The following is a 1,100,000-nucleotide window of genomic DNA, read 5'->3' on the forward strand; positions in this document are numbered from 1 at the left end:
AAGGTGGCATTTGCTCATCTGTAACGACGTGGGCTTTGGAACTGGAGTGTAACGGTTCAAGTTGTGCACATTGAATACATCTAAATAATGATTTAATTGCTGGAGTCAATATGCAGGTCTACTGTAGGTTTAAAACGTGAACATAGTGCGGCACGGTGATCGACTAGTTCGCACGTCCGCCTCACAGTGCAGAGGTTGTGGGTTCAACTGGCTGCCAACCAGTTCAGGGTGCCCAAAGTCATCTGGGAGAGACTCCAGCACGCCGCTGACCTTCGTGAAAAAAAAAAAAGTCTCAATGGAGTGACGGAATCACGAACTGGCTAGCAGGTGAATAACGAAAGTTATGCAACCTCTACTGAGCCCTGGAACGGATGATTTCCATATTCATTAGTCTCTATTGTGAATGTTGTCCGAATCTACCATTGTCCTCAGAGGTTTTACTGTACAAGTAGTTTTTGGTATGATGAAAAAAAAGTCGTGTTTGAACACTGTGAAGAATCCAGAAAGCAGTTCGAAAAAGTCTGTGTATGTTACGGGTTACACTGCACTGAGCCCTGGTTTGTAATGCCAAACCACACGAGGAGGACGAACAAGAAGGGTGGGGGACCAGCGATGATGGTTGCAGTAACACCGACTTGAAGACTTGCGTTTCCACCAAAAAGGTTGGCTGTCTCAAACATGCTTTTGCCATTTGGCTTTCATAAACTGGAACAAAATACTTGCTTGTGTGAAAACAAGGTATTAAAACTCCGATGTGTTTCTTCTTATGGCAGTTGGCCTACTGACGCTAATAGGATGAGCTGCTTTGAGTTGTCTGTCTGGCTGGTATATGTGCAGCAAGGCAGCAGCTTTCGGAACAAATTGTGCCATGCGTCCGAGTATAGAATTTGCAGCGTTATTTTGGCTGCTTCGAGCAGTTATGCCTCACGTGTAAGAAAGAAAATCTTGGCTATGCTCTCGCATAACACACATGCCAGCAAACATACACACACCGGCACATACACACAGACACACACCATTGAACCATTCTTGGCTGGTACAGACATGCGACATACAGCACAGTTTGGTAAATGTCTGTCTCTGCAGCTTAGCGAGAAAGAGAACACTGTGTGAATGTGTGTTTACATCTCAACTCCAATGCTGTGAACTTCATTTCGCAGTAGCCAGATGGAGATTTAGCATGTGAACACGCACTCCACAGCGATGAAAATACACCTAGCGAAAGGGACTAAAAACAGAGTCAGTACACTGATCAGGTCTGAAGGCGAGCATCTTCTACATTTCCACGTCTGCTTGAGTAACAGCTCAATATAATCTTATGATAATTGCAGTTTTTCACTGGATCTAGTAGAAGTTCAGATCTGCATCAAACACACGTACTATTTAGTTACGTAACAGCTTGTAACGTCAAACGTTCCTGACCCCATCCCAGCTAAGTATGATTTTGGAATTGCATTGGACAACACACACAGCACAGACAGCGCCCCCAGGCTTGAACAGGCCCTGTATAATTATGGCCAGCCACATGTCCCACCACCACCTTTATTTATAGGGTTACAAACACACTGGGGCTTACTGGGTGCTTTTCCGGCACATTCCAGCATATTTGAACTGTTCAGTAGGTGGGGTGTCTGTTCGCATACTGTTTGTGATATTTGGGGTTACAGTGTGTGAGACAGGTTTTGATTTTATTCCCCAGAAATGCCTTAGAAGTTCTCTCTCTATGAACAGCTGTGCTTGTGTCCTCCTTTCTTGGCTTTGGGGATTTCTGATCGGAATGGAGAGCAACTCACCACAGGCTAACTTATCCAGACAGAACTCATGAAAAAAACACAAAGTCTTGGTTTGGTCAGAATCAATATGGAAGGACAACCTCTGGCCACAAACCTCTGAGGACAGCGGACCCATAAGTCCGGTAGCCTTCAGGCATCACTCACAGTAGGCCAAGCCAGCCGTCACCTTGGAGATGCAGCAGAGCGGAAGCGAAGAGACATGGGAGTTAACACGAAGTGAAAAGAGGAAATATAAAGACTTGGATCAGTGTCGACAGACAGACGAACAAAAGCCAGCTCATCGAACAGGATTACTTGGTAAGGACAGTGGAGTCAGGTGTAAACAGCCACTAAATCAGATATTATTTGCTGAATTCATAATAATAATTCAACACCTTTGTATCAGATGAGAGAATTCGAAACTGTTGGCAAATGGCTAATTTACAAAGTCAACAGGAGACAAATCAACAAAATTAGGAATGCGGATTAATTGATGAAAGGTACATAATGGCAAAAGGCTGTATCATTAGTCGCATTCTTTTTCGATACAGTGAGTGCTTTTGGTCCCATGAAGCTTAAATGCAAAAAGAAAGGACTTCTCTCATTGTTGCAGGAACAAAAACAAATTGTTCAGCAGCATTTTGTAAAAGCACACCAAAATCCTGTTTACTATATTGTATCTGTACATCATACGGTACATCAATCGATAAAGTTCCTCAACAATCAATACAAATGTCCATTTCATACCAGTTGCGTCTTGACCGTGAGCTGAGTGATGTTTTGTTGTCTGTTCCAGTGCTACCAAACATTTCTCCTTTGTTCACTGCTCTCCATGCCATGCAGGCTACAGTATATAGGTAGTTTCAGGGCTCAAGGGTTGGACTGTTTTATCTGACAGTTTAATCTTTCGCTGCCCCTTGCAGGTTGGGAGGTTTGGAGCTGATTGCAAGTTGCCTGTTGGAGTGCCTGTTTGAGTGAATGTGGCATTCGCCTCTGAGTTGACACGACACACATAAGAGTCTTTAAATTGAGGAGGCTTGATTACCCACTATCTTTAACTCAAGGGACAGGATCAAAACGTAAAAGTCCATTTCTTTTTTCCTTAACTACACGGACTGATGATGGACGATGGATTTCTGATTTTAACATGAGAGGACAGATGGACAAGGATGCCTGAGTTGTGGATGAAGAACGGAGGACAGGGACAGACCGGCAGAATTTGGTGCCCACCTCTGATAATATTTATAGATACTTACGTATATACTACATCTGGACCAGATTTGATATGACTGGTAAAATAATTGTGATGGTGAAGCTGATATAATTACCTGGAATATTTTTGTATGACTTTTCACCAAAGATACTGACAACTGATGTGAGGTGCAGTAATGAGATCTGGTACCCTTTTCCAGTGTTACTCTGACAGCATTTCCAGCCCTCAGCTTTACTTTTTGAGCCAATTGAGCACATCTGCTTCACAAGTGAGGGAAACATAAATGTACAGGATATCCTGTTGTAATTGAAACTCCTGCTTGAATGAAAGAGAAAAAACTCAGTGTAGGAGGGGGTGCTCATGTGTAATGCCTGCCGGTGGAAGCATGACACACGGTGGTGCTCTGGCAAAGGGCTGCTCAAGAACACAAGAGTAGGTCGTGTGTGTGTGTGTGTGTTTGCCTGCATGTGAGTGATGTGGTGGAGAGGGCAGAGGACTCATATTGAGTGCAGGTGCGTCTGGCGTAAGATGGGGATGGAGTTATAAAATGTGAACAGCAAAAGCTAGTGTATGTATTTGTCCTGTACACAACACATGCATTTCTAATTCATCTCACATTGACTAAATACAAGAACACTGACCCCATTACACCCACGGGAACTGGGATTCCGTTTCGAGTCATTCAACATATGTGACGTCAAAAGTCTGCGTGGGCAAGTTTTTTTTCCAGACCAAAGTCCAGCTTTGTTTTATGCAACCATCATTTCCATCTGCATTTAGTTTGTCTGACTCAAATGCAGAATAATATGTTTCCAACAAAGATGTTTGTTTGTAAACAAATACAAGTAAAATGTTTCATCTTACAACAAATAAAAGTAAAATGTTTCATCTTACTGTCAATGTTACTGTCTTGGAGCTCATAATGTTCAAGTATGACATCATCATTTTTATCTTTTGTTGAAATACATGAATAAGAGATCAATCCTGTTCTTGGAAAAAAAAAGAAACTAAAAAAAATCTCTGTCAAATTTATATTTGTAATTCATATTTTAGCTGTACTGCATCAACATATACTAACTTCTTGCTTTTTGATTTTTTTTTTTAAGAATAACTGTCTTGTTAGAAGTGTAAATGCAGGGCTCGAGACTGTGACCCAAATAGAAACATATGCGACTGTTTTGCATCCTGTGTAAGAATTTTAACTAGTCTTTTTTTTGTGTAAGTGCATGTTCATATACTCTGTATATGTATGAATATTTTGGTTGAAAATCACCCTCTTTTTCATCCTTCCATAGTTTCTGCATTTGTACACACGTACAAAGACAACACACAGTTCCATCTATACTGCAATTTATCTTAGAATTGAAATTAGTATGTGTCCCATGCAGCATTTGGTCCATGCATCCCTGTCAAGAAACTGTCTTTTTAATCTTTGATTTTTTTTCCACGTTTGAAATAAACGAAACGAAATCTACATAGGGACCTCTTGAAACCAAAAAGAAGCAAAGCGATGGAAAGGAATACTGGCGCTCCTTGGAATAGGCATCCAATGCTGTGGTTGTTGTTTGCAGCTGCTGCATGCGGAATTGGCATATTTACTGAATGTTCAGTCTAAGAAGACTGTAGAGCGGTGATTAAAATCGCCGCTGCCCCCAACATATCATTTATGATCATTGGAGACACCGCTGTCTCCACAATAGCGTTTGAGATCAAGGGGTATACTTAGATTTTGGGATTATGATGCCCAACAGATGATATGATCTCACAGAGCAATATGATAAGGCTGACCCACTCTACTATACAAGTAAAGCATGGAAACACATGGATGTCTGTTGTTTTTGTTGTCTTTTAAAATTGTCTTTTGTTTGCTACTAGTTTTTGCATGTTACAATCACAGTAAAATATATATTTTTAAAATATATTTAAAAAATATATTTTTATATCTTAATTTTAACTCAAAATATATTATCACGTGCTGGAAAACAACAACATATCAACCTGTGACCATACTATGTGCTGGTGTAAAAAGTAGCACTGAATTGACAGATTGATAGTGAATTGCTGCCACTTTTATAATGTCTCGTCTAGATTTAATTCTTCTTTTTGCATGAGAACATTTTCAAAAATATAAGAATCAATTAATTCCCTTTCATGTACCCCTGCATCAGGTCTACAAACACTATAGTCACAGAAACCTCTCTTCATCCATACAGTATGGTGTAGTATTTGAATTTAATGTTGCTGCTTGAATATCACCTCACTTTCCTCGCCAATGCACAGAAAATATCGTACAACACAAGACTTTAACATCTTAGAAATAGGAACCCATCCGAAATTCATCAACGGAGCAGAGAATCGAGGACAAAGCTTGGAAGCCTTTCCTCAATGGTTGTGAAATTTTGAGGTAATTTGGGGAGAGGAAAAGGGGCAGAAAGATAGACAGAGCGCAGAGGGACTAAAACTAGCGAATAACTGTCAGGAGGCAGCCTGTCTCCTTCAATGCTAGGTGTTTGTGCTGACAAACGCACAAAGGCAACTACACGGAGGTGCACGCATCGACCGGTGCATGCACAAACATGTGATGCTCTTTGTCTCTTTCCAGACGTGCAAACTGTCAGAATTGAACCTTTGATATATGCGCACTAGTCATTTGGCAAAGAGCGATTAACGATGCACCCTCAAACTCAAGTATCAGTGACAATATCTCACATCTATCCATCACTGCATGTTGGCTTGCAAAACTGGGAACAGATTCCTTAACCAGCAGGAGGATGAGAAAATACCCAAAGAGGGGTCACTTCGGTCAAGCCTCTGCTGGTGAGAGTGTGTGTGTTGTTCTGTGTGTATGTGTGCGTGTGCGTGTGTGTGTGTGTGTGTGTGTGTGTGTGTGTGTGTGTGTGTGTGTGTGTGTGTGTGTGTGTGTGTGAAATGAAGAAAGAGACAGAGCGAGGGTAGGTAGGTTTATTGCCCAATTCTACAGAGACACTCAGACCAATGTCAATATTGACTGTCAACCACCCGTGAGCTTGGACGACATTACAGACTTCTGTGGGTTCTGGTGTAACTCGGGGGAGGGAAGCTATGGACAAATTAAAATCTCACTATCATCACACATTTGCCCATACACACACACACACGTGAAGCACATATGGAGCGGATTCCGTCTGGAGGGAATCAGTGAGGATGAGGTGACCTTACAGTGAACCTGAGGTCAATTTGTAGCCACTAAAACTTCTGCGAGGAACAGCTGTGTGCCAACAGCAATAGTCAATCCAAACAAACCAGACAGCAGTGCATGTCAGTGCTACTCAAGGGGAACTATGCTATGGCTATACACTAAACAGTCCAGAGTTGGGTTCCACTTGCCTGGTCAGTTCCAGCTGAAACTGTCCATTGCACATCCGCTGCTGTGATCTGTGGGATCTTTTCATATAAAATTCCAGAGGATTCAGTGAAAAAGGCTAGTTCAGACTAAACAAGTGGTCTGCCTGCAGTCCCGTGGGGATCCGCATGACAGAACAGCGATGGAGCACATACAAATGCGGGTACATTTTGGATTTGTCTAAAGAATCAGTCCCCTCAAGTCAAGCGTGTCCCCACTGAATTTGTTTACAAGGCGCAGCAGTGTGGACATTTTGCCCGGTGTTTATGTCTTTCCGTACATCTTAAAGATATATAAAGTGAGGGAAAAAATACACTAGGCATAGAGTGAGAAGGTGGGGGTGCAGGAAGAAGCGTCGCGATCATCTTGGAGGGACTCCTCCTTTGTTCCGATACATTAATCTGCTTTTCGCTCCTTCCCCAACTCCATCTTTTGATCCGCTCTTGGATCATCCCCTTGATGATTCACTAACAGCAAAAGAAATTAAATACATCAGATTGACGAATATCCCCCTCCTCCCCATCTTTTTGCCACCCTTGCCTGCCTGCTCATCTCCCGCCTCCCCGAGGCTTCCGTTCTTCAATAGATAAGCAGCCAATGCGTTCCTTATCGCTCCGCTCTCCATCTCTATCCATTTCCCCTCTTCCTCTCCGCATGGCTCACTGTGCTGACTTTAATCCCAGCCTTGCGGTGGATGCGTGTCAGAGATGTAACTCCATTGTTTAACATGCTCCTCTGAGCTCCCCCACCCCAAACTCTGTCACTCGTGGGACCACATGCATATTCATCAGTTCCTAAAAACAAAAGGCAGATCACACTGTTTGTCATATACAGCAAGCGCCGCTATTCAATTCTCTTTCCTCTTTGCTGCTTCTGGTGGATTAGTGAATGTTTAACACATCTCAGACAAATAAATCCCAACTGTAGGCATTCAATCAAAAAAAAAACAATCTGCAGTTTTGCTAACATGCAGGAAAATCTCCTTAGTTGCCCTCACACGAGAAGACTGGGAAGGCTGGGAAAGAGCGCGGTGTATCGGCCAATACAAAAAAAAAAAGTGGCTTTTCAAAGTGGTGTGAGATTTGCAAAGAAAATCCGGAGGTCAAAAACTGACAATAGGATCAGATAAGCCCATCCATCCATCGATTTTCTATACCGCTTATCCTCATTAAAGTTGCGGGTGAGCTGGAGCCCATCTCAGATGACTTTGAGCGTACACGTCTACACGCTCGACTTGTCGCCAGTCAACCGACAGACATAAAAGACTAATATGCATTCAATCTCACATCCACACCTATGAACAGTTTTGAGAAAAAACAAGCGCTGCCAGTCAAGAAGAATGTTGAAATAATAATTTAATCTTGCCTTTATGTACAATAGAGGTTTTATGATGGCAATTTTTTGGCCCTCGAATAGATTCTTTTCATCTGTTACTTGCTATGGGAATTTATCATTGTGTTTAACTTAAGACAGCCACAATACTGGAGAGGGTTATGCAAAGTGACACACGGCTGCGTCAAACTGTAGGCTATTCATGCGTAGGTAAGTTTGTGCCATGAGTAAGAGTCGATCCCTAGGTTCTTCTGCAGTCTTCAGGGTGTTATCCAGGATGCACTGGCGCAAAGCTCCAGGTTCCAGGCTCCAGGGCCAGACAGATGTAAACACAACTTGACCGCACTCAGAGAAGCAGCGCGAGCCTGCCCCCACCTTCCAGATACACATCTAAGGAAGCCACATTGTGGGCCAGGGGACAGCCAGTTCTGAACTTGGCTGCAGGCATCGGGCATCATGGGAGGAAGGAGGGGAGTGAAGCTGGGAGCCAGGAAAAAAAAGAGGCCAAGAGAGCATGAGGTGAGAGTTGTTGGAGCAATTCACATTTCTAGTAAAAAAAAAAAAGTCCAAATGATTATTTAAATTTAAATGTGCAATTCCGAATTGAAGCACACGCAACCACTTGTGCTGTTGGGTGGGATCTGTTTGGATATTTTCTCCGACGCCCTGCCGTAACAGATTTGTTGGGCTCCTCAGCAACTGTTTGATTAATGTGTCAGGACAAATATGGGTCAAAATGAAGCATCCAACACAGTGGATGCTTCTTGCTTGTTCTTCTTTCTTCTTTTTCATTCCCTTTGTGCTTTCTTCGTTTCAAAGCTGGTCTCAGCGGGCCTCCGTGGCTCTGCTGCACCACAGGTTGTGCGCGCTTCAGTGTGTGTGTGTGTGCGCCTGTGATGCGATGTGACAAGCGCCTTCATCCTCTCCTCAGACACCGCATTCCCCAACGCTCCGCCACCAGCTCGGTGTGGCGGGCTTTTCATCTTTCCTCTACCCGTTACTTCCTTCTTCTTCTTCCTCTCCCATTTCTTCTCTCCACACGCTCCTCTTCTTGTCGCTCTCACAGGTGGAAGAAAGGCAGAGACGAAGGAATGAAAGGGACACGATCCTAATTAGAGGGGGGAGGCTGAGACAAAAGTGAGGGGGATAACGAAGGGAAGCCACGATAACACATGTAAAACACAAAGCCTTAATCTTAGAGAGCGTTTGGAGGGATCGCTCTTTTCGCTCCCTCAACAGTGATGCCAGAGAACACGAGGGGATAGGATGTCATTATGAGCACACAGTTGACAGACACCCTGTCACTCTGTGTGTGTGTCTGCGTGCGTGCGTAATATAAAAAATTAATTAAATAACTATTCAATTTTAATGAATTCCACAAACAAGACACTTACAAAAAAATTGGACTTAAATAAATGTTTGAAAACAAACTATAAAATATTAAGTTCAAATGTTTTGTGGGGGAAAAGTACCTGAGAACTCCAACAGTTCAAATGCAGATTTTGTTATGGTGATTTTTTTTTTCTGAATTAACTAAAATGATGTATTTTTCTTTTTGTTGTTTTTGTTGTTAATATTATATATGGTTCAAGGTTCATAATTATTGATTTGGAGCATTCTATGATAATATATATTAAGGTCAATCTAAGAGGTCTTTCAAAGAGGTCATAGAGATCCTTTGATTGTGAAACCAAACAGTGCCAAACAATACTATATAATAGAATATATAATAATATGATCGGTATTGTAAAAACAAAAAACAAAAGTAAAAAAAACAAAAAACAAAGGGTGACAAACAAGTCACATTGATTGCAGCGAGTCCGTCATCAATCATTGCTGCAGAGAATCTGCAGACCTTATTCCTAAACATATGGCATTTGTCAATCCCTGCAAATAAATGTTTAATTTGGATGAGTTTTCCTTCATGGTTGTTTGAATTTGCGGGGTTAGGAACTCTAGCGACAATAAATGTCATGATTGGGATTCTGCTACAGGCATGGCTCTGTTTATTTGTCTTTTATATGGCGCTTGTCGGCTTTTTAATTTGACTTTTTTAGTTTGAACATTTAATCCCGCAATTATTTCGCATATCACCACAGTAGAAGGAGCCCACATAATACCAATGGTATGCATACCACACTTTGAGAATCACTCATTTTAGTGTATCCAATAAATACAGATATGATTTTTAATGTTTTAGTGCAGCTCTGTGGGAGTTGCCCCAGGTTTGCCAGTAGGCATTCCAAAGCACAAGAGAAAACATCAATTACACAACCTTATTGGGAACTTTCCAGCACTGTCGACACTTTACTTTGCATGTAGATTCCGACTCTAGCGCCTGTATCTGTATGTGCTCCATGCTTTCGTGGCACGGTTGCTGCACCTCCGTTGAGCGTCTGGAACATCTGTTGGTACAATGTGTCTTTTCTTTACTTGCCACTGCTGTGAAACTCCATGACTGTAAGCCGATACAATGGAAATGCAGCTGTGTCTGCTGCTCAAATTGGGATGTCAGTACCTTTGTGGTAAAACCAGGACACATTTTTACTGATGAAGTAAAGTTAATTGTGCCTTTTGCCACGATCACTTAATATGACATTCCTGCATGTCTGCTGAGATCATCATGATGACTTGAATAATCTCATGAGATATAGTAAATAAAAAGCAAGCCTTTTATTTTTTTTGGGGTGGGCGGGGTGTTAAAATAGTCATTTGCATTAGAATGACTTTAAAATGTAAACTATTGGCATTTATGGGAACAATGTTTGGAGGGAGGATATTTCCTGGATCCATGGCCATCTTGATGCCATCCACGTCTTCAAAACCGGTCCGCTTGATGACTTTCTTGATCATGGGAAAGAGGCATAAAAATATCATACAGAACCCCGGGAGCTTGCTCCCGTAAAGTGATGCTCTTCTTGGCCAGGAACTGTCGGATGCTCAGGGCATTTTTAGCGGACAGGTTGTCTTGGTGAAGCAGCCATGAGCTGTTGCGCGACAACTTCTGCCTCCCTTTGCAGACATGCTTGTTGATTGTTGGCCTACATTGAAGGTGAAAACTCAGATTTTAGTTTAGGATTAAAATACATCTTGGGTGACGCACATTTTACACCACAGAAAATGACAAACTAAATCTTACAAAGATTGTGAAGTGTTCACTGTTTTATTCCTGTAGGTGTATTTAGATATCCCAATATTTCTCTTATGTATGTAGCATGCTCAAATTCTTGCAACAAAGTTTGGATTGTATGAGTCACTTGTAAAATGAAAATTAAAGCAAAGGATAAGCTCCAAACGCATATTTCCACTGTGTCTTCCCTTAGGTGATGCAGACAAATGTCTTGTTTGTTCACCACTGAATGGCCATCATTCAAGGGAGGGTGCATGCCAAAACAAACACTCACACACAAACGCTCAGGGGAGAAGAATATTATTTTCCTGTATGAAGTAGGTAGCAAGAATATGACAAACCAAAATCATAACTGTTGCCCAGGGTTGGTCAAGGAAAGGAAAGACAGCTGTGTGACTGTGAATCATTGTCACAGACAGACAGACAAACAGACAGACAGACAGGCAGGCAGGCAGACAGACAGACAGACAGACAGACAGACAGACAGACAGATAGATAGATAGATAGATAGATAGATAGATAGATAGATAGATAGATAGATAGATAGATAGATAGATAGATAGATAGATAGATAGATAGATAGATAGATAGATAGATAGATAGATAGTATGCTTGAGAATGTCACCAAGCAGATTCCTTGTCCTCTATTAATGACAGCCACTAATCCCTTGATGTGATTAGCCCTCTCTCACTCTTTATCCCCATGCTCCTTCCATCCTTAAAGACTCCTCTTATTCACGTGCCTTCCATGGCAGAGCTCAGCTGCTCCAATCCCCTAAACTGATCCAAGACTTCCACTGTGTTCTGCTGCCAAGCTGATGGAGATCTTCCAGTTTGACGATTTTCCATAGCGGAACTCGCCTCTGGGCAGGTGTATAAAAAGCAATGGCGTTAGCTGAGAGGATGCAAACAAATTTAAAGAGATTAGGAGCCATGTTCAAAGCGCTGACACTTAATGCTCTCTGAATGAGAGGTGACATGTGATATGAATCGTACAAGCTGTGTGGTTCAGGAGGTTCAAACGTTTATTGAAATGTCTGCGAGCACGCAGGATTATGAGAATGCAAAGAGATGCAGCAACCGAGCCATTATAGTTATTTCTGTCCCCAATGACAGGTTGCCAAATGATTTTTCTCCTCTATTTGATAAACTCACTAGATCAACGTGAACTCTGGCGGGTTTCTATGGAAACTTCTCAGGAAGGTTAAAATTTGCCGCTCGACTCAAGATGTGCTCAATAATAACCATGCGATAAATGTGATTAAGGCTGTCAATCTAAATATTGCATTCTGCATTCAACGGCACTTTGTGAGATGGGTTTGCTCGAACAAGAGGAAAGATTCACAACACAAAAACAAGTTTAAACACAAGTGCTTAAATCGGCAATGACAATTCGACCAAAATATACCCAAATAAACGTTTTGGGTTAGTTTGCCATTGTTACATGGGATCTGGGAATATGCCTTCACGTTTCAGCTCAGTCAGCAGGCATTTAATGGGTCACTTCTCACCAAGCGTGCTTTATGTCACCAGAGATACTGGTCATTTACAATCAACTAAAATGATCATATTATACGTATGTATGTATTTTTAGCTTTGGAAAGAATAATCTTCCCACGTTCGCTTTCACGATATTGTGTTCCAAATGAATGAGTGTATTCTAATCCGGAATTTGTTCCACAGAGGAAAATAATCATACAGAAAACAAGAATACAGTGTAGGTATTTCACAACCAGACAAATTTCAAACCTATGCACCCCACAGATGCCTTGATAAAGTGACAACACTGCTCTTGGTTTATTTGGTCTACTTGTCGTCTCCATGGTAACTGTTACCGTATGTCTGACCTTCAAACATGAGCACTGCCTTCCATCTCACCCAGGTGGGGTAATCGGATCACAACACACACGCAAATGCAATGTCAGATCTTGTCACAAATGACGTCCTTGGAGGTGATTTTTAGACTGCTTTTCCATGGCACTCGTCTCCATTTTTTTTTTTTTGAAACTCTGTTACTCTGCTCTTACTGTGACTTACTCTCACTTGCACATTGACAAGCTATGGCTCTAATAGGATGAAATGTTCCCTTTGAGCTGTCTCAGTCAGTGGGGGGGGGCTTGGCAAGACTTGAATCAATTAGTGCTTCTTTCATCACCAAAGGAGCCAATGGCTGCTCATGCTTTGACAAACTGCATCCGTATCTCGTCACATTTTGGTTCCACCTCACCTCCTATTTATTTTCAGCGCTGCTGCTGTCATCTGTTCTATGAAGGGCCAACATCTGGCAGCTCCATGCATTCATCGTGGTCTGCAGACCAGCCCCTCCTGTGGAGCTCAGTCTTTGGTGTGTGTGGTACCGTTCAGTCTCCACTTCCTGAGTGCTGGTGCATTGATGTGGCCAGAAAGTTGGTGTATGATTTATTGCAGTACTAACATTACGTTGGTTGCTAATGCTGCCATTGTTCTGGCCATACGCACACTCTACCTCCTTCGTCAATCTCCCACCTGTGGTGTTATGCTGCAGCCCTTATCCAGCATCGTTGACGCTGCATTACCTGATTATGTATACGGTAACTCCGCAAAAAAGCCACAGTTATAGGGTTGCCACGTGCTTCTTGAGCAAAGTTGAACCATGTCCTAAGCTAACGACACAAATGTATTGATATTGAGATGAGTTTTCAATTCAATGGGGTTTCCGTCGTCTCAGATGTAAATTTGCATCCATTGTGTGTTCTCATCGTTCCAATTAGCAAACTAGTAATGGAACTAAAATAATCATTTTATATCAAAGGTTGGTACCATCCTCATACACGGCATGAGGGGATTTATTTAACTCGCCTTGCCAAATGTTATACGCTGTAATAATGTAAATTCTCGCTGTGAAAATGTCATGGCAGTTTGATATATTTATGACATTTTCACATATTTATTGAATTATACATGAATGTTACAAGTACTTGTTTATTATATTCATTTGTATTGATTGAAAACATTTAGGTTTGACATTTAAAGATGAATATGAGACAAGAATTCAGCATTTTTAAGGAAATACCTCTTTTTTATTTGAACCCAGTACTATTTCATCTGAGAAAAAATCTTGGATCCTATGACTGGCAGGTTTTTGTTGTCCTATTAATTTGATCATAAATAAATCTGAGTGCATATACTTAGTTTCAGATTTGGGTTTTTCCTGTGAGGACATGTTTACTGGTTAGAACCGTAACCAATATGGAAACCTGAAAGTTTTCTACTGATACAAAAAAAAAGTAAGAATAATTAGCTAGCTGAGAGAAGATGGAAAATCAATCAGAGCCATAGCCCTAAAATCAGCCAAACAACAATTTGGAAAGTGCTTCAGAAGAAAGAAGCCTCTGTGCGCAAAGTAAGAGTTTCTGGGAAGGTCTCACTAAACATCATTGAAAACTAAAGTTGTGCTTCCATTCCAGATGACAATACGTGGAAATAAAGATTGAAAAGCTCATTTGTCCTATATTAGTATTTTTATGTCGAATGTTTTTCATCTAAATAAAAAATAAAGGAATTGGACAGTTTTGATCAAATCAATAAAGACCACATCTCATGATGACCTAAAACTTGTGCATATTTCTGGTATTTGCTTTTGACAGCTGAGCAAATTAAAAAAATGATTAACTTCTTGGATCATAACATGGTGATAAAAATCATTTTCATGTTGTTAATTGTTGACATGACCACGGTGTTGGTTTCTTGTGTCGTATACTAGGGGAAGCACGCGGAGATTCTAGGTACACAAAAAATATACATCATAGATATTTTTTATATGCGTGAACAATCAAAGAAAGCTCATCAGTCATATAACCATTCCCACCCACATCTACCACTGACTATTTTTTTTTCTTATTCAAGAGCCACGGAGAGCAATTAACAATGTTTGAAGAGACAAATGAAAGCAGAGTTGTTGACAAAAAAGTCCGTTGTTGATGCAAAAGCACTGTGGTGGTTAAAAGAAAAGAAGCAGCATCTTACAGATTTCAGTCACACTCTACAATCTACATTTACTTTACTTTGTTATACAAGCAAGATTTACATCGTCAACTGTATCTGTCCTGGAGGGATAATATAAGATGCTTCTTTACCCATGAATCTCGATCTTCTTCCAGATATAGTCATGTACAAATATTGTGCCATGTGGTAAGAGCAGAAAAACGGTACTTGCAATCACTCCCATGTTCCCTCATTGTTGGGTGATCCTGGCAGACTACTACCCCAAATCTCCCACATATCAAATTCTCTCCTCCAATTTAGAGATTTATCAGACAGATGGATGGAAATCGAGTTTGGCTACAGTAGCTCCTCAAGAGGATGGTACACTGATGATGGCTGAGACGCAACGCACTTTATTGTGGGGCCCTAACGCCCTCTTCTGGCACTTGGATACAGCAAGAGAGCAGTTTATGTCAGTAACAGGCAGACACGCAAATGATCATTTTAAATCGAGAAGCATTTGTGCACATGATTGTAAGCCTTTGACCCCAATGATCACATACAAAATCTGTCCAAATGCATTAGTTTTTAATGACACCTTCTCATACGTTTCACAGTCAGCAGTTTCAAAATGTAAGCATATCAAGAAAATTCTTTGTGCATATCAAGACAATTCTTTGTGTGTTTCATATAAAATGCCATATTTCAGTGATACCTTCGTCACTGCAGTTGAAAGTTTACAATTCACACTTTATTGAGCTTATACAACAGACAAAATCATTTCAACAAAAAACAAACCTGTATTTTTTTTCTGACACTGACAAAATGTCTCTTTTGGTCTATTACTGTATTTCATGTTGACATGGTTTAAAGGAGCATGTCTCACAGCTCCTGCATGGACTCAGAGCCTCTATAAAGTATTGCTCCGCGGCTCAACCATCTGTGGAGGAGAACGCATAAGTCAAACTTGCCTTTGGGAATGCATGTAGTGACAAGGATGCAGACACTCACAGGCTAAAGTTGCCTTTTTTCACTTTTATCCCTGTGAGGGCACACATGGTGGACAGTTAAGCAAAAGGAGCTTGAGTGATCTGAAGCATCACTCTCACTTACGTCTCAGGTACCATGTTGTCACTAAGGCAACAATCAACAACAACACCAGCACAAGTGGAACAACGATGGCAGCAAGGTGACCACTTCCACCTTCCTCAGAGCTCGTCTAGAAGACAAATGTTTCAAGAAAAATATCGGTTCTTCACTTATTTGTGTCCTCTAGAGGGCACTGCAATGCCGTGCTGTTAAACTTGGTTTTAGTTGGACAAGAAACAAATGATTAAAATTTTGACTCGGACTGGTATACAGCCATACATTGGTCTGGAAACTTCCCAATGCTCCAGATGGCCACCCAGTGTAAAAATTAAACATGCTTAGTCATACTTACTGCGGCATGAGTATTAATGGTTGCGGTTGTGGAGAAAACATCCTGCTGATGATCTGCAAGCCGCAAAGGAAATTACAGAGCATATTATGGGATTGAAGTTGCTATGAATTAACGTCATGCATTTTTTTTATTTTCGCATGGAAAAGTTACCAAAAAAAATTACTTGTCATGGGAACTATTTGCATTTGACATTTACATTCATGTGAGGATTTTGATACAGTAAATGGTTTTAACATTTCCCCTCACAATTGTACTATTTTTTGTTACGCTCCAGTGTGGCCCGCTCGGCATGAAGAGATTGACAATAAAGCAGACTTTGACTTTTTGACTTTGAAATTGATTTTCTACGGAAGAGGTCAGTTTTTGCATGATTCAGTCAAACTAAAAAGGGAATGATAGGTTTTTTTTATTATGAAAGGTTTTTTTTATTATGAAAGAGAAACTCTTATTCCACATGGGTATTAGATAACATTGTAGGAAAATGTCACACCGTCACCTGTATCTCCAGTAGTGAAGGTGAGGATGTTGCTGGCTTTACTCGTTCCCAGACTGCTCTTGGCAAGCATACGGATGTTGTACGTGGAGGGGTTTATCTCGATAATGGTGGCCTCTGTCTGATTTGGGCTGAAGTCCACTACTGTCTTTTTAAAATCCCACGAGCCTGTGGTTGTTGGAACAGAAGTCAATTTTGAAATCAATGGACAAAAACAGTCAATATTTATTTTATTGAGATTGTTTGCGTAATTTTACTGATTATACTGTTTCTTACCATTCAATGCTTTATACTCAAGCAAATACCCGGTAATTGGGGCGTCTCCCTCATACCCAGGAGTCCAAGAGAGAGAAACTGTGTTGTCTCTCACCTCCTTCAACTCAACAACAGGGGGATCTGGAGGCACTGAGAAAGACACAGGTGCCCAAAAGCATATTTTAACTTGAGTTACATTACTCTGGATCATCATGAATTCTATTTCCTGCCATAGCGGCAAATGCTGTACTTGAGGAAAAACCTGTAGGACTTTGTTCCCATGCTGTACTGGCAATAAACACATCTGGAGTTGTGACATCTGTGAACAGAAAATAAGCAGGAGCGACAAAAAAAGAAAGATACTTATGCCGTGCTTGGAATTACTTGTAAAGTTTAACCATCTGATATTTTTGCATCACAATACATAAATACAAGATGATTTACTATGGACATAATTGTTACATTAATAATAGTGTTTTAAAAAGAATAGACTAATTTACTTTACCATTACAATTTTCCTTTTTGGTTGACAAAGGAAAAATTGTGCTGCCATTTTCTTTTTCATTTTTAATTGTTGTTTGTTTCTTTGTTTGTTTGTTTGTTTGTTTGTTTGTTTTCCTATCTGAGTATGTGTTATTTGTACCTGAGATGAATCTTGTGGTGTCTACCATTGGCCATGTACTGGTGAAGAGCGTGTTGATTGTTGCCTGGGTGGAAGTTTGGAGAGCTGAAATAAACAAATACACACACACACACACACACACACACACACACGCACGCGCACACGCACACACTTGTGTACAGTGCTGTACATGTATATTCTTTGAATTAATTCTATAATAACTCACTCTCAGCCAAAGTGGAGCATAGGGGCGCACTGGAGGCCGGTCCTATTCCTGCGTTGGTCTCGGCCTGTATGAGGACGCCATACTTGGTGGAAGGCCTCAATCCACTCAGTATGAGGCTCTCTTGTGGCCGTGTAGCCGTGACACTCTGGCGCTGCCACCATTTGAAATGTCTACCAACAGGGTCGTACTCTCTGTAGCTGATGCGGTAACTTCGAATAACTCCATTTCTCAGGTCGGCTCTAGGGGGCTATATTGTTAACACAACCATAATCGTTATTAACAAGTTTCTATGTTAAAAGTCCTTCCAGAGTGAAAATAAATGTCATCTAAATTTGACACGGAATAGTGTATTGATAAAAACAATTCAAATATGAGTTAGCAAGTACTGTATGTAAAATGAGGCTTTAAAATTGGGAAAAATTACACTGTTGTCTCTGCTTTCAAATGCATGTCCGCTAAAGATGTGAAACTGCCTTGCTGAAAAATCTATGCTACTCGGGCTTATCATTTTCATCGTGCTTTCATGTTACACGTTACAGCGATGGAAAAATATCCCCCGATATGTTTAGGAGTTTATTTTTGATTAAATATTTTATTTATAAATGATGACAACTAGAACAAAAAGTAAGAAAGTTAAACCAACACGTGATTTTGTAACCCCCAAAATGTATGTATATACTTTCAAAACAGGTAGTTTCATTTTGTTGACGATAAATCAATCACATTATCAACTAACAATGTGAACATTCTCAAAGAATAAAATAAGCAAATAAATATTTTTTAAAAAGTACTAAAATATAAAGAACAGAGACTGGTTTGTCATTTAAAAATAGTGATGAGTGATTGTACCACTCTAAATAACCTGCTTGATTTTTTTTTTCTTGACATAAAACCACCTTTTTTTGTTGAGGGATTTTGGTATGGTCTTGGATAAACTGTCAAAAGTAACTTTACCTTCCAAGACACTCTGATGCTTGTAGACGAGAACGCTTGTAGACGCATGTCTAAGGGTGGGCCATCTGGTGCTGAGCAGCAAAGAAACGAAAGCAGAACAGTCATAAAATAGAAGAAAATCTCAGTTGAATAAACCCAAAATATTACTACTTTATAACTTTTTACTTTACCTCCTTCCTCTGTGATGACTGTGAGAACATTGCTGGTATCACTCGTGCCCTGACTGTTGATCGCAAACATGCGAAGGTTGTAATTCTTAGCCGGCTGCAAGTCCACCAGAGTGACCTCGGTCAGGTTTGGATTTGACATGTGAGTTGTCACTGCAGCATCCCATTGATCTGTTTGACATGCCCCCCCCGCATGTGAAACTAGACACTGTCCTAACAATATTTCGAGATATGCTCCGGAGATTTGTAGTACCCTCTTTGCTCTTGAGGTCAATCCTATAGGACGTGATGGGTCTTCCACCGTCAAACACATGAGACCAGCGGACGGTGACAGTTCTGTCCCTGACCTCCCGCATCTCCACCATTAGAGAATCAGGCCGTGCTAAAAGGTAGAATTGCTATTAGGTATGCAGTCACAATGAAGGTGGTGTTATTTCAGCTTGTGATGAGCGACACAGTGCACACGTTTCCTGACCAAAGTGCTCCTCAAGCATGGTTGGGAAGTCAAGGGTGGGAAGAAACTGAGGACAAATACTTCATCATTGTACATTTTCCTTCATCTTTACTGTAATAGTGAATTTTCTATGTTTTATTTTTACTCCCTAAAATTGAAAACACTTATCTGTGGCCTACACATCATATCATACAAAATATTTAAAATATTTTTATTTTTTGTACTTAAATCTGTCAGTACTTTTTTTTTTTTTTACTTGGGTAAAAGAGTTAAACCATTGTGTATTTCATATGTGGTTATAGGTCTTCTTTGAGTTTTTTCTTGCCCGTCCGTGATGTTAAGACCAGATGATGTCATTGATGTTTGTGACATGCGAAGCCCTTTGAGACTCTTTTGTGATCAAGGTTTATATAAATAAATGTAACTTGAACAACGACTTTGACTAGAACAGTACCTTTGTGCTTGTATCAGAATATTTTTTTACACAAGCAACTGTATATTATTTATATAGAGCGTGAGTACTTTTGCCACCTCACCTCACAATACAAAATATAATCCTGGATCTCACCTGGTACCACCGTCAAGGTCATCTGATGTTTGCGGTCATTGAACCAGCCTGGGATTTCCACACGGCAGCCGTACACACCCGAGTCGCTCTCCACAAGCTGTCTGATTGTCAGCGACACGTCGCCCTCCACAATATTACCCATGAGTAAGTAGCGCTCGGATAGTCTGCTGGTTACCAATGATCCGTCCGTCTTGATGACTTCGTTGGCACAGCCCCTGTTAGGGATTGGCCCTCGACCCCAGCACACTGACAGTTTGCCATAATAGCGAGCATCGTACTTGCACGTCAAGGTAACCTCTGCCCCAACTTGAACCTCCAAGCAGTATACTCTGCACTCTGCAAAGGCAAAAAAAAGACATTGAAACACCAATACACACCAATACTGACGGACCTTTCAACTCTCTTACCTAGAAGCAGGCAGAGGATACAAAACAAATGGAAGTATCTACTAACAAAATAAGTCATGGTAACGTCAGCTGAGGAACTTCATTCACCTGCTGCTGGGCATCAAACTGGATCACAGAGAGGTTGCAGATTTGACAAGTTTCCACGTCACATGATGGGGTCCATGATGTGCTCACACAAACAGTTCTGCAGGCCAAATAGATGTGCAAGATGTCTGCTTCCTACTTTGCGGTTTTGGTTCCTTCCCTTTCAAGTGACAAGCAGTTTCACTGTGATGAATAGACGGAACTGAGTTCATCAACAAACTTTAGAACAGCATCAGTCATCAGTGGTAACAAATTAAGCATTCCCAACTCAGAAATCAGTCAATCTTGAAATATGAGTTACAAATTTCAGCAATGCATTACTGCTCCATGGGCAGTAATCCATCTCGAAAAGGCCAGTTGACACCTTCTGGAAATTATAAATGAAAGTCTATTTTGGAATAAGAATGTTTGACTTCAATTTTGCACAAACACAGGAAACATAATGTTCCAGATCACCCTTTCAAAAACACCCCTTTTATAGTATTGGAAGAAAAAGGGTGAGATTGTTGCTTTAAAAAAAAAAAGAAAACTTCCATTCATTTTTTTTCACTACCCTACTCTTTGGGGTCACAGTGTTATGTGACAGAATGATGTTTAACCTTAAGTAGACATGAGACGGGATAGAAAAATGAGAAATAAACCGAAATAGGAACGTGCATGCAAGCAGACACTTCCAATACAGCCTGTTGGCTCTAAGTAGTGTCTGCCTATTCTACCTTCGGCCAAGTCAGTAAACGCACATGAACAGATAGCCATCATCGAGCTGCCTCAGGCAAGAGATGCCCGCCAAACATCGACATCTTGCTTTGTCGCTAGCGAAGTAATAATACAATAGAAGAGGGGAGAGAAACTGAGTCAACTTTTTCCCACTCAAACAGGAGTACTTGTGGTTATATATAAAACTAAATACATTTTGTGCGTGCAATGGCATATTACTTTTCAAACACACAAGGAGCTGGCGACTTCTGACATCAGGCAAGAGGCAGACTTTACTCCAGACTGGTTGCCTGTCAACCACAGGGCACGTTAAGAGACAGACAACATTCCCATCTCAAATTCACAAAGTGGAAATTGAACTTGCTGTCTGCATGCGAGTCAGGCGAGTTATAACTATTACAGTATCAGCAACGCTAATCAATCTGATCCAAATAGAGAGTGTTGTTCAGGGGCAAACAGCTGAGTGTGAATTTTGGTCAGCTGGAACTTTAGTAACCTCGCTATAGCATTCTCTCTTCCCAAAAGCAACAGCCATAACAAGCACAAATGCATTAGTAAGACTTCTCGCCACCAGTCGTTGCAGGGTAACGAGAAGTCATTGAGTGGGATTTCTCTCCCAAATGGCTCCGACAACAACTACGCTTTGCGGAGACATATGTAGGCTAAATGAGATGATGAGAAAAAACAATCGAGAGAAGAGGTGTGGTTTATTGTCTGTTTAATGAAGACATTTCAGCCCCCACAGCAAACCTCTCATGTTTGCTATAAAAGGGAGATGATCTGCATCCGTCATTAATAGCGAATAATTCACGGTTTATGGGAAAATCATGAGAAATCATATAACTTTATTGTGCAAATGACACTGGAATGACTCAGCACAAATTGCTGAATGAAGCAGTGATTACTGAATTTAACTGAAAGGAATAAAAACAATATTAAGGTAACTTAATACAGTACATATTTACTGTATATGTCATTAATAAAGCGGCGTAAGTACAGTAGGAAGTTCCACAGGAGTTCATGCAAGGACTTGTGTTACAAAAGATTTATTTCAAATCCACACTACGGTTTTTCCCCGGTTAAGTACCGTAATTTTCGGACTATAAGTCGCGGTTTTTTTCATAGTTTGGGTGGGGGGGCGACTTATACTCAGGAGCGACTTATATGTGGTTTTTTTTTTTTCAAAAAATTTCAAAAAAAAAATTTCAAAAAAAAAAAAATGAAACCGCGATAAACGAACCGCAATGTAGCAAGGGATTACTGTAATTTGAATTTCAAGTGACGACAGCAGCGCGAAACCATCTGCGTCACTCCAATTCATTAAATCCATCAATCGTCCTTTGTCAACAATGCGTGCGCGCCGCTGACGGCTTTTGCACTTAAAAATATTCCACAGGCCCATATAACGATATATAAATTATATATCAAATAACTATTATATAAGCAATAATGTTATCAAACCATCTGTGCACTCTAAATCATTAAATCCATCGATCAAATTCCTCGTCCTTTGTCAACATCGCCGCGCGTGCGCCCTGACGCCAGCCTCGTCGTTATTCCACAGATTTACTATATAACTATATTGTAGCGTTAACAAAGTTCAAGGAAAGACGTGGGTTTGGTAAACGGCTCTTTATTTAACAAAACAAACTTACAGGCGTGTGGCGGCGTGGACGTCCAGCCACGGAAGTGGACGAGAGCTCCATACGATAGGACCGGGCGTGCGTAGAAGCCATGACCGAGCCCCATGCACCGTCCTCGGACAGCCACCCGGCTGAGCGCCGGGCCTCGACTTCCATCCACGGAGCTGAAAGGCAGCTCGGTAGAGTAGGACCGGGCGTGCGTAAAAGCATTGTCCGAGCACCATCCACCGTCCCTGGACAGCCACCCGGCCGAGCGCCGGCGCCCGACTTCAATCCACGAAAGTGAAAGAAAGCTGGACGAGTGACGCGCGACGTCGCGCTGCTGACGTCAGCAGCGCGACGCGACGTCGCGGTCGCGCGTCAGCAGCGCGACGGTTGTTTACATAAAGGACAAAGATCGACTCGTCCAGCTTTCTTTCACTTTCGTGGATTGAAGTCGGGCGCCGGCGCACGCGCGGCGATGTTGACAAAGGACGAGGAATTTGATCGATGGATTTAATGATTTAGAGTGCACAGATGGTTTGATAACATTATTGCTTATATAATAGTTATTTGATATATAATTTATATATCGTTATATGGGCCTGTGGAATATTTTTAAGTGCAAGAGCCGTCAGCGGCGCGCACGCATTGTTGACAAAGGACGATTGATGGATTTAATGAATTGGAGTGACACAGATGGTTTTATTAACGTGTTATTTATGTAATAGTTTTTTGAATAACTCTGAATTTTACGTCAGGGCCGTTCTCAGCTCTTAGTTTGTGTTTATGTCACGTTAGCATAGCTATCGTTTAGCCTGTTGTTGCTCGTTCATGACTGTTCTTGGTGTTGGATTTTGTCGAATAAATTGCCCCCCAAAATGCGACTTATACTCCGGAGCGACTTATATATGTTTTTTTTCACTTTTTTGGGCATTTTATGGCTGGTGCGACTTATACTCCGGTGCGACTTATAGTCCGAAAATTACGGTAATCCCCAAGGAGTCTTAATGGACTTTCCCAGCTTTCTCCCAATGCCTCATCTTCATGCAGTCCTCCATTCTTCTAGGAGATTTCTGAGTCCTGTTGTCACGGCCATCTAACGTCGTCCACGTGAATGTGGTAAATATAAAAAAAAAAAATTATACTGATCCAGGTCAGGTGAGTAGGAAGTTTTACAACATGGCGACGTTTTGCTTGGCCAGTGTCGGACGCTCAGGGCAATTTGAGCAGATGTGATGTCATGGTCAAGCAGCCACGAATTGTTGGGCCGCTCTTGTCTCTTCAGCTGAAGAGAATGCCACGGGCTCTTTTTGCTGTCTGGTTAAAAGTCTGGCCCACAATCAAGGAAGAAACTCATAGTTTTGTAGTTGGTAAAATGTAGCGTATGCCAGTCCTGGCACTTTTCTGTCACACATTACATCTTACCTTACATACCTTAGATTAAAATGTTGTCTATGTAAACAGTAATTACAGCAAGGGCACTGAAGAGCAAAAGCAAGTGAATTCAGATAATTTCATACACATTCTCCATCGTTGAGGTTGTTCGGGGTTTAAGTGGACGAGGTCGTTTCTCTGCTGTGAGAAAATAAACACGGGAATTTGTCAGGTCAGTTTAATGAGCTGAACTTCATCTGAAAGACAGCATACCATTCACAAGATACTTACAGGCAATAAAGATTGTGATTATAAGCACAGTAAGGGAAACAATTGCTGCTATTCTGCAAATGTTACCTGCTCCTTGGAACGCTACGAGTGTATCCTGCAATTGAAAGTAAACCTCATCATTGGAGGAAACAGTAAAAAGCAATTCATTGCAGTAAACCTGTACACTTGTACCATCTATGCTCACCAATTGCGCAATGTTTTTGTGTCCTTGTAAAGATTAAAAATCTTCAGTTGTAAGGGAGTGTATGATGTGCGCTACAATATTTAGCCTCCTTGATGTTGATATATGTATATATATATATATATCAGTAGGGTAAAACTAACCTGTCTCACGACGGTCTAATCCCAGCACACGTTCCCTATATAGTATATATATATATATATATATATATATATGTGTGTGTGTGTGTGTGTGTGTGTGTGTGTGTGTGTGTGTGTGTGTGTGTGTGTGTGTGTGTGTGTGTGTGTTATACTGTACTGGTGAAGAGCGTGTTGATTGTTGCCTGGATGGAAGTTTGGAGAGCTGAAATAAACAAATACACACACACACACGCACACACACACACGCACACCATTTGTAGTAATCAAAGTCAAAGTCAAAGTCTGCTTTATTGTCAATTTCTTCACATGCCAAGACACACAAAGAAATCGAAATTACGTTCCCACTATCCCACGGTGACAAGACATAGTACACAATACGAAAAAAAATAAAAACAAGAAGGCACAAACAATGAATAAATAAGAGTGATGAATAAATAATAAATAAACAAATAACATAATAAATAAGAGGAGCAAAAATGGAGTATGTGTGCATACAGCAGACAGTCAGAATAGAGCGCAAAAGTACAGGATGCTACGCAGAAGGGGGGAGAGAGTTCAGGATCCTAACAGCCTGGAGTATGAAGCTGTTGGTGAGTCTGTTAGGGAAATGAGCACATTTTGTCCACTGCTAGAGTAAGGATGACGGCAAGAATGATGAAGCAGCAGAAAATGCTTCAATGGGAAAAAGCCACATGTTCACCTTCTTCTATGGCCAAGTATATGTGGACTTTATAGTCATTGAACCACCCTGGCAGTTCGACACTGCAGCTATACACCCCACCATCGCCGGGTTGAGCATTCAGGATGGTCAGGGACACGTCTCCATCACTGAGGCGGCCCAGCAGCTGGTATCTAGATTTGCTGATGAAGGGCTCTACCCCATCTGTGGCGTAGACAATGCTGTTTGAGCATCCTAAAATAGAGAGCTCTCCTTGACCCCAACAGAAGCTCAACAGTCCATGAGCTTGGGCGTCGTAGGTACAGGGCGACGTGACATTTTGTCCAACGTAACCACTGAGTTTGAGGGCGTCGGCGCAAACTGCAAAGGATGAGCACAGATCTAAAATGTGAACCCCTCACAATGCACCCACTCGGAGCTACAAAAAGAACCAAATATTGACTTACCTTGGCTCAGGACGGACAGGAATAAATAACAGATACCACGCATGTGTAGGCTTTTCTATCTCAACTGTACACTGAAATGAGAAGACCTATCTTCCCCCACACAACGGCATAACGTCTCGTGCATTTTTAACTTCCCTTTCGTGACATTAAGGAAGGAAAACCTGTAGACTTAGATAAGTCTTTGACTTCTCTTTAGATCAACGATAAAGAAAGGTAGTATCGTTCAATTCAAATAAAGCAAAGAACCTGGCAGATATTTTTGTTGGGGTTTTTTGGGGAGGGGGAGCCTTGATCACTACTGTTGATTTCCCATGTAAAAAGTACAAATAAAGCTATTGACTTAAAGACAGAAAAGTTAGCAACGATACATAGTATAGATTAAATTCAATTTCAAATGTTTTCTCTTCGCAAGAAATAAATTATAATAGTGGTAATTTAGAAATCATATGAGAATGTATTGGATTCAGTTAAAATATTTTGTCTTAACAAGAACAAAAATGTATCCCTGTTTACATTTTCACAAAAGTTTTTTTTTTACTTGTTTTTCTTTAGTAATATTAACAACCCCATTGCTTTAATCTGTGTTTTCTTTGCTGATGTTTCAGGGTTAGCATGAATTTTTCTGTTTACTCTGAACTTCCTTCCTTGGATTTCTCTCCTTGCCTCCAAGCTGCAGACCAGAAAACTCTGAGTTTAAAATGACCCAACAGTAAATGGAGGGAAATAAAGCAATCAGATATTCATGTGAAAGCAATTTAAAATTAGGTCTTGGTCCTTATTGAAATGTGTCTAGGGACTTCTGAATGTGGACAAGAAAATGTGTACAGAAGTCAACTTTTACCTCAGGGAGCCTTTGGCCTCATGCTTTTAATAAACGACTTGTGCTTCGTGATCTGACATTGTTTAAGAGTCCATAGAAGTTCAAAAAAAAAAAAAAGTAGGGCCAGATCCCAATGTCACCCTGTCACTGGATTAACAATTGCTTGTTTCTTTGCAGAAGGAAACGATCAGTGGTGTCTCAATTTAACCTCCAACCTCTGCTGTGAACTTTGCTCTAATTGGAGGGGAGTTTTGTTTACGTTTATTTCCTGTCCAGTGCAAAATTTGAGCCGCTGTTAGGCCACTATAAAGATAATTTTTTAAAGTTGGATTCAGTGGTATAAAAGTGCTCCCAAGCCAAAGTGTCTCACCAATCAATGCCTGAGCAACTTCTGCTGATTTCTGACAAAACAGGGAGCAAACATAGAAGAAGAAGTGAGACTCCAAAGGTCAGAGTCTGAGTTTATTTTTGCATTGGAGAAGGTGGAGTCGTGCGCTTCCGCATTCAGGCGAATACGTAAAGCTTGCTGAATTCACTTTATAAAGTCTGCAAAGGTGAGGAAAGGAAAAAAAAAAAGATATTGTGAACATGCTGAGCTGCCAACGACTTTCTTCAATAAGCAGTTCTCCACGTTGGTCGGCTGGAAAAATGCCCAAACATCCTGCCAAAAGGATTGTCACTTGCCTTCACTTGAACCACACGCACTTATCATACCACACATCAGGACAACCTTGAATAGCATAACATTGTTTAATGGGACACTTAAGATGTGCTTGACCCAACATTTCTATATATTGTGATGTCAACACAGGAAAAAGTTCATTGTTCTGAGCACCCCAAATGGCTAACAGCAGACACTTCCCCAAATTAAATATTTAGACCTACTAACAATAGAGACGTCACAGGAGAACCCTTTAAAGCACAACGGAAAAAATCCCATAATTTATTATTGAAAATTTCAAGGACTTAACAAATATTATGGTTTGCTCATCTTGATCTGCCTGCCCGCTACCCTCCTGTGAAGGATGGCACAATCGTCAGTTGGATTAGTCGCTTTCTAAAGAAACCACCAGAAGCGACTTACTCTGACTTCTGAATCATTCGTTCTTTGTTATTTTGCCTGATGTGACGGCAGGTTAATCGCATTGCAGTACATGCTATTGAAAACAATTCAAAAAGCCACATTGCATGTGTGTGTGTGTTCGTGTGTGTATGTATGCGTGTGTGTTTGTGTGTGTGCACACATGTATACAGCACAAGCCCTTTCCAGACTTCTTGCTTCCCAGTCATCCCTCCAGGGATTGTGTTAGAATATCTCCCTATTTGCTCCTATTAATATCCCTCTGGGGAATACCAGAACACTTGGGGAGTTTGGGAGCGGAAACACCTCACTCCTGGAAAAGAGAGCTGGATAAGGCTGGGAAAAAAAACTGGACTGAGACTGAATGCAAGGAAAATAATACTTTGGGAAGACTTGTTCACTCTTTATGTGGATTTCGATGTCCAAGCTGAATATTGTCAGTGTCATGTGAGATTTTTTGTTATTTATACTTAGTTCTTTTAGTCTGAAAGATGGTCAGAGATGGTTCAGGGGGGTAAAACACTTACTCATGGTACCAGTGTTAAGCAAAGAGGACCTTTTGTGACGTCTAACGTTGAATGGTTGTTCAATACCAGAATTCCACCAAATCAATTGCCGAAGAAAAAAAAAATAATCAGGCACATGCCTTTTATTTCTTACAAAAACCTCTGGAGATGTCGTATTCAGCCATCATAGCCCGCACCTCTGGAAAATTTGGCATCAAGACTGCTGAAATTGTTGATATTACTAAAAGGAGGCTCAAGACTAAGATGGTAGCTTAGTGTTTAACTGATTCTTTTTTTTTTTTTTTTTTATTAATTTTGATACAGTATTGTCTCGGTTCACATATTTATTCATTTAACTCAGCATTTTTTATTCCTTTTATCTACTCACCAATTTATTCATACATCAGGTTTAGTCATTTATATCTGCATTTCCTTTACCGTCTCTCCTATCATCCTAGGATAAAAAGATAATAACTCCAGTGTCACCTCATTGGAGCCTCCACATTGACACGAGTGTTTGGTTCGCCTCTGGGGATGTCAGCCTGCGGATTCCCTGGACTGCACATTGTGTGGAGTTTCCCCATGTCTACCCAGGCTGGGTGGTCTCTGTGGCAACATCTCCTGTGGTTGCAGACTGCGGCACCTCTCAATGTGGATTGCTTCCCCTCGATAGATTTACGCACCTGGATCATCTCTGTCGTTCCATTGTCTCTAGTCTACACTGTGACTTACACTGTGACTACATTGTGTGTGTTTGGAGATGGGAGGGCTGGATTTACATGTATTGGTATTTCTGTTCATTAATGTGTCCAAATAATTGCCCATTAATTTGATGATTAGTTGTCAAACAATAGATCAACTTTGACACTTCTAATTAGAGGACTATTTTATCCTCCAAATATAGTATATCAATTGTCATTCACAATCATCAAATTTACTTTCACTGTTGAATTGATGTTTTAAAATGTTGGTAACAAACAACCTCGTGCGATTATTGTAACATTTATTCATCAAAGAAAATCACCAAGTACTATGATGATGCAGCAGGTATATGACTGCGCTTGTGTTTTTGTTGACTTTGTTTTAATAATAATTGGTTAGGATTTGACTATTGCTGCTCTTGCCTGGTAGCAGGTGTTTTATATATCATGGTCAAGGTTGGGTGCTTGTGTCACCCCTCAGGGGCTACAAAAGCTTTTGGCTTGGATCGAGACACCAGTGTGGTGTTTGACTGTTTTTAGGTTGGTAAGCCATTTTTGTTGGGTTTATGATGTTGCCATTTTCAGCTTCATGCTGGTTTGGGTTGGTTTTGGCAAGGTGAATCACAAAGCTTGATTTGATATTTTTGTCTACCTCTGGCCATTTCTGCTGGTGTGCTGTTGTGCCATGTTGTAATTGTAAGACCTGTGGCGTTTTCCGCCTGGCGTGTGCTTTTGTTTAATAATTCTATCCACCTCAGGCATTTTTGCCGGCATGGTGTTTTGCTTCGGTGTACTGGACTCACTGTGTCTTTTTTGTTCAATAATTATAACCTCCGGCATTTTCTGCTGATGTGTGGTTTAACTTTGATACATTGAACCATGTGTGTCACTTTCTGCCCAGTGTGAAGTTTTGACTTAATAATTGGCCACCTCTGGCTTTTTCTGTCGGATTGGATTTTTTGGGGGGGCCAGGGGGTATATATTTTTTTTCCATTGCAAAATTTAAAGATTATCAAAAAGCTACTTAAAAACTGCTTTAGTGGTAAAAATGATAGTGATTTATTGATGTATTTATTGTTTATAATAGAAATAACAGCTTTGATTACTTTTCAGGAATAATTGTGTTTGATCTTCGAAGTTCCTCTGTAATATTCAATGTATTCACGTGAGTACAATTTTATGCAGTCACTCTCTTGTACGGACAACATTCGCAAAGATAAACATGTCCTGATCTGAAAAGTCGAGGAATATATTCATTCTGACCTGACACTGATCCGAATCCTGCTCTCATTCTGCTGGGAAAAGAAGTTCACTTATGTCTTACTTGTGCAACCACCCCTGCATTATAGGGACAGAGGGATGCTAAGAAAACACAACATGAGGAGAATACCACTGGGAGGAAAATATCGTCACTAATAGCTGAGCTTTACGGCTCCAAGCTTCATGAAACTGAGGAGGGAACGATGAGAGATAAACAGCGACATAATCGGGGTCAAAGAAGTTAATCAAGAGCAGGTTAGAGGTTTAATTCCTCCAGGCTATTATCTTATCCTCCCGGAGCTTCTGTCAGACTGTTTTTTCCTGTCGACGAAGCCCGGCCTCAATACAGCGAATCTCAACAAGTCTGGAATCTGTGGCACCAGAAAGAGCACGAGTCAAGGTTCATGAGAAAATGGATGTTTGTCTGCATTTCAGCACATATGCAGGTCAATTAAGTTGTGTATAAAGGAACAGCTTATATGCGGTCTGATTTACGATTCACATCCACTTAACTTACAGGCACACTCCTCCAGGTCTGCAAGAAGTGGATTGGTGTATTACACATGCGAGACAAAGGAGTGTGTTGGAAACGCCTATCTTTGGCAGACTTCCATATTAGTGTGCCGTCAGACGGACTGAGCAGTTAGTCGTATTTGACCCCGGCTGGGGACAAATACACGGACGGATGTAAAACCACTTCCAGGTATCCATAGTCCGTCGATTTTTGTAACTTTCTCGTCCCTCACTCGTTGGCAGCAAAATGGGTATACGTCTGGTATGAACAGACAAAACCCTGGGACGGGATGCCCACCTCTGTGAAATAGCACAATTAGGTTATGAATCGCATGGAAACAGTGAAAAAAAAATACATGGACTTGAATATTCTACCAACGCAATCAGGCCTCTGATAAAAAGATTGATGTTGCATCCAATCCAAGATATAAATTGGCAAAAAAGAGTCGAGCACCTGTGACAGTCTCATCCTAAGAAAAGCTTGTTTTGGTAATTCAATGTTGTCCGTGTTTGATTGAGCACAGTTATTTTCTTTTCCAATACTGGAACTTTTGTAACTTTCTCATGTTTTAGTAAGTGTCAGCAGCATCACGGTCAGGGTCAGAGCTGGAATCTGTAGTCAGACCAATTTACTTTAGGAATGGCAGGAATTTCTATATACACACGAACACATTGACCACTGAGCTACTCCATCAAAAGGAACGGAAGGAAACTTGCTGTGTGCACAGGAGACCCAGTGGCGAGCAGTTGAGAGGAAGCCAAGTTGGTGGAAAAAAAACTCACCTGGAAGGTCAATTGTTGCATTCCTCTGGGAAGTTTGTGCTTATTAGGTGTATCTCTCAGTGTACACTGTTTGTGTTTCAAATGTAGTCTAGTCTGAAGCAGAAAAAGGATGTTAAACATTTCTAATGATGTTTTGCTTTCTGAACTACAGTGGAATCTCAATATTGAACCTCCAAAAGGTCACACTTGTAAGAAACAAAAGTACTTTACACAGTCTGAGGCCAAACTTGTTTTTTAATGAGCCTTTTAGAAAGTAGTCAATTTTACTTCTACTTCTACCACTACTACTAAATTGTTAACTATAGACAAAAACAATGGTGCCTGAAGGAACAATCAATTACCGTATTTTCCGCCCTAAAAGGCGCACCGGATTATAAGGCGCACCTTCAATGAACGGCCCATTTTAAAACTTTGTCCATATATAAGGCGCACCGGATTATAAGGCGCATAAAATAGAAGCTATACTGCAACAAACTGAGGTTGACTAGGGTTGCGGTATGCATCCACTAGCCAATAACCAACGAGCCCTCTGTAAACAATCGCGTTTCTCAAACGATCTCCTATAAAATGATCGGAACTGACTAAAGTTCGATCTAACGCATTGGTACTACTTACCTATGTTTCCCTTCCATATCGATCCGTAGATTTACTCGAAACATTAACAGAGCAGCCTATTTTGATATGAAATAGCCTGGTACGTATAGCAGCTATCGTTATAGCAGTGGTTCCCAAACTTTTGCAGGCTGGCGCCCCCTTTGGCTCCCCAGTGAATTCCTAGCGCCCCCCCCACCCCCAAGGCATTTATATAAATAAATAATACATTTATATAAATAAATAATACATTTATAATATCATTACCATTACGTTGAATTAGTGGGAGCACTGAGTTTGTTTCTCAGAAACGAGCCGGTCCCATCTAGACGTAATCGGAGACAATGACACCCGAAGTGATTTAAGGTTTGTCTTTTATTGCAGGATGCTTGGTCTCCATGTGTTGAAGCAGTTTTGAATGCTTCACTGCCTGGTTAGTTAGCCTGTCGCCACATATTAGCTTTGCGGGCTCGACTAGGGAAACATGTCACGTGACCGGGACGAGTGTCTTGAACTGAATTAATTGATCGTCGATAAAAAAAAAAATTCTGTGCGGCTTGGCGGCCCGGTACCAAGTGACCCACGGACCGGTACCGGTCCGCGGCCCGGTGGTTGGGGACCACTGCCCTAACCAGCTCAACACAACACAACCCCAATTTCATGTTGACTTGAACTCAAGATGATGTTGACCGCCAGAATGCAGTTTTTATTATAAGATAAAATTCTGAACATTACAAGCTTGAAATTACAAACCTGAGCTTTTGCTTTTGTAGTCTATGCTGTCGGATCTGACTGGGCCAGAGCGGCGTGTTGTGTACAAATCGACTGCCGCCCCCCTACCGCCCCCCTACCGCCCCTTTCTTCCTCACCGCCCCCCCAGATCTTTCCACCGCCCCCAGGGGGGCGGTACCGCCCACTTTGGGAACCACTGCGTTATAGCATTAGCCATCCGCAAAGTCCCACGAGCCTCAGCTCGCAATCTCCCATGAGCCTCAGCAAAGTGTAAACAATTGCGTTTCTCAAACGATCTCCTATAAAATGATCGGAACTGACTAAAGTTCGATCTAACACATTGGTACTGCTTACCTATGTTTCCCTTCCATATCAATCCGTAAATTTACTCGAAACATTAACGGAGCAGCCTATTTTGAAATGAAATAGCCTCGCGGGTACAACAGCTATTCGGTGACGCCCCCTGACTACAGTTACCGTAATGTTGGGAAGCGATGCGACCTTGTAATTTACTAGTCGTACTAAAACGTACTGAAACATTTTGGCAGAGCACTGTGTACAACCAGTATGGATCAACAAATTCATCAATTGATCCATATATAAGGCGCACTGGACTATAAGGCGCACTGTCGGCTTTTGAGAAAATTTTAGGTTTTTAGGTGCGCCTTTTAGGGCGGAAAATACGGTACATTCCAACAAGCAACTTGGCTATAGTCAGCTGGTATCCGTTTCAGATACCAGTGGCTCTGAGCAGGATACGCACACGGTAGAAATAATTGATTCTATTATAATATAGAATAATTGACATGATATTTGAATGATACGCAAGTTATTCATGCTCCTGCATTTCATTGGGCAACATTTCCTGTTTAATAGCCTCCATGGTATGGGTCCCATATCTGGTAAATGGGTAGATTGCAATGGGTCTGTTGCAGCAAAAAGGAAAGGCGTGGTAACAAGTAGGCTACAGAAATCATGACTGCCAGTTACAATGGTGACCACTGAATATACTATATATAGGAATATATAGGAATGTATATAGAGTGTCTGAAGTCTCAAATGCATCCTCTCTCTAGCAAGACAAAATGAGAAATACACTACGTTTGATCGATGTTTAGTTTTGTTAACATCGTTTGATCATCGATCATCGTTGAGACAACAAGTTGGTGGTATTTGGCTGGTAAGAATGTTTGTGCTCTGCCGTGTGAAAACAACTTCTATGGACGACGATCAATCCCAACCCTGTATCTTAATAATAATAAAGACTTACAAAAAGATTAATATCCAAGTCTGTTTTGTGTGTTGCTACCATGGGTTGGGAAATAACATCAACCCACTCTACTTTTATAAAGGAGTCTCCCAAAGACAAACGTATATGTATTATTAATGTTATAGTTAATGCAGTTTATCATCATAACATCAGCGTTGCAGTCAGTGGACAGTGCAGTTTGATCTACTGAGCAACCTCTAAAGATGAATACCACATGCAGCTCAATGAAAAATCTATGGAATAATAGACCTTAGAGTTACACAAACATGACCTCCGCGTTACTCGCAACACCTCGGAAAATCTTGTGCGACTTATAAACAATTATCTCAACCATAGTGGTTCGCAGAATTTTTTTTCGGCTGACCCTGTAAATAACGATGGCAGCCTCAAGTCAGTTTGGTCTCTTATGCAAGTTATCTAGACAGTCTTTGTCCAGGCTGCTCAATATTGTTTAAAAGATAACAACAGACAAATGACACCACAGGTTGAACCGATTGCGCTCAAGGACCCCGCCCCCCTTGCCATATATCCATAACTGTTTCATGTTAATCATTAAAGATTGGGTATATATTTTTATAGTTTTACAGCAGTTTCCTTTCCACATTTAAAGATACAGCCGTTAATAATATAAAGATGCTACCAGAGGAAATTCTGTATATAAAATATATCAAGCAGGAATGTTTTGTGGGCAATCTTAGAGGTTAGAATATTTTATTCTTAAACTCGTTACCTTGTTTGTGAGAACCCAAATATCATGAGCAAAAATGGGGAACTAATTCTACCAATTCAGTTGAAATGTCTGTCAAGCATAAATCCCATGTTAACAGAATGGGACTTTAAATGGTAATGTTTGTGTTGTTTACAGGATGAATACCCTGCTTTAGCTATTTAAAAATGAACATATCTAAATTGGTATTTCAATGGAAAAGATCGTAAAGAATATTTTTAGTCTTACAAAGTAATTTAGAAGTTGTCTCTTCGCCCATGAGCAAAGGGTATGTTGATTAGACCTTTGTTCAGACTCTCCCCCCTTTGGCACATGGCTTTCAAGTAAACATGAAGATTTTCTGGCACAGAAATGGATGGCCAATCAGTGAAATGACTCCCATTATGAAACGCTGACCTCTCTTAATGCAATTGTGCTCCCTGATGTGGACGGAACATGGAAATACTTGTAGAAAACTCACTGCCGTCTCCTTGGAGATACGCTGGCATCAACCGAGCAGCTCGCTTGATTCCACGGCTCCAAGTTCTCACAGACGCATTTTGCATTACAATGAGGCAAACGAACAAAAGCAACAACAGTTATGTGCCGTTTGAGAAATCAAGCCAAAGTTTCAGGAAGCAACACCTTGCAGATGTTGCTCATCGTGAGGAACAATAATTGCACGCGGCAGAGAGGTGGAGACAGTGACGGATGATCTTGAGCTTCTATTGTAGGGATGTTTGCTTTGGCTGAGCTACGTGGATGTGAACAGTGTTTGTGCTGCGGGGCTGCAGTAAGCCTTTGCTTATCATCATTGACATAAGTTTCTGCTCAGAGCGGTTTAGATACTAACGTCTTTGAACTGGAAGGTCACTAGATGTCCTTTGAAATGAAAGCCGGCACACCCATAATGTACTTTGTGCATTTCAGTAGCTTGCTGTGCTGCGCTAAAGAGCCTTAAGGCCTACTAAAAGAATCATCATTATCACTGCCATTTTTGAATGAGGCTATTAAAACAGAGCAGATGCAACATTGTAATTTGTCATTGATGGAGGAAGGAATATTTGAATGACAGACGTGTGAAGCATGGGAATGGGAATGGAATTGTAATTTTAATAAACTGAAATCCTAAAATGGCAGTCCAGTCTTCCATGTAGCTATAGCAGGATTTGTGGTGCTCTCCTTTTCTCTCAGCACAGAGGTGGTGATGGGGGCCTTATTTTTTTCAACTTGATACTGTTTGTTGACCATGTGTGGTCTGACCTTGACATATGTTGTTCAGTGTTTTCAAAAGGGGAAAAGTGGTATGCTTGTTTGCTCCATGCAGTCACTAAAAATGTCTTCGGTTGAAATAAAGGACACGCAGATGCTGTGAATCTTTGAACTTTTTACAACCTTAACTCATTCACTGCCAGGCATTTCAGTTATTTTGACACACAGAATGTGATATGTGAAGCACTTATTACAGATGCAGCTGTTGTAAAATGTGCTATATAAATAAAGTTGTATTGTGTTATGTTGTGTTGTATTGTATTGTATTGTATTGTATTGTATTGTATTGTATTGTATTGTATTGTTCAACCTTAGCAGAGATCTGCGCTCCACCAAGTTCCATTGTAAAAAAACGTTTTTTTAGATTAAGAGATGGGGAAAAATGAGGCGATACCGTCGGTGTATCCTGTTACCGCTACAGATCACCACAACAGGGAGTCCGTGTCTTAATGATGTAGTTGTGAATATGAATAATAAAGTACTGTATCAATGGAAAAGAATGATAAAGTCTGAGAAGAGCTCCGCTACACTGACTATCGCTTCTCCACATATTCATTGTGATGACATTAATTAAAACAGAGCGAAGATAGCGGTTCTGCTCCCACATGGCCTGCTAATATCCATTATGAGTGTGAGTATGTCTTCTGGCGGTGCATGTGTGTGTGTTTTCCACAAAGGAGGGCATCAGAGAAAGATGTGTCATTAAGTCTGAAACCAGCCACAGACCAAATTGCCAATTTCTACAGCACCAAAAAATCTATACGCTTACAATTCAGTTTGAAAAACCTTTCTGGGTTGACCTAACAGTTAAAACTTCAACAATATATCTAAAAAAAATAAAGGGAGTGATGAGGAACCCCTCTCCCCAAAAGGCACCCATGCTGTCTTCACACCTGACAAAACAAAGCAAGTGCTGCTCGAGTCACCAGAAACAAAACAAGGTGGGTGTGAAATAGTGTGGGATGAGAATGAGACAGCTGCCAACATGAAGAAGACAAGCGAGCGCAGCTGCAGATTCACTGACAGAAAGTTTGCTGCACATCACCTCCTCGATTGGTATTGTATTGACATTTCATTACAAACTGGGTCTTCATTTCACCTACAATGGCCTCATTAGGCTCCGTAATCACTGAACGGTTCACTTAGTTTGGAAACAATTGCAGCATCACTACTGGGGAGAGATGCAGTGCATCAAATCCTTTGAAGACCTCATTGACAATGGATATAGACAACTGAAAAGTTAAGGCAAGGCAAGGCAGGGCAGTTTTATTTATATAGCACATTTCATACACGAGGTAACTTAATGTGTGTCACAGAACCAAAAGTACCTCAAAGCTTTTGCAAACAAACAACGAAAGACATCCAAAGGCAAAGCAGTTACAAAACAAACAAAATTAGCTTCGTAAAAATGATCAAAAGAATATCCATCGACAACAATTAAACACATTTACATGCAAAATATTTCAAGGGATTTAAAAAACAAGGAAAGAAATAAAAATTGCCTTTTAAAATGACTGACAGTGAAATTGATTTTAATGCTTTGAAGACAAATGAAAACTCAGCATTTCAAGATTAAAATTGTTGATTCCAGTAGCTCACACGTTCCACTTTTGTCCACTTACTGCTATCTACTTATGTGTAAAAATGTTTTACGATCATGCAGTGGTGTTGGTCAAGATATACTGTATGTGCTTGGAATGTTATATCCATGTGGGAATGGCAATCCGAGAAGACGAACAGTGATTGATTGCTCGTGTAATGAATTTTCCTTTAATCACCTTTTAACAATGTTTGCTTTTCCCCTCTGAAGTTTAGGTGACCCACTGGTAACAAGCATTGAAGGGTTGTACTACTCACAGCCAAGTTAAACTTAACCTCTGACCGTCTTGTATGCCCCCCCCCCCGCCCGTGCTCTTAGTCAAATAAGAAATCTATAAAGCTTGCGACCTCATGCTATTTTATTTCTTTGATGCCTAACATATGTATGTACGCCAATGTCCTGCATTCACTTCCCATGTTATGAAATCAATTTGATGAATATTGCAAGCGATCCTTTCAATATTTTGTTTTTGATGAGCCCACCTTGGTGTCTACCTTGAATCATAATTGATGAAATAACATGTATTTCTAATATGCTGTATATCAGTATATATGCAGGAGGATAGGCACATTTACTTCCAATGATCGTTTTATGATATGATTATCTCTTGGGGGCTTGGAACTCACATTCTGTACACGCAGGGTACTGGGTTAAGCTAGCATGCAGCAAGCTGTTTCTGAATGGTACCAGGTTCATGAGCAAGATTTCTCTTGCCTTATGTAGCTACAATACTTGCAGAACCTTCTGTGACCTTGTGTTGCTCAGCTAAATGAGAGATGTAGAAAGACCAAAAAATAAATCAAAAATACAGCCTGCTGGTGTCCCGGTGTTCCCCATCTATCACTGCTGCTTGAAGGCTTGAGAGACAGATGGTCAACTCTAAATGCCCCACCTAAGTATTAAAACAATACATTCAAAGATACAAAAAAATAATTCTATTTAATTTGTTATTTGAAAGTGTATAAATCAGAAAATGTCATGTACGGTGTTACAATAGACTGGATCTGTTGGTGCAGCAGGACCAATGTGCAATATCATTTAGATGGCGATTTGGGAATCAATAAGTGGTGTACTGGCAGAGACTCTATGGGATGGAGAACACAAATACATTTTGGATAGGGCTACTAATAAGATGGAGGATAAGTTGTTGTTTGTGGATACAGGAGGTTTTGACAGACTTGGGCAACGCATTTAGAGATGAACCTAGTAAGACTCAGATGTGTTTTAAGTCTTTTACTGCATTGTTTAAAAAATAAAACACTGGCAGTTTTAAGTCTGATTGCTATCTTCTGCCACATTACTTTCTAAGACAAAAGGGAAAACTAAATAGGCAATTAAAATTTCACTCACTAATTGCCATAATTAATTAAGATGTGGAGCTGTAGTGAGTCATGTGAATGATAACTCATTTGTGCACAAAATGTTTGTCGATATGCGTGTTAGTTTCTTGCTAGTTGAAATGTCGATGAAAATGCAATTTCCTTTGTGAGCGGGCTTTTGATTAGTATTTATGTTCAAATGCTGTTCTTTACAGAGAAAGCTTACCTACATGGGATTCAGAATTGTGAGAAAAGTACACATATGAAGTCAAAAACATTGGTTTTTGCTTGTTCTTTGACTTTGTGTTTTGTTTTTCCCCATCACTTCCTAAAAGAAGCATCAGCATAAGAACAGAGCACTATACAATTTGTAATTTCCCCTTATATCCATAGACCAGCATTTCGAAATAAATTGCATTCGACCTTCAAGTTTCCCCTTACTGAATATAGTAAATTTTGGTCAAGCTTCCCCAGTTTAAAATGTCACCAGCTATTGATGCATATATCTAAGGGGAGGTACAGTTCCGTCTCTTTTCACATGGGAAACGTTTTTTTTTCTCTGCATGCATTATGAGGAAAGAGCAAACTTTTTTAATGACCTCTTGCATACCAGAATGTACATGAAAAGGCCAAGTGGTCAAAAGCCCGAGGGCCACTTTTTAAAAAGCATACAAAAAAAAACCTCTGGTGTCTGAGTGCATATTCAGATTCTCAACAGGTTGTAATGCCGTTCAATCCATCTGCGCTCTCAAGTGATTCTTTCATAAATTACCGTGAAGCAGAGAGCATCCAATGTCAGACTGGTAAGAATGTAATCTTCTAAGTCAAGCTTGGAATGGTATTCCTTGGTGATTTGATCGTTTGTGCCTGCAATGCTTGCTCGCCGCAATATCGCCAGGGGGAAATGTTTCTGAATGAACCAGAACATGGACTGTTGCAGCCTTGTCAAGATATCCACAAGTCCGTTTGATAGTCTGAGCAAAGATGCTTAACACGCTGAAGAATTTCCGCAGTTTGTGGCCGCACGCTATTCCAGTATTGCTTGCCCCTAAGGGAGGTAAGGCCACTATATTCTTTGGGAGGTGTTTTAATCGTCGGAGAAACGCATAAGGAGGTTAAAAAACTTGAAATGTGAACTGCTTACTATTTAAAAGCACCTTCTGGTACATAGAAAGCAGATAACTTGCAAAGCAATGAGTATCAAAAAGTGCCAGTGAGCTCGGCAAGCCATGTCTCAGATTATGATCAAGGGGGCAAAAAGTTATCAGGCTTCACTAATAGAAGCCAAGCAGGAAAAGCTTAACAACGAGCTGCAGTTAATTTGATGCTCTACTTAGTTAAGTCAAGCAGAGCAGCCAAGTCAACCAAGACGAAACTTTTAGAGATTCAAAATCAGGATCGTTTTACGGTGATGACACTATGAAGGATCTAAGAATTATTCATGATCGAAAACACTTATGTATGTAATTGCTTGTTGTATATAAATAAAAAATTTATTTCTGGAGTGACTGCCCACCTACCAAGTGTGTATTCAGTATTTATTAAGTTTACTTGAATTTGAACTAAACTAATGAATGTATTGTGAATAAATGAAAACTCTCTTTGGTTTATATTTGTTTATAAAGCTTTACTGGCTTTAATGGGCCCTAACTTATTTTGTGGTCCTCTACAAAAATACTTCACGTCCTCGATCTTTCTTGCTGGACTATCTCATGGTCCACAACAATTCTCATGATGAAAATATCTCCCTTCTCTAAGAGACTTGGCAAGAGAATCATGTGTTTGGCCTTATTTGGGACTTATTTACAAACTTCCATGCAAAGTTTATTTTGACTCATGTACTTTCTCCCATTTGGAATGTCCTCCAAAGATTCCGATGATTATTTTATACTGTTCATACCCAAGTGAAATTCAAAGCCGTGCGCTTCTGCACCACATATTCACTTACAAATCAATGGCATTTGATCCTTCGAGCACATTTGTACAATCTGCATGTTCCGTTGCCAGTTATCGACCTCCCAGTATGAGAACCCACTTCATATCCATGCTCACTGAAGACCAAGGCGAGGAGATTTATCACGGGGGCAGAAACATATGAGCCTATAAATGAAACATCTATCTTTGGAAAGGTAGCACAGCTCTTGTCAGGTCATGTGACAAAGACCTTTTAGATGGGAGATATCCGATCACAGCAATCTACCTTTTCAGACAAAAATATCTAACATTTGGTGGTTTGGAAAAAACATTTGGAACACCTAAACATGAGAAAAAATCACAAGGGTTTATTAGTCTACAACTGCATTTTATTCATTTTGTTTAAGAATTAGAGCCAGTGTTTGATTTGATGTACCTTCTTTTCTAGTGTATGTTTTTCAAGGTTCACTTTGGCTGTTTGATTGCGTTTAAGTGCCACCTAATCTATGTAATCCACCTTAAATTATGATTTTTTTTCAGAACGCCTTACCCAAATAAATCTATGCTGACATAATGACGGCAAGATTAATTTATGTACTAGCTGTTTGTTGAAGCAACAGTGCTTAACACCATTCAAAGCTACACAGTTTGTCCTCCTGTACAAGTAGAAACATTGTATTTTCCTTTTCTGTCTGCCTCGTGAATGCCTCATATAGTGTTTTGTGGTTTAACCTGAGGTGTTTCACAAGGTTTGTTGTGTTGCCACAACTCCGTATCGTTTTTGCATAAACATCACAAACAGCGTCGCGGCATTTTTAAGCTGAAATAGAGCCAGTCATGACTCCTCTTTACGCTCTGCCATAATACCTCCGCTATCAGACAAAGTCACATTGAGCCTGACTGACTGTGCAGCGTGGGTTTTTACGCCTAACATAGCGGAAGAAAAAGTAGTTCACACCCTCTGTGCATCATTTGCACAAGAGCTTATTTTGCCGAGTGTTCCTCTCAATGATATATTTCACATTAGGGCTTGATAGATTTGAGTATCAACATTTTGATTTGAGAATCAATTTTTGAGCGTAAAGATCTGCCATTGGAGGTCTCGATATTTCAGTATCGATGCTCACACCAGTATTAGTTTTAAGGTTTTTATTGGGGGTAGGCCTTTAGGTATTTATTTTGATCCATTAATTTAATATTTTTTTCAGGCTGGTGTTCTTCAGGGTGGTTTGTGAGCTGGAACCTATCCCTAGGCAAGAGGCGGTGAACACTACGTTGTGGTTCAGAAAGTTCAAATGGTCTCAGCAGTCAATTCTTCAGGACATTTGATAACTGATGGATGGATGAACGAACGGACCGACTGACTGGCAGACACCACTGAAGATGGTTGAGGACAACCAGAACAAACTTGCGACAGCCAACCAGCCTAACATACTAGTGGCGGCGGATAAATATCAGAAGACAGCATTCGTGATAGATGTAACAATCCTGAGTGATAAAAAAATGTGGAAGGTAAAGGCAACAGTGGTGCCAGTAGTGATCGGAGCACAGTGGTAGTACACCACGTGGTTGCAACAGATACCAGGAACAACACCTGACATCACCATGCAGGCACAATATTGGGAACTGCTAAGATCCAGTGCAGAAGAGTGAAGTTCTCAGGCCTCTCGTAGAAGATTTGAGCATGCATAGAAACATTTCTATACTATTAATAATATTTTTTTTACCCCCCCCCCCCTTAATGCAAATAAATCCATTATATGTGGATTCCTAGCCCCTGCAAATAACAGTGCTCCTTTGTAGTCACATTTCTATGAGTACAACAATCACCAGCAAGTTATGGTGAACAAAGTTAGCTTCATGATCTCCAGACTGAGTTCAGTTAAATGACACAGGATGTTCCAGCTTCTTGGGATTCGATGGAAAACTGCTGTAGAGGCAATGACCTTTCACTTGAACAAACACCATCTAGACCACAGCTGTTTTGTATTTTTAACAGAGGGTGGGGTGAAATCAACGGATATTTTTAAATGAAAATAAATAGAAACATACAGTTTATACTGAACGCTTTGCCCTCAAAGTTGTTCAACAGTTTGGATACAACAGCTGATTGGAATCCTCCAAAATATCTTAACGGAAAATTTGACAGCTTTGTTTGATGTGTTGCTAATATTGTACAATTTTACAACAACTTCAATGTCTCTCTCGGCTGAATGATATTTTATTTGATTTTATTTTGAGATCATTTCAAAACAGTTAGGGTCATCTTATTTCCGTAGGTTTTAGTAATGGAATTTCAAAAGTTTTTCCAAGTTATGTCATCACAAATTCTACTAAATGTGCATTTAATCAGGACGTGCAACATTTTGCAGGAATATAAAATGTAATATTTGGCCATGATCCAGCATGCTTATTAGCCAGTCCAAATTTTTACTTCTTGGTCTTGGTCATTAAATTTGTCTGCCGTTATTAAAATAATATTTTACAAACTTGCATTACATACTAAAAGCTCTTTTCCCTTACGGGAAAATAAATCAACACGTAAAAATAAATCTAGCAAACTGGCCCAGGGCCAGGTGCTGTATACCAAAGTTTGGGAGGTTTAGAAAATGAAATCAGATGAATCTGCTCATTACAGCAAACTACTACATCAACCAATACAAATCCTCCATCCATCCATTTTCTGAACCGCTTAGTCCCCACGGGGGTCGCGGGAGTGCTGGAGCCTATCCCAGCCGTCATCGGGCAGTAGGCGGGGGACACCCTGAACCGGTTGCCAGCCGATCGCAGGGCACACAGAGACAAACAACCATTTGCACTCGCACTCACACCTAGGGACAATTTGGAGTCTTCAATCGGCCTACCAAGCATGTTTTTGGGATGTGGGAGGAAACCGGAGTGCCCGGAGAAAACCCACGCGGGCCCGGGGAGAACATGCAAACTCCACACAGGGAGGGCCGGAGGTGGAATCGAACCCGCACCCTCCTAACTGTGAGGCGGGCGTGCTACCCAGTGCGCCACCGAGCCGCCCCAATACAAATCCTAAATATGAAAATCGAATCAGCAAAGGTAGTATAAAACAAGATTTGACTCACTGTCAAAACGTATGGGGATGACCGCATTTGTTTCACTGAGCTTTTCAAACTTGGGACCCTCCTGACTGCTTCGACTGAACAACCAGTGCTCCCATGCAATCACACCAGAATGTGTATGATAGAAAATGATAAGATGTATTTCTGAACGCACAGGCCCATGCTTAAATTCACCTACGACACAAGTACGGTGCATTTCATTCAACATTTCTCCTGTTAATCTTCTCAATGGTCCATGGCAAAAAAGGAAGCATATGAAAGTATTCTCATGTAGCATGCAGGAAGCTTTTTTGGGTGCCATCAACTCAACTTTTAGAGGAACAAAGAAAACTGAAACACTGTAATTTATCTCATTACTTCTAATGCTAGCAATGCCAGCCCCATTTGTTCCACGTCTGTCCTGAATCATGCACACAATGAACACAGACGCGAAGCTACAGACTTATGATTGCCGCTGCATTGAAAAAGAAATTTGCCTTCTACGAGTATATCTATTTTTTCAGGCTGGAAAGTATTTGGACTAAACAGAAAACACATTTCATGACAGAAACACAACCCGGATGTTTAAGTCACGATTGTCACTGTCCTCAAACATCCTCAGAAACAATCAACTAATGACTGGGTCTCTCTGCACTGCAGAGAAGTCCACTTAGCAGCATTGTGTTGAGCTCACTGGGCTCAAGCCAGGCCGCCCACAGCCACAAAATTCACCTCTGTCAAAACCTCCTAGCTCATCACCCAACTACACTCTCACACTGCTACCTTGTCTAAACAAGCTGCCCTAACATATTGATTGTGCAGAAGTGATCCTCCTAGGCAAGGCCAGCCAAAGAGCTTGATTTATCAAATGTAAGTGATGAATCACAACCATAATTGGGTCCAACGCCAACATAAATATTGATAATGAAAGAGCTAGACTTGCATTTCTGTTAAGGGAGATGTCACCATGTTGCCAGCTGACCATTTCTATTTGGTCATGTAATGTAACCCCCACATGACATGTTACTATACTCAAATAGTCATTGCCAGCCTGGCTGCTGTGGCACACGATTGTACTGTGAGGGATCATCCAGGGCGCCACAGGAAATCTCACATAGCTTGTCCAAAAGTTATGATTGATTACAAATTCAGTACAGTTTGGCTTCAACTTATGAAATATGTAAGAGTATTTAAGTTATTCAAGAGTTAGATACTGAGTACAGATTCTGAGTGCAAAGTGGCTCCTGTGCGAATATAATGTATGATGTGACTGAGCAAAACTGGGCAACTTGACATTTGATGTAATTGCTTATCCCAAATGAACGGAGTCAACTTGCTTGAAATTTAGTAGGTACTCGACTCGACTTGCTTTTGCCACAAAAAATAGAGACTTCCTTGAAGGCTAAGAGTGGACACTTGCAAGAGTGACTTGCAAATTATATGACTTACACCCACCGCTGGCCATAATTATTCAGTTTCCTGTTGCATCCTCACAGCAGAACGATAGCGTGTACACTATAAATGGCAGCGATGTGATCACTTTGTCCTGTAAGGTTCACCGACTGCAAATGTGTGAGAAGAAGGAACCCGTCAGCTATTTATAGCTAAATTGCACACACTCACTGAATTAGCTTTATTACTTGTGCTGAACATATGGTTTAAAGGTCTAAGAGATGCTCTAACTGCTCTCCTTTAACCTTTCACAGCAAAAAAAAACAAAAAAAAACATGTATCCATGGAGGATGAAACCAAAAAGGGTCAATGAACAGCATCTGGAAAAGACTCAAACAAATGTTTGCTTTATATCATGGGGAGCCACTTAGCGCTAAAATAAAACTTCACTTACTCAAGTTAGAGAGACAGTCAGTGGTTCAAAAAATATATTTTCTCATATTCCAAGAAAAAAAAAAGACAAGCTTGAAGCTACTGTGAATAAGTTCACATCCCTGACAACTTGGATATTTGAACACACGTGTTTACAACTGCATTGCATTATTTACACTCAATCCATTAAGCACTTATTGCGATAAAAAGAAAAAAAGAAATGTCCTCACTGCTTCTGCTTGACAATGCCCTGAACGTCTGACAAGCGCACTCATATAGGTAAACTTCAGGATCTCCCCTTGCAGATGCTGTGATGGTCATGCAAGTGGAGACCCCCTTGAACCGGTCTGCTCTCTGTCACCAAATAGTTAGTATGTCCGCCAACGGTACACCAGCTCAATTGGCCAAACGCCCAGTGAGGTGCAATGTTGTCCCAAACATGTTAACTAGACTTTTTACAACAACCACTCTAGCGCCTTTTTACAACACTTGAGCACCAAGTCTTGTCTGACTTTTAAAGAATATTTTTGCATTCTTTTGCCATTTGTTTTATTTTCATGTAAATACACAGTATGCAATAACTAAAAATGAACCAAAGCTGACAAAATTAGGGTCAGTTTCTGAGGGATTCTGTCAAAGGATTTAAGGAATCCAATATTGCACAGAAGTTTAATTGCATAAGCTACAACCTTCTGCCAATTGTAAGAGAACCTCCACCCATCTTTACGACACAGATAAATTCATGGATAATCAAGCTTCAACAATGTGATCACTTAAAGCCCTAATATTTAAATGCTGTTGTTTAATCCAATCCGTTTATCATTACCTTTACTTGCATGACACTAATGTGTGTTAAAATGTAAACACAACATTGTCTTTACACTTAATTTAAAAGAAATAAAATATGACAGTAAGAGTCTGAGCTCTGGAACAAACTTGCAGTAAAAGATTTATTAGCACTTATACAGACTCTAAATGTGTCTGTTTTCAAGTTGTTCTAGTTTAAAAAGATGACGGGTGTCCCACACTCTTCCTGTTTTGTATTTGGTTTCAGCTATGATTTGGCAAACTAATGGCCATTAGCAGTGACAGGCAGCTGAAGCTTTGCCGTTGTTATAGGCGTCCTTGCCCATGGCGTTACAATTGATTTTTGAGCAGCCTTTTCCTTTCTTTTCTTCCTTTATCTCCAACCAATTTCAAGCTTCTGCTTTTTGAAAAATCACAACTGAATATTTTATTGAAAACATCCTAGTGCCTAAAGTCTTAATCTAATTAATGATTCTTTTTATGCTTTAGGCTATGCAATGATTTTATTTGCCTTCTTATAATGTAACACCTTGAATTGCCTTGTGTATGACTTATGTTCTGTAATTAAAGTTATATAATAAATCTAACTTAGTTTAGTTTCACATCTTACGACACACTGAGTGATTGAAAACAAGATGAAAAAATGGAAAATATGATAGGGCTTCCACTAATTACAACTACCTACATTCATCATAATGGTGAGTAGTATCTTTAGTCATCATTTGACTTGGGCTCAACTTTCTTGACGACAAAATATCTTTGATTGTGTGGCAGATCATCAGGTGTGCCAATGGAAATGATCCATTCCCATTTTATTGGTCAAGTCAATTCAATTTATCTAGCCCTTAGTAATCACAAACACATCTCAAAGGGCTTCACATGGCCACAGTTGACAATTATTCTCAACATCCCCTGATCTTAACTCCAAGGAGGGCAAGGAAAAACGTACAAAACCCCAACTGGGGAAAAATGAGAAACCTTGAGAAGGGACCGCAGATGGGATGATCCCCCTTCCAGGATGACCAGGTTGCATCAGATGCAGAGTGGGCAATATTGAACACACAATATAAAATCAATCCAAAGTAAAGTAATGCGGATGTCCATGGTCAAATGAATGAAGAGCTGCAGAATGATGCTCTCAGTCATCATGACAGTGCCTGCGAGGAGGTGGTCCGCCTCAGATCTCGTCCAGGTTAAGTGGTGTGGAATACAGACAGCCATTTTCACTTTGGGTGTCACCGAGCCCCCCTCCCCAGCCAGGTTAGACAAATAATTTATATTTATTTACTTTGTTCAGCTACAGGGCGTGTAGTGGCAGTCGGATATGTTTTAAATGTTATTCCTTCACAGCACAAGAAAACTGTGTATCTAATTTTTGTTGGTGGTGTGCTTGGAGACTTTTTTCATACTGCACGATGGCACTTAATAAAGGGTCAACAAAGTTGAGGAATATTAAGTCTTTATTTCCGTGATAGTGTTTATGCAACGGCCCGAAACGGGTAGATACACACATGGACACAAATTACAATCCTATTGGAGGACGCGCAATGGGGGTGCGCAAATCGGGCATGGGGGGGGACTTCACTAAATAGCCTTCAAAGTCTCCTCGAACGCACGGTGTTCTGCATCATCATCCTGTGGTGCTATGTTGGGTGAGTGGGTGACATGCTCCCCCCGGCCCCCACCGCACTTGTCCACCGAGCAGCAGGACTGCAGCAGAAGAGGAACGACGCTTCACGCGAGCATTTCAACTATGCAAGTTGGGTGAGTTGCAGTGAGCCACGCCGGACATGTGAAGCCTGCTATGGAGGAGCCGTTCGGTCAAAATGAGCGTGAGCACTGACAATGTCACGACTTCATGGGGAAATGAGAGCTCCGGGGGCAACCACACAGAGCCCGCCGAAGTGGAGCTCAGCCGGGCCATCCCGCTCGGCTTGGTGCTTGGGGCTTTCATCGTGTTCGCCATCGCGGGCAACATCCTCGTCATCCTCTCGGTGGTGTGCAACAGGCACCTGCGCACCCCGACCAACTACTTCATCATCAACTTGGCGATTGCCGACCTGCTGCTGGGCACCACGGTGCTGCCGGTGTCGGCCACCCTGGAGATCCTCGACTGCTGGGTGTTCGGGAGGATCTTTTGTGACATTTGGGCGGCGGTGGACGTGCTGTGTTGCACCGCGTCCATCATGAGCCTGTGCGTCATCTCCATCGACCGCTACATCGGCGTGAGTCACCCGCTACAGTACCCGGGCATCGTGACGGAAAAGCGGGCACTGCTGGCCATGCTCGGAGTGTGGGTGTTGTCCCTGGTCATCTCCATCGGACCCCTGCTCGGCTGGAAGCAGCCGCCTTCGCCGGACGACACCGTGTGCCTCATCACCGAAGAGCCCTTTTACGCGCTGTTCTCCTCCCTCGGCTCCTTCTACATTCCTCTGGTGGTCATTCTGGCCATGTACTGCCGGGTGTATATCGTGGCCAAACGCACCACCAAGAACTTGGAGGCCGGGGTCATGCGCGAAAGGATGAACTCCGGCGAGCTCACCTTGAGGGTCCACAAGGGCTCTCAGGTGCACGACGAGCCGGGAGCTTGCGTCGGCAAGGGCCGCGGACATCAAGCCAGAAGCTCCCTCGCGGTCAAACTGCTCAAGTTCTCTCGGGAGAAGAAGGCGGCCAAAACTTTGGGAGTTGTGGTGGGCATGTTTACACTTTGTTGGCTGCCCTTTTTCCTCGCCCTCCCCATAGGTAAGTTATTGTCGTCAAACTTGCTTGCTTGCTTTTTCTCTGCCGTTTATGCCAAGACTGCAAAAAACATACTATAGCCTTTTTTTTCTTTGTCTTGCAGCATCCATTTTCATATCTTTATGTGTGCCTCATCGGGCAAAAATAACGTGAAACTTTTTTACGTGCATGTCTAAGTTCTTTGACGTGTGCGTGCGTGCGTGCGTGTGCGCGCGGATGTGTGCGTGCGTGAACGCGTTTTCGTTTCATAATGTGTGCGCGTGCGTGTGTGCGTGGATTTGATGGGATGAGAAAGTTTTTTGTGAGATTGATGAGGGGTTTGGGTTATGTGTGAGAGGTTGTCATAAGAAAACGTTTTGGTGAGCATGAAATTTATTGTTGAGTGTGAGTGGTGTTGGAGTGAATGTGAGAGGGTTTTAGTAATATACTATTCGGGGGGGTGAGTGAGGACTAGCATGCAGTCATGGTGTTTTTGAGGTTTCTGTGTGTGAATGTTTTTTGTCAGAGTGATATGTTCTTTGATCAGTGTGAGCTTTACTTCTGGGTGTGAGAGTTTGTTAGAAAAGTTTGTGAGGGTGTGAGATAGGGTTTTTGGTGCAAGTGTGAGTTTTTTGCTGAGAGCGCAATGGTTTATTTTGCTGTGAATGAAAGTTTTATGTGTGGGGATGTTTTTTTTTTTAGGTGTGTGAGGTTCGCTTTGGTATATCACCACTGTTTAGTCAATGCACTGCAGCAATTTGAAATTGTTGCAATGAACAATATAATGAATACAGCTAAGAGAGTCCCTTGTCTTATTACATTCCCACTTAGCAACATTCTTCGTTCACAGGAGTTTGACAAATTTTCACGGTTTATTTAAGTCAACACTTCCAGTACTCCTTGAGCCTTTTAGTAGCGGGAATTCAGAAAATGCAAGGAAATAACTCGGCAGTCTGCCATGTGGACTCCCACTGGTTAAATCAAACAGATGCACTTTTGAACAAAGCTCTCGGATGCTGCTGACAAATGGAGTGTCCAGAAATCTATGATCTCTAAAAGGTCTTGTAAAATATTGGACATCATTTTAAGTAGGAATATCTGACTATCAATCCATCCATCCTTCTCAGTCAAATGAAAGTAATGTAGGCTTCATGTTGAAAAACACAACAAATTTATGAAACTTCGTATAGCTTATAGAACAAATTTCACAAAGCTTCCCAACTGATCAACATGCCCACTGACTATAACAATTTCTTTTTTTAAATGTCCAAATGGGCTTTCCAGTTGGTGTAATTTTTGAAGTTCTCGAAAATGCATTTTACACACTTTTGTTTAACTGTAACACACAAATGTATTTCCATTACTAGTGAATATTGTTCTTCACTAAATTAAAATTCAACCAACATCAAACTTACACATTGTCCAATAATAAACTTGGTTTTAACACATTTCATTGTTTGAGATCATTTGAGCAAGAATATGTAAGACTATGAAATGATAAATGATTCTGAAAAAAAAAATACTGTATACTGACAACTTTTGGCACTTTAGTGGCTCGGGAATCAAACAACTCAGAAATGCAACTAGAATTATAAGTTAGCAATTTAGAACATTTTATATATGAATAAATATGTTATTTTGAAACTTTCTAATTTCACATCCCAAAAGCTGAGATTTCCCAATAAACTTTATATTTACTGTATTAAGCGTAACCGACTTTATTTGGCTAGAAATACACAGACAAGTTCCCACACTGCATCCAGGCAAACAGTAAAATATGAGAACACTGATATGGTGGACACAGGACATTTAAAGCCAATGTCAGCTCATATGCACCTTCAGTTTATTTCAATTCAATTATTTCAATTGATATTTCACTACGACCAAGTGGACATGTTAAGATCGACGACCTCCTAATATAACGTAAACTATGAGAGTTTTAATGCACTGGCTTGAGCAAATGTTTGGTTACTTGTAATGAGAACACCAAACGCCCTTCGTTCTGAGATTGACATATGCCTGCTTTGAGAGTAAGTACGTGCACAAGTAAGACATTTACTAAATTTCTTAACGCGTCATCTTATAGCTTATTGCCACTTGTGTCAGTTCTAGCTATATTCACCCATTCAACAAGTACAAGTCGATGTAAATGTTTGCCAGGAGATGAATCGTGCACTCCACAAAATCAGGGTAAAAAGCATTCCAAGGCTGAAGATTATGTAAGATCAGGTCATTGACCTAATGTCGCACTGTATTATATTGGTAAATGCGCAAACTGCATCAGTGTGTGTGTGGACAGTGAGTCTTCCTCAAGTTTGAGAAAACAGTATCCCACAGCAGGGATTGCTTCGCCGTTATTCACTGTCAGAAGCAAAAAGCAAGAGACAATTACTCGAGTTGTTATATAAAGAGGGAAGAGACTTCGCGGAGCACACAGTTAAGGAACAAGTGGGTGCTGTTTGTGTAACAAGCTGACAGACCAACTGCCAAAAAAACATCCGAGGGCATTTCTGGGCACCATCTCTGGCGGAGCATACTGATTCAGTGTGATGGGACATCACACAACTTGACTTCGTGACCACTTTTAACTTGCATGAAATTGAGCTTTACCAAAAAAAAAAAAAAAGAAAATGCAGCTCATTCAGCTGTTGTGGAGTTAGTGATACAGAAACGTTCCATTTCAAATAAAACTATGAAGAAAAATGGCTCAAATGTGTTTTTATATATATATATATATACACACAAGGTAGGTATGTAGGTAGATAGATTTAATGTACTGCAGACAACTCTGGTTTTTTTTTCTATTTGACTTAGCTGTTAATATAAATCTTGAACTTTTAGACACTCGAAGTTAAAAGTAGCCCATTATCAGATTTTGAATCAGTGCAATGTTTTTTACACCTACTATAAGCTGTGGCAAAATGTGTTCTGCAAATGTTAGTATTTAAAAAAAAAATAAATTTAAGGGAGTGCTATTCAAGGCAGGTTTCCTGAAACTAGACACACCCATTTAGCCTCAAATTTTGTAATGAATACTCACAAAGCAGTCATTTGTCACGGAATGAGTGGAGCTGGGTGACCAAATGCAGCTTGGACCAGGGTTTAATGAGGGAAAAGGTAGTTGGAAGGGAGGATGAGGGGAACAAACCAACAGAACCGGCAAACTAACATAACTTAACGGAGGCAGAGTGACAGGGGTAACCGACAGACCAAATTGCAGAGAAACTAACCAAACAGAAAGACGAGACAAAACGACGAGAAACAAGACGACAGCCGAGACTACAGACAAGAACAATCCAAAAGGGGAGTGAGAGGCAGACAGGACTTAAATACACGACAGGTAACGAGAGGTAGGTGAGAATGATCACACCAATCATGGGCACACAGGAGGGGAGGGGCGACGCCAACAGAAACCATGGCAAACATATACACATAATAACATAAGTGTGAAGGCCTTTGCCTTCACACTAATAAAACGACCGGGGACGAGTCGTGACATCATTGCTGTAACAAAGGCAATTAATGCTACAAAATGAGAACACGTGAAAATCTAGAAAAGCTGACTTTGTTCTAATTCACAAGAATTCAACCACTCTTTCGATCATCAAAATTCATCAAATTCACATGAAACACTGCATGGCGCAATAATCCGCGCGTTATCACTGGAAGACAAATGCATAAACAGTTTAGTTAATTCTGCCCCAGCTGGAAAAAAACCTCTACTAATAAATTGTTTTGAACATGCTTACATTTTCTTTCAATGAGCTGTGTCATACTCATTAGCGGTAGAGGAATCATTAGTCCTCAGGGAATACATGTGTTACTTCACGGCACATCATGCCCGCAAGCTCTTTAACACCCCAAACAGGCACTAATGTCCTGTGAAAGGCTTGCATTTAATGGTGCAAGCAGCGCGCTTCTGAATGTGACAGAAACAGTTGAACGTGTGAATCAATTTTATCTGTGCGAAAGCATTTTTAGAAGAAATATTATTTGCATCTGTGTTCGCGCGTTGCTGTGTGCACCAAGGATTATCAGAAGTGTGTCTAGGAGCAAAGCGAAAAGCTGTGTTACAAAGCAGTGGAGAGTAAAATTGGCCACGGGTCATGGGGCTGCACGCTTGATAAAACAGGTTACTGGGATGTTAAAACCAATTTTCCATAAATGTCATCATGTTGATGTTTTTGGAGAGCAGCCTAGAAGAGCAAAACGAGTTCTGTCCCTTTAGATTAGGATGGGTTATTTGTAATTAGGGCATGCTTATGAAACAGCTTCCAAGTTCAGTACAAGCAGCTTTGGATGTACAGTGCCCATTAAAACTATTCATCCTTCTTTAAACTTTTTCAAATGTCTTCTCTCACAGCTGTATGCTTTTGTGCTACTCATTGTTTACTATGATTGTGTAGAATATCAACAGGCCCTTATTTATCATTTAATCAATGTTGGTATATGGCTGTGCCATAACAAAATATAGGAAAAGTAAAGTGCACTGTATAATGGCCATTCTCACTGGGTCAACCAGTTCTGTCATGATGTATTGTGAAAAGAAAAAATATAGATCAATTGTACTACAAGAAGACTAATAATTATATAGGAGTGATACATCCTATAGGAAAAAGAAAAAAAGCTGAAATAAAATGGATAGAAATTTATAAAATGATTGCTTGCAGGATTACACCTTGGGCTCTATTTTCCTAGACAGTGCAGCTAGACACAAGATGGCGCGTCCTAATGTTCGTTCCAGCTGTTTAGAAAGTTCTTTCCAGAAAGTCATTCAAACTTTACGCCTGCTGGAACGCCGTCTGGAAGCTCGCTAAGGTTTAAGGGGGTATCGCCATCTAAGAAGGCTGAGTTTGTATTCGTTATGGTAGTGGATAGGTAGCTATTTGAAGGTCTGAAGAATAATTGTTTTTTGTTGTTGATGTCTTTTTAAATGACATTTCATTGACCCTCAAGCTATCTCGAATACCCCGAGTCTGAATTTGAGAGTCACTCCATTTGGAAGAGTGGCCAACACAGTGCAACACTCCTAAAGTTGAGCAATTTGTAAAGTCTCAAAGTTTAAATCCGTCAAAGGAATAACCCATGGGCCCTATTTCCATGCCCAGCGCAAGTCTGGTGCAAAGTCTAATCTAACTGTGTGCATGAGTGGATTTGGCTTTTTTTATATATTTTCCTAGACTTTGCACAGGGAGAATTTATTTGTCTGTTTTGTTCATTTGTTCATTTGTCTGTTTGCTCGATCATTTGTTGATTTCCAAAAGATGGACAAGCATCAACAAGAAGAACTATAAGCGAGAGCAACTTTACACAAAGGAATTCATGTTGAGTAAGCTGACATAAGTGATAACTGGCATCACCATACACATAGTAATAATATTTGCTATTGCACAATAACATTACAGTAAATGCTTGACTCGAGAGAGGTGCACCAAAGAGCTTTATACAAAAAATTAACAACAAACACTTTATGTGTAGGCCCCAATTAATTTGGCTTAGGTTCAAATTAATCAATGCATTAGCAACTCCTCTACTGAGGTCAAGCATTCATTTTCATTTGATAGTAAAATTGCAACGCAATTACCCAGACAGTTATTTTATGAAGTCTGTAACAGCTTAAATGAAAGAACCCATTACATTTGGGGCCTGTGCCAGACATTTTCATTCACTACACAGTAAATCCAACAAACATTTTGGCAGAGGTCTGCATTTACTCATCGTAAATGTAGAGCACTATGAAGCCAGAACACAGTTGCTTTGGTACATTTCTCAGATCAAATTTGAAATTTGCAGAACAGCAGGTGTTTCTCAAAACAATTTGTACAAATAGAAAAAATATCATGGGTACCCTGCAAAACCCATTGTTGTTCTCAAAATCCTTACAAATCCTTCTCAAAAGTAAATAAACATGTCAGTGCTATCAGAGTGAGAAGTCATTGTTTTCGGATAACTGAGTCAAAATGCTTAGTCATGTCCTCATCATAGTGTCCTCTGGATGTATGTTGTGGTCCAAGTTAAGTTTTGATGATAAAGCTGTGATTGTTTTATTTGTACTTTGCCTTTACAGTTAGCAACAGACCACTTTTGTCAAAATGGATGAGCTCCTCAGCTCAAATCAAATTGTTTCATTGGCACCAAAATACTACCAGATGGAGCATAATACAGCAAATATGTGAGTTTTTCAGCAAATAATTGAGGCTAGGTTACACCCCCCCCCCAAAATATCCAAGAATAGGCAAATTCTTGAATGCCAAACCTTGACTATGCGGTGGTTCACTGAACTGTATATTTGCACCTTCTGCTATCTAGTGGAAGAGCATTGTTCTGCATGCTATACATGCAGAGGCGTAGCCAGGAATTTTTCCAGTAGGGGCGCACGCCCACAGGAAAAAAAATCGAACATCACCCACGCCGTTCGCTGATCGCTAAAACAACGTCCGGGAGGCAAACGGTGAATGGATAACATCGCGCACATAGAATAGCGCAAGCACATTCGCACAAGACCGAAAGAAAAAAACGGCATGAAAATGAAGAATCGAAAAAGCTCGATTTTTTTTTTTTTTTTCCAACCGGGGCGCAGGGAGCCCTAACCGGGGCGCCGCCCCGGCTCGCCCCGGCTTGGCTACGCCTCTGTATACATGTAGTAAATAAATTTTCAGGCCAATTAAGGAAACATTTCCTGTGGCCTTCCTGTTTCTCATGTCACATTGTTGTTCTGATTCGGTGCTCTAGTGTTTCGTCCAAACAAGACTCCGGATGTAATCTGTGTAATGTTAACTATGTACTGTCTCTGTGTCAATGCTGCCATCTATGGGCTAGGAAAAAAGTTACATCAGCTTGACTTGGACACAGGCCCCAATTGCTCAAGACAGAATTTATGCAATGGAAGCTAGATGTAAAACATTTAGAATGTCTGCGTCAGGTGAGATACTCTCAGTAAAGCATTGCCAGCAGATGGAAATGAACACTTTAAATAAGGACACTTTTGTGAGGAAGATTAAATCAAGGACAATGAGGCCATGGCATTAAAATGCAATGGGCCACACATGCACTCTAATAGGATGCAGCCCATGAAATTATACACTGTGTGCAGGTCCAGCAATATTTGGACTTGTAACATTTTTCTCTTTTTTTTTTTCTTGACACGCCACAGAGTTAGTTTTAATTTGACTTTAACTTAAGACATTCCAGAAAAAGGATATAATGTTCAAAGCATTATCCCCTTTTTTTTCCATACTAAACTAAATGTCGCAAGCTACCAAGCAAAAAGGTCACATAAAATACACAGGTCCGTTTTTTTACACTGTGTTTTCCATTGGAAGAACTTTTCATGGTTCGGTCTGTACATCGCTCACATTGATGTACGTTACAAAGATAGCGTGAGTTACGGCACATGCTGTGGCATCTGTATGAAATGACATCTTTTGCTCTGTGTTTTATTGCGCAGGCTCTTTCAATGCGAACCTGCGCCCACCTGACGTCCTCTTCAAGGTGATCTTCTGGTTGGGCTACTTCAACAGTTGCCTAAATCCCATCATTTACCCTTGCTATAGCCGTGAGTTTAAAGTGGCCTTCATTCGCATCCTGCGGTGCCAGTGTCATCAGCGCAAACGTCCCAGGTGGAGTTCATATAATTACCGTTCCTCAACGTTCAGCTCGTCCGGACATTCACGCAAAGGCTCCAATGATCAACCCCCCGGCTGCTTGAACGGCAGTCAGCGTACCTTGCCGTCCTCGGCCAGCCCGAGCCCCAGCTACCTCAGCAAGGGTCTACCATCGTGTCCCGAGGGCGAGGCATTGTACACCTGGACTGCAACTCCCTCTCCCAAGATACTGCCTGGCAGCAACACAGATTGCCAGCAAGGTTGTCTCATCACAGCTGTTAAGGGAGGAGAAGTCGGGGAAGAGCCGACTATTGGAGTTTTTTCTTTCTCCTTTGGTAAGGAAAAAGATAAGGGAGGAGTTGTAAAAGATCGTACGGTGCCATCTTACGATGTGTGACTGCATCCACTGTAGATGATGTTTATTTATCTGTCTTTGAAAGGGAATGGTTCTCTCTGGCCTACACAAGATGTTCTAGCTGCTGCGATTTGTTTACTGTATATTTGGGGAGTATTGACACAATCAAGGACACGAGACAAGAGAGGAGGCTCGAGAAAATTAAAAAATAATCGGTTACAAGTTCCACTTCTTATTTGTAAAGCATGAATGTGACCTGACTGATGTACAGTAAAATGTGGAGAAATGTATTCATTTCAGGATTTTGATTTGTTCATGTAATGTTGTGGAGTTAAAATATAACATGGTTTGTGCAATTGTGTACCTCATTCAAACAATTGATGTAAGAAACACGATATTACTCTGCAAACACATGCCGTATTTTCCGGACTATAAGGCGCACCTTCAATGAATGGCCCATTTTAAAACTTTGTCCTTATATAAGGCGCACCGGACTATAAGGCGCACCATTAATGCATCATGTCAGATTTTTAATCCAAATAAAATCATTCTCCAGTTTATCTTTTTTATTTCAACTTCAGACGCAGCGAATTACTTTATAATCACAAAATAATGATCCATAGTTTTTTTGATTCATGATTCATAGTCTTCAGCGGGCCACTTATGATTGATTTCATGACACAATGCTTCGGGCCAGTTTAAATTTAGGAATCTGGTCCATATATAAGGCGCACCGGACTATAAGGCGCACTGTCAGCTTTTGAGAAAATGTTAAGTTTTTAGGTGCGCCTTATAGTCCGGAAAATACGGTAAATACTATTACAGGCTGTCACTGTATGTCATAGATATGACCCTCGGTATATACAACACACCCCTTATGAGTTGCGTGTCCATGGCAACACTAAGCTAGGAGGGGCAAAGACAGCCGCGCATTGCACTCCTTGTGTGAACGAAAAGAAAAGCAAATTTGGTCCACTAAAACTTGTTACAAAACCTTTAAATAATCAGACTGAAAACAAAGAGTAGTAACTATTTTGTAGCAAAGTATTATACTATATCTAAAATGCCAAATTTATTATTGACCTTGATTCTTGTCAGCCTGTACTTGTTTTAAGAAACATTGCCAACTCGCATTTCCCTGTGTGGACGTGGCAGTTCAAATGTCAGATCAGACCTTCCTGTCTGGGATTTGTACGGTATGTTCATGACATGAATGTGTGTCACTAAGGCGTTCACAAAAAACAATGCTGTCATGTCTTTTATAGTTTAAGGTTGTGAGAAACATCTAAAATGACTCATATAATGACTCAATGTCTCACAGATACATATATATATTTCAAAGTAATATTATCATAATCAAAGGAACATTGCAGAAAGCAATGGAATTTGTGATTGATTTGGTTTCTCCTTTTGTATGGAGTAGTCCTGTGCTTAATAATAAAGCAGAAAGTGTTGTATCAAGCCAAACAGGAGTGACGGAAAGTGGTGGCAGTTCGTGGTGTACCTCGCCTCTCACCAAATTGGCATAGATCCCTTCACACACAACCCGAATGAGAACAAGCGCTTGAGGACATGGAACACATACGTGTATTTAGGTACCATGTTGATCCATTTAGTTTACACTAATTCAAAGTACTATGCCTTCACCAAGTAGGTGTGGGTAGTCCGTAAATTGTCCTCGATTTCAGTCCATAATAAAAAAAAACATTAATAATGGATGGAAAATGATTAACAACAATATGTGACTAGGAATTTTCAAAATTCCCCCAAACACCAATAGGAGAATGTTTTTGCTGGAACCTGTGCAATTGTGGTGGAAGCAAAAACAACTGTCAGGACTGCTTATAGTTCCCAACATGGAACTGTTACCACTGTCCAAGATTACACACGACGAGGACACTTTTGCATTTTTAAGATCCCCACATTCCCACCCGTAAGGTACAACAGTATGTTTTTACAGGAACTCTGTGCACACAAACCATGTAGCACCTGGACGAAGTATTGTGTCTTCTGCAGGCTCCTATGCAAAAGTAATCAAATTTCAAGATGAACGAATGAAATTAGGGTACTTATGTCGGGTTAAAAATGAGATTAATTGTAATTAGTAATCTGGTGAATGGCATAAGGATTGGTGTTTGGATGTGGCCAAATATCTCCATTGGGCAGCTCTGTGGTGTGTTCAGCACCCTGTGCCATCATTTCCAAGGTCAGCGTAGCGGGAGCGAGCATATCCCTCATGCGGTACGACTGAGTGAGGCGACGAAACGACGAAGCATCTGAGAGCGAGAGTTCGTCATTGTCGTAGAGGTCTTCCGTGAGGTCCTTGTGCTCTCTGCTCGATGCTTTCAGCTCATCGTGCAGATCTGACACAAGTTCTTTCACGTCTTTCACCAATGTGGAGCGTACTCCAAAGAGACAGAGCAGGAAAACCAGACCGGCACAGATCCCGGAGACGAAATACAGAGCCACTCGCTCAGGCACACCTGAAAAGGAAAGCAGGTATATCACAAATTACTGTTGACTACATGCAACTGTAAAATGAAATAAATAAGGAAGTGAACCACCAAAATGGAACCCAGTTTGGTCTGAACGTAAATACCTGCAGATGTTGCTGCACCACTGAGATTTTGAATTAGGTTTTTTTTCCCCAAGCGTCTTAATATCTCATTCATATGACATGCTTTTGCAACATGCCCCAAGGATCATGAATTAGAGCACATTCCCTGACCTCTGGTGGTGGACATGCCTTATCAAAATGAACCACTGCTCAGCCCACACGCTTCCACGGAGACAGTTCCCAAGGCTTTCCAGAAACCCAATAATTTTTGTATAAACAATTGAAAGGTCAGTGTTTCTTAACATAATATACTACAATGGTGTGATAATACACATAGGATCCTCAGGAATCAATTTTAATTGTAACATTTATCATAAAAACACATCATCCTTTTATATTTGCTGTTGAATTATCACAAGGGATGGTGTATGACTGGATTATTTAATTATATTAACAAGTTAATATCAGATTTAAGTAGCGCCTTCTGAGGGTCACATCTTGATAATGAATCATCAATTTAATAATACTGTCACCCCCATTCCCCGACACACACACGGCAAAAATCAGAGTCCTAAAAAATTAAACATTTGTTTACCTCTGTTAGAAACTTGGTGAGCAAGCCACATACAGTAAAATGTGATGTTGAATCAGTCCCTAGTTTTTCATAAACAGCATACTAAATCAGATACCGAGAACACCACCTGATATGATAAATCAGTGCACATACCCAACATTTTTTCTACCATCTCCAGAAAGTTGGTTAGTAGCACATTTTGAGGCCTGTAGGTGGGGCCAGTGTACCATCCACCTGCAGGTGAAAAGGGGCCTAGGCTCAGACGCCAATCAAAGTGTGTGCTTCCAAAAACTTGAATGCAGCAGTGTAGTAGTGGTATAGCAGTTTACACTCACCATGTGTGTAGTCTGAAATCATGAAAGGATCTGTTCTGCCTCTTCCGACGTTTTCCAAAAGATACCTGGGCACTAGATAGATAAATAATCTGTTTAGTCATGTGCTGTGAGAAAAAGGTTGGAAAACACTGATCCATAAACACTTTATGTCTTGGTGGAGGTAAAGCATCATGTGCAAGTATCAGTGACAAAAAGCATGCATTAAATGACAGTTGGCTTCTCACCACAAGTGTAGGACACTCGCAGGTGTTTCCTGGTGTCGGGGAAACACGGGTCCCCAAAGGTTTGAGTGTCAACCAGCACTGAACAGTTTGCTCGACCGTGACATCGACGAGAAACCCTCCTCAGAGCGGATGCCGACAAACACTCTGAAATGCACAATTGTAGCGCTTTCACCAGTAGTTCGAAGTTTAAGTCAAGTCAGCCGAATATCAGAAGCATGAATCCACATTCATGACTTAAATGTTTCAAGAAAGTTGTATTATGTTTATTCCAGACTCTATTCTCTTCATTTGGTAGCATTTCTGTTCGCACACCACAGATTTCCACCGTAAGAGAAGTTAAACAATGATCTCTGGTTCGTCGACGATACTATTAACACCGCTCGCTTTGTTGCACTGCAAGTGTTGCTGACCCATGTCCACCAATGAACCCCCTCCCTGAGGACAAAGTGGGCTTCCATGTAGCAGGTGTCCAAAGGTGGCTGAGTAGATGGCCAGCACGGTGTCATTTTTGCACGCCAGCCTCAAGCGTTCATTCTCACACACCAGTCTCGTTCGGTGGTGCACTGAAATTACAGAAAGACACAGAGATTTCACGTAAAATCATTTGTACTATTACTTGTGTATTTGAAACAATCGCATTGCTTTAAGTTTGCTTAACTCAATGCTAACAATGATGCAAAATGCCAAGCAATGGCATCAGTGTCAGGGTGTTATAAGTCTTTAACATATTTAAACACAAATGATGGAGCAACACATATAGTAAGACATAACAATACTCACAGGCATATATTCTATATCCTCTGTGAAAAATTGTCGAATATTGCAGCAGCTTACTGGACAGCTGTGATTTTGTCCACGAACTTGTATATTTGTATCGGTATTATACCGCCCCCAGGTGGCCAAGGTGTGCACACAATGAGGAGCATCACATTATCAATTGAATTAATGCAGAAAATATTCCTAAGAGTATTTGAGTTTGCCAACTCGCCAGACAACGTTCCACTCATCCTCTCCATTTTCTACTTACCTGGTCTGCACTTGTAGTACACTAAAAGGTACTTGCTGGTGAATGGGCAGGGGTCATGCCCAAACACGGGGCCAAGCACAGGAATTTGACAGGACCGCTCATCCTGACACTCTGCCAGCACTTTCTACATCAAAAAACACAACACAAAATACAATCATTTTCCCATAACAGCAAATGTGCCTCATTACCACAACATTCACCTTGATAGCGACCGGAGAAGAACACTCTACGTCCTCGGTTAGATTTGTCTTCTGGCTGGGACACAAATAGTGTTGAGGAACGCGGCGTCCAAAGAAGGCTGATAAGACGGCCACAGACGTCCTGGCGGGACACTCAATGGTGAGTGTGTCTCCTTCGCAAGCATGGGCCGTGTGGTTCTTCAGAACATTGTGGAGATAAACTATATACAGAATGTTGTATGACATAAGTACAGAATGTTAGTGCTCACTTCAGTAAAAATAATATTCGGGTTTTACTTAGGTTTGTGTCAATTATGCAATTTATTGCATGAATCAGTTATTTACTATGAAAAACAAAAACACAATTTTTAAATCCCAGTCGCCAAATGGGTGGAGGTGTCTCGTTGGGTGGAGCACTGAGATTTATTGGAACACACATGTAAGTATGCGCAACAAGGTGTGCGTACATGTGTGTGTGTGTGTGTGTGTGTGTGTGTGTGTGTGTGTGTGTGTGTGTGTGTGTGTGTGTGTGTGTGTGTGTGTGTGTGTGTGTGTGTGTGTGTGTGTGCGTGCGTGTGCGTGTGTGCGTGTGCGTGTGTGTGTATTTTGGGTTGTACCAGGCACAAGCTCACAATGAACTATTATTCGGCGTCCCACAGCATGCAAACACACACACGCACACACGCACACACACACAAACACACAATGCAACTTCTTCCACAAATAGACATATCACACCAATGCTCACAATACAATCACATAAAGGTGAGTCATACCAAACAAAAGTAGGCTACAATTGTATTACTTTGGGAGAGCAAAGTCCACATTCGTCTCTCCTGTTTAAACTCTACTTCTTTGTAAGTTACTGATTAAACTTTCATCCACATTTTATGCTTGTGTGTTAAATTGGGGTGTGCGGGTGTGTGTGTGAAAATATGACCAAGTGAAATGAGAATGATGATTTTATGTAAAATGAATGTATATTATATTAACTAAGAATTTCTGACCCCATATGGTTGTTGTGTGGCCACTTGGTTAATATATATAATCTACGGTGCATTGGAGTTTTCTGCAAAATGGAATTTAAAAATAGCAATAACAAACTGTTATTGTTGAACAATAACAACATTTTATATCAAAGGATAAGAAAAAATAGGGCCAGTCATACAAATTCCCTCCCCAATAATTTTTGCAATGTTATAACAAAAAAAAAAGGTTAACTCTGATTCTGCTTATCCCTGCATAAATTACATCCATTTTCTGCTTTCAACTTGTCAAACAATATACGGCCATAAGAGTACTTACAAGAGAAATCAGGGGCTGAATGGGCAGTGTTGATCCTCAAAGCCAAAAAACAGAGAAACCAGCCGAACCTCCTTAGCGCTGTCATTGTGCTCTCTTTTGTCGTAATCTCGTCTTGCATTTCTATTAATGGCCCTGCAGGGAGATCAGTGGGTCAATGACGCCATTGTTTTTTTCGTAAGGTCACTTTTAACTGAGAATTTAGCATTAGGAATGAAAACTTGCAGCACATACAGATACAACTCCTGATTGTGCTTTATGGATTAACAGAAGTGATGAGATACTATACTTCTATAATCACCTTAGATATGTTAAGATAATAAATTAAGATGAGATAAAGATAATGAATTACCTAAACAGCTCAATGCCTAATGCAGACACAATTTATTCCAAGCATTATCTATATTGTTCTTTAGGATGTGTTGGCAACTGGAGTTTTTCTCTGCTAACTTTGAGTGAGAGATACAGATATTCTGTTGTTGCTCTCGTACACTTTTGTTTTTCGTTGTCATGGTGCTAATTCCGTTATTTGTCAGACAATTTAGTTTTATCTTGGGTGCAGGGTTTATTTTTTTCTTCATGGTAAAAATCCAGTTTCTCTTGTTGCCAACATAGAAGGTTCTGTTTGCCGAGATAAGGCATTTTTTTCAGGATGTTACTTCCAGTTGCTGTGTGTGCGCAGCAGAGATATGTGTGTGCCTCTGAACCAGAGAGGACCTTCCTATCATTTGGTCTAAGAGAGAGAAAGGGGCGGGAGTGAAAGGTCATTTGGCGAGCTCCCGTATTTCCCGTTTCTCCACTGTTTCCAGGAAGACTGGAAATTCCGACTGGCTGAATATCCTTACAGCAATGCCAAAATCAGCACTTTTCGTTTACAATTTGTTTTGCTTTTCTTCCTCAAGCACGTTGTTGCCATCATAACCAAACACTTGACATGCTGTACATTTGAATGGAATCATTTGTCACACAGTCGCTAATAAACACTCCCTGCATGGCAGCAGAGTAGGCATCATATTGATGGCTTATCTTTTCATTCAATATTTGCGGCAGGCCCTCATTATTGGACAAGTGAATTCCATTCTCTGTTACGTAACTCATAACTCTGTTACGAAGGGTCAAATTCTACTCGTCTAGCTGTCCTAGAGCGGCATCATCCAGATAGCAGAAATCCTCCCTTCGAGTTCTGGCAGTGGATCATTCATTAATTTAAAGGATTTCTTACGAATTTCAATGTGATATATCCATATTTGTCACGCTCCCACAACATGATAAAAACTCCTCAAATCATTAGTGAGGCAGATAAGCATAACTTAGTTAGCACTGGGTATTATTTAGTGTGTTTTGTTTTCTTCAAATTCCTTGTAATGGGAGGAAGTGTTGAAGAAGGGAGTTTTGAATCCCATTTCCTCCATTTCTACAAAGTACAGTAAATCCCAAAAATGAGTATGCCTCCCCATACAGTTTCCATTAATGTAGTTCTATTGTAAAGGCACTGCCAGGCGATTCAATCATTGCAGAATGACATTTACTCATTTTGTCAGAATTTTTAAAAAGAAAAAAATAACGAGTATATATCATTATGCTTTTTTGTGGTTAAATTTAGATTACTATTTGAGCCCAATCTAACTCTCTTTAGGTTGGTAAATCCCCAAAATAGAAATGTGTTATGTTACTTTATGTTGAAATAAATAAATAAAGAAAGAAAGAAATAACAGTGAGATAAATGAGAATAAATACAAGGCTGCTTGGATTGAAGAAGTGTGTTCAAGGCAGTCAAATGACTACAGCCTTTAGTTAGATTATTCCTCTTTGGCACAAATAATTACATACTAAGTGACTTGAGGTACCCCGTTGTAATCTTTTAGAACTGTATTCAAATAATAATTCAAGTAAAGTTTTTATTGAAGTTTCATGTGTAATACATTTTAATGGAAATATTATTCCAGTAGTTCTTTATTTTCCTATACATCTGTGCATAATGATAATACACATGCTTTTTGGGAATAAAACTTCCTCCTCCACTGAGCATACTACGCTGTATTTTAATATTGGTCAATATAGTGACACTTGGGAGGTTAAAACGACACATATTTTTTAGGTGGTATTTGAAAACATTGGCAAACCTCTGCTTGACACACAATATTTCTTGTCTCCTCCTCATGTCCAATGATTTGTATTAAATGGTGAAATTATTCTACCCCATTCCGCCCTTACATGTCTCATCGTATTGGAATGTGAGTTGACCACAATAAAATGTGTGTTTTGAGTCACAGCTTTATCAACTCCTCGGTATTGCAATATGTGCATAAGTGGCTATTTTAAGCCGTCCTCGAAGATTTTATATGAGCGCGTACCCCGCCCCTTCTCTGGGTCCTCCCCCTCCACTGACTTGTCAAGTGTGTTAAGGGAGATATATCCTCCAAACAACCAGCAGCCCTGAGGTGGCTCACACTCTTTTGACATATTTGCTTCCTCCTCTTTTTGCTCTGCTCTTTTGATTCATTTTTAAGGCTGATTCAACTTTGACGGGATCAAAAACCTTGCTTTTGGGGACAGCATGGCATTGCGACAAGATTCAGACAAGGAGCCGAGCATTGAGTTATTTGTTAAGGTCAGTATTTTCATTTTTGATTACAATTCCAACATTTGAAAAAAAATATTTTTAGGTTCCACATGTTTTGTTTTTGTTTGGGAGAAAAGCTGTCTGCCAATAAGGAGATACTATTACTTTAAAAACGAAAAAGGCCAGGAACAGAATCAATATAATCAATCAAAGGATAACTCCTTTTGATTTGTTTGCATGCACACTTGATGTTTTCATGTTTGTATTCATCAGCTGAGCGGTGGCTTTTTTTTTTTTTTTTTTTATCAGAGAACAGGCACAGTCTTATCATGACCCAAGTGTTCAGAGAGCATGCTGTGTGATGACGACTGCATGGCCCCCAAAGCCTTATGCAGGCACACCCACCCAACCATGCACATGTAGTCAAGAAAATGGGTCCTTGTTTCTTAACAAACATCCATTTTCTATACCACCTAGTCTTTCTACAGTCACGGGATGCCTGGGCTTGGGTGGAGTACATCCCCAGTAGGTTGTTCCTCCCCAAAAAAAAACAGCTAAAAAATGCCCAGGAGTTGTGAAATGTGCTTTCTTGGCTATGTGAGAGGAAAGGGAGGGACTGATGTTTTCTGGCTTTATTTGCCATTAGCAGAGTTATGGCGTGTCTTGAGAGTCTCGGCTTTTTAAAACACGACACAGGCACACACCCCTCCAGATAGTAAAATTGGGTACAGGGTTATGAAGGGTTTATAAATACAAACATACAACCATACATACAACCATACAACCAGCTCAGTGGCCTAGTGGTAGAGTGTCCGCCCTGAGACTGGAAGGTTGTGGGTTCAAACCCCGGCCGGGTCATACCAAAGACTATAAAAATGGGACCCATTGCCTCCCTGCTTGGCACTCAGCATTAAGGGTTGGAATTGGGGGGTTAGATCACCAACTGATTCCCGAGCGCGGCACCGCTGCTGCTCACTGCTCCCCTCTCCCCCAGGGGATGGATTAAAATCACACGGGGATGGGTTAAATGCAGAGGACAAATTTCACCACACCCAGGTGTGTGTGTGACGATCATTGGGACTTTAATCTTTTAATCTTTAACCATACATACAACCATACAACCATACATACATACAACCATACATACATACATACATACATACATATAGTACATACACAGCCAGGTATTTGAAATTGAAAAACAATATGTATTAAATCAATGTATGACACGCTCTACTCTCTGAAATTATTTCACTGCATTTTCTACACTCGTAATAATTTTGAAAACTTTAATCAACTCCCCAAATCATAGAACACATCAGGTCTACAACAGTATTTTTTCACTTTCTAATTCATTCTGCAAACCCGACTGAGCCCCCCAGTAGGTTTGGTGCCTGGTCCCTGCTTTAAATAGCCTGTGTTGTCACGTTGTGAGCACATGTTCACATCTTCCGCCGCAACACAATGCCTGCGTCCCACCTTCCAGCAAACACCCCACCCTACATGTGCCTTGGAAAGTTCACAAGCAGGAAAGAAATTAGTTTCGTTTTTCTTTGTGTGTACGGCAGGCCGGCCATGACGGTGAAAACGTGGGCAACTGCCCCTTCTGCCAGAGGCTCTTCATGGTGTTATGGCTGAAAGGAGTCAAGTTCACCGTGACCACTGTTGATATGAGAAAGTAAGCACTTCTCTTCCTGTCAACGTTATGTCGTCAAAGACCCTCTATGTATCAAGAAAGAGGAAATGGGATGTTGTTTGTTTTACACCCTCAGAACACTTCACACCATCAACATGTATAAGAGGTCTTACTAACATTGTGCAAGTTTTATTATTAGTGGTGGAAAAACAGGATCAGGAAGCCTGGAATGGATGCTGATAATTGAGGGTTTCAGAACACATAACGTGTCCTAGTCATAAGGAGGCTACTCCAAATTTAGAGACAGGGATATTTTGTTTTTTTGTTATTATTTTTTAATACACCAAAAACCAATAAGTTGTTTTGACAAATGTTGGTGTCTTTACTTTAGGAAGCCCGAGGAGCTGAAAGACCTGGCCCCCGGCACCAACCCGCCTTTCCTGCTCTTCAACGGCACCCTCAAAACAGACTTTATCAAAATCGAGGAGTTTCTCGAGCAAATGCTGGACCCTCCCAGGTAATCTACTCGACCATTTGATGATGTCCAATAGATGAGTTCTGGGCAGCATGATGTACCAGTGGTTAGCATGTCTGCCTTACAGTTCTGAGATTCAGGGTTCAAATGTCAGATACATCCTTCTTGTGCTAAGTTAGTACATTCTCCGCCTGCTTCTGTAGCAATTCCAAATACACTCATTTCAGGCTTCTCTAAAATGGCTGTCGGAGGGAATATGAGTGTGAATGGTTATTTGTATCTGCGATAGTGCACCCTAGATTTATATGCTTTATAGGCTTCTAATGATTTATAGGCCTTCAGTTTATCTTTGGAGGTACGTAGGTGTAAATGTCTGGCCATTGCACGATGGGCAGTCCTGTGAGTGAGGGCGTAGGAGTCAGTATATAACGTCACATCAATCAGAGTCAACTTTTTAAAGTAACATTGACAGTCGTGGAGAGTAAGTTTACTCACATATTCACTCAAATGGACGCTTTTGGATGGCGTCCATTCCTACGTAAACAACCTGTTGAAATGTGCTCAACGGCATTTTCAAGCGAGCGCTGTGGACCTTTTTGCCTCCAGCTAAGCTGCACCGATGTCAAGTTGTTTACAAACTTTGAAGGGGCCTATATTGAAGAACAGCATTAATGTTCAAAGTATTTTTATATACATTAGACCTAGTACGCTACTTTAGTTTAATGTTGTTCATTATGGTGGAACTTGGAGCACTCAGTATTTTTTTGGATGGTACTATGGTGTAAATGTTTTTTTTGAGAGCTTGTTATGTTATGTTGTTATTTTTTGGTTTGAAAAACAAGGCGATCTCAAATCACCAGGAAGAGAAAACGTTGAATAGGAAAGTTGATGAGTGCGCTGGATTCAACAAGTAGTGTTCATACCATTATTATCGTTGGAAAGATATCTCTTTTGGTATATTTCTCAATTACATTGTTCCTAATGAAGTGTCCCACAATGAGTGCATGAAACAATAAATGAGAAACGTGTTGAAAGAAAAATGTCCTCCCTTTGCAGGTATCCTCACCTCAGCCCTCTAAACAAAGAGTCCTTTAACGTGGGTGCTGACATTTTTGCAAAGTTTTCCGCCTTCATCAAGAACACACCAAACAATGCCTGTGAGTCGAAGTTGAGTTGAAGTTTGATGTTGTAGAGATGAAAAAAATCCAAACAAAACTCTATGTTTGAACTTACAGTTCAGGAGAAAAATCTGCTGCGGGAGTTTAAGCGTCTGGACGATTATCTAAACTCTCCCCTACCCGAGGAAATCGACCACAACTCAAGAGAGACCGTCAGTGTATCCAAGAGGAAATTTCTGGACGGGGATCGCCTCACTTTAGCCGACTGCAACCTCCTCCCCAAACTGCACGTCATCAGGGTGAGACAGTCAGTTGGAAAAATAAGGAGATTCGAGATGTGTACCTGTACTAAGCAAACAAAATAAATGTTGCTTTATATCTGAAATATTAAAAATATTTTTGGCAAGCTATGCGGTTTATAATTTGATATATAATGTATTAGTCCCTAGTTTAGTAAAATTGCGTTTCAAAACTCCCCATCAAAGACAAAAATCTGCGAAGCAGCAACCGCCCATACCACACATACTCTATTCATAATATCAGTACAAATTATGCATGTGAATAGCAGTTAATGTTTTTGTCCAGTGGGATCCTCACGTTCTACACTGTAGTATCTGTGACTTTGAATGTGTGTGGTTTCAAAAAATGGGGCCTGGTCTGTTGACTGATAAAGAAGTCAGTGATGAAAGTCTAGAGTAGACCATGTGGGTTCAAGGTTTGGGTTGGCTGTTAAATGGCTAATTGTTAGCATGGCTACGTGTTGAGTTATATGCTTATCACATATTTCTTTTATTACTCTATGTTCAATAAAAGGGAATTGTAAGTGCATCAACAGTTTTGTTAAAAGGGCTAACAATGTTTACTTTACTGTAGACATGCAGTTGTGTAACATATACAAAATATAGTACATTGCACTTCAACTTTTTTTAAGTTGTTCTGTCTTCTATACCCCAGCTCCTGTGAGTATTGCTCCATGATGCTGTAATAACGGCTCTGTGTGGGAAAGATGACCGCCATGAAATCCCTGCAAAATAGTGAAGAATCCATGATAGAAAATTAAACGTGAGATTTAGAAATCTGCAATATTGTGAACAAGTGATATGGCGAGAGAAGACTGTACAATTTACAATTATCAATGGGATTATCATGGCCTTGGTCAAAATTATGTGCATGGGAAATGGAAATTAAAATGTGTATTACGGCTCAGTATGTGGGTTGAGCGTGTTGTATTTTTTTTAATGATCTTTTCTTTTAATCCAGGTTGCCTCCAAGAAGTACTGCAGCTTTGACATCCCGGCCCAGTTCACGGGTGTGTGGCGATACCTGCACAACGCCTACGAGCGGGAGGAGTTCAAACAGACGTGCCCGGCTGAAATCGAAATTGAGAAGGCTTACTTTGGAGTGGCCAGTAAGAGGAAATAAAATGGTCATGCATCATCTGTAGAGGGTGCTATGTGGTGCCAAAGATATTACAGCCATCAGTTATCTTAAGACAGGGATGGGGAACCTTTTGGGGTTTTTTTTGTTTTGGGGCTTTGTAAAACAGTTTCTAGAATCACCGTGTTTGGCTCATGTGCCGCTAATTTCTCACCACTGTCTTAAGATCTCAAATCACAGTACATACATGCTTCTTTTATTGCTTCTGACTGTTCAAGTCACCTACGAGACTAATTGTGCAATTGACTGTTTACTTTAGTTTGTGTTTATAGTGTACATACGGACAGTATATTTTCAATGATTATTAGTAACAGCAGCCCCCTTCAAAACTGTTCTTTTTTTATGCAGAAAATCTTCTATTCCTGTCTGTTTTATTCTGTACTAACATAATTGACATGATGGAAATGTACCACATTCATAAAAAAATAAAACAATCAAAGCGTGATTGTTACCGTAAATCTTACATTGTTCGACTATTGTGAAGTGCTCACACCTTGCCTTTTTTTTCCATTAGACAATTTTTACTCTGTTTACACTTGCTAAAGACTTTTCACCTTTCGTGCCCTCCCGTGCCTGCGTGGGTTTCCTCCGGGTGCTCCGGTTCCCCAAGTCCGACCAGAAAGAAGAGACACATTCTCATTGTGGAGGGCTTTCTGCCTTAGACTTACCCTTTGACCAATGTGTTGAACCAGGGGTTCTTTATTTCCACTTTTTGGCAGTGAGTCATAGAATAACGTGTTCCTCACTTCTGAAAAGGTAAGCCAGTGAACAGCCAACCGCTAACCTAAGTATACAACAATTTACCATTAACACTTATCTTCATTGACTCTGCCTGGCCGCACATTTGAAACCCCCATGCAATCAAAGTCACAAATATTGTAGTGTTGGAAGTGTAAAAGGCAACCTCAAGTGGACAACATCAATAGCATCTCACATTTATTTTCTGTTGTTTACCAATGCAAAATCAATTGCTCAATTAAGCCATAGGATAATCGATGGGTGATTGACCGATTCTAACAAATAAATATAAATGAATAAACTGATAGCTGCAGCTTTAGTAGAGATATCACAATTAATATAGACAACACTTGTCTAATACTTTATTCAGTCACAGAAAAGAAAATGTTATAACTTTAAAAAATAGATTTTCTTCATTCACTTGTGGAAGGTGTCTTGTGGTGGTGTCATCGCTGTTATTTAATTAGTCACGCAGTACTTCCAGAAACATGCTGTTAAAGACACACAGAATTAGTCAAGGCAATTGGAACAAGGAAATGTTGCTTGTATTTGAACAAACACTACCAAACAATGGTACTTAATGCCCTGATCATCACTACGGAATTGTCCTTATCTTAAGAATTTTGTCCGTGATGATACTGATGTATTTGACCGATTTTGAACTAAAAGTATACAGTTTATTGAAATTAAGGCTGTTCTGTGGTACTGTCTGCTAAAAAGAAATACTGTTGCAGAAAGAAGCGTGTCAGAAAAGACAATTTGCATGCAGATAAACGTCTGCATTGCTGAGTCAGCTCATTGTTATTCATTGCATCAGTCATGGTTGTGAAATATTTGAAAAATAGTTTTCCCTTCCATCTTAGGATGCTGCCTCGTGACTTGACCTCAGATAAGCGGAAGAAAATGGATGGATGGCTGAAAGAAAGGAAGAGGGTGGCCAAAAAAACCATCTAGACTGTCGTGAGTAAATCATGGCAGAATTATCCAAGAGGAGGGGTGAACAGAGGTGAGAGGAAAACAGTTTGTATCAAAATTATGAAAGAAAACAAAAGGTTTCTCCACCCTGAGTGTGCATACCGAACAACAGCACGTATTTCCAGTCCCCCATTAATTTTTATACAACAATATTTAACTATAATTACACCGGTCAACATTTTTTTAGGAATTTCTTTTAACCAAAGATGCAAGAAAACTTCTAGATGTTTTTTCTCTAGCACAGCAGGTTTTCACAACATAATAATAATAATATACGAACAATGATATAAAATGTAATATAATACTATATTTAGTAGTAATATTTATGAACTAAGAGATAGGTTAAGAGTTGGAACAGCAAACCCCATACATCGTATAGACAGATATGTTTATCACTACACCACTATTCTTCCTTTTGATCCAAGTTACCAAATATGGTAAAGTACTACACCTAAATAAAATGGAATAGTTTTGGCTCACCTCTTTTGTTGGTTTTGGGCAAGCCTTGCGCCGACCTCGCAAAAGCTTGAGAGCGAAGCTTGTCGGCTGCGGCCAGCTTCAAAACCACTGCCTTAAGACCTTCAATCTTCACGAACGAACACATACAAATATGATGGACACATGCGAGGAAAGTTTTATTTATTTAACATATACACAGATTTACCATGTCAGCATAGTTATCCCGCAGTGTTGAATCCTCTGGGCCTTCAACCAAAAACAGGATATTACACATTAATGTTTCATTGCCTCAACTGCTGATGTCTGCAATTAAATGCAATTAAAATGGTGCAGACGAATACAGTATACATTCAACTACCTTTGTTCCAGGATTGTCTTTGCTCATTGTGCTGCATCAATAAAGGATACAGATTATTCACCTCCATTTGTTCCCCTTCTGTATTGTAAGAGGCATTGTCTGACACAAGCTTCTGAAGAAAATCTGAGCAGAAATACAATTCATATTAGACAGAAACACAATTCATATCACATATCTTATACAGGAAACCAAAAATGTGGCATGCTTGTTCAGCCATTAAAATTGCATCAAGCCACTTCCAATACTGTAGAAAAAAATATTTAAGCCTTTTTATGGCATTGATTTGTGGAAAAAGATGTAAAAGAGATAAAATACCAAAGCCTTAAACTGAAAAGGAAAAGCTATAACAAAGAGTGCACAATAGTTTTTTCAAGCTAAAATAAAATTAAATACCATTCAATTGAAAACGAATAAAAAAATGAAGACAAAAAGTGAGCAGACAAAATAAAAGGTTTCAAAGTGTCAAAAAGAGAATAGTTTTATTTTTTCGATAAAATAAAGGGGAATAAGTTTCTAATTTCTCCTTTTTAATAGTGATGTATTCACTTATTATAGCATATAAAGGCAAAAGGTAGCTTTTACATGGAGAGGTCAACAAGAAAATAAAGATTTTTCGAGATTTTAGCAGGTCAAAAAAAAAAAAAAAAATCAACAATGAGAAATTGATCTTACTTGACTGTGTGTCCAGGTTGGAGTCAGGATAGAGAGGTAGTGCATGTGTCCATCTTGTAACAAGGAGGTAAAGTACAGCTAGAAGCAGCATGGTGACTTTGTCTGCAGTTGGCCAAGTTGCTACCAGCTTGGCAAAGAACTTCACTTATATATCCGCACGCCAGACATCCATCACAAGTGATCAATACATTATCATCAGAGCCAGCATTGCACCTTAATGGATTTTGGCGTCATAGACACCATTTAGGGGAAGCCTGTCAAGTCAGCTGCGGACTATCTGTGCTTGTTCAGGGGAGCCTAACAAATGTTTGCCCTTCCTCACTAATAACGCATGGCTGTCTGGCAAACCCGCCATGCTTTATGTGCCCCAAGTCCACATCTAGTGTCCTCAAAAGCATCATCGCTCACTCAAGTCTGATGTTTTTGAGCCACACCGCTGCCAAACTGACGTCATCGCAAGATCAGACGTCATTTTCTGTTAAATGACCCAACCAACAATTGTCTACTTCAGCAAATAAGTCAATTAAGGCAGGGCTAGGATTTCAATCAGGCCAGCTAGGATTTGTTGTTACAGTAGGATTTTACATCAGGGTTTCAAACCAGGGTTAAGGTTGAAAAAAAGGTTTGAAATGAAAATAAAGTTAGGGTTTTGAATCCGGTTTGGGATTTGTGTGTGTGGTTTTATATATATATATTATTTATAATTGACATGCTCCTTTTTTGTTTTCTTCTTGTGAGTATAGCTCGTTTTTTGTTTGTTTGTTTGTTTGTTTGTTTGTTTGTTTGTTTGTTTGTTTGTTTGTTTTATGGATCTATATTCCCTCTAATACATATATATACACAAAATATGAATTTGTAAAATGCCTTAATTCAGGAATATACTGTGAAAAATGTGGAAAAAATTTTGATTTTTCAGAATGTTGATTGGATGATCAAAATGTTTTGAATTTCAAATTGGAAAATGTGAATGTGTAATGTTGAATGTGCCACTGGAAATAAATAGTGACTTCGGTATTGAAGGGTGTTGAATTTTTGGAAAAAATCGTGATTTTATTTTCACACACCTATCAATATATTTTTTAATATGTTGGATAAAGTTATAGATTTGAATGACGTGCGTGCGCTATGACATCATAAATCACGTGTCAAGCCAGACCTTCAGCAATCACACGTGACCCGAGAGGCGGAAGTGAGTAAAATGGGGAGGCGCACATATTAAATCTACAAGTGGCTGCAACATTCCTGGCCATTGTTGCCAGTCTCGGCAATCTGGAGAGGTCAGACTTGATAGACCAGTCTGAGAAACGTCAGGTGTAGCCGTGTTGTCGCTTTTGCTGGACGTATAGTAAGGCATCGTAAGTTGTTTACGTTGACAGTCTGCTAACTGTTAGCTTCTGGGCTACGGGGATTTGGCGTTTCTAAATTGTGCATTTATATTTTCAAACAAACAACAATGGCTCATTTAAACGTTTATAGTAAATATCCGACCCTGACTGAGCTGTGAAAATCTACGTCAATACTTAAATGCGTTTTGTAACAGTCGTTGTGTAGCACCTTAAGATATTTAAAGCTGCTTTATCTAATTTGTCCACGCTAAGAGGACGACGTGACAAATCCCCTTTTACACTAGGGACATGAAAACCCCCCACCTTTTTTCTCTCTCCCAATATGACACGTGAAACTGGAGAGAGTTGGAATAAACGAACTACAACTGGTTAAAATTTGTCAATAAGAACTAAGGAACTTATGACATACATTCAATCACTGGTTTATAGTGGGAGTTTACTGTATCAGTTTTTCCAGTGACTAGCTGGTGAAAGAAAAATAAACGGGCAAATTCACTAATCGTGAACCACAATTATGCAGGGGGATTACTATACACCAAGCTTTCAGTGAGCTCCACCCATTACAGCAAGGTAGCATGTTTTATTTGGTGATAGAGAAGGGAAATCTGCAGGATCGCGACCCTCGAAGACCAGAGTTTGATACATGTCTTATAATTAAACGTGTGAAACTACCCACTCAGTCTTCTTGTTCTTCTTCCGCAGTCCTTTCGAGATGTGGTCCGAAGGAGGCTCATTTGTCAAAGGGGTGGCTCTAGGAGGCGTCTTCTACCTGTTGCTCTCGCTCTTGGGTGATTTCAGCCCAAGTTCCGAGCCTGTCTCGGAGTACCATCACCACCATCACGTCCAGGCGCAGAGTAACGATAAACTGAAGCAACTCTCTGAGTCCCAGATGCAGGAGTTGAAAGATCAAGTCCGTGTCTATTGTGTCATCATGGTCCAGCCGAAGATTCTGGTCTATTGGGCCGCTGCCGTGGGCACCTGGAGCAAACACTGTGACAAAGCCGTCTTTTACACCTCTGAGTCATCCAAGGCCCTCGAGGCGGTCGACCTGCACGAAACAGATGGTTGGGCGAGGTTCTGTAAAGCTATGAAGCATGCTTACGAGAACGCCGGGAACCTGCGCTGGTTCTTTGTGGCGCAGCCCACAACCTTCGCCATCATCGAGAACCTCAAGTACCTGCTGCTCACCAAGGACCCCAGCGAGCCCTTCTACATGGGTAACGCCATGAGGTCCGGGGAATTGGAGTACGTCGCGTATGAGAGCGGCATCGTACTCAGCTATGAGGCTCTGAAAAGGTTTGTACGCGCGCTGGACGACAGCGACAAGTGTCCCATCCAGGTGAACCGGCTGTGGAAGCTGAGCGAAGACAAGCAGCTGGCCGTCTGCCTCAAATACATGGGCGTGTTTGCCGAACACGGCGAGGATGCCCAAGGCATGGGCCTGTTCAACGGTAAGAGTGTGGATGCACTGATAAAGGACAGCATGAAGAACAACCCCCAAAACGTGGTGGAAAGCTGCTGCCCCGACTTGGCTGTAACATACAACGGCATGACCCCAAACGAGATGCAGGTGATGATGTATGGCGTCTACCGGCTTCGTCCATATGGCCATGATTTCCACGACTTGCTCATGTTTGATCCGCCAGAAGGTTCGGACAATGACTAACACCCACTGGGTGCACCTGGCTTTTTTTATACCAGCCGCTTGAGTGGGAAGATGACTTTCAACTGGATCTTCACTGGTTGACATCTTGTTTTTGCCAGTTTTGTACCTTTTGCATCCTGTGGCGTAGATAAAAATGGGCAGTGGTCACTGACTGTCGTTGAAAGCAAAGCTGGGAACTGTTAATGTGACACGGTTGACCTGGAAATGTCATATCGTTGAATAACGTTTTTTTTTTTTTAATCAGATTGTCTTTGTGCGGTCCTTTAGCTGCATTACACAGACACAACAACTTGAGATACGAAACCGATTTTAAAGTCTGCTCTAGATTTACAATGTAAGGGAAGGGTACGCTGTAAAAAAAAAAATCACTTGCATGACTGAGGAACCTAATGCACTTAATCCAACCTGCCATGCAATTTTGAAAAAAAACCAGTTAAAAAAAAATCTTTTTTTTTTTTATGTTAATGGGGTTTTATGAAAAAAGATGTAATTGTTAAAAGCTTGAAGATTCACTGTACCAATTACAGAGTGAATTTGGCAGTGTGCAAATCAAATGATTGTACAATATATGAATAACCTGCACTTGACACTGACAAGAAATGTGAATAAAATAACATGGAAGTGGGTTCCATGTCCTGTCAATGATTAAGAAAATTACATTCAAAACCATTAACAATCTTCAGTGGCTGCATTGTAATCATTGTGGCCAATTCTCCATCTCTGAAGTGCTTGTGTTTTGTATTTTACGGCTTTTGCTCAAATTAAGCTTTAAGTTCAAATAAGTGAGGTCAATTTGACATCAGAACAGTGTTAACATTGCCAAATTTGAACGATAAAAGGTCTTTGAAATGTTCTCCTGAGTTACGTGTGTCAGCTAAATCTCCATTTCACTCAACTATTTTATCAAATCTGGATCATATATCTTTCTTATGCCTACCGTACACATACGGCCGGCCTCCTGTGGCCAGACATTGTCCCACCGGGTCGTCACTGGGCTCCTCCGTGCAGCAACAAGATCATCTTGAACGTGCGGTCCGCACTCAGGTGGTCAAGTTGCGCGTGCCCTAAAGTGGCAATTTTCACAAACAAGCCAATGGGAAATTTTTTGTGGCGCAGGCATAGCTAACTGCATGTTGCAATTGCATCGTTGAACTGCTGATCCAAAAGGCGATCAAGTTCTTATATAGTGAGGGAGGTTGTCTCATGCCAAGGCCAAAGTATATTGTTACTGGGCCCACTTTTGGTCACATAAAATAATACAGGACAACTGTAATGGTCGAAAATGCTAAAACCGTACCTCCAGAATTTAGTACTACAGTACATAGTTCACTCGTCTTGGCTTGTTTTTACCAATTAATCTTGAGTTCAAACATATAATTTAGAAATAAAGCTTTGAATTCACTTGACAGGGTCTTTGAAATAAGATGTTTATGCATTTTAGAGTAGAGCTGGCAAACCATAAGGGTCGGATGATTTGGATGACGTCTCAGTCATTGTGCAAACATCCTGTTTCACATCTAACAGATGCAGTGAGAAGAGACGAGTTCAAATGGAGAGATTTCTTTTAATTGGTGCACAATGATGAACTGGTTCAAAGCCTTAAGTCGGTGGAAACAGCTGCTAAGTATTCATTTTGGCAGGAAGCTTGAGTGGTGAATTATTTATACGTTTTCATGTGCCACAGTCCGTCGTTCAGATAGTGAACATTCTCGATGCCAATGCCCTTGTTGACTTTTTCTCTGTTAGAAAAGACAAATGATAGTTGTCATCAGTGTCATGACTGTCTACAGCTTTGATGAATGCACTTTGATGCTTACATGCTCTCTGCAGACAACTTCATGACGCCAACGCACAGTGCGTGTTGTTTGCCTTCTGCCATAATGGCCTACAAATTCTTGTTAAGGACAACATGCGCTGCAAAAAAAGTCACTTTGAAGGTAAATTTTGTTTTCAATGTTTGGTCTTATTTTAGGAGAGGAGACCTAGTTGCACTTCTTTGGAATAAACATTGTTATAATTTAAGTTAAGTTAAAATTGAAGTCACTGACAATAACGAAACAATATTACATATTCTCAGTACAGGTACTTGTGCGCAGTTTGTCAGATGAAAAGCAGAAATGATCAGCAAGGCAAGCAGTGTACGATGTGTCTACTGGCAGAACACTGACAAAACGATGGCGACGCTCTGATTGGCATTTGCATCTAACAGCAGAGTCTAAAATATTTGTCTAGTTCAGCATTTACTCACTATATAGGCTATACAACATGATTGTTTACTGATGGATTGGAATTTTGTTGCAGTATTGATACCAAAGTATGTAACGCAGGCATATAAGCAAAGTCCTAATTTAGATATTGTGACAAGTTGACAACACTATGTACAAATAGAGACTTCCTGCCCTAATACACACCTCTTACAGTTGAGTAAATAAATGCTCCCACCCACTGCATGAGCAGATATGGCAAAGTATTTATGTAAGGTGGCGAACCCCATGCAAACCTAAAATAGATAAGGATACAACTACTGTGTCTGATTCAGCCGGGTAGAGTTTGGCGCCCGGTGACGTCAGTCCAGGACACATGATGTTGGCGCCACTTAGGACATATTTGATGGCACCTTTGTCTACTTGCTGGTGAGGAAGAATAAAGGGATCTGTGAGGAGATAAGAAGGCTTGTTACCAGAAATGAATTTAATACATCATCTAGGACTGGAAAATGTGTCCTTAACAATAAAATGTTTTTTTTCCCCATCAAAACAATCATGCTTTTCTCCAGTGCTTTCAGAAAATGCAAGTAACAATGACATTATTGAAAACGTGTTTTTCCCCCACAAATGTATTTCTACAGGACTTGTGTGGAAGACATTCCCTTTAACATTTATTATTTTTATAGGCTTGAATGTTGCCTGGCCAGAAGGAATTACTTGTGTGGATAAAGGATGTGGTCAACCACTTTTGGTTATCTTGTTAGCATGGTTTTAAAAAGTCACGGTTTCAAAAGAACCAAAACTTTCCATCTGTGCTTAGGGGTGTTTTTCTTTTCTTTTTACAAATATTATGGAATCTAAACGTCTTACATTTATGCAACAGTCTCAGGGTGGGATAAAAGGGGCCTTCTCGCTGTCTGAAGAAGAGCAACTCTCCGTTCACGGTCAAGATTTCAATATGTTCATGACTGAAAGGTGAATAACAGAGATGAGTTGACAGATTCAGTACTCAGAAATCCAAAGGATGTAAATGAGAAAAATCGTACCATCGCACTATTTTGACAGGGTCCTTCTTTGGCATGATGTGATTGAGCCATATCTCGATGTCAGGAAACTGATCCACTAGCTGGTTCTTTATCCCTTTGATGACGGATGTTTTTAACTGTATACAGTTTGACACATTCTCCTTCTCGTCAAATCTGAAGCGGGGATCACAAGAGTTTTTGTTCGAAACGAGCACAAGACAATCCAGCAATCGTGGACAACGGCAAACAATATCCCTTAGCTTACAAGACCTTTGTAGCGTCGTCCAAATATATATATATTTATTTTTTTAATAAATGTAATATGTAAGGAACGGCTATGAAAAACGACAAGAAAACACCTGCCACCCAAGCCTAGTTTGCTAGGTCTGCTAGCGTTAGCCCTCTTATCAAAATAGGCACGTACTTTTTGAACATCGTTGTTGGTCGTCTTTCCTTGCGTTCCCTGAGTGGGTCAAAGTCTTGTTTTCCACTCACTGAAACAGATATGGTATTTGAAACGCAAGTAGGGAACACTATTATTAAAAAATAATGTCAAGTTTAAGCAACTTGCACGCTTATTTTTGCGACGACCGAAAAGCAGTGCAACGACTTGCGTTATTTTTACGACAGTTCCCCCACATAAACCAACGCGGTGGAGCAGCTCGGGTCACCACCATACCATGCCTTTATGACGGCCATGTTAGCAGGGGCGAATTTCCCATGAAAGGAAATGAATGAACACTGTCAAAAGGTCGTAACTTGCAAATTTCTCAACCAATTTTTAGGACCTTCACTTGCGTGTCAACTCCAGTACAGAACATTTGGCAAAAAGTATATTAAAAAAAATAAACAATCGTTTACCTTTGGACTGTTATTCCTGGTTTCTACCATCCATCCATCCATCCATCCATCCATCCATCCATCCATCCATCCATCAAATCAACTTAAAAACGTTGAGTTGCGACCCTTGTGACGATAAGCGCTTGTAGTGGGTCGATGGATAAGTTAAGAGAACTCCATCGTAAACAGTGGCCTATTTAAGTGTCAAATGGCGCCACCTTGTGGGTAAAACACCCAACAGGGGGTGGAACACGTTGGTGCAAAAAGTACTTTTGTACAAAGTACTTCCGGTCGGGTCACTGAGTAGTTTTTCTTAGCCGTTTTTCTCATTGTTACCAGTGGCTTCTTTACTCCTGCGTGAAACCACTCGTCTCCCACCTTTAGTCCTTTCATAGGTGTTCTTTTTGACGGGCTCCTTTTGTCAGGTGTTGTTCGTCGGAGGACTCGACAACGCGTTTCAAGACGAGAAGAGGAAGCAATAGGCCACCATCTTTCTTTCGGATGCCAGCAGCAATAACAAGAAAGAGAGCAGGCTAGCTGCTAGTGGATCTTGTACCGGGACAATTTATACTCTCCTATCTTTCTCCTCCGCGGGATAAGGAAAGCAAGCTGAGGACGGATTCGTGTGGAGCTCTAGATACGGCCGTCAACGTTGAGCTCGTCCTTCTCGCTTGCTTTGGGAAGTTTCTGATCACAAGACTGGCTGCTAAGATTTAGTATTCCCCGTTCTTTCATGTTTCCAACAGGTTTATCTTCCCCTAACCCCCCACCACCGCCAACCCAAGAGGCAAGAGCAGAGGCTACTAATGTCAAAAACGACAGTGGCAACATTATATCTTCGAAGAAGAGGAAAATAAACGGCTCCGAGAGGGAAGAGACCAGCGACACCATCTCCCCTTCGCCTCCCAAGACCCTCACTTCCTCCTCGTCCTCCTCCTCGTCGCCGGTGCACATCCAGAAGAAGTTGCGCTTCGAGGACTCCGTGGACTTCATTGGGCTGGATGTGAAAATGGCCGAGGAGGCTGCTGCTGCTTCGTGCTCCAACAACAAAAGCAAAGCTGTGCTCCTGGCCGCCGGCGTGGGGGGCCACCATGCCAACGGACTGACCAAGAGCGTGGCGAGCTCCGGGACCTTCTCCAACAGCAAGCCCGGCGCCGCCAAGAAGCTAGTCATCAAGAATTTCAAAGGTACTCCTAAATAACAGAAATTATAATGCCACCCTGCACACCATTTGCGCAAAAATAAAACAAAAATAGGGATCAAGACTAACGCCTTCTTGGAAAGGATTTTAAAAATACTTACATATGCCACAAGATGGCGACAAAACAAGAGATGATCATAAAGCATCAACACCGTGTCCCTGTCTGAATACTCGAACTTCCACCCAGCGATGCTCCCCTATCATTGCCAGCATTTGCAGATGAAATAAAGACACTACAGCTGTGTAAGAGCAGTTCTGCAATTACATTAACCTTTATCCACCTTATTCCCCAAGGCTCTGTTATGGAAGCAAATATATGTGTGACGTTCCATAAGACACTGGAAGTAGGAGGGAGCCATTTGTTTTACAGTGGCTTTCGTTGCATGGATCGGATTGTTTGAAGTCAGCAATCATAATTTCCCACACCATTTAAAAAGTGTCTTGCACAGCTTTGGAACTTGTTACACGAATGTTTCAAAACCTGTCATGTTTTGAACTTGCGCTCCGGACGAGGAGAGTATGTTGTTGTGATAATTGGTTATAGTGATACCAGCGCCTACCTCTGGGTGAGGCGCATTGAAGAATTAAGCCGCAATCCCATTTAGCAGCGAATAATTGCAAATGTTGTATTCTCGTCAGGTTCCTTCAAGGTTGCAAATGTTCACCACACGGTCGGCCGACGTTTGCCTTTTACTCGCTTGTCACAAAGGAATTTTGAATTTCCCCACTCAGTGACAATCTTTTTTTTTTTATAAATTCCTTACCTGGATGTCAATGAAGCGATGGGATGGATTCTAGGCTATAGGATTTTTTTTTGTAAATGTCATGCGATCGACCAGTAGTAGCTTACTTTGGTGACGCCCTTGACCACGGTTGCTGTAATGCTGAAAGCGATGCGACCTTGTAATTTACTAGTCGTACTGAAACGCACTGAAACATTTTGGCAGAGCGCTGTGTACAACTAGTATGGAATCAACAAATTCATCAATTGATCCATACATAAGGCGCTCTGCATTATAAGGCGCACTGTGTTTTTTTTTGGAGTAAATTATAAGCTTTTAAGTGCTCCCTATAGCGTGGAAAATACGGTAGTCATGCCTGGAGAGTGAGACACGAAGGTGACGTAATTGAAAGGTGGCACACAAGTTCACGTTTTGGACACTACATGAATGTATCAGGCGAGCTAACCCAATACCCCACAAATCAAAATAATATAGTCAATAGTGGGTTACGTCATACGGAAGACGTTTTTATTTCGCACTACAACATATACTGTTATATCCCACAGGTCTAAATGACTATTCAGTCTTTAAATTATTCAGCTCAACAAGCCACCTACACCTGAGGCACATCAGTATTAGCCTAAATCACATACAAGCACCAAGTTAAACGGGTGTGACATCACACATGGTCAAACAATACTAGTTGTTTGTACACAGTTAGTTTAGTGTCAAATTTGGTAATATATGTCTCATTGGACCTGCGACCATCTTGAGGATAAGCGGTTCAGAAAATGTTGGCATTACAATCCTGTGTTGTTCTGCACCCAGAAAAGCCCAAGTTGCCAGAGAACTACACACAGGAAACATGGCAGAAGCTGAAGGAGGCAGTGGAGGCCATTCAGAACAGCACATCCATCAAGTACAACCTGGAGGAGCTGTACCAGGTAGCGTGTCCTACCTTACCACGCATCGCTTTCTCATCTTTTCCCTCTGCCTAAACTTCACATGCTCCTCTTAACCTTTCTGCAGGCTGTTGAGAATCTGTGCTCCCACAAAATCTCTGCCAAGCTTTACAAACAGCTGAGGGCCGTGTGTGAAGATCACATCAAGGCCCAGATTGATCAATTCAGAGAATATCCTTTTTTTATTATTATATTTTCCGTGAGGCAGGTCTGTTAAATTCCGTCATAAATATACGTTTGCCTTAACATCGTTCTCACGGGTGCCCTGGACAGTGTCCTCTTCCTGAAGAAAATAGACAAGTGCTGGCAGGATCACTGCAGACAAATGGTAGGTTTTAATGCTTTTGGGTGTTTTGTACTTGCTTTCATGGGTATTGTCATAACATTGAATTCAATTGCAGTAGGTAGAACACAACTGTTTTCCTATCAGAAATATCACTAGTGTTGTGTTGCACCAAGTACCAATACTAATACCTTATCGTAAATTTTAGGCGACAAAAATAATGTGATACCTTAATTTCTAGAAGTTTTATTTGTTTTTTTTAATGAGTGTGTATATAAAAGGATTTGGTTTATTTTTTGGAATGGCGGGATGCAAAATTGCTTAATGTATTTTAATCTGAATTTTCTTTTCTCCACAGATAATGATCAGGGGTATATTTTTATTTTTGGACCGTACCTATGTTTTACAAAACTCTATGCTGCCATCAATTTGGTGAGTTATCTCCAACCTATTCTTTTCTATAAACCTCCAATGAATTTCTTGCTCATAAGCCTGCTCATCTTGCGCAGGGACATGGGTCTGGAGCTCTTTAGGTTCTACATTATCAGCGACCTGAAGGTCCAGAGTAAAACTATCGATGGCATTCTGCTCCTCATCGAAAGGGAGCGTAACGGCGAGGCGATAGACCGCAGTCTGCTGAGAAGCCTATTGAGCATGCTCTCGGACTTGCAGGTAAGTCAACTGTATAGCAATATTATACTGATGGCTCCCCTCTTTCCACCTGTTGACGGATGACTTAATTGAAAATGCTCTAATTCCAACAGATTTATCAAGACTCCTTTGAGCAGCGTTTTCTGGAGGAGACAAATCGCCTGTATGCTGCAGAAGGCCAGAGACTGATGCAGGAGCGAGAGGTGAGCTATGCGATTATATTGTCGTCAGTATGAAGAACTATTCAAATATGACACTAAACTGTCTTTCTTTTTAAAATTTGTGGCCAGGATATTTATTTACCGTGGTGCAAATGGGCTGAGGGGGGGGGCTTCTACTGGGGCAGGATTACCTTATATCAAAATTATTGTTGAATAGTAATACACGTTACCAGTACATTTCAAATTATGTCAAGAGAAAATGCAACAAAATATGAAGGAATACTCTTCAAAATACTTCATTCAGTCTTTTACCACAGAAAATCGCTCTAGTAGACCACAAGAGTATTCTATTAAAAGTTGTAGTGATTATTTATAATATGAGATTCATCGTAGCTCATAGCTTGGCATTATCATCATCAATTGTCTTTTCTAGTTAGTTGAAAGAAATTGCAAGCATTTCCTTCATAAACACCCCTGCTTTATATGGTGTGTTAAACATTCATAGAATACTCATTTAAATTCACAGTTTTCAAAAAGATTATTGTAGTACATCAATAGACAATTTTGTTAAAACTAATCATTTTGTTAATGGTTCAATTGTTATTTTAGATTTAACCACATCATTGTCATTTTTAATTTTCTTTCCTCATTTGTTGAAAAAAAATCATATAAAATCACATCGCAGCAAACCTATGTGATGGTCATTTTGACTCGCGTCAACAAAGATGGTTCCCTGCCTTGTTGACAGCTATTCAGTAAATCTCACTGCCTGCCTTGCCACCATATGCTTACAGGTACCCGAGTATTTGCACCATGTCAACAAACGCTTGGAAGAGGAGGCAGACCGAGTCATTACCTATTTAGACCAGAGCACACAGTGAGCGTTCCACTTCACTTTGTCTGTTCATTCTGATTAAATAAATAAAAATAAAAAATATGTCTAATTATTGCTTCTTTGCATTGTAGAAAACCTCTTATTGCCACAGTGGAGAAGCAGCTGCTAGGCGAACATCTCACAGCAACTCTGCAGAAAGGTAAGCAGTCGCTGGAATGGGAAAACAATTACATGCCCCAATAGAGTACACCAGAAACAAATAATTTAAAATAAGAGCTTATTCAGTTTATCATTGAAGAGGTTAGACAACCCAAGGTCATGATATTTGGCACAGAGGGGGGTCCCAAACATAAATGCCTCACCAAACCCTGTATTGGGTTGGGTGATTAATTGATTTTATTTTAAGGTCATATCTCCCAGCTCTACTATTTAAAATTATTGTGACATTTTCCATCACACCACCCACACTAGATGGAGCCTTCATTTTGACTGAATGTGAATTTTTGCTCCAGGGCTGACACACCTGCTGGATGAAAATAGGATTCAGGATCTGTCTCTCCTCTATCAGCTCTTCAGCAGAGTGCGAAGTGGCGTTCAAGTCCTCCTGCAACACTGGATAGAGTACATAAAGGTACATGTAGTGGGAGACGCTAGTTTCTTTGTTTTGAAAGTTTGAATCTCACAATGTGCTCCAAACACATTCTGCAGGCGTTCGGGAGCACAATTGTGATTAACCCTGAAAAAGACAAAACAATGGTGCAAGAGTTGCTAGACTTCAAAGACAAGGTGGACCATATCATCGATGTGTGCTTTATGAAAAATGAAAAGTTTGTGAACGCCATGAAGGAGGCTTTCGAAACATTCATCAACAAGCGGCCAAATAAGCCCGCAGAGCTCATAGGTGAGATAATCTGCATAACTGAAGTCTTAAATGTCTTCTTCTAGTGTCTAAATGTAATTTATATTTCCAGCCAAACATGTGGATTCTAAACTGCGAGCTGGAAACAAAGAGGCAACAGATGAAGAATTGGAAAAGATGTTGGACAAGATAATGATTATATTTAGATTTATCTATGGTAATAATTAACAAGGTTTATAACAGTGGTGTTGTGTCCCCTTTGTGGTCATGGCTGAGTATATATTTTGCTTTTGCTCTCTTTTAGGTAAAGATGTTTTTGAGGCCTTTTACAAGAAGGATCTGGCCAAGAGGTTACTTGTCGGAAAAAGTGCTTCTGTGGATGCTGAGAAGTCAATGTTGTCCAAATTAAAACATGGTAAAAAAAAATAAAAATAAAGCAAATGTTAAATGAAGTATTGAAAAAAGAGGAGGTTTGTATGATTTGATTGACTGTATGTTTTCATTTTAGAGTGTGGGGCAGCATTCACCAGCAAACTAGAGGGGATGTTCAAAGATATGGAGCTTTCGAAAGACATTATGGTGCAGTTCAAACAGGTATGAATGCACAAAAAATCCGTTGTTTCCTGTAGCTAATTAGCTGCAGTGCCCATTTTCAGAGAAAAGTGACAGGAAACGAATAGGTCAGATGGGTTCAGATGAGTGTTGCACACTGCAGATGTGTCACAAATACTACGTCATATCGACGTACAAAAGAGGCCCCGGTTGAATTTGAAAATGTCGCATATGTATCAAAATTGAGCTGCAGTGTGAGCACAGCCTAATCTGCAAAACGGCTGTTGGCAGGGAGTTGACAGCCAAAGTGATGCTAGACAGCCATCCCTCTATTTTCTGTAGCACTTCTCTTCATTAGGATCACTGGTGAACTTGACACAATGTCAGCTGACTTTGTGTTCGAGGACTGGGGTACACACTGGGTTGGTCAGCAGCCAATCGCAGGGCACGTATATGTAGATACATACATTCACAACAGAGTTAGAGTTTTCAATGAACCTAGCTTGCATGTTTTTTATGAAGTGGGAAAAGCTGGATTGCCCCAGAGCAAACAGCCAGAAGATGTGTCCTCAGCTTCCTCCCAACCACCCGCAAGAAGAATACTTGACCAAAGCATGTTCATCTCCTGCCATGTCGTATGTCTTTCAGTATATGCAGTGCCAAAACATCCCCGGTAACATCGAACTGACTGTGAACATCCTCACGATGGGCTACTGGCCCACTTACATCCCCATGGAAGTGCATCTTCCTGCGGAGGTTAGCAAATATTTATATAATAGCTGTTACATAACTTGGCGCGTATGTAATAAATGCGTTGTCCTGAAATGCTGCTATTATCTGCGTCCAGATGGTGCGCCTGCAAGAAATCTTCAAGACCTTCTACCTGGGCAAACACAGCGGCAGAAAACTGCAGTGGCAGTCGACGCTTGGCCACTGTGTCTTAAAAGCTGAATTTAAAGAGGTGGGTACTTACTTTTTAGAGTACCACAAAGATCGAACAACAATAAGCCACTGCCTTTCTTCCCTCAACTTCAACCCCTGCCAAAGTCCATTCATCTTCTATTTTTTTTTGAGGGGGTCGTAAATACTTTTGCTGCATTACTACGACATAATGAAATAGAGTGGATGCGACTGTGTAACAAGTTAGCTCATTAGTTGAGTTTAGCTAGCCGCCACAGCAAGGATTTACTATTTGAAACACAAAAAGTCACAAGAACTGACCAGGATTTTAGCTTTGGCCACAATGCGACGTATGATTCGAGTTCGGGTAATTCCTTTCAAACCAAAAACAAACGTCACAATTTCATCCCATCAAATGGGCAGATGTCTGTCTTGTGTGCTTAAACAAGGAAATGGGAATATGCAGAGGAGTTTCTTGCCACATCGTTTTAAAAACACCAACATCTGTCAGTCATTCATGTAACAGTGACATCATAGCTCTGCTTGGCCTGCGTTTTAGAGGCACCTCAGAGGAGGTTCTGCAAAGCCGTTCCATTGTTAGTCCATCGCTCCCAAAAAATGTCAAAAGTGACCACTGAGGGCGGAGCAAGAACTTTTTGCTGTGGGACTAGTGCAATAGAAAAGACCAAATTCTCCGCTAGTCTGATGAACTTCCTCGTGTGGTTGTATCAACTGTAATGTGTTTCTCACACCAGGGCAAGAAGGAGCTGCAGGTGTCACTTTTCCAAACTCTAGTGCTGCTGATGTTCAATGAAGGGGAGGAATTCACCCTGGAGGAGATTAAACTGGCGACAGGAATAGGTACGCTTGGTATAGCCAACCTCCCATTGCCACGTCGCTGTCATTGAGCACAACTGATCCCAGGTGTCATGTGGTCTACAGAAGACGGTGAGCTGCGTCGCACTCTGCAGTCACTGGCATGTGGCAAAGCGCGTGTCCTCACCAAAATCCCAAAAAGCAAAGATGTGGAAGATGGGGATAAGTTCTCCTGCAATGATGAATTCAAACACAGGCTTTTCCGCATCAAAATAAATCAGATCCAGATGAAAGAGACGGTACAGCTTTTGGGTCTCACGCTCACAGTGTCCTCACCGGGCATGTCAAGAGTGAACTTGCAAATTTTTGTGTTGCTTCAGGTGGAGGAGCAGGCCAGCACCACGGAGAGGGTCTTCCAGGATCGACAGTATCAGATTGATGCCGCCATCGTGCGCATCATGAAGATGAGAAAAACTCTGAGCCATAACCTTCTCATGTCAGAGGTGTACAACCAGCTCAAGTTCCCCGTCAAGGTGATGAAGCCTTTTAGCTTTGAGGAAGAATGCTGCAAAGCAAACAGTAGTGCTTTTGTGGTTCGTATGCACAAAATGATTTCACTGATTGTTCAGTTATCAGTAGCTTGCTGTTGGTCAATACTGAACATTCCAGTTTTTGTTATTCCTCCAGTCAGTCAGTCCGTCCACTTTTGCACCGTGCTTTATTTACAGCCAATCCATCTTATTTAGGTGCATCGATACAATCAATTGAGATCCAACACAGAGGGATCTTGCTTTATAATTGAGTTCCATTACAACAGCGCAACGTAATCCAAATTTGTAAGCAACAAGGCATGCACTTTAGACTATGAGTAAATTTCACTTCTACTTGGGGAACCCCTTTCTCTGATTGTCTGACAGGTTTAACTTAAAAATGCCCGGCAATTTCTTGAGCACACCAAGATTTGGCAACATCAATGTGTGAGGGGGAAAAACATTAACTATGGTCTTGATTCTTTCGGTTCCTGTAATAGTTTTGGACAGGGTAATCCAAAGGTAGGAAGTTCCTAATGACTTGTATGTGGGTTTTGGCAACTTTTGAGTTGTGTTTCCAAGTGAAAATATATAGAAATGTAACAAAAATGGAAAGCACTGAGTGCACTGTTAGTCCTCTGGGGGAAATCAGTACTGGCAAAAATGTTGATGCCTATGAAATTGATCAATGACAGACTCATTGAGCAGGGGGGTATTCCAGAAAGCAGGTAAAATACGTATGTTAAGGTTGAAATCAGGGAATCTTCGTGTTTCTCGTTCCAAGAAGAGAGGTAAATGAAACTTCGAGTCACTTACCATAGCAACTGACACGGTGAAGCTAACCTGATCCCTAGCATGTTTTCTATAAGAAACCCCAAGATATGGCGTACCCATTTGAAAGAAATCTGTACTGCGTTGCGTGGCGAGAGGCTCTTCAGACCTTTCCTGGATGTGCTTTCAATCCCAGGGGAGTTTTTGTTGGAGTGGTATCGTTTCACACACGTATCCATCATTTGTATCAACAGCATTCTCTCAACTTACTGTATATCAAATATAACAATGACTATGACAAATGATAGCCGACCCCCGACTGTTAGTTGTAAGGAAACTAATGTAATGACTCAAACGACATGAAGGACAAGACATTTCGCAAACAAAATGATACAAACAGATGTTTGAATCCTTCCATCGTGGCCTCAATGGTGAAATGGCCTGTTTTCGTCCAGATTTCCATCAAACTTACTTGACATATGTGCCAGCCCTGGACATGTTTTGGTTACATCATCAATAAACAACAATCAGAAATAAACACCACTTGCCATCCCACTTAACAGAACTCATTTGGACTGACACACGAAACAGTATAGAGTCTATTTGGCAGTGGGTATTTCACATTAGGACCACCACTACAGCGACAATGGTAAACACATTTACACGAGTCCCTCAAGCTCTTCCACTGCAGTGTACTTAGGTTGTGTAATACATTTCATATTTGCGCATACATTAACTGTGGCTCAAATCCTGTTCCTCCTCTCTGCTTCTCCATGCAGCCTGCTGACCTAAAGAAGAGGATAGAGTCTCTCATCGACAGAGACTATATGGAGCGTGACAAGGAGAATCCCAACCAGTACAACTATGTGGCTTAGAGAACAAACAAATAAAATTGAACAGTGAGAGAGAAAGAGGTACAGATGGTCATGAGTGATCCTCCGCCTCTATGAACCTTTTTGCCCCAGTGGATGTTAATATGTCATTGTCAAGCCAGCTACCGGCGAGCAGAATGGATTCCGCTCCACAGGATGTTCGTCAGGGGGTCCAAGATTCTGTGGACTGCGCCTGCATCAAGAATTTTGTCCATACTTCTCAGTGCCTCTGAGCTCACTGGACAAAGGATGCACACATAGACACGTTGCTGGGTTTTTTTTTCTTTTCCGTTTTTTTTTTTCTTTCAAGCGACAGAAAATATTTATTTTCAAACTTAAGATTCCTTGTCCACACATGCTCTTTGTTAGAGTCACTTTGTCCAATTATTTTCTTTAGTTTGGGGGGAACAGTTGGGGGTTCAGCACCTTGTAAATGCCGATCAGCCCCTATCAAATATGAGACTATTGGGCTACTTTACTCGGTGACTGTGTCAAATTCAAGTTGTCAAAACTGACACAAGACAGAAAAAAAGGAGCACTTCAATTTTCATGCTATATTTTGTATTTTTGTTTAGTACAGTCCTTGGCTAGCCGACACGACATTTTAACCTGCTTCCAGTCCACTGGCTCCCCCACCCCCAGTTTAAATGCCAAAAGCACATTTCATCGTCATTTTCAGCCTCTCACATTTTTTCCTCTTCGCCATGTTACGCACTAAAGAGTTCTGTTGGGCTTGCAGGAAGTGATGAGTGTTTTGGCGTACAACATGAAAGAATAAACTTCTTTGTACAAACATGTTAGGTTCTTTGCTTAAGATTAAAATTACTTTCATGTAGAGGTTTGCAGTACTTCATTCGATTGCATGGTTGGAATTGATTGTGCAGAGACTGAAGAATTTGGGTTTGTGTGTTTTGGGGAATGCTTTTCATAACAGTCTTTTTGAGGTTTTGTTTTTGGAATCTGATGAAAGTTCCCCAGCCTTGTTTTAAAATGACAAAAGTGCAGTGAAAAATCCCTGACAGAGGCAATTATGGGAGGAAGTCCACACCTCCTGCCCCTGTGACCTGTGGCCTCGTCATATGACTTTATATGTGACGTACAATCGTGCATTTCCTCATACTGACGGCAGTGCGTTCGCCAAGTCCCAAGTTCGGCACCGACTGCTCGGCTCTTGTTTTATTCACCGCCAAACAGCAGGACATCATGTTTCAATACGGCACGTTTGCGCTTTTCTTCGTATTTGGATTTGGTAAGTTTCGTTAATTTGATGTGCGTTTAGTAATGAAATTGCGGTAGATCGCAAACATAATATGCGACGTGCTGCCAACTCCTGGATCGAGTGTCGGCCTGGTGCTTTATTGAAACCGTGATGAACCATTTATTTCGCCACACACATTTTCAAACATTTATCTCTGCAAAACCTAAAAAACAAGTAACAATCAAATGGCGAATGCGTCAACTCAGCTGACGTATTTAGCTGTAGCGCTAATTACGTCAACAACATTGCTACTCGAGTATCGCCTAGTGTTACATCTTTTCGCCATTTCGCGTGAAGCCAAATTTACTTGCCCTGGTGTATTAACACGTTCATTTTGTATGGGCAAGGCAACACTAGTTTCTAGCCAAACTATACTGTGACTGCAATGGTGAAATCTAGCTTTGCTGGTGTCACTTCGGTAGCGTCACAGTAGCGTAATGGCTGGCTAACGCTAGTTTTGTAAGCTAAAGTTAATGATTAAACCCCAGCTTGTCTAACCCACCCTCAGCTTCGAGTATGAGCCTCCCCGGAGGCAACAATGCAAAACGCACAACAGTCTTTTTATTATTATTATTATTATTATTATTATTATTACTGTGCGTGAAGTAAAATATAACATCGTGCTCGTTTGTTAGCATGTTGGTGTTTAAATGGGGCAGCGACCTCATGAAGCGCTAACTGGCGAGAAAGTTACGTTAATTTTTGCAGTACAGACTCCAAAAAGATAATATTTCGCTTGGAAAAATGGTTCAAATGTTTGCTTTCATTGTATAAAACGTATTTTTGTCGCGGTGAAGCTAATCTAGAACAGCATGTTCATTTTGGGTTCTCCTCGCTCGCTGACGCCTATTTTCTTACCATTTAGCGTTATTTATCTTTACGTAATCCTTAGAATAGTCACGTCGATAAATAGGAGTGTGTTGGACTTTCTGCCACAGTTCCCCGTGTTGCTAGCTGTTTTGACCGATTTTGCAAAACCCACCTCTGTTCTGTGATAATACAAACAAAATCGACCCAAAAGATTAGCGTCTCTTCTTTCACCAGAATATTTTTTCTACTCTTTCCCTTTAGTAATCAGTAGTAGAACATGGGTTGGTCTCACCAAAAACACCCGTTTCTGACCCAAAAGTGGTGAAAATGAACTTTTTATGAAAATAAATGTCAACCTGAGCATTGATTTCTATGCTAATATTTTTGCTTTTGGATTAGGTTTAGGGTTAAGCGTAACCTTGGGCTTGCTACTGGTGGATTCTGTTCAAAGTTGTGTTACTGCAAAGCAAAACATTTAAATAAAATAACATTTCTTCCAATAATGGTCAAGGGGCATTTTATTCACTCAACTGAGGGAGCTCAAGGCATACCTTTCTGATTGATTATAGATGTAGTTAGTTTGGTGAATCTTGTAAGGCACGACTGTAAATGTAGGGAAATTAGTGACATGCGTTTCTATTTCTCTTTACAGTGTCCCATCTGTCACTTGGGGCTGAGGTGAAGGTCATGGACAAGGATGACAAGTTGTGTCTTTACGCCAATGTCACGGTCAACTTCTCTGTGTTGTATGCGACGCCAGAGAACGAGGTAAGTTTCTAATCTCAAAGATGCCATTTTCTACTCTTGTTGCATAGCAACTCTCAAAAATGATGAGGTGTGTACTCCCCAAGATTCTTGCTTGTCAGCGTTTCACTTGTGTTTTCCTGGTGCACATCCTGTCACATGCACTGGTGAATTATTGGGCTCCAGCTGAAAGAACTGTAGGATTGCTGTTACCGTTGAACCTCTAAATTGGAACTCAATCAGTTTTGTGACACTGAATACAAAATGCTGTTTGTAAATAAAAAGGTGAAATGTCAAGTTTAAAAAAAAAAAAAGAATCCCCAAACTGCCTGGCCTTATTTGCCAATGTACATGACCAGTCTCCTCACCCCATACCAGTGAGAATGAGAGAAAATAAGTACTAGAAAATAAGATAGACTAACTGTATGTCTGATAATTACATAGAGGTTGCAAACTTGGCACATTGTCGTTTTTATGTTGTAACTATTGTTTCTTTTCACAGCAGTCACAGAGTCAGTGGCTCGGCCAAACTCTGTTGACCACATGCAAAGATTTGTCATTGTAATTTATGAATGCATGTTTAACATTTAGGATTATTGGCACTGACCATTTTTTTGGAGCAGATCAGGGAGGGCAAAAAGCAATTTTAACACAAACCATACAACAGGATCATTTGCTCAGGATAATAGTCTAAAGACCTCTAACAATTGGCCTTTGCTGACTTGGATCAGGAAGAGGAAAAATGCTCAAATTGTTGATTTTTGATAAGTGTGTACCCCGCTTTACTATTTATGCTACTTCTCGCCACAGCGTGAGCTAGCCACGTTTGAGCTTCCCTCCGAAGTCACGTCTACCGGAAGCAAATGCAGCAACACGACTTCAACCCTGAAGCTCAACTTCGGAGCGGGACACTCCTGGAGCGTGAACTTCACTGTCAACGGGACCACATACCAGGCGGCTTCCATCACGTTTACCTACAACCTCAGTGACTCCACCATCTTCCCTAAATCTGCATTGAACGGTAATGTCGCCAATACACAAAGATGCATGCTGGACACCTTGAGCAGTTGGGTGTTAGCAAATTAGCGTGTTAGCAAATTAGCAACATGCCGCGTTTAGTGCAGGCTTGTTAATGACTCAAGCGCTCTATGGTGAGTGCAATTGACACACAGGAGGAACAAGAATCTAACAAACAGGTGACGTTTGGAAAGTGAACACAGATAACAGGGTTTTCTGATGTGAAAACACAAAAAAACAAATAAGACAAAGACACATTTCAGAACTTCAAAAAGTAAGGATAAAATAATGTGCAATATGCCCATTCCTCTTGTACACCCTAAATCAAATTGCCTCTTGGTCTTTGTCAGAGCCCATCAGCAGGAGACGGTTTCAAACAGGGTTAGCACAGTTGCCTCAGGGTTCTGGAGTTCCAATCTGGGCTTTGATCTTCTTTTGTACATGGTCTCCTCATGGTTGCTTGGGTTCTCGCCAATTATTTTGGTGTCTTCACACATCTAGAAACACGCATGATGGGTGTACTGACGACCCTTGCCCAAACATAACTGGGCTGCAGTAGACCCACGTATATAAAATAGAAAATGGATGGGTGTCATGTAATCATAGTCAGATTAGATGAATGAACCACGTGAAAGCTAATGATGGTTATTATTTCCTTGTGGACACTTGCAACAAGATGGCAAAAAGGCTATGACAGATAGTTTAAATGACAAAAATGTTTTTGTGTGCACATGAAACCTCAGAGATGAACCTATTGTTTTTGTTTTGTTTGTTTTTTGTTTTTTTAAATAAACCAACTGGAAGGAAAGCCTCATGGCTGCATAAGGCTTCACCTGGCCATCACTACAGGTGGCCCTTGGCCCTGTCTACCTGACAGACCAAATCTCCCAGAGAAAATGGCTCGTAGTGATGGACTGCGACACGTTCCGGCTTACTGTTTGCACATATTGGGGATACTCTGTGACCGTAGACTCTTTGTCAACCGAGGCTCCCCTTTTGTTTGTATGCAAGCAATTAAAAAGTCGATTTTTCATCATACGTCTCCTCCTTCTGCCTTCAGACACCCTCTCTGTGGATGTAAGGCCTCAAATCACCGACGTAAGCATGGACACCTGCTACTCCTGCATGAGTGAAGAGACCATCAGGTCCGACTCAGTCAACCAGACCCTGTGGAACGTGCTCATCCAGGCGTTCATCAGCAACGGCACACAAAGCAAAAACCGTAAGGGTGGGCTCAGCCTAATGTCAAAAGACATTCTCTTACGGACTGCACCTCCCTCTCTTCGCAGTGACCACCTGTTCGGCCGACCTGCCCACCACGCCCACTGCCTCTCCCACCACAGTGGCTCCAGTGACGAACACCACCACCATTACGCCCACTCCGCCAACAACCCCTGCCCCAACCCTCCCCACACCCACCACTGGGAGGTTCAACATCAAACCTGATGAGAACAGCACAGCGTGTCTGATGGCAAACTTCGCCTTGCGGATTGGCCTTGAGCTCGGCGAGGTGTGTGTGAGCCCCCCCCAACACTTAGTTTTCGAGATAGAATGTAGCCACTCTGATTTTTTTTGTCCTTTCTGCTTTAGAAGTATCAAGAGATGAACTTGGATCCCAACGGGACCACCGCGTCTGGATCGTGTGGCGTCAACACTAGTGAGCTGGTGTTGGTATCTAACACCTTGACTATCGTGCTCACTTTCACCAATGTAAGTTCTCTTGCGGTATTGTGTCTGGTTTTGTGCCTCTTTGAGGCATCCTAGATTCACAAGGAAGCAACGGACTAAAGCTGTAAAGCAAAAGAGCCTTATGGACTATTTTTAACATGAAAATTAAGAACAACTTTTGGAATTACTTTACAATCATGAACATGTGCAATGTTTTCAGGTAATTTAACAACTCGACATTACAAGTTACAGTTTATGGACGGTGTCTGTTACAGAGATAAAAAAAAAAATATATTTTCATTTCAAATAAAGTTTCTTATGTACACGTGTAGTAGTTCTTTTTTTTTTTTTTTTATGACTTTGTTTTATTGTTCGGCGAACGTGGTCTTGCTGTAATAATAAGATTTCTATTAGTTTTGTGTTTCAATGTTTGAGTCCAAAACGATTTTTGTAAAGACTTTTAATTTTTGATAATTATAGTTTATTCATTTTCATGTTATTGATGTTATTCTCCAAATGCATATTCAGCTCTGGTTTTAGTTATTAGTGTTGGTGTACCTAATGGAGTGTCTGAGCGCTCTGTGTCAGTAGGATGTATGTTTATGGGGTATATGTGCGTTCTTGTCTTTGATCCGACTATTTTTTTCTGACAGGACACCAAAAAATTCCACCTACAGGCTGTGAATGTCACCGCAAACCTGAGTTCTGGTAAGCCAAGTAGTTTTGTTTTCCTCAAACGCATTGAACACATTCTCCAAGCAGGAGGAGGCTAATATCGTGTTGTTGTGTGTCTGCTTTAAGGTGTGGTTTTCTCTGAGGCAAACAGTAGCTTGAGTCTGTGGGAAGCAGCGGTGGGCAGCTCGTACATGTGCAACAAGGAGCAGAACTACACCATCACCAGCAAGCTCACCATCTTCACCTTCAACCTACAAGTGCAGCCTTTTGCTGTGAAGAAGGGCGTCTTCAGTACAGGTACTCTCTCTCACCTAACACTCGTTAAAGCAGCGTTTACAAGTGGATTATTGTTCAAGTCTGCCGTTAATCTTTAACATGAGAAGCTACCCATTCTGCTAGAAAACATAACCACTTCTAAACTTATGGGTTTGTTTTTTGTTTTGTTTTTTAGTTTGTGAGAAAATTCTTTTGTTTCGAACAACATTTTTTGACATATTGCTGCTTGCGTGAAGTGAAAACAAAAACAGCAGCAGTAGCCGATCCACTTTACGCCATATATTGAACAGTCAAGCTTAAAAAAAAAAGTGAACATCCACAAAGAGCTAGAGTAAGCCTAGATCCAGATATCCACACTAAAGATGAACCAAAAGACCATCTCAAGACACCCCCCCCCCCCTCCTCCTCCTCCTCCTTCTCCATTATAGTGCCATGACACATTGCGACTGTCACTTGGGGGCAAAAATTGGAATTGTTACTTGATCGTTGCAATGTAATTCCAGCCTTAGTGTTCTGTGACCCAGGGGAAGTCGGTTCACTTTCATTAACGATACAAGCAGAGATGGGGATCAAAACAAAAATGGTACCTTCTGCTTCGTGGGAAAGCATTTATAGCCTGTAGAGAGCATGATGAGTTAAGTAGAAACAGGGCAGAAATGTGTGGTTGACTGCCTTTCTTTTCATCTGCAGCCCATGAGTGTCCATTGGACGACACCAGCATCTTAATCCCAATCATTGTCGGCGCTGCTCTGGCTGGCTTGATTCTCATTGTAGTGATCGCATACGTGATTGGTCGGAGAAAGACCTATGTTGGATATCAGACGCTTTGAGAAGCCACTTTGCAAATCAGTCACAAAATATGACAGAGGGTCCCCCCAAGCCTGGTCCTTGTATTCATGTGCAATGAACTTGATTGGCTCTTGACAATTCAAACCCTTTTCATTGAAATCAGAAATGTGCAAAGTTGTTTTGAGGGTTAAACATGCACACTGAGCATTTCTGAGAGTTTGCTGAGACAATAATGTGGTAGTTTTTCTTCAAGGACCAAACTTGTCTGTTCCCTGTGTTTATGTTCTTCTGTTTTCCATTTTTTTTGTTTTTGTGAAAGAGCAAATGCAAAGTTGTTTAGCCCCGTTCACTAGTTCAATACAAAACATACAACTCTATGTATATTATATAAAATCAATAAAAATATCTTTCCAATGCCTTTTTAATTTCTATATTAGAAGTCATTTTGTTTCCTTTGGTCAATTTGGGGGTGACATTCTGTTTTCCCCAATATTGAACTTTATTGAGATGCACCTGTGTAATGCAATTTAGCAATGCTGTGGGACTATTCAGCTCACCGTGACAATTTTGCATTTGCTCTGCCGACACTCCACGTTTTCTTGATTTCATCGCTTGCACATTTCTTACTTTTACTTTGATTTATTTTCATTTGTATTTTTCATTCCAATCATCCAGGGGTGGGGAACCTATGCCATGTGGTCTGTATATTGCCTGCCATGAAATTCCACAAACAAATCCTCAGAGGAACTGTTGGAGAAAAAAAGCTTCAAATCATAAGTAATTAATTTCAAAAAGGTTCCCCACCCCTACTATGATTTATTTCATTGATGCAGAATATTTTCTCAGGATTCAGATGCAAACCCTTCACCCAAGTGCAGAAAATGTTAGTTTAGCGAAATCCTTCACTAAGGAGTGAAGGTGCGCTCCACTCGCATCGCATAGAAAAGAAGCTTTAGCCAATGTTTGCCCCTGCAGAGCGGGGAAAAAACATTAGATTACACAATTGTGAAAGACCTTTATATTCCCAGACCAAGAAAGAGGTTAGAATGTGTCAAGCGTTTTCTGCTCAAAGGGTCTGTCACACTTGGCACGAGTCAGAGAAATCAATCGGAAGTGTCTTTTCTGCCGTAATTGTTTGTGATATTTGGTGAAAAGGGATGGTATTGTTTCATTTGAGGATGTTTGAATGCACTAAAATGCTCTTTTACGTCTATTTGTGTTTGGAAATTGTTCCGTGATTATTATGTATTGTGATCCAGGCTCTGAAGGCTGCAGGGGCCCCAAAATTAATGTGTAACACCATCATGTGTCATTGGTGGTCTCGGAATAATCTGAACAGGAGGTACAGATAGACAGAAGCTTTCCATGACCGCCTTGTTGGGCCATAATGGTGTGAAAGGTGCTCAGCGCCACCCTCACCTTGACTTTGTGTGATGTTTAGTTTTCCCCCAACTTGCACCGCAGCCAGCTCAGAGCCTCAGGATAACAGTACTGTGTTTCATTTCTTTTTCTATTGTAATGATAACAAGCCAGTGTAGTGTGACTCATTTATGCGGAGGAGAATTAGGGCCTTGCTGAAAAGAAAATACAAGAATAAAGTCGCCAAAAAAGCTGTAACAGTGACAGTTTTTTTAAAGCAGAGTCGTAAAGTGATGAATACAACTGGAAAGTTGGGTTAAAGTTTAAGAAAAAGTTATAATATTTTGAGAAAGTTTTAATAGTCCATATTTTAAAAGTCATTAAAGCCTTAAGCCGTATGGTATGGAAAACAAACATCATTTTTTGGGGGGTCAGATCGCAATTGTTTTCATTAAAATTTGGGGTATCACATTACTTTTGCTCCTGCATTATAACTTAATGTTCATAGAATTACATGTTTCTCCTCAGAGAATTATGACTTCTCATAAATTATTCACTCTTATTCCAACTTTCATCTTAAGTTAACTTTGAGTCAAAGCTAAAACTTCTCCTCATAGTATCACGACCACTCATTCATTGCTCTCGCCTAGTATTACATCTTTTTGCCATTTCTTGTTAAATTGCAGTTTACAGTTTTAATAAATCATGTTTTTCCCCTCATAGTGATACTACCCCCCCCCCCCCCACACACACACACGTATATTATAAATAGTTACAGATTTCACCATAATTCTTTAACTATATTCTAATTGGATTTAAATCTTTTCAGCATGGCCCAAATACGGCTTTGTATGTTCCGACTAAAGCAGCAATTGTTTTGTTTTTTTGTTTTGTTTAATTTGCACCGTAACTTTGCTTCCCCCAGGATTGTGTGTGAGTGTTTAAACAGTTGCAGTGTGGTTACTCTCAGCTTTATGCCATAGAGAATAGTGCCTTGCTCAGTGCAAGCATTGGCTTCCATGACTTAAGCCTACATCAGGTTTATTTTTTCTTCCCACCATCTCGCAAGTTCATCAAAAGGGAATCTGTCTGTATAACGTTCTTTGTTTTGCGCTCACATCCTGAATTATGCAGTGTCAAACTTGATCGTTTTAGTATTCTGGAGGTTTATGGAAATAAAAGTGTGCTGCTGTTCTAGCCCTTCTGAGTAAATGTTTTTTGGGAGGGGGTGGGGGGGACCAGAGAGCCCACCTTTTTATACTAACCCATTCTTCACTCCCTTAATCCCCACTATTCTATGAAGACATTAACCTCTTCTCTCTTCACTTTCATCTAGCTGAGGAATGCCAGACTGACTCGGAGAGCTTCATTGTTCCCATAGCTGTTGGTGTTGCCCTGCTTGTTCTCATTCTTATTGTTCTGCTGGCCTACTTCATCGGAAGAAAGAGAAACATGGCCAGTGGTTACGAGTCCTTCTAGAATCGTCTTTTTCTTTTCTTTTTTAATTATGATTGAGAGGGAGGTGGGTGTTTTGTAATCAAGAGAATCACCCGCGTACCTCCGCACCTGAATTAGCACCACTGTTTGGTGCTAGCTTTTCTTCTTAAAACGCACTTTTCTTTCTTGCTAATGGACCATTTGACATTAGGGATTATACCACTTGTGGGGAACAAAACCAACTACATTAGCAGATTTTTGTGTTGAATCTTGTCATAGAACAGTCATTTTGTGGCTTTGTTATTGAGGGAATATTTGTCGTCCCCTTGATTCCATAAATTAATTTGATTGCTCCTAAAATTTGAACGATTATCTTGTGGCTATAAAAAAAGAAACTAGCGAAGGACTATATTTTGGTCACAATTGTCATAAATACTCCTTCCCTCGTGAAAGTTTAGACACTTCATTGTGAAAACGTTCCCAAACATTTATGGTCTTGATTTTCACTTATCACATTGTTGATTCTTTGTGGAAATCTGGTCAGGTTCGACTGTGTGAAACGTCTAACCATGCTGAGGATGTTTTATCATTCCTACTTTTCTCTTTTTCTTTCCCACAAAGCTTTCCCCCCAATTAACCACCAGTGCTAACCTTACTCTCTCTTGTGTGTGTGTGTGTGTGTGTCTGTGCTTCCTTGTATGCCACTTAGCCGAGGAGTGCTTCCTGGACTCTGATTTGAGCTTTTTGGTGCCTATCGCGGTGGGCGTGGCCCTCAGCTTCCTAATCGTCCTTGTCCTTCTCTCTTACCTGATTGGCCGGAGGAAGAGTCGTACTGGCTACCAGTCTGTGTAAAGCTCACCCCCTCAATCAATCCCCAAAGTTCTTTTTCTAGCCTTCCCCTTCAAAAGTAACATTTAGCTTATGCCCTTGTGTATCCCAGCTACCTCCACACTGGTTGTCTCTTCCTCCTTTGCCAATGACTGACACAGCCAAAACATTTCAAAATGCATTGTTTGACTCAAGACTGCATGTCTACTTACACTCCCAAACTGAGAGGGTCAGTACCCTCTCTGCCCTTTACAATATTATACATGTGAATGATTAATCGCTTGTCCAGAATGAAATCATTTTCGCTGTCGAATGACTTGAATGTACAAGCAAACTATAGCCCCATGACTTGTATGCCAGATAATTATTTTTTTCTAAATGCACACCAAATTAAAATGAACTCTTGAAAGAGAAGGCACACTAAACATTTTACCAGCCCTGCAATCACATTTTGGACAAAAGATGTGACAAAGAATGAATACTTGTATTTTGTGCTTAAATCTCAACATAAATATTTTCTTAATTTAATGCATCAATTCTTCAATTACAGACACTGCATTGCAATGTAGTCGATCACGAACCTTCCACCACACAGTTTTGTGCCTTTCCGTTAGCCACCATTCAGTTGCTTTGCTTGACAACAAAGTTATGTGATGATGATTATGACCTTGTCTTAACAAGTGTGTGTGGTGGAGCTAGGGGGACGTATTAAATAAATGAAACTTTGTTTCTTGTTTTGTAGTACTGTTGTATGTTGTTTTTTTTCTTTTGTGGCCTGAGATCATGTGACTGAAAATCAGAGATTGCCAGACTGCTCAGTTGATAAGCTGTTATCCAACCTCATCAAAGTACATGAGATGGAGAAGAATAATTAAGGACAAATAAAGGAATACCTTAGGGCTTGAAAGTTGAAAATATGGACCGAAACACTATAAGGGTTAAGATACGGAGACAATACTTCCAGTTCCCACACTATTAAAAACAGGAATTATATGAAACAAATATCAATGAAATAATTTGCATTTTGGTTATCTTCATGAAAAACTGATTTGCTAGTTTATTTACATCCATCCATCTTCTGAACCGCTTGTCCTCACAACGAGGATGGTGGGTGTGCTGAAGCCTATCCCAGCTGACTTCGGGCAGTAGGCGAGGGATTCCCAGAACTAATCGCAGAGCACACAGAGACAAACTCTCACACTGACGGGCAATTTGGAGTGATTTGTCCTACCATCCATGGTTAGGGGATGTGGGAGGAAACCCACGCAAGCGCGGCAAGAACATGCAAATTCCACACAGGAAGGAATCGAACCCGCATCCTCAGAACTGTGAGGCGGACGTGTTAAGTGTTCACCATGCCGCCAGTATATATACAGTACTCTAAATATTTACCATAAATATTGCTTCTTTAATTTGGTGCATGCATGAGCACTACCACCTATTGGCACAGGATGGCAGTAGCTGCTAGAAAAGAGGGGAAGCGTTGGAAACACCTCTCAATATCTTGCATTGCAGTTCTACCCTTTTTCAAATTTAAAAATATCAACTATCAGAGAATAATTTTAATGTTTTCAAACAAACTATATTGATAACAATATTCCTATCAATCAACCATATATTTTCATCAAAATCAAAAGTTTTTTTTTTAAATTAAAGTACAAATTCCAGATTATGCACAGCAGTATTATACTTAAAGGTTGCAACGTACTGAAAATACTCATTTATTGAATTTTAATAGGTATGGAAGATAGATAGATAGATAGATAGATAGATAGATACCAAACAAATTCTATCAAAATTTAGTATTTTAGTACATATGTATGTATGTGTTTACATAGTTATAAATATAGTTATCGATATAAATAATATGTATAATAATAGCAGCTGTCCAACTCAGTGAATCTGCTTCTTGCCTCATGGCACAGTGTTTCCTGAGCAACTCCACTGTTTGCTCTCTACACCTACACACACTGCCTTAATGACAACGCTGCCCTGACCTGAAGGCCTAATTAAAGACAGTGACACATAGACAGATGGGCATTAAAACACATACGCACTTTCCAGCAAAGTGAGCCTGGGTTACTGACTGAAAAATAGAACAAAATTAAATAAAGTTATATGAGCCGGTAACCTTGTTGTCACCCGTCATGCTTTTATTGAATTTAGAGAGAACACTGCAAGGGGTTTTCAGTGCCTTTTGGTCATAAGATTGTCAGAAGAAATATAGTTTTTCATCTAGTCAATGTGTAAATTGTATTTATGCTCCTTCCCTTCCTTAATAAATGTCCCTGAAGGCATCACAACTAATGTCAATTGATTGAAGCTCATATTTGCAATTTGACTCAAGACATTTTGGAGCTCCTCGAACAGTACAGAAAAGATATAGACAATGCCACAAACCCCCCCTCACAGCATACAGTGATGCCCTGAGAAAGTTTAATTTGTTCCGTGAACATGCTTGTAACTCAAATCCATTCTATTTCAAATTATCTTTCCTCATTTAAATGAATGAAAATGCCTTAAATATCTTTCAGCCTCTCAAAAATATTTGGAATGAGTTTCACACATTGCACACTTAAATAATTTGTTTTTACAGATTCCGCCGTTTCTGCAATTTTGCACAATATCCATTGAATTAAATCTTCAAAAATGTAGCAAAAAAATTATTGATGTGGATTACATTATGTCATTGCTATATTGTTATCAAACATAGCCTACTATTTCCCATTTAAAACCTACAGTATTACAAACAAAATGTGTTTTTTGGGGGATGGGAGTTAATGGGAGGATTTTACTCATTTCAATGGGAAAGGATGATGGGAGTGTTACGAGCATGGTCACGAACGAATTAAGCTCATCGCTGTTATTAAATGATGTACTGTACCTCAAAATAATGATCTGCCCTTATATACATTTTTTAGCGGGGATTGATAGGTGAGATGTAAACACACCTCGGAGTGACGCAAGCAAGGTGGCTGATTATCAGTCAACCTTTGTATGTGTTAACATGAGGTGGGAGGGCGGGGCTGAGTGGTAGGACAAGTGCACAGAGCGAGACGGTAGGAAAGTCTTACCAGGTTTACAAGGCTCACACCGCTTCACATATTGCAATATCTGGACTGTGGCTGTTTCTCCTCCAACATGGATCTGCTGTCTTAAAAAAGAACAATATTTCCTACTCCGACTACGCAGACCGTCATGGGATTTTCTGGAACAAGATAGACTCCTTCAGCATGCTGGACTTTTCACCCCATCTCATAATTCAGCGCTTCTTACTGTCCTTGTGGTTGGTGAACACTTGGCACCGAGCGACTGGCTCTATTGGCGATGGCAGACAGATGTGGCAGATGCCCAAGCCGGTCGCTATCAGTCTAGAACAATCCTTTCTTCATGATACGTTCCCCGCAGGGTTCCTCTGGGGGTCTGGGACATCCGCTTTCCAGACCGAAGGATCGTGGGACAAGGATGGAAAGGGGGCATCCATCTGGGACCATTTCACCCAATCCAAGACGGACAATGTGGCCAGTGACAGCTATGTCCACTGGGAAGATGATGTGCAGGCACTTGAGTATCTGGGGGTGACATCGTACTCTTTCTCCCTCTCGTGGCCTAGACTGTTCCCTGGGAATGCAACAGGTCCTCCCTGTCAACCTGCTGTGGAGCACTACAACCGTCTCATAAACAGGCTGGTGGAAAAGAAAATTGAGCCCATTGTCACCATCCATCATTGGGATCTGCCGCTGGTCCTGCAGGAGGCGTATGGAGGATGGAAAAATGACACACTTATTGAACTGTTTGGGAACTATGCTGCCTTTTGCTTCCGGACATTTGGGGATCGTGTCAGGTACTGGCTTACGATGCATAACCCGTACTTGGTAGCTGTGCAGGGGTACGGCGTGGGGCTGCATGCCCCTGGGGAAACTGGAGGACTTGCTGCCTCTTTTATTGTGGCCCACAATTTGATCAGGGTAAGTAAGTCTTTCATCATGTGTACTTTGCTGCAAATGAGTTATTTTCATCTTTTGTTCCCTTAATTAGTCAGTAAAAAAAAAAGCACCAACTTGCTGACGTCTATTTATTTGTCAGATATTTTTTGGTCAATAAACAGATCATTTTATGAGATATGGAGGTCTAAAGTCCGCCATGTCCGTACAGTGTGTGACAGGAAGTCATGGAGATATGCCTCGATAATAATCACTCATGTTTTTGTCATTTAAAGCGCTGGACAGATGGTGTGTGTTGACACTCATATGAGAAAGAGATCATTATAGTGTTAGGTCAAGTGTATGATTACCATGTCTGTTGCTCCGGTCATACAGCCGTCCCTCAATATCTCACGGTTATCTTTTTGCAGATTCAGTGCATCAGCAATTGTTCACTATTTTACAGTAACACATTTTCCACACAAAAGCCAGGAGGAAAGAGTCCAAAAAGACTGAAAATGTCTAACGTTTTGGAGCATTTCACACTTAATAAAAGAAACTAATTGCCCTTCTATGGTAAAGTAAACATCCTTAGTGAGATGAATTGTGCACGTTTTGTCTTTTTTTTTTCGGAGGGGTGAAAGAGATGCTGGAATGGACTAATGACTTTTCTCCTGTGGAAAATAGTTTCCTTTTTCTAGCTAACAGGGAATGTGACCTATTTTCCACACTCCCTTCATTTCAATGGTCAAAGATGATTTGAAGTGTAAGTGTTTTAGTGTTGTCACGGAACGAATTAATCTCATATCCCAGGGCACCACGGTTTTTGTACTTCATCACTTCTTACTACTGAAAATGATTGATGAATTAGTAATGTTGTTTTTTCTGGGATTACCAGGCACACGCCAAAGCCTGGCACATCTACGATACCCACTACCGCCCAGAGCAGAAGGGTAAAGTGTCCATTGTTTTGGGCTCCCACTGGGTTGAACCTCAAAAAGGCCAACCCGTAGCCACCGGTGTCGATCTTTGTCAACAGTCAATGGATGCTGTTCTTGGTTGGTTCGCCAGTCCCATTTTAGGTAATGGAGATTATCCGGCTTCTTTGAAAAACAAGCACGGGGGCCTCCTGCCCACATTTACTACCAAGGAGAAGCTGTGGGTGAACAACACAGCTGACTTTTTTGCCCTGTCCTTCGGGCCAAACAACCTCCGTCTGGGCCGCACCCTGCCCCACTTTGGCCAGGTTGTGTCACCAGATCTTAGGCGCGTTCTGGGTTGGATAAAGCTGGAGTACGGGGACTTGCAAGTTCTGGTAGCTGAGGGTGGATGGTTCTCTGAAGCTAGTGTGGGAAGAGAGGACACAGTGGCCATTTACTTGATGAAGAGATTTATCAACCATGTATTACAAGGTACAGTGTTGAAATATATATGATTGAAACAAAATTATCTTTATTCATAAAGCTGTTATGAAAATAGATTTTACTGTTTTAATTGTAAAAATTTAATTGTATCTGAATATCAACAAAAGCTCAATATAAACCTGTTTATTATTATCATTATTGTTATCAATGTTATCATTATTATTGTTATTATTATTATTAGTAGTACTAGTAGTAGTAGTAGTAGTAGTAGTGCTATGTTTTGTGTTCCAGCTGGCCGGTTGGATAGGGTTCGGTTGCTAGGCTACACTGCGTGGTCACTGGTAGACAGCTTTGAATGGAACTACAACTACTCAGTCCGCCGGGGCCTTTTCTATGTTGACTTCACTCATCCTAATCGAACCAAGACGCCCAAAACCAGTGCTCAGTACTACAGGCGGGTTATTGCTGACAATGGATTCCCCCAAGTGGAACCCTCCAGAGAAGTTGAAGGCAGTTTCCCCTGTGATTTTCACTGGGGTATTGCTGACTCCACCTTGCAGGTAAATGCATTCAGGCAAAATGGATCCAAACAAATGCAACCATCCATTTTTCTCTCTCTCTCCTTTGTTAGGCCCGCTTTTACCCCTTCTCCCCCCAATTTAAAGATCCCAATGTGTACAGCTGGAACTGGACAGGCGATGGATCATTCCGTGCAATCCCAGGAGTACAGCTTCATACTAATCGTTCCCAGTGCACAGACTATCTGGCCATCCGCAGTCATCTCTACCTGTTTGCATCTACTGGGGCAACACACTACCGCTTTGCTCTAAACTGGTCTCTGATTCTACCACATGGAGACCTTTCTAGTGTTAATGTGGAAGCACTAAGGTAAAAAAACTCCTTATTTGAAAATACTCATTTTAAAACCCTAACCCACATCACCAATCTGAGACCAGTGGTGCAAATCATGGGTGCTTCGACTTTTTCTGTTGAGTTTACATGTCCCCCCCCCCCCCCTTCCCATGTTTGCATATTTTTTCAATGGGCAGTACAGCTCTCACCTACTCAGTGAAGACTCTTGGGTGTGAATGTGAAAATGAATGTGCCATGTGATCGACTGGCGACCGGTCCAGTATGTACATTGCCTCTCGCTGGGCACCTACTTTGAAATAGGGGGTTACTTATCAGTCACCCTGTATTTTGTGCTAATGAAGAGCCAAACTATATAACGGCATTCATACGTTAAAAGTGATAGCGGGCTTTGGGGTTAAATTTCCGGATGAACTTAAAATGCCCTATAACGACAGGCGAGGTTACAACCGAGATACGGTGGTGCTGAAAGACTCACAACAAAAGCATAAATGGGAACTTGATTGGAAATGTTCCTTTATCAATTTGTGGAAATTCAACCTGTTGGACATAATATATATGATGAGAGCTCACTCTACTAAACAATAACCAAAGATATGAATAGGTAGGCATGACATGCTCCTTTTCCGCTGCATACCTACCGCAATGCTAAGCTAATGTTAATGCTTTCAATTACATGTAATGAAACCATTGCACCTGCTAACATGGTTGCCATGCATGTCCATGCATTTCCATTGACTGCTGTTTCGGCACCACGTGAGCGTGCTCTCTATTATATCTGTGACAACAAAAGCATAATCCAGCACCAGTAAAAAAACAACCTCTTCTGGAACTGGCAGACTTTGACAACTATTGTTTGAAGGGGCTTTTTAGAGAACTGCACTCTATTTTCTGTCTGTTAAATCTGGAATCTGTTGGTTCAGACTAGAGTTTGCACTGTAACCTTTGTGAATTTTGCTGTTCAGCTTCTTCTTAGTGAGCAGCAATTTGTTTAAAATGTATGAAACAATTCAACAATTGGACATGTGTGTACTAAATCTTAGAGGTCAAATTAAGTGTAGCTGAAAAGTGTATAGTTCATAGAGGTTCATCCAGAAGTTTCACCCAAAAGTTGAATGAAGATCTCTCACTTTTTGTGAGTAGAAAGTTCTTTGTTGTTCCTTGTTCTTTGTTGTTCTTTCAAGCCAAATCCAAATTAACCTGCTCTTTATTTTAACACTGTTTGAAAGGTACTACCGCTGCGTCCTCACCGAGCTGAAGAAACTGGACCTGGAGGCTTTGGTTATCCTCTATTACCCGACCCACAAAGCTCCACATCTGGGCTTGCCCGGTGCCCTGCATGCCTCTGGGGGTTGGCTCAACTACAGCACAGTGGAGGCCTTTCAAGAATATGCATCTCTGTGCTACCAGGAGCTGGGTTCCTGGGTCCGTTACTGGATCACAGTGAATGAGCCTAACAGACTCACAGATATTTATTCCAATGCGAATGAGCGACACCAGGCTGCCCATAACCTCCTTTTGGCTCACGCGAAAGCCTGGCGGCTCCATGAGCTAAAGTACTCTCGTCAGCAGGGAGCTATGGTGTCACTGGCGCTTCACGCTGACTGGGCTGAGCCCGCAAACCCCTTCCTCCTACAGTCACATGGAGCGGCAGTTAAGAGATTCCTTCTTTTTGAACTTGCTTACTTTCTGGACCCGTTGCTGGGGACTGGAGATGAGGAGAAGCAGGGCAAAGAGGACTACCCACTAGAAATAAAGGCTTACCTGAAGGAGAGAGCCTGGCCACGGAGCCAACAGACATCTCCTCTTCCTACTTTTACCAAAACTGAAAGGGAAGAACTCAAAGGTGCATTGAGTTTCATTGCGTTGAATCATTTCACCACACGCTTGGTCTCTCCTTTTCCAAATAATGTACAGAAGAACCACCCTGGCAACCATGACTTTCTTATCCTGTCTGATCCCACCTGGCCCTCCTCCAGACAGGGCCAAGCGCTTGTCCCTTGGGGACTGCGAAAGATCCTGAACTGGGTGACTGAGCGATACGGAAGGGCTCGGCCTATCATTATCACAGCAAGTGGGATTGATGACCAGGCTCCTGTACAGGATACCATGAGGCAGCACTATCTAAAAAGTTACCTGCAGGAGGCTCTTAAAGGTCAGCCTTTTGTTTTTATTAGGATGAGTACAATACGCGTTGACTTTTTAAGCATTTCTTAGTGCTGATTCTCTCCAAAGAATACATTTTATTTGCTACTCACAGTTGAAGGTTACTGTAAAACCATCACATAAAGAAAAATGGGAAATGTCAACATACTATACATCACTCAGAGCCATACAGTATTATGTTCACCCATTGATTCTTAAAGTATGGCACCGAGCTCCTTCTAGTGGTATGCAAAAAAATCACTGCTCATGTATACTTGCATTGTGTTTAAAATTTTAAGTTCAAAACCATTGCATTTCATTTTTAAAAATGTTTTGTTTTTAATTATTTGGGTATACACATTTTTTATTTTATTACTTTTTTATTTGCACTATCCGTTTAACTAAATCCTTACATATGTAGAGTTGTATTTCCTATATTTAGGTGTCGTGTAGTAGTTTGAGAACCACTTCTCTATGAAGTGTGTTTTCCTCTGCCAGAAGTAATGTTCATTTTCACTCCTGTGTAAGGTACTATCAGCATGGATTAGAATGATGTTGACGCCCAGGCAAAGCTCGACAAGCAATATAGATTTTATGACTATATTGCCGCCTCCTATAAACTCCCAAGGAACCATAAAGATGATAAAAAAAAAAAAGTGGGAGGGCAGAGAAACAATGGAGCGATGAATTAGATTAGGTTTTATACCTCGCCCTTTGTGGCCATTTGCTCACCTACACTGCACCAGCAAACATGAGTAGATTTACATCCAAAAGACACACCGATGGTTAATTGGCGATAAATTAATATCTCTGCTTCTCTTCATGTTTCTTCAGCACGCCAGTTGGATGCAGTCAACCTGCGGGGCTTCTATGTGTGGAAACTGCAGGATGATCATGGACCTCAGTATGGTCTTTTCAGCTCACCCCACCAACAATCCAAAGAAAAGGCCTCCGTTGACTTCTACAGACAAATCATCACCCGGAGCGGGTTCCCCAAAGACGCCACGTTGCACAAATGCCGCTCGAATAAGGTCCAGCCAGTGTGTAACTTATGCGTGTGGCTGTCCAAGAACAAGGCGCTGACGGTCTTTGGCTGCTGCTTCATAATCACAGCTGTCATCTTCATTGCACTGGTCATCTCCACTGTTATCACCAGAAGAAAGTACATAAAGGGGCGGAGGAGTGCAGTGAGCATGATGAGCAGGAGAAGAAGACGAAGGATTCAGTGATGTGCTCGTGTAAGCCTGCTGTCAAGTGTTAAACACAGGACAGACTCATGTTGGTGTAGGTGTTTTAAAATTCACAATTTACTGTTTTCAGGGGTACCTGGACCCCCAAAAGTTGAGAACTCCTGAATTCGTGTACATACAGTTAATAGAGCAAATTATTCAAAATATATTTCAAGTATTTGTTCAAATAATGAAATATATTCTGCATATTGTATTAAAGATAAAAATACCGCTGGCCACTCAAAATTCTAGGATGGTGGCTCTGAAACCCAAGATGTCTGTTTCAAAATGTATTTTCCTCTTTATAACTCAGAATACATTGATTTTAAGGTACATGTACAAAAGTTGAATGTGAAGTTTGATATTGTGAATATTTTGTTACCCAGTGTATGTCTGTATATAATTACAGTTCCTGAGCTATACTAGCATAGACAGTTTTGAAAACTCAAATCAAGTATCATTGATCAATGTTATTTTGTGAATTTGCTAATAGCAAAATGTTATTTATTTTCCAAAACCTGTTATTTTTTTCTGTATGATTAATGTACAATTCAAAGATCAAGATGGCATCCAGATGGCATCCAAGGTCGCTACCATGAACTTGAAGTCATAAAATCTTCATAACTATGAAACATGAGTTTATGCCAGGTGGCCTACACGATTTTAGTTTATGAATCCAATGGGGCACACTGGTGACATCACTGCTGTTTATCTCAGCTTGGGCTTCAGTCAGTTGCTCTAGAAATGACTAAAGCTTTGTTATATGTTGGTATAGTTTAGTTTCGTACCCTATATGATGCCTGGCGGCCCCGTGTCCATTAGCTCATAAGCCGTACTAGTTGTCAGGCAGTCAGTAGGCCTCAAGCTAGATAGTCGCACCTGAATTGACAGGTTGTCCCGGTCTGGGAGAGCCCAGCCAAGTGTACCTGGGCTTCAGAACATCTGGATCCACACTGCATGTTTGTAAAAACGCACAGTTGTATAGATGTTGTCAAAAAGAAAGAACCGACTAAGCCATACATCACCAAACTCATTTGATCCTTGAAAATGATAGCTAGCTATGCCACCAGTGCCGCTGAACACTATCAGATGTTTGTTTATATGTATCAAGATGCGATAATGTCGCCCCCTGGCGGAACTAATCAGCTCTTTTCATTGATAGTATGTATAGTTAGTTCCCAGCCAACATTTCCATCTGGGCCCCATGTGGGTTTTCACATGGGCATATGGGCATGGGTTTCATCTGGTTTTGCTCCTGGGTTCCACCAGGGGCACACCTGTTTTGGCCCACCCACTTGGTTTTATATGGGTTTCCAACTGGGTCTTAAGTGGATTACAAATGGGCAATTTTATGTCTGAACCACCTATGCCCAATGTGAATTTGACTATATGGGCTTGAACTGGGGATCTTAATGGTCCTTGTGTGGGTTCCAACCGGACAAATTATTTGCAACAAACGTAGGCCCCATTTGTATTTGCCCGTTTAGTGCTCCATGTGAAGAAGAAGAAGAAGAAGAAGAAGACGAAAAATCCATAAGTATACGGAACATATATAAGCCATGAGTGTTGTTGTTGTTGTAATACTTGGGTTACCTTAATTAACTGCTCAAAAAATATTGGAAAACAACAACAAACAAACAAACTCCCCACCAGTCAGACTATATGACACATCTTTTGCATGATGTGTCGTTGACTGTTTAGGTTTGCCTATGGCGTACTGCATTATGTTTGTACATTGAATGAAGATTCGTATCTTTTAAAATAAATTATTATTATTATTATTATTGCTAAACAAAACAATAAAACGTCACAACGTAATTAACCAATGACAGGAGACGTCGAGGATGCCAGTGTGCGTCACATGGCTCGCTCTCAGCTAGCCTTCATGCAGTTTGCCATTAATATGTTTCCGTTGCTTCCAACCTTTCAAGTCTTACCCGTTTGATGGTAGCTCACGCGCGAGCACACGGTTTCACGAATTCAAACGCCACGCGGATCATCGGACCGTCAGCCCGGTTCGCTCCAGGAGCATAACGTAGCAGCGGTTGCTTTGGAGGTTGTTCCCTACAAAGCTGTGTGTTCCAGTGGGCACAAGCTAACGTCCGTTTGTCAGGCCCGGACAGACAGCGGCGAGGAGGCCCCAAACCGCACTGGGAAACCGGGTGGAAAGCCATGGCTAACATCGCAGTTCAGAGGATAAAACGGGAATTCAAGGAGGTGCTCAAAAGCGAAGAGGTAAGTTTGACGCGTTTGCATGTTTGATACTTCTTACATTTCTTTGTCTTGGCCAGCTATGATGGGAAGAACGCCAGTGACGCGTCGCTGCTTCAGCTGTCAGCTAGCCTCCAGATAGCTAGCTGCAGCTAACCTGCGAGCCGCCGTTGAGCTTCACAAAAGTAGCTCTTGGCCGCTGTTATTTAGCCCAAGTGGACATCTTGGCGACTCAGACGCTGTTTTAAAACCTAAATAAGTCCATTTCAAGAGACAAATTCAGCCGTATTTTACGTGGCGTTGTTGAGCTAGCGCACTCTCGCCTTATGGTAACTGCTAGCTCAGCTAGCCATCAAAGATAGTTCGACAAAGTCCTGTGTCATTCACTCAGTTACGGTTCGTTTCTGATAAGTATCTTTATTTGTGAGGCCGGGGTTCACAACAAGTTGGGGGGATCACTTGAAAGAACTGTTGCTCGTGGTGCGGGATGTCATCTTTATGCTGCATAGGCAGGTTTGTGTTTTGACAGCAAGCTCAATTAACGCTTTCCAGCCTGCCTGTCTCGCTCACTACTTTGATGGTTCTTCACCGTTTCAGACCAGCAAAAACCAGATTAAGGTGGATCTGGTGGACGAGAACTTCACAGAACTTAAAGGAGAGATAGCTGGGCCACCTGACACACCGTATGAAGGTGAGAGGCCTATGGAGACTTCATGGAGATTGCTTCCATTATAGCCAAAAACTTGTATTCTTCAACAGGCCTTGCTAAATATCACTTCACTTTAAAGTGGCCCTGTATGATCAATAAAGCACCCCGGTTTTTACAATTCCCACAGTGTCTGAACAAAAAAAGACTTTATCCGAATACAACACAGTTTTAGAAAATTAAACCAAAATTTATTTTTTATTTATTTGTGAGTGTCTCAAAATAATCACACTGAATTTTCAGTTACATTTTCAGGAACATACCACCTGATGTTATAAGGTGAGAAGCCTCTCAAGACTTAGCTGCTGCTAACACATCAGTCTTGCTTCCATTAAAGCCATTAACTTCATTCTTCACAAGGCCTCGCAAAATCACACTCCACTTCAAAATGGTCCTGTATGTTTATTAAAACAATTTAGAAATCTGCAATACTCAATTCAGACCAGAGTGTCTGCTAAGCTTTAACTGTTCACAAAATACGTCTAAAATGCTTAATGACAACTTCCAAGAGAAAAATTTGACTCAAATTAGATACTTTTTAAATACAGTAGTACCTTGACTTTCAAGTTTAATTAATTCTGTGACCAAGCTTGTAAACTAATTTACTCAAATCAATTTTCTCCATTAAAGTCAATGAAATTCATTACTCCATTCCAACCCAACAAAAACAAGTTTTTTGATCATGAAAAATAGCAGTGTCGAATGTAAACTAAATAAAACAAAATATGAAAAAATTAATTGGTTTTATAAAGTGTAAATTGTGTTCAACTAAACCATGAAGAGATTTTAACATTGTGCAATGACAACTATAAATTGAAATCGATCAATTGTCAATAACAAGCTTCAGGATTAAGATGGGTGCCTCAAAATCTACAGGTGGTTTGCACAACAATAAACAAACCTGCCTCAAGCATATTGTGTTAAAAATTGAGGTCAGGATCAGTTACAAAATATGCAAATCTGTTCTTAAATATAATAATGTATAATAAATCTAAAAAGGTGTTTGCGAAAGCTATTTAATGAACATTCTGAATCCTCGCGTCATAAAATGTGAGAATGTAAAACCTGAGATCCTTTGAAAAGGTTGCTGCAAATGGGCATTTAATGAAGCACTTGAAATGACACAACGGTTCTGTGCCTGAGGTTATTGATCTAGCAAATAAATCATAAACTTTTTCCATGTAGCCCCTGCAATAGGTGTCCTACTTTTGTTTAGAAAATTGAACAAGAAAGTGTGTTCTTCATTTCTTTAACTAAAAACAACTGTAGAAAATGAATGTCTCGCCACTTTCACTCAATGCGTGCACGCACCCACGCAGGGATACAATATTTTTCAGGAGTGACTATTTTGGCAAAACACCGGCGTAGTTGTCATGCGATATTTCTCGGGTGGAAGATAAGGGAGCTCAAGCGCATTGGTCGGTCGCTACATCTTGGTCAGTGGTGAGGAGGAGGACAGAGAACCCTCATGCGGCATAGTCGACCAAAGATTGGTTCGCCGAAAAATAGCTTGAAGTTTTGGAATGGCCGGCCAACTCCCCTGACTTCACCATTGGGCTATGGTCAAGCGAGAAATTTGCGACAAAGTCGATTAGGCTGGACCAACTCAAGCAGAACATCACTGCCTGGGAAGCTGTGAGTGCGGAAACTTGTGACAAGCTAGTCAAATTGATGCTGTGACAAGCTAGTCAAATTGACTTCAGGCAGTCATTCAAGCTAAGGGTGCAGCCACAAAATACTGAGAGATTATTGTAATTAGAATAAAAATTCTCCATTATTCTAATTCAATGCACTTTTTGGCACTTCAGGGCCTTTTGGAAAGCCCAGCTGAGCACCTCTTATGTTTTTTACATGTGAGTTCTGTGATTAATCTGACAAGTAGGGCATGCACGATGAATACCTGACTGCAGAAAAAATGCATTAAAAGTTGTAACAACTGCAACTTTGCAGATTGGAATTCATTGACCAGTAGGGAAAGCAGGTTACAGCTATCGGTGGGCTCCCTTGCATACTACTACAATGTAATGTATACAAGTCAAGACCCTGCAGTTTTCTACTGTGAATTTACAAGTTGCAGCTGTCTGCAAGGCCAAGAAGGCATCTATCTACATGTGATTGGGTGGGTCTTGTGTTTGGAGGTGCAGCAAGTTGAAAAAAAAAAATAAAAAAAACGTTAATTAATTGCCAACTAGATTATCATCACTTTAGGATTGACTACAGAACAATCTGATGTTGCTGGGCTGCTAATGTACGTTGGGAAAAGCGCCTACTGCCTGACCTCTCGTTGATGAATGAAAATGCCCTCATCATCTGTTAATGATCTTTTTCCTTTCTTCAGGGGGTAGATACCAACTAGAAATTAAAATTCCAGAGACATATCCTTTCAATCCACCCAAGGTACTTTGGTGTTAATTATTGATCATGTAATCATTGCTTTCTAAATAGTTGCTACATTTACAAATGATGTGTAACTGGGTGGTTTTTTCTTTTTCTTTTGTTTGATACAGGTACGGTTTATCACAAATATCTGGCATCCCAACATCAGTTCAGTCACAGGTGCAATATGTTTGGACATTCTCAAAGACCAGTGGTGAGTCTGTTTTTGCAACAGTGTCACACATTGTCTACACCAGTCATGCACGGTTGGCCATATCGGGGCAGCGGGACATTTTTATTGGCAATCGGGATTGTCCAAAAGTAACTGTTTATAGGGCATTGCTTTTAGCGTCTTTAATAAATTCAAGGCGAAGACTGTTAAAGTAGCTGCTGCTTTCTTCAATTTTTCTGCATGTAGTGGTGGAAACGTTGGTCTAAATTAAAGCCTTTGGTTGGACACGGCAATAACTGTTACTCGCTCTCTTCAGTAATGTAAGCACAACCACTGTGAATTTACACTTGTACCTTAATTTTGAATGTATTGTCAAACTGCTTGAATCTGCTTGTTTAGAAACTTTGGTCAATGCTTAGATTATGACAGCATGTCTGAATATAACTGCACTATGTTTTCAGTTTCAACCCACATTCTTTTCACTCCTACTTGAATTTTTTTCTTTTTTTTTCTTTCTTGTGGTCTGTAATTTACCAAAGCTTTAATGTACCAGAAATCTATAGAAAAGTGAACTTGAAGTTGTTTTAATTTGACCGTCGGAATGTCATCGCTTGAATCGTTGATGTTTTTGGGGAGATAAAACAACCAGGAGCAGTTTTCAACATTGCTGTCCAAAGAAAAGATTACCGTATTTTCCGCCCTAAAAGGCGCACCGGGTTATAAGGCGCACCTTCAATGAACGGCCCATTTTAAAACTTTGTCCATATATAAGGCGCACCGGCTTATAAGGCGCATAAAATAGAAGCTATACTGCATCAAACTGAGGTTGACTAGGGTTGCGGTATGCATCCACTAGCCAATAACCAACGAGCCCTCTATAAACAATCGCGTTTCTCAAACGATCTCCTATAAAATGATCAGAACTGACTAAAGTTCGATCTAACGCATTGGTACTACTTACCTATGTTTCCCTTCCATATCGATCCGTAGATTTACTCGAAACATTAACAGAGCAGCCTATTTTGACATGAAATAGCCTGGTACGTATAGCAGCTATCGCAATAGCATTAGCCATCCGCAAAGTCTCACGAGCCTCAGCGAAGTGTAAACAATCGCGTTTCTCAAACGATCTCCTATAAAATGATCGGAACTGACTAAAGTTCGATCCAACGCATTGGTACTACTTACCTATGTTTCCCTTCCATATCGATCCGTAGATTTACTCGAAACATTAACAGAGCAGCCTATTTTGACATGAAATAGCCTGGTACGTATAGCAGCTATCGCAATAGCATTAGCCATCCGCAAAGTCTCACGAGCCTCACCTCGCAATCTCCCATGAGCCTCAGCAAAGTGTAAACAATCGCGTTTCTCAAACGATCTCCTATAAAATGATCGGAACTGACTAAAGTTCGATCCAACGCATTGGTACTACTTACCTATGTTTCCCTTCCATATCGATCCGTAGATTTACTCGAAACATTAACAGAGCAGCCTATTTTGACATGAAATAGCCTGGTACGTATAGCAGCTATCGCAATAGCATTAGCCATCCGCAAAGTCTCACGAGCCTCACCTCGCAATCTCCCATGAGCCTCAGCAAAGTGTAAACAATCGCGTTTCTCAAACGATCTCCTATAAAATGATCGGAACTGACTAAAGTTCGATCTAACGCATTGGTACTACTTACCTATGTTTCCCTTCCATATCGATCCGTAGATTTACTCGAAACATTAACAGAGCAGCCTATTTTGACATGAAATAGCCTGGTACGTATAGCAGCTATCGCAATAGCATTAGCCATCCGCAAAGTCTCACGAGCCTCACCTCGCAATCTCCCATGAGCCTCAGCAAAGTGTAAACAATCGCGTTTCTCAAACGATCTCCTATAAAATGATCGGAACTGACTAAAGTTCGATCCAACGCATTTGTACTACTTACCTATGTTTCCCTTCCATATCGATCCGTAGATTTACTCGAAACATTAACAGAGCAGCCTATTTTGACATGAAATAGCCTGGTACGTATAGCAGCTATTGCAATAGCATTAGCCATCCGCAAAGTCTCACGAGCCTCACCTCGCAATCTCCCATGAGCCTCAGCAAAGTGTAAACAATCGCGTTTCTCAAACGATCTCCTATAAAATGATCGGAACTGACTAAAGTTCGATCCAACGCATTGGTACTACTTACCTATGTTTCCCTTCCATATCGATCCGTAGATTTACTCGAAACATTAACAGAGCAGCCTATTTTGACATGAAATAGCCTGGTACGTATAGCAGCTATCGCAATAGCATTAGCCATCCGCAAAGTCTCACGAGCCTCACCTCGCAATCTCCCATGAGCCTCAGCAAAGTGTAAACAATCGCGTTTCTCAAACGATCTCCTATAAAATGATCGGAACTGACTAAAGTTCGATCTAACGCATTGGTACTACTTACCTATGTTTCCCTTCCATATCGATCCGTAGATTTACTCGAAACATTAACAGAGCAGCCTATTTTGACATGAAATAGCCTGGTACGTATAGCAGCTATCGCAATAGCATTAGCCATCCGCAAAGTCTCACGAGCCTCACCTCGCAATCTCCCATGAGCCTCAGCAAAGTGTAAACAATCGCGTTTCTCAAACGATCTCCTATAAAATGATCGGAAACTGACTAAAGTTCGATCCAACGCATTTGTACTACTTACCTATGTTTCCCTTCCATATCGATCCGTAGATTTACTCGAAACATTAACAGAGCAGCCTATTTTGACATGAAATAGCCTGGTACGTATAGCAGCTATCGCAATAGCATTAGCCATCCGCAAAGTCTCACGAGCCTCACCTCGCAATCTCCATGAGCCTCAGCAAAGTGTAAACAATCGCGTTTCTCAAACGATCTCCTATAAAATGATCGGAACTGACTAAAGTTCGATCTAACGCATTGGTACTACTTACCTATGTTTCCCTTCCATATCGATCCGTAGATTTACTCGAAACATTAACAGAGCAGCCTATTTTGACAGGAAATAGCCTCGCGGGTACAACAGCTATTCGGTGACGCCCCCTGACTACAGTTGCCGTAATGCTGGGAAGCGATGCGACCTTGTAATTTATTAGTCGTACTAAAACGTACTGAAACATTTTGGCAGAGCACTGTGTACAACCAGTATGGATCAACAAATTCATCAGTTGATCCATATATAAGGCGCACTGGCCTATAAGGCGCACTGTCGGCTTTTGAGAAAATTTTAGGTTTTTAGGTGCGCCTTTTAGGGCGGAAAATACGGTAATAAAAAAATAAAAAAATCTGGGAATAGATTCATTACCCAAGTACATTTTTGTTTTGGTATAATTTCCAAAAGAAAATGTCAAGATGCTTTTCATTGAAAAGGAACAGTTAGTATATGCGATATGATCGAAACAATGAGCTTGCATGTTTATTTTTCAGGGCGGCGGCCATGACCCTGAGGACAGTCCTCTTGTCACTACAAGCTTTATTGGCAGCTGCAGAACCAGACGATCCACAGGATGCAGTGGTAGCCAATCAGGTCGGCGAGTGTACATGCTTCCACAATTTGTTCTTTCTTTTATGAATGTTAAAAGTATTTTTAAGGGGATGAAATCGAGCAAAGTATTGCATTGGATGGACTTTGATTACAATCATTTATCATTTACCATAGAAGCATTTGCAGCTGTCTTGCAATGTTCAAACATTCAATTTTTTCACAATTAGTTTGTGAGATGAGATTATTAGAGTTAAATACTGATTAAGTTGTTTCAGTTCACAAGACCTGTTGAAGTGTGCCAAGTTGAAAATACAAGAAAAAGGAAGGAAAGTCAATGTAGCCAATGAGCTGCAGCAAGTATTGTTTGTCTGGAAATAGAAATGTACTAACCGTGTTAACCATTTTTAAGGTACATGTAATTACACCTTTTTAAAAATCCATCTGTGTGACCTTCCTTTGCAAATACATCGCTATAACATGGAGACCCACGGCTATTAAAGCACCGCGGTAGATATATCTTCATATTTAAATTTATGGCTAAATGTAGCTGTTGCGGCTTTGTATGTGTGCTTTGTAGTCCAGAAAATACAGTACCACAGCTCAGTTGTGTTTTAACTTTTAAGTGCAATATGCATTTACATTTTATCTTTTAGAGCTGATATGTTGATGAGAGCTATGCAGGTTTTTTTTTTTTTTTTTTTTTTTTTTTTTAAACGTAAAAACTCCGAGAACTACTTGTCTTTAAACAATAGAAGTTTTCACCAGTGCCACATTTGAGCCCCTTTTGTGGAAATGCTTGTTTTTTCACAGTACAAGCAAAACCCAGAGATGTTCAAACAGACAGCGAGGCTCTGGTCTCACGTCTACGCTGGCGCTCCCGTCTCCAGTCCGGAGTACACACGTAAAATAGAGGAACTCTGTGCCATGGGCTTTGAAAGAGTAAGCATCACGCGTTCACATTTTTAACAGTACCTCCTATATTGGTTCTCATTTCTCCTGTGCGTTTTCTTCTCCAGAATGCAGTAATAGTGGCCTTGTCGTCAAAATCTTGGGATGTGGAGACGGCGACGGAGCTACTAATCAGTAACTGAATCTTGATGACAACTTTGAAATCTTCCTCATTTGCCCCCCCCCCCCCTCCTCACACACCCACCTGTTACCGCCATCTCTTGGCATCTATTCCTGCGTCGCACCTTCTGTTTCACAGTGGACACTGCCCCACCCGCACTCCCCACTCTCCTCTGCTGTCACACACTCCAATCAGTTGCTTGGCAAGTACGCATTGCTGGCCCCCTTGAAGGTCATTCAACATTTCGGTGAACACTTAGGTCCCCGCCCCGCAACCTGGCTGCCACGTCTCTAACCCGATACAAGTATTCGTCACCTATGCAGGCATTCACATTCAGTTTTGCAAAACCTTTTTTCGAAGAGAGTCAAACCATTCAGACAGACTCTTGCACTCCCGGACTTCCAAGTAAACCAAATGTCATTTTAGAATGTTGACTTTGACAACCCATATTCAATATGCCCCACTAATGGCAATTAGTGAGGTTAGCCTATATGTAAATAAATTCCACAAATCCAATTTCATTGTCAGGACAAGAAGGCAGGAATATGTGGCAGTAATAATGACACAGACGTAAACAAGGATGATACCTTCTTTTAGATACCACATCGATTCACTGCGCCTTCTGTGTCATAATCGTTTGACACGGTCTCATACACATCTGTGGCAGGTTTATGTAATTCCACCAAAACACATTTACAGTGTAATTACGCTCTTATTTTCTTTGCTCTCTCAAACAGTCTGACCCCCCCCCCCCCCCCCCCCCCTCCAAGCTGGTTCATTACTTGATTAAAAAAACCACTTCTCACGACATTTAAAAACGAAAGAAGGAAGAAAAAATAAAACGCTTTTTTTTTTTTAAATTTGGTTTTGGCCTTTAACAGGAATATATTTGGATTCTTGTTTTTAAAAACCTAGATGAAACTTGTCAACTGCAACCTCCAAAGTAAAAGAAAACGCGCAAGTATTGCGTCACCTTGACAATGCCAATGAATAAATGTCAAAAGATTCATCTGTAAATAAAGATTAAGTCTGTGTAAATTAACAATTTGTCTTCGTGTGTATTCTCTTGATACGTTTTGTTGTAATGAATTTCCTGGATGAATGTTCGGTGGATATTAGTATTAAAAAAACAAATCCACTTCAGAAATAGAACTGTCGCAGCAAGGGAATTGTTTATCTGTTTAGTAATAGAAGTCAAATCAACTATAAAATGAAAAATGTGCAGAAGTGATAAATGATTTAAGATGATTAGCGTGCCTCTTACAGTGCTAATGTATATACACTTGTTTTCCTTTGCCATTGTTATCCTTGGGTCCAAACTAATTTTTAGTACATTTAGGGCCGTAACAATCATCTATCATGAAATACAGATTACCTTATACACAGGCTGCTAATGAACAGGGTAACAGATGGTATGCCTCCTAGCATGGTGTACCTCTTAGATCGGCTCCAGTAAACCCTGGCTTTATTTCAAAACCCAGCAGCAGCACAAGAGCGCCTAGCCACTTATTAGCTGCAAAGCACCTCAAACGACAACAAAATTTGCACTCGTGAAAATGACTCAGCGTTCCACTCTTCCCATGAGACAAAAGCTCTTGTCATTTCATTTCTACTACTGGTATATACTTAACAAGAAAGCTACACTTGCACAATTTAATAAGTACCAATGCAATTCCTATGCTGCCTTAAAATAAACACGAGAGATCACTAATGACACTGATTTGAATGTTTTATCTCACAGGAGAAATGTTGCGATGGTCCTCAACTTTAAAATTTCAATTTTACTACGTAACCGTTAGGCCAGTAATGGGCTTTAAATTCAGGATCAACTTAAAATGCACCTACCCTTTGATGTTGCTAATTAAAGTAAGCAACCTCAATAAGGTTACAGGGTCTTAGCCGCTGACTACCAAACTGCAATTAGACAATGTGTGACTGGTTTCATTGTCCTCATATTTACCTGCACAACTTGATCTGTGCTCATGTTTTCAGCATCGTGCTGTCAAGATGCCCGCTAGGTGAATCAGCCGTGCGCGGCCAAGTTGTTACTGGTGGGCATACTGTTTCTCTCAGCCTGCTGCTGCTGAGTTACATGATAGCTCCAGTGTCACTGTCAGTGTCGACTGTGCGGCCTCCACCAGCAGAGCACTGGGCCAGCTCTGGCCCTACTCAAGGTTCTGAGGTGGGATCGATCATCATCCATTGTTGGAATATCTTCACGTGAGGAATCATGTAAACCACAGGCGTCTTCTTTTTTTGTTGTTGATTTTTAAGTTTTTATTTTTCATCACACCTGGACAAGATGATCCAAATAATCTGCCTGGCCATGCTTCTCCCTTCGGGTAAGACCTGGAACAGTTATTTGACGTGCTCTTGCTTGAGACTCGCATCTTTAAAATTTACAGTTTTTTTTTTTTTTTACTTATAGCGTGTTTGGGGTTGATCTGTCCAAGACATTAATTAAAGATGATGTCGTCTTTGTGCCTGTAGTGGTTCATTCAGCTCAGGGTCACTATGCCCAGAAGCTACTCAATGATTTGATGGAGAACTATACTAGTTCCCTGCGGCCCGTGGAGGACACAGACCGAGCACTGAACGTCACTTTACAGATCACGCTCTCGCAGATCAAGGATATGGTGAGTCCTGCCTGTTTCAAACACTATCATCATTGCAGCATCTAACTATAACCTACATTTTAGTAACCAAAGAGATTTTTTTTTAACCTAATTAAAAAGCATAACCTAGTAGGGGTACATACAACATGTTATAGAGAAAATCTGGGGGGTGACTTCCCCCTTAAAGACACTCTAAAGCAGTGGTTCTTAACCTGGGTTCGATCAAACCCTAGGGGTTTGGTGAGTTGGTCTCAGGGGTTCGACAGAGACTCCACTGAGGAGGTCTGAACAAACCTGATTTATCGTGTAAATTCTGATTTGCCAGTATGTAATTTCTTGTGAGTTCATGCATTGTGTTGGTTTTGTTCGTTGAACAAGGTGATGTTCATGCACGGCTCATTTTGTGCACCACTAACGAGGGCTTTGGTGAATGCGCATTGGTACCTCCAACAAGGTTAAGAACCATTGCTCTAAAGTGAATACGTAGATGTGCTGCTAAATGTATTTTACGTGTGTTTTTACCATTTCAGTTTTCCTGATTTTTGGGGCATGGCTAAAAAGTGATGAACTTCAGCATCGGGTGTAGCGTCAAATTTTCAGCAGCCTCGTAGTTTTGGGCATTCAGCAGACATGCATGCTGCATTTGGAAATGGCTTGATTTTTTACAGAAGATTAAAGGTTGTTATTTTTTTTCCGGATTATTCAGATTTGGCATTGTTCAACACCCTTCTTAGTTGCGTGTCAAATTTGGAAGGCATTTTTTTCATTTTACAAGTACTTTATAGAGCCAAAGTTGAAAATTTAAAAATTCAGACATAAATCCATACCCTTGCAAAGTTTTATTACACTCACATTAACACATCTGAAATTGTTCCATAAAAAGTAGCCAGGTGGACATAAACGGCCATTATAGAGCCTAGAGGCTTAATGTAGTTGAATGAAAAACCTGGCTCTTTAAGTACCAGGCCAGGCCTGCTCTAAGCTGGATCAGATTCCGGTTCAGGTCTACTCGGTAAGTCTGCACTGAACAACCACTTGTTTGTTGTGTACGCGTGTGTGTGTGTGTGTGTGTGTGCGTGTGTGTGTGTGCGTGTGTGCGTGCGTGCGTGCGTGCGTGCGTGTGTGTGCGTGCGTGCGTTTGTGTGTGTGCGCTGGAGGACTGAAAAGCTATACTACTACTATAGTTGTACTACAACCCACATCAGGGAAGAATGATAGCAAAAGTGTTTTAAAGTGTGCTGTGCACTACTCGTGCTTTCAGGATGAGAGGAATCAGGTGTTGATCGCATATCTGTGGATAAGACAGAGGTGGCACGACGCTTACCTGAAGTGGAATAAGGAAGACTACGACGGATTGGAGATCATCCACATCCCCAGCAACCTTGTGTGGAGACCTGACCTCGTCCTCTATAACAAGTATGCCCGTACGTCACTCACACGCTGATGACTCTGATCCGATGCAGTTATTGTTTTCTTTTTTGTCAAACAATGTCCTTCCTGTCACATGGCTGTCTTTTCAATTGTCCAATAGATACTGTATATACATGATTGAACTAATTAGCCGACTAGTCTTTGAGATGATTTTTACCACTCATCTTGACATTTAATGCTTAAAGTCAAGTAATTGCCGTTTACGTGATTTTTGTATCTTTTGATTGTGATTGAAGCACATATTTATCAAAATTATTAAAAAAATCATGAATGATTTCACTCTCATTTGTATGGTAGCATTAAGATAGTAGAGACTGTGGAGCTATTTTAATCACACGACATTGTAATCTTTCTTGTTTGGTTTTGACAGTAATTTTCAGCTGAGAATGGCACAAAACAGCTTGAAGCCTCTTTGCTTTTGTTCAAGAATATTTGACCAATGTTAGCTGCTGGTTGTGAGGCGCTGTCTTCAGAAACAAATCTCTGAACTTACTCAACAAGATTTTTAATGACAATTTTGACTTCCAATTTAACCGTTTGTGTCGGAAACAAAGATGTTAACCTCCAAAAAGTGTTACGTTTTGTAGGATTTTCCAGAAGAGGAGCAAGTGGTGACAATGGGCGACTAGATGTTCTCAAGGTTTTTTGCTGCTTTTTCTCCGCTCGTCTAGAGCTGATGATGCCTTGTCTGGGCCCATGGACACTAATGTGAAGTTGCGCTACAATGGAGAGATCACCTGGGACGCTCCCGCCATCACCAAGAGCTCCTGCGTGGTGGACGTCTCATACTTTCCCTTCGACAGCCAGGAATGTAACCTGACCTTTGGATCCTGGACCTACAATGGAAACCAGGTACGAATGGAAATGAAAATATCAGCAAGATATGTGCTTCCTTTTAACCGTCTCATCCCTGCCCCACGTTGCAGGTGGACATTTTCATGGGCATGGACAGCGGTGACCTGTCCGACTTTGTAGAAAATGTGGAGTGGGAGTGCCACGGCATGCCGGCCACAAAGAACGTCATCATGTACGGCTGCTGCTCCGACCCGTACCCGGACATCACCTACACTGTGCTGCTGCAGCGCCGCTCTTCCTTCTACATCTTCAATCTCCTCCTTCCATGCTTTCTCATCTCCTTTTTGGCTCCTCTTGGATTCTACCTGCCTGCCGACTCTGGGGAGAAGGTTTCCCTGGGGGTAACAGTGCTTCTGGCTCTCACCGTGTTTCAGCTCATGGTGGCTGAGAGTATGCCTCCCTCAGAGAGTGTGCCTCTTATAGGTAAGGGATGTCTCATTTTTGGTTTTTACCTTTAATAATGATTCAAGATTTGTTTCGATGATCGTTCATACTTATTGCCTGAGAGAACGATTGTTAGAGAGACAGCCGGCCGGACGGATAGATGAATATACTGAGACTCAAAATTCATTTTCAATCACGAGGGAAATTGTGTAAAACCACTTGTGTGTGTGTGTGTGTGTGTGTGTGTGTGTGTGTGTGTGTGTGTGTGTGTGTGCGCGTACGTGTGTGTTACTTAGGCAAGTACTATATTGCCACCATGACAATGGTCACAGCCTCCACAGCTCTCACCATCTTCATCATGAATATCCACTTTTGCGGTCCCGAGGCCAAACCGGTTCCACACTGGGCAAAGGTCCTCATCATTGACTACATGTCTAAGATCTTCTGTGTGTACGAGGTGGGCGAGAACTGCGCCTCCTCCCCATCCTCGTCTTTTTCATCGCCTCACTCGGCTCAGGATGACGTCAGTCGCCAGTGCCTCACATCGCATATTGGAGCAAATGGCCAAGTGGGATGTCACAGTAGTCGAGAAAAGCGACTGGGTCAAAACAACCCCAAGCCTCAGACCCCGACACCACAAGAACGTCCTAAAATAAAAACTCAACACCACATCACAAGGGCAGAGAGGAGCCTCTTTTCGACCTTTCCACTTGGGAAGTACGAATGCTCAAATAGCAAGATTTCGGCAAGGGACTCTAAAGACGATCAAAAGGTTCCATGTTGCCAGAGTGACAAAAATCCACCCTGCTGCCCTGAAGACAAAAAAACACCAGTTCAAGTCCCTACGGTAACATTTGGTCCCTGTGTGTTTTGTCGTCATAGCAACGGCACCCCAGGTGGGGACGCTAAATTGGTGCGTAACGTAGAGTACATTGCAAATTGTTTCCGAGAGCAGAGGGCCACATGCGCCAAGGGAGCCGAGTGGAAGAAGATTGCTAAAGTGATGGACAGGTTCTTCATGTGGATCTTCTTCATCATGGTCTTTCTTATGAGCATCCTTGTCATTGGAAAAGCCCCATGACCAATACTGCCACTCTATTTTGAAATTGCTCAGTTCTTCTGGCTTCAATAAAAACCGTACAGTGATCTGGGTCACAACATCTGAGCCCTACCACAAATAGCAAAACTCTGCAATTACTTGAAGAGCTTTTAAGAAGATTTGAAAAAAATCACATGGGTCTGTTGTACTACACTTAATGATGCATTTAAAACCAGATCTTGAACTTAAAGCTCAATATTAAAAACTTTGTTCTGTCCAAACTGTCTGCGCACTTTCCAACTACTCAAACATGTACCTGATTGTTGACTGTTGAAAGTGCTGCCTGACTCCTTGTCATGCACAACTTGGATTTACCGCTACAGCACTTCCCCAACCTTTGAATACACATACAAGGATCTGCTGTTCACCTGCATTCACCACAGTGAAATCAGAGATGCCCATGCCTCTCAAAAAACAGTCCAACTACACACTCAGGATTAGCTGAACCCCTCCTCCTCTTTTCAACATCACCCAGTGAATTGTTTATGAGCATGCTTTGTTTGTAGCACAGCCTGGGCACTGGAGAATGTAAGGTAATACTCAGCATTAATTATGCAACAAAGTCTGACACCCTGTCCGCCAAAATAGCATGCTTGTTAAAATGAGTACATACCATACAATGTTGGGCATGTTGGGTGGTTTTGATTAGAAAGGAGTTTCATGCATTCTCTACATCTTTATGATGAACAGTCTGTTCATAAAAAAAATCGCAGATATTCCTCAGCAGCACCGAATAAAATGTTTCCATGTTCCAATCCACTTAAAACGACTTTAGCAACCTGGACTAAGTTACTGTTTATAAATGCAAGTTATGTATCATAAAATGGGTATTTGAATTCATTTGTTTGACATATTTGCTTATAATAGCATTTATTATTATAACAGTATTAGCATCAATAATGATAAATAAAACATTCATTGTACTTATACAGCATCCTCATTGGCCAGGATGCCTGGCAAAAACAAAGAGTTGCTAGTTAATCCTTGTTTTACAATTGGCAGTCAGGCTTGATGCAAACACCAACCCAAAAACCAATTTGGTGACCATAACATAAATAGATAGCAGAGGATGGTTTCGATCCATCGACCTCTGGGTTATGGGCCCAGCACGCTTCCGCTGCGCCACTCTGCTGTGTCGTATTGTGAATGGTAATCATAATCTAAATCTACATACAGTCTTTTCTGTTCAACAGCAGAGGGCGCTACAACGCCATGTACAGTGTCATTCTGCTGGTGGCTCGAGTACCCGAGGGCATTGAGTTTGAAGCTGGGTCTGACAACAGTGATGCATCAGTATAATAAACCACATAATCTCTTCATTTCGGGTATTCGGAATCACTCTCGTACTGTGGCCTAATGGAATATCCGTTTTTGATAGATAGATAGATAGATAGATAGATAGATAGATAGATAGATAGATAGATAGATAGATAGATAGATAGATAGATAGATAGATAGATAGATAGATAGATAGATAGATAGATAGATAGATAGATAGTACTTGTTTGCCAAGATGACAAGATGAATCGATCCAAATTCTTACATATATTTTAAAACTTTTTTATTCTAGATTTTTGCTGCAAAATACCAGACACCCATAGTACGAGTATTCAAGTAAGCAAGTCGTGCAGTGCAGAATGTTTAAAAGGGGGCGCCTGAGCCCACAGCGTCACATGGGCCCCAAATAACCTAGCTGCGACCCTGATTCCTGATCCGGTTGTTTCTCCCCAGAAGTTTGGAAAAACCTTGTGGACACCATCTGCTGTATTCGATTAAGGTTTGCCATTACTTCTCATTTACTTCGATATGCGTGGTAACCGCTAACAAGTTAGAGCGTCCTTCATAAAAGTGCGAATGCACAGATTCAATATTCATTCTTGCCCCGACTCGACGCGACTTTCAGCTGTTGGTTTCCATGGAGACTGTTGCGCGTCAATTTAGGAAAGGCAAACTTTCCTTTACATTTCCGGATTTCATGTATTCTGTCAACGACGGTAGAAACGGAGATTATAGTAAATTTCAGGGGTAGCCGTCACTTTATTTGTTTTCACTGTCGTGAACAAGGGAAACAAATTCGTGTAATAATTTCACAGATACGTATGTTTTTGATGCTGTTGAGTACATTAGTCCCAATTATAATAATTTGTTTCTAACTTTATTTCTTCGTTATTTGTTTTAATTTTTTTTATTTGTTGATATTTTATCAATTATCCTTTAAATATTCGCTTTAAATAATATCCCCCAGAAACCATCTTTGAGTCTCTTAATGTATTCATTTCAATAGATTACCTACATATGTCAGTGGCGTTTAGTCCAGTCAGAACAATTAAATGCACTTCCTCAAGCCATAGATAGGCCCATGGATTCATCATTATTATATCATATGTATGTAAAATATGTGCTTTGGCTCAATAAAGGGAAACACTATTCTGTTGTGATTTCAGATGTCTGAGCAAACACAAAAAGAGACCATCATGACAAAAGTCAACAAAAGTCAAATCGCTCCCAAATGGGAAACAAAGAATCCTGTTTCCCAACATGCTGGTGTGTCAAAGCCCCACATTGGTGACTCTCAGTCCCCCCTGAACCTTCTAAATACCAGCCAAAGTCAATCTGCTTTCCCGGACAGTGTTTACCTGCTGGCATCTGTCATCTTCCAAAACAGCCACCATGAGAAGCCTGCATGCCGCCAGCTGGTGAAGTATGGCGAAGGGAGGGGGCTTCCTTTGCCACAAGTCAAAGATGAGATGCTACGTCCTGCTTATGAACTGGCCTTCAATACACTGAGATGTAAGTGACTATTACCAAGAGTTGCTTTGCTTATAAATGCACATTTGAGTAAGCTTCAACAAAACCTTACTGACTTTTTCGTAAAGACTAGAATAAAAAAGGATGAAAAATAGAAAAGGAATATTCACCATCTTGTGTGATCTTGGTGCCAAGCAATTATGTTGGACTGAGTTGAGGATCTTCATGATGCAGCTATGGATGGTTGGCAATTATAAACCCTTTTAGAGGGACATCAAACGTTGACATATTCTTCACTATGTATTTGATGTAGGTCTCTGCTCCTATTCCCCACAATTATCAGGGGTTTCATTGTAGCATGTAATCAACACTGTCTAATAAAGGGTAGCTAGCTACACGTGCACTTTTGACTGAGAAAGTAAAAATTAATATTGATTTTGATTACATGTTGTCTTTGAATTACCCAAAGTGTGTGTGAGGATATCAATTTGACAAGTAGAATTAATTGGATGCAGCTAAATGGGTAGACAGCAAGAAGGAGGGGAAAATGCTCTAATCACCAGGGAGAATTTCCATCAGACGTTTCAGATCAATTTGTCTCATGGTGTGTTATCTGCAGAGGGTGGGGTCTTGCTGGCCCAAGTCACACTGGTGTGTAATCGCCATGGCGATAAAGGTGAGGCAGCGAGGGGGGCTGGAATCGATTAAAGTGTTTGTAGTAGATGGAGAGGTCATGCAGGTCTCGGGAACACCCTCAGAGCCATGAATGATTTGGTTCCATTTTGCTATCCATCCACTGAACCAGGATATCCATTAATGCAGATTATAGCTGTGCATCTATCATCAGACTACCCACCAGCAATGAATGATGTATGAACACACTAAAGATCTCAAAAGTATTTTGTATTTAATCACCATATCTTATTCATAAGCTTAATCTATTTGTGCAGTGTGTTGGTAGTACAATGTTCTTCTCGTTTTGCTCATGAAACATTTATGGAAATGAAAATAGGCTCATTCGTAAACTGCAATGAGTTCTATGAAACAAACATAGACAAGATATACTGTAGTGAGGAGGAGCCGCTCTTCTCTTTTAAAATGCATGTATACTATGACCTGGATACAGTGAGAGCGCAAGGATTTGAAGCCAATTTGATTAATTGTGCATCCCGTGATACACCCAGGAGGATTTTCCAATGGTTTGTACCGGAATGAGGCTTCCTTGTAAATCAGGTACAAGCCATGAGAGATTGCAAACCTGCATCATTCATCAACTCATTCTTAAATATGGAGCCATTTGATTGACATAGGTACACCGTGTGGACTAATATGAAGAGGCACAGCTCTTCAATTCAACAACCAAGTGTTTGGACTGCTTTGCCTTCATCTTAGATTTTGGATCATTCGGTGCCTCCATTATGGAGATGACCATTTTCTGTTCTGACACAACGAGGACGTGGTACTGGTATAATATATGTGCCAGCACTAGTCAAAAGAGGGTACAGTACCATGCTTACTATTGCTTTTCTGGAGCAAGAATGAAACCGAATCGTATTAGAATTTGGATTCGAATTCATCAACGCAAGGGGGCTGCAGAGAGCGATTGATTTTGCAGGCGCTATTCTACTGGTCTGTCCCCATGTTGTCCATTGTTTTTTCTCAAGCACAATTTTAAAGTGTTGAAAATAGCTTGAAAGCAATTCTCTTGGCGCTCTTGAATGCTCCACTTTCATTCCCAGTCACTTTCTACCAACAAAGCACAGTACCTCAAATTGGCCCCACACATACTTCAAATAACAAAGATGTAATACTTCCTTGATATCGATTAAATCTCACTTTGTTTATTTGTTGAAAACACTTTATGCCTACTTAAGGGGGCTCAACCACCCCCATTTAATGATTTACATTTTACAGCAAATAAAAAAAAAAAAACGCAATTCATATTGACATTTTTTTGATAGCACACTGCGTGGCCGCATTTATCGCACATACCAGAAACTTACACTGCATGCATGGATTTTTTTTTCAGGGTATGGAAGAGATGAAGTGGATGAGCAATTGTTATTTGGTGTGTTCTTTGAAAAAGACACTCTCAATCACAATCTTGTAGAAAGTACTCTGTGTGAAGTTGTGAACTAGTTTCAAGTTTAACTTCTTTTACGTGTAATAGCAGCATTCTCAGTGCTTCTGTCAATGCACTAATCATTGATTGCTTGGCTTTATTGTGGTTGATTTAAAAACAAAAGGGGTGAGCATAGTTCTTAACTTGGAGTAAAAAACAAACAAAAAAAAAACGCTTCTTCAGCAAAATAATAAAATGCCAATGAGCTCAGGTATTGATCTGTAATTAGATGTCTTATTTGCTCCAAAGAAAAAAGGAGCCCAGTAATCTCGGATTTAGAAGAATCTGTCACTGAGACTGTACGGTCGATAGGTGACAGTCTCTTTGTGTTCGATTTGACAACTGTTAACAGCCAAGCATTCCTATTAACCGTCTTGTACCACGTGTATCAGCGATTACCTAGGGTAATCTTGAGGCAGTCAAAAAGGTACAAGTCATGTATATGTGTATTTTGATGGGACAGTTGGGATGGTGTTCATGGGGGAATTTGAAACATATCCTCAAACTGTGTTTCCACCATGTTTGCATAGGTTCCCACAGAAACATGCACCTGCGGGACTTTAAGTGGTCTTAGGGGTAGCTGGAAAGAGTAAAACAGCAAAAAGATTGATCATACCTACTAAGCATAAGGAAGAGAAGTCATGTAATGGCTAGAGGGTCCCCTGAAACAGGCAAAAGGCTTGCACCTGCAAGAACAAATACCTGCAATGTAGCAAAAAAGAAACTTTCCCTCTTCTCAGAGATGAATTGAAGGATTCATGAATGTGAGGCTGGCTATACATTTTTTAAAGATCTGTATCTTATAATTTGATATAGACAAGTATTATGAGGGTCAAATTGATTCAGAACTATACTCTGAACTGAAAATGGAAAGTATGTAAGGTCTATTAGCCATCTCATTCATGTGTAGGGATGTAGGTGACCTTGTCTTTTGCCATTACTCTCCCACTTCTTTCCTCACTAGCTTCATTCTATTCATTTCTTCCACCCCTCTGCGTATTTCTGCTCAGAACTGTCACATGACTGCGGCTGCCGTATTGCGACTGGAGACGCTCTTTAGACTACTTTGTGTCTGGCTAGATTTAGAGCATGCAGAGAAAAGAGACTTTTTTTGTGTGTGTCCTTGACCACAACCAGCGTAACAGGCGCCACATAGTATGCCTCAGCAAACATTCAGTAGCACAGATTGAGTTCTCTAAAAAGTGTAAAGCCAGCGGCGGCACCGTAGCCCACTGGTTAGCAAGTCTGGCTGCCAACTGATTCAGGGTGCCCCCCCGCCTGCTGCCCGATGACCACTGGGATAGGCTCCAGCATGCCCGCGACCCCCGTGGGGACAAGCAGTACAAATAATGAATGGATGGAGTTGCACTTTAGAAGTGGAGATAATAATGGATCATTTATTGCAGGTTGCTTTTTTTGGTTGCTCTTCATGTGCAGTCAGGTGTAACGACGTGGAGAGTAGCCAGATGTAGAGATTTAGTTTGAGCACATCTGTCACAAGTTGGTGGTCCATGCAAACTTCTCCAGCCAGAGAAGAATGTGTAAATCTTTCATTTGTAAATGATAAAAAGATGAATGTATTTTTTTTTTTTGTATTTTCCCTCAACCTCTTGTGTGATAACAGCATGTTCCCCCTCCACCCCTCACCCCCAAGCATGATGACTCCCCATCGCATCAGTGTGCATTTATTGGTTATATCCCACAAGCTCATCTGTGCAGTAATGCTTACTGCTGTAAATTGCAATGTCTCCCCAATGGCGACTTCCATTAGGGGCAGGAGGTGCTTTTATTTGTTGGCCATATATATAATATTTAATACAGAACAGTGATTTAGTTATCGTATAAACCTTCCTCATAAAGCTGTTTTAGGAGTATCATATTTTTTCAAATAGTAGCCTCTATTCCAATGATTATCAAAGTGTGGTACATGTACTCACTCATGCTCCTTAAGAGATGTGAAGCAGTACTAATCTATATTTAGCACTGTAAACAAATAAATCTAGTTATGGCTGTTATGTTGGTAGGTTGACATCATCGTAATGAAGTGTTACCAAAACACCACGTTGCGGGAGTTAGTTTTATTGCAAATCAAAAATAAGCAATAAACTCACCTGTGGAGCAGAAATGTTGCTTACTCGGTGTGTCTTCTGAATCCTCAATTGTCCGAGGCCTCTTCACTTTGCTACTTTTTGCTTGTCTCTTGCGCAGTTGTTAACCAATGAAGGATGTGAATTTAACGGAGGTTGATATTCCGCCATGTTTTAGCAAAGTTCATGATGTAAATATTTGACACCTTGTCGGTCATATCTTCTCTCTGTGATTGATTAACCTTCCTCACGTGTGGTTTAGGTTTATTAGTTATATATTTAGTAAATTTTATCAGATCATTACACTCACTACACTGTTACAATAATGTTATAGTGACTTTTCTAAAAAAATATATATATATAGTATATATAGTAAGTGATTTTTTTGGGGGGGCTCCCCTTTAAGCACAGTGTTGATGTTCAAACTATACATTAAATATGAATTTTAGGAGTAAAAAACCTCTGCTATCTTTTTAATGAACACTTAGGTCAACTATGCTAGTGTATTTTATTGATGGTGTTTATTATGGTCCTTGATGCAAAAAGTTTGAAAACTGCTGCTTTACTCTATTTTGGGTGGATTTTGTGTAAATAATGAATTAACAATAACTTTACACAAAGACTAGTGGTTTTTATTGTGATGTTTGAATATACATCCCATTGCATTTTTCACCTACACTTAATAGAATATATTTTTTGCTGTATCTGCATGTGACATGCATGTAATTGATGTCACATGTATTGTATGTTACATTAGCACACCCTCTGTCCAAAGACGAACAACAACCCATTCTATTTTAATCCAAAGATTACAAAAATAAAGTCTTCGAACTAATGAGTAGTAGGTTTTCTGATTAAACTGCTATGCAGTATCATCAATGTGTTTTGAAGAACTTTAATTTTGCCATCAGGGTGTGTGATTTTTCAAAGCAACCCACCACAAATGAAGAACAAATCAATAAATGGAAATAAATGAGGCGAATGAAGAATCCGATTAAGTCTAATTAAGATCCAAATAAGTGTTTAATCACAGGAAATGAAGCCTAGTCTAATTGAATTGTGTGTACTAATTAAATTTTGAGAATTTGTCTTCAGGAGCCTGCATTGCACTTGTTCTTTTGCCACTCCTTTTGTAGACATACTGTCTTTCAGTATATAGAGTCTGCCATTCATCTGTTGTTCATATTTCGCAAGATGATAATGTGACTTTTGTCTATCTCAGTCTGAAGAGAAAACAACCAAGATTTATTTAGCCTTAATAACAAGACTTTGACATACTTAATATTGCTGGAAAATCACAGACAAAACGACAATAACCAAATTCCTCATCCTTGCATTCCTGCATACTGAAAGTGGCTGCATTGATAACCTGTCATGTCAACATGTAATATAATCAATTACAAAAAAATGTGTATAGTGTGCATTTCTTCCAAATGTTGATTATTGATGCATTCTTCACCTTGTAGTCAAACAGTGAATTTTACAATTATGATAGTTAGATTAAATATTACATAAAACATTAGATACCACCAGTGTTTTATTTTTCATCATTTTATTCAGACCTTGCAGCATTACACCTCATTATTCATTACAAAATGCCTTAGAATGTCTTCTGCTCATCTAAAACAAGATTACATGCAGTACATTATTATTCATATGATGAACTTTGATTTTCATAAAACATTAGATAATCATGATTATTGTCAATTGATATTTAAGGGATGGACGCACACTGAGATCGATGTTTGGTGATAGGCTACATCATAATGCTTTGATTCTTGAAGTAAGGTCACGAGGGGTTAGTGGGCTCCCTCTGCTTGTACTATATGAAACAATCACTGAATAAAATTTTCATATTGTGCATGATAAAATGTCTTAAACATGAATTTTTGAAATGTGTCTGTTTTCAAAGATTTATTCAACTTTCATTGGCAATAGATTTTTATCTAATCATTATTTTAATACAGTTTCAATATGTTTTTCATGTAAGTACAGTGTAAATATTCAAATTGTGCACAATTATACAGCGGCTTAAAATATTGAATTCTTAATAACACTTGGGTCTACTACATTATTGCATCACATTTATTATAATCCACTAAAGTTAATTGCATGTAAAAATCGGTGCACTTTTTTTTGCACAGATCAAGAACTACTGGAGGATGTCATAACTGACGGTGGCGTTTTCATCTCTCACCCAATAGTAAGTGACCTTTTCCACTGACAACTTTTGCACACAGATGGAGTGTAGCGCACTAAGCACAAAAAATTATAACCTTTTATTTCACTATGAAAAACCAACCAGTTTTCTAGTTTGCCCTATTTTTCCCTATGTGTAGCATTCTTAATTTCACAGTCTCACTCTCAACCAAGGCTTTACACAGCTCTGTCCTATATTCATGTCCTGCTGTTCACCCTGCACACACTGTTTGTTCTGATCTCCAGCCTCTAATCACTTACAGTGATATTGATGTATTGCATTCATGTGCTCCTCTTATCCACCCACAAAGGAGTTTGAGTCTTTTATGTCCTCTGTCTGTCTTGACTGAGTCTGCTCTTTCACATTATTTGAAAATGACATACACTTCCTCAAGGCAATGCCATATTTGGGCAAAGAGGCTGAGATTTTGGAAAGAAGAGTTCAGGACACAATTAATTTATTTACATAACGGACATGCAAAAGTCCTAAATCTCAAATGCTTCACAAAGAGTTAGAGTCTTAAATATTATATAAATTGTGTGTCTTCATTGAATTTCAACCTGATCCGCGAACTGATATTTTTTTTCATTTTTTACTTAGTTTCAAGGTAAGCGACTGCACATGTTGCCTGAATGTACCAATCTGCATGGAAAGTGACGCATCGCCTTTTTGAGCTGAACTATTAATATTAATGTCCTGATGAAATCAAATTTCTCTCATATGTATTGGGTATTTAAAGTGATTCGTTCTTTGTTCAGTTCATATGACTTCAACCAGTAGGTGTCGGTGATGCGCATTGAAGCTGGTGCCACCTCGCCGTAAAACAAAACGAAGAAGAAAATGACGTAACTTCCCGTTCACGAACGAGTCGTGTATTGCATTTCCCGTTCACCAACTGAACGGAGCTGTGAGTGAACGAGTCAGTGATTTGCATTTCCAGTTCATCGCGAGAACGGATCAGTGAGGGAACGAATCCTGACTTTCCCGTTCGCGAACGAGTTAATGGGTCAACTGCCTTCCCGTGCATCAATGGATCAGTCAGTGAACGTGTTGCGTCCCCTGGCGTGAACTATGGAAGCCAGAATGTAGATTTACGATTTGCCAAGGAAAGAAAGACGGACTCACTGAAACACCACTTCTTTTATGCACGTTTTCTCCAAGCTAACGGCTAACTTTATTGCATAAAGGATGCGCCGTTATGCAACAACGGGGAGATTATGTTTCTCTTTGGGTAATCTTGATTGTATAACACTTATAGTAGTTTTTAAATAACGTGTATGCATATATACGCCTAAATATTGTTATCCAATATATCTACTGCAATTTCACATTAGATTGCTGGTTTGAAATGTACTTTTATTATCATTATTATTATTATTATTTTAATAAACATTAAAACCTGTTAAAACTTGTCTGGTGTTTTACTCCTTGTTTTTATTTTTATTTTAATAAACATTAAAACCTGTTAAAACTTGTCTGATGTTTGACTCCTTGTTTTTATTTTTTGGGCATGAAAACAAAAATCAGACATTTGGTTAACTGCTTTATATGACAATATGTATGTGTTTTACGTTGTGTAACATGTGTTGGTGTCCCCCAAAATAAAGACCAAGTAATCAAATACACATTCTTGACATGTACAAAAAATGCATAAAGTTATTAGGTACACCTGAAAATGGTGGTGTACCTAATGGAGTGTCCGTGTGACGTCACAGATCAACCAGCCAATCAGAAAGTGGGGGTGAGGGCGGGTGTGGCACTTTTCACTTAAACCAGGGGTGTCGACCTCCAGCCCTCGAGGGGCCGCGTTCCAATATGTTTTCCAAGTTACCCTCGTTAAACACCAGCGTGAAAAGATTTTGGTCATTTTCACGTTCTGCAGGAGCTAAAACTTTTCACGCAGGTGCACTTATCGAGGGAATCTTGGAAAACATGTTGGAATGCGGCCCCGAGGACTAGAGCTTGACACCTGTGACCTTTGACCATGATATTTCCCTAATAAAGTGGCCTGTTATTAGGTACACTTGAAAATGGCGGTGTACCTAATGGAGTGTCCGTGTGATTCCCTCGTTAAGTGCACCTGCGTGAAAAGTTTTAGCTCCTGAGGAACGTGAAAGTGACCAAAAACTTTTCACGCAGGTGCGCTTAACGAGGGTCACTTGGAAAACATGTTGGAACGCGGCCCCGAGGACTAGAGCTTGACACCTGTGACCTTTGACCATGATATTTCCCTAATAAAGTGGCCTGTTATTAGGTCCACTTGAAAATCGCGGTGTACCTAATGGAGTGTCCAAGTGACATCACAGATCAACCAGCCAATCAGAAAGTGGGGGTGAGGGCGGGTGTGGCACTTTTCACTTAAACCAGGGGTGTCAACCTCCAGTCCTCGAGGGGCCGCGTTCCAATATGTTTTCCAAGTTACCCTCGTTAACACACCTGCGAGAAAAGATTTTGGTCATTTTCACGTTCTGCAGAGCTAAAACTTTTCACGCAGGTGCACTTAACGAGGGAATCTTGGAAAACATGTTGGAATGCGGCCCGAGGACTAGAGCTTGACACCTGTGACCTTTGACCATGATATTTCCCTAATAAAGTGGCCTGTTATTAGGTACACTTGAAAATGGCGGTGAACCTAATGGATTGTCCAAGTGACGTCACAGATCAACCAGCCAATCAGAAAGTGGGGGTGGGGGCGGGTGTGGCACTTTTCACTTAAACCAGGGGTGTCGACCTCCAGTCCTCGAGGGGCCGCGTTCCAATATGTTTTTCAAGTTACCCTCGTTAAACACACCTGCGTGAAAAGATTTTGTTCATTTTCACGTTCTGCAGAGCTAAAACTTTTCACGCAGGTGCATTTAACGAGGGAATCTTGGAAAACATGTTGGAATGCGGCCCGAGGACTAGAGCTTGACACCTGTGACCTTTGACCATGATATTTCCCTAATAAAGTGACCTGTTATTAGGTACACTTGAAAATTTCATGACATACATGCTTGAAAATACACATAAATACTTGCATTTGTTTGCATATGCATACAAAGCGAGGTTCCAATTCTAAAAGCACGTTCAGGTAAATGTTCACTCCTGGGATCGAACCAAGCTCTAACCCAGCGAGAGCGCATGTCACAAACCAGTCGGCTATATCGCACTTGCAGCTGTTTCCCGTCTGCACTCTTTTGTACTAGTGATGTGCATTCCAGTTCTCAAATGAACTGAACCTTTAGAATCGGTTCACTCAAAAGATTTGTTCAAAAGAATTGTTCACCGAATCGTTCGCTACACTTTCTTATTCATTTATTTATTTTCTTACCTCGTGTAGTGTACCTATTGACGTGTCCATGAGGTGTACCTAATCACAGGCCACTTCATTAGGGAAAAAGCTAAAGTGAAAGTGAAAAGTGCCACACCCGCCCTCACCCCCACCTCCTGATTGGCTGTTGGATCTGTGACGTCATTCACACACTCTGACACACTCTATTAGGTACACCGCCATTTTCAGGTTCGTTCGCGAAGACTCACGAGTGAGTGACAGAGCGTTGCTGTTATGCCAGCCGACACACGTTATGCCGACATTGATGTTTTAATTTTGTATTTGTTGGATTGTAGTGGAGTTTGCATGTTCTCCCCGGGCCCGCGTGGGTTTTCTCCGGGCACTCCGGTTTCCTCCCACATCCCAAAAACATGCTTGGTGGGCCGATTGAAGACTCCAAATTGTCCCTAGGTGTGAGTGTGAGTGCAAATGGTTGTTTGTCTCTGTGTGCCCTGCGATTGGCTGGCAACCGGTTCAGGGTGTCCCCCGCCTGCTGCCCGATGACGGCTGGGATAGGCTCCGGCACTCCCGCGACCCCCGTGGGGACTAAGCGGTTCAGAAAATGGATGGATGGATGGATGGATTGTAGTTGATGGTGTTATTATACCAAATGTGTTTGAATAAAAGGTTGGAAAATAATACGTTATGCCGACATTTGTTATTTTGGGGGACACCAACTCATATAACAACGTAAAACACATATTGTCATACAAAGCAGTTAACCAAATGTCTGATTTTTATGTTTTAATTGGCGAATATAAAAACAAGGAATAAAACACCAGACAAGTTTTAACATAAATGTTTATTTAAAAAAAAAAAATAATAATAATAAAAGTACATTTCAAACCAGCAATCTAATGTGAAATTGCAGTAGATATATTGGATAACAATATTTAGGCGTATAGATGCATACACGTTATTTAAAAACTACTATAAGTGTTATAAAATCAAGATTACCCAAAGAGAAGCATAATCTCCCCGTTGTTGCATAACGGCGCATCCCTTATGCAATAAAGTTAGCCGTTAGCTTGGAGAAAACGTGCATAAAAGAAGTGGTGTTTCAGTGAGTGCTTCTTTCTTTCCTTGGCAAATCGTAAATCTACATTCTGGTTTACATAGTTCACGCCAGGAGACGCAACACGTTCCCTCACTGATCCCTTCTCGCGATGAACTGGAAATGCAAATCACTCACTCACTGACTCGTTCACTCACAGCTCCGTTCAGTTGGTAAACGGGGAATGCAATACACGACTCATTTGTGAACGGGAAGTTACGTTATTTTCTTCTTCGTTTTGTTTTACGGCGATGTGGCACCAGCTTCAATGCGCATCACCGACACCTACTGGTTGAAGTGATATGAACTGAACAAACAACGAATCACTTTAGGAAGTGATTTGTTCACTCTCGTTCACTGAAGAAAGTCGTTATTTTGAAGGAATCGTTCACTCACGAGCCAACTCTAAATGTCATGCGTTGAGCTTTTTTTTTTTCCCCAGCACACACATGAACATCCAGCCGCTAGTAGCCAACCCATCGCTACTTCTGCTGTTTGAAGGAAAAAAAAGACGTATACCCTGGAGGAGATTGTCATGAAGTTACTTTTTACACCGCTCGTAAAAGATGCCTGGCGAAGATGAAGGGTTGTTCTGTTCTGAAAACTTGGCTAGTAATAAAACACACGCAGATGTGTAGTGAGCCAGAAAAGGGCAACATAGACAAGATGTGTTGGATGATGGGGTTGTCATGAATTTTGATGATGGTCTAGTTAAGAAGCAAACATACAACAATATATTATATGGGTCTGTCTGGATTTGGAGGACTGTCTCCCCATCAAATTTCAAGCAGTCCGTGCACAAAATACAGAAACAAATGTGTAAACAATGCTTCTCACAAGACAAAATAAAACTATAGATTTGGTAAAAGCGAATATTGTAGCTATTGCGCACCCCCTAACATGGCCTTTAAGTTACGCACCTCATACAACAGATAAAATGAGTTCAAAACCAGTTTTATTTTGTATGAATTCCTTATGTCTCTCTTGTAAAAAATCATCTTGTTTAATCACATACATATTTGAAATAATAATAGGTGGTCACTCTCACCATACATGCGGTTTCTAAAACCTTGTTAGCCAGCTAATGAGAAAGTGACAAAAAAAGTGAGCTACATGACTCAGCTGAAATGACATCACCAAGCTAGTAATTGTTCTCACCATGGTGAACCGCTGACATCACGCAATGTCCTTTTGGATGAAAGGGCAGGAACTCAAAAAAATCCCTAAATTTAGTAAGTCCTCAGTTCAATATTTTCATTTCTTGTCAGGGTAACATTCATCGGTCTCAATACTTTTGCCCATATTGTGATGCGTGAGCACACAAACACTTTCACGCCTTGTGAATTGCTCTTGTGTTTTGCGGTGCAGATTGTTACTCTGCATCCTTCGAGTAAGACAGTAAAGCTCAGCCGCAATGAGACACGCTTTAGAAGTAGCTCCCATCTTCTTTTACCCTGATGGCGTCTATAAAGTTCAACCTTGATGGAGACAGGACGCAACGGTGGAATCAGACTGGCGGGTAAAAGTGCATCAGTGTACTTGGAGTGGGGGTGGAAAGGGAGACTAAAGACGATATAGATAGTTTGGGTTGTAAAAGAGCCTCTGGCATTCTGGATCACAATGTGGGGACTAAATTAACCCTAAATCCTGGGGAGAATTGAAAGAGCCTGAAGGACAAAGGGGGAATCGAGGGACTGAGCAGGAATAGACCCACGCGCAGTGTGAAATGAGCCAGATGAAACATTAATCTAAAACGATGTTCCATTATATGTCCTTGAACTCATGTGAAAATACGTTTTAATTATGTTACCAAATTCAGACTGATGTGCAACTTTGGGTGTTTAGTGTTATTTCATGTCATTTAAATACCAACATGGTGATTATACTGCTAGACATGCAATGCACCTGCTAATATCGAAAAGCCTTTGGTTTTCTGCTTGAAAGTGGAATAAAACATGTCAGGAAAAGCCTACTAGACTAGCCGAACTTCATTGTTAAAGGCTACATTAATGGAAGAAAACAAGTTTTAAAATATTTGATCTTGTTTTCATTTTTCTGTCCAACAAAAAGCTGGAATTTAAGCAGGCATGTGTGGACTTTAATTTTTTTCAAGGCCACTGTAAGTGCATTTTGACACTTGACAAAAACAGATCTGACACTCTAGAACTATAAATAAATAACACCTTATTCAAACATGAGGATGTTATATTTCTACATCGAAAAAAATAAATGATTAAAATAAGTGACAGAACTGGCCTATCTTGTTTTGTCCTGTTGCTGAGGTGACTAAACATAGCCGGTGTTTACTGGGAAACTTTTACGTTAGAGGGGATACTGTTGTCCAGCAACGTAATGACTTGGAATTTTCCCACAGTGAAAGACTTAAACTTGGTAAAGGCCAAGTGATACTTGATGTACAAAAAGTATTTTATTGGTGTTTTATTGCTTGGTGCTTTGGAGAAATGCAATGATGTGACTTAATGTACAATGGTTTATTTCAGTCTGTCTGAAGGACTCTACTACTAATACATAGGTACCAATTCAAGTATTATATTAGTATTATACACACTAGGTTGAGCACAAAATATTAATATGGAAAGGCATATAAGACATTGCTGTCTTTTGTAATGAATTGTCAGCAATGCAGCAGTTGGAAAGGAGTTTGTCTTTTAATTTTAGAGGGCAATGCTCCATGGATGCTGCAGGTGTCACTCCCCACTTGAAATATGCAAATCTAGAATTATATTACACATAGTAAATCTAGAATTTTGGAGCTATAATTACAGTGGGAAGTGGAGATCCTCTAGCCAATTGTGTGCCCACGTCTTGGGTAATGCATTCACCACTATGAGGCCATTGCCAAGTTGGTGATTTGAGCTTCCAGCATATACAAACATGATATTGTGCCCCTTAAAGTGGCCAGAGGTCTCCAGACATACTCATGCTTTATTCATTTGCTCCTCTCACAAAATAACAGCATGTGTTACTTTTTGTCCTGCAGCCAGATGATCAGATGAGCCTTTTTGCCGTCATGCTCTATGACTTCCAGGACAGGAAGTTCTTCCAGAAGGATAACAGGATTGAAGACTCCATACAGGAAGTCAGAGACGTGGAGAGCTATCTCATCAGGTAGGGGAAGAAGATTGAGTTAAATTGCAACTCATCTGACTTTGGGCAGGCGGAAAAGGTCACAAACCATTTGCAGGGCACATTGATAAATTCCAATGTTGATTTGTCAATTTTCAAGATGAACAATAGTGAGGAAAAAAATCACTCTTGAACTGTATACTGAATGTTGTTTTCAGGTCTAAAACAAAGCTAGAAGCCTCACTAGCCCGATACAGAATCAAACATGACCTTTCATCTCTTGACTGCATTCTCCCTGAGAGTGTGAAGGTGAAGCAGGAGCGATCCAACAGGCTGCCACTTTATGCATGGGTCAATGCACTGAGGAGCAGGTCAGCACACATGTGCACACATACACTCATAGGGTACTTTTACACACTCCTGCACACACACTTGATGAGATGAGTATTAGTGCACCATGTAACTCTCCTTTTTTCACTGCATGCAGACTTTTCAGTTTGGTAGTGCTTCCTTATATTTTATTGCCCGGGAGGCCAGCTGACACCCAATTAAACTGTGTGTGTCTGTCTGTGTGTGTTTGTGTGTGCGTGTGTGCACCTAGGTAAGTGAGTGTATACGGTTGTGTTACAATATACAAAGGTGTCTTTTGGACAGGGCTGATTCACTCAGGTGTAAATCGTGCCACTGAGGGACATTCAATCAGCAACTACCCTCCACCAGCTCTGAGACTGGAAAGGTCACACCTGGGATGTGTGCCAGCGTGTGTGTGTGTGTGTGTGTGTGTGTGTGTGTGTGTGTGTGTGTGTGTGTGAGAATGTTGTGTGTCTCCGAATATTTTGACAGCGCATAAGACAGATATAAAGTCCTTTGAAAAGGCCATACAGCATTTCTATTGTCTTATATATCACTCCAGAATTAGAGGACAATTTAGACACCAACATTTTCGAAAAGTGTATGGTGGCAGTGGACTTATCTCAACTCACCTCTCACAACAAGCAGCAGTTTGGCAGCTTGTAAACAATTCGTCTTAGAAGAAGCTTCAAGTTTTTTAAAATAATAGAGAATTACTCGCAGTCTGTTTAAAACATGCTAATAAACATTTGAAAACATGCTAAAAAATAGTATATATAGATACAGTACAATACATATTTAGTTATAGCACAGCACTTATAGCTGAGGTTTTAAGCAAAGGATGTTTGAACACAAATGCTGGAGCAACACATGTAGATAGATATAACAATACTCATATATTCTTTATCCAGTTTGAAAAATGACTAATATTGCTACTGCATATTGAGTTACTGCTACCCAGTGCAACCGTTCACAAATTTTGTTGTGGTTGTTTTTTTGTTTGTTCGTGTGTGTGTGTGTGTGTGTGGGGGGGTGTTCCTCCAACTGCTGAATGTGTATTCTCTCTTCCGCCACCGTCTACAATTTGCTTTCAGTCTGGATGAGATCCAAAGTGTGCTGATGAGAGCGGGCCTCTCCCAAATGAATTCAGTCAGGCAGTTGGAAGGGCAGACCTTCTGCCAGGATCCTGACTGTGAGGATTTGCTGGTATTCCCCGCTCGAACGAAAGCAAGGCTGGATTCCACCACGCTGCTTCATAACCGCAAACTCATCATTCAGGTTTAATGGAAGCACACACGCACACACGCACACACACACACACACACACACAAACACACACACACAGAGTGGCATCGCTGTCCTCTGATATTTATAGCTTATGTCTCAAACTGATTACAAAGCGGCATGCAATCCCTCATGCCAACCAAGATGAGTTTGCCCGGAAACTACTGTAATATTTCACATCACTTCCTCACATCATATCATGCTTCTATTTGAGCCATAACAAATCTCCTGTCACATGTGTGTGTTTCATAACAATACAGTTGCTTCAGTTCCAACATTTATCAATTTCTCTACTGAAGAAAAAAAGAATCACAGCTCCTTGTTGATTATCCTGTGATGATTTGGTCCTCCAATTTTGGAATGACCCTCTATAAAAGCCCGACTCTCTTTCTCGGTTTGAATTTCACTGCAATGCAGTTTTCCTGTTTGTTTGTTTTACCTTTACAGGCTACGACCACGAACCCGGTTTCTTGTTCATGTCTCGTTTGTCTATTTGTTTGTTGCAGGATAAATCTTGCAGCCTGGCCTCGAACATGGCAGTCTCCCTGCTACCACACGATGGGGACATCCTCATCGTGGGCAGATTCTCTGGCCTCACTGTCTCCCACATGGCCTCACTCATTAAGGAGAAACATAAAGTCAATGGCGACAAGTCCACAGTCCTTGCTTGTGTCAGTGGTCTTACGGACGCTCAGAGGGAAGCGATGCAGCAAGTCATCGTCCACATGAACTGCAAGAGTAAGCATGACCATAGATCTCTTGCTCGTCGTTAGAGCTACATCTTCAATTTTGATGATCAAATTATTCTTACCAAAAGCATGTTGGCTTCTTGATTACCTGACTCGCTGCTGTCATTATTGTGTTATTAAGTCCATTAAGACCATTCTTGGACTTTGATGACGTTCATTCATCATGCACATAAGGTTACATTCAAAATAGGCTATCATTAAATTAGGGACTTTGATGTCTTTTACATTAGGGAAGTCATGAGCACAATTTTAGGTTTATTCGTGCAGTATCATTGTTCAACAACAATGAGATTTCATCATAAATCACAGCAATTAAGTCTAATGAAATGAAGTTGGGGAAAAAAAAGTCCAAAACATTGTTCTCCCTAGATATTGCACATTGGCAGAAATATACTGTATATTTAAAAATATTATATTATTGTGTTAAATGCAATTTGCTACTGCCATATACTAAAATATGATTGAAACTCTTAATTTGAGCTTTCAATGGCCAATGGTCCAAACTCTATCCCTGTATGTTATTTAGATGTGAAGCTGATAAACGAGGGGTTCCAGTCTCTCACCAGTGGTGACAAGCGTCTTGCAAAAGTGCGTCTTATCCTGTTGACTCCCAACTGCTCCTTGTCTGCAGTCAGCAATCCACTTGAATTCATACTGCAAGAGAACAGAGGTACGTTTTGAGTGTGCAGGTTGTCTTTCTAAACCAGATCACATTGAACTGAACAAGTAATTTGGTGTTTCTTATATTTAGACGCCGTCTTGCTGCAGGACTTGTCCCAGAATTCTGTGGCCCAGAGCAGGCTGGAAGCTCTGATAGCACAGCAGAGGGAAGATATTGATCATGCATTAAAGTGTGAGTGTCGTAAACCTCTTGTTATCATGCTGAGACACACACACTGACACAAAAGCACCACATGCATGAGCTCTGTGTGGAGCCTGGCTCACCTCTCTGACTGAGTGCCTAATTATCTAATCTTATACTAATAGAACACGCATATGCTGTCCCTGGGAGATTGTCTGTCCTTAATTGGATATGCTAATGTTGGTCAACATACGTACATGCACACTTGACATTGCACAATCCAAGAGCCGACACAAGAGCTGCATCAAAAATATTTGCTCGTGTGATGCTGTGCGGGAGGTATTGATTTAACAACACGTTTGTTATTCTAGTTGTTGGGTATTAGTATTAGCTCAGAAAGTTCATTCAGCTTGCAAAAAGAAACCTTTTAGGGCACAATTTCATTGTATTTTGCTGTGATTCTGTAGCCTGGCAAGACTGACTCAACGCTGTACCACCGCGGCCCGACTCCACTCAAAATGAACCGACAAATAAAAATTCGTTTAGTTGCTGCGATGTATCGTTTGTGCGCAATGTCACAAAGTGGCGAGCGAGAGACACTATATTGTTTTTTAATTCAACATTAAACTCAGTTTTAAATACCTAGAAACATATAGTCATTAAAACCCCAGCTGCCGACCACAGTGGAAGCATTTATTTCAACATTTAGCATTTTTTTTTCTTCGACACCACATCTGTTCTTCGCTGATTGGTTGAAATCATGTTAAGAGGTACAAGATGAGGCCAGAAAGGGCAGAGTTTCTTTCAACGCATAACAAATATGACTATTTGATTTTTTTTTAAATTTCAAACTCTTCTTTTAAAATAATGCAAACACACCCGTCATACTTTCATTGCTGTGAAGTCATTCTACCTTGCATCCCCTAATTGGACTAATGTGGAAAAATAATGGATGCTGTTTTTGTATTTTTATAGTTCCCAAAGTTTTAGCGGTTGTTTACGCAACCTGTTCCTCATACCCTCAGGAGAATGAGGAGGTTGTGACCAGAGCTATCGAGCAGGCCAATGTGATGGCGCAGCAGGAATGGCGGCTCGGAAAAAACGAGTTGAGGTTAGTCTCAGTTCGTGAGCAGACTCTCTGCATTTGTTGTCGTCTCTCTCTCCTTCAGAGTGTGTTTGTTCTGCTGTCAGTATTGCCTCCCTCCAGGTAGACTTCTGTCGAAATCTCAGAACACCTCCAGTATAAACTGAAAGGTGCAACTTCATGCTTTTAAAATGCTGTGAAAAGGGTAGACTACAAATCTCCAGTCAGACTATTATTTTTTTAGAATATGATTACATGCATATACAGTTTATATTTTGAATTGCATTCGCAGAATATATTCTTTCTGGAAGACTGACTGTGATTAAGGGCTTAGCACTCTTTTAGCGAGAAATGCCAAAGGTTACATTGAATAAAACAAAACTTTTCTTTTTATGATCGATTCAACTGACTTCCTACAAACAAACATTACTGCAGAAAAGAACAGATTCTTATGCTAGACAGTACTTTTAACCGACTGCATCTTCGTGCCATGTGCGTTGAATACAAAGCCATCAGAGCATTTATTTTTACATACTATATCCTTGATCCATTTTCAGGTTCATGTAGCTACTAGTTCATAGGACACACTTGGTCCTTACTGGTACGGCAATTTCTTTCTTTCTTTCTTTCTTTCTTTCTTTCTTTCTTTCTTTCTTTCTTTCTTTCTTTCTTTCTTTCTTTCTTTCTTTCTTTCTTTCTTTCTTTCTTTCTTTCTTTCTTTCTTTCTTTCTTGTAGCGTAGTGCTGTGTTGCTTTATTGCAGTATAAAACTCATATTTTTACCTTTTACTTCTCCTGTCTTTGTGTTTACTTCAAAGCCAAGCCCTGAATTGTTCTCCAGACCATGCAGGAGGTCGTGAAATGCAAAAAGAAAGCAACTGTTTCTTCAGGGTGGAGCCCTCTGAGCTGAGTAATGGCTGCTTCCTGGCTATTCTCATCAGAGATGTGAAAATAAAGGTGAAGGTCTTTCAGAATAAAATAGGATGCCTTTGGTTCCTAAATGATGAGATTGAAATCATCTCGTTCTCATGTCCAAACACATATGTATCATATAACATATGTTGAAATAAGAATATGTACAACAGAATGTTTTAAAGGGCACGTGGAAGAAAAATGTGTTCTGCTTTTCACCCTTGTATAAGAACTGTGCACCATAACTTTGCTCAATAAGAACGTCTTTGTCATAATGATTACACTGAAGCAAAACACGATAGATGGACTCACAAAACTAGTAGCGATGTTGCATTGGCTGTAACCCTGAAAGCAATATATATTTGCACACAAATGGTGCAGCAACACATTTATGCCCTTCTCAGACGACACGACTTTTTTATCATTCCAGACGGTTGCGCTGTCAGACTACAACATAAATACAATCGTATGTCTTGACCGGGAGATATGTTACACTACATGTCAGTCACCAACCAGACCCCGTCAGATTGTCGCGTGCTTCCTGTAAAGAAAGGTGGATGATTACTGCTGAGAAGTGATGGAAAGAAATGAATCAAAGGCTTTGTCCCAGTGGCTCTATGTAGCACAGTCACGTACGTATGTGGGGATAGGAGGAGGCAATGAGAAAAGTGGGAGTTAGGGAAGTTGAAGGATGTCTTTGAGTTGATAGCTGAGACATTAATGCGAGATGTTTTTAAAAGATTGCTGTGATTCATTTTGAGTTTCTGAAAATGAGATAAAGCTTTAGTTTGATCAACAAAGGTAATTGGGAGTTTGCCTAATAAAATCGCTCGCAAACATCTTGTTTAAGCCAAAATTGATTTCTGCGTATATACGTATGTTTTATGATGAACTGACTCAAACTGCGCATTGGGCAGCCGTTGAAGTCTTTTTGTTATGATGCTTATATTTGAACAAATCTCAACAGCTCAGGCTGTCGATTGTGCTCACGTGGGACCTCATTCCGTTGTATGCTATCCTTTAATGAAAATTAGGGGTAGGGATAGGAATTAGGAGTCAGGGTTAGGGTTCTGAAGTAAGATTTTAAAACTAACGTTTGGGTTTTGTAGTAGGGTTCAAAACTAGGGTTAAAGTTTTCAAACAATGGTTAGGGTTTTAAAGTAGGTTTTCAAATTAAAATGAGGGTTTCAACTAAGGTTAAGGTCGGGACTAGTGGTTAAGGTTAGAAGGGGTTGGGGTTAGGGATGAGGCCTGGGTTGTGGTTAGGGTTCGGTGTTAGGGGTTTAGGGTTGGGGTTGGTTAGGTTTAGGGTGTGGCAGTAGTTGGTGAAAGTGCAACATCAAGCCTCATCTCATGTATTATTCTCCTCTTCCTATTCTGCAACATTACACATGTTTATGACTTATTCCTTCTAATTAGCAAATGTACTTCAGATTCAAGTACCTCCATCTTCTGGAAGCTGCTTTACCCCCCACTGGCGCTCTGTTGCACTGAAGCACAATCTCCTTGTGGACCGTCTATCATTTTTTATTCTTCCATAGATAGGAATGAAAAGATAATCAATCCCTTGTAGTGGTGCCTGAAACAGAGACCCCACAACCACACACATACACACACGCACGCACGCACGCGCACACACACGCACATGCACCTGCAATAAACTCAGCTAATCAAAAGTTATTGTGGCCCTCTGAAAAGTGCCATAAAAATAGCAATTATCTAAGTGTTTGACTGCTGTCTGGCTTACATGGGCTGTCATGGATGCGACCATTTAAGTTCTTTATGGGCCTTCCAAACAGTCAGGAACAATAAAGACAGGGGAGATTTTCTTGGGAATGTGGAGCAAATCTTGACCTAAAGGTCTCTTGTCTTGGTTACAATATGCTAATTTTACTTGTTTTCCCACTTGTTTTCTTCATAATTTAAGAGTGTAACATTTTACATTCGGGGTGAGTTCAGGCTGTGTTGGAGAAAGTGAGCGATTTACCGAGGTTGGTGGAGATGGAGGGGAAAGAAAAAAATTATGGGGGTGAGGAGGAAGAAGAAAGTAAGACAAGGGAGAGTATCTGTTGAATAATTCAATGTCCCCTGTCTGAATGAGTTAGCATCAATGAAGTTCACGGCACCAAACACGGGAGAACCTCTAGACCTGCTTTACCTGTAGGCCCTTGGCTACATCCTCACATAAACGCATGCAAATACAGTATTGCATGCACATGCACAGTATAGACAAACATACATGTTTACCCAGCACTTTCGATATCGTGCACAAACTGTTACATGCTTGCATGTCAGCTCAAGCACTTAAAAACAAAAAGCGGCAAGTCTCTGCGGTGCATGTCGTGAATTATTCAAGTGTTGAGGGAAGCGGTGTGAGCTGCTGATGAGACTGCAGGTGACCAGCAGCAAGGACACGGAGGCACCTCCCACGGCTGTCACTTTGCGGAAGGGCTCCTTTGATAATGTATATTTAGTGTGACAATTACATACTGTAGTTGCCGGCATGGATCTGATAATTCTTCTTGTTGTATTACTCTAAATGCTAATTGAAATAGTTTCAAGATAACATCAAACAAAACTGCACTCTCGCCTCACTGGACACATTAGATGCAAAGGGTTACACTCTCAAAAGTCATAGTCACTACTAGAGAGGTATTCATTTAACAATGTTAATTATTTAGAATTTGTTATGACGGCTGCCAACTCTAATTGTAACAACAAACTTCTAGAATGTTTGACATCTTAGACTTGGCATTGTTTTTTTAAATTATTTTGCCCATAGCTCGCTAATTGACATCAAAGAAGGGTTGCAAAATTGCGAGATGCAAAAAAAGGAAAAATAACCGCTATTTCTGGTTTATGCCCAAAACGTATCATTTTCTTACTGTTTTTCTTTTAATAGTCTTCTCAACCCGAGAGTGTGGCAAAAGAGGGATCACAGGCTGTGCAGGCCAAGGTGTCTGCCAATCGCAAATCTGAGCGTGTCAAGTCCAACCAGCCAACCAGAAAGAAGCAACGTGGACAAGCTATCAGACCAATCAAAGTGACCTTTGTTAAAAAAACAGAGCACCAAGTTTCTGAAAAAAAGCGACACTTACCACAGGGTAATATTTATGATTGGAGTTATCTTTTCTTTTTTTTTTTTTAAGGAATGAAGCAGTGGGGATAATAAATAATCAAATTCTACAATGTTCAGCATTTGGATTTCTAGTAGTCCACCTAGTTCTTCTTAATTCCTTCTCATTCTTTAAAATAATAGTGTTTTTTTTAAATCTTTTATAAGAGGGGAAATAAAAGTCAGCAGCAAAATAGTTGCAAAAGTGTGCATATCTTATAAATGGTTGATGTGTCTGTGTGCAGAATAACCCAATCACATTCAAACTTGGGTTACGTATATGGGAATCACCACACACCTGCCACCATTTCAAGCCCGCACTCCCAATCAATTTCAGCAGTGATTTTACTGACATTTTTATGCATTGACACTTTTAGGAATATGGCCAACTCCTCAAAATTCGACCTTAGTTTGATCGGATAATAACACATCTTGCCCTATGCGTTTTCTAGTGTGTTTTTGCAGAAAACAAGGTTAAATGTTTTTACCATAATTCCAAAAGTTATGTTTGACGCAACACATTGCTGCTAATTGCCAAAAGAACACTATAACTACAGTGAAGCATGGTAGTGGTAAGGCTTTGGAAGGAGTTGGGAACAGTCAGTGATAAGTGTAAAACTTTCTGTTTCTGTTAGAGAGGGAACAAAATGTCAGGAAAAGCCTACTAGAACATCTGACCTTTATTCAAATGGAGTTAACTAGGGACACCTTAAATGGTGGTAAGTTTGTGTTGGCTCCAATTTAACCAGTTGGACTTCGACTTATCTAAATGCTTTTCTGACAAAAAACATAATTTCCACAAGATTCACCAATATGTTTTCTTTTGGTTTTCCAGGAACTCCGCCCAAACCACGCTTAGAGACATCACAGAACTCCATTTCGGACTCTCACTGCACCTTAGAAAACTCCAACTCAGGCACCCCCAATCCAAAAAAGAATCCCAAAATCCACATCATTACCCCAGCTTTCAACACTGTGACTTCCACATCCAAACCGCGTCCGGTGCCTCCTCTTATCACCCCGGCGAAATTTGCAGTCCGTCTCCAGAAGGTCCAGCAATTGGTGCTGAAACCCGCTGTTATTGTCCTGCCTCCTCAGCATCTTCCCCAGTCACCTCTTCCTCAACTCCCCATGTGGAGGACCCCGGCACCGACGTTACCCTCCTCTCGAGCCTTGGGAAGTTTTCCCAAAGACACGCTGCTCAAACATAAGATGCGGTTTTATGTGTAATATTATAGTTTTCTTCTGAACGGTCAAACTCCAATGGTGACTCTTATGGCACAATTTCTACAACTATTAATATCTATCGCAAAACCACTCGCAAAGTTTGGAAAACTCTAAGCACACACACTGCTTCGCACTGACTTGGCAATTTTGTAACACACACTTTGAGTGGCCAAAACTCTTTTTGCAGACGACTCACTACTTGGACTCAATTTTCAAACGATCAACACAATCCTTGCAAAGCGAGACACATGTTGCTGCTGGTGCTATTCTTTTTTTTTTTTTACGCTATTCTGCAACCGGCTGGCCACACTTTCACAGGAGAAAACTATTTTAGATAATTAGTTCACTTTGCAATCAGCCTATGCAGTAGAAATAAGACACAGGTAAGATGGGGGACAAAGAAGGGAAGGTAGAGTGCGATTTAGAGAAGACTGGAGAGACTTTTCGAAATTGGGTTAAAGTTTTTTAAAAAAAAAGTTGCAAAAAAAAGCCCATTGGTAACCACGGAGAAATCCCTAAGAACCTTCTCCAACCTGTTTCTAAAACATCCAAAACATGTGACATCACTGTCAGCTGACTGGCTGAGAGATGTACGTAGGTGCGATGCGGCAAGAAACTCCACTGCACACACCCATTTCCTGGTTTGAAGCAAATAGGAGCTAAGCGGAGTTCATCTCATCGGCCATTTTTAAATGTAGTCTGAGTTTTAGACCAGTTTTGAATGCCGTTGTTAGTTTTTAGCACATTTAGTCAACCTTATCCCAATAAGAAGTTGACTATAAGAATTTTGGTCCTTATCTTAGTCTAAAATGAAAACAAATATTTATCTAGTTTTAGTCAACGAAATCTATCAACGTTTTAGTCAAGTTTTATTCAGGACAATCATTTTACCCTTTTATATATTTTTTTGTCAGCAGACATTGAACATTTTATTTTCAAGTTCATACATGTATTACATTCATGAAATTGTTGGTTAAAGTTATTTTGGATTTATCTGTGGTGTATTATTTTAGTTTATTTTATCTAGATGGGTTGTTCTAGCTTGCATCCATGTGTAGCTGCACAGATGAATTGCGTTAACTATAGTTCACTTACAGCGCCTACAATATTTATTCATTTTCATTTCTGTTCTTTGAAACTTTGTAGCGGACAGCAACTTTGTACTACTACAACTAACCCATTATGCAAACAAACATCTTTGAAGAGTTAACACGTAAAAATGAATAAATATTGCTACGAACGAAAAGAACAGAATCTTTGTACTGGACAGCAACTTTGTACTCCACCTTTTGAGCTCAGTTCAGTAACAATCAAATGATAATTTCCAATATTCTATCTCCTATTTAACAGAATTCTGTGCTGGTGAAGTTGTATAATTGAGTGAATTGTGCAAGATTTTTTAGCTCAGTTCAGTGACAATCAAATGATTCTCTCCAATATTTCCAGGATTTTGTTTTCTACTATGTGAACTGAGTTTGTATGAATTACCCTAGTTAATTCCCATTCATATTTTTATGGCATGAATGTACTTATTTTCTTATCTGTTTGCACCCATTGGCTGGGTCATGTCAAAGCAACTATAATGCACATGTATACAAGAGTCTGCAGTTCATTCCTTTCTTTTGCCAATGCATTTTTATTTTCACAACAGAAAACATTTACACTGTCAATGATGACTGAACCTGAAATGAAATACAGCGTTATTCCTCTCCCGTGGTTGTTGATTTTGTGTAAGTTTGGACCGCATTCGCAGTTTGTGAGTCGAGTGCAGGTGCCTGCGCGCTGGTCTTTTAAAAGCAGTGAGTGAGCTCACACATTTTGCTGTCAGTATGGAAAACCGTTTGAGCATTTCTTTGATGTCCTTGTTATTCAGCTCAAGGTCCGTGTAGTAGGATGTTCTTTATGAATGCTAGATGTTAACTATTAGAATTTAATGAATCACTACTAGTACCAGTACCACACAGATGCCAAGTGTGCAATCTCTGACATCTGAATGTTGCAAGTACTATTAGTGACACTTTAAAATTCTAGCTACTTATACTACTCGGGATTTAATTAGCTAATCACACTAGCAGATCAACTATGTTTCTCGTAAGGCAACATCCTACACTTGTTCACATCCGTGTGCTACTAAAGTAACAGAATTTCCAGAACTGGCAAACTAGCACTACTAGTGACGTCACAAAATTGCACGAGTTCGTGTGTGGTCCTTCATTAGTAGCACACAAATGTCAGGTAGTACACCGTTTTGCCTTTCTAGTAACGAGTATCAAGAAACTTAAAATGAATATCAAATATGTGCTCAAAGAGCTCGATAGCTTGCTGTCCTCACTAGTCAGACATTTCAGCACAAAAGTAGAACAACTAGGGTATACTCGGAGAACAACTGTTTGCCCACCACATATTTTTGCACACTAGTATGACAAATTTGACAAACTAGTGGGACAGCTACAGTCAAACCTGAAATCATTCATACCTCCAGGATGTGACTTGACTGTTGGCCTATCCTTGTTGCAAATAGTCAAGTACCTCTATCTAGTCTGAGGTACTTGAGGGCTTGAAACGACTACTAGACATTTTGGTACTACTAGTAGTGTCCAGGATGCTACTAGTGTGTTACACATGCCTGCCAATTGGGTCTCGTAAAGATACTACAGTAGCACTGCACAGTACCTTATGAGTAAGGCTTAAATGCAGACCACTGGTCCAAAAGTGGCAGCAATAATGGAGAAAACGTCATTCAACTTGGGTGCTGAATTGTATTACTAGTGGAGACAAAGAGCATACTGGTACATGGATATTCAGCTATTGGATACTTGTTCAGACGACTTTGCATAGCTATGTGTATTAACTTGCATGTGTTTTTTATTAGAGAAGGGAGGTGACGGACAGAGAACGCAAGGGTATTTTACATCCGACTAAATACAGTGGTGCCGCGATAGGAGCTGTTATTCGAATGATTTTTTTGGGGGGGGGGTGGGGAGGTGCTTGACTGTTTGCCTAGTCCTGTTGCAAATAGACTCGAGAGAGTTACTCCCCGTAATTATTTATACCCCTTCAGGCTTGACTGTATGCGGTGGTGATATTACGCTTTTAGCAATGGATATATGAACACAAATAGCGCAGTAACACATGCAGTTAGACAATATGCAAATACTCACAGGCATGTATTCTTTATCCTCTGCGAGAATGAAAACAAATTATTACGACATTCGTGTTGCACTTGTAATTGTGAAACAATTCATTTGTGCACGACTGGATGTATTATACAGCCCCCGGTGGCCAATTTGTACACTCCACTATGTTTGAAAAATGATGTATAAGCTTTTTATATTCTGGTTTTATTTTATTTAATTATACACTTTTGAAGATTTCAATACAACTGAGTCTTAATTCCCCCTTTTTAGATTAAAATAGTTTTTTTTTTTGCTGTGTGGAGAATGATGATTTGATAGTTTTGAATAACACATGTTGTTACAGTTAAACTCGTATCTCAAGGCACCACTGTCAATGAAAAGATCTGCCCTCTCTTGAACTCAGGTATAAATATTTTGTGTGTATGAATAAAGGTTCCTGAGGACATAGCAACATTTCGACTGCTAGCAATGTGACATTCTTTATTTTCAACTCAATATATGGAGATTATTTTCAGAGTAATTCCTATAAAACAACATTAAAAATGGGGCGTGGCTGGGAGCCATAGCAAGGAGTTTATTTTTTTGTGCCTATGTTCATCCATTTACAGTCACATGGAGGTGACTTGTGCTGACAGCATCTACTTGATGTGTTTCCACCACTGGTGAATACTCTGAATCGCATCAACATAAAACCATCAAGGTAACATGCATAATCGAAAACTCGCGTCTCTCATCACTCCCTCTTTTGTGCTTGAAATTATACTACTCACCACTACCTTTCCCATTGTAATTACTTATTCATTACACTCACTTCACACAATCAATGGAATATTCCTGACCCTATTTCAGCTATCCCTCCCTCATATAATGCTTGGAGTCATTTAAATGGCATTTAGTGGGCAGCTGCAATTGCAGGAAGGTTATCTGGTGACAGACACCAAGAGGCGTAGGTGGCTCCGCCTTTCACTCAAATGCTGATTGAGCGTGAATATAAAATGATTCCATGAATCAGTTCTGAGCAGCATCGTGACGAGAACACCCCCCCCTCGAAAGCCAAATAAGTGAGCAAGTCAAAGTTGAACCAACTGTTCCTTTTCAATTAAAAACACTTTTTATCATCTGGCACACTTGACCATCGTTTTCTCATCGTTTTCTTTCTTTTTTTTGGTGTTGACCAGTGTGGTGGTCACTAACATATATGTACATCACTGGTTACCATGGCTGTGAAGCTGTGCATTGTTTGGTTGTGGGGAGGTGCCGTGCTCACTGGTGAGGGTCATTGCTGAGGGAGTTCTGATGGCGGTTTCTTGGCTTTTAGAGTGTCTATGAGAGACTGGACACTGCGCTTCACGCTGGTGCTTACTCGGCGGCTCACAGAGTCGGCGGCGGGTGAGGACGAGCAGCCGGCCCGCTGCGAGGGCGGCCGCGCCACCAGACACTTCTGATACCGCAACTGAAAGAAAAGAAGAGATACTTTATGTAAGCAAGAGCAATAAAATTGTACAAAAAGCACAATGGGCATGTTTAAATATTAACAACAAATATTTATTTTATAGTCGAGGAGACTTTGGCTGGTTGGGCATTAGTGTGGCGCTCAATATCAGCCTAGATATCAACCTATTTTGCAGTATTGGAAATTTTTTTTCTTCTAATATATATTATTGGTCTGATAATTATCATGTATCCCTAATATGTACATTTCTTTCCAATAGGTCTGCCCTTTGCTGGTTATGTTGATTTAATAAAATGGATAAACTACAAATTGTGGCAGTAGGTTAAAGTTTCCAAAATAGTGAGATAACATGAGTTGTAAAGTATAAAAATTCTTTGAGAATTTGCTAGTGATTTATAGAATAAAGAGTCAAGTAAAGGTTTCCTTATTCATAAATGGTGCCAATACATCGCACTATCCAGGAAAACATCACAGCATCCAGGAAAACTAACTAAATTTCAAAATACAGTCAAAAATTGTTGACTTGAATTGGTTAAGTGAATTCAGAATTGTATTGTTAGTTCAAGAAAAAAAATTAGTTGACCAAATATTAACAGATTTCAATGAAGAAGCAATTCGGAAGATGAATGAATGAAAACGTATGCATACACAATATATGCATACACAATACTGTCAATGTTTCTGCTTTGTATGCATTTTTTGGTTCTTCAAATTGGTTAATGGTTCAAAGACATGAATCTGATTTTACCACACATGCTGCCTGCACTGCTTCAGACACACATCCAGCATTGGGGTCACACCAGAACACATGGCATTGGAAGTGTTGGTTTCCCGTGTCCATGATGAAGGCAAATGTGTGGACGTCCCGCCCGACTCCCATGAAGGATAAGAAACGGACCCGACACTCCACCAATGCCTCTTCTTCCTCCTCCTGAACAAGAAATCATGATAAGAATTCAACTCATCTCTTCTAGATAGCATTGAATCCGGACCTGCCTAACAGTTAACAGAATTACTGCTGAACATAATACTGTATAATCCAAAGCATGCCTTTTCTTTGATAACAGCCAGAGTGGTGTCAGCAATGCTCAGAATGACAGGTGTCCAGTCCTCCTTGCCTGTGGAGGACACCAGACTGTCAATGGCTCCATTTATGATGTCCATACCTGGGGAGAGAATACACACAAGAGAGCATGAAGCAGGAGATGATGACGACGGGAGGAATTTATTGCCTATCAGAAGGGAGCCGTTTGATTTTAAGAGCAGGCTCATATGTACCTATGGGTCGATTCACTGACGTCACACCCAGATAGAAGACGTGGAACTTCTGTACCAGCTCAGTCTTTGGCATAGGAAATTCTGAACAGTGGAAAACACACCAAAACAAAAACCACGTTTTTACAAACAACAAATAACTTCTAACAGTGGTCCTGACGATTTAATAATTGGATCAAACTAAAGAAATAAAAAGGCTTGTGGATATTTGCATAATTTTGGGAGCCGCTGGCATGATTAGGGCTGGATGTTTTCTGGGTGGAAGTCCTGCCGGGTTTGCTTGGATGGAGGCTTGCAGGCAGAACATATTGCGCAAAGATGCCGGTACCGGCATAAGCATCGACATCAGCAAGGGAGTTCAATTAAGTTCATACGCCGCCCACAGGACCTCATTTTAGTGCTTTTTCTTCTGCGCACAGTCACTTGTTATAAACAGGTTCACACGTTGCCGTTTTTCATAATGAGCTTTGGCCGATTTATTTGGCCGGTATTTTAAGTGGGGGATTCCAGAGAGTGGAAATTCATCATGAGCTCACCTGGGTGACGGCTAAAGACGGACTACGGCAAATCTGTCTAGATTAATGTCTTCTACGTGGATTCACCTCATCAGAGTGCACTCACACAGACATTTCCTCGTACCATTTCCATTGGCACTTTCAGGAAACCATTATCGTTTTTTCTTTACTCTTGAATGCACAGTGAGGGCAAACAGAGGATAGCGATTTTTTCTCCTGATATCAGCAGCAGTCCCACCTAAGCCACCTATGCCGAGACCCACTGCACAAAAACATTGATGGAGAACCATCCATCGAATTTCTATACCGCTTATTCAGTTCCGGGTCAGAGGGATCTGGGGCCCGTCCCACCTGCTATTGGGCGAAAGACGGCGTGCACTTTGGAATGGTCACCAGTCAATCACAAGGCTCACATAGCGGCAGACAACAGTTCACACTGGTGGTACACAATTATGGTGTATGAACCACCATCAAGAATTTGGGATGGAGAACCAGTAGAGCAGTGCTGCCCAACCGTTTTTCATCCACGGCACACCTTTTCATTGGAAAAAATCTCAAGGCACACCACCAACAAAATCTGGTGTAAAAAATTATATTACAACGAAAGACGGTGTGAAAGTGCTATATAAATAAAGTCCTATTCCTCTTTGTGTGGAAGAATTTAATAAAAATAAATAATTTAATAAATAAATATTTTTAAAATTGTATTTCTTTTTTTAATAAAAGTGACAAAAGTGTTTTTTTAAAAAGATTTTAGACAGTGTAGGGAATAGACTATTGAAATGATTGTGATTAAAATCCAAAAGAATCAACATGACTTTGTTTACTGTTCTCAACTACCTCCATAAATATTGCGACAACAAGGTCACATTTAAAGACGCTCTGCTGTTTTGCCAACAGCTGAGTCAAGGTGTCACAATTTGACTGTGTATTTTATGTTGGTGAAAATTAACAATCCAGGTTCTCCGGTTGAACTACATTGGAATACCAGTCAGTCCGCGAACGCACCACGGCCGTCAGAGCGTCACAGCAGCAAACAGAATATGTGCCGATGCACCACAATCAGACCGACACAGCATGCAATCTCAAGATATTAAGTTGCACTTTGGGACGTGGAAGAATGCTGTAAGACAAAACAAGAAATCTAGCATTTGGCCAACAATTGCCTTTTCACATGGGCGCACTACAAAAGGATAAAAGTGTTTGCGTGTGTACTTGGAAGTGTGTTTATATGAGTGTGCACACCTTGTAGGGGCACATCAGAGCCAGTCTGGGAGGAACTGCCAGCTGCAGCCTTGGCACTTTTCCTTTCAGCCATAATCTAGACAATAGAGAGGGGTAAAAGAAAAAACGGAATTATAGGCGAGAGGAGCAAAACAAAACACAGGCATAACACACAATGAGAGGGAGAAAAAAACAGAGGCAATTAGAGAAGACAATAAAAAGTGAGGCAAATGAGACATTTTGTTTGTTTTTGTGTCACTATGCCTAAAACAGTGTATTTGGCTTAAGCGATTGAAGAAAGTAAGTGGGTCTATAGTGATGCCTTGATTTAGGAGATTAATTCATATCATGACCACACAATATTCGTATCTGAAATAAAAAAACAGCACCATGCAGGAATGTACGTAAAAAAAACACACTATTAACAAATAAACAGAATGTAAAGAACTATACAGTTCACGCATCATGATTTCATGCATTAATTACATTTTTTTTCTCCCCCCACAAATATTAAATTAATTCTTGTGAGCAAATTGTCTATCTATGTGTGTTATCGTACAGTTTGTCCAAATGTCCATCGCTTAAAGGCTTAAAACTACAACATCAATGCAAATCAGCCCATCAATTGCGTTCAGGATTGTGCTTTACTTCCGTCTTGCAAAGTTTTGTTGTGTTTTATCCAACTATTTTTTTTGAATGATTTTTCTCGTAAACTAAAAACAGAATGGGCAGTAAATACCTTAGAGAAAGCACTCTTTGAAGAATTATTCACTATCTGCCAAACTGTTGTTTTTTTGTGTGGTTGTGATTGTAAAAATAAATTGCTCACAACTCAAGACAAAAAATTTATTTCTGTACTTCTGTACTATAAATCTTACTTTAGCTTCATCATTGCCATTTGAGGGTTTTCATTTTGAATATACAATCACATGACCAGTAAACTCAATTTATTCTGTCTGAAGAAGCTCAGTTATTATTCAGCCTTTGATAATTTTTGGATGCTAATTTCAGCAGAGGAATAATGGCAGTGTCACATTCCATCACTCACTGAATGTTTGTAGAATTCTGAATTTAACTGTGTGAAAAGATGCAATCTGTTTTCCTCCTTCCACTTGGCTGCCTTTCTGCTGCAGTGCTCACACTCTTTTAAAGTGCATCAGAGAGTGTGCTGTTTGCATGCCAGCACTGCTCTCACTTTGTATGCATGACACCCTCTATTAATTACAAGTGTCGTTAATCAAAGTGCGTGTGGTCGGTCTGCATCACATCTAGCTGGGGAACGTGTGAAAATAAACATAAAGGACACACACGGCAGAAAGCAGTAGGATAAAAGGCATACAAAATGTTATGCACTATTTTTTTTTTTTCTATAAACTTGCACTGTTTTCCAGGATCATCAAAATCCTGCGCTGATCCCCACATGAGATTACAAGTAGGTAGGTAGGTAGGTGGGTGGGTTTTTTGACTGAGTGAGTGAGTGAGTGAGTGAGTGAGTGAGTGAGTGAGTGAGTGAGTGAGTGAGTGAGTGAGTGAGTGAGTGAGTAAATCCGAGGTTGGCATTGGCAGTGTCTGAATTAACTTATTCACATTAGTCATCCATGATACATAGTACAATAATGATATTTGATAATGGTGTTTTTACACTGTTCTGTGCAATACACCTCAAAGGACCCCCCCCCCCCCCCCACACACACACACACTATTTGGTTCATAAGAGCATTCGTGCAATAAATACTGCACTTTCACGCCATCTTCTTAAACTTTTCTGAGGACAGTCTTCAGCCTAACAACATTCCTATGCCTTCTGAACACTAAACAGGGTGACATGCTACGTGCTGATTGAGAAGATCTGTCGTTGCAGAGAATAAGCATCATTGTTGGCCTTAAGACACACTGGAGGTCAAGCATTAGAATGGTTAAACGGCTCATGTTTGCGAGCATTGCTAGCTACACATAAAGGGCTGAATAAAATAAAACACTCATTTCAACACAACCACCACCACAGTGTGAAAGCTTGGCAGTGTCTGTGAACTGGTAGTGGCACCCACCTTGGAGCAGATTTCGTGAAGACTTGTGGCGATGGCTGCGGCGGGCGTATCACATCGAAACACGTGACACTTGAGCACTCGCGTGTTCTTGTCCCTTGCCACATAGGCAAAGTCCCTGAGGACACATGAACCATGCAAATGATCACATGGCCAAACCATGACATCCTCACTACTGTGGAGTAAAAATGTAAGCTAACCATTCATATGACACTTATAAGGTGTGGGGTTAGGGATTAAAAAACATTTGCGCCAATGTGACATGATTCACATTGAACATTTACATTCAGGGATTCTTTTGTGTAACACTAGAGGGAGCCCGCGCACTTACCTAGAGAATCAGTGTTCTATTTTAGATAACACTGGCCATTGACTGCTCAAATCGTGACTGAAAAGCCAGCCAATGACAGTACAGCTTCTAAATGTAGCCCTCCGCCCAAAAAAAAAAGAAAATTGGAGGGAAAAAAGTGAAGTGAAAGAATGCTGACTGATGTAATGGAATCCTGGAAAAAAAGAATCCTCAAGATCCCAGCCAAGGGAAAAGAAGATATCGTAAATAGGCCTTTAATGTCTGAAACTCATTTATAAGCCTGCATACGGTTCCATTTATCTTCTTTATGGTGAGAACAAAACGTCCAGAGTGAAGTTAACAAGTTACAAAGAGTGCACAACGTGAAGGAAGACGATGAATAAACATCAAATGCAATGCAGGCTAAAGATTTTTTTTTTGTTTGAGGAAAAAACTCCTTGGCATTATTGGCTCCTTTAGGAGTTGTTGTTGTTTTCTATATGATCCATTTCATTTGAACAGCACTATGATGACTGCTGCCTCTCCCTCAAGCCTGCAGGTATTACTTCTTGTAGAACTGCTTTGGGACATTAATGCATATTGAGATGAAATGCTTCACCTAGAGGGTGTTTAGCTTTGCGGCAATATTTGGATTAATGGCCAATTTATATTCCACTTTTCATTCACCCTTTGCTTCTTGGATGTGCTCAGCCTACATCTCCCATACCAATTCCTGGAACTGACTGTTAAGATCCCCACTTTAAATCTATTTATCCCATCCTCTTTAAGAGTGTGTACATCCCCCTGATCTTCTATCACCTCTTTTTTTTTTAAACAACGTCAACAACTTTTTAAAAAACAAAAAACATAATTTGCAAGGTCTTATTACTGCAGTTTGCATCATGAGTTTAATAAAAAAAAAAGAGGTTGCTCCAGTTCTTTTCACTAGGTACAAGTGAAAATTAATTACTAAAACTCACTGTGAACAAGCAACATTTTGCACCTTTTTAAATCAATTTGAGTGTATACAAATCAATTTTGAATTAACCAATCAAAATGTTGATACCAACACTGTAAGGCAGTAGAACCATGTGATTTAACAGCCACAATAATAGTGAGATGGGGCTTAACGCGGAATTTCAAAGAGCTGTATTTTAGAGAGCACCTTATTTTGTGTTTCGGAAAAGAATAGGACAGTGCACTTCTTCGATAGAATATGTAATAATTTGTCTGCACCTAAAAACTCATCTAAGGCCTCAAATACAAAACATCTTCACCGATGATGTATTTGCTGCCTTCAGCAACAAAAAAACTGCTCTGTTTTTTGAGTCCGTAATGATGGAGATGTACTGGCAATACCCTACGGTGGCTGTAATTCCTCCGACTCAAGCGAGCTATTTTTGTAAAACCTCATAAATTTAAGGTGTGGGAAGAGGAAACGTTATAATAAATGTGTAATCTTCTGCTATTGCAGTGCCAATGTGCTTCTTGTAAATTCACCTATTTGTGGATCTTTTTTGGGGGCAAATGGTCTGCCTAGTCACTGTTTTTGCGCTCTTTCTGAAACACCCTGAAATGCCACATAATGATTCCAAAGCCTTTGTAATATAAAAGTAGGGCTTTGGGGTCATCAAGTGGTATTTTGGTGTCAAGGAACTATAAGGTGAGGGAAGAAACTTTTAACAGACAGTCCAAAGGCTATACACATTTAGTCATGGTGTGATTGACGAAAAGCAAAGAGAAAAGTACATTGTAGGTCGGGGAGGGCACATGATTTTTATTTTAGGGCATGGGTGTACATAACGCAGGAGAAAAATGACACATTCTCCTCACTAATGAATGAGAGAAGTTGCAAAACAAATAAGTCGGAGGACTCCTGTCATGACACAAATCCTGTTTCCAGCCAAAGCTGAAAAACAAGTAAATGCAAAGATGGGCACCTGAATGTCATCGGTAGAAATTGAATCAATTGGTCCACAAGTCGACCAATTCGTCAAGTCGAGGTCCGCATCAATGTTTAACTCTTAAAGTCGACTAATGACTTATTTTGAGCATCTCCCAGCGGAAAGGCGATGCAGTCCAAAAGTATGAAAATAAGCTGTTGGTGGAAGATAATTAGCTCGATTAGCTTCAGCTAGTTTAATCACCGCTAGTCTTAAGCTATTCACACCAGTAAGATCACAGAAGGGGCGTAAATACAAAAAAATCTTGTCATTCAAGTCATCTGATACATTTTCCAAACCATCATCTGCACAAATGGAGCAGTCACAGCCAGTGCTCATCATAAAAAGCTTTGTGTTTATGAGTGCATTACCCAAGCTATGATACTGCTTAATTGTGCTCATACAGGCAGGGTCGATAACACTCCTCGCCTGTGGCCAAAGGAAATAATGTGATGTGTGGATGTAGCCACTGGGCCCGGTTTGAGAACGTTTGAGCAGCGGGCCAACGAGGAGAATTAGCCACTTTTCTGCTTCCACTACAAATGGTTTGTTTATGACCTCACTATAGGCTCTCATGGGGAGAGAAACAAAAGGCATTCCTTTTTCTTGATAGCCCGTGGCCACACTGGCTTGCTGCTAGTTTTTAGACTTTCAGTCGTTGTCGCAATCGTGACACGAGGAATCGCTTCGACAGCTCGTGGATGTAGTAGCAGTGCATAGAGGTACTGTGCTCGTAGAAATGATCCGATACTGTACGCAACAATACCACAACACCAGCCTGACGTATCTGTACCTTCCGGGTTGTACCAGATGGACACAGACTTTTTCCTCATGTTATCATATGTTATTGTAAAATGTGTTGTATTTGAGTAAAACATATGCCATGATTATATATTTATTCTATTTATATTTATGCCATGATTATATATTTATATTATGAAGGTGTGTCTTTTTGAACAGAAATTGACGAAAATAAAACATTTTCATCACCATTACATAACGTTATGGTATTATCAAGTATCAGTACGCCTGTTTGGTATTGGTGGGTACGCAAATGAATCCCTTGTAAAATTGTTTGTTGTAAATAAGATCATGTGGTTCCACAAGCAACCCCTAAAAAAAATTCAAACCAATCGGTTGCCAACCCACAATTGTGGCAAAAATGAAGATACACAATCACACTCGAGTAAAACAGGAAAAATTAGAATTACCTTTCTCTGGTTCCCGGGAAGCAGAGGGATGTGAAGATGAGAGAATGTGCAGCAAGAATGAGGAAGGTAAGAATGAAGGTGGGGTTGCAAATGAGGAAAAAGGGAAGGGAAAACAAGAGCACAGGGAAAGAAGCAACGTTATTACATTCCATCAAAGATCGACATCAGGTGTTGGATTATGTGGATGCGTGTAATCATTGTTCATTCTCATTCTCATTGTTCTTTGTTTACAAGAACATATCACATCAAACAAACGGTCTACTTGTTCATTTTGGCTGTCCCACCTTGTCACTCACTATTCCTACCATGCATGTTTTTGGAACATGGGAGGAAACCAGAGTACCTGGAGGAAACCCCCTCCAGGAATGGGGAGACCAAAACTTCAGAATAATAATTTGAGTCTTGCTGCCTGCTACATTTGGTGGTTGCCATCTCACGCGCACACAAATACATGCACACACACATGCGTGCATGTTTTGCTCCCAACCTCCACAACGTCTCTTTAAACACTTAATTTCAATCAGAAACTTCACATCACACTGCACAGCAACTCCTCCAACAAAAACAAAACCTTGTCAGATTGTCCTTGATTTACTTAGCACAAAGGACCATCTCTGAATCTCAATGCAAATTGTTTCATGTATTCCAAAGCCACAGGCAACCAAGAGTGCTTTGCATAGAATTGATGACAAAAATGATGACAGGTAGCAGAGAAGACTAAACTTCAAACAAAGCAAGCAAAGAAAACAAACAAACCGAAAGCAACCAAAACAATGCATGAGATATTTCTGTTGATCCTAAAGAAATGTTGAAATGAGTGTGATATTTGTATGGCGAGAAGTTATGCTTGGAGGAAAAGATTGAATCACTGGTAAAGTACCTTAAGCATTTGTTGCCATTAAGTACAACTCTTATTTTGTCAAGCTGCTATTTAGCACTTTTGGGGCGTGCTAACCTAAAAGCTAAGAGCAAACGTAATGCAATAAATGCCATTTCCCCCCCCCATCTTATTTCAATTCAATCCAAGTCTGTTCTGACGAGCATATACTATACATTTACAGTGTTAGTGTTTTCAGCCAAGGATCACTCAGTTTGGTGAGAAGTAACTAGAGTTAGCCAGTTTTGGAAGCCTAAGTAAATCACTGTGAATTTCGTGTGACGTTCATACTCACATCCACGCACACTTTATGACCTGATTCCAAGGATTTGGCAAGGAAAGGAAGGCTAAAAGGGAGAAAAAAAGAGGCGTGGGGGGCTAGAAGAGAGGGGTAACACACGCTGGGAGGCACACGACACCCACATGTCAACACTCGTCATATTCCGTTGCATATTTTACAGCATCGGCATAAGGGGGCGATGGAAAGGGAGGGGGCCGAGAGGGAGAAGAGATGAATTGTGGGTGGGCGTGAAAGAGCGAGTAAGATGATGTCCTGCTGTTCTCCCTGCACTTGATCGTTTTACATCACACTGATTTGGAAAGTATGTGCAGGATTGACATATGTGCATGTTCGTGTGTGCAACTTCAGTGAAATGTCACCTCAATAAATGGCCTCTATTCATGTTTATTCTATTCATGGCTGTGTGTTTATGTGTTTGTGTGTAATAAAGAGAGTGTGGGAGAGAGCAGGGATTTGAGTAAGTGATTCCAAAGCTTGCTCACAGTGTAGCCCTGTGTCCTAATTAGCTCAGCGGCATGTGCAGTAATGCAAGATTCATGCACAGCATCCACTCACTGTATGTGCACTTGACCTCATAGTGCACAGGCAGGTTCTATAAGGTGGGTCCTTTCAACACTAAAAGTAAGAAATATTCTATCTGACATATATTGTATATCTACCTGTTTGGTGATGCCTATGTTGATAGTTTGGGAACTGAACCATAATGTATGATTGTTTTTCAGACAGAAACCATAAAAACAAATATATAGCTCTGGTTGCACCTTGGTGCCATGGAAACGTACCGAAAAGAGTTGAGGAGCTTCAGTGAGACAAAAGTAGTCATTTGATGCTGTCCTGTGTAGGGATGGGAATTGATACAATTTTTACCATTCCGATTCCATTTTTGATTCCGGTTAATGATTTAATTCATTGCATGTTGACAAGGGTAGACGACGGGGGGAACAAATGCCCACAATCCCATAGCGGATAACCCCAATGTGGCTGTCAGAAACATATGTAGCCTAAAAGCGAGACCCCCAGACAACCATCCTGGTGTGTACATTGCTATGTGACCAGCATCACTTCTCATTGCTGCCCTCTCAAGCCAGGAGGAGCAAGAATTTTATCTGCGAAAGATTTATTGGTTGGAGGAGCGATGGGGAAGATCTATAGCGGGAGCACAATGAATAATCTGTCAGGAAGACACGTATTACAACCAGGTGAGCTAAACCATGCCTAATGTGGGCAATAAAGAGACAGCAGCGACACTGAAGGAAGAGGCAATGGCTTGGTTTCATCACAGTCCATGATGACCCTTCAAGGAGTCAGGCTTTGTGGGAGGTTGAGTGGACATGTCCCCACGACCAAGCAGCGAGTGGACAAGTGGCTGTGATGGATTGTGGAAGGCCAGAAGGATGGAGGAGTGATGAGGGAGGTTGGTGTGTGAGAGGGTAGGGAGTGGGGGGAGGCCATCAATCACCGTGGCGTCTATCCAATGTGTCTGGGCGTTCAGGGTTGTGGCCCAGAGGGCCATCAGATGAGTCTTGCATATTAATTAAGGTTAAAGGGGCCGTGCCATCAGCAAACGAGATGGGCGCTGCCAAAAGTTAAAAAATGCAAACCCATTGACATAAACGGAGATGATAGCTTGAGCCTTAAAATATTAATGACCCTCAAGGGCTCCTTGTTTTCTTTCTTTTATTATGTGCAACAAAGGTCGGCTAGCTTTGGACAGGATGTCCAGCCTATGATAAATATCAATGAAAGGTGCATGCTTGTAGCCATTATAAAACAAGAGCTGGATCAAATATCAAATAATCTGCCTTTACAAAGAGAATAAAGAGCTGTACATTGGCAATAGTTCATTGTAGTAAGTGATGTGGAACTGTACAAAATTATTGAGAAGTGTTTGTAATTCTGTGGTGCCTCAAGATACCAGTTTAATTTCTTTTCCCTCAAAAATTCTCGAGAGGATTTTGAAATGAATAAAAATGCCATTAATCTCTTCCAGCCTCCTCAAAAGATATTAGTTAAAGGCACAACAACGAAAAGGGACTCCCGCTCCCCAGCCCCTCCCTTCCTTGCTACTCTTCTGTCATAAATCTTTACTCTCATTTTGCTCTTCACTTTTTTCCATCAGTCACAACCCCATCCTCAATTGCCTGTCAGAAAAAAAGACATGCACAATAAACACAGAATCTATCACGCATAAACCAGCATGTTGTGCACTTCATATAGAATATAAGATGTTTGAAATAAAGTGGTAAAATATTACATTTCTGGCACTTTGAACCACCCCGCAGCACATCCACACGTTAATCGTGTTTTCTGCATCCTCCCGCCAATCCCTCTTTAGCTTACTCCATCCTTCTCTCTTCTTTGCATTTTATCTTAACTCCCCCAAAACATCTGCTCAGCATCAGTCTGCATCCTCACACCTGACTGATAGCCGGGAAGCGAGCAACCCAGCTGTGTATGAAGTCAAAGCCGTAGCAAAGAGGCGAGCAGGCAGAGAAGGTGACAAATAAAAGGGGGACTAATGACAGTGTTCATTAATAAAGGAGAGGTAAGATACTTACACAGGCAGACATGCTGGCCATGTCACAAAATAGTTCCTCGCCTTGTTAACTCCATTGCCGCTGTGACATTGCGATAGAGCTCCCGTGTCGCTTGTTCCTCAACGGTGACGCTTTCACTGTCTCTCCCCCTCTTCTTTTTTCTCTTTAATCCTTAAGAGCTCTTTTCCTCCTCGCTCACTCCTCCAACCTTCTATTCCCACAACTAGGACTACACCTCTGTCTCAAGAGTCACTCGATGTGAGGAGGGAGGCATCTCCAAGCTAAGAGTCAGCACCTGCTCCCCCCTAGAGTCGCTCTTATCTTTCCCTTTTGCCTCTCCTACAGAAAGTGTTAAAAATGGGAAGGCTTGCACAAAGGCGTGAGAAGCAGCGGGAGGAAGACGCTGACTGAGCTGAGCAGCCAATGACACGAGAGGGAGGCAAAATGAGAGCTGGAGACAAAGAGTGGGAAGACCAAGCCCAAAATAAGGGATGGAGGAAGTATATGGAAAACACTCAGTTAACATGGGCGCACACCTTAAAGAGTGCTCTAGTTTTAAACTAAGGAATTCATCAACTCAAGCCCATGTGCACACAGACACACACACACACAATAACGTTTGCACATGCAGCAAGGGGCATGCAGATACTCAAGACTTGCTGAGTGCTCCAGATTTAGCTACATGATTTCATCGAGGGACCAACAACCCCCCGTCTGTGCCCCTCTGCCCCGCCCAACTTAAGATGGATGTGGGGCTCATTCATTTTGAATCAAGCTGGACCAAGAAAGCAACATTCACATTAGTGAGAACACTCCTCAGTAGGAAGCAAGCGATGCACGTTCATAAACATTTCAGTAAAAAAAAAAAAGGAAATATATCATTTATTTTTTGTGGACCGGTGTCCAATAAGGTTTCTGTAGATTAGCTACAACGTTGATCTAACTTTAGATCTGCCAGTATGTGTTATGGTGGTAATGATTAAAATAATAACAAGGGATGAGGGAGACATGGAAAAAAGGCAGGACAGCGGCCCTCAAGAACCGGAGATGCCTTAGCTACACTATGACCAAGGTTAGTACATTTCATTTATTGCCATCTCCTGAATTACTTAGCCAGTCCCTCAATGATTATGTTAACAATGTCTGACTTTCCACCACGCCTATCTTTGAATTAATTTACCAGTTGAAAAGGAAATAACAGCTGGCGTTGGGTGTGAATTGGTCTACAGAGAAGCTACCAAAAAGCGACTAAAAATAAGAAACAGGCTTAAGACACTTTGACCTCTCAGCCACAACGCTCTCCTTTCCTACTCTTCAGAAAAATTAACTTTCTCTTCCGAAAACCTGTCAAGACATTATCCCAAATCTATTTTCAGAGAAGAAAATGAATGAATACTCAAGGAACACTCTGGAAATTTATTTCAAAGCATATATTATAGAGGAAAGAAAAGTATCTCAAACACTCTCTTGAAGCATAGGCTTTGGCTCTGCTGCCCTCTAGTGACAGTCTAAAGGTAAGACGCACAAAAAGCACAAGACTATAAATAAGGGAAATTTAAAAAAAAGCCTTGCTTCAAATGACGTTCCGAGATACTTTAATCGTAGGAAAAATGATGCAAACAAAAAGAAGCTTAAAAAATTTCATCATTGATGAACAAAATGGTATCTGAGTGAGGCAAAGAGAAAGTGAAGTTGCGATAAAAACAAGAGCAGAACAAGCCCTGCCTTCTTACTCCCGTAACACACAATATCCATTACTGCTGAGAGACACAGTGAACGTTTCTCTACCCTCTGAGACATAAGAGGTATAAGGGGCTTTTCAAACTACGGCTAGAATTTCACACAACAGCCTTCACACAACAGGTATCATTATTGATCCAGTGGTATGATTTAAAATCTGTCAGTATCACACCTCACTAGTACAGAACTGCATTGCTTCTTAATATTACTCGTCATTAAAACTGCAGCAATGCATAGAAGAGGGATAGAAAATTCTAGGTATTAATCTGGTAACACTGAAATCTATCAATATCCATACAATCCTTGGTGAAAAAGCGATAAGCTCAGTTTTTCTTGGAAGCAAGTTCTGCCACGCTGAACACGTTTGAAAAGTGCACAGTTGTCTTTGTATTACTGCTTTGATTTGACATTCTTACATCAAGCTACCCCCGCAGAAAAAAAAATCCTACCACAGGTATGGACAGACAGCTACAGTAGGTAGTTAATGGAAATCCATCCAAGCCAGGCTCATGTCACACTGTTTGAGACCAGGAGATTGATGGTCATTTCCATGTGGACTGGAAATATTGAACAGTGAGGATCATTATGTTGTTGTGAATGCAGTTAGTGCAAATGTCCACAGAAAATGATGCAATATTACTAATTGTAATGAGCTTTCCATTTCCTACAGGGTGTATGCATTTTAGTGTTTACTTTTTTTCTTTTCGTATCACATCAAATCACGCAAGCAGCGATCAAATAGCCAATCATGCTCTCCAAAAAGCTTTAAAGCATATTCTACGGCATTTCAAATACCTGTCATGGTCACGGCCGACTCCCCATACACGGATGCTGCTGATTGGCTGAGAGTGCAGAAGGCTTTGATCATCTGGGTCAACCAGAGTCAACATGCGGTCTTGAAGCACCAGCAGCATTCCTTTACCCTTTGGGAGCAGAAAAAAAACATGAGCTTACCACATGATCATTATTTGTGGTTGATGTTTTTTTTTGTTGTACAAGCAAATTGCTATTGTCAATTATTTTGATAATGTTGGTTGTAATAATAATGATTTAGAAAATGATAACAAAAATTATAAACATAAATGGAACAACTCCTCTGCACACAAAATATTCCCTCTTTTATTATCTTGCATAGTGTCCATACTGAAGAGGGGGAGATGCTCGCTCATGATGACTCAGTATTTTATGCTACAACAGCTTTCTAATTGGTGTTTTTCAAGACAACAACATAAAAAAAAGGGTTAAGAGAATTTTTCCACCTAAAAATACCCAATCAAGATTTTAACTACCTCGCTGCCTTTCGCTATTACAGCAATTACCTTTTTACGTCAGGTTTTTATTCACAGAAGCTGAAAAAAATAACAAGCCTATTTTGACAAAGTAAGGTTTAGAAAGCACTGTGAAAGTGCAATAAAAATCTACTTAATAAGAGTAACAAAATATTTGTATTTCTTGACATTCTACACTCAAACAGTGCATGATATTATCCCTGCACTTAGATAATGACAAAAGTAACTGACCTCTCCCCAGACGCCGGCTGAGTCTCGGATATCCCTTCTGCAGTAAGACAGTTGTCTTATGCAGTGATGGACGGCCACGCTGCTCCTCCCCTCACACAAGTCCTGTTCTGCCATCTCCACCCAGCCCAGGGACCGGACTGGAAATGACTAGGAGAAACACATAAATCATGGATTATTTTTGTTTTGTTCAAAATCACAGTTCTCTCTTTTTTTTTTTTTTTTACTGTGTAGTGTTTCACATAGCCTTTAGTCATAAAATAAAATTAATGAGATGTAATTCTTTGTTGAAACATCAGGAAAATATAATTGTGCACAAAACAGAACCTACTGGCTACACCATTAGATGACATCCATTATCTTTTATTGTTTACAGTTATGGAATTTGACTCTTTCCCAGTCTCTTGCAATCAATCTTCAACATAGACCAAAGTGGAACTTTCTATTTAGAATACTGAATTTGTCAGCAAATCTTAGGCAGCAATTTACATTGAAAAAGTCCTCCAGAAAACATTGTTGACACACAGATTTGCCGTTCTGATGGCACTGACACAAATATTGACTTTTAAGAGATGTAATGTACTTAATGCTTTTCAAGTTTCAATTGTAATCTGAGAAATGTATGGAAACATAGTAAGATGCAAATCCTTCACTTAGTCTTTGTAGAGTTACAAAATTTAATTGCGAAACGATATCAACCACATTTAAGGCTTTAATACGTACTGTATTATGGATAATATATTTCGGCTTACCATTGCTTCTGGATCCGGGAAAGTATTGTCGAGGTCCACCGTTTCCAGTGGAGCTGGAGGGCTGCAGAAAAGTGAGACATTAAAAGCTTGATGCAGTGGTTCTCAAGCTTTTTCCAATAAGTACCACCTAAAAAAATACTTAGCTCTCCAAGTACCACCATGGTGGTCTACATTAAATTACAGCATAGTAGACCTTAGTGTTAATCAAAAATGAAACTGAGGTCTTATTTATTATATTTGTTAAATATTATTGGAAATTACTGTTATCTTATCAACCATTGGAACATTATCACAATGCTTAAATATAGGTAAATAAAAAACGGTACTTTACTCATTTGAAATGGATTGCGCAATTTCCACCTAAAATATTTTTCTTAAAAAAAAGTTCATAAAGATTGGCAGCAAACTTGAAAGATAGATAAAACTGAACCGCATTTTTTCACACACCACACTTGGAGACTTGGAGTGCATTGTATGTTAAATGAGCGATTGTAATTGGTGAGAGAACATCACGCATATCTGGTACTACACAAGGAGTTAATTAGTGTGCTTTACTTGAGTTTGAGGGAAGCATAGCGGAGGGTGGCCCCTTCAAATGCCTTCAGACTGGGGTCAGGATAGATTGGATAGTCCTTCAGATCCTACAATGTACAAACGGTGAGAGAGTGAATTAGTAATAGCTTCACACTTTAATTACTTTATGGTTAGACTAGATTTGTCACTCATTTTTATTATAAATGACTCCATTAGTTACCACAGTATTTACATTTGTTCAATGTGCAATTGGACAAAAATTGAGGCGGGCAAGGTGAGTTCCCCCCACCCCTCTTCACCAGCCAGCTATTTAATCAATAAATGGTTTAATAATATATTTGATCACATTGAAGATATGGGAACAAATCAAATTTGGTTTAGCATTCATAACAGAGGAAGAAACACTTGTTGATACAGGTTGCGTTTTCTTATTATCTTAATCTTAGATACACAGATATACCTGATTCAAACATTATGCAATATGAGATTTAGTTTAATTTAGACACAACAGAACATACACAGAATGTGGAAGATGCTGTGACGGGGCCAAAAAGGAATCTGACAGCTGACTATATACGTGATTTTTAACAAAAGAGGGGGAAATGAAAGGCTTACATTGACTGTGCAGGTGGTGCTTTTGAGATTCTGTGCAGAAGGGATGACATCATTGGAGAGGGTGGAGGTGAGGGAGGTTGGGGAGGAGCCAGAAGGGGAGGGGACCGGCTCCACTGAACTGTCTGAGATGAGACTGCTGGGGCGCTGTGGCAGACAGGAGCGAGGGGGACAGACCACCAACATTAACGGCTTGATCAAAATAGTATAGTGATAGCCTTATTGCTTATGGTTCACTACTAGTAGACTCGCCAACACTTAGACTTGACCTCCCTGCAATGATGATTATAGCTTGAGGTTGATAAATCCTCAAGCACATGTTTTGCCACATGGACGCCATGCTGAAATCAATAAGTGGTGGGTTCGTGCAGCAAACTAGCAGCAGTGCATACATGTGGGAAAAATGAGACCAAAATATGCAAGTCTATCCTCAAATAGGACAAAAGCACACCCATCTGAAAAGAAACCTGCTAATGCTAGCTGATGAGCCGCCCTTTGAACTCCCGTGTCAAGACACCACAGTATCCATACTGTACGTGAGCATCATCTCACCTCATTGGGTGGCTGTAGCGAGTCCTGCGTCTCCTGTCGTGGTTTGTTCTCAGTCTCATTTGAGGCAACAGGTCGGTGGTACTGAGTGGTGCCGGTGGGGACATGCCAGAAATATACCTCCGCCGAATCTGAGATCTCCTGCCAGCCTGGGGGCAGATCCCCCTCGCCCCAAACATCTGCTAATGGAGCAAAACAAACATACAGTATAAAGATTGGGTGCATATCATTCATAAATGCTGTGCGAGTGTGTATGTGTGTGTCTGCACAGGAAGGAGGACGGGGGATCATTAAAGCTTCAGTTGCCATAGCAACTCTTTCCTCATCCCTTAAAGCAGTGCCCCTTAGGCAATACCCTCTGTTCATTCTGTTCCAGCTCTCCTACCTTTCCCCCTTCATATTTTCTGTTTCTTATGCTTTTGCATTTCCATTTGCGTCCTATGCCACACTTAAATCTGCAATCTCCTAGCCTTTCGTGCATGCTAATCATTCTATGCGACATAAGGCGGCACGCGGTGGCCTTAAAGCTTCCCGCAGTATTGCCTAAGGTGGGGCTTTTGGTACATTTCCAGAAAGATCCATTTTTATGAGAGAGCTGGAAGGAGGCGTAGACTGTGATTGAAGAAGGATGCAATAAAGTGGCAGTTAAAGGTTAAGATGAGCGAGGATTAATAAAGATGTTGTATGCAAAGGGAGGAGTGGACACTCCAAACAAGCAGGATCAAATAAGCATTTGAATATGTTTGTATACCTGTGAAGAAAGATTAAAACAATAATTATGACTTTAATTTGAAGCAAATGTTTCTATTTTATTCAAGTGGGGCATGGGAAGCTGACCAGCTATTTGATGTATCACCTTTAACAGAAGCTGTGATAGAGCAGTGTTTTAAAATAAAGTTGAAGAATGTGAAATTGCTCTTCCATCCTTTGATTTTTCTGTATGCAGCCCCTGGAGGAAATATGTGAGGACCCCCTTGTACTAAAGACAAACCCGATGTTAACAAACCTGTCTCCTGTGGACTTTGAGGAGAGGGTGACTCCTGGGACAGAGTGGTCCAGCTGGAGTCTTCATCCTCCGACGGAGTTTCGGGTGTCAGATCCATTCTTAAACTCACTTTGGGGAGCCCAAGCTCTGGTTGGGGATCGGGCAGGATAAGGGCCGCCCGGTTCCTTGTCGGGGTGTTCCTCTCACTGGACCTGGGCTGCTTCGGGGAGGATGGTGGGTACTGTTGCAGGAACTGGTTTTCATTGTTGGGGTGTAGTTCTACTTTGATCACCCTGGGCTGGGAGCTCCTCTGAGGCTTTGCGGGACTTCTCGGACTTCCCTGAACCTGGATGCAGTGCTCCTCTCTGATGTGGGCTGCAGCCTGGTGGATTTCCGGTACCCACTCTGGGCTATTAGTGGATGAAGAAGAGGAAGAGCAAAGCGGTACTTCCACCACTACCGGTAAGAGAGGCTGTCTTGCAGTTGGTGATTTGTCGTCCTCCTCTTCATCCTCTTCCTCTACTAGTGGCACCGCCTCTTCTTTGTCCTCCTGACAGGAGCCTTTGCCGCTGGGCTTCTCTTCCTTCTGACTGTCTCTCTCTTTGACTGGGCTGACCTGCTCTTTCTCCGGCAAAGACAGCTGCTTGTCGTTCTCCTTGTTTCCCCAGCTCAGGTCCCAAACCTTGTCGTGGTACTCCAAGAAGCTTTTTGTCCGTCTTCGGAAGGGGGGCGGCTGGGAGTTGTCTTTCTCAAACTCGGCCCAGTTAGAGTTGATGTTGTCTGTGGGTACATTGTGAATTTTGCCCTCTGTATTTGCTCTGCTCAGCTCCAGCTGCTGACTCTCAGCACGTCTCTGCATGTTGGCCCCATTCTTGGCTAGTTTAGGGTTAGCTGTATTGAAGAGTGATGAGGAGGAGGAAGAGGAGTATAGGGCAGAACTGGATGAGGACTTAGTGGGAAGGCCCCTGCCCCTGCTAGCAGTTTGATTCTTAGATGACAAGTTATCACTTGTGCCCACCACACTACGCATGCTTGTCATTGAGTATCGCTGGTGGCTCTTGGGCAAGGTGGCCGAACCTCCACCTTCTGAGCCAGCGGACTCCTTGATGACGTCACGTCCGAGCAGCTGGTTGTAAGAGGAGCGCAGGCTGAGCGAGGTGGGAGGTGTGGCGGATGGGCCGCTGCGGTTGGCCAGACCCACATTGGAGGGCGAGGAGCCAGAGCGGGAGAGGGGAGGGGTTTGTACTGACATCATGGCCGACTGGAATCGCGCTGACCTGTTGGGAGAGGACCAACAAAGGGGACTAAATAGTCACACACACACATGCTATAGATAGATAACCAGAAGGTACAATTTCTGAACAGGTTGTGAGTGAATGCTGATGAGAAGAAATGAAATGCTTCAGAATTAACTCAATTGTTGAAAATGGATAGAATTTGTGACTTCAAGTTGGAATGGTTGGATTCAGTCAAGAATTGTGGAATAGGGATGTCAACCTAAACATATTGCTACTAATTTGGGGAATTTTATGGTGAGCATGTGAGAATTTGGGGAAATGGTTCATGAAATGACATTCATGTGCTGAATATTTTGCAGTTGGAATTGTTTGAGTAATAGGTGAAAAATGTGGAAGGGGGAGGTTAATATCTTTGGGGATTTTGTGTGAAATTTTATAAATTTGAGTCAAGAATGATGATGAAAATGGTACACTACAATTACTAAAATAGTTCAAATGTGATACGACAAGCAATAAGCGCTGAGCAAACAATCAGCAAACGAAAACATAATGACATTCAGATTTGAAATCTAATTGGTCAAAGAACCAATCCCATTGCTAATGGCTAACACTCTTGATTTTGAAGACCCTGGGCAGATCAGCTTGACTTGGCAATACATACGTACAGAATGAAATCTGAAAGCAAGACAATAGACTGTTGGGAAAAATGAACACATTTCCATGGAACAAATATTGAATTTGTTGTGCTGCCCACCACTTATACAATACAATACTTCGACATCTGCAGAGGCGGAGTGATCTGTAAGGCATCAACCAGCTAGGGGGCTGGGAAGGCCAATTATTTTCAGGGATGTTTTTATGATTCTCAGGAGAACTCCTCAGTCTGCTGCTAAACAGTCAAACTGTGACACGCTTTGTCAGAGTGGTGGAGGGAGACAAGTTGTTACATAAAGAGGATGATTGGTAAAGGTTTTTTATGACTTATTATTTGGTCTTGATTTTGTTTGATCAGACCAGAAAGCGAACAATTTTATGTGAAATGTCCACCTGCTACTTTAGTAACATGTACTTCATCCCAGCCTGGATTTGAACCTACAACCTCAGACCTGACTTTATCTATTAAGATGACTAATTAACAAGCGGTGCATTGCAATGCTTATAGAGTCTTACATATATGAGCAATTGTAGGACACCACTGTTCTGAATGTGGTGTTGCAGTTCTCCAGTCTCTATGCATACTCTTAAATAGAACTGCTTTTTCACATGCTGATCTCAGCCAAGATGGATGCTTTAAATTTCTTTCATCTGCTCCCATTGACCATAAATCTCTCTCAGGTAAAGTTGACGCAGTGAGTTGCTTTTATCAACACACATGTGCGTCATTTGAGTTTCTTTCTCCAGCCTCAAAGCCCTTTTAGACGCACTTTCGATGTTGAGGTGTTAAGACATCAAATCATCTGCATGAGAGAGCATTCAACCCATGGGGGCATGGTGACCTAGTCCCGCCACGAATACCCCAAAATGGGTTGTAATTCTCTATAGATGCCACAAGATGGTGGCAAAGCACTACTTTAGCCAAAATGAAGCTCTCAATCAACTTAAAACTGTTTCCTTGGCACCGAGATGTCACCAGATAACACTAAAGCAATAACAGTTTTGCTTTGAGCAAGCTCATCACAAAAAAAAGGTACAATTGCAATGGCAACACTCAAATATGCGTGCCGTGTACCAAACAGATGGCAGATGGATGGACGGCAATCCATGAGTGGTTTGCGAAGTAAAGTGTCAAGTTATACTGGCGCTAAGACCAGGTACAGCCATACTGTGACATACTTAACCCTAACTTTTTTGAGCCAAAATTTAAGTTACACGCGAGCCGAAAAAGGAGAGCTACAGTCACCGATGCACTTTCAGTAGTGTATCGTTAAATACCTTATGAAAACACTTGCAAGAAGCATGCAGCAGCTTTCTTACATTTGCTTGAATTATTTTTCATTGTTTTTATATTTATCTTTCCTGTGAACCTCACATGTTTTGTGTGTATATTGAATATTATATTAAATATGTATCCGAGGTGTTTTCCCAAAATGCATTTCAATGGGCATCGATTTTATGCATATTTTTGCTACTTGTGGCCCAACTTGGTCGGGGCAAACTATTAAATGGTAAAACTTGATTTAACGGGGCAAACTATTAAAGGCTAAAATGGTAAATGTGTGCTTGGTCACAGAACAAATGAAACTCGCAAGTAAGGGTGTCATTAATCTGCCTATCTAATGTCATGTGACTGCATATGCCCATGGAAAGATGACTACCGTAATTTTCGGACTATAAGTCGCACCGGAGTATAAGTCGCACCAGCCATAAAATGCCCAAAAAAGTGAAAAAAAAACATATATATGTATATAAATCGCTCCTGAGTATAAGTCGCCCCCCCACCCAAACTATGAAAAAAAAACGCGACTTATAGTCCGAAAATTACGGTACATTCACGCACAGTTACTGCACTTATGTCATTTCAGACATTCTAGAAGCATGGAAAACACACACACTGCAGATTTTAGAGCAAGACAACATCTTGGGAATTGAACAAGCAGAGAGGTCGAAGAGCTAACAATTCTTAAAGTGTGCACTTTGTCCATGCGGGGCCCTCCTCCCTCCCATCTTGTTGGCTGGCCATGGAACCAGACAACAACATTGTGTTTGTGCTGATTGTGCACTTAGACACACAACAGGTACCTGCATTGAACCATTCAGTCAGATCAGTGAGTCAGCTAGCTTTTCGTCTATCCTGCATGGCTTGTGTGACAACAAACACATCATACTTATCCCATGTTTTAGTGAGACAAAAGGTCAGACATTTGCCTAGGGGCCCCAAGTTGAAGGGGGCCCAGAGAGACTGCTTGGCCCTTGGCCCATATCAATAACAAAACAATGGCACTGCTCTAGCAATGACAAGGAATTCTCTGCATGGAGCCCCTTAATAGCTGGTGGCTAGTCGTCGCCAATTGTCGACTGGAATTGGTGCATATCGACAACCCAACTGCAAACTTCTTTGGAAACTGCAACAACACGTCGAGATTTGTAAATCTCCCGAATGGGCCCACCCTGAAGTAGTGCTGTTGTCAAATGCAGCATAACTTTGTTGCTCTTTTTACTTTTTTAATGTAGTGGTGTTTTTATCTCGGGCCCAACTGGTATGGATTTTAGGCTGATGCCGATTTTGATATTTGAGAGAATAAAATTCTGATAATCAATTAAAATGTAAGATAATTGATTACAAATATTTGTAACGAATATTTTTTTTGTTCATTACCACAAATTATGATATGAATTTTATTGTTTTACAGTGCTTTCTCCTTTAGTATTTAACTTTACAACAGAGAGAAAACTCATTAATAATTGGTCATTTTTCTGCCGATTTGGGGGTGCTCAATGTCATTCTCCTTGTCTTATGTTGTAATGGGTTCATCTGTAAGGGGGAAAAATTTGTAAAACGTGCTTTCAAAAGAACTAATATTGGATTTCAGATTAAGCGGCCGGGCCCAATTTTTAGAATTCGGACAATTTTGCACTTCCATTAATCCAGTTTCTTTACCCGCCTATCTTTATGAGGGTTGCAACTGAGCTGCAGTCTATCCCCGCTGTCTGAACTAAACCCTGAACTAGTTGCCAGCCAATCACAGAGCACATATAGACCACCAACCACTTACATTCATACCTGAGATTATCGAATATCTTCATTGAACCAACAAAAAGGTAGGTCGGAGCCTAGATTCGAGCCTGCAACATTAGAACTGTGAGACAGATGGTACTAAACACTCAGACACCGTGCCAGCCCACATTTTGCACGTAGTTATCTCTATGATGTACTACTACATGAAGTAGACTTCTAACATGAGTAGTCAATTTATTCATTTTATATGTACATTATTGAGTAAAATATATATCTTTGCTTACCCAACACGACTGATTATAGCAGTAAAAGGCTTTATCGGCCTGTGTTAAAACTCACCTCATATAGTACGTATGTACTCGCTTTCCCCTAAACAATGCATGACTTAATTAAGTCCAACAAAGTGGAATGGAGAGAGGAGGAGGACAGTTATTAGAGGAGGAAGTGAAGAGCATGACGAGGCATTTCGCTGGACAGTCGGCTGTAATAGCTAAGCCACTGCCCCCACAAACCCTCCAGGGAGAGGTCATTCATACAGGAAGCAAGCAACAAGTATGAGCATAAAAGCGGCATTGGGCTGCTCCTTAATTTTTTTTCTGCGGCATATGCAACACACTGATGATGTCACCTTTAATATAAGCTAATATGCAGTTGGTGCTTTTGGATACATTTTGCTTGCAGCAAATTGATTACCTCATTTCAACATTTCGTATTATGCTATGTATTATTTTGGATTCTGTTATGTCTTCCTTGCTACATTGCACACTGCATTTAGGTTCAACTATTTCAAATTGTAAGTTGTGTCTCTCAATGCAAACACGGTCCTGTTACTAATTCTTTAGCCAGCCAAGGAAGAAAAAAGTGAGCAATGTGACTCAGCAGACATGACATCATCAAGCTAATTGCTCCACCAATGGGTAGACCAAAGGTAAGTCCTATCTTATAGTTTTTGTATTCTTCATTGTTTTCAGTCAATAATTAACTATTTAATTTTATAGAATGTATTTAGCAATAGCTTGAGCATCTGTGGCAAACACAGCAAACTTCACAATACCAAATAAATTATGTTGTTAAAGAATATATACCAATCATAGTTGAGCTGCTGTTGGACAAATTGAATTATGATATTTGATCAACTTTTTTCTTGAATAGATGTAAAATCTAAAAAAAAAAAGGTCTGTTTTTCAAACATGATCTTCTCTTTTCAAGGTATTGCCAATATGTTCATCCGACTGTCAAAAAGGCGATCTTGAAATGCAACCAACCGCCTTAAAGCGTTCACACTGACCATCAGTCCATATTGAAATCTGGGTGAATATTCAAAGGTCTTCTCGTAGCAGCAGACCCAATTTTCACAAGTCACAATATTGTAAATGCAACAGATGAGTGTCCGGGTAGCGGAGATTAATCAGCTGGAGAGAGTCAATGATGTCATGGGTGGAGTGTTTTCCATCCCTTCGCCTCGCGCCGCCTTCCTCATCCCAAACTCCCATTGCAAGTGACAGAAATAAGCGGTATTGAAGCTACAGCTCGTCATATCATGAAATCAAAAGACGCAATGTTGTCGATAGATGAACAGACGCAGTAAATCTTTCCAAATCCGGTGCATCCACCACCCACTTGCATGGTGCGCATCCCGAGACCAACAACATAGTTACCTCTTAGCTCAGCCTCCACCGGTCTTGCGTGTCTTCCACCCCCACGATACGACACGAGCAGTGCCTGCAGCCACGCAATGTCTTTTTAAGAGCCAGTCCGCCCCTATCTGCAGATGGCCTCCCGCATCACCAGCCCTTCCCGGCTCAAGATCGCTGATCCTGCTCGGCAGGGTGTCCAGGTTGCGCTTTCTCTCTGCGCCACGAAGTCCCGAAGTGGCGAGCGGTGCTACTCAAGCCCAGTAAAAGGGGCAGCCAATCAGAGCCGTGGACGACCACAGGAGGAGGAAGTCGAGGAGGCGAGAGTGGCCGCCATTGAACAAGTCAGGTGGGTTTTTTTTCTTTTTTTTTTTTGCAAACCAGGTAATGACGTAACTCCATCTATGCCACAAGTATCAAACTCAAGGCCCGGGGGCCAGATACGGCCCGCCACATCAGTTTATGTGGCCCGCCAAGACAAATTGTGCAAAGAAATTTGTGTCATTACTAGAATTGCTAATTCTCTTCACTTTTACTAATATATTTTTAAAAAAATATTTGACCAGTTTTTACTCATCTGATTTGAAAAGGAGTTATTTGTCAGTTTGTTTTGTAGCTTTAACTGTATATAATATGAGGTGCTCATACATTTATTTGGGTTGACAATCATAATGGCCCTCCGAAAGAAGCTATGACTACAATGCGGCCCGTGAAAAAAATGTTTAACACCCCTGATCTATGCCCTACCTCACACCGGAAGACGTGAATGCGTTACATACTGCATAAGATGGATCTGCTACCATTTGTATTAATATTTTATAAAGTATTTCTTGCTAATTTCCGGTAAGATGCAAGTCAAGACGTCCGCCAGCATCATTAGGTGCACCTTTCTGGAACTGTATAGAGGTGCCAAACTACACTCAGACCAAGTAAACTCGCAAATTTAAATTACAGACTATATCTGTACCTGGCCAAAGGGCAAATATAATCTAGCAACGCCTAAGAGTTGAATACCTCTGTGAGAGTCATTTAAATATTAGAGAGTTTACATTTGAAACATTTTTTTAAATTCAAGAAATAGATGTTTTTTACTGGGGCACAAAATGAGCCGTGCATGAACATCACCTGTTCAAAGAACAAAACCAACAGAATGCATGAACTCACAACAAATTACATACTGGCAAATCAGAATTTACACAATAAATCAGGTTTGTTCGGACCTCCTCAGTGGAGACTGTCGAACCCCTGAGACCAACTCACCGAACCCCTAGGGTTCGATCGAACCCAGATTAATTTGGGACATAAGAGTGCAAAGCGCAAATAAAATGACAAAAAGGTAATTTGTGGTTCAATGCCAATGAGAGCACTACAACTTCTCAAATTCCTGAATGCTCTCACAGGATAATTTATTGTTGCCGTTTGACAAGAAAGGGCGAGTGGGGATGCTCGTCGCGCGACGTGTTTACATCGTCTTCAGAAACACATCGCATTTTGATGATGCTCGAGTCGTGTGACTGTTTGCAGTCGGGGTTGCCATATCCTTTTCCCCCCTGTCTATTTAAGCCTTGTTTACAGTGTGTTTAGCATGGTTTTATTTTGAAGTCTAAGAAGAGAAAACCTGGCATCCTTGAAATAAATGAACTGCCGTTCAAAACCATTCATTGGCCCCGGAATGAACGCGTTCACGAAGCAAAAATGCACTACGTTCAGTTTCCATTCGTCCAAATTATGAACGAGTTTATGAACTTTCGTTTATTGAAGGCGTTCAGGTACAACACTGAATACTACACACACTGATTTTCACCATCCTGCATGTATACATGTAACACTCTAGTGAAAATGCACACATGCATTTGTTGAGCACCCATCATAGGTGTTATGTAGAACTACAGATTGATAGACTGCTGAGATAGGCTCCAGTGTATATTGTTTACGAGTGCTCGTATCGGAGATTTTGGATGTAGCCCAATATCATCCTGAATTGTTTTGTGGGCTGATAGCGGATCGATAGCCAATATCAATATTGCAATCGGATAACCGTAGTTTGCATTTCAAACTACAGTATGCACGTGTGCAACCATAATAAAACCATAATATATCAGAACAGATAATATATTTTTGTGCTGCACTTGGCAGTTAGCCAACCCCTACCATCCACTGGTAGGATTTTCCCTCCAAATCTTGTGGATGAAGATGAAGAGCGGGACAAGAGAGCATTGGGGTCATATCTATGCTCCCGGTGCTCCAGCAGTAAGGCAGGAAGGGAAGGGTGCCAGAAGGGCTTGTGTCAACACGCACGTCGTCGGCCAGAGAGGACATCGGTGGCTGAAGATCGCGGTCGAACACAGAAAAGCATGGCAAAGAACGGATGGAGCGCAACACTGCAGAAGATACAATAAAGTCAGTAATTTAATCAAAAGACACACAACATGCACTTTCACTCACCGTCCGTTTCAATGGGAGATGCCAGTGAAAGCTGAGCCTGCTTGTTGCCTGCTTGAGCCGCTCGTTTGTACAATTCAATTGCTTTTCTCAGGCTTTGAGGGACCCCAAAGCCGCTTTCATAGCACTGGCCCAAAAGGAGCAGAGCAGTATTATCCTAAACACAAGGAAGGAATAAATATCCCAGGTCATATAAAGGAGCTTCACGATCAATTAACACATATCTGCTGTGGTAACTTATAAATATATTAATATAGTTATTTGACTATACAAAATATTAATATCTACAGCAGTATTTCTAAACACTTCTGTTGAATTTTTTAGTCATATCTGTATATTTCTGTTTGAATTGCATGCAAAGACACTAACGTTGATACACAAGTCAAAAGCCCTTTTTTGCATTTTTGAAAATGAAGTCAAACAATACATTAAAACCTCACTCTACAAATGGAAAAAGCACTAAAACCTTTGATCAAAGTGTGCTGTTTTTTGTAATACAATAATTTGTCATTTTGCCACTGATTGTACCCTCTGGCAACTGTGCTTCTATGTTGTGTTTTTGTGTTTATCTAAGCTAATATGGAGAATATTATAACTCTCGCACAGTTCTGAATTTTACATTTTGTGGTAACAGCTGGTTTCTTTCTGGATACATATTGATGCTAGCATTGAAACACCTTTTCATTTCATTGAAACACCTTTTCATTTCATTTAGAATTCAAACGATCTATCCTCCAAGTACTCGCGCAGATGGAAAAGTAAAGTTCTTAATAAAAAATCAAGAACCCTAAGAAGGCTGTAAGCATAAAGAAGGTTGCTCACATTGCTCTCGGCTGCCATCTGCAGATAATGCACTGACTTGCTGGCATCTCTCACTGGCTCCCAGGAGTACACAGACGCTAGGCATAACTGAGCCTGAAAGAAAGGAATTGAGGTAAAAAAAAAAAAAAGAAACAATATTGGGGAAAGAAAAGTAACATTGATTTGTGATGATGATTCCCACCTTTGTCAGACCTGCTGCAGCAGCCTTCTCGAGGAGGCTGATGGCTGTGTTCAACTTTTCTTCACTCTCGTACCCGCTCCTGGTCAGGAACAGTTTTGCGCATCGGTACTGTGCCTGTTTGTGACCCGCCGCTGCTGCCCGCCAATAGTAATGGGATGCCTACAGGACGGAACAGGAGAAAAAGGAGACTTGAGACAACTAAGAAAGCAAGAACTTAAATTACTACATTGTGGTAGAGTGTGAGCTTTTTACATGTCTTCAAGTGGCTCTCAAACATTTTGTACTGTGTACCACCTAAAAAAAGTTTGTAAAAATCAAATGTAAATGTATTGAACTTAAAAAATAAATACAACAGAAGTGTATTCAGCCAGTGATTTTGCTCTGGGATTGAGTGGCAGGATGCACCCTGCCTCTCACCCAGAGTGTGCTGGGATAGATTCCAGCTCACACATGACCCTAATGAGGAAAAGCAATATAGAAAATAAACCTTCTCCTTGTCCTTGCGAACTCCTCTCCCCTTCTCGTAACAGACGCCAGTGTTAAACAGAGCCTTGCTGTAGCCCTGTTGAGCTGCCGCCAAGAAACACGTGAAAGCTTCCTCGTCGTTTCCACTTTTGACTCTTTGAAGGCCTGTGGTGAAAATTGAAACAGAAATTTAGGTGAAAACAACAAACACACAGATATTGCAAAAAAACTACCATGGGAAGAATGTTGTGTAAAATAAATACATTTTGGTTATGAAAGAAAGCTGGCTCAGTGAGTAACAAGTAGTTGAGGAGATGTAATTGATACCAATAATGTTTAGGATTATTGGGACGCTGCTGTCTGCTACTTTTTCGAGGTTCTGTGCTGCTTCTGCCAATTTCTCGTCTGCGCCTTCAAACATTGACTGAAAACCAAATCACATTTAGTCACATTCGCACAACGGCAGCTATAAATAAAGATTAATTCAATGAGGTCACATTGTAAACCTTGTCACGAACATCATCCGTCATCTCTGTGCCGTCTTTCTTGAAAACATTCTCCTGCGGGCAGGAGGCAGACAAGTAGGCGTCACCTACAGGAGAGCGGGAAAAAAGAAACATTTGTTCCGATTTTGCTATTTAAAGCGAAGTTTGTCAGTCTAAATAACTTTTGAACATTAATGTCAAATTAATTCACAAAGGTCACATTAAAATTTATAGAGCTCCTGTCTGCGATTCAGTATTTGTGAATTCTCCTATTCATGGATTTTTGGGGGGAACCTATTCTTTGTTAATTGTTTGAAAACTGTTTTTGCTGTTTTTAGGGTTAGGCCAAAGCCTTGTGTATAAAAGTATTGGCTCAATCTCTGTGCCAAGTAACAAAGCTGAAGTGAAGGGAGGATCGTCGTGTCTTCAACAAATAGACCCGTCGAATAGGAAAGTAATTATTTGCTGCCATCAAAAGGCTCCCATTAGCGATTATAAACTACTGAACACACCTTGTAAAGGCGAATCATGGCCCAACACATCCTGATGGCCTGAGCTGGTGGCGTTAGAAGTCAGGCAGCTCTGCTCACTGGAACTGTTTGCCGCTGCATCACGTCCAACACTGTTGCTGCTACTGCTCTGATCCAAGGACTGATTGTGCAGACACAACACACTCTTTCTTTGTAGGACCACTTCATTCCTTGAAACTGAAGACCAGCCCGAAATGAAATAATTCAAAATAAAATTTAGAAAAAATAGGCCGTGGTAAGTTTGATAAGATTTTCAGGAGAGGAAATTGAACTTGCAAACATGCAGTGCTCACAAGTATCCAGCAGGAGGCGGTAACCACATTTCTGCAAAGTGTGTGGTGTCTTCCACACTCCAGAAGTTGGACTTGGCTCAGTACATGAAGAGAAACTGGAGTGGATCCTCCTGCAGATCTGCATGAACAGCACTGCCGTCGCACCCTGTGAATGAACAGGTGCTCTCATCAGTAACGTAAGTGGTGGATCGTTGAATGTGCTACAAATGACAAATTAAAGTGAACACGCCAAGCGTCACCAAACAGCAGCTTTTTACTGTAGTGGAAAGCCTGATCACTTGTTATTTCAAGGTTCAATCGAACCAAAATGCATTTCTGTTCTCATTTTATTTACTTGTGACAAATGCATCCACCCTGACTTCATTAACATGCAGAAAACAATGGTAGGGTCCACGTCACCATCTGCTCTGTATATAATTTCGGGACTATAAACCGCACGAGCTAAAATTAGGGGAAAATTTAGGTTTTGTTCCATATATAAGCCGCACCGGACTATAAACCGCACGTGCCCGCAAGTTATTTACAAAGAAAGACGGTACACAGAAAGCCTTTTTAAAGTTTTAACAACGTAACTTAACATTTGTTTACAAACACTGCCTGCCTCTAGTTCTTATGTTAAGAGCCAAATCAACTGCCTTTAACTTAAAAGCGGCATCATGTGCATTTCTTTTGTCCCCCACAAAGAGGGTTTGTGTATAAAAGCTTCCTTTCTTCAGTAATGTCTGTCTTGATCTCGTTCTGTCTCTTCTTTATATGAATTATACGGCACTATTTGCCTGGCGGATGGACATGCGGTCAACACACCACTCTTCTCCCCAGTGACCGTGTCACATATCCCACCGCCCAGCAAAGCGGTGCAGCACAACAGCGGTCCACAGCCTTTTTACGAGTGTATAAGTGTATTCGTCATGACAAAAATTACGGGAAAAATCCATAGATAAGCAGCTCCGGACTATAAAACGTAGGGTTCAAAATTTGAGAAAAAAGTCGCGGCTTAGAGTCTCGAAATCATGATAAATATGATCAAGAAAATAAGAACAATAAGTGTTTTTGTCAGAACTGTGGACAGTCAAACTGGTGCTCGCTATGTTTTTTGTTTACATGAGTGGAATGCTTTCAGGTCTTGAAGTGGGTTATTTCAACTTCCGTGCAATCTGGATTGCAGCATTTTGATTTATTTGTGGTGAAATACCGTAAGTGAGAAGTAACATTGAGAGGTACTGTAGGAACGACTTCAAAGGTATATCTTGAATTTTAGGACGATATCAGAAAGTCTGCTTTCTTTGAAATAATAATAAAAAAAGTAAATTAAGATTATTCGGAGTCACATACTCCTATAAAGAGTAAGACATACCCATCCGACAGCATCGAGAGCGGTGTAACGAGGCAGCTTGGTGGAATTGAATTTAAAGGCCCGCTGTTTCTTATTCCTCTCGCCATCCTCTTCTTTATGGGAGCTGGAAAAACATCAAGGCAAAAGAGAGAAAAAAAAGCACTTTGTAAGGGCAAAATATTTGTGATGTAATTCTACCCAAGGACAAACTAGCGTTAAACTGCAAAATGCAATTTTGTAGTAATACTAGTACTTCTGAGCTGTAACGCTGTGGAATTAATTGAATTGGTGAACTGATGAATGCAGGATAAAATTCAACATTTGAATCAGGCAAGCATTGCAGAAGGAGACGAATGTGTAAAACATCTAATTGTGAACGAAAATTGAAAACTTCAAGTTCTAACATGGCTTCTTATGATCGAAAATATACCTGCTGTCAGAGGTGTTTATAGAGGTGGAGAGAACAGTGGAGGTGTTGATGACCTCATCTTCCACATGGTGATTCTGGGGGAGACGCAATGGGGTGCTGGTGTGGTATCGATGCAGCACTGCAAAGACACCAGCAGGAAACATTCATCACAAGCACACAAACCAATGTTTTCCAATTCCACTGCTAATGAATTTTGGGAGGTAGTCAAAGAATCCATTCATTGGTTGTATTGTTTATGGAGTTCTGAGCAATTTATTTGAAGCAGCAAAGTTTATTGTGCAATTGAGTATCCATTGTAAAGTGTTAAAATTAATACCACAAAATCACAAAACTTGACTCAAATGAAGAGAACATTTTCTTAATCAATCAATAAGTTTGGGTAATATGGAATAATATGGAATTCAATATAAGCATTTACACTTAAATGTTCAAGTGTTTCTCTTATGTCTTCATAAGCATTAAAAGAAAATACAGAATGGCTGACCTGTCACGTATTAAGTTTAACAAAGAAACATATGAATGGATGTATAAATCCAAGCTCTTTATCAAACAAAAAAGTACAGGTACAGATTTATTGACAGCAAAGCTTTGCTTATTATATTTAGGCCACTTTAATAAAAACGTCATAAATTACGGCAAAGAAAAACTCAATTCTAATTCTGAATATTGTCAGGATGAACTAGGATGACCAGACGTCCTCTTTTTCCTGGACACGTCCTACTTTTGAGACCTACAAAAATGTCCGGGGGGAATTTCAAAATCGTCAGGGTTTTTGTTCGACTGCCTCAAACATAATACATGTACAGTACATTGTCAATAGAATTGAACTCCAATTCCCGGTTTATCTGTACGTTCGCAAATAAGGCAGGAAATAGGGTTGTGCTAGCTAGTCTACATTGAGTGTTTACAAGCAATGCCGAAACGAAAATGCACGTTCAGGGAGGAGCTTGTCATGTACTTGCGTGTCTGTGGCAAATGAAAGTGCCAACGACCTACAGGCACACACAATACTTAGTGTAACACTAAAAAATGTCAGTGTAATTATATTTTTGACAGTGTAAATATGTTTTTGTTATTGTGCATATGTTGTTTTGCGTTATTCGGGCCAATAAATGCAATTGCTATATAGACACCATGTCACTTGTTCATAACGTTACACCGATGAACCCCCGCCCCCTTTTCAGAAACCCAAATCTGGTCACCCAAGATGAACACACACAAAAAATGTTAAGGTTAACATTAGAAAACACCTAAGTAGCGTTTACAGTGATCAAAATAAACATGAGGCCAGATGTCGGCGTCACTCAAGAAGTTTCCATGGTGCTCTTGACTTTCGTTTTACCTCTCCATGCGAGCCCTTTCACCCGCCACATAATTCTTCTTCTATTCCACGGCAACTTCCATCAACGAATAATTAGCATCTTCCCATTTCTCAAACTCCAAGCAGAAGTGTTACCTCTTTAATCGGATGTTACAACGACGTACCGCACTCAAAGTCATGAGTGCCGTACGGTGAGGAGCAACCCGGAAGTGGTTGACATGACGCAATCGAAAACGTCTGAGTGGTACAACAGCGCTACCCTGTGGTGAACGATTTAAATGAGCGGTAGACAGACCCTGGGTTTTAGTTTTGGATTTTGAACATATATGACACCTCCAGAGCGAAACGGGAGTGAGGTGCTATGTCGCCTTGAATCCAGGGTAAACTTTGAATAGCTTTATGACAAGTTGTCACGGTGACCGTCCTTGAGTCTTTCACCTAACCCATTTATTTATTGAGGCAAAAAAATAAAAGCACGGGCATCTCATTCTAACAAATAAAGATTCCTCATACACCTACACTAACTTCCCAAATTACATTGTGGGCGTCATCTTTTTTATACCATGCATGACAGGGTGAGGTATTTGTTTTTCACGTGTTTACCTAATGTGGCACAGATCCGCACAATAAGACGTCCCGAATAAATAAAGCGTGACGTTCAAGCACTGCAAGGATTTGTTCTCAAGAATACAAGTAAAAATTGAATTGCCATCATAAATGAAGAAAACATAATATTTTACAATTTTTTATTTCTTTATTGAAATTGAAGATATAAAATTATATTTTCATTAATTTTCGTTAAATAATTACTATTGTACATACCGATGTTTCAAGCATTACAGAATCAACCAAAAATATTTTGGTAGTTACCAATTTATTTATAAACCTTATATTGGATAGCGATCTAAGCTAAACCCAGTGCACGAGTGCGAGTAAAAACTGATGTTGAAACCTCTTTGAAACTTCATACAGTCCACTCGATGTAAGGGGAAAATTGGCAGATGTCGCAGAACCCCTCAGGATCAGGAAAGCGTGATTATTTTGTTAGCTGTGAGCTCTCATGTGAGGATGCTTTCAACGTGTGCGCGCGCGCGTGTGTGAGCGTGTGTACCCTTGCGTGTGCACCCTTGTGTGTGCATGCGTGCGTGTGTGAGTCCTTGACTTGTGGAACACTGATGTAGAGATTACTGACGATTTATTAGATTGTTGTGTGTGTGTTTGTGTGTGTGTAAAGCCCCTCGGCTAGAGAAGATATGACCTGTGCTGACCGACTGCCCTCGATTACACATCCCAGTCAATGCATTGTTGGGCCTCACACCACTCAGAGAGAGAGAGAGAGAGGTTAAATTTGTGAACTCATGGGGTGGGGGGATTTAAGGGGGGTGTCACTAGCCCCCCCCCCCCCATTTTTTTTTTCTTTCCTCATGCTCCCCTCGTCTCCTTGGTCACATACACACATCCTCACGCTCACACACATACACAGACGAGGGCTTTAGTCCTGCTATGGCCAACACCACCAGCCCCGAGGAGAGCTCTCCCACCCAGGGCGCCGTAGCACCACCGGAGCCTGAACTGGAAACTAGCGTAGAACCCGACTCAGCAGCAAAGCCTGAGCCCAGCGAGGCCTGTTGTGACAGAGAGGATGAGGAAGAGGAGGAAGAAACAGAGCCGAGGCAGGAGAATGCTGGAGGTCAGAGTGTGGATCCGGAGTGGGTGGAGGAGAGGTTCAGGATCAATAGGAAGAAGTTGGAGACCATGTTGTATGGTGAGTCAACACACATAAGATCATTTAATATTTTGGACTCTATGCTGACTCTATGCAGTATTACGTATTTCAATATATGACTCATCGTTTCTCTAAATTTTTGTTTTGACTCACAAGCAAACATTTTTGATTCAAGCACTGTCTGAGGGAAATGAACTCAAATCAATTCACCTCACAACAAGCAGCACTTAGGGAGATCGTGAACAATTCTTCAAAAGTTGTTTATTTCCAGTCCCAGTTTAAATCAAACTAAACATAAAACAAACCGACTCAGTGGGAAACGCCATAAACGGGCTCACGAGTATCATCATTTTCTTGGGGTTATAATTCTTTTGGCAATGAAAATTTAAAAACAAAGGGTGGAGCCACAAGTGTAGACAGATTGATACCAAAAGCCATATTTTCTTTAGCCTATGCGAAGAATGACTAACTGCAGCTTACTGAGTTGTAACCACTGTCTCCATGTACAGTGGCTGGACTACGAATTGATGCCCTTCAAAATGCAATGGGGAAAAAATTCACACAAAATCCTTAAAAAAAATCATTTTTTTTTAAAAAATATACGGAAATGGTGAATATCCACTGTGTATTGCCCCCAGGTGGCCAAGGCATGCGCACCACATGAAGCAGCACAATGTCCTTAAAGTAAAAGAAAATATATTTTTTAATTCTATTGAATTGTGTTTATTAATTGCATTTAATGATAAAAATCAGTAGCATCCAATTTGAGACCATGGCCCTCAGTCAGGTGCCGTGCTGTCTTCGGGTCAGCGATGAGAGCTTGCCCTACGTTCAAGTATCTTGGGGCCTTGACCGAAGAGTGGAACAAAAGATCGACAGATCAACAGTAACGCAGACTTTGTATAAGTCCATCGTGGTGAAGGAGATGAGCCAAAGGTGACGCTCTCAATCGGATCTATTCTCCTTCACAACCTCATCTATGATCACAAATTGTGACTCATGACCGAAAGTACAAGATCCATGCAGAGATTCTGTCGACATAAATTTTTGCCACAGGGTGCCGGGGCTCTCCCTTTGAGACAGCGTTTGGTCACCCGTAGGGAATCAGACTGCTGCTCCTCTGTTTTGAAAAGAACCAGAGGAGATGCTTCAGGCATCTGATTAGGATGCCTCCAAGACATCTCCCTGGTGAGGTGGTCCACCAGGAGATGGCCCCGGGAAAGACTCGAGACACACTGGAGAGACGACTACTGTCTTGGCTAACCTGGGAACGCCCCGGTGAAAGCTGGAAGAATTGGCTGCTGCCCCTGCGCCCCAACCCTGGATAAGCATTAGAGAATTGATGGATGGATGGACATTTTGAACTCATAACAAGAACTGATGTTAGTTAAAACGTTGATACAAAAGGAAAAACGACAGACTGTCGTGCCTGGTCAAAAATAGCCATAAAGAACACTGAACAAGGCTTGAGGGTTAATGGAAGGTGATTTTTCATTGTGGCCAGCCTAAATGCTTGCCTCTCAAGGCCTCCTGCTTGTTGCCACCATCCATGCAGTAAAATCATGTATTATCATGAATGATTAATGACAGCCTATGGGTGATACTTTCATAAGTCTTATTGCTATTATCATGCCTGTCTGGGATGAGGAGGTAACAGCCGTCGTTAGTTATCGCAGCCTGGCAGCTTTATGACAAATGCCTCCACTGTGTCACTGTGGAGACTCATTGTGTCACCACTGCACATGCTGTACGTGCTCACGATGGTGGGAAGTAGCCAAATACAAGCAGTCAAGAATCTGCACTTAAGTATTTACTTGCTAAACGACTTTTTACTTTTACTCGCTACATTTGAAAACAGATATCGGTATGTTTGATTTCTTTGTTTGTCAGGAATTATTTTGTTTGCAGGAAGTTTTTTTATTGTGCCAAGTTGCCAATAGGTGTATTGTACAGTATATAAGTCAGGGGTGTCAAACAATTTTTTTTCGCGGGCCGCATTGTAGTCATAGCTTCTTTCGGAGGGCCATTATGACTGTCAACCCAAATAAATGTATGAGCACCTCATTTTATATACACTAAAAGCTACAAAACAAACTAACAAATAACTCGTTTTCAAATCAGATGAGAAGAAAATGGTCAAATATAAAAAAAAAGATATTAAAAGTGAAGACAATTTGCAATTCTACTCATGACACGAATTTGAAGCACAATTTGTCTTCGCGGGCCACATAAAATGATGTGGCGGGCCGTATCTGGCCCCTGGGCCTTGAGTTTGACACCTGTGATATTAGTGAAAGTCAAAATGCATCATTACTTTTTACATTTCAAGTACACTACAGAGTCTGTGCTTTTGAACTTTTGTAAGAACAGGATTTGAATCAATTCTTTCACCAGTCTTTTTTACACAATTATCTATACTCCTACTTAAGAACAGTCGACTGTTCTTTTGTCCGTTGACACACTAATTCTGCTGTGATACTTTATGGTGTATGAATAGCCTCAGTCAGGCTGTAAATAGTCTATCTCGTCAAATTCCACTCTCTTTGACCATGAGGTACTTGAGTGGATTTTTCTCCTCAATACTTCTCTGTTTTGTATCCGTGAACTAATTTTTGTGGTCGAGTGGGAGGTCTTTGCGTCACTAAATGTCAACAACGTCAGTAGCCATTTCCAAGCTCATGTGTGTGTCCCCCCCCCCCCCCCATCTTTGCCACCTTCTCTCTCCACCCTATACTATTCTCTCCCCATTCCTCAGCTCTAGCCAGGGTTACCCTGAGTGATGGAGGTGGGAGGGGCAGTCTAAGAACTACCCCCCAACCTTGTAAATGTCACCGTGGAGCCATGGCCTTTTAAAATTCTTTTTATTCCAAGCAATTTCTCCTTCCTTTTGTGCCAGTTGCTTAGCTAATATCAACATTTGAAAGTTGTCAACATTGTTTAATGCTGATCACACAAAAGTTAAAGTTTGGAGAGTTGGAGGACAGTCTGACAGGACTCATTTGAAAGGGGACCAAAAAAAAGCAAACTGTAAATATTCTCAAAAGTATACAGTATGTACAGTTGACTTTTTTTTGTCATGCATTATTTAAACGGTATTGTAAGTGAAGTGATAGAAAAAAAAACTGCTACAATGCAGCAGTGATTCAAAGGATCATCTATTTGATTGCACAACTTGATTCATTGCAGCACTTGTACTTTCTCGATTTCTTTACAATGGTGAGGCGGCTCTTTGCTGATTCTGGAAAGAGGGGACTGCAGTGATTTATACCCTCCTTTTTATTTTCATTTATTTTCACTGTGTTCATTACAGCACCAAGAGCTGGAGATGCTATGACTGGCGAGGAGTTTTTTGAGAAAGTAAGTCCAAGACCAAATTTGCCACATTTAATTAAGAAGGCAAAACTAATGAAAGTTTCCTCCTCAGTAGACAGCGGCCATTGCTAACATCGGTGCATAAAGCTTCTCTATGAGAAATCCCGCGATAACATGTTTTCTTGGTATAATGATTACAATCTTTGAAATGCAAATGAGACTTGCTATTCATAGAATCTGTACGTGCTACATATATTCTGGAAGCATACAGTGACAGATGGCTTCCCCCCTCTTTGCAGCTCTTTCACTCTCCATTGTTTTGGCCTTCACAGGTGATGAAAGAAACTGACACTCAGGTGAAATGGCCTTCCAAGTTGAAGATTGGAGCCAAGTCAAAGAAAGGTGGAAGATTTGTAGTGTCACTCACATCCTATAATTAGCTCCATTTAGTTGTTCCCTGCTACTGTTTATATCAATCGCTTGGCAGTCAAACTACATTGTACAATCTTACTAAGCTGTTTCCTCTTGCAGACCCACATGTGAAGGTGGAAGGGAAGAAAGCCAATGTTCTGGAAGCCAAAAAGAAGATTCTAGAAGTTCTAGAAACAAGGGTACTCATTGCAATGTTAAAACGGTTATTATATTTAGTACATCAGTGGCAATATAAAATGAAGTCTTGATTACATACTCAGGTAAATAAGGTCACCCTCAAAATGGACGTGGCCTACACGGAGCATTCCCATGTAATCGGCAAAGGTGGCGGAAACATCAAGAAGGTGATGGAAGCCACTTCCTGCCACATCCATTTCCCAGACTCCAACCGCCACAATGCTACAGGGGAGAAAAGCAACCAGGTGTGCTTATAAAACCAAAGGGAGCAATTAAGACAGACAATTAAGAACCTTTATAAAAGAAAACAAGTGCAAAACGTTTTTCCACTTTATGACTATACCAGGTGTCGATTGCTGGACCCATCGAGGGAGTGGAAGAGGCCAGGAGGAGGATTAGAGTGAGTGGTTTATTTAGTGTCGGGCTGTACATTTGGCACCTGGGCTTTCAGTGGAATCTTACCGCTTAAGCCACTAGTAGCACCACTAACATGACACAGTTTGAGAAACTGTCCATACTATACAAGAATGGTCAATACCGCTTGTCCCCACGGGGGTCGCGGGCTTGCTGGAGCCTATCCCAGCAGTCATCGGGCAGTAGGCAGGGGGACACCCCGAACCAGCCGATCGCAGGGCACACAGAGACGAACAACCATCCGCACTCGTACTCACACCTATGGGCAATTTGGAGTGCTCAATCGGCCTACCAAGCATGTTTTTGGGATGTGGGAGGAAACCGGAGTGCCTGGAGAAAACCCACGCGGGCACACGGAGAACATGCAAACTCCACACAGGGAGGGTTGGAGGTGGAATCGAACCGGACATGCTAACCAGTGTGCCAAGCCGCATTATGCGGGCAACATTCGTGCCATAATTACTCAATTTAGAATTTTTATCTTGAATTTTCTATATTTTTCCGCAATGTACTGAAGCTGCGATAAATGAACCGCGATGTAGCGAGGGATTACTGTATACAGTTGTGCCAATTTCAGTGTTTGTCAAAAGGGTCTGTTTATCTGACATCATCTCATCCTCTTCTCTTCCTTTTTACATGCTAGGATTTGCAGCCACTGACTTTGACTTTTGACCTGCCGGTCAGCTTGGCTCCTCAGCCTGTGCCAGATGCCGGCTCACCTCTCATCCAGCAGGTGGTGCAGACGTTGGGGGTGAGCGTGAGCTTCAGAGCCATCCCACCACAGCCTCAGGCGCAGCCTGCCTTCTTTGGTAGCTGCTGCACCGTGTGGGGCCTGCAGGGCAACGCCTCTGCAGTCAAGGTCAGCGCGCCATGAGCGTCAGAAAGCATCGGTGAGCGCCCACGAGCTGCAACCACAGACAAGTGTTTCCATGTATGACACGGCAGAAGGCAACCTGCATTCTGATGGAGCTGCTTGTCGGATCAGAGGTGACAGGGAGCGTGGTGACCAGCCAGCTTGACGTCACCTCACAGCAGCATCTCTTCTTGCTGGGGCAGAACGGAGCTCACTTCCTGAGCGTTATGCATCACACTCAAACCCAAATCATTCTACCGGACCTCAGCGCACCCCAGAACCTCCCCTCACTGATCATACAGGGCAGCCCGGATGGAGTGTGTCTGGCCCGGCAGCAGCTCATGGTAAGTTTTCTTTTGCTCTCTGAAAAAATGAAAATCAACAGTCAAAGTATGAGTTGCAGCATAACAACACAGCCTGTATGGCACTAACTGAGCCAAGTCCTATTTCCATCCTCAAAATATCACATTTTGTGCATTGTTTTGTATTCTTTCTCTGTACTTCTCTTCCAGACTTTTGCATAGCACACTGGTTTCACACTCTGGAACACAAAGACTTATGGTAGCACAAACATAAACAAATAAACTTTGAAATTCTTGGATAAGTTGGTGAAGGGTTCAACTGAGGATGGAGAACATACAAGAGGCATATAGAGTGGCACAAATGCTCCAGGAGCAATTTGAAATATATTGTATTCTCTACTCCATGTTTGTGCCTCCTCCAGATACTTGGCAGTCTAACAAAGGACGACAGCACAGAAGTATACACAAAAGTCTAAAAAATAAGCATAGAGTGACGTTAACACTAAAACAGCAGAATAGTGGCAAAATACAATACTGCATTGACATAAACAGTTAATCATTTGCCAGTGAGTCGTTAGTATCACTACCGTGGTGTCATTGTCACACAGTAAGGACATTTAACCTAAAAAAAATACACCAGCATCAGTGTGATGAGGACCAATATAGAAACCGCAGCAAACATTCTGAAAAAGAAGATGCTCAATTGGTGTCATATTACGATAATGATACCCTTATCAAGTTTTACACATGGCCAAGAATGACATTATAAATGCTTTATTAGTACTATGACAAAAAACTTTCCAATTACTCGTCACACTTTTTTCAGGAAACTATGTATTTGTGTCATTTGTGTGTGTGTGTGTGTGTGTACACGTAGGACTGTCTGCCTGTGTGCTTGATGTTTGACATGCGGGAAGATGTGGAGGCAGATCCTTGTGCGCTGGCTCAGATGATGCAAAACCTTGGAGTCTTCATTAGTGTCAAACCCAAAGTAAAGCAGACCAACAAGGTAGCACAATGTTAACCCAGTTCAGTTGTGCATCGTTCTCTTGTGTTACCTCTTACAATTACCAACAAACCTCTTACATTTTACATTTTGCAGTCAGTTGTGGTGAAAGGTCTCGAAAGGAACATCCAATGTCTTTATGAGGCCCGTCGGCTGTTGTTGGGTTTGGATTCTTGTGACTCCACCAAGGTAACCAAGGTGGCACCTGACCCCGTTCTGGCTGGCAATGAGTTGACCAGCTATTGGCTCAACATGTTACTCCAGCAGCTGCGTCTCTCGGAAAACGGTGAGATTTTGCGCACACTGTAAGGAGTGAGGACACAAAAGTTTTGAAAATACTTTGATTTTGTCATCCAGCTTTTCTTTGCCACTGTCTGCTCTTTGGGATTTTACAATCGATGACAATTGACATTGACAAATATATACACTTAATTAAAATCCCTAGTACTTATAAAAAGTGTAGAAAAGAGAAATGAGAAAAAAAACATAGAAGGTGACAAGTACAGTTCTACATAATTTCACTAAAACTACAAGCATCATAATAAACATGTTTTTAAATCAATACATTTCTGGCAATATCTTTCAAAACAGAACAATATAGACTACTGTATTTGGGTCGATGGATGCAACTCTTGTGCTTTATCTCATTACATTGTAGAAGTAGCGATAATAATTGTGGCCAATAATTTCTGGACAGACTGACATTTTAATGAAATATCATTTTCAAATAGCTGTGTTCTCTTATGTTCAACAGGCCCTGTCCCTGCACCTGCATTCGTTCCGGAGGTTCTAAGTAGTATGAAGGCTCGCCCATCACCACCACCAGGACTACCCGCTCCCACTGAGGAAGGGAGGACAGGACTGAAGGGAACAGACAGTCGTCCATTGGAGAAGGTGCTTAATAGCTTTGACAATTGGAAGAAAAGAACATCCATTAAGTCAAGATGTCCTTTCTATTTAGATCCTAGAAAATGATGACCAGTCTGGCCAATCAGATGATGAGAGCTCAAAGGAGATGGTGATGATGATGTCATCCGAGGATGCAATGAACATCCCCAGCGGACCCAGGGTGACAAAGATGGGTCGGAGAGGGAGTTTGCAGGGTCCCGAGATAAACAAAGTTTTCCACCAAGCCAGACGCCACTCTACAGGGCAGGCGTTTACGTGCAGGTGAGGGTCAAGACAATTCAAATCCTGAAATTGAATCTTTATAATAATTAGCATGTTCACTCCCTTTGCTCAGTTATTTAATTTATTGATCCATCCATCCATCCATCCATCCATCCATCCATCCATCCATCCATCCATCCATCCATCCATCCATCCATCCATCCATCCATCCATCCATCCATCCATCCATCCATCCATCCATCCATCCATCCATCCATCCATCCATCCATCCATCCATCCATCCATATAGTATAATACGGAACAGATGTGTGCAAATCCTAAATGCTGCGATTACGATTTCCTTTGTACTTGGTTTTGTCGTGTTCTGCGCGGTTTAATTTGCTTCCACACAGCCACCCAAGTTAATCTTGTGTATGTGTTATCTCCTGAACACAAGGATGCTGAATGCAGAAATGGAGCGAGGGAGGATGGAGCGGAGGAACAGCCTAAGGAAAGACGTGACAATGTCTCGGGATGTTTACGCAGACGTCTCAGAATTGGAGGTGCAAAATAACACACATGACTTGCTTTTCACTCTTCCAATGTACATGACAGCCGTGCAAATTAATGCTCGAGTGGACACAACTGCAGCAAACTCATTTTCAAGAAGTACAAGTATAGAAGGAAGACATGCTTTAACGTTTTTGCATTTTTACCAGCATGTCTTACTTTCTGATTGATTTCTGGGCCCTTTTGAGATCTTTTGTGTAATCCCTCACACTCCAAAGTCGAGCAAAAGTATTAACGGCGCATGCAGGATGTGGTGTAAGTATTGGTATAAATGAGGTTTAACCTGCCTGCACTCAGAGGATGGAAAAGCGTTTCAATTCCATGCATTATTTACCTGCTTTATATCCTGTTTGTGGTCTGTAGGTTTATGACTATGAGAAGAAGAAATTGCTGGCAACCAGAGGTTAGTGCCTCTAAATGTTTCATTCCTGTTCCTGTCTTGTACTGTGGCTTCTGGTGCTAAGCAAAGAGTGCAAACCAAAGCCCATTTTACAGTTGATCTGTGACCCACCGTATTCCGCGGATGCACCGTAAAGTCAAACGGCTTTTAATATATACGCACGCACACACACACACACACACACACACACACACACACACACACACACACACACACACACACACACACACACACACACACACACACACACACACACACACACACACACACACACACACACACACACACACACACACACACACACACGGTGCCCCAGTGAAGATCTGTAGTAAAATGGGTCAAAATTTCCCTCAGTGTTGCCTTTATTATGGGATTATGAATTTGCTGTTTGAATGGGCCAACTGGGGCAAACTCACACATTTCACGACATAAACGTACACCCTCTTGGCTGTGTGCTGTTACAGGTTTGACACACCTCTCAGTTTCTGCTTGTTTTTGTGCTGTGTCTCAATTTCAACAATTTGAGCTTGATTTAATATGCCAAAGACTGGCAACAAGAAGTACCGCTCCCAATGAATTATTTAATACCTGAGCCTACTTTGTCCATTCCATGAATTTCGGAAGTAGAGCTTGAACAACCGCAATGATAGACAGACTGCATTGACTTGTTTTGCCATGGCTAGTCTCCCACAGCTATTTACAGCTGCCCATCAAATGCTATTTCACTGATTTGTCTTCAAACAACTTCATATTGAATGAGTCTGCCTAAAGTGTGTGTAAGATAGAGCTACTCACACTCTGCTCTGTTTAGCACAGATAGTAGTGTAAAAACCCAAGTATTGATTCAATGCATATACTACATCTGTAAAAGTAAGTACAACAATATAGACTGAAATATACTTAACGTTACTTACATACAATAAGAGTTTTGACAACTTCCCACAAAATAGTTTCCGTCTTTTATTACCGTAATTTTCGGACTATAAGTCGCACCGGAGTATAAGTCGCACCAGCCATAAAATGCCCAAAAAAGTGAAAAAAAACCATATATATGTATATAAGTCGCTCCTGAGTATAAGTCGCCCCCCCACCCAAACTATGAAAAAAACCCGCGACTTATAGTCCGAAAATTACGGTAGTTTGCATGGAACTCAATTGCATTGAAAAAACAATCCCTAGACTCTAAGCTTTGCCACATGCTAAATTCTGACAGACTAATTAGGACTGAGCTGACACCAAGTCTTGTAGAGCAAAACAAAACATGACAAACAAATAAATAATAAACAATAAAATAATAATAAATAATAAAATAATAATAAATCATAAAATAAAATGTATGCTTTTGCTCACATACATTTCCCCTAACCATGTTCGTTACTTATCAACGTAAAGTAACATTCCAGGAAATTGTTCATTGACCTTATCCCTATACTGGAAGCACAAGGCGGAAAAATCATCAAATCTGTCCAGAATACGAGGCACACAGTACCTTACTGATGCGGAACACTCTCCAGATGGGAGCACCTGCGGGTGACTCAACTAGTCAAGCAGCAAATGACGACCAAAATGACTACAATTGGGAATGATCTGGTGATGAGGATAATCTTACTAATGGATGTGATTACAACAATGCCTTGTCACAATGGATATTGTGCCTGTTAGGGCTACCTAAAGTGACAAAATATTGGAATTCAAAAACTCCCCAGCCAAAATCCATAAATGACATTAAATAATACTATTAATTCAGTAAAATCAGAACATGAATATCAATTTAGTACCATTCTAAACCAGTGGCTCTCAAATGTTGAATATCACCTATTGTGAAAAATAGTTAGAAGGCATGACCGTTGATCAAAAATGAAGCAGAGATTTTATTCATAAAAGGTATCTATTATATATTTTTAAGCTACTGTAAAATTGTGCACAATTCGAACATTAATCGTGTACTTAAACATAGGAAAGCAAAATAAACTTACATGGTTCAATTAAAACGTTTTGCACAAAAACGTTGCATTAAATAATGTCACACAAAAAAATTTAGTCACAAAGTCTAAAAAGTGTCTTTTATTTTATTACTACCTAAATCATATTCTGCTAAGATACTTCTACTTTGACTTACCCAAGTGAGACTGCTTTCTGTGTTGTCTCCTTCCAGCAATGCAGAGAAAGCCAGTGGTCACTGAAGTCCGGACACCCACGGACACTTGGAGCGGTCTGGGCTTTTCAAAGTCCATGCCAGCAGAAGCTGTGAAGGAGCTGCGGAACATCAGCCGTCGCAGCTACAAACCCTACTTGAGCACAAGCAGCAGCCAGGTACAAATCAGCAATTAGCCAGCTTAACACGAGCGGCTCTCACTAGTTTTTCAACAAATGATACCTAAGTACTGTTTTTAAAGTTTCCCTGAGGTATTTTTGTTGTTGTTGTGTCTCTCAAACTGTTTGACAAACGGTTTTGTTTATACGTGGTGAACAAAAGGAACTTGAATGCTTGTCGCCTGATTGCACCACTTTGGTCAGCAGGAACAATAATAACAGCAAGTTTTTTAAGTGTTTCCCTGCTAAGGTACATATTACATTCATAAAAGCTGACATCATTTAAAAGTGAAGTGAATATATATACACTACCGTTCAAAAGTTTGGGGTCACAAAATAGTTTGGGTGACCCCAAACTTTTGAACGGTAGTGTATATATTTATTTAGATAATTATTTATAGATTATATATATAATCTTCTGTGTAAAAAATCTTATAATATATATGTATACTTATATTCATAGATTATATATAATCTTATACAAATATAAGATATAATTTATCATATTTAATTCATAATATTTTATTATAATAATATTTACACTACCGTTCAAAAGTTTGGGGTCACCCAAACAATTTTGTGACCCCAAACTTTTGAACGGTAGTGTATATATATATATATATATATATGTATATATAATAGTGATAGTAATATAATAATTTGACAGTGAAATTTACTCATTGCATCATTGCAGTCATGGGCCAATCAGAGCGGGGCAGCGTCTCAAGGGAGTAATTCGGACAACTGGAGGGACAGACGGGGATCTCAGCCCGCCTCCTCATCTTCCTCCTCCTCCTCTTCTTCTCCATCCTCCCCACCACCGACATCCTCCTCATCCTCCTTCCACTTCCCCACGTTCACATCCAACAGAAACAGAAATGACAAACCCCGTGAGTCCCAGTCGGTTCTTTTAGAAGTAGGAATTGGACAACGAAAGATATTAAGGTATGGCCCTGTTGCCTACAGCCGAGGGCTTTCCGGGTTGCAACTACTTTGACGACGTGTGCTCATCAAGGAGGGCATCCACCTGCAGTCAACGTAGCCCCTCCCCCCAGATGATGGACGACCTTCCGGAGCTCCTCAGCCAATTGGGATTGATGAAGTACATTGATGTGTTGGAGCAACAGGAGGTAAACAAAAAATAAAAGGAAAACAGGCTTTGTGTTTAGCGGTCCACTCATTAATATATTAGTTTTCATCTTTTGAGAATTTTAGTTTAGTGTTAATTTTTTATTATATGGTGTATTTGCTGAGTGCAAGATTAAACAAAAGGTCACTATGATATTGTGTAATAAAGTAAAGTAAGCTACAATTCTCAAACGGATGTTTGAACTTCTTCCATAAGGACAAACAGCAGTACTGAAATAAATACATTTAAAATGAACCCTGAATTTTTTTCTATTATTACTTAGTTTTATAAACATCAGATATAGTTCCAATTATTTTTTTGAACAACTGCATTTTCACATGTATCTTATTTCATGAACAAAACAAAAAAATTATAATCTGTATAATTGCAGTTTTACTTTTTTTTGTGACAATCTTGGTGTTCTTGATCAACTACCAGACGCTTTTATTAACTATAACAACCTTGGTGTTCTTCTAGATCGACTACCAGACGTTCCTGACATTGTCTGATGATGATCTGAAGGAAGTGGGCGTGTCCACATTTGGAGCCAGACGCAAGATGCTGTTGGCCATCTCAGGTAATGTCATAGCTAGATTTTTCATCACTGATGTGACCCTTCTTCAACACTAAAACCAAATAATCTTGTTCAGACCTGAACAAGAGCAAGAGGAGACCTTCAGACACATCCAGTGTAAAGTCTGGATACCTGGAAGGCGGCGCCAGCGGTAGACTGCCACGTATTTCGGACATGGAAGTTGCTGCCCTCAGTAACCGCTGGTGAAAGCATCTTTTAGCCCACTATGAGTTCGTCAGTTGAGGAACTGAAGCTCTAACATATCGTTTCACTTAAGTCAGAAACAACAAGAACAAAATAAAAATAAAAAAACGTAGTAATGTATGCCTTCCATCGACAGCCAAATTCCAAAGCCTTTTCTATAAAAATCAAGACAAGGAGGTCTTCTCTTCGAAGTGTTATGTTTTGTTTTGAGGGAAAAGTCAAACATTACATTACATTCATGATACTAGCTCTTCTGTGAGTTTCTTGTGTGCCTTTCTTTTTGCAAAATTATATTAATGGTCTCATTACCCACTACCTTTATTCAAATGTAAATAGACCCTGCCCCCAAATGACACTGTACTCTGATACAAAATAAAACCATGATGCTAAAGGTGTTTCCTGTAATCTGAATCGGTGCATGCAGAAAAATAGATGGGGTGCAACGTAATATAAAAACTACTGTGTGGAGTTTAGAAGTTCTTCCTGGCCGGACCTGTGAGAGTGTACCAGTAAGGGGTGTACCCCGCCTACTACTAACCCTAACCCTAAAACAGCTGAGATAGGCTCTACCAGGCCCACATGTCTTGTGAGGATTAGCGGTTTGGAAAACTGATGGACGTACATTTTAAAATCCCACTGCTTTTACTTTTAGTCCTGAAATATAGAATTTCAGTATAAGAAAACAATGACAAGTTCCACCAGATGGCACTGGCGTCACTCTGTAGCAAGTCACATTTGCGTTGCATGAATAACTTTTATGAACAATTACAATAGAATTAGAGCTCCCGGCATGGAAGATGGCGCTGATGGTAACAAATGCATTTGCAACAAATAGATAAGACTAATGGAAAGTACAATTATAGGTGTGAAACTCCTTTTAATTTGGTTGGCTCATTTGACACTTTCAATTGAATTTATCATCACTGCAACTGCACACGACTCATTTCCTGTTCAGTTCATTTACTGAGGGGCCCCTGCACAATTTGATGCTGTCATGGGAAAGCCGTCTAACTGGCAGAGCGTTAAATGAAAACAGTGTGAGCACTTTCTAAATGAGGGAGGGGTTAGGGTTAGCACTTGGATGCAAATGATCCACAGCAGGGTTCACATGCTCCAAGCAGGTTGAGCATGAAAGGGTCCGTGAGTAGAAGTGGTGGGCTGTGACAGATTAGTGAGGGATCATCCCCACTCATTACGACGTCTATGCCAATTTTTCTGGAAAGTTTCAGTGATGAACCTTCAATCTGGTCCGTGGGGCACACGAGTGCTCACTGCTTTGAATTCTGCCAGGTAGCTAATTGCGCTCCCCAAGTGGCCGCACGTTCCAATCGGTCTTTGATTATGCAGCCAGTGTGAGTGTTAAGTGAAAATACTGCAGTACATTTTGGAAAGTGGCCATTTTGTCTCATGGCCAGTGGCCATTTTGTCTCATGGCCAGTGGCCGTGACATCCTGCAAGTACAGTGGTGCCTTGAGTTACGAATTTGATTCCTAGCATGCACACTCAAAACTCAAACTCAAAACAAAAAAATTAGGATCACCTGCACTGAAATGAATGGAAATGCCATTAATCCATTCCAGCCCCCCAAATGGGCAATGTGTTTTCTAATGACAAAGTTAACACTGTAAAATAATATACATTATCAAATATACCATTCTGAAATGTAAGTATAACAATTATTTGCCACATTGTTGATGACACTAAATTGCGTGAGTAGTTCGTGTATGTGTCCTGTGATTCTATGGTGACTAGCTTCCGAAGTCAGCTGGGATAAGCGCCAGTTACCCACAACCCAAATGAGGATCGGCACAAAAAAACCCCCAGTGAATCATGCAAATGAATTGGAAGGTATGATTTTTTTTTTTTTTTTTTACATCAATTTCCGATTTGCTGACAAAACTCAAAGCAGTGTTTTCCGATTATCGAGATGCAGCGCACTCTGAATTGACATTATTGAAGTGAGTCATAAACACGGCCTACATAAAGTACAGACGGATGCCACATCTAAGGAGCAAAACATCAAAAAAGACATGATGACGACTGCCAGTAAAAGAAATCCTGACAATTTGCCGGCATCTCCAGTCATTAGTCTGTATGATGCTCTGTGGCATGACAACAAAGCAATACAGATGGAATTTTCCCTTAGTGATCAGACTGCAAAGCAGATTAAAAAAAAATAGAGTAAACATGACCTGCAGGGTGGCTAACAGCAGAAATACAAAGTTAGCACTTATATCACAAACAGTGGGATTTGTATTAAACAGAGCCAGTTAATGGCCAATGGATGAAATAGAATAAAACGGGGATAGAAAATGATGGACGGAAAAATTGCTTGGCATACATGGCGTTAGACTGGACTGGTTTTAGCATGAGTTAAAAAAACAACAACTAAATGCGAAGACTATCAAAAGGGCTCCTGCGGCCTTTTTTGTATGTGACCCTCAGTGCATCTAGTTTAGACAACACTGCAGCAGAGCTTTCAAATTATACTGTCATAAAAGATATTTGTCTCACAATACAATTTTGGTGTTATCTTTCAGCACACTGTGTTCGTAGCAATTATTTTATATAAGTGACACTTCCAGCCAAATGCAGGTCTTCACTAGGGAGCCTTTTTGGAAAAACTAAAAGTAACCAATAAAGGGGGTGAAATAGGGGAAAAGAGGCCCTAAGGATAACGAACTGATTGAAGTGAGTGGGAGAGCCGAGGGACATAATGAACACATTATGGATAAAAGTGAGGGCCCAGTGTGTGATGAACACATCGTTTTGTAGCTGATATTGCGTTGGGAGTAAAAATAAACCAATTCCATCTCCTTCAGTCACATTAAGATGTTGAATTAGCAAAGCTGGAAGAAAGACTTTTTTTTTGGCATCTGCTTGTGGAGTGGGATTTTTCAAAACTGTGGGATCAGCTGTCCCATTTAGCAAGCCATATCACACCCAATTGGCTTTAGTAATCTTTTGGGTTTTGTGATTAGAGCCCCCGTAAAATGTATCCCCTGTTAATTATAATCTCATTGTAGTAGTGTGGGGTTAAGAAAGCAGACCCTCCTCTTGCCTCTCTCCTTTATATTGTGTTATCACTTGGACGAAAGACAAAGCCAGACGTCCGAGGTTTGGGGTGAATTGCATCTCTTCAATGAGATATGAATGATTAGACTTTTTTTTCTGGAGATAAGAGTGCTTGTTTGGCAGATTTCTTGCATTGGTTTTTGAGCATTCTTGCCATTTGCCATACACTGGCCAGCGGTCGATATTATTCATCTGAAGCAGCGGAGCTCAGTAAGAATGTAAACTGTACATTGTCACTGGCCACTTTTAGTCATCCTTCTCCTCGCTACATGGGATTTCTTAGTAGGAAGCAAGTTTTCACCTCAACTGCCTTTCCCCCCACTAGCTAATCTGTAACTGTCAGAGGACTAGCGGCAACAACAAAACACCATCTTATCCGAGTTCGCAAACTCTAAACGCATTATAATTATGACCAATCTAACGAGTGAACGAACTACGACACATTTCTGCACAGCACTAGTGGAGATGTATATTTGAACAAGGAAGGACATTCATTTATGTGAAGACACGGATCACACAGACAGCAGTAATGTTCAAAAGACACCCAAAGTGCAACTTTACTTAAATTGTCAAACTAACAAAGAAACGTTCACTTGGTCGACATGGTGTTGGGAGGCAGAACACAGCCTCTTCTCTGCTCCCACGACTTCCTCCCAGCTCAGGGGCAGCACCTTCCTTAGTGTCCATGCACAGTCTCAGCAGCCCTAGCTCACCTACTGGCATAATAACAAATTGCTGTCATGACACTTTGCTTACGTCCACTGTTATCGCTCTGCAATGCAACTTCCTACCTCCTGAGATTGGGAGAAGAACAAAAAATAAAGGACACTAGACAGCATCAACATAGCAACATAGTATTGTAGCAGCCAAATAGGCGTCACGTTCTGTTTTGAGCCAAGCCAGGTAAATCTCTCTTTTACAGGAACACGATGAGAAACATGCAACAACAACGACGACACATTAAATCTCATTGCTACCTGCTCTTTCTGGGACATTCAAGATCAACAGTTGAATAATTTATAATCTTCCGAGAAATAAAAGAGGGAGCGAGTAAGAGGGAGCCGTCTCGGAACGTGTGGATTTGCAGGAATATCAATGAACATGAACAGTATGGAAGAATATTGTAAGAATGTACAGCGGGGACTGCTCTGTCCATATTTACATCCAAGTTATTGGCTTTTGTATTTGGGGCAAACAGAGCGAGGCCATTGTGATAAGACAAACGTTTGAACATGTTAATAATTGCATGTTTGCGGGACAGAGCAGAAAAGAAGGAGGCTTGAGCTTGATCTGCATTGAGGGACTGCTAAAATGGAACTGGCTTTCCGTTTCCTCTCTGTCTTGAGAGAGACATTAGAAAAGAAAGAATGAGGTCTGCCGGCGAGAGAGAGTCGGATGAGGAACGAAGTTTAAAGGAGCGAGTTCAGCTAAAAGATGGACTGCTGCCACGGCCGCTGGAAGAGACGCTGGAATGGCTTCAAATCTGTGCTGGACTTTTCCCGGTTGGCCGATGACAGTGTCAGAACCGAAGAGGGGGGGGGGGGGCGTAGCTACCAAACGTAGCCCATCTCGTCATCCTTGTCATCTTCCTCGTCGTCGTCGTCTTCTGTGATTTCCCGGGGGTGGATCCGACCCCGTCTCTTCTTCTGTCGAGCCTGCGTGGCTTCTTCCTCTTGGTCACCGAGGAGGATGACTGCACCACCGCTGCCAAAATCTCCCGATGTCTCCTGGTCCTCATCTATAACGAATATGGCAAACAAATGCCACTCATATGTATTGGCAGCGCCCCACCAGATGTTGCTGTTCCACCTACCGGCTTTATATTTAATGTAGAGCAGTAATTTGAAATTGAAATGAATATTATACGTGACAAACTATCACAATTTGGTGTTGCTTCTGTTGTTGTCCATCTGCTCAATGGACAAGCGAGATGCTTTCCTTCCAGTGCTTTCTTTTATTTACAGATCGGTACACCACACATCAGAAAAACAAAGTTAAAATGAAGTAAAGATGAAGATCAGATCAAGATATACTAAAACTTATTTCACTTGATGAGTGAGCAAGATTTCAGCTTTGTTCAATCTTTCTGTAGGTTTGCTCTGTCTTCTACATTGTCTTAAGATTCAGCACTGATGTCTCTTTGCTTTGAGTCCTGAAGCATCTCTTCTAAAGATTTAGGAGAACTAGTTTCTTCCTGGAACCTCTAAGCCCAATTTGATGACACTATATCATCATCATTTGCTAGTGGAGATTACCTAAGTGTGCATGTCACTGACACCCACCCACGCTCGGGCGTCAACACAGTTGGGTAAAAAATAACCCAAAATGGGATAGGTTTGTTAAAGAAAAACAAACCAAAAACAATCTGGACGTGCTTAATTTAGCCAAGACACGTATTTTAGGTTTAAAAAAAAAAATCTCACGGCACACCACCAAATACAGATATCACAAAAAGTGGACACGTCAATGATAGATAATTATTTTAAATATTTTTGATGACCTAACAGAAGCACAATTAGCGCGCCACAGCACACGGGTTGAGCATCACTTCTCTATATTTCACTTTTTCATCTTGGTTGGGTGTTGAATGCATTCCCCCTGATAAGCAGCAGTTAACTGTTGCGCTTTTTAGAGGGGTGTTTCCGTTCCTGCCCTCAGCTCCTGTCACGGTGTGGCTGGGATGTGCAATTTTTTCACTGTCCGACAAACTCCCTTGCAACCAGTGGCCAGGACAATTAATCTTAGCAATTGTTTGTTTACATTGCTGTGCATACTTGATGGTCAAAAAATGTTCAGCTTCGTAGTGAATAATAAATGGTTTTGTGTGTGGGATTTCACACTTCCGTGTATGTAACCTCTGACGCTGTCAACATATTTCAAAACACACAAAAGAATGCTCAGAAAATCTGCAGCTGTTTCATAACATTGTGCTTGACACACATTTTGATGATGAACAAATGCTTTTGAGTCGACATTTAATCCTACGCACATACAGTATAAAATGCATTACCTGACAGCTCCACAAATTTACACAGAGCTCAATTTCAAAAAGCCTTTTCACAGGCTGGATTTAGAGAAAATGCATTGCGGCTGACTGAGTGGCACATATTGTTTATAAATCAGCTCGTGCTTGTGCCACTGAGCTGAAAGCAACCGCACTGCTACCTATTAGTTTAATGCAGGGTGAGGTCACACTCTTGAATTGACTTATTTTTTTGGTGTGGTTTTGTGGTTTGGCATTTAAATTTGAGAACCTGATGTTGAACATCCCAAAGGTTGTGTGTGTAAATAAATAACAAGTGATGCAATGACCAAGTGGGATATATTTAAGCCACCCAAGGATTTAAGCAGGTATAATTTGAAGGTCAAAAATGGAGGGATGTGTAGGTATAAGAAAGAATTGTGGTATTTGATTGGCAGTTGAGCGGGGCATTGCTTTAACACATTCAGCGGCCACGGCCATCGTTTGGGAGCAGAGAGAACGGGTTGATTTTTCATGAGTTAAAAGCCTATTTTTACATACATCACTTAAACTAAACACTCTTTTTTTGTGGGGAGTCAAATTTAGAAGACAATTTAATGTGGGATGTGTGAGAACATATTTTTCTTCATATACTGTATATCAAGGGAGGTATCCATTGTTGTTCGGATTCTACCGCTTCTTCATATTAACCGGACTGAAAGCGTTGACATTTGCACTTTGCTGACAAGTGTGACAAATTTTCCTACTTGACTTGCACAGCGTTGGTGTTTTATCAAAGTTGCATCCGTATGCGTAATATCAGAAGTAGACACAATCCGACAACCAACTGACCCGAGGATCTCTTACTATTGCTTTCCGAAACAACTGCTGATGCATAAAAATAATAGAAGACTGTTGGGGCTAGGTTGAATACCATTTATGAATCCCCTTATCAGAAACCATACCAAGTTAGAGACACAGCAGTCCATTACGAAAGTGCTTACTGTGAGAGAAGCTGGATGGGCAACACCATAACCAAAAATCTTAAATTTGTTCGCTTGTTGTGTGTGTGTGTGTGTGCATGTCGTTGTCTTACCGCAGTTTGGATTGCCTTGCTTTCTGGAGCCGGCGATCTCATTACCATACTTGTCCACGCACCAACACTGTCCGGTGCTGCCACGACACTGGGTCGGTTTAAAGTAGCCCTCCTCAGTGCAACGCGGAATATAGGAACCTGCAGGTAGACCACAAAATATATGGGGCAGATTCAGGGACACACAAGAGGAAGGCCATTTGGAGAAAAGGTGTAGAAAGAGACCGGCTGATAGATGTCGAAGTGCTTTTATTCACAGTTGGAGATGGCCGAGCAATTACTACCGAGAGGCTTGCAGGACAACAGCCATACATCCTGTTTAAAGGCAGGCGGTCGGGTTCAATAACGCACACGCTTCACACATAAGCACGAGAACACAAAACAAACACTCGGCCAGACTCATTTTTCAAACTGTTGTTGTTAGCAATGTGTGCAGCTGGGACAGATGGCACTAAATGAAACCTGTTCTCTGGAGAATTTAGTAGGAAACTCCACAAAAATGTCAGCACTAAAATGTCTTGCAGTCTGACAGGACCTGTCTTTGTCCTGTACCAGTTTCACCGCAAAAATGGATCCCAAATAGCAGCGGCTAAGTTGCATGTTTACCCGTCACGCTAAAAGACTGCACGTGCTGTTGGGGGGAAGTGTAAAACTGGTGGAGACGGGGTGTTTTTGTGCTGATGGTTTTCACCATACTACATTTGAATGAGGCCCACAGTAGTACTCAAGGCAATACTGTGGCCAGTCAGCAGTAACAGCTCTCAATGTAACTGACCTATCAGGCTCTTTCTTCGACTTGGATTCTGGATCCTGCTCTTCTCAGCTTGGCAAGGCGAACCTACACACAAAGATAGTCATCAATCTTTTTATCCTCTGCAATCATCACCTCAATTTATTATTGTTTTCACCACTTAAAAATGTTTTTGTTCATGCAATTCCAAAGATGCGCTGATGGTAACAACATGCTTTCAATATTTAGCTAGATAGATACAGTAGACTGAATCGTTGTGCCACTTGCATTTTTGTTGAGTATAATTGTGCCATTTTATTTTGATTTGATGTTCCAGTCAACAGTCAAAGTGCACCACAAAGTGTGAGCCAATAGGAGGTGATTGTGAGTTGAGCAATTTAACTCTACAGACATCTAATGAAGAGAAGGGTGTGACTTTTTGACATTTTAATTGACTGCAGCAGTGGCTCTAATTGGAATGTTAAAACGTGTTAGACAGCTATTAAGCAAACATTATTACACTGCTTGCAAGGAAGTCAAAATGCTTTGCTCTTTGCGGCATTCCGCTTGTGCTTCAGACATAGAACGGAGAAATTTGTCAAATATTTTTTGCTGGCTGCGCAAGAACGCTTCCTGGGCAACATCACAAGAGAGTCGGCATTGATGTTAAGCGAAATGCAGTGTGAGCATTTTGTTACTTAAGTCACTGGTCTGATCATTGTGTGAGAATTGACGAGTCCGCAATGCCTTTTAAATGCAGCAGATTTTTATATGACCAATTATCCTTCCAAACGTACTCCCTCCACGCTCACCCTCGGGCTTCTGGAAGCAGTAGCACCACTCGTTGTTGGACAGCTTGCCGTCCTTGAAGGAGTCACATGAGTTAAAGAGGGGCTTCATGCACAGCTCGTACTTGTCCATGTAGATGGCGCTCAGTTCGGAATCATCCAGCAGGAGGTCAAAGTTCATGTCTAGTTTGTTGAACATCCATCCCAGAGAGTCTTTGCAGATGGGTAAGATGCTTGTGTCAAAGTCTAAAAAGTCAAAGCGGAGACAGGACTCAAGTGAACGCTAGAGTGTGTAATTGTGTGTGTGTGTGTTTGTGTGAGTGCAGCTTGGCTGACTCGAAACATGTTGACGCAAGAGAGAACAGCACAAAGTCACTGTCAACATCACTACCATCTCTCGTGAGGATCAAAGTGCTGCTGTGCTGCACAGAAAGGGGCCACACACACTTCAGAGGGCCGATGTACTCACGTCCGGTGGCTGACTCTGAGCCGTCAGTGGATTTGAGGTCTCTGTTGGCATCGAGGTGGAGAACTCCAAACCAGTCCTTGAGTCTGGCAGCCAGACTGTGGAGCTGTGTGTCAGTGCACACTACACAAACATACACACATGAAGACTTATGAATCCAAAGTGTATTTCAGGTAACGCAGGTTCACTTGACCAAACCCATAGAAAACGTGAGCCAATTCGGGAGCAGGGGTATGAGAAGGTGAAGACACCAGCACTGAACAAATGTCATAAAATATCTTTGTAAACGTGCTGGTTGATCTGGTGCACATTGATGGGAGAAACTCAGGGTTTGAAATACATTTTAAGTGACATCAGTCCTGGAGGTTTTCTGACACATCACATACATTGAAGGGATTTGCGATAGACAACAATGGACACTGTTGTGTTGGGTGTGCACATAACGTTATCCAAGGAGAGTTTGTCGGCAGAGAGTAGCTACCAGACAGTTAGCTTAGACTAGGTTCTTGTATTTCTAGCATTACTTCTTCATATTTTGTAGCTGAGTAGATGCCTTGTATGATTGGTTATTTGGGATGTGCTGTGTTGGTCAGCTCAAGAAAACACATGCATTTTTTTCCTGTCACTTTTAGAGGCTCTTACGTTCTGTTAAAAAGTTAACAAGAGTACCAGACTTGAGTGTATCCAACCTGAAACATTCCAGATGACCAATTCACCACCCAAGTCAAAGTGACACCTACCTGTGCGTATGAAAAAAGATTTCACCACGTCCTTGATTTCTACCATGTGCAGCAGAGAACAAATACTTCCATTCAGTTGAAAATGATCCGCCTTCACCTTCGAAATACAACTGTGCAGAGAAGTCATCTCGTTGCTTTTATCTAACTCAGAGCACATCAAATATTGCTTTATTACTTCTTTCTGAAGTACGTCTTTTTTCTTCATTGTCTTCCATCCCTTCAGTGAAACATTGGACTTTCGACATTGCTCTCAAATTTCCCGTGACAGACTTGTTCAATTCCCGTCTTTATCACCCAACTGCACTGTGCATTTTCTGAGCTTCCCATATTCATCAGAGCTTCATCACACCGATTTATATTATACACCGACTTTTCCTGTGACTTAGAAAACCCACTTTGATATTCCGGTCTCCTGTTTCTTTTGCTCACCTAAATTGGTTTGAGAGCTTCATTTGCCATCTCTCCCCTAACACATCCCCTTATAAACTCCAAAGATAAGTGCTACTGTGTCTCGCTTTGATATCCACTCACCCTGTCCTCCACCTCCTTTTCACACCTTTTCATCTTTTGATTTGACTTCTAAGACCGCTCCGGCTCTCCATCTCATGCTTTCCAGTCTCATGCACTTTGCACTACAACAGGAGAGTCGATGGTCCCTGATTTCTCCTTCACTTGCTATGATCTCAATTGCTTCTGACAGAGCAGTCACTGTCAAATATTCGACAAGCAGTTTTGGGCTAGAGAATGTGTCAAAAAGAAAGCTGGAAATAAATACCTCACAACAGATGACTTGTTTTCTGGCTCTCTTAGGGGTTTCTGGGAACCAATACCTTTGTAGTGGTCTATCTAACCATGTGCATTACCCTATTTTTCGGATTATAAATCGCTCTGGAGTATAAATCGAGCCAGCCATAAAATGCATAATAAAGAAAAAAACGTATATAAGTTGCACCGGAGTATCAGTCGCATTTTTGGGGGAAATTTATTTGATAAAATCCAACACTAACAACAGATACATATGACATCTTGAAAAGTGCTTGACGTAACATATTAGGAGTTATTCAAATAACTATAGTATAAATAACATGCTAACAAGTTTATCAAACCATCCGTTTCCACTCCAAATCATTAAATCCAACAAAATCTTCATCCTCTGTGTCACTTATAAACAATAGTGATACGGAAGTAGAAGATGCAGCGCTTCCTCTTCTACATGGCTTACGTCAGTTGCAGTTTTAATTATTCCACAGGCCTAGAGCACCCTCATGCGGTTCAGTGTGAAAATAACATGTGAAATTATATAATGTGTTCATAATTTCACACATAAATCATGAACTATGAAAAAAACTGCAATTTATAGTCCGGAAAATACGGTACATGATTTGTTTTATGTCAAGGGTTCGCAAACCTTTTCTGCCATGACACAGATTTTACATTTTGTTCTGCTTCAAGCCTATGAAAGTATATTCTATGGATAACAGAAAGACAGAATAACTGATTATCACCAATTATTAGTGGGGATTTGGGTGAAAATGGACTGCACTAAATATTCTGCTCGAGACTATACTGGTATGAAAACAGAATATTTAGAAATGATCCAATCCCTGAATTGCAACATTATCATGAATGAAAAGTAAATCAAAAGGATCAAACCACAACCCAACACATGATTTTTAAGATTAGGATACCATTCATTTATTCTAAATTGGCTTCAAAATACCTTGTGAAACTGACTCTTTTAGTTCAATTGTTTTGTGTTCATTCCAGCAGCATGAGGAGTAAAATTTCTAAAGAACACAACAGATGCTAATTTATTGGAAGAGACATAAACCAATAAAATCTGTGCCTGCTTAATGATCGATGAAATAATGTTATTTTATTCTCTGCTAGGCTCTTAACAAATCATCTGGAACCTGTTTTGGGTACCAGCCAAATTTTCTGGGGAAGGCTGGACTATCAAAATCACCATCTCTGTTTTTCTTCATTTTTAAAGTGTTTGATGCAGTTTGTTTGGTCAAGACTCTCAAGTTTTCCCTCACCAAGCGCATCTTTGTGCACTGCCACACAGTCACAGTGCATTAGAAAAGGACCTTCTCTTTATTCTCCAAAAGCTTCAATAAATTCAGAAGGAACTAAGGGGAGCTCAACCTCTTATTGATAAATCACATGGGTAAATATTATTTTTTGTATATAGTTGAAGAGAAAATCTCTAAAACGTTAAAGATGAAAGGAGAGTGCTGGAGGAAAGATAATCAGATGGCGCAGTGAATGTGCAACGTGAAGTGACACTTAAGTTATGAGGGGCTAGGAGCTACTATAGTTGGGTCAGTTTCATTAAAGAAGAAACAACAGCATGCTGGATTTAGTTTGCCCTTCATCACCACAGTCTCACAGACGGTGAGGTGAGTAGACTCAGATAATGATCAGTTTTACGCTGTTAGAAACATCCAATAGTCTTCCTTGCAGTAATATAACGGCGAGCTATTTATCAGTAAAATTGAACCACATTATTGTCGTAAGTATCGTACAAACAGTCTAGTAGGTGCCTTGTTTATAGGGATGACAAATAAACCTTACGTTGGGCTGTTTTGATGAGGTACTTTTGTCTCGGCTTTATCAGTTAGAACAAGTTGTTTATTCGTATAAAGAAACAACGAATAAAATAGAAGACTGGAAACTATCAACCTCTGTTTTTACAGTGGGATTCTCACGTAGCTTTACACAAACATGTAATGTTTACCTTCTTTTTCCATTCATTGTTGTGCAATTGAATAATTCAAATTGTTACTATTATGGAAACTATGAAAAGTAAATAATTTACTTTAATCATTCCAAGTATGTTCTGTATTGGTATAGAATACTGTAAGAACATTCAACTTAACACAATGTTGCAACATGAGAAAGCATGGTTAAGTAGGCTTGTGGAGACCAGAGGTATCCAAGTTCAACAGGCTGAAAGTCAACAAGTCAAGTAGATTTGATTTTGTTTTTTAGGAATACTTTAATTCTTGTTGTGGACTGTGGAGATTACAGAAAACGAATAAAACATTTTTTATGATGATCAAACAAAGCCACCAAAATGTGAAGTCCTTTGTCAGGAGCATACATTTTAAACAGTACGTTAGACTGCTCATCTTGATAATGGTGATTATGCGCCAAAATATACACAGTAGACCCCCACTAAGTCGCAGTTTGGCAAACATGAATTCATCTATTTGTAGATTTTTTTTCCCGGTACAATATTTAAAAAAAAAAAAAAACTTTACAATGTATTTTTTTGGGGGCAATCCTAGTTTTTCTACTGATAACGCTTAATCTATTTCTTGATCTTATTAAATTACTCTTTTTTTTAATGTAAAAAAAAAAAAAAAATCAACATAGAACTTGTCTACCAAGCAGAGTGTTGACATTTCATGGAAAGTTCTCTTGGCAGGACCACTTAACCAGTGGATCCAGTCTGACAGAACACAGTAGTGTATCATGAGTTAATGAAGAGCTCATTAAGGTCTGCTGGAGATTTCATTACAGATAGTCCCTGTAATTAAGGTAAATAGCTTATGCTAAAGAGACGTTATAATTAAGGATGCCCAGTTGAACTAAGTGAACAATCATGTAACCATTTTAGGGTTGTACCTATGACAATGCATGAATAATACATGAAATTAAAAGAACTGAGGAAACTAAATGTAGAAGGGTATGTAAGGGTATCCATATAGCTTGATCGTATTTGCTTAAGGTGTTATCAAAACAAATTACAGTGTCATTTTATTGTACACCACATCTGAATTTCTGCATATAAAATGTGTAACCAGCATTAAAACAGCGGTAAAACTATTTTCAGGTTCAGTGTGAATGCAGTTTGGTTTGCACGATCACATTTTTATGCTTCCAAATACCTAAGTTCAAACTACTGAATCTTATCATCGGAACAGAATCTGGCACACAAATCCACACACACCTTTAGTGCCAACTCCATCTGTTTACCATTCTGGGCCACTGATCTGATGTGAGATGCTATCAGGTTGGGTGACAACACACACCCGCATGCACAAGCGTGACACTTATACTGGCAGAGTCAGCAAGAAATAAAAAAATGTGACATTGAGATGAGAGACCTTAGTGAGGACTGCATTTAAAAAGCCAACTTACTGTGAGAGTGAAAGGAAGAGACCCAGACAAGTAAATTGATTCTGTTCACAGGGCCAAACTCTTTGCAAACCAAACACGTACGTATATACACTTGAACCCTGCTGTTCCTGATTATTCCTTTGCAAAAATGTGGACAAAAACCAAATCATATTAAAAACTGACGCAGTATTCTCCACAGGAAACACACTAATTTAAATAAAATTGTGATGTGAAATAATGAGTCATGACCAATAAAATGCATAAATAAACATTTACCTTTTCTGAAGACTACTCATGGTGTATAACAGATGCCAAAGAGGGAGCAGCGGTTATTATCTGGAAATGGATCTTTCCATTTGTACTTGGCTGTAAGGTTCTTTTGTGAACTCTAGTCTGCTCCATTGTCTTTATCAAAGGCCCAGTCAGCAAATAGAACGTTCTTTGGCCCCATGGTGGTTTGTTTAACAGGCACACTCACAAAAAAGCACAAAAACAATTTCTAAATATTTCTGATGCATCCACAGGGTGACAATAACCCCCTCAAAATACACTTAAGTTACATGTGCAGAGGTAATTTTTGTATGGAGATAGTGCCTACGCCACCTGCCACCCAGCCGGTAACTTTCCTCGATGTCAATCGTTCTCAGCCACGCCCATGTAATCAAACTGTTCACCGGCAACCGTTTATGCTTGTTGAAGGCGCTACTTAAACCCTGAGCTCCCAGCAATCTCCGTCATTTTGTCAGTGATGCTATCCTTATGCTTCCTGTGCTCGGTCTGACTGACTCCCGTTGTCAAGCTTGTCCGTGCACTGACCCGACTAACCCTGAAAGCCGCCCGTCCTGACCATTTGCCTGTCCTCGACCACGCTCTGAATGCCGCCCATCCTAACCCTCTGCCCGTCCCCGACCACGCTTTGAACGTCGCCCATCCTGACCACTTGCTTGTCCTCGACCACAATTACACGCTGCGTCCTGCCCGAACAGGAGATCCCGGGGACGACCCAGGACGCGCTGGACGAAGTGGCTGGGGAGAGGGAAGTTTGGGCATCCCTCCTAAAGCTGCTGCCCCAGCGACCTGACCCTGGATAAGTGGTAGAAGATGGATGGATAGACACTATAATACTTTGCTATTACTAATACAAAGGTATGCATAAACAGATGTTCTACTGTATATAAATAATTATGTAATTTACACACATTGTATATTATTCTCTTTATTTCAGAGTATTTCTCTTGGCCGGACTGCTTACACTAAGGACATGTGGTATCTATCCATCCATTTTCGGTACCGCTTGTCCCCACTGGTGTCACGGGCATGCTGGAGCCTATCCCAGCAGTCATCGGGTGGGGGACACCATGAATTGGTTGCCAGCCGATCGCAGGGCACACAGAGACAAACAACCATCTGCACTCACACCTATTTTGAGTGTTCAATCCGCCTATTTGGGAATGTGGGAGGAAACCGGAGTACCCGGAGAAAACCCGCGCAGGCATGGGGAGAACATGCAAACTCCACAAAGGGAGCGCCGGAGCTGGAATCAAACACGCACCCTCTGAACTGTGAGGTCGACATGCTAACCAGTGCTACACCGTGCCGCCCAGGACATTTATGTTAGACTTGTATTTTGTCCAATTTGATTTCTGCCTCTGTGCAGTCCTGTCATTTGAATATACCCAGGGGCTTCAGAATGAGTTGTGTTGGCATTAAAATGAGGATTCAACGTGATGAAAGCACGTCTTCACACTCAAACACTGTAGACGTGCCCGTTGAACGTGTTGAAACCATGCCATGCTCAGCTGTCAATCAAATCACATTGCGTCTAGCAACTGTCTTATGCTTACACAAATATACAGAAATATGTGAAAATATACCTGCTTAAAGCCTCCTGGGGTTGGAATATATTCCATGCCTCAGGGCTCTACACGTGATGTGCAAGTTGCGCCGGCTGGTGAACTAAGTAACTAAGCTAACAATTGTGCCTGATAACAAATGATCCTCAACGTGTGCCACGAAGCACCACTTTAGCAAAAAATGAAATAAATCAGTAAAGCAATGGTGAAAAAATATGTTTAGATCTGTAACATATAGTACAACAAAATGTATTTAAAAGAATTGACAGTCTTCATGATCAGATTTCAAATTTGTTTTCTGAGGGCCAGCTAACGGGCAGAAAAAAAAACATTAGCGTTTTTCTGTCCTTCAACTAGTTACTCAGAGCAAGCCAAATTTGACTAACAGAACCCATCTGATGGCATCTCCACACATCCGCACATTTAGTCATCAGCATATCTGGCGAGAACAATGCATTTTATTTAAGCCGTTTACGTTTGTCTCATTTTATTAGATAAAAATTGATTCGGATCTGCCCCAGATGGTTTGCTGCATACTGATATTGCGTTTTCACATAGTATTGATGGTTTCTATTATAGGAACGTTATAGTGGTGGCTTTAAGAGTGGGTAGGTGGATGAAGTCAGGTAAGTACCCACTGAAGGCCCAAGCACCAGATGCATGGCTCGCCACTGTGAGGGGGCTAAGACAAATGATGGATATGTGGATGAAGAAAGTAAGAATCCTCCTCATCACCATTCCACTACTCCCACATAGAGAAGGGAAGAATTTTCTAACAACAACAATCCATCCTTTATTGTACTGCACCACTTTAGATTGCATTTCTCCCTCAGAATCTCTCCATCTATCAGACAAAATCCTATTTTTGTGACAAACAACAAGACACACAGACTCACTCCATCACTGGTCGCTGTAGCTGTCAGAGAAATTGTGTAGTGGGGGGAATATAAATAGGGGGAGGGGAGAGGAAAAAGCAATGGAAATGTTCACAGGCTATTTTGAGGGATCACCATAAAAGGTGCTTGAGCTCAATAATTACTGGAAAAAACTCAAGTGAATTCAAGTATAGCTCCTAGCTCTTCCCATGTGCCCATCCATTAATTCGACCATGTAATCAAATTCAAAAGGAGAGATGGTTTGACAAGCAAAATATGGAGTGCACTCACCAGTCTTGTCAGTTTTCAATGGTGTTTTGCTAAGTACTTGTCCAGGCAAACACGGACACTGTCCATCACATTTCACTGAGATCATCTTTCCGGCAAGGCAGCTCTGGAACTCCAGTTTACACTGGAAAATGATTCAAAGACAACTCAATTAATTGCAGTTAAAAATGAATCTCATGTGGCAAAGGAAACAGAAGGGAAACAAAACATTATGGATGGTAAACAGATTCCTTATATGCGGTTTTCGAATAATATTTTTACTAACACACACAAAAAAACATTTCTTAGGAACACTATTTCTTTTTAAGTGCATAAGCACAAAACAAGCTCATTTCGGTTGGTTGCTCACGCATCCTTAAATGCTGCAATCCACATTTTGCTGACAAAGGCTTTACGGAAGTGATGTAAGTTTAGCTGACAGGTATGACGTAAACTCACTGAAAGTAATCTCCAGTATGCAAGGATAAAACTTGGTGGAAGCTGATTAAGAAGAAACTTTGCTATAATAATAATAATAAATTATATTTATAACGCACTTTACATTCGGGGGAATCTCAAAGTGCTACATGGCAGATCAAAAACAAGAAAACAAAACAAGGACAAGTTTAAAACAACTGGACGACAACCAAGATATGAGAGAAATTACGGAAATGCTAAGGTAAAGAGGTGAGTTTTAAGTCCAGTTTTGAAAGAGTCAGTGGATTGGGGTGCTCTTAGGTGGTTGGGGAGGGAGTTCCACAGTGTAGGGGCTGTATGGCAGAAGGCCCGGTCGCCCATGGTGCGCAGCTTGGTTTTCGGAACGTGGAGAAGGTGTGAATTGGATGAGCGGAGGCTTCGGGTGGCAGGTTTTGGGGCAAGGAGTTCTTTGAGGTATGGGGGAGCATGTCCGAGGATACAATGGTGAGTGAGGAGGGCGATCTTATAATCAATTCGGAATTTGATGGGGAGCCAGTGCAGAGAACGGAGGATGGGTGTGATGTGATTGCTTTTCCGCACCCTCATCAGGATCCTAGCAGCGCTGTTTTGAATGTACTGAAGCCTCTGGAGGCTCTTGCTAGGGATCCCGATGAGGAGTGCGTTACAATAGTCTAGCCTTGAGGAGACAAAGGCGTGGACAAGTTTCTCAGCATCCGTCAGGGTAAGTGTGGGGCGGAGTTTGGAAATATTTCTGAGGTGGAAGAAGGAGTTTTGCAGATGTATTTTATGTGTGACTCAAGGTTGAGTTGAGGGTCCAGTTTCACACCCAGGTTGGTGACAGTGGCTGAGAGGGGAATAGTGAGACCGGCGAATAAGATGCTTGTTATTGGGCAGGTATGGATCTGATGGGGAGTGCCAATTAACATGGCTTGGGTTTTGTCACTGTTAACTTGCAGGAAGCTGAGATTCATCCACGCCTTTATCTCCTCCAGACACAGGGAGAGGATGGATGAGGGAGATGGAGAAGGCTGGGTTATGGAGGGCGGGGGGTCAAGTTTGAGGTATAGCTGGGTGTCGTCCGCATAACAATGATATGAGATGCCGAACTTCCTGATTATATTGCCGAGGGGTAGTATGTAGAGAGTGAAGAGGGTAGGACCGAGTACAGATCCCTGGGGGACACCGGAGGTGACAGTGTGAGTGTCGGATTTTTTCCCCCCCAGGGAAACGTACTCGGTCCGGTTCAAGAGGTAGGACTGAAGCCAGGTTAGAGCAGTGCCAGAGAATCCAGTGGAGTGAAGTTGGTTAAGGAGGATATTGTGGTGGACAGTGTCAAATGCAGCGGACAGATCCAACAGGATGAGAAGTGACGGGGAGCCTGCATCGGCAGCCATGAGAAGGTCGTTGGTGACCCTAACAAGTGCTGTTTCAGTGCTGTGGCCAGAGCGAAACCCGGATTGAAATTTCTCAGCGATGTTATTGCGGGTGAGATGAGTGTGAAGTTGGGCAGCTACCACTTTTTCCAGAACCTTGGAGAGGAACGGGAGGTTAGATATTGGTCTGTAGTTGGCAAGGTTGTCCGGGTCAAGTGAGGGTTTTTTGAGCAGGGGGGTAATAATGGCAGTCTTCAATGCAGGGGGTACAGAGCCAGACTGGAGTGAGAGGTTGATGACATTGGTTATTAGGGGACTAATGGCTGAGGTTTGTTGTTTAATGAGGGCTGTGGGGAAAGGGTCCAGGGCACATGTGGAGGGTTTCATCTTTTTGATGATGTCTTCTACCTCCGACTGCAAGATAGGGGAGAAGCAGCGGAGAGGCTGGACTGTCCCGGGTGGAAGGAAGGGGGGAGGAGGTGAAGTGGTGGGGCAAGAAGAGGAGAGGAGCTGGGTGCGGATGTTGTCAACCTTAGCGGTAAAGAAGGTCATAAAGTTATTGGACACTACCTCTGAGGATTCTGTTGGCGTGGTGGGCTATGAGGAGTACTCATTCATCTTGTGGCAGAAGCGGCCATTAAGAAGCCATACAGAAACGACCATTAGATGCCAAGATGCCCAGTGACACTCTATTCTTCTTAGCTGCAGCACACACCGTAATGCGAGATGGTTTTCTTCGGAAAGTAATTGGAGAGAAAATATATCTCGTTGTAGGTGTGTCAGCAGTAAGTAATTCCTATTTCTCCTAAGATGAATGACATTTGAGATGGGTTATGTAAATTGTTTTTGTGTTTCATAATGAGGATCATGACTCCGCATTGCAAGTTATGCCTACAACAACAACAACAAAAAAACGAGAACCTTGGCCATTACTTTACAATAGATTATTATCCAAATCATATTTAATAGGATTTTGTCATGATTTTCTAGAAAAGTTATATTTTCTGTGTGCTTTAGAAGAGGGTGCAGTAATGATCGCATAATTCTGTCCGTGGAAATCCATCCACCCATCCATCTATTGGATCTTGTTGTTTTATATTAAGAATATAACCAGAATTGCGTTCTTTCACCTTCGTAATATTGCAAAGATACGTCCGATCCTCTCGACCGGTGATGCAGAAACTATTATACATGCGTTCGTCACGTCGCGCCTGGACTACTGTAATGTACTATTCTCTGGTCTTCCTAAGTCCCGCATCAAAAGTCTACAGTTAGTACAAAATGCTGCTGCAAGGCTGCTCTCACGGACAAGAAAATTTGATCACATTACCCCAATATTAGCCAACTTACATTGGCTCCCGGTCCATTTAAGATGTGACTTCAAGGTTCTTCTATTAACCTATAAATCACTGCATGGCTTAGCGCCTTCGTATCTCGTCGACCAAGTTGTTCCTTATGTTCCGTCTCGTAACCTTCGTTCGCAAAACGCTACCCTTTTAGCGACACCGAGGGCCAAGAAAGTGTCTGCAGGGTCTAGAGCATTTTCTATCCGGGCTCCAGAGCTTTGGAATGCCCTCCCAATGGATATTAGGACTGCTACCTCAGTAGAAACATTTAAGACACGTTTAAAGACACATTTCTATGACATGGCCTTTAACTAACTTGTAGTGGCCGATTCGGCCGGAGTTTGTTTTGTTTTCTCTCCCCCCCCTCCCCGGCCGGGGAGGTGGTTAGGTGGCACCCAAGCTGACAGCGGCTATCTGGATTCCTGTGGGCCAATTCAGGTTGGGGGAACTGCAGCTCAACCTCCACAGCCAGGATAGTAGAGGGCTCCTCCGGCAGCCCTTCGCTCTGACTTGGACATCCACTTTTGATTTTCATATTATGTATTATTTGTGCCCTCTCTGCATCCATTACAACCTGGTGATCCTGAAAGGGGGATCCTTCCATCTGTGGTCCCTTCTCAAGGTTTCTCATTTTCCCCGGGCAGGGGTTTTGAGTTTTTCCTTGCCCTTTTGGGAGCTTAAGATCAGGGGATGCTTTGAGAATAATTGTCAATTTTTGTCTATGTGAAGCCCTTTGAGACTGCTTGTGATTTAGGGCTATACAAATAAACTTGACTTGACTTGACTTGACTATATTGTGTATCTATCCTATTTGTCTTTGCCTGGACCTCGGGTTTGTAATTAAAGTTGATTGATTGTTTTTACTCTCATAAAATCATCTTTATGAAGGGGTACATTTTAAATTATTGAGTATTTTTAATAATCAATATTTGGGGCTTTGCTCTGCTGCTGGTATGTGTTTTGTTGGAAAAAGAATCCAGAGAGCCCCACCTTAAATGACATTTGTTGATAAAAAATTCTCTGTACTGCTGTCAAAATATTGAATTAGCTGCCTGGAGAGGTAGAGAGTAAGCGAGAATGTCCAGGAAAAGGATGGATGACCTCCCCCAGTCACAGTCTGCACACAGAGACACCCCATGAATCTTTATAGTTGTCACTCTCCAGGGGTTAATGTGGTTTTAATGAAACTGTGTTTTAGCACCTGAGTCATACGAGTAAAAATAGAGGAGAGGAGTAATGGACTTCATTGAGGTCTCTCCGGAGATGCGAAGAATGTTTTAGTATGATGCAGAGTGTGTGTGTGAGTGCGTTTAATGAGTGGGGCATGTAATGTAATAATATGGCACGGATTAGACTGTGACAAAGGAGTTCAAGGCTAAGAAGTGTATGTTGGGCTATGAGAACCCATAAGTCCGTGTGCTAACTGACTGAACCATTCCGGCTCAATTGCCACAGAGAGAACAGGTATTTTGATGTCCTTCTCCTCCTTATTTCCATTCCTCCTTCAATACTCCAGTTCTTCAGCAAACAATTCAAGCTATCTTTGTTAGTAAAACAAGTAAGACACCTGGTTCACTAAAAACCAGCCTCCACTGCACTCACACACTTTTGTAGGTAGACTCGAGGTAAATAGTAAATGGTCTTTGACGTTTTCCCATCTGTTAAGGCCCTCAAAGCACTTCACACTGACTTTCTCATTCACTTACTGATGACGCTGCATCTGGAACAACTTGGGGTTCAGTATCATGCTCAAGGATACTTCACAACGAACAGGGATCAAACTCCCAACCTTCCTTCCCTCAGGTCACACTGCGTTCAAAGATCGCTCACAGAATAGGACGTCTCAAAATGACTGAGAAAAAGCTCATTTGATGCACCAGATATCATTGACAACTACTTGAGCACATTATAGAAGGGACTTGAATCATTTTATAATACGTATATTTAAAATTAGAAAAAACATGTCACCTCTGCAGCATTTAACAGTTTACTTTGTCAAAAGAACTGGCATGACAAAAGTATTCAGAACTACTACAATGTAAGTGGTGTACCCCCCTCCCCTCTCTGCACAGTATGCAGCTTATTCGATTTAAGTGCAAAAGACTGAAGGTTTTGCATAAAGCACCGCATGTTACAACTATAGGCGACATAATTGGATACAAAAAGTATGGATGGATGTCAGCGAACCCACTTACAGCTGGAAGAATAAAAGGTACTGCAATTACTCCTCGCTATATTTTTTTTGACAGATTCATTCTTCACACTCAGTTCTACTTACTTTACCTGTTCATATATGTTTATATTTCTATAACTTTGCTGCCATGGCAGTGTTACTTGCAGCCACATGTAGGTGAGAATAGACTTCAGGACCAAGGTGGCTGGTTGTAACTAGCTAAGGATCAGAAGGCTTTGCCCAAGACAGCTCACATTCTGGACATGGACTACATTGATATTCGGACAAGAAAGAAGTAGGATTTAGAAGGAAAGAAGATGAGTTTCCAAACTGTGTTGAAATCTAATCAACTACATGTCCATATATTATTATATATAATTGAAACATCATAAATATTTAATTCACCACTTACAGTTAAGCTAAAAGATGATGGGGTAAAAGAAAGGAAAAAAAAAGACGAACATGGGAATTTTACCTTCGATGAGTAGGTGTGTCCATCAGAGCCACACACGGGATTTGAACGGAGTGACGAGCACACTTTGCAGTTCTCGTGAGTGCTTGCTTCAAGCCTGTGCTTGTGGCCCACGCTGCCTTTCCGGGCTTTCACACTACGTGACCAGAAAAATCAACAATGTTATTGTAAAGAAAAACGAATGCTGTACAGTACAGGCAGTTATAAAATTCCAAGTTGAGAAGGTATTCCTGCCAAGCATCTCTTCAATTTGCCCAAACTGGGTGAACGAAAGCCAGATGGTATCGATGAATACATCAAATAACAGCTGCATGAAATGTATTGCCTTTGATATTTATTTTAACATGATTAAGTGGATACAAAAGCGTTCATTTCCACATTCTACATAATTTACCATTTACTAATTGTTATATTAAGTCTGCGATTGGGCATGTGCAAGTACCTCAGAGTATTAACCACTAATATAGGAATATGGTCTTGATGCAGCATTTAACTGTGTTCAGTTATATTACTTGATGATTACTTGATATTAACTCACAGATCACATATTTGCAGTTGAAGACTATTCCAATAAGAAAAAGCAGTTGTTGCAATGCAAAAAGCCCTGCCATGGCCAACAGCTGGTTTGGCAAGCATACCGCAATGCTTTTAGTTATTTTTGCAGGTAAATCTAGTGTAATAAAATAATGGCCGGAAATTTGGGTTGAAAAAACAAAAGTACGGGGTTGTGCCTCACAGCTCCATCCATCAATCATTAATTTACACAGTAGAATAGAAACGCCAACGTACTGTACAAGTTCACAAACTACTACGTGAATAAAACACTGTAGACAGATATAGAAATAAGGTTTACGTTTGGCACAGGGCACGAGTCAGTTCGTCCAAAATATAGGCTGCATGTTGGCGGCTCGGGACTTTTCAATCTGAAAATACTTTTCACACGATTTATTGTTCTGTGTCAATAATCCGTGCAACACACTGCTAACTAGGTGAGATTGTAAAGTTAATGGCCCCTTAACTCTGAGAATACAGGGTACTGTTGATTAGTTGTTTGGCGTCATCTTGGTCTCAAATAATATTGAAATGTGGCCAGCATGTTGAAACAAACACCAGATCTAATACAACCAGGAAATATTTGACTTGTGGTTCAAAAACCTGTTGTGAATTTTGCTGTTCAGAGAACAGCAAGTTGAGCAAACACTGAACAACAGTTGGAAATGTGCATCAAAAAGTTAGATAGTCAAATTAGGTAGCAAAGATTATAGCGCACTTTAATCCCAGTCTGAAAATTCGCCCGGAAGCTTTTTTGTGTAGTGTACAGACATTAAAATTGCAGTTTATTTTCCATAATGAAGCTGAGGTTTAATAACTAACTGTGTGCTTTGTAAGGCAAAAGGGAAAAACTTTAGCCACTGTAACAAGCAGGCCCCTGTAGCTAGTGGGCAGCAAGTTCACATATCGTAGTGCTTAGAATTTCCTCGGCAAATTCTGAGCAGCGAGGAAAACAGGCAGGCTGGGTGACATTTTGGTGGCGGCACAGTTGAACAACAAAAGCCCTTAGTATATTGTAAAAATACTAAGGGCATTTGTTTCTTTGGTTATATCTGACGATCCTGGGAGAGGTTAAAATTCTGCTGCGTTTGCACCATGCATTTTTGCTGTATGATATTCATGTACAGCTTAATTAGTTAATTTTGATGTCCATTAGCCAGAGGCTGAGCTGCATTCTATTTGTATACTGAATAGTGGGTGGCAGTTAACTTTATCTTGTCAAAAATGTATTTGTACATAAAATAGCTGCACGAAGTCAAAGTTGACCACCCCTGAGATAGCTCAATATCCCCTGTTTTATCCTTTATTTACAGTACATACGTCCAAATTTTAAACAAAAACCCAAGAGGCCAAAAGTGGTATTAAACCTAACAGTGCCATTTCAGTCAGCATGAGGTGGGACTCTGAGAAGCCATCAGCTCAAATAAAATCCTCAACGGTATGCATAAAGCACCAAAGTTACTGTACCCGAAATTACGAAATTAGAAACTCATGAAAACTATTTAAAGCAGGCTGAAATTATTTTATGGTCCGTGGCATAAGAGAGTGATGTGTTAGCAAAATCCAGATTGCATTGGAATCATTTGATGCATTAAGCGGTAAATTGGATGTGTTATTAGTTCAATATAAGGGGGAAGGATCAAAACAAATTGATTTAGAAGCTAATGACTTGGAAGCTAATGAGAAATCAATTATAACCAATGACACGAAGCAGTAACAAAAAATTACTTTCAGATGTGGTTTAGGGATCATGACTTTTTTAAGATGAAACATTTTGGAAGAAAAGAATTAAAATTGGGATCATTGCAAGGTTGAAAGCACAAACAAATTAGAGCCGATGGTGCCTTGACTGAGTGCACAGAGTCTACAAATAAGTGTATTGTTTGACAAAAAAATAATTGGTTTTGCAAATATGTTTAAGCATTTCATTGAAGCAGAGAGGCGTAATTTTGTAGCGTTTTCTTATCCTGCTATCTGCATAGTGTCGTGGAACAGTGACTTGTAAGCAGCTTTCATAACCCGACTGTGCATAATAGGCCATGAAGCAATTCCTTACCTGTGAGTTGGCTGCTTGTGATTGCTGCATATGGCTGTTTGGTAGTCATGGCTGACGCATACCTTATGAGGAGGGCAGCGCACTTTCAGACATGGGTCCTTAGTGGTGTCAGAACCTTGAGAAAAATTGAGAAAATGAAAGCCTGCACAAGTCCTTGCCATGTTACTGGTAGCATCATATAAAAACGAATGTCTTTGTCTTCATTAGGAGGATAATAGCTTGTATTTGAGACCCAGCTGGCATCTGATGAGATCCAACTATTTTTCTGACCTGATCCCACAATACAGCATTATTTACAAGCTACTTCATCAGCATTAATGTCGAAGACAGCCAAGTGATGATGATGGTTTTACCCTCCAAGTGATGATGATGGTTTTACCCTCAGTAAAATTGTCATGCAAAACCACCAAGTACTTGTGTCTGTCAAAGGACATTTGATGGCTTTCTGTATCTGAACCCACGTGGTGAGATAATCTCGTAATATATCGCACCATATGTTGTACCCAAGCTTGTTCCGTACACTCTGCAAAACATACACTGACACAAAACCACATTACATATCATGGTGTCTTTACACCACTTGGTTGTTTGGAAATGTCCTCACCTCCATCTATCAGTGTCTGGCAAAAAGTCATCTTATATCACTTCACTTCAAAATGGCTTTATCAGCACAGGGGAGTGACAGACGAATGTAGCAAAAAGGGCAAGAAGAGTTAAGAGGATGAGAAGGCAGACATATCGGGGGAAATGAAGTTTGTATCCAGCTAACAGATGACTGAAGGACAATTAAGGATTAGTGTGTGACCTCTGCTCAGAAACAAATTGGAAATTAAGACAAAGCCATACAAATGAGGGATTTTATCTCAGTCACACAATATACTCACACTTAACACATCATACGTACACAATGACTCAGTCAGAACTCTTCCCGGAACACCAAAGCATGTTAGACTTTATAGTGTTGTAGAAAGCGCATGTGCACTTGGCATAAAAACTGGCCCTTCTTGATTGTTGTGCCAAGGCGGGTCTAGTTTTTTGTTTCTGGGAATTTGGCAGACCGCACTGCGCCATGCTCGGTGGTCCTGCAGCCCGAGGGCATTGCTTTTTCCACGAACCCTGCACACGTGATGATTTGGTAACTGAAAGTGACTAGATCGTAGAACAGCTCGGAGCAGGTCTAAGTTGTTGCGCAGTTGTTGTACTGCATTGAAGCCGCAAATGTTCACAAAATGTTTGCCAATTTTTGTCATGTCCGTGCCAGAGCACGCTCGGCCGGCAACCTCCCTCAGCCACACTCCTTCGTTACCGTAATGTCTGTAACCTGCTCCCTCTTGTTGTCTGATGTATTTAAACCCTGACCGTGTTTTCTCCTTGTCGGTGTCCACTGTTGTCTCCTGTTGTCTCCTGTCTGTGTCTGCGCCGAGTGTTCCTGTCCTGCTCGTCCGGTTTCCCCCGGTCTTGTGCGGAGGCTCACGGTCAGATTCTGTTCCGTGTCCGAGTGGACTTCTGTTTGCCTGTCTGCTGGCCATGAGTCTCTATCCCGCCTGTGTCTTTGTTTGCCCACCTCCCTTCCCTTCAATAAACCCTGGTCCAAGCTGCATTTGGTCGCCTTGCTCAGCTCATTCATAACCAATTTTTGTGAAGAGTTTTAGTGATTTTTGTGGTCACAGGAGAATTTTGAACTTTTGAAATTTCCTTGCGACAAGAAAAGTACAGGCGAATGTCTACCAAACACCCGGCGGCCGTTTGGTGAACATTTGCAACCTTGAAAGAAAGCAACATCTGCTGCCTTCGAAAACACACAATTGTTCGCTGCTCAGTGGGATAGGGGCTTTGTAAATGTACTTGGCGCGCCTTGATCTTCAGCATGGACTCTAGCGAGTCTGTGCTTCCACAATCTCAAAGATTGTACGTCTCTCTTGTTCTGAATTTAAAGGAAATGAGGGGAGACGCGTCCTTTGGCCATGAAACAAGTGCTTACTCCCACAATGATGAAAACATACCTTCTACCTCTGCCCCTCATCGAAAATACCAAAAGAAAGAAAACTTTAGCCATGCGCACGTTGCACAAGTTGTGCCTTAACTTTAAATAAAGTGACAGGAGCTATGGTTAATACCCTGTGAGTATCACTTACTTGTGACTCCTGGTTAACGAGCTAGGCAGTCATTTGTCACGTTTACAGCACACTATAACAAATGATTGGCAGTTGCAGTTGGCCTATATGTGTGAAAGACACACTGCTGCAAACTTGAATACAATGTTACACCCTGCTCCGGAGGACTGGGGATAAAATATTACGGACATTGTTATCCTCGCAACACGCTTGCTGTGCACAGCTGGAAAATCTAATACACAAGTTGTTTAGCTCACTCAACCTTGATTCTCATCATGCACTAATGTTGCATGTCTTGTGGGCACATTTCTTGTTTTTCTATTTTATTTTCGAAAGCCAAGCCAAAAGAAAAAAAACATTATCAAAGACTTGGACTATAGTTAACTTTCTTTTTCTTTTTACTGTTGTGAATTGTACTTGATGGCTTTTCTTTTGATTTCTTTTGAAAACAACATCACAGCCTTGGACTACAGTTTACATGTATTTGTTCTTACTTTTGAAACTTGTACTTGATGGCTAACTTCTGCCTTACTTTTGATTTTTAATTTCTATTTTCCCAATATGTAAAACATTGTAGAAGTTCATCACGTAATAATGACCCAAAATGTAATAAGTTTGCCCTTTTTCATGTTAAAGACCCTAATTGACCAATAACATAAGTCCTGTAACGGAATAACATTTGGCTAATACCGTGATAATTTATTACATCATTGACAAGAGGACGGCACAATGGCGCATGTTAGCCTCACAGTTCGGAGGTGCAGAATTCCATTCCGGCCTTCCTGTGTGGAGTTTCATGCTCTCCCCGTACCCGCGTGTTTCTTTTCGGGTTACTCCGGTTTCCCCCCACACTCCAAAGACATGCATGGTAAGCCGATTCACCACTCCAAAATTGTCCCAAAGTGTGATTGTGAGCGTGAATCGTTGTTTGTCTATGTGCGCCCTGCGATTGGGTGGGGACCAGTTCAGGGTGAAACCCGCCTATCGCCCATAGACTTATCAGATAGGCTCCAGCGCACCCGCGCTCGTCATGAGGACAAGCGGTACACGAGATGAACGAATGAATGATTGACTGTTTTTTACGCTATTGCCTGCTTTCTGGTCTGGTCCTTTCAGGAGGAAGAAACAATGCACCAATGGAGGGATGGGGCTTCTAAACTCGAGTCGGAAAATTGCGAGTCAGTCAGAAGAATACTTCGAAGACATCCTCAAAATCAACCGATATGCCTTCCCACAAGGAAGCAGAGTCTGGAAGCTCTGAGGCGGGCTCTTCTATCTAAGAGGTTGATGTCACTAATAAGCTCCTCCTTGAATTCCAACTGGATGAAAACAAACAGACCATACAGTCATGAGATGATATTCAGTGCTTCTATGGCATCCAATTAACACAGTTTTTAAAACTTAGTACACAAGGTCACAGCTTCTCATATCAGCCTGAAGGCAGTGGACCACTTAACTGATTTTATGTGACAGTGGTTTTGCATCTTTGTGCTGATTTTCATGAGAGCAGGCTAAAAACATGACAATTTATTGTGTAGAAAAGAAAAATCATTAATATTCAAGCCAGAACTGAACAGCATCATTAAAACTCTGCAACACTTCAAACAGGACTTTGAGAATAAAAATATGCAATATAAGCTGTAAACTTTTACTACAATTGCAACTGGCAGTTAATTCTACTGAAACATTAGTCACTTGGTATGTTTCTGTTGCCGATGGAGTCAGGCTTAATAAAACATGGGAATGACCTTTGGGGGCAAGAATGGAGACTATTGATTGGAATGTGCACTCCAACATAAGAGACTACATTGCTGACAAGACCTGTCAGACACTGGAGGGTGACCTCCACGTAATTGCTACACAGGTGGACTTGGGTCAACAATGTATTTTTGGCTTATGTGTGCACAATGTTTTTTTTTCAACCTGCAATCCAGTGTTGCCTCTCATGAGCTACTACTCTTCAAAGCATCATGGACTCAAGTTTAAAATTAAATAAACAAGAGCTCAAACAAACATTCCCAGAGGACAAATCCATGGCTGTTGTTAGAAACGCAGGGATCACTTATAGGCCTTGTCTAATTAAAAAGGGCTTTCTTCTATTTTACCTGGGGGGAAGGGGTTACTACTGAAGGAAACAAGACAAACAGATGATGGGGATATAAAATAGCCTCCACTCCCCGTATTGTCAATACTCCTCGGGGTTTTGCTGTTTGGCCTGTAAGAGGCACTGGAGCAAAGGATGATGGAAAGATGAAAACCCAGAGAGTGGGCCTCTGGGAGGATGCAGGAACAGAACGGCTTCATCACGCAGAAAATTAATTATTGAAAACACGAGCAAATCATATTGTTGTGGATGTAAGTGAAGAACGGAGAAGATAATGCTTTAGCTTGGATATCAGTGGAAAATTTACACAGGGGAGAAGAGGGAAAACAATCTGGGTGAAAATGGCTGATTCACAATATTCATCACCTCTACACTACCAATAGAAAACGCAAACAAACATAATATTGTGAAAATGTCTGTATGCAGGGCAGCCGGAATTTCTTGCTGGCAGCAAAGTATTTTTTTAGATGAGCACTAAATTCAAGGCTTTGAAGGCAGCTTCAAAGTGGAATAGCGTGATGGATTAATTTCAGGTTGAAGTTGTTTATTGTCATGGTTCATGCAAACATAACAAAACATGTATGACTCAATTTGGGTGTACAAGCAATCAATATTATATTCATTGATTGGCTTGCTTGGAGGGAAGGCAAACAAGGAGGAAAAGTCTCAAAAATCAGCATGACTGTCAATCATGTGGGACTACTGAGTACCTGTTGGTGTTCGGTTTCAGTGTTTTGTTTTTAGTCTACAATTATTATTATGATTACTATAAATCTTATTGCCTTTTTTGTGAAGGAACTGCAGGCAGACCTTCATGGACATATTATTTAAATTTGACTGTGTAGATCACAGGTCTGTAAAGTGGACACTTGGAGACCACCCAATCATTTGTGCCCTTTATTGTATCCATGTAAATAAGAAGATAAGGGAGGTTCATTTTGGCTTTCTCTTGGAAGTATCTACCAAGTTCTTATTGTTCACAAATAACAGTTGTTTGGTTTGTTAAAAAAATGAACAGTTTTAGATAATCTGATCAAATAAAACTGTGATGCACACAATCTAATAATATCATAACCAGGCACAAGACCTTCTTTGCTGTACTACACATTTAAATAAGGACTATTTGGAAATTTAATTTAAACTTGTTTAAAAAAAAATCCATTATTTCTTTATCAGTAGGTGACTTATTGTATACATAGACTACGTACTGCAAGCATTATAATAATTTCTGACATTTGCAAACCAACATCTTTATATTTGTGCTGATTAGTGGCTGTGAATATGCAGAAGAAAAAACAGTCACAGGCAGAACAATGTTGCAGACGCTCTTAGTTGACGATTTATCTTTTCTATAAGCTCTTGATACTAAGATTACGCAATGTTGACATGCATCTTATCTCAGTGAATTATACTAAAACATGTAATTGCTTTTTTCTAATTACCCTTTCAGCAGAATACAATGTGTACAATTAAATTGTAATTTCAATTTGCATTTTGATTTGTTTCGTGTTCAGTTCCCCATTTGCCAACTCTGTTGTATGCAAAGCAGCTGTCTGGAGCCTTGTAGTAAAGTTAGTGCAGCATAGAAAGAGGTCTCATTAATGGATATCTGTTACAAAACGTTACACAATAGAAAAATCAGTAAACCATTGAGTAGCATAAAGTTAATAAACATCACTTATTACAGGTTTTGTCACTATTTGAATTCTCTTCTCATTTGTGTTTCCATATCACTTAAACGTGATTTAAAAACCTATCCCTTCTGTAGCAGCAGCATACATGTGCATGCAATCATATATAATGTTAAGTGCCAACTAGGTTACAATCAAAAGAAGCACACTTCCTAAGTATCCTACAATATATGTACTGTCTGTATGCAGAAGTTGAGCTGCATCCAAAATTCAATCATTCGGTTGGACCGCCATTCATTTAATTTATTAAAGGAATTTAGACGTTCATCCCCCATCGGTGAAAGCGACACTACAGATGACTGCAGTTTACTCCGTTTAAGTTGTCTCGTCAAGCTCTGCAAAATTGCAAACATCAGAACTGACAGGTGGTCCAACTGGGAAGATTTATATTATCGCATTTACCCCTTAATTTTAGATGAGACATTTAATGTTTTTCGACTCTAATGACGTTAGTGCTGAAGCTAACCCTAGAAATAGCTCCATGTTCCTCAAGGGGATGTCTTTGATAATTCTGCGCGCATTAGCCATGCTTCTATCTGCAGGAGACGACAAACTGTGCGCTTGGTTATCTCTCTGTTCCATACTGACATGTCTGAATTCTACCTGAGACAGAGAGCAGAAAGCAATTGCACCAAACATGGCTGGATTACACTCACAGTTTTATGGGAACAGAACAGTTGAAGCACATTGTAAATTATGTTTCCTACATACTGCTGCACCTTTCAATCAAAGCTTCATCACTAATTAATTAAGGTACTAAAACGGTGGAGTTTATTGCCAATAACACATAGATCATACAATGGTGTGTTTGAATACTTGACTGTTGTGTGGTCAACTCATCTGATGGTATGCCACATATAGTAAATTCATTACCTTAGAGCTAAAGCTGCTTCGTGACAAGACGTATGGTGAGGAAAACCCACCTGGACCTGATTAAAGCAATCTCTCAAACTCACCATCCTGTAAAATCTTCTTGCCGGAACCAATGTGGATTTTGGTCCCTGAGTGTCCATATCTTCCAGGCTTAGTATCGCGCTCTAAAACCACATCACAAAAATAAAAGTCAATATTGCTGAAACAAAGAGCATCTAGTCTAGAATGTATCGCACTAGTAATGCAGTCTGTTTTAACTTTTTAATTAAGAACATTCCGCTGAGAATGATGTTGCAGTGATACCCAGAACCAATGTGCAGTAGTCCAGTGTACTGTGCGCACGGCTTACAAGATCAGATGGAGTCAAGTACTTATTACCAGTGGCGAGTCATTTGCATCTTATCAGCAACTGCGGATTTATTCTCACTTAGTATTTGTTACCTAATATGGTACAGGATGTTGCATCGTGTGTGGAAATACACAACTAGGGCTGCCACAAATGATTACACGCCAAATAGGCTAACATGTAAATCGCAGCACAACATACCAGAAAGCAGCCACACTGATCTAACCATCATTAGGTTACAGTTTGAATTTATTAAGACATGCGCACATCATAAATAAGGGCAAGATAATAGTGCTTTGAACTTTGATTAAACTTTGCATCTGATATCAGCATTCCTGACATATTTTATACATGGTTGTACAACCTATATTTTAAGGCAAAAAAAATCCCCATCCACATCCAAGTGTTTGACTTGTTTTTAAAAGCGCTCTATAAATTAAATGTGTTATTATTATCATTGCTTTTATTATTGTATGTGTATCATTATGAAGATATCAAGTATACAGTTTTTGGTTATTGACCTAAACAAAAACAATTTCTAATTCCGACACAAAGCATCCAGATGGTATCAGAATGGTTACAAATATTTCTAAATGTCTGCTGTAACAAGGTCAATTAAACAGCATCTGTGCCAGAAGGTTTTTTCTAAGAGCAACAGAATGTAATTGCTGCTGGCACAACAATGTACCAAAAAACAGAAACCTTTTATTTTCTGATGCTTTTTCAGTTTAAGACCCAAATTACAAATTGGGTTTATCAATATAATCCAAACATAAAAAGCTTAAGGCAAGGCAAGAAAGCTCAAGGCAAGGCAAGAATGAGTGTAAGATTCTCTCAAACACAAAATAAATTTATTTTTATTTCCCCCCAAAAAAGCAAACAAGACAGTTGGTAATCAAATCTAAATGAACAAATGTCCAAAAAACAAACAAACCAGACAAAAACAGATCCAACAATGAACCAACAAAGACTGAAAGAAACCAACAAGCGAAATAACGAGATAGTGAGGAACATGTGGAAAAAACACAAGTGGCTGAGAGAGCTGATTGGTAGACATATGGTTGACAAGAACAAGTATGAAAAAAAAAAAGAAACTAACAAGAAAGACAAGACACAAACCAAATGAAAACAAGATATACATAACAGGAAACAAAATTGCATAAAATCCAGACAAGAAAACACAGATCATGACACAAACAGGCTGACTAAAAGCAGAAGTACAATGAGTTTATTTGTAGTGACGTGGGAAATGTTACTGTATGCTTCATATGTTTTGCATGGATTTAATCAATGTCTTTGTGTTCGATTGGATGAAACCACCTTTTCAGTGTCGGTGTGAAAATGAGATTGAATTATTTTCTGACTCTCAGGGTTAAATTTGCCAATCCCTTAGTCAGCTGGAATAGATTCCAGTTCCCCATGCTGGGATAGCTTTGTGAGAGAAATGATGGATGGATGGATGGATGGATGGATGGATGGATGGATGGATGGATGGATGGATGGATGGATGGATGGATGGATGGATGGATGGACGGACGGACGGACGAATGGATGGATGTGTGGTTGGGTGACAGATGCGTGGATGACTAAAAGCAAGCTATTTTGTAATATTTTGTGTGTCAGCAAGCCAATTATTCAGTATCATTTTCATTCTTCTCTCTTTCCCCAGGCCTTGTATTATTTTATCTCTTGAGGTCTTGTCATTATAGGAAAGCTCTCTGGTCTTTTCTGTTGGCTTTGCTGTATATTTTTCCAATGTTAATTTCTTAATCATTGCCACTGTCACTAACAACATGCTGTTAACCAGCCTGCTGGGCTGCTGCAAAGACGGCAGGCATTGACGGTCATCATTAAGATGATCACTTGAGTCTAGTGGCTGTGGTGAACAATAGGGAATTTGTGGCAAAACACACACGCGCACACACACGCGCGCGCACACGCACACACACACACACACACACACACACACACACACACACACACACACACACACACACACACACACACACACACACACACACACACACACACACACACACACACACACACACACACACACACACACACACAATAGCATCAGGTAATTCAAAGTTTTATTTTGCTTTGAATTTGAAGCTAGTTTTGTCTGTTTTTCACAACTGGAGCTGCAGCCCTAATGACCGACTTTACCCACTGAGACTCAGCAGAGTCAGCACCCAATCATTCAATCTTTATCTCAATTTCTCTTGCACATTCTGTGCACTTATCGCACGTTTTTGTGAGGTTTTGCTTTCAGTTTTTTTGGCTTTCCCTTTATCTGAATTAGCAATATCCATTCTCAGACTGAGTTTCTTTCATTTCTGCGTTTCAGAAAACTATCATTTCCAAGAATGATTCGGTTTCTCTGTGTGTAATTGATAGTTTTGGGTACATACAACCCAACTCCACACTTGCACATTTACCCTCCTGAAAGAGCAAGATAAGAGGGTATTGAGTCGTTTTTATGATGTGGCCAACAAGCCATTAAAATCAGAGTAGTAAACAGTGCCTGTAGAGCAAAGTATAATACCTATGCACATGACATAAAAAACATTCTTATTCCAGCTCACACTCTGTTCTTTAACAACGGCACGGAATGCTCATTATCTGTTATCCTATGTCTTTTCTTATCAGTATCACACTAATTCTTTTCGCCCCGTCTGCTGTAGATCAAAGATGGTTATGCCAGAATGTATTGTATTATGAAGCAGACAGAGAGTTCGAGCAGGTCGACTGCAGGCAGAAGACCTGATTAAAAATAGAAGCAGACAGATAGTATATATTCAGAGAGACAGTAGGTTAATGAATCAGAGAAATAGCTGATGAAATCTAAACCGAGAATGGTGGGAAAGGAAAATGTCATGTTCAATCAAGCTGACTGGCAAATTGGGAGCTGCAATGCTTTGTCATTTGTGCCAAACTGGAGTGGCAACACAAAGGACTTACTTATTAGGTGCCAAAATGTGAACAGGGGTATGACTCACTCACAAGTGAATGGTGTGGTTAACACCTGAAAACTGACCTTGGATGAACTTTTTTGTGTATTTAAACTAGCCCCTCTCCTGTTTGTCTCCATTGTGTCCTCAAGAAGTCTCTCAGTGCCAGTTTGACTCTCCTTTGCCTTTCTGCACTGGCTGTGATAATGGCTCACTGCTATTTGCAATCCTCCCTTTGACTCCCATCCCCAGATAATGCATTGCAATCACAAACTCGCAAATCTGTTGGGCAAGCTGATATAAAAGAACCGAGAATGCAGCAGCCTAGAATACTGATTTTGGTATTTGTCTTGTTCACAGTACAATGCTTATCTCCTGCCAAGGACTCTTCCAAACCTCTTGTCCATGTATCCGGCTTGAAGGCCTTTTCAGGGCAACTCTCTAAAGATTGCAGATGGGATGGAGCAGAAAACAAAGGAGAGAGTGGCAATAAAAAAGAATGAAGTTACTCAAAACAAAAAGCCAAATACTACATCAGAAACAAGAAGAACAAGCCACTGCTAGTAATTTTTCTCTGCACACCGTTCACAAAGAAGGGATAACATGTGTGATCTACTTGCTATCATGGCAACAGCCAACAGATTTCCATTTCGGCGAGTGAGTGATGAAGATGGTGTGCATTCTGCCGCATTTGATGGGCAAATGGAATGGATATCGTGGAACAGAGTGCTGCAGTTGGTCACAGGTGGTACGGGCAAAGGCTGCAATAACTGCGTTCCTGGGAGCATATGGGCACCTACAGAACAAGATGTCTACTGAATAGCATTAGTATGGCTTTTTGTTTTCATGCAGCACAAAATATAGGATGACCCATCGCCATCGTAGCTGTCAAACAGTCTACAATGGCCTCCAGCATTATTGTCATTCTAAGTCACAATGATTCATAACATTCTCTGCTATTGATGAGTATGAATTCTTTTTTTAAATGAGTATGAATTATTTTATAAAAGAGAAATTCAAATTAAAGATTCATATAAATGGTTGGGATTATATACAATGCCTTGACACGTTGATGATGTTTGGAGAATATCAGCTATGTCAAGCAAAACACAAGGTGGTATTGACCTACATTTCCTCTCATCGTAAGGTGAGATACTCCGCAAACCAGGATAAGTGGTATATACCACGGATGGATGGTATTCATCTTTTTGAGAAAGCTCTTTTGTCGTGACTACATGTACTGTTTCTAAATGCAATTAGAAAAGAAGTTAAGCACAATTAAGAACATTTTATTTGCCTACAGTGGATGTCACTGCTTACAATTAAGTCCCACCAACAGGTCAACTGATTTCATTCATTAGATTTTAACAAGAGATGCATTAATCACCGAGTGATTCATCAAGAGACTAGATTTTCCTCCATCAACCTTGCAGCTACTGATTAGTCTCCAAGGGCGACAAGTGATTCATTAGTCAATCTCAGATCAGCAGGTGGTGAATGATACCAGTATCCTTTAAGGTGTATTGATCTGTGGTCACACTTGACATTTTAATTTGAATTATATAATTTGACCACATGCCCACACACATACTCAAACGGAACTGAGTGCAGAGGGATGAACTGAATCTAGAACAGTGAGAGTGGATGTCGATGCATTTCTAAAGATAACATCGCTATAATCCAGGGCACAGAAAAATGACTTCACTATTCAGTTCGCTATGAGATAAAAGAAAGCTTAGTTCCTTTATACTTTAGATAACCAATTTTCTGAATTAACCTCGCAGCAATCGTGGCAATGTAAGATTTGAGCTTTAGTTATTGATCCAGCCAGAAGCAAGGGTTATTCTAAGATGCTATGAATTTGTACGTACAGTATTTATTTATTTGAACACATTTTATTTGAAAACAAAACTTTGAGGTTCTTCAACAGGGTGGATTAAGAGATAAGTGAAACGTGTTGGACAGTACAGAATGGTATCATAGGCCTATACAACTTGTGATAGAAAATGTCTTATCGCTGTCTGGCAGAATTCTCGTACTGTCAAATGACAACTTTTCAGGAAATTAAAAAAAAAACATGGCTTCATTCAACTCGTGTTATACCGTATATTGCCATCATATAATATTGAACTCTTAAATCAACACACCTCCCGAAAATATTATCAAATCGGTAATTTAATATGGGAAAAAAATTCACAGTATTTAATGTTGGCATTGGGCCACCACCATGCAAAAGGGCTTTTAAAATGTCGCAAAAGCAAACACCCACCCCACTTTATCATCACAAACTTAAACCAATGGTCTGCTAAGGATGGAGCATTTTTCACCTAAAAACTCTGCATGTATTTTTTGATCAGGAAAATATTATTTTGCATTTTTAATTGTCGACATTTATTATAGGTCACATTAAAGGTTGAGAGGGTTTGGAATGATTCATACTGGCGTCATTTTTATAAAATCCTGGCATTTGAACAGGGACTTTGATATTCACAGCAGATTGTGAACATTTCAGCTGCTAGGAAACAAATACAAGCTGATGCTTTGATTTACTGCTGATTTGGACTATTCACCAAGATTTTTGACAAGGTGCCTCTGTTGAGCATGAGGACGCCAACATTTTGCAAATTGTACGTTTTATCACAAAGGCGTTTATGCTCTCAGCGGCTGTGGGTTGGCAGGGAAAATTGCCCCACACCAGCTGGGTGAAAATTAACTTCATGAGAAGCAATACAGGCCCAGAAATGCACCAATTGTTCCCAAATTGTCAGATTGATTTTCTTTATTCACTTGCTGTCTAATAGTTCTCCTGTCCATTGCTCTCCGGAAGACTGTTTGCATGGTGAAATTGTCAGTGTGCCAGTAACAGAGCAGTTGGCTATATGTAGCAACGAAGCCATTAGCGCTGCAGGAGAATGGACAAAAAAATCAAATGAGATTGAGGAGCATTTTTTTGGCATGTTGGTATAGAATTTTGTTTTATCCTCTCAGTAAAAAGCTTATTTATATTTCTAATATGTAAAATAAAATTGCAGTTGCCACATGGACAATACATCACAAGCTACCAAGAAATGTTAGTCGTGCAAAACAGCATTCATATTTTTTATGTTTCACTGCATATACGCTCCTCTGGGTTCTGACTGAGAACAATTGCAAAAGGCAGTGAAAAATACTCAATGGTTGATAATTTTGGGACAGTTTTTTTTAAGATGGTGCCATAGTGGCAGACGTCTTCAAAAGCTCTTCAAGCGCTCTGTTGTTTTTGTCAATTGTGTTTTGTTTTGTGTGTTTTTTTTTCTTTCTAAAGTGTGGATCCTTTGTGGACTTTTCCAGCGGTTTGACTGTGACATTCTTTGAGCGAGTGACATCTGTGCTTGATGATTGTGACTTCTCAGCAGCATGTGTGTGGCACCACTGATTTTGATGGAGGGGATGTCTGAGCAATTTGACTGTTGCCACTTGACGGCCATGGGATGTTTGTGTTTTTTGCACCTGTGTTGGGCAGCATTTTTCATGGCCACGTTTTGTTCGGCGGATGCGTCAGCTCTGTTGGAAGGTCTGCAAACGCGGCTAAAGCATGGCTGGTTGGAGTTGAGGATGACGACAGTTAAGCGGCACGTGCGATACGGAGCGTAGATGTCTGCCCTGAACTATCTTGGTATGTGTTTAATTTCTTGCTCCCTGGTTACAAGAATAAAACTAGATTGATTTTTTTCTCTTGTTTCTCTGAGAATCTTCCGTAATTGTAGAATTTACAAAGATTTAATACTATTCTTATTTGGTACCTTATTTCAAAAAGTCTGCGTCTTTCCCTTATTGTGTTGATCGTACATACCAACTAAGTTCGGTTATGCATCTTAAAGAGGGAGCAATCCAATCAGTCCTGTGTGGTTTTGTCACAGAGAATGAGCAAGTGTCTGAAATAAGTGAGTCTCGTGAAAACTTACTCAATGTCTAAGAGCATTACTCACTCCTGATTGATATCGCAGACTTGACTGTGCTGCAAATGTAAGCTTGTAAGCGCCACATAACTGAATCAGCTTTTGCTGCTGGCACGCACAAGCACACATGACGCACACTTTCAGTCCTGAGTTTCTTAATTGCATTTTGTAAACGCCACCGGAGTGGCATGACAGTTGATGCTTAAATAAACTAGGCCCCAGGTTGATTAAGACCCTTCAAACATCGACCAAATATAATCTGTCAAACGGCCGATATTTGCTATTGTTTTTACCGTTATGCACGCTTACCATCTTCAGCAAGCATACACAAGTAACACTGGTCTGATTACTGGTTTCACTGAAATCTATTATATTAGGGACAGTAGGATTAAAAAAAAATGTCTGAGACAACTACAGTATATTTGAAATGGCTACAAATATATTTTATCATCCTTGATTATATATTCAATTTATATGAAAGACTCACCTTGGTCGAGAGACCTGGCAGGGGCCCAGCTTTTGAAGTAGTCATCCTGAATGAAAACACAACATGAAAACTTGTTAGAACACAGTTTTGAGCATGTCACTAGAATATTGCCCTCCAGCAAAGTGTTTTTACTTCTTACTGAACAAATATTGGAGCATTCAAATCAATATCAAATCAAATCAAACGCTTTTTTCCCACTCATTTGTATATTTACACTTTTCAATATGCTACCATAGAAGCAGCCCGAAGTTGTTTCAGACCGCTTTACCAACCCGAACACGCAGACATGATGGCATCTGCATCCAAAGCAGACACTGAAGCAGAGGTATGTGTCAAGTCTATGTCGGTGAGACAAAGTGCATCAGACAGAGAAAACTTTGCCCGAGTTTGAAAGTAGCATCTCTATCTTTGTCTCCATTTACAGGGAAGAGGACAACGAAATTAAGTAAAGTGGAAATGACATAAAACCTTTGAGTCTTCCTACTTCAGTGGTAGCCTCATTTCTCTTTTCTTTGTTTTATACCTATCACTCAGATTTACAAATGAATTGTTCATGCCTATCAAATACTAGGATAACAGAAGGCTTTCAAACTATAGATAAATAAGGGGGAATTTAAAAAACAATACATTTAAGCCCTGCTTGTGACGTTTTATCTGTGTTTATTTATTTGTACTTAATAATAATAATAATAATAATAATAAAGTAGGATTTTATAGTGAAGCACTGCAATCAGAGCAAAATATTACATATTATCAGGGTTCCAGTGCTTGAAAAAAAGAAATTGGGATAAAAATGAGATATGACTGAATGGAAAACAAAGTGTTTTTTTCTGCACTGCTTCTGCTCCTGTAACACCTTTTCTGAAAGTAACCATGAAGTCAGCAAACTCTTTTTTTTTTTTGGAGTACAGTTGCCCAGGATTACAGGATTATGCCTGGATTCATTTGTCATTTTTAATGCCTTTAAGGGTTTTATTTAAATAAGATGCAACTTGCAGAGGTTCACACTGACCAGGGAAAGATTAAAGTCTGTGAAGATGCAATAAAATAATTGTTGAGATTTGTCGGAGCAGTTGGAAATTTCTTGATTGTAAAGTCCATCGATTTTATAGCCTGGCAGTCAAGCAATGTTTTTATAACTCTGAGAAAGTATTACCTTTCTGCTCCACAAATTTGACACCTTTTAGAATGAAATGAGCCAGGCTTCGACATCATTTCAAATGTTGTCTGACCTTGCTAATGCAGTTGATGAGTAAATCTCATCACGTCCCCAAAATGTTATGATCCAAACCGCTCAAGTCAGGCATAGTGAAATGTTAGCTCCATTAATAACTAACACTCACTATAGATTAGGCAAATATGTGTCTGACCGAAAGCTGATGATCCTTCATAAAAAAGGCTAAATGTTGATTAACATTATCCTTGAAGCAGAACAATTATACCCATGTTTGAAGCTGAGGCTGTTTTGGCCTCAAATGACCAAATTGGCTCTCCAACCCGACAGCAATGCCTTATAGTAGGCTACAGTAAGACTGTAGGCTGTGCTGTGTTTCAACATACTTATGAATTAAGATCTTCCAAAAATAATAGACCAACTTACCTCTGCTTCCTTTAAATGATTGCAGCAGAACAGATGGGAGAGAGAAAAGAAAAAGAAAGGTCAGTGATAATGGCAGAGGTAGTGATGTCTATCTGATATAGGACTTGTTCTGGGTATTGCATTCGACAAGAGATTCATCTAACATGAATCAGAGGGTGATGGAATAATAAAAGGACTCCGACTTGGACACACTTGCACTCATAACCTTATTTTATATGGCATGCAATTTGAACTGCAATCATAGATGCTTAGAGAAGAGAGCAGCACAAAGACAAAGATGCAGAAAACAAACTTGGCGAGTAAGACAGGGTCACTATGCCTTCTTCTAGACTGATGGTTTTATCCATATGGATATGAGTCATTGGTTCATCATTCGCTAGAATGCAAAACTGTCATCACGACAGACTTAGTAGGTTTTTAGTCGTGTTTCTCTTGGGACCCAGATCTCGACATAAATATGATGTTCCAGTTCAAATCCGTTGTCCTGCCAAAAATTGTTAAAATTTACAGAAGTATGTTGCCAATTTTGGTGATGGTGCTCATATGATGTCAGTGATGATGACAAATGGCTAGATAGTGCTTGGCTTGATGGGGTTCAGACACATATGTGAAACTACTATCTGATCATGTGAAATAGATTATTTTGTTTTTAAGATATAAGCTTGTGAGAAGACTGCATCAGAAAAAAAACGAGTCGTGCTGTTTTCATGTTGTTTTCCTCTTCCACAACTGTGTCTGTCTCTACCGCAATCGTTGCAAGTTCTCTTAAAATATTCAGTCACAAGGATGGCCTTTCATTTTCCCATGACCGCTATCAATATTTCAATGTACCCATCTAAAAAACATTAAATGGCCATCGCACTCGCCATTACACAATCTCAACGCAGGCAAAAACCTGAAAGTGAGAACAAGGGGAAAGTAGTACCCTGTTATGAAAGTAGACTGATATAGATGCTTCTGGAATTTGAAAGCATAGCTCCCAATAAAGGAGCTCATTTTGACAAATGTTCATTTAAAGTTTTTCAATTCATCTGTGGCATTATTTTGGTAATGATATAAATGCATCTCTGTGTTTCAATTAAAAGTCTATTTAAAATGCAATGCAGCATCTGTTGTCTGAAATGAGGACTCCGTTGTAAAAATCTACATGGTGTATTTTATTCAGCAGTGCCGCTACTGTAATTATGACTAATTGACTGCATGGTTAAGTCCAAGCCCTTGTTCAACAAAGTGTGCAATTCCATTAGATATTGAAATCACTTCAGATGTAAGAAAACTACCTGGTGAGAAACTATGTGAGCACCTCTTGTAATATGTCTTCTAAAGCCCAATTGACATAGTCTGACTAAGAGTCTCAAATGTCTGTGCCAAAATTATACAATAGCAAATAAAGAAGTATTCAGTTACAATGGCATGGGTTCATGGTAGCACTTAGGTATAAAGGAAGACAGTTCAATCAATAAACTGTAACTACCTCGGTCTATAAGTGACACTCTTCTTCATGATTTGGCTAGTCCTGTGACTTTTACTCAAGTGTGACTCGTCTAGATCAAAAATTGAATAAAATCCCTGGTCCCCAATAGTGTTAATGCTCTGTGCATTACTGCTACTTTCTTTCCACCGGCGGTAATGCGCCAAAAGGCTCTGCCAACTGACAAAAGACAATAAAAGAAGAAACCTAAGGAGCATTTGAATAATGGTGTGAATTTTCACGGCCAGATTGAAGCAGTGCGCGCTCGGAGCATAAAGTATCTGCAAATGCAACCACGTATAGGATCAGCGGTTTTGGAGGGAGAGTCAGAGTTCTACTAGTCTACCGTTGGCTTACGTTTTTGCTTTTTCTTCTTCTAGGTGATGCATTTTTTGGCTGGTGCAACATACCCTGGAGCGGCATAAACTGTAGTCCGAAAAATACGATAACTAACTATAAATGATGATAAAACAAAGACAAACATTTACTATAACCAGACAAACAAGCTAGCTAGGCAGTCTCAATTGGGCTGAAGTTTACTAAGACCCTTCATTTGTTGCCGTACGTGACGGAGTCAGAGAGCAGCAGCACATTACCGACGGAGGCATTGATACAGTGCCGAGATATGCTTCATTGACCGTAGTGCTTAACAGTCTATTTAATGCTCATAGACTTCTGAGCATATCACTTAAGGAAGGCTGTTTGCCTCCACTCGACACATTCGCAATCAAATCCTAACATACAGTACGTCACGTATATTGAGATCCTCATTCAGGTGACAACACTCTTATAAGGGTCTGAAAATTATGTTTTGATGATTGATATCTCACGTCTACTCAAAACTCCATTGAAATCACCACATATTTGTGCACATTCCTATAATAGAGCTTGTCATTACCTACTACGTACTTATGGTCTGAGTTCTTTTGAATGTCAGATTCTCCTGTTTTGAGCTGCCACTTTGAGTTAGTGTGATTTTCTTACAAATTCCTATTAATATTTTTGACATTGTGAATATTTAGGAGTGGAACCGTTCACAAAATCCACGGTTTGGTTGGTATGGTCACAGTTTTCATTTCAGGTTTGCATTTTAATTCTGTTTATTTACTAAATGACTAATAAAAAAAAAATTGCGGGGATTCAAAGTTTCACAGATGAGCTGATATGTTAGTCTTGTTGCCGTTATACGCATATGTTGCTCGCACACTGTCGCACTTTGGTTAACAACTCTCTACAGCCGTCATCATACCACAAAGTGATCTTATACAGCAGACCAAATGTACAAGATAAAGACGCTGACACAACTCTCGTCATATGTGCAAATGTGCTTTTCTTAAAAAGGAAAGCATACGCACACATTTCTCACCAACACCCATCTGCATTGAGAAAGTGCAAGGTGAGCGTCTCCTCGGTACGTCCCAAGGCATTAGCAGCGCATCACAATTAATCCACACAACAGAGAGCAGTGCCAGTTAAAAGATGTTCTCAATCATTTAACATTTACAATAATATGAATTTAGAGTTCATCCACCCATACTCTGTACCATTTATCCTCACACGGGTCATGGCCGTGCTGGAGCCTATCACAGCTGAATTTGAAGGAGAGATGAGGACAATCTATGTACGGTAAGCACAGAGATAAAATACAAACTCTACACAGGGAAGGTTGAATCTTGGATTTAAACCCAAGACCCCCGAACAGAACATTCGTAGACGGTCCATCTTGATTTTCATGTCGATGCCAGCCTCATTTGGTCTTTTGGGGAAATTGGTCTGCCCTGTGTCATGTTCTGTGGAAGTTTCTTTCGACACCTGACAATTTAGTGGCATAAAGTCATCTGAACATTAAGCCTTCTGGAACCACATCTAACTATTGCCGCAAGATAAATAGATCACTTATATGTGCGGAATGTCATTGTATTACATTCATAAATATGACAGCAGTGTGCATCAAATCCTCCGAATCATTGTAGAAATTAATTCATTTAATCCATTATTATTGTTGTAATTTTAAATATATTTTACAAAGTAAACCCCTGGCCATTGCACAGCTATGAGTTATTTTTTTTATAGTATTATTTCAAATTATCCTTTATTTAACCAGGTTGGATCACATTTAGATAAAGAACCTCTTTTTCAAGAGAAACCTGGTCAAGATAGGACCAGACCACACTGCTGAAGCCTCAAACATTCCATTACCTCCCAGAATCCCACCTCACATCATGTGCTCTACAGGGCCATCATTATATGATATGAAAGCTGTCCAGCCTCCCCCGAAAGACTCTGCGACGCATAGTGATTACAGTCAGCAAAATCACTGGTGGCCTCCCACACGGATATTTGCAACATCCTCAGAGCCATCACTTTTTCTGGTGATACCTACCACCCCTTACACTCTCACTTCAAACTCCTCTTCAGGAAGAAGGTACTGAGCCTCCAGGCCCATTCCACAACAAACAGCTTCATAAATCAGGCTGTCAAGATGCTAAACTCTGTCGAGTACCTTCCCACTCTTCTTCCTGCTGCTAGACTGCAACCCATCCCCAACATTACATTTGTATATTCATAATCTTCTTTCGCACAAAAAAAAAAATCATTGGCATAACTGAATTATCTCCTGCTGTTGGGCCAAGACTTCCCATACTTTCCATACCCTAACCCTAGTTTTAAACCCTACTTTGAAACTCTAACTGTAGTTTGAAACCGTAACCCAAGTTTTAAACCCTACTTTGAAACTCTCACCCTCCTATGAAACCCTACTTTGAAACCCTAACCTTAGTTTGAAACCCTAGTTTGAAACCCTAACCCTATTTTCAAACCCTAGTAATAGTTTGAAACCCTAACCCTAGTTTGAAACTAGCATCAGTGGAAGTACAAAACGTTTGTGCAAGAGAAATGTATTTTTTAGCTCTGAGCTATCGTGAAAAGACAATAAAAATCTTTGAATCAAGAATCTGATTCTAACAGAAAAATATAATGTAAAATCCCACAAAAATATAACAATATAAGAAACTGCTTTTTTTAAACATAGTAAGCTATGGGGTGTGCTCTTCAAGTTGAATAAAAGCCTGTTAGACGCGACAGTACTGAAAGGGCATATAAGATCATGCCACACAATCATAATCTTTAATAAGGAGGGAAAATGGATGGATGGTTTAATGTGGAAACTCATTAATTATAACATTCTTTGCAGATTACTTTGCACAGACATTTTATAGTGTGACTTTGAAGGCATTACATAGAGTTGTCATTATTGCTGCTAGTCATGAGCATGTGGAGTATAAATAAAGATTTTAGCAAAGATTAGAGTCTGAGTCTTACCCTTCAATACTCTGTCAATATGGAAGCAACTGTTCCAAGTACAAAAATGTTTGCGAAGCAAGGATTCTCAAGGACATTTGAATATGGTTTGGTCTACTGTAAACTTTCATATTCCAGCCCTATAATAATAAGTAACAAACCCTTAATACAAACGAAAAAACATCCAGCAACACATAAATGTCTGCTTATCAGTGATTTCATGTGATAATGGCATGTTTTCACCCAGCGAAGCAACAAGGAATTTGATCACACTGACAATATTACAAACGTAGAATCGATTCAGAACTCTAACAGAATTGGGACGAGGTGTGCAAATAGGAAATGCTGATATGGTGGGTCCAGAGGAGTCAAGTTTCAGGCTTGACACAAAGTACTGTATGCATCACAACAGTCGCCGTTGTCTTGCATCTTTGTCCGATTCTAGGAAGCCAGCTCATTGTGTAAGAGTGTGACAAATATAAAGGTGGCTCGTTGCCAGAGGCAAAAGGACTACCATGTTGCTGGCTGTTCCCGGAATTCTGAGGTCAATCTGTAATTGCCTCCAGCGTTATCAATTGGGAAAAAAAACGGCATGTCAAGAGATTACTTGACAGACTAAAGACCTGTTGCCTGCTACCCTTGCTCATAGGGGGGGGGAATTGTGTTTTAGCTAGTGGACTGTGACAACTGTCCTTGATTTTCATATCTGCGAGGTGTGCTCTTTCAGCAAGTACTGTATGTAGCCCTTAAGACAGAAGATGATGAATGGATTCTGCTGCTCCTGGTGCCACTGTTAACAGCCCCAGTTCCTGCAATGCTGCAATAACCTCCACTTTGTGTGAAAAATAAAGCTGTAGCAGTCTCCTTTCACTGCTTGTAAAATATAAATACATAAAAATCAGATTCCAGGTTCCTTTTCACTAACTCTTATGTTTCTGGCAGGTGGCAAACCATTATCATGGATAAACATGATGTAGATGCATGAAAAATAAATGTATTCTTAAAACCCACTGGTTTTGGTGGTAATATGCCAACATTATCTTTTATCAAACATCATACTCCCTGGATGTATGACTGCACATTGTTCTTTTTCTATTTGCTTTTTGGGTAATTTTTTGGGTCTTTCAGGTTAATATCAAAGCCTCATCAATCTATTGGGACTATTATAGCATATCACCATCAATCAGTACTAACTTGCTACGTGAAGATTCTGTCGCTCTGCTTCTGTGTGTGCAGGAGATTTTTCACCACACTCATTCAGCTGCAGCAGAGAACAGCACCGAGATGAGAGAAACTGCATTTTTTTTTTAAATAAACCATGTTAAACTGTGACTTTGTAAAATAATCTAACACTACACTTCAGTGCCCCATGATAAAGACCAAAACAAACTGTTAGTATGTGTGAAGGAGCGCATTCTAGTTTTTTCTTTTTAATATATTTGTGAAATAAAGCAATATATGCAATTGTTAATTTCCATGTCCACCGTTGTCTCCCTTATAGATCTGCAGCATGTTTACTAATGCTGTGCACACATAATTTCCGAAATTAAATAAAATTTGCCCTATTGGAGAAGTGCTCCATCATGCATTGCTTCAAACATTTTAAAAAGTCAGATACTCACTTATTTGAAAATGTATTTTTTTTCTTTCAAAATGGCTTCCATTAAGTAGAATCTCACATTACATTGTGCCCAAAGGTAGACACATGTTAGTGTTGCAAAATAATGATAAATAGTCTTCGCGGTGAAAGCTGGATGGGTTATCATTAGGGGTGTAAATCGCGGGTTTTGTCACGATACGATATCATATCGATACAAAGGACCACGATACGATTATTGCCGATATCTTAAAGCCTGCTGTGATTCATTCACGATACATCACGATATAGTGCTCCACGATCAATATTTTTCTTTTTATTTATTTTTTTTAAATAAAAAATATAGAACAATATCCTGATTTATAACAATTCATACGCAAAATCAACAAGGTACTGCAAACTCTTTATTTAGGAAATTACAAGAGTATTGTAGTATACAAAGTGCTTATTTTAACACTGAACTTTATCGAATTCCTATATTTTTTCTCATATAAGTAAAGAAAAATGAATATTCTTTCTTTTTTTGTAATACCATTAACTTTAAAGTGCATTACTGAACTATTTATTTACAATAATTTTAATTGTCCGTTGAGCCATCTTTTCTTTGGAATCCAAAGTGCTTCCAAACGAATGACTTGAAGCCCAAAGGGGAGCGAATTTCCTCGTCTTCTTGGACACTAGCCATAGCACCAGCCCAGGAGCCGCGTAGTTGTCGGCTCCCCTTTCACGTGCCTGCTCTGCTCACAACACAGCACGCCGCGTACTGCTCCCGGAAAGAGGAAGCAAGCAACAATGAACTGGATTTCAAAATAAAGTCGCGTCTAATGTCCGAGGTCAAACACGGCGATATAAATCGATGTTTACGTTTAGCATCGATGCCAATAAATCGTAGAGCATTATATCGATTAATCGATGTGTATCGATGAATCGTTACACCCCTAGTTATCATGCATGCTTCTTCTTGAGCGCCATAGATATACAATATATAGTGTTTGTGTTTGGCTCAGTTCATTATAACTCATTGAATTCTTTCACGATTTTGATGCAGATTGGGTTGTTGCAAGCATCAAACATGCAGCTCTGGTACAAGCCATAAGTGTCATATTATAATCGGGGCTTTAACAAAGAGACCAATGCAGGATCCCTCTAAAGGTTCTATGTATTGATATTTGTGCAACCGGCCGCCGACCTAAATCGTACGTGTTAGTTTTAGGTTAAAATAACATACTTTAATCTCCATGATCTCTCGCCATACACTGGCCAACGTCATTCAATTAGTTATTTAGCGATAGCAAAGCGGAGCCTGTCTTTGCTCGCTTCGGCAGTATTCAAAAAGTTACCAAATACCCTTTGATGACTGTCGTACCTGCGTGCCAGGATGTCAGTGAAATAACTAAAGGAAAAAGCATTGAAAGGCAGTGGTTAGCTAGGCTTTACTACTTCATTGACTTCTTTGTTTCAGTCTGTTGACAGCTGCCAAGTTGGCATTGGAAATAAAAATCTGTTCTCAATGGCCTTACCTAGATAGTTTTAAGACAAATATATATATAGATGTGTTTCAGACAGATTGTGTAGTTGTCTTCAAATTTGAAAAAATTGCAGCATAATTGTTATTCACATATAGTATGACTCCTTTGTATACTCTGAAGTGTTTACGATCTTATCCAGCAGTGTCCCTCAGCTCCAGTGAGCATCCCACTGTGATCATGCCACCATGGCTACGGGCAAAGAGGTAAGCCAATCAAACAGACTTTCTTATCCAACTGCCCCAATGGGGAAACAAGGAAAGTTCTCAGGAGGATGAAGAGACAAATATGCTTTCTGCTCTGCAAGTGTGTTAGTCTTCTCTGTTTAATTCTCCTCTTTGCTCCACTAGTTTTTGCACATTTATCCTAGCTTAGTGTGTCTGCAATGGTTTCTTGTCCAATCTAATGCATCTGTTCTTCAATTCCCTTTCTACTTACTAGTCCTAATTTGCCTTTATTTTGATCTGACATTTTCTAATAACCTTTTTCTTATAATCTTGTTTGTTTACTGACTGACGCAAGCAGGCTGTTCACAGCAGCTCTGCAGAAAGATCACCGCATGTGTTTACTTGTTTATACACTTAAAGGTCACATTAGAGAAAAATAAAATGAATGCATGCAAAATTTTAAAATCAAGTCCACTGAACATTGTGTAAATGAGAATCAAAATTTCTGATGCTTGGAAAGGATGTTGTTATTGGATTCTGCAAGTTTTCTCTATGTGAGCTTTTTCTGGAAAATCTAGCTATAATCACATTTTGACTATACTGTGACTTCCATTTCACTGGTCCGTCAGTAAAACTATTGTTATATTGCAGGAGCCGACATTGTTCTTTATTGTCACATTGGTGGCCATGTTGGTGGAGAAATGTTCATGAGTAAAAACTATATTACCTACTCATAAAAAGGCCGTGGTCTAAAAAAGACTTAACATTTGGGGACATTTTGTCGTTAAATGTTATTATACTCAAACTTCTAAACTATGCTCATCCTAATATTTCTTTTTACAATGAAGTGCAAAACATTAAAAGCTGATGAATGAGCGGATGTAGAGGGTTTGGTATCTAACACTGCATTAGATCTGATTAATGTAAGTAGAGTAGCTCAAATAATCATTCACCTCGAGAGGTAATTTCATACCCTCCTATGGGAATTAAAAATGCTTACTCAGTGGCAGAGACTGAGACAAAAGGTGGAAATGTTGCTGATGTAGAAAATAAGAGGTAAATGAGTTGTAAAGACAAATTTGGAATCTGGATTAGCAGTGAGAATAAAAGAAGCGAGGAAGGCATAGTGAAACACATTAGTTGTCGATTTAAGAAATGGCGGTGCCTCAAATTGATTTCAAACAAAATAAATAAAAAAAACTAAAACAAAACAAAACACCCTGCTAAACAATTTCTTATTTGAATAGACCAGCCGTTATTCCATATTAGTTTGCATCGTAGTGAATGTCTATTGAATTTGCTGTAATTAACATTATAATGAAGTTACTAGGCAGGCTAAATGCATGGTCAGAGAGAGAACTCACTATCCAAATGGATATACAGTGGACAGTCGAAGCATTAAGCATGCAGAGATTTTGTAAAAAAATAAAAGATACGGCACTCCATTTGCACAGATGCTTCAGAATAAAATACAGGTTCATGCCAGTATCTCAAAATTAACGTCTGTACTGTATTGCCCGAACCACATGGTGCCAACATGAATTCAGCAAAATAAAACCAAACCTAGTCTTATTAGAAATAAATGCTATTAGACTGCTTGTCTTGTCCTCTATTCAAATATCTCCCACTTTTCCTTGTTCATGTTCACCTTTCTACAAACAAACAACTCTAGCTCTCTAACAAGTCCAAAAGGGGATTAGTGTTTCCAGCTCGGTGATCTTGACACTGATCGGTTGAGGTGTGCTTGCTCTCCACTGATCATACATTCCAGAAATACCTTGATTGCAACCCCATGCTAGTGACTATACTAGAGATAGGGTTATTTGAAAAGAAATATTTCCAAGTTAACAAAAACAAAATATAATTTAATGAGCCCTCCAGGGAAAAGCCCCCCTGATGCTTCCTGTGGTCCAATGAAGCCTCATTTTCCACTTTAGAGGTGATACAAGAATCCCTGATCATATGAAGTCTATTCTTTTGTGCAGTCGATTTAGTGATGATGTACAGTGCAGTCGGAGAGCATTAGGCTAGTCATATTTCTTTTGGCCCTGCACAATGGATTTGAAAGGGCACAATGACCGTGAGGTGGGTGTTGACTTTCAGTCTAACTTTAATGGAGATCACATCTACACTAGTATTTGTAGGAGTCTTGCAACCACGGCTATTAAAATGTTGCAACAGCAAGGGCATGCAGTATAGGTCACAGAACTCTCTATGTACTATTCTCTTATAGCTTGTTGGTCCCAACAGTATTTCGGGGGTAATACATCAATTTAAAAAAAACTGTGTATTTTTGTTTTTTCCAGAATAATAAAGTGCGCCTTTACTCCACAAACCTTGAAAATTGAAGTCTATATTTATTTATCGTGTTAAGCCTTTTAAGTGATCTGTCATAATATCATGAAGTCACTGATCGATCAATGTCATCACTGACCAACTCCACAAAAAAAAAACATTACAGCTGCAGTGTTTCCCACATACACATTTGGCCCCAATTGAATTTTGGCCACTACTAAAAGACTTATGGCATAACCTGTTAATATGCAACTATTGTAATAACGTTCAATGTTGCACAGAAAGCTGCTTGGCTGCTTGTGTGATCCTTGTGTGAGTCTGTTGATTGATACCAGTACTGATTGCAATACTCCAACGTGAGTGAATGAGCTCTTCGAATTTTAATTTTTGTGTTCACACAAACTTCCACAGTGACAGTGTGATACTCTTGAAATACTGCATATACAGACAAGTTTGTGCTCTAAACTGCGATGTCGGAGCATAAACACAGGCTGTATCATGAAAGACTTTATTTGGGATGTGAGATTCGCTGCGTAATTCCAAACAATCATCACCGTCATAACAGTTATGGCTGCCATAATTGTCTATATTACCATACAGCAGACACCAACAATGATTATCAAGCTGGCGAGTAGAAAAATAAAAATTCTAAAAATTACAAAAACAATTTCATATTATTTTATATTATATATATATATGTGTATGTATAGAGTGCGAGAGAGAGAGCGCAAGAGTGAGACACAGAGAGAGAGAGAGAGAGAGAGAAAAGAGGCCAGCGATGTTTTTTTTGTTAAAGCCCTGATTATAAAATGACACGTGGCTTGTCTCATAGATGGATGGATATTTGATGCTCGTTCAATGGTTTTTAATGAACGAAGCCAAACAAAAACACTGCATGGCTGTCATATAGCTATGATTTTTGACACCTTATTCTGGTTTGCCTTCTTGATTTTCCTCTTCATCTTCTTTACGGCAGCCGCAAACACCATTTATCTCCATTTTGCCACATTGTGTGCATTAATAACCGACCCAGTTTCTCCCACTGGCCACAATGGAAAGTGAGATTCTACCGAGTTAAGCCATTTGGACCGACTCGTTAGAACATAATGGCAGTAATTTGTCTCCAGATTATGTATAATTTCAATACATTCATACATTTAAAAAAAAATTTTTTTAAATTTTGGGCAATTTATGGTCTGAAGAAAAAGTTGTCGTGAACATCCTTAGTAAAAACTGCCATTGTATTTAACTTTTTCTGGTATTGTTGGGAAGCCTAAAAACTGGATCCATGGATTAGTGTCATGATTTGTATGCATTTCTGTTGTTCAGCTGCATATTTTTCACATTGGGGTAAAAAATGTCTCCACTGTTTCCTTTCTCTTAAGAAAATGCTCGAGTATAAGTGTTTGTTCCATCTTCCATTGCTTTGACCTAAATTGAAACACTTTCCAACTTAAAACACACATCGGTATTCTGTATGTTTATCAGGACGAGACTTTTGGGCCGTACTGCCCAGCCCTAAACAATAGGTGGGCATAGTAATGGGAAATTAGTCATTAAGGTGATAGGTAACAAAAACTAATAAAGAAAGAAATTATAGAAGAGAAATGACATCACCGTTGGAATGATTCAAGATTCAAGAGATGTAACACACACACACACACATATGTACACACACACACACATGGAGTCAGGTATACCACAGGACAATCTGCATTATGTTTAATTGCTATTCATCATGATCCCTGCACGTAGCTGTTGATTGGCATTCCGTTTGAGGGTCAACATCAATGCTGGGTTTGTTTTGTCTGAGTGTGGCTGGTTCATTTATATCTCTAATGACTTTGCTCGCTCTTCACACATGATAGAAATATCAGAGCTGTCATTGTCTGAACTCATTCTTGCTGTTTCTACTCTCTAATCTTGAATCTTATTCTCATCAAGCCAGGCCGGATGTCTGTTAGATCCATTCGTATCCAGCACATGTACTAATCACAATCACTTCTTATCAACTCATCGTCTGCATCTTCCTCCTAACCTTGACCTCTGTGATCATGGTAAATCTTCCTCTGATATGAAGTAACTGTTAACAAGGATTAGCACAGAGTCTTGTTCCTTTCTGGCCATATTTCTTCCTCAAAAACAACATAATTCAAAATAGTTTACTGGATTCCTTTAATCATTTTCAATGCGCTGGAGATTTCTTAACACAAATGCATTTAATACCATCTCCCAAGAAATGCATCTTTATTTGATAACACATATATTGTTCGGACTGAGTGAGTCTGTGTCTGCTCATCATTTTCTGTGTTTTTGTTTTTGAAAGATGAAAGCGTTCCTTGCTTTCACACCTGTCAACGTTTTTTTCTATGAATGTGTCACGGTTGTTTCAGTCCAAATTCCAAAATAGAAGGCCATTGTGTTTTTAACGAGCAGAGTATTGTGTGTAGAGCGCAAGAGAGGTTCTTGATTGTATTGTACATCTTTGGGACCTCCAAGGTTGCACCAGCAAGCAGGCATATAAACACCTTTACAAAGCTGACAAGTCATTCGGGCAGCGTCTCATATCATGTCTGTAAGCATAACCTATGAAAAAAATGTCCTAGCAAACACAGGGAGTTAAAAAAAAGCAATTTTCACATCAAGGCCTGCTGTTCCTTGGCATGAACTCACTTTTGACCATTCTCCTACACAGCCGATGAACAGCAAAATTTGAACCAAGACAGACCTTTCCTCTACTCATTGACAAATATTAAATGCTGCCACACACGCAGGCACGCACGCACACATACACACACGCACGCACACACACATACACACACGCACGCACGCACGCATGCATATACACGCACGCACACACACACACACACACACACACACACACACACACACACACACACACACACACACACACACACACACACACACACACACACACACACACACACACACACACACACACACACACACACACACACACACACACACACACACACACACACACACACACACACACACACACACACACACACACACACACACACACACACACACACACACACACACACACACACACACACACACACACACACACACACACACACACACACACACACACACACACACACACACACACACACACACACACACACACACACACACACACACACACACACACACACACACACACACACACACACACACACACACACACACACACACACACACACACACACAGGTCTGGGGTTCATTAAAATGTGATAGAGGCTGGAGCTGACTCAGCTTCCTTTTAATTAAAAGTGTCAAACAATCCATGTGGCACCATCAAACATGCATAAATGTATTTTCATACCCATCTTAATTCATCTTTCCTTCCCATCAACTCGAGACTGACATTCTCATAATCAATATCCCTTTATTCATCCCACAGACATGATTGGCCATTTGGCTTCATTATTCTTGAAGTCTTCACACTGCATACTGCTCAATCACCGAGCCTTTCTGCTGTCAGAGACTGAGGAGGAAGATGGGGAAGGGAATGCTTGACCTCTAATGCAAAGAAGTAGATATGGATTCAGGATCAGGTCCCTTCTTTGCTTCTAGGGCTTTTAAGATTTGTGCAAATGTGCCATAATCCATGAATAGGTGCTAACAAACATGCTTGCAACATCGTAAGAGTATGACAGATGGTTTGCTGTTAGTGGCAAAAATGATTAATGTAATCAGATTCAGTGTAACATCTGCCAATAAAAAAGCAACCAAATTTGTTATCTGTTATTGGTTGTGTTTTCAAAAATTGAAACGGTTTCCAGGTGCTGCTAGCGATCACTAATTTGAGCAATCACTGTCCCTCCGTTTGGCTTTAACGTAATTGTGCTTCAGTGATTCTAGCTAACTAGAAATCATGAAGCTGGTCCTAGCCAATGCGGGTTTATTTGCATCACTAATAGGAACAAAAGAGAACCCCACTTTCTACTTTCGGCCACGACACAGTAATCCTGGTTAAGGCAAGCCATTTAAAATTCAAAAGAAAAATAGAACAAAAATCGCATGTTTTTTTTCCTCGCTGCACTGTGTATTACTAGCCGCTGTGCTATTTTCACGTTTTTGCATAGTTTGTCTTCTTTGTGCCATTCATTTCTTCAAGCCATTCTCTCCAGTACGTTTATTTCTCAGTCACGCATCAGCTGTGAGCTTTATTAATTCCTTGTGACCTCCATCTTTCCCTTTTTATTTTTGCTGCACATTGAAGATCTGCGGCATTGAGAGACTTGCTTTCTACACCTGCTTACACTGCAAACTCAAGGATGGCTGTAATCCAGTGACTGCTTGAGAGGAACGTCAGATTCCTACCTTTTTGTGGCAGTGATGAAAAAAAACATTTACACGAACTATTCTGTTTGTGATATGCATATTCCATAGGCCATTATCTCGATATTGGTATTTGTTCGATAAATTGTGCAGCCCTACAACTAAGTATCGAAGTTCACATTTGTTTAGCAAGTCTCCCTGTAAATATATTTATAGATCATTTTGAATGGTACCATTTCACCAGACAAAAATGAAAAATGTAGGCCATGTTTTTATAGTCTGCAGACATCTTCACTGCTGTAATTTAAAATAAATACATTTTAAATAGTCTTTTGAGTGGGAGGTTTTGGGAAGAAACAGTATACTGAAAGCTTGACTTTCTCCTCAAGCTAATCCACTCTGACTACACTACCCAGAGGGCAATTGGTTTACCTGCCAGCATTCTCACCGTAAGGTCTTTGACTTTTCATGCAGTATTCATAACAAGCCTGGAGGGCTCAACAATTATTTACAATTCACAAACAACCCAACAGTTTGTCTATTAAAACACAAGTGTACATCAGGGACACGTCTCGCTGCAGACGCTTACAAAATGACATCGTGGGGAAGTCAAGGCAGTGAATGCTACCAGGAAGAGATTTTTGTGTCAATCTCCCGCCATGGCCTTCTCTCTTTTGCATCCTATCACTCTCAGGAGCATGTGAGCTGCAGTGGCAGAAAACTCGTGAATTATTGAAGCAGACAAGACAGCTCTCACACCCGCACAGCCTGACACACACAAATAGTAAGTGTATCCGTGTTCTCGGGGGAGGAGAGGTTCGATAATGACCAATTCAGTCTGACATGATTTTAGAGACCATAAACATCAAAGTGAAAGGGTGAAAGACAGAGAGAGCGGAATTCTTGTCAGTGATCGAATAGAGACAGTGACAAGTGTGAAAAAGAGAAATAGATGACCCATGATTCATTTCACACTCAGGTTCGGCAAAACCGCTTTCAGAAGTGAGCAAAGCTGAAGAACACTCTTGGAAAAATAAATTCACTCAATGAGTGATAGACATTACACAATTTAATCCCATTAACCATCTAATGTTTGGATACTCTTGCAGGGATTCTAATGGGCAAAAGCAGTATAGATGGCATGACGCTAAGCAGAAGTCGACCTATACCAACATAATATGCAGCACAATAAAGCGCAAGATAACACCTCATTCATTACATGATGGAGAGAGGATGACAATACTGGCGTAGAGCGTGGCCGAGACTGATTGCAAGAAACCGAGGGGGAATAGAATGATTATTGTGCAGAACAAAATGAACAGCACTGATCAATCACACTGTGATCTACTTTAATTTAATGTTGCACGGCACGCATTAGTGTTGCATATGCGTTTTGCTAGGGGATGTTTCCGAGCAAACACTATATCTCAAATCAGCAGCCATTAAAACGTTTGATGGAGATACATTCTGCGACACCTACAACGGGTGGAAATTCAAGAACCTACAGAGTTGATCCCTTTCTAAATAAGAATTGCCAATTGTGTGCAATTGATTGTTAAGTAATTGTGTCTTCAATCAACTGAGACAAAAATTGACTTTGCTACGTGGCTTCAATCATTTCATAGAGGTGCTGTTGATTCAGTCTTGTCAAGTGTAAAGGTTAAGAAAAAAATGAAATCAACAATATGAAGCTGAACTAATCTTATGCTGAACTCTTCTACGGTATCTCATGCAGGCAGCATTATTCTGATCAATGTGAAAACAGAATATTGCGAGATTCTCTCATGACATTAAAACTTTAGGAAAACAAAATTGTCAAGGTCATTGTCTGCCAAGCATTTTATCAAAGTCCTCACTCCTATTATCATTATACTATCATAGTTACAGACGCATCTTGACGAGGCCAGTACAAATGTACAAATCTAAATCGATCAAGCCTTCTTACCACATCAAGCTTTCTTTGTGCGTCAGGTTAAATCCTTCCCCTAAGGACAGGTTTAACACGATAAATAAATATTCAAGTCTGAATGTGTACTCTGCCACATTCACAGCAACTTAACTTAATTGGAAATTTCCTTTTCATATGGGATGGTGCATGCACATTTTGAGCGAGCATCCTTGATCGGTTTCATTCATTGACGCATATGCATGTGCCCACTCCTTGCATTTTGGAGTGGGCGCTTATCTATTCATTCAGTTATAAATAATATTACGTACATATGGTGGCAAAACACAAAACCACGAGGTCTCCAACTGTCAAGGCATCTCTAGCGGACAATGCAAAAAATAATTGACAGTGCGGGTAAACGTGAGTGGATCACTCTGATCACTCTAGTAATATAACAGGTAGGTTGTACTTAAATATCACTCTTATCATTGCCATCACGCCGAAAAACTCCATCAATGCATTAAACGTTAATAACTACAAACATCTAAACAATGTGGGATTTCTATCAATCTTAAAGAGCTGACATATAATGAAAAAAATGAAGGGGGAAAATCACCTTGCTAGTTTACTTGAACCCTGACCTTTTACATTTTAATCATTCAGTTGTGGTCTACATGAAGTGGAACAGCAATGCTTTTGTCTGAATTCTTTGTTGTTATAGTATCATCGGCCCCTCTTTTACCCCTGTCCTAAGGGGCGTCTGAGAGCAAGTAGTTTTGGTGCAGTCTGTTTAAATGCAAATAAGATGCTTCCCAACCCGCCCCCTCCATGCCGCAATGTGTGCGCCTCCACTCTGGTCGGACATAGTTGTAGTTTGTTAGCAGAGGTACAATTATTTTGCGGCGCACAAACTTTTTTGATTGATTAAAAGACGTCAACATTAGAAGACTTGTCTATCCAACCGTACATGTTCGAGCCAAATCAGACCCAGAGCGAGAGCAACAGTGAAGACGTCCAACCTGCAAAACTGCGATTTCAGATGAACGTATCACAATGGTGTGTTATCCCTATTCACTTGACCCGAGGAATAAAGATGGCGGATTTGCGAAACCGTTTGGCCACACCCATTACCTTGTCTGTGACGTAATTGTTCAAAATACGTAATAGGTAATGGATAAAATTGAACAGATTAAAAAATATCCCCCAAACGGATTATAAAAGTATCTCTGCAGCACCTGGAGGGATTAGATTACGTTTTTCTACAATCCTGGAGACTCCAAGTGCACAATAAAATGTATAGAAAAGCTCAAAAAGTGGATTTTTCATGAGATGACTACTTCAATTACAGTCAATGGTCTGTTTGGTCACTAATGTTATAATTCATAATCAAAAATTGCTGGGTTTCCTTTCTTCATCCTTTTTACCAGGAGTTTGTTGCAATTATTTGTGGTTGGGATAACGAATTTTAAATATAATATTGATTACGATGTGAAAGCCACCAATTTAAATGCATATATAGTTTCTCTATGTGAAGGTGTAAGAAAGATGCTAGACAAAGGTGCATCTATTTTTCCAGGTCAAAGTGTATCAAGAGGAGTCTTCCGATAAGGAAAAATCCTTGAAACTGCAGTAAGGTTTGTGGAGTGGAGTATGTTTTCTCCATCATGGTAAATTTTTAAACAAAACCAAATCAGAAATCATGCCCTGAAAACAATCAGCTGTCAGGCAGGAGCCAAGCTCAACTTGATGCCAAACCCCCACAGAGGTAGGGAACATTTTTTAGGAGAAGCCATGACAAAGCGGACTGAAACACAACAAAGAATTTATGGTGGATTGCATTCTGCTGCCATGCTCTTTTTGTTCATCTGCTCAATCCGCACAGTATGCATGGGCGTGACATGAAAGCTTCTCACACTCGCTTCTCCTTTCCATTCACTTTCTCGCTTTCCAAACGAAGCTGGCAAACCTTTGTTTTGTCTCTCTCGCTCACACATTTATCTTCACCGTAGGAGACGGTGACCCTAGCCTGGCCTCTGACCGAACTGCCTTCCATTCTCTTAGCGTGTTGCTGCATTTCACACTCTTATTGATTACATCGTGGCTCACGTCAGGATAACCGAATCCTATAATTTATCTGATCAATCTCGTTGGAAGCCTAAGGGTGTGCGTGCGTGCCTGGGTCCGTGTGTGTGTGTGTGTGTGTGTGTGTGTGTGTGTGTGTGTGTGTGTGTGTGTGTGTGTGTGTTGTGGAACACATGCAGAGACAGCAGCTGGAGAGACACATGCACATGCCCAGCCAGTCCCTGTAAAATGGGATCAACAGGGACACTGCGCAATATTTACCCAGTTCTCCACTGAAGATTGGATGTGCAATTTCTCGTTTGCGATCGATAGCTCGACGAGGGACGTTGAGGGTGGGCACACATAAGGGGGCGGAAGCAATGAGAGAGGGGGTTTATTTTGAAGGGCAGTCTTTCATTAGGAATTAGTGGAGTATAAAACGAGAGGGTAAGGAAGAGCTGCGTGAGAGTGGAGATGAAATACTATGTGTGGAAAAAAATGGAAGCAGCTTAACAGGAGAAAAAGAAACGGTGGACAGCATGGGTTGGAGATAAGAGAGAGTGACAGGTGTTCAGCCAAGACTTGGCTTAATTGAAGGAAATGACTAAGAAGTGTTTCCTCAGAGGGGGCTATGCTTGTGAAGGTGACTCGCAGGTTCGATAAATCAGCTTCTCTCAATCGCACCCAGGCCCTCCCCCCTTGCTGTAAAACTGGAACACACAGGGGTGCCCATACGGATAGGACAGAAATTGACATTTAAAAGCAGAAGCAGCAAATGCCTTCCCAGTACAGTGTTTTGGATATTCACCAAAGCCCATCTCCTCTTTCAATGAACGGTGCAAAAAAAAGTGACAAATAGCTCATCCAGCAACATTGAAATGAAAATAAAGGTGTCACTCTAGAGTCTAGCAACCTATCTTCTATGTACACAAAACGCACATGCAAACACAATCATGTCTTCACTATGACTGGCACCCCAAGAGTGTCGAGTAAGACTAATAAATGTGAATAATATGTATGAAAGATAACAACCTTGAAAAAATACCTGGAACAGAAAGTACATTGGTCCTATACAACTCTCAAATCTCAACAAAAATACGGTCTAAAAGTTACACAGAAAATAATAAATGATGAAAATAAAAAAAAATTGGCCACACGTTTTAGCATTAACACATTCATGCTTTCTGTGTTCTGCGAGTGGCTGTCCACGATGTCAGCTGGGATAGGCTCCAGCTCACTCATGACCCTTTTGAGGACAAGCGCTAAAGGAAATGGATGGATGGATGGATGGATGGATGGATGGATGGATGGATGGATGGATGGATGGATGGATGGATGGATGGATGGATGGATGGATGGATGGATGGATGGATGGATGGATGGATGGATGGATGGATGGATGGATGCCCAATAATAGCTTGACAAGTGGAACAAGATTATTTGACTGGAACGCCTTAGTATTCCAATGACCAGCGCTTAATTGCGATGATTCATATTCGTATTAGATGATTAAAATCGGTGGTTTCAATCACTGAGCTGAATCAAGCATTCAAACCAATTATTTTGAAAAAACAAAGAAGATTCATCAGCATCGTAACTCCAGACAACACACCAGTGCCTCCTTGTGTTATCTTTACTCACGTTTGGGTCCGACCCTCGTTCAAAATGTGCTGATGGAGGTGATAACAGCAAGTTGAAGCAAAACTCAGTCCAAGGAAGCGCTGCATACTAATTTGACTAAAGTCCCTGCAGCAATCCTCGTAAAAAAATAAAGTGGTGATTGTGACCGAGTGGATATTATGTTGGCAGTGGCATCAAAGTAGCTGTGATTTGGCCAATTAGCCCAAATGTAGAAAGCAAACAAGGGTTTTAGAAACTTCACTGCATACGTAGTTTCCACAAACATAAAATGAAACACTAACAATCCTAAAGAAGAGAGCGAGAGAGACTGACTGCGATGGATCACTTCAGCTCGTATATAAATAATAATGCTCATGTGTTATATCTATAATATACAATACCTCCATTGTCGCTTTGCTAAATGGGGCAAGACAGGTGTATGAATGTCTGAATCTGGTACCAAACATTTTGAAGATATTTTTAGAGTGGGGAGACTACATTAGCATGAGCACTTCAAATAATGCCAATAGTCACAACCATCTACGATCTTCAACAACCTTTTCACTCTATATACAATATATAGTGCGAGTAAAACACGGAACACTATAAGCAGTATACTTCTATTCATAAATTTTTGACCAATCATCAACAAACACTATTTTTTTAAAGACTACACCTAGCTTGCTATGAGTCGCTCAATTAAACTGATATATTTTTACATTTTAAGGATTATTTATGTATGTACATATATGTCCGTATACAGACATAATTTTGACAAGTTTCTGATGCAAGATAGAAAATGAGACCAAGCAAAATAATTTGAACACTTACTGTTAACGTAACCAACAAAATGTACAAACTGTGTTTTTAAAAATCTTTGCTAGAGGTTAGAAAATATAAACAACCGAAATAATGTGGTCACCAGGGCTCCACACTGACCCAAGATGCCTCACTTTGCTCCTAAAGTTTTAGACTGCAAATTGAGAAAGTATTTTTTTCATCTACTTTCAATGGTGCCCAGTAAATCATTTTTTTTATTATTATTACTATTCTTGAATATTTTTTTGCTACTGACAAACGTCTGCTCCAGATGGCATTTCATTTATTAGTTACATAGTGAAAAACTAGAGGGAACATTTACTCTAAGTCCACTATGTGTAGTATGCCCCTAAAATGTTTTACTTGTGCCTATAAATTTTAAGGTTAGGAGCCACTGTGCTCCGAGTGAAAATTTTTAATTAAAATTCAAAACAATAAAATTGTCTGGAGGCCTGCTGTTACACACCCTCATAATAACTGGGATTGTGTCCAAAATATACTAATCACACTCAAAATCAAGACAAATTGGAGTCAGAAGACACTGTTCAATTGTTTTAGTCGGCTTTTCCAGACTTGTTTTCTTTCTTTGTAACAGAAGCCAGTTTTTGTACTAAAAGTAATTGCTGTTTCAAAGTGTTCATAATTTCGTCCGCTTTGTGTAAGGCCTCTGTTACAGCTAAGGGAAAAGTCTCATTTTTATATATGATAAAAAAGCCAGCATTTTGTGTCGACTTTTTACAGCCACAGTATGTGACTTTGTTTGATATGTTGCTCCAACTGCAATGTTCAACTGATTTTCTCTTCTGTCTTACAGATGATGGGGGAAGAATCGTGAAAACATGATGGGCTTGACATCACTGTCACAGACCTCTCGATTCAATCAAAAAGCACCTGTCTTCCATGATGTTGTTCTTTGTGGAGTTATACTGCTTGTCCAATGCATCGCTCATCTGTATTCATTGACTGCAATGGGAATTATACCTTTAAATGTACGTAGGTTCAAAATGAAACCAGGGAAGGAAGATGAAATTAGTATTTGAGCAGAAGATAAAGAGCTTAAAGCAAACATTTTTGAACCGTAAATGCAAATAAAGTCTCTCTATATTTAGATTATTTTCCACTACATTGGAGCTGGACTATGTAGAATATAAATAACCGGATGAATGAATAAAAACGTTTTTGTTTTTTAAGCTAAACCACCTAGCTCTGCCTATTTCGGTGAGTCCCCTGCCAACAAATGGACACTCATGCATATGCAGGGAGGGACCAAGTAGCTCATCAGCAGGGATGTAGAGTGGAACATGGCAGGCAGGGCAGAGCAGAAAAGAGGGGGCGAAACAGAGGAGGGCAGGGCAGATAGGAACCAGACAGTGTCATGGTTGAGGAAGCAAGGGGTCATTCTCTGCTCCAAAGACAAGAAGGAAAATGTGAAAACGAAAGGCACACAGGAAGTAATCTGGAGTTCATGACTTCAAGAGAAATGAGCGGAGGATGAAATAGAGCTGATTGACACACATCAAGAAAGATATGAAATTATTCCTGTGAATGACAAACAAAAGGGGTTTTGAAATGAAAACAACTTGATGACGAAGTAAGAACAAACTGCTGTTGTATTTGTGTGGAAAAATTATTGATTCTCTAGTGCACAATGATGTCACTGTAAACCATTCTGAAAAGAAAAATTAATTTTAATAATTGATTAATAAATAGCGAAATGTGCAATTGAAGTGCATACCATCGACAATAGATTGGCCTTGGGTAATTGGAGTCACTCTAGTACTTGAGCAAAATACAAAGACAGGAACTGGATTGAAATAATGCTAAGTGAGCTGGTTTAAAATGTAACATTCTACAGCTAATCCATGCTAATCCATGCTGTCGTTAATAATCTTTTGTGTTTAATCACGAGACATTTGCAAACGTCTGCTTTTACTTTGGAAACCAAAAACCGCATCATTAACTGAATCCGTTTCAAACCGTTTGGTGAGTGCATTAGTCCCTCTTGTGTGATTTTGTTTAATTATAAAGTTATTTTATCACGAAACAATACCAAGGAAACAGTAAATGGAGGAAAATAGCTTTCTTTTATGCAGCTATCCATCCATCCATCCATCCATCCATCCATCCATTTAATTCTGTTGAGTAAATTCAGACATCTCGCAGTTCAGTGCATCCAAAAGACACATACATATGCTAAAACATATAATAAGTACAGTACATAAATAGGAATGACCACATAAGGCAGACAGACAGTAAACTAGAGGCATTGATATTCAGTAATAGTATTGAATTGCAGCCCTCTGAAGCATCATCAAATTGAGAGGTATTGAGAGATAAATGCAAAACTATCTTGAATAGCCATTCAGGGAAGTATAAAATAATAGCCCGTTGATCATGTAAGAGTAGTGTAGTGCAAACTCTTGAAATTATGTCTAGAGGGTTTGCACACAGGTGGTGCACTGGTTAGCACGTCCGCCTCACAGTTAGGAGGGTGCGGGTTCGATTCCACCTCCGACCCTTCCTGTGTGGAGTTTGCATGTCCTCCCCGTGCCCGCGTGGGCTTTCTCCGGGCACTCCGGTTACCTCCCACATCCCAAAAACATGCTTGGTAGGCCGATTGAGCACTCTAAATTGCCCCTAGATGTGAGTGCGGATTGTTGTGCTGTGTGATTGGCTGGCAACCAATTCAGGGTGTCACCCGCCTACTGCCCGATCACCTCTGGGATAGGCTCCAGCACCCCTGCGACCCCCGAGGGGACAAAGCGGTACAGAAAATAGATGGATGGGTTTGCACACATGCAGCCTTGTGGATGAATGACAAGCACGCCTGCCTCACAAGCTTCCTATATGGAGTTTGTGTTGTCCCCTGCCTGCTAACGTTTTCCCCGGGAACTCTTGTTTCCTCCCAAATTCCAAAAACATGCACGTGACGGTCATTGAAGACTCCAAATTGTCATTGAGCGTGATTGTGAGTGTGAAAGGTTGTTTTGCGATAGGCTGGTGACCAGTTTGGGATGCACTCCGCCTCTCGCCCAAAATCAGCTGGGACAGGCTCTAGTACACTCTAACCCTCATGAGAATAAGCGTTGTAGAATAAGAATGGCTGGGTTTGCACGCTTGCAAGTTAATCATCAAAATGTAGTGAACTAGCTAGGGTATTTAAAGTCTGTACTTTGTCTTCTGTGGAGAACAAGTTGAGATTGCAGTCCTTGCATTTTGACCATTACATTTGCACTGCAATTAAACTGCACCACTTCTTGTTGCTAAGCCATAAATTGTCTACCTTTTAGAAAGACCTAACTGCTCCTCAACACAAATGGTCTCTTTTCACAGGGCTGTCTTTTTGTCAAAAGAACACAAGGCACCGTGATAGAGGTTTCCTTTATGCGGGGAGAAATCAACACAAAATGATACACAGGTAAGCATGTCTGCATCTACTGTATGTGGTGTGTCGAACCATAACATAAACAGGTCACAGCTTCTCACATCTTTCATAGACTATCCCCACCATTACTACCCTCCGCAGACAGTTTGCAGATAATGAATTTCAGTCACATATGTAGAGCATTTAAATACACACACACACATACACGCCACGCCGTAAGTGAAAGGCTCCTCAATGAACGTAAGACGAAGTCTCATCCTCACATCACAGCTCAACTGGATGAGGACGAACAGCTCTAATAAGGCCAAAGGTAGCTTACGCTTTGCTGAAATCTCTTGAGAAAAGGGTAGCAGGCTGTATGCTGTTACTACTGAAGCATCATGCATAATAAGGCAAGACATTATTCTGCTGACACCAATGATTGCACAGCTGGTAAGACTAAAGAGGGTTTCCATTATTATTGCAGTTTGGGAATGTTGAATTAAAAAAATAGATGGCGTTCATTTATTGGTTAAAGCTTATAAATGACGGAATGTAATTGTACACCTATCCTTGCATCTGTTGCCATGAAGAGTCAACAATATCTGCTAACGTTAGTTTTTCAGATTTTTATATTCATGTTAAAGGTGCTTATTGGCACTCCTAGTCGAAGTTATGTTAATTCAAACTCAAACAAAGACAATGATGTGTTGTATTATACCGTATTGGCCCGAATATAAGATGGTGTATTTTGCATTGAAATAAGACTGAAAGTGGGGATCGTCTTACATTCGGGGTCTAGACATTATACCCATTCACAACGCAAGATGGCGCAAGATATCTTTAAAGTGATTGCTGAACTCAACTCCCCAGGCCAAAGCGAACCCCTGTCACGAAGAATAAAAATAAAAATAGCAGTAGCACGAAGAAGAAAAATAAAGAACTGCGGTAAGAAAGAAAAGAGAAGAAAACAAGAGAAGAGATAACAGAAAATAGAGAAACGTAGTGACAATCTGGAGAAAAGTGGGTCTCTCGAATATATTGTTATAATCATTTGTTTCAGATGTACTGTAATTATTTTCTGCATAAAAATTAAATTTGGTGTTCAGAAAGTCTTTTTTCCAAACTTGAGTCTTGAAAAAGAAGGGGTCGTCTTATAATCAGGGTCGTCTTATATTTGCGCCAATACGGTACTTGTGACTTTTGAAACTGTTCATTTTATAAACGTTTTACAGTCAGGAACTAGAAATTAAAACATTAGCAGCAAATTGCCATTAACTGCAGGTAATTTCAAGCAAAAGAAAAACTACCGGTAGTATCTGTGTTTGATTTCGGTGACTATACTCAAGAAATGAGCACTCTGGTATCGGTCTGAAAAGTAATTGCTATTGAACATCCCTAACAAAAATTCCAAGCGTCAAACTACATTGATGTAGAGTTCTTTGATGCTGAAAAGTCTTGACCAAAGTCACACAAACAAGTGATCAGAGACCATCCTGCTGCTCTCTACAAGGTTGATGGTGCCTGATAGCACACATACGGTACAGGGTTTATGAAGGACATAGTGAGACGCACACAACCCCCCCCCCCCCCCCCCCCCCCCACACACACACACAATCTAATTACTTGTCCCTTTTGGTGAGATTTAGAAGCTCCCAAGAAACTCACATCTCTGTATCTGTTCCAGGATCTGTCCTTGGAGTGTTGGCCGACGGTACTCAGCCGCTTGTCGTTGGCGGTGCCAGACACCGCAGAGTGTGTGCTCAGCATTAGAGCCACAACAGCGAGCAGATAGAAGAACATCTTCTGGAAACCAAAGGATTAAAGAAAAGGACATAATAAGATGCACTAAAGTGTTGAGTGGTGACAAGGAGGGAGTTGAGCCCGAGCATTCAAGTGGGATACAACACTTTCCACACAAACACACGCACAGTGGCATATATCGCTCCAAATGGCACGGTGGAATATAAACGCAGATGAAGCAAGCGCCGCTTATTTCGGGAGGATGGCGCGTGTCATCATATGTGTGCTCTCTTTTTAAATCGGATTACAAACAACGTAGAGTTGTGGCGTTAAAGCGATTAACTCACCTTGCTCGGCTACTTTAGACTCCAAAGATTTTTTTTTTTTTAACAATCTCGACAATTCATTCGCTTTTTTTCTATCGGCTTCTCTAAGCCCAAATCGAACAATGTGCGACTCTTCACTGTTGTTGGTACATTATGCAAACAAAAGCCCGCAAAACAAAGCTTCACTTACTTGCGATCGTTCGGTGGTTTCACAATCCCAACCCAGGTCGAAATAAGTCCAAGTTGCGACCGCACCTGTGCAATGCAAACACCTCTGTCACACTGCAGGCTACAAGAAGAGTGAATGGACTTGCTGGAGGTTTCTCCTGTCACAAGACACCGCCCCCCTCGCTCTCTCTCTCCTCGCTTTATCATCCTCCACCTACCTCTCTCTACCACTCTCTCTCGCTTTCTGCCCACCCTTGGAGTGAAGCAGTGGCGTACAATGAATGGGGGCCCAAGGAAAAGCCAGTCATAGGGCCCTCGTTATCCGCACTTATATACCGTATTGGCCCGAATATAAGACGACCCTGATTATAAGACAACCCCCACTTTTTCAAGACTCAAGTTTGAAAAAAAGACTTTTTGAACACCAAATTTCATTTTTAAACAGAAAATGATTACAGTACATCTGAAACAAATGATTATAACAATATATTCGAGAGAAAAAGCACGTTATTTTGCCTTATTCAAATCATGCAAAAACTGTATCACATCTTAATATCTGAACATATGTAAACTAAAGTGCAATCACATTTGTAAATGAATGGCTTCTGGTTTTTGAAATGTAAATAAACCTACTGTTTCTCCATTTTCTGTTATCTCTTCTCTTATTTTCTTCTCTTTTCTTTCTTACCGGTGACAGAGGTTCGCTTTGGCCTGGGGAGTTAAGTTCAGCATTAGTTTTAAAGATATTTGGCGCCATCTAGCGTTGTGAATGGGTATAATGTCTAGACCCCGAATTCAAGACAACCCCCACTTTCTCAGTCTTATTTCAATGCAAAAAGACACTGTCTTATATTCGGGCCAATACGGTAAATCCATTTTCGCTTCCAATGGTGCACTTTAACATGTTTTCATGCTTTTGAAATCAGTTACAGTTATCTGACAGTTTCAGTTACAAGTCAGACAACCAGTTGTTTCCTCTGCCCAGTGAGCATTATTTATCACAAAATAATTTTTAATTACAAAGAGTCTCCTGTTATAAAACTCCTCGCAAGATGAATGCAGCCCTACTTTGTTACAGGCAACGTGCAAACTATGTCTTCGTTGACATATTCATATTTTTGGAGGCAACGGGACTAAAACGTAAGACGCAAGAGGTGCTTCGTGATGTTTTCTGAGTTATTGCCATATTTAGCTGAATTGAAATACTGCCGTGATTAATTATGACGCAAGACCTGAGCAACTGCAATGTCATTTTCAGTCGACGGCAAGTGGCAGAAAAGCTGACCCTGAGATGTATGAAAACAGGTGTATATTTCCTGTTTATGTCATATTCCACAAACAAAACATTAAACAGAACATCCATCCATTGTGTTTTAAATATTTGAGCTGCACAGAACATATTATTACAAAGAAAAATTGGGGTGGACATCAAGGTCGAAGGTTGCCCTTCTCATTAGGTCTTATAGTAGAAATGCAACATTTATTTTTCTATTAGTGGATCTCCAGTCCATTGCTGTGCAACACATTCATGAATAGCTGCAGGGAAAAAAATAACATTTCTCATTAGGTCTTGTAGTAGAAATGTAAAAATATTTATTTCTATTAATGAATCTACAGTCCATTGCTGTGCGACACATTCATTGCATTGAAAATATAACATTTCTTTGTGTTTCTAAAAATACATCTGGTTTTTTTTTTCTGTCAGGTCCTTTATTTTTCTTAAAACAATGGACACAAGAAAAAAACCTCTCATTCTTCTCCACGGTATGCATGGCATTGATTTTTCAGCAGGAGGATTTTTTTCATGTTCACCCTAAAGTGTTGACACGATTTGCTCGCCATGATGTTCTGGTTGTCCAAACACAAATTTCAAATCAGTCATGCTCATCCTACCTTTTTCCACCAGCTAATCGTGTGAAAACTCTGAGTAGACAATTGTATAACAAAAGACAAATGGAAGCTGAGCCATAGAAGTAGGGCGCTTATTATTGGGGTATGTGTTTAAATATTTAATCTGTGGCTCTCTGATTTGACTCTCTGTGGGGGAACTGGCAACACTTCATCCTTTCTCTTTGACGCGCTTGGATTTGTGCTTTGCTGCGTCTGCTGACACAGACATGATGATGTGGGAGCAGACACAAGAGGCAACTTCTAGCTATGTGCTGAAGATGGAGTACGTTTAATTGACCATTTTGGGTGCACGGGGTGCCAGCAGTTGGGTACAACGGCTTATCTCATGAAGTTTCAAATCAAATGTTTTCTACGACATCACACTTCTCTTTTGCATTGATCACTCTTTTGGAAAGCATTTGGTCGGAATAATGTTGTGGTTGCAAATAGTGAAAAGATGGTTTTCCTGTATCTATTGTAGTACCTCTCGTCTTGCTCTGGGAAACTTGCTATGCAAATACAAAGGTTGTTTTTTATTGCATATAGAAAAGAGCCAATGGTAAAATTGATGTGTCACCCGAAATGCATTTTGACCTTTTCATCGGTGAGGAACTAAAACGCTTTTTGCTATGAGATTGTTGCATTATTTCACATTATAGCCTGCCGTGGATCCAAAGTAAAAGTTAATAAAAAATCAAACAGGTGACACAGTTGAACAGACTGAAAATACTGTGGAGTTCCACATTATCACCTTGACTCTTGTCATTTGATGAAAGGTAATAACATCTTGCTACAAGGGAATTATAACATTAAAGGAGGAGTGCATGTGTGAACAGACAATGATCTTAATCAACTGAATGCAAAGAACTGCAGAGGATTTAGACCCAAGGCTACCGGAAGTATGTTGTATTACGTATATATCTTAAGATTATAGAGTTGTTCGACTTATTTCCAGAGCATCTCTTGCATAATTATGTGGAGCTAAGCATTTTTAAATGTAAAGTATTAAGGAAATAAATTCACAGCTGTACTCTGTACATTACGCAATCTCACTTGTCAGATCACCTGAGAACAACTTTAATCATGAGCCTTCTTGATGTTATCTGCCTGCCAGTGCAAATTTGTTAACACTGTCTGCAGTAACCATGCATAAAGAAAAGCAAGTATGAAACTCACCAGCAGATCACATCAATGTTAACATAGTAGATGTTGACTCTCATCAGTTCTTCATAGATGAATTCAATAACAGCGAATTAAAGGAATGCCAATAATGTCAAGCTAATGTTTTTTTTTTTAAATATTGGAAATAAACACCTTGCAATTTGTAAACCTCGTGTGATGCATCACAGCCTTTCGAATGTGACGGCGCCGTGACAGTTCCGAAATTCATCCAGCATTGAGGTGTAATGATGCAAGCAAATGGTGCAGACTGGGAGCAGTCAGTGGGGCCGAAACACCACAATTTGTCACGTCACCTGACAAAACCCCAAGCTTATATTTTCCCTTTTGATAAGTGGAATAAACCTCATGAAAGTGGATGGGCTGGGGTAAATCAAAGATATTTTTGGCTCATAAAATAAAATATACAAACAAGCCGCGAACCCTGTAAAGTTGTGCTCAGATACTATAACAACATTTTAAAACAATTCTGTATAGGAGATCCGCAGAAACGCAGTGACAATTCCAGCAGCAGTCTGATAATATATTCGGCTGTTGGCATTTTGTCGAGGATCTAAAGAGCCTTGAGTGTTTGTGGAGATATCCCAGAAGAGAAGGCAATAAAGCAGAGTAGTGTTCTAAACTCTAAATGGCACAGGGAGATGATCTTCTGAGACCAACTACCTGTTTGCAGAGAACATAATACAAATGTGCTGCAATGCAGGGTAAAGCGCTGAGGCTTTCCCGCAGGCTAGCTGTAAATATGTAGCATCCAAGGTCACCAAAGTTTTTTCACTCAGGCAATAAGATGGTCTTCTCTCCGGAGTTTGTCTCTGACAAACTGTAGTGATAACTTTATGCCGTCTATACTCAGAAGACACGTAAATTAATGCACAGTGGTGTTTTTCGAAATACGACATGGTTTGGCCGATTTTGGCTTGGACTTGGAAGCAAAAAATTTAAATACAAGTGCAGTGAACACAACTACACTTGCTCAACAACAATCAGCAGTTTGGAAGATAGGGAACAATTGTTTAAAAAAAAAAAAAAGCTTACTGGCAATTTAACCTTTCAGCAAAGAGTGTGACTTTAAAACTTTGAATCCACTAGGTTAATGCTAACACATCATGCGAAACACCATAAACAGGCTAACAAATAGCATCCGAATTTTAGTGTTAGAACAATGGATTGAGCTGTAATTAAATGTGGCACTGTTAGTAGTAAAAATGTTAAAAACAGGACAGCATCTCTAAATCCGACATGGTAGTTGACGATTTAATAGTATGACGAGGCTTAAGTGAAGCATTTCAGTTGTCATAACGATAAGCAATAAAACATTTCTATAGTGTTTGGATTTGTGGATCAGACAACCGGGCGACAGGAGAGAAGTGAAAAGCTCCGGACTCTAAAGGATGAATTGACCATGGTTAGTGTTCAGGGAGAACCACAAACACAACAAGAAAAAAAGACCAGTGTGACTGTCACACTAGTTGGGCCACCAGCTGCCGGCTCTGGAGAGAGGAAATTGATTACTCTTATCAAGTGTTTCTCAAAGGATAATAGAAGCAGCGGAAGCCAATTACGCTTTCAGGGATCAACTTTAAAAACTGGCTGATCCCTTTTGTTTTACTATGTGTGAACTTTGCCACAAGAACTATGTGCTGAGATTAGCATTTGCAGTTTTGCATGTAATCACAGTATTTCAGGTGCAGTTTTTGGTAACTTATACATACATGTCAAGCAAACATCTTTCTGCCCACGTGAGTGCAGATATAGAAAGGTGAGAAGACTATGAATAGACTGGTTTAATACAGTCAGAGTGATGCCTCAAACCTTCGCTTTTCTTCCTGAGATAAATCACTCTTTCCTTCAAGCATCAGGCTCTGACAGCCACTGACAGCCAATTAAAAGACTTTTCCCAGTCAGCATGTATTTTCTTTCCATTACTTGGCACAGACTGGAATAATCACAGAAGAATTCATGATGAACGCTGTATCATACCAGCCAATCTGCAAAACAAATTCCTTGCATGCCTAATAAAAATGAATAAATATTGCAGTGAAGGAGCTTTTAACATTCAACCAGCACTTCTTGATTGTTTAAATTAACCAAGACACATGGTTTATTTAGCATTCAAAATAACATTATACTTTTTACATACATAACATCAAACATTTCCACATTCATGTAAAATATCAACATCATCATCATCATCATCGGTTTAAAGTCCACTTTCCAGGCGCCGCTGGGTTGGACTGGATTCTCAATATGGCTTTCTTCCACCGGGGACGGTCCATGGCCATCTCGTGGTTGAGAGTGCCTATACTGAGAACATTTTTGGAGCAAAACCTTTTACAGACGGATGCCCTTCCTGACACCAACCCAAGGGGAAATTGATTTTCTGTAGGGGTTGACTCCCTTAGCCCATTCCTCTCCCGAGGAGCCCACTGGACAGTGGTACTATTTAACCCATAGTTGGGGGCTGGTTCGTGGGCACCAGGGCGTGTCCACACACCGGTGGGCCTGCGTGCCGCACGTCTAGGGGCCAAACCTCCTCCGAGTCCCTTGTAGTTTAGCCTGGGTCCGTGTTGTACCCAGTTACCATGTGTCGCCGCGTGGAGGCACTACATAGGGTTTGCTGTTAGAGGCTATGTACTGGCAGGGAGAGACTTACGCACTCGGCTCTCCCGTTCGCATACTGCTAGCCAGCGGTGAGGGTTGACAGTGAGAAGTGACATGCACTGGGCACTCCACCAACACTCCACCAACACTCCACCAACACACGAGACGCATCATAACAACCCAACTTGGTCTTATAAAGTCAGACACACTTATGAAGTCAGACACACTATGAAGTCAGACACACTATGAAGTCAGACATACTATGAAGTCAGACACATGTAAAATATCAACACTAAATAATAATTGATAATATTACACACAAAGAAAGAAAAAAACCCTATCGGGGTGGTCGGAAGTAGAAGATATTTTGCTGTTTAACTGCATTTTGCAGCAATAGTGAGGAAAGTGGGGGCCCTGGGGGGCAGGGAGGGGGTAATCCAAGTCAGGATGCAGGAGATGCTTTGTGTTGCCAAATCACGCTTGAGCCCTGCAGCATACAGGAAACCACACAGGAAACTCAATTGCCTCCACTCCTTGCCCGCAAGCGTGCGAGATTGATATTCTGGCACATTTCTGCTCAGCATATACGCTACGTAAACAAGTTATACTAATATGATAAATAATCTGTATTCCGCTCAGACAATCAGATCTGTTTTTCCCAACATACAGAATACATGGCACCTAAACATATTAATTGAATTGTTAATTATTTAGTGTATATTTACATAGTACATAGTGCACCAATCTCCACTGGGTTTGAAGTATTACAAATTCCTCAGAAACAAATACCTATACTGCCATCGTCTTATATTCTATGCAGGTGGTCTAACATTTGTTTTTCTTTCCCATTATTTTACATCTGCAAGTTTGTTCTTCTCATCTCTCCTTCCTCTACTCTAAAGTTCACATAAATAAATTACCTCCGCAGTTGCTTATTTACGCTCCTATACACGGCCTGTTCCTCTCTTGGTCCCAGCAGTTTGAAATTAATAGCACCCCCCTGATGCAACAGTTTCGGAATGCAATTAAGGGCACGCACACTCAAGGTCCAAGTGCTGTGTTGTGTGCTGAAGCCTGCTTGCCCCAAACATGGATGAAAGTCAGCGCAAAGGAGAGAAACTCAGAACACTAATGCAATTTTTCTAATGTGCCTTATTTCCAGTCACTGGGTGTCATCTAATCTGGCTGCACGCAATCTGCGGCATGCATCGATTATATGTCACATCTTCTTGTGCGTGTTGTGCTCAGCAAGCTTAAAGCATCCTGTGCCAGAACGAAGGAAGTCAACCACGTCTGAGCAAGGTAGAGAGAGCCAGTCAGTTAATTAAGACTATGTATAGAGAGAATGCTTGAACACGGTAAATTGCCAGTGAACATATGGGTGTACAATTTGGAAGATTAACCAAAAACATATCACACAGTGAGTGTTGTACCTGAACGAAAGTTCATGAACTCATTCACATTTTGGACGAACGTGAACTGAACATAGCACATTTTTGCTTCGTGAACGTTTTCGTGATCGCGTTCATCCTTGGGCCTATGAATGGTTTTGAACGGCAGTTCTTTTTGTTCAAGGATACCAGGTTTCTCTTCTTAGACTTCAACATCAAACCACGCTAAACACTCCATAAACAAGGATTAATCAGACGGGGAAAGACGATTTGGCAACACCGCCAGAAACCTCATCAAAATGCAACGTGTGCTTGGACAAGCGTTGAACCATGAATGAGATTGTTTTTTGTTGTTTTAGTCATTTATTTGGGCTTTGCACACTTTGCAGTTTAATGTCCCAAATTCTAACATTTTTTGGGTTCTTTGGGCAAACAAGTTAAGAAATAATATATATAGTCACTAAAAATGAAAAGTTAGTTAAAGAAGCCATCATTTTTGCTTTGCACATTGAATACTTCATTTGTGCATCCTTTGTTTCCTATCTCAGTCTGGCACCTACAGCAGTTTGTGTTTGCACATTCTGGACCACAGTTATGTTTTTGTTTCAATTCATTAAAGAAAAAGACAATTCAAGATTTTTTCTCTTGTATTTGAGATTGTAGGGTGATAGCAGTTCCCGGATACGAGTGTGAATGAAATGTGTGAAAACAATGATAAAATGCCAGTATGCCAGAGGGTAACAGCTCGCAGCAACTTCATTTTTTGATTGGGAAAGAAAAGAACTATCTATTTTTTTAACCATAAACTTAGTTCATAAAATTTTACCGAATTAGTTCATTTGTGATCTGAACTTTCAACTAGTTTGAGTAGAAAATGAACTTTCTCAACACTGCACACGGACAAAAAAAGAGGTGAGTTCATAGAAGAACATGCAAAAGAATAAAAGATTGCCTAAAAGGTAGAACGAGGTTTTTGTTAAGTTTCACCCTGAACTCATTTCTGTCACCCTTATTGCCTATGGAAAAAAAAAAATGTTGAAATACTATCAAACCAGCAGCTTGCAACGAATTGTGGCGACCTTCAAGATTCCAATAATTTCATTTTAATACACACTGCTGCGATCAAGTCTGAGTCCATCACAATGTCAAAGACTCCCAAAACAAGTAGTATCTGAACCCTGCGACTTTGAGAATATTTTGGACCAAGATATAATAAACAAGTGTTTGTAAAATCACAGAATTAATTAAGTTATATTTATGTCCATTCCAACTGTTGTTTAAGTAGAGAAAAGAAGGAGACGAATGCTTGACAAACAAAGAGAAAATACATAAATAGATCCTGGCTCGGTGAAGAGAGGAGTCTAGGAGGATTTGTTATGCTCTATGAATTATCTATGGATTAGCCAGATTTGGAAGCAGTGATAAACCCTACCTGGGGCGCTGGCTTAGATACTCCCTATTCTCTCCTCGCTTATTGAGAAAATAATTTATCAAACAAATATGCACACAAGCTGTGAAATCCACTCCAGCACCTTCTGTTTCTATATAAGAATTTAATTAGAAAGTAAATAGAATTTTTAAGGATGAGGAAACATAGCTGGTTTACAACTTGAAACTAATATCAAAGAGATGAAAAAGACAATCCATAGCAGTACCTGTAAGCATACAATGCCAATGTGATATATGCAGTTTCATATAATTGAAACCAGACATTTTGATGTTTCTGGATGAAATATTTTTCTTCATTTTTGCTTTAAAAGTGCACTAGCAAGTAGAGCATGATTACATGCATGAGCCTGCTGGTCATTTGGCGATACGGGTCAAATGGTGGTGGTATTGAAAGCTAAACAGGCAGGCAGGCTGGGGTGGGGGAATTTTGTTGCCTAGATTCATAATTATTTGTAGATTGGGGGTGATTCAAGCATGAAAAAATATCATGTGTAAATTAGTAATAATATTGGATTTGACCCATCCTTGAGCATTCTTATGTTTTAGCAGATTCAGAAAAAGACACACACGCACAAGACAGCATCGATTTATTATATATTGTTGAAAGAGACAGTCAAGGCGATGCCCAAATGCGCAGCAAGTGCGTCCGTTGGCATGGTAATGAACATGCAGAATCAATAGTTTGGCATTCTGACCACGTCTTGCTCTTTACGTTCACAACTTGACTCATGTCTTAAATCTGCAACTATAAAAGGCTGCTGTTTACAACCACCTTTGTGTTGTGTGTATGTGTGTGTGTGTGTCTGTGTGTGTGTGTGTGTGTGTGTGTGTGTGTGTGTGTGTGTGTGCGTACGTACATGCGTGCGTGTGTGTGTGTGAGTGTGTGTGTGTGTGTGTGTGTGAGTGAGTGTGTGTGTGCACGCGCGCAATTAGCCTGTGTTCTGTAATAATAAAGTTTTTTACATGCAACATGATTGCACTTCTTTTCATTTGGGTTCAACCCTATTCAGGGGGTTGTCAAGGTGAATCATCTTCTTTCAAGTCTCCCTGCTGTTTGCATCTTCTGCTCCAACTGAAACTAGAGTAATTCTTCCCTCACCACATCCAATCTATAAAATCCATTTCCCGTAACCTTATGATATACTATTTTCTTTGACATGTCGCTCATCTGTACATGTCCAAACATTCTAAATCTGGCCTATGTAACTTTGTCTTCAAAATTTCCAGTTCGTGCTGTCCTGTTGATAAACTCATTTATTATTGTGTCCATCATTATTACTCCAAAAAATCTCTTTGCCTACTGCTTTCTGGTCAATCTCAAAACCATACAACATCATTACCGTCCTGAAATCCTTTCCTTACACTTTAGCTGGTGCTTTTTTTGCCCATGGCATTTTGTGCCGCTGATTCCATCTTGCCTGTCATTCCTTGTTTCTCCAGTGCATACCTGCACCTGTTCCATACTCTCAACGCGAATCAGTGTCATCTGCAAACATCATAGTCCCAGGTATCTCTTTCTGACTACATTTCTTAATCTCTCTGTCACCATAGCAAACAGAAGGAACTTAAAGCCCATCCTTCATGCTGTCTGTCCTGCCTCCATCTTCTTCTATCATCATCTCCTAGACTCGTCCAACTTACCTCACTGGCACTCATTTTCATTCCATACAATATCAGTGCTCCTCCCTTGCTTCTCTGAGATTAATCAATAAGACACAAGGCAGAGTCTTCTAACCTGAACTTAAAATATGCAAATATGTAACCTGTGGTGTTCACTGTAGGCATGAAGAGATAGGGTTGCCCACAAATCACTTCTTGTCTCAACCTTGTCTTCAATACTGCTTCTCAATTTTTTCTTGTATAGATAGTTGACTTAACCCCTCTGTAATTGTTACGCACATCACCGTTGTTCTTAAAAATTGGCACCAGCACGCCTTTTCTCCACTTTTCAGGCATTTGCTCATTCAAATGAACAATCTTGTCCTTTAAATCCATGGCCATCACCCTTGCGCACTTCTATACCTCCACCAATATGCCGTCAGGACAAACAGGCTTTCAACCCTCCATCATTTTCCTTACTTCATCCTGTCTAGTCTCGACTACCTCCTCTCTTGTTCTCCTTCATCTTTCCTCATTCAGAGTTCCTCAGAGTTCTCCTTCTGTTTTTTCACATCATGTTTTTGTCACTTATCAATACATTTCCATCTCTATCCTTGACCGACAAAACCCTGCTGCAAGCCCTTCCCAGGTGATTGCTCTGCCTTGCCAAACATTCCTTTGTGTGTTCCTTGTACATCTCGAAACACATTTTTTCGCTGAACTTTTCCACCGCTACCTTTACCTCTCCTTCTATTCCTTTCTGAACGCTTTCCTGAATTTCCTTCTTCCCAGATGATACACCAATCACCTTTCTACCCGTTTCCCTAGTCACTGTTGCCGAGCATCGAACCAACCAAGTTCCCTTACAACCTAGGACTTCTCTCGGCTTCTTCTTAAAATCTACCTTTCTTAATGTTCCTCATTTCATCCTCTGCTCTTACTCTCACCTTCACAGTTATCTTACACGTTACCATTATAGAATATAGTCCAACTGTGCGCACCTGCTTCCACCCTTGTGTCGCTGTGCTCGTGGCAGTCATTTCCTTCCTCATCACAGAATCCATCAGTATGTGTCCTTCAAAATCCCTTTCTCTTACACACTAAACCTTCCCTCATCAATTTAGCAACATGCCCATTGAGGTCTGCTGAAATCACCACTCTGTCCCCTCTAGGAAAGCACATTCCAGGCATTCTCCTTCTCTTCCTACTCAAAGCCCACCAGTGCAGCATAATCAATGACAACAATTATCAACACCCCATCAATTTCTACCTTCAGAATCATCCTGCTGTCTGATAGTTCCACAGTATTCACTTGGATAATATTTTGCAACATGCTTGCACTAACTTTGCCATACACACTAAGTGGCAACCTCTGCTTCCGGCTCCGGTGATTTCACTGGTCATTCATAAGCCATACGAATTGGACCACTTGATTAACAAATACACAAATCAGCACAAAAGTAATAAATCCTTGAGGCACCTAAATTGTAGGCATGAACTTACAATGAATGACTTTGAGGGCTTTTCTACATGCTGTCTGTGTATTGCTGGCATGGAGACAATCCCTAGTCTACCTGTGCTCACTCAATCAAGCGCCTAGTAAAAGAAAATGTTTTTCAATTTGGGCCCACCTGCCTGAAGGCACGCGCCCATTCCGTGCACCACAAGCATCACACACACAATGAATGGGCTGATCGACTGCATACTGAGCTGTGCAAAGTGTTTCTTACTGCCATTCTACTACTCCGAGAGAGGCCGATCTCATCTGATCTTGGAAAGGGCCATTACGGTGCAAAGGCTACAAATAAACAGCTGGTGGGCCATATTGAATACGTCTGAGATAGATTGAGGTTGTTTGATTTAGCTGTTTTTGAGCGCTCGCTAATAAGATGTAATTCTTATATCTTTAATTCTTATCAAGGTACAAATAATATGCATGCATAAATATAAAATGAAACAGCTATCATTTCCCCCATATAACTTCAGAGCAGCATAATTCTGTATAGAGACCATTTTGCTCACGTCAATATCCTGTTGGAAATTTGATCATGTCACCAAGTAATAATTAGACACGAGGATGATTGCAATGACACATTTGTTGACACTAGTTTCCCAAATGATCTATTTTTTGTTTGTTTTAAACTTACAAATGAAATTCAATAGCATTTTTTGCAGTGTGATTTATAACACAACACAAATTTATTTATTTTTTAAAAACGTTTTAATTTCTACAATTTAGAATATAACATTAAAAACGTAATATTATTATATATTATTATTATATGGCGGCTCGGTGGCGCACTGGGTAGCACGTCCGCCTCACAGTTAGGAGGGTGCGGGTTCGATTCCACCTCCGGCCCTCCCTGTGTGGGGTTTGCATGTTCTCCCCGGGCCCGCGTGGGTTTTCTCCGGGCACTCCGGTTTCCTCCCACATCCCAAAAACATGCTTGGTAGGCCGATTGAAGACTCCAAATTGTCCCTAGGTGTGAGTGCGAGTGCAAATGGTTGTTTGTCTCTGTGTGCCCTGCGATTGGCTGGCAACTGGTTCGGGGGGGCCCCCGCCTACTGCCCGATGACGGCTGGGATAGGCTCCAGCACACCCGCGACCCCCGTGGGGACTAAGCGGTTCAGAAAATGGATGGATGGATTATTATTATATAGTTTCAATTCCTGATATGCATTGGTCTCTTAGTAATGTAGTTCCCAGTTTCAGTCTCTCTACTGTCTATTATTTTAATAGCTTACCAATTCAGCGCATAGGGGAGATGAACATTACCGTAGTTCATGTTTGACCAGCTATGGCTGTGCATCATGAGGCTGCTTTGGCACTCTGCATCATAGCAGAGAGGTGGGCGCCAAATAAACGTCATGCATGATTTTAAAAAATAACTTTTCTGTCAAAAAACTAATGTAACCCTCACCTGAAAATTGCTTCTCTATTGTCATTCATACAAATTGCACCGCTTTGCATCTGAATCGATATTAGCATTTCTATTTCTAAGAGGTAATAGGTAAATCCATGTCCAGAAAGTAAAAGCCTGTCACTATTTGGCATTTTGGCATTATTCCTCAACTGCCATGTAAATGGAGGTCATTTTATACTCACTTTTTTTTTCAAATGCAGACCAGTGACATTAAAAAAATGCAGTGTGCAAAAGTATATCTAAATAAATCCTGTGGAGTCTCTTTTATACATTTTATGTTTACTTTGGAAAGTAAATATGACTGCTGTTTTATTTCATTTTTAATATTTACTTTGCATAAATCCAACATTAACTCCTTAAGGAGAGAGAAGATGGCTATTTGTAAGCATAAGTATACAAAAGAACGTCATGAATTGGGGCATGTGACAAGCTATGAACTATTCAGTACCGTAGTTTACTTTAGATAATCAGTGTAGCGCATTTTACTGTTTTAAATAATAACGTAACTGGCACATTTCTCTTTTTTTGTACTACACATCACACACAGTCTGCTGTTCTTTTTCCCTTCAACTCCGTAACATCTTTTTTCTCTTCCCCAGTCCCAGTTTCTTGATTGGATTTTCTATGTCATTCCCGTCACTCTCCCTCAGAATATTTTATCCATTCTGCGGCTGCCACAGGACAAGCTCGGCAAATTTGAATGGAACCCTCTGCATCTAGAACTGAGTAGTCAAGAATTTTGGGAATGTGTCTGTGGGTCTCAGAAGGTTCAGCGTTTTCAACTTGACTGGAGATTACGCTTTACAAGCTTTTCAATGCTTTGGGATTCACACACTCTTGTTATGTGGATTAGCATGAGGGGGGGATCTGTTTTTATCCTTCATAATGCTAATTACAAACTCTACACACAAACACACACACACACACACGCACGGACACACGCACGCCCACACGCACACACACATAAACGCACACACACAAGTTCTCAATCCTCTCGACGAACGTATGTTCAAAACAGAACGGCTGGCATGCAGTCATGATAAACTCCTTTCACTCATTAGAGAGTTGAGGGTGCTCTTGAACTATAGCACATCCTATCAGACCAGAGTACACAGTAAATAACTAGTGAAGTTCAAACCAAGTAATGCAAAGGGCATTGTGGGAAAAAAAAACCCAACAACTTTACGTTCCCAAGAAATTAATGTGGCTCTCTTTGGCCTATTCTGTACCCCTCCATCAAGTTCTTATAAAAAAAGCAGCATTTGCACAATTCTGCTGGAAGACAAACAAACAAACCAACAGATGCGAGGAAAACACAACCTCGCTCACGGAGGTAACAACATGAATTGTTTATAATCCCCACGGGGAAATTTGGCTCATTGTTTCTGCTTCACTCAACAGCTCAGAGGGAGGCAGAGGAGAGAACAACATTAATATGGGAAATACTTTGTGTTTTGTTCTACTCCTGCCAATCTTTCTGAAACACACTCTCACACAAAGATTATTTTTGCTCTTTTCAAAACGCTTGTAAAGGGAAGTCAATAAGTATTTTAACTTTGGATTGTAAAGGATTAGAAGTATATATATTCAGATATGAAATAAAAACCGTGTGTGTGTGGGGGGGGTCAATAGGGAACCCAAGTAATCAAATCCACAGTTTTTTTCCCCACCATTATTCAATTTGACAATTTTCTAGCTGGTGAATTTAATATTAGAGTCACGCGAATGACATACGCTACTACAAATACACCAGAAGTGTTGTAACTTATTTTATTTGTGCGGCTTTCCGCGGCCCAGTACTGGTGTCCAATGAAGAAATTGTGATCACTCCCTTGAGTCATTTCCACCTCCCACTTGAATGGAGGAGAGGGGTGTGTGGTCATATTCCTAATTAAAAGCGGACCTTTCCGAAGGCATTAGTTATTATTCCAAAATGAATGAATAAAATGGAAAATGATAGCTTTTTTTCATTTTCCTGATCAAAATATAGTACATAAACTGGGCTAGTTAGCAAAAATGGAAAAATCATCGCTTTTGTGTCCCTTTAATATAAATCCCAGTGCATATTTCTAGGCAGGACACACTTATGAAATGATTGCAAACTGTATTTAAAGAGATGGAGAGATACTCATAATAATGCGCCTCAGTGAACAGTTGCCTTATCCATCTGTCCATCTACTAGTGCGCCAAGGTGGCCAAAGTGGGCATACCAGAAGGAGCAGCACAGTGGCCATTAAATTTGTGCACTGTGGCAAAAATTATTGAATTAATTTTGAATTTCTATTAAAGTAAGTGACTAAGGTGATGGAATTATTTTTTAATGCAAGGGACGAGACAGTAAAAATCCTAATGAGCAACTCAATTCATGTCATTCACATTCACATTTAAGCATGCGACACCAAGAAGGAAACACAGACCAGCTAAACACTAAAATGACAGTAAATCATTGAGAATCCCTGTCAATAGCTGTCACCTACAAATCTTGCTGAAGAGCCTCAATCACATCTTTTACACTTCTTCTGTTGGGTTGTGTAAGATGGCATAAAAAGAAGCACTGTCCAAAAGTACAACATCAATATTAAAAAAACATGAAAATCCATATCAATCTACAGGCGCAGCAAAGTGTGCTTTTGATTGCAATTTTACAGGTCAAAACGCATTTCTGTTGTGCCTCCTCTGGGCTTCTCTTTCTTTTGTAGTCAATACAAGAATGATTTTCAGCTCTTTCACCTCCCACACACATCATGTGAAACATGCGCAATGTGCATTCAAATTATAGCGGGCCGCATGGCAGCATCCAGCAGGGAGGATGCACTGTGACTCACCTCGACCCTCATGAGAGAGCACAATGAAGTAGGCTACCTCATTGATACACACACACACACACACACACACACAATACATACCGCATTCTTTGAGCAAATGCTTTCTTATTGAACTTCTCGTCCAGAATCTGTCCTTCCTTATTTCCCTAACAAACAATGTAACTCCCTCCAGCACTGCTCCCTGGCCACTGAGCAAGATAAAGCAGAGAGGATAAAACAAACGACTGCAAGCACAATCATTTGTGGGTCTAATGTTTCTATAATTGTGAACATGTGTGTGGGTGTGTGTGTGTGTGTGCGTGTGCGTGTGTGCATGTGTGTGTAATGTACTGCAGAATTTTTTTTTAAATCAAATGGTGACAGGTATATTCGCAATTTACTTCAGCATTCACACTTTTGAAATCACATGTTGATTGTGCAACTACATGAGAATATAAGCGGTTGATTTTGTACTCCATGTCTGTTCCATGAAGAAAATAACCCCTTTGATTGAGTTGCTGGCTGCAAGTGCTGCTGTTGTTTATTTATTTTTAAATGCATTGTGTATGTAATTAATTGTCGTCGTCAAGAAAAATTTGGAAAATACAAATGGAATTGTTTGGTACAAAAACAAAATCAAGTCACTGGATTTTGATCGCAGTACATTTGACAGTATTGAAATTTTAAAATTCCACACCCATACACAATTCTAGAAAGAGCTGCAAATATTAAACTACTCACGTAGCTTACATCAGGCAGGATGTCAAAATAAATATTTGTAAAAAAAAAAATTTGGATTTTCTCTGCATACTCCTTTCCTTCCGTGTTCCCAAAACGTGCATGTTAGGTTAAGTGAAGACTCTAAATTGTTGTTGCAAATGTGGGAATGATTTCTTGTTTTGTTTGTTTGTCTTTATGTGTCCTGCAATCGCCTCAGGCCAAGGTGTACATCTCTCACCTGCAGCACACTTGCAGCCCTAAAAAGGTATAAGCAGACTAAAAAAAATGGATGAATGGAAAATAAGTGTCCATTTGTAATATAACAACCGTATCAAACGTTTCAACGTGAGGATGATAAAATGCCTTTTCTAGCACAAGGTATCAAAACCATATTTTAACTTCAAAAGCAAAAAAGGTTCAGATGAAAAATACAGTTTAGATGGGAAAATCCAATTACAGAAGGACTCAAAGTGAAATAATGAAAATCTAAATGGGTTATGTAAATTCTAAATGGATGGAGACATACACACACACACATGCTCACACGCACACACACACGCGCACACACACGCACGCACACACACTCTCATTTTCCATATTCTGGTTTAAAGCCATCATTTTCCTCCTGTCATATAACGCTGCTAATGCTGCTTAATGTCATCTGTTGACAAAAGTGCGGCACTCTTTTACATCCTCAACCCGTTAAATTAGCTGTCTGCAAATCTGAAGGAAGAGAGACCAGGGAGATAAATGTCAGCAGAAGAGGAAAAAGAAAGAGCAGAGATTGGTGAGTGAGACAGGACAAAGGCTGCAAGATAGTCAGTGGGAAAAGGTTTGGCACTGCTATACCACCAAAAGAGTAGATGATGGAGATGAGACGACAGGAGATTGATGGCTCACGCGGAGGTTGAATGAATGTCAGTTGGACTGCCGAGCCTCCAGAGAGACACCAGAGAGATATTAATGCAATTTGGGAATTTAAAGGTCAAGGTTGTCTAAAATGAAGCTGATAAAACAAATCTAGGACCATCTTTGCCTCCATTTGAAGTAGCAGCCAGCTTGTCATTTTAGCTTGGTCCTGTGAGGCTCGTTAGTACCTGACTTAAGTGACGGACATTCATAGTTTTCACACACAGACACGTCAAGAAGACTCTCTGACCTGCTTTACTTATTCTGTTTTCGACTTTGACCCTCTCATAAGAAGACTTTGGCATCCCTGTGATCACCCTCTTGCCCCCAAGTTCACATGCAAACCTCTGTGGGTCTCATTTGACAGTCTGCTCCTTTCCCCACATGAAACTGAGGCAACCTGTTCTCATGAGGATTTAGTATCAAAAGTTACATGAAGGACATCCCTTTTTTTTATGGTTTTATGTGAGAAGTAAATGTACTTGAATAATTTCAAAGAGATCTGGAAGTTTAAAGATGTCTTTGTGGTTGTCACATTACGACGTGTGAAGCGCTTTGTTACAGCTGCACCTGCTGTAAAATGCGCTATTGAAACAAAGTTGTATTGTATTGTATTGTATTGTTTTATATTGTATAAACGATTTTACCTCAACACATTACAGTCAGTCAAAGGAAAAAAAACATAGCTTACCATAGCAATTAGTATGTGCTTTTATTAAATAATTTGATTACATCAACAGTGCTGACACCAAACTGTATCTACATTCTTGATTTTTTGTTGTATATTTTCGTGTAAAACAAGGACGAGAACAAAGGGGTTAGCTCTGCTTGAAGTTGCAAGTTATGGCTCAGGGCCTTCAATTTGGGGTGTGTATACTCTCGAAGAAATCTAGCTGCTCCCACATTCCAGAAAATATGCATGTTTGGTTTGTGACCACTAAGTTGTCCATAGGTGTGAATATGAGAAAGAGTGCTCTACATGTGCCGTGTGAAGGGCTGGCAGGCACCCAAAGTCGGACAGGATCGGCTCCAGCTTAGCTGCGACCTTAATGAGGTTAAGTGGTGTAGAACATTGATGGCTGAAACTTCATCTGGACATAAACTTATCATGACACTAACGTACATCCCAATTTACATGACAAAGAAACAAATGGTAATATCTGTTAAATCAATTATTATAGTTTAAATCTGCTGCCCCTTTTCTTTAAAACTGATCATATATTTTTAATTGTTGATTTAATTGCGATTTGAGCAATGTTCTGATGCACTTGTCCCTATTTTCAAGGATTTGTTATTCACCTTAGATGATCTGCAGCCAGGAGTGTCTGATTGCATTGTTTCTAAGTGTATGGGAGTATGAAGCCGAGTAAATGAGGAAGTTTGTTTTCCAAACCTTTGTTTGTGGCCGTTTGAAATGAATGTGATTCTTTGTCAGAGGCAGTGAACAGAGACAAAGAAGTTAGATGTGTTTTGTGTTTGTGAATGTGCTTGTGGGTCCGTGCGCTTGTGAATGCTTGTGTACACCTGCCCGATCATTATATAACAATGTGAGTGGCAGCTGCTGGGAGACAGAAGTATTGATCCAACGAATGCAAGTTGTCGATTCGGACCCCGCCGGGTTGATGAGGTAATTGGCAAGTTTGTAGCTCTGTGTATAGGATTGGACGGAAAAAAGAAGAATGGGATTTTGCTTTATTTGGTTATTTAACCATTTTGGTAACTGCCTCATTTTTTATATTTTTTGAATCAAAAGTGAATGCTGCATGTTCTTTTATATGCTTTTATTTGCCTTTATTTTATACCATAATTCTCTCTTGGTAGTACCCACACTGAATTCTCATCATGACTGGCAAAGGTTTTTGATTGAATTCTGTCAAAACCCAAATTACATGGCAGCATGGGATGTCATTCCAGTAATATAAAAAAAATAAACTATCCCTCACCACATAACTACTAAAACAAAACAGAGTGTCATCATCATCTTCACCATCATCACAGAAATAAAAAAAAATAAAAAATAAATTGAAAAGTAGCCGTAACTGTCTGATAAACAATCACAATGGTCAGTTCTGATAACACGTTTTTTTAAGTGGAAGTTTTTAGGTCTGCTCATAAAAAATGTGTCTGCCTTCCAGACCAAATCTGAAAGATGGCTTCACAACAAAGGAGCCTGATTATTAAAGGGTCTGCTTCACATTCTATTTTAAATGCACAAATTCAGTATATAAGAATTTTGGGAGCCTCGTGAATTAATGAGGTCAGTAAAAACACTTCAAGGTATTGTCTCTATACAGCATTTACTGTATCACTATTATTATAAGATGAGGTTAAAGACGTTAAATTTATTTCTAATATAGGGAGTCAGTGCAGTGTGGCTAGCTTTTTATAAATAGGATTTTCTTTTTCTCCTCGTTCTTGTCAGCACTCGATTAGCTGGTGACTCAAAATCTGAGTCTTTACGGTCTCCCGGGGTGCTCTCTATGAGAAAGTTCCAATAAACCCGCTTCGATGTCACAATAGCATTTCGTACTTTATTCAGAATTATTGAGTGGGAAAAAATTACGATATTTTTCTGATGTTGCACAAGTGAAAACAATGCTTGAGTTGAATGATAAATCCTGAGAAAAGATTTTACCAGGATTCTTTACGATTCTGCTGCAGGCCAGCGCAAAGCAATCTCGAACATCTCTGCCAATGGCGGCCTTGATTGCCTCTCAGGCCCTGGGAGCCAAGGACAACAATTTAAATTTTAAGAAAGAATAAAGTTGCCTGTTCTAAAATTCTTGGTATCTTTAAAGCATGCCTGAAATTTGGATTAGGGATTTATTTCATCATCTTTTATCGATTAAACGAAGTTCACTCTAATCTGCCTAACAAATGAAAGGTAGCAGTGTTTTGTTGTGGTTCCATGACCAACCAGTGTGAGGCACCATGGGGCATCAAGACCGGGGAAAAAATCAAATAAGAAGAAAAAAAGTAGTAAAAGTAGCAAAGGGCTAACACGTGTCTGATAATTTAAAAAAACAATTTGAATTAGATTGGGACATGGTCAGTTGTTTGAACCAATGAAAAATCATCCGTCCGGCATCAACCACTATTTTCTGAAAGGGGTTCTCCCAAATTTTTACATACAAGCCCATGTTTTGCTCATTGTGCTTCAGTCTATCCTTGACGATGCTCACGAATTATTTCTGCTTTTGAGAATATTTCTGAGCAGACTCCAGCCTCTTTTATTATCTGGTACTTATGTTGACTTAAAATGAATAGTACATGAAAGAATACGGAATGTGAAAAAGGGAGAAAATATGCAGTTAATCAAATTCGTCATTGGTGTTGGACCAGAGAGAGACGTCGTGGCTGAATCACTGTTCATCTTAATTATGTTTGATGAAGTTGGATTCAGGGCTCTTGGGTACTTCCACTCAAACTACTTCAATAATCCAAACCTGGAATTAATATTAAAGTGGAACTAAGACGTCTATAGCCCAACGCCTGATTAATTATTCAACAGAATTTTAATGTCGTATACATATTTTCTCACTTGTTTTACTGATTAGAATCTCTCAAGGGGAACATAAATGAATAGCGAAAAAAGGAAAATCTGAAGTGGCCCTCATTCCTTTTTGTCCAGGTTTTGTCTGCATATGCTCTAAGCAAAGACTACAGAAGAATACATTGTTTTATTTTGCAGCAGCCGTGTTCTAGATTTTTTGCATGTGGATGAGGTGACCAACAATGTCCCTACCTTTTCTCCACCTAAAGAAACAACAAACACTTTTATTTTAATTGAAATGTTGTGACACACGCAATATGAATCAAGCCAGGAAGAAATAAAGACAGAAAGGCAGAACCATAAAGCATTTGAGCAGGCGGCTGATTTATACATGCATCCCATGCCACAACAAAAGCCTCAAATTCATACCCAGAGCGGTTGTGGCTGAAAGCATTTACGCTGCACCAATTTTGTATTTGCCTAGGATCATGTTTCAACCTCTCAGCTGTGCAGTATTGTACATTTCTGCTGTTGTTGTTTTTAATATAGTTATTAAACCACATTTTCAAATCAGTGTGTTAATTGGAAAAAGCATTTCCTAAAGTACAGTGTGTCTCGATGTGTTAAATAATTTTCTATTCATCCTATGTGTTAATATATGCAGCACAGTGGAGTACATAATTTGCTTTAGTCTCCTGCAAGGTTAACCTTTCTATATTTTAACATTCATCCGGAGGCATCCTGGCCCAAGTAAAGGAGTTCATCATTTGTATAACAATGGAAGATGAGACAACACACATGAGAGAATATATTGCATTGTAATAAAACAAATAAAAAGACTGAAGAAGGTTGAATGTGTGACTTGTTAAGCTATTGCAGTCTGTCAAGTACGTTATTTGTATTACGAAAGAATAAGATTATAAGACTTATGCTGTATTACTGGGAATAAAAAGATAAATACTTAATTAATATAGAAGCAATGACATTTAAAATGGTTAAAATTCTTAGACATTTATTTTGTTATTATTCTAACATTTTCTTCACAAGATGTAAGTTGTGTTTATGTGTTACATTGAATATTAAGACATTGTAAGCTAAACAATATTTTTTCTTATTGAACAGAAATGTTATTTTAAAAAGAATTTAATGTGCAACTATTGTATAATTTTATTTTTGCTATTTTTCTTTGCAATGTACTGTATATTGCTGATTAACACACAAGTAAAAACTGTTAAGGAAACAACATTCACGATCTTCGTATTTCTCCGTTTTCAGCCAATTCAGGTTGTGACAAATGCAATTTCTTATGACATTGTCAATTATTTTTGCTGGTCTCTTTGCATTTAGAAATGTGGTAATCTAGGATTCCCGCATTATGTTTGCAAGGTTAACCTTTCAATATTTCAACATCCATCCAGTTGCATCACACCGGCTTCATTAAAAGCGAGCCCAAATGACGTACAAGGACTTCATAAGTTTTATTATATGATAGAGACGCTGAGACAAACACGTGAGAACATTCTGAAATGCAATTCAAAAATGTGGATATTGAAGACAGATTAATGTACATTCTTAGGTATATTTATATATTTTTATTTTACATATACTCATTATTATTGTATATCTTGACAAATTTTTTCTTGTCTGCTTTAGATATGGAAATGTGGCAATTGAGAATTAACATATCGGTCAGAAAAGTTTCTCTCCGGCTCATTGCAGCAAGAAGGCATTTGAAAGTTGCTATTTGCAGAGGTATGTTTGAATGGAAGGCCCACAACGTGTGACCTTTTGAGTTAATTGAGTCCACGATGAAAAGTAAATCAGATGTGAGTGCATAATATGACAAATAGACATATTTTTATTCCAACGGAATTGAACTGACCTATACATAGAATAACATAGAGACACATAGCTATGAAAATTAACATTGTGTGTTTCTATGAAGTGGTGAGATTATTATGTATTAAATATGTAATGTCCGAAAAGTTAGATTTGGAATTTTGAAAAGAAAATGGAAACTGTGAGACCAATATTTAAAGTAAGAAAGGGAAAATAGAGAGGCAAGGCATGTTAGAATTACAGAGAACAAGCGAAAAAAGCAGCATCTGGTTTAAGCTGCCTCCGCCTGCCAAGTCCCGATATCCTGACTATACAGAAGCCTTTGCTGTCTTGTTCTTGCAGCTGTGCATGTGAAGAACAAAGCTTGATGTCTCGGCTTGGTGGTTCTCAGGATTCCTTCCAGTTATTGTCGGTCTTTATTTCCAGCTGAGAGACTTTTATGTTTCTATTCCATCAGCTTTGAGCAAGGATGTGTTTGTCTGAAGCCCACATCACAAACTGATGGTGGCACCTGACTACTTGTGTAGTTATAAAGTATGCATAGGATGGACAATGAAGATGTCATAGTTATCGTAGTGAAGGCCTAAAAGATTTTAAGTCTAAGTGTCTATCACTCAGCATGAAGGGTTGGAATTGGGGGGTTAGATCACCAAATGATTCCCGAGCGCGGCACCGCTGCTGCTCACTGCTCCCCTCTCCCCCAGGGGATGGATCAAAATCACACGGGGATGGGTTAAATGCAGAGGACAAATTTCACCACAACCAGATGTGTGTGTGACGATCATTGGGACTTTAACTTTAACTTTTAACTTTAAGTAGGGCTGCATGATAATGGAAAAACATGCAATATGGTGCATGCTTGATGAATATAGCAATATTGATATTGTGGCAATATTTAATATGCGCCTAATGGAATGACGGATTTTTTTTTTCATGCGGCAAAATAATTAAGGTTAATGCATTCTTAGTTAATTAGTTGTAGTTAGCGTACATTTTCTATTATTGGATGGTGATGCACATTTAACTTTGTGATTGACTGGTCAAATTCAGATAAAAGTGTGTGTGTGTGTGTGTGTGTGTGTGTGTGTGTGTGTGTGTGTGTGTGTGTGTGTGTGTGTGTGTGTGTGTGTGTGTGTGTGTGTGTGTGCGTGTGTGCAGCCTGGAGTATGAAGCTGTTGGTGAGTTGGTGTTGGTAAACGGTTGTTTATGTGTAAATTGTCTGCTTCACTTGATCTATTTTAGAGTGCCAGGGATTAATAAGCCTGCATTTATTTCATCATAACATCAACATAATACAATAAATATAAAGTTAAATGAAAACTCTTGAGGTGGATCTCAAAGGGCCTTTTTGATGATAGTGACTCAGTTAGCAAAAATAGAAGAAACTATGGAGGTGGGTCTCGCTTGTGACTGTAACAGCTTCTATTCTTTAGGGGATGCTTAATAGAATATTTTGGAGTCTGTGTGTGGAAGTTTTTTTTTTTTTTATTCCATACAACAGTTAGAAGAAGAGTTGTCACTGATGTGGAGTTGAGAGAGAGCTTCAGTCAGTTGCTCTTCTAGTTCATCTTAAATGTGTTGGGTGGGCTGACTTTAGGGTCCCCAGTTTCCTCTTAACCAAACTCGCTCAAGTATTCATTTATGGACCCGGTTTTGTGCAGGCTGCAAAAAACAAACAGTTGGTTGGATTGAATTGTCTTGGTTAGTCAGACCCATAATTCAAATCAAAGTGGAACAAAGGGGGCTAAATCCAGCTTCTGATTAATTTATTCATTCATTTATTGATTAACAACTCTGTCCAAACACCATATAATGTGTCAAAATAGCTGAGTGTTTCATCTAGCCATGATGATGAGGTAAAATATTATATCAATATTCAATGTTAGTGTTTGTTATTTAATGAGGACTTGCAGTCCCATTGATGACAAAGCCATTGCCCACATAGTAAATAAAATTTTGTTGTTGGCATTCTAGATAGGGTCTAGAATCTCCTTTTGAAAAATGTGTTCGCTCACAGGTGAATTTATTATACCACAAATTATGGATTTAAATTCAGAATACTTTAAACCTACTTTCACATATGACATCATAAACTTGGTTAAAAAGAGGATTAACCTTAAAGGAAAACAAAAGGCCATAGTAGGTCCTGCCTCACTCCATTTGCACCGTAATTTAGCACACAAACAAACACCCTTTGTCACCCTTGCCCAGGGACAACGTCAGGTGATTAACACAAAGAGGAGGTAAAAAGATTCAGGCTTGTGTTAAGTCGGCGAAATGGACAACGGAAAATCAATTCAAACACGAGGGCTAATATGCAGTACATTTCCCACTGTGTGTGTGTGTGTGTGTGCGTGTGTGTGTGTGTGTGTGTGCGTGCGTGTGTGTGTGTGTGAGTGTTGTCACACGCTCTACTCGCTGCACAAACAAAAAGTGAAATGCATGAATAAGCTACCGGGTAACGAAGGAACCCAGCACTCCCACCACAGAGGGATCAATTAATTTCTGTAGACCAACAGCAACTAATCAATAGCTGCCTGAGAAAATGGAGGGATACACACACTCAACACCTTTGAGGACAGATAAAGGTTATAGTACCACCTGACCGCTGCAATTACTTATTGGCTCATTTGCGTGAAAACTACATTGAAATAAAATAATTCAAATTTGGTTGCATGTTGTACTCTATGGCACATGTTTACTGACAAATAATGATTTGATCTGTCAGACTGCTAATGCCTAATGAGAATCACATCAGGCTTGAGAACGCCTGCACATGAGGTTCTGCAGTTCAAAAAGAGTGAGTGGGCATCTAACAACACACAAATACCCATTGCACACTGCCCTCTATTTCGTGTTTTTTTTTTCCCTTTTTTGCCACCTGGTTGCAAAACAGTAATTTCTGGAAGGAAATGGAATGTTGTTGAAACCATTCATCTTGGCAGCCAATCCCTCTTACTTGCATAGGTCGGTGGTTCCACAGATCACCACATCCGTCAACTGTAGAAAATACGCAGTTTTTGCATTTGGAAAGGAAATCAAGAATACAGAGCACAATCTTATTCCAACACTGCCAGAAAACAATCAACATTCACACAGATGGACAGAAACTAAAATAGCAACAAAATAGCATGTGGCAGTAGTTGGGGATGCCATTTAGTTGGCCACCCCTGGTATGAACCATAAGTGCTGTTGATTTAGTCTCAACTACTTTGTGGAAGGGAAGTGAATATTGACTTTACATAGATATGTGTAAAGTCTTCCTCCAAAATGACCATTGAAGTGTATGTAGTGTCCACTAAAGGGAAGTGAGTACCGTATTTTCCGGACTATAAGTCGCTCGGGAGTACAAGTCGCACCAGCCATAAAATGCATAATAAAGAAGAAAAAGACATATGTAAGTCGCACTGGAGTATGAGTCACATTTTGGGGGGAAATATGTTTGATAAAATCCAACACCAAGAACAGACATGTCATCTTGAAAGGCAATTTAAAATAAAATAGAATTGAGGCAACAACAGGCTGTATAATTGTACGGTATGCTAACGTTACATGACACTAACAACAAACTGAAAACGTTCCTGGTATGTTAACATAACATATTAAGAGTTATTCAGATAACTGTAGCGTAAATAACATGCTAACAAGTTTATCAAACCATCCGTGTCAATCCAAATCACAAAATCCAATGAAATCTTCATCCTTGGTGTCACTTTTAAACAACTCCGCTAACTCCGGAGGTAGAAGATGCACTGCTTTTTCTTCATGAGAGGTAGCATAGGTGATTTGTGTCAGTCTCAGTGTTAAGGCCTTTCAGAGACCAGTTAAAATCTGTTCAAAAAGCTATCAAATATTAGGAACAAGTTAATTATATGATACGAAAAATGATTTCATTTGCATCAAATTACCTCTGTGGCACCACCCAGGGAAATTTACTGATTCTGTCTTGAGATCAGTCCCATCATCTTCCACTTAACTGAGAAAATGAATAACAATAATCAATTGAAGTAAATGGAAATTAAGACACGTCTTTATAGACAAGAAGCTTGAACGATCGCATTTCATTTTCCTATCAGAAAAACCTGGCATTTCGGGTGTGGAGACTTTTTATATTACACTATTATACCTTTAATTTGAAGACTTTTAGTACAGGTATGCTCCCTAGCTGTAAAAGCCAATTGCCAAGGTTCTATACATACAAATATGTTTGCATGTAACACTCCAGTCAGTCTGTGCTTCAATTTGGAGATGCTGATGCCCATTTACTTTATTTACTGCTCCAACCTCCAAGCCAGTGTCCTCTCTGATTATCTTCATGTGGATCGTCGTGGCCTGCAGATAGCTAAATTACTGCTGATCTATCAGACATTAGTGGGACCCAGCAGCAGATGGGTTGCTGTGAAAGAGCTGGCTGGCTCCAGACACATTGAATAAGACTCATAAAAATACAGCGAATAGAAAGTAAACACATTCAGTATGACAAAGCCAATGATGGTTGTGATGTTACGTCAGTAATACAGTGGTGCCCTGTTCATAGGGTGACCTCATAAAAGTCACGAAGAGCCTTAAATAACTAATTGAAAGAGAAAACCTTAAAGAAACCCCTACCCCAGATGTCTTAGTCTTTGCTCCAACAGTTCTTCTTCCTGGACTTTTCCAAGGTTGGGATGAATCCTCCACGCCATTTGTAGTTCCTGCCAACAGACTTGCATTATCTTTGGGATTATCCTTTTTCTAATCTGTTTGTTTGTCTGTTTTGTCCTTCATCCTCCTAAATGTGACCCAGTAATCGAAGTCAGTGCAACATCTTGAAGGACACCTCAAAGGTTTCTGTCAATTAACAATGATGCACGTCGAACCTTTTAGCATGTAATGGAAAGACTGAGGTCCAATCAATCAGATTGTGACTTTGCAAATGCTTTCATAGGTGCAACTTTTGGTCCAATGATTAAAAATCCCTAACCCTAACCCAACTACCAGTGTGCTGTAGTAGTAATTTTGCTTTAAATAAATAATGAGGCTATTGCTCCTTTAAGTTTGGGATGTTAGAGTCTCAATGGAGCAAAATTGTCATGAGGACTGTAGGGTCACAGTTTTGAGACATTCTGTGAACTTAAAAATCCATTAAAATCCAAATTTCAACATCTAATTGTCATACTATCATAATGTTCCTTTTTATGTTTTACATTGCATTTGAAGTATCATTTAAACAGACAGGGCCATCATCATTTAACTCCTTAGACGCTGCAGGCTTTGTAAGCATATTATTCCCTTGCTGATGGCTCCCATAATGGCATTGGAAATATGTGAGTTGCAAAATTGCCGTCCGGCAAGAATTGTGCTGTCCTAGACTGTAGTCCTGCCCATGTTCAAGAAGCTTTATGGCTTTCACACTGCAATTTTCACTTCTGTTTACTGAGCATCATAATCTGGTTAAACAACCTGAAGTTTGTACAACAAAAGCTTTGTCATTTCTTGAAGCATGCCGATTCCCTGTGCAGCCCTTCCAAAAGATTTTTCCTGGTTTTGCGTGAACACCTCTCTGTGTTTTCATCGCTGGTGGAAGTAGCAGGCCTTCCGCTGCGTGGTTTGCCAAGGACAGATCCGGTTTCCAGAAAACATGGATGCCATAAATAGGGTAAATCGTACAATGTATTGAAGCAGGCTGACATACGTATGGCTTCTCACACTAACTGAACTGCAGTCGGGGACATACAACAATTTTTGACAGGTGGCAATTTTGCCGCTGTTCCAATGTCAATTGAATGTTTCCAAAAACTGCAAAATCCATCAAATAATGACCACCTCATTTCTGTCCAAAAGATACCGCAGTCGCAATAGATAAAAGGAAGTGAACAGTGACTCTTGGGACACCTCGTCTATCTCCACCAATGCCTAAAAAACACCCAACTGCACTCGAGTCTGGGGGCAATGTATATGCTGACAATGTGCGATTATTACCTCCAGAAAGATAAAGTTAGTGCCTCGTGCAACTTTTGGGTCTATAAATGTCTTTTAGAATGTTTGTATCCTTTCCCCAGCATTAATTTGCATGCCTCAAAAGTTTGTCCCGTGAAGCAAAGAAAATCCATGAATTAAGAAGTTGGCTGGGGTGGCCCGCTGGCAAAAAGATGGCCAGCGTCAGGAAAAGAAAATCAAAGATCCACATCAATTAGAGTTCCCAAATGTTCCAAGTATTGATGAGTGTTAATCTGACCTGCTGCAACTTTTTAATTAATGCTCACAGCAGCACAGCAGGAGACACAAGACATGGTGGCGTCCACTCCACTTGGGTATTGCTTATAGTTGGTTACCACTACAAAGTCAAATATAGTGTTAATTTTTCCTTTTCATCTAGTCTATGTTCCCGAATAAGTAGCATGAGTACGAGTAAGTACTGTAAGTTTGTTTGTTCTCATTTATTCGGACCAACTCCAGACGTATTGAGCATGTCTGTTTTATTAATGCGGCAAAACAAACAATACTCCAATAGACATCTTTGGGTTGTAGTAATGAGAGAGATAGGGTGCTGCCATAGGCGGACAATTGAAAATCTTCACATTTTTGAGAGACCTTTTTTTCTCTTCAAACTCATTTTCTGTCTTATTCCAAATGAGAGAAAGTACAAACACTCAATTTGTTCAGTTTGACTAAGTTGTCAAACCAGACACATTGTTGTACAGTTCAATTTTACACTTTGATGGGCAGATTAAACACATACAAAAAAGGCAAATACAAGTGTTTTATGTATTACAGAATGTATTGTCATCATGGCTTGTTCGTAATGTGTAATTGTAATCTGTGTTCTTCTATGCCCCTGTTCTCTTCATTGTTACTGTTAATATTTGAGATTTTTGGCTTTTTTTCCATGAACTCAAATCTCCCACCATGTGCCTATTGTCTCAGACAGTATGTCAGAGACACTAAGCTGTAGCACAACAACAAAAAGTTGTGTGTGCGTGTGTCTGTGTGTGTGTCTGTGTGTCTGTCTGTCTGTCTGCCCATGTGCTCAGGTGCACATGAGAGTTGCTGACTCTATAAAGTGCACTGATGTGTAATGGTTGCCACCTCTGTGGGACAAAACCGCACACACATACAATACTTGTGTACATTGGTCCACCCATTCACTCATGTGCACACGCACGCACACACACAAAACAACACAAAACAACACAAAACAACACACAAGCTAATTGACAAGTTTGTTACTGTCACCTTGTAGTTTGGGCTGGTGGTGCCTCTGTCACGTGCAGGCGTCACCAGCCAGCCAGCCGGCCGCTCTCATTGACGTCAAGTGTACACAGCAACGCCCACACAATCAAGTAATCACCTGCACTTGTCTCTGCTCATTAGTGGACGCTATTTAAACCGCGAGAACTCGGCAAGCATCGTCAGGTAGTCCGTGATGCCCGTCCGAAGATCACGGCGGTTTGCCTGTCTGGCTCCTGTTGCCAACGCTGTCCGTGTACTGACCCGTCTAGCCCTGCTCACCGCCTGCCCTGACCTGTTTGCCCTGTTTTTGACTGCGCATCTGCACGCCCCAAACCACGATTATGTGCTACTCCCTGCTGTACGCTCGCTCAGTTGCTTGTCTCACAGGTTGGTTCTTGCCATCCGCCCGTCAGCCACTTGGTGGATGCTGACCAGTCGCAGCGCTGCCACTTCCACCCGTCAGCTACGAGCCAGCTACTCCACCACCCCAGTCAAGCCCAAATTCCAGGTCTCCACTTCCGCTTTTCCTCATTTCAATAAAGTGTACCTCATGCCCCATTTGGTTCTCCTGTCTCGTCTGTCAGGCGCTTGATATTGGATTCCTAAAAAGCATTCGGTCTGTTATCCAGCTAGCGAGATAGAAGTTGTTTTGTTATTCAGTGAAAAAATATGCAAATTTCTACTTGTCCTGGAAGCAATGGCCTTTTCTGTCAACTTTCCATTTCTTTGCTACATTCTCTGTTTTAGAAATGGGCGTCACACAAGGGTCATGCAACGGGGGTTTCTGTACGACATCCAAAATGACTGAAATGTATTCAGAGAGGCAGAGTGCGCTCGAAGCATATTTCCGAAAGGACCCGAGGGCGCGCCTCCGAGTCTGCTCCCATCGTCTGGTAAAATATATATATATATAATTCTTTGGGCATAATTCTTACTGTGGTCAATAGTGCTGACGGGGCACACATTATAAATGTTATGCATGAGGCTTCAGGCTGGTGGAAACGCAGGAACTCAGGGCACATCTAGTCCCCCTGGCCTGACTTTGGACACGTCTAATTTATTCGATCATTTTGTAAACTTGCGAACAGTCAGTCAAGACAGTCATGGTTTATGTATTCAGTGGCTGCCTGATGCCCTCACTCACAAATCTATTAATCCTGGGGCAAATTTGTACCATCTATGAAGAGAAAACATGTACACGGGGAGCAATCAAAGTAGAAGAGCAGCTCCTGCACAAGAATGAATAAGAGTGTTGAAATATTGGGAAAGAAAAGACAAGAATAAATGCCTCCTATTTTCATTCTTCATACAGAATGTTTTACTCCACTGCTCCCACTCTCCCTTTTCATGTCCTCTCTTTTACCTCACTACTGGAGGGGATTTTCTGTTCTGCCAGGTATCTCGATCTACACTTCAAATTGCCAAGATTGATTAAAATTGTGCCATCCCGTTCGCCGCATGCAACACCTTAACCATGACTGGTTAAGTTTAGACCTTGGAAATAGTCCAAGCACAACAAGAAAAAGGGACCAAAGTCTGAGCAGGTCGAGTCAAAAAGAGTTTTCTTGACTCGCAATTGAGGCATTTGTTTACTAAGAAGCAAAAATGTATGTTTTAGTATGCCACAACTCTGTACTTTATTTAAAAAACAAGCAAAAATACTTGTGATGCTGAAGTTGTACCAGGAAATGATTATGACTCTGTGGACCTAATTACACTGGCACAATTACAGGTGAGATGTATCATTGCTTTTTGCATAATTTGTATTTCGGGCAAACATGATCATGCAAATGTTTTGGACGATGTGGAGGTTTTGCTTAAGGTATTGAGGTGCTATTTCCATTCCCTAGCTATTGGTGCCGTTGCTTCTGGTAAATGTTTTGTTGTGTAATCAAATGTGGAAATAACATTATTGATATGGGCAGTTATGTTGTTTCCATAACTACACACCAGCTTCCTTTTTTTCGTGTATGAACGTTGTTCTAAAGTTATAACTTGCATTGCGTTGCATTGCCTTGCAATGCCTTGCATTACGTTGCATTGCATTGTTGTTTTGTGACAGCATTGCAGTTCGAGATCCCTTTTAAGAAGTACATTCTGGTTGTGAGCATTGCCAAATACATGGCACGGGTTCAGCTCCTTCCCACAGGAAGGCATGGACCATCGGATGAATTTAGATTCTATTCCCCAATCTTCCATGAGGTATTATTCCACATAGGCCAAATTTGGAATATTATTGTAGATTTCAGACATTTGGTGTTGTCTATAAAATTACAGGTTGCAGCCAAATAGAAAAGTCCATTGCTGCCAAACTCACTGTAGAGATTTTCTGGACCGCAACGTTTTGCACCCCCCCCCCCTCTCTTTGGTAGTATTTGGCCTTGGTAGAAAATATCCTTATTTATTGAAGTTTGTGTTTGATCCATAAATCCATCCATCCATGTTTCCATAAACATAGGTTATAATCAACTGTGATGCTTTTGAAGGTTTCACCCTATATGATGTTGAATGACTGTGTGCCTCACAGGGACAGTCTCACTCAGCTCGCCCAGTCTCATCACCACTTTGTACGAATTAGATTAGGTTAGATTACGTTGGATTTAATGTAATTGTCATTGAAAGTACATGCACAATTTCTACTCATGTGCATGGTAATTATATCATTGCAAATAGAGTTATGGCTGAGTGTCAGCATGTCAGAAACAAGCACATGAACCAGTGCACATGCAATGGACGCTTTTGTTTTGCATTCATTTTGTGCTAATGTGTATGATGACTATAATATTGTTGATATTATGATTAGAACGACATAAAACTGCTCATTCTATGACGCATAATTGTCCTTCAGCAGTGAATACAAGGGAGAACATTTGGAAACCTGGCAAAGAAACCTTGGGCAAATACATTGATGACAAAAATCTCCCAATTTTTTACAACCCAATTTTGGCAGGTATGATACTCCCACAATTGTCCAAGATTACTTTTTTTGTATAATCTGTGTCACAGGTAGGAGGAGTGAGGGGAAGAAAAGACAAATGGGCACATCTTAATTTGAGATAGGTCTTCGCAGACATTACAATGAAAATATAATGATATGTCACCCAGGAGATGTGTCAAAGTCAGTGTTTTGTTGAATCACAGGAGACAAGATCAAATGTGAGAGATGTGCGATACGACGAAAGATCACAGGATTCCCTGTTCGCATTTCCGTCTCGTGCTTGCCTGGGTTTTTTACAGGTGCTCTGGCTTTCTCCCACTTTAACAAAAAAAAAACACACATGTTACATTACTCTAAATTGTCCATTTATATAAAAGTAAGTGTTGGCTTTGACGAAATGTAGCCAGGGACTGGCTGTCGACCCGTCCAGGGTGTGAAACCTCATCTCGCCCAAATTAATCTGGGATAGTCTCCAAGAGAACCGATAGCCCAAATGATGACAGGTGCAATAGAAAATGCATGGATGGGTCCGCTTGCTAGTGCATGAACACTTTCTGTGTTGCAGCAGAGCAAATGGTTACACAAACTCCCACTGCATTTATTAATAATCTAGACTAGATCAAAGCACTTTACATCAAAACAAACATCATTCAACATTTACACATGTGCCTTTGCAAGAAGCTATTTCAATGAGAAAGAGGAGGAGGGAAAGGAGGTGGAACGAGAAGAGTTCTCTTCCCCACCAGCCTTTTATTGCGTACATAATCTAAATTATTATACTAAAACTGGGAAATAGGATTACTCGCCCCCACTACACTAAAGTAAGTTTCACTTTGCATCAAAAGTCACTTGCTGATTTATTTAAAATCATATTTAATAATAAAAAGGCTAAACTTGTCCCTACACTTTTCAAATATAAGGGTCCACTGTATACTAATGTGTATGTTAGTAATAAACATTTTTAACATGCCATCGCTGTGACATGACATGACAAACCCCTTGTGACCAAATACTGTCAGTTTTCTTTTTCCCCCCTCACAAATACAGTCAAATGGTCTGTGGCCATCTTGTCTGTTATTTACATGCATTAACAAAATTAAAGTGTTGAAAAAAAAAATTGAGAACATATGTAGCAAGTCTCTTGGACTGCCAAATTTCCCTACGAGTGTCGCAAAGTCTGGGCCCCATTTTGGTAGACTGGCAAAACAACACGGTTATGCCCAATTCCACCCATAAAAAATACCAAAAGCATAAAACTCCACTCATGCGCACAGTAATCTCTGAACAAAAATAGGGGACACTCTTTCATATGGCATTATGTCACCTCAAGAGTGAAAGTCCGAATGTGTTTTAGGCAATAATGAACAAAAATAGCTTGAGTGAGCCCGTTTTGTCAAAAGTACATCCGTGCAAAAGGAACTAGTCTCACACCAAGGTAGGTTTGCACGGATTTATTTCTGCCTATTACATAAGTAGCCAGCTCCTCATTTTATTTATTGCAACACTCATGCCGCTTAGTCCTTTGAAAAGGAGTTTGGGAGGATAATGTAACCACAGTCGTTTGCATTTGAAGGCTTTTTGTCACGTTGGGTGGTTGCTATGAGCACAGAATTTGATGTGGGCTGTCAGTAGTTTATTCCATTTTAATCCTTGACACTAAATGGGTCGTTTGTTTTAAACGAGTGATTGTTTGTTGATGTCGTTGTGCATTTGACAGCAATTAAGCTATGTACCAATCAGAACAATGTGGTGGTTGGTACCTCAAGCAAGATGGCTTTTTTTGATGAACTGCCCAAGGAAAAAAAGTGATTTCTCAGATTCCGCAAAGAAAAAAAATGATTAACAAAGTAGATCCATTAAAGTAAATGAGTATTTGACTGATTTAATAATCGACACACAGTCAATCTAACGGAATAGTTTACAACAGTTACAGCATAAGAAGAAACACACAAGCAACAACAGATAACAAGACATCCAAATGAGTAAATCACAGTGTATTGATGAAGAACAATACGCTTGAAGTAAAGAAAAGATGTGCTAGCTCCTCCTTTTAGCTCCTCTCTTGTGGTCCCCATTGAATGTACAGCTAATCGAGTAGTTGGCTCATCACCAAGCCCTATTAGAGTGGTGAAATGGGAAGAAATGGACTATTATGTCATCCCAGTATTGCATTTGCTGCAAATCCCCCACACCGTTTGCCATTTCTTCCCGGTATTTCGTCTTATCTCGCCCTCATTAGTGCCTCCTCCCATCTCATCCGAGCAAATGTATGCATTCAATTATAGCAACTGCTGCTGCTTTATCAGCGTGCCTTTCCCTCAACACAAAATGAACACAAACAATGAGAAAGTTTCTTTTTTGTATTTTCTATTTGGCTGCACAACTCTTGTTGTTACAGTTAACACATTATAGGTCATTCAAATGCCTTATTTATAAGTGCGCGGATACATTTTTCATTACTATTATTTTTCTTCCTTTGATTGGTCGGGCTATCTATCCATCTATCCATCTATCTATCCATCCATCCATCCAACTATCTATCTTCTGTCTACGTGTCTGTCTGTCTGTCTGTCTGTCTGTCTATCTGTCTATATATCTATTTATTTGCACTGTTACTTTTTATAGTGGTTGTGTTTCAAACCATTTATTTATTGTTGCCTCAAGCCTGTTTCCCAAAATGAATACGGTTTTGTGGTGCTGGTGTTTTTGTGTGTTATATGACCAGCTCAAATCTATATTCATATTTTAAGCAGAACTATAGGCTAATATTTAGCATAACTAGTGAATTTAAAACAAGGAGGAACTGCCTGCCAATCACAAAGCCTGAAACATGAGTACTTTATGGAATCCTGGTGAGCACTTGTAGTGGTAACACACTTCAAAGGCAGCATTAGCTTTTTGAGTATCAATTGTTGGTCGTGACATTCTTGTGCCGGCCGTTTTCAAAACTTCTTTCCCTTTTGTCTCTGAATTCATCTGGTGTTCTGGTGTTTACTATACAATTAGTTGGAACAATTATAGTGCTTGAAACTTGAAAGCCTCTCTGCTTTTATCTGTATCCTATTTATGTTGCAACTTTAATTGCTTTTCTCACCCACCCGTGTTTCTTATTGTGAATAGTATTCTTGGCAAGGTAGGTAATTCATTAAGCAAGTGGTAATTTCTTTACGATGGCTTCTCTACTGGTTGCTGTGTAGTGCAGTGTTGAGACACTGAATATAGCCACTGGCCTCTGTCGTCTCTTTTTCCCTCATTATAATGATTCTTCCTTTGTTCTCCTTTGTACATCTTTTCTGTATGTTGGTCTACTTTTGAGTTTCATACCGCTATTGTTTCCTTTTTAGCTCTTTGCAAATTCTCTTTTTTATGCAGCCTGTTGTACGACTTCTGACATTCGAAGCTCATTGCTCACAAATGGCATTCCCTTAATTACTGCATGATTAATAGAGAAGCCAAGTAGAGCCTATTCTCTGGAGAATTTTCTATGATCTCTGCGAAGAAATAATCTGGGGAAAAAAATGATCATTTCACATTTAGATGTCATGCGAAAGTCATAAAAATAATCTTTACGTTTCTCCAGTCCATCGCCTCTTCAGCAGGTAAAATATAGAGTAAGTCCGGAAATTGAATTGGCCTGTCTAAAACTATCCACTATTTATCTTGATCTACTCCTTTGTTGTCTTGACTCTGTATTTGGGATCATTATCTTGGCATGATGAAGGATATCTTAGTGTGTTTGGGTGCATCTATCTTTAAGACAGACGAAAGACATCAATATATTGATCGAATGAGGATGAATGTGCTCCTCCTAGAAGAAGCCATTTAAACCCAAGCCATCGCATTACTTTCACTGAGCTCTAGGGATGAGCTTGCATGTTTGGGATTGTGAACAGGCCTTTTCCGGATTGAAGCTTCAGCCTTTCTATCAGTTTGATAAACGTTGACCTTTGTCTCAGCAGTCCATATAATTTCTCCTCACAATTTTTAGGTGCTATTTTGTCAATTGTGTAACATAGAGGTATGAATGTAAATCAGGGATAACATTTTGATCTCTCCTATGTTAGGACTGTTTTGTCAAGTGTGTTTTAGCCTTCAGGTCGATGTAGAATCCTCCCCAGCAACAGCAATACTTGACTCATTACCACCTGGCACACTCTCCGGGAAAAAGAGGAAGTGTGAAAGAGAGGAGTGGACGTAAAACGGGCCACAATTTAGATGTCAGGTGATGAGGCACGGCGAGAGACTAGTCGCATACCAGTTTGGGGTTAAATGAATGCACAAGTGTAGAAAATAAGCCTGAAGTAAGTTAAGTAGTTACGTATATCTTATCGTCCTAAAGAAGACTTTGTAAATGAAGAAACATAGGGGTTTACAGTAAAGAACCGTAGTTGCTTTTTTGTTGTTTATCTCAGACAGTTCAGGTCAAGCTGAGGGGATAAGGGAAACTTTCTGTCAGCTAACGTGCTCACACATTGTCGAGTGTGAAGTGTGTGGAAAAAAAAACATGACAGGCAGTTCTGAGGTCAGCCTGGGTTGTATCTCACAGACAGAGCTCACCCTGCGGGTGGTTAAACCAGACATTTGCTGAACTCCCATCAGATCATCCAAGCATAATTTCTCTGCCACTGCTCCTCTCGACTGAGCCCGGACGAGGAGCGAGGATTTACATAATCGCTGAAGAGTTATGAATGGTAGCTTTTGTGCCAGAGGCCGATACCAGAGGCCGATACCAGAGGCCGATACCAGATCATCATTATGAGGTAGCAGTGTCCACAGGCATATCCTGGCGGAAATAGAAGCTGAGGGAGGAAAGACAGGCAACTGCCTTTCAAACACACTACCTTTCAAACAAGTTCTCTCGGGTTATTAAAAGCACTGTTTTGGGGGGGACTGGAATTCTGATTAAACTTGAATTTTTGAGAAATTGCTTCTAACCTTAACCCTGACCTCCTCCATACAGAAGCACAAAGACGCAAGTGAAATATGGTAATAACTTCAATTTAGTCCAGAAGGCTGGCATTTACATTTATTTTATCAGTATTTGAAAAACTTTATAAACATCATGGTTACTTCAGAGCTTTGAGCCTATATAAGTCTGTTTAGCTTTTTTCTGCTCTCATGTTAATCAAGTGAAAGGAGCCAAAGGAAGAATTAAATAGAAGTCAGTGTTTCATTATCACAGCTGGTCCAGAAGAGCTCATGCTGGCACAGAGACCAAGTCAGTGTGAATGAAACGAGGAAAGTTAACAAACTGAAGAGAAGAACAAAACAAAAGAAACTGCTTCAATCTGTTTTGAGCGTAAGGTGCAGTGTGAAAACTGCACATAAAATGTATTTTGCAGGGCGATCACAAGATACCCAATTAAAATGACAAATATCACCTTTTACTTGGATCGTAAAGCAAACGACTCTTGAATATATTTCATGAACTGATAAAATGGTCAAATATAAAAGACAGCATGCAGGTTTTGTCATTGAATACCTGATTATAATAGAAAAAATCTTTATCTGGTCTCTTCTTCCGAGTGTGCATAATATCAATCACATGAATTTATATTATATTATATTATATTATATTATGTTAAAAACATGATAGCAAGGAGAGATACGGTGATCTAAATTGAGCTAAGAATTCAGCGAGTGTGAATCTCATTCAATTTTTCTGCCAAAAAGATGTTGTTCCTTTTTCTTTTTTTTTCTTGTTTGTATTCATTTTTAAAAATAAGAAAGTACAATACTTTATGTAATTTGTTTCTGCTGGAGGCTGTTGATTGTGTCATCATTTAGAGCAGGGGTCCCCGCCCTTTTTGAAAGTGAGAGCTACTTCTTGGATAGAGATTACGGTAACGCCAAGGGCTATCAGTTTGAAAGAAAAATGAATGAAATGACCTTTTACTTATCTTACAAAATGAATTATCTGTGTGAAGACACTGATCATGATTTAATGTGTTAGAAAACAGATGTACAACACTTCCTAGGAATCTCTCCAAGTGTTTACATTTTCAAATGATCATCTATGCGACTTGGAAATCACAATTTCCCATCTCTGGTGAGCTCCTTTTAGAACAAGCCCAAAGGCTATTTGCGTGCGCCTTTGGGGGCTGCCTGATGCCTGCGGCCATCATGTTGGTGACCCCTGATTTAGAGGCTCCACTTGAACCCATGACTATACATCTCTGCCGACTGATGGACTTTCAACTCTGCTGAGTTTAATTAGCACCATTGGTCAGCAGGGTGTGTATGTGTGTGTGTGTGTGTGTGTGTGTGTGTGTGTGTGTGTGTGTGTGTGTGTGTGTGTGTGTGTGTGTGTGTGTGTGTGTGTGTGTGTGTGTGTGTGTGTGTGTGTGAGAGAGATGTGTTCAGGTACACCCACTTGGCATCCATGTGTGACTCGACCACAATGTGGGGGACCTGATGATAAGCTGACATGACAGAAGCAAATAATGTCTGCTCCCGTTATCTTCTCTTTCCCCTCGGCCCTGCAGGAACCTTTTAAAGGGCCAAACACTGATACACATGCACAGAGATGCACATATGTACAGTATGCCGTAGATGTGAGCCGTGTACCAACTGCACACATATGTATGCCCATGTTACATGATGTTGCACAATCCAAAATTCTAAAAATGAGTACTCTGGACTAGTTTTGCAACACTGAAATTACCCGAATAGTATACAATTGCACTTGAAGCACCATTGTTTTGTGGCCAAGCGCTGCATTCAAGATTTCTGAGAGATCTCAAAATGTTTGTTTATATATGAGTATATATATATATATATATATATATATATATATATACTATGAAAAAATAATTTTGTTCTGTACTTGTAACTGCCTTGCTAGTGGATTTTGTTTCATATATATATATATATATATATATATATATATATATATATATATATATAATATATGAGTTGCTACGGAAGCCCGACAGGCATGAAGTAATTCAACAGATCGCATCGTATTCGTGACAAAGTAAGTTATTTTGGCCTTTTTTCCATCTAGTATTTTATTTGACGACTTTATTTAATTTCATCGTGTTCGTTTTATTCATACAGTTCATTTTAATCAGTAGTTAACTGTGGAACTTGGTTGGTTCTTGCGCAGGTGTGTGTGTAATCAAATGCCGGTGTTGAGGTAGGAACGATGTATTATAAATTAACTACTACCAACAATTGTAATAATATGGAGAGTGTAATAATAAACAACTTTATTAAATGATACGATAAACTATTGTCGTACTAATATTGGTAGTATTGTAATAAATGTTCTCGTTCGCGCGAGGCTTAGCGCGAACTTAGCATACGGGGCAGCACGAGCTTCGCCTACCATACTTCACGATTTTTTTTCCAACCCGCTTTACAAATGTATGGAAATGGTGTGCACTGTTAGAACGGTTTATAGACCTGCTCCTAAATATGGTAAACCTTAAAGGTATGTCTCGTGAAAAATGTGTTTATCTCGTCTGTTTGGAAATATGCTTCGTTTTTAATTGGTTGATATTCATACAGTATTTTGGTATCTTTGACTGCCCAAAAGTGTTGATAACCAGCTGGAATATTAATATTGAAGTGTTGATAACCAGCTGGAATATTAATATTGTCATATTGTGGCCGAGTTTAACTGTGAATACTAGGTTTTGGCTCTATGGCAATGCGCAGGTGTGTGTAATCAAATGCCGGCTGTCTCCATTTTAAATAGCGTTGAAACGCATGAGGTAAGAACGATGTATTATGAGTTAACTACTACCAAATATCGTAATAATATGGAGGGTGTAATAATAAACAACATTATTAAATGATACGATAAACTATTGTCGTACTAATATTGGTAGCATTGTAGTAAATGTTCTCGTTCGCGCGAGGTTTAGCGCGAACTTAGCATACGGGGCAGTGCGAGCTTGTAGCTTAGCCTACCATACTTCACGATTTTTGTTTTTTCTGAACCGCTTTTCAAATGTATGGAAATGGTGTGTGAGAACGGTTTTCAGACTTCCCCCTAAATATGGTAAACCTTAAAGGTATGTCTCGTGAAAAATGTGTTTATCTCGTATGTTTGAAAATATGATGTGCATTGTTGCTTCGTTTTCAATTTGTTGATATTCATATTATATATTCTATGATATTCGGTATTTTGGTGTCTTTGACTGCCCAAAAGTGTTGATAACCAGCTGGAATATTAATATTGTCATATTGTGGCAGAGTTTAACTGTGAATACTAGGTTTTGGTTCTATCGTAATGCGCAGGTGTGTGTAATCAAATGCCGGCTGTCTCCATTTTAAATAGCGTTGAAACGTATGAGGTAAGAACGATGTATTATGAGTTAACTACTACCAAATATCGTAATAATATGGATAGTGTAATAATAAACAACATTATTAAATGATACGTTAAAATATTGTTGTCCTAATGTTGGTGGCATTGTAGTAAATGTTCTCGTTCGCGTGTTGATAAAAGTGTTGATAAAAGTGTTGATAACCAGCTGGAATATTATTATTGCCATATCGTGACCGAGTTTGACGGTTTAAGCATTTTAGAGAAGTAATGTTAATCTAATTTAATATTATTATGTTGTTGTATACCAGGGGTCGGCAACCCAAAATGTTCAAAGAGCCATATTGACCCCAAAACCCCCCGAAACATACCTGTCTGGAGCCGCAAAAATCTACCGTTTTTTTCCATGTATAATGCGCAAAATTTAACTAATTTATTGTCCTAAAATCTGGGGTGCGCATTATACATGGGTACAAAAAAAAAAAAAAGAAATATATATATATTTTTTATTTTTTTTTTATTTTTTTTTTTATCCGGATATGATACGGAGGCCGCCATTACAGATGCGCTTTCTTCTCTGCTGTTCACTTCAAACACGCTCCATACGAACACAATGCTCTCGTATCAGACGCTTGCTCGATCACCTGCTCGTTTGCTGTCACAATGTACCCTACACAAATCCGAAACATTTCTTCGCTATCGAGTTTGCTAGCGCATGCGCAGTGATACTGACCGGCAGAATAACATCCGGTTGTTCCCAAAGATGATCTTTTTTCTGAAATAATTTTACGTTTACGGACTTAAGTAGGAGTCAAAGTTTGGGTGCGTATTATACATGGGTACAAGCTTTTTTCCAGCATCAACATGCCATTTTTAGGGTGCGTATTATACATGGGGGCGCATTATACATGGAAAAAAACGGTAAAAGCTTTTTATAAGGCAACATATACTGTCAATACATGAGCTGTATGCTTACTATTAAAAGAAGTAAGTCGGCTTCAAATAGAAAGCAACAAAGCGATGCAAAACGTCGCCCCTGGATAGCCAGCGGACTTTGTTGTGGAGCAGGAGATCAAGGGTTGGAATTGGGGGGGTTAGTTCACCAAATGATTCCCAAGCGCGGCACCGCTGCTGCTCACTGCTCCCCTCTCCCCCAGGGGCTGGATCAAAATCACACGGGGATGGGTTAAATGCAGAGGACACATTTCACCACACCTAGATGTGTGTGTGACGATCATTGGGACTTTAACTTAACTTTAACTTTACAGATCATGTTTTAACTACGGATATATACTTTCATAAAATCTTTTCTTTTTACTTTTACTTTTAACTAATGCTAACAAACCTAGATCAATGTTGAAGTCATTATAACTCCAATATAACACCAACATTTGAACATAAACTTTGCAGCAACACATGTAGGCAGAAAATATAACAATACTCACGGGCATATTTTATGTATACTAAAAACTGATTGAAGCTTAGTGGCTCAACTCTTTGTATTATACTAAAGCATGAAATCATGATGTACAAACTGTTTTTCTGTAATTATTAACATGCATTTCAATTATGCTATTACTGTGGGTTTTTATCAGTAAAAAAACCAAACAAAATAAACTATTTTTCCTCTGTCATTTTTTTTTAGGGGACTGCGCTAATTGCATTTGCCTTCATTTCAATCGCACACTGTAAGTTCCATGTGTGTTCATTTGGAGTTCCGAATATTACGTCAGCCATTATGATCTGAAGACTTGAGGAGAACAGCAAACAAGTAAGTCATTATCACTAATTTACAAAGGTTACACTTTACGACAAGTATTTTAGCATTTCCCAGATGTTTGAGTTTTGTCTGAGCCTAATGCTAACATACAATGCTAACAAACCTAGATCAATGTTGCAGTCGTTATAACTCCAATATAACACCAATATTTGAACACAAACTTGCAGCAACACTTGTAGGCAGAAAATATAACAATACTCACGGGCATATTTTATGTATACTAAAAACTGATTGAAGCTTAGTGGCTCAACTCTTTGTATTATACTAAAGCAAGAAATCATGATGTACAAACTGTTTTTCTGTAAATATTTACATTCCTTTAAATTATGCTATTACTGTAGGTTTTTATAAAGTACAAAACAAACAAAATAAACTTTTTCTTTTGTCGTTTTTTTAGGGGGCTGCGCAAATTGCATTCATTTCTATGGTGTACTGTAAGTTCCATGTGTGTTCATTTGGAGTTACGAAAATTACGTCAGCCATTATGATCTGAATACTTGAGAACAGCAAACAAGTAAGTCATTATCACTCATTTACAAAAGTCACACTTTACGACAAGTATTTTTGCATCTCCCGGATGTTTTAGTTTTGTCTGAGCTTAATGCTAACATACAATGCTAACAAACCTAGATCAATGTTGCAGTCGTTATAACACCAATATTTGAACACAAACTTTGCAGCAACACTTCTAAGCAGAAAATACAACAATACTCACGTGCATACACTACCGTTCAAAAGTTTGGGGTCACAAAATTGTTTGGGTGACCCCAAACTTTTGAACGGTAGTGTATATATTTATTTAGATAATTATTTATAGATTATATATATAATCTTCTGTGTAAAAAATCTTATAATATATATGTATACTTATATTCATAGATTTTTTATAATCTTATACAAATATAAGATATAATTTATAATATTTAATTCATAATATTTTATTATAATAATATTTACACTACCGTTCAAAAGGTTGGGGTCACCCAAACAATTTTGTGACCCCAAACTTTTGAACGGTAGTGTATATTATGTATTCTTAAAACTGATCGAAGCTTAGTGGCTCAACTATTTTGGTGGTTGCAAACCACCCAATACAGATTTGACACAGTATGTGTAGAAAATGTGATGAATGCAAAGGTTGGTTAGCTTGATGCTAACGCATTATGGAAAACACCATCGACAGACTAGCACAGCACAACTAGTATCAGTCTTTTGTTCGTGGGTATGTCATGTGCCTGCATCTGGTTGAAACTGCCCTGCCCTGCCCTGCCCTGTCCTGCCCTGCTCTGTCCTGCCCTGCCCTGCCCTCCCCTCTCACCGGCCTGTGCCTGGGTAAAGCTATGACTTCATGCCTGCCCTCCTGACCTACGCTTGGATGAGACCATGACTGCCATGACCTGGATGATGCCATGATTCCCTGCCTGCCTAGCACCCGTCTCTTCTTTTATTTTTCTCATGTTGTCTTCCATCCACTGGCACCCCATAAAACAGCGCATACATTTCAAGATCCTTGTCACCACATAAAAGGCCCTAAACAATCTTGACCCCCCCGCCCCACCTGTCTGAACTCCTGCATCGCTATACCCCCACCCGCCGACTCCGCTCTGCTGACGCCAGCCTGCTCACCCCAACTACCTTGACCAAATACCGGACCATTGGGGATAGAGCCTTTGCCATTGCTGCCCCCACTTTCTGGAACTCTCTCCCCCTGACCATTCGTAATGCTGACTCCCTGCACTCCTTCAAGCACCATCTCAAGACCCACATCTTCAACTCTGCACATGACACCTAACTCTTTGTGTGTGTGTGTGTGTGTGTGTGTGTGTGTGTATGTGTGCGGGGTTAAGCGTGAATTTTCTATGTAAAGCGGCTTTTAGTGTTTAGAAAAGCGCTATATATAACCGATCTATTATTATTATTATTATTAAAAATAGATAAATGGATTAGTAAATATATAAGTAAATAGATAAAATAGATAAGTATATAGAAGTAGATAAGTAAATGGATAAAAATGGATACGTAAATACATAAAAATAAATAAAATAGATGAGTAAATATATAAAAATAGATGAGTAAATAGATTAAAAATGGATAAGTAAATAGATTAAAAATAGAAAAGTAAATAGATTAAAAATAGAAAAGTAAATAGATTAAAAATAGAAAAGTAAATAGATTAAAAATAGAAAAGTAAATAGATTAAAAATAGAAAAGTAAATAGATTAAAAATAGAAAAGTAAATAGATTAAAAATAGAAAAGTAAATAGATTAAAAATAGAAAAGTAAATAGATTAAAAATAGAAAAGTAAATAGATTAAAAATAGAAAAGTAAATAGATTAAAATAGAAAAGTAAATAGATTAAAAATAGAAAAGTAAATAGATTAAAAATAGAAAAGTAAATAGATTAAAAATAGAAAAGTAAATAGATTAAAAATAGAAAAGTAAATAGATTAAAAATAGAAAAGTAAATAGATTAAAAATAGAAAAGTAAATAGATTAAAAATAGAAAAGTAAATAGATTAAAAATAGATAAAATAGATAAGTAAATAGATAAAATAGATAAGTAAATAGATAAAATAGATAAGTAAATAGATAAAATAGATAAGTAAATAGATAAAATAGATAAGTAAATAGATAAAATAGATAAGTAAATAGATAAAATAGATAAGTAAATAGATAAAATAGATAAGTAAATAGATAAAATAGATAAGTAAATAGATAAAATAGATAAGTAAATAGATAAAATAGATAAGTAAATAGATAAAATAGAAAAGTAAATAGATAAAATAGATAAGTAAATAGATAAAATAGATAAGTAAATAGATAAAATAGATAAGTAAATAGATAAAATAGATAAGTAAATAGATAAAATAGATAAGTAAATAGATAAAATAGATAAGTAAATAGATAAAATAGATAAGTAAATAGATAAAATAGATAAAATAAATAAGTAAGTAAATAAGTGCCACTAGTAGCGGTAGAGACAAAACACATGATTAGGTGCCACGCATGTTGTAGAGTCTGACAGCAGTGGGAATGAAGGATCTGCCGGGACCACCTTGAATGTGTCTGGACGACGCCGGGACCTCTTTGGATGCGCCTTGGAGGCACCTTGGATGCGCCTTAGATGTGCCTTTGATGCACCTTGGATGCACCTTGGATGCACCTTGGATGCGCTTGGACGACGTCGGGACCGCCTTGAATACGCCTGAATGGATGGGCCTTGTCGACGCCGGGACTGCCTTGGATGCGCCTGGAAGACGCCGGGACCGCCTTAGATGCGCCTAGACGACGGCAGGACTGCCTTAGATGCACCTTGCATGCGCCTTGCATGCTTCTGGACGACGCCGGGACCATCTTGGATGCACCTGGACGACGCCGGGACCGACTTGGATGCGACTGGACGACGCCTGGACGACGCCGGGACCGCCTCGCATTCGCCTTGGATGCACCTTGGCTGCGCTTTGCATGCTCCTGGACAACGCCAGGACCGCCTTGGATGCGCCTGGATGACGCCGGGACCGCCTTGCATGCGACTGGACGCTGGGACCGCCTTGTTTAAGCCTGGACGACGCCGGGACCGCCTTGGATGCGACTTGGATGCACCTGGACGATGCCGGGACCGCCTTGTTTACGCCTGGACGACGCCGGGACCGCCTTAGATGAGCCTTGGATGCGCCTTGGATGTGCCTTGCATGCTCCTGGACGACGCCGGGACCGCCTTGGATGCGTCTTGGATGCACTTGGACGACATTGGGACCGCCTTGGATGCGCACGGATGACGCCAGGACAGCCATTGTTGCGACTTGGATGCGCCTTGGATGAGCCTCGGATGTGCCTGAACGACACCAGGACCACCTTGGATGCGCATGGACGATGCCGGGACCGCCTTGGATGCACCTTGGATGTGCCTTGAATGCGCTTTCACTGCGCCTGGATTACCCCCGGACCGCCTTGGATGCGCCTTGGATGCGCCTTGGATGTGCCTTGGATGCTTCTGGACGACGCCGGGTCCATCTTGGATGCGCCTTGGATGCGCCTTGGATGCGCCTTGGATGCGCCTCGGATGCGCCTCGGATGCGCCTTGGACGCGCCTTGACGACGCCGTGACTGGCTTGGATGTGCCTGGTTGACATCGGAACTGCCTTGGATGCGCCAGGACAATGCTGGGACCGCCTTGGATGCGCCTGGACGACAGCGGGACTACCTTGATTGCGCCTTGGATGCGCCTTGGATGCTCTGGGACGACGCCGGGACAGCTTTGGATGCACCGGACGATGGCCTTGGACTGCCTTACATGCGCCTGGACGCTGGAACCGCCTTGGATGTGCCTTGAATGCACCTGGACGACGCTGGGACTGCCTTAGGTGTGCCTGGACGACGCCGGGACTGCCTTGGATACGCCTGGACGACGCTGGGACCACCTTGTTTGAGCCTGGACAACGCCGGGACCGCCTTGGATGCGCTTTGGATGCGCTTTGGATGCGCTTTGGATGCGCTTTGGATGCGCTTTGGATGCGCTTTGGATGCGCTTTGGATGCGCTTTGGATGCGCTTTGGATGCGCATTGGATGCGCATTGGATGCGCATTGGATGCGCATTGGATGCGCATTGGATGCGCATTGGATGCGCATTGGATGCGCATTGGATGCGCATTGGATGCGCATTGGATGCGCATTGGATGCGCATTGGATGCGCATTGGATGCGCATTGGATGCACCTGGACGACGCCGGGACCGCCTTGGATTCGCCAGGACGCTGGGACCGCCTTGTTTGTGCCTGGACGACGCCGGGACCGCCTTGGATGCACCTGGATGACGCTAGGACCGCCTTGTTTGCGCCTGGACGACGCCGGGACTGCCTTGGATTCGCCTGGACGCTGGGACCGCCTTGTTTGTGCCTGGACGACGCCGGGACTGCCTTGGATGAACCTTGGATGCACCTGGACCGATATGCCTTGGATGTGTTTTGGATGCGCCTGCACAACGCCAGGACCACCTTGGATGTGCCTGGACGACGCTGGGACCGCCTTCAATACGCCTTGAATGCGCCTGTACGACGCCGGGACCGCATTGGATGGGCCTTGGATGCGCCCAGGATGCGCCTAGGATGCGCCTAGGATGCGCCAAGACGACGCCAAGACTGCATTGAATGTGCCTTGGATGCGCTTGGACGCCGCCAGGATCACCTTGGATATGCCTGGATGATGCCGGGACTGCCTTGGCTGCGCCTGGACAACGCTGGGACTGCCTTGGATGCACCTTGGATGCGCCATGGATGCGCCTTGGATGCGCCTGGACGATGCCAGGATCACCTTGGATGCACTTAGACGACTTCGGGACCGCCTTGGATACGCCTGGACGACGCTGGGACCATCTTGAATGCACCTGGTTGACGCCGGGACTGCCTTGTATGCGCCTCGACGACGCCGGGACCGCCTTGGAAGCGCCTTGGAAGCGCCTTGGAAGCGCCTTGGAAGCGCCTTGGAAGCGCCTTGGAAGCGCCTTGGAAGCGCCTTGGAAGCGCCTTGGAAGCGCCTTGGAAGCGCCTTGGAAGCGCCTTGGAAGCGCCTTGATGACAGCGGGACCGCCTTGGATGCGCCTTGGATGCGCCTTGGATGACGCTAGGATCGCCTTGGATGCGCCTGGGTGACGCCGGGACCGCCTTGCATGCGCCTGGACTCTGGGACAGCCTTGTTTGCGCCTCGGCGACGCCGGGACTGCCTTAGATGCACCTGGACGACGCCAGGACCGCCTTGGATTCGCCTGGACTCTGGGACAGCCTTGTTTGCGCCTCGGCGACGCCGGGACTGCCTTAGATGCGCCTGGACGACGCCAGGACCGCCTTGGATTCGCCTGGACGCCAGGACGGTCTTGTTTGCGCCTGGATGACGCCGGGACCGCCTTGGATGCGCCTTGGATGCACCTGGACGACGCTGGGACCGCCTTGGATGCGCCTGGTCGACACCAGGTCTGCCTTGGATGTGCCTGGGATGCGCCTGGACGACGCCAGGACCACCTTGGATGCGCCTGGACAACGCCGGGACCGACTTTGATCCGCATGGACGATGTCGGGACCGCCTTAGATGCTCCTGGGCGACGCCGGGACTGCTTTGGATGCTTCAGGACGACGCCAGGACCGCCTTGCATGCGCCTGGAAGCTGGGATTGCCTTGCTTGCGTCTGGACGACGCTGGGACCGCCTTGGACGACGCTGGGATCGCCTTGGATTTGCCTGGACGCTGGGACCACTTTGTTTGTGCCTGGACGACGCCTGGACCGCCTTGGATGTACCTGGACGACGCAGGGACCGCCTTGGATGCGCCTGAACGACGCCGGGACTGCCTTGGATGCGCCTTGGATGCCCTTTGGATGCACCTGGATGACGCTGGGACCGCCTCGGATGCGCCTGGATGACGCTGGCACTGCCTTGGATGCGCCTTGGATGCTCCTGGACAACACCGGGACCGCCTTGGATTCGCCTGGACGCTGGGACTGCAATGTTTGTGCCTGGATGACGCCGTGAACGCCTTAGATGTGCCTTGGATGCGCCCAGATCATGCCAGGACCACCTTGGATGTGCCTGGATGACATCGGGACCGTCTTGGATGCGCCTGGATGACGCCGGGACCGCCTTTCATGCGCCTGAACGCTGGGACCGCCTTGTTTCTGCCTGGATGACGCTGGGACCGCATTGGATGCGCCTTGGATGCCTTTAGATGCACCTGGACGACGCAGGGACCGCCTTGCATGCGCCTGGACGCTGGGACTGCCTTGTTTGTGTCTGGACGACGCTGGGACCGCCTTGGATGCGCCTTGGATTCATCTGGACGACGCCGGGAACGCCTTAGATTCGCCTGTCCGCTGGGACCGCCTTGTTTTTGTGCCTGGACGACGCCGGGACCGCCTTGGATGCTCCTTGGATGCGCCTTGTATGCGCCTGGAAGACGCTGCGACCGCCTTGTTTGCGCCTGGGCAACGCCGGGACCGCCTTGGTTGTGCCTGCACGCCGCTGGGACCGCCTTGGATGTGCCTTGGCTGCGCCTTGGATGAGCCTGGACAACGCTCGGACCGCCTTGTTTATGGCTGGACGACGCCGGGACCGCCTTGGATGTGCCTTGGATGTGCCTTGGATGCTCCTTGGATGCTCCTGGACGACGCCGGGACCGCCTTGGGTGCGCCGGACAACGCCTGGACCGCCTTGCATGCGCCTGGACGCTGGGACCGCCTTGTTTGCGTCTGGACGACGCCTTGGATGCGCCTTGGATGCGCCTTGGATGCGCCTGGACGACGCTGGGACTGCCTTGGATGCGCCTGGATGACCCTGAGACTGCCTTGGATGCGCCTTGCATGCTCCTGGACGACGCCGGGACAACTTTGGATGCGCCTGGACGACGCCGGGACCTTCTTGCATGCGCCTGGACGACGCCGGACCGCCTTGGATTCGCCTGGACGCTGGGACTGCACTGTTTGTACCTGGACGACGCTTTGACCGCCTTGGATGCGCCTTGGATGCGCCTTGGATGCGCCTTGGATGCGCCTTGGATGCGCCTTGGATGCGCCTTGGATGCGCCAGGACGACGCTGGGACTGCCTTGGATGCGCCTGGTCGACGCTGGGACTGCCTTGGATGTACCTTGGATGCACCTTGGATGGAGGAGGCCGGGACCGCCTTGGATGCGCCTGGTTGACAAAGGGACTGCCTTGGATGCGCCTGGACGACGCCGGGACCGCCTTGGCTGCGCCTTGGCTGCGCGTGGACGCTGGGATCGCCTTGTTTGCGCCTGGACGACGACAGGACCGCCTTGGATGGGCCTTGGATGCGCCTTGGATGCGCCTGGACGACGGCGGGACCACTTTGGATGCGCCTGGACGACGGCGGGACCGCCTTGGATGCGCCTGGACGACGGCGGGACCGCCTTGGATTCCGCTTGGATGCGCCTTGGATGCGCCTGGATGACGCCCGGACCACCTTAGATGCGCCTTGGATGCGCCTTCGATGCACCTCGGATGCGCCTGGACGACGCCGGGACCGGCTTGGATGCGCCTGGACGACGCCTTGGATGCACCTGGACAACGGTGGGACCGCCTTGGACACGCCTTGGACGCGCCTTGATGCGCCTTGGATGGTCCTGGACGATGCCGTCTTGGGTGCGCCTGACGACGCTGGGACCGCCTTGCATGCGCCTGGACGCCGGGACCGCCTATTTAGCGCCTGGACGATGCCGGGACCGTCTTATGTGCGCCTTGGATGCGCCCTGGATGTGCCAGGATGACGCCAGGACTGCCTCGGATGTGCCTGGACGACACCGGGACCGCCTCCCTGCCTGGCCCACTCTTGGACGAGACCACGACCGCTTTGGATGCACCAGGACGACGCCGGGACCGCCTTGCATGCGCCTGGACGCTGGGAACGCCTTGCTTGCGCCTGGACGACGTCAGGACTGCCTTGGACGCACCTGGACGATGCCGGGACCGCCTTGGATTCGCCTGGACGCTGGGACTGCATTGTTTTTGCCTGGATGAAGCCGTGACCGGCTCGGATGCTCCTTGGATGCACCTGGCCGATGCTGGGACTGCCGTGGATGCACCTGGACGACTCCGGGACCGGCTTGGATGCGCCTGAATGACGCCGGGACCGCCTTGGATGCGCTGGTTGATATCGGGACTGCCCTGGGTGCGCCTGGACGACGGTGAGACCGCCTTGAATGCACCTTGGATGCTCTTGGACGACGCCGGGACCGCCTTGGGTGCGCCGGACGACGCTGGGACCGCCTTGCATGCGCCTGGACGCCGGGACCGCCTATTTAGCGCCTGGACGACGCCGGGACCGCCTTATGTGCGCCTTGGATGTGCCAGGATGACGCCAGGACTGCCTCGGATGCGCCTGGATGACACCGGGACCGCCTGCCTGCCTGCCTGGCCCACTCTTGGATGAGACCATGACCGTCTACATGCCTTCCTGCTTGGCCTGCACCTGGATGAAGACGACTGCCTGGCCTGCATCGGGATGAAGTCATGACTGCCGGCCTGACCTGCACCTGGATGAAGCCGGGACTTCCTGCCTTCCTGCCCGCCCGGCCTAAACCTGTATGAAGCCATGACTGCTTGCCCTGCTGGCCTGCGCCTGGATGATTACGTCAGCCATTATGATCTGAATACTTGAGTAGAACAGCAAACAAGTAAGTCAATATCACTCATTTACAAAGGTCAAACTTTACAAGTATTTTAGCATCTCCTGGATGTTCTAGTTTTGTCTGAGCCTAATGCTAACATATAATGCTAACTAACCTAGACCAATGTTGCAGTCGCTATAGCTCCAATATAACACCAACATTTGAACATAAACTTTGCAGCAACACATGTAGGCAGTAAATATAGCAATACTCATAGGCATATATTATGTATACTAAAAACTGAGAGAAGCTAGTGGCTCAACTCTTTGTATCATACTGAAGCATGAAATCATGATGTACAAACTGTTTTTCTGCAATTCTTTACATTCTTTTCAATCATGCTATTACTGTAGATTATTATGAAGCAAAAAACAAAAAAAAAGTTCTTCTTTCGTCATTGCTTTTTTTAGGGGGCTGCGCCAATTGCATTTGCCTTCATTTCAATGGTGTACTGTAAATTCCATGTGTGTTCATTTGGACTTCCGAAAATTACGTCAGCCATTATGATCTGAATACTTGAGGAGAACAGCAAACAAGTAAGTTATCATCACTCATTTACAGAGGTCACACTTACCGACAAGTATTTTAGCATCTCCCGGATGTTTTAGTTTTGTTTGAGCTTCATGCTAACATACAATGCTAACAAACGTAGATCAATGTTGCAGTTGTTATAGCTCCAATATTTGAACACAAACTTTGCAGCAACACTTGGAGGCAGAAAATATAACAATACTCACAGGCATATATTATGTATACTAAAAACTGAGAGAAGCTTAGTGGCTCAACTCTTTGTATTATACTGAAGCATGAAATCATGATTTACAAACTGTTTTTCTGTAATTCTTTACGTTCTTTCCAATTATGCTATTACTGTGGGTTTTTATCAATTAAAAACAAACACATTTTTCCTTTGTCATTTTTCTTTTAGGGGGCTGCGCTAATTGCATTTGCCTTCATTTCAATGGCGTACTGTAAGTTCCATGTGTGTTCATTTGGAGTTCCGAATATTACGTCAGCCATTATGATCTGAAGACTTGAGGAGAATAGCAAACAAGTAAGTCATTATCACTAATTTACAAAGGTTACACTTTACAACAAGTATTTTAGCATCTTCCAGATGTTTTAGTTTTGTTTGAGCCTAATGCTAACCTACAATGCTAACAAACCTAGATCAATGTTGCAGTCGTTATATCTCCAGTATAACACCAATATTTGAACACTAACTTGCAGCAACACTTGTAGGCAGAAAATATAACAATACTCATGGGCATATTTTATGTATACTAAAAACTGATTGAAGCTTAGTGGCTCAACTCTTTGTATTATACTAAAGCATGAAATCATGATGGACAAACTGTTTTTCTGTAATTATTTACATTCTTTTCAATTATACTATTACTGTAGGTTTTTATAAAGTAAAAAACAAGCAAAATAAACGTATTCTTTTGTCATTGTTTTTTTTAGGGGGCTGCGCAAATTGCATTCATTTCTATGGTGTACTGTAAGTTCCATGTGTGTTCATTTGGAGTTACGAAAATTACGTCAGCCCTTATGATCTGAATACTTCAGAACAGCAAACAAGTAAGTCATTATCACTCATTTGCAAAGGTCACTCTTTACGACAAGTATTCTTGCATCTCCCGGTGGTTTTAGTTTTGTCTGAGCTTAATGCTAACATACAATGCTAACAAACAGATCAATGTTGCAGTCGTTATAACACCAATATTTGAACACAAACCTTGCAGCAACACTTCTAAGCAGAAAATACAACAATACTTACGTGCATATATTATGTATTCTTAAAACTGATTGAAGCTTAGTGGCTCAACTATTTTGGTGGTTGCAAACCACCCAATACAGATTTGACACAGTATGTGTAGAAAATGTGATGAATGCAAAGGTTGGTTAGCTTGATGCTAACGCATTATGGAAAACACCATCGACAGACTAGCACAGCACAACTAGTATCAGTCTTTTGTTCGTGGCTGTCATGTGCCTGCATCTGTTTGAAACTGCCCTGCCCTGTCCTGCCCTGCCCTGTCATGCCCTGCCCTGCCCTGCCCTGCCCTGCCCTGCCCTGCCCTCTCACCGGCCTGTGCCTGGGTAAAGCTATGACTTCATGCCTGCCCTCCTGACCTACGCTTGGATGAGACCATGACTGCCATGACCTGGATGATGCCATGATTCCCTGCCTGCCTAGCACCCGTCTCTTCTTTTATTTTTCTCATGTTGTCTTCCATCCACTGGCTCCCCATAAAACAGCGCATACATTTCAAGATCCTTGTCACCACATAAAAGGCCCTAAACAACCTTGACCCCCCCGCCCCACCTGTCTGAACTCCTGCATCGCTATACCCCCACCCGCCGACTCCGCTCTGCTGACGCCAGCCTGCTCACCCCAACTACCTTGACCAAATACCGGACCATTGGGGATAGAGCCTTTGCCATTGCTGCCCCCACTTTCTGCAACTCTCTCCCCCTGACCATTCGTAATGCTGACTCCCTGCACTCCTTCAAGCACCATCTCAAGACCCACATCTTCAACTCTGCACATGACACCTAACTCTTTGTGTGTGTGGACGACGCCGGGACCATCTTGGATGCACCTGGACGACGCCGGGACCGACTTGGATGCGACTGGATGACGCCTGGACGACGCCGGAACCGCCTCGCATTCGCCTTGGATGCACCTTGGATGCGCTTTGCATGCTCCTGGACAACGCCAGGACCGCCTTGGATGCGCCTGGATGACGCCGGGACCGCCTTGCATGCGACTGGACGCTGGGACCGCCTTGTTTAAGCCTGGACGACGCCGGGACCGCCTTGGATGCGCATGGATGACGCCAGGACAGCCATTGTTGCGACTTGGATGCCTGGACGACGCCGGGACTGACTTTGATCCGCCTGGACGACGCTGGGACCGCCTTGTTTGAGCCTGGACAACGCCGGGACCGCCTTGGATGCGCTTTGGATGCGCATTGGATGCACCTGGACGACGCTGGGACCGCCTTGTTTGAGCCTTGGATGCGCCTGGGTGACGCCAGGACCACCTTGGATGTGCCTGGACGACGCTGGGACCGCCTTCAATACGCCTTGAATGCGCCTGTACGACGCCGGGACCGCATTGGATGGGCCTTGGATGCGCCTTGGATGCGCCCAGGATGCGCCTAGGATGCGCCTAGGATGCGCCAAGACGACGCCAAGACTGCCTTGGATGTGCCTTGGATGCTCCTGGACGACGCCAGGACCGCCTTGGATGCGCCTGGATGACGCCGGGACCGCCTTGCATGCGACTGGACGCTGGGACCGCCTTGTTTAAGCCTGGACGACGCCGGGACCGCCTTGGATGCGACTTGGATGCACCTGGACGATGCCGGGACCGCCTTGTTTACGCCTGGACGACGCCGGGACCGCCTTAGATGCGCCTTCGATGTGCCTTGCATGCTCCTGGACGACGCCGGGACCACCTTGGATGCGTCTTGGATGCAGTTGGACGACATTGGGACCGCCTTGGATGCGCATGGATGACGCCAGGACAGCCATTGTTGCGACTTGGATGCGCCTTGGATGAGCCTCGGATGCGCCTGAACGCTGGCCTTGGATTCGCCTGGACGCTGGGACTGCAATGTTTGTGCCTGGATGACGCCGTGAACGCCTTAGATGTGCCTTGGATGCTCCCAGATCATGCCAGGACCACCTTGGATGCGCCTGGACGACGTCGGGACCGTCTTGGATGCGCCTGGATGACGCCTGGACCGCCTTTCATGCGCCTGAACGCTGGGACCGCCTTGTTTCTGCCTGGACGACGCTGGGACCGCATTGGATGCGCCTTGGATGCCTTTGGATGCACCTGGACGACGCAGGGACCGCCTTGCATGCGCCTGGACGCTGGGACTGCCTTGTTTGCATCTGGACAACGCTGGGACCGTCTTGGATGCGCCTGGATGACGCCGGGACCGCCTTTCATGCGCCTGAACGCTGGGACCGCCTTGTTTCTGCCTGGACGACGCTGGGACCGCATTGGATGCGCCTTGGATGCCTTTGGATGCGCCTGGACGACGCCGGGACCGCCTTGGAAGCGCCTTGGAAGCGCCTTGGAAGCGCCTTGGAAGCGCCTTGGAAGCGCCTTGGAAGCGCCTTGGAAGCGCCTGGATGACAGCGGGACCGCCTTGGATGCGCCTTGGATGCGCCTTGGATGCGCCTTGGATGCGCCTTGGATGCGCCTTGGACGCTGGGACTGCAATGTTTGTGCCTGGATGACGCCGTGAACACCTTAGATGTGCCTTGGATGCGCCCAGATCATGCCAGGACCACCTTGGATGTGCCTGGACGACGCTGGGACCGCCTTCAATACGCCTTGAATGCGCCTGTACGACGCCGGGACCGCATTGGATGGGCCTTGGATGCGCCTTGGATGCGCCCAGGATGCGCCAAGACGACGCCAAGACTGCCTTGGATGTGCCTTGGATGCGCCTTGGATGCTCTGGGACGACGCCGGGACAGCTTTGGATGCACCGGACGATGGCCTTGGACTGCCTTACATGCGCCTGGACGCTGGAACCGCCTTAGATGTTCCTTGAATGCACCTGGACGACGCTGGGACTGCCTTAGGTGTGCCTGGACGACGCCGGGACTGCCTTGGATACGCCTGGACGACGCTGGGACCGCCTTGGCTGCGCCTGGACAACGCTGGGACTGCCTTGGATGCACCTTGGATGCGCCATGGATGCGCCTTGGATGCGCCTGGACGACGCCAGGATCACCTTGGATGCACTTGGACGACTTCGGGACCGCCTTGGATCCGCCTGGACGACGCTGGGACCATCTTGAATGCACCTGGTTGACGCCGGGACTGCCTTGGATGCGCCTGGACGACGCCAGGATCACCTTGGAAGCGCCTTGGAAGCGCCTTGGAAGCGCCTTGGAAGCGCCTTGGAAGCGCCTTGGAAGCGCCTTGGAAGCGCCTTGGAAGCGCCTTGGAAGCGCCTGGACCGATATGCCTTGGATGTGTTTTGGATGCGCCTGCACAACGCCAGGACCACCTTGGATGTGCCTGGACGACGCTGGGACCGCCTTCAATACGCCTTGAATGCGCCTGTACGACGCCGGGACCGCATTGGATGGGCCTTGGATGCGCCCAGGATGCGCCTAGGATGCGCCTAGGATGCGCCAAGACGACGCCAAGACTACCTTGGATGTGCCTTGGATGCTCCTGGACGACGCCAGGACCGCCTTGGATGCGCCTGGACGACGCCGGGACCGCCTTGCATGCGACTGGACGCTGGGACCGCCTTGTTTAAGCCTGGACGACGCCGGGACCGCCTTGTTTGTGCCTGGACGACGCCGGGACTGCCTTGGATACGCCTGGACGACGCTGGGACCGCCTTGGCTGCGCCTGGACAACGCTGGGACTGCCTTGGATTCGCCTGGAGGCTGGGACCGCCTTGTTTGTGCCTGGACGACGCCGGGACTGCCTTGGATGAACCTTGGATGCACCTGGACCGATATGCCTTGGATGCGCCCAGGATGCGCCTAGGATGCGCCTAGGATTCGCCAAGACGACGCCAAGACTGCCTTGGATGTGCCTTGGATGCGCTTGGACGCCGCCAGGATCACCTTGGATATTCCTGGATGATGCCGGGACTGCCTTGGCTGCGCCTGGACAACGCTGGGACTGCCTTGGATGCACCTTGGATGCGCCATGGATGCGTTTTGGATGCGCCTGGACGACGCCAGGATCACCTTGGATGCACTTGGACGACTTCGGGACCGCCTTGGATACGCCTGGACGACGCTGGGACCATCTTGAATGCACCTGGTTGACGCCGGGACTGCCTTGTATGCGCCTGGACGACGCCGGGACCGCCTTAGATGCACCTGGACGACGCCAGGACCGCCTTGGATTCGCCTGGACGCCAGGACGGTCTTGTTTGCGCCTTGGATGCGCCTTGGATGCACCTGGATGACGCTGGGACCGCCTCGGATGCGCCTGGATGACGCTGGCACTGCCTTGGATGCGCCTTGGATGCTCCTGGACAACGCCGGGACCGCCTTGGATTCGCCTGGACGCTGGGACTGCAATGTTTGTGCCTGGATGACGCCGTGAACGCCTTAGATGTGCCTTGGATGCGCCCAGATCATGCCAGGACCACCTTGGATGTGCCTGGACGACGCTGGGACCGCCTTCAATACGCCTTGAATGCGCCTGTACGACGCCGGGACCGCATTGGATGGGCCTTGGATGCGCCTTGGATGCGCCCAGGATGCGCCAAGACGACGCCAAGACTGCCTTGGATGTGCCTTGGATGCGCCTTGGATGCCCTGGGACGACGCCGGGACAGCTTTGGATGCACCGGACGATGGCCTTGGACTGCCTTACATGCGCCTGGACGCTGGAACCGCCTTAGATGTGCCTTGAATGCACCTGGACAATGCTGGGACTGCCTTAGGTGTGCCTGGACGACGCCGGGACTGCCTTGGATACGCCTGGACGACGCTGGGACCGCCTTGGCTGCGCCTGGACAACGCTGGGACTGCCTTGGATGCACCTTGGATGCGCCATGGATGCGCCTTGGATGCGCCTGGACGACGCCAGGATCACCTTGGATGCACTTGGACGACTTCGGGACCGCCTTGGATACGCCTGGACGACGCTGGGACCATCTTGAATGCACCTGGTTGACGCCGGGACTGCCTTGGAAGCGCCTTGGAAGCGCCTGGACCGATATGCCTTGGATGTGTTTTGGATGCGCCTGCACAACGCCAGGACCACCTTGGATGTGCCTGGACGACGCTGGGACCGCCTTCAATACGCCTTGAATGCGCCTGTACGACGCCGGGACCGCATTGGATGGGCCTTGGATGCGCCTTGGATGCGCCCAGGATGCGCATAGGATGCGCCTAGGATGTGCCAAGACGACGCCAAGACTGCCTTGGATGTGCCTTGGATGCTCCTGGACGACGCCAGGACCGCCTTGGATGCGCCTGGATGACGCCGGTACCGCCTTGCATGCGACTGGACGCTGGGACCGCCTTGTTTAAGCCTGGACGACGCCGGGACCGCCTTGGATGCGACTTGGATGCACCTGGACGATGCCGGGACCGCCTTGTTTACGCCTGGACGACGCCGGGACCGCCTTAGATGCGCCTTGGATGTGCCTTGCATGCTCCTGGACGACGCCGGGACCGCCTTGGATGCGTCTTGGATGCACTTGGACGACATTGGGACCGCCTTGGATGCGCATGGATGACGCCAGGACAGCCATTGTTGCGACTTGGATGCGCCTTGGATGAGCCTCGGATGTGCCTGAACGCTGGCCTTGGATTCGCCTGGACGCTGGGACTGCAATGTTTGTGCCTGGATGACGCCGTGAACGCCGGGACCGCCTTTCATGCGCCTGAACGCTGGGACCGCCTTGTTTCTGCCTGGACGACGCTGGGACCGCATTGGATGCGCCTTGGATGCCTTTGGATGCACCTGGACGACGCAGGGACCGCCTTGCATGCGCCTGGACGCTGGGACTGCCTTGTTTGCGTCTGGACAACGCTGGGACCGCCGGGAACGCCTTAGAATCGCCTGTCCGCTGGGACCGCCTTGTTTTTGTGCCTGGACGACGCCGGGACCGCCTTGGATGCTCCTTGGATGCTCCTTGGATGCTCCTTGGATGCGCCTTGGATTCGCCTGGACGCTGGGACTGCACTGTTTGTACCTGATGCGCATGGATGACGCCAGGACAGCCATTGTTGCGACTTGGATGCGCCTTGGATGCGCCTTGGATGCGCCTTATGTGCTCCTGGACGACGCCGCCATGGATGCGCCTGGACGCTGGGACCGCCTTGTTTGCGCCTGGATGACGCCGGGACCGCCTTGGATGCGCCTTGGATGAACCTTGGACCAGCCTGGACGACGCCGGGACCGCCTTGGATGTGCCTGGACGACACTGGGACTGCCTTGGATGCGCCTTGGATGTGCCAGGACCACCTTGGATGCGCCTGGACGACGCCGGGACCGCCTTGCATGAGCCTTGGAGGCGCCTTGGATGCGCCTTGAATGCGCTTTGGATGCGCCTAGACGACGCCGGGACCGCCTTGGATGCGCCTTGGATGTGCTTTGGATGCGCCTTGGATGTGCCTTGGATGCGCCTGGATGACGCCGGGACCGCCTTGGATGCGCCTGGTTGACGTCGGGACTGCCTTGGATAAGCCTGGACGACGCCTGTACCGCCTTGGATGCGCCTGGACGATGGCAGGACCGCCTTGGATGCGCCTTGGATGCTCCGGGACGACGCCAGGACCGCCTTGGATGCGCTGGACGACGCCGGGACCGATGCGCTTGGATGTTGGAACCGCCTTTTTTGTGCCTGGACGACGCCAGGACCACCTTGTAGGCGCCTTGGATGGGCCTTGGATGCACCTGGACGACGCCGGGAAAACCTTGGATGCGCCTGGACGACTCCGGGACCGCCTTGGATGCGCCTGGTTGACGCAGGGACTGCCTTGGATGCGCCTGGACGACGCTGGGACCGTCTTGAATGCGCCTTGGATGCACCTTGGATGCGCCTTGCAAGCTCCGAGACGACGCCGGGACCGCCTTGGATGCGCCTGGATGTTGCCGGGACCGCCTTGCATGCGCCTGGATGCTGGGACCGCTTATGCCTGGATGACGCCGGGACAACCTTGGATGCGCCTTGGATGCGCCTGGACGACGCCGGGATTGCCTTGGATGCGCCTTGGATGCGCCTTGGATGCGCCTTGGATGCGCCTTGGATGCGCCTTGGATGCGCCTGGACGACGCCAGGACCACCTTGGATGTGCCTGGACGACGCCGGGACAGGCCTTGGATGCACCTTGCATGCGCCTTGGATGTGCCACGGATGTGCCTTGGATGCGCTTTGGATGCGCATGGGTGGCACCGGGACAACGCCGGGACCGCCTTGGATGCGTCGGACGACGCCGAGACCACCTTGCATGCGCCTAGATGCTGGAACCGCCTTGTTTGCGCCTGGACGACACTGTGACCGCCTTGGATTTGCCTGGACGCTGGGACCACCTTGTTTGTGCCTGGACGATGCCAGGACTGCCTTGGATGTGCCTTGGGTGCGCCTGGACAACGCCAGCGCCACCTTTGATGCGCCTGGACGACGCCGGGACCGCCTTGGAATCGCCTGGACGACGCCGGGACCGCCTTGGATGTGCCTTGGATGGGCCTTGGATGGGCCTTGGATGCACCCGGATGTGCATTGGATGCACCTTTGATGTGCCTGGACGACGTTGGGACTGGCTTGGCTGCGCCTGGACGACTCCGGGCCTGCCTTGGATGCGCCTGGTTGATGTCGGGACTGCCTTGGTTGCGCCTGGACGATGCCGGGACCGCCTTGGATGCACCTGGATGACGCTGGGACGCGCCTTGGATGCGCCTTGGATGCGCCTTGGATGCGCCAGGACCGCCTTGGATGCACCTGGACAACAGCAGGACCAATGATCCCTCTAAGCTGCGCGCGTGCGCAATCGCGCACTGCCCGCACATTCTCAGCGCACAAGAAAATCTATCCAGCGCATAAACAACATCCCACATCACCCCCCCCCCTAACCCTAACCCTAATGCACCGCCTTGGATGCACCTGGACGACGCTGTGACCGCCTTGGATGCGCCTAGACGACGCAGGGACTGACTTGGATGTGCCTTGGGTGCGCCTGGCCCACGCCAGGACCACCTTGGATGCGCCTGGACGACGCCGGGACCGCCGAGGATGCGACTTGGATGCGCCTTGGATGCACCCGGATGTGCATTGGATGCGCCTGGACCACGCTGGGACTGACTTGGATGCGCCTGGACGAATCCGGGCCTGCCTTGGATGCACCTGGTTGGTGTCGGGACTGCCTTGGTTGCACCTGGACGACGCTGGGACCGCCTTGGATGCACCTGGACGACGCAGGGACCGCCTTGGATGTGCTTTGGATGCGCCTTGGATGCACCAGGACTGCCTTGGATGCGCCTGGACAACAGCAGGACCGACTAGGATGCGCCTGGATGACACCGGGACCGCCTTGGATGTGCCTTGGATGCTCTTGGACGCCGCCAGGAGCGCCTTGAATGTGCCTGGATGACGCCGGGACTGCCTTGGATGCACCTGGACAATGCCGGGACCGCCTTGGATGCGCCTGGACGACGCCGGGACTGCCTTGGATGCGCCTTGGATGCGCCTGGACGACGCCGGGATCACCTTTGATGTGTCTGGTAGACCCCGGGACTGACTTGGATGAACCTGGACGACGCTTGGACCGTCTTGGATGCGCCTTGGATGCGCCTTGGATGCGCCTTGGATGCACCTTGGATGCGCCTTGGATGCTCCTAGGATGCTCCTGGACGACGCCGGGACTGCCTTGCATGCACCTGGACGCTGGGATCGCCTTGTTAGCGCCTGGACGACGCCGGGACCGCCTTGGATGTGCTTTGGATGCACCTGGACGACGCCGGGACCGCCTTGGATGCGCCTGGAGGACGCTGGGACTCCGTTGGATGCGCCTTGGATGCGACTCGGATGCAACTGGACGACGCCGGACCGCCTTGGACTTGCCTGGACGCTGGGACTGCCTTGTTTATGCCTGGAGGACGCCGGGACCACCTTGGATGCGCCTTGGATGCGCCTGGACGACGCCGGGACTGCCTTGACTGCGCCTTGGATGTGCCTTGGATGCGCCTTGTTTGCGCCTTGGATGCTCCTGGACGACGCCGGGACCGCCTTGGGTGCGCCAGACGACGCCGGGACCGCCTTGCATGCGCCTGAATGCCGGAACCGTTTTGTTAGCGCCTGGACGACGCCGGGGCCACCTCATGTGCGCCTTGGATGCACCTGGACAATGCCGGGACCGCCTCAGGTGCGCCTGGACGACACCGGGACTGCCTTGGATGCGCCTTGGATGCACCTTGGGTGCGCTTTGGATGCGCCTGGACGATGCCAGGACCATCTTGAATGTGCCTGGATGACGCCGGGACCACCTTCTATGCGCCTTGGATGCGCCTGGACAACGCTGGGACTGCCTTGGACGCACCTTAAATGCGCCTTGGACACGCCTTGGATGCGCCTTGGATGCTTCTGGACGACGCCGGGACCGCCTTGGATCTATGGGTGCGCGTCGAATGTGCCTCGGATGCTTCTGGACGACGCCGGGACCGCCTTGAATGCGCCTGGACGCTGGAACTGCCTTGTTTGCGCCTGGATGACGCTGGGACCGCCTTGGATGCGACTATAATGCACCTGGACGACGCCGGGACCCCCTTTGATGCGCCTGGACGACCCCGGTACTGCATTGGTTGCGCCTTGGATGCGCTTTCAATGCGCCTGCACAACGCCAGGACCACCTTGGATGCGCCTGGACGGCGCAGGGACTGCCTTGGATTCGCTTTGGATGCACCTGGACGACGCCGGGCCTCCCTTGGATGCGCCTGGATGATGCCTGAACCGCCTTGGATGCGCCTGGTTGACGCCAGGACTACCTTGGATGCGCCTGGACCGCTGTGGATGTGCCTGGACGACGTTGGGACCGCCTTAGATGCTCCTGGACGACGCCGGGACCGCCTTGGATACGCCTGAATGACGCCGGGACCGCCTTGCTTGCGCCTGGATGTTGGGACCGCCTTGTTTGCGCCTGGACGATGCCGGGACTGCCTTGGAGGCGCTTTGGATGCACTTGGACAACGCTGGGACCGCCCTAGGTGTGCCTGGACAACGCCGGGACTGCATTGGTTGCGCCTTGAATGCGCTTAGGGTGTGCCTGCACAACGCCAGGACCACCTTGGATGTGCCTGAACGAAGCAGGGACCGCCTTGGATGCGACTTGGATGTGCCTGGAGACGCCGTGACTGCCTTGGATGCGCCTTGAATTCCCTTTGGATGCGCCTGCACGATGTCAGGACCACTTTGGATGTGCATGGACGACGCTGGGACCACCTTAGATGCGCCTTGGATGCGCCTGGATGACGCCGGGACCGCCTTTGATGGGCCTTGAATGCGCCTTGTTTGCGCCTGGACGATGCCGGGACCTCCATGGAGGAACCTTGTATGAACCTGGATGACGCCGGGACCGCCTTGGATTTGCCTGGACGCTGGGACCGCCTTGTTTGTGCCTGGACAACACCGGGATTGCCTTGGATGCGCCTTGGATGCACCTGGACGGATGCGCCTTGGATGTAATTTGGATGTGCCTGGACGACGCCGGGACCGCCTTCGATGCACCTGGACAATGCCGGGACCGCCTTGGATGGGCCTTGCATTCGCCTTGCATTCGCCTTGGATGCGCCTGGATGACGCTGGGACCGCCTTGGATGGGCCTGGAGGACACCGGGACCACCTTGGATGCGCCTGGTTGGCGACACGACTGCCTTAAATGCGCCTGGACCACCTTGGATGCGCCTTGGATGCGCCTTGGATGCGCCTTGGATGCGCCTTGGATGCGCCTTGGATGCTCCTGGACAACGGCGGGACCGCCTTGGATGCTCCAGGACGCCTGGATGATGCCATGACCGCCTTGCACGAGCCTGGACGCTGGGATCTTCTTGTTTGGGCCTGGACGACGGCGGGACCGCCTTGGATGCGCCTGGATGACACCGGGACTGACTTGGATGCGCCTGGACGATGCTGGGACCGCCTTGGATGTGCCTTGGATGTGCCTTGGTGGTGCCTTGGCTGTGCTTTGGATGAGCATGGACGGAAGCCGGGGCCGTGTTGGATGCGCCTGGACGACGCTGGGACCGCCTTGGATGCGCCTGGATGACGCCGGGCCTGCCTTGGATGTGCCTCGGATGCGCCTTCGGTCCGCCTTGGATACGCCTGACGGCGCCCTGACCGCCTTGGGTGCGCCTGGACGATGCCGGGACTGCCTTGGATGCGCCTTGAATGCTCTTGGACGACGCCGGGACTACTTTGGATGTGCCTGGACCACGCTGAACCACCATGAATGCGCCTGGAAAATGCCACGACAGCCTTGGGTGCGCGTGGATGGCGCTGGAACTTTCTTGGATGCGCTGGGACCGCCCTGGATTCGCCTTAAATGCGTCTGGACGACGGCAGGACCGCCTTTGATGCTCCTTGGATGCGCCTAGGATGCGCCTGGACAACGCCGGGACCACCTTGGATGCGCCCTGGATGCGCCTTGAATGCGCCTTGAATGCGCTGTGGATGTGCCTGGACAATGCCGGGACTGCTTTGGGTGCGCCTCGACGACGCCGGGGCCGCATTAGTTGCGCCTGGACAATGTTGGTACCTCCGTGAGTTGTCACAATACCGTGGTGGAGGGGTTGTGTGTCCCAATGATCCTAGGAGCCATGTTGTCTGGGGCTTCATGCCCCTGGTAGGGTCACCCATGGCAAAAGGGTCCTAGGTGAGGGGCCACACAAAGCACGGCTCAAAAAACCCCGTATGATGAGAAATATATATGGACTCAGATTTCCCTCGCCGGGACGCGCGTCACCGGGCCCCCCCTGGAGCCAGGCCTTGAGGTGGGGCTCGAAGGTGAGCGTCTGGTGGCCGGGCCTTCGTCCATGGGGCCCGGCCGGGCACAGCCCGAAAAGGAAACGTGGGTCCCCCTTCCCATGGGCTCACCACCTGTGGGAGGGGCCAAAGGGGTTGGGTGCAATGTAAGCTGGGCGGCAGCCTTGGCAGTCTGATCCCCGGCTGCAGAAGCTGGCTCTTGGGACATGGAATGTCACCTCTCTGGCTTGAAAGGAGCCCGAGCTGGTGTGCGAGGCAGAAAAGGTCCGACTACACGTGGTCAGACTTGTCTCCACACACAGTTTGGGTTCCAGTGCAAACCCCCTCGAGAGGGACTGGACTCTCTTCCACTCTGGAGTTGTCCACGGTGAGAGGCGTCGAGCAGGGGTGGGTAGACTTATTGCCCCCCAGCTGGGCGCCTGCACATTGGGGCTCACCCCGGTGAACGATAGGGTAGCCTCCTTCCGCCTTCGGGTGGGGGATGGGTCCTGACTGGTGTTTGTGTCTATGCACCAAACAGCAGCTCAGCGTACCCACCCTTTTTTGAATTCCTTGGAAGAAGTGCTGGAGAGCGCTCCTTCTGGGGACTCCATCGTTCTACTGGGTGACTTCAATGTTCCTGTGGGCAATGACAGTGAAACCTGGAAGGGCGTGATTGAGAGGAACGGCCTCCCCGATTTGAACCCAAGTGCTGTTATATTATTGGACTTTTGTGCTCGACACGGATTGTCAATTATGAACACCATGTTCAAACAAGAGTGTCCATGTGTGCACTTGGCACCAGGACACCCTAGGCCGCAGATCGATGATCGACTTTGTAGTGGTGTCATCAGATTTGCGGTCGCATGTTTTGGACACTCGGGTGAAGAGAGGGGCGGAGCTGTCAACTGATCACCACCTAGTGGTGGGTTGGCTCCGATGGTGGGTAAAGATGCCGATCCGACCTGGCAGGCCCAAATGTACTGTGAGGGTCTGCAGGGAACGTATGGCAGGATCCCCTGTCAAGCTGAAGGAGTCCTATCGGGCCGTTTTGGCCTGCGGGACTCCGGAGGCAGCCGACAGGTACTGGATGGCTTTGGCGGTTGCTGAGGCAAAAACCCGGGCGTGGGAGGAGTTTGGCAAGGCCAAGGAGAACGACATGGCTTTGAGGAAATTCTGGTCCACGATCCGGTGTCTCAGGAAGGGGAAGCAGTCCGCCGTCAAGACTGTTTACATTGGAGATGGCGCGCTGCTGCCCTTGACTCGGGACGTCGTGAGTCGGTGGGGAGAATAATTTGAAGACCTCTTCAATTTCACCGACACACCTTCCATTGTTGAAGCAGGGCCTGGAGACTTTGAGGCGGACTCTCCAATCTCTGAGGTCGAAGTCACTGAGGTAGTTGAAAAACTCCTCGGGGGCAAGGCCCCAGGGGTGGATGAGATCTGCCCAGAGTTTTTAAATGCTCTGGATGTTGTGGGGCTGTCATGGCTGACACGCCTCTGCAACATTGCGTGGACATCGGGGACGGTGCCTCTGGATTGGCAGACTGGGGTGGTGATTCTCCTCTTTAAGGGGAACCGGAGGGTGTGTTCCAATTACAGGGGAATCACACTCCTCAGCCTCCCTGGTAAGGTCTATTCAGGGGTGCTGGAGAGGAGGGTCCGTCGGGAGGTCGAACTTCGGATTCAGGAGGAGCAGTGTGGCTTTCGTGTTCTGGCTGTGGAACAGTGGACCAGCTCTACACGCTCGGCAAGATCCTCGAGGGGGCATGGGAGTTTGCTCAACCAGTCCACATGTGTTTTGTGGACTTGGAGAAGGCGTTTGACTGTGTCCCTCAGGAGGTTCTTTGGAGGGTGCTTCGGGAGTACGGGTTGCCGAGCCAACTGATAAGGGCGGTTCGGTCCCTGTATCACCGATGCCAGAGTTTGGTCTGCATTTCCGGCAGTAAGTCGGATTCGTTCCCAGCGAGGGTTGGACTCCGCCAAGGCTGCCCTTCTTCACCGATTCTGTTCCTAACTTTTATGGACAGAATTTTTAGGCGCAGCCAAGGCGTTCAGGGTGTCCGGTTTGGGGACCTCAGCATTGCTTCTCTGCTTTTTGCAGACGATGTGGTGCTGGTGGCTTCTTCAAGCAGTGATCTCCAGCTCTCACTGGAGCAGTTTGCAGCCAAGCAGTCAGGATGAGGGTCAGCACCTCCATATTCGAGTCCATGCTCATCGGTCGGAAAAGGGTGGAATGCCCTCTCCGGATCAGGGATGAGAGCCTGCCCCAAGTGGAGGAGTTGAAGTATCTTGGGTTCTTGTGAGGGCAGGATGGAGCGTGAGATCGACAGGCGGATCAAAGCAGCATCAGCAGTAATGCGGACTCTGTACCGGTCCGTCGTGGTGAAGAGAGAGCTGAGCCAAAAGGCAAAGCGCTCAATTTACCAGTCAATCTACGCTCACTGGGGAGGTGTTCCGGCAATGTCCCACCAGTAAGAGACCCCGTGGATGACCCAGGATGCGCTGGAGAGACTGTGTCTCTCAGCTGGCCTGGGAACACCTTGGGATCCCCCGGAATGAATGAATGAACCCTTTTTTGAATTCCTTGGAAGAAGTGCTGGAGAGCGCTCCTTCTAGGGACTCCATCGGTCTACTGGGTGACTTTAATGCTCATGTGGGCAATGACAGTGAGACCTGGAAGGGCGTGATTGAGAGGAACGGCCTCCCCGATTTGAACCCGAGTGGTGTTATATTATTGGACTTCTGTGCTCGACACGGATTCTCAATTATGAACACCATGTTCGAACATAAGGGTGTCCATGTGTGCACTTGGCACCAGGACACCCTAGGCCGCAGATCAATGATCAACTTTGTAGTGGTGTCATCGGATTTGCGGCCGCATGTTTTGGACACTCGGGTGAAGAGAGGGGCGGAGCTGTCAACTGATCACCACCTAGTGGTGGGTTGGCTCCGATGGTGGGTAAAGATGCCGGTCCGACCTGGCAGGCCCAAATGTACTGTGAGGGTCTGCAGGGAACGTCTGGCAGAATCCCCTGTCAAGCTGAAAAAGGAGTCCTATCGGGCCGTTTTGGCATGCGGGACTCCGGAGCCAGCCGAAAGGTACTGGATGGCTGTAGATGTGGATGGCTTCAGCGGTTGCTGAGGCAAAAACCCGGGCGTGGGAGGAGTTTGGCAAGGCCAAGGAGAACGACATGGCTTTGAGGAAATTCTGGTCCACCATCCGGCGTCTCAGGAAGGGGAAGCAGTGCGCCGTCAACACTGTTTACAGTGGAGATGGCGCGCTGCTGCCCTCGACTCGGGACGTCGTGAGTCGGTGGGGAGAATACTTTGAAGACCTCTTCAATTTCACCGACACGCCTTCCATTGTTGAAGCAGGGCCTGGAGACTTTGAGGCGGACTCTCCAATCTCTGAGGTCGAAGTCACTGAGGTAGTTGAAAAACTCCTCGGGGGCAAGGCCCCAGGGGTGGATGAGATCTGCCCAGAGTTTTTAAATGCTCTGGATGTTGTGGGGCTGTCATGGCTGATACGCCTCTGCAACATTGCGTGGACATCGGGGACGGTGCCTCTGGATTGGCAGACTGGGGTGGTGATTCTCCTCTTTAAGAAGGGGAACCGGAGGGTGTGTTCCAATTACAGGGGAATCACAACTCCTCAGCCTCCCTGGTAAGGTCTATTCAGGGGTGCTGGAGAGGAGGGTCCGTCGGGAGGTCGAACTTCGGATTCAGGAGGAGCAGTGTGGCTTTCGTGTTCTGGCTGTGGAACAGTGGACCAGCTCTACACGCTCGGCAAGATCCTCGAGGGGCATGGGAGTTTGCTCAACCAGTCCACATGTGTTTTGTGGACTTGGAGAAGGCGTTTGACTGTGTCCCTCAGGAGGTTCTTTGGAGGGTGCTTCGGGAGCCTTCTTCACCGATTCTGTTCCTAACTTTTATGGACAGAATTTTTAGGCGCAGCCAAGGCGTTGAGGGTGTCCGGTTTGGGGACCTCAGCATTGCTTCTCTGCTTTTGCAGAGGATGTGGTGCTGGTGGCTTCTTCAAGCAGTGATCTCCAGCTCTCACTGGAGCAGTTCGCAGCCAAGCGGTCAGGATGAGGGTCAGCACCTCCATATTCAAGTCCATGCTCATCGGTCGGAAAAGGGTGGAATGCCCTCTCCGGATCAGGTATAAGATCCTGCCCCAAGTGGAGGAGTTGAAGTATCTTTGGTTCTTGTGAGGGCAGGATGGAGCGTGAGATTGACAGGCGTATCAAAGCAGCATCAGCAGTAATGCGGACTCTGTACCGGTCCGTCGTGGTGAAGAGAGAGCTGAGCCAAAAGGCGAAGTTCTCAATTTACCAGTCAATCTACGCTCCCTGGGGAGGTGTTCCGGGAATGTCCCACCAGTAAGAGACCCCGTGGATGACCCAGGATGCGCTGGAGAGACTGTGTCTCTCAGCTGGCCTGGGAAAACCTTGGGATCCCCCGGGATGAATGAATGAAGTGGCTGTGGAGAGGGAAGTCTGGGAGTCCCTCCTAAAGCTGCTGCCCCCGCAACCCGACTCTGGATAAGTGGAAGAAGATGATGAAGATGTCGGGACCGCCTTGGATGCGCCTGGATGACGTTTGGAGCGCCTTGGATGTGCCAGGACCACCTTGGATGCGCCTGGACGACGTCGGGACTGCCTTGGATGCGCCTGGGCGACGCCGGGGCCGCCTTGGTTGCGCCTGGATGATGCCGGTGCCGCCTTGGATGCGCCTGGAAGACGCCGGGACCGCCTTGGTTGCACCTGGAAGACACCAGGACCGTCTTGGATGCGCCTGGACGATGCCGGGACCGCCTTGGGTGCGCCTGGACGATGCCAGGATCGCCTTGGATGCGCCTTGGATGCACCTTGAATGTGCCTTGTATGCGCCTGGACGACATCAGGACTGCCTTGAATGCGCTTTGAATGTGCCTTGGATGCGCAGGGACGACGCTGGGACCGCCCGTGGTGTACCTCGACAACGCCAGGACCGCCTTGGGTAAGCCTGGACGACGCCGGGACTGCCTTGCATGCACCGGGGCCGCCTTGGATGTGCCTGGATGACGCTGGGACTGCCTTGGATGCGCTGGGACCGCCTTGGAAGCACCTGGACGACGTCAGGACCACCTTGAATGCGCCTGGACGATGCCGGGACCGCCTTGGTTGCACCTGGTAGAGGCCGGAACTGCTTTGGACGCGCCTGGACTACACCACAACTGCCTCAAATGCGCCTTGATGACGCCAGGACTTGGATGCGCTTGGACAACGCCAGGCCTGCCTGCCTGCCTGCCTGCCTGCCTGCCTGCCTGCCTGCCTGCCTGCCTGCCTGCCTGTCTGCCTGCCTGCCTGCCTGCCTGTCTGCCCGCCCTCCTGCCTACCTGTCTACCTGCCTGCCTGCCTACCTGCCTGCCTTCCTGCCTGCCTGCCTTGGATGTGCCTGCCTCCCTTCCTGCCTGCCTGCCTATGATTCGCCTGCCTGCCTGCCTGCCTGCCTGCCTGCCCGCCCGCCCGCCCGCCCGCCCGCCTTTGATTTGCCTGCCTGCCCGCCCTCAAGCTGTACACTTAGATGAGACCGCGACCGCCTACCTGCCTTCCTGCCTTCCTGCTTGGCTTGCTCTTTCATGAAGACGACTGCCTGGCCTGCATCGGGATGAAGTCATGACTGCCTGCCTCAGCCATTATGATCTGAAAACTTGATCAGAACAGCAAACAAGTAAGTCATTATCACTCAAAGGTCACACTTTACAACAAGTATTTTAGCATCTCCCGGATGTTTTAGTTTTGTCTGAGCTTAATGCTAACATACTATGCTAAGAAACCTAGATCATTGTTGCAGTCATTATAATTCCAATAAAAAAGAAACATGTTGCAGTAGTCAGAAAAAAGTTGATGCTGATGTGAATTGATGCTCATTGAGTGTGTATGTGTGTGTGTGCGTGTCTGTGTGCACGTGCGTGTGTGCGCGTGCTTGTGTGTGTGTGCGTGTGTCAAAGTCAAAGTCTGCTTTATTGTCAATTTCTTCACATGCCAAGACACACAAAGAAATCGAAATAACGTTCCCACTATCCCACAGTGACAAGACATAGTACACAATATACATACAAGTAAACAACACAAAAAAATAAAAACAAGAAAGCACAAACAATGAATAAATAAGAGTGATGAATAAATAATAAATAAACAAATAACACAATAAATAAGAGGAGCAAAAATGGAGCAAGTGTGCATACAGCAGACAGTCAGAATATAGCGCAAAAGTACAGGACGCTACGCAGAAGGGGGGAGAGAGTTCAGGATCCTAACAGCCTGGAGAATGAAGCTCTTGGTGAGTCTGGTGTGTGTGTGTGTGCGTGCGTGCGTGTTTGTTTAGCTTAACATGTTAAAATGTGTACTGTATTTATATGAGTTTGTGTAGTGGAAAATAGAGGAATTATTTCATTTGATATGTTCTTCTTCCAGTCATTAATTTAAAAAAAAGTAAACACTAGGACTTTTAAATGCAGGTTAAAAAGTATGCCCCCTCTTTTAAAGCATTATTAAAATCATTTTTCCTTAAAATCCTGTTCTTGCACTGTAAGTGTTTTTAGTATTTTTTTGCAAGCTACTTCATATGTTTTTATTTTACTTTGAAATGAAATATACTTAACTCTCTGTGAATGTTTTTTTTTTTACCTTTAATTATATAAAGCATATTGCGTTGAGTATGAAATGTGTTATATAAATCATGTCGCCTTGCCTGGTCTTGTCTAGGAATGAAAAGGTAATGAAATTCAAGATACAAAAAACAATCATGACTAACAATGTCACAATTGTCGGTATATTCGCAATATTACAAACCCTCAAGCTTGTTGCTATGCATGTATTTTGGATTCTGATTTCTGGTTTTGTTCAGAATGCAGGATGAGAAATAAATTGAATTAAAATTAAATGAATGAATTGAAATGAAAGTGAGTGCTCAGACCAAACGAGAAGACACACATACACTAATGGAGAGAAGAGATAGTATTTGCCCTGTGTCTGTGTAAAGGGAGAGTATTAATGGCTTTGGAGGATAAGTTTTAGAGAGAAAAGTCTCTTCTTGATAAGAAACCGTAAATTTGACAATGTACTAGAAGATGTGCCGAGATGACAGAAATAAAAGGAATTCGGGGAACAAGGAAAAGGGACAACTTTCCTAAAGCTCAATTTATCATTCTGGCAGTCTGGAAACAAAGCGTGACATTGCCGCAGCGCTACAACATTATTTTGTTCTTGCACTCCTGCCAACTCACTTTTCGCTCCATTTCAGTTTAATGCTGCGACCAGATCCTCAGGAGTGTAAAATAACTAGTAAAAAAGATCCACTAGTGCTCAACTAAATAGCTCTGCTGGTGCATAAATATAGAAGCTTGATGAATTAGGATGTTACATCAATCACTTTTGCTTGTTAAGGCCCAAAGCCTTAAGTCAGGCATGAGAACACGTCCCTCTAAGTGTTCTCCTTTTCTCAGCATCACCTGATCCAGTTTGAGTATGAGTGTTTAGAGCATGTATTGTGCCGCAGATATTTCTCCTTTTGGTGTTTTATAGTCAAGGGCATCTAATGGATTGAGATTTTAGAATAGCAAGAATAGAATGTGCTCTTCATCGAGCACAATATGCAGTAATAGTCAACTGCAGTCGATCCAAATCATGCCTGAAGTCTTTTAGCCACTTTTCTCAATTGGCAAAAGTAATATCACAGTAAAAGAGTTCAGTTACAGAGCGGTAAGTGGCAGCATTTATGCAGTGCCTTTCCACCTGAACTGCGCTAAAAGTGCTTTATACTGTTCCTTCATCTAAGCGTTTACACACTCACTCACTCGTGATGGCGTCTGTCAGCCACACCGCCAACTTGTTCATCAGGAGCTATTAAGGATTTAGGGGCAAATATGTTTGAGTCAGAAAAGGTGCGCTGCTGCACATTTTTCTCCTTTTTTGTAAATTCTACACTTCCAACTGCAGACTGGGGTAACGTCAAGCATACCTAGTTTTGCCCATGCTGACTTGCTATTGGGCTTTGAAGGCAAACATTTATAATCAATTTTTAAATAGTCACACCTTGTCATATTTTTTGTTCACAGTGAGCATCTTTTAGCCTGAAGGTAGAATGGCCTCACTTCAGTATCTCTGTATGTCAACTTTGTTAACATCAGAGATGGTCTGACCTCCTGCGGCAAATTTCAGAGACAATGTTCAACATGGTATCTGTCTGCTGTCCCTTCGAGCAACATGGTAGTCTGTGGCTTATTGACATTCCACTGCTTTGGGGTGAGCGCGGATGTTGTACATGCCTGAGGTCGACTAAGTTAAGGAATATTAATGAAATTTTTGTTGCAAGTATCAATCTCTAGAGTGCATTTGTCAGACTGCATCCTTAAAAACAATCAGAATTCTAACACAGATGTCAATCCTTGTGTATGTTTGTGAGACATAGTATATTGCAACGGAACAGGTTGCTGCATCTCTGGCAGGATAGATCGAGTTTGCCACTCTATGGCTGCATGAATGGCAGGCGTCCGTGACTTGGAGCTACTTGACTGATCAGTGAGCGTCTGCAACACGCAGCTCCATCGCTGTCTGGTAAGAAAAAATAATCCATAAAACACAAATTTTTGCCCCGGCAGCGGCATTGGTTTCAACCAGTTAGCTGCTGGGGGCTTAGCTGCCAGGGCTGACTGCTTAACAAAACTTTACTGTCGCTAAATGAATAAAAAATTCATATGCATTTCTTATCTTGTCCAATTCAACCTGTAAAAAATGATCAGCTCAATATTCATGATTTTGTCCAAGGTGATAATATTTTTTTCCTTACAGAAATGCTTAACTCTTTGGAGCCTGGCTACAATTGACAACACACAATGGTAAGGAACACAAGATAATGTGTTGCATGTTCTCCCCATGCCTGCGTGGGTTTTCTCCGGGCACTCCTGTTTCCTCCCACATCCCCAAAGTAAGCATGGTAGGCTGATTGAGCATTCCAAATTGCCCGTAGGTGTGCGTGCGAGTGCAGATGGTTGTTTGTCTCTGTGTGCCTTGCGATTGGCTGGCAACCGGTTCAGGATGTCCTCCGCATACTGCCCGATGACTGCTGCGATAGGCTGCAGCCCGCCCGCGACCCCCCTGGGGACAAGCTCTACAGAAAATGGATGGATGGATGGATGGATGGATGGATGGATGGATGGATGGATGGATGGATGGATGGATGGATGGATGGACGGGTGGTTGGGTGGGTGACAGATGCGTGGATGACTGAAAGCAAACTAATATGAAAATTGTAATATTTTGTGTGTCAGCAAGCCAATTATTATTGTTTTGCTCTGTTCGTCCCACGGTCAAGTGTCAAATATTGACCATACGAAGTCCACAAAATGTGAAGGAAAACGAGAAAGGTTATTTCTATTATGTAGTCTCTCAAATGAATCCATGTAGCCTATTTTAAGCAGCACAGAATCAACCTTCATTGTTTCCAGCATTTGTTTAGCTCTGTTGTTTCAACAACTGAGATTGAGTGCCAATATTAGCTGTCTGCAGGGATAACATTGTGCAATTGTTTCAGTGAGATGGCAGCCATTCAAATGCTGTAAATACTGACAACAGATGTCCTCATTGCTGGCATTGCTGTTTTAAACTGTCAACCTTCGTGTAATGAAAGGGTTAGCAGACCCATCTGGAGACCAAGCATCCTTGAGAAAGACATCCAGCATTCTCCAACAGACCAAGGCAATCAAATTAAAGTGGGGGCAAAGTCATGAGATAATAGCATATTTATATGAGTTCAGCTGTATTTTCGGAAAGGCAAGTGATCCTGTTTTATAGTCACGAAACGAGTCCATTAATACACTTAAACTTTGACTTATTGTGCATGCAACCATGAACAAAGATAATTAGTAGCAATGATTTTCTTTCTTTCTTTTTTTTTGCTGGTGGAATTCAAGGTCATTGTCCTCATTACCATCCTTGTCTTTAGCTTGTGATTACTAACAAATTGGGCAAACGAAAAGAGTACCAGTGAGAACAACTGAAGCAAATGTCATCTCACTGGGATCCTCAATATTTTTTCTTTTGGGTTCTAGATTTTTGTTTAAATTATGGATTATTGCAGACATTTTAGATTTATTTGCAACTTCTTTGATTATGGAACTAATAATTCAATGCAAACCTATGAACAGGCACCTCTGGAAAGTACTACAATCAAGTGCAACACTTCAAGAATGATTAAATTAAGTTAAAGTTAAAGTTAAAGTGATTACAGGAAATTATAACAGTAAATTGTAATCCCACTTCAAGAATTGATGACAGTAAATTATAATCCTGGACCAATGCTAAATTTGACTAAAAAGTAGCAGTAATGTTGGAAACCAAATAAATGACCATTATTTTTGGAATAGTCCAGATAACTGATTTACGAATAAAACTTTATATAATGAGTACTGTTTTTATTAACAGTCTCTTTTTTTATGATGGCTACGTTACCTGGGTTACACAAGGCCATTGTTTCTTTTCATAATGTTGAACTGAACAAAAAATCCAATTTCATTATTATGCTTGTGAAATACGCACCCAGATGCAGTGTGCTGACGTTTTAGTAATTATTCTCATATCTCCTGTAATCGACAGTAATTGCCTCTCTCTGCGAGACCTCAACCTTTCCAACAAAGAAACTTAGAAAAGAAAAATGGCAAATGAAGCGATGATGAGTATGAATTGCCGGAAGTGTTATGTATTTTCCAAGCTGGAGCATACATGTAAGTATAATTTTCAAAGTTTAGTTCTACAAGGTATAGATGCTAATTATACTCGCTTTCTTCTTTTTGTCACTGCATGTTTGAGTTAGTCTGAATGTAGCAAACATTTCGCAGCTTGAGCTAAATGTATAAGTGATACAGCACCACGTGACTGTTTGGATTACTTTCATTCCCAATTACTTCTGAGAGTTAACTAACAAAAAGTCCACTTACCTGTTAATAAAAGTGTGTGGACTTTGAGTCTGTAAGCAGTCCTTTCATCTCGTTAAGATTAAGTGAGCGTTTTTTAACTTGAGTAATTAGGGGCTCTGCAGCATATGTTGGCTAAAACAACACCGTACTCTGTTAGAATATTAGCAATACAGGACCTTGTAACATTTGTATCGAGTTCATAGAAATAAAACACTGTATATTATTAATTTGTTCATCTTCCAAACCGCTTATTCTCACGAGGGCCTGAGGTGTGCTGGAGCATATCCCAGCAGGCTTTGGGCATTTTTTTTTCTCCAACCTTTAGTCTCATATCCACTGTTTAGTTTTACAGGCCTTTTCACATCTGCTGCCAACAGCACGCATAATCTGTTGGAGTGAGTGAACCTTCAATTTAGCATCCACTCTTTGGGATCTTAGTAAAAGATCCCAATGTTAGAAAATCAAACAGGCCCATTAGCAGCATTCACAATCTGTTAGAGCCAAGTTGCAATTTGTCCTGAAAGCACAACTTCAACCCATTAAAAGTCGAGTGCTTCAAACTCTGCAATTTAGCTCTGTAAATCAAAGGTCAACCAGCATCTCCACAAGCGCGGTGCCATTGCACATGTCACTACATGGAGGATGTAATTCTTATGTCTTCTTATGTTCTTATACTTTCCACTTCATCTATTTTGATCCACGTCCCCATTTGCCGCCTTTTATCTCCTTTTAATTGTCTTCCATATCCTCCCTGCCTCATGAAACAATCTCTGTATTGATTCGTGGTCACTCTCACAGAGCTGCCTTCGAGCCAGTGTATTATTTTCTTTGCCATCTAGCATCTTCACAATGGAGATCTTGTTCTCCACATTGAAGAGACTGCGCCCCCATTAAGTGGAGCTCATTGCTCCTCAGTGCTCTCAAACGATCGTCTCTCCTCATCTGTTCATCCTCCAGTTAAGTGGAGCGGCTCTAGTTAGAGCCCCTCAGCTGCTGTCATCTCCCACTCAGCCTCTTTCCAATTTATTGTTAATGTTGCATTAAAACGTTGTGTCAAAGACATATTAACCCAAAGAGACACACGACCAATGCCTAAATGTTACCTCAGGATTTATTTCACCATGCAACTGATTTCACCATGCAGCTGTTTTTAGTCGAAAGCCCATTTATTACTTTCCTGTGCATTCTGGCACACACCAGTGACAAAGTATCATGAAAAGCATGACATGCCAGTTAGTGAAAGAGGATATCCAAGTCCCGGGTGCCCCCCCTCCCTCATCCTTAGAGACATGCATTAATTCACTATGCTCGTCAATGCTGGTGGTTCTCTCTAGAGTTTTACTTAGAAAGATTAGCGGAGGTGACAGGAAAGGAAGTGATGTGAATCCAAATGTGAGAAAATAAATCTCAGAGGTGAAAGAAAGGCGAGAATAGCGGTGCTGCGTCTCGTCACTACAACATCGCTCGTCCTCAACGCTTTGGAGGATTTGTTTACACAACCATTCTGGAAAGAAAAGACAAATTGGATTACTTTTTTTCCACACCAAGCAATCTTACAACATGCTCATGTCGCTTTAGAGTGAAGCTATAAAATTGCAATTTGTCGGAGTTGTCAATTTGCTTTGTTGCACATTCACCCAAAGAAGGGAAAACAGTGTTAGTTTAAGAGTTGTTGTACATTGTTAGCGATACCGTTGGTGCCAGCACTAACAATAGCAAATTGAGGCAGTTTGTATTCTTTGAAAACATTGTACAAGATTGAAAGTACCTGGCTTGAGTTGGCATCGGGGGAATGCTATAAAATAGGGCGAGTTGTCAGGGGAATGTAGTCGTTTGGACCCCATCCACTGCATTTCTGGGGGTTCTTTTCAGGTAGCGGTCAAACTTTTCAGGTAAAAGTCTTCTACTTTATTGTTCCATCTTAGAGCATGATCTCTCTTCACTGCATTTAATATAGCACAAGATGGCCCTAGTATGTGAATTAAAAGGCCAAATCTGTATGTCAGGCGTTAATAGGCACATCAGGCCTGTCAGCTACATTTTGGGATTCCAATAGTAAAGGAACAAACTCATCAGGTTTCAAATATTCTAATATTTTGTTTTATTTCAAGGATAAGGCAGACCTTTTTCCTCTATCTCATTCATGGCTCTCTCTCACTCACCCATTGTATTGTACGACAAAGCAAGATATTTGTGGTTGGGTCAGACAATAACTGCCTTTTTATGTGTGTGTACTTGACCTTTCATTTCATTTCAATCATTATTTTTCAATGTTCATTTATTTTTAAACCCATTATTAAATTCAATAAGGTTCATCCTTTATGCAACAGAAGTTGTTTCATTTGTCTTTCCTACAGCTGACTTAAATATACAGACTTTAGTCATAACATCGGCACAAATTCATTTCAACATTCATTCCCTCGAATTCATTCCCACTATTAAGTCCTTGCTAATGCATTGAATCTCATAGACATGCACTATTCATTCAGAACTGTCTTGAAAGCTGCTACTACTTTTACTAACACTGTTTTCTTGTAGATAGGCGGATGGAGAGAGGGCTGGATAGATGGGTTGAATTTTTTCTATATTCTATACTTTTATATGATTTATAGCTGAGGCAGAAGAACATTGTTGATGTCAGATTCCTGACTGACAAATGCCAAGCGGCAACTGAAATACTGCTCGACAGCGCCTGGCACCTGGTAAAGTGACGTGAATGCAAATTAGTCAGTTAAAAAAATAGCTTCCTTTTTAAGGATACTGAGAAGATCCTTCCTTTTCCAAACTTAACTGTGTCATCACTCAGGTTCATCTTTGTTCATAAAACCTTTTTTTCTTTTTTAGCCTTGTCAATACTTTTTTTATGCAAATGTTATATTTCCTATTTCTTTGGCAGTTTACATTTTATAGTGGGTCATCTGCACTTTTGCTTATGTTCACAACTGTCACTCATGTCTTTCAGGTTGTTGCTGCAGCTCTCAAAATGTTTGTTGTCAACGGCTGTTGGTTTCCTTGGTTTACATTTTCAACCTGTCACTATGCACACCAGAGACTTATTTCTCCTCGATGGTCTCAAAATGTAAGTGTATGCAATGCAAAAAAGGTTTGTGTGACAAATAGTTAAAATTAAAGTTGAATTGGTGTGTGTGCGTGCGTGCGATGGGAAACTAATAAATACTTACTAAATTGTACTGGGTGTGCAACTGTTTGACCACTTCCAATAAAAAAAGGACCTCGAAGTTGAATGATTCTGCTGCAGTTTTATCATGACTGAGTGCTTCTGATCAGTGTACCTAATTCGGCCACTTTATAGTGATCTTGACAGAAGTCTTGCGAGACTTGCATAATTTTATTGAAAGTGTTCACCCAAATTCTAATTGCTTGGCTTTAAACCACATTTCCCTCCTCTTGGTTGGAATCAGGCTTTGTGTTAAAAGCAAATCCTCAAATGTTTCCTTTCCATTTACAAATCTAGCAACAACATTCATCACAACCTTGAGATCAGCATATTTTTTATGTTTTCAATTGGCTTGCCTTTTCGCTCATTTCCCACTAAATCTTTTCAAGGATCCTTTTTTTTTCTCCAATTAACAGCCTCTAAACAAGCACAGCGATGTGTACAGTCACACAGTCTCACAACAGGTGAGATCGCATGGCTGGGCCGTTAATTGTAAAAACATTAGGGGGCTGTAGGTCAGAAAAGGCATTAGAATGGCTTTGTTTAAAGAAAGCATGCACATTTGAAGTGAGGATAGAATTATGAGAAAAATACCTCGAGTTTCATAAGGAGTCAACTGTTTCAGGCAGTTTTACTAGGTATGTTTTCTCCCCTGGGGGTCAAATGCAATGAGAAGAAGGAGTAAGAGAAATGCAACCACACATGTAAAAAAGAGAGAGAGAATGAATAATAACGGCTTAAGATAGAGTGCACTGCTCTGTTATTATTGACGAGCATCTGACTGACAGCAAAAGGTGAGAAACTGGGATTAGACCAACGTGGGAAGTAATAACACAGCAATGGAAAATGGCAAAATCAGAGACAAGCTGAAATGGTTTGACAAGAGGGGTGAGTAGATGAGTCAACAGAGGAAGCTGGGGCCCAGATTTATTCAGGTTTGTATTTGTAAAAGTCCAAACTAGCCATGGAGCCACTTGAGCCTGGGGTAGAATCATATTCAGGAGGCAAGGGAAGATAATGTTGTGCTGGTGGGATCCTGCTCTTTTTCTGTGTGTGCGTGTGTGTCAGACCCACGGATATAAAGAAGGCTCTCAAATGTTATCCGTCCACGCTCGCCGTGGGGGCTGTTACGCAGACAAAAATACTGCGGCGTCTCAGAAGAAATGTCAACCTGTCTGTGCAGGAAGATGATGTTGCTTCCAGACTTCACCACAGCCTTCCACATGCGTTTGTGGATTTGTGGACACACAAATACCCATTTTCTTTGTATATCTTTGCACATTTGTGCAGTTTAAGTACAACCTAAGATTTTTTCCCAATTTTTTAAATGGTTCTCTTCGTACTTATAAATAGCACATGCATTGATAGAATTGATTTTAAAATCCTTCTCCTTCTATACAAAGCCCTCAACGGGCAGGGACCAAGCTACATTGCAAACTCTCTTGTTAGCTATATACCTCCAAGAACCCTGCGATCATCTGCTGCTGGTTTATTGGAGGCTCCCAGCAACAGCAGAAAGAAGATCGGTGATGCAGCCTTTGTTAATTACGCCCCCAAACTATGGAACACACTGCCAATAGGTATCAGGGAGGCCAGGTCGCTAGATATTTTCAAAACAAAACTTAAAACTCATTTCTTTACCCGAGCATTTAACTAATTACGTTTTGTAAATTTCATTTTAAGCCTAATTTTATCTTTATTTTATTTTTTACCTTTTCTTAAAGATATATTCTTTATTTTATTAAAGCGTGCTCCTATTTTAAACTCACTTTATTAATTGTGTATGCATACATTAATGTTTTGTTTTTATGTATTCATGTTTTTCTTTCATTGTTGTAAAGCGCTTTGAGCTGCATTTCTTGTATGAAAGGTGCTATACAAATAAAATGTATTATTATTATTATTATTATTATGCATAGCCGTTTTAAATTAAATGCTGTTACTATATACTCGTAAAGTTAAAAGATTTGTCTCATATCCAAACATTCTCGGGCCATCTATTATTCGCTCTGCTTTGCAAATAATGTATTTAAAATAATGTATTCTTCCAATATACACAGTGTTGATGGTGCATTGCTTCCACCTGCAATGCCAAAGTTTTTGGCTCGGTAACTACAAAAGCTGCGTTCTGCTCGGCTTGCAGGTGCCCAACAGCTGCACCCGGAGTCCCACAGCTCCGTCGGCCGACTCAATAATGCAGGCACGGAAGGAACATGGCCAGCCTCTCTTGGGACGTGAGTGAAGTTCTGCAGCAGCTGGCGGTTGAAACACCTTCCCACATGTTCCTTGCACACCCTCACAACTGCTAGAGCCCACGCATCATTAGGAGGTTGTCGGTTGACATGTCTTCACCCAAGTGTCCAACACATAACACAACCACAAAGTCAATCATCAACCTGACCTGTGACCTGTGGTGTCCTGGTTGATCAGAGGGCCTGTTCTCAACCACGTTCTTCCATGTCTCATAGTCATTGTCCATGTCAGTGTTGAAGTCTTCCAGAACGAGGAGGAGCGTTCTATAGCACTGACTCCAAGGACTCCAGAAATGGTGGGCACTCTAAACTTCTGTTTGATGTATATGCGCAATCAACATTGGGGCCTCCCCCACGGACACCACCAAAGGCAGATAAAGCCTACCCTCTCATCCACTGAGAGATAACATCCAATAAATATGCCCACACCTGCTCCGCACCTCTCCCCGTGGGCAACTCCAGAGTGGAGGAGAGCCCAAGCCTTCTCGGGAGGCCAGGTAATAAAGTCCAAGCTGTGTTTGGAGGTGAGTGTGCCTATGTATAGTTGGAACTTCTCTGCCTTTCACACCAGCTCATGAAGATCACTTTTGAAACCTGAAACGCTCCTTTGAAACCTTGACTGTGATGTTATGACAGCTGTCTCTGCGGCACAGTGGTTTACATTATTGGCTTGTGACATGGGCCCTCTGGGATGGAAGGACATTATCAGACCTGAGCTTTTATTTCAAATTCGCAACCACGTGTAAAAATGGGGACGCTGCTTCGGAGCCAAACTCACCTGTTAAACCCAAGTTTCAAATTTTATTTTTAATGTCAAGGTTACATATTCTGACATTTGAATGTTTCTTTAAACTCCATTTTAAAGGTGTCAATGATTTTTTTTTTTTGCTGCAGGTGACCCTGCCATGGGCATAAAGCTCCAGACAACTGAGCTCCTTGGATCAATGGACAAGAAAACCACGGTAAGGTGACAGCTGAAGGAGTCAATTTTTTTATGATTATATTTCATTTTTATTTTCATTTGTTTGACTCTTTCAAGGTGACTCTTGAAAGGTGACTCCATTTGGGAGGTTTCCGCTTGGAATTTCCCCATCTAGGACAAGTAAATTGTCTAGATATAAAATCTATCGCCCTCTATTGATGAACTGCCCCTGGTACACAGTGCAGGTCTATCATCGGGATGATCTATTGGTAGAAAATATATTGAGACACAAATATGGACATTTGTGTGTAATACTGTAAATATACAACTGCATGTATATTTGTACTCTAGGTACACTATAGAAAGTAATAGGACACAAGTAAATAAAAAATGAGTGCACATGTACAGTGGATTTATAAAGTCTACATAACGCTTGTTCAACTGAGGTGTCAGAGATATAAATTATAAGTCCTGTCATATCCCAGTTGAAAGAGTAATACTTGCGCATTACACATGTTAATTTTGGTGGGCATTGGGTAAGTTAAATACCTGGCTTAGGCTGATACAAAATGCTCAGAAGGTGAGTTTTACAAAAGTATATCAATAAAATTATGCTTCATAGACTTCACATTCCAATGTTTACGCTTAAATCTGCTGAGTTGAAAATTGGACCCACCCAGGAAATTGTGTACATTTCGCCCAACTTTTGTTTTTGCAAAAAAAAAAACCGGGTTGTTTTGTTCCATTTCAACCCAAATTGGATTGTTCTTAACCCAACATTTTAAAGGGTGTGTCTGAAAATGTGTGTTACAGCATGTGACTAGGGGTGCAAATTGGATTTGGGTTCAATATGTCCCCACAATTTATTCATACTCACCCAGGTGCCTCGAATTACACTATTTTCACTAACCATAACCCTAAACAGTAGCTCGAGGCAAGCCGAGAAACGCACCAATTACAGAGAGCATTCAAACTTTAACGGAATGGGCGATAAATGTGTGGAGTCGAGTAGAGAGGATAAGTGTAAATTAGTGAAAATATAGTTGAATAAATTAGTTTGTTGACAACTTCTCAGAATCCATGTATTTTTATTTCCACCTATGCACTAATTAAGAATTTTTGCACTTCCTGTTTTCAAGAAATTGTTTTCTGACTAGACTGCCTGCTGAGCAAATTAATGAATTTGGCTTTTGACTTGGGAATGAGTTTTAAGGCAGACTATGTAATAGGGTTCTATACACGTGATAAACTGAAACAGTATCCGCCATGGATTTTAGTTTTAGACTCTTAATACTAGGACATGCGCATTTAGGGGCATACTCTAAGGATTAGCGCCTCTAGACGGTGCAACATCATATTGCGTGTTTTGATTTGACTAACTCCTGTGCTGAGCCGGGAACTCCCGAATGGTGGAGCAGCTGCTGACTCGTGCTTGGAGTTTGTCTGAAAGCGCTCACAACAACTGGTTTCATTGTAATTACAATGGCGTGTTAGATTTTGAATAATTTGTCTTTATTTCATATGCCTGTCGTGAAATCCATAATAGTGCCACTTGTGCTAGGCAACGCTTAAACACATAGCCCAAGATCTACAAATAAGTCAATCAAATGACAGCTTGCAACGCACACACGAAAAATCGAGCACTGGAAACTCAAGTATATGTGTTGTCTTCCTTTAAGGAGTCGGATGGATCAGGCTCCGCGTAACCCTGAACATGATAAGTAGAATAGAAAATGGAGTGACCGATGATGTTGACCTGGGTTATTTTTTTCCAATTCATGTTTTTGGACAAGAGAAAAACACGCGCAGCAAAGGCTGATCTTCTGTTTGTGGTCATTAGTCAATCACATGCTATCTATCACCTTGTCATGTCAAGTTGAAGGTCGTCTAGTTAACCAAGTGGGTGGGATCATCAGTGTCACTCTGCTTTCCATTGGACAGCCGGACAGAGACTTGATTGATGGGCAGAAGTGGTCCACGTTGCTTCCTGTCATATTGATGAATGCTTTATTTTTTGACAAGGACACACATATAAGACACATTTCCTTGAGTAACAGGAAGGACAGCCGTTTCTCTTCTGATTAGGCATATACAGTAGTACACACTACTGTTGTGAAAACGGATTTACAATAGCATTAACTGAAACCGTATTAGACTTTTGTAAGTCACATAACTTATGGTACCAACATGTCAGCTGTGAAGAGATGCTGCAACTCAACGAGCATTCTAACATTTTGCAATTTATGGACACGCAAAGTCGGGCGAGAGCTTTCTCATGACCCTGATACGTGCGACGGAAAATAGATGAGATAGATCATTTTTGGTTTTGTCAGTCATAACATTGCAACTGTTGCATTATTCTTTCATCGCTAAACATTGTAGATTGAAATATAGTATTATTTTCAATCACGGTTATTAAAATATACACATTATGCAATAAAAAATTAAAATATTCAAATTCAAATAAGAAAACTATCATAGTTCATGCTGAGAATTGTCACTCAATTAACACAGTGTGTCACAGAGATGTACAATGAAAGATGTTCTCTGACAATGACAGTAGAATCTCACTATTTATAGTTGGTGAATATATTTTTTTTTACATTCCTCATACACTAGGAAAAAAGCGTTCCACTTAAGATCCTATGAAATCCAAAGATTCATGTTTTGAACACAAGTGACGCTAAAGGGGCATCTGTCAGTTGCAGATTTGAGTAGGGATGCTCCTAAAATAAACTAAATTAGCTAAATCAAATGCTTTGGGGAGCAGAGACAGACAGATGGGTAGATGACAGCTGTATTTTGGATGCACATTAGTGAAAGATTATGAAGCATTCCAGCAAATTAATTTAGCAAGTTGAAAACCTGCTCACAGAGAAGATTCTGGTGCTAACATCATCATCCTCTTGTTGCTATTAACTCATTGGTAGAGAGCAGTGGTTAGCCAGAAAAAAGCATTTTCTGTTGGACTAAACATTTAGAAAGAAGTCCAACCAAATGGATCATGTTATGATTCTTTGTTTTGTTACTGACTGTCCAGTTTTAGTACCTGAGCCAGGTGGATGGGCGGGGCCTCCAGTACACACACAAGTGCTCCCTTGTTTTAATAAAAATGTACTGCTTGTTCTTATTGTGTTCTGGCTCTGCTTGGGGTTCAACATTCTGGGCACACGATCGTGACGGGATTATGTAAAGTTTAAATTCTCTGTAGTGTAGTGCAACTTTGTCTTCAAATTTTGCCTTGGTATTTCATAAAAAAAATCATAAAAACATGAAATACTTCCAGCCTTCAACTCTTGACATTATCGAGCAGACAGGAAAGTGGAGGAGAATAAAAATGAGATTTTCAGCAGGAGAGAGAAACACTATGGTTGTGCTGTCACAGATTTTTCATTTTTGTTTTAGTTTGCCACATCTATGGGCAATTTGGAGTGTTCAATCAGCCTCCCATGCATGTTTTTGGGAAGTGGGAGGAAACCGGAGTCCCCAGAGAAAACCCACGCAGGCACTGGGAGAACATGCAAACTCCACACAAGGAGGGCCTGAGGTGGAATCGAACCTGCACCCTCTGAACTGTGAGGCGGACATGCTAACCAGTGCTTCACTGTGCCGCATCCAATAAAAACATTTATCGATAAATAAACAACTAAAAATACATGTGCATGAATGTGAATCCATCAGCTGTACAGTTTTGTTGTTGTTTCTCTCTGTAGATGTGCTTGTGGAAGACAGAACAAAAAAATCTCTGAGTTGCATTGTCGAAGCTTCAATATTTAATGCAGTCATTACCGCAGAGCTACACACAACAACACACACACTGGCGCACCCGAATTCTCTCCTTAAGGTAAAGGGGCCGTCCCTAGGCGGTCGTTACGCTGAACCATAACTCGGACTTGACGGGTTACGTATTGTGCAACTGCAGATTACAAATTCGGTCTATGCCATGTGACATTCATTACACTCTTGTGCTTGAACATAAATATTGTATTTAGACTGCTGTATTGATATTACATAAAATAATCTGTTGTGGAAAACACCAACCAGCAGACATGAATTGTCCTTTGACAACTGCATTTGGTACACTATGTTCATGTTTACAAGTCGGTCTGTCACATGAAGCCAGGGATTCTCAATTATTTTTTGGTAGAAGGGCAAGTTTGCGGTGTTAAAACTGTCAGGATATAGTGTACAATAGGATCAGCATTAAAAGTGCAGCATTTGAAATGGAGTTAAGTTTCGTTTTACATCCACATTTTTTCAAAGTTTAACTTGAGAAACCATATTTAATATTCTGAATTTTTGAGAGCAGCAGAGCAGAGTTTTTCCTCTGTTCCTTGTTTTATTTAGGTCATTCCCTTCACTGTGCTCGTATCCATGGATGGCAAATGCATCATTCATTTTGATGACATCCTAAAATGTAATCCTAAATTACAGTCTTCCCTAGCTAGGCTTTAAACGTAGCAGCATGAAATACAGATACAACTGTAATTTATTTGTTTTGAGAGGGGAAACAGCTAGGAGCAATAAAGCAAGGACATGAGAAAAAAAAGAAACTTGACAGTTTTATTTCCTTGTAATTATTACAAAGGGTTTGAATGATTGTGTCAAAGTCTTGGACATGTTTTTGAGATGAGCACACTTAAATATTGATGGAGTTTTAGTGAAGGAAAGGTCACATCTTAGACTGGCTGAATGAGCCAATGGCAAGAATGTAACATGATTGAAATGTGAACAAAATCTCACACTTGTGTTGGAACGATAAAACTTATTTTAAGATGCTATGCCATCAAATAATCATCACAGATCCCGAAATGTTTAGATTATGACTGACTTGTTTTTTGTTTTTGTTTGTTTTGTATGTAGAGTTGCAACGTGAATGTATTGTAGGTCGTTAGAGTGCAAAAAGATTAATGTGTTGAGTTTTATTCATTTTGCTCCAATAAACACGCATAATTTGGTCATGCAAGTTGGCTACGGAGAAGCAAATGAGGTCGTGGTAAATTTTTGAAATATGATATCCAATTAGTGTTGAGGTTTAAAGTTAAGGTTCCAAGTTATGATTTTCTAGTCAGTTTGATTTTCCGCAGTTTAAATCGCTTCTCTTCATGAATTCACAGTGGCAATCGAGCAATCTTAGCATGATTAGAATATCTAATTCGAGTATTTGATGCATTCCTTTAAACATAATATAACATTAGCCCTTTTCCCAAAACGTATTTGTTGAGACAAAATTATTTTAGATAAAGTCTGCAAGTGTCTCATTTATGCTAAACGTTTCAAACCACTACCACGAAAAGTGAAGCCCATAAACAGGGATGGCAGAAGACTTTTTGACAGGATGAAAACATTTTTTTTTTTTTTTTTTGCAGATTCATATCGTCAGATTTATCACAAACATACATTTTCATGTTCCAAGACACGACGTCCTGGTCATAATTTCTTTGCTCCACACGCAACAAGGTATGAACTATAAACTCCATGTGTCACACGCGGCTGTCCTTGTGCCGTGCCTGCCAGGTATGACAGACTGTAGCAATCTGTGATTGCCGAAGGCTGCCATAGCTGCCATGAAAATGTCAACCGTGTATCAATATTTACTTCACTTTCTATTAAGAGCAAGGTGAAAAATTGACTGTCTCTTAAACAATGTCACATGCAAGGACGCAATAAAGCGACTTTTCAGCAGGTGTGAATCTGACTTAAAATGTCCCCTTTTCGCTGCATGAGGCTCAATGCATTGTTGTTTGTTAGCTTGTGTCTTTTGTCCAATCTGGTTTACCAAAGTGCTCATGATACTACAGTAATTTGAAGTGGAGCACTGACATCAACCAACACCAACCAAGTTTAGCTGAGACTCGTCTGTACTGTGCAGTGGAAAATTGGCATTCGAGATGCCTATTTTTTTAAAGCAGGGTCAGAAATAGTTGATCCTAACATAAGCATGTTTAACAAAGGGATCCGTCAAAATATCTGAGCCATAACAAATACTCAATAAGCCACCTTCCGATAAGACCCTAGAAAAGGTGGACTACTGAACTCTGTGTACAGCGAAGCGGCATTCTGGAATCATAGTACCCGTGAATCTTAGTTTTACACGCTTCAATTCCACATGACTTTCTGTCTCACGCGGTTTGGTCATGGACCCCGTAGTAAATACATTTTCAAGTAGTATTTCAAATGGATGATATAAAAATCATACAAAGCTAAATGACTGGCGCACGAATCATAGCACTAGTGAGCTGATGAATTTCCGTGACCAATTTAAAGGCGTTTGATAAACATGCCTTTCTAAGAAAAAAAAACTTTGTATACAACACGCATTCGGGGTTAATGCGATTCCCAAATTCTGGACCTAAAGTCCACTTAAATCGAGATTTAGGTGTATTATGAAATCACAACGCAATCAAAGGGGAGTGTCAAGTGTGAAAATTCACAAACCATTTCTACAATCCAGACATTCACCATTTACATCCTCCTACAGAATAGTGATCTGTAAAAAGGTTTAGAAATCCAGGCCTGTAAAATGTGTTTTAGGCAGGCTTGATTCTTGGGATGTCTTGTTTTATGGTGGGTCACAAAAGAAAGTTAAATTAAGCTTTGGGGACTTTTAAGCCTTGAAACCCTGCATAGCTTATTTTTATTGTGTCCATCATAAAGTTTCATGACATGTTATCCAATCTTTCAATTCAGAATGGATGATTAAATCGTTTTGTGATTACTCTTTTGCTGTTTCATAATATGCATTATTTTCTGGCCAGCCTCAAAGGAGCCTGACAGCGTTTTGAGTCGCAGATAACAGCTGAGCTGTCAAGTAGGAACATTTCAGCAAACGGGTTCTTGTATGATTTTCCGCCTTGCAGATTTATGGCGTTGTGTCTTTAATGCATTATCTGGAAACCACAGACATATTGTCACTATCTCAGCCAGTCCAGAGGAGCGTCAAACTGGCACAGGCATTTAGGCTGGTAATCAACTGAAGGAAATGCTCCTCTAAATGATGTAATTGTCTGTCATTGGTAATTGCTGAGCTACACTGTGTTGACTTGGGTCATCAATCAGCCAAGGGTTTGTATTGGACTCGGGTGAAATAGTTTTAGTTGGCATCCAGGTATCAGATTTTATCACCTGTCAGTTTTGCTGCGAGCAGAGAAACCACAAAATATTACAGACTAATTGCAAATCAGTTTGGTGACATCATTTCCATAACAAATTGATGTTGCTTGATTTGTTGATTTATTTAGAGCTTATACTAGACATCAGGTAAAGGCCAACGGAATGCACTTCATCTGATGTTGCTTGGATTCATTACATCTGTCAACAACACATTTTAATCAGTGATGGCTTTACGTATGCCTATATGTCATTTGATACTGAACTAAAAATTGTATTTGCATTTTTTCTAGCACATCGGGTTTTTGAGATGTTTTCATTTTTATAAGAGCTATGAGAGCTATAAAACCTTGCGCAATATGTTTTTTGCCATAAATTCTAATTCAACATGTATATATCATACATTATATATGCATACGTATATTTATTTAAATGATATTTATGTGCTAGAGAATTTTTTTTGACAGATTTGGAATCAGAGCAAAATATTCATCTGGAAAAATTTACTTGCCTGTCTGATTTGAAGGTTTTGAAAGATCAGTTTGTTATATTTGAGCTTTGCAGGAAATTATTTAAGGCACGTTAAAGACACTGTCCGCAGAACAAGTTCAAACTAAAACTCAGAGGAAGTAGTATCATCTGTTTTTTACCTGCACCTCACGTGCATATTTTATATTGCGATTATATATATAAAGCTTTGAATTATTTATAAATAATAAAATATGGTCCCTACTTTGCATAGTTTTGTCTATCCAGGGGGTTCCGGAACGTAGCCTCCATGGTAAACAAGGAATACTATATATGGCCTTGAGCAAGCCAGTCATCTATTAGTGCTCAAAACAAGAGCTGGTGTAAAAGTTCATCCACATCTAATCTCTCAGTCACACACATGTCAGCAACATGGGCAACCCACAGAGGAATTAACTGACAGCAAGTGTGAAGGCATCGGGGGATTTTCATTCAGCTTCTGTGGTGTGTTCTGAGGCAAGCCTCAAAGCCCTTTCTGGTCCCTGGAGAAAAAAACTAGCCTGAGGCCAAACTGGCATCCAGTCAAGCTGTTGTGCTTTAATTAAGAAAAAAATAAAATCAGCATTTGTTTACTAAATTTAATTTGCCTGCAAAAAGATGCTCCACAAAATTAGGAAGTTGCTCCTCAAATGAAGTAATTGAAGAGTAAAAGTGTCCAGCAAAGAAAGAAATATATACTATATTTTGAAGCCTAATTGTTAGTTAATCCCCCTTGTCAACCATTGTATGTATCTTTTTCCATCATACTTTACTGATGTTCACTATACAGGTATTGACTTTGTATTTACAGATTTGAAGAGGTGGGCACTTTACCAGTTTTTGATTTCCATCCTCGTCCGTCCGGCCTTATTCATAATATAATCGTACCTCCGATTAATGAAATCGCTAATAAGTTTAACAAGTACTTTGTGGACATTGGTCAAAAATTAGCTGGAGAAATCACTGGTACTAAAAGTTCTGACTATTCTTTAATAGATAGGAAAAGCAACTCTATGTTTCTTTCAGATGTAAATGAGAAGGGAGTTATCAACATTGTTTTCAAATGTAAGCCAAAACTGTCTAGTGATTGTGATGAAATTGATATGAAAACTGTAAAATGGGTGATTGAGGGTATTGCCAAGCCTTTAACGGTACATCTTTAATTTATCATTTATGTCTGGCAAATTCCCTCATGAGATGAAAAAGCAAAAGTAATTCCACTTTACAAAAACTTAATCTTTTCAAAAATATTAATAAAATTATTTGATGCCAGACTTGAGTCATTCGTGCAAAAATACAACATATTAACAGATAGCCAATATGGTTTCAGGAATAATGATTCGACTTCCATGGCAATAATTGACACAGTAGAGGAGATAACAAGCTCCATTGACAGTAACAAACACACTGCCGGAATATTCATTGATTTAAAAAAAGCTTTTGACACCATAGATCCCAATGTTTTAGCCAATAAACTGGAACATTATGGTATTAGAGGATTTGCTCCGAACTGGGTCAAAAGTTACATAAGTAACAAACAGCAGTTTGTGAAAATAGGTCAATACACATCTTCATGTTTAAACATTCCCTGTGGTGTCCCCCAGGGATTGGGTTTGAGCCCCAAACTGTTTAATCTTTACATCAATGCTCAAAGTGATGCAAAACTGTTTGCCTAAAAATATTCAAAAGGATTTTCACCTACAAAACAGTGATTACAAACTAAGGGATAATGACAGCAAATTTACTCTACCCAAACACAAATTAACAAGGAAAAGCTTTTGTATCTCCATTGCAGGTGCAGGTTAAATTTTGGAACAATCTGAGTCAAAACCTAAAACAATGCTGAAGTATGGTGATGTTTAAAAAGAAATCTTAAGAATTGACACTTGTGAGCTACAAACACTAGGAAATTACATAATTTAATGGAATTTTTTTCTTCCTTTCTATTCATGTGAAAGTCACGGACAATAATAGGTCAAGTAACAACTCTGTTACAGGTAACTAAAAATTGTATTTATTTTTTTGTCTTAAATTGGATAGGGGGTGGGATTAAATAAATCCTACTTCTACCCACTCCTTTTCGGACAAGTAAACTCTGCCCATTTTGTGCAGTATATTGTATTCTGTTTGTACCTAGCATTTATACAAAGTCATAATTTAAATGATTTTGACCTTGTTTTTGTTTTTTATTTTATTTTTCTTCATTTGATTGATTGATGTATAGTTTACATGTTAGAAATAAATAAATTCATTCATTCATTCATCATCCAACCTCATCATTTGAAAAGGGCCTGTGTCAAAAAAAAAAAGAAGTCATATTCCAACAGATGAGAAATCCATTTTGATTCAAAAGGTGACGTGCATAAATTAGATAGTATCCAGTGGCTGCCAGAGCTTTACAAATCTTCACATTCACTGATGTTATCTGCTCCTGCTCGCGGTTGTCGCACGTCGTCAACAGGGGAAGCCCAGCGGCTCAACAAGACGCATCCCACAGGTGTCACACAGCAGTCTTTATTTGGCACTCCTTTTCATCTTGCTTCTTACACTGGACTCAATATTCTTTCATTTGTTCTTATTTGCTCCACGTTCACACACGGCATTCCTGTCTTTTCATGCTCTCACGGTACTTGTATGGTCTTTCTGCAGGTTTCCTCCGGCTTCATCCCGAAGTCAAGGAACAGATTAATTGAAGTCCATGGTGTGAAAGTGAGTGTGAGTCCAGGGTGCAACCCGTCTCTTACCCAAAGTCAGCTGGGAGAGACTCCATCTCACCTGTATACCTAACGAGGGTAAGTGGTATAGAACAAGATGGATGATGTTCTTGTAGCTGTTTGTCTGGGTTAATTGACGGTAATGCTGTAATTCATCTTTGTGACATTCATGGCTATCATTCTGAAAATCAAAACCCATACAATGTAATCTACCAGTATTTGGTATAATACTGTGATATTCCAAAGTGAACACAAAGTTCAAAACAGTGTGAGAAAAGACTGTGAAGAAAGTCTGAATGATCTCTTCATTGTGACCACACTTGTTTGAAATGTATCGACCTTTCCCATCTAACAGTAGCTTCCTCACTCTTAGTTGTCATTCTGGAGAGACTCTTTTCGCATCGACTCTCATACAGCTCTCCCAACCTTTCCAGTCATCTTCTATCCTCTTGTCAGCATCATTACATCTATCTTCTCTTCACATTTTTGTCGCTCAGTCAGGCGCTTACTTCAATTCATAGCTTTCCACACTTATTTTACTTTCGCCCGCTTTCCAGACAGACTTTATTGTCCAGTCCAATGAAATAAAGGGGATTCTGACTGACCATTATCTGTTATAGAACTGTACGATATTTTACGAGAAGTTAACATTTTCATCATTTTCTCTCATTTCCCAAAAGTGATCTCATAGATTACACTGAGGCGCAATAAAAGTTAACTGGTAAAACAACAACAATGACATCAACAAAACATTTCATTATCATCCATAATGTTTTCTATCATCAAACAAGTTTAAATAGTCAAAGTCAAGACATGTAAGCACAAAATGCAGTTTTTAAATGAAGATTTTCATTCATGCGAGGAGGAAAAATTTCAAACATGGTCTTGCGGGAAGAAGTGACTGTCCCCGAAAACTAATAACTGGTTGGTCGACCCTGAGCAGCACAGACCGAAATCAGTCATTTCCTTTTACTGGCAATGAGTCTTTCATATCTCTGTGGGCATAATTTGACCCACTCTTCCTTGCAGAATTGCTTTAATTCAGCACCACAGGGGAGCTTTCAAGCATGGAACGCCTTTTAAAATGTATGCCACTGCATTTCAATCAGATTCAAGTCTGTACTTCGACTGGGTCACTTCAATATTTTCTTTTTTTTATAAGCCACTCAGAAGTTGACTTGCTGCTGTTTTTGATGAAGAACCCAAATGCGAGGTGGCTTGGGGTCACAAACTGATCAACAAACAATGCTCTCTTGGTATTTTCTGGTAAAAAAAAAAAAAAAAAGGAGAATGCACAGTTCCACTAATCACAGTTCCTGAAGTAGAAAAGCAGCCCCAAACCATTACACTGCCACTATCATGTTTGACTGATGGTATGATGCTCTATCTATGAATCAACATGTTACATTTATGCAAATGCGACGAGACACATACTTTCCAAAAATGTTCAACTTTCATTTTGTAAATCCATAGAATGTTCTCCCAAAAGTCCGGGAATTATTCAGAAGTGCCTTTATGATGTTCTTCTTTGTCGTCAGTGATTTCTACCTTGGAACTCGGTCATAGATGTCATTTTTGCTCAGTCGCTTTGTCATTGTTGCGTCATGAACAATGACATTAACTGAGACAAGGGAGGCCAGCAGGTCTTTTGACATCCTCGGTCCCTTTGATATATCAAAGGCCCCCAAAATTATATTGGGCCTGGTGTGACTCAGTGGTGCTTTCATACATGGCAGCCAGTCATAGATGTCTGTGGATTTTTACATAAACAAAGATGAGCAGAGTACATTTAAAACCCATAAATCAATCATTCAGTTTTCTTTTAGTATTAGATGTTTATTTTCCAAATAAATGTCATTCTTGAGACATTCCACTCGAGGGCCATCTAAGCACTGTCGAACTTTGATCACTCCCATCATCCTTCAAATTGGGCTCGATTCACCAGATACGCCTCTGTCTTCCTTTAACACGCTGTATTAAATCCACTGAACTGATAATGCCCTTTCAGTAGTAGATTTGATTAATGCAACTCCAAGAAAATCAATTTTCCACCATCTTTCTCAGCTGTTTCATCTCTTTTCCTCATCTTACTTGGCCTATCCATCTATCTTCACGATTGTCATGGTGGTGACTCTGATCTAATCTGTCTTGAAGCTGTGCAGAAGGAGTGGTGGCATGGATTACCGCATAACCCAAACTAATCAGTGTAAAATCTTTATTTCCCTGAAGAATGACATGTACTGTAAGACTTCTGCCCCACAAAAACCAATACTTCGAATGAGGCGATACTTATCAACAATGCATTGTTGTCATTAATAAATCATTAATACCCCCTCAAATAAAACACAAGTGATTTAATTAACAGTTGTTATGACTAATGATGAAACATACATTTGACTATTCTTATGTTTTCCTCATCAAGTTTCATGTAGACATGAATCCATTGAAAAGCATCAGTAAGGATCTGATCAACACAGATATTGAACGTTTCACATTCTTTCATTCTGTGCACTTATAGCTTTACATTCTTACATGTTTAAAAAAAAAGCAAAACAATAACAAACTGAACAGATGAGTATAGTGTGAGTCTGTGATACTTAAAAGAAAACTCAACTGATCCCATTAATTTAGGTTAAACCCAAATACAGTGCATCATTCAAGTGACGAAATTCTCCAGCTTCTGAGTTGAAGTTACGTACGGTCTTAATTCAACTTGTTGATGAACTACAAGTGTGCATAATTGTGTGGACATGAAGCATAGCTGCCCTAGCCCTCAAAAAGACCTCATTTATATTTATGACAGTCTTGAGTCTCCATTCCTGATTAATCCACTTAATATTAGAATGCACATCCGTAAATCTCCTCCGAGCCTTGAGACAGTGTAGTGTAGAGCGAGTATGTGATCTGAATGCAAACTCTGATTTCCAAAGTGAAAAGCGTGTACCCAAAGAGCTCTCCTACTCCGAATCTCACGTCGTCTCACTTGCCTCTTGGATAACGAGCACATGACTGCCCCACACCTTCAATCATATCTTCAAGTACATCCCAATATGACTGATTTAAGTCCTAAGCATGCCTTTGAAGTACTGATGATGATGATCCTCTTTTTTACTATGAGAGACAGACACAGTGAGTCACAGATTAGCAAGTCAGCAGAGAGTAAATGCTGCCTAATTCCCTTGGAGGATCTGAAAGGTTTCTTCATCCTTGTTGAGAGTTGCACTGCTTGACATGAAGAGCTGCTTGTGTCGGGACATTTCACAATCAACAAAATGATGAAAGAGGTGTCTGGTCAAATACGTGTTGACAAGGTTTAGTGTGTTTGTGTCATTCCTACCCACTATGGGGTATTATAAAAGGCTGTACGCGGAGGCAAAGAGACCTAGACTTGCAGAGGAGCGAAAATCCGCAAATAATTGATACCCACCCTAAAAGGGGTTTGTAATACCATATAGATGCCACAAGATGGTGGCAAAGCGTTTGAATCAAAGAGGACCTTCTAGAATGTACACGATTGCAAAAAATATAGATAAGTACTTTTGAAAAAAAATATATGAATATGCAAATTACTGAATGTCATACAGTGAATATGCATATACAATGTATACAATCTATCAGTGAAAGTGAGGGTTATTCACTTTATCAATTCTGTGTTTTATATCTTACATTCCAATTCATCTATACAAGAGTGTGTCCTTGAATACCCCAGTCAGCTCCGAGTCCAACCTTCACTCTCCCCTCGCTCTGCTGAGTGAGGACTACTTAAGCAGATGGCCAGAGGTGGGAAAAATAGAACTGAATGAACCTCGAGGCAGCTGCTTCCAGTCACATGCTCGATAACGCTTCCATGTGCATTGACACACACACACGCACACACACACGAGGAACATGTGTTTCTCTGGGAAAAGTGTCTGTGTTGAATCACCCCAACGTCCGTAGATGTGACAAAAATGTGGGTGTTGAGACCTTCAACAAGAGAATTGTGGGTGTTGAAACACCCGCAGCCTCCGATGTTGTGACATCCTTGCTGTTAGCAAAAAGCTTTCTTTTAGGACAACCCTCTGCAATCGAGCATGTGCCATCATTTCCAAGCGACAGATTATCACAGCTCTAATGGCCGACAGATGGTGATAAATTGGCTCCAATACTAATGCTACAAAATGTTGCAGGGAGTCATTTTCACAAAATCTTTTCTGACATTGCACTCATGAAGTAGCAAACCTCGCAAATTCTGACAGAAATTCAATATGCTCTCTCTTTTCATGAGATTTGAGAATATGACTGAGGCAAATTTGAGAATGTTACTTTATACAATGCTCAACAAATGGCAACGTGATACATTGTAATTCAATGTATCATACAAAAGAATACAATTCAGAACAGTTTTCGCTGTAACAAAGCACTTTACAACAACCTATAACATAAAATAACAATACAACAGCAAATATCACGTTAAACACTGGCAATAATACAAACATAACAACTACCCTCCATATGCCTTGTTTTTTGAACCGGTTATATAGCTAAAAAAGGAGAGATTCAAAGTCTCCTTTCACCAGAGGAACAAAAATGGCAACTACAGTCTGAAAAGTAAACAATTTGGTTGTCATATGCCATGACAAGCTTGTGCAATTGTGTAAATAGATCTGCTTTCATGAGGTGCCGTTATGAATAATTTCGTCAGACACGTTAATCTGCTGAATGATGCTGGCATCTAGTGGTGTACTGGCAATTTGCACCAGTGCCAGAATTTAGTTCACTGATAGTATAGCTTAGATTACCGATTGATTGCTCTACTGTGCACTCTTCAAATATTGCACTCAACACATCCTCAAAATAGTTTGTTGGATTAGTCCCCTTAATAATTAGATAGGTGACTTGAGCTTGGCAATTGTGTGTCTGTGACCTTTCCTCCTGGCTTGGCATCCTCTTATCTATGACAGTCTTGGAACGCTTATTAGTTGATTTCAGTTGAGGCCATAGAGCTATACATAGTCACATGGGCGAGGCAGAGTTGCCTCCCTTGTAGATGGGCGGCCAAAAGGAGGAATCCTGGAGGTGGGTCTTGACCTTCGTCGGCAATCTCACAGAAAAGGCTCCAGGGCCGTGTCTCGACCTTTGTGGCATCCATTAAATAGTTCAACTGAGAACATGCAGTCCTCTGATAGTTACTATTTACATAGTCAGTATTAAAGATAAAAGAACTAGGTGAAAGATTCCCCCAGAATAAAGAAAAGAACAAGCTCTTTTTAAAACTAGGGTCAGGGTTTCAAACTAGGGTTAGGGCTTCAAACTAGGGTTTCAAACTAGGGTTAGGGATTCAAACTAGGGTTTAAACGTATTGGGGACATCAAAATATGCTTCGTGGGGTTTTTGTACTCAACAAATGCGAGAAAATCTAAAAAATTTGTAATGACGATTACAAATATTCCATTATTACTGTACTGTTTGGACATATCTTCTCATCGGTGGTAGGAAGCAAGCACAAATACTTGATTACTCGATTTTAATAGAAGATGTGGATCAGGACTTATACTTTTACCGGGATGTTTAGTGTCTACTTTTACTTGGGCTCAGGGTCAGAGTACTTTTGCGACATTAACAGTTGGGAGTTCAAAGCTTGGTCCAAGTAACACTGGTGGTACGCAGGCCCCCTCTAGTGGTACATAAAGAGCCGCTGGATTACGTTTAGAAAACGCCTTACATTTTCATCAGATAAATCTTTATTGGCCAAGTATGGAAAAACAATCAATGATTTTGTGCCTGGTAGTTTAAGCAACACAAGTATTACATTAACAAGCAGACCCAGACCCACACTTGAACCTAGTGGGGATAAGTGGTACAGAAAATAGATTGACGGATGGACAAAAATTGAGATTTTGTGTAAACCAGGGGTGACAAACTCTTTTTTTTTTGCGGGCCACATTGTAGTCATAGCTTCTTTCGGAGGGCCATTATGACTGTCAACCCAAATAAATGTATGAGCACCTCATATACAGTAAAAGCTACTAAACAAACTGACAAATAACTCGTTTTCAAATCAGACGAGTAAAAACTGGTCAAATATTAAAAAAAAAAAAGATATTATTAAAAGTGAAGACAATTTGCAATTCTAGTAATGACACACGAATTTGATGCACAATTTGACTTCGCGGGCCACATAAAATGATGTGGCGGGCCGTATCTGGCCCCCGGGCCTTGAGTTTGACACCTGTGGTGTAAACTATTAAAGCATGTTGTAGGAGACAATGACCATCCTTGGTCACTTGAGTGTCCAGTGGCGTATGATAGTGATCACAACAATGCAAATATGTGGAGAGCTGAAGATACAATAATGAATATGATAACACTGTTCACAATTTGGCACAAATGGCCAATTAATTAATGTGGCTTCAACATTCTCAAATACTATTCAAGAACCTCTTCTCACAACTCATACAACAATATCTTGCTTTGAATGTCTTTTCTTACATTGATAGCTTGGTTTGACAAATAAAAGAGATTATGTTGTATACCTGTTGTACAATATAATATTATATTCTATTCTAAAGGTGCGAAATATCTAAGTGGCCCCTGCATCTTTTGATTTTTCTGTACGTGGTCCTTGGAAGATAAAGTTTAAGATCTCCCATTTCAAACGCACCAAACCTTTGACTACATATCCCACAAGCAACTGCGAAATGCGCTTTCCTCTCTATGACGCGAGTGACCACGAGTCATCCAATGGTTGCTTCGAGTGTGATGATTGACGCACAGGTCACATGCTACCATTGGTTTCTATGCGGTTTCCAGGAAGTGAACGCCGCCACTTGGAACCACCTCCTACATGTGAGCTCAGTCGGCGGCACCACGCGCAGCGTGCGGAGGAGAGAAACCGGCGGAAAGGCAACGTCATCCCTCGGACCACCGACTCGACGTAGAGTAGAAAACAGCAAGCGGAGCGGCGTTGTCCGAGGCAGGTACGGTATTTATTGTTATTTCTGATGTTTTGATCACAAGACCGCAGTTGCTATCGAGAAGAACGTGGCGAAAGTAGGTCGAATTAGGTAAGAATCGGGTGGACTTTAGGGCCTGGCAGACTGTAGGCCCGTTAGCTCTCCGCGCACTTTACTGAGAGAGACAACCCGAGTAGAAGCTCTCGTCTGCGGTCTGTCGGAGCGTCAATACTGGCCAAGTGCCTTAAAGGACACCCCACCATTCATTTGGCGAGGTACCCATCTGTAATTGTGTGCCAACCTTTTTGACTGCTATTCCATCATATTTACTTCCCTTTCCTTGAATTTTAGGTGCTGAACAACTACAGCAGAAAGATGGCGGACGACCCCAGCGCGGCGGATAGAAACGTGGAGATATGGAAAATCAAGAAGCTGATCAAAAGTTTGGAAGCTGCCCGTGGGTAAGGATGCGATGTCGTGTGGTCTGTCCGTGCGTGGGCCCTTGACAGTGACTTAATACGGCGCCACCCGGCTGAGGTTATTGTTGGAAGCGTAACCGGTCGATACTGCTGGACATCAGCGAAGAAGGGCCGACTTTGGGAGTGGTTAGCTTAGCATTTCTAGCTTTCTGTCGCTGTGGCTGCTAGCCTGCTACTGAATGGGTGCTGTCGTCGCATTTTGCTGGCCTGATTAAAAAAATAAAAAGACGATTGTGACTACGTGGCCACTGCGACGTCTTGCTTTGCCCATTTTAACACACATTGGGTAAATAAAGCGCGTCCTACCCGGTAGACAGACTAAATCGCGATGCGAAAGACATCCGTTATAAACGTCATCTCTGGAGTGAGGCCGCCATGGGTGTCTTTAGCGAGATGGCTAGTTGCTGAAATTGAGAGGTCGGCAATCTTCCAGTCAGTCTATTAGTCACCCGAATTACTTGATTTATATTTCTCATCGAGTGACTTTAAGCGGGGAACTGTCCTAAATACCTGCCTCATTATATGGCACTAGTTTCAATGTAACCTAATTGTTTCAACATGGTCAAAGATGACCGAATCGCTCCTGTAATGGTTGAACTTTTGGACAATTTATAATCGAAGGTGTTCCGTCCTCCACCTCAACCAGTGGCCATTTTCCCCTTTAGTAACCCTGCTTGTTGCCACCTGCCACTGAGTGCTGTGTCAGCCTGCTCTTGTCCCTCTTGTGAGGCCAGTTCATGGAGCGATCATAATGTGGGAGAGCTAGAACTAGTACTCACCCCTGTGCGCCTAAAGTCTCGACCCCACGCTGCTCTTTACTATGGTGCACTGTAGAAGTGCCTGTCTATTATATTTCCTAAAAACACAAATTATAATTATCATATTCATAGTGTGGTACAATTGAGCACCCTAACAGTGTTGTTCAAATAGTGTACTGTGGTGCCTGAGATGAAGTGAACACTCTAAATCTCAAATGATCTTTCCCCACTGAAATGAATGGGAATGCTATTATTCTTTAGCAGCCCGCTCCAATAAAACTATTTGTTTTTCATCTTTTTAAGAAGTAAAATGCACTCTCCATCATGTCTCCGGTACTTTTTAAAACATACAGTATAACGTGAATAACTTGCAAAGCATAAAACTAAGGATGAACCAAAAATTCAGTAACCGAATTTTCTCTTTTGACCTTTGCCACAGAAACATCAGCGCTTAACAACGTTTTGATGACACAAGCAAAAACCTTTAATTCCATCACTCTAGTTAAGCTGAGAAGAAAAAAAGGTAATACTAAGATCCTTGTCACTCTGCCGAGGCTGCTCACAGTTCACCTGGGCTAGCGTTAAATGCGCCAATGGCCCGCTAAACTAAGTGGAAGTGGGCTGTGGGAATTGAGCCCAAAATCCCCTTCCGGCTGTAGTCATTGAGCAATAAGCAATAAGACTGGCTGGCCTTTGAAGACCACCTCTCCAGTGGCTATAAAAGCATGCATTATAGCACAGCAACATCGATGCTCCTTTTGCTATGGTGTTTTGCATTGTGCATAAGCAATATCAAATAGGTATGTTGCATTTGGTTAAATACACAACAATTAAGGCTTATGTTTTTTTTTTTCCAGTAAACCTGAACTGGGATTGACAAACATCTTAAAGCAAGAATTTGGGCTGCTTTTGATTGTTTGGTGTCTGCCAAAATACTAAATTTTGGTTACCAACGTAAGACAAGACAAAAAAAACCAGCTCCTCATATGTGGAAAAACCAGAGTCAGGTCACTCATAAGTCACAGTACGATGATATAAAAACAGTAATGGCCTTCTCTTTTTTTTTTAGTAATGGCACCAGTATGATCTCGCTGATCATCCCACCCAAGGACCAGATTTCCAGAGTGGCCAAGATGTTGGCAGATGAGTTTGGCACCGCTTCCAATATCAAGAGTCGAGTCAACAGACTCTCCGTACTTGGGGCCATCACCTCTGTACAGCAAAGACTAAAGCTCTATAACAAGGGTAGGTCAAACACATCTAATAGAAATACATTTCCAATGTTCTAAAATAAAAGGGATTTCAAAATCAAAAATGGGTTGTTTAACCCAATGGAAACACTTTCTTAAAATAAAAATATCCCACTATTTATTGGGTGAAATGATTGTATTGCTCAACAGTAGAGAATGTTACGATCTATATACATCTGAAAACTGCACGTTTTTTGTTTTATTGTTCTTCTCAGTGCCACCAAATGGCTTAGTAGTGTATTGCGGCACCATTGTTACGGACGAAGGGAAGGAGAAAAAAGTTAATATCGACTTTGAGCCTTTTAAGCCAATCAACACCTCCCTGTACCTCTGTGACAACAAGTTCCATACTGAGGTGGGTATTTTTACTTTTGTATAGAATGGATTTACATAAGTTTGAATGTGTGCACATTCCCAGAAGTGAGTGTCGTCCGCCCAGCCCTGACTTTCTGTCCCTGACCCACATGGGCCTGGCCTGTCCCTCTTCAGCGAGCGCCATTTGGAATTGAGAACATAATTTCCATGTCGCATACAGGCACCGCTCAAGCAGACGCGTAGCCAAATAGAAAAGGAACAACAGACACACGTGCACAGCGTAATGAAAAACAATATGGGACACATGTCATTGTGCTCTGTTAAGAAAAAAGAAAACAATTTTGTTTTCATTTTTCTTTACTTGGCTTCATGTCAGGTGTGCAGCACCTGCGTTTGAGGTGGTACCAGTAAGTCTGTTCTCGACAGCGTTTGGCTGACTTGGACAGGCTCGGGTGAAGCTGAAATAGGGACGGAAAACTCAGGGACGGAGGACGATGTCCACCTCTGATCATTCCATTTTGTCTCATGCTCTCCATCCTTTCCTTTTTAACGTAGGCATTGACAGCCCTGCTCTCAGATGACAGTAAGTTTGGCTTTATTGTGATTGACGGTAGTGGGGCGCTGTTTGGCACACTGCAGGGAAACACCAGGGAGGTGCTGCACAAGTTCACTGTGGATCTTCCTAAGAAGCACGGTATTATACCACAATACTCGCACACCCAATTTTTAGATTTGTTAAATCCCATCAAGGGCTTCATTAGTTGTAGTCATTTCATGAATGAGGCTAAAATATAGTCTAAACCTTTCTCTTCTTTGTTTTAGGCAGAGGAGGACAGTCGGCTTTGCGTTTTGCCCGTCTTAGAATGGAGAAGAGGCACAACTATGTGAGGAAAGTGGCTGAAACGGCTGTCCAGCTCTTTGTGTCCAACGACAAAGTCAATGTGGCAGGAATGGTTTTGGCTGGTTCTGCGGACTTCAAGACTGAGCTCAGCCAGTCTGACATGTTTGACCCAGTAAGTATGTGCTCTAATCATCTGAAGTATGTTACGTTTTGCTTGCTTGATTTTCTTCAGTTGAGGGATGTTGACACAGTTTGTTATAGGTCACTTGATAATAAGATGTCTGGGGAGGGTGGACTTAATGCTTCAATTACTTTAACTTCAGAATGTTGTTTATTTTCCCATGTAGACTTTAACGCATGCTCATACATATTTCCCTATTTTAGTTAATCACTTATGTTTGGTGTCTTACTTAAGCACTATCAAAAGAGCTGGAGTCATATTGATATACATTACATCACAACTTCAAGTGTGATATTGCTTGTCTACAACAGTTATAGCAGCGCTATTTATTAGTTAACAAATAAGCCACAGCAAAATTGAGTTCAGCAGCAAAAAAATCAAACTCTGAGGGAGCATGTTGGATTTGTCCACTTCACTGCAGGTCATGTAACGCTATCATGCGATTTAGCAGGTGCTCCATGATGATCAAAATTTACGTTAAGTAGTTTGAAAATGCAAACTAAAACAAATTAAAACCAATTGACGTTGTGACTGCATTCATTCGTTGCATTAGCATGTTAGCTGAATATCCGCTTCAGTTTGTACGCTTAAATATGTCATTTAATGAGATGAGCACACCTAACCCTTATCCAATCAAATTGCTTGATCCAAACTAACTGTTGCATAAGTAGCAATATACACACAAGTGATAAATTGATTGATTTAATGAATTGATTTTGACATTGTCGCTCTGTTTTTAACCACTGGACATTTCTGTTTTAGAGGTTACAGGCCAAAGTTCTGAAGTTAGTGGATATCTCCTACGGTGGAGAAAATGGCTTCAACCAGGCCATTGAGCTCTCAGCAGAAGTTCTCTCCAATGTCAAGTTCATCCAAGAAAAGAAACTAATAGGTAGGTTGTTTTATTAGCATGGTGGCACAACTTTCAGAGTGTTCATCAAGAGAAGTGCCTGTGAAATTTGCCTGATCCTCCTCATTCTCAAAAAGCATTACCTCTCGTTTGTGGTGCTCCAGGACGTTACTTTGATGAGATCAGTCAGGACACTGGGAAGTACTGCTTTGGTGTGGAGGACACACTGAAAGCCTTGGAGATGGGAGCGGTGGAGATCCTCATAGTCTACGAGAACTTAGACACCATGCGTTACATTTTACGTGTGCATGGGGCCGAGAGCAACGGCGCTGAGAATGGTACACATAGACCACATGCGCCAGAAGTCACCTGAATGTGAACCGCGCAGCCTCACGCTCAATGTGGTTTCTGTGATTCTCAGATGAGAAGACTTTGTATTTAACGCCAGAGCAAGAGAAAGACAAATCTCATTTCACAGACAAAGAGGTGAGGACTGCACACGCTGAAGTAAGTGGCGTTGAGTTAAACTGCTCAATCCTTCTGATTTGACGTTGACAGACGGGGCAAGAGCACGAACTGATCGAGAGCATGCCACTGTTAGAGTGGTTTGCCAACAATTACAAGAAATTTGGAGCCACGCTGGAAATAGTCACAGACAAGAGCCAAGAAGGATCTCAGTTTGTCAAGGGCTTTGGAGGCATCGGGGGTGAGCACTTTCGAGTCACAGCAGAGCAGTCAAACCTCCCGATACATTAAAAGGTTATGTGTACGCCAAATGTAGACGTATGCAAAAATGTATATTATGAACAAAAAGCCAGTTGTAAACTGGCATTGTCGTTTAATTAACAGTACTTGTGTTATTTAAATGTTATGGCAATGACACACTGGACAACTCACATTAGTGGGTGATGCATTGTCATCTTTGTGACCCTCCCAGGTATCTTGCGGTACAGGGTGGACTTCCAGGGCATGGAGTACCAAGGAGAGGACGACGAGTTCTTTGATTTGGATGACTACTAGGTAGTCGGGGACTGATATATTGGGAGAGAAAAAACAAAGGAATGAAGAATTAAGGAAAGAAAAATGCCACCTCTCTTGCAGCAAGTGAGGGGCTCAACTGTGTTGACCACGTAATGACAGCCAACTTCCAATTTACTTGTTGAATACACAACCTTGCACATACATTTCATCTGTACACACATCCAAGTACATCACACAGGCTGAAGAGGAGTGAAATTGTCTTTCATCCAGAGAGGGAAAAAAGCCTTTCCTGAATAAATCCCTGCCTTATAGAGTGCTGGTTCCTTCCCCTAGTTGGATTGGACGCAACTCATTTTTGTTCCTTTTTGCCCCGTTTCCCTCCATTTTGAATGAACACAACAGCAAGTTCCCAGTGTTTGCTGCCCTCAACCCATTTGGAAGGTGAACATTTGACTCTGATACGATATACATGTAGATGTAAAAAAAAAAAAAGAAGTATTTTCCTTTTCTCCCATCCCTCTGTCCTCCCCTCTATGCTTAATCATTTTTTTCTTTTCATTTTGTACTGGCAACTGCTGCTGTTGTATTTTATGAGAGTGGGGGATTTTTTTTAACCTGGGTTTCTGTAGAGAAAGGGGGACAACGTATTAAAATTTGAACTGCTGAAAACCATCGCTACCTCCTCATCTCCTGTGCTCTCAAACCTCTTCTGTTTGCCTGACCATCTTTTCGGAGAAGCCTGAAGATTTCTGTTTCCCAGTTGCCAGATGTGTTGTATGTACGTATGAGTGCACAGTTACTCCGTTTCGTCGTCGTCATTATCCAACTTTGTTAAAAGTGAATCAGTGTTTCCAAAATTCCAACAGCAGAAATCAAAGTTTTGGAAATGTTTCTTGTTTGACTTGCTTTACTACACCAACATTAAATCCCTCCTATTTTTGACTATCAACCCCAACATATATTCCACCAGTAAGGTGTTTGTATTTCAAGTGGCTTATGCGATTTTGTACCAATTTTTAAAATGTTGTAATTCCTCTTAAATTGTCAAAGAACAAATATTTTTTCGCAACGGTGTAGCAAAAATGTCAAAGTGGAAAAAAAACATCCTAATTTTTAAATGCTGAGGGAAAATATGCACTTACCAATATACTTTACTGATACACATCTAGGCCTTTACAGTCATCTGAAAATGGCACAATGGAATTGAGAGAAATATTAATGTAAGCGTTTTTATATTGATCAACCACATAGTAAAAGACTGAAGTAGAAGTCATTAAATGACCTAACATCCTCACAATAACCAATGTGGATGATTGATTTTGCATTAGCCGGTTCCTCTTCAGGATAGCAACAGCATCTTGAGCAAATGCCCTTTTGTTTTGGGGGAGTCACCGGGGAAAGCCTTAGTAGCGCGCTAAGCCAATGATCAGCCGGTAAATTCGTGTTACCACGCCCCGCTAGGAAGAAATGGTCCTATCGGCGCTTTGGCTCGACGCATGGGCGTTCCCTCCCTACCCCCCCCTTTCAGAGCGTCGGAGCCAATACTGTGGGCTCGAGCAAAGCGAATGACGTCTCTGCATTTGCGGGCCGCCGACGCAGGGTTGGGTTTCCATTTTCAGAGCGAGTTTCGGGGGGGGATCGTCAACATGGATCCGGAGATGGAGGACAAAACGTTGGATCTGATGGTAAGCTGTGTTTCAATAAGGCATCGCGGACACACGAGGTGTTGTCCGAGTCGTATTGCAGAAGCGTTACTCGCCGATTTGAAAGGAAGAACAAACCGAGGGTGTTTGTCTGGAGAGGTTGAGGAGAAAAGTGGGGACCGGGAATCTAAGGGAGGGCCTGAAATTTGCGATACATTTTTACTATTATTGCAGTTTACTAGGGTTACTATTTCTATAATTTGTACTAGTTGTCGGGTGGTTGTGAACAACATAGAGATTCGATCACCGGTTGGCAATTGGTGTTTTCTTCCGACGTTTTCGCGCAGCCGTCGGCCGAAGACAGCTGAGGTTTCTCGGGGTAGTGTTCACTGCGGTGACGCTGCGCCACTATAACTGGGCCCTGTCTGGGCATTAGCAATCCAGCTAGCACTGGATACCACTAAAATGTACGCTTCTGTTTACATATTTGTCGTGTGTTGGAAGCCCTCCCGGCAAAAGATATGTGGACGTGTCCAGTAGTTTCCCAGGCGCGTGGGAATATTGCTAAAATGATCCGAAAGTGGAGCATGGCTGTTTATATTTGTGAAGTGCGTAGAAGGAAGTGCACTGCTTTTTCATTCATCTAGCATTACGGTTAGCGAGGCTCCAAGTTGCTATGTAACTAGCTAGCTAGGTCTACTTGACATTCCTTCCCATATCAAAATAGACATTCGGTTGAGACAGGAGTAGCCGTTTGGCTTAGTAAACAGAGACAATCAACTACCATTCTAAATGTAGTTTCCTGCAATGGGGCTTATTCACTATTTGTTTAGCTTGTGTATTTTTATTTATGCCAGACGATTGCCTGTCTTTAGAAGCTAGGCTGCTAGGGTAGCGTTAGCCCAACAAAGCTATTGCTACAACTGTACTGATTGAAACGAAAGGATTTCTAAAGTTATGATACCTCTTTTTGACTGTTACTACATAGTCGGTGTATCTAAGTTCCATTTGTTCCACTGGTTTGTTTAGCTACGCGGAGTTGAAACGGGAGACGAAAAACCTAACAGATGATCTGTTCATGGAGGTTCCATCATAACAGAAAGTAATATTTACTATGAAGTCACATGTAATGTACTTTGGGGTCAGCGCTACAGCATCTTTACACTACCTTTGCCTGTGCACGATTATCATTGCTGATATGACCACAATTACTGGTCAGGACAGTGGGTGGACTACCCTCTAAAAGTATTGGTGAGTAGCAACAGGTTCAACCAACACAAACTGTTAACACTTGAGAAACGAACATGCTAATGTGCACATTTACAGTTAGATCCTACAAAACTGATGCTGAACTAGTATGTTGTTTATATCAAAGTTTAAAAGTGCTGCTCAATACTTAAATTTAAGTACTGTTTAAAAGTTGTGCTGAACTAGTCTGGTATTTATCTAAAAGTTTAAAGTACAGTTAGAACCTAAGACCTGGCTACAGTTTACATTTGGTAACCTTGCGCTATTGGACTATTTTATTATGTTACTGTACATATTTTCAATTGAACAGGACCAGGACTTTGACCATTGTGTGCTTCCTTCAGGGTTAGGTGTTTTGTTTTTGTTTAATATATTTTCCTGTACTTATTGTCACGGCATTGGTAACCACTTATGGCAGGACAATTGATGGGAATGAAAATAATTGGCCAGCTAGTCACAATGCCCCTCCCTCTCTTCTACACACCCACTCCCAGTTCACATCTAATATTGCTTTTGTGAGTATCTGTCAGTATGGGTGTGCGCTCTTGTGCTCACTGTGCAATGTGTGTGTCGCTCTAATACTGGTTTCCCCCCCCTCACTATTCCCCCCAATTCCCTCTCTACTCTTTTCCTCACCTTTGATGGACACACACTCACAACCTCTTGATTCCCAACTTAACACAATTTATTTATTCATTCATTTTTGTTGCATTTTGACACATCTATTCCACATGAACCCCTGACCAAATGCATCCACGCGTCGATTGATTGATCCAACCACCCATCCATCCTTCCATCCTTCCGTTCACTCACATCCTCGGTTTCCGCCTTTCATCTTCCCTCAACATCCCTTCCTCCCTTCTCTTTTCCTTTACTTCACATCTATTTCTCTCTTGCTCTTTCTCTTTCACCCTCCGTCCACTTGGGTCTTCTCCTCCCCCCCTTCCCTCCCTCTCTCTTTCTCACACAGTGCTCTGTGCCTCGCTCTCTCTGGCTGGGCTGCTCCTCGGTGGCTGAGAGTTTGTGTGCACTCAGGTGCCTGCAGAGCATCCCCTCCACCCGGGCTCACAACCAGGTTCTGCCTCTCTCCTCTTAATTCTGCTGCTCTTCTTCTACCTAAAGCCCCCCCCCCCCCCCCCCTTGCCATCTCCTTTTACTTTTCTTTCAACATGACTTCTAAGCATCCATGTAAACCCTCATGTCACCTGCCAACCTCCTTACCTAACGTTTGTTATACTTTTCTCCACATTTGAAGCGCACTACTCTCAGGTCCCTCCCCCGGTGCGCTGCTTGCCTCTCTCTGCCGGAAACGAGCATATAGCATCCCAAAGTGTAATTGACCACAAATATAATCAAGCAGAGCTGGTCACAGTCACTGTCCTCTGTGATTAAGACATTAGCATCAGGCCGTCTTCGACTGGCCATTTCCTTATTGCACATTCAAGTGAAAAGAAACAGACACCTTTATTCTTCTGCCTGGAGGTGTGAGGGCCAAGGTGGGGAGGGTCTTCTTTCAAGCCCTGAGAGACTATTTAATGCTTGCTTGCCTGCTTGCCTGCCTGGTCAAATGTAGCCTGTCTTTTCCTTCCTTCTGTTCTGCTCTGCATGATCATCAACACCAGCAAGCCCATCTTGGCTTCTCTAACCCTTTCGCTTTGGTCTTGGGACTGGACATTTTTCTTTTATGTAAATAAGGAAAGGACATTATTATTTGGTCAGATTTATGTTGATTATGTGGAACCGATTGATGATTAGTCATGTCTTTAAGCAGTTGAGGCAACATGGAGTGTACTAATTGGATGAAACCATAAGAGATGCTGTAATTTTCACGTTATCCAGTTTGCGGTTTAAAGAACATGTTAGCTATGGAAAGTTCATCTACATTCGCACGGACCACCGCTATGACACAATTCTTTTGGGAACTTTGATTCTTTTCAACCCAATATTGTCAGGAGTTCATATAATTCAGAGAGATGAACTCTCTTCCCTTTAAATTTAACATTTAACAACAACAGTAATCAATACTGAGGTTTAAACTGACTAATGTGTTCACAATGACGATTATAGCAAGAAGTCGATGAATCGCCAATCGTGTATTTTAGCAGGAACAAGACAGATGCCCCGCTGAAATTGACAGGTGGATGGTCGCCCTGACAAACCAGCAGCAATGCCTCAAGCCTATTGAGGTATTTTACTAAATAAATTATACCGGTTGCCCGTTCACTTGTAAAACATGCAAGTGTATTTTCAAATAAAACCACAAGTGCTGTGAACGGCCATCTGAAAATAATTCTGCCAACGCAAGCTGACAAGCAACTACACTCCTGTAACAGTTGACACACAGCAAGCTCATCTTCTTCCTACTGGTCGCCCACCTCACAATTGACCCATTCAATTAAACATCAGACTCGGACACCTTCATGGTCTCACAGACAGCTTGATTGTAGAAAAGTCTAGCAACAGACCATAAAGCAGCTGCAAAGTTGTAACTGTACAATATTTCTGGACATTTCCTTGTCAGAAAAGAAGCTACATTTGTAATCTGTAGCGAGTACCGACCATTCAGTTTTGTCAATATGTGAATTGTTAGTTCCAACTTGTCTGCGAGGCCATGAGGCTGTTTGAATATGATTGGATATGAATGTAATTGGATTAATAAATCAGGGGCGGAGAAAGTGAGTGTGCGAACTTGTTTTTAAGAAAACGCAGCGAGTTGACAACTGGGAAAAAAATCAATGACATCATTGGCTAATTGATGTCGACTGTGTAGCCATCACCTGAGTGTCGACAACAGCAACAAAAATCTGTAGTCACTCAACCCTTAATGGATTATTTACCTGTTTGTCGAACTCGATTAAGGACACTTTTGTCTCATGCCCATACCTGTAATGAACACGCGGCATATTTGGCCAGTGATAATCTGGGTTTCCGTAAGAAATATTGATTTGGATCAAGGAATTAGACTACTTTTCAAGATAGGAATTTAAAAGTTTTTTAAAAGCGTCAAGAGGAGCTTTTATTTTTTCCACATTCAAACAGGCATGTTTGTGTGTACAATTGTATCACTGGGCCTTTGCTTCAACAGTGAAGGTGCCTCCTTCAGTTGTGATTGAATCAAAGAGCGCATTCTTTCAAAGAATAATCAGTGTATGATTGAGGGGCTTGAAGGTGTGAAGCGGACAGTTGCAAGCTGGTAAATATCACTCAGCGTCTTTTGTTTTGATGAATTTATAGTGACGTTGGGTCAAATAATATTTAACCCAATTTGTGTACTTAATCTCCGTTAATCACTCGTAGGGAAACCAGTAATTTCTCTTTGCAATCTAATGAAAAAGGAGTTACATAGGATCTTATATTTATGTATAATCAATACGGCTATGAAAAAAAGTCGAGCAATTTGGTTTCTTGATTTCTGATACCAGATACCGATACCAGAATTTCAATAGTTGGTACCAATACCTGTGATTTTCCACAATTCTCGATACTAATTCGGTACCACAGTAAAAAACAACAAAACAACAGAATCCACTTACTATTAAAATCACTAATTTATTTAAAACTGCTCAAACCGTATAGTAAACTATATAAATTAAAAAAGAGCAGCAGTGGCATGGAGCCTTCAAGTCACACATCTATAAAAACACATTGTTTTTTTCAAATCATCTATAATTGCTCCGGTTGCATCCATCTTGAATGCAAAATAATTCCACACGACTCTTTGAGCGACCTGGCTTCTCAACAAGCCGGCATGTTGGACTTCCACTCCCACTTGCTGACGCCATTGTTATGAAAGACCAACGTTTTCTTCTTCTTCAGCGCCGCTGACTGCTGCTCCGTGCTGCTCGCATGCGTACGCTGCCCCCATCAGTTACAGCAAGAATCGACACAGCTTGCCCAGTGAAAAGTTAAATATTCGGTTCTGACGGTACCACAAAAAACAGGTATCGACATATTTTTTTGTGTGTTGGTACCGAATTGGTACTTGAAGTATCGGTTCTTGTGACAACCCTAAATTCGGAGTCTTCAAATTTTAGTCGTAAAAATGAAAAAATCATTGGTGTGATGGTTGCGCTGTTTATATGCTTTGTCATGCATGCAAAGGCTTGGCGTTTGGCATTCTTTAAGTGACCGTAATCAGATCAGTGTTGGTGTATTTGAAGCGTCCTGTTATCGATTCAGTCTTGATATCAAGACCAATGAATGTGATGACATTTGTCCCCCAATATTGGTCCAGTGGTTATCTGTCCAATATTTACCGTGCATCCCTTGTAGAATTGATTCAGTCGACACAGAATCAAACTCCTCCTGTGGCTAGCTCAGTCCCCAGATTGTAACGCCATTGAAAACAAATGGAGTGAGCTTAAGAGGCGCATGCAGAGGAGATGATCCAGGTCTTTGGATGGTTTTGAGAGATTGCGCAAAGACGAATGATCAGAGATATCTTTCTGTATTCCCCTTGTGAAACATGATAGCAGAAGATTAGTTGCAGTTTTGTTGGCAAAAGGACGTTGTACAAACTATTACCATCATGGGTGATAATAATTGTGGCACACATGATTTGATGTAAAAGAACCATTTCTTAATGTGAATTTTCTTTCCTCCCACTGAATAAATGGACTTGAATGAAAGGTTGAATATTTCCTCTTTGTATTGTTTTAATTTTAGTAAATGAATTTATTGGACACTAAAGAACACATCTTAACCGGGGGTGCCAGTAATTATGGAGGGCAGTGTAGCTTTAATTGTTTTGATGATATGCAGCAGGGAGAGGCTCCAGCATACCTGCAACCCTTGTGAGGATGAGTCGTTTAGATAGTAGAATGATGGATGTGAGTTTCTCTTCATTTGTGAATCGTCGCATGAAAAACATGTATGCCCATTATTTGGTCATTTTTTAAAATTTTCATATTAATGGGAGGTGTCCAGAAAATGGAAATTGCATAAAAAAATGAAATTCAATATTTTCTTGGAATCATTGTGCCCTGATCAAGTTCACTTTCCACAAAAATCTGAACCAAACAGTGTTAAAGCATAGAAAATGCAACTTTGCAAGCAATTGACTTATTCACTACATTACACAGTTAAACATGCCTAAACTGAAAACTAGAAATAAGTTATCTTACTTTACATCACATCATCAGGGAGGAGTGGCCTATAAGCTTAAACACATAAAGGATATTAAATATCAGTAATGTTATATGTCTGTTTCCACAATTGTCTTAGATTTTGATCTTGACTTCTGGAGTTCGCACAAGTTTCAAACTGACTGAGTAGACCTTTTTTTTTTTTTTTTTAACAATTTTAGCTTTGCTAACAGACCAAAGAAACTATTCATAAACAGTAAAAGTAAAATGAATGTGTCTGAAACTGAAATCGTGCCATGTTTCTCGGTAAGAAAATACAGTTTTCTGCTCTGCACAATTTGATTTTGAGAAGTAATAACTACTTGACCTTTTGTTTTTTATGGGTATTGTACAGTTACGTAAATAGATCTAAATACAGTAGAAGACCAAGTTGTGCCCAATGTAGATGAGGGTTTTCCAAAAATGTATATCACCATCTGATTTTAATTTCTCTAACATAGTGCAGAAGCCTGTAACAGCCAACATTATGTTTAATTTACTGTTGTGGTCCTTTGTGGCCGATACCCGTTTCAAAAGTGAGTTTGTTGTGGTGTTTGGGATCTCCGCTCTGTGCATGTGTGTGTGTGCGCGTATGTATATGTATGTACATACTATGTGCACCCAAGTCTCAGGAATTGACGGCTACCCCCCTTGGCTGTTTTTGTGGCATTTCTTTGTCCACACCGCTATCCTGGCTCAACACACTGCTCTTAGCAAACTGATGACTGAGAGAAAATAATGCACTTACACACGTTTAATCAATTTTGTCACCAACAGAATACATCGGGGATGGAGTCACAGAATCTAGTGGATGACCTGTCGCCAAAGAAGAACACAGTTCTCAAGGTATCTCTCAGTGCCATGATCCGTATGTGTTGTGTGCGTTAAATTTGAAACGGCGCCGTCACGTTCATACCTGACTAGTGTGGTGTAGTTAAAATTAGAAAATGTTCTTTACTACCACTGTCACAATTTTAAACCCATCTTTTTAATATGTACTATAAGCAGTTCACATGATGGATGTTTTTCTATTGACTAGAAGAACCATATATTTTTTGTCTTATCCAAAACAAGTTACTGAGTTCAAACATAGAATGGCACCTCTAATGTTGACCATTGGCATTTCCAATACCAACTAATGCAGAATTAGTCATTTCAGTGTTAAATGTCCCTAAAACTGAGGTTAATTGTTCAAGATCTTGCATCAAAGTCTAGTAAAAACAATCTGCTGTATGATGAATGAGCTTACATTAAAAAATTCCTCTCTTTGAAACATGATTCAAACAGTACAACTCAGAAAACATTTGTTCGTTCGTTTGTTTGCTCGTTCATTCATGCATATACTCACCTTTAGCTTTGCTGACGCAATTTGTAATCAATGCATGGGGTTGGAAGGCAAGAATCTTCCATTTAAAGCCTGATGCATCCACAAATATTTTATTTCAATCAACATGCAAACCTATTTTTGAAATGTGGGATTGTGGCAGAAGAAGCACATTTTCTTCGTCTGACTGCCACCAAGTGAGTCAATACACGACTGCCACCAAATGAGTCAATACACAAGTGAACAAAGACAATATTACGCAACAAAGACCATCCGTATGAACCCGCGTCCAATGCATGCCTGCTGGACGAGAGGCCTGGTCCTAATGTCTGCTACTAGATGTCGATTTATTTCCATGTGTTGTAAGATGACCTTGAGTGACAGATACCTACAAATAACAGGTGATTTGTGAGTATTTTTCTTTTGTAATGATTTCCTAAAAATCAGGGAGTTTTCAGACATGACTCAAAACTGGAGAGATTCGCTGTTTCAGAGTTACTGTAAAAGTGCCTTTCATAGATGAGGGGCAACATGGCGGATGACTCTGGGCCCAAGTGGAGAAACAGGCTTACTGTAAGGTGAGCCTGGAGGAAGAAGAACGGAGTGAATTGGATGGAATGTAGGAGTGGACGAGGGCACATCTGTGCCTATACGTAACTGATTGTGTGTGGCTTTAAAAGGCGCGGTCTGACCTGTTGAGGGGTGTGGGAGTCAGTGAATGACACTACATTCAACTGGCTTTTAACTGGCTAAATCGTTAACCGCTCTGCGTTGAGTGACAAGGGATCAGTTGTGGCAAATGGCAGGTTCTGTGTGAATATGTGCTTGTTTATCTTGTTAGGATTTTTCAACAGTTGTGTAACTTTGGGACAGTTGTTCTTCGCCATAGGCAGATTGCACGCTAGCTTCTTTTGTGTAAATTGATTCCACCTTTGGACGTACTGTCTTTTATGCACTAATCGCTGTATATTTCTGGGAAAAAAAATAGATATAAAAAAAATATGCAGCAATATAGCAAATAATTTGCGATATAAAAACAGCGATCCAGTGAAGTAGCATGAAGTGAACCACGATACAATTGGACTATGACAGGAACCATGGTGCTACGTTGCATCCCCGACACTAATTGTAGGAAAATATTCTGTGCTAGCTTTAGCTGTAAACCTATCTGGTAATCACATTTTGTTTGAAATTTCTCATGATAACATCTTGTATTATGGTGAATGACTTAGTACATGGTATGCAGTCATTTCAAAACTCCTTGATCCTCTAATTCTGATAAGTTGGTTTCTTGTTCGACTACTATTGTATTCCACATCATGGAAATATTTAAGACGTGTAGCAATTACAATTGTCAGCCTTGGCCATTTTCCAGGAAGATGGATAAATCATACTCAACACACCGCAGAATAATTAAGGTTAGGATCATCTTTAGAGCCATCCAAAAATTGGGCCTTAGCAGATTTTCTTTGGAAGGGAGGTATTGGGCAGACATGACTTCAGAATTTCTAATGTACACAGTTATTGAATATTGAATGATGTGGGCTATTCTGAACCAATATCACTCAAATTTATTCTTTCCTTCACAGCTTAGTAATGGTCCTGTTGTGGGGTCCCGCAAGCGCCCGTCAGAGGGGAACTACGAGAAAGAGAAGGAACACTGCATCGCCCTGTTTGACCAGTGGTCAGAGGCTGACCAGGTGGAGTTTGTTGAGCGTCTCATCTCCCGAATGTGCCACTACCAACATGGCCACATTAACTCCTACCTCAAACCCATGCTACAGAGAGACTTTATCACAGCACTACCAGGTACGAGAACCAGAACCATTGTCCTGTACAGCGAGCAAACCACAAATGTGCGGTGCTTACACGGCTGGAGCTTTAGGATGTGTTGAGCGAGATCAATTGCTCCCTCTTGGGGCGGCACAAAATTAGGCGGAGGCGGCCGCCTCCCAATTTTGAACACAGGGAAACCTCTGATATATGGCTGCAGCCATTGAATATTTTGGTATTTGGAAATCCTGCTGAAAATTCTATTGAATAATTGAGTGTTCAGATTAAAAAAAAAATATTTTATTTTAATCATTTTATTTTTGCTTGAGTGAATAACAATTACACTGGTCAACAAACAAAAAATCTACATTTTTTAAATCAGAGATGCAAATATTTTTGTAGATGACAAATTTTCCCTTGTTTTTTTTATTCAATCTATCAGGTTTTGTTAATGATGATAATATTAATAATAACAATAATATTAATATTGGCTGCCAACTGCTTCAGGGTGTTAAACAATTTTTTTGTTTTCCCTGGTCCTTATTGAACAGTTAAATAAAAAATGGGGAAAAACAAATAATTACCGCTATTGACTGGAATTAAATACTTAAACTGTGATACATTTTCAGCCCAACCGTAGTTGCAAGTTGAAATAATGCAAAAATATTTCTCTCTCACTTTCCAATATATAATAATATATGTATGTAATCCCCTTTCTCCCTTCTTCTTCAGCCCAAGGCTTAGATCACATAGCAGAAAACATCTTGTCTTTCCTGGATGCACGTTCGCTTTGTGCAGCAGAGCTGGTGTGTAAAGAATGGCAGAGGGTCATTTCTGAGGGCATGCTGTGGAAGAAGCTCATAGAACGTATGGTCCGCACTGATCCACTATGGAAAGGACTGTCCGAAAGACATCAGTGGTGAGAATGGGCCCCTTCGTAATGTACCGCAGTTAATATTACCACAAATACTTAAAATAAAACTAGATTGTTTGTCTTATAGCATTTGTTATTTACATTAATAGAGGGGTAGACTATATTACTGTTGTATTATTGTTATTATTAGGATTGCATGAAATAATAACCATTCATTTTCTCACAGGGAGAAATATCTGTTCAAAAATCGCACATCTGAAGTCCCGCCCAACTCTTATTATCACTCCCTTTATCCCAAAATCATCCAAGACATAGAGGTAAGTGAATTCAAAAGCAAAGGACAAAAGTCAATGTGTATATGGTACACTTGATACAAGTCTTTCTGTTCGTTCCGTATTGTTTTGTTCTCGATATAGCACGTTACTCTGTCTTTGTACTTGCTCTAACCAAAAGGGCTTTTCTTTTGTCAGTTTTGCTGGTTTTCGTTCCACTTTTATCCCTGAGAAATATTTTTCTCATTGTCTTTTTTTTTTCTTCCAGACAATTGAGGCTAACTGGCGGTGTGGAAGACACAATTTGCAAAGGATTCAATGCCGCTCAGAAAATAGTAAAGGGGTTTATTGTCTCCAGTATGATGACGACAAGATCATCAGTGGCCTTAGGGACAATTCCATCAAGGTTTGTGTGCATGCTTGTATGAAGGATTTTAATGTTATTTGCCACGGATTTGCTTTTAAATCTGCAGGTTTAGATTTAGATCATAATGTTTTGATGTACAGAGTTGAGTTTCTCTGTCGCGGCATGACTGTTGCATCAGTCGTGAATTAAAAAAAATAAATAAAAATCAGCTAATAACATCTAATGTATTGCACAGCACTGTATTCCAAGCCCTTATCGGACTGAGCAGCGAACAATTGCAAGTGTTTTTTTGAAGCCAGCTAATTTTGCGTTCGCGTCGGGGTTCGTTCGAGGTCGCAAATGTTCACCAAACGTCCGCCAGACATTTGCCAACAGATTTGGTGTTTTTGCTTGTCTCAAGGATATTTTGAACATGTTAAAAAGTCCCTTGCAACCAAAACAGTACAGGAGAATGCCTGCTGAACAACTGCCTACCGGTTAGTGAGCATTTCTGACCTTGAACGACCCTGTTGAGAACGCAACCTTCGCTGCGTTCTAAAACATTTGCAGTTGCTCACTGGTCAGTGGGATAGGAGCTTAAGAAACCTGCATTTCAGTTTCGAGAACTTATCTTGTTTCTAAGGAAACTAGATTGTCTCACTATGGACAAATATACAATCTTGAACTCATGTAGAATCAGTTCTGCACAAGCAAATCACCTCACTCAGTAATATTAGCTAATATAATAAATATGTTGACATTAACACACAGGCAAACAAATATCTGCACGAGCAAGTTGTGTTTTTCATAAAACTTTGGCATTTACACACAATAATAAATGTTGGAGAATACAGACCAATTATTGTAGCAAAGTCGACTACAGCGGTCGCTGCAATGGGAGAGTAGGAACATGCTTTCACTTTGGGATGGGACAAATGGGCAGTCCTGCTGCAGATAGAAAACACCTATGAATGAAACATCACAACACAACCATTCCACCAGATGGCTCCAAAGTATTATTTTTTCATTGCTTTGGCCCAAACTCAAAAACAGCAAATATATGAGACTTTCAGAGAATAAGGACTGGTTTCCCTAAATGAATCTGCGACTCCCGAACTGCAAATATGGTAGTTGTATTACTTAGGGTGTATTCAGACCAGAAAAGTCCTTTAGTCCGCTTGTTTGGTCCAGACCAAACGCGGACTTAATTTTTTTTGTTTGGTGCGGATCCTATACAGACTGTACATTTTGCAAGCGAAGTATATTTTGTAAACACATCCACGCTTGTGACGATCTGTGCTCCCATTGGGAAAAGCAATGACCAGGGCGCCGCACAGAGCACAGACCCGGAAATGGAGGAAAACATGCGAGTCCTACGTGCTGCATTCTTGCTCTGCATATTTGTGCTGTTGGTTGGGATTTACACTGTTTGTATTCACACCTGAAGCGAAGCGCACCAGAGTTTGTTTGGAAGCGAACCGAGACCACTTTTAAAAGTGGATCCGGTTCTTTATTTCGCACAAGGATGCGTTTGCGTGTATTCACACCTGCATAAGAGGTCTGGACCAGCGTCAGAATTGAACCCTGGTCCTTTTAAAGTGGACCAAACAGTCAGGTCTGAATACACCCTGAAATGACACAAACCACGTAGTCTATTTTATTTTTCAGGATGAAAAACCTTTTTTTTTTTATTAAAAAAAAACAGTGAACATCTGCCTCACTGAAGCCAAACCATGACAGTAAAACCAAAACTTCTGATCCGGGTGTGATAGGAACGTCCTTATTATTGACAGAATCTAATGTCACTTTGGTACATCGGACGATAAGCTTTTTAATACATACACCGATTTCCTTCTATTTCAAGTGTAGTCAACGTACATTTGTGTTTTTTTTTTCTGCTACACCTGCAATTTTCAAGAAAGCTACCTGCAGACAGTGAGACAGCAAACTGGTGAATTATAGGCTAAAAGAACTTAACTCCATGCAGTTGTGTGTCCCACAACCTATCTGTCTGACTCGTGATGAGAGGAAGAGAAGGTGATGAAGAGCAGCAGCGGGATAGTGTGAGAGAAGCAGCTTTGTCATCTTATTGTTGTACAGGAGGCTGGCGTGGACCCAGGGACGTTCTAAATTATTCTCCAAGCGGACACGTTCTGCTCGCCTCAGCAGTGGGGAAATGAGGCGTGAACAGAACATGAGCATCACAATGACAAATGGCGTTTCTTTGCATGACCTATATCTGTGCCTATTCTAAAATCACACATTTATTCTGCTCCTTGTATGTCCTTGTGTGTTACTTCTACCTGCAGATATGGGATAAACAGTCGCTGGAGTGTCTGAAGATTCTGACTGGTCACACAGGTTCAGTGTTATGCCTCCAGTATGACGAGAGGGTCATCGTCACTGGGTCATCGGACTCAACTGTTAGGTAGGAAACTTGTGTTTTTCGAATAATGTCATTTGCACGATATTTTCTCGGGAGTTAAAAAAAGAAGAGCAATTATTCTCTTGAGTTTCTGATCTGGTCTATGAACAGTCACAATCAATGCCATGTTTTGCCATTTTCGTACCAAACCGCTCAAATTTTACACAAAAGTATAGCTGTGCCTTTTCCTAATCAATACCATGGTCAATATAGATGGGATAACAGACGGCGCATATGCTAACACTCAACTAGCCGCTCGGCCAACTCGACTGATTGCACTCCTGATGTCAACTTGGTCACACCCCTTAAAGGGAACACTAATTTCCTACAGTGTGTGTAATTTTCAGCTCAATTGCACTTCATATACAGTCTTAATACACAAGGAGTTTGTTTCTTTACATTCTCTGTTTGTATGTTTATGTATGTCATAATTCACATGTCCTGAGTGTTGTTGGTCACCTAAATGTTGAACAGAGGCTGTGATGTACCGAATACCTTGTTTGGCACGCTCAAACATGGCGAATAAAAACTCTTGAATCTTGAATCTTATATTTTACAGTACAGTGCTGTTTTGCTTTTATAATTGTTTTTTTTTCTCTTTTTTTCTTTCTTCTCTCTCTCTCTCTCTCTCTCTCTCTCTCTCTCTCTCTCTCTCTCTCTCTCTCTCTCTCTCTCTCTCTCTCTCTCTCTCTCTCTCTCTCTCTCTCTCTCTCTCTCTCTCTCTCTCTCTCTCTCTCTCTCTCTCTCTCTCTCTCTCTCTCTCTCTCTCTCTCTCTCTCTCTCTCTCTCTCTCTCTCTCTCTCTCTCTCTCTCTCTCTCTCTCTCTCTCTCTCTCTCTCTCTCTCTCTCTCTTTGGGAGTACCGGTACAGCTTAATGGCATTTCAATTCATTTCAATGGGAATTTAATGTAAGAGTAAAGAGTTATCACCTTGGACATGGAACAAATTACACTCATGAATCAAGACACCACTCACATTTTGACATGGTGACATTTTCAAAATAAGAATCCAATGCTGTCTTTTCTCTTCTGGCTCCCCATCTATTCTGTATTCCCTGTATAGTGTCCAGGGAGAACGGGACTATTGTACTCATTTCTTAACAAGCAGCAATGTTTTGCATTCTTTGAGTGTGTTTTCCTTGTGTCTGCTCCCATTTCACTATGTCCATCTCCTTTGCTTGGCAGGGTGTGGGAGGTGACGACGGGCGAGGTACTCAACACGCTGATCCACCACAACGAGGCCGTGCTTCATTTACGCTTCGCCAACGGCCTCATGGTCACTTGTTCCAAAGACCGCTCGATCGCTGTGTGGGACATGGCCTCGCCAACCGACATTAGCTTACGGCGTGTCCTCGTTGGACATCGGGCGGCCGTCAACGTGGTCGACTTTGACGACAAATATATTGTATCAGCCTCAGGGGACCGCACCATCAAGGTAATGATGTGAATATATGGAATTTTCATTTACAGCGTTGCCTCAGGGTAGTGTTAATTGAATGCTATTTACCTAATAACATTAGAGCAGACGTCCTTTTTATCTTTACATTCATCTGTCAAAGCTGGCCTGACGTGGCTCTTTCATTAAAAGTCAAACCAGAAATACACTCACAACATTGTTGTAGAATTGCTTGAGTGCAAACAAAAACTGAAAAATGTCATCCATTCATTATATTTCACATTAATCATCTCTTGACTTGTGCTAATTGCTTGACTGAAAACAAACACTGAAAAATGTCATCCATTCAATATATTTTACATTAATCATCTCTTGACTTGTGCAGGTATGGAGCACCAGCACCTGTGAATTTGTTCGCACGCTTAACGGCCACAAGCGGGGCATTGCCTGTCTACAGTACCGGGATCGACTGGTTGTCAGCGGCTCATCGGATAACACAATTAGGTACATTTGATACTGTCAGACTACAACAGGTGTATTTCCTCCATAAAAAAATGATGTGCTTTGATGAATAATGACCTGCCCATCCTGGTTTAAATGTTAGCAGACAATTTGAATTGCAGTTGAACAAATTTGATGAAACGTTTTGCGCAAAACAAAGACACAAATGTAATCCTGCTGGCTCATTACCATTGAAAGTGATGAAGCAATTTTGTGATCTTTCAGGCTAACATACACGATAGGGATATAATATCGTCTCATAATTCAATTTAATTACAATTAAGAGCAATATAATTCGATCGCCGGTTGTTGATGCATCTTGAATTGATGCAGATGTTTTATAGCATGATAGGGGTTTCACAAAAGTCGTTTAGAGTATTTTAATACTTTCAATTTGGTTGAAGACAAAGTTTGAAAAAGTTCTCCTAGGCCATCTCAGATCTCGATAAATCTTTCACAAAGGCTGTTTTGTACAGACAAAAGAAATTAAGATCTCCGGGGGATTTTTTTCGTAAATAATATATAATAGCATTTGACAGAAGTGACTTCTCTTTAAAACTATGGTAGTGCTGAGATCCTGTTTTGCCATATAAAAGTGTATAATCCCTGTTGCAGGTTATGGGACATTGAATGTGGGGCATGTTTGCGAGTGCTGGAAGGTCATGAAGAACTGGTTCGTTGCATACGCTTTGATAACAAGAGGATTGTCAGTGGTGCCTATGATGGGTAAGACTCAACTTCAACAAGCACTCTGCTTCTGCTTTCCTATGTAGATCCCACTAATTGTGTCTTATGTTGTGGCATGTTTTGCTCTGTAGTAAAATCAAAGTATGGGACTTGCAAGCAGCCTTGGACCCACGAGCCCCTGCAAGCACACTATGCCTGCGTACTCTAGTGGTGAGTGTTCGCACATGAGGCATGTAAATATCCATATTGTTTGGTTTCTGCTAAAGATCTGTAGAGTGTTCCCTGGAAACATTATGTCAAAGCCACTGACAGTCAGTCTGATGATTGCATTTCAGCTCTGAGTGAAATGGCTTGAGGGTAGTCAGCTTTCCCTACACACACACACGTGAAGATTTTTGGTTAGGTATAATAATTACGATGGTTGGCCCTGACTCACATACATCTCAGATATAAGGATCATTTTAAACCACAGGATTGTCGGGCCCTTTTCATTCTTGAGAATGGGAACAAATTGTGTCTAACCAATCCGATCATCTGTACACGACCTTTGTTGTGTTTTGTTGTGGTATTTTTTGCTCACCATTGAGAGCTGGTGCAGCGTGACACATTTAAAATAGGGCTCTTTGCACCGTTGCGGGCGTGAACACAGCCGACTCATTCTCACTGTCTTTTTCTGATTAATATTGCATTTTTGGAAATTAAATTAAGCAAACAAAGCCACTCATTTCCATCCATCTCATGGGGCTGTCATTATGCCTTGTACTGACACTTGCTGTTGACTGAAAATGAATTTACGATGCCTAAGGGCTCAGCTTGCGAGCTTCCCATGACCAAGCCCAGGAAACAGGTGAGCTGTGACCTCACCACCCGAGCCTTTAGGCACCATGGTGTCATTTTCAATTGACAGCGAGTGTAGCACTAGGAGAAATGTCAGACCTCTGAGATTAAATAAAACAGGTGGATTATTCTCCTTAATTCATCTTTCACAAACATGATATCAATCAGAATACCATGCTTAGACTGGTGGGGGCGCAACGAACATACTATTGTGATTTTTTTTTTTTAACCTCTGCTTTGAGCCCCGCCAGCAGGTTGAGGTGCACAAAGTACATTTATAAGGAACGACAAGCTACTTAGCGAAGCTTGCCATAGGGAGAGCCCAGAAATGGTCTTTTATAGATTGCCTTCCATGCCCAATTATACGTGTCATTGAATGAACCAGCCCCAATTACACTGATTGTAATGACAACTTGCGTGGCAGTAGCCTTCGTTGCTATCAGAGCGTAATTTGCAGTTGCCAAAAGAAATGTGTCTGTGTCCTAATAGGATCTCCACACATGCGGACAATGCAAGTTACCGATGCTGGTATGCGTACCGATGAAACCATATTGTGACAGTTCTTTCAAGGGTACTTCTAATTTCTATTTGTAGGAGCATTCTGGCCGCGTGTTCCGTCTGCAGTTTGATGAGTTCCAGATTATCAGCAGCTCACACGACGACACCATTCTGATCTGGGACTTTTTGAACGTCTCGACCAATGGCCAGTCAGAGGGACGATCTCCTTCCCGCACCTACACTTACATTTCTAGATAGCAGGTACGCAAGCACACGTGCTAACGGATGACTGAGTCTGGTCTCAAAGAAGTCCTGTATTCCAGTCTGTCTTCAAGATGTGTTTTTATGCTGATTTGGGGAAAACATGCGTAAATGTGCCTTCAACACTGTGTGCTCAGCTTTAAGTTTCTGGCCTCAGAAGACCTCTCCGCACGACTTCTAGTAAATATGATTTTTTTTCAGCTGTGTAGAGTTACTGCCAACTTAAATGCTGATTCCTTTCAAGTGTCTCAAATGTTCCATGTTTCCATACAATTGTGCCCGTCAATGAATAATTCCAGAGTGTACGCTTCACTCTCCGCGCATCTGGTCCTGCCGGGCGTGAGCAGCTTTTTCCATCCGTGCTCACTGTTAGAAATCAGGAGCAATATGGGAATGTTCACGCATCTGTTGGGATGTCAGGTGACTTTCTGTCGTCACATGCGTCCATTTATATTAATAACTGGTTTACTCTACTGTTAAGAATTCTGTGAAATTGAGACAAAATGGAATGCACTTCCTAGTGGCAACAAGCAAAGGCGCTAACTAGTTTGCGGTCTTAAGAACATGACATTGTGGGAAGATAACGTATCCGGACAGCAGCGAGTGCTTACACACTGCACTTAGATTTTGTGTCACCCACCGCAAGATAGAATGCAGCACAGCCAAGGGACAGCGAGGATTTGGCGCAAGTGTGTCCATAACTGCTGCAAATAGCGAAAATGGACGAGTAACTAACAACACCCCCACCCTGAAAAACATTGAATTGTAATTGCCTATAGATGCCACAAGATGTCGGCAAGGGACTACTTTTGTCTTAATGACGCTTCTTAATGCACTTCAAGTGGTGTCTTGGTGCCAAAGCAACATTTCCTGAATAGAAAGAAAACGTGAAAATTACTCTACTTCCTGGTAATAATTGAATCTAGCTTCTAAAAAAATTGCCAGCCATGAATCTCAAAACGCAAAAATATGAGGCTTCACTGTATTCCTATTTTCCTCCATGAAACTTAAGTCAAATCTTTTTGTTGGTATTCACGGAAAATCAGTTCAGGAATTACTCCTCAATGCATTGCCTGTAAAAACAGAAAATTGCGGCTTCACATCCTGCAGATGATAGCCATTTGTACACATTGTTTGTAAACTCAGCAGGTGTTTATGCCCACCAAGTAGACCGTAGCTGTGTTTTTCTTTCCCCCAGGTGGCTCCATCCACCGCACCCTGTCTTGTTGGAGCCCCGGGCTGATTCAGCTGATTGGTACATCAATCATGGAACGGAGCCCATCTCTTCTCCTTCCTCTTCGTCATCTCTCTGTCCACCTCCTAGCCTGCTCGCACCTTCTTCCCGTCCGTTCCGCCCAGCTTTGAACGGACATCTAAACGTGTGCCCATTTTCTACCAGCGGCACTGAGGATGCCGGGCAATAGAACCAACGCCACTTTCTCCAGGAAGCTCACCTTCTACTAATTTATCTTTTGTAAACTAATGACAGTATTAACAGACGTTATGAGTCACAAGTTCCCTTCTCTCCCAAAATCTATGAATTTTCTGCTCCTCAGTTTCCACGCCCTGCCAAAAGAGGCTCTACAGATAAGGAATTGCTTATAGTTCTATTTATATATTACATATACGTACATGCAAATGCACACAGAGTGGCACAGCTGGGCAGAGGATGGCCGGAGCTGTGATGCAGGAGAAAGAGACTCTTTACTCAGCTCCAGGAAAAGGAGGGAAGGATGGGAAAAATATGGAGGGAGTGCTTTAGGGTGAGGCGTGCGCGCGCGTGCATTCACCCCTCCCCTCTCACTCGCTCCTCAGAGTTTCTCACTCGACTTTATCCATCCCTTCCTGCTTCGTGATCCCACCCCTCCAATCCCCCAGAAATGCACACTAGCTTGGAATATGGCGGCACACGCAGAAGCGAGTGTGCACGCTTCCGTATGTGGACTTGGCAGAACAGAGCAAAGGCGTCAGACATGCATGTGAGGTTATCGCGGATGCAGCATCCTGGCACACCTCAGCAATTTTTTTTCTCTCTAACTCTTATTTTCTTACTGTTTTTTTTATAAATGTTATTTTCTAATTTTATTTCAGTATGTTTTGGTTCTTAGTACAAAATTCATACTAGTCCTCTACCCTTTTTTTGCTGTCTTTCGTCTTTCTTCTAACCTCACATGGTTTTTTTGTCTCTTCCTCTCACTCCATGTTTGAGCTTGCTTTGGTTACGAGAGAAGCTGGAATTCATTCAAATTTAGTTGTAAACAGACGTGTCTTGTTAAAAATTGTGTTGTATATTAAAATGATTTTTTAAAGAAGAAAAAGACCTTATTGTGAATAAAGTACTTGACAGTGAGTGTTGAGCCAACTGTAACATGGATGAGGGTCTATAATGTGTGTTTGTGTGGGAAAGTGTGGGCAGATTTGCTCTTTGCCGCCTCTCCATTTGCACATACAGGATGAAATAAAAATTGATTTCTTTTCTAGTTGAGAGAAGATGAATACATTTTTTCATCTCACAGATTTCCGAAATTATGCTGAAGCTGAGGTGAAAAGGTTTCCGTTTGAATCATGAACTTAAACTAATTGAGCAGCAAGGTAGTGGCCCAATTGGTCAAGTAACCACTGGACAATCTAAGGAACTTCCGGGTAACACTGGAGTTGTTGTGGGAATAGTATTTTGGAAATATACTAGTAAAAGCGCTGGTTCTGTTGTGTGAGATGTATCTGAACATGCTGATGCGTTGCCACAATATTTTATATTTGGACCTCTGTCAATACTTGTGCAATCTGATGAGTGCATTTTTTCCAAGTCACTGTTAAAATTGTGTAAAAAAAAAGACGGGAATTTTTCAATCATACTCCCTGATGACTGCTGGGATAGGCTCCACACCTCTGACCCCCGTGGGGACAGAAATGGATGGATATTTTCATGTTTTTTAAGCCAAGAAGTATTTGTATTCCGGAAACTTTTTCATTTGGGACATACAGTGTTTGGTACTTGTGTTGGAAATAACCAAATACATCAGTCGATGTCTATGATGTGAGACAATGCAGGCATATCTCATTGTTCTCAATGATTTATTTAGAATGCTTTCAGTTAATGCTGAATTAGAGCGAAATGCTTCCTAAATATACACACGGCAAATCTGATTGATTTGTATTTGTCGCACAACCTTTTTATGAGCTTATGTCACAATCTCGTGTTTTCCAAATTTCAAGTGAATAATTCCTTTAATCGTCCCACACAGGGGTAATTCCATTATGCAGCTATCGTAATTTAAGATAACTAAAAGGAACCTGAAGTTAAAAAATGGCGAGAAGGTTTAAAAAATTTAATATACAGTAATCCCTCGTTTATCGCGGATAATCAGTTAAAAAACCAGCCGCGATAAGTGAAATCCGCGAAGTACGGTCACCAACAAGAAGTACCGGGCAGGCTAACGAGTTAGTGGAAGGAGGCTAATTCGTGATCGTGCCAACACGCGAAAACGGACTTCTAAAGGAATGTAAACGAACATTTGGAGCAATACTACATTGTCCTATAGGTTAGACACGTTTCCCCAATTTAGAAGTTTTATTTTGACTTTTAAATGTTTTTTAATCTGGGAAAAAAAATCTGCGATGTAGTGAAGCCGCGATAAACGAAACGCGAAGTACCGAGGGATCACTGTACACGAATCATATCAAAGAATCTCATAGGTTGATGGCAGTATTGGCAGTTATGTTCTATTTGAACAGTTTGATAAATATAGCAGGAAGGAGTGAGCTGCGATATCTTTCATTTTCATGCCAACGCTACCTATATTTATTCCATGTTTTTGCACAAAAGACACGGGGCTGATTAGAATGTTAAGAAAATGTCCACTAGATGGCAATATTGGATCACTTAATTCCCACAGTGAGGCCAAAAACAACCTGTTACAGTAGGCCACACACACACCATCTTGTATAACTTAGAGAAGAATGCATGTTTGAATAAATACAAGAGTACGCGTGAAGCAAGACTGCTCCGTAAGAAAGTGGCTGCGTTATCGTATGATGGAGGGTGCGGTTTGTTGTGGAGCGTAGTTTAGGTCTTTGTTTATACTGAAGAATGTTTCATATTGTGGAAAATACGTTACGTGGAGGCTATCACGTGCTTGGTATATGATGCCCGTCTATGGGTGTGTGTGCTTCCGCTGGGTCGGTGGGATTTTGGCCCATAATTCCCGCAGCTCTCAGGTCACTGCTCCGTTCTCACACACATATTTGACATTCCTTCCTCGACGCGATTACCATACACCTTCCACTCTTGGGTTTGGCTACGCAAAATATTTCCATCATTCCCCACGTGCAGCTGGAACAATGTTCCAGTAATGAACAAATCGGCCCACCGGCACCCCTGACTTGCTCTTCTTTATCCCACACCCTCATTGCCCTCCCGCTTCAACACCAATTCCTGTTGCTTTGCAAATAGGAATCCTCTGGCACGACCCCTTTCCCCCCTGAGTCAGCTGTTTGTGTCTGCCAGCATGATTGGGTCATTTGGCAGCAGCATCTCTTCAATGACCTCCCGCTATGATATGGAAGGAAGGGGAGGGTAATGAGAGATAGATGAGAAGAGAAGCAACACAATAGGGCGTGTTTTCCTTACCGGGTGCTTCACACTGCAGGGAGAAACCCAACACGTGACTGAGTGAGCAATATGGTTTCCGAATGAGATAGAGATCATCGGACGAAAACAGAAAAATTGCAGAATATAACAATAATGCTAATATTAATAACAAGAATCTTTATAATAATGGTAATTATTATAACCGTTTGAGCATTTATTAGATATCCTCGATATCCGTCTTAAGATCCATTAACTAGAACACTTTTTATTCCTAGGAAAACTGTCGTACTAGTAAAACAATTAACTACATGTCACAAGTTGAGGGGAAAATATGCGCTTGTTGACAACTGTCCTGCTAGTAGTAGAACTAGTATTGACTACCATTGGCAAATTTCACTACTTCACAGCCAGGGCCTCACTAGCATTACGGGACTAAACTACAATGTGCAGATGTCAATGAGTATGCCAAAGCTGTCCCTTGAGTATGCAGAGATTTGTTTGTTTGGGGGTATCACAACTTTAGTCTCATAGTATTTTGACTTCATTCTCTGAGTGTTCTTACATAATTCTTTTTAGTTCGGCCTTTCCATTCAGATTTCATGTATAGTCATTTGGATCTCTACTCATTACTGTGCATCTCCTAGATCCAAGGACAGCACACTAATTAAGTGCAGGGGTTATTGAGGCCACAGACCCTGCATATGTGTGCATTCATGCTTCTTTCTCTTCCACAATGTTTTTGTTGTTCTCATGTGGGATTTTTAATGGCTCGGACACATCAATATATTCTCTATGTAATTGCCCTTTGTGGTGTGTCAGTGTCATGTGGGAACAAATCATTTCAGAGACGCATTAAATGGTTCTGTAAGGTTTACTGAGTCAAGAAAGACTGCTGCACACATAGCTGAAATAAATAAATGAAATAATTTTATCATAATAATTATACTAACCATCGTAGAATGATTGCTTATTTAGTGTTTCTGTTTTCTTTTTATATATATATAATATATATATATAGCTTTCAATAAATTGTTCCCTTTAATATTTTGTTCTCCTGGGCGTATGCATGAGACTTTGGTTTATTCCATTGAATGTCCTGGTAGCAGCATTCTGTATCCACGGTATCGCACAGGAGCATCATCCCCTGAGGGTCGTTTCTATAGTGATGCTTAAAGAGAAGGCACCTCCCCTTGTGTGCTCCCCCTCTGTGCTCTTCATCGCCCCTCTGCACCTCCGAGCAGAGGGTGCTGCGTCCTCTGTGGTCATGGTAAAAAGGGTGGAGTCCTGAAGAAGGCCCTCGGTTGTCTTTGGTTGCTCACTGGTTTGGTGTTCTGTGGTTGGCTGGTTGTTTTGAGTACATTTGTTCTATACATTCCAGTTGCTCCATGCCGTTGGAGTCTCCAGAGTCCCCGCGTGAACTAGCTTTCCTCATGCTTGTTGATGCACTCACAGAAACGTGCATTCATTTCTTCATTTTTCCTCTTACAGACATGCATGCATGTATGACGTGAGTCTGTCACCCCGTTTCCTCACGAATCAATACATCCATCAATCACTCTCACAGGTTCCCACCAAGCTTGCAGTGAGAGGAATAAGTGCGTCACATGTCAACAGTCCATTATTGGTCCTTGATCTGTGCAGATCATTCCATCCCTTTGTCCACATTGCAGTCTTTTCCCTTTAGACTGAGCACCCACTCACCCTTGTCCTCTCTCTGTATGGGCCAGTTGTAATTCCATTCTAGATATTGTCCAGCTGGTCCACAGCAGGAGATGTAAAAAGGCCATGTGTTTTTTTTTTTTTTGTGTGTGGTTTTGGAATAAAGGCCTTTGTGGAGCCATGGACTTTGGACTCTTTTGGCTGCCCTTCAGGTATTCTGTCAATAGTTCTGGTCTGTGAAGGGAAGTAGACCAGGCTATATCGCTTCCAGTGATGGACCACCGAGGATCCAGTTGGTCCCAGAAAGGGGGGAAAAAGGAATGATCTAAAACGATGGGGCTGTAGTGGCAAAAAGGTTGGTGTAAAGATAAACCCCATTAATGATTCATCAAATTTCCTAGTCAATGTTTGTCCCAACAAAGCAAGTTGTTCAGTGGAATGCGAATGTTTTTTGATTGACCGGTTCAGCCATTGGCAGGCTCAGGTCAAGGTTTTTGGCCAAGCAACTCGAGTCTGGGTGTTAGCTGCCATTAGCGGGGTCCAGTAGCACGCACCCGCTTGCCTCTCTTGCTGATGGTGGTGAATCGAAATGGTGTGGTGAGGTCAGGTTGCTCCCCAGGCGGGAAACGCTTCATGAAGTGAACATCCTGCTGGTTGGGGAGCGTGTGGGGACCGCGGCGAGGGCGCCCTCTTTTTGTGAAACCCACATACCAGCCCGTGTAGCGTGCTGACATCAGAGCCGTGTAGTGGTTTTCCAGAACCTTTTCCACGAAGACACAGTCGGCACTTCTGTTACTGGCCTTCTGAGGAAGAGGAAGCACAAGCACCCACATGTGCAGAAAAGAGAAACAAAGAGAGGCTGGTCAGGACAGTGGATCACAATCATTTTCTTCTGGGCATGTTGATGTGCCCGGAATTCATTCTTACCTTTCCTACCAGCTTGCCCCGGCGGTTCATGCACAGGTAAAAGTTGGTTTCTTTTCCCCGGATTCTCACCTGGCTACCAAAGGTGTCTGCCTCCACTACGAGCTGGGCTTGTGAAGGGACAGACAGAAGGAAAGACAGACGTTAGAGCCAAATAAAACAAAAAAAGGCAATGCTTTGGTGTCAACAGAATCTCTTTATCTGCCATTTCATTCCATTTTATTGTCAAATCATACAGAATAAAAAGCCACTTCCATCCACACAGCTGCTTTCTAATGGCTGACTACATCCTTTAAATTTTTTGTGTCACTGATGCTGGACAATTCCTTCTGGCACACACATACAGTTCAATCCATTTTTGTCTGTGCTTCCGTGATCAAAAGACAACCAAAATGAGTGATCCGTACTGAGACCTCGTTGATGGCCCACACAATTTTTCTATGGCATCAATGAAACCTTCCGTGTCTTCTATGTCTCTAGACGAACAGATGGTTTTAAGATAAGCGGTTCATGTAGTTGAGACGCTGCTGCCCACAAACTAGCCTCATAAAAATCCAAACAGATAACACTGGTGCTTTTGAGCATCGAGAGAAAAGCAATAGAAGATTTGGTCTCTCTCGTAGTACTTGTACACATACAATACATACGTACGTACGTATGTTCATCCTTGCGGGCAATATCACTTCCCATCCTCAAAGAGTGCTTGAGCCTGGTTAAAAATAAAGCCCTAAAATGGTTCCTACATGACCGTAGTCAACAAAGGGGTCAAGAGAAATCAATAAAGCCTTCCCTCTTAAACCCCCCCCAATATCCCTTCAGCTCTCTTGCATCGCTGTGCATGAATCAGACACAAGACAGCGATTTCTTCGTCTTTGGAATGCTTTTGGAAACATTTACAGAAGGCAATGTTTTGCTCGGGGTGGAATGTTATTAACTTGTTTGTGAATTGAGATTCAATACAAGCCACCAAAGGAGCAAATAAAGAGACATGACCTCCTGGCTTCCTACTGCCCATCGATTCTGCGTGTAGTTTAAGAATGGGTTTAGCCATAATTACATTCAAGGTGGAGAGGAAGATGGAATGGGGGATGGACACTGGGAGCGTTAAAGCATGGAAGTGGAAAGAAAAGGGGGGAGGCAGCGAAAAGACGCCTGCTGTTTTAAATCCAGAGGAGACAACAGCTAGGATGAGAAATCAATGCGCAGATCGATGAAGAAGATGAGTTTCTAACATCAGATTTGACACAGCCTACCAGCCTTCTCCTCTCACTAACGTAAAACCTTTCTTTTTTTTGACTCAAACACCTTCCTTCTCCCATTCTCTTTCTGTCCTTCTGTCCATTTGTGAGTCATTGAGTCAGCAATCAGTCGGTGAGGTCTAAAAGACATCGTGTGATGCCCTTGTGCCAAAGCCTGGGGAGGCTTGCACAGCTGCCGCCTACATCTGTTTGTGCATTCACTTGTTTAACCACCACGTGTGTGTGTGTGTGTGTGCGTCTTACCATATTTGTCTCCATCTTCTCCCTTGGCGCTGATTCGGCGCCCCAGCACTTGGACATGTTTGCCGCTGGTGCGACTGTAGAGCTGGTAAACCCGATGGTGTCGTCGACTCATGGTGTCTCGCACCTGTGTCTGGTTCTCTACATGCACACTGAAGTTGACCCCATCCACACCGAGCACCTGTTGGAAACATGTGCCCATGCAGAAAAGTTTGAGAAAGTGCACCTCCATCAAAATACAACTCGTCTTCATTGTTGTAAAAATTCCTCATTGTCATGCATCTCACCTGTAATGGATTGCACATCACCAGCAACATCTGGATACATCTGGAAATCGTTGAAACAGAGCAATCGTTAAAAAAAAACAAAAAAAACATTGACAGCTGGGAGAGTCAAGCATGACGCCGTCAGTCATTCCCATTCCCTTCGCCCTTGCCCCGCAGTTCCAACAGCTCTTTGCCTTATTGGCCAATTGCTCACATTGCTAGCTGGCACAGTAGCTTGACACACAGACAGACAGATGTCCAGGCATCAGTAGACGGGCAACACCCATGGCCCTGTTTATAGTTACGCTACCCGACTTCTTTCCGAGCAAACCCAAAGTTCCGACGGGGCCATGTCAAAGTCTGGCCTCCAAATGACCCGACTGGACCGTACAAACATACCGAGACAAATAGAATATGTTTTGCATGGGACATCTGAGGGAATGAGTCGGTTTATTTGGCTGAGGTGGATATGTAGACAGCTGGGCTGGAATACAGGTGCACACCGGCCTGTGATGTGGTTTTGGCCAGAAGTGGATTGTGGCACCAATTAGGTATGCTATGACTAAGTGAGAACATGAGCTACCAAATGTGTGGAAACATCATTTCTAGAGGAATAATTATGGTGATGGACAAGTCATGTGTGTCATCACACTGCTTATTTATGTTACTACTGAGCATGCACCTGAATTTTGGATTATTTGAGAGTCCAAACAGAAGCAGCTGGTTCTCTTTTTCCAATTAAAATATCCTCTAGCTCTATCTAATATTAAACCACAAACCTTGGAGCTATCGTTTGTTATGTCAAGCTCGAGATTGGGATTGTGCAAAATCAGTCCTTGAGCTACTCTGCATTAGTGACTTGATGACTTTCAGAACCAAGCATGGAAGGTGAAAAGCAATTCGACCAATCTCGTCTTTCTTCACTTCATCTCTGCAAGCCTCTTGCGTCTCCATTCCACTCTGTGTCTGACTTGTTGCCCTCCCTATCGCTCCTGCACCTCTTTCTCTCCCGCCTATCATTTTCCTGCCTCACAGTTTATGTTTGGGGTTAGTGAGGTGACTCCTCCGCACTGTCATGGGCATGCACACAGATGTGTGTATACAGGAGGAGCAAGCAGCTGACAGCTGGGCTGAAGCAAAGACATGTGCGCTATTTCTGAGACTGGGAGATTGAGATGGAGAGACCGGCTCAATAGGACACAAAGGGGTCGAGAGAAGGTGATGCAAGAATAAATTGCCAGGGAATGTTGATGGCAAGGAATACAAAAAGGTGAGGGATAAAATCAGATGTTTGTGTGCGCGGGCCAAGAGTGGGATCATAAAAGGTTGCATCTCTCAGGAGGAATAAAAACTGAAGAGACAGTATAACCACAGAGTGTGGTCTGGTCTGGCGTGCGAATGAGACAAAAAGATAAATAATGGGAAAGAAAGGGGAAGAGGTTACAAGTCATGCACATCATAACACAAGTCACCACCAGCTCCTGACTCTGGCAAATGTACCTCATCGCATACTCTTGCCTCATTCCCCTCCTTTTTTTTTGTTTTTTTGAAACACATGGCTGCTTAAGGGCCACCGTCACTCGTTGGCTCTAGTGATGGACATAATAATAGATTGACAGATTCATTGATTGTTAATATTATGAAATGGACTACTTGGCAATAACCATCGACTCAATTTGTGGTCTTAGAAAGAGCAACGTGACTTTAGCCAGGTCAACGTAAAAATACTTGTGGCCTTGGAAAAAGTGCAAAATTTGATCTTAGAGCCCATTTATTTGCACTTTAGAGTACGTTGGGATAGATAGCACATGAAGGACAGCAGGCCTCATCAATGAATCCAAAACAAATTTAATTTGTTTTGTTTGCAGAAGATGTTTCACGTTGAATCCAAAGGGCTCTGGCTTTCTAAACCCACTTGCCTTCAGCTCACCCTTTGTGGATTACCATGACCTGGATGGCTGAGAAATTACACAGACATATTGTATCCCCATTTCTGACAGCGCATACTTTGCTGTGTTGACTCTTCAGTCATTCTAATAGACGCAGACGTCCAGGGCAATGCTGTGTTGGCCCTCACATTTTACCTCCACCGCCAAAAACCCTGAGCCCCTGTGCCTTGTGAGGACTCTCAGCTGTTAAAACACCACGGCCGCACTGCCGTTGAGGACACTGGAGGAAAAGTGCCTCGACACTGGATTCCCCGCTCCCACAAAAACCACAGACACTCCGTGTTGTGCCAGCCACGGAGCGAACGCGAAAGGAAAGAGGGGACCGGTCAGGGGTGGGGGAGGGATGAGAAAAGGACAGAATAGGAGCAAAAAAAAAAAAAAAAAAAAGGTCGGGCAGAGCGGAGGTATGGGGGGGAGAGGGAAAGCCCGGTGCGCAGTGGCTGTCTGCCAAAACAAGCAAAAGCTCTGACATCATAAACCTGCGTCCTCGCAGATGCACCAGGATAACACTGCGGTCGGACGAACGAACCTCAGCGCGACCGAGCGAGCGCGGGTGCAAAGAGGGCGCGATGGGCCTGCTGGGACTCAGCATACAGAACAGCGGTTTTAGCTGTGTGTAGTCGTGGTTAGAGCGGTAGGCCGACACTGCATCAGCGGGCCTCGGCACGTTGGATGTTAGTCTGTGGGCCTCTGCGGCGGTGGTGAGGCAAGTGGGTGTGTGAGTGGTATCAGCAGGAACAGGCCCGACTGCGGAACAATAGTTAGAGAAAGCCTCAAAGTGGAGCTGCGGCTTTTAAGAGAGTAGCAACAGGTTGCTGCGGTTAGGACTTTTTCCCTTTGCATGCCAGACTTTGATACAATGGGAGAAACTGCATTTTCTGGGCGGAGGGAATAAATCCATAAATGTCTGCGGTAAAGCGATAGGCAAGAAGGAAATGAACGGCTCGATGATTGGCTTTGGTCGACCTTAACTAAAACCAGCAGACTAAACAGTCGGTCTGCTCGTCCTCAGATACTGCCAGGGGCGCCGTCATTCGTCAGTTATTAATTCAAAGTTTTATCTCAACAAGCATCTCTGGAAAAAATGGTGAACATGCAAGACGAGGAGACAGATGTAGGCAGTTAGGTGGGTAAAACGCAGACAGCGGGGGATGCAGGCAGGGAGGAGAAGATCGGGCAGCGGCGCCGAAACACGCCCTGTCCAGGTTGCGCGAGGAATGAGAAGTATCTGACGATGGCTGCCATGTGGGAGAAGGAGAGCCGATGCAAGAAAAGAAAAATAAATCCCTCTCGGCTTTTAACAAGACACACCTCGAATGGGCAAGCAACAGCCCCCCGAGTATGCATCCTCCCTCACATTTGCTTTTGGCACTTTATCATGTTCCTATCCCACTAGATAAAGTCAGCGTTACTTGACTCGAAAATATTTTCAGTCGGAAAAAAAACTGGAGATGGGAAAACGGCCTTCCGAGCCAGTTTCGGCCATCCCTGAAGTAAGTGTAGATGGTGATGGAGATGTTTATGGCAGCTTTTATGAGTAACACAGCCCCGAGTGTGACCTAGTGCCCCCGAACTGTCAGCCAATCAAAACAGGACTTTCCTTGCATGTTTTCCACGGGGACTGATGAGGAGTGATGTAATCATTTGACACTGCAATCCCTCCATCATCTTCATGCGTTACTCGACTCATTTGAAAGTAGTTTAAACACAAGGGGGAGACTGAGCGGAGAGGTCTGATTACTGCAAGATAAAGACATTTGAAAGGGAGACTTACAAGACGGTCAGCGTGGAAAGAAGGGACCACATCGCTTCCCCCCTCCACTATGGAACTTGGCCCAGAGTCAGACTCCTCGCTCGGCCTGAGCCAGTCCGACAGCCCGGAGAGTTTCCCTCAGTGGTTGAAATCCGGTGGATGTTAGGCAGAGTCAAAGAGTGAGCGGCCACTCCAGTTGGCATCGGCGATGGCGTGGCCCGGTTCCCACAGCGTGGATAATAAATCTGCGGCCGTGGGTAAACTGGTGTTTGAGGCTGGAGGAGTCGTGCCACTGTGACCGCAGGGCAACCTCGAACAGCTGTCCACGCCGGGGGATAGTGGGCGGGGGCGCAAAGTGGTGAGCCAAAGATAAATCGCGCTCCCGACGAAGGACAGAACAGGTGAAATCGCGCGATCGATTTAGGGACTGTCAAACTCCGAAAAACCGGTGACCCTGCAGCAGCCCCGGCCCACGATGCGCGCGCGTAATCTTAGGCGTAATCCAACCGACCGGCGCGTAAGAGGAAATGTGCAGTACGCTGGAGAAGGCGGTAGACGGTGGATTCGTTCCGAGATGACAGCAGCAAATGAGCTTCAGTCCCGGCTGAGTAGGTCCAGTAACTGTTGGGGGTTCCTGGCTACGTGAGAAGGATGCTCGCGCACACAGCAGGTGGGGGACGGAGGCTCTGCGGGCGCAGGGTGATGCAAGGCGCCTTCGGTCATGTCGGCTCCCCCGCGATGCCTCCGCTGGTCTGACGCTCCAGTAACACAACAGTGTCCGTCACAAATGTCGATAATGTCCTGGAGCGGTCCAGCTCCGAGTAGTGTGCAGACGGGACGAGACTAAGGAGGGAGGGGGTAACTGGACAGGATGGGAGCAGCTGTGACTGGGTGGCGGACTCAGGGAGGAAATGACAGCCGCACTTTGCACCTGATTTTCCCGACTTGCCCGCCGCCCTCAGCCGCTGGTTGCCGCCTGGCTGCAGTACTTCTCCCTGCGCCTCCTCGACACAATACCAGCCAAAACACAGCTCGATGACATCACCTCCAAAATGTTTGAAGGGGAAAATGCAATTCGATCGTTTTATTTATTTTTTTAAACCTAGAAAGTTAAAGCTGTTCCTACGAAGAGCGGAGACGGGTGGGGGGGAGCACGAGTCTCTCCGCTCCGAGAGAGAGAAAAAACAGCTCCGCGTTGCAAGAGAGGGGTCGAGCTCGCCAGGTTGGTGGAGAAATAAAAAGTTGAACACTGCAAAGGTTTACCCAAAATCACACTGACAGATCCACTCGCCGTCCAAAACCTGCAGCGCCACTCTTCTTTTTCTTCTTCTTTTCCTTCTTTTACTGCCCCCCTCTTTCATTCAAAAGGCAAAAATGAGCCCAGTTGTGTGGTTTGATCCACTTTGCTGCTATTATGCAGATGTTTCTCGCTTTTAAAAAACGCCAGACTCTATGCATAAACAGCTCTCGTTCAGGGGGCTGCACGGTAGAGGCACGTCGGCAGGCACAGACCTCACTCTAAGAAAACCAGAACAAGATTTTAACAGACGCGGATCAATCCTCCCTCCCTTCCTCCCTCCTCGCCTCTCCTCTCGCCCTCTCGCCCCCTCCCTCTCTCTCTCTCTCTCTCTCTCTCTCTCTCTCTCTCTCTCTCTCTCTCTCTCTCTCGCACATTACACATTTGGTTCAAATTGAAATGTGTCACTCGCAACGCCATGCTGACTGTACTGCAGGACAAGAAATGACATTCTCAACAGGTGAGGAACACAAGAAGAACTTTATGACCTCTGCTGTTTCCATTGTTGTTTGAACAGTTCACGGAAAAGAATCCATAAAACTGTGGAATGTTGGAGAGTGGCCCAAGGAAGAAGAATTTGGTGAATCTAGCAATATAATGGCCCAAATTAGTATTGTTTGGCCTTGGTGAATATAAATTGGGTGGGTGAATTTCTGACTGTATGCACGAATGCAAATATGATGCATGGATGGTTGGATGAGTGACTGACTCGTAAGGACTATGTACAGCAATTCTTTCTGACCTCAACAAAGTGGAAAATTGGACTGAAGGACACTGTCTCGAACAGTCAGTAAACATCTGTTTTAAAATCAACCGCTTGGCCCACATTGCCCGCATATGCCACGATCCCCCAGTTGTCAGTCCCCCACCCGCAGCCGCCGCCCCAGCCCGTCAATGTGCATTCAAATGATGCATTGTGACTCCCCTTTTCTTAACTTTTAAGTGAAACCTTAAGAGGGGAAATGAAACGGACAATGAAAGACAGTCGGGAGGGCGGTATGTAAGCAAGGACATGGATCCAAAAGGAACATTTTTCAGGGATTTCTGCAGAAACGCCCGCTCTGCGCTCCCCCGAAAAAAACTCCCTCTCACCGCTGCAGAACCGCAGACAGTCAGCCAAGCCAACACAACACTCCTGCCATACCTTTCAATGACATACGCGCACGCACACACGCAAGCCCATGCATGCACGCACGCACACACGCACACAGACTAGAATTAGAGCGAGTGTGGTGGGAAAGGGGTTAGCCTCACACACTAGGGACAGTTATGTTGGCTCAATGAAGGCCTATTCTTTTCATCATTGTACTTTTAAATCATACACACATGCACACTGGTTTGTGCTCGAGGACAGGCTTCAGCTGGGACGGACGGGCACTGGGGTGCTGCGGTCGAATGCCTTTCCAGTCATGCTCCGCGGAAAAGCCTCTGGCCTCCTTTCTTACCACTGGCTCGCTCTGTGTCTTTGCACCTGTGTTTGGGTGCTTTCTCGCCTGCTCGCCACATCGCTGCAAGGGACATGAGCGTAAATGTTGTGGAGAGGGATTTGAACCACATTGTGGTGACGAGGTATGAGTCCGTCTGGTACGGTTAAGACCAGATGGAAGGATTCAAGAAAAAGCACTAAATAATGATAATTAGAAGGTTGCAGAAGTACAGTTGATTGGTTTAATTAGAAGACTGAATTCCATCAAGTGCTACTTTTCGCTTCAGATCGTCACGTTACAGTCTCTAACAATGAACCGTTATCTACTTTGACTGCAAATATTTAGGCCGAATTATAACTGCATCGAAAGTAGCAGATGACTTAAGTAAAAAGTGGAAAAACAGCAAACCCCTTATGCTGTCATTAAACACAGTTAAAACAAGGAACAAATCAACACAGCAACCTTTCCAAAATCCAGATGATTTATAATGAAGTGAAGCAGACAACTGTTCAAAAGACATTCGCTAAAACACCCATAAACACTCTTTTACTCCATCACAATGGAAATGTGTCTTGCACATTAGTCATTTCTATAACTTCTGCAACTGCTAGCAGAGCCATAAAATCACATTGGTCTCTTATTTTCATCGAGAGCGCATCTGCAGCTGGGCACAAATGCCGGTGGAGCCTGGTTTTGGGTCGCTGGTCGTGTTGACTGGTCTCTGCCGTGGTGGGTGTGCCGGCGCAGCAGATGGAGTGTCATTTGAAATGTGCCTGATCAAGTGACAATTTGGTGGCAGAAAATTGATCGTGCCATGTCTAAGGGCCAGCACAGGGTAGACTGCTGCTCTTTCAAAGGGAATGGGAGGAACCATTTTGAACCACTTTTGAGCAAACTCAAAACGTAATTTGGTGCATAAGCAAAATATGACGAGATTTAGGTTGTCGTCGTTACCAATGCTGTTGTTGTGTGTTTGTATTTGACTTTATTGCCCTCTTCCGCCTCATTCTCTTCAGAAGTTATGTGGTGGGAATGAAAATCCAGCTCTCCTTTTATTTCGAAAACATTTGTTTACATTTCAACCTTTCAGCACAAATGCACTCAGTAAATGTATTCAGTAGATATTGGCTTACTTTCTAGTACACACCCAATTCCAAAAAGTAATCTTAAATTCAGCGATAAGACAGATCGGAAGCCAATTCTGTGTTCCCTTCTCTGTCATATATCTCATTCCCTCCCTTTTTTGCCTTCACTATCTGTCCCTTTCATCTGACCTGCCATTTTATCTGCTCTTTCTGTGCTTGCTTCTCTGTTTGCAGCCTGATTATTGATTGCTCATGTCTTTGCCTGTGCAGCTACTTCCTATCGATCTTTGGTTAAGACACACGCAGACACCATCATGTATTCACACAGGCCATAACATCCATGGAGGACCAGTTGTCATTTGCCATGCTTTTTGCCCCCAAACCCTCACACATATCACACGTACGCACACACACACACACGCGCACACATGCGCACACATGCGCACACACACACACACACACACACACACACACACACACACACACACACACACACACACACACACACACACACACACACACACGCACACACACACAAGTGACAAATAACGACAGTGATGAGAACATACATTTTGGCATCAATAGACTTGGCATTGATGGACATTATCCCTTTGTGGGACTCTCTGGTCTCATTAAAGTAAATGTGTGTGAGAGAGAGTGCGAGAGATGTATTGGGTCAGTAACTGCTATACTATGTCTGTACGTGGCGCTCTTTTCAGGCTTCTTCATCCAGGGAGCCTGGTCAATATGGCCATTCTGTCTCGCAATTAACATCGATCAGCACTCGTCAATACCTTTAGCACCCAGACAAAGGGCTGAGATGCATTGTGTGTGCATGCCCTTTCTTTATCACAGTCAAGCATTTCCCCAAACGGCACTCTCATTATATGAGGGCTTTCTGGCTTGACCCCAAGGTCGTGACGGAGAAGGAGTGAGTTGTGCTGGACTTGAGGCTGCAAGCTGGCTGTTGATGCTCTAAGATGAGTAAAGAGTAAGTCAAGTTTGTATAAGCTGTCGTTTATCAAAGACAATTTGATGATGTGTCAGTCATCATCTGGAACGACTGCTATGGCCTATAATATCGTATGTCCTCTACGTATTTTGATGAGGAGGAAAGCCTGGCTTGTGGCTTTGATTAATACCTGCAGACCCTTATCCGTCTTGGGCTAACATCTCAACATCATACGTTGAGCTGTTAGCCCAATATTGGTTTCTGGGATTGATATTGCTGCTCTGTTAAAATACTGGCCAAGTTTAAACCATTCCCCAATGTGTAAATGTACGAGACACTTATAAAGACCCTTTGAAATTTGGGGCCCCACTGCAAAGTGGAGGAATGACTACAATGTGGCGCGCTTTGAAACGAGAACCTGTTTGCCACTCGTTTGCACGTGCGAGATGATACAGCTAATGGAGAGCAGGAGTTACAGTGATTAGCAGAGAGACGCTTGTGTGATCGAGAGGAGCGGTTGAGATAAAGAGAAAGGCAAAATATTGTTTTTATTAGCTGTTATGTTGGTGGTGCACCGCCAGCTCTTCTCTCTGCCGTAGCAAGATGAATCTGATTAATACCGTTTGCTCTCAGTTCTGTCCTGAAATCCATTGCAGCTGTTGTCGCTATTCATAGCCTAACTCCGGGCTCCAGAGTAACATTGATTTGACATTTTCAAGTGTAGGGATTTGATTCTCTTGGGGATGCTTCATGTTATCTTTTCCGTTTCAAGCGCTGGTTTCGCAGAGTGAAACCACAACACTCATCATCGTTCATCAGGTTACACCTGCCGTCGCAGCGATGGTTTTGCTCAGGTTCTCTTTCACTTGAGCCACAGTAAGACTGAAAAATGATCAGATTTATAGTTGTTCATTTATAGATGTGGCTGATGTTTGCCAAAACATATGCTCCTACAAAACATCTGTTGAAATAATACGTAGATAAGCCACGTTTAAAACACAGGCCTGATTTGAAATTAACGCTGGAGAAGTCAGTATTATGGGGTGGTGTTCATCAAAATAAGAATCCCCCTTGTATCGTTCATCAGATTGTTCTCAGAAATTTAGATGAAAATTCTTATTGTTTAGGATGCAGTTTTTGGAGCCTGAAAATGCAAACATTTAAAAGTTGTCTTCCAAGCGGAATGGTTCAGTGTGTTCAGTTTGCAGCTATTGCATTTTAAAGGGTCCCAAAATATCCCAGGTCTTTCAAATTTCATGTTTTTGGGGTACTGGTGTAGATGATAGAGCTTTCTTTTATCCATCAAGTAGCAGTGGATGCAAATAGTCTACTTTCAACTTCAGTTTTTTTTTATCTGCAATATTTTGTCGAGATCAGGCTTTTACTGGAAAACAAAAAAGCGTCAGGAAAATCCGATTAGAACAGCTAAAATTGATTTAATCAAATGCACTTGAAATGCTGGCAGATGTGCGCTGAGGCATATTAAACATGAATTAGGAATGTGATTTGTTAATTCTGAACACAACCACAGCCCCAATTTTAAGAAGGTCTGCGGATTTCTGCAAAACATTACGTCTGCTTTTTGTTTTAATCTCAAAATATGTATTTTTTTCAGCGGAGTTGCAGAGGTTATAGGTCACATTAGTGTAATTTTTTTCCAATGATTTATCATGATCTTATTTTTAAAAAACACAGAAACCTGGCACTTGAACAGGGGTGTGTAGACTTTTTACATCCAACATATACAAGTTATCATGCTGCTATGATGTCATACTTCTTATGTAGCTGGTGCATTATTTCTCCATTCAAACAAAATTCATCAACTGTGGAGACAGAGGATGTGAGCGCGTTTGCGTGTTTAACTTTCTATTTCACACATATGCATAAAAAAAAAATGCAATTAGGATTATATTAAGACTGCACTGTTACTACGTAGTTCCATTACTTTGGCAAGGTTATTCAAAATATGCCTTTGAATAAAATCTGGGTGTATGCATGGGTGAATATTGGTTTGTTTATGATATATTATTCCAATTACTGGTGTGGCATTCATATTACAGAAATTAAGGACACTAAGATTGACAATGCTGTGGAGACACTTGATTGTCATTTTGCCAGTGTACGCTCACAGAGATCCATTTAAAGACATTTCAACCAGTGTACTTGAAGACAACCCATCTGAGCACAAGGGGAATGTGCAAACTCCACACAGAGAGGTACGGACTGAGATTTTAAAACCAGAACCTTCTTGCTGACAGTGCCTAAGCTCCAAATTGACGAGAAATACAACCGAGATTTTCGTGGAACAAAGGCAGCTGTGTGCTGTCTGACCTTGATTAACACGCGTTGGATTGCACACTCTCGAATGATGTACTAGTTAATTGCTTTTGACCAATGAGCTTGTGTATGAATATGCAATGTTCAGCTGTGTGGCGTGCTGCTATTGTGTCAACTGACACAAGTGTATGCCGACTGGTTCAACAAGGGTGTGTGCTATGAACTGTGTGTGTGTGTGTGTGTGTGTGTGTGTGTGTGTGTGTGTGTGTGTGTGTGTGTGTGTGTGTGTGTGTGTGTGTGTGTGTGTGTGCGTGCGTGCGTGCGTGCGTGCGTGTGTGTGTGCGCGTGTATATGAGTTGCTGGATTTTATTTGTGTTGTTCAGAATCCATCAACGCCCTCTATGCAGCTGTGCAACGTGTTGGACATCACAACTTGTTTTTGTATTTTTTAACCTCATTTTTATGTTTAAGTGTCCAACAATTAAATCATCTCATTTTATTCTTCCTGGACGTTCAGGGAGGGGACAAGATGTTTCATCATTATTACAATAAACTATCAATCAGTATTCAATATTAATCTTGCCACAGTTCAATAAAAAACGTTTTCTCCAAACACTTTAACACAACTAATAATTGGTTAATTTTCATAGTAGAGTGTGTTAACTACTTGGCAAAGCGCCAACAACGTTTGAGTGGGGACGTAAAAATAAACAACTGAAATAATACGGTTGCACAAGTTTTGCATACACTCTCATAACTGGCTGGAGGTCAGAATTAGCACCTGCCACCATTTAAAGTGAATTCAAATGTTCTAGACAGCTTTACCTGAATATTTTTTTAATTTCTACTTGAAGTCTGCAACACCAGTACCAAAACTAATATGGTGGCAGATTTTGATTCAAAACCCAGTGTGGGCCACCTGCTCACCATTATTCCAGTCATTCATTTTCATCCATCCCCCAAAAAGATTATTACTCTTTTCAATCGTGTTGTACAAGTTATAGACCACAATAATGATGGATTATTTTTAAATGATTTGCCTTTGTCAATTATTTTTCACACAGTTGGCTCTTGAGCTGAAAACGTTTTGAAAAATGTATATTTTTTTCCTTCTAAAATCTACTATTATCATTGACAATATATTGTAATTAAATTATCTTGGGAATTACTCAGTGATTCCAATCTTGACTCTCTTTATTGTCATCTTTACCTGGAACAATCTTCTTCACTCCCATTGATATTTCTTTTCCCTGCACCCTTAGTGTTTCTTTTCCTCCCTCATCTCTACCTGCTTAATTCTTCCACTGTCAAGCTCTCATTCAACATGTCTCATTCAGGTTTTTCCTCTTCTCGCTGCCCTTTGGCTTTGCCACTGGGCAAAGGAGGAAGTGTAATGTTTATGAAAAAAAGCCCTTTAATGTGCTATGTAATTACCCTGGCAGGAACTCCCATCATTACTCACGCCAATAAAGCACCTTGGAGTTGACATGTCAGAGTGGGAGAGCAAGAGGCTACACACCCCCTGCCATTAATCTCTCCACTCGTTCCTCGTGTTTTCCCCATCTACCTTAGCTCATCTTTTGCTTCTTTCATTTTTTCCATCTACAGGTCCTTCCTCAGCATCGCCTCCTTCACCTTTGCTAAATGAACATGCTTGAAGGAAGAGAGAAAGTGATTGAAAAATAACACTTTAGTGTGAGTAAAGAAGGATACATGAAACAGTCAACTACAGTGCAGCTCAGTGGTGCGTTTCTCAAAGAAGTGCAAAATATACTATATACATGAGCAATTAACCGAAGTGCACCCACAGAGGTTAGTTTTCTGGTCACTCTACGGCCCACTCAGAATGCAAAGAACCTTTCACAGGCCTTCTTAATGCTGTGCGATAGTCATTTGGACCTTTTACAGTACATTCCCTTTCTTCCTCTGCCCTGGCTGAATCCTCATTTGTAAGACAAATATTATAACAAATTAAGCAGCAAAACAATGGGTGGGTGCCTGACTGACGTCAGCCTGCATTTCATTAGAAATTGCTAGCCTAACACTTTCCATATGGGGAGGCCTGCAGGGTAGCCCCCTGCTACCCTGCATCCTCAGCCGAGTCTTGCATGGCCCAACTCGGTAACCATGGTTTGCCCGGACTCACGTTTCAGAAAGGCCGGATCCGCCTCCCCAAAGTTAAATAAATGAATAAATAAATAAATAAAATGACACCTCGTCACTTGACACCTTCTCCCATCATGATGTAACCTTTTATTCTGTTCTTGGGAGCCTCTCTCCCTTTCGCTTCTTTTTCTCTTTGTCTTCTAATTTTGACACACCTCAGAAAATAGTTAAGAACATTGTCGAATTTGAACAATTATAAAATAAAAAAAAAAGACAAATATATAAATTAAGGCCTTTAAATCTCGAAAAATCAAGCCAGTGTTTCCTTTCGCTGTTAGTGTGTCCACTGAATATGCGAAACCACTACCTGCAGAAGCGCTAGTAGTCAAACGGTAACAGGCTTCTGGGGCTCCTCTTGGCCTGCAGACAGGCGGCAGGCTTGTGAATGGGGAACTGACTTGGTAATTGAAATAACGACACCAAGATGTGTTATAAAATTTGGTATCCATGGAAAATGGATTTTCAGGTTGTTGGTATTGTTACTAAGATAACTGCTGTAGTGGTAGAGCAAAGGCAACTAAATAACCCACAATTGCGCTGAATAACCATCAAAAACGAATAAAAGCTCAAGATCTAATGTAATTGTGGAGGTGTGGACAAGGTTTTTATAGTTAACGAAAACTAAGGAAATAACTCAAACTAAAATTAAAGAAAAAAACAAAATAACGTAAAAAAACAAAAGCTAAATGAAATTAAAAACGAACTATAATGAAAAATACAAAACTATTATAACATCGGGGGGACTCATGCTGTTTGCCCAAGACCATCACAGGTAAACAAGCTAGCGTTCGAAGGCGCTCATTTACCAGCTCAGTTGATTGGAAGCACTTATGGCTAAAGCAAAAACGTGGCACGGTCTTCACGTTCTGGACCAGGATTTGACACCTCTGCAGCACAGCTATCAGGTTTTTCATGTTTTCGGCAATTCATCAAAGATAGATACTGTATTCAGAAACCTTTCTCTGAATTCACTTTACAATGTCTTTATTATTTTCTACATTCTTTTGCTTTCTCTCATGTCCTTTAAACTTCTTTTTGCCCTATGCTGAGGTTTTCATTTCTAATCTCTTGGCACTCTTGTCTGCCCGCAGTCATTCATGTCCAGGTGAGGCCCGCCCACAAGAAAGTTTCAGCTCGAATTATGGATGACACTTCGGCACGCTCACTCCCGGCCGGGTCTGGTGCAGATGAAACGATTGACAGTAATATACAAGACGTGACAGTTTTAGGGAGAGCAAAGGTTGTGGAAAGTGCAGCGTTACTTTTTAGCACATGACAGGATTTTGGATTCAGGTTGTTGTGTTGTATAGGGGCGTCGGATTTGTGGAAGAGTGGCAGGGTCTAGGGTAAGTTTCCTGTGGTAGAAATAAGACACGTGGTGGATCAGTGGAATGTGACAGGACAGGAAGAGAGTCAGGAGAGAGACGAGTTGCAAATGAGAGCAAACTCCAAATTCCTCCTCAAGGAGGAAAACATTGAATTCCTACATGTGAGCAACGTCTGTTCATGCTTCTCTGACCTTTTGCGTCTTTGCAAGCATGTGGCCTTTTTATGGTCCATGCTGTGTAATGTATATGGTTCGCAGTGCACATCACAATTTGAGTCGTCGGGTGCTGGTAGCTGTCCCTCATTGCTGCTCTGCTCCCTCAGGGCTCTGCTGTTGGCATTCCTTCCACAGCTGTGATTCGATTCTGTTTGACTATGTAAATATCTGCAATTCAACATCGCACATCCCCATGAATTATGAATTTGAAGAAAAGTGGGCATAAATCTGAGCATAAACAAGGTGGTGACGGGAGGTCATGGGTTCAGTCCCACTTTCCTTCATGTCGCCACTAAGGTGCCTTTGTAGAAGCATAAATTCCTTCCCGAATAAATAATGGTTGGAAAAAAAAAGGTTGAAAGATCTCACCTCTGAGCTGTCGTACCTCCGTCATACTTGGAGATCGCTGATTCTTCCAATGTGAAGGCTGCTGTTTGGCCTCTGGGTCGTAGCCATCGATTAAACTCTAGATGCTGTTGATGTCCATCCATAGCTTGCATATTAAGATTCCCGCCACACTATGACATAGCGCCACTGTCATTTAAGAATAAGCACGAGGCAATGAGAAAGCAGCATCACGGACAAGTGGAACCTCCAAAATTGGAGACAGTCCAATCAGTGAGGTGAACGTTCCAATTTTAGTTTTCCAACATATTTGAAGATAACTTCTGAGAATGTAACAAGACAGAGAACTATGTAGTCCTGAATTATTGAGATAGTATGACAGTGTTTTTCAGCATTTTCGTTTTGACACATTTTAGTATAAGGCACATAGTGGGACGGCAGGCGTGGTGGAAAGGAACAAGTGCAGCGTTGCATCGCCACATATTATGTGATAATGAGAATTTAATCCATCACAACACCGGCCAACGTCTGAACACTTGTGTGGCTGTAAGCGCTATCATAGCGCTTGTCACAATATGACATATGGAAATATTGGCACTGGCAGAGCTAAAAGGGGGCCTCGGATCTATTACCCCCTTGATATGCTTGGAGCCCCAGAGACATGCACAGTGCTCCCACCATTTTTATATGATCAGTTGTTTTTATCTGATTTGGTCTGTAGAAATATGTCTTTATGTGAAAACAGACCACGGCACGAAAAAGCTTAGGGGTCACTGTACTGTACTGAATAAGGTGGGTATAAATCAATGAATCGACTACAACTCAACTGACTTTTCATCCAAACTCTAATATATACAATGATGATGGGAATACAAAAAATTCATTTCAAATTTATTCATGACCCGACAGTCATCACTTGACGTCATTGAGTGTTTTCAATTCTTTTTGAAAATAAAATTAACTTCGAAAGACTTGACTGTGATTGATTAGCTTTTGGAGAGTTGCAGGATTTCAGAATTAGTGACTCTACAATATAATCACAAATGCACATATGCAAGTGATCACAAAAATAGATGTAAATGAGTCAAGATGTCAATTGCATAACATAACACCACTGTGCCTGGATGGAATGTAATTTATAGCTCGCACTTGCCACATACACATTAGTGTGGAATCTTTTCTCACGAGACTTTCATATGAAAGAGATTTCACTGTAGATGGTGAAAGAATGAAAAAAATATTGTGAGAACAAGATGCCCCACCCTAGTTCGTCTTTTGTCCTGGTTTATCCGGCATCTTCCTACAGCCCAAAAATGTGCAATATATGTTAAGTTTATGGAAGACTAAATTAGTAGTCCTCAACCACCAGTGGCCATTTAGTACTTGGCTGCAGAGTTAGATGAAAATAAATAGTGGCGATTGCTCAGAGACTGCAAGGGATGGTCAGCGTCCACTAAAATTGGACTCTGGGGGTCTATGGGTTAGTGGGCTGGCCTGAACGGTCACTTTCTGCATGATGTTTGGATAATCTGTCTGAGGCGGAGCTGAACTTTCCCTCATTTGAATGACCAGTTGCCGCCCCTCCTATAAGGGGTTCAATGCCACATGTATCTGAATGGAACCGTTCAATATAGTGGTCACGGTTTGGTGTGCACTGTGAAAAATGACACACTTTTGTAATTGGCGAGCTTGTTTTAGCAACTCTATGGGCTCTTGAGTTCACAATAAGATCAGCAGAAAATGGAAAAAGAATCCTATGGTAATGGGTCCAAGGGTAACTGTCCTCTTCACTAAAAGTATAAGTACATGTGCTCATTGAGTAATTTTAGCAGACCATTGGAATATAAATGTATACACCTAAATCTCGATTTTACGTGGACTTTGGCGTTCAGAATTTGTGAATCATGTTAATCCCGAAAGCGCGTTGTATCGAAAGTCGTTTTCTTAGAAAGGCAAGTTTTGTCAGGGTCCACAGGGGGCAGCCGTGAGCAGAGTGGCGGAGGACCCACAGGTGTGGCTGATCCCCACAGGTGTGGCTGATCAGGCTCGTTAGGGGAAGGCTTTTAAGGAGCATGCTGCCAGCGACTCGTCGCCTGAGTGTCAGCCTATGTGATCTCCTCTACGGCTGTGCCTCTAGCAATTATCAAGTCAACCCTACTCGTCTACGCTGTGTCTCCTGAGTCTCCGGTCTGCCCGTTCGGTCTTTGCCTTGTTTTCCACGAACTATGACTCCTTGTTGTTGCCTTCCTGCTCTTGGATCCCCCTCCACGGACCTCTGACCGGCTCCACTCTGCTCAGACCGAACCGCTCATGCTCCACCATCACAGCTCCAATTCCGTACCCCTGGCTCGGACCCTCCAGCGCTATTGCTACCTCACTCCCTTCAATAAAAACTCCACATTCATCTTGGACTCGTGAGTTAGGTTCTGCATGTGGGTCAAACAATCGCTACAACCTTGACAAGTTTTTAGGCAGCCTAAGTGGTCCTTTGTTATGTTAATTTAGGTCAGGCATGTTGGGCAGCCGAAGGGGTCTTTTTGCCATCCGGAACTATTCTCTATACACATCGAAGTCTGTTGACATTTTATTGAAAGAGAAGCAATACGCAGATGACAATATCAAGTGGATTGAGTCAGTCATTTTGATGCTTTGTGACTACTTATTCTACTACTGTCTGACCACGCTCTTTGACTTCTGAGTAACTGTGTGGGTGAGGTGCTCCTGCGAACTTCCCCCTTTCCGAATCACAAACAATCCTAGCTTTCCGAAACACTGTGATAAAGCAGTCCTAAAAATAAAACAGCCTGACTTATTATCAAACGCCTTTAAATTGGTCACGGAAATTCATCAGATCAATAGCCCGAAGGTTTATGCGCTAGTCATTTAGCCTCGTATGGTACTTATATCATCCATTTAAAATGACTTCAAAATGTATTTACGAGGGAAAAAAAATGGGGTCCATAACCAAACCGTCCATGACCAAAAGCAGTCATAAAGTTCAAACAGCATGACTTCTTATCAAACGCCTTTGAATTGGTCACGGAAATTCATCAAATCACTAGCACTAAGCCCCTATCCCATTCTGGAGAAAACAATTGTGAGTGTTTACGAGGGCAGTGAACGTTGCGTTCTCTACAGGGTTTGTTCAAGGTCACAAATGTCCGCCAAACAGTCGCCAGACATTCGCCTGTACTTCTCTTGTCGCAAGGGAATTCTGAACATGTTTGCACAAGTAGAAATGGGCATAAGGGGCGTTTGTACCATTGTGCACTGTTGTGGAATGGTATGTAGCCGACTCACGGCCAGCCTTAGTGGCTCTATTCATTTACATTAAAATCAGGGTGATGTGGGCAATTGGAGACAAATGGTCATTTACTTGTATAGTGCTTTTCCACCTGTTAAGGCACTCAAAGCGTTTCACACTTCATTTCGATTCACCTACAGCATCAGGCACAACTGGGGGTTCAGTATCAAGGTTACTTTGAAATGGTCACAATGGCTGGGGATTGAGCCCCGAACGTCTGGGTTGGGAGATGACCATGCTACCACTGACCCATGCCATCCCCATGTGTATGTTTGTGAGCACCGCCTCCCCATAGTTGTGCTGCATGGTCAGAGGACTGCTATTTAAATATTTTTAGGATGGTAATTGTTATAATTCATTGAATTGATTGATCCACAGGATTGACACACACCGTTGTCATGTTTTTGAATGAATTATATCTACCATAAAGGTCTGCAGAGTGCCAAATCTGTCAACTTGTGCCTCAATCAAATGCACCAAAATCACATTACACCTCCTGCGCCACCATTTAGACCTGCTTTTAGTTTGTCTAAAATTTGGACTGCCTTTTCTTGCTTAACTGGCAAGTGCGCTGAAGAAGTAATAGAAAACCCCCTCGGTCTGCCAAAATGCCGAGCGACATTATCGCCTGTGGATCAATTTCACAAACAAGATACACTGGACTTGTTACAGCTTTAGTTAAACATAATACAGTTGATGTTTAAAACATGAAAACTATGCCCTTCTTCCTCCTAGCAGTGGAACATTGAGTTTAGACTAAATCATTCTACTTGGAAGCTCCGTATGTAAACGTCCTTATTGTCTTATTGCGTAGTCATCTGAAAATGTTGGAAACATTAACATTTCACAGAAAAAGGATGCATGGATGCTTGGATCCTTTGTATGCGCTTATGACAAACAAATGGCAAAATTTTTTAATATGACAATTTGTATAAATTACCACAAGGTTTAATTTAATTATCTACCATAATTTATTCAATATTTTCACACATTTCAAACATCCCTCTGCTTATTTTTCAATGGAAAGCTGTAAATTTATTAAAAGTGGTTTCCACGTTGAATTGCACTACTTAAACTCTTTTTTCGGTTCTACGGTCATTATTAGTGATGTCATCATCTTTTGAAGGGGACACTGAGGAAGGATGAGTGGATGGAAAAAAATAAAGCAACAACAAAGGATGAACAAAGGAAGCTGGAGAAAACACAAGCAAAGTAAACATGTAATTATACAAAACCATTATTTTATTTAATCCGATGATGGAAATAAATTACAATGAAAAGACAGCTGTATTGATTTAAAAAAGGGGCCACTTGTTGCTCATTGAGGTCACTGGTGAATAAAAGAGCAATTGACTGAGAATAATAGGAAGATTGCTCGCACATTTCCAGAATGTTTAGAAATCAACCATTTTGCAGCATGTATTCCAAGTTTGGAAACAATGCAGTTTGTGCGCTTCAGCACCAATCCCAACACTTGCACATATTCAAAGCAACAAGGTTGGCTCCTAAAATGACAGTGGTGGAGCGTTACATACCACAGCGACAACATCAGACGTTTCTGTCTGGTTGCGTGGTTTGCTCGGTAGCAGTGTGTGTTTTCAGCGGCTGGGTGATGCATGCGTGCATTCGAAAGCGATGGTTTGCACTTGTGTGTGAGTGTGTGTGAGTAAACCGCATTGCCAGCTTGTGTATGCAGTGGCGCAGTGTGTGTTTGTCCGCGTGTTTAGATTGGCTTGTCGTGGGCCCGTCGGTTGCTGGTGTTGGTCGGCAGTTTATGATCAGTATTTTCCGGCTTGCATGACTTAGCGTGTGAAAATCTATTCACACCCAACACAAACTCACATGTGCACTTACACACACACACACACAAACACACACACACACATACACACACACACACACACACAAAAAGACACACTCGCATACAACAACGGAGGAGATTCCATGGTGTGTCCGTGTCTGTGTTGTAGTCTTGGTAGCAGCGCAGTGTGGTGTGGTGGGCTCATGGGTGTATGTCGTGTCTGTTTGTGAGTGCAGCTGCGTGTCGGTGTGTATGGAAGGAGTGTGAAAGACATCAGACACCAACACATTAATGGACTTAATCAGTGACAGATGAAATTCTTGTTGTTTTTCTCACCGCAGCACTGTCTGCTCCAATAGAAACAAGGCACAGAATGTGCAACGAGACTGACGGGATGACTGAGGTTGGAAATCTCACTTGTGCTCTTAGCCGTAATACACACACTTCATATGCACACCAACACATACCTCCAGATGCTTCAAGAAAAGGTTGGACATTTGGAGTGGACCTGCTCTTATGTTATTCTGCCACAGGATTTACGAATTGCATAAAATATGCAGATTACAAATAAACTGTGCATTTGCTGGTCACAAATACATCCTTACGCACGCACACACACACACGCACACACACATGGACACACACACACACACACACGCACACACACATGGACACACACACACACACACACGCACACACACACACACACACACACACACACACACACACACACACACACACACGTGCCAAGGTCTTTTCTGTGTTCCAGCTGGGGACCCAGCTGTGGTGATGTCATTTCTTGCTGCCACTTTGCTGATTGTGACTCTTATTGAAAGCAGAGCACTTTGATTTGCCTTCCAGAGTGAGTCAGCGTGCGCAACTGTGCGCATACGTACACACACACATGCTCACACAACTTGAGAATGGAGTGAATGCGTTTAGTGCACATCGCTCCTAACATCAGCATATTTTGTAGACACTCATAAATGCAGTATGAGCAGCATGCTATAAGGCTGGATCACCAAGACCATGGCAACAAACATATTGAATATGAAGAAGATGAGAGATAGCTGGGAACCCAACTCTGAGAGTTTGCTTCAGAGAGACAAAAAAGCAATTAAAATAAGGCAAATAAATGTCTTCATTGCCTCTCCAAGCTATTTCCGAATACATGAATCTCCCTCACACCATCATCTAGCACAGTGGTTCTTAACCTGGGTTTGATCGAACCCTAGGGGTTCGGTGAGTCGGTCTCAGGGGTTCGCGAGAGCCACCACTGCGGAGGTCCGAACACACCCAATTTATCGTGTAAATTTGTGATGACGCATATCTGAACTGGTCTTGCAAAGGCAACAGCAGATGTCACATTGACATGCAGTTATGTAATTTGTTTTGAGTTCATGCATTGTGTTAGTTTTGTACTTTGAACAAGGTGATGTTCATGCACGGCTTATTTTGTGCACCAGTAAAAACACTGATGTCTCGAATTTGAATTTTTTTTTAAAATTTTGTACTAAAGAGGGGTTCGGTGAATGCACATATGAAACTGGTGGGGTTCGGTACCTCCAACAAGGTTAAGAACCACTGATCTAGCACCATACTCACTGTGTACTGTACTTTGTATGTCAATAGCATAAAACTGGGAGGGCTTTTCAATTTGTTAATGCCATGGGATTGACTGACTCCCTTTTCATTCAACCAGTCGACATAACGGGCACCCCTGGACCAGACATTAGACCAGATAAAAGCAGATCGAAGTTGTGGCGCAGGTGGTGTGACACGATTTTGGTGGATTTGATTGTGGCTCCAACAGACAGATTCTGAGCTTTGTGAATGTGTGTGGTCATTCATAATTATGACAACAGCATGCATCCTCCCTCTAAACCATTGTATAAATCAATTAATGGAAGTAATTTTTATTATTATTATCTTTTGTATATTTCTCACCAATTTCCTGCCAGTCCTGCAGACTGACAGTAGACATGCTTCTTCCTCCGTTCATTCTCACAATGGCACAGATGTCCTTTTCTAAATTTGCCTGTGTACAAAAACACCCAAAGAAAGAAAACTCACTGCACTTTGCACTAGAACGGAAATAGGGACCAATGAGTCTGTGACATCACCAAATTCACAAGTGCCTTCCTTAATACATTATAATCGGTAGTTTTAAAAGTCGTTCTAAAAGAGAAATAAACACCTAACCCTGAACTGGCATGAATATTTCAGCATTTTCAGTTGTTTTAAAAGGTCTTTATAAAGAGTATTAAGCTTTCTTTATATGGAACTTCTCAAAAACGCTGCTTTGACACAATGAAAAAGTATCCTTTGTTCACTATTCACCTCTTTAAGACCTTTAAGGTTACATGCTGACTGCTAAGAGAGACAAAACTATGATGTACTCATTGCACCATTGCTTCCATTTTCCCTCTTTCTAAACCACCTCTCCTTAAATCTTTTTCACCCTGCCCCATTTCCAAAGCTCTTTTCCTCATCCATCCCTGTCCGCAGCAGCACAACACCCCTCCTTTCTCTCCATCCACTGTCTTGTACACGCTGGTCTGCTGGCATGTCCTCTGTCTTCCCAGCCTTTGAAGGCTTTTCAGGCTGCTAATAAAAGACAGGTCCTCACCACAACAAAAAGGGCTCAGCGCTGTCTTTGAATAAACAGTTTATTTCATTTTTTTCCCTCCCTTCGGCTTCTCCTCCTACCTCCTACCCCCTGTGTGTGCATGTGTGTGTGTTTCAATTAGAGTTAACAGGAAAATGCGTATCCTTGTTTTTTTCCATGCCATCACAATGCTCTGGATTAGATTAGCAGGGCACATGGAGGAACAGAGAGGTATTAAAAGGAGATGAAGATGGAACAAGAAATGAATGGGAAAGCAAGTAGCTGTGGCGACCTTTATGTCATCCGGTTAGTCAATCTGGTTCTTTGTTGTATTCTAGTTTAGTCTTTGATACACCACAACATGAGCACAGCAAATTCACAACATAAGTTTACTTATTAATGTCTCCTCTCTTTTGAAGTTGATTTATTTTACTATATTTGATGACACTTTGATCAGATGAAAAGTCCAATTTGGACATTTTCCCTTTGGGCATGTTTTGACTTTTGTTATCGGCATTTGAGACATTAATGGCTATGGGCTTCATTTGGTCATTACGCGGACAGTCCACCTCTTCATATGTGGCCATGAATAGCCAGCATGCATTGTTCACACCAGTCGTATAATGGTGGGTGTGGTGTGATGAAGTTGTTTTGCTGAGTCACTGTTAGATCATGTCTTGTTTCGTCTTCTGACTGTTGGCATCATGCGTGTTGCTCAGGAGGGCAACAGCACAGTATGAAAAGTGCAAAAAGTTGTACTCAATTTATTATTTTCGAAATTACTACGCCATAATCCGATGCATTGAATTGCTTTTCATTTGATGCCATTTAACTGTTGAGTGAAAAAGTGTAAACCCAATCTGATGGCTGCTTTCTAAGAAGAGTCTACCTACCGGTATTTCTTCTTAGGCGAGGCACTGCTGTATATAGCTACACAGGGACAGGCACTTATCATCTGCCTCATGCAAAAGCGCCCCAATTACGGACTATCTCGCTTCAGTGATAGTACATTATCAGAGAGAGAGAGAGAGATAGAGTGAGAGAGAGAGAGAGAGAGAGAGAGAGAGAGAGAGAGAGAGAGAGAGAGAGAGAGAGAGAGAGAGAGAGAGAGCGCGAGAGAGAGCGAGAGAGAGACACAGAGACACAGAGACACAGAGAAAGAGAGCGACAGAGAGAGAGAAGGACAAGAACATAGTAAACAACAAACAAAATATCATTGTCACGACTCGTCCCTGGTTGCTTTATTATGTCTATATGTTACCATGGTTTCTGTTCGCGTTGCCCCTCCCCTCCTGTGTTACCTCACTCAATGTAATCACAGTCACCTGCCTCTTGTTACCTGTCTTGTATTTAAGTCCTGTCTGCCCCTCACTCCCGTCGGATCGTTGATGTCTTTTTGTCTCACGTCTTTATCGGTCAGTTCCGTTTCTATTATCCAGTCTGTCGGTCAGTCCTGTTGTTGGATTTGTTAGGAAGTTATGTTAGTTTGCCGGTTCTGTTGGTTGTCCCCTTATCCTCCCTTCCAACTACCTTTTCCCCCAATAAACCCTGGTCCAAGCTGCATTTGGTTGCCCTGCTCCATTCCGATCCGTGACAATCATGTAGCCAAGGATATGTGAGCAGTCCAGAGTCATGCAAATGATTTATTCTCAACAAGATATTTGGATTTGTCATGGATACACTCAGCCATACATGGAAAAAAAGCATGAGGACGCATGTGAATGATAATGACACTCAATGTTTGTTTTTTATGTCAAAAATTAAAAAAAAAAGTATAATGTTAAATTAATCTGCAGGATGAACTGAATTATAAAATATTTTTTTCCCAATAATATAGAAACCAGCCTGGTCACTTTGGAACCTTGTCATGCATGAAGGGTCAAAAGGTCATCGCCTGCACACTTCTCCACTGCAAGGTCTTATCTTGTGAACACTGCGGCACACTCCTACAAGCACCTGCACTCTGAGGTAAACTCCCTCAAACCACATTAGTCCTGTGTACACTGGCAACACCTGGCTTTTCCCAAGCGGGTTCAAATAAACATCTTGTTGAAGAGAGGCCTGTTTTGTTGGATAAACTGGAACAACCTGGGCTCGAATCAGAGTGTAATCCACCACATCCAGAGGAATCATGCCAAAGTTAGCTTGACAATTTGTCCTGTTTACATGTGTAGAAATATTTCATTGGCTAAAAGGGTCTTGTAGGGCATATTTGAAAAAGCACATTTTCCCCTAAATGTAAATAAGATTGTTGGAACTGGACCCAGTGTGGTCCCACTGGCTGGAAAGACACTCTGCTACTGAACCAAGCCCCGGCAGCCCGGGCCAGAATCAGACTGGGCAGGGCAGAGCGCTCCGTCAAGCAGACATGGACAAACATAAATATGGCTCGGAATATTTCAAATACTTGCGGTGAACCTTAATTCATCTCATGAGATGCTTACACAACCTCAACATTGACAAAATCCCTTGGAAGATAAGTTTATTAAGCACTTTAACATGATTTCAAGTGTTCTGAGTGAACTCATCTACTTTTTTTTTTACCTCCTCATCAGGTTTGTCTACTTGCTCATTTCTTCCCAAGCCACATAAAGCTAAACCAAAATGCAGCAGTGGACCAAACCACAACTTGCTACTTGAAAAACTCAACCAGTCACGCTCTGGCTCGCTCGTCTTCATCTTGGTATGCTTACCTTTTGCTCTCCTATTCCTGCTATTGTACTTCTTTACCCCCACCACCTCCCCCCAAAGACAGTATAAGGAGGCTGTAAGGCAGAGAGCTCAACGTAAGTAGAGCAAATTGTCATTTTCCAGCTTTATTCTGTCAAAAGAAGAATAACTGCAAGAGAGCCAGGTGGATGAAGGTTTGTGTATAGTCATGCTGCAGTGTGTACACTCTGGTGTGTCTGTTCTTTGGTCTGACTGCATTTTTGGTCATTACAAGTTGAAAGATTTATTTAATTCAAAAGATTTAGACTTAGATTAGAAAACAATGACGTTTGCTTTGAGAGAGTTGCAGCAAGCAAAAGACACCAGGTTGGCGGAGTGCTTGGCGGACATCTATTTCGACAGAGGAAATGTTCATTTGTACGATCTCCTTTTGTGAATAAACACACTTTGAAATAATCCAAACAAATTGATTGCACACACTTGTAGCATCACACACCCTACACGCATGCAACTGCCAAGTGATTTGTGGGCGGAGTCAGAGTGAAGACAGGTGACACCAGAGCGCATCTCTTCATTCACAGCTAATCCCGCTTTTTTGTCATCCATTACATCACTCAAGCTCCAGTCATATATCTCCCACGTTGTTAGTTACTCCCTTGTTTTCTTCTCATTTATAACCCCCGCCCCCTCAGTTAAAAAAAGCATGGAAATTGGGTCCATGACAGACTGCAGAATGTCTGCCTTGTGTCACAAGCAGTGTTGACAGAAGTAACTTTTACTGTTGGAACGCGTCAATGCAGTGGACACCCCGCTGTGACGTTATCACCAGAATTATTGCATATTTGCAAAAGCACAAAGGCCAGACGTTTGCACAGCTGTCACATAAAGCGAATAAAATGTGAAAAGGTTAGCGGAGAAGACGTTTAGGGGCTTATTAAATAAAAATGCAGGATAAAATATGTCATTGTTGCACTTGAGGCAGCTCATAAACGGCCCTTTTTTTGTCAAATCTATTGTGTCTTCCAAATATTTTGATTTGTTGTGGGTGAAAGTTTTACTGTAAACTCATATTCCCAACTGTTAGACTTGTCACCATGAATCAGCTATTTGATCCATATCTGCACTTTACACCTTGTTGAGTCCAAAACGTTTTCCTCGCGCGCAAAACCCCATAAAATGTTACAGCTAATGCTTATCTGTCTCCCACAGCAGCTTGTCTAGAATTTCCCTGCAACGTTGCCTTCCCATCTCCCTCTGGACCCGGCTGGAATTTACTACGAGCACTGTTAGCCCTAACACTCCCAATTGTCATGCATCCCAGTTATTGGAACGTTACAGTGGCACTTCCTGTGGTGTGGATGCGGCCGGCGGCTACGTTCTTGGGGTTACAGTAAAACAAGCGTCTAATGACACCCCCTGTAACCACAGCAAAAGAAGGGAAAGGGAGGGTGTGTTGGGGTGGGGGTGCACACGCGTCACTAGAGCACTATAACCCAGGAAATGCTTTGGTTGGCCACAGGGTAATTGGGACTGTCCCATGTAATTTAGGTGGAGTGGCAGGAAAGTCTGGCCGCACACTCGCTGCACTTGTCTCAGACTGGCTGTTGGTCAACCACACAGCACCACAGACATGACAAAAGGATGGAGGAGAGGGGGTGTATTAAAAAAGCAGATAAGGCTTCAAGTCTGGCTGGGGAAGTGGAGGCACAAGGGTGCAAAATGAAAAAGAAATGTGTTTTTAAAGTGAAGTGAAAATGAAGTGGTTGAGTGAGTGTGTTATCGTGTGTTTAAACTGCGTGTCCAAGTTTGAGCTGTGAAAGTGTGACATGTGCATGGTGGGCATTAGTTCTCCCCAGTGCAGGTTCTCCTACGCTGAGGCAGATGGAAAATAGGAAAGGGGATCAGGGGGAATTCAGCTTAGTCAGGTCTTCTGCTCCAAGAGTGTGCTCATCACAGTAGGCTATGCATGTGTGCGCGTGTGTTTTGTGTCGGCTCCTCTTCACAAGCCGAGCTCACTTTAAGTGAGACAGACAGCTCCAAGACCAAAGACTTTGCTGTTTTGTGGCCCCAAGCCACAGGTGTGTGTTGACGTCTGTCTACTCTGGGCACATTTCTTTTTTGGTGTGACCGCTTTTATGGGGACTGTGGCACAAGTGTGTGTATGGTTATCACACCATGCGTGTGTAGCGTGCTTGGAAACATGGAACTTGTGCCCTGCTGAGCGTGCGACGTCTGCATTTGTGTTTCTTGTGGCTGTTGTGTCATACCTTTCTGCCTCTGGAGATTTTTTCGTATTAATGGATTTAGATGGCCTGTTCCGCATGCTGTCTGCATGTGTGGGTTCGGTCTGCCTGTCTGTCTGTGTTTTCTTGGCGGGTGTGCGTGTCTGAAGGTGCATATAGAAAGTTACAAGAATGTGTGTGCGTGCATGCATGCGGGCTGTGTGTGTGTGTGTGTGTGTGTGTGTGTGTGTGTGTGTGTGTGCGTGTGCGCGTGTATGTGTGTATGTGATTTGCAGGCTGCGGGGTCACCAGCAGGTCCTCATCTCCACAGCCCAGACCAGACGAAAAGGAGGGGAGCGTTGAATCGAGCGAGGCAGTGTGAGCCGGGACATGGCCTTGGGCTGCGACTAAATGAAAAATGAAACAGCACGGGGCCTTAAATGTTTGCAAATCGGAGACTGACTTAACTATGCTAAACCCCAAAACGCACACAGAGAAGACTCTAAACAGATCCTCCTCGAAACAGTACCGATGACCTGCTTTCCTGACTACGTTCTGGCCAGAATCCAAACTCAATCAGGTGAGCAGTCAGGTAAGCACCAAAGGCAAGCGCGCCACCCACCGGTGGCCTGTCTGTCTCTATTTGTCTTTCCAATGCTTCTTTGTTTCCACGAAGAATGGATGACTCGCTCACAAGCAACATAATCTACTGCACTTTTAACTTCAATAAACAATCTAGCAAGTGTTGTTGTCCCTTGCCCCGGACAGCTAACAGAGCACAGATGCTACATCAGCCTGAAGACATACTGTAGGTCTGACTTACAGAGGGAAAGAAAAGAGGGAAAGACTTTTAAAGAATGTCCCATCACTACTTTGTGCTGCTCATGCACATGTCCTCATCTAGCCGGTGCCAAAGACTGCTCACAGCCAAGAAACACTAACCTTTCTCTATTCTATTGAGTCAGTATCAAGTTTTCATGGCTGCGTTTCAACTGTGTGCATGATACAAGATGAAGAAAGACAAATGAAAGGGATACATTGCGATAGAGCCAGTGGTTCACGTAGCAGATGTGTGTGCAGCTAGCGTGGGATCGATTCCTGCCAATTCATAAAGGGTGAATGACAGACAGTTTGGCTGACTGGTGGTGATGAGTTCAAGTTGTAGTACACTTTTTGCCTTGTAAAGTGAATTCATATATATGTTTAAATACATCACAGCAGCTTTATAATAGCTTTAGTGTGCCTCGTTGTCGTAGAGTGGAAAAGCTTGGAGTTGAGGCTGGGATATCCATCCCGCTCAAACATAAGAAAGATGCTTGCTTCAAATTTTCCAGGTGAGTAGGGGGTGTTTTCAGCAACTTCGGTGGACTCGTCCCAGCATTTGAGCGCGGAGGGAATGGACTGATTTTTCGCGGTTTTGAAGTATCATTTTACTGCACCTACTTGGCAGCTTTATTAATCATTCACATTTTTGCAGAGTTATTAACAACACTCTTCACTGTGGTGTGTCAGATGTAGAAAAAAATATTTATTTTCACTTCACAGGGATTTTAAGGTTTGGCTCCTGCACAGCAAAATGTTCCCAGTTTGACTCTGAATACTCAACATTGAGGCATTTCTCTGTGGAGTACGCGTGTTCTCCTGATGGATGCGTGGGTATTCTCAGTTTGCTCTGGTTTCCCCCAGCTAATAAAACATGCAATTTTAATTTCTAGCCTGTTGCCTTGACCAAGATCCTGAACAAGATTGCAACAGATGTGTAACAGTTTAACCATGCAAATGAGTCAACAGAAAGAAGGAACACAACTCGAAAAAAGGCAGCGATGGTTAAAAATAACAAGTCTTTGTTGACCATCCGATGGAGGACACAATGACTCTTCTATCTCCACCCATCCAAACAGTCAGTGCCTCAAACAGAGGTGCCCAAAAATATTTTTTAGATTCGATACTTTGGTTCCCTTCACATCTTTTGAAATTGAAAAAAAAAAAAAACTGAAAACAAATGCATGACATACCAAAGTGCAGTGCATGGTGGAAACAGGGCTTAGCAGACTTGTGAGCCCATTGGGCATTAGTTACAGTTACGTGTTATTTCAATAAAAGACAGACTCTCAAGAGATAAAAATTCCAATGTAAGTGCACCAGTCGAGCAAACAATGCCAAACCTCAGCACAGCTGGGAAAGTCCAATCTGACTCATTTCAAAGTCCACAGAAGGAGAAATAGTGCTTCGGTGTAAATACGACTGCAAATGCGCAGGCCAACTTCTCTCATCCAATATGATGGTCACGTACTCTCACATCACATGATTTATGTTACAAGGTTTTCCTTTTTAGAGTTGAAAAAAAATAGCACTTTATGGAGCAGAGTTATGACAAGGTAGAATAGAACAACTTTTATTCAAGACATTGAAGACATAACTTTCCACAATTTAGTCACAAGGCTCAAGTGGCACTAAGCTGCAGACATAGACAAAAATACTTATGCAAAATCCTGAGTTGGGAGCAAGAGCAACATCTAAAGCCAAAGAGAGTTCTGGAATTGCATAGGGAACTAAAGGTAGGTTGTTAGATTCAAGACTAAGTTGGATTCACAAATATGCATAAAACACACAACATCAGGACCTCCTCTCACACTTAAAATGTCTGGCCAGTTGTTTAGTGCTGGCTACTTAAAATTATAGAGTCGAGTGGGGATTTCACTGCCATTTAGCATTCGGAATACACTATAACGAGCCTTTTTTTCACGGTTTCAGTGGAACCTCTAAAGTCAGTACCGTATAATGTTTAAGACTTAGTTTTGTAATCAGCAAATTGTTTAAGTGTGTTTACACATTGCGTTGAGGAACAACTCCTAATTTTCATTGTGATTTTTTTGGGGCACGGGGAGTCCAGCTAAGGGTAAATTAAAATTTGTGTCATGTTTGCCTACAAAATTCAATTGCAACCATGTTAAGGTATGATTTGGGGATGTGCTTTGTCATTGCACTTTAGGATGAACATTTTTTTGCATTGTAATCATTCCCTTCTAGGACAACAGTCAAAACTCTTTTGTTTTGGTAAAAGATACAGAATACGAGTATTGTTATTGTCTGTCCACATGTGTTGCTGCACCTGTTCAAATAACTGATGTTAAAACGGTTCGAACACAGCAACATCAGTGATAGTTTTTGTGTTGCTGCACCTTTTTTGTTCAAATAACTGATGTCAAAAGGGTTAGAACACAGCAACATCTTTACTCGTTTTGCTAACCTGTCTATGGTGTTTTGATTTGTTTAGCGTTAAGTCAGCTGCATTTCATCACATCGTTACCTGGTGTTTGCTTTGAATACACAACGTGTATTGCGTTTTGCTTTATGTTTAGTTTTACAGAAAGCAGATACAGTAGCCGCATAGCTGCCTTGGAGGCTTTGCATAGAGTTGTAAGGGTAAGTTTAAGGTCAAGTAGGGATGGTCACACTTTTTTTCTCATTGTGTTTTCTAATGTGTTTGTGTTTCTACTGAAGTGCGGGCTTGCCCTTCAATAGTAGTGTAGTCATACGGAGCAAATGTCAGCACATCGTTTTTTTTTCCTCATTTAACTTGGCGAACAAAAGCCTCCATAATAGTAAAGTTTGTGCGGTGCACAAAGTGTTGCCATCCATCCTCCCCGGGGAGGCGTTCTTTCTCATCTCTCGCTCCCTCTACTTAATTCTATGTCCTCTCTTTCTTCTTCTTTCTTCACGGGCCAGACATGCCCAACTGTGGCCAATTAGCATTTTTTTGCCCTTTCTTCTCTTTCATTTGTCCTTTCTTTTCTCGACTCTATTTGTTGTGTAAATTAGAGTTAAAGGCACATTTTGAGTTCACTGTCTCGCTCTCGACATGAATAAACCTGCTGGCAATTAAACATTTATGGTGCTGGCATACCCCCGTTTATCCCATCACACTCTGAAGTCTCTTTCTCACTCTCTCCCACACATTCTCTCATGTCCGTTAGCCTCTCACCTACCTTTATCGCTTTCTCCTCCACCCTTCTAGCTTTGACGCTCACATTACCTCCTGCTGTGTTCACCCTTCAACACCTGCTGGAGGTCACCATTTTGCTATCTTCCTCCTTTCTGAGTAAAATAGGGGAATGATTAACAAGAAAACATTCAGATTTTCCTTCCACGTGTTCCGCCAATGAAATGCCCGTATGCCTGCAGCATTCAAGGCAGCTGTGCCAGAGAAGTGTTGAGTGTGCGTATGTGTATCTGTTTTTACAATGATGAAACAGAGCACAGTTAAGAAGTTGAATACAGTTCGCGGCACTCGCATAGCTTCAATCCAAAACGAAGTCCCGTGTGAACCATGTTTGCAACTGTTTGTACACACAATGTGGTTTATCAATGTGCGGACAATCTTGTGTGCTGTGTGTTTTCAGTTGCGGGAACAGATGTGCAACACGGTACAATGAAACCCGACCCCCCCCCTCTTTTCCCTTCAGCATCAACTATGGCAGCCCCCGCTCGTCTCTTCTTGTCCTCCAAACCCGCCCAGAACTCTGCTGCGTTATAAGACACATGTGGAAACAATTCGGTCAATGCCCTGAGCAGGGTAGCCCTCTCTCTCTCTCTCTCTCTCTCTCTCTCTCTCTCTCTCTCTCTGTCTCTCTCTCTCTCTCTCTCTGTCTCTCTCTGTCTCTCTCTCTCTCTCTCTCTCTCTCTCTCTCTCTCTCTCTCTCTCTCTCTCTCTCTCTCTCTCTCTCTCATTTGACACTCTTACACAGTTTGCAGACGTACAATCATAGAGTACATGTGACACATCCATCCATTCCCGTTTGAAATGCTCATTGCAGGGCATTTGACAGTGTGTTAACTCTGCTGTGATCCTAAACTGCGATCAGCTTGTCGGCACTCGGCCAGTGTGTATCCCTAAGTTTTTTTTTTTTTTGTTTTTTTTTAAGAAAGTGTGAATGGGCTCCCAGGACAGCAGGACACAGATAGATTTGGGAGTTGCTGTAACGTCCTAATGCTTGCTGATGTTTAAAGGAGAAGCTTAAAAAGACACCTTGATGTACATTGGTGTGTTGACATGCACACATTTAGCTGTCAAAGTGTGACTTTCTTTTAACTTCACCAAGGATTCTTTTCCAAGGTTCATCCAAAAGTAATCCCTTTGAACTGAAAGCCAGTCAACAAAAATGATTGTCTGTTCAAGAAGACCCGGGGCCCTATTTTGTGGCCGTGCGCTTGGCGCAAAAATGGGAGTAACTCCATGGTAACTCCAGGGCTTGCGGCCAAGTTGGTTGCACAACTAGATGCAACAATATAACGAAGCATAAAAATGTTACAACCTGTAGATTTACTTTTTTGTCATGTCTGATAGAGTTCTACTCTGGTCGTGGGCACCCCGACCGCAAGCCTCTTCGTGTGCCCGCGCACCCAATGAACGTGCGGCCGCCTGAGCATGCAAGCTACTTTATTAGTCATCCGGGAATTGTTGAACAGTAGTCTGTAATTATGTTTTGTCAAAAGATGGCTGGCTGTATTTGAAATTATACAGCAATTAGGGCCTGTTTAAATAATAATAATAATAATAAATTGCTAAGCCATGTCAGCTTGGAATGCAAGGACCATTGTGGTTTTTGTCCCAAATTTCCCAATTGGCATCACACCCCTGGGAGTAAGTAATCAAACTGAACCACTGTTCTAGTATTGTTAAACATGTGAAGGGCTGAAAAAACCCTGCTAAAGTTTCTACAATAATTGGGGCTGGCTTGGGCTTGTCCAGGATCATCCCTAATTATGCCGCAATAGATCTCGACAGCTGGGGTATTTCCCATCATGTTCTCTACCTGCCCATCCCTGGTTATACATATACCACAAATACATCTCTGACATTTAACAGGTAATTTTACAACCCAAGCAACAGTTGTAAATCATACTGTGTGAATTAATACAAATGTTTCCTCTGCCACGACTGAAGCTGAATATTGTGTATGAATCTGATTGGTGGATGGTCGGTTAATTAGGAAAAATATCCCAAACTATTTTTACTGAGTTCCATTTTGGTGTGATCCAGAAATGTATCAGAGGAGGAGGTCCACCTCAGAATCAAATAGACATCAATCATCCATTCATAAATGTCATCAAATGACATCATTCTCTATTAACTATGATGCAACCAATCAACAAAGATGGAAAATCAGAGTCAAAATAAAGTATGCCACATTTTGTTCATCGCGGGGTCTTGGCAGAGATCTGTTCCCTATTAAATGACATTTTAACTATCGTACGTTCATTGTTGCTGTTGTTGTAGCCTTTGTGTGCTCTACCCAGTGGAAGCTGGTGTGTGTAGATGACACTAAAATGAAGAGTTTGGCTCCAGAGAGCAATTTATTAAAATTGGGATATATGTATATGGTTCTGTCAGAGGTTTGTCACGCTGCCCTAAAGTTGTCTCATCTGTGCAGCTGCTGGAATCAGACATGTGAATGAGTCCGTATGCCCTTCACTTGTACTTACATCTAAGACTGGGATGGACATGTTAACAACAACAAAATGAAAAGGGACAAAACGTGTTTAATACTACACTTACATTCCAGAATGTTTCCAACATTAGTGAAACATAGTGAACCTTTTAATTATCCACTAAACATAAATATCCTCTTTAGATGCCAAGCAGCTACAACTGTTTCACATTACATTATTGGATGTTAGCTTGTGTTATTTAACAGAATAGTTCACAACAGCACAAGATTAACTCACATAGTTACATGTATAAACATGACGTCAAGTTATAAAGCATGTTATTTACGGAAAAACATTGTCTTGTGTTATTTCTTAGTCATCTGACGTAAGACATTAAATTGCTTCTTAGTTGACCCCTCGTTCTGTGGCCAGGTGACTGTGTAAAAATAGCAGGAAGTATCGAATGCATTCATAGGGCAATATCGTTTAACTCATTCACTCCCTTTGGAGTTTTATTCTTAATCCAACCGTTTTTTTTTTTTGCCACCCATTTATATGTAAGTACGTTTTTCACTGGGTATCTCGTCCAGCTTGTTTGAAGAAAAGGCAGTGGCGTAGCCAGGAATGTTTCCAGTAGGGGCGCGCGCCCACAGGAAAAAAAATCGAACATCACCCACGCCGTTCGCTGATCGCTAAAACAACATCCGGGTCCGGGAGGCAAACGGTGAATGGATAACATCGCGCACATAGAATAGCGCAAGCACATTCGCACAAGACCGAAAGAAAAAAACGGCATGAAAATGAAGAATCGAAAAAGCTCGATTTTTTTCAACCGGGGCGCAGGGAGTCCTAACCGGGGCGCCGCCCCGGCTCGCTCCGGCTTGGCTACGCCACTGAGAAAAAGGATTTGGGGTGGATCTCAGCTTGTCACCTTGATTATGAGGGAGATGAATGTCAACGCGTTTGAAGTTGGATGAATGTGGCACCTCGAGTGAACAGCAGATGTACATGTATGGTATAAACAGGTTGTAGAAAGCGTGTGTCAAAATCATAAAAATAGTTCATGGAGGGGATGACGTTGATGTTCAACTTGAACCATGTGGTGAATCAGAGTATTTCATTGTTGCATATCTGTAAATAAACTATTATTTTACCATCACAAGCCCTTTCTCAGGCTTGTTTTTATTGTTCTATAATTCAAGGTTTCATTATCCCCAAAAATATTAGCATCGTGGTCACAGTTCTGCTTGACGTGTTTCATTTTCTCCATGTTTTGGTCAGAAATCTGTGTTTTTGTGAGACCAACCCATGCTCACTTCTGTTTAGGTAAACTGATTTTTTGGTTAGGTACGCAGCTTAAATTGTCACAGGTTATGTTTTTGTTTGCTTGCTACATGAGCTTCCCCTCCACAATTTGTTTGGCATTAGTGTACATTTTGTGTAGTCCTGCAACCAAACAAACGGCAATAACAGCAACACCGCTTGCCCTTTGCGCTTTCTCATTGGCTGGAGGTAATAAAAAGAAACATGACGGTTGTACTGCATTTACCACAACACTCATAAGGCTATTTGATTTTACAACAGCATTAAACTTTAAGCGGCACTATTTGATATTTATTTTTGTATATGACTTTTACGTAATACAATGGAAACTAATAACACATTCATTGAAATGAGATTTAATTTTATGCTCACTTTGAATTTACTGTTAGGATCTGTTGCCTCGGTAGCGCTACATTTTTTTTATTCCAGGCAAGAGTGGCCTTACAGCACTTACGCAAGAACGCCCAGCTGTGCAGAACACGAGTACAGATCTGTTAAAAATGTTGCTTTATATTTAGAAATAACGAGTTTGACAGTACAGGATTATAATAGTTTTAATTCACTTAGCTGTAATTAGTTCTTAGAGATAGATAGATGGACAGATAGAGAGAAACTTTATTGATCCCCGGGGGGAAATTCAGTTGCCAGCAGTTAAATACAGAAATAAACAGATAGACAATATAACAACAGGCACGGCAAAAACGACAACAAAAGAGAGGAAGAGAATAGATCATTTTGTTCACTTTTTTTTTTTCACTTTTAGTTTTTCAGTTTTTTGGGGGGTATTTGTTAACTATAATAAGCTGACGGCAGCGCAGTGAGTGACACGCCGGCAACCTTCAAAACTAAAGCAAGTACATTGAGATTGTCCATAAAGAGGCAATCACCTGCACTGTAATTTCCACATATGGCAAAGCTGTGTATGTCACATCAGGAGAGAGCACAGGCTGCTGGCTTGTTTTTGATATGACCAAAGTGCAGAAACAAGCCCATTTCTGTAATTTAATATTTTGCTGCCTTCACATCTGGAGCTGCATGTAAAAATGGAAAATAGAGGGGTGGGATATGACATGGAGCGAGGGGAGGAGGAGAAAGAAAAAAATAAACCCTCTTCTCCAGCACACACATTTCACTCACTCACTACTCACACTATGACCGCATGTAACGTCTGCATGCGTGCGCACGCACGCACACCACGCACGTACGCACAGACACACACACACACACACACATGTTGCATAGTTGCTGCATGCACATATACTTCTTGTCTTTCATTTTCTCTCTCAATCAGACTCTTTTTCACACACGTACACACACACGCGCGCTCTGGGGTGACTGGTGCTGTAAGTTGGCGTGAGTGTGTAGGTGATCTGGGTGTGATTACTGCTTGGCTCCCCGACAGCTCTGATGATGACATTCAGTGCTTTGAGCCCCTCTGGCCTGGGCGCGCTCCAAACACAACCAGGCCATACACTCTCTCTTACCTCGCAAGCATGCATACATGTAGCCTGGATACTGCAGCAACACACGCTCTCTAGTGGTGCTCGCACTCGGGCCGGTGCATGCTCGTTGCTGCTCCTGAATCTGGCCATTAAGTTCGGAGAGCAGCTCGGGTTGCATTGTTGACATCAAGAACAGGGGCAACGTGTGTACAAACGCATGCACGCCTGCACACACACACGCTCCCAATTCACTGTGAGGCTTAATGCCCAGATTGTGTTCCTCTTCTCTGTCCTATGCACATTTTTCTCCACGCCCATCAACGTCATCGCTACTTTGATGAAGACGTGCACACAACACGCGCACACGCTACTCTCCATCATTATCATTCTTTCAACTGGAGAGGAGTCAGCGCTTTTGTTTGCAATTACAAAGGTTTGAAGTGAAGAATTTTCAAGAAGAGAGAAGATGATGGATGGAAAAGGGAGGGGGAAAAACAGAGGAGGTCAGAAAAAAACACCAGGCAGTCTGTGACATATTAGTCACATTTTACCGTAATTGTTGTTCGACCCCATCCCACACTTGTTTAAAAAAGAAAAAAAAAGAAATAGTTTGGGAATGTGCTCTGCCGTGGATGTCTTCCAAGGTTTTGTCTGGTGAGATCTGTACAAAGGGCAAAAAGGAGCTTTGTGGCTGACTGGTATGGCTTTAAAAACATGAGCTCTGTGGGCAGAGGACTGTTGCGCTTCCTAAGCCCGCAGCTTTGACGAGGATTGACCCCATCAAAGCTGTGAGCTACTCAAGAATATTCCAGCTGTAGACTTTTGGTTTACCTAACATCACAACAAATCCGTCCATGCAAAATCTAAGATAACGCTTACCTGAAACTAACACCTTCCTTTTCAACCTGAGGATCTTTACAAAAAACAACTACAATAATGACTTAGGGGGTCAACACAAGGAAGACAACGTCGGTCTGGCAGACATCCAGCGGCATGTGGCACCCTCAAGGGTCATAAATCACAAAAGCTGGTAAAGGTCTGATCGCCAGAGGAGCAAGATGAGGTCAAAGTTCAAAGATAAGGTGTCATTTGAAAAGAAGAGAAACGCAAGAGCTGTCCTCTCAACGATTAAACTTCCAGCGGCGATTTATTTTCTCTCATTCTCATTAGAATTGCGGCTTTTATTTGTATTTTCAGTCTCAATCACTCAAAAAGATGGACCACTTCCACTTATGATGTCAACCAACATGTCAACATATCACACAGTACACCCTCAGTTCAGCAAACATCAAGGGATTAACTCTGTGCAAGCTTGTTTTGATTTTCTTTGGAGATATAAATGTATGTATTTTTTTACTCATTCCAAAAAGAAAGTTTGGTGAGATGAAAAATGGGAAATACAGTGGTCCCTTGGACATAAGAGTGCGCCGACTTACAAGCTCGTTTTTTGCATCGTGAGGCAAATGTTTAATCACACGTGAGCTTCAATTACCAGCGACAGTCACCAATGCACTTGAAGCATTTGACTAAAAGGGAGAAACAATCACATATAAAATGAAAACATGAGTAGTTGTCTGTCTCTGTGAGTGTCGCCTGGAACTTGCCTGATGTCAGCTGGGGGAGGCTCCAACTGACTATGCCCTTCGACGGGATAAGCAAAATGGATGGAAGGTTGCTATTTACTTGTTTTGAAAACATTTAACAAAAACGTAAGTGTTTTATAGAGGCTGGAAGAGATTAACTGCATTACAATTCATATTAATGGGGAAAAACAATTTGATAGTAAATTCAGTTACAAACTCAGTCATGGGATGAATTAGAATTGTAAGGCAGTGTACCACTACTGCACAATATGTCTTCCTTGATATTAAGCCCTGCAGCATATTCTTATGACATGAGGCTTCTTAAACCATTACCTGTGCAACAAATAAAAGTTTTATGATGGCAACAGTTTGACCCTACATGGAAACGATCATTTCTATTTTCACTCTTACCTATTGGGAAATTAACGGCAGCAAAATCTGAACAAAAAGAAGGCTAATCATCATTTGACCTTTGAGATTCTGCTGCACTTTATTGCCCTGTTTATTTCATTAAGGGTGTACTTCTATCATCCTCTGTTTTTCCCCCTGCAGTTCCACAAAAACATGACAGAACTGTCACTCATGTCCAACAAACTGCACAAACAGACACGTGTGCACTGACAACATCCTTTCAAACACGCGTCGAGGGAGGTGTTGCGTGTGACCCACGTACGTCCTCTCCTGACTCCAGGGCTTGCCCAACAGGGAGTGTTTTTACCGTATCCAAGGACAATGGCAAGCAAGGGTGGGGGAGGCTGATGTGGAGAGGCAAGGCTGCAGCCACAAACTTTCTACTCTGATTTGTTTGCATGCTTGATTGCTGCATGAGTGTGTGTGTGTGTGTGTGTGTGTGTGTGTGTGTGTGTGTGTGCCTGCGTGCGTGTGTGTGTGTGTGTCTGTGTGTGTGTGTGTGTGTGTGTGTGTGTGTGTGTGTGTGTGTGTGTGTGCGTGCGTGTGTGTGTGCGTGCAGGTGTGCGTGCAGGTGTGAGTATTAAACACCCAAGCCATGTGTGGAAAATGTTGTTGTCAACAGGCTAACTGTTGCTGACAAGCACACGCTGACTACTGGAGTCAAAAAGTTAAATGTACTCTGTGCTCCTTTCACTCCCCTGAGGCTCTCTCACGCTTGCTCTCACTCTCTTGATGTTTCCCCTCTTCCCATTTTATTTTCTATATTTTTCTCTCTGTCATACCCTCCTGCTTTTTCTCTCTCTCTCTCTTGACTCCTTTCTTTTTTTGCTCCCTCCGCCCTCCTTTCGCCATCTCTGATGATTTTAGCAGAGGTGTGACTCATTGGGCATGGAGCCACAATGTCAGGTAGTGAGGGGGTGGCAATGAGGAGGGGAGAAAAAGGGAAAAAGAGTGGCGCTTTTTTTTAAGTGGTGAGGTATGGTGTTGGGGGGGTTCATAGATATGTAAAACTGAGTGGAATGTGTGAGAGGAAAGAGTGAGAGAGAAAGACGGAGACGGGAGAGGGAGGGGAATACAGTCAACACAAGGAAAACATAAAAAAGGAGGGAAATGAATAATTTGATGGTTTCCGTCACAATTTACTCCCACCGCCCCTCTCTTTTCTTGCTCATGTTTTGGCCTTCGCGCACATTCTGTGAGCTGACCAATGTGTTTATTGGAAAACCTGTTCATGGGCACAACCCCATTCATGACTTTTGGGGCTATAAAGAAAGTAATTAGGTGGAGAGACATTAAGAGATGGAGAGAATTTGTTGTGGGCAGGAAGAGAGGAAAAAGGAAGCTGTGATGAGCAAGGAGCAGGAGGAGAATTTGATGAGAGGGAGTTAAACAGGCACATTCATGTTCATGTAACGTGTCACTCAAGTGTGTTGTGTCCCCTAAGGCAGGGGTTCTCCGCCTTGGCACTCGCACTTTTGGCTCATATTAATAGCGCTTTGCAATTTTTTTCTAATAAAGTTAAAAACAAAGTCATTTTTACTGAATTTACCTCTTAATCAGTCAGTGTGGAATGAATACTGTCATTGATCTGAAGGATCCCTCTAGTGGCACAAAAAAGAATCACTACCTAATTCGAGTTCAGTTGTGTTTAACTTTTTTGCACAAACGTGGCCTATACATGCAATACACTTTAATTGAATGATTATGATAATTATGTTAATGTTGCTATATTTAGGTACAATGTGTATGTTCAGACTGCATCATGTTATCGTGTCTTACAATCATGTTAAATACACTCTTTCGGTTTAAAACATTTGTCGTGTTTTAGATGGACACATGGACCTAAAGTTGGTCATTGTATGGTGGCATTTAGAGACCTGAGTAATGTTGTACTGAAATTTTGAGAACCACTGTGCTAACTTGTGAGAGATCTAATTTCATATACTCTTATGCTCAGCATGAAAACGGGCAGCCAACTTTATAGTGGCCGACTGTGGATATATTCTTGCCGCTTCTAAACGTACTTTGCACATGGCGATCTCCTGCGTGGACTCCAGCGAGAGAGTCCTTTATGCTTCCTCATCTGTGCAGAATTTAATGAGTGGAGCCGTTGTGATTGGCCTGAAATCAAGTCGACTGTGTTCACTCCCAAAACGGCGTCTACAGCTACAAAAAATGCCCGAAGAAAATGCCAGCCATGGACGCGTTGCGCTACTTGCACTGGACATGAGTTTGAGACCCTAAACGTCATGAGTTGTCTGTCTCCGCAAGGTGTGCCTGGCCCCACACCCTGAGTCAAATGAGATGAACCCAGTTCTTATACATTAGACATTCTCTCAATACTGCCCCCATTAGGTAATTTCCTCCAAAATCCACAACAGGCATCATCAATCCTGACTTTGGAAAGAACGCTGGGGTCAACAGTCATCGTTGCATAACTCAGGAACGCATGTTGAAATATGCAAAATCTTTCCTGAATGTGTTGTGCTGTTGCTATTACGTCTTTCTATGTGCAGATTGTGATGAAGTGGGGAACATCCTGATCTGGTTATGATGGAGCCAATGAGGAGGATCAAAGTCATCCTGATAGATTGCCATCACCACTCCCACCTGTTTCCTCAGGAATGCGCTCCTCTCGCCAGAGTGTGTGTGCATGCGTGTGCACGACTGTTATGTCTATCAGAGTGTTTAGGTTTCTGCATGTGTGCCCGGCTTTTGCATCTGTTGCCCGGTGGAGGAGAAACCTGTGTATATGTATTTCTGTGTGTGTGTGTGTGTATGTGTGTGTGTGTGTGTGTGTGTGTGTGCGTGTGTGTGTGTGTGTGTGTGTGTGTGTACGTGTATGTGTGTGCAGTCTGTTTCAACACGTCTGCAACTTGCGGGAATTTTTTTTATAATCTGGAACTGAATATGTGCTCATGTCTGTGTCTGATTGCTCCCCCCCGCCTTCTGTGTTCTCGCTCTCTGACAGATCCAATAAGTGCGGCGGATCGTACGCCCCTACGAACATGCCAACTGCTTCCTGTTTGTCTCCTCTTTCCCCAATTCCATCCTGCGCCTCTTTTCTTTTGCCCAGAAGTGTTATGCCAGCTCAGCGACAGACGGTTTCTCACATATGGCAGACATACTTAGCAGCAGCAAAAAAACACACTACATGCACACACTGTCTCTGTAGGCCTCTCGGGTTGCTGACATTTTCCATTTTTGCGCATATAAAGTATAATAATAATATTAGTGGGTGTGACAGAACGAGGGTCCATTCACTGCCACTGCCAGCCTCCTATTAATATCCCCCCTTCTTCGAGGGAATCCGAGAAGCGGCGGAGACCTTCAGTTTACACAGCTGAGGTGCATGTGGACCAAACCCTCCATTCTCTCCATTTTCCCGTCTTTTCTTCCCTCTCCTTTTACCCGATCCTTGCACTTCATTTTCCTATCACTCTGCTACTTGCTCTGCTACTGACTCCTTCACAACGTTCTGTTCAATCCTGTTTTCTGCTTGTCTTCTTTCCGCAACCGTCTTCGCAATATATGGGCCTGTTTTCTCTTCAGGTCAAGACAGATTTCAGATGTTTATTAAGAAACTGCAGGGAGGATTGATTTGCAAGTCAGACCGTCTATCTCATAGCCATGTCTGCCAAGGTCATCAAAATAGTCTCTGAGTGACACCCACAGCCTTTTATGTACTATACAAAAACACTGACAAGATAGCAATGTCTGTTAACCATATGTGAAACTCAGTCAGTGCTCAAAGTGACGGTCCCAGACTTTCTTCTCCTAGTGTTTAGCTCCCTCTAGCGAGATTTTGGCGTCATCGCAAAAACCCACATTTCATTGGAAGAAAGTTCAAGGTTCATTCACCTAGATTTTAGGATACAATTCATTGCGATTTTTTTTTTAACGAGAGAAAGGTGTTAAAGAGACTATTGGTGGACTTTAGTGTGTCAGTGTTGTAAGACTTCATGAAGTATCGTTTGAAAACAAACTTTTTCATCACTCTTCATTAACATGAGGTTCATGTGCATTTCTTATGGTAACAATAAAGTCACTGCACACGGTAGTCATCCCATGGGTGCATATAAACATTGCTGCAAATAAATACTCCACTCATGTATGCATATTATGAGCTCTACAATTTAGAGGTGGCAAAATTATTCTAAACTAATGCAAACAGATTTTTTTATTTGAGTAATCATTTAAGTAATCATTGTCTTGAAAACTGCACAAATCCCCTGATTTCAGCCTCTAAACAGAAATCATTATTTGGTTTCTGTAGTCTTTAATGGAACCAGACTGGTTGTTTTTCGTTCAATTAAAAAATATGACATTTTCAAACATCTGCTTTTTTTTTGGCAAACAATGACAGAACCAATCTCTGAATCAGTTTCAAAAAGGTTGACGAGTACATCAATTTCTCTCGTATTATATTGTTTTGTTGATTTTACCCACTAATATCATTCCCCCAAAAAACAACAATAATTTAATTCAATACTGACACTCATCTGTAAACAATGGTTTATAATACAGTTCAATGCAAAAACATTTTTTAAAGCAGAAACATTTGACATCGACAGTCAGAATCGCTCGTTTTTGTTGTTATGCAGCCCTTGCCTTGGATCCGACAAACGAACGTGGTTACCACGGAGCACATGAGCCACGAGAACAAAGATTTATGCTTTCGAGGATATAATAAACAATTGCATGACGTCATCGTGTAAGTGGTTGCCATACCCTTTTTTGCCAAGAGATGGCGGTCTTAGACCAAAGATGAAAAAAGCATTGCTCTGAGGACAATAAATGACGGACAAAAGGAGGTTTATTGTAAGTAATGTCTAAGGAATATAGTCTTGGCCACAGTAATATGTGTACAGTTTGTGCAAAGTATGACTAGTATGCTATAAGTAGTATATCGAAATTTTGGTTGGCAAGTACAACAATGAGTGTTTTATTTGCAAATGACCGGTCAAATAGTAGTCATGTGCATGTAATTCATGATACGCGCCACTGGAGAGCGCCATAGGATAACTAAGTTTCTCTTACTAGTGCGCTTGTCAAAATGATGCGCTAAGTAGGGGATAACTTTATGAAGACAATTGCAAAAATCAACCTTAATTATCAGACAAATTTTATGTTACGTGAAATGTTTCGGGTATGACGCACTCTTGTGTTTGGCCACTTTACGAAAGTATGATACTACTTCCAGCGTATAGAGCTCAGGGTCTCTGTCAGGTGGCTACATGGATAAGAGAAAGTAATACTCGTCTTTCAGTCTCACAATGGGGGGCTTTGCGAGGCAATAGGGGCGGGTGAAACCGTCTTAATGCTCCGTACGTGTAATGCATGTTAATGTAGGCGGCACCGGGGGAGCACCGGTCACAGCGCTTCGGGATTATTTATCCCAAAACATTTGTATTCTTCCGTCGGAGAACCGTTGATCCCGGATAGCTACACACTAATCCTTCACTCCGTTAATTAAAAAAAGAAGGCAAAGCAATGGAACTGGTGCTTTCCCCGCTTTCTCCCTCTCCTCTTTTTCCAGAAATGTAATCATTTCTGGAGAAGCTTAACCATCTGCTTGAGGTTAAATCTGCAAGCAGATTGTGTTTTCTGCTTATTTAAACCTGGGGATTGGAGATTTTCATAGAATGGTGGGTGTGAGGGCTGAGGGGGGGTTAGTTCCAGGATGTATTCTGTTGTCATTTGTTTGAAAGCAACTCGAGTTATTCCGTTAAGCACTTTGGGTACATGTTGACAGACATCTACATATCTGCCCCAAGAACAAAGTGTTGTTTATTTCCTGCCGATTAATATCCACCATCTCCCTCTTCTTCTTTATAGCGACTAACGAGCTTCGAGCTGCCTGCAGGGCCCAAGCCTGTGTCGTCAGTCTCGAGAAGAGACTTCAAGAGATTTTAAGCCGACCACGCATTTACATTAGGATGCCACTCGTGTCTGTGTTGAGCCACAAAGGCGTCCTTTTGCTTTGCCCCTCACTTGGTCTCTGTGCTTCAGTGCTTCCCGAACTGACCAGCATTAACGGATCCCTGCAAATGTGCACACCAGTTTTCTTCTTCTTCTTTGTACTGTTCTGAACAACATTAACCTCATGTACAAAGTATAAACACATCACTAATGAATGATCTAATCCCAACAATAATACCTGATTAGGGACATAAATATGATTACATCTTCATGGTGTGGCTTTTATGTTGATTATGTTGATACATGTCCATGCCTGCTTATGTGAATTAAAATCTTGTAATGCGCATTTGGAGTATTATAGCCCACCTCCTCCTCACTGTCACTTTCATTACATCCAAAAAGAAGCTCAGACATGTAGACATAATTGTGATTAAGGGCCGATATCCTTTGTAATCGTTTGGCGTGTTTGGGCTGGAAAGGCCTTGATTGATGAAAGAGAGTGTTGAAGGAATTATGCGATATCAGGAATGGGATCCTTGTCCATTCAATGCGTCAAGTGTCATTCTTGGACAATTTCCTTCTCGCAAATAGCCTGAAAAACACACCACGACACCCACGACACAATTTGCCCTCCTTAATCCAAATCTGGCTCTGACGTCTGGTGTCAGATTTACGCCTTCTCGTCTCTTTAATAGGCCAGTGGAAGTGACACGAGGGTGGGAAATGGTTAAACGTCGACAGTAATTATAGTCGTATACTCTGCGCCCGCCAATACGGAGCACTGAGGAGCTCCAAGCACCTCCACCCGCTTTCTCTCTCGCTCAGTGTTCACCCCCCCCCCCCCCCTCTCTCTCTCTTTCCCTCTCTGTCGCGCACACCTCCCAGCCGGCTCCTCCGGGTGTCTAACACAGTGGAAAATCAAAGTGCGAGCCTTCCCAGTTCGCACACCTCCCGAGTCGCGCATGGAGCACAGTGGAAGGAGAGACAGGTGGTCTATCTTTCCTCACACAATCGAGTCACTTGTAAATATGCCACAGAGTTGCATACGATGACCACGCTGGATTTTTTGGGCAGTTTTTTTTAAATAGTGAATATGCGTATTTTCTATTATGCCCGACAGAGGTGACTTTTACGCAAGGCTCTAAAATGGATCAAAGGCTCTCCAGATGCAGCTGGGTGCCGGTGACAGGGCTTGTTATCTCTCTGCTTCTGTGCGCCTGTGTGGTGGACTTGGTGCTGGCTCAAATTCGCTACTCCATTCCCGAGGAGCTGGAGCACGGAGCCTTCGTAGGCAACATTGCGGAGGACCTGGGCTTGGATGTGGCCAAGTTGTCCGCGCGTCGCTTCCGAATCGTGTCAGGGGCCAAGAAGCAATATTTAGAGGTGAACTTGGAGAACGGAATTTTGTTTGTGAATGAAAAAATAGACAGAGAGGAGCTTTGTGAGCGCAGCCCCAGCTGTTTTTTACATCTGCAAGTTGTCATCGAAAATCCTTTAGAGCTCTACAGAGTGGAAGTGGAGATTTTAGACGTGAATGACAACTCCCCCAGTTTCCCTTGGAGCGAATTTAACATCGACATTACGGAGTCGGCTGCGCCCGGCTCCTGCTTTCCGTTAGAGAGCGCGCAAGACTTGGACGTGGGCACTAATTCTCTGCGCTCCTACCAACTTGGCGCAAACGAACACTTCATTCTCAACATCCAGACGCGCAACGACGGAAGCAAGTTTGCGGAGCTGGTGCTGGACAACCGTTTGGATCGGGAGCGGCAGAAAAAGCACGAGATGGTTCTGACAGCCTTTGACGGGGGTTCGCCGGAACGCTCCGGAACCGCTTTGATCACCATCACGGTGCTCGACGCGAACGACAACGTCCCCGTTTTCGACCGCTCCGTGTACCGGGCCAGACTAGTGGAAAATGCGCCGAGGGGGACGCTCGTGCTGAAGCTGAACGCCACCGATTTGGACGAGGGCTCGAACGGGGAGGTGACGTACGCCTTTAGCGGACACGCGCCTCTCAAAGTGCGCGAGTTGTTCAGCGTGGATCCGTACACGGGAGAGATCCGCGTAAAGGGTGTCGTGGACTACGAGAAAGCGAACGTGTACGAGCTGTACGTGCAAGCGAGGGACAGGGGACCCTCGGCCGTGGCCGTACACAGCAAAGTGCTGATCGACATCGTGGATGTGAACGACAACACCCCCGAAGTAATCCTCACGTCCGTGTCCACGCCCGTGCAGGAGGACGCACCGCCGGGCACCGTTATCGCCGTTATCAGTGTCATGGATCGGGACTCGGGGGAAAACGGGAACGTGGACTGTCAAATCCCCAACAACGTTCCCTTTCAGCTGCACTCCTCTTTTAAAAACTATTACACACTGGTGACAAGTGAGGTTTTGGACAGGGAAGTGGTGTCCGAGTACAACATCACACTCACGGCGCGTGATTTGGGCTCCCCGTCGCTTTCCACGAGGAAAACGATCGTGGTACAAGTATCTGACATTAATGACAACCCCCCACGGTTTTCACAGCCGTCCTATACTGTCTATGTGACCGAGAATAACGCCCCGGGCGCTTCCATTTGCACCGTAACTGCCTTCGACCCCGATTCCAACCAGAACGCCTATCTGTCTTATTCTATTCTCGAGGGTCAAATTCAGGGCATGCCCGTGTCCACGTACGTGTCCATTAACTCCGATAATGGCAACATTTACGCACTGCGCTCCTTTGATTACGAGCAACTTCGAAACTTTCATATTCTCGTGCAAGCGCAGGACGCAGGTTTTCCACCGCTGGCCAACAACGTGACTGTTAATGTTTTTGTTTTGGACCAGAATGACAACGCACCAATTATTGTGTCCCCGCTGCCCAAAAACGGCACCGTTGCCACGGAGGTGGTGCCCCGCTCTGTTGATGCCGGTTATCTGGTCACCAAAGTAACAGCGCTGGACGCAGACGCGGGGCAAAACTCGCGGCTGTCCTATCAGGTGATGCAAGCGACAGACCCGGGGCTGTTCAGCGTGGCGCTGTACACGGGAGAAATTAGGAGCATTCGTCGACTGGTGGACAAAGACGCTTCCAGACACAGACTGGTTATACTGGTGAAAGACAACGGGCAGCCTCCTCTCTCCGCCACCGTCTCCGTTGTCCTGACGGTGGTGGACGGCATCCCCGAGTCCTTATCCGACCACGGAGACCTCACGCTCAGCCCCCAGCCCCCTTCTAACCTCGCCCTCTATTTGATCGTCTCACTCAGTACCATATCTTTTATCTTCCTCGTGGCCATCATCGTCCTGGCTGCGGTCAAGTGCTACAAAGACCGGGAGACCCTGAGTGGCTACAATCTGCCCCCTTTCGCGTGCTGCTGCTGCGGCGGCTTTCAGCCCGAGCCTCCCCCGGAGGTGTTCAAAAAATCCAACCTCAACCTGCAGATTTCCTCCACTGCGAATAAGGTGCCCACCAACTGCATGGAAGTGAACGGAAGCAGCAGCCTGACTCAGCCTTATTGTTATAAAGTGTGCTTGAGCCCAGAATCGTCCAAAAGTGACTTCATGTTTTTGAAGCCGTGCAGCCCGACCAGCACGCCGCGCAACAACGAGGCCAAGAGCGCGGAACATTCGTGGGGCGCATCTGTCAACAACGGAGCGACCACCCCTAATGAGGTATGCAGAAAATACACATTCAAAGGTTAAATCACAAAGGTCACATTCATCCCTTTTATCGTGGATTGTTGGACGATTCTGCCTATGTATGTATTTGTTGTAACACATTGTACGGCTCTGTGATGATTTGCACGCGGAAATGAAATGAAAAGATGCCTGCAGATTAGCTTTTAATTGACACGTAAATGCTCCATGAAGCATAATTATGCTGCGTGTGCACATCGAGAATTAAGTGAAATGTGGAAGGAAGTCGACATTTGCACATAGGCTCGGGGCATGAAATCATGATTAATTTCACGAAAACATATAAATCATCTTAATGCCTCCTCCATCAGCGCCACTGCTCTGGAGTAGCTATAAGGGAGGAGGGGGGTGGGCAGACTAAATTGCTCCCTGCACAACAGAGTGTGAACAACAAGTCAAGGGTAATGGACAAGGTGAATGACAGTTTAGACTCATTTGTCCAAGGTTCCGTTCATTTTGGTGCAGGCAAGGCGTTGACGTCTAACAATTTATATAGGACAAATATCCCCTCTGGCCATCCCTCAAGGGCACCATGGACAGAACCATTATACTCAACACAATGTGGCGTATTCGCGATGGGAGGCCTGTCCATTATTGATGAAAAATGGCAAATGTTCTGGTTTTTTGAGAGGACACGAGGGAAGGATGGGAGGGTGCGGTGGGGTGGGGTGGTTTGGGGGGTGCGCAAGGACGACTGGACTGAGACGTGGCCCGCCTGTAGATGGGTCCCTGCGATGTCCTCTGGGTGCAAGGAGAGACTAAGATGTGAAGTCATATTTATCAGCGGGGGGGAGGGAGAGGATAAGCCTGTGGGTTGGAGGGGGGTTTGGAGGGGAGGCGGGGGTGCACAAGGAGAGGGGGAATTAAAGGAGGCAGGAGTGTTTTCTAATTCTAGCAGACGGGGCAATAGACCGTTAATGTACGTGCATGCGTGCGTGTGTGTGTGTGTGTGCGTGTGTGAGTGTGTGTGTGTGTGAGACACCAGACTCCACCAGGCAGACAGACAAATGTCATTTCGGTCACGGGCACACTACTTTTGGCCACAGGAAGGGGTGGTGGTGGGGAAAGGGGAGTTGGGTTGATGAGGTCACGGGGGGTTATTACGCAGGTCCTTTAGGAGAGTGTGTCCCTCTTTAATCGTTAATTGGGCCCTGAATTCACTCATCACACACACGCTCTGGCACCCACAGACACACAACCACAAGAGAGAGAGCGAAAGAGAGAGAGAGAGAGAGAGAGAGAGAGAGAGAGAGAGAGAGAGAGAGAGAGAGAGAGAGAGAGAGAGAGAGAGAGAGAGAGAGAGAGAGAGAGCGAGAGAGAGAGGTCAGAGTACACATCATCCAATGACAAACTCAAATGACAGGATGAGGCGCGCACACGTTGAAGGCTTGTGTGGAGCGGAGCGAATTAGGCAGATGGATGGCGTGCACGAGCTTTGTGTAACGACCTCAAGTTACTCAGGCTGTCAAATATTCATTTAAAGTGCATGCAGAAATAATGAAGAAAAAGAATGATAATTTTCTTCATTTTGTCATTAGCGAGCTTTCTCTTTAATGATTTCTATTGAGTTCTGTTTCATCCCACCTAGCTTCTAATTGGTGTTCTAGCTTGCTTGACAAGGGCCATGCTTAGAATGCAGATAATAATAATTGTATTTAGTTTTTATTATCTCGGCAGCAAGATATATATATATATATCTGAAAGAACAATCCAAGCTTAGTTTAGAAAAAAAGCAATTTCTACCAGATATCCACAAGAGGGCAGCATATATTATTGGTGCTTCTCTCCCCTCCTTGAAGGACATTTACACCTCCCATCTCACCCGCAAGGCGACCAAGATTGTGAGTGATGTGAGTCACCCCGCTCACTCTTTGTTTGAACTTCTGCCCTCTGGGAGGCGGTACAGGAGCCTGCGCTCCCGCACCACCAGACTTTCCAACAGCTTCGTACTCCAGGCTGTTAGGATCCTGAACTCGCTCCCCCTTTCAGCGTAGCGTCCTGTTCTTGCTGTCTGCTGTATGCACACTGGCTCGGTTTTGCACCTCTTATTAATGGGTTATTGGTCTGTTATTTATTCATCGCTCACTTTATTTTATTTATTATTTATTATTTATTATTTATGGTTTGTGCCTTCTTGTTTTTGTTTTGTGTCGCCTACTTGTATGTCTCGTCACCGTGGGATGGAGGAAACGGAATTTCGGTTTCTTTGTGTGTCTTGACATATGAAGGGATTGACAATAAAGCTGACTTTGACTTTGACTTTGACTTTGATATTATATATATGTGGTGCACTGAGGACTGGTTGCGCGATCCAATCAGGGCATATAAAGACAACCTGTTCACACGGCCACTTTGCACAAAAAATTTTGAGTTCATGCATTGTTTTAAAATGGGAAGATGCCATGATACTAAAAAAAAACCCCACACAAGCAGAAGAAAAAGAAAGAAAGGATACCCTGGTATGTAGTCTAAGCATACTATTCCTACTGCTAACCGAATTATGTTAACTAATACAAACCTAAAAATTCTCTTTGTAATTCGTCCATACTGTATCACACACCTGCTCGAATGAGTTCAAGGCAAGTACTGAATAAAAACATCTGCCCTTACTAAATAATAAAGTTCAGTTTTGATTGAAATAGCCAGAGAGGTTATACATTTAATTTAATTTCTTACAAACTTCATCATATACTCCAAAGTTAAAAAAAGGAAGTATGTAAATGAGATTCATAATTTACATGACAACATGGTATCTTCTTTGTTTTTGCAGCTGAAGCAGCCAAACACAGACTGGACTCTCACAAAGAACCAGCACTCCTCCATCAAAAGGTAACACTTATGCCCAGAAAACTTCATCTGGCGATGTGTCTGGCCATGTACAAGATCAACAAGCCAAGAGTGACCGGATTTCCTTATTCTCTCTAGTTACAATTCCGTCAACATGGATGGAACTCTAATGCGTAAGGCCATGCATGCCGACCCGGAAAACTACGTCACGTCCATGGCTCCTGGACAGTACTGGACTTGGGCCACTCATATGAGAGGCACAAAGGGTACGACAAGACAAACTGAACGTGAGGGAAACAAATCTCATTGTACACATTTTTAATTCACATTAATAGGTACCTCTATCAAAATCTAGGATGAGACCTGGTTCTAAAAATGTTTTTATACTGTATTGCTAAATGAGAAAATTTTAATAAATTTCTCAAGCTGAATTGAGCATTATTTTTGTAACTCATTGCTGCAACTCTTGTATTGTATCTCATGAGTGTGTGTATTAAACTAGATACAGTAGTGCATCCTGATTTATGCAAATTAACTAAAAAATGGTTTATAATCCCTTCCATCATATCTTCTCCAGCAGACTATAAAATGTCTCCATCACCCAGCGGCGTTACATCCCGGCCCTGGACTCCTCGGTGCACCCCTCCGCCCCAGCAGCAGCAACCTACTAACCCCCCACACCCTCACCCACACCCGCACCCGCCGCCTGACTACCATCACAACGTGTACATTCCCGGGACGCCGTCAGGCTTTTGCACCCTGAGGCCTGTGGCACAGCGTAGCGACTTGGACGTCCATAACTCCTTCTCCACCTTTGGCAAGAAGCGGCGCCTCCAGATGTCCCCCCAGGGGGAGGCTGCCATGATCAATAACGATCTGTACAATGACTGACGTCCCACTGACTGCCTGAGTGGATGGTTTGAGTGATGGATAACCTGAGATGAGGATCATTTGTTACATAAATTAATGAACACTTGGCTTGTGAGTAGCTTAATACGTGAGCTAAATGGGAGGTCAGTACAAGGAGAAATAATGAAACCTGGAGGGAAGGGAATATTTGTGGTTATTTACGTGACAACGTTTCTCAATGTATTTTTTTAATTACTATTATTATTGCTATTAATTTTTAGACAATCAAACCAGAGGTGGAGATGTGACTTTCAAACTCTATGATAAGCATCAGTAGGCAATTGTTTTGCACATCTTTAAGTATGAAATCATATTGTTGGGTTAGAATATAGAAAGTGCGTGTGTTTTTTGTTCGTCTGCTAACGTGAAAAACGTCATGCCGTACTGTATACGCAGGCAAAAAAGATGGGGAACACTCCTCACACATGTATTGTAAATACATTATTGGAAATAAAGTATTTTTTGCATTACATTTCCTTACCAAGTGTCTATAAAACAAAGAGAGTGCATCGTTGTTACCCAGACTCAAATTGGCAAATACTAAGTATGTGGTACATGCATACAGATGTAAGTTTTCTTTGTCCTGGTTTAATTTACTTGAGTCAATTATTTCCAGGGTGAGAAGGGTACAGCTCCTTTTTTGCCTTGCAAGCCATTTTCCATCTAAATGAATAAACACAGTAAAATGCTAACATATGGTAATCGGAGCACTTGCATTTCCATTTGCCCGTAGAGGATGGTGCAAGTTCATTTACTGAACAAACAAAAACTCCTCTCTCGAAAATATCACTTTAATTAAGAGCACGACCACACACGTACGAGTGTCGGGGGAGCGGGTCGACTCGACTGCTCCAAATGCCACACCTGGATGGGAGCTCGGGGGCCCAGAGCTTCTTTCTCTTCCTTCGCCATGCCCTTTTACTTGTTAATTCTTTGGGAAATTGTGTAGCAGATTACAGATGGCTACTGGCCAGGAACAAAGATGGTTTAATTAGGTCGCTGTTTGGCTCAGACTGAGAATAATCTCATTAATAAGGAAAAAGGGGTCCGTAGAGAACAGTAGAGGGAGCAGGGCCACCTTCTCTGGGGTAAGGTGATCCAGAAGGGGCATCGTTAATAGGTCAGAAAGGATGAAGTGAAATACATGGAGCTCCAGTAGAGTTTAGGCATCAAGAAATGACTTTTATCTTGCAATTTGTTGTTCTACTTGATCTATTTCTTGAATCACATATCTTCTTTTTAACGAAATATTACAGGAATTCTGAAAAGTATAACAATTACGTATACATTAATTGTTTTGTACTCTAAATTCTAAAATCCACATTCCTGGTCTTTATCCTATTAGTCAAGAAAGCTGTCCATTGCTGTGGTGCTGATGTTTGACCCAGTGGTCGTTTTTTTCTTGACACGCTGTGCCTCAGCTCGACCACCAGAGGGCGAATGTGTTCAACATTCAATGAAGTGCAAGTGAGACGAACTGACAATCGATTTCACCTATCAAACACGCATTAAGATAATTAAAACATGTCAGAAATACAACTTGTTAAGATAGAAATCAAGTAGAATCCACACATAGGCAGCAAATTTAACTTTAAGTGTTCTCTGTCAATTCAGTCTAAATCAAAGAGGTATAATATTATATCTAAAATATATATTTTAGATATGAAAGTAAAAACTTGGGGAGTATGGGATTAGAGGACAAATTTGCTTTACAAGCATTTTCACGTTGGTAAATGCACTTGTACTTGTACAGTACACAAAACACAACATCAAAAGGTAGCCTGCAGTACAGACAGCAGATGGCGCAGTAGAGCAAGATTCTCACATTATTGTATAGCAGTTTCACCTTTCACAAGAAATCACGAGAAATTAACAGATACCGTGCAAATACTTGTACTTATGTGAATTAATAAATGGTGATTTAATGGGGGCAATGAAATAGTTTATAAACACACCACATGAATGTGTGTGTGCGTGTACGTGCGTGTGCGTGTGTCGTGTACGTGCGTGTGTGTGTGTTGTTTATCCATTGACGCAATTCTAAAATATGTCACACATTTTACCCGTAGTATCAATTTATTGTTAAAAAAAAAAAAAAGTCAAGGATTGTTTTCATGCAGTCCTGATTCTCATTCATCAATTTTCAACACCATTTATCCAGTTTAGGGTCGTGTGGGGTGCTGGAGCATATCCCAGTTGACAAAAGTAGACTATAACCTGAACTGCCAGCCAGGCACAGGTATCTATAAAAATGAACAACTATTCCAACCCGCATGCAATAATTTAACCCATGCTGCCCACACACAAGTCAGTCATCAGCGATTCAATCTGTTATTTTGGCTGTTAAATCAACTTTTATACCATACTTGGAAATAGTAAACTGAAGGAGGGGGGGCGTGGTATAACAAAATCACTATTAATTATTAACAGAATAAATTAATAACAGAATTAACAGCAAATAGTCAGCAGGGTTGTGTGTAATATATTTTTTTATTTTAATTAGCAGTTCGTAAAACAACACATAAAACAATAATAACAACAATTTATCAAAGCATGAATTTACTAAGCCAATGATAAAACTGCATGAAAACAACCATAACTTGTATGTAAAAATGAAAAGAAAGGCTTTGGACAAACCGGGACAGTGGCATATAGTGGATATATAAAGTCTACACACCCCTGTTCAAATTTCGGGTTTTTCTGATGTTGGGAAAAAAACAAAAACTTTTTATTCCTATTACCACAACCTATAACAACACAATTAAATTATTGTTGTAATATTTGGGAGGGAGGAAGTAAATAAATAAATTCAGATGTAAAGAAAGGTGGGATTTGCATACCATCAGTATTAGCCATTCAAAGTCAAAGTCAAAAGTCAAAGTCAGCTTTATTGTCAATCCCTTCATATGGCAAGACACACAAAGAAACCGAAATTCCGTTTCCTCTATCCCACGGTGACGAGACATACAAGTAGACGACACAAAATAAAAACAAGAAGGCACAAACAACAAATAATAAATAAAAAATAATAAATAAATAAAATGATATGAAATGAAGTGAAATAAAATTCACCTCCAAACTCAGGTTAAATGGGAGTCGGCACACACCTCTCACCAATTTAAGTGCCTCAGATTAAGCCCCGGTGAAGTTTAAATGATCTTGTGGGCTTTTGTTGACAATTTATTTTCTAGCAGAAGCCTGAAGCAAAATCTTCCTGGTAACACTTGACACTATCACAAACTATTTGTAATTCCAGACTCCTTGTCTAAGACCTGAGTTCTGGCTGGGGGAAAAAAAATCCACTGCCCTCAAACAAGATGCTGGCACCATGAAGCTTCACGAGGTATGATGTTATTTTCGTTGATGAGATGTTTGGTGTGCAACCTTTTGGAATTATATCTAAAAACTTAAATTTGGGGTTCTTTTTGTGACCAATGAGGTTCTCATATCTCCCCGTTTGCTTTTTAATTTTGTCAGTAAATAGATTTATGGCTAATAAATCCAATGGGAATGTTTACCTGCCCAGTCATTTGTAACGCTACAGTGTGCCTCTTTGGCCACATGGTGTCGCTATTACCCTTTACTGTGTAGCATAATTCATCTGATCCACATTTAAATCTCGACACACCCGTTGTAAAGGGTGGAGACATCTTTCTTTCCCATCCGATGTTGCTATTTGAAAGAGTTTGCTTCTCTGAGACATGCCTTGAGGAATTCTTTAAAACATTTTTTAGATAAATGGCGTTTTGCCTTCCCCAAAACATGCCAGTCATGTGCCGTGAGGGACAAAGGATGGATTTTTGGATGGGGCTCTTTGTGTTACTTGCAGCATGGCCGGCTGCTTTGTCCGTGACACGTTACTCCATCCCCGAGGAGATGGAGAGGGGCTCCGTGGTGGCCAATCTTGCGGCCGATCTGGGACTGGAGCCTGGAGGCTTGGCACAAAGAGAGGTAAAACTTGATATTTTTCACAACAAAAAATATCTGGATGTGAATAAGAAGACGGGTGAACTGCTCATCGTGGAGACAATGGACAGAGAATATCTTTGCCCCTCCAAACCAGCCTCTTGTCTGCTTAAACTTGATGTAATAATAGAAAGCCCATTGCGCATATTTAATATTGAGCTTGGAATAACTGATATCAATGACAACGCGCCATATTTTAGACGAGATAGGGTAGAATTGGATGTGTCTGAGTCTGCGACGCCAGGGGAGAGATTCTCCCTCCCCAATGCAGTGGATCCCGATGTGGGTATTAATACAATTAAAACATACAAGCTCAGCCCCAGTCAGCATTTTGCCATTGAAATCCAGACAGGTACTGATGGGACACAGTATGTAGATTTAGTTTTGACCAGGTCTTTGGACCGAGAGGAGACTGCAGTCCATAATTTAATACTAACAGCGGTTGACGGCGGGAATCCAGTGCGCTCCGGCACTGCTAATATTATTGTGAAAGTGCAAGATACAAATGACAACCCACCTCGATTTGAAAAGCAGATTTATACAGTTAACATGACAGAGAATTCCCCCATCGGAACCACCGTGATCAAGCTAAATGCGACAGATCTCGACGAGGGGCAAAATTCAGAGCTTGTGTACTCATTCACACTTTACACGTCAGAAAAAACCCAAGACGTGTTTGCAATCAACCCCAACACTGGGGAAATAACAGTGAAGGGGACCATTGACTATGAAGACATGAAATTTTATGAGATGCACATTGAGGCGAGGGATAAAGGCATATATCCACTCCTGGGCCAGTGTAAAGTGGTCGTCCATGTTACGGACATGAATGACAATTATCCTGAAATCACCCTCCAGTCTGTTAAAAACACAGTAAACGAGGACGTGCCTGTTGGAACTGTCATTGCCCTGGTAGATATTAGAGACAGAGACACGGGTGATAATGGCAAAGTCCATTTATTCATTCATGACTCAATCCCTTTTGTTTTAAATAAGTCATCAGACAGACCGTTGCATTATGAGCTTGTTGTGTCCAAACCTTTGGATCGTGAATTAGTCCCTGATTATGAAATCACACTAATAGTCAAAGATTCAGGAAGGCCACCATTATCTGATAATGAAACAATTACCATGCATCTGCTGGATGTCAACGATAACGCGCCACACTTCCCTCAGTCCTTTTACACCATCCGCGTGATGGAGAATAACGCTCCTGGCGCCTTGCTCAGTTCCCTCAGCGCGTTTGACCCTGACCTCCACGAGAACCAGTACCTGGTTTACTTCATCCTGGAGAAGGAAATCGCCAACACCTCCATGTCCATGCTGTTCTCCATCAACCCGGAGAACGGCAACCTTTACGCACTCAAGACTTTTGACTATGAGATGGAGAAAGAGTTCCTCTTCCACATCGAGGCCCGAGACTCTGGCTCTCCTCCGCTCAGCAGCAACGTAACGGTCCACATCATCATCGTGGATCAAAATGACAACGCCCCTGTAATCGTCTCTCCGTGGAGAGCGCACGGCTCGGTGGTGGAAGAGAAGCTCCCCAGATCCACCGACAAAGGCTCTCTGGTGGCCAAGGTGATCGCTTTGGATGTGGATTCTGTGCACAACTCTCGCGTCACCTACCAGTTCCTGCAGGTGACGGACGCCTCCTTGTTCAGTCTGGACCAGTACAACGGAGAGATCCGCACCATGAGGATGTTCAGCTACAAGGATTCGCGCCACCAGAGACTGGTGGTGGTCGCCAAGGACAACGGAGAGCCGGCTCTCTCTGCGACAGTCACCATCAAGCTGTCCACGGTGGAGACGGCCGTCAAGGCCTACTCGGACATGACCGAGGTGCCTCTGGAATACGACATCTTCTCCGACCTCAACTTGTATCTCGTCATCGGTCTTGGCTCGGTGTCCTTCCTGCTGCTCATCACCATTTTGGTCACCATCGTGCTCAAGTGTCAAAAGGTCAAGCCCAGCAAAACGGCTCCTCCCTGCAGGAACAGCGTGATCAGCGAGCGGAACTCCACCATCGCAGATTCCACTCTGGTCTCCAACGATGCCTACTGGTACAGTCTCTTCCTGGCCGAGACCAGGAAAGGAAAGCTGGTGGTCAGGCAGCCTATGCCGAAGGGCTCCAGGTACATCGTGTCCAGTATTCCCAGGAGCACTGGCGTGTCTGAGACCAGCGATTCCGCTCCTTCCACCTTGCAGGTAAATTAATTTTCATCTTGTTAAATGGTGTTTAAAATGATCAAGTTTCTTATCATAGTCGGCTTCTATTACTCAGCAGTTGTCCACTGTTTAGTGGGCGTTTCTTCTGACCTCTCTAAAGACTCGGGTTCATTTTCCACTCACTGATGGTGTGGATGTGAGTGAAAATGGTTGTCTGTCTCTATATGTGCACTGTATCTTGAATTGTGACCAATCCAGAGTGAAGTCTGCCTTTTGCTGCATGTCAACTGGGAGAGGCTCCAGCTTTCCCATAACCTTGACAAGAAGTTAAGAAAACTGGTGGCTAATAATAATGATAATAATAATAATAATAATAATAATGCAGATTTTCTGCACGAATATAATTGTAATTGTGATGTCATTTATGAGGCCATCATAAAAGTAAATAAATTGTCATGTAAGAATAACCAAGGAACTCTTGACTCGAAAATATAAAAAAATTAATCGGATAATAACTTTAACCTATTAAAATTATGGAACACAATACAGTAATTCAAACACTGCTTCGTGTTATACAGCATATTGCACATTAAGACCGAGGGTGGCGCTATCTAGCCTTGTTTTTATAACACGACCTACTGATCGGAAATACGATGACAGCGGCGGATTTCTTTTTTTCATCGTAAAGAGGGAAGGGGAAGAAAGGGACAGCTCCCTGGTGCTGAAATCAACACGGGAAACGGTCACGCGTCTTTTGGAGTCTCGGTCGGATTAAACTAGTTTACATCGTGTTTGCGGGAATATCTTTAGCAGTAAAGGCAAGCCCGTTTCATCACCTTCAGTATAGCGTGCCGCGATTTGGAAATAATGGACTTCTCAGAGACAATGAGGCCAAACAAAAGGTACGTGCACCTCCTTGTGTTGCTGTACACGGTTCACGTTTTGGCTTCCGTGACTCATTATTCCATCCCCGAGGAGCTCAAAGAAGGATCCGTTGTTGCCAACCTTGCGAATGATCTCAGCTTGGATGTTGCAAGTCTGATTAGACGAAAAATGCGTGTCGACATTATTGCCAACAAAAAATATCTGGATGTGAACAAAGAGACTGGGGAACTCTATATTGTGGAAAAGATTGACAGGGAACATATTTGCAACACAAAAGGGACGTCATCATGCTATCTCAAGCTGGAAGTGACGCTGGAAAACCCACTACGAATTTTTAACATAGAATTAGAAATACTAGACATGAATGACAACGCCCCTCAGTTCAGACGAGAGGCCATTCATTTGGATTTATATGAGTCCACTCCAGCAGGGGAGAGATTCTCTTTAAGCAATGCAGTCGATCCTGATGTGGGGAGCAATTCAGTGAGCACCTATCGTCTGAGTGAAAGTGAGCATTTTAATATTGAGGTTCAGACAGGTAGAGATGGATCCAAATTGGCAGATTTGATATTGAAAAAGACATTAGACCGAGAGCAGCAAGCGTTGCACAATTTAATACTAACGGCAGTAGATGGCGGTACACCTCCACGTTCTGGAACCGTCAGTATTATTGTTCACGTTTTAGACAATAATGACAATGCCCCTCTGTTTGATAAGTCTATTTACAATGTTAAAATAATGGAAAATTCTCCTATCGGAAGCCTTGTTATTGATCTAAATGCTACTGACTTGGATGAGGGATCAAATTCTGATTTAACATACACATATAGTTTATATACACCGGAGAAAACACAAAACACTTTTAATTTGAATCCTTCTACTGGCGAGATTACTGTTAAAGGAATGCTGAATTATGAAGATTTTAGGATTTATGATATGGAAGTTATAGCAGCAGATAAAGGTGTCACTAGTTTATCAGGACAATGTACGATCAAAATCCAAATTGAGGACATGAATGACAACCATCCAGAAATATCCATTAAATCTTTTCATACTCCTGTTAGTGAAAACATTGATGTTGACACAGTGATAGCGGTGGTCAGCGTGAGCGATAAGGACTCGGGAAATAATGGAGTGGTGGACCTTCACATTCCACATAATATGCCTTTCACACTGAAGGAGTCTCCAGATAACTATTATAAGTTAGTAGTTTCCGAGCCATTGGACCGCGAGAAGGTTCCGGAATACGAAATCACCTTCACTGTTACCGACAGGGGCTCCCCTCCTTTAAGTGACAATGAAACCATGACTTTGCAGCTGCTGGATGTCAATGACAATGTCCCACACTTCCCTCAGTCCTTTTACACCATCCGCGTGATGGAGAATAACGCTCCAGGCGCCTTGCTCAGTTCCCTCAGCGCGTTTGACCCTGACCTCCACGAGAACCAGTACCTGGTTTACTTCATCCTAGAGAAGGAGATTGCCAACACCTCCATGTCCATGCTGTTCTCCATCAACCCAGAGAACGGCAACCTTTACGCTCTCAAGACCTTTGACTATGAGATGGAGAAGGAGTTCCTCTTCCACATTGAGGCCCGAGACTCGGGTTCTCCTCCGCTCAGCAGCAACATGACGGTCCACATCATCATCGTGGATCAGAACGATAACGCCCCTGTGATTGTCTCTCCATGGCGTGCGCACGGCTCGGTGGTGGAGGAGAAGATCCCCAGATCCACCGATAAAGGCTCTCTGGTGGCCAAGGTGATCGCCTTGGATGTGGATTCCGTGCACAACTCTCGCGTCACCTACCAGTTCCTGCAGGTGACGGACGCCTCCTTGTTCAGTCTGGACCAGTACAATGGAGAGATCCGCACCATGAGGATGTTCAGCTACAAGGATTCGCGCCACCAGAGATTGGTTGTGGTCGCCAAGGACAACGGGGAGCCGGCTCTCTCGGCGACAGTCACCATCAAGCTGTCCACGGTGGAGATGGCCGTCAAGGCCTACTCGGACATGACCGAGGTGCCTCTGGAATACGACATTTTCTCCGACCTCAACCTGTATTTGGTCATCGGTCTGGGCTCGGTGTCCTTCCTGCTGCTCATCACCATCTTGGTTACCATCGTGCTCAAGTGTCAGAACGTCAAGCCCAGCAAAGCGGCTCCTCCCTGCAGGAACAGCGTGATTAGCGAGCGGAACTCCACCATCGCAGATTCCACTCTGGTGTCCAATGATGCCTACTGGTACAGTCTCTTTCTGGCCGAGACCAGGAAAGGAAAGCTGGTGGTCAGGCAGCCTATGCCGAAGGGCTCCAGGTACATCGTGTCCAGTATTCCCAGGAGCACTGGGATGTCTGAGACCAGCGACTCTGCTCCTTCCACCTTGCAGGTATGAGTAATTTACTTAAAACTTACTAATTCATACAGTGAAAACATATTTCTGATTGCAGTTTTCAATTAAATCACCAACAACCTTACAAATCATATAACATGGAGTATTTACAGCGTATTGAAACAATGATGACTCAAAATACAGTGTATTACAACCCATTTGACTTTTGATGTATGTCGAGCGGTAAGAAACCAGAGGGAGGCGCTGTTTGACCAATAAAATAGTCCGTGCGTGACGCAGTGATTGGTGTAACGTTGCTATTCGGGCAGACGAAAAAAAAAAAAAACCACACACACCACAATGGTTCAGGCCGATACCACGGCCACCTGAATTAGATATATAACCAGTTACCGTTGTGCAGGTTTCTGCAGCTTGTCAGGGTGAAACGCACGAGCGCTTTTGGAGAACAAGACAGTTAGAGGAATCAAACTCTCATTTGGATTACTAATATTTTTATCCGAGCTGAAATTGAACGGATCCGCACACAACAATGGGGTTCGTTTTACTGATGTGTTCTTGTAAGAGGTACGTGCTGCTCTTTGTGTTTTTTTCCTTTGTTCATCGAGCACCTGCTTCTGTCACACATTATTCAATTCCTGAAGAAATGAAGGAAGGATCAATAGTTGCCAACATTGCCAACGATCTGAGCTTGGATGTTAAAACACTAAACAAGAGGAAAATGCGGCTGGATATAATTGCAAACAAGCGATATTTGGACGTGAGAAGGGACACTGGTGAACTGTATATTGTAGAGAAAATTGACAGGGAAATACTTTGTACAAGTAAATCATCAGCTTCTTGCTATCTAAAACTGGAAGTGATTTTAGACAATCCCGTGCGAATTTTTAACATCGAGGTGGAAATAATGGATATGAACGACAACGCCCCTAAATTTAGGAGAGACGTCATTCATTTGGACATATCCGAATCAACACCGAAAGGAGAGAGATTCTCTCTCAGCAATGCAGTTGATCCGGATGTTGGAAGTAATACGGTGAAAACGTATAGTCTAAGTGAAAATGAGCATTTTGACATTGAAGTTCAGACTGGAAGGGATGGGTCCAAATTTGCTGAATTAATACTGAAAGAGATGTTAGACCGAGAGAAGCAGGCTGTGCACAATTTAATGTTGACGGCAGTAGATGGTGGCAAACCTCCACGTTCTGGGACGGCCAGAATTATTGTTCAAGTGTTAGACACAAATGATAATGCGCCACTGTTTGACAAATCTGTTTACAATGTTAAAATAATGGAAAATTCCCCGATTGGAAGCCTTGTTATAGATCTAAATGCGACTGACTTGGATGAGGGATCAAATTCTGATTTAACATATTCATACAGTTTGTATACGCCAGAGAAAACACAAAACACTTTTAATTTGAATCCTTCAACTGGCGAGATTACTGTTAAAGGAATGCTGAATTATGAAGATTTTAGGATTTATGATATGGAAGTTATAGCAGCAGATAGAGGTGTCACTAGTTTATCAGGACAATGTACGATCAAAATTCAAATTGAGGACATGAATGACAACCATCCAGAAATATCCATCAAATCTTTTCATACTCCCGTGAGTGAAAACATTGATGTAGACACAGTGATAGCGGTGGTCAGCGTGAGTGATAAGGACTCGGGAAATAATGGAGTGGTGGACCTTCACATTCCACATAATATGCCTTTCACACTGAAGGAGTCTCCGGATAACTATTATAAGTTAGTGGTTTCCGAGCCATTGGACCGCGAGAAGGTTCCGGAATACGAAATCACCTTCACTGTTACCGACAGGGGCTCCCCTCCTTTAAGTGACAATGAAACCATGACTTTGCAGCTGCTGGATGTCAATGACAATGTCCCACACTTCCCTCAGTCCTTTTACACCATCCGCGTGATGGAGAATAACGCTCCTGGCGCCTTGCTCAGTTCCCTCAGTGCGTTTGACCCTGACCTCCACGAGAACCAGTACCTGGTTTACTTCATCCTAGAGAAGGAGATTGCCAACACCTCCATGTCTATGCTGTTCTCCATCAACCCAGAGAACGGCAACCTTTACGCTCTCAAGACCTTTGACTATGAGATGGAGAAGGAGTTCCTCTTCCACATCGAGGCCCGAGACTCGGGTTCTCCTCCGCTCAGCAGCAACGTGACGGTCCACATCATCATCGTGGATCAGAACGACAACGCCCCCGTGATCGTCTCTCCGTGGCGCGCGCACGGCTCGGTGGTGGAGGAGAAGATCCCTAGATCCACCGACAAAGGCTCTCTGGTGGCCAAGGTGATCGCCTTGGATGTGGATTCCGTGCACAACTCTCGTGTCACCTACCAGTTCCTGCAGGTGACGGACGCCTCCTTGTTCAGCCTGGACCAGTACAACGGAGAGATCCGCACCATGAGGATGTTCAGCTACAAGGATTCGCGCCACCAGAGACTGGTTGTGGTCGCCAAGGACAACGGGGAGCCGGCTCTCTCGGCGACAGTCACTATCAAGCTGTCCACGGTGGAGACGGCCATCAAGGCCTACTCGGACATGACCGAGGTGCCTCTGGAATACGACATTTTCTCCGACCTCAACCTGTATCTGGTCATTGGTCTGGGCTCGGTGTCCTTCCTGCTGCTCATCACCATCTTGGTCACCATCGTGCTCAAGTGTCAGAAGGTCAAGCCCAGCAAAGCGGCTCCTCCCTGCAGGAACAGCGTGATCAGCGAGAGGAACTCCACCATCGCAGATTCCACTCTGGTGTCCAACGATGCCTACTGGTACAGTCTCTTTCTGGCCGAGACCAGGAAAGGAAAGCTGGTGGTCAGGCAGCCTATGCCGAAAGGCTCCAGGTACATCGTGTCCAGTATTCCCAGGAGTACCGGGGTGTCAGAGACCAGTGACTCTGCCCCATCTACCTTGCAGGTATGTGGTCAGTGGACCCTTTTGATTTCAAATGTAATCAGAATTTCTGAATTTATTGCAGTGTGTCACGATGCTGGTTTATTCATTCATGCATCTCTCAAACCGACTATCTTCATAAGGGTCATTGGGCGTCCCAGAGCCTATCCTAGCCATCTTTGAGTGGTCGGGGGGGTACACCCTGAACTGGTCGCCAGAAAATCACAGGCCATGTTGGTTATCCTTACACTTGAAGATTTTTACCTCGTTGGTGTCATTTAAATGATGATGTTTTATTTGACCATACAACCATGAACGGACATCAGTTAAGATAACCTAGCCAAAAGTGGATGGATGGATAGATGATTTCTATATATAATAATTATAAACATATTTTTAAACAAAGCAAGTGAGCCAAACATTTTAAGCTAATTTTATAATTATTCTGTAAATCAACACTTCTAACGGCGATTAAAAGAGGCACACCCAAATATAAAACAACTATATATTTCTAGACATCTGTTCCCACAGATCATAAGGCTCATTGTTAAAATAGTTTCTGAATACTGTAGTAAAATAAATGATAGTGTATTTTGTATGTCATCTGTTCTATTTTTAATTAAAGTCATACAATTTGAGTATTTAAATTGATAAGGTATTGCTTGATTCTTTATAGTCTGAGTATTTAGTATTGTAGCTGTGCATGTTTTGTTTTTCTAAAAAAAAAAAATAATGTCAATCACAGCATACTTGGTTTTATTGGAAATTTGTAAGTACTTAAATTCTTGCTTTTCAAATCATGTGCACTTTCAATACTGCTGGATTAAAAATTGGAGCAATCTAGGAAGTTGGGTAAATTTGACCCAATTTGTCGGCTCGTTTTGTACAAACAATGGGATTGTTTGTGCAAAACAATCCAGGAAGTTGGGTCAAATTAACAATTGGATTGTTTTTGACCCATCAGTATTAAGAGTGTGACTTCCAGCGTAGTTTTGCATCAACTATTACTCCAAGAATATTATCATACACACTTTTTAAAAATAATTTACCGATTTGTACTTAGTTTTTGATTTGTCTGCATGCACACTTGATCACTGACCCCGTTAAAATAATTATATTACACTCCATATGAGTGAAAAAAATTAAATTGGAAAATATGGACATTGGTTGCAGGCATTCAAATCATTTTTCATCAACCTAAATATGATTATATTTTCTCCACTATTAATGAAACATGATTTTAATGTGTGCCACCAATATTCCTTTTTTATGTAAGTCATTTTCAGTGTCTGAAAATAATAACAATAATAAACAATAGTGAAGAGTATTCTTTTACCTGTGGAAAGTATTGGGGAGTTTAGTGCCCTACTCAAGGGCACTTTACGGATTTGAGCCAGGCAGTTGGTACCTTTTAGTATAGTCCACATTGCTTACAACTTGTGGTAGAAATGTAGTAATAAATATATTTTTTGTTACGGGCGCGCGCAATCGATTTATACATAAACAAATGGGCTACATGAGTTGTCATGGGATTAAAAATAGTATGGTGGCGCTGTTTGTTGTATTTAAAAGACAGCTCATTGGCATCGTCATCCGGTCATGGGGCGGTGATGAAATAAACTGGACGATTTGCAGTGCTGAAATAACCGTCTGCCAATGCGGACAATCCGGAATACGTTTGCAATTACGCATTGTGGATATATTTCTATCCTGAAAGCGGACCTGACAAACTCGCATTTGGACCTATACTGAGGTGCAGTGAACGCTCACAAGAACAATGAGTTCCGTTACAATTTCGCAGCCACGACAAAGGTACGCATTGTGCGTCATTTTTATTCTTCTCTGTTCCGTTAATCAAATATCCACTTCGGTGACCCATTATTCCATACCCGAGGAAATGAAAGAGGGATCCGTCGTTGCCAATCTTGCCACCGATCTGGGATTGGATGTTAAAACACTGAATCAGAGGAAGATGCGCCTGGACATAATTTCAAACAAAAAATATTTGGACGTGAACAAAGACACCGGGGAGCTGTATATTGCTGAGAAGATAGACAGGGAACACATCTGCCCAACAAAATCGCCAGGTTCTTGTTATCTCGGACTAGAGATGATCCTGGAAAACCCGTTAAGGATTTTTAACATCGAGGTGGAAATAATGGATATGAACGACAACGCCCCACAATTTCGGAGAGATGCCTTTCATTTGGATATTTCTGAATCGACATCAAAAGGAGAGAGATTTTCTCTCAGCAATGCAGTCGACCCGGATGTTGGCAGTAACACAGTTAAAACATATCATCTTAGTGAAAGTGAGCATTTTAATATTGAAGTTCAGACAGGGAGGGAAGGAAGAAAAATTGCAGATTTAATATTGAATAAGGTTTTAGACCGTGAGCAGCAGGCTGTGCACAATTTAATACTAACGGCAGTAGATGGCGGTACACCTCCACGTTCTGGCACAGCGAGTATTATTGTTCACGTTTTAGACAATAACGATAACGCCCCTCTGTTTGACAAGTCTACTTATAATGTTAAAATAATGGAAAATTCCCCGATTGGAAGCCTTGTAATTGATCTAAATGCTACTGATTTGGATGAGGGCTCAAATTCGGATTTAACATATACGTATAGTTTATACACACCAGAAAAAACACAAGACACTTTTAATTTGAATCCTTCTACTGGCGAGATTACTGTTAAAGGAATGCTGAATTATGAAGATTTTAAGATTTATGATATGGAAGTTATAGCAGCAGACAGAGGTGTCACTAGTTTATCAGGGCAATGTACGATCAAAATTCAAATTGAGGACATGAATGACAACCATCCAGAAATATCCATCAAATCTTTTCATACTCCCGTGAGTGAAAACATTGATGTTGACACAGTGATAGCGGTGGTCAGCGTGAGTGATAAGGACTCGGGAAATAACGGAGTGGTGGACCTTCACATTCCACATAATATGCCTTTCACACTGAAGGAGTCTCCGGATAACTATTATAAGTTAGTGGTTTCCGAGCCATTGGACCGCGAGAAGGTTCCGGAATACGAAATTACCTTCACTGTTACCGACAGGGGCTCCCCTCCTTTAAGTGACAATGAAACCATGACTTTGCAGCTGCTGGATGTCAATGACAATGTCCCACACTTCCCTCAGTCCTTTTACACCATCCGTGTGATGGAGAATAACGCTCCTGGCGCCTTGCTCAGTTCCCTCAGCGCGTTTGACCCTGACCTTCACGAGAACCAGTACCTGGTTTACTTCATCCTGGAGAAGGAAATCGCCAACACTTCCATGTCCATGCTGTTCTCCATCAACCCGGAGAACGGAAACCTTTACGGTCTCAAGACTTTTGACTATGAAATGGAGAAGGAGTTCCTCTTCCACATCGAGGCCCGAGACTCAGGCTCTCCCCCGCTCAGCAGTAATGTGACGGTCCACATCATCATCGTGGATCAGAACGACAACGCCCCCGTTATCGTCTCTCCGTGGCGAGCGCACGGCTCGGTGGTGGAGGAGAAGATCCCCAGATCCACCGACAAAGGCTCTCTGGTGGCCAAGGTGATCGCCTTGGACGTGGATTCCGTGCACAACTCTCGCGTCACCTACCAGTTCCTGCAGGTGACGGACGCCTCCTTGTTCAGTCTGGACCAGTACAACGGAGAGATCCGCACCATGAGGATGTTCAGCTACAAGGATTCGCGGCACCAGAGACTAGTTGTGGTCGCCAAGGACAACGGAGAGCCGGCTCTCTCGGCGACAGTCACCATCAAGCTGTCCACGGTGGAGACGGCCGTCAAGGCCTACTCGGACATGACCGAGGTGCCTCTGGAATACGACATCTTCTCCGACCTCAACCTGTATCTAGTCATCGGTCTGGGCTCGGTGTCCTTCCTGCTGCTCATCACCATCTTGGTCACCATCGTGCTTAAGTGTCAGAAGGTCAAGCCCAGCAAATCGGCTCCTCCCTGCAGGAACAGCGTGATCAGCGAGAGGAACTCCACCATTGCAGATTCCACTCTGGTGTCCAACGATGCCTACTGGTACAGTCTCTTCCTGGCCGAGACCAGGAAAGGAAAGCTGGTGGTCAGGCAGCCCATGCCAAAGGGCTCCAGGTACATTGTGTCCAGTATTCCCAGGAGCTCCGGCGTGTCTGAGACCAGCGATTCTGCCCCTTCCACCTTGCAGGTATGAAGATGAGCAAATGCATCAGTAACTTGCCCTGTATCCTAACCATATATCGTGTTTAAATTCGAACAGCTTAGGCCCGTAAAGCACATAAATCTTTTTTTTTTTGCATGAATTCTGCACAAGCTGCTAACAGCAGTGATCCAACAGTATATGAACAATTAAATCTACAACCTTTACTCGTTATCATATTTGTATCAACACTGCAGGAATTATATATAATCAAACTTCCCAGGGAACAAAATCTTATCACAAGACATGCTCCACATGCTCATCAGCTGCCATCAGAAAAAAACAACCATACAACTTTGGCACAATAGAACTTTCTTAAAGTTATACAGAGTTCTTATAAAATGTTGTTGATGATGATTGTAGATAAGCTCTCCCTACAATATAGTTGCATTTCTTTTGACCTTACAGTAGCAACTGCCGTGTAACTACTGCATTTGGAGGTTACCTGACTGTGATCTTTGCAGTCATTAATAATCTGTTATTGTTTGCACACACGGGGAGGATTTGTTTTAACATTATTATACGTGATTGAGAATGTTATCTTTTTTTTTTTTTTTTTTTTTTACCTTGAGTAGACTGTGTAGTGGGCTTGGGTGCAAAACCCAAGGTTAGGAACGACATGTAAAACGTATTTTGTTTCATTCTGTGAAATTGAGTTATCATTCCTAATTCTTTGTTGTCAAAATTCATGTTTTTATGATCATGATGCATCTTGTTGCTGCTAACTAGCATATGCAAATCAGGTACTTTGTCCCACAAGCCTCAAGCTCTGTCCGACGGCTCACAACCACTTAAAATGCCCTCTGGGTCCGACAGAGAAACTCTTGGAAAAGTGAAGAATTTGGGGTCTATAAAGACACTAAGTACGTAGTTGCTTATAGTTCGAAGCAAAACAGAATTAAAAAGTCAATGCTAGGGTACATATTTGAACTAAAAATTGTAAGATAATTAAAACACATTCGAGAAAAATAAGACACATCCAAAAAAGAAAAAAAGTTTTGCATCATATTGAGGACTCACAAAAATAACGACTTTAAATTCAAGCGCACCTTCTTAAATGAACAGGATACATTCGTCTCAAATACATTAATAATATTTTAAAAGAATATATTGAACTTATATAGCGCACAAATGGCAGGTGTCAACAACGGGCTGTTCAGGTCGCTGCTCCCCACAAATGAAAAATCCTCGATTGGTGATGAAGTCATTTCTAAAAACGTATTCTATTGGTTCAGGACGAGGGGCGTATTTTTTTCAGTATCAGCGAAGAGAAGAATGATACTACCAGGAATATGATTTTTCTCTGAAGCAGAAAAGACGAATTTGCACGAAACGTCATATTCGATCATTTAACACCAAGGACCCTCAAACTCACTATGGCGCGTGCGTCTCTCAGGCATTCGTGGGAACGGTATGTTGGCGTATATATTTGTATTTGTGCCATAATGAACACGGTGTGGACCGTCACACATTATTCTGTTCCCGAAGAGATGGAGGAAGGCTCTGTGGTTGCTAATTTGGCATCGGATTTGGGCTTAGACGTGAGGACGCTCAGCAAGAGGAAAATGCGCATCGATGTTGTCGCAAATAAAAAATACCTTGAGATCAACAAGGACACGGGAGAGCTCTTTGTTCAGGAGAGAATAGACAGGGAGTTACTGTGTCCCTTGAAAACGACCACGTCCTGTTTTCTTAAATTAGACGCTGCGATTGAGAATCCAATTCGCATGTTTAACATTGAAGTGGAAATCACGGACATTAATGATAACGCTCCTCATTTTCGACGAGGTACCATGCATTTGGACATTTCCGAGTCAAGCCCGGTTGGAGAGAGATTCTCCTTAAATAATGCAGTGGATCCAGATGTTGGAGACAATTCTGTGCAAAACTATCGCCTGAGCGCCAGCCAACATTTTAACATCGAAATTCAGATGGGGAGAGATGGCACCAAGTTTGCAGATTTGATTCTCACTAAGGTGCTGGACAGAGAGCAGCAGGCTGTTCATCATCTCATCCTCACTGCTGTGGACGGAGGACTTCCGGCCCGCACGGGCACAGCCAGTATCATTGTTCGAGTCCTGGATGTCAATGACAACGCCCCATCTTTTGACAAAGACAAATATTTGGTAGATGTGATGGAGAACTCCCCTATTGGTAGCCTGGTGATTCAATTAAATGCCACCGATTTAGATGAAGGCTCTAATTCTGACGTCTTTTATTCGTATAGTTTATACACGTCAGAAAGAACACAGAATGTGTTTAGTTTAAATCATGAAAATGGTGAAATCAGAGTGAAGGAGATGATTAATTATGAAGATTTGAAATCTTATGAAATGGAAGTCATTGCTAGTGATAAGGGGCTAAACCCCTTGTCTGGCCAGTGTAAAGTGGATATACAGGTGATAGATATGAATGACAACCACCCTGAAATTTCTATCAAATCCTTTCAAAGCCCAGTTAAAGAAAACATAGCTGTCGACACAGTGATAGCAGTGGTCAGCGTGAGTGATAAGGACTCAGGAAATAACGGAGTGGTGGACTTTCACATTCCTCAAAATATGCCTTTCAAACTGAGGGAGTCTCCGGATAACTATTATAAGTTAGTGGTTTCCGAGCCATTGGACCGCGAGAAAGTTCCGGAATATGAAATCACCTTCACTGTCACCGACTGGGGCTCCCCTCCTTTAAGTGACAATGAAACTATGACTTTGCAGCTGCTGGATGTCAATGACAATGTCCCACACTTTCCTCAGTCCTTTTACACCATCCGCGTGATGGAGAATAACGCTCCAGGCGCCTTGCTCAGTTCCCTTAGCGCGTTTGACCCTGACCTCCACGAGAACCAGTACCTGGTTTACTTCATCCTGGAGAAGGAGATCGCCAACACCTCCATGTCCATGCTGTTCTCCATCAGCCCGGAGAACGGCAACCTTTACGCTCTCAAGACTTTTGACTATGAGATGGAGAAGGAGTTCCTCTTCCACATCGAGGCCCGAGACTCGGGCTCTCCTCCGCTCAGCAGCAATGTGACGGTCCACATCATCATTGTGGATCAAAACGACAACGCCCCAGTAATCGTCTCTCCGTGGCGAGCGCACGGCTCGGTGGTGGAGGAAAAGATCCCCAGATCCACCGACAAAGGTTCTCTGGTGGCCAAGGTGATTGCCTTGGACGTGGATTCCGTGCACAACTCTCGTGTCACCTACCAGTTCCTGCAGGTGACGGACGCCTCTTTGTTCAGTCTGGACCAGTACAACGGAGAGATTCGCACCATGAGGATGTTCAGCTACAAGGATTCGCGCCACCAGAGACTGGTTGTGGTCGCCAAGGACAACGGGGAGCCGGCTCTCTCGGCGACAGTCACCATCAAGCTGTCCACGGTGGAGACGGCCGTCAAGGCCTACTCGGATATGACCGAGGTGCCTCTGGAATATGACATTTTCTCCGACCTCAACCTGTATCTGGTCATCGGTCTGGGCTCGGTGTCCTTCCTGCTGCTCATCACCATCTTGGTCACCATCGTGCTCAAGTGTCAGAAGATCAAGCCCAGCAAAGCGGCTCCTCCCTGCAGGAACAGCGTGATCAGCGAGAGGAACTCCACCATTGCAGATTCCACTCTGGTGTCCAACGATGCCTACTGGTACAGTCTCTTCCTCGCTGAGACCAGAAAAGGAAAGCTGGTGGTCAGGCAGCCCATGCCGAAGGGCTCCAGGTACATTGTGTCCAGTATTCCCAGGAGCACTGGCATGTCTGGGACCAGCGACTCCGCTCCTTCCACCTTGCAGGTATGACGACACATCCGTCAAACATCTGCAGTGTTCTGAGAGCCTCAGTGATTCTATGTCAAGTGCGCCTATCTAACCAGAGCAGCACCACCTTGCTGTGTTATGATAGCTGTTTAATTACAGTATATTTTTGATGGCATTTAATCTGAAATGAAATATACATATCAGTTGCACGGGATTAAAATTTGTTCAATTAACATGAATCATTAGGATATTATCGTGAAAAAATACATCAATGAACCACATTTTAATCATATGCATCTGAAAGTTAAGTGTAATTATGATTAAATTACATAGACCAAATACTGTAAACTTGTATCCTTTTTGTCAACATTCTGCCCTAAACTCGAATAATAAAACTCCTATGGAAAGGGAACTAAATGATGTGTTTTATTGTTATTAATTACATTATAGAAACATCGTGTAGGAAGAGTTAATGAGGTAGAAAGTTGATATGAAGTTGATGTTTATTTACATAAAGATGAAAATGATTTAAAATATGTTATTCATGTACATATAAGATTTCAAAATAACAAAATGATCTACTACGATGTTTCCAAACTCTTATTGGACGAAGGCACCCAATAGAAAAATCATTTCACACTGCCTAACAATTATTCACAAAACTAGGTGAATTGGAATAATGATTGGTCTGAATGCATTATAAAAATTAGAGTCCGTGTTTTATCTGGGCAAGTCAAAGATGATATACTCACAGGACTTATTTTGTTTCATGAATGGCAACAACTGCATACACGGATTTCGCATCTTCTTCATCTTGCGGTGGAGCATTTCTGTTCTGCTTGTCACTGTAATAATAACTAACATAGATAAATTAACAAATCTGTAATTTATACGTTGTAATTAAGTGAAAAATTAAGTGGTTTTATTTCATTTCCGGTGGCTCTCTGGCTAAGAATCACAGCTCTACATGCATATAACAAAGAAGCAATTGCATAGTAAAAAGGTAGCCAAAGGTTTTAAAACATGAAGGTAAGACTCAAAATCAAGACTTTTACATATTTTCAGTTTTATTATGTTGTTGCATGTTTGTATTTAAATCCCTGTTTGACACATTGCAATGTTAAGTGGTTTGGCACCCTGACCATGTTGGCGCTAACACAACTGAAGCTTTTTAGGTGTACTGGTTTTTGAACTTTTTAAATGACAAGTCATTCACAATGTTGTTGCTGTTTTTTATATGCTGCCATGAGATTTGCATCAAAATTAGCCTAAATTATATGAACTATTGAATTATATCTGCTCATTGGCTTACAAATGTTTTGCTCTCACTATTTGCTGGTACTTTGCATTCTTTTATTTGAGTTAGGCCTATTATTTGGGTTAAAACAAATCAACATTTTTGAGATAGTACACCAGAATGCTTTAAATTTGACACATTTTATACAATTGCATGTTGAAGTTTATAGTGCATCTCGGCTTTAGGATATAAGCTAACAGGGGGAAACATAAATGCCCTTCACCTCGAGCGCTGCCTTTACAAATCAATTACTAGATTGGTGGATGGATGACTTACAGAGAGAGATAAATGACGTTATCCGTAGGCTTTAAGAGAAATAAATCAGTGTCACGAGAATGAGTGTGATTGGGTTTGTACCTACCATTTACAACCACTAGACTCTATACTGAAAATGCGACTCATTGTTCTGAAAAGGTATTGCATTATGTCCTAAAAAGTATTCCATAAAATATAATCAAATATTTTAGGACGTATCACACATGACTTTTGTACATTAAGTTTATTATACCAACACAACAAACTGATTAATTACTTTACAGTTCATAATAAAAATTTTGATAATTTATTCAGAACAAATATATTTTAAAAAAGACTTGCAAATGGATATCTATACCTTGTGTTATTTTTTTTTTTAAAACAATGTAAACACTTATTCTGCTGAAGTTTGTATTTGTTTAATAACTTAAGTTAGGATATATATCGATGTGGGTCTGAAAACATTGGCTGTTATTTTGTCACGAAACAAATTAGCTTTTTTTTTTATTAATAATAATTAAACGTTGGAATATCAGTCGTTTTTAAAATGTAAGGATTCTTAAAAACGAATTTCGTCGCTGCTGTCCACAAAATCTCCCACTGGTGACGTTTTCGGTCTCGCGAATTCTCATTGGAGGAGGACGAGACAAGACGTTCAGCAGTGACGTCACACGGGACATAAGCGGTGAGAAAATAGAATTGTTTTAACATCCTTGTTGTGCATAGTCGTTTAATAGGAGATCGTCTCCTCTACCTTTCGCAGCGCTTAAAGGATTTTATCATCAACATGATGCACCGCTTCTGTAAGTTAGTCGAGACGCGCCCACTTGTCTTGCTTCTCTTTTTGTGCGCACTGTTTGTGGACATGGTGTTGTCTGTCACCCACTACTCGATTCCTGAAGAGATGGAGGAAGGTTCAGTGGTTGCTAATTTGGCGTCCGATTTGGGCTTAGACGTGAGGACGCTGAGCAAGAGGAAAATGCGCATCGATGTGGTCGCAAATAAAAAATATCTAGACATCAACAAAGACACGGGAGAGCTCTTCATTTTGGAGAGAATTGACAGAGAATTTTTGTGTATCTCCAAAGCAACGACGTATTGTATTCTGAAATTGGACGCAACGATTGAAAATCCCATACGCATGTTCAACATTGAAGTGGAAATCATGGACATTAATGATAACGCTCCTCATTTTCGACGAGGCACCATGCATTTGGACATATCCGAGTCCAGCCCGGTTGGAGAGAGATTCTCCCTGAATAACGCAGTGGATCCAGATGTTGGAGACAACTCTGTGCAAAACTATCGCCTGAGCTCCAGCCAACATTTTAACATCGAAATTCAGACGGGGAGAGACGGCACCAAGTTTGCAGATTTGATTCTAACAAAGGTGTTGGACAGAGAGCTGCAGGCTGTTCATCAGCTCATCCTTACTGCTGTGGACGGAGGAGTTCCGGCCCGCACGGGCACGGCCAGTATCATTGTTCGAGTCCTGGATGTCAATGACAACGCCCCATCTTTTGACAAAGACAAATATTTGGTAGATGTGATGGAGAACTCCCCTATTGGTAGCCTGGTGATTCAATTAAATGCCACTGATTTAGATGAAGGCTCTAATTCTGACGTCTTTTATTCGTATAGTTTATACACGTCAGAAAGAACACAAAATGTGTTTAGTTTAAATCAAGAAAATGGTGAAATCAGAGTGAAAGAGATGATTAATTATGAAGATTTGAAATCTTATGAAATGGAAGTCATTGCTAGTGATAAGGGGCTAAGCCCCTTGTCTGGGCAGTGTAAAGTGACTATACAGGTGATAGATATGAATGACAACCATCCAGAAATTTCCATCAAGTCCTTTCAAAGCCCAGTTAAAGAAAACATAGCTGTTGACACAGTGATAGCAGTGGTCAGCGTGAGTGATAAGGACTCTGGAAATAACGGTGTGGTGGACCTTCATTTTCCACAAAATATGCCTTTCAAACTGAGGGAGTCTCCGGATAACTATTATAAGTTAGTGGTTTCTGAGCCATTGGACCGCGAGAAGGTTCCGGAATACGAAATCACCTTCACTGTCACCGACAGGGGCTCCCCTCCTTTAAGTGACAATGAAACTATGACTTTGCAGCTGCTGGATGTCAATGACAATGTCCCACACTTCCCTCAGTCCTTTTACACCATCCGTGTGATGGAGAATAATGCTCCTGGCGCCTTGCTCAGTTCCCTCAGCGCGTTTGACCCTGACCTCCACGAGAACCAGTACCTGGTTTACTTCATCCTGGAGAAGGAAATCGCCAACACCTCCATGTCCATGCTGTTCTCCATCAACCCGGAGAACGGCAACCTTTACGCTCTCAAGACTTTTGACTATGAAATGGAGAAGGAGTTCCTCTTCCACATCGAGGCCCGAGACTCAGGCTCTCCCCCGCTCAGCAGTAATGTGACGGTCCACATCATCATCGTGGATCAGAACGACAACGCCCCCGTGATCGTCTCTCCGTGGCGCGCGCACGGCTCGGTGGTGGAGGAGAAGATCCCTAGATCCACTGACAAAGGCTCTCTGGTGGCCAAGGTGATCGCCTTGGATGTGGATTCCGTGCACAACTCTCGCGTCACCTACCAGTTCCTGCAGGTGACGGACACCTCCTTGTTCAGTCTGGACCAGTACAACGGAGAGATCCGCACCATGAGGATGTTCAGCTACAAGGATTCGCGCCACCAGAGACTGGTTGTGGTCGCCAAGGACAACGGGGAGCCAGCTCTCTCTGCGACAGTCACCATCAAGCTGTCCACGGTGGAGACGGCCGTCAAGGCCTACTCGGACATGACCGAGGTGCCTATGGAATACGACATTTTCTCCGACCTCAACCTGTATCTGGTCATCGGTCTGGGCTCGGTGTCCTTCCTGCTGCTCATCACCATCTTGGTCACCATCGTGCTCAAGTGTCAGAAGGTCAAGCCCAGCAAAGCGGCTCCTCCCTGCAGGAACAGCGTGATCAGCGAGAGGAACTCCACCATCGCAGATTCCACTCTGGTGTCCAACGATGCATACTGGTACAGTCTCTTCCTGGCCGAAACCAGGAAAGGAAAGCTGGTGGTCAGGCAGCCTATGCCGAAAGGCTCCAGGTACATTGTGTCCAGTATTCCCAGGAGCACCGGCGTGTCTGAGACCAGCGACTCTGCTCCTTCCACCTTGCAGGTAAAATTATTTGCAAATTTCACTGTAGTGATGAAGAATGAAAATTAATGCAGTCACAGTGCAGCATTTTCTTATATTAAAAACTATGACAAACTGCAGGTTGGACACTAGGAGATTAATTGAATAAAACATTTAATGTTCTACTTTTTCAGTCTCCCAATTTGTGAACTTAATTGAATAAAAATTGTAATGTTCTACTTTTTAGGCTCTGAATTTATGGACTTTTTACAAATGTGCGTTTTTACAAATGTTCCGATTATGCTGTTGCGTTATCCCGTGCACACTATTTATAATGCTTTGAGATATTTTCTTGCATACATTCGTGCATGTGTGGTTTCTCTGTGTGACTGGATCTTGTGATATGCCTCAAACAAACAAAACAAAAACATGAAATGGTTTTAGAAACAGCCTTCAAATTGTGTCGCAGCTACTGCTGTTGATGATAAAACTGGTTTGGTCATTATCCTACAATATAATTAATTACAAGAGTGGACATGGTGGGTATTAAAACAGGTTTACATTCTAAAAGTTCATGAATAAAAATACAAACATAAAATCATGTACAAAGCCACTTACTGATCTTTTTTGTAATAGCACCACAAAGAATAATAAAGATTTAATATAAGTTGATGGCAACAACTGATGCTTCCATTATGCTTTAATTCATCAATCACGTTTTTTCTGAGTTTTACAAAGCAACAGACTCCAAACTAAACAAAACTAGACTGAAACTAAACTGAAACTAAATCAATTCAAACTGCTTTGCAGACGTTCTGTCACGCCCATGCCAGAGCACGCTCGGCCGTCAACTTCCCTCAGCCGCACCCCTTTATTATCGTCATGTCTGTCACCTGCTCCCTCTTGTTACCTGATGTATTTAAACCCTGCCTGTGTGTTCCTCCTTGTCGGTGTCTACTGTTGTTTCCATTCCTGGCCGTGCCCAGTGTTCCTGGTCTTGTCGTCTGGCTTTCCCTCGGTCTGTCTGGAGGCTCACGGTCAGAATTTTAGCCTTGTCCAATTGGACGTCGGTCGGTCGGTCGGTCGGTCGGTCTGTTTGCTGGCCATGAGTCTCTCTCCCGTCTGTGTCGTCGGTTCTCTACCTGCCTCCCTTCCAACTCCCTTTCCCTTCGATAAATCCTGGTTCAAGCTGCATTTGGTCGCCCTGGCTCAACTCATTCCTGACACGTTTTATCTTTTATTACACTGTCTGTTATTCACATCCAAGTAAGTATAAGATCTAGCAGAAACAATGTTAAATGTATTTTTGTTTTTAATGAAACGTGTGTGTCTATCATTCAGGGCCTCAGCTGCTGAATCCGGCAACTATGTTCATATTGTCTCTGGAGCGAAACGCTCACCACAGGATAACATTAACAATGTATTGTTTTTATGAGCTCTGTAATGACCCCACCTTACTTTTTTCTTTTTCTTCCCTCTCTAAAGTACCCGAAATGAGGGAAGGCCACTCCACAGCTTGGAGGTATGCAGGCGTCACTCAGCGGATTCACTTTCAAGAAATGACATCTTCTCTTCCTTTGTTTGAAATGCTTTGTGTTTTTTTTTTTGTGCTTTTCTCAGTTGGTGTTTATATCTGTTGAATTCCTCTTTCCTCACAGTCACAGTGTTTCACCTCTTCATGTCCTTGTTTTGTCTGCGCTTGATCACATCAATAGCATCCAAACAGAAATGCATGCCAGAAAAAAGAATAGAAACTGTCTATCTAATTTACTATTTATCAATTTGTTGAGTGACACAATTAGATCATTTACAGCATAAGTGACGCATGCTTGATATGATACAGCATGTGCACAAAGTTGTGGGTCAACTGCTTACATTCTACTACTGGACACAACTCTAAATGCAACATTTCAGTGCTCATCTATTTTAGTGACATTTTCTTGTAGGTAGCCTAAGGTACAATTACTGTTTGGCACCAGACGCCGTCTGTTTTTCTGAAGCACAATAGAGTAAAACTGCACATTTCAAAGTGGCCTATTATTTTGGGCAACCTATGGCACACCAGTCCAATAATCTTGATGGGTAATAGCACCTATTCGCAAAGAAGTGCTCACTAGCATATAGGTAGACCGATTATTGCACAAATGTGAAATAGGCCATTTGTGTTTATTCAAAAAATTTGGCTAAAGCAAATGGGAGCAGGAACAACAGTGTTGCATTTATATTATTTTCAGTGTACTTGCTGACATAACTGCAAAAACTACAATATTCAAATTGTTACAAATGCATGTTTTTCCCCCGACAGCTTCAATAACAAATCATTCTGAACTAATATTTCTCATAAAACTTTGTTATTGGACTTTGACTGTCCTGCTTCTCCCACATTGCTTTGGTTACAGTTGTAAACCGACTCAAATGTTTCACAGTTTGCATGTTTGACCTATTTTTTGTGTATGCAGGGAATGTGCAAAATGAGCCCAGTTCCCCAGTTTCCTAGCAACTATGCTCCTTCTCATATTTCCCAAGCATGGTGATTGTCATAGTATTTACATTCAATGATCTTTCCCATCATTTATGTCTTCAGCCTGCAACCTCCCCTTGTTGTCTCAGAATGCATCTCAGCTTCAAGTAACCATTCAATTAATTATCCCTAGTTTTTCAAACTATCTTTTGGTCTAATTGACAGGCATCTACAACCAGCAGCACTCAATCCACATGGAGGCCAGAACTGCCCCATTTGCAAATTAGAACCAGTCATGAGCGGAGACCTCCAGAGGAAAAGAGATAACCCGGAATTGACATCACTCTCATTCTCGTCATGCTCAGCCTGGTTCCTCATACTTGACATCCACTGAATGCTGCGGTGAAGGACTCCCCAACCCTTCTTACAATCTCCTCTATTCTTTAAGCACATGAAAAGCCAATCTAAGCCTTTTTAAAACTTTTCAGTGTGCACGGCATGACCGCATGGCTTCAACCACACTTCATCCCAATAATATGTTAATGTGTAAGAAACGTCATTTGCCAAGAAACAGACTGGACCATGAGAAGTCCAAAAAGCCAAAACAGAGGAACAATGTGAGTGGACAATTGGATGTGGAATCCCTAAATGAGACTGTATTGCCTCATAGGACCAACCATACATAACGTGTACAGTATTTTACATTTTCATCCACTTTGTCTTTCTGGTTTTCTGCATTATCATCAATGGAAATGGCACAGTATGTTAAAAAAGCAACAACATGTGATTTGCAAGAATGAGATCGGAATTTTATAACTAGTGACATCTGGTTTTTGTAAATGGCATCATGAGCAAAGCCCCCAGTTCTGAATGAGCGTGCAGAATGATTTGGGTGACTTAACAAACTTACCGTCTCGAGAATTTCATGAAGGAATAATGATTCGTTTGTAATATTTCAAACATTGTGGTTTAAGAAAAAAAAAAAAAAATGCGGCCATTGCTACTTAGTTCAAACTGTCTTGAAATGATGGTCAACTATAGAAAAAGAAGTATATTCAGCACATGTACTGTACATTCCAATGGTAAAAATTAGCCACTGCAACTGTAATGTGGTGCCTAACTTTTGCTCCAAAATGATCTCATGTAAACAAGTTGGGTTGTTAGGTCAACAACTGCGGAAATGAGAGGCCTTTTGTCAGTGTTCACCCACTTTCAATTTTTTTATTGCATGGAATAACCATCATAGTTTTAGGTAGTGTACAACCCATTTTCTGTATCAACAATAATCATCCTCTCAGAATAAAACTGAGGAACAGGACAGTTGTGCACAGTATCATGAATTTTCCTTCATCAATAATGCAACTTATACAAGTGTTATTGATTATAATTATGAATACAATAAATACAAGTGTTCTTGATTCTGATTTACTCAGCTGAGGACCATAAATACCCTCCTTGTATATACCACAAAATATACATCATATTGTTTACTTTTAAAAGTTAAAGTCCCAATGATCGTCACACACACATCTGGGTGTGGTGAAATTTGTCCTCTGCGTTTAACCCATCCCTGTGTGATTTTGATCCATCCCCTGGGGGAGAGGGGAGCAGTGAGCAGCAGCGGTGCCGCGCTCGGGAATCATTTGGTGATCTAATCCCCCAATTCCAACCCTTAATGCTGAGTGCCAAGCAGGGAGGCAATGGGTCCCATTTTTATCGTCTTTGGTATGACCCGGCCGGGGTATGAACCCACAACCTTCCAGTCTCAGGGCGGACACTCTACCACTCGGCCACTGAGCTTGCATTTAAGAAGGAAAACTGTGGTTGTCCCTCAATATCAAGCTTGTCTAAAGTTATGTTCATTATACATTTCAAAATGTTAACAGTACTGGAATTGTGTATTTGTCACCAAATAAAACCTGTGCTCAGGTGTTTACTGACTACTTGACCTGCAATACAACACGGAAGTTCTGTACAGAAAACCACAACTACATACGATACAAGTGTATGGTGATGTTTTCCTTGAAATGCAATTCTTAAACTTTTCCCACTTCTATCCTGAGGATAAATGTTTATATTCGAGTGCACACAATTTTAAGAAAAAAAACATTGGACTTGATGGAGCCATAAACGAGTTAATCAACTCAGAAGACAATACAATGTCATAAAACGCCTTCCAGCTGAATATTGTGGCCCCAAAATGATGTCATAGTCATCTTTTCAGTGCCAATCACATTAACACATCCAGTAAATAATATAATCTATTCTGGGCAAACACTTGCGTGGCTGCAGCTTACATGTTCAAAGTTGTGATGTTTTACGAGCAAGTACATAAAAAAGTGCATTTGTACAGTGGTGCTTTGACAGTGAAATATATAGTTGTGTGTGTGTGTGTGTAATGTGATCTTATTGTATAACAAACTGAATAAAAACACAACAGGAACTAATGGGTTGTTATGTGATGTTAAGTGAACGATACTATTTGATTTATGTCCACTGTTTGTGTTGATACAGTGATGCACATCATCACCAGACACATTTTTGTCAGTGAATGCTTACATCAAGTCATTATTAGGCCTGATCAAGCAGCAAATTAGACAAAAGGTCCAGAATTCATGCCAGCCTCAGTCTTGCCTCCTGCTTGGTCTCCAGGGAGATGAGCTATAATATGGAGAGGCACATTTAGGAAGAAAGGCTTTGTCACTTTGCCACGTAAGTCGGGATGTTACATACAAATTTTATCTCTAAATGTTAGTGAGATTTATAAAAACTCAGTACATAAGAATTCATATGAACGCACCGTCCACATTTTAAAAAAATTGGCGTGCATCACGATTTGCTTTGGTTGCAGCATTCTCAGCATCCCTCCCCCATCTTCTTCCTCAGCAGTGACCTGCGGAAAGGAGCTGCGTTGCCATGACTACGAGCTGTCTGCTCCCTGAAGGGCGTTGTGCCTGGTGCTCTGACGCAGCCTGCCATTTGATATTCAATCATACACACAATGCTCGCGCACGCACGCTAGCGTGCTCGTGCAGACAACACAACATCCTTTCTCTTGAGTGTTAATGGGAATCAGTTGCAATCGTATAGAGTTTGTTCAAATTGGTGCAGTGTAGAGGGAGGGAGGGAGGTTTGGGAGGGAGAGAGGGAGGGATGGCGCGGTTTTACGTTACAATATGCAGCAGCGCTTGGACATGCGCAGCTTGATTTGGCCTATATCCAGAAGTATGACGCAATTGTGGAGAGGGGTGTGTCGATTGTTTGTTTTCTTTTCTTTCTTTCTTTTTTACGTTTGCACATACGATATCAATTCATCTATGTAAATAAAATGTTGTACGCACACCGAATTTAATAATTATTGTGGAGAAACTGTTTTTAGAGAAATCAAGCAGACGTGAATGGACGTGTAACAGTGGCAGGTTCAGATATTCTCCACAAGAGGTCGCTGTTGTCCACTCAGTATGAGGATGATGGTGGGAGGGTACTGGATGGAGCACACTGAGAAATAATCATGTACTACATGCTATATCTGGTCCTGTATATTAGAATATTCTCTACATCATTTGAAGAGAGAGTTTGAATTTTTCAGAAAAAAAGAAGAAGAACGGATAAAAGGGGGAACACTTTTTCCAAGGTATGTCACGCCCATGCCAGAGCACGCTCGGCCGTCAACTTCCCTCAGCCACACCCCTTCGTTATCGTCATGTCTGTCACCTGCACCTGTTACCTGATGTATTTAAACCCTGCCCGTGTGTTCCTCCTTGTCAGTGTCTACTGGTGTGTTCCGTCCCTGTCCCTGTCCATGCCCAGTGGTCCTGGTCCTGGTCCTGGTCCTGGTCCTGGTCCTGGTCCTGGTCCTGTTCCTGTTCCTGTTCCTGTTCCTGTTCCTGTTCCTGTTCCTGTCATCTGGTTTTCCCCCGGTCTGTCTGGAGGCTCACGGTCAGAATTTTAACCTTGTCCAAGTGGACTTCTGTCAGTCGGTCTGTCCTGACACTCTTATTAGGAGTAGATCCATCCATCAATTTTGGGTCCCGCTTCTCCTTATCAAGGTCCCAGGTTTGGGACTAAATGTGTGGGTAAAACAATACTTATATAACACCATTGATAAAAATAGGAGTGACAAATTCAAAATATTTAACTGTATGTCATACACTAATATTGACAACCTCATCTCGGCTGGCAAGATTTTCATTGAAAACATCTGTCATCTTAACTGTTGTATTTGCTTTTTATTTGTTTGTTTTGTAAAACTTAGGATCTTAACTTGCAATTCTGATAATTCCATCCTGTTAGACTTCATAAACCTTAATTGTAGTACAACTCTCTATTGTGTCATGGCTGGTGAGGTAATTGAGGACTGAATGTATTCAACAAAATAATTTACTTCCAAGAAAACTGGCAGTACTGTGGAAAATTCATAATCAAAAACAATAACAATGTTCTGAAAAAAAACAAAAGACCAGGAAATAAAACATCATTACGTAGAAGTAGAAAGCCAAGATTAAATGAGCAAGACAGGACAAGAAAACAAATCATAAGAAATACACTGTAGATAAAGCATAAATCATGACACTAACCCTTCATCTACTGAGGTAGTTTTTTTCTGACCAGATGTAAAATTACAAATTCATCCTGTTAAGTAAACCTAATGTAAATTCTATTATACCTTTTTTTTAGGTGCTTAACAAATCCAAGTTCCCAATGCTCAAACTTATCTACCTGATATAATGTGGATAGCCGTCATTCCACCCCCAAGTTATTGCACTGAAAAGTCAACATTATTTGTCAAGATTGGTCAAGAATGACTAATACGGGCTTCAATCTTGTTTCACACTATATAAATCGGACCAGTTAATGTCAAAAACATAGACACAAATTATGTGAATCATGAATAAAGGCACATTCAAAGGAAGTGTAGAGAGATGTTCATCAAAGAATTGTATGATTTGAATGTATGGAATCAAAATGGGATGTGAACAATTAAATTTTTTACTAGCACGGCTTCATGTTTATATACAAACTTGACCTTAAGAACGTGGAGTGTTAGGCAACATGAAATAGTTGAATACATTATTTTCGCACACCGCAGTTTCATATTGTTGACAGTAGGCCGCGCTGTTTGACTATATAATGTGAATGGGTGTGAGGAGCGTCATTATTCTCACTTCACCGTCGACCGACAGAGGTGGACGAGCGGACGAGAGACAGCGATCCTTGTTCGACAAAGAATGATTATGCTCCTGAGTTTTTGCTTGTAATCAGTTATGAAACACTGGGAATATAACCTGCAAGGGAAATTTAATAGCTGTGGTTAGCAATCATCCCTGATTAACAATGGCAAAATGCGGCATCGGAGGACAATGGCCGGAGACATGGATTTCTTTGTGTTTGCCACTGCTGGTAGTTATTTACCCAGAAGGAATCTCTGCTCAAGTAAGATATTCAATCCAGGAGGAAGTAAAAGCAGGAACAGTAGTTGGAAATGTCGCCAAGGACCTAGGACTGGAAACTGGGAGGCTGCTGGAGAGAAACCTCCGTGTGGTGTCAGGAACAAAGCAGGAGCAATTCAAGGTAAACCAGAAAGACGGTGTTCTATCTGTCCACCAGAGATTAGACCGGGAGGACCTGTGTGGGAACAGCGTGCCATGCATCGCTAATCTCAAAGTTGTTGTAGAAAACCCTCTGGAGATGCATCAAATCCTTGTTGAGGTCCTGGATGTGAATGATAACTCGCCGAGATTCCTTGACGATAATTGCACTTTAGAGGTGCTGGAATCGGCTTTGATTGGATCCAAACTCCAAGTGGAGGGAGCCCAAGACTTGGACGTTGGCTTGAATACCGTCCAGATGTACAGGCTGAACCACAACCCGTTTTTTCACCTTGAAACTGAAGACTTTGGTGAGGAGGGGAAGGTGCCTTTTCTTGTGCTACAGCGGCCTTTGGATAGAGAAAACGCAGCACGGCACCAATTATTGTTAACAGCCGCAGATGGGGGCAAACCACCTAAAACAGGTACGATTAACATCACCGTTATTATATCTGACGTAAATGATAACGCACCAGTATGTGAACATCAGAAACACTCCATCACTGTGAAAGAAAATGCACCAGTGGGGACATATTTGCTGACAGTGAAAGCGTCAGACTCAGATGAGGGATTGAACGGTGAGATTGAATATTCTTTACGGAGCAAATTAAGAGGACTCTCCAGCATGCCGTTTGAGTTGAATAAAAAAACTGGAGAACTAACCGTAAAAGAAGATCTCGATTTTGAGGAGAGACAAGTCTATGAGATAAAGGTAATGGCTGCGGACAAAGGTGCGGTGTCGCTGTCCACACAATGCAACGTGGTAGTCCGAGTGGAGGATGTGAACGACAACCGGCCCAAAATAGACATCACCTCATTGGTGAGTCGTATTGCAGAGGACGCCCCCCTTGGTACAGTGGTGGCGCTGGTGGGCGTTCACGATATGGATGCAGGTGTGAATGGACAGGTGGTCTGCAGCCTGCCAGAAAACTTGCCCTTTGCCCTCAAGTCGTCTCCAGATGGACAATCATACTCTCTTGTCACAAAGGACTATTTAGACAAAGAGAGGGAGCATGTGTATGATATAACGATAACAGCAAAAGATTTAGGGACACCCCCTATGTCCTCGGCTCAGGTCATTCGTGTAGATGTACTGGATGTGAATGATAATAGGCCTTTATTCACTGAAAGCCCATATACATTTTATGTGCTGGAAAACAACAAAGCAGGAGTGTCTTTGTTTTCTGTAAGCGCCAACGATGCAGATGGGGAAGAAAATGCAGCTGTGACATACTCACTCCAACGGAAAAGTGAAAGTGTGACATCATTTTTGAACATTCATGAGGGCACTGGTACAATTTCAGCTTTAAAAAGTTTTGACTTTGAGACGTTAAAAAGTTTCCAGTTTCAAGTGGTGGCCACCGATGGTGGGAGTCCTCCTCTGAGCAGCAACGTGACAGTGAAAGTGTTCATTCTGGATCAGAACGACAACGCTCCAGTCATCCTGTATCCGGTCAGCTCCAACGGTTCTGCCCAAGGTGTGGAGGAGATTCCCCGCAACATCAAAGCGGGAGACTTGGTGACCAAAGTCCGAGCCTACGATGCCGACATCGGCTATAACGGCTGGTTGCTCTTTTCGCTGCAGCGAGTCAGCGACCACAGTCTGTTTTCTTTGGACCGCTACACGGGCCAGATCAGAACACTTCGGTCCTTGACGGAGACGGACGAAGCCGAGCACCGCTTGCTCATCCTGGTCAAAGACAACGGCAACGTGTCGCTCTCGGCGACGGCTACCGTGACCGTCAAACCCGTGGAGCCCAAAGAGGCTTTTGCGGCTTCCGACGTGAAAAGTGCGGCCACGGTGTACGAGGAGGACAATGTGACTTTTTACCTGATGATCACTTTGGGCTCGGTGTCGCTCCTTTTTGTCATCAGCATCATTGTGCTGATCGCCATGCAGTGCTCCAAATCCACCGAGTACACTTCCAAATACCTGCAAGAAACCAATTATGATGGCACGCTGTGTCACAGCATCCAGTACAGATCGGGAGACAAACGCTACATGTTAGTTGGACCTAGAATGAGTATCGGCTCCACCATAGTCCCGGGCAGCCACGCCAACACGCTGGTGCTCCCTGACAGGAGACACACTTCTGGCGAGGTAAGAAACAAATATTTTTTACTCCGGTGAAGTGTTGATATGGTCATGATGTGCACACTAGAGCTTTTGGTGTGTTGGTGCAATTTGATCCGCATTTAACTTTTATGTCTGTTAACAGCAGCGATCTTTTTATGTTAACAGGGACTGAATCATGTCATTCCTTTGAAGTAATAGTATGTTTTAGACCAGGTGTCACTAACCTTTTTGCTTAAATGACCTGTAATATTGTCATTAGCAATCATTGATTTTAATAATTTGTGTGAAGCCGCTGATCATTGATTATTTCTCACAGCACTTGTGAAATTTTCAATTGTGACATTTTCAAATGATCACTTCTACAATATTTTTGAAAATCACATTGTCCCATCACTGATGAGGGATGACAACAGTTCCTACTCATGTGGTCCCTAGGAGCTCGTTGGTGCCAACGTCCACCACGTTGGTCCCTTTTTTAGGCTGTGTAGCTGAGGAAAACAAAGTAAATCCACATTTGTTGGTGGTGCTGAATTCTGGGGAGTAGCTTGATAATTCTTCCAAAATTCTTTCATTATCAAGCTCTTGACGTCTATGTTTGCTTGTGAATAAGGTTCACATTGATTAGAGCAATTTCTGCCAACGAGCCCAATACAATAGTCAATGAAAGCCATGCCACATCTCTACATATAGATTAATATAATATACATATAACATATAATTAAAAACAAACAGGGCTGGAAAATAACTAGCTAAAAAAGTAGATGGGGGTAAACACAAACCCCACCCCTGGGAAACAGAACAGGCCTGACTAATTAACAGAAATCGGAAATGTTGAGGACATGAGCAACGCTCTCTAAAATACTTCACTGGTTCTTTTATATCAAACAAATTATTTTAGGTGCATTACCTGACATGTTTCGGCGGGTTCTTCCGGGAAGATTCCGCTGAAACATGTCAGGTAATGCACCTAAAATAATTTGTTTGATATAAAAGAACCAGTGAAGTAATTAAAAAGGAAAAACAAGATGAACTTAGTACAACTAAGCTCTATAAAATAAAAGAGGGAACATTACAAATATATATGAATTGTCATCCGTTTACCATAAACGTTTTTTTATATCCCTATATATGTGAATGAATAAGCTCTCATTAGCAACAAAGAACGTACACATGTAACGTTCTAACATTTACTTCTCTAAACGATCTCTGAAGGGCACAAGTTCGCCACTGTCCATGGTCCTGAAACTGCGGGAACGCCAATGCTGTTGAATTTATAATTTAATTGCCAACGGCTGTGTTGTCGATATTAGATACATTTAAACATGTATAGATAACTGAATGTATTCAACACAATAATGTTTGGATTTGAATTGTTTAGATTGTTTTGAGGGCAAGAATCTATGGATAAAAGTTTCGACAGAGTGAGATTAACGGCGGGTTGTCTTTTACATAAATGAATTTTATAGAGAATTTTTTTAATGTTGTCCAGTGTTACAAAAAGGGCGTGACAGCAACTCTAAATCACGCTGATGCACATTTGATAGTCATTTACTTCGCTCCATCTCCATCGTGAACTGTGACCACTAGGTGGCAGTGTCTTATCAGTATACAATGACTAAGAGGCGTCCTGCCCCTCCTGGAACCGTTTTGTTCCAGCCATCGGAGGAGACGTTACTTCCAGCAGAGACGGATCTGGCTGTCGTTTCACTGCTATATTTCCTTACATTTTGGGGATACATTCAAGCTACATATTTTGCCATTGAGAAGATTTACGTCTTTGGTGGAATTTGGATTTAGATGCTGTCATCCAAGCTGGGAGGATGGGAGCAGTAGGACAAAGGCGAGGTCTCTTTCTCTGCATCGCATTGGTTTGTCTGGAGCAGGTTGCAGCACAAATCAAATATTCCATTGCCGAGGAAGTCAAAGTGGGAACGGTGGTGGGAAATGTCGCCAAGGATCTGGGATTGGACATCAGCACTTTGGTGGAGAGACGTTTTCGCATTGTTTCAGGCACGGAGGGGGCTCAGTTTGAGGTAAATGTGAACAATGGCGTCCTCTTTGTGAGTAAAACCATCAACAGAGAGGAGCTTTGTGAGGGTGTGTCACCGTGCTTAGTTAATCTGAAATTAGTCGCTGAGAACCCCATGGAAATACATCATGTCATCATAGAAATTATAGATATTAATGACAATTCACCCACTTTTCAAGAGGAAGAATTCATTTTGGAAATATCCGAGTCCACACTTCCGGGTAGACGCTTTCAGTTACCAAATGCGCGCGACCCCGATGTTGTCACGAATACAGTGCGTGTGTATAAATTAAATATCAATGAATATTTTAGTGCACAAATTAGAGAAATAGGCGAGGACAAGGTACCATTTTTAGTATTACAAAAGTCTCTGGACCGAGAAAAGAATTCTGAGCACAGACTTGTTCTCAGTGCAGTTGACGGTGGAAATCCACCAAGATCTGGAACTCTTAATGTCACAGTGAAAGTCCTGGATTCAAATGATAACCATCCCACATTTTCGCAAGATGTCTATTCTGTAACGTTATCTGAAAATGTGAAGCCTGACACAAGCATCATTCAGGTCGAAGCAACCGATTTAGATGATGGATTAAACAAGGACATTGAATATTACTTTGGAGGACAACTAGATTCCAAAATGTATGAAATGTTCAGTTTAGATAAAATCACTGGAGAAATAAGGGTGAAAGGCCAAATTGATTTTGAGAAGGTAGATGTTTACAAATTAGATGTCCACGCCACAGACAAAGGACACCCACCAATGAGCACCTATTGCCGGGTGATCATAAAAATATTTGATGAAAATGACAACCAACCTGAAATAGACGTGACATCTCTTTCCAAAACGGTAGCAGAGGATTCAAAACCTGGGACTGTCATTTCTCTTATTAGCATTGCCGACAAAGACGTCGGCTTGAACGGAAAAGTCAGATGTAGTCTCTCAGAAAATGTCCCATTTGAATTAAAACCGTCATTTCAAGACAACATGTATTCGCTGATTCTGAAAGACAGACTGGATCGCGAATTAGTGGCGGGATATGACATCACAATCACAGCTACAGACTGTGGTCAGCCTCCTCTGTCTACTTTTAAAAATCTGCATGTCGACGTGTCAGATGTTAATGATAATATTCCGACATTCTTGCACAGTCCAATCCAACTTTATTTGCTGGAAAATAACGTGCCAGGGAAGTCCATATTTTCTGTCACTGCATTTGATAAAGACTTGAATGAAAACGCGGCGCTGACTTATCACATTAACAGAGGAGAAGAAAGCCAGGTTAAAATGTCAACATTTTTAAACATCAACCCTGAGAATGGCGTAATATCAGCTCTAAAACGTTTTGACTTTGAGACGCTGAAAAGCTTCCACTTCCAAGTGGTGGCCACGGATGGTGGGAGTCCTCCACTGAGCAGCAACGTGACAGTGAAGGTGTTCATTCTGGATCAGAACGACAACGCTCCAGTCATCCTGTATCCAATCAGCTCCAACGGTTCTGCCCAAGGTGTGGAGGAGATTCCCCGCAACATTAAAGCGGGAGACTTGGTGACCAAAGTTCGAGCCTACGACGCCGACATCGGCTACAACGGCTGGTTGCTCTTTTCGCTGCAGCAGGTCAGCGACCACAGTCTGTTTTCTTTGGACCGCTACACGGGCCAGATCAGAACACTTCGCTCCTTGACGGAGACGGACGAGGCCGAGCATCGCCTGCTCATCCTGGTCAAAGACAACGGCAACGTGTCGCTCTCGGCGACGGCTACCGTGACCATCAAACTAGTGGAGCCCAAAGAGGCTTTTGCGGCTTCCGACGTGAAAAGTGTGGCCACGGTGGACGAGGAGGACAATGTGACTTTTTACCTGATGATCACTTTGGGCTCAGTGTCGCTCCTTTTTGTCGTCAGCATCATCGTGCTGATCGCCATGCAGTGCTCCAAATCCACCGAGTACACTTCCAAATATCTGCAAGAAACCAATTATGATGGCACGCTGTGTCACAGCATTCAGTACAGATCGGGAGACAAACGCTACATGTTAGTTGGACCCCGAATGAGTATCGGCTCCACCATAGTACCGGGCAGCCACGCCAACACTCTGGTGCTCCCTGACAGGAGACACACTTCTGGCGAGGTAAGAAAGACCATTTCCTCTTTTATACCCTACAGCTGTGTACAAAAGTAATGAAGCATCCATCTTTGCCTTTTTGTGCGTCTGTTACGAACAAAAAATAATGTGGTGTGTCCATCAAAATGATAGCCTTTTTTAAACAGCACGTCCCTAAAACGATGTTAAGTTCTTTTAGAAGTTGAGAACACTATGTTTTCATTGCTTTTCGTGTTGCTCAATTTTGCTTGTCAAAATGTTCCATTTTGATGATTAAAAGTAAAGGTGGGGTAAGTTTCAACTTTGATTTCGAGCTACATAAGCTTCGGAAATGGCTTTGAGCTAAGTCAGAAAAGTGTGTAGGTATTATGTAGATATTCTTTTTGAATGTAGTATTGGATAATTATTTTTAAGAGCGAACTGACCGCATCTGAACGTGGCTCGTCTTTGCTGGTTGCACTTTTCGGTCCTGCAAGTATTCGGTTTGTCGGCGTGGTGGAAAGTGCTGAGGAGGCGTGCTAGTTGTCAGATGGGGCTTTATTTTACCCCAAAACACAGCGGCATAATACATGCGCATGTAACAAATGAAAGTAGCCTATTATCCATGTCGACTCTCTGCATCTGCTTCTCACTCTTGTCAAACTACTCTTCACTTTCCGGTTCTTGTCTCTCCACCCTTCATAACTCGCCGTTTTTCTTCATATAAATCTAATTTTGTAATAACTGAAAGTTTAAGACGAAAAGAAAAACTAAATACAACAATTGTTTGTATTGCGATATTTATTATTATTACTGAACCAACTTCCTAGGTCGGTTCAAATTCTAACTAGGCATTTTCAAGCGTGTCTGCAACATATTTTTTCCCGTTTTCTGCTCATTTTGGGTTTCACCGTAATTGTTACATATTCAAATAAACGGCTTGAGACATTTGTCACAAACGTGCCGGATGTCGTTTTAGCGCAGTGCATAGCGGTGCATGGTGGGGCTTGTAGTTTATGGTCACGGTAGGTGGCGTGTATATGTTCCGTTTTACCTGAATCATGTTGTTTATGAATAGCCTACCCTTTGAATCGAATTAGTTACATACCTTGAGCGGGTGCAGATTTGTATCTGTTTGACAATTTATTTTCTACTGTATTTGGTTGAAAGGCAGGTGTAAAGAATTGGATACGGTTTTATTTTTTTAATGACAACATTTCTAATGGCTCCCAAGCAGCCGCCAGTCTGTCCTCTTGGTGTCAGTATCACATTAAAAATCATGGACAATGTCCCTCCCCAAGATATCTTTTGTTTGAGCCTGACAAAATCTCGGGCGGCATTTCGACTGAGGTCCATTTACAGTGTGCTGGAGCGGCGTCATATTTGGCACAAAAATGACTTGGATTTAAATGTTTTTTCATCGCAATTTTAAGAAGGTGTATTTTGCTGTCGGGAGATGGAGGCCCGTGCTCTTTTTCCTTTTGCTTTGCTTCTGTTGCTTGGACGACGGGCTTTGGGAGAAATTCGTTACTCCATTGCCGAGGAGGTTAAAGACGGAACTATTGTTGGAAATATTGCAAAGGATCTGGGCCTTGATATAAGCTCTCTGGTTGGTCGGCGGTTCCGAGTGGTATCCGAATCGAAGGAGGCCTTTTTTGAGGTAAACCAGCACAATGGGGTGTTGTACGTGAACAAGAGAATAGACAGAGATGACTCGTGTCAGGGCAGCGGCGCCTGCCTCTTTGAGCTTAAAGTCATCGTGGAAAACCCTTTGGAAATACATTATGTCGTTGTAGAAATCACCGATGTGAACGACCACGCCCCCGTTTTTATTGAAAAAGAGCAAACATTTGAAATAGCCGAGCACACGTTGCCTGGTAAACGATTCCAGCTGCATGCTGCGCATGATCCTGACGCAGGGATCAACTCCATCCGAGCGTACACTTTGACGTTAAATGAACATTTTGAAGTAGATGTCCGCCAGAGTGATGAAGATAAAATTCCATTTTTGGTCCTGAAGAAATCTCTGGACCGTGAAAAAAAGTCAAAACACTCGCTGGTACTCACCGCGGTGGATGGAGGGAAACCTCCACGGTCGGGAACTCTAAATGTGTCCATACATGTCCTTGACATCAATGACAATAGACCCATTTTTAGCCAGTATATTTATGAAATTACAATAGCAGAAAATATCCCGATTGGTACTTCAATCTTTAAAATAAATGGTACAGACCCAGATGAAGGTATTAATGGGGAAATTGAATATAGCCTTGCAAAGACACTAAAGAAAAACGTTTACAGTGTTTTTGAAGTGGAAAGGTCAATAGGGGTGATTAGAGTAAAAGGGAAAATAGACTATGAAGAAAATGACATTTATAAACTAGACATTGAAGCATCGGACAAGGGAACACCACCTCTGACAGGTGAGTGCAGAGTCATTATAAAGATAAGAGACATGAATGATAATGTTCCAGAAATAGAAGTGACGTCACTTTCAAATACTGTGCCTGAAGATTCGAAACCTGGTACAGTTATTTCCCTCATTAGTGTGAAGGATAAAGACTCGGGTGTTAATGGCAAAATTATCTCCACCATAACCAATGGTGTTCCTTTTGAATTAAAGCCATCCTACAAAGAAAACATCTTTTCAGTGGTGACTAAAGAATTTTTGGACAGAGAGGAGGTGTCTCAATATGAAATCACAATAAAAGCCACTGACTGTGGTGAGCCTCCGTTATCAGCTGTAAAATCTCTCAAGATTCAGATATCAGATGTGAATGATAACAGTCCACACTTTGAACAGAACCCACTTGAGTTTTATTTAACAGAGAACAATGCAGCTGGGAATTCCATTTTCCAAGTCACTGCAACAGACAAAGATATAAATAACAATGCAGCTATTTCATATCATATTGTGAGAGAGGGAAACCGGAATGACATTATGTCATTCCTAAACATCAATTCAGAGAATGGACATATATCAGCCCTAAAAAGTTTCGACTTTGAGACGCTGAAAAGTTTCCAGTTCCAAGTAGTGGCCAGCGATGGAGGGAGTCCTCCTCTGAGCAGCAACGTGACCGTAAAGGTGTTCATCCTGGATCAGAACGACAACGCTCCAGTTATCCTGTATCCAGTCAGCTCCAATGGTTCTGCCCAAGGTGTGGAGGAGATTCCCCGCAACATCAAAGGGGGAGACTTGGTGACCAAAGTGCGAGCCTACGACGCCGACATCGGCTATAACGGCTGGTTGCTCTTTTCGCTGCAGCAAGTCAGCGACCACAGTCTGTTTTCTTTGGACCGCTACACGGGCCAGATCAGAACACTTCGCTCCTTGACGGAGACGGACGAGGCCGAGCATCGCCTAGTCGTCCTGGTCAAAGACAACGGCAACGTGTCGCTCTCTGCGACGGCTACGGTGACCGTCAAACTCGTGGAGCCCAAAGAGGCTTTTGCGGCTTCTGACGTGAAAAGTGCGGCCACGGTGGACGAGGAGGACAGTGTGACTTTTTACCTGATGGTCACTTTGGGCGCGGTGTCGCTCCTTTTTGTCATCAGCATCATCGTGCTGATCGCCATGCAGTGCTCCAAATCCACCGAGTACACTTCCAAATATCTGCAAGAAACCAATTATGATGGCACGCTGTGTCACAGCATCCAATACAGATCGGGAGACAAACGCTACATGTTAGTTGGACCCAGAATGAGTATCGGCTCCACCATTGTTCCGGGCAGCCACGCAAACACGCTGGTGCTCCCTGACAGGAGACACGCTTCTGGTGAGGTAAGAAAGACCATTTTTTTTACCTCGGTGAATACTTATTACAATAGATGTGATGTTCGCCCCCAATTACTAAGTTCTGTATGCGCATCTTAATGCATATTACAATTGTTGCCTGGTAACAGCAACAATGAATGTTGTCCTGTATACATTGACTAAATGATTTTTGGACTGACAATAAGTTGTTTTAGATGTTGGAATTCCGTGGTTTCTGAATTCTGATGGTTATCCTGATGATATTTAAGATCCGCAATCATGTCATTATCAAGCTTTCAGCTGCTGTGATTTTTGAGCGTTGTTAAAGTTCACTTTGAGAAGAGCGGTATACAAGCTTTGAGCATTCTACAATAGTCCATGAATGCCATTCTACATAAAAGGAGGTAAATGGCACATTTTACAATGTTTTTTTTCTATTGATTTTTTTCAATTTATTATTAACAGGTATGGTTTCTTTATAGCAGCAATATGTTTCATGGTGTCTCTGTGACTATCTCACTGCGGCTGCATAGTAGTGTGATTGGACTGTTGCGTGTTTTGTTTATGAGCGGTGATTGCTGGAGTGTAACATTAAAACAAAGTGTATTTTTTAAGTTCATATTCTATTTACGTATATGTCGCACACAATGTACTGTTCCGAAGGCTGCCGTCTGTTGATTAAGTTCTTATTTGAGAGTGCTAAGAACTTAATGGGTGTCCTTTTAAATTAGAAGGAGTGCATTGATAGGGAATTGTACAGTATTTATTGTAGGGCAACAAATAAATTACTCAAATTGACCACGATAGACAAGTCTCATTGAGTGCTGCCATAATAATTGCAGAGAAAGTTTGTCTTTTTGTGGGACAAGAACTAGGGAACAGCAACTCACGTGCACACTGGTGCACATTTTATAGGCCGGTTAAGCTTCTGCATACTCATAACAAATTATATCCACGAGGTGGCAGTGTCACATCATCATACAGTGATAAGTGTGAGGTGGTCCTTCCCCTTCAAGAACCGTTTTATCCAAGGCGTCAGAGGAGACGGGACCTTCAACAGAGACGGATATTGCTGTCATATGAGTCTGGATCCCCTTTTATTTTGGAATACTTTTAAGACAAATAATTTTATCAGTTGGAGGCTTCACTTTTTTTGGAGTGGAATCAGGATTTAGATGCTATAATCCATGCTGAGAGGATGGGAGCAGTAGGACAAAAGCGAGGTCTCTTTCTCTGCATCGTATTGGTTTGTCTGGAGCAGGTTGCAGCGCAGATCAAATATTCCATCGCCGAGGAAGTCAAAGTGGGAACGGTGGTGGGGAATGTCGCCAAGGATCTGGGATTGGACATCAGCACCTTGGTGGAGAGACATTTTCGCATTGTTTCAGGCATGGAGGGGGCTCAGTTTGAGGTAAATGTGAACAATGGCGTCCTTTTTGTGGGTAAAACCGTCAACAGAGAGGAGCTTTGTGAGGGCGTCTCACTGTGTTTAGTTAATCTGAAATTAGTCGCTGAGAACCCCATGGAAATACATCACGTCATCATAGAAATTATAGATATTAATGACAATTCACCCACTTTTCAAGAGGAAGAGAAAATCTTTGAAATATATGAGTCTACCCATCCAGGAAAACGCTTCCAGTTGCCAAGTGCACATGATCCGGATGTTGTATCAAATACTGTGCGTGCATATAAATTAAATACAAATGAATATTTTAGTGCACAAATTAGAGAAATAGGTGAGGACAAGGTGCCATTTTTAGTATTACAAAAGTCTCTGGACCGAGAAAAAAACTCTGAGCACAGACTTGTTCTCAGTGCAGTTGATGGTGGAAATCCACCAAGATCTGGAACCCTTAATGTCACAGTGAAAGTCCTGGATTCAAATGATAACCATCCCACATTTTCGCAAGATGTCTATTCTGTAACTTTATCTGAAAACGTGAAGCCTGACACAAGCATCATTCAGGTTGAAGCAACTGATTTAGATGATGGATTAAACAAGGAAATTGAATATTACTTTGGAGGACAACTAGATTCCAAAATGTATGAAATGTTCAGTTTGGATAAAAAAACTGGAGAAATAAGGGTGAAAGGTCAAATTGATTTTGAGAAGGTAGATGTTTACAAATTAGATGTCCACGCCGCAGACAAAGGACACCCACCAATGAGCACCTATTGCCGGGTGATCATAAAAATACTTGACGAAAATGATAACCAACCTGAAATAGATGTGACATCTCTTTCCAAAACGGTAGCAGAGGATTCAAAACCTGGGACTGTCATTTCTCTTATTAGCGTCGCTGACAAAGACGTCGGACTGAATGGAAAAGTCATATGTGGTCTCTCAGAAAATGTCCCATTTGAATTAAAACCGTCATTTCAAGACAACATGTATTCGCTGATTCTGAGAGACAGACTGGATCGCGAATTAGTGGCGGATTATGACATCACAATCACAGCTACAGACTGTGGTCAGCCTCCTCTGTCTACTTTTAAAAATCTGCATGTCGACGTGTCAGATGTTAATGATAATATTCCGACATTCTTGCACAGTCCAATCCAACTTTATTTGCTGGAAAATAACGTGCCAGGGAAGTCCATTTTTTCTGTCACTGCATTTGATAAAGACTTGAATGAAAACGCGGCGCTGACTTATCACATTTACAGAGGAGAAGGAAGCCAGGTTAAAATGTCAACATTTTTAAACATCAACCCTGAGAATGGCGAAATATCAGCTCTAAAAAGTTTTGACTTTGAGACGCTGAAAAGTTTCCACTTCCAAGTGGTGGCCACGGATGGTGGGAGTCCTCCACTGAGCAGCAACGTGACAGTGAAGGTGTTCATTCTGGATCAGAATGACAACGCTCCAGTCATCCTGTATCCAATCAGCTCCAACGGTTCTGCCCAAGGTGTGGAGGAGATTCCCCGCAACATTAAAGCGGGAGACTTGGTGACCAAAGTTCGAGCCTACGACGCCGACATCGGCTACAACGGCTGGTTGCTCTTTTCACTGCAGCAAGTCAGCGACCACAGTCTGTTTTCTTTGGACCGCTACACGGGCCAGATCAGAACACTTCGCTCCTTGACGGAGACGGACGAGGCCGAGCATTGCCTGCTCATCCTGGTCAAAGACAACGGCAACGTGTCGCTCTCGGCGACGGCTACGGTGACCGTCAAACTCGTGGAGCCCAAAGAGGCTTTTGCGGCTTCCGACGTGAAAAGTGTGGCCACGGTGGACGAGGAGGACAATGTGACTTTTTACCTCATGATCACTTTGGGCTCAGTGTCGCTCCTTTTTGTCGTCAGCATCATCGTGCTGATCGCCATGCAGTGCTCCAAATCCAGCGAGTACACTTCCAAATATCTGCAAGAAACCAATTATGATGGCACGCTGTGTCACAGCATTCAGTACAGATCGGGAGACAAACGCTACATGTTAGTTGGACCCCGAATGAGTATCGGCTCCACCATAGTACCGGGCAGCCACGCCAACACTCTGGTGCTCCCTGACAGGAGAAATACTTCTGGGGAGGTAAGACCGATTTTTGATGATTTTCTTTCTATTCTTTTCTTGTCACTTTTGTCTTTTTTTTTTCTTTTCATCTGTTTCCAGTTATCATGCATGGACAAACTGTATTGACATTAAGCCAGTTAAACCTATTATGTTTTTTTCTTCATCAGTAATGCAAAGCCAGGGCTTGTCTGTGGTCTTGAACGTATGTCAATGGCACGTGTATACGTCTATATGACCGAGAAGTACGCATTCCTCACTGGCTCTGTAACAAACACAGTAGCTGGTTTCTATACTACTTTGTTGTTGTTGTTGTTGTTATTTCCATATGCAAAGCAAATGTGGATTTGGCATCTTTATCCCTTCTACCCACTAAAGCCATGTTTTGCAATCTACCTTTTAAAAAAACAATTCTCTTCTGCTTTGATGGTCACTCTATTGCTTAAACTGAGATGTATTTGTTCTACTTATTTTTTTGTTAATACTTTAGCTAAGTGTGACAGAGAGTCACGATAATCGAAAGTCCTCTGAATATGCTGCAGTGTGCAAGGTCTGTGTGAATTGTGTGCATGCTGTTGGAGTTGACTCATGCACTGTCTGGCGCTGTCTGTGGTGCTGAACATAACATTTTCTAGCAAATCTCAGCGACCGGTAAGCATTACTTACTTGCTGTATGACTAAAAAGCCTAATCCAGATGGTTCATACACTACTTCGTCGTTGTTTTTTATGCAAAGCAAATGTGGATTTTGCACCTTTTATTTTTTGTCATCTTATTTTTTTTAGAGCGACGTGACAGCGGGCTAAATTAGCAGAAACAGCTCTCAATATGACGCAGTCTGGTTCCATATGCTTGTCTGCAAATACATGCTTTTAAATTGCTGAGCATGGTTGTCCACTAGATGTCAGTGTTAAAACGTGAATGGTGCGTCAAGATTTCTTCTTATTAAAAGAGCGTCATTGCTGGACTCAAAATTCAATCGCTGGGTTTGGACGTGGAGCTTTCGCTGTCTGACCGATATGCTACAGTGTGCATGGTCTTTGTGTGAATTGTGTGAATGCTGTCGGAGTCTACTCATGCAATGTCTGGCGCTGTCTGTGGTGCTGAACATACAATTTCCCAGTGAATCTCAGTTATCAGCTAGCGTTGCTCACTTGCTGCGTGACAAAAAAAGCCTAACATGGCTGGTTCCATACACTACTTCGTTGTTGTTTTTATATGCAAAGCAAATGTGGATTTGCCATCTTTGCCCATTATTGATATTGTTCGACTGATTATCAAAAGACATACAATGCAATCTGCCTTATAAAAAGACAATCATCTTCTACTTTGCTGGTCACCCTTATTGAGGTATTCATAATTTATTTAGTGACGTTTGAAGTGGAGTGGGCTGCAACAAGACATAGTACTATTTTTTGGTCACCTTATTTTTTAGAGCTACGTGACAGAGGGCCAAGTTGATAGAAACACCTCTCAATATGACGCAGTGTGGTTCCATATGATTGTCTGCAAATATATACTGATAGATTGCTGCGCATGATTGTCCACTAGGTGTCAGTGTTAAAACGTGGATGGTGCGTCATGATTTGTTCTTATTAAAGAGCGTCATTGCTGGACTCAAAATTCAATCGCTCGGGTTTGAACGGGGAGCTTTTGCTGTCTGACCCAGCCTGTTCCTTTGTTTCTAACCACGGGATGCATTCAGAAAATATCCATTGCTATTTAAACATGGTATTTTAATTGTTTTACTCGAACGAAGATAAAGGAAGAAGACGGATAAATATGCATTGGACGCGCCCTGTGCTTTTTTCCCTGCTGCTTTGTTACGGGGAGCGGGTTTCAGCCCAGCTGAAATACTCCACTCCAGAAGAGCTTAAGGTGGGATCTGTTGTTGGGAATGTTGCAAAAGATTTGGGCCTCGATGTCGGCACTTTGACGAGCAGGAGGTTTCGCATTGTGTCCGGCGCACACGACGCGCTGTATGAGGTAAACCCGAACAATGGGCTTCTTTTGGTGCACAAACGCCTGGATCGCGAGCAGCTGTGCGACAAGAACGCTGTCTGTGTGATGGATCTCAAAATTGTTGTTGAGGACCCACTGGAGATCCACTATGTCTCCGTGGAAGTGACCGATGCCAACGACAACGCACCCAGCTTTGCAGAAAAGGAGAAAACCATAGAAATAGCAGAAAATACTTTATCAGGTGCACGGTTCCAATTACCGGGCGCAAAAGACCCAGATGTTGGATTTAATTCAATCCAGCGTTATAAACTAAGTCAGAACGAACATTTTCAACTTGAAATTCGGGATAGAGATGATGATAAAATTCCATTTTTAGTGCTGCATAAACAGCTGGACAAGGAAGATAAATTTAACCATAGCCTAATTTTGTCTGCTATCGATGGAGGGACACCATCTAAATCTGCGCACCTTAATGTGACTATACGTGTTCTTGATATCAATGATAATCGACCTATTTTTTCAAAGGAAGGATATTCTGTTATGTTGCAAGAAAATGTTCCATTGGGCACCAGTGTAATAAAAGTGCAAGCCACTGACCTGGATGAGGGAGCTAATGGGGAGGTGGAATATGAATTTGGGGAGGACATGAGTACAGAGGTGAGGCGTCTTTTCAGTCTAGACAAAAAGTCAGGTGAAATTCGAGTTGATGGGCAAATTGACTTTGAGACAAACAATGTTTTCAAGTTGGATGTGCAGGCCTCTGACAAAGGTCAGCCTCCCATGACAACAGATTGCAGAGTGATCATAAAGATTCAAGATGTCAACGATAATATACCTGAGATCGAAGTGACATCAATTACGAGCATGGTCCCTGAGGATGCAAAACACGGGACTGTGATTGCGCTCATCAGTATCACTGATATTGATTCCGGCTCGAATGGTAAAGTTATCTGCAGTCTGACAGAAAATGTCCCGCTTGAATTAAAGCCGTCATTCAAGGAAAATATGTATTCCTTAGTAACAAAAGACAGTTTAGACAGAGAAACAAAATCAAAATATGATATTTCAATCTCAGCCACGGACTGTGGTGAACCCCCCCTTTCCACAATCAAAACTGTAAGCATCCAAGTCAAAGATGTAAATGATAACATCCCAGAATTCCCACAAAATCCTTTGGAGTTATATCTGATGGAAAACAACGAACGGGGTGCTTCTGTCTTTTCAGTCAGTGCCTTTGATAAAGACTTAGATAATAATGCTGCAGTGTCTTATCATATGGTCAGACAGGGTGGCCATACTGACATCACATCTTTTCTAAGCATTAACTCTGAAAATGGACAAATTTCAGCTCTGAAAAGTTTTGACTTTGAGATGCTGAAAGGTTTCCAGTTCCAAGTGGTGGCCACAGATGGTGGGAGTCTTCCCCTGAGCAGCAACGTGACAGTCAAGGTGTTCATTCTGGATCAGAACGACAACGCTCCAGTCATCCTGTATCCGGTCAGCTCCAACGGTTCTTCCCAAGGTGTGGAGGAGATTCCCCGCAACATCAAAGCAGGAGACTTGGTGACCAAAGTCCGAGCCTACGACGCCGACATCGGCTATAATGGCTGGTTGCTCTTTTCACTGCAGCGAGTCAGTGACCACAGTCTGTTTTCTTTGGACCGCTACACGGGCCAGATCAGAACACTTCGCTCCTTGACGGAGACGGACGAGGCCGAGCACCGCCTGCTCATCCTGGTCAAAGACAACGGCAACGTGTCGCTCTCGGCGACGGCTACTGTGACCGTTAAACTCGTGGAGCCCAAAGAGGCTTTTGCGGCTTCCGACGTGAAAAGTGCGGCCACGGTGGACGAGGAGGACAATGTGACCTTTTACCTGATGATCACTTTGGGCTTGGTGTCGCTCCTTTTTGTCATCAGCATCATCGTGCTGATCGCCATGCAGTGCTCCAAATCCACAGAGTACACTTCCAAATATCTGCAAGAAACCAATTATGATGGCACGCTGTGTCACAGCATCCAGTACAGATCGGGAGACAAACGCTACATGTTAGTTGGACCCCGAATGAGTATCGGCTCCACCATAGTCCCGGGCAGCCACGCAAACACTCTGGTGCTCCCTGACAGGCGACACACTTCTGGCGAGGTAAGACCGATTTTTGATGATTTTGTATTTTTGTCATTTTTGTCTTTTTTTTCTTTTCATCTGTTTCTAGTTATCATGCATGGACAAACCGTATTGACGTTAAGCCAGTTATGTTATTATTAAACCAATTATGTGAAAGCTTGTGTTTTTCATCCGTAATGCAAAGCCAGGGCCTGTCTGTGGTCTTGAACGTATGTCAGTGGCTTGTGAATCTATGTGACCGAAAAGTACGCATTCCTCACTGGCTCTGTAACAAACACAGTTGCTGGTTCGTACACTATTTTGTTGTTGTTTTTGTTGTTGTTATTTCCATATGCAAAGCAAATGTGGATTTGGCATCTTTATCCCTTTTACCCACTAAAGCCATGTTTTGCCATTTACCTTTTAAAAAGACAACTCTCTTCTACTTTGATGGTCACTCTCGTAGAGGTATTCATTTAGTGACGTCAGGTTTGGATTGCAGTGGAGTGGGATTAAACTGAGATATATTTGTTCACCTTATTTTTCTTATTAATACTATTGCTAAGCGTGACAGAGAGTCACGATAATAGAAACTTCTCTGAATATGTTACAGTGTGCATGGTCTTTGTGTGAATTTTGTGAATGCTGTTGGAGTCTACTTCGGCACTCATGCAATGTCTGGCGCTGTCTGTGGTGCTGCACATACAATTTCCCAGTGATCAGTTCGCATTGCTCACTTGCTGTGTGACAAAAAAGTCTAACACAGCTAGTTCATACACTACTTCGTTGTTGTTTTTATATGCAAAGCAAATGCGGATTTGCCATCTTTGCCCATTATTGATAGTGTTCGACTGATTATCAAAAGACATACAATGCAATCTGCCTTATAAAAAGACAATCATCTTCTACTTTGCTGGTCACTCTTATTGAGGTATTCATAATTTATTTAGTGACATTTGAAGTGGAGTGGGCTGCAACGAAACATAGTACTATTTTTTGTCATCTTATTTTTTTAGAGCGACGTGACAGCGGGCTAAATGAGCAGAAACAGCTCTCAATATGACGCAGTGTGGTTCCATATGATTGTCTGCAAGTATATGCTGTTAAATTGCTCCGCATGGTTGTCCACTAGGTGTCAGTGTTAAAACGTGGATGGTGCGTCATGATTTGTTCTTATTAAAAGAGCGTCATTGCTGGACTCAGAATTCAATCGCTCGGGTTTGGACGGGGATCTTTCGCTGTCTGACCGAGCGTGTTCCTTTGTTTCTAACCACGGGATGCATTCAGAAAATATCCATTGCTATTTAAACATGGTATTTTAATTGTTTTACTCGAACGAAGATAAAGGAAGAAGACGGATAAATATGCATTGGACGCGCCCTGTGCTTTTTTCCCTGCTGCTTTGTTACGGGGAGCGGGTTTCAGCCCAGCTGAAATACTCCACTCCAGAAGAGCTTAAGGTGGGATCTGTTGTTGGGAATGTTGCAAAAGATTTGGGCCTCGATGTCGGCACTTTGACGAGCAGGAGGTTTCGCATTGTGTCCGGCGCACAGGACGCGCTGTTTGAGGTAAACCCGAACAATGGGCTTCTTTTGGTGCACAAACGCCTCGATCGCGAGCAGCTGTGCGACAAGAACGCTGTCTGTGTGATGGATCTCAAAATTGTTGTTGAGAACCCACTGGAGATACACTATGTCTCCGTGGAGGTGACTGATGCCAACGACCACGCACCCAGCTTTGCAGAAAAGGAACAAATGATAGAGATTGCAGAAAATACTTTATCTGGTGCAAGGATTCAATTACCGGGCGCAAGAGACCCAGATGTTGGAATTAATTCAATCCAACGTTATAAACTAAATCAGAATGAACATTTTCAAATTGAAATTCGGGATAGAGATGATGATAAAATTCCATTTCTGGTGCTGCAAAAACAGCTAGACAGAGAAGAGAAAATTAACCATAGCCTAATTTTGTCTGCTATAGATGGAGGGACACCATCTAAATCTGGAAACATAAATGTGACCATTCGGGTGCTTGATACTAATGATAATCAACCCATTTTTTCAAAGGAAGGATATTCTGTTATGTTGCAAGAAAATGTTCCATTGGGCACCAGTGTAATAAAAGTGCAAGCCACTGACCTGGATGAGGGAGCTAATGGGAAGTTGGAATATGAATTTCGGGGGGACATGAGTACAGAGGTGAGGCGTCTTTTCAGTCTGGATAAAAAGTCAGGTGAAATTCGAGTTGATGGGCAAATTGACTTTGAGACAAACAATGTTTTCAAGTTGGATGTGCAGGCCTCTGACAAAGGTCAGCCTCCCATGACAACAGACTGCCGAGTGATCATAAAGATTCAAGATGTCAACGATAATAAACCTGAGATCGAAGTGACATCAATAACTAGCATGGTCCCTGAAGATGCAAAACACGGGACTGTGATTGCGCTCATCAGTATCACTGATATTGATTCCGGCTCGAACGGTAAAGTTATCTGCCGTCTGACAGAAAATGTCCCGCTTGAATTAAAGCCGTCATTCAAGGAAAATATGTATTCCTTAGTAACAAAAGACAGTTTAGACAGAGAAACAAAATCAAAATATGATATTTCAATCACAGCCACGGACTGTGGTGAACCCCCCCTTTCCACAATCAAAACTGTAAGCATCCAAGTCAAAGATGTAAATGATAACATCCCAGAATTCCCACAAAATCCTTTGGAGTTCTATCTGACGGAAAACAACGAACCGGGCGCTTCTGTCTTTTCAGTCAGTGCCTTTGATAACGACTTAGACGATAATGCTGCGGTGTCTTATCATATGGTAAGACAGGGTGGCCATACTGACATCACATCTTTTCTAAGCATTCACTCTGAAAATGGACAAATTTCAGCTCTGAAAAGTTTTGACTTTGAGACGCTGAAAAGTTTCCAGTTCCAAGTGGTAGCCACGGATGGTGGGAGTCCTCCCCTGAGCAGCAACGTGACAGTCAAGGTGTTCATTCTGGATCAGAACGACAACGCTCCAGTCATCCTGTATCCGGTCAGCTCCAACGGTTCTTCCCAAGGTGTGGAGGAGATTCCCCGCAACATCAAAGCGGGAGACATGGTGACCAAAGTCCGAGCCTACGACGCTGACATCGGCTATAATGGCTGGTTGCTCTTTTCGCTGCAGCGAGTCAGCGACCACAGTCTGTTTTCTTTGGACCGCTACACGGGCCAGATCAGAACACTTCGCTCCTTGACGGAGACGGACGAGGCCGAGCACCGCCTGCTCATCCTGGTCAAAGACAACGGCAACGTGTCGCTCTCGGCGACGGCTACTGTGACTGTCAAACACGTGGAGCCCAAAGAGGCTTTTGCGGCTTCAGACGTGAAAAGTGCGGCCACGGTGGACGAGGAGGACAATGTGACTTTTTACCTGATGATCACTTTGGGCTCAGTGTCGCTCCTTTTTGTCATCAGTATTGTGGTGCTGATCGCCATGCAGTGCTCCAAGTCCACCGAGTACACTTCCAAATATCTGCAAGAAACCAATTATGATGGCACGCTGTGTCACAGCATCCAGTACAGATCGGGAGACAAACGCTACATGTTAGTTGGACCCCGAATGAGTATTGGCTCCACCATAGTCCCGGGTAGCCACGCAAACACTCTGGTGCTCCCTGACAGGAGAAATACTTCTGGGGAGGTAAGACTGATTTTTGATTATTTTCTTTCTATTCTTTTCTTTTACGTCACTTTTGTCAGTTTTTCTTTTCATCTGCTTTTGGTTATCATACATGGACAAACTGTCTTGGCTTTAAGCCAGTTATTTTATTTTTACACCAATTATGTGAATGCTTTTGTTCTTTTTCAGTAATGCAAAGCTAGGGGCTGTCTTTGGTCTTGAATGCGTGACCAAAAACCACGCATTGCTCACTGGCTCTGTAACAAATAGCTGGACATAGTAGCTGGTTCGTATACGATGTTGTTGCTATTGTTGTTTCCATATGCAAAGCAAAAGTGGATTTGGCATCTTTATCCCTTCTACCCACCAAAGCCATGTTTTGCAATATACCTTTTAAAAAAACAACTCTCTTCTACTTTGATGGTCACTGTTGTAGAGGTATTCATTTAGTGATGTCAGGTTTGGATTGTAGTGGAGTTGGCTTAAACGGAGATACGTATATTTGTTCACCTTATTTTTCTTATCAATACTATAGCTAAGTGTGACAGAGAGTCACGATAACAGAAACCCTTTTGAATATGCTACAGTGTGCATGGTCTTTGTGTGAATTGTGTGAATGCTGTCGGAGTCTACTCATGCAATGTCTGGCGCTGTCTGTGGTGCTGAACATACAATTTCCCAGTGAATCTCAGTTATCAGCTAGCGTTGCTCACTTGCTGCGTGACAAAAAAAGCCTAACATGGCTGGTTCCATACACTACTTCGTTGTTGTTTTTATATGCAAAGCAAATGTGGATTTGCCATCTTTGCCCATTATTGATATTGTTCGACTGATTATCAAAAGACATACAATGCAATCTGCCTTATAAAAAGACAATCATCTTCTACTTTGCTGGTCACCCTTATTGAGGTATTCATAATTTATTTAGTGACGTTTGAAGTGGAGTGGGCTGCAACAAGACATAGTACTATTTTTTGGTCACCTTATTTTTTAGAGCTACGTGACAGAGGGCCAAGTTGATAGAAACACCTCTCAATATGACGCAGTGTGGTTCCATATGATTGTCTGCAAATATATACTGATAGATTGCTGCGCATGATTGTCCACTAGGTGTCAGTGTTAAAACGTGGATGGTGCGTCATGATTTGTTCTTATTAAAGAGCGTCATTGCTGGACTCAAAATTCAATCGCTCGGGTTTGAACGGGGAGCTTTTGCTGTCTGACCCAGCCTGTTCCTTTGTTTCTAACCACGGGATGCATTCAGAAAATATCCATTGCTATTTAAACATGGTATTTTAATTGTTTTACTCGAACGAAGATAAAGGAAGAAGACGGATAAATATGCATTGGACGCGCCCTGTGCTTTTTTCCCTGCTGCTTTGTTACGGGGAGCGGGTTTCAGCCCAGCTGAAATACTCCACTCCAGAAGAGCTTAAGGTGGGATTTGTTGTTGGGAATGTTGCAAAAGATTTGGGCCTCGATGTCGGCACTTTGACGAGCAGGAGGTTTCGCATTGTGTCCGGCGCACAGGACGCGCTGTTTGAGGTAAACCCGAACAATGGGCTTCTTTTGGTGCACAAACGCCTCGATCGCGAGCAGCTGTGCGACAAGAGTGCTGTCTGTGTGATGGATCTCAAAATCGTTATTGAGAACCCACTGGAGATCCACTATGTCTCCGTGGAAGTGACCGATGCCAACGACCACGCACCCAGCTTTGCAGAAAAGGAGAAAATCATAGAAATAGCAGAAAATACTTTATCCGGTGCACGGTTCCAATTACCAGGCGCAAGAGACCCAGATGTTGGAATTAATTCAATCCAACGATATAAACTAAGTCAGAATGACCATTTTCAACTTGAAATTCGGGATAGGGGGGACGATAAAATCCCCTTTTTAGTGTTACAACGGCAGCTAGACAGGGAACAGAAAATTAACCATAGCCTAGTTTTGTCTGCTCTAGATGGAGGGACACCGTTAAAATCTGGAAACATAAATGTGACCATTCGGGTGCTTGACAATAATGATAATCGACCAATTTTCTCTAAAGAGGTTTATTCTGTTGAATTGCAAGAAAATGCTGCGTTAGGTACCACTGTAATAAAAGTGCAAGCCACTGACCAGGATGAGGGAGCAAATGGGGAGGTAGAATATGAATTTGGGGAGGACATTAGTACAGAGGTGAGGCGTCTTTTTAGTCTAGATAAAAGGTCGGGTGAAATTCAAGTTGATGGGCAAATTGACTTTGAGACAAACAATGTTTTCAAGTTGGATGTGCAGGCCTCTGACAAAGGTCAGCCTCCCATGACAACAGATTGCAGAGTGATCATAAAGATTCAAGATGTCAACGATAATAAACCTGAGATCGAAGTGACATCAATTACGAGCATGGTCCCTGAGGATGCAAAACACGGGACTGTGATTGCGCTCATCAGTATCACTGATATTGATTCTGGCCCGAATGGTAAAGTTATCTGCAGTCTGACAGAAAATGTCCCACTTGAATTGAAGCCGTCATTCAAGGAAAATATGTATTCCTTAGTAACAAAAGACAGTTTAGACAGAGAAACAAAATCAAAATATCACATTTCAATCACAGCCACAGACTGTGGTGAACCCCCCCTTTCCTCACTCAAAACTGTAAGCATCCAAGTCAAAGATGTAAATGATAACAACCCAGAATTCCCACAAAATCCTTTGGAGTTATATCTGATGGAAAACAACAAACCGGGCGCTTCTGTCTTTTCAGTCAGTGCCTTTGATAAAGACTTAGACGATAATGCTGCGGTGTCTTATCATATGGTCAGACAGGGCGGCCATACTGACATCACATCTTTTCTAAGCATTAACTCTGAAAATGGACAAATTTCAGCTCTGAAAAGTTTTGACTTTGAGATACTGAAAAGCTTCCAGTTCCAAGTGGTGGCCAGGGATGGTGGGAGTCCTCCCCTGAGCAGCAACGTGACAGTGAAGGTGTTCATTCTGGATCAGAACGACAACACTCCACTAATCCTGTATCCGGTCAGCTCCAACGGTTCCGCCCAAGGTGTGGAGGAGATTCCCCGCAACATCAAAGCGGGAGACTTGGTGACCAAAGTCCGAGCCTACGACGCCGACATCGGCTATAACGGCTGGTTGCTCTATTCGCTGCAGCGAGTCAGCGACCACAGTCTGTTTTCTTTGGACCGCTACACGGGCCAGATCAGAACACTTCGCTCCTTGACGGAGACGGACGAGGCCGAGCATCGCCTCGTCGTCCTGGTCAAAGACAACGGCAACGTGTCGCTCTCTGCGACGGCTACGGTGACCGTCAAACTCGTGGAGCCCAAAGAGGCTTTTGCCGCTTCCGACGTGAAAAGTGCGGCCACGGTGGACGAGGAGGACAATGTGACTTTTTACCTGATGATCACTTTGGGCTCGGTGTCGCTCCTTTTTGTCATCAGCATTGTGGTGCTGATCGCCATGCAGTGCTCCAAATCCACCGAGTACACTTCCAAATATCTGCAAGAAACCAATTATGATGGCACGCTATGTCACAGCATCCAGTATAGATCAGGAGACAAACGCTACATGTTAGTTGGACCCCGAATGAGTATCGGCTCCACCATTGTCCCGGGCAGCCACGCCAACACGCTGGTGCTCCCTGACAGGAGACACACTTCTGGCGAGGTAAGACAACAAACAAATTTCTTTCTTTCTACTTTTGTTTTTGTTTTATTTGATGTGGGCTTTCCGAAAGACATTTTTTCCCGTCAATATCTACCTTGATCTATTCTTTTTTCTAACTTTGCTGTATGCACTATGGCACTTGCTCTCATTGTCATACAATTGGTGGTCTGATGTTTGACCTTCACCTTTCCTCAAACAATATGATCTGAAATGCTTGCATCTCAGTTGGGTTACTTTTTTGGCACTTTATTCTCTTGCTCTTAGCACATAAATATTCCAAAGCACACCTAATCAGTCCGAGATAAACACTTGTATTAGTTCAGCCGTTGGGGGCTTGGCACGCCCACTCTAGTGATGAGCCAATTTCATGAACTGCAAAAGCTGTATCTTTTTGACCGCATAAGGCCAATTTTGTGCAATTGCTATGTGGAATCCAAGACATAGTATTTTGGAATTAAAACAGGTGTACTTTTGTTTTTTTTACAAACATTAAGTGAGTGTCATACACATGCTTCTCAAACATCATTTGTGTGGCCTTAGAATACATAAGTCATTGTGTGCGTGGAATTTGTAGTGTTTAGGACGTTGTAGTAGTTTTGTGTGCATCTGTAGAGAAATGGAAATAGGGGTCTGCAATTTGACAAGCATTTTGTCAGAGTTGTTTGAATATCACTGGAGTTGTGGCTTCGACAGTTCACGTTCTTTTTATTTTATTTACGGATTAGAAAACCTACCAACCTACCTGTTCAGGTTCCTTACTGCCTGCCTGTCAATTTAGTTTGGTTAATTTGTAAAGCAAGGCTCTCGCTCTCAATGTATATACTGTACTAAATTGTGCTACAGTCTGTCTGATCTGGGGCATTATATTATAGTTTATATGGTGTAACTTTCACGTTTCCGATTTTTTTTCCCACCAAAATAGTCAGTTGTATATTACTGAAGTATTATTATTATTTTAGCGACACTGCATTACAAAAAAAACATTGTGTGTGCATAGCATTTGATGTGTATTGACATTGCGATATTTGTGTGCATGTTGTGCAATAAACCGCCACCAATATTGCCGTTTAGCAAAATTATATTTCTTTTTATGAGTTCTGAATCATTTCATGATTTTATGTTATTGAGAGACTTGGCCTCATTTTATGAAATGAATGTAGTTTTAGCTTTTATTGTTTTGAGAGAATGGGGCTTATTTGTCTTCTCCTCACTGCAGAAAAATGTGTTGCGTGATCAGGTAATATTTGTGGAAATAGTGAAGACGTACTAAAATCAGTTCATATTTGCTACCTCTTGGTGTCGCTATGACATCATGATACCACACACAGCTTTGGTGCTCTTGCGTGTCTTTTGTCTGGATGGCAAAGGAAGCAGAGCAGATCAAATGCTGCAGTGTGTCCGAGCGAACGTGTCTGGTCCCGTAACAGCGTTCTCTTTTGTTTTGGATAACGATGGGGAACGGTACTAACAACTGGGAAAAGGGAAGCCCCTGGTTTGGCTTTTATGTGGCTCTGTTGGTTTTGTTTGGAGAGCATGTTTGGGCTCAGATTAGGTATTCTGTTCCTGAGGAGGTTAAAGACGGAACGGTGGTGGGAAACATTGCCAAGGATCTCGGGTTGGACATCAGCAGCTTGACCGATCGACGGTTCCGCGTGGTGTCTGGATCCAAGGAGGCTATTTTTGAGGTAAATCAGAACAATGGAGCTCTGTACGTGAACAAACATATTGACAGAGAGGAGCTGTGCCAGGGCGGTGCTGCTTGTCTCATGGAGCTCAAAATCCTTGTGGAAAACCCACTTGAAATCCACTACGTGTTGGTGGAAATCGCCGACGTGAACGACCATTCTCCGAGCTTCCCCGAAGCCGAGCAGATGTTCGAAATAGCAGAACACACTTTGCCAGGGAGGAGGTTTCAATTGCACACGGCCCGGGATCCAGACGCGGGCGTCAACTCCATCCGAACGTATACATTGACGCAAAATGATCATTTTGAAGTCAATATTCGGCAAAGCGATGCGGGGAAGGTTCCATTTTTGGTGCTGAAGAAATCTCTGGACCGGGAGCAGAAGGACAAACATTGGTTGCTGGTCACAGCGGTGGATGGAGGTAAACCTCCACTTTCAGGCACTCTAAATGTGTCCATTGTTGTCCTTGACAGCAATGACAATAGACCCATTTTTAGCCAGGATATTTATGAAGTTACAATAGCAGAAAATATTAAAATTGGGACGGCCATATTTCAAATGAATGCAACAGATCCAGATGAAGGAACTAATGGAGAAATTGAATACAATTTTTCAAAAACGTTAAATAGAGACGTTTATGACATTTTTGAACTGGATAAAGGAAGTGGAGAGATTCGTGTGAAAGGAAAAATTGATTATGAAGAAAATGACATTTATGAGCTGGATGTTGATGCATCAGATAAAGGGACACCTCCGCTGACAGGTGAATGCAGAATTATAATGAAGATAAAAGATGTCAATGATAATGCTCCACAAATTGAAGTGACTTCACTGTCAAATAAAGTGCCTGAAGATTCCAAACCCGGTACTGTTATATCCCTCATCAGTGTCACAGATAAAGACTCAGGCGTGAATGCTAAAATTATTTCACAAATAACAAATAATGTACCATTTGAATTAAAGCCATCTTACAAGGAGAACGCGTACTCGGTTGTCACGAAAAAATTTTTGGATCGAGAGGATGTCTCACATTATGAGTTAACAATTAAAGCTATAGATTGTGGTCAGCCTCCTTTATCTGCGTTTAAAACGCTAAACATTCAAGTGGCTGACGTAAATGATAATAGCCCACATTTTGAACAAACCCCACTAGAATTTTATCTTTTAGAAAACAACATTGCAGGAACATCTGTATTCTCCGTAGCTGCAACAGACAAAGACATGGATGAAAATGCTGCCATTTCATATCAAATAACGAGATATGGGAAAACAAATGACATTGCATCTTTCCTGAACATTAATTCTGAGAATGGACAAATTACCGCTTTAAAAAGTTTTGACTTTGAGACATTGAAAAGTTTCCAGTTCCAAGTGGTGGCCACCGATGGTGGGAGTCCTCCCCTGAGCAGCAACGTTACAGTGAAGGTGTTCATTCTGGATCAGAACGACAACACTCCAGTCATCCTTTATCCGGTCAGCTCCAACGGTTCTGCCCAAGGTGTGGAGGAGATTCCCCGCAACATCAAAGCGGGAGACTTGGTGACCAAAGTCCGAGCCTACGACGCCGACATCGGCTATAATGGCTGGTTGCTCTTTTCGCTGCAGCGAGTCAGCGACCACAGTCTGTTTTCTTTGGACCGCTACACGGGCCAGATCAGAACACTTCGCTCCCTGACCGAGACGGACGAGGCCGAGCACTGCCTGCTCATCCTGGTCAAAGACAACGGCAACGTGTCGCTCTCGGCGACGGCTACCGTGACCGTCAAACTCGTGGAGCCCAAAGAGGCTTTTGCAGCTTCTGACGTGAAAAGTGCGGCCACGGTGGACGAGGAGGACAATGTGACTTTTTACCTCATGATCACTTTGGGCTCGGTGTCGCTCCTTTTTGTCATCAGCATCGTGGTGCTGATCGCCATGCAGTGCTCCAAGTCCACCGAGTACACTTCCAAATATCTGCAAGAAACCAATTATGATGGCACGCTATGTCACAGCATCCAGTACAGATCGGGAGACAAACGCTACATGTTAGTTGGACCCCGAATGAGTATCGGCTCCACCATAGTACCGGGCAGCCACGCCAACACTCTGGTGCTCCCTGACAGGAGACACACTTCTGGCGAGGTAAGAGTATTGATTATTTGCTTTTTTTCTTGTTTGACGTCTCACTGCATGTGTGACTTTTTGAGACAAGTGCTAAAGCAAAATGAGCACCCTTTTGCTGGTCTTCTGCATTAACCATCACACATCACACTTTAGGCCCATGCTGGTCATCTGTGTAAACCTCACTTCCTTTTTTCTTTTGCTTAAAAAAAAGAAAATAGAAACGTTTTAGCTGTGTCAAAGTGTATTTTGTCTGTTTTTGTAATTTGCAACTTTAGCTCTTTAACTCAACATTATAATGCTTACATCACTTGGTACCTTTTGACTCTATTTGTGGCTATGTTGGTCCATTAAAAGTAAAGTCTATTTTATTTCCTTGTCATGCATTGAATAATGCAAAGTCGGTAAATTGGGGTGCATTTTATTATTATTATTACTTTTTTATTTTACTAAGGACAATAATTGTAGTTGTTCAGACACTTAAGTAAAAGTAAAAGTGGAAAAACATGTTCCAAAACAATAATTCATCATTGGAAAAATAAAGCAACTTTGATTCAAACGTCATTTAAAGATGATCCTTGATACCATCCTCACAATTTGGTCAGACAATTCCAATTATGAACTGCAGCTGTTTGTAGGCCTATCACGTCTTGAGAAAATACAGTACTTTGTGGATATGCGTGGTGTCTGCTGTCTCTTGCAATAACATTTGCGCTTAGTTTTGGTTGACGGCTGGAAATCATATTTTAGTGGGTTGTGCCTACGAATTACGCCATTCATATTCCCTCCCTCTTGGTGTCACTGTAATATCAGCAAAGGCGAAACGGACGCTGTACCACCCTTGGAACATCCTTTGTTTGATACACCTCAACATTTAGAATCGGTATGTGAACCGGCCGGGCGGGTCTGCCTGTGCTTTTCGCGAGACTTACATTGCAGATTTTTTTTTACAAGGATATCATATTTTAACAGGCTATTTGAATGATGGGGAGCGGAAAAGACTGCACGTACTGGCTGGCTTTTGTTTTGTCTCTGCATTTATATTTGGGAAAACAGGCCTGGGCCGAACTTCGTTACTCCGTTCCAGAGGAGGTGAAAGAGGGAACCGTTGTTGGAAATGTTGCAAAGGATCTTGGCTTGGAAAAATCTTCTTTGGTGGCTCGACAGTTTCGTGTAGTATCTGGATCGAAAGAGACGTTTTTCCGCGTCAGGCCGGAAAATGGTGCGTTGGAGGTCCGCAGGAAAATCGACAGAGAGGCTCTTTGTGACGGCAGCGGCGCGTGCGTCATGGAGCTGAAAATTCTGGTTGAAAACCCGCTGGAAATGCATCACGTTGTCGTGGAAATTACTGACGTGAACGATCACTCCCCGAGCTTCTCTGACAAAGAGCAGGTATTTGAAATAGCCGAACATTCGTCCCCTGGAACGCGTTTCCAGCTGCAAGCAGCCCGTGATCCAGATGCTGGAACGAACTCTGTGCGCACATACACTTTAACGACTAATGAACATTTTGAACTGGATGTAAGCCAAAATGACGAGGAGAAAATACCATTTTTAGTACTGAAAAGACCATTAGACCGAGAACAGAATAGGAAGCATGTGCTGTTGGTTACTGCTGTCGATGGAGGGAAGCCACAAAAATCAAGCATACTTAATGTGACAATTATTGTTCTTGACAGTAATGATAACCGCCCAACTTTTAGTCAAGATACTTATACTGTGGAAATAAAAGAAAACATTCCAATTGGTGTAAGTATTGCAAAGGTAAATGCCACAGATCCCGATGAAGGGACAAATGGTGACATAGAATACAGCCTGGGTAAAACATTAAACAAGGCTCATGACATTTTTGAACTTGATAAGCAAAGTGGACTCATTAAGTTGAAAGGTCCTGTTGATTTTGAGGACTCTGAGATTTATAAACTTGATATTCATGCATCTGATAAAGGGCAGCCTCCTTTAACTGGGAGGTGTCGAGTCATTGTTAAAATTAAAGATGTCAATGATAACCATCCTGAAATAGAAGTCACATCCTTGTCAAATAAAGTGTCTGAAGACTCGAAACCCGGTACAGTCATATCCCTGATTAGTGTGACTGATAAAGACTCAGGTGTGAACGGTAAAATTATTTCACAGATTAGCAATGATGTCCCATTTGAATTAAAACCTTCCTACAAAGAAAACATTTACTCAGTTGTCACTAAGGAATATTTAGATAGAGAGCAAGTGTCATTCTATAAAATAACCATCACATCTACTGACTGTGGTGACCCTCCATTGTCTACCTTACAAACTTTGAATGTTCAAATATCAGATGTGAATGACAATAGGCCACATTTCCCCCAGTATCCTCTTAACTTTTACCTCTCGGAAAATAATCTTGCTGGGCAATCAATACTTTCTGTTAGCGCAACAGATAATGATGTGAATGAAAGTGCAGCTATTTCTTACAGTATTGTTCGAGCAGGGATTGAAAATGATGTCACGTCTTTTCTAAACATCAATTCAGAGAATGGGCAAATCTCCGCATTAAAAAGTTTTGACTTTGAGACACTGAAAAGTTTCCAGTTCCAAGTGGTGGCCACCGATGGTGGGAGTCCTCCACTGAGCAGCAACGTGACAGTGAAAGTGTTCATTCTGGATCAGAACGACAACGCTCCAGTCATCCTGTATCCGGTCAGCTCCAACGGTTCTGCCCAAGGTGTGGAGGAGATTCCCCGCAACATCAAAGCAGGAGACTTGGTGACCAAAGTCCGAGCCTACGACGCCGACATCGGCTATAACGGCTGGTTGCTCTTTTCGCTGCAGCGAGTCAGCGACCACAGTCTGTTTTCTTTGGACCGCTACACGGGCCAGATCAGAACACTTCGCTCCCTGACGGAGACGGACGAGGCCGAGCACCGCCTGCTCATCCTGGTTAAAGACAACGGCAACGTGTCGCTCTCGGCGACAGCTACCGTGACCGTCAAACTCGTGGAGCCCAAAGAGGCTTTTGCGGCTTCCGACGTGAAAAGTGCAGCTACGGTGGACGAGGAGGACAGTGTGACTTTTTACCTGATGATCACTTTGGGCTCGGTGTCGCTCCTTTTCGTCATCAGCATCATTGTGCTGATCGCCATGCAGTGCTCTAAATCCACAGAGTACACTTCCAAATATCTGCAAGAAACCAATTATGATGGCACGCTGTGTCACAGCATCCAGTACAGATCGGGAGAAAAACGCTACATGTTAGTTGGACCTCGAATGAGTATCGGCTCCACCATTGTCCCGGGAAGCCACGCAAACACTCTGGTGCTCCCTGACAGGAGAAACACTTCTGGTGAGGTAAGCAATATTGCTCATGCGTGTACATTTTTGCACCTCACCCCGTTGATGGCTATGCGATATATTCACATTGCAGATGAATGTGTTTTTTCTGTATCTGACACATGCGTGGATGGATGCATTTGGAATCTCATATTATAAACAATGTAGACATGAGCTTGTTTATAATTGTTTTCTGGATGCCCAAAAGTATTGCTCTATTCAAAGAAGGGATTAAACAGAAAATGGGGATTTGACCATGCTGCTCTCCATGGTGCTGAAATTTCAACTTGCTTCTTTCGCAAAACCAAAGGGAACAGTGTCATTCATTTTGTGACAATTTTACACTTCACGAGTATAAATGAAAAGAATGTTGTTGCTTTAGTAGCAAATCAGAGCCATCCCGTAAATAGCTTCAATACGTTTCACTTGGCCATTGCTTCTTGCTATTTTTTTCTGAATTTTCAGTCGCTTGATGAATGAAGTCACATGATACAGGGCATGATCATTTATTATGCGAATACTTATAATGTCCTGTAGATGTCGCTTTGACACCAATAACGCCATGAGATACCAGGCCGTCCTGCTGGCATTGTCTGGAATCGGAAGAGAGCATTCATTTGTTCCGGCATTCTGAGCAGTGCGGTTTGGTTCCGTAATCATAAAGCACACAGCGGTGGGGCTGTGCGATTTTGTTGTTGTCTTGTATTTAGCTTTCATCGTTCTAGAACAACAATGAAAGAAAAACGAGGATGTAAAACGAGGAGCTTTATATTTTTATTTTTTCTACATTCCACTCTGCTGCTGTTTTTCGGGGAGCGGGCTTTGGCAGAGCTACGCTACTCCATTCCAGAGGAAATGGCGACTGGAACTGTTGTGGGCAATGTTGCAAAAGATCTTGGATTGGACAGAAGCTCACTGAGTGACAGGCGTTTCAGGGTGGTGTCAGGAGCCACGGACGCATATTTTGAGGTAAACGCCGACAATGGTGACCTGCAGGTCCGACGCAAAATTGACCGGGAGGAGCTTTGTCAAGGGAGCGGCGCCTGCTCAATTGAACTCAAGGTCCTGGTTGAGAATCCTCTCGAGGTGCATTATGTAGTGGTAGAAATAACCGATGTAAACGACCACAGTCCTATTTTTTCTCAAAAGAAACAGCTTTTTGAAATAGCTGAACATTCGTCTCCAGGAACACGATTCCAGCTGCATGCAGCCCGAGATCCAGATGCTGGAATTAATTCTGTGCGCACATACACGCTGACGTCTAATGAACATTTTGAACTGGACATTGTTCAGAGTGATGATGAAAAAATACCGTTTTTGGTCCTGAAACGGTCATTAGACAGAGAACAGAAAAATAAACACTTCCTATTTGTTACTGCAGTGGATGGGGGCAAACCTACAAAGTCAGGCACGCTCAATGTTTCCATTATTGTGCTTGATATTAATGATAATCGACCCATGTTTAGTCAAGACACGTACAATGTTGAAATATATGAAAACGTGCCAAGTGGTACAATTGTTGCACGAGTCAATGCAACAGATCCAGATGAAGGTACAAACGGTGAAATAGAATACAGCCTCAGCAAGACTTTGGCAAGCAAAGTGTCTGATATTTTTGAAATGGATCGTTTGAGTGGCCAAATTAAGTTGAAAGGCCCTGTGAACTACGAGGAATCAGAGATTTATAAAATAGAAATTGAGGCCTCTGACAAAGGAACACCTCCACTGACAAGCAGGTGTCGTGTGGTTGTAAAAATAAAAGATGTCAATGATAATCCCCCGATAATAGAAGTGACATCATTCTCAAATAAAGTGTCAGAGGATTCAAAGCCTGGTACAGTTATTTCCCTCATTAGCGTTATGGATAAAGATTCTGGTGTGAATGGCAAAATCATTTTGCACATCACCAACAATGTGCCGTTTGAATTGAAACCTTCCTATAAGGAGAACACCTATTCAGTTGTCACAAAGGGATTGTTGGATCGTGAGGAGGTTTCTCATTATGAAATAACAATTAAAGCTACAGATTGTGGAGATCCCCCTCTTTCTAGTTTTAGAACATTTGACATAGAGTTATCTGATGTGAATGACAACAGTCCACGTTTTGAACAAAGCCTGTTAAATTTTTACCTGATAGAAAACAACATTGCCGGAGCATCAGTATTCTCCTTAAAGGCAACTGATAATGATGTAGATGAAAATGCAGTTATTCAATATAAAATAGCTCGAGCCGAGAAGGATAAGCCAGTATCATCCTTTATGAATATAAATTCTGAAAATGGAGACGTTACAGCTTTGAAAAGTTTTGACTTTGAGACACTGAAAAGTTTCCAGTTCCAAGTGGTGGCCACCGATGGTGGGAGTCCTCCCTTGAGCAGCAACGTGACAGTCAAGGTGTTCATTCTGGATCAGAACGACAACGCTCCAGTCATCCTGTATCCGGTCAGCTCCAACGGTTCTGCCCAAGGGATGGAGGAGATTCCCCGCAACATCAAAGCGGGAGATTTGGTGACCAAAGTCCGAGCCTACGATGCCGACATCGGCTATAACGGCTGGTTGCTCTTTTCGCTGCAGCGAGTCAGCGACCACAGTCTGTTTTCTTTGGACCGCTACACGGGCCAGATCAGAACACTTCGCTCCTTGACGGAGACGGACGAGGCCGAGCATCGCCTGCTGGTCCTGGTCAAAGACAACGGCAACGTGTCGCTCTCGGCGACAGCTACCGTGACTGTCAAACTTGTGGAGCCCAAAGAGGCTTTTGCCGCTTCCGACGTGAAAAGTGCGGCCACGATGGACGAGGAGGACAATGTGACTTTTTACCTGATGATCACTTTGGGCTCAGTGTCGCTCCTTTTTATCATCAGCATCGTGGTGCTGATCGCCATGCAGTGCTCCAAGTCCACCGAGTACACTTCCAAATATCTGCAAGAAACCAATTATGATGGCACACTGTGTCACAGCATCCAGTACAGATCGGGAGACAAACGCTACATGTTAGTTGGACCTCGAATGAGTATCGGCTCCACCATAGTACCAGGGAGCCACGCCAACACGCTGGTGCTCCCTGACAGGAGACACACTTCTGGCGAGGTAAGATAGATATAATTTTTTACCTGCTGATTGTTTACAATAAGCGATGCCATTCTTCAGAGTATTTTAAAAATGCTGAATACCAAGTGACCATGGTAAGACTTACATATTGTTCTAAAAAGGACTTTGCATATTGGACTTACATGTTGTTTCAGTTTGCTGCTCTTCATTCATTCGTTCATTCGTTCATTCATTCATTCATTCATTCATTCATTCATTCGTTCGAAATCTTGTTTAATTTCCGATTTTTGGTGGCTGTGTGTTTAATGTGGATGACTGATGAAATTTATTGATCCTACTTTCTGGAGGCGATCACTTGGTGTCAGTATGCGAGCACAAATGTGCGCCGTGAGAATCTCTTTGTCAGAAATGATCCTCCCCTTTGTCGAGTGGGTTTTTGCACAATAGTGCTTGGCGCATTCTGGGCGCACACGGTGGCTATGGTCAGTGCTGTTTGAGGACTTCAAAAATATAATTAGAATATATTTCGTTTGCAAATGTACATTTTTGTCCACACGGGTACCATTGCTTCACCATGATGAAATGTAAAGGACGTGGCTTAACTGGAGGACAAAGGCGACTATTTGCTTTTATTGTTTCCTTCATTTTGTCGTGGAGCAGAGGTTACGCCCAGATCAGATATTCCATTGCGGAAGAGGTGAAAGAAGGAAGTGTTGTGGGGAACATCGCAAAGGATTTGGGGCTCGACAAGGCCACGCTGAAAGAGAGAGGATACCGCATCGTGGAGGGCTCATCAGAGCCGTTTTTTAGCGTCAACAATGGAGACGGGCTTCTGTATGTTGACCGAGTCATCGACAGGGAGAAGGTGTGCGAGCGGAGCAGCGTGTGTGTGATCCAACTCAAAACATTGTTGGAAAACCCGCTGGAAATCCACTACGTGAGCGTAGAGGTGCTGGACATTAACGACCACTCTCCAAGCTTCTCCGTGAACGCGTCACGTCTGGAAATTTCAGAGTCTGCTTTGCCAGGATTGCGCCTTCAGTTGCAAGCTGCACACGACCCCGACGTCGGGCCGTTTTCCATCCAGGAGTATAAACTCAGTGCAAATGACCATTTTCGTTTAGAAGTTAAAGAACGAGGAAAAGATAGTAAAATACCAATTTTAGTGTTGTTCAAGTCGCTCGACAGAGAAACAAAGAGCAAACACAAATTGCTCCTGTCAGCCGTTGACGGAGGAAAACCGAGTAGATCCGGAACCGCTGAAATATGGGTGCATGTTTTGGATGTTAATGATAATATGCCTGTTTTCACTGAAGAAAATTATTCAGTGCTTCTTAATGAAAATGCTCCAATTGGCACAACTGTTATACAAGTAAATGCCACTGATTTAGATGAGGGCATTAATAGTGAAATTATCTATACATTAGGTAATAATGTAAATAGCAGAATACGTGAACTGTTCCGTGTAGATCCTCACACAGGTGTAATTACTGTACAAGATCTGATTGATTCTGAATTAGAAGAGAGCTATGAGATTGACATACAGGCCTCTGATAAAGGATTTGCCCCTTTCCGAACAGAAAAAAGTGTCATGGTAAAAATAGTAGATTTGAATGATAACATACCACAAATCGAGGTGACGTCATTTTCCAGAGCAATAGCAGAAGATTCAAGACCGGGAACCACCGTAGCATTAATTAGTGTTCTTGATAAAGACTCTGGTCTGAATGGAAAAGTCATTTGCTCACTCAGTAAAAACGTTCCCTTCATATTGTCACCTTCGACTCAAGACAACATGTATTCTATAATTACAAAATCGACATTGGATAGAGAACAGCAGTCCATATATGAGGTTACAGTAGTTGCAAGGGATGCAGGTGTGCCGTCTTTGTCCTCTGACAAAAGCATAACTATTGTTGTGTCAGATGTGAATGACAACAGTCCAGAGTTTTCCTCACGCCCTTACACATTTTATGTTACTGAAAACAATCCTCCAAGCCAATCAGTGTTTTCTGTGAGCGCATTTGACCACGATGAAGGCGATAATGCCCTAATTTCATATCATATTTTAAGAGAGGGAAGAGAAAAGGAACACGTTTACTTGCACAGTCTGAATATCAATTCAGAAAATGGACAAATATCAGCTTTGAAAAGTTTTGACTTTGAGACGCTGAAAAGTTTCCAGTTCCAAGTGGTGGCCAGGGATAGTGGGAGTCCTCCTCTGAGCAGCAACATGACAGTGAAGGTGTTCGTTCTGGATCAGAACGACAACGCACCAGTCATCCTGTATCCAGTCAGCTCCAACGGTTCTGCCCAAGGTGTGGAGGAGATTCCCCGTAACATCAAAGCGGGAGACATGGTGACCAAAGTCCGAGCCTACGACGCCGACATCGGCTATAATGGCTGGTTGCTCTTTTCGCTGCAGCGAGTCAGCGACCACAGTCTGTTTTCTTTGGACCGCTACACGGGCCAGATCAGAACGCTTCGCTCCTTGACGGAGACGGACGAGGCAGAGCATCGCCTGCTCGTCCTGGTCAAAGACAATGGCAACGTGTCGCTCTCTGCGACAGCTACCGTGACCGTCAAACTTGTGGAGCCCAAAGAGGCTTTTGCGGCTTCCGACGTGAAAAGTGCGGCCACGGTGGACGAGGAGGACAGCGTGACTTTTTACCTCATGATCACTTTGGGCGCGGTGTCGCTCCTATTCGTCATCAGCATCGTGGTGCTGATCGCCATGCAGTGCTCCAAATCCACCGAGTACACTTCCAAATATCTGCAAGAAACCAATTATGATGGCACGCTATGTCACAGCATCCAGTACAGATCGGGAGACAAACGCTACATGTTAGTTGGACCTAGAATGAGTATCGGCTCCACCATAGTACCAGGCAGCCACGCCAACACGCTGGTGCTCCCTGACAGGAGACACACTTCTGGCGAGGTAAGACAGTTTTTCTAAGAATTTTAGTCTCCTGCAACATTTACTGCTGTGGTTAGTTCATGTGTTGAATAGTTGTAGTTTAGATTGGTTCAACACAGTGATTGTCATAAGTGTTGTTTGGGAGATGGGATAAATGACCTTTTTTTTCTTCTATCTTTTGACTTACATTTTATTACATTTGATCAAGCTTGTCTCTTGTTAATAGGAATGTAAAAATGGATAGCAGTGAAAGCAAGAAAGCAATACTAGGAACATCACTGCTAATAGGCTTATTGACCACACCATGATCTAAACTTACCTGGAAGTATGTTATCCCCCAACACGAAGTCTCACACATTATTTTTAAATTTCAAGATAATAATAATATCTAAATGTTGAGCAAATCGTGTTATTGTTGTGGTTTGAAGTATGCTTAAAGAACGTGAGGCAGTAAGAATTACATTTTGTTGCTGCATTTTGCTTCTCGCCATTATAGATTGGGATGGCTCGGTACTGGACATACATTATACCATCTATAATGAAGTAGATTTAACATTATTGGGTCACCACATTACAAGAATGCAGAAAACACAAAGATGAGGGAACAAAAAGTGGTTTCTGTCGATCAAGCCCACTTCCACCGCAGTGTTGCTGTCCATGGTGCTGGAAACATCTAGTCTTATATCCACAGATTTTATGCGGTACAAATAAGAGAACATCTCATATTGGCATAAGTTTACAGTGCAATAATTCAGTATTGTGCAATAATTCAGTATTGTTAATTGCGTCACTTCTGTTATGCTTTTAGTCTCGTATATTTTCACTTAAAATTATGCAGTGTCGTATGTTTGTGTGCTGACTAGGATCACGTGTGGATCAGACTATTTGGCGTACATATTTGTTGGATTTATCATAAATGTTAAAGCGTGGTTTCTACGCCTGGTGTGCTATGCTGTGATGGCTAGTGGTTTGTCTTCTCTCTGTATCTCATGCATAGCCTGCAAGATTGTGGATATTCATGGTATAGCTACTGATCACAAATTCTTCAAGGAGGGATATGAGTGAATAAGCAGTTATATTTGTAAGCTATCAAAAGGACATTAATTTTCCTTCAACAAAATACAAAATATCTCTCTTGCTGTCTTGGTATTCCATCAGATTGCAAGTTAATCCACATTATTTAGTCATAGTAGTTTGATAACAGTCTACTTTTTATATAAATCTGTGGAGCTCAATACTCCAAACGTTTGTCAGCATTTGCAAGAGTTTGGCGTTTTCGGAGGTAAATTAAAAGTGTTTTCCCACACATTCACTAGGAGGCAGTATGTTACCATATAAGGCATTTAACGTTGATGCGCGCAGATTGAGTCCGCCCATTCACTATTCAGTTTGGTGGTTATACAGCATTCAGCTGGCACGTTTGGACTAACCCACGGAGATCATTTTACGATTGTTAATATCCCTGCATTCCTTTTCATTTTAAAAACGAAAGAAGGGCCCTGATGATGCCATTATTTTTTCGGGCTGTAATGACGAAAATATTCTAGAAAAACGGGGACATTTTGGACATGTTTGGATTTCTAATTTGGCCGCACAGCATGGAACAAAGAGGACGGGAACGTCGGCCTTTGCTCGGAGTCTTGGCGCTGTTTTTATTCGTCCGTTCTGCTTCCGCACAGTTCAGATATTCCATATCCGAGGAGCTCAATGAGGGGACTTTTGTTGGGAATGTTGCGAAGGATTTAGGAATAGAGCTGGCTTCAATAAAGCAGAGGGGATTCCGCATTATGTCCAGCTCGAGTGAACGCCTTTTCAAGGTAAATGAGAACGACGGGGCCCTTTACGCAAACCGCAAAATTGACCGAGAGGAGGTTTGTAAGGAGAGCAGTGCGTGCCTGATTAATATTAAAACCGTACTTGACAACCCAATGGAGGTGCATTATATCACAGTGGAAATAATAGATATAAACGACCACTCCCCCACGTTCCCGGAGAAGACAAAACGACTGGAAATAAGCGAGTCCGCTTTACCGGGTGCTAAATATCAGCTGCAAAATGCATATGACCCGGACGGCGGTGTAAACTCCGTGCAACAGTACAAAATCAGCCAAAACGATCACTTCCGCTTGGAGGTAAAAGATCGAGGGCGAGACGGCAAAACGCCAATTTTGCAGTTGCAAAGGCAGCTTGACAGAGAGAGCAAACGCAACCATAAACTGGTGCTGACAGCCATTGATGGGGGTACACCCCCCAAAACAGGCTCTGTTGAAATCCTCATCGATGTTCTGGACGTGAATGACAACATGCCGGTGTTCACGAAAGAGACTTATTCTGCAACGCTGCAAGAGAACGCCCCCCTGGGTACGACTGTCATTCAAGTTAACGCGACAGACTCTGATTTTGGCTCCAACGGGGAAGTTTTTTATTCGTTCGGAAGTGACGTCAAAGATAAAATTAGGCAATTATTTAACATTGATCCTGTCACTGGGGAGATTATTGTGAAAGGTAACGTTGATTTTGAGGAGCAAGACAGTTATGATATTGACATCCAGGCATCAGATAAAGGAAGTATTCCATTCAAAACGGATAAAAGTGTAATCATTAAAATTATTGACGTGAATGATAATCGTCCAGAGATAGAAGTGACGTCTTTGTCTCGTGCAGTGTCTGAGGACTCTCGACCCGGGACAACTGTAGCTCTCATCAGTGTTACAGATTTAGACTCCGGCCTTAACGGTAAAATAATAAGTCATGTTTCGGAAGAGTCTCCTTTTATGTTGACTGCATCGATGCAGGATAACATGTATGCTGTTGTTACTAAGTCCCAGCTTGACAGGGAACAAAAACAGGCATATGATATAACAATAATTGCTAAAGACTCGGGTCAACCAGCTCTAACCTCCAAGCAGATTATCAGTGTTTTTGTTTCAGACACTAATGATAACAGCCCGGAATTTTTATTGAGTCCATACACTTTCTACATTAGTGAAAATAACAAACCAGGGGATTCAGTCTTTTCTGTAAAAGCGTTTGATCGTGACGAAGGGGAAAACGCCCAAATATCTTATCACATTCTGAGAAACATAGCAAGGGAAAATGGGCACACATCATTTCTGAATATCAATTCTGAAACGGGAGAAATTCTGGCACTAAAAAGTTTTGACTTTGAGACGCTGAAAAGCTTCCAGTTCCAAGTGGTGGCCACGGATGGTGGAAGTCCTCCCCTGAGCAGCAACGTGACAGTGAAGGTGTTCATTCTGGATCAGAATGACAACGCTCCAGTCATCCTGTATCCGGTCAGCTCCAACGGTTCTGCCCAAGGTGTGGAGGAGATTCCCCGCAACATCAAAGCGGGAGACTTGGTGACCAAAGTCCGGGCCTACGACGCCGACATCGGCTATAATGGCTGGTTGCTCTTTTCGCTGCAGCGAGTCAGCGACCACAGTCTGTTTTCTTTGGACCGCTACACGGGCCAGATCAGAACACTTCGCTCCCTGACCGAGACGGACGAGGCCGAGCACCGCCTGCTCATCCTGGTCAAAGACAACGGCAACGTGTCGCTCTCGGCGACGGCTACGGTGACCGTCAAACTCGTGGAGCCGAAAGAGGCTTTTGCGGCTTCCGACGTGAAAAGTGTGGCCACGGTGGACGAGGTGGACAATGTGACTTTTTACCTCATGATCACTTTGGGGTCGGTGTCGCTCCTTTTCGTCATCAGCATCATCGTGCTGATCGCCATGCAGTGCTCCAAATCCACCGAGTACACTTCCAAATATCTGCAAGAAACCAATTATGATGGCACGCTGTGTCACAGCATCCAGTATAGATCGGGAGACAAACGCTATATGTTAGTTGGACCCCGAATGAGTATTGGCTCCACCATAGTACCGGGCAGCCACGCCAACACGCTGGTGCTCCCTGACAGGAGAAACACTTCCGGGGAGGTAAGAATCATTAACGTATTACATTTTATTATGACTATGAGAGAATATGCCACATTAAAACAAAAGTTGGTTGATTGAATTGTAACCCAAATAACATTTTCTGACATTGCATGCGGTGGCTGGGTGGTGCACTGGTTAGCGCATCCAACTCACAGTTCAGAGGTTGCGAGTTCGATTTCACTTTCTGTATGGACATTGCATGTTCTCCCCGGGCCTCTGTGGATTTTCTGGTTTCCTTCTACATCCCCAAAACATGCTTGATAAGCTGATTGATCACTCCAAATTGCCCATAGGTGTGAGTGTGTGTGCAAATGTTTGTTTGTCTCTGGGTGCCCTGCGATTGGCTGGAAACTGCTTCAGGGTGTCCCCTGCCTACCGCCTGATGACTGCTGGGAAAAGCTCTAGCCTGCCCATGAGCCGTGGGGTCGAGCGGTATAGGAGATGGATGGATGGACATTGCATGCCAAAGTTGTGACATTTTGATCCTGATTAGCATGTTCAAGTTGTGGTGGAATTCAAAGGACGTAAATAGTAAGTAGTGTTGGTTAAACGCTCAGAGGGAGTGGTGCTGTCCGTGGTGCTGAAGCCATACCATTGCTGAAGTCCTGCTTGTGCTTAGTGATTTTGCATTTGTTTGCAAAGAATAATACTGACTTAACTTGTGAGTCCTTTATTTACAGTGTAGTACTTGCGTCACATGTTCACTATTGTGTATACTTAACATTGAAATGAGCCGTAACATTTTTGATATAAACTTAAGGGACAAATCATTCGGTTTATTTTCTTGCTAAAGGGATCCAGCAGAATAGATGTCAAAATCACATCTCATAAGGCAAAGGGAAGGAATTTAAAAAAAAAGTTGAGCTCTACTCTTGATTTTGAATGATTCGCAGGTTGAATTTGTAAGATTTGTCTAAGTATATTGTATAATGTCATTTTAAATCAGCACTCCGCCATATGTTTCTCATGCATTATGAATACAATAAAGCGATAAATCAGATAAATATTGTCACGTTAAATTAAGAATACATGAAAATAGGATGGGGGAAGGAACTGACATTTTTTAATTTTGAAGTCACGTGTACACTGCAGAATGTTTTGCATCGTTGTAGTGTATCAGAACTTTGCTGCATCTTTCAAATTCTCGTTTGGCCTCCTCTTCTGTTCTGCAGTGTGGTACTGAGTCGCCAGGTGTCAGTGTGAGGACACGTACTATTTTGTTGATCACGTGACTTCACGTAGGAAACTGCTGTTCTGCCCACCACCTCTTGATAACATTCGCGCTGGCTGATCTCTGTCTGCCTATTCAGTGTCAATTGTCTCGCTGTCCTTATTTCTCAGGCAGTTGGATTCGTGGAATAATATTTTTATGCACAAACAAATTGTAGTTTACTTACTCAAGGGCAACTGATTTTCTTAGAATGGACCTGCAGTGATGTTTTTTTGCATCAGCATGGAACAAAGAGGCGCGCAGGATTGGGTGAGACGCTGTTTTCTCTGGTGCGTGGCTGCGGTGCTTTTGTGCAGCGTGACTTCGGCGCAACTAAGATACTCCATCTCCGAGGAGATCGATGGAGGAACTGTGGTTGGGAATGTTGCAAAAGACCTCGGATTGGATAGAAATACGCTGAAAGAGCGCAAATTTCGGATTGTTTCAAGTACTGCGGAGCCTCTTTTCCACGTGAGTCAGACCGACGGCGTCCTTTACGTCAGCAGGAAGATCGACAGGGAAAAGGAGTGCCCGCAAAGCAGTACGTGTTTGATCAACTTAAAAACCGTGCTCGAAAATCCACTTGAGGTCCACTATGTTGGAGTGGAGGTGCTGGATGTAAACGACCATTCGCCCAGTTTTCCCGAGGAAGAAACAAAGCTAGATATTTCAGAGTCAGTGTTGCCTGGTGCAAGATTTCAGCTGCCGGCTTCTAAGGATGGAGACACTGGTCAGTTTTCTGTTCAGCAATATAAACTGAGTGACAATGATCATTTTCGTTTGGAAGTTAAAGACAAAGGAAAAGATGGAAAAATTCCTATACTGGTTGTGAAAAAATCTTTAGACAGGGAAAAAACAGGGCATCTATCATTAGTGTTAACTGCACTGGATGGAGGTAAACCTCAGAAAACCGGTGAAATTAATATTTCAATAAATGTGATAGATGTGAATGACAATGTTCCTGTTTTCTCCCAAGACGTTTATTCTGTGACACTGAATGAAAACGCTGTAATTGGAACAACCGTTATACAAGTAAATGCAACTGATTTAGATGAAGGCCCAAATGGAGAAGTAATTTATTCCTTTAGCAAGAATAATCAAAATATAATGCATTTGTTCGACATATTCGCAAATACTGGTGAGATTGTGGTGAAAGGTCTAATAAATTATGAGGATAATGACATGTTTGAAATTGAAATCCAAGCATCAGATAAAGGTCTTGCACCACTAACAACAGAAAAAAGTGTCATCATCAAGATAGTTGACGTTAATGACAATGCACCTGAAATTGAAGTGACGTCATTTTCCAGTTCCATTCCTGAAGATTCCAGACCTGGAACAACAGTTGCTCTAATTAATGTGAACGATTTTGATTCTGGCCTCAATGGAAAAGTAATTTGCTCCATAAATGAGGATGTTCCTTTTACTTTGTCACCGTCATTACAAGACAAAATGTTTTCTTTAGTGACCAAATCACCTTTAGACAGGGAGAAAAGGTCCCACTATGATATAACAGTAGTTGCAAGAGATGCCGGTCAACCTGCACTCTCGTCTCAAAAGACAATCAGTGTTTTCATTTCAGATGTGAACGATAACAGTCCCGAGTTTTCAGCCAGTCCTTACACTTTCTATGTCACCGAGGGCAACGATGCAGGCACCGCCATCTTTTCTGTCAAAGCCTTTGATCAAGATGACAATGAGAATGCTGTCGTTTCATATCACATTCTCAGAAATGATAACACACTGTCTTCATTTTTAAGTATAAATAGTGAAAATGGACACATATCAGCCCTAAAAAGTTTTGACTTTGAGACGCTGAAAAGTTTCCAGTTCCAAGTGGTGGCCCGAGATGGTGGAAGTCCTCCGCTGAGCAGCAACGTGACAGTGAAGGTGTTCATTCTGGATCAGAACGACAACGCTCCAGTCATCCTGTATCCGGTCAGCTCCAACGGTTCTTCCCAAGGTGTGGAGGAGATTCCCCGCAACATCAAAGCGGGAGACTTGGTGACCAAAGTGCGAGCCTACGATGCCGACATCGGCTATAACGGCTGGTTGCTTTTTTCGCTGCAGCGAGTCAGCGACCACAGTCTGTTTTCTTTGGACCGCTACACGGGCCAGATCAGAACACTTCGCTCCTTGACGGAGACGGACGAGGCTGAGCATCGCCTGGTCGTCCTGGTCAAAGACAACGGCAACGTGTCGCTCTCGGCGACGGCTACGGTGACCGTCAAACTCGTGGAGCCCAAAGAGGCTTTTGCGGCTTCTGACGTGAAAAGTGCAGCCACGGTGGAAGAGGAGGACAATGTGACTTTTTACCTGATGATCACTTTGGGCTCGGTGACGCTCCTTTTTGTCATCAGCATTGTGGTGCTGATTGCCATGCAGTGCTCCAAATCCACCGAGTACACTTCCAAATATCTGCAAGAAACCAATTATGATGGCACGCTGTGTCACAGCATTCAGTACAGATCGGGAGACAAACGTTACATGTTAGTTGGACCCCGAATGAGTATCGGCTCCACCATAGTACCGGGCAGCCATGCCAACACGCTGGTGCTCCCTGACAGGAGACATACTTCTGGCGAGGTAAGGTTTTTTTCACTTGCAGCGTTTTTCATGGCATTGCTTCATTGCTTTTTGGATTGCTATAAATCCACTTGGTCATGCTCTTCATAGAGTCATGGATGCGTGTTGGTAAAATTAACATGATTAGACAGTGGTATAAATACAAATGTCTTTCCGCAATGAGTTGACTCCCGATTTGCGTATAGTGCTGAACTCTACTCTATTATGTACATATATTTTTTTGTTGTAAACAGAGATGTAGAATCTCTAGATGGAAGAATGTGGAGGATATAACTTGTTTGATAAGCAATACTTGCTGCTTAATGAGAAATGGTTCAAAAGTTTACATTCAAGTTGTTCGTAAAGGAAAATGTGTTTTTCCTTTTGCGGATTTACACAAATATCGTTCCCCTCAACTACAGTATTTCCTTGTTGGCCTCTTATATTGCATGCGTGGGTACATTAGTGTTTTGCTGCTACCACCCGATTAGGAAAATTTGAATGCGGTTTCATTTGCTGTCTTATAGTTTCAAAGAACATGCAAGTGTTTGAATTTGTCAAAGGATTTGTCTCCCTCTGTCTTTTTGTGTAGTTTCCAAATCGACTCGCTAATTTAGAGCGGAAGTGCTGTGCGTACTCCTGCAGAAAACAGTGCATTTAAATCATTTACAGCTTTTTGCTTGAGACGCGTTATTCATGATAGGATGATAGTATGTTACGTTTATTCGACAGTAGGGGTCAGCCTAGCCCAATATAATTTCGCGTCTAGCACTACTTTACGTCACGGTCCCTTTTCAGAGCCGACCACCTCGTTTGTGTTATTTCTCGAATGCTTCCTGGGCGGTGCAGTGTCGAAATTAACGATTGCAATTTTTATTCTCAAAGCCTTTTACTGGAACTGCTTAGTTATATTTTTGTGGCTTATTTAGAATTAGCACGCACTTGTCTTTTGTTGGACATAGCAAATCAGAAGGATAATTTGTCATCTGCACGGCATGGAACAAAGACGATGCGGAGGTAGGAGGGAGCGACGCTGGTGGCTGTCTTTGGTGCTTATTCTGTGCAATGGAGCATGTGCACAGCTCAGATATTCCATATCAGAGGAGGTTCAAGAGGGAACTGTGGTCGGGAACATAGCGAAGGATTTGGGGCTGGATAAGGGCGCCCTTAAAGGGCGAGGATACCGCATCGTGGCCGGCACAGCTGAGCCCTTTGTGGAGGTGAACCAGGACGACGGCATCTTATATGTCGCGAGGAGGATAGACAGAGAGGAGGCGTGTGAACGCATCAGCCCGTGTGTGATCAACCTGAAAACAGTGCTTGAAAATCCACTAGAGGTGCACTATGTTGCCGTGGAAATATTAGACATCAACGACCACTCACCTGTCTTTCTAGAAAAAGAAAAAAAGTTTGAAATATATGAGTCAGCTATGCCTGGAGCTCGGTTCCAGCTCCAAGCGGCACGAGACCCCGATGTGGGCCAGTTCTCCATTCAGCAATACAAACTCAGTCAAAATGAATATTTTCGTGTTGAGGTAAAAGACAGAGGCGAGGACCGTAAAGTGCCATTTTTAGTCCTGCTCAAGCAATTGGACAGAGAGACAACAGGGAGACAACGTCTGCGTCTGACAGCAGTAGACGGGGGGAAGCCCCCCAAGTCAGGCTCCATAGAATTAACTGTAGATGTCCTCGATGTGAATGATAACTCTCCTGTGTTTGACAAGGAAGTTTATTCAGCCTCCCTGAATGAAAACGTGCCAGTTGGCACTGTCGTGATTCAAGTAAATGCTACAGATATGGACCAAGGCGCAAATGGTGAAATAGTCTATTCATTTGGTAAGGAGGTGGATTTAAAAGTGATGGAGCTTTTCAGTATTGACTCAAGCACTGGTGAAATTAAAGTGATAGGCCACCTGGATTTTGAGGACAGCAAAAGCTATGAGATTGATATACATGCATCTGATAAAGGAACAGTTCCTTTGACAGCTGATAAGAGTGTCTTGATAACTGTCATTGATGTAAATGATAATGCGCCCGAAATAGAGGTGACGTCTTTTTCTAACTCCATAAAGGAAGATGCAAAGATAGGAACCACTGTAGCTCTGATTAGTGTCAGTGACTTAGACTCTGGAATTAATGGCAAAGTGCTGTGTGCCATCAAACAAGACGTTCCTTTTACTTTATCGCCATCTTTACAAGAAAACATGTACTCTGTAGTCACAAAATCCCAACTGGATCGGGAGCATGTTTCTCAATATGAGGTCACCATCACCGCAAAGGACACAAACGAGCCAGTGTTCTCAACCGAAAAGACCATGACTGTTGTTGTGTCAGATGTAAATGACAACAGTCCAGAATTTTCATACAGCCCTTATACATTTTATATTACTGAAAACAACACACCTGGAGCCTCTGTGTTTTCAGTGAAAGCTTCTGATAAGGATGAAGCTGACAATGCTCTCATTTCTTATCATATTGTCAGAGAAGGAAGTGCAGACACTAAATTGTTTTCATTTCTGAACATCAACCCAGAAACTGGGGAAGTAATGGCACTGAAAAGTTTTGACTTTGAGACATTGAAAAATTTCCAGTTCCAAGTGGTGGCCCTGGATGGTGGAAGTTCTCCACTGAGCAGCAACGTGACAGTGAAGGTGTTCATTCTGGATCAGAACGACAACGCTCCAGTCATCCTGTATCCAGTCAGCTCCAACGGTTCTGCTCAAGGTGTGGAGGAGATTCCCCGCAACATCAAAGCGGGAGACTTGGTGACCAAAGTCCGAGCCTACGACGCCGACATCGGCTATAACGGCTGGTTGCTCTTTTCGCTGCAGCGAGTCAGCGACCACAGTCTGTTTTCTTTGGACCGCTACACGGGCCAGATCAGAACACTTCGCTCCCTGACCGAGACGGACGAGACCGAGCACCGCCTGCTCATCCTGGTTAAAGACAACGGCAACGTGTCGCTCTCGGCGACGGCTACCGTGACCGTCAAACTCGTGGAGCCGAAAGAGGCTTTTGCGGCTTCCGACGTGAAAAGTGTGGCCACGGTGGACGAGGAGGACAATGTGACTTTTTACCTCATGATCACTTTGGGGTCGGTGTCGCTCCTTTTCGTCATCAGCATCATCGTGCTGATCGCCATGCAGTGCTCCAAATCCACCGAGTACACTTCCAAATACCTGCAAGAAACCAATTATGATGGCACGCTGTGTCACAGCATCCAGTACAGATCGGGAGACAAACGCTATATGTTAGTTGGATCCCGAATGAGTATTGGCTCCACCATAGTACCGGGCAGCCACGCCAACACGCTGGTGCTCCCTGACAGGAGAAACACTTCCGGGGAGGTAAGAATCATTAACGTATTACATTTTATTATGACTATGAGAGAATATGCCACATTAAAACAAAAGTTGGTTGATTGAATTGTAACCCAAATAACATTTTCTGACATTGCATGCGGCGGCTGGGTGGTGCACTGGTTAGCGCATCCGCCTCACAGTTCAGAGGTTGCGAGTTCGATTTCACTTTCTGTATGGACATTGCATGTTCTCCCCGGGCCTCCGTGGCTTTTCTGGTTTCCTTCTACATCCCCAAAACATGCTTGATAAGCTGATTGATCACTCCAAATTGCCCATAGGTGTGAGTGTGTGTGCAAATGTTTGTTTGTCTCTGTGTGCCCTGCGATTGGCTGGAAACTGCTTCAGGGTTTCCCCTGCCTACCGCCTGATGACTGCTGGGAAAGGCTCTAACCTGCCCGTGACCGCCGTGGGGTCGATCGGTATAGGAGATGGATGGATGGACATTGCATGCCAAAGTTGTGACATTTTGATCCTGATTAGCATGTTCAAGTTGTGGTGGAATTCAAAGGACGTAAGTAGTAAGTAGTGTTGTTTAAACGCTGAGAGGGAGTGGTGCTGTCCGTGGTGCTGAAGCCATACCATTGCTGAAGTCCTGCTTTTGCTTCGTGATTTTGCATTTGTTTGCAAAGAATAATACTGACTTAACTTGTGGTGTGAGTCCTTTATTTACAGTGTAGTACTTGCTTCACATGTTCACTATTGTGTATACTTAACATTGAAATGAGCCGTAACATTTTTGATATAAACTTAAGGGACAAATCATTCGGTTTATTTTCTTGCTAAAGGGATCCAGCAGAATAGATGTCAAAATCACATCTCATAAGGCAAAGGGAAGGAATTAAAAAAAAAAGTTGAGCTCTACTCTTGATTTTGAATGATTCGCAGGTTGAATTTGTAAGATTTGTCTAAGTATATTGTATAATGTCATTTTAAATCAGCACTCCGCCATATGTTTCTCATGCATTATGAATACAATAAAGCAATAAATCAGATAAATATTGTCACGTTAAATTAAGAATACATGAAAATAAGACGGGGTAAGGTAAGGAACTGACATTTTTTAATTTTGAAGTCACGTGTACACTGCAGAATGTTTTGCATCGTTGTAGTGTATCAGAACTTTGCTGCATCTTTCAAATTCTCGTTTGGCCTCCTCTTCTGTTCTGCAGTGTGGTACTGAGTCGCCAGGTGTCAGTGTGAGGACACGTACTATTTTGTTGATCACGTGACTTCACGTAGGCAACTGCTGTTCTGCCCACCACCTCTTGATAACATTCGCGCTGGCTGATCTCTGTCTGCCTATTCAGTGTCAATTGTCTCGCTGTCCTTATTTCTCAGGCGGTTGGATTCGTGGAATAATATTTTTATGCACAAACAAATTGTAGTTTACTTACTCAAGGGCAACTGATTTTCTTAGAATGGACCTGCAGTGATGTTTTTTTGCATCAGCATGGAACAAAGAGGCGCGCAGGATTGGGTGAGACGCTGTTTTCTCTGGTGCGTGGCTGCGGTGCTTTTGTGCAGCGTGACTTCGGCGCAACTAAGATACTCCATCTCCGAGGAGATCGATGGAGGAACTGTGGTTGGGAATGTTGCAAAAGACCTCGGATTGGATAGAAATACGCTGAAAGAGCGCAAATTTCGGATTGTTTCAAGTACTGCGGAGCCTCTTTTTCACGTGAGTCAGACCGACGGCGTCTTTTACGTCAGCAAGAAGATCGACAGGGAAAAGGAGTGCCCGCAAAGCAGTACATGTTTGATCAACTTAAAAACCGTGCTCGAAAACCCACTTGAGGTCCACTATGTTGGAGTGGAGGTGCTGGATGTAAACGACCATTCGCCCAGTTTTCCCGAGGAAGAAACAAAACTAGATATTTCAGAGTCAGTGTTGCCTGGCGCAAGATTCCAACTGCCGGCTTCTAAGGATGGAGACACTGGTCAGTTTTCTGTTCAGCAATATAAACTGAGTGACAATGATCATTTTCGTTTGGAAATTAAAGACAAAGGAAAAGATGGAAAAATTCCCATACTGGTTGTTAAAAAATCTCTAGACAGTGAAACAACAGGATATCATTCATTAATATTAACTGCGGTGGATGGAGGTAAACCTCCTAAAACAGGTGAAATGAATATTTCAATAAACGTGTTGGATGTTAATGATAATGCACCAATTTTCTCTAAAGATGTTTATTCTGTAATGCTCAACGAAAATGCCCCAATAGGAACAGCAGTTATAAAAGTGAATGCAACCGATTTAGATGAAGGCCCAAATGGAGAAGTAGTTTATTCTTTTAGCAAGAACAATCAAAATATAATAAATTTATTTGACATTGTGGTAAATACTGGTGAGATTGTTGTAAAAGGTCCTATAGACTATGAGGAAAATGACATGTTTGAAATTGAAATACAAGCATCAGATAAAGGCCCTGTTCCTCTAACGACAGAAAAAAGTGTTATCGTCAAGATAGTTGATGTCAATGACAATACACCTGTGATTGAAGTGACGTCATTTTCCAGTTTCATTCCTGAAGATTCCAGGCTTGGGACTACAGTTGCTCTAATTAGTGTAAACGATTTTGATTCTGGCCTCAATGGGAAAGTTATTTGCTCCATAAATAAGGATGTTCCATTTACTTTGTCTCCATCATTGCAAGACAAAATGTTTTCTTTAATGACCAAATCACCTTTAGACAGGGAGAAAAGGTCCCACTATGATATAACAGTAGTTGCAAGAGATGCCGGTCAACCTGCACTCTCATCTCAAAAGACAATCAGTGTTTGCATTTCAGACGTGAACGATAACAGTCCCGAGTTTTCATCCAGTCCTTACACTTTCTATGTCACCGAGGGCAACGATGCAGGCGCCGCCATCTTTTCTGTCAAAGCCTTTGATCAAGATGACAATGAGAATGCTATCGTTTCATATCACATTCTCAGAAATGATAACACGCTGTCTTCATTTTTAAGTATAAATAGTGAAAATGGACAGATCTCGGCCCTAAAAAGTTTTGACTTTGAGACGCTGAAAAGTTTCCAGTTCCAAGTGGTGGCCAGAGATGGTGGAAGTCCTCCACTGAGCAGCAACGTGACAGTGAAGGTGTTCATTCTGGATCAGAACGATAACGCTCCAGTCATCCTGTATCCAGTCAGCTCCAACGGTTCTGCCCAAGGTGTGGAGGAGATTCCCCGCAACATCAAAGCGGGAGACTTGGTGACCAAAGTCCGAGCCTACGACGCCGACATCGGCTATAACGGCTGGTTGCTCTTTTCGCTGCAGCGAGTCAGCGACCACAGTCTGTTTTCTTTGGACCGCTACACGGGCCAGATCAGAACACTTCGCTCCTTGACGGAGACGGACGAGGCCGAGCACCGCTTGCTCATCCTGGTCAAAGACAACGGCAACGTGTCGCTCTCGGCGACGGCTACTGTGACCGTCAAACTTGTGGAACCCAAAGAGGCTTTTGCAGCTTCCGACGTAAAAAGTGCGGCCACGGTGGATGAGGAGGACAATGTGACTTTTTACTTGATGATCACTTTGGGCTCGGTGTCGCTCCTTTTTGTCATCAGCATTGTGGTGCTGATCGCCATGCAGTGCTCCAAATCCACCGAGTACACTTCCAAATATCTGCAAGAAACCAATTATGATGGCACGCTGTGTCACAGCATTCAGTACAGATCGGGAGACAAACGCTACATGTTAGTTGGACCCCGAATGAGTATCGGCTCCACCATAGTACCGGGCAGCCACGCCAACACGCTGGTGCTCCCTGACAGGAGACATACTTCTGGCGAGGTAAGGTTTTTTTTTACTTGCAGTGTTTTTCATGGCATTGCTTCATTGCTTTTTGGATTGCTATAAATCCATTTGGTCATGCTCTTCATAGAATTATGGATGCGTGTTGGTAAAATTAACATGATTAGACAGTGGCATAAATACAAATGTCTTTCCTCAATGAGTTGACTCCCGATTTGCGTATAGTGCTGAACTCTACTCTGTTATGTACATATATTATTTTGTTGTAAACAGAGATGTAGAATCTCTAGATGGAAGAATGTGGACGATATAACTTGTTTTATAAGCAATACTTGCTGCCTAATGAGAAATGGTTCAAAAGTTTACATTCAAGTTGTTCGTAGATAAAAATGTGTTTTTCCTTTTGCGAATTTACACAAAAAGAACAGACTATCGTTTCCCCTCAACTACAGTATTTCCTTGTTGGCCTCTTATATTGCATGCGTGGGTACATTAGTGTTTTGCTGCTACCACCCGATTAGGAAAATTTGAATGCGGTTTCATTTGCTGTCTTATAGTTTCAAAGAACAACATGCAAGTGTTTGAATTTGTCAAAGGATTTGTCTCCCTCTGTCTTTTTGTGTAGTTTCCAAATCGACTCGTTAATTTAGAGCGGAAGTGCTGTGCGTACTCCTGCAGAAAACAGTGCATTTAAATCATTTACAGCTTTTTGCTTGAGACGCGTTATTCATGATAGGATGATAGTATGTTACGTTTATTCGACACTAGGGGTCAGCCTAGCCCAATATAATTAGGCGTCTAGCACTACTTTACGTCACGGTCCCTTTTCAGAGCCGACTACCTCGTTTGTGTTATTTCTCGAATGCTTCCTGGGCGGTGCAGTGTCGAAATTAGCGATTGCAATTTTTATTCTCAAAGCCTTTTACTGGAACTGCTTAGTTATATTTTTGTGGCTTATTTAGAATTAGCACGCACTTGTCTTTTGTTGGACATAGCAAATCAGAAGGATCATTTGTCATCTGCACGGCATGGAACAAAGACGATGCGGAGGTAGGAGGGAGCGACGCTGGTGGCTGTCTTTGGTGCTTATTCTGTGCAATGGAGCATGTGCACAGCTCAGATATTCCATATCAGAGGAGGTTCAAGAGGGAACTGTGGTCGGGAACATAGCGAAGGATTTGGGGCTGGATAAGGGTGCGCTTAAAGGGCGAGGATACCGCATCGTGGCCGGCACAGCTGAGCCCTTTGTGGAGGTGAACCAGGACGACGGCATCTTATATGTCGCGAGGAGGATAGACAGAGAGGAGGCGTGTGAACGCATCAGCCCTTGTGTGATCAACCTGAAAACAGTGCTTGAAAATCCACTAGAGGTGCACTATGTTGCCGTGGAAATATTAGACATCAACGACCACTCGCCTGTTTTTCTTGAAAAAGGAAAAAAGCTTGAAATATCTGAGTCAGCTATGCCTGGAGCTCGGTTCCAGCTCCAAGCGGCACGAGACCCCGATGTGGGCCAGTTTTCCATTCAGCAATACAAACTCAGTCAAAATGAATATTTTCGCGTTGAGGTAAAAGACAGAGGCGAGGACCGTAAAGTGCCATTTTTAGTCCTGCTCAAGCAATTGGACAGAGAGACAACAGGGAGACAACGTTTGCGTCTGACAGCAGTAGACGGGGGGAAGCCCCCCAAGTCAGGCTCCATAGAATTAACTGTAGATGTCCTCGATGTGAATGATAACTCTCCTGTGTTTGACAAGGAGGTTTATTCTGCCTCCCTGAATGAAAACGTGCCAGTTGGCACTGTCGTGATTCAAGTAAATGCGACAGATATGGACCAGGGCGCGAATGGTGAAATAGTCTATTCATTTGGTAAGGAGGTGGATTTAAAAGTGATGGAGTATTTCAGTATTGACTCAAACACTGGTGAAATTAAAGTGATAGGTCACCTTGATTTTGAGGACAGTAAAAGCTATGAGATTGATATACATGCGTCCGATAAAGGGCCAGTTCCTTTGACAGCTGATAAGAGTGTCTTGATAACTGTCATTGATGTAAATGATAATGCGCCTGAAATAGAGGTGACGTCTTTTTCTAACTCCATAAAGGAAGATGCAAAGATAGGAACCACTGTAGCTCTGATTAGTGTCAGTGACTTAGACTCTGGAATTAATGGCAAAGTGCTGTGTGCCATCAAACAAGACGTTCCTTTTACTTTATCGCCATCTTTACAAGAAAACATGTACTCTGTAGTCACAAAATCCCAACTGGATCGGGAGCATGTTTCTCAATATGAGGTCACCATCACCGCAAAGGACACACACGAGCCAGTGTTCTCAACCGAAAAGACCATAACTGTTGTCGTGTCAGATGTAAATGACAACAGTCCCGAATTTTCATCCAGCCCTTATACATTTTATATTACTGAAAACAACACACCTGGAGCCTCTGTGTTTTCAGTGAAAGCTTCTGATAAGGATGAAGCTGACAATGCTCTCATTTCTTATCATATTGTCAGAGAAGGAAATGCAGACACTAAATTGTTTTCATTTCTGAACATCAACCCAGAAACTGGGGAAGTAATGGCACTGAAAAGTTTTGACTTTGAGACATTGAAAAGTTTCCAGTTCCAAGTGGTGGCCAGGGATGGTGGAAGTCCTCCACTGAGCAGCAACGTGACAGTCAAGGTGTTCATTCTGGATCAGAACGACAATGCTCCAGTCATCCTGTATCCAGTCAGCTCCAACGGTTCTGCCCAAGGTGTGGAGGAGATTCCCCGCAACATCAAAGCGGGAGACTTGGTGACCAAAGTCCGAGCCTACGACGCCGACATCGGCTATAATGGGTGGTTGCTCTTTTCGCTGCAGCGAGTCAGCGACCACAGTCTGTTTTCTTTGGACCGCTACACGGGCCAGATCAGAACACTTCGCTCCTTGACGGAGACGGACGAGGCCGAGCACCGCTTGCTCATCCTGGTCAAAGACAATGGCAACGTGTCGCTCTCGGCGACGGCTACAGTGACCGTCAAACTCGTGGAGCCCAAAGAGGCTTTTGCGGCTTCCGACGTGAAAAGTGCGGCCACGGTGGATGAAGAGGACAATGTGACTTTTTACCTGATGATCACTTTGGGCTCGGTTTCGCTCCTTTTTGTCATCAGCATCATCGTGCTGATCGCCATGCAGTGCTCCAAATCCACCGAGTACACTTCCAAATATCTGCAAGAAACCAATTATGATGGCACGCTGTGTCACAGCATCCAGTACAGATCGGGAGAAAAACGCTACATGTTAGTTGGACCCAGAATGAGTATCGGCTCCACCATAGTACCGGGAAGCCACGCCAACACTCTGGTGCTCCCTGACAGGAGACACACTTCTGGCGAGGTAAGGCTCATTAACATATTACATTTTATTACAAATGTGAGAATAGATCACACATTTAAATGCAAGTTGCTTTAGTGAATTGTAACTAATTTGGCACATTCTGACACTGCCAAAGTTGTGACTTTCTGATCCTGGTGATCATGTTTGGGTTTTGATGGAAGCATAGATAGCCTTTGTTTAACTGGGCTGTTGTTTCCCTTAAACTGTCTGAGAGTTGGGTGCTATCCGTGGTGCTGATGTTATGCCAGTGGTCAGTGATTCTATTTGTGTGAAAAGAGCAATACTACAGACTTGGTCTGCAACTCAGTTATCTACATTGTAGTTTGTTGATATGGTCACTCTTGTCCAGAAGATTTGCTTTCCATAGAAAATGGTTCCTACCATTTCAAATTTATAACCTTAAAACTCACATAAACATTTGGGATCCTGTACATTTGCTTGACATGTGATTTTGAACAATTCAAAGATCATGATCTTGGATTAATGTTGAAATTGTGACATACCAATCATTTTCAATCTTCCATGGCAACACTTTGTCAAGGATGAATTTTATAGCATACTTCTTGCAAAGCTATACAGAACATATTATTTTTATTGGCATTGTTGCACTTTTATGGCATAGAGGATTTCTATTCTTCTCTTTGTCGTTGGTTGGTTGGTTGGTTGGTTGGTTGGTTGGTTGGTTGGTTGGTTGGTTGGTTGGTTGGATGGATGGATGGATGGATGGATGGATGGATGGATGGATGGATGGATGGATGGATGGATGGATGGATGGATGGATGGATGGATGGATGGATGGATGGACAAAACAGGTGATAATGTCTGTCCAAATAATTCAAAATGTCGCTGTCGATGGTGCTGAAACATGAAAACGTTAGTTCTTATCAGAAAAATAAATCTTGGGAATAAAATATGAAAACAGTTCACAGCAAATAACTGTTAAAATACTGCTATGGTTGTGCTATTTGTCCTCATATACCTCTTGTTCATATAGTTGGGTAACTTTTCCCATCACGGATGTCAGACAATAAAAGTCAAGTGGTTTTGCCAGCATGTGTTTTTTTTATCTGCATCACGGAGGAAGGCAATGATGAATTTCAACTTATATAGGCCACACGAGTGCAATGTAGGATGGACCGGTTTTGTCTGCAACTAAAGTCAAGGATGTCTTTGCTCCCTTCGGATTCCGTATAACGGGAAACAAAGCTGGTATTTGGACAGCTTTGGTTTAACTTGGAGCTTTGTTATGCATGCTGCAAATGGACGCAGATCACCTGCCTCGCCTGTTCTGTAATATAAAATTTGGCCTCTGGGTGTCAGTGTGAGGACACGTACACATTGCATGTTCACGTGACTTATAGTGAGTGGTTGTTCTGCCCACCACCTCTTGGTAACATTCGCGCTGACATGATCACTGTGGCTGCCTCAACGGTGTCAATTGTCTTGCTGTTCTTATTTCTCAGGCAGTTGGCTTAGTGGAAGACTACTTTGATGCACTAAAGTTTTGTAGTTTACTTACTCAAGGGCAACTGATTTTCTTAGAATGGACCTGCAGTGATGTTTTTTCGCATCAGCATGGAACAAAGGGGCGCGCAGGATTGGGTGAGACGCTGTTTTCTCTGGTACGCGGCTGCGGTGCTTTTGTGCAGCGTGACTTCGGCGCAATTAAGATACTCCATCTCCGAGGAGGTCGATGGAGGAACTGTGGTTGGGAATGTTGCAAAAGACCTCGGATTGGATAGAAATACGCTGAAAGAGCGCAAATTTCGGATTGTTTCAAGTACTGCGGAGCCTCTTTTCCACGTGAGTCAGAGCGACGGCGTCCTTTACGTCAGCAGGAAGATCGACAGGGAAAAGGAGTGCCCCCAAAGCAGTACGTGTTTGATCAACTTAAAAACCGTGCTCGAAAGCCCACTTGAGGTCCACTATGTTGGAGTGGAGGTGCTGGATGTAAACGACCATTCTCCCAGTTTTCCTGAGGAAGAAACAAAGCTAGATATTTATGAATCGGTGTTGCCAGGAGCAAGGTTTCAGATGAAAGCTTCTCAGGATGGAGACAGTGGTCAGTTTTCTGTTCAGCATTATAAACTCAGTGACAATAATTATTTTGGTTTAGAAGTTAAAGATCGAGGGAAAGATGGCAAAATTCCCATATTGGTGGTTAAAAAAACATTAGATAGGGAGACAACTGGGTACCTTATGCTAGTGTTAATGGCAATGGATGGGGGAAAACCTCCTAAAACAGGTGAAATGAATGTTTTAATAAATGTGTTAGACGTTAATGATAATGCACCTGTTTTCGCTAAAGATGTTTATTCTGTGGTGCTCAGTGAAAATGCAGCAATAGGAACAACTGTCATACAAGTGAATGCAACTGATCTAGATGAAGGATCAAATGCAGATGTAATTTATTCTTTCAGCAATAGTATGAGTCAAAATATTATGAAAATATTTGATATCACACAAACAGGGGAAATTGTTGTGAAAGGTCCTATAGACTATGAGGAGAATGACATGTTTCAAATCGAAATACAAGCATCAGATAAAGGTTCTGTTCCACTGATGGCAGAAAAAAGCATTATTATCAAAGTACTTGACATCAACGACAATGTCCCTGAGATTGAAGTGACGTCATTTTCGAGTTCTATCCCTGAAGATTCCAGGCCTGGGACCACAGTGGCTCTAATCAGTGTGAATGACTTGGACTCTGGAGTCAATGGGAAAGTTATTTGCTCCATAAATGAGGATGTTCCTTTTACTTTGTCACCATCATTACAAGACAAAATGTATTCTTTAGTGACCAAATCACCTTTAGACAGGGAGAAAAGGTCCCACTATGATATAACAGTAGTTGCAAGAGATGCTGGTAAACCTGCCCTCTCATCTCAAAAGACAATCAGTGTTTCCATTTCAGATGTGAACGATAACAGTCCCGAGTTTTCAGCCAGTCCTTACACTTTCTATGTCACCGAGGGCAACGATGCAGGCGCCGCCATCTTTTCTGTCAAAGCCTTTGATCAGGATGACAATGAGAATGCTGCCATTTCATATCACATTCTCAGAAATGATCACACGCTGTCTTCATTTTTAAGTATAAATAGTGAAAATGGACAAATCTCGGCCCTAAAAAGTTTTGACTTTGAGACATTGAAAAGTTTCCAGTTTCAAGTGGTGGCCAGGGATGGTGGAAGTCCTCCACTGAGCAGCAACGTGACAGTCAAAGTGTTCATTCTGGATCAGAACGACAACGCTCCAGTCATCCTGTATCCAGTCAGCTCCAATGGTTCTGCCCAAGGTGTGGAGGAGATTCCCCGCAACATCAAAGCGGGAGACTTGGTGACCAAAGTCCGAGCCTACGACGCCGACATCGGCTATAACGGCTGGTTGCTCTATTCGCTGCAGCGAGTCAGCGACCACAGTCTGTTTTCTTTGGACCGCTACACGGGCCAGATCAGAACACTTCGCTCCTTGACGGAGACGGACGAGGCAGAGCATCGCCTGCTCGTCCTGGTCAAAGACAATGGCAACGTGTCGCTCTCGGCGACGGCTACCGTGACTGTCAAACTCGTGGAGCCAAAAGAGGCTTTTGCGGCTTCCGACGTGAAAAGTTCGGCCACGGTGGAAGAGGAGGACAATGTGACTTTTTACCTCATGATCACTTTGGGCTCGGTGTCGCTCCTTTTTGTCATCAGCATCGTGGTGCTGATCGCCATGCAGTGCTCAAAGTCCACCGAGTACACTTCCAAATATCTGCAAGAAACCAATTATGATGGCACGCTGTGTCACAGCATCCAATACAGATCGGGAGACAAACGCTACATGTTAGTTGGACCCAGAATGAGTATCGGCTCCACCATAGTCCCGGGAAGCCACGCCAATACGCTGGTGCTCCCTGACAGGAGACACACTTCCGGGGAGGTAAGGCTCATTAATGTATGACTTTTTTTTTTAAGAATATGAAGAAATATGCCACTACCGAATGCAAAAATTGCTGAATTACTTTTTATCCAATGTGACATATTTTCTGACATTGCATGCATTGAATTTAAAGTCGTGTTTTGGTTAAACTCAGCGGGAGTGGTGCTATCCGTGGTGCTGACGCCCCCCCCCCCCCCCGCTCAAGTGACGTCCTCCAGGAGCTCAGTTATTTTCTTAGTTATTTTGTATTTGTATGCAATGAGAAAATACTAACTTCACTATGACACAGTTTTGGCGAGGTACGGCACAAAAACTCAGTTGTTTTGTACATGAGAATGCTTGCCTGTGTGTGCGTGTTAACTTACAAAACACATCTTGTGCCAAGAGTACAATTTGAAAGCTGTTATAGGTTGCGCGTCTTCATTTGATATTGTCTTATTCCTCTGATCTTTTATATTATGGTGAGAATAGTTTGAAACCCTGTCATCATATTTTGTGATTAACAAAATCAGACAGATTCGTGTGGTCGGTGCTATAAGTGTTTGATTATCTAGTGGTTGAGTCGAGTATGGCAAATAATAAGTACGTACCTGGATTTTCCGTCTCAGCCCCTTTAATTTATTACGCAATGAAATTTACGGTATATGCTACTTGAGAGGCAGTGAAAAGTTGAAAGTCATTTCATAGCCTATATATGTCGATTAAATATATGATAGGGATGGACAATCAGATTCACAGGCGGTGTTAATTATTTTATGAAAGTTTTTCTTTGGCCTTCTCGAATGTTTTGCTCCGTAATTTCAAATCAGCACAGTGTGGACTAGAATGGTTTTGGGCTTTTAACACCTGGACGTTTTTGTGACTGCTCTATTTTGATTAAAAAATTTAAAAAAAGCCTCCCACCAATATTCCCGTACAGTGTAGGGAAATTTTCGAACGCGTGGTGTCAGTGTAACTGTACAATCCTGCGCGCATGAGCGTTTCGTCATCAATTTTTATCAACCCCTGTTTGTCTCGTTCCGTCGGGCGCATCTCGGCTGCTTGCGGCTCATTCTGGAAATATTCAACTTGCTTTCACATCTGCAGTTGCAGGAAGAGAATGAACATTGCCGTTCATCGAAGCAGTGTGTTCTACAGCCGTATTGCTGTGTTTTTCTTGTGAGTATTTTTGTGAGTCATGGGACAAAGGAGGTGCGTGTCGGGGAGCGGGCGATGCTTTTTAGCCCGCTTCGTGGCCGCTGCGATTTTGTGCGGCTTGGCCTCTGCAAATTTGAGATATTCCATTTCTGAAGGGCTCATTGAAGGAACAATGGTCGGAAATATAGCCAAAGATCTTGGACTGGATAAAGTCACGCTGAAAGAAAGGAAATATCGCGTCGTTTCTAGCGACGCTGTGCCTCTTTTTCACGTGAATCCGGACGATGGCAACCTCTATGTGAGCCGACTAATTGACAGAGAGGAGGTGTGTGCACAGAGCACGACGTGTTTGATTAATTTGAAAACTGTGCTGGAAAACCCACTCGAGGTCCACTACGTGGGAGTGGACGTGCTGGATGTAAATGACCACGCTCCGATTTTTCAAGAGAAGGAGAAAAAAATGGACATTTTCGAGTCTGTTTTACCGGGGGCTCGCTTTCAGCTGAAACCGTCACGTGATCTTGATAGCGGCCCGTTTTCCGTGCAAAATTATAAACTGAGTGAAAACGATCACTTTCGTTTGGAGGTCAAAGACAAAGGACAAGATGGTAAAATACCTGTATTAGTGCTGCAAAAATCATTGGATAGAGAAGCAGCAAGAAGCCACTCCCTGGTACTGACTGCTCTTGATGGAGGCAAGCCTCCCAAATCTGGACATATGAATATTTCAATAACCGTGTTAGATATAAACGATAATACTCCAGTTTTTTCCCATGATACATATTCTGTGATGCTCCAGGAGAATGCTCCAGTGGGCACCACAGTGGTACAAGTAAATGCAACTGATTTGGATGACGGTCAAAACGGAGATGTTATTTATTCTTTCGGTGACAGTGTGAGTAATACTTTGTTTAAAATTTTTGACATTAACCGCTCAACGGGGGAGATAATTGTCACTGGTCTGATAGACTATGAGGAGCGGGAGATATATGAAATTGAAATTCAAGCATCAGATAAAGGGTTTGCCCCATTAACAACAGAAAAAAGTGTCATAATCAAGATAATTGATGTCAATGACAATGCACCTGAGATTGAAGTCACGTCATTTTCCAGTTCCATTCCTGAAGATTCCAGGCCTGGGACTACAGTTGCTCTAATTAGTGTGAACGATTTTGATTCTGGTCTCAATGGAAAAGTAATTTGCTCCATAAATGAGGATGTTCCGTTTACTTTGTCACCATCATTACAAGACAAAATGTTCTCTTTAGTGACCAAATCATCTTTAGACAGGGAGAAAAGGTCCCACTATGATATAACAGTACTTGCAACAGATGCTGGTCAACCTGCACTCTCGTCTCAAAAGACAATCAGTGTTTTCATTTCAGACGTGAACGATAACAGTCCCGAGTTTTCATCCAGTCCTTACACTTTCTATGTCACCGAGGGCAACGATGCAGGCGCCGCCATCTTTTCTGTCAAAGCCTTTGATCAGGATGACAATGAGAATGCTGTCATTTCATACCACATTCTCAGAAATGATCACATGCTGTCTTCATTTTTAAGTATAAATAGTGAAAATGGACAAATATCAGCTTTAAAAAGTTTTGACTTTGAGACGCTGAAAAGTTTCCAGTTCCAAGTGGTCGCCACGGATGGTGGGAGTCCTCCACTGAGCAGCAACGTGACAGTGAAGGTTTTCATTCTGGATCAGAACGACAATGCTCCCGTCATCCTGTATCCAGTCAGCTCCAACGGTTCTGCCCAAGGCGTGGAGGAGATTCCCCGCAACATCAAAGCGGGAGACTTGGTGACCAAAGTCCGAGCCTACGACGCCGACATCGGCTATAACGGCTGGTTGCTCTTTTCGCTGCAGCGAGTCAGCGACCACAGTCTGTTTTCTTTGGACCGCTACACGGGCCAGATCAGAACACTTCGCTCCTTGACGGAGACGGACGAGGCAGAGCACCGCCTGCTCGTCCTGGTCAAAGACAACGGCAACGTGTCGCTCTCTGCGACGGCTACGGTGACCGTCAAACTCGTGGAGCCCAAAGAGGCTTTTGCGGCTTCCGACGTGAAAAGTGCAGCCACGGTGGACGAGGAGGACAATGTGACTTTTTACCTGATGATCACTTTGGGCTCGGTCTCGCTCCTTTTTGTCATCAGCATTGTGGTGCTGATTGCCATGCAGTGCTCCAAATCCACCGAGTACACTTCCAAATATCTGCAAGAAACCAATTATGATGGCACGCTGTGTCACAGCATCCAGTACAGATCGGGAGATAAACGCTACATGTTAGTTGGACCCCGAATGAGTATCGGCTCCACCATAGTACCGGGCAGCCACGCCAACACGCTGGTGCTCCCTGACAGGAGACGCACTTCCGGGGAGGTAAGGCTCATTGATGTATGACATTTTATTACGAATATGAAGAAATATGTCACTATCAAATACAAAAATTGCTGAATGGATTTTTCGTCAATTCGACTAATTTTCTGACATTGCATGCCAAAATTGTGACACTTTGATCCTGGTTAGCATTGTTAGGTTGTGGTGGAATTTAAAGTCGTGTTTTGGTTAAACTAAGCAAGAGTGGTGCTATCCATGGTGCTGACCCCCACCCCTTTCGCAAGTATCGACCTGCTGGAGCTCAGTGATTTTGTATTTGTATACAATGAAAAATACTGACTTGACTTGGACACACTTCTGGCGAGGTACAGCATAGTAACTCAGTTGTTTTGTGAGAGTGCATGCCTGTGTGTGCCTGTTCACTTACAAAACACATCTTGTGCCTTTGGAGCAAGGACAACAATTTGAAAGCTGCTATAGGTTGCGCGTCTTCATTTGATATTGTATTATTCCCCTGATTTTTTATTTTATGGGGAGAATATAGTTTGAAACCCTGTCATCATATTTTATGATTAACACAATCAGACAGATTTGTGTTGTAGGTGCTTTAAGTGTTTGACTATCTTGCGGTTGAGTCGAGTATGGCGAATACGTACATGGATTTTCCGTCTCAGAGCCTTTAATTTGAAAAAAAACAAAAAACTTTATTTTGAAAGACATGCACCGGAAATGTCCTGCAGTTTACCATCATCACATGAGTTTGCTGCAGTTCAGAACCATTTGACTTTCACTTTGACTTTGATAATGGTTTTGGGCTTTTAACACCTGGACGTTTTTGTGGCTGCTCTATTTTGATTTAAAAAAAAAAAAAAAAAAAAAAAAGCCTCCCACCAATATTCCCGTACAGTGTAGGGAAATTTTCGATCGCGTGGTGTCAGTGTAACAGTACAATTCTGCGCGCATGAGCGTTTCGTCATCAATTTTATCAACCCCTCGTTGTCTAGTTCTGTCGGGCGCATCTCGGCAGCTTGCGGCTCATTCTGGAAATACTCAACTTGCTTTCACATCTGCAGTTGCAGGAAGAGAATGAACATTGTCGTTCATCGAAGCACTGTGTTCTACAGCCGTATTGCTGTGTTTTTCTTGTGAGTATTTTTGTGAGTCATGGGACAAAGGAGGTGCGTGTCGGGGAGCGGGCGATGCTTTTTAGCCCGCTTCGTGGCCGCTGCGATTTTGTGCGGCTTGGCCTCTGCAAATTTGAGATATTCCATTTCTGAAGGGCTCATTGAAGGAACAATGGTCGGAAATATAGCCAAAGATCTTGGACTGGATAAAGTCACGCTGAAAGAAAGGAAATATCGCGTCGTTTCTAGCGACGCTGTGCCTCTTTTTCACGTGAATCCGGACGATGGCAACCTCTATGTGAGCCGACTAATTGACAGAGAGGAGGTGTGTGCACAGAGCACGACGTGTTTGATTAATTTGAAAACTGTGCTGGAAAACCCACTCGAGGTCCACTACGTGGGAGTGGACGTGCTGGATGTAAATGACCACGCTCCGAGTTTTCAAGAGAAGGAGAAAAAAATGGACATTTCTGAGTCTGTCTTGCCCGGAGCTCGCTTTCAGCTAAAACCATCACGTGATCTTGATAGTGGCCCGTTTTCCGTGCAAATTTATAAACTGAGTGAAAATGATCATTTTCGTTTAGAGGTCAAAGACAAAGGACAAGATGGTAAAATACCTGTATTAGTGTTGCAAAAATCATTGGATAGGGAAGCAGCAAGAAGCCACTCCCTGGTGCTGACTGCTCTTGATGGAGGAAAACCCCCCAAATCTGGACATATGAATATTTCAATAACTGTGTTAGATGTAAATGATAATACTCCTGTTTTTCCCCATGATACGTATTCTGTGATGCTCCAGGAGAATGCTCCAGTAGGCACCACAGTGGTACAAGTAAATGCAACTGATATGGATGACGGTCAAAACGGAGATGTTATTTACTCTTTTGGTGACAGTGTGAGTAATACTTTGTTTAAAATTTTTGACATTAACCGCTCAACGGGGGAGATAATTGTCACTGGTCTGATAGACTACGAAGAGAGAGAGACATATGAAATTGAAATTGAAGCTTCAGATAAAGGTTCCCCCCCATTAACAACAGAAAAAAGTGTCCTCATCAAGATAATTGATGTCAATGACAATGCACCTGAAATTGAGGTGACGTCATTTTCCAGTTCCATTCCTGAAGATTCCAGACCTGGAACAACAGTTGCTCTATTTAGTGTGAACGATTTTGATTCTGGCCTCAATGGAAAAGTAATTTGCTCCATAAATGAGGGTGTTCCTTTTACTTTGTCACCGTCATTACAAGACGAAATGTTTTCTTTAGTGACCAAATCACCTTTAGACAGGGAGAAAAGGTCCCACTATGATATAACAATAGTTGCAAGAGATGCTGGTCAACCTGCACTCTCGTCTCAAAAGACAATCAGTGTTTTCATCTCAGACGTAAACGATAACAGTCCCGAGTTTTCATCCAGTCCTTACACTTTCTATGTCACCGAGGGCAACGATGCAGGCGCCGCCATCTTTTCTGTCAAAGCCTTTGACCGGGATGACAATGAGAATGCTGTCATTTCATATCACATTCTCAGAAATGATCACACACTGTCTTCATTTTTAAGTATAAATAGTGAAAATGGACAGATCTCAGCCCTAAAAAGTTTTGACTTTGAGACGCTGAAAAGTTTCCAGTTTCAAGTGTTGGCCAGGGATGGTGGAAGTCCTCCACTGAGCAGCAACGTGACAGTGAAGGTGTTCATTCTGGATCAAAACGACAACGCTCCAGTCATCCTGTATCCGGTCAGCTCCAACGGTTCTGCCCAAGGTGTGGAGGAGATTCCCCGCAACATCAAAGCGGGAGACTTGGTGACCAAAGTCCGAGCCTACGACGCCGACATCGGCTATAACGGCTGGTTGCTCTATTCGCTGCAGCGAGTCAGCGACCACAGTCTGTTTTCTTTGGACCGCTACACGGGCCAGATAAGAACACTTCGCTCCTTGACGGAGACGGACGAGGCCGAGCATCGCCTGCTCGTCCTGGTCAAAGACAACGGCAACGTGTCGCTCTCGGCGACGGCTACTGTGACTGTCAAACTCGTGGAGCCCAAAGAGGCTTTTGCGGCTTCTGACGTGAAAAGTGCGGCCACGGTGGACGAGGAGGACAATGTGACTTTTTACCTGATGATCACTTTGGGCTCGGTGTCACTCCTTTTTGTCATCAGCATCGTGGTGCTGATCGCCATGCAGTGCTCCAAGTCCACCGAGTACACTTCCAAATATCTGCAAGAAACCAATTATGATGGCACACTGTGTCACAGCATCCAATACAGATCGGGAGACAAACGCTACATGTTAGTTGGACCCAGAATGAGTATCGGCTCCACCATTGTCCCGGGAAGCCACGCCAACACTCTGGTGCTCCCTGACAGGAGAAACACTTCTGGTGGGGTAAGAACATTTTTGAAACGATTGTGGCTTTTCTGCTCTCGCAGCATCCACAAATGATTTTAGAGTGTCTGTTGAACGGTTGTTGTTTCATTTTATTGTGACCGATATTGATGCTGAATGTGTCCTGTTTTAAGAGACACACATTGTGTGCATTTTGGCTGCATTGTCATATTGATGGTACTCACTCTCTTTTTAATAAGATAGCATTATTTGAGATCTATGGTAACTTGTGTTTGTTTACTAATGTGTTGTACCCTTTGTGCAATGTGTTGCCACATATCCCACCCAACAGTGCCACTTAATGACCATCTGCAAAGTTTTACAACCTAATTTTCCATTTTTTACTTTAATACAGGTCTAAGGTCAGCACCGTGTGACACACACTATTTTTTCTTTTTAGTTAATTTACAGCAATCTTTTTCAGGGCTTTGTTTCAGTGACAGGTACCTCATTCCCTTAAGTTTGATTCAGTAATTCACAATTGTTCAAGTGGAGTCATTGATTGATTTGTGGTGCACTTCCCTGACTTTAGCGTAGGCTTAACTCACACTCAGTGATTGCGTGATTTATTATCTGTCTCTATGTATGCCCTGCAACTGAATGTTGACCAGTCCAGTTTTGAGTTTGACTTTGCCCCAAGTCAGCTGGGATGGATAGTAGTAGGTCTTTGTGACACTGAAGAGAATTGGCGGTATAGACAATGGATGGTGGTATGGATGATGTAAGGGCATGCTCCTCATTTTGGCCAGTTGTTTGCAGATAGCCTGCATGTATGATATTAGCAAGACGTTATAATGCAAAATAATACTAAACCTTTCAAAAGAAAATGAAAACTAAACATTTGGCAGATAATTTATTTACTACGTACATTGACTAACTGGGTCTCCTTATTTTCCGAGGGTGGAACTAAAAAAGAAATGAGAGAACCTGAATGCCTTCCTGCAGTTGTGCCCACTTGTGCGACACGTCCCGTCCGCTGTCCATGGTTCTGGATCCGTAGAGGCACTTGTTGCCGCACATCTATACAGAGAAATACAGACGGACAATTTATTTTTGGAATGCACCTACGTACGTCACTTTATTCACATAGTCGCCACAGTACTTTCCATCAGACATTTTGATAGTCTTTATAGTTTTGAACTTAATGATATTGTTGTTCTGTCTGCCTGATAACAGCCAAACCGGGCTGCATCGTGCGGTATTTCCTGAATATATTTGGGTTACATATAAATTGACTTTTGTACTACGTATATTAATTAAAACAATTATATACTTGTAGGAAGTAATGTCAACACAGGGTGTCGCTGTGATGATAAAAGTGGTGGTTAGTCTGCTGCCTTCAGGTTCCTCCTCGTCATTGTAGTCGCAGTTGTGTGAGCTGACTGATTCGATCGCTGCTGCGTTTGACCTGCATTTTTTGAAATCTTGTAATATTTTTGAAGGACTCTTGCCTCACTACAATGCAGTAGTGTATCAGCAACACGCTGCCCGTAACGTAGTTGTGTTTCATCATGGAACAAAGAGGATGCGCGGCGAGGAGCGCGCAAATGCGGTGGGTCTGCTGCCTGATTGCTGTTCTTTTGTGGCGTGTCACCTCGGCTCAGTTGAGATATTCAGTCCCCGAGGAAATCAAAGAAGGAACTATTGTCGGAAATGTTGCAAAGGATTTGGGATTAGACAAGAGCACTTTGAAAGAACGCAAATATCGGATTGTTTCGAGCGCAACGGAGCCTCTTTTCCGCCTCGGAGAAAATGACGGCATCTTGTACGTAAGCAGGAAAATTGACCGGGAGGAGGTATGCGAGCGAAGCACTGCATGTGTAATTAATTTAAAAACAGTGCTAGAACACCCCCTGGAGGTGCATTATGTTGCCGTGGAAGTCGTGGATATAAATGACCATTCCCCCAGTTTCCCCGTGGAAATAAAGACGTTGGACATTCCTGAGTCCGTGCAACCTGGAATGCGAATTCCACTCAAAGCGGCACGAGATGCAGACAGCGGTCCTTTCTCTGTCCAGCAGTATAAACTTAGCGCAAATGATCATTTCCGTTTAGAAGTTAAAGATAAAGGAGACAATGAAAAAATTCCAATATTGATTGTGCAAAAACATTTGGACAGGGAGGAGGCCGGAAGTCATTCATTAATGTTAACTGCACTAGATGGTGGAAAACCGCCCAAAACAGGCGACATTAATATTTTAATAAATATATTAGACAGTAATGATAACTCGCCTGTTTTTTCGTCAGATGGATATTCTGTGACACTTTATGAAAATGCTCCTGTAGGCACAACTGTTGTTCAAGTAAATGCAACTGATTTAGACGAAGGTCCAAATGGTGATGTTGTTTATGCATTTAGCAACAGTGTGAGTCACAGATTATTAAATCTTTTTGAAATTAATCATTTAACAGGTGCAATAACGGTGAAAGGAATTATTGACTTTGAAGAAAAAGATAAATATGAGATTGAAATCCAAGCATCAGATAAAGGTTCCCTCCCCTTAACAACAGAAAAAAGTGTCCTCATCAAGATAATTGATGTCAATGACAATGCACCTGAGATTGAAGTCACGTCATTTTCCAGTTCCATTCCTGAAGATTCCAGGCCTGGGACTACAGTTGCTCTAATCAGTGTGAATGATTTGGACTCTGGTCTAAACGGAAAAGTTCTTTGCTCCTTAAATGAGGATGTTCCTTTTACTTTGTCACCATCATTACAAGACAAAATGTTTTCTTTAGTGACCAAATCACCTTTAGACAGGGAGAAAAGGTCCCACTATGATATAACAGTAGTTGCAAGAGATGCCGGTCAACCTGCACTCTCGACTCAAAAGACAATCAGTGTTTTCATTTCAGACGTGAACGATAATAGTCCTGAGTTTTCAGCCAGTCCTTACACTTTCTATGTCACCGAGGGCAACAATGCAGGCGCCGCCATCTTTTCTGTCAAAGCCTTTGATCAGGATGACAATGAGAATGCTGTCATTTCATATCACATTCTCAGAAATGATCACACACTGTCTTCATTTTTAAGTATAAATAGTGAAAATGGACAGACCTCAGCCCTAAAAAGTTTTGACTTCGAGACGTTGAAAAGTTTCCAGTTTCAAGTGGTGGCCAGGGATGGTGGAAGTCCTCCACTGAGTAGCAACGTGACAGTGAAAGTGTTCATTCTGGATCAGAACGACAACGCTCCAGTCATCCTGTATCCAGTCAGCTCCAATGGTTCTGCCCAAGGTGTGGAGGAGATTCCCCGCAACATCAAAGCGGGAGACTTGGTGACCAAAGTCCGAGCCTACGACGCCGACATCGGCTATAACGGCTGGTTGCTCTATTCGCTGCAGCGAGTCAGCGACCACAGTCTGTTTTCTTTGGACCGCTACACGGGCCAGATCAGAACACTTCGCTCCTTGACGGAGACGGACGAGGCAGAGCATCGCCTGCTCGTCCTGGTCAAAGACAATGGCAACGTGTCGCTCTCGGCGACGGCTACCGTGACTGTCAAACTCGTGGAGCCAAAAGAGGCTTTTGCGGCTTCCGACGTGAAAAGTTCGGCCACGGTGGACGAGGAGGACAATGTGACTTTTTACCTCATGATCACTTTGGGGTCTGTGTCGCTCCTTTTCGTCATCAGCATCATCGTGCTGATCGCCATGCAGTGCTCCAAATCCACAGAGTACACTCCCAAATATCTGCAAGAAACCAATTATGATGGCACGCTGTGTCACAGCATCCAGTACAGATCGGGAGACAAACGCTACATGTTAGTGGGACCCCGAATGAGTATCGGCTCCACCATAGTTCCAGGCAGCCACGCCAACACGCTGGTGCTCCCTGACAGGAGACACACTTCTGGGGAGGTAAGGCTCATTAACGTATGACATTTAATTATGAATTTGAAGAAATATGCCACTATCAAATGCAAAAATTGCTGAATTGATTTTTAACCAATTCAACATATTTTCTGACATTGCAGGCAAAAATTGTGACACTTTTATCCTGGTTAGCTTGTTCAGGTTTTGGTGGAATTTAAAGTCGTGTTTTGGCAAACTCAGCGATGGTGGTGCTATTCATGGTGCTGAATCCCGGCCCCCGCCCCAAGTTTGTTGTGCTAGCGCTCAGTGATTTGTATTTGTATGCAATATATAATACTGATTTGACTTGGACACACTTCTGGCAAGGTACAGCATAATAACTCTGTTGTTTTGTGTTTGTGCATGTCAACATACAAAATACATCTTTGTGCCTTCGGAGCAAGGACAATTTGAAAGCTGCTATAGATTTCGCTTCTTCATTTGATATTGTGTTATTACCATGATTATGGTGAGACTATGTCCCATGCTTCCAACCCTGTCCTTAGAGTGTGACTAACACAATTATCGTGGTCGGAGCTATAAGTGCTTGATTATAAAGTGGTTGGGTAGTTTTTAAGATACCCCCAAAAACGATTTATATCTACAGTCAGATGAAAATATGCTGTGCATAATCCCGTTCGGAACTCAATTAGGTACATAATATAGTGGAGCAATATAGGAAAGTGCATATTAAATTTGAATTTTGTTTTGTTTTGTTTATGGAACATGTTTTGGGGTTTGTTGCTTATTCGTACACTGACGGTAATTCGGGTCACGTGGTGTTGCCGGTGAATGTCACCCGTGTTTACAAATGAACCAAATGAGCGACGCCAGGTGAAGGCGGGACAGATGCCTTTATTCCATTCTTGGAACAGAAGCAGTTACAAGTGTTTTGACATCGACAGCAACGAGCAGGTTTGACTCTTTAAAAATATCACGCCTATTTTTTGGAATATTTCTTTCACTGAGTTTTATAAAATGTGAGTATATGCATTGTTGAGTTCCGATCGCTTGGTGTCACTGCTTGTGAGGCAAGTTTTGCTGTAGCGCGTCAGCGGTTTGGTTTACTGCGCTTGCGCGTGAGTGTGCACTTGCACTTCGAGGCGTTTTTTCACCTCGTTGCCAGTTCGCATCGTCAATATTGCGTGTTTGGTTTTTGCCTTTTGCTTCATCCCCAATTTATCCTATTGTTTCTTACGCATGGACTCCCATTTGGGCTAATACCCGGTCCAGTATGTCTCGACGATCACGCGCGCCATGGACACAGCGCTTGCTGGTTGTCATCTTTTGTTTGGATTTCACGTTTATTTTCACCATGGCGCAGCTGAGGTACTCTATTCCCGAGGAAGGAATGGATAACGCCCTTGTTGGAAATGTTGCAAAAGATTTGGGGTTGGATTTGAGCGGACTAAACGCTCGAGGATTCCGGGTCGTGTCCGGGACCACCGAGCCTCTGTTTGTACTAACAAACAACGGCATGTTACGGGTGAAGAGGAAAATAGACAGAGAGGAGGTTTGTGAGCGAATCAGCCCATGTGTTGTCAACATTAAGATCGTTGTGGAAAACCCATTGGAGGTCCATTACGTCGCCATTGAGATTTTGGACGTAAATGACCACACCCCCACCTTCCCCAACAATCAGACGCGTTTGGAGATATCGGAATCTGCTTTGCCTGGTGCGCGGTTTCAGCTGCAGAGCGCCCACGACCCAGACAGCAACGCGTATTCGGTTCACTCGTACAAAATCAGTCAAAATGAGCATTTTCGTTTGGAGGTTAAAGACCGAGGGGAAGACGGGAAAATCCCGGTTTTGTATTTGCATAAGGCGCTGGACAAAGAAAGTGCTGAGAGTCATAAACTGCTGCTGACAGCACTCGATGGTGGTAAACCCGCGAGATCAGGAAGCACGGAGATTTTAATTAATGTCTTAGATGTAAATGACAACATGCCAGTTTTTACCTCAGAGTCATATTCTGCAGTGCTAAGGGAAAATGCGCCAATCGGCTCAACCATTTTGCAGGTAAACGCAACAGATTTAGATGACGGTCTCAATGGCGAGGTGGTGTACTCTTTTGGTAATAATGTTAATAGTAAATTACGCAAAGTTTTTGATGTTGATACAATTACTGGAGAAATTACAGTTAAAGGTCCAATAGATTTTGAAGCAAAAGACAAGTATGAAATAGATATTAAAGCATCTGATCAAGGACCAGTCCCCCTAGAAACAGAGAAAAGTGTCATAATAACTATTGTGGATTTAAATGATAACAGACCTGAAATTGAAGTAACTTCATTTTCAAGTGCTATTGCAGAGGACTCCAAACCTGGGACCACTGTCGCATTGATAAGTGTGAATGATAAGGACTCAGGTGTCAATGGAAAGGTCACGTGTCATGTTATGGGCGACATACCTTTCATGCTAACACCCTCTTTACAAGATAATATGTTCTCGCTTATCACCAAATCTCATATGGATCGAGAACATCAGTCCAAGTATGATGTCACAATAGTTGCAAAGGATGCCGGCGAGCCGCCTCTCTCCTCACACAAAACAATAAGTGTGACTGTATCAGATGTAAATGATAACAGTCCAAAGTTTTCAAGCAATCTCTATACTTTCTACATCAACGAGAACAATGTTGCAGGGGCCTTTTTGTTTTCAGTCAGTGCTCGTGATAGTGATGAGGGTGATAATGCTGTCATATCGTTTGACATTGTGAGAAATGGGGATGAACACAAAACAATGACATCTTTTCTAAGCATTAACTCTGAAAATGGACAAATTTCAGCACTGAAAAGTTTTGACTTTGAGACGCTGAAAAGTTTCCAGTTCCAAGTGGTGGCCAGGGATGGTGGGAGCCCCCCACTGAGCAGCAACGTGACAGTGAAGGTGTTCATTCTGGATCAAAACGACAACGCTCCAGTCATCCTGTATCCAGTCAGCTCCAACGGTTCTGCCCAAGGTGTGGAGGAGATTCCCCGCAACATCAAAGCGGGAGACTTGGTGACCAAAGTCCGAGCCTACGACGCTGACATCGGCTATAATGGCTGGTTGCTCTTTTCGCTGCAGCGAGTCAGCGACCACAGTCTGTTTTCTTTGGACCGCTACACGGGCCAGATCAGAACACTTCGCTCCTTGACGGAGACGGACGAGGCCGAGCATTGCCTGCTTATCCTGGTCAAAGACAACGGCAACGTGTCGCTCTCGGCGACGGCTACTGTGACTGTCAAACTCGTGGAGCCCAAAGAGGCTTTTGCGGCTTCCGACGTGAAAAGCGCGGCCACGGTGGACGAGGAGGACAATGTGACTTTTTACCTGATGATCACTTTGGGCTCAGTGTCGCTCCTTTTTGTCATCAGCATCATTGTGCTGATCGCCATGCAGTGCTCCAAATCCACCGAGTACACTTCTAAATATCTGCAAGAAACCAATTATGATGGCACACTGTGTCACAGCATCCAGTACAGATCGGGAGACAAACGCTACATGTTAGTTGGACCCCGAATGAGTATCGGCTCCACCATAGTCCCGGGCAGCCACGCCAACACTCTGGTGCTCCCTGACAGGAGACACGCTTCCGGGGAGGTAAGACATGGTAACTCAGCAGTTAAGTTCCATATGGGTGTGTGCGCTTGAGATATTCTGTGTTCACTACTATTGATGTTTGAAACTTGTCAAACATCCAAGCAATGGTGTATGTTTGACCACTGGATACAGAAACGTCGCTGTCTGTGGTCCTGAAGCATTATAAGTTGTAGCTTCCCAATGTGCAAACTGAATATGCTTCTCAGAAATATGCTGAGGAGCAAAAAATGAATTATGTTGATGTCCTTTTTTGTGATGCATGGGCCTCATATGTCCCTTATGAGTGTAAAACCGGTTCAGTATTCATTCCTCATGTTGGATGGTTTACCGGCACATTTTTTGTGTCATTAAGGGCTCTTGTGGTCCTCAAAGAGACTCTTCTAGCTTCTGATGTCCAGCAAAAGTGAAAAGTGAAAATGAAAAGCAAGAATAATGGATACAAAAATACTGGATTGTGTTGTGTAAGAGATGTTTTTCATAGACAGCTGCCTCTGTGACTAAAACATCTTATTTATTGTGACACATTTGTCAAATGAATTACAGGAGTTGGTTGTGCTGTTGATTTTGAAACGTAATGAAGCAGCAGGGAAAGTTTCACCTTCTTTTTCGTTTATCGACAGGTTCTGTGTGCTTTTACTAGTGTTTGTAAGCATGCCTAATGTGAATGCAGTTGAGCTGATTCAATGAAGCATGAATGTCTGAAAGTAAAGCGAGAAGCGAGAGAGCGCCTGCAGCTGGCGTGCCGTGACTCACAAGTCACCCAGAGTCAATTGGGGATTGTCCTTTTGAACATCGGCTTTAATGTTCATTCGTTACAATTATATTTCTTTCTTTCACACTATGTTTCTGCCTTTTGGACTTTTGATTTGTGTAACACTTTACGAAATGTAATAGTACAATGACCATGTTTGCGTTTTTGTATCTGCCTAAATAGGTCATGGTTTATCACATTTGCAATCTGCATGCTCTGCTTTTGGACTCACTCTGTGTGGAATATTGTGTGTTGCCCATAGCAACGCGCACGGAAATCCACCTATCGGAAGAGACTAGCAAACGATCAACAGTCTTAGCAACAGCAGAGGAATACGGCAAGGGAGGGAGGGGGTAGAGACGAGCAGCCGGCACTGTAGGATGGAGCATGAGGAGAAGGGAGAAGGAGGAGGGGAGGGGGATGGGTGGTGGAAGCCTCCATAGGCGACTCGCAATATTTCATGAAAATGTGTCTGTTTCAATCGAACGTGAACATGTCAATAAATTGTCCGCCTTAGAATTAAGCAGCAGATGGTGCAAATAAATAAACAAAAGCAAAGGCAGAGATGCTTGAGCTCATAATTAGCTATGTTATGGTATAGAGATTATCATTTCTAGCTAAGAAGTAGGTCAGTCTTAAAATTCCTATGCCACAAAAAACTAAGCCTGAAATATTTACCCATTGGTATGAATCTAAGTTGTCTCGATTTAGATCTTCAAGCAGAAGCGTTTCACTGAGCGTTTTTGTGTTGGAGGAAGGGTGGCGGAAGATTAATCCACTACTATGACATTACTGCAGGCAGAAGGTTTTCTGCAGTTCTTTTGACCAACTTGCCTTATACTTGTTGTGTTCATGCATATGTTCCACGTGTGTGCATTCCGCAGTGGCTGCAGCAGCACTACTAAGCTTTTGCCTGGACAGCAAATGCCCCCATGAGATGTCTTGATGCAATTCAAAAGGAATGCAGCGAGCAAGCACGTGATGATGTCAGTGGATCACATTTGTCATTGCGGCTTGTCGTGAAATGGCAACTTTTGCCTCTAATGTGGATAAATCACAATTACACCTATCAGCCATAGCAATGACATACACGCGCTACCCATGTGGCAGCAAGTTGTTGACCCCAGTGCTGGTGTACACAGTGCACTTCTCTCTTTTGTTCCCAATATCATTCTAAATTCTGATTAGACTGGCATGAGTTCTCGTCGGTCGATTGCAGCTGATTACAAAACAGTCAAGTCAGTACTGTGTTTACATTTGTATCATCCGTGCTGCTTTGTGTAGGGGTGTGGCTGTTTGTGCCAGTGGCTTTGTCTGTCTGCTTGGCTGGCCATGCAAGCACATCTGTGCAATTGTGTTTGCATGCTAACTGTCTGCTCTGACATTATTTCCAGTGCACTGCAACTTGTCTGTTGTCTTTCACAAGTGGTTGCGAGATTCTTCCTCATTACAAGCGCCTCAGGTGTCACAAGGAGAGCGGATCTGTCAGGTGGCAGATAGATGTATGGAGGCATGCTTTTGATGAAATGCAGACAGTTGGAAAGTGAAAACTGTTAACTGCAATTCCTTCCAGACATTGTTTTATTTGCCTTCTTGGGGTATTTTGCTTCTTTCTACTCTGCTGCTACACCCTCTTCTCCTTCCTCATCCTCCATGTTTCATTCCTCTCCCCCCTCCCCCAGTCTACTCATGTCCTCCTTTTGCCGCTTCTACATGAATGTCCTTGGCTACCGCTTTCCCTGTATGCCAGCATGTTCTGTCGCCCGGACATGTCCATTCTCTTTACTGAATATTAAAATTCTATCACACGCTCTAGAGCCGTGTGTGTGTGTCACTGTGCATCATGCCTTTAGGGCTGTGGCTGTGTGATGCTGCATGTGCTGTTGTGTGTCACTGGGGCACATTGTCTCTTATGTGGTTCCAGGATGACCGCACGGCTCCACTCACATTGGGGTCAGCAACAACAGTGATGATAATCTAATTTAAACACACAGTAGTAGGGTATGACACGAGCACCAACTACTATCTTTAGGTCATTGACACACACATGCACACACAATCTCTCTCTCACAAACACACAGCAGCCATTCACACTGACATTAAGCCCTCAATGAAAAGAGTTTGACAATGTGCACCTATGCTTTAGTGCTCACTGCTCCGTAATTAACAGCCATTCACCTATAGATAAGCTCTCTCTTTCAATGACAATTAGATTTTGCACCTATCTGATTCAGCGTGTTTGTTCTACTATGATGCAGTGCTCTTCCACACCACTGCAAACTATAATGACTCGGAAATGAAATGGAAATGAACAACACTCTGATGGCGTCAATCAAAAGCGAGCAATAATGTTAATAAATAAATAAATAATAAGTAAATAATAAAGCAAAGGCAGAATTTGTGTTCTTTCATTGGATCTCAATATAAAGGTGCATGTCAATGAACTGGCATGCCATTGAAAAGTTTATTTATTTCAGCGTATTACGTCAGGAGGTGACGATTACCATTAACATTGACAATGAATGCCATGATAATGATCTTTGACCTTGATGGTCACCAATTGTATACAGTTGATGTTGCCCAGGATACTCTGGGCTCATGTGTACGTTTTGTGATGTTACAGAATGACCTCTGTCGTAATATTTGGTTATAGTTTCCTCCAGTTATCTAGTCACTGCACACTTTGGTTTCGGTGGATGGCTGAGTTGATGGATGGGTGCATGAGTAGATGGCTATATATAGTGCAATTGCATGATGTTTTTTCTCCCTGCTGTCCCTGTGCGTTACTAAGGCAAAGTAGGAGTCAGTAGGCCAAAGCGTGTAAAGTGTGGGTGGGCAGCACTTACAGCTCTAGGCCAAGGCTCCCTGGCACAGCTCCTTTTGCGTCTATCATTTGTGCTACATGACAAGGCTGGTTTATAGCGATGTGTGGCTTTCATGCAGGTTGGCTCCACGCTTGTCACAAATTTGGGTCAAAGCTCATTCCTCCATATACTATAGATGCACCTATAGGACACTTTATGCAATATCAGCATTTATCTGTGCCATTTCTTTGAACATATGCATCATTTTGTGTCTCAGAACTAGGCTTTTTATGAGGAAATTTACATGAGCGTGTCTGACCCTTTCACCCCTCCGCTACTCCAGTAGTTATATAAGCCCTCACTTTCATTGTGTCGCACTTCATTGACTCTGTGGGAGAGGGCTATAATTTCAACCTTGCCACTCACACTGCACACTCATTCAAAACGAGGACACTCTCTAGATGACAAGCTTGCTTTATTTTTAAGTGTATAATATCAACACATTATTCGATGTATGATTACAGTTATTATTCATAGTAGTAATATTAATAGTAGTCCAAACGCAGGTGTTTTTTTTTTTTTTTAATTGCCTACTGCTGTTATTCCTGTGCTATCTTTTTTTTCCTTTTTTTTTTTTTTTTTTGAATTAACAGTTCAGAACAGATGGCCTGCACTGCTCTTGTTTGGCATCAGCGTTCATACAGCCACAACATCTGCTCCAGTACTCAGGTCACCGCTGCATGCCCGGAGGATTGAGGATAGCGTAAGGCTCCCTGCAATTTAGCCTCATAGTGGCAAAGGAGTAGGGCAAAAGAAAGCGCAACTGGCTTTTACATTGTTGCAATCAAGATAGGGAAAACAAGAGGCATGACTTTTGGTGTTGTGAAGTTTGATTTAGTGAAGAGAGGGAAATCTGCGGTCAACTTTTTGGACAGAGGATGCCGCCTTTCCTAAGAGGATTGCCTTCTTAGCACAGTATCCTTGCACTGCTCACTGTTGGCTATTTGGGCTGGGCATAGGACCACTGTGTCCTCACACTCTTGTGATGAGGACCGTATGTTGTATTTATTTTGGACTGAGCATCAATGGGATCAGACGTCTGTGAGAGGGATTCAGACTCTGACCTCTGCTTGACACCATATAATGTCCCTTACAGTATTTCCTCCTATTCTGACAGTTTCGCTAATTGAATATGGCTTTATTTCCCTCATGGAAAAGTTGAGCTACAATAAATAACTTTTCCTCTTTCTCGTTTATTATTGCAACAATATCCATTGAGAAAGTGACAAGTAATAATTCGCTGTTTCAATAAACACAATATAATCTGCACTATTTTCGGAATGTATCGTCTGATTTTATTCGGATGTTATAAGTTCAAGGAGTACTGTGATAAAAATGAGTTGAATGCCACTCCCTGGGCATCTTTGTGTGTGTAAACCTGCAGTAAGCAGCTGTGATGAGTCATCTTAGTGCCACATGTGGATGTTTATTTATTTATTTATTTTTCAACTCTGTTTATTTTTAGGAAGACCATCTGTCAGGAAAAAACAAACGCAGGGACGTATTGATTTTACCCTTATGATTGTTAAGTAATAAATGTCAAGGACATATTTTGTGGTAATGGCTGGTTGTCACGCATACGTATTTTGCATATTTATGTTTATTTTAGTAATGAAGGTATGCTACATGTATTCCTGCAGTCGTGTGTGCAGCGTATGAGTAAAACAATGAGCTAGGCTAGGGTGTGTAAGGCAAATGTTAATGCGCCTGACGCACATCCCTCCCTCCCTCTCCTCCCACTCCCACGTCTGTCTTCCAGTGCAGGCTTTGTTCTCGACAGTCGACCCCACTCTTTTCCAGCCTCGTTATACGTCCATTTGGTCTTCACCTCAAACTGGATTATTTTACTCACTCATCCTGCCCATCTATTTATCCACACACTGAGAATAGACTTCTTTCCTCCTCGTCTTGTCGTATAGCTCATGCTCTCACATGTGCCCCCTCCTGTCTGACTGTATGGATGCAAGCAGATGCAAACGCTTACTAACACCAACTTCATTTTATTTTTCCTTGTAAGCAGCTCTTTAATATTTGATGTTGCTTAGTCCTGTTGTTTCAAAACAGAGAATTGTCCAATGATGGGACCTCTCGCAAATTTTGCCTCTTAATCCACCATGCCCCCAAATGCTATTTCTAGTCTCAGGCAGCCTCTCGTCTGCACATTGTGCCCTCATTTTAGAGGAAGCTCAACAGCAAATACTGTTGAAAGACTCATAGTATTTTTTTCTTTCTCATATTTTACAAGAGGAAATCCTCTTTTGTTTGTGTATTATATGTCTGACATTAATTATTTCTTAAAACAAGAACTAATCTAAATCCACAAATATAGTATTCTACTAGAATAAACTCATAATATAAAAAATGCAGAATATTATTTATTAGCTTGTCCTATCTTCGAACTGAAAGTATGACTTTTTTTGCAGCAATTTTCTTTAGTTTTAGATTTTCTTTGAAATAGACCAATGAGTGATATTTCTTTTTTGTTCTTGATGAACATTACAACTATTCTTCATATTTTCTAATTAATATTCAGTATGCACATCCATAAGAGGAGACCCTTTTAGATCAAGAGTAACAATAAAGATAACAGCAGTAAGCAGCAAGAGGGATGAGACGGAATACATTGTCATATTAATTGGCACGATGATGCACTTATCACGTCGAATTTAAAGTTCACTGGAGTGCAGCCTACAAAATATAATTGCTTTGTTTTCTTCTGCACCGGCCACAACATTAGGTACCCCTGTACAATAAAATTGCATGGATTACAACAATAAATTTGCCAAAGTATCTTTTTTTTTCTCTTTTTATACAGGGTTAGGGTACAGTCTAACCAACCCTCGGGAGGAAACCAGTTTTGCATTGTGCTCACTAGTTTAGAGGAGAACGTATGGGATACTTGTGCAGTGCAATATATGCATGTAATAATAGTAGTTGTAGTAATGTCAGTATAAACATATTTATTTATCTAAAATACCTTGACTCTTTCAAAATAAATGTCCAAGACTTGAATATGTTGTGGGGGAAAAAAACTGAACTTCACATATTACTGATATTCTTAACTTTTGGTACCAAACTTGTGTTTTAACTCATCCTGTCAGTTCTACTACTAATGTCAATATTCCAGTTTGCCCTACATGGATTAAGGCCTCTGTAAAGAGTGTCAAGTGATAATTCTCCCGTTACTCCTCTAATGCGATTAGGTGGAATCATCTTAATCATGCCACGAACACTAGTTTAAAGAAGGCAGCAGAAAGTGAAACTAAACATGCCACTCACACAATTTTGTGTCTTGTTGTAATGTTGTGTTTAATGATATTTTCATATGGGTAGTTTTGTGGTAGTACGCACATTTGTTTTAGTTGCATCTAATAAATTGGCATCTAGGAACATTGCCCTGTCGACTCAAGGACTTCTTCATTACTCATGCAAATTCATACTGTGTACAATACACTCATGGGAATCTGCTCTCCTTGCAGCTATTTAAGTTTTCATACTATTGAGACAGGAGGCTGGTAGCTAGTGGCGGATCTAAGAGTTGATGAAAATGAATGAAACACACAGCACAATAGTAACATCACAATATTGTAGTCATGTTAGGAAGAAAAGTGGAGCAACCTCACAAAAAACATTCCAGCCTGCACTTCCAACATCAGGCTCTCTACAGGCCAGCACTCTCCTCTATTATTCAGACTCACTCCCTCCATTTTTTTTTTTTTTAAAGGAAGTGGGCCAAGCTTGAGCGCATGCAGCAGGTCCGCTCCTCCATTGCTCCTCATCACATGCATGCTGTAGTGGTGGGCGAAGACTTACTTCAGCATGACTAATAAGAATGTAAAAATAGACATTACACAACGCTTATACAGGTCTAATGTGTGATTGTATTGAAAATAAATTGCAACGTGTGTCTAATGTGGGAGAAATGTATATAGAAAATACGTGTGGAAAAAAAATACAATAAATGGACAGCATATGCATTGAATGTTATATGAATCCCTTTCTCCTGGTTCCCTTGCTGCAGCACAGTATTGTCGCGTTATTTAATAACTTGCGAGGAGTCTTCTCTCGCAATCAGTTACACCTCAAGTATATCGCCCCATCTTTCTTTCTTTAATACAGTTCCTTCCCATGCGGCGTTTTCATTTCCTGAAGACACAGTGAATGGGAACCAGACATCAAGGCTGCGAGAGTATCTGTGCCACACGATACACTTTTTTTTTTTCTTCTGAGTGTGACATCGCTAATCTATCAGAATGCATCAAGCGTTGGCCCAGTCTGAGCGTGTGGAAAGGGGAGAAAAGAGGCGCCCTCTTGTGGCAACAAAAGTAGAACATAATGTCCTCTGTGCGTCAATACTGTCAATTATTTAGCTGGTCATTGCACTCAAAGTGGTGGTGTATTCAGTGGTTTCACGATTGAGTTTATGTGTCAGTATTGATCGACTGGTAGGTGTCCCATTTTCCGCCACTCATAACTGGTTGTTCCACACATCTCTGCCTTTGACAAACCATTTGATTGACAAATCTAGGTTATCCATGATTGACTATAGAGCCAGATTTACTCCTAATCCCAGAAGAAAAAAATTGTTACATTCTGGCTGCATCTCTCTTCCCTCTGTGTGGATTCACTAAGGATAGGGAGAATATTTACATTGTCTGTAGTATATAAAATATATCTTGGATGACAGATAAATATATACATTTTGACATTATATTCTTTCCCTGTTTCCTCACAAAGAAAGGTCCAAAGGAGGGGCAGGAAGTAGGGAGTGGTGCTAAAGGAGGCTTGCATCTGTGTCGCTATGGTAACAGGAGAGGAGTGAATGAATCAATTATGGTTGCTCCCAGTGGAAACAGAGCTATCGGACGCCGCCTTTGTCGCTACGTGCAATGAACCAATCAGCAAAGTCCAGGGCTGCTACATGGCTTCAACCAAACCAATTGGATGGTGTTTTTTTCCCCCTCTACAGTTTAGATTGTATGTCTGTTTTTATGAGCTGAACTGAAAGATGTGTCTGTTGTTGTAAAGTGAATCCATATGTGTAATGCTGTTGTCAAAAAAATGTTTGCTAGTTGGAAACTTTGATGAAAGGCACTAAATTAAAGCATCCCCTGCACACTTCACATTTCTGAATATACATGATCTTTCACACACACTCAAGCCACATTCACAACTATATTTTGTCAGCACCTGCACTGTTGCCAAAGCTTCACATTAATGTCTTTGACACGGAGCAAGCAAAACTACAAAGTGAGAGAAAGAGCTATTTCTAAACGCTCCTCTCATGAGACATGCTGTCAGGGACACATCCCTATCAACAATAGCCTGCCCGTTGTTTTTACAGTAGAGTAGCTAATTAAGTAATTTGGGGAAATTGTGCCATTGCTTTCCAAATGAGTGAACAATGTGTTTGGGAGTCTATTTCAGTGGCATGTGCGTGTGTATGCGCATGTGCGTGAGCATGCTCCATATTGCCATGTCCTGGCTCATGTTTTTGCTGGATGCTCCCCTGTCCTATTTTTCCAACCAATGGAGGGAGAGCAGATTGAAATTGAAAAATAAATGATTAAGGTGGATTATTTTCAGTTTCTTCATCATATTGTATTGTAGCTTGTGTAGCTTTTTATGTGCAGATGGTCGAGCTGTCTTGCAAGCATGTCTGCGACGTTATCAACATCCACCTAAAAAAAGAATGTTAAATATTGTATAACCCCCTCTCCACACACACACGCACGCACACACACACACACACACACACACACATATTGATTCTGAATGATCCAAAGGCTATTCTTTTTCTTCCCCCAATTCACATTTTTATTTTCCTTCCCATTATGTCACCCTTAATCACACCCTATGATTCTCAATGTAAACATCTTGGCTTCTGCTTTATATGTTTTTCTTGTCTCATGAATGCACATTTGGGCGTGGCCCTATCAGTCCATGTGCTGAAGCCTCACATCACAGCTAAATATTTTAAAAAATATATATCTAGGATGAGATGTTCTGCAGACAGGCTGCTCATGGTATAAGTGTTGCATCACATGAAAAGCAAGTGTGCAGCTTATAGAGAGGAGTGGGGGTGGTCTCCAGAGCCTTGGCTGTGGGCTGTGCAGGGGGTGATTGAAAAGGTCAGGATCTCCAGTGTGATGGAGAGGTCGGAAAGGAGAAGAAGGTGCTGCAGTGGAAATGTCATAATGAATCTGCTGGAGCAGTGCAACATTAGCAATGCATGAGCAACCCAGATGCAACTGTTGACAGACTCGTTCATTCCAGAGTACGCATTGTTTGCTTTGGTGTACATTTGTGTATACACTCAAAGCCTGATGTGCTTTGATTCATTCAGTGAGAGCAAAATCCATCAATGTGAGTTGATGAATATTCAGAAGTGGGTCAAAAACTCCAGTGTACGTATTTAGTAAAATACACCCATGGGCTTGCGCTCACAATGTGTGTGTCTGTGTGCACACATGCATCGTGTATGCCGGGGATGGCGTTGCTATGGAAACATAAAAGGGAGAGAAGAGAGTGAGGAGGGGGAGTGCTAGCTCGCCTTGAAGCCTGTGGTTAAGATGGCACCCCCACTCCACCGCTCACTCAGTGTGCACCCTTTAACGTGCTTGTCACAAGCGCACACACATATCTACTATATGTGGTGCTAACTCTTTAATAATAAAGCGAGCACACTAAAAATACAACACACTCCCCCTGCCCTTGTCCTGCCAACTTTAACTCTTTTCTCTTCCTGTAAGCTGAATACTCTCCTTCATTTAAATACAAAAAAGACATTCAATAAAGGAATATTTGAGTATATTTTTAACCGTTATTTGTTCATATGCATTTTACAGTAATTTCTAAGGTAGTCTTACTTGATCAAGAAATTTACTTAGATTAATTGCTACTGTCAAATTAACAAAGCAGAATGAGCTATATTTGTAGTTTCTGCGGCAGAGCTGTTTCATATGAATTTTTTTTGGAGCTCTCTGAGTGTTAAATATAGTTTACAATACATGTTTGTGTTGCTTTTAAAATATTGTGCAAAAAGCCTTAACTTGACTTCCAAGATGGATTTAATATGACAACCAGAACCTACATGAATTCAAAGTGTAAAACAATTATGGTGTGCTTCATAATTTCTTGGAAAGCAGAAGAGATTTGAACTAAAATCAACAGCAAATAAGGTCAAGAGGTCAGCAGGTTGCTGGGCAGAACTGTGATAAACTATGTGCTTTTAAAAGATAAATTCTGGGTTTACTGTGCTGAGTAATATTAGTATGTGTGATGTAGATTTTATGAGGAAAATAATCCAGGATTCTGGGCTGGTTTCGATAATCCTCACTGTAATATGTGAATCACCATCAAGTGATGGGAAAGGTCATTTTTTTTCCAGTATAGATACATACACACACAATGTGCTGCTAATAAAAGACACCTCACTTGACCATACTTAGACTGTTGTCATCTATAAACTCTGCATAGTGAAGAATTATAAATAATGCATATTGCTGAGAGATGATTGTGGATCTGTGTGTGATGATGATTAATATATTGTCCAAATAAAATCATGTTTTCCATATGGGGGAAAATAGGACGGGAGTTTATGAAGCCGGGGATTAATCCTGGGATTAGCAAACAGGGGACGTTCATACAAATTGATGACAAATTGTGGAGGAGCACCAAAACACACCACAGAACCGGGGGGAATCGTCTCATGTGTTCAATCAATTCATCTAATTAATTACCCTCAAGATTAATGAGGGGCCAGTGAGGAGAAAATATATATTTCAACACTGTTATGGAAAAAGAAGGGTGTTGATTTATAGTACTTTCTGTTTTGAAAGTCAGAAAGAAATGCTCAATGTTTGTCATTCTCAGTGAAGATGATTAGTTCCCTATGCTTGGTGTTATTATTATTATTATTATTATTATTATTACGGATGGACAGATGGCTGGATTGTTATTATTATTATTATTACTACTGGTGCGCATCAGGATGGATTCACTCGCCCCTGCGCATAACCACTTTCACCACCAAGCGTTGCTCTTTATCCATCAGAGGCAGAGCCGCTCTTCCATGCATTGAAGCCCCTCCCGCTTTCAGATGCCTGAGAGATCCATTCAGTCTTTGTTATAAAGAGGCAGAGGACGGAGGAACAAACACAGAGCTCACACTCAAATAAGGATTTTTTTTTTAATTCATGCTTTTCTCTTATTGGACATAAACATGCCTTCCAGACAGAGCTATTTGGGGATTTATTTGGGGTTTCTTCTACTGGAGTGTTACTGGGAAACAGCAGCTGGACAGCTTTCTTATTCCATCTCGGAGGAGTTAAACCCAGGCACTGTCATTGGAAACATCGCCAAAGATTTAAATTTAAACGTACAAGACCTAGAATCTCGTTCGTTTCAAATTGTTGCCACCACTAAAAGGAAATTCCTTGAGGTAAACCTAAAGACTGGCACGCTTTATGTAAATGAGAGAATAGACAGAGAGGAGCTCTGCACAGAGGAGGTGAAATGCTCCATCAGTGTGGAGGCTGTCATAAACCACCCTTTACAACTGTATCGCATTGATATAGACATTTTAGATGTTAACGATAACGCTCCTTTGTTCACTACCAAAATGCAGAATTTATACATCGCAGAGAGCACATTGCCAGGGGTTAAATTTGCATTGTCTGAAGCCAGTGATGCGGATGTTGGTAAAAACAGCATCAGCACGTATAGATTAAGTCCAAATGAGCATTTTTCATTAGCAGTGCATAAAGCGGGTGGCGGCGTGTCTGCTGAGCTGGTTCTGAAGAAAGGTTTGGATCGAGAGAAGCAGCCTCTCATTACCATGACGCTGAATGCTGTAGATGGGGGAAGCCCACCAAAATCAGGCACCTCTCAAATTATAGTTAATGTTTTGGACATAAATGACAACCTCCCGACATTTACTGAATCTCTGTATAAGACAACACTAAGAGAAAATTCCCCATTAGGCACTGGAATCATTACATTGAATGCCACAGATGCTGATGAGGGTTTAAACAGTGAAATTGTGTATTCATTAAGAAGCAAAGATCAAGATCACGTATTGGATGTGTTTGAAATTGAAGGTCAAACTGGTGTAATTAAGGTGAAAGGTCATATTGACTATGAGGAAAAAAAAGCATACGAGATAAGGGTGGAGGCCACTGATAAAGGAAACCCTCCCATGTCTGCTCATTGCAAAGTGCTGGTTGAGGTTTTGGATGTCAATGACAACGCTCCTGAGGTCACAGTGACGTCACTGCTCAACGGCGTGCCAGAAGACGCCATTGTAGGCACCGCAGTCGCACTGGTGTCGCTTTTTGATAAAGATGGTGGTGAGAACGGTCATGTTACAGTACATATTCAAAATAAAGTTCCATTTAAACTAGAAGAAAATTACAAAAACTATTATTCTCTCTTAGTTGATGAGCCGTTAGACAGAGAGAATGCACCGCACTACAACATCACCATAGTTGCCAAAGATAACGGACGTCCACCTCTATCCAGCACTAGTGTCGTTCATGTTCACATTTCGGACGTAAATGACAACGCGCCTCACTTTTCAGAACCCCTCATTAATGTTTACATCAAAGAAAATAGTGAACCGGGAGCAGTCATTCATAGAGTGACTGCAATTGATCATGACACTAATGAAAATAGGATAGTGACATATTCATTTGTGAAAAGTAATACTGACTCCATGCCGATAACTACAATGATTAACATCAACTCAGAGAGCGGAGATATAGTGAGTTTGCAATCTTTTGACTATGAGAAGTTAAAGACGTTTCAGTTCAAAGTTCGGGCCACAGACTCTGGTCTTCCTCCACTCAGCAGCAATGTGACTGTCAACATTTTTATCCTGGATGAGAATGACAACAGTCCGGCCATTTTGGCTCCCTATTCTGAGCACGGCTCCGTCAACAGCGAGAGCATCCCTTATTCTGCTGAGGCGGGATACTTTGTGGCCAAGATCAGGGCAGTGGATGCAGACTCTGGCTACAACGCGCTGCTCTCCTATCACCTGTCTGAGCCCAAAGGCAACAACAACCTCTTCCAGATCGGAACCAGCACCGGGGAGATTCGCACCAAGAGGCGAATGAGTGACAATGACCTGAAAAGTCACCCCTTGGTGGTGTCGGTGTGTGATAATGGAGAAGCCTCCCTGTCAGCGACTGTGTCTCTTGACGTGGTGGTGCTTGAAAGCACAGTTGACATCCACCACACTCAGTTCAGACACGTGCCCATCAAGGAGGAGAGCTTCTCTGACTTGCACTTGTATCTGCTCATCGCCATTGTGGCCGTGTCGCTGATCTTCCTGCTCAGCCTGGTCACTTTGCTGGCCTTCAAATGCCACAGACAGACGGACGGACATTTCGACAGGTACGGCGCCCCGATGATCACCACCCACCCCGACGGGAGCTGGTCTTACTCCAAAGCGACTCAGCAGTACGACGTGTGCTTTAGCTCAGACACACTCAAGAGTGACATGGTGGTTTTTCCCACCCCCTTTCCGCCTGTAGAGGCAGAACTGATCAGTATTAATGGAGGAGACACCTTCACCAGGACTCAGACTTTACCCACTGAGAAGGTAAGAAAAATATATTAAATAAGTTTGCAAGGAATTGAAACAAAATAAAATTTTCAATTTACATATACATAGTGTTGGAGCCAATTTACTTTCCTTGGCTTAAATTATTTTTTTTGTTTAAGATTTGCTGGCCTTGGGCCATGGACTTTTATTTGACATTTACAAAGCCTTTGGTTAGTCACCTGACCAGTCACCTGATAAGGTAAAGATGGCTGCTCCCGCTTGGTAGTCAGTCTCAGCCAGTCTCAGTTAGACAAAGAAAGTTTTGTTTGCTGAGGTTGTGTGTGTTTGTGTGAGGGTGCCTTGTCTCACCAAAAGCTTGGTAAACACTGGCTAAAGGTGCAATCATATTGCTAATGGAGCAGTTACCTCGTTCCTAGTTCCCAAGCACGTACATGCATGCATGTACCTGTCCATGGTCCTGAAACTAACGTCTCCGTGTTCCATTAACCAAAACAGAAACAAGCCCGGAGTTAAGGGGTCACAAAGTCCGGTCCTCAAGGGAGCCAATCCAGCCTGTTTTAGGTGCAGCCTTACTTCAACAAATTTGATTCAAATGATTAGCTCATCAGCAAGCTCTATTGAGTCTGATAACGATCCTGATGATTTGAATCCGGTGTGTTGCAGTGGGGATCCATCTAAAACAGGCTCGATTGGCACCCTAGAGGACAGGACTTGGTGAACCCTGCCATAGTTCCTGCTTAAACTTCCTTAGTAGTCTATATTTTTTCTGACATTTTCTTAAAACAGCAGCCTATACGGTATAATTATATGTCTAGTTGGTTTTGGTTGTTTTTCCTATATTTTATCTTTGTAAAAAAAAATGAAACAGACTGGTTGAGATAATTGGTGACGTGCAACTATATGAACTTTGAAATGAGGTTGACCCATATTTGGGCGTCCTTGCAGCTCTTGCAGTTAATTCAAATGGCCACACGGGGGCAGTCGAGACCACTACATGTTTAACGGCCTCGGACTCCTCCCAAATGAGAGATTCAAGCGTTTTTCAGGCTTTGTCGCAGAACCGTGAGGTGGAAGAGCAAATGGAGGAGCGCGTCTCTCGTTGTCTTTTAAAATTCAATCCTCTTATTTTACTTCCATGAAGAATCATCGCAGGGGTGTGGAGGAAGCTACGGTTTTTGATCGATTCACAGCAGATACAAATATGTTGATGAGGAGGACACGCAGCTCATTGAGGATTTACTTGGCCTTTGTTCTGTTGGATTGTTGTTGCACGGCAGCATATGGACAGCTCTCTTACACTGTTTTGGAGGAGGTAAAAGTGGGCACCTTTGTTGGAAATGTGGCCAAGGATTTAAACTTAAATGTGCACGACTTGGAGGAGCGTATGTTTCAAATCGTGAGTGGATCAAAAAGGAAATATTTCGACGTGAATGTAAAGACTGGCTTTCTTTATGTAAGTGAGAGAATAGATAGAGAGGAGCTCTGTGCTCAGGCTGCAGCATGCACCGTCAATGTTGAGGCGGTTATGAACAAACCTTTAAAGCTGCAACGACTAGAAATACATATAGCCGACATTAATGACAATGCACCTTATTTTATCGAAAAGCTGCAGACACTTAACATCGCTGAGAATACTTTACCCGGAGGGACTTTTGGTTTTATCGGGGCGTCAGATCATGACGTTGGGAAAAACAGCGTGACTGCCTACAAGATTAGTCCTAATGATTATTTTTCTCTTGAGTCGCATAGAGGGGAAGGTGTGGTTTCTAAGCTTGTGCTCCAGAAGCCTTTAGACCGGGAGAAACAACGTTCGATTACACTTACAGTGACTGCTGTGGATGGCGGAAATCCACCCAAATCTGGCACATGTCAAATTTTGATCAATGTTTTGGACATAAATGATAATGCTCCCATGTTTAGCAGTTCTCTGTATAAAACGCGGATTTTAGAGAACTCACAACTAAATAAAACAGTCATCGCACTGAATGCAGCCGATGCAGATGATGGCTTGAATGGTGAAATAGAATATTCACTGAGGAGTAAAGGGCAGGATCATGTTTTGGATTTATTTGAAATGAATCCTAAAACAGGTGTGATTTCCGTTAAAGGAAAGATAGACTATGAAGAAAATTCTGCCTTTGAGATTCATGCTAAGGCCACTGACAAAGGCCATCCTCCAATGTCTACTGACTGTAAGGTCCTCGTTGAAGTGGAGGACGAAAATGACAATGCTCCTGAGATTACTGTGGCGTCACTGCTTAACACAGTCAGGGAGGATGCTGAGTTCGGCACTGCTATTGCTCTTGTATCTGTACTGGACAAGGATGGAGGAAGGAATGGTGTCGTTAAAGTTACCATTGCAAATGGAACTCCATTTAAATTGGAAACAAATTATAAAAACTATTATTCATTGACTGTAAATGGTCAGCTTGACAGAGAGACTCAGTCCAACTATAACATTACAATAGCAGCAATTGATGAAGGCGCTTCACCTATGTCCAGCACCAGTGTAGTTTCTGTACATATTTCTGATATAAATGACAACACTCCTCGATTCTCAGAACCCCTTATAAATGTTTATATCAAAGAAAACAGCTTACCGGGAGCAGTCATTCATGGAGTGACTGCGGTTGATGATGACGTTGATCAAAATGGGCAAGTGACATACTCCTTTGTGCAAGGTAAAACTGTCTCGATGCCGATAACTACAATGATTAACATCAACTCAGAGAGTGGAGACATTTTCAGTTTGCAGTCTTTTGATTACGAGATGTTAAAGACGTTTCAGTTTAAAGTTCAGGCTACAGACTCTGGTGTTCCTCCGCTCAGCAGCAACGTGACTGTCAACGTTTTTATCCTGGATGAGAATGACAACAGTCCGGCCATTTTGGCTCCCTATTCTGAGCATGGCTCCGTCAACAGTGAGAGCATCCCCTATTCTGCTGAGGCGGGATACTTTGTGGCTAAGATCAGGGCAGTGGATGCAGACTCTGGCTACAACGCGCTGCTCTCCTATCACCTGTCTGAGCCCAAAGGCAACAACAACCTCTTCCGGATCGGAACCAGCACCGGGGAGATTCGCACCAAGAGGCGAATGAGTGACAATGACCTGAAAAGTCACCCCTTGGTGGTGTTGGTGTGTGATAATGGCGAAGCCCCCCTGTCAGCCACTGTGTCTCTTGACGTGGTAGTACTTGAAAGCACAGCCGACATCCACCACACTCAATTCAGACACGTGCCCATCAAGGAGGAGAGCTTCTCCGACTTGCACTTGTACCTGCTCATCGCCATTGTGGCCGTGTCGCTGATCTTCCTCCTCAGCCTGGTCACTTTAGTGGCCTTCAAATGCCACAGACAGACGGATGGACATTTTGACAGGTATGGCGCCCCGATGATCACCACCCACCCTGATGGGAGCTGGTCTTACTCCAAAGCGACTCAACAGTACGACGTGTGCTTCAGCTCAGACACGCTCAAGAGTGACATGGTGGTTTTCCCCACACCCTTTCCGCCTGTAGAGGCAGAACTGATCAGTATTAATGGAGGAGACACCTTCACCAGGACTCAGACTTTACCTACCACTGAGAAGGTAAGAACATATAGTATAAAAGTGGGCTGTTTCTATGCTTCTGGTCAATGGTACTGCTGGAGCTGAAAGTTTTTTCTGCAGAACAATTCCGCAGGCAATGGTCAGAACGTATCTGTCCTTGGTGCTGAAGTAAGGCTGTAATTAACAACATAAGGACCAATATGTTAATTTAATGAAAATTATCTATCTATCTATCTATCTATCTATCTATCTATCTATCTATCTATCTATCTATCTATCTATCTATCTATCTATCTATCTATCTATCTATCTATCTATCTATCTATCTCGCTATCTATCTCGCTATCTATCTCGCTATCTATCTATCTCGCTATCTATACATTGTACATATAGGCTATTCAGTATTTGGTTCTGTTATTCTCTGATTTTTGGAGAAAGAAAATCACTTGGCGATTATTTTGTGTAGGCGTTTAATCTACAGTATCCATCTCATGTTGTCAGATCGTTGCACAAAACTTGCAACGTTTTTAATGCAATAGGTGAAAGAGTCATAAAACTGTTTGCAGTTACATTCTTTCACCACACGGAGGCCCTATAGACCATGGCATTGTGGAGTCGGTTCAGCCTACAGCGATATCGGACTCCTCCCAGGGAAAGAAAAAAATCGGCAGATTATGCCTCGCTGTTGTTGGAGACAAAGAGACGCGGTGGGAGAAGGAATACAAATGTATATTTTGGTGAACAAATGATGCCTCAGTTTATTCTAATCAAATTCTCAAGGAATGTATGTATTTGTTTTTTTTGTTTTACTTGACGTCGTTTGAATTGGAGAGTACCCTTCACTGGATGGACACGAGGATGTATTTCTCAAGCAAAACTACGTGTAACTGGATATATTGTGTGATACTGCTCCTGAAATGTTTGTGTGAAGCGGCCAGTGGACAGCTTTCCTATTCTGTCTCAGAGGAGGTAAACCCAGGGACTTCAGTCGGAAATATTGCCAGGGATCTCAATCTCGACGTGAAGACTTTAGAATCTCGCTTGTTGCAGGTTGTCAGTAATTCTAAAACAAATTCTTTCGACGCCAATCTAAGGACTGGTGTTCTTTTTGTCCGTGAAAGAATAGACAGGGAGGAGCTGTGCGCAAAGGCTCCAAAATGTACCATAAATGTGGAGGCTGTGCTCAATAACCCTTTAAATCTTTATCGCTTGGAAGTAAATATAATAGATATAAATGACAATTCGCCCGTATTTACTGAGGATGTGCAGTTACTTGACATTGCAGAAAGTACATTACCGGGGCTTAAATTTGGCTTAATTGAGGCAACGGATTCGGATGTTGGAAAGAACGGCATTAATACATACAAACTCAGTGCAAACGAATATTTTTCTTTAGACGTTCACAAAGGGGGGGAGAGTGTGTCTGCCGAGTTGGTGCTGCAGAAAGCATTAGACCGCGAGCGTGACTCTGTCATAGTGCTCACACTGACGGCAGTCGACGGAGGCACCCCACCCAGGTCAGGGACGTCACAAATTAATATTAATGTTTTGGATAGCAATGACAATCCTCCTGTTTTCAGTAAATCATTATACAAAATCAAAATCCCAGAAAATGCACCAAATGGCTCCGCTGTGATCACATTGAATGCAACAGACGCGGATGATGGCTTAAACAGTGAGATACATTACTCTTTAAGAAAAAAAGGACAGGATCATGTTTTAGATTTATTTGAAATTGTTCCTCAAACGGGGGTGATTTTTGTCAAAGGAAAGATTGACTATGAAGAAAATTCTGCCTTTGAAATTCATGCGCAGGCAATTGACAAAGGCCATCCACCTATGTCGACTCACTGTAAAGTGCTTGTTGAGGTAGAGGACATAAATGACAATGCTCCTGAGATTAGTGTGAAGTCACTACTAAACAAAGTGAAGGAGGATGCTGAGATCGGGACTGCTATTGCTCTTGTGTCTGTACTGGACAAGGATGGAGGAAAGAATGGATTTGTCAAAGTTGCAATTGCAAACAAGACTCCATTTCAATTGGACACAAATTATAAAAACTATTATTCATTAACAGTAAAAGGCCCGCTTGACAGAGAGACTAAGGACCACTACAACGTCACTATTATTGCGTCTGATGAGGGAACCCCGCCCATGTCCAGCACAAGTGTTGTTTTTGTTCAGATCTCAGATGTTAATGACAATGCACCTCATTTCTCAAAGTCCATCATTAATGTTTATATCAAAGAAAATAGTCCACCAGGGGCAGCAATACATAGAGTGACTGCACTGGATAATGACATTGATCAAAATGGACATGTGACTTACTCATTTTTACCGAGTAGTACTCACTCTGTGCCAATAACTACGATGATAAACATCAACGCAGAGAGTGGAGATATAGTCAGTTTGCAATCGTTTGACTATGAAAAGTTAAAGACATTTCAGTTCAAAGTTCAGGCCACAGACTCTGGTGTTCCTCCGCTCAGCAGCAACGTGACTGTAAATGTTTTTATCCTGGATGAGAATGACAACAGTCCGACCATTTTGGCTCCCTATTCTGAGCATGGCTCCGTCAACAGCGAGAGCATCCCTTATTCTGCTGAGGCGGGATACTTTGTGGCCAAGATCAGGGCAGTGGATGCAGACTCTGGCTACAACGCGCTGCTCTCCTATCACTTGTCTGAGCCCAAAGGCAACAACAACCTCTTTCGGATCGGAACCAGCACCGGGGAGATTCGCACCAAGAGGCGAATGAGTGACAATGACCTGAAAAGTCACCCTTTGGTGGTGTCGGTGTGTGATAACGGCGACGCCTCCCTGTCAGCGACTGTGTCTCTTGATGTGGTGGTGCTTGAAAGCACAGCTGACATCCACCACACTCAGTTCAGACACGTGCCCATCAAGGAAGAGAGTTTCTCCGACTTGCACTTGTACCTGCTCATCGCCATTGTGGCCGTGTCGCTGGTCTTCCTGCTCAGCCTGGTCACTTTAGTGGCCTTCAAATGCCACAGACAGACGGAGGGACATTTCGACAGGTACGGCGCCCCGATGATCACCACCCACCCCGACGGGAGCTGGTCTTACTCCAAAGCGACTCAGCAGTACGACGTGTGCTTCAGCTCAGACACCCTCAAGAGTGATATGGTGGTTTTCCCCACGCCCTTTCCGCCTGTAGAATCAGAACTGATTAGTATTAATGGAGCAGACACCTTTACCAGGACCCAGACTTTACCAAACACTGATAAGGTAGGATGAACATATTTTTTTCTGGTTGCTTTAACGCTGTTGTATTATGCATTCCCATGTAGGCAAAATCTCAATCACTAAGTAGGAATGGTCTCTTGAAAAGCAACTTCTAAGTAATGAAAAAACCCACAATTGTAAAAACTGTCTGATTTTAAGTCAAGATGGTTAGCACCTGTTATCACTTAGAAAGCTAATTACATTTTTGGGAGCCAAAACAAATCGGAATCTTGACGGAATATTACCTCAGTTATAAGGCAAATGACTGAAGTGGTTTATTTACACAATGTTGTACATGTTGATGAACCATGGTAGCCTTTGATAATTGAGTACTAAACATCAGAATCAGTTATTAATTTGAGGCTTCTCCTTAAGCATTTGTTCTTGTTTAGATACAATTTATATTCAGATTTTTACTTTACTCAATAGCTGCGTCTTGAGGCTGCTTGCTGCATGCTTCTGAGCTTGTTGATCCCCGTTGCTTAATTTACTTATTTATGCGCAGTCACTGTACATGTATGTTCAAATGAAGTCAAGTCACTCAACTATATTTTCATTGTATTTCACTGTTTCTTAATAGAATTGACAGGTCTGAAAAATAAATTAGACTGTCTAGTCATAGTCTACTTTCCTCTTCTTCTGAAAGGTACATTATTCTGCTTTGCCCTGTGATGCTGGTTGTTGTTCATAAAAATATCCACTAGAGAGCACAATAGACCGTGGCATATTGAGCACTCTTGTCCGCGGCGTGGGGCTCCTCCCAAATACGTGCTGTTTTTCGTTATTGGAACAAAGAAGCTCAGACAGTGAAAGAGATAAGTGCACCGGGCATCGTTAGGTTGAGTTTGTTTTGATTGTCCCTTCATATCGAGTCCATCCTTCCACCATTTATTCGGAATTATTCTTTTATGCCTCATGTGGATGCATGGAAAGATGCGCGCCCTGGACAGATGGAGCTCTGTGCGGATATATTTGTTCTTTATGCTGCTGGAGTGTTACTGGGAAGCTGCGAGCGGCCAGCTCTCTTACTCTGTGGCGGAGGAGGTGAACGTGGGTACCGTTGTGGGAAATATTGCCAAGGATTTAAGCTTGAATGTTCAGGATTTGGAGTCTCGCATGTTTCAAATTGTTGCGGGAGCTAAGAGGAAATATTTTGAGGTGAATTTAAAGACTGGTCTTCTCTATGTGAATGAGAGAATAGATCGAGAAGAACTGTGTGGAGATGAAGCCAAATGTTCACTCAGTGTAGAAGCTGTCATTAACAATCCGTTAAAATTACATCGCATTGAAATAACAATATTAGATGTAAATGACAATTATCCATTATTTTCTAGTCACACACAGATGCTGAAAATTAGTGAGACAACAGCAGTAGCATCAAAATTCCCTCTGCATCCAGCTCACGATGCAGACGTAGGTAAAAATAATGTCAATTCATACAAGCTCAGTCCAAATGAACACTTTTCTCTTGAGGTACAAAAAGTAGAAAGTGTGACTCCTGAGTTAGTGCTTCAGAGGCTTTTAGACAGAGAAAAACAGGCCATCATCACACTCACATTGACTGCTATTGATGGAGGAACACCACCAAAATCAGGCACAATGACTATTGTTGTGAATGTACTCGACATTAATGATAATGCGCCAGTATTTAGTCAAAGTCTCTACAAAGCCAGTGTACGTGAAAACATTGAAATTGGCACATCAATAATAACAGTAAATGCAACTGATTTAGATGCCGGGCAAAATGGACTAGTATTCTATTCTTTTAATGCAGGAGGAAGAGAGAAGCAAACAAATATGTTCTCTATTGATGAACTAACGGGAACAGTAACTAATAAGGAAAATGTAGACTTTGAAAAATCAAGTGCATTTGAACTCAGAATACAAGCTAATGATGGAGGGACTTCTCCCTTAACTTCTCATGCCAAATTGCTAATAGAAGTTTTAGACGTCAATGACAACGCCCCTGAAATTGCAGTTACATCTTTATTGAGCTCAGTGAAAGAAGATGCAACGATTGGCACGGCCATTGCCATTGTCTCTGTGTTAGATAAAGATGGTGGTAAAAATGGCTTGGTGCACTGTAAAATTGATACAGATGTGCCTTTCAAACTTGAGTCAAATTACAAAAACTCATATTCTTTGGTTGTTGGTGGTCCTCTTGACAGAGAGAGCATATCTCATTACAATATTAGCATTATGGCAAGTGATGAAGGAAACCCACCTCTATCCAGCACCAGTGTAGTTTATGTTCATATTTCTGATATAAATGACAACACTCCTCGCTTCTCAGAACCCCTTATTAATGTTTATATCAAAGAAAACAGCTCACCGGGAGCAGTCATTCATAGAGTGACTGCAGTCGATGATGACATTGATCAAAATGGGCAAGTGACGTACTCCTTTGTGCAAAGTAAAACTGTCTCAATTCCGATAACGACAATGATTAACATTAATTCAGAGAATGGAGACATTGTCAGTTTGCAATCTTTTGACTATGAGAAGGTAAAGACCTTTCAGTTTAAAGTTCACGCTACAGACTCTGGTGTTCCTCCACTCAGCAGCAACGTGACTGTCAATGTTTTCATTCTGGATGAGAATGACAACAGTCCGGCCATTTTGGCTCCCTATTCTGAGCATGGCTCCGTCAACAGTGAGAGCATCCCCTATTCTGCTGAGGCGGGGTACTTTGTGGCCAAGATCAGGGCAGTGGATGCAGACTCTGGCTACAACGCGCTGCTCTCCTATCACCTGTCTGAGCCCAAAGGCAACAACAACCTCTTCCGGATCGGAACCAGCACCGGGGAGATTCGCACCAAGAGGCGAATGAGTGACAATGACCTGAAAAGTCACCCTTTGGTGGTGTCTGTGTGTGATAACGGAGAAGCCTCCCTGTCAGCAACTGTCTCTCTTGACGTGGTGGTGCTTGAAAGCACAGCTGACATCCACCACACTCAGTTCAGACACGTGCCCATCAAGGAGGAGAGCTTCTCTGACTTGCACTTGTACCTGCTCATCGCCATTGTGGCCGTGTCGCTGGTCTTCCTGGTCAGCCTGGTCACTTTAGTGGCCTTCAAATGCCACAGACAGGCGGACGGACATTTCGACAGGTACGGCGCCCCGATGATCACCACCCATCCCGACGGGAGCTGGTCTTACTCCAAAGCGACTCAGCAGTACGACGTGTGCTTCAGCTCAGACACGCTCAAGAGTGACATGGTGGTTTTCCCCACCCCCTTTCCGCCTGTAGAGGCAGAACTGATTAGTATAAATGGAGGAGACACCTTTACCAGGACTCAAACTCTTCCTAACACTGAGAAGGTAGGCTGTGCACTTCTTCATATAGCTTTATAACTGTTTTGTCTTTTGAAATGTCAATACTCTAGTTAAAATGCCAAATATTCACTGGTTTGAATCAAGTATGTTTGCTCCATAATTGCACAAACCGTTTCATACAAACAAAACAAGTCTTTACATACACTACATTTGACGTTAATGTTTACTTGGTAAATAGGGAACTTGAGTATTGAACATCGGAGTTTGCTGACTACTCGAGGGGAAGAATGTTTTCCAATATTATTATACCTTTTATAATCAAAGAATTTGAACTAGTTTGAAGACTGCTTTATTGGCATTTTTGAAACTGTCTTTACAGTAGTGCGAGTCTCGCTGTCCATGGTGCTGATGTTAATGGTTCTTTCTTGACTCAGGATTACACATGCGGGGAAAAAAATTACATGTTCTGTATTTTCATGCCGGTGTTGCTGCTGATATGCTGCTCGTTGCATATTTGATTGTTTTGGGGGAAGAAATGCTTAAATGTATTGGTGATATTTGTGTTTAAGAGAGTGCTATTAATGTCAGTGTTTTTTTGTTATTTGTTTGTAAGCGGTGTGATACTTTTGAAAGGATTTATTGTTTGATCGTAGTTGTGTTAATTTGGTTGTAGTTCAAAAAATGTCCACTAGAGGACACAGTGGACCGTGGCATTTGAGCACCATAGTCCATAGCGGGGGCTCCTCCCAGTTGTACGTGCGGATTTCATTTTTTATCATTGGAACAAAGAAGCTCAGACGGGGAAAGAGACTGGGATCGTTCCGCGGAAGCATTATAATTTATTTTGTTTGGATTTTTCTTCCTACCGAGTCAGAAATCTGTTTTTGCACCATTTATTCCTTTGTGCCTCATGTGGATGCATGGAAAGATGCGCGCGTTGGACAGATGGAGTTCTTTGAGGATATATTTGTTTTTCGTGCTGCTGGAGCGTTACTGGGAAGCCGCGAGCGGCCAGCTCTCTTACTCGGTGGCGGAGGAGGTGAACGTGGGGACCGTTATAGGAAATATTGCCAAGGACTTGAATCTTAATGTTCACGATTTGGAGTCCCGCATGTTTCAGATCGTTGCGGGAACCAAAAGGAAATACTTTGAGGTAAACCTAAAGACTGGCGTCCTCTATGTGAATGAGAGAATCGATCGAGAGGAACTGTGCAAAAAGCAAGCCAAGTGTTCACTGATTGTTGAGGCTGTGATTAATAATCCATTGAAGTTATACCGTATAGAAATGATTATATTGGACGTAAATGATAACTATCCATTATTTACGAGCAAATCACAGATGATAAATATCACTGAAAATACAGCAGCAGGAACTAAATTCCCACTGCATCCAGCTCACGATGCAGATGTAGGTAAAAATAATGTCAATTCATACAAGCTCAGCCCAAATGAACACTTTTCTCTTGAGGTACAAAGAGGCGATAGTGTGACTCCTGAGTTAGTGCTTCAGAGGCTGTTAGACCGAGAAAAACAGGCCATCATCATCCTCACGTTGACTGCTATTGATGGAGGAACACCACCAAGATCGGGAACAATGACTATTGTTGTGAATGTGCTGGACATTAATGACAATGCTCCAATATTTAGTCAGAGTCTCTACAAAGCCAGTGTACGTGAAAACATTGAGATTGGCACATCAATAATAACATTAAATGCGACGGATTTAGATGCAGGACAAAATGGTCAAGTCTTCTATTCTTTCAGTGAAGTCGGTAGGGGGGAGCAGAATGACATTTTTGCAATTGAAAAAACAACTGGCACTTTAACAAACATAAAAAATTTAAATTTCGAAGATGAAAATGTATTTGAAATAAGAGTACAAGCCAGTGATGGAGCAGCTTTCCCAATGATTTCACATGCCAAATTATTGATTGAGGTTTTAGATGTCAATGACAATGCACCTGAAATTTCAGTTACATCATTGTTGCATGCAGTAAAAGAAGATGCAGCGATTGGCACCGCTGTTGCTCTTGTTTCGATCTTGGACAAAGATGATGGTAAAAATGGTATAGTGCTCACTAAAATTAAAAATGATGTGCCTTTTAAACTTGAGTTGAACTATAAAAATTATTATTCTTTGGTTGTTGGTGGTCCTCTTGACAGAGAGAGCGTATCTGTGTACAATATCAGCATTATTGCGATCGATGAAGGTTCTCCACCTCTGTCCAGCACAAGTTTTATAAGTGTGCACATCTCCGATGTTAATGACAATGCACCTCACTTCTCAGAGCCTCTCATTAATGTTTACATTAGAGAAAATAGTCCACCAGGGGCAGTAATACATAAAGTGACTGCACTGGACGATGACGTTGATCAAAATGGTCATGTGACTTTCTCATTTTTGCCCAGTACGACTCACTCTGTGCCAGTAACTACAATGATAAATATCAACTCAGAGAGTGGCGACATTGTCAGTTTGCAGTCTTTTGACTATGAGAAGGTAAAGACGTTTCAGTTTAAAGTTCAGGCAACAGACTCTGGTGTTCCTCCACTCAGCAGCAATGTGACTGTCAACGTTTTTATCCTGGATGAGAATGACAACAGTCCGACCATTTTGGCTCCCTATTCTGAGCATGGCTCCGTCAACAGCGAGAGCATCCCCTATTCTGCTGAGGCGGGATACTTTGTGGCCAAGATCAGGGCAGTGGATGCAGACTCTGGCTACAACGCGCTGCTCTCCTATCACCTGTCTGAGCCCAAAGGCAACAACAACCTCTTCCGGATCGGAACCAGCACCGGGGAGATTCGCACCAAGAGGCGAATGAGTGACAATGACCTGAAAAGTCACCCTTTGGTGGTGTCGGTGTGTGATAACGGAGAAGCCCCCCTGTCAGCGACTGTGTCTCTTGATGTGGTGGTGCTTGAAAGCACAGCTGACATCCACCACACTCAGTTCAGACACGTGCCCATCAAGGAAGAGATTTTCTCCGACTTGCACTTGTACCTGCTCATCGCCATTGTGGCTGTGTCGCTGGTCTTCCTACTCAGTCTGGTCACTTTGGTGGCCTTCAAATGCCACAGACAGACGGAGGGACATTTCGACAGGTACGGCGCCCCGATGATCACCACCCACCCCGACGGGAGCTGGTCTTACTCGAAAGCGACTCAGCAGTACGACGTATGCTTCAGCTCAGACACGCTCAAGAGTGACATGGTGGTTTTCCCCACCCCCTTTCCACCTGTAGAGGCAGAACTGATCAGTATTAATGGAGGAGACACCTTTACAAGGACTCAAACTCTTCCTAACACTGAGAAGGTAGGCTGTCCACTTCTTCATATAGCTTCATAACTGTTTTGTCTTTTGAAATGTCAATACTGTAGTCAAAATACCAAATATTCACTGGTTTGAATCAAGTACGTTTGCTCCATAATTGCACAAACCGTTTCATGCAAACAAAACAAGTCTTTACATACACTACATTTGACGTTAATGTTTACTTGGTAAATAGGCAACTTAAGTATTTAACATCGGAGTTTGTTGACTACTCGAGGGGAAGAGTGTTTTCCAACATTATACTTTTTAAAATCAAAGAATTTAAAATAGTTTGAAGACAGCTTGATTGGCATTTTTGAAACTGTCTTTACAGTAGTGCGAGTCTCGCTGTCCATGGTGCTGATGTCAATGTTTTATTTCTTGACGTATTTTCAGGATTATACATGCGGGGAAAAATGTACATGTTCTGTATTTTCATTTCGGTGTTGCTGCTGATATGCCGCTCGTTGCATATTTGATTGTTTTGGGGGAAAATGCTTAAATTTATTGCTGGTATTTATAGTTAAGAGAGTACTATTAAATGTTAGTGATTTTTTTTGTCATTTGTTTGTCAGAGATGCTATACATTTTAATGGATTTATTGTTTTATCGTAGTTGTGTTAATTTGGTTGTAGTTCAAGAAATTGTCCACTAGAGGACACAGTGGACCGTGGCATTTGAGCACCCTGGTCCATAGCGGGGGCTCCTCCCAGTTGTACGTGCGGATTTCATTTTTTATCATTGGAACAAAGAAGCTCAGACGGTGAAAGAGACGGGGATCGTTCCGCGGAAGCATTATAATACATTTTGTTTGGATTTCTCTTCTTATCAAGACAGAAATCTGTTTTTGCACCATTTAGTCCTTTATGCCTCATGTGGATGCATAGAAAGATGCGCGCGTTGGACAGATGGAGCTCTGTGCGGATGTATTTGTTTTTCGTGCTTCTGGAGTGTTCCTGGGAAGCCGCGAGCGGCCAGCTCTCTTACTCGGTGGCGGAGGAGGTGAATGTGGGGACCGTTGTGGGAAATATTGCCAAGGATTTAAGCTTGAATGTTCAGGATTTGGAGTCCCGCATGTTTCAGATCGTTGCAGGAACGAAAAGGAAGTACTTTGAGGTAAACCTAAAGACTGGCGTCCTCTTTGTTAATGAGAGAATAGATCGAGAGGAACTGTGTGGAGATGAAGCCAAATGTTCACTCAGTGTAGAAGCTGTCATTAACAATCCATTAAAATTACACCGCATTGAAATTATAATATTAGATGTAAATGACAATTATCCATTGTTTTCTAGTCATGTAGAGGTTCTTAACATAAGTGAGACTACACCAATAGGATCAAAATTTCCTCTGCACCCTGCTCACGACGCAGACGTAGGTAAAAATAATGTCAATTCATACAAGCTCAGCCAAAATGAACACTTTTTTCTTGACGTTCAAAGAGGAGAGAGTTTGACTCCTGAATTGGTGCTTCAGAAGCTTTTAGACAGAGAAAAACAGGCCGTGATCACGCTCAGGTTGACTGCTATTGATGGAGGAACACCACCAAAATCAGGCACAATGGCTATTGTTGTGAATGTGCTCGACAGTAATGACAATATTCCAATATTTAGTCAAAGTCTCTACAAAGTTAGTCTACACGAGAACATTGAGATTGGCACATCAATAATAACATTAAACGCTACTGATTTAGATGCAGGGCAAAATGGATTAGTGTTCTACTCTTTTAATGCAGGCGGGAGAGAGAAGCAAACAAATATGTTCTCTATTGATGAAAAAACAGGAACAGTAACAAATAAGGAAAACATTGACTTTGAACAAACAAATGCATTTGAACTTCGAGTACGAGCCAGTGACGGAGGGGGTTCTCCCTTAACTTCTCATGCCAAATTGCTAATAGAAGTTTTAGATGTCAATGACAACGCCCCAGAAATTTCAGTAACATCTTTATTGAGCTCAGTGAAAGAAGATGTAACGATTGGCACGGCCATTGCCATTGTCTCTGTGTTAGACAAAGATTCTGGTAAAAATGGTTTGGTGAACTGTAAAATTGATACAGATGTGCCTTTCAAACTTGAGTCAAATTACAAGAACTCATATTCTTTGGTTGTTGGTGGTCCTCTTGACAGAGAGAGCATATATGTTTACAATATTAGCATTATTGCGATGGATGAAGGTTCTCCACCTCTATCCAGCACAAGTGTTATTAATGTGCAAATTTCAGATGTTAATGACAATGCACCTCACTTCTCAGAGCCTCTCATTAATGTTTATATTAGAGAAAATAGTCAACCAGGGGCAGTAATACATCGAGTGACTGCACTGGATAATGACATTGATCAAAATGGGCATGTGACTTACTCATTTTCACCAAGTAGGACTCAGTCTGTGCCAATAACTACGATGATAAACATCAACGCAGAGAGTGGAGACATTGTGAGTTTGCAATCTTTTGACTATGAGAAGTTAAAGACGTTTCAGTTTAAAGTTCAGGCCACAGACTCTGGTGTTCCTCCACTCAGTAGCAACGTGACTGTCAACGTTTTTATCCTGGATGAGAATGACAACAGTCCGACCATTTTGGCTCCCTATTCTGAGCATGGCTCCGTCAACAGTGAGAGCATCCCCTATTCTGCTGAGGCGGGATACTTTGTGGCCAAGATCAGGTCAGTGGATGCAGACTCTGGCTACAACGCGCTGCTCTCCTATCACCTGTCTGAGCCCAAAGGCAACAACAACCTCTTCCGGATCGGAACCAGCACCGGGGAGATTCGCACCAAGAGGCGAATGAGTGACAATGACCTGAAAAGTCACCCTTTGGTGGTGTCGGTGTGTGATAACGGAGAAGCCCCCCTGTCAGCGACTGTGTCTCTTGATGTGGTGGTGCTTGAAAGCACAGCTGACATCCACCACACTCAGTTCAGACACGTGCCCATCAAGGAAGAGAGTTTCTCCGACTTGCACTTGTACCTGCTCATCGCCATTGTGGCTGTGTCGCTGGTCTTCCTGCTCAGTCTGGTCACTTTGGTGGCCTTCAAATGCCACAGACAGACGGAGGGACATTTCGACAGGTACGGCACCCCGATGATCACCACCCACCCTGATGGGAGCTGGTCTTACTCCAAAGCGACTCAGCAGTACGACGTGTGCTTCAGCTCAGACACGCTCAAGAGTGACATGGTGGTTTTTCCCACGCCCTTTCCACCTGTAGAAGCAGAACTGATCAGTATTAATGGAGGGGACACCTTTACCAGGACTCAAACTCTTCCTAACACTGAAAAGGTAGGATATACGTTTGTTTGTACTTTCCGGATTGCTTTATTATGTCACTCTAGTCTTCACTCAAAAAAGAAAATAACTCCACAAATACATGTAGGCAACTATTTTTGGTTATGGTGGTCTTTTCAAACACCAACTTGTCAATGCACCCATAATATGAATACACATTAAGTGAAATCTTGGGGTTTTGCAAGAAAAAGCATTTCTGATGTCTTAATTTCAGATTTAGATTTCATAGCTTCTTTGAACTAATGTTTCAAACAAGGAACAGGAGTATGGTGGTTCGCTTCTAGTATGTGGTACATTAATTTTTTGTATCAATGATAGTGTAAATGTTACTAGTAGCGATGTTGAGGAACTGATGTTGTCATGTTGAGCAATAGAGAGGGGTTTATCTTATCCATCAACATTGTCACATGTCAGAGTTTGCACTTGTTGAAATACTAGTGAAAATATGACAGTATTTAGGTTTGTCTCGCAGTAGCTGCTGACAGTCTTGTATTTTGGGATGTGTTGTCCATGGTTCTGAGCACATTTTTTATGGGGGTTTACGAATTAGCATTTTGCCATAATTGAATATGAATAAATTAATGCAGGAGTAAGCTATATCTGTTCAAAGTTACTCATTTTTAATCTTGCCTATACTCACACTATCATTGATATATCTCGGGTTGACAGGAATTGGGATGTGGTATTCTTTTGGCATGATACTTTCACTATTTTTTTTTTGTCCTGAAAAAGTAAATTTATCGGAGCGACATGTCTGTTGGGTTGTAAACCATTAAATCATTTGTTATGTTATGATCATTCCATTCGGGTATATTCTTCAGATTGATATGACGTATGGAAACCTCATATCACTTTCTGCAGTCAAGCCCTGCATTTTTAAAATGAGATTTTATATATACAGTAGTTTCTATAATGGACTTACTTTAAGCAATATGCATCATAGTCGTGTGATGTTAGTTGTAGTTTACGCAAACGTCCACTAGAGGACACAATGGACCAAGAAATTGACGCCTTTATCCGCGACCGGCGCTCCTCCCAAATATACGTGCTGTATTTCGTCATTGGAACAAAGAAGCTCAGACGGAGAATGGGACGAATGCACCCGGGGTGAATAGACGGAAGAATTCATTCAATTTCTTTCGATTTTCCATCCGTATCTACTACGTTTTTGCGCCATTTCTACTTTTATGCCTTACGTGGACATAAGGAAAGATGCGCGCGTCGAGCAGAAGGAGCTCTTTGTGGATGTATTTGCTCTTCGTGCTGCTGGAGTGTTACTGGGAAGCCGTGAGCGGCCAGCTCTCTTACTCAGTGGCGGAGGAAGTGAATGTGGGGACCGTTGTGGGAAACATTGCCAAGGATTTGAGCCTTAATGTTCACGATTTGGAGTCCCGCATGTTTCAGATTGTTGCAGGAACTAGGAGGAAATATTTCGAGGTAAACTTAAAGACCGGCGTCCTCTATGTGAATGAGAGAATAGATCGAGAGGAACTGTGCAAAAAGCAAGCCAAGTGTTCAATCAGTGTAGAAACTGTGATTAATAATCCATTGAAATTGCACCGGATTGAAATAACAATATTAGATGTAAATGACAATTACCCGGTATTTTCTAGTCATAAAGAGGTGCTGAACATTAGTGAGACTACAACTGCTGTAGGATCAAAATTCCCTCTGCATCCAGCTCATGATGCAGATGTTGGTAAAAATACGGTCAATTCATACAAGCTCAGCCCAAATGAACACTTTTCTCTTGAGGTACAAAGAGGAGAAAGTGTGACTCCTGAGTTAGTGCTTCAGAGGCTTATAGACCGAGAAAAACAGGCCGTCATTACGCTCACATTGACTGCTATTGATGGAGGAACACCACCGAAATCAGGCACAATGACTATTGTTGTGAATGTACTCGACATTAATGATAATGCGCCTGTATTTAGTCAAAGTCTCTACAAAGCTAGCATATATGAAAATATTAAAATTGGCACATCAATAATAACATTAAATGCGACTGATTTAGATGATGGACAGAATGGAAAGGTGTTTTATTCTTTCAATACAGGAGGGAGAGAGGAACAGACAAATATGTTCTCTATTGATGAAAAAACAGGAACAGTAACAAATAGGGAAAACATTGATTTTGAACAATCGAATGCATTTGAACTTCGAATACGAGCCAGCGATGGAGGGGCTTCTCCCTTAAATTCTCATGCTAAATTGCTAGTAGAAGTTTTAGATGTCAATGACAACGCCCCTGAAATTGCAGTGACATCTTTATTGAGCTCGGTGAAAGAAGATGCAACGATTGGCACGGCCATTGCCATTGTCTCTGTGTTAGACAAAGATTCTGGTAAAAATGGTTTGGTAAACTGTAAAATTGATACAGATGTGCCTTTCAAACTTGAGTCAAATTACAAGAACTCATATTCTTTGGTTGTTGGTGGTCCTCTTGACAGAGAGAGCATATCTCATTACAATATTAGCATTATTGCAAGTGATGAAGGCACCCCACCTCTGTCCAGCACAAATTTTATAAATGTGCAAATTTCAGATGTTAATGACAATGCACCTCGCTTCTCAGAGCCCCTCATTAATGTTTACGTTAAAGAAAATAGTCCACCAGGAGCAGTAATACATAAAGTAACTGCATTGGACGATGACGTTGATCAAAATAGGCTTGTGACTTACTCATTTTTGCCCAGTACAACTCAATCTGTACCAATAACTACAATGATAAATATCAACTCAGAGAGTGGAGACATTGTCAGTTTGCAATCTTTTGACTATGAGAAGGTAAAGACGTTTCAGTTTAAAGTTCAGGCCACAGACTCTGGTATTCCTCCACTCAGTAGCAACGTGACTGTCAACGTTTTTATCCTGGATGAGAATGACAACAGTCCGGCCATTTTGGCTCCCTATTCTGAGCATGGCTCCGTCAACAGCGAGAGCATCCCCTATTCTGCTGAGGCGGGATACTTTGTGGCCAAGATCAGGGCAGTGGATGCAGACTCTGGCTACAACGCGCTGCTCTCCTATCACCTGTCTGAGCCCAAAGGCAACAACAACCTCTTCCGGATCGGAACCAGCACCGGGGAGATTCGCACCAAGAGGCGAATGAGTGACAATGACCTGAAAAGTCACCCCTTGGTGGTGTCAGTGTGTGATAACGGAGAAGCCCCCCTGTCAGCGACTGTGTCTCTTGATGTGGTGGTGCTTGAAAGCATAGCTGACATCCACCACACTCAGTTCAGACACGTGCCCATCAAGGAGGAGAGCTTCTCTGACTTGCACTTGTACCTGCTCATCGCCATTGTGGCCGTGTCGCTGGTCTTTCTGCTCAGCTTGGTCACTTTAGTGGTCTTCAGATGCCATAGACAGACAGACGGACATTTCGACAGGTACGGCGCCCCGATGATCACCACCCACCCCGACGGGAGCTGGTCTTACTCCAAAGCGACTCAGCAGTACGACGTGTGCTTCAGCTCAGACACGCTCAAGAGTGACATGGTGGTTTTCCCCACGCCCTTTCCACCTGTAGAAGCAGAACTGATCAGTATTAATGGAGGAGACACCTTTACCAGGACTCAGACACTGCCAACCTCTGAGAAGGTAGGCTGTATATATCTTTGTACTTCAGGGCCACTTTATTTTATTTGTTGCTAGCTGTTTTGATCATTTATGAAAATAACACTTTCAAGTTATGATGGTCTTTTCAAAAACAACTAGTAAGGGGTTAACACTAAGTGTAGCTTAAAGTTAATGATGCAATAATTGAAGTGTGGGAGTTTGCTAAAAAACACTTTTGTTGTCTTACTATGCAGTCCATATTATTAAGAAATGTCTTAAACAAGGAAAACGTGTGGTGATTTGAGTATGCTGTAGATTTACGTTGTATATGCTGATAAGGTAAATGTAACAATCTGTTGAGGAATTGACATTGGAGTCTGTTGGGGCATTAGAAGGATGTTCATTTTATTCATCAGCATTGGCCCATCTATAGAACTTTTTACTTCTTGAAATACAAAAAAAATAAGTTAGTGCTCAAGTTTCTTCGTCTTGTATTTTGAGATGTGCTGTCCATGGTGCTAAACAAATGTTTTCATTGGTGTTTGTGTGGTATACTCGCATCCTATATACATGTTTCAGATGTATATGATTTCCAGAGGAATGCACTTAGTGCTGATGCCTGTGGTATATGTTGTTTTCGGAGTTTACCCCTAGAGGACGTATGCACGATTCGTGTTAGAAAAGAGGAACAACAACCTGTACAGAGAGTGTGCTGTGTGAACATGTACCTGGAAGTTCAGTAAAAACGTGAACTATATTCTGCGTGTAGCGCAGTTTTTTCGGCCACGACGCATTATTATGAATCAGCGTTTTGTCAGAGTTAAATGTGAATACGTTTATTCAGGGTACTATACATATACATTTGTATTTTGTAGAATTTAGTACACGTCATTTCATAGATACATTGCGGTGGAAAAGGCTGGAGGCTATTAGGAAAAATCCAGACAATCATTTGTTTGTCTTGAAGAAACACTATTTGAGTGACTAAACTGTTGGAGGACATTTTGTTGCACCTTCCTATTCAGTTGTATTTCAAGATTAAAGTGACATGTATTTATATCACACTCTGCAGTCAAACTGTATTTCAAAAATGGTATTTTATAGTTTTAGTAATTTAGTGAATATTCGCGGTCGATGGCATCATAGTCGTGTGATTTTTTACTGTAGTTACTGCAAATGTCCACTAGAGGACACCGTGGACCGTGGCATTGACGCACTTTCATCCTCGGAGCCGGGCTCCTCCCAAAAGTACGTGCTGTTTTTCGTCATTCGAACAAAGAAGCTCAGGCGGTGAAAGAGACTGATGCAACGGCAAAATTAATTCCGTCTGTTCAGATTTTTCCTTCATACCGAGTGGCGAGTCTTGTCATTTTTTGCACTATTTCTATCTTTTTTTTGCCGTAAGAGGATGTATGGAAAGATGTGCGCGCCTGGCAGATGGAACGCTTTGCGGATGTATTTGCTATTCGTGTTGCTGGAGTGTTACTGGGAAGTCGTGAGCGGCCAGCTCTCTTACTCGGTGGCGGAGGAGGTGAACGTGGGGACCGTTGTCGGAAATATTGCCAAGGACTTGAGCTTGAATGTCCAGGATTTGGAGTCCCGCATGTTTCAAATTGTTGCGGGAGCTAAGAGGAAATATTTCGAGGTAAATTTAAAGACTGGTCTTTTCTATGTGAATGAGAGAATAGATCGGGAGGAACTGTGCGGAGATGAAGCCAAATGTTCACTCAGTGTAGAAGCCGTCATTAATAATCCGTTAAAATTACATCGCATTGAAATAACAATATTAGATGTAAATGACAATTATCCAACATTCTTAAGCAGATCACAGGTGTTAAATATTACGGAAAACACAGAATTGATCACAAAGTTTCCCATTCACCCAGCTCATGATGCAGATGTTGGTAAAAATACGGTCAATTCATACAAGTTAAGCCCAAATGAACATTTCTCTCTTGAGGCACAGAAAGGTGAGAGTGTGACGCCAGAATTAGTGCTTCAGAAGCTTTTAGACCGAGAAAAACAGGCCGTGATCACACTCACATTGACTGCTATTGATGGAGGAACACCAGCTAAATCGGGTACAATGACTATTGTGGTGAATGTGCTGGATATTAATGATAATGCTCCAGTCTTTAGTCAAAGCCTTTACAAAGCTAGCGTACGTGAGAACATTGATATCGGCACATCAATAATAACATTAAATGCAACGGATTTAGATGCAGGACAAAATGGACAAGTGTTTTTCTCCTTCAGTGAGGTGGGCCGGGGAAATCAGAATGCTTTGTTTGCAATAGATAAAACAAGCGGGACTGTTACCAACATAAAGAATTTAAATTTTGAAGAGAGGAGCAATTTTGAGATAAGAGTACAAGCCAGTGATGGGGCTGGTTTTCCTAAAACATCACATGCCAAATTATTGATTGAGGTTTTGGATGTCAATGACAATGCCCCTGAAATTTCAGTTACATCGTTGTTGCACACAGTGAAAGAAGATGCAACAATTGGCACTGCTGTTGCTCTTGTTTCAGTCCTAGATAAAGATGGAGGGAAAAATGGTCATGTGCAAAGTAAAATTACAAATGATGTGCCTTTCAAACTTGAATCAAATTATAAGAATTATTATTCTTTGGTTGTTGGTGGTCCTCTTGACAGAGAGAAAGTATCTGTTTACAATGTCAGCATTATTGCGATCGATGAAGGGTCTCCCCCTCTGTCCAGCACAAGTGTTGTTTATGTTCAGATCTCGGATGTTAATGACAACGCACCTCACTTCTCAGAGCCTCTCATTAATGTTTACATTAGAGAAAATAGTTCACCAGGGGCAGTAATACATAAAGTGACTGCATTGGACGATGACGTTGATCAAAATGGTCATGTGATTTTCTCATTTTTGCCCAGTACGACTCACTCTGTGCCAGTAACTACAATGATAAATATCAACTCAGAGAGTGGAGACATTGTCAGTTTGCAGTCTTTTGACTATGAAAAGATAAAGACATTTCAGTTCAAGGTTCAGGCCACAGACTCTGGTGTTCCTCCACTTAGCAGCAATGTGACTGTCAACGTTTTTATCCTGGATGAGAATGACAACAGTCCGACCATTTTGGCTCCCTATTCTGAGCATGGCTCTGTCAACAGCGAGAGCATCCCCTATTCTGCTGAGGCGGGATACTTTGTGGCCAAGATCAGGGCAGTGGATGCAGACTCTGGCTACAACGCGTTGCTCTCCTATCACCTGTCTGAGCCCAAAGGCAACAACAACCTCTTCCGGATCGGAACCAGCACCGGGGAGATTCGCACCAAGAGGCGAATGAGTGACAATGACCTGAAAAGTCACCCCTTGGTGGTGTCGGTGTGTGATAACGGAGAAGCCTCCCTGTCAGCGACTGTGTCTCTTGACGTGGTGGTGCTTGAAAGCACAGCTGACATCCATCACACTCAGTTCAGACACGTGCCCATCAAGGAGGAGAGCTTCTCTGACTTGCACTTGTACCTGCTCATCGCCATTGTGGCCGTGTCGCTGATCTTCCTGCTCAGTCTGGTCACTTTGGTGGCCTTCAAATGCCACAGACAGACGGAGGGACATTTCGACAGGTACGGCGCCCCGATGATCACCACCCACCCTGACGGGAGCTGGTCTTACTCCAAAGCGACTCAGCAGTACGACGTGTGCTTCAGCTCAGACACGCTCAAGAGTGACATGGTGGTTTTTCCCACACCCTTTCCACCTGTAGAAGCGGAACTGATTAGTATTAATGGAGGGGACACCTTTACAAGGACTCAAACATTACCTAATACTGAGAAGGTAAGAAATGTTCACCAATTTAAATTGTCTTTGAAATAGGGATATTCACAGCGTTTTCTTTCGTTAAAATATCAATTATTTAGCTGTTCTTTTTTAAAAATGATAAAATAATATCTAAAGTTACAAAATAAGGTACCCTAAATATACACATGAGTAAGAGCAACTACATTTAGTACTACGTATATGTATAGGCCTGTATGTTTTAGATCATCAAGATCCTTGCTTTTGTAGGATTCAAAAATGTTCATCTGTTTATTTTAATTTGACAACCTTTTCTAATGGTAAAATCCAGTTCTCGCCATGTTTTATTTTTTTACTCATACTCATTCTGCCCCGTGCTTTTTTAGTGCTCTTTTGGTAGTTTTGGAAGTGCAGAACCACAAGAAGTGACTTGATGATAGGGAGAGGCTTCTCCATTCTGAAAAAAAAAGGGTCACCGATTTGATGTGTTACTGATTGACAAGCAGTTTTATCTTGTGGCTGTCCAATGCAGCAGACCTTTGTAGGCACCTCGCTCGAACGTGAACAAGGTATTAATGTAGCTGATGGCTTTCTGTTGTAGCTCACGTTTTCACATTTACGGCTAAAGTTGCTATACTATTTGTCTACTTTTAGGGACTCCCATTTGTTTTATGCTGTTGCTTTTACCTATATCCAACAATAAAAACAAGTCATCTGCAAGAAGTTAAAACCTTTGTGGAACATCAGTATGTTTCACTTTTGTGTTGCTGGCTTTGCTACACTGTGTTAGCAGTAAATGTGGTCAGAAGTATGGGAGGGGCCTGCAGGAGGTCACGGATATAAGTTATTGGGAGCTCTCAATGTGTTATTTAGATAAATGTATAATGTTTTTGGAGGATATTATTAAGGTCTTCAATTGGTTCGTTTATGTTGTGTTTGTAAGCAGGGCAAGCTTTGAATCCTTCGCCTTTGCACACCTGCTGTATAAAGTATTACATAATGCATTGTATACTTACGGTTGAAAATTGCTATTTAAATCAACTGATTGTAAAAGACTCAAAACTGAAGTGCTGAGGATTTTTGGGTTCTCAAACCTCTGCTTTAAACATAGGTTTAAAAACGCTGTTGAATCTCTCTCCGTGGTTCTGAAGTGCATGATATACTGTCTATTGCACTCTTAAAACTGCCGGGTCAAAAATGCTCCAATTTCGGTTAAAATTTGAAAAATTGGTCGAATTGACCCAACTTCTATCTTTGTAAATAATAATAATAATAATAATAATAAAAAAGCGATCCCCAATTTTTTGTTTTTCTTTTTGCAAACAAAAGTCGGGTCAAATTTACCCAAACTCCTGGGTGGGTCCAATTTTTCTAGTATAATTCTTTTAGGGGTGCTATGTAAGATTTAATTATTGATTTATTTAACAAAGACAGCACATGATGTAGCCTACTATCTTATTTCGTTGTACTCGTTATATATTATTCGTGCACAAAGCTGGTTTGCTAGCCAGTTTCCTTAACTTATCAGGAAAGAATGTACATTTAAAAATCTTCCACGTGACCTAAAACTGCATTTCACCACAACGGTCGCAAGATGACGCTGGAGACCGTACTAAAAATGTGTCTGATGTGCAGAAACTCGTCTGACAAAAAAAAAAAACGTCATAAATGGGGAGTGTTCAGCGTCGACTCAACACAATTATAAGCAGCCACACCAGGGGAACGTATAAACGGCAAAAGATAGGTCTACATAAACGGATTTGCATTTTTTTTATTTCCCTGTGGATATACCGAAGACAAAACGGGATTGATGTTGCGTATTTGAAAAGGAATGGCTTCTTCTCGGGACCAATGGGTTACCGTCGGGGGTCTGTTTTTCACTCTGCTTTGTCTGTGCGGCTGGACCACGGCTCAGATATCCTACTCCATCTCGGAGGAGGTAGACAAAGGGACCGCGGTGGGAAATCTCGCTAAGGATTTAAACCTCAGTGTGCAGCAACTCCAGTCAACGGGTCTTCACATCAACTCCGCATACAAAAAGCGATATTTTGACGTTAATCTGGAATCTGGAGTATTGTTTGTTAGCGAGAGGATAGACAGAGAGGAGCTGTGTCCAAATGTGTTGAAATGTTCTTTAAATATAGAGGCTGCATTGAGCAACCCTCGCAGGCTCCACCAAATTGAGGTTGTTATTAATGATATAAATGACAATGCTCCGGTTTTTAATCAAGAGATTAAAGTGATAGACATGCCTGAAAATTATTTAATCGGGGAGAGGCATCCACTTCCACTGGCACATGACGCAGATGTCGGCGTCAATACCGTTAAGAACTATAAATTAAACCCGAATGATTTTTTTGTGTTAGACGTTCAAAATAACGGCGACAGCGTGTCTGCCGAGTTATTACTGCAGAAAGCTTTAGATCGAGAAAAGCAGGCTGTAGTTCACCTCACGCTTGTTGCTATTGATGGAGGAAAGCCTCCAAAATCAGGGACCATACAAATCCAAATAAATGTCCTTGATGTCAACGACAATTCCCCCTTGTTTAGCAAATCTCTCTACAAGGTCCAAGTTGTTGAAAATGCAGATATTGGCACTGCTTTGTTAACATTGTCTGCTACTGATTTGGACGATGGCGTAAATGGACAACTCACGTTTTCTTTTGCAGAAAGAGGGCGTTTTAACCCTGATAACACATTTGCACTGAATGAAAATACAGGAGAAATCACCGTTAAAGGTGATATTGATTATGAGGAAACTCAAGCGTATGAGATTCGCGTTCAAGTGCGGGACAAAGGCGTTCCTCCTCGCTTGGCGCACAGCAAAGTTTTAGTGGAAGTCATTGACGTGAATGACAATGCACCGGAAATCACTGTGTCATCTCTCATGAGTCCCGTGAAAGAGGGCGCCGAGATCGGCACTGCCGTTGCCATGGTGATGATTACTGATAGGGATGGGGGCAAAAATGGCCAAACAAAGTGTAAAATTGTTGGCGCCGTGCCATTTGTATTAAAATTCAATTATAAGAATTACTACTCATTATTAGTTGACGGGCCTCTTGATAGAGAGGCCATCTCTCAGTATTTTGTTGCGCTTACAGCTACTGATGAAGGAACGCCACCTCAGTCCACTACTCACATCATCACCGTTCAAGTTTCTGATATCAATGACAATCCACCTCAATTCATGGAGCCTGTAATTAATGTGTACATAAAGGAGAATAGTGCAGTCGGAACAACTATTTACACTTTGACAACTACAGATGCTGATTTACTTGAAAATGGAAGAGCATCTTATCACTTGATTGATAGTCTTTTGAAAACTACACAAACAGCTTCACTGATAAACATTAACTCAGAGAGTGGAGATATAGTCAGTTTGCAGTCTTTTGACTTTGAGAAGTTAAAAACGTTTCAGTTTAAAGTTCAGGCCAGAGATTCTGGAGTTCCTCCACTCAGCAGCAACGTGACTGTCAACGTTTTTATCCTGGATGAGAATGACAACAGTCCGGCCGTTTTGGCTCCCTATTCTGAGCATGGCTCCGTCAACAGTGAGAGCATCCCCTACTCTGCTGAGGCGGGTTACTTTGTGGCCAAGATCAGGGCAGTGGATGCAGACTCTGGCTACAATGCGCTGCTCTCCTATCACCTGTCAGAGCCCAAAGGCAACAACAACCTCTTCCGGATCGGAACCAGCACCGGGGAGATTCGCACCAAGAGGCGAATGAGTGACAATGACCTGAAAAGTCACCCCTTGGTGGTGTCTGTGTGTGATAACGGAGAAGCCCCCCTGTCAGCGACTGTGTCTCTTGATGTGGTGGTGCTTGAAAGCACAGCTGACATCCACCACACTCAGTTCAGACACGTGCCCATCAAGGAGGAGAGCTTCTCCGACTTGCACTTGTACCTGCTCATCGCCATTGTGGCCGTGTCACTGGTCTTCTTGCTCAGTCTGGTCACTTTAGTGGCCTTTAAATGCCACAGACAGACAGAGGGACATTTCGACAGGTACGGCGCCCCGATGATCACCACCCACCCTGACGGGAGCTGGTCTTACTCCAAAGCGACTCAGCAGTACGACGTGTGCTTCAGCTCAGACACACTCAAGAGTGACATGGTGGTTTTTCCCACGCCTTTTCCGCCTGTAGAGGCAGAACTGATCAGTATTAATGGAGGAGACACCTTTACCAGGACTCAGACTTTACCTAACAGTGAGAAGGTAGGCTGAACATTTATTAATGTAGATTTGTATACTTATACATTTATAATGTATTCATACTGTGTATTTAAACATTTGATATAAAAAATAGTCTACACACCCCTGTTCAAAACCCTTATTTTTTTGTAAATCTTTCTCAGATTGAAAATTGGACCGACCCAGAAAGGTGGGTCAGTTTAACCCTACTTTGTGTTACTCTTACAAAAAAAAAAAAAAATTGTTGGGTTGTTTTGTAGAACATAACACAAGAAGTTGTGTTAATTTTTAACCTCAAAAAGGTTGTTGTTAGCCCAGTTTTTAAGCGGGTAACGAATAATCAAAAAGTATATGTTGCTCATATGCAGGCTATGCAGGTTGACTAAGTATAGTGATTATCATTTTTATATTCATATTATTTTGTTTTTGTTATTTATGCTAATTTTTGCAAGATATTGCAGTCAAGTAGCAAGGACGACAAATATCTATCGAAATGAAAACCATTAATTTTCCATCAACTTAGCCAATTGCTCAAAGTTTTGACTTCTATCGGATGCTTTAAAAGTTGAAGGGAACTCTTGCCCATCATGATATATACATATATATTTTTTGGTAGTGGTTTACGTGACTGTTTTGTATGAATGGGTGATTGTAGTACTGTTATTTCCCAGCCTGCTAGAGTAGCACTTTCCATGGAACTTGAAGAGTAAAATGTGTCTTTATAAAGCCTGTGAAAGTTCGGGGAGGTCATTGGATGTACTTTTTTTTGTGTGTGTATTATTCACAGTTGTATTTACAAATGATACTATCTGAACACTGGCGGTTGTTGGCTGTACAGTACATTTTCAATTGGTAGACATACATCACCAAATATTATATTTCTAACAATCTTCATAACCATACAAGGTTTTTAAGTGGTAATACTTCCAAATCGGACGTCACTGGTCACAGTAATATATTATCGAAAGAGGACCCTATATAGCTGTGGTTGGGTGCAAAATATATATATTTTTTACTTTAGATATAAACTCTAACAATACTATTTACACGTGTTTTACACTGGTCGTTCAAAACATGTTGCCGTTTAAATGCTTCAGCAGTAATTGGCCACACGATGTCGCACTAAGACCACAGATAAGTAAATGCATATCGCTCCTCGCTCGGGCGAGGTAAAATTGTCATTGGCTGCCGTTTTGACAGTCACTCGGGTTTCATTTGCCGAGAAGAACTGCTGTGATCGTCGGAGATTTTTGTTGGTGTCGGATATGCAAACACTGGAACTACATTACTAGTCTGATTGCTGTTTATTGTACAACAATGGGGACGGAGGATTTATGGATTTACATCGTTGCCATGCTTCTTTTTTGTGATTGCTCTGCTTCACAATTTTCTTACTCCATTTCCGAGGAGATGAACAAAGGCACGGTGGTGGGGAATATCGCAAAGGATTTGAACCTCAATTTGCAAGAGCTGCACAACAGAGACCTGCGTATTGTTTCTAGTCACAGTAAGAAATATATTGAGGTCGATCTACGGACGGGGAACCTCTTTGTTAACGACAGAATAGACAGGGAGGAGCTTTGTCCCGGCGCGGTGCAATGCTTTGTGAGAATACAGGCAGTGCTGAGCAACCCGATGAGTGTGCACCGCATTGACGTTCATGTTTTGGATGTGAACGACAACTCGCCGAAATTCGAGGAAGATTTACACATCTTAAAGATATCTGAATCCGTAGCACCGGGTGAAAAATATTTCCTCCCAGAAGCAGTGGATTTAGATACGGGAAGCAATTCAGTAAAGACGTACACATTGAGTCCAAATGACTATTTTACGCTGGATGTGCAGAATGGTGGCGAACACGGCGTGTCTGCAGAGCTGGTGCTGCACAAAGCGTTAGATCGAGAGAAACAACCTATTCATGAACTCACTCTTACTGCTTTAGATGGAGGAAAACCTATTAGATCGGGCGTATCGCATATCAAAGTAGTAGTCATGGATGTAAATGATAACACTCCGGTTTTTAGCAAGTCACTTTATAAAGTTCGTGTGAGTGAAAACGCAGCGCAGGGCTCAGTTGTAATTAAATTAAATGCAACTGATTTAGACGAAGGAATGAACAGTAAGATTGTGTATTCCTTGATTAAACGAGGCAATAATGAAAACATTTTTTATTTAAATGCAGACACGGGAGAAATCGCAGTAAAAGATAGATTAGATTTTGAAGAGACTCCTGCTTATGAAGTCCGGATTCAAGCAATGGATCAAGGCCCTGTTCCTCGTAGTGCACATGCTAAATTGCTGATAGAAATAATTGATGTGAATGACAATGCCCCTGAAGTAACGGTGACGTCACTGATGACACCTGTAAAAGAAAACGCAGAATTGGGCACAATTGTCGCTTTGGTTACAGTGAGTGATAAGGATGGTGGAACCAACGGTGTAACCAACTGTAAGGTTGTTGGATCTGTTCCCTTTAAACTGAAATCTAACTACAAAAATGATTATTCTTTAGTAGTTGATGGAGCACTAGACAGAGAAAACGTCTCTCTTTATAATGTCTCCATCTTAGCCACAGATGGAGGGAGTCCCCCTCTGTCCACTAAAAGGATCATTAGTGTTCATGTTTCTGATGTTAACGATAATGCACCTCGTTTTATGGAACCTGTTATTAATGTGTACGTCAAAGAAAATACCCCAAGTGGATATTCACTCTGTTCCATAAATGCAGTTGATCCTGATTTGGACGCAAATGCAAAAGTCTCATACGCGTTGTTAGATAACGCTCACAGAAATATTCCAATTTCGTCACTCCTTAACATCAACTTAGAGAGCGGAGACATTGTCAGTTTGCAATCTTTTGACTTTGAGAAGTTAAAGACGTTTCAGTTTAAAGTTCAGGCCACAGACTCTGGTGTTCCGCCACTCAGCAGCAACGTAACTGTTAACGTTTTTATCCTGGATGAGAATGACAACAGTCCGGCCATTTTAGCTCCCTATTCTGAGCATGGCTCCGTCAACAGCGAGAGCATCCCCTATTCTGCTGAGGCAGGATACTTTGTGGCCAAGATCAGGGCAGTGGATGCAGACTCTGGCTACAACGCGTTGCTCTCCTATCACCTGTCTGAGCCCAAAGGCAACAACAACCTCTTCCGGATCGGAACCAGCACCGGGGAGATTCGCACCAAGAGACGAATGAGTGACAATGACCTGAAAAGTCACCCCTTGGTGGTGTCAGTGTGTGACAACGGCGAAGCCTCCCTGTCAGCGACTGTGTCTCTTGACGTGATGGTGCTTGAAAGCACAGCTGACATCCACCACACTCAGTTCAGACACGTGCCCATCAAGGAGGAGAGCTTCTCCGACTTGCACTTGTACCTGCTCATCGCCATTGTGGCTGTGTCGCTGGTCTTTTTGCTCAGCCTGATCACTTTAGTGGTCTTCAAATGCCACAGACAGACGGAGGGACATTTCGACAGGTACGGCGCCCCGATGATCACCACCCACCCCGACGGGAGCTGGTCTTACTCCAAAGCAACTCAGCAGTACGACGTGTGCTTCAGCTCAGACACGCTCAAGAGTGATATGGTGGTTTTCCCCACCCCCTTTCCGCCTGTAGAAGCAGAACTGATTAGTATTAATGGAGGGGACACCTTTACCAGGACTCAAACTCTTCCTAACACTGAGAAGGTAGGCTGACAGTTTGTATTTTTGTGTTCCTTAATATTTGAAGAGATTAAAGCCTCAACTGTCATTTGTTTTCGAGAGGGGGGTGACAAACATACTTAGTCTCTTGGTCAACTCTTAGATATGTGGTTGAAGCAAATGGTATACAAAGAGCAAATAATGAGGACCACTCACAAATGGAGGAATGCATGTTTTACTTCTGTAGTTTTAGCTTTATGTTGGGCTGTAGTGCCGCTATACGCCCTGTTGGTGTTGGTTTCAGACGAAGGCCTTGTGTGTTCCCTCTAATACTGACCAACTGTGGTTGTATCTGTGGTGCTGACTACTCTACTTCATATAGAAACCCATTTTGTATTGGGTTGTAAAAAAAAAAAAAAAACTGCAACTCTAAAATGTCACTATCCGTGGTGCTGAACAGTATGGTTACGCACGTTCATGCATGGGCATCATGTATCAGATTAAGTAACCAGCCATCAATTATGTGTATGTAAACTGCTTATCCGGTGCTGAGGGGAGTGTTAGCCTATCCTAATTTTGGTAATAAAGGTGGACACGACCCGCGGATTGGTCGCCATCAATCACAGGTCGCATGTAAAAACAGATCACCATTCAGATCTACAGTCACAGTCATGCTCTCACTAAATGGCAACTGTATACTGTGCATGAAAGTCGGCAGGATTCATGTCAGCAACTATGTAATGAAAGGTAGAAAATAATATTTATAGTTTTGCTGTGTAGTGTTTGAAAACATGTTACAAAGACTTTTCAGTAAATTATGAGATTTTACATTGTCCAGCGTTATCAGGTGTCAGGCCTATTTATGTGATTTTTTTTAAAGGTATTTTTTGCTCTTAGGACATTCTTTTTGCGCGGTGTCAGCCATGATAGACTTACCTTAATTTCACCACACGGGGTCGCAGGAGACCGTAAATTTGAATACCTTGACGAGACGGCCCCTCAACCATCCAACTCTGCCCTGTACGGAAAAAAAAAAAAAAAAATCGTCATGCGCAGAAGGCGCACGGGAACGCAAGACAACCTCCCAACATTAATGCTGCAAAGGATTACATTTTCTTAATGTGGATGTATGATAGACGGCGGTCTGTTAATTTTGCTGCATTGACGACGAGGATGCGTCAACAAAGACACAGTTACTGGATTTACTTTGCTTTGCTTTGTTTTCATGGCTCGTCCGCTTCGCAATTGTCCTACTCCGTTAACGAGGAGGCGAACAAAGGCTTTGTGGTGGGCAACATCGCCAAGGATTTAAACCTCAACGTGCATGATTTGGACACCAGAGATCTGCGTGTGGTTTCCAGCTACAGTAAAGAGTATTTCAATGTGAATTTACAGAGCGGTAACTTATTTGTGAAAGAAAGAATAGACAGGGAGGAGCTCTGTCCGAACGTGGCAAAATGTATGTTGAGGATACAAGCTGTGTTAAACAACCCGATGACGGCACACCGCATTGAGATCATTATTTTAGATATAAATGACAATTCACCAGCTTTTATAGAAAATGCATACACTTTGGACATTTCTGAATCAGCGTTACCGGGGGAGCGATACTTCCTACCAGTGGCTGTGGACGCAGACTTGGGCACTAATTCAGTGAGGAGCTATAAGATAAGCAACAATGAATATTTTACGCTGGATGTGCAGAGCGGAGGTGACCACGGTGTTTCTGCAGAATTGGTGCTGCACAAATCTTTAGATCGAGAAAAACAATCATTTGTTACGCTCACGCTCACCGCTGTCGACGGGGGTAAACCTCCGAAATCTGGATCGTTGCAAATACGCGTGAATGTGCTCGATGTTAACGACAATGTGCCCACGTTTAGTAAGTCGCTTTATAAAGTGCGTTTGAGCGAGGATGCCGCGCAGGGCTCAGCCGTGATTAAATTAAATGCAACAGATTTAGACGACGGCATGAACAGTAAGATCACGTATTCCTTCATTAAACGAGGTAACAATGATCCATCAAATGTTTTCAATCTAAATTCAGAAACGGGAGAAATCACTGTAAAAGGTACTTTAAATTATGAAGAGACTCCTGCTTATGAAGTCAGGATTCAAGCAATGGATCAAGGCCTTTCTCCTCGTAGTGCAAATGCTAAACTCCTCATAGAGATAGTAGATGTGAATGATAATGCCCCTGAAATAACGGTGACGTCACTGATGACGCCCGTAAGAGAAAACGCAGAATTGGGGACAATTGTCGCTTTGATTACAGTGAGTGATAAGGATGGTGGGAACAACGGTGTAACCTACTGTAAGGTTGTTGGATCTGTTCCCTTTAAACTGAAATCTAACTACAAAAATGATTATTCTTTAGTAGTTGATGGAGCACTAGACAGAGAAAACGTCTCTCTTTATAATGTCTCCATCTTAGCCACAGATGAAGGAAGTCCCCCTCTTTCCACTAAAAGGATCATTAGTGTTCATGTTTCTGATGTTAACGATAATGCACCTCGTTTTATGGAACCTGTTATTAATGTGTACGTCAAAGAAAATACCCCAAGTGGATATTCGCTTTGTTCCATAAATGTAGTTGATCCTGATTTGGACGCAAATGCAAAAGTTTCATACGCGTTGTTAGATAATGCTCCAAGGAATATTCCAATTCCATCACTCATTAACATCAACTCAGAGAGTGGAGACATTGTCAGTTTGCAATCTTTTGACTATGAGCAGTTAAAGACGTTTCAGTTTAAAGTTCAGGCCACAGACTCTGGTGTTCCTCCGCTCAGCAGCAACGTAACCGTAAACGTTTTTATCCTGGATGAGAATGACAACATCCCTTCCATTTTGGCTCCCTATTCTGAGCATGGCTCCGTCAACAGCGAGAGCATCCCCTATTCTGCTGAGGCGGGATACTTTGTGGCCAAGATCAGGGCAGTGGATGCAGACTCTGGCTACAATGCCTTGCTCTCCTATCACTTGTCTGAGCCGAAAGGCAACAACAACCTCTTCCGGATCGGAACCAGCACCGGGGAGATTCGCACCAAGAGACGAATGAGTGACAATGACCTGAAAAGTCACCCCTTGGTGGTGTCGGTGTGTGATAACGGAGAAGCCCCCCTGTCAGCGACTGTGTCTCTTGATGTGGTGGTGCTTGAAAGCACAGCTGACATCCACCACACTCAGTTCAGACACGTGCCCATCAAGGAGGAGAGCTTCTCTGACTTGCACTTGTACCTGCTCATCGCCATTGTGGCCGTGTCGCTGGTTTTTCTGCTCAGCTTGGTCACTTTAGTGGTCTTCAGATGCCACAGACAGACAGACGGACATTTCGACAGGTACGGCGCCCCGATGATCACCACCCACCCTGATGGGAGCTGGTCCTACTCCAAAGCGACTCAGCAGTACGACGTGTGCTTCAGCTCAGACACGCTCAAGAGTGACATGGTGGTTTTCCCCACGCCCTATCCGCCTGTAGAAGCAGAACTGATTAGTATTAATGGAGGGGACACCTTTACCAGGACTCAAACTCTTCCTAACACTGAGAAGGTAGGCTGACAGTTTGTATTCTTTTGTTCCTTAATTCTGAAGAGACGTAAAGCCTGAACTATCATTTTTTTGGCAGCGGGGTGGGGCAAACATATACTTACAGTCTCTTGGTCAACTCAAACAAAGATATGTTCTTAAAGCAAATGTTATACAAAGAGCAAATAATGTGGACCACTCCAAGTGGAGGAATCCGTGTTTTTCTTCTGCAGTTTTCGCTTTATGTTGGGCCATAGTGCTGCTATACGGCTTGCCGGTGTTGGTTTAAGACGAAAGCCTTGTGTGTTCCCTCTAATACTGACCAACTGTGGTTGTATCTGTGGCACTGAACTTTTACTCTACTTCATATAGCCACCCATTTTGTATTTGGCTGTTAAAAAAAAAAAAAAAAAAACTCTAAATTGTCACTATCCATGGTTCTGGACCTTATGGTCATGCACGTTCATGCATGGGCATCAGATTAAGAAACCGGCCATCAATGTTTATCCAGTTTAGAGCCGAGGGGAGCGTTAGCCTATGCTAAATTTGGCGAGAAAGCTGGACTACGACCCCCGGACTGGTCGCCATCTTTCACAGGTTACATGTAGAAATATATCACCATTCACAGTCAGTCACATTCATACTGTCACTAAATGGCAAATGCACACCGGCTGCATGACAGTCAGGCGGATGCATGTCAGCAACTATTTAATCAGGCTAGAAAATTATATTTATACTCTTGCTGTGTAGTGTTTTAAAAACATGTTACGATAACTTTACAGTGAATTATGAGATTTTACATTTTCTAGCGTTATCAGGTGTCAGGCCTATTTATGTGATTTTTTTAAAGGTACCTTTTGCTCATAGGACATTGTTTTTGCGCGGTGCCAGCCATGATAGACTTACCTTAATTTCACCACACGGGGTCGCAGGAGACCGTAAATTTGATATCTTGACGAGACAGACCCTCAACCATCCAACTCTGCCCTGTACGGGGAAAAAAAAAGAAATCGTCATGCGCAGAAGGCGCACGGGAACGCACGGCAACCTCCCAACAGTAATGCTGAAAAGGATTACATTTTCTTAATGTGGATATATGATAGACGGCGGTCTGTTAATTTTGCTGCATTGACGATGAGGATGTGTCAACAAAGACACAGTTACTGGATTTACTTTGCTTTGCTTTGTTTTCATGGCTCGTCCGCTTCGCAATTGTCCTACTCCGTTAACGAGGAGGCGAACAAAGGCTTCGTGGTGGGCAACATCGCCAAGGATTTAAACCTCAACGTGCATGATTTGGACACTAGAGATCTGCGTGTGGTTTCCAGCTACAGTAAAGAGTATTTCAATGTGAATTTACAGAGCGGTAACTTCTTTGTGAAAGAAAGAATAGACAGGGAGGAGCTCTGTCCGAACGTGGCAAAATGTATGTTGAGGATACAAGCTGTGTTAAACAATCCGATGACGGCACACCGCATTGAGATCATTATTTTGGATATAAATGACAATTCGCCAGCGTTTATAGAAAACGCATACACTTTGAACATTTCTGAATCAGCTTTACCGGGGGAGCGGTACCTCCTCCCGGTGGCTGTGGACGCAGACTTAGGCAGTAATTCGGTGAGTAGCTATAAGATAAGCAATAATGAACATTTTACGCTGGATGTGCAGAGCGGAGGAGACCATGGTGTGTCTGCAGAATTGGTGCTGCACAAATCTTTAGATCGAGAAAGACAGTCACTCATTACGCTCACGCTCACCGCTGTCGACGGGGGTAAACCTCCCAAATCTGGCTCGTTGCAAATACGCGTGAATGTACTCGATGTTAACGACAACGTGCCCACGTTTAGTAAGTCACTTTATAAAGTGCGTTTGAGCGAAGATGCCGCGCAGGGCTCAGTCGTGATTAAATTAAATGCAACGGATTTAGACGACGGCATGAACAGTAAGATCACGTATTTCTTTATTAAACGAGGCAACAATGATCCATCAAATGTTTTTAATTTAAATGCAGAAACGGGGGAAATCACTGTGAAAGGCACTTTAAATTATGAAGAGACTCCTGCTTATGAAGTCAGGATACAAGCAATGGATCAAGGTACTGTTCCTCGTAGTGCACATGCTAAATTGCTGATAGAAATAATAGATGTGAATGACAATGCCCCTGAAATAACGGTGACGTCACTGATGACGCCTGTAAAAGAAAATGCAGAATTGGGCACAATTGTTGCTTTGGTCACAGTGAGTGATAAGGATGGTGGGAACAACGGTGTAACCAACTGTAAGGTTGTTGGATCTGTTCCCTTTAAACTGAAGTCTAATTACAAAAATGATTATTCTTTAGTAGTTGATGGAGCACTAGACAGAGAAAACGTCTCTCTTTATAATGTCTTCATCTTAGCCACAGATGAAGGAAGTCCCCCCCTGTCCACGAAAAGGATCATTAGTGTTCATGTTTCTGACGTTAACGATAATGCACCTCGTTTTATGGAACCGGTTATTAACGTGTATGTCAAAGAAAATACCCCAAGTGGATATTCGCTTTGTTCCATAAATGCAGTTGATCCTGATTTGGACGCAAATGCAAAAGTTTCATACGCGTTGTTAGATAATGCTCCAAGGAATATTCCAATTCCATCACTCCTTAACATCAACTCAGAGAGTGGAGACATTGTCAGTTTGCAATCTTTTGACTATGAGCAGTTAAAGACATTTAAGTTTAAAGTTCAGGCCACAGACTCTGGTGTTCCTCCACTCAGCAGCAACGTGACAGTCAATATTTTTATCCTGGATGAGAACGACAACAGTCCAGCCATTTTGGCTCCCTATTCTGAGCATGGCTCCGTTAACAGCGAGAGCATCCCCTATTCTGCTGAGGCGGGATACTTTGTTGCCAAGATCAGGGCAGTGGATGCAGACTCTGGCTACAATGCCTTGCTCTCCTATCACTTGTCTGAGCCCAAAGGCAACAACAACCTCTTCCGGATCGGAACCAGCACCGGGGAGATTCGCACCAAGAGACGAATGAGTGACAATGACCTGAAAAGTCACCCCTTGGTGGTGTCGGTGTGTGATAACGGAGAAGCCTCCCTGTCAGCGACTGTCTCTCTGGACGTGGTGGTGCTTGAAAGCACAGCTGACATCCACACTCAATTCAGACACGTGCCCATCAAGGAGGAGAGCTTCTCCGACTTGCACTTGTACCTGCTCATCTCCATTGTGGCCGTGTCGCTGGTCTTTCTGCTCAGCTTGATCACTTTAGTGGTCTTCAGATGCCACAGACAAACGGACGGACATTTCGACAGGTACGGCGCCCCGATGATCACCACCCACCCTGATGGGAGCTGGTCTTACTCCAAAGCGACTCAGCAGTACGACGTGTGCTTCAGCTCAGACACGCTCAAGAGTGACATGGTGGTATTTCCCACGCCCTTTCCGCCTGTAGAAGCAGAACTGATCAGTATTAACGGAGGAGACACCTTTACCAGGACTCAAACGCTTCCTAACACTGAGAAGGTAGGCTGACAATTATTTTATGCTCTCAAGTTGACTGGCTGTTAGTTGCAAGCAACGTGTATAGCTGATTATATACTAAAGCAAACAAAAACAAACATGTATATGTTAACATTAATGTGATATCTTGGATTAAGTAGAGCATGTCTGGAAGGGCTTGGGCAATAGTTTGCAAGGAAAGCATAAACAATGTAAATCACTCGGTTGATGGAGTGATCAGTGTGGTTTTGTACATAGTTTGCACTTTGTTGGATTTAATAGTGCAGTAGTACTGAGCCCCCGGCGTTGGTTTAAAAAGTTGACACTTTGTGTGTTCCCTGTAATTTTGGTGACACTCTCTGCGGTGCTAAACTCGCATTATTTATTTCACATGGCAGGTCGATTGCTTTCCCCTTTACAGAAGCGTGGAACTGCCAGTGTGGAGTAAACATTGATTTATGACAGGAAAAATATGTTGAAATACTGCAGACATAATTATAGATTTATAAAAATGAGAAATAAACTATGTTGACTTACTCAATTTTTGAACGTATTGGTATAATATAGGCCAAATGCTTAAAAAGCCTATTTCTAAATTGGCGCATGCGCAAGTCAATAACCCGTGGCATGGTGGGAAAGAATGCCGAACGGAAATCATTAACTTAGGACATAATACATGATAAAAATTACAGAAAATGCCTACTTAGCTAGTTTTCGAATGCATTGGTCTTATTTAGGCCAAACGGGATAGAAAGTATTTCCTGTTAAAAATGCATGCGCAAGTCAATACCCCGTGGCATTATGGGAAGTTTTTTTTGCATTTAGCCGACAAGTTTACGTTTGAACGCATTTGTAAATACGCTCAAATATATCTGCCACGTAAGTGCAAATACATTTAAACGTATTTACAATTATTTGTTTATTTTACATTGGCAGTTTTGCATTTCCGTACTGTTTGGGAGTGAAAACAGCAACTCTAAATGCCGCTGTCCGTTGTGCTGAAAACCACGGAGATGCGCTTTTTGGGGAACCTCATATCAGAGCTTAAGTATCCATCGGTCCTTCTTGTATACTGCTTGTCTGGTTCTAGTCTGTAGGGAATAATTGGAGCCTATTTTAGGGCGAAAGGTGGACCACATCCCGGACTGGTCACCAATCAGTCACAAGGGCAGAGAAACAGACAACCATTCGCAGTCAGTCACATTCACACTGTCACTTGAGTGGGAACTGCACACTGCCCGTGTGGAAGCCAGGCGAGTGAACATTCAAACCATTGGCGACTTCACATTCAGTATTGTTACATATTGTGCTGTTAGTATTAATAGTCGAGTTTATATAACGTGTACTATTCGGTGTTTGCTGTTTTGTTGGCTTGATTCATGTCAGAGCCAACATAATATATTTATAGGAAATATTAGTGTTGTTGTTTTCCAACGCTCTAAAAATAGCATTATAGCTTTTAAAGGGAAAACGGGACTCGACATTTCCTAGCGTTATCAGATGTCGGGCCAAAAATCAGATTTAAAAAAAAAAAAGGTTTTTGTTGTTGCTGTTGGTCGTAGGCAATTTTGCATGTTAAGTGATTGTCATGAGATTTGCCTTAAATTCACCACACGGGGTCGCAGGAGACCGTAGATACGAATGTGGTGATTCGGTGACCCACTCAATAGTTCTACTCCGCCCTGCTCCGGCAAAAAGAAATCGTCATCAGCCAACAGTTCATGCGCATGAGGCGCACAAAGACGCACAGTTGGAGTAAATTTCTCTCTGTGGATGAATAATAGACGGCAGTCTGTTTATTTTTGCTGCATCGACGATGAGGATGCGTCAACAAAGATACAATTTCTGGATTTACTTTGCTTTGCTTTTTTGTATTTACGGCCCGTCCGCTTCGCAGTTGTCCTACTCTGTTAACGAGGAAGCGAACAAAGGCTTTGTGGTGGGCAACATCGCCAAGGATTTAAACCTCAACGTGCATGAATTGGACACCAGAGATCTGCGTGTGGTTTCCAGTTACAGTAAAGAGTATTTCAACGTGAATTTACACAGCGGTAACTTATTTGTGAAAGAAAGAATAGACAGGGAGGAACTCTGTCCGAACGTGGCAAAATGTATGTTGAGGATACAAGCTGTGTTAAACAACCCGATGACGGCACACCGCATTGAGATCATTATTTTGGATATAAATGACAATTCACCAGCTTTTATAGAAAACGCATACACTTTGAACATTTCTGAATCAGCTTTACCGGGGGAGCGGTATTTTCTCCCGGTGGCTGCGGACGCAGATTTCGGCAGTAATTCAGTGAGGAGCTATAAGCTAAGCAACAATGAACATTTTACGCTGGATGTGCAGAGCGGAGGAGACCACGGTGTGTCTGCAGAATTGGTGCTGCACAAATCTTTAGATCGAGAAAAACAGTCACTCATTACGCTCACGCTCACTGCTGTCGACGGGGGTAAACCTCCCAAATCTGGCTCGTTGCAGATACGCGTGAATGTGCTCGATGTCAACGACAATGTACCCACGTTTAGTAAGTCACTTTATAAAGTGCGTCTGAGCGAAGATGCCGCGCAGGGCTCAGTCGTGATTAAATTAAATGCAACAGATTTGGACGAAGGCATGAACAGTAAGATCACATATTCGATAATAAAACGGAGCCAAAATGATCCATCAAATGTTTTTAATCTAAATACAGAAACGGGAGAAATCACTGTAAAAGGTCCTTTAAATTATGAAGAGACTCCTGCTTACGAAGTCAGGATTCAAGCAATGGATCAAGGCCCTGTTCCTCGTAGTGCAAATGCTAAACTGCTCATAGAGATAGTAGATGTGAATGACAATGCCCCTGAAATAACAGTGACATCACTGATGACGCCTGTAAAAGAAAACGCAGAATTGGGCACAATTGTTTCTTTGATTACAGTGAGTGATAAGGATGGTGGGAACAACGGTGTAACAGAATGTAAGGTTGTGGGATCTGTTCCCTTTAAACTGAAATCTAACTACAAAAATGATTATTCTTTAGTAGTTGATGGAGCACTAGACAGAGAAAACGTCTCTCTTTATAATGTCTCCATCTTAGCCACAGATGACGGAAGTCCACCTCTGTCCACTAAAAGGATCATTAGTGTTCATGTTTCTGATGTTAACGATAATGCACCTCGTTTTATGGAACCTATTATTAATGTGTACGTCAAAGAAAATACCCCAAGTGGATATTCACTCTGTTCCATAAATGCAGTTGATCCTGATTTGGACGCAAATGCAAAAGTTTCATACGCGTTGTTAGATAACGCTCACAGAAATTTTCCAATTTCGTCACTCCTTAACATCAACTCAGAGAGCGGAGACATTGTCAGTTTGCAATCTTTTGACTTTGAGAAGTTAAAGACGTTTCAGTTTAAAGTTCAGGCCACAGACTCTGGTGTTCCGCCACTCAGCAGCAACGTGACTGTTAACGTTTTTGTTCTGGATGAGAATGACAACAGTCCGGCCATTTTGGCTCCCTATTCTGAGCATGGCTCCGTCAACAGCGAGAGCATCCCCTATTCTGCTGAGGCAGGATACTTTGTGGCCAAGATCAGGGCGGTGGATGCAGACTCTGGCTACAATGCGTTGCTCTCCTATCACTTGTCTGAGCCCAAAGGCAACAACAACCTCTTCCGGATCGGAACCAGCACCGGGGAGATTCGCACCAAGAGGCGAATGAGTGACAATGACCTGAAAAGTCACCCCTTGGTGGTGTCGGTGTGTGATAGCGGAGAAGCCCCCCTGTCAGCGACTGTGTCTCTTGATGTGGTGGTGCTTGAAAGCACAGCTGACATCCACCACACTCAGTTCAGACACGTGCCCATCAAGGATGAGAGCTTCTCCGACTTGCACTTGTACCTGCTCATCGCCATTGTAGCCGTGTCGCTGGTCTTCCTGGTCAGCCTGGTCACTTTAGTGGCCTTCAAATGCCACAGACAGGCGGACGGACATTTCGACAGGTACGGCGCCCCTATGATCACCACCCACCCCGACGGGAGCTGGTCTTATTCCAAAGCGACTCAGCAGTACGACGTGTGCTTCAGCTCAGACACGCTCAAGAGTGACATGGTGGTTTTCCCCACACCCTTTCCACCTGTCGAGGCGGAACTAATCAGTATTAACGGAGGAGATACATTTACTAGGACTCAGACCTTACCTACTACTGAGAAGGTAGGCTTAAACATTTGTTGAATTTCCTTTTTTATGCTTACACTCAAACTCAAACCACTTTTAAACTGCATTCATTATTTAAAATCAGCAATGACTAAACAGGTTGGCTGGATATTTTGCATTTGAAACAGAAGCCAGATAAGCCAATTTATGTGATGCACATTGATGGTTTTATTAAAAAAATTGGGCTCTTTCTTTCGTAATGGTAGTGTAGTGGTTGACATAGCTGGTGTTTGTGCAGATGTTGTGGAGTCTGCATTTTAATATGCATTTTACATCAAGTCAGCAGGGATAGACTACAGGCCTCAAGATAAACCATCAGGGAAAGGGACCAATTTCTCTGTCCTTGGTGCTGAATGTTGTTTTAATGGGCAAAGTAGATGCTTCCTTGATATCCAATCAAACATCACTGATCCCATGCCCAAAAGCAGTACTGTATCACATGCTCTTGAAGTGTATAAAAATATATAAGTGACCGGTAAGATAGTGGTTTTTCGATCAGATAGCAACGTTTGGGCTATAATGTGTGGCTAATCGTTTTGCCGAAATGTCTCCGTTTCTAAGCAAAATAATGCGGGTAGAACTTTTTTATTTTGATGAGATTTTGTTTTTTTATAGTTTACTTTGACCAAATAACCTGCATGATTACAATGCTGATCTTTATACAGTTTCAAGATATTTGTACAGTTTCAAGATTCACTTTACGGGCATTTTAGAGTTTTGCTTTTTGAACAGGATTGCTGTTTATGTTTCACAATTCCATAATCTAATTCCTATATTTGCAAGAAAATATTTTTTAAATTTATTTAATTAACATTACTCATGGGGGGGAGGCAGTTTAAATGAAGACTGATAATAATTTTATAACTTATAATAGCAATTCAATGGCTTCAGCAAGTTCATACGAGTACTGTCTGCCACGTATGAGGTCAAATGTTTATACCAAGTTTGAACGCTTGGGGTCGCATCAGACCACCACTTTGCTCAGTGTCTCCGCGGTCCATTTTAACGTCATCAGACTGATTGCATTGTGTGCGCACCCAAAAAATATTCGGAGGAGCAGGAGAGTGGATGGCATTATGGACGATCGGGCGGTGTTCCGTGGATGAAATACTGTGATTTTACTTGGGAATCCGTGGAAATGGCAATGGGCATTGGACGCAAACATGCAAGCCTCTGCTGGCTCTTTTTTGTCGTTTTATGGCACTGCTGCGCTGCTCAGATTTCCTACTCTATTAACGAAGAGGTGGACAAAGGAACCGTGGTGGGCAACCTTGCGAAGGATTTAAATGTCAACGTGAGGGACTTGCAAACTCGGGATTTAAGTGTGGTGTCCTCTTACAGTAAGGAATATTTCAAGGCCAATTTTCGCACGGGGGAGCTTTATGTTGCCGAGAGAGTAGACCGCGAGGAGTTGTGTCCAAAGGCAATCCAATGTACTCTCAACTTAGAGGCCATACTGAGGAACCCGATGGCGCTTAATCGAATTGAAGTGGTGGTAGATGATTTAAACGACAACCCACCTCGTTTCGTGGAGGAGTCGCATTCGATTAACGTGTCTGAAATATCACCCGCAGGCGAGCATTTTTTACTTCCACTGGCGCTCGACGCTGATACTGCTGGAAACTCGGTAAAGACTTACAAGCTGAGCACAAATGAATATTTTTCTCTGGATGTGCAGGGCGGTGGAGAACAGAGTGTGTCTGCTGAGTTGGTGTTACTAAAAGCTTTAGATAGAGAAAAACAAGCCACGCTAAAATTAACACTTACTGCCGTTGATGGAGGAAAACCCTCCAAAACGGGCACGTTACTGTTGCATGTAAATGTTCTGGATGTTAATGATAACACGCCTTCGTTTAGTCAAGCCCTGTACAAGGCTCGCGTGAAAGAAAATGCGCCGTCTGGGTCTTTAGTGATTCAGTTAAGTGCTACAGATTTAGACGAAGGAGACAATGGGAGGCTAAGATTTGCTTTTGTTAAACGTGCACATTTTGACCCCGCGGACGTGTTTTTAATAGATGCAGACACAGGTGAGATCACTGTAAAAGGCCGTTTGGACTATGAGGCGCAAGCAGCATATGATATTCATGTTCAGGCTACTGATAAAGGTTTGTCGCCTCGGAGAGCAAATGCGAAGCTATTGGTTGAAGTGCTCGACGTGAACGACAACGCTCCAGAAATTGTGGTGACGTCACTCATGAACCCCATAAAAGAAAACGCTGAGATTGGAAGCGTCGTGGCTTTAGTGACTGTGACTGATAAAGATGGAGGGAAAAACGGCAACACTCAGTGTAAACTAAGTGGCTCTGCACCTTTTAAGCTTAATTCCAATTATAAAAACTATTATTCTCTAGTTGTGGATGGCTCACTTGATAGGGAGGAGCATTCATTTTACAATGTCACTCTTGTAGCAAATGATGAGGGGAGTCCTCCTCTATCATGCACAAGCGTTATTGCCATTCAAGTGGCTGATGTTAATGACAACGCGCCACGTTTCTCTGAACCCATTATTAATATTTATGTCAAAGAAAACAGTCCTGTGGGAGCAAGTATCTATAGAATAAATGCAATAGATTTGGATATGAATGTGAACGCAAGAGTGACGTATGCATTATTGGGGGATGCAAATGGAATTCCAATAACATCAGTGATGAACATTAATTCAGAGAGTGGTGATCTAGTCAGTTTGCAGTCCTTTGACTATGAGAAGTTAAAGACGTTTCAGTTTAAAGTTCAGGCCACAGACTCTGGTGCTCCTCCGCTCAGCAGCAACGTGACTGTAAACGTTTTTATCCTGGATGAGAATGACAACAGTCCGGCCATTTTGGCTCCCTATTCTGAGCATGGCTCCGTCAACAGCGAGAGCATCCCCTATTCTGCTGAGGCAGGATACTTTGTGGCCAAGATCAGGGCAGTGGATGCAGACTCTGGCTACAACGCGCTGCTCTCCTATCACCTTTCTGAGCCCAAAGGCAACAACAACCTCTTCCGGATCGGAACCAGCACCGGGGAGATTCGCACCAAGAGGCGAATGAGTGACAATGACCTGAAAAGTCACCCCTTGGTGGTGTCGGTGTGTGATAACGGAGAAGCGCCCCTGTCAGCGACTGTGTCTCTTGACGTGGTGGTGCTTGAAAGCACAGCTGACATCCACCACACTCAGTTCAGACACGTGCCCATCAAGGAGGAGAGCTTCTCTGACTTGCACTTGTACCTGCTCATCGCCATTGTGGCCGTGTCGCTGGTCTTCCTGCTCAGCCTGGTCACTTTAGTGGCCTTCAAATGCCACAGACAGACGGAGGGACATTTCGACAGGTACGGCGCCCCGATGATCACCACCCACCCTGATGGGAGCTGGTCTTACTCCAAAGCGACTCAGCAGTACGACGTGTGCTTCAGCTCAGACACGCTCAAGAGTGACATGGTGGTTTTTCCCACGCCCTTTCCGCCTGTAGAAGCAGAACTGATCAGTATTAATGGAGGAGACACCTTTACCAGGACTCAGACTTTACCTAACAGTGAGAAGGTAATGTGGATGGCACAAACCTGACAGGCCTAACCGACACATAGTACAGTGTTTGTTTGTGTTTTGTTGTCTATGTTATAGTGATTTTATTTGATATTGAACAATCCAAGTTGTTTCATTATCATTTTCTTTGGAATTATGCATAGGCCAAGCTGCTCTGGATCAATCTTTAAACATTAATGAAATAATAAATTGTGGTGTTGGTTAGAACAGTGATTCCAAACCAAGGAAGAGCTCGTATTAGGGGTTGCAGTGACAAAATATTTAATTTCACTTAGCTTGTCAGAGATTTATTCATAAATCACATATTGTGCTTGATTTTCATTCGTATCTATGCCAGTGGTGTATTGTGGTCAGGCAGAACAACTTTAAATGTCATTAGTTGACAGAATGTTCACTCACTAAACCTTTGTTGCCATTCACACAACAAAGTGCTTGACTATATATAGCTTTGTGTTCAATAAAAAAAGCCCAAATTTTCTTCTAAATCCAATTACGATAAAATTCAGCGAGGTCATTATTTTAGTTTTTATACGTTTTCTTTCATTGTTGTTGGTATGCTGTGAGTTGTTTTTCCAAAATAATGGGTTATTTGGCGCAATAAAGAAATGCTGGGGGAAATAATCTATGATTTAGCGATGAATTAATTCGTCTTAGGTCATTGGCGCTGGTGATCAACTTAAAAGTAATTATGGTCATGACTTGAATTGAGTGGAGGTATTGTATTCACGCAAGTTTACACTATTCTTATTTTTAATGATGATTGTGGATTTTAGTGTAACTTTCTGGCGTTTTGACCTGATAGAAAAATTATAATTTTTGACCACAAGATGTCCCTATCGGCCCACAGATGCCAAGCGTAAAACGCTCCTCCCTTTCCTCCATAATTAGAAGTGTATAGTAATTCTTTGTTCGCTGTTATAGTCCTCGTTGGTGCTCTGACTTGCACATGTTAAAATGTTACCGGTGCAGACTACTATTTCAGTGACATCTGTCTAACGAGCCAGGAAAAGAATGAAACTGGACGACGTTTTTTGTCTTTGGATCTATTTTTCCTTGCCTTTGTTTTACTTATGGAGCGTGGCATCGGGACAGATTGTTTATTCAATTACGGAAGAATCAAACCCTGGAACCACTGTGGGCAATTTAGCAAAGGATTTACACCTCGATGGCCAGGATTTGGAATTGAGAAATTTGCAAATATCAGGACCGAATGCCAGGTATTTGGAAGTCAATGCTAAAACAGGAATACTTCTGGTAAAGGACAGAATAGACCGGGAGGAGCTCTGCTCTCGCCGCGTGAAGTGCTCTTTGGAAGTGGAAGCCATTGCAAACGCGCCTCTGAATCTCTATCGTTTTGAGGTTGCAATTGTGGACACAAATGACAATGTCCCATTTTTCCGACTACCTGAGATTGTTCTGAATGTCTCTGAGTCGGCTTTTACTGGAGAACGATTTACTTTACCAAAAGCTTTCGACGCAGATGTCGGCAGTAATTCAGTAAAGAGCTATAAACTGAGCCAAAATGAGCATTTCTCCTTGGATGTGCAGAATGCGGGCGAGCAATCTATGTCTGCTGAATTGGTGCTGCAAAAATCTCTGGACCGCGAGAAACAGTCTGTGATCGAGCTCACGTTAACAGCTCTGGATGGTGGAAAACCTGCTAAATCGGGGACGTTACAAGTCACAGTTGTTGTGCAGGATGTTAATGACAATATTCCAATATTTGACAACGCTCTGTACAAAGCCGCTGTGACTGAAAATTCTCCGCCACGCACAAGCGTTCTATCAGTGCATGCTCATGATTTAGATGAAGGCGATAATGGAGAAATTGTGTATTCTTTTATCAATCATGACGGTGATAATGACGTTGACAAATTTGCAATTAATTCAGTGACGGGGGAAATTACAGTAAATGGTGAATTGGATCACGAAAAGGGCAATGCTGTTGAAATCAGAGTGCAAGCAAAAGACAAAGGCACTAACTCTAGAGCATCACATTGTAAAATACTCGTTGAAATCATTGACATTAATGATAACCCACCCAAAATATCAGTGACGTCACTAGTCGACGTGGTGAGGGAAGATGCACCGCTCGACACAATGGTGGGACTCTTAACGGTGAAAGACAATGACACAGACAAAAACGGCGTCGTTAATGTACACATAATTGAGCATGTCCCGTTTAAAATAAAAAACACATACAAAAATCACTATTCTTTGGTTGTAGACGGTGCCCTGGACAGAGAGCAGGTTTCTAAATATAATATTACAATTGAGGCATCTGATGAAGGCGTTCCTTCGCTGTCCAGTACAACTGTAATAACTGTGGATGTTTCTGATATCAATGACAATGCACCCCGCTTTGGAGAAGCCGTAATTCAAATTTTTGTGAAAGAAAACAGTCCCGCTGGTACAGTTATTTATACTGTGAATGCAGATGATCCAGATGTGGGTGAAAATGCAAAAATATCCTTTTCAGTTATCAGTAATCGCAAAGATGACACAGTAAGGTCAAACATTAACATCAACTCGGAGAGTGGAGATATAGTGGCTTTACAATCTTTTGACTATGAGAAGGTAAAGATGTTTCAATTTAAAGTTCAGGCTACAGACTCTGGTGTTCCTCCACTCAGCAGCAACGTGACTGTCAAAGTTTTTATCCTGGATGAGAATGACAACAGTCCGGCCATTTTGGCTCCCTATTCTGAGCATGGCTCCGTCAACAGCGAGAGCATCCCCTACTCTGCTGAGGCGGGATACTTTGTGGCCAAGATCAGGGCAGTGGATGCAGACTCTGGCTACAATGCACTGCTCTCCTATCACCTGTCTGAGCCCAAAGGCAACAACAACCTCTTCCGGATCGGAACCAGCACCGGGGAGATTCGCACCAAGAGGCGAATGAGTGACAATGACCTCAAAAGTCATCCCTTGGTGGTGTCGGTGTGTGATAACGGCGAAGCCTCTCTGTCAGCGACTGTGTCTCTTGACGTGGTGGTACTTGAAAGCACAGCTGACATCCACACTCAATTCAGACACGTGCCCATCAAGGAGGAGAGCTTCTCCGACTTGCACTTGTACCTGCTCATCGCCATTGTGGCCGTGTCGCTGGTCTTCCTGCTCAGTCTGGTCACTTTAGTGGCCTTCAAATGCCACAGACAGGCGGACGGACATTTCGACAGGTACGGCGCCCCGATGATCACCACCCACCCTGACGGCAGCTGGTCTTATTCCAAAGCGACTCAGCAGTACGACGTGTGCTTCAGCTCAGACACGCTCAAGAGTGACATGGTGGTATTTCCCACACCCTTTCCGCCTGTAGAGGCAGAACTGATTAGTATTAATGGAGGGGACACCTTTACCAGGACTCAAACGCTTCCTAACAGCGAGAAGGTGAGTTATAACGACCTGGAATCAATAATATTTCTCCTGAATTGAGATTTCCATCAAGTGTCTGTTCTGAGGAGCCAGAAGCGCTGTCCATGGTGCTGACAGAGAGCAGGCTCACACAAATCGACTGCAGCAAGCAGCGCTGTTCAAAATATTTCTGTTTTGCCAATGTTGGCAAATCTACTAAGCTTCAAGCTATTTTACAATAAATGTAGCTTCACTTCACTGAGCTACAATTAAATTTCAAAAGGAGCTGAACATGTTCCAGCAACACCTCTGTCAACCAGATTTGCCTCATTTTTTTCTCTTTTAAAACATCAATAATCAGAATGTCTGGGCTCCTTGTGGCCAGAGGTGTCTATGCAGTCCCACATCTTGACCAGTTAGCATTAGCATGCGTGATCTCAAGGCCAAATGACCCTTTATTTGCTCTTGAGTAAGTCTTCTTTTTGTTCCTACTCTGAGGCAATGACTCATCTGTAATAACTATATGCGATTTTCACAAAACACTCGGAATTGACTATTAGCACTTTCCAGAATGATATTGTTGTCTGACTACTAATTACATCTGAATCAAAAATACATGTTTTGTCTTTTTTTTCAAAGATAGCCTTTTATTACTTAGCTCTCGCTTTTTATCCCATTTGATTGCCCAGATGAAGACTCAGGTGTGGCTGCTTAGCGGATGATATTATGTCAATAGTTCAGTAGCCGATTTGTGTTATCACTGTAAGTTTGGATGTGGGGCCACCACCATCTAGTTTTGGTTTGCATTGGTACCTGCTCTTTGCAGGTGGGCATCGTGTTAGTTTATCATGATGGCATAATCGTGACTCACTTGGAGGTTTTCATGTTAATGCCGTACAGCGAGTAATGTTCTTTTTTTGAATAATACAATGTCGATAGTAGATGATCAAATGCATTTTACTGGTCCTCTAGTCCAGTGGTTCCCAACCTTTCTTGGCTTGTGTACCCACTCACTCATACCTGTTAATGATTCTCCAAAATTAGAACACAACTGATACTAAAAAATATATATATATATATATATATGCAAGTTGGAACGTCTAATTCTTAATTATTTTTCATTGTTGAAATGAAACATACACACATATTTTGCCTTGTCAATAAATATTAAAAATTAATAATAAAGAAAAATAATCTGCCTCTGACATATAACTCTTTTAACCCCCAAAGGTGCTCTTTTTAAAGAAGCATCCTTTTAACTTTAAATATAATTTCAGAGTTACTCTAGCAGCTTTGTTTTCATCGCTCATTTTAGCTTTAGTGAGACACTTGAGATGACACACGGCTGTTGTGATTTTGGCCCAGCTGTGCCACTGCAGAATATTGTCTCGCCGGGAAACTAGTTGTAGTGCATACATATCAGTTTTGTGATGAGCTAATGAAATGACTGAAAATTTACTTTTCACCTTGGAAGTAAATTATTAAATGTTTCCACATACGCCTTGCAATGTGCTGATGTTAGAAAGCAGTATAGTCATAAGAATATACGTTGCTTTGTATTTCCAAATTGCCATTTTTCTGAATCGATATTTTAAAAACATTGTGTTGTGTTTTCCTATGTAGGAACATGAGGTCTTAGAAGCCAGCCAATTTTTGGAATTTCTTTTTATTAAATCACAGAATTAACTTCTTTGGAAGCAGCTATAAATAATATCCTATTTATTTTAATTCACATTGATACACAACTATGGCAAAGCGATGAGCATGTAAGCATCAGAAATTGTCTCATAATGTTTGCCATTCATGTTTTGTTTATTCGTACCGACAGTATATGCAGCATGGACAAAAGAGGTGATTTTTGTGTTTTGTAGCTTGCTATTCACTATAGGCTCTCACAAACATGTTTATTGAACAGCAAGCTCCACCAAATTAGGTTGTGCAATTAGTACAAGGAATTCTGTCATTAATGAGGTTTGACCTTTATTTCCTCACTCCTGCCGGTCGCATCCCCATTCCTCCTGATGCTCAGCATGCATGTATTATTCACCTAAAGCTTGCTTCTTCCTCTCCCCCTCTCAGTGCATGTTATGCTTTACCATCCCCCCCTCTCCTTCACCGCCAGTTTCTGAGGAGGGGAGCAGCTGAGGGAACTAACAGGGTGTTAATGTCCATCGCTGCAGACATGTGTGCTATCAGCCCCGGAACGTTGCAAACATGATTTAATATATATATATATTCATTAGCATTCCTGATGTGTACACTGCTGGTACAGTCAAGCAAGGCACAGACAACATACTTCAATATTCAATATTTCTTTTACACTGTGGGAATGCTGCTGCTGTATTTCTATGGATTGAAAATGTTATTTTTCCTAAATTGGTTGAATAATGACAGTAAAGTTCAGTTCAGCACTGTGACGCGTCGAATCTGTGATGCTCTGAGTCACTCAGACAACATGACCTCATTTCAGGGAGTGGTCCAGCACAAACAAGCGCTGTCCGATGTGACTACCGAATCTCCCTCGCTTCAGTGTGAGGGAGATTTGATTGAGGCTTTGTGTGCTTACACGCAGCAGAGGATTCGTGTGCGCGTGTGTGTGTGAGAGTACAAGTGGGTCATCTTGTGATATAAAGATGGCTGCTTGCTCCATGAGCCCTGCAGTGGGCTGTTTTGTTCTTTTTTCCCCTTCCAATATCCTCCCTATGCTGTGCTTCCCTAAACAATGCCTGAGGTCCCCTCCCTGCATAAAAGTGCTTGAGTGCCTGCCTGTACTGCACGCCGCAGCTCTCTGTGAATATGAGTGGAGGAGGCTGGGGGAGGGGTAGGTAATTTTCCGCTGCTGCTACTGCAGCTTCAGCACCGACCACGCTATCAGTTCAGCTCAGCCTTCTTACTTTGCGCATGGGTAGGGTGGGGCGAGGTGGACAGCACCTAATGTCAGGGCAGGGCAAGTGTGTGGCCTGTGAGGCTGATTCGAATGAGAAGAGGCTTTTTTATATGCAGCCATCAGAATATTCAGTATTTTTTTTTTCATGCTACAATGTCTATTATCGGTCAGGAGAGATGCAAGAGTGTGAAATGGATATGCTGATGTCCGTAAAAGGATGACATCAGCATGTGCCTTATGAAAGCTCCCTTAATGCTGCAGAATGCATTCAATTATTTATTCCTCAATCAATACATTAAACTACATGAAGCTCACAGCAAAGTGGTGCACTGACAAAAAGCATGATGTTGATGTGGATATTTGATTTGATGTGTGTGTCCTTTAGAAGAGGTTATTGAGTTCTGTAAAATGAAGTAGCAGCACCCATCTGTGATATTTCTTTTTGTCAGTAATCTCTTTTGGAGCACTTCCTGTTTTTCTACTCTCACAAGGGCGTGTCCTTTGCGCAAGTGAGGCAGACGCTGCTGTCTGTGGTTACCATGGAGACTACTCTCAGCTTTAATGAAATCATGTACTCTTCTGTTGCCTAGGAGCTGCCTGGATGCACCCGCCTCCACTCGGGCATCCTTTTTAGCATGTGCAGAATATGTGAGCTCAAATGAAAACAGGTCAAAATTGCAAAGAGATACAAGGGTGCAGTTTCATCATGAGCAAAAATGCCAAATCACTTTTTATAAGGATTAAGAGGAGAATGTGAAAGCAGAAAGAAAAATGGGGTTTTTTGAGCGGAGGATCAGCAGTCGCAGCTTGAGTCTGTTGTAAGAAAAGTGGCTTTTGAGCACAAGATGGGGGAAAACACATTAAATAGATGCCTTGTAGCTGAGTGGGAAAATCTTCCGATTGGTCACAGCTAAAGGAGAGAATTTTTCATCCCACTTGTTTCCCCCAGCCTGTCCTCCTTGCATTTGTCCTCCATGCATTTGCTCCCTTCTCTCTTGGGAGTGGCATCGGGATGTTGTTTTTGTCATTAGATTAGCTTGTCATGCTCACAACCTCAGCTTCCACCCTCATCCCATATGGTGAGGATAAAGAGCCAAGACATCCAAAGAGGGAAATGTCCAAAGCCTGCCTGCATTTCCTGATAGCTTTGTTCAGCGTCTGTTTGATTTATGCAGTGGCTAAATTGGGAGGAAGGCACTGTTTAACCCCAGAAGGAGGGATTTGTGATCCTTTTAGTTCTCTCTCTGCCTAACCTTTATTTTTGAAAGCATCATCCACAAGGGATGAGGATGAGCACAAACATAATCAGAGAAATGTTTCTTGTCCACCTGTGTAAAGGGATTACCATGAGACTGAAAATGTTAAATTTTGCAATCAGGACAAAATGATGCAACGTGCGCGCCACTTTATATTGTGCAATAAATTGCATTACAATGCTGTGCATGTGTTGATCCTTACTAAGACTGGTCTTTGCAATTATTCCTCTATGTTGATTGTGGGGCTACTGATGCCAGTATTGATATCAGTGCTAATACTGTACTTCCGTACTCATAAAAAAAGTCCCAATACCATAACACCGATACCACTTTACCAGTCTGACATATACCTGTTAGCAAATATGTAGTAGCATGAAAAGTTTTTACTCTAAAAAGTAAGTGAAATGTATGCCATGCTCAAGGAAAATTTGTATTGTCATCACTGCAATACGACATTATCTTGTATTGTTTCATGTATTCCGCCAGTAGTCAAATGTAAGTTTTACTTGTACCTAGTGTGAAAGAAATGGTATCAGTACATTCCTATTTATTTATTTTAGCTGGAGCGAATGGGTGTAATGTGGGATATGCTGTGTGAACTGAGCTCAGATAAATTTGGCATTTTGTGTTGTGTGTTGTTGCTTTTACAGCAAATATCCGTTATCTTCTTGCCTTACAGCATGCATGATCAGTTTTGGGTCACTGCCATGGAAATGTGCATTAAAATGACTGCCCTAGATGTACCGTATGAGTTCTTGCTCTCTGGCTCCAACTGCTTCCTAGTCATAGCAGGGATTATGATTTAGAGAGCTTTGGCTTAATGAAAAAGCCCAGCGGATTGGGAGTGGGGTGATGATCACGTGTCCACCACTTGTGGTACCAATTTATTCCAAAAGAGGGCCCACTTTCACTGTTTCCTGTGCCTTTGCTCTGCCTAGGCTGCCATTCAAAGGTGACCTTTTAGAAAATATAAAATGACATAGACTACTGAAGATGTGGGCAGGATCTGCTAAGACTTACATTCTCTAGATCGGATGCAGATTTGAGTATTGAATTTGTATATATAGTATATGTGTGTGTGTGTATATATGTATATATACGTATGTATATAGTTCCTACTCAGTGATGGCGTAAATACTGAGTATGAATGTCAAATGCGGACTGTTGGAAAGGGCTGTTCATTAATGTGTGTGTGTTTGTGGGTGGTGGGGGGGGGGGGGGGATCGTGCACTAGCATCCAGTGCGCAGTGAAGGGAGAAAAGTGCCCAACTGATAGGAGAACAAGAAAGTAGTATTTTCAATTTGTGTATATGCTGTTTAAAATATGATGCTGTCATGTAAGGAGGTTTGCATCATACTTTTAAACCGACCTGCTTCTGTGCAGAGAATGTATTGGAGCACTAAAAATGAGCAAACTCCATATGCCAGAGATGATATGAATGGCTTTTATAATGGCCGCTTGCAGTATTAATGACGTTGGGTCTTGGGGAATGAAAACGTCCTTAATACATGGGCTTTTTTGCATCATTAATGAAATGGGGGATTTTCATATTATGACAGAGTGAAAGATAATTTCTCTTTCAGCATGAACATTTAGGCCTCACTTTACAACTTCAAAAGTTTCTTGCTTTAGTTTTGAACAATTCTTTTTGTGCATTAGGTAAAGGCTGATTTGCATCAAGATTCAAGTTTAGAGTTCTTGCAGGTTGCTTCAGATGAGCTGCATTTTACAAGGAATAGCAATTACCCTGTGCAGCTCTATGCTTGTTGATGCGCATCAGGCATCTGTCATTTGAAGCAACATGTTGATAACTTGATATGCATCACCCAGGTGTAAAACAAACTGTCGCTCTGTTGCGGTCAATTAAAGATGGGGCAGATGTAATAATTGCGTGTGATGTATGACGATGAAAAACATCCCAAAGCGGGATAAAAAGGAGAGTGGAAGGTGGAAAATATTGTGTGTCAATCCAGCTTTGTGTGTGAGATAAACCTTTTTCTGTATTTTTGTGTGCCTGTGCCAAGCAAGCAGTTCTACACGGCCCTTTGGGAAAATCTGCTAAATGTCACTGATCGTGTGACTGATTGTCCGTGCAAAGCCATCCCAGACTGTTGGACACTTTTATGCCCAATGCACAGTGGCGTACATGCAGAGAGCAAATGTGTGTGTTTTTTTGTGTGTATATTTATTAGTTTTACAGAAACATGGAATCATGTATTCCAACAAGTACAACATCTGCACTGGATTGTTTTCAAGTATTAATGATGAGCAATATCACAAAGCAGTTAATTAGGTCGAGGCTGCAGAACACACTTGTTATGCATGTTATTTGCATTCCTTCTCCAAACATTTTATCCCGCTTCTGCAGCATCAACCTCCTCCTCCTACTCCTCCGCCTGCTCTTCTTCCTGCTTGCTGACTTGAGTCACTCCATATTTACACTTGTCCACTCCCAGCTTCCGAGTGAGTCACTGTCTTCACCCTCACATGTCCCCGCCAATGATGGGTGTTATTATTGCTGTGGGCAGTCTGCATGCATGTGGGAGAAAGCGGCACTCCAGAAAAGGAGAACAATATCCACAGCACATATAGCTTTGTGGTCAGAGTACTAAGACAGGTGGATCTTAACAGCGTAATTTTAAAATAATAAAATGACTTATATTGGATATATGTATCATTTGAATGTGTTTTTGTTGCTGCTGTTTCTCGACTTCGGTTCCTCGATCAGTTTTTGGCTTTACTTCAATGTCCAATATAATTTAGTTGATACATTTATAATCAATTTATAATTTGGATTAGTAAGGGTTACGAGTGTAAAAAAACAGTGTTGTATTATTGGGTGATTTATACATATACCATTTATCAAAACAGTTGTGTGAAATTATTAAATGACGCATTTCAGTTCTATTCAGTGGGGTTCAACACCACTGCACTTTCTGCAAACTACAACGATGATAACAACTAAATTGTTAACCAAATTTTCTTAATATATCTCTTGTGTGCAGTATAGCTAACGTGTGGCCAGTGTGTGTTACTAGTAAATTTAGACTTGATATACTTTCATTTGCAATATGATGATGGATTTAAGCCTGACCTCCTTGATTTCTAATGATATTCATTTTACTGTGTATTTGTGTTGGCAAATTGGTGGTTAGTAAAAGGACAGAGGAAACAGAAACGTGATTTGGGGGTCATTTGATATTTGTTTTTTAATTCATTATCACCCAGATTTTTTTTTACGTATATGCATTCTCTTTTCCTTGTCTTTCCGGTTTTCTTAATGTGCTCCCCTAGGTTATAAATACAGGCAGTAATTGCGTGCTTGAATAACAGCAGAAGCCTGGTCGCCTGACTTGCTCATAAATTGGTTTTGCCGGTGCATGCATTGGAAAGGGCGGTGGCGCTGCCAAAAAAAAAGAGAGTCGAGGAGAGGGAAAAGATTTTGTCGGATTCATTTCACAACAGTCAGTTGCAGAAGGGAATTGGGTGCCCAGTAATGACCTTGATCGAAAGCTATGTCATTCAAAACAAATTCTCTCGACAATTAGGTTTATTTTTCTTTATTAGATAATTTTGTCAGAATCAAAATGAAAGCTGCATCGTTTGAGCGAGCCCCCTCCCTCCCTCCTTCCCTTTGCCCACAGAGCAACAACACTGCACAGGGAGGAGAGAGAGGAGGAGAGAAATCAGTCTGGCTCGGAGGGCAAACATTTTCATCCATAACAACGCAAACATGGACACACAGGAACGAAAGAAAGCGAAATGGGCACCAGCGAGGTAGCAGGCGGCGTTCTGCACGTAGTCATGCAGGCTATTTTCTTGTTCTCAGCGTGGTGGAACACACGCATCTGATTTTAAAAAGCCCGATTTTTTTCCTCCACCTACTGCCTCCCTGCGATGGCAACAACAGCGCCTTACGGATTATGTTTGATTATTTTAATATACGGTGGCTGTGCGAGGGGGCAGATTCACTACTCCCTTCCGGAGGAGCTGGAGAACGGCGCACAGGTGGGTGATATTGCCCGTGATTTGAGTGTGGACCTGAGGAAACTTACCACCCGTCGCATCCGTGTGACGCCTGAAAGTGGACAGAGATATTTCACCGTTAATCACAAAAATGGCAAGTTGGTAGTGAGTGACCGTATCGACCGGGAGACCCTTTGTAAAGTGGGTGACACCTGTGTGCTCAGGCTTGAGGTGATTTTGGACCACCCCGTGGAAGTGCACAACGTAGAGGTGAACATTCTGGACGTTAACGATAACCCACCGAGTTTCCCGCGTTCGGAGTACCTGCTAGAAGTGTCCGAATCTGCTCTAACAGGATCAAAGTTCCACATCGAGGCCGCTCAAGATCCAGACGATGGCTCCAACTCTGTGAAGCAGTACCGCCTCAGCCCCAACCAGCATCTAACGCTGGACTCTGTTAAGCCCTTCTCTAATAACAAGCACATTGAGCTTATTCTCAAAAAGCCTTTTGATCGTGAACAGACGCCATCTGATCAGCTCATCCTAACAGCAGTGGATGGAGGCATCCCGCAGAGAAGTGGCACAGCCAAAATCAATGTACGCATCCTTGATGCAAACGACAATGTGCCTGCTTTTGACAGCTCGGTGTATAAAGTCAAAGTGTATGAAAACACCCCAAAGGGAACCCTTGTGATTCAATTAAATGCTACAGACCTTGACGAGGGCTCCAACGGGGATGTTTTTTACTCCTTCAGCAGTTACACTCCAGAACGGGTCAGACAGCTGTTTTCCATGGATACAGACACAGGGACGATAACAGTGACAAACAATATAGACTATGAGGAGACGAGCTCGTATGAAATCTACATTCAGGCCATGGACAAGGGGCCGGCCGCTGTGGCAGTGCACTGTAAAGTAGTGGTAGAAGTTATAGACGTTAATGACAACGTCCCTGAAATTGTCCTGTCATCTCTCTCCGTTCCTGTACGCGAGGACACCCGCGCAGACACAGTTGTTGCTCTGGTTAGCGTAAACGACCGAGATTCTGGACCTAACAAGCAAGTCGTGCTGGATCTCATGCCGCCAACTCCCTTCAAAATCAAATCCTTCCGTACCCACTACACCGTCGTCACTTCTGCATTTCTGGACCGTGAAACTATCTCATCCTACAACATCACCATACGTGCCATAGATGGAGGAACACCCCCTCTGTCATCTCAAATAACCTTTGAAGTAGGCGTTGCAGATGTAAACGACAACCCGCCACGATTCGAACAAACATCGTATACCGTTTACATCACGGAGAACAATGCACCAGGTTCGCCACTGTGTGCGGTTAAAGCCACGGATGCTGATGCGGGAGAAAATGCTCGCATTACTTATACTGTCCTCAATGACAACAATCACGGCATCCCCGTGGCGAGCTACGTCAGTGTCAGATCCCACACAGGTGAGGCCTATGCCCTGCGAACCTTTGACTTTGAAAAGCTGAGAGAGTTTCACTTTCAGGTTAAAGCACAGGACAAGGGCATGCCACCGCTAAGCCGCGTGGCCACTGTCTATGTTTACATTATGGATCAGAACGATCACAAGCCAAGGATTGTGTACCCCCCTGCCAACGGGAGCCGCACCTCAGAGACCCTGCTGAAGAACGCCGAGGCTGGAGTGTTGGTAACAAAGGTGGTGGCGTGGGATGGGGATGCAGGGCAGAACGCTTGGCTGCTATATGCCTTTCAGCCGCCTCACATGGAGTTAGACCTCTTCAAGTTGCACGAGCACACTGGCGAGATCCGCACCACGAGGCGAGTCATTGAGGATAACTCCACCTCCTTTGCTCTGAGTGTTCTGGTGCGTGACAATGGCCTGCCGCCACTCTCATCCACCGCGACCATCCATGTGCACGTGATGGAGCTCATGCCTAAGTTGACCCCCGACCCGAAGCGTATCATCAGGCCCGAAAGCCCCTTGATGTTTTCCCATGTCACTATCTACCTCATCATCGCCCTGTGTGCCACCACCTTTGTGTTCTTGGTCACTGTTTGTGTGCTGGCCATCGTGCGTTGCCATGCCTACTGCACCCAGCCCGGTTCCTGCTCCCCTTGCTGTGTATCCAAGGAGAGTCGGCCCGAGGGTAGCGCCGCAACCGGCAGTGGAGGCGGAGGACGACCCCCATCAGGGCGAGGTCAGACCAGTGCCAACGTGGCTCTGCGCCGAGATCTTAAAGTAGAACCGCATTACATTGAAGTGCGGGGCAATGGGTCCGTGACCAAAACGTACTGTTATAAAACATGCCTGACAGCAACTTCCGGAAGCGACACGTTTATGTTCTACAACACGGGACGACCCCACAGTGGCACCTGGGGCTCCAGCTATGTCACCAGCCACAGCGGACACAGCCAGATAATTGTTCGCCGTCTCAGTATGCCAGATGCCACTGCCATTCAGGTGTGTGCCTGTTTTGACGTGTGTGTTGTGTTGTGTCTCAAACAAAAACGAAACAAGACACTTCCTTGTGTTTTGATTGCTTTAATACTGTTTACAGTAGTACTGTAGTCAACACTTTGAACAATAGCTATGGATTTTCTACACTACATGTAAGAGCGAATTGTTGTCGTCAGGCAAAAGCCATGCTTTTGTTTTTTAAAAAAACTATTTTTCTGTATATGGTTGTACAATCTCTGTTTGTTAGTATATGCCAGTTGTGAATAGAAAACTTGAAAACTAGAAATGTTACTTACCTTCTCACGCAGTATTGCACTGTAACTAAACTGACAATTTTGGGGTTGCTTCTAAAAGATTTTTTATTTCCTTTTATTAATGACTTCCGCTTGCTTTTGGAGATGATGGCAAGGCAACGCCATTTCAATTCAAAATAGTGATTCTTCAGCTTGCACAGGGCTTTTCATCCAATTTCGAACTAAAGTGACACGAAAATTGGCAAACTGCGCAACTTCAAAATATCTGTATCAAGTTAAATATACATTTTGACATTAGCATTAAGCGTATATTACCATATTGACGTGTCTTTTCTCTGGGCAGGCATGGAACCCTATTTCTTGGAGCAGAGTTTGCATTTTGTTTTTCAAGTTTGCTCATTTTTTTGACATTGATTGAATTATTAATGATCTTTCCGAGTGTGATACGTCCAAGTGCCTGCGTGCAGAAATATATTCCCTTCGGTGTGCTGGCCTCTCTATCTGAAGTTTATTACTTATTCTTGCCGCAGTGACACATAAGAAGCAATTTGAGCTTTTGACCCCTCACAAGTAGCATTATTAGTTTGCTTTGGGCTGTGTGCCAGTGTGCTCAAATGTGTCACTCCAAAGGGAATTCAGTGGTCATTTCTATAATGTGGGGAATAGTGCAGTCTGCATCGATATGTTTCGAGACAGTTGCACCCACATAGCAGCCTCCGAGCTTCTCGTTGTCTGTGGAGAAAACAAAGGACAACAAATAGAATAAATAAAGGTTATCAGTCGCTCCTCATTAAATGCCAGTCAAGTTTCCTCCAGATCTGTTATTAACTGATAGCAATAGGTGCTGAAAGCGGATTGGCTGGCTCCAAGCAACTAAGGCGGGGGGGGTGAAATGTGATTGGATGCGCTGTTGATGGCGGAGGTGTGAGCCTTGTATCCATGCGAGAAGCGTTCATACACCGGAGAGGGAGGATTACAGGGAAAAAAAGGCAGAATAAGACTTGAGTGCCCAAAGAAGAATCAATATGACTCATAACAGTTGATACTCTCATGCTGCTTGGAACTGTTTTGGTTCCCTCTTTTACATCCCTTCATAGAATTTAGTGGTGATATTGAAGAAATGCATGTGCATGTTTATCGGCTGTGTTTTTGTGATTGTGTGTGTGTGTTCTTACAAAACATTTGAACATGCTGCAAAGCTAGACAGACCAGCCTCCCCTCGGCGATGTCTATGCTGCAGCAGGACGAACATTTAGTCAAGCTGTTTCATGTTTGTCAATAATCTGGCCTCAAAATTCATATTCGCCTCTTTTAGGAATTTAACACTGCTGTTTTTGTTCTTTTTTTTACGATGTTTTTGCATCAGTAAATGCAATAACTGTTATCCAAATGAGTCACCCTTCTGGCAAATACACTACAGTAGGCCCTGTTGTCATCTTTCTGTTTAAAATACTTGGAATGGTACCGGGCTTCTTTCATTATCACCAAAATATAACAACCACGGACTCAAATGTCGATGCAGCCTCAATAGCAAATGCATATCTTGTCTGTTTGAAAGGAAATTGGGTTTCTCTTCACTGCTTGGAGAAGTGATACCTTATTCACATGGGCCCAAAATTCTTGATAATGAATAATTAATAATTGTCCCCAATCTGAAGACTTTGACTCAGTTAGATGAAATTAAAATTCATTTCGGTGAGGCTACATCATGGTTTAGGTAACCAAAGTGTTATTTCAGTGTGTGATGTATGTATGTATTATTGTTGACAATGAATAGGTGTACGTTGCTTGAAAATTGCAGTTGTATTGGTTTTTGTTTTGACAGCAGTGAATTTAAGCAGGTGGTGTGTGGAGGCTTAAATGTGGCTCTGTTGCTGCAGTTGCCATGGTGTTCTTGTGTTCTTGTCTAATCTGTGGTTTTAATGAGAGAAATGACCAGTGAAGGTTGCAGCAATCGGATAAAATACAGAGGAGAAATGAAAAACTCAATATAATGAAAAGAAAAAGGGAATTTGTGCAGATAATAAATTCATTTTGAAGCACTGTATTATCTATGCAGGGTAACGATGGTCAACATGTTGAGCTGGTGTAAGAGGAAAAAGGTGTATGGTCATTGTGTTATTCTGATGTCACCATTGTCCTGCCATGACTTTTAAAGGTCATAGTTGGAGTTCAAATTGAATGCCCCTTCTAAAAGCTCATCACTCATTTTCCTCCAACAACAGGACCACAGGAGCTGTTCTGACTTCCTGCCATGACTTATTAATGTGGCGGTATTAGGTTTCTTCTGTACTCAATTCCTCTCACTCTCTTTACAGCCAAAGGTGCCAAATTCTGACTGGAGATATTCAGCCTCCCTGAGAGCAGGTGGTGTAATGCAGAGGTAAGCACTCAAACATTTGCTGTCCTTCCTTTTGCTCTTTCTTTGTTTCATCATCAGGAATCATTATTTTTTGTAGGAGCTTGTTTTGAAGCTTATAAAAGTTTAGAAAATAACAAACACATTACCAAATAATACTATGAACCTCACTCAAATGAATGAATAATAAATTAGAGCATATTGCTACTGCAGCATGAAGCAGACTTTTTTTTTTTAACATTTTGTATTTCTGAATGTGTACTGTAATTATCGGGTCAGATTAAAACTAGGAAGCTTACATACAGCAGTTATCATTAATATTAAGCAGATCTTCTCATAATTAGAGCAAGGATTTGCTTGTGTAAATCGGATCAATGTATTCTACATTTATTATGTATTTTAGCGAATTCTCCCTGAATGGTCATGCAGTCGCACTGAGATTTTGGATAACCCCAATCGCTGCATGATGGCACTGACCTATTTCATGTAATCCCATGCGTTACGTTATATTTAGAATATTAAATCATAATTTCCCTGTGCTGATTTAGATTTGAAATAATTCATTTAGATATGAGAGTAATAAAGTGTTCTAGTTTCGTAGATTTTCTGGTTGTCAATGTTGAGATAATGTTAATGAGATAATCAATGATGAGTTAGTTATAGGTGACATGAAAAGGTTTAGTGTGGTGCTGGTATAGCAACTGTAAGTAGCACTTGTATGTATTATAATTAAGGAGAACAGATCCATGGTCGCAATAACTTTTTAAATAGTTCCCAACGATTAAAAACATAATTAGTTGGACAACACAATTTTAGCACAGATTTAAAAGTTATCCACAAGCGAATGCTGTAAGATGCCTCTCTTTCATGTTCGGCTTTCATCGAGGGGATGGTGACAAAATCCAAAATAACGTGTTAATTGGCATGAGCTATGTGTGATATTCCATAATCCACTAAATAATGTGTGAATTTAGGAGTGATTCATAAATCTCAGTCTGAAAGATGCACCCAATGTTTTTGTTTTTGATGAAGAATTCAGTGAATGTTCATCGACTTTATTATGCAATTCGTCTAGTGATGTATTGAACATGTTTATTTGTGTGTTCTAGCTCAGTACATCTGGAGGAGTCCTCTGTGATGCAGGGAGCCCAAGGTGTTCTGGTTCAGAACTGGCCCACAGCATCAAGCGCTGCTGGTGAGAATCACTCGGCCCATTCTCACCTAATCAACCTTTCCACAGGCCACGGTCGAGTTCATGAATGGAAATCCTAATCTTGTGAAATCCTAAATGCTTTGGGAGCATGGTCAAATAAAGCATTATTGTGGGGGAAATCTTCAGTTTGTCTGCCAATTTTGAGAACGCAATTCTTATTGCTAATAGGCTTCAACAGTCATGATGTAAAGGCAAACTTTTGTGCTTACATCCCTGTGATCTGGTGTGCTGTGGAAGAGGCAATTAGTTGAGGGATGACACTGCCCACGCCCTAACTACCGGTCCGTCCTATGCACACATATGCCGATTTTTCTGCAGCATGGTTGCACTTCAAAGCATGAAGGCAGAGAAACAGATTGTGATTTGGTTTTGAACAGAAGCAGCAAATCAGACTATTGCAATGTCAATAAGGTTTAGCCGCACTAACGAGAATTGCATATAAAAATTGTACGTTTTATACCTACACCATTTTGGAATGACTCATTGTGCACACGTTCACCTTGATTTGCCTTTAAATCGATTGTTTTCTTTTTTTTTTCTTTTTTTAATCATTGCTATCTCGATTAGCAACCTGAAAACCAGCTTCAGGTTAAATATGCTTACGATTGGATGAACAAAATGTTCAGGCTGAGTTTGGCAGAAGATTTAAAGAGCAGACCTTGCTTGGCCTTGCTTGAGGGAGAAAAAAAAATGTGATATGGTATGCAGAAAGAATACTCTCAAATGTATTGCAGGTAGGAGAGGGAATGACATATTGATTGAAAGTGGCCTGCCACATCAGCATGATTCATAGGCGCTGCTATTTATAACTAAGCTGTCTTGTTTGTCAGGCAAGCAGCAACCCTCAGGTGGAGACCAGCCGTACACTTGAATCAATATGTGTGATGACACGAAGACCAACAAAACCTTAAATCTTGGTATTTTATCACATTTAGATTTACTTCTTAATATTCATTCGTGCATTAGTGTTGTGTGTGTTTTAGTGTATGTTGTATGCGTGTGGGGGCTTGAGAAGGTTTTGGCTGCCTACGTCGTATGCTGCGCCTGTGTGACAGATGGAGCACGGTCCACGCCCAGCTTAACAGATCCACGTAAATAGAATCAGCGTTGTGCTGACTCTCTCTATCTCGTTCCGTAACAAGGGCATGTAGGGATTCAGAAAGATGTGCACAACCCTCGGTAGGAGAAACAAGTCAAGGCCCGGTGGTGAGACCAAGACAGTGAGAAAATGAACATATTCATGCAAAATGTGGTGATTTGACATGCTGACTGAAATGAGATGGTGAATGCAGCGACTCTCGCTGTGTCAGTGAAGGACAGACGGTGAAAGAAAGCAGGGGTGAGCGAGTGCTTGCAGCATTATTCTCTATCAGCCGCTGTCACCGTGACTCCTACCAGTGTCCCGCTGCTTTACCGGAGGATGTTGTTGCCATGGCAACCATTCATGGGCCCCAATTATCGATGAGAAGGGAGAGGGAGCTGTCAGATGGAGGGAGGTGTGAACATATGGTGTTGGCCCAAGCATGCTGAAAGAGGGTGGAAGGACAAAGGGAGGTGAAATGCGTTTGCAGAGAGAACGGGAAGAATGGGCATTTTGCAGAGGGAAAGTACTGCAGGTATGAAGTGGAAAGGGAGGAAAATAGCAGGAAAGTGACCTACATTCACTAGGGAGGAAATACACTGCAGACCTGGATGAATGTTCGATGCTTTCTCTATCATCCGTCACGCACTCACATGTCTAATCTACAACATAACAATATAAGAAAATGTATTTGTTAAAAGAAAATATTAAATGCAGGGAGATTGCATTCAGAAATACGACCGGTAAAGTTGAACACAATCCAATGTGGGAGGCTGGTTGCCCTCATGTGTTCACATTTGGAAAATATTCTCCCATTGAAACTTCTGGAAACTGTTGCCATCATAAAACCTGTACAAGAACGGCCTGATGTGATATGTTGACATATTACAAGTGTAAAAATAAAATAATAACCATGAAGCACTCACACAGTTTACAGCAATTTCCTTTTTTCTCAAACTGCTCCGTCTTGTAAGGGTAGAGCGGTTGCCACAAAACGACAGATATTTGTGTGCGTCATGTATCGCTGTGGTCCGAACGCTGAAGTGTTGTGCAACTTTAGAGGCTTAATATTTTTCTAGAAAATGTTTGTCATATTCCAAATTGTCACACCCGTGCCAGAAATGCTCGGTCGGCGGCTTTCCTCAGCCACATCCCTTCTTTATCGTCATGTCTGTCACCTGCTTCCTCTTGTTACCTTGTGTATTTAAGCCCTGTCCGTGTGTTTCTCCCTGTCGGTGTCTACTGTTGTCTTCCGTCCCTGTCCGCGCCCAGTGTTCCTGTCGTCTAGTTTTACCCCGGTCTTGTCTGGAGGCTCACGGTCAGAATTTTATCCGTGTCCAAGTGGACTTCTGTCGGTCGGTCGGTCTGTCTGTTTGCTGGCCGTGAGTCTCTGTCCGTATGTGTCTTCGTTTCCCCACCTGACTCCCTTCCAACTCCCTTTCCCTTCAATAAACCCTGGTTCAAGCTGCCTTTGGTTGCCCTGCTCCACTCATTTTCTGACACAAATGGTTTAACCTTAAGGGTGTTTTTTTGCTTGTATATTAAAAGGTTAAAATTAGGTCAAAAAGGTCATATAGGTTGTCTGGCTGTACCTGTATGCTGTTTCTGATGACAGACATGAAGGGTGTCAGAATTAAATCACCATGCTTAACACGTGTGAAAGCCAGCCTGGCACACACGGTTAACATGATGTAAGCAGCATCATTATGTTTTGTTTGCGCAGGCACCATTTTGAAACAAACAGGGTGTGGCCCCTCGTGTACTCTACATTCTGTCACATAGTCACAAGCAATTGCAGTTGAGCATGACAAAAATGGATTGATGAAGTGACCTTTCCTCGTGATTCATGTTTCATATCTGCTCATCAAAATCCCGCTTCATCATTATTCTCCTTCTTCATCCTCACTTTATGTAACACTGCGCTGTTCTCCTGTCCAGCAGTCTGACAAAGCAAAAATATTAACTAGACTTGGCAAAATAGAGCTTGGGTGATTTAAGTGGCTGTAAAAATCTCGGGTGGCAGTGGATGTCTCATTTTTTGTGCAGAGGGAAAGAGTAATGAGGTGGCTATCCTCATCTGCAATGTGCACATCATGAAGTGATGCAAAGTGTTAACGCCACTCAATCACACTGACAATCAACAATGATGGCATAGATTAAGACTTTTATCTGTGCAACTATTGTGTTTTCACGGTAGACTGCATGAAAGGTCAGAACAGCTGCATGATGGGAAGGAGAGATTGGAGGGCAGCAAAGAGAGAGTTTTGCTCTGCAGCAGTTATCAAAGCTGCAAAGGCTGTGTCAGGATTAGTTTTGAATGAGGCGAGTCTGATGTCACCGCACGGAACATAATCTGTTCCGGGACGCTGGTCGACCTCCAATTCATTTGAATTTTGAAGTGTTTTTCTTCCCTTGGACAATGAGGACAATAATCATTAAGTCTCAAATTGTTCTCACCGTCAAGTTGCTAAACCGAGTTGAAGCGTAACCTGTAAAACAGTTTGGTGGCTTTTTTTTTTTATTTGGTCATTTGTTGTCGGTGTCTGTCTTACATTTAGGGTACGTAAATAGTCATTTATCATCTTGTGTGGCCCAAATAAAGATTTTTTAACTGCATAGTTTGACCTTTATAAACTAGTGCTTCTGCCTCCTCAATTGTGTGTTTTGAATATTGTGACTTTGCGTGCCTCTGACAGATTAGGATTATTTGTCCAGTGGGACATGTCATGTTGAGAACAGATTTAGATTCAGAATCATTTGCCCAGTAAGCAGACCTGACTTTTGAGTGAGCGCAAGTGTGATATTCAACCAGATATATCAAGACAAAAAGAAATGCATTTGAGTCGTCATGCACTTTGGCGTTGAAGACAGAGGGCTCGATATTTGTAGACAGTGCAGATGAGTGCAATTGTAATAGGTTCAGACCATCACGAAATACCACATCACCAGGGCTAACAACACGGGGGTTGATTTGGCAGAAAAAAGGAGGGGCTCCTTCTCAGACACAAAAAACATGTACGATCCGGGTGGAAGGAGGTCTCCAAGTGGTCACTTCACAGATTTGTCAACTCCCTGTGAGCCAACTTTGTATCAAGCGCCTGTGGAGGTCTGCTTGCAGTTCATTAAATATGTACTTTGCGCCCCTTGACCTGCCACAGGCCTCAAGCTAATCAGTGTTTCCCTTTATGGCATGTTAAGGACTATCAGGGGTGCATTTAAAGTGAAAAAATCACATTTAGTAAAACAGACATTTCCACTGAGTGACATTGAATGTGATGAAGGCACCAGTTTCAAATCGATTTTTCCGCATGAGTCAAAGGAATAGCAAACAATGACATTTGTTCTTTTTTTCTCATTTCAGATGCTGAAGGGGGAGAGGTCTCGCCCCCAATGGGTGCCGGAGTCGACAGTAACAGCTGGCACTTTCGTTACGGCCCCGGGGGTCCCGGTGCACCCCCGCAGCACCTGAAGCCCGGCGAGGTTCCCCCAGAAGCGTTCATCATCCCTGGCTCCCCCGCCATCATATCCATCAGACAGAACCAGGGAGATGACGACAAGAGCGACTTCATCACCTTTGGAAAGAAGGAGGAGGCCAAGAAGAAGAAAAAGAAGAAGAAGGACAAGAAGGACAAAAAGGATAAGGGAAAAGATGATGACGAGTAAAGAAGCGAGAGGTGAAAATTGGCAAAGAAAAAAAAAAGGGTGTTGCTAAAACAGAGGTACCAACCAAAGTCCACTGGGTTTATTTGTAACCTGGCCTTTACCTTCAGTTCCTTACTGAGGTAAATTTTCTTGCCTTGACAAAAATTAAAAAGATTGATTTTCACCCATGCCCCCATGTGCCTATACACCCCGACTTAACTATACTGTTGTTAGCAAAAACGCAACATCAGTCCTAATTGTTTAACCCATTGGGCATGTTGGCACCTCTGTATTACCCCCTCCCCACAAATAATGAATCATGCTCCGTGAGAGTGGACAAATAACTTTGTGCCAGCCAAGGAAAAGAAGTCAGATGTATACAATCTGGGGCTGGACAAACACATGTAACACACACGCATATATCCACGCAACCTGTAAATAGCACTGGGGAGAGTCACCGAAACAAAGGCCAACAGTCTGCTGCAGAGTGCTTACTACCAACAGTGTTTCCTGTGATCTCAAACAATCCACATACTTACATGCATGCTCACACAGTCCAACATGCTAACACAAACTTTGCGATGTGGACACCGACAGCACTCGAAAAAAAGTTTAAAAAAGACCAAGAGGGAGAAAATAATGTGCTGAAAATTCGACACAGCAAGCTTTCTGTCACCGATGGGGTATCAACTCTCAGGATGGAAGGAGCATCCTTTTGCTATCACTCTGCATTTGCTTCCTGCTTTGAACGGACCGAGAGAGCTACTGCTCCAGCCGGAAACTCAAGTCAAAGAGCACCGGCAAGTTGGAGAGATGCGAAGATCCCTCACACTCTCCTGAGGATCATCACCAAGGAGGAAGAGTCCGTCTATCAGTCGGTGGACTCTGAAGAAAATAAGCAGAATATTATTCGTAGAATCTTGAGATTTTGATAACGCCCCTTCTTATGTCCCCATGCTGCAGCAAAAGCTGAAAGCTTTCTGCTTTGAATGTTTGGTAGCAAGCGGTCCTTACCTTTTCCACCTGCTTGTGCTCCCCCATGCTACCACAAACTATGTCTCCCCCCCAACCCCACTGACTGCCTCTTCATGTCAAGATGAAGCAAACCTACTTTCCTTAATTCTCTGAAGAGATTCACAGTACATGTTTTTGCCATTTTATGTAGAGACCCGCGCCCCCACCATCACCCTCCTCAGATTCTTGCATGTCTACACCCTCAGACGATACCCCTCACCCCCTGCTCAGGACCCTTCCTGTGAAAACGGCCTGCTCTGAACATTGTGGTGTGCTGACAACAGCATGGAGTAATGTGGATGTGGCCCATCAGGGGGTGGAGCGGAGCGGGGGGGGGCCCTACGCCGTGAACTCTTGTCTCGAAAAGTGCAAAACGGTTCAGTGCTTTTAACATGTGAATACTACACGATGATGTTCACTTCGCTGCTGTTGTGAGACGGGATCGGGTGGGATTGCGATAAATCGCAGGGGCACAGGACCGGACAGGAAGCGAGGAGCCGGGTGCCTTGGGCTGGCCCTCCCCCACTCAAGTTTGCAAGATTGATTGATTGTTTATGATCATGGAGTCGCATACTATCTTTTACGTACGCTGTAAATGTAGCGTTTGATTGATTGTCTCTACACTAGTAATTGAACCTGCTAAAAATACAAAATGGCATCCGAAATATAACCGCTAAATCCCACCAGTCCTCTGATGGGGCAATAAGTACGAGGCTGAAACCTGCCTCCATGCTTCTGTTGGTCCCCCTCCCCTGCCTGTAACTCCTGTTACCACCTTCCCCCAAGGTTTTGCGGCTCAGTATGATGTCACTCCATTAAGTGGCTGCTGCATGTACTGCTCTAAGGAAACACATACTATATAGAGAAATATATATATAAATAGATAGCAACAATTTTATTTTTTTTGTATTATCATTTTTTCTCTTCATTATTCACACGGGATCTATTTGTATGTACTTCTCTTGTCTATGCCACACATCAATGTATTACAATTGTCACGCTCTACCGATGTGTTATGGCATCCACTAAACCTCTTTCAATATTTGTAATGCTATAGTGTGAAATATACGTTTTAATGCATTTTCCCCAAATTTTGAGTTATGCTTTTGAAAACAAGCAAAAAAAAAAAGACAAAAAAATATTCTGTCCGGCTTTGACATGAACTAACACTGTAATATTGTAAGTGAAATATGTATGATCCTATGATGAGTTACCACTTCCCTGTCATTCTTGCAAAAAATATACAAAAAAAAAACTGTGGGGAAGAAGTATATGTACCTGTAGTGTATGCTTGTATTTAGTGAGCTTTCATGCTGTCATTTTTTCCCAGTGTATGGTGGTGAACTTTGGTGGCAATGTGCAGTCCGAGTGAGGACCAGCCAAGATCTGTTTTAACCCCCCTTCCCCACCCCCACCCCTTTTTTTCCCTTTTGGGTACACCTGCCATTGTGACCGTGAAATAGTGAATTTCATTTACCTTCATTCCCTTTCTGCCTTTGATTTGACCTAAATGGAAACAGTGGTAATGTGTTTTGTTTTTAATTCACAAATAAAGTTTTCTTTCTTAAAAATCATGTTGAACTCATTGCCTTTGGGAAGATGAGACACTGCCCTGTTATTTAAACATGCAGTGGCAAAGAAGAGTACACACAGTGCCATTGAAAACACACATACACACACACACACACACAATAAATGGCATGCCCCAAATCTCAATGAATTAAGTATTCCAATTGAAATCTATTTTATAGTATGATTTGAGAGCAAAATGAAAACTCAAGTCATTAACACACTGAGGACTGGATCAAAATGGAAGTGGAAAGTAATTCTCTTCCAGTCAAACGTGCTAACAATTTTACACCAATAGAGCTGAAGTTTGTGATTATTTTGATTTCTACATCAAAACAAGAACGCGTGATTTTTAAGTTATTTCAAAAAAGGTGATTTCAAATTGACGGGACATTTTTACCCCAAATCGTCTTCAATGAGCTTAATTACCTTATTGTATAAAAACAATATCAATTTGGACTATAAAAGTGTAAAATCAATTCAAGTCAACACAGACATTTCCTGCAGAGGTGAGAGGTGCAGCCCAATGGACTTGTCTGCTGCATTTGTCCTTTGTCTAATGCAGGGCTTGGCACCCGCGGCTCCAGAGCCGCATGCGGCTCTTTAGCCCGTCCCCCCCCCCCTAGCGGCTCCCCAGAGCTTTTGCAAAAATGCTTGGGAATGGAAAAATACGTTTTTTGTTGTTGGTGGTGTTTTTTTTTGTTTTTTTTAAATATGGTTTTTAGATGTTAGTCATGACACAAACATTCTTATGCTGTAAAAATGTATGTAGTTGTAAATGCATTAAAATACCGAATTCCAGAATGACATCAAATAGCCTAATTGCGTCATAGCCTGCGACACAGCACAGGTGAGTTGTTAACAAACAGGTGTGAGAGAGTGATGGGCCATGGATTCAAAAGTCAAACAGAGCAAGATTGCTGATGAGAACAGAGGGTTTGAGAAAGACCGGACTGAACCATTTGCTTTCATTGCCAATGCGGAAGGATTGTCTGTATGTTTGATTTGCAATTTGTCAAATCACAAGAAGAGCAATTTGGAGCGACATTTTCAGGTAAAGCGTGCTAAATTTGCTGCCGATCATCCAGTTGGAACTGAAAGGAAAGGTACAATTGCAGTGTTGGTGGAGAAATTTGAGGACCAAAAAAACGGTTTCAAGAAGTGGATTGCATCTCCAAACTCTACTACTGCTGCAAGTTTTGTTGCAGCCCGGGAGATAATAAAGTTCGGAAAACCATTCGCCGATGGATGAAGGATTCATTCATTAAAGTACCAGAGTGCCTATTTCCGGACTTCAAAAACAAAACCGAGATCATTCAGAAAATTAAAGATATGTCTCTCGCCGCAAAAATAGTGAAGGAAAGGGTAATTAAAACGGCAAACAATATCAGCAAATCAAGGGCATCAATTCAGCTCCAGTATTCTCAATGGCCTGTGACGACTCGTGTGACGTGACTATGCAGCAATGCAGGTACGTGAACTCTAATGGGCCGCAACAAAACACAAGACATTAATATTGTAATGGAAGTTTGGCTAAACTTGAAGTAGCAATAGGTCTATTGTACATCAGTAGTCACGTGGTGTGTAATTCTCTCCAGGATGCGCTGCAGGGAAATTAAACATTTGATCGTGTATGTTCATTTTCTATTTGTAGCCTCCTTTATTATTTTAATAATAGGCATGCATACAGCTTATGTATTGACAGTCTATGTTGCCTTATAAAAGGCTTTTAGATTTTTGCGGCTCCAGACAGGTATGTTTTTTTTTTTGGGGGGGGGGCTCTTTGGGGGGGGGCTCTTTGAATATTTTGGGTTGCCGAGCCCTGGTCTAATGTCATGGGCGCACATGGTCCCAACAGTCCCTTGGGAATGGAAGCTTCCACATGTACAAGAGCAAATTACACAGAGTGGCTAAATAGATTTATTGGATCCCAGAAGATGTCTGCTGCAAATGAAATGCAAATATATGCTTTGCTTCCCTAAATAAGGCATAATCAATCCTGTTACTCTGAATGCCACCTGAATTGTATTTCAGAATTTATGGCAGAACATCATTTATTTTTAAATTTTGAATAATCAGTCACGACTGGGATTAAAATGGTTAAAATATGAAAAGAAAACAAATTATTCATAAATGACAGTTGTCTTGATGAATTTTTTAGACAGATGGATAAATGGATGTATTCAAGTTTGCAATATAAGAGGAAAGAGTAATGATTTTGAATTAGGCTGAAGAGACTTGAAAAATGTTAAACAACACAATGAGGATGAAAGAATGTTGATTGGCTGATTGGTATGTAAGAGGCACAATATCAAACAAAATGTCAACTGGGCAGATGATGTGTTGTTGCTTTGTGGGAGTGGTAATCACACTTAAACATACACACAGCAGCCCCCACAGTAACAATTAAATAGGCGGCACATCTAGTGATCCAGGTAACAATAACCAATGCTCAAAATGTCTATAATAAGTCATCTGTTCTGTTTTCATTGTAAGCCACTACATTCCACTGTGTCAATGTGTAAATCATCTTCACACATTCGTCTGCCTATCTTTTTTTACATGACTACACAGCTTCCACAAAGCATTTTTCTAAGAGCAACATCACACAAACTGAAATACCATTATGAGTAATTGGAAAATGCGCCCTAGTCTTTCTAAATGTGGCCAATTTAACTAATCAACAAATAAAGAGGGAAACTGTTGACAGATAATTATCCTGTGGTGTTTAGAATTTGTAATGAATTTGAATGTATATGTTTTGGCAGATTCTGGAGCAATGTTGAAAATATCTTCTGTATATTTCTGAACTCAAAAACGAGGCATATATATATATATTATATAAAATATATTATATAAGGATACATACATATTTAGGTCTTCCAAAGTATAATATATAAACCACATACAATAGAAGGGAGGTGTGATTTAAGATAGGTGCATCTGTTTAACCTTTTGTACATAAGTGGAGGGTGACATCATCTGCAGTGACTCACAGAAGCATCATCCAGCTGCTGTGGAAGACAAAGGGGATAAGCATTGAACAGCAAGGAGGAAGATGGTGAGATGAATTAGGTCTGTTGTTGAATTGTTGGAGAAGACCGCATTAAAGTCAAATAATCAAAACACGAGTCACATTTAACATGTTATGTGATGTGAAAATTTATTGCAGTCGGTCATTATAACCTCACAATTGTCTTTTCACACCAGGTCCACATTTAGTCTCCACATTTAGCTATTTTGTGCATGCATAAAAAATATTGATATGCATGAACAGAATGTGTTGTCAGTATTTCATTTCCTTTTAATCAGCTTTGACACAATGAGCCATTAGGGGGACCGGTCATTACATGCAAAAGGCACATGCTCACAATTGTGAAATAATTGATTTCAAGCAATCACCATTTAACTGGAAATAGGTGACCTAAATCTACTCTCTGCACACTGCATGCCAATGTTGATACAAAGGTGGCTGCCATTCAAAAACTGCTTTGTATGTCATTAATTATACAAGGCACCCATTGATTGATTGCCATATGGAATTATACTGTATTGCATTACTTTTTTGACTGTGCCTTGTTGAAATGAGTGATGTGCTAGAACGGTTGTACTAAAATGCACGAGTAGGACATTTTATCACAGACCAATCTATAGGATAGATTTCACATAGATTTTCTGAAACCATCGACCTCTTTATGCACAAGCGAGCTGGTGACAGGAAACAAGTAACATGAAGCTGCAGGTCCCATTTGGAGGGGTCGTGAGTAGAAGGCGCCATCTTCTGGGCAAAATATCACAGCACATCTAAGCAACATGATTGGAAACTGAGAAAGGGGACAGAAAAGCCCAAAGAGACATTTTTAATCTGAATTACCCCCAAAAATAGATGGGGTGGGGGAGCTACATTTCAATCACAGTTTTATCAAATATCACAGATTCTGAGGATGCATGCCCAGGGAGTGATTTTCTGAAGCAAACGGGTCTGGATGAGCTCCTCCTCCTCTGGAAGACTGCACACTGTGCACAGCTCATATTCGGTGGGAACAGCAGCGCCTCAAATGGGCATCGCGTGGGACTGCTGGACGACACAGAAACCTTTTGAGTGTGGCCCACAAGTGAAGGACTCATGGGTAGTCGAACCCAATCTATACAATTACAAAGTATTAATAAATACCTGAAAATAAATAATACTGTATTTTGTTATAAAATGTTTCTACAGTTAATAATGTGTTTTTCATTTGCTGCTTTGCAAATTATGCTGATTGTGAATGAAACAAAATAACACAGCTCTGTTACAAAATATTTTATTAAGCTAAGATCATTCTTTTCTTTTCTTCCCTTGCTTTGAACAGATGTGCAAATGGTACATGTGCAGTAAACTACTGCAATCACAGTGGGACTATGTGACGAAATGTTGAACTGTCTTTTAAATGGAGAACAGAACCTCATCAAATGAACCATGTGAGAGTCTTGAATTTTATTCTGCTGAATGCATTTTTTAAAAGGGTTTTTATGAGTTTTTCCTTGCCCTTTTGGGAGCTTAAGATCAGGGGATGCTTTGGGAATAATTGTCAATTTGTTTGTCTATGTGAAGCCCTTCGAGACTGCTTGTAATTTAGGGCTATACAAATAAACTTGACTTGACTTGAATACTCAGTGAACAATTGTGTTCTTTACCTGGAGCATCTTCACAGGAGTTAGCTACTTTTAGGCTGACAGACCAAGGTATCTCACCTCTAAATAGCCAAACATGCCAAAATGATTAACCGTGGTGCAGAAATACATTTTTGGGAAACACGTCTGCCAGGTGTCTGCATCTCTTCATGCATCTCACTGGCTGAACATTAAACACTTGGTCTACCTGGATCCAATCTGTGTGACTCTAGTGTGTGTGCATTCTTGTACATACTGAATGTAATTTTTCTCTCTGTCCTTAATATTTGTTTTTGTTGATCGTCAAAGTGACTGTTTTTGGTATTACATATGTTTGTGTTGATATTTGCTAAAATCCAATCTGTTTTTTCCAATAAAGATGAAAATAGAAGACACCGGACAATTTTGCAGTGGAATATTACCGCAATGTTATACAGTGCATGATCATCTAATTGTGAAAGCTTTTAAAAGGCAAATTTAAAAAACAAAGAAAAGAAAATATCTCAAAAACTGAATGTGCCAGGGAAAGTGGATATTATTTAAATCAGCATAAAAATATTTATTGTATGAAAAAATAGTCATCTCTGATTCAAATTTGCTGTTGACTTGTGCTTTCATCGCTGTATAGCTGTTTATTTGTTTATTTATTTATTTATTTGTCCTCGTTAATATAAAAAATGCCACGAAAAAAAACACACACAAATGACTGTTGCTGTATATTATGTTCATCCCTCTCGTTGCGGCTATTAATTGCAACTATACGAAACGTTATAGGCTATACTAAATATTTTAAAAAGTCCGATGATTATGTCCGCGTTGCATGGTAGGTATGATCAATTCCAGGATGCAGATGTAAAGAGCGAAAAACGACTCGTGGTGCCGCTGTGAGCTCACACAAACGGCACCTCCACGCCTTTGCTTTCCACCCGTTCCAAAAATCATTTCATTCCACCGCCTTTCGTGTCGACGAAGTCAAATGTAGGATTACTGTCTAATTTCGATTTCTGACGCAATTTTCTGGTGTATTGTGTTTTGCAGACCTGGGTGTCTGTTGTTTTGTTGCGCAACAATGGCAAACAAAGGCATTTCAGTGCTGTGCCCGATTGTCTGCATTTTTGCTTTTATTTGGATGCTGCCCCGCGTTGAAGGAGATCTCAGCTATTCTCTTGCAGAGGAGATGGAGCGCTTGTCTGCTTTTGGAAATATCGCCAAAGATCTCGGAGTGGACTTGAGGACATTATCATCACGAAAAGCTCGGATTGATTTCGAGGATACTCGAAAGCGTTATTGTGATTTGAATCTCAGCAACGGAGATTTGATAATAGCGGAGAGAATTGACAGAGAAATCCTTTGTGACAAGAAGCCCTCATGCGTTGTAAAAGTGGATCTGGTTTTGGAAAGTCCTCTTGAGCTGCATCGCGTGAGTCTCCATATTCAAGATGTAAATGATAACTCGCCGCACTTCAAAAAGAATTTAATTGAAATGGAAATAAGGGAGTCGGCAGAAAAGGGCAGTCGTTTTTCAATTGAAGAGGCTCATGATGCAGATATTGGCCAAAATGATGTTAAAATGTATAATTTACAGAAAAATTCTTATTTTATTCTTTCAGTTGACAACAACAAAGTCGAGCTCGTTCTAGAAAATAAGCTCGACCGAGAAAAGCAAAGTGAGATGAATTTGCTTCTCACAGCTTTAGATGGCGGCTCTCCTCGGAGATCAGGCACAGTCGTCATACACGTCACCGTGCTGGACGCCAATGATAACGCCCCAGTGTTCAGCAAAGCCGTTTATAAAGCCAGTCTGCCTGAAAACTCACCTTCAGATACAACAGTAATTAAAGTTAGTGCTACTGACGCAGATGAGGGAGTAAATGGCGCTGTGACTTATGATTTTGGACACGTATCTGGTAATAATATGAATGTGTTTTTTATTGATCCCACGACAGGTGAAATTAAAGTCACAGGTGTGACTGACTTTGAAGAGAAAGCCTCGTATGAAATGAGAGTAGAAGCTAAAGATGGTTTAGGGCTGACATCATACGCTAAAGTTCTAATAGATATCACCGATGTTAATGATAACGTTCCTGTAATTAATTTAAAGTCACTGACCAATCCAGTAGCAGAAAATGTGCCCCCTGGCTCAGAGGTGGGCATCATCAACGTGCAGGACAGAGACTCTGGGAAGAATGGACAGGTCCGCTGCTCCATTCAACAAAATGTCCCCTTCAAGTTAGTTCCTTCTATCAAAAACTATTATTCTCTGGTGACGACCGAAGAACTTGACCGTGAACTAGTGTCAGACTACAACATTACAATCAGCGTCACTGACGAGGGCTCTCCTCCTCTGTTCTCCTCCAAAAGTGTCCACTTGTCCGTGGGAGACATCAACGACAACCCGCCCGTATTTGAAGAACAGTCCTACAGTGCATATGTGAGTGAAAATAACAAAGCTGGCTCCACTTTATGCTCTGTCAGTGCTCAAGACCCCGACTGGAGACAGAATGGCACTGTCATTTATTCTCTCTTACCTGCTGAGGTGAACGGCTCCCCGGTGTCCTCCTACGTGTCTGTCAACGGAGACACGGGGGCAGTCCACGCTGTCAGGTCGTTCGATTATGAACACCTGAGGAGTTTTCAAGTCCAAGTCATGGCCAGAGACAATGGCTCTCCTCCGCTGAGCAGCAACGTGAGCGTCAGCGTCTTCATCTGGGACGTGAACGACAACTCTCCTCAGATCCTGTACCCCGCCCCGGAGGGCAACTCCTTCATGACCGAGCTGGTCCCCAAAGCTGCACATGGAGGCTCTGTGGTGTCCAAAGTGATCGCGGTGGACGCCGACTCGGGCCAGAACGCCTGGCTGTCCTATCACATCCTCAAGTCCACAGATGCGGGACTTTTCACCATCGGTCTCCACAGCGGAGAGATCAGGACCCAGCGGGACATTTTGGAGTCGGACAGCATGAAGCAGAACCTGATTGTGGCCGTCAAAGATAACGGACAGCCCCCTCTCTCAGCCACCTGCTCCATGTATTTGCTCATCTCTGATAACCTGGCCGAGGTGCCGGAGCTGAAAGACATTTCTTATGATGAGAAGAACTCCAAGCTGACCTCTTATCTGATCATCGCGCTGGTGTCCGTGTCCACCTTCTTCCTGACCTTCATCATGGTTGTCTTGGCTGTGAGGTTTTGTCGCAGGAGAAAGCCCAGACTTTTGTTTGATGGAGCAGTTGCCATCCCCAGCGCGTATCTGCCTCCTAATTATGCAGATGTGGACGGCACGGGAACTTTACGCAGCACCTACAACTATGACGCCTACTTGACAACGGGCTCGAGAACCAGTGACTTTAAGTTTGTGTCTTCTTACAACGACAACACGCTGCCTGCTGACCAGACTCTGAAGAAAAGTCCAAGTGACTTTGCTGATCCTTTTGAAGGTCTCGAGGAAATAGAGGTAAGACTCTTTTGTTCTCTATGAGATCATAAAAACATCTACTTCCGTTAACTCAATAATACAAATTCATTTAGTCTTTCTGTGTTCATTCCCCTTTTTCCTTCTCATTTGGTTCTCAACTTTATTATTTAATCTCCTGGTGTGCAAAAGAAATGTCAATATTAAGTCCAAAACAATGGTGCAGACTCATTTCCCCCCACACACTATTTTTCTTAGATAAATACATAGTGTTGCCCCTATCAACAAGGATAGTTTCTTACGCATTTGCATTACATACTCAGTGCACTTTCACTGTCCTCTGCGTTACGATACTCTTGTATAGTACCCATCCCTCTGTAGTGCAAGGGTGTCCGTCTGCAATTATTTTATTAAAAGACCAACTTGGTCATTTAAGATGACTTGTAATCATTTTGTTTTGAAAGGCAAATGCATGTAAACCGCCCCTCTGCAGAGTTGTTCTACGCCAATAAGGCAAGATTGTCACGCCCGTGCCAGAGCACGCTCGGCCGTCAACTTCCCTCAGCCACACCCCTCCGTTATCGTCATGTCTGTCACCTGCTCCCTCTTGTTACCTGATGTATTTAAACCCTGCCCGTGTGTTCCTCCTTGTGGGTGTCTACTGTTGTTTCCATTCCTGGCTGTGCCCAGTGTTCCTGTTCTTGTCGTCTGGTTTTCCCTCGGTCTGTCTGGAGGCTCACGGTCAGAATTTTAACCTTGTCGAAGTGGTCTTCTGTTGGTCGGTCTATCTGTTTGCTGGCCGTGAGTCTCTATCCCGTCTGTGTCTTCGGTTCCCCACCTACCTCCCTTCCAACTCCCTTTCCCTTCGATAAATCCTGGTTCAAGCTGCATTTGGTCGCCCTGGCTCAACTCATTCCTGACAATGATGACAAAGCGTAATTATGCATAACGTGGACTTTTTTTTTTATGATTTCTGCAAAAAGAAACCCCAAATATGAGACACAAAGCAAAATGAGCATTTATATAATATACTTCACATGTTCCTTTCCTCCTCAGTTTGTACCCTGATATTGTCTGATGTTGTCACATTTACAGTATTTTGTTTTTTCTTAGCATTTCCAATTTTATTCCTTACATGTTACCATTTTTTCTTCTCTCTGTGTAAAAATAAAATCTAATTTGCCCCCATTTTTGCAGTTAAATTTATACTTTTTTTTTCCAATTCCGATCTCTGAAATGCTTGTTGCATGTGTTCAAACCTACGAGTGAGCCCCTGTGCTGCCATATTAATGCACTCGAGCGTAACTCAAGCGTTCGGTACCTGTCCATGGTGCTGAAAATCCCGGTTACAACTGACTTAACGGTACTTCAATTTTGTTCTCAGACATTCAAAAGAATCAAGATGGTATATCCACAGTTTAGTTTTATTTCATTCCATTTTTGAACAACTCTATAGATAAATTACTCACCCTTTATATTTTGCCAGTATATCACACATCGGGAGATATGATATGCAAAATATTGTATTAGTCCTTGAAAGTACTGTCGTGATTTTCAAACCTGAAGGCTACATAAGCTTGAATAAGGAGATGCTGGGAAATTAAGTTGATCTTTCCCCTTTTACATTTGTCATTGACTAATGCACAGGGCACAACGGTTTTAAATGCATATTTATTAACGTGTGTAGGGTACTTTTGTATGTTTTTTTTATGCTGGGGGGTGGTGAAATACAGCGGTTCAGATAATGGATGGATGGGTGGATGAAAGGAGGGATGGATGGATGCATTTAGTGCTGTTGATTAAAACGGACTCTAGGTGTCGCTGTTGGCTTGGACAACGCAATCCCGGACCCAGCCCGTCTCTGACTGCACAGATTCTGGTCGCTTTGTCTTTCTGCGGATGATTGGAACCTAGTGAATATTTTTGTGTAGACCAGCTTCAAAGTGGGAATTGTGTGGATCATCGGACTGTTTTATTTAAACAGGAGATTGAACACGTATTGGATTATTTCTCTAAACATGGGAGTCAAGGATTTCTTTCTTCAGCGTCTGATATATGTTTTTATCGTCGTTGCTCAAACGCGCCTCGTCGACGGAGATCTGAGCTATTCTGTTCCAGAAGAGATGAAACGCTCGTCTGTTGTTGGAAATATAGCAAAAGATCTGAGCGTAGATCCGAGGACGTTGTCTGCACGAAACGCCCGAATTGATGTTGAAGGGACACGTAAGCAGTATTGTGTGATTAATCTGAGCACGGGTGACTTGATCACTGAGGAGAGAATTGACAGAGAGAGCCTTTGTGGGAAGAAACCATCTTGCACTATTAAAATGGATTTGGTATTCGAAAATCCTCTTGAGCTTCATCGGATAAATCTCCACATTCAAGATGTAAATGACAACCCTCCAAAATTCAAAAATAATTTTATTGAAATGGAAATAAGGGAGTCAGCAGAAAAGGGCAGTCGTTTTTCCATTGAGAAGGCTCATGATGCAGATATAGGCCAAAATGCAGTTCAAAGGTATGATCTGCAAAAGAATAACAATTTTATCCTTACTGTTGACGACAACAAGGTTGAGCTTGTCTTAGAAAATAAACTGGACAGGGAAAAGCAAAGTGAGATGAATTTGCTTCTCACAGCTTTAGATGGTGGCTCTCCTGAGAGATCAGGTACGGTAGTCATACACGTCACTGTGCTGGATGCTAATGATAATGCCCCAGTGTTCAGCAAAGCCGTTTATAAAGCCAGTCTGCCTGAAAACTCACCTTCAGATACAACAGTAATTAAAGTAAGTGCTACTGACGCAGATGAGGGAGTGAATGGGGAAGTGACATACGACTTTGGCCATGTAGCTGATGAAGCGATTAATGTCTTTTCTATTGATCCTTTAACAGGAATTATTAGAATAACTGGTGTGGTTGATTTTGAAGAAGGAATTTCATTTGAACTTAGTGTACAAGCTAAAGATGGTTTGGGACTGACCTCCTATGCCAAAGTTTTATTAGATATTACTGATGTAAATGACAACGCTCCGGTGATCAATGTAAAGTCACTATCTAATCCAGTAGCAGAGAACGTGTCACCTGGCACAGAGGTGGGCATCATTAATGTCCAGGACAGAGACTCTGAAAAATATGGACTTGTCCACTGCTCCATTCAACAAAATGTCCCCTTCAAGTTAGTTCCTTCTATCAAAAACTATTATTCTCTAGTCACTACTGGACTCCTGGACCGTGAACTAGTGTCAGACTACAACATTACAATCAGCGCAACTGACGAGGGCTCCCCTCCTCTGTCCTCCTCAAAAAGCGTCCACTTGTCTGTGGGAGACATCAACGACAACCCGCCCGTGTTTGAGGAACAGTCCTACAGCGCATATGTGAGTGAAAATAACAAAGCTGGCTCCACCTTATGCTCGGTCAATGCTCAAGACCCTGACTGGAGACAGAACGGCACCGTCATTTATTCTCTCATACCTGCTGAGGTGAACGGTGCACCAGTGTCCTCCTACGTGTCTGTCAATGGAGACACAGGGGTAATCCACGCTGTCAGGTCCTTCGATTATGAACACCTGAGGAGTTTCCAAGTCCACGTGATGGCCAGAGACAATGGCTCTCCTCCGCTGAGCAGCAACGTGAGCGTCAGCGTCTTCATCTGGGACGTGAATGACAACTCTCCTCAAATCCTGTACCCCTCCCCGGAGGGCAACTCCTTCATGACCGAGCTGGTCCCCAAAGCTGCGCACGGAGGCTCTGTAGTGTCCAAAGTGATCGCGGTGGACGCCGACTCGGGCCAGAATGCCTGGCTGTCCTATCACATCCTCAAGTCCACAGACGCGGTACTTTTCACCATCGGTCTCCACAGCGGAGAGATCAGGACCCAGCGGGACATTTTGGAGTCCGACAGCATGAAGCAGAACCTGATTGTGGCCGTCAAAGATAACGGACAGCCCCCTCTCTCGGCCACCTGCTCCATGTATTTGCTCATCTCGGATAACCTCGCTGAGGTGCCGGAGCTGAAGGACATTAGTTACGACGAGAAGAACTCCAAGCTGACCTCTTATCTGATCATCGCGCTGGTGTCCGTGTCCACCTTCTTCCTGACCTTCATCATGGTGGTCATGGCCGTGAGGTTTTGTCGCAGGAGAAAGCCCAGACTGTTGTTTGATGGAGCAGTTGCCATCCCCAGCGCATATCTGCCTCCTAATTACGCGGATGTGGACGGCACGGGAACTTTACGCAGCACCTACAACTATGACGCCTACTTGACGACAGGCTCCAGAACCAGTGACTTTAAGTTTGTGTCTTCTTACAACGACAACACGCTGCCTGCTGACCAGACTCTGAAGAAAAGTCCAAGTGACTTTGCTGATCCTTTTGAAGGTCTCGAGGAAATAGAGGTAAGACTCTTTTGTTCTCTATGAGATCATAAAAACATCTACTTCCGTTAACTCAATAATACAAATTCATTTAGTCTTTCTGTGTTCATTCCCCTTTTTCCTTCTCATTTGGTTCTCAACTTTATTATTTAATCTCCTGGTGTGCAAAAGAAATGTCAATATTAAGTCTAAAACAATGGTGCAGACTCATTTCCCCCCACCCCCCACACACTTTTTCTGAGATAAATACATAGTGTTGCCCCTATCAACAAGGATAGTTTCTTACACATTTGTATTACATACTCAGTGCACTTTCACTGTCTTCTGCGTTACGATACTCTTGTATAGTACCCATCCCTCTGTAGTGCAAGGGTGTCCGTCTGCAATTAATTTACTAAAAGACCAACTCGGTCATTTAAGATGACTTGTAATCATTTTGTTTTGAAAGGCAAATGCATGTAAACCGCCCCTCTGCAGAGTTGTTCTACGCCAATAAGGCAAGATTGTCACGCCCGTGACAGAGCATGCTCGGCCGTCAACTTCCCTCAGCCACACCCCTTCGTTATCATCATGTCTGTCACCTGCTCCCTCTTGTTACCTGATGTATTTAAACCCTGCCCGTGTGTTCCTCCTTGTCGGTGTCTACTGTTGTGTTCCGTCCTTGTCCGTGCCCAGTGTTCCTGTCGTCTGGGTTTCCCCCGGTCTGTCTGGAGGCTCGCGGTCAGAATTTTAACCTTGTCCAAGTGGACTTCTGTCGGCCGGTCTGTCTGTTTGCTGGCCGTGAGTCTCTATCCCGTCTGTGTCTTCGGTTCCCCACCTACCTCCCTTCAGACTCCCTTTCCCTTCGATAAATCCTGGTTCAAGCTGCATTTTTTTCATGTTGTCTGAAAAAAGAAACCCCAAATATGAGACACAAAGCAAAATGAGCATTTAACTAATATACTTCACATGTTCCTTTCCTCCTCAGTTTGTACCCTGATATTGTCTGATGTAACATTTACAGTATTTTGTATATTCTTAGCATTTCCAGTTTTATTCCTTACATGTTACCATTTTTTCTTCTCTGTGTAAAAATAAAATAATCTAATTTGCCCCCATTTTTGCAGTTAAATTTATACTTTTTTTTCCAATTCCGATCTCTGAAATGCTTTTTGCATGTGTTCAAACCTACGAGTGAGCCCCTTTTCTGCCATATTAATGCACTCGAGCGTAACTCAAGCGTTCGGTACCTGTCCATGGTGCTGAAAATCCCGGTTACAACTGACTTAACGGTACTTCAATTTTGTTCTCAGACATGCAAAAGAATCGGGATGGTTGATCCACAGTTAAGTTTTATTTCATTCCATTTTTGAACAACTAAATTACTCACCCTTTATATTTTGCCAGTATATCACTCGTCAGGAGATATGATATGCAAGATATTTTATTAGTCCTTGAAAATACTGTCGTGATTTTCAAACCTTAAGGCTACATAAGCTTGAATAAGGAGATGCTGGGAAATTAAGTTGATGTTTCCCCTGTTACATTTGTCATTGACTAATGCACAGGGCACAACAGTTTTAAATTTATTAACGTGTGTAGGGTACTTTTGTATGTTTTTTTTTCATCCTGGGGGGTGGTGATATACAGCGGTTCAGATAATGGATGGATGGGTGGATGAAAGGAGGGATGGATGGATGCATTTAGTGCTATTGATTAAAATGGACTCTAGGTGTCGCTGTTGGCTTGGACAACGCAAACCCGGACCCAGCCCGTCTCTTACTGCAAAGCTTCTGGTCGCTTTGTCTTTCTGCGGATGATTGGAACCTAGTGAATATTTTTGTGTAGACCAGCTTCAAAGTGGGAATTGTGTGGATCATCGGACTGTTTTATTTAAACAGGAGATTGAACACGTATTGGATTATTTCTCTAAACATGGGAGTCAAGGATTTCTTTCTTCAGCGTCTGATATATGTTTTTATCGTCGTTGCTCAAACGCGCCTCGTCGACGGAGATCTGAGCTATTCTGTTCCAGAAGAGATGAAACGCTCGTCTGTTGTTGGAAATCTAGCAAAAGATCTGAGCGTGGATCCAAGGACGCTTTCTACACGGAGTGCCCGTGTTAATGTTGCCGGGACACGTAAGCAGTACTGTGAGATTAATTTGAGCACTGGAGACTTGATCACATCGGAGAGAATAGATAGAGAAAGCCTTTGCGGGAAGAAACCATCTTGCACTATTAAAATGGATTTGGTGTTAGAAAATCCTCTTGAGCTTCATCGCATTAATATTCATATTCAAGATATAAATGACAACTCTCCAAAATTCAAAAATAATTTTATTGAAATGGAAATATGGGAGTCGGCAGAAAAGGGCAGTCGTTTTTCCATCGAGAAGGCTCATGATGCAGATATAAAAGAAAATGATGTGCAAAGATACATTCTGCAAAGAAATGAAAACTTTATTCTTTCTGTTGATAACAGCAAAGTTGAACTCGTTCTTGAAAAAAAACTCGACAGAGAAAAGCAAAATGAGATGAATTTGCTTCTCACAGCTTTAGATGGCGGCTCTCCTCAGAAATCAGGCACAGTAGTCATACATGTCACCGTGCTGGACGCTAATGATAACGCCCCATTGTTCAGCCAAGCCGTTTATAAAGCCAGTCTGCCTGAAAACTCTCCTCCAGATACAATGGTAGTTAAAGTTAGTGCAACTGATGTTGATGAAGGAGTGAATGGGGAAGTGGCATATGACTTTGGCCATGGAGCTGATGATGAGGTGACTGTCTTTTCTATTGACCCATTAACAGGTATAATTAGAATAACTGGTTTAGTTGATTTTGAGGAAGAAATTTCATTTGAACTTAGTGTACAAGCTAAAGATGGTTTGGGACTGACCTCCTATGCCAAAGTCTTAATAGATATTACTGATGTAAATGACAACGCTCCTGTGATCAATTTAATGTCACTAACCAATCCAGTACCAGAGAACGTTTCACCTGGCACAGAGGTGGGCATCATTAATGTGCAGGACAGAGACTCTGAAAAAAATGGACTTGTCCACTGCTCCATTCAACAAAATGTCCCCTTTAAGTTAGTTCCTTCTATCAAAAACTATTATTCTCTGGTGACCACTGGACTTCTGGACCGTGAACTAGTGTCAGACTACAACATTACAATCGGCACCACTGACGAGGGCTCTCCTCCTCTGTCCTCCTCAAAAAGTGTCCACTTGTCTGTGGGAGATATCAACGACAACCCGCCCGTGTTTGAGGAACAGTCCTACAGTGCATACGTGAGTGAAAATAACAAACCTGGCTCCACCTTATGCTCTGTCAGTGCTAAAGACCCTGACTGGAGACAGAATGGCACCGTGATTTATTCCCTCTTACCTGCTGAGGTAAACGGCTCCCCGGTGTCCTCCTACGTGTCTGTCAACGGAGACACGGGGTCGATCCATGCCGTCAGGTCCTTCGATTACGAACATCTGAGGAGTTTTCAAGTACACGTGATGGCTAGGGACAACGGTTCTCCTCCGCTGAGCAGCAACGTGAGCGTCAGTGTGTTCATCTGGGATGTGAACGACAACTCTCCTCAGATCCTTTACCCCGCCCCGGAGGGCAACTCCTTCATGACAGAGCTGGTCCCCAAAGCTGCACACGGAGGCTCTGTGGTGTCCAAAGTCATCGCGGTGGATGCTGACTCGGGACAGAACGCCTGGCTGTCCTATCACATCCTCAAGTCCACAGATGCGGGACTTTTCACCATCGGTCTCCACAGCGGAGAGATAAGGACCCAGCGGGACATTTCTGAGTCTGACAGCATGAAGCAGAACCTGATTGTGGCCATCAAGGATAACGGACAGCCCCCTCTCTCGGCCACCTGCTCCATGTATTTGGTTATTTCGGATAACTTGGCCGAGGTGCCGGAGCTGAAGGACATATCCTACGACGAGAAGAACTCCAAGCTGACCTCTTATCTGATCATTGCGCTGGTGTCTGTGTCCACCTTCTTCCTGACCTTCATCATGGTGGTCCTGGCTGTGAGGTTTTGTCGCAGGAGAAAGCCCAGACTGTTGTTTGATGGAGCAGTTGCCATCCCCAGCGCATATCTGCCTCCTAATTATGCAGATGTTGATGGCACAGGAACTTTACGCAGCACCTACAACTATGACGCCTACTTGACAACAGGCTCCAGAACCAGTGACTTTAAGTTTGTGTCTTCTTACAACGATAACACGCTACCTGCTGACCAGACACTGAAGAAAAGCCCAAGTGACTTTGCTGATCCTTTTGAAGATATTGTTGCGACTGAAGAGGTAGGTGTCGTTTTCTCAATTAAGGAACGCATTGATTCAATGATTCATATTCAGTTTTCTTTTTTACTTTATAATACCCTTTGTTTATTCCTTCTCATTGGATGGGCAACTTTCAAATTTTTTAGTGTGTGGTCCATAAAGACAACTCAAGGCAATGGCAATTTTAAAATGTTTAACTTTCAGACATTTACTGTCCAAGGGCTGAATAAAATGTGATATATTCCCTTACCGTGCACCTTAGTACACATACTGTCGGGGAGCCCGGACTGTAAAGGTGTTGGCTTCGATGGGGTCTGTTCTTTTCGCCCCCGGGTGTCGGTCAGAACACAGGAGATGAAGCTGTTGTTCAGTTCAGCTTTAATGAGTTGCGGGTACAAGCAAGTAACAGGCGCTGATGGTCAAATGGGCATACAGGCAAATGGACATAGGCACACGTTGCGATGATGCAGGGACGTGAATGAATGCGAATGTGTATGCATGTGTATGCGTGTGGGTATTTTTGTGAGCACGTGTGGTTCTGCAACAGAAAGGAACAATACAACGCATGAGTTACAATACTTATGACACTCAGCCAGATACGAGGCAAACTTAAAAGGAGAGCGCCGGGAGCTGTCAATCAAACGGCGCGAGCTAAACAAGTCACAAACGGCCTAACGGCAGCGCAAAAATGGACAATATCAGCGATACTAAACACCATACAGTGTGCTCACGCTGGGTCAAAGACGCACAGCAGCACTGAACAATTTACGCGATAATTAGATGTGGTGACGTAACGTCAGCACGACGGAAAATGATCAAATACGTATAGAACAGTAATCAATACAAAATACATATTTATGTCCAGCATCAACATAAAGCCTTTCTAACACGTACAAAAACGATAGTTATCGTAAAGAAATAGACGTATTTGTTACACAAAATACCTGACTGTCATAAATGTGCAATGTCCAAACAAGGGAATTAGTCTTATTTTCCTTTATTCTATTTTCTTTCTTCGTTTTCTCTTTCTAACTTGACACTGCCGTGTGTTACTGTTTAAATGATTTGTCGCTCTACCTTTTCTAAGGTCTTTTTCTCCCAACCGATAGACGCGTCACTAGCACATAGTCTTCTGTAGTTGTCATTTTTGGTGTTTGTTCCGAGTGTAGAATTGAGTGATACTTGTCGAAGTTTGTAACCTTAATCTGCCCAAATGTATTGTAATTTTACTTTAATTCTCAGTCTTAATCCGATGCTCTTCATTTTTGTTTATAGCTATGGGATTTGTGCGTTAAAAATAAAGGTATGCATATGTTTTGGAAGGTTAGTTTTTAACAATAGGTTTACTTGGCTTGCTTCTTGTGACTTGCCGTCCATAGAAAAACGGAGGTTTCGATAAGAACAGTTACGGACCCTCCCCCCCCTTGTTTTTTTTTTTTTAATGTTCAAAGGTGTCAAAAACTCAAGGTGACTGTCCATGGTGCTGAAACAGAAGTCGCAACTGAACGGCACTTCAATTTTGTTTGTAGGAATCCTACAAATGAGAAATAGGTTCATATCAAACCTATGGCGATTACATTATACGTCAGGAATGTAACATTGCTTATTTAGTTAGAAATAACTATCTATTATCAATTTATTCCAAGTAAATAACTCACCTTTGACTCATGTGCTATAATACACTCCAAGACGTATGACTAATGGACACAGGTGCATACTGTATTATACTAGTCGATGGAAATAACAATGCTTTGCATACGTTGTGACATAATATTTGCAAAACCGAAGACTATTGCTATTTTTCATAAAAGACTTACTGGGGAAGTGAAACCTTTGAATGGCTAATTCAGAGAACACAGGTATTGAATACATTTAAATGATTTTCATGCACGCATTTAGTGCTGTGGACAAAAATGTACTCTTGGCGTCGCTGTTGGCCTATGAAACGGAAACCCGCATGAAGTCCCCCTCTAATGCACGGATTTTAGTTGCTTTGTCCTTCTGCGGATGGTTCGAACGTTGAGAATATTTTGCGGCGACTACTGTGGAATTTGGAATTGAGTGCAGCGTTGCATTTTCTGATCTTGACACCTTTTGGATTCTTTCTCTAAACATGGGAGTCGAGGATTTCTCTCTTCGCCGTCTGATGTATGTTTTTGTCGTCTTTGCTCTAACGCGCCTCGTCGGCGGAGATCTGAGCTACTCTCTTCCAGAGGAAATGAAACGCACGTCTGTTGTTGGAAATTTAGCAAAAGATCTGGGTGCGGATCCGAGGACGTTGTCTGCACGAAATGCTCGCATTGATGTTGAAGGGACAAGTAAGCAATATTGTGTGATTAATCTGAGCACGGGAGATTTGATCACAGAGGAGAGAATTGACAGAGAGAGCCTTTGTGACAAAAAACCCTCATGTGTGATAAAATTGGATCTGGTTTTAGAAAATCCTCTTGAGCTTCATCGCGTGAGTCTTCATATTCAAGATGTCAATGACAACTATCCCAAATTTAAAAAGAATTTGATTGAAATGGAAATTAGTGAGTCTGCAGAAAAGGGCAGTCGTTTCTCCATTGAGAAGGCTCATGATGCAGATATAGGCCAAAATGCAGTTCAAAGATACAGTCTACAAAGAAATGCGAACTTTATGCTTGCTGTTGGCAACAACAAGGTTGAGCTTGTCTTAGAAAATAAACTGGACAGAGAAAAGCAAAGTGAGATGAATTTGCTTCTCACAGCTTTAGATGGTGGCTCTCCTGAGAGATCAGGTACGGTAGTTATACACGTCACTGTGCTGGATGCTAATGATAATGCTCCAGTGTTCAGCAAAGCCATTTATAAAGCTAGTCTGCCTGAAAACTCTCCTCCAGATTCAATGGTAATTAAAGTTAGTGCAACTGATGCTGATGATGGAGTGAATGGAGAGGTGACATATGACTTTGGCCACATCTCAGATGATTATATTGATGCATTTTCTATTGAGCCGACAACAGGTGCAATTAAAGTAATGCGTTTAATTGACTTTGAAGAGAAAACTTCGTATGAGATGAGTGTTGAAGCTAAAGATGGTTTGGGGCTTACATCCTACAGTAAAGTTATCATAGATATCACTGATGTAAATGATAACGCTCCTTTGATCAATTTAAAATCACTATCTAATCCAGTACCAGAGAACGTGTCCCCTGGCACAGAGGTGGGCATCATTAATGTGCAGGACAGAGACTCTGAAAAGAACGGACAGGTCCGCTGCTTCATTCAACAAAATGTCCCATTCAAGCTAGTTCCTTCCATTAAAAACTATTATTCTCTGGTGATGACTGGGCCTCTTGACCGCGAACTAGTGTCAGACTACAACATTACAATCAGCGCCACTGACGAGGGCACTCCTCCTCTGTCCTCGTCAAAAAGCGTCCACTTGTCCGTGGGAGACATCAACGACAACCCGCCCGTGTTTGAGGAACAGTCCTACAGCGCATATGTGAGTGAAAATAACCAAGCTGGCTCCACCTTATGCTCTGTCAGTGCTCAAGACCCCGACTGGAGACAGAACGGCACCGTCATTTATTCTCTCATACCTGCTGAGGTGAACGGCGCCCCAGTGTCCTCCTACGTGTCTGTCAACGGAGACACGGGGGCAATCCACGCCGTCAGGTCCTTTGACTACGAACACCTGAGGAGTTTTCAACTCCTCGTGATGGCCAGAGACAATGGCTCTCCTCCACTGAGCAGCAACGTGAGCGTCAGAGTGTTCATCTGGGACGTGAATGACAATTCTCCTCAGATCCTGTACCCGGCCCCGGAGGGCAACTCCTTCATGACCGAGCTGGTCCCCAAAGCTGCACAAGGAGGTTCTGTGGTGTCCAAAGTGATTGCGGTGGATGCTGACTCAGGACAGAACGCCTGGCTGTCCTATCACATCCTCAAGTCCACAGATGCGGGACTTTTTACCATCGGTCTTCACAGCGGAGAGATCAGGACCCAGCGGGACATTTTGGAGTCCGACAGCATGAAACAGAATCTGATCGTGGCCATCAAAGATAACGGACAGCCCCCTCTCTCGGCCACCTGCTCCATGTATTTGCTTATCTCGGATAACCTGGCCGAGGTGCCGGAGCTGAAGGACATTTCTTACGACGAGAAGAACTCCAAACTGACCTCTTATCTGATCATCGCGCTGGTGTCCGTGTCCACCTTCTTCCTGACCTTCATCATGGTGGTCCTGGCTGTAAGGTTTTGTCGCAGGAGAAAGCCCAGACTTTTGTTTGATGGAGCAGTTTCCATCCCCAGCGCGTATCTGCCTCCTAATTACGCAGATGTGGACGGCACGGGAACTTTACGCAGCACCTACAACTATGACGCCTACTTGACAACGGGCTCGAGAACCAGTGACTTTAAGTTTGTGTCTTCCTACAATGACAACACGCTGCCTGCTGACCAGACTCTGAAGAAAAGTCCAAGTGATTTTGCGGATCCCTTTGAAGATCTGGAGACTTCCTCAGAGGTAGGATAAATTCAGAACTTGTCTTGAAAGCTGACAGACCTAAATTCTTCTATGACGGACTGGTCTTGTTGAAAGGATAGCCATTTTCATAATGAATTATTTTCATACGTGTCAAATATGATGCTTTAATTAACCACTTTTGCATCTAACACTACCTATTCACCGTACTATATTTGCCCATCAATATTTCTTGCTTTCTACTTTCTACATCTATTTTTATTCTGGCCACTTTTACTTCCCCCTCCGATACATCTAACCATATTCGTTGTTAACGTTTGTTTAACTTAGCTGTAAAGAAACAAAAGTTCAGTTCCATCTGCAAGAAAATCTCTAACACGTCATCAACTTATTTATTCATTTACCATACATGAAATCGTAACAAAAGTGAGTATGACTTATCTAATAATATTTAAATGAGCTTCGATCTGTGGAGAAAAACTCTCAAGCAGAATTTGAATTTTTATACAAGTTCTTATTGATCGTTCTAAATCTCCTTTTAATTTGCACGGACTTTTATGCATTTGGAAAATGTGTTATCCTTAAATGTTGTTGTTCTTGCCGTAGTATGGCGGAATACAATAAGGTTCCAGTGCTGTACCTTTCTGGTGCCTTCTTTGCTGAATAATTACCGACACGGCAAGACTTGAATTCAGCCACCCCTTTATTCTTTTTCACCCAACAATTCAACACACGCCCTCACGTTCCCTCATTTTCTCTTTTCACCCGCCCCCACAAAAAGGGCGTATCAGAGCAATTCACAAACATCACGTAAACAGGATCAACATAAATGTGCACATCATTACAGCATGTTAAGAAAATAATAAATGTTATGAAACAATTTATAATCCCTTAAATGATATATAAAAATCAAAATACCAATTGGTGACTAAATCACGTGTTACACAAGACATTCCTTTTCATTTCTGTACATCACCAATATCGCGTTATTTATTCAAATATTCATAAGACAACGCACCCCCCCCCCCCCCCCCCCCAAAAAAAGAATAGGCTGTATAACTATTTCTTATGAGTGTAAGAAAAAAAATGGACTGATGATGTCGCTCTCGGCTTGCAGAACGTAGATGCACCACTCCACCCATTACTGCAGGCATATTTGACCGGATTTACGGTCGTGAATAGGCATTTATTTTTGCCGACCGTATTCGCTGATGTTTTGTGGCAAAAATTGTTGATTTATTTGGGTAGTATTTTCCGCTGGAGCTGCACTTCCATTTGCCTAATCATCGGACGTGTTTTGCGTCAAGATGGGACACAAAGGATTTTCCGTGTTTTTTCCGATCTGCTTTGTTTCCTTCGTCGCAATGGTGTCCCTCGTTTATGGAGACCTGAGTTATTCCGTTCCAGAGGAGATGAAACGGGGCTCTGTTGTCGGAAATATAGCAAAAGATCTTGGAGCGGATTTGGTGACTTTTGCAGCCCGGAAGCCTCGATTTGATTTTGAGGAAACACGCAAACATTATTATGGAATCAATCTGAGCACCGGAGACCTGATCACGTCAGAGAGGATTGACAGAGAAAGCATTTGTGGAACGAAACCTTCATGTGTCATAAAAGTCGATCTGGTTTTAGAAAATCCTTTGGAGCTTCAACGTGTAAGTTTTCATATTCAAGATATAAACGACAATTCTCCTAAATTCCATGACCATTTAATTGAAATGGAAATAAGAGAGTCGGCAGAAAAGGGCAGTCGTTTTGCAATCGAGGAGGCCCATGATGCAGATGTAGGTCAAAATGCTGTTCAGCGTTACATTCTACAAAGAAATGCAAACTTTATTCTTGCTGTTGACAACAACAAGGTTGAACTTATTCTCGAAAATAAGCTTGATCGAGAAAAGCAAAGTGAGATGAATTTGCTTCTCACAGCTTTAGATGGAGGTTCTCCTCAGAGATCAGGCACAGTAGTCATACACATCACTGTGCTGGATGCTAATGATAACGCCCCAGTGTTCAGCCAGGCTGTTTATAAAGCCAGTCTGCCTGAAAATTCTCCACAAGATACAGTAATTATTAATGTCAGCGCTTCTGATGCTGACGAAGGCATAAACGGTGACATAACATACAATGTTGGCCACCTTTCGAATGACGACAAAATTGTCTTCACAATTGACCCCAAAAGTGGTGAAATTAAGCTCTCAGGTGAGATTGATTATGAGGAGAATAATTCTTATGAAATGAAAGTGCAAGCAAAAGATGGATTAGGGCTCACATCATATGCTAAAATTGTGATAGACATTACTGATGTAAATGACAACGGCCCTGTGATCAATTTAAAGTCACTGACCAATCCAGTAGCAGAGAACGTGTCACCTGGCACAGAGGTGGGCATCATTAATGTGCAGGACAGAGACTCTGAAAAAAATGGACTTGTCCACTGCTCCATTCAACAAAATGTCCCCTTCAAGTTAGTTCCTTCCATCAAAAACTATTATTCTCTGGTCACTACTGGGCCTCTGGACCGCGAACTAGTGTCAGACTACAACATGACAATCAGCGCCACCGACGAGGGCTCCCCTCCTCTGTCCTCCTCGAAAAGCGTCCACTTGTCCGTGGGAGACATCAACGACAACCCGCCCGTGTTTGAGGAACAGTCCTACAGCGCATACGTGAGTGAAAATAACAAAGCTGGCTCCACCTTATGCTCTGTCAGTGCTAAAGACCCTGACTGGAGACAGAATGGCACCGTCATTTATTCTCTCTTACCTGCTGAGGTGAACGGCGCCCTGGTGTCCTCCTATGTGTCTGTCAACGGAGACACGGGGGCGATCCACGCCGTCAGGTCCTTTGATTACGAACACCTGAGGAGTTTCCAAGTCCTCGTGATGGCCAGAGACAACGGCTCTCCTCCACTGAGCAGCAACGTGAGCGTCAGCGTGTTCATCTGGGACGTGAATGACAACTCTCCGCAGATCCTGTACCCCGCTCCGGAGGGCAACTCCTTCATGACCGAGCTGGTCCCCAAAGCTGCACACGGAGGCTCTGTGGTGTCCAAAGTGATCGCGGTGGACGCCGACTCGGGACAGAATGCCTGGCTTTCCTATCACATCCTCAAGTCCACAGATGCAGGACTTTTCGCCATCGGTCTCCACAGTGGGGAGATCAGGACCCAGCGGGACATTTTGGAGTCTGACAGCATGAAGCAGAACCTGATTGTGGCCGTCAAAGATAACGGACAGCCCCCTCTCTCAGCCACCTGCTCCATGTATTTGCTCATCTCGGATAACCTGGCCGAGGTGCCAGAGCTGAAGGACATTTCTTACGACGAGAAGAACTCCAAGCTGACCTCTTATCTGATCATCGCGCTGGTGTCCGTGTCCACCTTCTTCCTGACCTTCATCATGGTGGTCCTGGCTGTGAGGTTTTGTCGCAGGAGAAAGCCCAGACTTTTGTTTGATGGAGCAGTTGCCATCCCCAGCGCGTATCTGCCACCTAATTACGCTGATGTGGACGGCACGGGAACTTTACGCAGCACCTACAACTATGACGCCTACTTGACAACGGGCTCGAGAACCAGTGATTTTAAGTTTGTATCTTCCTATAATGACAACACGCTGCCTGCTGACCAGACTCTGAAGAAAAGTCCAAGTGATTTTGCGGATCCTTTTGAAGATCTTGGGTCCTCTGAAGAGGTAGGAGTCATTCTAATGAAGACTGTTAATTGTTTTTGTTTTTTTCACTTCATCTTGATGCCCTCGTTTTAGAATAATTCTCTGTTTAGTCAAGTTTTTTAGTCAAGTACATTTTCTGTACTTTTTCTGACACTTCTGTCGATTTGCAATATTAAACTTGCACTTAATATATTACTGCAGAAAACTGTATGTAATCAGAATGCCTAATGGCCATGAATGGCTGTTCACCATTTGGCCTGGTAAAATATTGTATGTCACAATGAGTGTGACATTTTTCCCTCCATGCTTGACTACTGGTCATCACGGCTTTTTGTTGACGAATTATCAAAACACATCAGAAACTCTTTTTTATATTATCTGCAAATGTTAACAGTGCTGTCAAAATAACTGTTTACAAGCTGACATAGTAGCTTGATTTCTTGAATTATCCAGAAATGTTAGCACAGCTACTATGGATGCTTGTTTGGATGTATCTTTGAAGTGTGGAAGGAATCAGATAATCCTCTAAATAAATTAGAATTACTGGACAAATCTGGACTTGGAACTTGTGTGGAGTTTTCATGTTTAGCCCATTTTTGCATGGAATTTCTCCTGGTACTCCAGTTTCCTCTCATATCCCTAAAACATGCATGTTGAATGTGTTGCACATGTGAATGGTTGTAGACTGGCAAAGTCAGCTGGGATAAATTTAAGTCACTGGTGAATAATGTGCATAAAAGCTGTATAGAAAATGGGACTCATTTTTTTCTTCATTGGTAAATTGTGTTTGTTGAAGCTGTGGAAATCTTGATCTTTGTTGTAGGATAGTGTTGGTTATGGTTGCGAGCTCCTTGTGATTAAGCAGCTTGAAAGTGACTGCTATGGATAATGGGTATTGTTCCCTACTGCATTCCAATACATAAGTCTTTTAAATAAAATAAAAAAATGTTACCTTTACTTTATTGTTGCATAGTCAATTTTAGTCTAACAACAAATATCTTCACGATTTGGCTTCAACTAAGTTTCATTTTGAATGGTGTGAAGTAGCCTGTCCACCCACTGCGACTCGTGTCGGATAATCAGAGTTGCAATTGTCTGTTTTTGTGTCATCCACTCTCAGGATGTGATGTTGTATTTTTCTTTGCTTGTTTGTTTATTTGTTTGTTTGTTTGTTTTTGCTGCCTATACTGCACAGCGGTAAAACTTCCCTGTTAGTTTGTGACGCGTTTCTTTCAAAATACGGATGTAACTGTCCGTGGTGCTTACTCACAATATTGTAGTTTCTGTCACACAGCTATTACAGGTTTCTTCCCAGTTCTTGCCGTTTTATTCAACGAGTGTATGGTTGTTTAATTATAATTATAGTTGTTTCTGAAATTGCGTCATAATAGATATTGATAACTTAATGGCAGTAATGGATGATAACACAATACACCTATGTTTTCACTCCACAAATACAAAAAAAGAAAAGGATTTGCCCCCTAAACATCTTTTAATATTTTTCAGGTTTATTAGGACTGTTTGACAATAATAAAAGTCGACTCCTGGTGTCACTGTTGACCTGTACAAGGCGAACCATCTTCTCTCACGCCTCAGACTGCTTTGTTCTGCTGCGGGTGGTTAAAACAGGACTAGACATTTTTGTGCCGATATACTTATGCGTGTGGGACGTCAACCGGTGTGGAATATTTTTTATGCCATCTCTTTTGGGCAGATTTTGTCAACATGGAACATCTCGAACTCTCAAAGTGTTGTCTGATGGTTCTGCTTGCCGTCTTTTTTCTGGTGCAACTCGTCTACGGGGATCTGAGCTATTCTTTTCCTGAGGAGATGAAACGTCTGTCGGTTGTTGGAAATATCGGACAAGAACTTGGTGCTGATCCGAGGACGCTTTCTACACGAAATGCCCGTGTTAATGTTGCCGGGACACGTAAGCAGTATTTTGAGATTAGTTTGAGCACGGGAGATTTGATCACATCGGAGAGAATAGATAGAGAAAGCCTTTGCGGGAAGAAACCATCTTGCACTGTTAAAATGGATTTGGTGTTAGAAAATCCTCTTGAGCTTCATCGCATAAATCTCCACATTCAAGATGTCAATGACAACGCTCCAAAATTTAAAAATAATTTGATTGTAATGGAAATACAGGAGTCAGCTGAAAAGGGAACCCGTTTTTCAATTGAGGAGGCTCATGATGCAGATATAGGCCAAAATGCTGTTCAAAGGTACGCTCTGCAAAATAATAACAATTTTATTCTCACTGTTGACAACAATAAAGTTGAGCTTGTCTTAGAAAAAAAACTGGACCGAGAAAAGCAAAGTGAGATGAATTTGCTTCTCACAGCTTTAGATGGCGGCTCTCCTCAGAGATCAGGCACAGTAGCCATACGCGTTACTGTGCTGGATGCTAATGATAACGCCCCAGTGTTCAGCCAGGCTGTTTATAAAGCCAGTCTGCCTGAAAATTCTGTCCCGGGTACAATAGTTATTAATGTTAGTGCAACTGATGCAGATGAAGGGGTGAATGGGAATGTGAGTTATGATTTTGGCCATGTATCTGATGAACATAATTTATTTAATATTGATCCCACCACTGGGGAAATTAAAGTAACTGGTTTGATTGATTTCGAAGAAATTGCTTCTTTTGAAATTAAAGTGGAAGCTAAAGATGGTTTGGGATTGACTTCCTATGCCAAAGTTTTAATAGATATTACTGACTTAAATGACAACGCCCCTTTGATCAATTTAATGTCACTGACCAATCCAGTAGCAGAGAATGTGTCACCTGGCACAGAGGTGGGCATCATTAATGTGCAAGACAGAGACTCTGAGCAGAATGGACAGGTCCGCTGCTCCATTCAACAAAATGTCCCCTTCAAGTTAGTTCCTTCTATAAAAAACTACTATTCTCTGGTGACGACTGGGACACTCGACCGTGAACTTGTGTCAGACTACAACATTACAATCAGCGCCACCGATGAGGGCTCTCCTCCTCTGTCCTCCTCGAAAAGCGTCCACTTGTCTGTGGGAGACATCAACGACAACCCGCCCGTGTTTGAGGAACAGTCCTACAGCGCATACGTGACTGAAAATAACAAAGCTGGCTCCACTTTATGCTCGGTCAGTGCTCAGGACCCCGACTGGAGACAGAACGGCACCGTCATTTATTCCCTCTTACCTGCTGAGGTGAACGGTGCCCCGGTGTCCTCCTACGTGTCTGTCAACGGTGACACGGGGGCGATCCACGCCATCAGGTCCTTTGATTACGAACACCTGAGGAGTTTCCAAGTCTACGTCATGGCCAGAGACAACGGTTCTCCTCCATTGAGCAGCAACGTGAGCGTCAGCGTGTTCATTTGGGACGTGAACGACAACTTTCCTCAGATCCTGTACCCCGCCCCGGAGGGCATCTCCTTTATGACCGAGCTGGTCCCCAAAGCTGCACATGGAGGCTCTGTTGTGTCCAAAGTGATCGCGGTGGACGCCGACTCGGGACAGAACGCCTGGCTGTCCTATCACATCCTCAAGTCCACAGATGCGGGACTTTTCACCATTGGCCTCCACAGCGGCGAGATTAGGACCCAGCGGGACATTATGGAGTCAGACAGCATGAAGCAGAACCTGATTGTGGCCGTCAGAGATAACGGACAGCCCCCTCTCTCGGCCACCTGCTCCATGTATTTACTTATTTCGGATAACTTGGCCGAGGTGCCGGAGCTGAAGGACATTTCTTACGACGAGAAGAACTCTAAGCTGACCTCTTATCTGATCATCGCGCTGGTGTCCGTGTCCACCTTCTTCCTGACCTTCATCATGGTGGTCCTGGCTGTGAGGTTTTGTCGCAGGAGAAAGCCCAGACTGTTGTTTGATGGAGCAGTTGCTATCCCCAGCGCGTATTTGCCTCCTAATTACGCAGATGTGGACGCCACAGGAACTTTACGCAGCACCTACAACTATGACGCCTACTTGACAACGGGCTCGAGAACCAGTGACTTTAAGTTTGTGTCTTCTTACAATGACAACACGCTGCCTGCTGACCAGACGCTGAGGAAAAGCCCAACAGAATTTCTTGAGGCTTTTGGTGATGTTGACGAGGTAGGAATACTAAATGTATCTTTTACCCACGTTCTATAAGATGGTAGGCTTAATTGCCGTTATAACAAAAACAAAAGCACACTTTTCATTGGTGAAAAGTCTGAACATGCATATGTTCCATTAATTTTTGTTCATCGCCTCAGCTCGATATTACAGGGGTCAAAACTATAATGCCATATACACTAGACAAGAAAAGACATTATATGCTATTACAAATATTTGTTTCTTCACAGACCATAAAACATTTTTATTTGATTTCCTTCTATTAAGAATATTGTCTAAATGAACAAGCAGTATAGAAAATGGATGGATGGATGGATGGATGGATGGATGGATGGATGGATGGATGGATGGATGGATGGATGGATGGATGGATGGATGAAATCCTATGTGTTCTATTTCCTTATGCTTTCAAAACATCACACATTGCACATAGTTGATTCTTGATCGAAGTCCTTTCAGTTCTATGAGATGTTTAACTTTGTGAGGTTATCACTTTGACAGCTGTACTCGGGGATTGAATGTTTCCTCTTGATTCACGTATCCAATATAATCCTGCATTTTCGAACGTGAAATATTTAGTTGATATTTGCGTGACTTTAACCCCCTAAACTAGCCCATGCACGAAAGCCGGCCTGCGGGCTAAATCCTCCCTTGTCTAAATTTAGACCGGCCCGAAGCATTGTGTCATAAAATAAATAATAAGTGGCCCGCTGGCACTGTCGCGCGGAGCTGCGCGCCCCAGAGCAAGCCACAGAAATTAAACTCCTCCGAACGGGAACGCGCACATGAGCGAGCGCTCATGATCGGGTGCGAGCGCGTTCTCCCCGGTCCCTTCCCAGTTCACGCGCACACAGGTGCCAGTTTGCAAGAACATCAAGAACACTGACACTTCCTCATTCAAATGTCCGCAGTTCAAGGACTAGGAGACTCTAAAATCAGAGACGCTTTTAGTGACGCTGCACAGGGAAAGGCAAAATACTGGTGAGCGCTGTCTATCACTAACTCCACAAACACTACTGCGCGTCCGCGCCGCCCACTCAGTGATTGCAAACAAAGACAAAACTATGGATTAATAATTTGTGATTACGAAGTATTTTGTTGTGGATGAAGTTTAAAACAAAGACAAAGCGGAGAATTATTTCATTTGGATTAAAATTCTGACATGATACAATTGGTATTTAAAATATTAATTTGTGTTATAGTTCATGATTTAATGAGCTAAAAATGCTTAGAATACGTGATAAAACAAGTAAAAATTATCTTTAATTTAATGCATGGAGTGCAAAGTGGTGCAAAAACATGATTTATTATTGTTTTGTGATTTCATGCGTTGAAGGTTTTGTACTTGCAAAAAAAAATAAAATCATTCAACTTTCATAAAATCGTTCATTTGTATTTCATTTATTATTTTAATCTTTAACTGTCCAGGTAATGCAATTGACAATAGATTTGCAATATTAACCTATCTGCAGACAGCACAGCAAAGGATCGAGGTTCGAGGAATATCATATAGGTCAACCCCTATACATTTTCATCTTGCCAAATCTGGCCCCCTTTAGAAAAGGTTTGGACACCCCTGCCCTAAGCCAATGAAATATAGGCTACTCACTGTCATTGGTGTTTTTAAGGTGGTGGTTTGTGTCGCTAAAATCGTCGTTGTGCTGTTTTATTTTTTTTATTTTTTAAAATGATCACCCAGTCTGCTGCATAGTCCAGAGTGACCAAATTGTATTTGTGCTTGTTTTCTGCTACAAATATTATAATTTCTGATCCCATAATTTATGAGTTACAGTACAATAGATTATGAAAATGTCGGAACCGGGAAAACCCCCCAACTTGCTGTGATTGTAGGAACAAGGAGCCATGCTCTAATTCGTTTTAGTCCCATCTATGATGGTTTGTGATGTCACGTTGTTTTTGGGTTATTAAAAACTTTTGCCATGTGTGACATGGAAAAAAAATACCCCTGTTGTTGCAAAAAATGGTGCAGATTTGTACTGCAAATATCATTTTCGATCCCATGGTTTGGGGTAGTAAAGGTTTATATCCGGGAGTCCCTGATGGTGTAGGGGTACACTTGCTTGTCTTGTGTGCCGACATCGTGAGTTCAATACCCACATGTGACGGTGTGAATGTTTGCGTGTGAGTGACGGTGTGGACGTGTGTATGCATGACGAAAAAATCCGCGGCGACGACGTCATGACGCACAGGCCGGCCGTGCTCCAATGAGCTAAAAGGCCCTCATTCATCGTGCTGCTTATGCATGAAACATTCTATGTTATCTCGAAACGATGTTGGTCATTTAATCGTAGCTACATATTAACGCAGTTTTTCATAGTGTTGTTTTAAAATTTGCCCCTGTGTTTTACCATATCGATTGAAAAAAATAAATCCGCCATCGAGGGTTATAATTACGATTTTATTCGTGGAGGCTAATGCAGTTATAGTGTCACCCTTGCCATTTAATCACATGCTCTATATAAATGGACGCGCAGTGTCGCTGTCTAACAATTTATTGGTATTGTTGCAATATTCGTTGTAGATCTCCGCCCGTTGCTCCAGTGCTTTGTGCTTCTGTGGCTGCAGAATCACGGTGTTGGTTTCTAGTCGAGCATTTGTCTCATTCCAGCGCTCCAGAAAACTCATAATTGTCAATTTGAACGGGACATAAACCAGGATATTCGTTTTCCCTTTTGGATTACATTTTCATCTGAAAGGATGGATCTCGAAGTCTTTTTGAGGAGGCTTGGCCTGTCTACGCGCTTTGTCGTCTTTCTCCTTGTGCTTCATCCTATATCTGCCGAGGTCAGTTATTCCATACCGGAGGAAATGAAACCGGAAACTGTGATTGGAAATATAGCCAAAGACCTCGGTCTGGGTGTAAATACACTGTCAGCGCGCAAGGCTCGCTTTAGTGAAGGGAATCACGACCGCTTTTGTGCCCTCAATTTGAGAACTGGTGATGTGAATGTTGCCGAGCGGCTTGATAGAGAGAGCCTCTGTGGCCCTAAACCAACGTGTGTTGTAACCCAGGAGCTTGTGCTCGAGAATCCATTGCAATTACATCGAATACATATACATGTTCAAGACATAAATGATAACGCCCCGCAGTTTAAAAGGGACGTAATCGTGATGGAAATCAGCGAATCAGCAGAAAAGGGGACTCCATTCTTAATTGAAGAAGCTCATGATGCCGACATTGGTAAAAATTCAGTTCAGAAATACATTTTGGAAAAGAACGAATACTTTACTCTTGTGGAAGATGGCAATGGAGTGCAACTTGTTTTAGGGAATAAACTTGATAGAGAAAAGCAACAACAAATAAGCTTGCTTCTTAAGGCAGTGGATGGTGGCTCTCCACAGAGATCAGGGACTGCAATATTCCAAATCACTGTACTTGATGCTAATGATAATGTCCCTGTGTTTACTCAAAATGTTTATAAAGTCAGTCTGGCTGAAAACTCCCCTTTAAATACTGTGGTAGTTAAAGTAAGTGCGACTGATGCAGACGATGGGATCAATGGCAATGTTACTTATGATTTTGGACTTATTTCCCAGGCCGATTTGCAGTCTTTCTCAATTAACAGTAAAACAGGGGAAATTGTTGTAACTGGCATGACAGACTTTGAAAAGAAAAATATAATTGAACTGAGGGTTGTAGCGAAGGATGGACTGGGATTGAACTCGTACGCTAAGGTCCTTATAGATCTTACTGATGTAAATGATCACGCCCCTGTAATATATTTAAATTCACTATCAAATCCAATACCAGAGAACGTGTCACCTGGTACAGAGGTGGGCATCATTAATGTGCAGGACAGAGACTCTGAAAATAATGGACAGGTTCGCTGCTCCATTCAACAACACGTCCCCTTCAAGTTAATTCCTTCCATCAAAAACTATTATTCTCTGGTGACGACTGGGCCACTCGACCGTGAACTTGTGTCTGATTACAACATTACAATCAGCGCCACTGATGAGGGCTCTCCTCCTCTGTCCTCCTCGAAAAGCATCCACTTGTCTGTGGGAGACATCAACGACAACCCGCCCGTGTTTGAGGAACAGTCCTACAGCGCATACGTCAGTGAAAATAACAAAGCTGGCTCCACTTTATGCTCGGTCAGTGCTCGAGACCCCGACTGGAGACAGAACGGCACCGTCATTTATTCTCTCTTACCTGCTGAGGTGAACGGCGCCCCGGTGTCCTCCTACGTGTCTGTCAATGGAGACACGGGGGCGGTCCACGCCGTCAGGTCCTTTGATTACGAACACCTGAGGAGTTTCCAAGTCCGCGTGATGGCCAGGGATAACGGCTCTCCTCCGCTGAGCAGCAACGTGAGCGTCAGCGTGTTCATCTGGGACGTGAATGACAACTCTCCTCAGATCCTGTACCCCGCCCCGGAGGGCAACTCCTTCATGACCGAGCTGGTCCCCAATGCTGCACATGGAGGCTCTGTGGTGTCCAAAGTGATCGCGGTGGACGCCGACTCGGGGCAGAACGCTTGGCTGTCCTATCACATTCTCAAGTCCACAGATGCGGGACTTTTCACCATCGGTCTCGACAGCGGTGAGATCAGGACCCAGCGGGACATTTTGGAGTCTGACAGCATGAAGCAGAATCTGATTGTGGCCGTCAAAGATAACGGACAGCCCCCTCTCTCGGCCACCTGCTCCATGTATTTGCTCATCTCAGATAACCTGGCCGAGGTGCCAGAGCTGAAGGACATTTCTTACGACGAGAAAAACTCCAAGCTGACCTCTTATCTGATCATTGCGCTGGTGTCCGTGTCCACCTTCTTCCTGACCTTCATCATGGTGGTCCTGGCTGTGAGGTTTTGTCGCGGGAGAAAGCCCAGACTGTTGTTTGATGGAGCAGTTGCCATTCCCAGCGCGTATCTGCCTCCTAATTATGCAGATGTGGATGGCATGGGAACTTTACGCAGCACCTACAACTATGACGCCTACTTGACAACAGGCTCCAGAACCAGTGACTTTAAGTTTGTGTCTTCCTACAATGACAACACGCTACCTGCTGACCAGACTCTGAAGAAAAGCCCGAGTGACTTTGCTGAGGTTTTCGATCAGCTGCGCGATTCGCCAGAGGTAGGGTACACCTGTACAATCAACAGTTTAACGTCCATCACCCAATATATTGTGGTAAATTAGCTTGTTCCTTTCGAAAAGTACGCATAACTTATGTGTACAATATGTATACAAATTCCAAAATGAAACTGATGGTCACTTTTCAGTGCATATTGATGCTTTGGGTTTATTTCTGAGTGTGTGATGTCTTTAATAACAAATGGGCCTGTGTATTTCCAATAGAAAATTCCTTGTTATCACCATGAATGCATGTCAATTTAACATGGTAGTGTTTTCTTATTCATACAGCTCTAAAATAGTTGCACAGGTCTATCGTAAATGTTAAAATATAACATGGAGTGACGACCCTTGTGTCACATTTTAAATATCATTTTTACTGGTTGAATTGGACAATAGAAGGAATGTGCTTATGCATTTTGGTGGCGATTGGTTGTGGTTTTCGGACTACTAGTAGCAACGGTTAAGTTGTTACAGCGCCGAGTCGGACAGGCAAACAGTCATGACTGCTTATGGCTTGTCGAGGCAGAATTAGCTTTCGACGGGGAAACAGACAAGATTAGCAGAACTATTTAACAGGCCCTCATTTTCACCTGTTACTTCTGGGTTAATTTTGATCTCAAGAGCCAAATTTCTCAGAATAATAAATAAAGAGAAGATATTTTAAAAATGGAAAGGAATATGCTGATGTGATATTTTCATATTTTGTCACTGGGTTACATCTGCATTTGTGGATAGAAAAATCTGTAGACCAAACGGCCAGGTCTCCCCATCACAGGCGCTGTCCTTGGTGCTGATTTATGTCGCTCCCCTTAATTTGCTACCAATTACGGGGTTGATAGACAGTATTGAAAACGGCAATACGTATTTAATTCTCTTCTCAGATTAGCGCGCAATATTCAAAGTAGACTCAAGATGTCGCTCTATACTCGTATATACTATGTTGTGGATTTGTTTTTTTCCCTCCTCCACATGAAGCAGGCGTGATTCAACCAGACCAGCTATTGTTTAGCGATCTGCACTTCTTTTCAGACGTGTGCATTTCCCCCCCGTCTGAACTACTAATTTCTATAGTTACTTAGTGAAAATGGATCACCGAGCTCACCTGCTGCTTATCTTTTTTCACGGCTTTGTTTTTTGTGCCGACATCGCCATTGCAGAGCTCAGCTATTCTGTTCCGGAGGAGATGAGACCCGGATCCATTGTTGGGAATATTGCCAAAGACCTCGGACTAGAAAGACGGGCATTGATCTCTCGTAAGGCCCGTATTGACACTGTTGACGGGGATGTGCGTTACTGCGACTTTGACGTCAAAACGGGAAATTTTGTGATTCGGGAGAGGATCGACAGAGAGGAGCTGTGCGGAGAGAGCTTGACTTGTATGCTTAAATATGAATTGGTGTTAGAAAGCCCGTTGGAGCTGCATCGTATTACGGTACTCATTCTGGATGTAAATGACAATTCCCCCGTCTTTCCAAAGGATGAAATAAAGCTGGAAATAAGGGAATCCGCTGTCAAGGGAACTCGATATCGCGTGAATGAAGCAGATGACGCCGACGTTGGGCAAAATTCTGTTAAACAATATTTCTTACAAAACAATGCACATTTCGTTTTATCGGTGCGAGAGAATTCAGATGGATCAAAGAATCTTGAATTGGTGTTAGACAAAGAGCTTGACCGTGAAACAGAACATGATTTAAGCCTGGTGCTCACTGCCAGTGATGGGGGCAAGCCGGAAAGATCAGGAACGGCACAAGTGCATATCACGGTGCTTGATGCAAATGATAACGCCCCAGTATTTGGTCATGATGTGTACAAGGCCAGCCTGCCAGAAAATGCAGAGCTGGAAACTATTGCTGTCACAGTGAGTGCAACTGACGCAGACAATGGTGTCAATGGTGAAATTACTTATGATTTTAGTCGCATTGCTGAAAAGGCTAGAAAAGTATTCTCGATCGATAGTAAAACTGGAGAGATTAAAGTCATTGGCTCTCTTGATTTTGAAAGTAATTCAAAGTATGAAATGCGGGTGGATGCTAAAGACGGTTATGGACTTTCATCACACTGTAAAGTAGTAATTGACGTCACTGATGTAAATGATAACACTCCCGTGATACAAGTAAAATCACTGTCTAATCCAGTGGCAGAGAACGTGTTACCTGGTACAGAGGTGGGCATTATTAACGTACAGGACAGAGACTCTGAGGAGAATGGACAGGTGCGTTGCTCCATTCAACAAAATGTCCCCTTCAAGTTAGTTCCTTCTATTAAAAACTACTATTCTCTTTTGACCACTGGGCCTCTTGACCGTGAACTAGTGTCAGACTACAACATTACAATCAGCGCCACTGATGAGGGCTCTCCTCCTCTGTCCTCCTCCAAAAGCATCCACTTGTCCGTGGGAGACATCAACGACAACCCGCCCGTGTTTGAGGAACAGTCCTACAGCGCATATGTGAGTGAAAATAACAAAGCTGGCTCCACTTTATGCCCTGTCAGTGCTCGAGACCCCGACTGGAGACAGAACGGCACCGTCATTTATTCCCTCTTACCTGCTGAGGTGAACGGCGCCCCGGTGTCCTCCTACGTGTCTGTCAATGGAGACACGGGGGCGGTCCACGCCATCAGGTCCTTTGATTACGAACACCTGCGGAGTTTCCAAGTCCACGTGATGGCCAGGGACAACGGTTCTCCTCCGCTGAGCAGCAACGTGAGTGTCAATGTGTTCATCTGGGACGTGAATGACAACTCTCCTCAGATCCTGTACCCCGCCCCGGAGGGCAACTCCTTCATGACCGAGCTGGTCCCCAAAGCTGCACACGGAGGTTCTGTGGTGTCCAAAGTGATCGCGGTGGACGGCGACTCGGGACAGAATGCCTGGTTGTCCTATCACATCCTCAAGTCCACAGATGTGGGACTTTTCACCATCGGTCTCCACAGCGGAGAGATCAGGACCCAGCGGGACATTTTGGAGTCTGACAGCATGAAGCAGAACCTGATTGTGGCCGTCAAAGATAACGGACAGCCCCCTCTCTCGGCCACCTGCTCCATGTATTTGCTTATCTCGGATAACCTGGCCGAGGTGCCGGAGCTGAAGGACATTTCTTACGACGAGAAGAACTCCAAGCTGACCTCTTATCTGATCATCGCGCTGGTATCCGTGTCCACTTTCTTCCTGACCTTCATCATGGTGGTCCTGGCTGTGAGGTTTTGCCGCAGGAGAAAGCCCAGACTGTTGTTTGATGGAGCAGTTGCCATCCCCAGCGCGTATCTGCCTCCTAATTACGCAGATGTGGACGGCACGGGAACTTTACGCAGCACCTACAACTATGATGCCTACTTGACAACGGGCTCCAGAACCAGCGACTTTAAGTTTGTGTCCTCTTACAATGACAACACGCTCGCTGCTGACCAGACTCTAAAGAAAAGTCCAAGTGACTTTGTTGAGGAGCTTCATGATTCGTTTGACCCCCTGGAGGTAGGCAGCTTTTGATATGTAAATACCCATAATACTTTCTTCTATGCATTAGGAATATGTCGCTGCCCACCAAGTTTATTGCTATGACAAGTGTTCTGATCATATTTCATGATCAAATTTGAACAATTCATTTTTTTCTAGCACACGTTTCCAATCCAACTCATCTAAACTATCAATCCTAATTTTTGAAAGAAGTTTGTCATCATTTTTTCGATTGAGATTTTGTTAATTTCCAGTTGATTTCTTTGAGGAAAACCTAATTTCCCAATTCATGCAATGTGGATTTTAACAGGGCTGACCATTGAAGTTGATTATCTGGCTAATCTTTGACTTTTCAAGTGTTTTGAATATTTTTATTTCATAGGTGTGGTTGTTAATGTTTGCAGTATTATGTTTGGGTCTGGGTCAATGAATTGTGGACAAACACACTGTTGAGAGTTTCATTGTTGGGCAGTTATCAAGGCTTTTAAAATACATTAGCTGCTTCGCTTATATTGTATCTTTCTAGTTGGGACACAGAATTTATATCAGCAAAGTAAAAGTTGTATCGGCTCTCTGTATATTTATGCATTAAAATTTTTTTGGGCCCTATTTTTGAGCCATACAAAGCGCAGCATGATTACACAGCACGGTCGACCAAATTCACAAACATGCCAAACTAAATTTCGTGCGGAAGTGACTAATGGTGTGGTGGTGCATTGTCTGACTTTGATGCAGGAAATGTCGTTTCAGTTCCTACTCACTGTGAAATTAAGTGAGAATGGTTGTTTTTATTATCTATCTGTGCCACGTGATTGGTTGGCAACCACTCTCTGTCGTAGTCCGACTTTTATTGGCTAATAATACTAGAGTCATAATTGAGAAAGTAGACGTTCTAAATAATATATACTTTGCAAGTATAGCATCACAATTATTGACTTGGTTTAACAAAAAGACTTGGACTTTAAAGACTTTGTAAATCTAAATATTTTTGCTTGAGAAGCTTCATATATTTACAACAATTTATGCTACGTTGGTAAATACGGCCGGTTGGGAAAACCGCTGGCTCTCTCGCTGTCCATAGTTCTGAAATGACTCGAACTTTTTTTTCTCCACTGACTCGTCAGCTTTTTCTTCGATTTAGGTTTTGTAATTTAGAAAACCGGTCATTACAATATTTTAGAAGTAGGTTATACTTTAAGTTGATTTTATTTGTCAAAATAAAACCCCTTTTATACTTGGTTGTTTTTTTTGTAAAAAAAATAATTATCAAATGTGTTTTTACAATATATGATCAGCTTATCCTCGTTATGTTGAGAATGATTTTGTTTGCAGTCATAAACACCAACTAGGTGTTATGTCGATAAATGCACTCTAGAGGTCAGTATGTACTCATGAACAAAAGCAGCTCAGTTTCCCACCCATTCCGTCGACGCGCAAACCAGATTTTAGTTTTGTGGAGCTGTGCTCTAAATGTTGGACTGTAAAAGCTGTGGATTGACCAAAGGACAATCATATTGACGTTATTGTCCATCTCCGGTCACAATGGAATTAATTCTTACAAATATTTTCAGTGGAATGGAGAACAAAAGATATGCGTCGTTTGGCTACGGCCTTGCTTTTCTGCTCTTTTTCTTCCGCACCGTCAGTGGAGACGTGAGCTACTCTATCCCAGAGGAAATGAAACGTGGATCTGTAATCGGGAATCTCGCCAAGGATATGGGACTTGATTTGGGCCAGTTGTCTGCTCGCAAAGCACGCATTGATCCAGAGGATAACAACGCCCAGCACTGTGGCGTCAACCTCAACACGGGTGACTTGATTGTGCAGGAAAGGATCGACAGAGAAGGGCTTTGCGGTAAAAAGGCATCGTGTAATTTAAAACAAGAGCTCGTACTGGAAAACCCCTTAGAGCTACACCGTATTAGTATTCGTGTTCTAGATATTAATGATAATTCACCACAGTTCAATGAAGAGATGCTCAAATTAGAAATTCGGGAATCAGCACATAAGGGGGAGCGTTTCCTACTCGGAGAAGCACATGATGGTGACATGGGAGAAAATGCTGTTCAAAGCTACACTTTGCAGGAGAATGATAATTTCAAATTAAATGTAAAAACTAAAGCTGGTGGACGTAAATACTGTGAATTGCTTTTAGACAAAGAATTAGATAGAGAAGATAAAAATGACATGATGCTCTTGCTGACTGCATATGATGGCGGCTCTCCTCAGAGATCAGGTACAGTCTAAATACACGTCACTGTGTTGGACGCTAATGATAACGCCCCGGTGTTTAGCCAGACAGTGTATGAAGCCAGTCTGCCTGAAAACTCACCTCTTGATACAATGGTGATCACAGTGAGTGCAAGTGATAGAGATGAAGGAATAAATAGTGAAATCACATACGCATTTGACCATGCGTCTGATGACAATAACAAAGTCTTTACTTTGCACCCCAAAACTGGAGAAGTGAAAGTGGCTGGTGTTGTTGATTATGAGAAAGTCTCATCTTATGAAATGCAAATAAGTGCTAAAGATGGTCTTGGTTTAGTGTCTTATTCAACATTAATCATTGAACTTAATGATGTAAATGACAATTCCCCTGTAATCAATTTAAAGTCTTTGACTAATCAAATACCAGAGAACGTTTCACCTGGTACAGAGGTGGGCATCATAAATGTGCAGGACAAAGACTCTGAGCAGAATGGACAGGTGCATTGCTCCATTCAACAAAATGTCCCCTTCAAGTTAGTTCCATCTATCAAAAACTATTATTCTCTGGTCACTACTGGACTTCTAGACCGTGAACTCGTGTCTGATTACAACATTACAATCAGCGCCACTGACGAGGGCTCTCCTCCTCTGTCCTCCTTTAAAAGCATCCACTTGTTTGTGGGAGACATCAACGACAACCCGCCCGTATTTGAGGAACAGTCCTACAGTGCATACGTGAGTGAAAATAACAAAGCTGGCTCCACTTTATGCTCTGTCAGTGCTCAAGACCCTGACTGGAGACAGAATGGCACAGTCATTTATTCTCTCATACCTGCTGAGGTGAACGGCGCCCCGGTGTCCTCTTACGTGTCTGTCAACGGCGACACGGGGGCGATCCACGCCGTCAGGTCCTTTGATTACGAACACCTGAGGAGTTTCCAAGTCCACGTGATGGCCAGGGACAATGGTTCTCCTCCGCTGAGCAGCAACGTGAGCGTCAGCGTGTTCATCTGGGACGTGAATGACAACTCTCCTCAGATCCTGTACCCCACCCCGGAGGGCAACTCCTTCATGACCGAACTGGTCCCCAAAGCTGCACACGGAGGTTCTGTGGTGTCCAAAGTGATCGCGGTGGACGCCGACTCGGGGCAGAACGCCTGGCTGTCCTATCACATCCTCAAGTCCACAGAAGCGGGACTTTTCACCATTGGTCTCCACAGCGGAGAAATCAGGACCCAACGGGATATTTTGGAGTCTGACAATATGAAGCAGAACCTGATTGTGGCCATCAACGATAACGGACAGCCACCTCTGTCGGCCACCTGCTCCATGTATTTGCTTATCTCGGATAACCTGGCCGAGGTGCCGGAGCTGAAGGACATTTCTTATGACGAGAAGAACTCCAAGCTGACCTCTTATCTGATCATCGCGCTGGTGTCCGTGTCCACCTTCTTCCTGACCTTCATCATGGTGGTCATGGCTGTGAGGTTTTGTCGCAGGAGAAAGCCCAGACTGTTGTTTGATGGAGCAGTTGCCATCCCTAGCGCGTATCTGCCTCCTAATTACGCAGATGTAGACGGCACGGGAACATTACGCAGCACCTACAACTATGACGCCTACTTGACAACGGGCTCCAGAACCAGTGACTTTAAGTTTGTGTCTTCCTACAATGACAACACGCTGCCTGCTGACCAGACTCTGAAGAAAAGTCCGTCTGACTTTGTTGATGAGCTTCATGATTCTTTCGACCCCTTGGAGGTATGCAGTCTTTAAGATTTTGGAGGAATTTCTTAATATTTATTGGTGGTCATTGTGAGAATCATAAATTCTTCATTATTGCTTTCTCACGAACGTGATTGTTTTCTATAATTTTCTCGACACATACAATGTTGTCAAACATTTCAATATAGCATTGACTAAATGGTTTTGCGTTTTAAAAATAAACTTTTATATTTTCCATCACGAAAAGTAAATGTACAAAAACAAGCAAACTCCACATTGTTTGGTGAAATTTAAATTGGTCAAATTCACTCTCCGCATTCATTTATTGAAACGTTTTTTTGGATCACTCTTGATTGTGTTCCTCCTCCCAACAGCCAGTAAGTTAGAACACATATTTTTGAAAACATCACCATTAATTATTCTTTAACTAATGTCATTTAATGGATTAGCCCATTTGAGCTAACAATACTAAGGGATAGTTGTTTTTTTTTCTTCAAATATAACTTGAAGCTGTGATTTTATTTCGACTTGCTATTTAAGAGCTTGTGATTCATAAAGTAGTGTGTGTTGCTCCGTGCTGGTCAAAGTATTCCGAGTAAATTTCACACACTATTTCATTCAGCTTTAATTTGTCAAGTGTCTCCATACAATAAAATCACCCGGATCTAGTTGCATTTTTTAAAATTATATGTATACTCTACTTCAAAATGTGTCTGGATCCAGTTGATTTTATTTCGTGCAACCACTTGATGAAATAATATTGTGCGAATTCAGCACACCTTTTTTTCCCCCAGGATTACTGCTATTTTTTCTTCCAAAAATGGTATCCCATCACTCTTTTATATCCCATGACAATAAATAATTTCGTTGTATGTTAAACAAATGACGCTGTCGTTAGCTTGCGTCACTTCCCATGGGCGTTCTTTCCGAATCAACCCGGTTGCGTTTGCAATTACTAAATCATTAATTATTATTGTTATTATAATTAAAACAACTTTGATAATTTGCAATTGTTACAGTGCTGTCAAGAACAATTCATTTACCACAATTGTAGTTTGATGTCATAAAACAAGAAAGAAACACAAACACATTGTGAAGTTTGTATTTTCGCTGGCAAAATAAAATTGCAACCATATATTTTTTCTATCGCCAACCTGTATATATATATATGTATATATATATATGTATATTAACCTGCTACAGCAATCCCATACGTTCAAACAGGGAACTACAAAACTATCATCGTTTACTAACTTTGAAGTCTGATTTTAGGATAGGTGCGAATATCCCAGCATAAACTATATGTGATATGCAAAACGTGCTCCTAGTGGCGCTGTCCACCAGATAAATGAGATGTACGTTCATGGACATCAACATTTCCTCATATTTGACCACAATTTGGCGTATGCGTCAGAGGCGCACATTCACGCATCCTCCGTGCGTTACCATTCGAGAACATATAATTTTAGTTGGATGTTAATTTTTTGAAGGCATCATTCAGCATCGTTTTTTTTTTTTTTTTCGGGAAAATGAAAAACAAGGGATGCGCGTTGTTGGACGCGGCGGCTTTGTTGGGCTTTTTTCTTTTTGCGCTACAAACTGTGCGCGGAGATGTGGCCTATTCAATTCCAGAGGAAATGAAGCGCGGATCTATTGTTGGAAATATAGCAAAAGATATTGGAATAGAGGTAGGCAAGCTGTCTGTTCGACGGGCTCGGATTGATGGGGACGGCAACAGCAAACGGTATTTTGAGATGAATTTAAACACTGGAGAGCTTCTTGTTGCAGACAGGATTGACCGAGAGGGGCTTTGTGCCAAGAAGCCGTCTTGCATTTTGAAACAGGAGCTTGTTTTAGAAGAGCCTTTAGAATTGCATCGGATCAATATTCACATTCATGACATTAATGACAATTCACCGCAGTTCAAAAAGAATGCAATTAAATTGGAGATCCGTGAATCTGCTGATAAAGGGAGTCACTATCGTTTAGATGAGGCCCACGACGCAGATGTGGGGCAGAACGCTATACAGAGCTATGCAATCGAAACAAATCAACACTTTAAACTAAATGTTGTTGCAAAGAGCGCTGGAGGGAAGTACGGGGAGTTAGTAATTGAAAAGGAGCTCGACAGGGAGCAAGAACAAGAGCTCACGATTGTGCTTATTGCAACAGACGGTGGCACACCTCAGAGATCAGGGACAGTAGTTGTACACGTCACTGTGCTGGATGCAAATGATAATGCCCCAGTGTTCAGCCAGGCTGTTTATAAAGCAAGTCTGCCTGAAAACTCTCCTCCTAGCACAATAGTGATTAATGTCAGTGCCACAGATGCTGATGAAGGAATCAATAGCGAGGTAACATATGAGTTTGATCACATCTCTGATGAAATGAATAGTGTGTTTGCTCTTGACAAAGAAACTGGTGCAGTGAGTGTGAGTGGATCCATAGATTATGAGGAGGTACCATTGTATGAAATGCAAATTACAGCCAAAGATGGCCTAGGGTTGGTGTCATCTTGTACATTAATAATTGACGTCATTGATGTCAATGACAATGCCCCGTTAATGTTTGTTAAATCGTTGAAGAATCCCATTCCGGAAAATACCCCTACTGGTACAGAGGTGGGCATTATTAACGTACAGGACAGAGACTCTGAGGACAATGGACAGGTGCGTTGCTCCATTCAACAAAATGTCCCCTTCAAGTTAGTTCCTTCTATCAAAAACTATTATTCTCTGGTCACGACTGGACTTCTGGACCGTGAACTCGTGTCAGACTACAACATTACAATCAGTGCCACTGACGAGGGCTCTCCTCCTCTGTTCTCCTCAAAAAGCGTCCACTTGTCTGTGGGAGACATCAACGACAACCCGCCCGTGTTTGAGGAACAGTCCTACAGCGCATACGTGAGTGAAAATAACAAAGCTGGTTCCACTTTATGCTCTGTCAGTGCTCGAGACCCCGACTGGAGACAGAACGGCACCGTCATTTATTCCCTCTTACCTGCTGAGGTGAACGGCGCCCCGGTGTCTTCCTACGTGTCTGTCAACGGAGACACGGGGGCAATCCACGCCGTCAGGTCCTTTGATTACGAACACCTGAGGAATTTCCAAGTCCTCGTGATGGCCAGGGACAATGGCTCTCCTCCGCTGAGTAGCAACGTGAGTGTCAGCGTGTTCATCTGGGATGTGAATGACAACTCCCCTCAGATCCTCTACCCCGCCCCGGAGGGCAACTCATTCATGACCGAGCTGATCCCCAAAGCTGCACACGGAGGCTCTGTGGTGTCCAAAGTGATCGCGGTGGACGCTGACTCTGGCCAGAACGCCTGGCTGTCCTATCACATTCTCAAGTCCACAGATGCGGGACTTTTCACCATCGGTCTCCACAGCGGAGAAATCAGGACCCAACGGGATATTTTGGAGTCTGACAGCATGAAGCAGAACCTGATTGTGGCCATCAAAGATAACGGACAGCCCCCTCTGTCAGCCACCTGCTCCATGTATTTGCTTATCTCGGATAACCTGGCCGAGGTGCCGGAGCTGAAGGACATTTCTTATGACGAGAAGAACTCCAAGCTGACCTCTTATCTGATCATCGCGCTGGTGTCCGTGTCCACCTTCTTCCTGACCTTCATCATGGTGGTCTTGGCTGTGAGGTTTTGTCGCAGGAGAAAGCCCAGACTGTTGTTTGATGGAGCAGTTGCCATCCCTAGCGCGTATCTGCCTCCTAATTACGCAGATGTAGACGGCACGGGAACATTACGCAGCACCTACAACTATGACGCCTACTTGACAACGGGCTCCAGAACCAGTGACTTTAAGTTTGTGTCTTCCTACAACGACAACACGCTGCCTGCTGACCAGACTCTGAAGAAAAGTCCGTCTGACTTTGTTGATGAGCTTCACGATTCATTTGACCCTCTGGAGGTAGGACCCCAATGCCATACTTGAATGCTGTTATTTTGTTTTTGCTCACAGTCATGGAAATAATATTTGACCACTTTTGTTTTTGAGGTTCCTTGAAGATTTTAAATGCCTGGTACGAGAAAGTCTTTCCTTTGTACAAATGGTATAAGGACAACAAAGACAGCTCATAAGAATTTAATATCCAGCCATTTTCCATGGAATGACCAACATAGTAACTGCAATGCTTACGTCAATATCTGTGGCATTGTACTGCCAAAATTATTGTAGTCATTTTTTCTCTTCTACCAGTCATGTGATACACCTCTGGTGGCACTTGGCATTAAAATGAACAAGCAAGAAAAAAAAAACGATATGGTATTTTTTTTTCTCCCTTGACTCCATGACGGCACGGTAGCCACTCACTGCTTTACTCTAGGTCAGTGGTCCCCAACCACCGGGCCGCGGACCGGTACCGGTCCGTGGGTCACTTGGTACCGGGCCGCCAAGCCGCACAGGGAAAAAAAAAAAAAAACTATATATATATACTATATATATATTTTTTTTTTTCATTGACGATCAATTCATTCATGTTAAGACGCTCGTCCCGGTCACGTGACATGTTTCCCCAGTCGAGCCCGCAAAGCTAGCAAAAATGAGTACGAATTTATTTTGAAAAATATAAAAAATTTGGCGAATCTCTCCCAATTACATCTGTCGGTGCATCTGAAAAATAAGGACTCTTGACACAGGGCGCTCGTCTCGGTCACGTGACATGTCACCACAGTCAAGCCCGCGAGGCAAGCAAAAATGAGCAAGAAACAGAGAAGTTTGGAAAGCTTCTTCGGAAAGGGAAAAACGTCCAATGACTTCTAAGAAAAGGAAAGCTGCATTTAAAAGAACATTTCTGGAGTCCTACTTAAAATATGGATTTATCGCCACAGGTGACTCTGACGCGCCAAGTGCACTCCGCATATGTGGCGAAAGGCTAGCTAACGAGGCAATGAAGCCTTCAAACCTGCTTTGGCACATGGAGACCAAGCATCCTGCATTTAAAGACAAACCTTAACCACTTCGGGTGTCATTGTCTCCGATTACGCCTAGATGGGAACGGCTCATTTCTGAGAAAAGAGCTCGGTGCTCCCACTAATTCAACGTTTTATTTTTATATGGTTTATATTTGGTTTTATGCCAGTCGTATCATTTTATTTCATCCTAGTTATATATATATATAAATATTTAAATAATAAATATATAAATATATTTATTTATATAAAGGCCGGTCCGCGAAAATATTTCTGACACGTAACCGGTCCGTGGTGCAAAAAAGGTTGGGGACCACTGCTCTAGGTGACAAATATTGATGACCTTTGTTGTTGAGTTTGTCAACATGTTTGGAATTTTATTGCTTCCTTTGGTTTGCATTTTGATGTTAGAGTTTTCAGGCTTCTGTTGTTTTCAAAGGTGTGTGTAAACCAATTTTGAGGTGGTAAACATACTTTGGTTGTTTTTTGGTGATGAAGGTCAATGCAGATGTTTCTACATCAGTAAACTGTCTGCTACATTGAATGCTCAGTTGTGTGACCTGCGCTGCAGCCATTCTATAAACCTAAACAGAAAGTATGGTTCAAAACAAAATGGATACTTGGGTGAATGGATGGAAAAATTTTGGCATATGTAGCTTGACTATCTTACATCTTCCGAATCAGACCAACAACATTGTAGATGTAGTTATTTTTAACATTTACTTAAAATTGTTTCTGACATGATCTCTCATGGGACAAGTGGGCCGCTGGTTTACAGCTTAGTTGTCTGTATATTTACATTCTTATAGAAGAAGCTTCTAATTCACACTTTGGTGCTGAATTTTCCAGCGTTCATAGGATGGTGTTGAAAGAAACGTTTTCCAGTTTCCTTGTTTTTGTCATTTTTTTCAATTATGTAACAAAGACACCAACTACACTATGTATAGAACAACAACAATTTGAGAACGTTAATCCCTATATCACTTTGAGAGGACGACAAATTTGTTGATTCTCCCTTTATTTAGATACATTTTTTTATATAAATACCTAGTGTTAAATTTCAGGGCAACAGATGGAGGAAAATAACACGGCAACTGTGGAGTGATATTTCTTTCTATTTCTTAGGCAAAACACATTTTATTTAACTAAAGAGGTTCAGACTAAGAAACGATTAACCCTCATTGTAAAAAAAATCCCTCCTTTTTTTAGTCTGAATGGTTAAAATGTTTTTTCCATTTATTGTAGAAACTCTTCAAGTTCAATCATAATGTTTCTGTCTTTATATGTACTTATTTGAATGACAAAATTGCATTCTTTTTATGCTATATTTTCAAAGATATTCTATTTTGAGTGTATTTATGATGCATTCTTCGTCTACTGTTTTGGATGATTGACTTACAGTATATCGGATCCAGTTCTTGACTACGGATTGTTCAGTGACAGAAACGCTAAGCACTGCAAGCATTTATTGAAAGTGATCATGTCCACTTGAAGTAAATGAAATCGCAAGCATAAAAGATACGGTAATTTGCAATACAATCGCAGTATTTTAATTGGACACTTGGTGTCACCATAGACCAGCAGAGGATTTATAACGTTAGGTGGATATTACACGTCACACATTAAAACGTAGCCAGTGTTGTTCATCGCGTTAAGAGCAGAAGACAAAGGGCAAAAAGAGTCTGATCGAATGAGATTCTGATTCTTTTGCAGTATTTTGTGTTTTTATAAGAGAATGGCGCATTTATGGCACATCCTCCCATGCTGGAGCTTTGCATTTTTCTTTGTTCTGGTCGGATATGCGGATGGAGATCTCAGCTATTCTGTTCAAGAGGAGCTGAAACGCGGATATGTTATTGGAAATATTGCCAAAGATCTCGGATTGGAGGTGGGGAAATTGTCTGCTCGCAAAGCTCGTGTGGAAATGGAAAATAACAACAAGCAGTATTGCGGAATAAACCCCCGTACGGGGGATTTGATGGTTGCTGACAGAATTGACCGCGAGGAGCACTGTGGGGAGAAGCCTTCGTGTGTTCTCAAATTTGACCTGCTGCTGGAGAATCCTTTGGAATTGCACCGATTGTCTTTACAAATTCAAGATGTGAATGATAATGCACCCGTTTTCCCCAAAGATATTATAAAGCTGGAAATAAGTGAGTCCGCTGTCAAAGGAGCCAAATATCGCATTAATGCAGCGCAAGATCCTGATATAGGAACAAATTCTGTTCAAAACTACAATTTGCAACAAAATGCCAATTTTGTGTTTCACATTCAGACGACAACTGATGGTAGTAAAGATGGTGAGCTCGTTTTAGAGAAGGAATTAGACAGAGAAGCTGAGCAGGAAATGAAATTGCTGCTTACAGCAATGGATGGTGGCTCTCCTCAGCGATCTGGCACTGTAGTCATTCATGTGATTGTACTTGATGCAAACGACAACGCCCCAGTGTTTAGCCAGGCTGTTTATACAACCTCAGTGAGGGAAGACGCAGCCCCCAAAACCCCAGTCATCACTGTGAGTGCATTGGATGCGGATGAAGGAATAAATGGAGAAGTTGCATACGAGTTCAGCCGACTTTCCGATAAAGCTAAAAACATGTTCTCCCTTAATCAGAAAACTGGAGAAATTGTTGTGGTTGGTGAAATAGATTATGAAGATGGTGCTAAACATGAAGTTTTTGTTGAAGCCAAAGATGGTTATGGACTTTCCAATAAGGCAAAACTAATTATTCATGTTATTGATGTAAATGACAATGCCCCTGTGATCAATTTAAAGTCACTATCTAACCCAGTAGCAGAGAATGTGTCACCTGGTACAGAGGTGGGCATCATTAATGTGCAGGACAGAGACTCTGAGGAGAATGGGCAGGTTCGCTGCTCCATTCAACAAAACGTCCCCTTCAAGTTAGTTCCTTCTATCAAAAACTATTATTCTCTGGTGACGACTGGCCCTCTTGACCGCGAGCTAGTGTCAGACTACAACATAACAATCAGCGCCACCGACGATGGCTCACCTCCTCTGTCCTCCTCAAAAAGCGTCCACTTGTCTGTGGGAGACATCAACGACAACCCGCCCGTGTTTGAGGAACAGTCCTACAGCGCATATGTGAGTGAGAATAACAAAGCTGGCTCCACTTTATGCTCTGTCGGTGCTCAAGACCCCGACTGGAGACAGAACGGCACCGTCCTTTATTCTCTCTTACCTGCTGAGGTGAACGGCGCCCCGGTGTCCTCCTACGTGTCTGTCAACGGAGACACAGGGGTGATCCACGCCGTCAGGTCCTTTGATTACGAACACCTGAGGAGTTTCCAAGTCCACGTCATGGCCAGAGACAACGGTTCTCCTCCGCTGAGCAGCAACGTGAGCGTCAGCGTGTTCATCTGGGACATGAATGACAACTCTCCTCAGATTCTGTACCCCGCCCCGGAGGGTAACTCCTTCATGACAGAGCTGATCCCCAAAGCTGCACACGGAGGCTCTGTGGTGTCCAAAGTGATCGCGGTGGACGCTGACTCGGGCCAGAACGCCTGGCTGTCCTATCACATTCTCAAGTCCACAGATGTGGGACTTTTCACCATCGGTCTCCACAGCGGCGAGATCAGGACCCAGCGGGACATTTCCGAGTCCGACAGCATGAAGCAGAACCTGATTGTGGCCGTCAGAGATAACGGGCAGCCCCCTCTCTCAGCCACCTGCTCCATGTATTTGCTTATCTCGGATAACTTGGCCGAGGTGCCAGAATTGAAAGACATATCCTACGACGAGAAGAACTCCAAGCTGACCTCTTATCTGATCATCGCGCTGGTGTCCGTGTCCACCTTCTTCCTGACCTTCATCATGGTGGTCCTGGCTGTGAGGTTTTGTCGCAGGCGAAAGCCCAGACTGTTGTTTGATGGAGCAGTTGCCATCCCCAGCGCGTATCTGCCTCCTAATTACGCAGATGTGGACGGCACGGGAACTTTACGCAGCACGTACAACTATGATGCCTACTTGACAACAGGCTCCAGAACCAGTGACTTTAAGTTTGTGTCTTCCTACAATGACAACACGCTACCTGCTGACCAGACTCTGAAGAAAAGTCCAAGTGACTTTGTTGATGAGCTTCACGATTCGTTTGACCCCTTGGAGGTAGGACCGCTATGCTAGATTTGAAAGCAGTTATTTTGTTTGTTAGACACAGAATACGTCAACATTTTCTATAGGCTTTCACGAACTTGACTAGTTATCTTTTGCCTCATCTTCCCATTTCCAATCTACTCAACTTCATTAACGGAGGAAGCTGTTGTTGACCTCTGTCCTTTGTTTCTATCAACACTTGGTAATTTTCTTGCTTAAGCTTGTGTCTTAATGTCATAAAAAGTATCGGGGATTTGTTTTTCATCAATGCTTCTTTATTGACTTCAACCTGTTGTTCGGTCTTGGCAGTTGGTTTTTGATGGTTTTGGTGAGGAGATCAATATACAGTTGTTTGTCTGCAAATTATTTTAATTGACTTGCTTCTGCTGATATGGGTTGCAGCCTTCTCATGAACCCAAGTAGAAAGTGTGGTATACAAATGGATTGATGAATGAGTGGATGGACAATTTCAGCTTGATTGGTTAACAACTGCCATCATTTTGCCTCCATTGCATCTGTAGAGAGAAGCTAACAATGCAGATTTAGTTATTTTCCCAGATATTTGCTCAAGTCGTTTCTTCTATTGTCCCTGATAGAGAAACCTGGACAACTGGTCTTGTCATTTTCTGTGTGAGTACATAAAATAGCTTGCAGTAGTCACAACTCTGTCCCTGGTGCTGAAAATTGCTATGGTTATTTCGATGTATTTTCACTGTCGACTCATTTGATCTTGCTTTCCTTTTTTGTGATTTTTAAATATGTTTATCCAGTTGGTTATATAAAACCGTAACATTTTATTTTAAAAAGACAACCTACAAACATTAATTCCGCTGTCATTTTGAGGAGAAACCACGTCTTTTGACACACCTTTTTTTAGATTGAAGTGCAAAGTGTTTAATTTCAGTTGGCTAGGGCTTGAGTAAAATGGTACCTTGCAACAGCGGCTTGGCTGTTTTTTTTCTCAGGCAATTTAAATGTTAATATAGCCAACAAAGAGTTCCACACAAAGAAATTATTACCCCTAGCAGAAAAAAATAACGTTTTTGTCGTGTCACTTTACTTTGAATTATTGTTAAAAAAATGTTTGTCCACACTGTCATCTAATACAAACTTTTAGAACAAACTAATGGGAATTCAGGGAATTTTTAGTGTTGTTTTGAAATGATAACATAATGCGCTCACTTGAGGAACGCTGTATTATTATTAATATTATTATTTATTTATTTATTTATTTAAATAAAGTGTTCTCTTTCAAGGGATTTGATGAGACTATTTTGGTGTTTTGGTCCTTCACTCCTAAATACCTGACATGGAATTCGTATTTAATTTTTGACAGTGACAGCAAAGGTAAATACTTCAAGAATTTCTTAAAATGAATTTTGTACGCGCAGAGTCGGCCATCTTAAATTAACGCACCGATGTAAAAAGAGAATATCAATCCCCTAAAGTCTACAATCGCAGTATTTTAATTGAACACTTGGTGTCACCATAGACTAGCAGAGGATTTATTTAATGTTAGGAGTCTGTTACACGCCACAGCATGAATCCAGTGTTCTTCATTAAGGGCGTAAAGAGCAGACGACAAAGATCAAATGAGATTCTGATTCTTTTGCAGTATTTTGTGTTTCTAACATAGAATGGCGCACACACGTCACATCGTCCAATACTGGAGCTTTCCCCTTTTCTTTGTTCTGGTCGGATATGCGCATGGAGACATCAGCTATTCTGTTCTGGAGGAGCTGAAACGCGGATCTGTTATTGGAAATATTGCCAAAGATCTCGGATTGGAAGTGGGGAGATTGTCTGCTCGCAAAGCTCGTGTGGATATGGAAAATAACAACAAGCAGTATTGCGGAATAAACCTCCGCACGGGGGATTTGACGGTTGCTGACAGAATTGACCGAGAGGAGCACTGCGGGGAGAAGCCTTCGTGTGTTCTCAAATTTGATCTGCTGCTGGAGAATCCTTTGGAATTGCACCGGTTGTCTTTACAAATTCAAGATGTGAATGATAATTCCCCAACTTTCTCAAAAGATTTTGTGAAGCTGGAAATAAGTGAGTCCGCTGATAAAGGAGCCAAATATCGCATTAATGCAGCACATGACTTGGATATCGGAACAAATTCTGTTCAGAGCTACACTTTGCAAGAAAACTCCAATTTTGTCTTTCACCTTAAAATGACAAAGGATGGCAGTAAATATGGTGAGCTGGTTTTAAATAAGGAATTAGACAGAGAAGAACAACAGGAAATGAAATTACTGCTTACAGCAATGGATGGTGGTTCTCCTCAGAGATCTGGTACAGTAGTCATTCATGTCATTGTACTTGATGCGAATGACAACGCCCCAGTTTTTACGCAAAATGTTTATAGAACATCTGTGAAGGAAGATGCAGCCCTAAAAACCCCAGTCATCACCGTGAGTGCAACGGATGCAGATGAAGGAATAAATGGAGAAGTTGCATACGAGTTCAGCCGACTATCTGATAGAGCTAAAAACATGTTCTCGCTTAATCAAAAAACTGGAGAAATTGTTGTGGTAGGTGAGATAGATTATGAAGAAGCATCAAACCATGAAGTGTTGATTGAAGCCAAAGATGGTTATGGCCTTTCTTCTGAGGCAAAAGTCATTTTTGATATAATTGATGTAAATGACAATGCCCCTGTAATCAATTTAAAATCAATTTCTAATCTGGTAGCAGAGAACGTGTCACCTGGTACAGAGGTGGGCATCATTAACGTGCAGGACAGAGACTCTGAGGAAAATGGACAGGTGCGCTGCTCTATTCAACAAAACGTCCCCTTCAAGTTAGTTCCTTCTATCAAAAACTATTATTCTCTGGTCACTACTGGACTTCTGGACCGTGAACTAGTGTCAGACTACAACATTACAATCGGCGCCACCGACGAGGGCGCTCCTCCTCTGTCCTCCTCGAAAAGCGTCCACTTGTCTGTGGGAGACATTAATGACAACCCGCCCGTATTTGAGGAACAGTCCTACAGCGCATATGTGAGTGAAAATAACAAAGCTGGCTCCACTTTATGCTTTGTCAGTGCTCAAGACCCCGACTGGAGACAGAACGGCACCATCATTTATTCTCTCTTACCTGCTGAGGTGAACGGCGCCCCGGTGTCCTCCTACGTGTCTGTCAACGGCGACACAGGGGTGATCCACGCCGTCAGGTCCTTTGATTACGAACACCTGAGGAGTTTCCAAGTCCTCGTGATGGCCAGGGACAACGGTTCTCCTCCGCTGAGCAGCAACGTGAGTGTCAATGTGTTCATCTGGGACGTGAATGACAACTCTCCTCAGATCCTGTACCCCGCCCCGGAGGGCAACTCCTTCATGACCGAGCTGGTCCCCAAAGCTGCACACGGAGGCTCTGTGGTGTCCAAAGTGATCGCGGTGGACGCCGACTCAGGACAGAACGCCTGGCTGTCCTATCACATCCTCAAATCCACAGATGCGGGACTTTTCACCATTGGTCTCCACAGCGGAGAGATCAGGACCCAGCGGGACATTTCCGAGTCTGACAGCATGAAGCAGAACCTGATTGTGGCCGTCAAAGATAACGGACAGCCCCCTCTCTCGGCCACCTGCTCCATGTATTTGCTCATCTCGGATAACCTGGCCGAGGTGCCGGAGCTGAAGGACATTTCTTACGACGAGAAGAACTCCAAGCTGACCTCTTATCTGATCATCGCGCTGGTGTCTGTGTCCACCTTCTTCCTGACCTTCATCATGGTGGTCCTGGCTGTGAGGTTTTGTCGCAGGAGAAAGCCCAGACTGTTGTTTGATGGAGCAGTTGCCATCCCCAGCGCGTATCTGCCTCCTAATTATGCAGATGTGGATGGCACGGGAACTTTACGCAGCACCTACAACTATGACGCCTACTTGACAACGGGCTCAAGAACCAGTGACTTTAAGTTTGTGTCCTCTTACAATGACAACACGCTGCCTGCTGACCAGACACTGAGGAAAAGCCCTTCCGATTTCGTTGATGAGCTTCATGATTCATTCGACCCACTTGAGGTTAGATTGTTTCCCTATAATACAAAAAATATATATTTTTTCTTTACTATTATGATGCATGTTTTACATCAGTTTGTCATTTACCTTTTGTAAACAGTTCCACGTTTCTTCTTATTTGTAAGTCAACCATTGGATGGGTTGCTGGTTCGCACTCTGTGCTAGTCATTATCGACTTGGATCTTATACCGCTGATGCCGTTGTGATGCATTTGCAGGACCAAACCATTAATAATTAAAAAAAAATATATATAGGATCCATTCCAGTCATGCAATTTAATTTGAGTAGTTTGTTCTTCTCCTCCTTAATCTTGAATTAGCTTCTTCTGTATGAAACTATATTTGGCAATGGAAGTGGCCAATTAGTAGCAGAAGAAGTAGGACTCTTAGAAAGCCATGTATTTGAGCAACAATAATGACTCAAACGCAGAATAAAATTTAGACACAAGTTTCAAACGTTCTTTTTAAGACTTGTAAACTGGTAACCTGGAGCTGAATTGTAAAAAGATAGTAGTTGTAGGTTTGGATCTTCTCCAAACAAAACTTACCTATCAACCAATATGCTGAATGTGACACTGCTTTTGTTTGCCTGAGTGAATGGTCTTCATTTCGCTGCATCTGGGGAAGTTGTACTTGGTGTATTGCTCTTTGATATGGATGGAAGGACTATCATTTGGCTAAGATGTTGTTACATAGTTTGGTTCATATTGCTGGTCTGCCCTTACCTGCCTGTTGAGTTGGCTGACAAGGTGTTGTTCTTGAATGAGAAAAGCCAAAACTTTATTCTAAAAGACATTTGAGGAAAAAAAAGTTTTTCCCTTTTGTTTGGCTCATCAGGTCACCCCCTTGACATGGGAGTGCTCGTGTTTTCGTGGAAACATCTATGTCCATTGCTTGTTCCGTTCCTTATGGATTGTTTATATGAGTTTTAATCTGTGTTGTGCTATGATAGTTGCTACGTTAAGATGAATTCAATTGCTTGCCGCTGAGTATAAAAGTCTCCGATTTGTATTTCTATGATAACCACTTATATTTGGCAGCTCAGGTACACTTGACTCCTCACTGAGACATTTTGTGTTGTTGTCATTTTTCTATTTGATTTGCAGTTTTTTTTTTTTTTTGTTGCTTAAAACCGATGTGCAGATGTGGTGACATCATCAAACCACATTTTTATCACATGACCAGCTGTTTATTGTGTGCACCTTATGAGCCATGTTGTTTAGTCCAATGTGCGGCTGTCCCAGTGACACTCTGGGCTAATATGGCACAGTTGAACTCACTATTTTGTACATTTCTATCAGATAATTACACACCACAGTGAGGGATGTGTATATACACAAGAGAAAGTTGTGCAAACTTAATTTTGGTGAACATTCTGCCTGTCTCATATTGAAAGAGTTCTTTAGAATTATTGCGTCTATATAGGGGAAAATAGCAGATGATCTGCTTCCCTGAAATTTATTAGAAAAAGAAGACTTTTTCTAACGAGTAGGGATTTTTCTTGCCCAATTTCAAGGCGTTTATTCAAAGTTGTACACAAGGGGTCAGTATAGACTCAGGGTTCCGAGCCTTGGAAATTTGCTCATCACCCGTTGTTGAAATAGACACATCGACGCACTCTGTCGACATACCTCGGAGGACAAACACAAGACGGCTCATGTCGGGGATTTTCTTTTTTTAATAGATAAAACTACCGTGCTGTGGTGTGTGCATTACTTTCAAAGAATGGCGCACACACGTCACATTGTCCGATACTGGAGCTTTTCCCTTTTCTTTGTTCTGGTCGGATATGCGCATGGAGACCTCAACTATTCTGTTCAAGAGGAGCTGAAACGTGGATCTGTTATTGGAAATATTGCCAAAGATCTCGGATTGGAGGTGGGGAAATTGTCTGCTCGCAAAGCTCGTGTGGATATGGAAAACAACAACAAACAGTATTGCGGAATAAACCTCCGCACGGGGGATTTGACGGTTGCTGACAGAATTGACCGAGAGGAGCACTGCGGGGAGAAGCCTTCGTGTGTTCTCAAATTTGACCTGCTGCTGGAGAATCCTTTGGAATTGCACCGGTTGTCTTTGCAGATTTTAGATGTGAATGATAATGCGCCCGTTTTCCCCAAGGATATTATAAAGCTGGAAATACGTGAGTCAGCTGACAAAGGAGCTAAATATCGCATTAATGCAGCGCAAGATCCTGATATAGGTCAAAATTCTGTTCAAAGTTATCTTTTGCAACAAAATGCCAATTTTGTGTTTCGTATACAGACGACAACTGATGGTAGTAAATATGGTGAGCTCGTTTTAGACAAGGAATTGGACAGAGAAGCTGAACAGGAAATGAAATTGCTACTTACAGCAATGGATGGTGGCTCTCCTCAGAGATCTGGTACAGTAGTCATTCATGTGATTGTACTTGATGCTAATGACAACGCCCCAGTTTTTAGCCAGGCTGTTTATACAACCTCAGTGAGGGAAGACGCAGCCTCCAAAACCCCAGTCATCACCGTGAGTGCATCAGATGCAGATGAAGGAATAAATGGAGAAGTTACATACGAGTTCAGCCGACTTTCTGATAAATCTCAAAATCGATTTTCACTCGATCACAAAACTGGTGAATTGCAAGTAATGGGAAACATTGATTTTGAAGAGGGATCAAACTTTGAAGTGTTCATTGAGGCAAAAGATGGTTATGGTCTGTTTTCAGAGGCAAGAGTAATTATTCATATAAGTGACGTAAATGACAACGCCCCATTTATACAGCTAAAATCTCTGTCAAATCCAATACCGGAGAATGTGTCACCTGGTACAGAAGTGGGCATCATTAATGTGCAGGACAGAGACTCTGAGGAGAATGGAATGGTGCGCTGCTCCATTCAACAAAATGTCCCCTTCAAGTTAGTTCCTTCTATCAAAAACTATTATTCTCTGGTGACGACTGGCCCTCTTGACCGTGAACTAGTGTCAGACTACAACATTACAATCAGCGCTACTGATGAGGGCTCCCCTCCTCTGTCCTCCTCAAAAAGCGTACACTTGTCTGTGGGAGACATCAACGACAACCCGCCCGTGTTTGAGGAACGGTCCTACAGTGCATATGTGAGTGAAAATAACAAAGCTGGCTCCACTTTATGCTCTGTCAGTGCTCAAGACCCTGACTGGAGACAGAATGGCACCGTCATTTATTCCCTCTTACCTGCTGAGGTGAACGGCGCCCCGGTGTCCTCCTACGTGTCTGTCAACGGAGACACGGGGGCGATCCACGCCGTAAGGTCCTTTGATTACGAACATCTGAGGAGTTTTCAAGTCCTCGTGATGGCCAGAGACAACGGCTCTCCTCCGCTGAGCAGCAACGTGAGCGTCAGCGTGTTCATCTGGGACGTGAATGACAACTCTCCTCAGATCCTGTACCCCGCCCCGGAGGGCAACTCCTTCATGACCGAGCTGATCCCCAAAGCTGCACACGGAGGCTCTGTGGTGTCCAAAGTGATTGCAGTGGACGCCGACTCAGGCCAGAACGCCTGGCTGTCCTATCACATCCTCAAGTCCACAGATGCGGGACTTTTCACCATCGGTCTCCACAGCGGCGAGATCAGGACCCAGCGGGACATTTCCGAGTCTGACAGCATGAAGCAGAACCTGATTGTGGCCGTCAAAGATAACGGACAGCCCCCTCTCTCAGCCACCTGCTCCATGTATTTGCTTATCTCGGACAACTTGGCCGAGGTGCCGGAGCTGAAGGACATTTCTTACGACGAGAAGAACTCCAAGCTGACCTCTTATCTGATCATCGCACTGGTGTCCGTGTCCACCTTCTTCCTGACCTTCATCATGGTGGTCCTGGCTGTGAGGTTTTGTCGCAGGAGAAAGCCCAGACTTTTGTTTGATGGAGCAGTTGCCATCCCCAGCGCATATCTGCCTCCTAATTACGCAGATGTGGACGGCACGGGAACTTTACGCAGCACCTACAACTATGACGCCTACTTGACAACAGGCTCCAGAACCAGTGACTTTAAGTTTGTGTCTTCGTACAATGACAACACGCTGCCTGCTGACCAGACTCTGAAGAAAAGTCCGTCTGACTTTGTTGATGAGCTTCATGATTCTTTTGACCCTTTAGAGGTAGGCACTAGCATTGTTTTCTGATTTTCCTTGAGCAAAACATTTTTTGCTATCCATTTGTTATATCTTGTTCAATCCAAAAATTTAACAGCACAATTGTTCTTACCCTGTTTTGGTTATGTAAAACAGTACAGTAATTATGACTGTTTTGTGTGCTGCTCTGCTTTAAACTGAAATCAACTAAATTGTCAGTTTGAGAAGCAAATTCTTGGGTTTCCCTTGCGTCATTGATAGTTGCATGGTGAACACAACGCTGTCAGTGTGACAGATTCCCATTAAATATTTGTCCTTGCCCTGTCTGACTTCTGACTAGGAAAGTATCCATTCTGACTGTTGCCCAAAGTCAGCTGGAATTGGTTTCAGTTCTAGGTGACTCATGCACAATGTTGACAGGTGTTAAAAAATACAAGTATTGGTCTTGAAGTTAAATAATGTATGAGTTTAACTTTGGGTTAGGCTATTTTTTGAATGGATTTTTTTTCAAGATTCAATTATTTAGACATCTGACCTTGATATTTATTTTAAATGAAAATGGATGATAAAGTGCACCGAGTCTTTCCACATGTTTAGCTGCAGTTGTTTTTGTGAGGTCAGAGGTGAATGACATTGGCCCTGAGGGAGTGTGTGACTCAAAATACATGTTGAAGTTTGCTCTTAAGGTCTTTGATGGATCGTGATCAGTACCCGCTTGCTCTTCCACACCAACCTAATCCAAGCGTACTTTGATGGATGTCGCTTTGCGCACAGTGGTAGTCATGAGAATGGGCATTCTCTACAAACTAGGACTTTTATATTGTATATGCATTTGTATTGATGAAAATTGATTATACTAGATGGATTCAGCAATGATCTAATGTTTTGATTGAAGTGTCTGCCAATATTGTTAGGCTCTAATTGATCTTACTTGGTAAACAGTTATATATATAAAGACTGCTTCAGAAACATATGTGTTTGTTTTTAATGATTATATTCACGAGAGCAAAGACACTCAGGTGCCTCAATGTGAGGAAATGCAAAAATATGTTAGGTGAAGCCTTTTAATGAAGTAGGTTATGTCCTTATAGTGTAAAACCTCAATTAAATGAATTGAGTCCTCTTTGAGAGTGGCTGAAAAGTGCCCTACTGGTTTGCACATTTGCGTGAGTTTTCTTCATGCACTATTCCATATGGTTTCTGGTTGGCTCACTGCATTGCTCAGAAAATATCATGCACTCATTTTTATAGGAGCTCTACTTTTCAATCCACCGTGTCTCTTTCAGGGGCGCAGTTTGACTCTGTCCATGGTGCTGAAATGAGTTCCGCACGTTTCTCTGCTGACTCGGGAATACTTAATTCTGATTTCTGTCTAGTCAGCAAACTAATTATTTTGAGTCCATTGGTTTTTCCCCAAGAAACAGTCGTTTTAAATACTACTTTAATATTTCTAATTTAAAATATAGAAAATGGATGGATGGAAATTTGGGACAATATAACACTTCGATTTAAAAAATGGACGCTCATGCAACGCGATCAGTGTGATAATCTACTGGTTTTTGTCTTAGTACATGTTATGTCAAGAAATATACTCTAGGTGTCAGTATGCGCTCATAAACAAAAAATATTGAAACTCCCATCTGATGTCGACACACAACCCGGATTTTCATTGTGTTGCTCTGCTCGAGACGCGTGACGAGACTGTGCTGTAAAAGCTGTGGATATCCGTGAAGATTACATTGATATTTTTTATTTATGTTTTGCAAAATTTAGTTTGGTTTACTTGCTGTGCAATGGAGAGCAAAGGATTTGCGGTTTTCAGGTCCCGCCTTATTTTTCTTTTCCTTATACTCCGCACCATCAATGGAGACGTGAGCTACTCCATCCCAGAAGAAATGAAACGTGGATCTGTAATCGGGAATATAGCCAAGGATATGGGACTTGATGTGGGCCAGTTTTCTGCTCGCAAAGCACGCATTGATCCAGAGGATAACAACGTCCAGCACTGTGGCGTCAACCTCAACACGGGTGACTTGATTGTGCAGGAAAGGATCGACAGAGAAGGGCTTTGCGGTAAAAAAGCATCATGTGTTTTAAAACAGGAACTCGTACTGGAAAATCCATTAGAGCTCCACCGTATTAGTATTCGTGTTCTAGATATTAATGACAATTATCCACTGTTTAATGAAGAGGTGCTCAAATTAGAAATTCAGGAATCAGCACATAAGGGAGAGCGTTTTCTTGTTAGAGAAGCACACGATGCAGATATCGGAGAAAATGCTGTTCAAAGCTACATTTTGCAGGACAATGATAATTTTAAATTGAATGTAAACACGAAACCTGGTGGGCGAAAATATTGTGAATTGGTTTTAGACAAAGAATTAGATAGAGAAGATAAAAATGTCATCATGCTCTCGCTAACTGCATATGATGGTGGCTCTCCTCAGAGATCAGGTACAGTGCAAATACATGTCACTGTGCTGGACGCTAATGATAATGCACCAGTGTTTAGTCAGACAGTCTATGAAGCCGGTCTGCCCGAAAACTCTCCTCTTGATACATTGGTGATTACAGTGAGTGCAACTGATAAAGATGAAGGAATAAATAGTGCAATTACCTATGCATTTGACCATGCGTCTGATGACAATAGCAATATCTTTAATTTAGACCCCACAACTGGTGAAGTGAGAGTCTCTGGTGTAGTTGATTATGAGAAAGTTTCATCTTATGAAATGCAAATAAGCGCTGTAGATGGCCTAGGATTAATATCTTATTCTTCCTTAATAATTGACGTGATTGACACAAATGACAATTCCCCTGTAATACAACTAAAATCACTGTCAAATCCAATGGCAGAGAATGTGTCACCCGGCACAGAGGTGGGCATCATTAACGTGCAGGACAGAGACTCTGAGCAGAATGGGCAGATCCGCTGCTCCATTCAACAAAATGTCCCTTTCAAGTTAGTTCCTTCTATCAAAAACTATTATTCTCTGGTGACGACTGGACGTCTGGACCGTGAACTAGTGTCAGACTACAACATTACAATCAGCGCGACTGATGAGGGCTCTCCTCCTCTGTCCTCCTCCAAAAGCATCCACTTGTCTGTGGGAGACATCAACGACAACCCGCCTGTGTTTGAGGAACAGTCCTACAGCGCATATGTGAGTGAAAATAACAAAGTTGGCTCCACTTTATGCTCTGTCAGTGCTCAAGACCCTGACTGGAGACAGAACGGCACCGTCATTTATTCTCTCTTACCTGCTGAGGTGAACGGCGCCCCGGTGTCCACCTACGTATCTGTCAACGGAGACACGGGGGCGATCCACGCCGTCAGGTCGTTTGATTACGAACACCTGAGGAGTTTTCAATTCCTCGTGATGGCCAGAGACAACGGCTCTCCTCCGCTGAGCAGCAACGTGAGCGTTAGCGTGTTCATCGGGGATGTGAATGACAACTCTCCTCAAATCCTGTACCCCGCGCCAGAGGGCAACTCCTTCATGACCGAGCTGGTCCCCAAAGCTGCCCATGGAGGCTCTGTGGTGTCCAAAGTGATCGCGGTGGATGCCGACTCGGGACAGAACGCCTGGCTGTCCTATCACATACTCAAGTCCACAGATGCGGGACTTTTCACCATCGGTCTTCACAGCGGAGAGATCAGGACCCAGCGGGACATTTTGGAATCCGACAGCATGAAGCAGAACCTGATTGTGGCCGTCATAGATAATGGACAGCCCCCTCTCTCAGCCACCTGCTCCATGTATTTGCTTATCTCGGATAACTTGGCCGAGGTGCCAGAATTGAAAGACATATCCTACGACGAGAAGAACTCCAAGCTGACCTCTTATCTGATCATCGCGCTGGTGTCCGTGTCCACCTTCTTCCTTACCTTCATCATGGTGGTCCTGGCTGTGAGGTTTTGTCACAGGAGAAAGCCCAGACTGTTGTTTGATGGAGCAGTTGCCATCCCCAGCGCGTATCTGCCTCCTAATTACGCAGATGTGGATGGCATGGGAACTTTACGCAGCACCTACAACTATGACGCCTACTTGACAACAGGCTCCAGAACCAGTGACTTTAAGTTTGTGTCTTCCTACAATGACAACACGCTGCCGGCTGACCAGACTTTGAAGAAAAGTCCAAGTGACTTTGATGAGATGTTTGGAAATGCTGAAGGTTCTCCTGAGGTATGAGCAACACTCAACTTTGTTGTTCATCCAGTTAATTGTCACATAGATGTTTAATCATATGAGGTTATTCGACTTATTTGGTTAACTTGAATCTTATTCTGACATGCGTAAAAGTGGTCTTTATTTCTTCATCTTTGTCTTTGATTGATTGATTGTTGATTGTTTATTGTTGATTGTTGATTGATTGATGTGGTTATTTATATCGTGACTGTTTGCTAAGGTAGAGTTTCTTTCACTAATAGTTCAGCATTACTCTTGGAAGTGTTGTCATTTTTACAGTTGCCACCCTCTTCATGGATTTTTTTTGAGGTGAGGGTAATTAATCTAAATTATGAGTGATTGTCACACATTTCTTGCTTAGGTGAAACAATTTATAAAGGTGTGTACTTGGGGCTTTTAGATGTTTTAGTTTACTTGTCAGTAGGAAAATTCTGTCTTTTGCATGATTTGCAAGTCACTCTGCCTGCTTTTTATTGTTACTGGACCTGTGATTGAATGACCCCCTCCTTTTTTAAGAACATCTATCGACAGTCTTTAGGTTGTCAATATTCTGTAGTTAGCTACATTATTTTGGGGAAATATATTTTCTGGGACTGTTGCGAAGAAGTTGATAACAATCATTGCTACCGAGAATATGCCATTTAGTCCTGCATCGGCTATGAACACGACACACATGCACGGACAGAACGCCAATGCCTACTTGTTCTTTAGCTCTGTTTTCCTTTATAGCTAAACTCAACTATTGACATCCATAATAGGTATGGTCTCGTTTTAGATTCATGCATGTGTTAAGTTGGATGTGATTTAATAAATCCTTGTGAGACCATGCCTCATAATTTGTGTCCGCATTAATGGACATTTGATTTTGGTATATTTCTTTCTGTCTCATTTCAGTTACCCTATTTAAGTCCTGGTGTGCCCAGTGGAGGACATAGCTTTTCCGATGATACATATCTCATGTGTTTGGGTGGTATCAAAAGAACTTTGCTTTCTTGCTGAGACAAAATGAATACTGCAGTAAGACACAAATATCAGGAAAAGAGGCAGATGTTTATAAAATATTGTTATTCTAGCAATGCTAACCACTACATGCATGCTGTAAATCCATAAGTACACGTTCTATATTGCGATTTGCTGGTTTCATTTCAAGGTGTGTGTGTGTGTGCGTGCGTGCGTGCGCGTGTGCGCGTGTTTGTGCGCGCGCGTGTGTGTTTATGCGTGCGTGCGTTTTGCCTTTTGTAAGCTGGTTTGCTCTGCTGAACATTTCAGAATCAGAATCAGCTTTATTGTCAATTCCTTCATGCTAGGACACACAAAGAAACCGAAATACCGTTCCCCCTATCCCACGGTGACGAGACACAGCACACGATTAACACACAAGTAAAACAACGGGGAGAGAGTTCAGGACCCCAACAGCCCGGAGATCACAAACTTCGCCAGTGGCGAGCAGTGCTGGCACCCCACAACAAAGTCCCGGCACCATTCTTCACGGATGTAGACGCACAGTCCACCTCCACGCGATGTTCCCCCTCGTACAATGGCCCGGTCCGCCCGATAGCGCGCCATCCGCTCCAGACGCACAGCAGCTACGCACTGTCCGGTCCGCAGAACTCAGCAGGCATGTTGATGTCCAGCGATCGAACGTCCGCCAGAAGAATGGAAGGCACGGCCGGGCGAGCTGGGGTGGCCGCCAGCCAGGCCCGGACGCCCAACCTGGGGATTTGATCACTGGCTTCTGCTCTGTGTGCGCGCGGACTGTTTGAGATGCTTTCAAGACTAGCTCGAAAAGTGTTCGATGTTTATTAAATAAAGTAATTTAATTTTTTAATACATAAAAAGTTTGTGTCGAGGATGGATGGCAGAGGGGACATACGCTATAAAAATGGCGACTGACAATTACTTAACGCTTCTCTGCAAGGGCACAGTGCGAGGAAAAAGTGCTTGGAAAATAAACTATTAGGCCTCTTGTAAGGGTACAATCTCGGTTATTGGGGAAAAAAAACTTTGGGGGCGACGACTAATGATAAATTATTTTCTTTGGTGTTTTGATGGCAAAACAAAAGATTGGATGTATTTACAGACTGAAAGCTGCTGGTTGTACGTTTTCTTAATCTTTATAAATAAGGTATTTCCTATTTGTGAAAAAAAAAGTTTGTCTGTTTTAAATTCAACTCAGCATTGTTGCAATTCCGTGGTACGAACACTGGAAATGTGAATTTGGTTGTAATGTTATTATTATGATCAATAATAATAATAATAATAATGTTCTGTTTGTAACGGAGCAAATCGACTCAAGGTGGCGGTATAGACCAGTCTTGAAATGACCCGTCATTCTCTCTTTTGTCGAAGGGCGTTTTGGCCGCACAAACATTTTGGCTGCAGGGAGGATAACATCAAATTGTCGTTGCTGTTACGCGTAGAAATACATTTCTGAATAGTTTGTTGTATCAACTGCATGTCCACGTCCCTTTTAACGGATATCTTCAATGATGGCTTCAAGGTGCACCGCGTTACAGGGGCGCACATTTTATTTCCTCCTCCTTTTGTTTTATTCATCACACGGAGACGTGAGTTTTTCCTTTCCAGAGGAGATGAAACGAGGATCAATTATTGGGAATTTAGCCAAGGATCTTGGATTGGAGGCGAGTGCGCTGCCCAGCAGAAAAGCGCGCATTGACGCGGACGGGAGTGGGAAACCTTACTGTGATCTGAACGCGAGAAATAGCGAGCTGATTGTGACCGACAGGATTGACAGAGAGGGGCTTTGTGGTGACAAACCTTCCTGCGTCCTGAAACATCAGGTTGTACTGCAGAATCCACTGGAACTTCATCGAATTAATCTGCTCATTCAAGATATTAATGATAACGCGCCCTTGTTTAATGATGACTTAATTGAGTTGGAGATTCGGGAGTCAGCTGACAGGGGAGCTCGTTTTGTGATTGAAGAAGCGCACGATGCGGACATAGGACAAAATTCAGTCCAACAATACATCCTAAAGAAAAATGATAATTTTGTTTTGTCTGTCAGTGGTAACACAATAGAGCTCGTACTTGACAAAGAACTTGATCGAGAAAAGCAAAGTGAGATGAATTTGCTTCTCACTGCTTTAGATGGCGGCTCTCCTCAAAGATCAGGCACAGTAGCCATACGTGTCACTGTGCTGGATGCTAATGATAACGCCCCAGTGTTTAGCCAGGCTGTTTATAAAGCCAGTCTGCCTGAAAATTCTGCCCCAGGTACAACCGTGATTATTGTCAGTGCTACTGATGCAGATGAAGGGGTGAATGGGAATGTGAGTTTTGATTTTGGACATGTTACAGAAGATGTGAAGAAAATATTTAGTATGGATCGTAAAGAGGGAACAATAGCTGTAATTGGTACTGTTGACTTTGAATCTAGCACATTATATGAAATACGTGTGAAGGCAAAAGATGGACTGGGACTGTCAACATATGCCAAGGTTATCATTTCTATCACTGATATTAATGATAATGCTCCAATAATACATCTAGAATCACTGTCTAATCCAATATCAGAGAACGTGTCACCTGGCACAGAGGTGGGCATCATTAATGTGCAGGACAGAGACTCTGAAAAGAATGGGCAGGTGCGCTGTTCCATTCAACAAAACGTCCCCTTCAAGTTAGTTCCTTCTATCAAAAACTATTATTCTCTGGTGACGACTGGGCCACTCGACCGTGAACTTGTGTCTGATTACAACATCACAATCAGCGCCACTGACGAGGGCTCACTTCCTCTGTCCTCCTCAAAAAGCGTCCACTTGTCTGTGGGAGACATCAACGACAACCCGCCCGTGTTTGAGGAACAGTCCTACAGTGCATATGTGAGTGAAAATAACAAAGCTGGCTCCACTTTATGCTCTGTCAGTGCTCGAGACCCCGACTGGAGACAGAACGGCACCGTCATTTATTCTCTCTTACCGGCTGAGGTGAACGGCGCCCCGGTGTCCTCCTACGTGTCTGTCAACGGAGACACGGGGGCGATCCACGGCGTCAGGTCCTTCGATTACGAACACCTGAGGAGTTTTCTATTCCTCGTGATGGCCAGGGATAACGGCTCTCCTCCGCTGAGCAGCAACGTGAGCGTTAGCGTGTTCATCGGGGATGTCAATGACAACTCTCCTCAGATCCTGTACCCCGCGCCGGAGGGCAACTCCTTCATGACCGAGCTGGTCCCCAAAGCTGCCCATGGAGGCTCTGTGGTGTCCAAAGTGATCGCGGTGGACGCCGACTCGGGCCAGAACGCCTGGCTGTCCTATCACATCCTCAAGTCCACAGATGCCGGACTTTTCATCATTGGTCTCCACAGCGGCGAGATCAGGACCCAGCGGGACATTTCAGAGTCTGACAGCATGAAGCAGAACCTGATTGTGGCCGTCAAAGATAACGGACAGCCCCCTCTCTCGGCCACCTGCTCCATGTATTTACTTATTTCGGACAACTTGGCAGAGGTGCCGGAGCTGAAGGACATTTCTTACGAAGAGAAGAACTCCAAACTGACCTCTTATCTGATCATCGCACTGGTGTCCGTGTCCACCTTCTTCCTGACCTTCATCATGGTGGTCCTGGCTGTGAGGTTTTGTCGCAGGAGAAAGCCCAGACTGTTGTTTGATGGAGCAGTTGCCATCCCCAGTGCGTATCTGCCTCCTAATTACGCAGATGTGGACGGCACGGGAACTTTACGCAGCACCTACAACTATGACGCCTACTTGACAACAGGCTCTAGAACCAGTGACTTTAAGTTTTTGTCCTCTTACAATGACAACACGCTGCCTGCTGACCAGACTCTGAAGAAAAGTCCAAGTGACTTTGTTGACGAGATATTTGAAGAGGCACAAAACTCCCCAGAGGTAGGCATCAATGCTATTTGTTTTTTTTTTGTTTTACTCTTTTCCCCAAGACATGCTGTTCATGCAGTATTTGCTTCAGCGTTCGGAATAACTGGGTGTAACCATCGTTATTTTTTTACAATATGTATGTTGTTCAAGGTCACTTGTAACCTGGAGGGTATCTTAGCTAATTGCTGGTTAAAGGCAGGCCACAGACTTGCGGTTGGGTAGTTATGCAATTATACAGAAACCCTCCAACTTCTTTTACTGTTTCCCCCTTTCTTGGGACCTTCAATTCCTTCTGGATTGTTTCATGGCTCCACTTATTGATACTGATCATCTCGTAAAATTTGATTGCACACATGGATGATTTATTTTACAAATGGAAAGGCCAGTACATATTTGTTTATCGCCTCATGTTTCTTCACAAACATACTACTATTAGTATTTTATGGTTTCTTTTGTTATCACGAAACAAAGTTTTTCTCAATTTTGCTGCCATTTCAACTTGGTTAGTTTGACATTGATTAAAAGTATTTATTTTGAATAGTGGTTTGCAGTAATCACTTCTCAATAAAGTGACCTTAAAGAGTTCTGGGTTCGTTTTACAGCAGCTGAACAGTAGCACTTTAAAAGGTATGTGTAGTGATAAACATGTTGAATATATTAAGTTTACTTCTTTTATTTGTGTCTGTTATTTATTTATTCTCGCATTAATTTAATATTCCTCATAACTTTGGCTCATATTAGTAGGTGTTCAGTTACATGTTGTTCTTTGGTAACTTTATAGGGTGACACGGTGGAGCACTGGTTAGCATGTTGGCCTCACAGTTCATAGGTACACAGTTCGATTCCTGCTTGCACCAGTCTGCGTGAAGTTGGCATGTTCTCCTCGTGCCTGTGTGAGTTTCCTCCGGGTGCTCTGGTTATCTCTTGCATTCCAAATACATGCATCGCAGGCCGATTTATCACTCCAAATTGTGCAAGTGTGATTGTGAGTGTAAATGGTTGTTTGTCTGTTTGTAAGTGTTTTTTGCATGGTTTGTTGTTGGGGTCCGATATAAGGTAGAGCTGAATGTTGCATCATTATCTCTGAAAGAAGTTGTGTGATTTTGTATGAATCACCTATATCAGGGGTGCCCAAGTCTGCTCCTCAAGAGCCCCTATCCATCCTGTTTTAGATGTGTCCCTACTCCTACACACATGACTCAAATGATCAGCTCATCAGCAAGCTTTGGGGAACCCTGATAATGATCCTAATGTCTTGTATCAGGTTTGTTGCAGTGGAGATGCATCTAAAATAGGCTGGATAGGAGCTCCCAAGGACCACACCTGGGCAGCCCTTACTTACATTATTGTCTATGGAGAGAAAAAGTTCTTGATTTTTTTAAAATAGCAATAACAGAAGTTGTATCTTATTGTAGCTCAGGTCTGTGATTGAAGTCTTGAACACAGTCGGGATTTTTGTTTGTTTAAAATGCCTCCCACTGGCCAGGTATGGCTATTGCATTTAGAGTTGTCAACTCCATGCAGGGGGACGGGTTAAAACCAAGATGGCTGGCTTAAGTCAGGTGTGTTTTGACAATGAGCCAAGGTTTTCAAAGTATTATTTGACATTCTGTGTTACTTGAAGCTTGAAAGATCCGGATACTTTATATATTATCAAATCATGAAGCTATCCACCATCCATATAACCTGGCTCCTGACCTTACCTGAACAAACAAGTGGTGAGTGAATGCTTTGAAGCCCTGTGGAGATCTGTACATGCCTTTCAATAATGAACATTCGAATCTTGTGGGGAAAAAGGGCACAGACACTGACATTCTGCATTAGCCGTTGTGCTGTAGTCTCATTACCTCACCTGAAAAAAATATTTGCGTGTGCTCTAACAGCTGTAGGTGTTGCAGTCTGATCCTCGCAATGACGTTTCCACATAGAAATTGCGTGTATAGATATCAAGGGAGTTTTGATCCATGTTAGTCATTTTATACTGTCTTATTTATGAAGTGTTGATGTAAAAAAAAATGAACAAGTTCCAAGTAAATGCGGTTTTATTCTGCTTTTTACACGCTTCTTGAGAATCAATTCACAGTTGTGTGGAGTTAATTATACAACAGTTCTCATGTAAATCCTTGTCTGAGCACCTTGAAATTTATTTTACTTAAAGTATTTTAGAACATTTTCTTGAAGATGACTAAAAATTAGCTGCTGTTGCATTGCTAATATCCCTTAACACATTAGTCCAGTGCATGTTGTTATATGCTGTGTGTGGGTTTCTAAAACAAAACAAGTCATTATTATTATTATTATTATTATTCAGTATAAGATCCCAATAAGACATTATTAATTATAAAAACCTTCATTATATATGCCACTCAGAAATGACAAGTAAACATTTCTTCATTTAGTGTTACAGAAATTAATCCATCCACATAAAAGTCTATAATGTCTGTTGTAAAAACAAATGCTATTAAATAGATAAAATATATTATACTACTCTTTAAAACATAATTTGATAACATATTGGGTACAACGAAGGTTTGTTTGAAGAAATATAAAATTCAAGTAGGCTTTCTTGTCAACAAACTGGACTCACGGTGGCGCAAGAGACCAGCCTTTAAATTTTGAACGCCCTTTTTCATTTGCGGTGGACTGACGTTCTGCTTGCAGGTTGCTGATTTTGTAGACCACATTGTTCTCCATTCCGTTCGGGAGGCTTCCATGATGGATTCTAAAATGTTGCCATCGCGCACGTTTTATTTCCTTTTTCTTTTGCTGCATTCCGCACTCGGAGACGTGAGCTTTTCTTTTCCCGAGGAGATGAAACGAGGATCGGTGATTGGGAATTTAGCCAAGGATCTCGGATTGGAGGCGGGCGCGCTGTCCAGCAGAAAAGCGCGCTTCGAGGCAGACAGGAGCGGAAAGCTTTATTGTGATCTAAACGCGCAAAACGGAGACCTGATTGTGGCCGACAGGATTGACAGAGAGGAGCTTTGTGACGACAAGGCTTCATGTGTCCTAAAATATGAGGTTGTCCTGGAGAATCCCCTGGAGCTCCATCGAATTAATATGCTCATTCAAGATATTAATGATAACGCGCCCTTGTTTAATGATGACTCAATAGAGTTGGAGATACGGGAGTCAGCCGTTAAAGGAGCTCGTTTTGTGATAGAGGAAGCGCACGATGCGGACATAAGACAAAATTCAGTGCAACAATACATCCTAAAGAAAAATGATAATTTTGTTTTGTCTGTCAGTGGTAACACAATAGAGCTCGTACTTGACAAAGAACTTGACCGTGAAAAGGAAAGTGAGATGAATTTGCTTCTCATTGCTTTAGATGGCGGCTCTCCTCAGAGATCAGGCACAGTAGCTGTACACGTCACTGTGCTGGATGCTAATGATAACGCCCCGGTGTTCAGCCAGGCTGTTTATAAAGCCAGTCTGCCTGAAAATTCTGCCCCGGGTACAATCGTAATTAATGTTAGTGCAACTGATGCAGATGAAGGGGTGAATGGGAATGTGAGTTATGATTTTGGACATGTTACAGATCATGTAAAGAAGTTATTCAGCATTGATCGTAAAATCGGTGCAATAACTGTAACTGGCACTGTTGACTATGAATCAAGCACATCATATGAATTACGCGTGAAAGCCAAAGATGGGCTTGGGCTGTCTTCTTATGCAAAAGTGGTCATTTCCATCACTGATCTGAATGACAATGCCCCTGTGATCAATTTAAAGTCACTATCTAATCCGGTATCGGAGAATGTGTCACCTGGCACTGAGGTGGGCATCATTAATGTGCAGGACAGAGACTCTGACAAAAATGGACAGGTGCGCTGTTCCATTCAACAAAACGTCCCCTTCAAGTTAGTTCCTTCAATCAAAAACTATTATTCTCTGGTCACCACTGGACTTCTGGACCGTGAACTAATGTCAGACTACAACATTACAATCAGCGCCACTGACGAGGGCTCTCCTCCTCTGTCCTCCTCAAAAAGGGTCCACTTATCTGTGGGAGACATCAACGACAACCCGCCCGTGTTTGAGGAACAGTCCTACAGCGCATATGTGAGTGAAAATAACAAAGCTGGTTCCACTTTATGCTCTGTCAGTGCTCAAGACCCTGACTGGAGACAGAATGGCACCGTCATTTATTCTCTCTTACCTGCTGAGGTGAACGGCGCCTCGGTGTCCTCCTATGTGTCTGTCAATGGAGACACGGGGGCGATCCACGCCGTCAGGTCCTTTGATTACGAACACCTGAGGAGTTTCCAAGTCCTCGTGATGGCCAGGGATAACGGCTCTCCTCCACTGAGCAGCAACGTGAGCGTCAGCGTGTTTATCTGGGACATGAATGACAACTCTCCTCAGATCCTGTACCCCGCCCCGGAGGCCAACTCCTTCATGACCGAGCTGGTCCCCAAAGCTGCGCACGGAGGCTCTGTAGTGTCCAAAGTGATCGCAGTGGATGCCGACTCGGGCCAGAACGCCTGGCTGTCCTATCACATCCTCAAGTCCACAGATGCGGGACTTTTCACCATTGGGCTCCATAGCGGCGAGATCAGGACCCAGCGGGACATTTCAGAGTCTGACAGCATGAAGCAGAACCTGATTGTGGCCGTCAGAGATAACGGACAGCCCCCTCTCTCTGCCACCTGCTCCATGTATTTGCTTATTTCGGATAACTTGGCCGAGGTGCCGGAGCTGAAGGACATATCCTACGACGAGAAGAACTCCAAACTGACCTCTTATCTGATCATCGCGCTGGTGTCCGTGTCCACCTTCTTCCTGACATTCATCATGGTGGTCCTGGCTGTGAGGTTTTGTCGCAGGAGAAAGCCCAGACTGTTGTTTGATGGAGCAGTTGCCATTCCCAGCGCGTATCTGCCTCCTAATTACGCAGATGTGGACGGCACGGGAACTTTACGCAGCACCTACAACTATGACGCCTACTTGACCACAGGCTCGAGAACGAGTGACTTTAAGTTTGTGTCTTCTTACAATGACAACACGCTGCCGGCTGACCAGACTCTGAAGAAAAGTCCCTCTGACTTTGATGAGATGTTTGGAGATGTTGAAGGTTCTCCTGAGGTATGAGCAACAGTCCCATTTTTACGTTGTCAAATTTACTTCATTCACGCTTCTGCCACTCTGTTTCTTGGCGTTTATCCCAACTTGGTTGGGTGAAACCCACACTGTTCACATGATTGGTGACTACTCAGTCATCCATATTTCTTCCCATTTATTTTACTGTTGTCCCTTGCCACCATCCTTGTTGGCATTCACATGTTCGCTTCATGGCTTTACTTGTTATTGTTGAGCTCATAAGATTAATAACATTTGTTCCCCACTAATAGTCAACGTTTCATCACAATATTATTGACAGCATCACATTATCACAGCATTCATTTTCAGTTTATTTTTTTCATCTGCAGGCTATGCATTTTCATGATTGTTTGGACCTTTTTAAGCCAAGTTAGAAAACCTGGCATTAATAAAAAATGTAGATAGATTTTGAACAACAGTAATCTGCTATTTTCTTTTCATTCTTTTGAGACAAAGTTTGAGACAAATTTGGAGAACATTCTATTTCCAATCATTATCAACACATGTAGCGGCACATAATGTTTGTTACAATCATATATCCACTTTATTCATTTTTAATATTTTTTTACCCAGCCTCTCATGAATTGAAATATTATTCCTACAAGACATCATAGTGACTTAATCAATTGGTCTTTTGTAGCTGATATGACATTTACATGCTGTATGTTTGCTTTTATTTTCTTTGTCAAGAATGGACATGGGATGTTACTGTGTTTGTTTTGTGGACAACGCAAAGTTGGAGCTTGTATTCGTGTTGAATATTTCAGAAGCAGTCAGCTGCAGCTCAAAGTAAAGATCTACTAAGGTCTTTATATTTTTATTTTCTTCTGGTTTCGTTACATTTCTCACAAGTTCTTTCAGAGCTATGACACTTCCAGGGGTTACCATCTGGTCTTAGGAGTGATACTTAAAACACACATTGGAAAAAAAAAACATGATCACGTTGTTTAGCATCTGTTCAACATCAGAGAATTATCTTGTTTTATGCAACGGTTTGCTCAGTTTGTATTGGTCAGTACTGTATATCATACAGTCATCGTTGAAAGATAAAAGCAGTGTATGATTTTGTTTGTTTTGAATCTGGGGTGCCATAAAGTGGAAAACTGTGATGAAGTCCATTGCTGACAGGGGGCCTATAAATGATATTTTCAATTTGTGGCATTGAAGTGACAGGCCCCAAAGGGTTTTTGTCTGACAGGGTCCCAAATCCCCGGCAGTTCCTTTGTTTGTTAGTGATGACTTTGTAAATCTTGTGATGTAGTCTGGTAAAATGATGGATTTGACTATCTGCCTTGAAAATACTACACCTACTGCATCTATAGCCAACAGTAATTTAATAGATCTGTTCATCGTATTGGCTCTTGTTGTGTGGCTGATCTCAGTTGAAAAAAATAATCCAATGATTTGTGGTTTCCTAGTGGTTGCATTAACATCTTGTCATCAGATAAAAATAGCAAACCAGTATTTGAACAATTTAAGGCTTGATAAATGTGAATCATATTTCCAGATACCTTTTCTGAGTTATGAATAAGTGTGAAACCCCATTACAATACTAATAATAATAGTAATACAAGTAAAAATATCCTATAGAGTAAGAGTAAGTGCAGCCCTCACTCTTTTAAGAGATCCATAAAGTACATTTATAGTTAAGGGACTTTATTTATTTATTAATTTATTTATTTATTTATTTATTTATTTATTTATTTATTTATTTATTTATTTATGTATTTATTTATTTATTTATTTATTTGTTTATGCTTAGTGACTACTACCAGTTAGCGTCTTTAGCTGTAATATTTAACACACACACATGGTATAATTACCAGTTTTATAGTAAAAAATACATTGTCTGTGTTTACATTAACTTCTACTCACGGTGGCGCAATAGACCAGCCTTTAAATTGTTGAACGCCCTTTTTCATTTGCAGTGGACTGACATTGTGCATGCGTGTGGGTGATTTTGTAGACCACATTGTTCTCCATTCCGTTCGGGAGGCTTCCATGATGGATTCTAAAATGTTGCCATCGCGCACGTTTTATTTCCTTTTTCTTTTGCTGCATTCCGCACTCGGAGACGTGAGCTTTTCTTTTCCCGAGGAGATGAAACGAGGATCGGTGATTGGGAATATAGCCAAGGATCTCGGATTGGAGGCGAGCGCGCTGTCCAGCAGAAAAGCGCGCATCGACGCCGACAGGGGCAGGAAGCTTTATTGTGATTTAAACGCGCAAAACGGAGAGCTGATTGTGGCTGACAGGATTGACAGAGAGGGGCTTTGTGGCAATAAGGCTTCATGCGTCCTCAAACAGGAAATTGTCCTGGAGAATCCACTGGAGCTCCATCGAATTAATTTGCATGTTCAAGATATAAATGATAACGCACCGTTGTTTAATGATGACTCAATAGAGTTGGAGATACGGGAGTCAGCCGTTAAAGGAGCTCGTTTTGTGATAGAGGAAGCGCACGATGCGGACATAGGACAAAATTCAGTGCAGCAGTACATCCTAAAGAAAAATGATAATTTTATTTTGTCTGTCAGTGGTAACACAATAGAGCTTGTGCTTGATAAAGAACTTGACCGTGAACAGCAAAGTGAGATGAATTTGCTTCTCACTGCTTTAGATGGCGGCTCTCCTCGGAGATCAGGCACAGTAGCCGTACACGTCACTGTGCTGGATGCTAATGATAACGCCCCGGTGTTCAGCCAGGCTGTTTATAAAGCTAGTCTCCCTGAAAATTCTGCCCCGGGTACAATCGTGATTAATGTTAGTGCAACAGATGCAGATGAAGGGGTGAATGGGAATGTGAGTTATGATTTTGGACATGTTACAGAAGATGTAAAGAAGTTATTCAGCATTGATCGTAAAATCGGTGCAATAGCTGTAACTGGCACTGTTGACTATGAAACAAGCACATCATATGAATTGCGTGTGAAAGCCAAAGATGGGCTTGGGCTGTCTTCTTATGCAAACGTGGTCATTTCTATCACTGATGTGAATGACAATGCCCCTGAGATCAATTTGAAGTCACTGTCTAATTCAGTGGCAGAGAACGTGTCACCTGGCACAGAGGTGGGCATCATTAATGTGCAGGACAGAGACTCTGAAAAGAATGGGCAGGTGCGCTGTTCCATTCAACAAAACGTCCCCTTCAAGTTAGTTCCGTCTATCAAAAACTATTATTCTCTGGTGACAACTGGACTTCTGGACCGTGAACTCGTGTCAGACTACAACATTACAATCAGCGCCACTGATGAGGGCTCCCCTCCTCTGTCCTCCTCGAAAAGCGTCCACTTGTCTCTGGGAGACATCAATGACAACCCGCCCGTGTTTGGGGAACAGTCCTACAGCGCATACGTCAGTGAAAATAACAAAGCTGGCTCCACTTTATGCTCTGTCAGTGCTCAAGACCCTGACTGGAGACAGAACGGCACCGTCATTTATTCTCTCTTACCTGCCGAGGTGAACGGCACCCCGGTGTCCTCCTACGTGTCTGTCAATGGAGACACGGGGGCGATCCACGCCGTCAGGTCCTTTGATTACGAACACCTGAGGAGTTTCCAAGTCAACGTCATGGCCAGAGACAACGGTTCTCCTCCATTGAGCAGCAACGTGAGCGTCAGCGTGTTCATTTGGGACGTGAACGACAACTCTCCTCAGATCCTGTACCCCGCCCCAGAGGGCAACTCCTTCATGACCGAGCTGGTCCCCAAAGCTGCACACGGAGGCTCTGTGGTGTCCAAAGTGATCGCGGTGGACGCCGACTCGGGCCAGAACGCCTGGCTGTCCTATCACATCCTCAAGTCCACAGATGCGGGACTTTTCACCATTGGTCTCCATAGCGGCGAGATCAGGACCCAGCGGGACATTTCAGAGTCTGACAGCATGAAGCAGAACCTGATTGTGGCCGTCAAAGATAACGGACAGCCCCCTCTCTCGGCCACCTGCTCCATGTATTTGCTTATTTCGGACAACTTGGCAGAGGTACCGGAGCTGAAGGACATTTCTTACGACGAGAAGAACTCCAAGCTTACCTCATATCTGATCATCGCGCTGGTGTCCGTGTCCACCTTCTTCCTGACCTTCATCATGGTGGTCCTTGCTGTGAGGTTTTGTCGCAGGAGAAAGCCCAGACTGTTGTTTGATGGAGCAGTTGCCATCCCCAGCGCATATCTGCCTCCTAATTACGCAGATGTGGACGGTACGGGAACTTTACGCAGCACCTACAACTATGACGCCTACTTGACGACAGGCTCCAGAACCAGTGACTTTAAGTTTGTGTCCTCTTACAATGACAACACGCTACCTGCTGACCAGACTCTGAAGAAAAGTCCAAGTGACTTTGATGAGATGTTTGGAGATGTTCAAGGATCACCCGAGGTACAAATAATGATTTATGAATAATATTTTCCCATTTTTATCCCTCCATCAATCCAAGTCCGATTTACATTTCTGGCATTTCTAGGAAAGGAGTAGAGAGTGAATTCAAATGAGAAATTAACTCAAGATTCTTTTGAACATAGGTTCTATCATCATCATCATCATCGTGCGCACACACGCACACACGCACACGCGCACACGCGCACAAGCGCACACGCGCACACGCGCACACGCGCACACATACACACATACACACATACACAATAAACCTGGTATTTGAATAGGGGTGTGTAGACTTTTTTTATCCACTGTGTACACATTAAGATGGGACAGCTAATACCTTTAAAAATAATATAATAGATGTTTATATATTATATTTGATATTGCATTGAATGTAGTGTTTCAAATACAAGGTCATGAAATACTAGTTGTGTTGCAAGATCAACTATTGATGAATGGATGGCGGATGGACTCATTCACTTATCCAAGAGCTCTATAGCTAATTTTTGACTGTGATGATAGATTTAGAAATAAAACATTTAATCATCTCATTCATATATTTCTTTCTTGTTTGATTTAATACATTCAATCCGTGACCTCCTTCTGCATTGTTTACAGTATTTTATTGGCTGTAGAAGATCCATATCACCTACTAAATAGCTTTGCAATAAATTTGCAGCTGAGGGCTTGTTGACCAGGAAGTCATCTCTGTGGTGCAAGCATTCTGCATTTCTCTTGTAATTGTCCCACTCGACCTCGTGGCGACGCTCTTTGAATATTTGAGTCATCTATGGCGTGTTCTGCTGTAACTGTGTCAGTGAAACTGGAGCATTGGGTGAGAGCAAGAACATGCGTGTATGTGTCTCTATGTGCATGTTTGTGTGATGGAGGCAGAGGAAAAGTGTGTTTGTGTGCGTGTGTGCATGAGTGTGCTCGTGTGCGCGCGTGCATGAGTGTGCTCGTGTGCGCGCGTGTGCACTTGTGTGTGATAGAGGCAGAGAAAAAAAATACATGAGTGGGTGTTTGGAGAGGGAGAGAGAGAAAGCAGCAGAGAGAGAGAGAGAGATGAAATGGAAAGAGAGAATCCAAGCTGACAGCTTCCCTAATAGAGCATGAGTAACTCGGCTAGAGACGCAGGGAAGCGTCGGATTGCAGCACAATTTTCAGTTCGACATTTTCAGGAGCGTGTTTAGGATTTAGCTCTGTTTTCGACGGCTTATGAGCATCGGAGAGAATCTCTAAAAATGGACCGGAGAATCAACTTTGAACACTGGAGGGAATTATTCTTTTTTTGTTTGATTTTTTCTGTGTCATCTGGCGAGGTGCGTTATGTCCTTCCAGAGGAGATGCAGCCGGGTTCTGTGATTGGGAACGTTGCGCGAGATCTCGGTGTGGAAGCGAGGGAGCTCAATGCTCGCCGTGCCCGTGTTGTTGCAGACGGAACCAGTCAGCTGTGTGAACTGGACCTGTCATCAGGCAATCTTTTGATCAGTCAACGGATTGACCGAGAGGAGCTCTGTGCGCAAGGCAGCGTGTGCACCATCCAACATCAGCTTTTACTTGAGGATCCTCTTCAGGCATTCAGCCTACTTTTAGACATTGCGGACATAAACGACAATACTCCAGTGTTTGCTGCAGAGGAGATCAACCTTGATTTGGTGGAGTCCACCGTTCTTGGGAGACGTTTTCCCCTGGAGAGTGCGCATGACCCTGATCTGGGCACAAACTCCGTCAGTGAATACAAACTGAGTCCCAACGATCATTTTGGCCTGGAAATGAGTCCCCAAATAAATGGCAACTCATATCCAGAGCTTGTTCTGAAAAAGGCGTTAGACCGAGAAACACAAGCTGAGCATGTGCTGAAAATCAATGGCATCGACAGGGGAAGTCCAGCCAGAACTGGGACCGCTTCTATCCGTATCCGTGTTTTGGACTCCAATGATAATGTCCCAGTGTTCAGCCAGCGCCTTTACAGAGCATCTGTACCGGAGAACTCTGTCACAGGGACTTTAATAGCACAACTGAATGCCACAGACTTGGATGACAGCCTCTACGGAGAGATAACATACTCTTTCAGTCACCTGACGGACAAGACCAGAGGAGTTGTTGACATTGACCCACGGAGTGGTGAAGTTCGAGTGGCAGGTGTCATTGACTACGAGGAGGCGAGTTCTCACGAGTTGGACGTGCAAGCTAAAGACGGAGGCGGCCAGGCCTCCCACTGCAAACTCATCATCGATGTCATCGATGTCAATGACAACAAACCTGTGATTGAAATCAAGTCGGCGTCGGCTAACATACTGGAAGATTCCAAACCTGGAACGATGGTGGCCCTCATCAATATTTATGACATGGACACGGGAAATAGCGGACACGTCACATGTTCGATTCCTGACAATGTCCCATTTCAAATTGTATCGGAGGTGAAAAACTATTATATGTTAGTGACAGCTGGGAAACTAGACAGAGAGGTTCAATCGGAGTATAACATTACCATAACTGCCACTGACTCAGGCTCTCCTTCACTGGAGAGCAAAAAAGTTTTAGCAATCGTGCTTACCGATGTAAATGACAATCCTCCAATTTTTACACAACGCGAGTACACTGCCAACATCTTGGAAAACCAACCTGTTGGCACGTTTGTTATGAGAGTAACGGCCCAGGACATGGACGATCCGTCCAATGCTAAATTAAATTACCAAATATCAAAAGAGACAAATTTGGAAGTTTCCTCCTTCCTTACCATTAACATGGAAACGGGCGAGCTTTTCACATTGCGGCTCTTCGATTACGAGCAGTCAGTTTATTTCCAAATCAAGGTGGAGGCCCGAGACGGAGGTGACCCCCAACTCACCACCACCTGCACTGTCAATGTTTTTATCAAAGACCAAAATGACAACATGCCAGTTGTCCTATATCCTGTACAAGCCTTCATTGCTGAGGATGTAGTTCCCCTTGAAGCGCCAAGAGGTTATTTAGTGACCAAGGTGGTGGCCGTAGACGCTGACTCGGGCCACAACGCGTGGTTATCTTACAGAATAATCAAAGAAACGCAGCCAAATTTGTTTATGGTGGGTTTACACACAGGCGAAATTAGAACCACGCGAGCCTTTATGGAGCTTGATGAACCGAAACAAACAGTCGTTATTGTGGTAACGGATAATGGGCCGGTATCTCTTTCTGCCACGGCCACCGTTAGCATCGCCATTGGCGAGGGGTTGCCAGTTCTACATGAACTCTTTGAGCTGGCTGATGAATCTCAGGGCAGTGATAGCTTGAGGCTTTATTTGATAATTGCCCTCTTCACCGTTTCTTTTCTCTTAATCCTTTTAATCATCGGAGTGTTTTATTACAAGCTTTGTCGCCGTAGCTACGTGTACCGTTCGACTAGTGCCAGCCTCCCTGTTTTCCCCACCACGTACTATCCACCTAGTTTTACAGATTTTAGTCGCTGTGGGACATTGCTGAAAGACGATCGCTTTGATCCGTTTCTGACCACCGGCTCATGGAGAGGCGACTTTCGCTTTGGTTCAAACACGGATACTGACACGCTAAAGAAAAGGAGCGCGGCTTATCAAAAGAACACACTTAGGCGCACGAGTGCCGACAGATCTACTCTAAAGGTGAGGGCCGGTCCCTCACATCCTTGTTATGTGATCACTTGAAAACTGACCGGAATTATTGCACGTGCAGTAGTTGTAAAAAGGTCTAAATACCCGTGCTGAAATGACAGGTTTTCTGTGATCAAAAATAAGACCAAGATAATCAGTTCAAAAGTTGTTTTTGCCAATTTTCAGCGTTGAGGGAATTAGTAGTTTTCTTTACAGAAAAACTTAAGGCTTCTGCTAGAAAGAAAGATGTCTGGAAAAGCGTACTTGAACATCTGAACTTTATTTGTAGTTAATCCGAGGGATTTTGAATTGTGCACACTTGTGCAACCATATTATCAGAATTTATATTTACTTCCCCTCACATTTGTTGTCCAATTGCATTGTACAGATCACATTTATGGTGGATAAGGTTTTGAAATGATTCATCTAAAATCTGGGTTTATAGAGGGGTTTGTAGACATTTTGTATTGCCTCTGTTTTGTGAACAAAATGAAAAAAAAAGGCACTCACCAGCTATTTAATTGAGGCTGCACACCGTTTGGTGTTAGACATTTGTAATATGACTTATATAAATACAGTATTCTATGATCCTAAACTATGCATGACATCTTGATGCAGTACAATTCAACATCTTTACAAAGTCCAGCCATAACAAAAGTATTGTAAATTCAATAATTCTGGAAGTGCGGCCTGTGTATGCAAATTGTGATCTCAAACTGTTAAGATATGACATGGCATCATTAAATATTTTAAATATTTTTAATACGTGGCATTATGTTCTGTATTAATGCATGGATTTATTCATCTTGAAAATAAGTATATGAAACAATCAACTAAAATAGTCTCAAATTATAACTTATAATTGCTTTGTGTTGTGTTTGTTAATTAAGTACCGTGCTCCTGATTACTTTTTTTCTTGTAATGTTAGTCAGGTTTTATTGATCTTTTATGGCAGTAAGATGAGGTCTCTGCTGCAATATTTTCTCAACAACTGTTTCTATTTTTAGCTCATTTTCTTCAATAAAAACCATTGTGAGTGGACTGTCAGACCTGTAAAAGATTCCTCTACCAGCTTGATACAGCTTGTGATTTCAAGTTCACCAGACTCCAACTCTCCTTTTTTGTCCTTTACAAATACAAAATATCTTTTTTCCCCCTTCTCATTTTGTAATGATCAGTTTTTAGCATGTCTCAGTCTTTTCGCCTCAGCCTTGTCTTGTGCACACAGGTCAGAGCTGTTACCTTTTAAATCTTGACCCATAATAATGCATCAAATTACATCAGTATTTGTTGTGTTATGTATTTATTATTATATCGTAATAGAATGATTTAACAGCTGAATAAATATTTAAATAAAATGTGATTTTCTAAAAAAAATATATGTCTGTGACTCTTTTCAACAAGGTAAGACACAACTTACACACATGCAGCCAAAAATTATTAGAATGTCGTATTAACATTGGTTAAAGGTTGAGGATTAAAGTTAACACTCACTATCATATCAGTGCTTCAAGTGTAATATGGCACATTCATGTTGTGTTGTGTTGTTTGTTCATGCTGTGTGTTATCAAAGTCTGTGTGGCCAGGGTAGTGAAGCAGAGAGAAATGTGCTCATGTGTAGTCATGTTGCTTGCACATGTGCTCCAAATTAAACTATGGTTAGATTGCGAAAAAACGACAACAACAAAAAACAAGCAAAAACGAAAAACACCAATTTCTGAATTATCTGGCTCATATTCATGAAATGCTGCATTACTGATATGAGGATTGTAGGTTGATGACAAGTTGGGAGAACTTTTAATGTTTTGCCCAAAATTCAGTTTCACATTTAGATCAACACAAGGCGATTAGTTGACATTTTTGTGACTTGTGAAGGAAACCAACCCCATTTTTTTTTTTTCCCAATGCATTAGGGATTTTCAAAGGGAACGCCAATGTACAGCAGGGGTCACCAACTATATTTATATTTGTCAGAGGGTCAGAATTTTACCAGGCAGTCACCTTGAGGGCCAGATCCTCAAATAAAAATGCTAAGTCAATAAATAAATAAATAAATAAATGGCATGACATTATGATTTGATGTTTATTGTTTGTATCTTGTTTCCATTTCATTACAACCTGAAGGCAAATTTAGCTTTTAGTCTGTTTTTGCAGTTTCCAGTTGATGATTGCTGATGTACAATATAAGCATTGTTAAGGGTTTCTACTTCCTCTCATTACAGCCCATATATACCTATTGAACATGTGAAGTTAAAGGAAAATAGTCTGGTAAACATAAAAACACTCATATTAAGACCTTAATCCTTACCCCTTATCTAACATTTAAGGTCATCACAGAATGTTCACACCTCCACTGTTTGTGATTTTTCTGTCTGCATCATTTCATATGACGACATTATTTTTGATGCAGAAATTGCCATTGGGCTTAATACTAACGCATTTTTCTTTGTTCTCTCTTTTCTTTTGGTCTCTCCCGTCAATGAACCTTCTAATGTGGACCCATAGGTAAGCACATTTTCAGTTATTTCAGCACTCACATGCATTCTGCTCCTGTTAAAATATCACACAAGTGTCAGCCTCACCAACAGAATTGATTAACTGACACGATCAATAGAATACCAGTTGACCCAGAATGCGCTTTCATCTGTGCAATCTTTTTGCTTGAGCCTTTTTTTCACACAACTCACTGTGCCAGCAAACATGTTTATCAGTCATCACATTCAGAGGAGAATTTTTCCATCACAAGCATTACACTGACTGTAAGTCATGTAATGTATGCAGAAAAAGTCATCCTATTGGGTGAAAATATGTTCCCAGCGTAAGCTACATGAATATTAATAACTCTGCCTGCTGTTGCTGTGCAGACTCTGCTTTAATAATGCACCATCATGATGTGCACAATGGTGTGCTCTGCAGTAGTATGCTGAAATGGAGCGCACACAGAAATGGGAGGCTCTGCCATGGTTCCCTTTTCTGGCTCAGTGTTGCAAAAATATTGTCAGCAGACTTTCACTGTGTATGGCTGCTTGTTCATTTCCAGCTGAATGTTAATTCCTCTGAATGTAGGTCACTGCTCTCCGATCAGCACCACATCTATATAGGTCCTGTATCAACATGTCAGTCTGTCTATCTATCTTATTATTATTATTATTATTATTATTCATTACTATTATTATTATTATTATTAATTTATAATACAAACAATGATATTAATATATACATTAATATATAATATTATATTAATAATAATATTGATTGATAAAAATAAAACATAAATAATAAATTATGAATATTTTACTTGTATACTCTATTGCAACTTTGGAGCACTGATTGGTGTATTATTTTACTTAATCTCTGTTGGTGGTGCTGTTGTATCAGCTGTGAACGCACCTCAACCAGTCCATGACCCTTTAAGGCAAGTAATGCAAGAAGCATTAGAATATTGCTGCATTTGTCATGAGCTTGTGTGAACAATGCTTAACAAACATAGTTTAATGTTATAAGACACTTTGCCTATACTTCAGTATTTGTGATTATTTCTCCCAAGTCACAATGAACACATTGAAGGTGCAAGTCAAGTCAAGTCAAGTCAAGTTTATTTGTATAGCCCTAAATCACAAGCAGTCTCAAAGGGCTTCACATAGACAAAAATTGACAATTATTCTCAAAGCATCCCCTGATCTTAAGCTCCCAAAAGGGCAAGGAAAAACTCAAAACCCCTGCCCGGGGAAAATGAGAAACCTTGAGAAGGGACCACAGATGGAAGGATCCCCCTTTCAGGATCACCAGGTTGTAATGGATGCAGAGAGGGCACAAATAATACATAATATGAAAATCAAAAGTGGATGTCCAAGTCAGAGCGAAGGGCTGCCGGAGGAGCCCTCTACTATCCTGGCTGTGGAGGTTGAGCTGCAGTTCCCCCAACCTGAATTAGCCCACAAGAATCCAGATAGCCGCTGTCAGCTTGGGTGCCACCTCAAACAAACTCCGGCCGAATCGGCCACTCCAAGTTAGTTAAAGGCCATGTCATAGAAATGTGTCTTTAAACGTGTCTTAAATGTTTCTACTGAGGTTAGAGCATCTCCATTCTGTTTTTCTGCATTATAGCTGCGGTCACCAGACAAATACGTTCCAGAAAAAACGAGGAAGGAGGTCTTTGTAGAGAACGTTGCAAACACTTAGATGTGAAAATGTTGGTTTCTGCGCTCGAGCTTGGCTTATTATTGATGAAGACAGACAGTACTTAAGTGTTCTCAAGTAGCTTTTCGATGGAAATTGTCCTGGAAGACCCACTTGAGGTATTTTCCATCACAATCAAGATACAAGGTGCAAACGACCATGCGCCAGCTTTTCCTAAAAGAAATCTGCGAGCGAGCAAGTGAGTAGGTTTTGTAGGTTCTGGTGCAGTGGACCACACTACACTGTGTAGTAGAAGTGACACAGATTCAAAGGCCTATTAAGAGAAGTTCTGTTTTGTCATTTTTAAAATGAAGAACTTTTTTGGACATCCATTCATTCATAGGAATGAGCCACTCGTGCAGGGTGGTGATTTGATTAACATTAGTGGGTTTGGCAAAGAAATAGCTCTACGTATCTGAAAAGCATACGTAGCAGTGGTATATTTGGTATATTAGTATATCTTATGAATGTGTCTGAACAACTCACCATTGGCAACAACTCTTTACTGAGATGCAAAAAAAAGTAAAAAACAAAGTATAAAAAATGAAAAAAAGTATTTGATATTTTCTGTCAGCATCTTGAGGATGTGAACAAAGCATGCAGCATCGGTTCAAACTTGGTTTTGGAAGCCCTTTTATTCTACTTTTGTTTTATTATTTAATCTTGTACTTTTGTTTACTTTGCTGTGTAGTTAATACTGGCCAAGACTAAACAACAACTGCTGGTTTCAGTTATCTTGAATTTCTTGTTTGGAAAAAAATAACCATGATATCGCTATCCATGGTGCTGAAATAAAGCTGAAGCCACGAAAGGCTGTGGAATTATTGGCCTGAAGTCACATCTTTTTTGGCAACTGTACATCCATTTTCTGTCGAGACTATCGCCACAGATATGCCATTTTATTTACTTCATGACTGCAAAATTGAATTTTTGCAAAACTAAGAAAAGATTTTTCTGATTTTCTACTTGTGATCATACAAAGAGGATTTTTAAAAATTCTTTGGGTCAAACTACATTAATTTCACATATCAACCTCCAAGTGGCGCTGTTACATGGGAAATGAATATGTCTGTACTGCGTGATGGTGCAGCTCCCGAGTCTGTGAGAGCCAGCCATTTGACAAATGAGATCCTGAGTGAACGGCGGACGTTTGAGTCGAAGCAACGTCTTATTTTCGTTTCTTTTTTTCGAATTGATAATTGTTCTTTTTTTTTCTTCATCTTTTGTTGGACATGGAGTTTGAAATCAATCATTTCAGAGATGGAATACGACGGAGATATTTTGGCAGACGGGTGGCCTGCCTCTTTGTCTTTTGGTGTGTGTTTTTAAATGCAACGCAAGGGCAAATCCGCTACTCAATCCCTGAGGAGATGAAAAAAGGCTCGCTCATCGGAAATGTGGCCCAAGATCTCGGTTTGGATCTGAAAAGACTCCGTTCTGGGCGGGCCCGCATCGTGACCGGGGAGAACGTCCAGTACGCCGAGCTGAGGGCGGACAAAGGGCTCCTGGTTGTCCACGAGAGGATAGATCGAGAGCAGCTGTGTGGAGAAGAGACTCCGTGTAGCTTCACCTTTGAGATTTTATTGGAAAACCCCATGGAAATGCATCCCGTGACCATCGAAGTGTTAGACGTAAATGACAATGCTCCTACCTTTAAAAATAACCATTTGCGATTTGAAATAAGTGAATTGGCAGCGCTTGGCTCCCGTTTTGTTTTAGAGAATGCTCACGATGCTGACGTGGATGGAAATAACGTACAAAATTACATTTTAACTCCGAGTGATAATTTCGTTTTAAAACAACACGCTAGTCCGGGGGGCAAAAAACATGCAGAAATGGTGCTTCAGAAAGCTTTAGACAGAGAAGCACAGCCGCGACTCGCCTTGAAATTGGTGGCTGTGGATGGTGGAAATCCCCAGAGATCAGGTACAGTAAATATAGAAATTACCATCGTAGATGTGAATGATAACGCTCCCGTATTCAATCAAACTAATTATAAAGCGAAGGTATTTGAAAATGCGCCAAAAGGCACACACGTTCTAACTGTAAATGCCACTGACGCAGACAGCGGTTCGAATGGAAAAGTAACATACTCATTTTCAAAATCAAATGCCGACATAACGGAGTTGTTTTATATTGATGAGGTGACTGGATGTATATTTGTAGCAAATCAAATAGATTACGAAAATGACAAAAAACTAGAATTCATGGTTGACGCTAATGATGAAGGTGGTCTTACTGAGTCTACAAAAGTCGAAATAGAAATAATGGATTTAAATGATAATGCCCCTCTCATTAATGTAATGTCTTTCACCAGTCCCGTGTCAGAGGATTCCCCTGTCGGTGCCACAATTGGTATCATTAATGTAAAAGACCGTGATTCTGGTGAAAACGGTCACGTGAGGTGCGCAATAGAAGGCCGCGTTCCATTTAGGATTAAATCCAATATGAGAAATTATTTTGCATTGATGACTGATGCTGATTTGGATCGTGAAAGTGTGTCAGAATATAACATCACAATTGTTGCGTCAGATGCTGGCTCGCCTCCCCTCTCCACCAAAAATACTTTTAATTTGAAAGTGTCAGACGTCAATGACAACGCTCCTGTGTTTCCGGTCGGCATTCATAGTGCAAACATTGCAGAAAACAACTCCCCAGGAGTTTCTGTTCTAAGAGTGATTGCCAAAGACCCAGATGAAAACCAGAATGCTCGTGTATCCTACATGTTGGAGCAGAGTGAAGTAGGAGGAAGTCCAATTAGTGAATTCGTGTCTGTAAATTCAGAAAGTGGAGTTATTAGTGCAGTTCGCTCATATGACTATGAGCAAATCAAAGAGCTAACATTTATTGTCAGAGCTCAGGATGGAGGCTCCCCTCCCCTGAGTAGCAACGTGAGCGTTCACATCCTGATCCAGGACCAGAACGACAACTCCCCTCAAGTCCTGTACCCGGTGCAGACAGGCGGTTCATTTCTGGCCGAAATGGTGCCTCGTTCAGCCGACGTTGGCTACCTGGTGACCAAAGTGGTGGCCGTGGATGTGGACTCAGGCCAGAATGCCTGGCTTTCCTATCAAGTGCACAAAGCCACAGACAGGGCGCTGTTTGAAGTGGGCCTCCACAATGGGGAAATCCGAACGGTCCGCCAAGTGACTGATAAAGATGCTGTTAAACAAAGACTGACTGTTGTGGTGGAGGACAACGGGCAACCCTCTCGTTCAGCCACAGTCATTGTGAACGTGGCGGTGGCCGACAGCTTCCCTGAGGTGCTCTCGGAGTTCACTGACTTGAGCATGCACGACAAAGAGTACAATGACAAGCTGACTTTTTACTTAGTTTTGGCGCTGGCTGTGGTCTCCTTCCTCTTCATCACCTGCTTGCTGCTCATCATCGCAGTCAAAGTGCACAGGTGGAGACAGTCGCGCGTCCTGTACCACTCCAACCTGCCCGTCATCCCGTACTATCCACCTCGGTACTCGGATACTTTGGGGACAGGGACCCTCCCTCACGTGTACAATTATGAGGTTTGCAGGACCATCGACTCTAGAAAAAGTGACATGAAGAACATGCAAGCCATGAGTCAGAGTTTAGTGAGTGTGGATGGAGCCGATGCCGATATGTCTAATTGCAACAAGCAGATGTCAGGAGACTTTTCTCAGATGTCAACCTTGGTGAGTGATGTTTTTCACCTTTTTCATTTGATATTGTCTCATGTAATGTAACGAGAACCTTGAAAAGTTCACCATTGTTTTGCAGTCAAATCAGAAATTGAAAACGATGCAGTTTAATTTTGTTTTGAGTCAAAATGGTTTTGTATTAACTGGCAACACGTAATTAACATGCATGTCATAACTTAAGTAATCTTATTGAAGTATTTCTTAACATAATAAAAATGTGCACTATGAGTTGATCAGATAAGTTACGATAAGTCGATGAGATCGGACGTTTATTGTCGTCCATGGTGCTGGAAATGTTTGAAGCTGACTTGACTCTGCAAGCGATCAAATACAATAGTTTGACCAATTACAACTGCTGACACACCGCATATGAACAAAAACTGCGTGCTCACAAATGTCAAAAAAAAAAAAAATCCCCAAAACAGGATGAGCAAGTCATTTTGACCAGAGATCCCCCACCCCAATAAAAAATCATGTGCAGAGCGCATATTCGACCACATAAACGACCAAAGGAGATAAGTTAAATTGAATATAGGGTATTGCACAAAATTGACAAGTTACGTTTCATGTAGCGTTAAACAGAAACGAAAGGAAAACAGCTTATGTGCATGCATTTAAATAACCAATAAATCAACAGTAAAAAAAAGTATATATATATATATACATATATATACAAGCCCCAATTTTCACGACGGGAGCCAGTTCACTATCATATCGCTTACTGAGTTATTTTCTTTAAAAAATAACAACAAATAATTTGGGGTGACATTTACGCGGCCATCTTACCTCCGAACATCGGCAAAAAATAGACGCCTTCCTTTCAAAATTATTTATATAGTATTTTGACAGAAAGAAATATATATTTCGATATATATATAAAATTCGGATTGTTTTTTTTTTTCTTCAATTTGAATTCCTAGTAGCAAATGTAAAGATCTACGGGGGTTGTTTTCTCAAGATAATTTAGTTTTTAGCTTCCGTGCAGCATTTTCTATTAATGTTTCTCCACAAACAACGGACTATACTTCCATGTTGCCTTTATTATGCGTTCATCCCCCTCCCTGCTTCTCAGTCCTCGTTCTTGCACATTTTAAACTCTAAGGGACGCTGTTGGCTTGGATATGAATTTCCGCGTTGTCCTGCAGTCCTCCCCATTGACGAGGCAGTTTCTGTCTTTTGTTGGCGAAGAGGACAAGTGAAAGAACAACGATCTCCACCTTGCATTGATTTTCTTGTTGAGAGCTGACGTATGCAGGGACCTGATTACTTTATAGGACTTATTTCTTGCATTTTGTTTTTGTTTTCGTCATCATGGATAAATATGAACCCTTCCCTTTCTCGTGCGCAAAATGGAGGTTGTTTTATGGATGGCGACGTCAAGCGGGGACGCTGATGTTTTTGCTTCATTTGGTTACCACGGTAGGTGGTCAGATTCGTTATTCTATACCAGAAGAGATGAAGAAAGGCTCCGTGATTGGAAATGTGGCACAGGATCTCAGTTTGGACATGAAGAGACTCATAGCTGGGCGAGCTCGCATCTTGACAGAAGACAACATTCAATACACGGAGCTGAAAACAGACAAAGGGCTCCTGGTCGTCAGTGAAAGAATAGACCGAGAGGAGCTTTGCGGAGATGTGACGCCATGCAGCTTCAGCTTTGAGATCATTTTAGAAAATCCTTTAGAACTGCACGGAATAATCGTTGAGATTTTGGATATAAATGATCACGCCCCTGTCTTTCCAAATAAAGAAAAATCCCTAACCTTTGAAATAAGTGAATCTGCTGCAGTTGGTGTGCAATTTCCCCTGCAGAGTGCAGAGGATCAAGATGTGGGGCTGAACGCTTTGCAAAATTACATTTTGTCACCAAACGACAATTTTATCCTAAATCAGCATGCAAATCCGGATGGCAGTAAATATGTTGAAATGGTGCTCCAGAAGCCTTTAGACAGAGAGCGACATCCCCGTTTGTCTTTAAAATTAATTGCACTTGATGGAGGAACACCACAGAGATCTGGCACCGTAAATGTAGAAATAAACGTTTTAGATGCAAATGACAACCGGCCAGTTTTTAATCAATCAGAATACAAAGCTTATGTTATGGAAAACACACTGAAAGACACCAGTGTAATTACAGTAAATGCTACAGATGCTGACAGTGGTCCGTTTGGACTCATCTCTTACAGTTTGTCAAAAACAAAAGGAAGTGCTGCCAATATATTTAATATTGATGAAGAAACTGGCACAATCTATGTTTCTGGTCATATTGACTATGAAAAAAACAGGAAGTATGAAGTGAGGGTGGAAGCAAAGGATCAAGGTGGACTGATTGGGACCAGTAAAGTTTTATTTGATGTTATTGATGTAAATGACAATGCTCCAGTAATAAATATAAAATCATTTTCCAGTCCTCTGTCTGAGGATTCACCCCCTGGTGCAACAATTGCAATTCTTAACATAAAAGATGTTGATTCTGATAGAAATGGACAAATTAATTGTTTCGTTGATGGAAAACTTCCCTTTAAATTGGAGACATCGCTGACAAACTATTATAATTTAATTTCAGATCAATTTTTTGATAGAGAATCTGTTTCACAATATAACATAACAATTACAGCCACTGATCTCGGAACGCCTCCGCTTTCTAGCTCTACAAAGTTACATCTTAGAATCTCAGACGTGAATGACAATGCACCAATATTTGATAAAAATGTTTATTCAGCTTATGTGGCAGAGAACAATTCTCCAGGCGTTCCCATATTTGCTGTCACTGCTCGAGACGCTGATTGGAATCAAAATGCAAGAATATCTTATCTTTTAGAGGACACACAGATTAGTGGCAGTCGAGTTTCAACTTTTGTTTCTTTAAATTCTGAAACTGGTGTTCTCATTGCCGTTCGATCATTTGATTATGAGCAAATTAAACAAGTTGAATTGGTGGTCAGAGCGCAGGATGGAGGTTCCCCTCCCCTCAGCAGCAACGCGAGCGTTCGCATCCTGATCCAGGACCAGAACGACAACGCCCCTCAGGTGCTGTACCCGGTGCAGACGGGCGGCTCGCTACTGGCCGAAATGGTGCCTCGTTCGGCCGACGTGGGCTACCTGGTGACCAAAGTGGTGGCCGTGGATGTGGACTCTGGCCAGAATGCCTGGCTCTCCTATCAAGTGCACAAAGCCACAGACAGGGCACTGTTTGAAGTGGGCCTCCACAATGGAGAAATCCGAACTGTCCGCCAAGTGACTGATAAAGATGCTGTCAAACAAAGACTGACTGTTGTGGTGGAGGACAACGGGCAGCCCTCTCGTTCAGCCACAGTCATTGTGAACGTGGCGGTGGCCGACAGCTTCCCTGAGGTGCTCTCGGAGTTCACTGACTTGAGCATGCACGACAAGGAGTACAATGACAAGCTGACTTTTTACTTAGTCTTGGCATTGGCTGTGGTCTCCTTCCTTTTCATCGCCTGCTTGCTGCTCATCATCGCAGTCAAAGTGCACAAGTGGAGACAGTCTCGCGTCCTGTACCACTCCAACCTGCCCGTCATCCCGTACTATCCACCTCGGTATTCAGATACTTTGGGGACTGGGACACTCCCACACGTGTACAATTACGAGGTATGCAGGACCACCGACTCCAGAAAAAGTGACATGAAGAACATGCAAGCCATGAGTCAAAGTTTAGTGAGTGTGGATGAAGCTGATGCTGATAGGCCGCCTGCAAACAAAGAGCTGTCAGGACACTTTTCTCAGATGTCAACATTGGTGAGTGAAATATATAATAATGTCTCATGGTATTTTTTGTATTGATACCTCTGAAAGATTTTTACCCTTTGTAGTGTTGTTGTTTTTGTTATTGTTGAAACGTGGCTCTTGATCCTTTTCTATTTTTTCATTGCTCATTGTGCTTTTGGTCATGGTCATGATGGAAGAGCATATATGAGTTTTCAAAACGTCACATTCCATGGCCCCTTAGTATGCTTCTTGGCCAAATGAGTTCTGCTCTGATTCTTTATCATAATCTTCCATATTAAAAAAAATACCTTTTGCAGGGTATTGAGAAAGATTTGTGATTATTTTGTTTGGCTACTATTTGGAGATAATTCCCTAGCGCTTAAATCAAGCTTCTTGGAAAAAAAGTTACTCTCCTCTGGAGATTACTTCACTTCTTCAGTCTTGGTGCTTGTGCACCTGTGAGGGTTTTGTCGTTTTTTATGTTTTCAGCAGCAACAAGTGTGTATGTGCTTGCAGTCTACTGGCTTTTAATGACTCAATTTGGCTTCAAATGCCCCATCAATACACAAGAGGGTCTTTTTGTATTCTGAAATTAGACATTAATAGATGTAAAGTCACCCACAGTGCATCAGTAGTCACACTTATAACCAGGAATTGTTTCAGGATGAATATCCAAATTCACTGTGGCATCATGGTAGTTTTACTGACATGCTTGACAGTGAGCTTCTTATGTAGTCTATCTCTCTCCATGGTCCTGAAGGACAGCGTTCAATGGATTTCTTGGGCATTGCTCACTTGGAAGAAATAAAATCAATGCTCACTATCAATATCATCTGAATCTTGCTCACACAACAGCCATCACGTAAGTTTGTTGATTGGATGTTAGTGCAATTTACAACTTTATATATATATATTTTTTTTTTTAATGTTTTAATGTGATTGGTAAACAGGGCACGCCATATTTATAGATTACCATCCCCGACACCCCAAGAAATTGTTGACCATTTGAGATAAACTGGACTAATTTCACATATTGGTCTCTAGGGGGCGTTGTTGCATGTTAAATGGATGTTTTGTGATGCGTGTTGCAATGCTACTCCCCCCTCTGCGGCTGCCATTTGGCACAGGACAGCTGTGCGTGAACAACGTACGACACTTGAGCTTAAAAATCGGCTGATATTGTGCCTCGTCATTTTTCGATCCGTTCACTTCATTGGAATAATTTTATTTTAATATGGAGTCTAAAGATATTCATCCAATCCGTGGTGGAATATGGCGACGGGCGGCCTGCCTCTTTGTCTTTTGGTGTTTTTTTCTAAATGGAACGCTGGCGCAAATCCGCTACTCAATACCAGAGGAGATGAAAAAAGGCTCGCTCATCGGAAATGTGGCCCAGGATCTCGGTTTGGATCTGAAAAGACTCCGTTCTGGACGGGCGCGCATCGTGACAGGGGACAACGTCCAGTACGCCGAGCTGAGGGCGGACAAAGGGCTCCTGGTTGTACACGAGAGGATAGATCGAGAGCAGCTGTGTGGAGAAGTGACGCCGTGTAGTTTCACCTTTGAGGTTTTATTGGAAAACCCCATGGAATTGCATCCCGTGACCATCGAAGTGTTAGACGTGAACGACAATGCTCCTACATTTAAAAATAGGCATTTAGAATTTGAAATCAGTGAGTCGGCTGCACTTGGCTCCCGTTTTATTTTAGAGAATGCTCACGATGCTGATGTAGACGCAAATGGTCTGCAGAATTACATTTTAACACCAAGTGACCATTTTGTTTTGAAGCAACACGTCAGTCCGGGAGGAAGAAAATATGCAGAAATGGTGCTTCAGAAAGCTTTAGACAGAGAAGAACAGCCACGACTCTCTTTAAAATTGGTGGCTGTGGATGGCGGAAATCCACAAAGATCCGGTACAGTCAGTTTAGAAATTATTATTCTTGATATAAATGATAATGCACCCGTCTTTAACCAAACTATTTATAAAGCAAAGTTATATGAAAATGCACCAAAGGGTGCTTATTTTTTGACTGTGAATGCCACTGATGCTGATAATGGTCCGAATGGAAGAGTAACATACTCATTTTCAAAATCAAATACCGAAATAGCAGATTTGTTTCATATAAATGGGACGACAGGATGTATATCTGTAGCAAAACCTATAGACTATGAAAAAGACAAAACAATACAGTTCATGGTTGAAGCTAAAGATGAAGGTGGGTTTGCTGACTCTACTAAAGTCGAAATTGAAGTCATGGATTTAAATGATAATGCCCCTCTCATTAATGTAATGTCCTTTTCTAGTCCTGTGTCAGAAGACTCCCCTGCTGGTACCACTATTGGTATCATCAATGTAAAAGACTTGGACTCTGGTGAAAACGGTCAAGTGAGGTGCACGATTGAAGGCCGCCTTCCATTTAGGATTAAATCCAATATGAGAAATTATTTTGCATTGATGACTGATGCTGATTTAGATCGTGAAAGTGTGTCAGAATATAACATCACAATTGTTGCGTCAGATGCTGGCTCACCTCCCCTCTCTACAAAAAAGACTTTTAATTTGAAAGTGTCAGACGTAAATGACAACGCTCCAGTGTTTCCGGTCAGCATTTATAGGGCAAACATTGCAGAAAACAACTCGCCAGGAATTTCTGTTTTAAGAGTGATTGCCAAAGACCCGGATGAAAATCAGAATGCTCGTGTCTCCTACATGTTGGAGCAGAGTGAAATAGGAGGAAGTCCAATTAGTGACTTTGTGTCCGTTAATTCAGAAAGCGGAGTTATTAGTGCAGGTCGCTCATATGACTACGAGCAAATCAAAGAGCTGACTTTTATCGTCAGAGCACAGGATGGAGGCTCCCCGCCCCTCAGCAGCAACGCAAGTGTTCGCATCCTGATCCAGGACCAGAACGACAACGCCCCTCAAGTGCTGTACCCGGTGCAGACGGGCGGGTCGTTGCTGGCCGAAATGGTGCCTCGTTCGGCCGACGTGGGCTATCTGGTGACCAAAGTGGTGGCCGTGGACGTGGACTCTGGCCAGAATGCCTGGCTCTCCTATCAAGTGCACAAAGCCACAGACAGGGCGCTGTTTGAAGTGGGCCTCCACAATGGAGAAATCCGAACGGTCCGCCAAGTGACTGATAAAGATGCTGTCAAACAAAGACTGACTGTTGTGGTGGAGGACAGTGGGCAGCCCTCTCGTTCAGCCACGGTCATTGTGAACGTGGCGGTGGCCGACAGCTTCCCTGAAGTACTCTCAGAGTTCACTGACTTGAGCATGCATGACAAGGAGTACAATGACAAGCTGACTTTTTACTTAGTCTTGGCGCTCGCTGTGGTGTCCTTCCTCTTCGTCACCTGCTTGGTGCTCATCATCGCATTTAAAGTGCACAGGTGGAGACAGTCTCGCGTCCTGTACCACTCCAACCTGCCCGTTATCCCGTACTATCCGCCTCGGTACTCGGATACTTTGGGGTCGGGGACCCTCCCACACGTGTACAATTACGAGGTGTGCAAGACCACTGACTCTAGAAAAAGTGACATGAAGAACATGCAAGGAATAAGTCAAAGTTTAGTGAGTGTGGATGGAGCTGATGCTGACACACAGATGTCAACTTTGGTGAGTCATGTCTTTCATTATCATTATCATTTGCTATATATATATATATATAGTTCAATTTTGCTGTCCGTGGTGCTGAACATTGTTGTTGATTTTTATCACTTTTTTGGACAAGTGTGAATCTATTAATTCGTATAATTCTCACTGGAAAAAAAAATATTGTTCTCAGTCTTATTCTCGTCCTTATTCTCATTCTTATTCTCAATATTATTCTCAAGATTACTATGATTATGATTATTATTGTTTCGTCAGGAGTACAAAATGAAATTGTCTGGCTCCAGATACGATATTTAAGTTGAGATGATTTTGTTGGATATTATGTAATATTCTTAAAAATCTATTTAATTTTAACACTGAATCGCTGTTCGTAATTAAAAGAAAAATCTGGATGCAATCATAACTTCGGCCTTTGTATTTTAAAATAGTGTATTGTTTTCTTAATTACGTTGTATAATTTAGTCTGAGTAATGATTTCATATGAAGGTCTTTATTTTATTAATTGTTACTGGTCTGTAGTTTCAATTAATTGCTTAACTTCCCTTTATTTCTGTGCTGTCATACTCAAAATTGAAACCTATATTTTGTCAAAAGTTGTATCTGTACTTTTATGCGTGTAGAAATATACCAATATGCTTTGGACTGTCTTTACGTTTGGACAGGGCGAATAAAATAGAGGTGCAGTTCTGTGAAAATGCTCTGAGGGCCGCTGGTGACACGTCAATGAATGAGAATGAAACACGTCCGTGAAGGAGTCCTCCTCTTGAGCTCCTTTTAGAGCTTCATTGCCGATAAATACGACGGACTCCTCGACATTTAAAGAGGCACATTTCTTTTGGATTCTCGTGTTTGTTTTAGACTTTGAGTATTGGTTTTACTTGAAGAAGTCATCTTGTCATTTTTGAATTCACGATGGATTTTATGCAGATGCGCACTGTCGGCGGCCGATGGCGCACACTGTTTGTGATTCTTTGTCTGTGCGAGCTGGGCTCCGTGACTGGACAGGCTCGCTATTCCATACCGGAGGAGCAGGCGGAAGGCTTTTTTGTTGGAAACATTGCGAGAGATTTGGGCTTGGATATTGGCAGACTAGTAACAGGTAAAGCTCGTATTATTACCAAAGGAGGCCGACAATATGTTGAATTAAAGCGAGACAAAGGAACACTTGTAATTAAAGAGCGCATCGACCGAGAGGAGCTTTGTGGCAAGACGACGCCCTGCAGCTTCACTTTTGACATCATTTTAGAAAATCCCATCCAGCTTTATCGAGTAACAGTGGAAGTTGTGGACATTAATGACAATAGTCCGTCGTTCCCACAATCTGAAATTCATTTAAAAATAGCTGAAAATGCTGCAGTAGGAACCCGTTTCTCACTCGCCAATGCAGCTGATCTTGATGTTGCAATAAATGATATTCAAAGATACACCCTAAAACCTTTAAATGATTTTAAATTGGAAGTACAAAATGAACGAAACGGAGGAAATGTTATCGAAATGGTTTTGCAAAACCCTTTAGACCGAGAAAAAGAAGAGAGTCACACACTCATGCTATTTGCGTCAGATGGTGGAGAGCCACACAGATCAGGGACAGTGAGAATTGAAATTACTGTGATGGATGCAAACGATAATGCCCCAGTGTGCACTCAACCTGTTTATAAGGTTGACGTGCCTGAAAATTCACCTGCAGGGACACTGATCACGACTGTTAGTGCAAACGATGTTGATGCAGGCTTAAATGGTTACGTCACCTACTCCACTCCTCACATAACGAAAGAGGAAAACCAGCTTTTTAATGTAAATGTTAAAACTGGAGAGATTAAAATTGCTGGTAGGTTAGATTTTGAGAAATCAAAAAGCTACGAATTAAATGTGCATGCAAGTGATCATGGAGGATTTACGGATACATGTAAAGTTATTGTTAACATAATTGATGAGAATGACAATATCCCCACCATAGAACTCATGTCCTTTTCTCAGTCCATACCTGAGGACTCTCCCCCAGGTACAACTGTAGCTGTGTTTAACGTCAATGATGAAGACTCTGACGTCAACGGTGTCGTCAAGTGTTCCATTAACACCGATGTCCCTTTTAAAATTGAGTCTTCATTAACAGGATATTACACCATAGTCACTGAAAACTTCTTAGACCGGGAAAGTGTCCCTGAATATAATGTGACCATAACGGTGTCTGACCAAGGCTCTCCACCTCTGTCTAGTAGTAAAAACATTAACGTTAAAATATCAGACGTGAACGACAACCCGCCCAAATTCCATCAGTCAGAATACAGTAAGACTTTACCAGAGAACAACTCTCCCGGTTTTTCCGTGTTTGCTGTCAGTGCTACTGATGCAGACTGGGGCCAGAATGCCCGAGTGTCTTACTTCCTGGAGGAGAAAGACGTTAATGGAGTAGCTGTGTCCTCTTTTGTCTCCGTCAATTCTGAGAATGGTGTCGTCCACGCAGTCAGATCATTTGATTATGAACAAATTAAGTCCTTTGACTTTAACGTGACTGCCCGTGACTCTGGATCCCCTCCGCTTAGTTCTGTGGCCACAGTTCGCATCCTAATCCAGGACCAGAATGACAACACCCCTCAGGTTCTGTACCCGGTGCAGACGGGCGGCTCGCTGCTGGCCGAAATGGTGCCTCGTTCGGCCGACGTGGGCTATCTGGTGACCAAAGTGGTGGCCGTGGACGTGGACTCTGGGCAGAACGCCTGGCTCTCCTATCAAGTGCACAAAGCCACAGACAGGGCGCTGTTTGGAGTGGGCCTCCACAATGGAGAAATCCGAACTGTCCGCCAAGTGACTGATAAAGATGCTGTCAAACAAAGACTGACTATCGTGGTGGAAGACAACGGGCAGCCCTCTCGTTCAGCCACAGTCATTGTGAACGTGGCGGTGGCCGACAGCTTCCCTGAGGTGCTCTCGGAGTTCACTGACTTGAGCATGCATGACAAGGACTATAATGACAAGCTGACTTTTTACTTAGTCTTGGCGTTGGCTGTGGTCTCCTTCCTCTTCATCACCTGCTTGCTGCTCATCATAGCAGTCAAAGTGTACAGGTGGAGACAGTCTCGCGTCCTGTACCACTCCAACTTGCCCGTCATCCCGTACTATCCACCGCGATACTCAGATACTTTGGGGACTGGGACCCTCCCGCACGTGTACAATTACGAGGTGTGCAGGACTACTGACTCCAGAAAAAGTGACATGAAGAACATGCAAGCCATGAGTCAAAGTTTAGTGAGTGTGGATGGAGCTGATGCTGATACGCCGCATGACAACAATCAGATGCTAGGAGGCTTTTCTCAGATGTCAACATTGGTGAGTGAAAGTTCTCAGTATTATTTTGCTCTTAGTTTTTGTTTTAATCTGATCACTTTCACAGCCTCACAGGAGAACGTTATTCTCTCCTCACTGGTCTCCATACTGCTGACTGAAATGTTTTAAAGAATTTGGGGTGTTTTTTCTTATCACACTTATTACTGAACAGCTACTGCTTCATCTCATGTACAGTAGCTGTCTAAAAAGATAACCAAGTGTAACTTGATGCAGAAATACAGTGCAAGGTATTAATAATTATTTGCTCCCTGACAATTTTTTAAGCCTACCCATTATGGTTTTGCCTTTGAATAAAGAGGGGCAGAAGACAAACTAAGATCTAAGATCAGTGGGCTGTGAGCCACTGGCCTGTGTTGTTATTGTTTAAGGCTGTGGTCATTGTAAAAGACTATTTCCCATTTTCTGGATGAGAAAATCCTCGTCCAGGAATGTATTGTACACGATGAGCGCTTTTTTTTTTTTTTTTCGCCAATATTGACGAGAGTGCATCAACCTTGAGAAAGAGTCATGGTTGTTTATTCTGCTACATTTTAATGATATTCTCCTGGTACTTGAACTAAACGGATGATAGTGGCTGTGCTCTATATATTTAACTTTTTCAGTTTTTGCTTCTGTACCTTATTCATAGGCTGTCAAGTGCCTCACGTCTCAAAAATATGCACAACTGCACAATATTTCATGGCCTATACCAGAGTCACTGTGACATATTCTGGAAGTGAACATCTAAAAAGCTATTTAAAATGTACTCTATCATAAATTAGTATGATGAATACATTGCAATGGTGCAACGTTTGGTGATCTCGCAAAACCTGTCGACTTGTCTCTGTCCGTGGTGCTGAAGTTGGTGTTTTGACCTGCGCTCACGCTGAAGGGTTAGTGATCGTTTAAATGTTTTCTATTATGTCACTACACGAAACGGTGTTGTTTTTCTGTGTGTGCACATTACGACTCTTTCCGGGTGGGTGAGTGGGGTTATATATTTGTGATTTGTCATTTTAATGTTTTTTTTTATCCCGCTATTAAAAACAAATACGCCACATTTAATGATGTATTTATCTTAACATTTTTAACCTTACAAATTTCACCTATCCGCCTCTAAAGGGCGCTGTTACCTGATAAATTGATTTGTTGGTGCTGACTACATAGTGCAGCTCCCTCCTCTGTTGCTGCCATTTGGCACAAAAGAGCTTTGCGTGTACAACGTATCGATCGCCTTTGAGCTGAAATCGGATGAAATAATTGCGTCTATTTTTTTTATAGTCATTAATCGATTGCTTCATTTGAATACATTTTACTTTCATATGGAGTGTAAAGACATTCATCCACGCCGAGGAGGAAAAAGGCAAGGGCCGGCCTGGCTCTTTGTCTTTTGGTGTTTTTTTCTAAATGGAACGCAGGGGCAAATCCGCTACTCAATCCCAGAGGAGATGAAAAAAGGCTCGCTCATCGGAAATGTGGCCCAAGATCTCGGTTTGGATCTGAAAAGACTCCGTACTGGGCGGGCCCGCATCGTGACAGGGGACAACGTCCAGTACGCCGAGCTGAGGGCGGACAAAGGGCTCCTGGTTGTCCACGAGAGGATAGATCGAGAGCAGCTGTGTGGAGACGTGACGCCGTGCAGCTTCACCTTTGAGATCTTATTGGAAAGCCCCATGGAATTGCATCCCGTGACCATCGAAGTATTGGACGTAAATGACAATGCTCCCACTTTCAAAAACAATTATTTGCGATTTGAAATTAGCGAGTCTGCTGTAATTGGGTCTCGATTTGTTTTAGAAAGTGCACATGATGCTGACGTGGATGCAAATAACGTACAAAATTACATTTTAACTCCGAGTGATAATTTCGTTTTAAAAAAACTCGCTAGTCCGGGGGGCAAAAAACATGCAGAAATGGTGCTTCAGAAAGCTTTAGACAGAGAAGCACAGCCGCGACTCTCCTTAAAATTGGTGGCTGTAGATGGTGGAAATCCACAGAGATCATGTACAGTAAATATAGAAATTATAATTTTAGATTCGAATGATAATGCTCCCGTCTTCAATCAAACTATTTATAAAGCAAAAGTATTTGAAAACGCACCAAAAGGCACACATGTTCTAACTGTGAATGCCACTGACGCAGATAGTGGTTCGAATGGAAAAATAGCATACTCATTTTCAAAATACAATACAGAAATAGCGGATTTATTTCTTATAAATGAGTTGACAGGAGACATTGTTATAGCAAAACAAATAGATTATGAAAAAGAGAAAACAATACAGTTCATGGTGGAAGCTAAGGATGAAGGTGGGTTTGCTGACTCTAGTAAAGTCGAACTTGAAGTAATTGATTTAAATGATAATGTTCCAATCATTAATGTAATGTCCTTTACTAGTCCCGTGTCAGAAGATGCCCCCGTCGGTGCCACTGTTGGTATCATCAATGTAAAAGACTTGGATTCTGGCGAAAATAGTCACGTGAGTTGCGCGATTGTAGGCCGCGTTCCATTTAGAATCAAATCCAACGTGAGGAATTATTTTGCATTGATGACTGACGCTGATTTAGATCGTGAAAGGGTGCCAGAATATAACATAACAATTGTTGCGTCCGATGCCGGCTCGCCTCCCCTTTCCACAAAAAAAACTTTTAATTTGAAAGTGTCAGACGTGAATGATCACGCTCCTGTATTTCCGGTCAGCATTTATAGCGCACACGTTGCAGAAAACAACTTGCCAGGTGTTTCTGTTTTAAGAGTGATTGCCAAAGACCCAGATGAAAAACAGAACGCTCGTGTCTCCTACATGTTGGAGCAGAGTGAAATCGGAGGAAGTCCAATTAGTGAATTTGTGTCTATCAATGCAGAAAGTGGAGTTATTAGTGCAGTTCGCTCATTTGACTACGAGCAAATCAAAGAGCTGACATTTATTGTCAGAGCACAGGATGGAGGCTCCCCTCCCCTCAGCAGCAACGTAAGCGTTCGCATCCTCATCCAGGACCAGAACGACAATGCCCCTCAGGTGTTGTACCCGGTGCAGACGGGCGGCTCACTGCTGGCCGAAATGGTGCCTCGTTCAGCAGACGTGGGCTATCTGGTGACCAAAGTGGTGGCCGTGGACGTGGACTCTGGCCAGAACGCCTGGCTCTCCTATCAAGTGCACAAGGCCACAGACAGGGCGCTGTTTGAAGTGGGCCTCCACAATGGAGAAATCCGAACTGTCCGCCAAGTGACTGATAAAGATGCTGTCAAACAAAGACTGACTGTTGTGGTGGAGGACAACGGGCAGCCCTCTCGTTCAGCCACAGTCATTGTGAACGTGGCGGTGGCCGACAGCTTCCCTGAGGTGCTCTCAGAGTTCACTGACTTGAGCATGCACGATAAGGAGTACAATGACAAGCTGACTTTTTACTTGGTCTTGGCGCTGGCTGTGGTCTCCTTCCTGTTCGTCACCTGCTTGCTGCTCATAATAGCAGTCAAAGTGTACAGGTGGAGACAGTCACGCGTCCTGTACCACTCCAACTTGCCCGTCATTCCGTATTATCCGCCTCGGTACTCGGATACTTTGGGAACTGGGACCCTCCCGCACGTGTACAATTACGAGGTGTGCAGGACCACCGACTCTAGAAAAAGTGACATGAAGAACATGCAAGCCATGAGTCAAAGTTTAGTGAGTGTGGATGATGCTGATGGGCCGCCTGCAAACAAAGAGCTGTCAGGACACTTTTCTCATATGTCAACAATGGTGAGTGAAATGTTTTAAAATGTTTGGGGTGCTTTTTTAGATAACACATATATTACTGAATGTGGGGGCTACAGCCTCATCTCTGGTACAGTAGCTGTGTAAAAAGATAACCAAGTGTAACATGATGCAGAAATACAGTGCAATGTTTTAATTGTTTGCTCCCTGAGACAAACACACCAACACACAAGCATACCTTGCCATTTTTTACGGCAAAACCCCTGATGTGTCGTAGTCCTGCCACTAGGAATACTATACAGATAGAGGACGGGAGTGGAGAAAAGGAAAGAGACATATAAAACGAGGAAGTCGACTAGCGAGAATGCCGATGTTGTTGAATGCTGAGGAAGTTCTAGAAATAAATACAAATTGAACAAACCCAACAGCTTTCTTTTTCCAATACTCCTCTGATGGGAGAAAAAAAAGCTATCGTTCCCAGTGGCGTAGAATTTGCTATATGGTAATGTAAACAATGTTGCGTCTTCGTCCAGTTCAACAGCTAAAAAAACAATCCAGGTATGCCAAGTTTCGGACTCAGTCCTTCATGCATGTTCCTGTTTTGTTATGTATAGATACAAATAAGTATTGTACAACGAGGCATGAGCATGGACGGTGCCGATGATCATTGTTTTGTACAAAAACGAAATAATGATCACATGACACATTCCAGAAGTTGATTGGCTGACGCGAGGCGTAGCGACTCAGAAGTTAATCCGCTGAGGGGCGGCAGCGTTTTTGCTTTGCGCGTCGACGCGTCCCAAATAGCTTAAGTAACAGGCCACATCCCACTGTTAATAACCATAACAGTTATAAAAATCAATATAGTAAAGGAGTATCCAATACTGGAAATCTATAACGGTGTGAGTTACGCCGTTACTTATGGCGCCGGTAGTCCCAACATTGCACATGAGTTGGACGTTCAATCTTGCTGTCCGTGGTGCTGAAGAGTGTTGCTGAGTTTTATCCCTTTTTTGGACCAGTGCTGATCTATTAATTCGTATAATACGCACTGGAAAAACTTTTTTTTAAATGTAATATATAATAATAATTATTATTATTATAATTATTATTATTATTATTTCGTCAACAGTACGAAAAAAAATCGTCCGGCTCCAGATACGATATTTAAGTCGACTATCTGGATCTAGATGATTTTGTTGTACATTATCATGATTGTAATTTTCTTAAAAATCAATTGAATTTTAAAACCTAATCGCTGTTCATAATTGAAAACAATTCTGGACGCAATACTAACATCAAGTCAAGTCAAGTCAAGTTTATTTGTATAGCCCTAAATCACAAGCAGTCTCAAAGGGCTTCACATAGACAAAAATTGACAATTATTCTCAAAGCATCCCCTGATCTTAAGCTCAGCCTTTGTATTTTAAACGAATGTAATGTCTTCTTAATTACGTTATGAAATACACCGAATAATGATTTATTAGAAGGTCTTGATTTTCTTACTTAGTTACTGTTCTGTAGTTTAGATTATTTACCTAGCATCACTATAATACTGTGCTGTCGTAATCGAAATATAAATCATGAATGTGTTTGTATGTTTTTGCATGTAAAATTATAATTTAATCACCATAATCCTGCGCTGTCATAATTGAAATATAAACGTATATATTTTACAAACGTTAGTCATGAAATGTGTTTGTATTTTTTGCATTTAATATCTTAATTGAAAGTGGCACCATATAATTCAAAATGCTTTGTACTGTCTTTACGTCTATTAGACAGGGCGATTAAAATAATGTGCAGTTCTGTGAACATGCTCTGAGCGCCGCTGGTGACACGTCAATGAATGAGAATGAAACGCGTTTGCACAGGAGCGCTCCTCCTGAGCTCCTTTTAGAGCTTCATTGCTGATAAACACGACGGTGTGCATGCTTGTTATTTGAAGAGGCATATTTTCTTCGGAGTCTGGTTTATTTGAGACGTTTTTTACGTGAGCATTGGGTTTACTTGAAGAAGTCCTCTTGCTATTTTTGAATTCACGATGGATTTTATGCGGATGCGCGCTATCAGAGGCCGATGGCGCACACTGTTTGTGATTCTTTGTCTGAGCGAGCTGCGCTCCGTGGCTGGACAGGCTCGCTATTCCATACCGGAGGAGCAGGCGGAAGGCTCTTTTGTTGGAAACATTGCGAGAGATTTGGGCTTGGATGTTGGCAGACTAGTAGCAGGTAAAGCTCGTATCATTACCAAAGGAGGCCGACAATATGTTGATTTAAAGCGAGACAAAGGCACACTTGTGATTAAGGAGCGCATCGACCGAGAGGAGCTTTGTGGCAAGACGACGCCCTGCAGCTTCACTTTTGACATCATTTTAGAAAATCCCATCCAGCTTTACCGTGTAATAGTGGAGGCCGTCGACATTAATGATAACAGTCCGTCCTTCCCACAATCAGAAATTCATTTAAAAATAGCTGAAAGTGTCGCACCCGGGGCACGTTTCTCACTTGAGAATGCCGACGACCCGGATGTTGGAAATAATGATATATATAAATATATTTTGAAACCTTCAGATAATTTTAAATTGGAAATACAAAGCCAACCAGATGGAGCAAAATTCATGGAAATGGTTTTACAAAAGCCTTTAGACCGAGAAAAAGAAGAGAGTCTCACGCTCATGCTGATTGCATCAGATGGTGGGGAGCCACACAGATCAGGGACAGTAAGAATTGAAATTGCTGTGCTGGATGCAAACGATAATGCGCCAGTGTGCACTCAACCTGTTTATAAGGTAGATGTGCCTGAAAATTCACCTGCAGGGACATTGATCACGACTGTTAGTGCAAATGATGCTGATGCAGGCCTAAATGGCGACGTCACGTTTTCCACACGTGCCACCAAAGGAACAGAACAGTTGTTTGGTGTAAATACCAAAACAGGAGAAATTAAAGTTTTAGGTGAATTGGATTTTGAAAAATCCAAGACTTATCAATTAAATGTTCAGGCTAGAGATCATGGAGGATATACAGATACATGTAAAGTTTTTATCAACATAATTGATGTGAATGACAATGTCCCCAACATAGAAGTCATGTCCTTTTCTCAGTCCATACCTGAAGATTCTCCCCCAGGTACAACAGTAGCTGTGTTTAACGTGAATGATGAAGACTCTGACGTCAACGGCGTTGTCAAGTGTTCCATTAACACCGACGTCCCTTTTAAAATTGAGGCTTCATTAACAGGCTACTACACCATAGTCACTGAAAACTTCTTAGACCGGGAAAGTGTCCCTGAATATAATGTGACCATAATGGTGTCTGACCAAGGCTCTCCACCTCTGTCAAGTAGTAAAAACATCAACGTTAAAATAGCAGACGTGAACGACAACCCGCCCAAATTCCATCAGTCAGAATACAGTAAGACTTTACCAGAGAACAACTCTCCCGGTTTTTCCGTGTTTACTGTAAGTGCGAGTGATGCAGACTGGGGCCAGAATGCCCGAGTGTCTTACTTCCTGGAGGAGAAAGACGTTAATGGAGTAGCTGTGTCCTCTTTTGTTTCCATCAATTCCGAGAATGGTGTCATCCATGCAGTCAGATCTTTTGACTATGAACAAATCAAGTCCTTTGACTTTAACGTGACTGTCCGCGACTCTGGATCCCCTCCGCTGAGTTCCGTGGCCACAGTTCACATCCTAATCCAGGACCAGAACGACAACACCCCACAGGTCCTGTACCCAGTGCAGACAGGCGGCTCGCTGCTGGCCGAAATGGTGCCTCGTTCGGCCGACGTGGGCTACCTGGTGACCAAAGTGGTGGCCGTGGACGTGGACTCTGGCCAGAACGCCTGGCTCTCCTATCAAGTCCACAAAGCCACAGACAGGGCGCTGTTTGAAGTGGGCCTCCACAATGGAGAAATCCGAACTGTCCGCCAAGTGACTGATAAAGATGCTGTCAAACAAAGACTGACTGTTGTGGTGGAGGACAACGGGCAGCCCTCTCGTTCAGCCACAGTCATTGTGAACGTGGCCGTGGCCGACAGCTTCCCTGAGGTGCTCTCAGAGTTCACTGACTTGAGCATGTACGACAAGGAGTATAATGACAAGCTGACTTTTTACTTAGTCTTGGCGCTGGCTGTGGTCTCCTTCCTTTTCGTCACATGCTTGCTACTCATCATCGCAGTCAAAGTGCACAGGTGGAGACAGTCTCGCATCCTGTACCACTCCAACCTGCCTGTCATCCCGTACTATCCACCGCGGTACTCAGATACTTTGGGGACTGGGACTCTCCCGCACGTGTATAATTACGAGGTGTGCAGGACAACTGACTCTAGAAAAAGTGACATGAAGAATATGCAAGCCATGAGTCAAAGTTTAGTGAGCGTGGATGGAGCTGATGGTGAAACGCCACATGTGAACAAGGAGCTGTCAGGAAACTTCTCACAGATGTCAACCTTGGTGAGTCAGTATTTCACCATTCTTTTGCTGTTTTTGTACCTGGTAACGTCTGCTGCTCTCAGTGAGAGTTTTCCATATACCTGTTATTAATTCAATTAACGTCAAGTATATGTTGAATGTCAACAAGCAGATTTCCTCATTTGTCAACCTTGGTGAGTGATGTTTTTCACCTTTTTCATTTGATATTGTCACTAAGTCTCACAGTTTTCATGCTCAGGGCAAATTGCTTATATGCCTTATCACTATACTAAGTTCTTTTGGGATGAAAAGGAGTGTGGAGTAACATTTTTTTTTGTTCCTTGATGACGGTAAGGTTCATAGGAAAAGTCTGTCAGCTTTTTGTGTTTTTCTTTTTGCATTGATTTGTAGATAAATAGCAAACCACGTATGTTTTCAACTTGGTTCTCGGAGCCCCGCATCTGTGGTTATGTAGTTTGTAGCCCTTTGGTTGTCTTTCAGACTTGTCGTAATTCTTCTGGCTGAGGAGTTTCTTGTCTAAAATCTGTACGGCCCCTTTCAACCCAAGCTTGTCTTAAATCATAAACCTTGATCTTTACTCATTCTCATAAAAGATCATGTCTTGCATGGATCCCCAGAAACATTATTGGTTATTTTACTCAAAAGTAATTTTGCAGCCACTTAAAATGATCATCCTGGAGAACATTATCTGTTACAGAGGTTACATCTCTTCTTCAATCCGGATGATGTTCGCATAATTCTTCTAGCCTTTAAAGTACAATGGGTCCATTTCACAACTCTGCCAATTTCAAAATTAAAGCCAAGATATCTCTTTGCCTCGTTTTGTGAAGTAAAAGTGCCTGTTTGCTTAGTGTCTTTTCATACTCCACTTAATGTCTCAATATCATACAGATTTGCAGTGTTCACACCATTCATTAGTATACTCTGTGAGCTTTATGTTGTGTCAATATTGTGTCACCAAACATCAGAAAAAATGATTAGTGTACAATATCTATAATATATATACTTATAAATCACATTGAACGAGTACAATGCATTTTGTTATCATTGTACTTATGCTGATCCTGAGCCTAATTGACCCAAAGTGAACAGTGGAGCTATTCGTGACTGTCTCTGTCCGTGGTGCTGAAAACCAAGTTCTTTTGGATTTGTTGAACAGCGCTCAGTCAGAGGATTTAAAATCATTATTTTTACATCTTTTGTAATAGTGCTCATGCAACTGTGTTGGTTGACTGTTGGTGCAAGTTATAACTTAAACAAGGATAATTAAATTTGTGTTGTCCTTATGTGACTTTTAACGTGATTATTTTTAATCAAGGCATACAATGTTTAATTTCTTTTTTTTTTTTTTTTTTAGTTACGTTGACTATTTTAGACTAACTCGACAAACTTCACATAACGGACTCTAAGGGGCGCTGTTACATGTAAAATAGATGTTGAGTGCTCGGTGATGTAGTGCGGCTCCCTGCTCTGAAGCTGCCATTCGGCACAGGAGAGCCGTGCGTGAACAACGTACAACAATTGAGCTAAAATAGGCTGATATTGTGCCTCGTCATTTTTCGATCCGTTCACTTCATTGGAATAATTTTCTTTTAATATGGAGTGGAAAAATATTCATCCAAACCGTGGTGGAATATGGCGACGGACTGCCTGCCTCTTTGTCTTTTGCTGTTTTTTTCTAAATGCAACGCTGGCGCAAATCCGCTACTCAGTCCCAGAGGAGATGAAAAAGGGATCGCTTATTGGAAATGTGGCCCAGGATCTCGGTTTGGATCTGAAAAGACTCCGTTCTGGGCGGGCCCGCATCGTGACAGGGGACAACGTCCAGTACGCCGAGCTGAGGGCGGACAAAGGGCTGCTGGTTGTCCACGAGAGGATAGATCGAGAGCAGCTGTGTGGAGACGTGACGCCGTGCAGCTTCACCTTTGAGATTTTATTGGAAAGCCCCATGGAATTGCATCCCGTGACCATCGAAGTGTTGGACGTAAATGACAATGCTCCCACTTTTGAAAATCGACATTTAGAATTTGAAATTAGTGAGTCTGCTGCGCTTGGCTCCCGTTTTGTTTTGGAGAGTGCTTATGATGCTGACGTGGATGCAAATAACGTACAAAATTACATTTTAACTCCGAGTGATAATTTCGTTTTAAAACAACACTCTAGTCCGGGGGGCAAAAAACATGCAGAAATGGTGCTTCAGAAAGCTTTAGACAGAGAAGAACAGCCGCGACTCACTTTAAAATTAGTGGCTGTAGATGGTGGAAATCCGCAGAAATCAGGTACAGTAAATATTGACATTAACATTCAAGATATCAATGATAACGCTCCCGTTTTTAATCAAACTTCGTATCCAGCTAAATTAATTGAAAATGCCCCAAAGGGCACTCGCGTTGTAACTGTAAATGCCACAGATGCTGATAGTGGTTCAAATGCACAAGTAACATACTCATTTTCAAAATCAAAAGCAGGAATAACAGATTTGTTTCAGATAGACGAGGTGACAGGGTGTATATCTGTAGCTAAGCAAATAGATTATGAAAAATACAAAACAATAGAGCTTATCGTCGAAGCTAAAGATCAGGGTGGGTTGAGTGACTCCACAAAAGTCGAAATAGAAGTTAGTGATTTAAATGATAATGTTCCAGCCATAAATGTAATGTCCTTCACCAGTCCGGTGTTAGAAGATTCCCCCGTTGGTGCCACTATTGGTATCATTAATGTAAAAGACCTGGATTCTGGTGAAAACGGTCACGTGAGGTGCGCGATAGAAGGCCGCGTTCCATTTAGGATTAAATCCAATGTGAGAAATTATTTTGCATTGATGACTGATGCTGATTTAGATCGTGAAAGTGTTTCAGAATACAACATAACAATCGTTGCATCAGATGCCGGCTCACCTCCCCTCTCCACAAAAAAGATTTTTAATTTGAAAGTGTCGGATGTAAATGACAACGCCCCTGTATTTCCGGTCAGCATTTATAGTGCAAACATTGCAGAAAACAACTCGCCAGGTGTTTCAGTGCTAAGGCTGATTGCCAAAGACCCAGATGAAAACCAGAACGCTCGCATCTCCTACATGTTGGAGCAGAGTGAAATCGGAGGTAGTTCAATTAGTGAATTTGTGTCCATTAATGCAGAAAGTGGAGTTATTAGTGCAGTTCGGTCATATGACTACGAGCAACTCAAAGAGCTGACATTTATTGTCAGAGCGCAGGATGGAGGGTCCCCTCCCCTGAGCAGCAATGTAAGCGTTCGCATCCTCATCCAGGACCAGAACGACAATGCCCCTCAAGTGTTGTACCCGGTGCAGACAGGCGGCTCACTGCTGGCCGAAATGGTGCCTCGTTCGGCCGACGTAGGCTATCTGGTGACCAAAGTGGTGGCCGTGGACGTGGACTCTGGCCAGAACGCCTGGCTCTCCTATCAAGTGAACAAAGCCACGGACAGGGCGCTGTTTGAAGTGGGCCTCCACAATGGAGAGATCCGAACTGTCCGCCAAGTGACTGATAAAGATGCTGTCAAACAAAGACTGACTGTTGTGGTGGAGGACAACGGGCAGCCCTCTCGTTCAGCCACAGTCATTGTGAATGTGGCGGTGGCCGACAGCTTCCCTGAGGTGCTCTCGGAGTTCACTGACTTGAGCATGCACGACAAGGAGTACAATGACCAGCTGACTTTTTACTTAGTCTTGGCGCTGGCTGTGGTGTCCTTCCTCTTCGTCACCTGTTTGTTGCTCATCATCACAGTCAAAGTGTACAGGTGGAGACAGTCTCGCGTCCTGTACCACTCCAACCTGCCCGTCATTCCGTATTATCCGCCTCGTTACTCCGATACTTTGGGAACTGGGACCCTCCCGCACGTGTACAATTACGAGGTGTGCAGGACCACTGACTCAAGAAAAAGTGACATGAAGAACATGCAAGCCATGAGTCAAAGTTTAGTGAGTGTGGATGGAGCTGATGCTGATATATCGAATGGCAACAAGCAGATGTCAAGAGACTTTTCTCAGATGTCAACCTTGGTGAGTGAAAGTTCTCAGTATTATTTTGCTCTTATTTTTTGTTTTAATCTGATCACTTTCAGAGCCTCACAGGAGAACGTTATTCTCTCCTCACTGGTCTCCATACTGCTTGAGATTTTTATTTTTATGAGTAAAACTCCATAACGAAAAAGCAAGCCTGGTGAATCTGTTGTTGGATGTTTCCTTCTACAGTCTGAAACTAATCTAGCTGTTTTATCTTCACAATGAGAGGAATCTCAACACCAATTACTATAAAATAATATTTTTATAGTGGTCTTAATTCTTTCTTCATGCCATGTCATGTTGGATGACCCATTGTCATAGTGTTTCGTGTAATTCAAACTGACACGTTTATTCTGGAACTTATTTGGTTATAATCACTTTTACTTGTGATTTGTTTCCATTTTGGAGTGATATTTATTTTCTGTGAATTTCCTAAGTCTTGCAGTTTTAGCACCGCAGTCTGAATTTCACTTGGCATATTTTTTTTTCCAGTGAACAGTTTTTCTTCATCACAATGTCAATACAAAAAATTGCAAACAATTTCACAATTACATGTAAAGATATTTCGTAGGCTTCCCGACTTATCAATAAAATGTACGTCCCTTTGAAATAAACCAAATAACTTTTAAATCATTAATCAATTTTTACTGCTTTGTGATAATCAAGCTTTTTTTTTGTTTCATTACAACTGTGCCATATTAGATCATTTCCTTAGATGTGTTGTTTTTAATCTTAGTTTAAGCATGAAATTTATTGATGAGAAAATTAGTTGCATTACTCAAATTGAACTCAGAGGGACGCTGTAGGTCAAATCATCGGTGGGTCTGTATTCCACTCTCTCCTTACGAGTGAGGACTATGAGGGGAAGAGGGGCGGTGTGCATCATTTGAGCTGGCGGCGAGAGACACTGACTCCCTCTCACTCGCTTGTTGTCTGAGGGGGTGTAAACCCACTATTTTCCTTTGTTAGGACTATAATTATATATCTAGACAACGCATCTTTTATTGGGATCATTTTGAGGGGTATATTTTACGATGGCAAACGGAATCCCTCCCAGCACATTGGATAGAAAACGGCACATCGTCTGCTGGCAATTGTCATTTTTCCTTTTCTTCCTCCCATCGGTCGACGGAAATATAAGGTATTCAATTCCTGAGGAGATGAAGAAAGGCTCTGTGATTGGAAACGTCGCACAAGACCTCGGTTTGGATGTGAAGAGGCTGTTGTCCGGGCGGGCCCGCATCGTGACTGGGGAGAGCGTCGAATACACCAAGCTTCTGGCAAACAAAGGGACTCTGGTGGTGAATGAGAGGATCGACCGGGAGCAGCTTTGTGGAGAGGTGACGCCGTGCAGTTTCAGCTTTGAGGTGATTTTGGAAAACCCCACGGAGCTCCATCACGTGACTGTTGAAATTACAGACATAAATGACCACTCGCCGACGTTCAAAAGAAACTATATCCATTTTGAAATCAGTGAATCTGCAAATATTGGTGCTCGTTTTTCTCTGACAAGTGCCGAGGACCCAGACGTGGGTCTCAATAGCCTGCGGGAATATTTGTTAACAGAGAATGGCTATTTCGTGCTGAAGCAGCATTCAAATACAGATGGCAAGAATTATGCGGAGATGGTGCTTCAAAAGCCGCTGGACAGGGAAACACTCCCCACTTTGTCTTTAAAATTAATAGCAGTGGACGGCGGGAACCCACAAAGGTCTGGTACAGTTAATATTAATATTGTTGTTCTTGATGCGAACGACAACGCGCCTGTATTCAACCAATCCGTGTACAAAGCTGCCGTGATGGAGAATGCTGCCCTCGGCCATTTTGTCGTCACTGTTAATGCCACTGACGCAGACTTTGGGTCTAATAGCCTTGTGACTTATCATTTTTCAGACATGGACAGCAGCATGCGTGATGTGTTTGCCATTGATGAAAAGAGTGGTGTTATTTCTGTGAAGGGCGCTATTGATTTTGAGAAAAATAAAAAATATGAGCTGAGAATAGACGCAAAGGACCAGGGAGGATTGACGGACTCATGCAAAGTAATGGTTGACGTCACTGATGTAAATGACAACGCTCCCACGATGAGCGTCATGTCTTTCACAAGTCCTGTGTCAGAGGATTCTCCTCCTGGGACAACTGTTGGTATCATTAACGTTAAAGACATTGATTCGGCTGAAAATGGACAGGTGACTTGTAGAATTGAGCAAAATCTGCCTTTCAAAATTAAATCCAATTTGAGAAATTATTACACGTTATTAACAGATGCGCCTTTAGATCGTGAAAGTGTGTCAGAATATAACATAACTGTTGTTGCCACAGACGCAGGATTTCCTTCTCTGTGGGCTAAAAAAACTTTTCATCTGAAAGTCTCTGACGTCAACGACAATGCGCCGTTTTTTTCACGAGCTGCTTACAGCGCGATTATCACAGAAAATAATACTCCTGGCATTTCTATTATGACTCTTAATGCAAAAGACCCTGATGATAGTCAAAACGCTCGCATTTCTTACATTTTTGAGGATGCAAATATCGGTGGGTCTCCAGTGTCAGACTATGTTTCTATAAATGCACAAAGTGGAACGATACACGCAGTTCGCTCTTTTGATTATGAGCAAATTAAACAAGTGGACTTGGTGGTCAGAGCACAAGATGGAGGTTCCCCTCCCCTCAGCAGCAACGTGAGCGTTCGTATACTGATCCAGGACCAGAATGACAACGCCCCTCAGGTGCTGTACCCGGTCCTGACGGGCGGCTCGCTGCTGGCCGAAATGGTGCCTCGTTCGGCCGACGTGGGCTACCTGGTGACCAAAGTGGTGGCCGTGGACGTGGACTCTGGCCAGAACGCCTGGCTCTCCTATCAAGTGAACAAAGCCACGGACAGGGCGCTGTTTGAAGTGGGCCTCCACAATGGAGAGATCCGAACTGTCCGCCAAGTGACTGATAAAGATGCTGTCAAACAAAGACTGACTGTTGTGGTGGAGGACAACGGGCAGCCCTCTCGTTCAGCCACAGTCATTGTGAACGTGGCGGTGGCCAACAGCTTCCCTGAGGTGCTCTCGGAGTTCACTGACTTGAGCATGCATGACAAGGAATACAATGACAAGCTGACTTTTTACTTGGTCTTGGCACTGGCTGTGGTCTCCTTCCTCTTTGTCACCTGCTTGCTGCTCATCATAGCTGTCAAAGTGTACAGGTGGAGACAGTCTCGCGTCCTGTACCACTCCAACCTGCCCGTCATCCCGTATTATCCACCTCGGTACTCTGATACTTTGGGGACGGGGACAATCCCGCACGTGTACAATTACGAGGTGTGCAGGACCACTGACTCTAGAAAAAGTGACATGAAGAACATGCAAGCTGTGAGTCAAAGTTTGGTGAGTGTGGATGGAGCTGATGGTGACATGCCGCATGTGACAAAGGAGCTGTCTGGAAACTTTTCACAGATGTCAACTTTGGTGAGTTAAGTGTTTCACCATCTTTCCCATTTGCTGTTTACCGATTTTGTTCTTATTATACATCTCCAACTTTTAGCATAAGTTAAGTTAAAGTCCCAATGATCGTCACACACACACCTGGGTGTGGTGAAATTTGTCCTCTGCATTTAACCCATCCCCATGTGATAAGCAGGATATGTTTTCAAAAGATGTGGCATGTGATTGCATTTTCTTATTTAAAGTACATATATTTTTACTTGGCTACACAGTGGGTCAAAACTCTATGAAGATGTGGAGGTATTGGTCCCCTTGAGTGACTGCCAGAAATTCCTTGTTTTTCATTGAATACACCATATCGGTTTCTGAAATAGTATAAAACATATTTTATTTATTAGTTTTACCCAATTATTATCAAATTGAATAGATAAAATTTGTATTATAGTGAACATGTAGATCGCGTACAACATCATTGACAAAAATGCTTACCTTTGCGATGTTTTTTTTTTATTCTCTGGAGGTCGACGGCCAGTGTTGCTGTCCTTGGTGCTGAAAGCTTTGCTGGCTTTTATTGCTTATTTGATTGGAACACTTTGAATCTATTAATTAATACTTATATGAATAGATTTTAATTGAATAGTATTATTATTATAATATTATTATTATAATTGTTATTATTATTATTATTGTTATTATTAATTACACAAAATCTGGCTCCATATACAATATTTAAATAGGTTATATGCATCTAGTTACTAGATACTACTACGTAGATTCTAGTATGATTTTGTAGTAAAGTTTCATGATTGTAATATTCCTAAAATTTGATTGGATTTTCAACCCAAAATTTGCTCATATTTAAAAAAAAAAAAAAAAAAAAAAAAAAAAAAAGTATTCTGGACCCAATAATAACATCAGCCTTTGTATATGAAAGGACTGAATTGTTTTGTTGATTATGTTGTTAAAAATCAGGCTCATCAATGATTTTATATGAAAGTTTTTTTATTGTCTGTTGTCCATTATTAGGTAGTAAATTTAACTAATACTGTCATAATATTGGAAATATTATTCGATTTTTTTCAAAAATTTGTCGTAAAACGTGTTTTTATTTTTTGCATGTAATATCATAATTTATAGGGCCCTCTATCAATATGCTTTGTGCCGTCTCTAAGTTGAAGCAGAGTGAATAAATTAGAGGTGTAGTTCAGTGAAAATACTCTGAGCGCCGCTGGTGACACGTCATTGAGTGAGAATGAAACGCGTCCGCGCAGGAGTCCTCCTTTTGAGCTCCTTTTAGAGCGTCATTGCTCATAAACACGACGGTCCAGTGGTATTTTGAAGAAGCACATTTTCTTTGGAGTCTCGTTTATTCCAGACGTTTTTGAGTGGGCATTGGTTTTACTTGACAAAGTGATCTTGTTATTTTGGAATACACGATGGATTTTATGCGGATGCGCGCTGTCAGAGGCCGATGGCGCACACTTTTTGTGATTCTTTGTCTGGGCGAGCTGGGCTCCGTGGCTGGACAGGCTCGCTATTCCATACCGGAGGAGCAGGCGGAAGGCTCTTTTGTTGGAAACATTGCAAGAGATTTGGGCTTGGATGTTGGCAGACTAGTAGCAGGTAAAGCTCGTATCATTACAAAAGAAGATAGACAGTATGTTGATTTAAAGCGAGACAAAGGCACACTTGTAATTAAAGAGCGCATCGACCGAGAGGAGCTTTGTGGCAAGACGACGCCCTGCAGCTTCACTTTTGACATCATTTTAGAAAATCCCATCCAGCTTTATCGAGTAACAGTGGAGGTTGTGGACATTAATGACAACAGTCCGTCCTTCCCACAGTCAGAAATTCATTTAAAAATAGCTGAAAGTGTCACAACGGGCACACGCTTCTCTCTTGCAAATGCAGCTGACCCAGATGTTGGGAATAATGATATTCAGAAATATGTTTTAAAACCGTCGGAAAATTTTAAATTGGAAATACAAAACCAACAAAATGGAAGAAAGGTTTTCGAAATGGTTTTGCAGAAGCCTTTAGACCGAGAGAAAGAGGAACGTCACACTCTAATGCTAATTGCTTCAGATGGTGGTGAGCCACACAGATCAGGGACGATGACAATTCAAGTCACTGTGCTGGATGCAAACGATAATGCGCCAGTGTGCACTCAACCTGTTTATAAAGTAGATGTGCCAGAAAATTCTCCCGAAGGAACGTTAATCACTGTAATTAGTGCTAAAGACGCTGATGCGGGCCTCAATGGTGATGTCACGTATTCAACCCCTCATACCACCAAAGAGGAAAATCAGCTTTTTAATATAAATATGAAGACAGGAGAGGTTAAAATTGCGGGTAAATTAGATTTTGAGAAATCTAAGAGCTACGAACTAAACGTCCATGCTAGTGACAATGGAGGTTATACAGATACATGTAAAGTTGTTATCAACATAATTGACGAGAATGATAATGTCCCCAACATTAAATTAATGTCCTTTTCTCAGTCCATACCTGAGGATTCTCCCCCAGGTACGACTGTAGCTGTGTTTAACGTGAATGATGAAGACTCTGACGTCAATGGCATTGTCAAGTGTTCCATTAACACCGACGTCCCTTTTAAAATTGAGTCTTCCTTAACAGGATATTACACCATTGTCACGGAAAACTTCTTAGACCGGGAAAGTTTCCCTGAATATAATGTGACCATAACAGTGTCTGATCAAGGCTCTCCATCTCTGTCAAGCAGTAAAAAACTCAATGTTAAAATATCAGACGTGAACGACAACCCGCCCAAATTCCATCAGTCAGAATACAGTAAGACATTACCAGAAAACAACTCTCCCGGTTTTTCCGTGTTTACTGTCAGTGCGAGTGATGCAGACTGGGGCCAGAATGCCCGGGTGTCTTACTTCCTGGAGGAGAAAGAAGTTAATGGAGTAGCTGTGTCCTCTTTTGTTTCCATCAATTCTGAGAATGGTGTCATCCACGCAGTCAGATCATTTGACTATGAACAAATCAAGTCCTTTGACTTTGACGTGACTGCCCGTGACTCTGGATCTCCTCCGCTGAGTTCTGTGGCCACAGTTTGCATCCTGATCCAGGACCAGAACGACAATGCCCCTCAGGTTCTGTACCCAGTGCAGACGGGCGGCTCGCTGCTGGCCGAAATGGTGCCTCGTTCGGCCGACGTGGGCTATCTGGTGACTAAAGTGGTTGCCGTGGACGTGGACTCTGGCCAGAACGCCTGGCTCTCCTATCAAGTGCACAAAGCCACAGACAGGGCGCTGTTTGAAGTGGGCCTCCACAATGGAGAAATCCGAACGGTCCGCCAAGTGACTGATAAAGATGCTGTCAAACAAAGACTGACTGTTGTGGTGGAGGACAACGGGCAGCCCTCTCGTTCAGCCACAGTCATTGTGAACGTGGCGGTGGCCGACAGCTTCCCTGAGGTGCTCTCAGAGTTCACTGACTTGAGCATGCACGATAAGGAGTACAATGACAAGCTGACATTTTACTTAGTCTTGGCGCTGGCTGTGGTCTCCTTCCTCTTCGTCACCTGCTTGCTGCTCATCATCGCAGTCAAAGTGCACAGGTGGAAACAGTCTCGCGTCCTGTACCACTCCAACCTGCCCGTCATCCCGTATTATCCACCTCGGTACTCGGATACTTTGGGGACGGGGACCCTCCCGCATGTGTACAATTATGAGGTGTGCAAGACCACTGATTCCAGAAAAAGTGACATGAAGAAGATGCAAGCCATGAGTCAGAGTTTAGTGAGTGTGGATGGAGCTGATTCTGATATAATGAATGACAACAATCAGATATCAGGAAACATCTCACAGATGTCAACCTTGGTGAGTCGCCTTTTTGACTTTTCAATGTGGTTTGTTTCACTGTTAAGACTCAACATTGTCAGGTTCGGGGCGTGTGGGTTGCATCCCTTTTCATGTGTATTCTGCTCCCAGGATTTAAAAAAATACATATATCATTGTAAAAGCATAGTATTTACGTTTTTGGAGTGAAAAGTGTGTGGAGTAATAGGTTGTTTGTTCCATGATGATTTTTAAAGTTAACCTCTTGAAAAGTCTGTTACTTAATAGTGTTTTTCTTCTCCCATTGAAACGTAGATAAATTTGTGAATGTTTTCAAAGTGCTTCTTCTTGAGTCCCTCATTTGTTTCCTTGGTGCTGTCGTTTGTAACCTATTCGGTAGTTGTCATACTTGTCACAAATCCGGCTGAGTAGTTTCTCGTTCAAGATTTTTAAGGCACCTTTAATCCCAGTTTGTAATAAATATTTCTAAAATAAACCATCACCTTTAATCATGCACAACTTCCTTACAAGATAATGTCCTGTATGGTCCACCCAAATTGGTGGTTATTTTCCATTACTTAGACTTGAAAGTCACTTAATCATCCTAGACAGAAATGTTTGTTTCAGATGTTACATCACTTCTTCATTTGGGACGATGTTTACATATTTTTTTCCAGACTTTGAAGTTTGATGAGTACTTGGCTCTAATTTTGAAATTGGTGGAATTATGCACACATGCTATGGAATTCGTTCAACTACTAAAAAGTGCTAATGTATTTATAGTCAAGATATGATGTCACTGAACGTTTGAAAAAAGATTAATCGTTGCCACTAGTGTATAATACACCCACTTGTATTTTACATCTAATGAGTACCATGGAGAGCTGCATGGTTGTGCAGCGGCTTACATGTCCGCCTCACAGTCCAGAGGTTGTGGGTTCCCTTTTGGCTCTAGCCCTCCCTGTGTGGAGTTTGCATGTTGACCCAAAGTGGCGCCACGCGTGGCTTTATCTCTGTCCGTGGTGCTGAAAGCAACTTCACTGGAATGGTTGAACAGCTCTCACGCTGAACTTAAAAATCATTATTTGTATCACTTATATTACATAACTACTCTCCTGCAAGTGCGATGATCAACTGGTTGTGTATGTTGCAACTTAAACAGGGCTAATTAATTGTGTGTTGTATTTTTGTGTGATTTTAGTAATGTTTTTAATTAAGCTCTACAATGTTTGTTTGTGCATTGAGTTTGTGCATTGAGTATTTTAATTCAACTGGATACATTTCACACATCGGACTCTAAGGGGCGCCGTTACATGCTAAATGGATATTTCGTGCTCTGTTTTAGTGCGGCTCCCTCCTCTGTAGCTGCCATTCGGCACAGGAGAGCTGTGCGTGAACAACGTACAACACTTGAGCTAAAATAGGCTGATATTGTGCCTATAGTCATTTTTTGATCCGTTCACTTCATTGGAATAATTTTCTTTTAATATGGAGTGGAAAGATATTCATCTAAACCGTCGTGGAATATGGCGACGGGCGGCCTCCCTCTTTGTCTTTTGGTGTTTTTTTCTCAATGCAACGCTGGCGCAAATCCGCTACTCAATCCCAGAGGAGATGAAAAAGGGATCACTTATTGGAAATGTGGCCCAGGATCTCGGTTTGGATCTGAAAAGACTCCGTTCTGGGCGGGCCCGCATCGTGACAGGGGACAACGTCCAGTACGCCGAGCTGAGGGTGGACAAAGGGCTCCTGGTTGTCCACGAGAGGATAGATCGAGAGCAGCTGTGTGGAGACGTGACGCCGTGCAGCTTCACCTTTGAGATTTTATTGGAAAGCCCCATGGAATTGCATCCCGTGACCATCGAAGTGTTAGACGTAAATGACAATGCTCCCACTTTTGAAAATAGACATTTAGAATTTGAAATAAGTGAATTGGCAGCGCTTGGCTCCCGTTTTGTTTTGGAGAGTGCGTATGACGCTGATGAGGGTGTGAACGGCTTGCAAAGCTACATTTTAACCCCGGGTGATAATTTTCTTTTAAAACAGCACGCCAGTCCTGGGGTAGAAAAACATGTGGAAATGGTGCTTCAGAAAGCTTTAGATAGAGAAGCACGGCCGCGACTCGCCTTAAAATTATTGGCAGTTGACGGCGGAAATCCACAGAGATCAGGGACAGTAAATATAGAAATTATAATTTTAGATGCGAACGATAATGCTCCTGTTTTCAATCAAACTTTATATAAAGCTAAAGTGAATGAAAATACACCAAAAGGCACACACGTTTTGACCGTGAATGCCACCGACGCTGACAGCGGCTCGAATGGAAAAGTAACATACTCATTTTCAAAATCAAAAGCTGCAATAGCGGATTTATTTCTTATTAATGAGTCGACAGGGGGCATTGCAATAGCAAAACAAATAGATTATGAAAAAGACAAAACAATACAGTTCATGGTTGAAGCGAAAGATGAAGGTGGACTTACTGAGTCCACAAAAGTCGAAATAGAAGTAATGGATTTAAATGATAATGCCCCTCTCATAAATGTAATGTCTTTCACCAGTCCCGTGTCAGAGGATTCTCCCGTCGGTGCCACTATTGGTATCATCAATGTAAAAGACTTGGATTCTGGTGAAGACGGTCACGTGAGGTGCGCGATTGAAGGCCGCGTTCCATTTAGGATCAAATCCAATGTGAGAAATTATTTTGCATTGATGACTGACGCAAATTTAGATCGTGAAAGTGTGTCGGAATATAACATAACAATTGTTGCGTCGGATGCCGGCTCACCTCCACTCTCTACAAAAAAAACTTTTAATTTGAAAGTCTCGGACGTAAATGACAACGCTCCTGTTTTCCCGATCAGCATTTATAGCGCAAATATTGCAGAAAACAACTCGCCAGGAATTTCTGTTTTAAGAGTGATTGCCAAAGACCCGGATAAAAACCAGAATGCTCGTGTCTCCTACATGTTGGAGCAGAGTGAAATTAGAGGAAGTCCAGTGAGTGAATTTGTGTCTGTTAATGCAGAAAGCGGAGTTATTAGTGCTGTTCGCTCATATGACTACGAGCAAATCAAAGAGCTGACATTTATTGTCAGAGCACAGGATGGAGGCTCCCCTCCCCTCAGCAGCAACGTGAGCGTTCGCATCCTGATCCAGGACCAGAACGACAACGTCCCTCAGGTGCTGTACCCGGTGCAGACGGGCAGCACGATGCTGGCCGAAATGGTGCCTCGTTCGGCCGACGTAGGGTACCTGGTGACCAAAGTGGTGGCTGTGGATGTGGACTCTGGCCAGAACGCCTGGCTCTCTTATCAAGTGCACAAGGCCACAGACAGGGCGCTGTTTGAAGTGGGCCTCCACAATGGAGAAATCCGAACTGTCCGCCAAGTGACTGATAAAGACGCTGTCAAACAAAGACTGACTGTTGTGGTGGAGGACAACGGGCAGCCCTCTCGTTCAGCCACAGTCATTGTGAACGTGGCGGTGGCCGACAGCTTCCCTGAGGTGCTCTCAGAGTTCACTGACTTGAGCATGCACGACAAGGAGTACAATGACAAGTTGACTTTTTACTTGGTCTTGGCGCTGGCTGTGGTCTCCTTCCTCTTCATCACCAGCTTGCTGCTCATCATAGCGGTCAAAGTGTACAGGTGGAGACAGTCTCGCGTCCTGTACCACTCCAACCTGCCCGTCATCCCGTATTATCCACCTCGGTACTCGGATACTTTGGGGACGGGGACCCTCCCGCACGTGTACAATTATGAGGTGTGCAGGACCACTGACTCCAGAAAAAGTGACATGAAGAACATGCAAGCCATGAGTCAAAGTTTAGTGAGTGTGGATGGAGCTGATGGTGAAACACCACATGTGAACAAGGAGCTGTCAGGACACTTCTCACAGATGTCAACCTTGGTGAGTGATAAATGTCACATTTTTACATGATTTTGCTACTGATACTTCTCACAGATTGAATGAAAGATCAATCATTCAAACTATTTTTCTATTAATGACAACTGTTTCCATTTTAAGAGTGGAATGTGCTTACCCCCAAACATTGCAGCTAGTTGATATCTTTAAGTTGTTGAAGAAACCCTGTGCAAGTATAGCTGTCATAGAGACTCATTCTTTGTGATTCATCCACTTTAAGTTTTTTAGACGCCTGCTTTCATTTTACGATGGTTTGTCTGTTCACAAAGACATTTAGTTGTTCAATCATCAATATTTGGAACATCCTTCTCATTCTTTTATTTCTAGTGCATTTCCACTGCAGACATAACTTAGTGAAGTGCTCTTCATTACATTCAATTCTCTTAACTTTAACTTCGGCAACCTAATCCCGGCATTTTTTGTTAGATATATATATATATTACTTGCTATAGGAGTAAGAGGAAAAATACATGATATTCTTAACTTTAATTAACATTATACATTATTTTTGTTTGCACAAGATCAGTGATAGATTGATAGATTTTTTTTTCTTGATTGTCATGAATGAGGACAATAGTTCGGTTGCACCGAGGGAAATCCTCACGATGTATACACAAACAATATTGACCAGTTTACATGTCCATCATAGACCACCAGTCTATATCTGCATTCGTCAGTGTTAGACCTCTTCAAGAATTTGAAGACTGATGTTAGTCATGTTTGTGATCAGCAGTTAGGTGATTCATGAGTGTGTGTGTGTTTTCCCCATTATTTAATATTGTCGATGTTTTTTTAAAAATGTTTGTACTGTTTTTGAGCCGTACAGAGTGCATTCAACTAGTCCTGTGGTTTCAGAACCATAGACAGCCACTCGATCTGTACCTTATAGTCAGTGGACATATTTTTAGTTCCGTCTTACTGTGAATTGTCGTACTTTTTTTATTTTTATCTTTACTTCATTTACAATAACCTATCTGTTATACTTGGAGTGAATGATTGTGTCCGTACTGCTATTTGAGTTTATGATAACTTTAATCACTTTCGGGGCTAATTGAATGATCAATCATTCTCATTGTCCTGTATGCTGCAAGATTAACATTTTGAAGAGAAAGAAAATCGGATCTTTTAATGACAAATATGATTCATCTTGCAAAAAGATTTTTAAAAAATACCTCAATCACCAAACTGCTCAAGTGTTATAAATTTGAATAAGAAATATGATCACATTTCGAGGAGAATATTTTTCACCATAGTAGTCTTTCAATATTTCTGGGATTTTAATTCCAAATACTACCCAAAACATACACCTAATATATCTGTGTGATCATGTATAAACGTTAATTTTAGATTCGTTTTGAACGAACCATAAGTGTGCCATAACACTTAACTGTCACAAGATACAAGGTAACAAAATAAAGATAAAGATTGCATCCAGAATTGCATAAATCTTGATACAATCGTGAAAAACGTTACTGCCGAATTAATTCGGTAATATATATATATATAGTATATCTTTTTTTTTTATAGCTGAACATTTTCAATCTATCATTCATCATTTCAAAATAAAAATTACGTCCTGCGAAAATCTTCCTTATGTGTAAAGTCGAAACCTCAAACGTGCATATTTGCATTTGAGTTGAATGAACATTCAACTATTTTTAAAGATTTTACTCGCATATCTAGTCATTTATAACGCAGGCTTCATTGTGTTATATTCTAAAATGGTGATGGATTTATTCAGAACCGTGCACTACTGTGCAAATGCTCTGAGCGCCGCTAGTGACACGTCATTGAATTAGAGGGAAACGAATCCGTGCAGGAGTCCTCCTCTCCTCTCCTCTTGCGCTGTTTATAGAGCTTGCCTGGTGAGAAGGACGACGATCTGCTCGACATTTGAAGAGAGACGTTTTCCGTGAATTTTCTTGGTTAATTCGACTTTTTCAATTGAAGAGCGCCTGTTTTTATTTTGGAGGAATGTTCTCGTGATATTCTTTTGGATTTCACGATGGATTTTATGCGGATGCGCGCTGTCAGAGGCCGATGGCGCACACTGTTTGTGATTCTTTGTCTGAGCGAGCTGCGCTCCGTGGCTGGACAGGCACGCTATTCCATACCGGAGGAGCAGGCGGAAGGCTCTTTTGTTGGAAACATTGCGAGAGATTTGGGCTTGGATGTTGGCCGACTAGTAGCAGGTAAAGCTCGTATCATTACAAAAGAAGATCGACAATATGTTGATTTAAAGCGAGACAAAGGCACACTTGTGATTAAAGAACGCATCGACCGAGAGGAGCTTTGTGGCAAGACGACGCCCTGCAGCTTCACTTTTGACATCATTTTAGAAAATCCTATCCAGCTTTATCGTGTAACAGTGGAGGTCGTGGACATTAACGACAATAGCCCCTCCTTCCCCCGGTTAGAAATTAATTTGAACATTGCTGAAAATGCTGTAGTGGGAACTCGTTTCTCACTCGAGAATGCAGATGACTCTGATGTTGGTATTAATGATATTCATAAATATGTTTTAAAACCCTCAGATCATTTTAAATTGGAAATACAAAGCCAGCCAGATGGTGCAAAATTCATGGAAATGACTTTACAGAAGCCTTTAGACCGAGAAAAAGAGGAGAGTCTCACACTCATGTTGATTGCTTCAGATGGTGGAGAGCCACACAGATCAGGGACAGTAAGAATTGAAATCATTGTGATGGATGTAAACGATAACGCCCCAGTGTGCACTCATCCTGTTTATAAAGTAGATGTGCCAGAAAACTCACCTGCGGGAACTTTGATCACAACAGTTAGTGCTAATGACGCGGATGCAGGCCTCAATGGTGACGTTACATATTCCACTCGTTCTTCCAAAGAGACAGAGCAGCTATTTCATGTAAATGTTAAAACGGGGGAAATCAAAGTTTTAGGTAAATTAGATTTTGAGAAATTGAAGAGTTATCAGTTAAACATCCAGGCTATTGATCACGGAGGATTTACGGATACATGTAAAGTATTCATTAACATAATTGATGAGAATGACAATGTCCCCACTATTAAATTAATGTCTTTTTCTCAGTCCATACCTGAGGATTCTCCCCCAGGTACAACTGTAGCTGTGTTTAATGTGAATGATGAAGACTCTGACGTCAACGGTGTCGTAAAGTGTTCCATTAACACTGACGTCCCTTTTAAAATTGAGTCTTCATTAACAGGATATTACACCATTGTAACAGAAAACTTCTTAGACCGGGAAAGTGTCCCTGAATATAACGTGACCATAACAGTGTCTGACCAAGGCTCTCCACCTCTGTCTAGTAGTAAAAACATCAACGTTAAAATATCAGACGTGAATGACAACCCACCCAAATTCCATCAGTCAGAATACAGTAATACTTTACCAGAAAACAACTCTCCCGGTTTTTCCATGTTTGCGGTCAGCGCTAATGATGCAGACTGGGGCCAGAATGCCCGAGTGTCTTACTTCCTGGAGGAGAAAGAAATTAATGGAGTAGCTGTGTCCTCTTTTGTCACCATCAATTCTGAGAATGGTGTCATCCATGCAGTCAGATCATTTGATTATGAACAAATCAAGTTCTTTGACTTTAACGTGACTGCCCGCGACTCTGGATCCCCTCCGCTGAGTTCTGTGGCTGCAGTTCGCATCCTGATCCAGGACCAGAATGACAACGCCCCTCAGGTGCTGTACCCGGTGCAGACTGGCGGCTCGCTGCTGGCCGAAATGGTGCCTCGTTTGGCCGACGTGGGCTACCTGGTGACCAAAGTAGTGGCCGTGGATGTGGACTCTGGCCAGAACGCTTGGCTCTCTTATCAAGTGCACAAGGCCAAAGACAGGGCGCTGTTTGAAGTGGGCCTCCACAATGGGGAAATCCGAACGGTCCGCCAAGTGACTGATAAAGATGCTGTCAAACAAAGACTGACTGTTGTGGTGGAGGACAACGGGCAGCCCTCTCGTTCAGCCACAGTCATTGTGAACGTGGCGGTGGCCGACAGCTTCCCTGAGGTGCTCTCAGAGTTCACTGACTTGAGCATGCACGACAAGGAGTACAATGAAAAGCTGACTTTTTACTTAGTCTTGGCACTGGCTGTGGTCTCCTTCCTCTTCATCACCTGCTTGCTGCTCATCATCGCAGTCAAAGTGCACAGGTGGAGACAGTCTCGTGTCATGTACCACTCCAACCTGCCTGTCATCCCGTACTATCCACCACGGTACTCGGATACTTTGGGGACGGGGACCCTCCCGCATGTGTACAATTACGAGGTGTGCAGGACCACTGACTCCAGAAAAAGTGAGATGAAGAATATGCAAGCATTGAGTCAGAGTTTAGTGAGTGTGGATGGAGCTGATGCTGATATGCCACGAGAGAACAAGCAAATGTCACGAGACCTTTCACGGATGTCAACATTGGTGAGTCAAAAATGTTCACCAATCTTTTTCTCTTTTTTTATTTGAGGTCCTGTTTGCAACTTCCTTCACTTATGTGGCACAACAGGTTCTCAAGTCCCACCAGTTAATTGTCTTGAATTCATAACCAACTGTTATAGCTGACAAACGAACCACATATTCCAATAGTAACCTATATGAAACTTTGTTAACATAAATGCTAAACATAAATATAGCTTGCAGTCATGTATTTCAGAAAACATTAAGGAACTTCAGGGTGTATAGCTAAATAAAATATTTAAATTGTGGAAAATAATCTGACGTTTTAGAAGAAATAAACAAGTTCGAAGAAATGATTCACACATAAAACTCCTTGGAATAAAACAACAATGCTGCTCTAGTTTACGCACCACGTGCAATGAAATTTTCATCAATTTTAATTCTCAATGCAGGAAGATAAACACTTGGGAAATCTTGGTCATATTTAGGATTCGCTCTTTTGCTTTTTTTTTTGCCTGAAAATATATGTTCCTGTTGGAACTCGAGCATCATGTCATTTTTGTTTGTGACCCATTGTTTGAGAATGTGTCTTTTATATAATTAACAAAAAATTAATGATAGCAGTTTTTTAAACTTAAGACAAGAAAAGTCACTCAAATATTTTGATTAGCCTCTTGATGTAATCATCGCAAATTCACAATTTTTCTCTTAGTAAAAAAAAAAAAACGTTGCAAGGTTTTAGTCGCTGTCCATGGTACCACTGTCCATGACGATAACTCATTTTGATATTACAATACATTTGCACTTGTCAATGATTTATTAGTAATTAATAGTTAATTATGGCCATTTGAATGCCTTGTGGTTCAAGGCCTGATGATGATTATAACTTTGAAGAATTATTGTTAAAATTTCATAAGTGGTGAGCACCTTGTTTGAAATTAATGCTTATTTGTACACATTTGTGGTTTTGCGTTTCTCATTCAGTAGTGATGATGAAATGGATTCGTATTTTATAGTGGCTGCAATTTAATTTAATACTTTAGTTATGACCCTGATTTGTTAGATTCATATGTAATATAGGCGAGCAGGGATTTCTTCCTCCATTTTTATTCGTTTTGGGGGGGTGAAGTTTTCATTTGTTTTTAATACTGGACGATGTTTTCTATTTCATTTATTTTGTAAATCCATTTTCAGTGGAGCCTTAGTAGTGCACAATAATTGTTGTTAAATTTGCACGCACTGGGAGTTAGTTTGCTTTCAGCTGTACATACTGTATATTACTTTCAGTTTTGAGTGCTGCGCAGCACCTGTTTTTACACATTTTCAACTCTGAGAGACGCTGTTGGCCTGCATATAAATTTTCCGTGTGTCGTCATGCAGTCCTCCCTATTGACGAGGCACTGGGGGAGATTTTCTGTCTTTTGTTGGTGGTGCGAGCAAGTGAAAGAACAACGGTCTCGGCTTCATATTAAGTGTTGAATTGGTGGCAGCAAACGGATTCATGCACAAGGCTCGATCGCTCTTTTTTTGAGAATGGATAATATAGGACCTCGCCCTTTCTCGTGCGCAAAATGGAGATTGTTTTATGGATGGCGACGTCAAGCGAGGACGCTGATGTTTTTGCTTCATTTGGTTACCACGGTAGGTGGTCAGATTCGTTATTCTATACCAGAAGAGATGAAGAAAGGCTCCGTGATTGGAAATGTGGCACAGGATCTCGGTTTGGACATGAAGAGACTCATAGCTGGGCGAGCTCGCATCTTGACAGAAGACAACATTCAATACACGGAGCTGAAGACAGACAAAGGGCTCCTGGTCGTCAGTGACAGAATAGACCGAGAGCAGCTTTGCGGAGATGTGACGCCATGCAGCTTCAGCTTTGAGATCATTTTAGAAAATCCGATCGAGCTGCACAGAATAATTGTTGAGGTTTTGGATATTAATGATCATGCCCCTGTATTTTCAAATAAAGATAAAACGCTCTTATTTGAAATAAGTGAATCAGCTGCAGCCGGAGTGCGTTTTCCTCTGCAGAGTGCAGAGGATCAAGATGTGGGGCAAAATGCATTGCAAAATTACATTTTGTCACCAAACGAGAATTTTATCTTAAATCAGCATGCAAATCCGGATGGCAGTAAATATGTTGAAATGGTGCTCCAGAAGCCTTTAGACAGAGAGCGACATCCCCATTTGTCATTAAAATTAATTGCACTTGATGGAGGAACACCGCAGAGATCTGGCACTGTAAATATAGAAATAAATGTGTTAGATGCAAATGATAATGAACCTGTATTTAACCAATCAGTATATAAGGCCACTGTTATGGAAAACACAATTAAAGGCACCAGCTTAGTTACTGTAAATGCTACAGACGCTGACAGCGGTTCAAATGGACTCATCACTTACGGTTTGTCTAAAACAAAAGGAAGTGCTGGCAATATATTTAATATTGATGAACACACTGGCACAATTTACGTTTCTGGTCATATTGACTATGAAAAAAACAGGAAGTATGAAGTGAGGGTAGAAGCAAAGGATCAAGGTGGATTGACTGGGACGAGTAAAGTTATATTTGATGTTGTTGACATAAATGACAACGCTCCAGTAATTAATATAAAATCATTTTCAAGTCCCCTGTCTGAGGATTCACCTCCTGGTACAACAGTTGCAGTTCTGAACATAAAAGATTTAGATTCTGATCAAAATGGGCAAATAAAATGTTTTATAGATGGAAAACTTCCCTTTAAATTGGAGACATCTCTGACGAACTATTATAATTTAGTTTCAGATACATTTTTTGACAGAGAATCAGTTTCAGAATATAACATAACAATTACGGCCACTGATCTTGGAACGCCTCCACTTTCTAGCTCAACAAAGTTACATCTGAGAATATCAGACGTTAATGACAATGCACCCATATTTGATAAAACTATTTATTTAGCTTATGTGGCAGAGAATAATTCTCCAGGCATTTCCATATTTGCTGTCACTGCTCGAGACGCTGATTGGAATCAAAACGCAAGAGTATCTTATCTTTTAGAGGACACACGGATTAGTGGCAGTCCAGTTTCTACTTTTGTTTCTTTAAATTCTGAAACCGGTGTTCTCAGTGCAGTTCGATCATTTGATTATGAGCAAATTAAACAAGTGGACTTGGTGGTCAGAGCGCAGGATGGAGGCTCCCCTCCCCTCAGCAGCAACGCGAGCGTTCGCATCCTGATCCAGGACCAGAACGACAATGCCCCTCAGGTGCTGTACCCGGTGCAGATGGGCGGCTCGCTGCTGGCCGAAATGGTGCCTCGTTCGGCCGACGTGGGCTACCTGGTGACCAAAGTGGTGGCCGTGGACGTGGACTCTGGCCAGAACGCCTGGCTCTCCTATCAAGTGCACAAAGCCACAGACAGGGCGCTGTTTGAAGTGGGCCTCCACAATGGGGAAATCCGAACGGTCCGCCAAGTGACTGATAAAGATGCTGTAAAACAAAGACTGACTGTTGTGGTGGAGGACAACGGGCAGCCGTCTCGTTCAGCCACAGTCATTGTGAACGTGGCGGTGGCCGACAGCTTCCCTGAGGTGCTCTCGGAGTTCACTGACTTGAGCATGCACGACAAGGAGTACAATGACAAGCTGACTTTTTACTTAGTCTTGGCGTTGGCTGTGGTCTCCTTCCTCTTCATCACCTGCTTGCTGCTCATCGTAGCAGTCAAAGTGTACAGGTGGAGACAGTCTCGCGTCTTGTACCACTCCAACCTGCCCGTCATCCCGTACTATCCACCTCGATACTCTGATACTTTGGGGACAGGGACCCTCCCACACGTGTACAATTACGAGGTGTGCAGGACCGCTGACTCTAGAAAAAATGACATGAAGAATATGCAAGCCATGAGTCAAAGTTTGGTGAGTGTGGATGGAGCTGACACTGACACGCCACATGTGAACAAGGAGCTGTCAGGAAACTTTTCACAGATGTCGACCTTGGTGAGTCAGTATTTCACCATTCTTTCGCTTTTTTTGTATCTGATAACATATATTGCTTTCAGTGAGGCATTTCCATCAACTTATTGTTAATTGGATGGCATCTTAAATACATCTCTTTTGGTGCATAAGGCCAATTTAGTGTAGTTTTGTGAAGAATTAAAGTGTGTGGGAAAGTAGCTAATAACTTCAAGCACTGCTTATTATGCAAGTTAACCATATTAATAATTAAAGAAACGTGTTTAAAATTGTGGCAAATAACTAGACAAATCCAGTACTTCTTTTGAGACACTAATTTTCTGGAAGGTGGTTGGGGGTTCATAAAAAAATATCTTTTACTGTTTCACATTGAATAATTGCATTAGGTGGCCTGAATTTTTTTTTTTAAAAATATGACAACTTGAGTTTACAATTAATATCTAAATAAAAAATCAGTACAACTTGTTTTAACTCTATAACGTTCATGGTAGCCCGTCCGAGCTGACACCGGTTAATGCACCTCTGCCGTTTTTCTCTTTGTGCGAGATGGGGGAAATGCAAAACTTATTTGGCCATCTGGAAAGAGGTATTTACTTACTTGCACAGCAGTCTGTGTCTAACAATCCAAAAAAATAGTTCAACAGTATATGTTTCAGTCATGCAAAAGTTCGAAGAAAAGAAAAAGATTACAATGCGTATGCGATACTTACGCCGGCCGGACCAACATGGGTATCCTATCGCAGTTTAATCATAGGCTGACGACACGACAGTTAGGCAAAAACAGGAAGTGACATCATGGTGAAGTCAAAGGTCCCACAATCGAAATAAATAAAACGAAACGTATATTTCAAGACTAACCATAAAATTAACATGAATAGAAGGAAATACATCGAATTAAACCGTAAAATAATATTGAAAATTAATTGTTGGTCAAATAAAATAAAACAAGTATGCATATCTTACACAAAGACCATACATTTGCAACCACTAATGTAGCATTCATTTTAAAATACGTATCAAATACGGGATTGCTCTTCAGACCCTTTTTATCTTTCTTGGCAATAGTCAACCTTATCACAATCTTATGAATTCTTTCTTGTTTTAATTGGCAAAATATGATCATTAATTTTTTTCCCAAAGAAACAAATATTATAATTTTAAATTCTTGCATATGTAACCCATTCAAGGTTGCAAAATACAAATCAACATCATCAAACGTCAAGCAGAGGGTGTGTTTGGTGTTTATGGATTGGTCGCCTGGACCTTAGTTTGTGTTAAAATATTTTTTTTAATTCATATGTGACAGAATGCTTGTGGCTGTTGTATATTCTTCAGGACCTTTGTATAGGTGCAGTGCTTGTGGCTGTTATATATTTTTTCAGAACCTTAGTATAGGTGCAGAATGTCAAAGATTTAATGACAATACATTGTCGTAATCTAAATTCTTCTATTTAGGAAAACACTTGATTTGCTTCTTTTTTTTTTGTAACTATTATAAAGGTGCTAGAATGCACAGGTGACTGATAAGGAATTGCCTCTACAATAAATAAATGCTGGGGGCCTGCAGTTTGTCTGAGTGGACTCTTAGGGCCGCTGTAGACCACAAACTGCGGCAGGCTGGCTCTGATGGTTTCTGCTGTAACCGCCCATGTTATTTGGACATATTAGAAGAAGACAACGACAAAGAACGAGCATTCGAGCCATCACGCTCTTGGAAAAAGCGCGATTTAACCATTTGGATTTACCTTTTTCCTATGGATATTTAGCAGAGACCTTCATCAAACTAGTATTAATTTGATGAGATGTTTTTTTATTTATTTTTTGCAGGAAAATAGTCGAATTTATAGAACAATGGCAAGGCAAGTGCTGCTCTTTATTTTTTCTCTCTCCGTGGGTTCAGTGTTCGGGCAGGTCAGTTACTCCATCCCGGAGGAGATGCCCAAAGGATCTCTCGTTGGAAACATAGCTCATGATTTAGGTTTGCAGACCAAACGTATGCTGGCCGGCAAAGCGCGCATTTATAACCGAGATGGTGACAATTACGTTGAGTTGAATAGAGACAGAGGAGTCATCATGTTGAAAGAAAGGATTGACAGAGAGGCGCTCTGCAGACAGACGACGCCTTGCGCTTTACATTTTCAAATTGTTTTAGAGAACCCCATGCAATTTTACAGCATTACAGTTCAAGTTACTGACATTAATGACAATGCGCCAACGTTTAACAGGGGCGAAATGAAATTTAAAATAAGCGAGTCAGCAGTCATCGGAGCTAAATTTGTTTTAGAGAAGGCTGTAGATCTTGACGTCGGAACAAACGGCGTTAATAATTATGAATTAAAACCATCGGGTCATTTTGCTCTTAAGTTAGAAAATAACGCCGATGGAAATAAAAATGTGGAAATGGTTTTAAAGAAGCCTTTAGACAGAGAGAAAGAGGAGCAGATGTCTCTCGTGCTTACTGCTGTGGATGGAGGAGAGCCGCGTATGTCGGGAACGATGATGATTCTTGTTACAGTGTTAGACGCTAATGATAATGCCCCAATTTTTACACAACACACATACAAAGCTATTGTAACGGAGAATTCTGCTGTAGGCACAATTGTGGCAACTGTTTCTGCAACTGATGCAGATCAGGGCTCGAACGCCAAAATATCGTATTCTATAAGCAATGCCCAAAATGATATTAGAAGCCTATTTGACATCAATAAAGAAACTGGTGAAGTGACGTTGATAGGAATAATTGATTTTGAGCAGTCTCGTAACTATCAAATAAATATCCTCGCCAGTGATGAAGGGGGCCTCACAGATTCGTGCAAAATAATCGTTGATGTGCAAGACCTCAATGACAATGAGCCTAAAATAAGCATTATGTCAAAGTCAAATATTATTTCAGAAAATGCAGAGATCAATACTGTTGTTACCATGATTAATATAGAAGATAAAGACTCTGGAGATAATGGAAATGTTGTTTGTTTCTTAAATGAAAACATACCATTTACATTAAAAACCTCAACAAATAACTTTTATACTTTAGTGACAGATAGCGAATTAGACAGAGAGCGCTCACGTGAGTATAATATCACAGTGATGTGTTCCGATGAGGGCGTGCCCCCCCTCTCCAGTAGCGTCACTCTGGCTTTGCACATCTCAGATGTGAATGACAACGCGCCTGTCTTTGAGAGGAGCTCATATGAGGCCTACATTGTGGAAAACAACACACCAGGTCTTTCCATATTCACTGTAAAAGCCAGGGATGCTGACTGGAACCAGAATGCTCGTCTTTCTTACATCCTGGAGGACTCATCAGTTAACGGAGTGCCAGTCTCCTCATATGTGTCTGTTAGTGCTGAAAGTGGAGTCATCCATGCAGTGCGCTCTTTTGACTATGAGCAACTGAAAGAGTTCCACTTCCGTGTCAGAGCGCAGGATGGAGGCTCCCCTCCCCTCGGCAGCAACACAAGCGTTCGCATCCTGATCCAGGACCAGAACGACAACGCCCCTCAGGTGCTGTACCCGGTGCAGACGAGCGGCCCGCTGCTGGCCGAAATGGTGCCTCGTTCGGCAGACGTGGGCTACCTGGTGACCAAAGTGGTGGCTGTGGACGTGGACTCTGGCCAGAACGCCTGGCTCTCCTATCAAGTGCACAAAGCCACAGACAGGGCGCTGTTTGAAGTGGGCCTCCACAATGGAGAAATCCGAACTGTCCGCCAAGTGACTGATAAAGATGCTGTCAAACAAAGACTGACTGTTGTGGTGGAGGACAATGGGCAGCCCTCTCGTTCAGCCACAGTTATCGTGAATGTGGCGGTGGCCGATAGCTTCCCTGAGGTGCTCTCAGAGTTTACTGACTTTAGCATGCATGACAAGGAGTACAATGACAAGCTGACTTTTTACTTAGTCTTGGCGCTGGCTGTGGTCTCCTTCCTCTTCATCACTTGCTTGCTGCTCATCATCGCAGTCAAAGTGTACAGGTGGAGACAGTCTCGCGTCCTGTACCACTCCAACCTGCCCGTCATCCCCTACTATCCACCGCGGTACTCGGATACTTTGGGGACTGGGACCCTCCCGCATGTGTACAATTACGAGGTGTGCAGGACCACTGACTCTAGAAAAAGTGACATGAAGAACATGCAAGCCATGAGTCAAAGTTTGGTGAGTGTGGATGGAGATGATGGTGAACTGCCACATGGGAATAAGGAGCTGTCTGGAAATTTCTCACAGTTGTCAACATTGGTGAGTGAATATTTCTACATTCCTAATCTGTTATATGGCAGTCAGCATGGGTCCACAATTATACAAGGGGGTCACATGGCCTGCAAATCCACAAGTCAAGAAATCATGTTTATTATCCAAAATATAGTCTTTGAGAAGATACATAATTTGAATGTAAATGGAAATATAAAATGTAATTTTAAACTCTTATTTCAGAGCATGTTATAGAACTTAAGACTACTGTTTATTTGAATTTCAAGCTTTTTAGCTTTGGTAGATTCTGAGAATTGTTTGTTTGCTGTATTGGTTTAACTTCCATATTTTCTTAAGCCTTATTAAGGTTGCGTATGCCTTGGTGATCTGGTTTTGAATATCGTCACTTGCTCGTCTTCCATCATAGTGAATGATACTCCCGAGGTCTGTGAAGTCATCTGTATTCTCTAGGATCTGCTCATCTATTGTTATATGTTTTGGTATAGAGGTATTGATGGGCATGACTTTGGTTTGATTGATGTTTATGCTCAGTGCAACCTGCTTGTCGTAGTGTTGAAGTCTATCTATGTTTTCCTGGAGAGGTGTCGGGGAGAGGACTAACAACCCACTCCACCCACCCCAACTGGTCAGGAATGACCATTGGTTTGACATGGCTAGCAACCCCATTCTGTAAAATATCCCATATGCTACGGAAACAGCATGTATAACTTAAATTGTAAGGAAATAATGCCACATTACGTCGAAAAACACTTTCTTTTAGTCAGCTATTTGCTACAACCAACATCTTATAACGTTGTGTCAGTCCATTAACCACAGCAGGACGTTAGGAACGCTGCATTCTAATGCGTTTTTCAAAATAAAATTAATTTCAAATTAAAAGTGTCAACAATTAATTATTCAAAATATATTTGTGCGTATTTTCGTGTCATGGAATCACCAGCGTACAAGCGGATCCTCTTCTAAGCACAAATATTTGATGTAGTATACATGGGCAATTGTTACTTAACTCGAAAAATATATTTCATATTTTAACGTGGTAATACGCAGTTTAAACTTTTGACAAACATAATTATTTAACGTTTCCGTGTATCCCAATCGTCGAGCTGCAATGTCGCTGTCCACGGTGCTGGATTCTTTTTTTTTTTTTTTTTTTTTTTAGGGACCACTCAGGCGCCCCACCGTCGCCAAGTTTGACATTTCAGTGCAGCATTGTTAGACGTCTTCAAAAAATTTAAAAAAAAATTTGGGGAAAATCACTGACAAATACGACTACCTAATAATAATAGTAATAATAGTAATAGTAATAATAGTAATAATAGTAATATAATAATAATAATATAATAATATCACACCTGGTGGAACTTTTATAAGCTGTTCTGTTAAACTCCCATGAATATGAGAAGATTAGAATAAATTATTGTTTTGTCTTTTTTTCAAAGACGTCATTCATTTTGGATGTTTTTTGTTTATAGGTGTTTTCTGTACATATTTCTAAACGAAGCAAGGGTAATATTGTAATTACTTTTGAGTTATGAGTGGCCATTACTTTTGTTGTGCGTCGCTCGTTCTTACACATTTCAGACTCTAAGAGACGCTGTTGGCTTGGATATGATTTTCCCGGTGTTGTCGTCATGCAGTCCTCCCTATTGACGAGGCACTGGAAGAGATTTTGTCTTTTGTTAGTGGTGAGGGCAAGTGAAGGAACAGCAATCCCATGCCTCACATTGGTTTGATTGTAAAGAGGTGAACTGATCAGGAAACGAAGTATTAAACAATTACAAGGACATAACTCCTCTCTTTTTTTTTAATCATGGATAATCACGGACATCTTTCTTCCTCACGGACAAAATGGAGGTTGTTTTATGGATGGATACGGAAAGGAGGAACGCTCATTTTTCTGCTTCGTTTGGTAACCACGGTAGGTGGTCAAATTCGTTATTCTATTCCGGAGGAGATGAAAAAAGGCTCCGTGATTGGAAACGTGGCGCAAGATCTCGGTTTGGACATGAAGAGACTCATAGCTGGACGAGCGCGCATCGTGACGGGAGAAAACATTCAATACACGGAGCTGAAGACAGACAAAGGGCTCCTGGTCGTCAGTGACAGAATAGACCGAGAGCAGCTTTGCGGAGATGTGACGCCATGCAGCTTCAGCTTTGAGATCATTTTAGAAAATCCGATCGAGCTGCACAGAATAATTGTTGAGGTTTTAGATATTAATGATCACGCCCCTGTATTTTCAAATAAAGATAAAGCTCCCCTATTTGAAATAAGTGAATCAGCTGTAGTCGGAGTGCGCTTTCCTCTCAAGAGTGCAGAGGATCAAGATGTGGGGCAAAATGCATTGCAAAATTACATTTTGTCGCCAAACGATAATTTTATCTTAAATCAGCATGCAAATCCGGACGGCAGTAAATATGTTGAAATGGTGCTCCAGAAGCCTTTAGACAGAGAGCGACATCCCCGTTTGTCATTAAAATTAATTGCACTTGATGGAGGAACACCGCAGAGATCTGGCACTGTAAATATAGAAATAAATGTGTTAGATGCAAATGATAATGAACCTGTATTTAACCAATCAGTCTATAAGGCCGCTGTTATGGAAAACACAATGAAAGGCACAAGTGTAATTACGGTAAATGCTACAGACGCTGACAGCGGTTCAAATGGACTCATCTCTTACAGTTTGTCTCAAACAAAAGGAAGTGCAGCAGAGGTTTTTCATATTGATGAAAACACTGGCAAAATTTATGTGTCTGGTCAAATAGACTTTGAAAAGAACAAAAAGTACGAAGTGAGGGTGGAAGCAAAAGATCAAGGTGGATTGACTGGCACCAGTAAAGTTATATTTGATGTTATTGACGTAAATGACAACGCTCCATTAATTAATATAATGTCATTTTCCAGTCCTCTGTCTGAGGATTCACCTCCTGGTACAACAGTTGCAGTTCTTAACATAAAAGATGTTGATTCTGATAGAAATGGACAGCTAAAATGTTCCATAGATGGAAAACTTCCCTTTAAATTGGAGACCTCTCTGACAAATTATTATAATTTAATTTCAGATCAATTTTTTGATAGAGAATCTGTTTCAGAATATAACATAACAATTACAGCCACTGATCTCGGAACACCTCCGCTTTCTAGCTCTACAAAGTTACATCTTAGAATCTCAGACGTGAATGACAACGCACCAATATTTGATAAAAATATTTATTCAGCTTATGTGGCAGAGAATAATTCTCCAGGCATCTCCGTATTTGCTGTCACTGCTCGAGACGATGATTGGAATCAAAATGCAAGAGTATCTTATCTTTTAGAGGACACACAGATAGGTGGCAGTCCAGTGTCTACTTTTGTTTCTTTAAATTCTGAAACCGGTGTTCTCAGTGCAGTTCGATCATTTGATTATGAGCAAATTAAACAAGTGGACTTGGTGGTTAGAGCGCAGGATGGAGGTTCCCCTCCGCTCAGCAGCAACACGAGCGTTCGCATCCTGATCCAGGACCAGAACGACAATCCCCCTCAGGTGCTGTACCCGGTGCAGACGGGCGGCTCGCTGCTGGCCGAAATGGTGCCTCGTTCGGCAGACGTGGGCTATCTGGTGACCAAAGTGGTGGCCGTGGATGTGGACTCTGGCCAGAACGCCTGGCTCTCCTATCAAGTGCACAAAGCCACAGACAGGGCGCTGTTTGAAGTGGGCCTCCACAATGGAGAAATCCGAACGGTCCGCCAAGTGACTGATAAAGATGCTGTCAAACAAAGACTGACTGTTGTGGTGGAGGACAACGGGCAGCCCTCTCGTTCAGCCACAGTCATTGTGAACGTGGCGGTGGCCGACAGCTTCCCTGAGGTGCTCTCGGAGTTCACTGACTTGAGCATGCACGACAAGGAGTACAATGACAAGCTGACTTTTTACTTAGTCTTGGCATTGGCTGTGGTCTCCTTCCTTTTCATCGCCTGCTTGCTGCTCATCATAGCAGTCAAAGTGCACAAGTGGAGACAGTCTCGCGTCCTGTACCACTCCAACCTGCCCGTCATCCCGTACTATCCACCACGGTACTCGGATACTTTGGGAACGGGGACCCTCCCGCACGTGTACAATTACGAGGTGTGCAGAACCACCGACTCCAGAAAAAGTGACTGTAAAATGGACAGAGCTGCTAGTCAGAATTTGCTAGTCATGGACCGCAGTTCCACAGGGACCGTGCAGAAGATACACTGTCAAAAGAACATCCTGGATGAACCGGATTCTCCTATAGAGGTTAGTTTGTAACATTGTCTTGTGAAGTTCTCTGTCTTGTTTTGGGATAGTGACCCATTTGTTATCAGTAAGGTATCTCAGCTTTAATCGTATGACTTCAATTAAGTGTAAATGTTGAAAATGATAGGCATTGTTTCAATCCCCCTGATTTTAAAACGAAGAATTATAAGCAGTTGCAGGGAGTGGGATTTCAGAACCATGGATAGTTTTTCATTTGGGCTCATTTCTTTGTTAGTTGTTAAATACTTCAAACATAACATGCATCCTTATTTTACATTCTAACTATCTCTTACTATTTTACTTTATTGCTGTCAAGTTCATATTCAAGCTGTCGTTATTGCAATCTAATATCGAATCTACCTGAACTAGATAGAAACACTTGCATTCAATAATACTTTGCTGTATATGTTTGGTAACGGTTGTGTTTATGCATATCTTCATAAAGTTGTTTTATACATTAAAATTGCAATATTTGATTAGCAAATAAGTGGTGGTGATAAGCAGCTCGTGACCTGAAAAAAGATATTCAAAATGGATGAACAAATGGAGTAAAACACTCTTGTGACTAGAGTACTGCGATGTACAGTATGGTACATTTGACCAGATTAAAAAAGGCTCATTTACCTCAAGCATTTTCTTTTTGATACCATGTTGGATTTGCGGTTAGCACGCCTACATGCATAATCAGGCCGATGTGTGTTCAAATCTTTGTTCGAGCATCTTTATCTCTTAGGTCCAAACAACCTGAAAACAACCTAACCACACCAAATTTGCCTCCTCATGCACAAGCGAAATGTAAAATGGTTGGACAAATGTTATCCCTCCAAATTTTTCTTAAATGGACTTGCTTGACATAACCACATAATTGGGCCTTTGGCCTTTGTTGTCTCGTATTATTGTATTAGCTACTCCTAAAATTATGTTCTTGCTTCGGCAAATTGCCCTTGAACATTTCTATGAATTATTTTGCCATTTTCAAGCAGATTGACTTTCAAATATCAAATTTTATCTTATTTGTACATGTCTCTATCATGATGCTTTGTGAAAACAATTTGCTTAGAAACTTATATGAATCCCAGGTGCCTCTGCCATAATATCAAAATCATAGTGAACAGATGTCAAGACTGAATGTTGTTTTTGTGTGCGTGCATGTGTGTCCGTGCGAGTCGCGTGAACTTGCGTGTAATTGTAGAGCGTGTGGATGAGTTGCCCATTTTTCTGACAAATTGTAGGTTGTCTAGTTGTTCATTGGACTATCATGCATAGTCGTTCTTTTAAATCAAAACTCTTGATAATGACTGGCCAATATATACTACGTTCACCTCTCCCTATATGCCATCATAGTTAGTCTCCTTTACGTATCTTAATTTTGGAGTGCATATGATTTTTCTTCTTTGAAAATTGTTTCAAAAGATCATGCGAATTTGACATTTCACCTCAGCTGCCCTCCCCTGACCCTTTCATGTCTGATAACTCAAAATAAATATACTAATTGCAAAATTACTGAAAGACATTCCCCATTTTGAAGAGAAATTGAAATTTACCAATAATCCTTTACTTCTATTTTGGTCTACAATATTTGTACAGACTTATTATGGAGCCCGGGAGGCTCATTTATCAATATATCATTTTATCACTGACATTGGAAACTTAAGTCGATCTGCACTCATTAAATTCCATAATTGTCTTTAAATGACTGCAAGTTAATCCATCACACTGTAACAAAACATTGCAAATGTTTCTTTGTAAACTGTAGCAAAGTTATTTGTGCAATCATATATAGCTACACGTCATCAGAAATCAGTCATAAAAAAGATATTGGTAGGTTAATGAAAGAATCTCTAAAAGTTTTGCAATTTTCTTTGAATGTGGGAATATTGTTAAACCTACGTGGAAGTGGTTGCAGTGTGAAAAACAAGACTGGTTGGGACACGTACGTATTTAGCATATTTATTATAGGGTGCAGTCAGTCATATTGGTGTTCAGTCGTTGAGGCACGTGTATTATGGTTTGATTCATCCTGCAGTATTGCAATATGGACTCTTAGGGACGCTGTCGACCAAAAAGTAAATGACTGGGTCAGGACTGGAGCTGCTCCTCCATATAACGTCGACATAACACAGTGACAAAGCAACGGGAGGAGAGCGGATCATTTGACGTGCTTTTCAAATGGGGAGCAAAAAAAATACGTGATTGGACCAGAAAACTATATTTACTTCTATTTACAGTGGATAATATTTGACATTAGACTGTGAAAAGGATCCTTTTTCGTGGAATATATACAGAGAGGAGCTCTACTGGAGAGGATTGGACAGAACAATGAATGGGCAAGTACCGCTGCTGTTTGTGTTCCTCTTCGCCCTCGACGCAGCGTACGGCCAGGCCAGCTATTCTATTCCTGAAGAATTGACCAGAGGATCTTTGGTGGGAAACGTCGCACAAGATTTAGGTTTAGAAATACAACGTTTGATTTCGGGCAAGGCTAAGATCTATTCCAGAAACAATGAAGAATACATCGAGCTGAGCCGAGAGAAAGGAGTCCTCCTCGTTAAAGAGAGGATCGACAGGGAGGCTCTTTGCGCGCACACACCGCTTTGCGCGCTGCATTTAGAAATTATTCTGGAGAATCCAATCGAATTCTATAGCGTTACTGTGCAGATTACGGACGTTAATGATAACGCTCCTAGTTTTGAAAAAAATGAGATGAAATTTAAAATAAGCGAGTCAACAACCATCGGCACAAAGTTCGTTTTAGAAAGGGCTGTCGATCTTGATGTTGGAATTAATGACCTTCAAAATTATGAATTAAAACCATCGGATCATTTTGCGCTCAAATTGGAAAATAAAGCAGATGGAAATAAAAAGGTGGAAATGGTTTTACAAAAGCATTTAGACCGAGAGAAAGAGGAGCAAATGTCTCTCGTGTTAACGGCTATAGATGGAGGGGAGCCGCGCATGTCGGGAACGATGATGATTCTTATTACAGTGTTAGATGCGAATGATAATGCACCCGTTTTTACACAGCCCACATACAAGGCAATTGTCAATGAGAATTCGCCTGCTGGGACAATCGTGGCTAGTGTTACTGCTTCTGATGCAGATGGACATTTGAATTCTAAAATATCATATTCAATAACAAACACCCTCGATAATGTTAAAAATATATTTGACATAAATAAAGAAAATGGTCAGGTTTCATTAATTGGAAATATAGATTATGAGAAGTCTAGAAATTTTCAAATTCATTTACTTGCAAGTGATGATGGGGGACTCACTGATTCTTCTAAATTAATTATTGATGTACAAGATATAAATGACAATAAGCCCACAATTAACATTGTGTCAAAATCTAACATAATTTCAGAGGATGCTGAAATAAATACTGTGGTGACTATGATCAATACAGAAGATTTAGATTCAGGAGAAAATGGAAACGTGAATTGTTTTATAAATGAAAATATTCCCTTTATTCTGAAAATCTCAAAAAATAATTTTTATAGTTTAGTGACAGACGGCGATTTAGACAGAGAGAGGGCATCTGCGTATAACATCACGGTGATGTGTTCTGATGAAGGAATGCCATCGCTCTCGAGCAGCGTCACTCTCGCTTTACACATCTCAGATGTGAATGACAACGCGCCTGTCTTTGAGAGGAGCTCATATGAGGCCTACATTGTGGAAAACAACACACCAGGTCTTTCTGTATTCACTGTAAAAGCCAGTGATGCTGACTGGAACCAGAATGCTCGTCTTTCTTACATTCTGGAGGACTCATCAGTTAACGGAGTGCCAGTCTCCTCCTACGTGTCTATTAGGGCTGAAAGTGGGGTCATCCATGCAGTGCGCTCTTTTGACTATGAGCAACTGAAAGAGTTCCACTTCCTTGTAAGAGCGCAGGATGGAGGCTCCCCTCCCCTCAGTAGCAACGTGAGCGTTCGCATCCTGATCCAAGACCAGAACGACAACCCCCCTCAGGTGTTGTACCCGGTCCAGACAGGCAGCTCGGTGCTGGCCGAAATGGTGCCTCGTTCGGCCGACGTGGGTTATCTGGTGACCAAAGTGGTGGCCGTGGACGTGGACTCTGGCCAGAACGCCTGGCTCTCCTATCAAGTGCACAAAGCCACAGACAGGGCGCTGTTTGAAGTGGGCCTCCACAATGGAGAAATCCGAACAGTCCGCCAAGTGACTGATAAAGATGCTGTCAAACAAAGACTGACTGTTGTGGTGGAGGACAACGGGCAGCCGTCTCGTTCAGCCACAGTCATCGTGAACGTGGCGGTGGCCGACAGCTTCCCTGAAGTGCTCTCAGAGTTCACTGACTTGAGCATGCACGAGAAGGAGTACAATGACAAGCTGACTTTTTACTTAGTCTTGGCGCTGGCTGTGGTCTCCTTCCTCTTCGTCACCTGCTTGCTGCTCATCATCGCAGTCAAAGTGCACAGGTGGAGACAGTCTCGCGTCCTGTACCACTCCAACCTGCCCGTCATCCCATACTATCCACCTCGGTACTCGGATACTTTGGGGACCGGGACTCTCCCGCACATGTACAATTACGAGGTGTGCAGGACCACTGACTCTAGAAAAAGTGACATGAAGAACATGCAAGCCATGAGTCAAAGTTTGGTGAGTGTGGATGGAGCTGATGTTGATACTATGTCGAATGGCAACAAGCAGATGTCAGAAGACTTTTCTCAGATGTCAACCTTGGTGAGTGAAATGTTTCCCCATTCCCTTTCCTTTCGATCACTTCAATTGCTTTTGTGGCTCGTGTATGTGTTGGTGCTGTTCATGGTGCTGAAAGGTTCATGTTCTGAAGTTAACATAGCTCTCCTAACTTTGACCTTGGTTGTTGAAACATTTGTCGATGTTCAATTGACTTTGAAACTTTGCTCACTCCTAAGTGAATTCCATATTTTATATATTTGTATTTTTATTTACATACTCTTATTTCAACATCCATCCATCCATTTTCTGTACCGCTGTATCCCCACGGGGGTCGCGGGCTTGCTGGAGCCTATCCCAGCTGTCATCGGGCAGTAGGCGGGGGACACCCTGAACCGGTTGCCAGCCAATCGCAGGGCACACAGAGACGAACAACCATCCGCACACGCACTCACACCTAGGGGCAATTTGGAGCGCTCAATCAGCCTACCAAGCATGTTCTTGGGGATGTGCGAGGAAACCGGAGGGCCCGGAGAAAACCCACGCGGACACGGGGAGAACATGCAAACTCCACACAGGGAGGGCCGGAGGTGGAATCGAACCCGCACCCTCCGTACTGTGAGGCGGACGTGCTAGCCAGTGCGCCACCGAGCCGCCCCTTATTTCAACAACCCAAAAAAAAATTCTGAAATTCATACCCAGAAAGGTAAAATTACAATTTTACACCACCAGCATCTTCAAATCAAACAATTATGACGTGATTGTGAGCATAGAACTCATAAGGTTTCACAGAGATGTCATCAAAAGACTCATGTCATGGTACATCAACTCTTTTTCGCTTTTAGCCATGTTAAATGCACGAAAAACACTCTCAAAGTTGTGTTCTGCTCCCTTCACTCATCTTGGAACATTCTCGCTTATTCCTCAAGTGAAGCACCAAGTTGGGTACCCTCTCCTGACCATAGACAATAATTCCAGAATTGGGGTCTCCCTCTGCTGGCTGCAAAACCTGAATTAGTCATAACTATATATACAATATTAAAAACAAACTGTTTAGGCACCCGACATATAAACAATAATCTCATTTTAAAGATTAAATCTAAAAATGAAGAGCTATATTAAACTATATGACGCGCGGCAAATCACACAGTAAAATAAGCAAAAATAACTACTAACAACAGAGATTTTTTTTTAATAGCCAGATTTTACGGACAATTATAGCGACAAACAGACATTTAGCAGACTCTGGGGGTTGAAGCTGATTGACTTACATCACTGCTTGATTAGTTTGTTTATACTCAATTGTGGCTTCAATAAAACATTTTAAGAAAAGGATAATTAGAATGGTTTGAATAACTACTAAATCTTTGCAGCATGAATTAACAAGCTGAGAATTGATGTTGTAATTCACAGTATAAAATACGTAACTCGTATGTGAACGTTATTTTACAGTGGTGTGGGGTCTTGATTTTGCATTTGTTTGTTATTACAAATGAGAACGTTATGAATCGATTTTTTTTTTTTTTTTGCTAACATGGCATTTATTGTCAGTGTGCAACGTTTTAACACATGCACATGACATTCACCATTTCTACTCTAAGGGACGCTATTGGTCAACCTAAGGTTTTTCCTCTATTCACTCAAACCCAGATCGCCTGCGCAGTCATGCAACTCGCTCTTTTCATTTGATGAGGAGTACACGTAAGAGCCAGAGCGCCCCGCCGAGCGTTTGTTTTTCGGATTTTAATTGTTAGTGTTGATGTTTTTTATTTTTATTTTTTTATCTCACCGAAGTGGATATTTAAAAGGTGGACCTGTGATTTTATTTGTGGAATAATACTTGATTATTTTGGCAAATATGGCGCGTCGAAGATGCTCCGCGGACGCGCGCTGGAGATGGAAATTATTTTGTGGACCACGCCAGCAAATGGAATCGCTTTTGTTCTTTTTTTATTTAGCTGCCACAGTGGCTGGTCAGATTCGTTATTCTATTCCCGAGGAGATGAAGAAAGGCGCCGTGATTGGTAACATTGCACAAGATCTTGGTTTGAATATAAAAAGAATGGTTGCAGGGCGGGCCCGCATCGTGACGGGAGAAAAAATTCAATACACGGAGTTGAAAACAGACAAAGGGCTGCTCGTCGTCAGTGACAGAATAGACCGAGAGGAGCTTTGCGGAGATGTGACGCCATGTAGCTTGAATTTTGAGATCATTTTAGAGAATCCGATTGAATTGCACAGAATAATTGTTGAGGTTTTGGATATAAATGATCATGCCCCTGTGTTTCCAAATAAAGATAAACCTCTCCTTTTCGAAATAAGTGAAGGGACTGCAGTTGGAGTGCAATTTCCTCTACAGAGTGCAGAGGATCAAGATGTGGGGCTAAACGCGTTACAAAATTATATTTTGGCTCCGAATGAAAATTTTATGTTAACTCAGAATCCAAATCCAGATGGCAGTAAATATGTTGAAATGGTGCTCCAGAAGCCTTTAGACAGAGAGCGACATCCTCGTTTGTCTTTAAAATTAATTGCACTTGACGGAGGAACAACACAGCGATCTGGCACCGTAAATATAGAAATAAACGTTTTAGATGCAAATGACAACCGGCCAGTTTTTAATCAACCAGAATACAAAGCTTCTCTTACGGAAAACACAATGACAGGCACCAGTGTTATTACAGTAAATGCTACAGATGCTGACAGTGGTCCCTATGGACTCATCTCTTACAGTTTGTCTAAAACAAAAGGAAGTGCTGCCAATATATTTAATATTGATGAACACACTGGCACAATTTACGTTTCTGGTCATGTTGACTATGAAAAAAACAGGAAGTATGAAGTGAGGGTGGAAGCAAAGGATCAAGGTGGGCTGACTGGGACCACTAAAGTTATACTTGATGTCGTTGACGTAAATGACAATGCCCCAGTCATTAATATAATGTCATTTTCAAGTCGTCTGTCTGAGGATTCACCTCCTGGTACAACAGTTGCAGTTCTTAACATAAAAGATGTTGATTCTGACAGAAATGGACAGCTAAAATGTTCCATAGATGGAAAACTTCCCTTTAAATTGGAGACGTCTCTGACAAACTATTATAATTTAATTTCAGATCAATTTTTTGATAGAGAATCTGTTCCAGAATATAACATAACAATTAAAGCCACTGATCTCGGAACGCCTCCACTTTCTAGCTCAATAAATTTGTATCTTAGAATCTCAGACGTGAATGACAATGCACCAATATTTGATGAAAATAGTTTTTCAGCTTATGTGGCAGAGAATAATTCTCCAGGCGTTTCCATATTTGCTGTCACTGCTCGAGACACTGATTGGAATCAAAACGCGAGAGTATCTTATCTTTTAGAGGACACACAAGTAAGTGGCAGTCCAGTGTCCACTTTTGTTTCTTTAAATTCTGAAACTGGTGTTCTCAGTGCCGTTCGATCCTTTGATTATGAGCAAATTAAACAAGTGGACTTGGTTGTCAGAGCGCAGGATGGAGGCTCCCCTCCCCTCAGCAGCAACACAAGTGTTCGCATCCTGATCCAGGACCAGAACGATAACGCCCCTCAGGTGCTGTACCCGGTGCAGACGGGTGGCACGCTGCTAGCCGAAATGGTGCCTCGTTCGGCCGACGTGGGCTACCTGGTGACCAAAGTAGTGGCCGTGGATGTGGACTCTGGCCAGAACGCCTGGCTCTCCTATCAAGTGCACAAGGCCACAGACAGGGCGCTGTTTGAAGTGGGCCTCCACAATGGGGAAATCCGAACGGTCCGCCAAGTGACTGATAAAGATGCTGTAAAACAAAGACTGACTGTTGTGGTGGAGGACAACGGGCAGCCGTCTCGTTCAGCCACAGTCATTGTGAATGTGGCGGTGGCCGACAGCTTCCCTGAGGTGCTCTCAGAGTTCACTGACTTGAGCATGCACGACAAGGAGTACAATGACAAGCTGACTTTTTACTTAGTCTTGGCGTTGGCTGTGGTCTCCTTCCTCTTCATTACCTGCTTGCTGCTCATCATAGCAGTCAAAGTGTACAGGTGGAGACAGTCTCGCGTCCTGTACCACTCCAACCTGCCCGTCATCCCTTACTATCCACCTCGGTACTCGGATACTTTGGGGACGGGGACCCTCCCGCACGTGTACAATTATGAGGTGTGCAGGACCACCGACTCCAGAAAAAGTGACTGTAAATTGGACAGGGCTGCGAGTCACAATGTTCTGGTCATGGATCCCAGTCTTACAAAGACCTTGCAGATGAGACGCAATGAAAAGAACATCCTGGATGAACCTGACTCTCCTCTAGAGGTTAGAATTAACCATTTTCCCTTTGCAAAATACATGCTAGATGAATCAGGACCATGGTCAGAGACAAAAGGGTGCCAAACACCAAATGTGTTTTTTTAACTGCATGTGTTTAATTTAGGCGCCTTTGATTGTAAAGCATTACTAATTTATAGAAATTGAACTCAGTTAGGTATCAAATTATTTTTCGAATAACTAAATAATGTGTGTATTAAATTGTTTTTGGGTGGGGTTGTGTCAACCTCCCTGTGACATTTGCATAGGTTCTACACGTGTTGGCGCTTTTAAGGGTACTATGTGTGTCTCCTTACTTGCAGCTTCCACTGACGTCATTCATACGTCATGTGAAAGACAGAATGGAGTTTGTTTATTAGAAATGGACATCACGAATACATTGACAAAACCAAATGCATTTTGTAAACGTTTTAGCAGGAGTGTTAATTTTCAACATGTGACTTGACAGACTTTTGTTGAATCCACGTTTTGTTTGTTGCAAGGAGAGCTCATTTACAAATACTTGTGAATGGTGCTTACTGCAACTCATTGTCATATTTTATATTTTTTTCATTGTCTAGCATTTGACTGGAATTCTATCTTGTCTTGCCGGAAGTGGAATTTTCTTTTTTTTTTTTCTGCTATTGCAAATGCTTTTGGAAGTACTGCACGTCAAATAGTTTTTACCAAAGATATTCCTGCTGTTTCAATACTGTAGTTATTCACTCCAGAAATTTGATGACTCAAAAAGTAACCAACGTGTGAGCTACTGGTGCTACATAGGGTATAGCCATGCATTGCAACGGTGTTTGATATCTTTGCATAAAAGATCCAAGGTTGTCTTGTGCTCAATCACCAGCAAATGTGTAGTTGTCCACGATCTATGAGATTATACATATTTACCTGTGCTGCCATAACCTTAATGAGAATGAATCATTTTTGTTAGTAGAGATTACCAATCTCCTCAGTGTTCATTTAAAATAGAAACATATTGAAAAATGGATGGCAATGCCTATAACCTTGATTTTTTTTCTTCTTGCAATCAGCTGCTGCATGTGAAATAACAAATTAGATGAATCACTGAGGGATACTGCGGATATATTATATATTGACTATTGATCACCTTTCTCCATGAGTTCTTTATTTTTCTTAAAAAACATTTTTTGGTGGGTGTGTTTTTCCATTTGTTGACCAAATGTTGAGTAGAATATTTTATCAAGTAGATGATTGTTTGGCATTTGGTTTGGATTTGTAGTTTAGAGTTCTTTTTAGAGCCCCTAACAAATAAGTAGCCTAACACTAACCCTAATTTTCCTCTTAATATATGACGATGACTTTGGGGATGACTGAAAATGCTTTTTATTATAGGCCCGCTTGTTTTGCATTAGGCGGAGGCCTAGATATATCCTGCAGTACGCAATTTTGGACTCTTAGGGACGCTGTTGACCAGAGATTTTCCCGATCTTTATCCGTGTACCCTGCACACAATGAGCCACATCGACATTAAACCAACAGAAGAGGGAACGCGCACGTATCTGCTGGTTCAGTCGGGTTTTTTTTTTAAGGATAAATTCATCTCAGATATTTTTCTTTTTGAGTCCCTATTTGGATAAGAGGAATTTACATGTTTTTAATCTCTAATTTGGACCATTGCACATCGAATGGAACAATGAAGCGGCAAGTACTATTGTTCATTTGGGCGTATTTTGTCGGATTGGTACACGGGCAGGTCACCTATTCCATTCCCGAGGAAATGAACAAAGGCTCTTTGGTTGGAAACATAGCGCAAGATTTGGGCGTGCATGTGAAAAGGCTGAAATCTGGGAAAGCGCGCATCTACACGGAGGGGAATGCAGATTACATGGAGCTGCACAGAGACAGAGGGCTGCTCGTTGTCAAAGAAAGGATCGACAGGGAGGCGCTGTGCGGACAAACAACGCCGTGCGCGTTACATCTACAGATCACACTGGAAGATCCGATTGAATTCTACACGGTGACAGTCGAAATTAATGACATTAATGACAATGCGCCCACTTTTAAAAAGAATGAGATGACGTTTAAGATAAGCGAATCCACTGTGATTGGAGCAAAATTCGTGCTGGAGAGGGCTGTGGATTTAGACGTTGGTGTGAACGGGTTGCAGGGCTACTCGTTAAAGCCTTCTGATCATTTTCATCTAAAATTAAAAAATCAACAAGATGGTAGCAAAAGCGTGGAGATGATTCTGCAGAAACCTCTAGATAGAGAAGCTAAAGAACATCTCTCTTTAGTTCTCACTGCGGCTGATGGGGGTGACCCACAGCTGACAGGAACAATGCGTGTAGAAATTGTGGTGCTAGACTCAAATGACAACGCTCCTGTATTTACGCAGGAAATATATAAGGTCACTGTGATGGAGACTGCCACAAAAGGCACTTTTATGTGCACCGTGAGTGCTGTGGATGCAGATGAAGGCTCAAATGGAAGAGTGTCTTATTCGATAACCAACACAGTGGATGACGTCCCTGTTACTTTTGAAATTGATGAAAAAAGTGGTGCCGTGTCTTTAATTGGAAGGCTAGATTATGAAAAGGTGGCTCACTATGAAATATTTGTGCAAGCTAGTGATGATGGAGGGCTGACAGACTCATGCAGAATTATTGTGGAAGTGACTGACACGAATGATAATCCCCCGTCTATAAATATCATGTCTAAAACCAGTTCCATATCAGAGAATTCTTCACCAGGAACGGTGGTCACTATCTTTAATGTACAAGATCCTGACTCGGCAGAAAATGGCCATGTCGCATGTTTTATTGAAGATAATATGCCATTTCTGATGAAAAGTACATCTAAAAAGTTCTTCAGCTTAGTCACAGATGGTGATTTGGACAGAGAGAGATCGAGTGAGTACAACATCACAGTGACGTGCTCTGATGAGGGCGTGCCCTCCCTCTCCAGCAGCGTCACTCTCACCTTACACATCTCAGATGTGAATGACAACGCACCTGTCTTTGACAGGAGCTCATATGAGGCCTACATTGTGGAAAACAACACACCAGGTCTTTCTGTATTCACTGTAAAAGCCAGTGACGCTGACTGGAACCAGAATGCTCGTCTTTCTTACATCCTGGAGGACTCATCAGTTAATGGAGTGCCAGTCTCCTCATATGTGTCTGTTAGTGCTGAAAGTGGAGTCATCCATGCAGTGCGCTCTTTTGACTACGAGCAACTGAAAGAGTTCCACTTCCTTGTCAGAGCGCAGGACGGAGGCTCTCCTCCTCTTAGTAGCAATGCGAGCGTTCGCATCCTGATCCAGGACCAGAACGACAACGCCCCTCAGGTGCTGTACCCAGTGCAGACGGGCGGCACACTGCTGGCCGAAATGGTGCCTCGTTCGGCCGACGTGGGCTACCTGGTTACCAAAGTAGTGGCCGTGGATGTGGACTCTGGTCAGAACGCCTGGCTCTCCTATCAAGTGCACAAAGCCACAGACAGGGCGTTGTTTGAAGTGGGCCTCCACAATGGAGAAATCCGAACAGTCCGCCAAGTTACTGATAAAGATGCTGTCAAACAAAGACTGACTGTTGTGGTGGAGGACAACGGGCAGCCCTCTCGTTCAGCCACAGTTATCGTGAACGTGGCGGTGGCCGACAGCTTCCCTGAAGTGCTCTCAGAGTTCACTGACTTGAGCATGCACGACAAGGAGTACAATGACAGGCTGACTTTTTACTTAGTCTTGGCGCTGGCTGTGGTCTCCTTCCTCTTCATCACCTGCTTGCTGCTCATCATAGCAGTCAAAGTGTACAGGTGGAGACAGTCTCGCGTCCTGTACCACTCCAACCTGCCCGTCATCCCGTATTATCCACCTCGGTACTCGGATACTTTGGGGACGGGGACCCTCCCGCACGTGTACAATTATGAGGTGTGCAGGACCACTGACTCCAGAAAAAGTGGCTGTAAATTGGACAGAGCTGCCAGTCACAACATGCTGGTAACGGACCCGAGTTCAGCCGGAACCATGCAGAAGCTACACATTCAAAAGAACATCCTGGATGAGCCTGACTCTCCTCTAGAGGTTGGTGTCTTGAGACTTATAAATGTTGAAAAATTGCTATGCAGGCAATAGCATAAATGCATGATTATAGATGGCCACAATGTATTCCAGCTGTTATCTGCCATTCGTCTTTGATACTATACAGCTGCCTTGTGAAAGTGTGTGACTTACCTTCTCCTGTAAAGTTGAATGTCATCAAATGGCAATTTGCTGTTATTCATATGTTAATGGAGGCTATTTTTCTAAGTCAAATATGAGAATAATTATGTAGTGTATGCTGGCTCTATTTGCAATATTTCAGTTAAAATGCTTACTTAACTTTACAAAACGGCATGAATATATAACGTGAAATAATGTCCACCGAACAGGTTGTCCATTACTGTCAAGAAAACAAAAAGTTAGTCCTGATAACAGATATTTGCCAAACTCCAAAGCAGCTTTTTTCAGCACCATGGACAGCAGTCGTGTTGACCTGCAGTGCGCAATGCCCCTATTTACTGCAAGTGATCCATTGTGTTATCTGCATGTAATTTACTGCTTATCAAATAATTCAAATAAGCATTCATTTATGATATATGCATACTTTATAATAATCATATATTTTAGCTTTAGTTCTGCTTTAGTCGTCATAATTTATCTTTAGTACTTTGGTTTCTGCCAGTTGGATTTGGTGGCATGTGTTACTTTTCCCCCCTTATTTTTTTTAACTTTCTGTTGTAGTTTATATTTTTCGTCTCAAAGTGGCGCTGTTGGCATGCCTGATGAAATTTAAAGGCTGCTGGGGTTTTTTTTTTTCTTCCTCCTCTATTCTTTGTCCCTGCCTTCTTCCCTGTCGTGTTGGTGATAGCACATACTGAACAGTCGTCTCTCTTGACGCAAACAGTGAGGATTCACGATTCTACTGGATTTTATAGAAAATACTGTGGAGTTCTGCCTTTTTTCGGAGCATGTTTTATAATGGAGTCGGGATTGTAGGATTTTAATTGCTGAATGAAAACAAGCTCCACGGACAAAACAATGAAACGGCAAGTACTGTTGTTCTTCTCGGCTGTGTGCCTTCGCTCCGTGCTTGGCCAGGTCAGCTATTCCATCCCCGAAGAAATGCCCAAAGGCTCTGTGTTTGGAAACATAGTGCATGATTTAGGTTTAGATCACAAGAGGCTGAAATCTGGCAAGGCTCGTGTGTACACCGGCCGCAGTGTGGAGTACATCGGCATGAATAAAGAAAGAGGAGTCCTCGTAATCCAAGAGCGGATAGACAGGGAGGCTTTGTGTGCAGAGATCTCGCCGTGCGCTTTGCATTTTCAGATCATTCTGGAAAATCCAATGGAGATGTTTCGAGTTACGGTGGAGATTACCGACATAAATGATAACACGCCCAGCTTCACCAACGCTGAAAAGCGCTTTGAAATTAGCGAGTCAGCCGTCATAGGATCCAAATTCATATTAGAGAAAGCAATCGATTTGGACATAGGGATAAATGGCTTACAACAATACGTGCTCACTCCTGCTGATAATTTTGCCTTAAAATTAGAGAATGAGGCTGATGGGAGTAAAAAGGTAGAAATGGTGCTGCAGAAGCCCCTCGATCGAGAAAAGCAGGATTATATAAGGCTTTTATTAACTGCTATTGATGGAGGTGAGCCGCAACTGTCAGGCACTATGCAGATATTTGTTAATGTGTTAGATGTCAATGACAACGCACCTAGTTTTGAAAAACGTATTTATAGAGCAAAAATACTTGAAAATGCACCCAAGGGCACCAGTGTAACAACTGTGAGTGCATCTGATAAAGACATTGGCGTAAATGGTGAAGTATCATATACAATATCTCCCGGCAAACGCCTTCTGACAGACATATTTAATATTAACCAGCAAACTGGTGTTATCACGCTGGTAGGTGATGTAGATTATGAAAAGGCAACTTCCTATCAGATGGATGTGGAGGTAGTCGACAAGGGAGGTCTGTCTGATTCAACAAAGGTGGTTGTTGATGTGATTGATATGAACGACAACAGCCCTGTCATCAATGTCGTTTCCAAATCCGACACCATTTTAGAAAACTCGCCTCCTAATACTGTTATAGCAATGTTAAGTGTAAGTGATCCAGATTCAGAAAATAACGGACAAGTGGAATGTGTCAAAGATGATGCGACTCCCTTAAAGATACAACCCTCTTTAAATGGATTTTATACTTTAGTTACAGAGGTGGATTTGGACAGAGAAAGGTCGGTCGAGTATAATATCACAGTGACGTGCTCTGATGAGGGTGTGCCCCCCCTCTTCAACAGTGTCACACTCATCTTGCACATCTCAGATGTGAATGATAATGCGCCTGTCTTTGAGAAGAGCTCATATGAGGCCTTCCTTGTAGAAAACAACACACCAGGGCTTTCTGTATTCACCGTAAAAGCCAATGATGCTGACTGGAACCAGAATGCTCGTCTTTCGTACATCCTGGAGGACTCCTCAGTTAACGGAGTGCCAGTCTCCTCCTACGTGTCCATTAATGCTGAAAGTGGAGTCATCCATGCAATGCGGTCTTTTGACTATGAGCAACTGAAAGAGTTCCACTTCCTGGTTAGAGCGCAGGATGGAGGCTCCCCTCCCCTCAGCAGCAACACGAGCGTTCGCATCCTGGTCCAGGACCAGAACGACAACGCCCCTCAGGTGCTGTACCCGGTGCAGACGGGCGGCTCGCTGCTGGCTGAAATGGTGCCTCGGTCAGCAGACGTGGGCTACCTGGTGACCAAAGTGGTGGCCGTGGACGTGGACTCTGGCCAGAATGCCTGGCTCTCCTATCAAGTACACAAAGCTACAGACAGGGCGCTGTTTGAAGTGGGCCTCCACAATGGAGAAATCCGAACCGTCCGCCAAGTGACTGATAAAGATGCTGTCAAACAAAGACTGACTGTTGTGGTGGAGGACAACGGGCATCCCTCTCGTTCAGCCACAGTCATTGTGAACGTGGCGGTGGCCGACAGCTTCCCTGAGGTGCTCGCAGAGTTCACTGACTTGAGCATGCACGACAAGGAGTACAATGACAGGCTGACATTTTACTTGGTCTTGGCGCTGGCTGTGGTCTCCTTCCTCTTCATCACCTGCTTGCTGCTCATCATCGCAGTCAAAGTGTACAGGTGGAGACAGTCTCGCGTCCTGTACCATTCCAACCTGCCCGTCATCCCGTACTATCCACCTAGGTACTCGGATACTTTGGGGACGGGGACCCTCCCGCACATGTACAATTATGAGGTGTGCAGGACCACCGACTCCAGAAAAAGTGACTGTAAATTGGACAGGGCTGCGAGTCACAACGTTCTGGTCATGGATCCCAGTCTTACAAAGACCTTGCAGATGAGACGCAATGAAAAGAACATCCTGGATGAACCTGACTCTCCTATTGAGGTTGGTTACTTGAGTTTTTCTGTAAGATAACGTTTCCCCTTGTCAGTGAACAAAAGTGCCACAATTACAATTTTACGTCGGAGTCCATACATCACCATTGTATATGATAAGCAAAGGGAAGTTGCATCTGCTTTATGTTATGTTGCAGTACGCATTGCTTAAGATTTAAGACCAAATAATAAGAATAATAGTAATAATAAAATAATTGCATCGTATTTTTACTACTCCTACTACTACAACTACTACTACTACTACTATGACTACTCCTACTACTATTACTACTACTACTACTAATAATAATAATATAATAATAATAATAATAATAATTGTGAGGTGTCAGTTTTCTGAACTATAATCTTTCTTTGTAATGCAAACAAGACCAATGGCAATGCATGTTTAATGGCTAAAATTTCTTGATATGGCCATATAAACTGCCCAAAATTAAATGTTAAACAATACATGAATTTTTGCATATATATCTATTGTGATCAGAGGTCCTGTATTCATTTGGGTGTGCTTTTATATATTTTAATTCATAAAACAAACTCGGATTTGTTACGAAAAAGATATAAAATAAACCAATTTTTATTACTTTTGTAGTGCAAAATCTTCATGGCAATATTTGCATATTCTACACTTTATGTGTGCGAGCATTTGTTGTTGCGTGCAGAATAGAAAAGGCAGCTTGTGGCCAGAGTGTGGCAGTCTACGACAGGGCTTCAGTTCCTCCCTTTCACACAATGACGCTTTCGAGAATAAAGCAGTCATTTCCAGACACTACTCGCTAACCGTGGACGTGGATGGCTGTTGTCCATCTTCTTCATCTTTAAGCTGGATTTACACGGAGTTTTTTATTTATTGGATTTATGAGATTCGTTGAATTTGTATTTAAAACGATGACGCTGCAACGAGTCCTGCTGTTGTTCGTATTGGTTCTTTCTTCACCCTCCGTGTTTGGACAAGTCAGCTACTCGATCCCGGAGGAAATGGAGAAAGGCTCTTTAGTGTCAAACGTGGCTCGAGATTTAGGTTTGGACCTGAAAAGGTTGAAATCCGGTCGAGCTCGCATTCATTCTGGGGACAGTGCGGAATATATCGCGCTGGATAAAGAAAGAGGGCTCCTCCTTGTGCAGGAGAGGATAGACAGAGAGACGCTGTGCGGTGAGACGACGCTCTGTGCTTTGCATTTGCAGTTGATTTTGGAAAATCCAATGGAAATGTTTCGCATCACTATAGAAATTACTGACATAAACGACAACGCCCCACGCTTTGCATCTAGCAGCAAACGTTTTGAAATTAGTGAATCAGCCATTGTTGGCTCTAAATTTGTGCTGGAGAAAGCAATCGACACTGATATTGGTGCAAATGGGCTGCAAAGCTACTCACTTAGCCCAACGAATAATTTTCAGCTGAAATTAGAAAATCAAGCTGACGGGCAGAAGAAAGTGGAGATGATATTACAAAAGGCTCTTGATCGAGAGCAGCAGGAGAAGATTTTATTGTTATTAACAGCCTTTGATGGCGGACAACCGCGTAGGTCAGGAACAATGCAGATTATTGTTCACGTATTAGATGTAAATGATAACGCCCCTGTGTTTACTAAGACTTTGTACAAGGCAACTATTAGCGAAAATGCACCTAAAGGTACCAGTGTAATAACGGTTAGTGCTTCAGACAAGGACAGTGGCTCAAATGGACAAATATCTTATGTAATATCCCAAAACACCCTCATATCCGATTTATTTCAGATTAGTAGTGTGACTGGGGATGTTATTTTGACTGGTGACATTGATTATGAAAAATCAAAAGTATTACAGATCGATATCGAAGCTGTAGATAATGGAGGATTGTCTGATTCAAGTAAGATCTTGATTGATGTTATTGATGTAAATGACAACAATCCTCAAATGAAAATACTTTCCAAGTCAGACTCCATTTTGGAGGACTCTCCAGAGAATACTGTTGTCACTATGTTAAGTGTTAGTGACCCCGACTCTGGCAGCAATGGAGAGGTCAAGTGCCATATCAATAATGACATTCCATTTAAAATGGAAAACACAATGAATGGATTTTATAGTTTAGTAACAGAGTTAGCTTTGGATAGAGAATCTGCATCTGAGTATATCATCACAGTGACGTGCTCTGATGATGGAGTGCCTTCCCTCTCCAGTAGCGTGACTCTCACCTTGCACGTCTCAGATGTTAATGACAACGCACCTGTCTTTGAGAGGACCTCATATGATGCCTACATTGTTGAAAATAATACACCAGGTCTCTCTGTATTCACTGTAAAAGCCAATGATGGTGACTGGAACCAGAATGCTCGTCTTGCATACATCCTGGAGGACTCCTCGGTTAACGGAGTGCCAGTGTCCTCATACGTGTCTGTTAGTGCTGAGAGTGGAGTCATCCATGCAGTGCGCTCTTTTGACTATGAGCAACTGAAAGAGTTTCACTTCCTTGTCAGAGCGCAGGATGGAGGCTCCCCTCCCCTCAGCAGCAACGCAAGTGTTCGCATCCTGATTCAGGACCAGAACGACAACGCCCCTCAGGTTCTGTACCCGGTGCAGACGGGCGGCTCGCTGCTGGCCGAAATGGTGCCTCGTTCGGCGGACGTGGGCTACCTGGTGACCAAGGTGGTGGCCGTGGACGTGGACTCTGGCCAGAACGCCTGGCTCTCCTATCAAGTACACAAAGCCACAGACAGGGCGCTGTTTGAAGTGGGCCTCCACAACGGAGAAATCCGAACAGTCCGCCAAGTGACTGATAAAGATGCTGTCAAACAAAGACTGACTGTTGTGGTGGAGGACAATGGGCAGCCCTCTCGTTCAGCCACAGTCATTGTGAATGTGGCGGTGGCCGACAGCTTCCCTGAGGTGCTCTCAGAATTCACTGACTTGAGCATGCACGACAAGGAGTACAATGACAAGCTGACTTTTTACTTAGTCTTGTCGCTCGCTGTGGTCTCTTTCCTCTTCATCACCTGCTTGATACTCATCATCGCAGTCAAAGTGTACAGGTGGAGACAGTCTCGCGTCCTGTACCATTCCAACTTGCCCGTCATCCCGTATTATCCGCCACGGTACTCGGATACTTTGGGGACTGGGACCCTCCCGCACGTGTACAATTATGAGGTGTGCAGGACCACTGACTCCAGAAAAAGTGACTGTAAAATGGACAGAACTGCTAGTCACAACGTGCTGGACCCCTGTTTGACAGGAACCATCCAGAAGATACACAGTCAAAAGAACATCCTGGATGAACTCGACTCTCCTCTTGAGGTTGGTCGATTGTGCTTTATTTGCACTCTGCAGTAAATTATTACATTTGACATGAATGCAAATTCATGATTGTTGATGAACACATAACCACCAGGCAGCAGGCACTTTTCATCTGTTTGTTAAACTGCATACTAGAGCCAGCCACCTGCTTTTATCCTTCTAACAATTAAATGTTACTGGACATTATTACTGGCTTTATTGAACCCAAAGTAACTTTTAGAATACAAAACAAGTTAAATAAGTCAGTGAATTAGAAGTCAGTAAGCCCTTAAAAAATTGTAAACGACCAATTGTTCTTAAAAATTTTACCCAATTTGACTCAACTTCCTGGGTTGTTTGTTGGGTTGCACATAACCATTTTTGTTGCAGAATACTACCCATCAAATTGAGGTTTTCATTTTTTTTGTTTTGCAAAACAATTCCAATTTGGGTAAAATTGACCCGACTTCCTGGCTGGGTCCAATTTATAACCCAGCATTTTTTTAACGGTGTACTAGTTTGACCATGCTGTTTCTTTTATTAGTAAGCTACGTATTCTTTTGCATTAGCGGCTTGGGCAGGAACGTGTTTAATCATTTAAATCTGTTTTCTTTCCAATTATGACGTCTGATCTCCCCGATAAAGGAACGTGTCTTCTTGTGGGGGGTTTTGTCATGTGTTTAGCGAGAAAGAATAGAGCATCTCTGTATGAATGGGGTGTGTGAGTTTCCAGCACCATGGACAGTGACAGTTAGACGACTGCTGCACAGCTGGAACTTGCTCTTTGCTTTCAGCGGTTGCTCCTGTTTTTTTTTTATTATTTTGTCTGCAATAGCCTCAATAGCCCGCAATAGAATTTAATATCACGTGACCAAATCTCAAAATTATATGATGTCATTGCACTTTTAGTCAGCATTATGACAGTGGTATTGCCGTTCCTTTTTTCGATATTTTGTTATCTTTATTATGCTGTTTTTGGATTAATTTGATATTGCAATACGATAGGACTACTGTATGGCTTAAAACATTATTTTTGAGTTGCACTTGCGCAATTTGAACTCTACGGGACGCTGTTGGCTAATATTTTTCAGTTGGCCATTTCAAACCTTTTGTCACATTTACTCCCCTTCGTCGGTGCACATCCGCGTCAATTGTGGAAGCGCTGCATCGCAAACGGATATTTCACGCTGGGTCTAGACTCGATTCTCATATTTGGATTCAAAATCATTTGCCTTCTTTTTGGGCGGTGTCTATTTTCAGTGGAGTGGCTTACGTAAAGGGAATATAGGACCGTGTCTTTTGTGCAGCTGGGGAATCAGCTCGGACAATGAGACGGCAAGTACTGTTAATGTTCATCTTCTGCCTCGGCTCCGTGCGAGGGCAGGTCACTTATTCCATTCCGGAGGAGATGGGGAAAGGATCTTTGATCGGTAACATAGCCCGAGATTTAGGTTTAGACGTCAAGAGGCTGAAGGCGGGCAAAGCGCGCATTTACACGGGAGACAGCGCTCAGTATATCGAGCTGAATAGGGAACGGGGAGTCCTCCTTATCAAAGAAAAAATAGACCGCGAGCTGCTTTGCAAGCAGACGACGCCTTGTGCGTTGCATTTCCAAATAACACTTGAAAATCCGTTGGAATTATTCCCCATCACGGTGGAAATCACGGACATTAATGACAATGCGCCAATGTTCCAAAAAGAGGAGCGAAGGTTTGAAATAAGCGAATATACAGTAGTAGGCTCTAAATTTGTGCTGGAAAAAGCGTTTGATGCTGACACAGGAGTGAATGGGCTCCAGAGATACACCCTGAAGCCGAGCGACAGTTTTGTGCTTAAACTGCACAGTCAGTCGGATGGCAGCAAAAAGGTCGAAATGGTTTTGCAAAAACCACTAGACAGAGAAAAACAAGAGCACGTATCTTTGATTCTGACGGCCGAGGATGGAGGAGAGCCACAGCTGACGGGAACAATGCAGATCCACGTCACTGTTCTGGATGCAAATGATAATGTGCCAGTATTTAGTAAGGCTGTGTACAAAGCAAGCATCACTGAGAACTCGGCGATAGGGACACTTATTACAAAAGTGAGCGCTACAGACGCAGATAAGGGATCAAACGGAGAAGTGACCTATGTGATCGGGAATAGCATGGATACTGTATCGAAGCTGTTTCACATTACTAGAGAAGGTGACGTCATCCTGAATGGTCTAGTAGATTATGAAAAAGAGAAAAATTATCACATTGATATAGAGGCTATTGATCAAGGGGGGCTTTCTGATTCCAGCAAAATAATAATTGATATAATTGATGTAAATGACAATAGTCCCATTGTGAATATGATTTCATCATCTAACTCAGTGCCAGAAGATGCGCCAGCCAGAACTGTGATAGCGTTGATGAGCGTCAGTGACCCTGATTCTGATGCTAATGGACAGGTTAATTGCTTTATAGGTGAAAATAATCCATTTGCGATAAAAATTACATCTAATAATTTCTATAGTTTAGTGACCGACAGTGATTTAGACAGAGAGCGGGCATGCGAATATAATATCACAGTGACATGTTCAGATGAGGGCGTGTCCTCTCTCTCCAGCAGCGTCACTCTCACCTTATTCATCTCAGACGTGAATGATAATGCGCCTGCCTTTGAGAGGAGCTCATACGAGGCCTACATAGTGGAAAACAACACACCAGGTCTCTTTGTATTCGCAGTAAAAGCCAGTGATGCTGACTGGAACCAGAATGCTCGTCTTTCATACATCCTGGAGGACTCCTCAGTTAACGGAGTGCCAGTCTCCTCATATGTGTCTGTTAGTGCTGAAAGTGGAATCATCCATGCAGTGCGCTCTTTTGACTACGAGCAACTGAAAGAGTTCCACTTCCTTGTCAGAGCGCAGGATGGAGGCTCCCCTCCTCTTAGTAGCAACGCAAGCGTTCGCATCCTGATCCAGGACCAGAACGACAACGCCCCTCAGGTGCTGTACCCAGTGCAGACAGGCGGCTCGCTGCTGGCCGAAATGGTGCCTCGTTCGGCAGACGTGGGCTATCTAGTGACCAAAGTGGTGGCCGTGGATGTGGACTCTGGCCAGAACGCCTGGCTCTCCTATCAAGTACACAAAGCCACGGACAGGGCACTGTTTGAAGTGGGCCTCCATAATGGAGAAATCCGAACAGTCCGCCAAGTGACTGATAAAGATGCTGTCAAACAAAGACTGACTGTTGTGGTAGAGGACAACGGGCAGCCCTCTCGTTCAGCCACAGTCATTGTGAACGTGGCGGTGGCCGACAGCTTCCCTGAGGTGCTCTCAGAGTTCACTGACTTGAGCATGCACGACAAGGAGTACAATGACAAGCTGACTTTTTACTTAGTCTTGGCGCTGGCTGTGGTCTCCTTCCTCTTCATCACCTGCTTGCTGCTCATCATAGCAGTCAAAGTGTACAGGTGGAGACAGTCTCGCGTCCTGTACCACTCCAACCTGCCCGTCATCCCGTATTATCCACCTCGGTACTCGGATACTTTGGGGACCGGGACTCTCCCACACGTGTACAATTACGAGGTGTGCAGGACCACTGACTCCAGAAAAAGTGACTTTAAATTGGACAGAGCAGCCAGTCACAATGTGCTGGTAACGGACCCCAGTTCAACCGGGACCTTGCAGAAGATGCACATTCAAAAGAACATCTTGGATGAACCTGACTCTCCTCTTGAGGTTGGTCACTTGAAATGACTCCCAGTTAGGTCATATTTATCTTACCATTATATTGCAAAGTGTCTTTGTGTTTACACAACTGTAGTGTAACAAACTCTTAGTTAACTCTCCATGCCTTTTTTTAATGTGATTGTGAATGCAGTCATCAATTATGCAACATTGTGTCCCTTGTTGTAGTTTCAGTGGTTCAGCACCACATTATATCTAGACTAAAGTGTGTTTTACCTGTCATCTTTAAATGCTAACATTAATGTTAAGAATTATTTATGTTAGTTAAGTTATTCAGCTGTGCTTTTGATTTGAGGTATTTGTTTTGAACATGAAATATTTGCTATATCATACATCAGGAAAATAAACACATCAACAATATGCAAATACTACAGTACAATACAACATATAATCCTTAACTTTTTTTAATCACGTTGTATAAAGCTTAACTAGTTATCTGTCATAATGATACATTGCCAATATATTGCATTACATTTTATGTTAATGTGGAAACGATTCTAAGTGATTTTATTATTTAATTAGTATGGAGAGGTCAAACACTTTATCTTCCGTGGTCAATTTGGATTCGTGGATCATTTAGGTTACTATTAATGAAGCTTTGTTGTTGTAATCATCCATTCATTTTGTACCACTCGTCCTGCAGTTTCCATTTTGAACTCGCAGGGACGCTATTGTCCATGATGTGCCTTATACGGTCGGGGTGCGTCCTGTACATCTTAATACGTAGGGGGGGGGCGAAGGCAAACCATACGAGAGGCTGTCTGGACTGGAGCGTAATTCTCGTTGGAACTATTTTGTGACCTTTTTGGATGAATTACTGCCCGAGCTGATTTGCTCATTCGTGGGATTTTTGTCTTTTTATTTCTATTAATGCTGCCCAATTGTGATTTTCTATTTTGAACATGAGGGAAAGGAGAACAATGAGACGGCAAGTAACGCTTTTCACCTCGCTCCTATTCATCAGTGCTACATTCGGACAAATCAACTATTCCATTGATGAGGAAATGCACGTCGGCTCGTTAGTGGGAAATATAGCCGAGGATTTGGCTATTGGCGTGGAAAATCTGAAGTCGCGCAGTGCTCGTGTTTATTTTGGTGATAGCAAGCAATACATCGAGCTGAATAAAGACAGGGGCGTCCTCCTCATCAAGGAGCGAATCGACAGAGAGGCGCTTTGTGCACAGGCTATGCCGTGCGCATTGCACTTCCAGATTATTTTAGAGAGCCCCATCGAATTTTACAAAATAATAGCGAAGGTTGTCGACATCAATGACAACGCCCCCGCCTTTGAGAAAAGTGACATTAAATTCAAAATAAGCGAATCTGCCGTGATAGGATCGAAATTCGATTTAGAGCAAGCGGTGGATCTCGACGTTGGAATAAACGGTCTCCAAACGTATCTACTCCAGCCGTCTGATAATTTTGCGTTAAAATTTCACAATCAAGCAGACGGCTCCCGCGGTGTTGAGATGGTGTTGAAGCAGGCTCTTGATATAGAGAAAAAGGAACATTTGCATCTCGTGTTGACGGCGGTGGATGGAGGAGAACCGCAGAAGTCGGGCACAATGCAGATTCTTATCACTGTATTAGACGCCAATGATAACGCACCCGTTTTCACAAAGCCCGTATACAAAGCTACTGTTGCAGAAAATACACCTAAAGGCACCGTCCTGACTGTAGTAAGCGCGTCGGATGCTGATCACGGAGCTAATGGTAAAATAAAATATTCAATCAGACACAAAATGGATGATGTAAAGCATTTGTTTAATATAAATGAAGATAATGGTGAGGTCACTCTAATAGGGAATATAGATTACGAAAAAGCTCGCAACTATCAAATTAATGTGCGTGCAAGTGATGATGGGGGACTAACAGACAGCTGCAAGGTTGTAGTTGACGTTGTGGATGTGAATGATAACAGCCCGCTGATCAGTGTCATGTCAAAGACAAATGTCATATTTGAAGATGTCAGGAGTGAAACTGTTGTAACGATAATTAACGTTCAAGACCAAGATGATGGTGAAAATGGCAAAGTAGAATGCAGAATAAATCAGAATACTCCCTTCCTTCTCAAGTCGACTGATAGTAATTTCTACAGTTTAGTGACAGAAGGTGATTTAGACAGAGAAAGGTCACCTGAGTATAATATCACAGTGACGTGTTTTGATGAGGGGGTGCCCTCTCTCTCCAGCACTGTCACACTCAGCTTGCACATCTCAGATGTGAATGACAACGCGCCTGTCTTTGAGAGGGGCTCATATGAGGCCTACATTGTGGAAAACAACGCACCAGGTCTCTCTGTATTCACTGTAAAAGCCAGTGATGCTGACTGGAACCAGAATGCTCGTCTTTCATACATCCTGGAGGACTCCTCAGTTAATGGAGTGCCAGTCTCCTCATATGTGTCTGTTAATGCTGAAAGTGGAGTCATCCATGCAGTGCGCTCTTTTGACTATGAGCAACTGAAAGAGTTTCACTTCCGTGTCAGAGCGCAGGATGGGGGCTCTCCTCCTCTTAGTAGCAACGCAAGCGTTCGCATCCTGATCCAGGACCAGAACGACAACGCCCCTCAGGTGCTGTACCCGGTGCAGACGAGCGGCCCGCTGCTGGCCGAAATGGTGCCTCGTTCGGCCGACGTGGGCTACCTGGTGACCAAAGTGGTGGCCGTGGACGTGGACTCTGGCCAGAACGCCTGGCTCTCCTATCAAGTGCACAAAGCCACAGACAGGGCGCTGTTTGAAGTGGGCCTCCACAATGGGGAAATCCGAACGGTCCGCCAAGTGACTGATAAAGATGCTGTCAAACAAAGACTGACTGTTGTGGTGGAGGACAACGGGCAGCCCTCTCGTTCAGCCACAGTCATTGTGAATGTGGCGGTGGCCGACAGCTTCCCTGAGGTGCTCTCAGAGTTCACTGACTTGAGCATGCACGACAAGGAGTACAATGACAAGCTGACTTTTTACTTAGTCTTGGCGCTGGCTGTGGTCTCCTTCCTCTTCATCACCTCCTTGCTGCTCATCATATCTGTCAAAGTGTACAGGTGGAGACAGTCTCGCGTCCTGTACCACTCCAACCTGCCTGTCATCCCGTACTATCCACCTCGGTACTCGGATACTTTGGGGACTGGGACCCTCCCGCACGTGTACAATTATGAGGTGTGCAGGACCACTGACTCCAGAAAAAGTGACTGTAAAATGGACAGAACTGCAAGCCACAACGTGCTAGCAATGGATCCCCACTTTGCAGGGACGATGCAGAAGATGCGCAGTGAAAAGAGCATCCTGGATGAACCTGATTCTCCTTTAGAGGTTTGAATATTTTAAATGCCATTATTTTGTGTTTCCCCTCTTCGAGTCAGAACTGTGGGTCATATCCTATTTCAGTACTATGGAGAGCGACAAATAGCCTAACTCTCCTCTAGAGGTTGGTCACTTTTTTATTAATATGGGCCTTCACAGTTGCAATTGTTGAACAGGGTTACCTTCGACAAAATGTAATTCCATGCTGTGACTGCTGAGCTAAATTAAGTGCTGTGTTTCAATTATCAATTCTGGCCATGTTTTATACAACTTAAAAAAAAACATACAAAATGATACACACTTTAACAACAATAAGATGACATTTCAATTATATACATAATCGTATCTATTTTATCCAGTGGCACTACAGGAAGTCTCATCACAATTATTGAATATCAAAGTAACAATCAATTAATTTAAATGGTATCTTACAATTTTCATAACTGCCGGTTTGGAATAATAGAGTAGCCTACAACACATTGTTCATGGTTTTGACTAATCCTGCATAAACTATATACAGTTGTTTAATCATTCTCATAATAACAATAAAAAAATCATCATCAAATAATAATAATAATAATAAATCCTGTACAGTAAGTATACTACATGGAACGGCAAGCCCACAGGTGAATTTCGTATTTCTGTTTGTAAAGATGTTATTGAAACTCATAAAGCCTCATTGCTAATTTTGCATGTACATTGAATATATATTATTTCAAGGAGATGTACCGAAAGTCATGTTTTGACATTTCTAGTTTACTTTCGTTTAATATGTGCGACTTTGTTGTTACGTGCAGAATAGAAAAGGCCGCTTGTGGCCAGAGTGTGGCAGTCTACGACAGGGCTTCAGTCACTCCCTTTTACACATTGACGCTATCGAGAATAAAGCAGTCATTTCCAGACAGTACTCGCTAACCGTGGACGTGCATGGCTGTTGTCCATCTTCTTCATCTTTAAACTGGATTTACACGGAGTTTTTTATTTATTGGATTTATGAGATTCGTGGAATTTTTATTCAAAACGATGACGCTGCAACGAGTCCTGCTGTTGTTCATCTTGGTTCTTTCTTCACCCTCCGTGTTTGGACAAGTCAGCTACTCGATCCCGGAGGAAATGGAAAAAGGCTCTTTAGTGTCAAACGTTGCTCAAGATTTAGGCTTAGACCTGAAAAGGCTGAAATCCGGTCGAGCTCGCATTCATTCTGGGGACAGTGCGGAGTATATTGCGCTGGATAAAGAAAGAGGGCTCCTCCTTGTGCAGGAGAGGATAGACAGAGAGACGCTGTGCGGTGAGACGACGCTTTGTGCTTTGCATTTGCAGTTGATTTTGGAAAACCCTATGGAATTGTTTCGCATCACTATTGAAATCACTGACATTAACGACAATGCACCGAGCTTTGAATCCAGCAGCAAACGTTTTGAAATCAGCGAATCAGCCATTGTTGGCTCCAAATTTGTGCTGGAGAGAGCAATCGACGCTGATATTGGTGCAAATGGGCTACAGAGCTATTCGCTCAGCCCAACCAATAATTTTCAGCTGAAATTAGAAAATCAAGCTGACGGGCAGAAAAAAGTGGAGATGATATTACAAAAGGCTCTTGATCGAGAGCAGCAGGAGAAGATTTCCTTGTTATTAACAGCCATTGATGGCGGACAACCGCGCAAATCAGGAACAATGCAGATTATTGTTCATGTATTAGATGTAAATGATAACGCCCCTGTGTTTACTAAGACTTTATACAAGGCAACTATTAGCGAAAATGCACAAAAAGGCACCAGTGTAATAACGGTTAGTGCTTCTGACAAAGACAGTGGCTCGAATGGACTAATATCTTATGTAATATCAAAAAACAAGCTCAGATTATCAGATCTATTTCAGATAAATAGGGCATCTGGGGAAGTTATTTTAATTGGTGAAATTGATTATGAGAAAACTAAAATATTACAAATAGAAATTGAAGCTGTAGATAATGGAGGACTGTCTGATTCAAGTAAAATCTTGATTGATGTTATTGATGTAAATGACAACAGTCCTCAAATGAAAATACTCTCCAAGTCAGATTCCATTTCTGAAGACTCTCCCGAGAATACTGTTGTCACCATGTTAAGTGTTAGTGACCCTGACTCTGGCAGCAATGGAGAGGTCAAGTGTCACATTAACAATGACATCCCATTTAAAATACAGAACACAATGAATGGATTGTATAGTCTGGTAACAGAGTTGGCCTTGGATAGAGAATCTGCATCGGAGTATAATATCACAGTGACGTGCTCTGATGATGGACTGCCCTCCCTGTCCAGTCGTGTCACTCTAGCTTTACACATCTCAGATGTGAATGACAACGAGCCCGTCTTTGAGAAGAGCTCATATGAGGCCTTCATTGTAGAGAATAACAAACCAGGTCTCTCTGTATTCACCGTAAAAGCCAGTGATGCTGACTGGAACCAAAATGCTCGTCTTTCTTTCATCCTGGAGGACTCATCAGTTAACGGAGTGCCAGTCTCCTCATACGTCTCTGTTAGTGCTGAAAGTGGAATCATCCATGCAGTGCGTTCTTTTGACTACGAGCAACTGAAAGAGTTCCACTTCCTTGTCAGAGCGCAGGATGGAGGCTCCCCTCCCCTCAGCAGCAACACAAGCGTTCACATCCTGATCCAGGACCAGAACGACAACGCCCCTCAGGTCCTGTATCCGGTGCAGACGGGCGGCTCGCTGCTGGCCGAAATGGTGCCTCGTTCAGCCGACGTGGGCTACCTGGTGACCAAAGTGGTGGCTGTGGACGTGGACTCTGGCCAGAACGCCTGGCTCTCCTATAAAGTGCACAAAGCCACAGACAGGGCGCTGTTTGAAGTGGGCCTCCACAATGGGGAAATCCGAACGGTCCGCCAAGTGACTGATAAAGATGCTGTCAAACAAAGACTGACTGTTGTGGTGGAGGACAACGGGCAGCCCTCTCGTTCAGCCACAGTCATTGTGAATGTGGCGGTGGCCGACAGCTTCCCTGAAGTGCTCTCAGAGTTCACTGACTTGAGCATGCACGACAAGGAGTACAATGACAAGCTGACTTTTTACTTAGTCTTGGCGCTGGCTGTGGTCTCCTTTCTCTTCATCACCTGCTTGGTGCTCATCATAGCAGTCAAAGTGTACAGGTGGAAACAGTCTCGCGTCCTGTACCACTCCAACCTGCCTGTCATCCCGTACTATCCACCTCGGTACTCGGATACTTTGGGGACTGGGACCCTCCCGCACGTGTACAATTATGAGGTGTGCAGGACCACTGACTCCAGAAAAAGTGACTGTAAAATGGACAGAACTGCAAGCCACAACGTGCTAGCAACGGATCCCCACTTTGCAGGGACGATGCAAAAGATGCGCAGTGAAAGGAGCATCCTGGATGAACCGGATTCTCCTTTAGAGGTTTGAATATTTTAAATGCTACTATTTTGTTTCCCCCCTTCGAGGCAGTACTGTGGGTTGCATTCAGTACTATGGAGAGCGACAAATAGCCTATTTTCCCCCCCGCCTCCACTCTGCCTGGGAAATGCTTTCTATTCTTTCCACATTCCAGGCACAGTGTTCTTTTTGTTAGTTTTGTTTTTGTTATGAAAACAATAGTTTTTTTCGATCATAATTTACCCTATGAGTACCAGTTATATTTTAACTAACAATACTATGCTTATTTCCATATATATTTAATTTCTTCGTGGTGGGAATTCAAAGAATAAGTGTGGTTAAAAATAATTGTCTTAACTATGTGTAGTTGCATGGTGTGAACTCCTCGGGCCGCTGTTGCCCTTTGTCTAATTTTAAAGACTACGTTTACACAAGCACATCTCCTGTGCTCGCTCAGTCGAGCAAGGACATAGAAACGTATCGCACGACGCACGGTAGACGGAATACCACCCTTGGAATATTTTCATGGCATATTTTTATTACATTGATGTTTGAGTTGTTGCATTTTTGCTTGCATTGCATACGGTGAAAGAGGGAGGATTGCCGTTCAAAGATTCGCTGGAGTCATCTCGTTGAACAATGAGACGGCAAGCGGAGTTTTTTGTCTGCGTGCTCTGCTTTGCAGCCGTGCTCGGACATATCAGCTACTCTATACCCGAGGAGATGGCCAAAGGATCCTTCATCGGTAACATAGCACAGGATTTGGGACTGGATGTTAAACGCTTACAATCGGGCAGAGCTCGCATCCACACGGGAGACAGCGCTGATTACGTCCAGCTAGACAAGGGAAAAGGCGTGCTGCTTATTAAGGAGAGAATAGATCGAGAAGCCATTTGTGGCCAGACAACGCCTTGTGCGTTGCATTTTCAGATAGCGCTGGAGCAGCCAATAGAAATATTACCCGTGACTGTTGAGATCACGGATATTAATGACAATGATCCGGTTTTTGAAAAGGAAGGTAGGTTGTTGGAGATCAGCGAGTCGGCTGTTGTCGGCTCCAAATTTATGTTAGAGAAAGCAATAGACCACGACATAGGTTTGAACGGGCTTCAGAGCTACACGCTTAAGCCTAATGATAATTTTATGCTTAAATTACACAGACAGTCTGACGGCGGAAAGAAAGTGGAAATGATTTTACAGAAGCCCTTAGACAGAGAAAAGGAAGATTTTTTAACATTGCTCTTAACAGCGCATGATGGAGGAGAGCCACAAAGGTCAGGGACAATGCAGATTCAAATTCAAGTGTTAGATGCTAATGATAACGCTCCAGTTTTCACACAAAATGTTTACAAAGCGAGCCTAAAGGAAAATTCTCCCGCAGGAACACTTATTACTGAAGTTAGTGCTTCCGATGCAGACAAAGGCTCTAATGGGGAAGTGAGCTATGTGATTGGAAACAGCATGAGCAGCATTTCCAAATTATTTCACATTACTGACGATGGAAAATTTGTTTTGAAAGGCCCTATAGATTATGAAAAGGCACAGAAATATGAGATTGATATAGAGGCAGTTGATCGTGGAGGTCTGTATGATTCCAGCAAGGTGATTATTGATGTGACCGATGTAAATGACAATAGTCCTATTATTAAAATTATTTCGTCATCCACGTCAGTAGAGGAGGATTTGCCTGCCAACACAGTGATAGCAGTAATGAGTGTAAATGATCCAGATTATGAAGAAAATGGTAGCGTAAGTTGTAGTATTGATGATAATATACCTTTTAAAGTAACATCTACAAGTAGTTTTTACAGTATTGTAGCAGACGGTGATTTGGACAGAGAGAGGTCGTGTGAGTATAATATCACAGTGACGTGCTCTGATGAGGGCGTGCCCTCTCTCTCCACCAGTATCACGCTCAGCTTGCACATCTCAGATGTGAATGACAACATGCCTGTCTTTGAGAGGAGCTCATATGAAGCCTACATTGTGGAAAACAACACACCAGGTCTCGCCGTATTCACCGTAAAAGCCAGTGACGCTGACTGGAACCAGAATGCTCGTCTTTCGTACATCCTGGAGGACTCTTCAGTTAACGGAGTGCCAGTCTCCTCATATGTGTCTGTTAGTGCTGAAAGTGGAGTCATCCATGCAGTGCGCTCTTTTGACTATGAGCAACTGAAAGAGTTCCACTTCCGTGTCAGAGCGCAGGATGGAGGCTCCCCTCCCCTCAGCAGCAACACGAGCGTTCGCATACTGATCCAGGACCAGAACGACAACGCCCCTCAGGTGCTGTACCCGGTGCAGACGGGCAGCTCGCTGCTGGCCGAAATGGTGCCTCGTTCGGCCGACGTGGGCTACCTGGTGACCAAAGTGGTGGCTGTGGACGTGGACTCTGGCCAGAACGCCTGGCTCTCCTATCAAGTGCACAAAGCCACAGACAGGGCGCTGTTTGAAGTGGGCCTCCACAATGGAGAAATCCGAACTGTCCGCCAAGTGACGGATAAAGATGCTGTCAAACAAAGACTGACTGTTGTGGTGGAGGACAACGGGCAGCCCTCTCGTTCAGCCACAGTCATTGTGAACGTGGCGGTGGCCGACAGCTTCCCTGAGGTGCTCTCAGAGTTCACTGACTTGAGCATGCACGACAAGGAGTACAATGACAAGCTGACTTTTTACTTAGTCTTGGCGTTGGCTGTGGTCTCCTTCCTCTTCATCACCTGCTTGCTGCTCATCATAGCAGTCAAAGTGTACAGGTGGAGACAGTCTCGCGTCCTGTACCACTCCAACCTGCCCGTCATCCCATACTATCCACCACGGTACTCGGATACTTTGGGGACAGGGACCCTCCCGCACGTGTACAATTATGAGGTGTGCAGGACCACTGACTCCAGAAAAAGTGACTTTAAATTGGACAGAGCTGCTAGTCACAATGTGATGGCAATGGATCCCCATTTTATAGGGACTATGCAGAAGATGCACAGTGAAAAGAACATCTTGGATGAACCTGATTCTCCTATAGAGGTTAGACTTTGTTATTGGTAATGCATTAGTGTATATATATATCAATTTGCACAATGACAATACTTTATTATTATATCTATATATGTATATTATATCTCCAACATATTTGACACATCTTAATGCAGTTCAACTTTATTGCTTTTTAAAACATGGTGCCATATGCTTTGAAAAATGGGCTGTAACTTTCCTTCTCCTTGCTTCCCTTTGTGCATCATTCTAAAACTTCACCGTGGTTGAGTCCGTTCAAAGATTTATATTCTAGAACATTGAAGGCATTTGTTTGTAGCAAAATCTGATCTGGCGATCCTGTTCTTGAATGGTAGCTTTGATCGACACTTGACTTTATTCCAAACCTCCTCTGTTTAAATTTAGGGGCTCCTTGATTGTGGATTTTATTCTTGAGGAAGATATTCTGCCTTCTTACACTTTAGATGACTTATGTTGGTCTTTTAAGTGTGTGGTGTTGTTGGGTTTACGAGTCACTTGTTTCAGGACCGCGGAGAGCGACGCGCCTCCTTTTCATCTTTTGTTTCTCCCACTTGCATTACTGATGCCTCTATTAATATTATCCAAACGTATATCCATGTTATCATTTCTCTGACAATCTAAAATGTATGAGATCATGATTTTGTGCAAGATCTTAACTGTGGGGTGGGTAAATGACATCATGAACAAACTTGACTCTCCTTGAGAACTTAAAATATTTGAATGTCAAATATTTGCCACTGTTCTCTTGAATGACACATTTTTGTAGCGACATGCATTTAAATGCTGTCCAGGAAGTGAAATCCCTCTTTTGGTCTCTAGGTGCCGCTCTAGGTCAATGTAGGGATAAGAAGTGGAAAAACATCTGAGTGAGAGGCTGCATGTTTCAGTCAGTCTCATTTTGTGTCGTCCAAAGACGCCTCGACAGAACCGCTCCTTCCTTTACCCACAAACTCGATCCACTTCATTTGTATAACGATAAAAAAAAATACGATGTTGGGGCTTTTGGTTTTCTTTTGGAAGCTGCTTTTTTTCTGCCTGTTTTTCGCGGATGTGGCCGTCGCTCACGTTCGTTATTCCATACCCGAGGAAATGACTATCGGATCTATTGTTGGGAATATCGCGCGGGATCTCGGTTTGGATATGAAGAGACTGAAATCCGGGCGTGCCACAATATTTACAGAGGACAGCAGTGAGTACATTGCTCTCAATTTGGACAAAGGAACGCTTGAAATTAAGCAGAGAATAGACCGAGAGGAGAGGTGCGGCCAAGTGTCTCCTTGCTCTCTGCATTTCCAAATCATCCTAAATAACCCCATGGAGCTCCATCATGTCGATGTAGAAATTCTTGACATAAATGATAACGCTCCCGTTTTTTCGAAGAGGGAAATGAATTTTGAAATCAGTGAATCTGCTGTTAAGGGGGCTCGTTTTTCACTCGATAGTGCCAAAGATCCAGACGTAGGCTCCAATACTCTGCATACGTATAAGCTTAGCCCCACAGATCATTTTAAATTAAATATACTTGCTCGCCCTGATGGCACCAAATATGCAGAAATGATACTTGATGCTTTATTGGACAGAGAAATTCAGGAGGCGCATAAATTGACTCTCACGGCATATGATGGCGGCGACCCTCCTAAATCAAGCTCTGTAAAAATAAACGTCATTGTATTGGATAATAATGACAATGCACCAGTTTTCAGTCAACCTCGTTACAGAGTATCTGTACCTGAAAACGCACCGAGAGGAACGATTATTTTACAAGTTACTGCAACCGATGCAGATAAAGGAACAAATGGGGAGGTAGTATATTCATTCTCGCAGAACAGCGACGTGACCTCGTCTATGTTTAACATCCACGAAAATACGGGGGAAATCTCCGTGATGGGTGAGCTCAATTACGAAAAAGTCAAACAGTATGAAATAGACGTCGAGGCAACAGATAAAGGGGGTCTGCGGGATACGTGTAAGGTGTTAATCGAAGTGGGTGATTTAAATGACAATGCACCTGTCATAAGCATCCTTTCATTGTCCAATCCAATACCAGAGGATTCGCCCCTAGAAACAACAATAGCCATGCTAAATATTAAAGACTTGGACTCTGGTAAAAATGGCGAAGTTAAGTGTTTTCTTAGCCAAGATTTCCCCTTCACAATCAAATTGTCATCACTTAATTTCTACAGCTTGGTGTCCGATGACGTTTTAGACCGAGAAGCTGTACCGGAATATAACATAACAATAACAGCAATAGATGAGGGCACCCCGCCCCGCTTGACTAACAAGACTATCCAATTGAAAATATCAGATGTAAATGATAATGCCCCAGTGTTTCAACAGGCATCTTATTCAGCCTCCACGACAGAAAATAACGCCCCTGGCGTGCCGCTTCTTGCCGTCAAAGCCAACGATAAAGACTCTGGAAACAATGCGCGCATTTCCTATTTCCTTGAAGACGTCAAACTTAACGGGATGTCAGCTTCTGCTTTTTTTACGGTGAATGCAGAGACTGGGGAGATACTGGCTGTGCGCTCTTTTGACTATGAGCAAACTAAAGAGTTCTACATCCGAGTCAGAGCGCAGGATGGAGGCTCCCCTCCTCTTAGTAGCAACACAAGCGTTCGCATCCTGATTCAGGACCAGAACGACAACGCCCCTCAGGTGCTGTACCCGGTCCAGACGGGCGGCTCGCTGCTGGCCGAAATGGTGCCTCGTTCGGCAGACGTGGGCTACCTGGTGACCAAAGTGGTGGCCGTGGATGTGGACTCTGGCCAGAACGCCTGGCTCTCCTATCAAGTGCACAAAGCCACAGACAGGGCGCTGTTTGAAGTGGGCCTCCACAATGGAGAAATCCGAACAGTCCGCCAAGTTACTGATAAAGATGCTGTCAAACAAAGACTGACTGTTGTGGTGGAGGACAACGGGCAGCCCTCTCGTTCAGCCACAGTTATCGTGAATGTGGCGGTGGCCGACAGCTTCCCTGAAGTGCTCTCGGAGTTCACTGAATTGAGTATGCACGACAAGGAGTATAATGACAAGCTGACCTTTTACTTAGTCTTGGCGCTGGCCGTGGTCTCCTTCCTCTTCATCACCTGCTTGCTGCTCATCATATCCATCAAAGTGTACAAGTGGCGTCAAGAGCGCCTTTTTTTCAAATCAAATGGCAATCTTCCGGTGATTCCTTATTACCCGCCCCTTTACGCTGACGTAGACGGCTCCGGTACGTTGAAGCAAGCGTTCAGCTATGACGTATGCGGAACTACCGATTCCAGGAAGAGCGACCTGATGTTTTCCCACCAACTCAATCAAAATACCCTGAGTGGTGACCATTGTAGAACAGTACTGAGGGCCAAAGCAGATGCAGAAACTTTGGTGGCAGAGGTGAGATTCGATCATTCATTTCCCCTGTTGAAATGCTGCTTACCAACCAGTCTTATGAAACATCACTTCTGGTGCACTTTACGTTCAAGCATTTCGTGCAACATATTGGGCATTGTTTTTATTGGCCAGTGTCAGTAAGTTGTGTCCTGTTTTTTCATGTTTGTGTCAGCCATAGGGTGGCTAGAGTGACTTTATTTGCATTTTATTTTTAACACAACCTCTGTACTTGGAGGACTTGCCCTGCTTAAACCTAAATAATGTATTGCAACCTTTCTTTATATGTAGTGTTTACGACTCGTATATAAAAAATATTTTTGCGGCATCATTCTAAAAGTGTTCAAATCACGATGATGCTCCTTCAAAATCCAAAACTTGAAGTGTAATTTTTTTTTCTTCCAGATCTTGTCAATACAGCTCCCCAAAGTAGTTTTCTTTGCATTAAAACAATGTATTGCATTGTGAATGACCTAATCTGATTAGTGCTCATTTGCTGCATTGTCCTGCTAATGTATGCATATACCCCTCCTCTCTGTCCCGTTGCTCTTTTCAATTTTGTACACTATCTCCTTAATCAATATACTGTAGTCCGTGTAAATGAATACTGGTTTCCATTTGTTGTTGTTTGTAAAGCTTTCACAATGAATCTAATTTAATACATTCATACTCGCATAAGTCTTAATTGATGAATAAATACTTGTGAACTGAAGAAACTTCAGTTGCTCATTCATTTTACATCAAAATAAGAATACCATGATAAGTGTACTGTGTGCATGAGAAAAGCAGGTGCTCAAGGGTCATTCTAGAGTCAAACGTGCTCTTAAATCGACCTGTTGCCATATTGTAGTATTTGCATTGCAATGGAACATCAGTTATGTATTTCTTTTCTCAGTTACATCCATCCAGCTTTTGGTCCTTTTTTTTTTCTTTCTTATGTGTAACAATTTCCAGAGATATTCTTGCGTCGATCTCACAAGGCGAATCACATGTTTGTTCCTATCAGACAGCATCGTCATCAGATTTGAAATCAATACAAATTCTCTAGTGAAACGAGCTTTCCATCCTTGCTAAACCTTGCCACTGATGCCTCACACACAGGCAGGCATGCGGTGTACTACTTTTCCAGTGACCTATTTCCCTTGCATGCATTATGCAGCCGCACATGGTGACAAAAGAACAGTGATGGACACAGCTAATGGCAGTTTACAGTGCAAAGTGTGATGTAATCGTGTTTTAACGTGGTTGTATACAGAAGAGTCAGTGCTGATTCTGGAGGGATTGAGCAACGTGAAAGCAGAGTGATGGAGAGGCAGACAGAGGGAGGCAGCGGGGGAGGGGACGAGGCGTGTGGTCCACCATCCAGCGCTTGTTTGTGATGCGCGGCAGCCATTTTGCTCCGCGGTCGTTGTTGTGCGTCGAAATGAGAAAATGTGTTGCGTGCATGGCAACAGTTATACTAGGCCGCCCGCTCTGTGATTGGCTGTGTGAGATATTTCAAGTGGTGGACTGAAAGGCAAAGAGATAGGATGGAGGGAGAGAGGTTATGCAACTAAATATGAGTGGATGTATAAACTAGGGCAGGGAGGATGAATGTAAGTGAGGTGTTGGGCAGAAACACATTCAAGATATCTGTGTGCTACTTCTGTGGACATGATGCCCAAAGTGTTGTGTGGTGCAATGATGGGTCAAATTGCTGTTATGACACATGTTCTCAGAATAAATGCTCAAGGGCTCTAACTAGTTAAAAGTTATACAGGAACTGTTGTTACATGGATGATAATACTCAGTTTTAGTATGTGTGAAAGCCATGTTCTGGTGTTCATAATAGAAAACATGTACAGCTTTAAATGTAAATAAAACTGAGCATTCATTTGTAACGCATTTCAGCTATTGGATCTCATTATTATCAAGAACAGTGAGTGTGCAGTTCAGACTTGTATACTTTATAGTTGAATGAATTTGTTCCTTAGTAATCATTTTTAATTCATAGTCAGGTTTGATATACAGAATTATCAGAAAGCCCTCAAACCTGTTTATGATGGTATTATTCATCATGCTTCATGATTTTGAACTTGGTACACCTAATCTATTTCCACATGAGTGTATGATTTTAAAAAAAAAAGTAGGAAGATCTTGTGTGTGGTAGTGAGTCATCCATGTTGAAAGCATCACGTTTAGCTTTTCTTTCCCCTAAAACCTAGTGTACTTCATTATCTCTTTTCTGTTGCCACTTGTTTAAAGAGCATATAGAATTTGTTTGCATGCTGTGTTCCTTGCTTTATTTTATTGTTCTGACATACTAATAAATTAATCAGTGCAGTCTGCAGAACTAATGTGTGGAAATAACTCGAGTACAGTCCTTGGCGCTGATATGAGTTTGTTTACAGTCTGCTCATGCCCGGTGACAATAGGCTCATTACCATACTGCCATTGTATGCTGACATTGTGCATATTTCATGTGGCATGCTTTAGTTTTCAATTTTTGTGTCAAGGTTTTTTGCTAAATTTTGATACGCCAACACCAAAAAGAAGTGATTATAACAGTTTACTAAATTTTAATTTGCAGTAGGGTAGCACCCCACTGAGAAGGTAGCAAAGGTTATTATTGTGTACAGGGATGGTGAGTAGATGCTATAGATTTGTATAGAGTGCACCCACTGCAAAGGATTACATTCAAGATTAGCCAGGACAGTGTAATGTAGGACACTAGTCAAGTTGTGTTAAGAACACAGACACTCCTATATGCCAAATCTAATTTTATAACTCTAATTTGACACAATGGTATTCTTTGATTCTACTTAGCTGTCAGGCATGTTTTATTCTGAATAGGAGGCGACATTTGTTATGGTATGCTTCTCTTATCTCTTTGAATAGTATGCCGGCAGATTTCAGTCATCTTCAGCATTAACGTGACAAATATGATCAAATGTGTTATTGAGAATTTAGAAGGTCACACGAGTGATTGGATGATGGTGGTTACACTCCATCTTAATGTAAAGGATGGCCACTGTGCATTCAGCGTTCTAGTTTGGCAAAGACTTCCTTCCTTCCTCTTGTGCTCCTGATCTGCTTTTCTGCACCCACCCCTCCCCCGCTCCAGCTGCACCACACTGCAGCAAAGAGGAAGGGAGAGAAGGGGAGATTGCTCGATGAGACATCTATTTTGTCGAGTAAAACACACAAAACGCCATATGTTGCCATTTCATGCTTAATGTAGATGTCTGGGTTTTGTGAGCATTACGTTTATGCCAGTTTTCTCCTGTAATAGTTGATTACCTTTTTTTTTGTCTTGAAGGACACACATATTGTCCAGGGCAATTATTATCTGCCTTATTGTTTTTCCCATCTCTGCCATGTTTGCCAGCCAGTATAGGAAACAGGGTGGGATGCAAGAGGTTGGATGTGTTACCATGGCAACAAGCTGACTCACTGGCAGGGCTTTACCATTTTGAGCAGTAGGGGTGAGCAGCAGTGGCAGCCCTTGTGTGTGTGCAGGCTGCCTAGATTAAGAGGACCGCAGGCACCCCTGTTTGGGGCAGGGAGGTGCAGCATTCTCACAACAGTAGGGGGTGGCTGGCTGATAACCAGGAGGATGATGGAAGGGGGAGGATGATCATGGCTTCCTTTTTTTTTTTTCAGATTTGTCAAGTGATGCTGTACCTGCCCTATTTGGGTAGTTTGTCCTAGTTCCATCAAACCTCAGTGATTAAGTTGCCTGGAGATGTTTGCAGTGAAAACGTTTAATGTGTTTAGTTTATCTTACAATAACGTATTTACATCTCAATTTATTTGTTTTACACACACTATTGCAAAGTATGACGTTTAGTTATATTGCTTTGTTGTTTTTGTTTGGTTTTGTCTCCCATGCACAAAGGGCAGTCACCATTGATTGGCATGTGAGCAATGTCATTAATAAAACATTTCTCACTGGCCATCGCCTCGAGGCCCTCTGCTGTCGGTTTCATGGAACTGATTTTGTGAGCCACCGTCGCAGGATGACGAGGATGCTTGGAACATGTCTGAGTGTGTAATTTGTTTACATGTTCACTTTGATTGTCGTGATGAGCATTATTTTGTGTTTGGTCACAACAGGGTATCTATATTTCTGTACAAGATTACTTTTATCATCTGATTATATTTTCCCCCTTAAAAAAACAACACAATGATGCATTAGTACTGGAGTAGTACTGTTTGCATGTGGCTGTGCTTTTTATTATTTATTTAATCTTTTAATCACGCCAAGAGTTGTATTCCATTAAATAATGTGTATTAGTTTGCAGTTGAATACAGTGTTGTTGTTAATTGGTATTTTTGCCTGTTAATCTTTATATCAAGTTCATTATATCAAATATTGATACAAATGGAAGCACATTGGTGTCAACAAGAGCACAAATAACTATTGCAATGCACTTGACAACATTTGTAATAAAACTAACCTCATGCTGAACACACACATATGATGACACACGTTTGTGTGAATCACATGGTAAGTATGTTGGTTGCTAAGCTTCCCAAGTCCAGAGTTACTATTTTGACGACAAGTCTGACCAATATCTCTTCTCTCTTGTCTTTTTTTCTTTTTCATGTCTCCTCTTGTCGACTACTGCCCATCCCTGCACCCTTCACTCCTGTTCAACCATCTCTCATCAAATAAGGTAAGAAAGTCTTTCTCTTTATTTATCGCACGCTTATGCAGCACATAAAGAAACAAAGTATGGACACATCAACATCTACTGTAGATAATTGTATACATACTTTAGCAGCATATTTATTCTGAATTTCCACTTTGGCTGACACATCTGTTCACATCCCTCACAAATATTTCATGACACTTAAACAGCGATCGGCCGTTTTCATGTTTTGTTCAAGCTGTGATGAAATGCAACAGACACCACAATATGCCATACCTATTAAAACGGGTTCTGTTTAGAAACCATCAAAACTGTACTCAACAAGGTTTTCAAGTCATCAGTAACCACTGTGAGAGACCTTAAAGGCGGTGATATAGAACTTGCAAAATTTACATCAGAGGTCACCAACCTTTTTACTTGTTATAGGATTATATGAAGGCAATGATCAAGTTAATGATATCTCACAATGTTTAGGAAACCTATCAATATACAACACTTTATTTCCATGAAACTGCCAGTGTTTACATTTTCAAACGATCGCTTCTACAACATTAACAGACAATCACATTGTCCCATGATGAACTATTTTTAGAACCAGCCCACGGGCTACTCAAGTAGTCCTTGTGCGGGCTGCTACCTGCTGTTGACCCCTGATTTCCATTATTAATAAATAGCAAGGTTCCCACATACTGTAGATGCAATGCCTGCAGCACATGTCCTCTCATAATATCAAATATTACTCACTTAATATTATGTTTGTCAAAGGACACTTGTGTGAATGACAGCATAAAAGATGCAGCACTTAACAAGTTGTTTTGGATCATTTTACTAACCGGTACCATCTACATGATCCTTTTGATAATTTTCATCAATGAGCTTCAATGCTTGCTGATGAAAATGTTGCGACATCTCATTTGAGAAGCTGTGAATGTATTTTTTAAAACCTGCATTTATGCCGCAATTACGGTGGACAGCACAACGCAATACTCAATAGTAACACAAATAATAATTATTCAAATGATAAACTGTTTTGATGAAGTGCATTGTATTTTCCTCCTTCTGCATGGTTTTAAATCCTACAGCCGCTATCTTGTAGGTACATCCGCTATATTGTAAGTAATCAAAATACAGAATAGGTGCAATAGTAATTGCAATTTTGCATATTCTTATTATCCCTTAGCACTGTTTGTCTTACAAAGTACAGCTAAGCTGATTCTTGCACTCTTCCTCTTGTGTTTCCCTCCCATGTGGGGCAACAATGTTGTATCTTCCCAGGTTCAATAAAAAAATATTGAACAAGTGTGTGTGTCGAAAATGCACAAACCTTATTAGGTATACCAGATGTAAAATTGAAAACAAGAGCTGTATTTAGGTGTCTGTCTTTACTAAGATATTAATGCTAAGTTAGGGTTCACTTCTATTAATATCTATTTACAAAACACAATTTTCTTTGTCGTTTGCATTGTAACACGTTCCATAATGCCACCTCAGTTGTCCAATAAGACTACTTTTATTTTACATTGAACTACAACAATAATGCAAATGTTGATCTACGTTTTTTAAATTAGTGTTGCAGTTCATGGATTGCAAATGTATTGTGCAGATGTACCTAATGTTGTGACCTATTAGTGTACACATTGTCTTGATGTTTTGACTTTTCACCTGATAGCAATGAATGTTTCCCCTAAAGTTAGTTTAAAAGACTAATCATAACATTTTAGCGAGCACGGCTGCAGTACCAGTTACCGCAACTAAACAGTGCGTCGAGCATGGTGATATTTGTCCTGTTGAATGGTGCAGGTTGTAGATGCAGCAGTTGGCCGCCTGTGTGGCGCTGTCCACTCGCGTGGTGCTGAAAGCAGCTCCCTGACTCTCCCCGCCACCACCACCCTCGCAGTTCCCTGGCTGGCTCTCTTTATCTCCCTCCCTCTCTCGCCCACATTGCTGTGTAGCAGACGAGAAAAAAAATATACGTCTTGGTGATGCACCTTATCTACAGTCTCCATATTTAGTAACGTTAATTTAATATACAGTAACATAATACAGTCTGGATTTGTTTACATTTGTCATTGTAGTTTTGTCTTTGTATAGCTGAGAGACGCAAAGTGGGTAATTGACATTATACATACTAGTGTGTAAAAATGGAAATAGTATGAAATAATTGTATCGTTTAGAATAGTGTTAAACGCCTCTTTATAGCTCATTCACATGTTGAGCTCCCCCCCTCCCCTTTCCTTTGTTTTGCTCTACAGACCTACATCCGGGTATTTGATGTGGTCGCGTAGCAGGCAGGATTAGTTCAAGCAGCGAGGATGAGCAAAGGCTGCATTTACCCTCTCGAGCCACTGGAAGGCGATGATTAGCTATGTGAGGTGGAGAGGATGCATGTGTGCTATAAATAGAATTAAATGAGTGTTAATGGCAATTGTTTAAATATTAAATTTAAATAATGGGTAGATGGGTACCACGTTTAAATTAGAATTTTACAATGTCTTTATGAATACATATACTGAATTTAAAAAGTACTGTAATATTACATTTGTATTTATGTCTCTATTTTACTCTTTTTCAATATAACAGAATTTGCAGTGTATTCAATTTAATTGAACCAATGTATTAAAATAGAGTACTGTAATATCCATTATCACTTTTTTCACTTTCAGAATTTATACTTTGTCTTTGTACTCTATAAAATTGGTCGTGTATCCGTTGTAATTAAAAATACACTATTTGGTATTTAGTGTAAATATTAATGGCCTTTAAATAGATATTATAATGAATGATTTTGCGATTTGTTTTGTTAGATAATATGTTTGTCATTTCCACGATTTAATTTGGTATTTTATAACATGTTAATATAAAAGTCTTGCGTGGATATTGTAAGTATGGATTTACTCTTATTAATTTTCTTTATTTTGTCATTTAAAAGCATTTAAAAGTACAATACAGTGTTTAAAAATACAATAAAGGTTCGTAAAAGTCTTATAACAATATATTTTCTCTACATCGCGGATTGTAACCTATCGCGGGTGGTCTTGGAAGCAATTATCCGCGACACGAGAGATTACTGTATTGCTGGATACGAATTTAACCATTTTTCAATATAATAATAAATAATTTTGATATAATTGTCAATATAACATTTTGAGTATTTCCTACAATTTTTTCCAAATAGGTTTTTAGACGAAACAATATAAATCATCTCGCATCCACTGCTGAAAATATAAAATATGCGTTACTGCATTTTTGTATTTTGTACAAATATTAATTGCCATTATATTTAAATGCATGATGCATAATATAGCATAAAACTGTTGTGAAGGGCGTTGTGACGTAATACCCCACGTTTAAATGAGTTAAGTATCAATTACCTATGTATTAAAATCAAGCAAAACAATGTATTAATTCGTTTCAATATTTAAACATGTTTTATTTTTAGATTAGTATGTTGTATGTTTTAGTATGTTAATAATGCATTATAATATATATTATAATATGCATTAGTGCATTTGTTTTTTCTTACAAATATCAATTGCCATTAATTACACATTATACTGCATGTTGTCCGATAGTATATTTGAGTGGCATAATAATTGCGTGCGTGCATGTTGCGTGACGTCATTGTACCGTAAGCGCATTGCTGATTGGCTTTAACGTATTCTCACTGTCCACCAATGATAGTGAAGGGTGTACAAAGAGATCTTGTCGCCTCGCAGCTTCATGCACTTGCCTCCACACTGTCGAGCCGGGGGAGGGCTTTGTGCACACAAAGCATGACTATCCTTTTTTGCGCTCATAAATGCGAGGACGTTTTTTCCCTGGATTTCAGACTTTTCTGTTTGAGCATCATCTGTGAAGGATTTCGCTGGATATATTGTATTTCATTGGAATAATGTGGCACAAATTGCCCGCGTGGCAATTGCTTTGGTGGTGTCATCATTTCTCCCTTTTGTGGAGTACAATAGACGGACAGACCCGCTACAGCATCCCCGAGGAGTTAAAACGGGGCTCGGTGGTGGGGAATCTCGCAAAGGATTTAGGTTTGGTCGTTTCTGAACTACATCGGCGTAAACTGCGGATAACGTCAGAGGCTGGTAAGCAGTATTTCAGTGTGGACCTCGGGAAGGGAGACCTGCTGGTGACTGATCGAATAGACAGAGAGGAGCTGTGCGGACAAAGAGCGGCATGTCTGTTGCCTTTGGAGCTCGTTATAGACAACCCCTTGCAATTGCATAGGGTTGAGATTGAAATATTGGATACTAACGATAACTCTCCGAGTTTTGCCACAAAGGAAAAAATCTTAAAAATAGCAGAGCTGGTTAATCCAGGTGCGCGGTTTCCTTTAGAAAGTGCACAAGATCCTGATGTCGGCCCTAATTCTGTACGCTCTTATGTTATCAGTAAAAATGACAATTTTAAATTAGCTGTCAAAACCCAAAAAGATGGACGAAAAATCCCCGAACTGGTGCTTGAAAAGCCTCTCGATCGAGAAAGGCTGCCTTTCCATCATCTCATCCTCACAGCTGTGGATGGTGGCGACCCGGTCCGGTCGGGCACGTCCGAAATTACAATAACAGTCCTTGACAATAACGATAATGCACCCCAATTTGAAAGGCAGCTTTATGAAGCAAATGTTAGCGAGAAGGCGAGTCCGGGCGCGCAAATATTACAAGTAAAAGCGACGGATGCAGATGAAGGGCTAAACGGTGAAATTGAATATAGTTTTGCAGAGCAAACGTCAGAGGCCATTTTATCATTATTTAACATTGAAGCTGCTACTGGAGATATTACAGTTAAAGGAGATTTAGACCATGAAATCAATTCTTTACACAGGTTGGACATAACAGCGAAAGACAAGGGCAATCCAAAAATGGAGGGGCACAGTGGCGTTGAAATAAAAATAATTGATGTTAATGATAATGCGCCGGAAATAATTGTGACGTCTCTAACGAGTCCGGTGCCGGAAGATTCAGCCATTGGAACTGTTATTGCTCTCCTAAGTACAAGAGATCCCGATTCAAAAGACAATGGCAAGGTTACTTTGCGGCTGCCACCCGAATCTCCTTTTAAATTAAATCCGCCTGTTTCCAACCACTACTCTTTAGTGACAAAGGGGCCGCTTGATCGTGAAAAAAATGACCAATATAATGTGGAGATCCGTGCCACTGATTATGGAAAACCTCCACTGTCGAGTGCGAAAATAATTATAGTTAAACTTTTAGATGTAAACGACAACCCACCAGTTTTCTCGCAGCCACATTATACTATTTATGTAAAGGAAAATAGCGCTCCTGGCCATATTTTATGTTCGGTGTCTGCAAGTGACCCGGATGCCGGTGAAAACGCCAAAGTGTCTTACTCTATCGTGGACTCTAAAGTGCACGACGTGTCCGTGTCGTCATACGTTTACGTGAACTCCGAGAATGGCAGCATCTACAGCATGCACTCGTTCGACTACGAGAAAGTCAAAGTGTTTCAAGTTGTGGTTGAGGCAAAGGACCAGGGCTCGCCTTCGCTCAGCAGTAGCGCCACCGTCCATGTTTTCATCCTGGACCAGAACGACAACGCCCCCGCCGTCATATACCCCTCTCCTCACGCCGCCACCCATCTGAGGGTGCCCCGCTCGGCCAAGGCAGGGCATCTGATCACTAAGGTGACGGCCGTGGACGCCGACTCGGGCCACAACGCGTGGGTCTCGTACAAAGTGGCGGAGGCCACGGACATCTCTCTGTTCACGCTCAATTTGTACACGGGGGAGGTGAGGACTAAACGGGCCGTGTCCGAGCACGACGACTCTTCTCAGAGGCTGATCGTAGAGGTCAAGGACGACGGGGAACCGGCCCAGTCGGCCACTGTCACGCTGTCCATTCTGGTGGAGGACGGCGTGAGCGCGCCCGTCTCAGAGCTGAGACAGAAGACGCCCGAGCCCGGCAAGAAAGGCGGCACAATCACGCTTTATCTGATTGTGTCTCTGGCCTCGGTGTCCGTGCTGTCTCTGCTCACTTTGCTCGTCTTGGCCGTCAAATGCATGCGGAGCAGCGCGAGCGGCGCTACTTGCTGCGTGAGGCGGACAAGCTCCGACGAGCACAAGAAGCCCAACAGAAATCTCCAAATTCAGCTCAACACCGATGGACCTATCAAGTATGTGGAGGTTCTAGGAGGTGATGTCATGTCCCAGAGTCACTCCTTCAGGTCGTGCATGTCTCCGATGTCGGAGTACAGTGATTTCACTTTGGTCACGCCCAGCAGCACCACTGACTTTAAGGAGGTCCTCAGCGTCCTCGATGCTTCTTTGCCTGACAGCACCTGGACCTTTGAGAGCCAGCAGGTGAGCCTGTAATAAAGCAGTGTGTGTGCGTGTGTTTGCGCGCGCGCGTACAGGTGAGCCCTTGACAAAGCAGTGTGTGTGTGCGTGTGTGCGCGCGCGCGTTTGTTATTAAGTACTGCTGTTATATCCATATATAATGCATGTGGAAAAAAACGTTCTTTTATACTTACATTGCAAGTGGCTGTTTGTTGAACAAACGTGAGTCGACGTTTGACGGCTTTATTCTAAATGTTTGATGGAAAAATTATTGAATAATTAATGTGGTGACCAAGGTTCTCATTTAATTCTTTTACTTTAGCAGTTAAGTTATTGCTGTTTTTGTAGTTATTATATCGTCTGCCATGGATTGATTTACCCCGAATATATTCCAATACTCCAAGGAAAACGCACCCTTTTTTAATTCAAAAAGTAGGCTACAGTGACTTAACTTCTTTGAAAAAGTGTAAAAAAACAAAAAAAAATACGTGAACTATGCCCCCAATTTAACGAAATGTCGTACGCTATCATATTTAAAGTTGACAAAAAGTCAGTTTTGTAATATTGCAAAATATACTTAATGATTGATCATTTAGCTATAGGGTTGTTGTACAGGTTAAAATCTATTAACTATTGTAAATTGGACCTCATCAAACGAATTACTGCAATGGTAAATTGAAAATGAACAAATTCCGTCCATTTCCTCTACAAATCCCTGGCTTTAACAATAATATTAATAATAATAATAATAATCATAATCATCCTAATAATAACGTAACAACTTTCATTCAATTTCAACTTGGCATCATTTTGTGTTTCGGATCTGTATAAATATAATTGTCTTTAAAGCCATTAAGGCGCAAAGTGATTTTCAGCCATGCAGTCTAGAGATGAACACTGCTCGTTTATGTTGAAATTACCTGCATCGTGTGTGTGGTGTATGGAATTTAAGGGGAGAAGGTACAGCCTCGCTGTCATTGGTGGACAGGGTCTTCTGCTGCGGTCCAATAGCATTTAGAAGTTCACGAAGCAATCTAGTCCCCGCCCCAATGCAGCTTCATCTTTGTGTAACTCAAAGAGAAAGAGGAGATGGAGCGAGAGCGAGGGTCTGCGCGCGTGTCTGTGCATCGGCTCATTATTGTTTTTTATTTTATATGCAATCACTAAAGCCATGCTTCGTGATAGTGGACCATGGTACAATGGATTCTTACTCGTAATGGTGACTACTAGCAGTATCTTTCATGCAAAATCGAGGGAAATATTTGCGTTGTAACGGAGCAAGGATGACAAAGACAATGGGATCCCGGGACTGGAGATGGCAGGCTCTTTTGTGGCATTTTCTTTTGTGGACTACAGTGGCTGCTCAGACTCGTTACAGCATCCCAGAGGAGCTCAAAAAAGGTTCCGTGGTAGGAAATTTGGCCAAAGATCTGTCTTTGAAACTGTCTGAGATATTTGAGCGCAAGCTGCGTGTTGCCGCTGAGGCTGGTAAGCAGTATTTCAGCGTGGATGCGGGGAAGGGCGAGCTGCTGGTCAGCGACAGTATAGACAGAGAGGCTTTATGTGGACAAAGCGCCGCCTGCGTGCTCCCCCTGCAGGTCGTCATCGAGGACCCCTTGCAGCTTTTCCGTGTGGAAGTAGAAATACAGGACATTAATGATAACGCGCCCCGGTTTCCCTCGAATGACGTCATAGTAGAGCTCGCAGAATCAACTGTTACAGGGGTCCGTTTTCCGGTTGAAAGTGCCGTTGATCCAGACGTTGGTGCTAATTCGCTCAAATCTTACACTATCAGTAAAGACGAATGCTTCAATATTGGACTCAAGGAAGTTGCCGGTGGGAGGAAAGTCCCCGAATTGGTTTTAGTTAAACCTTTAGATAGAGAGAAAAAGTCTGTTCATCAGCTTTTACTGACAGCTTTGGATGGAGGCAGTCCTGTAAGATCAGGAACGTCCCAGATAACAATTAGGGTCCTTGATATAAATGACAATGTTCCTACATTTGAGAAAACATTATATAAAGTGTCTGTCCCTGAAAATCTTGGAAGAGGTGCGACAATTGTGCAAACAAAAGCAGCAGACATGGACGAGGGACAAAATGGAGAAATAGAATATTTTTTTGGTGCACACACACCAGAGCACATCCTCTCTCTGTTTACTATTGATAATATAACTGGCACTGTAATTTTAAAAGGAATATTGGATTTTGAAACAGCTGCAAATTATGAAATAGACATCAGTGCAAAGGATAAAGGTAATCCTCGAATGGAGGGCCATTGTACTCTCCATGTTCAAATTTTAGATGTAAATGACAATGCTCCAGAAATAATACTGACCTCAAATTCAAAGCCAGTTCGAGAGGATTCTCCAAATGGGACTGTGGTAGCTTTGCTCAGTGCTAGAGACCTTGACACTGGTAATAATGGCAAAGCAATATTACAACTCCATTCAAAATATCCATTTGCCCTTAAACCATCTTTTTCTCATAATTATGCGCTGGTCACCAGTGGAGTGTTAGACAGGGAGACTTTGTCTGAGTACAACATTGAAATTACAGCCATTGATGCAGGCTCTCCACCTCTCTCCAATAAGAAAATAATCGCTGTTACCATCACTGATGTTAATGACAACCCTCCGCAATTCTCTCAGAGCTCATATAATGTTTATTTAAAGGAGAACGGAGTGGCAGGCTCTATATTGTACTCGGTGGCTGCAAGTGACCCAGATGCCGGTGAAAACGCCAAAGTGTCTTATTCTATCATGGACTCTAAAGTGCACGACGTGTCCGTGTCGTCATACGTTTACGTGAACTCCGAGAATGGCAGCATCTACAGCATGCATTCGTTCGACTACGAGAAAGTCAAAGTGTTTCAAGTTGTGGTTGAGGCAAAGGACCAGGGCTCGCCTTCGCTCAGCAGTAGCGCCACTGTCCATGTTTTCATCCTGGATCAGAACGACAACGCCCCCGCCGTCATATACCCCTCCCCTCACATCGCCTCCCACCTGAGGGTGCCCCGCTCGGCAAAGTCGGGCCATCTGCTCACCAAGTTGACGGCCGTGGACGCCGACTCGGGCCACAACGCGTGGGTCTCATACAAAGTGGCGGAGGCCACGGACGCCTCTCTGTTCACGCTCAATTTGTACACGGGGGAGTTGAGGACTAAACGTCCCGTGTCCGAGCATGACGACTCCTCTCAGAAGCTGATCGTAGAGGTCAAGGACGACGGGGAACCGGCCCAGTCGGCCACCGTCACGCTGTCCATCCTGCTGGAGGACGGCGTGAGCGAGCCCGTCTCGGAGCTGAGACACAAGGCGCTCGAGCCCAGCAAGAAAGGCGGCACAATCACGCTTTATCTGATTGTGTCTCTGGCCTCGGTGTCCGTGCTGTCTCTGCTCACTTTGCTCATCTTGGCCGTCAAATGCATGCGGAGCAGCGCAAGCGGCGTTACTTGCTGCGTGAGGCGGACAAGCTCCGACGAGCACAAGAAGCCCAACAGAAATCTGCAAATTCAGCTCAACACCGACGGACCTATCAAGTACGTGGAGGTTCTGGGAGGTGACGTCATGTCTCAGAGTCACTCCTTCAGGTCGTGCATGTCTCCCATGTCGGAGTACAGTGATTTCACTTTGGTTAAGCCCAGCAGCACCACTGACTTTAAGGAGGTCATCAGCGTCCTGGATGCTTCTTTGCCTGACAGCACCTGGACCTTTGAGAGCCAGCAGGTGAGCCTGTGATAAAGCAGTGTGTGTGCGTGTGTTTGCGTGCGCGCGTACAGGTGTGCCCCTGTTTTTGACTGCTGAGTTATGTCTTATTTGAAAATTAAATGCATCTTTAAAATATTTGCGGTATAAATAAACTAATTAATAGTTAATATTAATAATAATAATATAATTTATAAATAATATAATAATAATAATAGTAATAATTATATATTATTATTATTTTGTATTATATATGACCTTACAATTGCTCCCCAACACTTGAAAGGGGATGCTCTGACTCAGTGAGTGAGGATCAGCTTCTTTCTCATTGGCTTGTGGAAGCGCAAGCCATGAACCAATAGAATTGAAGACTGTACAAAGCAATCTCGTCCCAGCCCCCACGCAGCTCATACTGACACACAGAATGCACTGCGCTTCAGCACAGACAGAAAGGAATCAGCTTGTGTTTTTAACATTCCAACGAATTCACTAATTTTGCTCGATGGCTTGAGATGTTTTTGTGGAAATATCCCCAGTGGATGGACAAATTGCCGTGAAGAGGATGTAAATGAGGATGTTTGCGTTATAACGGAGCAAGGATGACAAAGACAATAGGATACAGAGACTGGAGATGGCAGGCTCTTTTGTGGCATTTTCTTTTGTGGACTACAGTGGATGCTCAGACTCGTTACAGCATCCCAGAGGAGCTCAAACAAGGTTCGGTGGTGGGAAATCTGGCTAAAGATCTGTCTTTGGGTCTGTCTGAGATAATTGAGCGCAAGATGCGGGTCGCCGCTGAGGCTGGTAAGCAGTATTTCAGCGTGGATGCGGGGAAGGGCGAGTTGCTGGTCAGCGACAGGATAGACAGAGAGGCTTTATGCGGACAAAGCGCCAGCTGCGTGCTCCCCCTGCAGGTCGTCCTCGAAAATCCCTTACATTTGCATCGAATTGAAGTGGAAATCAGAGATATAAACGACAATTCCCCTCGTTTTCCCACACAAGATATTAACCTTAAAATACCAGAATCCGTTGCAGTGGGTACACGTTTTCCTTTAGAGAGTGCAGACGATCCTGATGTTGGAGGCAATTCTCTGAAAACATACACGCTAATTAAAAACGAACATTTTTCTTTGAAATTCAAGGAGGCAAAAAATGGCAAAACTGTTCCTGAAATGATGTTAGAGAAATCTCTGGACAGGGAAAAAATGTCCACTCATCAATTACTACTAACTGCATTGGATGGGGGGAACCCTGTTAAATCCGGAACGTGTAAAATTATAATCGATGTGCTTGATATTAACGACAATGTTCCTATATTTGATGAAAAAGAGTATACTGTCTCTTTAAAGGAAAACAGCACCAAAGGAACATTTGTAGTGAGGGTAAAAGCTACAGATACAGATGATGGCGTTAACAGTGAAATTAAATATTATTTTGGGTCCCGCACTCTAGAAAACGTTTTGTCAACATTTGAAATTAATGAAAAAACTGGACAAATTGTTTTAAAGGGGGAATTAGACTATGAATCATTTGCATCTTATCTGATTGACATAACTGCTAAAGACAAAGGTGTACCTGAGATGGAAGGGCACTGTCAGTTACAGTTAGATATTGAAGACATAAACGATAATGCTCCCGAAATTGTTCTGACTTCTAAACCCAGTCCTGTACGAGAAGATGCTCTTCGTGGCACGATGGTGGCGTTGATTAGTGTCAAAGACATTGACTCTGGTAATAATAGTAAAGTAACACTACAATTACCTAAAGGCTTGCCTTTTTCACTTAAACCGTCTTTTTCTAATAATTACGCACTAATCACAAATGGCGCTTTAGACCGAGAGAGTGTGTCTGAGTACAACTTTCAGATTACAGCCACTGATGCGGGCTCCCCTCCTCTCTCCGGTAAGAAAATGATCACTGTCAGCATCACTGATATTAATGACAGCCCTCCTCAATTCTCTCAGAGCTCGTATAATGTTTATTTAAAGGAGAACGGAGTAGCAGGCTCTATATTGTACTCGGTGTCCGCAAGTGACCCAGATGCCGGTGAAAACGCTAAAGTGTCTTACTCCATCGTGGACTCTAAAGTGCACGACGTGTCCGTGTCGTCGTACGTTTACGTGAACTCTGAGAACGGCAGCATCTACAGCATGCACTCATTTGACTACGAGAAAGTTAAAGTGTTTCAAGTTGTTATTGAGGCAAAGGACCAGGGCTCACCTTCGCTCAGCAGTAGCGCCACCATCCATGTTTTCATCCTTGACCAGAATGATAACGCCCCCGCCGTCATATACCCCTCCCCTCATGCCGCCTCCCACCTGAGGGTGCCCCGCTCGGCCAAGTCTGGCTACCTGCTCACCAAGCTGACGGCCGTGGACGCCGACTCGGGCCACAATGCGTGGGTCTCGTACAAAGTGGCAGAGGCCACGGACGCCTCTCTTTTCATGCTCAATTTGTACACGGGGGAGGTGAGGACTAAGCGCGCCGTGTCCGAGCATGATGACTCCTCTCAGAGGCTGATCATAGAGGTCAAGGACGACGGGGAACCGGCCCAGTCGGCCACCGTCACGCTGTCCATCCTGCTGGAGGACGGCGTGAGTGAGCCCGTCTCGGAGCTGAGACACAAGGCGCCCGATCCCGGCAAGAAAGGCGGCACAATCACGCTTTATCTGATTGTGTCTCTGGCCTCGGTGTCTGTGCTGTCTCTGCTCACTTTGCTCGTCTTGGCCGTCAAATGCATGAGGAGCAGCGCGAGCGGCGCTACTTGCTGCATGAGGCGGACACACTCCGACGAGGACAAGAAGCCCAACAGAAATCTCCAAATTCAGCTCAACACCGACGGACCTATCAAGTACGTGGAGGTTCTGGGAGGTGACGTCATGTCCCAGAGTCACTCCTTCAGGTCGTGCATGTCTCCCATGTCGGAGTACAGTGATTTCACTTTGGTCAAGCCCAGCAGCACCACTGACTTTAAGGAGGTCATCAGCGTCCTAGATGCTTCTTTGCCTGACAGCACTTGGACCTTTGAGAGCCAGCAGGTGAGCCTATATGATAAAGCAGCTACTTTTGTTTGCACTCAAGGAAAACATGCAGCACTCTACCTTCTCACCATTAACACTTGTTTACTGTCCTTGTTCAACTAGTTGTGATCAACAACTTTAGGTTGACATGCATCAGTGAATTAAAGATGTTTGCTCATTTTTGTTGAAATCACAGTCGTGGTTGGAGTATAGTACGTTCAAATGCGCTTGCTGTTTGCATTGGAATAATTCAACAGTATTACACACAGTTAATGTTTTATTCCATCCCCTTAGTTTGATTAAGATTTCTTAATATTTTGCCAAGTACCCCATAAATTGATCGTGTTGTTTTTGGTGACTTATTGCCTCATTTGTGTTGCCTTAATAGTTGTCATCACACAGTGGTTGAAATGAATTTGGTTTTGAATGCTCAGAATTTACACTTTCTTTACACTATTATTGTTTTGTTTTTATCATTTTTTTATAATTATGACTTTACATTTCCCTTGATATAACGCTTAATCTGCATCATTAGTAGTTTTGAACAAATCTTAAACACTGCATGTTTTAAGAACTGAGCATTTTTTGAGCCACTGTGTTTGACTATTCCCTTCTCGGTTCTTTTTTCTTTGTTTGTTTGTTTGTTTGTTTGTTTGTTTGTTTGTTTGTTTGTTTTGCACTCATTACATCCGCTTTGATGGCAGCAAATGTAGATCGTTTGGTGTTGTAATCCTCGCAGACAAATATTCAGCACCCTCAAGTGTGGACAGCGACGCTGAAATCCAGCAACAACACTCTTTGGAATAAAAGCTAACGTATTTTTCAGTCTGATATAAAAATGTAAACACGTCTGTTAAATATTTCAGACATTGATGATTATTCATGTTGCATTTATAGTGACTTAATGGGTAATTTATTTCCATCAACATTGGCCCATACTGTATGATGATATCTTCACTATACCTCCCCAAAACCCCATAAAATGGTAAAGTCGAAGATGTGCTGTGTCTTTAAGAGCGAATGATGGTCACTTTGCTTCTGATTGGCTAGTGGAAGTGCAAGCCGTGAACCAATAGAATTGAAGACTGTACAAAGCAATCTCGTCCCAGCCCCCACGCAGCTCATACTGACACAGAATGCATTGCGCTTCAGCACAGTCAGAAAGGAATCAGCTTGCGTTTTTAAAATTAAAACGAATTTAATTCACTACTTTTGCTCGGATGGCTTGAGATGTTTTTGTGGAAATATCCCCAGTGGATGCACAAATTGCCGTGAAGAGGATGTAAATGAGGATGTTTGCATTCTAACGGAGCAAGGATGACAAAGACAATAGGATACAGAGACTGGAGATGGCAGGCTTTTTTGTGGCATTTTCTTTTGTGGACTACAGTGGATGCTCAGACTCGTTACAGCATCCCAGAGGAGCTCAAACAAGGTTCGGTGGTGGGAAATCTGGCTAAAGATCTGTCTTTGGGGCTGTCTGAGATATTTGAGCGCAAGCTGCGTGTCGCCGCTGAGGCTGGTAAGCAGTATTTCAGCGTGGATGCGGGGAAGGGCGAGCTGCTGGTCAGCGACAGGATAGACAGAGAGGCTTTATGCGGACAAAGCGCTAGCTGCGTGCTCCCTCTGCAGGTCGTTCTAGAAAATCCCTTACAATTGCATCGAATTGAAGTAGAAATAAAAGACGTCAATGACAATGCTCCCAGTTTTCTCAAAAGTGAACATGTAATAGAAATAGCCGAATCCACCAATGTAGGTGTAAATTTTCCACTGCAGAATGCAGAAGACCCTGATGTTGGGAGCAATACAGTGAAGGCATATGCGCTCAGCAAAGATGAATGTTTTACTTTAAAAGTTAGAGACATTGACAATGGAAGAAAAATGCCCGAATTAGTGTTGAATAAATCATTAGATCGTGAGAAAAAAGCTGTTCATAATTTAATACTTACAGCACTTGATGGTGGCAACCCTGTCAAATCGGGAACTTCAAAAATCAGAATACAAGTTCTTGACGTTAATGACAATGTTCCTTTGTTTGATCATAAATCATATAAAATATCTGTCCAAGAAAACAGCCCAAATGGCTCTTTTGTCATTACAACACAGGCAACAGACATAGATGATGGTCCAAATGGTGAAGTAGAGTACTCTCTCGGAATACACACACCACCATCAGTGCTGGCATTGTTTCACATTGACCCTATTAGTGGAGATATATTAATAAAAAATAATTTGGATCATGAACAGCAGTCCTCTTATCGAATTGAAATTACTGCAAAAGATAAAGGCTTCCCCACAATGGAAGGTCGGTGCAGTGTGCATGTTGATGTGTTAGATGTAAATGACAATGCACCAGAAATATTATTAACATCTGAACCGAGTTTGGTACCAGAGGACTCTTCAATTGGAACGGTTGTAGCTTTGCTGAGTGTACGTGACCCTGACTCTAGCAAAAATGGCGAAGTAACTTTGAATCTTCCCAAAGGCTCACCATTTACTCTTAAACCGTCATTTTCTAATAATTACGCGCTGGTCACCAGTGGCGCTTTAGACCGAGAGAGTGTATCTGAGTACAACATTGAGATTAGAGCCACTGATGCGGGATCCCCTCCTCTCTCTAGTAAGAAAACCGTAGCTGTCAGCATCACTGATGTTAATGACAACCCTCCTCAATTCTCTCAGAACTCGTATAATGTTTATTTAAAAGAGAACGGAGTAGCAGGCTCTATATTGTACTCGGTGTCCGCGAGTGACCCGGATGCTGGTGAAAACGCCAAAGTGTCTTATTCTATCGTGGACTCTAAAGTGCACGACGTGTCCGTGTCATCGTACGTCTACGTGAACTCCGAGAACGGCAGCATCTACAGCATGCATTCGTTCGACTACGAGAAAATCAAAGTGTTTCAAGTTGTGGTTGAGGCAAAGGACCAGGGCTCGCCTTCGCTCAGCAGTAGCGCCACTGTCCATGTTTTCATCCTGGACCAGAACGACAATGCCCCTGCCGTCATATACCCCTCCCCTCACGCCGCCACCCACCTGAGGGTGCCCCGCTCGGCCAAGTCTGGCCACCTGCTCACCAAGCTGACGGCCGTGGATGCCGACTCGGGCCACAACGCGTGGGTCTCGTACAAAATGGCAGAGGCCACGGACGCCTCTCTTTTCACGCTCAATTTGTACACGGGGGAGGTGAGGACTAAGCGTGCCGTGTCTGAGCACGACGACTCCTCTCAGAGGCTGATCGTAGAGATCAAGGACGACGGGGAACCGGCCCAGTCAGCCACCGTCACGCTGTCCATCCTGCTGGAGGATGGCGTGAGCGAGCCCATCTCGGAGCTGAGATACAAAGCGCCCGAGCCCGGCAAGAAAGGTGGCACAATTACGCTTTATCTGATCATTTCTCTGGCCTCGGTGTCCGTGCTGTCTCTGCTCACTTTGCTCGTCTTGGCCGTCAAATGCATGAGGAGCAGCACGAGCAGTGCTACTTGCTGCGGGAGGCGGACACACTCTGACGAGAACAAGAAGTCAAACAGAAATCTCCAAATTCAGCTCAACACTGATGGACCTATCAAGTACGTGGAGGTTCTGGGAGGTGACGTCATGTCTCAGAGTCACTCCTTCAGGTCGTGCTTGTCTCCCATGTCGGAGTACAGTGATTTCACTTTGGTTAAGCCCAGCAGCACCACTGACTTTAAGGAGGTCATCAGTGTCCTGGATGCTTCTTTACCTGACAGCACCTGGACTTTTGAGAGCCAGCAGGTGAGCACTACTTTTGTTTGACCTCAAGGACAACTTGTGCAACTGATTCCTTGTCATGCACACTTTGTCACTGTTTGTATTCAGTTGTTAGTTGACCAGCTTTTCCATTCGCTACTCAGCCTCTTGGTTGCTGTATTCATATTGTGATGCTATTTAAATCCATGTACTGCACACTTATTTCAGATGAATAACTTACATTTAAGACCAATGATACCAAATGGTGGCTTCAGATTGAGGTACAGCCAAAGAATTATGGAATAGTTTGTTTTAGGGTGTAACAGTGAGGGCGGGGTTTTGCAATATCTGTCACCACAGGACTAATTATTGGAAGGAAAAAAATGTCACTGGGAATAATTTTAGTTTTTACTTAGCTGCATTCGGCTCCTCGTGGAAACAATAAAACAAAATGATGTGTAGAACTTTGAAACGTACTTGAACGGAGTGGTTGGTTTAAAAATAGTAGTTTCCCCATAATGTCCTTCCAAAATTTTAAATGACTTTGGCTCTAAAACAGGCTCTGGTCATTTACATTTTAAGAGTATAAATAGTCTTTATTATGTTAATGGCTAAATTAAAATCCCGCAAAGCGTATTCAGCTTTCTGTATGTGTGTCAGTCACGCAAATTCCTTATATAGAAAGTATTCAGCACCATGGTCAGCGACTTTAGCGTCAACAGTCTGTTGAATTAAAACGAATATTTTCTGAATTTATTTTTATACTTCCCATTGGATTGACATTTTCTCTGAAATGTAAGACTTAGATTCTGTTTTAATGACGCTTACGTGTGGGGGAAAACTATATTTACATACTCCTGTCTCAAGGCTGTATCGGTGAAAGCAGCTTTTGTCATTAATGGCGTACTACCGCCACCTACTGGTGTAGAATGAGACTAAATTAATTTCATTTTGAAAGGGAAAAGGCCTTTGAAAACAACCAAATATACTTAAATTTGGACAGTGCTGAGGGTCAATAAAAATATTTTTTTCTCATAAATGCAGCAAAAACATCATTTTTTAAACATTTTTTTGATATATATCACGTTTCAAATTAGGGTAAAAACATGGTTATAGACAAAGATGATTTTTTTTTCACAGATCATAAATGTGTTCTACGTGAAAGCAGTACTGCTTTCAAAGAGATAATACTGTGACTTTAAGAGAGAATGTCGATCAACTGGCTCCACATTGGCGGGTGGAAATGCAGCCGTGAACCAATAGAACTGAAGACTGTACAAAGCAATCTCGTCCCTGCCCCCACACAGCTTCATCTCACTAACACAAGAAAGCACTGAGCTGCGGCACAGACAGAAAGGAATCAGCTCGTAATTTTTAATATTCAAACGGATATAAATTTGTTGTTTTGCTCAGATGGCTTGAGCCGTTCACTTTGGAAATATCCCCGTTTGCATGGATAGACCAATTGTCGTGATGCTGATGAGGATGTTTGCATTATAACGGAGCAAGGATGACAAAGACAATAGGATGCCGAGACTGGCGATGGCGGGCTCTTTTGTGGCATTTTCTCTTGTGGACGACAGTGGGTGCTTCTCAGACTCGTTACAGCATTCCAGAGGAGCTCAAGAAAGGCTCGGTGGTAGGAAATTTGGCAAAAGATCTGTCTTTGGAGCTTTCTGAGATATTTGAGCGCAAGCTGCGTGTCGCCTCTGAGGCTGGTAAGCAGTATTTCAGCGTGGATGCGGGGAAGGGCGAGCTGCTGGTCAGCGACAGGATAGACAGAGAGGCTTTATGCGGACAAAGCACCACCTGCGTCCTTCCTCTGCAAGTGGTGGTTGAAAAACCTTTAAATTTGCACCGGATTGAAATAGACATTAAAGACATTAATGACAATTCACCTCAGTTTCATACGAACGAACTCTCATTAAAAATAGCAGAATCAGCCGCACTTGGAACTTGTTTCCTTTTGGAAAGCGCAGAAGATTTAGATGTTGGAAGTAATTCGGTAAAAACTTATACTTTGGCTAAAAACGATTGTTTCATATTAAAAATGAAGGAGGTAGAGGATGGTAAATTAGTTCCTGAGTTAGTGTTACAAAAACCACTGGACAGAGAAAGGAAATCTTCTCATCAGCTCCTACTGACTGCTTTAGACGGAGGGAATCCAGTTATGTCTGGTACTACACAAATTACTGTTATAGTGCTTGACAATAATGACAACTTCCCCGTTTTTGACAAAAATGTATATAAAGCGTCCTTACAAGAGAACGTGGCAAAAGATGCGTTTGTACTTAAAATTACAGCGACTGATGCAGACGAGGGACAAAACGGGGAGGTAGAATATTTTTTTAGCACTCGCACACCCGATTCTGTGTTGTCTGTGTTTAAATTAAATTTGCAAACGGGTGAAATGTTTTTAAAAGGAGATTTAGATTATGAAAAAGCTTCATCCTACAAAATTGAAGTGACTGCTAAAGACAAAGGAATCCCTGAAATGGAGAGTCACTGTCGTGTGCAGATTGATGTTATTGATATTAATGATAATGCTCCAGAAATTATCCTCACATCGGAACCGCAGCCGATTCGGGAGGATGCACCAAGCGGGTCTGTTGTGGCTCTGCTAACATCACGTGATGTAGACTCTGGTAATAATAGCAAAGTAACGCTGCAGATACCAAAAGGGTCCCCTTTTATTCTAAAACCGTCTTTTTCTAATAATTATGCGCTGGTGACTAGTGGCGCTTTAGACCGAGAGAGTGTGTCTGTGTACAACATAGAAATTACAGCCACTGATGCAGGTTCTCCTCCTCTCTCGAGTAAGAAAATGATCGCTGTCAGCATCACTGACGTTAATGACAACCCTCCTCAATTCTCTCAGAACTCGTATAATGTTTATTTAAAGGAGAACGGAGTAGCAGGCTCTATATTGTACTCGGTGTCCGCAAGTGACCCGGATGCTGGTGAAAACGCCAAAGTGTCTTACTGTATCGTGGACTCTAAAGTGCACGACGTGTCCGTGTCATCGTACGTCTATGTGAACTCCGAGAACGGCAGCATCTACAGCATGCATTCGTTCGACTACGAGAAAGTCAAAGTGTTTCAAGTTGTGGTTGAGGCAAAGGACCAGGGCTCGCCTTCACTCAGCAGTAGCGCCACCGTCCATGTTTTCATCCTGGACCAGAACGACAATGCCCCCGCCGTCATATACCCCTCCCCTCACGCCGCTACTCACCTCAGGGTGCCCCGCTCGGCCAAGCCTGGCCACCTGCTCACCAAGCTGACGGCAGTGGACGCCGACTCGGGCCACAACGCGTGGGTCTCGTACAAAGTGGCAGAGGCCACGGACGCCTCTCTGTTCACGCTCAATTTGTACACGGGGGAGGTGAGGACTAAGCGCGCCGTGTCCGAGCGCGATGACTCCTCTCAGAGGCTGATCGTAGAGGTCAAGGACGACGGGGAACCGGCCCAGTCGGCCACCGTCACGCTGTCCATCCTGCTGGAGGACGGCGTGAGTGAGCCCGTCTCGGAGCTGAGACACAAGGCGCCCGATCCCGGCAAGAAAGGCGGCACAATCACGCTTTATCTGATTGTGTCTCTGGCCTCGGTGTCCATGCTGTCTCTGCTTACTTTGCTCGTCTTGGCTGTCAAATGCATGCGGAGCAGCGCGAGCGGCGCTACTTGCTGCGTGAGGCGGACAAGCTCCGACGAGCACAAGAAGCCCAACAGAAATCTGCAAATTCAGCTCAACACCGATGGACCTATCAAGTACGTGGAGGTTCTGGGAGGTGACGTCATGTCCCAGAGTCACTCCTTCAGGTCGTGCATGTCTCCAATGTCGGAGTACAGTGATTTCACTTTGGTCAAGCCCAGCAGCACCACTGACTTTAAGGAGGTCATCAGTGTCCTGGATGCTTCTTTGCCTGACAGCACCTGGACCTTTGAGAGCCAGCAGGTGAGCGCTGCTTTTGTTTAAACTCAAGGACAAATTGCAGTACTCTGTCTCCTCGTTCCGCGCACCTTGTCACATTTTTTATCGAACTATTCGTGATTCATTCTTTAAGTTCGGCTTATTACACGATCACTTATTAACAAATTATTTTCGAGCACTGACGCTCAGCTTTTGAAAGATGAAATATCTTAAAGTTGCATTTGCAATAAGTTTTTTGATCCAGAATAGGACGGCATTAAAGCGGTCACGCTGAAAAAACATCAGCACCACAGCAGCGGACAGTGACTTTAATCGCGCAGTTGTTAATGGGAGGATGGGCGGTGTTCGAATGAATCCTTCAGTTATATACTGTTTTTTTTTTTTTTTTTTTTTTTTTTTGCTTACTTAGTAGCTATTAGTCCAGTATATTGTGTTTACGTCAAAAACTGTTTCATAAGTGTTACACAGAAACAAGGCAACAGTGTGATTTTGGGGAGACTTTATTTATTTATTTATTTATTTATTTATTTATTTACCAAAACTATATTAACCATTATCAAGGCATACACTGAAATTTATTTTTAGGTATTTTTGAAAGTATGAACCATCTAACAATATAAGTAGAAATTTTTATGTGCAATCAATAGGTCTACCAAGCGGATTGACGGGCTGTAGCTACAATACACAATGGCTCATACAGTTGCATTATTATTGAACAACAATTAACATAACTTTTTATCAGTATGCATAGGCTTTCAATACAGTGAAAATCGTAAATCGTCGGCCAAAAAACAAAACCTTCAATCTGAATAAAAATAAAAAAAACTTTTTTTCCAAGAAACGAAAACGGTTTAATTCTATTATAATATGAGCTTCAAGCTACACAAGCATATTGTACCGTTCTCGGTGTCTGTCTCTCTATGATGTGTTGTGCAAGTCACACACCCCCACCCCCTTTTTTTTTTGTTACTTTTATTAAAATGTTTTGGCATTGAAATGAGTTAACATATCTGCCGAGACAGCATTAAGTAAACAAAACTGAATTCGTTCAACCAGCATCACAACATCGGCACCTATTTTTAAAGACACTCGAAACTCAAGTTACCATTACAAATATTTTTAAAACTCATAGACTACAATGTCTCAAAAATACGGAGAATTTTCTATTGCGTGATTATCTTGACATTTAGCCACAGCAGTGTTAAAACAAAGAAACGTGTTTGTGGTATTAGACTTTAACTCTATACTTCTCAGACATAAGAAACCTTGAGTGTGGACAGCGGCTTTAAAATATTATTTACTATGTCATAATTTAACTTTGTTTTTTTCATTAAACAAATGACTGTTATTACAAAATACTAAATTTCTAAATTATTATTATTATGATTGGTCATTGTAGTAGCAGTTATTACGGTGTTATTGCTATTATTATTATTATTATTATTATTATTATTATTATTATTATCAGGGTTATTATTAGGATTATTTGCACTTTAGATTTCTTATGAAATTGTCATTTATGTTGTTTTGAGTGCGGCAAACAGTTGTCTGTATGTCACACTGAAACGATTACAACTCCAGGGAAGTGAAGGGATGGTATGACTTTAAGACGCAATGGAGATCAGATTCTTTCTCATTGGCCGGTGGAAGCGCAGACAGTAAACCAATAGAATTGAAGACTGTACAAAGCAATCTCGTCCCAGCCCCCACGTAGCTCATACGAACACGGAGAATGCACTGCGCTGGAGCACAGACAGAAAGGAATCCGCTGTATATTTTCTTAACCATTTAAACAAATCGAAATCAGTAGTTCTGCTCATATGGCTTGAGGTGTTTATTGTGGAAATATCCCCCTTTTGTGTGGATTTTACAATTGCCATGAAGAGGATGCTGATGAGGATGTTTGCGTTATAACGGAGCAAGGATGACAAAGACAATAGGATGCCGAGACTGGCGATGGCAGGCTCTTTTGTGGCATTTTTTCTTGTGGACTACAGTGACTGCTCAGATTCGTTACACCATCCCAGAGGAGCTCAATAAAGGTTCCGTGGTGGGAAATGTGGCTAAAGATCTGTCTTTGGGGCTGTCTGAAATATTTGAGCGCAAGCTGCGTGTCGCTTCTGAGGCTGGTAAGCAGTATTTCAGCGTGGATGCGGGGAAGGGCGAGCTGCTGGTCAGTGACAGGATAGACAGAGAGGCATTATGCGGACAAAGCGCCACCTGCGTGCTGCCTCTACAAGTAGTAGTTGAAAACCCTTTGCGGTCGCATCGAATTGAAGTAGAAATTAAGGATATTAACGACAATTCCCCTCGTTTTCCAACGCAAGAAATAAACCTTAAAATACCAGAATCCGTTGCAGTAGGTACACGTTTTCCTTTGGAGACTGCAGATGATCCTGATGTTGTTGGTAATTCTTTGAAAAGTTACACACTAATCAAAAACGAATATTTCTCTTTAAAATTTAAAAACGAAAAAAATGGTATGAGTGCCCCAGAATTGATATTAGAAAAATCATTGGACCGGGAAAATATGTCCATTCACCAGTTGCTTTTAACGGCGCTGGATGGAGGTAACCCTGTAAAATCCGGAACATGTAAAATTATAATCGATGTGCTTGATAATAATGATAATGTTCCTATTTTTGATGAAAAGGAGTACAAAGTTTCCTTGAAGGAAAATAGCACAAAGGGAACATATGTATTGAAAGTAAAAGCTACGGATATTGATCATGGTTTTAACGGTGAAATTAAATATTCTTTTGGCCCTCGTACTCCAGAAGCTGTTTTATCAATATTTGACATTGATGAAAGAAATGGGCAAATAATTTTAAAGGGTGAACTGGACTTTGAAAAATCCCCGTCTTATCTGATTGATTTAATTGCAAAGGACAAAGGAGTACCCGAAATGGAAGGGCACTGTCGACTACAGCTTAATATAGAAGACATAAATGATAATGCTCCCGAAATTGTTCTGACTTCTAAACCCAGTCCTGTGCAAGAAGATGCGCCATCAGGCACAGTGGTGGCTCTGATTAGTGTGAAAGACATTGACTCTGGCAATAATAGTAAAGTAACTTTACATCTTAATAAGGGTTCACCTTTCTCCCTCAAGCCATCTTTCTCCAAAAATTATGAAGTTGTCACAAGTGGCGCTTTAGACCGAGAGAGTGTGTCTGTGTACAACATAGAAATTACAGCCACTGATGCAGGCTCTCCTCCTCTCTCAAGTAAGAAAATGATCGCTGTCAGCATCACTGATGTTAATGACAACCCTCCTCAATTCTCTCAGAGCTCGTATAATGTTTATTTAAAAGAGAACGGAGTAGCAGGCTCTATATTGTACTCGGTGTCTGCAAGTGACCCGGATGCCGGCGCAAACGCCAAAGTGTCTTATTCTATCGTGGACTCTAAAGTGCACGACGTGTCCGTGTCGTCGTACGTTTACGTGAACTCCGAGAACGGCAGCATCTACAGCATGCATTCGTTCGACTACGAGAAAGTCAAAGTGTTTCAAATTGTGGTTGAGGCAAAGGACCAGGGCTCGCCTTCGCTCAGCAGTAGCGCCACCGTCCATGTTTTCATCCTGGACCAGAACGACAACGCCCCCGCCGTCATATACCCCTCCCCTCACGCCGCCTCCCACCTGAGGGTGCCCCGCTCGGCAAAGTCGGGCCACCTGCTCACCAAGTTGACGGCCGTGGACGCCGACTCGGGCCACAACGCGTGGGTCTCGTACAAAGTGGCGGAGGCCACGGACACCTCTCTGTTCATGCTCAATTTGTACACGGGGGAGGTGAGGACTAAACGTGCCGTGTCGGACCACGACGACTCCTCTCAGAGGCTGATCGTAGAGGTCAAGGACGACGGGGAACCGGCCCAGTCGGCCACCGTCACGCTGTCCATCCTGCTGGAGGACGGTGTGAGTGAGCCCGTCTCGGAGCTGAGACACAAGGCGCCCGATCCCGGCAAGAAAGGCGGCACAATCACGCTGTATCTGATTGTGTCTCTGGCCTCGGTGTCCGTGCTGTCTCTGCTCACTTTGCTTGTCTTGGCCGTCAAATGCATGCGGAGCAGCGCGAGCGGCGCTACTTGCTGCGTGAGGCGGACAAGCTCCGACGAGGGCAAGAAGCCCAACAGAAATCTCCAAATTCAGCTCAACACTGATGGACCTATCAAGTACGTGGAGGTTCTGGGAGGTGACGTCATGTCTCAGAGTCACTCCTTCAGGTCGTGCATGTCTCCCATGTCGGAGTACAGTGATTTCACTTTGGTCAAGCCCAGCAGCACCACTGACTTTAAAGAGGTCATCAGTGTCCTGGACGCCTCTTTACCTGACAGTACCTGGACCTTTGAGAGCCAGCAGGTGAGCAGAATTATAACGCGCTTTCCAAAAAAATAATAATTTTCAACGTCAAAGCTCAGAATAGGAAAAACCTACTTGTGCTTGTGAAACCAGAATTAGTTAGCTCTCAGTATTTTTTTTTACTCATGAAGTATATTTTGATACATGTGCAGTGTGCTTTCACATATCTAAATGTACAAAAAAATAAATAATCTAACAAATGCCAGTTTTGATGGTTGGTATTTCCTTTGCATTGTAAAATGACTATTGTGCTGTCGTAGTTAAATACCACTGGCCATATTATTAAGTACACCACCGCAATGGATTGCAATGCACTGAGACGCATTTTTTACTCCCCCATGTACCTACACTAATCTATATTTAAAGGGAGCAGAAAAACATTCAATATGGTACAGTGCAGTTCTGAATTTTTTTTCTACAACCATATAGTAATTATATTTTAAAGCCTTTTCTCTTTCATTCCAATTTAATTATTGTATTTTTAAAGGGAATATTTTTACGCACCTCTTTTAAAAAATATATTTGTTGATAATTCTCTTTTCTTGCTCTCCATTGACTCCATTGAGCACAGATGCGAATGTTGGTGTGTAACAGTGATACCGTGATCGCCTATGATTGGCCGAGCAGATGGATGCTATGCGCCAATAGCAATCTGAACTGTACAAAGAGATCTTCTCCCTCCCCCATACGACCGAGCACCGCAACCACAATGCTCAGTATAGGGAGGAGAGGGTGTATATCTGGCATGTAGTGCCATTATACTTCATTTTATTTTATTCCTGACTATGGATGGATATTTTTTTTTTGTGTCACGTGCTCGGAATATGGATTATGTCCTTATGGTATCGTCTTCTGTGGATGGGAAGTGATGCATTTTACTGAGACAGGGATGACAAAGACAATAGGATGCCGAGACTGGAGATGGCAAGCTCTTTTGTGGCATTTTTTCTTGTGGACTACAGTGCATGCACAGACTCGTTATAGCATCCCAGAGGAGCTCAAAAAAGGTTCGGTGGTGGGAAATCTGGCTAAAGATCTGTCTTTGGGGCTGTCTGAAATATTTGAGCGCAAACTGCGTGTCGCCGCTGAGGCTGGTAAGCAGTATTTCAGCGTGGATGCGGGGAAGGGCGAGCTGCTGGTCAGCGACAGGATAGACAGAGAGGCTTTATGCGGACAAAGCGCCAGCTGCGTGCTCCCCCTGCAGGTCGTCATCGAGGACCCGTTGCAATTGCATAGAATCGAGGTTGAAATACGAGATATTAATGATAACTCTCCCAATTTTGTTTCTATTGAGCAATCTTTAAAATTAGCAGAATCTGCTGCTGTGGGAACGCGTTTTCCTTTAAAGAGCGCAACAGACCCTGATGTGGGAAGCAATTCAATTAAATCTTATATTCTCAGTAAAAACGACTGCTGTTCCCTTAGAATAAAAGAAATAGAGGGTGGAAAACCCGTCCCTGAGCTCGTGCTGGATAAGTCGTTAGACAGAGAGCAAAAGGCTGTACATAAAATATTATTAACTGCATTTGATGGGGGTAGTCCGGCTAGATCAGGCACTTCCGAAATTACCATAAATGTACTTGACAACAATGATAACTTCCCAATATTTGAGAAAAATCTCTACAAGGTAACCGTGGGTGAAAAAGCTGTAAAAGGGACTGTCATTGTCAGACCAAAAGCAACAGATGCAGATGAAGGTTTGAATGGTGACATTGAATTTTCATTTGGCTCTGCAACTCCCGATTCCACGTTGTCCTTGTTTGATATAAACCCCGTTACTGGTGAGATCACTTTAAAGGGAGAATTAGACTATGAGACAGCAAAGTCATATGGCATTGACATAACCGCTAAAGATAAAGGCAGCCCCGAGATGGAGGGTCATTGTCGTGTGCAGGTTGATGTGTTGGACGTCAATGATAATACTCCTGAAATCGTCCTCACCTCTCAGCCAAAGCCTGTTCGTGAGGACGCCCAGAGTGGAACTGTTGTCGCCCTCATTAGTGCTCGTGATCTCGACTCAGGTAATAACGGTAATGTGACGTTACACTTGAAAAGGGGATGCCCATTTGCCCTAAAAAGCTCATTTTCTAATAATTATGCGCTGGTGACCAGTGGCGCTTTAGACCGCGAGAGTGTGTCTGTGTACAACATTGAGATTACAGCCACTGATGCAGGCTCTCCTCCTCTCTCCAGTAAGAAAGTGATCGCTGTCAGCATCACTGATGTTAATGACAACCCTCCTCAATTCTCTCAGAGCTCGTATAATGTTTATTTAAAGGAGAACGGAGTAGCAGGCTCTATATTGTACTCGGTGTCCGCAAGTGACCCGGATGCTGGTGAAAATGCCAAAGTATCTTACTCTATCGTGGACTCTAAAGTGCACGACGTGTCCGTGTCGTCGTACGTTTACGTGAACTCCGAGAACGGCAGCATCTACAGCATGCACTCGTTCGACTACGAGAAAGTCAAAGTGTTTCAAGTTTTAGTTGAGGCTAAGGACCAGGGCTCGCCTTCGCTCAGCAGTAGCACCACTGTCCATGTTTTCATCCTGGACCAGAACGACAATGCCCCCGCCGTCATATACCCCTCACCCCACGCCGCCTCCCACCTGAGGGTGCCCCGCTCGGCCAAGGCGGGCCACCTGCTCACCAAGGTGACAGCCGTGGACGCCGACTCGGGCCACAACGCGTGGGTCTCATACAAAGTGGCGGAGGCCACGGACACCTCTCTGTTCACGCTCAATTTGTACACAGGGGAGGTGAGGACTAAACGCGCCGTGTCCGAGCATGACGACTCCTCTCAGAGGCTGATCATAGAGGTCAAGGACGACGGGGAACCGGCTCAGTCGGCCACCGTCACATTGTCCATCCTGCTGGAGGACGGCGTGAGCGAGCTCGTGTCAGAACTGAGATACAAGGCGTCCGAGCCCGGCAAGAAAGGCGGCACAATCACGCTGTATCTGATTGTGTCTCTGGCCTCGGTGTCCGTGCTGTCTCTGCTCACTTTGCTCGTCTTGGCCGTCAAATGCATGCGGAGCAGTGCGAGCGGCGCTACTTGCTGCATGAGGCGGACACACTCCGACGAGAACAAGAAGTCAAACAGAAATCTCCAAATTCAGCTCAACACCGACGGACCTATCAAGTACGTGGAGGTTCTGGGAGGTGACGTCATGTCTCAGAGTCACTCCTTCAGGTCGTGCTTGTCTCCCATGTCAGAGTACAGTGATTTCACTTTGGTCAAGCCCAGCAGCACCACTGACTTTAAAGAGGTTATCAGCGTCCTGGACGCTTCTTTGCCTGACAGCACCTGGACCTTTGAGAGCCAGCAGGTGAGCAGATAACTCAAATCAAGTGACATGATTTCAGAATTCAGGTCATTGTTGTGAATATATTTTAGTAAATGGCACCGTTTCAGTCTGACATATTACACAGGTAGGCTATTTTGTTTTGCTGCAAATGTAATCAAGCAATGTGTCGTACTTGCATAATGTAATGATTCAAAAGAGAATTAACGTGTTACAGCAGTACACAGTAGATTGTTTGATAAATAATAACCGCAATAATAGCAGCAAATAAAATCAGGCAATGCTTGAGTACACTGAAGCGCTACGTTAGGCTGTGTTGTTCAATCCCCCCCACATCATTTATTTTTGGCTTAATTTAGATGGTGGAGTAGACAAGCCATCCCAACTGACTGCAAACCTCGATAAGTAAGGTTTAATCAGGTGCGCAGGTCTTCACTTATAGGAAAATGACCCTCAAAATTGGAAAAAGGTTCATCCAAAACTCCAATTTTGAGTGGAATAAGTACTTGACAAAATATATCGGAGTAAATTCAACTTTTAAAAAAACAAAAAAAACAAACCTTTGACCGCTATTATTTTGTGCGGCATCTTGTACAATTTGACGTCGGTTCGTTTGGATATGGCGCCCCCTTATGGGTGAAAAAACTTTCCGAACTTTTTCCCCCCACCACTCGCAACAAATGAACGAATACCCAACGGTGCACTGGAAAGTGTCTTGGTGGCCTTTCTAGAACCCCCCTTTTTGAACATAGTAGGCTATATTTGAAAGGGGAGTCAATGGAAAGGGGAGTCAATGGAAAAAATAGTTTGCAGCGTATGTGTGCGCGCAGGGAAGCGTGTGCTTGTGAGTGAGAGACATTTGTTGCGTCTGTGAGTGAGTGTGTGTGCGGCAATGAGGGGGGAGGCCTCTTGTGTCATCTCCACGCCCACGAGTGGAGCGAGGCAGGAGAGAAAGTAGCCAGAGCGAAGTTGGAGTGGAGGGAAGCGAAGTTGAGTTTTTCGGCCTCGTTTTCCCGTGAAAGTCGGCGGTCATGATCGCATCAAAACTTGCCATCCCTCCCGCCGTGCGGATATATTCCCAACCGAACTGGACGGACTCGTCTTAACCCAAAACAATAATGGATACAAAACGGTGAGGGAAGAAGTTTCAGCGTTTCCCTGGACAATGGAGTGGAGGCAGAGGAAGCGCCCCGCAGGAGGGAGCCAGCTGTCGCGCCTCTTGTGCTTTCTGGCCTGCCTCTCCTCCGCCTTCGCCCAGCTGAGCTACTCCGTGTCGGAGGAGCTCAGTCCGGGATCCATCGTGGGGAACATCGCTAAAGATTTAGGCCTGAGCACTCAGGCGATTGTCCAAAGGGGGCTGCGGGTGGTGTCTGAATCAGGCACTCAGTATTTTGAGGTGAGGCAAGCGAGCGGCGATTTGGTGATTAAGCAGCAGATTGACAGAGAGCAGATGTGCGACTTGAGGTCGTCCTGCTCACTACACCTTCAGATACTTTTGTCGGATCCTTTGGCGATCCAACGAGTCGTGGTGGACATCGTGGACGTGAATGACAACGCTCCGAATTTTTCCACCAGCAGCGTGTCTTTGGAGGTGTCCGAGGCCGCCGCGCAAGGAACAAGGTTTCGCTTGGAGAGTGCGCACGACCCGGACGTGGGGACCAACTCATTACGCACATACCACCTCGCAGAAAATGACTTCTTTATATTGAATGTCGAGACAAAAAGTGACGGCAGCAAGTTTCCAGAGCTTGTGGTGGACAAACCTCTTGACAGGGAAGTGCAGGGCTCGTTTGAGCTGCTGCTTACGGCTGTGGATGGGGGGCAGCCGCAAAAATCAGGCTCCACGCTGCTTCTCATTAAACTTTTAGACGTCAATGACAACGCGCCTATTTTTGAGGAGTCTGTTAAAAAAGTGAGCCTGTTGGAGAATGTGGCACTGGGCACTTTAGTGACGAAACTGAACGCCACGGATGTGGATTCGGGTCGCAATGGAGAAATATCATTCATGTTTAGTAAATACACGCCAGAGCGTGTCGTTAAACTTTTCACCGTGGATACGAAGAGCGGGGAGATTCGTGTGAACGGCGAGGTGGATTATGAGAAAGCTACATCCCATCACATCACGGTGCAGGCCCGAGATGGGGGTTCCCCAGCGATGGAGGGCTCCTGCAACGTCATCGTGGACGTCATCGACGTCAACGACAACGTGCCAGAGGTCACTCTGACGTCACTCACAAGCCCCATCCAAGAAAACTCCGCCCCTGAGACGGTGATAGCCCTCATCAGTGCTCGAGATCTGGACTCGGGCAAGAACGGTGAGGTTAGTTTAACCATTCCACAAGGTCTGCCATTCAAACTCAACTCAGCCTTTGGCATGCACTACAGCCTCACCACGGCGGGGCCGCTCGACCGTGAGCTCGAGTCCGAGTACAAGGTGGTCATCAAGGCCACCGACGGCGGCTCGCCCCCCCTGTCCTCGCAAACCACCTTTGTGGTAAAGCTCTCCGACGTCAATGACAACGCCCCCACCTTCTCCCAAAACTCCTACTCGGTGGACATCCCTGAGAATAACGCCGCGAGTGCCCCGATCACAGCTGTCTCTGCAACTGACCCGGACCTGGGGGAAAATGCTCGCATCACCTACTCTATTCTTCCAAGCATGGTGCAGGGCTCCCCCATTTCTTCCTACGTCTACATCAACCCAGAGAGCGGCCAAATCTTCAGCATGCGTTCCTTGGATCATGAGCAGCTGAAGGCCTTCCGTATCGAAGTCCAGGCCCGTGACGCTGGGACGCCACCTCGGGCCGCCAACGTCACTGTCCATGTGTTTGTAGTGGATGTGAATGACAACACACCCATGATAGTCTACCCTGCGTTTCCACCAGACAAAGGACTTCAGCTCAGTGTGCCCCCATCAGCTGGACCGGGGTATCTCATAAACAAACTTGTGGGGGTGGATGCGGACAGCGGGCACAATGCCTGGTTGTTTTACTCCATCGCCCCGGGACCAAATGCCGGCATGTTCCGTATCGGGGCGCACTCTGGCGACCTCCGCACAGCCCGCAAGTGGGCTGAAGAGGAAGAAGGCTCCACTTATGACATTGTGGTCATCATCCAAGACAATGGCGAGCCGCCCAAGTCCAGCCGGGTTAACATTACGATCACCGTGGACGAGAAGGGAGTAGCGGATGATGCTCCGGCGAGACCTCACCACACGCCGTTCTCGCCACGCAGCGGGATGTCGGACATCACCTTGTACCTCATCATCTCTCTCGCCTGTGTATCAGGTGTGTCTTTTATCACTTTTGCCATCCTAATGGTACGTTGCCTGAGGCACCGCGAGCACGGGATGGGCGACTCGGACTGCTGCTACTGCTGCTACAGTAATCAGCGGTCCGGCCGCTACCACCAAAGGCCCGGCAAGGACCTGCACCTGCAGCTCAACACAGACGGGCCCATCCGTTACATGGAGGTGGTGGGAGGCCCCCAGGATCCGCACACGCGCACTTACAGGCCCTGCTACTCCACCATATCCAGCAGGAGTGACTTTGTGTTCATGAAGACGCCAATGTTGAGTCACAACAACACGCTCAACACCACTCTCAGCAGGAAGCACCTTATGAACTCGGCCAGTGAGGTGAGGAGACAACACTGGGTTTGGGGGGGAACCACAAGATTTCTCAGCGGATTATACTCCCTGGCCACAACTTTAGGCACACCTGTCCTCCAAAATCTGCCTTACTCATTCAAATCGTTTAGTGGCAGTGGCATTTTTACATTGAAACTCCACGGATTTGCCTATTTGTGGATATTTTAGGGGCAATGTATGCTCAGTTATTTACTGAAAAAAACTATTTGCTGTTTTTATGGTTAGATGACATGTCTAGTATTGAAATTCTTGATTTGCGGCCAAGGAACTACGTTGATGTCCAGGAGGAGGTTCATTTTGTCGGGTTGTACCTTTATCAGATAGGAAAAAATGTTTTGATGCCATTTTGTCGCATTTATAGTTGCAAAGCTATTCGGGTGGGCTTCAGTTACTCACAGATTACAAGAGCATTCACAAATTTCAAATTGTCTACAACCACATACCATTATCTTAGTTAAAGAGTGTTAGTTAGCATAATTGTTACTAAATCAGTGTAACAAATTAAAAGCCATTGATGTGGCACCTCTGTTGTTAGGCAACTGATGTAGCACAATTTTAAAAAACATTATATTTTTAAAGGCAGAATTGTGGCTCTTTAGTTGGATTGTATTAGATTTGCAAGTAAACGTTTCTTAATCAATTTGGAATCTCCTTACTAGCTGGTTCCAATATTTTAAACAACCATGTTAATAGAGAGTGTGTCAAATTGAGGAATCTTGAGTGCTTCTAGCAGATGGTAAGAACGAGACATCAGATTTAAAACAAAACAAAAAAAAAGAAAAATGCTTCTCTTATATTGACTTATTGGCGAGAAAGCTGAGAGGAAAAAGACAACAGAGAAAGATGGGACATGAAGGAGAGGAAGGCAGGCAAAGGAAAAAAATACTCAAAGGAATGGAAGAAAAAAAAAAAACACTATGGTTCAGACAGGAAGTCACGGGGTCATATGTATGGCCCCTGACTTCCTGTTGTCCGCTGATGAATAGTTGCAACACTCTGTTCTTACTTCCTTGGTCAAAATGGTGCCTCTCTTAAGATTCAAAAGTATGAATCACCCTTATTCAGAATATAATTCATTGAAGTGAAGTCATACTATACAGCACAAAACATTGTGCACTTCCCGTCATATGGTTTAGCGGTCATGTCGTTTTTCATGAAGCTTTTGGACATTCTTCCTTTACACTGAATTAGCTTTGCCCTGAGGTCAGCAGGGTGCCATCTGTCGCAGTGTTCCCACGTGACACGTGCTTGCAATGAGGACAAGAGAACTAGTGAGGAAGAGGAGAAGATAAAGAGAAAAGGGATGGGTGGCTTTACACACACACACACACACGGCAACAGCCGGAGCTTTCTTTAATGCTTTTAGAAGGGCGGCCATCACATTAGCGTGGCCGTGCTTGAGGTTGCGAGTGATAAGTGGGACACACAAAGAGCCCCACGGTAGCAGGAAATATTTAGAAACGAGCCGTGAGCCCTAGTGACTAATGTTCCCTCGCTTCCAACGCCATTCTTTTGTAACAAGCTGTCCGGAACACTTGGTTGAACATGCCCTCAGCAATGTTTAAAAATAGAATGTCCTTCCTTTCGTCCGCTCACCATTGAAAGCATCCCCGTTTTGGAAGTGTTAAAGTAATCAATACCAAGGTCGTGTGTTTTGTTAGCTGTTCATAGTTTGTTTATGTGCAGGCTAGTCAGGTTGTTAGGCAAATACAGCACACTCGTTTGGACATTTAAGCATTACATGTACCAAACTGGCTCATGCAGTTGTGGGAAAATGTCCTCATGGTTTTGTCAGTTAACCGGTTGTGTTTGTTCAATAAAATTAAACGCACGCCACGTTTCCTACTGCGTGTGTTCTTCCTTTCAGCAGCCACTGAGCTGAGCAGGAATAGATGAGAAATTCTACAACCTATTCTGTGTGAGAGAGATTGTCAGACAAACAGAGCAAAAAAATGACTTCCTCCTTTCAGTTAGAGCGCCAGATGCTGTCCAGCCAAACTATTTTAACCATCATACAGTTTATCATCTGTGCCTCCCAAAATACAAAAAACACACCAGATGGAAGGAAATATATTTTGTCTGCACAAAAAATCGAGTTGTACCAGTTGAATGATGCTTCCTACACAATCACAAACGTATTTCAGTATTTTTATGTTGTCTGTTTTATTTTAGCAAAACAGATGTTCGCCAGAGGCTCTCATTTGCTTTGCAGGTCCTAATTTGTTTGTCTCACTCAAATATGTGGCAGATGCAGACTAAAATGCTGGTTTTTAAGGTCAAATGCGCCCTCTGGTTAGATGAGATGTTCAAGTTGTCAGATCAGCTTTGGTGTAGTTAACGTTGGCGCAGGATATGTTCATACCACTTTATGACAACATGCAAATGCTTTTGGAATATCACATCAATGTGTAATGAAGCCTTTTATCCAAGCACAATCATAGTTTTTACCCATGACCTCGACATTGTGTGCCAGAGCCAGTCACACAGCTGGAATGCCGGGCCTCTTCCTGGATGTTTGCCTTCACTCGCGGCTCAATCGCTTTTTATCAGAAAAACACACATGCCACATTGAGCAGAGGCATCCATTTTTAGAATGAAAGAATTAGACTTTAGAATCATCAGCCAAGCTGTGGGCGAGGGTTGAGGTCCACCATCCTACTCTCATTCACAGATAATGTGGTTTCATTTTGGGATGGATGCTGAACTCGCTTCATTTTTGCCTTATTTGTTGCCATGACGTGGGAGACCATAATGACATATTCAATGAATGTGTCACAATTGAACATTACTGTCCCAATTGTAAGATTTTTCTGACCATCTTTTAGCTTTCAATCATACTCTGCGGGTTGAACATCTCTTTTAATAATGTACCGCATCATCTTCCCGGCCTCTCGCTCCGGGAAGCTCTTGTGTTGATTAAGTGGACACAACATGGAGCTCAGCCAGCATCCGTTCACTGCATCATTGCACAACAAGAGAAGCTGGGAAGAGGTGGGAAAGAAATCAACAGCCAAGACTAGAGGGCTCGTACTGTGTGGCCTGTTCTCATGCAAAATTTAATAAGATTTTGAATGAAAAGTAAAGGAGAGAAAACCGGCCATCCATCCATTTACTGTACTGCGGTTCAACGTCTCAGGGAAGCTGTAGCCCATCTGATTTAAAAGCTGCAACTATGAATGGGAAATGTTCCTAACTCCCTTAAAATGCAATTTGTGACACAGAAATGTAGAAACAGAGTATCTGTAGTCTCTCTCTAGTTCTAATACAATCTTCAACTTTTCACTCAGTTTCCACCGTGTTTAACTGTGAGACATTTAATAGAGTCACATGAATATTTAGAGACGGAGCTTTGTCAAGTTTTCCATCTGATGCCTGTTTATGTCTTGTCTTCTCGTTTCATTTTCCCATTATGATTTTCCATTTTGTCTGAAGGTTTATGGTGGTCCAGATACCGCTTCCTTTAGTGCTGCTCATTTTACATAGCGTGCAGATGTTTGTCTGGTCTTGATGCAAAACTGCCAACACACACATATTCACACACACGCATATGCACAGATGTGTCAGCCACAAAAGCAACATTACATCAAGTCCAGTGAAAACCTCATCAGGTTTGTTGATCTTGAATGTGCGGTTCATGTTGCAACTTTTTTTCTCTTTGCAGCAAAAGCCACCCAACAATGACTGGCGTTTTAACCAGGGAGCAAGACCAGGACCCAGTGGGTGAGTCAACGTGCACTCCTCTTACTCACACTCACAGAATGATGAAGAAGGATGAGAAATAGTTCTTAAGATGCCATCATAACGCTTTACCTTGTGGTTACTTTATAATGGGAGGTAGTCTTTCACCCTCACACACTCCTCAGCGAGGCATCCCTGCTTTCTAAAATGGCTGCCGCAGCCTCCTCTCCCCCTCCCTTTCGCGTTCCTCTCCTCTCTGCTTGCTTCAGTACTGCAGATGAGCGATGGTGGCCAGAGCTAGTGGGGGAAGGGAGGAGAGGATGCAGTTGTTCTCTTCTCCTTTGTTGACATCTGAGGCGTGTTTCTAATCAAGCTGACACCATGGGATATATTTGCACTCAAACTGCTTTTTTGGATCATTACTACTGGTTACACCTTCGGGCACGTATTGTTATTGCTCCGTGTCATGGGTAACATTTCTCAATGATTGTTGCACAACACGGTGCTGTACAGTATTAGCCCTTAAAAGACTAGCTGGGGGGAATGAAACAAGCGAGAAAGCTGTTGAGAGAAATGCTACATCAAGCAAAACTTGCTTCCTATGCCTGACACGTAAATGAATAAGATTCTAAACGGCAGCTGGATCAAACATTCTGACTTTGTAGAATAGCTGCAATGTCACAATGGAGCATATCTCCATGAAAACTGAACAGTTGAGCGAAGAATTGTCCATCATTATAGATCCCCACTTCTTGTAGGTCTAAACATTGACATGAGGATGCATGAGTTATTCTGAAATGAAGTAGAACCATGTAATTCCACCCAGGTCATGGCAATAATGAATCTTGTTTTTTTAACAAAAGCTGTGGTACAATATTTTACCAGGGTTCAAATGTAGAAGTCTTTTAATGGCACCTGATCACCCTGACACACATATACTCACATACATAGAAACGCACACACACCAATAAACTATTTTCTAACATGTAACAAACCAACTTATTGACTAAATAATAATTCATGTTTGCTCCACTATCATTGTGAATTACGTAATATCCCATTTCTGAACAGAGATGGAAATTCCAAATGTTTTTTTAATTCATCGACTGACACAATAACTGACAGAATAATCGATTACCAAAATAATTGTTAATTGCAGCCCTAACGGCAATATTCAACTGCTTGAGATGTAGAAACTGAAAACTATTAGAAACCGCACAACCAGAATGAATCGGTCAGTGAAAACTGAGCCTTCTTTTAAGCAACCCGCATTGTCTAGGCCCTCATTGGACTGTGCAAGTGTACATGCACAAAGTAAACATGTCTGTCAGACTGTATAACATGTTGTGTTTTTAGTCCCCACATGCCATACGGTACTCATATACGATGGACGCCGAAGAGTGGCACAAGGTACTAATTTAGACCTACTGTAGAAACTGGCCACTCTCTGCCCTTTGTAGCTGACCAGCAATTGTGAAAATGAACTGGGCCTGATTGGTTTAGAAGGGCGGAGAGTTTCCTGTGATAGTGCACCCAGGCTGAGTGTGTGTGTAGCTGTTTCTAATACCTCATAGAGCTTGTGTTAGTCTCCCTAAAAGTTCGATGGGGTTTGTTGAGCCGTGTGCCTTTAGGCCACAATGCCTGCTGTGGCGTAGGAAGGACTGTGGCACTTTTTTTACGTGCAGTGTCGTCGTGCCATATATATGTGTGCAAAACCAAACAAAATGAAGCTTGTCTAATTTCCTCGGGCTTTACTGTGTTGCCTAAATGTTTGTGTGTGTTCTGTGGTTGCAGCCCAACAGTATCACATGTGGCTTTTCATGCAATTTATCAAATGGACGGCAGGGAAGGCTGCCGTAAAGTCAACAAGATATGTCTTGAAACTCTCTTGAGGTCAACATGCTGGATGTGGCTGGATGTGCCTAAAATGTCCCCGGCGAGGCAATAAAACACGGCTCGAGGATATAAACACCGGCCTCGTCGAGCCGGGTGTCCTCCCTCTGGACCGCAAGTCGCGATCTTGCCCACAGGAAGTGATAATACTGACCACAGGAAGAGCTCAACAGCCACAGACGGCGATAAGTGAGAGGCTCGTTTAGACTAAATGAAGCGCTCGCTCTTTATCTTTAGTGATGAGATGGTGCCTTCAAAGCAGGGCCTGGTGGAAGAACAAGCATTGTTGAATTTTGGAAAGCAGGTGCCCCCTTTTTTGCCCAGTTAATCTTCTTTCAGTTTAATTCTTCTGAAGCTCAGGGGTGTTTATGAAGATCTAGTATGTTGTTGTGCATCACCAGTATAACCCAGATTACAAATCAGCTTGACCCAGTTGTTAATGGCACAGCTTGTGTTCGTGCGGCACTAGTGTGACTATGTGAAAAGTGATAGATGGTAGGTCTGCTCTGTTCCCTACACACGCAAATGGCACTCTTTGAATAAACATGCCTGCCTGGAATTTGCCCACATGGAAATGATCAGTTTGCATCAACCCATACTGACGACGGTCTCAGCATTAAATATTGAACAATTTTTGCTCAACGGCAAGCATGCACATACTGTGTGTGCGACTTTGTGTTAAGGTTCCAACACGCTTGCCACTGTGACGCATCACCACTCCACTCTGCTTTTGCCACCAACACAGAAAATGTCAAGCATGACCCACTGCCTATTTACAGTCGGGCTTACCTTCATCTTTCCCCTTCCTACACGCGCAGGGTTGCCGGAGGACCTGAGGTTGCCATGGGAACCGGACCCTGGCCCCAACCCCCAACTGAAGCTGAGCAGCTCCAGGCCCTGATGGCTGCGGCTAATGGTGAGTAAGATACTCATTGGAAACTCTCATCTGTCAATGGAGCTATTGCTTAGAAATAAAGAGTATGATTTTAATGATTTGTCACCTGATTGTTTTATTTTTATTTTTTTGCATTGTGTAGCGAGCCAAAACACTATTCACGAGCGAGCTTCTGTGAGAGTGAGGTGAAATTAAAAAAAAAGAATGATTTAAATAGTTTCTTAAATAGGACAAATAGTCAAACAAATAAAGACAAAAGGAGCATTTGGGTGACACTAAGACTGCACTAAGTCAAGGTAGGTCTGCGCGTCCGCACATCCCATGTTCTCTCTCTAGTGCTCTCAAACAGAGCCCACACATTGGTGACTCACTTGGAAAAGAAGCTTAATGTGGACTATAAAAGCAATGCTTTAATTAAAAAAACAGAAACAGAGGAGGGAACAGCTCTTTGGCAAACAAGCTCTCAAGTCAACTGCTCTTTTCATCCCATTGTCAGTGGCGTGGAAAAAAAAGATCTGTCCTTGTGCTCAGCTGTACCCACGTCAGCACAAAATAAGCCCGAGTGGCCCCGTTGATGTCGTTAGGAAGGAAAAGAATGGTGATGGTCATCTCTAAAATTGCTGATAGGAAGAGGGATGTTGTGCTTTTTCTGGAAGTAAGCACAAGGTGTTTTCCCACCATGTTTACGTAAAGGAGCAACTGAATCGGTGGGGTTGGGGGCAGGGGCAAGCGTTTGTAGCTCTGCATTGCAGAGGCTGAGGAAGAATTATGAGCTGAGCAGTGATGCGCACAGAGCAGAGGACAAATGAATCAGTAAATTCTGGTACATTTCCAGACAGTTCATAATTGGGCTGGGCAATTATGGAAAAAATAATAGTCATGATTGTTTTAATTTATATTGAAATTTCAAGAGAGATCACATATTTTGGGGTGTGGCCTAGCAGCTCTGGTTGGCCATTAATTCAGTGTAAAGTATTTCTTGCTCCGTTTGAGTGTCTTCATTTTGTATTTGTTTGATCGTCTGTGCGTTAGAATAATTAGCTGAAAGTGCATCAGCCATTCACACTCTCTTTTATTTTTTTCAGTTAACCTTAATGGCAGGATATCTGAAGCGCACTTGTAGTCCCAATGTTGGCTCGCAACACAAAGCAAAAAATCTTTGCTTTCCCTCACTTTTTGAATGATTGTTTTCTAAAAATTTTATTTTCCCCTTTCCTTCTTCCCTTAAACACCCCATCCCCTCACCCCACTCTTTTCCCTTTTCAGTGAGCGAGGCGAGCGGTACCCTCGGACCCGGCACGATGGGCCTGAGCACCCGTTACAGCCCCCAGTTCACCCTCCAGCACGTGCCCGACTACCGGCAGAATGTGTACATCCCCGGCAGCACGGCCACGCTCACCTCCAACCCCCAGCAGCAGCAGCAGCAGCAGGCCATGGCCCAGCAGGCCAGCCAGCAGGCGCTACCCCCGCCCCAGTCCGGCCAGCCCGAGCCCCCGAAAGCCGCCCAGACTCCCGCCTCCAAGAAGAAGTCCACCAAGAAGGAGAAGAAGTAGAAAGGGAGGAGGGGGATTGCTCCATCGGGTCTGACGAGAGCTGAAACCCCCCACACCCCACCATGAAGTATCGCACGATGAACACTTCTGACGGTTGTTTGGAAGTGTCCTGAAGGCCTTCAGGAGTCTGAACATGCCGAATGCTTCTGCATGTAATCAGTCGATATTTGTTGGCTGGGTATGGGGGGTTATTGTGATTTATTATCCTTTCCTTCTCTTTTCTTTTGACTAAGACAAGAAACCTCCCAAGGTTGACAAGTGATGTATTCAGAGAAATGTTTTTGTCTCTCATGTTGGATTTATTGTGCTCTTTCCCTCACGCGGAAAGTCAGCTGTTGTGAGTACGCGAGTCGCCATGATATTTCGATGTAGGCTCGGCCTTTGCAGGATCTTCAAGCATACCTTTTGCGGAGATAAGGCTGCTCTTTTACCGCTATTACAAACTTGTCTGCATGCTCTTTAAAGGTTCAAACCACAATGTTCTAGTTTAGATTTGCTAACTATGCATCGCAAAAGCAAAAGAGGAGGATGGCACGCCCCCTCCCCTACTCCCCTGCCAAATCGCTGGTAAACAGAATGCACATGTAGCATTTACCTGGCAAAAAATGACTTTTGTAACCATAGTTTCAAAAAGTAAGACATTAACTTCCTGTAATGACCTGAGCATGTATCCACAATGTGAGGTGTCCGGCTGGCCCCTCCCCCAACCCAACCACTCACTGGCCTACATTGAGAGCCCTGAAGTTTTGCACTGACGTAAGGTGTAAACCACATTCAGATGAAGTATTTGCTCCCGCTGTTGACATTATTTTGCATGCTGCAATGGAAAAATTGTACGCCTAAGCTATGAAGTCCGTCTGGTCAGCGGGAATGATTGGGGGTTCTGGTGACTGCTCCCAAATCCTTGTTCCATCGGCTTGACAGGGTGGGCAACCTGGACTCCAACCGCTGAATGTACAGAGGACCTACCGTTGCCCCACCCACCACTAGCTCAAATACACTGGCCCAGACTAGGGTCAAGGGTTCAGCGAGGCGATACCACTCATCATCCTCGTCCTTCGCCACTATCAAAAATCCTCTCCCGCCCCCATCCGCTCACTTGTAAATAAACACAAGTTCTGTTGATGGTATGAGCCAGGTGTTTGTGTTGTAGGGACCCCCGCCGTCCAACCTTTTCCAAAATCAAGTCCTTCCCCACAAAAGCGTGGCTCACTACTGGAATGTGTTGCGTTTTGTTTTCCAAGAAAATTAAGAAAACCACAGATTTAAAAAAAAAAAAAAAAAAACAATTATAAATGAAAATTTGAGATGTTCAACAGTTTGTGTTGCAATGTAGTAACTAAGCACCATGCCAACTAACTCTTCAGTGTAAATAAAACAAAAGATAACTTTAGATAAGTGACACACGTAGACTAGTTAACTTGTGATATGTGTTGCGCATATTTTTGTGTTCATTTTCTCTTCGATCTTTTATCACCCTGTAAAGAAACAACAAAAAATATGAATATGTTTCTATCCTTCTGTAACCTCTCAATGTTCTTTTTGCGGTGATTTGATCTCGTGCATTCTCTTTCTGTCCATATGAACAAATGACTATAAATATTATATATGTGTATGTTCGTCCGCTGCTGAATTAATACTACTCTACCCTGCTGTATTATCTTTCTTATCAAATGCTTAGCCCCTCCCCTCCCCACGCTTTATCCCTGTGTTACTCTTATTTTTATGCTAATATTTATATTGCTGTTTTATTTTCTCTTGAACACTGACATTTCAAATAAAAAGATTATGAAATCAGCTATCTTTGCCTCGTTTTCTCACCATTATGCAATTACCATACATCTAATGCAGGCTCACCTGTCAGATTGACAGGTGAGTCAAATCTGACAAGTGAGCTACGCCTTCATTCATCAGCTGATAAAGACGTGTCACAACTACACCAGTGACACTCTGATGAAGGCGGAAGTCCAAGCCGAAACATGTCAGGTAATTCAACCTAAATATCTTGTTTGGGCTAAAAGAACCAGTTAAATAATTGACAAGTGAAAACAAAATGAACATAGTAAAACTAGGGTTAGGTTTCAAACGATGGTTTCAAAATGGGTTTAGGTTTTTGAAGTAGGGTTTCAAAGTAGGGTTAGGGTTTCAAACAAGGATTAGGGCTTTAAAGTAGGGTTTAAAATTAGAGTTAGGGTTCAAAGTAGGGTTTAAAAGTAGAGTTGAGGTTTTGAAATTACAGTTAGGGTTTAAATCTAGTGTTAGGGTTATAAAGTAGGGTTTTAAGCTAGAGTTAGAGTTTCAAAGCCGCATTCCAAACTAGGGTTAAGCTTTCGAAGTAGTGTCTCAAATTAGGGTTAGGGTTTTAAATTAGGGTTGTGGTTTCAAACTAAGGTTTTAAAGTAGGGTTAAGGTTAGAGTTTCAAATTGTGCCTTATATGTAGCCTAATAATGCAGAGAAAATTCTTTAGAGACACACAAATTGTATTTGGTGGCCACTGCAAGGAGCATAAAACCTTCCTTGGATCTTTTTGACTTACACAATAACATAGGCAGCTATAAATAGCCTCCTGAGACGTCACTGTGCAGGAGCAAATGAGCGGGCTCTGACTCGCTGGATGCTGCAGATGTTGGGGGATGGAAGCACAGATGAGATGTGGAGTGAGGGAGGCGTTTTTAAAAGGCTTGTTTAAAAGGCTTAAATGTGTGAACAAACAAATGGCAGGGTTAATATGACTTTAAAAATATCTCTGAGACCTGAATGATGCATTATTCTTGCATTTATACACGTGTAAATCGTTACCTTCATAATCATGGACTAAACTCTGACGACTATATTTTTCTTCTATCTCAGGCTTGACTCACTCATCCACTTTAGTAGTTACATAGCAACTTCCCACTTATCACAAACAACCTCAACAGTCTGCAGTAGTCAGTCATTAGTCACTAATGAGCAAGTCAGCAAGTGTGTCAGAGAGAAATCCATCTATGATAAAAATAATTTTCATATCAACAAATCTTCTGAAATTCCAAAATAATGCTATCCTCTCTTGCTTTAAAAAAGGCCAACAACAACAACATTCGAGACAACCATTTGCATACCCAAAATGCCTGGCTCCCTTTTCCCCACCTCTCTGTCATTGTGTTCTGTGGTTACCATGGTAACTGTCAGCCCCAGTGAGCACGCCGTTCTCCCCTCCCTGCATTAAATCTGTTGCAGCAGCCATGTTGGCGTGGTCCTGCTGAGCTGCAGGAAGACAAAAACATTGAACCTTTAGTAAGACCCAAACTACAGGAAAGGCGCACACGCAGGGATCCACGTGCACGCACAGATGAATCACACATAGTAAAGCACTGTGGCCCAGTTTTATCACTGGTATTGTGGAATGTTGATGTTGTAGCATAATCTAGACTTAAAATTCAGATTTAGAAGGAAGAAAATCCATGGTTTATCTCATTTAATGTCTTTACTCTGTCAAACTGCCATGTTAATGCCTTACAGACAACTTTTAAATAACATTTTAATGATCAGACAGGTGTAAATACCATTAACGCTTAACCATGAAATTATTTCTTTAATTGCTTTAACTTTTATGGTTGCTTGTTGATTAAAATAACTGCATACCTATGTGTAAAAAGAAGTAAAGTTAAAGTGGGTGACCAGTCTGACTGACTAATGTGTGGGTCTTTGTTAATCTACAAATGGACAGGTTTTACATTACTGTTGCAAACCAACAACAGTGACATGTTGCTGTCACATTAAATGCAGTCAGAACATGAAAACAGTGTCTCTAGTATGTTAATAAAATCACACACAAACACAGAATGACATTTGATAATTGAATCCGAAATATAATTTCCTATCCACCTAACCCATGAGCACTGCAGCTAATACACTAGAGTAGCACAAGAGGTGACGAGGGCGGAGGGGGATAGAAAGGATCTTTATTGTGGTCCGTCTAATGTATAGCTTCAAAGTCACTTCATCAGATGATGATTCACAGAGACTGGTTGTGTCCCCAGTTCCTGAATGTGGCAACAGAGAATAGAGAAGCGCTTGTTCTCTCGTGGCCTTTTTACAGCCCCCTCCTGTCTCGCCTAATTAAGCACAATCCCACTCATTAGACACAGCAACACAGATCGAACAACACGTAACAAATAAATGCAGTGACGTATAGCTGAATTATCCAATATCATGGGTGACCGCTTTCACTTAATAACATTACTCAGAAAATAAAGAACACAATCAAGAAGAAGAATTACAAGCATTTTTTTATTTAGGCAAAAGTAGTCAAAATATTCTGGGATCAAATCTTTGGTCAGGCCTTCCCATGTGGCGTTTCAATGATCTGCTTTTGCGTTTTCTCCAGGTACTTGGATTTTTCCCCACATTTCCAAAAACATCCATGACCATCATTGAGGACTCAAAGATTTTCAGCGATGTGAATCTGTAAATAAATCTGTTTTGGAAAATGACTACTTGTCTGTATGTATTTTATTTCTTAGCAAAGAACTCTCCTTCATTATAATTATTTTAACTGCATAAAAGTTAAATAAGCAAAGCCAAAAGCACTGTGTACCAAAATGAATGACCTCTATATTCATTGTTCAGCAGCCACAGGAGAAAAAAAAAAAAAACAGCAGCTCATTTCCCGCCACTGAGGGTGACATCTGATTTTCATTAGTACAGAGCAGGATGTGATGTCATGGCAGGACAGGAAGTTGGCGCATTTTCTCATCTCACCTCCTTCCCTACAATCCCTATACGAAGGAAGGAGCCAGCCCCACTGCAGACTTCCTCTCTTCTTCCTTCCCTTGACCCCCACCCGCTCACCCCTCGCTTTGCTGCAGCTGTGTGTCATGGTGCCGCCACACATGTTGAAGGGAGGACACAGTGCTACTCTGTGCTTGCTCAATGTGCTGGATTTACTCCCGACAGACACACATGACTTCATCTGAGGAAATAACTTTTGGATTTGTGTTGTTCGCAATGCCACCATTGACTGCAAGTAAGAAGATGAAGGCTGCACTCCCTTTCTTTGGATGGATGTACTTCATAAAAAATTAACAGGAAGAACCAATTTTATCCTATCTCACTCAGCCATCTCCAAAAATAGATTCTGAAAATCCTGCATGACATCAGTTACTCCTGTAAAGAAACAGTGATCACTTATTAAGAATAATGTTTCCTCACAATAACATTTAAAAAGTTAAGAATCATCATTTGTTTCAAATTGTTCACCATTATCAATGTAAAGTAAAAAACAGTACATATTTTGTTAAAACAATTCCTGTCTGAAAGCATGGCATGGCATGACTTAGGACATTCCACAGTCTCCTCACATCCTTGGTTTAGTCATTATCACCAAATTTAGCATCTTTCTCACACACTATTCTACTAATTTGTCTTTGGCATCAATTAAACTGGAGCACTGGAGCCTGAATGTTGCTATGGCTAACACTAGCCTGATTTAAAGTGACAAAGTAATGCGCTGGCTACAGACTGGACTGAATCGGAGCAAAGAGCACAATGCTCTCTTTCAAAGCTCTTTTTCCCTCTACATGTGAAAAGGCCCCACTCTGGTCTTTCTTACTGCAGTCATCGTCTGGCTTCATCACCTCTGCCAAGAGTCCTCGCGCTGTTTTATTTTACAGATGGGAGTTTGGAAAGCAGACAAGGGGAGAGCAACTGAGAGACAGGAAAGACGAGGGAGAGACATGCAAAGAGCTAGCAAGGAAGCAAAAGAGGGCTGACTGAAGGTGTAATGGCATACTAAGTCACATCGTGTGCACAAAGTCGTGTGATCTATTGGTAGTGTGAAAAATCAATAACACAAATATTCTTTGTTCTCCAGCAAGTCAATGCTGATTCAATAGTCCCCAACAACCAGTCTGGAGGCGCTGCTTGTGGATGAGAATGACAATTAGACTTGCTAGCTTTAGGTATTCTGGGACCAAGGCATTGGCATGACGTGAAACTCATACAAGTTATTTGATACAACAAACACCAACATTGCAAGACTTGTAACGTTATAACTCTGACATATGGCTTTATGAATGCTACAAGCGTGTGGTAATATTTGACCAAAAACAAGTCGATCCTCTAATACAGTAAATGTGAGATAGAAAGAGTCAAATAAAAAGCATGCTTTTCGATTTTTTTTATGCAGTCAGGGAAAATATTGTTTGATGTGGGACGGGTCTGTGATGCAACAAAAGCTTGGCGACCCCTGTGTTGGGGCATCAGGGCCGTCCATCTGGTGCAGTAAGGTTTTTGGCATTCTCTACCCCCACCCTGCCCACACACACATAACCCCAATCCCTCTTGCAATCACACACACACACACACACACACACACACACACACACACACACACACACACACACACACACACACACACACACACACACACACACACACACACACACACACACACACACATTCAGCCCCTGCAGCCACCACACCCCCAGTACAGTGCTCAGTAGCTCATCAGCTTCTCTTCACTGCTGCCGTTGTCATGGAAACCTAAAATTACCCCATGCAAGCCATGAAAATGTGCTTGTGCGCCAAGCAGACAGTGACACAGAAAAAAATCATGTAGACAACTCTGTGCCAGGGTGACGGATGTTGCCGCGGAAATGGTGCAGCTGCCGCATGGACATTTCGGACGAGTAAGCATGCATAAACCCCTTCACTTTTCTGTGGCTCAGATATACAGTAGAAAAAAGGTCTTCAATTTATTGTGTGTGGGGGGGGTGGGGCGTGATTACATAGGGATTAGCGTTAGGTTAAGAGTTTGATTATGGTACTGGTGAGAGGTTAGGGCTATATCAGATTTAAGATTTTTGTTTAGTGGCCGGGTTTTGTTTAGAGCTACTAGTGATGTGCATTCCAGTTCTTTTAAGTGAACTGAATCTTTAGCATCAGTTCACTCAAAAGATTTGTTCAAATGAATCGTTCAACGAATCGTTTCCCCCCCCACACACACACACACTGACCCTTTTTTTTTTTTTTTTTATAAATCAAATAATCAAAACTCATGGTCAAAGCTTCACAGAAAGCGAAAAGTGCCACACCCGCCCTCACCGTCCCTTTCTGACTGGCTGTTTGATCTGTGATGTCACTTGGACACTCCATTAGGTACACCGCCATTTTCAAGTGTACCTAATAACAGGCCACATTATTAGGGAAATATCATGGTCAAGGGTCACAGGTGTCAAGCTCTAGTCCTCGGGCCGCATTCCAACATGTTTTCCAAGATTCCCTCGTTAAGTGCACCTGCGTGAAAGGTTTTAGCTCCTGCGGAATGTGAAAGTGACCAAAATCTTTTCACGCAGGTGTGTTTAACGAGGGTAACTTGGAAAACATATTGGAACGCAGCCTCTCGAGGACTGGAGGTCGACACCCCTGGTTTAAGTGAAAAGTGCCACACCCGCCCTCACCCCCACTTTCTGATTGGCTGTTTGATCTGTGCCGTCACACGGACACTCCATTAGGTACACCGCCATTTTCAAGCGTACCTACTAACAGGCCACTTTATTAGGGAAATATTATGGTCAAAGGTCACAGGTGTCAAGGTCTAGTCCTCGGGCCGCATTCCAACATGTTTTCCAAGATTCCCTCGTTAAGTGCACCTGCGTGAAATGTTTTGGTCATTTTCACGTTCTGCAGGAGCTAAAACTTTTCACGCAGGTGCGCTTAACGAGGGAATCACACGGACACTCCATTAGGTACACCGCCATTTTCAAGTGTACCTAATAACAGGCCACTTTATTAGGGAAATATCATGGTCAAAGGTCACAGGCGTCAAGCTCAAGTCCTCGGGGCCGCATTCCAACATGTTTTCCAAGATTCCCTCGTTAAGTGCACCTGCGTGAAAAGTTTTGGTCATTTTCACGTTCTGCAGGAGCTAAAACTTTTTACGCAGGTGCGCTTAACGAGGGAATCACACGGACACTCCATTAGGTACACCGCCATTTTCAAGTGTACCTAATAGCAGGCCACTTTATTAGGGAAATATCATGGTCAAAGGTCACAGGTGTCAAGCTCTAGTCCTCGGGGCCGCATTCCAACATGTTTTCCAAGATTCCCTCGTTAAGTGCACCTGCGTGAAAAGTTTTTGGTCATTTTCACGTTCAGCAGGAGCTAAAACTTTTCACGCAGGTGCACTTAACGAGGGAATCACACGGACACTCCATTAGGTACACCGCCATTTTCAAGTTTACCTAATAACAGGCCACTTTATTAGGGAAATATCATGGTCAAAGGTCACAGGTGTCAAGCTCTAGTCCTCGGGGCTGCATTCCAACATGTTTTCCAAGATTCCCTCGTTAAGTGCACCTGCGTGAAAAGTTTTTGGTCATTTTCACGTTCTGCAGGAGCTAAAACTTTTCACGCAGGTGCACTTAACGAGGGAATCACACGGACACTCCATTAGGTACACCGCCATTTTCAAGTGTACCTAATAACAGGCCACATTATTAGGGAAATATCATGGTCAAAGGTCACAGGTGTCAAGCTCGAGTTCTCGAGCCGCATTCCAACATGTTTTCCAAGATTCCCTCGTTAAGTGCACCTGCGTGAAAAGTTTTAGCTCCTGCGGAACGTGAAAGTGACCAAAATCTTTTCACGCAGGTGTGTTTAACGAGGGTAACTTGGAAAACATATTGGAACGCGGCCCCTCGAGGACTGGAGGTCGACACCCCTGGTTTAAGTGAAAAGTGCCACACCCGCCCTCACCCCCACTTTCTGATTGGCTGTTTGATCTGTGACGTCATTCGGACACTCCATTAGGTACACCGCCATTTTCAGGTTCGTTCGTGAAGATTCACGAGTGAGTGACAGACAGCGTTGCTGCTATGCCAGCCGACACACGTTATGCCGTCATTGATGTTTTAATTTTGTATTCGTTGGATTGTAGTTGATCGTGTTATTATACCGAATGTGTTTGTGTTTGAATAAAAGGTTGAAAAAAAAATCCGTTATGCCGACATTTGTTATTTTGGGGGACACCAACTCATTTGACAACCAAATGTCTGATTTTTATTTTTTAATTGGCGAATATAAAGACAAGGAATAAAACACCAGACAAGTTTGAACATAAATGTTTATTAAAATAATAATAATAGGAATAAAAGTACATTTCAAAGCAGCAATCTAATTTGAAATTGCAGTAGATATATTGGATAACAATATTTAGGTGTATATATGCATACACGTTATTTAAAAACTACTATAAGTGTTATAAAATCAAGATTACCCAAAGAGAAGCATAATCTCCCTGTTGTTGCATAACGGCGCATCCTTTCTTAGACTTAGACAGAACTTTATTGTCATTTTGTCAACACTAGGTGTGTACAAAACGAAATTTCCTTGCATACGGCTTTCAACAATGTAGAGGTATTTCGGCTGGTTAAAAAGTGACATTCTATATAAAAATATGAAATAAGATAATTATAAAGTACAAAGTGCAGCAGTGATAAAGTATGTAAACAGTGCAGGAGACAAAAGCAGTATTTACAAGTGTGCAGAGGAATGCTACGTTTGAATGTTCAACAGTCTGACGACAGCAGGGAAAAAACTATTGCAGAACCTGGTGGACCTGCAGCGGATGCTGCGAAACCTCTTCCCAGAGGGCAGCAGGGAGAACAGTCCATGGTGGGGGTGTGATGGGTCACTGATAATATTTCGGGCTCGGGACACGCAGCGCTGGGATGACAAGTCCTGAATGGAGGGAAGAGGAGCCCCGATGATCCTCTCTGCTGTCCTCACCACTCTCCTCAGGTGAGGACAGCAGAGAGGATCATCTTTCATGCAATAAAGTTAGCCGTTAGCTTGGAGAAAACGTGCATAAAAGAAGTGGTGTTTCAGTGAGTGGTTCGTTCTTTCCTTGGCAAATCGTAAATCTACATTCTGGCTTACATAGTTCACGCCAGGAGGCGCAACACGTTCACTGACTGATCCGTTGATGCACGAGAAGGCAGTTCACCCATTAACTCGTTCGCGAACGGGAAAGTCAGGATTCGTTCTGTCACTGATCTGTTCTCGTGATGAACTGGAAATGCAAATCACTGACTCGTTCACTCACAGATCCGTTTAGTTGGTGAACGGGAAATGCAATTCAAGACTCGTTGGTGAACGGCAAGTTACGTCATTTTCTTCTTCGTTTTGTTTTACGGCGAGGTGGCACCAGCTTCAATGTGCATTACTGACACCTACTGGTTGAAGTCATATGAACTGGAAAAAGAACCAATCACTTTAGGAAGTTATTCGTTCACTGAAATGATTCGTTCTTTCGAACGAATCGTTCACTCACGAGCCAACACTAAGAGATACGTGGTACGGGTTCTGGGAAAGAGCCATTTGAAGGGTTATCTTTAGTGGTGCCGCCAATGGAGGCACAAATGGGAATAGAATTTGTGCTTGAAAATAGTGGCGAAGAGCATGTTATTTTCAGTCCCACTGGGATTTGAAACCAGGTCACTGGGGAGAGAGTCCAGAGGACTAATCACTACACTATGGAATCCTCCTTGGAATTGCATGGAAGGTACATATATGGTTTTATGGAGCAGCTCACAAGCGACCCATACAGGATGTAAATTACATCACATTTTTCAAAAAGCTCAGTCTTCCATGTAAACGCTCACACGAGTGTGATGATCAATTAGAAAATATTGTGGAATGTTCTGAGGAGTGAAAAGGAAAACAAGCTTGTGACCTGATTTACAGCTTTCCATGACAAATTAGTCCACCTCTTTACCCCCCCCCCCCCCTTTGTCCCCCACTCCACATTTCTGTCTCTCCAGTTTGCAAACACATATAATGTTTTGTTATATTATATGTTATAATGTTAATACTCTTGATCTTTTCCCACCTCCTATTCTCATATTGTCTCCATCTGCACTACTGTCGTACAACCCAGATTAAAGATGTCTATGTCCTAGATTAAAAAAAAGATGTAGAGGTCTGCCACTCCTTCCTTCATCGTCTCCTCCCGCTTCACTCAGGAAATGCAGGAGGAGGTCAGCAATCATGTGTGTCACTTTGTCTGTGTCCATGAATGTCAAATATTCATGCGGCTCTTCAGAACCCCTCAACAAAAGATGATGTCTGCACCGGGGCACAGCAGACTGCCAGTTTCCATGGAAACCTCCACCATCCGCACCCCCTCCCCTGCCCAACTCGTTTGGTGGCAGCAGCAGCATCTCTCTGGAGATGTGTATGCGACGCATCAGCATCTGAGTTAGCAGCAGGAGGTCTCATAGAAAATTAAAAGAAACAAATAAACACATCATCAAAGTGAAATAAACAGTGAATAAAAGGAATCCAAATAGTGGTCGTAGGCACGTTCCTTCCTGTCTGCTTGTCTAAGCAGCCCCACATAGCCGCCATAAGCTGCTTACTCTCATACTGCTGCACAATAGCCTCTGCTACTCCCCATTTACCATCAGCAGACCCCCACCCACGTCTGCTTAAAGTGCTTTAATTCAACATGGCCTCTTTTACCTTTTATCTTCATCTTTACATCTCCGACCTGGAAGACATTTCAATCACAGTAATTCACCCCTTACGCCAAAAGCACTCACTGACCACATTAAACACATACAGGAACTGTGTCACTTGTTTTCGTAAGGAATTCAGTCTTGTCTCCTTCAAATGTGAAGGTGTACCTAATGTTGTGTCTTAGTGGGGTCGCAAGTAGGCTAGGCTGGACTGTGCAGCTGTGCCTCTCTCCTCTGTGCAGCCCTTGTTTATTAGCCCCGCCTTCTTCTCATCACATTTGCCATTCTGCATGCCAAAGTGAATAGAAATCACATGATTGAAAGGAACATCTGTAAGATGACTGTAGATGGTCTGTGCGGGTTAAACAAGCCTCAATTTAACCATAAGACAAAGGAGGAAAATATCCAGGAAAGCTGCTGCAAGTATCTCATTCCCCCCAGCTGGATGGAAGTGTAACCATGGTAACCGAGCAAAAGAATGATGTCATTGCCTCTGTCTTTACCCTCAGCATTTTATTGTCTCCCACCAGGAGGAAAATGGCAACTCTCTTGGGTCAGAATCTTCGAGAGTAAAATCTCAAAAACACATAAGAAAGGCTTTTATTTTCTTAATGACAAAATACGTAAATGTTTTACTGCTTAGTAAAAACAGTTGTTACAGATGTGATATCCTCAGATTACTTATTGAGCCCTAATCAAACCAAGCACAGAACCTCCTTGCTATTAATTAAAATCAATCTCTTCAAGCAGAAGCACTTTATGAGCTTTAAATGTCTGCTAGAAGCAATTTAAGTCTCCAAATGTCACTGTGATGCAGCATCTTGCATGACCCCCGCTCACCCTCTCCGTATATTCGCCTCATGGGAATACAGAAGAGGGGTGCTCCCAGTGGATATCAGATTGCTGCAGGCTCATCAAGATGTAGGTCAATTGACTGTTTACTGCCCAGTGAGGCCATCAGTCTGACAGACAGACAGACAGACAGACAGACAGACAGACAGACAGACAGACAGACAGACAGACAGACAGACAGACAGACAGACAGACAGACAGACAGACAGACAGACACAGGGGCAGTAGGGATGGCCCACACACAAACAAGCGTCAAATACAAGATCTCAACATTGAAAAAAAAGAATGATGTCATGAAGTGGGTCAGGTTGCCAGACAGTGATATTTGCCCGGGGGTTGGATGTTGGTGATACCACAAAGAAAGATACCCAATGTTCTACATCCGAAAGATGAATAAAGCAATAAGATTCAGTACGTTACACATAGACTGGGTATGTATAAGAAGTCTACACGTCATTGTTCAAATGCAACATTTTAATGACAATGAACCCCTCCAAGGCAAAAAATATCGAGCTGTTCTAGTAAACTAATTTCATAAGAAAATAGAGCTGCTGCAGCTACTGTAGAGGTTTCTTCCGGCCACGAGAGGACACTGGGTTATTGTTGATGACATCTTGTTGCGTCACCTTTTTCAGCATTTTTGTTCCGGGTCATGTCTTCTCCAGAGCTTTCTGCTCTCGAGACCCACTTTAGCTTGTCAAACCGATCTGAACGTTGCTTCAGGGATACGGGGACGTCATCGACTAGCCTTGACCCGGCTTGGAAAGCTGTTCGGAGCCTGGTGTTTTGTTTGGTTTCGGGAGTTCAAAAGTTTCGAAGTTTTGGTTCGAACTCCGATTTGTTCGAACCTGGAGACGTTCAAAGTCAGAGGTTCTACTGTACACAGAATTTGGGCTGTGAATGGTCAGTGTTTCTAATCGTGAATAGGCTAGCAGAGTCGGTAAATTGTACATGTACAAATTACTGACGACATGAAGAGAACATGACAGATACATTTGGATGGTAAACAAGAGATAAGAAGACACATACTGCAGCAAGTGACCGCAATAGGGAGAAAAAACCATCAGAAAATTTCTTGGAACATAGCTATTGTGATGGAGACATCACTTATCAGCGCGATAACACAGCCGATCAGTTGACACTTTCGTGGTCCGTGTTAATTGTCTAATAGCGTGTCACACATAGGTTGTCATACAAGCAGCCATGTCATTTGATCAAGGGCACAACATGAAGATATGATGACCAGGGAGCAGGTGTGTGAATGCATTCAGTCTTGGAAGCAAATTAAGTCGTTTAGTCACATCTTATGTATCTCTTAATAAAGAATAAAAGTCTATTGGCAGTATCCAGGCCTCTTTTTAAAGAACTGTGTTCTTCCCCGAGCCTGCTGGAAAGTTGAAAAGTGTCCAATGTGAACAAATGAGGGCAGGCTTGCATCCAAACTTGTCTGAAAGAGAAAAGGCGAGAGAGAACATTTCAGGAGTTTACCGCCAAGTTAAAGCTGAAATGAAACCTTTTATATCACAGTTGCCTCCAACACAAACAAAAAAAGGTTTACACAGAAATATACATTTTAAAAAGAGAAAAACATGTACACACAAATATACATTTGAAAAAGAAAGAAAGAACATGCAGGATTAAGGTCCAAATTATTTAAATGATGTGTGGATTTATTGTTTTTACTCATCCACAGCTGAGGACAAGTCTTCTCTTCTGCCCTCCCTCCATCTTCTCCTCCTCCAGAGGTTCACTTTGCTACCTGGAGACCGACGGCCTGCTCAGGCCGACCAATCAGAGGCTGAGAAAAACATCATTCTGCCCCTCCATTGGTCACCTGCCTCCGCTATCAATGGCCGTGTCATTGTGTAGTCTGGCACATAATACTGCCCCTCTTTCTTTGTCCAGACCTCCCTTCCAGACTATAAGGTCACATGCATACAAATACACACAGATTTACCCACAATATAGTACAACAACAGACTGGTGCATTCTGGGAAATCAGGAGGGGCATATGCTCTTTTCGCAAACACATTACTGACAGATTACACTGCTTTTAATCAGATTTTCTCATCAGGACAAATCAGCATTTGTACACTATCCAAAACCCATTTCTCAACAGAAAAAAATGTTGTACAGTATGTATGACATTCTTTGTTTTTAGACATAATATTTAGGACACTTGATGAGATACAGTATAAACAGATTCAAAACAAAAGCTTCTAAGAAGAATGGATGTGATCTTTGTGGGAAGAATTTTCACTTAACAGTGACTGCGCAGTGTCCTCACAATATAAACTGTTTATTTATATATTTTTCTCAATTATTTTCATTGAAAGATTTTACTAGAAATACTAAATATACTAAACAATAAATATAAATGATAAAAAAAATGTTTTGATTTTGTTTAATTCTTTTCTTATTTGTTTGTTTAAAAAAATGGAAATACAATTATCATAAAAATGTATCCTATTTTATTCGCTTTTTATTCGAGGAAACTGGAGCACCTGGAGGAAAGCAACATGGGTAGGGGGAGAACATGCAAACTCCCACACAGAAGGCCAGAGCTGGAATCAAACCCCGCAACTCTGAACAGTGAGGTAGGTGTGCTAACCAGTGCGCCACTTTGCCTCCCTTAACATAATTATTCTTGCTAAAAACACAGACTAGTTACCCTCTTCCAAAAGTTGAGGCATTCTTACCTCAGTTGACATTGAGGTCAGGGAGTCTCCAGATGGTTTTCCTGGTATTCTGGTGCAGTGCTTCAGGGACACAACGTGGAATTTCTGACATATTCCAAGACAGGAAGAAGACTGGCTCAGTCCTTGGAGGAAATGACTGGTTGACTCGCGTGAGTGAGCGTGAGTTGTACCCCAGATACGGACACTTGGCAACCACAGCAATATGTAAACACTGAAGAAAATAGAAGACAGCTATACTTCAAGTAACATTTATAATGGACCACGTCTCTAAAAGGGCCTTCCACAAACTGGAAGCACAAAAAGGCAAGTAAATGGGATGAATGAAGATGAAGAGAAATGTTAGCATAAAGTGAAACATACACATATAACATTACATGAAAGAGAGTTCATGCTGGAGAAAAAAACATTTGGAATCTTTGGAGCGGCAGTGAGCCTGGAATGCATCTGTGAAAGTACTTTCCACTGTTTATACATTCCTCCGCTGTCTTCTGGCAATAAAATGATGGCTTTGCAGAGTGCAGTAACTTTCTGCCATTTTCACTCCCAAAATGTGGGAGACTAGAGGAGACTGAGCAATACATGAGATCGCCTCACTAATAAAACTCCAGATGAAGTGGAATTTACCGTATCTTCTGGTCTATAAGTCGCACCAGCCATAAAATAAAGAAGAAAAAATCCAACATCAAGAACAGACATGTCGTCTTGAAAGGCAATTTAAAATAAAAATAGAATAGGCAACAACAGGCTGAACGGTACGGTATGCTAACGTTACATAAACAAGGAACTAAGAACGTGCCTGACGTAACATATATATCACATGAACACAAACGCGTGTCGCTCCTGAGTACAAGTCATACCCCCGGCCTAACTATGAAAAACCCCCTGCAATTTATAGTCCGGAAAATGCGGTAGTTGGAATTGACAACAAGTTAAATCAGCATCCTTAAGTTTTTTGTTGATGTATGTTCCCTAAATCAAAGTAGGACTAAAAACAACAACAAAAAAACATGAATTACTTGAAGACATTTTAATTGTTTCGTGTAGCAAACAGAAATGTGCAACATTCTAAATACATAAAGCAATCTCTGGGGGAAAAAAAAGAGCAAAGCACATGTAATTCACAAGATAAAAAAATAATCAACTGTAAAATTAAACAAAACATCTGTTTAAAATAGGTAAGGGGGACTCAAATTCGAACAAAACATACATTCCAGTGATGCTTTCCTTTTTATTGTGTATGGCCCTGTCTTTAATGATGAAACGAGCCACATTCCAGTATCTTGCACACACACAGACGTAGAGTAACACCCCATCTGAACACCAGTTACAGCAGGTTTGGGTTCTTCGGTGAGACCCGGGGTGTCATTATCATTACAAGTGTGCAAATAAGAGGAACCCCAGCAGGTGACCACAACAAGGATTACCTACCTGAACACCAATCCCACCTTTGACATCTCCACTCCTCCTTGTCACTATTGTAAACAAGCTTTGACTTGTGGAGTGAGAGCTTGAATCAGCAAGTTGATATCAGTCCGTCCAGTTGGAAGTCATCAGAAGATGGCAAAAGTACATTACAGTAGTTGTTTGCATAGGAATATAACAGATATTGCATATTTGCCGCTGTCTCAATGTGAGTAGCCGAGTGGTGGGTGTGGTGTCTATTCATTCATCATTCTATCATTGGCGACCTAGAATTTATGACAGTGGTGGGCGCCACAATTACAGAAAACATGCACAGACACACATAAGTGGGAACTCAAAATAGACTACTCACTCATAAAAGCACACGGGCATGTAAACTGCGTTTTGAAAGGGTGTTTCCAAACTAATGTGGCCCAGGCAAAGACATTTGGAATTTGCTTACTCTGTGCAAGAACTTTCTATAATAACACAGCGGGCAAATTGTAAGGAATGTTTATATCATTCGACTGTGCCGGTTTCCTTTAGGTGCATCATCCCTTATAGATGTTATGAAGAAAAAGAAAAAAAAAAAAAAAAAGAAAAAAAAAAAAAAAAGAAAATCATTCACCCACTGTGAGAGCTGCTACTGGGCAAGCTGTGACTGAGTGAAATGACAATGGACTCCAACTCATTGGCACTTTTTCCAGCAACACGGTGGAATCATCGGCATTTACAAACAGCATTGTAGAATACATCAAACAATATACAGCAAAATTATGTCAAGATTACAAAAACTATTATAGACAATTCATGGCGCATTCAAAACTAATCATTTGAAGCAGCTCTTATGTGCCTGACGTTGTTTGAGAAAATTTGGGAAATAAAAGTGAATCCCTCCTCTGAGACGATCTTTTAACGATCGAGCTGTGAATTAAGTGATTAAGAACTACGGTGAAGAAACAGACAAAACGTATAGACAAGTGCGGAACAGTGTATGTTATCAAAAACTTTACAAAAGTGGCAAAATTCCATTGGCAGAATGAGGGACATTTTTCATCCCAGAAGATTACAGCAAGTGTGTGATGATGGTTAACTTCGATTTTAGATCAATATAGGCTCCAGCAATGAGAAGCAAACTTGCTTAGATGCATGTGACAATTACACATAAAAGAAAACAAAGCAAAAAAATGCGCCCAAATAGTCTAACTGGAGCGAGGAGGCGCAGCTTCCAGTAGCTCCTCTAATGAATCCCCCGCTTCTATCTTGTGCTCATCCTTCTCATCAAACTTCACCATCTTGATGGGTGACATGCTTGATGAAAGATCGTCTTCCTGCAACAGTTCTTTGGCCAGGATGTTGGTCACCGCATGACCGGCTCTTCTGTGGTTGCCTGAAAAAGAGCAGCAAACACGACGTGAGCGAGCGACATCAGAAAACATGCAGGCCGTGAGAACTATTGTTGAAGTCATAACAAGTCAATGCAGGCATGACAAAAGTGTCGTTTAACGACATTCACCTTGTCTTCTATCATTATGAAACAAACGATTTTCATCACTGCACACTGTTCAAGCAGTTTCACTGCTCAACATTTTAACATTTGCGTTACACACACACACAAACACGTGCATGCAAACATGCTAGGGTGTTGCTACAACATTAACATTTACTTCAGTTTTGACTGACATAATCAGAGTGCACTTAATTTATTGTGTTCATTACTATATTGTGCAGAAGTGTAATCTGCTTGTTGCGTGTTTCTAATCATGCATTTTCACTTGATGCGAATTTGGGGCAAATCACTTGAACATTCTTTTCATTCTTCTCAACAGATGTTTGCAAGGAACTGTGTGATTCAGTATCCGTTGACAGACTGTAGTGGCTAATAAGCTAACATAGCTTTATTATACTCATCATACAACCGATAAAATAGTAAAATTAAAAGTCAACTTCAAGGCTCATTTTTTTAAATTTTGACTTTTTTAACCGAGTCTAAAATTGAATTATGATAATCTGTAATTGTAAAGTTTTTAAAACTTGGAATTTATTTTTTATTTTTTTTTTATCCCTATTCCCAATTGGAAATAGAAAGAACACTATCTAATATCTTGTCTAGTCTTGTAAAACTGCTTTGATAGAGTTTTTGTATTGTGGACAACATACTGGCACATGCATTATTACCATGACACACATACCGGACAGCTTAGTGGCACACTCTTATGAGCGGATTACTAATGCCAAATATAAATGGAGAGTAAAAGGAGTGAGAAGTGGTGCGGCTCCATCATGGATGACAGAATTAAGTCGTTGTAGAGCTGACAGAGGGTAGGGAGGTGTTTGGAAGCGAGCTTGAGGAAGAAAAGCTGTCGTCTCTTCTCCCACCTGCTCTCCCACACACTCTTCGGGCAGCGGCGCAACAGCAGCAGCCATTTTGAATTAAATAGGTCAGGGGGAGATTGCATTGGAGTGTTTAAATTTGTTTATGTCACACAGTTTATCACAGGAACTCTTGTCAGTGTTGTGACGATGCAAACCACACATGCAAAATGAAACACGGTAACACAGACGTCACCCCAAAACCAAACTTGTCGTTTTTACTCTATGGTGGTTAAATAACAAAACCCAGTTACCGATCATGTCTCCAGAATAAGCTGCGATAAAGACACTATGGAGTCTGGGAAGGAAAGAGGAGAGAAGCATTGTGAGATGTTTCAAAATATGTAGAAATCTACAATGTCATTACTGAGCTACGTCTATTTCCTCATACACTCTTTTTCTCCCTACAGATCACTTTACTAATGATCTGCACAGCAGCACATTTTAAAAAAGCATTCTCTCCTCCAGACCATAAATATATATGCATGACCCAAAAATAGAGATCGTATGGGTCAGTGTGGGTGGTGTTTCATGTCAGTGACAGAAAACCCAGGGGGAGAGCAAAACTCTGCTCCCCTCTTCATCTCTCACAAGAAAGATGATGAGAACAGGACACCATCGAGTATGCGGATACAACTCGGGGAGAGAGGGCTGTATGGAAAAGGGAAGAACATTGACAAACTGCTTGCAGAGTGACAAGTGAAAGAATGCGAGTAGATTTGCAAAATGTCTTTTATAACAGCAAGTAACTTGAGCAGGAGCACCTGAGCGATAGGTGGCATTTAAAGTCGGAAGCGCAATTTCATTCTGAAGCACCTAAAAGCAGAAAGTTTCAGAATGAGAGCCATCTTCAGAGTTGACTTACTTAAGTCACTAACAGCTCAAGTTGAAGCTTTATTACGATATAATTCCTTTTGCCAGACAGCCATTTGGTTTTTGTAGTACATTATATATGAACATGTTAGTATTTTTTGTGCAAAACAGGCCACTCGTTCAGAACACCATTTTTGAGTGATGCTTAATCACTGTTGGACACATGGTAGAGGATACAATATGAATTGACTCAACTGATGAAACACCATTTAGAATCAAGTGGTACAAGTACTACATTATTTCCCTAATCTTTGAACACGTGGCGCTACAAAGAGAGGATGTCCTCAGCATGTCTTACTCACCAAAGTAGCTGGTGCTTTGACTTGGCATGACGCCCGGTTGCGCAGCAAGCGCGAACTGGGACGTCGAGACTCGGATCAAAAGATTAGTCTACATGTGGGTGTGGCCACTATACGGGTTCGTTTGAACACTGAAGGGTAGCTTGGAGGGGACTAATGGGAAAAGACCATCTGCAACACATTATAGTCCGGAAGACGCATGGCGAGGGGGAAAAAGATTAGAAGATATAGCTATAAAGTGATGATGAGGTGTGAAGTAAGCCACTGCAATATTCAGACGACCAAATCTGAAAAAAGGAAACAAGCATCCATCTGTACTAGAGCAGAAACTATGGTAAAGCCAGAGTCAGATTTGAGCACAGTATGGATTGTCCATACACATGTCTAGTTTAGCGGGGACCTGGAGCACCCTCTTCTGGCCCCACTGTGTAACACGTAGCTTCAGCAGTGACATCAGCAAAGATGGTCGGTGCTAGTGCATGCATGTGCTTGGCTAAAAAGTCTACACACCCCTGTTCAAACGCTAGGCTTATGTCATGTCTCAAACAAAGTAGACCAAGATCAATTGTTTCAAAGGTTTTTCCACCATTAATGGGGCCGACAACTTCCACAACTCAAATATTTGTATATTATTTAGAGGGGGTGATTAAAAATAAACAACTATCCATCCATCCATTTTCTGAACAGCTTAGTCCCCACGGGGGTCGCGGGAGTGCTGGAGCCTATCCCAGCCGTCATCGGGCAGTAGGCGGGGGACACCCTGAACCGGTTGCCAGCCAATCGCAGGGCACACAGAGACAAACAACCATTTGCACTCGCACTCACACCTAGGGACAATTTGGAGTCTTCAATCGGCCTACCAAGCATGTTTTTGGGATGTGGGAGGAAACCGGAGTGCCCGGAGAAAACCCACGCGGGCCCGGGGAGAACATGCAAACTCCACACAGGGAGGGCCGGAGGTGGAATCGAACCCGCACCCTCCTAACTGTGAGGCGGACGTGCCACAACTAATATGTGGTGGCAGCCTACTAAAATGTTGCAAATAAATTTGGGGTGCTATTTTCCTGGGTGGTGGATGGAATTATGAACTGTTCCACATATGTTCCTGTCAGTGTTGGCATGCAATCACAGCATTTCAGTTTTTCGATTGAGTTCAAGGTTAGAAATAAACAGATTTTCATTGCATATTTTGTCTCATACAAACATGCAAAACTGTCATTGATGTGCCACGACGCCCTTACGTTTGTTTTACAAAGAAGGAAAATTGCGATAATGGGAGAAAAGACAGAAAATGTTAGAAATGTAAATAATTGACCATGCCAAGATATTATTTTACGTGACTTCCCCTTGATATAAAAAAAAAAAAAACCTGAACAGGGGTGTGCCAACTGTATAAACACTGTATATGCACTGATTGTGTTGGTGGGTGTTAAAAGTGTGTCTGATGTCACGCCTGCTTTAACAATGGGGTGATCAATGAAGGCGCTCCCCAATGAACTCGATTGTTTCCCTTGTGTGAACGTCTATGAAAGAGAATGGCTTTTCTATAGGGCCAGACGGTGTGCAGAGGCAGCGTGTGCCTCCATTGTTGCCATCCGCATCGGCTGTGCTGCTTTGTGTCGATTGGTGCTTTGTCAACTGGTCGCCGCACTGATTGGATGCGGGTCATGACCGAGCAGAGGGCTTGGTGAGGAGTGATTAGAGGCATTCCTCTACATAGCTAATACATTGCATTAAATTAAGTTGCAGGTCGACATGACATTAACAGACTATGAAGTAACAACCCGAAGAGTTGGAAAAAAACATACAACGGTATCTGCTCTGTGCAATATGACAAAGAGGGCCTATTGGTATTCCAACACACATGTGTCTCTTTGTGTTGGCATGCAGACATCTGCTGGGTGTGTTTTGTCTGCTTGTGTTTGAGCAGTGGGCAGAGGGAGGGGAGGGGGTTAGACAGCTGGGAGCACCCTAGGCTGCCCACTTTTTCCATACAAGCAGCACAAATACCCACAGTGAGGTGAGGTACAGGTCAAAGGTGAAGACTATATAGCTTGCACAGCCTCATGGCTTCACATTCAGTCACAGTGCTGGGACAAAATGAGCGTGCTACACACTCAATAGGCCCTCACTTAGGTCTTTTAATCTCACACTGGGATGTTTGTTGCAGAGGGTTAGGGTTGCACAGGAGACCAAAGTATTTTGTAGGTGCACAATAAAACAATATATTTATACTCATATTTCCATGATCATAAGCATACAGTGGAGCTTTTTAAGTTTACTGAGGGAGGAAGCCTGTGGTTCCGGTGGTGTCCCGTACATATCAGTTGAGCCAAAGACCAAATGAACCTCCTGAGTCACTTTTGCTAAATGAAGTGCTCTGACTCGCACTCTGCCATAGCCAAAAAGGAAAAACCTGCTCTTTATGGTAAACAGCAACTCCCACACAGTCAACAAGATGAGAAGTAGTTGCAAGTTGTTGTAAAATAGTAGCTACGTTCACTGGACAAAGCCCACACATAACACCGCCCCCATAAAGGCATGGAAATTACTGACCAGTGGTTAAACTTCACGGTCAAAGTGAGAAATTAGGGACGGTCTAAGACGAAATGTGATCTCCGTTGACAATTTTTTCTTCTTCCCACCACAGCTATGCATGCTCTGTGTCTATTACACATGTTCTGCTTTTTTTTGTGAGATGTGAGGCAGCAAAACAACATTATGGGGGACTGGCTAGCCAATCTACTCCCTCTGTTTTTCATTTCTGCTATCTTTTCAGTAAAATAACTTATCCAATTGTAGACAACAAAGAAACTCTTGCAACAGCAACTGTTGTGATGTTAACGTACATTTCGTTTTGATTTTGCTCTTCATTTTGTTAAGCACACAAAACAAGAAGGCTGAAAGAATGCAGTCTACCCTCCAACTCTGAGGCACCGCTTCACATCTGGCTTTTATTGACGGTGGGATAGAGTTGCACAGACTCATACCCTTGTGTGTGTGAATGCTCGCGCACGCACACACAAGTACTTGGGCTATTTTCAACAATGGGCACTTAATGACTCATATTTCAAAGCTTGCTAACTTTGGGTTTAGAGACTGAACTAGAGCTAGAAGAAAACTTCAGAATGAAGTACAACAGTGGACCACCACTATTGGTGAGGTATTGGATCGAGCCCAAATGTGAAGAGAATTTTGCGAATAATTGGTATGACCCTAAAAGTCATAAAATGTTTCCATATTAATTGTTAATTATTAATTGTTTCTATATTAATTCTATATTAATTGTTCTATAACATCCACAAAAACCTGAATGTGCTTATAATAATGTTTAAAAACCCAAATAAGATCCCCAGATAACAAATTATAAGAACAGCAATAGACATAAACAAGACAACCATGAAACAAAATAACCAAAAAATGCATGTGCACAGAAGTGTACCTGCTGGCCGGGGTCCTCTCTTTCTCCTGAAAGCAGCGCCAGACTGCAGTGCCTCCAAGAGGCCATCCATTATGCCGGTTTCATCACCCTCTGAAAAGCACATCAAAACCCAACATGAGCTATGCATCAAGAAAAAATTACTAATGAGGAAATGCACTTTTTTTCCCCACATTCATCCCATTTGCAAACAACAAATACATTCAAATTTTGAGGAGTTTTGCTTTGCTGTCTGCCTTTCAGTAATCTGGGAACCACGTGGGCAGGGGGACGTTTGTTTTCCAACCAGGCGGCCATGTTGTGTGATGCGCCACATTAACCCAGATAGCCATTGACCTCGATGATGTGCTGTGCTCTAACTGCAGCTTCATAATATATTTTGCTGGTAGAAGAAAGTTCAATAAAAAAAAATTTAATACTGACAAAGATCTAAACACTGGGAAAGGAATAAGGGTTGCCTACATTTGTTACGATATTGGCTGAAAAGTAATCATAGATGCAATTTAGATTTATTTGTATCTTTTAATAAATCTCAAGCAGGCTGTATGTGAGTGTGTGTTTTTAACGGATCCTCAACTGTGTAAAAATGTGTGTCAGTGTGAGGATTTAGTGGCACAGCTCTGCAGGGAGGGCAGATGGTTTAAATTATTTCTGAATAGGACGAGAAGGGTCCGGAAAAGAAGGCAGTAGGGTTAAAGGTTTATGTCGCCACCCGCCAACCCCCACAGTTGCATGCGTGCACACACAGACATGCACACACAAATCTCGCCATGAGCCATGCTGCAGATGGCTTGCGGCTTCCCTTGACACGTCAGAGGACGCCTCACACATTTCCTTTCAACGGCTCACATACACCACCCAGTGCTGATGGCCAGTAACTACACTGATGCTTCATGGTGATGTAGGCCATGTTTTTCCACCTTGGAGGGAAGCAGATTCGACACAAGTCTGCTTAGACTAATCACATGGTTCCCTTAAACCACCAGTGCAAAAGCATTGCATGGCATCGTAAACACAGTTGTTTAGGCGCTGTCTGGCCTTGAGCAAAACTCTTAGATAAAGACATCTTTCTTTCACTGAATGGAGGCTTTTCTTTGCTTTGTCAAGGGTCAACAATCGGTCCAATTATTCCAGTACATGATAATAAACATGCACTCTTTTAATTCACTGTTCCATCCAGTTAATAGAGTTGCAGATGTAAGAGTCAACATGAAAAAGACGGATTATAAAAAGTCATGGCCACAGTTTAAGCTTTTTACATGTCCACACATGCACTAAAAAAGTCTTGTTCTTAAGATCCTGCCTGAGGCCGCTAAGAACATAATACAGATTAATCTGAGTAATAGCATTAGTCCACCAGAGCTGTAAAAGATGACTGTCTGAAGCCAATCTATTGACAAAAATACAATCTAGCACATAAAATGTGAGGGCAACATCCTGCATGGAGCAATAGACTCCTGGTTGTTGATCATTCAGAAGTTGGTGAAAATCAGAGACAAGCTGAATAGTACAGTACATTAAATTGTGGAGTGATTGGGATTTTCGTCATCAAAGTCCCTCTTACACCCGTGCCTTCATCTTGTTCTCGCCTCAACCTCTCCCTCTAACCTCTACATCAAGAGACAAATCTGTGTGTGTGTAAGCCTCAACAGAGCAGCTGCTCCAATCTCCGCTTCTCCATACCCTCCCCCATCCTGGTCACTCAAGCTCTTGCGTGGAGCATGAGCACCCCCAGCGGTGGTTCCCACCAGTATTTGAGTAGGCGTGTAGGTCACAGATGCACACACCCCTTCCTTTCAAAGCCATGCAGTAGCTTTTGCAGATTCTACTGACACCTAGTTGCAGGAATACGATACAACCCATTTGCATTGTTGGGATGAGACCACTGTTTTTCCCACATGTGGAAAGTTCCACGTCAGCGCACTGACGATATTGTGGACTCTCCCTGGTACTGATACGTGCACATATGATCTGAAGTTATTTTCATCAGCTTTAAGTACATATAATTTAGAGGACTGATATACTACACACATACACATGCACAAATGTGGTGTGTGTGTGTGTGTGGGGGGGGGGGGGGGGGTAACCATCATCCACAGCCTTCACTACTATTTGACTGTTAAACAAATCCAAAGTCACAACCTGACCTTCCAGGGTTTAATCAACAACAGGGGTGCTATGCAGACAGAGATAGGGAGTGAATGTGAAAGAAGAACATTCAGTGATTTCATGAGATAAGACTACAATAGTTGACAAGAGGGATAAAAAAAAATAGAAGGAAACAAGGACAAAGGGAACATGCGAATGTGTCATTGCTGAAAGCAACCATTGTGTCGTAGCCATCCAGTATGAGGGTTATAAACAAATACAGCACAAAGAGCAGGTGTGTATATTTGTGTGTGGTTAAATTCAAGGGGCGGGAGGTGGTTAGGTGACCCAAGGAATTCAAATATGCCACCTGTATTTAAATGAGCTCCAACCTTCATACTCACACGCACGCACGCACACACACTTTTCAAGCTCTATTATTTGCCACTCACATGCTAGATCGAGGCACAACGCAAACTAATACACTTGTTTTAAACAATAAAACCTTAGCCTCATATGTCTATTGCACAGATGACACCACATGCGGATCCTATAGGTCAGGGAAGGGCATTTTAAATGTTGGGGTCACAATTTTCCATCAGTGCTACTGGGGACCACACAAAATCACACACTTCCTATGCAGATGTATGACCAAAATGCTATTTTATATATAGAAAAAATACATAATCTTAATATATTCATATATTTTAATATAATACATTTGAATATATTATTTTAATATATGTATATTAATATTAAAGTGAGGGGAAGCTCGATAGAACTTTTGATGACACCGTTTATGAACAATGTCTATAAAACAAATACGTGCACACAGATATTCACAGCATTTATATAAAAAAGATGGACACGGGCATTAGTGTATAAGGAATTATGGACTCCTTGGAGATGCCCAAATGGAGCCACGGAGAAAGAATGAACTGAAACTAGGTCACAATTAGAGTGGGAGAAAGAGTATCTGTATGAATGTGCCAAGGGGGATTCTTTCTGTGGATAAAGGGATGACTATGGCTGTACATATTTTTAGCACACTAGATTTTTTTTTGTCATAAAAACATATTGTGAATGCAGCTTTCTTGTTTGCAATAGTTAGAAATAGGTCAAGTAATTTCCTTATAATGTACCCTCTTTGAACTTGCTTTCTGAAAAGCTTTATTAATACTTTTTAAAGTAAGTCATTCACATTAGATTATCTGTGGTCTTTAAATTGTGATCTGTCAAACTCTCACACAAACATGGACACACACAAGAATCCTGAAGTGAAGTGTGGACTCTGACTGCCCCCAACTGGAGGATCGACGAAATAACAAGATAAGACAGTGTGTTATTCTTTCTAAAGTCACCTGTGTTGATGTCCAGGAGCTGTTTCTTCTTGAGTTTCTCTTGTTTTTCCCTCTCAGCCTTTTCCCTTGCAAGCTTGGCCCTTTTGATTTTTTCTTCTGCTTCCTTCCTCCTCTGATTATCCTTCACTGCTTGCTGATGAAGGACAGTGAACAACATTAGCCTATATGTTGCAATATATATATATAAAAATATCGACATAGAATATCTCTGATTGTTTGAAATAAAATATTTTTAAAACACATTAGATTGGTTTGGGGAACAACACTTCAAGTCTAGGATGTACAGGTAGGTTAATCACAAGCCTCAAACACAGTTGATGCAGAATCAAAAGACTTTCAAATTTATGTAAACAGAAAAGTTAACTCACTTCCTTTGTTCAGTTAACACAATTGGCACTTTGTATGGATAAAAACACACCTGGAACATGTTCTTAAAGTTGTTGAGATCCCCATAGAACTCCTCCACAGATATCTTTCTCGGGTCGAAAACAAAATATTCTCCCAGGTCGTTGTACTGCTTCTCCATATTTTTAAGCATCAGATCCAGCTTCTCATACTGTTCACGTGCACCGTTTATAAAATTGTGAACACACTGAATTAAGGAAAACATAATAACCATCCCCATACCTTTTTATGACAATTTCAGGGCTAATTAAACTGCTGAATGATTACAGTCTAATAGATAACAAGGATATCGACATCTTCTCCACAAATAGGTCCTTGTCATTTTGTGCAGGAGGGAAGGTTTCGATGTCTTTCTCCAGGTTCTTGATCTGACGACCCATCATTTCTACATTTTTCTGAAGAGTCTCTGCAGACACTATGATGAGAAAAAAAAATGACAATTTTTTTTAATGCATATGGCTCATTATTTTGTTGTGTTTGTTTCAAGTGATGAATGGAAAAGGAGAACAACACAGATCACTTTGATGTCCAGTGTACCTCTGCTGGCCTTCTCAACATGAATGAGCTCATCAGGAAAGCTCATGACTTGCGGGTACTGCTCCATGCACACATCAGCAAGAAAGTGGAGCAGTGTCTGCTTCAGGTCAGCCGTTTTTGTGTCACGTAGCTGATTGGATGAAAATATAGTTAAGAGTCCATTCATAAAGCTGATAATGATAAATTGATCCTAACCAGTCACTGGTGCTACCGCATTTGTAAAATAGAAAATAATTTTTAAATGAACTTGTATGCAGTGTATAATGAATGAGCCGATTCCATTTGTGAAACCGCAATAGGCATGCTTTCACCTCGAAAGAATTCTTAAACTGAATTAGGCTGCATTTTCTTCCCTCTAAACTGGATCCCTCTTATCTATAAAGCCTTCAAGACTAATATGAACTGTGAATGTAAAGCACTTTAAGAGACATAACACCCAGCTAAAGATGCCCACTAAGAGTTGAGTAAAAAATAAATGAATGAATTAAAAAAATGTTTTTTTAAAAAAGCAGCATTTTATATTATCACATCTTTTCAGTAGTAGGTTTCTAAAAAGACATTTGAGAAGCGGACACATTGAAAAGCAATCGAGTGTTGAACTGAACTTTAGTACATTATAGTCACTTGTTTTTCTTTCTTTTTTTTAATTTTTTTTACCTTGCATAGGTATGATATGGAAAAGCCAAAGGCCTTGCCATTGCGGGAGCCTGCATTCATATAATTGCCAAGAAAAAGGATGATCTGCAGCAGCTCGGCGAAGGAGGCACTTTTCCTGAGCTCCTCACAGGCTGCCGTCACAGACACCACATCCGGTTTAATGTTGTTCAACTGCTCCTCAAACTGTAGCTTGAACAGGATGGCCTGAAGCCGTGGTCCCAACCGCTTCACACTAGACATCTGGAAAAAGACATGGGTGATGGATGTGTGGGGGCTTGCATGACTTGGAGCAGGGGGGGCCCATTAGACACATCTTCCACAGTTAAACAAAACAATATCTGTTTTGTAAGCTGAAACATTACTGTGACGAATATATCAACAAGGGTATTACTTGATTATCAGCATATCATAATATTCTATGTCTAATATGGCATCACATGCATATGCCTTGTCGTTTACAAGTACCCAACAAAAAGCACTTTTCTGTTTATTACTGCAGGCCTCCTTACCACCACTCCAAATTGTTCAGCCTCAGCCAAGTCGTCATATTCATCTTTCATCTCTCCTAGGACACTTAGCTGCTCTGGTGCAGGCATCTGTTTGATCAGGTTCTACACAGCAAGACAAACAACCCCACACAACTGATACCTTTTGTTGTTTTTGTTGTTTTAATATTTTGGCAAACGCCCAGTATAATGGAGAGCGGCACAATACCAATAATAAGTATTGTTGAATTGATTACTGTTAATTTGGAAATAGCAGAAGTGTTAATACAACTCCTCCTGCATTAGTTCTTATTCAAATGTGCAAGTGTCCTGTCACTGCATATTGCATGCTAAAAAAGGAACGGCTACAAGCGTGTCAATTGTTTCTTTTTTTTTTTTTTTTTCATTTCAAATGGTTGCTTTGGTTATAAGAATGGAAAATGTACCTGAACCATGGACTCTGTGAGGACTTTCTCATTAACTTCCAGGATGCAGTTTTTGATTTCCTCATATGGAAGACGGAATGATCCAAGAAAAATGGCTACAGATACACGCACGAAAAGTTACGTTTGTATGTACAGGAATATAATGTCTTTGAATATGTTCAAGGATGAAACTGTATGGACACTTGGACTTACACAGGTTTTGTGAGGCCTTTGAATCAATAACCTTCAGCTCCTTGACTTTCTTCTTCTGCATCTGCTTCTTTTCATCTGCACCCTCTAGTTCCTTTTTGGCTGGATGAGGACAAAGACAAGTAATTAATTTAAAGGACTTTGTTTGAAACACAATTCATTTCAAATCTTGAGCTAGGTGATGTTAATCTCTGCTGTGACTAGTTCAGCTCTATGGTGTTTGGTGTGGTTGAAAGTCTTACGTTCTTCCACACCAAAACTCAAAGAAACCTTATGGACCTTTGTTTGATTTGGACACTGTCATGCCAGAACAGCAAAGAATTTCCCACAAACCTCTACCATAAAGGGGGAAGAACTGTCAAAAACGTTTTGGTTGTAAAAAGATAAGTGTGAGATGGAATTAATGGGCTCGGCATCTCCACATTTTAGTACATAATAGTAGTTAAAGGTGAAGATCCTGACAATAGTTAAATATTGTGGTCATGTTTGACAGCTTCAACAATGTCTACAACAAAACCCTGAAGGCTAACGTTCTAACATTTCAGTTTGTGCCCTGAAGCTCAAACGACTCCGTTTATGCAGGAGGACAACGATCTGAAACACAAAAGCAAGTCTACCTCCAGTTGAAATAATAATCATGTTTTGGAATGACCAACTCAAAGTCCAGATTTAAATCAGATTCAGATAGTGTGGTATGAAACTAAAAAGGCAGTTCATACTCAAAACCCCTCCGATATGATTTAATTTAAAAAAATTCTGAACACTAATAACCAGTTTTCCATGCCGTAATATCAGTTATTGTTGACACGGTGACAAAAACATTTATTAGGTTCAGGGGTTAATTACTCTTTCAAACAGGGCCTCATAGATTTGACCTCCCCCACCTTAATAAATAAAACCATCATTTACAAATGTTTCTTATTTACTTGGTCGTCTTTAAGAGCTGCTAAAATTAGTTAGACGACTTGAAACATTTAAGTGTGATAAATACTATGCAAATAAATATTGGAAATAGGGAATGGGGCAAATATTTTTTCACAGCACTGTCCACAACTATCACAAATGTACTGCTCAACTCGATTTGGAGACTTACTTTGAGTCATCTCACCGAGCCATTCAATACTCATTTTATACAAACACCACCCAAATTTTTCATTTTCCATCAGCACTTCACTGCACAAAAAAACTCTGACATTTATGTGTTAGACCATGGTGTGAGATGATGTGGGCTAAAAACTCCCCGCGGCCTGCTAAATGTGCTTGGACATTTGTTAGCTATGAGGCATGTTAACTTTTGCGATAGGCTTGCAGATACAGTACGTTTTATGACACGCTCACACTTGACAAACACGTCCGCGTTAACGCGCTTGGACAAGGTCACATTTGTGACTAAGGATATGTCATTTTGCGTGGGGCGGACACAAATTAAGCCTGAAAGATGAACAAGCACATTGGACTTTCCTACATCGCATGCAAAAACTTTAGTTAGGCGAAGTCAATGGATTTTACAAACCAAACTGCTTGACCCTATCAAATCTCAGAAATGCAAACTTAAAACCTAAGGTTTTTTTTCTGGGTGTCCGATCACATATATACAACATGAAACAATGTCCAATTATAACTCAAGTTTTATGCGTTGAGTGAAAACTATCTATACATGTTCCTCCCTTGAAAAGACCTTTATCCCATATATTTGTTTCCTGCCAGTCAAGCTTTTTAAAATCATACAGCAACAATCTCCATGGACAACAAATACAGACATACTGTCACATCCATGCAAGCAAGCCCATTATGAGTTTAGTCAAATGCTGCTTTGTTTCCAGAGAGGCCACACAGTTCACCAGTCCGGGCCTCCTAATGAGCTTCTAAACTCGTCTTTTGGCCACAGAGTTGGACACAGACTTCTCAGTAAGGGTCCACTGACATTTTCCTGTCATCAAACTTTGACAATCAGGTATGTGTCGCCATATAACAATAAATTGATGTCCAATTCCATACTGTACAATATAATTTAGTATATTCAACAACATAATGTCACTAATGCAGTGATATACAGAAACCTACTGAGAGCTGGATGACAAAACAGGAAGACAGACAAACACAGACACAAAGCCAAAGATATATATAAAGTATCCGCACAGATGGGAGGAAGGAACTTGTTTTGTTTGTTTTGCTCGTACAGTGGCCATCACACAAAGACAAACAGTACAGGACACAGAGGGGGAAAAAAAACGGAATAATAAACACAATTTAAATAGTATACGATAAATACGATTTTAAATATATAGTTTCAGGTTTAATATTTTTCATTATTAAGGGCACTTTGCACATAAATCGACTTTGAAGACGCACACACATGCTGCACCCCATATGAGGATCTAATCTGGGTGACCTATAATGCTCAACATCCCGTTAATCTGAGAGGGGACTTTTTCATCATGTCACTAGGTCAATGTGTTTAAAGATGATGAGGGGACCATGTGCCTGTATGCGCGTTATGTGTGTGCGTGACATCAACTACAGTGCCACTGCTTGCTAGCCAATCAAATGAGAGGAGACGTGCTGACATCCACGACTGATTCATGAAATGGGGTTTGGAGATAGAATTTGTAAAATGGCTGCTCTGTGGTTTCCACATGCCCAGCCATCTTCCATTTGTAAGCCGATGGCACCTCTAGTGGCGGCTATGGAGCACTGCACCATGATGCACTTAGTCACTGTGGGGGAGGAGAGGAACAGGCTGATGAGAAACAGACTTACTCCAGCACAGAATAGACTAAAATGTACAGTTAAAATGGGGGAAATACATTGATATTGTAAATGAACTTGATCAGAAGACACTTTTTCCAGGAACGCTCCCCTCTCGTTCCTCCTTGAGTTGGCCTAACAGCTGCTTGGGCATTGAGTGATGGCGAGGACATTTGGGGGTGGGGTGGACAGTGAATGTGTGGATGGTCATGCATTTGTGCGCCATAAAAAGACACTACATTCCTCATTTCTGCTTCCTACTTCTTCCTTAGAACTAAAAAAGCAGACATGGATGTGGAAAGGAGGGATGTACAACATCACGAGGTGCCAAGTCATGCAGAGGTCTCTGTCAATATGTCTGTGTGGTGTGTGTGTGTGTGTGTGTGTGTGTGTGTGTGTGTGTGTGTGTGTGTGTGTGTGAGCATGCACGCGCGCATACACAAAGAGGAGTCTGTTAGTCAGCAGAGCAGTATGTGCCCCTAACCCCCCTTTCTATTCTCTTCCTCTATCCTTAAAAGGAGAAAAAGGTAGCCAGGCTTTGTGTGAACAAAGGGAAAAAAGTGGGCATATTGATACTAAGACAAAGTTGGATGAACAGTATAAGAATGTTCATGGCCTCTTCCCTTTTTTCTCTCATTCTACTAGGTCTGTTCATCATTTCATTACTGCTGCCAGTAGTTTATTTTTAACCAGCTAAAAGCTTTCAGATGACGTGCGTTACTGAATGCCGCACAGCAAAGTTTTCCATGAGCCCCCGGGAGGCACAATGGGGGGAAAAAACCCCCCACAACTTTAAGACTTATATAACTTTTTTTTCCCCCTCCATTCGTGAAAGCGTTCCAGGCCTGGAGATTGTCGTAACTGGAACGAAGGAAAAGGTTTTAAGTTTCAATGTGTGTGTGTGTGTGTGTGTGTGTGAGTGCGTGTGCATGTGCAATGAGAGCTTCTTTGGAAAAATCTGCTCAGGAAAATAAAAAGACAAACAAATGTTTTGCCAACTATTTTTTTAAGAGAACAAAAAGGGGAAACTTGTGCTTTTGAGTGTGCTAAGTCAACTTTGCGCCTAGAAAAAAAGGCACTAAATTCTTTGTGTAAAGTAAACAAAAGGCCAGAAGTATGGCTGACAGGGGAACAGCTGTAGTCTTGGGTCCTTTAAACTTTAAATATCCAACATGCTGTCACTCTCTATAGATGTGTGTGCATGTTACAATCTAAGTGTGTTTGACAGAATAGAATAAGGGGGTTTCCACGGTAACTGTGAGCCTGAAAGAGACCCTTCATCCTGTTTTTCTCCCTGAAAGGAAACGGGAAGAAAAGACTGGACTGTGTGTGTGTGTGCGTGCGTGCGCGTGATTGTGTGAAAAGGACCAGATGGCAGGGTGGGGCAGAGGGGAGGGGGTGTGGGGGCAGGATGTGGGAGGGCCACAATGCAGGGGGACGGCTTATGGGAGGGGCTAAGACGTTGCTCCCTTGCGCTCCCCTGGCGCATGAAAAGCGCAACTGCAGTTCAGAATTTTCAAATACAACAACTTGGGAGTTATCATAAAAATTGACGCAATAAATTGGCATAAACTCATTTCTAGTTAAGGTCAAAGGATGACTGTACTTGACTTTGGTTTAATATGAATGCTTTTACCTACTGATGATCAGACTTAGCTTGTTGGACCTCGCCAAAGGTCATAAAACATAGTATCAACGCTTCAGATTATTATTATTATTTTTAAAATGTTTATATCGATTCACGTTTGAAATAAAAATACTATGCATAATTACCTGAGTTCTTACAAAATATGTATTAATCATGTAGTCACTACACTGGTGGTTGATGGTTATACAGTTGAAATGTTAACATTTCCAGATTTCATACTGTAAAATAGTTTTCATTCCTAATTAATACTACAACACAATGCAATATAATACAATACTTCTTTAACAATAACCATGTGTAATTTAACGTTTATCAGAATTGCGTTTGTTTTTATCTAGAAAAACCCCCACACCTATAAATGCAATTAAATTGACTGGATAAAAGTAGGTTGCAAAATTATGTTTTTAATTTTCACCTCTGGGGTGTGCTGCAAAATGACTGTTTTTGTAGACATGTCTCATCAAAGCACTAAATGTGCATTTCTTTGATAATAAAAAAGCCAATACGGGAGACAAAAAGTGAGGCGCAGAGAGTGAGTTGCAGTTTTTTGGTGGAGCCACAGTGCCCTCAATTGGACACAGTATTGTACTGCAAATAGATGCTGCATGTCTGCCAACCCTCTCCCTCACGACACAACGTTTATTACCCACACTCTCGATCTTTTCCATCATCCAAGACGTATGCGAGTGAGAAGAGAAGGGTAAAAGGCTGCCGGTGAAGTAAAAAATAAGGGAGGCAGACAAGAAAGGGCATCCACGTAAGCGTTTGGGATGGAGAATTAGAGGACACAGAATTGGATAGTGTGAGTGTGTTGTTCTCTCAGGGCCGTTGTGACCTCACTCTGCTCTTCTGGCCATGAAGGTCCTCAGCTATGACGCACACGATATTATAGAATTACTGATGACACACGACGTTAACACACACACGCGCGCACTCGTACACACTCGTGTACACAAATACACACACGCACACACAAAGTGATATGCGGGCTGAATCGCTGATAAGGTCAACTACATTTGACGTACCAATACAACACCACCTTGAACTCAAAATCCACACTTGCTGAAACCACACAAAAAGCCCATAAATCCCCATTCCAAATAACACACACGCACAGAGTGAGGTGAGCTGCAAGGGTGTCCTTATTAAATCAGTCCTATATCAGCCAGTCTCATTGGGAAAGCAGAAAAAGATTTACTACAGCAATTACACCAGCTAATTACAAGGCGGGAAGATAGAGAGAGCAGAGGAGAAGGATGGAGAACTAGAGTGCAAGGAGGGGAAGGAAATCAAATCAAAGAGCAGGAGGAAAATAAAGTAGGGAGGGGGCAGCAGATACAGAAAACTTCGTTTAAAGGACAAAGATGATGAGGAAGTGACCTTGAGTGATTTACAAGCGGCCAGGCCACAAGCAGAGTAAACAAAAACACAAAGCCGGCACACAAAGTTTAACCTTGTCTGACTTCAAATGCGAGTGGGTGACTGACTAACAAAATGACTCACTGAGAGGAGGGGGGGGGGTGTTTAGTCGGGGACACAGTAGAGATGTTGTGGCACCCTGGTCGGCTGTGTGCCACTTTGCTTTTCTATTATTGAAGAGTCAACGTCCTTGATGCAGAGGCTTTCATAGCAGAGCGCTCCCTCTAGCGGGAGGAGAGTGAATAGCAACTGAAGCTTGGTTTATTTTGATAACTGATATTTGACTTTGCACCGGAGTGTAGTGACATGAATATGTTTGTATAAGAATGTGGTTGCCAAATAAGATTCCCATTTACATTTCTGACTATACTGAGAGGCAATGAGAACTCAGAAGCTTTCCCTTCTCCACCTACACACCAGTTTAAATGTGTGCAGTGAAAGAACCGATAACCTTCAAACTGAGGGCAAAAAATGAAATTAAACCGTGAGATGACCTGGAAGACATCGACCCCGTGAGAATCATTTTGCCCTGAACAAAAAGCATTAGGTGTTCCGAGCCTGTCAGCTGTCAAATTTAAAATATCACCACAAGGGAAAGAGAGCAGTGAATGAGAGAGCCACAAAAATTAGCCCACTTTTTCGATGCCAGGAGTATGGATTTATGTAAAGCAAACGAGATGAAAGGCGGACAGAGAAAAGTGGACAGTGTCATGCTATGGAGCTATGGAGGACAGTTAAAAGCCCGTTGTCGAACGGGGCGGACATGCTCATCCTCTGCTAATCCCTGACTTTCTGTGCTCTCGTCCCCAGCCATCCATCCCGTTAGCCGTCTTTATCTCTGCTTCAATGATGAGGACAAAGAAAAGCACTCACTCGTTTGCTACCTCCTTCTCTCATTCCCTCCTTCTTAGTCTCTCCAGGCAAAGGCTTCCAGGCCTGATTAGTAATTGTGACTTGACCGCATGGTGGAAGGATTGGCACTCACACGCAAACACACACGGGAGCGTGTACAGACACACCAATGCTTGCAAGTTGGTGTGCGTGTGTGCATGTGGCAAAGATGACAACAAGGGCCAGTTTTGCTTGGTCTAATTAATCCTTGAGCGAGCCCCCTAGCCACCGAAGGGACTGGAGAGGTGGAGGGAATTTTGCCCTTCATAATGTCAGCCATTGCTTGCAGGGATAAACACACAGACACTTGGAGAAACTGTATGTGTCCACAGGCATACAGATCAGGCTGATTTCTGGTGCTCGCCGTGATGTTTTTCTTCCAGGCAACATTGCTAATATGATCAAGCCTAGTAAAATGAAAGAGAAGCACTGGGAAGAAGGAAAGTTAAAGGGAAAAAAAGTGTTAGAGGAAGGAGAAACATGATGTATTATAAAATGGAACATTTGTGAGGGATAGATATTATTGTGCGGAAGATTGAGGAGCAAAAAGGTTCAGAGGCGAGGTAAAAGATGAGGTCAATAAAGCAGGAGTAATGAGTGGAAAGGAGATAGCTTGTCATGAATGTGATTTACACACTGAGTAGAGACGCACTCAATTCTGTATAATAGTTCTTCCCATGAACTACATTACAGACTTTTATTTACAACTTCCAATAAAAAAAAAGTGTTCCGAATCTGGAATCGCTATTGCACAGAGAACAATGTAGCCTTATTTGCATCGGTGAATCTCTGTCATTGCAAATGCCACTGGGAAAGCTCTGCAGGTGTTTGAACTACATCAATAATGCTGGATCATAGCCAAACTAAGTAGCTCGAGGGGCTGATAACCCTGATCTGACAACTTGCATCTCAATGTGGGACCCTGGGGAAAAGTGTTTCTCATCAAAGAGGTTCAGGTGTGCCGCAGGGTTTCCAGGTTATGAAATCAGTTTCACCCCATACCCAAGAGTGGCGGGGGGAAAAAAAAAAAAGCACCAAACCCCAAAATAAATTAAACAAGAGGATCAGATATTTAAAGAGGGAGACAAAAATGCAAATCCTCTCCGAGAACATCTGTCTGTTGCCCTCTCTCAGGAGTCGGCTGTGCTCGAGCTCGACAAAAAGATACACACGCCTGCACACAAAAACACAAACAAAGGCACACAATACAAGTACACACCTAATCCCACCATGCGCTTAGCGAGCCATCGGGGAACGTGTTGCCAATCAGACAGCTATGTGCGGGTGGGCAAATGAAAACAATCAAGGAACACACAATATGGCTCACAGGCTGGCGCAGGGAAGTGTGTGTGCTGGCGCATGCCTGAGTTCAGATTCATACACACGATGCCAACTAGACTTAGCAGAGTCAGAGAAAATGCAGTCCTACAGGGACTCTGTGACTGGGAGACTTTTTTACGTGATTGATGTCAGGAGTAGCACAGACACGGAAAAATGATTGCTTCATGTCCTCTCCATCAAATGCGTCAAGATTTTAATGACACGTGCTCAGAATTATTGTAGAACGGTTACCGCTATGACCAAGTAGGCCTACTATCCTGTACCTTTCTCACTCGGAGTAAATTACCTGATACATCAGGACGGCGTTCATCCTGGATATTGATGCTAATGCTAAAACAACAAAACACGACTAATATTCCTCTAACTTTACAGGGACAGTTTAGAAAAGACCCTTTCCTGTTCTTATTTTACTTGGTCTTGGCTTCCATAATGAGCTGGCTAATCATGGCTGTATGCTCAAGACAGCCGGAATCGCCAAACATTCCTCCTGGACACTTGATCAATGAACTCGTTGGTCAGCAAATATGATTGTACCCAAACAACAGCATAACAAACAAAAACAAAAAAAACAAAAAAACAAAAAAAACATTTCAGGGAGTAACCTGGAATAGGCTCTGCACGCCTGTGACCAAAAATAGATGGATGGAATTATATGACACACTTAGACACTTAAATAACAATTAGTATTCTACCAGATAATGTAATATTAGAATTGTTAGAAAGGTTCCAGGACTGGGTTTACAAAATTTATTTCAAACCTGAACAAAGTTCCCCTTCAATGTGAGCCTGATAATCAACCAGTTTATCCTGAGGTGTTTGCTTCGTTTAGTGCACAGGTAGACACAAGACACAGGGCATCATGGCTGCTTCATCAAAACAGCTCACAACGCCCTGAGCATCCCACAAATTCTCCTCTTTCTCAAAATCAAGGGGTCAACATGGTGACCTGTGTCACAGACGTGAATGACATTAAGATGGCTGTGAAGACGGAGCTGTGGAGGATCCTGGGAGAATCCTTCAAGGAGTGCATGGCTGAAGAGGCTAGAACACACTGACACCAGTCGAAGAACCTTTGAACATACCTCTTATTGCACCCTATGTCTCAATGTTGATATCTTAACACAATCCCAAACCAAATGGTGACAAGAATTACTCTTAAGAAGCCATGCTGTTGTTAAAACACTCCCGCCAAATTCTCCCCGTTACACTAAATGAATAATTTCTTTATTCCACCTGTTGTGTATGCTTAGCACTTGTGAGCAAGCATGTGGTGGTATGTCAAGATGGCTATCGCTCTGCTGACTGTCTTGTCTCTTCTCATGGCTCACTGAGTGCGTCAGCTTGCATTGGCCCACGTTCAGCAGCTAGTGAGAGATGGCAGCGCCATTAAAATTTAACTCACTATTTCTCCACTCACTGACAAGGGAGGCAGGAAGCGAGAGAGTGCGAGCAAGTGGCAGGAACAGAGCAAGCATCCAGACAAGGATATACTAGCATGTATGCCATCACACTCACACACGCTCACACACGCACACACACGCACACACACGCACACACACGCACACACACGCACACACACGCACACACAAACCAAATCGCTCCCTCTGAGTCTGTCAGATGTGATAGTGAGGGATGGGGCGCGACGGAGCGAAAGATCCTATACAGATGGAAAGTAAAGAAACAAGATGGAACAGATTACCACTCGGAAAGCCGCACACACCTGATGCATGGGCGGCTATGGAAATGAGTGACATCAATTCAGCAGTGGAAATGGAAAATGTGAGTGGGCCTCATAGCACATAAGTCTATTCTAACACCCCCCCCACTGCCACGCTCTAAAGCCACACTTTCTATAACTAGTACCCATCAGACTCAGCTTCTCACTTCTCCACAAGCAATCATTCTTTTGCTGTCCTTTCTAAATCCAACCTCCTTTCTGGTGAATACTTTTTGACACGTCACTTTTTCATTTCTTGGTGCTTCGTGTGCTGTCTGCCTGCATGTCTGTCCTCTCCTGCCGTTGCCGTCATTTCCTTGCCCATAAAGTGTGGGAAAGCGTGTGGCGCTCGGAGCCCTATGGGTTCTTAATTACCAATCAAGATGGAAAATGGCCATTTAACAAGGCCTTACATTTGCATTGCTTTGCATTTGTAAGGACCCTTGCTTTGAAACGCTCCTGCGTTCGTCCTCATCATCTCGTGCCTTATCTGATCCTTGCTACTTCAAATATTAATCTAAAGCCAATTACAACATCCAAGTCAATTTTTCAATTTTATCTGGACCGAAGATAAATAATAGCATAAAACAGACGCTTTTTCGGTCCTCAAAGGCCTAAAACTTGAATCAGACTCCTCACACATACACACGGACACAAACGCACGCAAACACACACCTAATCAGAGTCTGGTTGAATCAGTGGGCCTTAATCAGCAAGTGTTTGTGCAACTGCAATCAGACACGACTTAAAATTACACACACGCACGCACGCAAACACACACAGGAAGAAGGCAGCTATTTCTAGCGTACATTCCCCACGAAGGTGACTTTGGGCTGGCTGGAGTGGTAATTGGGAACACACACACACACACGTTTTTTTCTTCCTTATCCCTGCGCTCATGTCAAATTTTCTTGCCAGTTTCCTCACCACTTTGCTTGTACCTCCCACCCGCTCTACCCCTCCTCTTCTCCTTGGAAAGGCTCTGGACATGATTACATTCCTGACATGAGTGCGTGTGTGTGTGTGTGGGGGGGGGGGGGGGTCCAACAAATGATTGACTTGAAGAACAAAAGACTGACTACAGCTTTTGTATTGGATATAAAAAAATTAATCCACATCCATCATACCCCCCAAAAATGAATTAAATAAGAGATACATATGCATGTCTCCAAAAGGGAAATGTTGAAAGGTGGAATAAAAGTAAAGTACATCTGCCACCCTGATCTTTTTCTGTGGAGGAGCATGCAGAGCGTGCACTGGCCATCTCATTTCCTCTGACGAGTGACATTTGCCTCTTTTTCCCCATCTGTCTCCTCTCACACTGTTGCTGTGGTGATAAAATTAGCATTCCTTTCCTTCCGTCGCTCCCTCGACGGCTGGACAGGAGGTGAAGACCACGGGGACAGAAGAGAGGAGTGAGAGTGCATGAAAAAGCAAGACAAAAGAAGACATTATGAGGAAGAGAGGGGAAAAACATGGATAGACCGAAGACAGAGAAACAAGTGAAAAGGGTTTGACTGGCAGGTGAAGAAAGGAAGAGAAAAGAAAGATGCAATAAGGGGAAAGGGAAAAAGGAAAAAGAGGATGACAGGATATGGACTTGTGGAGAAAATAAATGGGGCGCAAGTAGTGGGTATGCTGTTATCACCATGACAACACCTCTATTGTTCCCGTCACTGTCCGGTTGCATGATGAACTCTGCTACTTGTGTAGAAGGAAAAAGCCCACACAGAAAAAGAAAAATGTGTTGCTAAAATAAACAGCAAAAGTGACAGTAAACTTCTACCTATCACTCAACCCACGAGGGCATCGAAGTAGAAATGTGTTTGATGCGGAAGATACACAATGTTTGGGACAGGCTGTAGAAAGAAAGAAAACATAGGGACAGGGAAGGGAGTTGAAATGAAAAGCAAAAAGTGACCTTTGAAAATACAAACTAATACAAAAATATGCTGAGAAATGAAAGAGGTGGAGATGAGACAGTGGGGGACAGACTGAATTAGATTATGCTGAGCAGAATGCGGCAAAAAGTCAAAGGCAGAAGAGTCATTATTAGAGGGAGTTCTTCATGGGGGAGAGCCAGTGAGGGGGTCAGGAGAGAAGTAGAGAGACAGCAGACTTAAGCAGACAAAGCAAGAGAATCTTAATCAGAAATCTGAAGAAGGGAATAATAAGGCTATCTGACAGCAAATGTCAGCTCAGGGAGAGGAAATGAAGAAACTGAGGGAGGGAGAAGTTGGTAAGTGGGGAGAATAGAAACAGAATGAGACAGGGGCACCGCCCACCAGGAAAGGAACACAATATGTCTGTTGATCAGATGCAACACACCGCTAGGGAGAACAAAAAAAATCCCGAGATCCCTCCTGGGAGGAATAGTAGCCTCAGGTCAGGTAGGTGAATCCTCAGATAAGGATGTACTGTGAACCTCTGTGCATGTGGACCAAAAGCATGAGGTGCCCGTTTTGAGAAATGTTGCCCTTGAGCCAACCTTGACTGAAGTTTCCCTCAAATTCAACTCTGCTCTTAATGCAAAACCACCACCATCTCTTTTTGTCACCAATCAATGTAGGGCTGCAGCTATCGACTATTTTTAGATTTGATTATTTTACAAATTATCCCAGCGACTAATCGTGTAAGAGAATAAAAATGCATTTGCTCAAGCACAAAATGTGCATCTGAGTGCATCCAGTCGGGGTCGCCACCCTTCGTTCTACAGCTGTATTACCTGTGACCTTGAATGTGTGTGCATGGTTTAAACGACAGGGCCTGGCACTTGGTCAATAAAGAAGTTGGTTGTGCGCTAAGGCTAGCGGCTGGCTGTTAACTAGCGAACCGTTTCCGTCGACGATATCTACTCTACTAGACATTTTACCTTGTGTCCATGATTACAGTTGTGCTATTGCATTAGCCAGATATGACTTTCAGTGAATAAAAATAAAAAATATTAAGTGTAATTTAAAGGGAGAAAAGATACCAAATTTGGGATATTTTCTGATATGAACACTTTCTGCCTCACGTGAACCTCAGCGAAGCTTCCAGGCAGAGATTTTGAAACAACTTTCTTTTGCGTTTGAATTATTCGCGTTATAGGATTAATCGTTGCAGCTCTATTTCATTGCGAGTGCATGATATTGCGGTACAACTCCAAACGTTTACAGAGGACTGCTGACGAGTGAAAAGCCAAAAAATAAAAGCCACATCTCATCAAGAGTTCTATGGTGACAGTGACCTATGACCTTTGTCTTAAATGTTTAAACATGCCACAGAGTTAAAAGGCCTGGCAAAAGCTACTAATTAATTAGCCATGATATGCATTAAGTTAGGGGGCAAGAGGAGTGTCAACCTTAATGAGGAAATCAAACTTTAATGAATTTAGTTCTTTTTCTTTTTTAAGTTAGCCTAGGGTCATCTGGGTGCTCATTGACATTCAAAGGCAGAAGTTACAGATGGTGCATCACATAAAATGGAACTATTTTAATATGATACTCAAGCGTAAACGTTAATAGTAAAAATCATTCAAAACTATAAATGAGAATTTGTTATTAAGCGGGTCTTTAAAGAGTGTTATTGTTTCTGACTGACACAAGACGATTCACTTCTGCTTGTGACAATTAACTTAAGAATGATACGGAGCTCAGACTACACAAATGTAGCTGGATTCGGACGCCACAGACACGTCACAGACAAACGTTCACTGTCGTAGCAGATTTTGGGAGTCATGAGTCGCCCCATTACCTCGTGTAGTGTGACAATCAATGACTGCCCATCTGAAGTCGAGGATGCTTCAGAATCACGACAAAGATACTCCGGCATGTCGGAATTTTGTTTTAAAATCCAAATGAGTCAATGTTTAAAAGAAAAAAAAGTTTGAACATTAAATATCATGTGAGTTTAGCATATTCAATTGAATATAAGTTGAAAAGAATTTGCAAGTCATGTATTCTGTTTTAATTTACATTTTACACAATGTTCCTACTTCACTGGAATTGGGGTTTTGCATTGCTTGCAGTTGGGACTCAGTCATTCAAACTACATTTAATCTCAATGATTGAGTTTTGTAGTGTACCCAGTATCACGAAAAGGACTGTAGTTAAAGTTCATCCAAAGTTGGTGAACTTCATATTTTTCATAAATGTTATTTGTGAGTCCCCACATGGGTTTGTTAATTTTTAGAAATTACTTACCAATTTTAAGTTTAAAATGGCTTGCTCTCTTTGACAACGCAATATTGATCTCACAAAAAACATGCCGCTTTTTTTTTTTTGCCTTGAAAGATTTAGAAAAACGAGGATTCCACTCAACGGTTGCAGACTATACTTTTATGTTGATTCCAGCAGTCAGCCTTTTGTTAAATGACCATACTGAGTTTGTGTAAGAACATTTTCAAAAGGTAAATATTTATATAATTAAATATTCCATTGTTTGTACATATGTGGACAAGAATGCAGTCTATCTTTGCGTTTGTCGGCATATTAAAGTCACCTTTAGAATGATGGGAATTCTAGGAAATTCTTGAAAAGGCTGTATGTCACATTTGAATGTGAATACAACTGAGAGCCATCATGCTTCACAGTGCTTCTAAAGGTCAAACATCTCATACCTAACATTTCATTTACTCAGAGTTTTATGTATAATAACTACATACATACATCTTTTGCATTCGCTGTGAAATAAAACTGACATTTTAGAATACACACACACACACACACACACACACACACACACACACACACACACACCACACACAACACACCACCACACACACACCCACACACACCCACACACACCACACCCACACACACACACACACACAACACCACACACACCACACACCCACACACACCACCACCAACACACACCACACACACACACCACACACACACACACCACACACACCCACACACACACACACACACACACACACACACACACATTGTGATATATATATATATATATTTATGTATATATTTATGTATATATTTATGTATATAGTATATATTTTTTTTTTTATTGGATAGAAAGGTTTGAGATCCACGCTTTCTTTGTTGTCTTTCATTTGATATCAAGAACGTGTAAATATCAAGAGCATCTTGAAGTCCTATATATAAACCTACCTATCGAGTGCATGAGAAGATGTAATCATCATAAAGTACAAACACAGATGGGAATCTTGACAAATATCCCCAGGGATGCTCACGGCATTCATCCCTGAACTTCATCTTTGGAAAAAGGTCAGAGCAAGACAGAGGTTATCCTTCTACTTAGAATGCTGCAACTGCATTTTCTCATAAACAGGTTTTACCACCGCACCTCCACCATGTTTCTCGCTAAGGACATCTTTCCAATCACTTGTTCTCTCCCTGCACTCGTCTCCCTCTCTTTAGACACGCACAGTGAGTAATGGCGGGAGCAAAGCATAGTGGCAGAGAGCTATAAAAGTGTAATTTGCTCCATTCTACTCAGGAAACCAAATTCACTTTCTGTTTTGCGTTGTAAGCAGTTAACCTTCAGAAGGCCGGCATTACGCACAATGCAAGCTCACATGCAATCAGAGGAAGAGCACTATAGATGTCATTGAGGGAAAAAGCACAAGTAAACACCATCTTTTGTCTTCAGAGCTCAAGACTTAAGACTTCTTTCTTTCTCCTCAGTAAATCTCTTAAATTCTGGTTTGTCTGTTCAACCCTTTCTTCTCTCTCTGCTTCAATCTTCCCCTCTCTTGTTTCCTTCCACCATTACTTTGTCACTTCCCATCCCTCACATCTGCACTCATTCTTCCCCTCTCAGAGTCATCAGGCCACCCTTACAGCAGTCTTTTCTTCCCATGTCCCTCTCCATTTCCACCACTGCACTCACAGGGAGCTAATAGCCTCGTCCTTTGTTCTTGGTGAACAGCGGGGAACAATGGTGGAGTGGGGCTCGTCGTTGTAGCAACTGCACGTGGCGAGAGCGAGAGAGAGTGGAGAGGCAGAGAAGGTGGCGGGGAGGGGTAAAAATGAAAGGCAAGAAGAGAGAGAGCAGAGACAGAGGGTATGCTGGTTGTTAGCTGGGCAGCAAGGAAGGAGCACCGGCTAATGACACTCGTTTCTATGCACACCGCAATTAAAGCCTGATGCACACAGCCACACGCGCGTACACATCAGCCACCAGAAGCGCACTACATCAGACAAAGTGGAGGTGGCAGGGAGCCAGAAGGGGGAGGCTTGGAATGTGGGGGAAAAACAACTAGGAACAACAAAAGGCATCATGCATCAATGTTTCCATTCTATCAAGTTCTATCAACTTGTAGCTCACAAAAAGCTTTCACCAAACACCAGTTACCTTGCAAGTGGGCTAATGATGTAAAACTATTTGCTACCTTCACAGTGAGTAAAACTGTTGACCAACTGCATAGTAACCGGCTGATCCCACTTGATATTCTTCCAAAATGTATTATTCATCATATCAAACATATTCTTACCCAACTACTTAGTAGTCTATTTCCCTCAGTCAAGATTACATTTCCATCGCCATTCATTTATTAAGGCTACCCAACCTGATCGAAGGGTGGGCGTTTTCCCCTTTCCTTGACTGTGGAAACATTTGGCGATTCCTTTTGAAAAAAGAACCTGTTTCTGCATGTTCTGAGCGTCTGGTTCTATTCCAGAATTTGTACTGAGTAGAATCCCCGTTGCCAAAAGAAGTTGCCATAGCTCAACTTCAATTTCTTATAGTTATGCCGTTGTTCTTTAAACTGCACATTAGTTGAGACATAATCACCAAGGTCTCTGCTGGTTACAGCAATAGATCAAAACTTCATTCCATCCAATGGAGCAAATTCTCATCAATGATCAATTTAGCAATGAATTCATTACAATGAGCCTTGCATATTGCTGACTCTTCCATGTGCTGTTTTTGTGCTCAGGCCAATCTACAAAAGAAGTCAGTTGGTGAAAGCCCCGTCAGTCCGTCACCAACAGACACTTGCTTTACAGGTGAACGCCGAAAAACTTAAAACTTAAAATACATTGACGCGCTAAGCACTGACAAAGGCGGGTTTTTGTCCATCACCGGAATCGCCGTGAACTGGGCTGTGTTGGCTGCTAGACACTCTCTATATTGACAGTTCAACAGCTGCAAAAACGTCAATTCACTACCGAAGTACTAGGTACACATTCTTGCTCCAACACTGCTCCTTTTTCGTCCTGGTGCCGGGCAGTAAAAGGAGCTGGCTGTGTTGTATATGTCTCGGTACCACAGACCACAATGATATTGTCTAACAATGTTCTTATTCCACTATGGGGTGATATGCTTAGATTCGCCTGGTCGTTTCATATGAACTGAACTAAAAACCGGGAAGGCAGGCTCATCTGCGACCGCCGTGAGCCGTGGCTACTTGAAGCAGAGCGAATCGGCAGCCATTCCCATCTAGGCTACGGGTCTGCACTTGGGGCAATGCAGGGAAGCAGGGCAGGGCTCCTCTCGCCTGATTGATTGTGAAGCGGCGTTCGGCGTAGCCCCGGGAGGCACCCGTGACCGCGAGGTGTGTTTGGAGAGTCGATGATCAAATTGTCGTGTCATTCACGTTGGTTCTCGATTTTATTTTTGATCAGGGGATTGAGAAGCAATTTGGGAAATGGATGAACGGATTAACGTACACCCCTTACGTAGTTCGGCACTACTAACATTTTGTGCACAGTACTTGGGCTTTCAAGCGCCACATTTCAGTCATGTGGGGCCAGTGACTTGGTTCTCAATGTATTTCTTGTGATGTGGTCACATGGTCAGAAGGGTTACGCAGCCAAACAGGTACATGTACAGATTGTTATCTTATATAGAAACATGACCGCGATGATGTCGAGGCAGTTTTAAAAATGGGATATGGTAAATATTATTATTCTATCGTTATTATAATTGTTATTTATTAGTTTCATTATTTTATTTATAATTTACATTTACAATACATAGTTTTAAAATCTGAACAAAGTGGGTTTCAACCAGCCTCCTGGAATAGATTGCTTACAACACTGAATATTCCACTATCTGCATGGTTGGATATCTATGAGGCTGTGCAATTTAATATTGATGTAAATTAGGATTACAAGCATTACGAGTGGATGCTCTACCCATTTATCTTTTCAGCCATCTTCTCTAATAAGGGGCCTCACAGTATGATGATTCTGTACAGGTTAAGACTTCACAGGTCACCCAAATCCATTCTGAGAAGGCACAAAAGACATGTTGAGTTGACATGTAAGCGGGTCAAAGCACGCTGCAAGGGAGAAGTGACTCTTCGCAAACACTCCTTCCCTGCTTCCTTTCCCCTTCACCCATGGCTTCACACTTCTCCATTAACACACATCTCAGGGTAACATGTGTTTCACGCAACGTGCCTGTCTATTGTATTATTCATGCAGTTTAATGCTTGGCCAGAGTGTATGCATGTAGGGAGATTGAACAGTGGCAATGTCTCGCAATGTGCGAAGACCAACTGACAAAAAAAACCTGTACACCACACGCTCACACATTACAAAGCAAAAGGCTGTTGCAAATGTGGCAACACACTCGCTAAAACCACAACGAAAGCATGGAAATTGTCACATGACCATGCACTCACAAACACACACACGCACACAGAGGCAGCCATGAGGAGTGAAAGGAGCCACATTAAACAGCCAAACTTGTTCTGTTTCACTTTCATAGCCTCAGTCCGTTTTCATAATGCATTAAAACCAAAGCTGAAAAGAGAGGGAGACATGGGGCACAGAGGAGATAGACTAGGGTGTGTATGAATGTGCATAAAGAGAGTAGGAAATGAAAAAGGAGAGCGGGAACAAGAACCATCCTCAAAGTAACCTAAAGCTTCTGGATGTGTGAAGGAGCGAGGAAACAAGATAAGGATGAAGGGAATGAAAGGAGTATGAAAAGCGGAGTTTGTCTTCGAGGCAAGATATGGGAATAGAAAGTGTCGGTAGGAGGCAGAACCAGATTGGAGAGACGACTAAAAGAAGATGGGATGCGATGATAAAAAGTACCAGATAGGAAGGATGATTTACAGAACTTTTATTGTGTGCGTGATGAAAGCATGTATGCAAGTTTCTTTGTGTATGCTTGTGTACTTGCCCCTGGCATTTAAGTGTGTGTGTGTGTGGTGTGTGTGTGTGTGGTGTGTGTGTGTGTGTGTGTGTGTGTGTGTGTGTGTGTGCGTGTGTGCGTGAGGGGGGCCAGAAGGTTCTCTGTTTCAGCACCAGCAGGCTGGTGAGTGTTCAAGGCCAAACTGCCTGGAGGAAGCGATGCCCTTGTTCACAAATGTTTTACTTTTTCCGCAACAACAAATACCGTCATGTATTTCAAATAATACAATATTGTGAATTTTAAACTGTCACCTGGAGATTATAATGACATACTGACATAAGAAAAACATGTTAATAAATTAACGAAATACATCCAGCCTGACTTATGAATTTGTTATTTTTGCCTTTCATATCGCAAGGGCAATCACTGGCAGAGCAGCACTTTTCCAAAGCAGCACCAAATAATACACCTCAGAAAACATTTGCAAAAAGTAAAAAGTAGTCAATAAGAATCATATATTGTTCACTGAGAAAACACAAAGTATTCTGTTGACAAAAAATAATTTAAAAAAGGCTCACAATCCTTATACTACACACACACCAATTATCGATTCAACCCCAATTACCAGATGAATTAATGGAGAGGGACAAACCAACAATACTATCATATTAGGCACCTTTTTAAGTGGCTATTGATGATATTTTTGCAAATACATTGAATAAATAATAGAAGTTGAATGATTTTAAGTTCCAATGAAGGCACGACCCAAATATCAAACATTCTCATTTACCGTCCATTATTTAAAAAAAATAGACTGATAAGAAGAAAAACAAAGCTTATTACAATCGTTATGGATTGTGGTATGGCTTTTGCAGACACAAGTCAAGCCACTACCCATGCCTAATTATCTTGAATGATTAATTAAGTATCTGCCCTGACTAATAAGCTTAGAAAATAAAGAAAAAAAACAGTTCAATAAGGACTAAAATGTCTTCCACAGAAAAGTGGGGTGACTTGCGCATCAAAACAAGGCTGCCAGTAGTGCCAGGGGAAATAGGGAGCAGCACAGAGAAGGAAATGTACAAGGGAAAAAAAAGACATTGGAGGCAGGCTACTAAAAGGAGACTAATAAACAAAGCTTCAACTAGTAGATTGATGGATAATATTGTCTAAGTGTGGTGGTGGACCCAGAATGAAAATTGGAAACCCACTGCTGCTCAAATGAATGTTTTGTAGCTCATTATATGAGAAAATGGAGGAGAGAGTTGAGAGGCAGCCTTGTATATTTGTGTGTTTAAAAGCCTGATGACTGAAAGAGGGGGACACTGCTATAAACCACTGAGTGCTCCATGAGCCACATAGTGAAAATGTAATCAGCCATGAATGGAAACAATATCAAATATCAACATACCTCACTGCTTCTGGACAAACTGGTGCACAAAAAGCATCTCAGCTTGAGAACTCCCGTATGAACATAAACAAATTTATTTCCCCCCCCCTGTTGTAAATCCCTCTCCATTCAAAGCCTTTGTATTCGAGTATGGACACGGTAGAGCATAAATGAGCAGCTAAATAAATGGAGCAGTGGAAAAGAAATACACGACTTGAAAGATTCAACTCTAGGACAAAAGGAAGCCACTCTTTGTTCTGCTTCATACTGGGGCTGTCAAGATTTGTCGACTAATCACGACAACGTCGACGATTAATATAATCAAAATTAATTGGAGTCGTCAACGAGTCGTTTATTAATGCATTTATTTATTAGGATTTTGATTTTTCTCTGCAAAATGCCTCGTCTATCGCTCCTCTCGCTGGGTGTAGCAGGCATACTAATGATCTGGAATGACTAATGAAGTATCTGCTCTGACTAATACGCTTAGAAATCAAAAGAAAAAAACTGTTCAATAAGGGCTGAAATGTCTTCCACAAAAAAGTGGGGTGACTTGCACATGCCTATTCGAAACAAGGCTGCCGGAAGTGCCAGAGGAAATGAGGAGCAGCAAGGGCAGCAGTAAAAAGAAAAGAGGTAGGGGGAGGGGGGGGGGAACATTTTGCAATGTGGTTTATAAAATCTAAAAACCTTGATTTAAGAAATAATCATTGTTCCCCCTCTACTGAGATGGATGATGTACCTGCATGTTTAACATTTAAAATTGTAAAATATTTCTGTTATCATTGCCTTGATATACAAATCAATCTGTAATCACAGTTTTGCCTTGAATACATCAATCAGACTTCAGCAGTTATACTAAATATATTACTCCCAGGTTGTCGGGCAAACCAAAGCAACCCAAGATAAGCAAAGTAAACCAAAGTCTGCATTTAAGACAATGGCTACAGTTACACGGACACAATTTATTTAATCAGATCAGAGTTCGGATGAAAATCATGACAGGATACACTCCACGTTTCATGGACACTAAAAATATTGATCTGATTAGGACTTGTGTGTTCATGCATCACACAAATCATTCTGACATGCACAGATGGCAAAATATACCGGAAATAGCAGTACAAGAAGAAGCTGTAGTGACTTCTGTGTCAACAAAACGTCGCTCTGTCTATTCCTACTTTAAATGTTAGCGTTACGCTGTTACATCGAGTTAATACTTCCTAATGGAGCTGCAATATATCATTCGGGAGGACAACTCTTGCACCCGCTACGTCTTTTGCTCGCTGATTCTACAAGCTTGTTGGAATTACAGAAATGCTTATACTGACGTCACGGACGTGCACGGTAAAGGCGGTTTGTTCCGAACTGTTGGAAGAAGTGTTTTTATGCATGCTGATCGGATAATCAATTGACATAAACCACCCCTAAAAATTTTAATCGGAACGGGCTTGATCGGGGCAAAATATTCCAAATAGGGTGTGTACATGAAGCATTTTTATTCTGATCAGGCTTTTAATCCGATTAAATGCGTCCATGTGAACATAGCTAATGTGATTCACGCTTTGAATTTGACTCAAAGTAAACCAACAGAGACATCAGAAGCAAAGCGGGCAAATGTTACAAAAAATGTCATCATGAAACAACACGTGGCTAGTGATATCTGATGCTGAACAGTAGCATGAGAGATAATGCGATATGTTGCCAGAAATATATTTTGCCCCACAAGCCCAAGGTAAGGTTACACCAAAGCAAACATAACCCCCTCTGCCACTGCACTCATTGGAACCGGTGTGCGTTGACTTCCACCAATTCCCCAAAATGTAATAGAAAACGAAGGGCCCAGTCGTATGGAGGCAAATCAATAGTGTGATCCTTTTTCGATTAGCTCCACAGCTCCGATTAAAGTACAAGAAAAGGAACAGAGGGCATGAAGAATGAGAAAGCAATAAAGTCAGACAAATCCTGGAAATTGCTTTTCATTTTTGTGAATAAAGTTTTGCACATGAACACACTCTCAAACACAGAATGCGTGTGCGCAAAAGCGCATGTGTATGAACGGATCAAGTACCAATAACATTACACTCCTTAATTCCTAATTAATCCTCCTAAACTGGATTACAGAACAGAGCATGACAAGGCCAGGATTCACCCAGATGACTGTGTGAGTGTGCGTGAGCGCACGCACGTGTATAAGGACATGTGTTTCTGATTTTCTCCCCTGTCCTCACTAACATCATTTTGGAAAATGAAAGCTTGCACACTCGAGAACTTAATTGAGACAAAATCACTTTTTCAACAACGCCTTCTTAGTCGCACACTACCACAGATACCCAAATCCCTAGGTCATAGGTTTTGAAGAGTCCCCAAAATCTCATAGTAAGCGTCAAGAAGACCTCATTAAGTCCAGTCATTAGATGACAAATTTTAAGTGAAAACTCAGCAGGACTAGATGGTTACTCACAACACACAGTGGCGATTACCAGAAATTTAAGAACCATCATTCCTAAAAAGTGACAACGGCGTCATGATGATGAATCCGCTACAACGATGAGCAACCACCCTTGGTTAAAATGTCAGCTAACGATTCCAGAAATGTGACTGTGAGATGAATTTGTCGCAACTATGAACACGGCTAAATACTGAAGTATATTGTCGAGTGATACGACTACTCGTACTATCAGTATTAGTAGCAAATATACTTAAAGAAGAGTAGGTTGAAAACAGACTAGAATTTGATGCATGCATTGGTTTGCAAGGGGACATCACAAAGGGGAAGATGGAATGAGTTGGGAAAAATTAACAGGCTTTCATGCACGTTATGCCTCGTTGGAGCACCACAGGGCTGCTTGATGCCTTTAAGTGCCATGAAGTATTAAGCAGCCAATCTCTAAGGACTCCTATTGGCTGAGAGTGTGTGCGCGTGCACATGTTGCCTGACCATTAACTGTGTACAGTTAAGTACCAAGACCTAAATAACCTATTTGGAGAGCGGGGGTTGAGTGGAGTGGTGGCAAACAACAAGAGGGGGAAATAATGCTTTTCAGTGCCGTTGTCAAGCTCTTAGACAATAAAAGCATACAAGCACCAATGGAAAGGTCAAAAAGCAAAGCATTCGGCTAGCCTGACTGTAGTGCCCTACATAAGTATTGTCCAACAATAGTAGCAAACAAGAGGGACTCGGTTATTGTGGTGTCCAACATATATTTGTGTTTATTTCTGATAGTACGCCAATTTAAGACCTACTGCTACAGGCAAGAAAACGAAATGAGAAAAACACATTTTAATCAGCCAGCTCAAAGGTATCTTCCTTGATTTAACAAATTACACTAAATACATAAACCTTACAAATTACATTGCTCAAACAACTAAGTGAACGCAGCAGGTTTATATAGACTGAACCCGCAAAGTCAGTTCGAGATCTGCAGATTTACCTATTAATTTTTTTTAATACAACAATAAATGCAAATCCACCGTTTGTTTGTTTTTCACCATTATTAAATGCCTTTTTAACCTTTGCAATGTGGGTTAGCCACCAAGTGTAACACTTTCAAGCCACTTACATTTGTGGACGAATCAGTTTTCAGAATCAGAAGACAGCAATCGGCATTGACTCATTGGAGAGCCGCTCGTCGCAAATTGGGCTTTGTGCGTGGTAATCACCTTTGGCCATAGAATTCATATTTCAAATGGGTTGTCTAGTATTGTCTGTGAAATGCACCTTTTTTCTTCTTCTTGGGCATAGGCTCTTGTGTTGACTTCTCACTGGGCCTTTTCTCCATTGCAAATTAACTTTCCAAATCCATCTGTTTGACTCATTTTGCAAGCTTGTGGATTTGATATTCGCGTCACACGACCGAAACAAGTTGACATGTGCAGCTCCACCCAGCAGTAAAGTTCAGCTAAGTTTGTAGAAATAACATCAGAAATTGATATAGCAGCACAATAACCTCACCAATGATCTCAAAAAAGTATAGCTATTCGGTATAGCTATTTATCGTAACAAAACCCTTCTTTTGTCCTGGGGCAAGCTCACCCAAGAGAAGTGGGTTGAAAAGGAAAATCTGATTTAAAAAAAGAATCACACGATAAATCAAATAGACGTGGTATTAATCTAAGTAGGGAGGCAATTACTTGAGCTTCAATACTTTGAACACAACACAAGTCCGGAAATGGGCAGTCACATTGTCTTCCCAATGAAACACAGAAGTAGCAGTTCTCCAAAGTCCAGCACACCGAACAAAAAGAACAAAACAATTTTGAAAAAAAAAAAGCTCTGTTAAAGTTAACTGCAATTTTCAAGATCAGTGAAGCTTTCGCGCCCCGCTGAACTGCTATCACTCCAAAGCCAACCCCCACAGTTTCAAACTTATAACTTGTTTCCCAGGATGACAAATTAGGCATGTCCGTCTTCCACTAGTGGTCCCCCAATGCCTCGCTACCGTCACCCTGACTCGTCAGTCTCAGTTTCACCCTGCATTTAATCTGCTAGGTTACAGTGATGAGCACTTGGGGAACTGATAAAATGAGGATGAAGGAAGGGCAGAATTTTATATAATTAAAAAAAAAAAAAAAAGGGAGTGGTGGGTGTGTGACTGAGAAACGGCCATGCATTATTGAACATACAGAGTGAAGTTTTACGGGGATAGATGTGAAAGCGCGTTTAGGGAAAACCTTTTCCCTTCAGCCTCCTCACCTACCTCCTTCCTTCATTACGGTACATGCCTACTCCTCCATTCCCTTCGCTTTCCCCATGAGGCCAGCCGCATATCTTATTCAGAGGGGAGGTTAAAAATTCAAAGCTGGGAGTGAGTAGGGAGCAGAGCGTGGGGAGGGACGCTACCTGAAACTGGTCAAAATATGAGAAGGTCTGAAGGGAGTTTTGTGAAGTATTAATCTAGAGAGCGCCCTCCTTTGATTATGCATGCACGTGTGTGGCAAGGGGTGGGTGGTGATTGCAGCGGGGGAGTACGATGATGACAGGGGTGGGCGATGAGTAGGAAGAGTGTGTGGAAGTACACATCCATACAGGGCAGAATGGTGAAACATTAAGGTGCCTTCTGGGCAAAGCAGAACCTACATCTCACATAACATGACATATGCAGATAGCGCGTAATAGAACAAGGCTTCGTATCCAAATCCAGCCACATACACACCCAACTGAGCTGTCACAGACACAACAGAATAGCAATCATAAAATGTGTGCATTCAAGTAAAACACTGGCTCAATGCACAACACAAGAACTCCGGCGCAGGCGAACACCAGGGAATGGTAAAATGCCATAAGCAGAATGTAGCAGATTAAGGGCAGAAAGTGGAGCATGGCCTCGTGTAAATGCCACTGGGTTACCCATATTTGCACTGCAGGGGCTACAAAACAAGAAACTACACCGCAATTTGCCGTCACTGGTAAACCAAAATCTTGCAGTGGCTATGAATATGGAACCAAAAATATGGAGAAGTTGTGCAGTCTAGTGTCGCTAACTCCAAATGAGTAGCTGAGAACTACTATTCACCAAATTGACCAGTGATTGCTCTGCATCTTTAAGATTATGGTATTTATCAAGAGTTTGGGTATCAAACAGCCTTGATACTTTTGGGTACTGTGGAGCTATGTCCTACATATATGTAAGACTCCTAAATCTCCTTCCCCATGGGTGTAGGTGGGTGTCAGGGGGTGGTGGGGGGGGGGGGGGCGGTTGGGGGGGGGGGCTTGAAGAAGGAGTGAGGGTTCTGCACCCTGCATCTGATACATATGGCATTTACGGATAAAAGTACAAGGTCATGTTGAGCAATCCTGAATGTGCATTCAGCACTATTTCTAAGCCTCCGTTCTCAGGGATGGGTGTGCTGGGATACTAGGCAAATGGTGATGGCACTAAAATAGAGCAGCAATGCCACTGTTGTTTTATTTGCAATTTTAAATAATCTTCAGCCGGAAGGCTACAGCGTTGTTGGTATTTTGAGAAGAAAGTGAGATACGACCGGTGCCATCATCTAGAAGAGCGAGCATTCTAATCATACCGATGGCTTAGCTTTCTTTGATACGCCATGAATATCAAAATGAAAACACCTCTACCTTGACAAACACTCAGTGCCTCATAGATGCAGCAAAGCAATCATAGAAAAAAGCATGCATAATAAAAAGAGAGTGGGAGGAATAAGAAAACGTTGCTAGGACCAAAAGAACGCAACGTGAAAGACGAGTGGGCGGAAGGAGGTATGTATGGATTTCTTCCTTCAGACTCTCATGTCCTACCATCCTACATGTTTTTTTTCTCTTCATAGAATTAAGATTGAATACACAGAACAGCAAACAAGTCCGATATTTAGCATCGGTAACAAGATTTTGTGCTCATCACTCATTGCCTCAATGTAACGCATACATGCAGATTACAAAATACACAGACACGTACGCTCTTAACTGCAGTTAGACTGTCATGTTGTGGAATACATTTAATGCTAATGGATGTTGCAGATTTGAAAACTGGTTGGCTGACTGACCGGCTGTCTACTGTAGAAGAGAAGGAGTAGTGAAGAGAAGAAAGTCTCTTCTAATTCAAAAACATAATCTCCAAGGAGGAGGAACAAAAACAGCAAGGGGGATTAGGAACAAAGCGGTGATGCTGCAGCAGGAGCAAACTTTGTTTGACTGCATGTAAAACAGTCGAGATGTAACGAGGGTGTCAAGAGAACGACTGGGACAAAAATTGCTTGTTTGTTCGTGTTGGTATCTGTATGTGCTTATATGTGTATGCACATGCGTGTGCTTGCGCTGTATATGTGAGCGGGTGACTGTGTGGGCACACAGATGTGTTTCAACCTGATAAGGCCTGATGAATGAGCAGCGCTTTGTGGTTCTTCCTCAATCATAACGAGATGGTGAGCAGGAGAGCGCTCACAATTGCGACACCAAGAATACACAGAGGCTTAGAGATCGGGCAAAGCCAATCTAATAATGCACCACTACTGATCAGGGGGCTTAAGCAGTATACTTGGGATTTAAACTTGAGCACTAGCGCACCCAAGATTGTGAGTGATGTGAGTCACCCCGCTCACTCTTTGTTTGAACTTCTGCCCTCTGGGAGGCGGTACAGGAGCCTGCGCTCCCGCACCACCAGACTTTCCAACAGCTTCGTACTCCAGGCTGTTAGGATCCTGAACTCGCTCCCCCTTTCAGCGTAGCGTCCTGTTCTTGCTGTATGCTCACTGGCTTGGTTTTGCCCCTCATATTCAATGGGTTATTGGTCTGTTTTTATTCATCGCTCGTTTTATTTTATTTATTATTTATTTCTTCTTGTTTTTGTTTTGTGTCGCCTACTTGTATGTCTCGTCACCGTGGGATGGAGGAAACGGAATTTCGGTTTCTTTGTGTGTCTTGACATATGAAGGGATTGACAATAAAGCTGACTTTGACTTTGACTTTGACTTTGACACACAAACACCTCGATGGGTACACAAACCCATAAGGCGCCTGATAAACCACAAACCTTTCATCACCATCCCAACGCCTGCAACTGAAAATCCAGTTGTTGGAAATACTGTCGTCATTGCAGATACCAGCACCCATGAATTTCCAAGAAGAAATGCCAAAACGGATCAGCTAAAATCAATATGATTGATTTTGCTTAAGGAGAGTGGACAATAATAAGGACCAGCAAACTGTGACTTTCATACTTTTAGGCAATGGATACACGAACTATGATTAAATGGGGGAGGACACAAAATGGAAGGTGTTATGTTGGGGTGTGGATATGTTGTTCCTGTGTTGGAAGAGTTCAGAATAAAGATACAATAACAATGAAAAATAAAATAAGGTCAAGGAAGATTTTTAAACCGTTAGTGAATTCTCAGAGCACAGCACTGCTTCAACATCAACAATGGTAGTTAGAGAATAAGAAATGATATGCAAACTAAGGGGATAAGTAAAAAAAGATCACAGAGAAAGTCAAGTGCAGTATATTTTCCCAGCTATTGCATTTGCGACCTTTGGATTAACCTGTTTCTTTCTTCTGTTCCAGCCTGAATGCCTCATGATTTATTCACAAGGTCTTCCACTTAGTGTTGTTTTTGGCGGCTTGTTTTAGTCTCATCTTTGTCACAAGCTTTTATTTTAGTTTCATACTCGTTTTAGTCGAGTCAGGTTTTAGTCAAGTAAAAGTCTGAGCATTTTACTCTTATTTCAATTAAAGTTAGAATTGTCGATGACTATTTTAGTCTAGTTTTAGTCAAAGATAACTGATGACATTTTAGCAGAGGTGGCAAATTCAGGTCCTGATGGCCACACCTCTTCCCCAGTCAACTATTATCTTTGAGCGTGACACAGCCATCAACTGCTGCCACCCCTCCCTTCATCCCACGCTTGTTGACAATTACCGAACACGCCCCCCTCGGCCATTATGTTTCGGCGCTTGACGACTGCCGACCACCATCATGTCTCCCCCCAGCACATTCTTTTTCTTCTGATCCAGGTACTATCGTGATCGAGATTGAGGAAAATTAAACGCCGGGGATTCGCACATTTTGTGACATTTCAGTTATCTAAAATACATAAATATGTCAGGACTAAAACAAATGGAAAACATTATTTGGCAATCAAACTGACCAAAGATCCCTCCCCCGGGTGATCAGTATGAATCGCACATTGCATTTGTTGCACTTAAAAAGAAGACCATCAAGAAGGAATGGAGTTTGCTTAATGTCTTTAATTAGCAGTGATCTTCTTGGACCAAGAGTACCATTCAGCCCACTAACAGTTCAGAGTCTACAAATGCTAATTATTTTAAGAAGACGCTGTAATGATCTAATCAACACCACCAGGCTAGGCTATACTTGTCCATACCGCCTTGACCTTTAATATGCTGCATCTCTCATCCCCTTAACAGATTGGTCTAAACCCCCCAATAAGCCAAAGGCAAACATGTGCACCTGCAATCAGACAAGGGCCCTTACTTATCAATTACTGCCTCGTTGATGTGAAAAATGAATCGGGCAGACTTGAAAGGAAAACCAAGTAGGCTACACGAAACACAAGACCAGGAATTTGAGGTTTTTTTTTTATTTTGGGACACGGGGAGATCAAAAGGCTTATTATAATTGTTTTGCAAATGTGGTTTAGCTGAGCCGCCTACTCTGTTGAACAAAGCACACAAACATGCAGACCCCCTCCACCGATAACCATTGCATTCTTCTGTAATAAACCCATTTGGGTAGCAAAGGGGAAGAGTAAATTACAGGATTATACATTACACAGTAGGACGCTGTCATCGCACGTGAAACCATATAGTATGAAACCTCGTTCGAGTTGCGATATTCTGCCAGTGAGAGGAAAAATTAGGTCACCTTACTGCAACAGACCACAGAAATGTAGTAATTAAGACAGAGACAACGAGAAAGAAAAGAGCGTACAGGCTGGAGAATTGGGATATGAAAATGATCCTCCCATTATGAGGATTAATAATCTCTAACATGCTCCTGGCCCTTTTCTCTGCTTTTGTCTCCCGAGTCCAACTAATCACCAACATTTCTGCAGCCCAGCCATCGTCTTGTTCAGTGTTTTGCTTTTCTACCACTTTCTTTTGCGCATGTTCTGTTGGTAAGAGTGATGTCTGAGGTCCAGACTTCAAAAGGTAACAGCTATGTAACGCAAATAGGGAATAGAAAACCACACACTGGAATAAACTGTCCTATTTCTTTTCTCCGATATAACTAATGACTATAACTGCCATTATAAAAGGCGGAGAACAGAGTAGAATAGAAAATAGAAAATGCAAAAAATCCCAAACATGGGGATTTTAATTCAAGGTTTTCGATACATAATAGTTTACTCCAACCTTGCAGCCACATGTACTAATGTGAGCTGGGCTGTTTATCAAGACATAGAATCACACCAGGTGTCTGATTACAGGCCAAAACACCCACAAAGCGCAGAGGAAAATATTGTTTACCAAAGTCACACAAAGTACAAGTACAAAGAAGCAACCTGCATGAAGTCTGCAATTATGTCTGAGAATGTTCGAGACCACCCGATGAAGAGCATAGTCGTTTGCGTTTGTTATTTCCCCAAACCTCACTCAGTTTAATGACAAAGAACAAAACACATATTGCTAATAATGCCTGAGCGCCATCCTTGAATGAGCGGAAAACACCGGGAGATGATCTGTGAGAGTGTGTGCATATGTAAAGTCAACAGCGGCAGCTTAATGAGATCAGACATATTAATAGAATTTAAATGAAGAATTAAACCAACAGAATAGCGCACATAACTTGCGCAACGTTTAGGAAGTGCTTGATGATGGATTCTCTCTAGATGCTCAGAGAAAAATTACACACGCACCATATAATGGATGCTCTGTGCCTCTGAGGAGTTTAAGTGTTGCAAACCAGACCTAAGAGGCTGTCAACATTTTGCTCTTGTCAAGAGTGCGTGTGCGTGTGTGTGCACGTGTCTGTTAATAGTACGATAATTTGGATAAATCAGAGCAGGACTAAATATATTCTTGGCCCTTTTCCAACATACTTGTTGGTACTCCAAATACGTTGAGCAAATATACGTACATCCTATGTGGTATAGCACTGTATGTCTATCAAGACCTCTGCAGATGGTGGACATGACTGTCACCATCCCATCGCTGCCCTTCCAAAAGGTTTAAAGTCCATAAGTCATAACCCTGCACCGAACACAGTATTCCCCAGCATGCATGCTGTCTGCGTGGGAGTGTGAGCTGTTCGCCTGGTGATGGAAAGAACGAAGGGTCGGTAAAGGTGAGTGATGGCTTGGTGTAGTGCCTGTCTGCCTTTGCGGCATAATGAGGAAAGGGAAGTGCGAGAGCAGGAGAAAGGGCACCAAGGAAGGGATCAAGAGGAATGAAGCTGGGTTCCCAAAGGTGAGGGATACAGAGAATAAGCAGGTCGAGGAAGAATGCATTAAACCTTGGAATGTACATTTAAGTAAGACAAGGATATATGGGGGGTGAAGGGTCACTCTGCATAACTGGAGCTCTTTGCTTATAGGGCCACACAAATATGTACACCAATAAAATGTGGGTTGAAATATATTTGCACTCAAAGCACATTCTACAGAAAGATGTTTACACAATCGCTTCAATAAAACCTCCAGACGTTTTCAAAGGCAGACACACAAATTCAGAAAGTAATAAGGCAAAAGGACAGATACAAAGCTTGTTCGCATTTCTCCTGTTCATAATAGACTTTTTTTCCCCCCTCTTTCTATTGCAAGAGCATTCAAATGTGGCACTGTTGACATTGACATTCCCTGGGGAAACAACAAACTGACTGAACGCATCCTGAACCCATCCGTAAGTATTATAAGATTCTTGGTTCCAACAAAAGTTCCAGTTTTCTGACCTCTTAGACCGTAGAATGCCAACACCGTGCACACGCGCACAAAGACAGACAGGTGGGGGCTTATGAAAAGGGCACAGTGTCTTTATAGTCAGCTCTCAGAAAAGGTTATTAGACATCATCTGGAATAGGCGGCTGTCTTGGCCTATAAAAATGGAAGTGATGCTATGTGGGTCATGGAAATGGGAGTGGGCGGTATTATCAAATTAAGGTGTGACAGGGGAACGTTAAGAGTTGCCGTACAGGTGAATGTAGTTTGGACAGCTGCCAATTGTGACATTTTAACTGACATTAGGTGATACGATTGGCCATGTGTGCAGGTGTCCATTTGTTTATTCATGGTGTGTGTGTGTGTGTGTGTGTGTCTATAGTAGATGAAGGTCAGATAAATGCCAACAAAAACAGCATCACGTACACGCAGTGGCCGTGAGCTGATAGTGTTTTCATTATGATATGAATATGGAGGAGTTAGAGCAGAAGGCTAAGTGACACTGTGAAAAAGGTGATGCTATTAGACAGGTGTGCTTGTGTGAGTGGGGAGCCCTGTGTCAGCGCTTTGTGCCAGGACAGCAGGTGGCATGAAGGGCATCGGCGACCTTCTCCTCATCTCTCATTTCACCTTCAGTCCAGAGTCAGTCTTTCCCCTGAATTCCAAATTTATCTGATCTATCACAAGTCATTGAGAGGATGATCCCATAAGCAGGCACGTTGCGTATGACTTTTATATGAACTAATGCGGGGTATTGTTTTGACAGGCTGTTCAAGACCTATGCAAATTTGTGTTGTGTGTCCTCTAAGCAGAGGAGAATAGTGAGATAGGCTGAGGATGAGGTTGGAAATGATATGAGCACCTGGTTCCGACTATTCTTACCTTTAGTAGCTGATGAAAGAAGAGCAGCAGGAGGATTCGAATGGACGCATTGTGTCAGAGGGGACAAAAGAGAGGACAATGCGGGAGAAGTGAGAAGCAGGAAAAAAAAACACTGCTGTCGCTGATTACACATAAATGATGACAGCAAATATGTAAATTAGTCACACACACTCACTCTTAGTCTGTGATGAGAAGGCCAAGGTGAGTTTGGCAAAGAGCTCATTGTTTTCATATTTCTCCTCTTTGGCACTGGTCCAAAAGCTATTCTCAGTAAGGTCTTCGGGTCCAATCTAAAAGGAGAAACCGATGTTAAGACACTAATATGAGATAGAAAGATGGGACACCACATGCAAATAACATTAATTTTTCACAAACCCATTCCACAATAGCGTTTATGTGAGCACCTGCCAAGTTGTGAGTTAGAAACAGTGAGGCTATAACAAAGAGGAGGCAAGGGCATTGTAGTAAGGGGGGGTTGAAAGTACAGAGGAATGAAGACTGAAAGGAGGAGGAAGAGAGGAAACAAGCACTCATTTTCTCTAATCTGCACACTGTCTGCACCACAAAGCAGCTTTAACTTCAGAGCTTCACTTGCAAGTCAAAAGAAATAAAGAGGGCTGCACTTTTTTTCCTCCACCCCCTCTGTTTTTCATTTTCTATTCTGGTCACCATTTACAATTAACTTTGTATGTGGTTCCATCGCTTTCTCAGTGTTCTCTTTAACGGAAATACGAGAGTGAATGCACGGGTAGTAAATTTGCAGATATCAGGCGTTTCATTATGGACAAAGCCGTAGGGAAAGGGGGTGTAGTAGGATGGAAAAGGTCGAATGGTGGGGAGAGAAAGTAATACAGGGATGAGCAAAAGGATCTCACAAAAAAGCAACAGAGCACACAAGAAGCAGGTTGAGTCATAAAAAAAAAAGTTAATTTAAATTACAAAAGAATACGGTCCTTTCTAGCTGCGATTTAATTATCTTTCAGTGGAGCAGTTACAAGAAGAAGGCTTATTAAAAAGCAATTTCTGTGACATCCTCGTCAAACACTCGCCAGGCTGAGCAAGCTGCGGCGAGGGGGAGAGAGAGGGAAGCTAAACATTGATGAAGTCTGCTGAAGCCATTAAACAGTAGCTTGAGGCTAAAAGGAAGACAGAGGGCCATTTTGATGTTTTAACCATCACAGATGAGAGGGGGGCGCAGAGCATGAAGTATAGTCATGAGATAGATACAACAAGTATGCAAGGCGGTGCACTCTTCAAGCTCATAGTTAATGCTCAATGTTAATGTTTCAAAGTACATGCTTTACTTGCATGAGCTTAAAAAAACAAAAGTTGAGGGAAAAAGTGGTATCAAACATCCCTACCAAAAACATGTGTGGAACATACTACCGTAATTTTCGGACTATAAGTCGCACCGGAGTATAAGTCGCACCAGCCATAAAATGCCCAAAAAAGTGAAAAAACCCCATATATATGTATGTAAGTCGCTCCTGAGTATAAGTCGCCCCCCCACCCAAACTATGAAAAAAAACCGCGACTTATAGTCCGAAAATTACGGTAATTAGTCCTTAGCTCTATTTGTAACTAGTACATCTTTTTCTACAACCCTTATGTCCATACAATGTGAGCAATTATCATTTTACCCCTACACGTATACTATATATATGTACAATACAATTTTGGATGACTTTTTAGGAAAATGTGAAAAAGAGTTGTTCTCTAGAATTTCTGGTAGATGCCAGTACTACTATTATATGATGGAAGAGAGTAGCAACCCTCCAATTGTTAAGTGAATGCTGACTGTCTGCGAGGACATGAAAATATTCAAATGTAATTGGGTGAAGGAGTCTATGGGTAGAACCAGTGCAATTGAGGGCGGCTGGAAAAGTGAGTGAGCAAGATGAGTTTCAGGGTGAAAATGCACACAGTAAATTGACAACACAAAAGATATATACGTATATATCAATAGCAGCAATTACTATCATCACTATAGCATTAACCACAACAAAAATCAGTAATTCAAACCCGAATGCAGAATGCAGCTCAATTCAGTTGTATTACTCTGCACAGTATATTGTTCAATTTTTCTTTATAATTTTATCATAAATTGGAATGTTGTGATGGAATTAATTTAAGTCTGGATTGAATTCATTTACTTGAACATGCTTCCCGTGGGTAAATAAATATGACAATAACCATCTAACCAGTGAGTGTTCAACTTTTAACTTTCATTGCCCCTTTTATTACGAGCATAGTGTTGTTAGTAAATTTGACATTCATTTTAATAACATTACAAAACTGCCCTGTGAGAGTGTCTTCTTGAATTATATTATTAATTGGAGGCACACTTGTAGTGTATAAATATTGCATAAATGACTTAAATATGACCTTGCTCCAGTTGGCTCTCTTCAGTTGCACTTCAGGCTTGTAGTCCTTCTTAGGCTGAAGGCCAAATGGCAGTTGAACTGGTGCAGGGGCTCCCCAGGCTCCCATGCCAAACGGTGGAGGTGGAGGCATACCAGGACCTGGAGGTGGTGGAGGGATACCAGGACCACCTGGTGGCGGAGGTGGTGGGGGAGGTCCCATCCCGGGCAAAGGTGGAGGAGGTGGCGGTCCTGGTGGTCCTGGCATGCCTGGTAAGGGTGGGGTGGTGGGGGACCCGGCATGCCTGGTAAGGGGGGGGGGTGGGGGACCCGGCATGCCTGGTAAGGGTGGGGTGGAGGGGGGCCTGGCATGCCTGGTAAGGGTGGGGGTGGAGGGGGGCCTGGCATGCCTGGTAAGGGTGGCGGTGGTGGAGGGCCTGGCATGCCTGGTAAGGGAGGCGGCGGTGGAGGCATGCCGATTTGTCCCGGTAGAGGAGGTGGAGGTGGCGACATGATTGCATGGCCTGGCAAGGGTGGGGCAGGAGGTGGCGGAGGCATACCCCCTATCTGGCCAGGGACAGGTGGTGCAGGTGGCACACCAGGCATTGGCACAGGAACTGTAACTGTGACAACTTTGTTCTTCGCCTCTTCTAGATCTTTGGAGAGTGATTCAATCTGAAGGAAAGGAAGAATGCTCCATCATGAACACTATTATTAAGCCATGTATTATTATGTTTAATAATCACTTGTCTGCTTTATAGTCCATTAAATCATTATTCCCGGCAAATTCTGCTGCGTCCAAGTGATGGGCATGCCAAGAAAGTGATTAGATTAGGCGGCACAAAAGAAAGAAACAGAGTTGACATGTAAAGGGATTAAAGTCTAGGAAGAACGGGGTGTAGAGAGAGAGAGGAATGGAGGACAGGCATAGAAAACAGCTAGGGATTAAATCCTCAAAGAAAGTATGAAGAGTTGGGGGGGTGGTGGCAAACAAATATAAATTGATAATAAATAATAACCCCTTTTGCCTAATATGCTAACATACCTGATTAAAACAAACTCAATCAGTTTTCCAAACAATGATGATTTCATGCGCATGTCATGTGTGGTTATGATAAAATGAAGGTTAAAACAAATCAAGTGTGCATGTCTGAAAGTCATAATACTACGTTTATTTACATGTCAGAATGTGAGGCATGTCAAAATGTATGCAGCTTGATGAAGAGTGTTGTTTCATCAGACTTTGACAGAAACAGACTTTAAGAGCCTCTGAGGCAAGCTTCCATAATGAAGCGGCAGATGAAGAGTTGGGCGTCGCATCAAACAGAGGGATGTCTGAATATGAAGAAATCTTTGGTGGGCAGTGTCTCAAACAGAAATAAAAGGGAGCCATGTTAGTTTGAGAAGCCTGTTTGATGTTGATGTGTTGGACAACTCTGTGAGCATGTGCACGTTTTGGGGCTTTTGAGTGGCAAGATGATGATTCTGCTGGCTCTGAAAACTTGGATGAATCTCATTTTGGAAATTGTGTAGTCCAAATAAAAAGGCTCACAAAGGCATGACACACTGGAAGAAAATTAGGTGGTGACACACACAAGCACGGCATCAAATTGTTCTGGGTCACTGGCAATGTTAGTGAATTCCAGATTGGGTATCAGAGTGCAGCAGAATACAGCTGGTCTAGCAGTGGGGTAGTGACAGCCAGAAAAAAAAAGTTTTCACACATTGTCCAGTAATAAGTGCCATTTTGCAGTCCAACAGTAGCTACAAGTCATGCCGCACTAATAGTTGGTGTGAGTAGAACTCTTACAACCACAATGGAAGATTAAATGAGATTTCAGATAGATATAGAAAAGTAATTTTTATCCCATGTGTATCACTTGTAATTAGCTGGATTTAGCTCTCTTCACAACATCCTCTCACTGTGCCCCCGCTCTTCGAGAGAAACTTGTCATCGTTGAGTAAATCATTTAAAACCGCAGGGACGCTCATTCCTGAGGTGGGTGCAGTCATTTGGCAGATAGTACAGCTCGACAACATTATTTCTGTCTGAGCACAAAAAGAGTGTCAATTCTTGCAAATTAACCATTGGTTGGTGGTGTACGTATATTAAGCTCAAAAGGGCCTTGTTTGAAATGATGTACTTCACAGTAAGTGTTCTCCATTACTTTTGAGCTGATCTCGATATTTACAATCAATCGCAAATGTGGCATATGTGAATTCAAATGCATATTTATGAGTAATGAAGACACGAAGAAATGTTAATTATTTTTCTTGCCCTACCACAATGCACTTGAAATAACATCAGCAACATGCAACAGAATTGCAGAATTTCAGCCTCGATTTAAGAGGTTTCACAAAAACACGGCCTTCACAATTTAGGGGTAAAAGTAATTTAAGTGGAGAACATTGACTTGGCTTCCGCTTGCAAAGACCTATTCCACTATCCTCAGTGGCATAAGAAACTTGCAGCATTTTGACGTAGGCAAACTATTCCTGGAACCTGCACAGTAGTCCCTTATTAACATAATCTTCTTAATTTACCTGGTTTACCTCTTCAAGTTGGATGCTTTATCGCAGTTCCAGTCAGACATCTAAGAAGTATTCTAAATGACCCGAGTACTTATTGCGCTGTTAAGCAACCTAGACCATAGCAATTTTAGGTTATCTTAGAATTATAGCATGGCTTCTCCATCTTTTCTCATCTTCCCTTTGTATGATACTTTTCAGAAATGTACGGTAGCTTATTTGCTGCCACGCAGGCCACAATGATTAATTTGCCAACCGATTTGCTGATCGTGGTTGGTTACTCTCCACTGTAATGCATTTACAGCCAGACTTCTGTGACTTTAAATTTAAAATCCACCATTCAGCTAGACCAGTGGTTCTTAACCTTATTGGAGGTACCATATTTTTAAAATCCCAAACCAATGTCGTTTTCATCACTGTCACTCCAAGACAACAAAGGTCATTGAGCCCTCATGTACCTGCTGCTGCAGAGTGCTTAGCTGTAGCTGCAGACCCTGGCTCTCCTTTTCGCGCTCATCCTTGGAAGACGCCAATTGTTCCTTTTCTTGACTCAAGTCTTGCAGCTTCTGTTCATAGTCACCCTCGAGTTTCTTCATCTCCACTTGCAACTCGTGGCGTGCGGTCAGCTCTGCATCCAACTAATGCACATGACAAAAGGCAATGATAGGCCTTGTGTTATGGCAGAAATGCACTTTGATTGCTGCAGTTTGTTCCAGGTTCTGTCATAATGACTTTGGAGGCTTCAGCAGAAACATACGGAGATACAACCAGAATAATATTACCAATAAATATAATTGTTAATATTGTAAACATTGAAGAATCGGTGTTTATATTAACTCTTAACTTTGTTCATACAATACCAACGGAAAAACATGAAAATATTAGAACTCTTAGGCTGTTCACTTTGAAAGCAGCAGATCCTTTAGGCCGGCCGTCAGTTTCCTGACAGCCTCATGCCTAATTCCTGCCAAAGACCGTCTGCAATTACCCATCACATACACACAACTTAGAGCTAATATTGTGGGGTGGCCACTGACAAAAATGTGTGCTGTGTGTGTGTGTGTGGATTTGTACACTGCATATGATCCAGTGTGTGACAGTCTGAATGAGTGCTAGTTTCAGCTCCCTCTGCAATTATCCCGTCACTGGGACGGAAACATTAGCGTAGCAGCACACCGCAATTAAAGCATTTAGCCCCTTATGCGAGGGTGTGTGTGATGTTAGTCTTTAGGTGTATTTTTGTGTCTGGTTGCTGTCAAGTGTGCGTGCATGTGTGCACGAGCACACACTCCATTCCTTTTATCATCTTCTGCCCCCCCCCTTATTTGTCAGACGATGTCAGTCAATACTAGCCGCACAGAATGTTATTAAATCCTGCTATATAATATTGGTGAGGAAGAAATCTATTTTCTTCTGCTAGTACGCAATGTGAATTGATGCGTGTGCATTACACCTTTTTCTCGAGCTCAATAGCTTTGGCCTCACTGGTTTCCACTTTGGTTTGGTCGACCATGTTGTCTGTAAATAAACAGAAGGGGGGAGGTGAGAGAGGCAAAATACAGACAAAATATGTGGTCATTTGGAGACTACACAGTTAATATTCATAAAACTGAATTTTTTTACCGTAAACTAAACTGACAACATAAATGCGGATGAGTCAGAGTAATGATTGATCTAAAAAGATAAATAAATGATAGAGTGAGGTGAGAAGGACACTGGGTGACTAGCAGGGTCCTCTAAGAATAAATTGCAGGGTCGTCTAAGAATAAATTGCAGGGTCTACAGGTGGTTCAGTGCTCAAGGACTTATTGAACAAGTTCCGTAAAAGGGCTAATTAATATGAATAATGAATGCCCTAGAGGGGCCGGATCAAAGACAGCTGGATGAATCCGATAGTAATGACAGACACGCTGTAAAAACTTCAAATGGAGAGGAAAATTATATAAATGCACAAAAAAAATGAAGCATACAGAATGGGGAGTGCATAATATGGGAGCGTTTCTGCAATGACACAATGGCTTCCGGGTAAAAAGAAACTGTGCAAGTTAATCCGGTGGAAGTAAGGTAGCGCAAAATGGGAAACACATTTTGTCCGAATATCATAATAATTTAACAACCCACAAACAGATTGCGCATTTGTGTCACGCTTTTTTCATGGTTATTGGATATATAATGGAGGAGGGATTCTTCTGTCATGGTGGCAAGGCTAAATGGGACAAACTTCGAATAGAGAGCACTAGGGGAGATAGAATGTAGGGAGGGGAACTGTGCTGTTTCAGAGTTCAAAGAAAAACACTAAATAATGCATGCGGGGCAGAATTGGGCTGCTTTCCACTGATAATAACTGTGGCAGCTTTAAAGGAGGCCAGACAGGCTCTGTGTGTATGTGTGTGTGTACGCATTTAGACGCAGTGCAATTAGACCCTCTTCCAGTGAACAACTGAGACCTGCTCATAAAGGACTATTGAACTCTGGAGACATCGCCTGCTCCACTGCTGCATTTATTTTGTTGACTATGAGAGTTTCCCTCCCTTGACGGCATATTGAGGACCCATGTTTAAAAGGTGCCATTTTCCTACCTGAAACGGTCACAAAGGCAATATGACAGAAAATATTTGCATTTATAAATTATAATTTAAGAAAAAAGGCAATCACACACTCAATTAGTGCTAATAATAACAGTCCATTTTTCTTGTTGTAATATTAGCTGGGCTGTCTACTTCACAGTCCTAAGGCTTTGGATTCCCAATGAGAGGCATTCATGGTCTCCCTGTGCTTGCATATGTTTTCTCCCAATACTGTGATAATGACACCATTGCCGCAAACACAAAAAGAAAACTGTGCCACGAACTGTAAAAATAAATATAGCAGTATGTCGGTCAGCTCCAACAATTGAGAGTGTGGAGTTGTTCTTTCGGGAACATACATGAGAGATCATGTCATGTGCGAGAAGAATTTTACAAGAAAACAATAACAACTTTGTTACAATTATCAAGGTGTGTCGCAGATGTAATACTGCAAGACACCAAGTTATGCTATATTATGGTATAACACTGACTTTTCCCTGTACTATACATGAAGTGGTGCGGTGGAAGAATGTTCTCTCTGGTGCCACCATGTGGTGTGTCTGAGCTGCTGCACATTTCACACTGACACCACAGTTGGAGTGTGAGCAAATTGTCCTTGAATTCAAGATTGATGAGGTTTCTCTAAAACTTGAGTTATTTCACATCTGACTGTGCAAGTGAAAAATGGATAAATGCCAGTCAACACATTCCAATGAAGTTCTAGGTCCATTTCATCAACATCAAATTACTATCCCAAGAAATGTATTTGGGAGAAGCAGGTTTTGTGGTGCATTTTCTCACAACTTACCAATTAAGGTTTCAATGTTGAGCCTGATATTGCGGCACTTAAAGTCTGGGTCTGCTCCATTCCTGTGAAGCACGATCTGAGCAATGCACTCGTCTATTAACTTGTAGTACTGGGGCCTGAGGGAAAGAGTGACAGATTGACAACGCAATGATTAGAAGAAACGGAAAGACCCTAAAGGGAGAAGGTAGAAAAGTGTCTGGCAACTGGACATGATTCTGCTACATCTCATGACAATTATTGGAATTGATGGTTTTCATAAGCCCAGTATGGCCTAGTTACTGCATGGAGACAAACAATAGAAATGGAGAGCAGAGTTGGAAGGAGCAAGTACAAACATTTGCGAAACGTAGGTGTCAGTTTGTTTTTTGTCCTCAAATGGGAATTGAAATGTGCCACCGTACGACAGTTTCACTTTATGTATACTTTTTGACGGTGTGTTTGTTGGCACTGCGTCTCATCAACTCAGCTCAACTTCAACACTCCATTTTGGAAGGGGTCTTATTCCTTGACCCCATTACATGCAGCCATATGTTATTTATTGTGTCTGCCTACCTTTCTTACTGACTCTGTCTTAGCGAGACATATTCTCCACTCCATGGCTATACTTCAGTGTGGGTGTATGTGTGTTTTCTGCAAAACTATAGATTTAAGCGTGGAGCGAGAGAGACACCTAGTGTCATTTTTTGAAAACTGTAGTTAGAATCAGAATCACACTCTAATATGACATCTGTCTCTACATTCCTCCCCAAGGGTCTGCCTTACAGTGTACTTCCACTCCACCTGCACTTTGTTTTCATCAATGTAATTAGAAGTGTATATTTCCCACAAACTAACACTAGCAGCTGCCACCCGCAAGCCTGAATCACCGTCTTTGAGGCGCATATATAGCCCCACCTGTGCTACATCCCCTGAGCCACCTGGAAGGAAATATTTCAATCACAGTATTTGTTTGTGTTGGTAATTTACTCATGCATGCAGCAATAAAACATCTACATCTGCTGTGTCAATCAATAATTATATCTTGCTTTGCCCTACCTTTTATAGTAAGAGCTTCAAAAAAGAGAGAGAGCAGTATAGTATTTTGGGGGGTTGATAGGTGCTCATTGGCATATAATGGAATTGGGATATAATTTCATATGTTTAGAATAACGCCCAACAAAAAACAAAAAAAAAATTTCTCTTCAAATTCAAATTCTTTTTCTTCCCGCTACAAGCTTTGATGTTTTTTTTTTTTTTTTTTATTATTCTTACATTCATTGTGATGCCAGTGAAGGATATAAAGGTTTGAATAGTTTTTTTGGGGGGGGACAAAAAAAAGGAATGTCTTAAAGTTCTTGCCTGCGTGGGTTGTGTTCTGATTCTTGGGTGCAATTATGAACTAAATTATAAAACAATCAGGTCATAAGTTAGTTTAGGTGCAGCGATTATGATCTGTGCTTCCGCCGTGACCTTCCTGCTTATTTCACAGCAATCACACTCAGCTCAATACGACAACACTATTCCACGTTTCATATCAGATCTCTTGATATGTCACGTCCTTATAAAAAAAAAAACTACTCAAACTGAAATTTCAAAAGCTGGATTTCTTGATTAAAAAAGCTACCACAAAGACAATATTACAGTTTTAATATGTAGATGTGTGACACATATTATGAACAAGGAGAGCATGACCGGTGAAAAGTGTGTATATGTGTGCACTACCTGGCCCAAATAATCATTGCGGATCAGCAGGAGGGTGCTGCATCAGGGACAGGAAGTTGCTTTCAGCTTTGGAGTCCTTCACTGTGTTGACCAAAATGTCAAACACTTCCCTCACATCACTTAAAACAAATCCAGTTAAAGGCTACATGTCTATATTGTCACGTCAGACGCTAATTCTGCAAATGGATCTACTCGCAATAAATTTATGAAAAGTAAACTCAAGCTTTCATCCAATCTATGTCTCTCTCTCTCTCTCTCTCTCACACACAGACACACACACAAGCACACTTGCATACATGCACACATTCACACACGAATCTTCTTCATTAAATTTGTATTCATCACGTGATTCATTGTATCTGGAGCGCAACAAAAAATACAGCACTGTAAACTGAATTACAGATTGAGGGATTATAATCAGTCCGATAAGTAACAATAATAACAATGTTAAGATCATAAAGGGAACATTTGAGACGCCTGGTGTTGAAAACTGTAACTGCAAGTTGTAGCAAAAGCCATCAACAAGACTCAATTGCCATAATGCCACTCCGCATTACAAATATTTAAGTGCACAAACATGATTTGACTGCATTTTTGAGCAGAGTATCCATTTGAAATAATTCGCGAGACTACTTTCTAGAATAAGAGTAATTGAAGTGATTTCGGATTAACACTTTTGAGGCAGTGAGCTTTCAGGTCAGCTGCATGACTAATGCATGCCTGCAGGATGGCGAATATCATGACTCAATTTAAATGTAAAAAAGCATGCTAGAATAATTATAGCAAGTATGACTCCTATAAGTAAGCATTGGTCCATGAATAGAACAGTCAGTTTGAAAAGTAAGACAAGTACAATTATCGCATGCATTCAATAATCTCTCTTTTGTTAGCAAAGTCAATACTAGGCCCTGACGCCACTTGGACCTAAAAGGATATTCCATCTCAATGCGGATGTCATCGAGGCGTGCTTTAAGGTCCTCTGAGTCGTCTTCGGCCTGCTCATCAAAGACTGTCAATTGGACCTTCAGCTCTTCATTTTCTATAGTTCGCACCTCCTGTAAAAGCAGAGGTGAAAGAAGTCAAATGAAACATTTTATTTCATGATGTGTTTACCAAAACTGAACTTTTGCTTAAAATGCATTATGCAGAGAGAGAGAGAGAGAGAGAGAGAGAGAGAGAGAGAGAGATAGAGAGAGAGAGAGAGAGAGAGAGAGAGAGAGAGAGAGAGAGATAGAGAGAGAGAGAGAGAGAGAGAGAGAGAGGAGAGAGAGAGAGAGGAGAGAGAGAGAGGAGAGAGAGAGAGAGAGAGAGAGAGAGAGAGAGGAGATGAGAGAGAGAGAGAGAGAGCGAGAGAGAGAGAGAGAGAGAGATGAGAGAGAGAGAGAGCGAGAGCTGAGACGAGAGAGCGAGAGAGAGCGAGAGAGCGAGAGCGAGAGCGAGAGCGAGAGCACTTTTTGTACCTTTAGACAGTCTCTGAGTCCTAATCTTAGAAGTTCAGAGCGAATATGGATCCTAAAGTCCAACTCCTCTCCTCGACTGATCAGTGCATTGATTAGCTGCATGCATCCACCCTGGGAGAAAAAAAAATACACTATGAGATGAAGCGTCAATAACCCTTTCAAAAACACACGCACAACGTGCATTATGGTGTGGCGTATTGCTATCTATCAAGCAAGTCTGATTTTTCTACCTTCAGGGCAATGCTGGAACTGTTCATGCCAGCCAAAAGAAGCTGGAATCTCTCAATGTCCTGTTTCTCTGCCTCCTCTGTGATGGCCTCGAGAACACGCTCGTGACTGCAGAAAAATAAACAAACATTTTGCTCCTATCTGTGGTTATATGTGTGTACTGTACTATACAAACTTCTTACAGATTATCAGAGTGTTCCAATATGGAGATGGCAGAGAGCAGCTTGACAGCATCCACCATCATATGAGGCAAACTGGGATTAATGGCTCTGACCAGCAGAGGAATGCCCTCGTCTGACTCCAGCATGGATTTTAAACCGTACTAAAGAGAAGGAGACAACAAATGAGATAGCTGGATAGTTGTGAAATCAATAGATTTGCATATCACTGGTGTTGGGTGGAATCCCTGTACCCACAAAATCATCACTGTTCAAGAGTTCACCAAATCGGCATGTTTGTTCAACCATTAACATTGCATTGTCCAAGAGAGCAAGGCAATATCGACACGTTATGCAAGCCAATAATTGTAAGGGAGGTGGGAAAGAAAAAACACCTATATGTGCAGACTGACCAATAGTATAACTCGGTGAAAAAAAATTTAAATCAACCAAATTGATATTTCAATTGATGTAGTGATTCTCAATTGGTACGCAGTCTCCCTCTCGTGGTAACCAAAAGAATCAATGAACTAAATGTTCATTGCATGTTTGTTTGTTTTTTTCATCTGGTACAGTACAGCATTCATTTTTACATACAATACAATTTGCAATTAATATTTTTAAACAGTGATTTAGGTGCAATTTTGAATAACTTTTTTGTTTATTCAAGCATTAAGTGCATTTTTTCTCCCTATTTGCGCAGTAAATGTTCAAACGGTAGAGCACGTTACAGTGTCTTACACTAATAATTATTAAACAATGCAAGAATCAAATCTCTGTCTCGTTTTATATGGTCTTTCTATTAAGATGGTACCATGAGAGTCAAATATTTTTTTAACGTTTGAGAACATGTTGAATCAATTTTTGCTTTTATATTTGGAATAATTGCACCTTCCAGTGGAGGAAATGCCGAACAACACCTCTGAGAGAACAACCGTTAATTGTCCCATCATGTCTTCATTGCAAAACAAACTTCTTTTTCTTTGCTCATATTAAAGGCCAACCCTACTACAACAAGTCTTACCTTATTGTTCATGAAGGCTTTGAGACAGCGTATGATCTCATGTTGACATTTCACTCCCATCGATCTAGGAGGATGACATATTAATCCATACAACGTTTGCATAAACACTTGCAACTCACTGTGGTTTGTGAATCTTACGAGTTATCATCCTTCTCCTCTTGCAGTCTTCTGAGCAGATTTAACAGAAGCGCCAGGCCTTCATTTCCAAAATTCTGCACCCAACTACAGGACACAATACCACTTGATTCATAACATTTATTTCATACGGTGTGTATTTGTCCAATTATTTATATTGTAGTTAAGAACACCAAATTCATCTGGACACAAAAAGTATAGATAGCCGCATCACCTGACAGGGTTATTATTGAGCGAGACCCGCAGAGATTCCAGACAACTCAGCAAATGTGAGTCCCGGTAGTCTGACCTCAACTCCTGTATATACATCATGGCTGACTTGGAGCTTTCTTTCTGGTCTTGGCCCTGATGAACAAATGGCAAGAAAAGAGACAGTGAGACCAGTGTATTCAAATGTTCTAACTGGTTGAACTTTGCGTTTTTCAACAATAACGGAGTCATTTGAAGTATAGCAATAAATGACATGTAAATTATTTCTTATGATGTTAATAAGACTAGAGGAGCAATTTCATACGCATCATTTGGATCTGCAAGTTCTTCTATAGCTCAGCAGAGAGTGTATTACACAACTACAATGGCTAAACCAATCATGTATTCCATAGTGTACTTAATTGATCTGTGTAAGTTTGTAATTCCATCAATTTAGCAGCTTTTTTTTTTTTTGCCTGACAGTCGCTCATTCATCGCAGGGGTTAGGTTCTAAACCCCCTTTCCCCGCAACAGACAAACACCTCAGATAAGGTAGCGAAACTTTTTTTTATTATTTACTGAATACCATTTTTCAATGCTTTATGACCATTGCCACACTTGTATGTTCGTTTCCCATACTCTTAAACTTTCTATTAGGTATTGAATACTTTTAGGGTTGATTTTTATAGTGATCATCCCATCAATTATAGACTAAATGCATAAACATGGATTTTACATACATAATGGAAATACAAAATGTGTTTGAGGTGCAAGTATTCCTTTTGTCCACTTGGGGTCGCGATTGTCCTATTCTACACTGTTGTTAGTAACTTTGAATGTGAGTGAGGAGGAGCTTGGCGTGTTGTGTGACCTGTGAGTCAAAGAGCACACAGCCTTGGCAGCTGTCTGCTCAGCTCATCCATGAACAAGCTTGTGCAATGTTTATTTGGTTGCTGTTGGTTCACTGAAGCGACTGAAAGTGCAACAGCGGCTATGACTGTCCTTGACTACTTGTGTATGACAATTTATTCTAACTAGCAGTGGCAGTCTATTTAGTTAACCAACAACGTTTACTCTACCGGAGACATGCAGTTGTGGAAGCCAGTTCTTGTTCTGATAAACATATTGCGCTCTATTTACTGTTAATGAGAAAAATGCTCACTGTAACACAATCATTTGCATAATAGTGAGAAATCACGAATATAAAATTAGGTATGGCCAATTTTAAAAGCCATACATTGGGCTTTAATACTATCGAGTAGAGAGACAGCTTGTAAATAGCATATAGACATTTCGATACAAAGTCAATTGATTAGTTAATCGTGAAAATCATGAATAAAGGAATATATTGAAAAGGATGAACTTTGAGAGTTGTATTGAATTTTAATGATCAAGAGCTGCTGATTCAATTGATTGACTTAAAATTGATTTTTTTTTTTTACTGACCGCTTTAGAGGTGTGGAGGTACTGGGAGACCATTTCACGTTTAATTGCAATGCTTTTTTCCCTGAGAGGCTGCTGCTTCTCCTCATTCAGGTTCATGTCCACCTAAACAACATGAACAAGATTGATTAATCACATGAAACTGTGGTGTCACATTTTAGCACAAAAGACATTAAAAGACAGTAGACACAAAAGATAAACCAAACTAGAGTTCATGGCACTATATGCTGCTTTTGTACACTTATCATTGAGGCCCGCTTTCTCACCAGCATCTGTTCAAAAAGTTCCAGGACATATTCATCCGTGTGGTCATGCAGCATGGCGCTGGGAGCGTGGATTTCATAGTTGGCAGCTGCAGAATGACGCTGACCTGGTACATGGCTCAGCTTCTCCTTGTCCTTTTTCATCCTCATGCTGGTGAAGCGTTCCAACTACATTGGCAGGCAACACAGCACAAGTTACATTGGGGAGTTGGGAATGAAAAGCTCCCATCAAACAATCCCTAATCAACTTGTGGTTTTATGATGTCACAACTGACTTTGTCAGTAAATATACATTTTAAAAAATCAATTTCTGGATTTTTTGTGCGTCAATTTTGATCTTATTTCAATAACTACAGTAAATTGATTAGGGATTATAACATTGACCATGACAAACTGCCAAATAAAATCAATATGTTGATAGAACATGCAAGTGCAGAGCAATTGTTAATAAACACAAGTGCTAATTTCCCTAGCGTGCACAGTGTATGCATCGTTGACTGCTGGGAAATTTGTTTTATCAACTTGCCAGTAGTTAAAGTGCACGTTCAAAAGCATGCACACCCAAAACGAGCGCACTCGACAACAGGTATGTTGATTAACACGTGTGTTAATACATTGTGGATTAGATTGTGGCAAACAAACAGTGGCAAGATGAGTTTGTTTATTCACAGACGACAAGATGAATGACGCAAGCACACTGATGTCGGTGCCAGATAGTTAGAAAACCTACCTCATCTGGAATCAGACGTTTCAGTTTCTAAGGACGAGGAATGGGGCAAAAGGGAGGAAATCGCCATAAAAAGAGATAAGAAAGATAAAACAGATGTCAGAAGGAAACCATGAGAACAAGGGAGGCATATTGAGTGAGAGAAGGAGAAAAATTCAATTAGACAGAATTCATTGTTGTCGAGGAAAGAATACAGAAAACACTCATATCTTAAGTCATTCAGTGATTGAAAGGTGGAGGCTTTGTGACAGGGTTACGCTATTGTTAAATTCTAATGAACAGTCATAAGTAGAAAGTAATACATTGAAATCACAGTAAAGAATCTTAAAAATGGCAATTATGCACATAAGAGTGATCTCCAAGTGTCTTAACCGATGTAATAACCGATCATGTCCACAGGGTGTCAGGCTACACATACAAATGTTCATCTGGACTGCGCCTCATTGACGTCACAAACGTTTCCCTCAAGGCAGACATTTACCTCAAATGTCCCCAATTTGAATTAATTAGTAAATTTGATTGTGGAAATTTACTCAAACCCCAAATCAAGAAATTTACATACAGATGTAGACCAGCACTGCTTGACTTTGTAAACCACATGACCAAAATATATGTATATCATCTTTTAGAGGTGTACCCCCCCCCCCACACACACACACACAGACACACACAAATACAAATCAATATATCCCAATAAAGCATTTTTCCTTTAAAATAAAATGAAATTAATGGCAACTAAGATCCGTTTTGTGTTTATTTGATAATCACACACACATAATGAGGAAAAATTACTTTAAAAAAATAAATAAAACAAATATCCAATGGCCAGAGAAATACCATTGGAAATGCATTGTTCTTCATTATTTTCGACACACCTGGTTAAGAAAGGTTCTGGAGCTTCTAATAAATTCAGGGAGGTTTTTTTTTTTTTTTTTTTTAAATGCTATTGGACTATAATTTAAGAGGAAATTTCAACCTTTACTTCAAGTGCATTTATTCAGTTGGGGTGGGGGGAATCTCTCATAGAGAAATAATTATTTTACATCAATTCGTGTATGCCACAATTATGAGCACCCCTGATATTAATACTTTGTAAAAACGTTCTTTTGCCAACAAAACAGCACCTAATCTCCAATTGCTTGAAAAAAAATGGGAGCATATAGAAAGAGGGATTTTTGAACATCTCTTAAAATCATCAAGTGACCTGGGTCCTCTCTTCTGCAATCGCTTCTTTAGCTCACTTGACAGACTTTCAATGGGGTTGCATCTGGGGACTGAGCAGGCCATGGGAGGAGCTTGGTTCTGTGTCTGCTGAACCACTTAGACGTATAATGTTCAGTATTCGAGAATGCTTCTGCAAACAAAATTAAACAAAATGACTATTGTACTTTAAGCCTATTAACACATCTTACTAACCTTTTAGTCAGTGCAATGTAGTCAAGTGCAAAGAATTTAAATAAAAACGAGAAGCTTTAAGGAACACAAGATTGCCAGCTGGTTCTGAAGGCGTGACTACTCTAAACAGAGATGGAGGCTGAGAATAACATTGTGGTTGAGAATAAGATGGTGATGGACTGGTGGTGATTCACTATGCCATCAAGCTAACCATGTGGGTTTCGTTTGCTTATCATGTTCCCATGGCAACACTGTGAGCTGAATTACATCACACAAAGGGAAACTGTTTGACGCAGCCACACCTCAACAAACCGAACAGCAGGAAATGACACTTCTGTGCACACTTCTATTTTCTGTTAAACATTTTTTTAATGTGCCTCTCTTTAAAAATGTTGATTCATAACCCATACATCAGGGAGGGTAAGGCATCTTTTTATTGCACAGTTCATCAAACTTGTGCTTTGCATAATTAAAAACAATAACAATTAAAAGCGTTAATAGTTAAAGATACAATAGCATAGTTATGAAATAAAATGTAAATTACTAAAGTTACCAGAACATAAGAAATAATAATATATCAAAACAAACACCCAATAGAGCAAACGTTTGCAGACTTTATTGGATTTTGTTGAAATGACACTTTAGTGGAAATCATTAGGCTCACTGGCCTTGTGACAACAGGCTTTGCGATTCAGTCAGAATAAAATAGGCTTTGCCTAGCAATTCAACACAACTACAGTCCCTGTATTTGACATACCGTCAACACACAGCACCACAATATCAGCAACATACTGCACAGCCCAGATCATAAAGATTTATAATCAAACAGTTTTTTGTCTGTCTGTTCGTTTGTCTATGCGTTGATTTGATTTTCCTCAGTGGCAATCAAAAACATCAAGGCAGACATGGAGCTGAGAAAGGGAAATTATGTGAACTGAAACTAGTTTCCCTCCCTTCAAATATAAATGGGCTAAAATGGGGTGAGTGTGGTAGATAGTCTTAGTGTTGTTACAAACAACAGTGTCAGATTAGCAGTAATCTGGCAAAGGGAGACTGAAACTCACCTAAAACCTTCCCTGGTTACACAACAAACGCATAATCAGTAAGGCTCAGTCGATCCAGCTGAGTGTTTATGCACAATACACCATACATAATTGTATGCAATAAATTAAGTCTTTAGTAATTTAGTTGTACATATTAAGAAAGCAAAAGGTATTTTTGATAGCCAAGCGATGCCCCATTTGGGGGTTCAATTTGCATTTTCCAAGAATAACGGGGAACGGGGGGATGAACAAAAGATAAAACAAGATTACAAAAAAAAAGAATGTAAACCAGTGGGTGCCAAAATGAGTATGGACTGTAATGAAACAAAAATTTGTAGCAAACTTTTATTTCATCATTATCTATGACGTGTCAGTTGAATAGAGTCATTCAATAGTTTCGCCAAACTTTACTAAATGGATTCTAACTTTCACAAGCAACACACACACACGCACACACATACTAACACACAACGACAAAGAGGATAGTGAGGGTTTTCTGTGCAGTTTGTTGGTAAACCATGGTGTCATGGTATCACAGCGTTCTTCTCTAACCTTTTAAAAGCCTTATTCTTATACAAGTTTGAACATCCTGGTTTGTACTTTGCTTTACAAAATTACTTTTGTGCAGTGAAACATGTTTAGGTGTTCTTATCGCAATTTTAAAATTCTGTTCAGTTAGATAGTATTGGACTTGTGCTGTGTGTCACAGAGAAAGTATAAAAAAAAAAAAGTTTCAATTAAAGTAATACTGTTAAGGAGCATGATCCTCAAAGTTCCAATCCTGCGCTAGGTCAAGTACTAAAACTATCCACTATGTTTTTAACATCATCCATTATCACAACATCAAGCATTCTGACCCCGAGAGTTTAGCGAACGAGTGTAAGCATATTTATTAACTGCCTGCTAGTACCTCCTTGCACAAGGGACGGGTAAGTGGAGAGCGATAAGAGTATTCAATAATGGGGAAGAATAAGAATGTATCCTGTTTGCTATTTTTGCACAACTTCCTGACACAGCCTTCCAAAACACAGTCATATCGCATGCGCCGGTGTAATCTTGTGTGCACAATGCACACAAGTAGTCTCAACACCGGTAGCATTAACAAGTTGTGGGTTTAATAGATATAGTATATATAATAGATAAATAAGAGAACATTCACTACAGTTTGCGTGGGTGTAATAATTTTTCTTGAATAACAAAGACATGCTCAGTTGAATTCTGACTGTATTATTGTGGCCATGCAACATTTTAGAAAGTACGTATATTACAGTATATTACAAATATTGTTTGTTTACTGTGCCAACGGTCGTTAACGCCTCTCCACAACATGCAGATTCAGTTTCAAACAATTCCGATGCAAGTGTGTTGGTTTTCAAAAGTAAATATAAACAGAATCATTTGAATATATAACTATGCAGTCTGAACATGTTTTGTCAGCAAATTTACAGTAAACGCATGCTGGCAAAATGAAAACACATTTAAAATGTCTCATTTGCATATGCTAGCCTAAAAAGAACTAATTAAGATATATGAAAACAATTCGACTGTATTTTGTTTAGAAGTGTGGGAGCGAGAATTACTAAATGTTTAGTGGTGGATTTTCTCAACGCTAAGCATTCAAAGAGACAGACATCAAGCAGCAACTTTAAACTATATTTACTTGAGGAGATTACGTAAGTGATCGAACAAATAAACCAGGTAAAGCAGAGTACAAAGTAAAGATACTTATATAGTGACTCTGCATTCCTTGGAGAGCATGCCTCAAACAAATTGGTCAACAGCACCTCCATTACGCAACACTGCTCGCACATCCAGTCAGAACAAGCACTAAAGAAATCCAAACAGGCCTCTGCCATCATTCATAAGCACAGAATACTAAACATTCTTTACTATGCGGATGGAACCACTGTGTGAGATGTACACAGTAGATACACGCAGATAGTATGTTTATAAGGTTACATTACGTTTATTAAAAGAACAATAAGAGTTGGAATGAGAGAATGAAAGCCACTTTTTTTTTTTTTAAAAAACTGCTGCATTTTTTTGTTGGTTTAGCTGCTTCGTGTTTGGAGGCAGCTTCGCGCTGACTACAAAACATAATGCTGGCTTGTGCTTGAATTTTCTTTTTATATATCAAACATTACGTCGAAGGCATTTTTTTACTGACATCGATCACGTGTCCAACGCGACTCATATTGATATTGAATTATCTCCCAGCTTTAAGTTGAAAACACAACTACACATTTATGTGCGATCAAAAATATGAATTCATATTATTAGGTCATCATGGGCTGCAGTTTGTTTTTCTGTTTGTTTTTTTTCTCGTGGAATTGAAAATGACATCAATGCTATTTTTAGACACTGCAGAACACCAGTATTACCGCAGTAATTTCCAACCCTAGAGCACAAAGAAATCCCCAAGGTGGAAGGGAAGGACTATGAATATATTTTTGCAATATTTGAAGTGCAGCACAAGTGAGATCACCGCAGGGGTTTTGGTTCGTTTTGTCACAGCTTTGTAGTCGACTTTCAGTTGAAAACAAAAGGCAGATCATCCAATTTCAATACAGTGGCTTTTCATGAATTCCAAATCAAGTCTGAGTGTCCTGTGAGAACCATGATCCCTGTTTATAATTTGATAGAAATCACATTAAATAACTTCAAAATATAAACAAACATCTCACAAAACTCATAACTAGAATCTTAACAAATGAAATAGAATTAAAGTGCAAGGAGCTTCTTTACTACTTTTCATTTTGAGTCTGGCACCTAACCACTTTTCTTCTTTTGTTCAGTGTAACATTTACATCTAAAGATAAGACGACATACATAAGGTAGACATGGCCAGAACGGAGCAAATGCCCTTTCTCCAGCTTTTTCACCTTTGTTGAAATATAATGCAGGAAGAAGGCAGAGCTAATTAAAACATTAAAGGCCATTCAATATTTATCTATTCCACCCTTAGATGCTGCTGCAACCTCAGCAGCCTAATAAGTCACACTAATGATGATGCATATTATGCACCCTATTCTGCAACTAATAAAGTCAGACGAGGGAGCAGAAATTCTACAATTAGTATGTTATAAGATACTACTTATAGTGTTAAGATGTTAGTCGAGCATCATTTCGGTCCAAAAAGTTTGGGCACCCTTGCTAATTTTCAAAAATCTATCCATCTTAATCTGAATATTTACTGAATTGCACCACATTAACGTGTATGCGTCAAGCCTAGCGGACACTCCGATCTTGGTAAAAAAAACTTTAAAATCTGTGGTCTAAGTTTTGATATTTAATGTGTTTTAATGAGGCCCAAAGTGCAATTTTGACACGCAAACTGAAGCACAGTAGGTCTTGCTTTATCAAACTATTATCAAAACCTTGAAAAAGTACCGCCTCCCTCACATAGCCTTTTTAGTATGATTAGCAAAATTAGAGTAATGTTTCAATTGTATGTAATTGTGTTACTGTGTACATGTTGTACTTGAGCTTGGTTTGAAGAAACTCATAAATCTGTTGGAAAAAATCATATTCAATCATTTCCTGCAAGTGTTCAGCCTTATATGTACAGTATTTACATTTTATCTAGGCCTCCTCATGAAACTTGTTGAGTCATTATGTTAAATTAGGCTTTTGCTGAGGTGGTGCCCTCAGGAAATGGATGCACTGTTGCACAAAGGCGCATTCTGGCAAGATTTTATGCTTGACAAGAGGGTGCACTCATTGTTGAGTTGAACCACATGCTCCATGTTGGACAAAAAAACCAACACAGGCATATTGAGAAGTACTTTTGAATGCACATTTCATATAGAAACTTGTTGGTTGCTTTGCCTGGTAGTATCACACGTTGTACAGTACTATGGCTCAATGCTCCAGCACACAATGGCCAAGACATGGCAAATATAGAGTGTAGCAAGTGCTCGACAGTGCGCGCACTTCGGTCAGACTGCACACAGAAGGTAGAACGTGAAATCTGGTGAAATCTTTAAAAGCTCACAAATATCAGAGATGATGAGATCTTGCTATTTTACTGAATTACAATCAATGGTCCATCTAATGACGTATGTTAAAAAGCCAAAGCATATAACTAGGCTTGCATCTTTCAGTCTAGTGGTTGTGATCTCAAATGTAAATATTGAATGAGATTTTAAACTCCCCAAAACTTGAATAATAAACATATTCTTTGGTACCCTAAGACATTGTAAAGTCATGGAAATAAATAGAAATATCAGTAATATATGAAATGTTATATGTTGCGTGCTCAATTCTTCTAAAGCGTTTGAAAATCTACCATGCATGTTATAAAAATTGTAAATAGTATCCTTGTAGTATTTTGTTTTGAACCTGTCAGCTAATATTTCACTACTTACAGTGACGCCTTCAGCTTTTGCCTTGGTTTCGTTCCATTTTTTGTCTTCTTTTTAAGTTATCTAAAATAAGTGACTTATTGCAACATAGTGGTAGGGTGCTGATGAAATATGTATGATTGCCACATATCAGTTAAAAGTGTGATCATGCAACGTAGTGTTTTTAAAGTTGTATTATACATCGATTAACTTGTTCTTACACTTGTATAACAGTTATGAATGTTAAAATTTTACATAAAGTAAGACAGTGTGTGTGTGTGCGTGTGTGTGTGTGCGCGCGTGCGTGTGCATGCTGCATAATAAAAATTCTAGCAGAGCAGATTCAAACATCAGTGTGTCAGCATCAAGGACATAACTCAAGTCTGTGGAGGGCACCATAGTCACGCAAACACAGACTGGTGTACACAGTGTTAGCTCTGGGCACAACCGATTTCTGTCTATGACTCATGTTTACTCGTACTTCTATCAAAGGTATGCGCATGTTGGCATTCCTGAAACATTCTGTGATGCCTGTAGCTTTACCTTCTTATTTCGTAATGTAAACACAGAGTAAAAAGAATGAACTGCCTGCAATGGAGCATTTACCAAAGACACAATAAAAGGTGACTCTTCGGCAGGATGAGTGGTGTTATGAAAAACAGTATTCAGTCCAAAATGCATATTTGGTACGACTGTTTACTTTGCGATCATGTGCCCCCTCTCTATGGTTACTGATTGTCAGTGTGTGCGTGCTATCACTTCCCACCTGTTGCTAGACATGACTTAGTAGCTACACAAGTGAGCCGTGCCTGGTGAAAGGCACCAGTGCTTCTATGTTGACACCTCAAGTGACTCGCATGCATGCTCACTCCACACGAGGTAATGAAGAAAAGTCAAATGAGTTAACCTTGCCAATATAAGTTCATTTCACACTCTATGTAACATTGATTATTGAGTGATTCAACACAATGAAACTATCTCAAGTTTATAATGATGCATTTTTATCTTTTGACACGCACACACATCACCAAACAAAACTTACAAAAACTGACATTCATAAAGTACAGGATCTCTGGGTGCAAAGTGCGAAGGAGGGAGGTACTTCCTTTTATTTCAAAACTTCCTCTTGTATATGATAAACATGATATGTACAAACAGAGCTGGTGTTAACGTTCAAAATAGCAGCTTGGTGGCTTTGTAGTCTCACTTAAAACGCTAATTTAAAACAACAAGCGACGTGAGCGGCGAAATCATGACCCTAAACCGAATGAATTTTGCCAGCAAATAACGCTAATTGAATACTCACAAATTTCTTTTTGCCCTCTCCATCCTCGTAGCTCTTCTTTGACTTCTTGTCTTTCTTGGGACCAGGAGCAGAGGCGGCGTATCCCGTGGATGGATCCATAGTTGTGAAGTTAATCCTTTTCCTTCAACTGGGAGTCAAAATAGCGTGGAGACACTCACTCAAAGCAAATGACTGATCTGGCGAACTACCTGGACAATAGAGGCCAAGTCATAATAATGATAATAATCTCGTTGGTTGGGCCTGGGTTGGCGAATCGGCTGACTAGCCACAATTAGCACAGAGTTGCTAATGATCTGGTCCGGTCCCGAGCCAAAATCACCGAGCGAACTCCTTGCTAAGCCGCCTGCCTGCCTGTCTTCCAGAAGGAGGGAAATTCAAAGTACTGCAGATCGTCGTCGGGAACTGCACAGAAGAAGCATTCCAACATATTTAGAAAAAATATATATATAGGACACCACTTCAGTCGCCTCACCGGCAACAGAGTGTAACGTAAACACAAGTTAGTTAGGAGATGAGTTAAGTTCACCAAAGTTCGGAGCGAACACAGCTAGCGTTAGCGTGAGCTAGGCTACTTTTGCCCTCTACACTAAGTGTAATAACCGACTAAAAAGTCCATAAATTGGCAATGGGAGTGCCTCGTCAGTGTTGTCCTGGCACTACCGAGGCGTCCACTTGATTTTCCATGCCTGTAACTATCAATTTTTCAGTTCCTGCATGACAGCTGTAAAGAGATGACTTTAATACCGAGCCAGTCGTCTTCCTGAACTTTTCTTCTGACAGTCCGCCTGAAGCGTTTGGGGGGGGGGGGGGGGGGGGGGGGGGGCGTAGGCAGCGTCGGAGGCAGCGTCAGACAACTTCACCTGAACTGCTTCCTGGTTGTGCTGCTTGAACTCGAACTCTTGATTGAATCTTGCAACTTTCAGACTAGTGATGTGCATTCCAGTTCTTTTAAGTGAACGGAATCTTTAGAATCAATTTACTCAAAAGATTCGTTCAAACGAATCGTTCAACGAATCGTCCCCCCCACACTGAAAGGATTCGTTCCTTTGAACGAATCGTTCACTCACGAGCCAACACAACCGTCAACGTGCCCAACCGCTCGGCCATCGATTCTTCGAAATAACTTCGTTCTATGGCTCCACATGTCCTCAGCACTGCAAACTTTTGTGCCGGTACAGGTTTTATCCAGAAAGTCTTTTTGCACACAAGGCAATCAACAAAAAGACCTGAGCCTCCACCAGGTGGTTAAATAGTAGACTGCACAGCCTGTCAAGGCCGGTCCAGATATATCATTGCTGTCATCGTCGAGGACAGCAAAAGCCCAATTCTTGGTTATCTACTAAGCTCATCCTGAGTTATTTTTTTTTTCTCCTGATCTGTTGGCAAAATGGTCGGGCCCAACAATCGTAAATGTTACTTTTCATTATTTACGATGACGCAGTCCGTCATTTGTAGTCAGGGTCAACACTGAGTTTGTCCGAGCCACAGACTCTGCGATTGTAACATGAAACAGTATTGCTATCCAATTAAGAAGCGATTTGAAGGTTATATATGACGTAGGCAACAATTCTAATTAGGCCAACAAAATAAAAGAGCAACTGCACACAAACGTTCAGGTTCACAAACGGTCACAAATATGTCTTCATTAGGTTGAACATTTGTGTCACACTACATTCACCACATTGAGAATGACAAGAAGAGTTTACCACAGCAATGTAGTTACCAGATAAGCTGACAGCCAGCCTACTGACGTTACTAGCACAACTGATTTCAATATACGTGGGGTTTCTCTCATTTTTACGATTAAGATGTTTCAAAATTAATAATCGGACCTAGAAGTAATAGGCCCAATATGTTGTTTATTTACATAGTGAATTGGTTGTTTTAGTTTGTGTGGTACTGTGGGTGCACTGAGATGTTTTACCCAACTGGTTTTCCAAACCAATCATGTTTGGTGGTCATTTTAAATCCAGCTCTCAGATGAGGTCACATATGCTGTATTGTGTTTTGTTGTACTTTTCAAATCAAGTCCAGTGAATGTTCTAGTTCTACACCACGAAAAATAACCAGCATGTTTAATTCCACTTTGGTGAAATTCACTTTAAGATAATGCACAATGAATACATGTTGAAAGCCGGCAAGCCCATTACTCTTGTTTTTCTGTAAGCCCCAGAGTCAAATACAAATGTGCCTTACCTCTGAAAAACACACACACACACACCAGTCTGCGCCGGATTATGCCGATAGACACGTTTATCCGGCGTGGTATGTAAAAGATGTTTCCAACAACAAGTCTGAAGAGGATTTGAGCATGACTGGTGGCAATGAAGCTGACAGCGCTGCAGTTTGGTTTATTGCACACAAGTTGTCTTGTACTTCAGCCTCAAAGCCTTACTTCCTCAGGACATTGACACTACGAATTTGGGAAAGGTTAATTAAAAGTGAAAAATGGTACAGCCGGCAGCCAGATGGCTTTCAGAAGATGCCCTATGAGGCTGTATTAAATCACAGCAGTGACCTCTCTAACAAAAACACTGGCATTCATTCATCAGACGACACAAAGACTTTACTGCTAAGAGGTTTTCAAAATCTTTATGTCTTGGTGTAGTTTTGCAGTCTGCCATTTAATCACTATTGTACAATCGACAGAAGGATGGCAAAATGTGACTTGGTCGCAACACTGCACAAGACAGACATTTCTATACTGCAAAACAGAATGTTCAAGGCAATGCTAAAACACTATTAATGCTGAATTTTAGAAATCTGGCAAGTCAGAAATTTTCTTAGACTACAAATTCACGAATTAGGGGCGGTTAACTGTACCCTGAATTCATCGAGATGTACTAATTTGACATCACCCACAACTGTTGAAATTATGATTAGTAATATAATAATAATAATATAATTGATTATATAAAATGTCACTGTTAACCCAATTGGCTTTGCATGAAAACTAGTGTATATCATAATTATCTACATATGTGCCAACCTCTGTATGAAATACAATCAAGGCTCACAAAAATATTCAGTTTCATTTGTGTATTCACAAACAAAGCAAGCTCATCAAGGTCGCCCACAATGTTGTTGAGAGTTATTTCTGACTTCTCAGAAGACTTGAATAAAACAGGCAAATGTGTCAAAAGAAAATGATAAAAGCAAAGTTGCAAACAAATGAGCGCTTTTCAGCTTTCAGAGACGCAACATTACCTAGTAGGAAATTCGAGATTATCTCGATAATTGGGTTTACTCCCGCAGTGAGCCCACTCTTCAAACATTACATACCAACCAACGTCTGCTCAATGACAGAAAGAGAGAACCATTGCATCTTTTGACTTAAAATTACCCTCGCCGATCTTGTGTGTGCTGATATTCTGGATTTTTATCCACACAGTCCAGTGTCCGCGTGAAATGAAATGAAGAGGGAGTCCATGGTCCAATAAAGATCCAAGTTCTCATCCTTCCGGGCTACTTGTACGATGTCCGGGCCTCTCTCAATGACCTGTCGTACGGCATAGAGGCGAAGAAAGAGTTCCGCAGCTGACAGTTAATGAAGAACACAATGATCAGCACCAGCAGAAACAACAGGAGGCACATGACTATGTAGGTGAGCAGGTCCGGTTTGTGGAGCTCGCCATCTCGAAGCCCTCCTCCTCCTCCCCCGCGGCTCGCAGTTGGTCTCAGTAGGGCGGCCACGCTCACCAAGCCCCCATGAGATACGTTTACAGAGGTGGCGGTGCTTGTCGAAGACTGGGCCATGAGCACCAGGTCAAGGTGTGGTGTATTGGTGGAGTTGAGGAGGACCTGTCTCAGCATGACCTATGTGGCCTCACCGGCTGACTGGGGGTGAGAGGAAACAACACACAGAGTGCTTTTTAGAAATTCTCAGTAAAGTTTATTACTTGCTTAAGGATGCATTTTGGTCCAGTCATTGGAATTTTTTAAAACTGCCAGGTCAAGACTTGTTTAAGCATAGAGTGAGAGCATAATATGACCAATGAGACTCATTTGTTAACTTGAGCAAACATATAATGGAATGTTTTTTAAAAAAAGTTAATCCCTTGTTTCCAAACAACTGGGCATAAGACATACAGAAGCAGAGACCCGAGAGGAATCACAGATGCAGAATTAGTAACATTTCTTGTCGACACCTAAGTTTTATCACCTTTTAAATTTTTACACCTAAGTTTTATCATTGTACATTACAAAAGCATTTGACTTCAACCCACATACATTTAAGCCCACTGAGCGGCAAAGTTTTGCTACTGTTGGCGATTGTAAGTAAATGTTATTTTTTCTTCAAGGCTCGTTCAGGTTCACAGTCACAAAGATGTCTGCCAGACGTCTGACAACAGTTTTAAGCCCCTATCTTACTGAGGGGCGAAAAATTGCAAGTATTTTCGAAGGCAGCGAATGGTTCGTTCAAGGTCGCAAATGTTTGTCAAAAGGCCTAACCCTAAACCCTTTACGCCTAACCCTATCAAGACTATAGTCTCTCAAAATTGCATGCCATCATTATTGGCCGTGTTTGAGGATCGCGCTCGTACATGTAAATGAAGGGTGTGGCTTTGGTCAGAGACTCAAGGGATTAGTTAAGTGAGGAAATATTAGCAGTACAAATAAAGAACCATTTACGCTCACATTCACAATAATGGATCATTTAGAGCAGTGGTTGACAAAGACCTTTTACACCAAGAACCACCTAAGAATACTACCTAGCTCTCCAAGTACCATCCTCATGGCCAACATGAAAATACATTAGTGTATTAGGCCTAAGTGTTTATCAAACACAAGGAAGGTTTTATTCCTAGCAAGTCTATTTAACATTAATGTAAGCCACTGCAACATTGTGCACCACAATTCAAGAGAGTAAAAATAAAAGCTGAATTTAAATAATGATTCAATTAAATGTGGTGCCAGGTGCCAATTAAACATTTCTAAAAGGTTAAAAATGAATAAAGTTAAATAAAACAGTGCTGTACTTGATTCAGAAAGCATTGCGATACTGTATTACGCACAGTTTCAACATTTAATTCAGCGATTCTTTGTATACCACTAGAGGGAGCTCGCATACCCCTAGGTGTAGGCCTAGCACAGTGGTTCCCAAAGTGGGCGGTACCGCCCCCCTGGGGGCGGTGGAAAGATCTGGGGGGGCGGTGAGGAAGAAAGGGGCGGTAGGGGGGCGGTAGGGGGGCGGCAGTCGATTTGTACACAACACGCTGCTCTGGCCCAGTCAGATCCGACAGCATAGACTACAAAAGCAAAAGCTCAGGTTTGTAATTTCAAGCTTGTAATGTTCAGAATTTTATCTTATAATAAAAACCGCATTCTGGCGGTCAACATCATCTTGAGTTCAAGTCAACATGAAATTGGGGACTCGCCAGAACGCGCCGTGTTGTGTTGTGTTGAACTGGTTAGGGCAGTGGTCCCCAACCACCGGGCCGCGGACCGGTACCGGTCCGTGGGTCACTTGGTACCGGGCCGCCAAGCCGCACAGAATTTTTTTTTTTATCGACGATCAATTAATTCAGGTCAAGACACTCGTCCCGGTCACGTGACATGTTTCCCCAGTCGAGCCCGCAAAGCTAATATGTGGCGACAGGCTAACTAACCAGGCAGTGAAGCATTCAAAACTGCTTCAACACATGGAGACCAAGCATCCTGCAATAAAAGACAAACCTTAAATCACTTCGGGTGTCATTGTCTCCGATTACGTCTAGATGGGACCGGCTCGTTTCTGAGAAACAAACTCAGTGCTCCCACTAATTCAACGTAATGGTAATGATATTATAAATGTATTATTTATTTATTTATATAAATGTATTATTTATTTATATAAATGCCGGTCCTTGGGGGGGGGGGCGCTAGGAATTCACTGGGGAGCCAAAGGGGGCGCCAGCCTGCAAAAGTTTGGGAACCACTGGCCTAGCACCACCTAAATAATATCTAAATTAGAGTCTTCAATGAACATAGTATTCACGTTTTTTGGAATGTGGGAGGAAGCATGTATATCCTAGCTTGGAAATTCCAATTTATCGCTGTCCCAGCGATTGAGTCTGGTTGGTAGTCTGATCAAGCACATTTCCAAGAGTGACATTGCACATGAAGGATATGTCACAGCTAATAAACAAATTTGATTGGCTGGTTTGTTTTGAATTGCCGTGAAGGGCTTGGTCTTTAAACCCACTTTCTTAGTGCGTATGGATTGCCAGGCTAGGTATACCCAAGCACTAGGAGAACATGCAAAATCCAGACAACATTCAAAGCCAATACCCCAAAACTGTGAGGCAGATAAGATAATAACTACTACATCAACATGCAAAATAAATAAATAAATGATGCACAGGCTTAATTGAGCAACACAGATTTCTGATACCTCCCAAGCCCATTCTAGCGCCCTTCCTGGTCCAATTTGTTGGTATTGTTTTCTTGTTTTTTAGTCATCATTGAATTTGAACCCTGATTGACAGGGAGCACTCAAGTGGTTCTGCAGTACACTTAAAACTGCTGGGTTAAAAATTGGACCGACCCAGGAAATTGGGTCAATTTGACCTAACTTTGGGTGGTTATGCAAAGAAAATAAAAATAAAAAATAAATCGGGATGTTTTGTACATAAAAAATGGTTGTTTTGGGTAAAACACAACACACCTTTAAAACTGTCGGATTAAAAATTGGACAGACCCAGGAAGTTGGGTGAATTTGGCCCAACTTTGAGTTGTTTTTAAAAAAAAAACACACACACAATTTTTTGAACTCGGGTCAAATTGACCCAACATCCTGAATCGGTCCAACGTTTAACCCAAATTGGGTTGTTTTAAACCCAGCATTTTGAAGTTGTATGATATATTATTATTTTTTCTTTAAACCAATTAATAGATGCTAAAAAAACGACAATTTTAAAAGTATCTTACAATAAAATAAAACAACACAAAGTGTTTTTCAAGGTCAGTGTTAACTTCATGACAATTATGTACAAAAATGTTCACACATAGTTCTGAAATCAAATGTTAGGTTTGCTTCAGTAGGATTTTTATGTGTCTTCATGAAATATTACCTTACCGCAACCTAAATGACAACGAAAATAATAGTGACCATAGTCACGAGAAAGACTTACGTGGTTGCGCACTGCTGGGAGTGTCACAGGTGATATTGGATAAGACAAATGCGGGCTCAGCATTCCTGTCGATTTTCTGTAGGGTGCCGACAAGCCACGCCGAGGACGCGTTGAGAAGAAGCAGATGTGCGACTGCTTGCACGCTGCGCCCTGCACAGTCCATTTGTATCTGGGTCGGATTAAAAGGGAAAAAAAACGCAGAAACACCTACCAAACTGGACTTTGATCCGGTTTCAGGAGCAACAATTATCCACCAAAGAATCCGACCAGTATGTAGAAATCGCGGTGACTAAAAATTGCAGTAGTGATCTTGAACCGACTTGAGGCTCCTTCGGTGAGCGATCGCGCGCATTGCTTCTTGTGCGTCGTAGCGTGCATCACAACAAGTCAGCATGCGCTTATGCGCGCAACATTCGGAGCGCGAAGGAAGGACACGCCAATCTTGCCTCTCTCCATGCTCCTCCAAAGACGGCAGCACAACTACGGGGACGTGGATGCGATTCGTGCTCCGGTGAGGTTAGAATGAGGAGAGCAGGTCGACTGCTCTTGTCTTCGCCCTGTTCTGTATGTCTGTGTCACAGGGGGGCGTGTCACCTGACAGGGATGTGCAACAGTAAAGTCACAAAGTAGACATAAATCTTGCTCTCTCTCCAAAGTAACAAGAGGATGCTGAGAGAGCTATTCGTGGCGGGGCCATGGAGAGGAATGCCTCTCGCCGCAATGATAAGAGGGAGTAGGAAGTCTGAATTCTGGAAGGTTTCGTGTCCAGTGATTATGGAATTTTTATTCCAGTTTACAAAAAAATAACTGTTGAAAAACAAATCTGACAGGGAGAGAACGAGAGAAAGAGAGAGAGAGCCGTGGCTCGCATTTCAGCAGGGATAGCCCTGTCAGAAATCTGTGTAGCCCCACCGAGCGTTTTATTTGCTCTTCAAAAATATATGCATAAATTATTTCCCAGCATTCTTTCTTCAGTAACGCCCCCACCCCCAGAGTCGTCCATGCATTTCAGGCATTGCAAATCAGAGCAAGCTCGGAATAAGAACGATAACACTCCTGATCGATTTCAAGCATTGCAAACCAGAGCGAGCTGTGAAGAAGCTTGATAACGATCCTGATCATTTGAATCTGGTGTGTTGCAGCGGGGAGACGTGCAAAACAGGCAGGACAGCAACCCAGGGCCGAGTTTGGACACCCCTGGGGTACATCATGCACTGGTTCCAGTCAGCCGCAGGGCACATACAGGCTCGTCAACAACCATTCACACAGTGGCAGCTGGAAACCTCAATTCAATTCAACTTTATTCATTGGGCACTTTTAAAACCAACCATTGCTTCATACAAAGTGCTGTACATATATTAAAAAATAGACCTACAAAAGCAGACTGTTAAAAAAATTATAACATAAAACACTAAAACAACGGAGTCTCCTGCTGAGCCAAATGTTCTTTCGAGACGAGTTATCAGATAGACAGAGTTACCAGATAGAGAGGATAAAATGGACAGACAGGGGGCTTGCCCAACTTTTAGTGAGAGGTCATTCCAAAGTGAGGGACCAGCAATGGAAAAAGCTTGATCTCTGAGCCTCCGCTTAGTCCTCGGTACCTTCATCTGATACGCTGACCCGAGGCACCGGTGCCAGAGGAGTGGATGAGCTCAGACAGGTAAGGTGGGGCAAGAGCATTTTAAGATATTTTAAGACCCAAATAATAAAACCTTATAATGAACTCTTAAATGTACTATGAGCTAGTGAAGGGAGGCCAAAATGTACGTTATCTATCCCCTCCAACGAGTTCTAGCACCGAATTAATCAACTGGAGATGCTTGAGGAAGGACAGGCTGACTCCAAAATGAAGTGCATTACAGTAATCCATCTGAGATGTAATGAAGGCACGAATTACTGTTTCTAATGTTGTAGAGAAAAAAGGACTCTTCACCTTACTCAACTGCCGTAAAAAAAAGCTGGATTTGACAATAGCAATAATTTGCTGGTCCAATTTAAAACCACAAACCTCTTAAGTGTTGCAATTTTGTGGTTCCATCATACTGTGATATTGTCCGTCTCTTTCTGTGTATTTGATTTGACATGAGTGCTGACTGACACAAAGAAGCCAGGCATACTCTTCTTCCATGACGCTTCGGAAATGAGCGCGGACATAAAAGGGGCCCACCTTAAAAGCTCCGGTGGTCTGTTTCATATTCATTTGCACCTGTTCTGTCACAACAGAAGGGTGAGCAGACACTCTGTAATGACCCTCACATTTTCCACAGACATGTAGGGTGCAAAAAAAAGAAAGAAACAAAAATCTCCCGATTGTTACAGAATAAGATGTGATCCTCGAGACAAAAAAGGTTATAGACAACCAATAACAGACATCTCATTTAGTAGCCCATATAAAATCCACATGCAAATATTAAGCACGATTTTTTGGAACAGTGTGCTTTTCACATGGGAAATTTAATCACAGCCCAAAGCTTTGTTTACACATCTGACGAGTGCACCAGTAATTTCGGTTTATTACACACATTCCCTGCATGGCTGCAGGCTCGCTACTCTCTTCCTCATCAGCATCTACTATCCGCCAGGCTGATCTAAAAATACATTGAGGGGGAGCTGTGAAATAAAGCTAAACATTAATGAAAATACCCTCAAGTTGCTATCAGTGTCGCCAGTATTAGCAAGGAGTGTTCACAAGATGAAATTATTTTTATCAGAAGATGGGATCACGTTGCCGGGAGGTGCAAAGAGTTACGTTTTTATTGACACACTGAGACCTTTTCATTCAGCGATATGATTATTAATATCATTTTTGTTGACAGTGGTGGCACTGGTGAAACATAATCTGAGACAATTTTTTAAATTTCCGATTGTATCTTGAAGTTTAGCATCATCTTATTGATCTTGTCACACTGTGCAGATGTGCCTAATTTTGTGGCCAGTGGGTGTGTGACAAATTGAGCTAGTTATGAGGCTTATTAAACATAAACCACTACTTCCCACCAATATGGAATTTTGATTAAATAAAGGTCAATTGTAATTCTACACAGATGTGCAGCCTCCATTAAAGGCCTCTAATGAATTAGTGGTAAAAAAGAAAATTCAGACTGCTCTCTCTCACTCTCTCTCGCTCTCTCTCTCTCTCTCTCTCTCTCTCTCTCTCGCTCTCTCTCGCTCTCTCTCGCTCTCGCTCTCACTCGCACGCACACGCACACACACACGCACACACACATGCACGCACACACGCTATGACATGATTGTACATGTCAGGGATCATGCTTCGTTTTCCACTCTTGTTGCGTCTTATCTGTCCTCCATGTTTTCCCCATTATCTCCCTTGTGCTTACTTCTCTCTACGGCCATCATTCCCTCTCTTTCTGATTCCTAATCCACTTAATCCATGACAAAGAAAATAGTAAGGGGACGTGGTGGTGGTGGTGGTGGGGACAACTGAACCATGAACTACACTCCAAGCTTCAAATTGGAGATAAACAAAATAAAGATGAACAAGAAAGCTCCAATTATTCTTCTGACTTTTATAGTGTTAAAAAAAGAAACAAGTTAAAGAATGTCCCCAATCTCACGTGTTCCTTGAAAGTGTGTGTACTTGCCCAAACTGCAAACACACGCTGAGGCAAAATGTGATGCATTGTACTGTAGCTATTATGCTAATTTGCGCTTTTAAAACAATTTGTAGGTGTCCTAATAACATGTCTGCGTTTTTCGTCATGTGTCGTGTCTTTCAGTCGTCGAAAAGGGTCAATGTTTCGTCTATTTAGCATCAACTCTTTGGACTCTGCTTTAAATTTGTGGTATGCTGAAACCCCTCTCTCACCGAGCGGCTAACAATTGTGAGGGTTTTCGAAGGAAGCAAATTTTGCTTTCACGTCAGAATTAATCAGTGTTCGTTCAAGGTCACAATTGTTCGCAAAACGTACGCCAGATGTTTGACAACGGTTGTAGTGATTTTTGTTTGTCACAAGGGAATTTTGATTCAAAATTTGAGTAGTGCTTGGAGAATATTTTTGACTGCACCCCATATTGCACTATTTAGCTACACAGGGGGAAAAAAAACAAAAACATGCAACAATGAATGACTGAATTTTGAAATACAAATAAAAACTCCTCTTTAAATTACATACCGGACAAAAGAAAGAAGTTATGACGGCAGCTCTATCTGCTGGATATTGCTGGTCTAACTCAAAAACACAGTTTGATTAACTAGGAAACAAATGAAGAAATGTGTATATACAGTTTCGCAGTCACCCCCAGTGGTGCATCTCACACACAGTACAATTAGTCACTTGATTATCTCACCACCGCATCCATTAAAATTAGCACCCCTGTAAAACTAACTGATTAGGAGCTGTGGTGCAGGCCTTCCCCCCTCCCACACACACATTTGATTAGGACCACCACAGAACAAGATACTCAGGCACATTTCTAATTATAGTGTACATGGGCAAGACATCGTGGCCAATCAAAATGTTTCACACTAAATAGTCTGTAATCTGAACAGAATCATTTGAAAAGACAGGCTCAATATATCTTCTTATTCATATTGGGTTACAAGTATGATTGATGACTCAGCTAATATCCATCCATTTTCTATACCGCTTGTCCCCCACGGGGGTCGCAGGCGTGCTGGACCCTATCCCAGCAGTCATCAGGCAGTAGGCGGGGGACACCCTGGACCGGTTGCCAGCCAATCGCAGGGCACACAGAGACGAACAACCATTCGCACTCGCACTTACACCTAGGGGCAATTTGGAGTGCTCAATCGGCCTACCAAGCATGTTTTTGGGATGTGGGAGGAAACCGGAGTGCCCGGATAAAACCCACGCGGGCATGGGGAGAACATGCGAACCCCACACAGGGAGGGCCGGAGGTGGAATCGAACCCGCACCCTCATAACTGTGAGGCAGACGTGCTAACCAGTGCACCACTAAGCCGCCCTCAGCTAATATTATATTTTATATTTTAATATTTTAATTTACAAGTCACACATGCAGAAAATATGGTGAGGAATTTAGTTTACACTTGTGTAAGTAGCGCAAATAATTTGCTGCCTCATGAGGAATGTAGAGTTTTAATTGATTCCGATACATTTTCTGTGTTGATCCACTACAGCTAACAGAGAATGGCCTTAGCGTAATTTTCTGGAAATGACAAAGAAATTAATCTGCACCCACAATAGTGCTCCATTTGTACTTTTGCTGAAATTATTTTTTTGCATTTTCATTAGTCTGGATGCCCTGTGGAACCATGCTGCCTCATCATATGTGGCATCTCTCTGTTATAAATGAGCATGCAGAGAACAACACAAGCTTGACACGGTAACAAGAATAAATGAAACACACTTAAAGAAAGATCAATGATAGCCCAACTAAAGAACCATATTGAAGAAATGCAGCCGTGCAAGACGTAATTAAACAACAAATACTCTAACAAGATCTTAAGTTAAGTTAAGAGCAAAGCACAGAAGTAAGAAAACTGGAAGATTTTTCTGTATTAGCGAGGAAATCGGGACGCATGTACCTCCTTGCATGCTCATACATTAATATACACATACATTCATGTGACAGTGGCGCTTCATTCGGTGAAGTCTTGGTCTCAAACTGTTAAAATACCAATTCTATTTGAACCAGGAAATTCAGTGGTTGATTGCAGATCAAAGACCTATTGTAATTTTTGCTGCTCTATTTCTTGTTCGAGAACAAGTTGTATAAGGTAGCCTACTAAACAGTTGGACATGCTTAAATGTCAAATTAAGGTCTCCTGTTGAGGCCAGAGTGCATGTTAGGTTGAGAGTAAAATCTCACGCGAAAAATCCTTAATGTTTTGCGAGTTGTGAATGTGAGCTGAGATACCTTCTCACTAAAATCAACGATATGTTGATGATGCGGTAGCAGACTCATTGAATGGAAAGACGGGATAGTCATCAAACAAATAGATATGGTAAAGTTAAAATCAATTCAATGTGCGCACACTCACTGGCCACAAGATTTAGTACACAATCTAATGACAATCAATAAAAAAACAACAACCAGACAATAATTGCTCCATTTTGAACACCTCTCGACATTTAAAAGGACACTCCAGCGGGCTGAACATTTAGATAATAGGTCTATTTGTAAACGTAATGATGTCAGCACAAAAATGCACACCACTAAAAGAATCTGCAATGATTTAAAGGCTTTTTTGGGATGAGATTTATGACAAATTGGCCCACTCATTTTTGGAGCTCAACTTCCTGTTTTTTTTTTTTCCATCTAAGCCTGTCTAAGTCACAGAAGACAGGCAGTGAAATGCATATTGTTTCCTGGCTTGTTTTGTCACGTATCTTGGTGACTTAGCGAAGAAAACATTCAGAAGTGACAGAAACGGCACCTCAGCTACACAAAGGCTGCTCATTTCTTGCTCTTTTAAGTCAGCCATGGAAAGGTGAATTGTTTTATGAAGTTTTCAGAAGTTGAAGTGGGCCCAATTAGAAATGTCCAAATACATTTTGGGGCTGGTTGATCCCTGTTATTTTAACATTGTTAGCGATGTATTTAGAATGATTTTAAATGGGCAGGGTGATCGGTCCGTCCCGTGATTTCCACCAAGACATTGAGGGAAGGTGGCAATATTCGTCATTAAAAGTGGGCATTTTTCAAGGCAGTAGTTATTTCATTATTTCTCCAAAATGAATGGATGAAGTGAAAAGTGGGAAATGTTGTCAATTACCTTGTAAAACACGACTGGAATTTTCCTTTGAGCAATTGGGTGATCTTTCGCAACAGGAGTATATGAAATAGGTACGTCCCAACTTCCCTTAACCCAGATGTAGCCCCATGAACCATCTTGTGCAGCCATGAGCTCACTTAGAACTTATGTGTCATTTTAACAATGCAGCACCAAAACTGAAATCGGAAATCTGCCTAGCATCAAGTGACCATGCTGACATGTTTCATGGGCAGGGCAGGAAACAAAACAATTATGTTCTGTTTGTTGCTGTTTCTACTAGAGTTAACAATTCTTTTATGGGATTTGTGTTATTCATAACATTGCAGTTCGAAGAGAACATCAAATGGAACGGCAGACTACCGCATTATGTTATTTGCTACCCGATTATTTGTTCCACATAAAACATTTCTGTTACAGATCTCAAAAGTGCAACAGAATGAGTGAGTAAAGGAGGATGATGAATGACACAGAAGCAACACAAAACATAACAAAGTGGCCAGAGAAGTAAAGCAAATCAGAAGATGAATAGTGTTTCACACAGCCCATAAAAGGTAAAGAATGTTGTAGCAACATAAATATACTGAAGCACATTGTTGCTGTACATTACGAGCAACGGCTGTGCTATTGCAATAAACACAACTACCACTTGCTGTCCCAATCATTGCACAGGCACTCAAAATAGGCAGGCAGTATTTGATCATACAAAAAAATGTTCCAGTAGTTCGCTTGATCAGTCACTGTTGTACTATTACAGAATACTTCTAGCCTATCCCAGCTGACTCTGGGCAAGAGGCAAGGTACACCCTGGACAGGTCGCCAGCTAATCTCAAGACGCATATTGACAAACAACCATTCACACCAACGGAAAATTCAGAGTCTTCGGTTCACTTATCTGCTTTTGGAATGTGGGAGGAAGTCAAAGTACCTGGAGAAAACCCACACAAGAACAATCAAACAACACACAGGAGGGCCAGAGCCGAGATTCACATGCGGAACCGCTCAATGTTCTACAGATGTGCTAACCACTTGTTACTCTCAGAGAATCAAACTATCAGATCAATCTGCCCAAAAAAATGGCACCAGGTCAATAATGTGTGGGCAAGGCGTCATGTCGAAGCAGCTCCATTGCTAGCATGACTTGTTAAAATGAAGTATTCCCAAAATAAAATGTTTGATGTTGTACTTTCTGGAATGTACAATCACATAAAACATAAGAGAGGGCATCAACTTGACCATTTTAACATAGACCATGACAGAAAATAAGTGCAAGCTCTACATTTAAAAATGTCATTTCCTAACCTGTGACTGTTTGACCAAAACACCTAAATGGCAATAACTTTAAAAAAAAGGTATATATGTGCGCTGATATGCTGAATAAGTGTAAAATAAGATACAGTATTGGCTAAAAATGTTTTTCCCCCCGTGCAACTGTTTGCGTACCCTGATTATATGCATCTTTTCCCATCAGCATGCATGCAAAATCAACTAATGAGATTTTCGACAATAATCACATTTCAGCCGGCAGATTAGCTTGAAAACAGTGTCAAGGGTGCACTATGTTTTCACTTTAATTAAAAAAATAAAACATTTCAATACATGTTGTAGCCGACGAGCTAGCACTAATATGTCAGGAGTTGGCTTGATGTGAAGATTCAAAATGTGCAACTGCGAGTTGTTATTTTAACAAAGCTCTTGCTGTGATGTTGAACAAATTAAACAACAGGAGCGACGATTGTGTGATCCCTGAGACATTTTTGACAATCATCATCATCCGGGGAAAAATAATTGGTTCTGAGTGTTGCAGGCTGTCACGCTGGCCTTATTAGCACATATGCACAATATGTGGCAGATGTTAAACATACTACTCTGTTTGTTGCTCTGAAGTTGTGAAGAGTCATGAGGACAGTACCATCGCTGATGTTGTGATCAGCTCATATCTAAAAGTCACATTTAAAAGGTTTTGCACATAGGATTTGGGCGGTTTTCTCTATGGAATATTAGGGAGAGGTAGATTGTCAGTGTCACAAGTGGTATGCAGCCTCCATGCCTCCGTACATTTCAGTTGTAATTTACTTTTAAGTTCAATAATATTGAATCTTTAGGACTGTTTTTCTTTTAAAACCTTTATCCATAAACAATGTTTTAACCTAATCACCAACTTTTACATGCAGCGAACAGTTCATGTTCTAACTGCGCATAATGTTACAGTGGCCTACAATAATATTAAATATTATTTTTGGGTAATAAAACCTTGTTCTTGCACTCAGTATTTTGTTTTTGTGATGACAATATGATGACATCAGTTAATATTTACCGAGATAACTTTTATTTTTCTGTATACTATGCACATATTGTGTGTGTACAAGAGTGGCCGTAAACATCTCGGCACTAGTTACACACCTCGAAGATGGAGCAAGTTGCCTGGAGGGCTTTTTGTGTCAGTCCCTACATCCATCGAGAAGCCATGCCTTCATTCCAGCAAAATTGGTAAACAGTTGACAGCTCTTTTATTTTTCGTCCGACAGCAGCCTGGTAGAACCTTCTTAACCAACTTTATCATTGATGGGCCGGCTCTACATATGAGATTTTGACATTCCACCAATCATTTCAAGTCGCAAAATTGAAACGTCTCAGTGTTATGTATTGTGTAATCATTTTGGCATACGTACATGCTCTGACTATTAACAACCAAAAAGATATACTTATCAAAAATAAAGACCACGCTTTGATTGAACTGTAAGTTAGAAAAAGCTTTATGAGAATTCCATTTTGTTCTGATGGGATTAGGTCTCCGGGGTGTTTTTCTCTAACGAGAAGCTATGATGAGAAACTGATGGCTTAAAGGAGTGATTGATGTATTAGATATAAAGAAAAATGTTGGTACGCCGCCACTGGCTTTGCTGTTTTAATGACACTTTTCCATTGCAAGGAAGTCAAGAAATGAATGTCAACAATCAAAGATGACGTCATTATTGTAAATGCAGAGTTGACAATAAGCCACATAACCAAATAATCTATTGCCAGAAAAAATTAAAAGAGGGTTGGAATCATCTTATTTCAATAGATGAAAGCAATGTCATCTTGACTCCAAATGATGGGAGGAAAATTATATGGACGAGAAAAGATTCAAAGCATAATCCAAAAGGCAAGTGCTGCATGGTGCTGGGGACGGTGGCCGGGGTGCCTGCGAGATTGTGACTCCAAATCTTTCAAAATTGATTCAATTGGTACTGTTGTATTCAAATTAAACTGTTGAGATCTGTTATAACTTAGTTAACTTGTCATTGCTGTATCTAAATCAAACCTTTATCAAACTGTTATCAAACTTCCAGTTAACCTGTCATTGCAGTATTGAAATCAAACGTTATCCTGTGTCAATATTCTGAATTGCTTCAACACACCTCCATTTTAACAAGTCATGTCAAACAAAGATGAACGAAGTAATGATTATGTACTTGCCAAAATACACAAATCAAATCAAAGCAAACCACATCATCAGTCAAACACAGTGGAGTTATATGTGGCTACTCATGAAAAGAGCTTCACTCTACTGATGCCATGACTGCTGATATAAGTAAGATGATGTATTGAGAGGTGATAATTACAGGCTGTTAAATGGAATACTGTATGTTCTCTGGTCCAGAAAAAGTTTGAGCCCGAGCTTATAAGGAATGCATTTTACTGAGTGACGAGTCAGACAAAATTGTAGGTCCACTAACAAGCAAATAACGGTGATACAAGGGAAGACCTGGCAATGCATCTCCAGGAAGGAAACACCATCCCTCCCTCCCTCCCTCCCTCCTTCTCTCCCTCCCAAACATCATCCTTTTTGTGCAGGGGCAGTGCTTTAGTTCGGCGTGTTTGCAAATTTGGTCGCCATGCTACACCTCACTGGGCGTTTCAGCCACCAAAGGGCTTTTAAACCACCTCGGTGACTCAACACCAATCACACCATCTCATCTGCGTATGGAAATAATTATTCTATTATTAACTTGCCATGCCCAATTGCAAAAGTGAACAAATTATCACCCATCCATGAACAGGTCTAATACATATACTATACACACCCACACCCCCACACACACACCGGCACCCACCCGCACGTACGCACGCACGCACACACGCACACACACTTACACGCGCACACACAAACACACACGCACACACACACTCGTCTGCTTCCCTTCCGAGGCAGGCAGCTGGGAAGAGGAAGGCTTCAGAGGAAGCATCCAAATACTCGGAATCCTTGTCTCGTCAGAGGTTATGTTTTGAGATGGAAGGTATATGGAGTGGTTGAGATGGACAGAGAACAGAATGAGAGGGAGGATGAAGAGGAGAGGTAATAGGCGGAGGTAATGCCTAGCTGAGCTGGTGGGGGGTGGGCAAAGCTCTGGTATTGGGCTTCTACCAGTGAGGAGGATGTCAGTTAGACAGTGTGTGAATACGCACGCGCACACGCACGCGCGTGCGCACGCACACAAATACAAACACACGGGCACACAGAAGCAGCTTGAGCTAATAAAGTAAACTGCTGTTGTGATCGAATGAGACACATTGACAGAGTGCGTTATTAAGTGAGGCCCTTAAGGCTGAAACTGAGATCCATAGTCTGACAAGACAGAGCTGAAGGAACCAGATGATAGAAGATCCTAACATTTTCCAAATGCACGACTCTTCTACCGACTTGGTTGCTATGGGGATCCTGCCTTTCCTTTGGTTTTCCTTTGTTCGATTAATCACAGGAGTTTGTGTGCACAATTAAAAAATAGTGTTTCCTCATTTGTTTTTGTTCTGTGCAGAACCGATCTTCAGTTAAGTGGTAAAATATGGAAAATAAACACAAGTACAGGATGGTTCGTCCTCAAATAGAGTGTCCACCACTATTTGAGTATATATGGTATCCACATTATGTTTGTGTGGATTGTCAGTCATCTCGTTCACTGTAATCAGCAAAAGTTCAATAAATCAGCAGCCCAGTTGCCTTGATTAAATCTTGGTCTTTTACAAGCACATTTAAAACCTTAAAAGTGCAACAATTTAATCTTCAAATGAGTAATTGCTAAAACAATGATCAGCAAGTAACACAGCAACAATTGCCTATCTCCTGGAATTTTACAGGCATTCCATTATTAAACGCATTATGTCAGTGAACACCATATTTCTTGCTTTTTTTTTTTGCTTGGAATGTGAAAAAGAGAAAAGACATGACCAGTGTTCAACAAGAAGGGACAAACCAAGCATGTTAGAGCTTACTATTTATTTCAAAGCACAAAAATATAAATACTGTAAGATTTAATTTCAATAAGTATTAAAAAATACAGTATTTGAGATCAATGTCCTCCTAGCTATGGCATATAATGGCTGTTTGTGTGTGTGTGTGTGTGTGTGTGTTTCTCTGTCTTGAAAGTTAACGCAACATCTGTGGTTCTTGTGCATCTTAGCCAGCCCGCCTAATAACAATTATAGATGACAAATGTTTAATGTATAATATTCTTCTTGGCAAAATACAGTTTAATGCATGGGACATTAAACATGGAACAATAATGCAGTCGTAATAATGGCTAGACAATGACTGAATCAATACAACATCTAATTTCAGATATGTTGTGGATCAAGCTATACAATGTAGACATTTTTTTTAAGTTTAATAATGAACACAACAGGATTATTCATGTCATCAACCCCGTGATAGACGTAGCTTCCTACCACAAGTGTGTGTCTTGGGGGCAAGCCTCTTCCTGAATATCGCTCAATACCTCCCAACTGGCTATCAGGAAAAAAGTTTTTCATCCCCATGTGATCCTCATAAGCATCTTCAGGCTTTAAAAACAATAAACATAAACAACAGAAGGACAAATAATGTCGCACATGGCTTATTGGTTACTAAGATGTAATATCATCAACATTTAATGGCTCCGGCAAATATTCTAGGAGCAGTTGGAATTTTTAGATTAGGTTCTAAAATATAATAAATGTCATGTGTACAGCTGAGCCTTTATTGATTCAGAAATATTCTTTTTAGTGGTTAGGCTGTTAACTGTGCTTTTTTTTTTTTTAAATATAAATGAGCAATTGCTACATATACAAAATGTGCCAGAAGATAACATTTGCAGTGTGACATTTGGCACAATAGAAATTATATTTTATATGTGGGCAGCACAGTGGGTAAGTGGTCAGCACAAATAAAAGGTCTTGAGTTCAGTCTTCATTTTTTCAGAGTGGAGTTTGCTTGTTCTCCGTGTGCTTGGGTGGCTTCTCTACCACAATTTAATGACACAATTTCAAACCATGGACCCTCACAACTCTAAAACTTAAAGGTCCAAGAACTCTGTAAATTTAGTATGCATGCAAGTGTTTTTCATTGGCTTTTGTGTTTTTACATCAGGGATTTGCTATCGAATAAATGATGGGGAAAATGAACAATTAATCTATTAATTTATTCTTTTTTTTATGAGAATCTCTTTTTGAATGTTTCCGTAGCAGTTGTTGAACTAAATGGAATACTGCTGTCACGGGGAAGTCTGCATGGATGTAATTTAATCTCTCAAACTGCAGTACTATTTCTGGCCACCATTTTAGTTTTGATTTTAGTTTTTTGGATGAACATAGTCACATTGAAGTCAATTCTTTGTGTGAGTTAGTTTGAGTCGACAAAAACCCCAAAAGGTTTTGGTCAAGTTTTAGAGAGAATTCATCTTAAACAAATGATAAATAAACCATGTCTTTCAAAGCAATGGGCAAAATTATAGTAAGCCCATTGTCGAGTAACATCATATCGTAAGTATAAGGCAGGTTAAGAAGACTTGGAATTTAGCTACAAATGATCAAACTAACACAATCTTTAAGACCATTAAAAGTGTACTGTTTGCATACACTTACTGGCACGTGAGGTAAAAGGCTCCATGGGGGGATTTCATGATCACATTTTTTAAAACAATGTCAAGCGGGGTTTACACATACCGGCCAAATTCTAAAATGTCTCCTCTCTTTCAAAGTCATCCAAGGACTGATTCCTGGATGTCTGTAAAGATTAGTCAGAGAGAATAGCTTGGTCTAGTGATCTGTCCGGGCGGTAAGATCACATTGTTTTTTTTTTTTTTATATGTGGGGTTTCTCACATTTTCAAAATCGGTTGGATATTAAAAGTTAGTATGTGTATACCCATCTTAACAGAGCTTATTTTTTTTTGTCACATCACATGGAGTTGTGTTTTGAAACAGATCATTGTGTTTGAAAGGTAATGTCATGTTTCTTAGTGAAAAGTTTTAATCAATTCAACATATTTTTTTTTCGATGATCACTTTTCCCCTAGTTGCACAATAGATTTAATTAGACTGCCTGGAGTATAAAGGGCTGTGTAGTCTCTTGACACGTCTGTCATGAGAAAATGCAAGCCTGTGCAGTGTGAATAAAGATTTCTTTCCTCTTTTTCTTCCCCATGCCTTCGTCTCCTGGTTGGACATGTGTCCATATCTCATGGCAGCGCTTTTTTCTTCTTCACCTCTTCATCTACTAAGCAGTCTTCTATTTCAATCAGAATAGCATTGTCAACACCATTCACTCCGGTCGAGTTTACTTGACACTGGAAACATTTTCTTTTACTTTTTGCTTGAAGACAGGAAACTGACATTTGTTTTCTCAATGCTTTGCTTGCACGTTTGTCCTTCAGTCTCTCATAAACATCCTGCTTCCTGTTGTCCACTTATTTTTTGCTGTCTCTCTCCATTACACAACCAGGTCCCAGTTTTCTGACCGTCCTTCCAGCCCCATCACTGCCTCATGGTATTCTTACCAAATTTCTCACTGAGTTGCTGAATAAGCAGGGACAGCTCCCCGGCAGCCTCTGACTTCTCCTCTAGCAGCTCATAACGAAGGCTGGAAATGTCCTGCTTGATTTCCTTCAGCTCACCTGTGAATACACAATTGCACCAATTGCAGCTCAGGAAAACTGTAGGAAAATACACCAAGTATTTGCATACGCACAACATCTAGACAGATCTAGTTGCTGATTCTACCAAAGCACAGTAATTGCTTATTGCTTCAATTGTACATCCAATTCAGGACCTGTGTGGCGTAAGAAAAGAAAGACAAAAAGCGGTCGTTACCTTCGTTGACTTCATCACTCTCTCTATCCACTTGGGCCTTGAGCACATAACGCTTAATGAGTCGCTTCATGATCTTCTGCAGGGGAAATAGTGAGGACAACAAAATGAGAAAGTGGCGAGGTGATACGGGCAGCACTTGTATATCTAGACCGCAAACAAGTATCTCATTAAAGTTTTAACATGCACACAACAAGCTCGGATACAAACAGAGGTGTTGACTATTGATGTCAAAGTTGCAACAAGCCTTCGCTGCCTAGTATTTAATCGCTCGTCTCTTTTTTCGGCGACTATCGTAAACTGCTGTGCTTGAAAATAACTGGAGTGGCCCAGTGAGTAGAATTTTCTTTTCATACCTCTCAGAGAGGATATGAAGTGGAGACAAATGAGGAAGAAGGTCTGATCCCTCCCGAGTGCTCATTTGCTAAGTGCCAGCATTGTGTCCACCTCAGTGAGCTCATGTGGGTCATTTCATCCTCATTATCTTGTGCCCTTCCTTGCTTGCCACTTCACCTCTCTCGTCTTAGTCACATTTCTCTTGTGTCACTGGCTTTCACTACATCCTCTTAAAACTCTTTATTTCCATTCCTATTAATAATCTTTCACACACACATGTATTATTTTTCCCCACTCTCCCTTGTTTTGCATTTGATACTTTTCTCTAGTAGAAATTTCTATTGATTGATGAGTTTGTGAACAAATTTCCGCTTGCAGTTTCCGTACATCGTTCTGTTCCTTGTCTTTGTTTCTTTCTTACTTTTTTTTTTTTAATGAGTAGGCATTCTTCCAAGAATTATCCTATGCGGTTTTGGTGAAAATCCACTCAATATACTACATAAAACGTGTTCAAATGTGACTTAAGGAATCCCAGCCCTCTGACCTGTGAAGTAGATGTGATTACCATGTGGCCAGTGTTGACTTTCATTACTGTATATTCTGCTGCATGTTTTATAGTAACTTAACAATCAAATATAATATAATTTTGCTTTTTTCACTAAGATTTCACCCATGAGGCTCCAGCTCACCTGCAAATTTATTGAGGAAGAGCCCTACAGAAAATGTATGTATGTATGTGTATGTATCTATGTATGTGTGTGAGTGTGTGCGTGCGTGCGTACGTATGTATGTACTGTGCTGACGTAGGCTACTATAACGTTTGCTACTTTTTACTGAATCCATTATTCTCACCTCATATCTGGTTGGATGTTTTCTAGAATTTCTGGACAAATTCTGGAATTCTTCTCCTGCAGGACGGTAAGACCTGAAGTGTTCACCCTGCTGCAGGTGCAAACAATAATGGAATGTTAACATTAAAGGAGTGACCTTCCATAATAGGATCATGTGAACCGAGAAAAAGATACAAATTCCCTTGACCTAAATGAAGCTCTATTTACTATCTTCCATTTGAGCCGTGACCTTACTTTAGAACATAAGTGTCATTTTAACACTGCAGCACGAATACTAGCTGTGGTCACACTGCAATGAACTGATACCTCCCCTTCGGCAAAAACATATTAATACAGTATGGCATAGGGAAAGTAATGTTTTGTTAATTGGCTAGATTTACAATAAATGTTTTCTAATAATCTAAGATTGACAGGTACGCCCAGCTGCAGTCCTGGAGGGGACGCTCTCCTGCCTGTTTTCCATGTCTACCTGCTGCAGTTTGGACACCCCCGATCTAAAATATACTCACGCACAAGACACTCCTTTGGAACACATCCATCCATTTTCTGAACCACTTAGTCCCCACGGGGGTCGCGGGAGTGCTAGAGCCTATCCCAGCCGTCATCGGGCAGTAGGCGGGGGACACCCTGAACCGGTCGCCAGCCAATCGCAGGGCACACAGACAAACAACCATTTGCACTCACACCTAGGGACAATTTGGAGTCTTCAATCGGCCTACCAAGCATGTTTTTGGGATGTGGGAGGAAACCGGAGTGCCCGGAGAAAACCCACGCGGGCCCGGGGAGAACATGCAAACTCCACACAGGGAGGGCCGGAGGTGGAATCGAACCCGCACCCTCCTAACTGTGAGGCGGACGTGCTACCCAGCGCGCCACAGAGCCGCCCCCTTTGGAACACATTTAAATGTAATCCAATCGAATGGATGCAACAAATTGTCTATAACCACAATGGCTTTCCTAACATGCTCTAATGTTCAAAATATAAAACTTTGATAGCATCAATCACAACTCAGGAGTCGGCTCCTTATATTGAACTGTAGTATGTACCTGTATATGAATCATATTGTATATATATTTGCAAACAAATCAATCCATAATGACATTAGCAATTTCCTGTCATCTCATTGTTTGCTCTGAACAAAACATATTACAGCCAACGTTGACTACCAGAACATATCTGTAGCAATCTGTACAAAATTATTACATTTAATAATTTGTATCTCTGGTGAGTAGGATGTTTTGTCATGTTATTAAACACGTATGGATTCTAAACAGCTCTAAGTGCCACAGTGGCATGCTGTTACTTTGCATTTACTAACTGCAACTACTGGTGGTATTAAGAGATGGATTAAGACAGGCTCGTCCCTTTTGACGGCCCAGGGAATAAAAAAATACATCCCACCACTGATGTATTCACATATCAAAAAGTTGTGTGAATTAATAGCACAGCACAAGTGCACTGTATGTGGTGCTCTCATTTTATTTCATTTCAAGGGTAATTTAGCAGAGCATCTGTTCGATCTGACATAAATGGATAAAATTCCATTTGAGAAACTCCAACTGGGTGGGGATTATTTTTTGCAGAACCATAGTGAAAGCAGATATATTGATTGCTTGCTGCACCTGTTTGACTTTAGATTTCAAGTGTCAATACTGCAGAGAATAGGAGAGCCAGGTGAGGCAGCAGAGTGGAACAGACCTTGTCTCGAGCCAAAAAGCCGACAAATACCTGAAAGCCTCTAACAACCTCTCTAATAGTTTAGCTGAGGAGCCGGCCTGACACATTTGCGTCGACAAATCCAAAGAGGAAACGCGAACAGACACAACAAACGTTTGAATCGATTCTCTGTTCAATTCTCTGTTAAATCAGAGGGATTTTATGAGAGTGGGTCCTCCCTGGCTTTGAGAAATGTGAAGTAATGTGAAAGTGAGGATGCAGACCAGTTGTGTGGAAGCATTGATTCAAGCATTTATACCTGTCACTCGTTCATGTGGTCTGTTCGACACTCAATATGGTAGTGGGTGATAATGCAACAAACATTTGACTCGGATTTTGTAGCATTAGCAGGATGTTTGTATGCAATATTGTTTAATCACTTTACATAAAATGTACATAGTGACATAACTTACTGTATATACGTATAGTGCTTTCATACAGCATCTAGATTGTATTTATTTTCCATGTTTTAACTGTGCATCTTTTATGAACCTTGAGTTGAAAATAAACAACTGAACTAAATTGACCGTGCTTCTTCTTAATCGTTATTTGCATTTTCAACTGATTGCAATTATACCCAAGTTAAAAATGGAAATGGGCTTGATGTAGGGAAAGAAAGAACATGTAGCTGAACTAAACCCACAGCTATCTTGTGATCGTGCTATCTAATATCTTATGACAATTGTGTGCTTGCTCAGTAGAAGTAAATGCAATACCTGAAACAAAACGCCACACTGAAAAAAAGGCAATTAGGCCTACTTCATGGCCACTATCTAATATCTTATGACAACTGTGTGCTTGCTCAGTAAAAGTAAATGCAATACCTGAAACAGAACACCACACTGAAAAAAGGCAATTAGGCCTACTTCATGGCCACAATTTGGAATGAAAGTCGTCCATGGAACATTTTTGATTTTGAAAGCTATTGTATTTAGTTCCCCATTAATTTACTTCTTGTGTTGGGTTCCAACAGTGATAGTTACCTTTCCCTGAGAGTTGAGCATACCAAGCTCCAACTCATTGCCGTGCTGGTGTTTGCCCACCTTGCAGATTCCTAACAAGCCTGACTTGATGCGCAAGACCAGGTAGTAGAAGGACTTAGGGCTGGGGACCAGGTTAAAGGGGGCAGGCAAAGTGCGACCCTCGTCGAAGTAGGAGAGCCACAGCTTGGCACGAGCAAACTTCCACTCCACGTCAGCGTCCTCCTGCAGACCAAAAGTGTGCTTAAAACGACAGACTTGGGTTAAAGGTGAAGGCTAAAATAATGTTTCCCTTAGACAAGGAGGTTCTGAATGTTCACGCTGACGCAATGAAAAACGAGACACTATATTCATGTTAAACAGGTGCAGTGCGTTTCAAAGTGGATTGCGATTAACAGGGCAGGGGCAGAGCTTTCAAGGCCCGCTCAACACTGATCCAATTTCTATTTTCCTCTGCATTCAGCCATCCAATTTCTGCTTTGTTTGGAATGGAGCACCACAACCCTGGTGACCCTCTCCTCAGCAGGGCACTTCTTTTATTCCCAAGAAAAAAAATCACAGGTCTGCTCTTAGGTCTCGTTCTAGTTGAACGTGAACAGAAGTCATTGTAAATTCAGAAACTTATAAATCCAATCTGGTGCTTGAAATCGCTCATGCAAATGAGCAGAGGCTCCATATTAATGAGTTGTCGTCAAACGACATCTGCCAGTGTTGACCATGCTATCTCATAACACTAAAATTGGTTCGAGATGAGCTTCAGACAATCAAAGATGCAGGTGAAAGGCCAAAATTCAAATAAGCTTTTCTGAGTTAAATGGGAAGCTCATATGTAAGGACATCTTCAAGTCCAGGGTCACAGTTCAAGTCCCTCAGCACAAAAAGATAATTGCAAACAATTGGCGTAGTCAACATTTGTGCGCCCCATCTCTCAGACATCTTTCGTTGCATGCCTGCATGTGTGTGGTCTACTTCTCTGAGAGGAGTGCAACAAAAATATACAGCAAACTGTAAATCAAACATTCCCTTGAGAGATAAATAATGCAACATTTTATTAAACCCAACAAGAACAAAATACATCTCCTTTGTATAATTCTACAGGGATTTGAATCTGGCAATTAATGTACATTTACACGAGTAGATATACCTGGCTAGAATCACAATTGTGATGACAAACTAGCTTACCATGAGCATGATCCTTTACCCGGAAAAATTACCTTCCTAACATACCAATGCATTACTAACACACTTTGACAACAACAACACTGTATTGTGTCAGACCAATCAGAGTCATCAATGGGTGACTACACCTAAAAACTTTTAAATATTTTTGGATTAAAAGTGAAACCCCTTCAACAAACAAATCAGTCCAGTTGCCTCAATTCAACCTTTGCGGATTAACACAAACAGCTAATATCCCGCTACACTGCCTACTCTATAAAGGAATGGGTGAAAAAATACAGAAGCTTCTTTGAAGACAGATAGGACAGTTTTGTGGTATCTGCATAAAAGCGTCTTATGATGATCAATACATTAGCTACATTTGGAAAGCAGAAGGAGTGCAACTCGGTCCGTCCCATTCTGTATCAACGCTTTTACACTTTAAAATAGTCTAAACTCAAAAATATTCCAGATAAGGAACACTAACAACCTCTCAAAAACACACACTTATCTGCATTTGTATGGGAAAAAAAGGTTTACCTCAATCTCCTGGTACGAGTTGTTGATCATGGCAATGAGCATATTGAGAAGGACGACCACCATGGTGACGTTGTAGACCCCGTACAGCACGTAACCAATGTTCTCTATGAACTTATGGTCATACTTCAGCACTACTGAGATCACTTCCGACAGCCCGAAGATGGACCAGAAAAGAGTCTTAAAACTCTCCTCCACTCTGCAATGATAGAAATGGAAGTAGTAAGAAAAGCGGGATGTGAACCATAAAAAATAAACAACATTCACTTTAGTTGTGGTTGTTTTTCTCAAGCGAAAAAACTGTATTTGTTTAGAAAGGTTATTTTCAACACCACTGTGGTTACAAACCCACTTGGGAGCAGAATGGAGTTATTTGTCTAATTGACTCTTTTCTCTCACGGTCTTACCCTTCTTTTTCTCGCGTTAAAGGCTGGGGAAAAAAAAGCTGAGGATACATGGGATTCAACACTGAACTGCATCAATCCCTGCAAGACTTGGACGGCTACAGTTTAAAGTTCTCCATCATCTTGTGCTAACATTTCCAAGTATTGGATCAATGCATTGAAAATTCTCCCTCTCTCTCCCACAGGTTTTAGATCAATCTGAGATTAGCAGTCCTGAAGGGGAAAACCTTTGAAAACATAAAAACTCCCAGCTTTTACATCACAAACCATGTCAAACTGAAAAATGAGACACCACCTCTTTTATACTCTCATCGTGTAATAGAGTTGTGGCAAGAAAGAAATCATCTCACTTACTTAGAGCATTTTGAGATCAATACAACTATGGTCAGGAACTGCCCCTCACTGACAGTGAACTAACGTGTGCTTGTTGGGCCAGAAGGACAAAAAAGAGATGCAGGAATTGTGACATTGATGTTTTGGCAAATATTGCTTCGAAACAACTGAAGGGTGGCTGAGTAGAGGGAAGATGGCACTGTCTGGTTGGATAGCTGCGGGCAGGTAGAGGTAAAGGCCGGGGGATCAGTCAGCTCCCCCATAAGGCTCAGTGGGTTCTTCCAAATCGTCTTGGTTCAAATACACGGCTTTAATGGTGCACAGAAAGCCTGATGAAGGCATGTGGGGGGGGGGGGGGGGGAGTCTCTTCAAGTTGGAAGCAAGACACGCTGACTTTTCTTTTCAACTGCATTCTTAAAAAAGATCCTCTGTTGACTACTTCAACTTTCAGGTGAAAGTAAATCGAACTAGTTACACTTTCATGCGCTCATAATTTTTTTCCCCTCAATATACTGTGCATGTACTTAATCATAGAAGAAAAATTTAAAGAACAATTGAAATAAATCCTCAAATTGTTAGTGTGGAAGGGATGTTATCAAACAAAACTGTCATGATTTGATTTTTGTTTGTTTTCCTTGTATCTTTTGTGTCAATGGCTATGTTAATATGGATAGAATTTCTTCAATCCAATCAGAGTTCGGATTGAAATTATGATCGGCTTTGTGGACACAAACAATATTGTGTGTTTATGCGTCTTTTGGGGAGAACAAATATTTGGACATGCGCAGATTGACAGAATATAGTAGTAGTAGACTTTTTTTTATTAGTAGTGGATGAGGAAGTCGTGGTGACTTCTGTGTCAACAAAACATCTCTCTGTCCATTTCTACTTTAGACTTTAACATTATTTCACGTATTTTTCCCGTTGGTGGTGTTACACTGAGGTAATACTTCCTACTGGATCGACAATGTATTCGCCGGGATGACAACTCTCACTAGCTTTTGTAAGATACGTATTATTTGAAAAAAGGACATACATTTCACCTGTTCTCTCTGCAAGATGTTATCATCTCCAGCATTATATGCAATATACTGAAGTGACAACAACAGTGGTTCTTGTCTCCTCATCTTAGTATTTTGTGCCGCTGTGCTATATTTTGTAAACCTCGGAAAAGCTTCCTCACAATTCCGTTCGCACACGGCCAAAAGGCTGTCATGAGCACCACCGAGCAAGGTAATTTTACTGGGCTTTGCCTTGCAAGCCTGTTATTTTGAACCTTTCACATTTGAAATAACGTCTCATCTCTTTCTCCTGTGCGATTCTCCCTCACTTTGAAAGGTGACACACCGAAACACAAAGGCTAATTGCTGGGACTTAATGATATGCTATCCACAATTATGCTTTTAACAAAATTACTCTCCATTTCATCTGAATTTAACACATTTCAGATTTGGTGTTGCTATGATATAAACAACAACAAAATACAAATAAAGACAAGTAGTAATATTGATGAGCTACTCTCCAGCCGATACTCGTGTCTGAAAATTCCACACTCTAAGGGACAAATGTTCTGTGTATGGGTAATTATAAAAAAATGCACCTAATGAAAACTATTCATCAGAACAGACTGTCGGTTAAAGTCGATAAAGAAGCGAGACCTTGCTATGTGCACCACCCTGACAGATTAAGCTTTGACAGTTTTCTCATGTACTGCAGACTCACGGCCAATTTACACTCTTTACTTGCTATGTCACTGTCATGACATTCAGTGTAGTGTGGAAGGGGTATTATGAAAAGATCCAGCCCTTTGATTTTAGTGTTGTAGACGACCACATACATAACACCAGACCTTCTATGTTATCACTAGGCAAGGAAATACATGTGCACTTCAAGTGGAGCTACTCAATTAACATTTTCAAACACTGAAAAAAAAGTATTGAATTCAAAATTAACAAAGTCCATTTGAGAAGTCAAATAGTGTTAGAGGGAACCTTGAATATTAAACACAATATAATCTGTGATGCAAGCTGACCACCGGATTGAATGTAAAAGCAAAAATCTTTTTGACTTTTCAGATCAAAGACAAACCTGAAAATATAATTATTTTTACTATTTTACATTAACTCATGAAGAGTAATAATGTTTTATTATTATTGCAGCCAGATACGGTACCACCTTTTCACAATAAATTACATTTCTTGTGCGATGTGGTGGATCGCTCAATGTGCGGGGTTTTGCCGCATATGTGTCAGAGTTTCTGCTGCGCTGCTTTTGCAGCAATTCAGAACATGAATCGTAACTGCATGATGTGATGGAGTCGCAAATTAAAGCCAATCAAAATGCACAGAAGCTTTCACAGGGGTGAAATGTCCATTTCTGGGTAATCAGCGCGTGCCGGGACACCAAGCCAAGTGATAGAAATACAGTTTCCACAGTATAGCTATTGGATTTTACAACAATACTTAATCATATTTGAAATAGCTGAGCTTGTGTTTAAAAAAATATACGTATGCGTGCGACGTGCGTACTGTGTCGATTAAAATGAATGGGAGTGAGCCCCACCTTTAAATATAGTTCTGACTATTCTGCTTTATTCTCGTCAATGTGCTCTTTCTGTCTTAGTGGCCCAATGTGTGGGATTGAGTTGCCAGGTGTTAATTTTTGCCATGATCGGATCCTAGTCAGATTCAGAAGCATCGCAGTGTGTCGGCCGTTACATCACTTTCTGGGGTCAGAGTGCTTGGTACGAGAGCTTATTACCATATGCTGCCGAAGGGGAGGATGCAAGTGGCTGTACTATGGTAACTCAGGCATTGAGTTGTTATGGTTACACTGCGAGTGTGCGCATGTGTGTGTGTGTGTGTCTATGTGTGCGCGTGGCCCATTATACAGCCTGTTGGGAAATGCCACTCTTGATAATAGATAATAGCACGTTGTCTGTCTCTGTCGCCAAATGCCCACTTCCCCTGCTGCTTTACTGATGCTTGGACAATGCTGTCGCGATAACGCACACCCGCACACGTTGAATGCTTGTGGCAAAGATCAGAGGGCTAATGTCCTGCAGAGTGGTGCTTGGTGTGTGTGTGTGTGTGTGTGTGTGTGTGTGTGTGTGTGTGTGTGTGTGTGTGTATCACCCTGGCTCTGCAGGAGCATTTCCATCCTAATCACAGACAGGCCCAAATCAACCTGATCCCCCTGAAAGACATGTTTCTAGTATACTGCTTGATCTTTGCTGTCTATGGGATGCCAGCCATTGTCTTTGCTTTCCTTTCGCTCTCTCTTTTATTTGCTCGCTCCACCGACTCCTTCTTCATTATAATCCCATTGCTATTGCTTTTATATCTGTCATCCAATCACCCCTTGCTCCCTTGTGAATTCCAGCAGCTTTCAGCCATTACTCCATCCGTCATCTATTCCTTTCAATTATAGAACCCCCACCCCCTTCCTCCTCCCTGCACACACACTTTCATAACTCGCATGGTCCTCCTCTTTTTATGATCTACAGGGACATGCTCAGTAGCTCGGAGTTAATGTGAAAGTTGACTTTGCAAAGAGATTGTCCATCACTGCTCTGACATTTCTGCCTAACCTTTTCAAATAATATTGTATACATATAATATTGAATGTCGTTTTTTGTAGGCGACTGACCGTTTCCTCTTCAGGATGACTGACAAATATAGATGACTACTTAAATATTCATTTGTCATTTTCTGGTGCCAAACTCACCGTCACCATAGTGATAGCAGGGTTGCGAGTCATGCATGTGCCGCTTTTAAGGAAGTTAGGGAACCTACTATTGAAGCGTGTTCATATATTTGAAAGCAAGTCAATGATTTTGTGTGTTTTTGTTTTGTAAGGTGTTGTGATTTGAGCAATTAGTGCGTGTGAAATGATCTCTCTTGGTGATTAGATAATAAATGCGCAGCATTCATACAGAGCCTTTCTAATCCTCCTGGGACACATTTCCAATATTGCTTTTTAAAACAATAATGAAACAAGCAGAATGCTGTAAAGATAAATACTATGCTGTTCACATACATGTAGATGGCAGAGCCTACAGAGCAGCTTTACTATTTTGTTCACGACACCTGAGAAAGTTTGAGAAGGAATGAAGCTTTTTTCCAATTACTAGGTGGCCACCCGACCACCTGAGCCGTAGCTACTGCAAATTAGTTTTCGAGTGATGCGTTAACAAAGTTTAAAGTGACCTTTTTCCAACAACTCTATGTGAGTCAGCATGTCTTTCTTGATTGTCAAAGCAAAAATGGTCCAAGTGGGATTAAAGCTGACTTACAACAAATTCAGAATACCGGAAACACGCTCACTAAAATCATTTAAAATGCACAAATTGGGGGAATGGAAGTCCAACAACTATACCTCTGTCAGTTATTAGCTTAAGGAAAGTAATGACTTTTAAAGACTTTAAATGGCCATTCTTGTCAAAAGTTGCTACAGTATATAAATGATGTTCATCTGCTGTTAAGGGTGCTGACTACAATTTCCTCATTTTGGTGTTTCCACTATTGTAATTGATGAGAGTCATTCAGTAAATTAATATTATTACTCTTTTAAAGTTACTTTGTTATATTTGAGATTGTTTAAAATTGTACAATCATATTTATCAATATATATTTTTTTAAATACTCTGGGAAAAATTATTACAGTGTTTTCATGCTAATGTCGACTTTGTTTTTAGATTCGTGATTTTTGAAGGAGCCGCAGTCTCTGCATTTTATGAACCTTTCTATTTTTCTGACAGTTAAAATGTTCAGTCGAGTTGGGGGGGGTGCAGAAGGCAATCACCTGGGGGGACAACAACTTTGAAAACAGTGCGTCCGCATCCAACAAATAACCCCGTGGGACGTTTGCACAGGTGCAGAAGTTCTTTCACACTATGGCACCAAATTAACTTTAGAGCCTGTTTCTAATATTTTGGATATTCAGCTGCATGAGACATAAGAGTGGTTCTGCTGAGCATTGTTGAGCATTTTAATAAAAAATCTATGAAAAATTCATGAGAAAGCAGCATGTTTTTGTTGCGTTTTCTCATCATATTTTTAAGGTCTATTTTGTCTTAGTATCAACAGTCTCCTCTCCCCCCTTTTTTTACTTCCACATTGGTGCAAGCTGCTCTCGACTCCCCTCTGAGCTAATAAAATGTCCTCTCTCTTTCTCTCTCTCTCTCTCACCTCACCCAGCTATCTTCTTATTCTCTCGTTCTCTCAACAGGAACACCATCGTACTCCAACTCCGCCCCCCTCAGTGGCAAGCTAGACCTTCTGTCACGCTACTGTTATTTTATCTTCTTTGCGGTGTCACCCTCTGTTACTTGTCGCGTTGACTTTAAATTCTGGCCATCAGCCACAATCTTACATTTCTTTTATGATCTTTCATATCCTCTTTACCCTGCACTAACATTTGATTACATTTTGTTACAAATGCTTGTGTGTCTATCACAGCTCCGTCATCATCATACACATCATACATCTCATCATAAACAGACAAATGATACCAAAAGGCCCACAATGTACTCCGGTCACAATCATGAGCGGAAAAAAGATCTTATGTCCAGTCAGTTATGAGCAGTAAAATGCATGCAAGGCCAACACGTGGCAAGTCTGCGCGTCATCGCTTCTGCACAGTCAGCTTGACCTTCTCTCATCTTCCGTCACTCTCGCCGCTCATTTTCCCCTCCTTTGTTTTTGCACCCTGGCAGCTCTCACATCTTTTTGCCTGAATAAACTGCAGAGCCCCAAACGTCCTTCGCTCTGCATCTGCATCCCTCCCTGCTGTTTTCTTTCCATCCTGTATTCCCTCCTTCTCCTATTGTCCGCTTCCTCTTTCCCGCACAGCAGACTTCATCCCCTTTTGTTTGTGGCACTGCCATCTCCCTCTGATTGCAATTGATTAATTTTTTTTCCATTTGGCCTTTTTCATTTTGGCATTTTTTGGATCAATAATAATTTTTTCTTTGAGTATCGTTAGACTTTTCTTCCTTTTGATCCATTTTACTGCTCTGTGCAATCCGTTTACACTTGATTGACTAAAACAGGGATACTGAAATTGTGGTGTGTGGGTTTACAGTAATGGTACTTGAGAGTTACTGAATTAAATCTTCAAGTGGTACCATGTTAAATTTTGTATAATGTACTATGTGGATTAAACAATTTTCAATTCATTACAATACATTTTTAAGTGCAGTTGTATTTAACTTTAAACTGCAACACATTTGCATTTAATCTTTTAGAACTGAACCATTCATTTAGGTGCAATTTTTAAGTGTTCTTTGGTGTAAAAAGTTTGTCAACTAGCGGACTAGAAATGGGAGATATGTGAGTCTACTCGACTGGCCAAATCTGAATCCTGATAACTGTGTGTGTGTGTGTGTGTGTGTGTGCATGTGTGCTATTTAAACAGTACACCCATATTGTTTGAACATCTGTTAAATTATGCAGAACGCAGGCATTACGCATGTGTGTATCTCTGTGTATTTGCACATATTGGGTATACTCACACTGGCCGCAACAATAGATAGACCGGCTCAATTGAACGTAGGAGTGTGCAAGCTATCGACCATATGTGGCCCACGGGAGCATTTGATCTGACTAGCCATGCAATTCAAAAAAGAAATGAAACCTCAGAGTAACTGTTATGAACCCTCTGCTCATATATATATATATATATATATATGTATATATACTGTATATATATATATATATATATATATATGGTACTGCATCAGGTACCAAAATCTGTAAACATGTGAATGCCAAAATGAGTGTGCGTGTGAGTGTGAAAGAAGATGCTACTAATGCCACATGTTTCCATCTAACCTCCTCGCCCTAAATCTCCCAGCCCAAATGGCCCCTCCTGGGTTATCATTAACACCTCCACCTGGCTCTCTCCTCATCTTCCTGCTTCAGAGCATCAAACATATATGCCTTGGTCGACAGCTTACGTCTCACACGTACCCACAAACGAAAAGATGCTGTCAAGATTGAGAGAGGAAACATTTGAACTTAAATTAGTCTTGGAACATCTCACCATTGAAATATAAATTTTGGGAAATAGTGGTGCCTTGAGATACAAGTTTAATATGTTAAGTGGCCATGATCATAACTCCAAACTCTCAAATCATCTTTTCCTATTGAAATGAATGATAATGGCCGCAATCTGTTCCAGCTTCCCCAAAAACATTTAATGTAGAAAAATAACAATATACTGTAACGTCTGTTCATTATTGGAAGTGTGAAGGTGGGGCCAGTTGAGTGGGAACTGACATCAGAAAAAGGGGAGAGTCACTGTGAGTGGAGCGTATGGCCGGGAGTTGTGGGGCAATTTTGAACACACAAAGTAATATTCTCTTTGTTGCTTCTTTAGTTTGAGTAAACCCTAACTGGAAGTGGCATCAAACAACCTGGAGCCTATTTTCTGATTGCTATGTCTTGTAAAGTGTGATGATTTGAGTTTACTACCACCATAAAGTGCTTGTAAAAAAAGGAATGATGTCTTATATCTCATAAACTTGTTGGTTGGGTCACTCAAGCTATCACTGTAACTACATACTTATGTGCATGTGCCAGGGCAAGGTGAACGCTGTCTCTCACTTGAAGTCAGACTTCAGTTACCTGTGACTTTGAGGAAAAGTGCTTGCATGGAAAATGAAAATGGAAGAAAGTAAGGAGTAGGGCTATACACATCTCTAAGCCTGTGGGAAGATGTTGGAGAGTGTCTGTGGGAATACGTATATGTCCATTCATCCAGAACAATATTTGCCAGGTCAGATATTGGAGCTGAGTGAGGGTTCAAGGTCATCCCAAATGGGTTTGCGTCAGGTTTCGGCTCAAGTTTTCCAACACCAAACTCCTCCAAGCATGGCTTGATGCACCTGTGCACTGGGCCCCACAATCATTGCCGTGCCCAAAGCTTTTTCCACAAAGATAGAAGCATGATACATTGTTATGCAGCAACAAATGAGATTTCGTGGGTAGTTAAGAAAAGTCCCCATCCCCTTTTTTATTCCAAATAGAATTCCAGGGTGTGAAGTGGTGCTGTGCAGAACATACCCCACAAATTAATAAACATATTGTGAATTGGCAAATAGTGCATTCATGTTTATTAATGAGGCATAATATTTACCAAGATGTGTGCTTTAAATATCATTAGATTATAAAAGTCTAGTTCAGCTCAGGGGTTTCTGAGAAAACGCTGCAGGCTGAGACCAAAGTCAGACTGACCCCTGATGGCGTAAGTAACAACTACAACGTGTTTGTTATTGTACAAGGATTTAACTTTTTGCTCCCTCCATATGCCTTCCACAAAACAATGAGGGCAATTGAAGGTGAATCAGAGCGAAGTACAGCTAACTCCGGCAGACACTGGTTAGAACCTGATTCCTATGACAAAATCTACTTGATTGGTATCTTACTAATGAGAGTTCTTTTTATTCCCAAAGGAGAGACAGCTAAGCGCTGGAATACATCCCACCCAGCTGTCTCTCTAACTTTAGGGTGACTGTCTCTATTACAGCCGGTGTCTGTCTGCTCATCTCATATCCTGGATCTTTGGCTCTGAGTGAGCAGCCAAGCAGAACTTACCACTTCTAAAACGCCTGTGCAGCAGCTCTGCACAAGAGCTTCTCTATATGCACAGCACAAGCACGAAAAGTGGAGTCCTTGCACTGCCGGTAGAAAACCTGCACCTCTATTTGGATTTTGCAGAGAATATTTAAGACATGGCCACGGGCAGTAAACAAATGCCAATACGTAAGTGCTACAAAGACAACAGATGCTACTACCTGACAGCAATTTGGAAAACACCAGACAAAATGAACCGTCATACAAGGCTGATTCACGCATTCACGTTTCCTCATTCGTCCTCGATAGTTAAGAGAGCCAAACAGAGTAATTTATGCAAATTACAAACAGTCTTATCAGATTCGGTGCAAATTGTGCCATTTCAACTGCTGACAAAATGAGACAAAAAAGATAATATTTGAGGGGATTGCAAGACTAAAACCAATGCATTGTTTTTACACCGTTTGAAAAAAATACATCAAACTAAGCATACAGTTGTGACTTGTGTTTTTATTTATTTCTGCTAATGAAGTTTTTCATTTTGCCTTTTTACTTCTCAGACCCCCCCCCCACACACACACACACACACTTGCACCCCCACACACATAAGCTCTCTTTTATTCTCAATTGCGTGGAACAGGTTGGAAATGTTAAATATTAGTTGACATGAAATCAAGTGCCTTAATAAATTTGGAGCCGAGGAAGTGTTGTAAGAACAAGACTTGTCATAACATTAAACTAATCCTCATATTTTTGGCGAGATATGTTATACCAGTGCTAGAGGCCTGTTAATTTTAAAAGCTCGCAAAGCTAATACTCGAACCAACGATCAAGCTGTTTAGCCTCTGCTATCTTGTTCTGCATTATGCTCTGTAATTATTCGTCATACTGCAGAATGAGTACAATCCACTGTATTGAATATTAACGGTACATCATTTGCACTGTAAAGCTGTAAAGCTCTAAATTGATCAGTCCCTCGCAATCTCAAATTGGAGATAGGTAGTTTAAATGTTTTACATTCTTTAAACTATGTTATTAACTGTATGCTTTATTAGAGTACAATATTAAAGCATGGTATTTTTCCTTTTAAGAAACACGCTTAAAACAATGCAGACGTTTTTGAGAATGCCGGAATAGATTAATGGCAATTCACGTCATTTCAATGGAGAAAAATTATCACGATGGGAGTTTTTTGTGTGACGAGAATGACCATCACAGACAATATAGTGCATCATAAAGAAATACACAAAAATGAAAGGTGTAACTCACGTGGTGAAGGCTGGATTATATTTGGCTCCCAGGTAGTAAGAGTACAGGTTAAACATGCCAATCATGAAGGCCACAAACACCATGATGAAGATGACCATGAACTTGAAGATGTCTTTGACCGTACGGCCCAGCGAGATCTGCAGTGGGCCGAAGCTCTCGTTAGCTGGAAGGATGTAGGCGATGCGCGAGAAGCTCAGCACAACCGCGATGGCGTACAGACCCTCAGAGATGATCTGGGGGTCTGATGGGCGCCACTTGTTCCTGGCTGGAGGAGGAGGGCAGAAAAATGGAATGAAGTGATCATCTACTGAAGCTGTAAATGTTTTTAAATGGTGCAGTCATTAGACAATTCTACATCAACTACAAAGGGTTTGGTTAAAACAAAACAAAACAAAACAAAACATTTATGACAGAGAACAGATTATTACAAATAACAGACACAACATCAATCGTGCGGTTGTTCCTAATTAAGTGTCCTAATAGCATCAATTATAATATTTGCATGTACAAAATAAACATTTGGAGTCATCTGTTTTCAAGTGAAGCAAGAAACAGGATAAAGATGAAAAGACCAGCATTACTGAGATGACCCTGGGTGATGGGTAGAACTGACAAGCGATGGATGTGAGATCTGTGGGGAACAAAGAGAGGGGATAAAGAGATAGACAGTCCGGGGAGAATTAAGAACAGACCCCGCAAGCAGGAAAGGGTAATGGGCTTTGGATAAAAAGGAAATAAAGCTAAGAAAAACAACAGCAGGCACACGCTAGGGAGGAAGATGGAAAGAGTACTTGTGGGAATAGTTATGGTGGTCCTGAAAAGACATATGGAGGGCAGTTAAAGGTGATGATCACTGACAACGAGGAAGGGAATATAAATCATATGGTGCAGCGTTAATGTGTCGTGACAGAGTCACGCCACTAGATGACAGCACTGATGAAGATTATTTTCCAAGATGCAAACAGTGCAATAGCAGCACATTTCACTACAGTGCAATGAAATATGCTAGTTAATAATCTCAGATGTTTCGTTTAACATCAAATCATAATGTGTGTTTCTCTAGAAATACTGTTGCTATGTCCATGGGACGCAAACAGAGTACACTCACTCACACGGTCACACACACACACACACACACACACACACACACACACACACACACACGCACGCACACACACACGCACACACGCACACACACACACACACACACACACACACACACACACACACGCACGCACCCACACATCTTTATTTCAAGTTCAATTTGAATTTGAAATTTGCACTCTATTAAATATTTTTGTACAAGTTTGATTTATTGCAATTAATTCATGTATTGTTTCAATTAAGCAACTTTTGCAGCACAACAGTGACTTAAATAAATTTCAAATGTGCCTTGTATCCAGGATAAACTGTACTGTTGCACATTAATATTTTGTAGAATCAGTCACATGCAGCGCTTCACTTTCCCCACATTTTGATGTTATTGCCTCATTTCAAAAGGGAAAAAATTAAATGGCCCTACAAACAAAACCCCATAATATTTTTACTAATTTACAAAAAAAAAAAAAAAACACTACGAAATCGTATGTATACATTAGTATTCACAGCCTTTTGCCACAAAGCTAAAAACTGAGTCCATAAAAAATAATAATGAATACCAGGCCTAGTCATGTTATAGTATAGGGCAGTGTAAGAGCCAGTGTAAGCGCAACTATGACAAGTTTGCTATCGAGTCATGATTGGTGATATTGCATTTTAAAACAATGGACAATACTTAAATATTTGCAGTTGGGCACCCATCGATTCGCAAATGCAGATTATTTCCTTCTGTTTTTCATGAATAATGTAAATTGAATGTTTATTAGCGTTCTTTGACGAAATCTTTGGGCTTGTATAAAATAAAGTTTGAGAAGCTTCATAGGCGTCACGCTTCCCCAATCCGACGCGCAATTGATGCTATCCATGGCAAGTTTTTGAACTGTTTGAAATCTCTTGTTGAAAATAATACTTGAAGTCATTTTCCTTTGAAAAGCAATAACGGCAAACATCTCACCAAATGTAAAGTAGGCCACCTCATCAGGCAGCGAGGCATTGCTGAGGTCATCATCTGGCACATGCAAGTCCACGTACTCCTGGGCTTTGGATGCCTTCAGGAACGCCATGAATCGTGCCGTGAAGGACGCCACAAAGATGGAAAGCATGCCAAAGTCTAGAAGGTTCCACAGGTGCATGATGTACTCTCGGGGTCCATCGCACCAGATCTCTTTGCACTCGGACCAAATCATACCTGATGCAAGTGACAAACACAGAAGGTTCTTTCTGTTAGATATACGTAAATATTCACAAAAGCACACACCTTAATAATACACAGATGTTAAAATTTAAGTTTGTTATTTATAACTCTCCAGATCTCCAACATGAGTCACGAATGGTCTCATTAAAAATCAACCCTGATGCCTTTGAAGCCAAAGCGATGAGCAAATTGTTCATTTGCATTGCGACCATCAGTGTATCTGCAACCATTAAAACAAGCTTCTGGAATCATAAAGATTTTCTTCTTCCCATTTATTGCACTCACACACAAGGCCAAAATGGATCATCGTGATTTGATCCAAGTACAGTATAACAAACATCAGCAGGCTGCAAAACAGCTGAGTTCTGAGATTAAATTTATTTATCTCTCCGTCTTCATGTTTCCTCACGTTGGTCATTACCATTTCATCTTCACAGGCTTTTATCTGTTCTCATTATCCTGCATTGTGTTGCTGTCACGTTTGCTCTGCTGAGGATGTATTTTCATCCCGCTTTAAAATGGGACTCTACTCCTGACAGTTTCCATTTGGGCTTTGGGGAAGAAAACTCGACTGGTGCGTTCATTGTAATTCTACTTCATATCAATGTTGCTCCGCTGGCTTATCGTCACGGTGCAGAAGTTTTATAACATGGATTCAATTAGACTGTAAAAAGGATGGCCGGTTTCTCCAGCTTGGATTATCATACAGCACTGACACCAATTTAAAGCAATTTTTTTTCTCCTGCTTGGATTATCATACAGCACTGATACCAATTTAAAGCTTTTATTTTTTCATTACCTGATAACATGATTTAATAGGGGTCGATTTGTTTGTGGGCTTATTGCTGTCTGCAGTTTTTGACATGTTGTGACAACCTAGATGTCTTTATGGTGTGAAGAATGTTATAATTGAAGTTTTGTTAAAATGCAGACATCATTTACATCAGAAAAATACAATAGGTAAGAAAATAACATCTATGTTGAATCAATCTTTCAAAATGTAGCGGTACATACCTCAACAGCCTCAATGAAGGCTCTTGTCTTGCTTTTTCACGATTTCAAGATAAATCAGGTAAATAAACGTGCCGTAATTGAAACCTCTTAAAGCAGTCACAACTCACCCAACACCCACTTCATGATCAACATCTCTGTCCAGGAAAATTGTGTGGTCTTGACTCTGAACACCTGCCGCGGGTGGTCCGTAATGGTCTCATTTGGGAGGTTCTTGACGCCCTCAAAGCGGTCGGAGGCGTTGACCACCAGTAGACCCAGGAAGATGGTGAAGGAGACCGCATGAGCCACAAATTTCATAAATGGGCTCCTTAAGGTTTGACCTAACTGGAAGGAGAAAGGATCAAACTTTAGGAAAATTCTACAATGGTCATTGTACTGTACACTCCTCCCCTGAAAAATAGCATCCTATTTTGTTCTAACAAAACACAACACAAGTCAACCCTTAAATGGTGCCTTATGGTCTTAAAATGATCTCCGTCTGATCAATTCCTGCCATTGTATAAAAATAAGAAGCGTGCCTTCCACAATAAAATAATTGTAATGCAAGCCAATGCACCTTGCAAAAGCACAAAAGATACAAGTGAAACTTTAGCTGCTGTAAGTATATAGGAAGAAAAAAATAAGAGCGTAGCCACCAACCTGACGGGCATCCTTAACATGATAAATTGGGCCAATATACCGGCAAGCAGCATTACAAATGTGGTGAGAAGATACAAACAGGAACTCTCCTTGGACTAAGAATTTCCATGGGTGAAAGTGCTGCGATATATAATATTGAAGAGGCTCCATGTTAACTTGCACAGTGGGTATAAAAGGTCGACACTCGTCTGTTTAAATGCCCAGATTTTGTGATATGCCGGGGATGGGGAATCATCCATTTACATCCAAACTCATTTGCTTACATGCCTGTCACCACTGAAAGTACCTTGGAGTGACCCCAAATAAAGTTCACTTTTTCTTTAGATTGTGTGTAAAATAATGACATCCAGGTCCATTCTTTACACAATTTGCACTGCTCACCTAAGTGTTGCTTGTAAAAATTCACATTTGCTTTGTTTTAAATGACAGGTTAACCTTATCAACAAATTTCATGATATGTATTTAAGGATGCAAGATTACTGTGTATGTGTACTATGAATGAAACCAGTGATACTTGTGTACAACTATTGCAAATGGTTGGAGTATATTAAGGTCAAACAATCGGCAAAGATTGGCTAATTGTCCGATTATTTTGTTTGAAGGGCCATAATTGGAATATTTAATCTGCTCCAATATAAAAAATAAACCAAGCATGACCACACATTTGGCTAGATTGCGCACAGAAAATTATGTTTGGTAATGAAACAACCCAGAACTGAATTTGATGTGACTCATTATTTCGCTTGGCTACCCAATCTTGAAGTACTCCTTATCATCCCATGAGAACAATCCTGTCACAAGTGTATTTTATCAGCTGCCACAAAGATTAGGCAAAGATGAATGATTTAGGAGTGACTCTGCAACTGGAATCATCCCTGATTCCTAGTTCCACGTTATCCTAGGGGCACATTCAATTGTTGATTGAAAAAAGTGAATTTCAAATTGTATCTACTATTTAGGACAAAAATGACATTTGTGTAGATAGAAATAATAAGATATAAAAATGCCACAGTGCATCACCTGAATAGAAAAATGCCTCACATGCTAACAGTTTCAGCACCTCTCTTCAAACCTGCTGTGTTCAATATTATCTTTCCACAGGAGACCACTATTACCCGCAGGTACTGCAGCACATAAGGTTCCAATACCATGCATGCGCACAGGCACAACCCAAAGGTGAAGCTCGATTTTGTGAAAACATTCCCATGTCACTAGGACATGCTCCTACTTCAGTTGTTACGATGATAAGGTTGATTGGATTCACCTCCTTGCTTGAAATGAGATGCTTGTTCCAGATTGGTCTGACAACTGTGTGACAAAAGCTAATCTGTCTTCGAACAAAAAAAATTGTTTTCAGTGAGCACATTTCAAGCACATAAATGGTGCTCCTTGTGTGTCTCACCAGGGTTGTACAGATATTTTGAAATCTGCACACACTCTCACTCTGCAACACATCCAAGCCCGGTCCACTTTTTGCACAGCTGAGTGTGACAATAGTAAGACAATACTAGCTACAGTAACAGATGCTGTAATTAGTGCTTTCATTGATACCTAGCCAAACCGTCAAGTAAAAATGGATGGTTTGTACCATGTGGGTATTGATGCATGGATTTTCCCTTTGCAGTGCCATGGGTTTGAATCTCCCAGGAGACGAGGGTATAAAGTACAAACAAGTTCCAAAAAAGGACAGCAATTCAAACATCTCTTGAGGAAATTCAAAAAATTATATTAAGAAAGAGTAAGAACAAGTGAAAATGGTCCAAATATTTATCATGTCAGTAATACACAAGATTTGGATTCCTTTTTTTTTCTTCTGCTGAATATTTACAGCTCAGACTTGCGCTTTCTTTGTACTTTACTGAAAAGACTTTGGACACGATTACCACAAATACATAATGGCTGTGCATTTACATAAAAAACTAAAGGCTCTCTCAGCATTACTCCTCTGTGAGCATATGTACACTTTTTTAACCTTGTTTACAAAATTAATCGAAGCACTTAAGAGGTCTTTGCAAGGCTTTATGGAAGCCCACTGTGAACAAAAACACACATGCAGGGATAGCGCTCAAAGCTCAATGATAATGTAGAGGATTAAGTGACTATTAATCAAGGGTGATCTGGAGTTTTGCATAATAGCTCACTCAGGAGTATATGTCATATTTCAGCATGTCAATTTAGATTCCAATCAACCTAATGCAGACCAAAAGAGCAAGGAATATGAGACGAGACCAGAGGAATAGACTAAACAATAATAAATCACCCCTCAAGCTCTGTTGTTCTCCACTTTGACTGTATTTCCAATGTGATAAAGTTTAATGTAACAAAAAAACTAAATACCTTGCTACATGGCATGATCCAGTAGGCAACAGCCAAGAGTGGCAGGCCAACGGTGACCCCCAGCACGGTCCAGCATTTAACGCCAATCGACTGCTGCCTAAGACCAGGAAGGTTCTCATACCAAATGGTCAGTAGCTGTTGTTGGCAGTTCGGATGGGCGACAAACTGGGGAGAGAGGGTGACACAGGAATGAGGGATATAAATAAAGTACAGAATATAACAAAATAAGTTGGACGAAAATGGGAGAAAGAGAGGATAAAGGAAAAACAAAATGATTGTAATGGCATTAGCCTTTCATACAGTAATTGAAATGATTACTACCTCTGCTCTGAGTCCTCAGGCCAACTGCAGGGCCCTGCACTGCAAAAACTTAATTTCTTTTGATTTTTGAAACAAAAGCCGTCACTCCAGTTGTTATATTTTAACATTTATGATCGTGAAGAGTGAGCTTACTCACATATTCACAAAAATGACCGTTTTTTTTGCATCCACTCCTACGCAAACAATCGACAAACGCTAGCTTGCGTTTTCAAGTGAGCATGCTGAATCTTTTTGCCTTCAGCTAAGCCGCGGCCCCAAAATTACGCCACATTCTTCACAAACTCTAAAGGGGTCCGCCGGTGTTTTAGTAAGGAATTCGAATTTAACATTGGTTATGAGTCGGTTTAACTTAAAATGATAAATCATGTGATCATTTTATAGGCAAGTCTCATTTTCAAACACATTTTCATATAAATGGAGCTGTAGTATATTTTCAGCAGTATATTCTCATTCTGCTCTTATTCTATGTATACATTCTAGTCTTAAGGCCTGGTTTGCGTATCAGGTCAGGCACTGGTCGAGTCGTACGAGATTTGGGATTTTGCAGGTTTCTTTTTACATGTTTAAGAAATTTTTTTGCAGTGTGACAGAAACTGCATTGGATCCTTACACTTTCTTGTTTTTTTTATTCTTTTGCTAGGCCTTTCCTTTAAAAAAAAAGTTATTAATGTATTAAAAAATCAAAAGAGAGATTGCCTTCAAGGATCTCTCTTCTGATTCACTCCACAGCTAACAGGATTTGCTATTGCTATAAGAGATAGAAGTTAGCAGGAGACAGTAGTTAACTGGTGAAGCACTGCTCAGTATTGCACACCACAAATGATTTGACATTGAGGTACAAGTTGACATATGCTGACATGTAATTAAAATTGCTTTATTGATGTCAATTGTGTGGCATGTAAAAAAAAGACGCAAACATTCCCATTAACATTCATCATTTAAATTGTGAGTGGTTATAAAGTTATTAACCATTTTAAAGTATTAGTATTACCGTGGTAAAAGTTCATCACCATAATACTGCAAAACCTGTATGGCTTATTATAAATGCTCTAATGTGATCTAAAACCTTGCTTGTATTGCACATACACAGAAAGGCACACCAAGCTGTAAAAACAAATTAGATTTAGTAATCAGCAGTGAATCAAAAATATCCTAATATGAGGGTTACAGTATATTGATCAAATGCCACAAAATTAATCAAACACTCAATCAAACATTCAGACCTTCATCTATTAGTTTAATTTGTCATTTTCATGGAGTGTGAATCTGCATTAATTTAGATCTAAAGGACACAGACACATAATCCACTGACCATTCAGTGCATTCAACCAAAACAATTCCCATCCCTGAATCCAGCAACATGCATCACACAGTCATGCGGCACCTGGTTTCCATGGCAAAAAGCCCCCCCCCTTCCTGTTTGTCTCCTGTGCAATTATCTCCCTGAGTATTGGTCATGCTTGCTCGGTGAGAATTAAGGCCAGCATAAACAATCCGAGCAATACTTGCATGTGACACAAACATGCAAATATAAACGAGAGATTTGGCCAAGGAGAGAAGATAGAGGGTCAAACAGTTAAGTTGCGCATTCGAGAAAGAAACTGAGAGGAGATGTGGTCGAGAAAATGGCAATTGGTGATTGCTTTGACATTTAGTCCAGCACAGAGTCCATGTTGCATCTGCAATAGAAACTCCTGGGACTTTGTACATGATAAATGATTTGTCACAATGCAACGAAAGGTAAAGTCTTCAAGGAGCTTCCTAGCGTGCGGTCACCATCAGGTGGTCCGGAATGGATGGGGCAGCATTCTAAAAGGTCATGTCAATCATGTGAGCTCCTGTGGTTGTCACCAAAATAAAAGCCTCCAAAGTACTGTAACTTCTAGCTCTCAGCACCCTTCGAATTACAATTGGACATTCAGGCGAATGCACATATACATGCAATATGGAAAAAAGGAACACAAAAGGCTACTAGACCATGAGAACTATTGTTTTGAGTTATTTGGGCGCACCTCAAAGTGTATATAAACATATACATATATAGTGCAAACATCTAGGGGCAAAACATCGCTTGATTTGACACGCTATGTAAAAGAAGCCTAAAAGCCTTTCCAATATTTTGGTCCCCTTATTTATGACGGGGTGAAATAATAATGAGGATCCCTCAGTGTATAATTGAAGTCATATCTCTCCAACTGTCCATTATTATCTTGGTGAAGGCATCATTTTTAATAGCACTTGCATTCGTAAATCTTCTGAGATTTATTCATAAAGTGGTAGGAGGGTGTGCTAGATAGAGGAGTATCCACCTTGAAAAAAGTACATATAAAAATCTTAAAGTCTTTATAGTGATGGAATGGGATTCTATCAGTTTACCTTCTTCACTTCATACTTGATGGCCAGTTTGACACGGCTGAGGCAGGGTCGGTTGTAGGGGCTCGGCGGGCACAGGTCAACATCGCCGTTCACGATGGCTTCCACCTCTTCGGTGTTCCGACACAGGTCCAACACTCCCACCACAAAGTCTTTACATTGCATGGACAGCTTACGGTAGTCATTCTGAATCGTGGGCGGAAGATAGTAAGGTAAAGCAAAGGGTCAGACAACAGAAATGTACTGATAAACACTTGTTCCTCGGAGGATGCATTCACTCTTACTTATGAAATACGACTTGACATTTTAAAAGGAAATGACCTGCTGAATGGTTTCACAATATTGATTGCCAGTGGAGGAAGTCTCCTTTTTATCGTATGCATAAACAAGTCAATACAGTACAAATACGAACCCAAACAATGCAAAAAATTAGTAATAGTAGTTAAAACTACGTATATTGGGAAGTCATAAAAAGAGATGAGCTGTACACTAAAAGAACAGTTTAATATTCACAATAGCAGGTAATTTGGGATGTTTGTTTTAGCCAATTTTCAGATGTCACGGCCAGTCTGACACTACCGGTAGGCTATGTAAGAATAAAAATAGGTATACCAATTCTAAATTGCTATGTAGACAAAACAGGGAATAATAAATGTTGCTGTTTATGTGTTGTTTGCTGGTGACATAGTTATGGGAGCAATTTGTAACCTTTGAATACAGAACACATCATTATTTTTTCATGTCAATTATAACACGTGAAAAATACAACACCAGCCGATAAGCACGATGCGTACACAGCATAAGGCTTGTATAATGGCCTGGAATGTATGCAAGAGCAGAAAGCTGTGTCACAGACTAGTTTAAAATAATGTCTCGGAACGCTTGCGCTTTTGAAGACTAAAAGAGACAGACAGCAGGAATTCTTAACACTATAACAATCATGATTGGTTACATTGGGAAAAGGAATATGTTGGGGTAAAACATGTTCTGCATAAGAATATCAATGGCGCTTGCATTGTAAGACCCACATGAGGGTATTACACGCACATATGAAATTTCACTCAGGATTCAGAGTATGTGGTTTGTGCAGTGGGATGGGGTAGATGGGGGGTGAGATAAAGGCATTGGGATGATGTTGTGAGAATGAAAATGGATCCAGTTGTGTGAAGTAGAGGGTAATCGGTCACAGTCGAGTGACTCACATATAAAGTAATGCAATACGTGTGAAGATGGCTGAAAAAAAATTTCTGTTCTTTTTCTCAAAATGCTAACACCACTCTTCTCACATTTAGTTTTCTGCATTAGAGAAACCCCTCAAGTGGAACAAAATCTGTTTCGGAATACTTGCCAAGCTCCAATTGGGTCAGGTAGTGCTTCCGGTTATGGTTGCTTTTGCAAAACAGCACTTTTTCAGCTTTACATTACGTTCTTATTCAACTTCCCTTCTTGTCATCATAGCCATATTGAACTAAGTGGCCAGGAAACACGTTTTCACTCCATGTCCAGATATTTTCGTCTGTATATTTTGGTTGAACTCTTAAATGTACGGGGCATTCAACAAGAGGTTAAACATTTTGTTCCACACTGTTACACTAAAGAAGACCAAAACTAAAACCTCAATAATTATTGATGTTGACTGATATGAAATAGTGATATTGTGATACACTTTTCAACATTATCTTTCAACATTTACAGAGTCTTTGAGGTGTGTACTAACCTCACCTTCATTTGTCCTTCATACTGGCTCTTTGAATGATTGAGAGGTTAAGAGACTGCATGTGTCTGTGGGCCCTTATGAGAAATTGATGCGCTGTCTTGAAAAGCGTGTTGTTGGGAGATAAATATTCTGCTGCCAGGGGAAGCCCTGATACATGTTTTCATAAACTGTTCTTCATCCCTGTGTTGTGACAGGTTGTGTATTTGTGTGTTGGTTGCGGTTGTCTTTGTTGCACACACAGGATTAAACCCTCCCTCTTGTGTGTGCAAATATCACATAAAACATCATAACTATGCATTTCATCAACATGTCGACACAGAGTTTGAATCATGTGATTAATAACAGCAGTGTCAAAAGTTACAAAAGGACACTGTCTGTGAGTGATGAAATGAAGTGTCAGATTCAGGAATCTTGTGATTTTTTTCCACCCTTGGTAAAGGTTGTTTGTTTGTTATATCAGTCAGAGCAACACCCCCACTGAGGGAGGACAGCCTGCAGGACCCCGCACATGCCGTGTTCTCATTATTCTACTGGTTTCCCTCGCGATATTGCTGTGCTGCTCATGTTTCAGAACTCTGAGGTGGAGAGCAACCTTCCCCCCCCCCCCCGGAACCCTCGGCACCTGCCTATCCTTCAGCAATGGAGCTCTTATCCCACATTGATTCCACATTTTCAAATATTTTACAATAGTAAGATGATGAAAAAAGAGCCAGCAAGAGAAGACAGACTGGTGATAATGAAATGGTAATGAGACAGATGAGTGCCACCATAACTGTGTTCCCTCAGGTGCGCCCTTCTCATTAACTTGTCTGGAGACGGGGAGCACAGTGAGTGGAGAGGATGGATGACAAACAAGACTAGGTAGACAGACGGAAGAGTGGATGAATGAGGTGATGGACAAATTAAAAGAGAAACAACACATGGACAGATAAGGGATGAAACAATTCATCAGCAAAATTGAAATTGCTATCAGATCGTTGCTATCTGATGTGAAGATTTAGAACAGTGATCGTCAACCGGTGGCCTCCAGATTCCATAATTATGAGAATCAAAGACAAAAATTCTATTTAAAGAAAAGTCTGACTCACAAAGGCTGAAAATGCCTTATGTTAGTAATGAAAACATATATAAACAATAAACACCAAACATAATGTTGTGCTTCTTTTTTTTTGTGTTATTAATTGAGCGTCCGGCCCAAATATGACTGTCCAGTACCATTCTAGCCCTCTGATAAATATAGTTGGTGACCCCGATTTAGACTGTAAATAGACAAACAAAATGTGAACAAACGTATTGGGAGTCTTGGGCATGACATCCACTGGTGGCGAAAATGGAAAAAAATACATGGAGTCGGCCTCCTCCTTATTGCTATGATAGTTTTCACTCAGCTGGGAATTCCTTTATGCCTTTTGAATTGTGCACTGTGCACTGTGCAGAGAGTCGTAACAGAACTGAAATTCACCAGACTTCAGAGCAGGGATGGTCAACTTAAATAATGGAGGGGGGGGTCACAATATTTCATCAGCACTATTGAGGGGGGGGGGGGAGCACATAGAGGCAGGGGACCATGCACTTTTTAACGAGATTATTTTGTTCTGATATTGGCAAGTTTCCAGACTATTCAGAACCTTCTGTGTAATATTGGACATAGGAATCTGGCGACAAAAAGTCACTTTGCATTGCTGCCCTTGTTGTTCCCTTTAATGGTCTTGCTGGTACCGTTGGCATTGTTATGAATCAAGCCAAAGGTTACGTGATGAGGCTAATTGATGGCCGGCCGTGTTCTGTTTCATCCATCATCACAACACCATGTTTATGCTTCTGTTGTTTCAATGACACGAGTACATTGTACAAACCAAACAGAGAGTGAGTAATCAATGATGGAAATTGTCTGGACTAATGATATAATATTCGCTTAGGTTACCAGCTACGTATCTGGCATCTGTATTATTTTGATACACAGAGAACAACTTCAATGAAACGGCTGCAATTTACCTTGAACTCTGTCTCAATGTTGGCCAGTCTGGCGAGTTCGTTGCTGAGCTCCAGGGCAGTCAACACTGGGTCTTCGCTGCTGAGTGACAGGTAAGCTGCACTGGCCAGGCCCTTGTATGCATTCATCCTTGAGCGTGAATGACTGAACGAGTCTTTTTTCTGTTTCTCCACACACTCTAAGCACTTGCAGAAGTAGTCGTGAGGCCTCTCTATGCGAGCCCCTTTGGTTAAGAGAATGTGAACTATCTCATACTCTTGGCAGTGAGCAGCCAGGATGATGGGTGTGACGTCATGTGAGAAACGTGTTCCATCCTCATCGTAAGCGTAGAAGTCATCATCGCGCATCTCCTGCTCCAGAGGACTCAAAGCCAGGCGGAGACCCCCGCCAAAGGCAGGGTGGCCGAGGATGGCTTCGACGATGCGAACGTAACCCTTGGAAATAGCCAGAAGGAGGCCGTCTCCGATCCGAGCCAAGCCGTCCTTCTTCAGGAGCAGCTCAGTTACCTCAAGATGCTCATTTCCTACAGCCAGTTGCAACGCATTCTGACCCATGTAGTCCACACAATTATAGTTGAGGGTTTTGGAGTCTTCCAGCATTTTACGCACTACCGGAATATTCCCGTACTCGGCAGCATCTAAAAAACGCTCCTCTTCTGCAGTGAGAGCTGAACCACGCTCATTGAACATGTAGGCTGGGCCGCGGACTGCCTGGCGACGCCCCTTCTCCCTCAGTGTGGTGTGCCGACGATGCATAGTTTCCAGCCTGTGATGAAATGGTGAGGAACAATTAAGGCAATACAGCTAAGAATAGTGAGGCAATAAAGCAAGGACGCAAAAGGTCGTATCATTAAATGCAATACACTTGCTGCTTTAAAAGAGTACAAAGTAATTACAGGCTTCTAAATTGATGTACTTTGTTGGCAGGGATTGGGTAAACTTAATCATCAAATTTTTGGACCTTTTTCTTGGCACCCCAAGAAAGCATTCACAATGCTGGGGCCGTTGCGGCACAACCAGGGTCATAGCTCATCAAAAGGTGATTTCAGGTCACAGACTATTAGTGAGAGATGAAGCCATCACCTGAATTGGCTCTGGCATCCATCCACCCACTTTCTGTAGAGCTTGACCTGTTCAGGGTCACGGGTGAGCTGGAGCCAATCCCAACTGACTTTTGGGCAAAAAGTGGACTCCACTATAAACTGGTTGCCAGTCACTTGCAGTATCGCTGGCAGTATCGCTTTATACTTTGTACTCAGAGAAAGTGATGCTTTCATTCACTCCAAATTCTCCAAACGCAACCACGATGGATAGGAGACACCGTTGCAATAATATTGTCAGCAGGCAGCACTGGATGTTTTTAAGAGCTTCATACAAAACTATTTTCCACTTGTGCAGAAGAGGTTCATTTCAGTTTATTTTCAGGGTTGCCATTAAGATTGATCCCTTTGAGCACATGATAAAGTCACTTTAGTGAGGGGAACTCAATCCCAAAAGGTCTTTGTATGCTGTGACTTTGACCTGAAGTATGACAAAAGTCAAAAAGACAGGAGGCTTCGAAAGAACATGAGGCAAGGGATGAAACACTTTCATCTTTCAAGTTGTTATATGGTCCGACTCACAAATCGTCACAAGAATGTGACCGCAGCTACTGCACACAGGAAAAGTAATAAAAAACGTATTGTGATAGAAAAGTGCCACGTTGTTCTCACCTTGCCATCCCTTATTGTCAGTTTCCATATTTTCCATTTCTCTTTCTCAATCTATTTGACAGTTTGTGATTCGAATCAGATAATGAATTACAAAAATGGTCACTCAGACATTTTCCACAGTTGCGTGTTTGTGTGCGTGTGGAACAAAAGAGATTAAAATAATGTGTTTGCAAAAATTGTGCCTGCTCATTGTTGTGGGATTAGCACTTTGGAACACCCTGGTGATATATTTTGAACAACATCCTCAGCACTATTGTTCCATGGCCTTATTATTCATCCTTTTAAAATGCATGAGACTAAGACTGAATTGAAAGTTTTCTCAGACCTATGATACTCCTCAAGGAAGACTACTCAACCTGTTTTTATCTTCATTTAGTTACAATTGTCAACTATATACAGACGGTGATGTTTCCATCGATAAACAATTAATTCTCTGCTCCTGAAATATCACTTCACCTTGGAATTATTTTACAGTATGATTTGACATTTTAGTTGTGGTTTAACAAGACGTGTTCCATAGTGTACCTTCTACTATATTACTGCTGTATTTTTGGGGGTGATAAAAGTTTGAACTATTGCAAAATCGACACTGTAGGGGCATGATGACGTATTCCATAATATCATATGTTCTCATTCGGGCATGCACCCGCTGTTCCCGCTGTTCCCGCTGTTCCCTACCATTGAAGAATGTGAGCAGCTCTGCACCATCTTCATCCTCAAATGAAGATTTAGTGCCTAAATTGGGAGCTACTTTGCTTAAGTTAAGAGGAAACAAACTATAACTTAAACACACGTTCAAAGACACAAGAAAAAATTAAAACAGCCCGTGGTTTTAGGTGTACAAGTGAATACAAGTTTCAAACGAGCATTGCTGCATGATTCATTGGTCACTCAAAATGTCAAAAAAGCAGACAGTGAAGTGTTTGCGTTTCGCCCAAATGAGACACAATCGCTGAGAGAAAGAAAAAAAACACATTTGCCTGTGATGTACAAATCCGGACGCCACAAATTGGCTGCGATAGATTTTCTCTCCCTCTATGACCCAAGGATCACACAGGAGAAAATATTGGAATTTCTTGATTCGTGGAGTTAGCAAGAGCACAAACAGGTGTGTGTACCAAGACAACTGGGTCAAAGACTTTTGAAAGTGTGGGTTTGCTAACCCTAACCCTAACCCCCCCCCAATTTCAAGCTGTGTCATTTACACATTTAGACTATATTAGCAGTTTGTTTATAGTACTTCAAGTGGGAAAAAGGATGCCACACATATTGTGTACAATAAAAATACCGGTTACAAGGTGGAAATTACACAAATATATTAATCGGTAATTCTGATATCGTCACTGCAAATTACCTTTAAATATTATGATGTAATTTGGAAGCTATATTGCCAAGCCATAGTTTTAACAAAAACTAAGATTGCTCCAGCACCTTGTAAAGTTTTACCGTAGCATGTCAGACAGTGGAGCCACTTGGAACAGGCATCCCATCCACAGAATGAAGCTGGAATTGCAAAGCTCGGCATCTAGGCAGCAAGACTTAACCTTCAAGTCGATGTACTGTGAAGAGCAGTTTGACATTTATTGTGTTCTTTAACCAATGCGTGCCCCTCCTGCCGTCAGGTCGTGGGCAGTGGTAGGCTAGATTGATTTTGCACACTGTAGATCAGCCATTTTCTGCTGGTTTGGTTCCGGGTACAAAAGAACAAGACTGAAATAGCTATACCAAGTCGATGATAACATTAAAATTGTCAACCTCAGTATGTCCTTCAAGTCCAGAAGATATATTATATTTTTTTCTAATTTTGTTGAATAAAAAGGTGAATAAGAGAAATATACCGTGGATGTAAAAAAAAAAAAAGATGCCAGCTATTTGTGTTGAACAAAAATGAAATGAAGATAAATAATTTCAAAACTTTCTCCACCATTCATGTGACATATAACCTGTACAACTCAATTGAAAACTTTGAAAAGGCAAGTAGATATGAACAACTGAAATAATTTGATCGCACAAATGTGCACACTGACTTTTATTTGGGATGCGGCTATGTTTGGAATTAACCAATCGTATTAAGATTAATCTAAAATGGGAGTCAGAACACACCTGCCACCATATAAAATGCCTTTGACTAACAGCAAATTAAGTTCATATGTTTTAGATTTTTTTTTCTGGCTTCCCAGAATTACCTTAACATGTCTGACTGTTTTAAACTGGTCATATTTAGCTTTGAACCATAATACATTTTCCTCCATGTGTTTGAATTACTTTGTTATGGTTAAAGCTTTTGGGGATAATTCCAACAGGCATGTTGGGTGCAAACATTATGCTTTGGAGCTGTTATGCTTCAGCCTAAGGGGAGACAAATTATGAAAAGTAGCAATCAGTGTGAACACAAAGCCACGAGACTACTAGAAAGTAATTAAAAAAAAAAAAAAAAAAACTCCAAAAGGCTACTTGAACATCTGAACTTTAAGTGGTGTTCATCAGAGACACTTAGAATGGTGGTAGGTGTGCCGAGTCCCATTTAGGACAAGTTTAAATGTGATTAGTTAATTATTAACACGAGGATGTTCACACTGGTGCAACCCATCATTTCAGTTTATATTTATTTGTATTTGAGCTGTACACAGTACACTAATGGTGAAAATGGCCATGAAATGTATTAGGTTGCTCTCATTTTGTTTTGAATACCACAAAAACCTGAAATTTCAACAAGGGTATTCAGACTTTTGTTATCCACCATACGTATTGCAGTGATAACATTTTGGTGTAGCGGAGGAAGGTATGAATAACAATCTGCAAGTTAATTCTTGGAGTCCTTCTAATTATGCAAAGGCTCAGCTCCAATTTGTCAAGAAGAAAGGTTAGGCAATGTCGTTCAAATAATTTCTAACATGAAATGGCATGGGTTTAAAAATATCTTTTTTTTTTAGACAAAAAAAACAAAAACACCTTTCCTTTTGCTTTAGTACACACTAGATGACAATCAAGTCAACTCTGTGCCATTAAAGCAACTGGAAAGATTAGCCAATTTGCATTTAACATTAGAAAAAAAAGATAAAGGTGCAATCAGGTTTGAAATCCTATCTTTGAGGATAGACTGTTGAAAGAGGGCCCCGCTGCACTTGAATACAGAAACGGCTCATTTTAAAGATCAAAGCCATGTTGCCGAACACGTTTCGCCCGTAATGAGAAACATGCATGTTCATTGGTCGGCCTACTCATTTTAAGCATCCCCAGATCTTTTCAAGGCCTTTCAAGCTGTGGACACTGTTGTATAAAAGCTGCAGACAGGAAACGATCAAAGAGCCAGCAGTGTGACCTGCCACTCCCAATATCTGATTGTCCTCCCTGAGCCGCCTGGGTAGTATGAACACTCATTAACGAGTCACCATTCATTTCCCATTTGTCTCAGCTTGTGGATGCAGATCATGGATACACTGCACTCAGCCTATTGTCGATATCACAGTGAATTAGTTAAGCATAGAGGAGAATAGACGCAATTCCTGTTTACGCCCGGTTGGAACATTTGGGCCGTGGAATCGCTCAAGAAGTTGTGTTGGATAAATGCGTTGACGACTGAAAGGCTGAAGTGGAAAAACAGTTAAAGACGCAAATTCAATTGAACCCACGCAGGCTCCACTTCCTCACATACATAATGTAAATGTTCATGACAAGGGAAGCTCCTCGAATGTACAACACAACAACCGGCAGATAAAAGGAAGCAAAGAGGCTCATCTCACATAGACTCGTATTGTTTGAAAAAGGGTCAAGCAGTACAGCACGTTGGTTAAGTACTTTTGATTCAGGAAGTGCCACTCTATTGATGAAATTACTGATGTATAGAACCATCAATGGAGCACTGGGGATCTTTATTGCTTTACCTCGACCTCAAGCTCCTTGTGGAAGAGTTTATTAAAGGAAACAACCTTTATACAGAGAAATTAAACAACAAGTACACACTAAAGCATTAGGTGCATCTTCGCAATGTACACATTGCTGCCAGTCAAGTTTGTTGTTGTCAGTGACTCCGTTTACAAGCAGTCAATATTTAGATTTAGGATACAATGCTGATTTCGGAAACATTCGGAAATTACGGGTATGAATAATGTTGGATCGAACGCTATCTAGTCTATTTGCAACAGGGGTAGGCCAACAGTTTAGCCTAAAATTATTCATACCCCTGAGATGAATAAATTTGTGCTTGACTGTATAAGTGAGCAAACGGAGTTACTCTCACATTTCAATAACCCGATTTAAACGGTGACGTACGAACGTCGTGACGCAAATAGACATAATTTTCGCTTGTTACTTTCCACCGTCAATAAAACACATTATATTCAAGTCATTCACCACAGCAATAATGCAGCCGGCTTCCTCCTTGCTCTAAAAGTGTGCTTTTGTTCTGCTTCTCTGCACTTCGCTGTGATTGTTTAACTCTGCTTGTGGATTCCCGGCGAGTTAAGTCGAGATATATGTGTGTTTATATACACACTGTATCATTTTTGCAGAGGCAGAAAATGACGTATAATTACAGCATATTCAGGTTGGGCTCTCTATGACGAGGATGTTATGGCAAGGATTACAGTCATTGCCAGTTTATATATTAATTCTACTATTTTTCAAATGAAAATGTTGCCTTTCTGTAACACACAAAGCATTTCACAGTGGATAGATTATTCATGACGCAGATAGAGTGGGAACAGCAGACCCTTCGGTTACTGGATGAACTGCTCTACCTCCTGAGCAACAGCCACACTGTATTTTGATGCTTCTTGTATTTTACTTAAATTGTGGTTTTTAACCTATCATAATGTCATTTAGCAACATGCACCCACCACCATTCATTTACCTGTCTGTGCCAACTGAAAAAAACAGCTGAGGTTCATTATACCCAAGTTGGCCCATTTAGAGTCAGGATAGGGGAACGGAGCAACAATTTGAAATTTGCTAAATATCTAGTGGTTGTATTCACCAAACCAGCATGGCTGCAATCTCCGTGGTTAATTTGAATCCAAAGCGATTAATAAAGAAGTTGAATGTATTTTCTGTCAAGTAGTGGAGTTTGGTTTGTGGGTCTTATATTTGCTGCTTGACAGAAAACAACTGTTTCTTATTCTTAACCAAGAATTAAATGTTAATTTACACATGGAGATGAAGATTTAACGGCATTTTGCTGTTTTTTTAGAAAAACATAGTCAGTATACATTCCAATTATTATGTAAGATACGATGACAAAGCCACTGTAAAATACGGCGACAAATTTACCGTAAATTTACAGAAATTCATTACAGTGTACTTTTGAGCAAAAAGTCCAACATTAGCATCAAGTGGCAAAGTTATTACTGTAAATAGAATATAGTGGACCCCTTCCTATTCATTGGGAATAGGAACCAAGCTCGCCCACAAACAGCGAAAAACCAGTAATAATTGACGGCCCCCTATAAAGTGATAGAAATTCCTTATTTAATAGCATAAACCATAAATATACCACAAATTATGAACCCGAAACTTGGAAGAGGCTTATAGCATTTGTACTGAAGATAGCGTTTTGCCACAAACAAACAAACAAACAAACAAACAAACAAACAAACAAACAAACAAACAAGGCACAAATATGTGATCTTTTCCACGGATAATGAAAAATCACAAATTGGCGAATGCCTCTGAACTGGGAATATGCAGGGGTCCACTGTAATGTTAAGAGACTAAATCAGTATTCAAATAAAATGGAACTTTCTTCAAGTTGGATAGGGATTTCAGGTGCCTGTGTATTAGTGTTGCACAAAACACTGAAACTACTGGTGATTCATCAGGATGGATCAAATTATATGATAATCAAGCAAATAATGTCTTCAAAAACATTATAAATGATCCGTTACAAAAATGGTGGGTCAATGGCCATCCATTCTAGCATAAGCTCTCTGTGTGCCTAATGAATTGTCCAACAAGTGTTGAACTGCTTAGTCTTTAGCTGGTTAATTGAATTCCCAAACCGAAACGACAACAACAACAACAACAAAAGTGAATTCCAAAAACTCACGAATGCCGGGAGTCGGAGTTCACTTCGGGGTTCATATGCTCTTTGGCGTGGTGGTTGCCACAGTCTGGAGGCTCCGGGACGCATTGGTCAGCGCGCTGTCCACGGTGCTGAAGGCTCCCGTCGTTCCCGGAGCCGCGTCCTTTCCAGGGGGGCAGCGGCTCGTCGTAGTGTTCGCACACCACGTCGAGGTGCGTGTACTGGTGCGGAGAGTCCCTGCTACATTTGTGGAACTTTGGCGGCGTGAGGTGAGGGGAATCGTCGGGGTCTCGGTTCTCCGAGGATGAGCGGAGACAGCCCGGTGAGGCCAGGTACGAGGGATCCGGGTCCTCCAGAAGCGGAGAGGTTGAGGAGAAGAGGTCCAGGGGCCGTCGACAGGAAGGTGATCCCTGGGGAAGACACAAAGGCGGAGAGGGAGACTCGGACCGAAGGCTCTTTCTCTCTGCCATCGCTTTCTTCCCCGTCGTCAGACATTAGCAGAGCTGCGGACATGGAAATACTGAACCCGTCGCCCTCTCCACCGAAAATAAATAAATAAAAGGTCGTAGTTCATGTGACGGACATTGCGCAATGAATGTTAAAGTTTCGTCCGGACAAGTTTCATCCAAGCTGCGCGTCAGCTCTCCTGACGTGAACGTTCACGCGCAGCGCGCTTCAACCAGAACGCGCGCTCCAGGCGCCAGCCCTTTCGAAAATGGAAGACACTCATCAAAAGTGACATCTGCAGTCATTAATTTATTGCGGGGAAGAGGGAGGGGGTATAAAAAAAACTAGTCTAGTCTGTGATTCAGATTGATTTTTTTACGTCCAATATGTCATGTTAAAAATTGCAGAATTTGTTAATTTTCTGTTTGAATACAATACAAAACTCAAAAGGCAGTGACGCCACTCCGGGGATTATAGCGGTTTAACTTATTCTGTTTTGGCAAACCATCACTGCCATGCATGCAAAGTCTAGTTAAACAGTAAACAGTATTTTATTTCATTTTCATCCTAAAGCAGTACAAAATACCATGAACAGAGGTGTGTTCCAATGTGCGCACACCACACAGTGTCATTAAACCATAAATGACATTTTAAGCGACCATTCGGCAGCGAAATATTGCTTAACTCACTGATGATTACATCTTATTATTGCCCTGTGACATAATCTGCTTTCCTGGACACCTCTGTGCAGGAATACATGAAGTCGAAAAAAGAAAAACATTTGTTAAAGAAAGTAACTCTGGATTGTAATGATTCGCCAGGTCTAATGACAGCATTTGCTAATCAATTATCAATTAAGGTAAAATGGTTCACTGGTTAAGCAGCCCTACAATTACACACTGATCTTTGTTGTTGTGCTTCTTAATGGATCCAAAGCAGATCCATGTCTGTCTGACAATAATGCCAAACTGATTTTGATAAAAAAAAAATAAAAAAAATCAAATACACATTAAACACAATTTTAGATATTGTATATAGTGTATATAGTGAAACATGCTCAAAAGTCTTTTACATCATTGAAAAAAATAATCCAATAATTACTTTCCTTAGTAACGATTTACATTTCTGAAGGAGTAATTCAATTACTAATTCAATTACTTTTTTGGAAAGGTTACTATTAATTATAACCAATTACATTTTGGAAGTAATTTGCCCAACACTGCTTGCCAAGTACAAGTCTATTCAAGCCAGTGAGTGAAGGATTGTGCAATTTGAGGGGAGGCTGGGTTTCTCGCTGCCTCACCTCACCTCTTACCTATTCGTGGGCTCTGCACATTTCCTGCACTCACAAAAGTAAACTCAGACTTCTCGTTAGTTAATTTCAGGTTTCTGGTTTAACTGACTATAAACAAGGACACACACGTGGTGGGTAATAATTATATGATGTAAAGTAATTATGTATTAGCTCATGATTGACTTCAATTGACGATAGCTGCTGTAAACTGCATATGGCAGTTGCCAATTTCTGGAATAAATCCTGTATTTTAGATCAGTTATATAAAGGAATTGTTTGGTCTTGCAATGCTAGGAATATATATAATAAATGGCACATGTCACCTTTTGCGCTTGAACTTGTCATTTGTGTACTACATATGTAGTTTTGCAAATTGCGTAAAACCACAGCTGAAAGTACGAGTTGAAGCAGACCATACTCTGGCTTACTACAGGAGGCGTATGAGAGCACTTCGAAAAAACACAGGTAGCTTCAGTCAAGCGTTCACGTCATTCATTCCAAAATGTTGATCCAAATGACAGACAGCAAAGCACAGAACATGATCAGACTTATCAACATCTGTCAAAACTGGACAAACAATTGAAACAGGATTTAATCAACCCAGGAAGACAAATGCCGGAGTTCAAAAATCTGCTTTAAACATCAGAACAGAAAATAGCTTATTCTTTTCAAGCTGATTCTGATTTTGATTCTGATTCTGATACGCACACACGCACACACAAAGCTTGTGATTGTGGCTTAGACAAACTTGGCCTCAGTTAGAGTGTGACTAAATGACTCACTGAATAAACGCTTATCCAGCTGTCCACATTGAGACATCTTGCCTCTGCATGTCAATACAAAAAATGTGACACAATCCCGCAGTGAAGAAGCCCTGAAGCAATGAAAACATTACGCTTTCAAAACATTACACACTCAGTACTATAAACTGTTGGACAGCTTCCTCTACTAAGCCACTGAGGTTGTGACTGCGAATGAGAGCAAATAATCATATTTCATGTATTTCCTACAACACTTTGCTCCACAAACACGGCTGGTATTCAGCAGTGCTACAAAATAAGTGACTCATGAAATCTCTCACAAAAAGCAACCATGTACAGCGAAGGGCGGTTGTATATTATTTGCTAAAGCATGATAGTGGATTAGTAAACTAAGTGATAATTAGTGGCCATGAAAATCCTCTGTCTCATGAAAATAACCGGTGACTGACCAGGACCGTTGCTTGTAATTGAGACGATATGATGTGAAAACGCTTGGGAAAAGACACACATGGAGAAAGGCTACACCTAAATTATTTTGCCTTAATGACAAGCAATGTAATGCGAACGTATCAATGCTTAAATCGTGCAAATTACTTAAGTCAATCACACGTCTTAATTGCCTCTAACATTGATTGTGACAAAGGCAATTTGGAGGTTAACTGAGTGTTTAACCTGTCTTGCACTATTCTTGCTTAGAGACTGTCCTTGCCCTGACAACAATTTAGAAGTATTTGTTCAACAATTCATGGACTATGGGGCAGTGGTTATCAAAATTTAGACACCAAGCACCACCTAAAAAATTGGGCAACATAAAAATACAGTAGTGTAGTAGGTAAAAAGGTATATTTAATATTATTGTAAACCACTGTATCATTATTCTGTCAGGCAACAAAGACAGGGAACCAAGTGCAGCACGATCCTTTAATGGTGAGAGGGAAAACGGGGATGTAGAACGAGCAAGTAGTCAGGGCAGGCGGCGATCTGGAGCGTGGTCGAAGGTCAGGCAAGTAGTCAGGACAGGCGGCGATCTGGAGCGTGGTCGAAGGTCAGGCAAGTAGTCAGGACAGGCGGCGATCTGGAGCGTGGTCGAAGGTCAAGGAAGCTGTTGGCTACAAAGTTTGGTCCGGGGACAAACAGGCAGCAGTATCACGTGCAGGGTAATCAGACGAACTGACAACTACTGGCAGAACACAGAGAGGTTAAATAGGGAACCTAACGAGCTGTAGCAGGTGCTGGCAATTCCATGAGTCGGGCTAGGCTGGAAGTCAGGTGACGTGGGGACGTGACAGAACCCCCCCCCCAAGGGACGGCCCCCGACGTCCCAAAAGCAGAACCCCAAGACGGAGCATGAGACCGGGCGGGAGGGGGGGAACCCAAGACGTGCGGCAGTCAATATTCCGAATCAGAACACGTCGACCAAGCCCCGTCATCAGGCGGCACTCCCGCCCAGTCCACCTTCCCAGCCGCGGCGTCGGGAGACGCCGACCAGGGGGCCGGCGTGGGAACCGGACGGGTCCCTACCGGACGACTCCGAGCAGGAAGCCGGTCAGACCCCAATACCCCGCCCACCGGAGCAGAACCCGGCTGCGGACGTCGCAACGGCAGCGGAGTAAGGGCCCGGGCCATCCGCTGCGGCCGACGGCGAGACCGGACCCGCGGCGGCTGCCCACGGATTGGAGAAGCGGAGGGCCGAGAGGCAAGGGCGCGGGCTGGAGTCGAGTAGTGGTCCTGGGACAGGGACTCGCGACAGGTAGTGGGGGGCAAAAAAACCGACCCCACACGGATCCTTGCTTGGCGGGTGTCCTTGGGTCTCGTCGGGCAAGAGACCACCCAGTGACCCTCACCCCCGCAGTACAGGCAAAGCCCCTCTCTGATGCGCTGACTGCGTTTCCTCACAGAGAGAGAGGTGCGTCCGATCTCCATGGGTTCTGACCTGCTGGGCTGGGTGTGAGGAGCAATAAAGGCGCGCTGACTTACGTGGACAGGGTCCCTGGCGGACGACAGGTCCGGTGAAAAAACCGGTGCGCTCCATGACACCCGAGGTGTCGGGCTGATGTCACGGTGACGGGGGGGGCGGAGCCGCTCTCCTCTCCTCGCGTCGCCTCGACTGGATCCGCCGGTCCACCCGTACTGCCAGGTCCATGGCCACTTCAAGGGTCTGTGGGCGCTCGCAGGACACCATCTCGTCCTTGATATAGTCCGCGAGTCCGTGGATGAAGGCACCGACGAGAGCCGGGGTGTTCCAGTCGCTACGACGCGCCACCGTCTGGAACCGGATGGCGTACTGGGCGACGGATCTGCTGCCTTGGCGCAGCGTGAGGAGCTCTGTGGAGGCGTCCTCCGAGGCGGAGCCCAGGTCAAATACGCGCAGGATCTCAGCGGCGAAGGCGTCAAACGACGAACAGGCGGGTCCCTGTCGCTCATATTCTGCCGTTCCCCACAGCCATGCCTCGCCCGTCAGGTGAGTCAGCACGAAACCCACCTTGGCTGGCTCCGTGGCAAATGTGACGGGCTGGAGGTCGAACAAGACACGGCAGTTCGTCAGAAAGGCCCGGACGTACTTGGGGTCACCGTCGAACCTTGCGAGGTTGCTGAGTCTGGGCTCAGGGACGTCCACGTACTGCCCGGGTGCCGAGGCAGGACGGGGCGTGGACATAACGGTGGGCTGATCGGCGGGGCTAAGCGGCACGGACGTGGACAGAGATGGCACAAACCGATCTGCAGCAGCCAGAGGAGCCAAGTCTCTGTGATCCCTGAGAGCCTCTACCAGGTCCTGGTGGAGCTGGTGGTGCTGCTGCAGTTGCTGTTGCTGCTGCTGCAGTTGCTGTTGCTGCTGCTGCAGTTGCTGTTGCTGCAGCTGGAGCTGCTGTTGCAGCTGCTGGACGACCCTGGTTAACGCCGCCATCTCCTCTGTGGTCTTGCCGAGCTCCCACTCCGTGTGGGTCAAGCGGGCCGTGTCTAGGGAATCGTGCGCTGGTTGCATTTCTGGTCAGTTCGTTCTGTCAGGCAACAAAGACAGGGAACCAAGTGCAGCACGATCCTTTAATGGTGAGAGGGAAAACGGGGATGTAGAACGAGCAAGTAGTCAGGGCAGGCGGCGATCTGGAGCGTGGTCGAAGGTCAGGCAAGTAGTCAGGACAGGCGGCGATCTGGAGCGTGGTCGAAGGTCAGGCAAGTAGTCAGGACAGGCGGCGATCTGGAGCGTGGTCGAAGGTCAAGGAAGCTGTTGGCTACAAAGTTTGGTCCGGGGACAAACAGGCAGCAGTATCACGTGCAGGGTAATCAGACGAACTGACAACTACTGGCAGAACACAGAGAGGTTAAATAGGGAACCTAACGAGCTGTAGCAGGTGCTGGCAATTCCATGAGTCGGGCTAGGCTGGAAGTCAGGTGACGTGGGGACGTGACATATTCATCATTATCCTGTTTGAGCATTAACAGAAATCTCAGTAAACGTACTAAAACTCCTCTTAAATAATGATCTAATGAAAAGATATTGCACATAAATGTTAAATAAAAACTGATCGTGAATAAATAATTCAATAAATAAACACTTCTTAAAAAATAATGGCCAACAAAAGCTAAACACAACTGAACGGTTATCCTGTTCATACCACTAGAGGGAGCCGGCGTACCTCTAGTGGTGTAGTCATTGCCAATTGTAAGCAGTTTATAAAGAAATTGCAGGTGCAATATGGTGCTACGAAGAATGGCTTAGCACGTGCCCTGTGATTGGCGAGGGACCAGCCCAGGATGGACTCCGCCTCTCGCCCAGCATCAGCTGGGAAAGGCTCCAGCACACCTTCCCAGCTCCAGGACACCTGCTACCCTAATGAGGATAAACGATGAAGGTAAAGAAAATGGATGGGAGATGGATGGATATGTCCGGCATGGTGAAGCCCATTGAATAAAAAACAACATAATGACTGTAATTTGGTTGCATGATAGTGGCGATAACAGCTGCACTTATTCATAGTGCCATATGCAATTGTGATTTCCCTCCATCAACATGTGTTTATGAGAGAGGTAAAAATACGCAGGACATATACAGGTTATACAGAGAGAAGCACAAGAATTGAAAGAGTAGGAGAGGGTAAATTTGTTTGTGGTTTCTGCTGGGGCGCGCTCTTAATTGGCCCTAATGCAAGTTGTGTAATCTCTTTATTGTGAGGGCGGTGGGGATGTAACTCCACAACGAGAGTTGATACATTTGAGAGTCATTAAAAGAATGATAGTTATTAGGCTACAAATTGTCATTGTGTTTATAGTGTCAGAGCTGCATTGGTAATTGGGCTGTTACAGTCAGCTTACTTTTTCTGTTCCAATCACTCTTTTTTATAACTGGCACATTTGGTGTATTTTTAGTGACCGTCATTGTTTGAGGGTTAGGGTTAGGGTGGTCTTCCGAACCATTTTATCCTCTCAATGTTTGCGGACGTCCTGGAGCCTATCTCAGCTGACTTCAGACGGTAGGCAGGGTACATCCTGAACTGGTTGCCAGCCAATCGCAGGGCACACAGACAGACATCCATTCAGATACACGATCACACCTATGGACAATTTGGCGTTGCCAATCAGCCTATCATGCATGTTTTGTAATGTGGGAGAAAACCGGAGTAGCCGGAGGAAACCCATGAAGACACGGGGAGAACCTGCAAACTCCGCCCAGGCGACCGGAGCCAGAATTAAACCCTGAACCTCTGAACTGTGAGGCGGACGTGCTAAATAGCATGCCAACCATGTCGCCTGGGTAAAATATTAATTAGGGTTTAAATATTAGTAATGCATCCAGATCTTATAGTTTTGTATTCTGAGTTTGACCTTGCAGTGAGTGTATCCATGAATGTTTCAAAATGGCAGTGAAAGTAGAAAACGCGAGAATATGTTATCTACTACATGTAGTCAATGTAGTCTATTTATGTAGAATAGAGTAATATTTGATTTCTCAAAGACAATTGTGCTTTCTCAAAGACTTCCATTCAAACAAACGTCAATGTAAACAGCGATGTCGGTATATGCGGGGTCAGCATTGAGTTAGAATTTAACCTTAGGTGGATAGGTGGCTGTTCAAACAATTTTGAAGACTGGAGTCCAAGACCAGTTTCCAAATACAAGTCTTATTTGCAAGCACAGCATTAAAGAATAGACACACTATGGATTGCTTAACATGAAAGACATTACCTTTTACTTCTATCTTGATATAATAAATCCTGTAATGCGTTTTATATGATTATATGGTGCGCCCACACAAATCAAGTGTTGTTTATCAAATCAAATAGGTGTAATATGTATTTACTCCACAGTCTTGCTGTACTGGTGAATAGAAAATATGCGCGTCTTGGCTTTCTGTTCGTATAATCGCCTTGATGATGGAAAAAGGAAGAGATGCGATGTCAACTGAGTGAATTTAACAATATAACAAGAGGGATACATCAGCATTGGCACATGCTGTCCTCATCGGGGATGTCTACCCTCAGTGAGGACATAATGCATCATTGATCAAGTGACCGGTAAAATTATCGTCCGGTCGATGGAGGACGTGAGTGATTTGCTTTTGTGCCGTTTATTCTCTGGCCCACATGACACTGATTGGCCTGTTGAAGTCAATAGAATGAAAAGCCAAGCTGTGTAGCCTTTCTTTTTTTCTCAAAACACTTGGAGGCGCATTCCAAATGGCCCCTTGAACATTACGGCCACCTCGGCCTAGTGATTAGGGTCAACCAATGTAATTAGAGTTTTCCTTTTTGTTTCATGTGCTGATGCCAAGAATGACGGCCCAAACAACAGATGTATCTTGGACCTACTTCCCCAAGTGCCAATTATATGGATAGAAATGTAGTTAACAATACTAATTGGGGTAATTTGATGTTGATGTGATCACGATTAATGACAAAAAAAAATTAAATAGCAGGTTGTTCATAAGTATAATCATTCTAGTAGCGAGGTTCATGGGCATACACAAGGCGTTAAAAAATATTAGGCCATAACTTTAACAAGGTTTGTACCACAACTGTCCTAAATGAATTGGTAAATGCCAAAATGGTCTTATCATGTTTTTGTGAGGGTTTATTTGCCAGCATACAGAAGCTTTTCAACCAAAATTAGATCAATAACCTTCAAATATTCATTGTTTTTATCTTAATTTATTTCATCTTTATTGTTTTACAAAAAAAGGAGTCACGTTAGTAGCAGTTAGTGTTTATCTACAATTTACTGTTTTCAGTATTTTTAGGATTTGAATGTTTTACAATTAATTTCCGATTTCTCAGAGAAGCCCAGCAAGCAGGCAGATTATATTTGAACTCCCCCGTAACTGTGTAAAATAGTAAAACATCAAATGCTCACTAAAATTGAAAGGTTTTCATGGTGCTGGATGGTCTTTTAATAACATTTGGTCTAATCATTTGAAGCACTGTATATACTATTTCAAAACCCACAATGAAAGCGCTTCAGGAACAACTGAGCGTTCACTATCCGGTTCAGTCACCCCAACCAGCAATTCCGAGACAGTCCTTTACTGGGATGTGTGGAAAAAATGTTATCTCCTCAACACAGCATGTAATATTGCAACACCTTGACATATGACTCAAAGCCCACATGGAAAGTCATGGCAAATTGGTTGAGTGATTTCTCCGATCGTGTGTGCCCGCATCAGGGGAGAGTTCTCTCGCTTGAATAAGGCAATCTGGAAGGTGAAAGAACAATGAAGAGGGTTCACTGAAAATACAGCAATGGGTTGAATGGTGAAAATGAAACCAGGTTCCATAAGGCCACGCTGACTTTGTCTTGATTTGATTTTTCTCAGTAGAGAAAGACCAAAGACAATCAATCTCAATATGTTAGGGTGGGTATCTTCAAATGGCAGACTGTAGTCCAGGTCCAGGCAGATTCAAGCTCTCATCCTGACCCATGGCAAATTGCTATTAAATACATTTTCTCACCGAGGCCGCTGTTGCTGACTTTGTACTATACAGCTGTATTGACTATTATGCTTGCTATTGTTGTTGTGATCATTTGATTGTAATGAGCCAATTCAACCATTTGTTTACCTCAAGACCAAGAATAACATGTTCCAAAATTTGGAAAGTTGATTTAGGAAAGAGAGTTATTAAAAACAAATGGGTGGACTGGTTATTTAATAGTCTTTCAGAAGACAGCTCAAAGGCAAATCCATGTGCCGGAACGCCCACAGAGTCAAATCAAACCATTAATTACTCTCCTCAGTGGGCCACAAAAGAAGCAAACGGTGTCCCTGGTTATGGAAGTGTCCTCTCAGCCAAACAACTTGAGCAATGCACAAAAATAAGGAGAAAAAAAGTTCTCAACAAGGGACTGATTTTGGAGATTCTCGTCACATTGGTCGATCTTCAACAATACACCTAAATTAGGGACGGGCTGCGTGTGTGACCTCGATTAATTTTTTGAAAATGAAAATTATGTACTCTAACGGTAATGTGTTCTCTACTAGATAGCAGACATCGCCACAGAACCCACCCAGCATGGTGCTCTCCACAGCCCAGGTGGAGAGAGGACTGGCCAGGCTCAAGGTGAAGAAGGCGACGGGTCCAGATGGCATCACCTCCAGGCTGCTCAGATCCTGCTCCGGGCAACTGTGCAGGATCGTGGAGCACATATTCAACATGAGCCTGAGGCTGCACAGGGTACCACAGCTGTGGAAGAAGTCCTGCGTGGTACCAGTGCCCAAGTCATCTCGCCCCAGTGACTTCAACCACTACCGGCCGGTGGCTCTGACATCCCACCTGGCGAAGACTCTGGAGAGGCTGGTCCTCCACCACCTGCGCCCCCTGGTGAGCTCCTCCGCCGACCCCCTGCAGTTCGCCTACCGGCCGAGCATCGGGGTTGAGGACGCCGTCATCTTCCTCATGCAGAGGTCCCTGGCTCACCTGGAGCGGGCTGGAAGCACTGTGAGGATCATGTTTTATGATTTCTCCAGTGCCTTCAACACCATCCAGCCAGAACTGCTGGGGAACAAACTGCACCATGCTGGAGCCTGCCAGCAGCTGACATCATGGGTCCTGGACTTCCTCACAAACAGACCGCAGTTTGTGAGGACAGGAGGCCGTGTGTCTGACACGGTGGTCTGCAGCACAGGAGCTCCACAGGGGACCGTCCTGGCCCCCCTCCTCTTCACCATCTACACAGCTGACTTCACCCACCACACATCAACCTGCCACCTCCAGAAGTTCTCGGACGACTCCGCCATCGTCGGTCTCATTAACAACGGAGACGAGACGGAGTACCGAGAACTGAATCACAGATTTGTGGACTGGTGCCGGCGGAACCGCCTACAGATTAACTCTGGGAAAACAAAGGAGCTGGTGGTGGACTTCCGCCGGCGCAAAGTCCCCCCCTCGCCGGTGAACATCCAGGGAACGGACATAGAGATTGTGGACTCTTACAAGTTCCTGGGTGTTCACCTGAACAATAAACTGGACTGGACTGTTAACACTCAGGCCCTATACAAGAAGGGCCAAAGCAGACTCCACCTGCTGCGCAGACTGAGGTCCTTCGGAGTGAGGGACGGCCTCCTGAGGACCTTCTACGACTCTGTGGTGGCGTCCGCCATTTTTTATGGGGTGGTCTGCTGGAGCAGCGGCATCACTGCAGCGGAGAGGAAGAGGCTGGACAAGGTGGTGAAGAAAGCCGGCTCTGTCCTGGGCTGCAGTCTGGACCGGGTGGGGGTGGTGGGGGAGAGGAGAATGGTGGCTAAGCTGTCCTCCATCATGGACAGTGTCTCCCACCCCCTTCATGAGACTGTCAGAGCCCTGGAGAGCTCCATCAGTGACCGGCTTCGTCACCCACGATGCACCACCGAGAGGCATCGCAGGTCCTTCCTCCCTGCTGCCATCAGACTGTACAACCAGGCCGATCACTGTAGCTAACGGACAAAATAACATGCAATAACATGTAATAACGTGCAATAACCATATGTGCAATCACACTATGTGCAATATCTGTCTACCTCACACTCTTTTTACCTGCTTTTTTTGCACTGTTTTTTTTTCTTCCCTTGCACTATTTTTTTATCTAATATTTTTTTTTTATCTCCACTGTATATTGTGTATTGTGTATTTTGTATATACTGTCCATATTTTTTAATTATATATACCTTCTACTTTTTAAAATCTTTTACCCCCTTCCCCGCATGCGTGTGTGTGTGTATATGTTAAGTGTACTGCTGCTAACATAGGAGTTTCCCCATTGAGGGAATAATAAAGGATTATCTTATCTTATCTTATCTTATCTTATTATCTTATCTTATCTTATCAACCAGCAAACAAGACTTTACTCATTCACCAGAGAAGAAAATATCGTGTCTGGCAGCAGTCAGGAGCAAATTAGGTCAAGAAAATTGTGTCTTCCAGGTAAAATAATGAGCAGATTTTATGATCATCGAATTTATACACAAAGCTATCTCTCTATTTTGCTTAGAGACACCAAGTTGCCAATACTAGCTGATCTCAAATCCATGCAAACAGCACATAGTTTTGGGTCACAAGCACGACTGACAGTTTATTTACAGTGCACGGAGTCACCAAATATTGTGCCCTCTAAAACGTAGATATATTTAATAGTGTCACAAATGCATATGGTGGTTTAATTGGACTAGCGGCTGTTGCAACAGATGGCTTACCCTCAATGACGCAGAGGGGACGGACTTTACAGCCCTATATTGCATTGGGTTTTACAAGCCTACTAAAAGGACCGTCGAGTGGGCTGTACATTTGCACTTATGTAATAGGTCTGTATGTAAGAATGATGCCAGCGTTAATACACTGCGCCTCCCCGAAAAACCCAGTTGTGATTTAATAAAATGTAAATAGGTAAAATATATTTTATATATTTTATACATGACTTGAAAGCAAACAAATAAGATTGTTCAAGTAATGTTATTCGGTAAAAAAAACAGAGAATCCACATATCGTCTACACATCGTCACTCACACATATTGCATGCCGATCTTTTCAAAAGACATCTACTCAGCCCTGCAATAATCCATCAAGGTGGTGTGATTTTGGTTTTGCAGAAGTGGAAATAGGAAATAGCTCACTTCTCAATGTAAAGTGTGGTTCAACTACTTTTAGCTATAATCGCTGGACATTTAAAACTCATTGGGTAAATCTGATGCCATTATTTTAATCATCCGAGACGATTTTGGTTTTTCCATTTCCATCATCCTCATAGCATTTGTTTGCCTCTCCATCTACACAAGCCTTACCGTGTGTGTGTGTGTAAATCATTCCAGCCTCATCCAGTAACCGCCGTGAAAATCCATTGCACAAATTGAAAACGTTCTAGCGAGAAGTGGCTTACTTGATTCTCCATTCTCCCTCTACCCAACAAAGATGTGACGTGAGTCGTCGGAAGTCAACTACTGCCAGCTGCTGTGGTCTTATAGAGGTCAAAAGGTTCTTGGTAAGCTTGAAAAGTACGTATGTTCTGATTTTTTTATGCTGGTCAGAACCGGAGCTGGGGTGTGCTGCAGCTAAACAGCTGCTCTCAAGTCCGAATAATCAAATCTACAGGAGATACAGGCATGGTTCTCCTTGGCATTCTTGGAGCATTGAAAGCCTCATATTTGGATGTTTTTCAGATTGTAAAAGGCTGTTTTAGTGTATGATTTGATGTGATTGCTGAAAGTCAGGTCAGGTCTTTGCACCTCAAGACCTTGGATTAGGTCTTTGGTGTCTATAGACAGTCACTCCAGATGTTTTCTAACAGCAATTTACTTTTTTTCTTTATTGCTCAAAACAATTACCTCTCTCTTTTTGGATTTAGGTGAACTAAATTTGCAGTTGTCTTTCTTTCAAAAGATTTAACGTGCACTACCAGCAAGGAGATACAAGAGATCTGTCAAAACTCATAGTACATTTACAAAGCCGGTAATAATGCTCAGTTTTGCTGTACACTGTCAGAAAGGTTTCATTGTGCTTGTGGTGTTCGTTATCTCTGTCAAGTTAGAATTGTAGATGCTGCTCTTTTATTGGATTGAACAAGTAAAACTAATATGGCCACTGGCCAGTGAGTTTATATTTGTCTGAAAGGTTTCAGGCTGCTAATTTATCATTTCATCATTTACAAAGCCGGTAATAAGGCTCAGTTTTGCTGTACACTGTCAGAAAGGTTTCATTGTGCTTGTGGTGTTCGTTATCTCTGTCAAGTTAGAATTGTAGATGCTGCTCTTTTATTGGATTGAACAAGTAAAACTAATATGGCCACTGGCCAGTGAGTTTATATTTGTCTGAAAGGTTTCAGGCTGCTAATTTATCATTTCACGCCTTGTCTGTTCTGACTTGGATTTCGAATCTGTGAAATTAGCATATAAAACACGTGCTTTCGAGTACCACTTTTCTCAGTCATGCGTGTCAATCACTCGCTCAAGGCGCATATAAACATAGTGTCAAGATGAAACTAAATTGTAAAGATCCAACCCCTGATGACAAATGATTCGGCTCGCTTGCTCGCAGCTGTTATATCAACTACCTAATCTCCAAGTAAAGCGACATGAAGCTACAGTTATGTTAATATCACAAAATAATTATCAGATAAATAAACCAAGAATTTGTAAATACACTATTGGTCAGGTAAGGCTGTAATAGAAATGAGAGGTGTACATTTTTCCCTGTATTAAAATGAGAAAATGTGAGAAACACTTTAATAAGTGTTGAGTGCCATTGAGAAATCGCCCAACGTATCTAAAAAGCAAATGCATAATTTTGTGTCTAACAAAAAACAAGTAGCGACCACAGAAGACTGGAGCTTATCTAAAAAAATTGCAGCAAACTGCAGGCTGACTGGAGCCATTTTACAGCTGCTAGGTGATGCAGAGGTCAATAGGCAATCAAATGCAAATTCTATTCCATTGTACACTATGCAAATTCAATACTTTACAGTTCGATTCTGAGAGTGAGTTGGAAAGACAAAAAAAAAGGTTGTAGGTAAACAATACTAATGACAAAAAATGAAAGATTAAAACAGGTAAAGGTTAGATGAGTGTCAGAGTCGACGAGAAGCGGATGGTTTTTAAGATCTTGAGGCTGGTTTCAGCAAAGGACACTTTCAGTAACTGGAAGTTGTTCAAACTTTAATTACCAAAATAAAAGAGAAATTAGGAACTGATCGCTATAAAGAATATGTCCAAGATAAGGGTGGCGGCAAGTAAAGAAGATTAAGATTAAAGATTAAAGTCCCAATGATCGTCACACACACACCTGGGTGTGGTGAAATTTGTCCTCTGCATTTAACCCATCCCCGTGTGATTTTAATCCATCCCCTGGGGGAGAGGGGAGCAGTGAGCAGCAGCGGTGCCGCGCTCGGGAATCAGTTGGTGATCTAACCCCCCAAGTCCAACCCTTAATGCTGAGTGCCAAGCAGGGAGGCAATGGGTCCCATTTTTATAGTCTTTGGTATGACCCGGCCGGGGTTTGAACCCACAACCTTCCAGTCTCAGGGCGGACACTCTACCACTAGGCCACTGAGCTGGTAAAGAAATTAAATGAACGAGTATTTGTGCATGGAGGCTTCAGAGGCTTCTATATTTTGTCATCCACTTTTTTCTCTCTATTGTTTAGAGTTCAAGGCTGTCAGTTGGGATGTCCATTATGAATGAAAAAAATATATATCAGCGCTGACACTGTAAACATCTCTCCATGACTGTCATTTGCTTTCACATGGTGTAGTGGACAAGAGGCTGCAAACAAGTCAAATGATCTATCTGGGGGGGGACCAAGTGAGTTTCAGTGTCAAGATTGTTCAGCATTGTTACGCATCACCAGAGGCGTAGCCAGGAATTTTTCCAGTAGGGGCGCACGCCCACAGGAAAAAAAATCGAACATCACCCACGCCGTTCGCTGATCGCTAAAACAACATCCGGGTCCGGGAGGCAAACGGTGAATGGATAACATCGCGCACATAGAATAGCGCAAGCACATTCGCGCAAGACCGAAAGAAAAAAACGGCATGAAAATGAAGAATCGAAAAAGCTCGATTTTTTTCAACCGGGGCGCAGGGAGTCCTAACCGGGGCGCCGCCCCGGCTCGCCACGGCTTGGCTACGCCTCTGCGCATCACCTAGTATTAGTTAGTTTCAGAGTGTGCGTGTGTGTTGTATACTTTGACAGCCGAACAGGAAGTGGCAGTTGTCCAAGTAATTGGACTCAGGTGACGTTGGCACAAACAAATGCGAAATAAAATCTGACAAAAAAACCCATTGGTATTAGATCTTCTATTAATATGTGACTCTACAGACAGAGCCTTTTTTCCCCTTCATAGTAGGGTTGATGTTGGGTTGAACTAAAAGAATAATGAAAGTTTTAAACTCTCTGAGCTCTGTCAAGTCCGGAAGATGACCAAGAAGAGAAAGCGGGAGAAAACAACAAATGCAACAATTTTATTGAGCCATTTATCATAGGTCTATTGTTGGCTCAGGTTTGGGTAATGAAAGTCAAGCTGTAGGAAAAAGACAGATTCCTCTTATGCCAACAATTCGTCTTTCTCATTTGGTTTCACCCTCATCTGGGTTTCCTACAGCAAGTCACTGACTTCCATCTCTCCCTGTTTTCTTCACTCTCTCTGGCTCTGCACGTTTAAACTTTCTTAACCAACGATGTTTTGAGTATTACAATGATTTTTGTTTTCGCTTCAGAGGTCCCTGTTGATTTTCAAGCGATCTGTTGATATTTTTTAAACTCATGAATCATGCTTTTGGGTATCTTTTTTTTTTCATCCTTGTCACCAGTATCTAAACATAGTAGTCATTGCCTTATAAATCACCAACATACAACTCAGCCGCTTTTTATTGTGGCCATAAAACTTTAAATTGCTTTCCTGCAAAACGATAAAAATTGAGTTAGCATATCTCCCCCTCTCTTGTTCCCCCCTCTCGCCACTTGCTCTCTACTCTCACTCCAGATGACAATGTCATCTGAAAACATATTAGTCCACTCCTCTTTGCCCTCAATCTTTTCACCGCCCTGGTCAACAAGGAGTTCCCATCCTTGACATTACTTTAAAATAAACCAAATGGGATTTCCCAGTGCATCCATCCGTCCGTCCATCCATCTATCCATCCATCCATCCATCCATCCATCCATCCATCCATCCATCCATCCATCCATCCATCCATCCATCCATCCATCCATCCATCCATCCATCCATCCATCCATCCATCCATCCATCCATCCATCCATCCATCTTTCAAACTGCCATCGGACTTGGGACAGAAATCGGACTACATCCTGGACTGCTTGCTAATCAGTCACAGGGTACAGACAAACATTTCCACTCACATTCACGCTGTTACTAGGTTAAACCTAAGCGGCCTGGATTAAAGTCAGGTAAATGTACCACTTCACCATCAGTGACTCTCTGTTGTGCTTGTCTACCCTAAATTGGAAGCCAAAAATAAAGATGGAGATGCAGGACAGAGCAGCTGGTAATCTCACGAAAGGTTATTCTGCCCTCACTATCATGTATAAGGAGATATGAGAGGCTGCTGCCTGTGAATTGCCAAGCTTATCTGGAGTATGCCACTGATATCTCCTTTTCATTGATATTTCTTCTCATTCTGTCAGCAACACAAACTCATTGATACATCAAGTAGAAATGCCAGCTGTGTTTCTTCTTGATTTAGGCAGGAATTGTGGTCACTTTATGATTAATTTATATTAAATTAAATTATTGTTGAAAACTATTGTGGAATATCAGTAACTTGATCAATTGCTACACACATTGATTTTTCTAAAGGAAAAAATAATAAAGATAAAAAAGGTAATTCAAGCAAATTTGTTATTTCAAAAGTGTGTATAAAACTAGAAACCCTTTGCATTAATCATTGCTCAAGAAGTAGTTTTCCGTTTCCAAAAGGTTGGTGACCCCTGACCTAGATGATGTATCAAACTTGCTCTGAAGAATTAAACTCCTTTTTAAGATACAATTTGGTCATTGTATTTGTAGAGAACATGGCAGCAAAATCAATGTGACAAGTAGTAGTGCTTTCTTGATGACATATTAACCACAATAGCACACACAGAATACAAATCAAATTTTCTTCAAGTTCAATTTCAATGCCCTAAAAAGGACTAAAAGTGTTCATTAAAATATCAGACAAATACACTACAATGAGCTCAGTTTGCTTAATTTTATTTCATTCTTGGACCGAGTGATTTGAGGTCCAAGTGGACTAGAGCTTCCCTTTGACCCTGAACTCGTCAAATGGTCAAAAATGGGTGCATAGAGGTTTCATTACAGCAGAGTTAATGTATTTCTATATTCCATAATCCTCCGCCCACCCACCACTGCTAATTAAATTACTCAAGCATGGTTCTCTATCCCTGAAAGATATAACACGTATTCCTCATTTCTCGCTTGCCTCTACTTTGCACATTATCTTCTTATGGCCTTCAAAGCAAAACAAAAAGAAATGTGAGGAAGGACAAGTGAGGGAGACGAGGTTGGAATGACAATTCCTATTAGGATAAGACAGTGCTTCGACTTGTTTTCCGCAAGAGAATTGTAACATACTGTGCTCGTCACAGATATTTGATTTACAGAACTTAAGGAAACGTAACATTAAATTGACAAATCAAGTAGACAGAGTTCACCTAGTCTGAATGAAGAACAGAAAGTGAACAATGAGCTTTTAACAGCATTAGCCTTGCAATTTTTTGTAAGAATGCTTTTCCTATCGCTCCCCAATTTAAGTTTTTTTCTACCCAACTGTGAATTTGTCCAGCGCATCTCTCCAGATCGACTTTCACAGCCTTTGCACAAAGGCCTGCTCTAAAAGTTGTATTTCCATCACTGGAAGACCTTCCAGAACAGCTCCTGCTTTGACAAACTTGCCAATGTTGGCATAAACCCTTCTACAAGTATGAGCAGTGTGCCATCTCAGACTAGTGCTGAACTTCTTGCCATGTCGCAACGTTGCAACGCTGCTCCAGTCTCAATTTGCAAGCCTTGGGGAGGAGAATGTTATGCTTACAAAAACTGAAAAGCCTAGTTGTCAAATATCATGAACTCACGTCTGTCTGAGTTGTACTTTTTCTGGGGGAAAAAGATTACATTTTAGGACAGCCTGTGCATGAAAACAATCATCAAAAATCATAAATCTTGTATCAAATTTCAAAAAACGGGTGTATTGTTGTTGTCTGATGACAACCTAAACCCAGTTCCTGTACTATTTACATTGACTAGCGGATTTATGCTTGCAAGTCAAAATCAGGAGGCGAGCATCGTCATTCATCTCTACATTTTAATACGATATACCGTAATTTTCGGACTATAAGTCGCGGTTTTTTTCATAGTTTGGGTGGGGGGGCGACTTATACTCAGGAGCGACTTGTATACATATATATGTTTTTTTTCACTTTTTTGGGCATTTTATGGCTGGTGCGACTTATACTCCGGTGCGACTTATAGTCCGAAAATTACGGTACCTCATTTATTGAAATTGTAAAGCTTGTGGAAATGTTTTACCTTGCTACCCAGGGGTAGGTCGAGGTTTATACGTATTTGTTCGTCATTTGCAAGACCCGATGAAGGCTTCACATTGTAGTGAATCAGATTTGTCAATCATGTCTTTTTGCTGCGGGGATGAACAACAACAACGACGGAGCTGAAGATGAAGTCAAAGCCGGCATTGCAATTAACTTCATAATTTAGGCACAGAGTCATTACATGAAAGGGAAATTGTGGCGGCTCTGTACAAACAAAGAAATGACTTGGTCATATTAAAAACATGTTTGTAGATAATAAAGCAGACTGTTGGCCAGGGGATTCACAAGTGGAGAACAAACGGCCGTGTACTGTGCACTCAAACTGTGTTGAAAGTACTTTGCCGCTCTATGCCAGATGAATGGCCCTTGCTTGGTCATTAATTCCCATTTGAATGAAGTTAATTTAGTTCCTAAAACCTCCATGGGCACACTGGAGGCTAAACACTCAATTCAGCGCTCTTCAGTTGAGACAGATGGCTTCCATGAGAGACCAAAATTGCATGGCCTGATGTGTGTTTTTTTTTTTTTTGGTCGAGTCCAAATTCATGAATGATAGAAACATTTGATAGAACAATTCTATCATCTGCTTGAATTCATATGGAGATAATCCAATCTATCATTACCATGTGGGTCCCTGCATCTTCCCCAAAATAGAAATGTATAAAAAATATATATAAATGATTGAGATGAGTTCCTTTTTTTGAGATCCCTGAAAGGAGCAGGACCATTTTGGCAGATTTTAGGGACACTAGCAGAGAATACTGTGGAGGTGCATTTCGTTATTTGAAATAGACAGTTAACATCAGACAGCGGGATTTCTATTGCTAATAACACCCCGAGGCTTCATTTCCTAACCACAACACTAATGAAGATTAATGTCTATTGTCTGTATTTAGGCGCGTGTGTGCATGTATCAAGGCACCCACTTTGCATTTAATGAGTCGAAGCCTTCACAATGTCATATAAGCAAGAGGCAACCAGTGACTTTTTAAATACTGTAAACGCATGCATTTTTCTGCTATCATCTCAAATTTCATGTTAAAACCATGCCTTTGTGTGCTGGCACATTGAGCAACTGGGAAATCTCAATGCGAGTCAAATGACTTATTGCTTAGGTATCAGCTAACTGTTCGAAGTCTTTCTTTCTATAACTTTGCGTGTTTAAATGTTGAACATCTAAGGTTGATTGCACCTGTAGTCATATAAATACAAATTTCATTAAACATTTAATGGACAAAATGCATCTCCTTTCTCCTCCTATAATATGGTGACAATAATAAACACACAAATACACACACATTTATACAATATAATAGCATGCTGCAGGTGCTCATAAAGCCTTTGAGTGAGAGTAAAACAGTTGATTAACCAGCTATCAAACGCTTTGAATACCCACTGATTATTTATGAAACACACATGCACACACACGCACGCACACACGCGCACGCACGCACGCACACACGCGCACGCACGCACACACGCGCACGCACGCACACACGCGCACGCACGCACACACGCGCACGCACGCACACACGCGCACGCACGCATACAAGCTTAACAGATCATGTTCATGCATTCGCTTTTGCTGCATACAACTTTTGCTGATTTGTAGATTTTTGCAGAGGTGCAGTTTCGGTACCGGTGTCGAGGAACTTTATGCAAGTATCAGAATTTCAAAATTAGTAACCAACATGTCATTTGCATAACAACGCTGTTCCATACAATAACGTACAATACATTGAGTAGTGGCAATTTTTCTATTATTTGTTAGACTTCTACCTTGACAATACAAGTGTGAGCTTTTCTAGCCAATTAAAAGGACACACTAAGCCTAATACCAGGACAGAAACAGAATCATCCCTAGTTCAATATAACTTAACTGTCATATTATAATTAACAATACCCAAGGCATCTATGGTATAGTGGCGGTAATAGTAATAATTAAAAAAAAAAAAAAGTCATACTTTGGGGTTTACAGACATCATTTCAAGCTATAATTAAATGTTTGGCTTGAAAGTGTAACAGTGTATTTCTATTGTTTAGTACATTTTATGCACTTGCCGCAGGCAACACATTATTTTTGTATTGTTTTCTTGAGACGGGGCCATGCGACAAGACACAGAAGACTTGTATGGCTTCTTGAAGATATATTACATACATTACATATTGGACAAGCCAGCCTCTGAATAAACACTAAAATCACAGCTAAATGTAACACCAGTGTGTATACCATTACACTTATAGTGGCAAAATTACCTTCGTTCACCTTTCATTGAAGTAAACTGCTTGAGACGTGGTCATCTTTCCTTTTCCAGTGTCCAGCTAAGGAATAGTTAAAATGGTTCTGTCTGATGACCTGGTAGGATATAATACAGCAGGAGGGTTTAAGCGGATATACAATTTAAGCATGGCTCAAACATGCAACTATATGTATCGGCATAAGGAAGACGATAGGCGCAGTAGATTTCATTTTTGCAGGTTGCAGGTTGAAGTAGAGGTAACTGACAGTTGAGCAGGAATGACGTTCTGATTTATTATGATTTTGAAGCCGCAGCTCTTTTGTTGTCTCTTCCATTGCACAGGCGTACGTATTGAGGTGGCCACTGACTAGTGTCTACTATTAACATTCTTGTCACAGACTATACCTTCATCCTGTGACTTTAAGACAAGAGCCCAGGAGCCTTTAAAAAGTTTGTGTGCTGTGACAAATTTGGAAGACTAACTTTCACTGTACAGCGAGTTTAAATGCAGCTCTTTTATTGTCTCTTTGACTGCATAGGTGCACATATTGAGGTGGCCAGTGAGTAACTAGTATCCGATATTGACATTGTCTTACACGTCATGCACTTTTTATGTTCATCCTGTGATTATCAGACAGCAGTCCCAGAGCCTTTGAAAAGTCAATAAAACACGCACATGCACACACTCCTTTGGTCCTTTCATTCTGTGTCCCGCCTGACCTTCACAAAATGCAATCATCTTTCTTAGGACACTGAAATCCATTGTCTAAATGGCAGTGTTTTAAGAGGATCAATGCAATTTTGCAAAGGTCTTGTAAATGTTTTTTTTTTTTCGGGAGGGGGGACTCCATTGTCCAGGTCACCCCAGGTAATCGGAGACAAACAAACATTAGGCCCTCATGTACCAGTATAAAGAAAACATTTGAAATCATGATTCTCAGTCATCCAGGTCACGGTAAACTCTAAAGATCCAATAGAAGGAACTGGATTTATTTTAGTTGAAAACATTTCACTTTTGATGCACCACAAGACTTTTTCAGGTCTAAATTCTTTGGTGTGGAGTTTCCCTATACACCCTGGACTGGTCTTCATCCAGTGGCCGGTGAAAAAAAATAGAGTTCTATCCTTTTTTTCTTTTCTAAAATTAGCAGGCTTTTGATAGAACCTAAAGGGTGATACATAAAGAGGCAAGGTGATACATTTCTAACATAGAATCATTAATTCATGACTTTGTCAACTTACAAGCTCATTTGCATTTATGTATTCTGTCCTTTATCGATACCTCTTGAAAAAATACCAGGAGTTGAACGTTAGCTCTATTAAGTTCAACATGACTGGCAATCAAGGGCACTTTCTTAACAAATATGTCCCTGCAATCTCAAACCACTACTTCAAGTTCTTCAACCAGATGGTCATCACGCTTTTGAAGGGTATTTAACAGGTTCCGCACTTTAGGTTTGGTCACCAAAACAAATGTGTGATTCGATTTACTTGTGACCATTGTGTCTCCCCAGGGTTCATGCGACCTAACCAGATGCATTTAATAGCGTATCCCACCACATCTGGTGTTCCTTGAAGCATGTTCAAGATACAGCAAATGATTTGCATCTCGAAGCAGGGCATTCCCAACCCTAATTACTTATTGATTATATTAGGCTGATAGATTCAGCCACTTTTCAAGTATTGATTCCACCCAACAATTATAAGTGTTGCTTTTAAATATTTATACATTCCAAATTAATAAATTATTGTCAAAGAACCCACATCTGCATGCATAAACATGCATATTTGTGTAACTAAAAAGGCCTGAAATTGAAGAACAGTTTTAGATCAGATTTCTGATCCCCTCTTTGTAGGGATGTTGTTGCAAGGGCCTACAAACCTCGTCATGCATTGGATGACACCTAATCCGAGGATAATTGCTTGGAAAGTGGCTGGTGTCTTGCTTCACTCATCCTCCCCATCATAACATTGCGCACACACACGCACAAGGACTTGTTGGATTACCTTGTATGCCAGATAACCTCATAATGATTACATTTTTGTATCTTCTTACAAGTACAAAACAATCTTCAACATGTATACTATATCCTCTTTGATTTGCCTCACACAGCTCTCGCATGTGCGAGAATTGAGTTAAAACACAAATTGGCTCCCAAACCATCAGTCATTGACATTTTGCATACAAATATGTATTGTATGCCTAATTGTACACCTTAAAATTGCCAGACATTGTTAAAAAGGCATAAGCCTTAAGTAACAAACCACAAGTGCACTTTGTGTCATGTTTTACTGTGCTAATGGAATCTATAGGCTTGAACATTGACAGGAGAAAAATGCCATTGCAAAGCTCCAGCAAGTTCACCCAAAGAAGTAAAGTAAAAATGTGGTTTTACACCTGCATTCATTTGCCGCACATTTTCGACAGAAAAGAAAGATTCAAAGAGGGATTAAAATTTGTAATTTCTTGAACACATTTATTTTGGCAATACCTTGGGACCGAGGGAACAGACAGAGGTGCTTTGGGTCTGCACCTCTGATCATTTCGAACATTCTTCCAGCCCCTGCACTAATTGCATAAATGTCCTACCTGTCTCTTCCTCAAGTCCCGGTGTCACTCCTCAGCCCCAGTACTTAGGTCAAATGCCATTAATCACTTAATAAAGCTTAACTGTCATGTCTCAGCAGAGGGCAGTCAGTGTACTGAGTATTAAACGACAGGGTATGAATGCTTAAAATGGATGAAATAAAAAACATCAACTTTCCAGCCTTTGAAATGGTCCAAATTGTAACTTTTTTTTGTTTATTTTTGCTACGGTTGAATACTGTTGGTAGCCCTAAAAATTACCTTACTCGTACCTTGAGGTTGTTACATAACATAATTCCCTCCTTGTTTAGTTTGACAGTTAACTCCACTCAACTCCACTGGATCTCAAGGCATCACTGTATGTTTTTAATTCAAGGGAAGGACTCGACACCTGCTGATTGAACACTTTTTTTTTTTCCTTTCACATCTGTGTCATTGTGTTACATTCTCATGGGTGAGGAAATGAACGGTACATCGTTAGCACCAGAAAGAAAGACACACTGTTTATAGAGGTTCTAAACAAAACATTTGCACTGGCTCACTTAGTAGCCTATAAATTTCAAACATCACAAACAACTTGAGCAATAGCAGTTTCTGCTGGACTTACTGTAGCTTGGATGACATTGAGATAGATCTCTAAACTCTAGAGTAATTAATGAGCCCACTGTGCACGGAGGGGGAGGAGTTGACGAACAAGGGCTGAGAAAAAGAAGGAGGGGTGCAAATGAGAAAGCTGTGTTTATAATTAGACCCATACAGAATACAGCCGGTCCTCCGGGACTGGCCAGTCCTACAGGAACTCTTCCACACACCGGTTACCGTTAACAAGTGCTTGCAAGAAGAGACGACGAAATAATGTGCTAGGAATAAAATGAAAGGAAAATCATGCATATTATGATGGCAGGGGAAATGATTATCAAGAACATCCAAGATCATGAAGTTCTTATTTAGTCTGAATGAGTTGTCGATATCTTACCATTTTGAACAGGAATTAGGGAATTTCAAACTGAATTAACCTTTTTATATACAATTCGAGGGCTTCTTTGACGAGTCCGAATTTAATCAAGCATGGATATTTAACGACTAAAACATTTTATTTTCCTGATAAGAATAGAGGAATAATAATTTGACAATTTGTTAAGAAGCAATACGCTTACATTTTTTTAATTTATGAAAAGCAATACTATATTTTAGCACCAAAATTATTGATTCCGTTAAAGAGCTACTATTTGGCAAGCGTAGTAACGATTCCCCCAAAAACGTTTCACCAGTGAGGTAAAATTAATTGAGTGCAGCTTGGGCATAAACCTTACACAAGGTCAGTCTAATACAGTTTGATAAACACACAGTTCCAGGTGGTTAAATGGGTGTAAAAGCTTGTACGACTTCTTATACGTGTGACAAATGGACCTGAACATCCATCTGGCAGGCAGAGGGAAGTGTGTCTGAGGCTCAGGGACCATCACCTTGAAAATCAAGGTGTCATGGAGCGCTTTGTAAAGGTGTGACTGTGAACTGAAGCTGCAATACTGAGAGTGTTGATCTCTTTCTCCAGCAGTGTGACTAAATTGGATCTCACTACCATTTTGACTGCACAGTGCTACTATAAGTTTAACAACTGCCACAAAGATATATTTTTTGTTTTCACTGCTCATTTAAACTTTGGTGTTCTTTGGACAAGATATTTGGAACAGTTTTTTTAATCTAATAAGGTTCAATATAATACAAATGTGGTCTTCACAGAGACACTGACGCATTTTGATTGACGCTGTCATCACAATATACACAGTGTTTCTAATTCTAATTTCTAGTTTTTGGGATGCGGAATATGTAGAGCCACACAGGATGCCATTCAGGCTAAAACCCTCACTTGTAGTGGAAACCAAACAAGGTGGATATACTGTACAGAACATTTGAAACAAAAATCAATGAATGGGATAAGAGCAAGGGAGAAGTAGCAAAAGTGTGAAATGTGTCTTTGCAGCTTGACGTGACTTGTTTTGAGCTGATGCAACAGCTCGCCAGAGGGGCAGCGTGCATAACGGATAACACATTGTGCATTCACACAAATATGGCACCTTAATTGTCACACATACACAAAAAAGTTTGTGAGCCCTTGCCCTCTGGATATGAAAGTAGACAGCAGTAAGGCAATTGCACTGCAAGGATGGAAAGCAGCGTGAAGCAAATCCCCACAGGAGCAGAGGGCAGTTGCCGTGGCAACAAGGCCTCTGGTGACGACAAACTGATCAGTGGGTGGACAGTAAAATACCCTGGGTGATTCCTCAACAATGGTTATTTCATTTGTGTTTTTAAGAACAATAAACTGGAGTAGGATCATAATAAATAGCCGGGCTAACTTCTAGCACCTTACCGGGGTGAATGGGTTTGTGTACCCAAAGTTTCTAAGAAATAAGATGTCAGGGCTTTTATGGTCTTGGTAGAGTGAGCCAGGGCAAACTGCTCCAAGGTGCCTGGAGGTGGAACACAGCCCAAAGACACAAGGTGCATTCCCATAGGCTCAATACCTGTGGGAGGGGCCAAGGGGGCAGGTGTTATGTAGAGCTGGGTGGTGGCCAAAGCTGCACAAGCTGGCTTTAATGTAGAAGACAAGGAAGTCATGAAAAACCTACAGGAACATCAAATGCTTATTTGTGGCACTTTATGTGGTGGCAAGTGTGTGCTGACTCCCAACTAACATGAATTTGATTGTGATTGGTTAATTCTGACCATTGTCACCTCCCAGTTAGGGGGTGGACACTTGTGGAATCACATTATCCCAATTTTTAGTTTAAAAATTATGTATCTTGGTCTCTTTGGTTACAGTGTATCACAAAACACGACATTTTAACTGTGGGTCATTTGCAGTTTGGTCTTTGTTATTCATTCTCCAAATGTAATCTTAGGCCGGACCACACAGGATACCACCCGTTGATAAAATACTCATATTTCAACCTCTCTCCATTTCCGCTTTTGGGTCGTCTTTGTGTCATGCGAGCACAGTGACGTTAGGCCTTGCAGATAACTGATTGCTAATTTGCTGCCACTGAGACACACCAAGCACACCAGGAAACCCGTGAGTGCTTGAACATTGCATAAGCAGATATACAATATGGCCATCAGCCATTAACTTCAATTAAAGATGACACACCCACCCTTAATGCCCGTCTTCTCCGTTTCGCTCTGATAAAAGCCCACCAAACCATTCTTCGGAGCATCAAGTGGCACACTACTTGAAAACAAAGTACGCAAAAAGATGTATTGATCTTCGTATGCTCAAAACAACCACTTTACAAAGAGATCCACAGTATGTCTAAATGACGGTTTAAATGCTCTTTCGACAAGCAAACGGAAATTCTCCTTTGAAGCCTGTTACCATCAGCAGCATCATAGAGCTGCTTTTTGACCAAAGCAAAATAATCCCTGAAAGTTTAAAGAAAGATCAGATAGAAGATGTGACCATTTTCAAATATTCTTCTAAAAGTAACCTGATACTGTAATGATATAGCAAAATAATACCAGAAGCTGTTTAACTAACTAACTAACTGACTGACTGACTGACTGACTGACTGACAAACCAACAAACTAAACCATCGGCAAGAAGGAGCATTTTTGTGTCGGATATCCTTTAACATCAACAGCAGTCATTCTAAATTATGAGATAAGATATTCCTTTATTTGTATCACTGACATTTTGAAGATTGCTTTCAGAGGGAAGGGAGATGGGCAGGAAGTCTTACCAAGTATTGATTCAATCTAGTTGATTTCAGCATTGTAGATAACAAACATTAAGTACTTCAGAGATTGTTACAGTCCTCCTACTGCCAATTTTGTCCCTCTAGAGCCAGCAAGTGGACCAAAACAAATTAGAGCATGCATGTAATACTATATGAGCCAAACTACAAAGCTTTACAATTGTCCGGTAAAAAAACAAAAAAGACCTTGGAGTCTTTGTAGCTCACTGCCTTTCGCAAGCAAGTCTTAAACAAAGAGAGTATTTCAGAGGAGGGGGCCGCAAGGCATGTGACACTTAATTTTTTTTACCCATTGTCACACTGAGATGTACGATTTTTAACCTCATGACCACTACAACTCCCATCATTGTCTTTCGCCCTCTCTCCTGAAATTGTGCGCTCCGAGCTATATGTTAAAATTAATAGAATCATCTCTTTGAAAAGGAGAAATGATCTCGGAGTGTGATCATTGTCTGGAAATTGCACCCGCAAGAAACAGATATTTATATATAGTCTCAAGACCTTAAAGTCACTGTTGGGGCCAGATCTAGAAGACTCTTGTGGGTACATACCAACATGAAGCACATTAGATTTCACAAGATACGTATATAAGCCTTGAGAACAATGGGCAGGAAGTATTTGGTTTCCTCCCATTTTTGTGTTTCATGACAACGCACTACAGATGTAGAGGTGAAAAAAGAACCAATGAGAGCAGTCTTGCCTTGACGAGCTGTCAAATGTAGGATCACTAAAGCTGTGCTGTTAAGACCCACAGCAGCACTGTTCCACTTGCCGCTCTGCCATCAACTGTTTGTACACCCTGTCAAAAAGATGGAGAGAGACAGCAAGCAAGAGAGATGGATAAGCTCGAGGCAGTTCTTGCAAGAGGCCAAATGGGCTGGAAACACAAGAGGAGAACGGATGGAGTGGGCCTGGAAACACAAGAGGAGAACGGATGGAGTGAAAAGGCAGAGAGCACTGCGAGGAGGAAGCTGGTGGAATGTGAAGTGACAGTCGTCGACAAGTGGCAAGGGGAGGGGGGGGGCATTGAAGAGGGATGGCTGATTACATGCATGTTATCAGCCATGATGTATGACGGCAACACCTGAGCGACCTTCATCTGCTTAAGATCAGGGAACATTTCAACACTGCCCTCTGTAGGCCAAATATATTGATGCTACAAAAAATACCCACTAGTGATTTACTGCTCTCTAGTGGACACAAGTGTTCACTCCTGAAAATCGACTGAAAGTTTACTTCATTTATATGAACCCATAGCTTGAAAAGAAAACGCTGCACTTATCATTTTGATTGAATTAGAACTGTCTGCAAATGAGCAGGCAATTTAATTTGAGCATCGCCGGTTTATTTTAAGGCCTTATTAGTTTTCCATCACTTGCTCATTATCGTATTTGGCGAGAGCAGCACATATATCATGTCTGCTGGAAGCTGAGGATTAATCTGTGAATGTGTATATTCGCATTCTTTCCACAGTTTCCACATACAAAAACCCAATCAACTGAAAGGGGCAATCCCAAGCAACTTTCTATATTTTTGCATTCCAAATTGCTTTTGCAATTATGATAACTTTGGATTAGATATTTGGATATTTTATAAACGGACAATAGTTTGGGTTTCAACTTTGTATAATGTGCAAATGTCTTCTCTCCTAAACTGTAATTTCCTGTATCCACATTTGCTGCTAAAATGATGCAAATTCCATCATTTTCTCAGGAATGAAACAGATATTTTAATTACGGAAGAAAAATTTAACCTTGGTTCTGAATCTTGAAATTTCCCAAACACAAAAATGTTATGGAGTATCAGATTTTATCTACACCATTAATCACTTTAATTCTGAACAGTCACATCCCCAGATATTAAAGGGTGTGTACACTTGTGCAACCACATTATCTCATCGTTTACTTTTACAGGTTACACAGTAGGTCGCCAAACTGTTGGAAAAAAGTTTTCAAATCATTTATGTTAGTTGCTGCAGACTTTTTGCCCGTTTGAAACCACCTTCAAACTATTCAGCTCATTTCGGACATCTTGGGAACTGTTTATGACATTCCTCAAATGGCTAATTTCTTTTACAATACAATGTCCAAATGACACTTTTACATCCTCCAATTACATTTTGAGCAATTCAAAGAAGTCACACCGTGAGGCTCACGTTATTCATTTTAACGATTCAATTAATTCCACAGCTTTTATCATCAGTTCATCAGTATTCGTAAGTAACTGTTTTATAAATGACATACTTTCATTTACTTGGCTTTGTACGTATTGACCCAATCAACAAAAACGTAGCTTTGAACATCCTACACTAAGTATTCATATGCAATCTAACAAGATGAACATTTTCCATTTCTACTTGTACTTACAGTTGTTGTTCTTATTTTGTAGTGGTCTGGAAACGTTACTATTTTTATTGCCTCATATATTGACACAAGAGGGGCTAATGAAAAAGAAACCTTTCTCAGTAGTGCTATTGTTACAAACGACCGTACGTCTTAATAAAACATTCTGATGTTTGCATGTAATTTAAGTTATGATATTTTGTGTTTTGAATTTGGTATATACAGTAGGCCTACTTTTGAGAAGAAGAAAAAAACGCCACTGAACTTACAGTATATCATTGCCGTTGGGTTGTGATACATTTTATATTTATTTTCTTTGAACCATAAATCAAACTTCTTAAAAACAAGTAAAAAAAAAAGTCTAAATGAAGTCTCTGAGGCAAATGGTAATAATAACTTTTATAAAGCAACAAAATAGCCCTTTTCAACCTGTGTTTGAAAAACAAAAAATACAAAATGTTTGTCTCTCTGGAGAATAACAATTAGCCACTGCATAGGGTCACATTTCAACACAGAACTCTAATTGAAATGTTTTACTCAGAGTATCTTTAGAAAGACATGGCAACCTTTCTGAATGTGTCAAATCATTATTTCCACAACAATGTTGAAAGCTGTACAATAGTTTTGCTTTTTCTGTCTTTTTTAATCAAGCACAGCAGTGTGGTGATTTCAAGCCAACTTGACTAAAGAGTTCTAAGATGGCATTCAGCGTTACAAGCGATCATTAAGCTTACTGACAAAAGGTCATCTTTCAAACATAGCAATCGATGTTACTTTGAGGTGACATCACTAAAGTAAAAGGACATTCAGTGAGTGTGTAAAAGCAGAATTTGAGGCTAAACATTCAGAAGCTGAAATACCTAACGGATGTCAGAAATGATTGTCACTGTCTTTGCCTGCATCACTGTTCATTACATCTTCTGTCTTTGAGCTCTGTAAAAAAAAAAAAAAATACATGTAACATAACACTGACATCATGGAGGTATTAAGAAACATGTTCAAAATACTTTATGATCTAATGTTGTCCAGTGTATTGTTTTTGTAAATTGCTATCAAATATAAAACAGTATTGGATATAATAATATAAAGAGCTACAGTACCAATCAAATATTTTCCCTTCAACAAGAGTAACTATTTATAAATTATTATTACTGTGTGAAGGCCTTCACCTTGAATAACATATGTTATTGCTATTCCAGGCGGCTCGGTGGCGCACTGGGTTAGCACGTCCGCCTCACAGTTAGGAGGGTGCGGGTTCGATTCCACCTCCGGCCCTCCCTGTGTGGAGTTTGCATGTTCTCCCCGGGCCCGCGTGGGTTTCCTCCGGGCACTCCGGTTTCCTCCCACATCCCAAAAACATGCGAGTGCAAATGGTTGTTTGTCTCTGTGTGCCCTGCGATCGGCTGGCAACCAGTTCAGGGTGTCCCCCGCCTACTGCCCGTTGACGGCTGGGATAGGCTCCAGCACTCCCGCGACCCCCGTGGGGACTAAGCGGTTCAGAAAATGGATGGATGGATCGCTATTCCACCCACTTTTTTGACGCTTAACTACTTCCACATAATTCATCCGATTCACCTCATTCCACTTTTTGCTTATTCGAAATATTCACACCAAGCATGCGTGTATTTTTTTCCATTCCAAATATTTACCGTTTTCGAGAAATTTCGATCCAAAATTTCACCATTCATTCTTTATGGCACAATCAACATTTCTCATTTTTTTTCACATCATTCATCCAATTCACCTTCTTTTACTTTACACATATTCCAGATATTCATGTCATTAGGGCTTCAAATGTTTTTCCTTGCACAAATTTACCGTTTTTGCAAAATTAACTATATATTCATGTATTTATAAAAATTTAGGGGTCGTTGTACAAGAGCAAGCAGCATTTTATAGCTGTCTTTTGGCCATATTTTCAAGAGCGTGATATGAATTGATATTCAGAGTCCTCTAGGCGAGTACATCACAGTAAGCCATTAATGTTGCATTAGTAGCTTTAGCTTTCCTCACCAATCTTCTGTGCGGATTTTCTTTTCTAAGGCCAGTTTGATTTTGTTCTAAGATGAGGTACACTTAGAAACAAAATACGACTACGGAAACTAGAGAGCTACGTGATTAGAATGGTAGGGCTGAACCAGGTAAAAAGCTCCATGGAAAACAGCAGTTTGAACAGCCAGTTAGGCCACAAGGGTCAATTCTGAGCTGTTATGGTCATGTCTTGAATTTCTGCCCATAGCAGTGAAGGCTGCAAATGTATGAATTCCTTGCAGCAAGAAGAAAAGAATTTATTTACTGCAATGTTTTTGGTTGTATTGATTTCAAACAGAAATATTGTGGTGAGTCCCCCCATGAAATCATGAACGCAATCAAAGGGTTTTGGAACCTTGATGAAAAGGAACACCTGTTATTCTGCTTCTTCATGTCTACCTTGGACTTGAAGAAGAGGCCGATGACGCCTTTGGAGCGTCTGTCTGCTGTTCGGTCCGAGGGGATGCAGAGGGACATGGACTTGCTGTCTCTCCTGGCTCGCGTGGTCTCCACCTCTTCGGACCCACCCACCACCGCCAGTGATAATCCTACATTATGAGCGCAATCAGCTAAGTTACACCAATACTACGTTACGAAAAAAAACTAGTCAAGTGTGGATTGTTTTGTAGTTTACCTGTAATGGTAGGCAGGGACCTGGAATTGGTGCCGCTCAGAGATACGTTCCCATTATTCGGCTCTGACAAGTTGGTGTCACTATGGAACTCCTGCTTCTTGGACAGCTGGGGGCGGGTGACAGAGATCATCATGACCCATCCACACACATGCACAGAACTCTAACAGTAAGAAGCAATGCTCACCCGTTTGCAGTCCAGAGTGTTTGTTTGCTCTTTCTCCTCCGTGATGAAGATCATGCTACTCCTCTTCCTCTTCTTCTTAGACTTTCTCAGTTTCACCTCAGAGTCACCCACGGTCACAAGATCGCCATCTTGCCCGCTGGTGCTGAGGCTGCCGCTGGAGCGAGGCAGTGTGCTGCTCAAGAATGGCTCAGGGGGGAAGTCCCTGCAAAGAGGAGAAAGAAGGTCCGGGTGTCATTCACTTAGATCCCAAAAAGCAGGCACTTAAATGAATGTTTTGCTCATAATGCCAAGACAGTTAGTGCGTGTGCGCTTGTATGGTGCCAGTATTTTTGTTACTCAGCCAGTGTTCCTGGGTCTGGTGGACTCATTACAAATTTTGGGTTCTTAAGTTTGTGCTTGTTTTTGCATGCACAAACCACATCAGTCCCTCACAGTTTATACTCCCTATTTTTTTCTGATAATATTACATGAACTACCTGTCGACAGTGAGTTTGGTTGGTGTTGCACATTCAGAGCCTTGCAGTGAGGAAATGGAGATTATGGAATGACGAACAGATCGCAGCATGGAGCAAGGTCGAGTAGACTTTCTGTCATCCAAGTCCAACTGGAAAAACAGTGAGGCAGAATTACGTAACACTTGTCATCTTATGATCACGTGGATACTTGTATACCTTGGACTGGTCGTCAGCCAATCACAGGGCAGAGTCAGTGCATTTGTGATGAACTTTTCGAGATACGAACCGTAGCCTTGCGATGTTTTTGCATCTACTTACGAACCAATTTTCGACTTCCGAACCAACTGAACAGAATTTTTATTAGCTTTGGGGTTCTTACCAACTCTCTCACGCCATACTCCTTCTCCACTTTCTTTTTCAGCTGTTTGAAACATTCTTCCATGCGCTCGTGAAAGGGACGCAAGTCATCTGTGACTCTCTTCCCGTGGAGAGCAATGCCTCCACCCAGCAACGGAATCTACAAACAGATTCAACAGTGTAGGAAGTTAAAACTGATTGTGACAAGGCAGCAAATAGATCTGGGCTACATCTGGGCTAGAGCTTTCAAAATTTGTTAGGGTTCTGTACATTCAAAGCGACAACAATTTTTACAAGTTTTACAAATGTTTTAACTTGTTTAAGGATGTGAAATGTAATTTTGTCAGGTAGGCTACCTGCCATGCAATGAGGTCCTTAAGACGCAGTAATTTCTCTTCATCATCTGGGTGCTGCTGATTGTACTCGTCTGTAAAGAAAGCCTGGCAGCAAAACAAGCCAAACACAATTATAGAAAGGTTGAATGTTTCATAAGCGATTACGATATAATAAAACATAAGTACTACAAGTACATAGCATATATATCGACACTGTTCAAATGTCAGGAAATTGTGGTTTAATAAAACATTTCGACCAAGATAAAGTACCCTCAACACCATTAATGTGACCTATACCCTAAAAGTGTAGTTGAATGGAAAAAAAAATCTTTTAGACAGGGTACTAGAAGATTTTTTAATATTTTTTTAATATGGTTTAATCAGAGGCACTTTCAATTAAAGTAGATGTGTGCTGACTCCCATGTGACATAATTTTTAATGTGATTGTTTAATCCTGAACAGTGACGTTTTCAGTTAGGAGAGAGTGTGCACATTTTTACATAATTATGGCCAGCCTCACACAGTTCCACAACCCGTGATTGGGCAGCTAAGCTACTAGATCTCGATCTACTAGTCCAGCTATATACATACTCTGGTGTCGCTGGGTTGTTAATTAGTGGTGACTTCATGCATGTGCCACTCATTTTCAATCTGGTTGTGTGTTCCTACTCAGGTCTACGTCAGCAGTACAAAGGATATTTTAATCACCTTTTCATATTTGGCAAAGCCACCCATGACTGCTGGGTCCACGATACCATTGAGAAGCATTGAGAGAGGGTTGATGGGAAGGCTCCAGTCTGCCTGGTACTGGTTGATCAGAGCCAGAATTTTCTCATTGGTGGACTCCATGGTTTCAATGGCATTCTCCAAAGGAGACAAGGTTGTCTGAAGACGCAGTGGCCCAGGCATAGAGGGATGAAAGATGTAAAAGACACAAATAATAAAAAGAGATTGAGCCTGATGTAGGGTTTTGAGGAATACAATTATACAAAAAAAAAAACAAGAGGTAGTCAATTCTTATCATCCTTACATGTTTCATGTCAGTAGCCTCGAACCAACACAGGATACCGGGCAACTTGTACACAGTGGTAAAGGTCGTACGCTCGATCCACATAGACTTTAGAAGAAGAGAAATTATATGAGATTTGTAAGGCCAAGCAGTGTTGAAAAAAAATCACATACCCAACAGTGGACAGATTCTAATATTACATGGACTGGGAGGGCACCATTTCATACTTGATGGCAACGACATTCACTCCTCTATGGTCATAAAAGTCTACTCACAGCAAACTCATTGTTTGGGTCCACTGGTCCTTTCCTCACAGGTCTGGAATAATGAAAACGTTGCACGTAGTTGGACTTGTAGAAGCTAGACGGAGTCAAACAAAGGTCAGTGTCATTGAAATTCCAAACTCTCTTGCAGTTTTTGTCTCACTGCACACTTGTGCCTCTTCAAACAGCACTGACTTGATGATCTGGTCCGGGACTGGTTTATTCTTCAGACGAGGAGGGATTTCAAGGACAGGCTGGACAGTGAAACACTGGATATCTGTACCAATTCACTGAGCATTTAAATATTACATAATTGGAAATACAATGGAACTGCCTAAGTCCAATGCCACCGATATTGTGCAAGTTGAAATTCTAAAATCAGTAATTGAACTGCTTTCTCATATGGTCAATTTCATATTTTTTTCCCATAAATTGGTAATACTGGTAAAATTGGTCGTATGTCCCCATGGCATTTATTTTTTCTCCCATCAGTATTCAATTTCAAATGTTAAAATGAACTTGAAAACAAACCATCGAACTTTCACGGACACTTGATCCGTCAGGGAATTGTCGTAAAAGTCTGCTTCTGCCTCACTCCCTGGGAGCCGTACAACGTTGCCTCAAGCTTAAACTTCTGAGAGTTGTTTGTGTGTCTAGACAATAATTATAATGGTGGAATAATTAAATCAGGTATATTTGAGTAAGGCTGTTAACAATGGATAGCTGTCATGCTTTGGTGCAAACAAAAAGATTATTTTCTGATTATTACAATACTCAGCCATCACGTTGTTTTATGTATTGCATCAATCAAAGTAGTATCAGCAATAATACCAACTTGAATGAAACAATAAGGTTTTTGATAAGTCAAGCAAGAAGGATGTTTTTTTTTTTAAATCCCCAGAATTAGTGATTGTGGAAACGCAAGGAATGGGCCTAACAGTGACGAAACAGGACATTGCATTAATAATTGAGGTGCCAAATATTTATGTACATTGATTTATTCTGTCACAAGGATACACTGGAGAGAAGAGTTGCGGATGTCGTCCCCAGGCATGGTGGTGGTATTGAGGCGCACGGCACTGGGGAATTGGCTCATCAGTTGGTTTTGGAAGTCCTCTCTGCGCTCATACTCCTTACCTCGGTGAATGAACACCTTGTTCTGTTGGACAATATACGGCTGTAAAAATTCTTATAACTTGCATTTGCTCAGAAATACAATTGTTTTTTTTAACCACCTTAATTTAGCTCTAGCGCTTTTTCATACATTTACATTCTACCCTGCTCTTGTAAAAGCTGAAATTGATTTTTCTGAAAATTCCTTGGCACAGCAGATTCATTGTAATTGTAAAAAGTTAGGGCACCATTTTCTACTTTCTTAAGCTCCTCTGTGTATTATTGCGTTATATAGTTCAATTTGTTGAGAATATCAAAGTTTCACTTTACAAATGGGGGAACTATACAACATGAAACACACCCTGAGGAATGGAGGGTATCCCTGCCCATAGTAGCCCACTGCAAAGTAGTCTGGTTTGGGCCTCAGAATCTTCATGATGTTCTCATAGAACTTTGCTTGTTTCTCCTGCAGAAAGGAAAAGATAAATGCATCCTTCATTGCGTCCATGCACAAGGCTTGAATGGGCGTTCCCCCTTCCCCACATGTTATCTGCTCTCAAAGCTGCACTCAGCAGAATACAGGGAATTAGGTGAAAATAAAGTGCAAACCTTACAAGGTTATTTCTATAACCAAATAAATTCACTGAGAGAGCAACTGCAGGAGTCCTGTAAGGCAATGAGATTGTTTTCCCCTCCAATGGTGAGAATAAGAGTAGTCTAACCAAAGAAGGATAGATCATAAGAGTACTAGCCTAAAGGGAAATTAAATAACGGCATGAGGGGCATTAACTTAAAAATCGGGGGGTTATGAAATGTTCAGTAATGTCAGTGAATACGTATATTGTAACTACATATGCCTTTTTTTTTCTGAAGAGCAAAATTAGCTTTAATCTTTAAATACACAAGCGGTAGACTTATCAGTACTCTTTCTTTCAATTCAGAGCACTCTACTCGATCTGACGATTTGTTGATTGAGGCACACGTTACCAGTCTCTTGCCGAGTAGCTCGTAGTCAAAGATCTCGTTCTCGTACTGATCAGCAAGTTCCTTGCACAGAGTGATGGCCTCTTCCCACATCTAAACACACACACACACACACACACACGCACACACGTGCGTGCGTGCGTGCACGCACGCTTGTCAAAAGAAATAAAAAAAGACAGCAGTGTCCTTCATTACACCATCTGCTGACAAACAGCCACCGTCTGGCCTCCAGGTCATGTATTTTATGGAAATCTCTGTGACAAATGAAGGAACTCAATCACTGTTTGAGGGAACATAAAGGACTCAGTGGAGATAGAAAATGAAAGTGCCACCAAGACATGAAAAATTGGCTATAAAATGTCTCATCATAATTTTGCCACTAGTGTGGTGCATTTTTAACTTTCTAGAAAATACAATTCAACTGGATGGAAAGACCACTTTCACAACTATTGATTTGAGGGAATGGAAGGACATCTATGAACATAACCACTTTAAAGAAAACTACATCGTACAAATGTGTTATGGCACAATTCAGACCTTGCCCATGTCAAAATAGTCGATGATGGTGTCCGAGAGCGTTTCTTTGAGCTGTCGCTGGGTTTGAGAGCCACGGAACTCAAAGTGGCTACACAAATCATCTGACCACTGAAGGAGAAAACACAAACAGAGGACATGTCCCTTTCTTTTTACAATAGAATATAGGTATATATTTTTAAAACATATTGATATCGTTCTATCAAAAGCAAAAATGTCATTTAGCCCAGTTATGTTTCCAGTGATATAAAAAGTTGTTTATAAAGGTCACAGGCCCCACTTTAGACAGAACTGCATAAAGGAATGCATTGTGCTCTAACGAATGACAAATGTCATTCAGGAAATTATATCATCAAATTATAATCATAAATCATTGTTTGAGTCCTGAAAATTACTCCAAAAAGAAGTAGAAGAAAACACACGACTGCACTTTTCAAATGAGCTCTTTGCAACTCAGTCCGTAAGAACTGCTAGTCTGCTACCAGAATATCCAAAACATTTGCTACCTTCCCTGCATGTGAGTGACTTGCAATGTAGCCTTAATAGCCAAAGTCGTGCCATAAACTGATCTTTGCGTTTTATCATACAGAGGCCAGACCAGCTATGTGACAAGCGTTTATCCATGCCTATATAACGGTCTCACTCAAGGCGGGCAGACATGTGATTAGAGAGCAAGACCGGCTATAAACTCAATTCCACTTTATGTGTTCATGTGTTCTGGCTACCTTGAGGAGGCGTGAATGCAGCAGCAATGTGTAAGCCGCCTCAGTGTAGTTTTCACCCTCCAGGTGAAGGTCTCGCAGCTTGTAAAGATACCTGAACACACAAACATCACCGAGCGGGCGCGTGCACACGCACGCACACACACGCACACACACGTACACACGCGCTCGTGTGCACGCACACACACTCACGCGCACACACACACACGAACACACACACGCGAAGAGGTTATACGCAAACAATATGTGAGTCATGCATCATTCCACTAGATGACACTGTTGGACAACCCGATGTATTCATCACATGTCTGTCAATTGTGGGGCACGCAGACGTCAGAGAGACGCAAAAAAATTACAATTATATTAATGGTTGGTGATTGTGAACTTTATTCGAGAAGTAATAAAGTAATTGAATGTGTGTGTGGGGGGGGGGACATTAGTCCCTGAAAATGTTTGGCATTGTAAAGAAGAAGAAGATACACAACTTTTGTTCTTCCACGATTTAGGTGCAGGTGTACCTACTGCTATGTCTTGTAAGTGTACATTCCATAAAAAAAAAAAATCTTAATATAATCTCCATTTGAAAGAAAAAAAAACAGGCCATGCAGATGGCAAGCAATGATGCAGATAATCCACTAGGGACTGGGTGTCATATTCACAAATACACTTTGATTGGGTGTACAGCATAAATGGTCATCAGAAATACACAATGGGACCTGACAAAATGCATAATCTCCTCTTGTGAGCCAGTCTTCCATTTCCCACCCACTAGGCCTTTCTTTCTCATACCACTCTCCCTCAGTCAGACCAAGTGCTGATCCAGTGGATTGTGACATTAATTCAGTGGGACATGTATAATCCCTTGTGAGATTATGGAGCCTCACACACTTATTTGCACACGCAAACACACACATATCCTCACTGAACTCAAAGGCAACATATGTCGGCTGTAGCATGGACATACCTGATATACATTCCTTCACGATTGATGTCCTTGTAAAAGTTCTGTAAGAGCAAACCAATAATGGTTAGTGACAATGTGCCTCAAACCATTGCATACATTGTTTTAAGAAGAATAGGTTGCATTTAATTGTGTGCGTGTGTGTGTGCGTGTGTGTGTGCGTGCGTGCGTGCGTGCGTGCGTGCGTGCGTGCCCTAATATGTTGGTCCATATATTGTTTTCCATGATCATTTGAAGTGTCACATACATTCTCAGGTTATTAATGTTGAATGACTTCAACAGAAAGCAGGAGACTAGTGATGCAACCCTTTAGCAATATGAACCTTCCGACAGGAATCCTCAATGTGGAGTCACCAGCCAGTTCATTACAGGATCTGTTCAACTGAATTTACAAATAAACCCTATGGTGGTTGTTTGTAGTGACGTATAAATGGACAGGTCCCACTCCCGTTGCAGACTAATTTACTAAAATATTAGAAAAATCTATATGCACTGTAGGGCGACGCCATTGCAAACCAATGATCATAAACTTATCACAAGATGCACAACAACCGCAATTTTTCTTTTCTTTCGAATATTTTATCTACTGTATATGTAGACTTATAATAAGTACTGAAACTGGCTGCATTTTACAGTATAATTCTATTATTTTAATGCAGGCAGCTCTTTTGGTGTCTCTCCAGCTCTTAGGTATTACATAAAATAAATATTAGTCGACTTTTCAATAAATGAATGAATGAATGAATGAACAAATGAATGAATATTAGTAGGAACAGCCATGTTTTAGCTGTCTAGATGTTTCGTTGAGCTGTATTAAAAGACTTTGGCGGTTAGGCCTCCTTTTGTGTACCACTGGCAGCAAAATGAGCTGCAGAGTATTATGCTCCCGCCATCATGATTGACGAACAATATTGTGTTCTTGGGCTTGAAAGCATCACCCTGACTCCAACAAAAGCATATCTGGTGGCTAAATAGTTCAATTGCTGTCTTGTTGGAACATAGAAAAAATATCCAGAAGGCATTTAGCTTCTCCAGCTGCAAATTACAGCCAAGCTTGAAGCTATTTCGAAAGACAAACTACCAGCTCTAGGCAATCGTGATCACTAACAAGTTAATGCGGCTTGGCCTCGTCAAATTAAACAAGAATAAATTCTAGAACCTTAAAACACAATCAAAGATTTAGGTGAAAGTAAGCTTATCAAATTTAAGGCTGCGTTTCATCCAGCATACATTAGAGAAAATTCAAACTTATGAACTCAATTATTTTTCATGAATAGTGTTGGCCAATTTCAGTTTAAACCCAATAAAACTACAGTGTGGCCCCTGCTAAATATCAGCAATGGCTTTGGCGGTGGACAGGTGTCTATGAATCCATTGTATGCCCTGGGTGATTAAACATTTAGTATCTTTGTAAAAGGGTATCTTTTTAACCCACCACTTATTTTGGATCTCGTTAGATTCTGTGGGAGTATCCAATAACACCCGAGTGTAAACACACAGTCACTGAGGGGCAAAGGTTGGTCTATTGTGAGTTTTTCCACTATTTTCTCTTCCTTGCAAAGGTCAGACACAATATCGATGCGGAATAGTATCAGTGGGCTCGTATCCCGCCGGAGAATGCCCATCTACACGAAGGTCATGTGCTCCATGGTGCCTCATAGCCAAGTGAGTCAAGCTCTCATTAAATGATGATGCACCAAAGTGGAGGCTGTAGACAAAATCTAACCAACACTACTGTGACGTCAGCAGGTGAGTGCCTGGGGAGGCCACTAGCATAACATGAGGATACAGCTGGGCGTGACTTCGTGGTCATGTTAGTTTGCAACCGCATCTGCATGCATTTTTGCATTGGCATTTCTTTTTTAAAGCCAACATTTAATTAACAATCATAATTCAAATTTAACCTTTTTACTACTTGTTTGCAAATCCTTTGCAGTCAATTATAGCCTGAAGTTGCATAGACATGATGCATAGACATCACAGAGTTCATCCATGGTGATGCTCTGCCAGGCCCTCACTGCAACCTTCTTCCTAATTGTTGTTGGGACATTTTCCTTCTGCTTGGCAAATTAAACTTGGATCACAAGGCACCAATGTACCAGAATATGTCAGGAAATGCCTTGGACACCCCTGTTCTATTATATACTGTACTATACTGCCTTATGGCATGTCCAAGGTTTGAAATGACTTTTGGACGTCCTGAGCACAGATATGCATTTCCAAGCTGGACCAAACTGTCAAGTTATTGAAGACCACAGAACAACCCCGCCAGCAAACATTTGATGAAAGGGACTTACGAGGAGATTGACCGTGCAGCTCATGCGATTGTTGCGGCTGTCATCCCTCATCACGGTGCGGTAGTCCAGCAGACGGATGAGGAGTCCTTTCACCAAGGCGACAAAATGCTGCACTTGAGGCCTCAAAGTGGTGTTTGCTGCAGAACAGTCCAACAGTCTGCCAAGAGAATTGCCAAAACTTTGTTATTTCCTTAAATATGAGCAAAAAAACAACAAGATTTTCAGCTTTTTGATAAGCTGGTGGGGCCACACACACACACACACACACACACACACACAAAAAAAACCACTGGACTTTAAGGTACCTGTTTGGAACTTTTCTAGGTCGAAAAGGTAATACCCCAAAAGTACAATGATGCAGTTTTTAAAACAATATAAAAAAAAAACCTTGTGGACAAAAGTATTGGAACTATGGCATTACACAAATAGGAAGAGAACATTGAAGAAAATGGAAGCAGTTGCCCCGCAAGAAATTTTGTGATGCCAATGGCCAATGATGGTTTTAAAATTTATAGTGTATTTTTAGAAGGGTCTTTTGTGCATAGTACAAAATGTGCAACAAGTGCAACAATTCAATCCCTAAGCCATTTAATGGCGTAAGAGGAGAATCACAATACATTTGTCAAATTTTTTTTTTCATTGCGGCTGTAACTAGTCCTACATGGTTTCCAGTAGTTGCATGTATCGCTCATCTCCGCCTCCACCCTCCACCTCGTGGTCCAACTTTAGAATGATCTCGTTCTCAAACTGCAGATGAAGCAAGACAAAAGAACGATTAGAAAAAAGACAGCAGGAGTATAAACTACTGCATATATATGGGAATTAATTATCTATGTAGAATGAAGGTGTCTGTTTTACTTTTATGCACAGTGTCAAAGAAAATCGATGACACAGTGCAGCCCACGTGCGTCCGTAAACCCGAAGGCATTTGTACGTGTCATTTTTATATGCACTTGATTAAAGACACTTGCTGTGCAATGTGCATGCACCTTGTTGAAATTCCCACAGTGTGCATATTCACACGTGATCATGTCAAAGAAAATAGGAATGGTCGCCCTCCTCAACTCCTCCTCTGGGATCAAAGTCATCTCGAGGATAGGACCCACCATGCCAGGGATGAAACAGATCTTATGGGTGCCTGCAGGAAATGAAAAGGGCACAAAGTTAATTCTCGGCCCAGCAGGATAGATGTACTCACCACTATTCCAGTATACCGCTTTAACATCAGCTCTGATCAATCAAACAAGAAACAATGTTGCCACAGTTCCCTTAAAAAAACTTGGTTACTTTACTGATTACTTGATTTTATGAGTTACATCCAGCAGATACAGACAACTCTGATTAACATGAAAACTACATCCTGCTTGATTTAGGATTGTATAGTGTTATTTTACGATGATGTATTTTATTACTTGATACCATGCCATACAGCCCAGTATATGTTGTAATCGAATGATAGCATGTAGGACTTTCTTACCCAATTTGAACCAAATGTCTCGAATCGCAAAGCCAATGAGTCGTCTCATGTCTCCATATCTGAAATAAAGAGCCAGTCAACCGTTCCAATCTCAAAACTTATTTTCTACAATAGAAAAAAAAAAGAACATCCTGCTGCTAAAAGTAACTCTGCGCTAAACTGCCTTAACATGAACCTAATTGAATTATCTTTCCACACGCGGTCCAACTCGGGCGCAGCAGTATAAACAGTGATGCAGATCCTGAAATATATGTGCTTCATTAGAGCGAAGGGAGAAGGTGTGTGAGTGATGTGGCCTTTCTCTCACTTGGCGAGAATCTTGTTCCTCTTTGTTGGCGAGAAATGTTGTAGCTGCAGAGATTCCTGAGTAATGAATGCAACAGCCAGGTGGAAGTAGTTATTCCACAACTAGACAGTGGAAAAAAAGAGGAGCTATGACGCACATTGACGTAAAAAGCAGCATGGACAAATCCTCCAATGACATTGCTTACACAGCTATACTCACCTGTACTTCAAAATCATCATTGCTGAGAAACATTTTGTTCATTGTGTCAGCATAAGTATTGATGGCCCTCAGGAACACCCTAAATCACAACAAATATAGCCACATATGCAGCATAATGAATCAGCACAAGCTTGTCTGTCATTGGGATTGATCACGCCATAAAGAAGTTGCTTTAAAACCTGCTGTAGCTTTTTAACTACACCTTGCCATTTGAATTCAATTGAAAGATTTACTATAAAAAGAAGAATACCTGTTCTGAACCATGATCATGGCCATCCAGTCAGAGGGGTACACATGCTTGCCGATCAGGTCTTTAAAAAGTAAGAAAGACTCCATCAGAAAGTCCTGGATTGAAGAGAACAAGGTGTTCTTATCGAAAGTGTACTCGATTATTGTACGCGCATGCATGGACACTTACCACTAGATCTGATGTCTTAGTGAAGGTTTCTATGTATGTAGAGTAATGACGGTCATTCATTTGACTTAGGATAGCTGTCATGCAGGCCACCACCCGGGACTATTCAGGTCATTTTTATGTAGAGAAGACAAGGAGAGAGAGAGAGAGAGAGAGACCAGCGGTTACCTATCAGTTGTGTGCAGCTGCTCCTCAATTGAGTGCTACACATCAAACGACCACAACAAAAAGGCTGACCCGCAAAAAACAGAGACATATTGTGTCTTTTTTCTCAAGTAATATCCAAATGTCAGTGTCATATATTTCAGCTTAAAGGAACAATTTTGAGAACTTGTCACTGTAAGTGAGCTGACAAGACGCTAGTAAAGGTTTTAGCCCACCACTGGCTTTGTTGACATAATTACCTTGTTCCACAGTCAACACTTTGACATCATGGACAGCAAATATAGGTCAGAGAAAGATTCATACAATAAAAGAGGTTTCTACTTAACCTTTTGAGAGATGTGCCTACTTGTCAAGGAAGAACACATTCATTTATGAGATTTGGGTAAAGGATGGGCTGCATACAAATATATTTATCAGATTTCTCTCTGCCTAAAATTTTTAAAACTATGCTTCGCTTTCGTTCCACTTCACAAATATGACCTCCAGAAAGAGTGTGCTACGGAAAATGGATCACAACTCTCTGAAAACTACTACTATAGAAAACAACAAACTTAAGCACAAATTAATTCACTGAAAAAGTCAGCCTGCATCGAGGAGGACCTTCACAAGGGCAAAAAACAAACCAGCAATGAACTGGGAGAACACGAACACACAATAATATGAAGGTAAAAACAGAACAGAGTTTATGAATATGGGAACCCGATCCATACCATAATACACTTTCATTCAATTCTGTGCAAAAAAAAAACACAGACAAGGTTACTAACGACGTTGTGACTTGCCTCCCCCTGACCAATCAGTTTACTCTCCATTAGAAAAACCAGAAACACAGGACAACAGTAGGAGGACTTTCATCGTGTTATCGAGCAAAATGGTTCAGTCCGCATCGTTATTGACTAATGTCGGAGTGCCAGCCATTTCTTTATGGGAATGGTCAAACTTGAGGTCTGCATTCTTCTTTTCACTTGGGCGGTTTTTAAATTTAAGTGGGACCATTTACAATGAATGCAAAAGAATGGCACTTAATACAGAAATAACTTCAAGGTCAACTGAAGGGAAACGCACCTGCATATTTAATGAAGACTGTTTAAGTACTTTTCCCTCACAAAGATAAGATATGTGCACTTCTAATAACAACACTCTCTCATACAGGTAAATAAGATTACCATCAAATAAACTGATGGTTGGATTTCAGAGTACAAATATAACACTGCATGGGCCTACATACAAACATGCACAGGAGCACACAAACTCGTCAGCCCGACAGCAGCTGGTCACATGACCTGTTGCCCCACTTTGTTTTACAGTAATTAGTCTAAGGACCTACACTATGTACAGTATATCCTCAATTTTCTTAAACATCAAACGCACATATGCACGCCTGAGTGGAGAATGTTTACAATGCTGCATCACATCATCAACGCTGAATATATTATGAAGTGTTTGTCTATGTGTGTGTGTGTGTGTGTGGTCTTATGCAACACAGGAGATTAGTGTCAAAACAGGACACAGATGCTAGGGAGCTAGCTGGTGAGTCCTGGGATTTGCCCTCCCCATCCTCCTCTTCACTCTTAATTTTTCTCACTTTTCCTCCTCACTTATCTCTCGTGTACATAATGCATCAATATCTAGTATGGGCCACGTGTATCCATACAGCAACAGAGAATTAACCAGACAAATTACGCCATTAAAGTGTTTTGATTAAAAATTTAAGTGTTGTGATTAAATCAAACGCTGATTTGATCACTTCCCGTATTCACTGGTTGAGAAAATATCAAATGCATCTCCTTTTCCCTTTAAAACGGATGCAAATTATAATTATTCGTTACCACCCCCATTGAGGTGCCCAACGGTGTGGGAATAGTTATATAAGACTGATGCAATTAAATATGACTAACTACGATCATTACATTTAACTTGAGAAAGAAACCTGCAGCAGATATTTCAAAGATTCAAAGATGGAAGGTAGTATCTGTTGACAGGATGCAACAGCTGCACAAAAAAATACCAGTTAAAGAAATTCCTAGACTTAGTACATTACTTTGCGACAAATGGAATTTGCTAATTATACAACTGAAGACTTTGTACCCTTCTGTGAAGATAATAGCTGACAATTGCTACTAGGCTGCAGATATGCGTAACATGAGGCGCAATTAAGTCACTGATCACCACACCAAATTCAGCCACGGTCTGGTACATGTGTAGTTTGCATATGCATAAAAAAATATAGTTAATGAACAATAAAAATAAAGGAGGTGAATTAGACCCGTTTACTAAACCAACAGATACACGACAAACAACTGAACTTTATGGAACATAAAAGCAATAACGGGAAAGATTAAACTGTGAATCATAATAGGATGAGGTCATCTATGCTCCATTGTTTGGGAGAGAGGCATCACATATGTGCCGAGTCGTGTTTTCAACACCTTGACAGTATTTATATCTATATAAAAAGTACAAGAAATTTAAAGAACACATTTGGGGTCACAGCACGATAAATTCAAACTTACAAAGTCCCAACAGGTTGTCTGAAGCAGAGCTGTGGCTAATGCAGGAGGTCCACACATTTTTCTACTTCTATTTCTAAATAATATTCATTTTGCACTACTATTACAGTATTCACAGGCTAAATCAAAACAGTATATGAAATAAGTTACGTTCACAGTCAACTCATTGGTAAAATAAGTTACATGTAGATAGATAGATAGATAGATAGATAGATAGATAGATAGATCTTTATTGTCATTGTCACACATGTAAAATCAATCCATCAGTAAAGCAACTATAGTTTCTTTTTCAAGGTAACTGGCAACACTGCTAGAAGCCTGCAGCTTTTCTTGGTAATACCCTCAAAAGACTGGACACAAGTCTGAGCCTCATCTTTCATGTACACAACATGCACTTACTGTAGAGTACTGATGGAGGCTTGTGGAGGGTTTAAGAGGGATGGATTGTCAAAGGTGTAATTAGAGTTGTTGTGTTCACGCATGTGCCATCTGTTCATAAAAAAATCATTATGCCCTCAAGCTACAATTTCTCTGTTATTAAAGCACACAAGGACAGAAGAGATGACAAAAAGCAAAAGGCAAGCTTATTGACAACGAGTCATAGTCACATTTTTGTCTGTTAAAAAACACTTATTCAATTTATTTTGAATACATTTTTTCATTTTCTTCGATGTATAAATAAGACCCCATCAAAAGCCTATTTGTTAGCCCGATGCATGGAGAAACAGTAATTGTTAAATAAAATAGGTTTTTGTTGTTCTTGGTAGACGTGATACAGAGCAGTTCCTTTTTTTTTTTTTTAACGTTTGCACTTTTCATCTCAAAGTGTTACAAAAAAAAATTAAGCAAACAATCAAGAGAAACAACAATATTCCTCCAGTAGTTTCATAATAATAATTTGACTTTTCATAATTTTGTTGTGTGGTCCTTATACTTCTTTGTACCAAATAATCTACAATAGTGGGGGACTAATAACTTGCAAATATGAACACAAATAGAATTGCAAATTGTGAGTCATGCTGACACAAGTTTCAGGCTGCAGAAGAAAGCTCGGGGCTGCAATGAAACTAGATGCGTACACGTGTCTGTTTGTGGCGGTTAACTATGCAGGGACCTTTCACAACAGACAAAGTCATGGGAAGTTAAAAATAAATGAGGCAAATCTGTTTTGCAAATGGAAACACGACCTGCAGTTTAACAACAGCAAGCGACATCCCTGGAATGTACACAGGCAACATGTGTGTACATTTTGTACATTCTGATCTGTCTTATTTTTAAGCTGCACTGGATCCACCAACAGCTTTATCGTGTATAATCTGACGTGCAGGATTTTTGATGTGATGAATACACTGGTCCAGATGGTGCCCCAGTCATGGCCAGAACCAAACACTTTAATGTTTGGATTCTAGGATGCAGTTGTTACATGTATTTATGAGACTAACAGGTGCATCTGTTTCAAAACTCATAATCATGAGGTCAACGATGTACCCAAGTTAAAGCCCTTAATCCTGTTTTCCAGTAAAAGAGAATCCTTCTTGACAGACAATCGAGGAAATTAACTTCCCCAACAAACCAGACAGGCACAACAGATAAAGCATTTATATTTAAACTTCATTTAAAATGTCTCTTTCTAATTGCTTCATTTGCCTTGGCTAAGAGCACATCACCTGGCTTGGGTGCATCGGGGTAACAAAAAAATGACTACATTTGGCATTGAGAGGGGAAAGGAAAGGAGCTTAAATGGGTCCGAGGCAGAAAGCGAGAAAGGCGAACGTGGATGCAGAGAAGACTAAGATAGAAGTAAAGCCAGAGCGTGTGTTATTAATGTGTGCACCAGGGTGTTTGTGTTTGTTACAAGCACTGGCATTAGTCCCAGCCGAAGGAACGTTTATGCTGCCAAACTTTTACTCAGTCTTCGTCCATGCCAGGGTCAAAACACAAATGCGCGCGCATACACACGCACATGCGCACACACACACACACACGCACACACACACACACACACACACACACACACACACACACACACACACACACACACACACACACACACACACACACACACACACACACACACACACACACACACACACACACACACTCACACACAAGGAGACGTGACATTGTATTAGAAGGGGAAACAAGGAAATGTAATTGTTAAAGAAGGCGAAACACTTAGGGTAATGACCCATGAGACGAAGGTGATGGATAAGCAGGCAGCGATGACTGCATTTGTAGCAAAAACAGATGAAGATGACGATAGAGTGGTTAGAGAGAGGTAAAGAGAGAGAGTGAGAGAGAGAGAGAGGGATGGAGCGGGAGGGGAGGGAGGATCACTGCAAGCATGTGAGGAACAGAACGCAAAGGAGAGAGCAAAGAGAGCGGTAAAGACTCACAGAGGACTAAAGGATTATTAGAGATGTGAGCAAACAGACGAGAGGACAATCAAGGGACTGGAAAAGACGAGGAAAACATCAAGTAAGTCTGCGTGTGTGTGTGTGCATTGTACGTGTGTTTATGTGCAGATAGAATCAAATAGTCTAACAACCCACTGTGGAGCCCTTTCCAGTCCACAGTCAGCTCATTGTGGACATACAAGCAGGTATTTGAAAGGAGGTGATGCGCAAACAGACACCACAGAACCAATGAGACCACTAAAACAAACAAAAACAATCAAACAACGTGAAACTCTATCGAGAGCGCATTTTGCCGCACAGCTCTTCAGATGTGACAGCTGTGCATCTTTGCGTAATTTTCTTCAAGTAATAGTAACTACACAGGCACGGGGACCAAATGCATCCACCCAAGTAACCTTCTGTGCCTTTCTGTATTCGTGACAATTAACACTTTTACACCCTGCAGTTCCAGATGTTCCCGACCGACTACGTGTGTGAGTCAAAGAGGCAGAGCGGCTCAGCTGATTGCTATTAAAAGCCCATGTGCCAATCGTTCTAATATGGGATTATATTGCAGGGCAATAACCCTCCTCTCATACACTAATGCTGGGCCTGTGCTGCAGGCGGAAAGATGAGAGTCACAAAGTCAGCTCGCATGCATTTTCAGGAATAAGAGAACCAAAGCAGTTCATTTCTGTCGCTCAAGTTACACTCTGCACTCCTGTAAACCCTGTGGGGCTAATTATTGGAAGCTGTGTAGACCTGCAGGTCCTAAAAGATGTCAAGGGTGCAAACGTACCAGTGAGGGTAACAGCTTTGTTTGTGTACCATGGTGGAACCTCTGAAATTGAATGTAATTTGTTTTTTGGACATACTCATTTGTTGAGTTTTACCATGGAAAATAGTGAAAATGGAAATAATTAGTTTGAGAGTTTAACTGCAACAATGATGAAACTTTTATTGATCCACATAAATGTTGTGCCAAGATGAATGCTGTGGCAGACTTAATTTTCCTGTCACACAACTGTGAAAATAAGTTAAATAAGGTTAAAAATGTGAAACGCAAACCCAACTTGATTTATTCAGTGACTTGAAAAATGTGAATGACCGCACGCATGCGCGTACGCACGCAGAATAGCACCACAGGGTATTCAGACTGCTGGAAAATAAGAAGGGGAATGAGCAGAAGAAGCTAACACTTATCTTATTGTGTATCCTATAAATATAATTCCACTTGCTTCTCTTTTTGTGTCAGGTAACGGACCAAGTTTCAGGTTGCTTCCATCTTGGCTATCATTCTGTTTTATGTCACAATCATGGCGTCTTTGGTTCAATCGAGGCTTAAGCGACCACACATGAGGATTTGCGATGGTAAATACTGAATAGGTTCAACATTTACAATTATCAGCCCCAACAGCTCAGATAATGCCAATCTGTGTTATCATGTAAAACTCACTCAACACACCCATACTTTAATCAACCAGGATAATCTTTTAGATATAAATAATTAGGCCTAGGCTGATTTTGGGCACAAGATAAGGAATATTTTAATTAACATTTGGTGTGATCGTCAATATGTGTGGAACCCACTTTGGAGCTTTTTCTATGAGACTGTATAATGATATATTCTTTGATTTCTTCAATCTGTTTTTTTTTTTTATCCAGAAAATACCGATTGGGCCACTAAGCCCGCAACATAGTTATGCAAAATATAATACAAATAAAAACAGTAAAAAGCGAATAAACACTGAATACAGTACATGCAATTAGGTATTTTTTCAACAATATAGTTGCCCATCAAAAACGCTCTAATAATAACGCAGAATGTAAAGATTAGGATACTGCAGTCTGTCATCAACATTCTTATCATTCAGACTCACAAACAAACACACACTCACAAACTTTGTCAGTTGCACCTAATTTGATGTAATTTAGAAGATTGCTGCTTTGACAATTTACTTTCTCTCACGGATAAACAATCACTCAATATATCTCTCGAGCCATCAATCTATCAATATATAATATATCCCGCACCACTGAATAATCATTGAAGATACTCTAGTGCCAAAAAACAGGGAGAGTTAATCATTTGATGTCAATATACAACATCACGGGAATAGAACTTCTGACTTTGTATGGGAACGAGGGTGAAGATGTATGAGGAAGACAGCCAGGTTGATGACGGACAGGTTGAAGACAACATGCAGACAGGATGAGTGATAAGTCAGTGCAAAGATAAGAGGATGGAGTGAGAGAAAAGAGCAGTGAGCAATGGATGTACATGGACGTGTGTGAGCTCCAGCTGTAACAGATGAGCAAAATTACTGCCGCAAGAGAGGTAAACTCCAAATCTTAGTTTTCCTCACGAAACCAGCACACCCCAGGCAACAAATCGATTCCATTGGTAGATGGATTTGTCAAAAACTTGCATTGCTTTAATATATCATTCCTTCTCTGCTTGTATAGGTTGCTAATGACTCATAAAAAAGTGTCACTCATAAATCAGAAGAAGACATACTTTTTCTTCCTGTGTGGGCCTTGACTCGATCGACATGTCACTATGAATTACATCCCGTTTAGCATGAGAACAAAAAGCTGCAAAAAGGCTGACTGAATTCCCTTGATGAAAGAGATGACAGGAGCGAGTACCCACTGAAAATTGAAATAGTGTAAGGGATCAATTTTATTCATTATTTATGGCTCTCGTCTTCATTAGGGTCACGGGTGAGCTGGAGCCAGGGTACACCTTGGACTGGTGACCAATCAATTTCTGGCCACATACGTATGGATACACAATCACGTTGGCAACAGAATGTTCAGCCCAGTTGAACTCTACTGTCAAATGGGAAAAAGAAAAGAGAACTTTGTGATCTACAATATTCGCAAGCAAATGCTGAAGTAATACAAAATAGCGATAAGCATGTATACCTAATTTGTGAATACTGACTTATGTACATTAGCAAAATCCAATTTTCTTCTCCTACTGATTTTATCTTCACTTAAGTGTGTATTCTCCAAATGGATAAGCGGTAATTGTTTTTATTAATTGTGATCTCAAAATCAAACAAAATAATGATGATGATTAATATTTTTTCCATAGTGGCCTAGTCCTACTGAAATTGCAAATGCACTATACAAATGATATTTGATAATAGCCCTGTGATTGGCTGGCAACAGTCCAATGTACACCCTTCCGCTCGTCCGAAGTCAACTGGGGTAGAATTCTGCTCACCCGTGACTGTGAGGAGGATAAGCACTGTATAAAATGGTTGGATGCACTTTATTATATTGTGGAACCCCAACTTGACAAGAATCCTAAAATTGAATTTCTTGTTTACATCATGCCGCATCCCACCACACAAATCAAACATCAGTCAGAGTTGTGTTGTACAGTAATTTACACGCAAACCAAAACTATTGAAGAAAAAAAAAAACACAGCCGCAACAATGAGAAGCTACTTGGGAAAAAAATTAATTACAGCAAGTGAAACAAAGAGACGGAGCAAAACTGGAACGTAAATTCACCATGAAACTCCAAATTACATTTTCTATTACTGCAATGGATTTTGAATGTGAAGTGATGATGTTTTTCCAGCTAACTTGAAAAAAGAGAAAATAATTCATTTTGTCACATGCTGCTTCAGTGGGAACTTTTGGGTTTAATTAGATCGGCCCGGCTGACATGTTTGTCTTTTTGCATGATTCGTAGATTAGCTTTGGTGACATCTGGCTCTTCAGCTGAGAAGCTGATTGAAGCACATTGTCCCTTAAAATTACAGATGCGTCCAATTAAAGTTAACAGCAAAAAGGAGCGAGGAAGAAAATAGCCGGGTTGGTGTTCTGCTCGCTTTGTTTTTGCTAGTTACTTTTTCTGAGGTGCCAGCATCATGACACTTTTGATGAAATGTTGAAAAAGATAAAGTTGGGATCAGGCAGAAGACCTACATCTGCAGAATCATAATTTTCCAATTCTCAGCAGAAATGTATACAATTCAATGGGAAAATGATGAGAACTGCAGAAAATACCAGAAATAACACATAAACATCTTCTTAGTACTCATGCTAAAATAGCCATTATCATATTAAGTTATGCATGTGTTGTCAACAATAAGCTCCGTCTTTCTTTGGAGACAGAACAGCCATCACGTCCCTCTTACAGTCAGACAAGGATCTGTGCAGGGATCAGGTCTCGCTTTGTGTTGTTGGCTTTCATAAATATGCAAAGAAATCTCTGGTGAGAATCTTGCAGGTTTATTTGGATTCATTTGAAGACGACCCTCAAGGCTATTGCCAATGGGGCTGTATCTTAAGTTTCTGTTTCTACAATCTTCAGATTTTAGAAACAGGTGCACTGATCAAGAGGCATTTTCTCTCCAGTTCTCGGTTTCAAGTGACATTCTTACAGTTGCAAAGTCACCCAAATGTGTCGTAGGACCCCCCTATATTAAGATTGCATCAATATCATCAAAGTGAAATGATCCATAACATGAAATGCGTGTTTTGGGAAAAAAAAAATATCAACGTGACTACACCACCCAAAAGGCGATGAGCCTCAACAAAGTCATAAAGCATTTACTGTCTTCTGAATGTGAGGCTTTGAGGATGAAGGAGCCAAAAGTGTAATTACAGGGCACTAATGCGAGTCTCAATCCGGTGCACATTTACACGTTCACACACATACACGTGCACGCAAGCACACACAAACACACACGCGTCAATCGCCTGTTGAATAATTGACCTCACCTTGAGACGACATGGAACATGATTCGTTGTGCAGCTAGTACTCTGTTACAAGTGTAGCAGAGTGTGTGGCCATGCACTTAAAAACACCCCCCCCCCCTCTCTTCCCCACTTAATCTAAAAAGCCAGCGGCATACCAAGCCATGAAGATGAACTGAATAACACAGAATTTGACAATTGCAAACGAATTACAGTGGTTGACTGTCTCTCATACAAGCACTAACTTACTACCACAAGAAAATGTGACTTGAAATATTTCTAGTGGAAAACGAAGTTTTAAAGTACAAATTATAACATTTAATTCGAGGAAAACATAGATTGCTCTGGCTTCTGTAGCCACAATTTTTACGACTAGTTTCTTGTGCATCGGATTAGACGCAAATATGTTCTGCTAAGCTGTTATGCTAATTCTGTTATTTGAAACCTTTTCGACCTCAACCTCGACTAAAGCCCCAAGTCCATCTGAAGACAAACAGCCCAAAAGAATGATGATGCAACCATCATGCTTCACTTTGGGTATGGTGTTGTTTTGGTGATGAGCAGTAACAATTATGGAATGTTTTGGCCAAAAAGTACACAGAAATATTTATTAAACCAAGTGATCAGTTACATCAAGGACAAAGATGTTTGGAATGTTATTGGCATTGGCTTCATTAATCGAGTTTGACACAGAAGACATGCTTTCAGTCAGACCAGATTTGTGAAGTATTAGTTTTTTTAGCTTTCTTCTAGCTTTTCTACAATTTCTGTACATTAACAAAACAAAATAATCACTCACTGTTTTGTTTTTTGATTGCCAATTGAAAATGGAAAGAACAAACATATTCAGATTTCTGTCTAACTCTAATAAATTGTGCAGTGGTTGCATCGCTCGGTGTACAGCAGGTTTAATGGGTCGAAAGAAGCTCATCCTAATATATTTCATCTTCGCCAAAAGCCAAAATGTTTATACAACCCAAGTGCCACACAAGAATGCAGAGACACTCCCAGCCCCACCACACACACATGCATGTGTGCACACACGCACGCACACATGCACACATGCACGCATGCACGCGCGCACAGGCACACACACACACGCACACACACACGTGCACATGCACAAGCATATGCTCACGCAGACCTCTGGCCTGTGCACGGCAGACAATTGGCGAGAAGCACAAACATAGCAACTGGCAAATTAAATTCACAGCATGTAGAAACGGATTTCAGTAAATCGAAAAAGACGCTGCTCAAAACTCAGTGTCGTGTTTAAAGGTTAGGTGTGTGTTCATGCATGTGTGTCTTTAATAACAGATTCAAACATATACTTGCATTGCGTATTGATTACTCGCAAGTGCGGCTTTACAAATCTCCCTTATTTGCGTGCATGCTTTTATGTTTCCCCCTTTTCTGTCTTTCGTCTTCAGACAATTCTTCCTGTCACTTTTAGAGATTTCAACTTGGGAAAATTGGCCTTTCCATCTCTTACCCTGACATCCGTACATTACTCTCATCTCATGGACAATCAATCCTTCTTCCTCTGTTCTCTCGCCTCTTATGCTGCTCACAACTTCTTTGTGACTACCTATGCTGCTGTTACCCTAGCGCTCCTCATTTGTCGCCTCCTCATTTGTCGCCTCCTCATTCGGCCCCCCCCATCCCCCTCGGGCAACAGCATTCCCTCCCCTTCTCCTCCACGCTCATTTTTCACCATCAGGGGTATGGATGCGGGTGAACTACAAGCAGAGGATCAGAGCATATATGTGAACGACGATTGAAAGCATGACAAAGATTTGGAAAAGTGGCTGGTGAGCAGGGAAAAATAAACACAAAAGATTGGCAAGTGGCAGTTGCACTCAAACATACCACAAAGGCAACAGTTTGCCGTTTGTCAAAATTGCAAGCAGATATACAAACATCTGTCCCTGTTGAGATCTCAGTTTCTGATAAGGGGAGCCGACACACATAACAATAATAGAGTCAGCAAGAACCTGATTTTCAATTAAAAATGACGAGGCACGATAGCAACAATTAAAAGTTACCAAAACGCTAGCAGTTAGCCAAGCCTCTATTACTTCCTCAAATTACTACTTTTTTTTCTAGCTTGTAACACAGACTGGTCTTGGTAGTACAACAGACATCTGAGTCAGAGGAGGAAACTTTTACTTGTTGTTGGAGATATTGACATGAGTGCTGGCCGTTTATATCCCCCATGTGTGAAGTCTCTCATATTTTAAAAACTCGATAAAATGTTAAAAATCGGAATGCATCTCGTCCACTTTACACACAAAATTTCAATGAGATCCGTGCACATGAAAAGAAAAACAAGTATTACTTCTGCAGACAGAATATGAATTCAATGTTACCACTACGACAGCTAACGCCAACAGTTTTGAATCAGCTTTTGTAGTGGAACTAATAAAGATTGTGCAGATTTGCCAGTTTGTGACCTACTTATGTGTGGTTTAAAAATATGCAGTTGCTAGTTAAAATGGGACTGGCAACCAGTCCATGGTGAACTCAGCCACTCACCCAAAGTCAGCAAGGGCTGGTCCTATGTGAGGAAGGATGAATGCATAGAAAATGGATGGGTGGGTGAGTAGTTTGAATCATATTTGCGTGACTAAATGGTGCTGACATGCAACTGCTAAGAAGGAGGGGGAGATGCAATGCTCACTTACACACATATCGAGTGTAGTATATAAACACCTGGTGACATTGAATCTGGTGTGGCTGCAGTTTGGAGAAACAAATCGGCGGAAATGAGATGAAGTGAAATTGCCTTCAACAGACTATGCCGGAGTCGCAAAGCAAACACTGGAGTATACATTCTTAAATATGCAGACACCTGCTGTCAATACACTCACAATCTCATACACAAACATTGTCTGGCTCACTTGTCTCACTTGCAGGAAGATGATCACCTGCAATTTATTTTCCACTTCTCTTTCCTCTATACACTGAGGTTTGTCTCAAATTTAGATTTATCATGCAATCATTACACACAAACACACAGATGATGAAAAAATTACTGGTCAAAACCTGTTTGCACATTTCAGAACCAAGGCTACACACGCACAGATGATGCAAAACTCAGTGGTCAAAACCTGTTTGTACATTTCAGAACCAAGGCTAGTACAGTGAACCTTATTAAACAAAGTTAATAATGGTAAGATATTGAGAAGTCCTTGAGCCAAACACATTAACGTTATTAATTTATTAAGAGAAAATGCAGGAATGTTGCTGAGGTTGGAGGCTTTGTGTGATGCTGACTCCCACAACGATGCCACTTGCCAAAGTCAGCAACACCTTTGAATTTTACATTTGACCAAAACCACAATGGTACAAAACACTCACTGTTGTCAGAGCTGTTTCATCAAACCTAAATAGAATCACTTCTATTTGTGAACAAATCAGAACTTGGAGGAAATCACCACTGACAAAACCTTAATCTAATGTAATGTTAACAGGCCCCAAAATAAAATAAATGTTTATTTTTTCTTTTTTTTTGGGAGACGGTCAGGAAAGACAGCTAAAAAGATTTTTTTTAATTCGTACAATAATTCACATTATCTTATGCTTTAATTTAACAATATCAAATGTTTTGGCAGCATGTTGACGTAGTGGTTAGCAAGTCTGCCTGCCTGTCTCATCTAAAGCGTCTGGCCTCGGGCCACCTATGACAAGTGTGCAAGTGAGCAACTATGAATGGTTGTCTAAATTCGCCATGCAACAGAGTGACGTCGAGTCTGGGTGTACCCCTCCTCTCTCCCAAAGTAAGCTGGTAGGGACTGGAGCTCACCCCCAACCTCTTTTCTAATTCTTTGATTACCTTGTCTAGCTTTACTGAACACAAAGCGTGAATGTAAAGTGAGCATTATTATCTTAGAAAGGGTACATTATTTTAAATACAACTCCTGTTGGAAGTGTAGCTAATGAATTGGTCTTTTTTAGTTCCTGCAGCAGGTAAAGATCTGTTTCTATCACCCACCTGCTGATCTAATAAGAGCTTGATTGAGTCGTATTGAGCCGGCACCGCAGCAATGTTTGAGGCTCACGGATGGTGCTAATGTCGGTATCTTCATGGCAGGCTGGATGATTATTCTTGTACTCTACCGCTTTTTCTTTCAGTCACTGTCTTTTTCTTTTTCCCCAGATGCACAGAGTCTCTGCCAACTCATCATCTTCGGGTCGTTGGTCAGAAGCTGGGAAAAACCTTGACAATGGCAAATTGCTGAACTACTGAGGGGATCATTAATGAAAGGGCATTGAGTTGTAGAGTGGGTATTGAATGCCGAGCTGTCCCCTGCCAGCACACTACCACTTTTCTGACCCACTTTCGATTGGACGTAATCTGGCTGACTCTGACTGATGTCCCTGCTCGCTCCATCCCTCTTCAGCTCCCCGGGGGGCTGAGGCAACCTGCCGAGGAGCATGGGCAGGAGGGTGTCCGACCCAACAAATCCCGTGCCCGCGCTGGGAGTACCCTTAGCAGTGGGACGATGGGGCCCACTATGCAGTGTTGGGGTACAGACTTCTCCTGGATTGCGAACTCTTCCTTCCATCAAACGACACGTCAGCGAAGTGGCCAACCCGCAGCAAGCCCTCACCATGGCAACAAGTGCAGAGGAGACAGGAGGAGTTATCAGGAGTGACGGCAACAGTCTGTCACTGTCCAAGGAGGCGTCTCAGAACGAAATCAACAACCAAACACAGGATGACATGGGGTCACAAGGGTCGGGCAGTGGCGTTTACTGCCAGATAAAAATGATACGGACGAATCCAACAGACTCAAAGGGGAAAAGGGCATCAAAGTACACCAATGGCAGCGTGGTGGGTTCTGACATGGTCGGAGGCGTTTGCACTGAGGCCCCAGAGGAAAAGCAGCAGAGCCAAGAGAAAAGAAAGGTGCAGTCTTTACGTGGGGAGCAACATCATTCTGTGTTAAAGACTGGGGTCGTTTGCACGACGGTTCATGCCACCCCACCGCGGCCCTGTCGGATGGCGGCGACCTCCTCGCCCCAACTGTGCGGAACGTGCGGGAGGAGACGGTCGCAGCTTACCCAATGCACGGGCGCATGTCGCAGGAGGGGAGCACCTCAAATATCATCAAGCCAGACTTTACCACACCCCGCATGGAAGCAGGGTACAGTGCCGAACTACTCAAGAAAAGAGTCGGCCCTGGACCCCAAAAACCAAGACACATCAGTTAAAACCAGTAAAATCCCGCAGTTGTCACACACAATACCAAAAAGACACAATTCTAACTCCAGTAGTGCAGCACCCACTCGGAATAAAACAAAGAATCAGCAGACAAGGCCGCATTCTGCAGAGTTTACACACTGCAAGGACACAGCCACACAAACAGCTGACACACAACCTAGCAGGACTGTCTCACAGGCACCACCAACAAACTCATCCACTAAAACAGAACCACTTTTATCAGACAAACACAAGCATGATAAAAGTCAGTATGCAAATTTAAACTCCAAGCCTCCAGAACCTTCTGGTCAAACAAATACAAAATGTAGCACCCCTCCATCTCTCCCTGCAAAGAAATCCTCCAAAATGACTGTCTCCAAACCATCCAGTCTCACAGATTCCAACAAAAACATACAACAGACAAACAGTCCCAAACAAAACTGCTCTAAAGAGACTAAACTAAAGGACTTTCCAAAACAAAAGAGCAAATCGTTTGATGACCACACTCAGTCTTGCAAGACGCACAACACAGCGCAATGTAACGGCGCTCCACCAGGACTACTGGCTGGGAGTGCCCCTCGTGGCCTGGAGTGCAAGTTACAGAGTGTAGAAGAGAACCTTGTGTCCAATCAAGAGAAGATCAAGGTGCTCCTCAATGTCATCCTGGACCTGGAGAAGAGTAAGGCCCTCAGCGAAGGGTGAGGCAATGTGCTGATCATTACTTTTACATGTTTACAAAATAAAATAGAGTTGAGGAGCTCATTTAAAATAGTTTTCTCAGGGATTCATAGAACGGTGGCCTTCACTATGATGACTCAGGTCCCATTGATTGCTCGGTGTGTTGTCCACTTGAGACAACCCTTACCTCCGATATAAAAACCTGGTGCAACCACTGGCTCGTTGGTGTAATGTAATACATTCCAAATGCCATGCCTGTGGAGATTTAATGTAAAGTGTGTAAGTATGTGTAATCCTATCTCAATTCCTGAGGGCATCGAGTCAATTCCTTGCAAATCCAACACTCATATCTCATCTACCTTATAAGGTGACTAGTCACCATGGTAACACCATTCCTTCCAAACGAGAAGGTATTGACCCGGAGATGGGGGGAAGAAAATCAGTTCCCCAAGCCCTCGCCAGTTATTTATTTTATTCCCGAAACATCTAAATTAGCCAATGCCCTCACCTAATTTACCAAACGCTGTCCACTTTTCTCTCTTTGAACCTGCTCCCAGTTATGTACCACTTAAACCTTCAGATGAAGTGCAGTGCTGTACCCCTTTCCCCTGCTTCTTCATATTTCTTTCCGCAAACCTAAACACATTTCTGACTAACAACCACCATGTTTCTTCTTTCTCACCTTCTGGCATCTGCTTCCACCCTGACAACCTGTCTAACACTCAAGTACATCGTTACGTGCTTTGATTCATCTTGCTATCTGCACTCTCATTTTCACCTCATTTATCTCCTGCAGCCTACACAATGTTTAAGCTTTACATTTAACTTCCTTTCAAGCACTCTTTCTTAACGAATGCTGATCTCACGTGATGTTACACACATGTGGTCATGCCATTAAGCCCCTAACCCACTGAGGGTTTTCAAATACAGTGAAAGTTGTGTTCTCTGCAGGGTTTGTTCAAGGTTGCAAATGTTCTCCGATAAATATTCAAATTTTCCTTGCGACAAGAATCACTAAAACAGTTGGTGAAAGTTTTGTGAACATTTGCGACCCCGAGGAATTCTGATGCGAATGCAACATTCGTTGAGACTCGCAATTGTTTGCCCCTCAGTGGGATGGGAGCTTAATGGCACGACCACATGTGTGTTATATCACGTGAGATCAGCATTACTGTCTCTGGGATGGCACTCAAAACCTCGCTAATATAGTGCATGTAGATGGTGCTGAATTGATTGTCAAAAAATTGAGTCTCGAAGACGATTCATTATGTCTTAAAGCATTTGAATCTTATTGGGGTGGACTTTTAAATTGCAGCCAGAATAGGTGCTGTTGAATAGCTCCCTACTATTTTGTAGTCTAAAGAAAAACAAGACAATATCATCTATGGAAACTTAAGATACATCCTACTTCACCATCAAACTAAAAGGATGTTTCTAATTCTCTGCCTCGCTCATGAATATGGACAATAAAAGCACCCTTCTTTTTTTCTCATGGCATTATATTTTCATTGGAGTTTCATCTGATGAGGGCCGTAAATGTAACAACTGTATTGAGCAGGTAATTAATCTCCCTTCAAGAAAAAAAGGGATCTAATTGTTACATTGGCACGTCTGTTTAAGACATGCGACCATTGCCAGGTTACGTATATCATTTAGCGTGTCCATCTAGATTCCTTTTAAACACAGGAGTGCCCTCGTCCCCTCTCAGGGTCGACAGATGTCCCGCACAGCAGGATAATCCCTATCAGATTACATTTGTGAAATGCAATTAAATCTTTAAGGCTCCTAAATTGAGTGTGCAGTCACTACAGCACTGCACATTAGTAGCTGAGTGTTGGGGACATTTATATCTCATCTTAAGTAGTTAAAAAACTGAGGATGGAAAAGACGATTTGAATGGGTGGGGAAGAGTATAAGAAATGTGATTTCAGCTCACAGAAGGAAACTGCGATAAAGCAAAGAGACGTCTGCTGCTGTGCTCAGCTAAAATAAACAATCAAGGCTTGCTTTTGTTAATGGTAAATACAATAGGAGTCACGCGGTCTATCTTAATGAATTAAAACAGCTATTTTACAGGCAGGCATCAGTTGTCTTCATGTTGAAAGGGAAAACAAAGTGGTCGTACATTGTGGCCAGGCCTATGTTTTGATTTCTCCCAATTATCCTACACAGACAGTACAGGCGAATGTCTGCCGTTAGATTGGCGAACATTTGGCATCTTGAACGAACCCTGTCATCTATTTTTAATTTAGGGATACCGCCTGATTCATGATTCAAGAGAGGGAATGTTTTCTATAATTGCAACTGACCGACAAACGAACCAACCCACCAGTCAACAGCAACCAAAACAATTTGATTTTTTTGTATCGATTTCCCTACAAATTTCAGTTGAGAATCTTAATACAGCTGCTGTGGCATCTTTCTTTAGGAAAAAGTAACACCTATTGAATTTGCACATCATGTCCTCAGAGAATACGATCAAACGTCTTCTCTGGCTTCAAGAAAACACTCGGGACAAAGATCCTTTTCAATATTGTGAGATACATATATTGTATCGGTAAACCTCACGTGCTATTTTGGTCTCTACAACAAAGAGACCCAGCTGTGTGCAGTATAAGTGGGTGGAGAGAGCAAGGAAGGTTGTGACATGACAAGTACAACTAAAAGTAAGAAAAATGACTTCTAACTTGCACAATTACACACAGTGTTGTCATTGTTTCTTCTATTACAACAAAAGTTCAAGGTCACAAAATAATATAGTTGATCATATTTCACTCAAGTGGAAGGGATTACTGGGCTTGTACACACTGATAGAAGCAAAAACTTTAATTAGTAATTCATTTATATTGGTAGTATTCATTGTAAAAAGTGTGTATTTATTTGTATAAAATTCATTTTTAGCCAAATTCCATGTGTATTTTCTCTACTTATTTTCTGTACTTGTTTTATATTAAATTGTATGCATCTATTTTTTTGCAAGAAAGGTATTTTTCAATAAGAACATAAAGCAATTCAGTAGGAAATAAGAACACAATCAGATACTGTGAGATATGTGAAGCGCTTGTTTATCATTTCTGCAGCCGAAGCTCATACAGAACGGGTCAGGACATTAACAACTGTCCCACCTGCCAAAAGACAGCCTGCATCATCTACAGGTAAAAAGAGAAGCTAATGTGATGTGTGGATAGGACTGTACATTATTTGTTTTGATGGTGACGTTTGTTTTTTTTCCTTCTCTACTTTCCCTGCTTCAAAACCTTCATCAAATAATTATTTTTGTTTCATTTTTCACTACCTCTTCAGTCTGGTCTCCTGCCGAGTTTGCCCTTCCTACTCCTCCTGATACTATAGACAGTACACATCACAGTTTTGATGTATGAAATGTATGAACTCATCTCTCATTGTTTAAAATCAATATGTGAGTAATGTGATGCGCTCCCTCAGAAAGTTATATACTCAAAGCAACATTCTGTGAATGCAAGCACATCACAATTGATCTGTCGTGCTTGTCTTTGTGGCCAGAGTGTAATACCTTGGTAAGTCATAGCGTTTGGGGATCCTGTGCAGTTTAGGGGTGTGTGTTGTTACATTCTGATACAACACACTGTATACCAGTTTAATCCGACAGTCATTATGCAAATCAGCAGGTTCTCATCTCGTGAAAGCAGCCTAATTTGCATTTCATGTCGTGTGTTGTAGCCTGGATCCATGCGCGCATTGCCAAAAGCCTTTAAAATTCCTACCACACTGACTGCACACACTTAGCTGCAATAAAATGCAATATTCCCTGCACAAATGCAAATACAGTATCCTCGGGTAGACAGGTGCTAATTAATCAAAAAAATCACAAGCACTTTGCTTGGTTTGTCAAAATTTTCCCATTTATCAGTTTCATTTGTGCAAGCAGTCCACGATGACCTATAAAAGCACGCAGAATCATGCACCCCTCAGAGGGATTTTTGCATGCTGAATGACAAATATACAAAAAAAAGTCAGACAATTTGTGCTTTGGCCATTGTAAAATAATGCATTCATCCATCCCTTGATGCATTGTTCCTCAATTATTTTTTGTTATGCCCCCCAAGGAAGAATAAAATATTTCACGCAACTCTCCTCAGTGACTATAAATAAAATCATTTGTCTATAAAATTGTAATAAGTACACCTCTGCATAACATTGTAGCCGCTCCCCAGGCGCTGCACCCCACCCTCATCCCGAGGGAGGCCAGACATTATTTGAGAGGGACTGCCTGAAAGGAAATTCTTGCCGGCTGAGATGAGGGCGGCGCCTGGGATTGAAACATCAACTCTAATGATTTGTGATTTCAAAAATTGGGTTTTGATGTGGGCTGGCTGCCGGAAGATATTTTGATTTTACCGTTCTTAATTAAAGTCAATGACGGGAGACAAAAGGATAAACTTTTGACAGCCCCTCCGTTTTCCTCTGACAGCAAGGAATAGAAATCCCATATGCACTTCATCATAAAAAGAGAGCATACCAGATAAAAACATTCCAAAGCAGAAGAGTTCTGGCTATGATGCGGGGAATTAATCCCTGACACTTTCAAGTGAAATTGGTTGTGTTGACTTTCAAACAACTATTTACCCCAAGCATATCCGATCAGTGCTGTTCTGTGGGGAGAATAAACCACAACAATTGAAGACAAATAGAAAAACATTGAGGAACATGTTACAGTTTGACTTACGACTTCTAACATTGTGCCCTTATTCATGATCACCTTACACCTTCACTTTGGCCATCTTGTGTCAGATGGTTAACATTATTAGGGTTATTAAATTGCCAAAGGAAATTCTCAAAGGTCGTGATGCAGATGCAGAGAATGGAAAGAAAGTCTAATATATTTGCATAAATGACCACTATAAGAGTTTATTTTGTATTTTAATTTCAAATGGAGGTAGACCATGACCAAAGACAAGTGTGCCAATTTGGGTAGACTGGTGCCGGTACGCTCGGCGTCAAAACGGGCTTATTGTCATTTTCGTCATAACGCAAGTCTAGTCTAACATGTTTGGGGCCATGTTGCCAGTGCACATAGCAGCCTCGCACATGACGTACCAGCTTATTTGATGACACAGTAGTCTCAATTAGCGTAAAAGCTGGTGGATCGTCATTTTTGTGCAGGGTCATTTACTTAGGCGAGTTTGTGAATTTGACAGACGCACCACGACAGACTGGGCATTCCTGCCTCGCCCACCAACGCATCTGCAGATTTCGGATTTTGCTGGAATAGACCGATACTTGTAGAAAGGTCCTGTCTGAGTCTAGCAAAATACCAGAAGAAAGAATACTGCACCCATGCAACAGTAGAAAGAAAACTCCACCCATGCGCACAGCTAGACTGCACTTTGCACTAGACTTGCACCTGCAACTAAAATAGAGTCAAGGTATAGAGTCTAATGTTCTACAATACAGTACAGTAAGTGGACGTGGATGTCTCGTCTGGTGCATCTTCCTGACATGATTTTTTGATGGGATCTCTACCCATTAGAGTTGTAAACCTCACAGCCTCCTTCATCCTTGATCTGTTATTCCGTGCACAGAGAACTCTCCATTGTCCTCTGTCGCAGCATATGAGGTCCTTACTCAGCCTCTTATGCAGCTCATCTAACTGCTCTTTTGAGGCTCTTCCCTTCCTCGTTCACTCTGCGCTGACCTCAGATTCATGAAAGCAGAGGGCTTTCAAAATTCCATCTCTCTGAAAGTATTATTTTCTCTCTGCTCGCATCACATGACTGTTTTTTTTTCTATTCATAGGATACTTTTCCTTTCAACACAAATGTATGTCAGAAAAGTTTTAAAACTGTTGTCAAAAAATATTCATTTTGAACCCAAGAGGCGAGAAATCTCATGCCACAGAATGAGGAATGCATGAAGGTGTGGCAGACTGAGAAAGTGTATTAGATTTGAGGATGATACCTTAGAAGGGGAAAATTATATGCAATATACGTATGTTGGAGACACCAGTCCTGAAACTGTTCTGACACACTTCATCTACAGTACAGACACATCCATGACTGTTTTCTTTAAGCAGTTTTGCATGTATAAGAGAGTCAAACTCAGAATACAGTGATAAAGACATGTGAAATATCGATAGCTTAATAGAATATACTTCATGTCTTTATCACTGTATTCTGAGTTTGACTCCCATCCATCCATCCATCCATCCATCCATCCATCCATCCATCCATCCATCCATCCATCCATCCATCCATCCATCCATCCATCCATCCATCCATCCATCCATCCATCCATCCATCCATCCAGTACTATTAATGGCTGAATAGGGAAATTCAATTGACAATGCGTGCTCACACAAACACATGCAGGCACACACGCACGCACTAAAACTACATCGTAAGTAAAGAAGATATGAGTATCTTCTAAAAAAAAAAAAAATGACCTGCAGCGGTGGACACTTCAGAGATATTGGGTTGGAAGGATTGAGCGGTGGGGGAGCTCGGTATGATTGGGGGGTGGGGGGTGTTTTTTGTGGGGGTGGTGGTGAGAGAGTTTTACTTTGAACACATCACACAAACCATCCAGCCTTTCCACATTCTTTGCTTATGTACTTCACCCTGGTGGTTTCATTTCGAGCGCACCAATTCCTTCTTCTCTCGTCTCAAGAGCTGTTGACAAATGAGGAAGGCTACGGCCAGATGCATGCGTTAACATCTTGATTTTAAAGCATTTTCTTAAAATTCTGAGGTGTTTAGTTAGTGGAATTTGCCCTTCAAATCGATATTTCCTCCATCCTTCTCTTCTCTTATGCAATAAGTTGTTTGATGTTCTTCATGACGGTCTAAAAATTAGATGCATAATAATAAAAATAAAAAACTGCGACTTGACGTGCGACATTAAACCTGCGTCTAAATTGTGGCCATTACTGCGTGTCCACATTAACCACATCTCTCGTCCTCCCTCTCTGCAGTGTGGAGCACGACTTCCGCCAGCAGGAGGGACGCTTCCAGGGGGTGATGGAGTACCTGGAGGGAGAGTACGATGTGCCTGCACCCCTTCTGACCAAAGCCGCAGTGGCCACATCCCAGGCCAACCGGCCCAGCGCCAAAGCCCGTGTCAAGAAACTCCGCAAGAAGTGTTTCTGGTGGCTCTGATAGTAGCACAGCAGTCTCTAAGGGATACAAGTGTAGTTGAGTCCAGAATGTTCCATTGCAAGGGAATTTGACTGTGGTACAGTGGCTTTGGAAAATAAGTGGAAATGGGACAAACATATGAAGTTCATAGGAGCTGCTAAACTTCCAATGTACGGTATAACCAGACCTATATTTTTATTTTGTGGTCCAAGTGGGGAGCCTATCTTACTATTATATAGCCTGTAGCATACAGATGGAGAAGTAAGACATATTGCCACTTGGCAAAGTGTTTGTCCTGGAAGATATATTCAAAGGACTCATCGCTGAATGATTTCATCAATACAGATGAAAATGAAACACAATGTGGCTGTTTTGGCAAAATTACAATGGCAAAAACTGAGAACCAAAATAACATATATATTTAAAAAATCCCTGGAATTGAACAGCCTGATGTTGGATGTAGCGCTAAGTGAAGCACCAATGAGGACATGTGGAGGAACTCAATCTGAGGAACTCAACAGGGCAATAAAGGGACAGCCTGTTTGGGTGGAGTCAGCAAAGTGTTTGAAATGTTAACGGTGAATACATTAAGAGACATGATGGAGCAGCTGATGACAGACTGACAACCTGTCTCGTGGTATTAACATTTGTGTCACCGCTGACCCACTCACTGATGGATTCTATACAGCATTTCCATTTAAAGTGGGCTTCCACTTTCGGCTCAAACTTTCTACACTTAGAGTATATTCATTCAGGATTCATACACATGCAACAAAAGAAAATCTGTTGCAAAATGTGCGTACACCAGCAATGTATTCATTGTTCGTAATTGGTTTGTATGTAATGTTCCCAAATGTGCCGGGTTTAGGCCAATCTGAGCCCAAAGTAGCAACATAGAGCGAAAAACATCCTTTTAATATAAACAGTTGGTTACAAACTAATGCAGTCTGGATTGGGCAAATATTTGTGACATCATTTCAACATTCTGTCCACACGAAGGCCACAGCATTATTGAAGCCCATTTCTATTTGGCACACTCAGAGAGGTCTTGATTTAAATAAAACATGTTTAAGAACATTTCTGAAAACAGAAAGACTAAGAATTAGTAGTATAGCCCATTTGAGCACTTTCATTCTCATCTTTAGTTATTGAGAACAATTGCAATATGCAGTTCGCGTCCCATTGACCATGTGTGAGCATACTGTACATCACAGGGAGAAAATGGAATGGTAGGTTAAACATGTTGATGTAATAGCCAGCATGTGGACAAGGGTATTGCTTTTGGTGGTCGCTTTAATGTTGTCACTACATGGAAAACATGTGATGGTCTGGTAAGATACAGTGTATTAGATTTGACAGGGATAGGAGGCATGGAAGCCAAGACTTCCCCTCTTCCCAGCCATGTCATCCAGCTCTTCTGTGACATTCCAGAGGCATTCCAAAGCCAACCGGGAGACATAGCATGTCATCCCTGTGGCAACCACCTAAGGGAATATGCCCAGAACACCTCACCAGGGAGGTGTCGTGGAGGTCCTGAGGAGAAGCCCCAATTGCAGAGGAGCTGAAACTCTACTCTGAGCACCACCCACATGACCGAGCTTCTATTTTCTATCTTCTTATTATAAGTTATTGCAGCCACTTGTTCTTTGGGCCATGACCCACAGCTTCTGATTATAGGTGAGGGTGGGATTGTAGTTCAGCTGGTACAGTACAGAAAGCTTTGCCTTTTTGCTCAGCTACCTCTTCACCGCGACAGATCGATTACTGCAGACATTGCACCAACCGGCCTGTCGATCTCCTGCTCCATCCTCCCCTCACTCGTGAATGAGACACAAAGGGTCAAACACCTTCTCCAAGTTTGCAAAGCACATGTAGATTGGTTGTGGTAACTCCCATGCAACCTTGAGGACCCTGTCCAAGATGCCAATGATGAAGATGCAGTGCTAAATTAACACCTATCTGACGGAATCAATCGAAAATTAGCATTCTTTGCTTAATGGCTACAGAAATTTGGGGTGATCTCAGTAGCTAGTACATGGTAATAATGTTGTGGCCAGTTAGTGTGCACTACACAAAATATTTTGATACATCGAGTATAAATTTGACAGCCTTAAAGCTGCAGCCTAGGTATTCACGATACAATAAAGATACTCCCACAACAGACAAAATAAACCCCCAAACTCATCAAAATGTTAAACAAGTCTGTTCTTCAGGTTGACACAGTGGATTCAATTCAAGTAAGTTGACAGGTAAATGATTTACGGTATATAGATGCAGATATTTTCTTTTTAGAAGTGAACTGCTTGTGCAATAAAACAAATAGCCAAACACCCCCCCCCCCCCCCCCCCACACACACACACACACACACGCTCACACTTCGTAACAGTCACCCACAAATAAAGACAATTCAGTTCTAGTTCTAAGCAATACAAACTCTAACCTTGTAAGCCTCATTCAACTAATTGCTGACAAGTAGCTAACAATTACAACCCTGGATGTTCTTAGACTTAAAAATGCAGCAGTCTATTACAAATGTTTTGGGTATTTGCCCCAAAGTTCTCCTATAATGGTGTCCATGCATCTCCTCGTATTTCTCCCATGTGTACAATAAACTAGTTTATTTTCCACAAGGCGCGTCTTTTGCTGACTCAACATGAAGTCAACTGTGTAAATTGCGAGCATGCTGCTGTTCCAAAACAACACCCAAAGAGTCAATAAATCTATCTGATATACTGCCATACTGTTTGCACAGGTATAACACTTAGCAACAGCTAAACTCACTCATTGGCCACAAAATTAGTTATGATTGCTTCATGTAATGAAATCCTATACAAGGATTTTTCTAAAGATAACAAGTCTAAGTTTTGATTGAAACTTTCAGAAAGGCACCATTTTTATTGTGTTTGTAGTTTGCTGTGGCACCAAACAGTTGTGCACCACTGCAAACTACAAACACAATAAAATGAAGTGGTGCTTTGAGACACAAGTGACCCTGACTTGGGCAGTGAACTCAACTTAGCTCTCTTGACAACAAAAAGAAGTTTAGCACAATAAGTCTTAAGAAAATAGGCTTCAAGCTGTTTGATGCCACTTTCAGATAAGGTTTACAGTCAAACTAACATAAAATAAGGACAATTACAAGTTGTCTATTTAAAACAACCACATACATTGTGCCTTTGATGCCGTGAGCTTGCTGATATATTAGCAGCTCAGTGGCCTAGTGGTAGAGTGTCCGCCCTGAGACTGGAAGGTTGTGGGTTCAAACCCTGGCCGGGTCATACCAAAGACTATAAAAATGGGACCCATTGCCTCCCTGCTTGGCACTCAGCATTAAGGGTTGGAATTGGGGGGTTAGATCACCAAATGATTCCCGAGCGCGGCACCGCTGCTGCTCACTGCTCCCCTCTCCCCCAGGGGATGGATCAAAATCACATGGGGATGGGTTAAATGCAGAGGACAAATTTCACCACACCCAGATATGTGTGTGACGATCATTGGGACTTTAACTTAACTTTAACTTTTAACACTATGGAAAGGCTAACAAACAGCACTGATGTGGTGTCGTTATAATACTTTAAGGAAAGGATATTTGAAGACAGACTGTGCAACAACCCATGTAGACAAGCAATACAACTATATTCACAAGCAGTTTTCACTGAACAAAGAGTAATATTGTTATTGTATCGTTATCAAGATATTATTATGTTCCATTTACGTTTACATTCCGGTGTACGTTCTTAGGAAGACTGTATTAAGTGAGTTCACAAGACCGTGATCTATTGAGGAAGCATTAATATGTATATGTATGTATATTAATAAGGCAACCCTTCCGATGTGACTATCATCCAAAATATTACGAGTCTCATTCTAAGACTTTTAAAGGATTACCACATGCCTACATTTGAGCACATATATGTATTTGGTGATAATGGATTATGTTTTACATAAGTAGAGTTGTCATAGAAGTCACACAGGAGGCTCACGGGCAGGCTGCATTGTCATTGAACTGGTAATGTCTATTCCCCTTTCCTCCTTTGTTCAAGGAAGAACATGAAACCTGACAGTAGTTGTGATATCTAAACTGTGGGAAGACTTGACTATGCCATCCGGCATGTTTATAGCACAATAGACCGGTAAACCAGTCTGAAATGAACAGTGTGTGTAACATCACAGGGATTACATGAAGCGGCCCTAAATGTCCAACATGGCTCCAAACAGAGTTTGTCATTGCTTTGATACTTAATTGGCATAAACCTTTTTCCAGGAAATCAGATGTCATTGATGAGTGCACATTTAGTCCTATAAAACACTCACTAATCAAATTCTGGAAAATGAATTTTGACAAGTCCACCTTGTCCAGTGGTAAAAGAAATAACACTTCTGCCACAGTGTCGATCAAAATTGTGCATTATTATCTTTGTGAAATGTATATTTTTATAAAGCTCTTGTACTGAATATCATTAGATTACAAAAAGGGTACCTAATCAATAAGTATTGTTACACTTTATTTGTACATTGTAGCATAAACGGTACTTACAATTAGCGCGTGTTCTCTGCCCATTGTGATGACTGTCTGGTTGATAATTCCCAGCAAAGAAACCACAATGTCTTGGACGTGCTGAAATGTTTCCCCCTGAAAAAAGAGCCAGGCAAAAGAAAGAAAAAAACAGATGAGGATAAACAAGAAACAAGGAGCTCAGGTGCACATTAAAACTTTGCAAAATGATAAAAATACAGCCACACAAAGTTCTCAAAGGTCAATTAAAAACACATGAGAGCCTCAGTGAAGTTTAACTGTCATTTTTCAAGTGGACTTTTCTGCAGAATGTGTGCGCATGCGTGTGTACGCGTGTGTTTGTGTGCGTGTGAATGCGAGTGCGTGTGTGTGCGCATGTGTCTCATTGGATGCATGCGTGTGTGTGAAAAACAAATTTCTTCTTTTTTGGTCCCTTTGAGGATACTTTTGTCATTTGAAAGAGGTTGAGGCCTATTCAAGGCTTTCAGATTCACATTCTACATTCCTGAAGTGTCATTCCCAAACCTGGAACTGAAATGTTATTTAAATACTGAAGTATGAAATTGGAAGAACTGGGACAAAGTTTGCCTTTTCCTCCTGGTACTGCTCGAGGCATTGCTTGAAAGACAACATCATTGCATCGAAGGGAAAAAAAAAGAGTGATACGATGATAGAAACGATTCATCTTTTAAAAACAAACTCAAGGAAATTTCAAAGAATAGTTCATCGGCTGTGAGGTAATTTTGCATTTGCAGGAATTAAGACATTTCTTGTCTTCATTTAAAAAGTGCAAATATGTGATCAAATAATGCATTGGTCATTTCACAAGTGGAGAAATTCAACATTTCTAAGCATGTATGATTTTTATAAAACCATGTTGTCATAATCTGTGCCTTTGCTGATCAGCCATTCCGAAAAACCTGGAGGGAGGACCAAATAGAAACAAGTGCCAAGGTCCCAAAATAACAGATGTTATCTTGCAAAGTTTAAAGCAAGACACAACAAAGAAATATGGAAATTGTCCTTTTTCTTAAAAGGTTGCTCATAAATCCCCCCCCCCCCCACACACACACACCAAGCTGTGAATTTCATTCCTTCTATCAATACATCTCACTCACTCTTGCTCTCTCTGTGGGTTGGCAAAGCATCTTAAACACGCACCACCCAGAGAGGCGGAGAGGAGAGGGGGAAAAAAAAACAACGCGGGGTGCAACATAAGGGGTTCTGAAGCAACATCACTCCTATCACCTCTTTGCCTTTTCCTCCCGGTTGCCATGGTTATTATGCTAATAAACCAAAACATGGTAAGAAAATGGATGGGGCACAGAAAATGGATGGATGGAAACAAACAGCAACTTGATGCTTTTAGAAACACAAGTATTCAAGGAAAAAAAAAAACATCAATCCGAACATGGATGTGCCTTTGATTTGATTGCACTCTACGGTGTGTTCATTACATCTAAGGATTAAGTTAAACCAACCAATTATCTGTCATGAATAATTGCTTCAAACAAGAGCAAGAATTATTGTTTATCGTGTCATCTCGTCCTTGTTTAACAGTCCAGAACTAATATACAGCTGGAGACCAAGGATTTATTAATTCCAACAAGGAGCACCAAAGTAAACATTCAAGAACAACAAACAATTATTTGCTTGACTGATTATATATACGTATATATATATATATTTATTTATTTATTTATTTATTTATTTTTTCTGGCACACACTGCAGTACGGATTCATAATACCAACACACGCGCGCGATCATACCGTCTCAACAAAGATAATGCACACTGTTGGTCAAAAACTACAGAAATGTATTCATTTAACAAATTGTTTATAGAACTGAGACACTTCTTAATGAGTCCTGCTTCTATCTCTTTGGTTAGTGAGACAAAAGAGGCCAAAACACAGCAGGATGCACACTCTATGATAAACACATTAGCATGAACAAACCCCAATGCCAATGAAGTTCGACATTGTAGAAAATGTAAATACAAACAGAATGCAAGGATTTGAAAATCATTTTCAACAATTAGCAAATTTGAACAACTGGTAAATTTGAGGAATGGAAAAACACCAGTTTGGAACACTCAACAGTTTCATAACTGGGTGTAAAAGGAGCAATCCCAAAAGGCTTAGATGTTCAGAATGATGGCCGCCCTTCAATGAACAAATAGACCTGCAAATATTTTAACAGGTTGAGACCACTTTTCAAAGAACAACTGCAATCTGTTTTATACACGGCCCAATTTCAAAGGAATTGGAGTTTGTGTTTCAAAACAATATTTTTATACATCATTTATTGTATAATATGGAATAGGTGTTCTAATCAAGGGGCCAATGAAAGTTTGCTGCTTAACAGCACTGTTTTTCATTTTGACCTTCCCCAAAATTAATGAAAACCATGAGTTGTAGCTTTTATAGTAAAACAATATGAGTGTATTTGTACATTTTCACACTGTGCTACCCTCCACTTTCACTTTACCCTCAAGCCAATAAAAATCCTCATCACCATTAATTACATGTCTTTTCTTCCCCTTCAGTGTATGTTTGCTTCATTAGCGCAATGCACATGAATAGAACTGGAGAAGCAAAACCTTTCCTTCTTGAAAGACTCGACAGGTAGTCAAAAAATCACCAGAGCAATTAAAAATAAACGATGCAATGTGTATGAGGTTGCCGCAAAACATATACGTAATTCTAATGGGCCCTGCTGCACTGAGTGACTTGATGATTAAGGACAGAAAGTCCTCGGGTGCGTTGCTGAGCGGTGAGGTTAAACAGAGCTAATGATGCTGATGAACAAAGGACAAGAAGAGTTTTGCTAGTTCCGGGTGCTCATGCAGTGACTTCAATTTCAAGCAACTGTTACATCCAAATGTGAAAATAAAATCCACCTTCAGATGTGTGTGTTACTTAATGGTGTCTTTCTTGGTGGACACATGAACCCTCTACAACAAACTATAGGGTTAATCATTTGTCATTTTGGTGTGAACCTGATAACCGACTAAACGACCACCTCTCGAATTATGAACAACCTTTTATTCCTTTTACGCACAAACGCTCTGATAATCACACAATTTTGTTTGAGCCTGAATTGCCTTCCCAATCAAAGTAAGCAAAGGCCAGATTATTGGATGTCTTTAAGATATCATGACCAATTACAAGGTTCTGTGGTGTTAGGTGTAGTGAGAGTGATTTTCTTCCCCATTGTGTTCAGAAAAAGATTGGGGTTGATAGTCTTAACCCTTTAGGCATCAGAATTTCAAATAAAATACTCAGTTTTGATGTCACTCTAATCCAAAAGGTGCAGTTTTGCTACTTTGGCACTCAAAGGGTTGATTGTAAAACATTTTAAATGTTCTTCTCCAACAATAACTCTTTCAGGTGAAATGTCTAGACCCAAAAATGGACTATAAACTATAGGTGAAGTTAACAGGTGTTGAAGAATGTCCCTTCCATGTTTTTTCTGTGACTCTTCCAGTCTGTAGTGCTATTCTACATTTTGACTCTAACCTCAGTGGCTACTTCCTTCTGAGAACATCCAGTTTGATCAGTTGTTAGGTGTCGTTTTGGTCTCAAAATGAGAGCAGCATAATGAAGAGGAAATTTTAAATGCCAACCATAATTGGAGAAGGTTATTTACTGGTCAATTCATGGACCAAACTTTTCTTGTCCCTCTTAGAACAGTAGGTAGAGCAAAGTGTACTAAATGTCGCCCGGGTGCTGGATCTCATCAAATTATATGTTTGCAGTGTTTGTGTAGGTGGCTCACCACATTGTCTTTGCTCAGGACCTCCAGAATGTTGTTGAGCAACTCTAGACTTTTTCTCCTCTCATCATGAGGCCCGTCCGCCATGGTGACCAAAGCTCTGCTCAGCTCACGCAGCATCATTGGCAACAAGATGTCTCGACATTCTGAGAGAAAACACATCCAAACGGAAGGTTTAATTGCAAATTACTGAAAAAGTTCATTTACTAACTTTGGGCAAACATATTAAAAACAAAAGGACTTTTAGCAAAGATCCTCAAGACTTGTCTAAATGTTCTTTTTAGGTTAAATAATGCTTCAACTGACACCTGTGCTCAACCTGAGGGCATAGATAGAAGGGAAACCAATGAGAAATGATGCAACCATCTTAAATTTCTTATTTAACCCTCGCCTGAGAATGTATGATATTAATCAAACGTCTATTGCGGTTCCATGCATGTCTGCTGCTGTCAGACACACAGCCATCACATCAATCACGATAATGTCGTTGCCTTCTCCTTTGCACTGATTAATCCAAATCTTTCGTTTGTTCATTTGTTACCTTGGCCTCTAACACACTTCATCATCACAATTAAGTCCATTAAAAAGTGAGGAAGCATCTAATTAGAGACCTTTTACAGACCTCATTGACGCTTAAAAGATGCCTTGATATTGTTTTTCTGATATTTGTAGCAAATATGTGAGCCGGCGAAGACAGATGGCCATGAATTGATTTAAAATTATTCATGTTTCAATCTCTCTGTCCTCACATAAAAGCATAATTTTTCAAGTTTATGAGATGAAAGCATTGTTTTTGAATTGACAGGACATTTACTCTACTTACTTTAAAAGGACTTGAGCTCATTTTTCTTCTTACAATTTACACCAGCTGCTGAGCCACTCTACAGTGTTTATGTAAATAAACACGATGTCTGGTTTGGAGATGTTCCAAAGAAATGCTGCCAAATCACTAATAAACAGCATTTGAAGCTTTATGGTAGTTAAATCAGAAATGAACTGGAAGCAGATGAAGCCAATTAAAAGATTAACCATTGTTGTTTTAATCCATTTTGGAAGGGGTCATGAATCATTCATATTTAATTTGATACAAATATCTCATGATCCAGCTCCGCCAGGGTCGGGTGTTAGCATGAAGGCTACCCCACTGGAAAAAAGCAAAGCAAAATCTTCCAGTTTGATTATATGAACATAGAAAATTTATACTGTAATTCAAACATGTTTCCACACAATTATCATGGAACAATACTGTAGTTCTTAAGAAGCCAAAAAAGCCCGACTCTTTCAGTAGGTTCTCCATTATTGCAGCAATCAAGCTTAATGGTCACTTATAAGTATGTTTCATGTTACGATAGAATGTGGATAGAATCACAACTGAGAATGTGGTGAGAGGTGTGTACAGCTCCCACTATTTTAGTACGGTACTATCAATATCTGCAAACACAAAGCTGGCACAGAAGGAAAATCAGTATAACTATGAAGCTGATTTGAAAATGCAACATTTTGAAAACAATTTCAGCTTTCATGAACGTCATTCACAACAACGACAACACAATCTTCAGATATCTTCTCAAAACACCACTAATATTCCTACTACTAATATTAATTATAATGAAATTCCCAAATAAAAATGATGACTTTGGACAAAAATCCTCAGTCGCATTCAACAACATCTAACTGCAAAATGATCTCTCTCATCCAAGTTGCTGGTTTCTACAAATTGGAGCCACCCACACAGACCCCTTCATCTTCTCCTTGTAGACGCAGGTATAGAATCTTGATATGTGTGTATACCCATTAAAAGCCCATCTAGGCTAATGCTTGTTAGGTCCATTTTTAACCGAGCTGAGACTGCTTGCTTCCCACCCCTTGGGAGCAGAGAGTGTGCGTCACAAGAGGCCCTCTATGCCTCCCAGCAACAATCACATCTAACATTAAAAGCAAGAAAAAGGACCGAGAAAGTAAAAATTAAATACTATAGGGTATGATTACTTGAAAATCCTTCTTGAGAACAGTTTAAGTTTACTAAAATCGATAAGAGTGAAATATTTTATTCTTCCTGCAGAAAATAAGCACTGGCCTATAGTAACCTGCTGAAGTGCAAAACAATTACATTGATATAAAGATACACAAAAACTTAAATACATCAAATTTACTGCTTTATAAATTGTTGATTCATTCTTCCACTTTCTATTTATAGTGTTTGTCCTCATTCAGGCTGTGGAAGAGCAGAAGCCAAGTCCTGCTGGCTTTAGGCAAGAGTAGAACTACATCCTGGAAGGGTCCCAAGTCAAAGGCACATCATTTACAGACTAGTGTAGACAAACAGCCGCTCGGGCGCATAGCCATACCTATGGGCGATTTGGAGTCTTTATTTGAACTACCATGCATGTTTGTGGAATGTTGGAAGGAACTGGAGCACCCGCTGAAAAGCCATGCAAACTGCACTCAGACAGGCCAAAGGCATGATTCCAACCTGGAGATAAATGTTATTCATTTATGTATTCTTTTTTATCATGTTGTTAAAGCTGTTTCATAATCAAATCCTAGCCCGGGACTGGTCGCTAGCTAATGGTAATAAATTCCATTTATCTTAGAAAAAACAATTATATGTTAATTTATCTGATCTGAGGCAACACTGTACAGCCGATTAAAAGGGCGCAATCCATGAACACAACTATAATATGAATCAAATTTAAAGATGGGGAACATTATCTGATCGATAGCCTCCAGAGCAGAAAGATAAAAAGGGCAGAAATAATAGTCTGATGAGATGAAAATAAATATAGTGAGGCTCAAAAGGAGCATGCCCACTCCATTCATTCTGATCAATAAGGGTAGAGGGCAGTCTTTGTTTTATTAGGGACACACTTGATTAATCTGTCAAAAAGAAAGGAACAAATCATCTTTCTTGCACTTGTGATGGAGATAACAAAGGCTTGTGTGGCACAGCGGAATTTTTTGTGCAAGCATGACAATTAATCCATCTGCCTTCTGGGGAAGAGCTATAGATTCTTCATTAATCAACCCTCTTGAGAATTTCTTTCCCTGGTGAAATCTAGAGCCACCCTTGCAACATGTTCATAATTCAACAAAATAAACTCAGGTGATATTTCCTAAATGACAGAACCAGTTTAGGTCTGGATTTAGCTGAGAGGATTTGCTCGCAATTTGACGCCACAAAAGCTTTTTGTTTTTTATTGGTTCAGGAGCCACTCTGAAAACATAAATAAAATCTAGACTGAAGTGTTAAAGTGCTGGAGGATTGACGAGCGCATTTGCAAAAGTTACACTTTAGAAATATTAATCAGAATGGTGTGAGGAACATAGTGTTTCTGAAAGGTCTTGACACTTCTGGCTTTGTAGCTGCAGTACATTTCAAGTATTACTTGGGCTTCTTTTTGTGTGATCTGACTCAAACTAATGACTCTGTCAGTCAGCATACATAAAAGTGCTTCCGATGTGCAAAAGGAGGACAAGCAAAAGTGAAAGAGCACATTTGAGTAGGGGTGTAGTAGTCCGTCCAATCACAAGTTGATAGAGAACGGTTCTTCCTATTCCATTGCGGATGTTCCCATCAAAGGACACCTCATAGTTTCAAGTCCAACTGTAGATGACCAAGTCCATCTTTGACAGAAATCTCCTTCAATGTTTTCTGTATAGTCTTTTGAGTGATTGATAAAGTAGTGGTTCAAAGAGGCAGCTTGCCTAATCCAGGCATGACATAAATTCCTGCAAAATATGCTCGACACAATCTGATGCAAGGCTGAAAAGCAAAAAAATATGGAAAGATAATGGGTGGAGTTTCTAAAAGTTCCTTTCACAATACAACGAGAGCAGCCTGTCATGGGCTATTTTTACTTTTCACTGCAGGTCGAATCACCTAATTCTGATTCAGAGCCAATCGCTTCTCTTGTTTGACTGTCTCTCTATCTACTTTAAAGCCTTGCATAGTTTAGAACACTCTGCTTACATTTACTGAGCAACTTAAATAACCCCCATACACCCCAAAAACATGCTTCTTAAACACACGAAATTGAAAGCGCGTGTGACCAAAGTCAACTGGGATTGGGGCAAATTTATACATGACCCAAACGAGGATAGAATGTATATAAAAGAGGAGAATATCTCTGAATGTTCTGAAACTGTGTTAAAACATCAGTTCTCCGAAAATTATTAAAAATGTTAATTTCCAGTTCCCCGTTTTGGTGTCCCAAAGAACTTTCTGAGACAAAAAAAGTTTGCACAGGTCACTCGAGGGCATCCAATTACACGTGTGGCTTAACGTCAACCAAATGATATGTGTATGTAACCAGAGTGCTTTGTCTTACAAGATTGGAGCGTCCTCCCACTCCGGAGTGTACGGAGGAAGTCTACGCAGGCACAGGGAGAACAGGCAAACTCCACACAGGAAGGCCGGAGCCAAAATACGACCCTGCACCTTAGGACCTTGATGTGGACGTGCTAATCAGTTTTCCACCGTGATGTCATCATTCATACATTATAAATCAATAATTGAATTTTAACAGTTACTCTTAAATTTGTAATGATCTATTAATAGAGTTCAACATCTTGATTTTAAGGCATATTTCAACCTTACACAAAGTGTGTGCTGCTTCACAAAAAAATGCTGTCACGTTGGCTCGCTTGAGCTACACGGTGACCCTAGGGGCTTTTACTCGGTCGGGTAGAAACACCACCTACACTGGTGTGCTCCTTCAAGGTCACATAGTTAAAGCGATCGTTTTGAAGTGATTGTGCTTTCAAGTAGAGTGCCACTGCAGCTGACCAAATAATGTACACTGGCAATCCTGAAAATATGTCACTAAATAAAAACTTATTCTTGGTCCAATCCACTCCAAATGACTATCAACTGGCTTTGCAATACTTATACCTTCCCTTTGCCTTTTTATTAGTCTTTAAGCTATCTTGTAAATACTTGCACTGTTCGTTCTATTGACCAACCACAGCATAATGTACTGCACAAACGCTTACTGAATTGTATTGTTAATAGTTCATCCTTCCCAAGCAGTTGAACAGGGTATCCTAGTGTAAAAACCTCTAAACATGTTAACATAAAGATATGATGTAGGAGGAACATATTTTAATGAACCTTTGTTCTTGTTTTTCATCTGTTATGTCCATCTATATTTTGGTGCTAGTAGATAACTTATGATATAGAAGTGCTTCTGGATATTGGAAAAGCGCACCATAAGCTTTCTTTGGACTTCCTGGACTTTAGCTTTCTGCTGTGCCCGGAACTCCAGCAACAAAAACTAGTATCCTGCTAAAGAACCAAGCAAAAGATTACAAAGTAGCTATCAGCAGACATATCCTAATCTAAGGGCTACAGTTACCTGACCACACTACCTAGTTTGCTGCTAGCCAATGTGTGGTCACGCAACAATAAGATGGATGAGCTGAGAGCCAAGGAAACACCTCAATATGAAATCAGGGATGCTGTGCTTGGATTTTTATTCAAAATTGGATCACTAACAGTGCATCAAAGTCTGCGACCCACTCAGTCTACTGCTGAGAGTGCACAGCATGCCTCAGGTAACAAAGATCTGCTATTAAAGATGGGTGTGGACGGTGATGCACATTTAAAAATAATCTCCC

General features: G+C 42.0%; 48 protein-coding genes and 3 long non-coding RNA genes across 145 annotated transcripts in view; 36 read left to right on the plus strand and 15 right to left on the minus strand.

The window, feature by feature from the left end:
* Positions 1-15,184: 15,184 nt before the first annotated feature.
* On the minus strand, positions 15,185-20,552 carry LOC119129192 (protein sidekick-2-like). 2 transcript variants are annotated; one of them, XM_037262280.1, is made up of 14 exons: positions 20,380-20,552; positions 19,973-20,308; positions 19,204-19,332; positions 18,954-19,121; positions 18,784-18,854; positions 17,830-18,076; positions 17,625-17,708; positions 17,232-17,300; positions 17,003-17,131; positions 16,730-16,894; positions 16,234-16,286; positions 15,906-16,011; positions 15,804-15,834; positions 15,185-15,732 (listed from the first exon to the last, which is right to left on the minus strand). In XM_037262280.1, the coding sequence occupies exons 1-14, from the start codon at positions 20,435-20,437 to the stop codon at positions 15,675-15,677; spliced, it is 1,704 nt and encodes a 567-aa protein (XP_037118175.1). In that variant the 5' UTR covers positions 20,438-20,552; the 3' UTR covers positions 15,185-15,674. The 2 variants fall into 2 exon arrangements, with proteins under 2 accessions (XP_037118175.1, XP_037118176.1); XM_037262281.1 differs by having other exon boundaries at positions 17,244-17,300; positions 20,380-20,551.
* Positions 20,553-24,352: 3,800 nt separating this feature from the next.
* Positions 24,353-32,940, minus strand: LOC119129313. Of its 3 annotated transcripts, none has more exons than XR_005099165.1 (3): positions 32,925-32,940; positions 24,471-24,564; positions 24,353-24,380 (listed from the first exon to the last, which is right to left on the minus strand). It is a non-coding gene; the product is annotated as an uncharacterized LOC119129313 (long non-coding RNA). The 3 variants fall into 3 exon arrangements; XR_005099164.1 differs by lacking the exon at positions 32,925-32,940 and adding an exon at positions 24,655-24,752; XR_005099163.1 differs by lacking the exon at positions 32,925-32,940 and having other exon boundaries at positions 24,471-24,746.
* LOC119129312 (hepatitis A virus cellular receptor 1 homolog) lies at positions 24,924-26,197 on the minus strand. The gene is made up of 3 exons (XM_037262473.1): positions 25,917-26,197; positions 25,492-25,830; positions 24,924-24,993 (listed from the first exon to the last, which is right to left on the minus strand). The coding sequence occupies exons 1-3, from the start codon at positions 25,957-25,959 to the stop codon at positions 24,938-24,940; spliced, it is 438 nt and encodes a 145-aa protein (XP_037118368.1). The 5' UTR covers positions 25,960-26,197; the 3' UTR covers positions 24,924-24,937.
* A 15,215-nt stretch (positions 32,941-48,155) lies between the features above and the next one.
* Positions 48,156-57,719, plus strand: LOC119129219 (alpha-1A adrenergic receptor-like). The gene is made up of 2 exons (XM_037262331.1): positions 48,156-49,428; positions 56,852-57,719. Exons 1-2 carry the CDS (start codon positions 48,513-48,515, stop codon positions 57,403-57,405), a joined length of 1,470 nt encoding a protein of 489 aa, XP_037118226.1. The 5' UTR covers positions 48,156-48,512; the 3' UTR covers positions 57,406-57,719.
* Positions 57,720-58,759: 1,040 nt separating this feature from the next.
* Positions 58,760-71,539, minus strand: si:ch73-335m24.2 (protein eva-1 homolog C). 3 transcript variants are annotated; one of them, XM_037262146.1, is made up of 9 exons: positions 71,345-71,539; positions 63,565-63,696; positions 62,281-62,480; positions 62,081-62,204; positions 61,464-61,616; positions 61,054-61,197; positions 60,830-60,901; positions 60,648-60,728; positions 58,760-59,846 (listed from the first exon to the last, which is right to left on the minus strand). In XM_037262146.1, exons 2-9 carry the CDS (start codon positions 63,680-63,682, stop codon positions 59,455-59,457), a joined length of 1,284 nt encoding a protein of 427 aa, XP_037118041.1. In that variant the 5' UTR covers positions 63,683-63,696; positions 71,345-71,539; the 3' UTR covers positions 58,760-59,454. The 3 variants fall into 3 exon arrangements, with proteins under 3 accessions (XP_037118041.1, XP_037118043.1, XP_037118042.1); XM_037262148.1 differs by lacking the exon at positions 60,648-60,728 and having other exon boundaries at positions 71,345-71,537; XM_037262147.1 differs by lacking the exon at positions 71,345-71,539 and having other exon boundaries at positions 63,565-63,756.
* On the plus strand, positions 65,968-71,235 carry clic2 (chloride intracellular channel 2). Its single transcript, XM_037262149.1, has 6 exons — positions 65,968-66,172; positions 67,693-67,802; positions 68,152-68,277; positions 69,292-69,392; positions 69,471-69,652; positions 70,614-71,235. The coding sequence occupies exons 1-6, from the start codon at positions 66,119-66,121 to the stop codon at positions 70,773-70,775; spliced, it is 735 nt and encodes a 244-aa protein (XP_037118044.1). The 5' UTR covers positions 65,968-66,118; the 3' UTR covers positions 70,776-71,235.
* Positions 71,540-71,771: 232 nt separating the features above from the next.
* urp1 (urotensin-related peptide 1) lies at positions 71,772-74,099 on the minus strand. Its single transcript, XM_037262150.1, has 5 exons — positions 73,993-74,099; positions 73,321-73,443; positions 73,168-73,208; positions 72,984-73,089; positions 71,772-72,019 (listed from the first exon to the last, which is right to left on the minus strand). The coding sequence occupies exons 1-5, from the start codon at positions 74,081-74,083 to the stop codon at positions 71,988-71,990; spliced, it is 393 nt and encodes a 130-aa protein (XP_037118045.1). The 5' UTR covers positions 74,084-74,099; the 3' UTR covers positions 71,772-71,987.
* Positions 74,100-75,147: 1,048 nt separating this feature from the next.
* Positions 75,148-77,630, plus strand: c1galt1c1 (C1GALT1-specific chaperone 1). 6 transcript variants are annotated; one of them, XM_037261919.1, is made up of 3 exons: positions 75,148-75,347; positions 76,041-77,191; positions 77,246-77,630. In XM_037261919.1, the coding sequence occupies exon 2, from the start codon at positions 76,051-76,053 to the stop codon at positions 77,002-77,004; it is 954 nt and encodes a 317-aa protein (XP_037117814.1). In that variant the 5' UTR covers positions 75,148-75,347; positions 76,041-76,050; the 3' UTR covers positions 77,005-77,191; positions 77,246-77,630. The 6 variants fall into 6 exon arrangements, with proteins under 6 accessions (XP_037117814.1, XP_037117816.1, XP_037117815.1 ...); XM_037261921.1 differs by having other exon boundaries at positions 75,148-75,332; XM_037261922.1 differs by having other exon boundaries at positions 75,163-75,269.
* Positions 77,631-78,548: 918 nt separating this feature from the next.
* On the minus strand, positions 78,549-80,859 carry mcts1 (MCTS1 re-initiation and release factor). Its single transcript, XM_037261926.1, has 6 exons — positions 80,661-80,859; positions 80,258-80,410; positions 80,082-80,179; positions 79,524-79,657; positions 78,822-78,889; positions 78,549-78,743 (listed from the first exon to the last, which is right to left on the minus strand). The coding sequence occupies exons 1-6, from the start codon at positions 80,669-80,671 to the stop codon at positions 78,662-78,664; spliced, it is 546 nt and encodes a 181-aa protein (XP_037117821.1). The 5' UTR covers positions 80,672-80,859; the 3' UTR covers positions 78,549-78,661.
* Positions 80,860-81,350: 491 nt separating this feature from the next.
* On the plus strand, positions 81,351-91,986 carry cul4b (cullin 4B). Its single transcript, XM_037262118.1, has 20 exons — positions 81,351-82,263; positions 83,828-83,943; positions 84,029-84,132; positions 84,220-84,289; positions 84,603-84,676; positions 84,754-84,916; positions 85,009-85,098; positions 85,851-85,933; positions 86,023-86,090; positions 86,404-86,522; positions 86,600-86,792; positions 86,863-86,967; positions 87,055-87,165; positions 87,259-87,344; positions 87,951-88,058; positions 88,150-88,263; positions 88,958-89,063; positions 89,145-89,317; positions 89,399-89,551; positions 91,099-91,986. Exons 1-20 carry the CDS (start codon positions 81,810-81,812, stop codon positions 91,192-91,194), a joined length of 2,586 nt encoding a protein of 861 aa, XP_037118013.1. The 5' UTR covers positions 81,351-81,809; the 3' UTR covers positions 91,195-91,986.
* Positions 91,987-92,268: 282 nt separating this feature from the next.
* lamp2 (lysosomal-associated membrane protein 2) lies at positions 92,269-102,786 on the plus strand. Of its 3 annotated transcripts, none has more exons than XM_037261253.1 (9): positions 92,269-92,440; positions 93,912-94,027; positions 94,814-95,024; positions 96,081-96,242; positions 96,310-96,530; positions 96,611-96,730; positions 97,342-97,396; positions 97,490-97,660; positions 101,934-102,786. In XM_037261253.1, the coding sequence occupies exons 1-9, from the start codon at positions 92,395-92,397 to the stop codon at positions 102,074-102,076; spliced, it is 1,245 nt and encodes a 414-aa protein (XP_037117148.1). In that variant the 5' UTR covers positions 92,269-92,394; the 3' UTR covers positions 102,077-102,786. The 3 variants fall into 3 exon arrangements, with proteins under 3 accessions (XP_037117148.1, XP_037117147.1, XP_037117149.1); XM_037261252.1 differs by lacking the exon at positions 101,934-102,786 and adding an exon at positions 101,124-101,615; XM_037261254.1 differs by lacking the exon at positions 101,934-102,786 and adding an exon at positions 98,330-100,986.
* Positions 102,787-105,085: 2,299 nt separating this feature from the next.
* Positions 105,086-111,856, plus strand: klb (klotho beta). The gene is made up of 6 exons (XM_037262536.1): positions 105,086-106,020; positions 106,874-107,387; positions 107,631-107,899; positions 107,971-108,227; positions 109,439-110,364; positions 111,189-111,856. The coding sequence occupies exons 1-6, from the start codon at positions 105,286-105,288 to the stop codon at positions 111,581-111,583; spliced, it is 3,096 nt and encodes a 1,031-aa protein (XP_037118431.1). The 5' UTR covers positions 105,086-105,285; the 3' UTR covers positions 111,584-111,856.
* Positions 111,857-113,428: 1,572 nt separating this feature from the next.
* On the plus strand, positions 113,429-122,655 carry ube2ka (ubiquitin-conjugating enzyme E2Ka (UBC1 homolog, yeast)). Its single transcript, XM_037262052.1, has 7 exons — positions 113,429-113,818; positions 114,392-114,485; positions 116,839-116,897; positions 117,008-117,090; positions 120,487-120,586; positions 121,355-121,483; positions 121,561-122,655. The coding sequence occupies exons 1-7, from the start codon at positions 113,756-113,758 to the stop codon at positions 121,633-121,635; spliced, it is 603 nt and encodes a 200-aa protein (XP_037117947.1). The 5' UTR covers positions 113,429-113,755; the 3' UTR covers positions 121,636-122,655.
* Positions 122,656-123,705: 1,050 nt separating this feature from the next.
* Positions 123,706-128,206, plus strand: LOC119129738 (neuronal acetylcholine receptor subunit alpha-9-II). Its single transcript, XM_037263128.1, has 7 exons — positions 123,706-123,795; positions 123,888-123,955; positions 124,042-124,249; positions 125,490-125,644; positions 126,331-126,511; positions 126,586-126,937; positions 127,195-128,206. The coding sequence occupies exons 1-7, from the start codon at positions 123,706-123,708 to the stop codon at positions 127,977-127,979; spliced, it is 1,839 nt and encodes a 612-aa protein (XP_037119023.1). The 3' UTR covers positions 127,980-128,206.
* A 17,554-nt stretch (positions 128,207-145,760) lies between these two features.
* LOC119129739 (putative methyltransferase NSUN7) lies at positions 145,761-147,889 on the plus strand. Its single transcript, XM_037263129.1, has 4 exons — positions 145,761-146,234; positions 146,747-146,978; positions 147,516-147,659; positions 147,741-147,889. Exons 1-4 carry the CDS (start codon positions 146,076-146,078, stop codon positions 147,887-147,889), a joined length of 684 nt encoding a protein of 227 aa, XP_037119024.1. The 5' UTR covers positions 145,761-146,075.
* Positions 147,890-148,587: 698 nt separating this feature from the next.
* On the plus strand, positions 148,588-154,546 carry LOC119129356 (putative methyltransferase NSUN7). The gene is made up of 4 exons (XM_037262539.1): positions 148,588-148,902; positions 149,693-149,831; positions 152,689-152,890; positions 153,737-154,546. Exons 1-4 carry the CDS (start codon positions 148,727-148,729, stop codon positions 154,129-154,131), a joined length of 912 nt encoding a protein of 303 aa, XP_037118434.1. The 5' UTR covers positions 148,588-148,726; the 3' UTR covers positions 154,132-154,546.
* Positions 154,547-157,093: 2,547 nt separating this feature from the next.
* Positions 157,094-184,498, minus strand: LOC119128995 (amyloid-beta A4 precursor protein-binding family B member 2-like). 3 transcript variants are annotated; one of them, XM_037261930.1, is made up of 15 exons: positions 184,197-184,498; positions 177,646-178,901; positions 176,643-176,818; positions 176,094-176,237; positions 175,500-175,585; positions 174,945-175,005; positions 174,196-174,342; positions 173,471-173,598; positions 167,221-167,226; positions 163,781-163,895; positions 161,754-161,829; positions 159,997-160,077; positions 159,769-159,884; positions 159,467-159,649; positions 157,094-158,718 (listed from the first exon to the last, which is right to left on the minus strand). In XM_037261930.1, the coding sequence occupies exons 2-15, from the start codon at positions 178,877-178,879 to the stop codon at positions 158,542-158,544; spliced, it is 2,730 nt and encodes a 909-aa protein (XP_037117825.1). In that variant the 5' UTR covers positions 178,880-178,901; positions 184,197-184,498; the 3' UTR covers positions 157,094-158,541. The 3 variants fall into 3 exon arrangements, with proteins under 3 accessions (XP_037117825.1, XP_037117824.1, XP_037117826.1); XM_037261929.1 differs by having other exon boundaries at positions 176,643-176,821; positions 184,197-184,497; XM_037261931.1 differs by lacking the exon at positions 167,221-167,226 and having other exon boundaries at positions 176,643-176,821; positions 184,197-184,497.
* Positions 184,499-185,261: 763 nt separating this feature from the next.
* On the minus strand, positions 185,262-201,458 carry LOC119128697. The gene is made up of 3 exons (XR_005099063.1): positions 201,449-201,458; positions 194,708-194,712; positions 185,262-185,395 (listed from the first exon to the last, which is right to left on the minus strand). It is a non-coding gene; the product is annotated as an uncharacterized LOC119128697 (long non-coding RNA).
* Positions 185,878-192,704, minus strand: dele1 (DAP3 binding cell death enhancer 1). Its single transcript, XM_037261383.1, has 12 exons — positions 192,496-192,704; positions 191,154-191,271; positions 190,745-190,847; positions 189,391-189,535; positions 189,080-189,274; positions 188,589-188,674; positions 188,410-188,506; positions 188,105-188,247; positions 187,618-187,776; positions 187,437-187,529; positions 186,618-186,771; positions 185,878-186,553 (listed from the first exon to the last, which is right to left on the minus strand). Exons 1-12 carry the CDS (start codon positions 192,524-192,526, stop codon positions 186,309-186,311), a joined length of 1,569 nt encoding a protein of 522 aa, XP_037117278.1. The 5' UTR covers positions 192,527-192,704; the 3' UTR covers positions 185,878-186,308.
* On the plus strand, positions 193,913-207,387 carry bicc2 (bicaudal C homolog 2). Its single transcript, XM_037261363.1, has 19 exons — positions 193,913-194,239; positions 197,511-197,557; positions 197,845-197,914; positions 198,044-198,123; positions 198,205-198,366; positions 198,468-198,521; positions 199,179-199,394; positions 199,481-199,732; positions 200,568-200,699; positions 200,793-200,982; positions 201,451-201,590; positions 201,658-201,866; positions 202,264-202,369; positions 202,740-202,779; positions 204,932-205,089; positions 205,784-205,979; positions 206,056-206,219; positions 206,696-206,795; positions 206,869-207,387. Exons 1-19 carry the CDS (start codon positions 193,978-193,980, stop codon positions 206,997-206,999), a joined length of 2,709 nt encoding a protein of 902 aa, XP_037117258.1. The 5' UTR covers positions 193,913-193,977; the 3' UTR covers positions 207,000-207,387.
* Positions 197,921-199,331, minus strand: LOC119128696. The gene is made up of 3 exons (XR_005099062.1): positions 199,255-199,331; positions 198,201-198,343; positions 197,921-198,081 (listed from the first exon to the last, which is right to left on the minus strand). It is a non-coding gene; the product is annotated as an uncharacterized LOC119128696 (long non-coding RNA).
* Positions 207,388-210,598: 3,211 nt separating the features above from the next.
* Positions 210,599-275,312, minus strand: spock1 (SPARC (osteonectin), cwcv and kazal like domains proteoglycan 1). Of its 3 annotated transcripts, none has more exons than XM_037261385.1 (13): positions 275,169-275,312; positions 274,578-274,712; positions 248,491-248,499; positions 246,891-246,936; positions 239,249-239,329; positions 232,384-232,498; positions 229,779-229,911; positions 223,998-224,118; positions 216,114-216,233; positions 215,669-215,890; positions 214,902-214,964; positions 214,130-214,267; positions 210,599-211,809 (listed from the first exon to the last, which is right to left on the minus strand). In XM_037261385.1, the coding sequence occupies exons 2-13, from the start codon at positions 274,710-274,712 to the stop codon at positions 211,622-211,624; spliced, it is 1,371 nt and encodes a 456-aa protein (XP_037117280.1). In that variant the 5' UTR covers positions 275,169-275,312; the 3' UTR covers positions 210,599-211,621. The 3 variants fall into 3 exon arrangements, with proteins under 3 accessions (XP_037117280.1, XP_037117279.1, XP_037117281.1); XM_037261384.1 differs by having other exon boundaries at positions 274,578-274,715; XM_037261386.1 differs by lacking the exon at positions 248,491-248,499 and having other exon boundaries at positions 274,578-274,715.
* A 99,921-nt stretch (positions 275,313-375,233) lies between these two features.
* On the plus strand, positions 375,234-381,973 carry etf1a (eukaryotic translation termination factor 1a). The gene is made up of 11 exons (XM_037261387.1): positions 375,234-375,393; positions 375,721-375,830; positions 377,676-377,851; positions 378,072-378,211; positions 378,727-378,865; positions 378,994-379,184; positions 379,956-380,085; positions 380,208-380,381; positions 380,465-380,529; positions 380,602-380,749; positions 380,981-381,973. The coding sequence occupies exons 2-11, from the start codon at positions 375,745-375,747 to the stop codon at positions 381,061-381,063; spliced, it is 1,332 nt and encodes a 443-aa protein (XP_037117282.1). The 5' UTR covers positions 375,234-375,393; positions 375,721-375,744; the 3' UTR covers positions 381,064-381,973.
* Positions 381,974-382,544: 571 nt separating this feature from the next.
* On the plus strand, positions 382,545-403,065 carry fbxw11a (F-box and WD repeat domain containing 11a). 2 transcript variants are annotated; one of them, XM_037261379.1, is made up of 14 exons: positions 382,563-382,709; positions 386,018-386,101; positions 389,816-389,884; positions 391,952-392,171; positions 392,868-393,054; positions 393,236-393,326; positions 393,550-393,687; positions 395,937-396,055; positions 397,237-397,486; positions 397,833-397,951; positions 398,564-398,674; positions 398,767-398,845; positions 400,067-400,231; positions 401,430-403,065. In XM_037261379.1, exons 1-13 carry the CDS (start codon positions 382,590-382,592, stop codon positions 400,226-400,228), a joined length of 1,749 nt encoding a protein of 582 aa, XP_037117274.1. In that variant the 5' UTR covers positions 382,563-382,589; the 3' UTR covers positions 400,229-400,231; positions 401,430-403,065. The 2 variants fall into 2 exon arrangements, with proteins under 2 accessions (XP_037117275.1, XP_037117274.1); XM_037261380.1 differs by lacking the exon at positions 386,018-386,101 and having other exon boundaries at positions 382,545-382,709.
* Positions 403,066-405,679: 2,614 nt separating this feature from the next.
* Positions 405,680-414,429, minus strand: fgf18a (fibroblast growth factor 18a). Its single transcript, XM_037261388.1, has 5 exons — positions 412,894-414,429; positions 409,192-409,231; positions 408,908-409,085; positions 407,409-407,515; positions 405,680-407,284 (listed from the first exon to the last, which is right to left on the minus strand). The coding sequence occupies exons 1-5, from the start codon at positions 412,923-412,925 to the stop codon at positions 407,012-407,014; spliced, it is 630 nt and encodes a 209-aa protein (XP_037117283.1). The 5' UTR covers positions 412,926-414,429; the 3' UTR covers positions 405,680-407,011.
* Positions 414,430-454,734: 40,305 nt separating this feature from the next.
* Positions 454,735-461,531, plus strand: si:ch73-233f7.1 (uncharacterized protein LOC100537710 homolog). 2 transcript variants are annotated; one of them, XM_037261275.1, is made up of 4 exons: positions 454,735-457,339; positions 460,134-460,192; positions 460,289-460,437; positions 460,731-461,531. In XM_037261275.1, exons 1-4 carry the CDS (start codon positions 454,829-454,831, stop codon positions 461,039-461,041), a joined length of 3,030 nt encoding a protein of 1,009 aa, XP_037117170.1. In that variant the 5' UTR covers positions 454,735-454,828; the 3' UTR covers positions 461,042-461,531. The 2 variants fall into 2 exon arrangements, with proteins under 2 accessions (XP_037117170.1, XP_037117171.1); XM_037261276.1 differs by having other exon boundaries at positions 460,289-460,416.
* A 6,548-nt stretch (positions 461,532-468,079) lies between these two features.
* On the plus strand, positions 468,080-470,473 carry LOC119129744 (protocadherin alpha-C2-like). The gene has a single exon (XM_037263137.1). The coding sequence runs from the start codon at positions 468,080-468,082 to the stop codon at positions 470,471-470,473; it is 2,394 nt and encodes a 797-aa protein (XP_037119032.1).
* A 1,519-nt stretch (positions 470,474-471,992) lies between these two features.
* LOC119129745 (protocadherin beta-16-like) lies at positions 471,993-477,543 on the plus strand. Its single transcript, XM_037263138.1, has 2 exons — positions 471,993-473,369; positions 475,147-477,543. The coding sequence occupies exons 1-2, from the start codon at positions 471,993-471,995 to the stop codon at positions 477,541-477,543; spliced, it is 3,774 nt and encodes a 1,257-aa protein (XP_037119033.1).
* Positions 477,544-478,966: 1,423 nt separating this feature from the next.
* On the plus strand, positions 478,967-489,786 carry LOC119128690 (protocadherin alpha-C2-like). The gene is made up of 3 exons (XM_037261378.1): positions 478,967-481,334; positions 487,493-487,529; positions 488,694-489,786. The coding sequence occupies exons 1-2, from the start codon at positions 478,995-478,997 to the stop codon at positions 487,502-487,504; spliced, it is 2,352 nt and encodes a 783-aa protein (XP_037117273.1). The 5' UTR covers positions 478,967-478,994; the 3' UTR covers positions 487,505-487,529; positions 488,694-489,786.
* On the plus strand, positions 482,235-489,786 carry LOC119128683 (protocadherin alpha-C2-like). The gene is made up of 3 exons (XM_037261370.1): positions 482,235-486,049; positions 487,493-487,529; positions 488,694-489,786. The coding sequence occupies exons 1-2, from the start codon at positions 483,638-483,640 to the stop codon at positions 487,502-487,504; spliced, it is 2,424 nt and encodes an 807-aa protein (XP_037117265.1). The 5' UTR covers positions 482,235-483,637; the 3' UTR covers positions 487,505-487,529; positions 488,694-489,786.
* A 3,789-nt stretch (positions 489,787-493,575) lies between these two features.
* LOC119129746 (protocadherin alpha-8-like) lies at positions 493,576-496,187 on the plus strand. The gene has a single exon (XM_037263139.1). It carries the CDS (start codon positions 493,803-493,805, stop codon positions 496,185-496,187), a length of 2,385 nt encoding a protein of 794 aa, XP_037119034.1. The 5' UTR covers positions 493,576-493,802.
* Positions 496,188-497,808: 1,621 nt separating this feature from the next.
* On the plus strand, positions 497,809-500,341 carry LOC119129747 (protocadherin alpha-8-like). Its single transcript, XM_037263140.1, has one exon. The coding sequence runs from the start codon at positions 497,954-497,956 to the stop codon at positions 500,339-500,341; it is 2,388 nt and encodes a 795-aa protein (XP_037119035.1). The 5' UTR covers positions 497,809-497,953.
* A 1,240-nt stretch (positions 500,342-501,581) lies between these two features.
* On the plus strand, positions 501,582-654,052 carry LOC119128674 (protocadherin alpha-C2-like). 28 transcript variants are annotated; one of them, XM_037261361.1, is made up of 4 exons: positions 501,582-504,023; positions 645,797-645,861; positions 646,947-647,032; positions 651,493-654,052. In XM_037261361.1, the coding sequence occupies exons 1-4, from the start codon at positions 501,699-501,701 to the stop codon at positions 651,792-651,794; spliced, it is 2,778 nt and encodes a 925-aa protein (XP_037117256.1). In that variant the 5' UTR covers positions 501,582-501,698; the 3' UTR covers positions 651,795-654,052. The 28 variants fall into 28 exon arrangements, with proteins under 28 accessions (XP_037117256.1, XP_037117254.1, XP_037117255.1 ...); XM_037261359.1 differs by lacking the exon at positions 501,582-504,023 and adding an exon at positions 509,134-511,616; XM_037261360.1 differs by lacking the exon at positions 501,582-504,023 and adding an exon at positions 512,775-515,266.
* On the plus strand, positions 505,042-507,923 carry LOC119128681 (protocadherin alpha-8-like). The gene has a single exon (XM_037261368.1). The coding sequence runs from the start codon at positions 505,195-505,197 to the stop codon at positions 507,637-507,639; it is 2,445 nt and encodes an 814-aa protein (XP_037117263.1). The 5' UTR covers positions 505,042-505,194; the 3' UTR covers positions 507,640-507,923.
* On the plus strand, positions 519,972-522,891 carry LOC119128679 (protocadherin alpha-13-like). Its single transcript, XM_037261366.1, has one exon. The coding sequence runs from the start codon at positions 520,363-520,365 to the stop codon at positions 522,829-522,831; it is 2,469 nt and encodes an 822-aa protein (XP_037117261.1). The 5' UTR covers positions 519,972-520,362; the 3' UTR covers positions 522,832-522,891.
* Positions 526,154-529,269, plus strand: LOC119128689 (protocadherin alpha-3-like). Its single transcript, XM_037261377.1, has one exon. It carries the CDS (start codon positions 526,735-526,737, stop codon positions 529,099-529,101), a length of 2,367 nt encoding a protein of 788 aa, XP_037117272.1. The 5' UTR covers positions 526,154-526,734; the 3' UTR covers positions 529,102-529,269.
* Positions 532,001-536,071, plus strand: LOC119128680 (protocadherin alpha-3-like). The gene has a single exon (XM_037261367.1). The coding sequence runs from the start codon at positions 533,542-533,544 to the stop codon at positions 535,993-535,995; it is 2,454 nt and encodes an 817-aa protein (XP_037117262.1). The 5' UTR covers positions 532,001-533,541; the 3' UTR covers positions 535,996-536,071.
* LOC119128685 (protocadherin alpha-2-like) lies at positions 608,138-611,920 on the plus strand. The gene has a single exon (XM_037261372.1). It carries the CDS (start codon positions 608,560-608,562, stop codon positions 610,954-610,956), a length of 2,397 nt encoding a protein of 798 aa, XP_037117267.1. The 5' UTR covers positions 608,138-608,559; the 3' UTR covers positions 610,957-611,920.
* Positions 611,934-615,589, plus strand: LOC119128688 (protocadherin alpha-3-like). The gene has a single exon (XM_037261376.1). The coding sequence runs from the start codon at positions 612,241-612,243 to the stop codon at positions 614,617-614,619; it is 2,379 nt and encodes a 792-aa protein (XP_037117271.1). The 5' UTR covers positions 611,934-612,240; the 3' UTR covers positions 614,620-615,589.
* A 5,875-nt stretch (positions 654,053-659,927) lies between the features above and the next one.
* Positions 659,928-662,484, plus strand: LOC119129748 (putative protocadherin beta-18). Its single transcript, XM_037263141.1, has one exon. The coding sequence runs from the start codon at positions 660,079-660,081 to the stop codon at positions 662,482-662,484; it is 2,406 nt and encodes an 801-aa protein (XP_037119036.1). The 5' UTR covers positions 659,928-660,078.
* Positions 662,485-664,302: 1,818 nt separating this feature from the next.
* LOC119128672 (protocadherin gamma-C5-like) lies at positions 664,303-876,645 on the plus strand. 50 transcript variants are annotated; one of them, XM_037261295.1, is made up of 6 exons: positions 759,177-759,538; positions 770,824-773,051; positions 870,489-870,547; positions 871,862-871,915; positions 873,217-873,314; positions 874,560-876,645. In XM_037261295.1, exons 1-6 carry the CDS (start codon positions 759,352-759,354, stop codon positions 874,844-874,846), a joined length of 2,913 nt encoding a protein of 970 aa, XP_037117190.1. In that variant the 5' UTR covers positions 759,177-759,351; the 3' UTR covers positions 874,847-876,645. The 50 variants fall into 50 exon arrangements, with proteins under 50 accessions (XP_037117215.1, XP_037117212.1, XP_037117214.1 ...); XM_037261320.1 differs by lacking the exons at positions 759,177-759,538; positions 770,824-773,051 and adding an exon at positions 664,303-666,815; XM_037261317.1 differs by lacking the exons at positions 759,177-759,538; positions 770,824-773,051 and adding an exon at positions 668,583-671,090.
* Positions 673,042-675,573, plus strand: LOC119128686 (putative protocadherin beta-18). Its single transcript, XM_037261374.1, has one exon. It carries the CDS (start codon positions 673,183-673,185, stop codon positions 675,571-675,573), a length of 2,391 nt encoding a protein of 796 aa, XP_037117269.1. The 5' UTR covers positions 673,042-673,182.
* On the plus strand, positions 723,845-727,090 carry LOC119128687 (protocadherin gamma-A11-like). The gene has a single exon (XM_037261375.1). The coding sequence runs from the start codon at positions 724,709-724,711 to the stop codon at positions 727,088-727,090; it is 2,382 nt and encodes a 793-aa protein (XP_037117270.1). The 5' UTR covers positions 723,845-724,708.
* Positions 732,471-736,788, plus strand: LOC119128684 (protocadherin gamma-A2). Its single transcript, XM_037261371.1, has one exon. It carries the CDS (start codon positions 732,721-732,723, stop codon positions 735,139-735,141), a length of 2,421 nt encoding a protein of 806 aa, XP_037117266.1. The 5' UTR covers positions 732,471-732,720; the 3' UTR covers positions 735,142-736,788.
* Positions 753,735-757,852, plus strand: LOC119129632 (protocadherin gamma-A3-like). The gene is made up of 2 exons (XM_037262986.1): positions 753,735-757,352; positions 757,841-757,852. The coding sequence occupies exons 1-2, from the start codon at positions 754,935-754,937 to the stop codon at positions 757,850-757,852; spliced, it is 2,430 nt and encodes an 809-aa protein (XP_037118881.1). The 5' UTR covers positions 753,735-754,934.
* On the plus strand, positions 821,151-823,877 carry LOC119128682 (protocadherin gamma-A11-like). The gene has a single exon (XM_037261369.1). It carries the CDS (start codon positions 821,433-821,435, stop codon positions 823,860-823,862), a length of 2,430 nt encoding a protein of 809 aa, XP_037117264.1. The 5' UTR covers positions 821,151-821,432; the 3' UTR covers positions 823,863-823,877.
* LOC119128678 (protocadherin gamma-C5-like) lies at positions 860,360-863,214 on the plus strand. Its single transcript, XM_037261364.1, has one exon. It carries the CDS (start codon positions 860,743-860,745, stop codon positions 863,212-863,214), a length of 2,472 nt encoding a protein of 823 aa, XP_037117259.1. The 5' UTR covers positions 860,360-860,742.
* A 14,263-nt stretch (positions 876,646-890,908) lies between the features above and the next one.
* On the minus strand, positions 890,909-961,367 carry LOC119128582 (protein diaphanous homolog 1-like). The gene is given in 30 exon segments (XM_037261098.1): positions 890,909-892,687; positions 898,285-898,374; positions 901,731-901,863; positions 902,149-902,313; positions 902,426-902,550; positions 902,673-902,802; positions 903,330-903,569; positions 903,839-903,940; positions 904,261-904,355; positions 904,453-904,551; positions 936,893-936,901; positions 937,068-937,182; positions 939,278-939,606; positions 939,609-939,927; positions 942,240-942,419; positions 943,235-943,299; positions 945,157-945,276; positions 946,863-946,890; positions 946,892-946,976; positions 947,794-947,912; positions 948,318-948,428; positions 948,548-948,653; positions 948,728-948,867; positions 949,728-949,791; positions 949,866-949,949; positions 950,077-950,207; positions 951,498-951,599; positions 951,761-951,925; positions 952,488-952,514; positions 960,572-961,367. Coding segments are annotated over 30 exon segments (3,765 nt in total). The 5' UTR covers positions 960,671-961,367; the 3' UTR covers positions 890,909-892,499.
* A 19,085-nt stretch (positions 961,368-980,452) lies between these two features.
* Positions 980,453-1,019,757, minus strand: LOC119129217 (short transient receptor potential channel 7-like). Its single transcript, XM_037262329.1, is given in 14 exon segments — positions 980,453-981,991; positions 982,202-982,318; positions 982,515-982,590; positions 983,700-983,789; positions 986,399-986,620; positions 988,094-988,289; positions 998,673-998,937; positions 1,000,726-1,000,959; positions 1,002,087-1,002,303; positions 1,004,956-1,005,120; positions 1,007,653-1,007,835; positions 1,011,362-1,012,124; positions 1,019,114-1,019,547; positions 1,019,549-1,019,757. Coding segments are annotated over 14 exon segments (3,051 nt in total). The 5' UTR covers positions 1,019,603-1,019,757; the 3' UTR covers positions 980,453-981,956.
* Positions 1,019,758-1,049,413: 29,656 nt separating this feature from the next.
* Positions 1,049,414-1,100,000, minus strand: part of LOC119128704 (dedicator of cytokinesis protein 2-like) — an 88,490-nt gene continuing 37,903 nt past the window's right edge. The window contains exons 25-51 of the mRNA XM_037261397.1: positions 1,094,388-1,094,530; positions 1,090,631-1,090,726; positions 1,063,311-1,063,409; positions 1,063,143-1,063,237; positions 1,062,893-1,062,971; positions 1,062,695-1,062,795; positions 1,062,388-1,062,446; positions 1,061,900-1,062,048; positions 1,061,572-1,061,657; positions 1,060,911-1,061,067; positions 1,058,617-1,058,657; positions 1,057,656-1,057,746; positions 1,056,934-1,057,041; positions 1,056,400-1,056,489; positions 1,055,774-1,055,878; positions 1,055,317-1,055,458; positions 1,054,495-1,054,576; positions 1,054,312-1,054,396; positions 1,054,058-1,054,144; positions 1,053,736-1,053,912; positions 1,053,049-1,053,132; positions 1,052,715-1,052,852; positions 1,052,357-1,052,484; positions 1,051,881-1,052,082; positions 1,051,697-1,051,802; positions 1,051,462-1,051,610; positions 1,049,414-1,049,964 (exon numbers count right to left, since the gene is read on the minus strand). Of these exons, the coding sequence (XP_037117292.1) occupies positions 1,049,902-1,049,964; positions 1,051,462-1,051,610; positions 1,051,697-1,051,802; positions 1,051,881-1,052,082; positions 1,052,357-1,052,484; positions 1,052,715-1,052,852; positions 1,053,049-1,053,132; positions 1,053,736-1,053,912; positions 1,054,058-1,054,144; positions 1,054,312-1,054,396; positions 1,054,495-1,054,576; positions 1,055,317-1,055,458; positions 1,055,774-1,055,878; positions 1,056,400-1,056,489; positions 1,056,934-1,057,041; positions 1,057,656-1,057,746; positions 1,058,617-1,058,657; positions 1,060,911-1,061,067; positions 1,061,572-1,061,657; positions 1,061,900-1,062,048; positions 1,062,388-1,062,446; positions 1,062,695-1,062,795; positions 1,062,893-1,062,971; positions 1,063,143-1,063,237; positions 1,063,311-1,063,409; positions 1,090,631-1,090,726; positions 1,094,388-1,094,530 (2,942 nt within the window). The 3' untranslated portion in view covers positions 1,049,414-1,049,901. The remainder of the gene's footprint in view (positions 1,049,965-1,051,461; positions 1,051,611-1,051,696; positions 1,051,803-1,051,880; positions 1,052,083-1,052,356; positions 1,052,485-1,052,714; positions 1,052,853-1,053,048; positions 1,053,133-1,053,735; positions 1,053,913-1,054,057; positions 1,054,145-1,054,311; positions 1,054,397-1,054,494; positions 1,054,577-1,055,316; positions 1,055,459-1,055,773; positions 1,055,879-1,056,399; positions 1,056,490-1,056,933; positions 1,057,042-1,057,655; positions 1,057,747-1,058,616; positions 1,058,658-1,060,910; positions 1,061,068-1,061,571; positions 1,061,658-1,061,899; positions 1,062,049-1,062,387; positions 1,062,447-1,062,694; positions 1,062,796-1,062,892; positions 1,062,972-1,063,142; positions 1,063,238-1,063,310; positions 1,063,410-1,090,630; positions 1,090,727-1,094,387; positions 1,094,531-1,100,000) is intronic.
* On the plus strand, positions 1,068,286-1,088,723 carry LOC119128705 (INSYN2B protein). The gene is made up of 4 exons (XM_037261398.1): positions 1,068,286-1,068,460; positions 1,077,257-1,079,000; positions 1,082,061-1,082,135; positions 1,085,930-1,088,723. The coding sequence occupies exons 2-4, from the start codon at positions 1,077,535-1,077,537 to the stop codon at positions 1,086,111-1,086,113; spliced, it is 1,725 nt and encodes a 574-aa protein (XP_037117293.1). The 5' UTR covers positions 1,068,286-1,068,460; positions 1,077,257-1,077,534; the 3' UTR covers positions 1,086,114-1,088,723.

The sequence above is a fragment of the Syngnathus acus genome, chromosome 10 (assembly GCF_901709675.1).
Source record: "Syngnathus acus chromosome 10, fSynAcu1.2, whole genome shotgun sequence".
NCBI classification, from domain to species: Eukaryota; Metazoa; Chordata; class Actinopteri; order Syngnathiformes; family Syngnathidae; genus Syngnathus; species Syngnathus acus.

What these genes read in the sequence shown, in the direction of transcription:
- LOC119129192 (XM_037262280.1), bottom strand. Translation starts at nt 20,437, where the DNA reads ATGACTTATTTTGTTAGTAGATACTTCCATTTGTTTTGTATCCTCTGC. An exon ending in CCATTAATACTCATGCCGCA is followed by an intron (nt 16,012 to 16,233) that starts GTAAGTATGACT and finishes TTTGTCTTCTAG; the next exon opens with ACGAGCTCTGAGGAAGGTGG. An exon ending in AAAAAAGGCAACTTTAGCCT is followed by an intron (nt 15,733 to 15,803) that starts GTGAGTGTCTGC and finishes TCTCCTCCACAG; the next exon opens with ATGGTTGAGCCGCGGAGCAA.
- LOC119129312 (XM_037262473.1), bottom strand. Translation starts at nt 25,959, where the DNA reads ATGCGTGGTATCTGTTATTTATTCCTGTCCGTCCTGAGCCAAG. An exon ending in CCTGTCCGTCCTGAGCCAAG is followed by an intron (nt 25,831 to 25,916) that starts GTAAGTCAATAT and finishes CATCCTTTGCAG; the next exon opens with TTTGCGCCGACGCCCTCAAA. An exon ending in ATACTTGGCCATAGAAGAAG is followed by an intron (nt 24,994 to 25,491) that starts GTGAACATGTGG and finishes TGTTTATTTCAG; the next exon opens with CTCTCCAAACTTCCATCCAG.
- LOC119129219 (XM_037262331.1), top strand. Translation starts at nt 48,513, where the DNA reads ATGAGCGTGAGCACTGACAATGTCACGACTTCATGGGGAAATGAGAGC. An exon ending in TTTCCTCGCCCTCCCCATAG is followed by an intron (nt 49,429 to 56,851) that starts GTAAGTTATTGT and finishes TTTATTGCGCAG; the next exon opens with GCTCTTTCAATGCGAACCTG.
- si:ch73-335m24.2 (XM_037262146.1), bottom strand. Translation starts at nt 63,682, where the DNA reads ATGCAAGACGAGATTACGACAAAAGAGAGCACAATGACAGCGCTAAGG. An exon ending in CTTCTCCGGTCGCTATCAAG is followed by an intron (nt 62,205 to 62,280) that starts GTGAATGTTGTG and finishes TTTTTGATGTAG; the next exon opens with AAAGTGCTGGCAGAGTGTCA. An exon ending in GGGTTCATTGGTGGACATGG is followed by an intron (nt 61,198 to 61,463) that starts GTCAGCAACACT and finishes TGTGCATTTCAG; the next exon opens with AGTGTTTGTCGGCATCCGCT.
- clic2 (XM_037262149.1), top strand. Translation starts at nt 66,119, where the DNA reads ATGGCATTGCGACAAGATTCAGACAAGGAGCCGAGCATTGAGTTATTT. An exon ending in ACCACTGTTGATATGAGAAA is followed by an intron (nt 67,803 to 68,151) that starts GTAAGCACTTCT and finishes TCTTTACTTTAG; the next exon opens with GAAGCCCGAGGAGCTGAAAG. An exon ending in GAACACACCAAACAATGCCT is followed by an intron (nt 69,393 to 69,470) that starts GTGAGTCGAAGT and finishes TTGAACTTACAG; the next exon opens with TTCAGGAGAAAAATCTGCTG.
- urp1 (XM_037262150.1), bottom strand. Translation starts at nt 74,083, where the DNA reads ATGCTGCTTCTAGCTGTACTTTACCTCCTTGTTACAAGATGGACACAT. An exon ending in CAACCTGGACACACAGTCAA is followed by an intron (nt 73,444 to 73,992) that starts GTAAGATCAATT and finishes ATTTCTGCTCAG; the next exon opens with ATTTTCTTCAGAAGCTTGTG. An exon ending in AAGACAATCCTGGAACAAAG is followed by an intron (nt 73,209 to 73,320) that starts GTAGTTGAATGT and finishes TTTTGGTTGAAG; the next exon opens with GCCCAGAGGATTCAACACTG.
- c1galt1c1 (XM_037261920.1), top strand. Translation starts at nt 76,051, where the DNA reads ATGTGGTCCGAAGGAGGCTCATTTGTCAAAGGGGTGGCTCTAGGAGGC.
- mcts1 (XM_037261926.1), bottom strand. An exon ending in CCTGAGACTGTTGCATAAAT is followed by an intron (nt 79,658 to 80,081) that starts GTAAGACGTTTA and finishes ATCTCCTCACAG; the next exon opens with ATCCCTTTATTCTTCCTCAC. An exon ending in CTGAATCAGACACAGTAGTT is followed by an intron (nt 78,890 to 79,523) that starts GTATCCTTATCT and finishes AAGAATTTGTAG; the next exon opens with GCCATTATGGCAGAAGGCAA.
- cul4b (XM_037262118.1), top strand. Translation starts at nt 81,810, where the DNA reads ATGTTTCCAACAGGTTTATCTTCCCCTAACCCCCCACCACCGCCAACC. An exon ending in ACTGGATAGAGTACATAAAG is followed by an intron (nt 86,523 to 86,599) that starts GTACATGTAGTG and finishes CACATTCTGCAG; the next exon opens with GCGTTCGGGAGCACAATTGT. An exon ending in AGATCCAGATGAAAGAGACG is followed by an intron (nt 89,318 to 89,398) that starts GTACAGCTTTTG and finishes GTGTTGCTTCAG; the next exon opens with GTGGAGGAGCAGGCCAGCAC.
- lamp2 (XM_037261253.1), top strand. Translation starts at nt 92,395, where the DNA reads ATGTTTCAATACGGCACGTTTGCGCTTTTCTTCGTATTTGGATTTG. An exon ending in TTTCTTCGTATTTGGATTTG is followed by an intron (nt 92,441 to 93,911) that starts GTAAGTTTCGTT and finishes TTCTCTTTACAG; the next exon opens with TGTCCCATCTGTCACTTGGG. An exon ending in CGGCACACAAAGCAAAAACC is followed by an intron (nt 96,243 to 96,309) that starts GTAAGGGTGGGC and finishes CTCTCTTCGCAG; the next exon opens with TGACCACCTGTTCGGCCGAC.
- klb (XM_037262536.1), top strand. Translation starts at nt 105,286, where the DNA reads ATGCTGGACTTTTCACCCCATCTCATAATTCAGCGCTTCTTACTGTCC. An exon ending in TGGCCCACAATTTGATCAGG is followed by an intron (nt 106,021 to 106,873) that starts GTAAGTAAGTCT and finishes TGGGATTACCAG; the next exon opens with GCACACGCCAAAGCCTGGCA. An exon ending in GTTAATGTGGAAGCACTAAG is followed by an intron (nt 108,228 to 109,438) that starts GTAAAAAAACTC and finishes ACTGTTTGAAAG; the next exon opens with GTACTACCGCTGCGTCCTCA.
- ube2ka (XM_037262052.1), top strand. Translation starts at nt 113,756, where the DNA reads ATGGCTAACATCGCAGTTCAGAGGATAAAACGGGAATTCAAGGAGGTG. An exon ending in ACCTGACACACCGTATGAAG is followed by an intron (nt 114,486 to 116,838) that starts GTGAGAGGCCTA and finishes TCCTTTCTTCAG; the next exon opens with GGGGTAGATACCAACTAGAA. An exon ending in GACATTCTCAAAGACCAGTG is followed by an intron (nt 117,091 to 120,486) that starts GTGAGTCTGTTT and finishes TTTATTTTTCAG; the next exon opens with GGCGGCGGCCATGACCCTGA.
- LOC119129738 (XM_037263128.1), top strand. Translation starts at nt 123,706, where the DNA reads ATGATAGCTCCAGTGTCACTGTCAGTGTCGACTGTGCGGCCTCCACCA. An exon ending in GACCTCGTCCTCTATAACAA is followed by an intron (nt 125,645 to 126,330) that starts GTATGCCCGTAC and finishes CCGCTCGTCTAG; the next exon opens with AGCTGATGATGCCTTGTCTG. An exon ending in GGACCTACAATGGAAACCAG is followed by an intron (nt 126,512 to 126,585) that starts GTACGAATGGAA and finishes CCCACGTTGCAG; the next exon opens with GTGGACATTTTCATGGGCAT.
- LOC119129739 (XM_037263129.1), top strand. Translation starts at nt 146,076, where the DNA reads ATGAGAGCGGGCCTCTCCCAAATGAATTCAGTCAGGCAGTTGGAAGGG. An exon ending in CGTCCACATGAACTGCAAGA is followed by an intron (nt 146,979 to 147,515) that starts GTAAGCATGACC and finishes TATGTTATTTAG; the next exon opens with ATGTGAAGCTGATAAACGAG. An exon ending in CATACTGCAAGAGAACAGAG is followed by an intron (nt 147,660 to 147,740) that starts GTACGTTTTGAG and finishes TCTTATATTTAG; the next exon opens with ACGCCGTCTTGCTGCAGGAC.
- LOC119129356 (XM_037262539.1), top strand. Translation starts at nt 148,727, where the DNA reads ATGTGGAAAAATAATGGATGCTGTTTTTGTATTTTTATAGTTCCCAAA. An exon ending in CTCGGAAAAAACGAGTTGAG is followed by an intron (nt 148,903 to 149,692) that starts GTTAGTCTCAGT and finishes TTTACTTCAAAG; the next exon opens with CCAAGCCCTGAATTGTTCTC. An exon ending in TCAGAGATGTGAAAATAAAG is followed by an intron (nt 149,832 to 152,688) that starts GTGAAGGTCTTT and finishes TTCTTTTAATAG; the next exon opens with TCTTCTCAACCCGAGAGTGT.
- LOC119128995 (XM_037261929.1), bottom strand. Translation starts at nt 178,879, where the DNA reads ATGATGTCAGTACAAACCCCTCCCCTCTCCCGCTCTGGCTCCTCGCCC. An exon ending in TATGCTTCCCTCAAACTCAA is followed by an intron (nt 175,006 to 175,499) that starts GTAAAGCACACT and finishes ACTTTTCTGCAG; the next exon opens with CCCTCCAGCTCCACTGGAAA. An exon ending in CAGTGCAGGCAGCATGTGTG is followed by an intron (nt 158,719 to 159,466) that starts GTAAAATCAGAT and finishes CTTTTCTTTCAG; the next exon opens with TTGCGGTATCAGAAGTGTCT.
- dele1 (XM_037261383.1), bottom strand. Translation starts at nt 192,526, where the DNA reads ATGTGGCGGGTGAAAGGGCTCGCATGGAGAG. An exon ending in GAAAGGGCTCGCATGGAGAG is followed by an intron (nt 191,272 to 192,495) that starts GTAAAACGAAAG and finishes GTGTCTTTGCAG; the next exon opens with TGCTGCATCGATACCACACC. An exon ending in TTCGCAAGGACAAGGAGAAG is followed by an intron (nt 187,777 to 188,104) that starts GTTTATTTTCTA and finishes TCCGTCCTGTAG; the next exon opens with GCATCCCATTACTATTGGCG.
- bicc2 (XM_037261363.1), top strand. Translation starts at nt 193,978, where the DNA reads ATGGCCAACACCACCAGCCCCGAGGAGAGCTCTCCCACCCAGGGCGCC. An exon ending in CAGGGGAGAAAAGCAACCAG is followed by an intron (nt 198,367 to 198,467) that starts GTGTGCTTATAA and finishes TGACTATACCAG; the next exon opens with GTGTCGATTGCTGGACCCAT. An exon ending in AAGTAAAGCAGACCAACAAG is followed by an intron (nt 200,700 to 200,792) that starts GTAGCACAATGT and finishes TACATTTTGCAG; the next exon opens with TCAGTTGTGGTGAAAGGTCT.
- spock1 (XM_037261385.1), bottom strand. Translation starts at nt 274,712, where the DNA reads ATGTTCTTCTATCTGCTCGCTGTTGTGGCTCTAATGCTGAGCACACAC. An exon ending in CAAGAAGATTTTACAGGATG is followed by an intron (nt 232,499 to 239,248) that starts GTGAGTTTGAGA and finishes ATTTTTCTCAAG; the next exon opens with GTTCTGACACCACTAAGGAC. An exon ending in CACAAGCAGCCAACTCACAG is followed by an intron (nt 229,912 to 232,383) that starts GTAAGGAATTGC and finishes CTGGTCACGTAG; the next exon opens with TGTGAAAGCCCGGAAAGGCA.
- etf1a (XM_037261387.1), top strand. Translation starts at nt 375,745, where the DNA reads ATGGCGGACGACCCCAGCGCGGCGGATAGAAACGTGGAGATATGGAAA. An exon ending in AGTTTGGAAGCTGCCCGTGG is followed by an intron (nt 375,831 to 377,675) that starts GTAAGGATGCGA and finishes TTTTTTTTTTAG; the next exon opens with TAATGGCACCAGTATGATCT. An exon ending in ACAACAAGTTCCATACTGAG is followed by an intron (nt 378,212 to 378,726) that starts GTGGGTATTTTT and finishes TTTTTAACGTAG; the next exon opens with GCATTGACAGCCCTGCTCTC.
- fbxw11a (XM_037261379.1), top strand. Translation starts at nt 382,590, where the DNA reads ATGACGTCTCTGCATTTGCGGGCCGCCGACGCAGGGTTGGGTTTCCAT. An exon ending in TTAGGGACAATTCCATCAAG is followed by an intron (nt 393,688 to 395,936) that starts GTTTGTGTGCAT and finishes TTCTACCTGCAG; the next exon opens with ATATGGGATAAACAGTCGCT. An exon ending in GTCAGTGGTGCCTATGATGG is followed by an intron (nt 398,675 to 398,766) that starts GTAAGACTCAAC and finishes TTTGCTCTGTAG; the next exon opens with TAAAATCAAAGTATGGGACT.
- fgf18a (XM_037261388.1), bottom strand. Translation starts at nt 412,925, where the DNA reads ATGTGGTCCCTTCTTTCCACGCTGACCGTCTT. An exon ending in TGATGTGCAATCCATTACAG is followed by an intron (nt 409,086 to 409,191) that starts GTGAGATGCATG and finishes TGTTTCCAACAG; the next exon opens with GTGCTCGGTGTGGATGGGGT. An exon ending in AGAAGATGGAGACAAATATG is followed by an intron (nt 407,516 to 408,907) that starts GTAAGACGCACA and finishes TCCCTTCACAAG; the next exon opens with CCCAGCTCGTAGTGGAGGCA.
- si:ch73-233f7.1 (XM_037261275.1), top strand. Translation starts at nt 454,829, where the DNA reads ATGGATCAAAGGCTCTCCAGATGCAGCTGGGTGCCGGTGACAGGGCTT. An exon ending in CAGCACTCCTCCATCAAAAG is followed by an intron (nt 460,193 to 460,288) that starts GTAACACTTATG and finishes TATTCTCTCTAG; the next exon opens with TTACAATTCCGTCAACATGG. An exon ending in TACGACAAGACAAACTGAAC is followed by an intron (nt 460,438 to 460,730) that starts GTGAGGGAAACA and finishes CTTCTCCAGCAG; the next exon opens with ACTATAAAATGTCTCCATCA.
- LOC119129744 (XM_037263137.1), top strand. Translation starts at nt 468,080, where the DNA reads ATGAGGCCAAACAAAAGGTACGTGCACCTCCTTGTGTTGCTGTACACG.
- LOC119129745 (XM_037263138.1), top strand. Translation starts at nt 471,993, where the DNA reads ATGAATGACAACCATCCAGAAATATCCATCAAATCTTTTCATACTCCC. An exon ending in CTGCCCCATCTACCTTGCAG is followed by an intron (nt 473,370 to 475,146) that starts GTATGTGGTCAG and finishes ACAATTTCGCAG; the next exon opens with CCACGACAAAGGTACGCATT.
- LOC119128690 (XM_037261378.1), top strand. Translation starts at nt 478,995, where the DNA reads ATGAACACGGTGTGGACCGTCACACATTATTCTGTTCCCGAAGAGATG.
- LOC119128683 (XM_037261370.1), top strand. Translation starts at nt 483,638, where the DNA reads ATGATGCACCGCTTCTGTAAGTTAGTCGAGACGCGCCCACTTGTCTTG.
- LOC119129746 (XM_037263139.1), top strand. Translation starts at nt 493,803, where the DNA reads ATGGCAAAATGCGGCATCGGAGGACAATGGCCGGAGACATGGATTTCT.
- LOC119129747 (XM_037263140.1), top strand. Translation starts at nt 497,954, where the DNA reads ATGGGAGCAGTAGGACAAAGGCGAGGTCTCTTTCTCTGCATCGCATTG.
- LOC119128681 (XM_037261368.1), top strand. Translation starts at nt 505,195, where the DNA reads ATGGGAGCAGTAGGACAAAAGCGAGGTCTCTTTCTCTGCATCGTATTG.
- LOC119128679 (XM_037261366.1), top strand. Translation starts at nt 520,363, where the DNA reads ATGGGGAACGGTACTAACAACTGGGAAAAGGGAAGCCCCTGGTTTGGC.
- LOC119128689 (XM_037261377.1), top strand. Translation starts at nt 526,735, where the DNA reads ATGAAAGAAAAACGAGGATGTAAAACGAGGAGCTTTATATTTTTATTT.
- LOC119128680 (XM_037261367.1), top strand. Translation starts at nt 533,542, where the DNA reads ATGTTTGGATTTCTAATTTGGCCGCACAGCATGGAACAAAGAGGACGG.
- LOC119128685 (XM_037261372.1), top strand. Translation starts at nt 608,560, where the DNA reads ATGGCTTCTTCTCGGGACCAATGGGTTACCGTCGGGGGTCTGTTTTTC.
- LOC119128688 (XM_037261376.1), top strand. Translation starts at nt 612,241, where the DNA reads ATGGGGACGGAGGATTTATGGATTTACATCGTTGCCATGCTTCTTTTT.
- LOC119128674 (XM_037261333.1), top strand. Translation starts at nt 640,714, where the DNA reads ATGGCAACAACAGCGCCTTACGGATTATGTTTGATTATTTTAATATAC. An exon ending in CAGATGCCACTGCCATTCAG is followed by an intron (nt 643,228 to 645,796) that starts GTGTGTGCCTGT and finishes CTCTCTTTACAG; the next exon opens with CCAAAGGTGCCAAATTCTGA. An exon ending in CACAGCATCAAGCGCTGCTG is followed by an intron (nt 647,033 to 651,492) that starts GTGAGAATCACT and finishes TTCTCATTTCAG; the next exon opens with ATGCTGAAGGGGGAGAGGTC.
- LOC119129748 (XM_037263141.1), top strand. Translation starts at nt 660,079, where the DNA reads ATGGCAAACAAAGGCATTTCAGTGCTGTGCCCGATTGTCTGCATTTTT.
- LOC119128686 (XM_037261374.1), top strand. Translation starts at nt 673,183, where the DNA reads ATGGGAGTCGAGGATTTCTCTCTTCGCCGTCTGATGTATGTTTTTGTC.
- LOC119128687 (XM_037261375.1), top strand. Translation starts at nt 724,709, where the DNA reads ATGATGGATTCTAAAATGTTGCCATCGCGCACGTTTTATTTCCTTTTT.
- LOC119128684 (XM_037261371.1), top strand. Translation starts at nt 732,721, where the DNA reads ATGGACCGGAGAATCAACTTTGAACACTGGAGGGAATTATTCTTTTTT.
- LOC119129632 (XM_037262986.1), top strand. Translation starts at nt 754,935, where the DNA reads ATGGAGTGTAAAGACATTCATCCACGCCGAGGAGGAAAAAGGCAAGGG.
- LOC119128682 (XM_037261369.1), top strand. Translation starts at nt 821,433, where the DNA reads ATGAGATTCGTGGAATTTTTATTCAAAACGATGACGCTGCAACGAGTC.
- LOC119128672 (XM_037261277.1), top strand. Translation starts at nt 842,393, where the DNA reads ATGCAAAATCGAGGGAAATATTTGCGTTGTAACGGAGCAAGGATGACA. An exon ending in GGACCTTTGAGAGCCAGCAG is followed by an intron (nt 844,874 to 870,488) that starts GTGAGCCTGTGA and finishes TTCTCTTTGCAG; the next exon opens with CAAAAGCCACCCAACAATGA. An exon ending in GCAAGACCAGGACCCAGTGG is followed by an intron (nt 870,548 to 871,861) that starts GTGAGTCAACGT and finishes TTGTGTTTTTAG; the next exon opens with TCCCCACATGCCATACGGTA.
- LOC119128678 (XM_037261364.1), top strand. Translation starts at nt 860,743, where the DNA reads ATGCATTTTACTGAGACAGGGATGACAAAGACAATAGGATGCCGAGAC.
- LOC119128705 (XM_037261398.1), top strand. Translation starts at nt 1,077,535, where the DNA reads ATGGGCAGGAGGGTGTCCGACCCAACAAATCCCGTGCCCGCGCTGGGA. An exon ending in AGTAAGGCCCTCAGCGAAGG is followed by an intron (nt 1,079,001 to 1,082,060) that starts GTGAGGCAATGT and finishes TCATTTCTGCAG; the next exon opens with CCGAAGCTCATACAGAACGG. An exon ending in ACAGCCTGCATCATCTACAG is followed by an intron (nt 1,082,136 to 1,085,929) that starts GTAAAAAGAGAA and finishes CCCTCTCTGCAG; the next exon opens with TGTGGAGCACGACTTCCGCC.